Source organism: Maniola hyperantus, chromosome 3, assembly GCF_902806685.2.
Source record: "Maniola hyperantus chromosome 3, iAphHyp1.2, whole genome shotgun sequence".
In the NCBI taxonomy this organism is placed as follows: Eukaryota; Metazoa; Arthropoda; class Insecta; order Lepidoptera; family Nymphalidae; genus Maniola; species Maniola hyperantus.
The window spans coordinates 8,357,722-9,299,611 of NC_048538.1; the positions used below are offsets into that span (position 1 = coordinate 8,357,722).

The 941,890-nt window shown below is 36.8% G+C and overlaps 42 protein-coding genes and 1 long non-coding RNA gene across 89 annotated transcripts; 23 read left to right on the plus strand and 20 right to left on the minus strand.

The window, feature by feature from the left end:
* Nucleotides 1-87,318: 87,318 nt before the first annotated feature.
* Nucleotides 87,319-141,800, plus strand: tnc (tenectin). The gene is made up of 7 exons (XM_034984572.2): nt 87,319-87,623; nt 122,792-122,872; nt 130,209-130,250; nt 130,536-130,742; nt 131,022-131,294; nt 131,377-139,462; nt 140,319-141,800. The coding sequence occupies exons 2-7, from the start codon at nt 122,806-122,808 to the stop codon at nt 140,422-140,424; spliced, it is 8,781 nt and encodes a 2,926-aa protein (XP_034840463.1). The 5' UTR covers nt 87,319-87,623; nt 122,792-122,805; the 3' UTR covers nt 140,425-141,800.
* Nucleotides 141,801-187,252: 45,452 nt separating this feature from the next.
* LOC117996523 (TOX high mobility group box family member 3) lies at nt 187,253-227,387 on the plus strand. Its single transcript, XM_034984585.2, is given in 16 exon segments — nt 187,253-187,945; nt 207,061-207,135; nt 208,165-208,293; nt 213,272-213,381; nt 213,631-213,847; nt 215,077-215,118; nt 215,120-215,155; nt 215,297-215,309; nt 215,312-215,429; nt 216,019-216,154; nt 216,849-216,929; nt 220,562-220,834; nt 222,144-222,365; nt 222,937-223,176; nt 224,430-224,548; nt 225,472-227,387. Coding segments are annotated over 16 exon segments (1,947 nt in total). The 5' UTR covers nt 187,253-187,879; the 3' UTR covers nt 225,542-227,387.
* Nucleotides 227,388-235,612: 8,225 nt separating this feature from the next.
* Nucleotides 235,613-239,358, plus strand: LOC117996532 (protein RER1). The gene is made up of 5 exons (XM_034984595.2): nt 235,613-235,879; nt 236,248-236,352; nt 237,583-237,679; nt 238,192-238,415; nt 239,173-239,358. The coding sequence occupies exons 1-5, from the start codon at nt 235,799-235,801 to the stop codon at nt 239,254-239,256; spliced, it is 591 nt and encodes a 196-aa protein (XP_034840486.1). The 5' UTR covers nt 235,613-235,798; the 3' UTR covers nt 239,257-239,358.
* A 12,033-nt stretch (nt 239,359-251,391) lies between these two features.
* LOC117996524 (serine/threonine-protein phosphatase 2B catalytic subunit 2-like) lies at nt 251,392-254,403 on the plus strand. Its single transcript, XM_034984586.2, has one exon. It carries the CDS (start codon nt 251,631-251,633, stop codon nt 253,116-253,118), a length of 1,488 nt encoding a protein of 495 aa, XP_034840477.1. The 5' UTR covers nt 251,392-251,630; the 3' UTR covers nt 253,119-254,403.
* A 5,831-nt stretch (nt 254,404-260,234) lies between these two features.
* On the minus strand, nt 260,235-262,223 carry PIG-P (phosphatidylinositol glycan anchor biosynthesis class P). Its single transcript, XM_069508659.1, has 3 exons — nt 262,066-262,223; nt 261,863-261,991; nt 260,235-261,062 (listed from the first exon to the last, which is right to left on the minus strand). Exon 3 carries the CDS (start codon nt 260,944-260,946, stop codon nt 260,458-260,460), a length of 489 nt encoding a protein of 162 aa, XP_069364760.1. The 5' UTR covers nt 260,947-261,062; nt 261,863-261,991; nt 262,066-262,223; the 3' UTR covers nt 260,235-260,457.
* Nucleotides 262,224-263,736: 1,513 nt separating this feature from the next.
* Nucleotides 263,737-283,429, minus strand: Dp1 (satellite-binding protein 1 Dp1). Its single transcript, XM_034984575.2, has 17 exons — nt 283,349-283,429; nt 283,209-283,275; nt 280,880-281,144; nt 277,577-277,792; nt 277,106-277,312; nt 276,218-276,433; nt 275,410-275,593; nt 274,453-274,583; nt 273,973-274,156; nt 272,929-273,885; nt 271,801-272,087; nt 271,409-271,654; nt 270,623-270,760; nt 269,652-269,746; nt 268,409-268,622; nt 267,615-267,827; nt 263,737-266,588 (listed from the first exon to the last, which is right to left on the minus strand). Exons 3-17 carry the CDS (start codon nt 281,096-281,098, stop codon nt 266,283-266,285), a joined length of 3,813 nt encoding a protein of 1,270 aa, XP_034840466.1. The 5' UTR covers nt 281,099-281,144; nt 283,209-283,275; nt 283,349-283,429; the 3' UTR covers nt 263,737-266,282.
* A 2,492-nt stretch (nt 283,430-285,921) lies between these two features.
* On the plus strand, nt 285,922-300,771 carry Sf3b1 (splicing factor 3b subunit 1). Its single transcript, XM_034984574.2, has 21 exons — nt 285,922-286,099; nt 287,358-287,626; nt 288,526-288,652; nt 289,313-289,392; nt 289,547-289,744; nt 290,208-290,400; nt 290,592-290,842; nt 291,149-291,338; nt 292,461-292,744; nt 293,629-293,832; nt 294,176-294,374; nt 294,605-294,763; nt 295,107-295,399; nt 295,483-295,641; nt 296,012-296,200; nt 296,744-296,926; nt 297,448-297,626; nt 298,046-298,291; nt 299,055-299,267; nt 299,929-300,145; nt 300,543-300,771. The coding sequence occupies exons 1-21, from the start codon at nt 286,072-286,074 to the stop codon at nt 300,699-300,701; spliced, it is 4,020 nt and encodes a 1,339-aa protein (XP_034840465.1). The 5' UTR covers nt 285,922-286,071; the 3' UTR covers nt 300,702-300,771.
* Nucleotides 300,772-303,075: 2,304 nt separating this feature from the next.
* Nucleotides 303,076-309,291, minus strand: Pex23 (peroxin 23). Its single transcript, XM_034984576.2, has 6 exons — nt 306,265-309,291; nt 305,634-305,830; nt 305,252-305,461; nt 304,416-304,502; nt 303,756-304,077; nt 303,076-303,424 (listed from the first exon to the last, which is right to left on the minus strand). The coding sequence occupies exons 1-6, from the start codon at nt 309,068-309,070 to the stop codon at nt 303,252-303,254; spliced, it is 3,795 nt and encodes a 1,264-aa protein (XP_034840467.1). The 5' UTR covers nt 309,071-309,291; the 3' UTR covers nt 303,076-303,251.
* Nucleotides 309,292-311,704: 2,413 nt separating this feature from the next.
* On the minus strand, nt 311,705-515,979 carry LOC117996531 (mpv17-like protein 2). Its single transcript, XM_034984594.2, has 5 exons — nt 515,965-515,979; nt 317,251-317,419; nt 317,012-317,154; nt 315,787-315,918; nt 311,705-315,309 (listed from the first exon to the last, which is right to left on the minus strand). The coding sequence occupies exons 2-5, from the start codon at nt 317,381-317,383 to the stop codon at nt 315,124-315,126; spliced, it is 594 nt and encodes a 197-aa protein (XP_034840485.1). The 5' UTR covers nt 317,384-317,419; nt 515,965-515,979; the 3' UTR covers nt 311,705-315,123.
* Nucleotides 319,027-335,064, plus strand: LOC117996520 (VPS35 endosomal protein-sorting factor-like). Of its 3 annotated transcripts, none has more exons than XM_034984580.2 (18): nt 319,027-319,157; nt 319,698-319,788; nt 321,147-321,251; nt 321,528-321,669; nt 321,755-321,924; nt 322,290-322,462; nt 323,474-323,813; nt 324,022-324,197; nt 324,613-324,716; nt 325,598-325,779; nt 326,917-327,063; nt 328,157-328,326; nt 329,134-329,296; nt 329,576-329,747; nt 330,158-330,297; nt 332,555-332,723; nt 333,248-333,513; nt 334,705-335,064. In XM_034984580.2, the coding sequence occupies exons 1-18, from the start codon at nt 319,138-319,140 to the stop codon at nt 334,777-334,779; spliced, it is 2,805 nt and encodes a 934-aa protein (XP_034840471.1). In that variant the 5' UTR covers nt 319,027-319,137; the 3' UTR covers nt 334,780-335,064. The 3 variants fall into 3 exon arrangements, with proteins under 3 accessions (XP_034840471.1, XP_034840470.1, XP_034840472.1); XM_034984579.2 differs by having other exon boundaries at nt 334,702-335,063; XM_034984581.2 differs by having other exon boundaries at nt 321,770-321,924; nt 334,702-335,063.
* LOC117996526 (protein starmaker-like) lies at nt 338,254-340,964 on the plus strand (the record flags this gene model as incomplete). Its single annotated transcript, XM_034984587.2, has 2 exons — nt 338,254-338,365; nt 338,745-340,964. Coding segments are annotated over 2 exons (1,989 nt in total), but the record flags the coding sequence as incomplete, so codon positions are not given.
* LOC117996536 (uncharacterized) lies at nt 342,189-347,078 on the plus strand. Of its 4 annotated transcripts, none has more exons than XM_034984603.2 (3): nt 342,189-342,303; nt 345,604-345,796; nt 346,907-347,078. In XM_034984603.2, exons 2-3 carry the CDS (start codon nt 345,614-345,616, stop codon nt 347,072-347,074), a joined length of 351 nt encoding a protein of 116 aa, XP_034840494.1. In that variant the 5' UTR covers nt 342,189-342,303; nt 345,604-345,613; the 3' UTR covers nt 347,075-347,078. The 4 variants fall into 4 exon arrangements, with proteins under 4 accessions (XP_034840494.1, XP_034840492.1, XP_034840491.1 ...); XM_034984601.2 differs by lacking the exon at nt 342,189-342,303 and adding an exon at nt 342,312-342,469; XM_034984600.2 differs by lacking the exon at nt 342,189-342,303 and adding an exon at nt 342,313-342,480.
* Nucleotides 347,297-373,611, minus strand: Nipped-B (Nipped-B cohesin loading factor). 3 transcript variants are annotated; one of them, XM_069509557.1, is made up of 28 exons: nt 373,498-373,611; nt 373,026-373,141; nt 370,220-370,388; nt 369,449-370,056; nt 369,155-369,366; nt 368,628-368,859; nt 367,531-367,692; nt 366,380-366,567; nt 365,543-365,780; nt 364,313-364,557; nt 363,504-363,746; nt 361,933-362,151; nt 360,406-360,588; nt 358,755-359,507; nt 357,978-358,298; nt 357,764-357,902; nt 357,562-357,686; nt 356,944-357,178; nt 356,126-356,280; nt 355,756-356,020; nt 354,917-355,107; nt 352,328-352,521; nt 351,767-351,890; nt 351,539-351,685; nt 350,726-350,919; nt 349,302-349,476; nt 348,204-348,260; nt 347,297-348,101 (listed from the first exon to the last, which is right to left on the minus strand). In XM_069509557.1, the coding sequence occupies exons 2-28, from the start codon at nt 373,090-373,092 to the stop codon at nt 348,063-348,065; spliced, it is 5,880 nt and encodes a 1,959-aa protein (XP_069365658.1). In that variant the 5' UTR covers nt 373,093-373,141; nt 373,498-373,611; the 3' UTR covers nt 347,297-348,062. The 3 variants fall into 3 exon arrangements, with proteins under 3 accessions (XP_069365658.1, XP_069365657.1, XP_034840384.1); XM_069509556.1 differs by having other exon boundaries at nt 347,297-348,094; nt 348,197-348,260; XM_034984493.2 differs by having other exon boundaries at nt 347,297-348,260.
* Nucleotides 375,443-381,410, plus strand: LOC117996529 (dehydrogenase/reductase SDR family protein 7-like). Of its 3 annotated transcripts, XM_069509654.1 has the most exons (6): nt 375,531-375,546; nt 375,807-375,981; nt 376,502-376,666; nt 377,515-377,731; nt 379,245-379,490; nt 381,071-381,410. In XM_069509654.1, exons 2-6 carry the CDS (start codon nt 375,829-375,831, stop codon nt 381,259-381,261), a joined length of 972 nt encoding a protein of 323 aa, XP_069365755.1. In that variant the 5' UTR covers nt 375,531-375,546; nt 375,807-375,828; the 3' UTR covers nt 381,262-381,410. The 3 variants fall into 3 exon arrangements, with proteins under 3 accessions (XP_069365754.1, XP_034840483.1, XP_069365755.1); XM_069509653.1 differs by having other exon boundaries at nt 375,443-375,981; XM_034984592.2 differs by having other exon boundaries at nt 375,446-375,981; nt 376,502-376,645.
* Nucleotides 381,463-383,046, minus strand: Pmi (Transmembrane protein Pmi). Its single transcript, XM_034984597.2, has 3 exons — nt 383,009-383,046; nt 382,620-382,840; nt 381,463-382,096 (listed from the first exon to the last, which is right to left on the minus strand). The coding sequence occupies exons 1-3, from the start codon at nt 383,029-383,031 to the stop codon at nt 381,816-381,818; spliced, it is 525 nt and encodes a 174-aa protein (XP_034840488.1). The 5' UTR covers nt 383,032-383,046; the 3' UTR covers nt 381,463-381,815.
* Nucleotides 420,825-538,998, plus strand: dpy (dumpy). 9 transcript variants are annotated; one of them, XM_069509543.1, is made up of 136 exons: nt 420,825-421,109; nt 437,598-437,659; nt 440,898-441,099; nt 441,492-441,596; nt 441,979-442,095; nt 442,486-442,617; nt 443,076-443,191; nt 443,452-443,701; nt 444,211-444,476; nt 444,556-445,288; nt 445,547-445,837; nt 446,177-446,719; nt 447,396-447,605; nt 447,821-448,114; nt 448,422-451,412; nt 451,575-452,240; nt 452,381-453,091; nt 453,514-453,705; nt 453,791-453,973; nt 454,131-454,262; nt 454,354-455,074; nt 455,195-455,370; nt 455,453-456,364; nt 456,579-456,716; nt 457,335-458,108; nt 458,827-458,970; nt 459,216-459,290; nt 459,853-459,930; nt 467,909-468,124; nt 468,692-468,874; nt 468,958-469,158; nt 469,557-469,847; nt 470,163-471,314; nt 471,393-471,728; nt 472,032-473,291; nt 473,455-473,763; nt 474,537-474,851; nt 474,963-475,280; nt 475,364-475,675; nt 475,757-476,068; nt 476,158-476,469; nt 477,453-477,767; nt 477,850-478,164; nt 478,250-478,576; nt 478,664-478,972; nt 479,175-479,495; nt 479,853-480,167; nt 480,365-480,688; nt 481,233-481,547; nt 481,846-482,178; nt 482,264-482,563; nt 482,644-482,967; nt 483,098-484,036; nt 484,138-485,073; nt 485,268-485,579; nt 485,664-485,972; nt 486,056-486,370; nt 487,158-487,478; nt 487,558-487,872; nt 488,626-488,955; nt 489,072-489,380; nt 489,839-490,141; nt 490,219-490,851; nt 491,563-491,874; nt 491,966-492,301; nt 492,498-493,103; nt 493,587-494,213; nt 494,558-494,866; nt 494,962-495,288; nt 495,386-495,685; nt 495,771-496,076; nt 496,978-497,619; nt 497,704-498,018; nt 498,227-498,553; nt 498,639-498,932; nt 499,334-499,639; nt 499,736-500,368; nt 501,470-501,790; nt 502,290-502,613; nt 502,762-503,064; nt 503,141-503,449; nt 503,577-504,203; nt 504,408-504,719; nt 505,044-505,373; nt 505,465-505,761; nt 505,859-506,164; nt 506,266-506,904; nt 506,997-507,623; nt 507,707-508,015; nt 508,160-509,089; nt 509,352-509,666; nt 509,789-510,124; nt 510,534-510,833; nt 511,085-511,390; nt 511,601-512,230; nt 512,319-512,630; nt 512,725-513,057; nt 513,136-513,435; nt 513,525-513,827; nt 513,920-514,237; nt 514,591-514,911; nt 515,006-515,308; nt 515,394-515,726; nt 515,918-516,217; nt 516,318-516,623; nt 516,751-517,392; nt 517,640-518,269; nt 518,402-518,707; nt 519,050-519,346; nt 519,591-520,241; nt 520,325-520,633; nt 520,722-521,042; nt 521,142-521,447; nt 521,544-521,855; nt 521,948-522,262; nt 522,356-522,682; nt 522,774-523,400; nt 525,439-525,747; nt 525,857-526,159; nt 526,249-526,557; nt 526,835-527,149; nt 527,309-527,608; nt 527,699-528,178; nt 528,586-528,942; nt 529,038-529,241; nt 529,695-529,877; nt 530,679-530,867; nt 531,650-532,414; nt 532,547-532,744; nt 532,995-533,186; nt 533,608-535,710; nt 535,817-536,205; nt 536,443-536,625; nt 537,131-537,401; nt 537,884-538,128; nt 538,244-538,998. In XM_069509543.1, exons 2-136 carry the CDS (start codon nt 437,603-437,605, stop codon nt 538,634-538,636), a joined length of 54,267 nt encoding a protein of 18,088 aa, XP_069365644.1. In that variant the 5' UTR covers nt 420,825-421,109; nt 437,598-437,602; the 3' UTR covers nt 538,637-538,998. The 9 variants fall into 9 exon arrangements, with proteins under 9 accessions (XP_069365644.1, XP_069365640.1, XP_069365641.1 ...); XM_069509539.1 differs by having other exon boundaries at nt 445,547-446,719; XM_069509540.1 differs by having other exon boundaries at nt 445,547-446,719; nt 522,359-522,682.
* Nucleotides 538,999-542,154: 3,156 nt separating this feature from the next.
* On the plus strand, nt 542,155-565,371 carry LOC117996287 (sodium- and chloride-dependent GABA transporter ine-like). Its single transcript, XM_034984335.2, has 9 exons — nt 542,155-542,708; nt 551,573-551,766; nt 557,564-557,698; nt 560,053-560,272; nt 560,384-560,880; nt 561,064-561,176; nt 561,632-561,911; nt 562,662-562,894; nt 564,018-565,371. Exons 1-9 carry the CDS (start codon nt 542,305-542,307, stop codon nt 564,126-564,128), a joined length of 2,187 nt encoding a protein of 728 aa, XP_034840226.1. The 5' UTR covers nt 542,155-542,304; the 3' UTR covers nt 564,129-565,371.
* On the minus strand, nt 565,367-567,205 carry LOC117996327 (uncharacterized). The gene is made up of 2 exons (XR_004675624.2): nt 566,954-567,205; nt 565,367-565,925 (listed from the first exon to the last, which is right to left on the minus strand). It is a non-coding gene; the product is annotated as an uncharacterized lncRNA (long non-coding RNA).
* A 1,018-nt stretch (nt 567,206-568,223) lies between these two features.
* On the plus strand, nt 568,224-578,984 carry LOC117996292 (glycerol kinase 3-like). 2 transcript variants are annotated; one of them, XM_034984340.2, is made up of 12 exons: nt 568,224-568,379; nt 569,172-569,300; nt 569,706-569,835; nt 571,296-571,513; nt 572,763-572,975; nt 573,054-573,156; nt 573,233-573,340; nt 574,932-575,094; nt 575,887-576,088; nt 577,015-577,144; nt 577,747-577,839; nt 578,767-578,984. In XM_034984340.2, exons 1-12 carry the CDS (start codon nt 568,308-568,310, stop codon nt 578,859-578,861), a joined length of 1,656 nt encoding a protein of 551 aa, XP_034840231.1. In that variant the 5' UTR covers nt 568,224-568,307; the 3' UTR covers nt 578,862-578,984. The 2 variants fall into 2 exon arrangements, with proteins under 2 accessions (XP_034840231.1, XP_069364776.1); XM_069508675.1 differs by lacking the exon at nt 573,233-573,340.
* A 566-nt stretch (nt 578,985-579,550) lies between these two features.
* RtcB (RtcB RNA ligase) lies at nt 579,551-583,154 on the minus strand. Its single transcript, XM_034984341.2, has 5 exons — nt 582,713-583,154; nt 581,825-581,955; nt 581,024-581,728; nt 580,324-580,488; nt 579,551-579,852 (listed from the first exon to the last, which is right to left on the minus strand). Exons 1-5 carry the CDS (start codon nt 583,002-583,004, stop codon nt 579,625-579,627), a joined length of 1,521 nt encoding a protein of 506 aa, XP_034840232.1. The 5' UTR covers nt 583,005-583,154; the 3' UTR covers nt 579,551-579,624.
* Nucleotides 583,155-591,403: 8,249 nt separating this feature from the next.
* On the plus strand, nt 591,404-595,468 carry Sec20 (vesicle transport protein Sec20). 2 transcript variants are annotated; one of them, XM_034984367.2, is made up of 5 exons: nt 591,404-591,738; nt 591,871-592,043; nt 593,299-593,456; nt 594,264-594,367; nt 595,199-595,468. In XM_034984367.2, exons 1-5 carry the CDS (start codon nt 591,604-591,606, stop codon nt 595,361-595,363), a joined length of 735 nt encoding a protein of 244 aa, XP_034840258.1. In that variant the 5' UTR covers nt 591,404-591,603; the 3' UTR covers nt 595,364-595,468. The 2 variants fall into 2 exon arrangements, with proteins under 2 accessions (XP_034840258.1, XP_069364808.1); XM_069508707.1 differs by having other exon boundaries at nt 591,404-591,720.
* Nucleotides 595,469-595,951: 483 nt separating this feature from the next.
* On the minus strand, nt 595,952-598,776 carry LOC138404505 (uncharacterized). The gene is made up of 2 exons (XM_069508689.1): nt 598,272-598,776; nt 595,952-597,028 (listed from the first exon to the last, which is right to left on the minus strand). The coding sequence occupies exons 1-2, from the start codon at nt 598,589-598,591 to the stop codon at nt 596,134-596,136; spliced, it is 1,215 nt and encodes a 404-aa protein (XP_069364790.1). The 5' UTR covers nt 598,592-598,776; the 3' UTR covers nt 595,952-596,133.
* A 344-nt stretch (nt 598,777-599,120) lies between these two features.
* On the plus strand, nt 599,121-599,841 carry NP15.6 (NADH dehydrogenase [ubiquinone] 1 beta subcomplex subunit NP15.6). The gene has a single exon (XM_034984375.2). It carries the CDS (start codon nt 599,249-599,251, stop codon nt 599,684-599,686), a length of 438 nt encoding a protein of 145 aa, XP_034840266.1. The 5' UTR covers nt 599,121-599,248; the 3' UTR covers nt 599,687-599,841.
* Nucleotides 599,842-601,215: 1,374 nt separating this feature from the next.
* LOC117996312 (uncharacterized) lies at nt 601,216-605,132 on the minus strand. Its single transcript, XM_034984365.2, has 5 exons — nt 604,927-605,132; nt 604,203-604,430; nt 603,163-603,295; nt 602,542-602,702; nt 601,216-601,598 (listed from the first exon to the last, which is right to left on the minus strand). The coding sequence occupies exons 1-5, from the start codon at nt 605,026-605,028 to the stop codon at nt 601,377-601,379; spliced, it is 846 nt and encodes a 281-aa protein (XP_034840256.1). The 5' UTR covers nt 605,029-605,132; the 3' UTR covers nt 601,216-601,376.
* A 3,206-nt stretch (nt 605,133-608,338) lies between these two features.
* Nucleotides 608,339-632,045, minus strand: TwdlE (TweedleE). Of its 2 annotated transcripts, none has more exons than XM_069508752.1 (3): nt 631,915-632,045; nt 610,374-610,802; nt 608,339-609,738 (listed from the first exon to the last, which is right to left on the minus strand). In XM_069508752.1, exons 2-3 carry the CDS (start codon nt 610,773-610,775, stop codon nt 609,649-609,651), a joined length of 492 nt encoding a protein of 163 aa, XP_069364853.1. In that variant the 5' UTR covers nt 610,776-610,802; nt 631,915-632,045; the 3' UTR covers nt 608,339-609,648. The 2 variants fall into 2 exon arrangements, with proteins under 2 accessions (XP_069364853.1, XP_034840263.1); XM_034984372.2 differs by lacking the exon at nt 631,915-632,045 and adding an exon at nt 611,830-611,907.
* On the plus strand, nt 613,499-638,980 carry LOC117996289 (sodium-coupled monocarboxylate transporter 1). Of its 2 annotated transcripts, XM_034984336.2 has the most exons (14): nt 613,499-613,676; nt 614,054-614,367; nt 621,789-622,078; nt 622,239-622,404; nt 622,855-622,966; nt 628,147-628,214; nt 629,428-629,582; nt 630,535-630,778; nt 631,936-632,051; nt 633,616-633,715; nt 634,477-634,647; nt 635,870-636,021; nt 636,778-636,976; nt 637,461-638,980. In XM_034984336.2, exons 2-14 carry the CDS (start codon nt 614,290-614,292, stop codon nt 637,737-637,739), a joined length of 2,130 nt encoding a protein of 709 aa, XP_034840227.1. In that variant the 5' UTR covers nt 613,499-613,676; nt 614,054-614,289; the 3' UTR covers nt 637,740-638,980. The 2 variants fall into 2 exon arrangements, with proteins under 2 accessions (XP_034840227.1, XP_069364830.1); XM_069508729.1 differs by lacking the exons at nt 613,499-613,676; nt 614,054-614,367; nt 621,789-622,078; nt 622,239-622,404 and adding an exon at nt 622,537-622,540.
* Nucleotides 638,981-638,999: 19 nt separating this feature from the next.
* Grasp65 (Golgi reassembly-stacking protein 2) lies at nt 639,000-645,386 on the minus strand. The gene is made up of 5 exons (XM_034984346.2): nt 645,233-645,386; nt 644,873-645,157; nt 644,230-644,541; nt 643,375-643,663; nt 639,000-642,360 (listed from the first exon to the last, which is right to left on the minus strand). The coding sequence occupies exons 1-5, from the start codon at nt 645,293-645,295 to the stop codon at nt 641,975-641,977; spliced, it is 1,335 nt and encodes a 444-aa protein (XP_034840237.1). The 5' UTR covers nt 645,296-645,386; the 3' UTR covers nt 639,000-641,974.
* Nucleotides 645,387-651,296: 5,910 nt separating this feature from the next.
* Nucleotides 651,297-660,834, plus strand: Hyccin (PI4KA lipid kinase complex subunit hyccin). Of its 3 annotated transcripts, none has more exons than XM_069508735.1 (8): nt 651,297-651,422; nt 651,593-651,804; nt 652,417-652,582; nt 653,085-653,179; nt 654,494-654,711; nt 655,589-655,833; nt 656,821-656,937; nt 658,151-660,834. In XM_069508735.1, the coding sequence occupies exons 2-8, from the start codon at nt 651,607-651,609 to the stop codon at nt 658,603-658,605; spliced, it is 1,494 nt and encodes a 497-aa protein (XP_069364836.1). In that variant the 5' UTR covers nt 651,297-651,422; nt 651,593-651,606; the 3' UTR covers nt 658,606-660,834. The 3 variants fall into 3 exon arrangements, with proteins under 3 accessions (XP_069364836.1, XP_034840234.1, XP_069364839.1); XM_034984343.2 differs by having other exon boundaries at nt 651,306-651,459; XM_069508738.1 differs by having other exon boundaries at nt 651,313-651,332.
* A 1,863-nt stretch (nt 660,835-662,697) lies between these two features.
* LOC138404728 (uncharacterized) lies at nt 662,698-665,548 on the minus strand. Its single transcript, XM_069509521.1, has 5 exons — nt 665,474-665,548; nt 664,771-664,909; nt 664,114-664,199; nt 663,443-663,599; nt 662,698-662,936 (listed from the first exon to the last, which is right to left on the minus strand). Exons 1-5 carry the CDS (start codon nt 665,546-665,548, stop codon nt 662,698-662,700), a joined length of 696 nt encoding a protein of 231 aa, XP_069365622.1.
* A 2,344-nt stretch (nt 665,549-667,892) lies between these two features.
* mrj (DnaJ heat shock protein family (Hsp40) member B6 mrj) lies at nt 667,893-720,780 on the minus strand. Of its 7 annotated transcripts, none has more exons than XM_069508832.1 (8): nt 718,610-720,780; nt 683,457-683,720; nt 680,003-680,098; nt 678,530-678,639; nt 673,410-673,547; nt 672,140-672,322; nt 671,347-671,596; nt 667,893-670,646 (listed from the first exon to the last, which is right to left on the minus strand). In XM_069508832.1, exons 3-8 carry the CDS (start codon nt 680,065-680,067, stop codon nt 670,547-670,549), a joined length of 846 nt encoding a protein of 281 aa, XP_069364933.1. In that variant the 5' UTR covers nt 680,068-680,098; nt 683,457-683,720; nt 718,610-720,780; the 3' UTR covers nt 667,893-670,546. The 7 variants fall into 7 exon arrangements, with proteins under 7 accessions (XP_069364933.1, XP_069364942.1, XP_069364939.1 ...); XM_069508841.1 differs by lacking the exon at nt 718,610-720,780 and adding an exon at nt 683,917-684,047 and having other exon boundaries at nt 683,457-683,640; XM_069508838.1 differs by lacking the exon at nt 718,610-720,780 and adding an exon at nt 683,917-683,931 and having other exon boundaries at nt 683,457-683,714.
* Gabat (4-aminobutyrate aminotransferase) lies at nt 691,504-706,825 on the minus strand. 2 transcript variants are annotated; one of them, XM_034984344.2, is made up of 9 exons: nt 706,473-706,825; nt 702,316-702,428; nt 701,704-701,871; nt 700,987-701,265; nt 700,420-700,580; nt 697,802-697,952; nt 695,841-695,998; nt 694,212-694,480; nt 691,504-692,215 (listed from the first exon to the last, which is right to left on the minus strand). In XM_034984344.2, exons 1-9 carry the CDS (start codon nt 706,528-706,530, stop codon nt 692,097-692,099), a joined length of 1,476 nt encoding a protein of 491 aa, XP_034840235.1. In that variant the 5' UTR covers nt 706,531-706,825; the 3' UTR covers nt 691,504-692,096. The 2 variants fall into 2 exon arrangements, with proteins under 2 accessions (XP_034840235.1, XP_069364866.1); XM_069508765.1 differs by lacking the exon at nt 691,504-692,215 and adding an exon at nt 693,855-693,994.
* On the plus strand, nt 710,472-713,483 carry LOC117996313 (lys-63-specific deubiquitinase BRCC36-like). Its single transcript, XM_034984366.2, has 6 exons — nt 710,472-710,802; nt 711,348-711,558; nt 712,070-712,167; nt 712,344-712,454; nt 712,593-712,739; nt 713,272-713,483. The coding sequence occupies exons 1-6, from the start codon at nt 710,701-710,703 to the stop codon at nt 713,392-713,394; spliced, it is 792 nt and encodes a 263-aa protein (XP_034840257.1). The 5' UTR covers nt 710,472-710,700; the 3' UTR covers nt 713,395-713,483.
* Nucleotides 712,978-720,979, minus strand: LOC117996303 (uncharacterized). 3 transcript variants are annotated; one of them, XM_069508799.1, is made up of 6 exons: nt 720,838-720,979; nt 717,931-718,165; nt 717,689-717,848; nt 717,452-717,562; nt 715,604-715,762; nt 712,978-713,705 (listed from the first exon to the last, which is right to left on the minus strand). In XM_069508799.1, exons 2-6 carry the CDS (start codon nt 718,162-718,164, stop codon nt 713,503-713,505), a joined length of 867 nt encoding a protein of 288 aa, XP_069364900.1. In that variant the 5' UTR covers nt 718,165; nt 720,838-720,979; the 3' UTR covers nt 712,978-713,502. The 3 variants fall into 3 exon arrangements, with proteins under 3 accessions (XP_069364900.1, XP_069364895.1, XP_069364892.1); XM_069508794.1 differs by lacking the exon at nt 720,838-720,979 and adding an exon at nt 718,553-718,576; XM_069508791.1 differs by lacking the exon at nt 720,838-720,979 and adding an exon at nt 718,259-718,541.
* Nucleotides 720,795-737,516, plus strand: LOC117996300 (lanC-like protein 2). Of its 3 annotated transcripts, XM_069508783.1 has the most exons (9): nt 726,434-726,701; nt 727,388-727,596; nt 728,058-728,243; nt 728,581-728,738; nt 729,423-729,567; nt 729,935-730,075; nt 733,960-734,145; nt 736,273-736,419; nt 737,237-737,516. In XM_069508783.1, the coding sequence occupies exons 2-9, from the start codon at nt 727,510-727,512 to the stop codon at nt 737,417-737,419; spliced, it is 1,233 nt and encodes a 410-aa protein (XP_069364884.1). In that variant the 5' UTR covers nt 726,434-726,701; nt 727,388-727,509; the 3' UTR covers nt 737,420-737,516. The 3 variants fall into 3 exon arrangements, 2 of the variants coding, with proteins under 2 accessions (XP_069364884.1, XP_034840238.1); XM_034984347.2 differs by lacking the exon at nt 726,434-726,701 and having other exon boundaries at nt 726,810-727,596; XR_011238445.1 differs by lacking the exons at nt 727,388-727,596; nt 728,581-728,738; nt 729,423-729,567; ... (2 more) ...; nt 736,273-736,419; nt 737,237-737,516 and having other exon boundaries at nt 720,795-726,701; nt 728,058-728,129.
* Nucleotides 737,517-738,513: 997 nt separating this feature from the next.
* LOC117996291 (actin-binding protein IPP) lies at nt 738,514-752,549 on the minus strand. Its single transcript, XM_034984338.2, has 10 exons — nt 751,049-752,549; nt 748,139-748,283; nt 745,716-745,854; nt 744,693-744,858; nt 743,328-743,507; nt 742,686-742,849; nt 742,074-742,209; nt 741,569-741,779; nt 740,703-740,923; nt 738,514-740,556 (listed from the first exon to the last, which is right to left on the minus strand). The coding sequence occupies exons 1-10, from the start codon at nt 751,202-751,204 to the stop codon at nt 740,320-740,322; spliced, it is 1,755 nt and encodes a 584-aa protein (XP_034840229.1). The 5' UTR covers nt 751,205-752,549; the 3' UTR covers nt 738,514-740,319.
* An 8,443-nt stretch (nt 752,550-760,992) lies between these two features.
* CrebB (Cyclic-AMP response element binding protein B) lies at nt 760,993-771,550 on the plus strand. Of its 5 annotated transcripts, none has more exons than XM_034984356.2 (7): nt 760,993-761,186; nt 761,511-761,672; nt 761,869-762,018; nt 763,736-763,898; nt 766,010-766,075; nt 768,711-768,830; nt 768,928-771,550. In XM_034984356.2, the coding sequence occupies exons 2-7, from the start codon at nt 761,526-761,528 to the stop codon at nt 769,128-769,130; spliced, it is 849 nt and encodes a 282-aa protein (XP_034840247.1). In that variant the 5' UTR covers nt 760,993-761,186; nt 761,511-761,525; the 3' UTR covers nt 769,131-771,550. The 5 variants fall into 5 exon arrangements, with proteins under 5 accessions (XP_034840247.1, XP_034840248.1, XP_034840249.1 ...); XM_034984357.2 differs by having other exon boundaries at nt 768,940-771,550; XM_034984358.2 differs by lacking the exon at nt 766,010-766,075 and having other exon boundaries at nt 760,996-761,186.
* Nucleotides 771,551-776,729: 5,179 nt separating this feature from the next.
* On the minus strand, nt 776,730-778,133 carry Rad23 (UV excision repair protein Rad23). The gene has a single exon (XM_034984352.2). It carries the CDS (start codon nt 778,019-778,021, stop codon nt 777,050-777,052), a length of 972 nt encoding a protein of 323 aa, XP_034840243.1. The 5' UTR covers nt 778,022-778,133; the 3' UTR covers nt 776,730-777,049.
* A 2,324-nt stretch (nt 778,134-780,457) lies between these two features.
* On the minus strand, nt 780,458-786,624 carry AIMP2 (aaRS-interacting multifunctional protein 2). Of its 8 annotated transcripts, none has more exons than XM_069508878.1 (5): nt 786,403-786,609; nt 785,993-786,212; nt 784,727-784,873; nt 782,883-783,105; nt 780,458-781,210 (listed from the first exon to the last, which is right to left on the minus strand). In XM_069508878.1, exons 2-5 carry the CDS (start codon nt 786,134-786,136, stop codon nt 780,864-780,866), a joined length of 861 nt encoding a protein of 286 aa, XP_069364979.1. In that variant the 5' UTR covers nt 786,137-786,212; nt 786,403-786,609; the 3' UTR covers nt 780,458-780,863. The 8 variants fall into 8 exon arrangements, with proteins under 8 accessions (XP_069364979.1, XP_034840246.1, XP_069365006.1 ...); XM_034984355.2 differs by having other exon boundaries at nt 786,011-786,212; nt 786,403-786,608; XM_069508905.1 differs by having other exon boundaries at nt 786,151-786,212; nt 786,403-786,604.
* A 1,862-nt stretch (nt 786,625-788,486) lies between these two features.
* On the plus strand, nt 788,487-818,124 carry E(bx) (nucleosome-remodeling factor subunit NURF301 E(bx)). 2 transcript variants are annotated; one of them, XM_069508937.1, is made up of 18 exons: nt 788,487-790,092; nt 792,212-792,494; nt 792,590-793,056; nt 794,322-794,549; nt 794,628-794,800; nt 794,870-795,067; nt 795,170-795,410; nt 795,795-797,581; nt 798,068-798,299; nt 799,097-800,175; nt 801,217-801,331; nt 801,622-801,788; nt 810,147-810,354; nt 811,573-812,045; nt 813,618-813,832; nt 815,300-815,467; nt 817,020-817,300; nt 817,504-818,124. In XM_069508937.1, the coding sequence occupies exons 1-18, from the start codon at nt 789,072-789,074 to the stop codon at nt 817,707-817,709; spliced, it is 7,542 nt and encodes a 2,513-aa protein (XP_069365038.1). In that variant the 5' UTR covers nt 788,487-789,071; the 3' UTR covers nt 817,710-818,124. The 2 variants fall into 2 exon arrangements, with proteins under 2 accessions (XP_069365038.1, XP_069365042.1); XM_069508941.1 differs by having other exon boundaries at nt 794,328-794,549.
* Nucleotides 818,125-819,129: 1,005 nt separating this feature from the next.
* sdk (sidekick cell adhesion molecule) lies at nt 819,130-888,232 on the minus strand. The gene is given in 29 exon segments (XM_034984325.2): nt 819,130-825,335; nt 828,701-828,993; nt 829,495-829,815; nt 830,695-830,973; nt 831,282-831,489; nt 831,907-832,044; nt 832,365-832,604; nt 833,131-833,327; nt 833,473-833,669; nt 834,193-834,408; nt 834,757-834,937; nt 836,945-837,265; nt 838,196-838,424; nt 838,905-839,159; nt 839,650-839,859; nt 843,447-843,643; nt 844,215-844,437; nt 844,764-845,176; nt 847,558-847,743; nt 848,148-848,443; nt 848,945-849,071; nt 849,580-849,735; nt 850,847-850,966; nt 853,216-853,537; nt 853,539-853,917; nt 854,012-854,237; nt 854,543-854,719; nt 854,937-855,032; nt 887,640-888,232. Coding segments are annotated over 29 exon segments (6,525 nt in total). The 5' UTR covers nt 887,719-888,232; the 3' UTR covers nt 819,130-825,092.
* Nucleotides 888,233-890,710: 2,478 nt separating this feature from the next.
* Nucleotides 890,711-894,993, plus strand: LOC117996323 (small ribosomal subunit protein uS8A). The gene is made up of 3 exons (XM_034984378.2): nt 890,711-890,871; nt 891,073-891,370; nt 894,874-894,993. The coding sequence occupies exons 2-3, from the start codon at nt 891,075-891,077 to the stop codon at nt 894,965-894,967; spliced, it is 390 nt and encodes a 129-aa protein (XP_034840269.1). The 5' UTR covers nt 890,711-890,871; nt 891,073-891,074; the 3' UTR covers nt 894,968-894,993.
* Nucleotides 894,994-899,476: 4,483 nt separating this feature from the next.
* Nucleotides 899,477-927,089, plus strand: LOC117996318 (CKLF-like MARVEL transmembrane domain-containing protein 4). Its single transcript, XM_034984373.2, has 4 exons — nt 899,477-899,854; nt 922,169-922,327; nt 922,933-923,034; nt 924,283-927,089. Exons 1-4 carry the CDS (start codon nt 899,699-899,701, stop codon nt 924,376-924,378), a joined length of 513 nt encoding a protein of 170 aa, XP_034840264.1. The 5' UTR covers nt 899,477-899,698; the 3' UTR covers nt 924,379-927,089.
* Nucleotides 927,090-930,418: 3,329 nt separating this feature from the next.
* Nucleotides 930,419-941,420, plus strand: LOC117996322 (uncharacterized). The gene is given in 9 exon segments (XM_069508963.1): nt 930,419-931,365; nt 931,681-931,802; nt 936,201-936,230; nt 936,232-936,324; nt 936,326-936,393; nt 936,772-936,840; nt 936,842-936,890; nt 938,043-938,062; nt 940,551-941,420. Coding segments are annotated over 9 exon segments (615 nt in total). The 5' UTR covers nt 930,419-931,235; the 3' UTR covers nt 940,585-941,420.
* Nucleotides 941,421-941,890: the final 470 nt, after the last annotated feature.

The following is a 941,890-nucleotide window of genomic DNA, read 5'->3' on the forward strand; positions in this document are numbered from 1 at the left end:
AAAAATAAACGGTAGGTGGGTAACTGCGTATCCATGCATTTCGTACCTATCCATAAAACGAATTTATTTATTTATCTATAGTTTGCCCAAGATGTTCTAACTGCACATTTTATTACTATTTATATACTAAAAATAAAGTTTTTTTGTTAAAACCGCATCAAAATCGTTCAATAGTGTTCTAATATTTAATATTCAGACACAAGTTAGCCCTTGGCTGCAATCTCACCTGGTGGTAAGTGGTGATGCAATCTAAGATGGAAGCGGGCTAACCTGGAAAGGAGTATGGCAGTTATTATTAAACCCATACCCCTCATCGTACCGGAATGCTAAATCGTTTGGCGGCGCGGCCTTGCCGGTAGGGTGGTAACTAGCCACGGCCGAAGCCTCCCACCAGACTAGACCAGAAATTTAGAAATTATAAAATTCCAAACCCCTGCCAGGAATTGAACCCGGGAACTCCCACTAATAAGACCACAGCGCTTACCACTGCGCCAGGGAGGCCGTGAAAAGGTTCGCCTTTGCATGCTGCCACAATAGGTAGGCAGAATAATTTTAAATGTCTTTGGCTGCCATAATACAATCCTATAATTATGTAGGGGAGTATGATAATATAATATACCTACAACGTATCGAACCACAGAGTTGGAAATTAACTTTAGTATCAAAGAGAATATAATCACTACGGTTTGCCTATCTAATATCTAGACATAAAAGATAAACTCCGCAAAACTAAAACCAAAAAAATAATAATCTAGCAAAATACTGAGAAGTTAAAGGATATTCATGAGTAATCAAATAAGTAGCCTGCTAAAAACATTAAAAACAGGAAGCTAAATTTAAAATTATTTATATGTATCTATATACCTAGTGTGGGAAATAACAAAATGTGTCGGTAGGTTCGGTCGTGGTAACTTACAAGGGATCAGTTTTTTTAATTTCAAATTAGGAACAATTAATTAAGGCTTTTGGCATTGATTACGACTTTGACGACTAATTCCCTGGTGCAGTGGTAAGCCCTGATTCTTATAAGTGGGAAGTCCAGGGGTCGATTCCTGGCAGGGGCTATTTAGGAATTTATATTTTCTAAATTGTATGTGGGCTGGTCTGGTGGAAGGCTTCGTTCGGCAGTGGTTAGTTACCACCCTACCGGTACGAAGGATTTAATGAAACTGCCATACTCCTTCCAAGTTAGCCCGCTTCCATCTTAGACTGCATTATCACTTACCATCAGGTGAAATCGTAGTCAGCGGCTAACTTGTATCAGAATTAAAAAAAAAAATTCCAAGGGCGGTGAAATCTGGGGTTATACTTACTTATTTATTTTATAGCGAATACTTACGATAAAAAAGCTGTGATAGTCTAGTGGTTAGGACGTCCGCCTTCTAATCGGAGGTTCGATCCCGCACGCACGCACATCTAATTTTTCGGAATTATGTGCGTTTTAAGTACTTAATTAAAATATCACTTGCTTTAACGGTGAAGGAAAACATCGTGAGGAAACCTGCATCCCTGAGAGTTCTCCATGATGTTCTCAAAGGTGTGCGAAGTCTACCAATCCGCACATGGCCAGCGTGGTAGACTATGGCCAAAATCCTTCTCTCTGAGAGGAGACCCGTGCTCTGTAGTGAGCTGGCGCGGCGATGGGTTGATCATGATGATGATGACTTACGATAAATTTAGTAAAACAAGTAAGTAGGTAAGTTTTAGAAAGCTTTACCTGGGTCTATTTAAAAAAAATTAGGTAGGTATAAAACTACAAACAGTACAAACTTAGTAGAACTAAATAATATTATTAATGTAAGTATCTATTTATTGTAACTAAATGTTAACTAGGTACATGTGTTTTGTTTAAATTGATAGTGTTAGAATTTCTCTCAGAGCCATTTGAGTTATTGGGAATTCAGATACGATAGGTGAGATGCTTAAGGAATAATGACCAAATAACGGGCACAACCTTGACGAGGGATTTGGCTCATAAATGACTGTTCCACTTCCGAGCGAAGGGTTGTTAGCACCTACCAAGAAATGTAAACCGCATTGCTGGGTTTTTGAGAAGATAAAATGAGTCACTTTAATGGAAAGGGGACTTACATACATGCAAATAGGTAGGTATAGGTAGAACGGAACTCGGAAAGTTCTACCTCACTTGTCAAAAGTTTCCGGTAACGGGCTGGAGAGGTTTATGGTTCTTATAAGAAATCTATAAAGGACGTCTTTTAAAAAACTAGATTCCATTATTCCATTAGAAATAGAACAAAACAATTATGACGCAGAAAAAATTTCAGCTTTCCGTTCAGCCTTCATTTTTGCCTGCGTTGTAGACGTGGAAAAAGCTAGCATGCTAAGGAGTTCTCATAAATTTTCAAGTCGTTTCCGCAAGGCAGATTGAATAATGAATGTGCAGATTAAATAATTGTTCGTGAATCGTGCGTTGAACTACGGACATTCGCTTGCGCATCAATTAAACGCATGAAGGATACCGGGGCTAGTTGGACTAGCTGCCCTGAAGGTCAAATAAGTGCCCGTAAATTATTTTATAAACAAAGCCTGCTAATTGTCTCAACATGCACGGCTGTAAGTTGAAGTAAGTTTTATTCTGGATATTATCGCCCATCAAATATGTGGATCAATAATAGGTATCTGGAAAGTGAATGGCATCGATTGGATAGTCATTCTAGCACTATATTTACCTTAGAAAAAGGTAGTCCATGAGTAGAGGTAGAATCATAAGAGGTTTTGTGTCCAACTAGTGGATGCATGCTGGCTAACTATGATGATCATAGTCAGTCAGCATGCATGCACTGCAGTTCGATTTTTAAGATGGCACCGTTTTCCTATTATGTCTCGTTGGTTAGGTTTGGACAGGCATCTATACATTCGAATAAACAGGTAACCTAAACCTACATAGTTACAACAGTATAAAATAAAATTGGCAGTCAGTGGGGACTGCTGGCAGCATTGAAAACTTAAAACTATAAAATAAGCAGTAAGTTTTTTTTTGGATTTTCAAACGATTATTGTAGAATCAAAAATTTTATAATTTGTACATTTAAATCATCAACATTAGTTTACTTTTTACAAATTTTATATATATCGGCACTACGAGCACTATCAACACGCATGTCGGTGACGCTACCTTGAAGATTTACCCTTCTCAAAATCGCCCAGCGCACCTGGAAAAGATTTCACGTAATAATATTATAAGCCTTCTTTTTAATTAAAATTATCTCAATGGAACTATTTTTCACAATAATTAATAGATACCATAATACCTGCCTATCTATCCCATGTCGGTCGGCTCTCCCCTCCTATAGCTTAAATACGAATGCATGAGCTTCCAAGTAATTAATAGATGTTAGTATTCATTCCTTGGTGGTAATAATGGTCGAGTCAGAAGCACGTACTTAGTGGCCCTATAATTATGGAAGTCATAAAATCATGTTATAGAGCTTTCTTACAAGGCGTAGACGTAGGTACCTATCTACCTCATCCCTTTTAATTTAGGTATTTTGATATGATTTTTAATTATCTTTTGAGTAATTTTTTTAAGCGCCATACCAAAGACTTGCTATTTAAAAATGTCTCGTTGAAGAAGTCAGATCTAAGGCACTTTTCCCACCAACGACCGCACCGACAAGAAAGCGACTAGCTTTCAACTATATTTTTGTTGCTAAAGAAACGTTCAATCGATGTATTATGTACCTGTTATTTCGTAAATTACTATAGGTATCTAATGTTAGATAGATTTCTTTATACACATCCTAAAGTACCATGATGACAGTTGTCTAGAAGTCTATGTACCTACAATATACTTGTAAATGTACGAAAAGTTAATTAAAAAGTGTATTAAATCGTTTAAACTGAATTTGCATTTAACAGTACCTACTACCTATAGTATGTCCCAGCGAACTGTGTGACTAATCGCCGTCGAACGCGAGCCCAGCGATAAAACTATCCCAACAACATACTCGCTTCTCGTTGTTCGTCAACTCGTTATTAGTTTCGCTAATCGTTGGCATCGCGGTACAAGTGCCTAAAGGTGGAACTGACTTATCAATGTACTACAGCTCAAATCATAATTTAAGATTTTGCATACTTCATATCGTCGTATCTAAGTCAAAATTAGCAACTTTATAGGAGAGCGAAAAACATGCTGTTTCCAGAGGTTTGGGTTGTTACGTATACCGTGCAGTTTCTTTTTTAAGAGTTTCTGTTCCACGTTTTCTTCTCGGGGATATCTAATCATGTGCCGTAGCGTCGTTCTGGAAGCCTGGCGAATGGCTTTGTAATGCTAAGACCGCCAAAAAATCACTTACGTGGTGTTAGAGCTTAAGCGACGATATGTACTTACATATCGCCGTTTAAGCTCTAACTTTGGTTAGGTACTACCTGTGGGTACTACTTAGATTTTTTCTAACGAAAACCTCCAGTAAAAAGGGTTTTCGGAAATCTCAACTAAGTGAACCTATTGTGACTTGGCTTACTAGCTTAAATAGTAGGTACTTACTCCGAAATATCAAACCATAAATTAAAGTTGGTCATAAATAGATACATCTACGAGTATGCAGATGAAAGAAAATTAGAAAACACAATAGTTCAAATTATAGGTCCAACTCGTATAGTTCTCGTAGCCGTTGATTAAACTTGCATAGCACGAAAAGTGAATGTTAAATGCTCCCAATTATCATTTTAGAATCATTTTATCTTAATAGCTTAACGGAAACTTTTGAATATTAATCTATCACAACTTTAACGTAGCAAATTGGCCGGAATTAGTTTATGTTGTTGCTTCCAATATGGACCTATAATATTACCTAGCTTTATCTTTTCATTTTTTATGGGTTTTGATGGGTTGGGTCGGCAATTTGCAAGTAACGTAAGGTCTACAGGAATTAATAAATTTCTATAGAAAAACACCTGCAGATTCAAGTCTAAAAAAATCGCCGAATCCCGAATGTTGTGGCCAACTGGCAACTGACTAGATTTGCCGTTTGCCGAACTTTCGCCAAATTCGCCCAAACTCGAAACATTCGCGCAGTGGGGCCACTTAATTAGGGGGTAAAATAGGGGTTTAAAATTTGTGTAGTCCACGCGGATGAAGTCGCGAGGATAGGCTACTTAGTAATTAAAAAATAGGTGGGGCTTAAGTATTTCTGAGGCAGGGAGGAAGGATAAATAAAAGCTTAAATCGGAACTCTAAATTCGGTCACCTATCCAGTTACCAACTTCGGTCAGTGCTGCTTTGCGATTTCGCATAGCAATCGTGATGTGAGCAGTCGTAACTAGGCCATTCACCCTCACATCACGACTTTATTTATAATCATAACCATAATCAGTAACGAAACAAGTTAGGCGTTTATCTGTAGAGCTTCCTGAAGTAATAAAAAAGTTTTCGGAGTTTATTGCTCCTCAGTATCAAATCAATTTTACATATAAATATGATTTATTCCCCTCTCGCTCCTTTACATAATTTATGTGATCAGGGCCCGTCCGGGTCAGTTTTGCTAGCGGTGCGAGATTCTATTTTGGCACCCCCTAGGGCCTCAATTTTCATTTTTCACATATTTTTTACATCTTATGTACCTTTATAATTTTGACTTGAGAGTTTTTGATTTCCTGCTATCATAAAAATACATAATTACCAGCTTATATACCAATAGGCACGAGAGAAGCGAGCGCGATTTTTTTCTCGGAAAATAATGTAAGGGATAGTGTATACTAGAACACTTAGTTGTAATCAAACGGAAAACAACAAAGTAGAAAGTTTTTTGTTATTTATACAAAATAGATGCTAGATATATTATTTAAGTAGGTAAGAGAGACCGGGTAGTATAAGTGTAAGGGTGGTCAAAAGTAACAAATGCTTTGGCCGAAACACCACATATGCGTTTGTAGAAGGTTCATCATCATCATGGTCAACCCATTATCGGCTCACTACTGATCATGGATCTCATCTTAGAGTAAGAAGGCGTTAGGCCATAGTCTGCCACGCTGGCCCAATGCGGATTGGCACACTTCACACACCTTTGAGAACATGAAAAACTCTCAAGCATGCAGGTGTCCTCATAATTTTTTCCTTCACCGTTAAAATAAGTGATATTTAATTGTTCTAAAAACGTGCATAACTCCGAAAAGTTAGAGGTGCGAGCCCGGAATCGAACCTTCGAGGTCCCGAAGGTTAGGAAAGATTTATTTTTATTTTTACCTTTGTACATTTTATTTTTATGTGCAATAAAGAGTTTAAAAAATGTTCCTCTGTTTAATACTTCATTGTTTATGTTACCTTACGTTACGTTTATGATTAAATTAATATAAGTATCATTTATCGTTGTTTTTTTTTTATTCAGATACAAGTTTAGCCATTGACTACAATCTCACCTAGTGGTAAGTGATGATGCAGTCTAAGATGGAAGCGGGTTTACCTGGCGATATAATAAAATCAAACTTTAATGTTACCTAATTACTTTTAAATAGTTGTTCCATAGAATGGTAGGTACAATATAATAATATAGTCCATTAACAATTTTGGCTTAAAAATATCTAAAACGTTGTTGGTGCTAAGGTAAAATAAAGGCTCCACTATAGAGAGGTTCACCACTATTTATTCACGAATATTATACTATATAGGTATAGCGGTAATATTCAGTGTAAAGAGGTTCATTTGCACTTTACATATCTGTAATTTCAAGTTTCGGAGACACGTATTTATAGACATTTATACAATTTTAAAATGATTAACATTATAAATAGAAAACACGATTACTACATAGATTTCGTTAATATTCACTGGAAAGAGATTAATTTGCACTGATCTTTACGTAATTTCTTAATTTCAAGACACGTAATCGCATATTTTACACAGATTTATGTAAATAAAATGAAATTAATTAGGTCCCTAGCATTTTTAGAAACACAAAACCGCAAAGTATGAACTACGAACTCATATAAAGATTACCATAACATAAACCTATAATACTTTTTTTTTAACTGGTTTTACGGCTCTGGGTTCTAATCTATAATAATCTTGCTGGGAACCAAAGACCAATAAAGTAAACTTAGCAAGATACTTTTTTATTCTAAATGGTTTTAAAGCGAGTCTTCTAGCGTAGCCCGTTTTAAAAAACTTAATGATTGGTTAGGTTAGGTTAGAACAGTTAAGACAACGCACGAGCCGAGCGAGCGCAGCGAGCGTGCCGCGGCAGCGGCCGGCGAAGTGCCAGAACCGAATTGTAGGCGTTTCCCCCCTCTCCTTTCCTCGCCATTTACAAGTGAGGGAAGGAGTGGGGGAGGGGTTATAAATTAGAACCCAGAGCCGTAAAACCAGTAAAAAAAAAGTATTACAGGTGTTAACGGTGGTAACCTATGACAGTACCTATCTATCGTATTTTGCGATTTTGTATTGTGTTTGTCGAGTTTATTCTAAAAATGCTAATTGTGATTAAAGTGATTAATTTTATTTAAAAAAAATGATTTTCGAGCTCTGAAATTTTAACTTAGAGTTTCAGGAGCACCCCCTTTACTGCCCTCTATCCCAATGGATGGTATTGTACTCTATAGCAACCTCAAAATAAATAATACAACGGGGGCAAAAGTAACGGATCATACTGTCATACCACCCCTCGATCTAACGAAGGACCACTTACCTACTATCTGAAATTTTGTAGGTTCATAAAAATAAAATAATAAAATGCTATTTTTAAAACGAAATCAAGCTATTTTTAATCATAATATTATTATGCCGTGTTTATACTTTTTAAGGAACAAAATCATTATATTTTTTGACGGTATAAACTATAAATGTGAGAATCAACCTGTACCTACCTGTACCAATTCCATCTACTATTGCTTATTAAATAAATACATGTAAGTATATGGTTATAAATTATTATTACTATATTTAAATAATTATGGTTTACAGTTTTTTATCAATTAGTCTTCATCCATCTTCAGTTTTATTATTGGAAGAACGCCGCAAATCATCATCATCACCAATGATTAAACGAAATTAAAATATCAAAGAAACAAAACAATTTGTGCAAATTACAATAGATTATTTTAATAATGGAAACGATTTTCTCACCCAAAAAACCTGGGTAATTTAAAGTTACCGATGACCGGCATCAGGTGATATAAAATCTTGGAAACGTCACGGTGTTGACATCATCATCATCAGGTAAATATCTCAGACATCCGGTTTCTGATCCCGCGTCATCGAAGAATAGGCACAACCACAAATTGCTAGGGTTTATGAAATTATATTACTTCAAGTGCTGTCTGAGGCTCTAGTGTAACTTTTCACTAGACATACCAGTACAGTAATTGGGGTACCTAAATTCATGGTAATGTAGGACCGGCAAGTCTTAATTTGACATCTCGATACAAATGACGTTAAACGTAGGTAGTTCAGGTAAACCAAAACTAAAATTAAAATCTGTGAAGTTTTTCTCCCGTGATTTTACATCATATCCACAATTTCCATATAGGAAAAATCATGCGTGGTTTTGGCAGCGAGGGCTTACCCGTACTACACTCAGGAGCACTGAAATTAATTTCGAGAATTTTCAGAATTTACTTACCTGCTAGCAGTGGCGTGCACAGGGTTTGAGGCCAGGGTAGGCATTAGTTGGTAGGAACCTGTTTACTGGCAGGCTATAATGAAAAATAAGCATTAAGCTATTACAACTGGGGTAAGCAGTGCATTTATGCCTCTATGACCTGCACGCCACTGCCTGCTAGCTAGGTGCATACCTACTTTCTTAACGATTATCTCTATAATATAAAAATGAATCACTAAATGTGTTGCTCATCGCAAATCTTGAGAACAGCTGAACCGATTTGGCTAATTCTTTTTTTATAATATTCCTTGAAGTACGAGGATGGTTTTACGGAGAGAAAAATTTAATTCAACCTCCCCCTCAATTTTCTAAACTCCACCCGAGCGAAGCCGAGGCGTGTCAGCTAGTTTTAGATAATAATGAGTTTATCTACATTATGACTTACGAGTGTATAGTACACGACAGGTTGAAATGGCAATCGGGAAGGGAACGCCCCCACACCCGCACATTCCCCGCGCTAAGTCGGTGTTAGCGAGCACGGGTGACGTGCGGGTGTGCGAGGTGTCCCCCCGCCTTATACCCCGATTGCCATATCTTCCTGTCGCGGACTATACATATATATACATAATTTTAAATGCAGAGTTGATCAGGTATGTCATACCATATCATGTACTATGAAAATTTCTTAAAAATATAAGTTTTGTCCATCGATTAATTTTTACAAGGTTATCAGTGAATCGTGCGTTAGTTTCGGGGCGGGTTAGCTCATCCGCCAAACATTTGGGTGGTTTTTGTGATGAGTCGTGTGAGGAAGGCCACCGTGAACACGATTCTGTATACAGGGTAACGTTTTTGGCAATGGTCAGTGACGCGGAAACTGAAACTATTATAGAGAGAGAGAGAGAGCTAGCGCGTGCCAGACCTTCCTTATTTTATAAAAGCTGAAAGTCTCTCTGCGTATTGTCCCCAACACTGGGAGGACCGTCTTTGTTTGGATCACGGTAGCTTTGGGAGATAACAGGTAATAAAAAGGTGTCATTTTTTTAAAATATTTTCTTCTGAGTAGTATTAGAAATCACGTCATGCATTACCAGACACTTAGTGTTTTGGGAACCCCCGCCAGACACTCTTAAACGTTAATAATTTATTAACCTTTAAAGGTGCTGGCAGGGGGTTGCCACTATACTAACAGTCTGGCAATGCATTCAGACGTGATTTCTAATTAGGTACTATTAGGAAAATATAAAAAACTAGCTGTCCCGGCGAACTTCGTACCGCCTTCGTTTCGAGATTTGCGATGACCAACAAATTTAGTGATTCATTTTTATATTATAAGAAGATTAAGCCTTTATACTTGGACGTAAGATTTTTTACGCTTTTACCTGTTAACGTTATTTCCCAGAGCCACCATGATCCAAACAAACATCCACGATTAAAACTTTCCTATCAAACTTTTCCCAATATTTTACCACCCTTAATATAAATCAGAAGGTATGTCATTTTGGAAAATACCCCCTATTTTCCAAAATGACTTATACCCACTTATTTTTATTATTTAAAGGTTATAACCTAAATATCGATTTTCACGTCTGTAACTTCAAAAACATAGGACTTTCATACAACCTTCCACCTCCATTTCACCTTCTTAAGGGGGATTTTCTGAAAACCATTTCTTAACTGCCCCTAGCAAGAACCTAAGATAGGTTCTAAATTTCAAATTAACAATAACAATGAATAAAACTTTCCTGTACAAACTTTTTTAAAAACGCGTTTGAGGGGGGAATTTCTCAAGACCATTTCTTAACTGACCCCTACGTTCTAGAAAGAACCTACCCACCTTCGAAATTTCAAGTTTGTTAGCTTTATAGTTCCTGAGATTTCGTGATTAAACAATTAGTGAGTGAGTGGTATATCTTGTTCTTGGTGGTAGATATTCATCTAAAACTTAATTATTATAATTGTATTTGAAATAAAATCTATATAATATAATAAATATTTAGGTACGCGATGTGTCAATCAATTGTTTTAATATATTTTTTTTTATTTTTTGTTGATAAATAATTTAGGTAAGTAATATAAGAAATCTAGCAGGTAAAACAACATTAGGTAAGTAGGTACTGACCAAGGACTGACGCATTGTTTCTTATAAAAAAAAGTTGTTACTGGTTTATCAACATACTTACTAAAATAAAATGATTCAAAAATAGTATCTACCTATACGTACGTCGTACACCGTACAAAGAACAAATAAGATAAAGTTAAGAACTCAAATCCGAATCAGTACCTACTCCTATTAATAAACGCTGAAATAAGTAGGTACCTATAAAAAAATATTTTTCTGCTGACATCTCATGTGCAGATATACATCAAAATCGGCTCAGTGGTTTAGGCGCTTCGGTGGAACATAGTACGCAGCAAAAAATGTTGTACATGGATCTTTAGAAAGAGATAACAGTTTCGTAGAGTGTTGTCTCTGTCGTTGAGACCAACAAAACGTCGCATAGGAATGAATGACAGAGATAGCGCTCTACAAAGCCGAAATCTCATTTTAAAGGTCGATGTACAATATTTCTTGCCGGCTACTGCCATAAATACATACACTGCTAAAATCACAACCCTTCCTTTTTTTGGCTTTGCTGTAGTCGGGTAATAACGTGGAACGAAACCATGGGATATAATATGTATAATAAGATTATATTATAATACTTAGTATACCTACGTATTATGTTTGTAGTAGATTCGTCATCCATTGAGAAGCTTTTTGTCACAGTGAATATTCATTCAGAATGACGGTCACGCGCTCGCGCAACGCAACGCGCTTTACATTAGACATCAACGCTCCGCAGTCCGCACCAACGCTAATTACCAAGAAAACCAAACTGTCGATTTTCATTGCCAGGATGAATAGTTATCATTTCCTGAGAAATCTCATTTTATACTTTTAAATGTTTAGCTAGCACACGATACCGATATAAAGTTTACAGCATATAATTAGCATTGTAATAACCGGACAAAGTTTGCGATGTTAACAAAGTTCTTTCATATATATGCTTATGTATTACAGGCGCAATATTAAGTAATGAATAACAAAGTCTTCGAGACAACGCACTGCTAGGGTCCAAAGGGAAAAGATCCTACAACGTAAGCAGTTAGGTGTGTTTTTTCCGACATCGGTTACCGGGTTCATTAATGAACGTCGTTATAAAATAAGCTGAGGACCCTTAACTGCCACCCGGTGAGATTGCTTTTCGTGGTCGGTGTCTATTAATAGTTATTTATAGGTAAAACTTAAAGAAGTACAAAACACGGAACAGACACTATGACGGATGCTCGTTTGAAATAAGCTTGCTTACTTAGGTTATGTAGGTATATTTTGCATTAACCTATTCATAGGTTGATGAAAAATTTTCACTGGCTTATTTTAAAATAATAATTAAATTAAACTCAATTCCAAATATAAATTATTATTTTTTGCCCTGATCGGTATAGAATCTTGCTCATACCTTGACATAAGAATTGCAACTTTCAAGTTTTAAGAGAGAGCCTCAAAGCATCTCAAATTGTATCGGACCTATGTAGGCTAGTATTCTAAAAGTGTTTCTATGACAATTTCAAAGTTTAGTTTTAACTTTATCAAAGAAAAAGTATAAATAAAGATCGTATCCGGTTTGGTTTCTTTATTTTGTGTAAGCCAAGCCAAATTAAAACTTAGTGCACACAAAAAGTTGTTTAATTGGCTTTGAAATTAGGTATACAGTTAAAAAGACACAGTACACATTCACGTACCGATTAAAGCTTCAGTTGGCAAAAATGCAATATGAGTACCTCATATTATTATATTCAAAGTTCTATAATAGGACTATAAGTACTTACTCGTATACAATTTTCTAACTTCGGAACTCTAACCTAAATCCAGGCGGATGAAGTTGCGAGCAGAAGTTTGCAGTAGGTAAAATGATTTTCATTTAAACTTCTATCTTATATTTTTAAATCCTACAACGATAAAAGATAATTACTATAATAATATTTAAAAAGACCACTTCGCAAATGGCAAATAGGAGTATAACCTGGCTTTTAATGTCTCTGGATAAATGTAAAAAAAATAATCTTAGATTGGTATTTAAAATATTGTTTTTACGATAACGTTGGCTGTAATATAATGTGATGGGATACAATCGTAAGGCTGCTTGTCCACTGGTGTGGAGAAGAGAGGAGCGGAGCGGAGCTGTGCAAATAGCTATTAACCAATAGAATTGCATAAAACTCCCGCTCCGCTTCAGTGGACAAGGATTTGTGGACTGGTTTAAAAAAATCATACATTTTAACACGGAACGGGGAAGCGGAGCGGAGAAGCAGAGCGGGGAAGCGGAGCGGGGCTAGCTCCGCGTATGGAAAAACACAAAACAAAGTCCGCAACTCCGTTCCGCATTCTCGCTCCGCTCCGTTACCTAGCTCGGCTTCTATGGACAGATACAGTCCGCAACTCCGCTCTACATCAGTTTCTCGCTGTGCTTCGCTACCTAGCTCCGCACCAGTGGACAGGCAGCCTAAGTAATGACAAAATAGCTAAAGCACTAGACGTGAGAACGCGCTAATGACAAAGAACTGCGAAATCGCGGCTGGTTTACATGACGCGCGAATAAATATTATACTGATTATACATTAATTATATACAAACCATTGAAGAACATCATTGTAAAGTTAGAAGTGTTTATCTGTAATTTAAAAAAAACTGCATTTTCTTAAGTTCCTGTGGTTATAATTGTGTGAAGTAGGTAGTTTCTGCTCTGGTGCACGTTACTGATCAGTAATCCTGTGCAATCGAGAGTAGGTATAAGTAATATGACGAATGCCAAATGATGATTGAAGAATTCACGATCAGACAACAAAGGTTTGATCAATCAATCTTCCCCTGTCCCCAATTATGTATATTATTTTTAGCTGTCAATTTTAAAGTGTCATCAAGTGGTATACTGAGGAGGCGTAGGTTTATTGTTACGTACCTACATAATATTATGTAGGTATTTACAAGAACTTTAATATTATTTTTGAAAAAACCTATACCTACCCTATAACTAAATATTTTTTAATTAAGTAATTAATATACTTACATACTTCTTATAAAGGTTTTAAAGAGCTATAATACCTATATTGATACCTAATAATTCTGTAAGAACAAGACGTCCGTAGTCCTGTAATAATTGTTATTTTATTACAATTACTAACTATATATATATATAGCGTAAAATATACGATAGTAAAAAACGACGAGAGAGAACTAAAAGTATTTCGGTAGTATAGACGTTCTAAGGCTGAGATATAGATAGCGCACTTTGACTCTGCTCGGACTTAAGTCAGAGTTAAAACGAGATGGATTTATGTTAGACGCATAAGTTTGTCTCGTTTTAATTCTGAGTAAAGTCTAGTGAAGTCAAAGTGCGCTCTACAGATCGCAGCCTAAGCCTACGTCTCGTAAGTACAGGTAGCGGTCAAGCGCTTGCATGTAGTCCTAGCTGAGATACCCTTGAACCTAAGTGGCAGATTGCGGCGCGTTGCCAATGACCCCGCGCTCAGCCGCGGCTGCCGCGCTGCGCCCGCGCCCCTCGCTAATTGTTATGTAACAGTGAATATTGCAGCATCCAAATATTCGACACACGAACACGGCCGCCGGATTTATGCTCGTGTAAATAAATTACTAGACATCTCTTAACACGATGACACTTATCGACCTAACTGTGTTCCGTACCGTTTAGCCCGAAAGCTCGCTTTAAAATACAGTAGGTATTTTTGCTGTTTGAAATTTTTGCATGAGAATTTTCGCTCCGGCTACATTATCCATTACGAATATAAATGCGAAAGTGTGTCTGTCTGTCTGCTAGCTTTTCGCGGCTCATCCGCTTAACCGATTTTGACGGGTAGGTACAGATATATAGGTTGCATCTCAGAGAAGGACATAATATGAAATGAAGGACATAATATATCCCGGAAATCAAAGAGTATGGATTTTTAAAAAACCTAAATCTACGTGGATGACGTCGTCGCAGGCCGTATTTCCGTATACGAATATACTTAGGCTACTTTTTTCCCTGAAAATCGAAGTTTTTTTTTTGGGGATTTTTAAAATACCTAATCAACGCAGATGAAGTCGCGGGTATCATCAAGAACAAAATATATATATATAAGGTTATTAAGCCTTTATTTGAGTTCATTTGAGTACTTACGGTGATTCAGTCGTTGTTGTAACAAAAAAACTCTATGTACAGGTAATATTAGGGTGCACAAACAGGTTCTACAAAGCGAATATATAAACTTCCTGCCAAGTGCGAGACGAAGTCACTGAACTTACAAGTCGCGTGATTCCTCAAGTCTTATTATCTTGTGATTGCTAAACAATTATACCTACCTTTATTTAGAGAAATAAATCTCATTAGGTAGGTATTTGAGGTACTGAACAACTAAGAAGTGAAGTGAACTTTAAACATTAAATTATGCAAGTTTTAGGGAAACACGGAAGTTACACTAAACTCTAGATACATTTATTTATTTATTAATTCATGTATCAATAATAAAGAAAAAGGCAAGAAAACTTTTATTTGATCACTACACTACAATGAACACTACAATAAACCTTAAAACTAATTAAATCAATCTACATAATTATACTGATAAATAAAAAATATCCATACTTAATAAATGCGAAAGTGTGTCTGTCTGTCTGTTTTTCTGTCTGCTAGCCTTTCATGGTCCATCTGTTCAACCGATTTTGAAGAAATTTGGTACAGCGATAGCTTGCATCCCGGGGAAGAACATAGGCCTTCCCTAAAGAGCGCCACTACACACGGTCCTCAGCCTTCCTCATCCAGCCACTTCCCGCCAGTCTCTTTCTATCGTCGTCGGTCCATCGTGCTGGATGGCTTCCCACACTACGCTACGCTACCTATTTAGTTTTTGAGATTAACAATAATTAATACATCCATATTTTCTTATAGGGTCTTGGACTGTAGTAATAAAATAATGTGATTTTTTGTATAGCGGTAGAGTATGGAGCTAGAATTCATTATTAAAGAGAATAATATTTAAAAAAAATACTTTTAATTATTTTTAACATAATTAATTAGTAACTTCACGCTGTACGGAAAGCGAATAATGACGTCATAATGCGTAAACGACAAATATTTTTCAATTTTTTCAACATGAAATTAAAGTAATTATGTTTTACGGTTCTTCTAACAGTATGCATAAGGGATTCACAACAACAACTTATGTAACAAGGTTTTTGAACTACGTAGGTTGTAGGTTATTACATTTTTAATATTTAATATACCTACCAGCTACCTATTAGGTTATACCTACATTCGTTTGATAAAAACTTGTTGATAACTTTCGTCTCAATATCCCGTCTCATAGAACATCGTTCTAGCTTGCACGACTGTGTGCGAGCGCCGCGGGCGCATCATGTGCTAGAATTTTGATTGATATTTTTTGTTAGTTACTCAGCCACAATAAATTGATAGTGGCAACAAGAGGAGTGCGAAATAGATATCGTAACTGAAAGTACATATCAAGGTTAGCTGTTGGCAAGCCGCCGAAACTCGGCTAACAGTAACAGCACACACAAGAGCGACAAAAACCGGGCACCCGCCCGACACCAAATACGCTGTCACTTTTGTGCTCCACCATTCCAATTAATTACTTCAAACTTGTGAATGGACAACCAAACTGAAGACACGTTTTATACCCTCGTCGTGATAAGGATTTAATTAGATATGTATGTTACATCGTGCCAAAAAGCCGTTCACTCCTTCACGATGACACATAAACGTAGCGAGTTTCTATTCTTTATAATAGCAGAGAGAGTGTGCCGTTACTGAAACTGAGCGGGTTTGATAAGTATTCTAAGTAAATTCTGAAGCGATTTTATTTTAAAAATCTTTATTGAAAAATACTAAGTATACTGTATTATGTATTATTTAATTATGTCGGATAATGCGTCTCATTCCGAGACTACGTATTAAGTTTGTTGATGAGCTCCTACATAGCGAGCACTTTCTCGGCCTCGATCTTGGCCTGTGGTGAGGCCGTATTCTCATAGTCGAAAAACAAATGTATCTATGTCGAATGGTTGTAGGCGGCCTTGAGCCGTAGCCATTAATTTGTGTGCAAAGCTGTCAGCGAAGTCCCGTTACATGAGGGCCTGAATCTTGTACATACTCAGAGACTCGAGAGCACTAGAGCAGTGGGATCACATACCAAGCTGACTAAGTATAGGTTTATAAATAAAACAGATGTGTGTCTCTGTGATTTTGTATTTAGTAACTCCCTTTTATTAAGTTCATTTATGGTTATTTATATATCTATACTTAATTTACCGATAGGTATGAAACAGTGCCGAGACTGACCGACCGACAGGCAACGTAGGTAGGTACAACCTAAACAGGTCTGAAATTTAGAAATAGAAACAGAAGATTTTATTCAAATTAACTTAATTACAAGTTCTTTTGAATCATCTAAAACTGGTTTGGATACCACTGCCACTGGAGGAAATATTTCCTGAGTAGGTACCGTAGTTCCACTAAGGATTTTCAGAAATTACAAAGAATCTATAAAAACGTACTTATCTAAATACAGGCGGATACAAGCGGACACGGGAATATAACTAAAATTTTTGAACAAATTTAAAACGTGCTTACCTACGTGTCGTATTGTTATTGCAAATTGAATGTTTGTTTTAAATAAGTAATAACTTTAAATGCGTCAAGTCTGCTTGATGCTCTATTCTCGCTCTAGCTCTACTAGTGATCTGACAGTGGGTAACTTCTACTGAATAGAAGAGCAACAAAAATATTTATTTATATAGCTACACTATATAAATATATCTACCAGTTTTCAAGATTACAAGTAGGTACCTAATCTTCTATCTATATAAATAAAAATAAATCTCAATGTGCGTATGCGCATAACTTTCGATCAACTGCACCAAACTGGTTAATTCTTTTCTTGTTGTATTTTTATTGTGAGGGCAAGGTTTGTATGAAAGATTTTTTTTTGAAAATTCTCGGGAAAAGACAGTTTTCATCCTCGGGGCGCGGATGAAGTCGTGGGCAACAGCTAGTTGCATATAAATCATGTACTTACTACCTAAATTAAAACAATTGCATTTTCATAAGAATTAAGACCGTGGCATAAAATTTGTAGTTGTAAAGTCTTGCAATATTATGGGCTTTAAAACAAACTTCATTTGAGATAATGGGATAGGTACCTACCTAGGTAGTCTTATAACTTAACGGCATCGCCGTTATAGCAATCAGCAGTTTTCATAATAGGCGTAACTAGGTAGAGAGGAGAGGAATTTCGTGTCTTCAAGTACATTGCGTAATTACTTATTTTGCGAGGATACAGAGGATATTCTGTACGACTTTTTTATGCTACTTAAACCTGATAATGCCCGCGATTTCATCCGCATCTATTTAGGTTTTTATAAAATCCCATGGGAGCTGCTTGATTTTCCGGAACCAAAAGTAGCCTATGTCTTTTCCCGGGATGCAAGCTACGTCTGTAGTTACAAAATTTCGTCATAATTTCGAACGGATGAACCATAAAAAAAGCAGACATACCTAATATAGAAAAGCATTTTTATGTATATTTATCCCATCAATAGTCCTCGTTACAGCTACGGTTTATATCAAAATACGTAAGAGTTATGTACGGTCTCAGTTAAACAGCTTTTATGAAATGAAAATTGTGTACTTACCTACTTTGCAGACACTGGTTCTTTTAAATAAATTCCTGTAATTCTGGGAGTATTGACCGCTAGCTACTTCACTGTCCGTGTGGGCTAGTAACGTTTCAAGAGCCTATTCGATCGATCAGCAAATTCCACATTGGGAAGGTTGTGTCACTGGGAATGAATAAAATATCGAGTGTAAACAATACTTATTTACAGTGCGCTGCTTTATACAAATTCAATTTCACTCAGTAACATAAAATAAATAGTACATAGGTACAAGATATAAGCTGTGATAGCCTAGTGGTTAGGACGTCCGCCTTCTAATCGGAGGTCGGGGGTTGGATCCCGGGCACGCACCTCAAACTTTTCGGACTAATGTGCGTTTTAATTAATTAAATATCATTTGCTTTAACGGTGAAGGAAAACATCGAGAGGAAACCTGTATGCCTGAGAGTTCTCCATAATGTTCTCAAAGGTGTGTGAAGTCTACCAATCCGCACATGGCCAGCGTGGTAGACTATGGCCAAAGCCCTACTCACTCTGAGAGGAGACCCGTGCTCTGTAGTGAGCCGGTGATGGGTTGATCATGATGATGATGACAAGATATAAGGCGAAGAAGTGTCGAAAACCCCAAAATTGAAAAGTTAGTAGGTAATAGTACCACCTATATGAATTGTTCATCAATATTTTTTACTTTCTAATTAATCCATACTAATATTATAAATGCGAAAGTGTGTCTGTCTGTCTGTCTGTCTGCTAGCTTTTCACGGCGCAACCGTTCAACCGATTTTGACGAAATTTGGTACAGAGATAGCTTGCATCCCGGGGAAGGACATAGGCTACTTTTTATCCCGGAAAAATGAAGAGTTCCCACAGGATTTTTAAAAACCTAAATCCACGCGGATGAAGTCGCGGGCACTATCTAGTAAGTAAATAAAAGTGACAACTTTTTCGTCAACGTGAAACTAAAGCTAGCCACGAGTGTCCCTTCATTGTTTAGATTATTCAATAAGTTTGTTTGATTCAAACTTAGAACTTGTTGAGGGAAATCTCCAAAGTGACATTATTAGTGGGCTTATAATAAAAAAAAAACCGGCCAAGTGTGAGTCAGGCTCGCGCAATAAGGGCTCCGTACTACAGTCGTATTTTTTCGACATTTTGCAGGATAACTCAAAAACGATGATACATAAAAATAAATAAAAATCTGTTTTAGAATGCACAGGTGAAGACCTTTCATATGATACTCCACTTGATATAGTTATCTCACTTCGAAAGTTGAAAATACTAATTATTAGTTCATGACCACAATTTTTTTTTGTGTGATCTAACCCTAAATTCACCGTTTTCAGATTTTTCCCCAAATGTCAGCTATAAGATGTACCTATCTGCCAAACATTTCATTCTAGGTCAACGGGAAGTACCCTGTAGGTTTCTTGACAGACCGACAGACAGGCAGACAACAAAGTGACCCTATAAGGGTTCCGTTTTTCCTTTTGAGGTACGGAACCCTAAAAAACCGGCCAAGTGCGAGTCAGGCTCGCGCACCGAGGGTTCCGTAGTACAGTCGCATTTTTTTCGACATTTTGCATGATAAATCAAAAATTATGATCCATAAAAATAAAAATAAATCTGTTTTAGAATCCACAGGTGAAGCCCTTTCATATGACACCCCACTTGATATAGTTATCTTACTTTGATAATTTAAAATACAGTGGACCTCCGGTAATCCGACAAACGTTTTGCAGGGCAGTGTCGGACTATCGAATTTGTCGGATTATAGAGTACTGCTTAAGAAAGACCCCCTATCGTCCGAATTTTTTACAAAAGAGCTTATTACTTAAAATGAGTTCTTGCACCCACTTGGCACAAGATGAAATGGCGTCAGCTCAGCATTAAAGCTGCAGGTTTTTAAAAGTAAAACCTATAGTATATTGCAGTTGCACATACAAAGAACATTCAATGTTTTAAAGTGGAAGTACGTCGCCATTACCAGACGCCTCAACGTCCATGTGATCTGAATTCGTATACGATGCCTGGGAATAGCTCGTTCTGATAGTGTTCTCGTTCGGCCAGGTAAAACCTTTGCGTTTTTACGCAGAACGCCTCGCAAATACAAATAAAGCTGTTAATTTAGCTGAGTGCTAAATTTACATAGATAGGAATAAAATTACTTTGCAAATATTTATTTTTGGTACGCGTGTAGCAACAGTGCTTAGACTTTAGTGACGTTGACCGTTGTCTAATCCATCTGAATTTATAATTATAAATTATTTTTAAAAGACATGATTATCTTAATAATTTAGAACTACTAGCTGGTGCCCATGACTTCGTCCACTTGAATTTATTTTATTGTATCCATTATCAAAAATGCTTCATCAGTACCCATATTATAAATGTAAAAATGTGTTCGTTTGTTGGTTTATTGGTTTGTTTGTTTGTCCTTCAATCACGTCGCAACAGAGCAACGGTTCGACGTGATTTTTTGCATGGGTATAGCTAAAGACCTGGAGAGTGACATACTTTTTATCCCGGGAAATCAAAGAGTTCGCACGGGATTTTAAAAATCTAAATCCACGCGTACGAAGTCGCGGGCATCGGGTAGTTAATAATAATTCATGCTATAGTATTACTTTAATATAAATGAGAAAGTGTGTATGTCTGTTAACTTTTCACGGTCCATCTGTTAAACTGATTATGACGAAACTTGGTATAGGGACAATTGCAAGCCGAGAATGGATATAAAGGCTATTTTTTATCCCGAAACATCAAATAATTCCCACGGAATTTGAAAAAAAAAAACCAAGTCGTAGAACGTAGCATCATCATCATCATCAGGTACGTACATATTTGCGGTCATTGGTGTTAGAGCTTAAACACAAAACAAGCACACGATTTCTTATTCGTATGCTGCCAAGGAATGGTGAAGTTTGTTGCCGCTAATAGATAATTAGCTCGATGCCGTTATAATATATCCAACGATAGACTGAAACACTGAAGGCCTACATCCACAGATTGCCTTCACTGCACTATGACATTATTTAGTGTAGGCAAAATACAGGTGACCAGTTTTTAAAGCTAATGTGTGGCTGCAACGACTAAAGTTAAGTATAAAGAAGTGGGAATGTGGTTTTGTTGATTTATAGCACACGTTAATGATTATAAAATAGATTTGCGTACGATAAATTAGGCTACCATGACAGGGTTAGCTTTGGAGGTGGACCAAGGCAGGGCTTCTTACTCATAGGCTCATTTCTTTCTACAGTAGCCGGTAAGAAATATTGTACATCGACCTTTAGAATGAGATTTCGGCTCAACGACAGAGACAACGCTCTACGAAACCAATATCTCTTTCTAAAGGTCGATATACAGTATTTTTTGCCGCGTACTATACTTTTACTATAACTGATTGAACAAGTCAACAAATCCTTTTATAGATCACTAGATCATTTTGACTGAAGATAAATTAGTGGTATGGTTAATATTTTTCGGACAAACCTATTCCTAATTCAGTATTACTCATACTAATCTATACTAATATTATAAATCATGCGAAAGTGTACCTATCTGTCCGCCCATCCGTCCGCCTGTCTGGCTGTGACTTTTCATGGCCCATCCTTTAAATACATTTTGATAAAAGGTACAAAGATATCTAGCTTTCATTTCGGAGACGGACATTTATCCCGGAAAATGAACAAATCTAAATTGATGCGGACGAAGTCGCGGGCATCACTTAATAACATATATTTTTTACCTATTGTAACAAAATTACTTGTTTGTCTATTTTTTTAATGAACTAACTAATTACGCAATTAAATTTAATTACACAGAACCGTTTTTAGTATTGAAGGAAACATTTGACTATAGAGCGTTGTGCACGATCAACATGATTTTTTGTTTGTATTTTAAATTAGAGAATTACCAACTCAACAAGTTAACTGTAGTTTAATAATAAATAATTATAATCAATTTTAATGAAGTCTAATCGGCTTCGTTCAGGTGAAATTTTTGAAAATCCTCTCTTAGTGGGCAGTTAAATAAATAAATAAATAAAAAAAAATTATTCGAATAAACTTTTACAAGTACTTACGAATAGTCGGATGCATCTACCACTGGTTCGGAATGCCTTTCCTACCGAGAAGAACCAGCAAGAAACTCAGCGGTTGCTCTTTTCAAATATTTGATATAGGTACAAGATTATGCCATGTATAAAATAGTATTTGCAGTCTTGTGCGTTGCTGGAACGAGCTGCAGGTCAAATCCACGCTCTTTTGTCATTTAGATAATCTTCAATTGTGTAATATGCTTTTTTCAGGAGCATATTTTTAATAGATTTTTTAAACTTGTGCAAAGGTAAGTCCAAAACAGTTTGCGGGATTTTATTATAAAAAGTTGTTAAGGCAACTTTGATTCAAGTCGGGAAACATCGGGAAATGAACGAGTGACCGGAGGCTTAGAGGAGAATTCGGTGTCCGTCGATCTGTAGGATTCGATTCGTGTATCACTGACCTGACACTGATATATAGGTAGTACCTAATCGTTAAACCGAGTCGCAGTCGTATGCGGAAGAGTTTGGAGAAGAGAGATGGACATTATTGCTACTTTACAATCATTTTCATTTGGTGATTTATCAGTTTTCGCATTTAAAATTGTATGCTGCGTTAATTTAACTAGGAATTATGATCAACATCAATTTTGATATATTTTCACAAGTGGTTTTTCACGGTAAGTGAATTTTCTGAACTTACAAGTGTTTGCTACGTTTATTAATTTTATTTACCTATTTAATTCGAAGTTTTTCTCTTTTTAAGACGAAGCGATGCATATGTGTTTTTGCTCGCGTATATCCTTTTAGCTTCTTAACTTGAGTTGAGGACCATGCGCACCCAAAATTTAAAAAATAAGGCAGGATTGAATGTACCTAATCATTTTCAAAATATTTTGTGTGATTTTGCTTCGAGATTTTTTACAGGCAGTAACCTAGTTAAAGTGTGACATTTGAAAAGGCTTTTCACGCGATTTTTACATGCTGCCTTTGAAATGGTCCAGCTCTTATATGGAAGCCCACCACAGACAGCATCATTCTTCTAAGAAAATCCCTACCATTATGTGGTTAACGGGTGTAGCAGTTAAGACCCTCATAAGTCATAAGTAGTTAAGTCACACGTATCGTAATATACCATTATTATTATAGGTCTTCGTACTTTACATTATTATAGTTCTTCAAAGAAAGCTCTAAAGCCTAGTTCTCACGATTAGCCGCTAACTATTGGTATGTGAGTCGAGTGGGACGGCTCATTATTTATTGAACACGATATATACCAAAAGGCCAGAGAGTTGCCGCATACCTATAAAGGCAGTGATGTCCTGCAAAACTGTTTCAACCTGACTATAGTGAAATAGATTTTTTCTCTCCTTTTATTTAGTGAATTGGCGCTGGACCTGTTTTTACCTAATAGCTGTTGTCTATCAAAAATATCGTTATCTTTATCATAAATGTTGCAACTGGCATGGTATTTTAACGAAAGTACACTTTTCAAATATTCAATTTACAATATTAGTTATGCCACGTACCTATAAGTAGGTATTTGCAGTTCCGTGCATTGCGAAAGTAAGCTGCAAGTTAAATCCACACTATAATTTATAATAATACATATAATCTTCAATTGTGTAAGTCAAATGCTTTGCAGTAGCGTACCTACTTTTAATATTTAGATAAAGTACCTAGCGTATGAAACTGTACATATAACTAGTATTAAAACACTCGTGAGATAGATACCATATAAAACACACTCTCATTTTTAATGACCCCAATTATGCATTAGTTTAATAATAATCTACTTACTATTAAAAGTTCCATTACGTCTTTTTAGGAGCTTCTTAACGCCCGAGCGACGTGTAATATTTGCATCTCTATATTGTCTACCTACAACTCAATGTTTACGGCGATACCTGACAGCGACAGTGTGAAGCGAAGATAATGCTCATCGATTCGGTTTAAACATTACATCATCAGCTCCTGAGGTTTTATAATCGTTAACTGTTATGAGTTAGTTTGATGTGCATGCTGCTTTCGGCCACGGCGACTGCTTGAGCTAACAGATAAAGATTATGAATAAAACTTTGAAAAAAAGGAACGGAGGTCAAAAATACTAAAAAAGGATTAAATCTATTTTTTAAATCAATTCACAAAAAACCAGCCAAGTGCGAGTCAGGCTCGCGCACCGGGGGTTCCGTACAGTCTCATTTTGTAGACATTTTGCACGACAAATCAAAGACTATGATGCATTAAAAATAAATAAAAATCTGTTTTAGAATGCACATGTGCCCTTTCATATGATACCCCACTTGATATAGTTATCTTACTTTAAAAAAATTGAAAATACTAATTATTATTTCATGACCATAATTTTTTTTTGTGTAATGTAACCACAAATTTACGATTTTCAGATTTTTCCCTAATGACTGCTATAAGACCTACCTACAAGAAAACTATTTATTATACGGTAAGTGCTGTGGTCTTGTTAGTCGAAAGTCCTGGGTTCGATTCCCGGCTGGGGTTTGGAATTTTATAATTTCTAAATTTCCGGTCTGGTCTGGTGGGAGGCTACGGCCGTGGCTAGTTACCACCCTACCAGGAAAGCCGTGCCGCCACCAAGCGATTTCTCGTTCCGGTACCGATTCAGGTTAGCCCGCATCCATCTTAGATTGCCACCAGGTAAGATTGCAGTCAAGGGCTAACTTGAATCTGAATAAAAAATGAGTATTACACAAATAAACGTAGTACCGTGGCCGGTTTTTTTTAAATCAATACCTTATTGATAGTCATAATTTGAAATTTTCGTTCACACCAGTTTTCTTCGTGTATATGTTACAGGTAATGCTAGAAGATGTAGTACACCTAGGTTTACACGGGTTTACTATTACCCAAACGTTTTGGGTAAAGTTCGAATAATAAGTAAAATAAATTTTAATTCGGAATTTACCCATACTCACCTAGGTCTACCCAACTCTGGCTGGATAATGTTAGGTTGAACAAAGTTTATGCTCTTAGAGCTATTGTGTCCTTTTCGGGTTGGAAGAAATGCATGGCTCCATTGTATAGTGGGGTACTCTTTCCTCCCCCTGCTTCCACTATCAAGAGCGAGCGAAGTGAACTCAGGACTTAGGGCACTCCGACTCGGATGGATTAGGTAAGAAGGGGTCCCTCCCCTTCGTGGTTATTTCTTTTTAAACCACCCAGAAAAAAGGAGCCCCGCAAAGCGGGGTTCCGTCGACAGGGCCGACGGAAGAGAACGCTTACTATATTGGGGGGCCTCTAATTAATTAATCTAACATTACCCAGTAAGCATTGGATACACCTAGGTGAGTTAGTAAATGAGTGGGTAAACCCCGAATCAAAACTTATTTTCATTATTATTTCCAAATAATAATGAAAATAAGTTTATAGTATTACCCAAAAACCTTGGATAATACTAAGTAAACCCGGGTAAACCAAGTTTATTCCAACTTCCAACCTTACCCGTAACATATACATGTAACACATAATTTCTTGCTTGGTCTTCCCGTGTACTTGATATGACATAATATGTACTCTCTTCTAAGTGGACGAACATCTTTGTATCGGAGAAACTGACCGCCTGGTATCCGCTTGCCATCCTTGAGTTCAGAATAGAATATTCGCTTTGCCATTTTATCGCTTCAGGTTGTTGTAAAGTAGGTAGGTCAGGTAGGTGTATCAAATATTTCAGAGAAAAAATATGAGGCGTGATCATCCTTAAATCGAAGCGAGTAAAAAAATCTATAAAAATTACACGGAACATACGAAACGGCTAAGTGTAATCTTATAAGATGTTCAGCCGGATGCTCTTAAGATTATTTGCGTTTAACACAAAGTGGTTTAGCATGATGCACTAAGATCAATTTGTGCACGTTTATGTACTTTATTAATCTTGAAGTTTTATGGAAGATATCTAATAAAGTAAAGATAGAAATGGGTACGTACTCCAAAACTCCTTCTATAGATCATATTAACATTCTTATTTTATTTTATTAATATTTTCCGATTTAACGAGGATGGAGTAAAGAAGATGGTACTACTTACCTACAATTCTTAGGGAATTTTCAAGCATCATCGCTTGAGGTTATTGTTTAAATTGATCTTTTTTAGATTGATATGTTAAAAGGTTTTAAAGTTATATTCATAGCAAATCATGATGTTTTTTAGAGCAGCCTTCATCTTTGTAAGAAATGGTTTTTACCGATTTAATTAATGCTGTAATGTTTGAACGCAATTTCTAAGTAGTAATGACTACTAATAAATATGGCGTTACTCATCCCGAAGGTTAGCCGAGGCCACAAAACAAAATCCGCAGTTTGGGTCACGAACTCGGTAAAGATGAGTCATTTTACAAGGAAGGAGTACTTCATCTAGGAGCTATGGCGTCACCAGGTCGAAGCAGCGGACGGTCTTCCTCACGTTTCGCCGTTTAACATCCCATCTACGAGATAAAAGATAATAATAACTCACTTTTAAGTTTATGAATGATTCGCACAGCAAAGCGCATAATTACTTAGGCATAAATAGATATTGAGTATGGAGATAAAGTTAACATTTTATGTACTTAGTAGTGTAAATATTTTTATATTTACACTAGTGTTTGTACTTAGGTAGGTACTATATTATTATTTACTTATTAGCTACAAGTAAGTAGGCAGTTATTGATTTGGAAATTGTATCATACCTATTACCCATAACTGAAAAGTAATTGATACGAACAAACAATAGTTTTCGTTTATGCTATGGAATTACTCCCTTATGTTTCGTAGATTTTTTTCACGATTTTTTCATTTTGTTTAGTTTGTTCGTATCGATTACTTTTTATTTTCGGGTTCTCGTTCCGTAGATTTGGGATCTCCTTAGTTAAGTTCTTTAAGTATGTTTATTGCATTAGTACCTGATAATAATACATTAAAAATATTCTATTCGCTATGGTAGTGTGACAAGGGTTCAAAATTCACGTACCTAAATAACGAAGCTAATATAGAAACGCTTCGTTTAATCGAGTTCATTTGAATGTACTATAATTTATAAGGTGCTTACATTTAGGATACAACAATAGTATAATACCACTCTTTCACTTTCAATTTACCATCAATCACTTCTTGCTTTGTACTATATCCACTTTCACTTAGGTATCACTTTTACTTTTGATTTTATATTATAAGTTCCTACTTTAGATGTTATTTATCATTGACATGACTGTCAATGATAAATAACACTGATCACAGTCTGAAAATTCGACGTCGCATTGAACAAGCTCACATCTTTTTAAAAATGGGGTAAATTTTTCCGCAATCGCCTTTGCGCGCTGTTTATTTTCTCCATTCTTCTGTACGGAATAGAAGTTTGGATTACTTACCGCATGGCTTTTTAACGTGATAACTTTGCGATAACATTTTTTTCGTCTAAGACCTAAAGGCGATAAAAATCTACTTTATTATTTTAATAGCGGTTTTACCTACTTTACGAGCAAACGTATTGTAAGTTATATAGGTAGGTACATTATTATCGTGTCGTTTTAATTTTATTGTTTCTAAGTCTTCAGATTTTATCATCATAATGACATACCTACTTACTTATATTTTTTATTGTAAAGGATGTGCCTATTTGAGTCAAAGACATGAACGCAGAGCGGGGGAATAGCAAAAAACAGACACTCTTCTGCAATGTGGCATCATAATGAGGATAATTTATTATTGGTCGCTAGTAGAATTGGATTATTCTTGCTTTATTATAGTGAAACAAATTCTCAGAAACGAAGTGTTTGAAATACCTCACTTATGCAATTATTTATTTATTTATTTCTATTTTTCATGTACCAAAATTGTAGTTACAAAGTAATAATAAATTAAGTTACATTGGAAATGCTTATCTCTAAACAGAGATTTCTTCCAGCTTCCCATTCAATTAGGCCAGACTACAAAATATTTTTCCACGCTGTGCTGCAGACAACAAAATTGTAATCATTTATCATAACAAGATATTTATGGTAAAAACGACAGAGAAGAAACGATATAAGCATTGTGTATCATGCTCTTCTTGTAGTTTTTGCTATGGCAGCGCAGTAAATGAAGGATATTAGCACGATAAGTGTAAAGAAGTTATTACAACATCAAAATTCAAATCAGGTCATGGTGAAATTTGGCGAAAGGGATACTAGACATTCTATTTAGGAGATTAAAATATTGCCAGCCTGAACCTTGCAAAAGGGAGAGTCGTAAATGAAAAAACCGAACGAAAAATTGGTAGTCACTGCCCACAGAAGTTAAAACTTAAAACTATGAAATACTTATACTTAAAATATACTGAATTAGTGTTTTTTTTTGTATTTTCCAATTAATTGTGTTGTAATCAAAATATAAATTTCATAATTTTTAAATAAAACCCACTAGGTACATTATAATTTAGGTGACGCGAAGTTTTTACCCATCCCCAATTGTCCAACGCGCCTAACAAAGTTTTTTCTGGAATAATCGAGAACAGGAAAACTTGAAAACAAAAGAGCCGCAGCAATGTTTCACTTCTAACCTAATTTCAGCCATGGCAGCAGTCTCAACTGAGACTAGCCAACTAGGTTCTTCCGAGATATTAAAGTGCTACTTATAAGGGTGTGTGCAAACACATCTGGATTCTGGTGATTTCACTATATTCCCTTGCTCTCATTGTCCGGTGGGATGGTAATCCGTCACAACTGGCGAGATATCAGACGCTGGACCAATGCCTTTACGTATACTTTACCCTGATCCCTCGGACTTTTAGTATACGGTTCTGAACACACCTCTCCACAACTTCAGCGAATAACGTAAACGAACTTAATTTGGTAAGTATATTTTAGGAGTTCCTTCGTTTTCAGAACTATGGCGGCTTACGTAGAAGTTTCAGGTGATAATTATACCCATAGGAATCTGGTAAATATACCGGTTCGTTTGTAAGAAAAACAAGGATGTGTAAGCAAGAACGTTTCTCCGTTATAACGAAGTCCGCTTACTTTGGTCTCTATAATTTACACTTGCTTGCGGTGTGCACTCTTGCCCGAATTTAAATGTTCACATTGTTTTGAGGAATATCACAGCCACTTCACACACCATTTAACGAAGTCATTCAACCTGCGTTTTGCAATTACATATACTTTTAGTACCTACGTTTCCACGTAGTCCCTTTGACTGTCATATAATTTAAATTTATTTTAATAATACTAAGTCTAATCTTCTATATATAAAAGCAAAATATTACTCACTGACTGACTGACTAACCACGAAATCTCAGGAACTATAAATCTTACGAGCTTGAAATTTGGAAGGTAGGTTCCTTTTAGGACGTAGCTAGGTGTCAGCTAAGAAACAGTCTTGAGAAAATCCCCCGCTATAGGGGGTGAAATGGGGAAACATTGTATGAAAGTTCTATGTTTTTGAAGTTAGCAAATAACCACCTGCAAGCTTTTGAGATGTGGATCTACAGGAAACTGCTCAAAATAACCTGGAACAACTTTACACCGAACACTAAGGTACTAGAAATGGTCCACAAAGACAGAGAACTCATGTCCACTATCATGCGAAGGAAGCTCGCTTTCTTTGGACATTTAGAAAGAGGAGCGCAATTCTCATTTCCTAGATTAGTTTTGGAAGGAAGAATTGAAGGCAAAAGGGCTCCAGGTAAATGGTTGGACGATATAAGGGGGTGGACAGGGCTTAGTTACCCAAAATTAAAAGAGGCGGCTTTAAATAGAGAAGCTTTTCGCATGATGACCTCCAAACTTCGTTTCGAAGAAGGCACGCGATGATGATGAGTTATTTTTCGAAGTTAGAATATAAATAGCTGAACTTACTTTAGGTAACTTTTTGAAAATTTACCTAAGAAGTACATTTATCTTTTAGATAATCTATGTCCAAATCTCAGAGAATTATTTCGTACATACATATTGCTTATAATATGTATACTATAGGAATGTGTACCAATAATACCAAGTGTGAATTTAATGACATCTTCGACCTAGACATTGATTCTGTAAAATATATCATCATCCAGCATAATTTCCTTCATTATAAACTCATTAGCATGCGTCCAACGGCACTCTTGCCGGCCGCCAAATTACCAACATTATCAATTTATACTCACTTGTACACAAACAAAAAAGTAGATGACCACTTCCCGTTAACGAATTCGTATTGTGCAATGTAGGAGAAAAATTGTAACGCATTCTCCGAATATGTTTATTGTGGAATTTGATAGCTCAGGGACAAAGTAGTGATTAAGGTAAATCACTAAATAAATAACTAACTAAATAGCTATACTACGGGCCTCATAAGAAAGCTCAGATTCACTCTGCGGGCGATGGAGAGAGCTATGCTTGACGTTTCTCTACGTGATCAAACCAGAAATGAGGAGATCCGTAGGAGAACTAGAGCACACGGTGACTAGAGTAACCGACATAGTAGCTCTACAGTTCGCTGTCAAGATGACACTTTCGAACTAAAGTTTAAAATTAAAAAAATACCTACTTGATGTTGCCCGTGGGCCCTCAATTTATGCGCGTGGATATAGTTATTTAATCCCGCGGGAACTCTTTGATTTCCGGGATAAAAAGTACCTTATGTCTTAATTCAGGGTATAAGCTACCTATCTCCTTCACAAATATCAACCATATCAATTCAGTAATTGTAAAGTGAAGGAGTAACAAATATCCAAACTTTGATGATAATATTATTAGAATAGAATTAGGATTATTTTCAATCGTATTGAATAATTAATTAATAGAACTAAGTGACATCTAGGTTTATCTATATACCAGTATCTACCAGATGCCCGCGATCGCATCTGCGTGGATTTAGATTCTCTAAATTCCGTAGGAACTCTTGATTTGTCGGGATTAAAAGTACTCTATCACCGGCTCTAGGGTACCTACAAGAACGTTATGTCAGTTTGGTTCGTCAAATAAGGGTGATTTACGCTAGACCGTGCCAGGCCCGAGCCGTGCTGCATCCGAGGCACCAGATTGGGAATTTGTATGAGGTCACATCAGACCGTGCCGTGTCCGAGTCATCCGAGCCTCGTCGGTGTTACGTTTCTTCATACAAAATTGCAATCAGTGAATCGTACGCGCGTCGGACGTGCTTTGGACATGGCACGGCCCGGCACAGTCTAGCGTAATTAATCATCCCTAAACATGAAAAAGAAAAGCAGAAGTTGAATTATTTTATTTACTGACTAATACTACGTGGTCGTAGTGTGTGTGTGAGAATTTGCGCATTTTGGTATCTGTGTCGTTCACGAGGAGAAGACAGCGAAGTTGTGTGAAACATTTTTGAAAATATCTACTTGCGTCGCGTTTTGTCACTAGACAACTCATAAAATGTCAACCTACGGTAATTTTTTTTAAATTAGAAAGTATGCAGGTATTCTAATTAGACATTCTTAGAATATGTAATGCGCTTTTGTATGTAACCTATCCTTGTTAATATTTTAGATTAATCACTTAATTCAATAAAATCGTGCATGCCTGATACTCAAATACTAATATTTGTGTTTATTTACACAGTGTCAGGTCTTAAAAGGTTACTTCCTTAAACATCGTGTTAGTAGTTTGCGTAATAGCGTGTCTCGTCACGTCTCTCCGGTTTAGAATTTATACGGTGATCACCACTTATACTATAAATAATAGGCAAACGGTTGGCCTTCACAAGGACGCCGGTATATAAGGTTGTTAGTAATCATTTCATGTATAGTTGAAAGCGTTAAAAACGTGCAAAACCTGTCAGAGTTTGTTGATAAATTAGTCGATGATAACACACATTATAGGTAGATGATGGGTCTAAGACTGGGTAAAATAATTAAAGATTATAGTGGTAATGGACATTTACTCAGTACAGTCTGGAACATGGAAATCACACCTATACATATATACATGTAATAAGCAGGTACCTAGTTCACTAATTCATCATCATTTATCATCAACCGATAGACGTCCATTGCTCGACAATAACCACACGCCACGGTCTTGCACCGCCATTCATTTGATGTCGTCTGTAACTATTGGGGGATCTTCCAACTCTGCGTAATCCGGTGCCAGGACGCCATTCTAGTACCTTGGGACCTCAACGTCTATCGGTTTTCCGAACTTGTGCCATGCCCATTGCAACTTCAGCTGCGCAACACGTTTAGCTGTGTCGGTTACTTTGGTTCTCCTTCGGATCTCCTCATTTCTGATTTGAGCACGTAGATAAACTCTAAGCATAGCTCTCTCCATTGCTCGCTGAGTAACTATAAGCTTTCTTATGAGGCTCATAGTAAGCCACCATTCTCGGATGCTCTAATATGTTACGACTGGCAACACGCACTGTTCGAAGACTTTAGTCACCAAGCACTGGAATTTTGGATGAGAAGTCATCTCGAAGTTGATTAATAGTTTAGCTATAAACAAAGATTGGTTATAAAAGAATATTCAAAATAAAAACCAAAAAGCCAAGAACCGCAGGCAAATGAAATATGCAACTCAAAAACTAATTTTATGAAGTAAGTAGAGTAGATAGGTAGGTACATAATATTACCTATTGGATAAGTTTTATAAATTCTAAAACATTTGTACTACCAAACCTACTTTACTCGCATAAATGAGGTTAGGTCAATCAATTCGTCGTCGTTTCTTCTCTGCCAACTATGCCGTTGGAAGCAGATTAGATGGATCCATGCTAAATTCAATTAGATAACAAGATGAAGTTTAAAGCCGGATGGGCGAGTCTGAAACTAGTCGGACATACACCGACAAAAAACGTGATTTGAGCCGTTTTGTGTTATTTTTACAAAATACAAAGACTATTTTTTTAAAACTAAATATATAACGTTAGTTTTAGTTTAAGCAAAAACCAAAACATGTATCGAATATTTTTACATAAAGGATATATTATATTCAAAATTTCAAAAATATTAAATGAAAAATTTATGAAGTCCTTGTGTTGTCCTCGCGTAAACATGGTCACCCCAAGCGAGTGGCTGTGAGCGGACGGGAATGCTAGCGTCGTTATTAGTGCGCGCAGCCGTTTGCGTGGTTCGAATCAGCTGGTGCATACGGTCATTTACCTAGGTGTCCAAACTTGCAGGATTTCAGTTTTTTTTTCAAAATAAGGTACCTGGGTCTAATACGGCCAGGCGATATATATGGCCACATACTATTATTTCTAAAACACAACATTTTTAAAACTAAACGTGGTCGAGATTCGCAACCTGATCCGAACATCGCACCCACCACCCCTTCCGCACAGACACCAGCTCCTCAGGAGTCGTTCAAGTAGGAAACCATATCACCGTTATTAAAATCTCACGTAAGTTTTGTCCTGCATTTAGGTTAGTTTTCGATTTCATTAGTTACTATTTATTTTCATGCTGTTTGGCAATTGTATTTTGTAATTTCTGTGTGTTTTTCTCAAAATACTTTTGTGTTTATGATCCGTTTGAATAAAAAGAAAAAAATGGCGTGACTGAAAATATGGCCATTGGCCATAATATTTACTGTATAAAATTATAGATACCTGAACTTTTTACTTTTTATTTTAGGTCATACTGGCCCTGTAATAAGAAATATATTATCGAAACCGATATCTTCTTTTATTTAACTAAGCTTATGCAGTTACTTTATAAAAATTTTTTACAAAAAAAATAAAAACCGACTTCGTTACACAAACACTAAAAATTGAAAAATAATTTAATTTATTACCGAATATATTATTATGTATACAAGAGTTAATATAGTTCCATATTAATACTTTTTGATGCCGGTGCCAATTAGCTTTAGCTGCGCGAATCGTCTAGACTTCATATTTTTATGGGACTCCACAATGGCACCTCATTGGCACCGACCCCAAAAAATATTATTATGGAACTATATTAACTCTTGTATACATAATATATTCGGTAATAAATTAAATTATTTTTCAATTTTTAGTGTTTGTGTAACAAAGTCGGTTTTTATTTTTTTTGTAAAAATTTTTTTATTTCACAATTTATAGTGGCCCCATGGAATTATGCTATGACTAGTTAAAAATCTACTGTTTACTAAGCTATTACACTGATCGCGAGCAATTTACTCTTATCCGTTGAGGAGTTCCAGTATCTATCTTCGAAGATGTTCATCAGATCTTCACCAAATTGAAATGGGACCAACTTTGAAGTATACCCTTTCAAACAAAAAAAGAATTTTCAAAATCGGTCCAGGCGTTTTCGAGTAATCGGGGAACATACATAAAAAAAAAAAAAAAAAGATTCCCATGAATTGAGAACCTCCTCCTTTTTTTGAAGTCGGTTAAAAAACAGTAATTATTCATACAATAAATATCTATGGGCATATTAACCTACCCCGTCGGAAATACGACCATTTTCCCATTTTTTCAAAAAGTAAAGAAAATCTGTAATTATTAAATGTTTTTCATACTTTTTTCAGTATTAATATAGTTTAATAGGTACTCTTTGAGATAAATACTCTACCATGCCCTCTAGTCTTCAAAAACATGAAAAAATAGTCACGAAACCTTAAGGTGGTCATATTCGACCCAGGTACCTTATAACGTAGTGTAAAAATTATTGCAATCGATTCTGTTACTGATTCTACTTACGTTTTGCTTATACTTACTAAAAATAACATTGTGTATTTTTATTTAATATACAGACTGTAAACCAGAACGCTGGCAAAAACGGAACAGGTGAGTACTGATGATTATTGCTATGATACCACAAAAAACGCGATAAAAATTATGAAAATCCTATAATTTTGTAAAAGTTTACGATAAATTGAATATAAAACATCTGACTGACGGTAGATGTCAACGAACGTTGCGAAAGTAGGCCACTTGGAGTCAACGCCGCGACGTACGGGGGGCATTGACCCTAATTTTGCACGCTATACATTACGGGTCTGAAAAATTCTAAATCACTAAAAGTACAAAACGAGGCAAATGGTTATTGGTATTGGATTGTGTTTAGGTAGTATAACAATAACGCTAAGTTTTTGCTAGCGTTCTGGTTACATCCTGTATATTTATATTTTATTTCCATAACACATACAGTCATTTACATAGGTTCTTAACACCCTTAAGTCTCTTGTCTTGTTGACTTGCGCTTGACTATCACACCAAACAGTAGAAGATGATGCAGCCTAATGAGGAGTCATTGGACTGCAGCCAGCCAGCCATATTGGCACCATTCAGAGGAGAAAAACCAGTAAAATGGCGATTTTCTTTGTATATGTGCGTATTAAAATAGAAAAAGTCATAGCCTATGTGGAATATTTGAAAAATATTTTGAATTTTTTATTAAGTAGGCCTATTTTGAATTTTTTATTAAGTATTTGTTATAACAGTAATATAAATACGTATCTACACATTCTGTGAAAATTTCAGCGCCCTACCTATTACGGTACACGAGATAGACAGACGGATGGACGGATGGATATCGGAGGTCTAGTACCTAATAGGGTCCCGTTGGCACCCTTTGAGTACGGAACCCTGAAACTAACAATATAACACTGTTGATAGATAGAGTAATGTTTTAGTAATACATATTATTAAAAATCGCTCAGACTGTAGGTACCTACTGCTAATTAAGCCCCAATAAATTTTACTAACGAGAAAATTTAGCATGATTATTTGAGTAATTTTCATTTCAATAAATTTGGCATTTCTGTGTGTTAATTTATCATAAGCTGTCATAAGTCATAACGTAGCGGACTTCGGCGCTCGCGCTGCTGGTCACGAGACAAACAGAATTAAACACAAATATTTGTAAACAAGTTTTATACTTATTGAAACTGTAAATCTAATTGCGTGTAATCAACTGATACGAGTTTTAGTATGAATCAAAGGTTATAATCTAATCTCTATCTTAATGCACGTATACAGACAGAAATACAAACTTGATAAATGACCTCGTTATTGTAACGGTCGGGAATGCTGCAAGATTTTCATTTCGAGGTCATCGTGTTTATGTCTTTATAAAGCATGTTACATGCTTATTAGACTTTTCAAAATCCATACCAACTTTCATACTAATATTGTATGCGGTAAATGCGGAAGTGTGTCTGTCTGTTTACTAGCTTTTCACGGCCCAGCTGATTAGCCGATATTGATGAAGTGTGGTACAAAGATAGCTTGCATCCCGGCATGTCGACTTTTTATCCTCGAAAATCATAAAGTTCCCACGGGATTTATAGAAAACAGAAACTAGGTAGGTATCTACTATCTAGTATTTTTACAATTAAATGTATTTTCATCTGATTGCGTAATGAATAGAACTTCAAATACTTACTTTTACAAAATTTGGCATTTATTGAGATTTGAATAAAAAAATATTGCTAAATGCAATAAATAAATGCACAAAAAGCTCATCTTCAGCATTGTGATGCGAAATCAAGGAGACGGTTCGGACGGATTATTAAAAAATGTTAAACCTTCATCAAAAATCACAATATAGAAAACGTGTATCATTAAACCGACATAATATGTTTTTATGTCTGTGTCCGTTTAAATTATCCAGCACAAAGGGTTCGCGCGTTTTGCATGCGATGTGACTCAGTCCCTGACGTTCCCACAAAGGTATTCGCAGGAAAGACTTATTAAGCCATTGTGATAATGTCACCGTGAGATCGGAAAGCATTTAAAATATACATTTAAGTGTGTACGAGTGAAGATAAATTAGATATAATTACGTCAAATTTCGCGTGATACAAGTGTTCACGCGAGAGTAAAACGTACTAGATCGGCTAGTACAATTTAAATTTAACCAGATTTCTCATCGACACAGAAACGCGACCTACATCGGACACGAAAGCCCGTATAACTGTTGGTGCTTCGATATAAACACAGGGTGTTCAGTAGATAGACGCTGATGGTCCGCCCGTCCGCCGAAAGAAGGCCGCGCGGCGACCTTCCAAATGGTGGACGGCGTTCGTTGACCGCACTGAAATAGACATATTATACGTACATGTACGCTGGAAGAGGTGTGTCATACAAAATGATAGCTATTTTTGTGCCGATTCGAAGCGACCCACCTAGCGTACCGGGAATTAAAATTCAGACAGGAAAACGGGAATAAAAAGTCAAATAGTCCTCATGTTGACACTATGTTGACATAATAATCGCCTGTTTGCGACAAAAACGTGTTATTTTGGATTTTTTAAATTTAAATATTAAATAATAAAACGTACATTTAATTCATCTTGTTTCTTAATCTATGGTACCTACTGGACGGTTAATCTCACAGAACACACCATCTTTCTAAACTCGACAGAAACTAATTTATAGCCATTGCAAATCTTTTTTTCTCAAAAATAAGGTTTTTGAAATAACATGTAATCGCAAACAGGATTATGTCTCATTACTAACATTTAATTCCAAATACGCTCACATGACACTCACTGCTGCTATCAGCGCTAAAATGACGAAAACCAAGTTGCTTTAAAAACGGGTCGGTAATCGCAGGTCCAGCATACCTGTATTAGTAGAGGTCGGTGGTTGACCGCTAATAATTGTGGACCGAGAGCAGGCGCGCCGCCCGCGCCGCGCCGCCCGCCCGACATACCCAATTAAGCCCCCTGTACGCGTAGGTATTATATTCGTTTGCCTTACTTATTCTATAATCTAAGTATATTTAGTCAAAAGTTGAAAATTTCAGTCAGTATATTAATACTTATTACAGATTTATAGCTTGTACAAATCTTATTGGTGTCAATATAATTCTTGGTTGTAGTTTGATGTTTAGTCTTTATAAAAAAAGTCGGATTGATAATAATTCATTTTGTTTCACTCTACTTACTTTTTTCATTCTAACTACAAATAGGGGAAGTGTGAAATTGTGTGTCTAAAATATTAGCTAAAAGTAAAACTGAAAATTTTACAGAATTGGTAAGTTTAAAGAAAACCACCGTACAACTTAATAATGAGGAATTAGATTTAGTGCAAAATAACAGTTTTTCTGGTAACAACGCTCATTGCTAAGCTTGTAATATTGTAATATTCGTTGATTCAATAGTCGAAGGAATATAAATTCATAAAAGCTTAACTCAACACACCTCTTTTAATTACAAGCTTAAAATATAATAATAAAGACGCTAAATTTAATTTTTCGATATGCATAACCGTACGAAATGTTCTCATCGAGGCTTCTTTAAGCGAGCATGAAAAGGTATCACACTTTCAAAATATTAAATAAATTTTATGACAGAGGTGATTAACTAACAAATAAAATTGAGCATTTATACTATTTTATCATGATAAATCGAAAATTGTTTTGATGAGATCCGTTGATTCGCGCAATCCAAAAAAGCAGAGGTATCCATAGCATGATATCATCGCCAACAACTGGTTTGTATAGGATCTTCGTGAAGCAGGGCATGAATTTGCACCTTGTTATTTTTACAATTGAAGACGACTAATCTTATTAAAATGGACTTCTGACTCACTTTGTAAAATTGTATTGAACATTTCCATAATAATGTAATTAAAATGGAGGCACTGATTCTTCGATGTAGTTACTAATACTTTTTTCTGAAACCTATAGGTAGGTAAGTAGGTACCTAGTAGTACCTACTAATGTTAACATAATTATAGGTTTAACAAATTCCATTCGAATGGAACGCCTTTGGTCGGGTTGACACTACATATTTCTTTGCTTTATTTTTCTAACCGTTTTTTTAATATTCACAATTAGATTAGCTAGATACAAGCTAGCTCTTGACTGCAATCTCATCTGGTGGTAAGTTGGACCGTCTGATGTGCGACCTTAGATAGGGTATGACATGTTCATACGAAGGCGCAAGCAGACAAACAAGCTGTTTATCACAATTTTATAATATTTCAACCATATTAGACGTAAATATAAAATTTATGAACCGTATAGAAAATCCTGGGATCTACTTATTTGACACAAGACAGGATCCGTACATTAGCATATAAGCTAGAAGTGAAACCTTATCAGCTTGAATATAAAATCTAATTAAGGCGGACTTGTGTCAGTTCGCTAATGTTAATCAACGAAGGTGGTAACGATTATGGAAGATAATTACGGTGATAAATAAAATTAAACCGTATAACTAATACTTCTTAAGCTAAAAACCGGCCAAGTGCGAGTCGAACTCGCCCACGAAGGGTTCCGTACCATCGTACAAGATATGCCTAACACACTCTTATGTAGAACACTACTGCGTCACACCTATTCAGTAAATTAATTTTTTCGTGAACACATTTTTTTTTTGTGACATAACCATGAATTCACGGTTTTCAGATTTTTCTTTTACTTGTGCTGTAAGACCTACCTACCGCCAAACTGACTGTAGGTCTACGGGAAGTACCCTATAGGTTTTATTGACAGACACGACGGACAGACGGACAGACAGACAAACAACAAAATGTTACTATAAGGGTTGCTTTTCTCCTTTTGAAGTACGGAACCCTAAAAAAATAACAAGTTTCCCGGTATGGGTTCGTATCCCGTTATAGAACTATAGTAGGTAAGAAACTATAGCTATTTTTTAATCTGCGATTTGAACATAATTATTGAATCCCGATGCGACTTTATCAGATCTAGTATTGTATTCATACGCAAGAACAAGAAAAAAGATTTTCTGGTTTTTACATTATGTTTGTAAATTGTACCTAATCTAATCACATATTTATATACACACTAGATGATGCCCGCGACTTCGTCCGCGTGGATTTAGGTTTTTAAAATCCCTTGCGAAGTCTATATTTTTAAAGATAAAAAATAGCCTATGTTCCCCGGGATGGAAGCTAACTCTGTACCCATCTAAATCAGTTGAATTGTTGGGCCGTGAAAAGCTAGCAGACAGACAGATACACTTTCCCATATTTTATAATTAATGATGATGATGATGATGATTAGGTAAATATACTTAAAACAAAGAAAATAGTCGTCATAATGTTTCTGTCCACCACAAAAATTATGTTCATAACCGCAAGACGATCTTTACATATTAATAAAATATAAAGTGGTCATAACTTACAAAATATGCATCACTAGCTGATGCCCGCGACTTCGTCTGCGTGGATTTAGGTTTTTAAAAATCTCGTGGGAACTCTTTATTTTTCCGGGATAATAAGTAGCGTATGTTCTTCCCCGGGATGTAAGCTAACTCTGCACCAAATTTCATCAAAATCTGTTAAACTGTTGGGCCGTGAAAAGCTAGCAGACAGACAGAGAGACAGACACACATTCGCATTTATTATTAGTATGGATTAGGTAAAATTGTCTGTGGGTATATTATAAAAAACATAAAAAGATGATGCCCGCGACTTCGTCCGCGTGAATTTAGGTTTTTACAAATTGGTTTCCGAGTGATTTTCCGACATAAATAGCCTATGTGATGCCTCCGGGGAGCAAGCTATCTTTGTATTAAAAAAACCGGTCAAGTGCGTGGCGGGCCACGTACCGGAACGCTAAATCGCTTGGCGGCACGGCTTTGCCGGTAGGGTGGTAACTAGCCACGGCCGAAGCCTCCCACCAGACCAGACCAGAAATTTAGAAATTATAAAATTCCAAACCCCTGCCAGGAATCGAACCCGGGACCTCCCACTAATAAGACCACAGCGCTCACGACTGCGCCAGGGAGGTCGTCTTACTTTACATGTAGGGGAGCTACCCATAAAAAATATTTATCACAATTTTATTTCACCACTTTGTCGGCGTGATTAATATTTATACCCATGTCAAATTACAGATTTCTAGCACTTATAGTCTCTGAGATTAACCGAGGACGGACGGACGTACATGGCGAAACTATAAGGGTTCCTTGTTTACTACGGAACCCTAAACATGAATCGCTGTAATGTATGTACGCGCATAACTTCCAAACGACTGCACCGAATTTGGTTGATTCTTTTTTGTTGTGTTTATAATTGTCAGGACAAGGTTTGTATGAAAGTAAATTATTGGAAACTCCACGGGAAAAGGCAGTTCCCGCGGGACGCGGTTAAACAGATGGGCCTTTAATGATGCCATAGATAGCGTATACCTACGGTTTACGTACTCTTTGACCAAAATAAGCCTATGCCATTCTCCGTGATGTAAGCAATCGGTGCATTAAATCGATAAACTAATGGGCCGTGAAAAGTTAGCAGAGGGACAGACACACTTTCGCATTTATCGATAGGTATGGATTTTAATTGTATGACTTTAGTCAATAGAAGCATTAAAAAAACTTCAACTGCTTTCACGAGTAGCAGAGCAGTTCGCTCTGTAGCGTCTACTACTAGTAGCGTCACCAAAAAAATTGACAGTTATGAAAAACTAACAGGAAAAGAAACAAAAAAGGGGACTAAATGTCTACTTAGTGTAATTCATATATCCTAGTAGTTGTTTTATGGGTATCACTAAATCAAAATGTACCTACTTAGTAAGAACAAAATTCAAGTGGGAGTTGTGACTTGCTGTTAAATATTGACAAACTTAAAATTACTGTTAGATCTTGAGTCACTGCGTAAATAAATCAATTGGTGTCAGGTCATGTGTCATTTCATTGAACTACAGCTACCAAATGAGGATAGTATTTAAAATAATTCTGTATAATACACGTATAACTATTTCATGAACGAGAATATCCACAGTGTAGATTCTACTTACACTGATATTATAAAGACGTCAAGTTTTTAAGTTTGGATGTAGGAAATAATTTCCGGAACTAATGATCCGATTCTGAAAATTCTTTCGCTAATAGATAGCTACATTATCCCGAGCGATATGGGTTATAATTATAAATTACATATATAGGTATTGTACCGCGGACAAAATATAATATGTAGGTATGTAGTGTAAGAAATATACTAAGGTTTATAGATAGAGTTTGAATTTTCGTATTACGTTTTTGAATAATGGTATCACAAGAGCTTAAATAAATAATCAACAGTAGAAAACTTATAATCATCATCATCACATCAGCCCACTCCTAAGCATGATATCCTCTCAGAATGAGAAGGGGACAGTCCACCACGCTGGCCTAGTGCAGATTGGCAGAATTTCCACACCTTTGAGAACAGGCTGCAGGAGAACAGAACTATCACGCATGCAGGTTTTCTCATGTTTTACTTTACCGTTAAAGCAAGTGATAGCCGAAAAGGTGCCTGCCCAGAATCAAACACCGGCCCCTAATAGCGTGCTCATAGCCAACGACGCGTTTAAATCACTTGACTATATCACCGCTACTTCTAGCGAAAAACTACTTTTCATAAATTATTAACGGACTAGCTGACCCTGCGAACTTCGTTCCGCCTAACAGTCGATTCAAATTTTTTAATTTTTTTTAAAATCCCCACGATTTAGGACTTCAGTACTTTGCAGCATCAGGATTGAGGAGTTAGGATCCGAAGTTCAATGATGTGGCCTATGCTTGGTACCTAAAATAATTTTGCATCATCCGCAGTTCCTGAAACATTATAGTTTAGGAGTGCTGTACCCTACATCATCAGGGTTGAGGAGTTGAGACTTGAAGTCTGAGAATAAAGTCGTTGCTTGGTACCTACAATATGAATTCACTATGAACACTTCCTGAATCTTGATAACTCAGGCGGGCAGTAACCCTGCAGCATCAGGATTAAGGAGTTGAATCCAGAATTTTTTATGTGACCACCACGAAAACTTTTTTTGTTGATTTAAAAAAAAATTGCAAATCGGTCCAGAAACCTCGAAAAAATCGATGTAGAAAAAAGAACCACCTCCTTTTTGACAGTCGGTTAAAAACCGATTACCTTGAAATATTTACGGAACAATTTTTAAAATATCCCCTTTCTAACAAAAAAAGAATGAATGAAATCGGACTACGCGTTAATGAATTAAAACTCAGTATACATTTTAACTTTCATCCCCTCTCCTACGGGAACCATGCTGAATTTCGGGATAAAAAGTATCCTATATTCTTCCTCATGTATGACCTCAAATCGTACCAAGTTTCATTGGAATCCATTCAGTAGTTTCAGCGTGATGCGCGGCCGTGATACAGACAGACAGACAGACAGACAGACAGATAGACAGACAGACAGACAAAAATGAAAAAAATTACAGTTTTGTGTTCAGTATCGATTATAGAGTGCCCTCGAAAAAAAATTTTCAAAATATCTTCAATGTACAGAATTTGACCTGTTACAGTTTTATTATAAGTATATATATATATATATACAATTTTTAAAATATCCCCTTTCAAACAAAAAAAGAATGAATGAAATCGGACTACGCGTTAATGAATTAAAACTCAGTATACATTTTAACTTTCATCCCCTCTCCTACGGGAACCATGCTGAATTTCGGGATAAAAAGTATCCTATATTCTTCCTCATAGTATGACCTCAAATCGTACCAAGTTTCATTGGAATCCATTCAGTAGTTTCAGCGTGATGCGCGGCCGTGATACAGACAGACAGACAGACAGACAGACAGATAGACAGACAGACAGACAAAAATGAAAAAAATTACAGTTTTGTGTTCAGTATCGATTATAGAGTGCCCTCGAAAAAAAATTTTCAAAATATCTTCAATGTACAGAATTTGACCTGTTACAGTTTTATTATAAGTATATATATATATATATATATATATATATATATATATATATATATATTGATTGATGATGATTGAGGGAGCTTTAGAATAGTGCCGCTTCTATAAATAAGTAGTTAGGGTACGATCTAGGTTTTAGACAGTAAGTCATTTACATATTTCATAAAAAAAATATTAAAAAAACCGACTTCCAAAACCACTAAAAAGTAAAAAATAACTTTTGTTTCTAGTTTCTACACGTGTAGTTGAAGTCGGCCGAGCTACACGCTTTGATTTCTAGATTATTTTATGCTCGCCCGACTTCATACATACATACCTACACGTGTAGAAACTAGAAACAAAAGTTACTTTTTACTTTGTAGTGGTTTTGGAAGTCGGTTTTTTTATATATTTTTTTTATTTTAAGCTTTTTAGTGTAAGTAGTCATTGATTGATACCTAAATTATCAATTCACCATCAGAAATTCTCGAATCCCCACGGCTTAGGAGTTCAGTACCTTGCAGCATCAGCATTGATGAGTTGGGCTCCGAAGTTCAATAGTGTAGTCTATGCTTGGCACCAAAAACAATATTGCATCATCCGCAGTTCCTAAATTACTATAGTTTAGGAGTGCTGTACCAAATCATCATCAGGGTTGAGGAGTTGGGACTTGGAGTTCAAGCATAAAGCCGTTGCTTGGTACCTACAACATTAATTCACTATGAACTATGAACACTTCCTGAATCTTGAAAACTTAGGCGGGCAGTAACCCTGCAGCATCAGGATTGAGGAGTTTGATCCAGAAATTAAAATGGGACCACCACGTTGTTTAAAAAAAATTGCAAATCGGTCCAGAAACCTGGAAAAAATCGATGTACATAAATAAAAAAAAGTCGGAAAAAAACGGGCCGAATTGAGCCACCTCCTTTTTGGAAGTCGGTTAAAAACAGAAACTCTCCACAGTTAGAGCTAACGCACACCGCGGAAAATTTTCGTAGGTTTTTTTCTTGCAAAATCTGTGAACTATAAAACTACATAGAAGTGCGCGCACTGCGGAATTAATTCCGCACCGGACTTTGATAGACTAAAATTCAAATTTACGCATTTTAAAACGCACCGTAACTCACTACACCGTGGTGCGCGCTAGCTCTTAATCGTGTGATTTTATAAATACAATTATTTTAGTTTCGTTTTTAAGGTACATTATTCCAGATATATACAATGTATCGAAACCAGAGCGAAGCCGTGTGGATCAACTGGTTGTACAATAAATTAGGCATTTTGGTCAACTCGTTAGCTCTCTTTAGCTTGTTTTTTTACATCTGTGTGGTCATCTATTGTGATAATTTGATGATCGGCAAGAAGCGGACACGTGTCACCGGACTCACCGGAGCTGATACTATCACCCACGATGTTTACTCATAGAGAGTAACGCCCTTTGTGTCCCTTGTTTTGTTACAAAATATTGAACACCGTTTTATTTAACACTAACATACAAATTACTTGTATATTGACTTGTAACGACACCGAGAGCAGAAATGGCTTAAAAGGAATTGTTACGTAATGAAGAGAAAATGATGCAAACTGTTACAATTAGAGATGCGCATTATTCCTTTTAAATAATTTTCATTTGGTGAAATTGTTATTTTTCTTCAAAGTAGTTTCACAGGTGATTTTTCACGGAAAAGTTTCGCACTTATAATCGTTTGCTACGTTAATTTAACTAGGAATTATGGAATTATGATCAAGATCAATAGCGTTGATACGATGTGGTAATTCACGAGAATAATTTTTCCCACGCATGATTGTAAGTGCGAAAATTCTCTTTCCGTTAACTGACATTAATTTAACTGTAATTCGAAGATCGTGCGCACGCGAAATTTAAATAATAAAGCGGGGAAAAATGTAATAGTTTTCAAACTTTGTGTGATTTTAAAGTAAGATGGCAAGCGATACTCGTAAAAAACGCTTTTCACGTGATTTTTCAGGTGCTAACAGTGAAATCGTCCATTTCTAGTTGCGGTAAAAAGTAAGTATAGGTACCTAGATCGTTAACAACGATGACCGTGAATGTGTGTCGACACTTAGGTAATGCGTATTAGTAAACAAGTGTTTTTATTTTAAAGAATTCTTGTTCAATGACTAATCAAAAAATATCATTATTATCGTGTGTAGGTACCTACATCTTTATTAATACTGAGATCAGGCACGACGTTACTAGGTACTGTACATTAAAAATCCATCGCCTTTTTTATTTTAACATTAACTAGCTTTGCAACTTGCGAGTTGCGAGGTCAATAGGCAAAATCGTAATTATATTTTCACCTCACTAGCTTAAAAAGCGTGCCTTTGTTGCTTCAAATCAGTGAGCTTTTGAAGTAAAATTGAGTAAAATTTTGTTCACTTAGTCAAACTCCTTGCTTTTAAGTAGCAAAGGCGCGCTTTTTGAGCTAGTTAGATGAAAATAACTATTTATTCCTTATATAGCCAGAAGCTAGTTGTTTTACATTTTTTTGCCCTCACCATCATTGTATAAAGTGATCGGAGAATTAATGCAGTTATAATGTACCGTTTACATGAGGTTAATTTGTGAGCTACTGTTGGAGATGAAATTAAACTCTGCTGGTTGTAAGCCGCTGGTTAAGTATAATTATTTCGTGTTTAATGCGTCAACAAGCTAATGGCATACCAAAGATCATGTTACGAAGTTGAGTACCAGTTTGGTGGGTTCGTATTGAACGCACAGTGGTGTAGACGGACTGCATAATTTCTACGCAATGCATGCGCCAAAGTGGGAATGCCAATGAACTTAGGACGGCTATTGACAGGTATTGCGTTAAGACAAATAGTCGTTCCGGCGGCTAAGACAGACCTCCGTTCACTTGACCTGCCTACCTCATACATGTGTAGATGCCTCATGCCACATACACCACAAGCCTGCCGAGAACGTCTACGTAAATATACACTAAGGGTAAATACAAACTTCTATGTGAGCAAGAACCTAGTTTTCTTGTGTACAATCCTATCGATGGATAAATCAGTGAGAAACTGTTGGATTCAAATATATTAAGATCACTGATCTCCTTTGAATCTGACTCTATAATAATATTTACTAACTAGATAATGCCCGCGACTTCGTCGACGTGGATTTCGGTTTTTAAAAATCCCGTGGCAACCCTTTAATTTTCCAGGACAAAAAGTAGCCTATGTCCTTCTCCGGGATGCAAGTTATCTCTGTACGTCAAAATCTCACTGTATGTGAAAATACTTTCATAATACATAATTAACTGTACCATTAGTATGGACTTCTGTAAGGGCGTCTCAGTAAAACAGTTTAGTAAGTATTAATTGTTTCATATTAAATTGCTGTATATAATTTTTTTTTTTTAATTTTTGATTAGTAAACTATTTGTTAACCCGCGGCTTCGCTCGCGTGGTAATTTGAAAAATTTTGCCAGGAGGAATAAGACACTGACCATGGATACAGAACAGTGCACTATTTAAGGACGCTTTAAAAGATTGTAAAAATAGATCGCTATCGCGCAGGAACTGTTTCTTTTCCCGGGATAAAAAGTAGCCTATGTCACTCTCCAGGTTCTCAACTATAACCATGCAAAAAATCACGTCGATCCGTTGCTCTGTTGCGGCGTGATTGAAGGACAAACCAACAAACAAACACACTTACCATTTATAATAGTGGGGAAGTGGGGATAGTGGGGAATGGGAATGGGGATTACTAAAGTAACTTGTAGTTAATAAAACAAGCTAGATAGTGTAATATAATATTATGTAACAAGGTGCAGAGGACGGCGACGACACTCAAAACACAAGTTATCTTAGTACGAGTGTCTAAGCACTCCTTTGGCAGGATCACATATTGTTAACTATCATAATATTGGGAAATATTTTTAGGGAGTAAAATTGTAAAAGTTACATATATTTGTAAACAATTAAAGAAATTGAAAATTGAATTGAATGCGTGTTTTTTAAAGTTAATTTACATCGTATGCCTACATATACATATAATATTATATATTTGTAGATATCAGATATAATAATAGGTGTGGTGCATTTTTTGCTATTACAGTTACCCAATAATATATTTGTAGAAGAGCGACCATGATAAAGCGAATCTGATAAAGTTGATGTTATCAGGCGTCACGGATCAAAACCTGACTTAGCCACTTAAATGGGAAGATTGACACGACATCTTACATTTGTGCAACTAGTAAAAAAGGGTTTCATAAAACATTACTAGACAAATATAGTTATCGATCTATCGATCGATTAGATGGACGTTGATCGTGCAGAATGTTTTGTTCGATGTTTACAGTTTATCCCCTCCAAAGGTGATATTTTGGACTTCTGCATTAAAAATAAATAGCTTACTTATATTATTTCATTTAAATACCTACTAGGATTTGGTGACACTTCCTCCCTTTATTTTATAAATACCTAATATAGCTAGCAGAGTCTTGTTTTCCGAAATTCTTTAGGCAAAGCCGTTTAGGGGGTGAACTGAATTCCAAAAATTCGTACCGAAGTTAATAATTCGACCTAATCTAATCTAATCTGATATATTGAACCCTTTAATCCTGTCAAGTATAATATTAGCAATATTGAACATGACTTTATACTAATATTTCTCTCAGCCCTGATTGTAAGCTAGTGCAAGAGGTAGCTATACGACAAAAGTACCTACCTAATTTAAAGATATAGATTTATATATATGAGGTACTTAATTCACCATCTATACTCTATACCTACTAATAAATAAAATTGAAGTGTCTGTCTGTAATTTCGAAATAACTACCTCATATTAAGCTCATATGGTTATTTGAACTGTACCATAACTGAATCAAACGTTTTTAAATTTTTTGTCTGTGTCTGTCTGTCTGTCTGTTTGAACGGGCTAATCTTCGGAACGGCTGAACGTATTTTGACGGGACTTTCACAGGCAAGTAGAGGATTAACCAGGGAGTAACATAGGCTACTTTTTTAACCGACTTTCAAAAAAGGAGGAGTTGTGTTTTTCTACCTATAAACTTTGCGACATTGTCCCATATAAAAATTGGATTCCAACTCCTGAATCCTGATGCTGTACGGGACCTGACCACAAAAATTCATGGGATTTAGAAACTGTCGGTTATAAATTGATATTGGAGGTACCTACCAAATAAAGACTTTTTGAATTCGAGGACCCAACTTCTCAGCTCTGATGCTGTAAGGAATTGCATTCTTAAATCGTGGTGACCCCACGGATTTTTAAAGAACCATGCATTGTTTTTACGAAATTTGGTACGAGATATCTTGCATCTCGGGGACGGGCTATACGATTAGGCTACTTTTTGTCCTGGAAAATCGAAAGTTGCTACGGGTTTTTATAAACATAAATCCACGCGGGCGAAGCCGCTGGCATCAGCTAGTTCAATCAGATTTGAAAAAGCGCCCAATTGAGAACCTCTTTCTTTTTGGAAGCAGATTAAAATATACACAAACCTGCCAGACTCGGGTATAAATTATATTTCCTTAATTTAGTTTAATTATGGTTTCACACTAGGTGCCAGTTAATCGCGTAGAGGAATAAATGGGTTTCATGAGTGTGCGAGCGGCGGGTTATTGATTGTGACGCGGTAATAGCACAGCCCATACGTAGCGATAAATCACCTGCTTCAGAGGTTGAAAGATGAGCGGATTATCGACAGCCTGCACGTTTCATACGTTACCTATCGTACTTATGCGTTATTTAACCTAAGTGACATTTAACCTTGTTATTAGTTCTTTGATCCTTCTATATCTTCTGTTATTTACTTTTACCATAAGTTAATATCATAAGTGGTGCCACTTATGATATTAACTTATGGTAAAAGTGCCAAACAAAATCTGGAGGATAAGTATAACTAACCTACATTTCACGCCGGAGGAGTCTGCATAGTCTCAAAATTTCGTAACCAGATAGATCTATATAATTAGGCGTAAGATTTTGTTAAGTATGTAAATTGCAAACATAAAGTAACTGCTTCTTATCGGTCCTTTCAGTCGAAACTGCTTTCCGAACATTTATACAGACTGACTAGATAGACTACAGACAGACAGACTTGATTTTTTCGTAAGCACCTGTAAAGTATCTATCTACCTACATCAGTAGGTCTGCATAAAAAACAGGTCAAGTCGGAGTCGGACTCCACACGAAGGGTTCCGTATCAATGTTTAAAAAAATGACGCATTTTAATTTATGTTCTGATGTAACCACAAATTCACGGTTTTCGTATTTTTCCCTTTACCTACATGTGCTAAGACAATGCTACCTAGGAAATTTCATGATTTAGATTCTACGGGATTAGATCTACGGGAAGTAGGTAGGTACTCTATGGGTTTTGATTCCCTTGACAGGTCTCGACAAACAGATAGACAGACAACGTACATACAACACTTACCACTTGTGCTACGTTAAGACTCGACCACCTGTATATTTTGATTTGGTACAATGATATTAGACACAATGATAGCATCATTTTTCCTAAAGAGGCATCAGAAGTAGCGTCAGATGTATGCGAAATTACCCCTTTATGTCTCCGAGTTACAGAGGGAAAGTGAACGACCACCATTAATGACATCAGAGTGCGGTCACCCATGCAGATAAGGATGTGTGGTTCACCTTCACCTCCATGATATTGTCGTAAAAATTATAATCCTTGTCACAGCGCCTAAAATACTCAACTGGTCCAGCTCAAAGCTTTTAAATAGGAAATATACTTAGAAAAAAATAGAATAGAATATTTTTGATTAAAATATAACTTTTACATTTGGTATGAATTTTCTACCTAGAAGAATTACAAAAAACTCGGTGGTTGCTCTTTCCAAAATTCGATTTACAATAAGTAATATTATGCGCTGTAGATGCCATGTAAAAAAATAATTGTAATCTCATTTCTGGAGCGAGCTATGAGTCAAATCCACGCTCTTTTCATTTACATAATCTTTTTTCAGGAGCATACTTATAATAGCTTTTTAAACCTGTGCTTTAAGGTATGATTCCGAACCACGCTGCACGCAGAAGTGCTGCTGCAACAGTGCTGTCGCGGCACTACTGGTCCCCATACATTCTCTATAATAAGCTTATATGAAATTATTACATTCCGAGCTAGGCAGCAATGTCACGGCAGCAATGTAGCGGAACATTGCTGCCTAGCTCGGAATGTAATCTCATATAAGCTTATAGAGATTGCATGGGGACCAGTAGTGCCGCGACAGCACTGTTGCAGCAGCACTGCTGCGTGCAGCGTGGTTCGGAATCATACCTTAAGTCTAAAATTGATTGCCGGATTTTGTTATAAAAGGTTGCACTCTAAAGTACAGAAGTAATGTGCATTCCTTCTTCTATCACTCTCAGTACTTTTATACCAGGAAAATAAAGAGTCCACGCGGGATTTTTACTAATCACAAAATGACGCCGATGAAGTCGCAGGCAATAATCTTCCCATAGGTAGGTAGGTACTCCTTGTCAAAAACAGATTTCTCATTCGAATGGCCTCTTTACTTGAACAAAATAGATAATTGAAGAAGAGTTCTCGACTCTAGTATCATAAGGTCGGATGTGTACCTCCGACCAAACTCACTTTTTTACATAAAGGTAATGAGCATTTCGGGCTCTTTCTGCCAAGCTGACACCAGTATTTCTATCTCTTTTCGTTGCAAAGATAAATACATGCATAATGTCGTATCTGAACACATTCTAAAAATTTGGAGAACCATAATTATATTTTTTGACTTGCGTATGTATGCACCAAAGCAATGGAGAAAAATGATAGATGTATTTTGAGTTCGACCATTATGCTACGAAATAAGTTTATTTGTAATACTAGCTGGTACTGCAGTTACGCACTTCTGCTTCTAAAATATGTAATAATTTTGTTAGGTAAAATCACAACAGATGTTATGCTTCGAATTTTTTGTATTAATATTTGGACTGTGAATCATTTAAGACTTTTTGCCTTGTAATATAAATAATTTTGCAATAAAATTCATGGAAGTAAGTTGAAATAAAGCTTTTTGTTTGTGACTACATTAAAGTTGATGTGATTAATAGGTAAGAGATCCATCCTATTTCACCAAAATTTTGGACTAAACTGCGGGAAAAAAGTAAAGAGCCAGAATAAAGCTGAAGACATTTTGAAAATGTAGACTAGAAAATCTTTTAGGACCACGAAAATCACACCATGGAAATCTAAGCATATATTATAATAATACCCCACTAAGCAAAAAACCGTGCATTTATGGTGTTTTTTATGAATCATAGTTCAAATCATCAGTTCAAAAATTTATTGCCCTAGTTTTTAAGGTAGCCTTAAAAAATTAGAGTACCTAATCAATTTTTTTTCTTCTTTACCCGTCTTATAATCGACCGAATTTGATATTAATCCAGAGCAGAAATTATAAGGCACCTACAATATGTGATGATAGTGATTCTAACGAAACATACCAAATTATAGGAAGCTTTAGATTATGTTAATTTAAATGTAAATGTAGTATAAATTAATTTATTAATTAAACAACTAATAAAAGTGAAAGTAAAAAAATAAAAAAACTTAACTAAAATACGAAAGAAACAGTTTAAAAAAGTATCTCTTAAAAAAAACAGTCGAAACAGAAGCAATGGAATTTTCAAGAAAGCAGAAAGTATTTTTTTTATTACAAAAGTGGCAATGCCGGATTTGACTAACAGTAAATCCTTATACCTGCGTAGTTTCTGCACCTTAAAAACGATTCATGATGCTACCAGCAGTGTTGCTACTTTAATGTGGTCTGAAAACATCAGCTGCAGCGGAAGGAATAAAACAGTATCTTGTCTTATTTCATTAATCTACTAGAGAAGAAACAAAGTATTCTCGAAATTGTTGAAGAATTGACTTTGTGGTCTGATAATTGTGTCGGTCATATTAGGAGCATGATAATCGTTATGGCTTACTTATGATTATTATAAGGATTACCACACTAAAAGGTGATAAATCACAAGCTTTATGCTAAAATGCAACATGTACCTACGTGGAGTAAGATGTAATCCATGCACAAATAGAAAAAAAGGGAACAGCTGAAAACAATGCAGATTACTAAACTAAGAGATTGGTCACAGTTTACAAGAACATGCGAAGGAAACAAAACTTTTTGATAAGTTTGATTTGGCACTACAACATATTTTTAAAGACCACATCCCTTTACAAAGGTGATATATCAGGACCGTTTGTTATATATATAAAAAAAAGAACGGCGGGGATTTTCAGATTTCGGAATATATTACCTGGCTACAACTAACGCAATAATGCTGGGTGTTATTATTTTATAAAAACTACTTTAAAGAAGACTTTTTTGTATTTCATTAGTATGTTATAGGTACATATAAACTTAAAATTCTTCCCCGCTTTCGCCCAATATACGACATAATGAGAAACCATTATCCACTGTAAAATATAACCAACTTTTGCAGTAGGTACCTGATGACCTCCATTCTTACTTTACGTACCTAATCATTATAAGGAAAATCAGGCTATGTTGGCATGTTTTAGATTTCTATATTGATGTAACTGTCATGTATGCAATTCCACAAAAAATGTTTGGCCCACTGTAGGTTTCTAATTACTTTGTAATTTTTTTTTCCAATTTTTGGCCGTTGTTTTTAATTAATGGGCTTTATTTGTGAATTTGTAAATGTTATTTTCATTCATTCAGAAGTCACAAGGTTTACACGGATGCAATGGTCAGACTATCGGGCGAATGCAATTATTATGTTTCAGATCTAACTAATCAGTTTCAGAAAAATCAGATAGGTACATTGTTGCTATCTCACAAAACTCCTTAATGATTTTTGTGAGATAACTACTGTGATCTTTTGTCCGAATATTACTTATGTATAATCAGTATGAAATATTAAGTAATAGATCCGACTTTTATTTCAAATTTGTAATAGTAAAAATTGCAGCCATAAAGTCGGTTTACAACTTATGCACACAATTTTTTAGCACAGTTACGATTATTACCAGCATAAAGTCGCATATCGTCCATTTTGAAGAAATTGTGAGTTTATATTTTATTTATTAATGATAAAGTATTTCTAGTAATGGTTAATGATAGGTACAGTTAAGTGTTAAATATTACAAAAACAACTGAAATCGTATCTCTAGTAGTTTAGAAATTATGACCCGATTTCCCTAGCATTTTTGTTTTGGCTCTCCTGAAAAGTAGCAAAAATCCACATCCGACCTTATGATACTAGAGTCGAGAGTTCTTGTGTGTAGCATGTCTAGAGGAAAATTTATAGAAGGGAGGTCAAATCCGCTTTGTAGCGGTTGAAAAGTCGCTGTTCGGGAGGCGCTTGCGGTACTTGAGCATTGTTCGCGGTCAGTCGGCAGCCATTCGCTAACATGCTGTTATGCAATGCGAAATTAGTGCCGTAACCCCTAGCAAAGTTATAACGTACCTAAATACAATAACCAATCTAAGTATGAATATAATATATACAATTAATCGAATTCCATTTTGAGAAACCAGTCTAATGATTAACAAATTACCTACGGGTGAGTCGTTTTTAGAGTAGGCAGCTTCTGAAAATTGATTATTAACAGTTATTCAGATTATACGGTTGGATACTGATAAAACTATAGAGTTGTTTTCTAGCTGTGCGGATATTAAAGATGAAATAAATCTTACCGACGAATTTTATTAGACCAATTATTTTTGAGTAGAAGTATTTGTAAGAAGTGTTTGTCGGTATGACTATAGTAAGATTTTTTAGTTCAGTCAATAAGCACAGTATAGGTACCTACTAATACTAGAATGTATCTACTTAAAATTTTTAAATAAGATATCCATACAAATATATTATTAGGTATAAATGTGTAAGTGTGCCTGTCTGTCTATCTCATACCTTTTCACGGTCCATACTTTTAACTTATTTTGATGAAACTTATTACAAAAATAGCTTGTATTCCGGAAACGAACATAGGCTACATTTTATCTCGAAAAATCGAAGGGTTCGTACGAGTTTTTTTAAAACCTAAATGCATGCAGACAAAGTTGATAATCAATTTAAACTTTAAATTAATTTGGATTTAATTGTACTTTTTTGTAATTTATTTAATTGGTTACTTTATGATTTCTTGATATAACTAAAAGATAAAACTTAAAAAAAAACCAGCCAAGTGCCAGTCAGACTCGCGCACCGAGAGTTTCGTAATACAGTCGTTTTCCATTTTGTCGACGTTTTACCCGATAAATCAAAAACTGTTATGCATAAAAATAAATAAAAATCTGTTTTAGAATGTACAGATAAAGCCCTTTCGTATAATATCCCACTTGGTATTAATAATCTTACTTTGAAAGTTGAAAATTACTAATGTTCATGAACACATTTTAATTTTTTTGTGTGTTGTAACCACAAATTCTCGGTTTTCAGATTTTTCGCTGTAGGTACTTGTGCTATAAGACTACCTACTTGCCAAATTTTATAATTCAAGGTCAACGGAAAGTACCCCATAGGTTTCTTGACACACAGACAGACAACGATCTTAAAAGGATTCCTTTTTCCTTTTGAGGTGTCCGTTTGAGGAGGAACCCTTAAAAGTATACCTACATATAATATGAAAAGAAACTGGATGCACACTATGAATGAAAAGCTGCCGCGGCGTATTCTGTCTATAAAAACAATAATAAAAAATATCGACTTCCAAAATCACTAATAAAATGTCACCAGGAACAGTTCCTGAAACTCTATGGTTTGCTGTACCCTGCATCATCAGGTGTGAGGAGTTCGGACTTGGAGTGTAATAATGAAGCCGTTGCTTGAATATCAATTCACCATCTGAAATTCTTGAATCCCCACGGCTTAGGAGTTCAGTTCCTTGCAGCATCAGGATTGAGTAGTTGGGATCCGAAGTTCAACGATGTAGTCTATGCTTGGTATCTAAAATAATGTTGCATCACTATGGACACTTCCTAAATCTTGATAACTCAGGCGGGCAGTAACCCTGCAGCATCAGGATCAAGGAGTTGGATCCATATTTTTATGGTACCACCACGGCAATTTTAGCTGTTGATTAAAAAAATATTTTGCAAATCGGTCCAGAAACCTCGAAATAATCGGTGTACGTACATACGAGTACATTAAAAAAATGAATTGAGAACCACCTCCTTTTTGGAAGTCGGTTAAAAATACCGAGCTTTAAATACCGTGATAGCGCGGTGTTTGAATTCATGATGCCCGCGACTTCATCCGCTTGGATTTAGGTTTTTGACAATCTCTTGGGAACACTTTGATTTTCCGGGATAAACTTAGCCTATGTCACTTAAATAAAATTATACTTTGCTATAAATTATAGTTTGGTAGCTATAGTACCAAATACATATAAATACTCACGAGCCTAGTACAAGCAAATTTTCGAATAAACGATGCCGTGTTAAAAGATAGTGCATATTCTAAGGTATTAATGTTAAAAGTAATGGCCACACGCTTTATTGGTGTTTTTGAGTATAATATTTATAACTTTCAAAGATGTTCATGAGCCGATGACCCGAAGGCGATTACGGTACTTCCTATGCGAGTCTGCGCTATTTACATTCCCACCTCATTGTTTGTACTTCGTGTAGTGGAAGGATGAGAAATATCAGAAATGTAATCAAAGACGACACGACAAGTAGACGTATTTTGTGTATGAGAGTGATTGATATTCGCATGAAATTACCATAATCTCTACTTTATGTTTTCTATCTCTAAGTTCTTAATGTTATTAATAACTATGGTTATAATTTTTGTTAAATTACTAGCTGTTACTGTTGCTGTAGCAGTTGTTGCTGTTGTGACTACTTTGAGATAGTGGGATTTCCAAAAAATCTTGAACACGTACTTTTTAACCAAAAGCTCAAATACTAATTTTCATGGATACCTAATTATATATCTAGCCTGAAATATGACGGATTTTCATAAACTTTCACCCTTAGAGCGATCCACGCACTCATCCGATTCGAGTCCGTGAGAAGTCGGTTAAAAATACGATCCGAAGTAGTCATATAACTATTTGTATGGTAGCTTACACACTACATCCGACTTCTGTCATCCGTGAGAATATCTCGGATGTGCCTCGGATTTAAATCGGACGTATGACGTACATTTATGTCAAAGATGTTTACTGCATAGCTTAGATTTGGATCAGAGATCGGATTAGTGCGTAAGCAATATCCGAGTTCGGTCCGAGCTTTTATACCTATCCGTATTTTCACGGACTCAGATCGGATGAGTCTCGGATCGCTCTTAGGGGTGAAAATGAGGTACCTTACATCATGTACAAAAAGTCATTAAGTAATTTATTACCGACATTATTTTGTATCATTTTCTAATTTGTTCTTTCTTTAATTTATGTTTTAATGATAAGTAGGTAGGTAGGTATAATATTTATGACCACTGTTATCTTCAAGTAAAATAAATAAGTATTATGAATGAAAACATAGAATGTGTTAAATGTATATGTATGTGTATGTATGTTCATAGATGTATATATAGAAGATACCTACGGGAAAATAATTGGATTGCTACAAACTCATTAACGTGTTAACTCACGCGTTTTAAGCACTTTTCCCCCTTTTAGGGTTCCGTAGTAAACAAGGAACCCTTATAGTTTCGCCATGTCCGTCCGTCTGTCCGTCCTCGGTTAATCTTGGAGACTATTAGTGATGGAAATCTGTAATTTGATATGGGTATAAATATTAATCACGCCGACAAAGTGGTGAAATAAAATTGTCATAAATATTTTTTTAGGGTAGCTCCCCTACATATTAAGTAGGGATGGGAACATCATTTTTCGATGTCTAGATCCGTTTGTAAAATATAATGTTTTAAAGTGCAAATTTTTATTAGAGCCAAGTCGTCGCCCCCCCCCCCCGTCCCCCCCCCCGTCCCCCGTCCCCTTATCGGCCAAATAGTATATAGGAACGTGAAAAAATTCACAGCAGCAGTATATATAATTAATTTTAAAGGAAAACTATCATGGCTAAGTTGTGACTCCGGAACCCTGCACTGCGCGTGTCACGCCACGCACTTGGCCGGGTTTTCCTCTTTTGATACCTCAGAATATGCAGGGAAAACGAAAATATCGTAAATTGATATTAGTGTAGGTTTACTTTTATTTTATACAATAGCAGCGTACCTATTATTAATTTTTACAACCGTACGTAGTCGAAATTCCACGGACACGTACTTAAAGCGATTTGCCTCCTTATTGCTAATTCGGACCGCTAGGATTTGGAACGCTCTTCCAACATCAGTTTTCCCCTTCAATTATAATATAGGTACCTTCAAGTCAAGAGTGAATAGGTATCTTCTAGGCAAGCGCGCTCCATCTTAGGCTGCATAATCACTTGCCTCATTGCCTGGTCTGACTTCAGCCAAACTTAATTGGTTGTTGTTTGTCTTCATATTCTTTGCGTAGTGTTACGTGACTGTTTATTAATATCTAGGAAATAGGTCCACTCAAAATTGAAAAGTATTTCGGAAATATAGCATATTAAACTTGTTGAAGTACCACACATTTACAATTTAATTGACTGAGTCCGTAATAACTCTTTTCAGTACCTTTAGATTAATAATTAATTTTGCGATGTTTAAAAGTCTTGTTAAATGAGACGCGCTCGCTCTGGGTAACGTTTTTATTAAATTAATTCTTTGAACTGCAGTCAAGACTGACGGAATAAAAAGTTCAAACTGGAAGGAAGCCCAAACCATTACCAAATGTGACCCGCATAAATGAACACAACGGGGCTCTGTTTGTTAACATTTATATTATGGTCATAATTATTTTCCGCAACGTAATGTGTAACATTAAGCAGTTATCTTTGTAATTGCTTAAAATTCTTAAAGAACAGAATTTATATGAGATTTTTAATACGATGTAGGTATGTATTTAAATATGATTTGGAAAAACTAGATCGTAGGTAAATATATATTTTTTAAGACATCTATGTTATAAATGCAAACGTATGTCATAATTATAAATGCAAAAGTGTGTCTATTTTATTTATTTTATTTTATTCAGATACAAGTTAATTATGTATATGTTAAGTATGTTTAACCGATTTTGGTTAAATTTGGTATAGAGATAACTTGTATCCCTGGAGACGAAGATTTGTAGATTTGAAGACTTTGTGTCCCAGAAAATCAAAGAGTTGCTAGGAGATTTTAAAAACCTAAATCCACGCGTTCTATCCATCATCTAGTTATTTATATCTACTATTATCTATCATTAAACTGATTTAAAAGTACATTTCATAAAATTGCAATGAGTAGAAAATATAAAGTAAGGTAAATGCAGGTATTACAGACGCATTTGAGGAAATTTTTTAAGCGATTTAAATAATTAAGACTACTGATTGTTTTCACATTTACTTTTTTATTTTTATATGTAAATATTGTAGTAAGTGTAGGTATCATTATTATCTATAAAATGTCAAAGTGACGTTCTTACCTGAAGGCTAGGAAGGGCTAGCATGGAGTGGCTTGCACGCGCGTTTTCGTCACAGAAAGTAACATTTTTAACCAATTTACCGGACTGATATGTCCACTAAGTACGTAAGTTCATACGATACTTAATGAATAAACACGTTTAATGATTTCAATCGTTTTAGAAATGGAAACAATGCAAACTAAAATAATAGATCGGTAATACCTGCAGATTTTTGGTGGGTCACTGATAGCTACATTTACCTTAAACGAGTAAACTCTTTGATGTGAATGGTTTTCATAGAATGGTTAAAGATTATACGAACGGAAGCAATTGCGATTTTATTACGAGAGCTTATAATATTATAAGTTCTCTCTACCCATCCGCACGTAGCTTTTAAGGAATATTATTCTTTGAGAGATATCAGTGCTGTAGACCATGAAATTGGGCATGGCGGTACTTAAACCGCCCTTGAACAGCCTCGGGCTATAAGGTATGCGATTTTTAAACTTCGATGAACAGTGCAATTCATTAAATACCTAAATAGAGTTTTAACCTACCTATCAAGGTACTTTACCTAAGGTTTAATACACATGTCGTTAGGGGTTTACTTATGACAATTATGCGGTGGGTTTTCATTAGGTACCCTCTGGCATACGACTCAACAAGTACAATTTCGGCTAAGGCTAGTTCAGACTACATTAGAATTTTAATCGAGTAGCGAGTAATTAATTTTGTAACTAAACGAGCCTAAACATCAAAGTCGAGTAGATTAATAAGTTAATTAGTCGATTCAATCCATTTTCGCTACTAAAATACCAATTCTCCACTCAGATTTTCAGAAATTCTACCCGACTAAAGCCAGGATGGGTCCAGCTAGTCGAGGATGAAAGAACTCTAAGTATACGAACTTTCTAAAGTTAAGATTTAAAACTTTTTCGGATGTGACTTTAGCCCCTGTTTGTGGTCAATACTTTAACAATCTACTCGTTAATCCACTTCAGTATCTACGTACCTACGCTGGGTCTCTTTCTTGTTGCATTTTCTTGTACAATACCACCTTTTACTATCATGGCGATCAGTTAAGGATATACAAAGGTTTTATAAGTACTTAGGTACTAGATGATGCCCGCGACTTCATCCGTATGGATATAGAATTTGAAAAAACCCACGGGAATTCTTTGATTTTCCGGGATACAAAGTGACATATTAATTCACGGTATATCTAAGCTATCTCCATTGTAAATTTTGGCATATCTAATCGATTTGGTCTTTCTGGCATGAACGAGTAACAAACATCTCCTATTGTAAAAATATATTCAATAGTTTTACTAAGTCTTATAGCATTGAATGTTTAATGATGATCGAAACTTAAAATAGTTGGCTCCCCATTATATTACTATCCTATAGAATGCTACGATGCAACAGTAAGAATTCCTGTATCCTTGAACTTCTCTCTAAGCGAAACTTGTACGTAGTAGGTTATAAATAGAACGTAGTTACAGCGCTTTTTGCAGCATAAAAATAGAATGAGTAGTACCTATCACTGGATATCTAGTAGGTAGCCACCAGCCACTGTATGAAAGGTACCAGCAGGCCGATTCAGAACACTTCGATAACATAATTATCGATCGATTCGGTAAGTTGTCGTACGATAAGATGTATTTTCAATTCAGAATAACCGTATCGACAGTAAAGTTGTCGAAACCGAAACCGAATCGAACTTACGTAGATATCGTTCGATTACGACTATCAAACGCTATTCACAACAACTTAATCGAATAAGATTATCCGAACGTCCGATAATTTTGGATGATTACTTATCGAAAGCTACAGGGCATCGGATATCCTACGTACCGCGTTAGATACTGTTATTTCGTAAAAAAAAAAGTTCGGGCCACAATTTTAAGGAGTCTTAAGAAGATGAAATCAAGACTATACAAGTCTTCTGAGACTTTAATAATTATGCAAAAATAAAAAAATCAGTCAAGTGCGAATCAGACTCACACACGAAGGGTTCCGTGAAATGGTACGGAACTTCCGTCCCATCGTACAAGAGTTTTTATTTATTTATAATTTTCATGGCGACCATTTTGAAAATTTTATTATTTGTTGTAATAGTGGCAATAGAAATACATCATCATCATCATGATCAACCCATCGCCGGCTCACTACAGAGCACGGGTCTCCTCTCAGAGTGAGAAGGGTTTTGGCCATAGTCTATTACGCTGGCCAAGTGCGGATTGACAGATAGAAATACACATTCAAGGAAAATTCAACACTCTACCTATTATAATTCACGAGATACAGACCGCTGAAAGACGGGCGGACTGTGGAGTAATAAAATCCCGCTGGCACCCTTCGGGTACGGAACTCTAAAAACCGCCCGAAAAAATTTACAATTCAAACTTAAAATTGATTGACAGATGTTTGACATCTGTGTGGTATTTACGAGGATAGCTTTAATAAAAACTTAAAACTGTAGTAGTAACTATATTTCGATGTTTTCTTTTGAAATCAACAATTTATTAGGTTATCATTTTAAATAATGACTTTAGTTGCCTGCAAGATGATTAAAAGTAATTTATTAATGCTTAACATGAATTTAAAAACAAGTAAAATTTTGGTAAAATAGCATACTTTGTAAATGCTCATGTAATCGCACTGTATTTTATCGATAACGATACCGTAATCAACATCGAATCGTATCCTTCTATCGAACGTTCTGAATTGCACGACAAAAAATTTTCGATACGAGATCGATACCAAATCGTATCGACACGGTATGTTATCGAAGGGTTCTGAATCGGCCTGCTGAGCAGGTACATGTATTTAGTATTATGTTGTGGTTAGAAAATAATATAAAAAACCGGCCAAGTGCGAGTCAGGCTCGCGCAATGAAGGTTCCGTACCACAGTCGTATTTTTTCGACATTTTGCACGATAATTCAAAAACTATGATGCATAAAAATAAATAAAAATCTGTTTTAGAATGTACAGGTGAAAAACTTTCTTATGATACCCCACTTGATATAGTTATCTCACTTCGAAAGTTGAAAATACTAATTATTAGTTCATGACCACAATTTTATTTTATTTGTGTGATCTAACCCTAAATTCACCGTTTTCGGATTTTTCCCCAAATGTTTGCTATAAGATCTACGCACCTGTCAAATTTCATGATTCTAGGTCAACGGGAAGTACCCTGTAGGTTTCTTGACAGACAGACGGCCAGACGTACAGACAGACAGACAGACAGACAACAAAGTGATCCTATAAGGGTTCCGTTTTTCCTTTTGAGATACGGAACCCTAAAAACGTACCTACTTCTCATAACTGAGCATGAGATACCATTTTTCATTATGGTATGCTATATATTTTTTTTCAGGACACTAATTAATGTGCAGGACTATGTCAGATAGGCTCCCTTCCATAATATGGTTACTTAAGTACCCAATTGCTACTGTTTTCAGCTGAGGAAGATACATAAATATAAATTCAGTATTTCAAAGTGTTACCGACCGACGAAGCCGAAATATTTAGCTGTAATTATAATAATTAATGAAGACTGAACAGAAAGGCGCCTTTGACACGATGTAACATAATCCTCCGCTGCCGCCACCCACAAACATTGGACACTTTTATTTTCAATTCGCGGAATAGCAAATGTTGTGTGTTCATCTTCATTCAACTAAAAAGTTGGTAAAGAATGTGCCCAAGAACTTTTTAACCACTTCCTTCTTCACCTTTCTACAATCGTACCGCAAGGCATCGATCGGTCTGCAGTCTGCACCCGTATGTAGTCGAAATTTCACGGACACGTCGGAAGCGATTTCCTCGTTTCCATCCATCGATATAATATATGTACATAAGTCTATGTTTCCATCATTTAAATCGCTAGGAAATGGAATGCCATTCCCATCAAAACCAATGATAATTTTTCCCTCCACTTTTAATATTATAGGTACCATATTATAGGTACCTTCAAGTCAAAAGTAAATAGGTCTCTTCTGGACGAGCGCGCTCCATCTTAGGCTGCATCATCACTTGCCAGCAGGTCTGTTTGCAGCCAAGCCAAAAGACTATAAATTAAAAAAGGGCTTGTATAAAATTCGTAATTTCTGATTATAAACACACAAAAAAATTCCACGATGCTTCAACAGTGTTAAAACTACTTTTAATTTTTTTTTACGATTTTTACACAAATGTGATAGAAATAATCATTTGAAACTTTGTTTTAAGTGTTAAAATCGGCAACATTTTGTTTACTTTCTAGATTTTCTTATTTGAATCGAGTATAATGTAATCGAGCGCACTGCCAACGAGCTACGTGACGGTCTTAGTAACGCTATAAAAACTGACCAATCAAAAATAAATAAATATGGTAAAATATGAGTACCTAGTTACGTCCGTCGTGGTTAACTAATGCATTTGTAGAGATCTAAACTATGGCATACGTAGTCATAGAGTACCTGTGCGGTGCACATGAAACGTAAAACTCAGAACTCTAGTCTTCTGGCTACTATTATTATTATGATCTTAGATATTCTTCTTAGAGTTATTCATATTCGCCAAAAATAAGTTAAGTACCTATCTAAACAAGTTTTGAAATTTCCTAGACCTTACATAATAATAATACATACATACATACATAATAAATGATGTGACGGACAAACAACTTTTAATTAATAAGTTCGATTCATAATCTGTCGATACCGTCTAGACAGAGATTATGTTAAAAATTCAAGCTCCTTCCTTTTGCGATTCCTTTAGAATTGTTCCTGTAATACAGATTCATTTTACTCCTATTCAAATAGCAAATTTGCGTTGCGCGCTTTGATATGGAATATCTTTTCTTCTAGACTAAGAGCCTGATAGAGTGAATTGTTATGAATGTTATTTTTCATGAAAAATATTTCTTGCCAGGTGATATAAGTACTGTATCGAAACCATCGAGCTGGTGGATGGGAACAGGGCCGCCCCGGATCAGTTTTGAAGCAATGATAGATATATACTAGAATATACCTAATAGAAACTAAAACCAAGAAACTAGAAAAATATCGATGTGGCGTGGTGTGGTGTGGTGCGGTGCGGTGCGGTGTGGTGCAGTGCGGTGTGGTGCGCTGCGGTGTGGTGCGCTTCGGTGCGGTGCGCCACGGTGCGGTGCGGTATTGTGCGGTGCGGTGCGCTGCGTTGCGGTGCGGTGCGCTACAGTGCGGTGCGCTGCAGTTACATCATTAACTCAGTACATCTATAATTATTGTACCTTAGTGAGTTTATGATTCATGAGTATGACTTATGAGTGATTATAATTTTTTCATATTAACTATCTGAGATAAAAAAAATATAAAATACAAAAAATACACTTGTTCCATTTGAGTATCTTAATCAAATAAGGAAAGCTGTGAGCTTTGCATAGTGTATATTACTATCTTTATGTCACTTAGCCGGATACTCGGCTTTTGAACCGAGTTATTCGGCCGAGTACGAGTAATTAATAAATTGCCGAGTATACCGACAGTACCGAGTAATAAATGAGTACTTGGCCTATCTCTAATTTAGACTAATGTCACAAGTTGCTCTGGGACTATTATTCCGTTACGTGATTTCCAAACAGTTATGCTCGTTATGTTGTCGATGGGCTCCCTTTGTTTGTTTTCTGATGTTGGGCTTTTAAGTAGGAGGCAAACAGGATCGCTGCACTCTTTTTGTATTAATCTGTCGCCGCTCTGATACCTATCCACTCTTTCAACTTAAGAGTTATAAAATTTAATCACGTAATTAAGACTTTAATTACCTAATACCTTAGCAAAACGTATTCGTTGGTAGGTACATTTATTCCGCAAAACATAAAATAAAAAGTCTTAGTTTTTGCACTCAGTACTAGTAGGTATATTGACATCGCCGATAAAAGAAATTAATGTACCTACCTAGTACCTACCTATTTTTGTAGGTAGTTTAAAGTTTAGAAAACGTAACTAAGAATATACTTAACAGTTACGTAATATACCTACTTATAAACTTTACCGGTGCTTATCAAATACTTTCTTTCTTTGAAGCTCTACTTTTTGAAGACTGCGACGAAGTCCAAATGAGGGTTATGTGTTTAGGTATGTATTTTAAACTTAAAGATTGAACTTAGACTGCTATCTACCTACTGTACGATATTCTTTTCGTTTTACTAAGTATAATTATATTGTGGCTTCGCTCGGATGGAATTTCTGTTGTCCTTTCTTAGTAGAAGTTGTTGTATTGTAACTTTGACCCAAGTCGGTAAATGAATGGGTGACCAACTTTGGATGCTTGAAGGAGAATCAGGTACTATGGAAACCCATCGCGCAATAGTTCCAAGAAAACATCTACTATTGTATTGATTAATGGCCAGCGGTCAAGACCCTCATAACGCATATGTGGTATGTATGCATGTATTAAGTATAGTCTTATATGAGTGATCCGTTGAGGAGTTCCATCTTCATCATCATCATCATCCGATAGACGTCCCCTGCTGGACACAGGTCTCTTGTAGGGACTTCCACACGCCACGGTTTTGCGCTGCCTGAATCCAGCGGCTCCCTGCGACTCGTCTGATGTCATCCATCCACCTAGTGGGAGGTCTTCCAACGCTGCGCCTTCCGGTAAGAGGTCGCCATTCCAGAACCATGGGACCCCAACCGCGTCCATCGGTTTTCCGAACTATGTGACCTGCCCATTGCCACTTCAGCTTCGCAACCCATTGAGCTATGTCGGTTACTCTGGTTCTCCTACGGATGTCCTCAGTTCTGATTTGATCACGTAGAGAAACTCGAAGCATAGCTCTCTCCATCGCCCGCTGAGTGACTCTGAGCTTTCTTATGAGGCCCATAGTTAGCAACCATATCTCGGATATATAATAAGTATGTCATCACTGGCGACACGCACTGTTCGAAGACACTGGTCTTCAAGCAAGAAGTTTGTGATTTCGTCTTCAAGTGTTTGACAAGAAGACATCTCGAAGCTTCCTGAACGCTGCCCAGCCGAGTTAGAGTTCAATTGGAGTTCCATCTTATAGGTATAGGTATATCCGATAATACTCATTAAACTTGATCTGATGGTACATAAAACCTTTCCAATGATAAAAAATTGTTAAAATTCAAGTTAATTGGCCAGATTTGACGGAGTAAGGAGTAACATCGACTATAATAATTTCATCCTCTATCCCGCAGGACCCCTATTGTTAATTACATACAAATTCGTTGAATAAGTAGTTCCAGCGTAGCGCGAACAACAGCAAAAATTTAAATAAGTAAGTAAATACTGTTTTGGGCATAAGAATTTTAAAATATTTCATGTACCCTACTTAGGTACTTACAGCAATTGTTCAGTAAAAGTTTTATTATAAGTAGGTATAGATAACCACCGTATAGATAGAAACCATCGAGCTGGTGGATGGGAACAGGGCCGCCCCGGATCAGTTTTGAAGCAATGATAGATATATACTAGAATATACCTAATAGAAACTAAAACCAAGAAACTAGAAAAATATCGATGTGGCGTGGTGTGGTGTGGTGCGGTGCGGTGCGGTGTGGTGCAGTGCGGTGTGGTGCGCTGCGGTGTGGTGCGCTTCGGTGCGGTGCGCCACGGTGCGGTGCGGTATTGTGCGGTGCGGTGCGCTGCGTTGCGGTGCGGTGCGCTACAGTGCGGTGCGCTGCAGTTACATCATTAACTCAGTACATCTATAATTATTGTACCTTAGTGAGTTTATGATTCATGAGTATGACTTATGAGTGATTATAATTTTTTCATATTAACTATCTGAGATAAAAAAAATATAAAATACAAAAAATACACTTGTTCCATTTGAGTATCTTAATCAAATAAGGAAAGCTGTGAGCTTTGCATAGTGTATATTACTATCTTTATGTCACTTAGCCGGATACTCGGCTTTTGAACCGAGTTATTCGGCCGAGTACGAGTAATTAATAAATTGCCGAGTATACCGACAGTACCGAGTAATAAATGAGTACTTGGCCTATCTCTAATTTAGACTAATGTCACAAGTTGCTCTGGGACTATTATTCCGTTACGTGATTTCCAAACAGTTATGCTCGTTATGTTGTCGATGGGCTCCCTTTGTTTGTTTTCTGATGTTGGGCTTTTAAGTAGGAGGCAAACAGGATCGCTGCACTCTTTTGTATTAATCTGTCGCCGCTCTGATACCTATCCACTCTTTCAACTTAAGAGTTATAAAATTTAATCACGTAATTAAGACTTTAATTACCTAATACCTTAGCAAAACGTATTCGTTGGTAGGTACATTTATTCCGCAAAACATAAAATAAAAAGTCTTAGTTTTTGCACTCAGTACTAGTAGGTATATTGACATCGCCGATAAAAGAAATTAATGTACCTACCTAGTACCTACCTATTTTTGTAGGTAGTTTAAAGTTTAGAAAACGTAACTAAGAATATACTTAACAGTTACGTAATATACCTACTTATAAACTTTACCGGTGCTTATCAAATACTTTCTTTCTTTGAAGCTCTACTTTTTGAAGACTGCGACGAAGTCCAAATGAGGGTTATGTGTTTAGGTATGTATTTTAAACTTAAAGATTGAACTTAGACTGCTATCTACCTACTGTACGATATTCTTTTCGTTTTACTAAGTATAATTATATTGTGGCTTCGCTCGGATGGAATTTCTGTTGTCCTTTCTTAGTAGAAGTTGTTGTATTGTAACTTTGACCCAAGTCGGTAAATGAATGGGTGACCAACTTTGGATGCTTGAAGGAGAATCAGGTACTATGGAAACCCATCGCGCAATAGTTCCAAGAAAACATCTACTATTGTATTGATTAATGGCCAGCGGTCAAGACCCTCATAACGCATATGTGGTATGTATGCATGTATTAAGTATAGTCTTATATGAGTGATCCGTTGAGGAGTTCCATCTTCATCATCATCATCATCCGATAGACGTCCCCTGCTGGACACAGGTCTCTTGTAGGGACTTCCACACGCCACGGTTTTGCGCTGCCTGAATCCAGCGGCTCCCTGCGACTCGTCTGATGTCATCCATCCACCTAGTGGGAGGTCTTCCAACGCTGCGCCTTCCGGTAAGAGGTCGCCATTCCAGAACCATGGGACCCCAACCGCGTCCATCGGTTTTCCGAACTATGTGACCTGCCCATTGCCACTTCAGCTTCGCAACCCATTGAGCTATGTCGGTTACTCTGGTTCTCCTACGGATGTCCTCAGTTCTGATTTGATCACGTAGAGAAACTCGAAGCATAGCTCTCTCCATCGCCCGCTGAGTGACTCTGAGCTTTCTTATGAGGCCCATAGTTAGCAACCATATCTCGGATATATAATAAGTATGTCATCACTGGCGACACGCACTGTTCGAAGACACTGGTCTTCAAGCAAGAAGTTTGTGATTTCGTCTTCAAGTGTTTGACAAGAAGACATCTCGAAGCTTCCTGAACGCTGCCCAGCCGAGTTAGAGTTCAATTGGAGTTCCATCTTATAGGTATAGGTATATCCGATAATACTCATTAAACTTGATCTGATGGTACATAAAACCTTTCCAATGATAAAAAATTGTTAAAATTCAAGTTAATTGGCCAGATTTGACGGAGTAAGGAGTAACATCGACTATAATAATTTCATCCTCTATCCCGCAGGACCCCTATTGTTAATTACATACAAATTCGTTGAATAAGTAGTTCCAGCGTAGCGCGAACAACAGCAAAAATTTAAATAAGTAAGTAAATACTGTTTTGGGCATAAGAATTTTAAAATATTTCATGTACCCTACTTAGGTACTTACAGCAATTGTTCAGTAAAAGTTTTATTATAAGTAGGTATAGATAACAATCCCGCAAACATCCAATACAACAGATGGGACATCCAGTCGATTAGAATTAAAAGCTAATATCGCTCATTGTTATTATTAATGACAGTCCCCCCGGTGACGAGCCCTTCGGAAATATTTACAAAGGAACTGCGTAATCTGGCGCGCAAATGTTCACGGGACTGTGCTGTGTGAATCAATATAAATGAAAATTGCGGAAACTTAATATAAATCGCATAATCTAGTGTGGTGTAGGGGACGTTTCGGGATAAATCTCAATCGGGGGTGAGGCGGGGCGGCGAGTAGCGCGGGAGGGGCGAGACGGAGGTCGCGCCGGCCGGCCATCTGCTGCGGGGATAAAATCGATATTATTTAGGAAGTTTTATTACTTAATCAACATTTTTGTTTTATAATTTCTTGGGAAGTACCATAACGCTCTGTTTTTGTTATTTCAGCACAACGGCAAAATTAGTAGGTGAAACACGACCGATCTGATAAAACGTTATAGTTAGAACAAAAGTCCTAAGTTACTGAACTCAAATAAATCTGCGTATAATAAAGTTGTACTGCCGGCCAATGTGAATTGCCTTCCGCTTGTTACAAGTCTCGCTTTAAGTTCAGATTGGTAAAGTTATAAGGAATCGCTATACCTCCTAAATAATCCCAATCACTTAGCTCCGGCCTACCTGATCCTCGTAAACTTCTTTGATTAACTTCTGGGAGCGAGTTGCATCGTGACTTGTTTGAGAATTGGCCAAGTTGGACCTACTTATAAAAGGTCTACTGTATTGATATTTACTATATTATTTATTTGAGAATGAAAAATGAAAAAATGAAAAATTCAGGCATGATTTATTTGCCGCTGAACTTGTGTATTGATTGTATTATACAAAACTAGCTGATGCCCGCGACTTCGTCCACGTGGAGTTAGGTTTTTGAAAACCCCGTGGGAACTTTTTGATTTTCTGGGATAAAAAGTATCACTCATCAGCTCATATCACTCTGCGTCATTTCATCTTATCTGTATGCTAAAAGCTGGCCAAGTGCGAGTCAGGCTCGCGCAACGAGGTTTCCGTACTACAATCGTATTTTTTCGTCATTTTGCTCGATAATTCAAAACCTGTGAATGCACAGGTGAAGACCTTTCATATGATACCCCGCTTGAAATATAGTTATCTTACTTCGAAATTTGAAAATACTAATTATTAGTTCATGACCACAATTTATTTATTTTTGTGTGATGTAACCATAAATTCACGGTTTTCAGATTTTTCCCCGAATGTCTGCTATAAAACCTATAAGGGTTCCGTTTATCCTTTTGAGGTACGGAACCCTAATCATATCGATTGGTTGCTTAGTTAGGGCGTGAAGCAAGAACAAACAAAAATCAAACTCACTTTCGCATTTATAACATTGTATGCAAAAATGCGTACTAGACCGTATAAGGCGTAAAATAAATCTGGCCCGAAGTTTTATAGAGGCGAAGAGCACACTATCGGTTATTTTACCAAAATACGATGCTGCATCAAAGCAGTCTCGAATGTTTATGACTTACCTATCTATAAGTAAATAGATAGATCAATCTGTCTCTATTTTGCTCAAAATCAATAAGCTCGCTTCCCTCGTGAGCCTAAGCATCTCGAGTGCAGTAAATAGGTGGCTTACAACCTCGCCAATTTCAATTTACATACCTAATATTATTTTATAGAATTTAATTTTTAAATAAATCTTTTTTATAAATAAGTTAGATGATTATTAGAACGACTTTATCGCTCGCTACGCTCGGGTGACAATTCAAGCCATGCAATAAATAATAAGATACTTTTGCTCGGTGTAAAAATGGACTGCTTAACTCACGGATAAGCGTTCACGCGCAATTTTTAACTCGCTCTAGAATGAGTAAGGAATACATTTCGGTTGAGATAGGAATATTACTTTGGGATAAGTAAAGATCATTATACCTAATAGGATGAGACGTCATAGGATGAATACGGAACAACCCTCTTAACGGGTCTTATCTTAATTTGTTTACAACAAAAAGATATATCAAAAAATATATTTTTTAACTGATTGACTACATTTATAAATATTCAAATATTTAAAAATATAATTTTTAATCAATATAATTGATTAAAAATTTAATTTTAAGAAACATTTACATTTCTTCTTCACTGTTCTTTTCTGTCTGTACAGCATGAAAGCCTCATTAGAATTATTAACGTACATTGCAGTTGTTAAAAATAAAATTTTGCCTTGGCGCATTGGTAGGTACTCCACCAGCGGCATTTTTCTCATTTTGTGGTTCATTAACATCCTCGCTAGCCCGAAATCTAACTCTAGCCGTACAAATGGACTTACTTAAGTCACTCATATTGTACGTGCATTTTATTAAATAATTAAATCATTCATTCATTCATGCATTCATTCATTTACTAGATTTGTAAACTACTTTGTGATGTTGGTACTTAACATAGTTGTTCAAATAAATTATTTATTTTTGCCATTAGCAATTATTTATAAAAAAAGATTTCTCAGCACCATTAACATATTTTTGCCAATGATAAGAAGAAATGAGGTTAGCAGACCTAAAATAAGACAAATACGATCGTGTGTCCCTTTAAAACACCTTAAAACCATTTATAATCATCTAACTCAACAACATCCATTAAGATAACTGTTTCATCTATCTGTCCATTAATGTCCATTATGTCCTGTCTGTAATTCCGAAATAAATACCTCATATTAAGCTCAAATAGTTATTTTTAAAGTACCATACATACATACTTTGTTTAATGGAAACAAAATATAAATAAAATAAACCAAAAACTCCAAGATTCCTGGACCGATTTGCGTATTTTTTTAAATCGATAGGGAAAATTTGTGACATTGGCCCATAAAAATTGGATTCCAACTCTGCATTCCTGATGCTGCAGAGGATCTGATCACCAAAACTGATGATATATAAAAACTGTCGGTTAAAAGTTGATATTGGAGATAGGTACCTACCAAGTAAAGCCTTTGTCATTGAACTCGAGGACCCGACTCCTCAACCCTGATGCTGTAACGAATTGTGCCTATTCCTAAATCGTGGCGATACCACGAGAATCATCCGTTTAAATGTTTTTACGTTTGGTAGGTACAGAGATACCTTGCATCCCGGGGACGGGCTACTATGAATAGGCTACTTTTCGTACTGGAAAATCAAAAGTTCCCACGGGAATTTTAAAAACCACATCCAACCAATCCACGCGGGTGACGCCGCGTGGATTGTTTTCTCCCCTTATTCTGATTCAACGAATTTTCTTGCCGGCTTTAGACATAGATGTCTGCTAGACAAGCAATGTTGTATGTTACGTTACGTGAATGTTAGTAGAACTCTAGAAGTATCCTCAAACTGTACAAAGATAAGGAAAGAAAATTGGCAAAACGCACAAAGTATTTTTCACGTACAAGCATAACTCAATGATTTATTGCGACACATGCTTTGTGATTCCATCGTTTAAGTATAAATGACTAACTGATGCCCGCGACTTCATCCGCGTGGATTAAGATTTTTAAAAATCCTGTGGGAACTCTTTATTTTCCGGACAAAGTAGTAGATAGTAGTAGTCGTAGTGTTGCGTAGCACATTTTCCAGGTCTTTAACTATACCAACCCATGCAAACAATTACGTCGATCCGCTGCTCCTTTGCGTCGTTATTGAAGGACAAACCAACAAACACCCTTTCTCATTTATTATATGGGTAGTGATTATGGTAACAGTAGTTACCTACGTAGGTAAGAAGATTTTTTTTAATTTTTAGTGGTTTACCCGGCAGAAATCTACCAATTCCATCAACGTTTTCTGTCTTGATTCTGTGAAATGTCAATGCAAACCAGATAATATTTTTATTTAATTCGGTTTAGCGGTTTAACTGTAATACTTAAAGTTGTCTACGTATCTATCCACTATATTTCAAATTTTTGCTGAAATAATACGACTAATACTCGTACACTAGCAAAATAGCTCGTGTATTTGTTTTATAGTAATACAACCTTAGTAGTTTCTGGTTTGGGTTATCAAGAAATAATATAACTACATACATGTAAACTTTATTGATACCTGATTGATACACTGTTTTATAATACTTAATATAAAATCGATAGTAAAAAAATACCTACGAATAAAGCGTGATAAATCAAGAAAAAACTTGTTGAAAAGGAAACGTTCAATAAACATCTACGTAAACAAAACTTGACTAATCATGCTAACTGATATTATGTGACACGAGACGACAATTTTGCCATTTGAGTCATTTCATGGTAAATACAGTTATGAAGGTAATGTACCTGTTGTACTTTGTGTCAAATGGTCTTCGTTTTTATACTTTGTTGACAGATGTCACATATCACTAACATTTAGCTCCGATTACGCTCACATTAATCCTCACTGCTGCTATCAGCGCGCCAAAATGGCAATAACCAAGTTGCTTCTAAATATTCTAAAACAGGTCGGTAATCGCAGGTCCAGCGACTTATTAGCGAGGTCAGTGATTTTCATGCTTCCAAAGCCTTCGAGGGATAGGTAATTACCGAAGGCTTAGTTGTTTCTGATTTGAAAAATAGAAGTATGCTTTCTGACGTCAATGCCTGGGTCAGATTGTTTTCGAGAAGCAATCAGGCTCGCAATTAGATACCACGTATTTTCCCAATCCAAGCGGTGAATCACAGGAGAGCGCGGGCGCGGGCGGCCGAGCGGACTGCGCAGGCTGCGCGGGCGCAGAGAGCGCGACGCGATCGCAGCTTGCAGAGCGCCCCAACATTCCACGCGATCGTTGCCTCCACACGTTCGCAACCACTCTGATGCAATATTCAACTTTACTTCGTCCTTGCAATGCCGTAATTCGTTGCAACAAGTTTAATCGCCGCGTATCGTCTTTATCTTTTTCTTTGCTACAGGTTTCTACATCGCTGGACTCAAACTCAAGGCCTTTTTGGCGCCCTTAATTGTCTTAAGTCTAGATATGACGGATTGGGGATGCGATAACAATGACAGTGGTTATTGGGAATCAACTTTTTGTAACGCATAGGTATTCACGTCGTGCACATTTTTTATACTTAGGAAGGTACTACTGCAAGTCAACCCTTGATTGCGTTCTCACCTGTCGGCACTGGTACCTACGTGATGTTAGTAGCGGGCTAACTTGGATGTGGTATGGCAATTTTTTTATTAAACCTGTACCCTTTATCGTTTTGGCACGGGTCTGCCGTTAGGGTGGTAACGAATCACGACCGTAGCCTTCCGCCGGACAAACATTTATGTATTGGGGACACCAAGGAGATTTTTTAATGTTTAGTGGAGCATGATAACGTTATACAAACAAAGTGGCGAGTGTCTGTCACGTTGAGTGGCAAATTGGCGTCGTCTCCGCATTTGTTCCACGACGCTGCGCCGGTCATCGGTCGCCGCTCGCCATTGCGCCACACTCAACCTTGTCGCTGCTTACTTACCAGTTCCCACTGTCTATGTCAATGCCGTTCGTTCCCCGACATGCGATGAGGAAAACAAACTAAGCTTACAGGAAAACGCTTAAACTATTTACATTGATTAGTTAAATACCTAGACTTGTTAGTTAAAATTATACTTAATATTACCTGGTCATAAAAACCAGTCAAGTGCGAGTCACACTTGCACACGAAGGGTTCCGTACCATCGTAGGTACAAGATATAACACTTTTAATTTTTTGTGATGTAACCACAAATTCACGGTTTTCGGATTTTTTCCTTTGTGCTATAAGACCTACCTAAGACCTGCCAAACATGATTCTAGGTCAACGAGAAGTAACCTACCCTTTAGGCTTTCTTGACGACGGACAGACAGACGACAACAAAGTGATGCTACAAGGGTTATTTTTTTACCTTTTCAAGTACGGAACCCTAAAAATATAACATGAAGAAGAACTAACTGCCCAATTTCATGATTCTAGGTCAACGGGAAGTACTCAATAGGTTTTGATTCCCTTGACGGGTCTTGACAGACACCACAGACAGACTGACAGACAACGAAGTAATCCTATAAGGGTTTCATGTCTCTGGAGATATGGAACCCTAAAAACACCAGTCAAGAGCGAGTCGGACACGCGTATCGAGCGTTCCGTACCACGGGAGTAATCGCAATTAAAATGATATAATCGTTTGTAATCGCAATAAATGTCAATTACAAATTAACGATTTATGGATTTTTCTCTTTACTTGTGCTGTGAGACCTTGCTTCTTGACTTTCTAGATCAAAATTATTTTTTTACAGCTCCAAGGAACCGCAGATTTAAGTGTTCGATATTAATTTTAACTTGATACCTCCACGTGTTTCTGAGAAAAGGACTCTTGGCAGACACACAGACGGACAACGAAATGATTCTATGAGGTTTCCTTTCTCCCTTTGAGATATTAATGAACCCTAAAAACGCACATCAAAGGGGATTAGGTGCATACACCGTATACCTACACGCCACATGCGCTGACGATTAGCGTCAAACTACCTTGAATTCATGTTTCCATACGTATTTGCAAATTACTACCTATGTAAGGCACTTCTTCGTTAAGCTCATGATCATGGTCTAGATCACGTCATTTGTAAAAAACCTATGTATGTTGCATAGTAAGTGGCCGTACACGGCTCGATAACCGATAACCCCTAACGTGACCGTATGTATTCGCACGATAGCTTAGTTTAGAACTGCCGTTACTTGCAAAATTGCGCACATAATCCTCACTTCGTTGTGCTGTAGCTTACCGCTTTATATCTAAGTCTACTATTGCTAATTTTAGACGCCAATGATATTCCGAATGTTTTAACTGTAAGTAGGAAGATAGTACCTGCAGAAGAAAAGTGAAAAATGCTTCTTCTAGGCAGACACACCCCGTCTTAGGATACATCATCACTTACTATTAAGTGTGGTTTCAGCTAAGCGTAAAAATGCAAAATTGCACACAATTCTCAATCTTGTAGGGACCCTTTTTTTCAAGTGTAAGAAAAAATATCTTTGGCAGATCCAGATAACACCTTGCTTTAGGCTCTTCCAGCTTACAACAGTCCAGGTAGCATCAGGCGAAATCAGGTTAGCCATCTCAAAAACGCCATCGCCATCGATTGCGGATTGGCAGACTTCACACACCTTTGAGAACATTATAAAGAACTCTCAGGCATGCAAGTCTCTTCACGATATTTTCTTTTACCGTAAAAGCAAGTGATATTTAATTTCTTAAAACGCACATAGCTCCGACAAGTTACAGGCGCCCAGGATCGAACCCTCAACCTTCCGAATAGAAGGCCGACGTTCTAACCACTAGGCTATCACCGCTTTTGTACCTATATACATAAAATTTTGCTAACAAAGATTTCTTTAAGGCAATTTCACAAAAAATGGCAGGATGTAGAGTGCGAGGCGTGTCGACTAGCAGGGCGGCGCGCGGCGGGGCGCGAGGGATGCGGAGGAAGCGGCGGCGGGCTCCGGGCGCCTGGCGATGCTGCTAGTGGCTAGTGTCCGCCGCTGTCCGGACTAACCCGTCGCTCCAGGTCAGCGCTCCAGCGGGCTATTTATAGAGGTGCCCCTTAAACAGAGTAATTATTCATTGATTAGCACTGCGAGGAATAGGGGATTGCGTTTCTGATAGCCATCGCGCAAACAAGAATCGTAGCTGGCGCCACGAGTCCTCGTGCCTGCCCGCTTTACTGTGCTCGCTCGCATACCTACACGAATAGGTTTAGTTCTGTCTGTTACATTCGCACAGCCATCTGTTTTGTTTAACCGATTCTAATGAAATTCGGCACGGAGATAGCTCGCATCCTGGACAAATATAGGACATTCGCCACAAGATTCTTAAACAACCTATGTCCATTGTCCACGCGGATGAAGTCGCGAGCAGCATCTAGTATGTACTAGTAGCAGCATGTAGTATAAAAGATAGGTTCTATGACTTATATATACGGAATGCGCCATCTATATGTAATTTAGTAAATAAATTTTTTTGTGATGGGTTTAACCACAAATTCACGGTTTTCGGATTTTTCCTTTACTTGTACTATAAGACTTACCTAAGACCTGCCAAACATGGTTCTTGGTCAACGAGAAGTAGGTACCTACCCTTAAGGCTTTCTTGACGACGGACAGACAGACGACAACAAAGTGATGCTACAAGGGCTCTTTTTTTACCTTTTCAAATACGGAACCCTAAAAATATAACATGAAGTAAGTATTAGCTTAGGCCTAGGTACCTAATATTTATTCAGTAGTTGGGACTCCATAAGTAAAAATATCATCTTTCATGGAAATTATACGGCTAGATAAATAGGTAAGTATGTACACATAGACTCAAGATTGGATTTTGTTTATTAATCTCCAGAAAATGAATCATCATCATGATCAACCCATAGCCGGCTCACTACAGAGCACGGATCTCCTCTCAGTATGAGAAGGGTTTGGACAAAGTTCACAACGCTGCAGCTGGCAAAATGCGGATTGGCAGACTTCACACACCTTTGAGAACATTATGGAGAACTCTCAAGCATTCAGGTTTCCTCTCGATATTTTCCTTCACCCTTAAAGCGAGTGACATTTAATTTCTTAAAATGCACATACCTAAAAGTTAGAGATTCGTGCCCGGGATCGAACCCCCGAGGCCTTACCTCCCGAATAGGAGGCGGATGTCGTAACCACTAGACTATCACGAACTACTACACGACTATCAGAAACAACCTTTTATTCTCTGAACTGAAACGACTGATACCCGTAAAAACACCATAGATGCGTTCGAACGTGTCGGGGCTCACGTCCTCCGCATGTCGGTTGCACAGCTCACTAGAAAACTCTTCGTTTTAATTTGTTAGAATATTTTTAAAATGAAAACTTCTTTAGACGCGTTGGGCGATTTTGCAATGGATAAATACATCAAGGTCGCTTCACCAATATGCTAATGTTAATTAATACTGCTCGGAGTGCTGATAGATGTTAAAACCTAAAATAACGTTATTGATTTCAATTAACAAATCACGGAAATTTAATTATTAATACAATTAATTTGAAAATCCAAACAAAAATCACTGTTATTTCACTTTTGTAGGCAGTACCCACTGACTGCCAATTTTATTTTAAATATCTATGGCCAATCCAATCATGACCCCAACCGAATGCAATATTCTGTGCCGAAAGGTAGGGTGGTAATTATATTATACCTATAGCCGAAGCTTCAAAACAAAGGAAAAACCCAGACCTCAATCAATTTAGAAAATAATATCGTTTCCCAAATTAACCTAGTCATTTTAACCGACTTGCTTGCAAGTGGTCGTTGACACCGCTGCGGCAAACAGGTCAAGTATACTTAGCTTATTGTATCTCACTTCAAAGTGAACATCTTTTTATTCAGTTTTCTGTGCCACTCTACTATCGAAAGTCAATGGAAACTTCCTACTTAGTTCAGATTAAACGCGAAGCCATGACATTTTAATTTTCAAAATTTCAAAACCTAGTATTTTAGGCAGTTGTATATTCGTTACAAATTATTAAAAAGAAATGTTTGGGGATACAAATGGAAATTCGGATAGTTAGGGAACCTAGGTTTTCTATCCAGGTATAACCTAAGTATTTTTTTTTCCAAATGAGTCCCACGATTATTGCCAGTTTTATTCTAAAACACTTGTACATTTTATGATGTGTATCATAATAAGCTTGAGAATTCCTAAATACAGTGTGAATGAATTGAACAGTTTAATGTCCGGAAATGTGAAAACCCGTTGTAAGTACCTCTAAAAAATCTATGCCTATAAAGTTCTACATAAAAAGTTTTTAAGTGTATTTTTTTATTTAAGACTAGGCGAACGTTTCGCTAACGAGTTCGAGAGAGTTCATTAAAGCAATTTATAAAGATAATAGTAAATAATTACCCATAATGCAAACATACGCAATAAAAATAAACTGCAGCAGTAAAATACAACATAACTATCACTTATATTACCTAGGTTCATGTTAGACAGCGTTTTACAAGACTTGACTGGTTTTTAGTTGGGAAATTCGTGGAAGATCTAAAAGGGATTATCTGGTGGTCCCTAAACATGAAATACCCTAAAGAACCTTCAAAAAAGTTGACTAATAAATATAAAATGCGTCTACCTCTCGGACCGCACTCTTTTTATTCTGACGCCCGTTGACTGTTGAGCTGTTGAGTCACATAATACGTAATGAAATAAAATTATAAAAGCCGATCACACTAAAAAACTATTCTACGAACATATTTAATGACGTTGGCATAGATGAATGTACAAGTAATAAACCGGAGCGAGACCAATAATTAATTTATGTAATAAACCTTGTTTTAATTTAAAAACCTTCTATTTTTAAAAATATTATTTTATGATTTGAACATGATTTGAATCAGGAATACTACAGCCACCACAGCGGACCAGATAGATATAGTTATACCTCCGCATGAAATAAGAAGATTTTTTTACGTTCATGGTTTTCATTGCTATAACTTATCTTCAAAATGTATTTTCATCAATCATTCATATTTAATAAAATTTATAATACAATTAAATATATACATATAACTCATTTCAATTTGGATGTACTATACTTAGTAGGTATTACTGACTTAAGCTTTTGACTAAAATCGTTTTCTCCTTCTGAATGTAAATAATTATTTTAAGGAAATGCACTAAGCCAGCGTGGCCGACTTTGGCCTAAAACCTTCTCATTCTGAGAGGACACCCGTGCTTAGTGGTGGGCCTGTGATGGATTGATCACGATGAAGATGTTTATAAAATACGCACAGTTTAAAACCCTTTAAAAATTAATAATTTAATAGCGTAGGTTTCCTTTGAAGCAATATTGAGATGAAATTTTCAAGCACTCAATAAATTTATATTAATAGATGGGCGATCGAGTTCGGCGGGTTATAGGTATTCGTGGGCTGGGATACGCGTTCTGGGGTGGACAAAATCAATAGTCCGTACCTACGAATAGCTACCACTACATTCACGATTTGCACACATTGCAATTCTTTATTTGGCTTATATCCGATCTCGTTTGCCCGAAGTTATTGTCTTTTGAGCAGGTGGCGCTTTCAGCGAATTTTAGGTATTTTCTCGTAAGAATATTGAGGGGTGAATATCGCATTTTTTGTGCTTTATTTTCGCTGCTTTAAGGGACGATATTGACGCGGGGTGGTATTCATTAATCATGATTTATTGAGTGGTTTTCTGGGAGACTATGTTAATACACGTATTGGGATCTGTTGTTTGAGATTAAAATGAGATCTTTTAGTAACAAAAATTCTTCGTTTTCTCAAAGCCAGTTATTTAAAAAATGATGTTGAAAGAAACTCGGATTCTAACAGCTATTCTTCATCGAAGTGGCAGTCCTATCTTTCTACTTCTTTACCTAATTATATCTAATATAATTTGAGTCCTATTTTAAATACTAATATTATAAATGAGAAATTGCGTCTGCCTGTCTGCTAGCTTTTCACGACCCATCCGTTTAACCAATTTTGATGAAGTACAGTGATAGATTGCATCCCGGGTTCTGCGGGAAATTCAATGAGATCGCATGGGATTTTTAAAACTTTTTACGCGGTCGTAAGTCGCGGCTATCATCTAATTTTAAATGCTATTTTATGTGTTTTCTTATCAGAATGAGTTATTTTATCTACATTAAGATGCTTTATTTATGCAAAAATTGATAAATGTTTTGATTTATTATGTTATTACTTATTAGCATAGGATACGCGGCCACTGTATCACAGTATAAGCACTAAACTTAATGCAAATATGTAGGTATGAACTACCGTGAGTGATTTCCATTATAAATACTATCTGTCCCGGCTTACTCACGTGTGTAGTCGACGTTAGCCCGACTAGTTTCGAACCCATACGGGGTCCTTTTTCAAGGGAGTCCGTCCGCGCCCGCGCCGCGGTTTTGACGCGTATGGGTTCGAAACTAGTCGGGCTAACGTCGACTACACACGTGAGTAAGCCGGGACAGATAGTATTTATAATGTAGGTATGACTTGCTAGAGGTTGGACACACGCAAATCTCTAGCATAATATATTAATGTTTAACTATCAATCATTTTTCTGCTACAGTTAGATCTTGAAAAAATTGTGTCACATTGCGGATGGCCAGAAAATACCCTAATAATAAATTAGCATAGTAATGTTTTAGCCGTTATGTTAGGATTGAGACCACTTTAATTAATGTAAACAACTATTGTACGAGTGGTTTATATTCTTTGGGTTCTGTAGGTATATTATAATATAGTTTTGGACCATAACCATGTCGTTTCTTTAATAAGCCTAAGGAAAAAGCGATACAAAGAATGACTTTTCGCGGTCATTATTTGCGGTTTGTTTTGTATTTTTTAGTAGTAGTACCTACTCAGTATCATTTATATTAATTTACTCATAACAACTATGCACCGTAGGTTTTATTAGCTGATCTGTCACGGCTTTAAGTACTCGGATGGGACTTCTGAATATACTTTCTTAGTGAGTGTCTAAGTTTAACGTTATAGAAAAAATATACCTACATGCGAAATTGTATTTTTCTATACGCATCGATTTGATCTATAGATACGTTGAAATATCAATCAGTAAATGCATCTTTTTGAAATTTTATACGGTAAATGTTTATGTACATTGATAATTACTCGTATACCTATCGCTGTTTATGTAGAACAGTCAATCTGTAATCTATCTGTAATTAATTACAATAGCAACGTTGTTATTTTTGTCAAAAGAGACCGTCTACCATTTTCGGTCGATAAACAGCAAAAATTTTCAGGTAGCTTATCAAAGTCGTTGTGAGCTAGAGATCTACTTTAGAGCGTACTATGACTTTGCTCTCTAATCTATATTCTATAATCCCTCTGTCTAGAGATTCTAGCCTGCATCGGCCTGTATTTTTTAGACAAGAAGTTAATGATTATGAGAAATCAGATCTTAATCTAAATAAAAAACTAACGCTAAGGTTCATAATATGCTAAAGATACGCGAGCAAGCAAATAAATGAGCAGTGATAGCGGAAGCGTCCAGACTCGTTTGCGCGGCACTCTAAAAATGCGGCGCCTGCCAGTGTCACTGTCCTTAGTTGACCACGTCAAGTCATAAACATTGAAAAAATAATTAAAACATTCGCGTTATAAAATATTAGCGACACATTTCATCAGTTACTTTGGTAATTGATGATTATATATTTATTACTATCTCAACTTGACGTAATTGACTTATGTTTACAGTTACTCGGTCGAGTAAAAGGTGTTTAGCGACGAGAAACAGTCTATGGTTAGGCCTATCAGATATAAAATATGTAAGTAGGTAATAAAAAATTGCATTTTTTGAAATAGATGAGTCATAAGAAATTAGTTACCTTGCAATCAAAGGATAGAAATTTGTAAAAGGTATAGGATATCTAAATCTAAACATATAAAAGAAAAAAGTGACTGACTGACTAACTGACTGATCTATCAACGCACAGCTCTAACTACTGGACGGATCGGGCTGAAATTTGGCATGCAGATAGCTATTACAACGTAGGCATCCGCTAAGAAAGGATTTTTGAAAGCGCCTGAAAATATAATATATCTACAAAATTGAAATACAAGTAAAATAAGTACCTAACTAAATCAGAATAATAATTACGCTTTGGACACTATCATTACCGTCAAATGGCATAACGTAATGTCAGCCGCACGCTGTTGCTGTTGTGTTTTGACTAATTAAATTTAGCTTAACTAGTATTCACGCATGATGGGCGATGGACAGACATATGTTCTAATTAAATAATAAATAAATAATAATAATAATAATGTGGCTTGCATTAAAATTAATTCGATGTTAATATTTAGTATTGATGTGACAAATGTGTAATTTATATTCTACTAGATGATGCCCGCGACTTCGTCCGCGTGGATTTAAGGTTTTTTGAAATCCCGTGGGAACTCCTCAATGTTCCGGGATAAAAAGTAGCCTATGTCCTTCCCCGGGATACAAGCTAACTCTGTACCAAATTTCATCAAAAAGACAGACAGACAGACTTTCGCATTTATAATATTAGTGTGGATTTAGTATTAGATACAAATGTATCACTCCTTTTATACATATATACCCACTAGATTATAACATGAGGTTGTTCAAAGGGCGGACCAACAAATTCCTGAAAGGCCGGCAACGCATCGGTGGTTCCTCTGGTGCTGCAAATGTTCATGGGCGGCGGTAATCACTACATCAGGTGACCCGCCTGCTCGTTTGCTCGCTATATCTATAAAAAAAATAAAAAAAATCTATTATCTACAGGAAAAAGCTAAAAGTTGATAAGATACTAGACTTGTCAACTTGCTCATGGTAGATTCCCGACTTTTTCTTGGTGAAACTTCTAACTGACCTTAACCAAGCCAAGTTGGGCTTTAACCAATCACCTCGTCAGAATTTCTAAAGGCTGCAGCACGAGGACCACGACCGCTACCTACTCACTTGCAAAGTACTGACCAGGTTGTAACGTAGTACTCAAGGTACTAAGGCCACCGAACTCATTCTTCCCGCTGTGATAATATATCGAATCCTGGGTATCATCATTTCCGGTTTTCATTAATTCCTTTTTCGGTCGCGAGAGGTTATCGAGAACGTTGCACTGAGGGCTACTGAGAATTAGCTAATTGCTTAGTAAACGTCAAACGGTAGTATGGAGTATCCTCGAAATATCAGAGCCTTGAAGCTAAAATTATATTTTAAAAAACTATAAGGGTTCCTTGTTTACTACGGAACCCTAAAAATGAAGTATTTTCGTAATTATATATTCATCTGTAAATTAAATATTTAGAAGGAGCAACCGTCGAGTTTCTTACTAGTAGATTCCAGCGGTAGCTTTTTTTGTTGATTCAAAGCATTTGTAAAAGTTTATTTGAATTAAAAATAATTAATCTATTCTTTATGATGACTGATTTAGGCACTGTTAATGTGAACTTAAAAAGTTACACTAAAGCCTCAGTTCGAACTTGGCACTTCAGTTGCAAACACTCACTGCAAAGGGTCGTATGTTTGATACGTATGTTACCCCAATCATTCATGGATTCAAGGTTTTTTAGTAGCTTCGTCACAAGCTAGTTGTTTAAAGGTAGGTAGTTAGGATGGAATAATAAATTAATCATTCTAGGAGGTAAGTCATAAGAAATTCTTAGTATTACGGAAAATGCGTCTCTACAATCAATTCTACTTTTATTGACACATTTTCCTCTTTTAAAACGGCTGATGTAAATATATTGGGTGAAGTAAAATTCAAAGTTCCGTAGGTAAACTGCCAAACTTCTTTGTCGTAGGTAGATCCATCCACCAAGTGAAAAAATCGATGCTTTAGTTAGCCAAGCGATAAACCTGTCATCGAAAAAGTTGAATAAAAAGTATGTATCAATAACCTTAGGATAGGTATACTTATTAACGGATGCAATGATTCCAAGTAATAAGTACTTTACACAAACAAAAAACCCAACAACAACGCTGCGGTAACTAAAATGAAGCTTTTTTGTAGCTAGGTACCTACCTAAAGAATAATTTTTTTTGAGTTATCGATGTCAGACATTTTTCGGTATTCCTGTGTCTCTTGTACAAACAAGGAACACAGGTGCAAAGAAGGAAAGATTGTATAGTGTAACGTGCAGCATGCGATATGCACCGCCCTCCCAGTGCTAAGTACTTTTATGGCATAGAAAAGCAAGCCACCAAGCAAGCAATAGGCACACCACCACCATGCAACACCACACAAACCCTCCAAAACACACCCAACGCATGTTTCACTCCGACTTGTCCTGAGAGACTGGCTGATCTATCAACACTCAGCCTGGGGTTAGAAACTTGAAATTTTGTCGTAGCCTTTTGATCTTACGACGTAGGCACTCCCTAAGAAACGATTTTGGAAATTTCCCCTCTAATTTGGTTATAATTATTGGGAATGAAAACTTGTACGAAAGTCCGCCATTTTTTAAAAATTACGGACTTTCATATAAACTTTGGTAAAAAAATACGCGTTTCAGGATGTTCGGAAATGTCATCTTCACCGATTTTCAAAAACTCCACTCGAGCTAAACAGCCGAAGTTGTTTATAAAAATCAATGTACCCATTAAGATGTCGCAACCCAAAAGCATACAGTCCAACCTTGAATAGAACCTAAAAAAAGCTTGACTCGAGTTTCAAGCATATGACGACGCCGGAAGTCTGAAGAATGCAAATGCTAGTAGAGAAGTTATATGACACGACTCACAAGATTATAATATAATATTATACAAGCTCATAAACTCATTTTAGTTATATTATCAGTGGCTGGATTTAGGTTTTCAAAATCCAAGCGGAACTCTTCGATTTTTCGGGATAAGACGTAGCCCCCCACGATACACACTGTCTCCAAACATCTAAATCTGTTCAACGGTTGGGCCGTGAAAAGCTAGCAGACAGATAGACAGACAGACATTTTCGCGTATAATATATGTAGTATGGAAGTATGGATAATAAAAGTGAGCCGCAGTTCAAAAGTAAAAGTTTGTAAAAAGTGAGAGGTATTTGAGTATCATATGGGTTTTAAACCGAGTATAAAAAATAAACCACTAGATAGTGTTTAAATGATAAGCATTAAATAGTAAGTAACTGCAATAATATGACTGATCAGTGGATATTATTAGTCGACATACTTTTATTGTTGTTTTTTTGGAATATTTGTAAGCACTGTTTTTTGTAGAATCCAAAAAGTATATAATTACTAGCTGATGCCCGCGACTTCGTCCGCGTGGAATTAAGTTGTTAAAAATTCCTTGGGAACTCTTTAATTTTCCGGGATAAAAAGTAGCCTATGTCCTTCCCCGGGATGCAAGCTATCTCTGTACCAAATTTCGTCAAAATCGGTTGAACGGTTGAGCCGTGAAAAGCTATTATAATATACGTAGACGGACGTAACCGCGAAATGCATAACAAGTAACGAATGGATGTCCCTTGAATACCAACCATTCATGTGTATGCTAAGTCTTTTGCCATTCTTAAAAGTCTTGTTTATTCAAATAAAATTAAAAAAAAAAAAAAAAAAAAATTAACACAACTTGAATAGAGGGAACGTAGGTACTACGTTTCTTACAAATTTACTTACCTACCAATTGCGTAAGTGGTGGATTTTGATGATGAGGTTTTAGTAGAACAATAAAGTTTTATTTTCTAAAGGTTGAAAGAAACCAACTCGAGTGCATTCAAAAATCTGACGCAGCCTAGAGCGTTATGTTGCGTATATATGTATTATGACATACCTATATTCAGAATCTTTGCAAAGTAACTTGAAAAACATTGTATCGAACTTCGAGTAGAGACAATAAACTGCTCCTGCAGTGCAACGTTGCAATGTATATATCTATCTACGGAATATTTATTGCTATTACGATAACAAGCCGCCTATTTGCAAACAAAACATTCTTACTTGAGTACCTACTTGTCTCTTGTGGTACAATAGTAAGATCGTATTTATCAATATTGCTTTGTCTCTCCCCCGTCTAATATATATGAAGAAAGAGTGTTATCGCCGGTCCATTGCGTAGGCTGTCTATGCAAGTCTATGCAATTCAATGTGCGTACTGGTCAGACCAGTCACCGGAGCTTTAGACGAGAGCTTTTAGACAGTATCTATATTGGGACACCGCAATGTTACATCCTTACTGTTCCTTGTTAGGGCTCCTATCAACTACTCCTACAATTTACCACGACTTAAACAACAAGCAATGCTAAGAAGATAATATTCTACGTCGTTATATAAGTCGTATGTGACATTAGGCTTTAAGGGCGTGTGCATGCTATTGAAGGACGCAGTTGCTTCATCGGTCTCTATCGAGCTTTTATACAATCGCGCCATAATATTCGCGCCGAGTATACGGAAGTCGTGACAGGGTTCGGGAAGCGAGCTTTTGCTAATTGGCTGTAACTGATAGATAAGCAGTAAAATCAATTGGGAGGACACCGGCTGCATCTCCAATTTATGTCGATGTGGATTCGCGATGCGTCGTGGTCCGGCGCCGACCCCCGCCACCGAGCCTCATATTTATACGCTAAAGCGGACACTGCGCAGAGTTCAAACGCGCGACGGGCGCTCGGAACAGTAGACGATAAAGAAGAATCGCAACGCGTGGGTAGACGAGGGCGAGTGCAGTGTGCAGTGCGTGCGGTTCGTGTTCGCTGAAAGCTCGGGCTGCAAAGCCTCCGAGAGCGGCGGCGACGGGCGAGCGCCCGCCTTGCGTCAGTGCCGGCCCGGCCGTGCCATAGGCATCACGCTCCGCAATATCATAACACTAACTGTTTACTGCTGGACAGTGACACACACTTAACGAATACTCTATTACTGCCTGCGAGCTGCCTACAGAAGTGTACGCGGAATTCTTGCTAATAGAAGTGAGGTGAGTTCAATGACATTTTTATCAATTTTATTATTATTATTAAAATATTTACTAATAAAATAAGTATATTTTTACAATACAAGTAATATAATATAGCATAATATCTTGTATAACATCGACACGTCTGAAAAGCCGGTTCAGGAGCTTTTGTAGCGCTACCGCGACAAATCTTGTTTTACGTTACGAGATCAGTGCTACGAAAACTAATAGATCATATTATATGAGTTTGGTTTTTATGTCTACAATATATTTAGTAAATTAGAACATTCGCCACAACTATTTTAATTAAATAACACTTATTTAATAAATTTACACAACAACAAACCAATTAATAATTTAAGTACTTCATATTCACTTTTTGATCCGGAACAAAAACTAAATTATTTATACCTACTTACAAATTAGTATAAATTAGTAATTAAGGCTAAGTGCTTACTTTAGGTACATGCTGATTTTACGTTCTTTAATAAAGTTTAATATTTTACAAAAAAGAGTAAATACCTGGTAGTATATAGGTACCTAATTATGTATTTTAAATTATATAGGTAGTTTAAGTAGTAGGTAAATTATAGTTAAATTAAACCTCTGTACTGTATCAACTTGTAAAACAAGTCCTATTTATAATTTAGTATTTATTGTTTGAAAAATTGAAACACCTCTTAAATTACATAAGGTAGGGACAATTAAAATGTTAAAATATTAAATTAACTCAGAAACACAGTAAATATTTTAAATTCTAGTTTTCAATCAAGTTATTTCTTAAAAATTAAAACGAACTGTGTTTTATAATCAAATAGCATTGAACATTTCTATGGAACGTGTATCGAGTACCAGTGGCGTGACGGATCCGATATTTTACAGTCAACACCTCATTTAATATTGTAGCTGCAAACTTACGTCAAACATTCATACGTCCAAACTACATTATGCATTCAAACTATCATTTACACTAGTCACTACTAAGAACTTAATTTGTAATATTTAGTACGCACATTAATGTCAATAAAATTGCAACTTGTACCTGTGTCCTATTATTCGACAAAGGCTTTTTATTAAAGAATACATTACTTATTAACCACGCAGTGGATTTCGATTTGTGGGTTTTTATTTATTTCGTATATAATTTATTTTTTATATATCAATGAAGTACCTAATCAATAAATCCCGCTTATTTCATTACGTTGAGTAGCTGGAAATTAAATATGTAATTAAATATGAGTTATGCATAAAATCCGTTCGGCACTTATTAAGAACAGCGCCAAAGAGGCAGACGCAGAGCCCTCACTTTATTTATGAACTTATGAATTTAAAAAGATGTCAATAATGTAACAATAAGAATATACTTAATAACAAAACAGAAACAAGGAAAAATTGAACTTCGTCTGCGTGGACCACAAATTTCGAACCCCTGTTTTACCCCTTTAGGGGTTGAATTTTCAAAAATCGTTTCTTAGCGTAGGTCTATGTCATGATGCATGCAAAATTTCAGTCCGATCCGTCCAGTAATTTGAATGATCGTTGTGTGTGTGCGTTGATAGATCATTCAGCCAGTTAGTCAGTCAGTCAGCTTTTCCTTTTATATATTATGTTTGTTGACTATAAATACGATGTTCTGTTCAGAGTTCAGACATCAAAATATTCTCTCAGGTGTAAAGGAAACGTAAATTACAGGCAAACGTAACAGACATATTGTAAAATAGAACAGAGCTATATGAGAATAATCAATCACCTGTGTCTGGTTATTGTAACCAAAATATATTATGATAATCTCCAGAGTCCAGGCCTAATTCCGATTCCTTTGTCAAATAGCACTTCATAGCAAAAGTTAGATGTAGATTCTGCGCATTGTCTTCTTTACCATTCAGAAAATTTTAAGTTGTGCCGTTAGCGCCAAAGTTAAATCCGATAATTACTTGTGTGAATTACAATAGGTTGGTACACTGAACAGTATCCAATCCGAAACGAATATTTTTAATTTCAATTTTTTTATTGTCATAGATTGCATAGATAGTCAGGTTATTATGTAGCCGGTTTCAATTTGTATATAATTCTTGTATATTTTCAAATTAATAGAATTCACAATTTGAAAAATCAACAATTTTGAAAAATCCTTGATTATTAAAGTAAACAAGTTATCAATTAAAGTTGTCGAATTTATGAGAAAATGGAATTTTTATGGGGAGACATGAACGTCTTTTTGATGTTTTTTAAAAGATGTAATAATGTAATAATTTAATGATTGCTGCATTTCACGATCAAGTTGGAACTTGATTAAAAGTTTGATTCTTATTTCAAAAACCGCGAGGCTTTGTTAATCTTGATGGATCAAGATTAGCAAAGCCTCGCGGTGTTTGAAATTCTATCGTGGGCGCATTATTTTTACCAATGATAGGATTTAAGTCTATCAAAATTAATATTCACCAAACAAAACAATGAATATGTCCTTGATCGAGACATACAAACATAGGGTACCTACCTTCCAAATTTTGGTTGATTCTAGGCAATCCTGAAGGCAGACAGAATAAAGGACACGGAAACTTTTTTCTCGATAGACCCATCACTTTTTGTCTGAAGGCCAAAGGTGACTCATGTTAATTGGCGCAACAGATCTTTGTAAAAAATTAACTGAGAAGCTCAAAAAAAAAAATTAAATGTTATTTAAGTTACGAAACTTAGATCTAAAGATACAAGCATGAAATCCAGAACCTGCCAAGGTTTTTGGTTTATAAAGATGAATTCAACGAATGTTGACCGCTTTAGAGGCACATTAAAAATACCATGAATTGCTATGGTATTTGTTACAACAGTAAATGTAGATTAGCTTATCATAGTCAATTTATTTCCCTAAAGTATTTTCTGAAGTCTAACCGACCGACGCGACGTAGGATAGTCTATCACGACAAAGCAAGCCTACATACACCTCCTGAATAAAAAAACGGTCAAGTGCGAGTCAGGCTCGCGCAAAGGTTCAGTGCTACAGTCGTATTTTATCGTCATTTTGCACGATAATTCAAAAACTATGATGCATAAAAGTAAATAAAAATCTGTTTTAGAATGTACAGGTGAAGACCTTTCATATAATACCCCACTTGATATAGTTATCTTACTTCGAAAATCGAAAATACTAATTATTAGTAATTCATGACCACAATTTTTTTTTAATGTAATGTAACTACAAATTCACGGTTTTCAGATTTTTCCCTACCTGCCAAATTTCATGATTCTAGGTCAACGGGAAGTACCCTGTAGGTTTCTTGACAGACCGACAGACAGACAGACAACAAAATGATCCTATAAGGGTTCCGTTTTTCCTTTTGAGGTACGGAACCCTAAAAAAGTATGGGATTTAAGAAAAATCATTTTATCTGGCTATTCGAGCTCTAATCCTGAATTAGGGCCAGATGATTACTTTTGCATTCCCTAAAATATGATTTCTACGCAAAAATAAGCATTTTTCCGTCCCAACTAAAATGGCAAATATAATGTGGCAAATTCCGTTGTACACAATCTCTAAACTAAACTAAAATGGCACCTCTAAATCTATTGCTATCCCTTTCATAATGTTGCTTGCGGAAAAGAATAGCACTAGGTTTGGAACTGTTAATTTAGTTTAGTTTAGAGATTGTGTACAAGAGAATCGGCCCCAATAAGTGTTTTAAAAAGATCTAAATTATAAAACGTAAAGATACTTTGTTTCCATTCTGAAAACTTTCAACATTACCTAGTTTATGGGGATATTAGTGCAGCTTAATTGTATATTATTTTCGATAAAATGCTCAAAAAAAATTAATCAATATAATAGTGTTTTACACAAGATCGCGTATCGAATGCTCATCCTGCCATTGATTTTTTCCCCTTTTTAGTTTTTGCCTATTGCCATAAACATTTTGCCACGCAACAATACAGCTTACTACAAGATAAAGTTGAAAACTAAAACCAAACTATGGTCGTCTTAATAAGCGCTGAAATATTATATAAAATTGTTTATGCCGCTTGGAATATTTTAATAGTACACTATATTGATATTTATGAACTCAGTATTCTTTCATCTTTCATTTGATATCCCACTCAAAAATAAACTTTAAAACAGCAAAAAACTATTTTATCCCACTTTTTACCCCACTTTTTTGGATGTAACATCCGTCAGACCGATTTTGTCCGTATAAAATGCAGCCTATGTCACCCAGACCATAACAACACATCAATTGACACATCATTTATCAAAATCGGCCCAATAATTTAGCTGCTACAGTATAATATAACACAGAGATACAAACATACATACATAAATAGACAGCCAAAACCACAACCCTTCCTTTTGGCTTTGCCGTAGTCGGATAAAAATAGACAAGCAACGCTATTAAATTATAATTATTGTTGAATAGTTAGGCAATTATACAATTAGCTTAAACTACAAAGTTATTAAAGAAACATAACATAATCAAATACGAATAATTTAAACTAATAAAAAGAATGCTAAGTAATAATAATTTTATCGTAAAATATTGCTTGAAATCTAAATGGAGCTAAAAAAAATAATCATTAGCACTTCAACTATTCACCGCTTTTTTATCAAGCTCTCGCGTTATCGTATGTATCAATCATAATAATAGGTACGTAGGTATTTTAGGCACTAATAAGTAATATAATATCTGAGTCTAATGTTTTGAGCTTAGAGTTCTGCACTCAACAATGATGCGTATTTAGAGTTCGAAGCTATCATATCTATTATCAGTGCACAGCTCAAAGTTCTGGACGGACCGGGCTGAAACTTGGCATGCAGAATGCAGATAGCTATTATGACGTACCTAGACATCAGCTTAGAATGGATTTTGAAAATTCAATCCCTAAAAGGGTAAAACAGGTGTTTGTTTGTGTAGTCCACGTGGACGAAGTCACGGGAATAAGCTAGATATTATCAAAAGTTTAGACCTACCAAACGCGGATCGTAGAGCACTGAATTATTGTGTATTGCATTACATACGTACTAACAAGAGCTGTAGTCTATTTTAGCGTTTGAAACGTATGAAAAATATTGAAATGATTATCTGATGTTCATAATAATATTTTATTTAGTAAATGTATGGATTTGGCTATTTAATTTTAAACAATATTGGCATTGATTTATTTTATTGGATTACATATTTATTTTAGTCTACTAACTACCGATGGGCGAAATCTTTTTTTATTTTATGTTATACAAACAAACCTTCAAATACCATGCAATAGTTATTTGGTACATATCTAAATATTTGTCGGGGGACTAGCTTCTTCTTCCCGTGACTTTATCCGCGTGGACTACACAAATTTCAAATCCCTATTTTACCCCCTTAGGGCGGTTACGCACTCATCCGATCCGAGACCTGGAAAATACGTTCCGAAGTAATCATAGAACTATTTGCATGCTAGCTTATGCCATTATGACGTAGACATTTTTATATTTCGTATTTTCACGGATTCGGATCGGATGAGTGCGTGATCGCTCTTAGGGCTTGAATTTTTTTAAATCTTTTCTTAGCGGATGTTTACGTCATAATAGCTACGAGTATGTGCATGCCAAATTTCAGCCCGATCAGTCAAGTAGTTTGAGCTGCGCGTTGATAGATCAGTCAGTCAGTCAGTCAGCTTTTCCTTTTATATATTTAGATTTTGTAGAATATTTGGTAATCAAAGTGTCACTATTATGGTCTACAAAACCATGCAGCTCGGACACCGCGAGTGCAAAACGACGTGGACGCTTTCGAGTCGCTTGATTGCGCAAAGCTCGCGGCCGCGACGATGCGAGTTCAAGTGCGGGGTGAAGGTTCCATTGATGCCCTTCGACGCTACCAGCCCTTACCCAAAGATGCTTTTAAACAGCGAGATATTGTATATAGAACAGTAAACCTTAAGCGTTGTTGATCCAAAGGCCACGATTAGACCTGAAAGTTTTACTCACGTAAGTAGCTTACGTAATTAATTGACAACAAATTTACTAATGTAAATGTACCTACTTACAAGAGTGTTTACATTAGTAAATTCGTTGTAAGTTAATCATGTAAGCTACTTACGTGAATAAAACTTACAGGTGTATCCGCGGCCTTACTCATGGTTACAAAGAGGTAAGCTTAAAAACATTGGTGCTAAGGCTGTTCACAATCACAAAACGAAACTAAATTGACAAGTTTAATGAAACTTTTTTTAAAGTGAACTGACTTCAAAGTTCTGAAAAGTATTGAATAATTTTTAAATTATGTACTTTAAACCAATTTAACTATACCAATTTGTAATGGAATTTTAAAAAAGGATAGTGGAATCAGCTCCAGCGCCAATAATAATATAATTAAATGATATAAACTGGTATTTCTTGACACCAGTCTTGTTAAAGTTGTTACAGGACATTGCACGCTCTAATGCACCAACATCTCACTGCTTTTAGGGTGCCACGGCACACGACTTTGTGATGCCGCTACTTTAGAAACAAAAGCTCAGCTTTTCGCTTGGTTCTACGAGTTTTTTTATCATAATATCTACTCGTATATTATTAAGGTGATTTTTAAGTTGCCAGTTGTATCTCTTATTAATAATTGTTATTAATTATTTAATTATTAATTAATTATCTATGCGCTGTTTTGATAAAACAATCTCTTTAATATATTTCGGCGCTAAATCATAAACATTATTTATTTGTACATTTTTGTTTGATTTAATTATTATTCTCTACATTTCTTCGTTTAATTTATTTTAATTTCGTATAAGTATTCAATATATATATGTACAAAAGGAACTAAATATTTCAAAATATAATTAGTTGGTGCAACAAAATCGTAACGAAATAATGATATTTTAAACTCATTAAATTATATCTGTATTTTTTACGGTTAATGCAAAATTACACCGTACAATGCAATTACTTAATATTATACTTAATATTATGTTAAAAACAAAAAATAGTAAGTATTTGTTATTCTAAGTTGGTCTAAGTTCTAAGAAATCTTTATCATAATGACCTCCAGAACTTTAATATGGTACCTATTCAGTAATATCATGACATATGATGTAACTAGCTGGCTTCACCACGGGCTTCACTCAATTGGCACTTTTGAAAAACAAAGAACGGGTGGAATTTCTAAAAATCCCGAAACACTGATATTTTTTTATTGTTAACCGAAAGCCAATACCAATTTACATTTCTTTCTTTCAAGACTTTCATTCCCTTATTTAGTCCTCTTAGGAATTTCCAAAAACATCTTCTTAGTGAGTGCATAGGTACGTTATAAAAAACGTACTAACAAAATTTCAATTTTCTAACCCCAGCTATATGTGTGGCTGTGGGTTGATAAATCAATCAGTCAGTCAGAATAAGTCTTTTATAATATTATGTATAGCAAATTAGCGACTATTCGTAGCGCCTTCAAAAAATTCAGCCTTATTCCTTGTCTACATTACGTATAAAGCGTACCTCTGTGCGCAATCTGTGCACAATTTCAGCATTCTTCATCCATGATTTCGGTAAGGCATTGATGAGTAAGTTTGAAATTTCTTTTTATTTTAGATAACAAACATGTTATAAATCTACGTAATGTTGACGATGTTAATCTAGCAAGGCCGATGAGCTTATGATTCTTTTGTTTTAAAATTTTAGGTAAATGCTTTGCACTTAGGCTACGGAATTACGCTTAGTTGACGGGAGCTAAATGGCTGGATGACGCTATTTTCTTGACGGCCCTGATGAGTACAAACATTTTTTAGTCTGGTGCAAAAACACAAGGTCAATAGCAGCAGCTCTTATTGTTTACAATGAAATACGATATATTGTCTTGTCGATCGTATACGAACGCTGATCAGCGATGTTTAACTTCATCACGTTGTTATAAAATTAAGAACAAAAAATATTTAACTATGTAACCGTTACGTTTGTTTATATATTGCGCACGCTGCGTTTGGTTTTCCATGACTACCAGCTTCCATAATAGAGGAAAATGTATAACTTAGAGGTTAGAATTTAGAAACAACTATTAAGTGACTGTGCATTAATGAAACGCGTCAATATGCGCGCGCAGAGTCCCGGCGTGACAGAATGCGCTCGCGGCGAGCGGGCGACGCCTGGGGCCACGGCTGTGGGCCACGCGCCCTCGCTTCCTGAGAAATTGCAACTTGTGGGCAATTCAATGTGGGACTCACAGGTACCATTGACCTTTGCAGCCTGACACATTCAATTCTTATACGCTACTTTTGAACAAAACTATATTTACCAACTTATTTTACTTATTATAATAACGTATTAATGATTAACTTTTTAGCCAAATTATATTCATAAGTAGCTACACATTAAATTGTTTTACTTTTCTTTTTTGAGGGTGCCAACTAGGTAAAAGTAAAGTAAAAAGTAAAATATGCTTTATTGTACACCAAAACCAAAACACAGACATATAACAAAGATAGCATGTACAATAGGCGGCCTTATCGCTAAAATAGCGATCTCTTCCAGGCAACCTTAGGGTAGAGGATATTATAAAAATTAAAGAAAGCGGAACCTAAATTACCTATAGGTACCTAAATTAAGTCAGACCAACTACTAGTGATGGTGGTAAACTGCAAAAATGCGTAACAATATGAATAAGTATTATAAAGCTTCAAACTCTAGAGCTCTATATTAGGTTTGTGATAAAATCTTTTTTGCAAAAATATCTAGACATCACAAGGAACCGAAACGGTTATTTTGCCACAAAAACACATAAACCGTTTCTATTTCACTTGCTAGGTATAATCGTAATTTGAAAACGTGACTTTGATTTCATGGTTTCAATGAGATTTATCAACGGTTTATACTCGCGTCGAATTATAAACCTAACGATCAAACAATTTGTGATAACCTTACAACTTTAAATATTACTTATGTCTAGATATTTAAGTGATTGTTCATTATTTTAATTTTTGTTAGATAAGAATTTTATATCTACAAACATTAGTATTTAAATTATATTAAGTACAGGTGCGTGTGCTTCTTCCTAATTCCTAATTTATGCTGCCCCGGCTAACTTCGTACCGCCTAACAGTCGATTAATTTTCAGGAGTTTTTTAAATTTTTCTCTCCGTAAGAACCATCCCCGTACTTTAAGGAAAATTATAAAAAAAAAATTAGCGAAATCGGTTCAGCTGTTCTCAAGATTTGCGATCAGCAACACATTTAGCGATTCATTTTTATATATAGAGATATGTATATAGGAGGAATTTTAAGTAGCAATAATGAGCTCTTATTAAAATACCTACTCGCTGATGTCAGCGACTTAGTCCGCATGGATTTAAGTTTTTCAAAGTCCTTAGGAACTCTTTGATTTCCCGAAATAAAAAGTAGCCTATGTCACTTTCCAGGACTTGTATTGCGGATGTCTACGTCATAATAGCTATCTGCATGCCAAATTTCAGCCCGATCCGTCCAGTAGTTTGAGCTATGCGTTGATAGATCAGTCAGTTAGTCCCCTTTTCGTTTTATATACCTATTTAGATTATAAATGCATAGTGTGTCTATCTATCTTTTCGTGCATATCCATTAATAATCGATTTTGACAGGTACAGAGCTAGTTTGCATCCCAGAGTCGGACATAGGCTACTTTGTCGTGAAAAATCAAAGACGGCATTTCCACGGCATTAAAAAAAACTAAATCTCCACGAATTAAATCGCGGGCACCATCTATTATTATCAAATTACAAATACTACAAATGTTTCATTTACATTTCTATAATAAAGGTAAAGGAATGTTTGTTGGCAAAATATGTAGGTACCTACTGTTTTACGGTTGCATGGTTATCGGTGCCCGATGAAGGGAATTCTTACAGCGTGTGCGACTGTGCGTAAGAAACCTCGGAACGGGCCGCCACATGAATATCAATATCAGTATATAGTCGAGTCGCGATGCCTGTCACAATGACCGATAAAAGAGAACCACACAAATATGGCCCTACTTCAACATCGTTTAACATTCACATTCAATAGCACCAACGAGCCCGGCACACGGTGCCACCAAATGGATTATTGGAATGTAGGTTATGATGTTATTTAGTGTGTCTTTTTTGCCGGTCTGTTTTTTATAATACTTCTTTCGATTCAATCAGATTTGTATAGGCGTGAAAGTACTGACGTCATTGTGCCAAATCTCGCCTTATTAATTTGATATTACCTCTGCAGTTCTCAAGATTGAAGAATGATTTAACTGTATCCAAATTTTATATGCGCCGGAATAATCTTACTCACTGTGATAAAACAGAATAGTATTCCTATTAAGAGAAAATTAGTTTCAGAGCTTCATCCTTCTTCCACCTATACTACTAACATTATAAATGCAAAAGATTGTCTATTTGTTTATCTGCTACCTTGTTACGGCCTATCCGTTCAACCAATTTTTAAAGAAATTTGATGACAGATATAGTGTCCAACCCGGGGAAGGGCTACTTTTTGTCCCGGAAAATCAAAGAAAAACCTAAATCCACACCGAAGAAGTCACGAGCATTATCTTTTCGGTACAGAGACATAGATTACATCCCGGGAACGCATATAGGCTACATTTAATTTATATCTTAGAAAATCAAAGAGTTCGCACGGGATTTATTTTTAACCCGAAATTTACGCGGACGAAGTCGCGGACATCATTTAGTGAACTATATAATAGTGAGGTTAAAATATGTTGATCATGTGTTATTATAATAGTGCAAAACCATGATTTACTATGACACGAATCTCGTAACATTTGTGTTTGCTTTATATGGAGTATCAAGCTTAACAACACCCACGTAAAGTGAGCGTACTTACCACTAATACCACAGACGGGCTTATATTAGTTTGACAGTGTAAATATTGTCGCCACTCTGTCTTTCACTATCTGATATTAAATGTAGTGTAATTTACAGCGACGAGCATTTATCACTCTAACGCCACGAACGAAGCCCGAACCCTGTATTTCCTGCTTCGCACTAAAGAGCCCTCGACTGGCCAGACGCATGGCACCCACACTCTAAATAACAAGACAAATAGACATGTCCACTTTACCATTTACAAAGTAAAAATTCTCATGTTCTGTTTGCATAGGTCTTTTACCAATTAGTATTTGTACCGATATATATGACTTTGTGTTAGTGGTTGTCTGTTGCACTCACTTCAAACTTTGTCTAGGACCTCGCACGCCGAGTCGAGAGGAAGGCGTGAGAGAATAAGGAGACTACTTAGCAGTGAGCATCCATTGTTTGTGTTCAAATAGAAGCGGTTTTGAGCCTTTATTCCGGCTTTTTAGAGTATCGCTTCGGCGTCATGAAACGCGATTGATTTCGTAAACAGCAGTGACCCAACAATGGCAAATGACAAAGTCCTCGAAGAGATATTCGCTTGAAAATATTGGCTTGAGCTTACGACGCATTGTGAATGAAAAGTCTTTACCTCCCTTCGTGACAAAAAAACAAACTACTTAGATGCTACTATTACCGCATCGCATAGGTACTTTGTACCTATTAAAAACATTGGCAATTTATTTTATACCCCCATCCATACTTACTAATATTATAAATGCGAAAGTGAGTCACTTTGTCTTTTTGCTAGCTTTTCACGTCACGGCCCATCCGTTTAACCAATTTAAATGAAATTTGGTACATAGATTACCTTGCAGCCGGTATAAAAGTTTGTTGTTCTGGAAAATCAAAAAGTTTCCACGGGGATTTTGGAAAACCACCCAAACCAAAAACAAAGAAGTCGCGGGCATCACCTATTTGGTACAGAGATAGCTTGCATCCTGGAGACGAATATAGGCTACTTTTATACTGAAAAATCAAAGAGTTACGCGGATGAAGTCACGGGCTTATAAGTCTAGTTTATAATAAACTAGCTGATGCCCGCGACTTCGTCTGCGTGGGATTAGGTTTTTTAAAAATCCCGTGGGAACTCTTTTATTTTCCGGTATAAAAAGTAGCCTATGTCACTCTGCAGGTCTTTATCTATAACCATGCAAAACATCACGTCAATCCGTTGCAACGTTGCGACGTGATTGAAGGACAAACCAACAAACCAATAAACCAACAAACCAACAAACAAACAGACTTTCACATTTATAATAAGGGTACTGATAATAAGGGTACTGATCATCATACAATTTTATAAAACAACTAAAAAATGAAGTAGTGATGGATTTTTCTATCGAAGTTAAAATATGTAGGTAGGTAACTACAGTACGTGGTAAATGTTTCGAATTTACAGTGGTAGGCGATTCTACCTAAGGCAAGGATATAAATCAAAATCTTTATGAGTTCACAGGATGTGGTCTAATATTGTTACAACTACACATACCAGATTTTAAATATAAAAAAAAAATCAAAAGTCTGCCCATGGGCAGTATCGCTAAGTTCTAAAGTAGGTACCTTCGTAGGTGTTCTTAAGGAATAGCTAGAAATTAATGAAATTGTTCAACGACGCTAATTGTTGCATATAATATTATTATGTTAATAAAAGTCTCGGAACGTAATGTCCAGGTTGTTTCATCGTGCGGAACGCGCGATGTCATTGTCCTTAGAGTGGATGAGCTTGCACCTCGCCATTGCGCCTTCGCGCCACCAGCGTCGTCTCACAATTCACGCGGCTGACGACTAACGACCACTTTACTGAAGAGTATATTATACTCAAACTTATCATACGTCTATTCGCTCTGAGACCATAGTGTTACTTTTCAAGTTAACTACGTGATATTGTGTACGTGCTATGATAGGTGAACCTGTCAAAATATACGTACAGTATGGCCGAATTTCGTGATTTGATATTTTAACTGGTAGAACGTAAACGAGAACGTTTTTTAAACAATCAAAACCTTATATAGTAATGAGTAAAGCTGGGCACAAGAGCTGTGTACCGAAACAACACGAAGAAACTAGATTATATTTTAGAAGAAAAGCTTACGGTTTAGGTAACTTAAAAACTTAAGTAATTTGTGTTTTTACTGTAATATTATGTATAACGCGAACTCGCCATTCTCACATTAACTTCTACTGCAGTTTCTAGAGGATGGCGGTTTGTGAATTTTAATGTAATTGAATTTTTGTGAACAATAAGAAAAACTTAAAAAGAATTACTGAAAATATTGCAAGTTTCAAAAATTCTCTTAAGTTTTTTTTTGAACAAAACTAGTGCGAGAGTCACTTAAGTACATGGCAAAAGTATAAGTACCTTTATAAGGCCAAATGTACTGAGATTTGAGAATATTAACTATTTAACAGGGTTAACTACAACTCAACATACTTGCGACAGTTAAAAGCTAATAAATCTACTAGTGTACAATAACCCAATGTAAAATGAGTGAAGGATATAATATTTTCCTTTTCATTGGCAGACTACTAATGGCAAGCTACCTAGCTTAAATTGCAGGTAGCTTTAGTACCTACACATTAATCCAAGTGAGTCGGTTGTTATTGGATGAGGCACTTCCTGATTCAAGGCATTTCCCTGAATATTGCTTTTAAATCTGTGTTTTACATCTTCACCTTGAAAGCGTACGCAAGCATTTTTTACGACTCTTTTTCAACGGTAATAACGATATTTACTAGCATATTGTTCATTTAGTGTTTTGATGCTCGAGCTAATCACGATTGTTCAAAAAACTTAGAAAAAAGCCACCGATTGTGGTATTTTGATATGTTTAGAAATGACGTAACTTGTAACGTTTCCTTAACTTAATTTGTTTTCAGTGTGACTCATAACATGATTTCATCATCATCAACCAATAGACGTCCACTGCTGGACATAGGTCTCTTGTAGGGACTTCCACACGCCACGGTCTTGCATAACATGACTTACCTGTAGCAAAAAAGCATATCTTCCTATTAAATAATCACGTAACTTAAATAGCGCGTAGGTAGGGTACTTAGTTATTTTAACGCTATTTAAGTAACTATCTACTTAATTACACCTTATCGGAAATGTTTCTAGGAAACCTTTAATTTGTTTAAGAAAATTAATGACCATTGCGTTTGTTTAATCAAAGCACAAATCTGTTTAACGGTACTCGGTCCATAGTCACAAGAAGTCTGCACTCTGTGAACGCACGCTAGCATTCTTAAACAAATCGTTTGAGTCTGTAGGAAATTTGAAGGTAATTGATAAAAGCTGATAGTTTTTAAGGTACATATATAGATTAAGAGATTTTGAAATATCAATTTACTTATTTAAAAAACAATTAAGTATTGGGGAAGCAAATTGTCTGCAATTGCAAAGGAACTGCCATTCTCCATAGAGATTGTATTTATTTTGTAATTTTTTGATAATATAAATCAAATAATGGGTCGTTGTTTAGCCTTTGGACAGAGTGAATTAGAGTTAGGGAACTCTCGGTTTGATCTTGAATCGACGATATCATGTCAAATATTAGACTATGGTGACGTGAAATCAAAGAAAAATAGGGCTACTTAGGGCTACTTGCGTCAAAATATGTACTAACATTACATATACTTAATGTACTCTGTGCTAACATTTGACGCCTACCAGTGACGACGAAGCCTCGATGTTTTGTTAGAAATTGTCTATCTGTCGTGAACGGTGCTTTGGATGTAAGGAAATAGGTTTCTAAATTCTTAAGTAAATAAATATTCAGCTAAAGAGAAAGGGGGAAAGCATTGAGAATAGAAACTTATATACATTTAGGTTTCCGTACCTCAAAAGGAAAAACGGAACCCGTATAGGATCACTTTGTTGTCTGTTTGTCTGTCTGTCTGTCAAGAAACCTACAGGGTACTTCCCGTTGACCTAGAATCATGAAATTTGGCAGGTAGGTAGATCTTATAGCTGACATTTGTGGAAAAATCTGAAAACCGTGAATATAGGGTTAGATCACACAAAAAAAATTAAATTGTGGTCAGAAACTAATAATTAGCATTTTCGACCTTTCCAAACTTCGATTCATACGAACTCGATGTAGTCACTCACTTCAACTTTTGAAGTTACATCAAGTGGGGTATCATATGAAAAGTCTTTACTTGTACATTCTAAAACATATTTTTATTTATTTTTATGCATCATAGTTTTTGAATTATCGTGCAAAATGTCGAAAAAATACGACTGTAGTACGGAACCCTCATTGCGCGAGCGTGACTCGCACTTGGCCGGTTTTTTATTTTTTATTTAGAAAGCTTTAATGCACACACAGTATATATAGGAAAACATTAGAAGATACAGAAGAAACTATAGATACAAACGTGTGAAAAGGCAGCCTTATTACAAACGTAATCTCTTACAGACAACCTTTAATGAAAGGATTTGATTGACCAAAGAAATAATATTATACTAGGTGATGCCAGCGACTTCGTCTCTGTGGTTTTAATTTTTTTAATCCCGTGGGAACTCTTTGAATTTTCGGGATAAAAAGTAGCCAGTGTCCTTTCCCGGGATGCAAGCTATCTTTGTACCAAATTTTGTCAAAATCGGTTAAGCAGATGGGCCGAGAAAATCTAGCAACCAGACAGATACACTTTTGCATTTATAACCACTTAACATGCAGAGGAGCTTCCCTAAAAAAATATTTATCGCAAATTTTATTTCACCACTGTCGGCGTGATTAATATTTATACCCATGCCAAATTACAGATTTCTACGACAGACGGACGGACATGGCGAAACTAATAAGGGTTCCTTGTTTACTACGGGACTCTAAAAAGTAGGTACCTTTCGACTAGGTCGGCTTTCTGTACTTGTTGCTATAGTCCTCTCTTTTCCAGCTCCTCCTTCAACTGGAGCATGCGCCAGACCGAGTACGTTGTAAATTAGAACAAACTGATTAAAAAAACTTCAAGAAATCTTAAGAAATTCATCCACACAATGCACAGTTTTTAACAAAGCCTTTAGACTTGTAACAAACACCCAGCACCCTCTGCCTAAAAGTTTTCACTAATCTTCCTCATTATATACCTACCCTAGGTACCTTATTCCCATGCTCTGGCAACGCAAAATATCCACAATACCAACGTTCAGCTTACCTATACCAAACACCTCTTAAAATTGTATACCTACGAGCTCTCGGGGCATAACGGACATAAAGACATTAACGCAATTTTATACTGATTTGTAATCTTTCGAACATGATCACGAAGAGGTTATATTCCGATAGCAACTTGACTTACAATGTCTTCCAAATAAAATTAAATTTCATATTCAGCTGGACAGCTTATTACGATAAGAGAGCCGCCTATCTAATTCATGGATCCGAATTGATTTAAAGCGTCTTGCTTCAGGTTACAAATGCAATACAGGAATTATGATGCTTCGATTTGTAAATAAGTACTTATATTTATTTTATCTTTATTTAATCTAGTAATTGAACAGTAATTAAATTATAACAGGGTCTAATCAAAGTATTAATACGTAGATGATGCCCGCGACTTCGTCCACGTGAATTTAGCATTTTTAAAAATCCTGAAAATTCGAAGAGATCCAACTATTTTATTTTTCAGGATAAAATTGTGTGTGTGTGTGATGTTATTGTCCAGGTCTTTAAACATGCAAAAAAACACGTCAATCCAATCGCGATTGTAGGACGAATCAATAAACAAACATACTTTCGCATTTATAATATGGGTAATGATTACCCACTAAAGCTACAACTAGAAGCTTATTAACTAGCTTCTGCCTTCGACTTCATTCGCGTAGATTTATGTTTTGGCGTTTATTTCTTTATACCTTCTCTTTACAGTTAAACAAAATAATGGAATATCTTGCAATATTTAAAGAAATCTTATCACTCATTTGAGCCTTAAATCTGCATATTATACACACACATTTTGATGTGGTAAATGGCTCAAACTGGCATATTCATAACGGTACAAAACCGCATTTAATTCGTCTTGTTGCATAAACCGAGTATGAGTGAAACAAGCTAATTTCCGGTCCCAGGCCCTCTTTTTATGATTATTGGATATTATACTCCGACTCGACATGACTGGAAATCATGCTACGAAGAACGAAACATTTCGGTACTTTGTTACGGGGTCAATTTTTTTTCGACGTTTTACTCATTATTATTTTATTATTGCTTTCCTGTTTATTATCTACATTTAATATAGGTACGTTTTATAGCTGAAAACTGTAACAACCTGTTTGTTTATTATTTACTGCTAGGCTAAAAAAGATTTGAATATTAAGATACATGTCAACTGCCAACTTGTTGGTACTCTACTTGGTTGGTAATAGTTTACTCTATTTGGTAGAGCCGACTAATTTCAACATGGCCAGCGTGGTAGACTATGGCCAAACCCCTTCTCACTCTGAGAGGAGACCCGTGCTCTGTAGTGATCCGGCGATGGGTTGATCATGATGATGATGATGATAGATAAGATACCTAGCTATTCCATGAAATACCGGGTTTGTTTTGGCAAAGTATAAATGTAATCTATCGTATCTGCATGCCAAATTTCAGCCCGATCCGTCCAGTAGTTTGAGCTATGCGTTGATAGATCAGTCAGTCAGTCAGTCAGTCACCTGTTCCTTTTACATATTTAAGATATGCTGAAAATGTGTAGACTTCGACTCTTAACTAACTTTTACCAGTTGATTCGGGCTTCGGCTATAGGTGTTAGAAAGAAAGTCGACGTTTACGCGCCGTCGATGGTCCTCACGAAGTCACGATCACAATGCTGGATTGCGCGGGCGCGAACGACCGTCTCTATTGTTGCTCCGACTTACTAAATCAATATTTGCGCAGATGTCGGCGTAAGAGCATATACTATACTTGTAGCGACCTAAAATTCATACAGCTTATATGGCAATGTTAGCGGTAAATTTTCTCGGCAGCTACTTGTAATCCTTCAAATGTGGGTCGGTGTTGCACGCACAACTTGACCCCAGCAGTGGTGGGCTCAAGATAATACGTCAAGATCGCCCCTAGATAACGGTATGGATGAAATTATGAGTATGCACTCACATACTTGTAAGTAGTATTTATAAAACACATAGCTTATCGCAAAATTAAAAATTATAACGGTAAGCACCCAGTTTATTTTTTATTTTTAGAAAAAAACTACACGATCATAAGGATAAAACACAATTATGTATGTCATTAATTAAATACCTACATCTGCTTAGATAAAAAAAACACTTTGTACAGGCATAAGTCAGTTGTAATGATTGAGTTTTCTTGAAAGCTTTCATAATTTCTCGAAATGTTTTTCCAAAGATAAAACTGTTTGCTTTTAGTACAAGCTAAATATAATAAAATAGGTACTTATCCACACTTTTATCTAAATAACTATACTATAAAAAGAAAAGGTAACTGACTGACTGACTGATCTATCAACGCACTGCTGAAACTACTGGACGGATCGAGCCGGAAGCTATTATTTCATAGACATGCGCTAAGAAAGGATTTTTGAAAATTCAACCCCTAAGGAGGTAAAATAGGGGTTTGAAATGTGTGTAGTCCATGCGGACGAAGTCTCGCGACTTCATATTACGTACATAAGCCACTTATATTAAAAATTCGAAAGTCTGTCTGTCAGTCTGCTAGCTTTTTACGGCCCATCTGTTTAAACATTTTTGACAAAATTTGGTACAAAGATAGCTTGCATCCTAGGAAAGAGCAAAGACTGGGTTTTGTCCAGGAAAGGTCAAAGTCGCGAGCATCATAATCGATTTGCTACAGAGATAGCTTGTATCCTGGAGATGAGCATACGATACTTTTTATTCCGGTTAATCAAAGGGTTCCCAGGAGATTTAAAAATTTAAAAAAATGCACGCGGAGTGCGTAGGAAGTCACAGGCATTATCTAGTTTATAATACTTAATATAGCAAAATTTTATTTCTATCTTGACTTTTCCAAATAGCTAATTAAAAGCAATTTTTATGGTTCAGAGCCTGGCTATAAAGCTCGTAAGCGCATTCCTTGATAGTCAACGGCTGGTGGATCGAAGTAATATTACTCAACTATAATTACCTCATGTTAGCTGCGAATCCCCATACGAGTTATAGGTTTTGCAGTAAGAGTTAAGGTTACACTTCATACGCGCTTCTCCATAGAAACGTATTACGCCGATTATTCTATTATTATTTGTTGTTTAAATCTAAAACTGAGCCAGCTATCGATTCATCTCTACGTTATTTATGCCCGACAACTAAATAAAATAAAACTAGCTATGACTATGACTTCATTTAGATCTTTAAAATCCGTCCGTCAGTCAGTCATTCAGTCAGTCAGTCAGTCAGTCCGTCAGTCAGCTTTTTATTTTATATTTATATAGATAGATGATTAAGTTAAATATTGATTAAGTAGTTTCAAAATAATAACGGAATACCAAACGTTGATTGGCGTTGGTAAAACATCGTCTTACTCTTGAGCAGGTATGTCCCGCCCATAATGTTGATAGGAATAGCACACAGAGCTCACACTCGAAGTGGAGCGACAATGGAGAGCACTAAAAACTTAAAATCTTCTACAACAAGCTGTGGAAGTTTTGTTAAACTTTTTTTAAGAGTGCGGTTTCTTAGTGAAAACAAAGTGCATAATTTTCAAAGTTATGACCACGATTCCCATGTAATATGATAATGCATCGTATAAATATTTCATGTCTAGTCGATTTATCGTTTTTGCGCTAGAACCAGTTTCTTGAACTTAAAGCAGTTTATGCAAAAAACGAAGCTTTTACAGCCCATTGTTTTTTTTCAGTTACGGTCAGGTAACCGAGAAATTTTCGTTATTTTTAATGCTAAATCAATTTTTAAACTATTCTGATAGCTTCGAGTAGTCTTTGTGATGTTTTTTATTGATCATCATCATCATGATCAACCTACCGCCGGTCCACTACTGAGAACGGGTCTGCTCTCAGAATGAGAAGGGTTTAAGGCCATAGCCTGCCACACTGGCCCAGTGTGGACTAGCAGACTTCACACACCTTTGTGAACATTATGGAGAATAATTATAGGTCTTAACCACGGCTACGGGCTATCACACCTTTTTTATTGATGCAATACAAAATAGTTATGATTTACGTTTAAACATTGTGTGCTCGTTGCGTCGGCCGAGGTTCAATCCTGAACAAATATGACCATGGGTTCCAGAATCAATAGAAAGTTGAATGTGTTTAAACTTCAGTTATGTAGTTCTACGTGTAAGTCATGTTTGAGGTAATAAAACGGTTAACGGAAAATGCTTGTGGAGTTGAGTCTCCTACGTGCCCGCGCTTGGCCATTTAAAGCTTACTTCTGACATTCGTTTGTAAGTGCCTGCCATTCATTCCTTACATAGAGATATGGCCGGTAATGACTGGCCGGCCGGTTAGTTGTCGGCTAGGTGCTCGTAAACACTGTTCGCCACGAAGCATTAGTACATGGCTGCGAATGCCAGTCAATGGGCATCACGCCCAGCGCATTCACTTCCTGATGGAGCTAGGCTATTCACACAAATATAAATCTCTTACTCTCAGTCACCGCAACGCTGGAAAATGTATACAGTTATTAGATAGCAACAAAAGGGTATCAGATTTAAAGGACACCACTTTACTGTACAAGGACTCACTCGTTGCGTACAGAGGGGTGCACCAGAGCTGGTTCAGAGAGGGTCAGCGAGCGACGTAATAACAACTATCAAAGAGCTTTCGTATTACAACGGATGGGAAAGTGTGAGGGTGGCACTGTTACTATTTAATTACTATAGAGGGGTGGTAGAAACCCAACATTTCCCGGACATCAAAACTTTTGACAACCTCTCTGGCGCAGAGGTGAGCGATGTGATCTCATACCTGGGAGGGCCGAAGTACGACAGCACTAGTCCGTGAATTTTTTTAATTTTTGCTCTTTACCTATTGACAGACAGACGGACAGACGCACGCACAGGATCAGTAATAGGGCCCCACTGGCACCCTTCGGTTACGGAACCCTGAAAAGAACGGTCAATTTGATAGACAGAAAAAAGTCGTTAGCTAGGTGGCTTTGTAATGCAGGGAACTGGGAAGATTTTTTGCGATAAGCGCCGTTACATACATTACGCTTAATTGTATATTATTATTGAGGATCCATGAGATCGTTTAAGTATGTATTTCTTATTATGCAACATAATAGGTCGTGAGAGGTGTGCTCTCCAGGGCGGCGCGGCGGCGCGCGGGGCGCAGGCCGCGGGCGTACCTGTATGCTTAGTATAAGATTTTACATATAAGTAACCAACGTTGGTAGAATTCGAGCGTCAAGACACGATAATGTCAGAATAAAATGGACCTAAAAATCTTAGTTTAAATTCAGTTGTCTTCAGTAATCCGTTTCTGCTTGGAGTGCTGGCTGAAGATGTATGGACGTACTTTAACACTGAATTGTTATGATTTTCGAATTCTAACGTCGTCGGTACGATCGATGCCGCGTACAAATTGATAAGGTTTGGATGTTTTAATATTAACTGCCATAGCCCTTCCAACTTAGCCCGCTTCAACCTGATTGCATCATCACTTACCACCATGTGAGATCTTTTAATTTTTAATTTATAGTCTAGCTCAATCAGACCTGGGCGATGATGCAGCCTAAGACGGAGCGCGCTCGCCTAGAAAATGCCTATACACTCTTGACTTAAAAGTACCCATATTAAAATTGGGTCGCAGTCAAGGGCTAACTTGTAAGGAAATAAAATAAAAAGATGCGAAATCTCGTACTAAGCACACTGGGTGGCGGCGGGGCACGCAGGGCAACGCTCAGCGTGTGAGCCGAGCGCGCAACAATCGCGAATTCAGTAAACCTAGCAACAGCACTCACACCGACGACGCCGCTCTCTGTCGGCGCCACACACGCGTAGCGCATGCCAGCTTAAAGCTGCGACACAACTGTAATGGTTATTTTTTTACATTTACACATTGATTTTTTTTGTAATGAAAATCCTAATCCTAATATCCTAATCCTAATCCTAATATCCATACTCCATACTAATATTATAAATGCGAAAGTGTGGATGTTTGGATGTTTAGATGTTTGGATGTTTGGTACTCAATCACGCAAAAACGGCAGAACGGATTTGGATGAAATTTGGAATGGAGATAGATTGTATCCTGGATTACCACATAGGCTACTTTTTATCCCGGAAAATCAAAGAGTTCGCGCGGGATTTTGAAAAATGTAAATCCACGCGGACGAAGTCGCGGACATCAGCTAGTATTACAATAAAACTTTAAGCTAGCCGTATCTTATTACTATACAAATCACGCCCGCGTGGAATGGTGTCAAGAATACTGGCTGCATTTGAGCCAGCCCTTCTGTCATCAGATGAGGCTATTAATCGCGGTAGTAATCGAATAATTAAGTAGGTTGCACTTTTATAAATTAACTGAGCATTAATTTTTATAATATACCTAATCATCACCGTCGTCGTCAACCGATCACATCCACTGCTCGATATCCTTAGGTCTCTTGTGGCGACTTCCACACGCCACTTTCACAAACCTTTACCTACTTATTCATAAAGATTAATCATATTGAGAGATGTCGTGATAAAAATATCACGTCATCTAACAATAATCTAATTATTGGTCTATTAAACATGTCTCCGTAATTGCAAACTTTGCAGCCCTCATTTTGTTTGCACAAAATCATAAAATAGACGCTCAAGCATGTATGTACAAAAACACCAATCCTGGTTCCAATTTCAATGCAAATTTCTGATCGGTAGGAATTTTGACACGATGCGTGTAAAATTTTAATGCTCAAAATGAATTCTGCTAAATTATATCATTGTTGTACAGATAAATCGGTATCACGGAATACTGTGGAAATAAGATAATTCGTACGAATCTCTGAGCGGAATGCTAAGGCAAAGTAACGGTGATGAGACGTCTAGTGCGGATTTATCTAAATTATTCGGACTACGTTGGCGAGACGTGCCGCCTGGCAGCCAGTGCTGAGCTCCACAGCCACGGCAACTCCTTGTCCATGTCCACTCATCCGCCGCTCCAGTTGCCTTCACATACCTCTCGAGTTTATGTAGAGCGTGAGATATTTTACTTAAATTCTAACGAGGTCTTTGTTTTATTTAAAAAATCTAATTTTTCTTATATACCTACATTTAAGGTAGGTAGGTACATATAAAAAACTTGTCCTGACTAACTGATTTATCAATGCATAGCCTAAACCGCTGGGGTTAGGAATTTGAAATTTTGATATAGGTATTTTGTATAACGTATGCAGATGTAACTCTAACTACGGGGAGGGTCCACTATAATAGTAGTTATTTACGTAACAATTAGTTACTAAAAATCTCAGGTAGTGTCATGTTGTTCAGTTATTCTACTTATGTGTTTGTACAGCAACAGATGCTCTAACAGAAACTATACAGAAAACTAAAAACCCAACAACGGTTATTTAGTGTGTTACTCTAGATAGTTTTATATGTATCTTTTGACACAAAATTCGCACGGGTCAACGAACTGCGAATGCGTCGCGAGGGAAACTAATATTTACTTTTCTTCCTTCCCATTTCCCTAAGAGACACAGACCCTGTCACGAGAATTTACTTCCACACGACTGCCCTACATCCTTATTTTACTACCCAACTAGCCGAGGTTAAAGGAGAGTTTGACAAATATTTGTGTGTTTGGGTGGGTGTCAGTGTGTGTGTGTGTGTGTGTGTGTGTGTGTGTGTGTGTGTGTGTCTGTTTGGGTATGTATGTCTGTATGTATGTATGTGTGACTGAATCGGTACACGGGTTCCCTCATCATTTCCAAACTTTTAATTACATTTTGATAACGTGTCGTTAGCTTCGTCTTAGCGTTACAAGTTTCATTTTTACTAATCTATTACTGTATTAATAATAATCTAAATATATATAGGTAAGGAAAAGCTGACTGACTGATCTATCAACGCACAGCTCAAACTACTGGACGGATTGAGCTGAAATTGGCATGAAGATAGATATTATGACGACGACGTCCGCTAAGAAAGCATTTTAGAAAATTAAACCTCTACAGGGGTAAAATAGGAGTTTGAAATTTGTGTAGTCCACGTGGACGAAGTCGCGAGCATAAGCTAGTAATATTATAAAGAGGAAAGATTTGTATGTTTGTTTGTAATAGATAAACTCTCAAACTACCGAACCTATTTTAATAATTCTTTCACCATTACAAAGCTACTTTACCCATAAGTAATATAGACTATTAATTACATAAATGTACCGCGCACAAAAGCTAGTAGGTAGGTTACGAGTGTATGCAGGCTATGATATTATGATATCATGACAAATCCAGTATAGCGGATGGGTATGACAAGAATATGAGGAAAAAAACTAGAGATAAATAGACCGAATGTACGTAATTTAAAAATTGCGTGCAGTCCGAAACGAAAATATAATAATATAGGTAATTCGTAGCGTGTGGTGGTGTTTTTAAGAAAAACTACTTCACTACATTATTATTGGTTGATAAAATAGATACAACTATGTAAAATTCTAACAATTAACATACTTTACACGATGACGAATGACGCGATTTTATAACAAAAAATACTTTGTAATAAATGATTAGGTACGATTATTTATTTTAATAGCCAATTACAACTATTAAATTAATAGTCAGTGATTATACAACAATTATAGTAATTGGATGGGTCGATAATTACAGGTACTTATTACTTACATACTCAAGAGCTTGACGCCATTTGATGTTCGTGCCCTAAGTTAAGCTCATTCTTTTATGTTTATAATAATTATTATTCTATGCTTGACCTTTTTAAGTGGTTTAATTGCAAAAACTAAATTAATTAATTACTTAACACTTCTCTCTCTTTATACTCGTATCCCCTCACGGCCCTCACCGTGACTCCTTTCCATTAATCACATAATGGAGTTCTCTTGGGATAATATACGGTGGGTTCCCAAATCCTTCCGCATACAACTCACAGATAACTTAATAAGTACTTACTTAGAAAAGGCCAATTTAATTCCATTTAACTTTGGGCATGCATAAAAGTCAAAGAAGAGAACATAAACAAAAAGAATTTAATAATTAGCATTTAATAAAACAAAATTATGATAGTTTATTTTACTTACTTTTACTTACGTACTTTTTTCACTCGAATTAGAACATAACGTTGAACACTGCCATGCTCTATGTAGCTTACTCTTCGAACCTTCGACAAGCGAACGAGCGAGCGAGATGAGCCCGTGAAATCCGACAAACCGTAGACACACAGTATAATTTGTATAACGTGTAGCATACGTGTAGCATTAGTTAATTAAAGGAAAAGCTGACTGACTGATTGACTGACTGACTGATCTATCAACGCACAGCTCAAACTACTGGGCGGATCGGGCTGAAATTTGGCATGCAGATAGCTAGTATAACGAAGACATCCGCTAAGAAAGCATTTTTGAAAATTCAATCCCTAAAAAGGTAAAATAGGGGTTCGAAATTTGTGTAGTCTACGCGGACGAAGTCGCGAGCAGAAGCTAGTTAGTCAAATAGAAATCAAACTCCGTTTGTACCTACATATGCAAAACGCTGCAAATACACTTGATGTTATTTGAATTCAAGTAAATTCCAATGTGTGGACGCAACACCGAGTATTGTTATTCTTTAAAGCTCGCTTATCGAGCTTTTTTGCGTCGGGAACAACGTTATTTTAAAAGTTCAATCAAAACAAATTTGAATGCAACGTCGAGCTCTTCGTGCAGCTCGTTCGTCGAGCGTGTATGTGCGTGGAGACCCAGCATTAGCAACACAGTTTGTATCACGTAAGTGGTACATAAAACACTTAGTATGCACATGTCTCCGCGTTGCCGTTAATCGACCGCTACACTTTAGCGACAATTACCGTCTAATAACGATGTAGTTCGTGTATCCGAATCTAATAACAAGACGTCGCCAAGTCCACAGCATAGCAGTCTATGCTAATCGGTGTAATTTACGGCGGTTGATAATCGCGAGGCGAGTACGTGAGTGCATTGTGCAAACGGCAGCCCGCGCGCTTGGATGTTTGAACGTACTCGGGGGCGAACACGCTCGACGCCCGGAGCTTTACAATGTGACACCTCGCTGATCGATCTCGAATAGGTATTTAAGCGACTTCATTATCTGCTACAAAGTCGGTTCATGTTACTCATTTTGAGTTTCATCTGTAAAGTTAGGACCAGATTTTGGTTTTTGCATACAAGTATAGATAGTCAGAAAAATGCTTTTTCGTTTATTATGAAAACATTAGGTTTTTCGGTTCCTAGGACCGACATTCAAAAATACGTAACCCTTTAAAGATTTTTTTTACTAATAATGTTATTAAAAGTACCTACCTAGTAATACACCTAATAAACTTAACTACTTAGTAATTAGCTATTAAATAAACGTTTGATTATGTTACTTAAATAAATAGCTAGCAGAAATGTGTACCGATTCATCGGTTCTCTTATTAGTGTAGAAACTGTCCATATGTGATGGAATTTTTAAAAGGAGTAAGTACCTAAGTTACCGACTGGTCGGATTCTAGTTTGTGAACTTTATCTTGTTATTGTATCATTCAAGCATTTATAATCCTCTAAATTTTTTTTACCAAATCATTTTTACCAAAATACAAAGATACAAAAGGCGAACAGCTAATTTGGAACAAGGTAATAATAAATAAATAAATATGGACGCTCACCTAGTAGGTAGGTATTATATTAGAGCAGTTGTTCATGTCCGAAATTGGTGTCAATGCTCGCTGCGGTTGCAGTGTTCCCAAATTATGTGTTAAGCAACATCGGGGCCGCCGACCCAAGCGCCCGACCCGATCGCCCAATGCCCTTCCGATCACAGCCAATCGACTTTTACTGCTAATGTGCCCATTTAAATAACGCCATTACGGTGTTATAAGCTGATGCAGTCGTGTATTTCTCATGTCGGGAAAAACTGATGTGATTATGTGTAGGTGCTTATTAAAATGTTAATCAATGTCAGCGCAAGCTGAGAGATACAGTTATGAGTTTATGGTATTACCAGGCAATTACCATCATACAAATATGTAAAAACAGTAACTTGCTTCAGGGCTATAATTTCTAAGCCTTAGGTCGGTCGCGCTTATTTTTGTAACATCATCGGTCGAGTGGGGTCAATTTTAAAATATTTTATATTTTACTAGATAATGTCCGCGATTTCGTCCGCGTGGATTTAGGTTTTTAAAAATCTCTTGTGAACTATTTAATTTTCCGGTATAAAAAGTAGCCTATGTCCTTCCCCGGGATGTAAGCTAACTTTGTACCAAATTTCATCAAGATCGGTTAATCGGTTGAACCGTGGAAAGCTAGCAGACAGACAGACACACTTTTAGATTTATAATATTAGTATGGATAAACTTGCTAATAGAAATAGCTATGTTTTCTTTTACTTTTAGCGTTTAAAGAAAACTCTTTTTAACGCACTTAAATACCCGTTCCCTTCAATATCGCTATATAGAGTGTAGACTTTATATAGGATTAACTGTATAATTTGAGGCATTGTTACACCAAACGGTATGCCAAATTAAGCATGGGAAGTGGACCCCCATTGTACACATTAAAAGAAGCGGTGTTTCCAAGTTTTAAGGCAGTTATCATGAAATCCCATTAAGCGCCTTTCACTCCAAGTGTCATAACTTTTAAAATAAATCTTTTGAACTTTGCGACCTAACCTCATTTGTAAATTAGATGGGAGTAAAAATAAATAACAACAAGTTTACAGTAAAAAAACTTTTTTAAAAGTAAAAGCTTGTTTTAACGTAGGTATTAAAAAAACTTATTCATGAAAACAATAAATATATTATTTAAATAAATATATAAGTACAGAGCGTGACCAGAACGCTAGCAAATAAGTTATTGTTATACTACCTAAACACAAACCAATATAAGTCCCGCAAATTGCTATTGCGCTAGAACCATGTCTCATTAACATCGAAATGACGTCATATAGACGTCAGCCGAAATAAAAATAATAAATATACCATCAGCTTGAAATTTCAGTCTAGTGCGACGTCACTAAAATGGTGGTCACGCGCATTAGCTATTTGCGGGACTTATACCAATAACCATGCCTCATTTTGTAGTTTAAGTGATTTAATATCTTTAAAACCCGTAATGTATAGCGTGCAAAACTCGGGTCAATGCCCCGCCTACGACTTGGCATTGACTTCGAGTGGCCTATTTACGCATCGTTCGTTGACCTCTAGCGTCAGTCAGATGTTTTATTTTTCGTGGTTTTTTTTGTGGTATCATACTAGTTACTAGTAATCATCACCTGTCTTCGTTTTGCTAGCGTTCTGGTTACACCCTGTATTAGCTATGTTAAGCTTTCCCCTCCAACTAAGCGTAAAGCTTGTACTAGGAGTCGTTACTACAATAGTCCAACTGCTGGGGTTTGAACCGCCGATCTTTCGCCTGCGGGATTTCAGTCCGCTCCTTTAAGGTTCTATTGAGGCTTAATATTATGTATAATTACGAAGCCAATCACGACTATCCTATCATATGCTTTCCATCTCCATCAACTGGCTGTATTTTTGAAAATTACTCCTAAAACAAAGCAAATATCGAGTCCAAATTCGACTGTCCTGCCATAAGTCATTAGAGAGTTACAATGTCCACCTCCTATCGCGCCGCAATCGCTATAATCGGAGATGCTTAATGGTACCATGATCATCTATATTGTCATCCAAACTACATACATGTTTTTGCCAAATTTCAACTCAATCGAAGCATCCAACTGAAAAATCAGTTAAGTACCAATTTCGATGGATTTTTTTAATGTTGCTTCTTTCGTATAATATGTTGTCAATACGAAAAAACAAACTTAATAAAAAGCTTTTAAAATGTGTTTTACGAATGTTTTTGACACGTCAATATGTGAACTTGTTAAACGCCCGGAACACTCGCACTTTAGCTAAACCAAATAAATAGATAGTATCAGGCCCGCCCTCACCCTCCCATGAAGGTGACTTGCGAAGAGTGTCTAGACGGAGGGACCCCCTATCTGAGAATAGAACGAGCTTCTATTTATCTAAGATGAACTTAAATTGAGTTAACTCTGAATGGTTTCTTGAGGAAATTCACTTTTGCTGAATTTGTAAGATTTCTATAAACGGTTCTTTTTTCTACATCAAGATAAATATAATATGTACCTACAGCTTCCCGTTTATTTCCCATTCCCCGTAGATATGAAAGAAAATGTGCGTAGGGAAAATATACGGTGAAGTATAAAGAGAAAGAAGCGCTTAGAAACCAGAACAGTTGGTACCTACTCTTGCATCTAAGAATTTTTAAGCCAATTATTTAAAACTGTTAAAGCGATAGGTATGGAAAAATTCCGTGCTCGGAGCTTACATATTACTTTGCAACTTCTGTAACAAAGAAGCATAGAAGCCTTGTTTTCTAAATTTAAGTATAGTTCTTACTGACAACTGTTAGTTTTAGTATCAATTAAAACGTTTTAAGGTGATTTTGGTAAAACTAGTAACCCTCCAGTAATTTTGCTAAAATGATGTGGATTTTTGATTACTATTAAATTCCTTTCAAGACAGTGTGTTTCCATCAGTATCATAATTCATAACATATTATAATATTATTATCGTCAACCGATAGACGTACACTGCTGGACATGGGACACACCTAGTGGCATAGGTCTCTATAAAGGCTTGTAGGGAACACGCGTCACGGATCTTGGTTGACGATAAAAAAACCCTAATAAACTCCCTTTTTATTAGGTTATTGTTTATTAGGGCGTCAGTGATCAGTATTATATTCAGAGCAACTTGTTTGCCCGTTTACAGGAAAGGCTGAGAAAGTTACAAGCATTTGTCAATATATAGGTAGGTCCTCATACCTGCATACTCATATGTGCATTACCACGAGCAAAGAGATGCTTTCCCACGGTAACTCTCGGGTTATACCTACGGGGCTGGAGTAACAATAATTTGCCCTGTAGTTATTGACTCTTGAAGTACGAGCCATAAATACAAGTTAGCTGTTTGGAGAGTAACTGCGCAACCGGCTTTATCATGCATTTGTAATACTTATCATACCTTATGATTCTATAAGCTTGCATGCTTACTGCCTATTCGTAGAGGAACTTTCTAAGAAATATTGTTCGACGAAAATGTTAGTACCTAAACATACTTGGTTATTTTTATATGATACCTATATTCAGCAGTGATATCGTAAACCTATCTCATTAACATTGACTTAGAATCATGAAATTTGACAAGAAGGTAAGTCTTATAGCACAAGTAAAGAAAAAATCCGAAAACCGTGAATTTGTGGTTACATCACATTAAAAAAAATGTATTCATGAACAATATTTAGTATTTTTAAATTTCAAAGTGAGATTACTATACCAAGTGGGGTATCTATTGTATAATAGGTTTTGATTTAGCGTGCAAATGTCGAAAAAATACGACTGTAGTACGGAACCCTCGGTGCGCGAGTCTGTCTCGCACTTGGCCCGTTTTTTAAATGAATATAGCTCAGAATATGAATATAGGTACTGAACACTTTGTAAAATTAAAATAAAATCATGGTGGTGGAGTTTCTTAATGGATATTCCACTTAAGATCTCTACATGTCCGTTATTCTCTTTGTGGCTCAAATGAAACACTTTTACTTTTGCTCTACATTCAGCGTACAAGTGATTAATGAAAAAAATAAGAGTAATGTGGACGCGTTAACAATAAAGATCAATGTTCGTATCCGGTGTTTATATAAACATCTCATTGACAGGAATGTGTGCGAATCGGGGTGCACACACACAGCGACCCTCACCCTCACCTACACATTAGGTACACTCCAATACCTTAGTACCAGTTTGCACTTGTCAGCAACATTGCAAGATTTCGAAAATCAAAACACTATAAAGAATTAGAATAAAATGGACACAAAGGTATTTGTTTTAAATTCGTTTATTCAATATTGGCGAACGCCCGCGGCTTCGCCCCCTGAGAATTTCTGAAAATTCAGCCCAATCCCTTGCCTATATTATAACGAGAACCACTGTACAAAATTTCAATTTTCTAGGTTCAAGGAGTGTAGTTTTGGCATGAATGAGAATGTCAGTAAGTTAGAGGGACTTTTCTTTTTATATTACTTTTATAAAAATTATTATTAACTTACAAAAAATTAAATACTAGGTAGCACGCATTGCAAAAAAACCACAGAGGTTTGACTCTCAATGCGTACGTCTGCGCATTAAATCATGCCTGCTTTTCATAAAACAAATACAAATACAAATTTCTTTATTGCGAATCTGGGTAAACAGTGGAGATGTTACAAAACAAAAAGGTACAGCCAAATTCTGCCTATTAGCATGCAATATGATATTCCTAACAAACGTGTACATACAATACTACTATATAATAAACAATATTACTAACTTAACTAGCAGATTATACAAGGTTAACAAATGAAAATCAAAATGCAACAAAAAAAAACAATATTAAAATACTTAAAACTAAAGAATAGTAAAAGGTTTAATTTATATTCACTATTAATCATACTCATTCATCTCTAATTATCATTTATTAATTCATTGTATACCTACCAACTGCTTACTTAGCTCACCGATTTTTGCTTTACAATAATGTTATTGTCTCCGCTTGGGATGCTGTATAGATGAACTAGAACTTCAAAAAGTTCACCCTGGCTTTATAGTGGACTAATCTTTACTCACGATTTCGTCCGTGTGATATAACTTATAACCTATAGCACTCGGGGACAATGTGCTTAGTGTAGTAAATCTTATCCTGAAAATTCTTTCACTGAAAGATATATCAGTGAAAGAATTTTAATAATTTTAGCGTTTAAACTACCGTGAGTGATTTCCATTCTAAATAATATCAGTCAAAACCCCCGGCGCGTGCGCGAACGGACTCCCTTAAAAAGGACCCCGTATGGGTTCGAAACTAGTCGGGCTAACGCCGACTACACACGTGAGTAAAGCCGGGACAGATATTCTTTAGAATTTTAAGAATAAGATTTTAGTTTCGGAGATTACCCTCTACATACAAATTTTCAAATTGTACCTCTTTATAATATTTTAAATATCGGGAACGCTTGCTAAGGCACTCAAATCAACTGGCACATAGTCCGTTATCAAAGGAACGACTAAAGCGTCTGAAGCGAGCTTTGATCGATAACGATGATGTGCAGATCTAAGGACACTCATCCTGAGACTCTGGAAAAGTGATACCATTCTTAGAACATCTACCTAAAGTCTCGACTGATCGCAGATAACACACGATTAAAATAATATTAGTATAGATTAGAAAAGACTCGAAATCTATCAACGTTGTCGAAATGTGCAAGCTTGTACTAAGTCTAAAATGCTTGCTCCGCGACACATTTTCCCACTCTCGAAATGTCGCCCCTACCTCCCGCTCCACATCTATTTATTACGTCTCACCATAAACACCGTCAACGAAGAACACTCAAGTATTCTTACGGACCCCCGTGTAATGTACTAGCTCTTATTAAAACAACAAAAACTTCGCCTACTTAAACTTCGCTCGAAACACATTTTGTTTTCCGTCGCCAAGTGAGCTTAATAAGTTCACTTTGTAGAGCGGCTCGTGCTATTTACGAATAATATTATGTTCTTTGCAACTTTATTTATAGGTATTCTTTGCCTACCTTACAATAACTGAGTGGATTTTGTTACCTCTTACTAAGCATAGTTTCAAATTATTGTTTAAAACATATTTTTAGCACAAGTAATTTATTTAGGTAAGTACTTCTTAAAATAATAATTAATTAATCAGTGCTACGACATCGTAGCATGCTAATAAGAAACCAGGATGGTTGTTTCATTTGGATTATAATAGAAATCTGTTTAACTGCATAATGTTAACATGCTTTAGCTTTAGCTCTCCACTTCGAGTGCATAAAATTCGGGTCAATCTTTATCTCGGGTTTAGTGGACCGAATTTGAACAAGTATTTAATAAATGTGAAATGTGAAAGTATCGATTCATTGCGGGTTCCTGCGTAATACGCGATTAAATAAACATCACAATTTTTAAATTATAAATAATAATTATAGGCCTCATAAGAAATTTCAGTCACTCAGCGGGCGATAGAGAGAGCTATGCTTGGAGTTTCTCTACGTGATGAAATCAGAAATGAGGAGATCCATATGAGAACTAGAGTAACTGATATAGCTCAACGAGTTGCGAAATTGAAGTGGCAATGGGCAGGGCACATAGTTCGGAAAACCGAAAAACGTTGGGGTCCCAAGGTGCTGGAATGGCGACCTCACACCGGAAGGCGTAGCGTTATACGACCCCCACTGGGTGGACAGACGACATCAGACGAGCCGTTGGATTCGGCGGCGCTAGACCGTGGCGTGTGGAAGTCCCAACAAGAGACCTATGTCCAGCAGTGGATGTCTATCATATTATTTTTTCATTTATACATAAGCTTTGATTGTTGAAAGTTAATATTGAACTTTTTCAGGAGCATACTTTTAATAGATTTTTAAACTTGTGTAAAGACACGTCAGAAATTGAAAATTGCTGAATTTTGAAAAACATTTCACTCAGGAGGACTCTAAGGACGCAGGAGTCGCAGGCCTTTTACGGTATCTAGCCTATTTGGAGAATATGTAATAATATTATGTAGAAATAACTAAATACAACAATATTTTATTCAATCACATTCTTGAACCTGTTCTCAGGATATTTTCCTAACATATAAAATTTATTGCTCGTTACGACGGTGCATCGAATTTGAAAACTTAAATTATGATTTGTAATAACCATAAAACTCAATTTAGAGCCTCGTAACTAACAAGTAAATCCTATTTAAATACGAGGCTATAAATGTAACGGGATAACATTACATGACATGGATACTATCCCGTATACATCAAGGATACAAAAGGTGATCGTAAATAAATAATAATAACTAATGTTTCCGAACGTACTCAAAATAAAATTGACGTGTTATGTCTATTTATTACTATGCCGTATTATAGGTAGGTATTACTTACCAACCCTTTTATCTAATTTTATACTAAACGTTCAGGTTGAATAACCTGACCTGACCTATGTGTATTTTAAAATAATTTCCAGATTTTATTTATTTATGTCATAAAGGATAACTAGTGTCTTTTAAGCTACATCTGTAACCCTACCAGCCATTTTAGTTAGAAATAGGGGATAGATGATCAAAACCTCAACTTATTAGACACAATAGTCACAGCACCGCCCGCCCTTCCAGTCCTACACATTAAGCAAGTCAAACATTCAATTAAATGCATTAAAAACAATAGGGGGCTGTCCAAACAAGACACCTGAGACCTAAAAGTTATTTAAAGATACTCAATAAAATAATAATATTTGATTTTTATTTCTACGCTTATCTATGAATTGAAAATAATGGTACCTACCATGGAAACATGTTACTACTGTTCGGGGTATTTATGTTTAACTTAAGGCGAGTCACCAAGGCTAAGCGGAAAAAACTGGTTTGCTAGATCAAGTGTTTTAGGTATTTACTATTAAATTATTATGGCCTTGCTAAAAAAAACAATATACCTAAAGACATTGTCTAAAGAATGTGCTACTTTGATACACAATAGGAAGTACTTCACTCGATCAAATAAAATCTTGAAATAAGCCGAAATAAAAGTCTAAAACGAATTATTTAATACTAAAATTTCTGACTTGGCAAATAATTTTTATATGGAAATATTTGTCTTTAAGTACTACAGAGAACCTGCTAAATTTTGGTTTTCAACAGGACTTCTATAATTTATTAAATTCAAATTTAACGTTTGAAACAGAATTTGAACGTTGCCAAGCGGTTTACTTTAAAGCCGCGCCGCCCGCCTCGGTGACTCGCCTTAATCTGATAGTAGGTAATATTAGATATGTGAAAGTTGTGGACAATTGCTACTCCTTTACGCCAAGACTGTACCGATTTGGCTGAAATTTGGAAAGGAGAGAGCCTATATTATTTATACATATACCCTGAATAATAATACAAAAGCTACTTTGTTCCCGCGCCGCGCGGTTGGTGTTGCGGGTATCAACTAGTATTTTATAGTTTTCAAAATGAATGATTATTGTGTGATTATGTCACTACACCTGACCTGTTTTGTAAAAGAAAATGCAACAAAATAAAATATGAATATATTATTTAAAATTCGAATGTGAAATGTCGCTACACCAGGCAAACCCCGCCCTATTATGTCTTGGCTTGTTCTGAAAGAGCTTGTATGTATTGTTTCAGACGGCAGGCGGCAGATGGATCGTGGGCGCGCGGCAGCGGCGCTGCTTGCGCTAGCCGCTTGCATCACGTGCTCTGCAGCAGGTATTCAATGACTTCCTATACTCTTAATTTAGTTTTTCTTAGTTAGCTTAACAGATAAACAAATCGCAGAAACCTTCTCGAAGAAACGTGTAAGCGACGCGATTTTCCCGGCGCTTTAGACCTACTAGAAGTACTAGAGCTAGGTTTTTCACTCGTATCAGGATTTCATTGTCAGTTCTCGGTAACAAGGTCGTATGGGCCGCGTATAGATAGTGCGGCTCTTACGTATTTCAGCGAGAAGCTACTTGTTTACCTTTTAGGTAAACTTCTTTAGTTTAAACTGAGGTACAGGTAATCATCATCATCAACCCATCTACTGAGAATGGTTTGTCAATGCCATAGTCTACCACGCTGGCCATGTGTGGATTGGCAAACTTTGATAACATCATAGAGAACTCTCAGGCACCTTTACACACCTTAGAGAACTCAGAGGCATGCAAATTGCACGTTTCTTCACAATGTTTTCTGTCACCGTCAAAGCAAGTGATACTCAATTGCTTAAAACGTACATATGACTCTGAAAAATAAAAGGTGCATGCCCTATTAAAATACCTATAGTGTTTATCAAATCTTTATTAAAGTAATCTGCGATCACAATTTCCTAAAATTATCCTTGCGGAAAGATATAAATCTCCAATCATTCATTCAGATGTATAATCTTTCTATTTTTTGTGTTGCTCGTAAACGTTAACGTGTTATGTTATTTGGTAGATTCGTCTACCAAATGTACCGCTCATCGTCTTTATGTTCCTAACGGAGTATATTTATATATCGAATTCCAATTTATTACATAAATTATAATAATCCGTATTAAAACTGTATTCGTTCGTTACGAGAGAATGCATAACTGTTAAATGAATAAAATTCTTGTTTTACCGGTTTTAATGGAGACCGAAAGCCCATTTATGTATGTGGACCTTGTGGACGAGTTCCGCGGTTTCGTATGTCAAAATTTAATGTTTGCAAACTAAATGTAAACGTAAGTAATACGATCATGATGATCTATCATTATATTTTAAAACTACATTATTTCATAAAATGCAATCATTAAATCGGGATGTGCGGGAACATATCTACTTATTAGGTACTATTTTTGCTGTTGAAAGAGGTACGATAAAATAACTTTTGGCAAATTAAAGTAGACAGTATAGATTAGGGGGTCACAACAAATTTGGTAACCATCACCGATATGGATTTTGTTGGGTTCAGAGGATAAAAGGCAACTCTCTGAAGACAATTATTCTACTCTGCCGGCCCAGAGTCGTTGACATAAGTATTTATGGCGCCTGAAATATGCGTGATCGTTACCAAAAATTACATGATATGGATATGGCTGGTGATGGTATAGATAATAAGTACTATATTTACACATATAAACTGTGCAAAAAATAATCAGAAATTCGGTTGCGTTTTGGAGCAATACCGGTTCAAAAAATATGTTTAATAAAAAGTTTGATGAATGTAGCTATCAATAGTGTAAAAAGTAATTATTAGTTGTATTTACATCAATTATGTGAGAGGGTATTTCGGCTGCTTGCACTGCATGGCGGAGATGCGAAGACCCTCTGTTCTCACCTTTTATAAATGTAGTTTGCGATAAAATTTGCAATAAAATCAGTTAAAATTCTAGCTCCAAAACGAACAAAGCTTTATTATGTAAACAATAATATCTGCACCTACTAACACAGTAAGCATTCAAGGCATATTTTTTTTCGTAGCTTCAAGTCCTAAATCGAATAGATTTGGTAAATAAGCATGAATAAGCGGGCCCTAGAGTTCCTATCGTAAATGTTGTAAATCATTTATTTGATTTAATATTCACAATCCATTTAATTCTGAAGGAGAACAGGTAGAACCGTTGTGTTGTCTCGTGACCTAGAATAGGTCTACCTATTCCCGTGATGTTCGTGCGCGATACCGCGGTCGCCCGCGCCGCGCCGCCGCGCCGCCGCGCCGCGCCGTCGCTGTCGCCAGACTCGCTGAGCATAGGCACCCTAGGCATTCAAAATTAGTAAATTAGCGGCGCCATTTAATGGTACAACTGATTAAGTATATCAAGAAAAGTCAAGATTTTACCAAATACTTCATCTTCTAAGTACCTACTTCATTGTTTATCTGTAGTAGTTCACTCTGGTTGTACTAACAAACAAGACATTTCTTTAACTTAAATACTGAACGACATTTGATCATCGATTGATTTGACTAATTGGCTAATAGCGACTTCCTAAGCTTCCTTTACTAAAAACTTTCAGTCATAGCTGTAATTTTTGATTGGCTTGACGTACCTAATCATACTGTATGATGAGTAGGTATTACTAAAATCTAAATTTTTTAATTAAATCTGTACAATAAATGATCCAATTACTTTTTGTACAAAGTACTTGCATAAGCTACTACTATCTATCTACTACTATAATACTAACGTCTTCGTAGCAGTTCCAACAGCATTCTGGGTGCAATTAAAGAGAGGATAGGCTGCCCAATAATTAAGCATTGGGTGGCTGTGGCCACCGGGCGCCTAGAGCTGCCACGTTAGGCCACTTTATTTAATCAGTAAGCACTAACATTACTAACATAACTATAAGGAAATATTGTTACTAACATACTAACTTTAGTAAATATATAGTTGTAAATTTTAATTATGGACTAGAAATGGTCTGAAATAAAAGATTATTTATTTATTTATTTATTTATAAAGTCATCTATGCTAATGTGCTTTGGAAAGTAATAAAATTATCATAACAATTTCCTAGGTAATAAATGAAGCCTTGTTATTTAAAAAAATATGACAGTTTTGCTTTAAAAACGCTCTCCTGGAAAATCACGTTTTTGTAGATTTTTGTTTGTTCTTTGGGACGTCGCTCGTTACCTGATTCTCTTATTTTACTAATTCAATATTCATAAACTCGACTCAAAAAAACCTATTTATTAGTCTAAATACGATAAATATTAAAATACGAACTGACCTGCGTCTTTTAGGTATTTGCTGTTTAATCTTATGTAATGTAGTACCCATATAAAAAATGGACATACGTAAAGTTCACACTGGTGAGTTAATGACCTATTACCAAATCAATAAATAAAACACTCGACCAGGCCAAGGTCCAGACGCGGTTGAGATGGAGAGGTTGTTGCTCTTTTACCGATTAATTATTCATACAAAACGTTTTATATCTATTAAGTAAATTGCTTCGAAGATTTGATGAACGGTATTTTTCGAAAACGAAAATTTATAAACGAGACGACACTACTTTGCTAAACAAAAGTAAGGTCAATCAGTATGCGCGTAATATAAAAGTCACATCACGTGTCTGATAAACAGTACCAGCTAATTGGCCGGGGTGGTTTGCACGAACGGAATAACTGTTCCCTCAGGCATGCCATTAGATAATGCTATTTTAGTCCGCGGAGATTTAGTATCCGCAGCACGGTTCCTTCAAAGAATTCGTACTGAATTTATGTTATACATAGGAAGTATATTCAAATGCGGCCTACAATGTTTAGGTCTACCCGTGTGAACTTCATCACGCATGGCGACCACGCCGACATTCATTCATTGAAACAACAATCCATATTAATGTAGTGCAAATTTTAAATTCATGCTGCCTCCTCATTTCGATTGCTTCGAGCCATGTTTCTAAGCGCACGACTTTGCATAAATTGTTTTTTGTTCGTGCAAAGCCATTTTTAACCACGCACTTACATGCAATAAAATCGTTGCTTTATAAATGACATGAAAGGTTACTCTGAGATCTGTGCACTCTTCGAAATAATTCGGAGCATGTACGTCTGAATTCTGACTCATAGTGTGATACAAATTAATGTAGTTTACTTAGAATTTCAAGTTAATATTATAAAAAGGTATTTTTTTACTTTGTATACAGGTGAATACTTACCTAAACTGCGGAACTAATTGGACCGATTCTGAAAATACTCTCATTAATATCCCTAGCTACATTATCCCTGTGTGCTATGGACTTTAAATGACATCACGCAGACAAAGTCGCGGGCAAAAGCTTGTACTTCATATCACAAAAACCTACTTGTAAAATCATTGTAATCACAAGAGTGTTTTAAAAGTAAATGAGAAGGAGATCGATCATCAATATTAAAATAGAAAATTAAACTCCGTTACCCGGAAGTGACTTAAATTTTATTGTTGATACTGATCAAGAGAATGGAAAAAATATTATAATCAAAATCGCAACGAGCAAAAACCGGCACTGACAACATTCCTGGCGACCGTTAGGTGGACCAGCTAGAGAGCAGTGCGCGGCCTCGGCGGCGCCCTCAGTTCATAGAGAGGAACGCCGCCGCCGCCGCCCTAACCGACCTCCTGCACACCCAAGCAATTCATTACGAATACCACATTGGTTTATTTCAGGCTAAGTATATGATGTACTTAGCCGTCATAAGCCGTGATAGTCTAATGGTTAAAACGTCCGCCTTCTAATCGCTCTAATCGAAGGTTATGGGGGTTCGATACCAGACATGCCTCTAACTTTAGGGAGTTATGTGCGATTTAAGCAATTAAATATCACTTGCTTTAACGGTGAAGGAAAACATCGTGAGGAAACCTGCATGCCTGAGAATTCTCCAAATAATGTAATTAATGTTCTCAAAGGTGTGTGAAGTCTGCCAATCCGCACTTGGCCTGCGTGATAGACTATGGCCAAACCCTTCTCATTCTGAGAAGAGACCCGTTCTCAGTAGTGAGCCGGTGACGGGTTGATAATATGATGATAATATGTATATACCTACTACTTACTAACATTTATTCAAGTTTTTAGAAATGGAGAAGGCAACCCACTGTAATACAGTGTTTACTAGTGCAGGGGTTGCCCATTCATACGTCTACTAAACCTAGGTCTACTTAATTATTACTTGTATTTATCTGTATTTTATATGTAATTTAATATGTAATAATATTCAATATCCAATAAATATTAACTATCCAATAACTTACTAGCGACCACTCTCTGCTTCGCTCGTGAAAATAGAATTTTTTATTAGGTATCCCGTCTTAATTTTGAAAAATGGGGCCTTATTTCTCGTCTACATTAAACTAATGAGAATCTCTTAGCATAATTTCAGCTTTTTAGGTTAGTCTGGGTTGGGCGTTGTTGAGTCAGTCAGTGAGCCAGGATTTTTCTTTATATGTATAAGCAATGATATTAGAAGAAATTCTTCTAATATCATTGTGTATAAGTTACTAGAGGAATCCTACGACTTCGTCCGCGTGGATTTAGGTTTTTAAAAATCCAGTAAGAACTCTTTGATTTTCCAGGATAAAAAGTTGCCATTGATTTCCGGAAGCTACTTCTGTACCAAATTTCATATAAATCTGTTAAACGGATGGACCTTTAAAAATATCGTGGGAACTCTTTGACAGACAGATACACTTTTGCATTTACAGTATTGGTATGGATTTATGTTTATGCATACCTTACTAGGACCTCATATCTCATTGCATTATTATGTCTGTCCAATAAATTTGCAAAAGACTAAATGGACGCCATTGCAGAGTTAACTTCAGTGTACAATCTACACCGTTACAACTTGCCGCTTCATTTATCCTAAAATCGATTATATGCGAGAATTACCTCCGGCCTATTTGCAGTATTATGACTTAGGAACGCCCTCGGATAGAATCAACGGCGAAACTGCGGCCCCAACATTAACGACGTTCTCCGTTACTTTAATTACAGCTTTGTCGCCCCACCACCAGCCTTTAGTAATTTTACGCAGTAAAAGGAATATGTTTATCGACTTGAGACGATGACCGTACGCGACTCGCGGCGGGTGATTTGCAGCTAATTTCCTGTCCAGCTGTAACTCGCTTAATAATTTCAACTATAAAAGCAGTAGTAAAATTTTCTCAGAACAACATTTTACAACCCACTGGGTTTATATAGGCAGTATAGTGCAGAAAAGTTTTAGTAGACTTGCACGATTAGAAATAGTCGACACTTCAAAATATAAAATCAATCAATCCGCCATAACATAGGCAATTATTCTCAATTATTCGTATACCTCGCCAGTCGTATAGTACCCATAAAAATCGTAATATACAAAATAAAAAGGTAACTGACTGATCTATCAGCACACAGCTCAAACTGGATAAAGGATTTTTAACAATTAAACCCCTAGGGAGATAAAATCGACACCTCCCACGCAAGTTGTTGTAAGCCACAAAATTAGTATTTTGCGTTTTTTACATAACATATCTATTTTACACATTCCAAAAAATGCTAAAAATGCTATTTTTTAAAGTACTTATGAGACGAGTATAATGTTGTATTTTTCAAACAAGGACGACGTAATAGTAGATTATTCAACATGGTGGTAATGTAATGTCTTCACGGGATGTAATGTCTTCATGTCAACGAGGGATTTTAGAGTAACTCCCGAGCATAGCGAGGGTGTTGCATCTAGAATCTTGAGTGAAGCGCGGGGTTTAGGGGCGCCCAACACTAAGACAATATTAACCCCAAGTTCAATACTCAACTTTTCGACCGACCCATCTTCTTATCAAAAATTTCGAATTATTCAGAGATAGCTTGCATCCTGGCAACGGACATAGACTTTTTATCATAGAAAATCAAAGTGTTCATCATCATACGAGATTTTTAAAAACCTAAATCTATGCGGATGAAGTTGCGAGCATTAACCAATATAAAATAAAAGCCATCCTCCCGTACTCCGTCGCATAGTGGTCTCTTCCCTCCCTCCCACTTCAAATTCGCGATTTCGTTAGTGAACCAGTTATTTCATAAGAAAATTTTCAAAAAATGTGAGCTCATAGTACTTACTCTGCTCACTATAGTATTTTTCAAAGTGGTTTTTATATTTAAACACTTTTTTTAAGATAAAATGCCGCTCAGTATAAATAAATAATTTGCCAAATATCAACACTGACACTCAAACAAATATTAGGTCGCTCAAATATTATGAAGCTTCTCATTTTGTATTTTAAGTAACTCAAATTAGTGTTTGTAAGTTGCTGTTCAGTTGATTTCTCGTCACTCGCAGTCAGTCGCTCACTTAGTAATAGTTACTATAACGTAATTTAATTCTTTTTATCAGTTAAAACTTTAATTTATAGTCACTCGTTTAAATACTACCCTTTTATTACTATCTTATGGTTTAGTATTATGTTCTGAATATTATATTGTGGTTATATTATGCTTCTTCTCGGTAGGAAAGGCATTCCGAACCAGTGGTAGATGCATTTGACGATTCAAAAGTACCTACTTGTAAGAGTGTAATTGAATACAAAATATTTTATTCTAGGTACTCTGTTCTATTATTTATGAAACGTATATTTTTTTTCCAGCACCGACGGCGGGCAACCACACTGCGTTAGAGTTACATGATGGTAAGTAATCACCGAGGGTATAAATAGTCTCTGTAAGTAATCCACCAGCAGAATAAGAAGACTGGATAAATAACATATACCTATTCCTATTATATCGAGTATCGATATTGTCGAGATAAGTCTTAAATCGAGAAAAAACTTACTAATTTAGTTCTTTAAAAACAATGGTAATACAGAATTGAGCCATTCTTTCATGAACAAGGAATATTCTTTTTAAAAATTTAAAGTTGAACAAGTAAGTAGTTCTAGTAAATATTAGTAACAGTTGTAACTTTTTAATTTCAGGTCCCGTAGAGGGATGCTACTACAATTTCCAGCACTATGGCGAAGGCGACCGAATCATGACGAACGAACCCTGTCTGAACTGCACCTGTCATAATCGGATGCTTATGTGTTATTTGAGGGTCTGCCCATTCACAAAGGCTATTGGCCAAGATTGCACCGTGGAGAAGCGAGCTGACCAATGTTGCCCTATAGTGACTTGCCCGGACGGTTCGTACCTCTTACTATTTTTTTTTTTAATTTTAATATTGGGTGATTCACGAATCCCAAGTTGGTTTTATTCTAATAATAATTCATGATAAAAGTCGTGTGATGACATTAAGTAATTTCAAGCAACGCTCAACCAAGAAACATTTTCTTTATTCACCAAAACTACGTGAACACAAGATGTTCTGAGAGAACTACGAATTCCATAGATAGCCATAATTTTTTTTATTGAAATAAATATTTAAATTAATTCGATTATAATAAACATGTTTCTATGTTCAGTTCCAGTTGACCTGCTCACGTCGACTTCAACATCTTCACCTGCTGAATATGGCGCAACTGGACTTGGCAAACTAGATAAATATGGATGCAGTATTCATGGAAAATATTTCCCAGAAGGAGCCAAAGTTCCACCTACACCAAACAAACCATGTGAACACTGTTACTGCATTCGCAACATGACAACATGTGTAATGCAAGAATGTACACTGCACGTTGATGGATGTACGCCCATTTACCACAAAGATGTCTGTTGCCCTGTTCGCTATTCTTGTGGTAATGACAGTTTCATTATGAAAATCATAAAAATATTTCTTTAATAATGAACAAAAATCAAATCAAAATTTTGTAATTTCAGATCACCCTGAAGACGAAATTCCTCTTTTGGATGATATGACAACGACCGTGCGCCCAACTCAAGGATTCTTATTAACTACCACAACCATGGCACCAGTAACCCAGATGTCACAAGACTGTATACATGATGACCAAATATTCTCAGATGGTGCTCTTATAAAAACTGAAAAAGCTTGTGAACATTGTTACTGCATGAAAGGAGATATTGTGTGTGTTGTTCAAGAATGTGGAACACCAATGGAAAATGAGGGCAAAAATTGTACATCATTACCTCCACGCCACGGCCAGTGCTGTCCTGATACATATATTTGTGAAGGAGATGAACTAGTTACTGATTCGACTACTGAATTTGTTGAGTTAACTTCTTCACCACCGAGAAGAGTCAGTATTGAAGGAAGTGGATATAGAAATGAACCTGATGAACCTTATACAGAAATGAGTCCAGCAATAACTGATATAGAAGGCAGTGGTGAAGACTTTGCAACAGGTTCTCAGATAGATACAGGCGAAAACACAACTCCAGAAAAAGAAGTCATTGATGAAACGTTATTAAAATTGACAACTGAGAGTAACCTACATTTAAGTCAAAGTACAGAACCAGACAAAGGACAAAATACAATTCCTGACTCAGTAATAGACAAGGAAACGGCTCAAGAACCAACACAGGATAAGGCAACACTTTCTGGTTTAGGATCTATGACAACAGCATCTGAGGAATACACAACTACAGGCATATCCGATGCATATCTGACTTCTCGGAAAGACGAAATTAGTACTACTGAATCAGTACCAAAGGAAGATGAAAAGAGAACGACAGATTCCACAGACTTACTAATTAAAACTACTTCCACAGATGAACTTATACTTCATACAAATCCTGTAATTATTGAACCAGTTCAGAAAGCTACTACTTCTCCGTCGACTGAATATACAACTAAAGTTCAGGAATCATCAGAACAAGAAGAAATAAGTACAGAAATTTTAGATCAGTCTAGTGTGACTGAGAAAAATAAATTCACAGATGTATTACAGACATCACCCGAAGCAGAAATTTTTATTGAGCTAACAACCAACACTATCACGAACCTATTCACCGCAGAAAGTACTTCTATAAACCCAAATATTAACGAAATAGATGATATCGTTTCACCTGCATCATCACCTAGTAGAATACCTGGCGAAGGCGATTGTCTCTTGAATGGTATCACCTATACTAACAATACAAATGTACCCAGTACGAATAATTGTCACACAGGTTGTAAATGTATCAGTAGTATTATTAAATGTGACCCAATTATCTGCAGTCCACCTCCAGAATATATGGAAAATATGAATGATTGTCAACCTGTTTACGATACCCCAAACTCGTGCTGTCCAACTTATGTGTGCAGCGTTAAAGAAACAATACCACCAGAATCACATAGTCATATGTCTGGAACTGAAAGCCCTAAACCTATTGCACCAAATGAATGTAGCGGCAATGACTGCTTGGATAATGAAGATAAAAAAATGCCCATGGAACCAACCATTTGTACATCCGGTAACTGTTTGAGTGAAAGTCCCACAGTACAAAAAGAATGTGAATCAAATGATTGTAAAGACCAAGCTGAAACCAGTCAACCAGTGCCTTCTCAAGATTGTTCTAATGGTAAATGTCAAATATTGCCTGTAGAACCATGTGAGGGTGAAAACTGTAAAATAGAGCCACTGAAAGATACGGTCTTTGAAAAAGACTTGGAATCAACAAAAACTCCCGCAATCCAAGACAATTGTGAATCAGGTGACTGTAACGATCAAGTTACCACTCCATCGCAACCTTCGCAGGATTGTTCTAATGGTAAATGTGAACTAGAAACACCATGTGAAAGCGAAAACTGCAAAATTCAACCAACAAAAGAGACGATATATGAAAAAGATTCTGAACCCAGTTCACATGTTGTACCAGACATTGATGTACCAACGAAAGTTTGCAATAAAGAAAATGGATGTGACGAAAATAATGTAATAGAGCCAGAAGAGTGTGTTAGTGAAAGTTGTCGACGAAAAGATTTTGCAGAAACAGGTGAAAAAGTACCATTAAAATGTATAGGCACTGATTGCAAACAACATGATGAACCAACTGTACAGTCTACAGAACAACCAATTGATATAGTAACTGAAGGAAGCACAGTAAGTGACATAAACTTACAAAAGACAGAGAGCATAGAATCTCACATAACAACAACCAAAGAAAAACTTACGAAGCCAGATATAGATGTTACAAAACAACCTATATACATAGAATCTACCGAAAAATTGTCTACCATATTTGAACAAATTGACACTGAATCTCCTACGAAATATTATACAGAAAAAGAGGCCATCCAAACAGATATTCCATTAATTCAGACAGGTATTGAAAAAGCCGAAGAAGCTGCAACAGAAATACTTCAAACTGAAACTCCAAAATTATCCGTCGCAGAAACTACAGAATCACTAGGAAGTGTCAGTCATATTGGTGAACGATTAACTACAGAAATCGATATATCCTACACAAAATCGCCGGAATATCTTGAAACAGAAACCATCCCTGGACAAAATGAACAATTATCTACTAAAACGCCACATATTTATACTGAAGATGGAACTGTATTAGACGAAGACCATACAAAATTACCTCAAATTCCATTGAGTGAAATCGAAAAATCTCCAACTGAAGCACCAGAATTAATAATACCTGAAACAAGTGGAATAAATACGGAATTTTCTGAAACGATTACCGAAAAAATCAACCAAAAAGAAGAATTTGTAACGAAATTGCCAGAAATATTCAGAACCGAAAAGGAAACAGTTCATCCCGGAGCCACTGAAACATCATTTTCTGCCACAGAAGCTACCCAAACTACAGTTTCCAAAGAAACGATTTCAGAAACACAAACGATACCTGAAAATTCAGAAGGAGTTACTGAAAAAGAAGTTAAGGAAACTAAAATCCCAGAATCATTAGTCACTGAAAAAGAACAACTACAAACTGAAGTAACTGAAACAATAACTGATCGGGAAGACACTCAAACAAAAACTCCAGAATTATTTGCTACAGAAAAAGAAGTTATTGTAACTGAAGCCTCAAGAGTTACAGCTGCAGACAAAGATATAATTCAAACAGAGAGCCCAGAAATCATAGTTGCGCCAGAACCAAGTCCAACTGAATCTTCAGAAAAAATTAATACTGAACCACAAACAATTCAAACTGAATCTCCAGATGTTGCAGTTATAACAAAAGAGCACACTGAAATGGAAATACCAAAGTTCACTGAAGCAACGCAAACTATAGCTCCAGATGAAACAATTACTAAAAAAGATGAAGTTCCAACAGATATTATAGAAATAGCAACAGAAAAAGATATCATTAAAGTCAGCTCTCCAGACCAGCATGACATGACAATAGAATCAACTACTGGGCATGAATCTCCAGTAGAAGGACATACCATAGTAAATTTGAATCCAGTAACTAATGAAGCTGAATCGTATGCAACTAAAGAATCCATTTTCGAACCACAGGCAACAATAACTGCAATACCTGAAAAAATTGGTGAAGAAAACAAGTACGACGAATCTTATAAGCCAAGACCAACAAAATCTGAAGATATACCTACAGAGGATAAAACTGAAATTGCTACTGAGCCTATAGAGTCTGATGTTTCAAAAACTGTGACAATGGCCGAAGAAACATATGCAGGTGTAACAGAATTGATAACTCAGCCTACATTATTGGAAGTGACAAGTGAAATTACCACAAAAGAAACTTATAAAGTTACTTCAGAAGAACAAGAAATGTACACAAAATCACCTCAAATAATTGGAACAAATGCTGAAGAAAAAGAAGTCACTACTGATAAAAACTTGCTTTACACATCCAGACCTGATGAAACAAAATCGGATGATGTGTCCCAAGCCATAGATAAGTCTTTTACTGAAAGTCAAGTAATTGTCACAAAGGCACCAGAGATATTAACTTCACAATATGTCCACATATCTACAGTACACGATGTAATCGTTACAGAAAGTGACAAAGAAAGCCCTGATACAGCCACAGAACCGACATCACTGCTTACAAATGAAATAACTAATAAGCAAGAAAAGCACACAGAAGCTCCTGAAATACATTCAACAATATTGCAAGCAGAAGATAAAACTACAAAGCTTCCAGAACTATATACAACATTAGTAGAGGAACTTATGACACCTGAAAAAAGCCCTGAAAAGCCGTACGAAACTCCAATTTCAGAATTAGAAAAAGACGAAAAATATACAACTGACCAAATTTATCTAACTACACTGAAAAGTGTTGAAGAATTAACAACTACAGAAAGCAGTAAGCTTATGACACTAACGCCCATATTATCTACAGAGCCTCAACAACAACAATCTTCAACTGATCAGAAACTAGATTCAGAATATCCACATTTGACTACTAAGACAGAAGGCAGTAATAAAGAACCAGAAACTTCCACAGATATTTTAGAGCGTGTGACAGAAATTACTAAAGCTCATCCTGATCATCCGAAAATCACAGAAGAAATAGAAGAAGATTTAACCACAAAGATAACGGAACCAGATATAGTTACTGAAACATATAAAGAAACAACAAGTGATAATTTACCTTCACAATTTACATATAAAGATGAACTGCCTACAGAAATACAACAAACTATCTCTCAAGAAACTAGTTATACCAAAGCAGATAGTGAACCTATTGTTGAAGCAAGTACAAAAACTATTTTAGAAAAAGAAAAGGAACAAAGCCAAGAAACAACAACAATTACATCTCAGATTACTCAAAGCAGTGATAAAGACGAATTTGAATCAGCATTGCCATTTACAAAGACCCCCGAGCCTGAATTTGTAACCGAAAAAGACACGGTTACATATACAATCAAGGGTGAAGGCAAAGATGATACTGAAAAGGATGGTTCAGAACCATTTATTTCCGATGAAAAACCATCTGATACAACAGAAGAATCTGGTTTGCTGGGAGTTCATAAGCCCGATCATACTGATAATGACTCATTAACTACACAAACATCAATGCCAAATGTTGCAGATACTAGTAAAAATGTACAAAATTCTGAGATGAGCACTGAAAACCCTGAATCTATTACAATGTTAGAGCAAAACACATTAGATATGAAAGACAGCGTAACAACTGAATCGCACTTATCCTATACCAGTTCAGATGATAAGCTTTCTACTACAGCCTCGGATGATAAAGAAATACAAGAAAAGCAAGAATCTGATTACAGTGACTTAAAAACGACGTCTTCAATTACTGAACTGCCTATGTCACAGGTTACTCACATTGATCATGCTTCATCACTACAAACTACTTTAACCGATAAAGGAGAAATAGCAGAACAACCATATAAAACTACCGTGGAACTAAAATTGGAAGAAGAGAAAGCGCAAACTCCTCTGTTTGAATTACCAAAACAATCAACGGAAACTCCTGACTATCATATCACGCAACAGGAAATGGAGGTAGAAAGTTCTTCCAAATTAACTGTAGAAGATTTAAATAATTTAGAAGTAGATAATGCCGAAAAAACAACAATGTCTAGCATGGAACCAAAAACAACAGCAATTCCTCACCAGCAAACTGACTTTTCTAAAGACGTCTCTACTGATAGAACTATATCTGACCTATATAACCAAAACACGGAAGAAACACCTACTTCAGACATAAAAGAAGGAATCATAGATACTCAATCACAAAAAACTACAACAGTATCATTACCAAGTGAAAAAGAGACTAATCTTTCCCATGAGCAAGAAACTCCTTCGACAGAATCTGTAGCAGAAATTGTAACTAAATCACCTCATGAAACGCAAACTGTCCTCGAAGAAAATGCTATGACTTCCTCAATATTACTGGATGAAGGACACATTAAAGAAACGATGAGTACTGAAGCCCTTCCAACTGAGCAACATGGATTAGTAACGGAATATCCAGAGAAAAATGTCGATGACATGCCTTCAACTTTGCCTGAAAAAGAAACTTCTGAAAGCGAAGGACTTACTGGCACTGAGCCTACTAAGATATCGATAGAGAAAGAATCTGAATCAGATACGTCATTGTATGTTCCAGTTGTGACTGAACTTACAGAAAGACCGATACCTGTAGTAACAGAAGTCAGTCAACCTGATATTACAGAGAAAGACCACAGACGAACTGAAATCGAAATAAAGTCTGAAGAGAAGACTACGACACATGTCAATTTAGATGAAGTAACAGAAAAAGACATTTTATATACAGAAAGTAAACCACTTTATACCACAGAAGCACAAAATATAGCAACTCAACAAAAAGAAATCAATACTGAAGCATTGGATAGAGCTACAACAGTACCTGACCAAGTTATTACACAGAGTTTATCCACTGGTGTACCTGAACGCGATGAATCCTATGGAACAACTGATAGTGTAGACAAAGATAAAACATATGAACATATATCACCACAAAGCACAACACAAATGCCAGAAATAAGTTCGTTGATAACAGAAACTCAAACAAAAGCTACTGGTATGGAAAAAACAACATTAACTGTGCAAACACTTTCTGAACAGGAAGAACAAAGTCTTTCAGTAACAGTAAAAGAAGAAGCTGAAAGTCAACCTGAAAAATATAATACTCAATCTACAATAGAAAATGAATCGGGTATTACAGAAGCAACAGCAGACTCCAGTAAAGAAACAGACAAGGAAGTACCTGATTTACATAGACCTACAGAGTTAACACCAACAACATTAGAAAGCTTTTACCCTCAAGCACAAACTACACAAACACATAAAGAGTTTGATAAATCAGACGAACCAAAACAGACAACTGAACCAGGTCATGAGTTTAGTGAAACAACCCCATTCTTAGTTGAACTAAAAGAACATACACATCAAGTTATCGATGATAGCTCACGAACGCCTATTGAAGAAATACTTACGACTCCATTATATGAACCACAGCAAACAGAACGAGGTGATCAAAATCTAGATGTGACTGATAAATATGAAGATGAAACATTGGTACCTATTACAGCAACAGAATATGAGCAAGAAGACAAAGAAAAGCCACATGGTCCAGAACAAGTGGAAGAGAAAATTTCAACTACGACTTCAACTGTCAAAGATTATACAGAACACATAAGTGACACTGATATAAGTCCTACAACTTCATCTACGTATCTTGAAACGGGCTTACAAGAAAAAGAAAAACAATACATTACTGCGCAAGACGAAGTTTTAACAACTTCTGCAGCTCCACAAACAACTAGTGAAAAGGAATTACATACGACTATTACAACTGATGAAAAAATAACATATCCAGTTACTGAAACATCAAGTATTTCTACCGAAAAAGAACATTTAGTCACTGACAAACCATTGAAATCAGAAACATCAATGGGAACTACGTTATTAGACGAAGATTTATTACAAGAAACGTCGAAATCGACAAGCAAAATCAAAGAAGAAAGTACAACACACTCTTCATTGACTGACAAATTCACTCAACTTGAAGAAAAACCAATTAAACCGACACCTTCTCCTCCTACGCAGGAGTTAACGAAACCAGCATTTGACGACGAAATCAATGAGGGTATACCATCCCCCGACTTCCCTCCGAGTGGAACCGGGGGCTACGGACAAGAGCCAGACTACATTGAAGAAGATCAAGCCTTTGGACCTGGAACCTGTCGATACGGAGGCAAAGTATACGTGTCTGCGCAACAAATCCCAAGAGATGATCCCTGTGATTTCTGTTTCTGCTTTAGAAGTGATATTATCTGTCTACAACAGAGTTGTCCACCACCTATTCACGGATGCCACGAAGAACCCATACAAGGCTTCTGTTGTCCACGGTACGAATGTCCTGTGTCCATGGCTACTACACTAAATGTTACAACGACGACGACAAGTACTACTACAACATTACCCCCACATTTCCTCCCTCATGCGTACAAGGGTGCAGCTCAGAGGAGAGGATGTCAAATAAAAGGTCACACTTACAAGGTTGGGGAGGTTGTAAGAGCATCGTCGGGACCATGTTTAGTTTGCACGTAAGTATTCTCATTAATAAATTATTTTTTTGTTCTTCATTGTCGCTAACATCTTCAATACTAACAACAAAAAATCAGTATCTAATATCTATACTTAAAATAAAACTGTTACTGGCCAATTTCTGTACACTAAATATACTTATTTTGAAAATTTTAATCGGGGGAAACATTATTAACGATATAGACCCCAAGCCAACTTTTTGGAATTTTTGTCTGTGTGTCTGTCTGTACCCGCATCATACAAAACTACTGAACGGATTTTGATGACATTTGGTACAGAGGTAGCTAACGGGAGTAGGGTAGTTTCATCCCGAAAAAAATTAGGGATCAAATTTTTATCGATTTTACTTCATAGCTCCGTCAAATTTGAACCGATTTTCACAATTCTTTTTTTTATACAAAGGTTGTACTATCATGTAGGTGTCACATAAGTTTGGTGCAGATTTGATGAATAGTTTCGAAAATAGAGTGCTTAAACTTAAACTTAGTGCAATTCACCATGGTTTTGATTAGTATTCAGAAAATTTTAAGAAGAATCACCAGGAAATTCCCACGGGATCTTTAAAAACCTAAAACCACGCGTACGAAGTCGCGAGCATCAGCCAGTTTATAATATTTCTATACTTATGCTGTAAATGCAAAAGTTTGTCTGTCTGTCTGTTACCCTTTCACGGCCCATTCATTTAACCGATTTTCATGGTATAGTTACCGGGATAGTTTGCATACAGGAAACGGACATGCATAGGTTGCCTTTTATCCCGGAAATTCAGCAAATTTGACTTTTGCTCACTGGTTTTAAATAACACAGGCGCGCTTTTTGGAAAATAATTTATGAATTTACTTTTTCCCCTTTCAGATGTGGCGGTGATGGCCAAATGAAATGCGACCCTAAAGCGTGCACGCCAGAACCGATGTTAAGACAAATGATAGCAGCCGCTGTTTCGGCAAAGAGACGAAGGTGAAATACCTCAGCGGTATTAACATGAAGTACGTCATCACAAGAAAAACATCTAAATATGTGATATGTGATTTTCATGTATTATTTCATGCACAAGAATAATGCTCAAATTTCACGATGAATTAGTTTAGGATTTCGTGTCATATGTAGTAATCGCTATAATAATGTGTTATACTTTCGTTTTGTCGTGGCACGCACCGTCTTTTCAATGAAAAAACCATGACTGTGATTAAAATATACTTTCATAATAATTATGTAATTTACGAAATTTCAAATGTAATTTCGAGTCATAGTAATTTTATTATTGATGGTTTATTTATTAGAAAATATTTTAACGAAAGTCAGTGCCAAACGATAGTGCTAAGTTGTAACGACTGCGCCCCTTATGTTAAAAATTTCCAACGATGTCTTTTATATGACCCGACCTACCCGAAGCCTTGCCAATCAAAGTATAATTTGTTCACTTAAAAACGTAAAGCTTCGAAGGTCAGCTTAGATCGCCGAAATCTTGACCATTTTTTACATAATATAAACAAAAAAATTACCGATATAAGTTTAGTCAATTCTTTATTTTTACACGATGCTGTTGCGGTCTAGTATCGTGTAAATATAAAGTAATTTAAGGATCCCAGATGTTGTAAATGCCTTACTTAATTTGTAATAATTTATATATTTTAGGTGTATAGTACTTAAGCCATGTTTCGAGACCAGTGACTACTTATTATAATTTAGAAGTAAAACGAGGCCCTTTGCGCTGATTTCGAAAAGTGTCAGTCGACGCAATAAGCCTTGGCTGACACTTCTCTCCACTTTCATGTCTTGCAGAAAGCGACACGGCAACGATCTTGTTTTCTTCAATTCGTGAAAACTCTGATACTAGCACTTGCATCGTAAAACTGGCTGAGAATAATGATCGTTTTGTAAAGAACTTTACAATGTAGCTCATTGATAAGGCATATTGTAGGATCTTTTGTAACTTTTGATATAAAAGTGCTGGTAGTTTATTGAATATTTGAATCACAGATCCAGGCGGGTACGAAAGTTTCTCGACTATTGTAACCGTTATTTACATGGTATTGAATAAGCGGTTACATTAATTCGTACCACCCTTCTTCTGTATAATGAGGTTGTAGTTATATCTCCTTATTTATTTAAAGTTATAATAATAGTGATACTTATTTGTTTAACTGGTGATATAATATGTACTGTTCAATAGTTGACTATGGTTTATTGCAGTTCATTGTGAATTATGTCAATTACACAATTAATATTATTTCATTGGATTAATGTTTTACCGAAATTGAACATCCCTAGCTAGGATCTAGCTACCTGTACAACTTCTGCAAACGAATTTTAAATAAAATATTACAAATCAACTGATATTTTTCTAATTAACTTCATATATATTTGGTATAGAAAATCCTTTGCCGATTTAGCATGAACATCAACCTACCTTAGATATGTTCGCGCTCCAGTGTCCTCCGCACATCTGCATTCTGCAACTGTTGCCTAATGAAGGCGATACGTGCATGTATTCAGGAACGACACGTGCTCCACAGTTTTCAACATACTTTCATAATAGTATACCTACTAGCTTATGCTCGCGACTTTGTTCGCGTGGACTACACAAATTTCAAACCCCTATTTCGCCCCCCTAGGGGTTGACTTTTCAAAAATCCTTTCTTAGCGGATGCCTCGACATAATAACTATCTGCATGACAAATTTTAGTCCGATCTGTCCAGTAGTTTGAGCAGTCAGTCACCTTTTCCTTTTATATATTAAGATTTATCAACGGTAAGTATGCATTTAATAAAAAACCGGGCAAGTGCGAGTCAGGCTTGCGCAACGAGGGTTCCGTACTACATTCGTATTTTCGACATTTTGCACGATAATTCAAAAACTATGATGCATAAAAATAAACAAAATCTGTTTCAGAATGCACAGACGAAGCCCTTCATATGATATCCCACTTGATATAGTTATCTTACTTCGAAAACTGAAAATACGAATTCCTGACCACAATTTAATTTTTTTTTGTGTGATGTAACCACAAATTCACAGTTTTCATATATTTCCCCTAATGTCTGCTATAAGACCTGCCTACCTGCTTTGGCATGATTCTAGTAGATCGGGAAGTACCCAGTGGGTGTAGGTTTCTTGACAGACCGACAGACGGACAGACAGACAACAAAGTGATCCTATAAGGGTTCCGTTTTTCCTTTTGAGGTACGGAACCCAAAAAAAACGATTTTACGTTATTTTTAACATAATTAATTATTTACGTCACGCCGCGCTGTAGGGAAGCCGATTAATGTGACGTCACAAGGCGTAAAAGACAAATATTTTTGAATTATTTAACATAACAATAGTTTCCCGCAGAAAAAACCTCTATTTTTATGTAAAAAAATTGAAAAATATAATTTATCGTCTATGGATTGCGACTTCATTAATCACCTTCCGTGTAGCGTGACAATTACCGTGGTGACGTTCATGGTGAAAATCAGTACCCTTATTATAATTGCGAAAGTGTGTTTGTTTGTTGGTTTGTCCTTCAATCACGTCGCAACGGTGCAACGGATTGACGTGATTTTTTGCATTGGTATAGATGAAGACCTGGAGAGTGAGTACTTTATATCCCGGAAAATCAAAGAGTTCCCACGGGATTTTTAAAAACCCTATTTCCACGCGGACGAAGTCGCGGGCATCAGCTAGTAAATAATAATCATGATTTTTTTTTAATTATTCTCTTTTAATGAATTCTAGTCTAGCCCCATAAACAACCGCTATACAAAACATCACAATCATTTTATAACTACAGTCACAGGGTTAACATTTTATGATTTTACTATCACTTCATCCCTCTACCTCGAACGTGACGAAGCTTTTAGGCAAGTCAATTGCGAGCTTACTCACATACATGTTAACTTTCGTAGTAGTTCAGACTTGTATGCACTAGATGGCGCTTTAAAAAAAGATCTACCCGCAAATAAATTTGGAAAAGACTCAGGAAAAGTTTTTTGGTTTAGTTTGATTTTCTTTAATATACACCATTATAAAAATAAAGAAATAACACAAAATAGAAGTACAATTAACGGCTTTATCGCTTTGAAGCGATCTCTACCAGGCAACAATGTTGAGGAGGATGAATGTTCAATGACTTTACTATGAAAAGTTGCTACTTTTTGGTCGTACATACTGTCAACAATTGTAAATATAACTTTATGAATAACCACATTTAGAACTGAAAATAATATAAGCCTGCCTAATCAAAATATTTACATAATAATATTATGATCAATTTACCTAATTGGTAGTTATCACGTATCTATTTTTTAGATTTAAATGATGAAGTAATTATTTCATAATATATTTCATTACAATAATAATAATAATCCATAAGATGTTGTCTAAAACTGCTTGCATACAACCTACATATTCAAACATTGTAAATACCTGTTCTTGAAGTTGCTCCTGCAACTCTCTTCAACTTTTCTACTTTTTGTTCAATAATCATAACATGGGAATACCATTTCTCAAAATGTTTCTCGAAGCAAATAAAAGTTTATACCTAGTTACAATATTATTTATACAATAAATGTACCTATAACAACTAGTTCAGGAACCTCATAGACTGAGACAATAAACTTCCAGAAGACATATTGGAGAAGTCTTTCAACAAGTGCAAAGCTGTCATAAAACGAAAACTTACTTATCGAAAAATCCTTTTACAATATAAATGATTATTTAAATGAAAAGAAAGCTTTGGAATGAGTTGCCACAGTTTTGATAGTTTCAGTAAGTTTAAGTGACATTGTGAAGTGGTGATAGTAATAAGAATAACCGGATGAGTTTATTGTGGGCTTCCTCTTAGACCAGGGCGCGTTTGTAGCTTTAGTTTTAAGTTTAACCGCATTATTATCTTTCCAAATTCAACAATAGGCTACTTGACTCATATCTAATTTCGTCCAATAAATGATTATTTATTATAGTATTTTGCTTAAGACAACGAAATATATCAATAACAATTATTAAAAAACGCAGGATGGATATATAAATCCAATTTTAAAAAATACAATTTTTATTTTTATTTGAAACGCAGAAAACGCTGTCAGCCATGATGTGACGTCATTAAATATGTAAACAAAGAAATGTCATCCCTATGTCACGCGTGGACTAACGTAGTATCCATATATATAAAATTTAAAGTCCGTAAAAGTTTGTCAGGACTTTAAATTATCTACTTTTTTTACATTCTCGGATGATACAATAACGATAATTACTATATTTTTCATGTAAACTAGTATAGAAGTCATATTTATTAAACTTTGGGAGGTTGTGCTGTTGTTTACAAATGCATGACGTCAGAGCACAGATAATCTATCGGCCAAACATGGCCGACAGTGTTTTCACCTGTCTAAGAAAAATATATTTTTAAATTAAAGTTTTACGGTTTTTAGGGCGCAAAAAAATATAGTGTTAATTTTTTTGATCTAATAGGACAAATATTAACCATTTAAGACCTACTTAAAAAAAAGGGTCAACTAGCCTATTGACTATCAAAAAGTGTACAATGATACCCATTTTGAATAAATGTTGAGTTTAGGTTTTTGAGTTTGAGAAATGTAAGATAAAAGGTTTTTGATAAGAAACTCTAAAAATAAATGGAAAGAAAAAATTCTAGGCGTTCAATTCAAAGAAGTAGTCCAAGTAGGTAGTTCCGCACCAAAATGCGACTGTCCATCTGTCCATCCGTCATAAATGCTTATTTTAGTAACTACTAAACTGGAATTAGGTTTAAATTACAGGTACCTTGCCCAACCTTCTTATTGCAAATGAAAGAATTTAAAAAAAATCGTTGTAAAAGGGCCCGAAAATATAATTAGGTGAAATAGTTTTTACTTGATGAAAAAATTACGAAAAATACCATCCCCCCTCATCTCCAAAGTATGCAAAGCGAAAAATATGAAATATTAGATTTGCTGATTACAAATTGCTAAAAAATTACAGAAATAAAAATAAAAACTCTCTTTCGTAGCACAGCTTTTTGACAATTTGAAAAACTTATAATAGTACTTAAAAAAGATAAATAATTATAAAAGAGATAAAAGAGATTTTGATTTTTTAACTTGTCCAACTTAACCTACGAAACTCCAGCGGCCGGTCTGATTTGCTCATGGTAGGCTTTTATTTTCATTCATAACTGAATTCGGATTTTATTTTTATTTTTTTATTGAACCACCAACAGAATTATTAAAAAAAACCATTATATTAATCCTGTGTGATAAGTTATTATATAATTCAAATTTTAGACGGCTACAGCATGCAAATTTAGACAGATAAGTCGGGCTTAATAACTTAGAACTAACAGCTTATGAAGGAAACACAAAGGTAAGAAAATGGATTACTTATTTAGGTACGAGCAGTTAGGTTATTAGGTAGTTACGTGTGGTCATTTAATACCGAAACGGCATACGAATCAAGCTTACCTATTTTATATTGTTCAATTTTTAATCCTGGCGACAATAAAATTATTTCAAAAAAAAATCAGGACTTATCCACATTTTGTTAACTAGCTATTTGTTACCTATGTAGAAATATGTACCCTCAATTTGAATAACCTCATCTCTTTCACACTAATGTAAGCACCCGTCTGCCATTTCACTCTATCCCATTACTTTTATATTGTTCGCTAACTTTCTTGTTTGTATAAGCAAATACGTACCTATTTGAAAGTTTGTATAAGTATTTGTAGGTTGTGTTTTTGATAAGTAGATAGGTATACTTATAGGTATTACCTTCTTAAAAGACTATATAAGTACCCTAGTAAATTGTTAATTATTATAATCACTAGGTACCTAGGTATAGTTATAGGCGACTGGTTGAGATGGTAATCGGGGTAAGAGGCGGGGGACGCCCGCACACCCGCACGTCACCCACGCTCGCCCGCACCGGGTATAGCGCGGGGGCTGTGCGAGTGTGGGGGGCGTTCAGTTCTAGGTCAGGTAATACAACTTGGGAGAAACAACTTCGACAAGGAATCTGACAGAATACCTACCTACAGGGGCTGGGCAGCATTCGGAAAATTGCATCCTGTCTTCAGTTCGTCCATACCCCAAAGCCTAAAGACGAAAGTCTTTAATGAGTGTATCCTATCTGTGATGACGTATGGCGCTGAAACGTGGACACTGACAGTTGACCTTGTCCACAAGTTCAAAGTAGCTCAGCGTGCTATGGAGCGGGCTATGTTGGGTGACTCTCTGAGGGACAAAATTAATAACGAAAACATCAGTATGAGAACCAAAGTGACCGACATAGCTCCATGAAATTCTCAATAGCGGACTGAATTCTGAAAGGTTGCCGGTTCAAATCCCATCCGTTGCCCTATTGTCGTACCTTATTTTATTTATTTATTCAGATACAATTAGTTAACTTGACTGCCATATCACCTGGTGGTAAGTTATGATGCAGTCTAAGATGGAAGTGGGCTAACCTGGAAGGGGTATAGCAGTTTTTAGGGTTCCGTACCTCAAAAGAAAAAACGGAACCCTTATAGGATCACCCTTATCACTTTGTTGTCTGTCTCTCTGTCTGTCTGTCTATCTGTCTGTCCGTCTGTCTGTCAAGGAACCTACAGGGTACTTCCCGTTGACGTTGGGTACAAACGGAGTTTGATTTCTATTTGACTAACTAGCTTATGCTCGCGACTTCGTCCGCGTAGACGACACAAATTTCAAACCCCTATTTTACCCACTTAGGGGTTGAATTTTCAAAAATCCTTTCTTAGCTGATGTTTACGTCATAATAGCTATCTGCATGCTAAATTTCAGCCTGATCCGTCAAGTAGTTTGAGCTGTGCGTTGATAGATCAGTCAGTCAGTCGGTCAGTCACCTTTACCTTTTATATACTTAGAAGATTATCGTCTTCAATTATTTCTTTGTCCTTCTATGATCCCTTTTCATTTATAGAAACTGGGCTATAAAATTTAGTACAGATCGCGCGGCGAGAGTTTGGCTTTGACCTTCGGGTGGAGGGGATTACTGCGCATGGGTACTGTCACGCACACAATACTTTTCCTTTTTTATGTACCAGGTTGGATATTTGAGTGGGTCAAAATTCATGTACAGTGGTAATAATGCTAGAAAATAATACGAAATAGATAAACTTCTTCATTTATTAAAACTATTGATAGTTATTTTACTTATATAAAATGTTTATTTCCTTTTAAAGTTTACAGAGACAGCGATGAAAATTCTAAATAATTGTTTTTTAATAAAATTATTTATTCCAAGATACATGTAAAATTGGTACATACAAACAAAAGAAAACTTAAAATAATTATTAAATACAAAAGTTAACATTAAAAAAAAGTCTTAGCAGCAGTGCTATTCAGATTCTTATATAATAAACAATTAACGAAAATAGCAATTCACTTGTGAACGTGATTGTACAAACAGAGGCAGGGAACGACTGGAGCAGTGGAGCGCCAATCAGAGCACCGCGTGCGCCTACACACCCGCCCCGCACCCCACTAATTGCCCGTTGATACCCAATTTCTGATTTCTGCGCAATAACGGTCAAAGCCAAACTCTCGCCGCGCGTACTGTACATACTTAGATAGTCTGTATACACTCGAACTTCAATACTGTTTTAGACTGATACATGATTAAAAACAACACACCAGATGTTTCTCTTCCCGAGCAGTCGTAAATGTCGACGAAGAAAAATATAGGTTATAATATTATTGTACTCAAATTCTTATTGTATTATGTCCGTAGGCAATGGCAATTCGACTTTAATAAGCCTTTAAAATATCTTAAACCTCTACCTTTAGTATTATCAATAGGAATCTTATATGTTTAACACGCGGTGATAGCCTAGTGGTTAAGACTTCCGCCTTCCTTTCGGGAGTTCGGGGGTTCGATCTCGGGCATGCACTACTAACTTTGTTGTTATTGAGTTGTTTAATAGCTTTGTGATAGTTCTAATAGGTTTGTCATTTCGTAAAGTGGTGATAATAAAAAGAATACCCGGCTATATTTGTTGTGGGCTCTCTCAGACTTGGGCGCGTTTGAAACCCTCGTAGCTTTAGTTTTAAGTACGTAATTAATTATCACCACTATCAGCCGCACTCAGAATCATGCAAGGTCAAAAGTCAAAGTCAAATTATTTAATTATTATGACTACATCTTAAAAATTAACAAATTTGATCATCAGTAAGTGTAACATGTTACCTATTCTCAATAAACAATTTGACTTTGAAAAATATATGTATTTATGCCTACCTATTGATTTTCTAAACCCCCCTTAGGGGTGGATTTTCTCAATACCTTTTCTTAGCTGATGCTTACACCCTAGAAGAAAAGGCTTTGTAGGTTAATAACAGTGCAGTAATATGTTTGCCGCAAGTGTGGTAAAAGTCAAATTTTTATAGTTTTGATAGCGGTGTATTAATAACCACTTTATGAGCAAATGCCTTTACAGACGCTCTTGTTATACCTAAATTATTAATTCCTTGAAAAACTATCGGTAAGTACGTGTATTTTGACTTTTGATCGCTGTACCGTCAATGGACTAAGCTACCACAGCTTAGTCCGCACCACAGCTTAGACGTGTGAAACTAAAGAAACTTTCAGCCTCCAAACTTCATAATCGCTGATCACTCCTCCCTGTATTGGGGTCAATACGCAGAGAAATTGCAGGTCTGATTTCAGACAAGCGCTAATCTATAAATTTAGAAAAAAAATCAGCTTTTATAAAATAACGACGGTCTGGCACGCGCTGGCTCTTGAAACTGAAAATTATTAAATTACGTTCCTATTTCATATCAAAATAAAATTATAATGTAACAATAAATACGATTTATGGTCCATAAAAAGAAAGTAGATCGCTGGAAATTCAATTCCCTTAAAATAGTAAGTTTCTCTGTTATTTCTGTGAGTACCGGCGCGGCGGGAGGAAAGATTTGAGCTAAGTTACGATTTCGAATGTATGGGAAGGAACAAATCATAAAACATTGCCTCATTTTCATTTTCATTAACTCTATAAGAACATGGCAGCGCATACCGCTGCGCCAGAGAGTTCATTTACCCACAGGTCTTACAATATTAATACATAATAAGTAGGTAATTGGCTCTTAAAAAAATATCAAAATTGTTCTTTACGATGATCGCGGACATACATATACCTACGTTCGGTTCTAATACATAGCCTCCCTCTTTTGAAGTCGGTTAAAAACAATTCTGTATTCACTGAAATGATCAGCATACTAACACGTAACATTCTTCATCAATTTACCTACCCCCTACATTAGCCGCTTAAGTTGAGCAACAATTCGAAAGCGATAAATGTCATGTTTAAGTAAAGGGTATAGCCCCATAGAGCCCAAATAGCTATATGGCTTTTTTTTACGAGATAAGTGCGTGAGGTCCCGCAGAGTCGGAGGCCCATGCACCATCCCGGCATCAGAAGGTTCAGAACCGCGGCGCCGCCCCGCTCCATTCGCGGTCTCCATGGCGACCAGCTCAAATGACGTATCGATCCCGCGTGGGGGCGGGGGCCCAACTCGCGGGGTGGCGCCGCTCCACCCGCTCCCCCCTTGCACCCCTGCCCCGACACTCGACCGTTGGCCCATGCAAAATGACGGATGTAAAGTTTGGATATACCTCCTTGGAAGGAAATGATATGATTTTCATTAAAATGAAAATGAAAATGAGGCAATGTTTTATGATTTATTCCTTCCCATACATTCGAAATCGTAACTTAGCTCAAATCATTCCTCCCGCCGCGCCGGTACTCACAGAAATAACAGAGAAACTTACTATTTTAAGGGAATTGAATTTCCAGCGATCTACTTTCTTTTTATGGACCATAAATCGTATTTATTGTTACATTATAATTTTATTTTGATATGAAATAGGAACGTAATTTAATAATTTTCAGTTTCAATATAAAATGTCGAAATCGTTATATGAAGATTTTCAGACATATTTTATGCTCACAATTTTCTTTTTTTAGGTACTGCCTACTTACTCATTCACTTACATTAGTTAGTTTTTCTGGTGATTACTAACTTATTCCGTAAAATCGACTCAGTATCAATCTATACTAATAAGAGAGGGAAATATTTGTTTGTTTATTTGTAATAGATAATCTCTGAAACTACTGAACTGATTTAAATAATTCGTTTACTTACCATTAAAAAGCTGCTTTACTCAGAAGTAACATGGAAGTAACACAGGCTTAGACCGAGCGAAGCCGGGCGGATAGCTGAGTCAGGGTGATTGATATATACTTATATTATATACCTACAAGTACGTAAGTAGGTACTAAATAAATAGACAAGAAATATCAATATCAATATTAAGAAACTGATATGTAGATATATTTTTACCTACATAGGTAAATAGTGAAATATCTTTTAATTAGGTACTTTAAAACATATTCTGTAAAAAATAAAACATTTTTTCAAGGCTTGACGCATTTTCGTTACAGCTTCATCATAAATATGTTTTTATGAAACAAGCGTACATTTTTATATGAAGAGCCTTCAGACAATGTTTACTCGTGATAAGGGACGTGACACTTTTGTAAAGCTGAATCGAACTATTTCCAGTAGGTCTAGCACAATTTTCCACATCTCGATAACGTTGATAGATCTCGAGTTACGAAAATACGACGACGTTATAACGTCAGATTAAAATAGGTATAAAGCATAAATCCTCTATTTGTAAAGTTGTACATTCAATAAGTAGTATAACTACGTTAGTACCTACTATTATATATTCTGTGGTATAACGGTTTTAATTTCGCAGTTTCCGCTTGGACACTAGCTGTATATGGCAGTACCAACTAGAGCTGTAAAAAACTGAGCAAGTGCGAGTTGAACTCGCGTGAAAAGGGTCCCGTACGATGAATATGTAAGATATATTAAGACGATAGACATATAAGTTTCCTGTAACCTACAAGTAAAGAACTATTTTCTGTATTTTCCAAAATATAAAGCTCAGTAGTTTCAGAGATACCTAAGGGAAAAAATGGTCAATTCTCATCTATTTTCTTAAATAGGTTTAAGAATCTAGATGAGATGAGACTTTTTCTAAATTATAAGAAAATACTAGCTGATGCCTGCGACTTCGTCCGCGTGGATTTAGCTTTTTAAAAATCCCGTGGGAACTCTTTAATTTTCCGAGATAAAAAGTAGCCTATGTCACTCTTCAGGTCTTGAACTATACCCATGCAAAAAGATCACGCCAATCGGTTGCTCCGTTGCGACGTGATTGAAGGACAAACCAACAAACAAACATACTTTCGCATTTATTATATGGGTACTGACATTTGAAATCCCCACAACAAAGCATTTCATAAATGATATGTCACAAAGTACTGTTTGCAAAACTTTATGTTTTAATTTTCCTTTTTGCCTCCAAAAGTGACCCCATTTTCAAAATTCATTAGTTTACGTTACTTTTCCGTGTTTGGGTCACAGAAATTCATATGTCAACTTAATCAGCCCAGTACATTCGGAGTAAATTGGCTGTGACAGATGGAGAGACAGACAGACAGACGCACGAAAATGATGCATAAAGGTTCCTTTTTTTCATTCAGACGTACGAAACCCTAATAAGGCAATCCAGGTCGATTTTACTTACACGATCAAATGTTTGATACTCAAAATCTATCAACGATGTCGATTTTACTTACACGATCAAATGTTTGATACTCAAAATCTATCAACGATGTCGAGATGTTTGAACTTGTACTAACCCTATAGTAATACCTAACGTACAGAAACACGCTATTAAAACTAATAGTATGCGGCTTCAGAAACATCGGCGAAACTTTAATTAGTTTGCAGTATTAATTTACCGAATCTAATTTACTGATGCAATTAGATCTCTGTAATACGTTTCGAGTTTCGAATTCATTTCTTACTTTGAACTTAGCATCTATTATACCTACTGGTTAAGCAACGTTAACACTAATCATCTCTATAACTTCTCTTCTTCTTCTTCTTCAAGTGCTATCTCCTACCGGAGGTTGGCAATCATTAAGGCTAACTGGATCTTGTTTACTGCTGCCCTAAACAGTGACCTTGTACCATGTTAAACCACACAATCACACTCAGTCTTATCATTTTACTTTCTGAATATAACAATAATGGGCAATGTAAAATGGAAATACTATTTTCGTACCACTTGCTCAAAAAAGTGACATTTAATGCCACAAAAAGCGTACATAACAATAGTCATTTTTAATCTGTTAAAAACGGAAAGAAAATTGTACTGAATTTCATTCATCCCCTAGGGAGAGAATGTGATTTAAATTTGGAATACTTAGGTACCGAAATGTATACTGAACTTTTTATTTCTTTTTTTTTATTTATTCAGATACAAGATAGCCCTTGACTGCAATCTCACCTAATGGTAAGTGACGATGCAGTCTAAGGTGGGAGCGGGCTAACCTGGAAGGAGTATGGCAATTTTTATTAAACCCATACACCTTTGGTTTCTACACGGCATCATACCGGAACGCTAAATTGCTTGGCGGCACGGCTTTGCCGGTAGGGTAGTAACTAGCCACGGCCGAGGCCTCCCACCAGACAGATAGACTATATCTGTGTTTTTTTTTAATTACCAACATAAAGAATGTTTAACAAATCCAATTTAGACACAGCAAAAACCACGAAGGTTTACACCATTGAGTTTGTATATAAAGCATTATACATCTTTTTGAAAAAGGAATACGCATTTATTATGCAGTTATGATTATTATATAAAATTACGAAAACCGACAAGGCCGTATGAGATTGATGCCTTTGCTTTTCCGACAAAAAAATATTAGTCTAGGAATTTGCCGCGTTTTTGTTTTCTTCAAATACATAAGCGTTAAGTTTATTTTAATTTATTTTTATAAATAAGTTAATGTTCTAAAAATACGTTTAATAAATGCTTATCTCATATTATTATTGTGTTAATTTTTTCGCAAATGGTACGAAAAGTAGAGTATTTACCTCGGTGATAAAGCTGTCTTAGTCTTGGGTGAACTTCCCTACACTTACTTCCTACTTCCCTTCCCTCGCTACACTCAGGACTCGTCTTAAATCCCTCGCTTCGCTCGTGATTTAAGTTTTTAACACCCTCGCTACGCTCGGGAGTAAACCTCGAGTCCTTCGTTACGCTCGCGATTTAAATCGTCACCCGCGACAGAAGACACTGCTTTATCCCCTTGGTTAATAATCTACTATTAACATTTCTCTACCTACTCATTATGTTAGTAGGTACTGATGTAGTAAGTGCATACACGGTTAGGACAAATTCATATTTAAATATTTTTAAATTATGTCATTGCCGTGTTTAAACGTCTCTTCTAAAATTTTGTTTCAAACATTAACATAATTAAGTGGTTCTCAAAGTTTTCCCATTATAAACTTAGCGAGAAATTTTATTTTTCCCTCAAGTCACGCGTAGCTGTGTGCGCGCGTGTACACGACACGGCGAATTGGATTTTAGCTTGTGTGAGTAAACCTACTTTTGTCGAACGAACAGGAAACCTTTAGAGATTCATGAAAAATAATACTTACCTACTTAATAAAAAAGTATCAAAAACGAATACAGACAAGTGACAAATACTTGTCGACTAGGTATCGTTCTGAAATGGCACCGAATTCATACTAATATTATAAATGCGAAAGTTTGTATGTCAGTCTGTCTGTTCCTTTTCACGGATCATTCGTTAAACGAATTTTAACGAAATTTAATACACACATTAGGTAAGCACTATTTTTCCGGAAAAGTCTCGAGAATTCCCTCGAGATTTTTAAAAACCTAAGTTCCGAGCATCATCTAATTAGTATGAAATACCTATTCAGTTAAGTAAGGCGCTTCGGGCGTGGTAGCCAGGGAAGACGCAGGTTCGAATTCTACCGTTTCCACAATTTTTGATATGATGTATGTATTTAAAATTATTTAGAATCTCAGCTTTGGATGGCTACGTTTATTGGACAAAATCAAAACAAGAATGTGAATCATAATGTGACACTATATTATAAGACTGGACTAAGTATATTTTTGAAAACACGATGACTAGCATGAGTCGTGGCCTTGTGATGCAACTGAATCGAAATATCGATAATTCAATATCATTTCATTAATTTCATTATAGTAACATTATACCTAATATTTAAAATAAAAAGAATTGGCAGTAAATAATAATAAATAATGATTACATAAAAAAAAAGCTATTCCATGGATTTGAGTTTCAGTCATAACGTCTTCTCTCGATGCGAACCAAGAAATATAGATCCGCACGGGTAAAACCTGTAGTAAATCACTAGTCTACATTATTACCTACACATCAATACATTAATATTATGGAATGGTTTATAAAGTCAATCAAATTGTAGGTAGATAGGTCCTTTTAAACTACTCGTATTGTTAACATTATTATCTTTATGATAATAATAATGCTAAATTGCATTCAAAATTCAAATCCCTTCAGTAGTTTCAGCGTGATGTGCGCAGGACAGATTTACAGACAAATATTTAAAAATATTTATTTAAAACATTTATTTCGGCCAAGTGCGAGTCTGAGACAGATTGACTGATCTATCAACACACAACTCAAACTACTGATACTGGACGGATCGGGCAGAAAATTCGCATGCAGATAGCTATTATGAAGTAGATATCCGTTAAGAAAGGACTTTTGAAAATTCGACCCCTGAAGGGGTATAATAGGGGTGTGAAATTTGTGTAGTCCACACGGACGAAAAGCTAGTAATAAATAATTTGCTTCCTTTCGAAAAAAAAATCACAATAGGTAGGTACGTGAGTATACCTAATATTTATTTTAATGTACAGAAATGACCCAGTTACAGTAGTATAGTGTGGTACAGTACGCGTGAGGTCGAGATGGCAATAGTAGGCGAGGGAACGCCCGGCACACCCGCACAGCCCCCGTGCCAACCCGGTGCGGGCGAGCGCGGGTAACGTGCGAGTGTGTGGGGTCCCCCCGCCTCATACTCCGATTTCCATCTCAACCTGTCGCGGACTGTAGGTACCTATAAATAAAGAGCCTTTTAGCGCACTTAGAACGACGTTATACTCTCCGATATCGTCAAACCTTAGGGCTCAAACCCAAACCCATCGGTGACGCTGTGACGGCCAGTAGGGCCAGCAGTATAACACGCAGTCCGAAAGAAAGAAAAACTCGTTTATAAAAATAAAAATAATTTTGATAAAATTGCATTAGTACTCGCGAACCCAAAGCGGTGCAACTGGCAGTTCTAGATTGTTACTCAGGTAACGTAAAAAAACTATCTTGTAAACTTTTATCAAGGACTTCCTCAGAGTAAACTACAGCTATGTGCTATGACGGCCGGCCGAGCATGCTATGTCGGGGCGAATCAGTTTGTTTGATATCTAGTAAGTACAAATGAAGTTAAGAAAGTTATTAGTTAGTGCGGTGCCTAGTGCTCAACGTCAGCTTCCTATTCGGGAGGTCGGAGGTTCTATCCCGGGCACTTAAACGGTGAAGTAAAAAATCGAGAGGAAACCTGCATGCCTGAGAGTTCTCAAAGGGTTCTCAAAGTATGCTAATCCGGACTGGGCCAGTATGGCAGACTGTGGCCTAACTCATCTTATTTTGAGAGAAAACTCGTGCTCAGTAGTGAGCTGGCGATAGATTGATCATGTTGATGATCCTTACATTAAATATTACAAGTAAATTGCAGGTACCTAGGTATAGTCCGTCACAGGTTGAGATGGCAATCGGGTTATGAGGCGGGTGGACGCCCCGCACACCCACACGTCACCCGCGCTCACCCGCACCGAATTAGCGCGGGGGCTGTGCGGGTGTTCCTTCCCCGATTGCGATCTCAACTTGTCGCTGACTATAGTTGCTTTCATAATACAAAAAAAACTACGCGTGCCTCTCAATAGAGATGCGAGTAATTGCATAGTTGGATATCGACGTAAGCTCTGTTTTATATTCTGTAATATTTGAGTTTAGTTACGACGTCGTCGTTAGGTACAGTTAACAATTTCTACCCAACCGGTTCCTGGGTTTAAACTTTAAACAAACCTACAATGTAAGTTTTATGATTCGGAACAGGTTATTTCATAAAATAGTTCCGACATAAAAATAATCTCATAATGGTACCAATAAGTACTAAATAAATATTTCAATGATTTCAGTAGGTAGGTACATTGATTTTATTGCGAACGTCCGCGTCACCTGCAACATTCAAATAGACATGTCATCCAGAGTCCAGACCGCCTACTCATGAGTCCAGACCACGGGGAGTAGGTAAGCCAGGAGAGATTTTACAAATTAAAAACGTTTATTAACCAACAGTTAATAAATTATTAAATCACCACAGACATAATAGTAGGTATGTAATGTATCCCAGCACCTTCTTCGGAGTTTCTTGCTGGCTCTTTTCTGTAGAATCTGTTTTCTTTTCCGTTGGTAGAGTATTGACTCTTGACATATCATAAGTGACACAAGACACAAGCTGTCCCATGAAATAATAGTACATTATTGCAAAGGCCGGGAAATAGGCAATTGCCATTTCCTGCCGAGGCATAATATATAGTGCTTTTCTCAAAAGAATGCAGGGAAATAAAACACACATTTTAATTAATATTAAAAGTTAATTTAATGTCGTTTTTAACATGAACTACATAACTGAATAAATTGCCCATAATGTAGATGGCTTTTTAGTTTTAGCAATCTCATTAAAATACGCCAAAAATACTGTTTCGGACTAAATGTTCACTTATTTCTCGTTTTTCCAACTCATAAAATTTTCATATACTTTCATGTATTTTTCTTTTGACTTCGCTGGAAGCAGATTTTTCATTGCCAAGTATGGAGAACCCCCAAAATTAATTGTTTTTTTTCTATTTTTGTGTGAAAATCTTAATGCGGTTCACACAATACATTTACTTACCAAGTTTATTCCGTTATCTGTGGTAAATACTAAGTACATACTTACTTACCTATCTACCCAGTTATACATTATTATTTTAAATGTCACTTGTCTGTTCAAGGTCCCACCAGTCGACAAACAACATGGTATTACACTATCTGTAAATTAGAAAGGGATCTATGTTTCAATAACGATACATTTGTTTAGCAATGATTCTTCTGTTCCTACTTTTAAACTAAAACTCTCCCTCAACTTACGGGATTCAAAATACTTGAACACTTCTAAATCAAGTATTGAATAGTTAAAGTAGGTAAATGACAAACAAAGACCTCCTCAAGGCACTTGTCCCAGCGCCATCGAGAAATCTACTAACTAAGGACTATTTTTTGTCCAAGAAACGTAGGTACAATTGATATAAATATATGATTCCGTATCAATAATAAAGATAAATATTTTTATATGATCGCTGACTGTGAATACTGTCGGTGTGAAGTGTGAGTCTGTCATCATTAGTTTATCATAGCGACAACGACTATCAAAGAAAAGCTCGACTCAGCGACGCGACGCTTGGTAGTCAAAACACTCGCGCAATTTGTACAGAAATGAAATGGTGAAAGACTGGTGCGAGTGCTGAGACTCGTCAAACTCGCACATTCGCTTATAGCCCAGCGACAAAAATTTCCAACAACATACTCGCTTCTCGCTTTAAGTTTTTAGCTCGAAACTCGTTTCTGGCTAATCGTCGGCAGTGGGACAAATGCCTTAAGGTTTTATTGAGTTTAGAACCCTTTAAAACCATAAAGCTGTTCGAGTGCCGAGTTTCTTGCTGGTTCTTCTCGGCAGGAAAGGCATTCCGAACCAGTGGTAGATGCATCCGACTATTCGTAAGCACTTGTAAAAGTTTATACGAATAAAAAAGATTTTCATTTTTTCATTTTCATTTCATTTTCATTTTCAGTGCTGGTTGAAATACTAATAATTTGTTCATGAACACATTTTAATTTTTTTTAGTGATATAACCACAAATTCACGGTTATTGGATTTCTATCAGACCTACCTACCTGCCAAATTTCATGATTCTAGGTCAACGGAAAATACTCTATAGGTTTCTTGACAGATAGGTTTCCTTTTGAGGTACGGAACCCTAAAAATCGACAATCAACGTTTTTCTGTGTATTTCTAAGCTTTTTCAATTTCTAAGTTTTCACCATCACGTAGAACAATTCAAGAGGAGGGTTTAATAATGTTAAATTTCTCTTTAAGCATAGTTAAGCCTACCCGTGCAATGTTGGGGCGAGTTAACTAGTCTAAATATTTAAAAGGAAAAGGTGACTGACTGACTGACTGACTGACTGATCTATTAACGCACAGCTCAAACTACTGGACGGATCGGGCTGAAATTTGGCATGCAGATAGCTATTGTGACGTAGGCATCCGCTAAGAAAGGATTTTTGAAAATTCATCCCCTAAAGGGGTGAAATAGGGGTTTGAAATTTGTGTAGTCCACGCGAACGAAGTCGCGAGCATAAGCTAGTCTAGGTATAAAATCCCTCTGAAAAGTCTAGTAACATTTAATGTAGAGACGTGATTGTTGTTCTTTTTATTACAATATGTATAGAATATCTCATTACCTCGGAGCTGATACAGATCGCTTTGTGCTTTGTTGTGGTTAGTAACAAGTATTTCTTTTAATATCTGATGAGAGAACGCAATTTCATCGCTTTGAATATCTTTTTTTATCGGAAATTGGAATAGTTTTAAAGTTAAAAATAAAAATAAATAAAATAAAAATAGCCTTTATTCCAGAGTCTACAAAGTTTTACTTATGTTTAAGTTATTTGCATCAAAAAATCTCTTAACTCTGAGTCATCATGTCATGATCAACCCATCACCGGCTCACTACAGAGCATGGGTCTCGCCCGTCTCCTCTCAGAGTGAGAAGGGTTTTGGCCATAGTCTACCACGCTGGCCATGTGCGGATTGGTAGACTTCACAAACCTTTGAGAACATTATGGAGAACTCTCAGGCATGCAGGTTTCACGATGTTTTCCTTCACCGTTAAAGCAAGTGATATTTTAATTACTTAAAAACTCCGAAAAGTTAGAGGTGCGTGCCCGGGATCGAACCCCCGACCTCCGATTGGAAGGCGGACGTCCTAACCACTAGGCTACCACAGCTACAATAAAATTACTTTTTCAAAAACCTTCTAATATGTACTCATCAAAAAGAACATAACATTTGTACAACGCACAAAGGCGTACCTATATATTTTTCGTAATGCACGTTTTACGATACATTGCTTTTATACAAACGTAACTTAAACATTTCTTTTCAACTTTATTGCGTTCACAAAGATAAGGCTATAAATGTAGGTCGACTCTATAATTTATCACGTCGACGACGCCGTGCAACAGGAAGAGTTAGATAGCAAAAGCATAAAAGCTCTGTAAGTAGTGCATAACGTGTATTGACCTATAGACGAGTACAGCACATTATAAAGACAAATGTGCGCCCACAAATCATGTTTTGACGGTCTGTCTGCGTTTATACAGGACTCTCTTATTTTGTAATGAAAGACAAGGCATAGTGCAGCTTATTCTTCATAATGTTATAGTAGAGTTATTAGTGGTTGGATCGAGGCGCTGCCCGGAGTGAACGCAGCTGTCAAGGCCAACTGAGGTCACTCCACCGACGATCTCTGAGCCACGATGCCCGGGACCGGTTCTACAATTTTTAGTCTCTTTTTATTTTCATTTTTGTATACACGACGCTGAGACTAAACATTGTTTATAATGCCAACCTCCGTCAGATAAACTTTATTTAAATAGATAAGTAGTAGTACCTACCTACCTAGATTATCATTTTATTTTTAACCTTTTAAAAACATAATAGGTAAATACCTACCTACTACCGAAAATAGAATAGGTAGATATTTTTATTGCGCATCAGGAAACCGATCTCAAATGTTAAGAGAATTAATCATATAACTACGAGAAATAGAGTAAAATAATTACCCATTTTAGCGGTAAAAGTACCAGCTAAGCTTTCAATAGCAAGTAACTTGCACAAATTCTTGTAGAGGTCCAGCTTTTTGTACCTACTGTGTTAACTGTAACTCCTTGAAAATAAATATCATCATCAAATTCAGCATCCCTGAAAACCCTGAAAACGACTCCCATGTCTATTATCTGTAAAAAGTGGATGTCCGTCCGTTATTGCAGAGACTCTGGAAGACCTCAATACAATGCTCAATGACCTTAGCAGAGCTTCTCAGCAGGTGGCCTTAAAAATGAATACGTATGAGTAAGACGAAAATCATGTCAAATGCTTATGTCCCGCCCCACCCAGTAATCGTTCAGCCGTCCAATCCAACTCGGTTGGGCAGCGTTCAGGAAGCTTCGAGATGTGTTCTTGTCCAAAATTCCTCAGTGCTTGAAGACGAAAGTCTTCGAACAGTGCGTGTTGCCAGTGATAAAATATGGATCCGAGACCCATGTCTCGGATCCATATTTTATCACTAACCGCTAACTATGGACCTCATAAAAAAACTCAGAGTTACTCAACGGGCGATGGAGAGAGCTAATATGCTTGGAATTTCTCTGCGTGATCAAATCGGAAATGAGGAGATCCGTAGGAGAACTAGAGTAACCGACATAGCTCAACGGGTTGCGAAGCTGAAGTGGTAATGGGCAGGGCACATAGTTCGTAAAACCGATAGACGTTGGGATCCCAAGATGTTGGAATGACGACCTCGCACCGGAAGACGCAGTGTTAAAAGACCCCCCGGTCGGTGGACGGACGACATCAGGCAAGTCGCAGGGAGCCGCTGGATTCAAGCGGTGCAAGACCGTGGCGCGTGGAAGTCCATACAAGAGACCGATGTCCAGCAGTGGACGTCTGTCGGTTGATGATAATGATGATGATGACCTAGATGTCTGGTATGGCATGGCCTAACGTGCTCTCCCGTTATGGCAGATACTGCCACTTGTACCACCGGCTGGGAACAAAGTTTCCACCTGCTGTGTTTCAAAGCTTCAAAGACTTAAGATCTTTCAGTGTGACCCATGTAGTAGAAAGGTTGTCAAATTTCATTTAAATTAAACAGAAGTCTATCTATTTTTAACGCGCGCGTTTGTTTATTTTCACAAATAGTTTATTTTCCTTGATTCGTGATGGCCACCAGATGGCGCGTGTATAGTGTTCGAATTGCCGTGTACGGTAAACACGGAGCCCTCGCTAGGCATCTGAATTTTTACACGCTCTACACTCCAAATAGCTGCACAAATATCGTGATTGAGATAGTTATGGGGTTTCCCTACTCAGTCCACCGTTTTTGGGGTAAAAAAGTAATCACATTGTTGCTTATTTTTTTTATATAAAAATGTTCATGGATTGAATTGAATCACTTTCCCAAATTAGGTACGTACATTAACATTGTACCTATACAAATTATACAATGTTGTAGGTGCCTACACCAACACATAATTTAGATAAGTATATTACTCACAAAACTAAATCAAAGTAAGTAGGTATAAGTTATGATTTCTAAAATATGGTCCGTGGCATGTTAAAAAAATCGATCACTTACTTTAAGGAAATCAGTCTATATTAATTCAATGCTCTTATGAGCGGATAATGGAAAGAGCTATTTTTGGAGTATCTCATACACGAACATGATCTGACTGACATGGTAAGACTGAAATGAGGTGATTCATAAAGATCCAGAGTACCTAGTCGACGTAGCTCAACTAATAACAAAGCTGAAAAAGCAGTAGGCACATCTCTCATCACTGTTGAACGTTGGGACCCAGAGGATATCTACTCGTGTGCCAGAAGTGCTGGAATGACAACCCAACATTGATATAATTCACAGCGCTAATAGAACCCCGACTTAAGAGTACCTAATCCCGCAATGCGTTTCGTAGCGCGATTTTTTTCTCAATGCTGCAACATGTTTTTTTTTAATTTATTTATTTTCAACAAAAAATAATAACAATATTGGTCTCTTCGTGCTCCTAAGCACTTGTCGGTTTGTCTGAGCACTGCACGTGCACATTCTTCTATCATGTATGAAGCCGTTCACGAATATTTTTTATTGCGATTGAGTGCGGTGAAATTTCGCAGTGCGGGCTTACTCTAGAGTCTTGTGAACTCCACATGCTGAGATGCCATGTCATGCCATATGCTGGAAAAAAGCATATGTAAATAGTGAAGTAGAAAGATTGCTTTCGAGGAGGCCATGTCTACAGTCTAGCATCACATCCAGTTTTAGATCACGATGGCGATAAGGTCTAATTTATATCATCACCTTCGTGTCTTGTATTTTTAAAGTGAACCCTATAAAATAGGGTTCCGTACCTTAAAAGGAAAAACGGAACCCTTAGAGGATCACTTCGTTGTCTGTCTGTCTGTCAGTCTGTCGTGTCATCAAATGGGGTGTCATATGATAAGTTTTACCTGTACATTCTAAAATAGATTTTTATTTATTTTTATGCATAATATATTTTAATTTCTCGTGCAAAATGTCTGTGCTTGTCGGAACCCTCGGTGCGCGAGTCTGACTCGCACTTGGCCGGGTTTTTTTCAATAGAAACGTTAAAAAGGAGGAATCTGTAAAATCACAAGTCAGACATTTAATTACTTACAACACATACAACTTGTAGGTAACATTCAAGTTGCTTTTTCATGCTTTGATAGCTATGTGTATCACTAAATAGCGTACAAGATTTGAAAATGTTGGAGAAACATCAACCAACGGAAGAACAATGGAGTATTATGTGGTAATAGTGGAAATGTATTCGTTTGCTTATGCGTGGAAAAAAGTATCATCTAAACAAATCGCGGTATTGTTATACGCGATACACGAATAAAAGGACCGGTAGCTTTTCATATTATTATGGCCGTGCAGCCAACAATTTATTACGGACCAAGACAACGACATTAATATATTGCGATTGACTCAAAGTATTCGTTTTTATTTATTTTATAAGGACTATTCTGTATTTTTGATTTGTTTAAACGTTAACTCATATTATGTACATAATTATGCAGATATTTTGGGGTAGGTAGATAATATAGTCTTGAGAAGTCTTAAGCACAATCCACGTCCTAATGTATGAACCTATAGGTATACGACCTAGAATTCTTAAACAGCAATAACGGCCGACATCTCAACGTATCCATAACTAAGATCTGTAATCTGACGATAAGTAACTTAACTTAGTTGTTATTTATGAAGAAATACTATTATTATTTTTGACAAATAACGACGTTGCTAAGCTGCTAAGCAATCTATCGACAGATTATGGATAATAGTGATTGTTAATTTTGGCCGTTAGCCCGTTCCTATTTTATTATCTAGTAATGACTTTCATAGTTTTTATCAAAAACACCTGCATTTGAATGTCACATATTTTCAATCTCATCCTAGTTCGAAACAGAAAGAGTCAACGGCGGCAGCCAGTTTAAGAAGACCTACCTGGCTTCCCCTGCCCTTTAATAACATGAGGGAATAGGGGACAGACGTCAAGGGCTGAAAGGTCTTGCATTGTAGTTGAATTCAACGCTTCGGGCAAGTCACTTGTCGGGGTCATAACCTGTTTGCGACCCCTCCCTGTGGGACTGTAGGGCTCACGTTTTGTAACAATTTAAACCTTAGCCATTTTTTATTTGCTTTGGAAACATTTTGTTAGGATAAAAGTTATTAATAGTGAAACTTGGAAAATAATAATACCTACCTATTGATTTTCATTAAATATTCGGATATCTACCTATAATGAATACTAGCTGATGCCCGCAACTTCGCCTGCGTGGATTTAGGTTTTTAAAAATCCCGTGCGAACTCTTTGATTTTCCAGGATAAAAAGTAGCCCATGTTACTCTCCGACCTTTGAACCTTCTCTATGCCAAAAATCAAGTTGATTAGGGCGTGAAGAAAGGACAAACAAACAAACACCCTTTTGCATATAATAATAATTATTGTATAGATTATAAATCCGAAAGTCTCCGTCTGCAAGCTTTACACGGCTCACCCGCTAAACCAATTTTGACGAGATTTGATAGAAATATCTTGCATCCCGCGGAAGGACATAGGCTACTTTTGGTCCCGGAAAATCAAAGAGTCCCCATAACATTTTTAAAAACCGATTTTCGTTTAACCGATTTTGAGGAAATTTGGTATAGAGATACCTTTGAATCTGAGAGATGGACATAGGATGATTTTTATCTCGAAAAATCAAAGCGTTCAAAATTAAGAAAATGGTTTCTTGTGCCTGAAAATGTTCTTTGACTTTTTCAGCTAATTTTCATCTCAATTTTTAAAATTTCGATGAACATTCATCTTTAGAAGTTATGAAAAAACTAGACCTTAGTAGTAGTTTTTTTTCTGTTAAGCCTTCATAATAAAGAGGAAACATTTTTAACAAAAGTTTACTTATAAAAATATATTCCATTCCATTCCATTCCATTCTATTATTTTCTATTCTATTCTATTCTATTCTATTCTATTCTATTCTATTCTATTCTATTCTATTCTATTCTATTCTATTCTATTCTATTCTATTCTATTCTATTCTATTCTATTCTATTCTATTCTATTCTATTCTATTCTATTCTATTCTATTCTATTCTATTCTATTCTATTCTATTCTATTCTATTCTATTCTATTCTATTCTATTCTATTCTATTCTATTCTATTCTATTCTATTCTATTCTAATATCTGACCACTTCAGTAGTGGTCAGCACGGGTGATAATGAGACAGTTTTAGCCATAGTCCACCACGCTGGCCAATTGCGGATTAGCAGACTTCACACACCTTTGACAACATTATGGAGAACTTTCTAGCATGCGGGTTTTCTCTCGAGGTTTTCTTCGTCGTTAAAGGAAGTGCTATTTAATTGCTAAAAATCGGGCAAGTGCGAGTCGGACTAGCATACGAAGGGTTCCGTACTTTAAATATAGAAATGATAGGTATAGAAATAGAGAAGAAACTTTTTTTAAGTTATTTCTTTTTTTAATTTTTTATCATTTGTTGTTACAGCGGCAATAGAAATAAACATTTTGTGAAAATTTCAACTAGGTGCTACCTAATACGGTTCACGAAATATAGCCTGCTGACAGACGGACGGACGGACAGCGGCGGCTTAGTAATAGGCTTCGGGTACGGAACCCTTAAAACCCTACGAAGTCAGATGTAGATATAAAGTAGAAAGTCTTTTTTTATATTGAGCTCAGTTTCTGATGAATAACAGAGTCCGTTCAGAGACTATAATTAACTGATATTGAATGCAATATTCGCGAATATAATTAGATTAGGCTACATAAAGGAAGGTTGTAGGTTATTGTGTGCCGTCCTGGCAGTATATTGTTAGGCACACAATGCGTGCAGCGGGCCGTTGTGCCTTGTGAAATGTTGCGCGACTACTTTTTTCGTCTGGATTCTACACTCACGTTACTCGTTTTTTAAGCCGTGAGCTCGAGATGTACAGGTTTATCTGTTTAAAATTTATTAACATCGAGAAACAATTTAAACCCTTTTCTTTAGATGGCCCTTGTGAGATTCATGGTGAAAGGAAACGTTGTTATTATTATTTGTATTCGGTTTTGGAAATGAGACCTATTCTGATTGGGTTTTGTTATTCTGTATGCCAAAATATGTTACCGTATTAAATATTGTTAAGTCGTTGAAAATCAGCACACCTGCATTTCTTCAGTTTACTTGAGAAACATTTTTAGTGAAATATGCTATGAATGAATGCCAGAATGGAAAGGTTTTTAAGTTTCCGTTCGTCCGAATGAAATAAAAAACCGGCTAAGTGCGAGTCAGGCTCACGCAACGAGGGTTCCGTACTACAGTCGTATTAGGTCGACATTTTGCACGATAAATCAAAAACTATGATGCATAAAAATAAATAAAAATCGGTTTTATAATGCACAGGTGAAGCCCTTTCATATGATACCCCATTTGATATAGTTATATTACTTTGAAAATTGAAAATACTTATTAGTTCATGATCACAATTTAATTTAATTTTTGTGTAATGTAACCACAAATTCACGGTTTTCAGATTTTTCCCCAAATGTCTGCTATAAAACCTACCCACCTGCCAAATTTCCTGATTCTAGGTCAACGGGAAGTACCCTGTAGGTTTCTTCACAGACCGACAGACAGACAGACAGACAGACAGACAGAAAACAAAGTGATCCTATAAGGGTTCCGTTTTTCCTTTTGAGGTACGGAACCCTAAAAACGGAACCATTAATAGTGTCACTCGTGTGCCTGTCAGTCTGTTTGTCCATCTGTCACAGCCAATATACTCAGAATCTACAGCAAAACTATAAAAAGATAAATCACAAAGAACATAAATAGCTTTTTAACGGTGGGCACCTAACATAAAAAGAAATACCTACCTATGTTCCAAGCTTTTAAAAAGTGTCTATAATATCTTAAGCTGTGCCTGTAACATGGGTATAAAAAAGGTTTGGATACCTGTTTTGATATCAGAATATGTGATCAAATAAAGCTTCGATAAAAATCGAATCCCTCAACAAGTTATGAATAGTTATTCCCTTTGTAAAGCCATATTTGATACTAGCTGACCCACCCCGGCTTCGCTCGGGTGGAGTATTTCGGACTGGGAGTGTCATCGTGAAGCCGTTGCTTGATACCTAAAATATGAATTCACTATCAGAAATTCTAAAATCCCCACGATTTAGGACTTTAGTACTTTGCAGCATCAGGATTGAGGAGTTAGGATCCGAAGTTCAATGATGTAGCCTATGCTTGGTACCTAAATTAATTTTGCATCATTCGCAGTTCCTGAAACATTATAGTTTAGGAGTGCTGTACCCTACATCCTCAGGGTTGAGGAGTTGGGACTTGAAGTCTGAGAATAAAGTCGTTGCTTGGTACCTACAATATGAATTCACTATGAACACTTCCTGAATCTTGATATCAGGCGGGCAGTTACCCTGCAGCATCAGGATTAAGGAGTTGAATCCAGAACTTTTTATGTGACCACCACAAAAACTTTTTTGTTGATTTTAAAAAAAAAATTGCAAATCGGTCCATAAAACCTCGAAAAAATCGATGTAGAAAAAAGAACCACCTCCTTTTTGACAGTCGGTTAAAAACCGATGACCTTGAAATATTTACGGAACAATCTTTAAAATATCCCCTTTCTAACAAAAAAAGAATGAATGAAATCGGACTACGCGTTAATGAATTACAACTCAGTATACATTTTAACTTTCATCCCCTCTCCTACGGGAACCGTGCTGAATTTGGGGATAAAAAGTATCCTATATTCTTCCTCATAGTATGACCTCAAATCGTACCAAGTTTCATTGGAATCCATTCAGTAGTTTCAGCGTGATGCGCGGCCGTGATACAGACAGACAGACAGACAGACGGACAGACAGACAGATAGACAGACAGACAGACAAAAATGAAAAAAATTACAGTTTTGGGTTCAGTATCGATTATAGAGTGCCCTCGAAAAAAAAATTTCAAAATATCTTCAATGTACAGAATTGACCTGTTACAGTTTTATTATAAGTGTATGTACAGAATTTGACCTGTTACAGTTTTATTATAAGTATTGATTTAAACGAATAAAAGGAAATCTTCTGAATAAGTAGGCACAATTTGATATATTTTCTCAAGCAGGGTGATATTTTAAATATATTTGTTCATAGTATTATTTATACGTCCTATCATAATTTAGTTTATCAAATTAAAGCTAATCCTACTAATATTATAAATGTGAAAGTGTGGATGTTTGGATGTTTGTTACTCACGCAATCGCACAAAAACGGCTAAACGGATTTGGATGAAATTTAGAATGGAAATAAATTATACACTGGATTAACACATAGGTTACTTTTCATCCCGGATAACCAAGAGTTCCCGCGGGATTTTGAAAAACGTAAATCCACGCGGACTAAGTCCCGGGCATCAGTTAGTATATTGCTATTTACTAGAACAGCAAATGTCTTGAAAAATGGACAAATCTAATGAGTGTCACCAGTCGTGCTTTCTATCATACTTAAGAAGGTACATTGGCGCTGGACCTATTTTTAAAACTGACTAACTGGCCAACTGAGCTCTGCTCCGTCTGCCAATGTATTTATTGTAAGTATGCCGCAACATTTAACGATACGTAACGAACGAACGATTTTTAAGATAACATTTTAAAAAACAGACATATTAAACGTTGACTTAAAAATGTTTTAGTCCCAAGTTTAAGTCTTTGTCATCATAACAGATACCGCTTTTTTATTCAATCCTGAATGGTCTCTCTCCAACACAATCAATTTAGCAAAAGCAGGAAGTAGCTATATAAATATAATTTTTATGTTACTATGTCTGTATATATATAAAAGGAAAAGCTTACTGACTGACTCACTGACTGACTGATCTATCAAGCACAGCATGATGTAGACATTCGCTAAGAAAGGATTTGAAAGTTAACCCCTAAGGGGCTAAAATATAAGTTTGAAGTTTGTGTAGTCCATGAGGACGATGTCGCGGGCATGAGCTAGTTGGATCATAAATCCAAAGGTGTATCTGTTTGTTTGTTACTGCGTGACATCTAAAACGACTTTAAAGAAAGATTCATGCATACCTAGGTAGGTACTTTTTTCCCCGGAAAATAAAGGATTGTATGCAGGAAGTTTAAAAAAGTAGTAGGTAGGTACTTAATAGTAATATCGGAAAATAACAATATTTTAAATATAATTTACAGAAACCAGATAATAAAAATTAATCTCAAACATTAACCCAAAAAAAACATTAATTACAAAACAAAAAGCTCTTAAAAGCTTTCCTTTTCAATCGCAGTAAAATTGGGGTGGCTCCCTCCCGCTATTTTATTAGGTACCTAAATTTAATAGTAGATGTATTCTGTTTTTCCTCCGAAAACGTATAAAATATTACGAATCATATCATAATAAAATAGGTTCTACATAACTTTCAAAAGCTACCAAGAATCCACATTTTCAAGAACAATGGATCAGTAATTATTATCATTGATGTAGGAGGGTAATTTTATTATTATCAAAGTCTGCTGGATAAATCAGTCGATCGATCAGTTAAAATACTGACCATGATTTGACTGGAGGATAAGCTACAGAAAAAAGGGGGCCTCTTTTATTTGTCTTGTAATAGAGCGCAACACCCACCATTATGCGACAATCGAACAATGACAGTCAGTTTGAAGATCTAAATTATCGACATCAATGTCTTTCGTAAAAATACCTAAGTCGTCTCAAGGTTTCGTAGGAGTACCAACACTGTACTAATAAAATGATTTTACGCATCCAGCTATAGGTTCATCCTTAACGGATATGTCAGGGAGAAAAACATATCCTTAAACAAACAGAAGGTTGGCTTGTACAAGTTAGCACAATGTTGGTCGCTCGAAGGGTCGATGGACGTAGAGGTTCTAAGGGGCAAGAGTAGTGACGCCACATCAAAAAGCGCAGTTTGGCAGTCTCTCCACTATATGCATAGATGGCATCAAACGAGTCACAGGATATATTGAAAACTGGTGGTTTCAGACAGCTCAAAGTCGCGGAGTGTAAAAATCCTTACAAGAGATCTAATATCCAGCCGGGTATTCTACCTTTGGAACGACGAAAAACGACGAAAAACCTTTGGTAATGGAACATTTTCAAAATTAATTTCAATCTTGAATAGAGATTTAATTTAGGAAATGTTTGTTTGAATTTTTTCAGTTGTAAATTGGAGTAAAATGAAGGAGCGTCCCGGCGCGGGACGGAGGAGAATAACACATGGGGTGCAGCGAAGGGTGCGGGCGGCCCACTGAAAAGTGCGCGGGTGGGGCTGAACAAACTCGCGGGGACATACAACTACAGCTAACCGGTTTTTCCATATTTTCCATAGCACTTTTTTTTATGCACATTTTATTCGAGCTCTTACAAATGGTGATTTTTGTAAAGCTATCTATAAATATGAAAAAACTATAAATGAAATTAGAAACCAGGGAAAGTTTTTAGATTTGAGAACAACTGAAATTGATTTAAAAAAAAGAACATTTAAAATTAAAACTTCAAATAAGTATCTTTTTTTGTCGATTTTGAAAGAATTTGGTACAATCCCAAAAAAAATCAAAATGATGTCTCAAAAAAATTTATCATCACAAGTATCGATTTTGATTTTAGATATTGATTTAGGTCGAATAATATATAAAAGAATTTCAAAATGGTGTCGACTTTTCAAAATTTTCTAACAGTTCCTTTTTTATGATGACGAGAAAGTGAAAAGAAACCCTGTCTAATTATATTGATTTTAATAAAATTCAGTTCAAGAACAAGAAAAAAATTGATCATACAAAGGAAATAGATGGCAAGCATTGATCTAATAACAAAGAATATCAAAATGGCGTCGACTTTTTAAATTGTAACCACAAAATTTCCTTTTTTATGATCATAAGGAATCTCGTTTATCCATTTTGTGGTAAAACGACACCTAGAGCATATCTACTTCAAAATTAAAGCATAACGGCCCGTTACTAGCTAGATACGTGATTTTTTTTTATAGTGACAGTTTATAGGGCTAAAATTAGAGAATAATTTAAAAAATCATGAATTTTGTTTATTTTTAAAATATTTATTCATTAACGTCACGCAGTTCGAAAAACGATTAATGACGTCACAAGGTGTAAACAACAAATATTTTTCCATTTTTTTACATAAAAAATATTTTCCCTCAGAAATTACTCTATTTTTAACCGACTTCCAAAAAGGAGGTGGTTCTCAACTCGGCCCGTTTTTTTTCGACTTTTTTTAATGTATGTACTTACATCGATTTTTTCCAGGTTACTGGACCGATTTGCAGAATTTTTTTAATGTTAAAAAATTGTCAAAATTTGTCATTTACGGATTGTGACGTCATTATTCACCTTACGTACAGCGTAAGCTTCCGTACGAAGTCACGGACATCATCTTATCTCTATATATAAAAATGAATCGCTGAATGTGTTGCTAAGCGCAAATCTCGAGAACAGCTGAACCGATTTCACTATTTTTTTTTAATAATATTCCTTGAAGTCTCGTACTTCAATGGTTCTTACGGAAAGAAAAATTTAAAAAATTGTAAGTATTAAAAAAAAAGAGTCTACTGTTAGGCGGTACGAAGTTCGCTGTGTCAGCTAGTTTATAATATTAGTATAATAGAATCCAGTAGTAATATTTCAGGAAAACATCGGAGGGCGCAGTTGAACGTCCCACCAGTATGTACTCTCAAATAGGGGAACAAGCATTTTAGCATTACCCCCGTGCACAACTCTTCCCGCGGGGCGGGGGTGGCCCACGGCGACGTAAAAATCAATATGCTGGAGTTGTTAAATCACGCTTATAAACGAGCACTCGTCTTCGTTTCGTTCTTAAAACATCACATGTACACGTCTAAGTGTTCATTATATTGCCTAAGTATGAGGATGTCTGGCCGGGCGTAGACTAGTTGAACCTCGTACAAGATCTCGGGAGCACAGAAAGTGCCCCGCTGTTACACAGTACACTGAGTTGGGTGGAAATACTTTTTGGCAAACACCAATGAACTTTTTTTAAGGTTCCGTACCGTAACGGAATCCTATTAGCCTCCCTGTCCATCCGTTGTCTGTCTGTTTGTGTTAGCGGGCTATATCTCTAGAACTAAGTAGCCTGAAATTTTCTCAGAATGTGTATTTCTATTGCCGCTGTACAACAATTAATAATAAAACTTTCAAAATGGCTGCCATGAAAAAAATGTGTTATTTCTTGCCTAACTTGCTTTTTAAAAATCCGTGGGAACTCTTTAATTTTCCGGGACCAAAAGTAGCCTGGCCTGCCTGTGTCCTTTCCTGGGATCCAGCTATCTCTGTATCAAATTTTGTCAAAATCGGTTAAGCGGATGGGTTACGAAACTTGGCACTTTCGCATTTATTATCTTAACAATAATAATATATGCAAGTTGTATGGATGTTCGAAATTTGTTCAACATAATGAGAGGAGACTCCTCCACAGGCCCTAATAAGTAGGTACTGCAAGACCCGCAGCGGAAATCCGAAAACCACTAATGTTTCTTCCGAAAGTCCAAAAATCTGCGGCGAAAGTCGAAACCTTGGCAAACGTTGAAGTTAAAAAATCGTAACTATCGCATATTTTTAATTTGTTTATAAACTATTATATTCCTGTATTCTGTTGCAGAACCTATTGTCAAGATTTCAAGTTTATATCCCCAGTGGCTGTGCCAGTGGTTTAGGCTGCACGTAGATAGATCAGTCAGTCATTTCAATCAGTTAGGACAAGTAATAATATACGTACAAAGATAATAATATAATATGATTATACATACATATATGATTATAATATATGATTGTACAAAGATAATAATATATGATAATTAACTCAATAACTGCATATAATTGTGTTTTTGCATTTATGTCTAAACTAATGAACTAAGAGCCCGCGAGGGTCAGACTTTCGCTATTTTATAAAAGCTGAATGTTTCTCTGCGTAATGTCCCCAACACAGGGATGAACGGTCAACGACTATGATGTTTGGATCATGGTGGTTTTGGGAAATAACAGGTAAGTAATAAAGGTGTAAAAAAAAATACGTCAAAGTATAAAGTGTAATTTTTTTATATTTTCTTAGAAATAAAATTATACTTTGACGTAAGATTTTTTACACCTTTGTTACCTGTTATCTCACAAAGCTACCATGATTCAAACTTTATAGTCGCTGATCGTTCTACTCTGGTGCTGGGACAATACGCAGATAAACTTTCAGATTTTATAAAATAACGAAGATCTGGCCCTCGCGGGCTCTCTCTCTCTCTCTCTCTCTCTCTGTCTATAAACTATCGTTAAAAATTTACTTACATGTTATCTACCTATTTTTTTCTTTTGATACCATTGAAAGTATTCTTAGAATAAAAGATACGACCCTGCCATTATACATTTAAATTAATACCTACTCGCTACCCGTTATCTACCCTTACTCTTCCTCCTATCTTTCAAGATGTGTTTCCATTATTCATAATCGTACCTACGATTGATTTACCCTATACCATACATACTTTTCTATTTAACTAAACCTATATTATAAGCTGTGACAGCCTAGTGGTAAAACGTCCGCCTCGGAGGTCGGGGTTCCGATCCCGGGCACGCACCTCCAACTTTTCGGAGTTATATGCGTTTTAAGCAATTAAATAAAGGAAAACATCGTGAGCAAACCTGCATACCTGAGAGTTCTCCATAATGTTCTCAAAGGTGTGTGAAGTCTACCAATCCGCACATGGCCAGCATGGGGCATAGACTATGGTGCGTGCGTACTATATACGTACTAAACCCTTCTCTCTGAGAGGAAAGCCGTGCTCTGTAGTGAGTCGGCGATGGGTTGATCATGATGACGATGTAACCTATATTTTATAAGATGAACGGTTAGTAAGAAAATAATAGGTAATTGATCAAGGGTTGGATTTAATAGACCTAGAAGACGCCTATTCATTCTTATTAATACCTGGGTAATTGGTAGGAAATACAGACCGTGGAAGAGTATTCCAAACGCTAGCCATGCTTATGAGGAAAAATGACGCGAAACGTTTCGTGCGTGTAGATGACCTAAGGCTGATCCAGCTATCGCGTCGGTCTACGACATGCCAATATAAAATGTAGAGTAAGCCCTCTCCATCTGCCTGTGCGAAGGTCTAATCTAAAAAAGTGTTAAGTTGAGATAACGATTTTCTCAATTAGATAGAGTGACTCTCCGAAACGTTCCCTATCTATTAATAAATAGGGGCAATTTAGTTACAATAATTTAAAAACTTAAGGAAAATATTTTACCAAATTGAATTTGGCTGTTAAAATCTCTTGAGATATAGGTGCTTTATCCCTATTATACGTAAAAATACTATATTATATGTGAAAGTGTGTTTGTTTTTGGTTTGTACTGCATCACGCCGCAAAAGAGCAACGGATCGAGGCGTTTTTCGCTTTTTTGCATCTGCTATTTTTTATCTCGGAAAATCAAAAGTTCCAACGGGATTTTTAAAATACCTAAATCCACGCGACGAAGTCGTGGGCATCCTCTAATGGTTTTGTAATTTACATAATTTAAATAATGTATTAAATTTAATAATAAATATAAATTATTATAACGTAACAAAAACGCGATGGAAAACTTAATTAATTCAAACAAATAACACGCCTCCCTGTACAAAATATGGAAATGGGGGCGCGCATACATATAAACATTCTATACAAGACAGCCGCGTCTATAACCACACTCGTTTGTTTAGATTAGACTTAAAAGCTGAACAACATTGCCTACTGAAATAATCAGCGTATGTTTAGTCACTCTGTCACGATGTGTATTATTAAATAATTACAAAATTAACATTATAAAAATGCCTATCATATTTTTGCTTTTAAAAGCATTAACCATTACTTTAGTAAGTATTATAAAATTGAGCATATAGAAACATGTGGATAGGTAGGTACAGCCACTTAACTGCTTTTGCACTCTGCTGCATATTACCTAATGGTCAATATTATGTACGAACAAATTCGTTAACTCTATTAGAAAAAAGTAGAGGTAATAAACTGCAATATCAGACATACCTACTTACATTGATGGGCTTGGATTGCATTTTAATAAAATTGGAAATATTTATGAATGTACAAAACATGTTATTATCACAATAAAAACATGAAATAGTTACCTAAAAGTAAAAAGTAATATTACTTGTCCCGTTAAAGTGGGTCACCCCCGCGCTTCCCTCTCGCCCCCGCTCACCCCCTCCCCGGCACCGTCTCTCGTTCGCCTCACGACTGTCCCCACTCTCCACCCCCAACATTCATTGCGCCGCAATATATTTCTTTTTATGTGCAAACAGAAAAGTCATTTATTTAAATTTTCTCACGAATTCGCATAGCAATTTTATTTTATTATATTATCTATTTCGCGTTTGGATTTCTTAGAATGGCATTATCGAAGCATGCAAAGAAAATTGTATTGAATTGAGTTAGTAAGTACCTTTCAACAATTTCAATGTGTATGTTAAAATCACTTGCACAGCAAATCCGTGGTACCTTTATCAAAAGAAAATCTATAACGATTTGATAAAATAAAAAGTTTTGGCTTTAGGTAATAATATGATAGCTAGTATATGTATACTGATGTCGGCATCGCTATTATACCCCCAAATAATTAAATTGAAAGCGCTCGACGTCGTCGAGAATAACATTAAACTCAATCGCTTTGCAAAGATCACAATTTCCCAGTGCCAGTCCTGAGAAAAATTAAATATGAAAACTTTTACTTACTATTTACGGGATTTATAATATGTATTTGTGTTGCAAGTGCGGTATGAAAATTACAGTCAAGGCGTATCCTAAACCCAAGCCACAGGCGAGGGTTTAAAATAACACCGAGAGTTTAATTTTCACTACGTACCTACCTACGTGACACGTATAACGTTTTTCAATATAGTTACAGGAACTATAAATATTCTGTGCTATAAGTACCTACTTATAATAAAACTGTAATTGGCTGATTTTTGGCTGAAATTTAATGTACATAAGTACATTAAATTTATTTTGAGAATTTTAATTGGAGGAAGCATAGCATAACTATCGATATAAAAGGAAAAACAGTTTTTATTTTATTTTTTATCTGTTCGTCTGTGCATCATTACGCCGAAAGTACTGAACAGATTCGAAAGCAACTTAAGGTAAGGTTAAGGAGATTTTACTACCCTGAAAAATAATAGTTTTCTTCTGGACTTGGGAATAAATTTTTGCTCGATGCTACTCAGTAACTCCGATATGCACCAATTTTGACAATTAGTTTTTTTACAAAGTTTGTATTGTCAATTACGTCCCATGTTTTAGTGAAGATCTGATGAATAGTTTCGGTGATGGAGGACGGAACTCTTCAATGACAAATATAAAGACAGACACCCTTAAACTTTAATATGTCTTGGGTGTCTGGCAGGGGGTTGCCACGATACCAAGTGTCTAGCAAGTAGCAATGCATGACGTGATTTCTAATACTTACTATTCTTTATACTTTGACATAAGATTTTTTACACCTTTATTGCCTGTTTTCTCCCAAATCCACCATGATCCAAACAAACATTTAAACAAACGTTCCTCCCAGTGTTGGGGACAATACGTAGAGAAAATTTCAGCTTTTATAAAATAACGAAGGTCTTGCACGCGCCGGCTCTCTCTCTCTCTCTCTAATTTAACTTTAATTTTTATATAATAATTGTAATTGATAACTAGGCAGGTACATATTTATGTTTGATTGAGATTTCACCGTTAATGTTTATTCTTTATCACAAAACAACATAAAAGTGAATTCACTAGTCTCGCTTCGGGAATAGACCGGTTTTAGAAGCGTCTACAAAACAAGGAAAATTCGCCAGACAGTTTATTTCTGTTCAAAACATAATATCGAGATGCATCAATGAAATGGATAAAATCAGGATAGTTCACATTCTGTCCATTTTATTTCCTTCAGCCCAATTAATTTTAAGTGCTTAATGCTTATACCTTTTACTTTTACATTGCATTTGAAGGATTTACTAAAATCTTCATCGTCATCATTACCTATCAACCGATAAACGTGCACTGCTGCCCCCCTAGCATGGGCAGGAGACAAAAAATTTATCCCCCAATTATATCCACTGACGAGGGATAAAATTTACTTGTCCACCTCTCAAAGCACGGCAACAGGGGAGAGGAGAAGTTTATCCCTAATTCGGGGACAATTTTATCCTCGACATTAGACGTGGGTTTAAGTTTATTCTCATAGAACTTGTCTCGCGGTACCTGTTGGGTTTAGGTTATGTTTGGGTTGTGTTTGGGTTATGTTTGGGTTGTGTTTGTGTTATGTTTGGGTTGTGTTTGGGTTATGTTTGGAATATGGTTGGGAACCCCAACATAAACCCAACATAGGTCCCAAATACCAATTACCATTAACCCAATAAAGGTAAAGGAAAAGATCCAAAAACCGAAAAGTCCCCCGTTTTATTCACTGTGGATAATTATATCCACCCGTGAGCCCATGCTCGGAGAGTGGATAAAGCTGTCGGAGGGGATAAAGATTTTATCCTTTCCCTGGGGAGAAAATTATATCCCCGCCCATGCTAACCCTGCTGGACATAGGTCTATAAGAATAGGGACTTCCACAGTCCACTTGCAGAATGTAGCGGCTCCCTGCAACTCGTTGGATATCATGTACTTATGTATAACTTGGCGGAAATATCTACGCACCTCGCTGGAATGCGCTTCCCCTCGCGCTTCGCCGCAACTCGCCCGTTTTCGTTTATCCAGTACTGCCCCCCTAGCATGGGCAGGAGACAAAAAATTTATCCCCCAATTATATCCACTGACGAGGGATAAAATTTACTTGTCCACCTCTCAAAGCACGGCAACAGGGGAGAGGAGAAGTTTATCCCTAATTCGGGGACAATTTTATCCTCGACATTAGACGTGGGTTTAAGTTTATTCTCATAGAACTTGTCTCGCGGTACCTGTTGGGTTTAGGTTATGTTTGGGTTGTGTTTGGGTTATGTTTGGGTTGTGTTTGTGTTATGTTTGGGTTGTGTTTGGGTTATGTTTGGAATATGGTTGGGAACCCCAACATAAACCCAACATAGGTCCCAAATACCAATTACCATTAACCCAATAAAGGTAAAGGAAAAGATCCAAAAACCGAAAAGTCCCCCGTTTTATTCACTGTGGATAATTATATCCACCCGTGAGCCCATGCTCGGAGAGTGGATAAAGCTGTCGGAGGGGATAAAGATTTTATCCTTTCCCTGGGGAGAAAATTATATCCCCGCCCATGCTAACCCTGCTGGACATAGGTCTATAAGAATAGGGACTTCCACAGTCCACTTGCAGAATGTAGCGGCTCCCTGCAACTCGTTGGATATCATGTACTTATGTATAACTTGGCGGAAATATCTACGCACCTCGCTGGAATGCGCTTCCCCTCGCGCTTCGCCGCAACTCGCCCGTTTTCGTTTATCCAGTACTGGGTGGCAACGCGCGCTGCATGACGTCACTAAGCCAGGTTCGCAGATATTTCGGCCGGCTTATATGTATGTATATTCTTTATTGCACCACAAAACACAAATCTTTCAAGGTTTCGCTTCTCGGTACAAGGTCGCCATTTTAGCTCCTTGGGACCCCAACGTCTATCGGTTTTTTCTAAAATACTTTACTAAAATATCTAGTTGAAAAACGAGTTAAAAAATGTCTGTGATTCCTTATGATATTGCGATAAGAATTATTAAACTAATTTTACTTAAAAATTTGTTACGCAACCATGTTCTGGAAAGCAGCCAAAACCAGCAAAGTTTGAATAAGTATACAAAAGTTGTTAAAGTTTCTCGGCCAAGTGCGAATGAAATTAGATTGAGTTACGAAGAACACTTATATTGTTGCAATTGTAATAAAATAGAAAATAAGCGTACCTATTATACCGACCTATCTTTTTACATTATTATTAATAATTGTACTGCTACTGGTTTACAAAAAATGACAATCTAACTATAATTATAATAAAAGTTCTGTAAATTAAAAAAAAATGATAGTTTAATCGGGGAAGCTTTATTATCGTGGTTATGGAGCAAAATAAAGATTTTTTAAATTTAATTTTTGTCTGTCTGTCATTCTGTCTGGTCACGCTTCATACATAATAAGTCTATGCTTCATACTGAAACTGCTAAATCGATTTGAACGCAACTTGGCATAACATTTTGGGTCAATTATAGCATAGTTTTTATCCCGAAAAATAAGAGGTATCGTTCGGCGGGATAGCGAAATAGGATAGTTTATGTCGATGTGGTAATTGTGGCATTACCATTATTGTTTTGTGGTACAATGATTTTTCGTATTGGTATCCGATTAGTGTAAGGTCTATTTATTTAGATTACCTAAAGATCCCGCTTTAGAACCTTCACTCGTATATGATCATTAGATGAAAGGTGTTTTTGATGAATATTTCATAATTTATGGGTTTCATAATATAATTTCATATCAAGGCTACCTTTAATTATATTTAAGTTAGAATAATCCTTTGTCACCCATCTGATATGCAAACGAATTCCATACCAATTGAGAGAAGGAATCATAAGGAATAAGAAAATGTATTCAACAAATAAGAAAATCGTACAAGGGTCACGGTTGCTGAGCTTTAAATAATATATTAATACCTACAGTCATCTGATTTCCATAAGCAACCTTACATTATTGGTTTCCTATGCTTCCTTCTCTCGATTGGTATTGAATTTGTTTGGTTAGCAGATGAGTTTAAATTCGAATTTTCGAACATCAAAGCGCGACAACCCAGTCGCTTGACCGAATTTCCTTAAGGTATGATTCCGAACCACGCTGTTCGGAATCGTACCTATGTAACCTAAGCTCTTGCTAGTTTTCTTGAGGTTTGGATTCGTACATGCGAACCTTGGTAAGGTCCAGGCACTTTTAATCACTAACTTTTCACGCCTATTATCGAGTTTGATTCATTAGGTACTTGTGTTTCATAATAGGAATAGCCGATTATGTAAGAAATCGAATGCAGCTTGTCTACGGAGTAACGACGCTTGGTAAGAATATCGTTAAAATCATCCACGGTCTTGCACCGCCTGATTCCAGTGGCTTCCTACGACTCGTTCGATGTCGATTGTCCAAATAAGTATATAATTTTAAAAGTTAGAAGACAGACAAACTTTCGTATCTATAAAGTCAGTATTGATGTATAGATATAGATATCATATCCAGCTAGTTTTCGAAGAGCGACTCTTGGTAAGGAGAGACACAAACTGCTAAACCATCACAGCTCCTATTGAGTCTGATTCATTACTTGTGTTTCACGGACGATTATGGGCGATTATGAGAGAAATCGAATCCGGCTTGTCTTGCGGAGCGAGTCTATCGAAGCGTGGTGTAGTTGTCGCGGGGCACAGGTTGTTGCGAGTGGGTCGGTCTATTTGTGGTGACAGCAGAAGCGTGGGTGCCGCGTGTAGCTGGAGTGGCAATGACCTTGACACTAAGCGAGTGGCCTTGGGTAGCACGTGGCGGCTGACACCCGCTGTCTGTTGTCGGAGCGCCGCCGCCTTTCCCAGGGGAGCTGTTGTGGACACGCCACCGTATTTGCGAAAGAATTTTCTTGAACTTTTGAGATGGTTTGTGATTACTTTTCTAGATCCCCCCATAAACATATGTCGTTTGTAGCTTTGTTTATAAAATTTTATAAAAAAAAATGTTTATCTTCATTAGAGCCCAATTTGGGTAGGTTGGATTTAAGCTGAGTTATGAAGAATTTATTGAACTTTAGTAGCTAATTCCGAAAAATTTCAAAATCTACACAAATATAACTGAAGTAAAACAGCGGTGTTTATCTAATTGTGCTTCTAAACCATTGCATTTAATAGTTGTCTCGCATGCTCAGATGTCTACCTACACTAATATTTTGCTAAAAATATATCTCATAAATCGTTTACAAAATATCAGTAAGAATTAATCTTAACTAACTATATTCTAGAAGCCAATAAGATTTGAGCTTTAGAATAATAAGTAGACCGTAGTTAGCCCGTAGACCCCTTCTTCCTTCGCAAATACCTCGATTAATATCGAAGAAAATTAAAATGCGTATAACTGAATGGGTATGTATGTACGTACATTCAATTGAAATTCCACCAACCAAGTTATATTATTAGTTTACATTATTGAAGAGAGGAGTGAAGGCGGATTGACATGCAAGCTCAGATAACGACGGTAACGTAAACGACGTTAAAGTAGTCTAATGTAATATTAGTTATTATAGAGTAGTTATGTCTTACATCAATTCTTTTTTGTTCCTTTGTGGCGCCACGCTCTACAGATTGAATACGTGGATTGATTTTGTAGATTCTTGCATCAATATTTGTGTTAATCTTCCGAGTGCTGCTAATGTTAAAGTTTTGAGATAACCATATGGTGCACAGTAGTATTTTAGAACTATATAGGCTTGCGTTTGACTGCGATTACACCATATAGCAAGTGATGATGCGGCCTAAGATGGAGCGTGCCTGTCTAGAAGGTGCCTATTTACCTACTCTTCTTTTGAATTACGAAAGTTTTAGTTAGCGAAGAAAACGGAAGCCGGAATGGCATTCCATGTTCTAGCAGTGCGTGTAGAAACAAAGAAGCGAATCGCTTCGTACGCCATTCGTCGCGTCATCGCGGCACTGTCGGTAACGGGCGCGCATCAAAGGGTTTCGTCGCGACAACATAGTCTTGCGTAGCAACATGCGTAGATGTAGACAAGAACATCGCGTTTACCCGTAGACGATGTTTTTGGCACGACAACGCGACACGAATATTCGCCCGCTAATGAAGCCCCACCATAAGAAGAGTAAAATAATAAATATTGTAGCGGGTATGTCCACGCTACGCCATAGTGTGAATGGGTGCGATTCAGCGTCGGCGACGTGCGGCGTGTCGAGTGCGGTCGCCGCGGGGCGCGCGGTAGCCCCCGCCCGATACGTTTACGAGCCGACACTAACTTTAAGTGACCCCGCCATCAGCCGACAGCCCGAGAGCCCGCCTGCACTCGTGCGCCACTACCGTGTTTGTGTTCAGTCTCAATGAAAACAAATACCACGTCTTTTCATTAACATTTACAAAACTGAAACGTTTTTTCAGTCCTTACAAGCCAATTCTTCCAGTATTTATCCAATTTGAACTGCCTCTCCACTGAGGCTGTTATCTCGTTGTCATCATGAACTCTCGCTGGCTCATTATTGAGCACGCGTTTCCTCTCAGAGTGAGAAGGGTTTGGTCATAGTCTATAACGCTGTTCAAGTGGGGATGGGCAGATTTTGAGAAAATTATGGAGTTAGTCTCTCAGCCATGCAGCTTTCCTCACGATGTTTTCCTGCACCGTTAAAACAAGCGATAGGTACTTAATTGCTTTAAACGCACATAACTCTGAAAAGTTAGAGGCATGTGCCCGGGGTAAAACCATATCACCACTTATTGTAGCGTTATCTATAGGTTCATATTATACTGGCCTGTCCAGTGTCCGTCGTCAAACGGTAAAGCTTATATTACTACTTTAGCTAGCACTTTAGCAGTCTATTTCTAGCCATGAATTTTCTATCGTCATGGTCTGAAGGTGATTTGACCTTTAAACTACTTTACAAAATATTATTTCTTTGTAAGACCCTACCGGATATCGAATCCTTGTCCATAGTTTGGCCTTACATTAAGTAAAAATCGTTAAAAACTGCAACCATAAATACCACGTCTAACGTAACGATCATGAATATACATAATTATTATACGTTTAATTTATGCGACGCTTTCAAGTGGCAAAAGGCTTCGAGCTATAACCGCACACAATAATGGTAGGCATTTCCTCAATATGGTATGCAATTGGTGTATTCATTCAGCAATTTGAAGGCAAACGAGCTTATCAACTGTCAAAGAATGCGTGTGGAACTCGGCAGCCGAAAGCAACACGCTGTGAGCTCGGCGGAGTCAGGCGTGTACAATGAATGAACGCGTCAACTCGCTTTTTATCGCCACTTTGTTGAATGCGAGGATTTGCTTCAACACCTGTAATTTGCTTTTATACTTGTCAATTGTGTAATCAAACATTTTTTAGGGTGCCGTAGCCGAATGGCAAAAAACGGAACCCTTATAGATTCGTCATGTCTGTCTGTCTGTATGTCTGTCCGTCCGTATGTCACAACCACTTTTTTCCGAAACTATAAGAGCTATACTGTTGAAACTTGGTAAGTAGATGTATTCTGTGAACCGCATTAATTTTTACACAAAAATAGAAAAAAAAAATTGGGCTTCTTCATACTTAAAATTGAAACTCAATTTTTTTTTTCATCAAACCCATACGTGTGGTGTATTTATGGATAGGTCTTCAAAAATGATATTGAGCTAAAGTGAATAGTTTGCGTGAGAGACACTTCCAAAGCGGTAAAATGTGTGTGTCCCTCCCTGTAACTTCTAAAATAAGAGATTGATAAAACTAAAATAATTATATTATGATATTACCATGCAAACTTCCACCGAAAATTGGTTTGAATGAGATCTAGTAAGTAGTTTTTGATTTATCGTGCAAAATGTTGATAAAATACGATTGTAGTACGGGACCCTCAGTGCGCGAGTCTGATTCGCACTTGGCCGGATTTTTTTGTTTTTATTCATAACCATCGTTAAGTATTTTTTTTCTGGAGTTTGGGGCGTTCTCGTTTAACCAAAAATACAAAAACTTTGATACCTACCCGTAAATTCCATAATATAACGCACGTGTTTAACATCTGTTTAAACAACATCTCGATACTGAACTACTACTACTACTGTGAACCCCATTCTGACACTTTATCTAGGCAGGTTTCTATGTCAGACACAAGTTTGGCTCTACACTCCTCCAGCGCTGCGAGAGAAAGCTGTGCATGTCCTTTGTAGAGAACATCATCCGTACTATCGTCCGCATAGCACTTTCCACTCAAAACGTTTCTTACACTAGAGCGCCACAAACAAACCTATGTCTAGACTGGTGAGCACGTAACCACTCTTTTACGATGTGCAGTCGGGTAAAAATATAGTGAACGCCGCGATTCCGCTAGCACTCCGCTACTTAGAGCCTACCGAAAATGAAGGTCACGAGATACGATAGAGCGAACGATGACAAGTTTTCAAATGAGAATACGAGGTTGATTTAACAAGAGAAATATTAGGACGACATCATAGTAAAGACATCTTATTACAACGGTAGTCTACCAACCCGCACATGGCCAGCGTGGTAGACTATGGCCAAAACCCTTCTCACTCTGAGAGGAGACCCGTGCTCTGTAGTGAGCTGGCGATGGGTAGATCATGATGATGATGATTACAACGGTTGACGTGGTAGAGTAACATGAGAAAATTGTAAAAATTTATATGCAGTTTGCGGAGCCTCAATACGCACGTGTTGAGGCTCCGCAAACTGCATAATATAATACCGACCCTATATTCTGCGCCTGTATGCGGTACATAAGTTAGTACTATTAATTTTCATATTCAATTATTTTCCATATATTATGAAAATAAAAATTTCATTGGCCCATTAGCAGCAAATACCGCGTAGCGTTGCGTTGTAGCAACCTCGTAGCGTAGAGTTGGGTTCTACAAAAAAAAAAGTTTAAGGGCTGATTTTTCAACCGCCAAATAAACTTTATCTGAGGAATAAAGTGGTTTGACAGTTTTTGAATGAGAAGTGTGATAAAATGTCTAATAGTTAGGGAGGCGAATAGGGGAATTTTCGGCAATACTCGAGCGTGGCAGTTTAAGATATGAGAGATACCTTAGACCTAATAGAACAACCTTGTAAAGTATTTAGCTCTATATGTAGTGACGCGCGCCTAGGATAGACGATCAGATTAGTAAAAAAAAATCGATAGTCTGAAATACTCGAGCGCGTCAGATTAAGATATTGGGGGTTGATTTTAGTGTTTTAAGACTAAATTTAACAAATCTGACGATAAGTCCTTGACGCCGCCGAGTTATAGGGTCGCGAACTTGTAAAAAAAAACGTTAATCCGGAATTCTCGAGCGCGATTTTTTATTTTTTTATTTTGAAGAATATAATCTAAAATTTACTAAAAATACAAAATCTACCGGTTTCCGCATGACCGGAAGTGTGGAGGAGCCATTTCGTCTTCCGAAAAACGCGTTGCGGCATATAAGTCGCGAACGATACATTTTACCAAAAAAAAGTTTAAATAAACAAAAAAGGTAATTTTATTTTACACAAAAAAGGTCTCTTTACATTTTTGTCCAAAGTTAAAACTTTTTGACATGAAGCATCATAAAAACTCAAACTCCCGGTTTTTTGAGTATATCTCGAAAACTGAGGGTGTTAAATAATTGATATGAAATAACGATAATTAAATTATGTGACTTTTATTATATCTCAAAATTATTTTTTTCTTAAGCTTCTCGACAATTTTCGTGGACTCGGAAAAAGTTACGCGTATCTGTATACAAAAGTATCAATAACATGTACATTGTTTCATGTATGTATATTATTCAATAGCCTGTTGATCCTCAAATTGTTTTTTGGACGTACCGTAAGCAAAACGAAGTGAAGAATTGAAGCAAAAAAGAGGAATTTGCCATAAACATGTAATACAGACTGAGCGCTTCGCGGAAATATGCCGTCCTACCAGTATTTTTCCTTAATTTCAATTATCAAGGAGAAAGAAAGGAAAAAAAGAAACCAAAAAACCTTTTTCGGTCAGATTAAGAGAACCCACCAACATTTTTGTCAGATTAAGAAAATATGCTTTCAGGCTACCGAGATAAACCTCCCCTATGAAAATCTGACGCGCTCATCGTAACTTATCGTCGCGCCGAAATCGTCAGTTTTTTTAAAGGGAGCTTCCTTGGGGCCTACTCAACACCCCTTCCGAAAATCTGACGCGATCGAGTAATTTTTTTTTTTTTGCATTTTTGACTACTTTATATGCCTACCCCCACCACCCAAACCGGCAGATTAGTATACCGTTGTTATCAGAGGCACTTGGGGCATACGTAGTATGAATATCTGACGCGCTCGAGAATGCCCAAGTAACTGTTTTTTTAAACATTTTTGAAAAACCGTAGGTACACGCCAAACCCACCGCTAAAATGGTTTTTACCATACGAGCTTTTCTTTTCGAAATTATTTTATCTTTCGATTTTGATAGGTCTCGACGGCGCCGTTGAATTACGCCATTTAGCTACCTCGCCTCCCTAACCATAATATATTCATCAGTTAAAGTTTAGTAGGCGATTGAAAAATCATCCCTAACCAGTGATGTCCCTAACTAATATTTTTATTCTTTCATTTTTCGTAGACCTAACTTCTAAGCTACGAGATTGCTACAACGCTACGCAATATTTGCTACAAATAAGCCAATGATTAAAATATTATAAATTCCCGTTTTTTCAACCCATGTGTGATGTCTTATCGAATAACGTAGGTCTATTGTTTATTTAGATAGAACTAGCTGACTTACCCCGTCTTCGCACGAGTTAGCTTACCCATTCTATCGACTAATTAATGTAAATGTATTACACAAACTTTTTAAGTGAAATGTTTTACTGATGATATGCTTATTGCTTAATCCGTATCTAAAAAAACCAAAGTGCATGGAAAACATTAGGTATATAAATGTATTACATATTTAATTACAAGCACTAAATAATAAATGTCATTAAACTAAGAGGAGATAAGAATTAAATTAAAAATCATTATCTTATATACATGTATATATATATATTTACAAAAGGAAAAGCTGACTGACTGACTGACTGATTGATCAACGCACAGCTCAAACTACTGTACGGATCAGACTGAAATTTGGCATGCAGATAGCTATTATGACGTAGACATCCGCTAAGAAAGGGTTTCTGAAAAGTCAAAAACAGTAAAATAGGGGTTTGAAATTTTTGTAGTCCACGCGGACGAAATCACGAGCATAAGCTCGTTACAAAATATTTTTCAAAATGCGCTCGATTTGTAATCCTCATACTAAAGAGCGTAGGTCCAAATTCATGTTTCCTATTTATTCATACTAACTTATATCTTCATTTGTTTTAGTGATGTATTTTGTCATGTATTTGATTACAGGCACTAAAGTAATGAATGTCATCAAATTAAGTTCTAAACTCAACAGAAAACATTTCTGGAACCTTAATTCGCGATTAAGGCGAGCATAGAATGCGGGGTGAGCGGCGGTGGAGGCTTCAGAGTGCATGCGGGTGTGGGGGCTGCAGGGTGCGGGGTGCGCGGGGCGGGCGCGCCGCGGGCCGCCACTTCTCTGTACTCGAGGAGCGCCGGTACACCTCGGTTTCCGGCGGGTGCTCCCTCGCGGATTCCGTAGCCGAAGTGTGCCCCACCGCGACAGGCCCGCGTGCCCCGCCGGACACGTGCTCGCTGCACGCTCGCCCGCTGCCGGCGACGACACCTCGCTTTACGCGTACCAGCTCCATTGATAAATACCTACCGTAATTACTATACTTACGCCGATTTATACAATCGGCGTATTCCCATCAATACAAGTTTTTCAATCAATTGTCATTTATAAACAAACAACTATTTTACGTAAGAATTGTATTAATTGTAATTTTAAGGAAGGAATTGTGTTGATAATACATTGTTTTATAGTCAAACGTTTTAAATTATCTAGCCACTAATCTAATAGCATCTTAAAGTTTTTGAAATCAACATTCAATTTTGCCAATTAAACTCATAGAAATATTTAATACCTGTTCTTACTTGTGTACTGTACTTATAATCTTATAGCTCTTGTTATTCCAACCAATTCTTAGTATTAAATTAGTTTTATGACATTAATTTTAAAAAAACATTTAAATAAGCCTAAGGTTATAATTAGATACAATTACTGTTAAAATAAAGACATAGTAAATGGACAGTTTAGGTTGGATGCTAGTGCTCTATATAATTGATGAGTCACCATGGAATCCACTCAAGTCGCTACGGACGATCGTGACAGAACCTATAAAATCTACAATATGTACAAGGTAAGCTTAGGTAAAACGTTTATTGGATTAACTATTCTGAAGCTCAAGTGTTTGATTTCATAATCAAACCCCGATAATTTTAATGTACTTAATCCGAACACTACTTTTTAGTAAGTAAAATATTATTTAAAAGATCATAAACCTAAGTACAATAATGCACTTAAGAGTGTTTTAACTCCTAAACTCAACTCTTGTTATTTTATATTAAAAAACAGGTAAAGTCCATCGTAAGAAATTCGACTTTTTTTTAATTTCATGTTCGTTCGTCGTTCGTTTTGAAATTTTTATGGTTTGTTGTTAAAGCGGCAATAGAAATACATATTCTGTGAAAATTTCAATTCTCTACCTATCGGTTCACGAGATACAGACCGCTGACAGAAATACGGACGGACATAATAGGGCCCTTCGGGTACGGAACCCTAAAAACGGTCAAATCAAGTTTCTTCTTGTCACAATCTATTCTATTGTTAATATTATTCTATTGTTAAATGAAAAAAGTTCTAACCATGTCCATTTTCTCACCATGAACCAAAATTACAAACAAAGTTGTTAACAGTGTTCCGTAGGTAATGAAAAGTAAAAAAAATCAGACATGTGCGTGTTGACTTGTGTAGTGACGGTTCCTGCGGTTCCATACGATGAACATGTAAGTTTGTACTTTGTACGCACAATATTAAGAAATTTAAAATGTTACTTTAAGACCATAGACTTCTTATAGGCTTTCCTGTAATCTAAAAGTAAAGAACTATTTTCCGTATTTTTTCAAAATCTTAGCTTAGTAGTTTCGGAGATATGGTGGAGAGAACGATCAAGTTTATCCATTGTCTTAAATAACTTTAAAATTGTTCACTTTAAAATAATAGTAAAACATATTTGAGACCCTCACAACTTTAATTTGATATGCAAGACTACCAATTTGCAAAACTTATTTTTTCAGCCATTAAAAGACAGCCAGGCCAGACACATCTTTCACATTTTATAATACAGTGGACCCCGGTAATCCAGCCCCTATCTAATCCGGCACCCCCTGTAATCCGACAAGGTCTATTATTTATTATTGAATATTTTTTTGATAATCTTCGCTAATGTATGATTGAATAAGTTATAACTTGGACGCACCACCACTCTTGTGCTCGACGCGTAGGTTATTGTTTCGGTTCTGATTGCTTAGTTTGAATTTGAAGTTTGAATACATAATGAAGTATGATTTGTACTTCAGAGTACATAATAACATATAGAATCTTGTCATTAGATCTGTAAATTGTCGGATTACAAGGTACTCTGTTGTAAAAAATTCCGGAGTATAGGGGGTCTTAGGCAGTACTTTATAATCCGCTATTCGATAAGTTCGACAAATTCGATAGTCCGACACTGCCCTGCAAAATGTTTGTCGGATTACCGGGGGTCCACTGTAATTATTAGTATAGATGTTTGGACTTAATTTGGAAAATCGTAGATCTTCCTATTCCTTTCTATTTTCATTACTAATCTTACAAGGGCTAGGCGTTTTACAAATACATAAACATAATATACTTCTTTCAAAATTAACCAAATTAAGTAACTATTTAAAGCAATAAATATTTTTATTTTGGCACATTTAAATAGAAAATTTTCTTATAAGTCTATAGCTTTAGCTCTGTCGAATATTGGAAACACTTATACGTCCTGAAAATTGCTATTGCGCTGGAACCATGTCTCATTAACATCGAAATGACGTCATTTCGACATCAGCCGAAATAAAAATATACCATCAGCTCTTCAGTCTAGTGCTGACGTCACTAAAACGGCAGCCGAGCGCATTAACAATTTGCAGGACTTATACATTAAATTAACAGTTCTCGGCTTTTCTCATTGCGGTTATGACCAAGACCAATGGTGCAACATAAAACCTGGTCAGGAATGGCTAGGTAATCGCCCGCATAGTACTTTTTAGTTATATCGATAATTTAAATTTAGCAAACTAACAGCGGACGTGAATTTTACGAATTTTGAAAGACTATTTATATTTATATTCTTAAGAAATAATTTATTTTTGACATGGGCATCATCCCAATTTTAAGTTTATCCAAGTTACTGTGAAGGTGTTGAGAAATGTGACCAAAGTAACTGAAAATTTTCCTGTAGCTGCTGATGTATGTATGTAACTATGAAGTTGGTATAAAATTGCTTTGTTGGTTTTCTTTGCGGTCCATGGTATCCGAAGCATCTTTCTTCAACACCACATTTCGAATACCTACATTGATCCTTTCTTAGCTGCTGCTCAAATTATTGTCGAATAAGTTCTATGTTAATAGGTCAATTTACAAGTATTTAAATTAAATTTTAAATGAATTCTACTGATACATTTTTTTTTCTCCGCATACTTACCAACTCAAATAATTTCACGCTGTACTTATATAGCATTTTATAACGGTGTGTAAAAAGTGTAAATAATGAATTTAACTAGAAAATTGTTATTTACAAACACTCTTTTATGACTCAGATAAGGTAAGATTTGAATCTGTTCATGATCAGTCGCAGTAAGAATCAGATGATAAATGAGTACATTTCATGTATGAAGTACCTGAGTAGAAGAGATGTGGAGGAGGTAGAGCCACATATTAAAGATTGTGATTTGACCTATTAGGTTTGACCTATTAATATAGGTGGCGATAGATACCTATGTCATGTTAAAACAATAAGCAATAAATACAAAAATTTATATAGACCGCAGAATCACATAATTGCCTCAAAGTCGTTAGGGACTTTCGTTTAAATTTTAAATTAACCTGAGTCGGAGATTGTATTAGCTAGGCTTCAAGCCCTATAAGGCATCGGGAACACCCGTTCAAAAGATCGGTCCACAGATTTGAGTGGTGCCGGTTTCGAAGGCTCTGGTAAGAGGGAACAGCAGCGCTGTCGGCGTGGCTCGGCCGCCGCGGGTACTACCGGCGCCCCACCGAAACGCTCGCCACGACTACCGACCGCCACGCAGTCTTCCCGCGCGGTCCGCACGTGTGTCTAGCGTATCATCACACACAATTCCAAGTAATCGCTCTCGATTTAACTCGATTCAAATCTTAACAGTGCAGTTTAACTCACAAAAACATTAAAAACTGTGCCTATCTGTGAGCTAAGGACCTAGACGTCAATTAAACAACATTGTGACCTAACTTCAGTGTAATTAAAACTGTAATTGTCATAATTGTACTTCTTCGATAGATTAATTAAATCTTACATGGAACCGGAACGTATTTAATTAAAGCCTGGAATTTATTATTCTACAGCGAAAGAAATATGTAACATCTTTAACAAACTTTATGGTGTGTATTTAACTTACTATTAACTCTTTGTTTAGCTTGTTGTACCTATCTCTGCTGTAACAACAAGTAATATTACTTGTTGTGCGTTATATTATTAAACTTGAAATTTAAGTACACCTGCGTTTTACTTAATTAACTATGTTAGGTATTTTAAGTGTTCCGTACATATTCGAAAAATAACATTTACGGAACTACCACGATGTGTCTGTCCGTCTGTATATTCAGAAACTTATATTTATATATAAGTTATGTATATTAAATAGTAGGTAGGTACCTTATATTCAGTACTGAAAATTAGCATAAATATACCTACAATCTTATAACCAGTCTGTGTATAGTTATAATTTTATATTATCGGTAATAATATATTTAAGTATACCGAACTATTTGAAAAATGTAAATAACTTGATAAATATTACTACATATGTACAGACACAACGCAGTAGATAAAATACTATCAGCTGACAAAGTGGGACGTAAGTTATCTGATATTGAGATAAGACGTCTTTTAGTAATTTCCCATTATGTGACTTACGAATACGATACGTTTTTGTGACTTACAAATAGCTTTACTCCGCGGCTTCTTCCGCGGGGATTTAGCATCGATATTTAGGCTTTGCAAATTCTATAGGAACCCTTAGAAAGTCCCGTAGGTACCAACAGCCGTTCAAAGATTATTCCAGACAAACAGACAGGTTGTTTGTTGATGTTGACGATCAATTCAACGATCAATCAATTGTATGTTTTAGTTTTCTAAAAATTAAAAACCGGCCAAGTGCGAGCCAGACTCGCGCACCGAGCGTTCCGTGCTATAGTCGTATTTTTAGATATTTCGCACGATAAATCAAAAACTATCATGCATAAAAATAAATAAAAATCTGTTTTAGAATGTACAAGTAAAGCCCTTTCATTTGATACCTCATTTGGTATAGTGATGTAACCTTGAAAGTTGAAAATACTAATTATTTGTTCATGAACACGTTTTAATTTTTTTTGTGATGTATCTATAAATTTACGGTTTTCGGATTTTTCCCTTTACGTGTGCTATAAGACCTACCTACTTGCCAAATTTCATGATTCTAGGTCAACGTGAAGTATACCTTATACCTACTTATCGTACGGGGGGAACCTTATAGGTTTCTTGACAGACAGAGCGACAGACATACAGACCACGAAGTGATCCTATAAGGGTTCCTTTTTCCTTACGAGGTACGGCACCCTATAAAAAGGCAAGTGCGAGTTAAACTCGCGTGGACCAGGTTCCGTACGATGAATATGTAAGTTTGTATGTACCTACGTACATTATCGAAATATTTTCCTACCAAGTTATTTTAAAGCACTACTAAACTTGTAAAGGTTTTTAAATATAATAGGTAGGTATATTAGTTACCTTAATCTATATTAGTTTTGATAAGCTAAGCTGATTCATAGATCCATAGTTTTGAATCCTATTTATTCCTATTTTATACCTATACCTAGTCACTAGTGTCTACTTTGTTGGAAAAGTTGGGTAAAATATGCATTGAATTCTATATTGAATTAGGGTTCTCTACTTCAATCTAGATGTATAAAAGGAAAAGCTGACTGACTGATCTATCAACGCAGTTTAAACTCCTGGACGGATCAGGCTGAAATTTAGCATGGCCATTATGATGTAGCTACATCCGCTAAGAAAGGATTTTTGAACATTCAACGCCTGAGGGGGTAAAATAGGGGTTTGAAATTTGTGTAGTACACGCGGACAAAGTCACGGTGATAAGCTAGTCTAAAATAATTTGGTTGATTTATTGTGTAGGAAGTGTGCCTACCTGATTTATTTATTTATTTTATTATTAGCAGATTTTACGAATTACCCTACTTATCTTGTTTCGTCATCTATCATGATTTAAATCCATATACTTATTTCGTACCTACTTTTATATTCCATTAACAGATTAGTAAAGTCTAGATCAATATTAATATTTCTAGTCAATAACATAAGTCATATTATCAAACAAATCAAAGGAAACAACCAACATTCCAATTTTGTTATGACTCTACTTTTTTGTCGATCGTTCTAGTAAAATCTAAATTCACCTGCTCACTTATTTTATTGTTTATCTACTATTGGACGGTTAAGACTCCCCTACAAAATGTAAGCAGGTTACGATGAGAGATGCGTTCCAATTGTAATAACATCAATTGATTTAACGCTATTTTAGTGGGAGGAACTAAACGGGGTCACCGACCGGCAATTATGTCCTCCTAAAGAATTCTCTCCATAACCGGCATTAATAATGGTGCTGCGCTCTCTTACAATATTCAAACGCTGTTGGTAAATACTAAATACGTGCCTACATTGTATTATTATTATGACTTATTATAGCAATTTATAATATGAATAATTAACCATAAATCAGACGGTGTAAAAATACTGTCTAAATACAATTGCCGTGATAGCCTTAATGGTTACGACGTCTGCCTCCTATTCGGAAGGTCGGGAGTTCGATTCCGGGCACGCACCTTCTAACTTTTCGGAGTTATGTGCGTTTTAAGAAATAAAATATCACTCGCTTTAACGGTGAAGGAAAACATCGCGAGGAAACCTGCATGCCTGAGAGTTTTCCATAATGTTCTCAAAGGTGTGTGAAGTCTGCCAATCAAACCGGAGACGGGATTTTCAACAATCGCCAATTCACGTAGGATTGGTGATTGTTGAAAATCCCGAGGATAACCTTTATATATATTTTCAACGGATATTTTTTTCAGCCAACTCTGGAATGCAATCAATCTATCTATACTATCTATACTAATGAATAAAATTGCAGTGTCTGTCTGTAAGTTTAAATAACTACCTCAAATTAAGCTCATATGGTTATTTGAACTGTACCTCACGCGTAATCACGCGTTTTAAAAATTTTAGTCTGTCTGTCTGTTTGAACGGGCTTATATTTGGAACGGCTGAACATATTTTGACGGGACTTTCACAGGCAAGTAGAGTAATAATCAGGGAGTAACACAGGCTACTTTTTAACCGACTTTCAAAAAAGGAGGAGTTGTGTTTTTCTACTTACACCGAAATCTCCGAGATTTCTGAACCGATTTAATCGATAGAGAAACTGTGTGACATTGTCACCTAAAAAAATTGGATTCCAACTTCTCAATCCTGATGCTGTACGGGACTTGAACACAAAAATTGATGGGATTTAGAAACTGTCGGTTATAAATTGATATTGGAGGTACCTACCAAGTAAAGACTTTTTGAACTCGAGGACCCAACTCCTGCAACAAGAATTACATTCTTAAATCGTGGTGATACCCATCCCTAATTGTTTAAATGTTTTTACGTGTTACTGAGTTACCTTGCATCCCGAAAACGGGCTACTACGGATAGGCTAATCTTCTCTTCGTCCTGGAAAATCAAAGTTCCCACGGGACTTTTAAAAACATAAGTGAACGCGGGCGAAGCCGCGGGCATCAGCTAGTAAAGAATATAATTAAAACCACTACGTTTTATCACTCTCACCTTTCTTTCACTTCATCATTATTGATGCAGTAGGTATGTAATCATTTTATTTAAATTTTTAGCTTACAGTTATACAATATTTTGTAACAAAAATTGATACCAATAAGTTACTTCTCAAGTGTAAGAAAAGCACGTGCTATTTGTGCGACCACACGTCACAAATAAACTAAAACGATTCCATAGTCTCACGTGGTCTCACACGCCCACAGAAGACTCGTTATAATCGAAGCAGAAAAGAAGTTTTGACAATGCGGTGTTGTATGCCTTTCTGCCAAAATGTTTCAGACCATAGTATTTTTGCAGAAAGACACACAGCACCGTATGTGTCCACATCACACGGGGAGGGGAAGGTGATTTGTTTTCATGGGTGAGTACTTATATTTGAGTTGATTCGCAAGTCATAGTCAAGTTTTCACTTGTCAGCTTAACCTCTGTGCTGACTGCTGGTTTGAGCAGTAACCAGTTAGCCACGCAGGTGGACATTGAAACATTGCCCCGCAGCCCGCTTGCAGCAAAGCAATAGCATTCGAGAAGTTATTAAAATGTGTGTGTGAACCATTGATGTTGGAATCCCCCTCTACTTGATGAAGCATGTGGGCGGGGCAGGCGAGCCGCGGATATGAGCAAACGCTCATATCAAAGTCTTTTGAGCACATTACTATGGGCCATTTTTGCCCAATTGTCACCGTGATTAGAGCTGCCGTACAAAACTCGAAAAGATGCCGAGTTTTACTGTAATTATAAGTCGTATGCGAAATAAAAATGTGAGTCCGGGTAAATAAAGGAATTTCTTTCGTCCATAAGATAAAAATCTACTAAAATATTTGTAGATCGAGGCATAATCTCGAAAAATTATATCGGTTGACAATGTTAAGAGCGTTCAACACAATTACCGATTTTTTTTTGGAATTATTCATGTGCGAAGTTGAAATATTTAAGAACAAGCCTTTTTTAAAGATCTATTGCTAATGAATTATTAATTTTATTGAAAAATAATAATCCTATCAAATCCTTATTCTTGCGGAAGACGTTTACTAAATTATACGATTTTGAGTGCGTCTTTAGTTAACATATAACCACGAAAAACACATATAATAAACACATTCTCTGGTTATTTCTAACAAAGACATTTATTTCTAACATACAAAAACTACAGTGATATCAAAACTCAGTCTTTCACACGGTAAATACTCAAAGCCCCGTTTGTTTTAGTGGTTTACTAAAACATCGGAAACACACGAGTATCTCGTAATGCCTACAATAAGAGAAGATAGACATAGCAATGCTAAGAAACATAAGGCCAAGCTATCCATACGAATACGTCCATACGAATAGTCTTACAGTGTCACTTAGAAGAATATAAGAACTGTCTTGTGGGCACTAAAGCCACCGAAAGCACATGTGCACAGAGCTTGAAGGTTTTCTTTCAGAAAAAAATTCCTTAAAGTCACAATTGTACAAAATTTATTGGACTACCTTAATTACAAATTATAGACCTATCTCAGTGCTAACAATGCTTTCAAATGTCATCTAGAAAATTCTGAACAACCAGCCAGCCAGCTTCTTGAATAGACATAACATATTATTATCTGAGAATCAGTTTGGTTTACGGAAGGGAAAGTCTACAGAAGATGCCATCAACCTTCTGACTGATCAAATTGTTAATCGTATAGAAGCTAAGAACAAAGTAGTAGGCGTGATTATTGATCTCACCAAGGCTTTTAATACCGTCTCTGTTCCTATTCTTGTAGGCAGATTAGAAGCTATTGCTATAAGGGGATATACACTAAGTATCTTCAAGGATTATCGCTGCGGTCGGGGAAAAAAGATGGCCAGCAAACAAAACAAATTCATACAAAAATTTCCTTCATTTTCAAACAAACAAAGAACTTGCGAAGTGGTTCCACGCGTCAACGCTCTTAATTTTGGGCTTGCGTGTGTCGATAATTTTATCGATAGTGTATTTTTGTTAATAAAGGCTAAACATCTTGTGGTACCTATTGTTATAAAAAAGTTTAAGTACTATAGCATAATTTATAGTAGGTAGTAATACAACAATAGTAGATCTATTTATATAATAAGACTTCCTCCGGCCTGACTCACAGACTGATCTATTTACTATCTAGTCTATCAATATACTTATATAAATTCTATCAATCCGCACATGGCCAGCGTGGTAGACTACGACCAAACCCTTCTCACTCTGAGAAGAGACCCGTGCTCTGCAGTGAGCCGGCGATGGATTGATCATGATGATGATGGACAACAATAGATTGCATATTTTATACTTTGCCAAAACAAGACGGGTATATCATGGATTGACTAGGTATTCTAAAGAATGACTGAATTAACTATAGACATTTCCGGTACCATTATTGATTTTGAAATCGTAAGAACAGGATCTCGGCTGAAGTGAGAAGATTGGTAACTTAGGTAGGTACATACTGATATTTAACATACATATAAGTCGAGTTGAGAACCTTTTTTTCGAAAGTCTGTTAGAAATCGTCATGTATGTAAATAAATTTAAACAATGCCATACCATCTTTAACTGCCCTTTAAGATAGCCAATAATTATGACGTATTGATAATTATTATCGATATCGACTTCCAATTGTTACACATCACTATTTGTCAGTGGCTTGTGTATTGCCAGTGACGTACAAAAATTTTCACAATAATTTAATTAATTATTTTTAAAGTGATTACTTCGAGCGACATGTACTTTATATAGCGAAACATGTTTTTCAGATGTTTGCACAATAAGCACAATAATTATCAACGCTTGGAACATGATATTAGGAACTGAAAATATTTATTGTGCAAATTTTTATCATAGCTGGCAATACAATACTGGAATGGTACTTGAAAATCAACCCTACCGTTAAGAAGATACAGACGATTTTTGCTTGTAATTTTTTGACCAATAGTAGAGTCGCGATGGCTGTGTTGCTGAATACGCTATTCTTTAAGATAGTGTGCGAGGTGGCTCGCGCGGTTTTCATACAAAAGTAACTTCATAAGCGTTCTATAGTATTTATTATTCTAGGGTGTGAACAGTGCGTATTACCGCTTGCCAGTTACAGATGGTTGCTCGAAACATGGTCGCTAATCAAGGGCCTGATAAGAAAACTCAATCTATCACTGGGCGATGGAGGCGAGCTAGCATGGGATCAGATCAAAAATGAGGAAATCCGTACAAGAACCTGAGTAACCAACATAGCTCAACGGATTGTGAATCTGACGTGGTAATGGACGAACATAAGAATCTAAGAACGCATAGATGTTTGGGTCTCAAAGTACTTGAATGGCGCAGCCCTGCACTGGAAAGTATAGTGTGGGCTCTAGCTGGAAATCTCAAGAGACGCTGGGAGCCGCAGTGGATAGAAGCGGCACAAGAATCAAGATCGTGTTCTGTGGCGTTCTTTGCAAGAGATCATGTCCAGGAGTAGATTTCTATCAGTTGAGTCGAAGATGATATCGAACTGCGAAAATCATAATATGCCTATACAAATCAAGATAAACTAACGATTAACATCTTGCTTCACAAAAAAGTTGAATGAATATGGATTTGAATCGTACTGTGCAGTGCCTTTTCTTCTTCTTAAGCTCAAGTTTTGACAGATCGGTTGTGGTCGCATTCTGAATTGTCTAATCATCTCCACTCCTCTCTTGTTGCCTTTATGACAGTTCTTTTGTCGAACACTCATGTAACAGTATTTCTGTAAAGCCTTAATTTGAAACATCCATGTCGTCCTTCCTTGAACCACTAGTCGTTCTATGGATACAGCTTCAAGATTAGTCCATATACTAAGCATGTGACCGTAGAAATCCGATTAGATAGGATAGCATAGGATATTGAAAAAATTACTGAATTTATTGAATAAATTCTAGTCTATCCTTTATAATCCTGTACCCGTAGTACAAGATTTTACGTCTCACCAAACCAAACCAAATTCGAGAGTCGAAATACTTCCGCGTTAAAGTAAAATGGACCTAAACAGCCTTGAATTGAAGTCAAATATTCAAAGCCACTGTTTTTAATTTCGCAATGTTTCCGCTTGGAGCGCTTGCTGTAGAAGTGTAGACAAACTTGAGCTTTAAAACAAGGCATTTAAGATCCAGTTTACTGTAACGCGGAAGTATTTCGACTCTCGAATTTGGTTTGGTTTGGTGAGACGTAAAATCTTGTACTACGGGTTCTGTCCTCCAATTACTGTTTTACCCATGCAGTCTCGACCTCAAAACCTTTTTTTTTTTCAATTAAAAAAAAATGTCTTCTTCTGTCCTGTCTTTTAATGTTGTCTGTCCTACCTTGTTACTTATAGTCTATTTTTTAATCCAAGAGGCGACAGCTACAAATGGCAAACTTAAAAATAATGATACCAGCTCAACAAAAATAGTGTGGCCCTCATAGTTCCGGTTCAGATTAAAATCGTTAATAAAATAATATTTCGTGCATAACGAGTAAAATAAAATATACGAAATGTGTAATTAGGAGATTAAAAAGTAGCACTTATCACATATTATTTAAAAGACTTAAAGATACAAGATGAATAAAAAAAAATACAAAAATAATTCACCTAAGAAATTTTTCAATAGTTTGTAAAATTCATAAAGTGAGAATCAACCCATACTTATTAGATTTGAATTGGAATTATTTTCAACACATTTTGTTCTTTCATTAGGTTTGGTACACATCTCACAAGTAAACCTATAAATATTTTATGAGAAAATATCGATTGCACCACATCACTAAAAACAGGCAACACACGAAACGTCATTTTGGTCTCCGGGATAAAAAAAATAGACTATACCTACTTATATTCTACATCCCGTAGGTGCCCATAATATTCTTCTACGAACTTTTCCGTGAATGTTAGGCATAAAATATTATAATAATTTAGGCAAATAGATACCTTCTGAGGTATGTTTATTAAAGTCGCCTACTTTTTAAAACTTTCTACTTTCCACGCTCTAAAAACATATTAGAAACATACTATGGTTATGGACGGCACATTATAATTGACTGTAAAGATTTATTGGAATTCTTTTCTTATTTCACTTATAAGTTACCTATTAGATGGTGCCCAATTACTTTCAGTTCAGCCCGCGTTAAAAGTATATACAGGAAAACAATATAAAAGGCGACCTTATTGTTAAGGCAATCTTTGGTGAAAGGATTTTTTTTATTGAGCGCGGGATGGTGCAAGAAGTAAAATTAATAAGCACGTAAATATGTCACCTAGTAGATAGAATAGAATATACTTTAGGTATTTTGTATAGAATAAATACATAAATATAATCAGTACCCTTATTATAAATGCGAAAGTGTGTTTGTTTGTTGGTTTTTTGGTTTATTGGTATGTTGGTATGTTCGTTTATCCTTCAATCACGTCGCAACGTTGCAACGGATTGACGTGATTTTTTGCATGAGTATAGATAAAGTCCTGGAGAATGACATAGGCTACTTTTTATCCCGGAAAATCAAAGAGTTCCCACTGGATTTTTAAAAACCTAATTCCATGCGGACGAAGTCGCGGGCATCAGCTATCATCAATATACTTATAATAAAACTGTAACATATATATATATTATATATTATATACTTATAATAAAACTGTAACAGGTCAAATTCTGTACATTGAAGATATTTTGAATTTTTTTTTTCGAGGGCACTCTATAATCGATACTGAACCTAAAACTGTAATTTTTTTCATTTTTGTCTGTCTGTCTGTCTGTCTGTCTGTCTGTCTGTCTGTCTGTCTGTCTGTATCACGGCCGCGCATCACGCTGAAACTACTGAATGGATTCCAATGAAACTTGGTACGATTTGAGGTCATACTATGAGGAAGAATATAGGATACTTTTTATCCCGAAATTCAGCATGGTTCCCGTAGGAGAGGGGGTGAAAGTTAAAATGTATACTGAGTTGTAATTCATTAACGCGTGGTCCGATTTCATTCATTCTTTTTTTGTTAGAAAGGGGATATTTTAAAGATTGTTCTGTAAATATTTCAAGGTCATCGGTTTTTAACCGACTGTCAAAAAGGAGGTGGTTCTTTTTTCTACATCGATTGTTTCGAGGTTTCTGGACCGATTTGCAAATTATTTTTTTAAATCAACAAAAAAAGTTTTCATGGTGGTCACATAAAAAATTCTGGATTCAACTCCTTAATCCTGATGCTGCAGGGCTACTGCCCGCCTGAGTTATCAAGATTCAGGAAGTGTTCATAGTGAATTCATATTGTAGGTACCAAGCAACGACTTTATTTTCAGACTTCAAGTCCCAACTCCTCAACCCTGATGATGTAGGGTACAGCACTCCTAAACTATAATGTTTCAGTAACTGCGGATGATGCAAAATTAATTTAGGTACCAAGCATAGGCTACATCATTGAACTTCGGATCCTAACTCCTCAATCCTAATGCTGCAAAGTACTAAAGTCCTAAATCGTGGGGATTTTAGAATTTCTGATAGTGAATTGATATTTTAGGTATCAAGCAACGGCTTCACGATGACACTCCGAAATACTCCACCCGAGCGAAGCCGGGGCGGGTCAGCTAGTTAATAAATATGTATCACATTTTGTAATGTGGCAAAATTTGCTCTTAATCAACTAGTACTACTTAATCGTTTTTTAAACAGGTCGGTAACCATTTGCTTTCTTTTGAGGCCCATAATAATTAGCGACTATGTCTCGGATCCATAATAATATTATGTCATCACTGGCAACACGCAATGTTCGAAAACTTTGGTTTTCAAAACCTAAATAATTTGTTCGATGACGGCTGTGTTAAAAGTTAAAGGGAAAAATATTATCAGTATTTTTCGCTTTTTAATAAATGTAAGTAAGTGTATTTTCGGTATATGTAATTAAAGGGAAATTCGTAATTTAAAAACTGGCTTTTCTCTGCCCAGTTTCGCACAAGAGACCTTCTCGGAGAGACTGTTGTTATGAAACATTACCTAGGTGAAATGGTGGAATGAAATCCGATCAGCACTTTCTGAGATTTCAAAAGATTGCAGACTTTGGTAATAAAATCTTTCAAATGATTTAGAGTTATAATCAGTACCAATATAAGTATTATACTTACGATAAATTATGAAATGATTTATTCGAGTGCAACATAATATTACAAAATCGAATAACACAGGGCAATTATCGTCGTGTCCTTTCACTTACGGTCGATAGTGTGCAACGTATAAAGACCTATTGGGACCGCAGCAGCCGGTGTGCCGAGTGGGACACAAACCGGTCGGGGAATGAGACCAACTTCAAGTCAAGGCACTATACAATATTGATCAATCGATTTTTGGAGCATCGATGCTAATTTATTTTCATAAAACCTTTTTAAGCTTTATAATAAAGGTCTCATTAAAGTTCAATTTATGTAATATACTTGGATGATGATTTTATCAAGATTGTAATGCTATCATCATCATGATCAACCCATGACTGGCTCACTACAGAGCACAGGTCTCCTCTCAGAATGAAAAGGATTATGGCCATAGTCTACCATTGAAAGCTGTGATAGCCTAGTGCTTGAGACGTCCACCTCCTAACCGGAGGACGCGAGTTCGATCCCGGGCACGCACCTCTAACTTTTCAGAGCTATGTGCGTTGTAAGTAAATAAAGATGACATGCTTTAACTTTTGGTGCTGCGGTAATGTAAGACATCATAATTTTATTTGAGATTTTTTTTCTATTTTGGGATATTATTATTTTGAAAATAGCAGAAAAATTAGTTCACTAAAATGTGTTCACGAAAAGAAATTTTACTAAATCACATATAGATGGCACAGACCGTCATTAATTTGCAGTGTTCTAGATAATAATGTCAGGTATACGTTGTACGATGGTAATGATGGTACGGAACCCTTCGTGTGCGAGTCCGACTCGCACTTGACCAGTTTTACCGGTTATTATTAGTAATTGCATCTTACTTTTCGTAAATGTAAATCCTATATTTGCCAAAATCTAGTTAGGTTAGATGGGGTCCGGGCACAGAATATATAATAATACGTCCGGGTTAGATTAGAAACAAACATTCATTTAGATACTATTGAGTAAAATTCCTAACTTAGTTTGAATATTCATAAATTAATATTTAAAAATTGTAATAAGTTACCCGTACGATGCCGGGGCGGGTCGCTAGTAATTTGTATATTAAAACCATTAACATTACTTTAGTTTTTACATCTATAATCTATATCATCACCAACCACTATTAACATTAGCATGTGGGTGACGCGATCTTGAAGTTTTTACCCATCCCAAAAATCACCCAACGCGCCTTCACTTCTTTAAAAGATATGGCCTAAGAGCCAGCGCGTGCGAGACCTTCCCTATTTTATAAAGGTTGACAATTTCTCTGCGTTTTGTCCCACTAGGAGACTAGGAGGTAAGTTTGTTCAGACTTCAGATGTTTGTTTGAATCGTGGTGGCTTTGGGAGATAACAGGTAACAAAAGTGTAAAAATCTTACGTCAAAATATAAAGTCTAATTTTTTTATTTTCTCCGGAGTAGTACTAGAAATCACGTCATGCATTGCCAGACACTTAGTATGGTTGCAACCCCCTGCCAGACACCTTTAAAGTTTAATAAATTATTAACGTTTAAGGGGACACCCTAATTACTTGGTCCAAAAGGCAAAAGGAAAATAGGTAGACCAAAATCGCGATGGTCTGACGATATAGCACAGGTAGCAGGAAATGATTGGGTTAAAAAAGCCAAGGATAGAGAGAAATGGCACCAACTGGAGGAGGCCTATACCCAATGAGGGATCCTTATCCAAAAAACATATCAATATACTTATAAAGAAGCAAATGTGCAAAAAATTAAATTAATATGTAAATAACTACTAATTTACTAACACAAATAAATACAACTACAATCATAAATACACACGCACACATTTATACAATACGCTTATACTCGCACACACATGCTCACACACACGCTCACACACCCACACACACACACACATAAACATAACACTGATTAACATACTAACAAATAGAATTAGATTAGGTATTAGAATAGATTCAGAAACTCTGTAAATAATATTAATTGATAAGGAAAATAAAGGCTTAATAATAATAATAAAAAGGGGACACCCTTAAACCCAGACATGGCGGGGGTTCCCACGACTCTAAGTGTATGGCGTGATTTCTAATACTACTTCGAATAGAATATAAACAAATTAGACTTTATACTTTGACGTTTAATTTTTTATTCCTTCATTACCTGTTATCTCCCAAAGCCACCATGATTCAAACAAACATCTGAAGTCTGAACAAACGTTCCTCCTAGTCTCCTAGTGGGACAAAACGCAGAGAAATTGTCAACCTTTATAAAATAGGGAAGGTCTCGCACGCACAAACGTTCCTTCCTGTGTTGGGGACAATACGAGAAACTTTTAGCTTTTATAAAATAAGGAAGGTCTGGCACGCGCTGGCTCTCTCTCTAATACTCCACACATAATATTATTATACTCGTAACTCGTAAGTTATGTCCGCTACCAGAGTTCAAGAATGCTGCTAATTAATATTTTAATTATTGTGTTCTTGAACTTCGGTCACTTTGTAACTATTGTTGTGTTGTTTGTACACTTATCTTACTTAAAATACAGTGTACTTTATTATTAATAAGTTTTCAACAAATTATTTTGGGAAAATTCCACGGTCGTGAAAAATAGGGAAACTAACTTCGTGCACAAGTTACGTCATTATACTTATATTATTTACCAAATAAGAAAGTAGGTAGGTAAAAAATTTTTTTTAACTCGTACATTAAAACCCCCCGGAAAAAAAATCGAAAACCGTGAATTTGTGGATAGATCACAAAAAATTAAAATGTGCTCACGAAAAAATAATTAGTTTGCTAAATAACATTGCAGAGTTGCACATAAAAGTGTTATATTATTCTATACGATGGTACGGCACCCTTCGTGTGCGAGTCCAACTCGCACTTGGCCGGTTTTTCAAAAATAAACTACCTAGGTTGAAATTATTCCAATATATAAAGAACTTAGTTTTGCAGCAAACTATCCATGTATTAGTCTCAACAAAGTTACGGACTAAAATATTTTAAAACACAATTTAATAAAATTGAACTTAACTATCATGTCGGGAAGTTAACGAGCTTGTTGTGTGGCGATCACGGTTGCTTCGTACAATCAAGTACCCGGCCAAGAAATAAGTATTCCTCGTCCTACAACGTAATAAATTCACATCGAGATGAATTAACCGTTTACCTAGACGTTGATCTCCCATCGTGATTATGTTCAATTACAGGACAACTTCGTTAACTTGACTGTGGAATAGTACTTACTACTTAGGTATAAGTAATTTTTACAAACCATTACTTGTTAGGGAGACAATTATTAAGTTGTTAGTTAGATAGATACTTACTTGAAATTCTAATAATTTTCTGGAAAAGTGGTGATCAAGAATCATTGAACAACAAAATAATGTCTGCTTGGCTTTGGATTCTTGGTTTTGGGATTTACATTTTCTACTTTCCTTTACTTACGTTCAATTACCTACGTTGGAAGTGTGGTCTAGTTGTGACAACGCATATCAATCGATCGCGACTGCTAAGCAACGTTGACCCAAGTTAATAGCTGGATATGTGATTGACTTTGGATTTTTTGGCCTTTTCGTTTCCTTCGTGCTTCGAAAAGCACGGTAAGCCGTCGCTCGCTCGGTCTCGGTATATTATCACTAACATGAAACATCTGATAATAGCTGAAACCTAAGAGTCGAAATCTCTTAATCGAATTGTATGCGGAAGGATTTGAAAACTTGAGAACCCACCGCATCATTATCCCATAAAACTCCTACCTCTACATGATTAATGGAAAGGGGTCACGAATCACGATCCTCAGCAACGAGCAATACCATGCAAAGATAGAGAGAGAAGTGAAATCAAAGAAATGCTATTTCCCTTAAATCTGGCCATCTGTAAAAAAATCACAGAACTCGTTGAGATAGCAATGAACCCTCAATTATTAATTTATTATGTACGCTACTCATCTGCTCTTCTCTAGTTATAAAATGAGGAATGGCATTCCAATACACGCTTGTACCCGCGACTGCATCCGTGTCATATAATTTGTAGCCTATAACACTCGGGGATGATATAGCTATACTTTGATTTTTCATTCGGTTCCACCGAATGTGTTCTGTTCTGTGTTGCCAGAGATAAAATATTTCCCACAAAAAACATAACTTTAAATCTTGTACATAGGTAAATATACCTATAAATCAATTGCCACATGTATGGAAGATCATTACTCGAGAACAACTCGACCGATTTGACCGATTTTTAGGGTTCCATACCTCAAAAGGAAAAAGGAACTCTATAGTATCACTTCGTTGTCTGTCGTGTCTATCGAGAAACCTACAGGGTACTTACGTTGACGTAGAATCATGAAATTTGACAGATAGGTACGTCTTATAGCGCACATATAAAAGGGAAAATCCGAGAAACATGAATTTGTGGTTACATTACAAAAAAAATTACAATGTGTTCATGAACAAATAATTATTAGTATTTTCAACTTTTAAAGTAAGATTACTATACCAAGTGAGGTTTCATATGAAAGGGCTTTACCAGTACATTCTATAACAGTTTTATTTATTTTTATGCATAATAGTTTTTGATTTATCGAAAAAAAACGACTGTAATACGGAACTCCTGGTGCGCGAGTCTGACTCGCGCTTGGCCGGTTTTTTTTGTTGTGTTCGTAACGGATAAGGTTTTTGTGAAAGAATTTTTTGAAAAATCTCAATCGAAATTAAGTAGGCATGTACTTTTAGATTAAAATTGAAATGAAAACTAAAAATAAACTTAGAAATGTTTAAAATATAAGTCAAGATTCCATCCTCAAATCATCCGCACCTTCGTGGGCGCAAAAGGCACTCGAAAATGAACTAAGACATAATTTAATTCCATGGAATTCTGACAGCTAATTAATTTAAGGTGAAATTGAACTTCAGGTGGTGGTCACCCTGTTTTTCATAAAAATAACTCGCCTGATGAAGGCCTGATGAAGGCCTGATGAATGAAAATGGCAACGTCAGAAACCCACCGAATTAAAAATCAGAGTATAGGTAGGTAGTTATATCTAATATCAGTAGAAGATTTTTTCAGAAACGAAACAATAAAGTTGGAAAGATTACCGCCTAGCCCCTACATGCAAACTATTTGTCTGTCTACTTATACATCGGTATAGAATAAGTAGATATAGAGACAGAGAGATGGTTTAGCATAACATAATATTTTGTATGTCTTTTCAGCGGCCAGAAAGCCTTGAATCGCCCCTATCTGCGACTCGCGATACTAAGGCAAGTGTGTACGCTATGAATGATCAGGTTAGTATGATAACTATAAAATTGTATTATTTCACGCACCTAATCATTCCTTACAACTTACAAAATACTTTCCGATTTTACATAATTAGAAGAGAATCTGTTAGATATTTATACTTAGATATAAAAAGCTGTGAGTTAACTCGCGTGCCGGGTTGCGTACAAAATTAATGAAAACCATTAAATTCAAATTTCCTTATTAAAAAATATAATTGAGACCGAATAACAATTACTTTTTGAGACCCAGAGTCAATCCCCTTCATCTGATATATCATGCGGTACGGTGTGAGTGGTGTGACAGACGGATCTCATGACAAAATATGTCCCATATAGACGGGCCAATAAACCAACAAACAAATCGCAGTCTCCGTGTACAATCTTTTGGCAGTTCTGGTGCACATTTTATTCCGGTTTATTTATTCCATTAGGTACAAGTTCGCCCTTGACTGCAATCTCACCTGATGGTAAGTGATGATGCAGTCTAAGATGATAGCGGGCTGACCTGGAAGGGGTATGGGGTATTTAATATGAAATAGCTTATTTTACCCTCTTAGGGGTTGGATTTTCAAAAATCCTTTCTTAGCGGATGTCTACGTCTTAATAGCTACCTGGTACCTGCATGCCAAATTTCAGCCCGATCCGCCAATCCGTCAGTCAGTCATATTTTCCTTTTAGTATATATTAACTGCCGTACACAAAGTCGCTAATCGTTACTTAAGATTGAGTTAAAACGAGACAGATTTATGTGAGAGATATAGCTCTGTCTCGTTTTAACTTAACTCAAGTAACGATTAAACGACTCTGAGTACGGCAGTTAGACTACTATAAACTTATTGTACAAACACCTACCTTCACCACACCACCTTCTCTCATATATTCTCTATCACAATTAAATAACAGATGAGGTACATCTACTATTCCTAACACCGGGTCTCTACCTATAACACCTATTATATGTATATTTCAAGCTTATAGAAACAAAACAAAATCCAACGACTGAAACAAAATGATAAATTAACCATTTTGTTTTAGACTTTTCATACGCCATCTTTTGGAGACGAAGAATTTGACATTCCACTAATGCACGGGCAGCATGCTACGACTGGCGGAAGCCAGAACCCTCACATACAGTATACTCAACTACATCATACAGCGCCACAGGTTTGTATAATACATTATTCCTCAACTTAATACTAATTATAAAAGGTAAGGGTTTGCGGGTAACTTCAGTGCTTCAACGCACGAAGAAACGCGTGACAAGTTATGTTATAGCGCTTAGGACGTTCTAATCTTTAATTTTTAGGGTTCCGTACCTCAAAAGGAATAACGGAACCCTTATAGGATCACTTTGTTGTCTGTCTGTCTGTCTGTCGATCTGTCAAGAAACCTACAGGGTACTTCCCGTTGACCTAGAATCATGAAATTTGGCAGGTAGATAGGTCTATAGCAGACATTCGGGGAAAAATCTGAAAACCGTGAATTTGTGGTTAAATCACACAAAAAAAATTAAATTGTGGTCATGAACTAATAATTAGTATTTTCAAATTTCGAAGTAAGATAACTATATCAAGTGGGGTATCATATGGAAGGTCTTCGCCTGTGCATTCTAAAACAGATTTTTATTTATTTTTATGCATCGTAGTTTAGTTACAATTCTCGTGCTAAATGTCGAAAAAATGCGACTGTAGTACGGAGCCCTCGTTGCGCGAGCCTGACTCGCACTTGGCCGGTTTTGAACTGAGTACCTAGGTACGCGTTCAATCTAAGTTCATAAGTAGTAGTGTATTATCCTCTCAAGCGCCCGCGCCGTTCAGAGCGCTAGGCTAGCTAGCTACTTTTAAATAAGCTAAGAAAAAAATGGTCAAGTGCGAGTCAGACTAGTCCCCCGAGGGTTCCGTAGTTTTAAAGAAACATAATACCCACTAAATAAATTGGTTAAATTGAGAAAATAAAACCAAGTTTATTTGCAAAGATTTACTGCTAATTTAAAACTGAGTTAGATTTATTCTTCGTGTAATCTATTCTTCCTGTAATGTAAATATATAAAAGGAAAAGGTGACTGACTGACTGACTGATCTATCAACGCACAGCTCAAACTACTGGACGGATCGGGGTGAAATTTGGCATGCAGATAGCTAATATGACGTAGACATCCCTAAAATCCGAAGGATTTTTGAAAATTCAGTTCTTAAAGGGTAAAACAGGGGTTGAAATTTGTGTGGTCCACGCGGACGAAGTCGCGAGAATAAGCTAGTGTTTACATAAAGTTCTATCAGTTTTTAGGTTTTCACTTTGCAATCATCAATATTTAAATAGCATATTGTAAATAGCAGAAAATTCTTTATTCCGTTGTTTAGGTAAGTAGCTATAGTTTGCTAGCTATAAGTGATGATTTTAGGAAGTTAGTAATTTTTAGAACAAATTCAAATTCCTTCCAAATCTTATAGATAAGATTATATACAAAAATATAGATCTATATTTTTGTAGGGAGTTCTATTACGAAACGAGTCTTCTATCATCTGCCCCACTTTTTAGATTGCTTTATTGAAATGGAATTGCCTTTGAATGAATTCCGTTAAGAGACTCAGGTCTCGTAGCTATTTTGGATCACTCTTAGAGCTATTTTAAAAATAAAATTTAATGTTGCGATCCCATAACGTTTCTGGTAGGTAGGTATAATCATTAAATTTTATTAATACATCCCGTGACTATATTCTGGGAATTATATTATATGTATATTTACACCCAACAAAACCCTTCTCACTCTGAGAGGAGACCCGGCTCAGTAGTGGGCCGGTAATCGATTGATCATAATGCCGCCCAACACAAACAAACACGCGCGCGCACACACATGCACGCACACACACACACACACACACACATGCACGCACACACACACACACACACACACACACACACACACACACACACACACACACACACACACACACACACACACCCAATAATGGGGTGTAAAGGGAGGTGTAGAAATGACTCTTTTTTGGCCATATAATGTAAACCAATTAGGCAGCATAACATCGTGATTGCTCGATCGGATGACTTTCTTCTAGAGGTTTTATAATGTCACTAACTTACGCCCGCGACTTCGTCCGCGTGGACTACACAAATTTCAAACTATTTTACCCACGAATGACGTCAAAATAGCTATCCGCATGCCTTTCAACTGGATCAGTTCAGTAGTTTAAGCTGTGCGTTGATAGTGTCAGTAAGTCAGTCAGTCGTCAGCTTTTCTTTTTATATAATATACTTATATAAGATTTTGCTCTATTAATAATAATTTATTATCCATCCATATCCATCTGTACTAATATTATAAATGCGAAAGTGTGTCTGTCTGTCTACTAGCTTTTCATGGCCCAACAGTTTAACCGATTTTGATGAAATTTAGTACAGATTTAGCTTACATCCCAGGGAAAGATCCCGGAAGGTCTATTTTTTATCCCGGAAAATTAGAGTTCCCAAGGGTTTTTTAAAAACCTAAATCCACGCGGATGAAGTCGCGTGCATCATCTAGTTCTATATAAAGATGATAATTATGTCCTCACTTTTGAAGTGCATATTTTATTGCATTTGCTAGGTCGTTGTTTCTTTGATCTTTCTAAAGGAACCGCAGTTCGTTCGAGTGTTCCGAGACGGTTGACGTCAAGCGACTAGATTTTTGCTTGAGCCAAGCATTTTGACCGTTTACAATGTTTGCTTGATGCTTGAGGCAAGGCATTTACGTGCTTGAATGTGATTGATGCGACTTTATATTATTTTTGCTTGACGCGAGATTCGGACAGTGTAATTGAGATATTATACCTATATGAGAAAAGTGCCGTTTACTTGATCAAGCTGCTTGATGCGACCGTCAAGCAGCTGGATCAAGTCAAACAAAACTACGTGCTTGACGTCAAGCCGGACCGTCTTGAAAGCCCTTTGACTATTTTATTTCGCTGCACTACAATGCGACAGTAAACTACGTTATATAATACTTCTTACTTACTCTATAATGGGGACTGTTCTGAAGAGTTGTTTGATCTCATTTCACCCTCCTTTTTCTACAACCGCACCGCACGCCACCGCTAACAATTTCACCTTCACCACCTGGGTGTCTGGTGGGTGCACTTCGACCGCCCATTGTGCTAATCCCTTTTCCACGCACATGAAAACTGTGGAATCAATTCCCTTCGGCGGTGTTCCTATTAGCACAGTTTAACGTGCTATTAGATTACAACATGGGGTTATACAAGGGGCGCACCAACAAATTAGTGAAAAGCCGGCAACGCATTGGTGGTTCCTCTGGTAGTTAGGTAGTGCAAATGTTCATGGGCGGCGGTAATCCCTTAACATCAGGTGACCCGCCTGCTCGTTTGCTCGCCATTTTTATTTAAAAAAAACTTTATCATCATCGTCAACTGATAGACGCCCACTGCTGGACATAGGTCTCTTGTAGGGACTTCCACACGCCACGGTCTTGCGCCGCCCGAACCCAGCGGCTCCCTGCGACCCGTCTGATGTCGTCCGTCCACCTAGTAGAGGGTCTTCCAATGCTGCGTTTTCCGCAAAAGTAAAAACCTCATTAAGTAGGTATTTGTAATGTTTAAAATTGCTTAAAATAACCTTTCATGTAACATTCATAGTTACTGCATAACACTTTCCAGAGTTCCAGAGTTATCAAAACTATAATTATTACAGAAGTCGGTTGAAAATGACTCCTCACGCGCCATATTAACTCTATGTGTCAACACTCAACTGTCATGTCAAAAGGGTTCACCGTTCACCTAAAATAAGGACTAAAATCACTAAAATCGTACTTTTGACATGAAATTTGACAATTTGAAGTTAAGTTTACGCTTTAAGTATATAGGTTTTCAAAATATTAATTCCAGTATTCTTCATATCCGTACGGCTTCAACAATCCACACCATTTAACAACAATGTAGTGTTGTTAAATGAACTCAATGATAAACATAAACACAGTCGGAACTCGAAACTTCCCGCGATCGCGATATCAACAGCAAATTAGAATGACACCACAATGACACGGTGGTGTGAACTGTCAACTGTCAACGTAAAGCTTTTTTTAAACTGGTTTTACGGCTCTGGGTTCTAGCTCTTTTGAGCCTATAAACGTAAAGCGTTGCGTTGTGCGATGTTCGTTTGCTACTCTTTGTGCGCATGTGCGCGATTCGTGCATGTTAAACAAAGAGAATGTGCATGTCACATTGTTAGTGTAACAAGGCTCTCTTGGCACTTGAATGACATTGACAGGGGAGCGCTGTTGGAGAACAAAGGCTTAGAATATGGAATACCAGCTGATGCCCGCGACTTAACCGCGTGGATTTACGTTTTTCAAAATCCCGTGGGAACTCTTTGATTTTCCGGGATAAAAAGTAACCTATGTCACTCTTCAGGTCTTTAAATAATTATATTCATTCCAAACTTCAGCCAAATCCGTCCATAGTTTTTGCGTGATTGAGTAACAAACATCCAAACAACCCCACTTTTACATTTATAATAATATATTACCCTCTAACAAATAAACCTGGAATAGCGGTGGAATAGTTATACTCTGTTTTGTCTTTTTCCTTCAAAATAATATGTCAAATTACTGGTGACAGAGAAAGGCAAAACAGAGTATAACTATTCCACCGCTATTCCAGGTTTATTTGTTAGAGGGTAAGGATTCAAACAAGTAGGTACATACCTACAAAGGGGATACTTGACGGCAACGATAGTTCCGATTTTCGCCACGCGCCAAGATAGCCTTGTCGCACTGTAAATTATTTGGCTATTAAAGTCAAAATATCCTTCCTTTGCTTCCTTCTCTCGATGCGAAGCAAAATGCAAATTCCGGGTTCCGGATTAATGGTCTGTGGCATTGATTGCAAATTAGGTTGCTAGAACCTAGAGCCGTAAAACCGTTTTTAAAAAATGGTAAAAATTCAAATGAGAAAAAGGAAAGAATTCAAGAAAATCAAAGACCAAAGAATTGCAAAGAATTTGAATTCGAAATGTAGGATCGTCATGTTAATCGTATATAATATGTTAATTGTTGAGTAATTAATGTATCATATAATTTGTTTAAACCTATTTTAACGATAACATTTTGACCGGTTTTGCTCTTTCATCGTAGGTTGGTATGATGAATCCTGCACAAGACGGATTAGCTCCGCCAGGTGGAGCGCCGTCTTATCAACAACCTTTATATTTACAAGAACCGCACACGCCAGTCACATTGCACAGGTATATTTCGTTACCTATTTATTTAAGGTACATTAAAGATATTTTCCGTTATTTATGTTTTCATCTTAGAATAAATAAAGCCACAACAACCTTTGCACCTAATCACATTTAAAAATAGGTAATTCAAAGCAACAAAAAACCAAATATAACAGGTTCATTTAATACAAGCTACTTGATTATCATTAAATAACTACAAAACTACACAAAGGGGGTTGGTATTGTGATGTTTAAAAATGAATTTCCTTGCAGTAACGCAGCAGCCCCGGCAGGCAATTATATGATCCAACAACAGCCGGGTGGACAACAGCAACTGCTTATGCTACAGCCTACACAAGTGATGAGTGGACCTCCTACACCAAGCACTCCCACCCAACCTGGCCCAGTGTATGGCTCTCCTCAAAGAGCATCACCGCCAGGCACTACAAGTGATGATTCAGATGATAGTGTACCATCCCATCATTCTCAGGTAAATATGGACATTACTTTATTAAACAGCTTTGTTTAATTGCCGGTATACTGTTAAATATAGAAGGTAGGGTGCAGGTGTTAACGGGTGACAGTGGGCATAAAATGAAGGAATTCAATGTTGCTATCTATCATCCTTCCACAATCCACACCCTACCTCACAAGCCCTCTCAGTTAAGTGCTTCACCTATAGCTTCTAGTTTCAATATTATATTTTTAATATTACTATACAACCTTGTGAATAAAATGTGTTTAATTTAATACCATTCCTATAATTTATGAATAACTATTTGAAAAAGAGAATGAAATAATGGATGTGAATTTACCTTCTACCTATTTTGCTTATATTAGTTACTAGATGGTGCCCGCAACTTCGTCCGTGTGGATTTAGATTTATAGAAATAATGTGGAAACTCTTCAATTTTCCAGGATAAAAAGTAGCCATGTCCCTTCCCCCAGGATGCAAGCTATCTCGGTACCAAATTTCATTCAAAATCGGTTGAAACGGATGGGCCGTGAAAAGCTAGCAGACAGAACACACACCTTCGCATTTATAATATTAGTATGGATTAGTTTGGATTACTGCATCACTGCTTTTGTTCTCTGTGGTGTAGAATAAAAGTGTATTCATTCATATATTTGTAATTCCTAATTTAATAGATACTCAATTAGGTAATTGGACTAATTCTTAGGGCCGCAGTCAGAGTCGCTTAATCGTTACTTAAGGCATAAATTAGTATGGATAAGGAATGCCTTAACTAACGATTAAGCGATTCTGAGTATGGTTGTATGTGTTAAGTTTTATTCAAATAATCAAAAATCTAGATAAAATTATAGCATGAAAAAATAAAAATCTCCATAAAAAGTATTTTTTTACATGTACTTGATTGTGAATCAATATTAAGTATAACTGAGAACAAAATTATAATTTATTAGTAAATTATGTGTACAATATACATACTTATCCCAATTAAAATATAAAATTATAAACCAAGTACCTACCTATGCTATTTTCTAGGCAGGTACCTAAGAATTGTAGAACTTTTACTACACTCCATTATTTTATTTTTATACTTAAGTAGTAGGTATAGTTATCACTTTAATTTTTTCGCTCCTTTTTTGCTATAAAAAGTTCATTGGCATATACATTTCTTCATGTTTTTTTGTAGTTTCATTGATCTTTTAAAATTATTTATGAAATATTGTTTTCAACTCGTTGTTTGTTGGTAGTTGCCTGGTGATGCGGAAAGCCTTCTGCCGATCCATTATTGCCTCAGCGAGCCGGCAGCAACAAACTACGATTCATCAGGTATAGGCAAAATTTATTAGTTAATGTACTTACTTCTATGAATATTCACTAAATCGTGGTCTATAGATATGTATTGCCAATGAACTATTGTCATGAAGAATTATTACTTTGAAAGCAAATAAAATTAATATTGTTACATAGATGGGTGTGAGCAACTGGGAGTGAAAAGGTCATCTCCAGAACCGATGGACAACGGAATGAACCGTGGACAGATGCAGAAGAAACTAAAGTTCAGAAAAAAAAGAAAAAAACGGGATCCAAATGAACCACAAAAGTAAGAATTTCAAACAAAGATAAGCCTTGGGTAAAAGTATTAGTCATAATCAGTAGCGTGCAGGTCATAGAGGCATAAATGCTTACCCCAGTTGTAATAGCTCAATGCATATTTTTCATTATGACCTACCAGTGAACAGGTTCCTACTTAACTAGTGCCTACCCTGGCTTCAAACCCTGTGCACGCCACTGGTCATAATGATGTACATAATAACATAATAAATAATTCAAAGCATCAGGCTGTTTAAAATGCTAATGAAAAAATACTTTTGACCAAAGTTGCTACATTTTATGTTGTAGTTAACACTCATTCAGTTCAGTAGTATGTCATTAATATGAGAATGTATGGTTTAGGATAGGACTCCAGCAAATAAACCTGGTTTCAGCTGGAGTCTACAGTTATAATGTGGATAAATTTTTATTTTTATAATTTTGAATAATAAAAAAGTTCCTACTACTCATTTCACCCAGTGAAAACGCGTTCAGTCAGAACTAGTTTTTACTAGGTAAAATTTAAACTGAACATGAGTTTAATTATAACATATTTCGACTTTGTATGATAATGAAATTGTCTTGATGCCCTTTTCCAGACCTGTGTCAGCATATGCCCTATTTTTCCGTGACACACAAGCAGCAATAAAAGGGCAAAATCCAAATGCAAGTTTTGGAGAAGTCTCTAAAATCGTAGCATCAATGTGGGATGGCTTAGATTCAGAACATAAAAGTGTAAGTGTACCTATCTGGTTTGTTGTACCCACTAAAATGGGAGATTAATTTGTTTCCATAGGTTTCCAAGGTTCAACAGGGTTGAAACATACCGTATTTCGCAGGGTTAAATGTTTACTATTTAGAGTAAGTTAGTTAAACTATAGTCCGCGACACGGTGAGATGGTAATCGGTAATCGGGGTATGAGGAACCAGCACGTCACCCGTGCTCGCCCACACCGGCTCAGTGCGGGTGCTGTGCGGGTGTGCGGGGCGTTCCCTCCCCGATTGCCATCTCGACCTGTTGCGTACTATAATGGAGGTTCAAAGTTCATCTAATTGCTAATATTGTTTGAATGATAACTGTTTGGATGTGTTATTTTTTTAATTCTGATTTTGGTTAAATAGGCATTAAAAGAACATGTTTTGTATTGATTTTCTTATATCATTACTAGCTGATGCCCGCGACTTCGTCCGCGTGGATTTACATTTTTGAAAATCCCGCGGGAACTCTTCGATTATCCGGGATATAAAGTAGCCTATGTGTTAATCCAGGGTATAATCTATCTCCATTCCAAATTTCATCCAAATCCGTTCAGCCGTTTTTGCGTGATTGAGTAACAAACATCCACACTTTCACATTTATAATATTATAGTAGGATTATACCTATTTAACCAAATGTTTCATACATGTTACAAATATTTTTCCCCTCAGGTTTACAAACAGAAAACAGAGGTTGCCAAAAAAGAATACTTAAAAGCACTAGCAGCGTATCGAGCAAGTTTAGTATCAAAGGTAAGTTTCCACAGTTCAATAATGCAAATGTATAGTATTAATTATTTATATTAGGTCCTTCTTAAAAAAACCAGCCAAGTGCGAGTCAGGCTTGCGCAACAAGGATTCCGTACTACAGTCGTATTTTTTCGACATTTTGCACGATAATTCAAAAACTATAATGCATAAAAATCTGTTTTAGAATGAACAGGGGTAGACCGTGTCATAATATGATACCCCACTTGATATAGTTATCTGACTTCGAAAGTTGAAAATACTAATTATTAGTTTATGACCACAATTTAATGTTTTTTGTGTAATGTAACCACAAATTCACGGTTTTCAGATTTGACCCCAAATGTCAGTCAACGGGAAGTACCGTGTAGGTTTCTTGACAGACCGACAGACAGACAGACAACAAAGTGATCCTATAAGGGTTCCGTTTTTCCTTTTGAGGTACGGAACCTTACATAAAATATGTATCTGATAGTGGTACAGCACACACTGACTAGTATACTATATTACCAAGACAGGGTCGAATTTGATTATCAAAATAATAACCCACCTAGGCTATATATTTATATATATACTAGCTTATGCTCGCGACTTCATGCGCATGGACTACACAAATTTCAAACCCCTATTTCAACCCCTTAGTGGTTGAATTTTCAAAAATCATTTCTTAGCGGATGCCTACGTCATAATAGCTATCTGCATGCCAAATTTCAGCCCGATCCGTCTAGTAGTTTGAGCTGTGCGTTGATAGATCAGTCAGTCACCTTTTCCTTTTATATATTTAGACTAGCTGATCCCCGCGGCTTCGCCCGCGTAGATTTAGGTTTTTAAAGATCCCGTATAGCCTATGTCACTCAGGAATAATGTAGCTTTCTACTGGTGAAAGAATTTTTAAAATCGGTTCAGTAGTTCTAAAGATTACCCCCTACAAACAAACTTAACGACATTACCTCTTTATATAATATGCAGCAGAAATCGTAATATTTTAATTTCGCCATAACTTCAAAACCAAACGTCCAATTTTAATCATTCAAAGACCAAATATTATCTCCATAACTGTTCTTAGTGATGAAATCATTTATTTTGATAAGGATTAATAGCATGAGTAAAATAAACGCGTTTAAATGTAGTCCAAAAAAAATTCAAGATTTTTAAATAAAAAATGGTTGCTGTGCCTCACTCGACATAGATGGGTATAGTGTGTCGCGGACTTTTTTGTAGATATTTATAAGATCTACAATTAATTAGAACATTTTATGGTTCTATCTTTTATAGTTTAGGCAGCGTACGCAAAATAAGTAACTTTTCTGGTTGATTTTTTACACCTTGTGTCCGAAAAACCCAAATATCTTACGGAACCCTATTTTTTTCCAAAATAAAATATAGCCTATGTTACTCGTGGATAATGTAGCTTTCGAATGGTGAAAGAATTTTTAAAATCGGTCCAGTAGTTTTTGAGCCTATTCAGTACAAACAAACAAACAAAGTTTTCCTCTTTATAATATTAGTGTAGATATAAGTAGAATATTATTATAATGTGAATATTATTATAATGAGAAAGAACATTATGAAAATGTCCCGCCATATTTTGATAATTTTCTCGGATATTGTAGACATGTATAAACTTTGTTTAAAAGCTTTAAGCCTATATTACATTTGCGAAAGTAGGAAAGGGACAAATTTTAAAAGCTAATAAAAAACTTGTGGCCGTTTAGACACGTCCTAAAAAATATAAAGCATTTTCGAATACCTAGTTTTCCAGCATAACTTAGCTAGAGCAAGTCTGTCTACGTTCTCCCACCATAACTTAAATTCTTTTCCGGGTGGTACCTACGAAGAACTATTGCCCATTGTGAAATTAATAAATCTGATAAATTATTTTAATAAACATTACGACAGACTATCCCTGGGAAAGCGCGAAAATAACCTTGCTTTGCAGATGCTTAGCAGACGAAAACCTTTCCAATTTAATGTCACAAGTACGATTTTAGTCTTTAATTTAAAGGCGAACCGTACTTTTGACATGACAGTTCACCCATAGAGTTAAAATTGCGCGTGAGAAGTCATTTTGTACGGACTTAGCCGTCGCGAATGTAATTATTACTTCGGAAATGTATTATTGGCTTATTCTAAACTTATCTACAGAAAGGCCAACAAAACGGCTACGACACGCGTTACAATCGAACCAACCTACCTCCAAGACTGCCAACCTGAATCGAGATTACAAATTGGTCTGTAGAGAAGTGGCGCACTTGCGCAGCTAGTTGCGCAGGGACGCCTCAATTTTAAAGATGGCAACTGGAGGGAGGTAAAGTCATTGACTTATGTGTCTAGCGTCGATACCGGATACTTGTTGGTTCACAGAGTGCCAACTGCCAGTACATTGATTCGGGCTTTGTGTTGTTCCGTATTCGTATTTATAATAATAATTTATTCTCGGTGTTATTATTAAATGCATTAGCAATTTAAATAGTTAATCGTCTAATAAATCATTTAATCAAATAAAGTCTTACGAAAATAGTGATCTTAGTTACAAATATAAACCGGTAAGCTTTCAATTATTTTAAAAGCATGGACATAAGCTTCTCCGTGTTTAAAAGATTATTCTATATAGTGTAAACTGTAAACGATTGTCATTCGTTTTAAAATAGGGCAGAATAGAATCATACTAATAAACTGAGCTGATTCCTAGTTCCATGGAATCATATTATTAAATTCATAATATGTACTTAAATAAATGAAAAATAAATAAACAAGTAGGTTATCAATCTATCTGTAATCTGTCGATAAGTTACTTAGCAACGTAATTGTCAAAAAATACTACAATTTTTGACAAAATTACAAAGTAACTAGTCGAACAGAGGCGAGTAATTTCTTGCATTATATCCATACTAATATTTTAAATTCTAAAGTGTCTGTTTGTCTGCTACCTTTTCTTGGCCTATTTGTTAACCGATTTTGATGAAATTTGATACAGAGTATCTTGAAAAATAAAAGAGTTCCCACAGGATTTTAAAAACCTAAATCCTCGTAGACTAAGTCACCAGCATGATATATTATACATATTATATCTAAATATATAAAAGGAAAAGGTGACTGACTGACTAATTGACTGACCTGACTGACTGACTGACTGACTGACTGATCTATCAACGCACAGCTCAAACTACTAGACGGATCGGATTGAAATTTGGCATGCAGATAGCTATTATGACATAGGCATCCGCTAAGAAACGATTTTAAAAAATTCAAGCCCCCAAGGGGGTGAAATAGGGGTTTTAAATTTGTGTAGTCCACGCAGATGGAGTCGCGAGCATAAGCTAGTGTAATACAAAATGTTACTAAGTTTTCGAAAATGGCTCAAACAATTTAGATGTGTATTTAGATACATGTTGTATAGAAGCAGGCGTTACTTTGCGGAAGTCCATGATATACAACGAACCAAAAGCTTCATTTGCTTTTGGTTCGTTGTATATTTAGATACATGTTTTACTCTCTGAGTTTATCTAGATAGTTATCTCTGAGGAAATTCATACACACAAAAAAAAACTGAATACACAGTAGCATATTGAATTTACTACTACTACTATACTATACTAGGATAAAATATTTAACAAAATGTTTTTATTTCTCTTTAGGGGGGAGAACAAGAAAATCAAGTAATGTATAATCACGGAAATTCTAACGCAAATTATGGAAATTATTATCAAGGCCAAGCTTATGGAAACGGGCACTCGCCCCAAAGTTATGTCCCGAACTCAACACCGCAGGGATATTCACCTCAGACATTCCCAGGAGGTCAATCTCAGCCTTCCTACGCAGGAGCCCCACCTCAAAGCTATCCTCCCAACAATCAGCAGACGCCTCAAAACTATCAGGGAAATATGGGGCACAATTCTCAGACATATCAAGTATGTTCTTTGTATTTTTCTAAATTATTATAATAATAGATTGAATGTTTTTTTTTTTTGTGTATTTAAAAACCACTGTACCAATTTAGATTTACCAACTCTAAGGCTGCCTGTCCACATATGGGGAGAAGAGAGGAGCATAGCAGAGCTGTGCAAATATTAACCAATAGAATTGCATAAAACCGCTCTTCAGTGGACAAGGATTTGTGAACTAGTTTTATAAAAACCTTACATTTTAACGCAGAGCAGGGAAGACAATCTGGTGACAGACGGACAGTGGAGTCTTAGTAATAGTGTGCCGTTTTACCCTTTGGGTACGGAACCCTAAAAATGTAAAGGAAACTGTATTTTATGACCTAGTAATATTATATTATACCTAGTAACATTTTTTTTTTCATTTTTTTTTTGTTATGTTTTCTATGGATAAGGTTGGGTAAGTTTTACCCTATTTCATATTATGTACAATTTAAGAAGACTCTGTACTGTATTTGTAAACGCTGAAAATGCTCGACTTTTTTTCTAAAAATATGAAAATCAAAACTTCGGTCACGATAAGTCAGGTTTCACAAACGAATCTGTAATCAATCGAAGCTCCAGATTTACACCAAAACCAGAATTCCGGAGTTCAAGCCCTCGTCTCAACTCTCAAGTATGCTGGTTTCCTCACGATGTTTACCTTCACTGTTACTGTTTAAAACACACATAACTCTGAAAAGTTAGTGGTGCATGCCCGGGATTGAAGCCCATAGCCTCCAACTAGGAGGTTGACATCTTAGCTACTAGAATATTTTTATTTTGACTGTAGGGTATAGATTCAATATTTTATTTGTCTGGTGGAAGGCTTCGGCCGTGGCCAGTTGCCAGCAAGTGATTTAGCATTCCGTAACAGTGCTGTTTAGAAAACAGTAAGGGGAATGGGTTTTTATTTTATTTTTATTTTTTACTTAAGGGGAATGGGTTAATAAAACTGCCATAATCCATCCAAGTTAGCTCCCTTCCATCTTAGACTGCATTCACTTAAGGTACCACTGTAATAATATGAAATTGCGGTCAAGGGTTAACTTGTAATCAAAAAAAATACCATAACCCTTCCAGGTTAGTATGAGTTTAGGTGCAAACTATGATAGAACATAAAACTATCATCATCACAACCTATCGCCGGCCCACTAAAGAGCAATGGTATCGTTTCAGAATGAGAAGGGCTTAGGCCACTGTCCACCATGCTGCGAGTACCGCACTTGGCCCGCGTGGTGGACTATGGCGTACGATGATAAAACTATACCAAAGACTAATTTCCATGCTTTCGTAGGGTGTGCCAGGCCAGTCCCCTCAAGGGTATCAAGTAAACACCACAGCAAGTCCACAGGCATGTCAGCCCAACATGGCACAGTCTCCGAGAAACTATCAACCACCACAATCCCCAAACTATGCTGCAAACTCTGGGCTCTCACCACCAGGATATAGACAAGTGCAATCCCAATCGCCTCCTGTGCAATCTGTGCATGCCATGCAGTATCATCACTCACAACAGGTACAAATAAGGGCAGAAACACTTTTGCTACTTGCAATGCACATGTGTTAAGTTGAGTCAAACAAAATTGTACTAATGAAAAACATGGGAAAATGTATCTGTCTGTCTGCTTACTAGCTTTTCACGACCCATCCGGTCAACCGATTTTGACGAAATTTCGTACAGTACAGCAAAGCCACTGGATTTATGAAAAACCTAAACGGCACGCGGGTGAAGTCGCGGGCATCATCTAGTCACACTATCACACTAATATTGTAAAGGCGAACGTTTGTATGTTTGTTACTCTTTCACGCAAAAACTACTACGTTACATATCAAGAATCTATAATATACTAAAATAAAATAAAATAAAATAAATACTGCCGAATCCATCCGGCTGAAATTTGGAATGGAGATAGATTATACCCTGAATTAACATTTAACACATATACCGGAAAACTAAAAGAGTTCCTACGGGATTTTTTATGAGCCTATATCCACGCGAATGAAGTCGCGGGTATCAGCTAGTATAATATAAATTTTGCAATGATTGCAATAAGAGATAAAAATTTCAAATACTAAATATTTGTTAGATGCAACAAGCTCATCAAGTGCATCAGTATCAGCAGCAGCAGCAACATCAACACCAACACCAGCAGCAGCCGCAGCAGCAGCAGTTGCAGCACCAGCAGCAACCGCAACAACCCCTGCTGCACCCACAGCAGCAGCAGAGCCAACCACCCCAACAGCAGCCCCAGAACCCGACTTTAAACAGTGAACATCCAACTTCCAATAGCACTGGTAATTCAGGAATGCCACATAAATCGCCAGAGGTACCTATGAACTCTTTTTTCATATTGTTGATGAGCAATAAAAAACAGCCATGTGCGAGTCAGACTCGCGCACTGAGGGTTCCGTACTACAGTCATATTTTTTCGACATTGCACGATAAATCAAAAACTATTATGCATAAAAATAAATAAAAATCTGTTTTAGAATGCACAAGTGAAGCTCTTTCATATGATACCCCACTTGATATAGTTTCCTTACTTCGAAAATTGAAAATACTAATTATTACCACAAATTTACAGTTTTCAGATTTTTCCCCGAATGACTGCTATAAGACCTACCTACCTGCCAAATTTCATGATTCTAGGTCAACGGGAAGTACCCTGTAGGTTTCTTGACAGACCAACAGACAGACAGACAACAAAGTGATCCTATAACGGTTCCGTTTTTCCTTTTGCTGGTACGGAACCCTAAAAAGTAGCTGAAAATTTGAGGAGATGGTAAACAAAATGGTGTAATGGCACAAAATAAAATTTTGCAGGTGAAGCAAAAAACTAAATAAAATCTGGTAACCGTAAGACTACTGAAATTATACAGTTTTGATCGAAATCACAAACTATGGACACAGTTTTAGGCCATTTTGCCTGGAAATGAATTCAGATTTGCATTCAGTTGGCCAAAATCGCCCGGAGTAAAGAAAAACCTATCACGCCACTTTGATCGCCAACTCTTCTATTATAAACTTCAACTCAACAGTCATGGAATTGACTAAAATCCAATATTAGTTCAAACCCTATGCGGCCTCACCATCTGTTCAAACCTTTATGTTTTATCATCATGATCAACCCATCGCCGGCTCACTACAGAGCACGGGTCGGGTCTCCTCTCAGAGTGAGAAGGGTTTTGGCCATAGTCTACCACGCTGGCCAAGTGCGGATTGGCAGACTTCACACACCTTTGAAAACATTATGCAGAACTCTCAGGCATGCAGGTTTCCTCACGATGTTTTCCTTTACCGTTCAAGCAAGTGATATTTTAATTACTTAAAAACGCATATAACTCCGAAAAGTTAGAGGTGCTTGCCCGGGATCGAACCCCCCACCCCCGATTGGAAGGCGGACGTCCTAACAACTAGACTACTACAGCTTTATGTTTTATACTAAGTCGGAAAAGCGGATTCGGTATTAGACATGCAAAATTTATTACACCCATTTGTATGTTAAAACATACATACTTTTTAGAAGAGTCATCACATTATCAAAAATTTGTAATAGTGAAAAATGTTAAAAAATTTCAGCAAAACGAAAATCGAAGTACACCATCGTGTATCCGTCAGGGCTGCACCAATCCTGCTATAGCCAATAGTGAATGGGAGGATGAATATTGTTCCAATGAGTGTGTGGTCAGTCATTGCAGGTATACAAATTATAGAGCTATTTTTATTGATATGCTTTTCATCTCTTTTTTCGTAACGGACTTAAACAAATTACATATAAATTCTCGAGGAACATGTAAGTGAAGTACTTGAAAGGGCGCTTACCACTTAAAGTTAGATTTTTATTTGTTAAATGCGTTAAGTACGCTCTTAAGTGCCTTGACTGACTGCTTGTTAGTCCTCTGCAATCGCCGGGTTTGTACGGCGGATTGTTTACCCTTGCTCAATGGCAAAGAACATGCCGCTCAGTGTATGCTGACCCTAAGGCTGAGATCTGTAGAGCGCACTTTGACTTTGCTCAGTCTTAAGACACTGTTTAAACGAGACAGCGTTATATTGCTGGCATAAATCTGTCTTGTTTGAACTGAAACTTAACCCTGAGTAAAGTTACTTAGGGTAACTGAATCTATAGATTTCAGCCTGAGTCTTACAATGAAAAATCTTAGCTGGCTGACGTTTAGTAATCGCAGTACTTCTAATCTGCTCACTCTTCCATTACTGACTAAAATATACAGTTATATAATCATCTTCTTTCTTAAACGGCTGTTTAACGATCCCGACAACCGCAATGGTGCCGTGGTCCTTAAGCGGGAGAATCTGGATTCGATCCCCAGCAGGGACTATTTGAAATTTATATTTTCTAAATTGGCTTAATTTCAAATAGTCCCTGCTGGGGCTATTTGAAATTTATATTTTCTAAATTGGCTTAGGTCTAGGAAAAAGTAGTGCCATCAAGCAATATAGCGTTTTGGTATGCCGCGTGAAACCGTTCCTACAGCCCGCTTTTATCTTAGAATTAAGACTGTTTTATCTCTTAACACCAGGTGAGATTGCAGTTAAGAGCTAAATAAGTTTTACTTTCAATAATAATTTTTGGAATTGACATTTTCTTAAATTGTTTCAGAGATGTATTCAGCTCATGGGTAGCTTCGAATACAAATAATCAAATGCAAAACTTCTCTGCAGTTAAATAAAATGGTAACATATCAAACTGATTGATTGAATTGTGAAAATCTTTGGATTGTGTAAAAAAATCTTAGCATAATAATTTGCCTTGTTATCGTTATTTATTAACTCAATTTATAATACAAGTTATATAATTATGATCACATTCTGTAATAAGATCATGATCGGGGAGATGAATTACTTTGTTCCAATGACTAAATATCTTTATTTTCGTACTAATATTTTTTTAATATATAAATAAAATATTGGAGTGCCTTGCCAAATAAAAAAAACACATGGACAGTTATGAATGGTATTAAGAAACACTTGGAAAAAAGATAAAAAGAATGGATAAGTGTTACAGTATTCAGTAACCAAGTAATCTTCTCCCAATTTCTACTAGTTTGGTTTATCTGTACTTTAAATTGTTATGTTTGAAATAAAGAATATTTTTAAAATTCAGTGTTTTGACTTAAGATTGAAAAGTTACTACTTTGCATTTTAATGTTCATACAGATAATATTTAAGTGATTTTTAACTGGATTTTATTTAGTACAGGAAAAAAATATTAAATAAAATATGATATTAATTTCAGTTTAGTTTAACAGTCAAGATCTTTTGATTTGTTAATATTACACTATGTTTCGCCTTAAAAACTATTAATGATATTAATTTTAATGATATGTAATTAATAAATAAACTCGTTAACGTTATACTTACTATTACGATGTTTGTCGAAAAAACTATCCGATGTATTTTTTTTACTAGTGCGTCATTAACCGTTAGGTTGCTTGGTGCGTATAAACGTCACGCATGCATACAGCGTACCCTAAACGGCGTTCTAAATTGGGTATTTGCCCATATCAGAAATAAATTATTTCTCAGTAATTATTAAATAGTTGGTCTTCCAAAATACGTAAAATCCACGTCCTTTGATAGTTTTAAGTGTAATAACCATTTTAAAATTATCAATTAAACTAAAAAAGTACGCCATTATGATGTGACGTTACATACCATTATTTCGTAGAATCTCGTATACTAAACGCGCGTTGAGATGTTTGATAAAAGTTACAGATTTGACTAGTTGTCAAATAGCGTATTCTAATATGATATTACGTAGTGCGCACCAAGCAACCCGGCTTACTATTTCTATCACAGATCTGTCATTTCTATAGTAATCGACTGTGAAACTATCAGATGTAATTTTTTTATAACGCGTCATTAAGCGTGTTAAAGGTAGGTTCCTTAGTGCGTATAAACGTAACACATAAACAAAGGTACGCTAAACGCAGCTCTAAATTCTAATATGAAACTAAAAAGTGTATAGTTCTAGTATGGCATTAAGTAGTGCGAACCAAACAACCTGGCTCACTGTATTTTATTCGACTTGCGTTTGTATGTTGCGTGTACGTGCTCCGAACATGCATACCAAGGGACTTCTGCCTTAAAGGAAAAAATATAATATGTAGTGATTATGAGTCTAAACTCTACTAGTAGATGTAGGTAACAATATAAATATTTCCTATACTGTTTATTCCTATGTTAACTCAAATGTATTCTTAACGGCAATATCAACTTATTCCTTTAGAAGTTGTGCTTAGCATAGGATATAGCTGGACCAAAATTTCCTTTAAATTCAAAACAATGATACTAGTGTATGAATAATTTACAAGTGTAAATAAACCCTTGCAATAATAGTATTAGTGGTAGTTAAGGTAAAATAATTATGTTATAATTACTTCACGTAATCCTTAGATAAGTATTCTCAGTAGACTACTTAGATACTTCTGAAATGAAATATCTTTATGTATTGTAAAATAAATGTGTAAAAAATGTAACTAGAACAATTATTTCATTAAATTTCCTAAGCAGTAATGGCTTATTTCTTTGGATTTATTTATCCTTAGTTCAGGTTACAGTAGAAACGAGCATAGAAATATGAAGTACAGTATGTGGCAGAAAACAATGTATGTCGACCTTTAGAAGGAGATAGCGGTTTGGTAAAGATTGTCTCTGTTGTTGAGACCGACAAAACAAAATACAACGCTCTACAAAGCCGAAATGTCTTTCTAAAGGTCTGTGTACATTGTACATACACCAAAAAGTTTTTCGCAAACGTTACATGGAATTAGGTGCTCCCAGGTTAATGAATAATCTACTATATAGTTATACAGGGTGTAACCAGAACGCTGGCAAAAATGAAGACAGGTGATAGTACTGATGATGATACCACAAAAAAATTCTATAATTTTGTAAAAGTTTACGATATATTGCAAATAAAACATCTTCTGACTGACGCTAGAAGTCAACGAACGTTGCGTAAATAGGCCACTCGGAGTCAATGACGCGTTGTAGGCGGGGCATTGACCCGAGTTTTGCACGCTATAGATTGCGGGTTTGAAAAATACTAAAACTACAAAATGGGGCAAATGGTTATTGGTATTGGATTGTGTTTAGGTAGTATAACAATAACGCTAAGTTTTTGCTAGTGTTCTGGTTACACCTGTATAAAGGGAAAAATTGACTGACTGATCTATCAAAGCACAGTTAAAACTACTGGACGAATTGGGCTGAAATTTTGCATGCAGATAGCTACTATGATGCAGACATCCGCTAAGAAAGGATTTTTGCAAATTCAACCCCTAAGGCTTTGAAATTCGTGTAGTCCACCCAAACGAAGTCATGAGTATAAGCTAGTTTGCAATACAAATCTAAAGATTTTTTATAGATATCATTTGTGCCAATTATTTTCGACACAATATTTGACGTTTCTAAAGTTACCCGTGACCACTGGACACTAGGCGGCCGCTAGCCGTAGACCGAGTAAAAAATCTAGACAAAGGACTGTTTGCTTTCTCATTCACACTAAAAAGAGAGCACAGATAAAGTTACTAATGTGATAAACAGAGACGCAGCTAACCTATTTTTTGACCCTTATCGTGTAACCGATTTTTTTCAAGGACCACAACTTTAGTTGCAAAATAAACTTTGAGAATTCGTGGCGTCATTGTATTTCTAATTAACTAGTTATTTACTTGTTTTCACATAAAAAACGTTTAATACAAATATTGTTGATCGGTTAATACAAATATGGACTACTAAACAATGGTAATTGTCGTGTTATTCATCGTAACGTCGTGCTATCGCTATCTCAGACGCGGTTACACAGTACTTTAATCTAGCTTTTTCACTCAGTCTACGCCGCTAGCGGTACTTTGAAAAAAAATTCAAAAAACAACGATATGATTAGTAAAATAGGTAGGTACAGTGTACAGTGCATGGACGTACTATAATGGTACAGTGCGACAAGATCTGTGGCGACAAGGCTCTCTTGGCACTTGAATGACATTAACAGGGGGGCGCTGTTGGAAAACAAAAGCTAAGAATCTCAGAACAAGGACTATTAGAATAAGCCATGTAGGCAACATCGTCTTGTACATCAGTGCAACACCTCGAACAGGTAATTATTCTTCCAAGATACAGAGGATATTAGGTATAACAGTGACACGTAGGTATTTTGTAAGCTTTTTAAAGTTTTTTTTAACTGGCAATATTATTACAGTACGCGGCTGAAAGAATATTATATCTGTGTATATTATGCAGAATCTTGGATGTGCAGAATATTATGCTTAGTATATGACATATTATGTGTATATAGTAGTACTTCCAACTTCTTTGGTATATCAGCCTAGAATGACATAATTCGGGTTTGTAGAGCGTTGTCTCTTTCACTCATACCTATATGACGTTTTGTCGGTCTCAACGACAGAGACAGAGCTCTACAAATTTGCTATCTCCTTCTTTCGGCCGCGTACTGTTGGAAAATGGAATGCTCAGAAAAATGACGATATGGAATGGAATTATAGCGCTTGATACACATGCTAGTAGCTCGCACAAAAGCATGCCAGCTACTAGCAAGAACGAGCTACTAGCATGTGTATCAAGGTTCTGCCAGTAGATCGCACGGCGCGCCGTGCGAAAAAAATCAAACGCCGCGGCATTTGACTTTTCCCCTATAGGGGAAGTTCGACGGGGGACTCGCATGCCAGCTACAAGCACGCGAAACACGTCGTAACGTGTTTGCTAGTAACTCATCGTACGCACACTACTACCTACACACACGTACACGTACTACTTAGTTTTGTGTTTGTTCTTTTTTTACCTTGGTTTTTTTTGATAAAACATAATGGCTCGTTGGGGCGACGAGAAGACGTTATTATTTAACTATTTCACTTTACCGTGAACAACCATGTTTGTGGAATGCTTCTTCTCCGCTTTATAAAATAAAATTGCGCGTGAGAATGCATATCAATTTTTATTCGAGCAAATGAACGATCACACTTTAAGTATAAAATAAAATTAATAAAAACAAAAATCAAAAATTTAAGTAGCACGTAGAACTATCACGCACCGACATTCTGCTAGTAGCTGGCATGCCAGCCTGCCAGCTACTAGCATGCCATTAACTAGCATAACGCATGTGTATCACGGGCATATGGGCATATGGATGGGTGGGATGGAATCAAAGATTTTTTAATTCAATTCAATTCAATTCCCAATTATTGGCTTTTAGGTGTGCCAGCTGGGCACAGAGTGTTTCGCCAGTGTCACGTTTATGGAGAAGGCACGAAGGAGATTGTTCGGTGAGAGCTGTTGTACAGTTAAATTTTGAATATCTACAAAATAGTTAAAATTTTTTTTTTTTTGGTAGTTTGTTAGTTTGTTAGTCCTTAACCTAGAAAAAAAAACACAAATGATTAGTTGTCTATTAGATTTAAAACATTAGTTGGAGACAAACACAATAATATTTACAATTTAATTTTATTATATTCTATATATTTACATAAAAATCTACAATATGGACTAAACACAAACATTAATAAACATTCAACATTTATAGGACGAGGGACTTTGTGAGGGAGGACATCATAGAGAGGATGGAGAAGTTTGGGACAGTTGAAGAGGATGTGAGAAACAGTGCCTTCATGTAAGCCACACTCGCAGAGTGAGTTATCCCTTATCCGAAGTTTAGCCAGGTGGACAGGTGTACAAGAGTGTCCGAGGCGTAAGCGGGAGATAGTAGAGGAGATCCAACGATTCGCATATCTATGGCGAAAAAACCACGGTCGTCTTGGGATGTTTGGCTGGATGGATGCATAAAATTTACCCTTGATTAATTTTGATTTATTCCAACACATATTCCAGGATTTATCCATGTAGGATTTTGCTAGGGCACTTAAATCTTGTGGCGAATTTTTGAAGTGTTCCAGAGAACCAGATTCTATAGCTGTTTTTGCACAAGAGTCAGCAGTCTCATTTCCAGGGATACCTGAATGACCCGGGATCCAGACCAGCAAGATAGATAATCCTTTTTGATTACATGAAAACAGAGCTTCCCTGATCTGTAAAACGATGGAAGATCTTGATTTACTACGGAAAGGATTTTCCTTAATAGACATTAGGCAACTTAAAGAGTCAGTCAAAATAACTGTTTGTTGTATGTTATGGGATAGTGCATACAGGATTGCTTCCAATAAAGCAGTGGCCTCTCCTGTGAACACCGAAGTTTCGGGGGGACATTTGAATTTCAAAATTATTTTGTATCTAGGGATCCAGCAAGCCGCACCGACACATCCGCTAGGAGACAGCTTTGATGCATCAGTATAGATGAGAAGGTGATTTGGCCAATTTTGATGAATAATGGTTTGAAGTTTGGCATTAGTATCTGGAGACCCTTTAGTCAAACCAATATCTGTAATGATGGGAGGGTTGAATACCAGAGCTTTGTAGGGGGTAGAAAATAATGGATTTATAGGAAAAGTTGATATGGGATGGGGAAGGCTGGTATATTTTAAAAAGCTGTCCAACAAATATGAAGAAGTGTTGCGGGATTGAGGAAATTTGGATAGTTTGGTTAGTCGAGGCCAAAGGGGGTGAGATGACAGCTGTAACATCTTGCTGACAAAGCGGTCACAGAGGTATTGGCGACGAATGGTTAGAGGAGGATCAACACATTCCACTTGCAGGGCATTGGTAGGGGAAGTTTTCATAGCACCTAGAATAATTCTAAGGCACTTATATTGGACTTTATTAAGTTTATCCACAGCTGATTTATTGAAGGGATCTAAAACAAACATACAATAGTCCATGTGGCTTCGTACTAGAGCGTTATACAATAATTTTAAAGAATAAGGGTGGGCACCCCACCATACTCCCGCTACTGCGCGTATAACGTTAATACCCTTTTCGCATTTTTTCAACACGTGTTCAGAGTGGGCAAGTCCAGTCAGTCTGTTGTCTAGATAAATACCCAAAAATTTAGATTTGTCTGCAAGATAGATTGGTTGATCCTCAAATGAAAAGTGGAAGGTGGGAAGGGACCTTTTCCTTGAAAACACTACTGCCTGGCATTTGCCCACAGACAGAGACAAGCCATGGCCAGACAGCCATTGGCCTAGGTAAAACAAAGCAGAGTTGATACGACAGGATATTTCCTCTACACTGCCTGAGCTGTGATAGAGGACAATATCATCAGCATATTGTAAGATGTTACAAAAACTGTTGACCGACAATTCGAGATCATGGGTATATATGCTGTATAGCAGAGGGCTGAGGACTGAGCCTTGTGGGAGGCCTTTCCAGACAAGTCTGGGGGGAAGGTAGGTAGACTGATGCTTGACCAGAATGGATCTGCAGAACAGCAGATTACATATGAGATGGATTAACCTCGGAGGGATACTCAGATTTTGCAATTTTTGCCTGAGTACCGGAAGTAAAACATTGTCATATGCAGAAGCAATATCTAGAAATATACCCACGAGGTACTCTCCCTTTGTAAAGGCTAACCGAATGTCTGTTGTCAGTATGCTGAGACTGTCTGTAGTACTCAAGCCCTTCCGAAACCCAAATTGGGAGGAGGGAAGAATATTTCTGCTTTCTATTAGCCATTCCAATCGGTTTTTAAGGAGATGTTCTACTATTTTTGCCAAAGTAGATGACAAAGCTATGGGTCTGTAAGAATTTGGATCTAAAGGATTTTTTCCGGGTTTTAGGATGGGGATAACTATTTGGGATTTCCAAGAGTCCGGGATAATACCGATTTCAAAACATTTATTTATTATGTTAAGGAAATAATATTTAGCTTTGTCATCTAGGTTGGTCAAAAAGGAATATGGAACCCCATCTTCCCCTGGAGTTGAATCTCTGAGGCCGTTAAGAGCTGTTTGAAGCTCAGAAAAAGAAAAGGGGGCATCCATTTCATCTGTAATTGGAGCTGGCGCTGAATTTGGAAATGAATCCACATAGGGAACATAAGGTGGAGCCAGTTTGTCAGCAAAGTTGTTGAGCCAATCAGAAGGATTGTTAGAAGTTGGATCAGAATGGTTTAGGGAGCGACGGAATCTTCTAACATTTGTCCAGACAATTGTGGAAGGGGAACGAGGGCTAAGATTTTCACAAAAACGGATCCAGCTTGATTTTTTCTTTTTAATAACTAATCTTTTAACTTTGGCATCAAGTCTTTGGTACTTACAAAAGTTGTCTTGGGTCATGCAGTTTGAGTATAATTCCTCAGCAGCAGTTCTTTGTCCAAATAAATCTCTGCATTCCTCATCCCACCAGGGAGAGGAAAGCAGATGATTTTTGGGTGGATGTTTTTTAGGAATATGGGAATCGGCCGAAGATTTGAGAGATGTTACAAATAGGTTGTAGCAAGTCAAAGCACTTTCATCACCTTCCAACCCTGGGAGAGAGTCTATCATGCAATCCACGGATTGAGCATAAGCTGCCCAGTTTAGCTTTTTTTTAAGGTTATATTTTAGAAGAGGGTCATGGTTAGGTTGGGGGAGGGATCTATTGTTTAGTGAAAGGACAATGGGAAAGTGGTCGCTGCCGTGTGTCGACGGGAGGATTTTCCAAGAAATTTGAGAGGCAAGGTTAGGCGAACAGAGAGAAAGATCCACGGCAGTTTTTGGATTCTGATTAGGGAATACCCTGCGGGTTGGAGAGCCATCATTGAGGATGCAGAGACCTACATCATCAAGAATGTCAATCAATAGCGAGGCAAACCCATCACAGCCGTAGCACCCCCACATGGTGTGGTGAGTGTTAAGGTCACCCATGGCAATGATAGGACTAGGAACAGAAGAAAGAATAGACTGTAACTCAGGGAGAATGGAGGGGGAAGGATGAGGAATATACAGAGATACAAAAGAGATGTTTAGTGCACGGACAGCGACAGCATTAATCTGATCGCTGTGGGCGGGAAGAGGGATTTGGGAATAGGAGATGGAGTGCCGGACAAAGACGGCACTGCCTGCATACCCATCATTCCTGTCATCCCTTAAACAGGTGAAGCCGGGCACCCGGAACCGAGAACCAGGCAACAACCATGTCTCCGAGATGGCAACGATGGCAGGATTATGCAGGTTGATAAGAGATAATAATTCATGTTTTTTGGGACGTAAGCTCTTACTGTTCCATTGCAATAGGATTATTGGGGCCGTTTTGGAGGATCTTAAACAGTTGGGATAAGTTGTTGGCAACGTTGGGCGGTAGGGGTATTTCACTACATGGCGAAAGAAGGGTCAAGAGAAGGGAGGTGATTTGCTCCAACATTGGGAGATTTCCAGAAGGAGAGTTGGTATTGTTTATAACGCTGCCATTAGGAAGGGATGAAGAAGGGTCAGCAACAATATTTTGGTGAGCTCGTTTGTCATATCCCCTTGCTAGAGGAGCTCGGGGACGAGGGGGGCGGATAATGGTTTGCCTGTATGACTTGTTTGAAGTCTGATGCGAGGGACGGGAGGGGGTCTTGAGGGGTGAGAAAGCGGGAGGGGAAAGCATCTCCTTTGTCATCTCTGCATAAGAGCGTCTGACAGGAGGGAACTGGGATGCCGCTTCCATGTATGAGATGTTGTCTTGGGACATGACGGTTTTTATTGACTGCTGTCTGGAAAATTCCGGGCAGGCTTTATCAGTGGAAAAATGTTTACCAGAGCAGTAGAGGCAAGTGGCTGACTCTTTGTCAGCTTCACAGGAGTCACCAGTGTGGGGTTGAGTGCATTTGTAGCACCTGGGCTTTGACCTGCAGATAGTTTTGGTGTGCCCAAACCGACAGCAGTTCAGGCACTGTATCGTCGGCAGTTTATAAGTATCAACGGGCAGGGACGTGTGGTAAGAGTAAACTTTAGAGGGCAGCATTTGCCCCCTAAAGGTTAACACCACGGATTGAGTAGGCACCCATGTCGTAGTGTTATTGGTTAGTACTTTTCGATTTAATCGTCTGGCTTTTACTACTTCCCCACAGCCTGGGGGTAGCTCCATTGAGTCAACGAGCTCGCCCATCGACCAGTCCACAGGGACTCCCTTGACCAAACCCATTCTGGTTACATTGTATGATGGTATGTGGGCTTTGAATTTGCACATGGATAGAATGGGATTGGTCAAGAAGTTATTGGCTGCAGCAGCGGTCGAAAACTCCACTGTAACCTTATTGCGGCCGATATTTTTACCGCCATCATGGATTATTGAGCCAATTTTGTGTTTGTGTAGGAATTGGCCAAAAGTAATGGCCCTCAATGAGGCACCTGAGGATGGGTCTTCAACTTCACGCGCGACTTGGACGATAAACGGTCCCTTGTCATCAATGGAGTACGACTTGGGGCCTTCGGAGAAGGAGGGGTGAACGTAGAAATTTTGGACAGAAGGGTTCGTCTGTGTAGGGTCCGTTATGGTTTTTTTAGAGGCGGAAGGAACAGGTCCATCCTCTCCTTGACGTTTGCGGGATGTAGGATTTGAAACTCCCGGATCGGGAGGTTCACTGGGTGGATGTATGTTCATTTCGCAGGCTAGTTAGCACATATCTTCCTACTTACCAGCACCAATACGGTTAGTATTCACATAAATACCAAATAACAACTATTTATAGTGTGAAATTCACAGTAAAAACGCCAAAAAACACCGAAATCACTCTAATACGTGCGTCAACCAAAGCGGAAAATTTACCAAAGATTTTTTAAGTACTACTTCTAACGACTTCGTTCTTATGTCGATGGATAGAGGATGGAATAAATGGATGACATCAATGACATGTGAGTGTCATTAATTGTTTGACAATGACAAGATGAAAGATCGCTGATTTTATTAAGTTCTAATAGGTGTTTTTTGAATTAAATGAAATAGAGTAAAAATTTACTTTAAACTGAATATTTGCTCTAATACGTATCTATATTGTTATGTTATTTATGTCATATAGTTAGGAAAATCCAAAATAAAAGGCACTGATAATGATGGACGGAAACGATAATCTATCCTCTGAATCTAGCAGAAGAGGCTTTATTTCTCAAGGATGGATACGTATTTCACAAGTAAGTTTATGTTTATTAGATTTATGTACTGTACAATTTGAAAGTATCATGGTTGTGTGAAGGTACATACTGTAGGAAATTACTTATACATAATTGAAAAACTAACCTCTATTTATGCATTTAAATGGGTTGGGTTTTGAATAGTGCCACCTCGATAGGAAAATGTCGGGGTCACTAGGAGATTTGGACGCAACTAGTGACATGAATTATTTTTACTTGAAAAAACACCGGTAATATTTGTTTGGTTGGAACAGTGGTTCACAGCTATGCTAGGATATGATAGGTGGTGCACTAGTCAGCAACGCTGTTGAAGTTGCAGCAAACACTGAGTCAGTTATGTAATTTAGATATTATTTTTCACTCTACAGATATATCAGGGACTTTTAGATAAATGGACACCACATATAAAGAGCCGATGGGCAGGCAGTATAGTACTTTTAGCTATATTCATCCTCCGGATATTTTTAAAACAAGTAAGTTCATAATATAAAGAAAGAAATTTTAGCGTTAAAACTATTGTGATTTCCATTATAAGTAAAGATTAGGGCCGATTCTCTTGTACACAATCTCTAAACTAAACTAAATTAACAGGTCTAAATTTAGTGCCATCCTTTTCCGCAAGCAACATTATGAAAGGGATAGCAATAGATTTAGACGTGCTATTTTAGTTTAGTTTAAAGATTGTGTACAGTGGAATTAGCCACAATGTTATGCCTATACTCACGTGAGTATAGCAGTTACAATCCATACTTATAAAAGAAAGGAAAGTTGCAGTTTATATAATTATGTGAATAGATTAATCTATATCTATACTAATATAGAGAGCCAGAGCCTCAATAGCTCAACCGGTAAAGGGGTGGACTGAAAACTGAAAGGTCGACGGTTCAAACCCGCCCGTTGCACTATTGTCGTACCTACTCCTAGCTCAAGCCTGACGCTTAGTTGGAGAGGAAAGGGGAATATTAGTCATTTAACATGGCTAATATTCTTTTTTTTTTTTTAAGTAAAGAGGAAATATTTGTTTATTTGTAATTAAGAAACTTCTGAACTGACTTTATAAATCTTTCATAATTTGGAAGTCACTTTATCCAGATGTAACATAGGCTATAAATTACAGCTAGTCACAAAAGAAATGCACTGTTGAAGCGCCAGATGAGGGCCAGTACAAACAGAGTTGGAACATGATAGCCCGCAGGCTTGACTGCTGTTATGTGAACCGCTGCTGTAGCCTGTAGGGTTTCATCTGGTGTAGAAACCATGCAGTAGTGACTCACATAAGTTTAGTTGTATTTACATATATCTCATTTCTATCATATTTTTAACAAATGTTTACAAAAATAAAATAACAGAAACAACAAAATATAAAATAAAAGAAACAACAAAATATAAAGTAACAGAAACAACAGGAAAACAAAGTAACAGCCACAAAAAAACCATTGGTTAAAAATATCATAAAATGGGTCCCATTAGTACCCAAGGGGTGGGTAAGCTGCCAGTGGTCAGGACTCCAGAATGAGGAACCTCCTCACAATGTGTGCCGTTTCAAGAACCACTGCCTTCTGTATCTTACCCCTGATTCAAAATTTACATACTTATTATTACAGATTATCTGTTCTGTTACTTTAAATAAACTTCTATTTATTTATTAGTGATATTACTAACTCCAAACAAGTATTTTTAATGAAACATTTTTAAAATTTCAGGGCTGGTATATAGTTACATATGCACTAGGAATTTACCATTTAAACTTGTTTATTGCATTCCTTACACCAAAAATAGACCCTGCTATGGACATTGATGGTAAGTCAACATAATATGATAAATAACAGCAGAATACAGAAACATCTCTTAAGGCTAAAGCTCTAAACACATTAGCGGTGCACTGCGCGACGCGACGCGGCGCGTAGCTGCCTGAATGCCACGTCGCTAAAGAGCGCCTTGCTCCATACAAACTCATATATAAACTATATTTGCTGCGCCGCGTCACGTAGTTGCCCGCCGCGTCGCTCAAGTGCGCCTTGCTCCATAGAAACTCATATAAACTATATTTGCAGAGCAGCGCAGCGCAAATGCGTTTCGCCTAGAATTACTTTATTAATAAGTGTGTGATCTAAGACATTTATGAATAATTGTCCATACAACATTAATTTTATTTAGGTCCATAAATAAGCCTACATATAAAATGTACTTACATTTTAACAATGTATAGAAAAAAGAAAAATATACAACAATAGTCAATTTGGGCAATGAAGTTACTAAGATAATTTGTTTCAGTATCAGACTGTCAGACAATCTTTTATTTATTTTCATAGGGGATGATGATAATGGTCCTGCACTACCTACAAGAGCCACGGAAGAATTTCGACCATTCATTCGAAGATTGCCAGAATTTAAGTTTTGGCTCTCAGTCACAAAAAGCACCATAATTGGCTTCTTCTGCACATTCATTGATGCATTCAATATTCCAGTGTTCTGGCCTATATTAGTGATGTATTTCATTACATTGTTTTGTATAACAATGAAGAGACAAATTAAGGTCAGTAATATAACTAACTCAATTACGGCTGTGGGTTGCGACCCCTTCTATTAATCATCATGTATGGATTTATTTGATACTTATAATGGGGCATTTTATATAAAACTATATAAAACTGCGATTTCGTCGGTACAAGTTTCGGTTTTTTGAAATCCCTTGGGAAGTTTGATTTCCCAGGAGCTTTTCTGTACCAAATTTCATTAAAATCGGTTAACAAATGGGACGTGATTACGTGAAAAACTAATAGACAAACATACACTTTTGTATTTGTAATATTAGTATGAATTTTCTTGGGAAGTCAACCAGGAATGGTGGCTTAACATGCAGCTCTACAAGGCCCTAAGGAAAAGTAAAAGCTTGATTCAAACCTAAGTTGAACACCCATCTAGTTACAGTTAATACACAGTTGTTTCACTAGCAAAATCAATTGATATGCACTTGTAAGTACAGTAGCCGGCATCGGCAGAAAGTATTGTACATCGAGTACAATATGTAAAGGTCGATGTCATCGACCTTTAGAGCGCTGTCTCTGTCACTCATACCTATGTGACGTTTGTCAGTCTCAACAACAGAGACAACGCTCCACAAAACCGCTATCTCTTTGTAAAGGTTGATGTACAATATTTCCTGCCGGTACTGTAGGCCATACCACCCCCAATAATTTAACCATTGTTAAAGAAAATTACACAAAGTTTTTATTATTTTTTTCCATCATAGCCAATCTCTTTTTTGATAACATGTATATTTTATTTTTCAGCATATGATTAAATACAGATATTTACCATTCACTCACAACAAACCCAAGTATAGGACTGTGGACCCCAGTGTGACTGTAAACTGACGGTGTACGTCAACCTACTCAAACACTACCTTGAACTATCAAAGAAGTATGAAAACTGTTGTATGGAAATATTTTTAGAAATACAGTTTTTATTATAATGTTTTTTATTTTTAATTTAATGTATTAAGTAATGGAATTTGTAATGTTAAAAGTTAATTTTATGTTGGTTCTTTGCCAAGTATGTATAGTACCTACTTTGTAATTTTATGAACAGATTTTATTAATTAATGTGTAATTGCCTAAATTTATCAAATAGAATGTGAATAAGCTGAAGGAAATGTAGAATATAATATAGAATAAATTAGTCTTAATTATTATTAAATATACAGTGTTTTTTTTAACTGGGACAGTATGGGGAAATCCAAAACTTTAGGTCTTTTTTGTGAAAACAATTTTGGCATAGTAAATTTTTCGGTCAAGTGTGAGTTGTCCATAAAAATCAATGAAATTGACTATTTTTTTTTTAATGCTGATGGACACAGTTTCGAGTTCGAAACATTGTATCAAGAGAAAAAAATCGCGACAGCAGAAGGTGGTCAAAAGTAAATGTTTTTGGTTTTTTCATACAATTTGTAAGTGCCTAACAGGTAAGTAGGTAGGTAGGTAACCTAATAACATTAATAGTTCATTATGACATCTCACCTTGCCATCACATTATTATGAACATTTTCAGAACACCTGTAGTGGCATAAGGAAGTGTGTGCATTATGTTTCAATGGTAGATTATTAACCAAGGGGATCAAGCAGTGTCTTCTGTCGCGGGTGACGATTTAAGTTCCAACCAAGACAAAGACGGCTTTATCACCGAGGAAAATACTCTACTTTTCGTACCATTTGCGAAAAAATTAACACAATAATAATATGAGATAAGCATTTATTAAACGTATTTTTAGAACATAACTTATTTATAAAAAGAAATTAAAATAAACTTAACGTTTATGTATTTGAAGAAAACAAAAACGCGGCAAATTCCTAGACTAATATTTTTTTGTCGCAAAAGCAAAGGCATCAAGCTCATACGGTCTCGTCGGTGTTCGTAATTTTATTTAATAATCATAACTGCATAATAAATGCGTATTCCTTTTTCAAAAAGATGTATAATGCTTTATACAGGGTTACAGGAAAAGAGGACACGATCCCGTTAAGGGGTTATAGTACAGGCCATTAGCTATCAAACGACCCCTAAAGTGCTTATGCGAAAGTGTATCGTTTTCGAGTTATTCATTTTTTTATTTTTTTCTTGGTAAAGGGGTGTTTGCCACTTTAAAAATTAACAAAAAAAAGGAACAATGTATTTCATCAGATTTTTTTTTCTTGCTTGCTAGTACATATCCTTGTTAATAATAAACAGTTATAAAACAAGAAAAATCTTCAAGCCTTTTAAAATTACAGCCCAAAAACTGTACAAGTTTTCGATTTTTAAATTTAATTCTTTGAATAACTTGCAAATTTTCTGTAAAAATTACTATGGCACTTATCCTGCGGATTATTTTAAAAACATCTACGATTCGTTAGCTATCCATTGGTACAAAAAAATTACAAAAAAAATCATAAAATCAAGAAAAAATTACACAAAAAAGAGAGAACGTAGAAAATTCTAGCAAATGATATTGCCAAAGAATTAAATCAGAATCAATGTAAAAACGAGTTTAATGCAAAATCGTTGAAGATTATTTTTCAATGAGGTCAAAAGGTAAAATAAAATCAGTCAAGTGCGAGTCGGGCTCGCACACGAAGGGTTCCGTACCATCGTACAAGAAATAACACTTTTTAATTTTTATGGCAGCCATTTTGAAATTTTTGATATCTGTTGTTATAGCGGCAATAAAAATACACATTCTGTAAAAATTTCAAGTCTCTACTTATTAGGGTTCACGAGATACAGTCCACTGACAGACAAACGGACGGCCGGACAGACGGACGGACGGACGAACGAACATGAAATTTTCACAAAATGTGTATTTGTATGGCTACTATAACAACAAATACTAAAAATTACAAAATGGCTGACATAAAAATTAAAAAAAAATTAAAAGGTGTTATGTGTGTGCCCGATCTCGATGATCGCTCGAGATGATTGATTGACGTATCTACTACATAAAATTTAAAAGTGGAACATTTTTATGGCACTCAAAAGTTAAAAAAAGATCATTTTCGTACCACTTGCTCAAAAAAGTTACATTCTATGCCACAAAAAGCGAACATAACAATAGTCATTTTTAATCTGTTAAAAACAGGGAAAGAAAATTGTACTGAATTTCATTCATCCTCTAATCTGTGTTTACACCATTGAGTTATAAAGCATTATACAGGGTTACAGGAAAAGAGGACACGATCACGTTAAGGGGTTATAGTACAGGCTATTAGCTATCAAACGACCCCTAAAGTGCTTATGCGAAAGTGTATCGTGTATCGATATGGGCAGATCTTCTATCAAAATAAAAACGGGGTGGGTTAGGCCATAGTCCACAACGCAGGTCAAACGCACATTGGCAAGTTTTCTCACGATGTTTTGAAACGTGAAACGCACATAATAAAACGAGCCTAAGTCGCACTTGGCCGGTTTTTTATGTACTTTTTCACTAAGAAAATTCCTTTGTCTAGCAATCAAAGTGACAGGCTTATGAACCTAAAAAAATGGCGGGCAGCGTTTTCGCGATGAAATTAGAAATTAATAATTGAAATGCATTTTTATTGCACTTATCGATCGAATCAAATTTTTGGTGGTTTATTATCACTTTAGGATCAAATTAAAACACTTTTCAAAAAAGGGTAAAATACCCTATTGTTTTCACAAAAATACCTAAAGGTTCGTAAGAAGTTTATGTGTATCTCCTATAGTTTTGGATTTCCCCATACTGTCCCAGTTAAAAAAAACACACCCTACATTATATTTAAATTTAAGATGCATTTATGCATAGAAAACAATCAGCATTTCTCCCAACTTTCTGCCCCTGCCCCATTCAAATATTTGTAACTACGATCCTAAACTGTTTTTCGTTCTTATATGAACCAGTACCTAACTATCCTATCTAACCTCATTTTTAGGGTTCCGTAGTAAACAATATATCCCTTATAGTTTCGCCATGTCCGTCCGTCCGTCCGTCCTCGCTTAATCTCAGACTTAGTGCTAGAAATCTGTAATTTGGCATGGATATAAATATTAATTACGCCGACAAAGTGGTGAAATAAAATTTTGATAAATATTTTTTTAGGGTAGCTCCTCAACATGTAAAGTGGGGATAAATTTTTTTTCTCGTCTACCCCATAGTGTGGGGTACCGTTGAGTAGGTCTTTTAAAAATACTTTGGGTGTGGGAATATCATTTTTCGATTTCTAGATCCGTTTGTAAAATATGATGTTTTAAAGTGTTAATTTTTATTAGAGTCAAGTGTCCCCCCCTCTATCAGCCAAATGGTAGTATATAGGAACGTGAAAAAATTCACAGCAATAGTATATATAATCAATTTTAAAGGAAAACTATCAGGGCTAAGTAGGGTTCACAGGTTAAGGAGTTATATCAGTTTTTCGAGGATTGTGACTACGGAACCCTACACTGCGCGTGGCCCGCGACGCACTTGGCCGGTTTTTTATAATATTAAATTGATAACAGCTATGAGCTCAACAGATAAGTATGCTTGTAGCTTTAGGGATTGAATAAGCATTTAATAATTTGAAAATTTTTGTACTGGCTGGTATTAGAACTTGATTTATTCAATTCTAATGTTTCCCAATTAAACTGGTCCTGTCCACGTCTACAAATAAACAATTATTGTGCAATTTTCCAGTTTAATTTTATATCAGTTTTTAGTGTTCCATAGGTACTGAAAAGTAAATAAAACCTACGAATCAGACTCGCGCACCGAGAGTTCCGTAGAATCACAGAACAAATGATAGAATGAAGGTGAATTAAGTAAATCAAATCGGGCAAGATGAATAGGGTCACGTTCGTCTTGCCCGAAAATCATTATATAAGTATATGTAAAGTAAGTACAAGTGCTTATAATAAACATACCTACTTTATAAGGTCACTTGAAATAGGTTAATCGTAGTACGTAACTCAATATTGACCTACTTAAGTATGCGGTAAAATTGTGTTCATTTCAGCTTGAAAATTGTCGTGTAATACCTACTTATACGTGCTTATACTTACGTTTTATAACACGAAACGATTCCTTTGAATGATTACCTACAGGCAATACCGCACAATTTTCGACTACCTAATGAGGTAGGTTGGTGAATCAAATAGATATACCTATACTATATACGTAGACATGAATAAAGTAAACTCGCCATGCTCACCTTAAAGTTTCTGGAGAATGACAGGTGAATTTTGTACTTAAGTAATTAATTAATTAGGTGCCTAATTATTATTTAAGAATATCCTATGCCTTCGTTTAAGAACGATATAATATGAAAAGGTACCTACATACCTACAGCAGAAAATAATGGTTTTTAAATAGTCAAAATTGAAAATAATCTACCACTGGTTCGGAATGCCCTTAACCGAGAAGAACCAGCAAGAAACTCGGCGGTTGCTCTTTTCAAATAATATGTACATATTATTTGAAAAGAGCCTACCTAATTTACAATAGTGGGTAATATTATGATTTATGATTAATCATGCTTGTATAAGTAATTGCAGTGCTGTGCCTTGCCGGAGTGAGCGAGAAAAAACCACGACCGCAGCGTCCCCTGGTGACCACCAAGAACGTTAAAATAGGGATGATGACTATTCAAATCAGCTACTTTTTATCAAACGTCAAAACACTCGCTTTGTAAGGGAGCTTGTATGAAAAGGTAAAAAAAATTGTATGAAATGTGACGTCATACACATCTGGCGTAGGTACTTTTTTAGTTAGGTAAATAGATAAATCAAAATGATTAGCAAACTAGCAGAGAAGTGCATTTTACGAATTTTGGAAGACCCTCTGTCTATTTAATAATTAGGTAGGTACCTATACCTACTAAGAAATAATTTACTTTTGACATGGGCATAATCCCCATTACAGTTCGTACAAAATGACTTCTCTCGTGCCATTTTTGACCGAGCGTCGTGAGGTCTCTGAGTCCATCCGTCTGTCACAGCCTTATAACTTCTGCATTTCTGCAAAGAGAAGATTGATTTCGACGCTATAATATGTCAAAAAATTATTTAAAAAACCGACATCCAAAACCACTACAAAGTAAAAAAAACTTGTTTCTATGCACGTGTATGTATGTATGAAGTCGGGCGAGTATAATAAAAGAAACTACATATAAATCATAGTGTGAAGCTCACCCGACTTCAACATACATACACGTGTAGAAACAAAAGTTATTTTTTACTTATATTTTTTTTATTTTAAGCTTTTTAGTGTAAGTAATCATGCTTGGTCCCCAAAATATCAATTCACCAGCAAAACTTTCGAAATCCACACGGCTTAGAAGTTCCTTGCACTTTGCAGCATCAGGATTGAAGGGTTGGAACTCGGAATTCAATAACATAGTCTATGCTCGGTATTTACAATATTATTTCACCAGGTAAAGCTCTTGAATCTCTATAGTTTAGGAGTTCTGTTCTGTACCATGCATCATCAGGCTTGAGGAGTTCGGACTCGGAGTATAATCATGAAGCTGTTTCTTGATACATAAAATATCAATTCACCATCAGAAATTCCCGAATCCCCACTCAGCTTACGCGACATAGGAGTTCAGTCAGTACCTTGCAGCATCAGATTGAGGAGTTGGGATCCGAAGTGCAATGGTGTAGTCCATGCTTGGCACCAAAAATAATATTGCATCATCCGCAGTTCCTGAATCACTATAGTTAAGGAGTGCTGTACCCTACATCATCAGGGTTGAGGAGTTGGGACTTGGAACTTGAAACCGAAGTAAAAAATAACTTTTGTTTCTAGTTTCTACACGTGTAGGTATGTATGTTGAAGTCGGGCGAGCTACACGCTTTGATTTCTAGTTTCTTTTATGCTTGCCCGACTTCATACATTTTTTTCAAAAATTATATTTTACTTTGTAGTGGTTTTGGAAATCGGTTTTTTAAATATATTTTTTTATCTATTAAAACACACTCATTCACCGGCCTACTGAGCTTTTTCTAGGGTCGCCTCTCTCTCACCTGAAAATTAAATTAGTAATCCATATACCTACCTACTTTCATATTTATTATAAACTAGCTGACCCTGCGAACTTCGTTCCGCCTAACAGTCGATTCAAATTTTTTAATTTTTTTTAAAATATCAATTCACTATCAGAAATTCTAAAATCCCCACGATTTAGGACTTCAGTACTTTGCAGCATCAGGATCGAGGAGTTAGGATCCGAAGTTCAATGATGTAGCCTATGCTTGGTACCTAAAATAATTTTGCATCATCCGCAGTTCCTGAAACATTATAGTTTAGGATTGCTGTACCCTACATCATCAGGGTTGAGGAGTTGAGACTTGAAGTCTGAGAATAAAGTCGTTGCTTGGTACCTACAATATGAATTCACTATGAACACTTCCTGAAACTTGATAACTCAGGCGGGCAGTAACCCTGCAGCATCAGGATTAAGGAGTTGAATCCAGAATTTTTTATGTGACCACCACGAAAACTGTTTTTGTTGATTTAAAAAATATATTTGCTAATCGGTCCAGAAACCTCGAAAAAATCGATGTAGAAAAAAGAACCACCTCATTTTTGACAGTCGGTTAAAAACCGATTACCTTGAAATATTTACGGAACAATTTATAAAATATCCCCTTTCTAACAAAAAAAGAATGAATGAAATCGGACTACGCGTTAATGAATTACAACTCAGTATACATTTTAACTTTCATCCCCTCTCCTACGGGAACCATGCTGAATTTCGGGATAAAAAGTATCCTATATTCTTCCTCATAGTATGACCTCAAATCGCACCAAGTTTCATTGGAATCCATTCAGTAGTTTCAGCGTGATGCGCGGCCGTGATACAGACAGACAGACAGACAGACAGACAGATAGACAGACAGACAGACAAAAATGAAAAAAATTACAGTTTTGTGTTCAGTATCGATTATAGAGTGCCCTCGAAAAAAAATTTTCAAAATATCTTCAATGTACAGAATGTACAGAATTTGACCTGTTACAGTTTTATTAGGTATAAGTATTGATGATTGATATGATATGATATATATCCCCTTTCTAACAAAAAAAGAATGAATGAAATCGGACTACGCGTTAATGAATTACAACTCAGTATACATTTTAACTTTCATCCCCTCTCCTACGGGAACCATGCTGAATTTCGGGATAAAAAGTATCCTATATTCTTCCTCATAGTATGACCTCAAATCGTACCAAGTTTCATTGGAATCCATTCAGTAGTTTCAGCGTGATGCGCGGCCGTGATACAGACAGACAGACAGACAGACAGATAGACAGACAGACAGACAAAAATGAAAAAAATTACAGTTTTGTGTTTAGTATCGATTATAGAGTGCCCTCGAAAAAAAAATTTCAAAATATCTTCAATGTACAGAATTTGACCTGTTACAGTTTTATTATAAGTATTGATTGATGATTGATATCTTCAATGTACAGAATTTGACCTGTTACAGTTTTATTATAAGTATTGATTGATTGACTAGCTGACCCTGCGAACTTCGTTCCGCCTAACAGTCGATCAAATTTTTTAATATTTTCTCTCCGCAATAACCATCCTCGTACTTCAAGGAATATTATAAAAAAGAATTAGCGAAATCGGTTCAGCTGTTCTCGAGATTCACGATCAGCAACACATTCAGCGATTCATTTTTATATATAGAGATATAGTGTATCTGTCTGTCTGCTAGCGTTTCATGGCCCATCCGCTTAACTGATTTTGATGAAAGGTACAGAGATAGCTAGCTTTCATCTCGGGGAAGGACACACCTAGGCTATTTTTGTCCCGGAAAATTAAAGAGTTCCCACCAGATTTAAGAAAAAAAACTAAATTCACGCCGATGCAATCGCGGACATCGTCTATTTGGTACAGATGTTACTTAGCTTTAATTATATAGACTACTTTTATCACGGAAAATCAAAAGAGTTTCCACAGAATTAAAAAAAAATCTAAACTTACGAGGACTAAGTCGCGGGCATCATCTAGTAGGTAATTTATAAAATAATTACTTACCCAGGTGACTATTTCAAATAAAGATTAATAAGAATGTATATGACATAGAGGTATTAAGTTTAAATGAGTTATAAGTGTAACGAGTGAACTTCATAACATTTTGATAACGGTATCAAATTACAATCAAATAACTAACTAGAGAAAATGAACGTGTAGGTAGGTATATTTAACCGCGACAGTACAAACTACAAAGCAATTATTACCCTAGAGTTAAAAATAGTCGCTAACGATAAAAATAATACCTACCTATCGTTTGGGTGACGGGGTGACGTGTGATAAAACGAGGTGCGCCTATTGCTAATAAGTAGGTATTTAGTGTAACGTACTAAGCAACTTGATATTATCCGTAGCTGAAAATTTATGTAAGTATGCTCTTGCTTAGTGGGAAGTTTTTGATTTTCCGGGATATAAAGTAGTCTTTATATATTATTTCTCCAGGAACCAAGCTAACTTTGTACTAAGTAGGTACCTACCTACCTAAATGCCATCAAACTTGGTCCATGTGGATTTAGGTTTTTTTAAATCCTATGGGATCTCTTTGATTTTTCAGGACCATGCAATATCCAACGGACGTGCGCTATGATTGGGTGAAATATTTTCGTTTCATTCAAAAATAAGATTTTTTCTTATACACATCAGTATAACTTAGATATAAAAGTGATACTTAATACTTAGTAGTTACTTGTAGTTCCCTGGCAACCGCGACCGGCATCGACAACTGGCTAAGGATAAAGAAGAAACGTAGGTAGGTTTTAGCGGACTCTGACGAGTCTCCAAGGTTCGGTCACCTTCCCATTAGGTACCGATAACTCTATGCTCAACATTGCAACCAGCTCGATCGTGTTTCGCGGGTAGCACGTGTTTACCTACCTATGAGTGACACGTGAGTAGGTAGGTATTCCGTTGTGTATCAGGATTCAGGGACTACCACCACTATTATAATAAATGGTAGGTAGCACAGAATACTGTGCTACCTACCACTACTACTACGTTAGTACTTACTATTATATTATTCTGTGCTACTACTAGGTAGGTATACTTACTTAATCCAAATACATACTGTATGGATATAGTATCCATACTTCCTCCATCACTACCCATATCATATTATAAAATTGTGAAAGTGTGTTTGTTTGTTGGTTTGTCCTTCAATCACGTCGCAACGGAGCAACGGATTGACGTGATTTTTTGCATGGGTATAAGAAGTTAGAGACCAGCAGCGGGGTGATTTGCTAACTCAGTGTCTAACACTGAATGATAGCCACCGAGCTCATTTTTTTATACGTTGAACATTTTCTACGAAAAAATATTTACATATCACCCAGTGAAGCAGCAATATAGAACCAACCAATCTCTGTGGCTATCATTCAGTGTTAGACACTGAGTTAGCGAATCACCTAGCTGGAGAGCGTCATAGGCTACTTTTTATACCGGAAAATCAAGAAGTTCCCACGGGATTTTTAAAAACCTAAATCCACGCAGAGGAAGTCGCGGGTATCAGCTAGTACTATATACCTATACCTACTATCCTAATAATATTATAAATCTGAAAATGTGGATGTTTGGATGTTTGTTACTCAATCACGCAAAAACTACTGGACGGATTTGGCTGAAATTTGGAATGGAGATAGATTATACCCTGGATTACCACAGGCTACTTTTTATCCCGGAAAATCAAAGCTTCCCGCGGAATTTTGAAAAACGTAAATCCACGCGGACGAAGTCGCGGGCTTCAGCTAGTAATATTATAAAGGCGAAAGTGTGTCTGTCTGTCGGCTAGCTTTTCACGGCTCATCCGTTTAACCGATTTTTATGAAATTTAAATGAGATGATATATCTAGTAAGTATTATATACTTACCTACCTAGTGTGTTTTTGTAATCGATAAGCTCTAAAAATACTGAGCCAATTGTATTAATCCTTTCACCATTAGAAAGCTATTTTATCCAGAAATAACATTGACTATTTTGGGTACATTACTGTGTATCTTAGTAATACTAAGTACCAAATTAATAATATCAAACCGCCAAGCGAAGCCGGTTGGATTAGCTAGTTTAATATAATTCAAAATTAGAACTACTAGTAGGTACTAGGTAGGTACCTACCTATATGTAATGCGTGAATAATTACTTCTCACGCGCCATTTTAACTTTTTGTGTCCAATTCCATGTCAAAAGTACGATTTTAGTCCTTATTTTAAAAGGTGAACTTTTTGACGTAACAGTTGACCCATAGAGTAAAAATGGTGCGTGAAAAGTAATTTTGTACGGGTGGACTAACTACATCAAGTTTTAGAAATTACTAGCTTATGCTCGCGACTTCGTCCGCGTGGACTACACAAATTTCAAACCCCTATTTCACCCCCTTAGGGGTTGACTTTTCAAAAATCCTTTCTTAGCGGATTCCTACGTCATAATAGCTATTTGCATGCGCAATTTCAGCTCGATCCGCAGTAGTTTGAGCTGTGCGTTGATAGATCAGTCAGTCAGTCACCTTTTCCTTTTATATATTTAGAAGATAATGTGGAGGTGGATAAAACTACAAAACGCAACAAGTCCAGACGTGATTGAAGGACAAAACAACAGTCAAACACACTTTCACATTTTTTATAGTAGGGGTAGTGATTAGTAACGCTGGCCTAGGCTTAATTCGCCCACCCTAGGCACATTTTATTGGAATGGTTCTGCTTGAAAGACATCGACTAGAATGTGAAAAATGTAAATCCAATCTGAGCTCTCCCAAACAGGTAAAGTGTGAGCGAAGCGAGCGCGATTTTTTTTGGATATTTAAGATATGCAAAATAAAAAAAAAAAGTGTTTTACCTAAACTGAGTTAACTATAATAATTAGGAAGGTATAATTGAAAAGCGCAAGCGAGTGAAGGCGCATTTTGAATCCGTTTCAGCATCAACCTTATAATGTACCCATACTAGGTTGGGCTCACTCGGTCAAGTGATCGAGAAATACCATAGAGACATACTTACCTACCCAGCTATAGCGCGCACCCACTCGAGGCCATTCGCGTTTAACTCATGCAGCTAATGGGAGACTAACATTTCGCGTATAACTAATGGGAGAGAGAGATAAAAGTTCGCGATAGAAAGGTAGGCGTTTATTATATTTTAGGCTGCAGCGCTGTACTAGCAGAAGTACAAGATACCGCTATTTCTTTAAACGTCTTTGCAAAGTGATCTTTCTGTACTGGAAGGTATAACTATATAGTTAATTAAGTACCTACTATTAACTATTAAGTATTTTGTGCCCATTGTGTCCATTGTCTCTTGCCATGTCACCTCCCAAATTCGAGCGCCCTAGGTCGTTGCCTAATTCGCCTATAGGACGGGCCGGTCCTGTACTAGGTACACAATTACATCTACCTACATTAATAGATTTCTAATTTAGTCGGTGCAATTGCATGGCCGTGAGCTTGCCGTGAGACAATTTTGATCAATCGTTTTCAAACTTTTTTTATCAAGTGCTCAATTTGAATATTTTGTACAAGATTTTATAGATATTAAATTTTACCCTAAACCTAAACTCTTTCAAATTAATCTTCTTTATATATATAAAAGCAAAAACTGACTGACTGACTGATCTATCAACGCACAGCTCAAACTACTGGACGGATCAAATTTGGCATGCAGAGCTATTATGACAAAGACATCCGCTCAGAAAGGATTTTCGGAAATTCAATCCCTAAAAACAGGAATTTGAAATTTGTGTAGTCCACGCGGACGAAGTCGCGGGCATAAGCTAGTTTGAAATATGTTACGGCGACGTTACGTTTACGCCATTATATTAAAACTCATTGTGGGAAATTGTGAGACACCAGACAAATTACGAATAATTATTTTCTATTTTAGTACCTACTTAATAAATACAGTTAAATAAGTAGGAATTATAATTTAAACACTTTGCCAATTGTCAGCCTTGGCAAATATTTCCCCACTTTAGTTGGAAAAGAGGAAAAGTGACGGAAATGCTGGCAACTGTTGATGTTATCTCCAGTCACCAGTGTTACCTATTAAAATGATATGTTCAAAAGTAATAAAACGCGCTCGATATCCCTGTTTATTTTATTGACCACTCGCCAGATGTTTGCGCATTGTTTTCCAGTGCGCAGTAGTTTCTCTGTCGTGAAATCGGGATTCTTCATTCTATATAATATTTCTATTTCTATTCTGCCATTTTGAAAATAGTGGCGTGTATGGATTTTGGCCGCGTTCGTCAATGAACAAATATGTCCGGGAGCAATGATAAGGTGTCGACTACGCAGCGTATGATTCAAAGTGTCGCTTTCCCTCCCAGCCATAAGCTAACAGTGTCGGAAGTGTTTGATGAAAAAACTGGAAAACCTTTGCCAGAGGTACTCAAGCAACATTTTATATTAGAAGGCCGAATTGAAGAAAATGCTGCCTTACGAATCATCCAAGATGGTGCCACCCTATTACGTTCCGAAAAAACGATGATCGAAATTGATTCACCGGTGACCGTGTGCGGAGATGTCCACGGTCAGTTTTATGACCTGATGAAATTGTTCGAAGTGGGAGGCTCTCCCTCGTGCACCAAGTATTTATTCTTAGGAGACTACGTCGACAGAGGTTACTTCAGTATAGAGTGTGTTCTTTACCTTTGGGCTTTGAAATTGTGTTATCCGAAAACATTATTTTTATTACGCGGTAATCATGAATGCCGACATTTAACTGAATATTTTACTTTCAAACAAGAATGCAAAATCAAATATTCAGAAAAAGTGTACGACTCGTGTATGGACGCCTTCGATTGCTTACCTCTAGCTGCTCTCATGAACCAGCAGTTCCTATGTGTACACGGAGGACTATCTCCTGAGATAAGCAGCTTAGATGACATTCGTAAACTAGATAGATTCAAAGAACCGCCTGCATTTGGAGCCATGTGTGATCTGCTGTGGTCTGATCCGCTGGAAGATTTTGGGAATGAAAAGAATACTGAACACTTCTCGCACAATTCTGTCAGAGGATGTTCTTATTTTTACAGCTATGCCGCTTGCTGTGACTTCCTTCAGAGAAACAATCTGTTATCAATCATACGTGCCCATGAAGCTCAAGATGCAGGGTATCGAATGTATCGCAAAAGCCAAACTACTGGCTTCCCAAGTCTCATCACCATTTTCTCTGCACCTAATTATTTGGATGTCTACAATAATAAGGCTGCAGTACTAAAGTATGAGAACAATGTCATGAACATCAGGCAGTTCAACTGTTCTCCACACCCATACTGGCTGCCTAACTTCATGGATGTGTTCACCTGGTCTCTGCCGTTTGTAGGCGAGAAAGTTACAGAAATGTTGGTCAACGTGTTAAATATTTGCTCGGATGATGAGCTGATGTCGGAAGGAGATGATGCGTTGGAGGAAGCCAATCTCAGGAAAGAAGTTATAAGAAACAAAATTCGAGCGATTGGAAAAATGGCACATGTGTTTTCAGTGCTTCGTGAAGAGAGTGAATCTGTGTTGCAGCTGAAAGGGCTCACTCCCACGGGCGCTTTACCTCTTGGAGCACTGTCCGGCGGCAAGACCTCTCTGAAGAACGCCCTGCAAGGATTCTCGCCGAACCACAAGATCACGTCGTTTGCCGAGGCGAAGGGCCTGGACGCCATCAACGAGCGCATGCCGCCGCGCCGTGACGGGCAGCGCACGCCGGACGCACAGGAGAAGAAGCCCCACGTCAACAGCAATGCCCACTCGTGAAGTGCTCGCTGATGTTTCTCTTCCATCCTTTTTGGCCCACAATTAGTGATAGTGAAATATGTGTGATGGGGACTCAGCTTTTGGAATGATATTTCACGTTCGTAATAACTAGGTGGATTTGAAGGGAATTGTCATTATAGATACTAAATATTATAAAAATTTGGATCTAACTTTTTTCAATAGTTAAAATTAAAATTTCTCTTAAGATATTACCTCTCGATATTTAAATAATTATCAGATCTGCAGGCAACAAATTTATTTAGTCAATTAAATATTAAGGAATGCACATTTATTTATAATGCGCTGCACTGTTTAATTTTTGGTAACGTAATTTTAAATTTTTCATATGAAAAGACATGATATTGTAATGTAAATTTATTCAGATTGTCTACTTATACTCTACATTGTTATCTACATTAGTGAAAATTAGACATGTCTATAATTTTCAAAGCATAATTAGCTGTGATATTAAGCGTTGATCAATGTATTATTTAATAGCGATCTGCTAGTGAGTACCTGCATGTTCATTGGCTAATCATGCATTGAAATGTGTAAAATAAGTGGTGAAGTTCTCAGCTTGGGCGTGTCTTTATATTCTATTAAGTAATAAATTAATTATGTACTATAGTGTGCAGCACTTGGTGGGCAGTTGCCATGCGTGTGTGCTGTGTAAATATGCCCCGTGCGTACACACACGTTATTGCAGCTTTAACACTTGAGATAATATTATTCTCTTTAATATCTTTGCTACAAGTTGTACTTAATTGTATTTTATTGTACAAAATATATTAAATTACTATCTATGAACTATACTTAAAATAATTTATATTTGGGTGTATGCTGGCCCTTGTTGCCTGCATGCAACTAAACTTGTATGCTGGAACATCACATAAACTTCTTCGTTATACATAATGTTTCGGTATATAAGGTGTAGCGGCTAGTCTAATTGCAGATTTTCTTACAGCTTCTATTCCAAATTTCACATAATAAACATATATTATTAAGGTTTAATGACCTACGCACTGTTGGAAAATCTCTTTTGGTCTGCCAAATAATTATTATTAAACAATGCAATAAGTTCATTGTGAATACTAAAAGTGGCTTACATCATTTTCAAAGTCAGCTCTAAGTATTTTATCTCAATCAGTGTGTAGTCCTTCATATGTTCTGTACTTTTAAATAAATTTTACCTATATAAAAAACTAACAATATATTTAATTTTATTTTATACTAACCATGGGATGTGTTGTTTTATCCTTATAAAATATATTAACATTGAGCTCTATTTATCATAGTTTTAATAAGTCACTCCTAGATTATATCCTAATATGAGACATCAAAAAATATACCCAAGTTGTAACATAGGTTATGATATTTATTTTAATGTCAATAAGTTATATTTATATACCTTTACAAGTTTAAAATTTCTAAAAGAATTACAATACTTATATACCTAATTTTTAAGCTACCTACTAATATCAGTTGTGCCATTTTATATAAAATAATATGAGGTTAATTGCACTTTGCACTAAACAACAATATTAAATACTGTATCTTCAACTCGAAAAGATTTTCTTTTTTTCATACCAATAACTTAGTGTAAAATACTTATATGTATAATAGTAAATTATTATTAATTATACTTTTCAGGATTCAACTGAGTTCAACCTGCTAATAAATATTAAGAAGTTTCACTTCTTTCAAAATTTTATCCTGTAAAATCCTAGTAGGTATTGAGATATTACGATTGAATGTTTTATTTGCATTTAATGATAATTAGGAGGTAGTATGTAGGTGTATACCTTAATATTAAATAGGTACCTACGACTTCAGCAGTGATACACCGAGCAGTTGAGCATTTTTGCCAACTTCATTGGTAAGTATGAGAGGTCGACACACACGCACAGCCGTAGACTATATTGTCTTTCGCACCGGAAGGCGCAGCGTTGGAAGACCCTACAAGAGACCTATGTCCAGTTGTGGACGTCTATCGATTGATGATGCCGTATTGTCCCTGTCCACAAGTGTAATTACAAAATTTAAATCATCCTGGACAGTTCTTGTGGGTCTACGTTTGATACACTTGCGGTCCCATCAACTTCTAAGAAGCCTCAATTGCTCAATGGCTATAGGAGTGGACTAAATTTCGAGAGGACGGCGGTTCAACTAGTTGCACTATTGACGTGGGTACCTACTCCAAGCACAAGCTCGCTTAGTTGGAGGAGAAAGGGATATATTTGTAATGATAAACATAGATAATAATCTTCTTAAAAAAACTTCCTTCAACATAAGTTCAATAGGTATATTAGCTAGGTAGGTATCTACCTACTTCGTCGAGACAAACTCAATAATGCTGCGAACTGTAGAGTGTAGACCTTCCCTTAACTGTGGTGTAGAGTGTAGACCCACATTTAAATATGGCTGAGTTCCTGCATCCAACTCATTCGACCCTAACAACTATCTAAAATTCGCCAAATTATCGACTCATCGAGACAAAATCAATGAACCGCAACGTCCTCTATATATACCAACTACGTACTAAATCATTCTGAAGATTTTTTTTGCCTACAACCCGATTTTGCAAGTTAAGGTAGGTAACCTCCCCGTGTGCCTGAGTGTTGCGAGTCCCTTCCGAAGGAAGAGCAGCGCTTGGGCCGGTGTACCCTGGTAACATGGTTAACAGTTTCTCTTCATGGGATATTGTTAGCCGTGGCTAATTGACCTGGCAGGGAGGGGGCGTAGTCCGCGCGTCCCTCTGAGTGAGCAGAGGGCGCAGTAGACTCACCCATGGGGCATAGCCCCAGGAGTGAAGGGTGTAGCTGTGGTGGGTGGTTGGTGATGAGTGTTTCATCACCCATCCAAACACTGGCTGCCCCACCGGTCTCTCGCCTGTCTAGTTTGGTGACGGGCGAGGGAGATGTCGAGGCTATGAGAAGTTTTGTCAGTCTCAACGACAAATACAATGCTCCACAAAACCGCTATCTCTTTCTAAAAGTCGATGTATATTATTTTTATAATATATAATATAAATAATATACTTAATATTATTTTCTGCCGCGTACCTACCTACTGTAATAAACTGTATGGTCCTTTGTTTGAGAGGACCTTTTTAACCTTTGATTAAATGTATTTTTGGCATGTTTTTGGTAAGTAATAAATATCGGTTAACGTTTGGCAGGGACTAAGGGGCCACTATCGATTGTGGGCCCTGGGCCCGTGCCCAGTGGGAAGGGGCCTGCGCGTGCATTGCAAATAATCTTATATTCTACCTAGGTATCTCGCAATACTGAAGTGGCTGAAGGCAGCCTGTATAGGTACCAGCTCAAGCTAAACCCGAACTTTATTAGGGCGATCTATCTACATCTAGAGGTACAGTACGCGGCACAAAATAATGTACATTGACCTTTAGAAGGAGATAGCAGATTTGTAGAGCGTTCTCTCCTGTTGAGACCGACAAAACGTCATATAGGTATGAGTGACAGAGACAACGCTCTACAAAGCAGAAATGTCATTCTAAAGGCCGATGTATATTATTTTCTGCCGCGTACTGTACCTACCTACCTACTTATTATTTTATCGTAGAAGTAGGTAGGTACCTACCTATCAAGAAAATACATTAGCTATGCCTGTTACAGTTAGGTGTCTATTTTATTTATCATGGTTACAAAAGCAAGACCTTGACGATGTAAGTTGTAACTGTAGTACAGTTACAACTTACATCTAGATAGGTACAGTAACTGTACCTACCTATCTAGTGAACGCATTCAAAGAAATAGATGAGATTGTTTTGTTTAAGTTTACATAACACCGAAGGCGCCAGTGACTGTTTAGTATTCAATTACTTGTTCAATATATTAGGGGTTCCGTACCTCAAAAGGAAAAAGGAACCCTTATAGGATCACTGTCTCAGTCTGTATGTCTGTCGTGTCTGCCAAGAAAAAGAAACCTATAGGGTAGGTAGGTACTTCCCGTTGACGTAGAATCATGAAGTTTGGCAGGTAGGTAGGTTTTATAGCACACGTAAAGAGAAAAATCTGAAAACCGAGAAATTGGGATTATATAACAAAAAAGAAAATAAGTAATATGTGTTAATGAACAAATATGCAATTAAGTAGTAGTTACCTACCTACTTAAGTATTTTTAATTTACAAAGTAAGATTACTATACCAAGTGGGATATCATATGAAAGGGCCTTACCTGTTCATTCTAAAACAGATTTTTTTTTATTTTATCGTGCACAATGTCGAAAAAATACGACTGTAGTACGGAACCCTCGATGCGCGGGTCTGACTCGCACTTTGCCGGTGTTTCATGAGGACCGCATTCTATCAATAATTAGGTAAGAAAGTAAGTAGGTAATTGATATAGGCTCAGAAGGTAGTGCTCAAGCCTTTGTTTTTAGACTAAATAGGTAAGAATTATTACCGCTGTTATGAACAGTCGCGTCGACTTTTCCGATTTCAAAAAGCTCTCCGTCGATCTATTATCTAGCTCGCTCTTCACTCGCGTGCTTAATAGCGGCCTAAAAGCCGTGCCTTTACTTAGCCCATGAACATCGCGAACCCTGGAATGGTTGTTTCACGCCGTTCACGGGCTAACGCGACACAATGAAGACTTCAACATTACATAAGTAGTTAAATAACTAGAACACAATTTAAATATCTGTCCGCTAGAAACGATAGATCATCTTTGCATGATAATGGATAGAATTCTACTAAATTACTTTGCAATGTACCTAGTTGGTAGGTATATGTACCTACTTAATCATTGCACTCACAGAACCACATACTTAAATGCGAAAGGTGTTTGTTTGTCTTTCAATCACGCCGTAACCACGTAATGAGCAACGGATCGACGTAATTTTTTGCATAGATAATAGATATATTTAAAGACCTGGACAATGACATAGGCATATTGATTTTCCAGGATAAAAAGTATTTTATCACGGAAAATCAAAATTCCCATTCCAATTTCTAAGAGAGGAAAGGTAAAGAGCTTCGGGGAGATTAGTCTCCCCGAAGCTCTTTACCGCTGCTTTAGAAGACGTCTTTATAAGCTTCTGGATTGGAACGGATTTGATTTGCCGATGACATAATATACGTTAGTATAGTACTATTATATATTCTGTGATAGTAGTAGGTATTTTTTATGGCAATGAACATGAATAGCCGCGTACGGCGTACCCACCTAGCGAACAGTCGCGCGGCAGCCTCGGTGTCCAGATCGCGAGCGATGGCTCCCGAGGCAGCCTCAGTAGTTTTGTTCAATTTACACGAGGCCGCCTCGCGAGGCAGGCTGAGCCATCATAAGTCCGCGAGTATTCGAAATGGACAGTCGTGTATTTTCAGCTGCAGCTATTTTTTTTTTTCAGTTCGTTGACAGACATATTAATTTGAGCAGATATATTTGCCGCCAACTGTCTTCCCGCTGATTTTTGTTTAAATATTTTGGATCTTAAAGTCCCAAAGCGCTTTGTACTTGCTGTACAGTTGTATTAAACGAATGGACTCCTCCTGACTGCCCATGATATCAATATTATAGATAGAGACAAACACGGATAGACAAAACTTGAAGTAGCTTTGCGCGCGAGCCAAAACATAACCGTTCCCACCTGTCACACAGCGCCCACTGAGGCACCTTTGAGCGCGTCAAATTTACCGAAAACAGATGGCTCGGGGCCAAGCCGTGCTCAGCCGAGCAAACGCGCGCCCGAGGCACGTCCACACTCCACACCAGCTGAGGCATTTGGCTCGCGAGACTGCCGCGCGAGCCTGTGCGCTAGGTGGGTACGCGGCTATTGGCTAATGATCATGTCCCGTCCCATCCTGTAAATTACTGGATTACTGGCTGTAATCGGTGAGAGCTCTGCTGAGATCACTGAGATAGTATAAATACACCTGGAACACTCTTATTAGGTAAGTCCAATTACGAGAAAGATCCACTGAATCCAACTCGGCTGGGCAGCGTTCGGGAAGTCTTCTCTTCCGAAATTCCTGTGCTTGAAGACCAAAGTATTTGAATACTATGTGTTTCCAGTGATGGCATAATATGGATCCGAAACATGCGCTTCATTTTTTACCAACTTAATATAAGTTTTAAAATATCCTACATTTGGTTCAATGTTGTTAGTTTATAAGTAATTGTTATTTAGCTTTTAATTAGATAAATGTGTTACGTGTAGATACCTAATGTTGACGGCTTCGGTATACGGAAAAACTCAAGCTTCGAGTTTATGATTATACCTGAATTTGTTGTAACCTGTAAATATTTTTTCTTAAATAAATATATTTTTTATTTTTTATTATTATTAGGAAAGCTCAGTCACTCAGCGGGCGGTGGAGCTAGAACTATGCTTGGAGTTTTCTACGTGACTTTTGTTACCTACATTTTTAGGGTTCCGTACCTCAAAAGGAAAAACGGAACCCTTAGTGATCCTATGATCACTTCGTTGTCTGTCTGTCGGTCTGTCAAAAACCGACATTCGGGGAAAAATCTGAAAACTGTGAATTTGGGGATACATCACACGAAAAAAAAATTAAATTGTGGCCATGAATTACTAATAATTGGTATTTTCAATTTTCGCAATAAGATAACTACATATATCAAGTGGGGTATCATATGAAAGGTATTCACCTGTACATTCTAAAACAGATTTTTAGTTATTTTTATGCATCATAGTTTTTGAATTATCGTGCAAAATGTCGAAAAAATATGACTGTAGTACGGAACCCTCGTTGCGCGTTGCCTCGCACACACTCGCACTTGGCCGGTATTTTTTTTATATATCGGAACAATACAAGCTTCTTTCCACTAAGACGGAAAGGATTCCTCTACTATCTACTATTGACCTATTGAAAATAATACTTAAGAGGTGTAATGAGAGCCTTACATGAGTGTGTTTAGTAAAGTAATGTGATATGTTGTCGGGCTATGCTGTCAGGCTGAAATTTGTCATGCAGATCGCTATTATGATTAGGCATACGCTAAGAGAGGATTTTTGAAAATTCAACCCCTAAGGGGTTGAAATAGGGGTTTGAACTTTGTGTAGTCCACGCGGACGAAGTCGCGAGCTTAAGCTAGTAAGCTTATATAAGGCTATTGAAATGATAAAATAAATTAAGTAAATAATTTGTTTATTATTTAATTTTACAGCAAATTTTAAAATAAATGACTACTAAAGGTGAAATCTATAGAGTGCACTCTGACTTTGCTTAGACTTAAGGTACCTAAGACAGAGCTGTTGAAACAAGACAGATGTATATCTCTCATATAAATCTGTCTCGTTTTAACTCAATCTTAAGTCTGAGCAAAGTCAAAGTGCGCTCTATAGATCTTAGCCTTAAAGTCTTCTATTTGTAGGCAGATATAATTTTCTAGATATAAAACTTATATTATATTCTTTTAACTGTGGTACAGTATTTTCTTTCAACTCTTTTCGAGTGGCTATGTAGTTATGCTTCATACATTTATCATGATCTTTACATATACAGTCATTATTTATTGTCTTATAATGGGTTTCAAACATTTCATTGTTGAACTGACTAAAAGAATCTTGAATAGTTTTAATACTGCCAATATTTGTTGTTAACATTAAATTTGAACTAGGATAAACAAAAAATGCAAAAATTGTTAATGCTACTAAACATTGGATGGGCACTGCAGTTGACCAATATTTCTGAGGATAGTAATATATGTTTAGGTTATGTAAATAGTTATCAGGAGTTATAGCCCAAATGCAATATACGGCTAAAATTATTTTACTAAATACAAACATGAAGAAACCATACAAAGACCTTGAAGGTGTTGGGGCTGGAGTGTGCTCAGGCATGATTCAAGTCTTAAACAGTTGAAAAATTCTGTATAGTTTTTACTATCAATAGTACATTTTTTAATAATGTATTTATATTCACTCTAAATTTCTTATAATCTGCTCCAACAAAAGTTCTGAAAAAAAAATACAATTTAGTAATACACTTCTACAATGTACATAATTATTATTATTTTAGGTCACTACCTGTTTTATAAATATAAAAATTATTATAAGTTCTAATTATAATATTATCATACTAATATTATTAACACAAAAGTGTGTTTGTTTGATGGTTTGTCCTTCAATCAGCCACAACAGCACAATGCATCAGTGTGATTTTTGCATCAATATAGTTAAGTATCTGGAGAGTTATATAGGCTTACTTTTTGGCCTGGAAAATTGTCATAAGTAGGATAAGCTAAAGCAGAATGTTGTAACTACTAATATAGGTTGAGTGATTTTTTTCTTTATTAATGCTAATTATTGGCTGTATCTATAATAATGCCTGAAATCAGAATCTGTTTATTTATTATTAATTGATAAAAATCTTATTTTAGTGTATTCTTAATATTTTAAGTGAACTCTGTACCCCATAGATCTCAAGCTTAGTAAGTAACATGACGTTAATGTTACCAAATCTTTTTTTTAAACACAGCACAATGAGTTGCTGCTGGCTGCAGTTGAGTTACTTAGTGCATGAACAAGACGCACAACTTGTTTGGAGAACCAAATTATTACACAGTACCTAGTTTAGAGTATGGCCGAAGAAGAGAATAGATTAGTGCTACTTTGCAAAACAGGAGGCTTTCAGGAGGGCAATTTGTGAAAAAAGAGTAGTCCTCCATGTAGATACCATATATGGCAAAGCTAGGCCCGGCCCGAGCGCGATGTAACGTGAAGCCACCTTTTAGATAATAACTGAAACCAAACTTACACAAGGAGATTATTTTCTTGAGCGCTAATTATTCTTTGAATTCCACTTCCTTTTAATTCCTTATCCACATTTAATACCTCCGATACTATTAAAGCTTGTTGATTGTTATTAAAAGGGATTGTTAGTATTCTGAAATTATTTATTGCGTTAACAACAGGATTAAATCAAATTAATTATGAGTGCAAATAGCATTAACTGCTAACATTTTTTTCTGCGGCTCCTCTTCCATTCTAAACTAAATCACTGACCAGAAATAAAAGAATTAAACGAATAAATTATTGTAAAAGTAAAATGTAGGTAATCAATCACTTCAAACTCAGTTAGCTGGCCACAGATTAGGTATAGACGGGTATATAATCAAGCAGGAGAAGTTTTGTATATAGAATGATTTTTGTATAAAATGGATGACTGAAATGGACACAGCAGCAACCACAGAGTAATAATTCACAAATCACATCAAATTAGGTTATACTCTTTGACTCTGTCATAAAAATTTACTCTTTGGTCATAAATAAACAGTCGAATCCTAGTATATAGTAGATAATCTATGGTCGAATCCATCAGTACCGTAGATAGAATAATAGGTAGATTTAAGTAGGTACCTACTGTGTAACCGCGTATGAGATAGCGATTGCAATAACACGACAATAATTATTACCATTGTTTAGTAGTCAATAAATATTTGTATTAAACGTTTTTTATGTGAAAACAAGTAAATAACTCATGAGAAATACAATTACGCCACGAATTCTCAGTTTGTTTTGCAACTTCTTGTTTGTATGTATTCTTGAAAAAACCAATTACACGATAAGGGACAAAAATATAGGTTAGCTCTCTGTCTCTGTTTATCACATTAGTAACTTTATCTGTGCTCTCTTTTTAGTGCGAATGAGAAAGCAAACGTTCCTGCATCTACCTTTATTACTCTATCTACGATCAGTACCCATATTATAAATGCGAAAGTGTGTTTGTTTGTTGGTTTGTCCTTCAATCACGCCGCAATGGAGCAACCAATTGACGTGAATTTTGGCATGGGTATAGTCAAAGACCTGGAGAGTGACATAGGCTACTTTGATCCCAGAAAACCAAAAAGTTCCCACGGGATTTTTAAAAACCTAAATCCACGCGGATGAAGTCGCGAGCATCAGCTAGTAGAGATATAAATACTCTGTTTTTCTCCTCTGTGCTCCAAGGTCTCAGACTAATAATCAAGGAGACTTGTCAGACGCGTAGGTATACCCCGTAGACTGATTAAAAAGCTAGACTAAAGTACAGTGTAACCGCGTGTGAGATAGCGATAGCACGACGTAATGATGAATAATCAATAACACGACAATTACCATTGTTTAGTTATTTGTATAAACCGCTTAAGAATATTTGTATTAGGTAAACGTAAATAACTAATGAGAAATACAACGCCAAAATTGTATTTATTAGGAAATAGTTATTTAAGCCGTTATTTTTTAGGAAATAGTTAGTTACTAACTACCACGAAAAAACGTTCTACAAAAAAGAAAAAATTAAAAACCATTGCTGGATGAAAATTATGTAAAAATCATTAAAAAATTCATATCTCCTAAACTAATGAAAAGCGCTGAACATACATAGGAGTGATTTGGATACCCCTTAATATAAGGTATTCATTTTTTTCTTTTAGACGTCACATCCCCGCCATCCTGTATATCCACTACGTTTTTTCCGTTCCAGTGTGAATCGACCCTAGGCACTACTGAAGTAATGTTGATCAATCGGCACCGTCCGCGGCATGCAGTACGTGCGACTAAGCCGAGCGGCGCCGCTAATTTTGTCGCCCGCCTCTTAATTTCCCTCTTCCCTTTTTGATGTTTGTGACAACTGCACAAGAATAAGAAAAGTCTTGTAAAAGATTTTATTAATATTTCAAACACAATTCACTATGTACAAATTACTTTGTAAAAATATTCATTCTCGTCTTAATAATTATGATTTATTTACTGCGTTATAGGCAACACTAAAAAAAATAAAAAAAAAAATATGAAAAATTATTTCATTTAAATTTTAACCAACATAACATAAGTACAATGTAACATTTTAAAGAAAATATTATGATTAAATTTTAAAAGAAAACCGGATTACATTGATAATATTATATAAAAAACAACATTATTCAAAGAAAGTTGCAGAATGAAAATAAATTAGAATTAACAAGAAACATTATAAGTCCATAACAAAATTATAATATTGTAATGGTAAATCAAAGGTAATAGCTTGGCTACACCATTATAATTTGATTTATTTATTATGGTACACCTATTTAAGTAAATCCATTCAATGGAGTAATATGACATTTAATTTAAAATGCCAGAAAATTAAAAGCATAGTACAAGTTTGGTTTTTTTTTAAGTTTTGATATATCAGAGTACTACAAAAACTATTTGAATCAATAATAAAAAGTCTTTTGCTAAAAATAGGTATTTCAGAAGCAAAATAATTTATGTTAATAGTTTTACTTTGCACCTTTAAAGTTTAACCATAACATATTTACTTTAAAATATTTTGATAAACAATATATTATAATATTACCATAATCATTAATTCATTATATTAATTATGCATAAATGTATCAAAAGTATTACATATTACTACGCACTTTAGACACTTGCAGCTGTAAATATAAATGATAGTTTGTTACACTACAATAATAATATATTAAATCGTATGGCGTAATTCGGCACTAAAGTTTCTATTAAAAGTTATCTAATTTTTAACCATTACTTTATGTAACTTTTGAATGGACAAAAAAATAAATCCATAAAATGTCTACTTCTGTAGATAACATTACAGTAAATAATGCGCAACTACACAAAAATTTAATACGGCTGTCCTTTCTATCAGAACAACCACAACTCATTTTAACGAACAGACTTAAAAAAATTACGTCAGGGTTCTCGCGCACTACGCGGCCACAACTACGATTCGCATCAGTTGGTTGCAACCAACTTGCCGGTCGTCACAGCCAAGCGCGCGATGCGTAGTGGGTATGATGGTTTACCTGGACGCTGCGGCCACTGGCCGTGGTCGTAGGCGCATAGGGCGCGAGGTTTCTTAATGGTATATTATGTAAAATGTATAATGCATTATAATCACAAGCCCTCCGAATGTCATAAAAACTAAAAACAATAAAAAAATAACAAAATAGTACTCATGAATATTACTAATAAAATAATAAATATATAGATGTTTCATTCCCGTCGTAGATATAATTTATATACTTTGAATATGTATGGTCGTAGGTATGTAGGCTGTTCCGACGAACAAAATGTTTGTGTGTCAAACACATTCATTTTCTAGTAACATTATTGTTCGCGCCTCATTATTCGCTGCACTAATTTATTATAACAATCTAATAAAATATATCGCAAAGTGAAGCAATATTTCCTCAATAAACATAGACATACAAGAGTTAGGAGCAAAAAAATTGAGCTGTATAAAAAATAATAATTTTCACAAAGCAATTCTTGTATAAGGAATGAAAATACTCAGAGAATGATTCACATTTGCCACGATCAACTTTAATTGGACTATTACTTAAATACCTGGATTTAGTGAGACTAGTATAAAGAGAATAGTATGTATTAAAAATTCGTACGAATTTATCGATATTATCGAAAACAGACATTTTCCAAGTCAAGCACATTCCTGCTGTTTCAAAAATAAAATCAGACGAGGAAAATGTTAGGTTAGATGTAAGAAAACCTTTTAGGATTTAAGAATTAGCACCTTACCAATTTAACACAAGAAAATTCCAGCGAGTGCATATCTAACACACAAAATTGTACTTAAGTCAAGCATAGAATTCAATTTAATGTAATTAGGATTACTTAAATCTTAAAATCATCATCTAATCGAGACCTATAATGTGAATCATCCCTTAGTGCCTTCGCATATAACGGCTTTTCAGTCAGTCGTCGCGCCTTTCAACAGCCCTGCAAACTAAACGTGTGAGCGCATGCAAAATGGAACATGCTACACATGACAAAATTGTCGTGTGAAGGCTTGAATGGGCAGCCATCACGGCACGGACTTACGACGTAAGCTAAATTCAACAGCAATTGATCACGCAAGAGTCGTGAGAAGTCATTCCATACAAAATTGTTATGTTGACAGCGCCGATCGCTAGCCACCATGACAGTTTTGTATACGATCAATCGCTAAAGACATTTAGCTAAAGAAACGGGCCTATAAAATATATAGGGGCTAACACGCACGGCTTGACACATCCCGCTAACTACACTCACAAAACATAACGAAGTTGCGAGTGAAGTTAGCAGGAGAGGCACAACTGTGCCTGTTATCATTTGAATAGGGGTAATACAACGCGTTCGAGCCTTCATATAGTAAATTATTATGGTTGTGATGTGGAGTGTATAGACGGCGAGGCCTAGCGGCGCGGGCCCCAGGCGACAGAGGGCGTGGGCACGGGCGCGGGCGCGGGGGCAGCCGCAGCGACGGGGGCGCGCGGCGCGCCCGGCATGGTGGGGAACTCGTGCGTTGACGCAGTATCAGGCGCGCGCTGCTCCCACGGCCCGCCCTTCACCACGAATCCGGTGGAGGGCGCGCCGCCGCCACCGCCGTTGGCGCCCCCGCTACCGCTCCCACTGCTCGCGCTCTCGCCGCTCAGCACGTCGCCGAAGTCGCCGAGCGACGGAGCCGCCGGGCGCTGGTACCGGTCTACGACATCTTGCATCTATAACAAAATAAATTTATTAAGAGTCATCAAGGTAATACCTAGGTTTAGGTAGTTTGACGACCTCCCTGGTGCAGCGGTAAGCACTGTGGTCTTATTAGTGGGAGGTCCCGGGTTCGGTTCCTGGCAGGGGTTCGGAATTTTATAATTTCTTAATTTCTGGTCTGGTCTGGTGGAAGGTTTCGGCCGTGGCTAGTTACCACCCTACCGGCAAAGCCGTGCCGCCAAGCGATTTAGCGTTCCGGTACGATGCCGTGTAGAAACCAAAGGGGTACGGGTTTAATAAAAACTACCATACCCCTTCCATGTTAGCCCGCTACCATCTTAGACTGCATCATCACTTACTGCCAGGTGAGATTGCAGTCATGGGCTAACTTATATCTGAATAAAAAAAAAGGTCTCTGCGATAACCAAAATGCCTTTTTACACCCGTAAAGTTAAAGCCGATTGCGCTACATTGAAATTTTATGAATTTGTTTACTTATTTCATGTACATGTAGCACAGCATGTGCCACTTTTGATATTATGTCAAGACTCTACCACTGGTTTGGAAAGCAAATTCTCCAGAAAAGACTTTTGCACTCCCTATTAATATTTCCTTGTGTCTATTAGACCTTTCGGGTCATGCTATGACTTGTAAGATAACTTAAAACGTAATGACAATCAACATGGATTCAATGGTCTCTACTAGTACTGATAAACTGGTTTATTTAGTACAACAACTCAACAAAAATGTTCTTTTCACATTTACATTGTGGGCAGCAATTGCAAAAATTCACACACTATTACGCATGACATGTTCAAAATGCTCTGTATTGCAAAAAAAATCAGCCTCTTTTCTTCCATTTCCAGTTCCTCTGGGTCATTTCATTGGTGTAGGGATGTATGGCAACCCTACTTACAAGCCTCCTGTGATCACGGGAAACTACACCCCGCATGTTACCCGCGCTCGCCCGCACCGGGTTAGCGCGGGGACTGTGCGTGTGGTCTCGAGTGACTCGACCCGTCACCGACTATAGTACTCACATATTCCTCCGCTAAGTTCAAGAGATGATCCTTAGCATCGAGCACGTTGTCCTCGTCGCCGGCGATGATGACGACGCTGTCGTCTCCCTGCTTGGGGAAGCGGATGTCCACTTTGTAATCGTCCATGATACGCTTGATGTTCTTGCCGCCGAGGCCTATGAGCCGCCGGTGGACGCGCGGGTCGATGTCCACTTCCTCTCGATATTGATTATCCTGTTTATATTTACATACATAAGTCTTAGGAATGACCAACCATACTTCCATACTAACAATAAGGTAAAACAGGAGGTTGGTACAGGGATAGCTTGCATCCTGGGGATGGCCTGTAGGTTTCCTCATGATGGTTCCCTTCACCGCTAAACCTTCTTGGATCTTTAAAAAAAATTAACATTAACATTTGTTTTGGTAACATCCTATAGTTTTGATGACTAAAACTTTTGATTTTAACAATATTCAATATTTTAACAATCAGTTACCAGTTACCAGTACCCACACCAGTACCCATATTATAAATGCGAAAGTGTGCTTGTTTGTTGGTTTATTGGTTTGTCCTTCAATCACGTCACAACGGATCAACGGATCGACGTGATTTTTTGCATGGGTTTAAGACCTGGAGAGTGACATAGGCTACTTTTTATCCTGGAAAATCAAAGAGTTCCCACGGGATCTTCGAAAATCGAAATCCACGCGTACGAAGTCGCGGGCATCGGCTAGTATTAAATAAAATCTCATCTTATAGTTTCTTGTAAGATTCTTAGCTTTATATAAATGAAAAAATTAGGTAATTTACTTACAAGTTGGTGAACAATAGCCATGATGGCTTCTTTGGCTTGCATTGCCTTGTCTTCGTAGCCTTGTATGGTGATAATGTCATCATTGGGGCTGCCGCGTTTCGGCAGGTTGATTTGTACTCCATAGTCAGTGCGAATCTTCTTAATCACTAAGCCTCCTTTGCCAATAACAAGAGGATGGTACTCCGGGTCCACTTGGAATTTCAACTCAAATGATCTGAAACAAAATGACCAATTTTTTTGTTGTATTGTGAGTGTTGATAGTTTGATATGAATAGAAATTGGACAACCTTTGATCGAATTACTTTTATCGATTAACTCTCAGGGCTTATTAGTTATTGATTAAAAATGTAGAATTATTCAAAGATGCAGAAGCATAATAAATTGTCATTCTTACGAATAAAGCAGTTTTTACTTCGATTATTGAGTCACATCTCTAGCCCACAATTGCTATTTGTATGATCATACAAGATGGCGATTGGGGAGGGACCACCTCGCACACCCCCCGCGCTAAGCCGGTGTGGGCGAGTGCGGATGACGTGCGGATGTGCGAGGCGTCCTCCCCGCCTAATACCCCGATTGCCATCTCGATCTGTCGTGTACTATAACTGGTCATGCAAGTGAAATAAATGAAATTTTTGTGTTTTTTCACTGTAAAATAACTGCATCAAGTAATTAGGCGTAGTCTATAATGAACCCCCACACAACTCCCCTTTGACACCTAAAAATATTTATTAGCTGATTTTACGTAACCGCTAATAGCTCAACGGTTAAGGAGCAAACTGAATTCTGAAAGGACCGCGGCGGTTTAAGCTCTCTACCCATTCCTTGTCGTATCCTAGCACAAGCTTTACGCTTAGTTGGACTGGAGAGGGGATTATTAATCATTATAAATATGAAAGTGCGTTTGTTTGTTGGTTTGTCCTTCAATCACGTCGCAACAGAGCAACGGATCGACGTGATTTTTTGCATGGGTATAGTTTACGATCTGGAGAGTCACATAGCTACTTTTTATTCCGGGAAATCAAAGAGTTCCCACGGGATTTTAAATATCTAAATTCACGCGTACGAAGTCGCGATAATCAGCTAGTAACTAATAATCTTAAAAATATATTATGAGCACAATAAACTAAATTGACACACCTAAAAATAGTACTATCTTTTTAAAAATGATTATGAAAAGTACTATTTCAAATATAAATTAAAGTATTAAAACATTATGATAAGAGATTGTTTTTATTTTTACCTGAGTAATCTGTCTTCTTTCTCTTTCTCCATTTCATCAATTTTCTCAGTAAGCGCTTCTTTTGCTTTCTCCACATTAGTTGGGGTACCAGTTACCTAAAAGATACATACAAAATTAATTAGAACGTTGTCATTCAAGTATCAAGCGATGTTTTTTCATTCACCCATACTTACATTGGCTTTTTAACAATGAGCTATATAAAAAGAAAAAAAGCTAACTGACTGATCTATCAACGCACAGCTAAACAGATCGCGCTGCAAATTGGCATGCAGATAGCTATTATGACGTAGAGATCCGCTAAGAAAAGATTTTAGAAAATTCTGAAATTTGTGTAGTCCACGCGGACGAAGTCGCGGGGACAAGCTAGTAAAAAGATATTATGAATCCCACGCGACATCCGTGGCGAAAGAAAGAAAAGAACAAACAGAGAATGTGAAGCGGAATGAAGGGACAACGGAGTGATAATTCTGGCGCAGCTCATTAAAAAACCTGACATCCTTGAGTCCCACGGTAGCAATGCTACTAGCGGCAGAATAGCGTTTACCCATTAGTTTGCCGACAGTAGTTCGTTAGCGCGAATTACCCAAGTATCATTCGCGGTAGAATGGCGATTACTTTGCCGTTTGCGGATCGTTAGCGCGAATCACTAAAGTGCCGCAAGCTGTATACTATAGTCCGCGACAGGTCCAGATGGCAATCGGGATATGAGGCGGGAGGAGTCCCGCACATCCGCACGTCACACGCGCTCGTCCGCACCAGCTGCGCGATTGCGGGAGAATGACAGCTACACTGTCACGATCGCAGTCACCTCTGATTGGTTGACGCTCGCTCACTATTGGCTACAATGCATTGTTGCAACAAGAATCGCACAAATTCAGCCATTAACATTTGAGATTGTAATAATGATTGATTTCCCTCCCTGATTGCCATATCGATCTGTCGCGAACTATAAACGTTGCCTGAAAATATACCTTCACGATATCACTGTTATCCTCATTGGGCGGCATCAAGATGTGGACATCATAGGTCTGCATCAACTCCCTTCTCTTTTGGCCGGCAAGCAATCGGTGCAGGTCGTTCGGAACTTCTACATCTATCGTTATGGGAACCTAGGAAAATATAAAACATGTTAAGCTATTACATAATTATTATTTACCAATTTAGGATAAGTCTTGTGTTATTGCTGTAGCTTGTAATTTGTCAAATGTTTATGTATCCAATTATTATATGTACATAATATTGTTAACATTCAATGTACGACTGCTAGTGAAATATAAATTAATTAAGCTTTAGTTTTAAGTTTGTGTAAAAATTATCATCATCAAAAATTATTATCATTATCTTACAAATCGAACAACGACAATCAAAAAGTGTAACTTATTAGCTATTTTGAATAAATTATTTGATTTGATTGATTTGATTTAAGTGAAAGTTGTGCTAATAAACAAACGAATCGAAACGAAGCGGTGCGGCTCTAATCACTGTCTCACTCACTCACAATACACGGGTGCAGTGCGGAAATGGGAACGATTAATGCCTCGTTTTTCGTTTTTTTTTTCTCAAATGGGACCTGTTACATTATAAATATTTTGCGATTCCGATGTCCTGATTCTGTATCGAGAATATTATATTGATGGTATTGACAGTATCGCAATGTATCTGAATTTATTGAAATCCAGAATCGCGGTTAGTATTGACTATTGATAGAGTAACACCTCTAGAATAACGAGGTTATTGCCAAATTAAATGCCACTTACTTGGTCAAGTAAAGCTTTTTTAGCGGCTTCACAGTTTTCGGGGCGGCCAGTTATTCTTATGATGTCGTTGACGCCTGGCTCAGCGTTCTCCTCATTTTTCACAGGAATGTCTGCTCCCTCGGTCGCATCTCGTTCTGGGAACTTAATTTGTACATCAAACTCGGCCGTGATGTCCTTGACTTTGGCGCCGCGAGCGCCCATCACCGTGCGATGGTGCCTTTGTGGAATGACGCACTCGATCGTCACCTAGATAAAAAACAAAAGTGTAAATCAAAAATTTAAATCACTCCTGACAGGTTAAGGTTACGACAATATTGCATTGTTAAAGGTATCGAGCCAATATGAAAATGCAATCATTGAGAAAAGGACTCCACGTGGTAGGATGGTGGTACCTTGGCCTCGAGGTCCTCGATGATCTCGTTGATGCGCGCCTTGGCTGCTTCAATGCAGTCCTTGGGCCCCTTGAGCACGACGCGGTCGCTGCTGACGCCCTGGCGCGGGAAGGAGATCTGCACGCCACCGCAGTCGTCGGCGATGCGGCGAAGCACCTCGCCGCGGCGCGCCACGAAGTGCCGGTGGTGGCGCGGCTCCACGGCCATCTCGCCCTCCGCCACGTTGCTGATCTCCGCCACCGCCGCCTCCAGCGCCGCGCGCGCCGCTTCCACTTGCTCCGACCGACCTGTAAACGTTGCTCGTCAGAGCCGTTGTTCTCTTCGCACCCGAGGTGCATTTTCGATATCGCATCCCTAGATCAAAACTGTTTCAACTCAAAAACTCGCTTTTGAGAAGACCTCATTGAGTGGTCCCTGAAGCGATTATTGTACGGGAATGATAGTAATAACTAATAACCAAGCTCTTAGATATGATTTAAAAACACAATTATTGAAATATACATAATTTTTTAAAATATCAATAGCTTCTGGAAATTATAAAAAAACCGGCCAAGTGCGAGTCAGACTCGCACACCGAGGATTTCGTACTAAAGCGTTTTTTTTTCGACATTTTGCACGATAAATCAAAAACTATTATATGCATAAAAATAAATAAAATCTGTTTTAGAATGTTCAAGTAAAGCCCTTTCATATGATACCCCACTTGGTATAGTAATCTTACTTTGAAAGATGAAAATACCAATATTTGTTCCTGAACACATAATAATTTTTTCTAGTGATGTAACCACAAATTCACGGTTATCGATTTTTTTCCTTTACTTGTGCTATACCTACCTAATTAAATGCAAGTGGGGCATCATATAAAAGGGCTTTACATTCTAAAACAGATTTTTATGGTCATTGATTTATCATGCATGCATGTCGAAAAAAATACTCGAGTACGGAACACTCGGTGCGTGAGTCTGACTTGCACTTGGCCGGTTTTGAAACAGTTTTAATCTAGGTGATCTGATAAGAATAGGGAAAAAGGATGCAAAGTGTACACTTTCAATCAATGACAAGTTAAGTTATACGAAATCACGATTAACCGCAGATTTCAGTAAATACTTAATTTCAGAATGAACTTACCCATTATGAAAATGGCTTCCTTGTCCTCGTCCTTCTCGGTGGGGAAGACGATGCGCGCGCCGGTCTGCTCGCGGATCTTCTTGATGTTGGCGCCGCTCTTGCCGATGAGGAATTTGTGGTGCTCGGCGGGCGCGCGCACGGTGGCCGAGTGCGACGTGAGCGCGCGCTCGCTGGCGTGCGCCAGCAGCTGCAGGCGCGCCTTCTCCACGTCGTCGCCGGGCCCCTTGATCACCACCTTGTCGCTTGCGCTGTCGGCGGCCGGGAACTTGATGAGCACGCCGCCGCACTCCTCCATGATGGAGTGGATGAGCTTGCCGCCCGCGCCGATCAGCGAGTTGTAGTACTTGGGCGCGATGGTCACCTCCTCCGTCACCACGTTGGCCTTCTCGTTGTGGATCTGCTGGATGCGCTTCACGGCCTCCTCCACGTTCTCGCGCTTGCCGCGCACCGTGATCACGTCGCTGTCGTCACCCTCCGCGGGCAGGTCGATCACTGTCTGCGTCTCGTCCCGAATCTTTCTCAGATTAGCACCACCCTTGCCGATAATGAATTTATGGAATTGCTTGAAAATCGGCACCTCCTGCACGTATGACGATTCGGCGATCTCTTTCATGAGCTTGTGAAGATATTTTTCACATTTTTCGATATCCTCCTGGGGTCCTCGGAGCTTGATTGGACTTCTTTTCTGACCCTGATCCGGTAAAGTGATGAGTACCCGCTCAAACTTTTCACGAATCTCCTTTATCTTATCACCTCTAACACCTATTAACGACTTAATATATCTGTGGTCGACAAACACTTCTTTCGTTCTCTCGTTTTCGAGTTTCATTACCATTTCTCTTAATTCTCTTTCAGCATCAGCTACACCTTGATGGCTGCCTTCAATTCTTATAACATTATTGCCTTCATTTTCAATTATATTTATAACTACACCAGTCTCATCCTTCAGTCTGTTAACTGGAAGTCAAAGTTATTATTTATATTTACAAGGTATGATATTAAACAAAAACAATAAAAATAATACTAATATAGGTAATTGCTTACTGTTTGATCCACTTTTGCCAATAATGTGCTTAAAGAATTTAGGGTCCACGGTAAGTTCAACATAAGTCAGGGTAGCAAGTAAATTTTTAACGAAGTCATCCAATTGAATTTGAGCTTTTTCCACTTCTTCTGGGGGTCCATCAATTTTAACTTTGTCCTCAGAATGAGTAATGTCAACATGTACCTAAAAATAACTTCAATTATTTTTTATTTTTCAACAATCCATACTTATTATAAATGCGAGACTGTGTCTGTCGGTCTGCTAGCTTTTCACAGCCCATCTGTTCAACTGATTTTGATGTTTGGTACAAAGATAGCATGCATCCCAGAGAAGGACACACGCTTCTTTCTGTACAGGAAAATCAAAGTGTCAAAATCAAAGGGAATTTAAAAAAGCTACATCCACACTGAAGAAGTCGCGGTCATCTTCTAGTAGTAATAGTCTGATTTAGTTAAACAATGTGTAAGTGTACAAGTTACCTTAGGGAGGTCCTGGGTAATCTTCTTAATATTAGATCCATTTTTGCCAATAATATACTTATGTATCCACGTCGGAGCGTCAACAGTTGCAGTTTTCACAGAGTTTGCTTTCTCACACACCTTAGATAGTGCTGTAAAGTCCAAATGAAACAAGATACAACTTAGAATTTCAGGAAAAAGATCAGATGCGAAACCATCTTCAGGTACATTGCGATTTGCGTAGAAATATAATGAAATTACGAGAAAAGTTGAGACATGCTAAATACATAATAAAAAATAACAGGGTAGCATTTTTAAGATTGAAAGATAGCTTTTTTAGAAGATGTAGATTTGATATAGAACGAATGTAGACATTTTGATTTTTTTTTGTAAAAACAATACATAAATATTATTATTATTTAGTTTTATTTAGCTCACCCCTTTCCCGGTTCTCAGGTCGTGCCTACGTTATCTTTGGTTAGTTACGTTTTGAGTCAATTTTTAATTAGTATGATGCTGTAGAGATAGCTCATTGAAATTTATAGGGTTACTAGATAATAAAATAAGCAAGTTTTTAAAAAAGTCTGGGCAAAATTTTTTCACTGACTTTTTTAAATTACCTTCGAAAAACTTATGTAGGTTTTAAATTTTTACTAACTATGGGATTCAACTTTTTTATGACTCAACGGTATCGGATCTGACCACAATTGTTTGTTTGAATGCAAGGCATGCTATTCACCATAGCTAATAAAAAATCAAGCACATATCTCAAAAATGGAGGACTCTGTGACGAATAATCACTTGCAAGTCGGGATTAGTCAAAAAATACGAAAAAAATCATAACTCAAAAACTACGCAAAATCGCGGAACATACATGGGGGTAATTCAGGTAGCCCTAGTGTTGTTCTACCTCTGGACAACCGCTTGACACTATTTCTTGGGACACCTGTATAATGATAGTGTATAATAATTACTTACCCAAACCAATTTTATTGTGTGGGCCGTGAAGAGTAATAGTGCCAGTCGGGGAGTCTGGCGGCGGCATCTCCACAGACACGCCGGTCTCCTTTAGTATCTCTTGGATCGTAGTCCCGCGGGCGCCGATCACGTACTTATGTTGAGATTTCGGGACTTCGACTCGCACCGTCGAGCATTTCTTAGCCTGGTATAAAAAATATAATATTACTAGTTGATGCCCGCGTGGATTTAGGTTTTTCATATGAAAGGACTTCACCTGTGCATTCTAAAACTGATTTTTATTTATTTTTATGTATCATACTTATTCATAGCTTTTGAATTATCCTGCAAAATGTCGAAAAAATACGACTGTAGTACGGAACCCTCATTGCGCGAGCCTGACTCGCACTTGGCCGGCTTTTTTTTGTGAGGTCACCAATTCACGGTTTTCGAAGTTATTCCAAGGCACTGTTATAAGACCTGCCTACCAGCCAAATTTCATGTCTCTAGGTCAAGGAGAAGTATCCTATAGGTTTTCTTGACAGATGGACAGACAAACAACGTTAACTTATCGGTATTTTGGTATAGTTGTTCTATCCCATCCAGACCCGCTCGCCTTGGTTGTGGTAGTGAGTGTACCGAGAAGCGTAAACACATTTGTTTGCGTAACGTAAACCGCGTCGCTGTCGAGACTGAGTACTATGCACACTATAACAATGTGTATGTGTGCACTCACACAAACATAGCCATTAGCCAGGTCTTCGTGAAATAGAACAATTAAATAATCCGGTAATTCGGTCGTTTCTTGTACTAACTCTACTCCACTCACCATTTCCTCGTAGATCTGCTCGATCTGCGCCTTGGCGGCCAGCACGCCGGTCTTCTCGCCCGCCACGACGATCTCGTCGCTCATGGTGGACGCGGGCGGGATGTGGATGCGCGCGCCCGTCTCCGCGCTCAGCGCCGCCGCGCGCTCGCCGAACGGCCCTTGGATGAACGGGTGATAGATCTTGGGCACGGTGATGCGTTCCAGTGCTTTGCGCGACTAAAATAATTGCTCTGTTTTTATTAATTCGATAGTAAATAATAGGGATATTGCTGACTAATCAAATCTCAAAGTTAAATAAATCAAAACGCACGCGCTTTTATGAAATAGTGAAAAGTGACATCATATATAAACATTTAGCGTGCTTTTTTTTTGTTTTATTGATAATTTAAAATAATTATTTAACTTAAAACTGAGTATTTGGGAAGACCCTCTAAAGTATAATCTAATGAAATCACTGAGAATAATTTATTTTCAACACAAGCAACTTATACAAAATAATTTATTAAGATTTTAGTAATTATATTTTTATAATTATTTTAATAATTAATTTATTAGATTACATTACCTACTTACAGGGACATAATATACTAGATCATTCAGAAAGGGGGTCATTACAGTCATCATTATAACTTTCTAAAATAAAGCAAAATTAAGCTCATTCTCTAAAAGATACCAATTTGGTATGGTAATCTTACTTTGAAAGTTGAAAATACAAATTTTTTGTTCATGACCACATTTTAATTTATTTTTCCGTGATGTAACAGACAGACAACGAAGTGATCCTATAAAGGTCCCTTTTTCCTTTTGAGGTACGAAACCCTAAAATTGATCATTTAAATCCACACACACACAAAACAGGCCTTTAGTGTTAAATAAATGACGTCATACCTGTTCCTCAGAGCAAACTCTAATTTCATGTTCAGCTTTCTCAATTCCTTCTTTAGTGCCAGTTATCGTCACAGTTTCACTGTTATCAGCGATGCTGGGTACGCTTATCTTTGTTGCAGTAACTTTCTCTAGATCTTTCAACTTTTGTCCTTGCTTGCCCAAAATCCAACGATGGTGCTCTTTAGGAATCGAGATTTGTTTGCTGGCCTAAAAATACAAATACTTAGTAAGAAAATTTACCTATACCTTGGATTGGATAGACAGAACTATTAATATATAGTTTTTTTTAGAAAGAGATCTTGATGACAGCTATGAAAACCAGTAATTATTGTGGATTAATACCTACATTTTATTCATAAGAAAAAATGCATCTAAATAAATGGCACATTTAAGAAAGAAATAAATTGATAATTCTTTGAAGAATTGTTACAATTTGTTATAGAGCTGATGCCTCGCTATAAACTCTAATACCTGTTGCTGGAAATGCGTCAGAATAAGTCTCCGAGCATCAAGGACAGCGCTATGCTTTCCCGTAATAAGGAAAGTCAAGCTTCCATCCTTACTGGTAGAAATCTCGATATGGGCCCCAGTATCCTTCGTAATGGATTGGCAAGTTCTCAAAGATTCGCCCTCGCCGAAAGTGTTGGAGTTGTCCAGTTTTCTCTCTTCATATGGCACATGGAAAACCTAAAATACACATATTACAGTAGCGATAAGGCATTCATCCTTAAACATGACATATAAATGTTCAAGGCCATTTGCATTAATTGCTTATCTTTCGTTTCAAATCTGGCAAAGGCGATAACCCTAGTAGCTCATAATAATAATGTTGTAATGCATAATATGAGTTTTTTCAAGGTAATTGATAAATAACGTTACTAAGTATACATAAATCGATTTTATTTTAATGTTTGAATGAATATTTATTTTATTTCACTTTTAATTTATATAATTCTACCTTTTGCTCGCGACTGTGTGATATAATTAATTTAGCGTATAGCGCTCGGGGATAATGAAGCTATCAGTGAAAGAAGTTTCAGAATCACATGATTATTACCAGAGATTACGATTACCCCCTACATAAACTTTACCTCTCTATAATATAACTGCAGATTGAAAATATTTTTTGAACCTATTTTACAACAGCCCAATAAAAGCATTCATCTAAATATATAAAAGGAAAAGGAGACTGACTGTCTGAGTGACTGACTGATCTATCAACGCACAGCTCAAACTACTGGAGGGATCGGGTTGAAATTAGGCATGCAGATAGCTATTATGACGTAGACATCTGCTAAGAAAGGATTTTTGAAAATTCAACCCCAAAGGGGGTAAAATGGGGGGTTGAAATTTGCGTAGTCTATGCGGACGAAGTCGCGAGTATAAGATAGTTGAGCAATAAAGGCATTTTGCTTGTATTGTAGATATTATTTACTTAGTTTCTTACGAACTTAGTTAGTTTTTCCTACGATTTCAAAATCATCCCATACTTTAGTACTAAGCTGCTTTTTTTTTGTAATTTCGATATCAAATCTTATCTCCAAATGATATCTGAACACATCATCTATCTGTACAAATTAAGCTAGGCTGCGGATGATTAGTAATTTAATTAATAATGAGTCGAGCTCTTAAGCAAAATAAGGTTTAAATTCCAAAACATACGATTTATGACATAAAATAACAATTTGAATTTACAAATCATTAATCAGCAACACATATAAACGTGTCAGCGAAAGCACGTGGCAATTTTATTATCGGTATTGATTGCGTAATCCATACTAATATTATAAATGCGAAAGTTTGTCTGTCTGTCTGTCTGCTAGCTTTTCACGGCCCAACCGTTCAACCGATTTTGATGAAATTTGGTACAGAGTTAGCTTATATCCCCGGGAAGGACATAGGCTACTTTTCATCCCGGAAAATTGATGAGTTCCCACGGGATTTTTAAAAACCTAAATCCACGCGTACGAAGTCGCGGGCATCAGCTAGTTGTTAATACTTCCCTGTCCATACTTCCATACTACGTAATATTATAAATTATCCTGAAGGTGATAGCAGACAGACAGGACAGAGCTCTCATAGCGCACTGGATGTCTGCATTAGTTAATAAGTATATTAATTATATTAACTAACATAGAATAAGTCTCTTACTAACATACATTATATTATAATATAGTTACTAACATAGGTTAAGATGGTTACTAACATAATATTGTGGGCCTTTGATGTCTGATGAAATAAAGATTATTTATTGATATATACGAAAGTGTGTCTGTCTGCTAGTTTTTCAGAGCATACCTGTTTAACCGATTTTGACGAAATTTGGTACAGAGATAGCTTGCATTCAGGGAATGACATTACATACTACTTTTTATTCCGGAAAATCAGAGTTCCCACGTGGTTTTTAAAATAACTATGTATACGCGGACAAAGTCGCGAGAATTATCTGCTTAGTACAGAAAAAGCTTGCATCCTGGAGATGGATATAGGCTACTTTTTATCTCAAAAAATCAATGAGTTCCTTCTTGATTTTTAACAAACCAGAAATTACTTGGTCAAAGTCATCATCTAGTAATTAATATATTAAGTAAGGTAGATTGATACTGACAGAATGGACCCAGGTACCTATTTATGCGATATGTATATAGTGATAATAACTAGACTCTTGCTCTTATATAATCAATTGATTACATATGGATTGGATTAGACACAAATCTTCTAAATATATAAAAGGAAAAGGTGACTGACTGCCTGATCTATCAACGCATAGCTCAAACTACTGGACGGATCGGGCTGAAATTTGGCATGTAAATAGCTATTATGACGTAGGCGCCCGCTAAGGAAGGATTTTTGAAAATTCAACCCCTAAGGGGGTGAAATAGGGGTTTGAAATTCATGTGGTCCACGCGGACGAAGCCGCGGGCTTAAGCTAGTAATAATATACTTATGTGCAACACAATCCCACGCGGCCCACGCAAGTCGCAACATCGGCCTGCTATGTCCAGATCGACATGTGAAGGTGGTGAATGTGTCAACAACAAAGGAACTTTGTGTTACGTGTGGGTCCAATTTGTCTTTATAATAGCCGACACATTGCAAGGTCAGCTGGAAATATAAATGTTGACTCAAAATATTCTTGTTAAAAATGTAGAAAAAAATTCCGACTAATATTATAAAGGCGAAAGTTTGTATGTATGTATGTGTGTGTGTGTGTGTGTGTGTGTGTGTGTGTGTGTATGTATGTTTGTTACTCCTTCACGCAAAAAGTACTGGACGGATTTGTCTGAAATTTGGAATGGAGATAGACTATACCCTGGATTAGCACATAGACTACTTTTGTCCCGGAAAATTAACGGATTCCCACGGGATTTTGGAAAACATAAATCCACGCGGACGAAGTCGCGGGCATCAGCTAGTCTATAAGTAAAGTAATGCAAATATTTCCTTTGCAAACTGTAATTTTCAAGTGACAGTTTAAAGAGAGGTCATTGATGATCCTATTTTTACTTTGAATGCATTATATTTTATTTAATTACTAGATGATGCCCGCGACTTCGTCCGCGTGGATTTAGGTTTTTTGAAATCCCGTGGGAACTCTTTATTTTTCCGGGATGAAAAGTAGCCTATGTCCTTCCCCGGGATATAAACTAACTCTGTACAAAATTTCATCAAAATCGGTTGAACGGTTGGGCCGTGAAAAGCTAGCAGACAGACAGACAGACAAACTTTCGCATTTATAATATTAAGTATGGAAGTATGGATTGTGGTGCTAACCTGGGTATGGAGCGAAGAGCCGACGCGTAGTTTGTTGGTGACCTGCTGGATGTTGCGCTGCACTGGCGCCTGCGCGTGTGGCAGCGCCGGAAACAGGTCATCATAGGCGTACGAGTTACTGTTGTCGTACCCAACATTGTTCATCTCCTCGGAATGCACGGGTATTTCAGAGTGTACAGGAATCATATCTCCAACCATCATGGATTGCTGATGCATCATGTTCGTCCCCTCCAGCAGTCCTTGTCCGCGCCAAGTCGTTACAGTACTAAGTAAGAGTCATTGAATTGAATAATAATGACTAACTATTTATAATAAGAATTCATAATGTCCAATTTACATTTTGCCGTAAATCCGACATTACCAATTATTATCATTATGATTTATAAAATTTAACAACCAATTAGTGTAATTAGGATTATCAGAAATAGTGGACACAAGATGGCATCACTAAGATGTCAGGTCCAAGCAAGAAAACCATGTGATTATGTTTTGATAGACTGTCAAATTGCAAGAGCTCTTATTGGCCAGTGAACCTCTCGCCTAAGTGGCGCTACATGGTGGTCTAAAACCTTCATTGAACAATGTGGTGTATGTCTGTCTTTGGACAAGTTGAAAACTGGCTAAAATTCAGGTAAAAGATAGTGGCACAACCATCATGGCTGCCATTTTAAATAAGGAACCAAAATTTAAGTAGTCTTTTGGGTACCAAGATAATATTATCTAACAATCAACATCAACATAGTAATATAAAAAAGCTAACATATTTATGTAATTCAGCTATAACACAGGTTTGTGTGTCATGTTTTAACAACTGTCACTATTTAATTTGTACAGGTGGTACTATAAAATACTTATGTAAAAGTTGAAATATTGTGTGTTACACAATCAATATGAAATAATAACTGAATTATGATAGTGACCGAGTTACTATGATAATTTGTAAATCATTATCAAGCATACAATAGGGTCAGGTCAACTGCTCATTAAAATGAAACTGGTACTTTAATAATGAGTGATGATTATTACATTAAAAGTGTAGTTGGTCATAACAGAAATATTTAAATAAATTAAAAGATGAGTGAAGTAAACTGCGCTGCATCTGATTTTTTTGTTTATTAACAATAGGTACCTACTTAAAATAAAAATCTCAAAATTATTGTTTATTCAAAGTTTTAGACTTTCATATTCCAATACATAATCGAAGATTGGGCAGGCCAAAGCTGATACTCCATTTCACCAATTTGGGTTTGGACTAGGAATTTAAGTTCTTACTTCTCAATTGACCTGAAAAACTCATCAGGCAGGAGCCCAAATTTTTACTTTATACTATTGTTGTGATTGGCAGAATTTATGTTTTTTTGTTGTATCAATGTATTTTAGCCAGAAAGTGTCAGCCAATCAGAAGTGATTGCTATCATTACACTGTAGCTGTCATTTTACCATAATTGAGCAATTGGGCATTCAGAGAACTATCTAGGTTAGTCGTGATGTGCCGACATTTGAATCTGGCTTTTATTGGACTAGGAGCCAGACCTTCGTAATTAAAAAAAAGCTGAAACTTTATCTGCGTATTGTCCTCAACACAGGGAGGAACAATCAGCCACTACAAAGTTTGGATCATAGTGGCTTTGGGAGATACCAGGTGATAAAGGTGTAAAAAATCTTACATCAAATTGCAGATGTGATCTCCTAAAAATCCACATCCGCAGATGTCAAAATTTCCGCATCTGCAATAACCCTGAATTAACCATAGACATGTTACGTTCATACTACTAGCATATATTAATTTGTGCTCAGTGAAGAGTATGAGAGAAGATAAACATGGATGAGAGTAGATAGTAATCTACAAATGTGAACCAAGTGTCCTAGTTTCATCTTAATTTAAGATGCATATGTATCTAATTCGTTTTCACAATATATACTATCATATCATTGGCCAAATATTTAACATTTTAACACCTATTTTCTAGTAAGTAATGCAAAACTGCAAATGGTTAACATGTTATCATTAATATATTTTACAAGCACTCTCGTTTTCAGCTATATTGTGCGATCTGGAACTCCCAAATTATAATAGATTCAGTAAATAGATAGGTATATACCTATGTATTTATGTATGTACCTAGACATTTACAATTTATTGAAGAGGAACTTATGTAAATTTAATCATTTTTATTTTCTCTAACTGCAGTTCTAAAGTTTCCTCTTCCGTGGGTACACAAATAAAGTTATTAAGAATGATCGGCATTTCGGCCTGTGTTAATACGTGTCACCTTCTTCCAACACATTTGACGTGGAACTTGTCTTCATAAAATGTATCATTACATACCTTAAGTACTGTAGCTAATCAATCTGGTATAATATCCTTAAGACGCCAGGATCGATTTTTCTTTCTCCTATTAAAAGAAAACGAAATATTTTTACTAATATACTAAAAATAACAATATAAATTTTCAATCACCAACGTACCCTATGCTGCCGAAAGCAAGGAGAACACAGACGTATATTAAAAATTAAAATAAGGACTTGTGTCCAGTTTTACCAACTGCTTCCCAAATTGCCAAAACCATAGTCGTAGATGCGTAGATTACTATCTACTGGCGGCACCACATGCTTACAACGAATAACATTTAACAAAACTTTCGGCAACAATTGAAATGAAATGAAATGAAAATCTTTTTTATTCGTATAAACTTTTACAAGTGCTTACGAATAGTCGGATGCATCTACCATCTATCTATTTGATTTCAATTTTCAGTAACAAGTTTCATCAACCAGTTGTGTCAATAAGTTTCGTCTGCAGGACCTCTACAGAGCGAAGCATGGCTAGGGCAAGTACAAGTGTTTTTACTGTGACTTTCAAAGCGCTTGCAGCATGTCGAAAAGGGTAGACAGAAAATATTATCATTTATTTTAAAAATACTAGCTTATGCTCGCGGCTTGGCACGTAGTTCAAAAAACCGTAAGATGTTTGAGATCCCAAGGTAGGTATACTGAAAAGTGAAATGGTGACCTCGCACCAGAAAGCGCAGCGTTGGCAATCCCCCCACTAGGTAGACTGTCGAAATTAAAAGAATGCGGGAGCAGCTGGACACAAGACCGTGGCTTGTGGCTTGTAGAAGTCCCTACAAGAGACACATGTCCAGCAATGGAGGTCTATCGGTTGATGCTGGTAAGTACCGATAAGTACTGATTTTGCAGCACTGGTACTGTGGCAAAAATTGGTGGTTCAAAACCTTTAAAACTATTTTTGAATTATTAGGATAGATTAGGATTAGAACTTGATATTAAGATTGAAACATAATATTATGATAAATAAATACAAAATACTTATTAATATTTTTATAAACCTAACTTTACTTAGGGTATTAAGATGTATTTAGGTATGTAAGGTCACATAAGGTTTTAAAACCAGTTTGCAGATATTTGTGGTTAGGATAGTAGTTAGGTAGTTACTAACTAGTTACCATTATATCATTTTCTAAATAAGTAGTTATATGCTTGGGCTAGGATTCTATGTTAGGAATGTGCGTGCTGAATTTTCTAATTTTTTTTCAATTTCGTTCTGTTCGTTCTAGAAGTACTAAGATTAATCTGCAAAAAAATGTTTAGGGTTGCTCTATATAAAACATTTCAGTTCCGAAATAATAAATTTTGACTATAAGCTGTCACTCTGTACATCCTTATTTGCTATGTAATGCGGTTAGCTTTCCTAGGCGTTGGCAAGTACATATACGCTAACACCCGTTCATCTCCACACGCTTGCCACTGCTTGTTGTTGCAAGCATGTGATGCCGCCATACTATACATAGAGCTGTATAGAGCTAGTAAGTTGGCAGCATTGCTTGTTTTGCCTTTGGTTGCCTTCGCCACAGACTGACCATAAAATATAGAATATCAATCATAATCATCTGGCAACGTTGGTTAGGGATGCACCTGATCCGATACAATAGTTATCATCGATACGATGTGAAACGATAGTTTGATATATTGGATCGGAATAAATGGATTGTAATTAGTATTCACTTATCGTCATAGATGAATGATCAGTCATTTTGGATATTATACTTCACCCACCCACCCACCGTCTTGGAATTCTTCTTCTTCTTCCTTACCTTATCCCAGGCTACGTGGGGTCGGCACAACATGTCTTCTTCTTCCACTCATTCCTGTCATTCGTCAACGTATTATCCACCTCTTTTTCACGCATATCCTCTTTCACGCAATCCATCTTTTCTTTGGTCGTCCTCTCCTCTTTTTTCCTTCCACATGCATACTTAACATTCTTCGAGTGGCATGGCTTTCTTCCCTCCGCATTATTATGCCCATACCATGCCAGCCTATTACCCCTCATCTTTTCTACCACTGGCGCTACTTTCAAACTTCCCCTTATATATTCATTCCTTAACTTATCCATCCTTGTCACACCACACATCCATCTCAACATTCACATTTCAGTCGCATGTACTCGCCTTACACCCGTCCCTTTAACCGCCCAACATTCTGAACCATACAATGTGACAGGACACTAACGACTGTTTTATAGTATTTCCCCTTAAGTTTAAGGGGCATTTGTGGGTCGCATATAGCACCTGAGACCTGTCGCCATTTCATCCATCCCGCATTCATTCTATTGTTCACGTCTCGGTCAATATTACCGTCGTTTTGGAAGAGCGAACCGAGGTACCGGAAATTAGAACAAACGGGTATCGTTATGCCATCTAGAGCAATTTCAGAGAAACTAGTCTCAGTTTTAGGCCTCTTATTGCCCTCACCGCCATGACACGCTGCGGTCTCCGCAGCAGAGGTCTTGTTCGGATGGTCAGGGCATTTACCCAGATAGGAGCCCCGTATAGGGCCATCAACCGTATCACACCTGTGTACAGACGACGGCAGCCTACATCTTACATCTGGTCCACCCAGGTTTAACAAACACAAACCTAGTCGAGCCTATCCTCGTATAATTCTATCGTACAACTGCGATCCGAATCGATTCAAAGTATCGATACAAATATAAGAAACGTGCATGCATCCCTATTCCCTAGTCCCTACCCTACGCTGGATTTATAATGATTTTGATTTGCGTGGTATGTAATTTTCTTGTGTGTTTTGTGCAGATGTGCTAAAATCTTAATGTGATTTGTGGTTAACTGAGACATTTATATTACCTACTGTTCCATGTTAGATTAATAATGGATAAAATACCCAGGACTCATGAAGGTAACCCATTTTGATTCCTAAAAGATTTACACTCTCGGCCATGTTAACTCTGTGGCGTTTCATTATCAATAATTTATTGGTCTAAAAAATTAGATATATTGAAATCTTATCCGTGTGTTCTAGTGTTTCATTATGTAGGCTAATGTAATATTTTGTAAATCGTAGTATTATAAATAATTGACAGTACCAACCTACATCAGGAATCATGATCAACCCATCAGCTACCTACCGAGCACAAGTTTCCGTCCTCAAAATGAGAATGGTTTTAAGGCCATAGTGTGCTACGCTGGCCCAGAACAGCTTACCACTCTTTGGAGAACTCTCAGGGTGGCAGGTTTTCTCACGATGTTTTCGTTCACCATTAGAGCAAATGATATTGTTAAAGCACATATGTAACTCCGAAAAGAACTCTCAGGCATGCAGATTTTCTCACGATGGGATGTTTTCGTTCACCATTAAAGCAAGTGATATTTATTTACTTAAAATACATATAACTCCAAAAAGTTAGAAGGGCGTGCCTGGGATCGAACCTCCGTTCTCCCAAATAGAAGGTGAATGTCTTAACCACTAGGCTATCTCTGCTTTTTCACCGCTATCTACATACCATACAAAATAATTTAGAAACAGAGTAATTACCCACATGCAATCTTCTGAAGTAACGCAAAAACCACACTGTAAATATCTTTTATTATTTAGGTCATCATGATCATCAATGTAAATGTTGGCTCCTGCACTTTCTATGGTTTGTGTGGTGAATGGATATCACACCAGAAAAACAAAAGTGAAAGGAAACGATGTCACACACTGTTTAAGTGCTTGAATTTAATTTACTTTCTAGATTAAGTTTTTAATTTTTATTCAAACAGGTTGCTGTATAGACCCCGGTTTCACCTGAGTGGAATTTTTGAAAATAATTGTCAATGTTAGGGTCAAATAGCCAAAAATCCTGAAACATATTTTTTCATTTTTAACCAATACCCTTTAGTACTTCACCAATTGACATTATACTTATAATTTGAAAAATACATTCATAAAAGACTCATACAACCTTTTATCCCCCTTAAGGCTCAAAATTCCAAAAATCCTTCCTTAGTGTCTACATCGTAAAGGAACCTAATGTCTAAATTTCAAGTTTCAAACCCCAGTGGTTAGGCTATGCGTTGATAGATCAGTCAGTCCGAGCAAGTCTTTTTATAGGTATTGATTATGTATACAATTAAATTTAATAAATAGTTACATGTGTTGCTTATTGTTGTAGCCATAGAGGCACAGATACGAGAAATACAATCAAAGAAAAATGAGTTGCCAGAAAATGGTTCAGGAAAAGGTGTTTCGCTTGGTGATGCGTACTATGATAGTGACATATATGATAATGCAACACAAAAAGGAAAATCCAGATATGATGGCTATGTAACATCTATTGCTGCCAATGATGAAATCGAGGATGAGGATGTGGAGAATGTCCCGATATCACAAAAAAGACCTGGTTACACTGCACCAGCATCATTACTTAATGATATAGCACAGGTATGCATAAAATAATGTACTAGGCACACTTCTGTCATCTTTTGACTAAAGAGCTGTTGAGCCAAATCAATAAGTAATAGTTTTTTTTGGCCAGAAATAACAAATATCTGAATTAGTTTTTTGAGTTTTCTTGGGTTTGCATTGTGTTACTGGACATAGAAAATACTACTATACTAATAAGTCTTTGATTTGATTAAACATGCAGTGTCGAATTGGGTGGTGTGCTTTTTTACAAATTTATTTCTGCTAAATAAAAAAAAAAAAAAAAAATATTCCAATAATTAGTCTATGCATATTATTAATAATTTTGCTCATACAATAGGGTGTTTTACCCTTTTTCTTGTGTCTTCTCTTGTGTTAAAAGTGTCTTAAATTGATCCTAAAATTATAATAAACTACTTACCAAAAAAATTATTTGATCGATAAGTGCAATAAAAATGCATTTAAATTTTGCATGTCATATTTCGCAGCGAAAATGCTACTCCGCATCTTTTTAGGTTCATGAGCTGTAGTGACGTTATGTTACATGGATTAGTAAGCAAATTGTGTTTTCTCAGTAAAATACAACAATTTTAATCCATGTGACGTCACAGTCTGAACTAATAACTTTGGATATTTTATAATTTTTATAGTGTTTCTTTTTACCTACACTTGAAGGAAATTTCTAAATAATTTTAAATACACATCAAAAATTGCGAACCTGCAGGAATCGAACCCGCGTCTCCTGGGATATTTATCGAACAGATAAAAAAGTGAAATCTTTAAAATGAATTATAAAATTCAATATATAAACTGAAATTAACATATTTGATTACTTATTGCTAATACTGTCTTGTTTATACATGTTTATATTTTTTTCTCGTTTGGTGTAAAATACCGTATTCTTTTTTATTTTTCAGAGTGACAAAGATTATGACCCATTTGCAGACAAAAGAAGGCCTACAATTGCAGATAGAGAAGATGAATATCGCCAGAAGAGGCGTCGGATGATTATATCCCCTGAACGCTCAGACCCATTTGCAGAAGGTGAGATTAACTTATTGGAATAGACACATTTTTAACATGCAACTATGCGACAGAACAAAGACACTACTAAATTACTAATATAATATGTGGGGTGGGAGGGTCAGTGGAAAGTGTGTTTGACCCATAAAGGCGATTGTCCATGGACATGCTACTTTTGTTGTAAATCATCAAATGGGCCTGATGCAACTGATGTTTGCTGTGTGTGTGTGTGTTTGTGAACAGCATCCACAGCAATAGAACGCCACCTTTTTCCACCAAGTTTAAATTGCTTTTACATATCATACTACCTACATATTATATGTAGACATTTTCAAATTTTTTGAATATTACGCACCTAATTAATTTTCTTGCAAATTCACATAACTTTATGTTTATCAGGGCTCCATACCCGAAGGGTGCCAATGGGACCCTATTACTAAGCCCCCGCTGTCTGTCCGTCTGACCATCTGTCTGTCAACGGTCTGTATCTCATGAACTGTAATAGGTAGAGAGTTGAAATTTTCTCAGAATGTGTACTTCTATTGCCACTATAACAAAAATAATGAGAATTCAATAATAGTCACCATGAGAAGTGTCATTTCTTGTATGATGGTACTCCTTCTCTTGGGTGGTGTTGGGTTGCACTTGACTGGATATGATACATATTTCACTTGGTTGCAGGTGGGAAAACTCCAGATGTTGGCTCTAGGACCTATACAGAAATTATGAAAGAGCAATACCTCAGAGCTGAAGAAACTGAAGTAAGTATTGTCACCAGATTTATGTATTTTTATAGGATTTCAATGTTACATTCTTACACAGGTTTTTTATTGCTAGAGTCATAGTATAATGAATGTTCAAGTTTTACCTGAATTTATTTATTTATAACTATATTTAATTATTACACTTTTTTAGTTGAGAAAAAAACTATTAGAGAGAGCTCGAGAGGGAACTTTAAAACCAGTGGCTCAGTCAAATGGAGAGAGTGTAAAACCGGCTGCTGCTAAACGCAAAGGTCGCTGGGATCAAAGTTCAGAAGATACACCTTCGGTGAAGAAAACAGTTCTTTCAGTGACACCGAGCTCTCAGACTACACCATCATGGGAAAATGAGGTAAAACCCCAAAAATACTTAGATTTAAATGTAGTTTATAGTTTTAAACAATAGGTTTTTAACCAGGCATGTCATATTTCAGTACTATGAGGCCACTAAAGATTGTGAAATAAATAATTTCAAAAAAAAAAAACTACTTCAATAACGCCAATTATTGTACAACTGAGATAAGCGAAGCCAATCGAGCGGGATGAAGACAATGCTATAATATAATGTACATCGACCTTTAGAAAGAGACAGTGGTTTTGTAAAGCATTATTTCTGTCGTTGAGACCGACAAAACGTAACATGGGTATGAGTGACAGGGACAACGCTCTACAAAGCTGAAATCTCATTGTAAAGGTCGATGTACATTATTTTATGCCGCGTCCTGTACTTTGTGGGCGACGATAAATTGGCGGGGAAGTGAGTGTGCTTCTTTACGAGTTAGTAATTTGTGCTAAAACAGTGTCTATGTACACAGCGCGGCGCATGGGAAGAGACGCCGGGCGCGGGTGGGCGCGGCGCGGACACGCCGGGCGCTACGCCATCGGCGCGCGTGTGGGACGCCACGCCCGCGCACCTCACACCCGGCCATGCCACGCCGGGCCGCGACACGCCCGCGCAGCACGCCTCGCGCCGCAACCGCTGGGACGAGACGCCCAAAACCGACAGAGGTGAGATCTAATAGGGCCAGTGATATGCATATCTACAGGATAAGTAATAAGTGATTCAATAGCGGCCCGAAAAATTAAGCAAAAATAATATTTTGACCTTATTTACTAACAGGCGAGTATTATATGTATAGTTTGTACCTTATAGGTGAACTATGGAAAACTGAAGTATAGTATGGATTATGTTTGAACAGAAACGCCTGGGCACGCGAGTGGATGGGCCGAGACGCCGCGCACTGACCGAGGCGCCGGCGTCGACACTATTCAAGAAACGCCCACGCCCGGCACCAAGCGCCGCTCACGCTGGGACGAGACGCCCGGCGCCACGCCTGTGCCCGCAACGCCCACACCGTCGCACGCCACGCCCTCGCATGCCACGCCATCGCATGCCACGCCGTCGCACGGCACGCCCACGCCACACACGCCCGTCTTTACTCCTGGTGGTGTGAGTATTACAAACATTACTTATGAATGTCTCGCATACATAAATATATTCAATGATGCCCGCGTAGATTTAGGTTTTTAAAAAATCCCGTGGGAACATTAAGGATCCTGGGGGAAGTTTTTGATTTTCCAGGACTAAAGTAGCATAGGATGCAAGCTAACTCTGAATTTGATCAAAATAGGTTCCTCGTTTGATGTTGTCCTGTCCACGCAATGGACAACAGCGTAGAGTTCTTTATCTATAATGGGGAAAGAATCCTAAAAGTTTATATACATAGAATTTTGAATGGAATCATATTTGTTGCAGTCGACACCGGTGGGCGTCAAAGCTATGGCCATGGCCACGCCCACCCCGGGGCACATTGCGGCCATGACGCCGGAACAGCTGCAAGCTTACCGCTGGGAAAAGGAGATCGACGAACGCAACAGACCTTACACTGATGAAGAGCTAGATGCCATGTTCCCAGCCGGGTACAAGGTTTTACCTCCCCCTGCCGGTGAGTGCATATTCATTTGAGCTATAGCAATTCCATTTTTATTTTTATTTTCAAATTGATATAAGCAAGAAAAAGGTAAAGGTGATCCACATCAGTAATCAATCACAACTTTAGTTTCAGGACACATGTATTAAACGCCAACGCCTTACTCTCGGAAACTCCGTCGACCTAACAAATGTCAAATGCGATACATGTGCTTATAAAATTATAAATAAGATCAGAATCAATTTTAATAATAAAATTTTTCTTTCAGATGAATGATGACAATAAGGTTTTATTGCCCATGCCGTCGGATAGAAAGCCACATTGTACTTAATTACCTCAGTTGCTGTTTCGCGTACCTAAAAGATCGCTTGCATGCTTATGGGTGTATCCACACTATATAACATATCATGTTATAGAACATTGTATTTTATGTTTTAATAGTCTGAACGATATATGTTATATAATTATCGCTGTTGTGTTTACATTTTTAAATTAATGAAAGGACGGTTGAAGAATTTGTTGGTAATTTCACAGAAACTAAAATATTCTATCTTATTATTTCAACCTTCGATATATTCGGTAATAGTGAAACAATCAGATCTTTTAATTCAGACTTTGATGTCAGGAATAATTTTTACATTTTTAATGCCCACTTTTAATACACTTTAATACACATAACACACACTTAATTTTAATTCAAAATAAATCAGTGGTAGTTTCTGAAAAGTTGCATAACATTTTTATATCGCATTTATATTGAAATGCGGCACTATGTCACAAAACCACTCATATAGAGCAACAACAATAGTGTTGGACATGTTATGCAACAAAAGTTTTATAACATGTTATGTAATGTGGACACACCCTAATATCGCTTGCTTCAAGCCATAGAGGTGTATCTACAGTACCCTTTTAGGAACTACAAAAAACTAAATACTTTGGATAATATTATTTCAATCATATTATGTATTTCAAAAACGATTTCATTATTTTCTTATAATATTGTAGCTAATACTGGAGTTAAAGTAAATTTGTTAATACACCCCCTATGGTTTGAAGTCCGCGATGTGTTACATGAATTGTTAGCGTTTGTACCCTACGCGGCTGAATGTACTAACGGTATATATTGTCGCCCAGGTTATGTTCCGATTCGGACGCCGGCGCGTAAGCTGACCGCCACGCCCACGCCTTTGGCGGGTACCCCAATCGGCTTTTTCATGCAGACGGAGGAAGTGGGCGGCAGCGCGGCGGCGGCGGCGCGCCTGCTGGAGCCGCAGCCCAAGGGCGCGCAGCAGCTGCCCTTTATGAAGCCCGAGGACGCGCAGTACTTCGACAAACTGCTCGTCGACGTGGACGAGGACGCGCTCTCGCCGGATGAGCTCAAGGAGCGCAAGATCATGAAACTCTTGCTGAAGATCAAAGTGAGTGTTGACACATTTAGGTTGATGCCTATGTCAAAAATAAATTATTTCTTGGGAATAATTAAATAGAGGGTCTTCCAATTCCATTTTAAATTATCGATTTAACTAAATATTATGTCAAATTACGTCAAACGTTTATGACGTCACTTCTATGTATTTCATACAGGCTCACTTACTAAGCGAGCGTTTTGACATTTGGCAAGAAGTTGCTGATTTCACTAGTAGTCATCATCCCTATGGTCAACACATGGTTAAGAGCCTCAATAGCTCACTCAACTGGTAAAGGAGTGGACTGAAAACCGAAAGGTCGACGGTTCAAACCCCGCCCGTTGTACTATTGTCGTACCTACTCCTAGCACAAGCTTGACGTTTAGTTGGAGAGGAAAGGGGAATATTAGTCATTTAACATGGCTAATATTCTTTAAAAAAAAATTGTACTAAATTAGTATAGTGAATATATTTTGAGCACACACTTGCCATTTTTGCACTATGTTTCAAATGTCATGTCAAAGATACTATTTTAGTCCTTAATCTAAGGGTAAACCATACTTTTGACATCACAGTTGACACATACCTACAGCAAAAATGGCGAGTGAGAGAGTTAGAGGCCTATATTCAAAGTGGTAGGTGGTGGTAGTGGAAAAAATAACTAATTTTGCTCCCACATGCTGCTGCATGTTTCCGATTAAAATGTAGGTATGTGGAGCAGTTTGCAGATTTTTTTATAGTGATTAAATTGTATCTAATGTATTTCTATTTCAATTTATAAATACTCAAAAAGCATATTATAATGAAACATTAATGCTAATGTGTTTATAGTTCAAATAAAAAGCATCCAAAAGTAGCCATATTTTGCGCCGTTAAACTTGACACCGCGATTTCAGAATGGAACTCCACCAATGTGCAAAGCGGCACTCAGACAAATCACGGACAAGGCTCGCGACTTCGGCGCGGGGCCGCTTTTCAACCAAATCCTGCCCTTATTGATGAGCCCTACGCTTGAGGACCAGGAGCGACATTTGCTCGTTAAAGTCATTGACAGAATCCTGTACAAATTAGACGATTTGGTTCGTCCTTACGTGCACAAGGTAAGAAACATGAAAACTTATTACTTAAGAAGGCTGGTTTATAAAATACTAGATGATACCCGTGACTTCATGCACTTAGATATTTTTTAAGATCCCTGTTGGAACTATGATTTTTACAAAAAATACACAAGCCTAATGCCCATTCCAGGATGCAAACTTAGCACATTTATAATATTAGTATGGATGAGTGAATGTTTTCTATCTAAATAATTTTAAAAAAAGATTCCGACGAATTGAAAACCTCCTCCTTTTTTTGAAGTTGGTTAAAAAGATTTTTTTTTATACAATGTGGCATGCCAGGCCTTAAGCTAGTAATTTCCACTAATGTATGTTTTGTTCACAGATTTTGGTTGTGATAGAACCTTTACTTATTGATGAAGACTACTACGCTCGCGTGGAAGGTCGTGAGATTATATCGAATCTGGCCAAAGCTGCCGGCCTCGCTACCATGATCTCCACCATGAGGCCGGATATTGATAATATTGATGAATACGTTCGTAACACCACTGCCAGGGCTTTCGCTGTTGTTGCATCCGCCTTAGGTAATATGATCATCATTATCATCATCATCTCAACTCATCGCTGGCCTGCTACTGAATGAAAAAGGCTTAAGCATTTCTGACTGCCTGTCAGTCTGCCAATCCTACCACTTGGCTATTTTGAAATAGAGATTGAGAAATTATTTTTTTCATAATAAATGTATACCAATTTTGACTTGTGCAATGCAACATTATTCAACAAGTATGTCGAATTTACTATGTAAATGTTTTAGGTATCCCGTCACTGCTGCCCTTCTTGAAGGCTGTGTGCAGATCCAAGAAGTCATGGCAAGCTCGGCACACTGGAATTAAAATTGTGCAACAGATCGCTATTCTGATGGGGTGTGCTATATTACCACATCTAAAGTCACTCGTGGAGATTATTGAACATGGTATGGGTTTTTTTTATCTATCTATATATTCATATAAAAGAAAAAGCCGACTGACTGACTGACTGACCTATCAACGCACAGCTCAAACTACTGGACGGATTGGAATGAAATTTGCCGCCGCAAGGATCGACGTGATTTTTTGCATGGACATCATTAAGATATGGGCTAATTTTTATTCTGGGAAATCGAAACAGTTCCCACGGAATCGTTAAAAACCTAAATAGACGCGGGTGAAATCGCATGCATCATCAATTATTAGTGATGTTAATAAAAGAGTAGAATATTTTGAAAATAAATAAATATAAATTTAATTTTTCACATAAATAAACGTTTTAATTTACAGGTTTAGTGGACGAGCAGCAGAAAGTGCGTACAATTACCGCCTTAGCAAGCGCAGCCCTCGCCGAAGCGGCCACGCCCTACGGTATCGAGTCCTTCGACTCTGTGCTCAAACCCCTGTGGAAGGGTATCAGGACCCATCGCGGCAAAGGTCTAGCCGCCTTCCTCAAAGCCATCGGTTACCTCATTCCTCTGATGGACGCCGAGTATGCCAACTATTACACGCGAGAAGTGATGCTCATCCTGATTCGTGAGTTTCAGTCGCCCGATGAGGAAATGAAAAAGATTGTGTTGAAAGTATGTACTTGCTGTAAAAAATCTTTGTATGATTAGTAATTCTACTATGGCAGGGCGTCAAAATAATATATCTTGTTTTGCAGGTTGTCAAGCAATGTTGTGGTACCGACGGTGTGGAGCCTCAGTACATAATGGATGAGATTCTTCCGCACTTTTTCAAACACTTTTGGAACCACCGAATGGCCCTTGACCGTCGCAATTATCGACAACTTGTCGACACTACAGTGGAAATAGCCAACAAGGTTTGTATTTGTTTGTTTGTTTTGTCTTACTTTACTGTCAAGTTATGGCAGTTGTTTTTGCTAGCCTAACTTTTCGTTAATAGACCAACACCTCCAATAATCTGGCACTTACAAGGACTTACCTGAGGACTACAAGTTGCGAAAAATCATAAAATATGTTAGTCATTAAAAAAACATGTAGAACATGGTCACAAACACATTTTATTCCCTTTATGAAATGCTTTATTTTATTTATTATAAATTTTTCTATACCACGTTAGTTTTAGTATACGCAAAACCAGAGAGTAGTTTGTTCAGAATCAGTAACAGAATTAGTTAGATTCTACTGTGTAGTTTTTTATTCGTTTTTAACACAATTTATTTCGTCTAGGTTGGTGCGTCAGAAATAATAAACAGAATTGTAGACGACCTTAAAGACGACAATGAACAGTACAGAAAAATGGTAATGGAATCCATTGAGAAGATTCTTGCGAACCTGGGCGCAGCGGACATCGACTCCAAGCTTGAAGAAGCTTTGATTGACGGCATCCTGTATGCATTCCAAGAACAGACTACTGAGGTGAGTGTTGGAACTGTGTATGCTTGAATATATATATAAAAATTAATATTTGTCTATCTCTCTGTCTGTCTGTTCGTTACCGTATTGTTCGTAGGACTGAGTTGAAACTTTACACAGTTGGACAGGTTTCCGGTTAGAGTGCTGGCTGTTTGGACGAACTTAAACTTTAAAACAAGGCCATTAGAGTAAATTTTACAAACGCGAGAAATGCGGCCACGCTACGTCTCTGCGTCCTTTCCTCGCTACTTCCAATGACGCACGGGCAGTGAGTGGCCGGGCGGTAACAGTCCGATTTCGGCGCTGGCTAGAAACCTTTCTTAAGCTTGGTATACACCTGTGTTTTAAGCGACAGTGCTCTCCTTAAATTGATGGCTCATTTTATTTATACAAACGAAAGGGAATCTGCATATAAATCTGGATAAAATTGATGGGCCGAAAGTGATTTTTAATTTTTTTTTACATTTGCAAATAAACAAAATTATCACAATAAAGTGCGGATTGTGGTATTTGATAATAACATTATTTTTTTCGTTCTTCCCCTAGGATGTTGTAATGCTAAACGGGTTCGGTACAATAGTGAATCAGTTGGGTAAGCGAGTGAAGCCATACCTGCCTCAGATCTGCGGTATCATTCTGTGGCGCATGAACAACAAATCTGCCAAGGTCCGTCAACAGGCTGCCGATCTCATCTCTCGCATTGCTGTTGTCATGAAAACTTGTCAGGAGGTAAGATGCACTATCCACAATCATACTAATTTTATATGGAACAGTTCTGCACCTGTTCTATACTAATATTATAAAGAGGAAAGATTTGGTTGTTTGTTTGTAATCAAACACTACTGAACTGATTTTAATAATTGTTTCACCATTCGAAAGATAATATCTAAATCCAGAAGTAAGGATATAATTGCATATGTAATGCGGACAAAGTCACGTTAAATAAATTGATCAACGAAAAAAAGAGTTGCGTGAACAATGAACATGAACATTTGACAGACTAGCGCAGTCTTTATAATTATACATTCTATAGCTAATTCTGTTGTACATAATCTCTAAACTAAAATGATCTATGATGATGAATCTAAATATATTATTGGATAGCTGTCGGGTGGTAATACGGTCGCACCCTTCCACCAGACCAGACCATTATTATGCAGTTAGAATACGATATTTTACACTAGAGTTTTCACAAAGACAATTTATTATAATAATGCGGCCAGCTTTAAACACTAATTTGTTATCAACAGGAAAAGCTCATGGGCCATCTCGGAGTGGTGCTGTATGAATACCTGGGTGAAGAATACCCGGAGGTGCTGGGCTCTATCCTGGGTGCTCTGAAAGCTATCGTCAACGTCATCGGCATGACGAAGATGACGCCGCCCATCAAAGATCTCCTGCCCAGATTAACGCCTATTTTGAAAAACAGGTATTTTATACAAATAATGTGGCTAATTCCGTTGTACACAATCTCTAAACTAAACTAAAATGGCACGTCTAAACCGATTGCTATCCCTATCATAATGTTGCTTTCGGAAAAGGATAGCACTAGATTTAGACCTTCTAATTTAGTTTAGTTTAGAGATTGTGTACTAAAGAATCGGCCCCAGTGCCGCCGATTCTGTTGTCTCTCTCTAAACTAAATTTAGAGTATCTGCATCTTTTTCTTTTAATATTGCTAAAAAAGGACAGAACACGAATTTTACATTTAAAGATACCTTTCGGGGAGACGCAGGTGACTTGTAGGTGTGCGGGGCGTCTCCCCGCCTCATACGGGGATTGCTATCTCAACTTGTTGCAGACTATACATATATTTTATTATTAATTTATTCTTATGACCTTTTGCAGACATGAAAAAGTGCAAGAGAACTGCATTGATCTAGTCGGACGTATTGCAGACAGAGGGCCCGAGTTTGTCTCGGCGAGGGAATGGATGAGGATATGCTTTGAGCTGCTGGAGTTGCTGAAAGCGCACAAGAAAGCCATCAGAAGAGCAACGGTCAACACGTTTGGCTATATCGCCAAGGCAATCGGCCCGCACGATGTGCTAGCTACCTTGCTCAACAATCTCAAAGTACAAGAGCGACAGAACAGGTACGAAGTCAAATTTTTAATTAAATAAATTAATGTTTTTTTTTCTCTGTAAAGTAAATAGTGTTGGGACAAAAAGAGACTGATATGAATCACTGACTCAGTATTGTTACTGTCAGTACAGTGCGACAAGGCTCTCTTGGCACTTGAATGACATTGACAGGGGGGCGCTGTAGGAGAACAAAGGCTTAGAATATTCAAACAAGACCAAAGGGGACACTTGACGGCAACGTTAGTTCCGATTTTCGCCACGCACCATGATAGCCTTGTCGCACTGTACAGCACTCGTTAGTCTACTTTAGTGGTTAATAACTGAGTTCAAAAAGTATAATATATAATATATTATATTGGCGATCACAATAGATCGGATACGGTCGAAGTAATGCAGGGTATCCAAAAATCTGCATAGCCCCAAAGAAGAATAAGAATATATGTATGTATTAAATAGAATGTATACTTAGATACATATTTGTATTATGAAAACTGGGCGAACTTAGCTTAGAATAGAGAAGTGGGAACTGGTTCATTGACTCATTCAATCTGCACTGTATCACATCACTATTACTATAAATATGGCATCATTACCTCACTCCTAACGCCAGTTACGCACTAATCCGATCCGAGTCCGTGTAAATACGTTCCTTTTTGTTTTCTATGCTTATGACATATGTCATAGATATTTTTGATATCCGTATTTCCACGGATTTGGATCGGATGAGTTCGTGATCGCTGTAAGGCGTCGTATGACTGTTATCGTTTCTTGCAGGGTGTGCACCACCGTCGCCATTGCTATAGTAGCAGAAACCTGTTCCCCGTTCACAGTGTTGCCAGCTCTCATGAACGAGTACAGAGTGCCAGAGTTGAATGTGCAAAACGGAGTTCTCAAGTCCTTGTCATTCTTGTTTGAGTATATTGGAGAAATGGGCAAAGACTACATTTATGCGGTCTGCCCCTTGCTTGAAGATGCTCTTATGGACAGGTAAAATTATCTTTGTTATTTTTTAGGGTTTCATACTCGGGCATTCCATATCACATGAACCTTAGGTAGAGAGCTGAAATATTCACAGAATGTATAATTTCTATTGCCTATAACAAAAACAATAAAAAAAATAAAATGGCCGCCATGTGAATTACAAAAAATTAAGTTTTTTTTATTATGGTGATAGTATGGTATGGAATCCTTCCTGTGCGAGTCGGACTCGCAATTTTTTAGAGATTGATATATAAATCTACTAGCTGATGCCTGCAACTTCGTCCGCCTGGATTCCTGTTTTTTTTTTTAAATCGTATGGGAACTATGATTTTCTGTGATAAGTTGCCTATGTTCAGCTCCGGGATGCAAGCCATCTTTGAACCAAACGTCAAAATCGGTTACATGTATGGGCCATGAAAAGAGAATAGACAGACACGCTATAATATAAATGCGAAATTGCGTGTGTCTGTCTGTTTGTTAGCTTTTAACCGATTTTAACGAAATGTGGCACAGAGATGCCTTCTACTCCTGGGGATGAACAAAGGCTACTTTTTATTCCAGAAAATCAAGTTTTCACAGGATTTTTAAAAACCTTAATCCACACGAACGAAATCGTGGGCACCAACTGATGTACAATAAAAAACTACAATATAATAAAATTGAACAGGGATCTCGTCCACCGTCAAACCGCGTGCGCCGCCATCAAGCACATGGCGCTGGGCGTGTACGGGTTCGGCTGCGAGGACGCGCTCGTGCACCTGCTCAACCACGTGTGGCCCAACATCTTCGAGACGTCGCCGCATCTCGTGCAGGCCTTCATGGACGCCGTCGAGGGCATGCGCGTCGCGCTCGGGCCCGTCAAGATACTGCAGTACGCCTTGCAGGTACGAACCACGGAATACCTTCCAGATTCAGAATGATCACTTCCTGAAGACATTTCATAAATAGTGACGCTTGGTACGACGCACTCGATGACTCCTCCCCCTCTCTCTACGTATCTCTGTCTCCCTCCCTCTACGTATCTCTATCTCGCTCTCCCTATCGCTATATATCTATCTCTTTCCCTCCCTCCCTCCCTATCTCTGTTTCTCTCATATTGATACCAATCAGTCAAGTCCGAATCGAGTTAGAATTGATGAGATTGCAGTCAAAGGCTAACATGTCATTGAATAAATGAAATTAAAAAATTGAATACATTTTTATAGTAAATTCTCAATTTAATTTTAAAAGAGCAGTAGCCAGCCTTTAGTTTTGTAACTTTACTGTTATTTTATTTTCCAGGGCTTGTTCCACCCAGCGAGAAAGGTGCGCGACGTTTATTGGAAAATATATAACACGTTGTACATCGGAGGACAAGATGCGTTGGTCGCCGGCTACCCAAGGATACACAATGACCCAAACAATCACTTTGTTAGATATGAATTAGATTATTTGTTGTAATGCGTAATTTAATACAAACAGTATGTGTGAAACTAGAAAATTGTTTGATTCAATATAAATTAATATAGAACAGCATACAGTTTATTGCTTTTCTCCCTAATTTACTAGGTAACTGATGCCGATGATTATAAATGCGAAAGTGTTTGTTTGTTGGTTTGTCCTTCAATCACGTTGCAACGGATTGACGTGATTTTTTTCATGTGTATAGATAAAGACCTGGAGAGTGACATAGGTTACTTTTGATCCCGGAAAATCAGAGTGCCCGCGGGATTTTTAAAAACCTAAATCCACGCGGACGAAGTCGCGGGCATCGTCTAGTATTACATAAAGCATAGTTACTAGTTTTCCTATCAGATAATAATTTTTTTATACATTTTCTTCGGAAACGTATTAGAAATCACGTCATGACGTGCCAGACATAGAATGATGGCCACCGCCTGCCAGACACCATTAAAAGTTTAATAAATTGTTAAAGTTTAAGAGTTTATATGTTCCTTTTGTGCTAAAATTGGATATAGGTAAATAAATGCGAAGAATAAATCGAGAATACAATCATTTATTTTCGAATAATACCAAGCTCATAATACTAATATACCAACTTAAAATGACAAAAAGAATCGTACGTGATACCTACTAATAAATAATTAACCTACTTGATATAAACTTTTAAAGGAACTTTAAACAAATTATATGACTAGATTTTAAAGTGAGAGTTCAGCAATAGGCGCCACCAGCTTCTTTTTACTTAAAAATATAGTCAGTTTTAACTTAGTTCTATAATGATAATAAGTAATTAAATTAATAATAAATCTTAAAAACTTTGGATACTTTTGGAAAATTGCTTGTTATACAAGTTTTTTTAAGTTTCACTTTTGGATTAGAAAACTAATTTTCTAAAAGTAAAAAACTGTTAATACATCATACTTAAAGTTATAAGGAATGTTGGATTTAAAAATGAGTATCAAAAAATTCGTAAATAATGTGGCCAATTCTGTTGTACACAATCTTTAAACTAAATTGAACAGTCTAAATCTATTGCTATCCTAAATCCTTTTCTTCAGGAAGCACTAAATTACATTATTAGACCCGTCATTTTAGTTTACATATTGTGTACCTATGTCCGCTACAGGTCGAGATGGCAATCGGGGTATGAGGCGGGGGGGACGCCCCGCACCGGGATAGCGCGGGGCTGTGCGGGGCGTTCCTTCCCCGATCGCCATCTCGACCTGTTGCGTACTATACAATGAATTAGCTACAACCCTAATAAAATACAAATCATGTCATAGAATATGTCTAATACTTGTAACATGATTGTAAGCAATAAAATGAGCTTCAATATCAGTAATATAGTAATTAAGTATTAAGGCTGGGACAAATAAAACGCGATGTGCGCCGGAAAAGAGTCCAAAGCGGCTCCTAGAAGTTCTAATAAAAGGAACCATGAAATACGAATGAGATCCTCGTTATTGTAATCGATATGCAGTGAAACGTACTTTATAGTTCCTTATGACAAACCGCGCGTACGCGCGCATTCCCTGTTAGAGTCTGTCTAGTGAAAGCTGAGTGGGAATTTTGAGTCATGTATCCCCGTGTATAACTACAAATAAACTTATACTGATACTTTATATTTATTAATATTTATCTATGCTGACTGGCTTAACTTAAATCTATGCATTAATCCTGATTTTGACTTGTTGATATTGCAACCCAGTTAATTACTCATGGTATAGTCATTTTAACGCTATGGGTCAACTATTATGTCAAAAGTATGGTTCAGTACTTTTGACATGAAATGTGACACATAAAGTTAAAATGGCGCGTGAGAACTCTGTTTTAGGGTTCCGTGCCTCAAAAGGAACCCTTATAGGATCACTTCGTTGTCTGTCTGTCAAGAAAACCTATAGGGTCCATTAACCTAGAATCATGAAATTTGTCAGGTAGGTCTTATAGCAAAAGTAAAGGAAAATCCAAAAACCGTGAATTTGTGGTTACATAACAAGAAAAAAATTAAAATGTCTGCATGAACAAATAATGGTATTTTCAACTTTCCAAGTAAGATTACTACACCAAGTGCGGTACCATATGAAAGGGCTTTTACTTGCACATTCTAAAACAGATTTTTATTTATTTTTATGCATAATATGTTTTTGATTTCTCGTGCAAAATCCAATAAAATATGACTGTAGTACGGAATCCTCGGTGTGAGTCAGACTCGCACTTGGCCGGTTTTTTTACGCATTGTATGTACCTACCCGTCAGCTCCATTATAATTTTACAGATATTACGCGGTTTCTATTCGCTGTATTACAATAGATTTCACATTCAGTCCTCTCGTATTTGTTAGATTAGTTCTAATAAATATAAATCCTTCAAAGTTAAGTAAAAAATATATTAATAACTAAATTCAGATCAAAATCAAGTGAGGTTATAAAAACAACAAGGGTCATTTTCTAGTGTTGCAGGTTTCTTAAAATTCACTATCAGCTTTAGTTAGACAGACTCTACGTTTATCCCTGCAGCTGCCGTATCGCCATGTGTCGGCACAGGCCTTTAGCATCCTCTAGCTGTAACATGAACTATGGGTCCACAGTGAACTTGCTGCCAGGCGATTCCAGTCGCGTTGTGCGACGTCACTCCAACCCTTCGGTGGAGCGTGCCGTCGTTCCGAACACCCCACACTTCCTGATCCATGCACGTCACGTGCTTGAATGGTAACTCACAATCTAAGAAAATAAAAAAATAACCTTAAAGTTGATCGCAAATCACATGATGGTTGTTTGCGGGTGTTTTGTTTTTTTGTTGTAGCATTTTACTTTTATTTTGATGTCTCATACACATCTGAGAATAATACGTCTACAAATATTTATCGGTAGGTAAGTATCGATTGCACTACATCACTATTAAAAAGCTATAAAAAACAGGCAACACACGAAACGTTATTCTTGTCGTCGGGATTAAAAAATAGACTAAGTCGGAAATCTAGGTACTACTTTTGCAGTGGCCCAAGGAAACGGCCATGAATTCGTAAAATAAAATAACACAAATATTGTGCACCTGTTAAATATTTCCACTGTTTGCCCTCCTGCTGGTGTAGTGAAACTTCCATTCTCACAGCAACAACCCCATTCATAAGTACAACCCAAGCGGCATTGTATGTCAGCGATACTAATTTAATCCCAGTTCCGGCCTTAGAATTAAATGTGAATGTGCTCTTTGGGGATTCTATTAACTTCCAGTTCGATCCTCCTGGGTTCTCGTTGGAAACACCTTCTCGGTAATAAATTTCTCCTTTACGACCAACGGCCCAAATTACATTGTTGCATGTGCTGATGGACACGAGAGTGTGGGGGCTATTTATGTGTTCCCAATGAAGACCCTAAAAATAAGAGCCAAATTATTTTTTAAACTTCGATGGTAATTCTTACCATTATGGGCAGCGCCAGTTCATTAGTATACCGATAGTTTGCAGCCTAAGCTGTAAGTGTTTTAACCGGAATGGGATATAATTATGGCAATTTATTAAACCCGCACTGTCCGATTCCCCGGTATATGTGATGTCACCTCACTAGAAAATTGCCATCTCGACCTGTCACGTTCAATAGAATATTTAGTTTTGACAAAACTGAGGTTTATTGGTATAGTGCTTAAAAAAATTTACTTAACAATTATTACTTTATATTTTAGTTAGTAATTAGTAATAGTCTTATTACCTACCGTTGGGGTGGCAGTCGTGACTCCAGTCCTATATATTGCTTCACCAGCTAAGGTTATAGCCCATACAGAAACAGTTTTTTCATTTCCCTGTAATAAGAATGATTTTAATTTTATATCCTTTTTCCCAGCTCACCATTTTTGTTTTCAGCTTGATTTCTTCAGTTTTCCAGAAAAAAAATTAGCATGTCTTGTGTCGTTTTTTAACCGACTTCAAAAAAAGGAGGAGGTTCTCAATTCGCCGGAATCTTTTTTTTTTTTATGTATGTTCCCCGATTACTCAAAAACGCCTAGACCGATTTTGAAAATTCTTTTTTTGTTTGAAAGGGTATACTTCAAAGTTGGTCCCATTTCAATTTGGTGAAGATCTGATGAACATCTTCGAAGATAGATACTGGAACTCCTCAATGGATAAGAGTAAATTGCTCGCGATCAGTGTAATAGCTTAGTAAACAGTAGACTTTTAACCAGTAAAAGTAAAGTATGTAACAAACTAAAGTATGTCCTACAGAACAAAAAAAGAATTATCAAAATCGGTTCATAATTGACGGAGTAATCGCGTAACAAACATAACATAAAAAAAACATAGTCGAAATGAGAACCTCCTCCTTTTTTTGAAGTCGGTTAAAAAACAGCTTGTGCAAATTATTATCCTATATCACTTTTGCTAGATTTGCGAATGCACGACCAGGCTTGAGAAAGTGACAATTCTAGCTTGTAAAGTGACTATCCTATATTACATAAGCTAGATTTCAGAATGCATGATCTGGTTTGCGAAAGTGACTATCCTATCACTACCTACCAGTCTTACAACACTATTTCAAACTATACCTACTAACCCATAATGATATATCTAGTAGAGCTGTGCTTCCAGCACGAATCCATGGACCCTCTGTGACTATCTGAGCTTTACGGTACCATCTTCTACGGCGAACACAGTCCGTAAAAACTTTCTTTCCATGATACGGTGCTGGGAAATCAGTAGCATACTGCCACCCCTCATTATCAACACCACCTGGTGTATTGTAGTCAACCATCCATTCTGAAATCTGAAATAAGTTACAATATAGATATTGGATGCTGTTATTAAAAGATGACCTTTTAAAAAAATATTTAAATTAGTCTGCCTATATAAAAGTATGTATCACAGTAAAATATACCTAATAGTTTAGTTATTCTAGCTTTCAATGCTACATAATATGGCAAGCTTATGTTTCTTACCCAATGCCAATGACGACCAAGTAGTTTTGTATGTTCCCTTGTTCTTTTGTGTTTGCCTGTAACATCACTCCACATATAGCGATCAGTTGGAAGTCCAGTGGACGTATAGCCGGACAAAGGATTCCATCGCTGGTTTTCATATATACAGTAAGTTTGTGTGTCTGTCATTGAGTGAATACCATCGCTTCCACCAATTCCTGCAACATTTATTGACACTAACTACATAAAGTAATTTGATTCCCCAATAAATTTGAGACTTACCTTTACACAAGTTTAAAAACTAATAGTATGCTTGCGAAAAAATCATATTACACAATCGAAGATAATGTAAATGATAAAAGAGTGTGGACTTAAGTCGCAGCTTGCTCCATTAATCATCAATTACAGGGCATAATATTATTTTAAATTGAATCTTTGAAAAGAGTAACCGCCGAGTTTCTTGCTGGTTTTTCTCGCAAAGCATTCTGAACATGATGGATGAATTTGACGATTCCAAAGAACTTACTTGTAAAAAGTTTAATTGAATAAAAATCTTTCTACTTCAGGTTAGACAAGTCTGTCCTTGTGCAGGTCTTAATTAATTATGTAAAACCCATTAAGTACCTACTTATTAATATAACTTCGAAATTACCTTTAAGAATTCCACCACCCCATCCACCAGTGTAGACCCATACTCTGTGGTCATGAGATATTCCCCAAACTACTCCATTTTGGCAACTCTCTAGTTTCCTTAAATAGCCTCCCATTGTCCGCCAAATCATTTCATCTGGGCCAATAATAGCACTTGTAGAATAATACTCCATAGTATATAGTTTTAGAGGACCCAATATTAATACAGATGTTATACTTTCTGGGCTTAATCTGTGTTTAAATGAGCAAAAATGTGAGTCATTGATATTAATGATGAATTCCTGACTATCACATATAATTTTAACTGAAAATTCTTGGCCAGGTTTTAATGGTAATGGATGTCGCTCTTCATAGTCCCACTGCCCAGATTTCTTTGTATTGCATACCACTGTAGATTCATCAAATCTAACATTGAAGTGTAATGGTATTTCAGTCACCTCTGTTTCAATTTTATGTCTTTGTTTAAGAACTTCTGGGCCTTGCAAATTGATATGAAATCTTTTAATCTCATCGAACAGACAACCTGTCAGTTTCAAAACACTTCCTGGCAGAAAATTGTTGTGCAGTGTTGTAGTGAAACCTTTCACTATGTCTTTACCAAATACTTGGAATTCTTTTACATATCTGCCATTTTTGTCTACACTGCTTTGTGCTGTTGTTGGATCCCAGTTGAGCACATCTCCAGAACTTGTTATAGCCCATATTGAGTTATTGGATGGTTTCCCAGACAAACCGTTTATTTGTGATGATATGTCTATCAAAACACTAAACCATTCTTCTTGTTCCATTTCTGAAATAAATTGAATTTTTATAATTCTTTGGCTTTGACTAGGGATGGTTAATGTTATCCTTGGACATCCCGGTTCGGATGATGATGTTATACTCGTGAGTTCTCCCAAATTTAATATAAACTTTATGGTCCCATCTGGTTGAAATACTGACAAAGTTCCAGCATTTTCGATAGCATGCCAATACAGTGACAATATACAGTCTTCACCGGTGTTGTTTTCACCAACTAGTCTTGCTTCACAACTACGTGTCCACCCCTTTTCTTCGATCGCCAATCCGAAGTTGCTGAGATCAATATTAAAGTTGTTTCGGTTTTTCAAACAATCCAATATTTGGAATCGCCATTTAGCTGTTATATCAGAGTTATGTGCATTTTTACTATCTGAAAACCAGTGGGGTACTTGAACTGCATCTATAGAACAAGCACCAGCTTCTACAAATGTCCAGGTGGTGTCGCATGTGCCCCAGGCTGTTTGACTGACTTCTTCATCAAAGTACATCCCAGAGTCCACATCAAACACGCTACTATCACTGTCTGGCTGTGCTTCCATGCCTACTACTGAGCCTACACTTCTCACTGGGCTCCATGCTCGTGGATTTTTCAGTGTGGTTTCATAGCTCTTGCCAGTTAAATCAATATTTTCTACATTTACATTTTTTTTAGGTCTTAATTCCTTAGATGGTTTTAATGGTAAAGTGTTTTCAATAGGTGCAGAGTGTGACTCTTCCCAGGAGTTGCCTAAATTAATGTTAGTTTTAAGTTCTATCGTATTTTCATTCAATAAACTAAGACTATGATGTTTAGGATTCGATGCAGATGAAATGATACTGGCCGAGCTTGATGTTCGACTCAGTTGCATATTTGCCTGCACCATCCTCCATCTCTTGCCTGTGAGTTCTGCAGGTGTTATTCCGCTGCGCCAGTACACACCTTTATTAGATTCTCCTATTGCAAAAACTTGATCATTGATACCAATTGAAATATGTAACATATTACCATTGATTTCTAACCACCCACTTCCCATAGCAGCAGTTTCTGAATGTCCCACGGCATTCCCTTCGATGCCTTTTCTAAACCACACTCTAGAATCAGAGCTTACAGCCCAAACTGCATTAAAACCAACAGATACAATTGTTAATTTGGTTTCAACCGGTGACTTAACTTCGAGCCAAGCTTCTCCTGTAGGACAGTCTTTGTTTATGCCTTTTCTGACTATAGCCCTGCCTGACCACAGTAATGCCCACACTAGACCAGTGGGTCCCACGGAAATTTGTTTAATGTCACAGTTTGGGGGAATGCTAACATTAATCCATTTTAAACCCTCTGGAGATGTTGTGCTAACACCAACTCTGTACATGACGCGGCCCTGTGCTGTGATGGCCCACACTGATAAAGTGCCGGGAGCAGCATAAGGTATTGAATTACCACCAATACTAACATCTATGAATGGTTCCTGGGTAGGGTCCTTGTGAAGAGGGGCTATAGCACACCATGAATTCATTGCACTAAACTTTCTATACCTTATCCATTTCCTTCTTCTTACACATGACTTCCACTGCTTCACTGCCCCAAATTGAGCAGGAAAATCCACTGCATAAGTCCAACCATCATGATCTAATGGCTGACCATCCAGCGCAAGCTCGAGTTGCCAATCGCCTTCCCACTGCCAAGCCATAGAAGGCAGCCTAATACATTCTATGGATCTGTCTTTTGTCCCATCTTGTGAAGAAAAATGATAACGATCTGTAGGCAAAAGTCTTCCACTGAAGCCTTCCAATGGTAGCCATCTCTCATTTTCGTAAGACTCTTCTTTAACTCGAATAGGTATTTCTAACCCATGAACGTGCAGGTAAATTTGGCGGTCTCCACCCACTGCCCATAAGAAATGTGGAACAGCCGATAATGTTTTAAATTCTAAACCGAGATACATGAACTCTCTCCAACATGATCCACTAGTAGAAAGAGCATAAACTTTACCTTCGTTATTAATCGAAAATAAAAGTGAATTGCTACTCATTTCGAAATTTGTGATCAGTGATGTGATGATCAACAAACAAACAGTATTTTTGATCGGGTTTTACTATTTTAAGTATATCCCATTCTGTGTATATTCCGTGCTAACAACATTATATTACTAATGCACTGCATAGATGAATAGTTAGGTAGTTCTTTTAAAATAATACAATTTTAATTTTTTTACTAAAATAAGTTTAAACAATTCTATTCCGTATTTTTTAATTTACAACACAGACTACATACACATAATTATACACAGTGCACATAAAATTTTCATAGATGGCGCTGTGTACTGCACCCACTAAAATAGAAAAATAATACCTATATCTATATGATTTAGCCAGAATGTCAGCATTTTCGTTGCCAACTATTCCAGCATGCTCTGGTACCTAGCGTAGAACCACCCGGTATTGGGCCAGGGTGTCTCTGCAGTTTTCAACCAGTCTTGAGTTAACAACCTCAGAGGACAGAGCTGAAAGAGCTGCCTGGCTGTCCGTATGTTTTATTGACGTTGTTGTTTTGCAGTAGGGCGATTGTCGAAAACCTGCATCAATCATTATTACAATCTCAATTGTTCTGATTGGCTGAATTTGTGCGATTCTTGTTGCAACAATGCATTGTGGCCAATAGTGAGCGAGCATTAACCAATCAGAGATGATTGCGATCGTGACATTGTAGCTGTCAAACAACCGCGGTAAGGCCGCAGGATGTTTTACGTACAAATTATTATAGCGTATACCTTCGCTCGAAAATTATTTTTCGTTTTTAGTGGGTGCAGTTAACAGCGCCATCTATGAAAATTTTACGGAACGTTCGCCCTGAAACTTCCTCAAGTGGTTATTACCAACCGTAGATAGAGTAATAAAGGTAGATACAGGAACGTTTGCTTTCTCATTCACACTAAAAAGAGAGCACAGATAAAGTTACTAATGTGATAAACAGAGACGCAGCTAACCTATTTTTTGTACCTTATCGTGTAACTGGTTTTTTTCATGAATACATACAACTTACATACAAGGCATGCAATGCAACTTTAGTTGCGAAACAAACTTTGATAATTCGTGGCGTAATTGTATTTCTCATGAGTTATTGTTTTCACATAAAAACGTTTAATACAAATATTGACTACTAAACAATGGTAATAATTATTGTCGTGTTATTCATCGTTACGTCGTGCTAACGCTATCTCATACGCGGTTACACAGTACTTAAATCTACCTATTATTCTATCTACGTTACCAACCATGAATCCGATATATCACGCAAATTGCTGATGAGCGTGGCCGCCATTTTAGTGACGTCAGCACTAGACTGACTGAACTGAAGGTTCTAGCTGATGGTATATTTCTAATTTCTACTTAATATAGCTACCTACGTCAAATTGACGTCATTGATGTTAATGACACATGGTTCCAGCGAAATAGCAATTTGTGGGACTTATACTCTACAAAACCGCTACCTACCTCTTTTTAACCGACTTCAAAAAAAGGAGGAGGTTCTCAATTCGTCGGAATCTTTTTTTTATTTTTTATGTATGTTCCCCGATTACTCGAAAACGCCTAGACCGATTTTGAAAATTCTTTTTTTGTTTGAAAGGGTATACTTCAAAGTTGGACCCATTTCAATTTGGTGAAGATCTGATGAACATCTTCGAAGATAGATACTGGAACTCCTCAACGGATAAGAGTAAATTGCTCGCGATCAGTGTAATAGCTTAGTAAACAGTAGACTTTAAACCAGTCATAGCATAATTCCATGGGGCCACTAAAAATTGTGAAATAAAATTTTTTTACAAAAAAAATATAAACCGACTTCGTTACACAAACACTAAAAATTGAAAAATAATTTAATTTATTACCGAATATATTATGTATACAAGAGTTAATATAGTTCCATAATAATATTTTTTGGGGTCGGTGCCAATGAGGTGCCATGGTGGAGTCCCATAAAAATATGAAGTCTAGACGATTCGCGCAGCTAAAGCTAATTGGCACCAGCACCAAAAAGTATTATTATGGAACTATATTAACTCTTGTATACATAATATATTCGGTAATAAATTAAATTATTTTTCAATTTTTAGTGTTTGTGTAACGAAGTCGGTTTTTTTTATTATTAAATTTCGATGTACGTTATTTTCTACCACATACTGTAAGTTTGTTTCTAGGTATGGAATAATCTCAGGAACTACTGAACCGATTTTGAAAATTCTTTCACCAGTAGAAAGCTACATTATTTCTGAGTGATATAGGCTATATTTTATTTTCAAAAAAGTCAGACTCGCACACCGAGGGTTCCGTACTACAGTCATACCTTTTCGAAATTTTGTAGGTAGGTACGATAAATCAAAAACTATAATGCATAAAAATCTGTTTTAGAATGTACCTACACGTACCCCCCTTCATATAATACATTGGATTACTTTGCCCGCCATCAAAATCAAATAAATTTTGGTTAAAATATTAATTTATCGAAAAAAATACAAAGCATTTGCTTATAAATTGCTTTTTGTGCAAAGTATCATTGAATGGCAAAGTTGGCTAGTTTGGCGGTAACTATACCATTTAGGACATAGGATTTAGGAAGGTGGAATAAGCCATTATCCATTAGCTTCCGATGAAATGAAAGAAAAAACTTCATTCACAAGTATAATTTTTTTAACAATAAAACAATATAACAGTTATTATAGGTATGCTAAATAATTATGCTAAATCACAATAATAATTTATTAACTACTAGGTATAATAGGTAGGTACCTTACTAATTTACGCCTACGATTTACGTGGAATGGCCCCACCATTGACTTATATATATTACTTCGTATGGACAGGGTTATTGAACAAACAAAATGGCACCGACTCATTGGTGCGTAAATGTTAATTATGCACCAATGCAACCTCAGTGACGTCTGGATTTCAAACGGGTAGTTCATTAGTATCTAAGAGGTGTCGCTGATTTATTTGGTTTCTAAACCGTGAAATATTTTGTTTTCTTGACCATATCTTGTCATTTATATCGATGGGCCCCACAGATCAATAACTGGTTATGTGCGTGTTAGAAATCAGCGTGTTAGGAATGATGAACTTTCCAGTAAATATAGATAGGGATTTCATCTCTCTACTTTTCTTATTTAAAAGGAGCAATTGCTATAAAAAAATTGCGCTCGCTACACTCGCGCTGTTGTTTATTGTTGTATTTCTTATTGTCAAATTGTAAGGTAAAATTCGGTACCATTTCAAGTCAAGCATGTTTTTTTTCTCATGAAAGGATCAGGGACCTAAACCCTGATAAAACCTCTCCTGAAATCAATTCCTGGCTGTGGTCATGGGCCATGTCAGCGCATTGTTAACTAGGTATTCATAAAATGCCACTATTTCATGAAATAGTCAAGCACTTCATGAAATGGACAGTTCTACTCGCCATAACATATACAATGAAAGGACGTGCACAAAGGACAACTATGTCTACTTGCCATCTACTTGCTAAATTGTACTTACTACACAATTTTATTATCTTATTGACAAGGGATACCAATACATTTAGATCTGTCATTTTAGTTTAGGGATTATGTACAATTAGGCACAACCCTTCAATTCTTGGGTTCGCTTCTTGCCTTTTAAGCAACTAGATTATGTTACAAATAAAGTATACTTAAACCATTATTTAAGAAGTTTTTAACTTAATACCTGTATTTATCACAATTTACAAGTAATAAAATAAATTACATCTTAAAATATATATTTTTTCACTGGCTGTTATCATATAATATAACACATACCAAATGTCTCTACATAAATTATCTAATACTGGGTTCACTAATGGTTAGCAAAAAATGTACAGTATGCGGCCGAAAGTAATGTACATCGACCTTTAGAAGGAGATAGCAGATTTGAAGAGCGTTGTCTCTGTCGTTGAGACCGACAAAACGTCATACAGGTATGAGTGAAAGAGACAATGCTCTACAAAGCTGAAATGTCATTCTAAAGGCCCATGCACATTACTTTCTGCCGCGTACTGTATAACAAATGATCATTTCACCAAAAACATTTCAAAACTAATCAAATCACAAACGTCGTATTCCGCAAAAATTCCGCGCGTCTGTCTGTAATTGTCTGGTAATTTGTTCTGTCAAGTGTATTATATTTTGTAGAACCAGGAAGTTTTGTAACAATGATTAAATTAATCCTAATTTTGCCAAACATTGTTTGTGGAATGAAACTTTGTTATTTGTTTTTTGTGAATTGATTGGTCACCGTAATACTGTTGTTATTAATACCAAATATATTATTTACTAGCTGATCCCCGCGGCTTCGCCCGCGTAGATTTAGGTTTTTAAAGATCCCGTATAGCCTATGTCACTCAGGAATAATGTAGCTTTCTACTGGTGAAAGAATTTTTAAAATCGGTTCAGTAGTTCTAAAGATTACCCCCTACAAACAAACTTAACGACATTACCTCTTTATATAATACAACGGGCCGTGCAGCAGAAATCGTAATATTTTAATTTCGCCATAACTTCAAAACCAAACGTCCAATTTTAATCATTCAAAGACCAAATATTATCTCCATAAACTGTTCTTAGTGATGAAATCATTTATTTTGATAAGGATTAATAGCATGAGTAAAATAAACGCGTTTAAATGTAGTCCAAAAAAATTCAAGATTTTTAAATAAAAAAATGGTTGCTGTGCCTCACTCGACATAGATGGGTATAGTGTGTCGCGGACTTTTTTGTAGATATTTATAAGATCTACAATTAATTAGAACATTTTATGGTTCTATCTTTTATAGTTTAGGCAGCGTACGCAAAATAAGTAACTTTTCTGGTTGATTTTTTACACCTTGTGTCCGAAAAACCCAAATATCTTACGGAACCCTATTTTTTTCCAAAATAAATATAGCCTATGTTACTCGTGGATAATGTAGCTTTCGAATGGTGAAAGAATTTTTAAAATCGGTCCAGTAGTTTTTGAGCCTATTCAGTACAAACTTACAAACAAACAAACAAACAAACAAACAAACAAACAAACAAACAAAGTTTTCCTCTTTATAATATTAGTGTAGACAACGGGCCGTGCAGCAGAAATCGTAATATTTTAATTTCGCCATAACTTCAAAACCAAACGTCCAATTTTAATCATTCAAAGACCAAATATTATCTCCATAAACTGTTCTTAGTGATGAAATCATTTATTTTGATAAGGATTAATAGCATGAGTAAAATAAACGCGTTTAAATGTAGTCCAAAAAAAATTCAAGATTTTTAAATAAAAAAATGGTTGCTGTGCCTCACTCGACATAGATGGGTATAGTGTGTCGCGGACTTTTTTGTAGATATTTATAAGATCTACAATTAATTAGAACATTTTATGGTTCTATCTTTTATAGTTTAGGCAGCGTACGCAAAATAAGTAACTTTTCTGGTTGATTTTTTACACCTTGTGTCCGAAAAACCCAAATATCTTACGGAACCCTATTTTTTTCCAAAATAAAATATAGCCTATGTTACTCGTGGATAATGTAGCTTTCGAATGGTGAAAGAATTTTTAAAATCGGTCCAGTAGTTTTTGAGCCTATTCAGTACAAACAAACAAACAAACAAACAAACAAACAAACAAACAAACAAACAAACAAAGTTTTCCTCTTTATAATATTAGTGTAGATCTACACAGATCATTATAGTTTCATATGCATAGTCAGATAAAAAGCGTAAAAGATATTGTAAGCGTGTATTGTTGATAAGTAAGTTATTATTGTAGAGAAAATGATTATTAACTTGCTTTCCTGAATGGAATGTTAGCACAAGAAACAGTATTTTTGTTACAAATAATAAACAATTTTAGTTTTTTGGATTGGCCATCCCAGCCCTTTAGATGCACGCAGCACAACACCGAAAATCGTCCATCAGTGTACGTCTATCGTTTGATGATGATGATAATACTGGATATGCTCATGCTCTTTATATTTTAATACCCTAGTATCAAATCACACTACACTTATGTGATAAATTATAAAGTCGTTAATCTAATAAAATTATTCATTTTGCCTTTTAATTTAAGCATTTAACCTGACAGATTTGTCTTTTAATTTTAAAGGTATATTTTCTGCATCTATGTGTTTCATATAAGCTAAAAAACAAGTCCATATGAGACTACAAATACTGATAAAGGGTACCCTGTTCTTTGGAGCTATAAAATAAAAATTGAACATAGCAACAGCAGGCCAAACAGAAGCTCCAACCTGAAATTACATTGAGCTATTTGAGGAAAGATGATAATTTTGAATATTATGTAGAAAGGGTGATAATTGTTATACTAAGCAATGTTATCAAAGTTTTGTTAATGCAAATTGCAAACTAAGTAATTAATCCTAAACCTACAAATATTATAAATGCGAAAGTGTTCTGTATGCTAGTTTTTAAGGCCCATCTGTTTGAGCAATTTTGACGAAATTTAATAAGGGCTAGTTCGCATCTTAGAAATGGCGGTAGGCTCTTTTTTTATTTAACAAGTTCCCAGGATGCTTAAAAAACCTAAATTCACGTGGATAAAGTCGCGGGCATCATCATCTATTTGGTACAGAGCAGCTTGCATCCTGTAGATGGACCTGGGATACTTTTAAAAAACCTAAATCTACTAAAATATGTTACATATTACCGAGGCAGGTACGACATAGGATACCTGTGATAATACAAATATAAATATTACACCAACTTACTTTATATGTAGGCCAAAATTTTGTTTTTACTTCTGTAATAGCTTCATCTAAAGATTTTCTTTCTAATAAACTCATGCCAAAATAGAAGCTGCACATTGCAAATGGGGTGTAAGTTATAGTTTCAACAAATGTCTGAAAATAAATAATAGTCCAGTCAGATTAGACATTCAAGGTTACATTAATTTGCCAAGAGATGAAAAGTACCTACCAATGTTTGAAATATCATTATAAATGAAATGATGAAATGTGAAAAGTCCCCATCAATCCGATAATTTGCAAAAAAAGATATTCAAGGTCAAAGTTCACAACAAGTTTTTATTTAATCTTTTTTATCCCTGTCCTCCTATGGCTTAAGTTGTTAAGTTAGATAATAAATTAGTGTTTGCATAGTAAATCAAATTTAATGTAACAGGGAAGGCTCTCGCTCCCATGACACAATTTTTACTTATTTGGGAGATACAAAATTTTTTTGTGACAATTTTTGCAAATAAAAGTTATTTATTTATTTTGTGAACTGTTGTCGGTCCATTGTGTCTGTCAAGAAAACCTATAGGGTACTTCCCGTGGACCTATAACCATGAAATTTGATAGATAGGTAGGTCTTATAACACAACACAATAGCAAAACCGTGAATTTATAATTTCATCAGAAAAAAAAATGTGTTCATGAACAAATAATAAGTATTTTCTAAGCATTTCTAAGTAAGATAGCTATACTAAGTGGGCTGTGGGGCATCAAATGAAAGGGTTTTTATCTGTACATTCTAAAACAGATTTTCATTTATTTTTGTGAATAATAGTTTTCGATTTATTATACAAAATGTCGAACAAATACGACTGTAGTAGTACGGAACCCTCGGTGCGCGTGTCTGACTCGCAGTTGGCCGGCTTTTTTTTTTAAGTTTAATCGATAATTTAAAATGGTTATTACACTTAAAACTAACAAAGGGCGTGGATTTTACATATTTTGAAAGACCCTCTATTCAATAATCACTAAGAAATAATTTTTTTGACACAGGCAAATACCCAATTAGTTTTGCAGTTCATAAACAAAAGTGACTGTTACTGTTTTACTTCTTCTGTAGTACGGAACCCTCAGTACATGAGTCTGACTCGCACTTGGCCAGTTTTTCATTAAACATTTAAATTAGATTTTTTTATTAATATAACAGTAGGTAAGTATATAATATTATGTACTTAATAAATATACCAATTTAAAAGTTTACCTTTATAAGTGCCACTTTGAATGTGGTACCAGGCCACACCACGCTTGCAATAGTAAACCAGGTGTAAATTGTTGGAGCCACATAGCATGACCCATACAGACCATAACGAGCACATCTCCACCAATCATATCTGTTTTCTGATTCTGTAAACAAGGATATTGAATTAATTTAGGACTCTCATCTTTTAGTCATCAAATAGTTATTTTATTTTATTTTAGTCCTCTTAGTTTGAACCTTACCAAAACTTTTGCCCTCAAACGTTTGCTGTATGAAGCTAGAAATGGGCCAAATGATACTATAAGAGCCCATACCCCGAAGTAGAGGATACTTCTTGAAAATCGTAACTGCCGCATTTTTACTCCAGACAGACATTTTCCACTTTGCGACTCTGTTTATTACTTCTTAACACTTCACTTATGTAACAAACATATTCAACTATTCTGGGATAAAGGCAGCGTTCCGCGTTATTTTATTTGAAAGAGTGCCAGCAGCCAGCAAGTTACACGTGTAATATATTTTAAGGAATAATTATAGATAATTTGAACACTCAGATCAGGCATAACTTCTACTCTTATTGACCTTTTGCTAGTACAATTATTTCTGACTAGCTGACTAGGCAGAGTTTTGCATTTAAAATCTTCATTCTTCTCCAGGGTCATCAATCTTAGAACAAATAGCTATTAGATATATAATGTACTCTGTGGCTATTAGCTATATTATATTCAATGTACTCTGTGACAAATAGCATGGTAGGCATAGATAGGCCTTAAAGGACTGTTATCCAGGGCCGTAAAAAAAATTAAAAAAAAAAAAAAAATTTAGGCATAGATTATCTACTATATACTAGATGGTAGGTATTTCAATTCATTTAGTACCGAAAGGCAATAACAGATCGCGCTACTGTGACTGGACAAATTCGATATACTATTCTGTGGTCAAGGCACCCATGTTTAATTTTTCTACCAAATTGGTAGTTAAGTTTACATTAACATAACATGTATTTTAAAGCAAAAAAATATTCTCTAACCATTAATTTCTATTTACCAATATTTTATTTGGCTCTACCTTTGGTATGTATCATTGATTTAATAAATATTCTTCAAAATAAAATTGTCAGACAATTTTTTGCTTTGATATGGTAGAAATTGGGCAAACAACTTTGTCAACTTGTGGTTGCGCCCAGTTGCGCCACAGATATGTCCAGATTTGCAACTAGCCCACAGCCCCTTCGCTCAAGCAGATTTTCTTACCTGTGAAATCACAGAAAAGTAATCCCATAGATTAATATGTACCTATACCTGAAAAGCACAGATATGTCCAGATTTGCAACTAGCGTGGCTCCCTCAGTCCCTCTCGCTCAAGCAGATTTTCTTACTTGTGAAATGTCATTCCTTCTCTTATTCCTTCTACACTTCACGTTGTTTGTCAAATACTCACGTACAAATACATTTTGAGCATTTTAGACAAACAAAAAAAAGTGGCCACGGTGATAAGGACAAAGCATAATCATTTTGTCACGTTCTAACAAGAGCTTAAATGCATTTAGCTATCTCGCTCTAACAGTAAGTGTCATAATAGGGCTACTTCTAACAGTCCTTATTCTGAGCTGAAAAGTAATCCGTATATGATGCACTGTGCAGTGATGCAGTGTGCTTTTGTTACCAGAGTACTTGTATTGTTACCGCGGCCGCCTACCTTGTTTGTTTAAAAAATTCTGTTTTATAATGATTTGCCGTTTGCAGATTTAGAATATTTTTAATGCGTGCCTACCTGTTACAGATCACAATTACTACATGAGATAACTGATAAGTCAGACTATGGTCAGACCACACGAGTGGTCAGACCATAGTAGATAATCTATGGGTCAGACTATAGTAGGTAGGTACCTATATAGAGATCTGTGAGGTAAGTTGAGTTGTGCCAAGGAAGTAGGAACCATATCCATATGTTATTGGTCTGTGGTAGGAACATATATTTATCTACCTATTTATTTACTCTTGCGCCGTGCGCGACAAAGAGTATTGATAAAAGATTATAATATACCATAGAGTAAAGTAATACACACATATGGTGCGCGAGCTGTAAACCAACTTACTAATTTTGAACCTAATTTTGTGCTAATTACTATGCCTGTTTATTATAAATGGTAAACCTACTGGAGTAAAAGTCCGTGAAGTCCAGACGTCATAGTAAATATTTAAAAAGCTGAAAGTTTTTCTGTGCATAATTATTACACTCCAGGACCTTTGATTCGCGGTGGATTTGACCGATAGCAGGTGGTAAAGGTGCTTAAAATGGCTGTACAAATTTTTATATGTTCCTGCCTGTCACCTATAGTATGCTACAGATCGAGATGGCAATCAGGGTAGGGCGCCCCGAACAACCGCACAGCCCCCGCGCGAACCCGTTGCGGAATAGCGCAGGTGACTTGCGGGTGTGCGGGGCGTCCTCCCGCCTCATACCTTGATTGCCACCTCGTCCTGTCGCATACTATACCTGCTAAGTTCTACCTGTCAAAGCTACTGCATGATGTATCTCAGTTTGTAGTAGCCAAATGCTCTTGACTCCTGTAGTGTGAAAATTATGATATAGGTCTGGCATGCACTGGCTCTTGGACTTTAAAAAGTTAATAGTTATAAAATATTTTATGACTTGCATACCAAAAATGTTGAAATTATGTTTTTAGGACATCTGCAATAAAACAGACACATCTAAGGCATGATTATCCTAGTTTAGAGATCAACAACCATCCATTGAAAGTTGAAGTGCTCAATGTGGTATGTAAATTCATGACTTATTCTAGGTATAGGCTTAGGAGTTTGTTAAAAATAGGAGAATAATGTAGGAAGGTACAGGCTACAGCAGGTAGAGAAGAAAATTTGCACAAACCTGTATTGAGCACAGCTAGGTGTTGATCGTTCATTTAACCTACATGTGTTTGCATTGATTTAGTAATGTGGCTGTGAGTGATTTTTTATCGTCTGTTATTTTTCCAACTGACTTGCAGTCGAGATTCCCTCCAAGGTGGACTCTCTTCAGTGGACTTGTTATAAGGCATAATAAAGCAAACAGATTAAGGGTTTAGTTAGAACAATTTTTCCTTTCATTGGTAAACAGTTTAAAAAAAAAAAGAATATTAGCCAAGTTTAACATTCCGACTAATATGCTTTAACATAAAGCTTGTGCTAGGAGTAGATACAACAATAATGCAATGGGTGGGTTTTGAACCGGCAACCTTTCAAATTTCAGTCCACTACTTGAACCGTTGAGCTATCGAGGCTCTAAACAGTGCCACTAATATGCTTTAACGTAAAGCTTGTGCTAGGAGTAGATACAACAATAATGCAATGGGTGGGTTTTGAACCGGCAATCTTTCAAATTTCAGTCCACTACTTGAACCGTTGAGCTATCAAGGCTCTAAACAGTGCCACATTTGAGGATTGGCCACCATCTTTCGATTAGTCACAAAGTCAATTTTCCACTTAAATTTCACTTAAATTCTCAGCCTGCACAACATGTCATACCTAGCAATAAAATAGGTTTGCTAGCTGCTAAACAGAACATAAATAGCCTTAAGGCCTAACAAAGAAGATGCTGACCTATTGATAAAAGAACAAAATTGAAGCTGTGCTTATTACAGTAACTTATTCTAGAGTACTAGGTACCACTTGTATAAGTTACACCAATGTACCTGTGCAGAAATCTTATTTTTGAATGGTGCCAAAATATCTCTCTCTTCTTTTCCATCTCTCTTTATTTTCAATTATAGCATGCGTCCGTCCACTATTGTTTGTTGCCAGGTTTTATATGTGTGAATTATGAGCGAGATAGCGCGAGTCTCTGTTGTTCTTGTGTTTAAAATTTTAATGTCAAGCAATAAGGTCTGTATTTCATTGGTGTATATTTGGTTTTAGACAGTGTTAGATTGCTTTTGCAGACAAATTTTGATGATGAGAGTTACCTTTTGTAACTAGTAATACTGTACCAGTAATAGTGGTATGAAAGACGGGTGTGGAACCACTTGACCAGCTACCTGATGGAAAGGAGGTGGAACATTCTCTTGAAAGCTATTGCAATAATATTGAATGTTTAATTGTTAATCTAAGAACTTGAATCTGATAATACTTGTTTCCAGAAACTCAGTGCAAATAAAAGTTTTATTGAGAGCCTTCAGAAATGGAGTTCTCCATTTGAGGAGTTGGATCCATTGCTGCGATTTGAACAACTGAATGTGGATAATGTGAGTAGAAATACATACAGACCTATTGATAGATATTCTATTATTTAAAAAATTGGCCAAGTGCGAGTCAGGGTCCCACACTGAGAGTTCTGTAGTATGTTATGGGTGTCTTGTAAACCCAAATCACTTTATTAGGTGGTTCCAAGCAACTTCATAAGATTCTGAATCTGGTGAATGTGGAAATGTGGTTGTCTAATGCAAAGATTAACACAAAATTGAATTTTTTTATACTATAAAATCATAATTTCTTATCATAATATATTTTCATCATTGCAGGATACAGGACCAGATGAAAAGTGTGAGAACACAATCAATTACCCTAAAGTATGGAATGGAAAACGCACAGCAATTTTAAACAAATATACCACAGGAGAGAAATTGACCATAGTCAGTAGTTTTCTACCAGGCGGTGAAAAAAGTATGTTCATAAGTAAATAATAACTCTTTATGTTTGAATAATGTTACTAATAATGCTATTTTTGTTTTTATTTGGTTCTTTTAAGTTAGTTCCTTTTCAGCGCTTTTAAGACAGGTATCAAATCTAAATGAGAAAGTTAAACATAGGCTGGAGCAGCTTGATGATTTTGATGAATCGTCTGTAAGAAAGACAATGGGCTTAAGTCAGCAGGAATTTGTAACTAAAATTCATATGCTTGATGATGAAATTAAGAAGGTAGGTCTAATTTTACTTTACTTTTTGTTTTAGTACTAGTTGATGCTCACAACTGCGTGGATTTAGGTTTTTAAAAATCACATGGGAACTCTTTGATTTTCCGGAATTTTCCGGAAAAAGTAGCCTCTATGCCATTCCATAGGACCTAGCTCTTTGACCTAAGCCCCATACAAAAATCGACGTTACGACGTGATTGAAGGAAAAACCAATAAACGAACACTTTCGCATTTATAATAGGGGTGGTGATGGAAATATAAAATGGGTGTAGTAGTGGTTTTCTTATCTGCAACAAATACTCAGAAAATCCCAAAACTTTGGAATGATCAATATTGTGAATAGGTACTTATTTTGTTTTTCTAATACAGGCCTGGGATTCAGAACAAAGAGTAAAAGCATTCAAAATTGCAATACAGTGCTCGAAGCTGCTGTCTGACATAAATGTTATGCAGTTTTATCCCAGCAAATTTGTCCTGATTAGTGATGTACTAGGAAATTTTGGCGCTCTAGTGTTTGATCGTCTCAAAAGGAAGAGTTTTGGGTGAGCTACAGAAATTAATATGTATTTCGATTATTCTGCACCGAAAATTCAATATTTCACCAGTAAAAGGCTCAAACTGAACATTCCTTTTAGTTTTGCTCTACATATTATTATGTATTATGTATTTCTGTATGCAAATATTGGACTAACCGTTACCGTTAAGCCGTATCAACACAAATATTTCTGTTGTTTGTTGTCAATCTGGAAGTCTTTACATAGAAAAGGATTCAGATTTCCAATTAAAAAAAAATAAGCTCCATGTGTCGAAAATTAGATGCAGTTTTTAGGGGTGTAGACTTGATTATAGTACACGGCAGGAAATATTGTACATCAACCTTTAGAAAGAGATAGCGGTTTCGTAGAGCGTTGTCTCTGTTGTTGTGACCGATAAAACGTCACATATAGGTATGAGCGACAGAGACAACGCTCTACAAAACTGAAATCTCTAAAGGTCGATGCACAATATTTCCTGCTGGCCACTGTTATAGTACGCGACAAGTCGTGATGGATATGAGGCGGGAGGACGCCCTGCACACCCAGTACCGGGTTAGCGCGGGAGATGTGCGGGTGTGCGCGGCGTCCCCACCTCGATTGCACCTCGACCGATCGCGTAATATACATACTTAAAATCCCTGAAAAGTTAAAGAATCCCAGACCTCCCAAATAGGAGGCCGGCGACTTCGGCTCGGCAGTCTTAACCACTAGCCTTTTTTTAAAATGTATAGACTACCGCTTGGCTGCAATCAGACCTGGCTAAGGTGGAGTGGAGTGTGCTTGCCTAGAAGATGCCTATTGTACTCTTTACATGAAGGTATATTAAAAGTAACTCTAACCGCTTTTAGAAGTTGAAGTGTGTAAAACGTTTAAGTGTCAGTGAAGGAAAACACAGAGGAAATCTGCATGCCTGACAGTTGGCACTTGGCCAGCATGGTAGACTATGGCCAGAGCCTTCTCAGTAGTGAGCCAGCTATGGGTTGATGATGAGACTTGATTAGTATAATTTTATTTCAGGAATGTGGATTTAAAAATTCATGATATAGATTCTAATAGTGTCCCAGAGTCAGCCAGAGAAACATGTCAAAACTGGATGTTCAAAATGGCTTCCATCAGAGAGCTCCTGCCACGGTTATACATGGAAATGTCTCTACTCAAGTGTTACGCATTTATTTCCAAAAGTGAAATAAAACCAGCGATTGAGAGGCTGACAAGAATGATAAGAGGGATTGGGAACCCGCTGGTCGCGATTTATGTTAGGGTATATTTGTGCAACATGGCCTCTAATCTATATGGAGAAGAGAGTGAATGCTATTTCAATGACAATTTAAAGGAATTCCTTGAAGAGTATCAACAAGTAGGTCTTGCCTGTGAATTGTATATTAAATATTAGAACAACATTATATTTTGAATTTTTTTATGAAATACTGTTTCCCTCTTGAAGTATTAATCACACAAAAAATGGGCTATAAAACCAATTTATTTCAATTTCGAACAGTTCACCCGGTTTCCCTTCAGGATAAAGATATTTATCTGGCGTAAAAGTAGCGTACCTATATCCGCAGATTTTTTGTCCGAATATGGCGAAAAAATTTGGAACACAGTTGTTAACAGCTGATCAATACCTGAGTCTCTATATACCTGCTGTAGAGTGGCTTCTCTACGGAACATTGAATCATACAAAATGTAAACTCTCACTTCTGGAAGAAATGCTACAAAAATGTGAAACCACGGAAAATAGGTAAGTATTCTACTTCTCTAAACGAGCAACTCTTGTAAAATTATGTACTATGTACCTTCATTATATTATTACGATTGCGAGTGAGCAGAGGTTGTTACAGTACGCGCCATAAAGTAATGTGCATTCGACCTTTAGGAGGAGATAGCAGATTTGTAGAGCTTTGTCTCTGTCGTTGAGACCGACAAAACGTCATATAGGTATGAGTGACAGAGACAACGCTCTACAAAGCCGAAATGTCACTCTAAAGGTCCATGTAGGTACATTACTTTCTGCTGCGTAGGTACTATCGCGGTCTAGTTTGTCAGCCTAAGGCGATGACTTTATACTATTTGATAAGTACATATTTTCTTTCATAAGTTTTTCACTAGCGGTTTGCTGAGATATCGTCCGCGTTAAATTTCTATTTTTTTTTCAGTGAATTGTTACTTTGCTGCTGTGTGTCTGCTTTTGATTCACCAACTGTTATCAAAAAATCCTCAGCTATTTTGGAAATTATACGCAATCAATGTGATCATATGGGTGAGTTATATTTACTTATCTTTAGTTTATAGCTTGAGTGATTAAAGAAAAAATGGCAAGTAACTAAAAGATATAATCTTCTATTATATTAAATTCAAAATCCTGACTGACTGACTGACTGACTGACTTGTATATCAACGCACAGCCTAAACTGCTGGTCCTAGAGACATGAAATTTAGTGGGTGTGTTCTTTGTAAAGAGCAGGTATCCACTAAGAAAGGATTTTTCGAAATTCCACCCCTAAATAGGGGATGGAAGTTTGTATGAAAGTATATAATTTTAAAGGTCACATTGATGAAAATTGGTATTGAAAGGTTAAGAATAAAAATGCGTATTTCACGATTTTTGAAATTACACTGCCAAGGTGGTTAAATAGGGGATGAAGGTTTGTATGAAAGTCCGCCATTTTTCAAGTTATTTCCTTGAAAATTGATATTTGGGTTTTCGGTTACAAAAGAAAAAATACGTAGGTGGGTAGGTTCTTCTGTCCTGCGATTATATTGTATCATAAGTACTATTGCACCACAATAACTGTGAACTTAGATCTTGATGACGTGAAGATACGAGTAAGCGAGAAATGATTGCAGAAAACGATTGAGCGAGAAGGAGGAACGCATTCCACTAGAGTGCCCAGTTTTATGTAAAGCGTTACGGAAAATGTGTACTACATATTTGTTTCTCCGTCACTATCAAATCTATGCTCGATGAAAATGTGTGCTTGAACATTTTCATTGAATTTGAATTTGAAATTGAATTTGAATTTCATTCAAATTCCATTTTTGACGGATCATTTTGTGTTCGATAAAATAAGAAAAATTATGTTAAGTAGGTATAAAAAGTAAAGTGTTGCCAAAAATCGTTGAAACATTTTATAATTCTAGTGTTAGTCAGCCAAATATTGGCATCTGTCGGCGAGCATCTTTGCCATGCAGAGAATTATTGCCAGCTGTCTTCAGAAGGGTTGAGCCAAACTTGGTGGAAAATTGCAACTAATATGAAATCAACAGCGGATTTTCTTCAAGTTTTAGAGCCCTGGTTACAATTTGCATGCACGCAGTTATCGGTAAGCTTATCTTGTCAATTGAGAAAGCTTCGTACTAAATTTATATGCAACTAGCTTATGCTCGCGACTTCGTCCGCGTGGACTACACAAATTTCAAACCATTATTTCACCACTTTAGGGGTTGAATTTTCAAAAATCCTTTTTAGCGGATGCCTACGTCATAATAGCTATCTTAATTAATAGCTAGCTAGCATAATTTCAGCATGATCCGTCCTGAGTTTGAGCTGTGCGTTAATAGATCAGTCAGTCAGTCAGTCAGCCACTCACTCACCTTTTCCTTTTATACTTATATTTAGTTTTTAGATGTACTAAAATGGCTTTTACTTTACCGCTGTTAAAATTATAAGTAGACTTTTAAATACTTCCCCACATTAATTATATAGCACACAAAGCCGTGCAGGAATATTCCCACTAGTGCGGGAATATAATGGCCGCCTCACGAAACAGCTGTTTTGGAGCCGCCATATTTAACGAGGTGTTTTAAAGTAGTTATTTATAATTATATTAAACCTCTTAAAAATTTAAACTAAAACCTTAAAAAATATAATATTATAACTAAAATATATTATTAAAAGGAGTCCTTTTAGGCAAGGTTCCCAAGATACTGGCAGCGTTCCCCCTTTGTATAGCTAGGCTAATTATTTGTCCGAGGTAGCTGCCAGCTCTTCGGTCTCCTGTGATGTCGACTAACCTTTTTGCTATTTCCTTAAAAAGGCTTATAGCGCTAGGACCCCACGGACCAAGGGTCTCGACACCGAATGGGACAAATTCATATTCGGAGCCTAGACCCCTGTATTTGCATGTTTTGGCTTTTTCAGCCGCTTCACATGCCGCACCAGCTCTGTTGTTGGTTCCATGTAGATGGGAAGAGGCCATAATAAAGTAGTTATTATTGTATAGTCTTTGTAGTACGATAGGATTCCAAACTGTTTCTTACTAACTACATGTCATATTATGAGAACTCGATTTCAAGAATGCCATTCCGCGCGCATTTGTTGTTAGTTATTTTAAATCTAAATTGCTAAGGTCATCGGATGAAACATAGATGTAGGTATGGATTTAATTAATCCAGTTTTTCGAACCGTATTTTCTGGGATTCGAATTGGAAAAAGCGTCCTAAATTAGTTCGCTTTGCAGACACAGCATATCAACATGATACTACGTGGTACAATACGCTACATGATCAAATGTGGCAAGCCGGCCGATGAGTACTGCTCGCAGATACAAACACTCACAAAGAGAATGTTGAAGTCCATACCTGATGTTGAAGAACTCTTCCTCATGGTGAGAAATAAATAAAATTAACTAGATCGAATTAAGACAAGCCAGTAATATTCGAAATTTATTTTTACAAATTTAAGTTTTGCATTTTAAAAATATCATAGTCAGTTATATACTATGTTAAGTTTATCAAAATTCCTCGTTTCTAATTCTAACACACTTCCGGCAACAGTTTTTTCCTCCAAATCAAGATTCTTCAAGTCAAGAGTTAATAGTCATCTTCTAGAAAATCACGCTTTATCTTGGCTGCATCATTACTGGCTAGCAGGTCTAACTGCAACCAAGCGCTACTCTATAAATAAAATTAAAAAAATCGTTGAGAAGACCATGCATCATCGCAAAAATCTTGTCGAAGCTACAGACAAAAGCTAGTTTGATATTATCAATGTTCCACTCCATTCCTGTGTTGCCTTTATAAGTATGAACCGTAAAATAAAATGCACTAGTGCGGTAATAGTATCTAAAGTACGAGTGAAATGAACTAGTGCGTTTGTATGCATAAGCTACATTGAAGTTCCGATGATGGTGGTATATGGAAAATGGCAACAACAATAATGTACGGTCGGCCTCAAAATTCGTGTAGCATCTGCATAACTTTTGTATCAAAAACAAGTCGCACTTGTAACCTTTTTCAATAAGCACGCCAGACAAACAATTGCGTTTCTACTAAGTATATTTCGTTTTAAAATATCCTACATTTGGTTCAATGTTGTTAATAATATATAAGTAATAAATTTTTCAGTAATAAAAGGCTTATTTATTAATTAATATTTAGCTTTTAATAAGATTAATATGTTGGCATTGGTATACGAAAAAACTCAAGCTTCGAGTTTATGATTATACCTGAATTTGTTGTAACCTGTAAATATTTTTCTTAAATAAATAAATTATCGTGCCGTGCAGTGCAAGTGAATTGATCATTTAGCTGCTAAACGAGTTTTAGCCTTTGACTGTACAAAGATTTAACTCAATGGAACGAACGATGGGCAAACGTACACTGTACAGGTCTTTACCTATCTTTAACAGACAGACGGACACATATTTTTATTTATTAATTATTTATATGTATAAGGTTTTACTCCTTTCACACCCACAGGATGCTTTTATGCCACTCGTGGAATTAGTGCAGACGTCTAATGCTCGTAGTGTGATGGCTAAGACGGTGCTTACTATATTTTTCGAAAGATACAACTCAGTTCAAATAGAGGATCACATTATAATTTCAAGTCTGATGAGGCTGTGTTGTATACTACACGATTCCATTAAGTGAGTAGTAACTACTTTACATATTTCTTTAAAGAAATACCGAGATGGCACTAAACTTTAAGGATAAATAAAGCGATAAAGAATGAGGATACAAAAATAAACGAACAACGACCGCTAACACAAACGGTTTCAAATCCGTTCGGTAGTTTCAGCGTGATGCGCGTACTGACATGCAAAAATTAAAAACCTGTCAAGTGCGAGGCAGACTCGCGCAAGAATGGTTCCGTAATCCGTAGTATATCCGTAATAGGTAATTACGGAGAGCGCGGTCTATGATGTGATTTGGTAAACTAATTAGAACATATTTTAATAATTATTGTCGTTGTTATGTGAAGAGAAATTCACGGTTTGTTTTACACTGTGTTTTCCTACGCTTGTTTATTTATTTTAGATATATCTCTTTGAGAAAATCTAATGTTAGCTTTAAGATCTTTAAGTTATCTAATTTTAAGTCTATTTAGTTACAATAACCTGTTGGTTCTCCCAATAAAATAAAATTTAAAAATATTGTACAGAGATCGTCCAGTTACAGTTTTATTCTAGTACTAGCTGATGCCCGCGACTTCGTACGCGTGAATTTAGGTTTTTAAAAATCCTGTGGGAACTCTTCAATTTTCCGGGATAAAAAGCCTATGTCCTTCCCCGGGATGCAAGCTATCTCTGTACCAAATTTCGTCAAAATCGGTTAAACGGTTGAGCCCTAAAAAGCTAGCAGACAGACAGACACACTTTCACATTTATAATATTAGTATGGATTATATTATTGTTTACTAACTTTACTGGTTTACGAGCAACTTTGTATTTTAGCGCGGTGACCGTGGAGGACGAGAGTAAAGTGTGTGCAGAACTGATCAATAAATTCATACACGCTGTGTCCTACCATGATGATTTGGAGCAACAGCTGAACTTTTATGTTGAATGTCGATCTGCCTTCATCAAACTAGATTCCGTACTTATAGCGCTGGTTCATGTAAGTACGAGATCTTTTTAAATTAACATTAAAAAAAATTGTATATACTTAATATCTCACTTATTTGATAGCTGCTTGATAGCAGGGACTGGACCCATCTCGTCATGATGGGCACACGCCTCATTGTCTGCATCTAGAATTAGACTCCCACCTTAATAAATGTGTAACTTAACGTTGAAAACTTAACTGGCTCATATAATAATCTTATGTATTAATTTTAATTTTATGTAATGCTGTATGTTTTCTTTTTGCAAAAAAAAATAATTGTCGTGTACGCAGGCCGTGAACGCACTGGCGGCGCGCGCCGACATGTCGCGCGGGCGCTGGCTGCAGCGTGCGTGCGCCGCGTACTGCTTCGTGACGGTGCCGTCGCTGCAGTGCCCGCTCACCAAGGCGCAGCTGTACCTGCTGGGCGGGCAGGTGGCGCTGCTCAACTGCTGCATTGGGCAGGGTGAGTGCTGCATCACTCTGAGGAGCAGTGCATGTACCGCTAGCTTTTACATTTAGTATACATATATTATGTAGTAGAATTGGTATGGATAAAAATTAATATTTCCTTATCATTTCATTCATCATCATTTCATCATCATCATCATTTTAGGAGTATGTATTCATTAATTACTAGCTGATGCCCGCGACTTCGATTTACAAAATCCCGCGGGAACTCTTTGATTTTCCGGAATAAAAAGTAGCCTATGTCCTTCCCCGGGATGCAAGCTATCTCTGTACCAAATTTCGTCAAAATCGGTTGAACAGTTGAGCCGTGAAAAGCTAGCAGACAGACAGACACACTTTCGCATTTATAATATTAGTATGGATTAGGATTAGGATTAAAAGAATTCCTTTTTATTTATTTTACAGCTGAAGCGAATTTAAAAACTTTAGTAGGTCTAATACCTGAGGTTCCACAGTTTGTTCAAGAGGATGGTCAAAATAAATCTACTCACGACAAACTAGTCGGACTACTTAGTAATTTTCTGTCAACTCTTTTAATATTACCGGTAAGTGTCTACATATTTCCCTCCTTTTGAGTTCCTGCTTTATGACTGGTGTTTAGTTTTCAAGAAGTACGAAACTTTTGATGTGCAAATACTACCCTGCTAAATTTATTATTCACAGTAAGATTTTTTTTGGTAACATTAGGTTACTTTACGTTAGTTCTAAGGCAGACAAAAAGACAAAAAATAATACTGTTTCGGCTCTATATCAATAATAATGCTTTCGTGATGAATTTTTTTAATTATTAAAATTCCCAGTCCAGTTATTATTATTTATTTATTTATTGTATTGTATAGAACGACCATAAGGCCCAATGACACTAATTAAACTACGAGTACTAACTAACATAAATATACTTACAAAAAATTGTTAAAATTACAATTAATTTTCACAAAAGTTATGGTTTTATCATAAGTGGGTAAGTATAGATATAAACATGTGAGTTTCTATAATCATTCTTCTTCTTATTTTTACTTTTACCATGTGTACGACTGTTTAAAATAGTGTGTATGACCTCAGTTAAGTTTTCCAGTGAGCTTTTTTTCTCGTGTAACTAGCTGTAAGTTTTTCCACAGTTTTTCATAAGTACCTACCGAAAGTAAATAAAAAATTGAGTCAACTTTGCCCACTTGCTTTCTCTATTTATGGGTTCCGTACCTTAAAAGCAAAAACGGAACCCTTTAGAGATCAAAATGTCGTCACTGTCTATCTGTCTGTTTTGATACGACTGCACTATCGGGATTCGGCGAATGATATGGCGAATTAGTTGGACGGCGTGCGGCACCCGTATCGTTCCGCACTTTCGCCGCTAACCATTCTAAAGTTTTTTTTAAAATCCCGTGGGAATTCTTTATTTTTTCGGGATATCTAAAACACTACAGGGAGAACTATTCGCTGTCGCAGAATGTCGAGTCTGCCGGCCGGTTGATTTGCCAAACTTATTTAAACACTCGCGTCTCGCCAAACACAAAACATTCGCTGTATCCCGAATAGTGTGGAAAGTTTATTTGCCGAATGCCGAACTATCGAAAAGCCCAGACTGGAATCATTTGTCTAATCCCGATAGTAACATCACCGAGTTTTTTCCACAAAACCTTTATTCGATGCATAATTTACCTACTTGATTTTTTGTCTCATAAAGTTTCAACTTATAACGACTTTTTCTATACGCGAGTCGTGGTGAATAATACAATGAATATTGAATATTGTAAACCAACAATTCGTGCCATAGTAAACGTAATCGATAACAAATAACCATCTATTTATTCCATTGTGTCTCTAAATTAGGCTATACAATTAGTGTGTTGCTGTAATAATCAATTAAATTCAACCGTTGTCTGGCAGGCGTTTGAATTGGCAACATTTCGTTATATTATTATTAACTAGTTTTTGCCCTAGGCGTCGTCCCACCTGAAGTTCTGGTCAAACTATATTTCCGACCTATTTTGATCATAGTTTACTTTATTAAACTAGGTGGTTCATCTATTAATCAGTATTGAAGTCTGATTACAATATTATTGCTGGTCCTAATTCAAAAACTATATAGTATTTAAATTCAATGTACAGACGGGTATATCGCAGTCTAATCGTAAAAGAAACCGTTTTGTATTTCGGTGGATGAACGTTTAGCCGGATTGTCATTGTGATGTTCGACAACATTGAGTGCTACTACAACAGCCATAACAACAAATGCCTAAATAATAAACTTTAGTATCAGGACCTGAACCAAATCTGACTACCCTGACTCCATGCAGTCTTGTCTATCCTACCCCTATCTAGTGTTTTTGTAAAGCGAGCCTTCTGGTGTAGGCCATTTAAAAAACTTGGCCTTTAATCATTATTATGATATGATGCCCATGTAAAAACTTGACATCTTTTAGTCCCACGAATTTATGCTACGTCTAAACCAGTACTCAGTATTAGCGAACATAATATCGCAATGACAATCTGGCTGAACGTTGTTCAATTGTTTTACATAACGGAGCTGTTTTGTAAAACAACTCACGGTTTTGTATAACAGCTAATTAGGCAATCCATCTGCGACAGATACAGCTCAAAGATTATGGAAACATTATGGATGTTGCTGAACAATTTTTTTACTCACCATATTCAAAAGCATAGTGGATTGAATTTATGACATTAGTATTATGTTTGTTGCTCCCTTAAGGTTGAAAGTTATTAGCGCACATGTAAATGCCCCTGATTTATATTTGTGATTGTGTCACATATAATTAACTCTCTGATAATGACTTTGTTTAGGACAATATGGACAGCAACAGCAAGGCTTACATACTGAGTGGTTTTATAAAGACCATGGAAAGAATACATTGGAGGAAGACTGATCCTTTATATTATACTTTACTACTTAGAACTTTGGACCTTCTTTGTCAAATGACACAGGAAACATATGCTTATCACATAGATGGAGGTAAGTACTTACCATTTTTAGGGTTCCGTACCAAAATGGTACAAATAGAACCCTTACGGTGCGACTTTCTCCGTCCGTCACAGTCGACTATTTCGGTAACTTTTACAGCTATCGACATAAAATTTGGAATAGTTGTATATAATAGTGGCTTAACATCATTGAAATTAAAAAAAATCAAATAAAAATCATTTATTTTTACGCATAATAGTTTTTGATTTACCGTGCAAAATGACAAAAAATAATATATACCGATAATAATAAAAATGACATGACCAGTGGAACTATGGGCGCTTGCCTAGGTGTCAAAAATCAATGTGCAGCAAATATTGCTTAATTTTTTTTAATGAAAGTGTTTTACCTACACTTCAAACTTTTCTAAGTAATTTTAAATACTTACATAATATAAAAATACGGAATCAGGCAGGATTCGAACCTGCATCTCCCCAGGATACCGCGCCCGGTATTTTCTTCATTTGTACCTACTTATTAAAAATATTTATTCTTCTCGTTTTATTTCAATGTAGTTCTATCTAACGACGAATTGTATGGTACTGAAGAGGAGTTCGTAGAAGCTATAGAAAACCACGCCACAAACATATGCCAAGAGTTGTTGGTAGTTCTAAAAAGCCTCGGCGACGCCAAAGAAACAAAAAAGCAGTACAATTTGGCATTGGAACTGTTTTGGCGTATTGTGAGACGAGGTAAACTACAAGAGGGCCCTATGACAAATCTCGCGGCGAATCTGTGGGTACTGGCACATAAAATACAGGACTCCAATAATAGGTTTGCGGTGAGTATAGCAATACGAATATATCTAAATATATAAAAGGAAAAGGACTGACTGACTGACTGATCTATCAACGTACAGCTCAAACTACTGGGTGGATCGGGCTGAAATTTGGCATGCAGATAAGCTATTATGACGTAGGCATCCGCTAAGAAAGGATTTTTGAAAATTCAACCCCTAAGGGGTTAGAAATAGGGGTTTCAATTTTGTGAAATCCACGCGGATGAAGTCGCGGGAATAAACTAGTATAATATATAGGTTGGAAAGGATAATGTGTCAGGGTAATGTGTAAAGGTGTGAAGGGATAATTAGGTATTTTCTCAATTTAAGAGTAATTTCGATAACTTGGTACATTGGCATTGCGACCAACGTCATGTCTTTTGTTGAGAGTTACGACAAACGTAGTTCCAGTTAGTTTTAATCTAGTAACCTCAGACTTTTCCATAACGACTCTGAACTGGCAGCCGGTACTATACAGCAGGGGTTCCCAATTTTATTTGACCATGGAACCCTAATTGATCATACTTTTTTTGGCGGAACCCTAGCTGGCTATTTTGATAATGATAAATAATAATTATTATAAGTATTGCAAAACATTTATTTTGACAAAGAAATACTATGACGTTAATTACCTCCGTGGCGCAGTGCGTGCACTGTTGTATTAAAAGTTGGAGGTCCCGGTTCGATTTGAGGCTTCGGCCGCGGCTAGTTACCACTCTACCGGTAAAGACGTAACGCCAAGCGATTGAGCGTTCCCGGTAAGATGCCGTGTAGAAACCGATTAGGAGTATACCTACCGGGTAGCTTCCATCTCAGACTGCCGTGTAGGCGTGACGGTGCGGCGCGGTTATGAGTCTTTTCCACTAACGTCTTATTTAGGTAACTCTCGGACAGACCGTGGAACCCCTGTGACCCTTCCACGGAACAATCGCTGCTATACAGGACGAAGGCAACTTTACAGGATGAAGGACAAAAAGCTTGATTGCTTCAACTAAATAGTGATTGTATAGTGTGCTGTGTGTACGCCTGCCAGTATTAGTGAAGCCTCGCTCTAAGTACTTTTTCAAATTTCGGTTCCAAACTCGATAAATATCTTGAACTGTAACTGCTGAGTACGAAAGTGTAACTGCTGAGAGTAAAGGGATCTCATGAAAAATTTGAGATTTGTCAAAATTGTTTCGTTTGTTGCAGAAGGCACTATTATCAGTCTTGGAAAAGGATCAAAATGTGGAGTGTCGGCGATTATTCGATAAAATAAATATAAATTAAGCAATTACTAAGTAATGTATTTAATTAAGTTATGATGTAGGTATTTATTTATTCATTCCATTTACCTAAGACAAAAAATTATTATCATATAAGATAGGTTATAGGTATATTATAAAATAACAATACATATAAGAATTTTTGTATTAAAAATACAGTTTATTGCTTGAAAACAAATAAACTCATTTGTATAATCATTTTAAGTTTTTTTGTTTCTTTATTTCACTGATTTTAGAACCTTTCTGCCTTTGTATACTATTTGCTAGTGGCGCTTCACAATGCATAAAGAATTAAATTATTATTTCTACGGGTGTAAATTAAACTCTGTTCATTATTAGGGAGGGTTACTAATGTAAAGCGTGCTATTTTTTTTCTATTAGTACTTGCTTAAATAACAGTTTTCAATTATAGCTGCAGAGAAGATATATCTTTATATCTCTTCTAATATATCTTTTATAGAGTAACAAAATTCAAGAACAGAAAATACTTAATAATATAAAATACATAATATAGAATTGACAATATTACTGAAATGGTTACGTATAAGGCACTTCTACGGTAAAAGTATGTTTAGTAGTAGATAGGCATTACAATTTTGGTAGGTATTTTAAATTAAAATGTACTTCATTGTAGGTACCTAATCTATACAATAAAAAGAGTTGCCTACCTACGTTATACAATAATGTAATGGATATGAGTACAACAGGCGGCCTTATTATATAGGATAGGGGTAGGATTTTATAGGGTGCTTACTTTTAGAATCACACAAACGAGAGAATTTTACTTTAGTTTAAGCAATGACATTCTATGCTTATTAAAATGTCAATGTAAATGAGTTTAAGTAAAACTTGTTCAGAATAGGCCCACGTCAATTTCAGAGTTATTATAGATTTCGAAACGAGCACGTAGATAATCTATCTATATATATAAAAGGAAAAGGTGACTGACTGACTGACTGACTGACTGAATGTCTGACTGACTGACTGACTGATCTATCAACGCACAGCTCAAACTACTTGACGGATCGGGCTGAAATTTGGCATGCAGATAGCTATTATGACGTAGGCATCCGCTAAGAAAGGATTTTTGAAAATTCAACTCCTAAGGGGGTGAAATAGGGTTTTGAAATTTTGTAGTCCAGGCGGACGAAGTCGCGAGCATAAGCTAGTCTTCTATAAATCTTGAGCCAAGCATTTTGAACGTTTACTGCAACGTTTGCTTGATGTTTGAGTCAGACATTTACGTGCTTGGCGGTGATTGATGCGATTTCATATTTTTGCTTGACGCGACCGACGACGTTCGGACACATTCGAGATATATGAGAAAAGTACCGTTTGCTTGATCAAGCCGCTTGGAGCGACCGTCAAGCAGCTTGATTAAGCAAAACTATAGTTCGCGACAGATCAAGATAGCAATCAGCGTACCTATGAGGCGGGGGGACGCCCCGCACACTCGCACGTTACCCGCGCTATCCCGCACCGGGTTGGCGCGAGGCTGTGTGGGTGTGCGTGGTGTCCCCCCGCCTCATACACCGACTGCCATCTCAAGCTGTCGCGTACTATAAGTGCTTGACGTCAAGCCGCATGACCGTCTCAGAAGCCCTTTATACTTTGCTAGAAAAGAGCAACCGCAGAGTTTCTTGCTAGTTCTTGTCGGCAGGAAAGACATTCAGAACCAGTGTAAAAGTTGAAAAAAGTTTATTTGAATGAAATAATCTTTCTATTTGTATTAGTTCGATGTCGGTCTTTATAGTATTTTCGCAAAAAGTTATTGCATTGCACACAAAAAATGTAAATAATCCGTGACTGCGGTTTGTTAAGTTTAATGTAACACTTAATAAAATTAATTAGTGAAATCATCCTATAATAGATACTAGATAAGTAGGTAGGTAGGTACTCAATTTTGTTTTTAATAAGTATAAATTTAAAATTTTCTAACCCAGATAATTACCTAATTGGTTACCTATTTTTTTTAAAGTAGGTACTTTATGTTGTAAAATCAGGTACCTACTTACCTACCTCTTGATCATAATATGTAAGCTATGTTTATTAGAAGTTTAAGGCTACATCTACCATGATTACCTACACAATTAACATGTCATGGTAAGTAATTAAAGATTTATATTTTCTTATCTAGGCTCTGCTAATTCCTTAGCACTGAGTAGTAATAACACAGAATAGTTAACTACATATATTTTGTGCTATTTATTTATTCAGGAGTGGCAGGCTTGCAGTTCCTGTATCGCTTAGGAACCTAGAACGATCGATCTATTGTAATCGCGTAATGTAAATAAATATTTTCAGTTCCCATTCAATACGGATTGCTGCTATCTTTCACTATGCTATTGTTAGGTAGATACCTACGCAGCTGTTAACAATTTTGTTAATCCAATTTAATAATTTCATGGCAGGTCAGCAAATCTTTTGTGCTGTATAGCGATATAGGCGTGCTACTATTAGAGACAGAGAGCCAGCGCGTACCAGACCTTCGTTATTTTATAAAAGCTGAAAGTTTCTCTGCATATTGTCCGGGATCCGGGATCCCCATCTGTCTGTCTGGCAATGCATGACGTGATTTCTAATACTATTCTGAAGAAAATATAAAAAAAATTAGACTTTATACTTCGACGTAAGATATATTACCGGTTATCTCCCAAAGCCACCATGATCCAAACAAACATCAAAACAAACATTCCTTCTAGTGTTGGGGACAATACGCCGAGAAACTTTCAGCTCTTATAAAATGACGAACTTCTGGCACGCGCTGGCTCTTTGTTTATATACAGTGTGTTCTGTATGGAAAGGACAGTGTGGCCTAGTTGTGACAACCCATATCAATCGATCGCGATTGTTAAGCAACGTTGATCCAAGTCGGTAACTGGATGGGTGCCCGACTTTGGAGGTCCCAATTTAGAGTCTTCGTTTTCTCCGTATTTGGAGAGCATGTTAACCAGCCCCGGTTATTATCACTAATATCTGACACTATCTGTAAAGCTTCGAAATCTCGTTCTCTTATAGTCGAGTTGTATGCGGAAGGATCTGGGAACCCGCCGCATTATTATCCGAAGAGAACTCCTACCATCATGTGATTAATTATATCCTTACAAAAACGATACATAATATAGATGGACCTTATGTTGACGGTTTGACGGGATGGGGTAAGCGCTCAGCTGCCATCGTACGGCAAGACACGCTTGAGTGGCGCCGCGTACTCTGTTGCACGGCTCTTTCACCTTCGCAATATTGACGCCTATAAAACCTTGTCATTGTCACAACGTGACTTTACTTTCATTTTAACGCAAAGCAGAAGTACTACTCCACAAAGCGCAAGAGCAATAAACCCTTAACGAGAACTTTCTGGGTTCACACCCCATTCAAAATGATTAGATTAGGTTTCCTGGTACGATCACTAAAAGAATACGAAGCTTTGGTAAATAAAGTTCGCTTCTATAATTTAATACTAAAGTAATTGTTAACTTTTCAGTTCATAGTATGGATTGTGTGCGGGAGTGCATTTTCCAGTGACGAAGAACATGATGCATACTTTAAGTCTTTGGGATTTAATTCCTATTTTGACGACCAAGATTCGGGTAAGCGATTTTTAATAGTATTACTTAATAGTATTTAATGCGCACGCTTTTACCGTGAGTTTGCACTAAAAACATTAATATTGTGAATATTTGACGAAACGTTTTATGTGATTATCGCATCTGTTAACTAGTTTTATTGAATTTACGTCCGCACTGCAGAAAATCAGGTAAATTCTTTGGCAATTATTTTAAATCATTTCAAAGGCTATGAAATGTCAAACAACTTGTTTAACACAAATTCCATTACAATACAAACGCAGTTCTATACATAAAACAAAGTTTCAACATGTTTTTATGTAGGTACCTAAATGTTTGTCAGTGCAAACTCACGGTTATGTTTACACGGTATGTTGTTAATAACTGCTTCATGTGCTTACAGGCGTAGCATCGTTGGCTTCAAATCAATATCCACAGTTATTCGATACAGTTGTTAGTAGTTCAAATAACTTTGGTTCTAATCCCATTGCGAGTGAAAGCTTTTTTCCGTATGGCAGGCCGGCTAAGCTAGTAGCACACCAGCAACCGCAGCAATCGAACCTTAATATTGCACCCAATACGCAGCAACTTAGTCCTTTGAGATATGATATAAGAACCATACATGACCCCAATTACAAAGTTTATAAGGCAGAAGAAAATGAAGAGAAAAATAATTTAGCACCGTTGAAAAAAAACCCTACAGATGCCGTTTACTTTCAACCTTATATTAATGTTGAAGTAAAGCATCCTTTAGAGTATCGCAAAGAAGATTTGAATGAAAACTTCGAAGGTGAACAAAAATACAAGCAAAATCCTTATATTGCAGGGTCAGCTCGTTTTCGGCGTTATACTGGAGGACGAAGCAGGGAAAACTTGAAAAAAGCTGAAGATGACGAAGAGGATGATCCTTACAATTATAAAGCAGAATACATATCTAGACCAAAAGCTTTCGATGAAGGTCCCTATAGCAGCCCATATAAAAAGAAAAAAGGTTCTAAAGACGAATATGAATATCCTTACAGCTATGATTCAGGATACGACCATAAAGAATATGAAAGGATAAAGGAATTATCTGAGAAACAAGCTGCTGAAATTAAGCAAAATCCAGGAAATTGCCATGAAGTGAAAAAGGATGGTATGTCGTGTATGACATGTAAAGACCCCAAAACTGGAGGAAACTATGAATCCTGTTCCTATGTTGCAGAACCAAAGAATAATAAATACGCATATTCGAAAGAAAGAAAATATGATAGTAACGACGACGCTGATGAGCCCGAACAAAAATCTGATTCTCCGAAAAAATCTGAAAAACACCATTCAAAGAAAGACGACACTACTTCCCAAAAATTCACTAGTGCTGAAAATGAAAAACCTTACAGCAGCTATAAACAGGGAGACGACTCAGACAGCGCCAATGGTAAATATAAATATGGCGCTCCTCAGAAATACACTGCTGAAAATCAAAAACCTTACAGCAACTACAAACAGGCTGACAACTCTGACAGCCCCAATGACAAATACAAGTCCTATTATACCCACTCCACCCAACCTAAGAAAAGTGAAGCTCTTCGTGCAGCGAGTAGTGAAGAGAGTTCCGAAGAGGTCACACCGAAGCCGTATAATTATAAAACGGCATTACCTGGCTTTTATACCGACAATGAGCCAAAAAAAGATGTTGAGAATGTATTGGCTGAATTTAAAAAGAAAGACAGATCAGCGTGTAATAAGGTTACGAAGAATGGGATGACTTGTTATCAATGTCTTGATAAAAATGGTTTGAAGAATGAAGAGTGCATGTTTGTATCCGAGTCAGCACCAAAACAAAGCCACTTAGCATATCAGGAACACAAAGAATTTACCTCCAAACCGGCAACACTAAACGGCGGAAATGAAGGAGCTGAAAGTCAAACTGTAACCACAAACTCCCCGCCAGCGCAGAAATCGGCGGCATATGCAGCGTCTACAAATTATAGCAAAAAGTTGAAGCGCAAAAAGGCACCACAGACTACCATAACTGAGGCTGCTACTAACCCAGCGGCAAAAACTACCCAAAAAGTTAAGAGAAGCGAAGGGTCTAAATCTCAGGAGTATGAGGGCACTCCTGTCGACGTCTCAAATATAGCACCTCCTGAAGAATTCGCAGGCGTGGACTCAAAAGGCGCCTTTTGGGCAGAAACACTGCCGCGATACAGCGCAGCTTTGGGTGTTTCGCTCCCTGAATTTATGCTATCGAGATCAGAGCACGAAGCTTCGTTCGACGAAGCTGTTGCGGGAGCGTAGGTTGGGCAACATTGTTAGTCAACATCAAGCATAAATAGAGCGTGGCAGTTGATAGATTTCCAATGAAGCCTGAACAAAATGAGACGTTTATTGCATAATCAAATTGATTTCACAGATCAAAGAGGCTATCTAGATAAGTTAACGTAAGGTAGGTACCTAACTAATAAGTGTTGTAACTTGTAACGATAGCTGTTTTGTGAAACTATTCTCAATAATTTTAATAGTTAGGTACTCCAATGTATTATCTAGCGTAAGGAATCGTTGTTGTTTTTGGCATAACTGCTCAACTAAAGCAATTTATTGTTAACTAGTTTTAAATATTTCAATTAAATAAAAACTTTTATAAAATAATCAGTATTTTTTCTTGAGTTCATCCTTGAGTTCGTATCCTTCCAGACTCCAGTTAAAGTCTACGGTGATAGCCTAGTTGCCTATTTGTTGAGTCAAGACTTTGTCGGCGGGATCCGGTCGGAAAAGCACCTCTAACTTTTCGAATGATGTGTTTAACCGACTTTCAAAAAGAAGATGGTTCTCAATTCGGCCCGTTTTTTTATGTATTTGTATGTACACCGATTTTTTTGAGGTTTCTGGACCGATTTGCAATTTTTTTTAAGTAATTAAATATCATACATGTACCTAGGTATGACAAATGCTAAAATTAAATATCACTTGCTTTGACGCTGAAGGGAAAACATCGTGAGGAAACCTGCATGCCTGAGAGTTGTCCATAACTTACATTCTCAAAGGTGTGTGATGTCTGCCAATCCGCCCGGAATCGAACCCCCGACCCCTCTTATAAGAGGCCTACGTAAGACGTAATATAAGCTAATTACTAAGCTATCACCGCTTTTTTCCTCGTAAGGATCATTATCATCATCAACCCATCGCGCGTTCCCTACTGAGCACAGGTCTATCAGAATGAGAAGTATTGGGCCATAGTCCTCCACGCGCGCTGGTCAAGTGCGGATTTGCAGACGTCACACACATTTGAGAACGTTAAAACGAAAAAGTGATGATAGCCTAAGTAGTAGTTAAGACGTTTCCTTTTATACAAGAGGTCGGAGGTTCGATCCCGGATGGATTGGTAGATTTCAAACACCTTTGAGAACGTTATGGAGATTGCAGGTTTCCTCACGATATTTTCCGTCGCCATTAAAGCAAGTGATACTTAATTGCTTAAAACGCTCTTACTTCGAAAAGTTCGAGGTGCGTGCCCGGGATCAAACACGGAAGGACATTATTAAACCTCCGGTATATCACTTGGCCACTGTGTCAATATATTATTATCTACATATTATACAGTGAGACGACGCCATTTATATTTTGCGACGAGCCCGCTTTAATTCAGCTCTGAAATACCAGACGAGTACATACCAACGATCGATTCTCTATTCCTCCCACGTCTCGCCCGTTACTCCGCAGAATAGCTTTGTCTGGACGTCTCTCGTTGACCAACTGTATTCAAATGTATCTCTTAGTCTAGGCTAGGTATACCTACTATAGATCAGTATTGAGCAAAACAGGTCAACGTCACTGATTTAAATTGTTGGCATGAAATTCGGTCAGCGTGCTAGATGTCAATACAGTTGTGATGTTCTTATTTTTACTGGTAATTGTCCAAGATAGGTACGTCACAAAGGAGTGGCCGTTGGCAAATCGGAGTCGCCGATAAACGAGAGAAAGTAATTAATTTCAGTTTCACTCTTCCCAGCTTCAGTTCACTGTTCTGCGATTTATAAATAAAACTGTTTGATTGGTTATACGTCCTAATAATAAAACGTTTTCATAATAAACCCGCTACAGCAGTGCAGTTTCGAGGCGTACAGCGAAAAGTACTTGTGTTCCTTTGTATTTTATTTGTAAGTAAATGACTTAATTTATCAATTTATCTTAATCAGTAGGTATATTTTAAAAAAGACGTCTTTTATTCTTGTCCGTAAGTATCAATTTTGCCTTTTGTATTTTTTAACAAATTTCCATAATCCATTCCGATACAAATACTTTTCGGGTCTGAAAATATATATAAGTAAGTACAACTTATTTATTGAAAATCTTTTATTTGAGTACCTACTTATTTATTAAATCTAATTTTTATTACTAACATTTAAACTGATTAAATGCGAAACTGTTTATTAGTTTGTCCTTCAATAGAGCCGCAACGGATCGACGTGATTTTATGCATGAATATAGGTAGACGTCCTGTAGAGTAACTTAGCATAGGCTACTTTTTATCCCGGAAAATCAAAGAGTTCCCACGGGATTTTTAAAAACCTTAGTCGCGGACTTCAGATACTTAAATAAGAACTTACAAATAAAACATTTATTGAAATAGAAAAAACAATAAGTAGGTACTATTTATTATCATCATCATCACCATCGCCGGCTCACTACAGAGTACGGGTCTCTTCTCAGAGTGAGAAGGGTTTTAGCCATAGTCTACCACGCTGGGCTAAGTGCGGACTAGCAGACATTATTATTTCATATAAATTAATAAAAATACCTACTGTATTCTATTCTACCTAGTATAGTAGGTACCTAGGTGTAATGTGACTTTATTAAGAACTAGCTAATGCCCGCGACTTCGTTCACGTGGATTTTGATTTTTAGGGTTCCGTAGCCGAATGGCAAAAAACGGAACCCTTATAGATTCGTCATGTCTGTCTGTGTGTGTGTCACAGCATCTTTTTTTCCGAAACTATAAGAGCTATACTGTTGAAAATGTTAAAATAAGAGAGTGATAAAAATAAAAAAAATATATGATGTACATTACCATGCAAACTTCCACCGAAAATTAGTTTGAACGAGATCTAGTAAGTAGTTTTTGATTTATCGTTGCAAAATGTCGATAAAATACGATTGTACTACGGAACCTTCAGTGCGCGAGTCTAATTCGCACTTTGCCGGTTTTTGGAAATCCGGTGGGTGGGTTTGATTTTCGGCTATAAAGTATCTTAAGTCACTCTCCAAACTTTACTTTAACTACACCCATGCAAAAATTCACGTCGATCCGTTGTTCCGTTACGACGTGATTGAAGGACAAACTGACAGACAAACAAACTTTCGCATTTATAATATGGGTAGTGATGACAATTTCTAAAATGTAGGTTACTACATTTTACGAAATTGTGAAAGGCACATAATATGGTATAAAACCATAGACATTATGTATATTAATCGATGGATAAAACAAAATGTTTCGAAATTTGATTTTAGAAGTAAATAGTAGCTACGTACCTAGGTACGTCTACTAGGTAGTAGGTACGTACGGGTGAGCTGAATGGGATGAATATGCTAATATAACACGTCGATTGCGGCCAAGCGCTAGTCTATAAATTCAAAAAATAAGTACCTACGGAACACTAAATAGAACTCTAGACCTATCTCGATGTTCTTTAACCGTTAGTTCACCAGATTTCTCGACCTCTATATTTTATATCTTGTCACAGTGCCAAGCAAGATTCCAATAAAAAAATTGTATTGCGTAGTTGTTTCATATGGAGCAGAATGTGTTTATTTTTGTAGCTAACGCAAGACGCCGGCTTTGATAAAGCTTCAACTGTTGCTTGAAAACTTACGGCCTCCCTATTTCTTATCTAAATATATAAAAGGAAAAGGTGACTGACTGACAGATCTATCAACGCACAGCTCAAACTACTGGACGGATCATGCTGAAATTTGGCATGCAGATCTATTATGACGTAGACGTCCGCTATGGAAGGATTTTTGAAAAATCAACCCCTAACGGGGTAAAACGGGATTGAAATGGGCGTAGTCCACGCGGACGAAGTCGCAAGCATAAGTTAGTTTTTTAAATGAAATAAAAAATCGGTCAAGTGTGACGACTCGGACTCGCACACGAATGGTCCCCTAGCTACCATCAAATAAGAAATAACACTTTAATTTTTTTATTTTTTTTTCATGGCGACCACTTTCAAATTTTATTATTTGTTGTTGTAGTAACAACAGAAATACACATTCTGTGAAAATTTGAACTCTCTACCTATTACGGTTCATGAGATACATCCTTGATCCTGCTAACAGACGGACGGACAGCAGAGGCTTAGTATAATAGGGTCCCGTTGGTACCCTTTGGGTACGGAATCCTAGAAAATAAAATACATGTACTTACCACTTAGTACCCCACACACACAGTAGTAGTAAACAGTGATACCCCACATGCTAGGGTAAAAAACCAGCCAAGTGCGAGTCAGACTTGCGCCGCGAGGGTTCCGTACTGTAGTCGTATTTTTTGGACATTTTGCACGGTAAAACAAAAACTATTATGCATAAAAATAAATAGTAATCTGTTTTAGAATGTACAGGTAAAGCCCTTTCATATAATACGTTTGGTATATTAATCTTGCTTTGAAAATTAATATTTACTAATGAACATATTTTAATTTTTTTTTGTGATGTAAACAACAAATTCACGGTTTTCCCTCGACGTCCATCTTCTAGTCGGAGGTCGGGGGTTCGATCCCGGGCACGCACCTCTAACTTTTCGGAGTTATGTGTTATTATTATAAAATATCACTTGCTCTAACGGTAAAGGAAAACATCATGAGGAAACCTGCATGCCTGAGAGTTCTCCATAACGTTCTCAAAGGTGTGTGAAGTCTACCAATCCGCACAAGGCCAGCGTGGTAAAGGCCAAAACCCTTCTCAGCTTTGAGAGGAGACCCATGTTCTGTAGTGAGCTGGCGATGGGTTGATCATGATGATGATGATGTGCTATAAGACCTACCTTCCGATTCTAGGTCAACAGGAAGTACCTTCTAGGTTTCTTGACAGACAGACAACAAAGTGATCCTATAAGGGTTCCTATTTTCCTTTTGAGGCACGGAACCCTAAAACCATCTTCTAGGCAAGCTCACTTCCATCTTTAGGCTGCATCTTCACGTGCCAGCAGGTCTGATTGCCAAGCGCAAGTCAATAAATTAAAAAAGTCGATGTTATAAAAAATAGAGGTATATTTTCTTTAGTCGAACAATAATGAGCAAAGAGTCAGAACAGATGTTCGAAGAAGAGGAATACGTAGATGTACGCTCTCTGCCGCTGAAGCCCCCACAGCCGGCGCCGCTCCACGACAAACCTGTTCGTCGTGTGTGGCATCCCGTCATGTGGGACAACTCCGGCGCCGAAACGCCCATAGCCGATAATTCAGACGAAGAACAGGTACAGTGCTCAAGTACATACAAATACAAGTAGTGCAATCTGAAGTTGCAACATGCCGGTAATCGTTACTTAAGATTGAGTTAAAACGAGACAGATTTATATGAGATATAACTCTGTCTCGTTTTAACTAAACTTAAGTAACAATTAAGCGACGCTGAGTACGGCTGTAAGCCTCTTACTAAGGAATAATTAATATACAAACCCTCTGAGATCTGTTTTTGTACAATGCGCAGTCATATGCCTCGAGCTCAGACTGGACTATTTGTTTTGCGCGCACTAGGTATGGGTAGGTACTCTTCATTGACATAATGCCATGGTTTTTTGTTTCAAATATAATATTCCATACTAGCTGATGCCCGCACTATGTCCGCGTAGATTTAGGTTGTTAAAAATCCCGTGAGCACTCTTTGATTTTCCGGAATAAAAGCTTATCTCACTCCTCAGGTCTTTAACTATATCCATGCAAAAATCACGTCGATCTGTTGAACCCCTCGCGCCTCCTCTACTTCTGTCCCGGTGGCAAGTTAGGCACATCATCAACCAATAGACATCCACTGCTGGACATAGGTCTCTTGTACGGACTTCCACACGCCACGGTCTCGCGCCGCCTGGATCCAGCGGCTCCCTGCGACTCGGCACATACCGATCTCAAATCCCAATGCAAATAGGAATGTTAGCAGGATTTGGAAGCAAGCGGCATCGCGTCAGTTTAGTCGTTCCTCTTTCTAACAGACTTAGTAGGCCAGTGTCTAAATCACCACGATTTAAGAATGAAATTCCTTACAGCATCAGGGTTGAAGAGTTGGGTCCTCGAGTTTAACGATAAAGTCTTTACTTGGTAAGTGCCCCCAATATTAATTTATAATCGACAGTTTCTAAGTCCAATCAGGTTTGGTGGTCAGGTTCCCTGCAGCATCAGGATTGAGGAGTTGGAATCCAAATTTTTTATGTGAGAATATCACAAAGTTTCGCAAATCGTTAGCTCGGGGGCTGTGCACGTGTGCGGGGCGTTGCCTCCCCGATTGCCATCTCGACCTGTCGTGAACTATAATATGTTATTTCAATGTACCTATATGACATCAATGTTATTAAATATCATTTTATTTTCAGAAAAATGCAGCAAGATCGAGATCCAGGGAGTACCCACACAAGCAGCGCATACGCAACTTGAAAAGATTAATTGCAGAGGGAAAAGTCAAGCCCAGCTCTGAAACTCTGATATTCTTCCTATGCAACAAATTCGCGATATCAGAGGATAGGCAATCTAAATTTTCCTAACAAACTATGTAAATTTTGTACAGTTAACTAATCAAAATTAACCCTCATGGTTAGATGAAGTAATCGCGATTGGGTGTTTAGAATGTCCACTTGATGGATGCCTTCAAATTGAAGCGCGCTGCAAGCGGGTACGTCGCGCTTCAGTTTGAAGGCAGCCTAAAATATTATATTTTGTAAATTGTATGATGACATAACAATTTTTTGAAATAAATCAACATGTACTAGATTTTAATAACAAAATTGTTTAATCACTTAACTATTTTCCAAGTCTTATGGTGGATTTGTATTATTTGTAAACAATTTTGAAATAAATTAATTATACCTAGTGTTTATTTAAAAAAATATTTAGAACATTGGAATAAACAAACATTAATTAAAGAAAGTATTTTTAAAATACAGGGGGTTTCTCCGCGTCGAGGTTCTCTTCTGCTCCGAAATTTGTAATGAACGAATACAAGTGGGGGTAGAAATATAAAAGAAAATATAAATCTATCTTCTTATTATTATTATTATTTGAAATGCAGTTTTATTGCAGTACCCTCCATATCAACATATATCTTTTATTCTATATTACAAAGACGCCAATACGTATAAAAATTATGCACTTTATATCTCGCAATCGTGACAGACTCGCACAAAACAATTGACCTAGTACGACTCGTCACTTCGGCGCTCCCGTACGCGTACGCGGATAACTCCGGAGCCCTATACGGAAAGTACGCTTTTGAAAGGTTCAAGTCGATTGATACATATATTTTATATTCGTCATAAAAATTATCTACACAAGAGTTTTTATATAAACAAAATCGAGTTCCTCAAATAAGAATAAAAGATCGACGGTAGTCTCCGGGGCGCCCATCGCGGGCCGGAGCCGAGAATAATAAATTAAATCAACGTATAAAATAAAATGATCTTCCTTGAACGGAACGGTACGCGTCGGGCGGAGGTCGGCGCGGGCGAGCGGTCGCTGCACGTCACACTGACACGTTTATAGTCCATCGCGCGCGCGGGCGGCGGGCGCGGCGCGCGGCGGCGGCTAGGTGGCACCCGCGGCCGCGCCCGGTGCTGCGCTCGCGCTTGCCGCCGCACCCGCACCAGCCGCCGCCGCGCCCGCGCTCGGCCCGGCGCCCGGGGTCTCCTCGTCCTCCTCCTCTTCGGGGTCGAATTTTAACATCAATTGTTTAAACTGTAATAAAATGAGAATGTTTGTTGTTTGTAGGTACACTAGATTAACAAAATAATACGCCAATAACGACAGTTCTTCATCATCCCACCCATCGCTACTAAGCCGTCTCCTCTCAGGCGCAATTTATACAGATAAGGCGTGCCAAAGGCGCGGCGCAGACGTGGAACGAATAACGCAGGCAGCGAAGCGGCAAGCCTGCGCCGCGCCGTTTGAGTACCTATACATAATTCATGATGCATCGCTTTCCTACATTTTGTATGGATAAGTTTTGAAGCGGCACCATAGCTCGCACCGCGGGTTTACCTTACGCCTCTTTGTCTAAATGGTGCCTCAGAAAGAGAAGGGTTTGGCCATTGTCTACTACGCCGGCCCAATACGGATTGGCAGACTTCACACACCTTTGAGAACATTATGGAGGACTCTCAGGCCTGCATCACCTTACCTCACGATGTTTTCCTTCGCCGTTAAAAAGCAATATTTAATTGATTAAAAACGCAAATAACCCCGAGAAGTTAGAGGTGCTTGCCTAGGATCAAACCTTGGACCCCGAGTACAGGCCGACGTCTTAACCACATGCTATCACCGCGACTTACGGCAACTGGCATGATGCTTATTTCAAAAATAAATTATTTCTTAGGAATTATTAAATATATCAGTCTTCCGAAATTCAAAAAATCTACGTTCACTGTTAGTTTTAAGTTTGCTTAACTGACCATTTTAAATTATCGACCTAACTATGAAAGTAAGTCAAATTACGTCAAATGTTTATGTCACATCTGTGTATTTCATACAGGCTCCCATACTAAGCGAGCGTTTTGATGTTTGTAAAAAGTGGCTGATTTGACTAGTAGTCATCATCCCTATTGTAGACCCTCGCTATGTAATCGACTATCGATAAATCATTTTTTAACTGTTACCTACACACAGCATCAGAGGATCAGCGAGCGAGAGGTCCGATAGAAATGATTTATAACTCGGTTCGCACCGAGTAATGTTGTAATGGCTCAAACTATAGGCTATCAGGCGGTTTACGACAATTACCTCAAGGTAATCTTCGACGAGTCGCCGACGGCCGCGCTCGTCGAGCTCGTCGTCGTCGTCGGTGTCCTGCAGCTGCGCGATAGTCGCTTTGGGCTCGAAGATGGGCGCGTGCCGCCGCGACACGGCTTTCTCGTACACCTTCACGCTCTCCGACGGTGAATACTGATTTATTTTTCTGCAATTTTAAAACAAACTATTTTAGTTATATTGTAGTAATGTGTGTAATTCTTCTATACCCACATTTCGAAAGCTTCTCAACGTTCTCAAGTTTTTTTTAATTTGCTATCATTTCTCAGCTTTCACTAGACAGCTGCCTGAAATTTGAACCCGGGAATCGCTTTTCCAATCCGCTACAGCATCTGGGACACTTGCCAAGCAAGATTTCAACAGGAAGTATCGTTTAGGTGATGACGCGTTTTTTTGTATGAAAATACGTTTTGAAAAGCTCTTTTTATTGATTTAAACTTGTACAACAATGAAATAGGTCTCATTGTACCAACTTGGCATCTGACTTGGTATCGGGACTTCGTCGATCTGGCCTCCATCGCAATGGAGGGATCTAGAGATGGTAATGGACAAGGACTTGTACAGTTAAGCCTTAGAGGAATAGAGATAAGGTCGTCTTTGGTTTATCAATCTTCGTGAAATGTTCTTAGTTGTCGATAGCCAAAATTCGCTCTTTCTCAGCTTGGAGTGTGGGAAAGAAAGAGAAGGCATAATTATTTTGCGTTTTAAGTTACCAAAAAACCAAATAACGCATTGTCAGTTGCCAGTTGGTAGCGTTGCATCATCGTCAGGTGGTTCGTCATAGATGATTGAAAGAAAATACCTTGTAGTATTAACTGATAACCGTTGCTAGCTACGACAATACCGATACGGTACGCTATAGTCACGGCAACTGTTTTCAGTTACGTTATGCTATAACGGACACATGTCTACAGGGGTCTCTTCCCTCCTCACTCACTGCCCCCGTAAATGTAGTTTATGATAAAGGAAAATACAGTCACAGAGAACTTATGATGCAAGAGCGAGCGAAGCGAGCTCGGGGAACCCTGACTCAGATGGGTTAGGTTAGAAGGCGATGGCGGGGTATTATAGACCCCACCGTCCCCTACCGCCATTTTGTAAAACATTGAAATAGGTCGCAATGTACCAACTTGGTATCTGAGAAAAAGGGTCCTTGACATACAGATGATAAGAATTCCGTTTTTCCATTATGAGGATTGAGGTATCTAAGAGCCATAAATATGAAATATAATGGCAGACTGATTCAGGAGCAGCTATTCCACAGCGCTTGAGCGCTTCTCGGAATCGGCTATTACTCAGTGAGTAAGTGCGAATGTCGTATTATATGCATGCATTGCAACGCCTGGCGTCGCGCGTTCGGCGGCAGGGGCAACTCCACCTCGCCGAGCGAGACTCACGCGTCAGTGAAGCCGTAGAGCTGCTTGAGGTGCTGCTTGAGCACGAGTAGCAGCAGACAGCCGCGCGCCTGGCGCATGGCGTCGCGCAGCGGACGCGTGTTCGGCGGCAGGCGCGCCTCTAGCGCGTCCGCCTCCTCCTCGTCCTCTTCCTCGTCCAGAGGCTCCTTCTCTTCATTTCCCGTCTTTGTTAGACCCTGTTCATACAATCGTATTTCTTTTTGAGTACTTGTCATATCATAAAGTACTTGTCATACCATAAAGTACTTGTCACACGAAAAGGGCTAACCTGGGCGTAAGGTCAACAAAATGTAACTATTAATATTATTATTTATTATCAATAATTGTTAGGAATCAATGTTAGAAATATATAACATGAGCAATATTTAAAATAGGTCGAGATGGCAATCGGGGTATGAGGCGGTGGGGACGCCTCGCACACGCGCACTTCTCTCTTTGGGCTGGTTTCCGCACTTAAACGTTTCCGTCTGTTGTGCGTGCATTGCCACGCCCGCACGTCACCCGCGCTCGCCCGCACCGGGTTAGCGCAGGGGCTGTGCGGGTGTGCGGGGCGTTCCCTCCGCGATTACCATTTCGACCTGTCGGATACTATGGGTACTTATTTACTTCTTGGATTTTAAAGGTGTAATTGTCAAAGTCTAACAGGCGGTATACTGGTATGTTAAAAGTAATTAATTTAGTCATATTATTATCACTCATAGAAAAAACGGTGTTACTAACATCTGTCTCCACTCATCTCATTCTGTAATTTTAAATTCAATAGCATGATGTATGTATTAAAAATTCTTCACTCACCTCACGAAAAAGCTGCAGTAAATTTGATCCCGACGTTGAAATAATAATATCAATATGGTGTATTATAAAAAGGGGTTCATCCTGAACTTGATATGGAAAATAACTTAAATTATCAGCCAGGTACAACATTTGATCCAGCGGCGCGGTCTGTGTACAAAACGAATAGTAAGCAATGGTATGCAACACTGTGGATTGTTATATTGTAGAAAAAAAGACGTAAAAACTTACAGAGACATCATCAAATTGTTTCAGTAATGATAAGACTAAGGCCCGCCGCTGCGGCCGCGTATTACGCAGCAGTGAATATAAAAAACCATTAAGGGCAGTTGGCAAATCGTCCTGGTCCTTTTTCCTAGAAAAGTTTTTAAAATAAATGATATGATTGAGTTTATTTATCTTGTGGCCAAATCGTAGAATCCATACTTCCATACTAATATTATAAATGCGAAAGTGTGTCTGTTTGTCTATCTGTCTGTCTGTCTGCTAGCTTTTCACGGCCCAACAGTTTAATCGATTTTGATGACATTGCCAAAAACACATTTAATCAAAGGTTAAAAAGGTCCTCTCAAACAAAGGTCCATAGAGAGGACCAGTACGCGGCAGAAAATAATATACTTAATTTTCGATTAACGAAAACTCTTTGTAATGCACTAAAATACCCGGTCCATTCGATTTCACTATATAGAGTTGTACAGTGTACTGTATTTAAACAGAACTTTTTGTGAACACAACAACGGTTGTATAATATTTCAAATGAAGGCATGAGAATGAGTCAATGTGGCGACTTACCTAAACCCTCTAATAAGTCCCTTTTTACTACTTTGTAAAATCTTCTGCAACTGGTAGGACAGCTTAATTCCGAGTTGCGCTTTCATATGAATGAAGCCTGGATATTTCTTATCTATTTCTTGGAGGTGTTTGTCAGCCGTATGCGACACCGACACTTCCGTGTCAGTGCTCATACTTATTAAATATGGAACAATCTGTAAAAATTACACATTAAAATTGTACGCCTATATATTATAGTCCAAAGCCGAAATGCTGGCAATACTCAGAAATGCCCAGAGAGCTTAGTCCAAAACTTCTGCTTCTGCAATAAAGAGATTTCAGACCAATATAGAAGTGCCTAAATTCCTAGTATAAAACCAAAAATCCAATTTTGCCAATTTAGCTTTGGACTAGGCAATCTTGAATTATGTATAGTTAGACTGTATAGACTTTAGACTATAACATGTTTGTGGACTTTGATTTTTGAGATTTTTGTTTGTTGTAAATAAAATATCTCAATTTTTGAGGATTGCCTAGGCCACGCGATGTGCCGGCATTTCGGCTTTGGACTATAACACATTATAATGTAAAATAGTACCGTGACCACGGAACAGAAAGAACAGTGGAAGTGCAATTCACCAAAATTACTATAGGAACCGCTGTCGCCAAACTCAAACAAATATACCGATAGTCATATATTGCACTACAAAGAAACAAATCATTTGATTTGTCGTTTAAGTTTAGTCAAAACTAGCCTACGTCACAGATTTGGAAATAAACCCTGACATTCTAGAAATAAGATTTATTTTGCTTTAGCGGAAGAACGTATTTACGAGCTATAGTCACACTCACGTCACACTAGATTCAATTGTCCAATTAATTCCGCTACTTGACCATAGATGGCGGTATTCTAAGTGGTAGCAATTATAAACTTAATTACGTTAAACATATGGTTGACATTTGCGTGATCGGTCGATTTTTTTTCCTCCTCAGCTAAGGCCGCACCACGTAGCTCAATGAATTACCTATCGACATCGATACTCGTTATTTTGTTCATTCGCAAAAATAAAATTAAAAAGGTAATTATAAAATTGAATAAAAGTGCTGGTATGTATGCATGCCTTTTACAAGTATGCACAATAAATACTGCAACGTATGAAAATAGTTAAATTTTATTTATTGCCCTTGAAATAAAACATATTTGTTAAGAAACTGGCGTTTCGAAAGTCTTATTTTTAATTTTAATAAACGGTGTATGCGAACATTTATGTATATATTTTTCGACTATTGCCTTCATCAAATCGGTAACGTGATTAGACGCAGGAATCTCCGAATCACTTTGTCTTTTTGAAGAACCTGGAGTGACCACATTTATCATTTTGTGGCTGAAACCAAAATTAAATTTTGAGAATAAATCCGTACTAATATTATAAATGCGAAAGTGTGTCTGTCTGTCTGTCTGTCTGCTAGCTTTTCACGGCTCAACCGTTCAACCGTTTTTGATGAAATTTGGTACAGCGATAGCTTGCATCCCGGGAAAGGACATAGGCTACTTTTTATCCCGGAAGTTCCCACAGGATTTTTAAAAACCTAAATCCACGCGGACGAAGTCGCGGGCATCATCTAGTACCTATATAAAAATGAATAGGAGAAAAATTAATTAGTGTGTTTATGAATTAAATTTGATATTTAGTCAGTCAATCTTCATACAAAAATATAACTAAGAGGTGGTGTTGTTTTGTATTATAATATCAAGTATTTTCAATACTTACTGAAAGTAATAAAATAAAACAAGGTTACTTACTTGATTAAAAAACTTAACGATTTTCATTGATGGAAGCGCAGTAGGTTTCGTATATCTATATACTTTATTTGATATTATAAAATCGACTTCTAAAAAAATGTTCAGAGCATAATATCATGCTTGATTTGGTTGGCATCCAATTAACTCTACCCGTTGCATCTATCCATTTGTCTTTGATGCTTGCATCTTTGGGAAACCTAAAAATATTTTAAATGAAGGTTAGAGGAACTACTGATGTCTATTTAGTGATCAATGCAACGTCTCACTCATTAATAAATTATAATTATTGCGTTACTATTTATTTATATCCTTGTATCGATATCAATCGATACATTCAATATTCGACTTGGCCACATCACTACTTGAGTAGCGAACACGGAGCGAAGTACTTTCGGAATAGAATCAATCCAAAATAAACTTTATCTTAATTGGTTAAGGTTGATTTTGACTAACCGTTCTATTAAATATTAGTAAATTGAAATAAATTAAGATTTTATAGAAAACAATGAAAATCGTACTTACCGATGATACGAAACACCTCCATTTTTAAGATTTTTTCTCCTACTATCATTTTTACACTCCAAAACGGAACAGTAACATTGCTAGGGCAATATGAATTTGTCGCGAGACTACAGCGTACGTCATTTTTTATCCTAGTTTATAATAAAGTAATAATATTTATCAAATTCAAAAGTAGGAAAATACCTAATTGGCCACTAATGAAGATAGATTTATTTTCTGGTTGGGTTCGCCTTGGGTTCTACCGAGAAGTGATGACGACTCACACGGGAAGATGTGGAACTAACCTGTACAGGATGGACGAGCCCTTGGGCCAACACCAGCTGCACCACTTTCATCGCGCTCGAGCGCACGATCGTGCTGGGGTGAAGGAAGGAGCCCAGGATCTCTTTCAGGTACAACTGAATCACCGTAGATGCCATTCCCGAAGAAACGTCACCCATCTCCTTTAAGTTTTCGTGCTTTGATCGCTTTGACCCTTAAAATATCATATGTATTTATATTATCCATACTTAATATTATAAATGCGAAAGTGTGTCTGTCTGTCAGTCTGTCTGCAAGCTTTTCACGGCCCATCCGTTTAATCGATTTTAATGAAAATTGGTATAGAGATAGCTTGCATCCCGGAAAAGGACATAGGCTACTTTTGATCCCGGAAAATTAAAGAGTTCCCACGGGATTTTTAAAAACCTAAATCCACGCGGAGTTGCAAAGGAGCACGAAGTTGCGGGCATCATCTAGTATTTAATATTATTTATTATTTAATTTAATCCTGGCGATAATAATTTCTGGGGATCAGGGTTCGATTTCGGGCAAACACGTCCAATTTTTCGGAGTTACGGGTATGTGCATTTAAAGAGACTAAATATCACTTGCTTTAATGGTGAAGAAAAACATCGTAAGAAACCTATTCACTCTTGACTTGAAGATCCTATATTTAAAAGTGGAATAGAAAACTGATGCCAGAAGGGCCACCATAATAGCAAGAGAGCCTGTGAGAGTCAGACGTTCGTTATTTTATAAAAGCTGATTGTTTCTCTGAGCATTGTTTTCAGCTTTTATAAAATAACGATGGTCTGGCCCTTACGGGCTCTTAGTCCACAAAATTGATACATTTTTCACTCACATTCACTATCTTGTCTAATCATTCTTTGTTCCTCTTCTTGTAAGTACATTTCTATATTTCTAAGGACATCAGCCTTCATTTCAATGGGCGCTAATTCCGACGTGAGCAGTTGGTGGTAAAACTCCTTGAGCTCTGGCCGTAACATGAACTCGTAATGCCTGACGCACACCGAGCCCAGAGCTTTGAGTGTGTGCGACACAAAGTCCTCGTCTTCCAATCCCACAAAAAACATTAACGTCATGTACACTTGCTCTTTTATATCACTCTGTAAATAAACGTAACACTTGTATTATTTCTTGTCTATTGATACCTATCTGTTACAAAGTACAGAATTATTGATTATACAGCAAATGTTGTTTTTAATACTAACCGCTAATCCTTCTATTACTCGGGTTTCGGTGAAATCAAAATATCTTAATAAAAGGCCTACAATGAAAAGCGATCTCCGAAAATGAGGCCTAGTGTGCAATGCTCGCGTTTTATCAGGATTGCGCTGCCAACTTTGTTTCCATTGCAGTAGTATTCCTAAAAAGATTATACCAATGTACATAAAATTATTTATACTCCATAAAATTATTCTGTATAAATAATAATAACCAAAGCAAGGGTTGCAACCTTCCGACAAGATCAAGTTGCGTACGAACTCTGAAATTGCCACGACCAAATATTGGTACGACTTGCCTCCGGCATTTTGTTATTTAAGCAGATTGTAAATATCTTTGAGTAGATAATTTTTTAAATTCCGTGGGAACTCTTTGATTTTCCGAGTTAAAAAGTAGTATATCCGTCTACGGAATGTTTGTTGCCATCTCCGTATGTTGTTTTTGATAAAAATTTAACTCAAGATTGTAGAAGTACTTGTTGAAGACGTCCCTAATGAGTTTGTAGTTGTGCGTGAGCTTGTTGACGATGGCGGCGAGGCAGGCGATAGCGAGCTGGCCGCGCTGCAGGATGAGCTTCACGGGGTCCTCATGCAGCTGCGCCAGGAGCACCTCGCTGGGGTGAATTGAAACACTCACCGTGGTACTTGTTGAAGACGTCCCTAATGAGTTTGTAGTTGTGCGTGAGCTTGTTGACGATGGCGGCGAGGCAGGCGATGGCGAGCTGGCCGCGCTGCAGGATGAGCTTCACGGGGTCATCCTGCAGCTGCGCCAGGAGCACCTCGCTGGGGTGAATTGAAACACTCACCGTGGTACTTGTTGAAGACGTCCCTAATGAGTTTGTAGTTGTGCGTGAGTTTGTTGACGATGGCGGCGAGGCAGGCGATGCAGGCGGCGATGACGAGCTGGCCGCGCTGCAGGATGAGCTTCACGGCGTCCTCCTCCAGCTGCGCCAGGAACACCTCGCTGGGGTGCTCCATCAGCGGCACCACCAGCTCCAGCGTCGACGCCACCGTCGACATTATTTGTTGCTCATATTGATTCTAACAGGTACAAATACGTAAATAGGTCATTACAGGTCCTTTTGAAACATCAATACATCTAATCGCACATTGTTTACACTTAAGCAATAAGCAAGTCTAAAGTTGCCTTTGGAGTCATGTTATCTCAGTTTCTGGGCGCAAATGAGCTTCGCTCGCCGTTTTTCGAGGTATTTCCGCGGGAGCTCATAGCTTACACCTGAAACCACATCTATATAAACTTGCAAAGTGAAACATTATCTAAATACCAAATCGTTATGAGGCGTTGCCGAGAAAGCAATTTATATACCTCTACAAAAATTGCTCTGTTAAAGTATAAGATACACCTGGAAAAAAATATCAAGAACCATAATTAAATATAAATATTCAATATAATTCTTACTTACCTGACATTTTAAACTGAGGTATGGTTGCAGTGTCAACGCATGATTGACTAGCAACTGAGGCCTAATTTTTGCAAACAAATGTAAGGTGGCGAGGCATGCCAAAATACGTTGTGATGATCCTGTACCTAAAAATAAAAATATATTACTGGCAATATCTTATTAACAGAAAAATATTCAACATGTTAATGTAAAAAAAGTTTACCATCTGTATTGGTTTCTTCCAACTGAAGTAAATGTTCAATAAGGCAGTCAACTATTTGTTGGCAAGCAACCAATAGAGATTTAGGGGGTTGGTAAATAATTTTTGTGGAATCTTCCTTATCTTCTTTAGGTTTAAACAACTGGAAAAAGACACGTTTATTCGTTAATTAGCCAACAGAAGAGTATTGATTTGTGAAATAGATCAAGTCACTCACACTCATCAGCAGTTGCTGAAACCATTCCAGACCCATGTCCCTCGAGGACACGACGACGTCCGTGATGTTCAGGACCTTCCTCGTGAGCGGGTCGGCCGTCGCCGCTGTGATGTCAAGGGCCCCGTGTCTCGAAGAATTCGAACAAGGGCTAAACCACATATTTTGAAAAACCTCCATGACTAACTTCCTAATACCTTCTTCGTCATTCACCCTTCTTATCATTTTCACACAGATTTCTGGTATTTTTGGGAACTCTGGGCACTCTATACAAATGTCTTTCAAAATTTTAATCACTCTTTTCCTCACTGATACACCAGTGTCCTAAAAAGTGAAGAAGATCTTGAAATATACGAATATTATAAAAAATATTACAACAAAACTTTCTGCTGAAGCTGATTCTGAGAAAATAAGTAAGACAAGAGTACAGTTATGTACAGAAAGTTTTATTAATTTAAATGCAATTTTATTATTAATTTTCATTCCCATCCATGTGTATAAAAGGTATATATTTATTTCCTACTAATTACAATCCTGGTATCTTTAAAATAAAAGTTAATAGGCATCTTTTAAACAAATGCGTCGCATCTTAGGCCACATCATCACTTTCCATCAGGTGAGATTGTGGTCAAGCATGTGCCATGCCAATAGTGAATAAAAAATATAATATTATTTTCTGTTTATTGTACACCATTGTATTTATGAAATACACTGTGACTCGAGACTTTAATACTACCTACTTGTATTTCGTATCAAATTCGGCAGTAAAGCAATACTCACCAGTATCCGGTTGGAGAGCATGCCGTAGTACTTGTCGATGAGGTCGGGGCGGCTGAGCACGAACTTGCCCACCAGGTCCACGGCCGCCTCGCGCACGGCCGTGGACTGGTCGAGGAAGGAGCGGTTGACGCCGATCTGCATGTCGGGCCGCGCCAGCACCGCGGGGTCCGCCTCCACGATCATCGTCAAGCATTTCATGGCCTTCGTTCGTATAGCTATCGTACTTTCACACAGAATAACTAAGATTTTTCTTAGATACCTATCGAAACTCTGCGAGAACGACCTCTTTGACGCTAAATATTGCGAGATCAACTCCGCTCCGCCGTAGTCAATGTACGATTGCATCACCTGTACTTGCGTTCCACCTTTATATCTGAACGGTCTTATTTTTTCGAGGAAAAAATGTTTCCGTCGCTCTATTGTCTTAAATCTTTCGGCCGACATGATTGCACTAGAAGCTTGCTTTCTCTCAGACTTGGACTCTTTGATCCCACTGTCACTATCGTCGTCGACTTCAGATTCTTCTTCGCTACTCTCATCCTTTTGTTTCCTCTTACCCTTATTCTTCGGCCTCTTGGTGGGCGAAGAGCTTTTCGGCTGTACTGCCATATCCCTATACCACTGCGTGATGTAGAAATGCCTCGCGCAGTTCCATGCCTGGTCCTTCTGTCCATTGATAGCCAGGTAGTCGAGTAAAACTCTTTGAAGAAATTCCGTTCTCTCTTCGTCCTCGTCCAGGCCGCACGTGATAGACTGTAAGAAACGACGCGGATGCAATAATAGTGTATAATCCAAACACAACATTGTACAGACAAAATAAATAAGAATAAAAAAATGGCAGTGGCGACTGCCATTTTTTTACCACTGCATTGACATAACTTAAAACTTAAAACTATGAAGTAACAGTGGTTTTCAAAGATTTCTGTAGCATCAAAAATTATTATAGGTAAGTATATAATATACCACTAGCTTATGCCTGCAGCTTCGGCCGCGTGGACTACACAAATTTCAACCCCCTTAGGAGTTGAATTTTAGAAATCCTTTCTAAGCGGATGTCTACGTCATAATAGCTATCTGCACGCCTAATTTCAGCCCGATCCGTCTAGTAGTTTAAGCTGTGCGTTGATAGATCAGTCAGTCAGCTTTTCCTTTTATATATTTAGATTCGACCGCTCATGTCATACGCGAAACACGTCATACTTGCTACAGATACTATTAAAAATATTCCACAACAAGGTTACTTTTTCAATACTGATAACTGATAAGAAAGTATATTGAAATGTGTGCTATAGCAAATAGGAATTTATTAAGTAAAACTTTCAAGACGCATGGTAGCTTAATACTATTTTAAAATTGAACCTCATTGGTTTGCATTGAGGAGCAAAATTTAAAAGCTAAAAACCAACAAAAAATAAATGTAGACTATGGTGCTGTATGGTGGTGGTGGTGCTGGAATGGCGACCTCGCACCGGAAGACGCAGCGTTGGAAGACCCCCCACTAGGTGGACGGATGACATCAGACGAGTCGCAGGGAGCCGCTGGATCCAGGCGGCGCAAGACCGTGGCGTGTAGAAGTCCCTACAAGAGACCTATGTCCAGCAGTGGACATCTATTGGTTGATGATGATGATGATGGTGCGGTGTATTGTTACCTGCGGCTGGCAGCCGTCCTTCTCCTCCTCAGCGCGAATGTCGCGCACCACGGCGTCCATAGTGGCGAGCTTGGCGCGCGAGGTGACGCTGTCCCTGCGCAGGCGCGACGCCACCAGCCCCAAGTACTCCAGGGATGCCACTCGCACGGACATCTCCATTGACTTATCAGACATGTATTTTACCTGTACCAACCAAACATTTACTTGTCAGACATATACATATTTTAGCTGTATCAACCAAACATTTACTTGTCAGACATATATTTTACCTGTATCAACCAAACATTTACTTGTCAGACATATATTTTACCTGTATCAACCAAACATTTACTTGTCAGACATAATATATTTTACCTGTATTAACCAAACATTTACTTGTCAGACATATATTTTATCCGTACCAACCAAACATTTATTAAACACTTCTCTATTTATATATTCAGATGATGATGGTATTTAGATGATGGATTCAGGTTCTTTAATAATCTCGTAGGATTTCTCATTGTCCAGGATAAAAAGTAACCAAACATGTCCATCTTCGAAATGCAACGGTTATTAAATGTGGCGGCTTCCGAAGGCGGGTAGCTATCGCGAATTACCGTCGCTGCTGCCAAAGAGGCAGGGCCCGTGCGACAGCCACCGCTGGTGGTGATCGATGGTTCGTTTGCGACCAGCCTAAGTTAAATGTTTTTTAGGTATTTAGTAGAATTTTTGACTGATATAATAAGGTTAGATTTCTTAAATTGTTAATCAAGCTAATCTATTTTATAAAGTCCGGTAGGACTGTCATATACTTCCATATCCATACTAGTATTATAAATGCGAAAGTGTGTCTGTCTGTCTGCTGGCTTTTCACGGCCCAACAGTTTGACCGATTTTGATGAAATTTGGTAGTTTTTATCCCGGAAAATCAAAGAGTTCCTACGGGATCCTTAAAGACCCATCCGTCAAATTTGGTACAAAGGCAGTGTCCCGGAAATTGACAAAAGCAACTTTTTATCCCAGAAAAGCAGAGTTCGCACGGAATTTTTGAAAACCTAAATCCACACGGAAGAAGTCGCGGGCATCCTCTAGTATTGTATAAAAGCCCGTTAAACATAAATAAAGAAGACGTAACAGGTATAAAACAAAAGTGTGATACTATTAAAACTCTCGCCTGCGCCTGCGACTCGATTGTTAAACTCACACTCGTGTTTTATTTCATACTAGCGACCGGCCCCGGCTTCGCATGGGTGCAATGTAGATACTAATGTGGTGTCATTGCTTCGGAAACTCTCAAATGGATTTTTTTCCGACCTAATTCACATTATTTCAATTTCTCTAGGGATCTCTAATTTTTTGAGAATTAAACTATAGCTATAAACCTTCCTCTTGAATTACTCCATCTATTGGTGAAAACCGCATTAAAATCCGTTACGTAGTTCAAAAGATCTACGCGTTCATACATACATACAGACGCGGGAAGCGACTTTATTTTATACTACATTTGTAGAGAAGTATCATTATGTATCACTTATTATAACTTACCAGCATTGTCCCAAGTAAACTTAGCAGCAATTCAGTGGCCGGCCACTCCGGTTTGTTTACTGTAGTCAACAGATCATGTACAAAATTCTCGAAAAGAGGTCTGAAGTCCACCTCCTCCGACCGACTTCGGCACTTGTTGAGGAATGACGTCAGAAATGTTCCACCTACACTGACTGCTGCTTCGTATTTGGATATAATTAACAGATCTTTATCTACATGCTGAAAAAATAATAATAAGTCAGTTATTTGTTACTAGCTGATCCGACTGGCTTCACTTGGGTGGTTATATTTAAATGAACCTAATGCATTGACCACTGGTTCACAGAAGAACCAACAAGAAACTCTTATTTGCTCTTCTGTGCATAGATAACATAATATTATATCTAAGTCTATGTTATTACTCAATAAAGTAGTTCTCTAATGGTGAAACAATTCTTATTTATTTTTTATTTTATTCGTTTATTATTAATCAACAGCGATTCTGTATCGCTTATAATTTTACATAAATAATTAGTTAATACCTAATCGTTGCAGCTAGGCACTGAGGACAAACCTCTGTGGTTTTTTTGGTGTTTTTAGCCTAAGCTTTTTATATTGTATTTTGATTTGATAATAAATAAAACAAAACATAATATCAGACTGAAATTATTTTCCTATTTGGCTATAAAGACAAATAGGAAAATAATTTTACTAATGATTACAATTTTGTTTAACAGATTACTTAAATAATTAAAATAGTTAGTTAGTTATTAAAATCAGTTCAGTAGTTCCAAGAGTTTATCGATTACAAACAAATCTTATCGCTTTAGGTATATTCCTCTTTTCATTTTAAGTAATCTCTTAGGATTAAAATAATAATTTTGTGAACGCTATTGATTACGATTAAATAAATAAAATAAAATATATTAGTGTGGATGTAGATTTACTTAGTCAAATGCTAATAGGTGCAGTTTTGCATCTCCTTTGTTACATACAACAACTTTGTTACATTATTAATACTAGCTTATGCTCGCGATTTCGTCCACGTGGACTACATAAACTTCAAACCCCTATTTCATCTCCTTAGGTCATAATAGCTATCTGCATGCCAAATTTCAGCCCTATCCATCCAGTAGTTTGAGCTGTGCGTTGATAGATCAGTCAGTCAGTCAGTCACCTTTTCTTTATATATATATAGATTTGTAACTGAAGTTAGTGAGAGATGTCATGCTTATTTTGTCCATTAAAATGTGAATGTGATAATATACATTTAAGAGCCTAGTAGTGAGGACGTGTGCTCTGTAGTGAGCCAGCGATGGTGATAATGATGACATTCAACATTTTAGAACATTATGAAGAACTCTTAGGCATGCAGGTTTCCTCACAATGTTTTCCTTCACCGTTAAAACAAGTGATATTTAATTACGTAAAACGCATATAACTCCGAAAAGTTAAAGGTAGTAGTTAAAAGCCCGGGATAGAATCCCCGACCTCCGAATAGGAGGCAGACGTCTTAACCACTAGGCTTCTTATGATGAATATACATTTACTTAATTTCTACATTTGTTGAATATTGGAACAATAGGACTTACTTTTTTGCTCTCTGGCTCCGCATGGTCCTTGTTTTTATCCTTGTCATGCGACTTGCAGAGAGTCTCCGGTAACGTCACCACGCACTGCACGAGTTGGAGGACGAGCGCCGTTAACATTTGAATGTGCTGGTTCGAACTCAGTTGAAATGACCTCAAGTTGTGTTTCGAACTAGGTATTCGTGCTATCGACGCTAAGATATCCTCTAATAACAGTCGCCTATGTTGCTCGTATTTTGTAAAAATCTATAAAATATAAATAATAATATTTTATTAAAACTAGTTAACATTTATTAGTCACTAGCTTATACCAGCGACTTCGTCCGCGTGGACTTCACAAATTGCAAACCCCTGTTTTACCCCTTTAGGGATAGAATTTTCAAAAACCCTTGGCGGATGTCCTCGTCATAATAGCTATTTGCATGCAAATTTCAGCCCGACCCGTCCAGTAGTTCGAGTTGTGCGTTGAGTCAGTCAGTCAGTCAGTGAGTCAGCTATTCCTTTTATATGTACAGACTAGTTGATGCCCGTGACTTCGTCTGTGTAGATTTAGATTGTGTACAAAATCGCGGGCATCATCTAAATAATTGTAACAGTTACTCAATAACTTTTCAACGCCAAGCCTAAGCCTTTGAATCTATAAAGCTGAAATTTTGCACAGAGGTGTTCTTCATAGCATAGACAAGGAATAAGGTTGCTATTTTATTATGTTGCAAAATTCCCACCCGAAAGAGAATAAAGAGGACCCATATTTTCGCCAAACAAAGTTGCTGGTGGTCTCTAGATTAAAAATTAAAGAAATGGATGTTTACCGTGGTGACGAGCTTGAGGGCTGACAGCTGCAACTCGCTGATGTTCTCCACGAAGAAAGGCGATACGCCCACGGTGGAGGCGTGCAGCACGGTGGTGTCGGTGAGGTGGTGCGCGGCGAACAGCTCGGCGAGCAGCGTGACGCACTCGTGCGCGTGCGTGTACAGCTCGCGCACGGCGCGCGTCGAGCCGCTGTAGCGCTTGCTGGCGTGGCCCACGCCGCCGCCGCGCCGCTTGCGCCCGTCCACTGGAAGTAGCCCACTCATTGAACGAGAAAGTGTGAAGGGTCACGCTCGCGCATAACTAATTACTGTACTCTGCCGTGTAAAGCCAATACACTATAACTTGAGTTACAGTGTGGCTAATTCCGTACACAATATCTAAACTAAAATGACACGTCTAAATCTATTGCTATCCCTTTCATAATGTTGCTTGCGGAAAAGGAAGGCACTACATTTAGACCTGTTAATTTAGTTTAGTTTAGAGATTGTGTACAAGAGAATCGGCCCCAGTGTCAACCCAAAATCAACCCAAATAAAAAACCTTAAGAGTTTTCTCAAAACGGTTTTTCCAAGATACAGTGTTTTGGATTTACACGGCAGTACTGTTAGATGGAACACTTTTCCACTTTAAAGGATCAATTCATACTAGCACAGAGTAGAAGCGAATCGAAGCGTCTTCTTCACAATCAAAGCCAAGTTGCACGAATAAGCATGTATTCGCGTGAATTCGCACGCTTTTACATTTAAGTAGTAACTTTCCCGTTCCGGCTGACGAGTGACTTCCCATTGGTTCCTGTAGTAGGCGGTTGGGTGGTCAGCGTTGTCGCAATCAGCATCGCCCTTGCTCAGGCGCACGAATTCTGTCGAATTCGCGCGTCTGCTTTTTATCTCATCCATACTAATATTATAAATGCGAAAGTGTGTCTGTCTGTCTGCTAGCTTTTCACGGCTCAACCGTTTAACCGATTTTGACGAAATTTGATACAGAGTAGTTTGCAACCCGGGGAAGGACATAGGCTACTTTTTATCCCGGAAAATTTAAAAGTTTCCACAGGATTTTTAAAAACCTTAATCCACGCGTACGAAGTCGCGGGCACCAGCTAGTAAGGAATATGTGCATTACGCGTTGTGGAGATAAGAATGAATTTGTTATGTTACATTTCAGATAGGTAGACGCTTTGATGCGCTTCGACTCTGTGCATACTAACGTAAAACAAAAATACAACTTACCTTTCTTTTTGGAAGTGCTCTGAATACTGTACACTGGGTCATATACACAGTATATGGAATTGTTGAGTTGGAACTTTATAAACATAATGATTCTATCTATTACATCTTCTAAAAATATGCGTTTAGGCATACTAGGGGAGGTCATTATATACAAAGCAGTCAGGCACGCATCTGATGCACACATAACTCGCTCTAATGACGACTCTATCCAAATTTGTCGCATCTCTTCACTGTCCTCCTACAAGAAACAATGGTTAACATTTTACTGACAATAATATATAACCTGCAAACACAATATGATATACCAATAGTGATGGCAATGTACCCATTAGCATCACTATTAGTATGTGGGGTCTTGTTGTAAAATGCATGGCATCTTATCTTCTATTTAAATAAAAGGAAAAGCTGACTGACTGACTGATCTATCAACGCACAGCTCACACTACTGGACGGATCGAATATGATAGCTAATATGACGTAGTCATCCACTAAGAAAGTATTTTTGAAAATTCGACCCCTAAAGAGATAAAATAGGAGGTTGAAATTTATGTAGTCCACGCGGACGAAGTCGCGGTAATAAGCTAGTATCAATATATTGTTGGTGGACCAGATGGTTCACCAGAATTTGGAGGTCCTAAAAAGACTTTGTAATTTGGAAAGTGAGTTAAACTCTTAATCACTAGGCTATCACTGCTCTATAGCTATAATTTACTGTTAACAGATTTAAAATAAAAGAACCCTACACTAGATAAATATCTAGTGTAGAGTTAACTAACATTAAGCAAAAAAAGTATTACAAAGTGTATAAATTTGATAAATACATATTGAAATACTTACTGGATCTCCAACAAAAGACATTTTTTCAGCTGCCCTTATATTTTTCTCCAATATATTGAGCAATCGAACTAATTTATCAGCTGGAATGGCTTCCATAGCACCAAGGTTTTTCAACTTTGCTGCTTCTGAACATAGCTCCTGAAGTTGGTAGCGTGGCAACAACATTTCTTCGGGAATATCTGTCCCTTCTAGAATAGAACAGGTTTTTATTTTCTACAGAATCAGTTCATAGAGCACTTGACAAGTTTTTGTACATTATATGTATGAGTTAACATGTTGTGAATTAAGTTTTAGTACAAAAATGTGAAATAGAGTAATGTCATCTACATTTGTACTAACCAATTGAAAGTCATTTAAGTCGTTCTAAAATATTATTTATAACGCAGTTCAATATTTAAACAACCAAAACAACACAATGAATATATTGTGTTCTTTTTCATAAAGAAAATATTTTGAATGTTTTCTCAAGTGTACCTAATTGGTTGTCGAGATATAAAGTATTTGGAAGAACAAATATTACTAAATACTAGATAGATAGAAAACTTTATTGCACACAAACATGAAATTATCAAGAAAAAAACATAGAAACTAAAAACAATTATTGTATACAAAGACGGTATGCTAAGAATATTAGTGCCATATCATCATAAAAACGTTTAACAAGTCTGCTTTGTACATGACAAAGCTACCATATTATCAAAGACCCTTGTGTATACAAGTTACAGCTCAGAAAAATATCGTACTCATCTATCACTAGTGTTCCTGATTATTCCACAAACAATTTTAGACTTGCCTTTACACAAGTTTAAAAGATGTGTTAAAAGTATGCTCCTAAAAAATCATATTATACAGTCGAAGACTATGTAAATGATAAAAAAGCTTGGATTTGACTCGCTCCAGCAATGCACGGGGCTACAATGGCTTGTATAGTATGGTATAATAACATTGTATATTGTAAAATTAAAATTAAAAAGAGCAATCGCCGAGTTTCTTGCTGGTTCTTCTCGGTAGGAACGGCATTCCGAACCAGTGGTAAATTAAAACTACCCGACTGTTCGAAAGCGCTTGTAAAAAGTCTACTTGAATAAAAACATATTCTATTCTATTCTAACCAAAACTGCAATTCTAAAATTCATCTGTAAGTTACTTACCCATTTCATCTGTTATTAATATTTCGTCATCGATTGTTTCAAATACAGACTCGATTAATTTGTTAAACCGCTGATACGTATTTGTCTCCATCAGTTCATCAACTGTTAACATTTCCAATACTGGTACCATTCTTCTTTCGACTTTTCTTAACTTGGGACGAACTGAAATTAAATTATCTATTAAATTATGCTCTTGAAAAAAGCATATTAAACAATAGAAGATTATTGTAAATGATAAAATAATGTGAATTTGACTCGCTTAGCAATATACAGGAGTGCAATTGCACTACTGAACATTGCTAAACGAGTTATATAAGTAATCTAAATATATAAAAGAGAAATACCACTCACTCACTGACTGACTGACTGACTAATCACGAAATCTCAGAAACTATAAAGCCTACAAACTTGAAATTTGGAAGGTAGGTTCTTTCTAGGACGTAGGTGTCAGCTAAGACGGTTTTGAAAAATTCGAAGGTTGTATGAAAGTCCTATGTTTTTGGAGTTAGAGATGTGAAAATCGACATTTAGGTTATTAGCTTTAAATAATAAAAATCTGTATAATTTGATTTGGGAAATTCCCCCCTTAAGGGTGGTAAAATAGGGGGGCAATGTTTTTATAGAAAAGTTTTAACAATTGTTATTTTTACTTGAAATTTGAAATTTAGGCTATTTCTAGGGGGTAGGTATCAGATAAGAAAGGATCTAACTAAATTCCCTCCCTAAGGGAGTAAAATGGGGGTGGAAGGGTTATATGAAAATCCTACGTTTTTGAAGTTAGAAATATGAAAATTGCCATTTAGGTATTCTGGGTTCCGTGTCTTAAGGTGAGACTGAGTGAGTAGGTAAGTGCGGCCTTTTGCAGCGGGAAAATTTCAGATCTCATGTAAAACCAGTACGTGGACGAAGTTGCGGGCATCTGCTAGTTACTTATATAAATCATAATATTGTAAATTCAATTCGTAAGGAGCAACTGCTATACTCATGGTTTTCATCAGCATTATAAATAGTAAAAAAAATAGAAAAGTATTTATTATTTTCTAAAACTAAATCTACGCGGACGAAATCGCGGCCATCAGCTAGTAAACCATATTTACCAATAGTAGCTTCAGATTCTTCTTTTTTACTAGCTTCCTCATGTTTTCTTTTCACTGCTTCCCAATTCTTTTCTCTTGCTTTATCTATTGCTTCTTTCTCCTTGTCTATAGGTGGCTTGGAGTTATTTGATTTTGACTTTAGTGGCAGATTGTCGTCTGAGTCAGATTCAGCTGTGCTGTTCTTCCTGGCCCTATCATCGTTTGATGTCTCATGTTTTTTCAAAATACCCTCCTATTCAGAGATGTTAAAAACAATTAATACAATATATTAAATGACTGAAATGGTTTAAAAATAATATCAATGTCAGTTAGTATGTCACAAATTGAGCCTCATTGCTCAACCGGTATAGGAGTGGACTGAAAACCGAAAGGGCGACGGTTCAAACCCCGCCCGTTGCACTATTGTCGTACGTACTCCTAGCACAAGCCTGAAGCTTAATTGGACAGGAAAGGGCAACATTAGTCATTTAATATGGCTTATATTCTTTAATTAAAAAAAAATATATAAAAACTGTTTTTACACTTACAGAAAGGCGTCCCAATTTAACAACTGGATATCTGTTATTCACAGCTGTTGTACCCTTACTAGCATCTTGTTTCTCCTGAGTAATGTTTTGGAGGAAAGGCGGGGGAGCGTACGGAGCGCCCATGCTGGACTGCGGCACCTGCGGCTCTTGGCGCAGGGGAGAAGGAGCTACACTCGCTTGAGCTGGTGATTGACCTGTTACCACATTGCCATCTAAAACAATGATTTCACATAACTTTAATTTCTTTTCAAGAAGTATACATAGAATATAGAGTATTTTTATAATAATACATACCTTGTTCATAAACTTTTTCTTGTGACTGCATATGCTGTTTTTGTTGATCATTCATACTTGTTGGTGACATAGAAAGTGGGTCTTTCTCCTCGGGTATACTCGTTCCAAAGTTCCTATTATCTTGAACTAAACTATAAAATCCACCATTCTGAGAATTGGTACAAGATGTAGTCGACAGGGCACTTGTGTATACGTTGGACTGGTTAGTGTTATTCCAGGGAGGAGAAACATTGTTCTGGGCGGTAATGTTTATTTGGTTTCCTGGCCTGGCTTGTGAGGGGGGTGATCCCATATTGACGTGAGGTGAGGACTGGCATGGGGTAGCTAATAGTTCCTGATTGGGGATGGAAGCGGGCTGATGATGGTGTGCCGTGATGTGGCCGTGTGGTGAAGGACTTGAATGAACTGTATTGTGTGTTGTGTAATTATATGTGGAAGATGGTGACATCCCATTGAACTTGGGTGTGTGTAAATGGTTACCCCAATGGTTTCTTTGCTGTTGATCAAATACATTGGGATTTACATGTAAGATTGCCTTCAATAGTTCGGGTGTAGATTGCTGAGGGGCAGGGCTCACTGCGTTTGGTATACTTTCATCCTTTAAATCTCTGGAATAGAAAATATATTGTTCAAGCATTGCAAAAAAATCTACACATTAATGAGGGACACATTTCAATAGAGGAGAGCTGCTTCGCCTGGACATTTGTAAGTAAGTAGTTGTTATTCTTAAATTATGGTATAGCTTTATACTTAAAAATTTAAAAACCTTACATATGTTGTACAGATGTCTGCATGAGCGACTGTAATAACAAGGAAACCAAGTTATCATCGCGAGTTGCTAGCAGTATGGCTGCTTCTTCCGCAACACGAGGATGAAATAGTTGTGACTTATTATTCAGTGTTGATGGTAGAGGCGTAGGTAATGGAAGCACTGGTAATACTGTAAAAGGAATTTTCATATAGTATTAGCAACTCGTCCAAGTCTGCAATCTATAAAAATCCGTAATATTAACAATACCTATGTTATAATGGATCTACATGATTTTTTGCATCAATATAGTTAAAGACTAAGTGACATACTTTTTACTACGGAATATCAAGGAGTTGTCATGGGATTTTTAAAAACCTAAATTCACTTGTGGACATCAGCTAGTAATTTTATAATGTTCTAATTTTACATAATATGATGAATATATTGGTTTGTATTTGTGCTGTGTGATAAGTGCCAGAAAGTAAATTTTAGATACAAGAAAAGAATGGAAATGTATATACATCTACAGAAAAAGACCATGGACACATTTATATGAAACTTGGGCCGACTTCCAACAGATCTGAAACTAGTAGTGGAAAGGACCCGATTATCGGATAGGTCAATATCTCCTAAATGGAGTAGTGTCATCTATCTAGCAGCCCGGATACTATTAATACACAACTAGATGAAAGCACTGCAGTGCGTTCATCGAACTATCTTTACAAATGGCGTCGATATGGCAACATGTTTAATTTTTGTGACAAGAAATATTTAGTACACTGTGGTTTTTAAAGACATTCCTAAAAAAGTAAGTGCTTAATGATATCATATATTCATTTACTTTATTCGTTGCTAGATTACTTACTTAAAAAAGCAAATTTTGAAGGAAAACTAAGACAAAATTTTTAGATATTTGTATTTCTTTATTACTTGTGTAAATTCCCAATATCGGATACACTGTGTTGCTCAATACCGGCTATCCGATATTAAGGGTCACATCTTGTAAAGTAGGTAAGTTGCTTGCAATAGAATGTTAAAACTGTGAATTGTTTAATACCTCAGTTCATTAATATATACATTTAAATACATGTTTTGTGTTCATTATATTCAAAACCACTAGGTTTTTTTATATTTACTGTGTAAAGTAGGGTACCTACCTAATATCGGATATCCGATACTGAGATTATCAGATATCTGATATTAGGAGCCTACTTGGTCGAGACCTGCATTCCTTCTTATACTGAAATTTTTAAGTTTGTGAATAAATTAATAAAATAATGTTCTTCCCTGGGATGTAAACCAAATTTGGGCCAAATTTCGTCAAAAACGGTTATAGAGTTTTCACATTGAGTAGGTGTTATAAATTTAAATAATATCGTAGTTTCATATTTGTAATATTAGTATAGATAATATAATTTCAATACACAATCCACTAACTGAAATGCAATTAAGATTTTATTTAGTTGATACATTCATATTATGTCTGAAGGGCTTCCGAGATGGTCAAGCATGTAGTTTTGTTTTGCTTGATCAAGCCAACAGCATTTTATCATATCTCAAACACTGTCTGACTGAATGTTGCATCAAGCAAAAATATATAATCGCATCAATCACCATCAAGCATGTAAATTGTTTTTTTTTTAAATTACCAACATAAAGAATGTTTAACAAATCCAATTTAGACACAGCAAAAACCACGAAGGTTTAAAAAGTGTGTCATTCCGTCTACTTCTTAATACATAATAATAATAGAAGTGTTTCTATAAATAATTTACATTGTTTATAGAAACACTCATTAAATTACATTTTATATAAAAATGCTTGACTCAAGCTTCAAGCAAAATTTGTAAACTGTCAAAAAGCTTAGCTCAAGCAAAAATCAACGTGCTGGACTGTATCAGAAGCCCAATATGCATTCATGTTTTGTTGCCTGGCAAAAAACAATAACTATTTCATGCCTTCACTATAACATACAAATGCCCAGAAAAGTATAACACTTGTTTATTAAAGTTGTTCACTCACAAATAGAATACAAGGTAAGTCAAGATTTTGTCATTCATGAAAATGGCAGAAGAAATAGTTTTTTTACTCATTAGCAAAATTGCTTATTTAGAAATATCTAAATACAAAAATTATTTAATGATGTACCAAAGGAAACAAGTCCTATTCATTCTATAATATTTAATAATAGTAGATGATGCATGCTACTTCGTCAGTGTGGATTTAGGTTTTTAAAAATCCTGTGGGAACTCTGATTTTCCAGGATAAAAAGTTATCTGTGTCAATCACAGAGGTAGCTTGGATCTTGGAAGATCCAAGCTACCTTTGTGCTAAATTTCATGTAAATCTTTAAGAACCCCATGGAAACTCTTTAATATAGCCTAGCCTATGTCCTTCCCCAGGATGTAAGATAATTCTGTACCAAATTTCATCAAAATCGGTTATATTGTTGGGCTGTGAAAAGCTAACAGGGAGACAGACAGACAAACACACTTTCGCATTTATAATATTAGTATTGATGTATGTACCTACAGTTAAGATTTTATTAACTTTTCATTTAAGTACCTATATCCTGATTCACTTTATTTAAATAAACAATAAATATTTTTGTAAATAATATAATTAAAATCCTGACATTTTGTAAAAATAAGTGCATTCAGTTTGAAAATATATTCGAACAATGTATGTATCTATTTGTTGTAATTTCATTACCTTATAATGATGAATGAGTTTAGTGTAGGAATAGCTTAAAACTTAAAACTACAAGAACGGCGGTAAAGCAATACACTCCCACCACAATGTCACTGGTATGGTACAAATACTCACAGTCAGTCAAACTGGCTACTCCTGCTAATGTTGTAATAGGGACACTTGGAATATCCCTCTCATTCATCTTGACTACAATTTCGATTATTTATTTTTCCAGGTTTAATAATGCTGTCCTAAAAGTCAAAAAGAAAGTCTTTGGTGTGGTACTGTAACATACACCAATAGAAGTTGTTTGCGTAGCCGCCGTTTCCATTATGATTTTATTTCCCACATATGCGGCACTTAGCACAATACAGTTTCACATTTATTAGATTACAGTTTATCACAAAAATTGCATTTCACGAAATAGTTAATTAATAAATCCAAGATTGTTGTGAAAATAGGGCAGCCGTCAATTTGATGCTTTGTTGTGCGTTGTGCATCAAGACGAAGGTCAGCGCATCTGTACGACACTCCCAATACAATGAAGATAAAGTTGTTTAGACGATTATTAGCAATATTCGCTTTTAATATATTTTCAAATACTCACTGAAACATTATGATAACTATTTATATCCAGGACAAATCAAACATAATCCTAACATTCAGACAATCAAGGAATTGTAATAAAGTGTTGCCGTTGTTCGATGACTTTTACAACATGGCATAGATTAAAATTATGTGTCATCTGTGCAGTAGAAACGGGTAACATTGGTATAGCACAGTAGAAGTGGGTAACATTGATAAAGAAGTGTGGGTTTTTAGTATGCCAAAAAAGTTTTGCGACTATATTATGGTTGATTTTTAACCAACTTCCAAAAAAGAAAAAGGTTTTCGATTTGGTGCATATATTTATTTATATGTAAGCAGCAGCGAATTCATGATTGAACTTCAAATTCCAACCCACAACCTCGATGATGCAAAGTAACTATACTGCACATCACATGTACTGCACTCCTAAGTCGTGAGGATTTAGGAACTGGAACTGAGAACCGCCAGTGAATTGATATTGTAGATAACAAGCAAAAAGGTCATGATTGAACTCGTGCACTGCATTTCTAAGGCGTGGGGATCCAGGAACTGCTGATGATAAATTGATATTTGTAGGTATCAGACAACAACAGGGAAACTATATCGATGCTTTCCCTACAACAGTAGGGAAAGCATCGACATAGGAGGTAATAATCCTTATAAAAACTCTTTGGTGTGGTGGTGGTTCAACTTCTTGTTTATCCAGGGCCGTAAAATAAATTAAAAAAAAAAAAAAACAACTTCTTGATTGATTTCAAAGTCCCAACCGTAGATAGAGTAATAAAGCTTGATAAAGGAACGTTTGCTTTCTCATTTACACTAAAAATTTTTACAAAAAAAATAAAAACCGACTTCGTTACATAAACACTAAAAATTGAAAAATAATTTAATTTATTACCGAATATATTATGTATACAAGAGTTATTATAGTTCCATAATAATACTTTTTGGTGCCGGTGCCAATTAGCTTTAGCTGCGCGAATCGTCTAGACTTCATATTTTTATGGGACTCCACAATGGCACCTCATTGGCACCGACCCCAAAAAATATTATTATGGAACTATATTAACTCTTGTATACATAATATATTCGGTAATAAATTAAATTATTTTTCAATTTTTAGTGTTTATGTAACGAAGTCGGTTTTTATTTTTTTTGTAAAAATTTTTTATTTCACAATTTTTAGTGGCCCCATGGAATTATGCTATGACTGGTTAAAAATCTACTGTTTACTAAGCTATTACACTGATCGCGAGCAATTTACTCTTATCCGTTGAGGAGTTCCAGTATCTATCTTCGAAGATGTTCATCAGATCTTCACCAAATTGAAATGGGACCAACTTTGAAGTATACCCTTTCAAACAAAAAAAGAATTTTCAAAATCGGTCCAGGCGTTTTTGCGTAATCGGGGAACATACATAAAAAAAAAAAAAAAAAAAAGATTCCGACGAATTGAGAACCTCCTCCTTTTTTTGAAGTCGGTTAAAAAGAGAGCCACAGATACAGATAGAGTTACTAATGTGATAAACAGAGACGCAGCTAACCTATTTTTTGTCCCTTATCGTTGTAGGCGACGCGTATAAAACCATTTTTGTTGTATTTTAGAACAAAAAAAGGTTTTATACGCGTCGCCTTCAATCGTGTAATCAATTTTTACAAGGAAGGAATACAACTTTAGTTGCAAAACCAACTTTGAGAATTCGTGGCGTCATTGTATTTCTCATTAGTTATTTAATACTGTTGATTGAATAATAGTTAATACAAATATTGACTACTAAACAATGGTAATTGTCGTGTTATTCATCGTTACGTGATACGTCGTGCTATCGTTATCAGCTCATACGCGGTTACACTGACCACAGTACTGTAATCTAGCTGTTTTACTCAATCTACGATTATGTCGATACCATACTCTTTGCTCTATGGCATGATGTTGAAATCGTAGTCTTTGGTTGGAATCATGGCATGGCATACCCATGGCATGGAATTCCGAATTAAATAAATGTAAATAATACAATACATCACAGAGTACATTGAATTGAATACATTACACATTATATGGATACATAGGAACATATTTAATAAATCTGTTACTTTTCAAAGTCATTTTATAGGATTACTAATGACTGATTTTTCTATAGTAACTTAATCCTATAACCTAAACCGGTTTTACATATTGTATTTTATAATCATCTGTTTTGTGGAATGTTTATTTTTGTTTGTCTAATCAACATATTATTGAGACTTCTTCCAGAACTGTTGTTAAATAACTACTATAAGTAGGTAAATCTGTGTGCTTGTTTAATCCTTTGACTTTCATAAATACACAGACCTTGGGTATTTCTCAACAATGTCTGTGATTAAACTCATTAATGCAAGTGATGCAAGCTCACTAAACTGGTATCTCAAGTATATTGGCTTGCCACTGTCTGTTGGATTTACCATGTACCGTTTGTGTTCACAAGTAACAAATCGAAAACGTAGAAATGCTTTACAAGGAAAGGTAAGGGAAGATATTAATTCTTGTTAAATAATATTCATAATAATCTTTTGTTAAATCAAAATAGAAAGCTACTGACCTACTTATTTATTAATATTACAAATTGTTAGTAATAAAAACTGATTTATCTATTAATGGATAAATAACTTTTTGTTATAATAAGTTAATCATCATATTTTGTTCTTAAATTCATCATATTGTATTGCCAGAGATAAATACAATTTCCTGTACAGCAACTTCAAAACCAGTAGTTCAATCTGAAGTTGCAAAGCAGCCTGTGCAGGTTATAGACTATAAGGATTAAAAAACAAGCTTGGCTGAGTTCTGGTTTTGTACAATGTGCAGACATACACCTCAGGCTCAGATTTGAGCATAGGTATTTGTTTTGAGTGCAATATACTTATAATATAATATCTAATACAATTTGCCTCAGGATAGACTTAGTGGAAACTAGCAGAACTGCACAGTTTCTAGTGGATGCTGTAAACTTAACAAAGTTTTAATAATTTCAAATATTTTACAGGTGGTTGTCATTACTGGTGCTAGTTCAGGAATTGGAGAGGCTTTGGCTCATGTATTCTATGAGTATGGCTGCAAAGTAGTTCTAGCTGCAAGGAGGAGAACAGAGCTAGATAGGGTCAAACAAGATCTCATATCTAAAAAAATTGCAAGTGCTTTTAACTGTGTTGTTAGTTGTTTACATAATGTATTTGCAATTAAGAAGGAGATAAATACCTAATATTTTGACAGGATCTTTTAAAGGACTATACAAAAAAAATACCTATTTAAAGACTAGATATGGAAAAAAAATCAAGTTCTCACACACCATTTTAACTTTGTGTCAACTGTCATATTAAAAGTATGAATTTAGTCCTTATTTTAAAGGTGAACTTTACTTTCGACATGACAGTTGACCCACAGTTAAAATGGCGAGTGAGTTCTCATTTTTAAGGTTTTGTACCTCAAAAGGAAAAAAGGGACCCTTATAGGATCACTTTGTTGTCTGTCTGTCGTGTCTGTCAACCTGATACTGCTTGTAGACTTTGTTGACTGCTTGTTGTTGTTGGCTGGTAGGTAGGTCTTAACTTAAAAGCTCAAGTAAAGTAAAAAATCCAAAAACCGTGAATTTGTGGTTTCATCTTTTTTGTCTTTGGTCACCCTGGCTTTGCAGGGGTAACTTATTGCAATTTTCGCTAGGATCTCTATTTAAAAAAAAATAAGAAATATATATTATATTATAAGATATAAGATATCACTCAGGAATAATGTAGCTTTTTTTAACTGGTTAAAGGATTTTCAAAATTGGTTCCGTAGTTCCAGAGATTACTTCCCACAAACAAACTTAGAAACTCTACCTCTTTATATATTATAGTATAGGTTATACAACCGCAAGTAATCAGCTTTTAAAATTTGTTTTTTATCAAGATCCGATAAGGTAACTTGTAATACAAGCATGGTAGTATAAAAATTATTTATTAATTATTATAGTCTAAAAATTAAATACACATTTTTGAATTCTTCTTTTCTACTTTTCAGTCTTCAACTGAGGAACCAGTAGTGTGTGAACTGGACTTATCGAATTTAGAGCAGTTGGAACCATTTGTCAAGAAAATATATGATACCTGTGGCCAAATTGACATACTAATTAACAATGGTGGAGTATCCCATCGTGGTTCAATCCTTCACACAACATTGGAAGTGGATAGGAAAATTATGGATACCAACTATTTTGGTTCAGTAGGATTAACTAAAGGTAATATTTCATTTAGGTAGTAATTCAATATTTTTTGTGCCAGTTGCATATCAAATATACTTTTTATTGCACCGGTTGGGTCGGTTCTGATTCCTTTCTCTAAACCAAATTTAGAGTATCTGCATCTTTTTCTTTTTAATATTGCTTTAAAAGACAAACAATTTTAATTTACAGTCTAAAATTGCTACTTTACAAAGGACATGACCAGTTTCCTGCCTTCCGATTTGGAAAAATATGCAGAATTTGAGCTTTTACAGGAAGTTTCAAAAATTAAGGCCTAATTAATTATGGATTTATTATTCCGAAAAGGCCATGGCTAAAAAAAAAACCGGCCAAGTGCGAGTCGGACTCGCGCACTAAGGGTTCCGTAGCATTATCTATAAAAACGAGCAAAAAAGTCACGTTTGTTGTATGGGAGCCCCCTAAAATATTTATTTTATTGCATTCTTACTATTTGTTGTTATAGCGGCAACAGAAATACATCATCTGTGAGAATTTCAACTGTCTAACTATCACGGTTCATGAGATACAGCCTGGTGACAGACGGACGGACAGCGGACTTTTAGTAATAGGGTCCTGTTTTACCCTTTGGGTACGGAACCCTCCACGTCCGAGTGACGTTAGAAATCGGGGACCTCGTCTTAGCCGACGAAGACGCAGTAATAAGGTTGAGTTGTGTAGATAGGGAACATTGTCGGCATATTGTTGCATAGCATTGATTTGATTGCCGGGATCGTTAAGGACGTGCTTAGGCGTCTTTTATCGGGGGTTTGTTTCGGTTGGTTGGGAGTGCATGTTGCTGCCTCAACTACTAGGGGATTGGGGTGTCTAATGGCATTCTCAAAATAGTTTTTGAAAGCTGTTTGAAGTAATAAGATCTTTAATCCTGCGCAGCCCGCCTTGTATCTCAGATTGGACTACCTACTAATTATTTTGCTTGCACTATATAAAAGTTCAGTGTCAAAATGTGTTCTGGGCAAGTCTAGTCACGAAGATGGCCACAGAATGGGTCCTTAGACAAGGCTATCTTGGCGCGTGGCGAAAATCGGAACTAACGGTGCCGCCAAGTGTCCACTTTGTTCTTGTTTGAATATTCTAAGTCTTTGTTTTCCAACAGCGCCCCCCTGTCAATGTCATTCAAGTGCCAAGAGAGCCTTGTCGCACTGTAGGTAGGTAGAGAGTTGAAATACAGTGTATATTTCTCTCATATTTCTATTGCCGTTACAACAACAAATATTAAAAACCAAGATGGCAAGTTTCAAAATGGCCACCATGCAAAAAGTACATAGTGTTACTTCTTTTCTAGTATGATAGTACGGAACACAGAATACATTTACTCCAGTACGGAACCTTTCGTGTGCTGACTGACTGTGCCATTGACCTAGTTCCATTGTCATACAGTAATTCTGTATACCTACTTAGAGTTTTTAACTCTCTTCTTAGAAGGAAGGAGTTTAGCGACATTTGGGCGATTTATTATTATAAACTTTATTTAAACAACAGTTTCTTTCAGCGGTGTTGCCCAGAATGGTTGAAAAGAAAAGTGGACATGTGGTATTTGTTAGTTCTGTACAAGGACTGATTGCAATACCAGATCGATCCGCCTATGCTGCTTCTAAACATGCTCTTCAAGCCTTTGCAGATTCCTTGCGTGCTGAAATGTTTCAACATAAAATTGAAGTGTCTGTTGTCAGCCCAGGATATGTGAAAACAGCAGTTTCATTGAATGCTCTCACTGGCAGTGGAGAGAATCATGGAGGCAAGCATACAAAATAAATAATTTATTTAATATAACCTTTCAGTTGTTGCATCATGCATGATAAACTATTATAAAAAGAATTTGATACTTATAGTACCTATGCGACAGGTTGAGAAAGCAATCGGGGAGGGAACACCCTGTAGCCCCCCCGCTAACCTGGTGCGGGCGAGCATGGGTGTGGGGGACGTCCGTCCACCTCATACCCCTATTGCCATTTCAACCTGTCGCGGACTTTCTGCTATACAGTATACCGGCTATTTATTTTCAGTTGCTTTTGTTTAATGAATTATTACTTACTATTATTTGCATGAAGCTGTGGTAGCCTAGTGGTTAGGACGTCCGCCTTCCAATCGGAGGTCGGGTGTTCGATTCCGGGCACGCACCTCTAACTTTTCGGAGTTATGTGCGTTTTTAAGTAATTAAAATATCACTTGCTTTAACGGTGAAGGAAAACATCGTGAGGAAACCTGCATGGCTGAGAGTTCTCCATAATGTTCTCATAGGTGTGTGAAGTCTGCCAATCCACACTTGGCCAGCGTGGTAGACTATGGCCAAAACCCTTCTCACTCTGAGAGGAGACCCGTGCTCTGTAGTGAGCGGCGATGGGTTGATCATGATGATGATTATTTGCATAATGCAATTTATGAAATTTACGTGCGCGCTTATGACCTGCGCAGACGAGGAATTATTCTCCGTGGTGTACTGGCCTGCTATTTCTATGTATGTATGCCTACCGACTGATTTCTGGACCGATGCAAACTCTTTTTTTCACTCTATAGTATGCGAGATGGTCCCAATAAAATTTCTGGATCAAATTCCTTATTCTGATGCTTCATGATTGAACTCCAAGGCCCAAACTCTTCATCTTTGACGATGTAGTGTATAGCACTCCTATACCATAGGGATTCAGGAACTGTTTATCTATACCAATGACATTCTTTGATCTATACTAATAGTATAAAGAGGTAAAGTTTGTGAGTTTGTTTGTAGGGAGTTATCTGTGGAACTACTGAACCGATTTTGAAAATTCTTTCACTAGTAGAAAGCTACATTATTCTCGAGTGACATCCGTACCCTTATATAAATGCGAAAGTGTGTTTGTTTGTTGGTTTGTCCTTCAATCACGTTGCAACGGGTTGACGTGATTTTTTGCATGGGTATAGATAAAGACCTGGAGAGTGACATAGGCTACTTTTTATTCCGGAAAAATCAAAGAGTTCCTACGGGATTTTAAAAAAATCTAATTCCACGCGTACGAAGTCGCGGGCATCAGCTAGTAGGCTATATTTTCAAAATATTAGAGATCCCTATGAAAATTGTAATAAGCTAAGTACCTGTGCGATGCTGGTACGGGTCGCTAGTGGTGAATCAATAATGTAGATGCCAAGCACAGACTTTATAATGAACTTCAAGTCCCAATTCTTCAATCCTGATGCTGTACAGTCTGCACTCCTAAGCCATGGGGATTTAGGAGCTGTTAATTTAGAATAGATATTTTTTATACCACACATTTTGCTCTGTTTTAATATTTAAATTCTATATTTATAAAAATGATTTGTAATGATAATTTTATTTTTCAGTGATGGACAAAAGTACAGCAGCAGGTTTCACTCCACAGTTTGTCGCAATGAAGATATTGGATATGGTAGTGAATAAAGATAAGCAATTGGTAATTAGCCAATTTTTGCCAAACCTGGCTGTGTTTTTGAGACATTCAGTGCCTTCTTTATATTTTTGGGTAATGGCACGAAGGGCCAACATCACAAACTAATTATAATTATTTAAACGGGTATAAGTTATTTATTCAATTATTCAAAAGTGGCCATATTTTTATTTTGCTTATTTGTATAAAGATAATGGGAAATAAAAGATACTGTATAATTTCTTTCATTACTGTTTTGTATAACATATTTATTATATGTTATAGAATAATTATACAAACTATTTAACTATGAAATAAAACAAGTTTTATAAATGTAACTTTTATTACATAGTAACTGTGGTACACCGTTATTATGCTTATGCTATAAGATAAGTTTTAACAGAATCCAACAACCTCCTGTCCTATCTAAAAAGCATCCTTATATTTAAAAGAAAATATTTGTACACAATTATTCTAATCTAATTTTAATAACATTTTTTAAATAATAATAACAAATTTACATTGTTCCCTACAAAAAATTAGTTATTATACAGAGAAAGAGCACTAATAAGTAATAAGCATACATTTGTAATTGTACTCATTTCATAAAAATATATTATTTCCATTGTTGCCTAATGCAAGCATATCAGATAAAATATGCTGCATAAAATATTACTGTATTTTTATTTAAAAATATTATAAATTCTCCATAAGCATATGGCAGTTGCAGCTAATGATATAGTATTATGTAAAATGACTTGTCTTCTATTATCAGTGTGCACTAGTACAACCGGAGATGCTGAGGTCAAATCACTTAAAATTGGCAGTTTAGATAAGTGCCGTAGATCTTTTTCTTCTTGATATTTGCAACAGGGATCCCATTGCCATGAAAGTGTGTAGCAACCTGCACATAACACAGACACTACTCCAAAAGGTGTGCATGCTAATGAACTCCAAGCCAAGCCTGTAACATTCATAAAGTTAGATTAACTTTTTAAAATTTTGAACACAAAGATTTTGTTGAGATATATTGCAAGAACATATAGATAAACACTTATTTAGTTATTTATGTAAATTTTCAGCTTGTAGGGCTTCAGTATACATTGTGTGTGCAAAACAAGTAAGCAAATCTAACATGAGGTGTTTGAATGTGCATCGCACAAGAATAGATCTCTTTTGGGTTTGTGTATCTAATCCTTAGCCTGCACAACCACTGAGTTGCAACTTCAGATTGGACTACTTATTTTGCGATCACTACTACCTGCTAAACATTGATAATTGGAAACCACCAAATACTAGAAAATTGAGTATTTGTTTTTGAATAAAAATTAACATTCTATAATTTCACTGCATAATTAGAGAAATATACTTGACTAGCACAAGCTAAAATGTATGATGTAGGTCTTTATTAATGTGTGCATTTCATAACCAAGTCATTCGATTTCCAGCTAGCCGTACTTATGAACATGAAACATTTTCCAACTCACCCGAAGCAATACTACACAATCCACTATACACAGAGACTTTATGTAAGAGGTTCCCTACATATATCCACCTAGCTGTTTCTTCTCCAAGCGGTTCAGGTTCTATGACAATAACACTCACACCAGCCTCAAGTGCTCTTTCCAGTTCCATTTCAAACTTAATATGAGCATTTTCGCTGTCGTATACTTCTCTAACTATTACTACTTGGGAGGGTTTAAGATCACTGGAAAATTAATTGAACGTTATGTTAAATATCCTGCATTAGGATATTATAATACTATAAAATTATTTACAAAGCAATGTCATAAGCTTATACTAGGATACTTTACTGTAAATTAGCTCTATTTAATATAATTTGCAATAAAACTAGAACTTTCGTTTATTTACAAACCTGTCACTTTCATCACCCGCCATCTTAGCTATAGACAAATGTCATGATTATAGAGTAACTGATAAGTGGTGTACTTTTGATTTGAATCGGTAAAAAATATCGATTTTATTCTTTAAGTTACATTAACATTAGGTAACATTGGTATGTAGAAAAGCAACGCTCTAGATTCTAGAATGTTATAAGCGTGCACTCCGCGTGTAGAACCAGCTCGTCTAGGGGCTAGCTAGGCTATGACTATGGAATGTATGGAGGTAAAGAGCACGATCTCATAAAGGTGAAAAGTTGAAAGTTGAGAAGGTGTCCAGCTATAAGCAGTAAATAATAGCTCAAAAACCCTCCAAAATGGCACTATCGTCGGCAGATGGTGGCGCCCTTTGCCACCCTTTAGATCAGCGGTCGTCACACTTTTGGTCAGAAATCCAATCCAATCAAATCCAACAAAGATTTACAAAGTTACAGGCATTTTAATTATGGAGTGGGAGGGTCTTCTATCCCTTTCTCGCAAAACGAAACTTTGTATGAAACCGCACAAAGCTACTATGGCATTAGTAAGGTGTGACGTCAAAATCTCTGTCTAATCAGAAATATTTAAATGCTTATAACTTTTTGTTATTTGATCGATTTTATTAGTTTTTTCAGTTTACGTCATTATTTTTATCCTAGTTTATAATAAAGTAATAAAAAATTGGAGTCAAATACCCAATTAACGATTCATATAGTGGTTTGTAAGCTGTGCCAAACCATAATTAGGTACGGAACCCTAAAAGAGCGAATCCCGACTCGCACTTGGCTGGTTTTTCAGTCATGCGTAAAAGATGCGCTTCCCTAATTCAGATGTCGGTACCTACCCACAGTGTGTACAATATTGTGTAGGTACCTACTAATTAAGTAATTTGAAAACTAATCATCCAAAAATTTACAAAATAATATTAATTTTGTCGATGTAGACATTTTCTTCCACATACAGTTCGCCCACTACTCCCATTCTAAAATCCGTTTGCCAGATTAGGTAAAGGTGAATGTTGCAAACAATTTCAAACTATAAAACGACGTAAATTGAACTATCAAGCCTATGCTATTTGTCATCTTAAACTCATAATTTTAGGGTTCAATTTCCTTTAATGTGGTATGTCATTTGCGCTTTTATTACTTTAATAGTTCTGTTTAGTGAGAATCTTATAAGGAGCGTGTGGGCGCAAGGCTGACCTTATAGGCGCCCACCAACTCTGCAAACATTAATATGATTTCCCGACTACCCACTCTCAACTGACATTATAGCCATAAGTGTTTTAAGAATGATTAAAAAGTGTGTAGGAAAATATCTAACCAAAGCTCTTTCTTATAAGGCTAACTCCACATATGGCCGAAAATGATTTCATTAAGTATTATGAGTGATATCATTGACTTGATTATTTTATGGTACACTTTTGCAATGCAAGCTCTATATGAATTGATACACCTACTAGTAGGTAAGTATTTAAAATAGTGCATCCAAGTTTCGACAGAAGTTTAAAAATATTTATTGACATTCCTTTAATTCCTTTAACATTATTGCAAAGGCCGGGAAGTAGGCAATTGCAGGTTGAGTATGATGTTGTAATGTTCCAAATTAAAAAAACGCTCCTACAATGGATTTGATTTTCTTTGTCCGAAAATTCGATACTTCGCGTGTTCTTTTTTCGAAAATAATGATAATGTTTCCATGCATGTTTGAGAAAAATATATTTGATATATCAAGCACTGTGGAATTAACTCCCGGTGTTCCCATTAGATTTCAACATGGGGTTATTCAAGGGGCGGATCAACAAATCCCTGAAGGGCCGGCAACGCATTGGCGGTTCCTCTGGTGCTGCAAATGTTCATAGGCGGCGGTTATCACGTCTTAAAGCTTATTTCACACTATAATTTATATACCGTAGTGTGAAATAAACTTTATCATCAGGTGACCGCCTGCTCGATTGCTCGCTATTTTTTATTAATAAAAACCTTCCCGAAATTTCCCACGATCTCTTAGCTCATTAAACAAAAAGCAGGCTACTTATTTAAGATAACTCTAATTTCAACACCTGCCAAATATGTTTAAACAGTTGTAATAATAAAAAAAATTGGATTATTTAGTAGGGTAGTGGACCGTTGTATTTGCCCTCTTTGGTTCTTATCATTGCTAATCTAATTAATAATTATTATGTACTTAATAGTAAAGTCGGTTAGGTGTTTAGCCTAATAATTTGGTTTGGCAGTAACAGTATCCATAATTTATAGTAGATCTGAGGGGGAGGAGGCCGAGGTCTTAGCGGGGATCATGAGTGGTGAGCCATTTAGCCAAATATTATACCTGTTAAATGGTACATATTCCTTTGCTTTGTTAGTGGCGAAACACATAATAATAATCAACAAATCCTCGATAAGTCCATCCACGTACCCGTCGTACCCCTTGGGACATATTACTTTTGGCATGAAAACAAGAATATGCTTGTTGCTTTTTGGAATGTACGAAGGCACAACAAACAACACACAAATGGGTAGTAAAGTAGGTACAGTACGCGACAGGTTGAGATGGCAATCGGGGTATGAGGCGGTGGGACGCCCCGCACAACCGCACGTCACCCGCGCTATCTCACAGCGGGTCAGCGAGGGCGCTGTGCGGGTGTGTGGGGCGTCCCATTTGCCCTTTGCCACCCCAATTGCCATCTCGACCTGTCGCGTACTATTCACCTATCTTGTTGTTTTCCATAATATTTTATTTAGTTCGGAAACCTAAAGGTAAGTAGTAGATAAAGACCGTTTTATTTCTATCCATGTTTAATGTTAACTGCATTTCAATATTTTCAAGCGAGGCTGGTGTACGAGTTGAATAGTATGATTCCAATTGTGGCTTATACGATGGAGCGGGTGCGGCTATTGAACTCGAGCACTTGCCGGGATACACGCCGCTGCCGCCGCCGCCGCCCGCCCGCCCGCGCCGCGCTCTGCCGTACTGCCAATTTTCCGGGATTTCCGGGAGAGTCCCGATATTCCAAATAGTATTTTTAAATACATATCAAAAATTACGGAACCGGAATGTGGATCCTACCAGTTCCGCAATTTTTGATATTATGTGTTCAAAAATTATCTCAAAATTTCCTAGTGTAGACAACAACACTAGGTAAATCATAAAAATTAATTAGGTGCAGATATGGTGCCGATATTGCTAGTTAGATTTTGAACTTTATTTGCCAAAAGAATACTTACCTCTCAGATAAGCCGGCGAAAGAGATAAGTACGATTCTGGTTTTTTTGAGAAAATACATATTATTTGCTCTATGTCAAAAGTACGGTTTACCCTTAGATTAAGGAAGATTAAGGACTATCGAACTTAAGACATGAGAATTGACACAAAAAGCAAAGATGGCTAGACCATAGATTAATTATTGGTCTCGCTCCGATGGTAAAGAAATAACGTTGTAATCCACCGATCACGGTTAGATTGATTAGTATTGATTGCGGCCGTAGAAGAAAAAGAACAAGATCATAATGTCCCACAAAAACGGTTTGTTCTTTGGTGACCCTAATCCCCACCTCCCCGTCGCGCATCGCACTCACGACCACGAAGTTCTAGCAAGTACCTACCAACGCGGCCCAGGGCGCTTCAAATCTTATATCAACAAAATAACCATGTTTGTTTATGACCTAAAGTAAAATAGCACAATAGCCCATGAATGCTTCTATTCTTGCCTCGTATCGACTATCGCTCGAGATAATGGAACGCTGTACCTATTGTTTCATTAAATTCACGGCCGAAGCCTCATTTAAGCCTCATTCTATTAACTTACATGTAATGTAGGTAATGGATATGAAATGTAGTTCCTTTACTGTGCTCTTGCTTTTTAGATTTAAAAGATTAAAAGTTAAAAATGCGTATCCGGTGGATGCATGAAGCATATTTAACTAGTACCCGTGTCTTAATTCGATTTTTTTATTACTTGTAAACTCTAGCAACATGGAAGGCTTTTTTCAGGTACCTAGTGGTAGACATAGTTACTTTCAAGATAAGTTTACCAACCAATTCTTTTATTTGTACTTTAAAAAAAGATCCCAGTGTGCCAAGCCAACTGCCGCATCGTGATGTTTGGTCTACTAAAAATTAGTTTGTATTCGTTTCAAACACTGAAATAGACATATGCAATACCTACGCTGCATAAGACGTGTGCCCATGGATGTAATAAATACTTAATACATAGGTACCTACTTAATTAATTCTTATTATGTTCTTCGTGTTGACAGAGACCGATTAGAGGGGTGCGTTTAATAAAACTGCAATACCTCTTCCAAGTTATAACCCGCTTCCACCTTCTGTTCTGCATCATCATTCATCACCGTATTATCAAGTGAGATCACTGTCAAGGGTCAACTTTGTAATGGAAAAAAAAAAAGGAAAAATCATTGGTTCTGTGATTTGATTCTTAACTTTATCAACTTTTAATATAATAGATAGGTACAATCTACGGTAAGTTACTTAGATAAACTAAGCGTATTCTCGGCAATGGGTTTTTTATTTTGCCTATAATTTACTCATCTTTCTTGTTGTAGTGGTTAGTAACGCAGAACCATCAAGGTCTCAGTCTAATGAGTAAGAAATTATTATTCCAAAGGGTTCTAACCTGTATCGAGTTGCATGTAATTACTATAATAGGCAAGATTTTCTAATGTTGGACAAAGGAATTATTTATTTATACCTACTTACCTAGTACGTACATTGCCTGTGATCTGCGACTGTCGACCTGTTTTTGAAGCAACTTGATATTCGGCATTTTGGCGCTGATTGAAGCAGTGAGTGTGATGTGAGCGTACTTCGAACTAGGTAAATGTTAGTAGGTACTTAGTACACGACAGGTCGAGATGGCAATCGGGGTATGAGGTGGGGGGGACACCCCGCACACCCGCACATCACCTGCGTTATCACGCAGTGAGTCAGCGCGGGGGCTGTGCGGGAGTGCAGGGCGTCCCCACCCGATTACCATGTCGACCTGTCGTGAACTATTAGGTAGGTACCTACTAGATACCTACATAGAAATTCATTTCAGCAACCTCCTTCGTGTTTTCTTCAATCTACGCGATATTGGCGAAGTAAATTGTGTCGTGGTGGCACTACCAAAAGCCACTAAGCAAGAAACAACAAAAGGGAATCAAACCAGATCATAATAGTTAGGTCTTATAATTACTCATAGGTAGGTACCTACGTTATAATATGGACGCAACCGTTAGGTTAGTCGCGGGTACCTGAAACGGAAGCAGCCATATCCTGACCGATGCCATGGATGGCGGGCCCGTTTGCATATAATCAATGCTTTAATAGGTCCCTTGTGGCGATGTGTTGCTACACTCTTCAAATCATTTTGCCACTGGTTTTTCCAATCTATCCTAGATATAGACTTTGACTTTAACATAACATCCATATATCTAGATCAAAGTCAAATGATTTATTACTTACATATTAGTAATTGTAGGTAAGTAGGTGTACCTACCAGGGTTGTTGCGGATGCATGTCTCAATTAACGCGAATTTTCCGCGTTTGCGGATGCGGATGCGAATATCTGTAAAACCCCTGGTGGGTACCATTGTAACAGTTTTTGATTGATAAGTGAACGGAGATACCAATAAAGCAAACACGCGCGAGGTATGCGCCAGTCTGGCCCAGCCCCCACTTTCTTCGCAGGTCGCTACTTGTTGCAAATATGAATACGCATCCGCATTAATTAATGCGGATGCGGGTGGGAACATCCGTAGCACCCCCGGTATCTACCTAACGGGAGATCCATTTTTTTACAAAATGTAGAGGGTACCTGATCAGGTATCTACCTATTGCCTACTTACATACCTATTTAGTCAGATAGATATTATTTAGATTTAATATCTACCCATTTACTTACAATAATGAAATTTGGGATTTTTGTACTGCTTATATTATACTAGCTTATTCCCGCGTCCGCATGGACTAGACAAATTTCAAACCCTTATTTCCACCATCTGGGTTGAAGATGCTTTCAAAGATCCTTTCTTAGCGGATGCCTACGTCATAATAGCTATCTGCATGCCAAATTTGAGCCTGTTCCGTCCAGTAGTTTGCGCTGTGCATTGATAGATCAGTCAGTCAGTCACCTTTTCTTTTTATATATTTAGATTACGTTATTATAGGTAGGTATAGTTCGCGACAGGTCGAGATGGTAGGTAATTGGGGTATGATGCGAGGAGCGCCCCGCATCCCCGCGTACTTCACCTGCGCTATCTCGCACCAGGTTAGCGCGGGGGCTGTGAGGTGTGGGGGGCGTCTCCACCCCGATTGCCATCTTGAGCTGTGGCGTACTATTATTAGGTTTTCTTTAAATAAAGGCAGTAAACATAAACAGCAAAAAAAATTCTCATTACAGTTTGATGAGTAGACCTAGGAATAAGAGTTACGGAGTATCTTTTCGTCTGAGCCAATTATTTATAGAGGAAGTGTTTTACCATAAAACATTGGATAAATGGTGACTTAGAGGCTTTTGAACTCCATCATAAAAGTACCTAGTGTGAACGATAAAACGTATTATAACGGTAGTGCAAACGGCACGAAACAGGACAATCACGTCGATTAATATTTTCCTATCATAGCAATTAAAATTTCATTACACATTACTGATTTTTATGTATTTCAAGCTCATATGAAATAAATAAACTTTTGGCGAAGGTTTTAAAGTATCTTGGATTTCCTAGATTTTCTTAGAAAGACACATGGATGGACCTGGACGAAAAGTTGCAACTTATAGAATAAGTACCTACTTAGTCATTTTAATTTCATGGCCAACATGAGGCCGAGATTTGACATGCTAACAGACTGTTATTTAAATACATGCGAATGTCATCTGACCTTCGATAAAACGGTAGGTAGTAGGTAAACTGAGTATCTTTATAGCACGGAATATTTCAACGTACATAAAACATTTTCATATTATTTCAATGTTCCTTCTAGTGATATTAACCGTGACCGACAGCTTAGCGTGCTAATTTTTAATAAGTAGGTGTATATTTTTAAAATAGGTGGATTTATACTATTGTTTTTGCAATAAGTATGTATTTTCATTACAATTTAGGCCACAATACGTCTATATTATATACACACAATACGTCTATATATAAGCTGTGATAGCCTAGTGGTTAGGACGTCCGCCTTCTAATCGGAGGTCGGGGGTTCGATCCTGGGCACGCACCTCTAACTTTTCGGAGTTATGTGGGTTTTAAGTAATTAAATATCACTCTGGCTTTAACGGTGAAGAAAAACATCGTGAGGAAACCGGCATGATAATGGGTTAATCATGATGATGATGACGTCTATATTTTCAAAATTATATAAAAAATTGTATGGCTCGATCACGATTTGTGATATCCTTGCTTGTTTAAACTCATGTCAGGTGCTATTGTCGTTGAGTCATTTAGCACTCAGCCCCCCCTCTTGTTCCCTCCGGTCTCCACGGTCACTGAACACTATGACCTCTCGTGGAATACCTGATGTAGGAATATCTTACGCAATTCAAACAACGTTGATCAGAAAAAACTAAGACAAAGGATACAAGTTTAACGCAAAATAACACTTAAAATGTTGTGCCTTAAAATGGCCTTTTAACATCTTAATCACTTCCTTAAAGGAATTAAAATTAGATGGACTGTTGCAAGAATGTACACAAAGTTTTTGTCTAACCGAGCAACATACGAGTATCATTATGATAGGTAGGTACCACAGTACGCAACAGGTCGAGATGGCAATCGGGGTGGAGACGCCCCGCCCCACACACCCGCACAGCCCCGCGCTGATCCGTTCTGAGATAGCGGGGGTGACGTGCGGGTGGGCAGGGCGTTCCTCCGCCTCATACTCCGATTGTCATCTCAACCAGTCGCGTACTATAGGTACATCATAATGCGAGACTAATTTTAATTTACTATTTCTTTTGGTGTGTTTTTATATAAAACCGTTCTTATATACTTACCTACCTTTACTTTATTAGTATCGCTAACTTTTAATTTCAGACCGTATCGTTAAAATTTATATAATACAATATTAAACTAAGTCCTAACATTAATAATTTATACATCAGCATACCGAATAACTATTACTTAATCTATATATACCTATAAAAGGAAAAGGTGACTGACTGACTGACTGACTGACTGATCTATCAACGCACAGCTCAAACTACTGGACGGATCAGGCTGAAATTTGGCATGCAGATAGCTATTATGACGTAGGCATCCGCTAAGAAAGGATTTTTAAAAATTCAACTCCTAAGGGGGTGAAATAGGGTTTTGAAATTTTGTAGTCCACGCGGACGAAGTCGCGAGCATAAGCTAGTTTATACTAAATTACATTCACACTTAAATACTTACTTAGGTAGGTACTCATATTAATTTCTACGATATAAAAGACATCAACGGGATCTGTGGAAGGCAATAATATTAAATCGGGATTGAGCGACCGAATGGTCTGTATTTACAGTCATTTATATTTTCTCATCGTAGCGTCCCATAGAGATTAATCTGTTTTTTTTTGTATTTATATAATATGCTGCCTTGAGGGCTCGAGTTCTTAATAGGTAGGTAGGTGGCGTATTGTCCATTCGATAAAATATGATTCTATTCAATCGTTTTACTTGTTGAGGTGCATTTAATTTAATAAAAGGCACCTTTAAACTTCTGACCAATAAATAAAAAACCAAATATTAATAAGCAAGTAAAGTATATTTTTCCATAGTTATTTATGAAAAACTATTAATATATCTACCTAATGTACCTACTAGATGAGGTCCGCGAATTCGTCAGTGTAATTAAAATCCCGTGGAAACTCTTTCATTTTGCGGGACAGAACGTAGCCTATCTCATTCCTATTAATCTGTGCCTATGTCCTTCCCCGGGCTGCAAGCTATCTCTGTGGCTTCGTCAAAATCGGTTAAAGGGATGGACCGTGAAAAGCTAGCAGACTGATTGACCGATACACTTTAAAAAAATGAATATTAGCCAATGATGACTAATACTCCCCTTTCCCCCCCAACTAAGCGTCAAGCTTGTGCTAGGAGTAGGTATGACAATAGTGCAACGGGTGGGGTTTGAACAGGCGACCTTTCGGATTTCAGTCCGCTCTTTAACCATTGAGCTATTGAGGATAGGGGATATACCTAGAGAGTGAGATAATTTTAGATAGTTTGCTAATTCCTATAAAGATAAAAATCAAGTGCGAGTCAGACTTGCATATGAACGGTTCCGTACCATCGTACAAGAAATAACACTTATTTTTTAAAATTTTCCCAGTGGCCTTTTTGAAATGTTTATTATTTGTTGCTTTAGCGGCAATGGAAATACACATTCTGTGAAAATTTCAACTCTCTACCCATTACAGTTCACGAGATACAGCCCGCTGACAGACAGACAGACGGACGGACGGACAGCGGAGTCTTAGTAATAGGGTCCCGTTGGCAACCTTCTGGTACTGAACTATAAATGATCACTGACTTTGCCCAGACAATCAGCAAGTTGAAGAAGTGAGGGGGACGATTGCGTACGTTTAAACGTACTTAGTCATAGAATATAATACAATGTACTATAACTACGTAACGTATTATGGGGCGCACTTCAGCAAGATGGACCTCTACATAAGCACAGAATAATATAATAGTACTAAGTACTGTCCTAAAAAAATATTGCATAATTAATGTAAAGCAGACATTTTCGTTGAACGCGGTCGAGTCACTTTTCAGTCAAACGCGGCATCTGCTCAAACAAACCGAGCGTTGAACTCCTTATCCATATTTGATATTTATAAACAGGTCTCAAAATGGTTTGCTAAACAAAAAAAAATGTTTTCTGCAGTTTATGATTTAAAACTAGATTTCAGTTATTTTTTTAATTATCTTAGCATTTTTCAAAACCTATTCATTTTTAACAATCGATCTTGAATGATAAATATACCTAAGTATTTTAATATTTGCAAAAAAGTTGCACTTGCATAACTAAAGTCGGTTTTTACAAAAAAAACCGGCCAAGTGCGAGTCAGACTCGCGCACTGAGGGTTCGGTAGGGTTCCGTACTATATTACGATATATTGTCATAATAGCTATCTGCATGCCTAATTTTAGCTCGATCCGTCCAGTGATTTGAGCTGTGCGTTGATAGATCAGTCAGTTAGCCAATTAGTCAGTCAGCTTTTCCTTTTATATACATATATAGATTGTAAGATTGTATTTACTACTACAGCTAGGATGGGTATTTTTATCGTTACTTTTTAACGTTATATCGCGGTACTTTGGTACGCTACAAAAATACCAGTAATTCGGTCGCCTGTGTCGTATACATCGTAACTTGATACACCTTGCAAACATGGGTACTAACCTAACCTACTCTACCTAAGTCTATTTTGTATGCAATAAATATTTTGTGATATCCCTTTGAAGAGCATCTCAATTTGGTTTGTTGTTTATAGGTATACGTGGGTTCCCTATCTAAATAGGGAAGAGCAGGCGGTTGAACCCGCCTCACCCATACACATATTAATACCAAAGAATCAACTATTACTATTTCTGCTATTACTAATTACGTAAAGTAGCGTTATTGCACTCCTCTTGCGCCCGTAACATTAGGGTATACTCCCATAGTTTTTTTACAGCATTGTCATTATCATTGTAGATATCGTAGATTGACTACAATAATAATTAAACGAAACGAAATTAAGTAAACGAAAATAATAATAAGTAACAAAGCTGCGATAGCCTAGTGGTTAGGACGTCCGCCTTCTAATCGGAGGTCGGGGGTTCGATCCCGGGAACGCAGCTCTAACTTTTCGGAGTTATGTGCGTTTTAATTAATTAAATATCACTTGCTTTAACGGTGAAGGAAAACATCGTGAGGAAACCTGCATGCCTGAGAGTTCTCCATAATGTTCTCAAAGGTGTGTGAAGTCTACCAATCCGCACATGGCCAGCGTGGTAGACTAAGTATGGCTAAAACCTTCTCACTCTGAGAGGAGACCCGCGCTCTGAAGTGAGCCGGTGATGGGTTGATCATGATGATGATGAAACGAAAATAAACTAAACGTGTGAATAATAATCTGGAATTGATTGCGAAGATGTGTGGGTTTTTATCAATGTTTGTTCTAGTAAAAATCATAAGTATTCGAAGCTAACAGCTATATGCAAGCGTTTGGTAGATTTAACACACATTTCTATACTTAGGTTCTCTGTAGTTAGCTAGTGGCTATATTTTAGTAATACTTAGTTATTATTGTTTGTTATATTATTATTGTAATGAGTTCTATTAAGCACTAATTATTATTACTTATAAATGTAATTTCACTACGTGTCTTTTTTTTGTCTCTTGATTTATTGTTGTAATAGTATTTTTTTCGCAACAAAATTTTTAAGCAAATGTGTTTAAGTATTTGTAAATGGCCACTATATATTTAGTAAGTAACATTTTTGAATGTATTAGTGTAAGTAGCCGTAAGCAAACCTAAAAAATAAAAATAAAATAAAATAACTATGTTTATGTGCAATAGGACTGCCAAGAATAAAATATTTTGTTTTCCCAAGTAGGTAATGGACAAACGACAGGCTCACGAAATAGCGGTCGAGGTCCTTCACCCACTCGTGTAGGTGAACATAACGTCACAAAACTGTATTACTAACCGACAATTGACTACCTACAACATAAATTGCAATGAGGCAATTCATTTTTTATGCTTTAGGTATGCCTTTTATAATTCGATTTTCCTGTAATTTCTATCAGAATATAAAATTAGTAGAACCTTCTAAGGTATTTTTTTATTATTCTCATGCTAACAATTTGAGTCGTGCAAAGTTCTCAGTTTTGCATTACAGCATATTTGACTATAATATCCTGTTGATATCATCAATGAATAGCAGAACTGTACCTATAGTTATGCACCTACTAAGTATATACTTAGATAGGTACCTACATACTTGCAAGTGTCTAATCTTCTTTAGCAAGCGTACCGGTGTAACATTATTTGATTTTATCGAATTCAATGCTGTAATTAATCTAGTTGCAAGTTAATTAAGTTCCGAGTCCATAATGATATTTATTTTTATTCCATTCCACAGCCCGTTAGTTTAATAAATAGGTACCTACCTATACTATGTATATAGGTATTCGTTTATTTATTCGCTAGCAATACTGTCATCAATGTGTACTCATATAATGATATTTAATACTCGGTCAATAAGATTTGAATTTAAATTTGAAATTAATGCAATAATTGTTATGATTATGACTTATATGACTCACCTAGGTAAGTATTTCTCAATAGCAATACACATAGGTAACAAGTCATAATGTCATAAACAGATAATATAGGAAACGTTTTTCATTTTATTGATCTTTAATCAAAAGCTTTATAGTAGGTATATTGTTGATTTTCTGACTGGTTTGGGTAATATACGGTCTAATTACAGAACAGTAGTTTTGCGTAGATATATTATCAACTAGGTACGCAAAGTTTTAAAAACTAAATTGCAACAGAAACACTCCTTATCAGTTTTAAGTGAGTACCTTGCTACTAGCTATTTTTGCCGTGTAAAGTATTACGAGATACTTTATTGTTTGACCGCACTTTGCTGTGAACTATTTTAAAAGTAAGAATGAATGCTGCTCAATACGTAACTTAGAACCAGCTACTTATCCACTAAGAAATATAATGGGCATTTTAATACTTTGTAGAGTATTGATGTTAAATTTTGTATTATGGGCTTAAAACGTGTGTAATTTTGCTAGAAACGGATTAAGCTTGGCGACCGTGATGCGCTGTGAGTCTGTGACAAAGTGATGTCATCGCATCTTAAGCACACGCCATTACCCGCAAATGCCTAGATCGTGGTCCTAAGCTATTTGACCACTAGTTCCTAAGAAAATATCTACGTGTTATTACCAACATGGCGTCATGCGCATAAATATTTGTATTACTAATAGGTACTGAATTTAAAAAAACCCGTCTAGGCGCAACGCCCACAGATAGAGTGACGCCTAGGCACGTTTTAATTTTTTTAAGTTCAGCATAGGTAATATACCCATAACCCAATAACTTTGATATAATATTATATCAAAGTTATTGGGTACCTACCGGAAATGAGCGCGCGTTTTGGATGCTCGCGCGCCGCGCAAGGACTCAGCCGCTTTTCGCCCATTCCTAATATCTAATCATGTGCCACGCTGAGCCGTGCGGCGTGCACCAGCCGCCGCCAGCTACACGGTGCACCGTTCCGCCACTTGCTGTGCTTCTACTTTACTCGATGCCACTTATCGTTCCTCGAGTCCACTTACTCAGCGCGCTCTCGGTCTGCGTTGACCCTTACAGAAGTTGAAATAAGGACACGTGTTCACAATTCATCCTTTAGGTTCTCAAAACGCCTGGAAACAGCAGACAAGTAGGTACTCTCACCAGCTCAACATTAAAAAATATTGCGTAATATACAAATTAAAAACAAACCGTTATATAGAATGGATAGTTATAAATATTTACCAAGTGATTCGTTTTTTACTTAACTGCAAAATGAGTAGATGCGGTTTTGGATAAGAGCGTCGAATATCGCAAAGAACTAGATAGGTAGGTACGTACTAGACGGATGTTCATCTTGATTATTATTCTTGTTTAGCCACTGGAACAATGTCGAGGCTGTCCGGTCACCGCTTGCGTGCTGCATGATAATATTATCACTACCAGCGTTGCCGGATCATGTGGCGAATCCTACGAATGAGAACCTGAAAAGGTACGAATTATAAGCTTTAAAGCGGTGATAGCCTAGTGGTTAAGATGTCGGCCTCCTAGTCGGGGGTTTGGGGTTCGATCCCGGGTATACATCTCTAACTTTTCAGAGTTAGGTACCTATATGCGTTTTAAGCAATGAAGTAGATATCAGTTAACTATCACTTGCTTTAACGGCGAAAAAAACATTGTGAGGAAACCTGCATGTCTGAGAGTTTTCCATGATGTTCTCAAAGGTGTGTAAAGTCTGTCAATCTGTACTTGGCCAGAGTGGTGGACTATGGCCAAAACCCAATGTGCATTGCCTGACACTTGTATCGTGGCAATCCCCTGCCACCCTTAAACTTTAATATGTCTTGGGCGTCTGGCAGGGGGTTGCCACGATACCAAGTGTCTGGCAAATAAGGCAATGCATGACTTGATTTCTATTTTCTAATACAATTCCAAAGAAAATTTTTTTACGATATATACCTACTTACTTACTTTGACGAAAGATTTCATACGTCTTCGTTGCCTGTTATTTGCCAAAGCCATTATTTAAACTTCATAGTCGCTGATCGTTCCTCCCTGTGCGCAGATAAACTTTCACCTTTTATACTACACCAAAATATCGAAGGTCTCGCGCTCATGGGCTCTTAGGCAAAGTCACAAATGACAGGTCAAAGTCGTTGAAAAAGGATGGAAAAAGGTAAGTAAGAAAATAAGACCAAAGATACGAACATGCGTACAGTTTGTATTCTTCTGGCAACCCTGATCACTAACTCAATCGTCGGAGAAGTATACCTACCTAGATAGTCTAAGGGATGATTTATGCCAGCACGTGGCGGGCACGGACTCAAAATATCACGAGCATTTTATATGAAGCAGTGTTACCGCCAAGTGTTGGCATAAATCATCCCTAAAGCGGTAGAAGTCTAGGTCTTATACAGAGTGTCATGCCTTGAGTCATATAATCCTGCTATTTTTCTAGCACAATAACACAATAATTATTATGAATGCTAATAAGGATGACTTAGGTATCGGAGGATGACCGGTGGCTTCGTGGGTTTTTTCACGACTTTTATGAAGGTCGCTGATGTCATAAATCAAGTCGGCACCACACCAACTAGTTTAAAGTATATTAAGTAAGTATAAGGAATCTTTACCTACTTATACTTTATAATATAATTGACTCCATAATATAATAAGTAAGTTATATATACGAAAAATAATAAAACTGTATTTGAACTAATGCTTTACATTAAAATGTATTTTGAAAATGGTAATCAGAGAGAGCATTAGTTATCAATAGGTATATAGGGGGATTCCAACATCACTGTATATACCTATAGCCCAAAACAGTATTTTTTCTTCTTGTTTGCCTGAGCATGCCTCCCGCTGAAATTACTGAACAGATTACAATATAACATGGCATATTTAGCAAGTGACACTTAATTGCTTAAAACGCATATACCTACTTAGCTCCGAAAAGTTAAAGGCGAGTACCCGGGATCGAACCCTGGACTTTCCGATTAGGAGGCCAACGTCTTCACTTTTGGTAACTGGTTAAAACGTCAGCCTCCATTGCGGTAATAATGATAATGACTTTTTTAATGGTGAAGGAAAACATCGTGAGGAAATCTGCCTAGAGTTCTCCATACCTAATGTTCTCAAAAGACAAGTCCGTCGATCCACACTTGACTAGTGTGGAAGACAGAAACACAAATATCTAAATAGGTACTATAAGTTTGGACGTATAGTCCGCGACAGGTTGAGATAGCAATCGGGGTATGAGGCGGGGACGCCCCACACACTCGCCCGCACCAGGTTAGCGAAGGGGCTGTGCAGCGAGTTCCCTCCTGGATCTCCACCTCGACCTGTCGCGTACTATACCTAATTTCTGAAAGAAAAAAACTTTTGAACCCACATCCATACTAAATTTATAAATGCGAAAAGTGTGTCTGTCTGTCTGTCTGCTAGCTTTTCACGGCCCAACAGTTTAACCGATTTTGATGAAATTTGGTACAGAGTTAGCTTACATCCCGGGGAAGGACATAGGCTTTTTATCCCGGAAAATCAAAGAGCTACCCCTGGATTAAAAAAAACTAAATTGACGCTGGTTCCCTGGGAACGGGGACGGGCGCTAATGTGGGACGCAACTTGCGTTGACACATTGGCCCCGTGTCATATCAGGAAGACAGCATCAAGACCGGGAGCCGCAGCAGAAACAGCTGAAAACGGCAAGCGGCGCAAGTATGCCTCTCTTATAGAGAGTTACATTTTTGTGCCGTTTGCCGTGGAGACCCTGGGGCCATGGAGTCTTAGTGCTAAAAAATTTTTACGAGACATTTCACCGCGATTAATAGCCTCAACTGGTGACAGAAGGGCTGGCTCATTTTTTGCGCAGCGGATCAGCCTGGCTGTCCAGCGCGGAAATGCAGCCAGTATTCTTGGCACCATTCCACGCGGTCATGATTTATATAGTAATTAGATAAGGCTAGCTTTAAGTTTTATTGTATTAAAAAAAAAAAAAAAAAAAAAAAAAAAAAAATCCACGCGGATGAAGTCGCGGCCATCCTCTAGTTATTAATATTTAATACAATCAAGTCAAAATTGAAATATGAACAAACTGAGAGAAAAAATCCAATTAGGTATAGCGACTTGTTATTTTACCGTAATCGCCCAGCTTGTAATCACTGTTCCCTGGTTTGTTCGTAATAAGTACTTATATTTACCTTCTTATGTTTGATTGTGGTATTGGAACGTTTTTCAGAAAATAATCCAATTAGGCGTTAATAATTTGCAGCTTTAATTTTTTTTTTTAAATATCCTTAAAATGTTAAGTAATTTCGTAGTTACCATTAAGTTAGTGTATTATGGTACTAGCAGTAAGTAATCATTAAGTTAGTGTATTATGGTACTAGCAGAGCGAACTATTATATACAGGTACAATGGTACCTATTGAAGTGCAGATAGTGTCAGACTCAGAGCCATCATTGCACAATGTAACCATAACAACAGACGTTATTCCTTCCGCATGGTAATGAGTGTGTAGGTATGTATTTACCTACACATAATATCCCCACAGAATTACCTACCACGATAATCTTAGACATGCTAATAATAAAATAATAATAATAGATAACAGACAATATTGTTGTGCAAGGTGCAAGCTGTCGCTGGATTGAGAATTTCATGTATTTTTAATACTTACTTATTTCAAGATAAACAGTTTCTGGGAAACCTATATATTTCCGTTCACTGTTTCACTGCTGGACATAAGGTCCAGCAGTCCAGACCATACATCTGAATGTTCGCCCGATCAAAGGTGGCTGGCTAACAGACAGGATAGCCCAATCATAGCGCAGAAATTTAGTTAGTAGTTCTATAGTAGGTACGCGACAGGTTGAAATGGCAATTGGGGAGAGAACGCCCCGCACAGCCGCATTGCCCCCACGCTAACCCGGTGCGGGCGAGTGCGGGTGACGCCCCGATTGCCATCTCAACCTGTGGCAGACTATAGATCTGTCTAGTTCTTGAATTTACAATTTTGGTTTGGAAATACACTTATCACAAATTTCAGGCATGTCCCCTGTGTACAAAGCAAATTATTATTGGTCTATGCAAGAGACAATCCTCCGCGCCACATCTTCATCTCTGCAACTTCTGCATGAACCACTCCTTAGGTATTCTTAATGGTAGTTAAAGCCATATTTTACATATTTTAATAAGGTTAATTAAAATATTATTTTCAATTAAGACACTAGGTACATGACACTGATGACGTAATTACCTAGTACCTACTGCCTACACATTTAACAAAACACGGAACAATGTGATCCCGTAAATACCTAGGTACGTCTATATTATTACTTAACAGTAGGTAATATTCTTGTTTCCGTAAAATAATGCGGGCTCTTAATTTCAATTTTCAAGTGACCTTTATTCTGTCGCGGTAATGTTATTCGTTTTCGTCTATGTCGCAACCTTGAAGTCGTCTTCAATTATTTAATACCTATTTAAACGTCCTGTAGATACCTATTTGTTATGTTATGTGAGTAAAATTAATAAAGCAACCTTTGAAATAAAATAATTATCCCACACTTTTTTATAGGTAAAATAAAAAGATTCGCAGTCAGTATGGCTGAAGACAGAAATGAAAACTTAACTGTATCTAGTATCAAAAAACCAGCCAAGTGCGAGTCAGACTCACGCACCGAAGGTTCTGTGCTACAGTACATTTCGACATTTTGCACGATAAATCAAAAACTATTAGGCATAAAAATAAATAATTAATGACATGAAACTTGATATAGTTATCATATTTGGAAAATTGAAAATACTAATTATTAGTTCATGACCACAATTTTTTTTTGTGTGATATAACCCTAAATTCACAGTTTACAGATTTTTCCCCTTATGTCTGCTGTCCAACCTACCTGCCAAATTTCATTATTCTAAGTCAACGGGAAGTACCCTGTAGGTTTCTTGACAGCCAGACAACAAAGTGATCCTGTAAGGGTTCCGTTTTACCTTTTGAGTACGGAACCCTAAAAATTAAAAGTTCATACACATTTGTACATCAAAACCTCAAAACCATTAAAATTAGTTTAGTTTTTAGGGTTCTATATCTCCAGAGAAAAAAGAAACCCATAGGATCACTTCCTTGTTTGTCTTTCTGTCTGTCAAGACCCGACAAGGAAAACAAAACCTATATGGCTTGTTGACCTAGAATCATTCAAAAATGATATTGTATAGTAGGTATACGGAAGCTCAGGCTTCAAAGAGCACACTTTTCCGCAGTTAGACCTACGTAAAGTATAGTAAGTAGTACTCTTTGCTTAAATAGCTGTTAATGGTACCAGTTCGTCCAAAGATAATATGTTGCGCAAACGACGTGCCGCGGTTTCAACAGATCGACCAACGGATATAGCACGGGGTCGCTCGTTCCAAGCCCACACCTCTGTCTAAACAACACTCTGTAGACATCACACGACACGCTAAATGTTTAAACAAACGAACCGCAAAAACGAAGTAATAGTCCCCCACACGTTATCAAATTACCACTTAACAAATGTGGCTGATTTTGTTGTACTTATCTCTAAAATTTAAACTAAAACGACAGGTCTAAATATATTGCCATTCCATTTATAATGTTCCCTGCAGAAAAGGAAAGCACTAGATTTAGAGTTTAGACCTGTCAATTTAGTGAGATTGTGCTCAAGAGAATTAGCCGCAAATCGCAATATAAGGTGAAAATAGTCTATTGGTGTATTGTGTTGTTGGCCAGGGTTCATCGACCAAGGTCTTTTATTTATATGAGTTGAGATGATGAGCTTTATTAAATTAGAATAAAAAATTTACAATAGATTTGATGATATCATATTGTTAGGTAACTAACTACCTACTCGTAGATTAAGGCCCCATATCGAAAATTTTGCGACTTTTCGAAGTCCATAACTCTAATACAATAAGCGGTAATACCGTAGTGGTTAAGAAGTCGGTTTACTATTCGGGGAGTCCGAGGTCCGATCCCGGGGCACGCATTTGTATCTTTTCAGATTTATGTGCGTTGTAAGCATTTAAATATCATTGCCTAAGAGTTCTCTACAATATTCTCAAAGGAGGATGAAGTCTGCCAATTCGCACTTAGCCAGCGCGGCGTGGTGGCTCCTTTCTCATTCTGAGAGGAGATCAATGTTCGGTAGTGAGCCACTGCCAGTGATAGGTTGATCATGATGGTGATGAGTACAACAACATCGATACTCATTTAATATCTATTACTATTAATGGTGTTAGTCTTTAAACTAAATTCGTCGTAAAACAGAAAAACTTTCGGAAACAATTTCTTCGATACGAGAAAATTCTGAAAACTTCTCCAAATACCTCGATTTTTAATTTAAATCAGAAAATATAGTAATTAATCTTTGTGTATTTTTTAAAGTAGATAATACGTAGGGGGTTGGTGCGGTAACTTTCGGTTGCCGCACCATTGTTGTCTGTCTGTCTGTCTGTCTGTCTGTCTGTCTGTCTGTCGGTCTGTCAAGAAACCTACAGAATACTTCCCGTTGACCTAGAATCATGAAATTTGGCAGGTAGGTAGGTCTTATAGCAGACATAAGGGGAAGATTCTGAAAACTGTTAATTTAGGGTTACATCACACAAACAAAAATTAAATTGTGGTCATGAACTAATAATTAGTATTTTCAATTATCAAAGTAAGATAACTATTTATCAAGTGCGGTATGATATGAAAGGGCTTTACCTGTGGATTCTAAAACAGATTTTTATTTATTTTTATGTATCATAGTTCTTGAATTATCGTGCAAAATGTTGAAAAAATATATCTGTACTACGGAACCCTCGGTGCGCGAGCCTGACTCGCACTTGGCCGGTATTTTTGGTTATCAACATAGTTTATTTATAAAATAAAATTATGTACCTACTGGATTTTTTGCTCCCGTTACGGCTAGGTATAATTTAATTAATTGTCATCTCTTTCTCTGGGCAGTATATTGAACGGTGAATAAGTAATCCTCACATATTCCCTAAACTCTATTTCCTTATGGCCTCTTAAGATGATGATCGTAACATTGTGTGTTCCGCAAATTAGAAGAATAAAAAATTCTAACGTATCATTATGATATTCTACAGTACTAACCAATCATATAATTCTGTAAAGTGTACCTAAACGAATGTTAGTGTTATTGAATTGGCATGCGAAATCCACAGTCTAGGCTGTAGGTTGATATATGAATAAAACATTTTATCCTCGAGACGAAACAGAGAAAATCTTCAAATCAGGTTTTATTTTCTACTTCTCTGTTGTCTTTGTAGCTTAAAAAAACGTTTTTAGACTTAAGAATTTATTATATAAAGGCTGCTTTATATTGAAACTGGTGAGATATGTTGTGGCCGTATGGTAATAATTAAATGCGGCAACGGTGAAAGATGTTTATTGAGAGCGGACTTATGATCTACTCTCGCTTATGGACTAACAATACTTATAAAGAAATCTTACATACTATTGTTTTAATCTTATTGCTTAACTACCTAACCTACATAATTTTGCATCACCTCTCTTTCAATCCGATGTGCAGGCAACCTAATTCGATATATTGAGGAGTTGCATTTTTATGTTACTTAAACTGACAATTCGTACATATTACACTGGATATGGACATTTTGAAAATTGTAATCGGCGGAAGCATTATTATTCACTACTTATACCCGCGCCTTCATCCGCGTGGAATACAAAAATTTTAAACCCCTTTTTTACCCCCTAGGGGTTAAATTTTCAAAAATGCTTTCTTTGCGGATGTCTACGTCATAATATCTTTCTGCATGCCAAGTGTCAGCCCAATAGGTCCAGTAGTTTGACTTTTGAGCTGTGCGTTGATAGATCAGTCAGTCAGTCACCTTTTCAGTTTTTTTTATTGTCTGTCTGTCTATCTGTGCATGCTTCAAGCTGAAACTAAGATCGGATTTAAACGCAACTTGACATAATGACATGAACTCTATGAACAAAATATGAACTAAATTCGATAGTAGTACACATAATTATATTAATTAATGTTATTATTATATACTTACTCACATTATGTGCCAGCGTAAGTAGTCATCCGCATGGATTTCCGGTTTTAACATAGAAACTCTTTAATTTTACGACTCCTAAAGAAAATATTATAGAACTATATTTACTCTGAGATACATAATATATTCGACAAATGAATTAAAAAATATTTTTACTTTTTAGTAGTTGTGGTAATAATGAAGTCGGTTTTTATTTTATTTTAATTTATAATGGTGTTCCAAACATTCGTACAAATTTTCAGCTCTATGCGAATTAATGTAACCTTAATCCTATTTTTTATTTGGTTAAATGGTGGCTTAATTGACCGGGCTAAACTGAATCGGATGGAAAATGATGAGTTGAAACTTTATACGTAAAATGTGGTTGGGAATTTTGGAAATTATGTTTTGTCATATACATTGTATCATCGAGTAAATGCACACGAGTAGGCAGTACCTATTCGTGAGCATCGCATGTCGAGCATTAACTAGTTTTTGATAAATTTAATAATAATTATTATTAGGTGTTAACCTTTGTATTAATAGATTTGATTTGCAAGGTAATATACCAGTTCCAATATTGAATCACGCCTTGTGTCATCAGTCGAGGTCTTTTGGATGATGTCATTCTTTCGCAGACCTCATATAATATTTGATTATTAATTTTTTTCTTCTGCATTCGCTTCGAATTTTACTGAACGGTCTTATACATTCTGAGCCTGATTGTATCATATTATCAGAAACATCATAAAGGTCGATACTCACTGAAAGGACAGCACCATTGATGACAGCATGGTATAGCATGATACACAGGTTTCTATGAAATTATATTAAATCCCGCAGAAAGTATTCGTTGGTTTACCGAAAGATTTATGTTGCTGGCACTTCACACGTTATGAGTTTCAACGAAAAGAGCTGCTGCTAAAATGCTAATGGACTGTCCTGTGAATACTGAAATTTCTGGAGGACACTTGAATTGAATGCTAATTTTGTATTTTGGAATCCAGCATGCTACACCAAAAATTGGTACCTACGTAAATGTCTCAGTGCAATTCAATACATGTTACCTAGACATTATCATTCAGACCTTTTCACGAATAATTTAAATAATACTTAACACATTCATATTTGTATATTTGATAGATGTAGACCCCCCGTGAGAAGCCGGGCGGGTCAACTAGTTAGCCAATATAATAAAAGCCTTTAAAAGATAAAACTGAAAGACAAGATCCACAAAGATTAGCTTTAGGCTAATTAATGAACTGAATATACATTGGAATTGATCTCTGGAATGTAACTTTGTTTTAATACAATGCTGGATCTTCAAGCCTGTCGGCGCAGGGGAATTAAACACAATAAGAAATCAACTTTCACGATGAGTAGGTATACTGCATACCTGCCTATCCACACATTATTTAGATAATATATCATATGGAACTAGCTTATGCGCGCGATTTCGTGCGTGGAATACTCAAATTTCAAAACCCTATTTTTTCCCCATGGGGTTGAATTTTCAAAAATCCTTTCTTAGGATGTCCACGTCATAATAGCTATCTGCATGCCAAACGGCTCGATCCATCCAGTAGTTTGAGCTATGCGTTGATAGATCAGTCAGTCAGTCACCTTTTCCTTTCATATTAGGTATATTTGGACATCAATGTCAGATTCTAGAAATGTTATTATTCTTAGACTAGCTTATGCCCACGACTTCGTCCGCGTGGACTACACAAATTTCAAACCCCTGATTATCCCTTCAGGGATTGAGTTTTCAAAAATATTTAGTTAGCGGATATCTACAATATATAATAGCTATCTGCATGCCAAATTTCAGCCCGATTCGTCCAGTAGTTTGAGCCTTGCGTTGATAGGTCAGTCAGTCAGTTTTTCCCTTTATATGTTATATATAGATTTAATTGAAAATATTGCAATATCCTGGGACTAATTAAGCTTATGTACCTATATCGAACCCATAATAGCTTAGGGTAACGTTTGGGTAACCAAACGTAATATACTTACTTAATATAATATTATACTTAATAATATGTACATAGGTGCAATTTAATTTCTTCCATTTTAGTAACAGGTTCGTGTCGTAGGATAATATTTTGGGTTCTGTATCGATATGCTTCCTACGATTTTTTTTTAAAATATTTAATATATTGAAATCGACCATAAAATACAGTTATTTATAAGCTATTTTACCTATCTATAGATGTTAATCCTTAGTAACAATCCCCTTTCCCCTTTAAGCGTAAAGTTTCTGCTAGGAGTACAACGACAATAGTGCAACGCTCCTTAAACCGTTGAGCTACTGAGGCTTTAATATAGGTAAGTATTTTTAAATTCTCATATAAGTTATTTAGCCCCTTGTCTGCGATCTCATCTAATAATGGTAGTTACCTAAGTGATGAGTCTAAGATGGAATTGGGTTAACTTGGTAGGAATATGACAGTTTCATTAAAAACCCATACTTCTGATCGATGATTTCATGACATTGTGCCGGCAGGTGCCGTGCCGTGCGGTGTATTGGCTGCACAGCTTTTGCCGGTTTGTTGGTAACTAGTCAGGGCCGAAGCCCCTCCGTTATATTAAAAAAATATCAAAAATATCATCTAAACCGAGACAAGGTCGTTGAATAGCCGGACTAATATGCTGACCGAGGTAACTGCCAGTCCTCTGGTGGACTCCGTGAAACGGGAGATTGAATTTCGGTTACTCTATAGGTATTCGGTTATAAATCGCGGTTGGTTAGTTTGAGACCCCACTTTTACCGCGTAAAACATGGCGACTGTTGTAAATTATGTGAAAACTTAATAATAAGTATATTAAAGTGTTTACCCTGGTTTTATCTGCATTTATACTTCATAATACATATTTGAGTGCTTGGTATATAGAGACATTGCACAAATATTGAAAGAACAGCCTAATATGTTCTCGGTTCTCAGTTAAACACCGCTCGAATAATAAGCAAAACCAGTCGAATCAGTGACATCATCTTCCTGTGCCGTTTGAGGCCGTGTCCTTTGTGATTGGTAGTACAGTCGCTATATTTCTTTATTTCTTTAGTATTTGACATTTCAGACCCTTAATATTTTTAATGAGACATTAATATTTTTAATGTGGCATTAAAAATATTAAGGGCCCACTTTCACAACCACTTTCTTTGCTTAATGTAACAAAGGTATGTCTGATGAATTATGACATTCTGGAAGTTTTTGTATCGGATTGGAATCTATCAAATGTCAAATTATTCATTAGATAGTACTTAACGTTTTTTTGTGGAAAATACAAACTACTTATAACCACCTTAAATTAAAAATATTTTGTTCTAAATCTCAGTTTTAGTGATAAAATTCAAACGTTGCTGATAATACTGCAGTCTGCGGTTGCCGTTCTAGGTATCCTAGATACGTACTATGTAGGTAAGTTCTAGTAATGAGAAGGTAGTTCTAGTCTTATGCTAAATATAAATATCACGAAATCTTACTTTAAGAGTCCAAGCCAATAATAAAAACCTAAACAGTTTTCGTTTAAACTTCAGACGTTATATTTCGGGAATGTTAATAAATCAAGCCCCAACAACACCTAAATATAATAATCCAGTTTTACTGCAGCGAACTTCCAAGAAGAAAAGTAATTTTATTATTTAAAAGAAATAAAGAATTTAAATTGAAGATTATAATAATTATAGGCCTTTTGTGGTGTGGCTATAAAAGTACTTACCAACTCAAGAACATAATTATATCCAAACTAGCTTATGCCCGCGACTTCGTCCGCGTGGACTAAACAAATTTTAAACCCCTATTTTAAACCAGGGTTGATCTTTAACTATGAGATTTTAACATAAATGAGCTTAATAAAATATGTCATACTGCTAATTGCAAAAATATTAACTACAAAACTTCTTTATAGACACTTCAAAACTGACAGACTTTCATACAAACTTCAAAACCCTACCCCTTTTATGGGTAAGAAAAATACGTCGGGTCTTTTCGAATTTTCATTATAAAATTCTACATTTTTGTAATTATGTATTCGCCTGAAGTGAAAACATATCGTTTTTCTAAATATGTCAATAGTTCTATCGGTTAAATAAATAATTAAACAGTTAAAATAATCGTTTACCTAACCACATTATGTAGTCTAAAATTGCACGCGTTTTAAAATTCGAGTACTGAAACACCTTTTTGTACATGGTAAGTTATCTAAATGAAACTGAACAGCTCAAAATAAAAATCTTACATTATTAGTCTTTACTTTCCATAATAAGCTGTGCCTACATTTACAATCTGGATCCAAGGGCATTTGCAAGAAATGTAAAAGTTTAACATGCTCATACTCGATATAAACCGGTCCATCTTTTTTAATATCTACATAATATTATGCAATCACTACAGGGTATGGCGAACAAGTCGCGAAATTAATGAAGGATATGTGATTACCTAATTTTAAGACCCCATGTAAATAATATACATACATGTACCTACCTACCATATCTGAGCAAAATAAATAAATTATTATGAATGTTTACTGGTGATAGCTATTATGCGTAGGTACCTATTTTATCTACATTTTAAAACATAGTCGACTCAAGTACAATAAACTCTTACAAACATTTAGCCTTCAAAGGAATTTCCAAGTAGACCATGATGTCCTTGCCACCTAGACTGATGTTGTTGTCCACTACGGTCTGTGGAATAACAAGATGGCGCTTCGGGAAGATCGGGGACACGCGCGAGGGACGGGGGTGGCCAGGACAGGTCTGGCTGCGGCGCCCGGCCGCATCGCTCCGCCTGGCCCTGAGCCTCAGCTCTATTTTTAGCGCTGTGTCACCGTTCGCTTTACGTCCAAACCATGCTCTTGCAGCGAATAAACGCATACAAAGTTAGCGGCAAAAGAAACAAAGTTGTAAGTAGGTATACGTGGAATGCAATGTGTCTGCTTCAACTCAGTTGTAGAGTTATATTATAGGTATATCGCCTCCTTAAAATATTCAGGAGGATATGCCAAGAAGCCCTGTGTGATTTCTTTGTTTCGGCTAAATAATTATGCAGGAGAAACAAAAACTTTTGCAGCTTAATTTCCATTTGCCTTTTAAGGCCATGTTCGTAATGTTTGTGAAATACAAAGGAGGTTATTTATAACAATGTGCGTGTTAGTTGGTAGAGCTACCTCCTCGTAAGCATATAACAGATATTATTTTCCACTTTCTATTGAGCTAGTGACATTATATAGGTTTAATACAATATGTAACGAGACAAATTTTGTCAGTCCATGCCACATATTTTATATTCAGATCACGTTTCCCAGCCTAGGTAACAGTAAGTAGTCGTCATGATGTCATTGGCATGCGATAAGTACTGTCCTACAATATGACGTATGTTATGTAAGTAGCGGTAAACCTAAAATACTTTGCCGTTAAGTAGATTTAGAAATTTACCTAGTTATACGCCTATGTTATTTCTCGATTTTGATAAATAATTATACCTATATAAATAAGTAGATATTTTATGTGATTTGGATACGTAAGTACATCTACGAATTGTATTTAAATGATGTTTTTATCAGATTAGTCAGAACCACAAGTCGTAATCTGTGTTAAGTAACAGTATTAACCGTATTGGCTACATTAACTTTCAATTATTCGCCAAGAAACTTTCTGGTCATGACTCGCATTCGCCTACGCGGCAATATTTTTTGTACATAATATGTCAGCAGGTACCTACCTACCTATTTGCAGCAGGCGGGGCGGCCTACGCAGGCGTCAGCGTCACTGTCGTCGAGGACTCTGCCCACGATGTTCATAACTTACCTATTACTCAATCGATAACATTTTTTGCAATACTTACTGGCTTTATTGTAACCTGTCTACTTAATAAAAAATTGAAGACATTGTAGTATGTAAGTAGGTACCTACTCCTAGGTACTTGCATCATTATCATCATCAACCGATAGACGTTCACTGCTGGACATAGGTCTCTTGTAGGGACTTCCACACACCACAGTATTGCGCCGTCTGAATCTAGCGGCTCTCTGCGACTCGCTTGAAGTCGTCCGTCCACCAAGTGGGATCTTCCAACGCTGCTATTTTCAGTGTGAGGCCGCCATTCCAGCACTTTGGGACCCGAATATCCATCGGATTTTCGAATGATGTGCTCCTGCCCATTGCCACTTCAGTTTCGCAACCAGCTTGGCTATATTGGTTACTCTGATTCTCCTACGGATCTCCTCATTTTAGATTTGATCACGTAGAGGAACTCCAAGCATAGCTCTCTCAAATTTGCATACTGGTACTCGCATACTTAGTAGTATAATTTATTGTTAACTTTTTTACTTTATTAGCCGTAAACGGTTTGATGTGTGTTTTTTGTTACCATTTCCCTGACAAACTACTGAACCGATTTTAAATTTTTGAAGTGAAAGCATCCTTATTTTTGCATTTTGGGATTTGGATGTAAAAACTAAACTATATGTATTTAATAATTTCATTTATTCTTTAAATATACATAGGAACTTATAGGCTAGCTTATGCCCGCGACTTTGTCCGCTTGGACTACAAAAATTTCAAAGCCCTTTAGGGATTGATTTTTCAAAAATCCTTTCTTTAGCGAATATTTACATCAAATTATGAGTTATGAGCTAAACATACCGCAAAGCGATTTAGCGTTCCGGTACGATACCGTATAGAAACCGAAGGAGCAATGGGTTTAATATAAACTGCCATACCCTGTCCAGGTTAGCCCGCTTGACTCTTAGACTGCATCATCACTTATCACCAGGTGAGATTGCGGTCAAGGGCTAACTTGTATCTGAATGAAAAATTAGTTAGTCAGTCAGTCAGCTTTTAGATTAGCTAGTGAAACGGTAACATTTACAAATTATGTATGCCTATTGCCTACTGAGTAAAAATTAATTATTTGAAAAATCCAAAAATAAACTACTGTTATTTCATAGTTTTAAGTTTTCAGTTCTGACTGCCAAATCTAGCTGAGTGGTGAATCTAACTTATTACCATTTTTCGGAATAACTACTACACCGATGTTAATGCGATTTTTTGCATTACACAGCTATCACCTAAAAGTGTACTACTTTCTTAGATATTGTTATAAGGTCACCAGCAGGGCGATTGTCTAAAACCGGCATCAATCATTATTACAATCTCAATTGTTCTGATTGGCTGAATTTGTGCGATTCTTGTTGCAACAATGCAGTGTGGCCAATAGTGAGCGAGCATTAACCAATCAGAGATGATTGTGATCGTGTCATTGTAGCTGTCAAACAACCGCGGTAGGGCCACAGGGAACGCAGCAACTTAGAGTTATTGTTTTAATTTTAATTTTTTACATGTTTAATTATTTCTACTGAACTGATTCTCATGGAACTTTGCATTGAACATCATGAAAATACAATAAAATATAAGCTCCGGGTTTCAACTCCTCAACCTGATGCTGCAGCGGTGCAGTGCACATAAACGTTGAGAACGGAGAATCTGCCTATTATGAATATATATTATTGTGGCTACCTGCCATAAACTTTGTCTATAATCCAGGTCCCAACTCCTGAACCTGATGCTGCAGAAAGTACTGTCCTCATAAGCTGTATGGACTAAGGATCTGCTGATTGCGAATATATATTGTAGCTACCATGACGTATAACCTATTTCATTATACTCCAGGTTTCAAATCCTGAACCTGATGCTGTAGTGGTACTACAGCATTATAAAATTTGATGATTTCATTCAAAAGAAGTTATGATTTCAACTGCAATGTGCTATACATCATTAGAGTTAAGTTCCTCTTCAGAAAAGCATCTGAATTCTAATTTGAGTCCCCTTTTTACTGGAGAAACTGAATTATAAAGCTATTGTCACATCGGTTATTATTGCCACAGTTAGTTAGTTTCTGCCAAATATATTATAGACCCTAACCTGGACCCTAGGTCTTTAGGTATAAAACGGTACCTAATCTTGCTAGTTATTTTAAACGGGTCTTATCCGCTAGACTAGGTTTTTATTATACCTATAGCAAAATCTTCCTCAGATTTTTTCTGCTTGTTTTGCTATTGAGTGTTGACCTTATATTTTTTACTTGGTTATTTATCATTTAAGCATATATGAATAATAAGCTGTATGCTTATTATTCATATATGCTTATCATTAAAAACTTAGTAAAGATAAACCTAATACTTTATAACTACTCTGGCATAATTATATGTTATATTATTATCATTTCACATTTTTTTATGAAGTTAACTAGGAAGGGCAAATTGAAGTTACGTTCATTAAAAGTTAAAGTTATGATGTTTATGAATAATAATCTTATTCCAAATAGGCACTTTTAATAAAATATTCTATTAATTTACTAAAATAATAAACGACTTCAGTATTTAATTAAGAAGTGATTAATGTAAACATGTAGGTGTGAATCATATAAGGTTATTTCTACTTTTGTATCATAGTTAAATTTTATTCGTTATGAAGCTAAAGACAATATACCAGTTTCCTATTTAATTTTACACCTCCACAGGTTATGATTCACATACCTAGTCTACCAATTTTAAAGCAAAGGTGTATAACATGACAAAAGTTTATTCCGGGTACGTTTTCTAAAGGCGTTCTTAGTAGAGAAGACTGCCTTGAAATTTTAATTATTGAAAAACTAAAGCGGCATTTAGCATCATAGCACGTAGGTATCAGTTGACACGTTGCATATTATGTCGTAACTCATAACGCAGAGAAAGTCCCAACTCGTGTGGTGAAATCACACCCACTACCACTGTGCCAAATCTTCGAGAAATATCCTCGCTTCTTACTTATATGGAAGCTTAATTTGCAAAAGTTGTTTTGTAGCTGACATTTGTTCTACCTTAAAGCTCATTTCACTCTAAAAATTGGTACGAATGTTGAGGACATCAATATAAATCGATGGGGACTTCTCACAATTCAACTATATATTGGTGTTCCCAACGTTTGTACCAAGTTTTAGCCCTATGCGAATTATTGTAACCTTGAATGTCTATTTTGACCGGACTATAATATAATTAATTTATATCCCGTAGTCTGAAATAAGCTTGAGAGCGAAGTTAATGACACTTTTTTACACTTTTCAATGTTAATGTTTTTTATTGCGTCTGTATTTGCTACTTACTAGGATATAAACGAAAACGTGATATTATCATTTGATGGTTGTCACAGTAAATAAAGCGCAATTTATACAGAAGTGGCGAGGGCGCGGGGGACGTGGCGCGGACATTTTCTCTTATATAAACCGAGTAGGTTAACTTTTCGTTAGATTCTTTGCGACCGAATTTCTCTACGGAGACTGGCTATCGTTGGTTTATTATAGTGCACAATAATTATGTGCGCAAACACAGATGCACTCTCTATTCCCTTACTGTCATCACTCGTGCTCTCATAGTTCGATAGGACGGAAATCTGAATTACGTCTCCGAAACACGGGATACAATCCCATTAGATACGTATTGCGCCGTCCGTCCGCCCTCGCCTTATTTATAATTACATCACTAATTTATAATTACCATAAAAAAATTAAGGACGAACACAGAAAAAGTTTACTGATTTAATTAATGTGTAATCAGATATGTTTTTACATACTTTAAATTAATAAGGTTATTAAAGTTTGTTTGGATTTTAATATCAATAAACGTGTGGACACCTCGTGGACACACTATCTATAGCTACGAATAATAAAACGCCATGCCATGCAACGCCGCGACCAATTATTTCGGTTTTTATGGGTATTTTAGAACACTCAATTTAAATTCTTTAAACGACTTCAAAGTGTTAAGTATCGAATTCTGATTCGGCAGATTTTTTAAGGTTATTAAAAATTACTGGTGTATATCGCACCTTAGTGCATTTTCACACGTATTGCTTGCTGAGTACCCGGTGGGGAAGTGTATGGCCACGGTAATGTTATCTATGAACATTACCGTGGTATGGCCTTCCTCAGTAGCAGCGGTGCAATTTACCTAGCATGTCTCTCTTGCCAACGCAAACTAGGCACACACTATCTGGCAACCAGAACGTATTAAAAGTTACTCAGGGTAAACTCTTACCTTGAGTAATTTAACTGGAATGTCAAACTGTCATAAAAGTTACACGACGATCTCTTATTAAATTGATGCGAGGTGATGCGTTAGCTCACACTTTTAGGGCTTGTTCGGGGCAATTAATTCGATTGTAAAGGGACTCATAAGAGGTACTCAAAAACGCTGCTATTCAATTTATTTTATTTTCGTATCTTAGACAAAAGATTGGTCTCTTATGTGCTCGAAGCGCAAAAGTGACCAATCCTTGGTCACTTTGCGCACATTAAGTACTTATTGAACCTAAAAACAATACGAATATTGTTTGTAGGTTAAATAAGTACCTACTTAATTTTAGTTATGTAGGAAATATTGCATGGTTAAGTTAAATTAGTTGTTTATAGGTTAAATAAGTACTTAATTTTAGTTATGTAGGAATTATTGCATGGTTAGGTTAAATTAGATGTCACTTATGCATCGAATTAAAAAATGTTTAAGATTTTATAACAAAGCAAAGAGTGTCTGTAACCGCAATGCTAAAATTCCTCACTATATTTTATATGTATTAGCTTGAAACACAGTACGTCCCAACATTTTTGAAACCTACTTATAGGGCAATGGCTTTCGGACGTAGATACCTACCTGATAAGCAAAAATAAAACACGATGGTATGTAAGTTCCGTGTTTATGAACGCGACCATGATTTGTGTTATATTACGAGTTTAAAGTTACTGTTACGTGAAAACTTATATTATGAGCTACAACCTTGTGCGATGGCGGGACGTGATTACGATGGCAAGCCGACCGTGACACTGGCGCAGGTCATGATAATGACGACTTCATCCGTTCCTGCACGAAGCCTCACAGGCAGAGCAAACCGTCTCACACTTTGAATCCTAAAAATACTGTTGAACCTTTGAACGAGATTAAGTTCAATATCAAAAAGTCGACCACTTAATCCAAAAATCCTCGTTCGGTCCTTAAATTAACACCATGCGTGATTTTTCATATTTAAATCTTAGAAGCTGACTGACTGACTGATCTATCAGCGCACAGCTCAAACTGCTGGACGGATCGGGCTGAAATTTGGCATGCAGATAGCTATTTTGACGAAGACATCCATATCTGCATGTAAAATTTCAGCCGGATCCATCCAGTAGTCCGAGTTGTGCGTTTATAAATCAGTCGGCCAGTTAGTCAGATAGTCAGTCAGCTTTTCCTTTCATATATATAGATTATAGCAATAATAAATTGAAATACACAGTTCCGTTACATGAAAAATATACCTAAGTTTTGTATTACGCGACAGGTCGAGATGGCAATCGGGGAGGGAATGCCCCGCACACCCGCATAACCCCTACGCTGACCCGGTGCGGGTGAGCGCGGGCGACGTACGGGTGTGCGGGGCGTCCTCCCGCCTCATACCCTGATTGCCATCTCGCCTGTCGCGGACTCTAGGTACCTACTCGCAGTAGCAGTAGGCCCTCAGAGTGTCGGTACCTCAGGACCGTTATCTGGTCACCGCTACGCTAGCGTAGCGCCGCATGCCGCGCTTCTTGCCGCCACGGGAAATGACTTGGACGTTCTAACAATTGAGATATCGAAATAGGAACACCGCTTGTATGTGGACATGATAATACACCTATATTACCTTTATAATATATACTAATCCAGGTTACCGATCTAGATTCTAATCTATGCGTTCATGAAACCTAATGTAACATTCAAATAATATTAAACACTACTACTACTTCGTCCTGTCGTCGCCTGTACTTCGTCCGCATAGATTTAGGTTTTTGGAAATCCCAGGGAACTCTGATTTTCCGGAATGTCACTTTCCAGGTCCTCAACTATTAGGATGTAAAAAATCAGGTCGATCCGTCACGTAGCTCTGTTGCGACGTAATTGAAGGACAAACTAACACACAAACACACTTTCGTATTTATTCTTAAGTACTACTTAATATTAAATATAACAAGTAAGTATGAATATTATGATTATTCAATCGATATCCCGAACGAACCCAATTATTTTCTAAAAAATTATCCTATATAATAAACCAGTCGTATTAACTATAAAGTATGCCAAGTTGTGATCAAATTGGTTCAATTGTTTTAGCGTGAAGCGTATACACAGACAGTCAAAAATTTAAAAATAAAATTGTGCTGGGCTCTATATTTATAATGCTACTTCCGATTAAAATTTCCAAAAAATACTTAATGTACAGGGATCGTCCAGTTACAGTTTTATTGTGTAATCTGAAAAACTAGGCATCCGTAAATATAATGCACTAAGTAGTTTTTATTTAAAATCATTGTGAAGCATAAAATACAACATTGATTAAAATTATTATTATTTATGATTGCTACCACCTTAGAGTATTTTTATTTGTCCTTATCCTGAAGTTTATCCTTTTTTGTTATGTATAAACTGTAATAGCCCTTTCCTACTCGTCGGCTGTCGGACCCGGATTTTAGTCGCATGTGCCAGTGGCAGAACATTTTGACACAAAATCGGTTTCAGACAAGTGTGAAAAGCTTCATATAAAATTTCGAAGCCGAAAAATTTTAGGAACGGGCTTTCAAAGTCCACGCTACGGTAAATCCAAGAATTATTCCAGTAAAACCTAGAATTTACCGCACGGAGTTCGGATTTTAGTAACATAACACACATACATACAATTAAAGTTTTGGTTATTGATCGATCGATAAATTACATAATTATTAACAAATCGCATAAAGGCATAAAGGCAAAATAAGAAAAAGAAGAACAATTAATTGTCAACCTAAAAATCGCCTTCACGACTTTTCCATTTCCACAGACCACGGTTCACGACATAACGCGACGCGCGACGTGGCGATTTCGGCGGCACACCTGAAAAAAGAAGAAGAAATATAAGTAAAGTAGTTCAAGCAAAACTCATCAATAAACAGATAAAAAATTGTCTAAGTAATTCGTACTTTATTCACAAATTAGGTACGAGTAATTTTACAAGTGTGAAATTATCTCTAAACTAAACATGTTAAGGTTCTTATGTACTTGTCGACCAAGTACTGAGCAGAGCACGGGTTTCCTCCACGCATGAGGTAGGTTTAGGCTATAGTTGACCACGTTAGGCAAGTGCGGATTGGTAAACTTCAAACACCTTTGAGAAAATTATGTAGGCGTACAGGTTTCCTCGCGATGTTTCCTTCACCGTTAACGTAAGTAATATCAATGAATGCACATAGCTCTGAAAAGTTAGATTTCCTCGCGATGTTTCCTTCGCCGTTAAAGTAAGTAATATCAATGAATGCACATAGCTCTGAAAAGTTAGAAGTGTATGCCTGGCATCGAACCACAGATCAACAAATAGGAGGTAGAAATCTTTAACCACTATATCTATCTTTTAGTATATTTAAGAGATTTATTTCATGACCGAATAGAACCATTGCCTCTGTAGCAGGATATTGTTACTGCTACTGCTGGCGCCATAATTTATAATATCAGGTTTTAAACTTTAATAGATGAATGGCAAACCCAATAATAATAATAAGATAAAATATATTTTCTCATGACTATAACGGGATACCAATAGAAAATATATTTCTACCATCTTGACGCTCTGCCAGCAAGACATGAAACATCCTGGAAAGACCGGTCTCCGGGCATTTATCGGGTTCAGTGCCATTATTTAGCGATCAAAATATACCGGTTTAAAATCGTATGTGACGGTCGAAGTCATAACATTATAATATAAGTTATGTAGGTGTACCTATTTATGTTGTATTATACAATAATGTTAATACTTTATGTCATTAAAGTGTTCTTGTGATTTTTTTCATCTTGCCTATCGGTTTCAATTTGCTTACGGAGAGTTCCAACTATTTATCTCTTGTCACATACTCACAATTTATTACATCTAGAAATAACAATAATATGACAATTCAAGCATTTTAATTTATTTGTCGTTCATGTATTTTAATTATATAATGTAACTTTGGGTTGCCGCTACTTGGTCCGCGTGAATTTAGTTTTTAAAAATCCCATGGAAATTATTTGCTTTTTCGGGATTAAAAGTAGCCTATGTACTTCCTCGGTATGTAAGCTAAGTCTATACCAAATTTCATCAAAATTGATTGAACTGTTGGGCCGTGAAAAGCCTAGCAGATAGACAGACACACTTTCCATTTATAATATTAGTATGCATTATTATAAACTATGTATTTTAGACACATCCATCAGCAAAATTTTAATATATTACAGTGAAAGTAATTTTTCTTCCATCTGCTAAGATAGGTACGATACGCGAAAATTGACAGCGCGTTGATGTCTAATGTATAGAACACCGGGAACGCATGCAATATGGCACGGAGCAACAGGTTAAGGCCACACAATGCAATGTGGCCCCGATTACCTAAAAATAATAACATGATGGCTCCTGCACTTTTATTACGACGAGTTATTTATAGAGTACATTTATCTTAATTACTTACACTTACAATTGAAATAATTAAGTACAATTTCTCGTGCCCAGTATCATAGTTACTCGAATAAATTTTGTGGTTAAATGGTGGTTAGCTTCTAAATCAATATTTTTTTAAATTTGTTTTTAATGCAGTTCCCAATTTGAATAGAACATTATTGTTTATCAGCAACAGCTATTTGTCACAAACAAACCTGTAGTACGCGACAGGTTGAAATGGCAATCGGGGAGGGAACGCCCCGCATATTCGCTTGCGGGTGAGATGCGGGTGTGCGGGGCGTCTCACCACCTCATACCGCGATTGCCATCTCGACCTGTCGCGGACTATAACTGCTTAGTATCTGTTTTTGTAACTTATTTAAGGTATGTTATTTGAGCTAGGTTGTACCTAGTTATACAATTATTCAAATCTATGGTACCTGCCTATATAAAAATGTTAACATCAGATTTTAAAGTCGGTAAAGTTGAGTTTTTAGGTTCCGTACCCGAAGGGTGCCAACGGGACCCTGTTACTAAGCCTCTGCTGTCCGTCCGTCTGCCTGTCTGTCAGCGGAGTGTATCTCATGAACTGTAATAGGTAGAGAGTTGAAATTCTCACTAAGGGTGCATTTCTATTGCGGCTATAACAATAAATTATTATTCATACTATAAATGCAAGTGTGTTCGTTTGTTTGTTGGTTTATTGGTTTGCTAGATTCAGTTTCACTTACTTCCAACTTTGTTTCGCTACAGATATTGACGACTCGCTTCGCTCGTCACCTCTCCTCTTTCTCTCCACTTCGTCTCTATGCTTGCTTAATTCAGGACCTATGCGAGCTTCTGGCTTGGCATTTTATACAAACGCTACGGTAGGATAGGCAAGATTGCGTGGAGTCGAGGTGATAAGATTTCGTTCGAGGTCAAATTCAACCAAGTTGGCCCAGTAGGCCGAGTCTCCGATACGGGCGGCGACAACGGGATGTCATTCAATTTCCACCGTTGTCACTGTCAATAGCAACGGGCTTAAAACCGGCGAGAGTGATTAATAGGGTCAAAGAGCAAAAATTACGTATTATTATAAATAATTAGATTTTATTTACGGTTTTATTCGGCAGACTCCAATTTTGTCTTCTCTACTTTTACTCCTAAGAATTTAATTTGTACACCACGTCAAATGACGGTGTAGATTTGGCTTTACTTGGTTCAATCGCATCACTGCGCAGCGAGGACGTTAATAGACGCATATAGTAAGATACCTAGCAACAAAACCTTTTTATTTTCAGTTTAATTTGAAAGATCTTAATTGTTTCATCATCATCATCATGATCAACCCATCACCGGCTCACTACAGAGCGCGGGTCTCCTCTCAGAGTGAGAAGGGTTTTGGCCATAGTCTACCACGCTGGCCATGTGCGGATTGGTAGACTTCACACACCTTTGAGAACATTATGGAGAACTCTCAGGCATGCAGGTTTCCTCACGATGTTTTCCTTCACCGTTAGCAAGTGATATTTAATTAATTAAAACGCACATAATTCCGAAAAGTTAGAGGTGCGTGCCCGGGATCGGACCCCCGACCTCCGATTAGAAGGCGGACGTCCTAACCACTAGGCTATCACTGCTTGCTGCTAATTGTTTATAGACATAATATTAATACTTCCATTTCAAGTTATTTGAAATAAATTATATGAATTAATGCAGTTTCCGAGTTCGAAGGCTCTTAAATGGAATTTTTCTTTACCTCAAGTGGGAGATAGTAGTATCAAAAGTCCTTTGAAATTAAAAAAAACACACACAAAAATGTGTCTCGTTCGCGGCTTTGGTAACCAGCCGGTTTGACTTTGGCTTTTATCACCCTTGCAGTTTTATTAACTGGTAGAGTCCAGGCACGCAAAAGCTGGCCAGTGAGAGCCTCGGCAGCCGGGGGCCGAGGGGGCCGGGGTTAGTGCGCGCGCGCAACAGCCTTCCGCGCCGCCATGCCACCAGTCTCACTCCGACCATTTCGTTGGTCGTGCGTGCCAATCGAACTGCGTCGCTACGTTTCGTTCTCCGAGTGTCAGTTTGCTCCAACTCTGGAGTGTTATAGGTGCAGTGCTGTGATAGTGTGTCTTTAGTCATACAAACGGATAGTGTATCACTACAAAGTATCACTGTCAGCGGGACGCGGGTTCTTTCACGGTGTTACCTAACGGCTGTTCGCTTTGCGAGGGAAGGCGGATCGCTTGCACCGGGAGGAATGAGCCCCGTACATTACTGCTCCCACACTCACCGATGATCTCAAGGTTGGCATCCATACTCGCCCGGCCGTGTCGCAACCCCTCGACCGCTCGCAATCTCTTATACTCTCTATTCAGCTTCCGTTACAATAAAATTTGTTCCAAACCAACACTATGGAACATTCACTTCATAAATATTAACGACTGCGCTCAACTAACATTTTTACGTTTACTTACTTAAATCTGAATTCTTATTGGAATATACTTGGATTTCGCCTCTCATTATGTACCTACTTCTTGCTTGTGATATATTACTTTTCTAATTGATTAGTAACTAATTTAATCAAGACTAGCATTTTGCATGTCGGTGTGGCTCTATCATATTACAACAGACTATTTTGCCTTTAAAATATCTTTAAGCACTTTTGTAGAGTCTTATCAACTAAAGTTCTTAAAGTTATTTTTATTTATTGATTTATCTAAATCCAAGTAAGTTGGTAGTAGTAATAGTAGTAGACAATTCAATTGTCACAGCTTTCATTATGAAAGCTGTTAGTAAAACGATTAAAACACGAATTACATAAGAAAGCGCTTTGAAAGTTATTGCAGTAAGTAGGTAATTGCCCCATGTTTATATAAACGTAATGGTGTTACAAAACGATGATCAGTTTCACTAGATGGCGTTCGAGGTCCACTTATGTAAACTGGACTTGCTCCTTCATCTCCATATAAAGGCAGACCGATTTCCTTAGCGGCATCCGCAGACACATACTAAAGAAGCATGATGTAATCAAATTATTTTAATGATTCCATACTGAGTCCATACCTGTTGGTAGGATTATTTACCTAAGGATTAGGAATTCATTTATTGATGGTTAACAGTTTTACAAACTCTTTTGTATATTTAGTAGATAAATTGCAAAGATGTCACGACACTGGTAAATTTCTCACATCCGGAAATAAAAACTCAGCTAAAATATTCAAAATCAATTCACAACAGTTAAGTATTTCAACATAATATACATCAATAAATATTAAATAGGTATAACTCGTTTATATATCATGGCAATCAAGCAGCATTTAAAACAAATGTGTTGTATTTTTAAACTGATCGCATATTAGGACGACCCAGGCGCGGGCGGCGCATGTTTCGAAACTACTAAACATGTGAATGGCATCATTAGGTATGCGTCGAACGCATAGGATGTGCCAAAGAAAGGCATAGCATAGTTATATTCAGTTCGTGCAGCCTGCAGCACAGTTCACAACTGCAAAATCTATAGTATATCTACATCACAAAAAAACTAAAAACAGATCTACGATGGCACAGAACTATTCGTGTGCGAGTCCAAATCGCACTTGACTGGTTTTTTTAAATTTGTGATACAAAAAAAGCTATTCGCTGCAAGGTGTTACCTAATTAGTAATGGCTTTAAAATTCACTCAGTTCAATAACATAGCTGCTCTGCCTGCATACCTATAATACCTACCTATTAGGAAATAAGGTAATAGCACAGGTAACTAATAGTCCTAATTTCTCTACTCTTCTCGTTCTCGTTGCCCTTCGCAAACAAAATTAGAAGTTACTTAGTATTTTCGATTAGCCACATCACCTTGGCAAGTATGACTTCATAATTAGTCAAATTGGTAGGTAAATACCCTATCGCCAAACATAATATTTTAATTAGTAGGTAGGACGCACAATTAAAATTGTGCGTCACAATGCGAAAGTGTGTCTGTCTGTCTGTCTCTCTATCTGCTAGCATTTCACGGGCCATTCGTAAAACCGTGTTTCACGAAATTTGGTACAGAGAGGTATAGCTTGCATCGCGGAGAAGGACATAGGGTACTTTTTATTCCGGAAAATCAGAGTTCCCACGGGATTTTTAACACGTTAATCCACGCGAACGAAGTCGTGGGAATCATCTAGTATTAGATAAAAAAGGGTGTATACCTCTTTAGTTGTCTTATACTTAAGTTATATATCTTAATTATCGTATTATATTTTTACCGGTTGAGCTGTACTTTTTGCTCTCTCCTAACGCTACGCGCGTTAAAAGTTTCACTTCAGTAACTAAATAGGTAGGTTTTTAGGTTGTAAAAGCGTATAAACAAAAAACGGAACTTTATAGCCAAAAGGTCTATCTGACCGGATTACTATTGACGTGGGGTAAAGTTTAAATAAACCTTAGAAAAGGTTAGAAGGTATAAAAGATTGGATAGTCGCTGCGGGCGTGGGAAAATGTGTAAGCATCTCGTAGAGTGTAAAATTAATAATAACCCATTGCAGTAACGAGTTATTTATTTGCTTTTGTTTCAAATTTATACTAATGCCTCCACCTCTGTTATAATGTAGGCAATCTTCGGCAAATTGTACCTATACTGGGAGTCTACGAAGTCTGGCTATCTCAACTCCACGCAGTCTTGTCTGTCTTACTCCTAAAGTATTTCGTTAAGCATGAAACTAGAAGCGAGCCTTCTGGCATAGTCCATTAAACATTTTGACAACCTCGGCCTCCTATTATGAACTCCGGATATCTTTTTTCCCAGCATTTGACAAACATGCACCCGCTATCGGTTCTTTAAGTCTTAATTGCGTCAGCATTTTTAGTACAGGAAAAATAGCATACTTTGCAAGCAAAATATGTGCATCGATGAAACTTTGTTTATACCTTTACTTTGGCACTAGAAATGAGGATCTGCCGAGTTCTACCAAAATTTAGGGGGCCTACCCCATCCTAGAGGATATTAGCCCAGGCGATTTAGGCAAAATTTGAATTGAGGTAAATTTTTGTTCATGACAATTTTTTTTCTAGCTCTAATATGATTGTGGAAATCACAGAAAATATACACGATTTTTGAAATACATATATTTTTGTATGCAAAACAGGTAGGTAAATTTCCGAACCAATTAGTCTTATCAAGATGGACTCGGAAACTACTTTGTAAATAATTTAATAAGGTCTGTTGTTCTTTTCACATCATTAAGTTTCATGACATATTATAACAAAAAAATGAGGCATTTCTGCCTTCAGCATTTTGCAATCTAGTGACGTGTTTGCTTGCAACATTTTTATAGGCACTAGCTAACACACACGATTTAATCCGCGTGGATACTTAACGTTCTTTGAGAAATAAATGCCTACTAACGGGAATACCGTTAGTAGGCATCTATTTCTAGAATAGAATAGAATAGAATAGAATAGAATATGTTTTTTATTCATGTAAACTTTTTACAAGTGCTTATGAATAGTCGGTATGAGATGAGTATGAATTCTCAAAATCCTTTCTTAACTTAGTGGTCTACGTTTAGAGGATTCGTTTCCGAATAACAGAATTCCGACCTATTTTAGTCCCGGAAATTTCCGGATTAAATTTATAAGACCCAGGATTTTCAGGAGTGACAAAAAAAATTAAACTGAAATTCCAGTATTCAATTCTCTGTCTACGTTATCGAGAGAACCTACTTATGTACAAAATTTCTGTTTCTAGAGTTACTGTTACCTACAATTTAAACAGCTGGCTCTAGAAAGATTGATATTTCAGTCAGCCAGTTTTTCTTTTAATATAGAAATAGCTTTTTCCCTTCATATACAGTTGACCAAAATTATTTTTACAAAAAAAAGACCTTAAGTTTCCTAAGGCAGTTTTCCTGTATCTCCTATGGTTTTGGATTTCCCTATACTGTCCCAGTAAAAAAAAACATACTGTATAATAAATATTAAAGAAAAGATTTGAACGCTACTTCATCGGTGTAGCCTACGTTATTTCTGGATAAAGTAGTTTGTAATTATGAAAAAATTCTTGAAATCGGTTCAGTAGTTTCAGAGTTTATTTTATTGATTACAAACAAACAAAACATCTTTCCTCTTTATAATATTAGTATAGATGTATAGATATATTGAATACATATCTACTCGTAGCTTTAGTTTAGTTTAGTTTAGAGTGGTCAAGGCATCGGGCGTGAACCCAGAAGATGCAGGTTCGATTCCTGCCGGTTACGCAATTTTTGATATGTATTTAAAATTCTTTAGTTTAAAGTTTACGTAAATAATTACCTTTGTTCGCATAAGGACAGATTCTTATTATCACCATTCACTACACTCATAAAAATTGGAATTAAAAATATTTGTTTAGTAATAATATGACATTTGGACAACAGATTCAATAATAAAGAAAAAAAAGTAAAGGTAAAGTATCGTAAATAATGTAATTATAAATAGATATTACAACGTTTACTGCCGCAGTAGCATAGAAAGCGTGTTTGCCTTCAATTTATGAATCACTGATCATGCCGCAGTCCGGAGGTTGTTGTCACATTAAGTATTTTTTGTATAGGTAGTTGAAATTCAGTAAAAAAATTTGGAACCGCCAACTTTTTTTCTTGCCATCCGCATGTAGCGGCTTATAGCTTACTAAACATATTTCAGAATTTTTTTTAGAGCTGATTAAAATTCTAAACTTCTCATACTGAGAGTAGACCCGTGCTCTGTAGTGAGCCGGCTATGGGTTGATCATGATGAAAATTCTAACCATTGTAAATGATAGGTAGAATACGTACAAATGGAGTCCTATGCCTGGCCTGAACATTTAATACCTATTAGAAATAATGAATAGAGAAGCAGGCAGTTATGGCCTAAGAGCCAGCGCGTGCCAGGCCTTCCTGCCTATATAAAAACTGAAAGTTTCTCTGCGTATTATCGCCAACACTGGGAGGAACGTTTGTTTGGATGTTTGTTTGGATCACGGTGGTTTTGGGAGATAACAGGTAATAAAGGTGTAAAAAACTTTACGTCAAAGAATGAAGTCTATTTTTTTAAATTATTAATGTTTAAGATAGTAAAATCTTATTGAGGTAATCTTTGGCTGATCTATGCAAAAAGTTCATTTCAGTTTATAAAATTATCTAATGAATTTTAAAATTCATTTTAAAGGTTTCACTTTTTTATCTGTTCTACAAAATATTTTAAACACGTGATATCGTGCACCATGTTAATTCCGCCTGTGACGTCACATGGATTGAAATTGTTATTTATTTCACTAAGAAAACACCGTTGCTTACCAATCCGTGTGACGTCATCACAGCGCATGAACCTAAAAACATGGCGGTAGCGCTTTCGCGGCGTTTGAAATGCAAAATTTAAATGCATTGTTATTGCACTTATCAATCGAATTAATTTTTTGTAAATTTTATGGTAGTTTATTACTTTTGGATCAAATTAAGACACTTTTCAGAATATGTCGTATTGTACACAATCTACCACAAAGTCGCGATCAGAGTTTTTTTTAATATTATTAGGAATGATGATAGTGATATTTTTTAACGCCTAAAGTATGTAGGTACATACATACCTAATAGTAGTTTCGCTGAAGCGTGGTACCTACCGCTAAACAAATGCTTGCTTCAAGGCCTCTTTGTTCTTATTGCATGCCATTCCCACAAACAAGTTAATTGTAATCAACTGAAGATCAAAAAAGTTTTCTTAAGCATTTCGACATGCTCACAATTATTCTTTAGTTCGTTAGAGAAGTTATTCCTCTGGTAGGTAGGTACAGTGATTATATCTTTGTTATTGTTTTTCAACAACATTCATTTTTGTACGATTTCTCTTCTTCTAGTATACCTACTTAACTACCTATTTCTCACATTTGTCTTTCTTTAATAACTGTACCTACACTAAATTTTCTAATAAGTATTACGATACCAACTGTTTCCTATTTTATTTTATTTACTTGGTTCACTTACGGCAGAGATAATTTATTAAATTATCTCTGCTTACGGTCACTTACACTGATAAATTAAAATTATTACTTATTCTAAAATAATATTGCTTACTACATGACGGATCGACCATTACAAGTAAACACGACATTTCTAAAAATTCGTTACAATTTTTTTTAACAAAGAATAAGTACAAACATTTTTTTTTTTTATAGAATATTAGCCATGTTAAATGACTAATATTCCCCTTCCCTCTCCAACTAAGCGTAAAGCTTGTGCTAGGAGTAGGTACGACAATAGTGCAACGGGCGGGGTTTGAACCGTTGACCTTTCGGTTTTCAGTCCACTCCTGTACCCGTTGAGCTATTGAGGCTCTCAATTAATATCTAAAAATAAATAATTAATGAAATGTAAGTACTTACTAAACATTCAATGCTGATCAGAATTAGAAAACCAAAGAAAAACGAGTACTAACGATGGAGTTAGGAATCAGCTTAGGTTGAGAAAAATTATGAATAAAAATATATTATAATTACTAACTCACTACAGGTAAGGTATTTAAAATCTTACCAACTGCATCGGTATTTAGTCAGCAAGATTCAAAACCTCCAATTTTAAGAATATCTTTTAACGAAATCTATAGTAAGTTACCTACCAAAAGTCAAATAATGAACATCAATGAAAGAGCTATTCTAGTTGTGGTACATAGTCTTACACAATCATGGCGCCAAGGACAGTTCTGCGCCTGCGCAACGGGGGACAAAATGGTGTAATGGGTTTACGTCTCTGGATAATGTATAGAAACTTTAAATAAAAAGCGCAACAGTTGAGGACAGTCGCTTAAACAAGATCTAAGAGCTCCCTACGTTTTTCTAAAGACTGCCTTGAATAAAGCCTTTCCTGATATTAAAAATTTCTGCTGGTTTACCAATACTAGCAGCCAAATATCGAATCTGAATATTTTTTGAATACGTTCAATTCTCAAGATCTGTGTTGCATGATGATGTGATGATGTGTTGTGAGGCATTCAACCCACTGAACAATATTCCACGATGCTCCTGACTAAATTGTTTTACTTGGAGAAGCTTTTTCGTGCGAATATTTTTAAAATCTTTAGCATTTCTCATAATAAAACCAAGCATCAGATGTCCATTTAGTAACATTTTCAATGTGAATAATTTTATGTCAACTATTCTTATAAGTACCTACTGGTAGCAAGATTATCATAATAGGTTTACTATTGTGTTCTCTGAACTACTGCTTTGAACCCCTTATTTGGAGTAAGAATGGTAACTTGAACTATTCATGATCATCGTTCATTAAATTAAATATGGAGGTTGTTATTATTTATATATATAACTAGCTGCCCCGGCGAACTTCGTACTGCCTAAGGCTGCCTGTCCACTGGTGCGGAGCGGAGCGGAGATGTGTTGAGCAGACCAATCAGATTGTCGGTAAATAACGTGACATTTTTATTCCGTCATCTGATGAAACTCTGATTGGTCAACTATACACATCTCCGCTCCGCTCCGCTTCAGTGGACAGGCACCCTAACAGTCGATTCTTTATCAGGTTTTTTTTTTAATTCTTCTCAATTTTTTAAAATTTTTCTCTCCGTAAGAACCATCCTCGTGCTTCAAGGAATATTATAAAAAAGAATTAGCGAAATTGGTTCAGCTGTTCTGGAGATTTGCGATCAGCAACACATGTAGCGATTCATTTTTATATATAGAAGATATAGACTACTAGTCTACTACGAGGTAAGCGCCTTGGTTCAATAAAATATGCAGTAAGTTGGCGAATAACGATTACTTTCACATGTCACGGCTTTTTGTGGTTGAAATTATACCAGGTATAAAACTTGATACATGCAGGTAAGTAACTATCATTATCCAAGGGAGCGGCGAATTAGCACAGATGGCCACGGCTCTACTATTGAGTGAACGAGCACCTGTTGCGCTGGTGGGCAGTCGACCGACGACAACGCCCCGTTATGTCATTCCATTCCAATTTACAAAGCCCGTCCCATACTCTCACGCGTACGCCATCAATCTGCCATGTCTGTGAGAAATTTCATATAAATGATTCTTTTTTATTGATGAACCGCTGTTCATGGCATCGCAGGATTACCCTTGATTGTTCTCTAATATGCCTCTATAATTTTATAGCCTCTTTTACAATAACTTTAGCATTGAATTCGTGATTTGTTTTTTTTTTTTGACATATCACCATCCATAATAAACAGTAAAAATATTCTATAATGTATCAAATAAATCAATTTTCCCACAATTTGAATCGACGTAAAGTACCTATTGTCATTATCATCAGTTTTCTTGCCACATTTGTTTTTGGAAGACTATCCATTTACACCAAAATATTAAATCTCTTGGAGATTAACGTCGCAAATAATATGAATGGTTGATAGTGAACAAATCGTTGCTGATTTTTATCTTGTAGCTATTACCTACTGAAACATTCTTATACCTATTCGGACGCGTAGATTTAGGTTTTTAAAAATTCTATAGAAACCATTCGGGTTTCCGGAAAAAGTAGCATATATCTGTGTCCGGGATGCAAGCTATTTCTGTATGAAATAGACAAGGCCCGCGACTTCATAAACGTGGGTTTGGATTCTTTGAAAATCCTATGGAAAGTGTTTGCTTTTCCGGGATATAAAGTCAAGCCCATCTCTGTATCAAATTTTGTAAAATCGGTTAAACTGATGGAACGGGAAAACTAGTCGACAGACAGACAAACACATATATACTTTTGCATTTATAATAGCAGTAGGTATAGATGAATATGCGATATTTTCTCAGTTGAAGAATTTTCATTATCGCATACAACTCGTCAAGTTAAATCAGTTGGAAGTTATTAACTTTGAAACGAATTTGCTATTTATTCATGAGGATATTTATGCATTAATAGATAAAGACTTTTTAATTATTCCTGTCGCGATTCAGGCGCGACGTCGCCGTCCCCGTCACCGGAACTCAGTTACACGCGAGCGGCTCTTTCTTCTTTATTTAACAGATACTATCGGCATAGTCTCGACTGTCTACCTTCCTTCAATACATCAATGAGATTTATTTGACAGATCGTTGTGGTCATTTTCGGAACCTACAAAAACGGACCTATTGTCTGATAGAATACATACATAATAAGTCGGAAATTTATTTGCAAAACAATGAAGTTGACATTGAAAATCAAAATTCATATGTTCAGTGAAAAAGTATCTTACTGAGAGTGAAAACTGTATTTGAAACAAAAGTGATTGGAAAAATATATTTATTGTATTGAGAGAATTTATTTATACGTACTTATATTAAAACTGTTAAGACACTGTTAACTTCATTTTGTTCCTTATTTGTAACAAATTCGTTATCCACAAAATTTGTTGATGCAGCTAACAATTTCTAAACTTTGTGCAATTCAATGCGGGTTTCTTTATCTTTCAGAATGTTTCAAAAGGAAAATTTTTACTTCGTTACTTTACCACATAGTACCTATCAAGGGTTAATGCATCGAAATAAATTAGTACATATCTAATAATAAATAGAAATAATAATAGATCGTTGGGCTAATTCATCATAGAATAAAAAACTCTTCACACAGTAAAACATAGTTCCGCTATGATTTAGAAATTCGTACAGTTGTAGGTACTTATTTCCCCGCTAGCATTACTATCTATACCGTTGTTAAATGTATCTATCTAATAGTCAGTAGTCACCATTCAACGTAATCGATTTAGATTGAAAACATTAAATCAATTTTGTTCTTGACTAGAGAGCTTTAAATATAGTACCTATTCATTAATCAGTTACCTTTACCTACTTCACTTGTTACGAAAAGAAGGTAGGTATGGTACGCGTCAGGTCGAGATGGCAATCGGGATATGAGGCGGAAGGACGCCCCGTACACACGCACGCCACCTGCGGTATACCGTACCACGTTAGCGCGGAGCTGTGCGGATGTGCGGGGCGTCCCCACCCCGATTGCGATCTCGACCTGTCGCTATAAATACCTACTTATGTTACTTATCCTATGGCCGTTTTATGTTTAAACTAGATATAGTAAATTATTGATGTGAGATAGAGTCCTAAGGATATCTCCTTGTGCCTACTCATATTAGTAAAATTACGCTTTCAAATAGAAACAGGCGTTACTTTGCGGAGGTTCATGATACACAAGTAAAAACAAGCTTAATTCGTTATACTTAGTCCCCAAAACCATCGATGCCCAAAACATACAAATCTATAAGATAGGTACTTGTATAACGTGCAGCATGCGATTAATTTTATCTTACCTATCGCTACTAAAGAAGCAGGAGAATCAAAGTAAACACACAGCTACGTGTCGGGTACTCTGTTTCTTCTCATTTCTGATTTGATCACGTAGAGAAACTCCAAGCATAGCTCTTCATAGTCAGCTGAGTGAAAATGGTTATAACGAAGTACAGATGAAATTTTAATTTCTTTAATTTTCAGATACATTCAGATTTATTAATTTGAGCGGTCTTTGCTCAAGCCAGCTTACCGCTGGAAGTTGATAAAGGTTGCAATGCATAGGATGCTACACAATCGGTAATGAACAGTCATTTCTCAAGAGAGAAACTGGCGTATAGGCATTGTTTGCAGCCTACTTTCCGTACAAGCGGCGTGCCTGCGAACGACACAAGACGTGAAAGTGAATGGCGCAAGCAAGTTCATACGAACGCACGGACTTTACGCCCGATTTGATACGTTCACGCCAACTTATACCTATGTTTGCTTAAAATCCGTTCATGAGTAATAAATTTTATTTCGATGAGAGACTAGGGAAGTGTAATTTAATCGTATTTTTATTCATCGATATCCATATTAATATTATAAATGTGAAGGCGTGTCTGTCTGTCATCATAATTTGCGTTCGCTACAACTTTTACACAGCAATGCAACATAAATGGCTTCTACACACCTTCAATACTATAAATTTAAAGCAGGAAACTAAATAAAAACTCGTAATATTCGCAATAAATTATTATCACAGAGGTTTATTGGGCACAAACTACAACGTGCCCAACAAAAAAAAGCTAAACTATGACAAAGACAAAAAACCGTGTTTACGTCTCTATCACTCTTCAGAGCTTTTCTATACACCTAGCTTGCTCTAACAAGGTATTATTATTTTAATGCCAAATCTACCTTGATTCTTAATCTGAGGTAAGTACGCCAATCATAGACCACAGTTCGTCACGTTCGAATTTCAACTCGTAGGTATAATATTTTACTCACGCTAGGGAGCAAAATTACCACTTTCTACGCAGATTTCAAAGAGCAAAGGAATCCATAATTTCCGAGCGAGTGAGGCGTAAAATTAGTGATTAAGCTCATTTTAAACATTGTAAAGTTTATTCATCATCATCATGATCAACCAATCGCCGGCTCACTACAAAGCACGGGTCTCCTCTCAAAGTGAGAAGGGTTTTGGCCATTGTCAACCACGCTGGCCATGTGCGGATTGGAATCATTAAATTTGGCAGGTAGCAATGTTTTATAGCACAACTGAAGGGGAAAGTCTGAAAATCATGAATTTGTGGTTACATCACAAAAATAAAATGAAAAGTGTTATTTCTTTTATGATCCTACGGAACCTTTCGTGTGCGAGTGCGACTCGCACTTAACTGGTTTTTATTTATTTATAGTGGGTTTATCGATTACATTTTACCATAGTTATCTAATATACATAATATGTACTACATCTATGATTCCAACCAATTAATAAAACTTAGCCAAACATCACAAAATATTAATAATTGTATGTGGTATTACTACCTAGGTAGAATTATTTCATTATACGATTTTTTTACTCTAAGATCTTAATCTACAGTTACCTGACAAAAAAATGTTCCGTGTGATCTTAAAAATAAATGCTAAGGATATAATTACATTTATTAAAATAAAACTGTTCATCATGAATTAATTCTTGAGATGTCAAGGATGTTTGTCTAGAGACAATATTTATTAAGTGGTTTCTGAGCATCAATCTTATGTGACCTTAGCAGCATTGCGTAATTAGTTCAATATTTTACTCACAATTTGCGACATATAATGGATGGAACCTTGTATTTAGAATACCATATTACCCGACTGCGACGAAGCGCAAAAGGAGAGTTATGTGTTTGACTTGTATATAGGCCCGTTCCTGTCTGCTCGCTACTCAACGGCTCTACCGATTTTGATAATTAATGATACGTCATTAGATTCGTCTGGATGGCGCGCATGTCACTACATAAAATTCTTAAAATATCAAAATGGTGGATTTTATGCGCTCTAATGTGCAGGTTGAAAAAGATGCAGTGCAAACCGCAGTTAGTTTTTTTGAAAACTTTTAAATTACTTCATTTTAATGTAGGTAACTATAATTCATCTTGAGCACTGGGTATATAATCCACATAATTATCTACGCATAGTTAGCCCGCTGCATCTGTCAGTTAAAAACGTTAATAACCTAATCTCGTCATAAAAAGAACCTACTGTTAAAATTTAAAGTTTCTGACAAGGTTTCTGACCATACACTCAAGCTACCTACATTAGGAGGTGCGTTGATAGATTAGCCAGGATAGGCCTTTTTGTATTTTTTGTAGATGTGCTTCACAGTTTACCTTGCCTTGACGTATACCTAACTACTCAGTGCATAGATGCGCAAAGGGGTAAAACTTTTAAGCCTAGCTCAAAACTTACAAAAAAAATCACTTCGAATATTGACGTTTTGTAATATTTACAAAACACTAAGGCACAGTTCACGAAAGTTGTGAAACTTGTAACAAAACCTCGAGGCTTCACCTACGTCGTGAAGGCGTCGTGGCAGTGGGGCAGAGTTTTGAATCCATACTAATATTATAAATGCCAAAGTGTGTCTGTCTGTCTGCTAGCTTTTCACGGCCCAACAGTTTAACCGAGTTTGATGAAATTTGGTTCAGAGCTAGCTTACATCCGGGGGAAGGACATATGCTACTTTTTATTCCCCAAAATCAAAGAGTTCCCACGGGATTTAAAAAACCACGCCGACGAAGTCGCGGGCATTATGTAGTAATCTAAACATAAAAAATGAATTGACGTTTCTTAATCTCACAAACTCGAGAAAGGCTGATCCGATTTGCCTAATTTTGGTTTTGAAATATTTGTATGAGTCCGTGGACGGTTTAAAAGGTAAGAAAATGTAAAGAAATTGGAATGAAGTAGTAAAAAAGTAACTAATCTTTTATTTTCTCATCACATATCTATTTTCCATACAAACTGTTTGTACCTGGCTAACAGGATGCGTTTATTTTACTTGTTATCAAAACAGACATTTTTTAACTATACTGGGTGGAATTTTGTAATGCCACCTGAAGGGAAAGTACTCTTAATACTGTAGATAGAATTTTTTTCTTAAAGAAAACATTCCTTTATTTTTGAATAGAAAAAAACTGCATTCTAAGATTTTCGAAAATTTGCTTGGCACACCCGGGAATCGAACCGACTGAAATCTATAATTAAAACCTGTACTTTTATTGCATAAATCGTTATGATCATAAGGATGAAATCTCTCAAAGAAACTTGATAAATTAAATAAAAGGAAAACCATGAAATCTGAAATTATTTTAATTATGGGCTTCATTTTCTTGAATACACAAATGTATTTTTCTAACAAATTCATTAGTAGTAACCTTTAGTAACGTGTTGTGGTGAATATTATAGATCGTATTCTGAACTTCATCTCTCAACTCGTTTATTGGCATAAGATTTAATGTAAATTTGATTTTTCACATATTCCCACAAAAAAAATCTAAAGAGGGTGAGATCTGATGATCTCGCAGGCCATCTGATTGTGCCGTTTGTACCAATCGAGGTATTAAAATGGTTACTAATGTAGACAGTAGTGATTAAGCTGTTATGGGCTGGAGCACCATCTTGCTGTAGAATTATTTGGTTTCGCTCTTGCTCGGGGAAACTATTTGACTCATTTCTTAAGAGATCCAGTATTACAAGATACTTGACAGTGTTTAAATGTCGCGATGGATCTTTGAGTTAAAGAGCTTTAACTTTACTCATTGAATTTATAAGTCCAGATTTCATGGTTTTTCTTTCATTTAATTTATCAAGTATCTTACAGAGATTTCATCCGTATAATTGATCCTTACGATCGATGCTATAAAAGTAGGTACCTACAGGTTGTAATTTTTACACATTTTAGTCAGTGATCTCACCGACTAAAATGTGTCCCGGGTGTGGCAACCAAATTTTAAAAATTTTGTGAATACAGTTTTCTTTCTTTCAAAAATAAAGGAATGTTTTCTTTAAGTAAAATTTTCTATCTACAGTATTAAGAGTACTTCCCTTTCAGGTGCCATTACAAAATTCCACCCTGTATATTACTAAACGAAGTTTATCATTTTTTTATGTAGCATGTACCTTTCGTTAATCTATATGCTTTCGTACCATTTTTATGCATGTACCATTTTTATGTACCTTTCGAAGATTAGACAAAAAATAATTTCTGAACGCACTATAAATATTTGACCACAAACAAAATATTTGACATGTTGTTAAATATTGGCTTTGATCTGTGTAAAGAGAATACTGGTGAATCTTTGGATACCTTCATTAAAATTTGAGTTTGTGAATTCGTGAATGTAAATTGAATTGACACAAAATTAATTGAATTCCTTTGTGAATTTCTGAAGTGCGCGGAAACATTTTATTTACTCTGACTTTGTGAAGTACTTACATGGAAAGTTTTTTCTATGCCAATAGTAAGCAAATGGAAATTTTAGGTCGGGAAGGGTCTCATAAACTTAACTTGGCGACTAATATATTGACTTGGCGACTAAGACATGGCAATGCATGACGGTGATTTCTAAAACTATTCTGAAGAAAAAAAATTAGACTATACTTTGACGTAAGATTTTTTACACCTTTATTACCTGTTATCTCCCAAAGCCACCATAATCCAAACAAACGTCTTACCTAGTATTGGGGCCAAGACGCAAAAAAATCCGCTTTTATAAAATAAGGAAGGTCTGGCACGCGCTGGCTCTTGGGCCACTACGGCAGCGGCAATTTTTACGTTACGTACTTTGACATACAGTTTATGTTCTACAATAAATCACAACATTACGTTTCATTAGCTGGAACTCTTCGACTCGTATTAATTATTTATTAATACTTACTCTACGTTTGTGACTCGTGACGTATCACGTAACCGCAATAGGCTAGTTGACACTTTTTTTAAGTTGGTCTTAAATGGTTAATATTTGTCCTATTAGATCAAAAAAATTAACACTATATTTTTTTGCGCCCTAAAAACCGTAAAACTTTAATTTAAAAATATATTTTTCATAGACAGCTGAAAACACTGTCGGCCATGTTTGGCCTATTGATTATCTGTGCTCTGACGTCATGCATTTGTAAACAACAGCATAAACTTCCGTGACATAGGGATGACATTTCTTTGTTTACATATTTAATGACGTCACATCATGGCTGACAGCGTTTTCTGCGTTTCAAATAAAAATAAAAACTGTCTTTTTTAAAATTGGATTTATATATCCATCCTGCGTTTTTAATAATTGTTATTGATATATTTCGTTGTCTTAAGCAAAATACTATAATAAATAATCATTTATTGGACGAAATTAGATATGAGTCAAGTAGCCTATTACGGTGCGTTGACTTTAAATACAGCTACCTATCTGAAGGAATACAATGTATTTAACGTGTTATTATTATATTTCGACCGCACATTAGCCCGTATGCCGTTAAAAATGGACCATACAGTTAAATGTTTGTAAGTAAAAGGTACATTATGTGACAAACACACAGACCAATCCAATAAGCGACCAACTCGCGCTCACAGTTACCTGACCTCGCACTCAACCTTCGCCTTTGTCGTTCAGTAAAATTTAACGGAAATAATAGTGCTCGTTTGCGTGAGAGACATTAACTTCGATAAAAAAAATGCATTCATCATCCTCAACCTATCGCCGGCTCTCTACTGAGAACGGGTGTCCACTCGGAATGAGAAAGGTTTGACCATAGTCCACTACGCTCGACTCTGGGCAAGTGCGGATGGACAGACTTCACACACCTTCGAGAATATTATGGAGAACTGGCAGGCATGCAGGTTGCGTCACGATGTCCTTCACCGTTACAGCAAGTGATTAAAACGCATATTAGGTACACTTAAAAGTTAGACGTACGTGCCCGGAATCGAACCCCGAACCACCCGAATACGAGGCCCACGTTTTAACTACTAGGTGACTAGGCTATAACTGTGAAAAGGCACATTAATTAATTTTAGGTAGGGTTCCGTTGTAAAATAGGAATACTGGTTAAAATGAAACTGGGTTTCTGAGATGTATGAAGCAGAAAAAAACGGAGTGTGTACCAGTCTGTTTTTTAGAATTTCGTACCCGAAGGTCCGTCCGCCCGTCCTGTCTGTCTCTCTATCAGCGGACGGTATGTCGTGAACCGTAATAGGTAGAGAGCTGAAATTTTCACAGAATGTGTATTTCTATTGCCAATATAACAACAAATAATTAAAAAAAATAAGAAAATAAATTATACTTGCAAATAACAATTAGTGTGAAATATCATGAACTTTACCGCATCATGTTATGGAGTTGACCATCTGTTTAAAGTCAGCTAAAAAGAATTTCTTTGATTTTGGTTCATATTTTAAAGAACTGAGGACTAGGAGTAACCAAAATAAAGAATTTAGGTACTTAAACATAATTTAGAAATTAGGAATCTTTGTAGAAGTCAGTTTAAAAGAGGTTATATGTAAAGGAATAATTTTATTTGTTTCAGAGACCATGTACATAGAAACCCTACCGCTCGTGGTTTGGACGCTCCTAGTAACATCAACGCATGTAAGTACCTACATTATATTCAAATTCAGTTCAATACATTTTGCTTATGATAAAATAACTAAAAAGGTCTCACTTACCTACTCACTCAGTCTCACCTTAAGACACGGAACCCAGAATACCTAAATGCCAATTTTCATATCTCTAATTTTCATATAACCCTTCCACCCCCATTTTACTCCCTTAGGGGGGAATTTAGTTAGATCCTTTCTTATCTGATACCTACCCCCTAGAAATAGCTTACATTTCAAATTTCAAGTAAAAATAACAATTGTTAAAACTTTTCTATAAATACATTGCCCCCTATTTTACCACCCTTAAGGGGGGAATTTCCCAAATTGAATTATTCAGATTTTTATTATTTAAAGCTAATCACCTAAATGTCGATTTTCACGTGTCTAACTTCAAAACATAGGACTTTCATACAACCTTCGACGCCCCCTTTCACACCCTTGGGGGGGAATTTTCAAAACCGTTTCTTAGCTGACATCTACGTCCTAGAAAGAACCTACCTTCCAAATTTCAAGTTTGTAGGCTTTATAGTTTCTGAAATTTCGTGATTAGTCAGTCAGTGAGTGGTATTTCTCTTTTATATATTTAGATTATCAGAGTGTCGATGCCTTTTTCTTAGAAACAGCTTGAGATAAGTTGCATTTTTAACAGAATACTAAAAGATCGTTTAAGAAGTTCTCGTAGTCGTCAACGTCATCATCGTCCTCAATCGATATTGACTTCTATGTTGTGTCCTGTAGAGACTTCCGCTCGCCGAAATTTTTTCGCCGCTTGTATCCAGCCGCTCGTTGCGACTCGTTTAATGTCATCTGCCCACCTAATGGGGGGGGGACCTACCAACGCTGTGTTTTCCAGAGCGAGGTCGCTATTCCAACACCATGGGACCACAATATCTATCAGTTCTTCGAAATATGTGCCCCGCTCATTACCATTTCCACTTCATAGGTCCCAACCTGTTGAGCAATGCGGGTTATTCTAGTTCTTCTTCGGATCTCCTTATTTTTGATATTATCAATTAGAGAAACTCGTGAGCAAAGCTCTTTTTTATCGTCCGCTGAGTGACTGACATTGAGCATTGCATTAAAGTCTCCCAGAGTCTGACAAACTGAAGGTGAGATGATGTTGATGTTGATGCCAAGTCCGTCCCAATCCCGAAACTTATAAACGTCTTCCAGTGCAGCGACAAAGTGCTTCGAGAAGATTAGGTATCCCTGTCACACTCCCCGCTGCAATTGGATTGCCTCGTATTCTGGTCCTGTATACGGACTGACATGGTAGAGTTTTCTTACTGTACTTGGATATACCAATAGTCAAATTAGGCAAAATAACTTCAGTGACTTTATTACAGCCCAAGTAGGTAAGTAGTTATTCGGTCCGTAGATAGACAGATCTCTCGTGAACACTTTTGAGCCCCTGTTCCGCTCGATGGTATCTTTAATATGCTCGTTATTAAAGTTCCGCTAGTCGCGTATTTGTGCTTTAGAGATCTGCCGAGTAATTTTGCTTTTGGAAAATCAGTTACGAAAAACATCAACACACTGGATTTATCGTCGATTTCTGATAAGTGTCACAGACCAGTTACAATATGTTTATGGATAGAGGCATTGGTCTTTTGGAATCGCTGGTACGCTCACCGAATAGAAAATCGGCTTAATTTTAGTTGCTAAACAACATCACGCTGCTGCATTCCTTAGTTCAGTATCTGCAACCACTGAGGATTTGTCAGCAGTGGGGTTATTTTTACTTCGAGCTGTTTACGTATGGCCTCCTCAATGTACTTATGGTGAAACGACTTGTGTTGACCCTTTTACAGCCTTTATATTGTACACTTTTGTTGTGTAGCTTTTTTTGTTAGGTATGTCATTCAAAGTAAAAAAATATATTTTAAATTTTTTATTTTTTACAAGGTGGTGCACAAAAACGCATAAAAATGCATAAATTTTGCGCAACGATACGGATGTATATTTTTATTGTGTTGATTAAGAGCTTATTACCTACCTGCCAACCTATTTACAATAAGAATCATTTTTGTTGCAATTAGTTCCACCTCAAGGATTTTCACTTATTTCCTCGCTAGCTTAAATACGTCCCACTCAATTTCATACAGTAAAAAATAGTTTTAACACCAAAATAGCAATAAAATACATAAATAAATATTAAATGATTACGTATATTATATGATATTTATGGTGCTAGTTTTTAATACGTGTCTTTTCGCAATCTAGATTATTAAGTTTTAAAGGCATAATTATTTAACCAAAAAACTAATTATACGTATCCGTCCAGGGTACGGTACCTACCCTTGGATCACGAATCTAATTCGCACTTTTTTCGGTAAAGTAGTTTCCTGAATGATTGCCCAAGAATTGTAAAAGACTCCTACCGCAATTAAAACTTCAAATTCAGTTTAAAAATTAATAATTAGGTAAAATAGTGCACGAAATCTTGGTATGTTTGTAATTACTAATTATTGTATTTATACTGAATGTTATTACTAGTACTTAGCTACTAACAAACTTCCTTTGTGAGCAAGAGCAATGAGTATTTACATATTTTTCCTTGGTACCGATATAATAATAATTTAATCCATTCTGATCTGGGCTTCTGAGATGGTCAAGCTGCTTGATGCGACCGTCAAGCCGCTCGTCTCGGAAGCCCAGATTTCGTTACGACGCGACGTGATAGGGATGGTTAGGGATGACGAGGAACGAGGTCAAGGTTGTAAGCTCTAAACCACTCTAAATGTGTAATACTGTGAGAACCATCTATTAGATGCACCTTTCACAAGTAGTTAAATTAATGTAGCAAAAAATCATTTGCTTTATTTCGCGGAAAGTAAATTTTCGCACAATACAATCGTAAGCGCAAAAATTCACTTTCCAAACTACCGCTGAACTATCAGAGCTATATTGATATTGATCTTGATCATGATCATCTAGGTAAATTTTATTAATGTAGTAAACGATTGTAAGTACGAAAATTGAACAATAACTTTTCGTGAAAAATAGCTTGTGAAATCACAAAAAAAAAAAAACACCAAATGAAAATGATTTAAAAGTAGCAATAACACCTACCACGACGACACTGTCTTTCTCCAAGCTTTCATCTGGTATTTGAGAGATGCGTCATAAAATATAATATATAATAATATATAAATTAATCGTAAAATAGACACTAAATCGCATATCTTCATTTCAGAAGACAAACTAATCAAGATTTTTGTTTCCAGGTAGCGACGCAAAGCCAATATGGAATAGGTTTAGGAATAAAACGAGAAATATTCTTCTTAAATTTAGAAAATGGTTACTTCGGTTGCCAGGCAAACGAATCAACACATATTTTACAATTATATGAATTATCTAAATTATGCGACGGTGTGCCGGACTGTTATAAGGCATCCGATGAACTTCGAACAGAATTAAAATGTTCAGGTATTATTTATATATATTTAAAAGTAACTTTTGCTCTTATCTTGCCGTTAATTCCAAGATAAATAATATGAGATAATATTCTTTATAAGTTCTACATTTGGATGGTCAATTTTGACTTTGTTTTGTAAATGCAATTCTTATTTTATTTGCGACCGAAATCTTGTCTTTAATTTATCAATAGGTACGTGACAGAAATGTACCCGTCGTTATTTGTCAAAAATTGTATGGATGTTTTTTAACATTAACAATTTTAACATGGACAATTAAAGTGATAAGTTGTCGTCAGATTACGCATAGAACGATTATTAATTTCGGCCGTTAGATAAATAAACAAATCAAATTACTTAATCAAAATAAAAAATAAAAATGTTAATAATAACTTTATTTTTAAGATGATTGTACCAAAGATGACGGAGCACGCTGTATAAACGGCGCCTGCCTCAACGGAGTATGTTATTGTAACGATGGTTTCGGTGGATGCAATTGCCAAGAACCCGGTAAGCTTTCGTTAATCACACATGCCATAATTTTCAGAATAAGTTAAGCTAAATAATAATATTATTTGAATATTTACAGTAAAACAGAATAGTATATTGTGACTTATGCTGTTGTACAATCTCTAAACTAAAATTACAGGTCTCTAGTGATATCATTTTCTACAGGCAGCATTATGACAGGAATAGCAATACAAGAGCAATACATTTAGACTTGTCATTTAGCTACGTTATAATATGAGATCAGAGGCAATTTCTAATAATCGTTTAGGTTTTTAATGGTGTTAGGTTCATTCTCCCCTGTTTATATTTGTAGTAATGTATTCATATTTGATTCAGCGTCGTGGTATGGGATAATGGAGATGGCAACTCGTTTTTTTTTCAGACATAAATGAGTGCAAAAACAGACCATGTGATGTATTTGCTCACTGTACAAATACTGTAGGCAGTTTTCAATGTTCCTGCTTCCCTGGATATGTAGGGGACGGCTTTTCATGTAAAGGTGTGTGCTTAATTTTAATTGTTTATTTACTAGTAGTTACATAGTAATAAATGAAAAGACAACATTGGTTATCTTCTGAATTATCGGAAAATATTACTTAGTATTTATTTGACATCAATCATAATCAAAATATATTAAATACGAATATGTAATGATTCCGTTTTATAATGGATAGATAATATGTGTTTAGTTTCATTGCCACTGTACCTGTAACACAATTAAAAAAAATTAATAAAAAATTTAACATACCTAGTTTTATATGGACCTTTACTTAGTTTAATGTGGATTTTAGTAAATTTTAGTGGAGAAAAGTGCTGCTTTGTTTACATACACTTATCTAGCCTGCTTCGAATATTTTTAAACATACATTATGTATTTCTTTATGTTTAGATATAAATGAGTGCGAGGATCCAGCAATAGCTGCGCGGTGCGTAGAAAATGCTGAATGCTGCAATTTGCCCGCGCACTTCATTTGCAAATGTAATCGAGGGTTCGAAGGAGACGGAGAAGAGGAATGTCGAGGTTATTTTTATTTTATTGCGTTTTTTTCATACTATGCTATCATATTTCACGGCCCATCTGTTTAAAACCGATTTCGACGAAATTTGGTACAGAAATAAACTTGCACGGCAACAAACAGAGGATACTTTTTGTTCCGAAAAATCCCACAGGATTTTTGAAAAAACCTAAATATACATGGAAGAATACGCAAGCATGATAATATTATATATTTGAGTTTCATCCTGGAAATGGCTATAGGTCCCGAAAAATCCGGGGTTTTTTAAAAACCTACACCAACGCGGACGAAGTCCCGGGCATCATCCATACTAATATTATGAATGCAAAAGTGTGTCTGTCTGTCTGTCTGCTAGACTTTCACGGCCTATCCGTTCAACCGATTTTGACGAAATTTATAATTGAATTAAAATAATATTAAATATTATATAGTAAAGTAACCAAAACGAAATTGAACATTTTAGATATCGATGAGTGCCAACGGCCAGGTGCTTGTGGTGCCAACGCAATATGCCAAAACTATCCAGGAAACTACACTTGTGCTTGTAAAGCTGGATACACAGGAAATCCTTTTGATGGTGTAAGTTAATGTTTGGATTCCAAATTCCATTAGTTAGTTTGAGTAGGTATCTATTGTGTCTGTTCCATTAAACCTGCAATATTTTACTATTCACGTAGTAATAGTAAGATTTAATGATTTACAGTATACCTATTTAAAGTCAAATTTAGCAGACTTGTAAATATTGTAGTAGTTAAGTACAGTACTTTGCCATATTTTTTGTAATATACACTTAGGCAGGTACTAAGATTATAACGATACATAATGCCATACTTTTTCAGTGCGTTGATTTGGATGAATGCATTAATGGAGATGCATGTGGTCCTGGTGCTATTTGCCGAAACATCGAGGGCGGTTATGAGTGCAGCTGTCCGCCAGGCTACGAAGGCGACCCGCGTGTCACCTGTCAAGACCTAGACGGCTGTAAAAGAGCTACTTGCGGCCGAGATGCGCTTTGTGAAAACCTACCTGGCGCGTACCGTTGCTTTTGTCCACCAGGATTTGAAGGCGATCCTGACAAAGCGTGTACTGGTAAGGTCCTTAATCAATGCGCGAGTAGGTGTGACCACTCCTTTCAATTTCTAATGCTTCTGTGTACTATTTAATACTTTGCTCGTGAGGACGAGCTGGGTACTACCGCAAAGGACGCGTGGTAGCCTCACGCTTTTACTAATCTAACAAGTCATAACACTTACCTAATCTATATCTATGTAAAATAACTTTTCAGTTTTTGAAACCGACGTCTCTGATGCTTTCTGCTGAATTAGATTATCTTTTGTGGAGCGAACATAGATTTGTGAAACTTAGGTTGGAAAAGGTTCAATCGTTTTAGGATTTGCACAGTTTATTATGAAACTTTTTTTTGCTAGTTTGGATCTGGATCTTCTATTTTAGCAAGCCTTCTATCACCACTATCATCATTTCCTGTGTGCCTGTAACTTCTTCGTAGTGGCTGTCGGCGTACCTACCGCGTGCGTATGCTATATTATCTTTTATAGATATTGTATGTGTAATAAGACGTGAGTTATTTTTTATACCAGACGTGGATGAGTGTAACAGTAGCCGTCCTGTATGCGGCGAGCACGCCGTCTGCACAAACACTATTGGCAGCTACGTGTGTAATTGCAAACCCGAGTATACAGGCGATGCACAGTCTCCCAATGGCTGTAGCGACGTGAATGAATGTGAAATACTAGAACATCCTTGCGGAATGCACGCCGTTTGTGAGAACACTGACCCCGGATATAATTGCAAGTGTCCGCAAGGATTTAGAGCTAAACCTAATCCTCAAATCGCTTGCGAACAGGTAATTCATTTTTATAGTGTTTTATATGTTACAAATTTGAAAATGTACTCATGTTCTAATTTCTCTTATTATTTTGCAGGTGGATGTTAATACATTGTGTAAATCTAATTTTGACTGCACGAATAATGCTGAGTGTATAGAAGAACAATGTTTTTGTAAAAATGGTTTTGTTGCCAAAGGTTCTACTTGCATTGATGTTGATGAATGTAGTAACAACAAATGTGGAGAAAATGCACTATGCCTTAATGTACCAGGCAGTTTTAAATGTGAATGTAGCGTTGGTTACATTGGATCCCCGCCACAAACAATATGCCGAGGACCATGCGAATATTATGTGCAATGTCCTGAACATTCCTATTGTAAACTAGACGGTTCCAACATAAACTGTATTTGCGAAGAAGGCTGGAAATTTGACCCAAATGACATCTCCGCTGGTTGTGTTGACGTTGACGAGTGTAATGATTCACTTGGATTTTCTGGACGTTGTGGAACCAATGCACGATGCTTAAATACTTTAGGAAGTTTCGTTTGCAATTGTCCCGAAGGTTATAGTGGCGACTCTTACAAAGAATGCGTTGATATCAATGAGTGTTTAGATGAGAATTCATGTGGAACAGGAGCGAATTGTATAAACCGTCAAGGTTCTTTCACTTGTGAATGCCCCGAGGGAACCTTACCAGATCCTGAACCTTTTATTAAATGTTCCGAAATTCTTACTTGTAAATATGATAAAGATTGTCCTGGTAATGCTCTTTGTGAACAAAATAAAAAATGTCTCTGTCCAGAACCAAATATTGGAAACGAATGCCGACGTAAGTTTTTAATAAAAATTAGATTTACTATCGAATATCATAAACGCAAAAGTGTGGCCATCTGTTTGTGCATTACGACTTATCCATAATAACTTAACCATAATTTTGCACGGAGATAACTAGGCTACTTATCCCAAAAAATCATTGTTCCTACGGATTTTTGGAAAAACTTAAATCCAAGCGGAGAGCTAAAGATATGCATATTGGATACATTAAAATACATTTTCATGTTTTAACTCTTTTCTTCCCTTTTTCCAGATCCATGTGAAAATCTAAACTGTGGAAGTAACTCAGAGTGCCTACTAAGCGATCAAGTAGCCCAATGCACATGTCGTAGTGGTTTTACCGGAGATCCCTTATCTTCTATAGGATGTCAAGATATTAATGAATGTGAAATAAGTCCTTGTTCAATGGGTGCTGTGTGTAAAAATCTACCAGGACATTTTCAATGCGAATGCCCCGGAAACTTCAGTGGCGATCCTTATTTAAATGGATGTATTATTAGTAAAACACCAAGTGAGTGTAGTGATGTAAGCCCTTGCCCCTACGGTGAGCAGTGTATTTTAAATGAAGGCGAAAACGTTTGCATTTGTTCACAAGGATTTTCTCGCAATAAAGAAACTGGTATTTGTGAAGACATAAATGAATGCACCCAACTCGGACGGACTCCTTGTGGGTTAAATGCTATATGTAAAAATTTACCTGGTAGCTACGAATGTAAATGCCCTCCAGAATATAGTGGTAATCCATACAATTCATGTGAAATTTGTGATGACATTGGTTGTCAATGTCAACCTCCATATAAGCTCGTAGATGGGAACTGCGTTTTATCTGGCTGTTCAAGTGACAGAAAATGTGGGAAAGGAGCAGAATGTATCATTATTTCAGACGGAGTTAGTTATTGTGCTTGTCCTGCCGGTTATATACAAAGCGTTGAAGGATCTTGTGAAGATATCAATGAATGCACTTTTGGTCAACCAGTTTGTGGCTTCGGAGCAGAATGTATAAATAACATTGGATCTTATACATGTAAATGCCCACCCGGCTATGGAAAGGATTTGATATCAGGACATTGCAGTCTTAACCAAAAGAGGTGCATTAGTGATTCAGACTGTTTTGCTAATGAAAAATGCGTACAGCCAGGTAATTGTGTATGCCCTCCACCGTTTTATTTAGATGTAACAGATGGACAAAAATGTAAAAGCCCTTGTGAAAGATTTGTTTGTGGTATTAATGCTAAATGTACACCTAGTGATCCTCCAAAGTGTATGTGCATGCCTGGATTTGAAGGAGATCCATATACGGGTTGCACAAATAGAAATGAATGCCATAGTGCTCCTTGTGGATATGGTGCGATATGTCATGATAAGGTGGGAGGCTACAAATGTACATGTCCACCAAATATGATCGGCGATCCATACAAGACAGGGTGTAAGTATAACTTTTGTCTTCTTCTTCTTCTTCTTCTTCCTTACCTTATCCCACGCTACGTGGGGTCGGCACAACATGTCTTCTTCTTCCACTCATTCCTGTCATTCGTCAACGTATTATCCACTTCTTTTTCACGCATATCCTCTTTCACGCAATCCATCCACCTTTTCTTTGGTCGTCCTCTCCTCTTTTTTCCTTCCACATGCATACTTAACATTCTTCTAGTGACATGGCTTTCTTCCCTCCGCATTATATGCCCATACTAGTATAACTTTTGTATTTTTACATATTAGGTAAATAAATAAATATGTATCCTAATACACTTAAGAATATTACTTCGCCATGCATCGCGTTCCTCATTACACGTTACTGAGAACCGTGATCCCTTTCCATTATTTATATAATGGTGGCAATTTCTTAGGATAATAATGCGGTGGGTACCCAGAATATACTTCCACAAGGAAAAATAATTGGGACCAACGACTCAAGTCGCTCTCCGAGTTAAGGAGGATACTTTCGTATATTATAAATACTTACGTATTTCAAATTGATATAATCCCGTAGAATTATATTCTAGGTCAAAACCTTGCCAGAGCAGCAGGGCCTAAAATAACATAATTTACACCGCATCATCAATCAGAAATAGTATTTGCTTAATATAAAAATAAAATTTTAGGCACTATGGAAGAAGGAGTATCACAAAAACAATTATGTAGTAAAAACAATCAATGTCCCGACAATCTCGCATGCTTAAATCGTACCTGTGTATCTCCTTGTGTAACTATTTCCTGTGGAGCAAATGCATTTTGTGAGGCCGAAAATCACGCTGCTTGGTGTCGATGCAATCCTGGATATATAAAACCTGAAGGAGGAAAATGCATCTCAGGCAAGTATTTAAAGGGTTTATAAAGAATAAAATAACTAACTGCAATTTGGTAATTGTATAAAATGACAATTCTAATATAGATAATATTGTTTCCATATTTCGAAAATCCGTGGACTCTTGTCCTCAGCCTATTCTGAATGTCCTTGGTACTCCAAGCAAAGCCTGCAATTAATTTTAGAACATCAACCAATTAATTGCTTTGACTTCAATTTAAGGATGTGACAACTACTCCTGTGCCCCGGCTGCTCAATGTATAATATCAAAAACGGGACCAACATGTGTCTGCCCAGAAGGAATGGTGGGAAACCCTTTCCCTGGTGGAGCTTGCAGAAGAGATGTTTGTGGGCCAGGATTGCCATGCGATGAACCACTGACATGTATAGCTGGACGATGTCGACAGCGTTGTGAAGGAGTCGTTTGTGGAATAGGTGCATCTTGTGATGAGGACAGTGGTCATTGTGTTTGTAATACTTATTTTGTAGGAAATCCAGACTTGCTCTGTATGCCACGTAAGTCATTGAATAGTCTCAAATACCTAATATACTTTATTATTTTTATGAAAATAATAGCTGCCCCGGCGAACTTCGTACCGCCTAACAGTCGATTTTTTCAGGATTTTTTTAAATTCTTTCTCTCCGTAAGAACATTCCTCATACTTCAAAGAATATTAGAAAAAAAAAATTAGCGAAATCGGTTCAGCTGTTCTCGAGATTTGCGATCAGCAACACATTCAGCGATTCACTTTTATATATAGAGATGAAAAATAAAAATAACACTGCTTTTTTCGTTATCTTGATCATTTATTTTCTTCCACAGCTGTTGCACCTCCAAATTGTGAACCAAACTGTAGTGAAAATGCACATTGTTTTTATGGCCAGATTAATGTATGCAAGTGTGACAAAGGGTATACCGGAAATCCTTACGTAAAATGTCTGCCACGAAAACGAATAACTTGTGCGACTGCTTCTTGTGGAACCAATGCAGTTTGCCAACAAACCAAGTCTCACGTGGAATGTTTGTGTCCACCAGGCTACGTGGGTAATCCGAATTTACAATGCATAGATATAGATGAATGCAGTTCTAGACCATGTGCTCAAAATGCTATTTGCATTAATACCCCAGGAAGTTATAGTTGTATTTGCAAAAGCAAGTACATCGGAAACCCATATGAATTATGTACACAGGTTTCAATTGCTAAATGTATAGACGGATCAGTTTGCTCATGCTCTAACAATGCAACATGTCCTGAAGGACTTATGTGTAAAAATTCTAAATGCATAGATGTTTGTCAACATACTAAATGTGGTCCCAATTCTATCTGCGAGGAAGGACGGTGCATATGTCTGCCTAGTTATATTGGAAATCCAAATAATTTGATGCAAGGTTGCAGCCTCGACAGTAAATGCATTACAGATAATGATTGTAAGAATTCGGAAATTTGTTTCCAATTAGGAAAAACTATGCGTAAATGTGTAGATGCATGCACAAAAATTCAGTGTGGACCAAATTCTCTTTGTGTCAGTACAAATCATCAAGCTCATTGCGTTTGTGCTGAAGGATACATTGGCAAACCTAGTGACGTTAAATCAGGATGCCATTTGGAGCAAAGAGAGCCAAATCAAGAATGTATCTTAGACAGTGACTGTTCAGCACCACAAATTTGCTTTTCGGTAGACGGAACCAATAATAAATGCCTCGATTTATGCTCTACAATTACCTGCAGCCACAATGAAATCTGCAACATTGAAGATAATGTTCCCCATTGTGAGTGTAAAGATGGGTTTATGTGGAATCCAATCAGATCTATTTGTGAGCAACCAACAACACCAAACTGCGAGAAAGACAATGATTGTGATGGAAGTAAGTCGTGTCAAAAGGATGTTCTCGGGGTGAAGAAATGTGTTGATAGTTGTGTCGTATTTACGTGTCCACAAAACTCAAGATGTGTGACAAAAGATCACAAAAGCCAATGCCAGTGTTTAGCAGGTTTTATAGGAAATCCTAAGGACCGCGATGGTTGTTCAATAGTTGATAAAAATGAATGTTCTAACGATGTTGAATGTAAAGAAAACGATTTGTGTAAAGATATAGGAGGTTTTAAAAAGTGTGTCCCAGCATGTCAACAAGTTGTTTGTGGACCAAATGCTATTTGTGTTACAAATAATCACGTAGCCAAGTGTCAATGTCCATTAGGCCCTTTTACAGGCAGTCCAGATGATCTAGATAAAGGGTGTAAATCAGTTCCGTGTGTATATAATATTGACTGTCAATCTCATGAACTGTGCAATCGTATGACACACAATTGTATAAATGTGTGTACAGAAAATAGTTGTGGAGAGAATTCCGTATGTATAGCAGAAAATCACAAATTCAAATGTCAATGCTTATCTGGATACTTACCTGATCCATTACCGGAAATCGGTTGCAGAAAACCTGAATTATGCAATCCTAACCCTTGTCATAAAACCGCAATATGCGAACCACGTTTATCAACTTATATATGTAAATGTCCTCCTGGTCTCATTGGAGATCCTTTACAAGTTGGCTGTAGAAAGCAAGACGACTGTCCAAAAGGTGACATTGATTGTCTCACCGAATCTGTTTGTGTTAATGGAAGTTGCATAAATCCATGCGAAGGAGCTTGCAGTGTGAATACTATATGTAATGTTGTTGATAGAAAAGCAGTTTGTTCATGTCCCGATAATTATGAAAGCACGTTAGATGGCAAATCGTGTAAGAAAAAAGTAATATCATGTGCCAACAAATTTGATTGTGATGGAGATATTTGCCATGATGGTCAGTGCTTTTCCGCTTGCAAGAACTTCAGTCATTGTGATCCTGGGGAAGAATGTGTCAAAAACTATTGTGTAACTAAATGTCATAAACATTCTGAATGCAGCATTGGGCAAGCTTGTATACAAGGTCAATGTCTAATAGGTTGCAGAACCAATGAAAACTGTCCAATTGAAGAAGCATGTGTAAACAATAGATGTGTGAATCCGTGTTTAGCAACAAGAGTTTGTGGTCCAAATGCTATATGTTCAAGGATTAATCATAGCACAAAATGTGAATGTCCTGACGGATTTGAGGGGTCTCCGACACCACAACAAGGATGTATACGAAAGCCAGCAAGTTGTACTAGAACTTCCCAGTGCCCACCAGATCACATGTGTATTGGTCTCCTTTGTCAAGTGCCCTGTCAAGATAATTCAAACTGTGCAATGGGTGAAACTTGTAATGATAATAAATGTCATAAAATATGCCACACCAGTAGTAACTGTTTACATGGCGAACACTGTAGTGCTGGAGTATGTATACCGGGTTGCAAAAGCATTTCTGACTGCCCAAACAATCAGCTTTGTGTTTCAAAAGAGTGTAAATGTGCTGCTGGGTTTCAAATGATAAATAACGAATGCTTGAATTTTGATGAATGTCTTAATAATCCGTGCCATCCATCAGCCCAATGTATAGATACCGAAGGATCTTTTAAGTGTATTTGTCCTACTGGTGCAATTGGCGATCCTTATAAAAGCGGTTGCTTGCTGCCAAATCAGTGTAGACAGGATAACCAGTGCGATGATTCTTTAGCTTGCATAAGAGGAAAATGTTTAAATCCCTGCCGTACTAACGCCTGTGGGAATAATACCGTATGCCAAGTTAGTAATCATAGAACAACATGTATTTGTGAAAAAGGCCATTTGGGAAATCCATTAGATAAAAAAATTGGTTGCTTTAAGGTTGAATGCATAAGTAACTTAGACTGTTCTAATGATAAATATTGTAATCGCCGAAGTAATAAATGTTCTGGTAAGTATAACGTTATATTTTTTTACAAATTCTCAAATAAAACTAATTAGAATAGAATAGAATAGAATGTTTTTTTATTCATGTAAACTTTTTACAAGTGTTTATGAATAGTCAGGTAGTTTTAATTTACAATAAAGTAATTTTTAATAATATATTTTACAGAAAAATGTGAGGATTCCGTATGCCAAGGTGGCAAGTGCAGAATAGAAAATCACAGAAAAGTCTGCGTTTGTCCATCGGGATTTGAATTAATCGGAAACATATGCGAAGATATAAATGAATGCCTCAATAATCCATGTCCTTTAAATGCGCAATGTGACAATACGATGGGTTCTTTTAAGTGCGATTGTGTCAATGGAACTATAAGGGACGTTAATAGTGGTACTTGTAAAATGCCTGGAGAATGTCTATCAGATAATGACTGTTCAGAACAAACAAAATGTGATAATAATCGTTGTATTAACCCATGTGTTAAATTAGTCTGCGGCATAAATGCTGCTTGCGCGGTCTCCAAACATGAGCCGGTATGTGAATGTGAGCCAGACAGCCAAGGTGATCCGTATATGAAATGCACGAAGTTGGAATGTGTTAAAGATTCTGATTGCTCGTCCGTTGAAGCATGTTCTAATAACATATGTATTAACTCGTGCAATGTACCACGCGCTTGTGGTAAGAATACCAACTGTTTATCAAAAGCCCACGTCGGCTATTGCTCTTGTATGTCAGGATATACGGGTGATCCTGTTCTTGGATGTGTACCTATACAATACTGTAATGATGACAGTAGATGTTCTTCGGGTACTAAATGCGTTGAAAACTTATGCCTAGGTAAGTTTAAGAACAATCAATTACTAATAGTAGATTATTCAATCATTATCATTTCAAAATTTAATCGTTTTAATATATAAAGTAGTTAGATGCTTAACCTATATTCATTGTGAATTTATACATTCTTTTTTGTATTTTAGCCGTGTGTCTAAATTCAAGAGATTGCTTTGATGATCAAATCTGTATTCAGAAAACATGTAGACTTACCTGTAGCTCAAATGACACTTGCCCAGAATCACATTTTTGTGCTAACAGAATTTGTATGAAAGATATTAAATGTATTTCACACAATGATTGTGGTGATGATGAACAGTGCAACATAGGACAAAACGGTATATCTCATTGTGTAAAATTATGTGAAAATCAACCTTGTGGAAGAAATGCATATTGTTCAGGTATTTCCCATAAATCCATTTGCTTGTGCAAAGAGGGTTTTTTTGGAGATCCGGTAAAAGGATGTCAAAAAAAGGAATGCGACAGTGATATAGAATGCAACGATGATAAATTCTGCGAAGGTAATACGTGTAAAATTGCTTGTTTAAGTAATAACAATTGCGGAGAAAACTCTATTTGTTCATCCGAAAAACATAAGCATGTATGCTATTGTCAGCCTGGTTTTACTGGCGATCCAGTCAAAGGATGTATACAAATTAATTGGTGTGATTCGCAACCGTGCGGTAAGGGCGCTGAATGCATTAACACGCGGAGTAATGCGAAGTGCATATGTCCTGTTGGGACTATTGGAAACCCATATGAAGAAGGTTGTCATAAGGCTGAGGAATGTCGATTTAATAGAGACTGTCCAGTTGTTGCTCGTTGTACAGTTATTGGCACTGTTAGGAAATGTACAGGTAAGCAAAATATTAAACTTACATAAGAATTAAGATATACTTAGTGACCATTTTGTCAATTTTCATCTAACAGGAAAACAAATTATTCCACGCAAACTACAATTAGGTACTATTCTCAGACAACAGCTGCTATCTAAAATTTAGAAGCCTGTATCTTGCTGTCTCCTTAAGATTAAATCCTTAGTTAGCTGTCCTTCACTAATTCTTGAAGTTGTTTTTGTGAGTTATACACGGTTTGCTTCATAATCATGTAATAGTATATTACTGCACGAGACCGGGAAGTAAACGATTTCATTTAATTCCATACTTACTTTTCTGGACAGTAGTAATACTGTCCGAGAAGTATAACTTTCGAACCAATCTATAGAGTACGAAACGTGCACATTTCATTTCATTTTTTAGAAAAAATAATTAACTTTCAGATGCTTGCGAGAGTATTAAATGTGGAGCAAACGCTGAGTGCATCGCAGCAAGACATTCTGGGCAATGTAAGTGTAAAGCAGGATACATTGGAAATGCGGCTAGTGAAAAAGGCTGTCGGCTTCAAGAAATAACATGCACTGAAAGGAGCGATTGCCCAGATAATTTATATTGTCATAAGGGAGTCTGTAAAGGTATTACATTTTAAATTTTAGTATATAAATATGCATAAATTGCAGCCGTTTGACTTACGCTTAAGATAATATTGTATTCTTTTAGGATTATGCATAAATGACGAAGAGTGCGAATCAAAAGAAAAATGTTACAATGGTCAATGTATCAATCCTTGTCAAATGGAGAAGACCTGTGGCCTTAATGCTATCTGCCAATCTGAAAACCACGTTGTACAATGCAGTTGCCCTTACAGTTTCACTGGAAACCAAGACGTTGAATGTGTTAGAAGTAAGATAAATAATAATCAAATAGTAACTATTCTCAGTAATTAAGATATTTTTCTTATCTAATCTTCTTCGTCTTTTTTATCTGATCTTATTGAGTCTTCGGGAGGTCGATTAACGTTGATGGATTCGGTTTTAATTTTGAATATTTTTTATTTCAGCTCCGAGGTTGTGTGGTTCTGCTGGAGAATGTGAAGATGGTTACGTTTGCAAAGATTCGGCATGTTTACCTCACTGCAACGTAGACGATGAATGCGCTCTGAATGAGAGATGTTCTCAAGGAACTTGCATGCGTAAGTCTTCAGAAAATGCAAAATACAACAACACAATGTAAACTTACTTTCAATAACAATTTGTTATTTTAATTTATACTTTAATTTCCAGTTACATGTCGCGTCGATAACGACTGCTTCCTTGGGCATATATGTTTATCTAACAGTTGTCGGTACGGATGTAGACGGGATGATGATTGTGGACAAGAAGAAATTTGTAACAACAACTTCTGTAAAAACCCTTGTACCCAAGACGTAAATCCTTGTGGCCCAAACGCATTATGTTCCGTCGTAGATCGGAAAGCTGTTTGCTCTTGTTCAGATGGCCTTATAGCAAATCCAACACCTAATGTAGGATGTGTTCGAGCCCCATCTTTGTTTTGTCAAATGCACTCTGATTGTACTTCTGGCTGGAGATGTGAAGATGATCGATGCCGTCCAGTATGTAGTGTGGACGGGTCAGAATGCTTAGAAGGAGAACGATGTAATTCGGGAGTGTGTCGATATGCATGTACTTCAGATGAACATTGCTCAGATGATGAAGTTTGTGACGGTCATTTTTGTATCACTGGCTGCAGATCTAATTCACACTGTCCGAGTGATCTTGCTTGCATATCAGGACAGTGTGTAGATCCCTGTATCGAGCCAGGAACGTGTGGTGCAAATTCTTTATGCATCACAGAAGACCACCGTGCAGTATGTAGATGTCCTCAATACTTAGATGGCGATCCAAAAGTTGTATGTAAAAGAAAACCATCGCCCTGCGATAGTAACAAAGACTGCGATGACGGTTTCAGTTGCTACGGAGATACGTGCTATCCATCATGTAGAAGGTAGTATTTTTTTTAAATAAAAAAAAAGTTTTGTAACGAAATTATAATATATATAATGTTAAATATGTCTAGTTAAAAAAGTATATGTTATAAATAATACTTTTCTCGTACTATTTTTAGGGACAACATATGTTTATCTAATGAAAAATGCATACGTGGTATATGTAGGCTAATCTGCAATAGCGACGACGCATGCAGTGAGGGGCATATTTGCGAAAATAGAATATGCAAGCAAGGATGTCGAGATGACAATGCTTGTGAATCTAATCAAGCTTGTTTAAACGGTCAATGTAAAGGTAAGAAAATGAATCTTTCAATTACTTATGGGCAATATTTTAATAAGTAAAGTTTTTGTTTCTAATAACCATTTTTTTGTAGATCCCTGTAATGACATATTGACTTGTGGAACTTGTGCAGAGTGTAAAGTATTGAATCATCGTACATTATGCAGTTGCGAGAGTAATTATACAGGAAATCCACTTGTTGAATGCAAGAAGAAACCACAACTCTGTGATGGATTTTGCCCATGTGACGAAAGTGGTTATTGTGTTTCAGTTTGTATTGATGGTTCAGATTGCAGTTGTGGTGAGAAATGTGTTGATGGTGGATGCAGAACAATTTGTTCCGCAAGGAATAGATGCCCGGAGAGACAAATATGTGCACAAGGAGCGTGTACAGCTGGTTGTAACAATAACAGAGATTGTGGTGATGATATGATATGCTCATCAAAGAAATGTGTGGAGATCTGTAGTGATAGTTCCTGTGGAAAAAATGCTATTTGTTTGGCAAACAGACATCGGCCCATTTGCAGTTGTCCTAGTGGCTTTTCAGGGGATCCTAGGAACGAATGTAAACCATACGAGTGCACAAAGGATAACGAATGTGAGTCAGATGAAGCGTGTACTAATGAAGGAAAGTGTAAAAATGTATGTTTCAATGCTTGCGGTGTCAATGCAATATGCCGTCCTGAGAATAGAGTACCTCAATGTTCTTGCCCGCCAAACTACATTGGAAATCCAAAAATAGAATGCTCAAAACCTGCGGCAGGTAGTTGCTTACGTAATCCATGTGGAATTAATGCTCGTTGTCGCGATTTAGACGATGGAAGCTATGAATGCACATGTCCGCCAGGATGTGCTGGAAATCCACAAAAACAATGTTTTTGTGGCGCAATGGCACCATGTGCCCACAAACCATGTGGTAGTAATGCCCAGTGTCGAATTGGTCACAAGAGTGAAGCGCTATGTTACTGCCCTCGAAATTTTCCGAATGGAGATCCTAACATAGAATGTAAGTTTTTGATGACCCTAACGTTTACTATTACTAATTATAAAAATAATTAGAAATAGTAATTACTATTTCTAATTACTATTTCTAATTAATTTACTATTCTAATTATAAAAATAATTAGAAATAGTAAATTAATAATAAATACTTATCTATCTGTAAAAGTAGATACCTACTCATATTGTGATAAAATAAACGAAATATTAAAAAATTATAGGTACTCAGGAAAAAAGCGTCGTTGACTGTCGGACAACCGGATGTGGAACCAACGGGGAATGCTTAAGAGAAGGGGCTGAATTTGTATGTCGTTGTATTCCTGGCACAGAGGGACAAGCCGAAATCGAGTGTCACACCAGTGAGTATAGTTAACGTATACCTCATAGTTAACACATGTACAAATGCACGAGACAGGTTTACATCAACAAGTAATTTTCAAAAATTAAGAAAATGTTTTCAGTCTCTTAATTCTACAATCAATAAACGAAAAACAAAAGTGTTGGTGTGCTGTAAATACGAGACCAAGTTTTTTTAATTATTTGTCTGAAAAGGATATTTGTTTTTATCCAATTAAACTTAGTTTTACATCCTAAATTTTTATCAAAAATTACAACAAAAACAAATATCCTAAATGATTCCATCTCAAAAGACTGTTTATATAACTTTTATAAATACTGTATCTCAAAAGTTGTACAGATATGTAATATTTTAACTACATATGTGTACAAAAGGCTTTAGGTCATATTAAATAATTTTGACATTAGTGGAAGCATTCTCACCGTTCGTGCTTGAATACAGTCAGTAACATTTTGTTCGGCTTCATGTACATATTGCTTGTATTATAATATTACGTTATATACTTCTGATCATAAACCCTCAATTTCAAAAAGCATGCACTGTCTCGTGAGAAAGTTTCCTCTTCGTGGCTGAAGGTACAGCTCTTTCGACTCTGCTTTCTTCTTTCACATCTTCCTAGGTATCGAATGTACGAGCGATAAAGACTGTCCAGTGGACAAAGCGTGTTTGAGCTTACGTTGCGTCGACCCTTGCACTATACGTGGTGTGTGTGGAGAGGATGCCCTGTGCGTGTCTGTGATGCATCGAGCGCAGTGTTCATGCCCACAGTGCTACGTGGGCCAGCCGCGTTCATCCTGTCGACTTGACCCAACTTGTAAGCCCACTGCAGAAGTCAATATTACATTCAACTGTTCGGAATCGAAGCCATGTCCATTGAAATTGGCCTGTGATTTAAATATAAATCAATGTCAAAATCCATGTTTGGGCTATCAGAATTGTAGTAGGAACCAAAAATGTGAAGTTCGGAATCATATGCCTGTTTGTGTGTGCCGTAATGGGTTTGCACTAAATGAAAAAGGAGAATTAACTTGCGCACCAGAACACGCAGAATGTACGAGAGATGAGCAATGCCCCTCAAATGCAGCTTGTCGAGACTTGAAATGTGTGAATCCTTGCTTAGCGTCTAAGCAACCTATTTGCGACAAAGGACAACAGTGTGATGTCTTTGAACATCGGGCTTACTGCATTTGTGTTGAAGATTGTCATCCAACTGTATCTATATGTTTGAGAGATAATGGATGCCCACAAAACTTAGCTTGCATAAACTTCCAATGTAAAGATCCATGTAAAGAGGCTTGTGGTGACGCTCCTTGTTCAGTTGAAGATCATCATCCTGTATGCAAGTTTTGTCCAAATGGATTTACACACGACGAAAAACATGGCTGCATTAAAGGTAATTCTGCGTTAATGAAAATTAAAGTATTACAGTACTATTAGTTTATTGCCGTCAATCTTATTAATTTTTTTCTTCATATTCCAGGAAATACGATACTATACTCTATGACTTCATCCGGCTCTTTCTATATTCTTTATTTCTTTTGTTTCTAGCATGATCATTTTTTCTTGAACAGTTGAATTCTTCTAGATCTTCTAAATCAGGTAGACATTTGAGCATGTTATTGTTTTATCTGTGTAAATACATACATTTTTACTAGATATATAACTCTCACTTGAACATTTTGGTGGTGGTTGCGCTTGGGTCAACTTTAACGCTTTCGATGCTACAATATAACTCAAACAATGCAAAATACTGCCACGAGACAGTTTGCAAAGTCACTAATGATATGCCTTTGTTCTGTATACTTTTACCACCAATATAATATTATTGTATTGTTTTTACTATCATTATTCTTATTGAATTCGTGGATAAAAATATTTACTTTGTATAAAGTAGCGATGATAAGGTTTTAGCTACCTGAATGCAACATAAAACTGAGATAGCATTTCGATATCAGAAATAAAAGTATTAAATTAAATAATCTCAATGTGCTATTGAAAAATTAAAATTAAAATATTAGTTTGTTTATTAAGCGTTATATTTAAGTAAAAGTTAATGTTTTATTAAGTTTAAGTTGAAAAGTAGCTCTTGGTGATATAGTTGGATTTCGCAGCGTTAGAGTGTGGAGCACATGAGCAGTGCGCGGTGGGGCTGGCGTGCGTGAGTGGGCGTTGCTCAGATCCGTGCGCGCGCGGCGGCCCGTGTGCATCCGGACAACATTGCGCTGTAGTAAATCACCAGCCTGTTTGTTCAAAAGGTAAATATAACCTGGAAAATATAAATATTACATTCTCAAGATAGAACTGGTTATGTCATAAAATATTTTCTTTGTGAAAGAAAATGTGAATTGGGGGCCTAGAGGGCGCTACAATGGAATCTTCCACTACCAGCAAAACTAACCCGGGCTAGCTCTACCTGTTTGTGTACAGACAACAAATATTAAAAATTACAACTTAAAATTGGCGACGCAGCTAACCTTTAATTTTTTCTTGTTTTAAACAGTTTGCCAATGCCAAACTTCTTCGGACTGTGCAAGATATCCCAACTCAAAATGCGACGGGTGCATCTGTGTACAAGGTATTATAAAGAAAAAAATCACTGCCCATATTATAAGTAGTAAAAGTATGTTTTTGTTGATTTATTGGTTTGTTGGTTTGTTCTTCAATCACGCAACAACGGAGCAACGGATCGGTGTGATCTTTTGCATGGATATAGACCTGTAAAGTAGCATAGGCTACTATTTAACCCGAAAAATCAAAGAGTTCACACGGGATTTTAAAAACGTGAACCTAGTATCAGCTAGTATAATATGAATAATAATTCTTATGTAAAAAGCAATGATAGATAGTGGCTAAGACATCCGTCTCCTATTCGGGAGGCCCAGGTTTCATTCCCGGGCAGATGGCAGAAACAGTCGTTTCAGTACTGAGTGAGCATACACATCACAAATTTAGTCACTAACGGCACTAGCGGGCTGTAGCTTAGTGGTCAGAGCGCCGGGCGCGATCCCAGGAGACGCGGGTTCGATTCCTGCCGGTTCGCAATTTTTAATGTGTATTTAAAATTATATTAAACCTATATTATCTCCCTCTATTATTATTATTTTTTATTATTATATATTATTATATTTTTATTACAGGTGAACACCCATCTCCAAATTGTGCCCATTGCCGACCAGGAGTTCCCTGCGATCCATTTTCGGGAGCATGCATGGAAAGTAAGTACTTATTCGACAAAAAATATTTTAGTCGCTACTATTACTCAAAATTCTTTCTTACATTATGAAGCCTAATGTGACATAACTTTTATAATATTATTAATGATACATTAAATACAGGATCTCATCTAAGCTGTTTCTACTTACACATTTCTATATGATGTGTGCAACAGACTTCTACTTTAAAGCTAGCAAGTCTGTACCTACTTAAAATGTGAATAGCAAATCTAACTCCAAATTAACTGGTTATTGCTATGAACAGCGTACCATTTTGTCCGATAAAACGCCACAAAATACTGGTTTGGTTCCCTCGGCAGACCCGATATACAAGGTATTATATAACTACTTATTACTCTACCTATTTTAAATGCTCTTGCGTAGATTAATTAAGCAATCGGCATATTATTAATTATTTATTATTATCTATTGTAGAACTAGGCCTTTACATACACCATACTATTTTATGCTTAAGACGTCATAGCTACGTACCTCAATCCTATTCATCTTATCATAGGCGAAAGAAGACGAATAACGGATTTATTTCTCAACTTCTGCTTTTGATTCGTATCTCAACTGCTAACTGCTAAAAATAGTGATTGTAAAGTTCCAAGTATACTTAGTTGCAAAGCGAATCAGCTGCATTCCAGTACGATACCACAAAATAGAAAGGTACAGAAGGACGGCTCGGGCTGAATTTGATTTTATTTATCTAAACTTGAACGTAGCGCTAGTGCTGGCACAATGTGAAACTTTATGTTCAAGAATTACAAATGAAAACATTTCAATTATTTTCAATACAAAAGTGATTTAGTATTATAAAACCAAGTCTCTCCACCGAGTTCAGTCTGTCTATGCGCGCTAATCTTCAAAACTATTGTAAAGTTCTGCACACAATTTCACGTATAAAAATCTCTTGCGGATAGACTTATCGTACGTTCTTACGACTGTAATATGTCATCATTACCACCACCATCACCACCGCAACCACCACTATCACCACTATTACCATTATCACGACCACCACTGCCACCATTACCACCGTAACCAACACCATCATCATCACCGCCACTATCACCCATTGCCATTACTTATTCAATATTTAATTTACGTAAACATTCAGTCGTAGTCGCACAACAACAAAAATACGTATGTCACCAAAGCGGTGCCACTCGCTACGGGTGGCCATATTATTATGAATTGCTGTATAAGATTGCGCTCGCTTTTTGTATAGAGCTGTATTTCTGGGTCTATCTATTTTGTGACGATGCTGCGTATAAACCACTAGCTTATTCCCTTTTATCTCGTGGATTTAAGTTTGTTAAAGATCCGTAAGAATTCCTCAAAGTCTTTCCTTAGTGCACCCCCTAGAGTACTCGAGGAATATTTCTACCTAGTCCACAGGTTTCGGCTGCGTGTTAGCTACCAGTCATAGTACTGTTCTCTATTTTTTATTAAGATTAGGTTTTATTAACTGCCAAACCCCTTCCCAATATATATAAAACATTTGTCACTTACCAGCAGTTGAGATTGCAGTCAAGCGCTAATTATTCATGTTATATGTCATGAATACCTAATAATAATAATAAAAATCACAATGTTTCTTAAGCCTAAATTAATTTCTTTCTTTCTTTATCTCCTGTATTTCTTATCTCTTACATTAAAATTGGGTTTACTACTTGTATGCTTTCAATGACTTTAAATAGTGAAACTAAAGGTTTTATTAAGTGCTTTTTATCGATGATTTTTGAATTAATTGTTGTACACAAAATTAACAAAATGTTCCTTTCCCATTAACAGATGATCGACCTCTAAATGCATTCCCACTAACCGAAACATACTCCAAACCACTTGAAACAACCACTTCTACGATAAAAAATAAGACTTTTATTTCTCAATATGACAATAAAGTAAATAAAGACAACAATACTGACACAACAACTGTAATAGAATTAAGGGAAACGGATATAATGTCTTCTGAAGAAACTACAGAAGTAAGTTATTCTACAGATCGTTTCAATGATATAGACTCACAAACTACGAATTCCAATGAATTCGTTACTATAGGTAAAACAGAATCATCTGATGTTATTTATAACACTGATAGAACCAATAAAGAATCAGTTACAACTGGTGCTACTATAGATTTATCTAATGAATTCAGTACAACCAAATCAACCACAATTAGTTTCGGTACTGATTTTCACATATTATTAAATGATTCAAATGAAAAAGAATTAATTACAGTATCCAACAAAGATAATAAGCTAGACTTACAGACAACACTAGACTATGATGAACTATTACAGAGTAGTAGTACAATTCACGGTGAAAGTACTTTTAAACCACAATTACCATTTAAAAGAACAGAAACTAGTGGAAAACAAGTAAATGAAAATAAAAATACTAAAACTCCTGAAAATCAAAGAAATTTACACAACTATACGAATGGTATAATTAAAACGACAGTCCCAACAAAACTTGTAGAAACTACAGAACCGATAGAAACCAAAGGTACTACGAACGTACCGTATAATGTGCGAACAAAAAATACGCCCAGGACTCCAGTTACTACTTCAGTTAGTAAAAAAGAGGATAATTTGGATATTCAATCTCTAATATCAGACTTAACAACAAATAATATTATGTTTGAAGAACGTCCAGTTACAGATAGTTGGCCTTCAGTATCTAGATTAGAAGAGGATACATCTTTAAGTGTAACAGACACATCAGGTGCATACACTAATCATAATATTCATGCAGCTCACCCCACGGAAGCTATCAAAGAAAACACAAATATTATTAAAACATCAGCGACAACTTCAACAACATCGTTAAAAAGTGCAATAAGTGAAACAACATATTTAACAACAAAAATTGAACCCGACCGTTTTGATACTGTAAACGAAATGTATACTACTACGTCAAATTATTTCTCAGAGAGTGACAAGCCAGAAGAAGCATTATATGGAACTACAAATCAAGATTCTACTACACGTGAAACGCAAAGTACTATTTCATCTAGTGATATTACTGGTTACACTTTATTGGATTCTGTACGAACAACATTACAAGAAACCAAACAAGTTTATTTGAATATTCCTATAAAAGAACAAGGACAGGTATTAAACACACACGAAGGTGACAAAAGTTCTAATATACTCAAATCATCGACGGATAGTAATGAATTATTATTAACAACATTTAAAACTACAACAGGTCTGACTAAGGACACAGATTCCCCACCAACAAATACTGCAACACAATTAAATGAAGACATAGATAATAAACAATATATAACATCCAATACGGACGCAACACAGAATTTCAGTACTGATACTGAATCTTTACCAACAAATGCTGTACAATATAATACAGACGAAGGTCCAACTAAACCTAGTATGACAAACACTGATAATAGTTATGTAAGCTCAATATCAGAAACAACAACTGACAAAAATTATATGAGTACATTTGCTCCTGGAAAAATAACTACGACCGATGCAAATCCATCCGATTCAAAATCAAACAAAGAAATTTATACAGTCACAGAAAGTTTCAAAGACGTAACCCCTAACATATTTACTGCCACAACAATCCTAAGCCATAATCCTGAACTTTCCACAGCTTCATTAGGCTATAATAAACAATATGTAACATCCAATACAGACACAACACAGTTTTTCAGAACGAATACTGAATCCTTACTAACAAATGCTGTACAATATAATACAGACGAAGGTCCAACTGAACCTAGTATGACAAACACTGATAATAGTTATGTAAGCTCAACATCAGAAACAATAACTGTCAAAAATTATATGAGTACATTTTCTCCTGGAAAAATAACTACGACCGATGTAAATCCATCCGATTCAAACTCAAACAAAGAAATTTATACAGTCACAGAAAGTTTCGAAGACGTAACCCCTAACATATTTACTGCCACAACAATCCTAAGTCATAATCCTGAACTTTCCACAGCTTCATTAGGCTATAATAAACAATATGTAACATCCAATACAGACGCAACACAGTTTTTCAGAACTAATACTGAATCCTTACTAACAAATGCTGTGCAATATAATACAGACGAAGGGCAAACTAAACCTAGTATATTAAACACTGATAATAATTATGTAAGCTCAATATCAGAAACAACAACTGTCAAAAATTATATGAGTACATTTTCTCCTGGAAAAATAACTATGACCAATGTAAATCCATCCGATTCAAACTTAAACAAAGAAATTTATACAGTCACAGAAACGTTCAATGACGTAACCCCAAATATATTTACTGCTGCAACAATACTAAGCTATAATTCTGTACTTCCCACGGCTTCATTAGGCTATAATACTAATAAAAATATCGAAACTACATCCTCCTTTCAAAAGAATAATCAAGAAATATATACAACAAATTTGCATATAGAACAAACGGCTGTAGATAGTTCTGAACTAAATCTATATACTAAAACATCTACGCACAAGGGGTTAAATTTAGCAAATAAAGATATTAAGGAAATTGTTTCATTAGAAAAAGTGTCTACAAAACCATACGACAATGTAATTGTTACTACTGAAACAGTATTGGGTGATAAAAGAGAATCATTCAAATCTGGCAGTACTTCTATTCCTATTGCAACAGAAACTACACTGACTGTAAATACTGTTAACCTACAAATTTCTACAACAGAAAATACTTCAACAGACACAGAAAAATACATCGAATATATTAAAAATGGAACTATTGTTTATCCTGAATCTACAATACGAAAAAATGTTACTCCACCTTACCAAAATTTACCCACTAAGTTTGCTTATAGCAAAACTACTACTAGAGATAATATAGATGTAATATCAATCATAAACGATAATTTGCTAGATAAAAATGATACATCATTACAAAAAATTAGTACCACGCCTGAAAACGTTGAAATTGCGATTAAGCATACAACATTGGAGAGTCAAAATGATTTATTTAAAATGCAAACTACTTTCACTCCTATTGCCACACAAATTATTCCAAAAGCTTCCACTGATTCTGATGTATTTAAATATACTGAAAAAACAACAACAGTACTTTCCGAATTCACGACAAGTGAAAATGCCATGTATAAAGATACAATGACTACTATTTTACTCCCTGCAACAAAAAGCGAAATTAAGATAGATGAACACAATATATCATCAACTGAAAAACAAAATTTGTTATTTTCTACCACCAACATTAAAGATTCAGAAGTAACTTTTACTACTAACTCTATAATAGAACAAAGTAGTTTATTTCAAAACGAAGGTATTGAAACACCAACAATCACGTCTTTTGCCTCGCAAGTGGATGATATTGCTAGTGTCTTCAATCAAAAATCATCTGATGTCACTGACGGTGGAACGACAGATGATCAATATAGCACACCAAACATTAAAAATGAAGAACTTTACACATCAATCGATGAAATATCAAAAACAGATTTGGAGCCATTCACAAGTTTCAATGATCAAAATATTTATACTACAGTCGCAGAGTACATTTCTGAAGGATATACGAATACACTAAAAGAAACAACAAGTTACACCTCACCTAATTTATTTTCCATATCTTCAGTTAATGATGATGAAATCCCATCTTCTTCTGTAATGTCGACTATGCATTCAGTCTTAACCACTGATAGCGGAACAAAAATCAAGAATGAAGAACTTACAACAGCCGTTGAAACGAACAGTCCAAAACAAACTATCGAATTTTTCGAAAATGTAACTGAGCCTACTCAATTCGATGACAAAAAAGAAACATCACCAAACTATAACATTACATCTGTAAACACAGATGATTCAAATATCGAAACTAATACTACTTTTTCCAATACTTATAAGGATACTGGAAAGACTACTGCAAATACAGAAAAGCAGCCTATAGTCTATTTGTTAACATCCACAATCTCTCCAGAAATCACTTCTACCAAAATGAAAACCGACCAAATTTCATTAGGCACAGAAAAAACAACAACAAATACGATATTTTATTCTACGCATGTTAATTTGTCTCAGGACGAAAAAGTTTATACAGTTAACTCACTGAATATTAAAAACGATTTATTCATAACTCCCATGACATTCACACCTAATACTGCAGTATCTGATAATTTAGAAACGCTTAGTTTGAACAATAAATACACACTAAATACATTGCCTAGTTCTAAAAGTACTGCTACTGATATTGATGTGGAAATCTCATTTACTTCTGAATCTACGTTAAGTAATAATGTTACTCCACATTACGAAAAAAAACATCCTGACTTGTCATCAATTGATGGCGAGAATAAAGCAGACGATAAAAAAAGAGCATCAACTGATATTACTGTGACTACAAATGCATACGACGATATAGACATAGGAAACACTAAATTTGGTATAGAAAATTCATTAATAACTACTGCACGGACCAATGCCGTTATAATTAATACGGAGTTTAAAGGAACCACATCTACGAAAAAAGACACAATTTTAATAAAAGAAAATATACCATCTAATACTGAATACATCGGAACAAAATCTCCAATGTCTTCCGAATCCACTAATACTAATAATATTATTCCACCTCCTGAAAAGCCAATTTCTACCACACAGTCAATAATTGTCACACAAAACGAAATATCGATGGAAATATCCAGTACAAAATTTATAACGACTACACCAATTACTGACACATCATTACCTAAGAGCACAACAAAACTGGATAAAACTATAAACACTGTCACAGATAACGTTTTGGACAAAACGTCTAATAATGAATACAATTTAGGTTCCACGCTAGAAACCATTATGCCTACAACGAAAAATAGTATTCAAGATGTTGAAATAAAACCGACACTTCCATCGCTAACTACTACTAATAAAAATACAAAAGATGACGATGTTAGTCAAACAACCTTTACTTATGAAAGTTCTTTGTCTCAAACCGAAACTTTAACAACTGGAACTAATCCAGAAAATATTGATGCCAATGAATTTGTGACTTTTTCTACAACAAATATCCCAACAGACAAAAATTTGTTGAAAACTGAATATACTGACAATTTTGAAATTTATAAAACAATAAACACTGATACTACTAAAAATTATGATTTTAACCAATCTTCTGAAACAACAACTATTACTGATATATCCAAGCATAAATCCATTTTAAGCACACAGGAAACCAGCGCATTAGGTTTAACTACAGAGTCTGATATCAGTATTAATAACGCAAAGACAACTGCGCAACCAAGTGGTTTAAATACTTTTGACGATAACAATAAATGGGATAAAGTAACTGAACAAAGTTCAACTTCAAAAATACTAACTAACGAAGATTTTACAAAATCTACTGATTTCATTTCTACGATAGCATCGGAATCACCTTTCAATTTTAATCAAGAGTACGGAAATAAAGACTATCCATCATCAATTTCTGCACACTCAAGTACTTCGTTAGAAAATCTTTCGTCTCGAAGAAAAGACATAGACATTCCTGCATGGACAGATTCTACAGCCAACTATGACATGACTTCAACTGAAACTATTACCACAGTTACTGACACTCAAACTAATAACCAATGTAAATTAGACGTTCACTGTTCGACGGACACATTTTGTTATATTGGAGTATGTCAAAACCCATGTGAAATTCGGAACCCTTGTACAAAGAATGCTTCCTGTAAAGTTTTCAACCATGAAGCTGTTTGTGCGTGCGATGGCCCTGCTGGAGAGAACTGTGAAAAAGGTATGCTAGTAATAGTATTAAAGTACCAATTAAACATTAATTGCTTACCCGTTAAGTTTCAGAAGCGTTCCTTTTTGTAAAATACTTCCAGTATAAAGGTTGTTTTATCGGACAAATGAGTACTGTTCGGACTCAGTATTAAACTTTGTAAATATACTAATTTTATAACTTTTCAATGTAACGTACTAATATTGAATAACATGTAATATACTAGAATCACCTGGAACACCTAAGGCACCAGAACCTTGTCATTCTGATCGGGATTGTATAGAAACAGAGGCCTGTTTTATGGGATTGTGTCAAAACCCTTGTGAATTTGACAATGTATGTGGTGTTGGAGCTAAATGTCATCCTGTTAAGCAAAGACCTATGTGTTCGTGTCCAGCTGGTTATGATGGAGATCCCGCTGTAAAATGTTCACCTAAAACATGTAAGACTCTACTAAACATTAATTTGTATATGAATAATTATTTATAACTTAGAGCCTTTTCACAATACTTGCGGTGCGACTCCGCATCGTAAAATTCTACGACAACGCACAAGGAATCGTGGGAATCACACTGAGATGCGACAACGTTCTAGCGGTGCGCCGTCGCACCGCAAGTATTGTGACAAGGCCCTTAGTAAGAGTTATCACTTTATTCTAAATCTTGGGAATGCAGTGATCAGCTAACAAGCAAGGCAATAAATGTTCACCATGTGTGATTTGCGTATAATTATTTTACACAAATTATGTCAAAAGCTAATCTCTCCACAAGAACAAATACTTACTTTACACAGATGTAAAAAAAAATTAATAAATATTATTATAAACTTAGGTTTAGGATACTGTATTACACTAAAGGAATCGTTTAAATATAAGAGTTATTAATATGTAATTAATAACTTTGTATTGTACATAAATGTTGTGGGAGTAATCTACCCTTACTCCAACTCACGCGTATCTTTGACTTTTCTGCACTTTGTAAAATACATGAAAATTTTCACTTTTATTCAGCTGGTTGCACTCGAAATGAAGATTGTCAGTTAACTGAGGCTTGTATAAATAATGCATGTCAACATCCATGTGCTATACACAATCCATGCGTACCTAACGCTGTCTGTATAAATACGAACCACGGTTCAGATTGTAGTTGCGTCGAAGGATATCAAGGCAACGGATACGTTGGATGCGTCCCAGGTAAGCAAGACTTTTATATTATGGAACTTTTACGAGAATTGCATTTCCAAAATTTCAGTGAATTGATAAAGACTTTTTTTTAGTTGTCGATAGTCGTTCAGTTTGTCAATACAATGAAGATTGTCCACCAGAACTATTATGTGATAGATTAAATAGAGTATGCATAAATCCATGTGCTATTAATGAATGTGGAGATAACGCTGAGTGTTTTCCTTCAAACCACGGCATACAATGCAAATGTTTTGCAGGATTTACTGGAAACCCATTTTTAGAATGTTACCAAGGTACGTATTAGATGCTTCATATTAAAATTAATTGTTATTAGTTTATTACTTATACAAATCTTCTTCTATATGTATAAAAGGAAAAGCTGACTGACTGACTGATCTATCTACGCACAGCTCAACTACTGAACGGATCAATCTGAAATTTGGCATGCAGCTGCTTTAATGATGTAGACATCCACTAAGAAAGGATTAAACCACTAAGAGGGTAAAATAGTGGTTTGAGATTTGTGTGGTCCACGCAGGCGAAGTCGCGGGAAAAATCTAGATTATTGATAAAGCATTCGTAGGAGTCTCTATAAAAAGTTAATGCATAATCCTCCTGCCAGAAAAAGCATCGTCATAATATTGCCCTTCTTTAATCGTCTAATCTTTATATACATGTTTTTCTTTCATAGTGCAAGGTTGTAGATCAGACAATGAGTGTAGCAATTCTGAAGCATGCATAAACGGTAAATGTGAATCGCCGTGTAGATGTGGATCAAATGCAATATGTGACGTCCAAAATCACCGCGCTTCTTGCAAGTGTTTGGGAGGTTACACTGGTAACCCAATGTTAAACTGTGAACCACCAAGGAATCCTTGTCTTCCCAATCCATGCGGAATAAATGCTCTATGCGAAATTGACAATGGCAATCCAATATGTTTCTGTCCTAAAGGATTGACTGGCAATCCATTCAAGACTTGCAGTAAGTTTAAATGTCACGGTGAATATTTGAAGTGATATTCGAGTTTTAGATCAAATGACACTGGTGGTGGTTTAAGATCCGTTACACTTCAGACATTCGCTGTAAAATATACATAGGATCTTGAAAAGAGCACCTGTTCTGAGTGGTGTTACATATTACAGAGATAAAATGTTTAAGAGTAAAATAAATGTTTTTGTAACACCATAGAAGTTTTTTGTAATGTTATTTTAAACTATTTTGCTCTTATTCAATCTTAGTGAGAACGTAATAAAAAAATAACCGATTTTTGATTTAATATTTAATTTCCTTTTTTAGTTCCGGAAGGTAATGAATGTGAACCCAATCCATGTGGACCATTTACTGGATGTCGAATTATAGACAATAAGCCGGCTTGTTTCTGTTTACCTAATTATGAAGGAAATCCTCCTCGCCAACCTTGTCGTTTGCCAAATAATCCATGTAATCCTTCACCATGCGGACCTAATACACAATGTACTGTCTTATCAAATGGCTTCTCCAAGTGTACTTGCTTGCAAGGTTACGTCGAAAGCCCAAATACTGTTCGCGGTTGTGTCGAACCGCGAAATCCTTGCGAGCCAAATACTTGTGGAATAGGGGCACGATGTGATCCAAATAGAACACCGGCATGTTACTGCCCAGAAAACACACGTGGAAATCCTTATAAGTCTTGTGATCATCCATCTTACTTACCGCCGTCTATACTCTGTCAACCAGGAAACTGTGGAGAAAATGCTGATTGCTATGTAAGTAGTAACAGAGAAATGTGTTTCTGTAAAACTGGATTTGTCGGAGATCCGTATATTCGTTGTCAACCACAAAAAAGCCCTTGTAGTCCAAATCCTTGCGGATCGCAAGCAGTATGTAACATTAATTATGATGGACAAGCATTATGCACTTGCAGTGAAGGAAGCACTGGCGATCCTTACAGTTTAGAAGGCTGTCATTCTCGGGAATGTGAAATAGATGATGAATGTGCATTAGAAAAGTCTTGTATTGGTTACACGTGCCGTGACCCATGTCCTGGTATATGTGGCTTAAACGCAAGATGTCACGTCGAGTCACATCATCCTGTTTGTACTTGTGAAGATGGACTAATAGGCAATCCTTTAATATGTTGTTTACCTCCCGAAGAACTTAAAACTAACAGGCCTTGTAATCGTGCACCATGTGGTATCAATGCAATTTGTCAAGATGTTGAAGATGAGGCTTTATGCTCTTGTCCTCCCGACTTTTACGGGGATCCAACTAAAGAATGTAAGCCAGAATGCTTGATGAACTCGGATTGTTTACCAAACGAGGCCTGTATTAACCGAAAATGTATCGATCCTTGTGCACAAAGTAATGTATGCGGAATAAATGCTGTTTGCCTATGTTCAGACCACACTGTGTCATGTTTATGTCCGGACGGATATATAGGAGATCCTTTGATTCAATGCATATATCGACGTAAGTATTGTTTTAAAAAGTGTTATGTTTTAGTTATCATTATATATAATAATATTTTCAATATTTTGTAATTTTCAGCCATAATAATCGTCCCCGACAATTCAACGTTACAACCATGTACACCCAACCCATGTGATCCAAATTCATCATGCGATACTTATGGAGACAAGTTTGCTGTGTGTAATCTATGTACTGGCTCTAATGCAATAAACAATCCAGCTTGCAGACCCGAATGCGTTTTGAATTCAGACTGTGCATTCAATAAATTTTGTTTAAAGAATAAATGTGTGGATCCTTGCCCTGGATCATGTGGTTTTAATGCTGAATGTAAAGTATATCACCACGATCCAATTTGTCAATGTAAACATGGTTTTGAAGGCAACCCGTACGAACATTGCAAGTTCACAAAACAACGTAAGTATTATTTTTATTAATAACATTTTTGTTTATAACGTGTTTATGTTATGAATTATGATAGACCTTCTATTTGTTATTTCACCAGAAAACATGGTAAAAAAATTGATAAATAGGTGTGGCTGAAGCTGCAAGATAAATTAAGCAGAACACAACCATCGCGATGAGATCACACAGTGATCTCGGCATGGCATACGCTATCTTTCGTCATTCTGCACTCAATGATTGACAACGGGCAGACCCAATAGTATATTGGTTGTGCTTTTGTCTTGTAATAAGTTGTAAAATAATATTCTTTTTCAGCTACTCCGCCAGAAACATGTGACAATGTCCGATGTGGAGCCAATGCTATTTGTCAAGATTTGAATCATGCCTTAACGTGTAAATGTTTACCAGGGTTTTACGGTAATCCATTCATGGCCTGCAGACCCGAATGCGTCATAAATAGTGATTGTTCTTCTAATTTGGCGTGCATAAATAATAGGTGTGAAAATCCTTGTCAAAATGTTTGTGGAATTGGAGCCTTATGTGACACTGTTAACCACCACGCTATTTGTTATTGTTCACCGGGACAAACAGGTGATCCATACATAAGATGTCAAGAAAATCCACCCACAACACCAACATTGTTTACATGTGATCCTTCACCATGTGGAGCTTATAGCCGCTGTCTAGTTTCGCCATCTGGGTTTGCCATGTGCTCTTGTCTGCCTGGTTTCAGAGGTGTTCCACCAATGTGTCAACCAGAATGTGTTAGTAATTCAGATTGTCCACAACAAGAAACTTGTGTCAACCAACGGTGCATAGATTCATGCCATGGTAGTTGTGGAGTTGGGGCGAATTGCATTGTAGTAAATCATAACCCAATATGTAGCTGTGGACCAGAAGAAACTGGAGATCCTTTTGTAGTGTGTACAGCATACATAGATAATGAACCGAATGAAAAAAATCCGTGTTTGCCATCACCGTGTGGGCCTAATTCTGTTTGTGAAATAAAATCTAATCATCCAGTATGTTCTTGTCAACCAAACTACTCTGGATCACCACCATATTGCAGACCGGAATGTATTATTAGCCAAGAATGCCCATCAAATAGGGCTTGCATTAATGAAAAATGTGAAGATCCATGCAATGACGCCTGTGGAAATAATGCTGAATGTAATGTTGTAAATCACACTCCTTTATGTAGCTGTGTGGATGGATACAAAGGTGACGCTTTTATAGGATGCATTGCAGTGTCCAGAGATGATTCTATTACACCGTGCAATCCGTCACCTTGTGGCGCGAACACAATTTGTTCAGTTGTTAATAACGCAGCGCGATGTTCGTGCATACCTCCCAATATTGGAAATCCATATGCAGGTGGATGCAGGCCTGAATGTTCTCGTAACTCTGATTGTTCAAATAATTTCGCCTGTTTGTCGAATCACTGTCGAGACCCATGTAAAGACTTATGTGGCGTAAACGCAGAGTGTATTGTAACCAATCATGTTCCTGTTTGCACTTGTTTTAAAGGATACGAAGGGGATCCATTTTCCTCTTGTCGCAGAAAATATGCTCCACGTAAGTGATCTTACTTAAGTGAGAATTCTCCAAATATTTTTGTAATTACATTAAGTGTTGTAAAATCATTTGAGTTATTTGTTGTGACAATGAAAAATGTACAATATTTCGCCTGCTAAGTAGACTAAACAAGTCGAAACTAAATTTGAATTATTTTTTACAGCATCGACGCCTATTAATCCTTGTCAGCCTTCACCTTGCGGTCCCAACAGCGAGTGCCATGTGGTCAGCCAGCGTGCAGCCTGTTCTTGCCGCGCCGGTTACCTCGGCACTCCTCCGGCTTGCCGTCCTGAATGCGCGGTGAACTCGGACTGCCCGACTAATAGAGCTTGCATCAACCAAAAATGCAAAGACCCGTGCATTCAAAGCTGTGGCCTTGACGCACTTTGCCACGTTGTCAGTCATAATCCCATCTGTATGTGCCCTGAAAGTTTTCCTGAAGGGGATCCATTTATCCGGTGTTTCAAAAAAAGTGGGTACTTTATAATTAAAATCTCTAATATACTTGTAATAAGAATATATAGTAATATAGTGTGTTTCAAAATACTATTTCGTTATTTCCTTGTCCTGTTTTTGAAGCATCTTCTCTATGTATAATGAAAATGAATCGCCGAAAGGTATGTACGCGCATAACTTCCGAACAACTGCACCAAATTGGATAATTCTTTTTTTTGTATTTGTTATTGTCAGGACAAGGTTTCTATGAAATATTTTTTTCGCAAAATCTACGGTACGGAAAAAGACAGGTCCTGCGTGACGCGGACGAAGTTGTAGGCAGCAACTAATTTGTAATATAAATATTAAACAGTAGGTAACTTCAGAGAAAACCATTTTTTTAACATGGACAACAAGACAAATAGCAAGCAGGTCAACTAATGTGACCCATGAACATAAGAAGCACCAGAAGAACCACAAATGCGTACCCGGCTACACAACAAACAACCCGGCGTAAAAATTCCTAAAGAATTTGTTTACCAGAAATAATGAGCTGGCATAACTGGTCGTCGAAATATGCCAGACGCTCAGGCGGTGACGGTGAACTTAGTTTAACATAACGTGCGGTGCCATTATAGAAAAGGGAAAGTGTGATTAGGGTAAACAACTCCTCAGAATACTGAAAAAAAAATTATACAACATCACTCACTATATCTGAACTAATATCTCAAAATTAATTATTGGAAACATTAGAAATTGTAAAGTGATAAAATTTACAATGTGTGATAATATCAAGTTTGTTATTCACAGGTGTTTCACTGCCAGCGCCTGATCCCTGTTTGCCTTCGCCATGTGGTCCGCATTCTATCTGTCGAGACGAAGCTGGCCGAGCAGTTTGCGCCTGTGAGCCAGGCACTTTGGGAGCCCCTCCTGCATGTCGGCCACAGTGTCTTATTAACCAAGACTGCCCACTTGCCCTTGCATGCCTAAGTGGTCGCTGTATTAACCCGTGCGTAGGTTCGTGCGGATTCAATGCCCGCTGCGTGGTTCAAAATCATCAACCAATATGCTCATGTGACGACGGCTATTCCGGAGACCCATTCTCTGGTTGCAATCCTTTCGAAAGTAAGTTTATTTTTTCGTTAACGTCTGTTGTCAACCTTATGCATGATAGTTTACATTCCTGCATGAAGTTGTAGTGTATGTCGTAAAATTATTATTGAAACAACATTTCAGCTCCTAAAGAAGTTTTCCGCCAACCTTGCAATCCATCACCTTGTGGACCTAATGCCCTCTGTAAAGAAAGAAAAGGTGCCGGTGCATGTACATGTATAGATGACTTTTATGGAGATCCTTATTTGGGTTGTAGGCCTGAATGCGTTATGAATACAGATTGTGCTATTAGCAGAACCTGTTTTAATAACAAATGCGTAGACCCATGTCCAGGATCCTGCGGGAAAAACGCAGAATGTAGAGTTTTCAATCATGCACCTTCATGTTACTGCTTGCCGGGATATACTGGAAACGCTCTTCATGCATGTACTCCTACCATATGTAAGACTTTCTCTTTTTCTTATTCTTTCTTATACCTTATTATTTTTCTGTGTTCAATCTGTATATCTTTTCTTCCTGTACAGCTATTACGGGACCAATCGATCCATGCCACCCTTCACCTTGTGGCCCTTACAGTAAATGTCGTGTGTTTAATGATCACGCGGTTTGTACATGTCTTGATATGTGTGTTGGTTCTCCTCCGAATTGTCGACCTGAATGTATTGTTAGTACTGATTGTCGACCAAATAAAGCGTGCATTCATAATAAATGTCAAGATCCATGCCCTGGCACATGTGGGATAAACGCTCAATGTCAAGTCGTGAACCATAATCCAATCTGCAGCTGTTTATATGACTTTACTGGTGATCCATTTGTAAAATGCTTCTTGGAAGACAGTAAGTAATTTAAAACAACCTATTTTATTATTTTATACAGACTAAAAATATTACGAGTATCTAAAAATAATTAATTTCCAGAACAAATGACACCCATTAATAATTGCCTGCCGAATCCGTGCGGCCCACATTCTCAATGCAACGATTTAAATGGACATCCAGTATGTTCCTGTTTAAGAAATTACATCGGTCGTCCACCAAATTGTCGGCCAGAATGTGTTATGGATATTGAATGTCCAGGAAACTTAGCATGTATCTCTGAGAAGTGTAGTGATCCATGCCCTGGTTCTTGTGGTATTCATGCAATTTGTAACGTAGTAAAACATATTCCGATTTGTGTCTGCGATCAAGGTTATACTGGTGATCCTTTTTCTGGATGTTCAATTGCTCCTTGTAAGTCAAACAATTTATATATAAATTTTAAAATTAACCATATGGGTTCGTTAACTTTTTGCAAACTTACTAACGTTGTTTTCTTATAGCCATCGAACCACAATTGGAAAATCCATGTACCAGATCACCTTGTGGTGTCAATGCAGTATGTAAAGAAAGGCACGGAATTGGGTCATGTTCATGTCTACCTGAATATTACGGTGATCCCTACATTGAATGCAGACCAGAATGTGTATTAAACTCAGACTGTCCTAAAGATAGAGCCTGTATAAATAACAAATGTAAAAACCCCTGTCCGGGTGTTTGTGGAATGAATGCAGAGTGTCGCGTAAATAATCATGCACCATCTTGTGCGTGCCATTTGGGATATGAAGGAAATCCTTTTACTTCTTGTCACATAAGTAAGATTTTTGATTTCATTTATTTTGAAATACTTTACTTTACGCCCGGTTACTACTTGTAACTTGCATAAAACGTTGGAGCGTTTTAAGTAAGTTACAAGTAGTAACCGGGCGCGAACGAGCTTTGCCCGATTTCTTTCAGTGTGATTCGTGTTGTACCTGAATTCGTGAACTTAGGGAATACTCCTATCTCAATTAAATTTAACAGTAAAATATTATCAAAATACAAAATTTCATCCAAATCATTCGATCCGTTTTCGAGAACCCAAGTAGATAATATAAATACATAACCAGTAGTGTATACATAATTAAGGACGACTACCTACTTCAGCGGCGCGATGATAAGACTGTCTGTCTGACTGTCTGTGTGACTGTCAGCCTCCTTCCTATTCAAGAGGTCGGGGGTTCGATACCTAGCACGCACTTCTAACTTTTCGGTGTGACGTGAATTTGCAATTAAATATCACTTGCCTTGACCACCACGGTGAAGGAAACTACTTGAGGAAACCTGCATGCCTGAGTTTTTCATAATGTTCTCAAAGATATGTGAAGTCTGCCAATCCACACTTGGCCAGCGTGATGGACGTTGGTCTAAATCCCTATCATTCTGAGAGATGACCCGTGCTTAGTAATGGTCTGGCGATGGTTGATGATGATGTCATCTTATGATGGTATTTTTTATTGGGACCATCGATTTACACATTATTTTTAGAAGAAATCATGTTCACTAACTCCGAAGTCATAAAGTTCTGACATGACGGACGGATGGACGATGTGCAAATTCGCCTAAGTAGACTCGGAGACTTCGCTTCGCTTGGTCAAACATGAACAAAAGTTGTTAGGTATCAATGGTTTTTTAACGACAAAGTTATAACAAGTTGTTTTCTACATTTGCCATTAAGAAGTTCGTTCTTAAAATTATGTGCAATTATGTGACTCTACTTACATTAATTAATAGATTAATACCTAGTCAAATTTTTTAGGTCCGATTGAAAAACAGTCAGATCCATGCATTCCTTCTCCGTGTGGACCATACAGTGTATGCCGCGCTCATAACGGGCACGCTATTTGTTCTTGCCAGGACCAGTATTCTGGCTCACCCCCTAACTGTCGCCCTGAATGTATGGTCAGCAGTGACTGTATGCCAAACAGGGCTTGCATCAATCAGAAATGTATAGATCCATGTATTGGTGCTTGCGGTGCTAACGCCAAATGTACAGTTGTCAATCACAATGCTCTATGTAGCTGTCCACGCAACTATGTTGGCGATCCGTTCATTAATTGTGCCATTGAGAGAAGTGAGTTACATAGTTATTGCATTTCATATTATATTAAACAAAAGTCAAAAGGATAGTTCGTAAATTGTTTATATAATTTTAGGACCGGAGCCGAGACCATCTGGTAATCCCTGTATTCCTTCACCATGCGGACCAAATTCACAATGTCGAGTTATAGGAGAGACCCCAGCTTGTTCTTGCAAAGCTGGATACATCGGGCGTGCGCCACATTGTCGTCCTGAATGTATATACGATGAGGAATGCCCAAGTAATCTTGCATGCATTCGTGAAAAATGTATGAGTCCTTGTGATGGCTCTTGCGGCTCTAATGCTAACTGTAATGTCATTGCACATAAAGCTGTATGTCACTGCCGTGAAAGTTACACGGGGGATCCTTTTAGTGGTTGCTATTTTATTGGTAAGGCATAACTACTACTACTTTATAATTCATAGTAGGTAAAATAAATTATAATTCTACATAAAATCTTTTGGTTTATACACAGTGACAGTACCAAGTGAAGATGAAACAAATCCCTGTAATCCATCGCCATGCGGGCCAAATTCACAATGCACTGAAAGGAATAATGCTGGGGCATGCACTTGTTTGCCAGGCTACTTTGGAGACCCATATCTGGGCTGTCGGCCTGAATGCGTCACAAATAACGATTGTTCTACAGACAAAGCTTGCTCAAATAATAAATGTATAAATCCTTGTCAAGGCGCATGTGGAGTAAATGCCCTATGTAGTGTTGCACATCACACACCAGTGTGTCTATGTATCGATGGTTATGAAGGAAATCCCGTAATATCATGTCATCCACAAAGAAAGCGTTAGTATAATGTACACTAAATATATTATTACTACTGTTTCTGTATGATCATTATGTATGCCAATTTATTTTTATATCTAATTGTAGCTCCTGAAGATTTCAATCCTTGTGTACCATCACCATGCGGACCATATAGTATTTGTAAAGAGATAAACGGACATGGAGTATGTTCATGCGACGAAGGTTACGTAGGATCTCCGCCAACTTGCAGACCAGAATGTGTAATTAGTACAGAATGCCCACAATATCAAGCATGTATAAAACAAAAATGCAGGGATCCATGCGTTGGAACGTGCGGAGTTAACGCCCGGTGTCAAACAATAAACCACAATCCTATATGTACATGCAAAGCGGGATTTACTGGCGACCCATTCGTAGTTTGTCAATTAGAGCCAAGTAAGATGAAAATAATAACTTTTTGGAAAAACGAATGTAATTGGAATAATAAAAAAGAAAAAAAAATTAGGAATAATAAATTGAATTTTAAGTTTTTTTTTACGATCCTCAACTTAGCATGTTTTGAATTTTTCATCCATTTCTTTTTCTTTACTGTTTCTATTTTCTTTTTATTCTTAATGTATTGAACTTTCTTTCTTAGAACCTATCTTTATGGGACCTAAAGGAAATCCATGCATACCATCACCATGTGGTCCAAATTCTCAATGTAAAGTAGTTGGAGAAGCGCCTGCATGTTCATGCTTACCAAATTACATTGGTATCGCACCAAATTGTAGACCAGAATGTTCTATCAATGCTGAATGCCCCGGTAATCTTGCATGCCAGAATGAAAAATGTGTAGATCCTTGCCCAGGTTCATGTGGCTTTAATGCGGAATGCACCGTAGCAAATCATGTAGCATTGTGTAACTGTCTACCGGGTCACACTGGTGATCCATTCAGTGGATGCTCTGCCATTGAATGTAAGTCATGCGAAGGTCTTTTATTTATATATTTAGTGTATCAATTTAGTATATCATGGTTAGTTATTTAGTTTAGATGTTCGCAACTTCATCCACATAGATTTAGGTTTCTCAAAAATTCCGTGGGAACTATTTGATTTTCCGGGATAAAAAGTAGCCTATGTCGGAGATGCAAGCCATCTCTGTACCTTTAATTAAAATCGGTTACGATCTATCGACAGGATTGGATGCACCGTTAAAAATTAACAGACAGACTGCCAGACAGACAGGCACACTTTCGCAATTACATACTACTTAGTATGCATTTAACTATTACCATTATGTTATAATTTACGTGTTTGTAATTTTTTTAAATAGATGCTTCGGAACCGCCGCCGAACCCATGCAATCCATCACCATGTGGTGCGAATGCATTGTGTAAAGAACGAAATGGAGTTGGTTCTTGCGCCTGCTTACCAGAATATTTTGGAGATCCGTATACGGGATGTCGTCCGGAGTGCGTATCAAACTCGGATTGTGATCGTAATAAGGCTTGCTCTAACAACAGATGCAAAGACCCATGCCCGGGATCATGTGGTATTCATGCAGAATGTAGAACAGTGAATCATTCTCCTACGTGTACCTGTCTCTCTGGATATACAGGAAATCCACTTGTAAAATGTGACCTACAAAGTGAGTTTATAATTTTTTTTCAATCCGATTCAAGTAATTTAGGTATTCAATTTTTTCTTTTAGACGTCACATCTCCGGCCACCCTGTATACTTATCTATATAGTTGTAGAATTAGAATTTAGAATTTATTTATTTACAGTAATTAAGCTAATAAAAATGATGTATACAATATTTTTTCCTTGGTTCTCCTGTTTTAGTTATTCGGGATATTGAGGAAAAACAACTAGATCCTTGCCAGCCGTCACCATGCGGACCGAACAGCCTTTGCCGTGCAGTAAATGGCCATAGCGTGTGTACTTGTGAGATAGGTTACCTTGGAACTCCACCGTCATGTCGACCAGAATGCATAGTTAGCTCAGAATGCCCACAAGACAAAGCTTGTATTAACAAAAAATGCGTTGATCCGTGTCCAAATACATGTGGATTTAATGCACGCTGTCAAGTTGTAACACACAACCCCATTTGCAGTTGTACGTTTGGATTTACAGGAGATCCTTTCACAAAATGTATTCCTGAAGAAAGTAAGTAATGTAATAATATAATGGAGTGTTATTTTAATTAAAAAATAATTTGCTATTTCATTGACTAAATTTAACTAAATTAAAAAGTTGAGTTTGAATTAGGTCAATCTAAATCTATATATATAAAAGGAAAAGGTGACTGACTGACTGACTGACTGACTGACTGAACTATCAATGCACAGCTCAAACTACTGGACGGACCGGGCTGAAATTTGGCATGCAGATAGCTATTATGACGTAGGCATCCGCTAAGAAAGGATTTTTGAAAATTCAACCTCTAAGGGGGTGAAATAGGGGTTCGAAATTTTGTGTAGTCCACGCGGACGAAGTCGCGAGCATAAGCTAGTCGATAATAATTTAAAAAATGTATTAAGTAAGAAAGTAATACGAATTGATTAATTTTATTCAAATAAACTTCTACAATGCTTTTGAATCGTTAAAATTCAGTTCGGATTTCAGAATGCCTCGGAATGGTTCGTAATTATGTCTATTTTATTTCATTTTTATACATTTGATAGAGCTTATCACATATTTATAATTACAGAAACTGCGCCAACCAACCCATGTGTTCCCTCGCCTTGCGGGCCTAATTCCGAATGCCGTGTTATTGGTGATCAGGCGGCATGCTCATGCCTAACTAATTATATTGGAAGAGTACCAAACTGCAGACCAGAATGTACAATAGATCCTGAGTGCCCCAGTAATGCAGCTTGTATAAATGAACGCTGCAAAGATCCTTGCCAGGGCTCTTGTGGATTGAATGCATTATGTTTAACCGTGAATCATAAGCCAATGTGCTCATGTCAACAAGGCTTCACTGGAGATGCTTCCAGAAGCTGTACTCAAATTGTCATATCAAGTTCGTATACTTACCTATTTTGAATGTTTAAATTTTTTTAAAGGGTTACTACTTACTATATTATAATCGAGTACGTCAACGTTACGTCAACGTAGATAAGGGTTTTATAAAAAGACCACAGTAAAAGTGTAAACTTAGCGAATAAGACAGATTCAGCAGCGGCAAAGAAACCCTGTATTTTACGAATATTACCATCTATTTTGAAATAAATAAATCTTAAATAACCAATTGCAGTTAATATATATTTTTTGTAACAGGAACAAATATAATTGCAGTATGTATTTTTTTTTTGTAACAGATACAGAAATGACCCCAACCACAAGTCCTTGTACTCCATCTCCGTGTGGACCTAATGCAGAATGCCGCGAATATAATGGCGCAGGTGCTTGTTTCTGCTCCGAGGGGTACGAAGGTGATCCATACAATGTTAATGGTTGCCGAAGAGAATGTGAAAGTAATGACGACTGCGCCTTCAATTTAGCTTGCACGCGATTCAAATGTATAGATCCATGCCCTAGAACTTGTGGTCAGTTAGCTCAATGCACTGTCGAAAAACATGTTCCTGTGTGTTCATGTCCCGTGGGCTATTCTGGAGATCCATTTTTCCAATGTAAAGAGATACTTCTAGAATGTAAGTAACTAGAAAGCAATTAAATCTGTGACTGTGTATTTAGTGTGATTCTATCAATATTAATCGTACTTTAATACCTTCACAGCCACTCCAATAAGGAACCCATGTGAGCCTACGCCATGCGGGCCGAACAGTCAATGTCGACAGGTGAATATGCAAGCTGTATGCTCATGTCTTCCAAACTATATTGGTTCTCCTCCATCATGCAGACCTCAATGTGTTGTAAACAGCGAATGTGACACATCTAAAGCGTGTATCAATCAAAAGTGTGATGATCCTTGTCCGAATACATGTGGTCTTCGAGCACATTGCCTTGTTAAAAATCATAACCCAATATGTACATGTCCAGGAGGAATGACAGGAGATCCTTTCACACAATGTTATAGTAAGTATTGTTAAATAATATAAATGAACTTACTTAGATATTCAGATATTATTTATACGTTAAATCATACTTGTTTACAGCAATACCATCAATTACTGAACGACCTCCATCATGTACTCCGTCTCCATGCGGTCCGCATTCACGTTGTCAACTCCTAGCGAGTGGACCTGCATGCTCCTGTTTGCCAAGTTATACTGGATCACCACCATCTTGTCGCCCCGAATGTACAATTAATTCTGAGTGTCCCGCTTCTTCAGCTTGTGTTAGACAAAAATGTGAAGATCCCTGCCCAGGTTCATGCGGTGTTGAAGCAAACTGCCATGTTTTAAATCACGTAGCCGTGTGTGTGTGTAATGAAGGATTTACAGGAGATCCTTTCTCCAGATGTTCGCCAATCAGCGAAGGTATATTACATTTATTTAACTTGCCAAATGCACATGTTTAAAATTAATTACATTTACTTAGGGCATTCAGTTTTTTCTTATTTAAAAATATTTGACGAGATTTTTTTAATATAGCTCCTATTATTTACAGCACCTACGACACCAACTCCATCAGATCCATGTAATCCATCTCCATGTGGACCTAATGCAAAATGTGATAATGGCTTCTGCACTTGTTTACCTAATTACAGTGGTAATCCATATGAATCGTGTAGACCGGAATGCACTGGAAGTCAAGAATGCCCCAGAGACAAAGCTTGTTTTAGAAATAAATGCCGCGATCCTTGCCCTGGTGTTTGTGGACAAAATGCAAAGTGTGATGTAATTAACCATATACCAAGTTGTTCGTGTATTGTTGATTACACTGGTAACCCGTTCTCATATTGCCAGCCGATGGAAAAAGAAAGAGCCCCACCTAAAGACCCATGTCACCCATCGCCATGTGGACCAAATAGTATTTGTAGAACTACAGATAACACAGCTGTTTGCGCTTGCGTTGAAGGATTCCAGGGTTCTCCACCAGCATGCAGACCTGAATGTATTGTTAGTTCTGAATGTCCATCAATTAAGGCTTGTGTCAATCAAAAGTGTATCAACCCATGTATCAATGCATGTGGTCTGTCAGCTCGATGTGAAGTAATTAATCACAGTCCCATATGTAGCTGCAATCCAGGACAGACCGGAGATCCATTCAAGAGTTGTTATGATGTCTTAGAAACAGTTCCTGAGCCAGTGGACGCTTGCAATCCTTCACCCTGTGGTCCTAACGCTTTATGCATAGAACGAAACGGCAAAGCAAACTGCAGATGCATAGACGATTATGTCGGACAACCTCCGAATTGTAGACCAGAATGTGTAATTAATCCCGATTGTCCTTCTAATCAAGCTTGCGTTAGAAACAAATGTATTGATCCATGTCCAGGATCTTGTGGTATAAATGCCGATTGCATTATTGTAAGCCATACAGTTTCCTGTATCTGCAAAGAAAAACATACCGGAAATTCTTTCTTACAGTGTGTGCCTTTAGAAGGTAAATTTTTAAAGATTTTTATACTTAGCATTAAATAAAAGTATATGAATAAAATAATATGGATCTCTAACGAACGATTTTATACTTTTTATTTATTGCAGAAAATGTCGTTCAGCCTTGTGATCCTTCTCCGTGTGGAGCAAATGCAGTATGTAGCCAAAGAGATGGGGCTGGAGCATGCTCATGCCTTGAGGGATATCAAGGAAATCCATATGAAAGCTGCCGTCCTGAATGTGTTCTTAGTTCGGATTGTTCTGCTGATAAAGCTTGCATAAGAAATAAGTGCATAGATCCTTGCCCTGGAATCTGCGGAACTTTTGCAGAATGTACAGTCGTGAATCACGTCCCAACATGTGCCTGCGTTAAAGGCTACTCGGGAAATCCATTTATGCGCTGTGAGAAAACCGAACCTTTACAAGAAATAAGACCGTGTCAGCCGTCACCTTGTGGTCCTAACAGTATCTGCCGAGAAAATGGCGAATTAGCGTCTTGTGAATGTCTACCAGATTATATAGGAGCTCCACCTGATTGTCGCCCCGAATGCACTGTGAGTAGTGAATGCCCATCAGATCGGGCATGTCACAAGTTTAAATGTGCCGACCCTTGCAGAGGCACTTGTGGATTGGGTGCACATTGTCAAGTTATAAATCATAGTCCTTTATGTAGCTGTCCAGCAGGCAGTACTGGTGATCCGTTCACAATATGCCGAGAAATTCAATACTCCGAAACCGAAAAGCCCATTGAACCATGTCAGCCTAATCCTTGTGGTTCTTATAGCGAATGCCGTGCAATAAACGAAAACCCGTCGTGTTCTTGTATGATTGGCTACATTGGAGCTCCACCAAATTGTCGTCCAGAATGTCGTGTTAATACAGATTGCCCATCACATCAGGCATGTATAGCAGAAAAATGTACAAATCCTTGTGAAGGTTCATGTGGTTTCAAAGCAGAATGCAGAGTCCAAGATCATATACCGATATGCAGTTGTCCAACAGGTTATTCGGGCGATCCATTTATTCAGTGTGCCCCAGTAATAGGTAAGATTACAATAGTTCAAACTGTTAGTGGCAACTTTAAAGTTTTGATTTAACATTATTTTATTGTCTGTACCTTCACCACACCACATTTTTGAAGCTTATTTATCAGGGGGCACGGGAGTGCCCCCGCTAAGACGAGCCAAACTAAAGGACGGGTAATAATACTACTCCTAATGTTAGAAATTATTTTTCAGTTACGCCGACTCCAGCCTCAGATCCTTGTAATCCATCGCCATGCGGCAGTAACGCCGTATGCGAATCAGGATCGTGTTCATGTGCACCCGGTTTCTTTGGTGACCCATACTCAGGATGTCGTTTAGAATGTAGTACCAATGGTGAATGTTCACCAACTCGTGCGTGCCAAGGCGGAAGATGTATCGATCCATGTCCGGGAGTATGTGGTACTGGAGCAACTTGTTCTGTGAATAATCACATCCCATCATGCACCTGTTCGCCTAACACGTCGGGAGATCCTTTTGCATTCTGTACGGAAATTATTTTAGAAGGTGAAGCAATATTCCATTAGTGAAAATATTTAACTCCAAATATTGATATTTTTTACAAATTATCTTTTTTTATTGTGTTTTTAGCCAAGCCAAGGTCACCTTGTAGCCCATCGCCTTGTGGTCCATATAGTGAATGTACAGTGAGTTCTAATGGTGCAGCTGCATGCGCATGCAGAAATGGTCATATAGGTTCCCCTCCATCTTGTCGACCGGAATGTCTCGTGAGCTCCGAATGTAAGCTACAAATGGCCTGTATCGATAGACGCTGTAGAGATCCTTGCGAAGGCGCATGTGGCCGCGGAGCTCGTTGCCAAGTTATAACTCACTCTCCGATATGTACATGTACTGATGGATTAACTGGCGATCCTTTCAGTTATTGCTACCCGTTACCAGGTGGGAAACAAACAACTTTAAGACACATTTGAAAATAAGTACTTGGATTTGAATTAAGATTTAAATATATTTATTTCTTTTAGCGCCTCCATCGGAACCAGAAGATCCTTGTCAGCCTTCACCTTGCGGACCTAATTCGATATGTGTAAAAACCGGAGATACACCAGCCTGCACTTGCCAATCTGATTATATCGGGTCTCCGCCCAATTGTCGACCGGAATGCACTATAAGCGCTGAGTGTCCTGCGGCACTGGCGTGTGTAGCTCAACGATGCAAAAATCCTTGCACGCAGGCTTGCGGACCTGGCGCAGTATGTTCTGCTGTAGATCATCGTGCAACTTGTGCATGTGAACCTGGTTTGCAAGGTGATCCTTTCCAGGGTTGCTCACGTTCCCAAGGTATGATTTATTTATTTTATGATATAATGTCAATAAATAAAGCTGTATACATAAGTGAAATGTACGACTTTTGTAAATCTGTAAAAATAATTTATACTTAAAGTGTATTAAAAGGTTCAAGTACAAATATTAACATTGCGAACATCATAGCAAACGGACAAAATGCCTATAACCATCAGCTTTGCAAAGCGTGATAATTCATGCTTTTAAAATGTGTGCTTAGATGGTCACGCCTTACACAGATTACTAATTTGTAATAGAGTTGCATCGATGTTTTAGCTTTAAAGCTCTTTGGCGACCATGCCCGCCGATTAGTTTGTAGGCAAAATTATCAATGCAATATCTATTAATGCGCTTAAAAATAAAACAAACATTCGGAATTGGAAATCAATTTATTTTTAATCATTTAGATTTTTTAAGTGCTTTCAGAAGGGAAGTAACAATATTTATAACTTGTTTTTGTGAAATTAATGCCTTGTTTAGATTTTTTAAGTGCTTTCAGAAGGGAAGTAACAATATTTATAACTTGTTTTTGTGAAATTAATGCCTTGCTTATGATTGGAGCACGCGGAGATAACAAAGCACTTACAGTAAGCTTAGGCCGTTAGCTGAGACGGCCGCTTTTGGATGGGCGGCAGAATAGAACCGCCGTCGTGATCTTAGAGAGGTCACTAAATGTCGCCGAGCCCAGTAAGCTTCGACTAACGCTTCGGACCGAGGAAGTGCTTCTACTACGGTGACTGAGTATTAATGGTAAGTTCATTCATAAGTTGTAATACTATTTCAGCTCCACAAACATTTGAATACTTAAATCCCTGTGAACCATCGCCTTGCGGTGCAAATGCTGTATGCAAAGTACAAGGGAATGCTGGATCATGTACATGTATTTCGGACTATTTCGGTGACCCGTACCAAGGTTGCAGGCCGGAATGTTTAGTTGACGCAGATTGCCCCCTGGTTTTAGCTTGCAGCAGAAATAAATGTACTGATCCATGTCCAGGAGTATGTGGATACAATGCAGACTGTCATGTCACAAATCATAAACCAACATGCTCTTGTAAAACTGGCTACATCGGTAACCCGTTGTCTATGTGTTCTATTATGCGAGGTAAGTAGTTAAAGCGCTTTTTCTAAATTATTTATACGAGCTGTGTTTATTTTATCAAACGAGTATAAATTTTTTTAAGGTGATGATTTATCATCGATAAATATTTGTAACCCATCACCATGTGGGGCGAACGCTGTATGTAAGGAAATTAACGGACAACCAGTATGCTCATGTTTAAACAATTATGTTGGTTCGCCTCCAAACTGCAAACCAGAATGTGTTGTAAATGCAGAATGCAAATCAAACAAGGCTTGTATTAATAACAGATGTAATAATCCCTGTCCTAAGCCCTGTGGCAGAAATACTGAGTGTAAAGTAATAAATCACAGCCCCGTTTGTTCCTGCCTTCAAGGATATTCTGGAAACCCGTTTACCACGTGCACACAAATAATGCGTGAGTTCCTTTGCTAACTCTTTATATATATATATATATATATAACCTTCGGAGGATTATAAACGAGAGATTAATTGTATTATTTTACGCTCACATTTCCGCAAATTTATAAATTTGCGACGTCTCGTGGTAAATTTATAAACTAACGGATATCCATTCGTAACATTCTAAACGGATCGACCAATTACAGGAGAGCTTTTAATTTTACGCTTCTTTAAAATACGGAAAGTAACACACTGTTCTCTTATTGGTCGATGTTGACAGTGGCTTAAGTACAATCAGACTTGCCAAATTTTAAATTTATCAGGACCTCTACTACTAACTACTACTACTAACTACTACTACTAAAAGAAGAGAAGAAGCCACTATGTGCGACGGAGGCCAGGTCGACGGAGCCACGCTTCGCGCTCCTTTTTCTGGGTGGTTTAAAAAGAAATAACTACGAAGGGGTGGCGCATGCATCATGTCGATCGTCGCTATCTTATTTTTGAAGTTACCCTGTTTGGATTTTGAGTAGCTCTTTAGTTTATTATTTTACGCGTGACTTCGGTAAGTTTATAAATTTACGAAAATGTGAGCGTAAAATAATGCAATTTATCTCTCGTTTATAATCCTTCGAAGGTTTATAAATTTCCTAAAAATTTTTAGGAAATTTATAAACTTACGGTTCTTATTATCTTCCGGTGACATATATAAGTATAATGATTAAATTAATATTGTTTATTTATTTTCATTACACGTTTACATTTTTAGATATATCTGCAATCACGACAACGTCAACAAACCCTTGTATCCCGTCACCTTGTGGTCTTTATGCAGAATGTCGGAATAACAATGGTTTGCCATCATGTTCATGTTTGCCATCGTATATGGGTTCGCCACCTTTCTGTAAGCCCGAGTGCATTATACATTCCGATTGTCCTAGCAACCAAGCCTGTGTCAATGAAAAATGCCGAAATCCTTGTGAAGGTGCATGTGGAATATATGCAGAATGCTTTGTGCATAATCATGTACCAGTTTGCTTGTGTGCAGAAGGATTTACTGGTGATCCATTCCGTGAATGTAGACCTAAACCAATTAAAGGTAAAATCACAGTTACGCTGGTTTTTTATAGCAGTTCTTTTGAAAAATACAAGTAGGTACGCTTAATATATTTGTAAAAGGAAAAGAAATATTTGAAACAGAAATATAATTTTCAGATACTACCCCGGTAACGCAACTTGATCCATGCTCGCCAAGCCCATGCGGGCCGAACACAAATTGTCAAAATGGAGCTTGCTCTTGTTTATCGGGCTATCACGGTGACCCCTATCTTGGTTGTCGACCTGAATGCGTATATAACACGGATTGTCCTCAAAATAAAGGATGCCAGCGCAATAAATGTGTAAACCCTTGTATCGGTACCTGTGGAATAAATGCGATATGCGATGTGAATAATCATATTCCTATGTGTACATGTCCTAAGGGTATGAGTGGTAATGCATTTATTGAATGTCGACACGTTACAGGTAATACAAAATACAAATTTCCTTTTTGTTTTGCTATCTTCTTCTTTTTAAATGCATAAAATCGAAAGGTGACTGACTGACGCACAGATCAAACTACTACTAGATGGATCGGCGTGCCCAATTTCAGCTTGCAATTTGGCATGCAGATAGCTATCATAAAATAGGGGTAAGTAAAATAGGGGTTTGAAAGTGTGTGTAGTCCACGCGGACCAAGTCGCGGACATAAGTTTGTTGAAAATAAAATATTAATTATATCATACAAAAATAACTAACATTTCAACAGGTACACAGCTCAAACTGGGTTTAGAAACTTAAAATTCTGCTTTAAGTTTCTTTATAACCACCATTAAAAATAGAAATTTCAACAAAACGGTGCTTGGGCGTGTTAGTTAGTATATTATATTTTTTTATAATTATTAATTACATATTATATATTAAATATTTATCTTTCTTTTTAGTTACCAATATCAATCCGTGTAACCCATCCCCATGTGGACCAAATAGTCAGTGCCAGCAATCTAACGGACAAGCAGTTTGCTCGTGTTTACCTGGATATCGCAGTAGTCCACCTACATGCAGGCCAGAGTGTATAGTTAGCCTCGAATGCTCCTTAAAAGAGGCCTGTCAAAATCAAAAATGTATAAACCCTTGTATCGGCGCCTGTGGATTGGCCGCAGTGTGCGATGTAATCAATCATAATCCAATTTGTTCATGTCCATCATTATTTACGGGAGATCCATTTATAAAATGCACAATATTAAGTAAGTAAAAACTAAATTAGTCAGAATTTAGTGTGATTCATAGTTATTTTTGCTGTTAACATAAGTTTTTTTTCTAGTTGAACAACAACAAATTGACCCGTGTGATCCTTCGCCGTGCGGACCGCACTCAACATGTAGAATCAGTGGAGAGGGTCCAGTCTGCGCATGTTTAATAGGCTACAAAGGATCTCCACCAAATTGTAGACCAGAGTGTATAAGCAACAACGAGTGTGACTATAATTTAGCCTGTCTTAATCAAAAATGTTCTGATCCTTGTGTGGGAAGTTGTGGTTCAAACTCTGAATGTAGAGTTGTGAATCACTCACCTATGTGCGTATGTTTAGATGGATACATTGGAGATCCATTTTCACAATGCAACCCCGTGGCCTCAGCACCTCAAGAAATTTTAAAGCCTTGTAGCCCAAGTCCATGCGGATCAAATGCTATATGTAGGGAACAAAACGGCGTGGGAGCCTGTCAATGCTTGGATAGCTACTTTGGCAATCCGTATGAAGGATGTCGACCTGAATGTGTAGTAAATTCGGACTGTGCTCTAAACAAAGCTTGTTCAAGAATGAAATGCATAGATCCATGCCCGGGTACTTGCGGTACCAACGCTATATGCCAAGTCAATAATCACATGCCAAACTGTATATGTCAGATAGGATACACCGGAAATCCATTCAGTCACTGTAATATTGTTCAAGAACGTAAGTATTTTAAAATAGTCCAAGAACTACAATTTTATTATTTCGAATACAAATTAGCCCTTTTAGCGTTCGATACTGTCGTGTCGTGAATTATGAAAATACATTAAAACGGCTCGACTCATGGTTTTGTGGTCGGTCCCGTCAGGCCTAAAATACTTCTCTTGGGCCTATTTTCGCGACGCGAAGTGGTGTAAAATAGACTGCGTGCCGTGCGAGAATCAACACGCAAGGCATGTTATGAAAGAGGCTGAGATTGGGGGAAGGACTCTACTTGATCTTCCGACAGTTCCTGCTAGTCTACATCGCTAGCACTGTCGACGTAAACCAGGCGTGCAGAATAATTATGTCGCATTCTAAGTTAGATGATGGCGTACTGAAAACGCTAAATCGCTTAGCGGTACGGCTTGATCGGTAGGGTATATTTTGAGGGTGATAGTCCCAGTTTAAGTCTCCCACCAGACAAGCCTAAAGAGTATTTTGAAATTATAAATTTCTAAATTGCCCATGCCGTGAATATAGAACATTTTCTAGCACTTTATAAGACCAGAGCTCTCACCACTTGTTGTCGAAAATTATAAATTGAAAATATCATCATTACAGAAGAGAACGTTTGTTTAAGTTAATCGAGATCTTGAGTCACACACATTACTTAAATATCAAGGCCCATACGTACATTTTTTTTGCATATTTTAATTAAGTTTAACTTTTTAGCTCAAGTTGCTGATGAGAATCCGTGTAGCCCATCTCCGTGTGGTGCAAATAGTCAATGCAAAGAAATAAAAAGCCAAGCAGTATGTTCTTGTTTGCCCACATTTATTGGGTCGCCACCAAACTGTCGGCCAGAATGTATTGTAAGCGCAGAATGCCCACCAAATTTGGCGTGTATTGACCAAAAATGTTCTGACCCTTGCATAAACAGTTGTGGAGATAATGCAAATTGTAACGTTATTAATCATAGTCCAATTTGTGTCTGTAAGCCTGGCCTGACTGGAAATCCATTCACAAAATGTTTCCCGATGAAAGGTAACGTCTTAAAAATATATAATGAATGATTTGGGACTATTTAGGATTATTTCTAAGATACCTAATGATTAACTAATGTTTTAACTTACAGTTTCTCAACCACCAATAATTATAACATCGGAGGATCCATGTTTGTCTTCACCCTGTGGCCTTTATGCCGAATGTCGGAATATTGGAGGTTCACCTTCATGCGCGTGTCAATTGGGTTATGTTGGTAACCCTCCCAATTGTCGACCTGAATGTACAATTAATTCCGAATGCCCCAGCAATCAAGCATGTATCAATGAAAAATGTAACGATCCATGTTCTGGAGCGTGTGGTCTCAATGCACAGTGTACAGTATATAATCACATCGCACAATGCAGTTGTGTGGAGCAATTTAGTGGTGATCCTTTCACACAATGTGTTCGGATACAAGTGACTGAAGGTGAATATTGTTGCCATTTAGCCATTTTTATGTTTTCTAGTTTATTACGAAGTCCTATAGATGTACCGATGTAGATGTAACTAACGTCATACATACAAATACAAACTTAAATATTTTATTAATCATACCTCGTTGCCTTTTCATTGATATTGAGTGAGTAATATGATCTATTTATTTAACTTTGATATTTTTACAGTGTTTTCCAAACCAGAACCTTGCAATCCTTCACCATGTGGACCAAATACTCAGTGCAATAATGGAGAATGTATCTGTCTATCTGGTTATATGGGTGACCCATATTTTGGTTGCAGACCAGAGTGCCTTATAAATACTGACTGCCCACATAACAAAGCGTGTGCCAAAAATAAATGCATAGACCCATGCGTTAATACTTGTGGAAAACAAGCAGAATGTAACATTTACAATCATGTACCAATGTGCACTTGTCCCCGAGGTTATACTGGAAATGCTTTTCTTGAATGCAGACAAAGCGTAGCTATTGAAGTAATAAATCCTTGCAACCCATCGCCCTGTGGACCTAACAGTCAGTGCAGAGAGATTAATGGTCAGGCTATTTGTACATGTATTCCTGGCTATAAAGGAGCCCCTCCCACGTGTAGACCTGAATGTGTCACTAGCGCCGAATGTTCTCTAGACCGGGCATGTTCGGGACAACGTTGCATCGATCCTTGTAAAGGAAACTGTGGAATTAGAGCTTATTGTCAAGTAATAAACCACAATCCGATTTGTTCATGTCCATCCGGTTTAACTGGTGATCCCTTCCATAGGTGTATTATGCTAGGTCAGTATTTTATTTGTTTATTCCGTATAAATCATATTAATTTTTACTGTACTATCTTTTCATAATAACTCAATATTTAAAAAGTATTTTACTATTATAAATAATATCTATCCCGGCTGTACTCACGTGTATAGTCGACGTTAGCCCGACTAGTTTCGAACCCATCCGGGGTCCCTTTTCAAGGGAGTCAGTTCGCGGACGCGTCGCGGTTGAGACTGAGTCTCACGTAAGTGTAGTTGGGTGTAAGATATGTATAATATATATTATTTTAGATATAATACATCATGATCATCATAACCCATCGCCTGCTCACTACTTAGTATAGGTCTCCTCTCAGAATGAGAAAAAGGACCCCGGATGGGTTCGAAATGGAAATCACTCACGGTAGTTTAAACGCTAAAAAGTATTTTACTACCTAATACAGTATTATTTAAAGAAAGAATAGCCACTGTATTGAATAATGAATGTGTATGACTTTTTTAGATATAGAACCACAAGTACAAGTAAATCCTTGTGAACCGTCACCATGTGGCCCAAACTCTATCTGCAGAGAAGTAGGAGGATCACCATCATGTGCATGTCTTGAAGAATTTCTTGGAAGTCCACCTAGTTGTCGACCTGAATGTATATCTAACAGCGAATGTCCAAATGAATTGGCTTGTATTAATCAAAAATGTAAAGATCCTTGCCCTGGTTCCTGTGGATTCGGTGCTGAATGCAGAGTCCTAAGCCATGCACCTCAGTGTCTATGTCCCGTGGGGTATACTGGAGATGCGTTCATTGGATGTAGCGTAATTAACGTGCCTCTTACGCCATGTTCTCCTTCGCCTTGTGGTCCCAACGCGGTGTGCAAAGAGTACAATGGAGCCGGTGCATGCATATGTATTTCTGAATATATTGGAAATCCCTACGAAGGTTGTCGCCCTGAATGTGTAGTCAATTCAGATTGTCCCGTTAATCAGGCATGTATGCAGAGTAAATGTAAAAATCCATGTGGTAACATATGTGGCCTTAATGCAGTTTGCAATGTAATTAATCATAAACCAACTTGCGAATGTCTGCCAGGGCTTATTGGAAGTCCTTATCAAGAATGCACTGAAAAAAAACAAGGTCAGTACTAAATAGATACTTATATTTTATTTTTTTACTTTTACTAGATACCTACTTAATATGTTAGAGCTAGCGTGGTGTGCGTGCGCTTCCATATAGTTTACAGATTTTTAACAAATCGTAATCTTAAAATAGCATACTCAATTCATATTTAGAAAAAAATATTATAGGTAACATTCCTTTGTATATTCATGTTAAGTAAGTACTATTAGTAGTTGGTGGAGTGTGTGACTATTTCTAACCCCGGCCGTGCCGAATTATTTTGTAAATTATATTTGTTATCAGTGATTGCCTTTTTTCGATATTTATCAGTTTTTTCTATAATAGACATATAACTTTTTTAGACACACCGGTAGAGTCTAGAAACCCGTGTACACCTTCGCCATGTGGGCACAATAGTATTTGCAAGATATCAAATGGTCAAGCTGTGTGTACATGTCAACCTGAGTATATCGGGTCACCTCCTAGTTGCAAGCCAGAATGCCTCGTTAGTTCTGAGTGTACTCAACAGCAAGCCTGTATAAATCAGAAATGTAAAAACCCATGTGAAGGCGTCTGCGGAATCAATACAGAGTGTAAAGTCATCAATCACAGTCCGATCTGTACCTGTGTACCACATCATACGGGAGATCCATTTAATCGGTGCTTCGAAGGTATGAAATTATAAGAAATATTTTTATTTTATTTTATATTCGAGTTATAATTCAATGATATAATATGTGTGTACCATTTTGCCGTTTTCTTGCAGTAGTTGAAGTTCCAATTATTCCAACCAACCCATGTCAGCCATCACCCTGTGGGCCCTTCTCACAGTGCTTGGAAATAAATAATTTACCATCCTGCACATGTTCGCCAAATTATAGCGGTAGTCCACCAAATTGTCGACCAGAATGTACTGTCAATACCGACTGTTCAACTGATAAAGCATGTATAAACGAAAAGTGTGTAGATCCATGCCCGGGCTTGTGTGGTATTAGTGCAGAATGCAGAGTTCAGAGTCACGTGTCAATCTGTACTTGTTTTGAAGGCTATGTTGGGGATCCATTCACAAGATGTTCTTTAAAACGTGAAAGTGGTAAGAATATTAAATCAATAACGTGTAATATTTTATTTGACATACATTTTTAAAGATTTTTAAATTCTCTAAGTTTTACGTCTCTAATGTTTTTCAGAACCAGTTGCTATCAATCCGTGCAATCCTTCTCCATGCGGACCGAATGCTATCTGCGATAATGGGATATGTACATGTTTATCTGAATATCATGGAGATCCATATTTTGGTTGCCGCCCTGAATGTACAATAAGCTCTGAGTGCCCAATGGATAAGGCTTGCGTGAAACAACGTTGTGTAAATCCTTGCAACAATACTTGTGGTATTAATGCACTATGTGAAGTCATGAAACACATGGCAATTTGTATTTGTCCTCCAAATTATTCAGGAAATGCATTTGTACAATGCAGTCCAGTTAGAGGTATGTATTTATTTAATAAGCAGCATTGCAAAAAAATAAGATATTTAAATTTTATATTTAACATATAATATTATGTTCATTACAGACATCGTTCCACAAAATCCATGCCAGCCAAGTCCTTGTGGCCCATATAGCCAGTGTAAAGAACACAACGGGCAAGCTCTGTGCTCATGTACTCCTGGTTATCTTGGTGCTCCTCCATCATGTCGACCGGAATGTGTTGCCAGCTCCGATTGCCCGATGAACAAAGCGTGTAGCAACCAAAAATGTATTAATCCATGTGATGGTGCCTGCGGTGTTTCTGCAGTATGTCAAGTGATCAATCATAATCCAATATGTTCATGTCCTACACAAATGACCGGAGACCCATTCACAAGATGTATCTTTATTCGTAAGTATTAAATCTCTAAAACTGTTTTCCACATGAAATGAAAAATGAATATACACTTTATTGTACACCAACTAAACACAACAATAAAAAAATATAATGTAGTATGTATTGCTTTAACTGTGAAGGATAACATCATGAAGAAACGTGCATGCCCGAGAGCTTTCCATAATGTCAACGGTGCATGAATTTTACCAATCCTCACTTGGCCAGCGTGGCGGACTATAGCCAATACCCTTCTCATTCTGAGAGGAGACCTATACTCAGTAGTGAGCAAGCGATGGGTTATGATGATCATGATGTATTATATCTACAATATTATATAATATTATACATATCTTACACCCAACTACACTCACGTGAGACTCAGTCTCAACCGCGACGCGTGCCCGAACTGACTCCTTGAAAAAGGACACCGGATGGTAACGTCGACTTAACACGTGAGTATAGTCGGGTGTAAGATATGTACAATATGGAAATCACTAACGATAGTTTAAACGCTAAAATACATACTTCCATACTAATATTATAAATGCGAAAGTGTGTCTGTCTGTCTGTCTGTCTGTATGCTAGCTTTTCACGGCCCAACCGTTCAACCGATTTGGATGAAATTTGGTACAGAGTTAGCTTATATCCCGGGGAAGGACATAGGCTATGCTATCCCGGAAAATTGAAGAGTTCCCACGGGATTTTAAAAAATCAAAATCCACGCGGACGCATTTGCGGGCATCATCTAGTATTATATATTTTAGATATAATAACTAATGTATATACTTTATATATATATATATACTTTGACTGAGTGTCTTAAATTAGTATATTATTGAATATAAAATAGAATCATAACACATTTTATTTAAGGATTTATAATTAATGTTAGTTTAAATATTATTTTATTTTGCAGCTATATCTATCGAACCAGTTGAAATAGCAAATCCTTGTCAACCGTCACCGTGCGGACCCAACTCGATTTGTCAACCATCCGCGGCAGAAACTCCTTCATGTCAGTGTATGCCTGACTTTATTGGGTCACCTCCAAATTGTCGCCCGGAATGCATATCAAATAATGAATGTGCACAACAATTAGCTTGTATAAATAAGAAATGTCAAAATCCTTGTATTCAAGCTTGTGGAACAAATGCGGAGTGTCGAGTCGTAAGCCATACATCATCGTGCGTTTGCCCTGACGGATATACCGGAGATCCCGCTTTCCAGTGTACTATAAAAGCTTTGGTGCCCACTGAATCTTTATCACCATGCACACCTTCACCATGTGGACCCAATGCTGAATGTAGGGAGAATTTAGAAGCAGGTGCATGTGTTTGCATACCTGACTATTTCGGTAATCCATATGAAGGTTGCCGACCGGAATGCATAGTTAACTCGGATTGCCCAAGTAACAAAGCCTGCTCAAGAAACAAATGCACTGACCCTTGTCCAGGTACATGTGCAGTCAATGCTGAATGTCAAGTTGTTAATCACTCACCTTTATGCACCTGTCGCCCTATGTATACAGGAGATCCATTCAGATACTGTACATTCCAAGGTATGTCCTAAAGGTAGTGTAGGAGTTATATAAAATATTATTTATTTACAATTTATTAATATTTACATATTGTACATATTTTAGAACGTGAAGATATTCCAACAAATCTGTGTCAACCATCGCCATGTGGACCCAATAGTCAATGCAGAATTGCAAATGGTCAGAGTGTATGTTCATGTCTTCCTGATTATCGAGGTTCACCACCTTACTGTAGGCCAGAATGCGTTGTAAGCACAGAATGTCCTGCCGATAAATCATGTTTAAATAATAAATGTGTATCACCGTGTCCTGGGCCATGCGGTCTTAATACGGATTGCAGAATTATAAATCACAGCCCAATTTGTACGTGCAAAGATAAATATACCGGAGATCCATTCTCAAGCTGCTATAAAATAACAGGTAACTAATCTCTATCACTACCTACTAATTATTAGTCGCAGAATTTGCTTTTTTTGAATTATCACAGATAATTTCTGATGATTTCATTCATACACACTTACCTAAGGTTTCTATTAAATAATTCAGTAACCTAAACTATCTTAGGATATAATTTGTTCCATGTTTACTTTTAATTTTTAATTATTAATCATGATTTTTTTTTACTCAGTTCCAGTTTTTACTCCAGTGATAAGAGATCCTTGTGTTCCATCGCCATGTGGACCAAATTCACAATGTATAAACAGAAACGGTGTGCCATCTTGTTCTTGTCAACCTAACTTTGAAGGTAGTCCTCCAAACTGCCGTCCAGAATGTACTATTAACGAAGACTGTGCAAGCAATTTAGCGTGTATTAATCAAAAATGCAACGATCCTTGTCCCGGATCGTGCGGGCTTAATGCTGAATGCCATACAATGAATCATGTCGCAGTATGTAATTGTATTGAAAACTATATCGGAAATGCATTTATTCAATGTCACCCCAGACCTATAAAAGGTATTATTTGGAAACATTTTTATTATTATTAATGTTATTTAGCCTAAAATTTAAATCTCGTTTTTGAATTATATTAATGTTTTAGTTGAATACGATTTGTGTAACCCTTCACCGTGCGGATCGAATGCCGCGTGCAATGAAGGCAAATGCCGCTGTTTACCAGAATTTCACGGAGATCCATACAGCGGTTGTCGACCTGAATGTGTACAAAGTTCTGACTGTGAACGTAATAAAGCCTGCATTAATAACAAATGCACGGATCCTTGTCCAGGAACATGTGCATCTACTGCTATATGCAATGTAGTTAATCATATTCCTATGTGTAGCTGTCCTGATCGAACTACGGGTAACGCATTCTTAGAATGTCGGACAATTGCAGGTGTGTTACATTATTATACGTTTTGTTGCATACATCACACTCAAACACAAATAATTTTATTCCATGTAGAACAACTTGTGCCACTTATGCTACATCATATTATGACTCTACCACCCGGTTCAGAAAGCAAGATTCTACTGAGAAGAATCGGCAAGGCTCAGCAGTGTTTTTTTTTTCAAAACGTACTTAAATGTTACAATATAATATAGCTTTATGAATGTAACTACTTATGTTGTGGGCTGCTGCAAGCAAATCTAATTTCCTCCATGTAACTTAACTATGTTCTAGACACATTGTTCAAATTAAAGCAACGGCAATTTTTAACAATATTTCGGTAACATGTTATAAAGTCGTACACTAAACCTCACAAACTAAGTGGTGAAGATCTATTCAAATTTCAGAGCCCGTTTATGTCAATCCCTGCCACCCCTCACAATGCGGTCCGAACAGTCAGTGCAGAGAAATTAATGGGCAAGCTGTGTGCTCCTGCGCCCCTAACACTATTGGAACACCTCCCGCTTGCCGTCCGGAGTGTATAATAAGTGCAGAGTGCAGATTAGATCAAGCGTGCAGCAATCAGCATTGTATAAATCCATGTGTTGGAGCATGTGGCGTAAATGCAGAGTGCAAAGTAGTAAATCACAATCCTATCTGTAGTTGCCCATCTTCTCATACCGGAGATCCATTCTCTAGATGTTTCGGTTTACGTATGTATTCGCACTTAAGAATTATTTAATTTAATTACTGTACTACTTCTTATAGGTATAGTTATAACATTATATTTTTATACATTAAATTTACAGCTGAAAAACAACGGGAACCTTTGAACGTATGTACACCTTCTCCTTGTGGCCCCAATTCAATATGTAAGGAAATCAACGAAATACCTTCATGTACATGTTTAGAAGGCTATCATGGTCAACCTCCGTATTGCAAACCCGAATGTACGAGTAACGAAGAATGCTCATCACACTTATCGTGTATTAACATGAAATGTGTGAATCCTTGTGAAGGAGTATGTGGCACTAACGCAGAATGTAAAGTTGTCAGCCATTCTCCTATTTGTTTGTGTGCTCATGGATACGTAGGTGATCCCTTCTTTGGCTGTAATCGGGATGTTGTTTATACTGAAGTAATAACAACTCCATGTTCACCATCACCATGTGGATCAAATGCAATTTGCAAAGAAAGAAATAACGCGGGATCTTGTTCTTGCATAGAAGGTTACATAGGCAATCCATACGAAGGCTGCCGACCAGAATGTCTCATCAACACAGACTGTCAGTCTAATAAGGCTTGCATTAGCAATAAATGTAAAGATCCGTGCCCTGGTAGCTGTGGTACTAATGCCATTTGCCAAGTAGTTAATCACTTGCCGTTATGTACATGTTTATTTGGCTACACTGGAGATCCATTTAAATACTGTGTTTATGAAGGTTGGTGCCAATAAGTGAACTATATTTCTTGCAGAATAATATTAATTTTATAAATAAAAAACTGAAGTCGAAGTGCGAGTCAGACTCGGCCACCACAAACTATTAACTCTAATTATTTTAGATTTTTCTTTTTAAAACCCAACACTGGCACTGATTCTAAGCACAACCTAATTTTAGAGTATTCGCACCCTCTTCTTACTATTGTAATATGAAAAGGACAGAAGCAGTTTGACATTTCTAAATTTAATTTTTAGATGGTAAAACCCGTGATTTTAGCACGCACTCGCGAACCTACTGTTTAAATTTGTATTGTGCACTAAAATTTAGAGTCTTTAAATGTGAAAGTCATGTTCCGTTCCTTTTTTAGCATTAGTAAAAAGAAAAGGATGCAGATACTCTAAATTTAGTTTAGAGAGAGACTAGAGAATTGGGGCCAATGCTTAAGCTTAATTTTGTTCAATTCTGCTTTTAGCCTGCCTGATCAGGATTCGATCCTTAACACATTAAATAAGCAATTTAAAATCGAGTTTCTTAAAACTTCCATAAAAACCTCATAATCTTACTAATATTATAAATGTGAAAGTGGGGATGTTTGGATGTTTATTACTCAATCATGCAAAAACGGCTGAACAGATTTAGATGAAATTTGGAATGGAGATAGATTATACCCTGGATTATCACATAGGCTACTTTTATTCTGGAAATTCAAACAGTTCCCGCGGGATTTTTAAAATCCACGTGGATGAAGTCGCGGGCATCAGCTAGTTATAAATAATATTGGTCAAAATGTTGTAAGCGCAGGTACATGTGACTCGCGGCGTTGCCAGGAGCTTTCATTATTCATAGCGTGACTACACATTTTGTTAAATTAAAATAAAAAAAAATATTTTTATTCATCATAGTTTTTGAGTTATACTGCCAAATGTCGAAAAAATACGACTGAAGTACGGAACCCTCGTTATGCGAGCCTGACTCGCACTTGGCCGGTTTTTATGGTAAAAAGAAGCAGTCGTGTATATTTTTGAAGTTCCAAAGCAATTGTAGCTTATTTGTTTTAATTAATTTCACCACTTTTAAAACATGTTTTTAATATATTTTTAGAATCAGTCCAATTGATGTTATCAACTGATGTATGTTACCCCTCACCTTGCGGACCAAACAGTCAGTGTAAAGTGAGCAATGGCCAAGCAATCTGCTCATGCTTATTGGGCTATGAAGGAACTCCACCGAACTGTCGACCAGAATGTGTAGTAAGTTCGGAGTGCCCACACGATAAGGCTTGTGTTAACAACAAATGTATGAATCCTTGCCCAAAGCCCTGTGGACTCAATACAAATTGTAAAATTATAAACCACAGTCCCATTTGTTCCTGTAAGACGTCGTTTACAGGAGATCCGTTTACTATATGCACCCGTGTAGTCTGTAAGTGCCTATTATTCATATTTCAGTATAAGTAAATTTAAGTATTACGACTATTAAACGCTGCGCTTTCCGGTCGCTATTCTAGCACCAAATGTCTATCGGTTTTTCGACCTATGTGCCACTTCAGTTTTGTAACCCGTTGAGCTATGTCGGTCACCTTGGTTCTCCTAGGGATCTCCTCATATCTGATCTGATCACGTAGAGAAACTCCAAGCATAGCTCTCTCCATCGCCCGCTGAGTGATTCTGAGCTTTCTTATGAGGCCCATAGTAAGTGACCATGTCGCGCTGTACCACCCCCACTCGGTAGACAGACGACATCAAACGAGTCACAGGAAGCCGCTGGATTCAGGCGGTGCAAGACCGTGGCGTGTGAAAATCTTTACAAGAGACCGTCCAGCAGATGACGCCTATCCAATAATAATAATAATTATGATTATGATGATAATGTATTAAAATTTTAGATTTTTTATTAATACTGAATATGTATATTTTTTTAGTCGAGCCAACTCCAGATGTAAGAAACCCATGCGCACCATCTCCATGCGGTCCAAACGCAGAATGTCGAAATATCGGAAATACACCGTCGTGTTCTTGCCTTATCAATTTTATCGGAAGTCCTCCAAACTGCCGACCAGAATGTAGTATTCACTCGGATTGCGCTACTGACCGCGCCTGTATTAACTCCAAGTGCAAAGACCCTTGTCCTGGGTCGTGTGGTATTTTAGCTTCCTGTACTGTTCTTAATCACATACCAATTTGCACTTGCATTGAAGGCCATAATGGGGATCCATTTACGAGCTGTAGGCTGCAACCATTAGAAGGTATGGCACGAAATTTTACTTTTTACAATGATAAATATTTTTACTCTTTGCTATCTTACTTACATTTTTTATCTTTTTATTTTTTTGGTGCATTCATGATCTGAACACATACCTTTAAATTATTGATCTAGTTACATTTTCTTTTTAGTGGAACCAATCTTTGTTGATGCTTGTACAAACGTAAGATGCGGATCGAACGCTGAATGCATCAGTGGTCAGTGCCAATGTCTACCAGAATATCATGGTGATCCATATTATAATTGTCGCCCTGAATGTGTATTTAGTACTGATTGCAATGAAAATAAAGCTTGTGTTCAACAAAAATGCGTTGATCCCTGTATTGACACCTGCGGCATTAACGCTGTTTGTCAAGTAATAAACCACATTCCTATGTGCACTTGTAATAATGGATTCAGCGGAAATGCATTTGTAGTTTGCAATCCAATCAGAGGTATGTGTACTTTTTACTAACTTCAAAATATAAGGTGAAAGTAAAGTAGAAAGCCAAAAACTTATTTTTTTTTTAGTTGCAGTATCTGAACATCCTTGTAGTTCAGCGATATGTGGGCCAAATAGCCAATGTCGAGAAATCAACAATCAAGCTGTATGCTCTTGTTTACCTTCTTACTTGGGAGTACCACCAGCTTGTCGACCAGAGTGTGTTGTTAGCGCGGAATGTTCGCAAAACCAAGCGTGTATGAACCAAAAATGTGTAAACCCTTGTATTGGATCATGTGGGCTGAGGGCGACGTGCGAAGTTATTAACCACAACCCAATCTGCGCGTGTCCCGACGGTTTATCGGGAGACGCCTTTGTAGAATGTTCAGTTATCCTAAGTAAGTTATTTGGAAATATCTAAAACTTTTCAACATTGATTTATTAACTACTAAATCAATACTTTTCAATATTGAAGTATAAAGTAGTTTAAAAAAAAAAAAAAATCTAATAAAAATTAAATTTTAGGTTTGCCGCCAGAAACGATAAACCCTTGCCAACCGTCACCATGTGGACCTAATTCTATATGCCAAGAGATCACCGGAAACCCATCTTGTATTTGTATGCCAGATTTCAAGGGACAACCGCCGTATTGTAGACCAGAGTGTACAAGCAATAGTGAATGTTCACCTCACTTAGCTTGTATGAACCAAAAGTGTAAAGATCCTTGTATAAGTGCCTGCGGTACCAATGCTGAATGTAGGGTTGTTAGCCACTCTGCCATGTGCATCTGTCCTCAAGGGTATGAAGGCGATCCATTTAATCAATGTATTATTAGAACAGCTGTTGAAATTTTGAGTCCATGCACTCCTTCACCATGCGGATCGAACGCATTTTGCAAGGAACAGAATAAGGTGGGATCTTGCACTTGTAACGAAGGTTACTTCGGAAATCCTTATGAAGGTTGCCGCCCCGAATGTGTATCTGATTCCGATTGCCCAGGAAATAGGGCCTGTATCAACAATAAATGTCAGGATCCTTGTCCTGGAACGTGCGGAATAAATGCAGAGTGTATAACTGTAAACCATTCACCTACATGTATTTGCATATCAGGACACACTGGAGATGCATTCCGGAAATGTAGTCCAATAACCTGTAAGTACATTTTGTATTGTAATAATTACAGCAAATATGTACATCACAAACTGCGACAGCCAGCAAAATTTTCTTAAGCAAAAAAATCATTATTATTTTATTTTACCAAAGCAAAGTGATTTTCTTATAAGTAGGTACTTGTTTGTTTTAGATAAAGATTTTAGATAAATTAATTTATATATTTATAATGTTGTATATTTTTAGTGCAAGGCAAACCTGTGAATGTTTGTTATCCCAGTCAATGTGGCCCCAATAGTCAATGCAGAGTCGTGAATGGCCAAGCAGCGTGCAGCTGTTTGCATAATTTCCTTGGAGAGCCTCCAGCCTGCAAGCCGGAATGCACTCTTAGCTCAGATTGTGCTTCAGATAGAGCATGCATAAATCAAAAATGCGTAAACCCTTGTCCTGGGCCATGTGGACACAAAGCAGATTGTCGAGTACTTCATCATAATCCAATTTGTAGCTGTTTACCGGGGCATACGGGAGATCCGTTTACAAGATGTTTTGTTAGACCAGGTAAAACCATTAATATAACTTGTGAGTAAAATACGAATAATTCACGACTCTACAATATTGAACCAGTTTTCTTTGAAGTTCACAAATAAAATTGATATCCAGTTATAATTGATACTAGGTATATGTATACTCAACAATATCTTAATACTGCTGTTGGCTTTACTATCCAAATTTCTAATACTTGATCAATTCTACATGACACCTCTTCTGTTTATTTCCGATTTCCATTCCAAAGATTATTTTGTTTATTTTTATTCAGTGTACAGAAAAATGCCAAAATTTATTGTATTTATTGAAAGTCATTAATCATATTTTTTTTAATAGTGCCATCGCCACAACTGGAAGACACTAGAGATCCTTGCGTACCAAGCCCCTGCGGTCTAAATGCTCTATGTCGTAACACTGGAGGACAAGCAGCTTGTTCGTGCTCCCCGGGGTACTTTGGTAGTCCACCAAGCTGTAAGCCAGAATGCACATCAAATCAAGACTGTATCAGTTCTCTAGCATGCACTAACGAAAAGTGTATTGATCCTTGTCCCGGTTCATGCGGGAAAAATGCAAGGTGCTTTGTAATAAAACACATCGCAGTTTGCACTTGTATTGATGGCTACAAAGGAGACCCATTTTCAGCTTGTGAGTTAGAACCTATAAAAGGTACGATATATTTATTTTATACAGAATGCGTTTGTAAACGAATAATATAACAATACTCCTTATATACCTAAACGAAACATACTTATTGCAGATGTAAAAATTGATCCATGTAATCCGTCCCCATGTGGGTCTAATACAGAATGTAATAATGGAGAATGTTCGTGTTTGCCTGAATATCATGGTGATCCTTACATAGGGTGCCGGCCCGAATGTACAGTTAGTTCGGATTGTGCAAGAAATCAAATTTGTACTGGCAAAAAATGTGTTAACCCGTGTCCAGACATGTGTGGCCATAATGCTGTGTGTGAAGTTTTCAATCACGTACCAATGTGCAGTTGCCCTCCTGGCTTTTCAGGCAATTCTTTTGTATCTTGTAATGCCGTTCAAGGTTAGTATAGTAATTATTACGTAACTGAAAAGTATATCAATAAATATGTGCGTTATACATTAACCCGCTTTACAAACATCTATAATTTTTATTTTAGTAACGTTGCCAGCAAACCCGTGCAATCCATCTCCATGTGGGCCCAACAGTCAATGCCGTGAACTAAATGCCGTTGCAGTTTGTTCTTGTATACCAGGCTACATAGGAAATCCACCCACATGTAGGCCAGAATGTACCACAAGCTCTGAATGTCCATTAAATAAGGCTTGTAATAATTACAAATGCATAAACCCATGCAACGGAGCGTGTGGCGTAAACGCTTTGTGTGAAGTTGTAAGTCACAATCCTATTTGTTCGTGTGCAGTAGACCACACGGGAGATCCATTTAGTAGATGTATACCCAGGCGTAAGTATTCTATTATACAAAATATTAGGTATTACATTTTTGAGAATATTTAATATTTTGTATACTATATTAATCACTGGCAATCTATTGGTCTATTTCAGCCCTAGAAGTACCACCACAAATAAACCCATGTGTACCTTCCCCTTGTGGACCTAACTCTGTTTGTCAGTCCGCGAAGGATACACCGTCTTGCTCATGCAAGCCAGAATTTATTGGATCTCCACCAAACTGTCGTCCTGAATGCACCAGTAATAGTGAATGCTCAAACAATTTAGCTTGCATAAATAGCAAATGTCAAGACCCATGCATTGGTGCTTGCGGTTTGCTGGCTCAATGTAGAGTCGTTAGTCACACTCCAAATTGTTTATGTCCTCAAGGATATGTGGGTGACCCATTTGTATCTTGTCAAGTTCAAAATATTGCGGTCTATGAAAGACCAACACCATGCACGCCTTCGCCCTGTGGTAGCAACGCTATTTGCAAGGAACGTAATAATGTAGGATCTTGTACGTGTAATACCGGATACTTCGGTAATCCGTACGAAGGATGTCGACCTGAATGCACTGTTAATACAGATTGTCCATCCAATAAAGTTTGTCAACGAAACAAATGCCAAGATCCTTGCCCTGGTACTTGTGGTGCAAACGCACTGTGTCAAACAGTCAATCATGCACCGATATGTTCTTGCATTCCCGGTTACACTGGAAATCCTTTCCAAAATTGTGCCTTAATAAAACAAGGTAAATTCATCATTTTTATTACAATTTTGTAGATCTTTAATCAGCAATTTTATTGGTAGGTACCTATTAATCTATTTATTGTTATTTCACAGAAGTTGATATACAAACTTCCCCGTGTATACCTTCACCATGTGGACCAAATAGTGTCTGCAAAATACACAATGAACAAGCAATATGTACTTGTATGCAAGAATATAGAGGTTCTCCACCAAACTGTAGACCAGAATGTGTTATCAGCGCTGAATGTCCTTCAAATAAGGCATGTGTTTCCCAAAAGTGTATCAACCCCTGTGTTGGACAGTGCGGACAAAATTCCAAATGTTTGGTTATAAATCACAGTCCGATTTGCACATGCATGGAGCATTTTACAGGCGATCCATTTAGCCGCTGCTATCCAATAACAGTATATGTTCCAGAAGAGCAACCTGATCCTTGTTTGCCTTCACCTTGTGGTCCATTTAGTGAGTGCAGAGAATACAATGGCGTTCCCTCTTGCACTTGCCAACCAAACTACATCGGTGCACCACCAAATTGTCGACCAGAATGTGTCATAAATTCTGAATGTCCTAGTAATTTGGCTTGTATCAACCAAAAATGTAAGGATCCTTGTCCAGGATCTTGTGGCATAAATGCCCAATGTATCGTCAAAAATCATACACCTGTATGTACATGCTACGAAAATTATATAGGGGATGCATTTACCGAATGTAAACTTCAAGGTATGTCGTTTCGATTTTTATTTTGAAACATTTATTTCAAATCAAAGTTAGTAAATTTAATATATTATTTTCTATTCTTGCAGAAATAGAACATGATATTATTGATCCTTGTAATCCATCTCCCTGTGGTATAAACGCAGGATGTAATGAGGGGATCTGTTCCTGTCTGCCAGAATATAACGGTGATCCTTACTTCGAATGTCGCCCTGAATGTACTTTAAGTTCAGACTGTACGCAAAACAAAGCGTGTTATAAAAATAAGTGTGTTAATCCTTGCAACAGTGGTGTTTGTGCCCCTAACGCCATTTGTGAAGTAATTAATCATGTACCAATGTGCAGATGTCCGATAGAAATGACAGGAAATGCCTTTGTTTACTGTTCACCGCTAGAAGGTAATATTTAAAAGTACTTATCCATACAACTAATTTCCTGGTATTTGTGTATTTTATTAACGTTAGTGCACGTTGACTTAAAATATTAATTATATACGCTCTTGTATAGGCAGGTAGTCTTATTAGATTATTTTACTATTTCAGTTGAAAAACCACAACCATGTCAACCAAACCCGTGCGGACCAAACAGTCAATGTCGAGATATAAATGGACAAGCCATATGTTCATGTTTAGTGGGTTATATCGGAAGTCCACCGTCGTGTAGACCAGAATGTATCGTTAGTACTGATTGTTTACCAGATGAGGCATGTTCTAATTTGAAATGTATCAAGCCATGTCAGGGAGCTTGTGGCATTGGTGCCAAATGTCAAGTGATCAATCACAACCCAATTTGTTCTTGCCCAACATCATACACAGGCAATCCTTTCACACGATGTATTTTCCAAGAAACAAAACCAGAGCAAATCAATGCCTGTGTGCCATCACCTTGTGGACCTAACTCTATATGTCAAGAAAATTCAGGCACACCTACATGTTCATGCCAACCCGGATATGTTAGTGCACCACCACATTGTAAGCCAGAATGTATAAGTAATTCTGAATGTCCTACCCACCGTGCTTGCATTAATGAAAGATGTATTGATCCATGTGAAAGTTCATGCGGTCCCAATTCGGAATGCCACGTAATAAGTCATTCCCCTTCGTGTTCATGTGCACCAGATCATACGGGTAATCCATTTATTGAATGTCGCAAAATAGAAATAATACAGGAAGTGCTATCACCTTGTCAGCCATCTCCCTGTGGAGCTAATGCTATATGCAAAGAATTTAATGGCGCTGGATCATGTACTTGCTTACCTGACTTTTTGGGAAATCCTTATGAAGGTTGCAGACCTGAGTGTCAAATTAATTCCGACTGCCCATCAAACAAAGCATGTTTGCGAAATAAATGTGAAGATCCTTGTCCCGGCGCTTGCGCGCCTAATGCTGTTTGTCAAGTAGTAAATCATGCGCCTTCATGTTCGTGTACAGAAGGCTTTACAGGGGATCCATTCCAATACTGTATACCTAAACGTAAGTATTTCTTAACATGTTAAATACATAATACAATGTTTGTCTACAATGCACGTCTACCTATAGGTACGTTCTTGAAATCTATTATGTCAACCGTGTCCGTATCCAGAACGAAAGACCTCTGTGAATTAACAAGACCTGTAACCTATTTAGTTTTATTACCGTTAAACATATCGAACAGATACAGAGATACTTTTGCATTTATATTAACATATTAATCGTTGAATAAACAATACAAATTTCCATTTAAAATTGCCGACAGGAACACTGGATACACCGGTGAATGTTTGTGAGCCATCTCCATGTGGTCCTAACAGCCGTTGTCAAGAAGTTAACAAACAGGCTGTTTGCTCTTGCCAACCAAATTATATGGGTTCGCCTCCAAGTTGTCACCCAGAGTGTGTAATAAGTACAGAATGTAGGAGTGACAAAGCTTGTCTAAACCAAAGGTGTGTCGATCCATGTATCGATGTGTGCGGACTAAATGCCGAATGCAGAGTTATAAATCATAATCCCATCTGCAATTGTAAAAATCTTTACAGCGGTGATCCGTTCACAAGATGTAATCCTTTGCCACGTAAGTTTTAAAACTTAATTTTTTTTACTAAGTAGGTTAGTTTTCATGACCTGACTGTTCTCTGTTCATGCCAAATTAAATTCTGTGTGGGATGTAATGTTCGTGTTTTGTTAATATTTTAGCACCAATAGCAAATGCAGTTTTGGAACCATACAACAATCCTTGTGTTCCGTCGCCTTGTGGACCTAATTCTATTTGTCAAGAAATTGGACAGATACCTTCATGCACATGCATGCCTACTTTTGTGGGTAGCCCGCCTAACTGTAGGCCAGAATGTATAGTCAATGCAGAATGTCTGCCATCGCGAGCCTGTATTCAGCAAAAATGTCAAGACCCTTGTGAAGGTTCTTGCGGAATAGCAGCAATATGTTTAGTATCCAGGCACACACCTATTTGTACTTGTCCTGAGGGCTACACCGGAGATGCTTTTACAGTCTGTAACCCAAAACCTCTACCAGGTATGCAAAAATTGGAAATATTCATCCGTAAATGTTAAATTATTTCATTTTTACTTTGGTAAATCTGGGTTAACTATTAAAGTTTTTATCGCATGGTTTAGATTGAAGAGCTAGTAAAATTATATTTAAAATTAAACTCCGAAATATAATAATCGAAGAGTCTGTGATTTGGAGTCTCTTGCCACTAATATTGAACTCGTTGTGCTCACTTCTAGCAGAAACTGTTCACGTAGTTGGAGCGCATAAGGAGAATATTGCACATGTTTTAAAAACTACCTAGGTTTTAACATTTTTAATGAGCAACTAAATAAATTGAATATACTGTTATTTTCAGTGTAGTTTTTTTTTAATTTTTAAATAGTAGATATGAATTACGGTGATGTTTTAAGTAAGTATAATTTTGTTACAGAATTAGACACAGTCGACAATTGTAACCCATCACCCTGCGGCACTAATGCTATTTGTAACGACGGGTTATGCTTATGCATAAAAGAACACCAAGGAGATCCATACATTGGATGCCGACCAGAGTGTGTTCTTAGTACTGATTGCCCTAAAAACAAGGCCTGTCTAAAAAATAAATGTATGGATCCATGCCCTGGTGCATGTTCTGCATCTGCTGCCTGCAGTGTTATAAACCACATCCCTATGTGCAGTTGTCCTCAAGGAATGACTGGTAATGCATTCTATGGCTGTGAAACTATAAGAGGTTAGTTTTAAATCTAATATCGTCGTCTTAATGCTTTGTGAACACCAGTTACCACAACGTTGCTCATATTATATCTAGTATAATTATTTCATTCTCATCTAATGTTTTTTTTAACATCCAAGATATTGAATAAGACATTTAACAATATGTATCAGTCAGTTACCATTTCCTTTTATATATTTAGATTCACCATTCTGTTCAACGTATAATAGATAATATAACATTATTCTTAAACACGAAATTTGTTTTAGTTCCATTAATAAGCAACCCTTGCGCACCGTCTCCCTGTGGACCGAATAGCCAGTGCCGAGAAATTAATGGACAAGCTGTGTGCACATGTACTCCCGGGTATATTGGAAGTCCACCTCTATGTCGACCTGAATGTGTAGTCAGCTCAGACTGCCTGCAAAATAAAGCGTGTAGCAACCAGAAATGTATAAACCCATGCAAAGGATCATGTGGTGTAGACGCAAAATGCGTAGTTGTCAAGCATAATCCTATATGCACTTGTCCACCTAAATATACCGGAGATCCATTTATTAGATGTTTACAATTCAGTAAGTACAGTACTTATTGTTTTTATACGTTCACATACATCTTGCCGTCTTCTAAGATCGATAAACGATTTTCACTTCAATAAATAATTTACTCATTTTATATTCCTAAGATTACAGACCTTTGTTATTTTGTAAAAAACGATGATAAGTATTATACTTGCAACGCTATTAAGAATTGTTAAATTAATGAAGATTTTCCTCCTCCAACAGGTCCGGTAGAAATAGATACTACGCCTTGTACACCATCGCCATGTGGTGCTAATGCTCTATGTCGAGAAGTAGGTGGAGCTCCTTCGTGTGCTTGTATGCCGAATTATTTCGGTTCCCCACCATATTGTAGGCCGGAATGTTCTAGCAATAGCGAATGTCCAATCAGTCAAGCTTGCATCAATCAAAAATGTAGAGACCCATGTGTTAGTGCCTGTGGTCATAATGCGAATTGTAAAGTAATCAGTCATTCTCCAATATGTTTCTGTGATACTGGATATGAAGGTGATCCATTTTCAAGTTGTCAAACTCCGGTTGCAATAGCTGAACATACATCGCCATGCGTTCCATCACCCTGTGGCGCAAATGCAATATGTAAAGAACATAACTCAGCAGGATCTTGTAGTTGCTTACCAGATTACATCGGAAATCCATATGAAGGATGCCGTCCTGAATGTACAGTAAACACAGATTGTACGCCAGACAAAAGTTGTATACGAAACAAGTGTCAAGATCCTTGTCCTGGTACATGTGGATCGATGGCTACATGTGCCACTGTTAATCATTTGCCGGTCTGCACTTGTTCTCCTGGTTATACTGGAGACCCGTACCGCAAATGTGACCTGCTCAGAGGTAGTTGAAATAATTATTAAACTATACATATTTATTCTATTTTACGCACAAGTATATTTGGTAACCTTACAATTATGTTTATTTCTAGAAATAAGTCAAGAACATATTACTCCATGCGTACCAAATCCTTGTGGACCAAACAGTATATGTCATCCGGCTAATGGACAAAGTGCATGTTCATGTATGCCTTATTATATAGGATCTCCTCCCGGCTGTCGGCCCGAATGCACAGTTAGCTCAGAATGTCCAATCAACAAAGCCTGCATTGATCTTAAGTGTGAAGATCCATGCCCCGGCCATTGTGGAACTAATACTGATTGTAAAGTATTTACTCACAGTCCTATTTGTTCATGTAAGTCAGGTTACACTGGCGATCCTTTTACCAGATGCTACAAACAACGTAAGTTAAAATAATTCCTTTTAACTATGTTATAAGTATATTATTTCTATTTTTTATTTTTGTTACTTGCTCATTTTATTTACGTTTGTTTTAGCTACAATTCAGTTTATTCCTGAAGTACAGAGGAATCCCTGTATCCCTAATCCTTGCGGTGAAAACGCAATTTGTAGAGATGTTAATGGATCACCATCGTGCTCTTGTATGCCGGAGTTCCAAGGACTCCCACCAAATTGTAGACCGGAATGTGCCATCAACCAAGATTGTATATCGAATTTGGCATGTATAAATATGAAATGTCGCGATCCGTGTCCGGGCAGCTGCGGACGAAATGCAATTTGCACAGTATTTAATCATTATCCAGCCTGCAGTTGTACACCGGGTTATACTGGTGATCCTTTCACAAATTGTTATGTAATTCCCATTCGAGGTAAATATTAATATAAAAAAAAATTACATTCTTTTCATTATTATCTTGTCATTACTAATTTTTTTTACTTTTTACTAGATGAGACATTACAAGATCCGTGTAATCCATCACCGTGCGGATTTAATGCTGAATGTAATAATGGCATATGCACATGTATTAATGAATATAACGGCGATCCATACATAGGATGTAAACCAGAATGCATAATAAATATGGATTGCCCGACGGACAAAGTATGCTCAAGAAATAAATGTGTCAATCCTTGTCCTAGAGCATGTGCTGCAACAGCTGAATGTAATGTTTACAATCATATTCCTATTTGCACATGCCCTCAAGGAATGACCGGAAATGCTTTTAGAGAGTGTTACAAATTCGAAAGTAAGGAAATCAGAATTTTTATATTTTATTTGTTTTACACATGTCACTACTTCTTATATATATATGACTTACTCTTTAAATTGTTACAGTTACGCAAGTTCTACCATGTAACCCTAGTCCATGCGGACCTAATAGCCAGTGTCGAGCTATCAATAACCAAGCAGTATGCTCTTGTTTGCCAACATTTATTGGTAATCCACCCTCCTGCCGACCAGAATGCACTATTAGTGCTGAATGTCCATCAGATCAAGCTTGCAATAACCAGAAATGTATAAATCCATGTAAAGGTAGCTGTGGGTATAATGCAAGATGTGAAGTAGTCAACCACAACCCTATTTGTTCGTGTCCTGCACAGTTTACTGGAGATCCATTTACAAGCTGCAACCCAATCGGTTAGTGTACATTACGCACATTATATATTTATGTATCAATTATAATCATACCCACATAATTAAATGACATGATTTATGTTTGATCTTTACAGTTGCGCTACCTCCAGTACCTGTCGATCCATGCACACCATCACCTTGCGGTCCATATTCTGTATGCAGGGTGATCGGCGAATCACCATCGTGCTCTTGCCAGACTGATTATATGGGATCCCCACCTAATTGTCATCCTGAATGTATTAGTAATTCTGAGTGTCCCAGCAACCAGGCCTGTATCAACCAGAAATGTAAAGATCCTTGCCCCGGAAGTTGCGGATACAATGCGGATTGTAAAATTGTCAGTCATGCATTAATATGTGCGTGTCCTTATGCTCAGACCGGCGATCCACTCGTTTCTTGTAGCCCCATCAAAGGTAAGAAATACCAATTGTTTTATGTTTTCATTAGATCCGAACTCAGATAATACGCCAAAAGGGTACCTATTATGCGGCTTAATCCTACTCTTCTACATTTTTTAAAAACATTATAGGTAGCGCTTATATGAAAAACTTACTCGAATCGGCAACTATATGGAGTAAAACATTCCAGGTCGCTACTTTTAAATATTCATGTACCACGGTTAGACGTGGTTCCCTTTACTATTTGTTAACTATTCGTACATTTGAGAATTGATGATGGATCATTAAAATTACTAAAAATATTATAATAAATAGCTAAGTATATAAGTAAGTAACAGTGACAAATAATTAATTTTATTTCTTTTCAGATTCTGTTATAGAATATAATTCACCATGTGAACCTTCACCCTGTGGTATTAATGCAGAATGCACAGCAAGAAATGTTGCTGGGTCTTGTAAGTGTATTGAAAATTTCATAGGCGATCCTTATGAAGGATGTCGCCCGGAGTGTGTCATTAACACTGACTGCAGCCCAACACAAGCCTGCATACAAAACAGATGTAAAGATCCTTGTCCAGGAATTTGTGCACCGAATGCAATATGCCAAGTCGTAAATCATCTGCCATCATGCCATTGTCCAACAGGGCTTACTGGAGACGCCTATTCATACTGTGTAGATAAAGTCGAAGGTAAGGAAAAATATTTAATTAAAGGTTAAACTTTAGTATGTTTTATTTATTTATTTATTCTAAAATAGTTATTTGACATTTATTTAATTTGCAGATATTGTCAAAGTGGCACCATGCACACCTTCACCTTGCGGGCCTAATAGCCAATGTCGCGAAGTTAATTCTCAAGCAGTATGCAGTTGTAGCGACACTTATATGGGTACACCCCCTCACTGTCGCCCTGAATGTACAATTAACAGTGAATGTGCGACCGACAGGGCATGTATCAACCGGAAGTGTGTCGATCCTTGTATAGGCCAATGTGGTAGAAACGCAAATTGTAGAGTCATTGGACATAATCCAATGTGTTCATGTCAAGAACATTACACGGGAGATCCGTTTTCCTATTGTATGCCTCGTAAGTACTCAGTTCTCTTTCACATTTTTAATGAGTTTATTCGGTTAAAGACTATAATTTATATACTTACATGTCTGTTTTCAAGAACCCGTTGCGATAACACCACCAGCGCAAGTACTAAATCCTTGCGTGCCATCACCCTGTGGAGCGAATTCGTTGTGTGAAGAACGGGGTGGCCTTCCTCGATGCAGTTGTCTTCCAAATTATATGGGTACACCTCCTCGCTGCAGACCCGAATGCACTATCAATTCAGAATGTAGCGCCATTACAGCCTGCATAAACAATCGGTGCACAGACCCTTGTCCAGGGGCATGTGGAAGCAATGCTCAATGTATAGTCAACAACCATCTTCCTATCTGTTCCTGTCTTCCGACTTATAGCGGTGATCCATTTACGAATTGCAATCTAATCATTAAAGGTTGGTATTCTTGTAAGGTATTTATTTATGAACTATCCAAAAATGACATCGTACATAAATTACGTTGTTTTTGCAATAAGATTACTTTTATTTTAATTTAAGATAATATGTAGGTACTATCAAATATTTATTTTAGTGTTCTAATAGGAAAATAAATCTCACTAAAATTATATTTATCTGCCTTATTGTAGACGTGGAACGAATTGACCCATGCTCACCATCTCCTTGTGGCACTAACGCCATATGTAATAACGGCGTTTGCTCTTGTTTGCCGGAGTATAATGGAGACCCTTACTTTGGATGTAAACCGGAATGTGTGTTAAATTCTGATTGTCAACGTAACAAAGCTTGCATACGAAACAAATGTAGTGATCCTTGTATTGGAACCTGTGGAAGTGACGCACTCTGTGATGTAATCAACCACATACCCGTGTGCTCTTGTGCACCCGGAACTACAGGAGATCCTTTCCACTACTGTACTAAATTTATGGGTATGACGTTCTTTTTATAAGTACATTAATTAAGTACATTAATTAATTCCAAAAAAAATATCAAACGAACATAACGCCTAATGCCTTTTTCTCTTTCTAGAACCTGTAAATAAAAATTTGTGTGATCCGTCGCCATGTGGACCTTACAGTCAGTGTAGAGAAGTAAATGGACATGCTGTATGCGTTTGTATTCAAGGCTATATTGGTAGTCCTCCAAACTGTCGCCCGGAATGTACTGTAAGCTCCGATTGTGCCCTGAATCAAGCTTGTTCGAGTCAGAAATGTTTAGATCCCTGTCCAGGCGCTTGTGGTAGAAATACGCATTGCATAGTTGTTAATCACAACCCAATATGCACTTGCTTGTCTGGCTTTTCTGGAGATCCATTTTCAGTCTGTCAACTTATTGGTTAGTATTTAATAATATTTTATGATAAATTAATTGTGATTTTGTAGTCAATAAAATCATCTATTTATTCAATTAAAGTTTAATCCGGTACGACAATTTTACATTTATTTTAAATATTTTTTTTTAGTTGCGCAACCACCACTAAAAATAAATCCTTGTTTACCTTCACCATGTGGACCTAACTCAGTTTGTACGGAAAATGGAGAGAGCGCAGATTGCAAATGTTTACCAGAATTCATAAGTGTACCACCTAATTGTCGTCCTGAATGTACTAGTAACAGCGAATGTCAAACAACTATGGCATGTATAAATAAAAAATGTAAGGACCCTTGTCCTGGTTCTTGTGGTGTAAATGCTGAATGCAGAGTCGTCAGCCACACCCCAATATGCTTATGCCAAAGCGGCTACACTGGTGATCCCTTCGTATACTGCAATATTATCATTGCCCAAATAACACAAGAAAGACCGACGCCATGTATACCGTCTCCTTGCGGTGCTAATGCTGAATGTAGAGAACAAAATGACATAGGATCTTGTACATGTCAACCAGGCTACTACGGTGATCCATATGTATCTTGTAAGCCAGAATGCTTATTAAATTCAGATTGTCCATCTAACAAAGCGTGTCAACAAAATAAATGTCGGGATCCTTGTCCGGGGACATGTGGTATAAATGCTTTCTGCAATGTTGTTAATCATATACCCAGTTGTAGCTGTCCAGAACAGCACTATGGTGACCCGTACAAAATTTGTACTTTTAAACCTCAAGGTAATTTTAAATATTTTATTCTTCATGTAGATTGTAAGTTACATGAAATCATTATTTGATAAAATTATTTATATTTGGTTATGTATCTCAATAGTTATATTTGCTTTAAAAAAGAACCAAGACTTATATATAACAAACCGAAGTTCGACTGCAATTTATACTCATACACCAAAAATCCACCACATAGTCGCATAGTGTAATATTATAAGACTTCGCCATTAATATGTTTTAATATCACTATTTACAGTGGAAAAAGTTAACCCCTGCGATCCTTCTCCGTGTGGACCAAATAGTCAATGTAAAGTTCAGAATGACTTAGCTATCTGTACATGTTTGAGTGGATACCAAGGATCACCGCCAGACTGCCGACCGGAATGTATTACAGCTGCTGAATGTTCTTTAGATAAACTATGTGAAAATTTCAAGTGCATTAATCCGTGTCCTAGAGGATGCGGCGTGAACACAAATTGTCGAGTGATCAAACATAATCCAATTTGCTCGTGTAAAGAAGGATACACAGGAGATCCATTTTCAGTTTGTTACATCTTCGAAACTGAGCCATCTATAGTTGAACCATTAAATCCATGTTTACCGTCTCCTTGTGGTCTAAACGCTGAATGTCGCAACGTAGGTGGAATTCCTTCTTGCACATGCTTCCGCGGATTCTTTGGAAGCCCTCCTAATTGTAAACCCGAATGCGTACTCAACACCGAGTGCAGCAATGACAAAGCATGTATCAATATGAAGTGTCAAAATCCATGCCTAGGATCTTGCGGATCGTCAGCCGTGTGCGATGTTGTTAACCATGTACCTATGTGTTCATGTCCCACTGGATACGAGGGAGACCCATTTTTTTCATGTTCCGTTAAAAAAACAGGTACAGTCTCTTTTGTAAATTATTATTTAAATAATAAATGATTACTTACATAAAAATTGTACCTATAATTAAGATTAAAGCTTAAAAGTTTACTATATTGTACTCAGAAATAACTAACCAAATTGCTTGCAGAAATCATTCAAGATATCAATCCATGCAACCCCTCGCCATGTGGACCTAACGCCATTTGTAGCAACAACGGAGAATGCAACTGCCTTCCAGAGTATCACGGAGATCCTTACTTTAGTTGCCGTCCTGAGTGTGTGCTCAGCACAGATTGCCCGACATCCAAGACATGTGTGCGCAACAAATGTATCGATCCGTGTATTGACATGTGCGGAAGAAATGCGGAATGTAATGTATATAACCATGTGGCCGTATGCAGCTGTCCTAGTGGGATGACTGGAAATGCTTTTACTGAATGTCTCCAAATTAAAAGTAAGTAAACTAATCTATCGTAATTGCAACATTTTGTTTACAAAAAAAATGAAACTTAACTTTATGGCTAGGTACTCGACGGATTAGGCTGAAATTTGGCATGCAGATAGCTATTATGACGTAGGCATGCGCTAAGAAAGGATTTTTGAAAATTCAACCCCTAAGGAGGTGAAATAGGGGTTTGAAATTTGTGTAGTCCACGCATATGAAGTCGCGAGCATAAGCTAGTAGTATATAAAATAAATAAAAATTGAAAATAAAATGTTTAATCTCTGAATTACAGTTTTAATAGTATAAGAATATAGGTAATTTCGTATTATAGAATTTTTGTTTTGATTTTAGATCCCATTATTCGACCTTGTGAACCTTCTCCTTGTGGACCAAACAGCGTGTGCAGAGAATTAAATGGCCAAGCAACTTGTTCCTGCGTACAAGGATTTGTTGGTAATCCACCAAGTTGCAGACCCGAATGCATTCAAAGTGCCGATTGTCCACCATCCTTAGCATGCATTAATCGGAAATGTCAGGATCCTTGCCCAGGATCATGTGCTTCTAATGCTATTTGTCACGTAAACAACCACAATCCAATTTGTTCCTGCCCACCGAGGTACACTGGATCTCCGTTCACACATTGTTATGGTAAATAATGTTTTTATTTATTTTTACATTTCTTTTCTTTACTGAAAACATGATGCTCCTAATGCGCTCAATGTGAAATATTAACAACAGGCGACTGGCTATTATTTTGCGCTCAAGCTGTCGACCTGTCTTTGTTGTTGTAGCTGCCGAACGGCCGATCCCAGTCTGTGTGGAAAAAAGCTCTCCTCTCCAAAATGAAAAATTTGAGGACGATAGATATTTTTAATCTTCATTATTGTTACAGTTCAACTGGAAGAAATATCTAGCAACCCTTGCGCCTCGTCACCATGTGGACCCAACAGCATTTGTAAATCAGCTCCCAATAGTGATTCATACATTTGCTCTTGCCAACCTACGTTTGATGGAAATCCACCTAATTGTAAACGAGAATGTTCGGTCAATGAGGAATGCCGATCTAGTGAAACATGTATAAATTATAAATGCAAAGATCCATGCCCTAATTCCTGTGGATTTAATACAATATGTACCGTGCAACATCACATTGTAATGTGTTCATGCAAAGAAGGCTACTCAGGAGATCCATTTGCAACATGCCAACAAGTACTTCAAGTGATCAAACCGCAAGATCCCTGTGATACCGCACCTTGTGGCATTAACGCTCGATGTAAGGTTTTAGTTAATGGCGCCGCCACTTGCATCTGCGAGTTTGGTTATTTTGGTAACCCTTACGAATCTTGCAGACCTGAATGTGTTACAAATACTGACTGTCTATTTAACAAAGCCTGTATAAGAAATAAATGTGAAGATCCATGCCCAGGAGTATGTGGTACAACTGCTATTTGTGATGTCATTAATCATTTACCAATATGTAAATGTTCTCCAGGATACACAGGCAACCCATATGCTTACTGTCATAATATTATTAATGAGCCTAGTAAGTATAGTTAACAGTATCATATATTACGCTTTAAAATAAACTATTTATTTAGGTATTTCTAAAAAAAATGTTTGTTCTAGCTCCCGAACCACAAAGGCCTTGTGTTCCTAATCCATGTGGAAGCAATAGCGTTTGCAAAGATAATAATGGTATTGCATCTTGTTCTTGTTTGCCTGAGTACATCGGAATCCCACCAAATTGTCGTCCGGAATGTACTGTAAACTCAGAATGCGAAAAATCAAAGAGTTGTGTAAAACAAAAATGTGTTGACCCATGTATCGACGTATGTGGACAAAACGCGAACTGTAAAGTAATTAATCATGCACCTATTTGCTCTTGTCGAGCAGGCTACGAAGGAGATCCGTTTACGCGATGTATTTTAATAGAAGGTAAGATCACATTTTAATCACTGAATTTCATATTCGAATATGTAAATTGTTTAGATGGTTATAGATCTAAAACCAAGCCTTATTACAGAATTACCATCTGCCGATGTTAATCCATGTACACCATCTCCTTGCGGGCCGAACTCAGTTTGTCAGAGCATAAACCAAATACCGATGTGTACGTGTTTGGAGAACTTTATTGGACGTCCACCAAACTGTAAGCCAGAATGCACTGTCAACTCGGACTGTCCTTACAGTACAGCCTGTATAAATCGTAAATGTCGGGACCCTTGTCTCGGTTCATGTGGTCTACAAACTATGTGCCAAGTTCATCAACATTCTGCAGTTTGTAGCTGTATTGAAGGGTATACTGGAAATCCATTTGAAAGTTGTTTCGCTATAGAAGAAATAGGTAAGATCAAAGTACTTAAGTGGTAATCGAAGAATACAGGTCTATATTTCCATGTGCAGATATTTCATTACCTAAGCTAACCAATTTATTAAATTCCAGAACATGTACCGGTTGCTTACGACAAATGTAATCCGAGTCCATGTGGAGCAAATACTGATTGCAATGATGGAATTTGTACTTGCAAAACAAACTTTTTCGGTAACCCTTACTTAAGTTGTAGACCTGAGTGCACCCATAATTCTGATTGTTCATCGAATCTAGCATGCATCAATAATAAATGCCTTAATCCATGCATAAATCTATGTGGTCAAAATGCGATATGCGACGTTTACAATCACATACCTATGTGTAGCTGTCCACAAAATACCATAGGAAATGCTTTCTTCGCGTGCACACCTTTTGAAGGTAAGGAATTAAGTTGATATTAAAAGATTTGTACCTTGGTAGGTAATTGTATAACGTAAAAATACTATTTTTGAACATCTTTATTTTCGTTTCCAGTTGAGCAAGAGAAGAAAAATCCATGCGTTCCATCTCCGTGTGGCCCTAATAGCCAGTGTCGCACAAAGCAAAATCAATCTGTCTGTTCCTGTCTTTTGGGTTATATTGGAATGCCGCCGTCTTGTCGGCCCGAGTGTTTAGTTGATTCAGACTGTACAAGTCTCTTGTCGTGTTCTAATCAGAAATGCGTCAATCCTTGCCAAGGATCGTGCGGAGTTAACGCAGAGTGTAAAGTTCATAATCATAAACCTATATGCTATTGCCGAAGTGAACTTACAGGGGACCCATTTACACGATGCTTAAGTATTCCATGTAAGTGTATTGTTAACCTAAAATACGATTTCGTGCAAAAGTAGTATGTATATTCATATCATTTTCATAATGTATAATTTATTTTTTTACAGATGAATATCCCTCGACAAAATCACCTTGCACACCTTCGCCATGTGGACCGAACTCCCTATGTCGCGAAGTTGGAGAAACGCCGTCTTGTACATGCTTGACAGGCTTTATTGGAAACGCACCATATTGTCGACCTGAATGTATCACAAATAGTGAATGTTCTTTCGAAAAATCTTGTATAAACAATAAGTGCGCCGATCCTTGTATTGGTGCTTGTGGACTTAATGCTGAATGTCGTGTAGTTAGTCATTCACCAATGTGTTCCTGTAGTTCTGGTTACGAAGGCGATGCTTTTGATGAATGTCAACTTATTAAAGGTAATAATTTTTGTTACAATATATACTTTGAATTAATAAAAAAAAAATTAAAAACGGTCTATATTCTCTATTTAAAAAAATTACTATTTTTAGTAGCTGTACAAAAACCGACGGCGCAAGTCAAGCCATGTTCGCCAAATCCATGCGGATCTAACGCCATTTGTCAAGAACGAAATGATGCAGCAAGTTGTATGTGCATAAGCGGATATTTCGGAAACCCTTACGAAGGGTGCAGGCCAGAATGTTTACTGAACTCTGACTGTCCACAATATTTAACTTGTATAAACGATAAATGCAAAGATCCTTGTATAGGTTACTGTGGTACAAATGCTGAATGCCAAACAGTTAATCACGTAGCTAAATGTTCATGCGTTATTGGCTACATGGGTAATCCTTATGATCACTGCGCCTTAAGAGAAGGTAAATTTTCATTGTCACATTGATGTTATAAATTATTTTTCTATGATTAACTTTTTAACAATTTACTTAATAAATAAACTTTATTTAACAGAAATAATACCAAGAGATCCTTGTAATCCATCACCATGTGGACCATATAGTACATGTAGAACGGTTAATGCACAAGCTGTATGCACCTGCCTGCCAGAATTTATCGGTAACCCACCAAACTGTAGACCGGAATGCGTAACAAGTTCAGAATGTCCACTTATTGAAGCCTGCATTAAGCAAAAATGTGTAGATCCTTGCATTGGAACGTGCGGAGAGAATGCTCAATGCCGTGTTCACCGTCACAGTCCATACTGCACTTGTCTTCAAGGTTTTGAAGGTGATCCATTTACAAAATGTACAAAAGTACATATATTGCCAACACCGGTCCCATCGCCTTGTGAACCAAATCCTTGTGGTCCGTTTGCTACCTGTAGAGACGTAGGTGGATCGTCTTCGTGCAGTTGCAAACCAGGTTACCAAGGTGTTCCTCCACGATGCTCTCCTGAGTGTACAATTAATGAAGACTGTCCAAAAGATAAGGCGTGTGTACGCGAACAATGCGTCGATCCTTGTGTAGGATCTTGTGGTGGTAACACGGAATGCCGCGCAATGAACCACCTTGCTATTTGTACATGTGCGATTGGCTACAGAGGAGATCCATTCGTCGGGTGCTATGAAATACTTAAAGGTACGCTAGATATATAATTCAAATAAAAATAGTCCTTATTTCCGAAACCAGTCATTTAGGTATATGTGTATATTATATTAACCAGTCCACATAACAAAAGGTGTACCTACCAGTGGCGAAGGGTGAAAATCTGAAAAAAGGAAGCCGGAAAGGTACCTACCTACCTACTTACCTAAAAGAATATCAGCTGTTCCCCATCGATTAAAGACGCTTTTTGTTTTCAAAACTCGATTTAGAAAAATTACTATCGTTACGTAACAAACAGGAAATCTGTTAAACAACAATCTATGTGAATTAAGGTAATTTCTGATGTTGACTTACCAAACTGAATCTAAATTACCGCGAACTTACACTTATTAGTTACTAGCTGATGCCCGCGACTTCGTCCGCGTGGATGTAGGTTTTCAAAAGCCCATGGGAACACTTTTATTTTCCGGGATAAAAGAAGGCAGGTCATGCCTGTCGTAGAGGTGATGGCCGTTGGAGCCGGAAAGTCCTTGAGTGGAGACCGCGTAGGTAGGCAAGCATAGTGTGGGACGCCCTCCAGCACGATGGACCGACGATATAAAGAGGCTGGCGGGAAGTGGCTGGATGAGGAAGGCTGAGGACCGGGTGTGGTGGCGCTCTTTAGGGAAGGCCTATGTCCAACAGTGGACGTCCGCAGGCTGATGATGATGGAAAAAATCACGTTGATCCGTTGCACCCCCCACACGTCCCTATCCGCCTTTTCCACTCCTGTCTCGCTGGCGAATAAGTTTGGAATAGAATAGGATTTCGATGGAGTGCGTGGATTTTTGTGAACGGAGTTCAATCATGTAGTCGACCCCAAAAAATATTATTATGGAACTATATTAACTCTTGTATACATAATATATTCGGTAATAAATTAAATTATTTTTCAATTTTTAGTGTTTGTGTAACGAAGTCGGTTTTTATTTTTTTTGTAAAAAAAATTTATTTCACAATTTTTAGTGGCCCCATGGAATTATGCTAAGACTGTTTAGCTATTACACTGATCGCGAGCAATTTACTCTTATCCGTTGAGGAGTTCCAGTATCTATCTTCGAAGATGTTCATCAGATCTTCACCAAATTGAAATGGGACCAACTTTGAAGTATACCCTTTCAAACAAAAAAATAATTTTCAAAATCGGTCTAGGCGTTTTCGAGTAGTCGGGGAACATACATAAAAAAAAAAAAAAAAAAGATTCCGACGAATTGAGAACCTCCTTTTTTTGAAGTCGGTTAAAAAATAGCATTTGTGACGATCGAACCTTTGTATTTACGAACGTATTACCGAATTTATGTGATTAGTACCTACTTACGCTATATTATGCCAATTATTAAAGGGAAGCCGATAGTAATCGTGTTATATTGACTCTTCGCCGCTGGTACCAACATAGATTCCTCCTACATCATTGGTTCTAAACTTTACAAATTAATTTTTTTTAATTCTTATACATAATATTTGTACAATAGAATAGTAATTAAATACATCTACATTCCTATTATGATTACATTTACAAAATCAAAAGCATTGCAACCAGGCATTTTTAATCCATATCATATCTGTTATCGGGAGTTACTGAAGTACGCTGAGAGCATTACATGAATATGTCATTCAATGTTCTCAGCGTACATATTCAAAATCCTTTGATCTTTTATCGTTTTTTATTTTGTCTTTTTTCTTGTACCTTTATTTGTATTTAAATTTATTATTATCGCCCATCTATTTACAACTAGCGACCCACCCCGGCTTTGCACGGGTAGCTTATTACAATTTTCATAGGAATGGATCTCTAATTTTTTTTAAATAAAATATAAAAAAATCAAAATCATTTCAGTAGTCCCAGAGATTACCCCCTACAAACAAACTTTACCTCATTATAATATTAGTATATATTACAAGCCGCTACATTACCACAGTTCACCTATATTTATTAGCACGGGATATACGCATAATTACCTTTACCTAATTAGCACCTCATAGTAAGTTTAAAGTACATTAGTTTCTTATTTTATTACTCTTTTTTTAACAGATACAGCAAAGTTACCACCGCTGGATTCCTGTGCGACTCAATTCTGTGGTATAAATGCAATATGTGATAACGGAACGTGTTCGTGTATCTTCGGATATCACGGCAATGCTTACACCGAATGCCGGCCCGAATGTACAACCGACAATGAGTGCCAGAAACAATTAGCCTGCGTTAGTTATAAATGCGTTGATCCTTGTAAAAATGCCTGCGGTTTAAATGCAATATGTAATGTATATAACCACTTGGCAATTTGCGAATGTCCAGTACCACTACAAGGGGATCCATTTATTACTTGCCGACGTGTCATAGGTTTGTGTTTCTTTCAAAAGTAGGTTATTTCATGCTGTGTAAAATTATCTTTATTATTTCAAATGGGATGTTGAGAAAGGAAAACAAGTGTAATATTTCTATATTTCAGAACCAACTGTAACTGATCCGTGTTCACCAAATCCATGTGGACCGAATAGCATTTGCCGAGCTGCTGGTACTGTAGCCCATTGTGCTTGCCGATCTGCTATGTACGAAGAACCACCGAGCTGTCGCCCCGAATGTCGTGTTGATTCAGACTGTTCACAAACTCTGGCATGCCGCACTAATAAGTGTAGAGATCCTTGCCCGGGTTCGTGCGGAACGCATGCTATATGTCGAACTAAGTCACATTCCCCAATTTGTACCTGTCCGAATCATTACACTGGTGATCCATTCATACGTTGTTTACCAGGTAATGTAATTTTCTACTAAGATAATGTGCTTTACGTAGATCCTTAAAATTATAATCAATTTTAATTCATTATTTTTGTGTCGCTACAGTTTATGGAATTGAAGCGGAGACGAAATCACCATGTCCAGATTGCGGTCCGAATGCTGATTGCATTGATAGCATTTGCCGGTGCCGTGCAGACTTCATAGGCACTCCTCCATTCTGTCACCCTGAATGTCTGAAGTCTAGTGACTGCGACTGGAAACTCATGTGCTTAAACAGACGTTGTGCTGATCCTTGTCCTGGAGCTTGTGGGCAAGAAGCTGTGTGTACAGCATTCGCACATGAACCACGCTGCGATTGTCCCCCATCTACTACTGGCAACCCTCTTATAGAATGTCGACACATCGAAAATACTTGTAAGACAGATTCACCTGAAAGTTTGGCTTTTATAAACTGATGGTTATAAATTCTTGCTAGTTTAAAATAAGCTAGGAAATATAAACACGAATTAGAGTGCGAAGAACTTATATTTTCGCTTTTAAAACTTAGGCATGGGTTTTACTAGCGAAACTAAGAAATTCGCGTTTTTCAAAGTGACCTCTTCACGTTTGTTTTTAGCGAATAAGCTTGCTGCTACATTTGCTTATTTTGTAAAGTGACTGTAATTATAACATACTTTTTACAAATTTACAGTAAGACCGCCAAATGACCCATGTAATCCATCACCATGTGGACCTGGTGCAATATGTCGTACAAGAGGTACTACTGCCTCTTGTGAATGCGAGCCAGGCTTGCGCGGTGATCCATACACTGGATGCCGTCCAGAATGTGTCGCCGATTCAGACTGTTCTCCAAATCGCGCATGTATGAGATCACACTGTCGCGATCCATGTCAAGGAACCTGTGGTGTTGGAGCAGAATGTGAAACTGTGAACCACGTTCCACTATGTTCATGTCCTTCTGGAACGAGAGGAAATGCATTCGAACGATGTGATATAATTCCATCAGGTAAATATAGCGAAGAAGAAATAAAAATTAAAAGCTTTAGACAAAAATGTGAAAGAAAAAATAATTTCTACAAAAAAGACGCGTAACGCATAACGCCGTATTTGCTTTGTTACAGAGAGTTCATCAAATAATGAATTTAATAAATACATTTAATTTCAGCGCCACCTTGTACACCATCACCTTGCGGACCCGGCGCGTTGTGTACAGTAGCAGCCAATAACGCAGTATGTTCTTGCCCCACCGGCACTAGTGGTAATGCAGCTTCTACTGGATGTCGACCCGAATGTGTTGTAAGCTCGGAGTGTCCACGTGATCGAGCTTGTGTGCGGAACAAATGCATCGATCCGTGTGTTGGCGCATGTGGAAATGGTGCAATGTGTCGAGTATTTGATCATGCTCCGATATGCTCGTGCCCGCCTTCTATGACTGGCGATCCATTCCAAAATTGTAGGGTTAGAGGTTAGATTATACAATTTTATGACAGTTTAAGTACATGAAATATATTTAGTTATTTATCATATGTAAATTAAATTATTATCTAATTTTTAGATACACCACCTACGACTCCGACAGTTTATGACCCTTGCGACCCTAACCCTTGTGGACCACATGGTACTTGCCGCGACGGATTCTGTACCTACCCAGAGTGCGTTGTAAATGACGACTGCCCCGGAGACCGATCATGTATCAACAGAAAATGCTCAGATCCATGCATCAATGCCTGCGGCATTAATGCCATATGCACAGGTGTCAGACATTCTGCCGTTTGTTCTTGTCCAGCGGGTTACACTGGATATTCATTTGTACGTTGTGAACGTATTACCGACATCACCCCAGCACCACCTCTACCAGAATGTTTGCGAGACGAACAGTGTGCCGATAACGCGGCTTGTATTGATACAAAATGTACAGCAGCCTGTGGACCTACAATTTGTGGCCTAAATGCGCGATGCATAGCGAAACAACATAGAGCACGTTGCACTTGTTTGCCTGGTTACGAAGGTGACGCTTACACAGGATGTCATTCAGGTAGATTTAATACATCTTTTCCAATTATTGCACGAAAGTTCAGTTTATCATATTAGAATATATATCATCGAATTTAACCGAAAACTGTTATTATTGATAAAATTATTTTCATTACTTAGAATGCTCGCGACTTCATTGGACATCTTAGATTTTTTTTTAATCCCGTTGTTTTTATCAATAAAATCAAAGATTTTGATTTTTTTTTATAAAAATTAACCTAGGCATGGCTGTCCCCGGCACGCAAGTTATCTCTGTACCTCGTCAAAGTGCAAAAGCGGATGGGCCATGAAAAGGTAACAAACAGACCGACAGACAGATGGATAGGCACAATAATATTACTTAGTAAGGAAGTGTAAGAATTAAATATAATACAAGTGATAATGATAACTAATAATTCTATTTCACAGTTCAATGTCATAGCAACAATGACTGCCCTGATGACGAGAGTTGTGAAGGCGGCTCTTGTGTGAAAGTGTGTCTACGCGTACGATGTGGGTCTGAGGCTCATTGCTATGCACGCGGTCATATAGCGTCTTGCGAGTGTGATTCTGGAACTCGAGGAGACCCGTGGACTGGCTGCCAAAGAGACGAATGTACGATAGACGACGATTGCCCTACGTGGTTAGCTTGTAGAGCGAAAAAGTGTCAAAATCCGTGTCCTGGTGCTTGTGCGCCGGAAGCACTTTGTAATGTCGTCCGACACGCTCCAATATGTGAATGCCCACGTGGAACTCAGGGCGACCCCAAGATTGAATGTAAACTAGGTAATTTGAAATACTCGTATTACATACTTTTCACGTGCTTGCATTTACGATACATTTTATAAACACGTATATATAACTGTAAAATATTATTTTAGTGCAAGAAAAGAGCGAGTGCTCTTACGATGCAGAGTGCGGCCCGGGATTAGCTTGCTTACAAGGAAACTGCAGAAATCCTTGTGATTCATCATCGTGTGGAACTCGAGCTGTTTGTCGGGTTGCAGATTCGTTGCCCTTCCGAACGCTAGTATGCGAGTGTCCCCCACCGTTGACCGGAGATGCCTCTGTACAGTGCAACCCAAGTGAGTTATTAATTTTATTCCAAGTTTATTTTAAAATGAACGATCTTAAATAAATTATGATTTAAATTATAGCGCAATTCTTAAAATGAAACTATCAACAACAATCATTTATTATTATTAAATTATTAATATGTCTTACTTAATGTTGTTTTTTTTTCGGTACAACAGGATACAAATATTATGTACTTCTAGCACAGCGTGAGTTGAGCTACACTTCAGCATTTAAGAAATCGGTCTACAGCCAAAAAAAAACAATTGTTTATATTTTGTATTATACACTTGCACATTATTTTATTACTTTATATAAATATTCTCCTTTTGGGTTTGGCAGAGGTTATACATTTTATGAATTAATTGATGTCCCCAATGTCAGTTCTTGTTAAATGTATAATCAGGTACCTGCTCAGGATTTTCAATTGGTTAATTAAAATAATATGTATGGTTTTTGATTAGGAGGACAATGTAAAGAGAACTCAGATTGTGGTGACGAGGAGCAATGCTTCGAGGGTCAATGCAAGAATGTTTGTGCGTCCGGCGCTTGTGGAGTAGCCGCAGAATGTCATGCCAGCGCACACCGCGCATCCTGTACATGCGTACCACCGTTACAAGGAGATGCCAAAGTTGCTTGCACGCCAAGTAAGTACCTGAGTATAAATCCTACATCATACATCGAGCCTGACAGAGCTGAAAAACCACTCAGTGGCTTCACGAAGATCTAGTAGTTTGAATGCGTACCTTGGTGTACCTCAACCGGGACTACCACTAGTCTTACTAGTTAGCTAAGAGTAGCTTGAATGAACGGACTTATATCCTTAGTTAGACGTTCGACACGACAAATTTAACTATCGCTTCGGTACTGTAGGTATAAGGGTATCTACCGAGGCAGAGATAATCTGTAATACATATTTTCTATTCCACCTAAGGGTAAAAATTATTATGATGGAAAACTAGTCGGGCATACTCTGACAAAAAGTGAGTATATAGTAAAAGTCTGTATACAGATCTGGGAACCCACCGCATTATTATCCCAAGAGAACTCCTACCATTATAGGTTTGATGGAAAGAGGTCACGACCCTCAGCATTGAGGAATTTACGATTATAAAGAAAGAAAGTATGCAGATACTGAAAACGCTGAAATACAAGTACATAGTATTGTTTTCTACGTGGAAGCTCAATTTTTTAATAAGTAAAAAAAGTTTTTTAAAAAGTTTTTTTTAAATTATAGCAGCATTTTAAAGAAATATCTAAGCACATAATCTTTTTCCAAGTTTTTGGCTCATAATAATATCTCAAAATTTTACACTATGCTAATGTTTGGTTGGCGAGCGTCAGATATATTTTTAACACGTTTTTAATATTCTCTAAATTGGCCTGGCCCATAGAAGGCACAATATGTCTAGATTTGTACGTTACGCTAATACGAAAATTGTATATAGGTTCATCTGGACCAATATGCTTATCCGACGAAGAATGCGGCACAGCGGAGGCTTGCATAGGTCGACGCTGCGTTTCCGCGTGCGCTGGCGCTTGCGGCACGGGTGCGCTCTGCGAGGCGAACGCGCACCGTGCGCGCTGCCGCTGTCCGCCCGGCACCGCTGGCGACCCTTCCCGTGCTTGTTATACACGTAAGTTTTTAACTTAAATATAATTTGGACGCCACTTGTTATTATTTATTATACCTTCTTATTCCTTATTCTAGTTTTCAATCAATCAATCAATTGATCAGCCTGTTTGCGTTGTTGTTTGATTCTAGTTTTGTTAAACAACAATAATAATATTAAATAATTTTAAATACATATCAAAAATTGCGTAACCGGCAGGAATCGAACCTGCATCTTCTCAGTACTGAGAGAACATACGTATCACAATTTCGTCACTGGTGGTAAGCGAAACCGTGGCCGAGTTGGTCAAGGCATCGGGCGCGAACCCAGAAGATGCAGGTTCGATTCCTGCCGGTTACGCAATTTTTGATATGTATTTAAAATTATTTAGTAATTTCCTTGAAGTGTAGGTACACCACTAAAAAATTATAAAAAATATAATAATTATATTGCTGTTTCATATTGAACGTTTATATTAATATGTATTAATTATATGAAACCGACAATGATCAGATACGTTACCGTATCCGAGAAGTAAAAATAATATCCATCTTTTAGTAGGTATTGGGGCCAATTCTCTTGTACACAATCTCTAAACTAAACTAAATTAACAGGTCTAAATCTAGTGCTATCCTTTTCCGCAAGCAACATTATGAAAGGGATAGCAATAGATTTAGACTTGTCATTTTAGTTTAGTTTAGAGATAGTGTACAAAGGAATTAGCCACATTGAACCCCGATAATTTTTTAATTAAATGTTGGTAGGTATTATGTAACTCTTGATTACAAAAATGTTTATTTTTACAGCCGAATGCACCTCAGATGATAACTGTCCATTCGATAAGGCCTGCATTAGTGGATATTGCCGAGACCCGTGCGCTCAGGGAGGACCGTGCGGTCGAGACGCTCTGTGCGAAACTGTCGCCCACGTGGCTACTTGTCGCTGCCCGGCGGGCACACAGGGAGACGCGCGTCGCGCTTGCATTTCTGCGGTGTGTCACTACAACGAGGACTGCGATGACACTCAAATATGCAACCGTTTGAATAGATTCTGTCAACCTGTATGTTCAGAAAACAGTTGTGCACCAGGTGCAATCTGTACCGCCAGCCTCCATCGGCCGATATGCATGTGCCCGCCCGGCTATAACGGAGACCCATATCTTCGCGGCTGTTCCACCATACAATTCACAGATGAATGTTCCAGCGACGCTGACTGCGCTCGTCCACATGGCTGTGTTAACGCCCGATGTATCGATTTATGCCAGGGCAATCCGTGCGATACTGGTCTTATTTGTAAAACGGTCGATATATTGCCGCTTCGCGCAGTCGCTTGCGTGTGTCCCGAAGAGGGACGCGCAGCACCGGACACGGGATGTCGATCGCCACCAGAAGCTGAATGCTCTGCAGATTCGGATTGCACGACTAGCCAGACTTGCCGCCGTGGAAAGTGTATTGACGCTTGCAAAGCTGCACCGTGTGGACACAATGCACTCTGTGAAGCCGCCGATCATGTATCGCGTTGCACTTGTCCTCCAGGATACCTTGGAAATCCAAGAATTGAATGCAATACAGGTTAGTCGCTTTAAATATTTAGACATGAAAAATTAGGCAATATACCTGTAGCCTAATTTTACACGTTTCATATCCACGAGCAACTGAAATGGAACGTTAACTAACTTTTATGATATTGTTTTCTTGTAACAGAATCGAGACAACCTACTATATTGGAATGTTACAAAGATGAAGATTGCGGACTGGAACAAGCTTGCAACGATCGTACCTGCATCAATCCATGTACCGATTCTTGCGGTCCTGGTGCTTTATGTCGCGTTATAAATCATACACCACATTGTTCGTGTCCAATAGGATACACTGGCAATGCAAACATACGGTGCACGCCACGTAAGTATTGTAAAAAAGTACCGAATCAGTAAAGCTGCGGTTTCCTAGGAGAGCGGTGCCGCCACATAAGTAGCGGCCTAATGATGATGGAAATTTTTACGTGTCATTCATCACCGTTTTGACGACGGTCTTTGCCCTTTCACCGTCATATGACGACCACTATGCGGCGACACCGCTTGCAACGAAACTGTAACTTTAGTAGATTCCTAAAAGCAAGAATGATGATAGTTAACAATTATTGTTTTTACAGCATCACAAGACATTAAACCAGTCGGTTGCAAAGCTAACTCTGACTGCCCATTATCACAAGCATGTATAAATGGTGCATGTGCCAATCCATGTGCATGTGGCACTAATGCTGAATGTACTGTGGTGAGACACCATCCAGTTTGCTACTGTGAACGTAGTCACTCAGGAAATCCATACATTGGATGTATTAAAGGTAAGCTTATTAAAAAAATAAGCCACAGCACACACGAGCACAGTAGAGTGCAGCCGAGGCATAGCTTCTTTCTTGATAACAATTCAAACTTCTTTGTTTGCCACGTTTTATCACGCCCAATAGCGCTGCACGTCCGCCTTTTGAGAATACCAATTTTAGCCTACCTATGCCAAAGTATGGAGAATGAACTTTGGCTTTTTGTACACATACTAAGTTTAAGTTGTGATCAAAAAACTCAGCTCCATTTCGCCTCTATGCGTTGGCCGTCTGTAATTTTTGTTTACTTATTTTTTTTTCATTTTGCTATTCAATGGCTGCATTTTATATTGGAATCCTATTTCATATTAGCTTGTACTTTTAAACTATTGCCTAGGCTCAAATTTTATATCTCTATATTTACGTTTAACGATTCTTGTTTCAGTTGATTGTACATCAGATTCAGAATGCCCTAATAGCGACATGTGCTACAATGGAGCATGTGTCAACCCTTGTGTAGTAGAAGCTCCTTGCGCCGTGAGTGCCGAGTGCTTTGGCGAAAACCATAGGCCTCAATGTCGCTGTCCCTCAGGCACTAATGGAAATCCTTACAATAAATGTCAATCATTTGAATGCGAAATCGACAATGACTGCAATGATGACAGCGTCTGTATTAAAGGAGTATGCCAAAATGCCTGTTCGCTTGAAGGACATAACCCTTGTGCCTATAACGCGAATTGTTTTGCTCGTAACCATGCCGCATCTTGTAAATGTCCAGCTACCCTTCCAATGGGAGATCCTTTGACTCACTGTGAAAAAGAGATAGTATTTGGAGAACCTGAATGTACGATGGATGGCGACTGTCCTAGCGGTCAAGCTTGCCTTAGAGATGAATGCCGTGAAGCTTGTGAAGAACTTAAGCCATGCGGTACAAACGCCCGATGCTCGGTTTCTGACAGTATTCCATTCCGCACTTTGCTATGCCGTTGCCCTGAAGGTTATATACCAGATGAAAAAGGCACATGTAAATTAGCCCAATTACCGCCACTTAGTTGTTCAACCGATCAAGACTGTAGTGACCACGAATCATGTATCAATAGGATCTGCCGTAACCCATGTAACTGTGGTGACAACGCAGAATGTTTCATTCGAAACCATAGACCTGTTTGTGCTTGCCGGGATGGTTTCGATGGTAATCCATATCGTGTTTGTCGTATCGTCGGATGCCGTTCAAATTCTGAATGTGAATCACATGAAGCATGTGTTAATGGCAACTGTGTTAGCCCTTGTCTATTAAACAGTACATGTGGACCCAATGCAGAATGCTTTGTAGAAAGGTCACAACTACTTTGCCGTTGTCGCTCTGGATTCGAAGGTGATGCTTACTTTGGATGTAACGCTGTTGAATGTAGATCAAACGGCGATTGCCCACTCGACAAACAATGCCATGCTCATAGGTGTATCAATCCCTGCCTTTCTGCAAATATTTGTGGTAAAAACGCTGAATGCCTAGTACGAAATCACATTGGTGTATGCAAATGTAGCCCAGGACATACAGGCAGCCCATATATAGAATGTAAACGTCAAATTACGGCTGAATGCTATGCAGACGCAGACTGTCCATCCAAACTAGCTTGCTTGTCGGCTAAATGTGTTAATCCGTGTACGGCATTACAGCCTTGTACTTTACCCGCGCAGTGCGAAGTATCGCCAACACTGCCTGTTAGAACAATGCTTTGTTCCTGTCCACCTGGATATGTGAGCAGCGGAAGAGGCATATGTCGTCCATCTACTCCAATACAAGAAGTAGCTTGCGAGATTGATAATGATTGTACCTCTAACAACGCATGTATAACGTCTGTTTGCAAGAATCCTTGCGATTGCGGACCAAATACTGATTGTCAAATAAAAGAACATAAACCAGTCTGTGCCTGCAGACCAGGCTTTATAGGTGACCCTCGCACAGGATGTTACGACATAAAATGTCAGGCTAATAGCCACTGCGCAGACGACGAAACCTGCATTAACAACCGCTGTATACCTGCATGTAGTATTGAACCAGACGTTTGTGGACATTCTGCAGAATGTTACGGTGTTGAACATCGTGCTTCGTGTCGTTGTCAAATCGGAACTGTAGGCAACCCATCTGTAGCTTGTTCACCAATTGGCTGTCGAGCAAGTACCGAATGCACGCCAGACAAATCCTGCATTAACTCAAAATGTGTTGAACCTTGCACCTCCACGACCTGCAGTGAGCCTGCTGAGTGCCGAGTCCACCTTCATGAAGTGTATTGTGTTTGTCCACCTGGTTTTGAAAGTACTTCAAGTGGCTGCAATAAAACCGAGCCGAGATGCTCTTCCGATATAGAATGTCCGTCGGAAACTGCGTGCATAGGTGCAAAATGCGTTAATCCTTGCTTAGAGACGAATCCCTGCGGAATCAATGCTGACTGTAAAGTCGCCGATACGTTACCTGTTCGAACGATGATATGCGAATGTTTACCAGGCTACAGAGGAAATGCTCTTGTAGAATGCACACCATATAAACGTGAGTTTTTTCTAAATTACTGAAAGTGTACATATCTTATATACTATTAAAATAATGTTTACACGCGCGCATATAATTATAATATAAATTATTGACATTATTTCAGCACCGGGTACAAAATGTATACAAGGTCAAGGTGTAGACGAGACTGGCGAATGCGTACCCTGTTTGGAATATGAAGGACGCGTGATTGATGCGAGAGGCCGATGCGTGTGTGACACCGAGCGCGGATACATGCTGCGTGGCAACACGTGCGCGCCCGGCGGCTGTCGCGCTGACGACAACTGCGACAGTTCTTCACGATGTATCAATGAAAAATGTGTGCCCGCCTGCGAGGCGGAGCCCTGCGGTCTCTTCGCGACATGTGAATCTGTCAACCATCGCTCTCGCTGCACTTGTATCACTGGCTACATCGGCAATCCAAGAGTTTACTGCAATGCTACAACCACACCAAATATTACTTACCGCACCGACTTCCCGCTACCAGATATGCAGGTAAACTCCAATGCAATAATTTTTAGTAAATCCCGTGTATATTATGTCAAATAAATTCACCATCAGAAAATTACACATTTATCACACTTGAACATTGAATACAACTCGAATGTTGATGTAACATCAAACCATTCTTTAAACGATATCTATCATCTGTAATACTGTTTGAACATATTTTCTAAAGACTCAAATCGGTTAATTTTATTTAGATTGTAATGTGTTATTTTTGTATTTTAGGTTCATTGTCTGGCAAACGGTGTAAGTGTAAGTCTTAAAATCAAGGATTTCAATGGAGTACTTTACGTCAAAGGTTATAGCAAAGACGAAAGATGCCGTCTCGTTGTACATACAACAGAGAATCAAGAGAGACCAGTCGATTTTACTGTATTCTTCGGTGATTGTGGATTAGTCCACGTAAACGTAAGTTAACACACCTCACAGTTTCGACTAGGTATAGGTACATATAATACTAAGTAGTAAACTGTTATGTTGTATTTTTGTTCAAACTATGCAATAGTCAATTTCATTAATGGTAATTATTGTTTTGGTGACGGTAATTTTAATAAGTATGGTGCTCAGAACTCTACCAGCTCTTCCTCGGCGATGGACTACCCCGCCTCGGCGGCACCCCAATCCTGCGCCGACATTTTTAAAACTCGTGTTGCGTGTTGTACTACAAAATATTAAATGTGAAAGTATGTATGTCTATCTGTCTGCTAGCTATATACGGCCCATCCGTTTCATTGATTTTGGTGCAGAGATAGCTTGCATCTCAAAGACGGACATAGGCTACTTTTCATCCCGGAAAACTAAAGAATTCCCACGGGATTTTTAAAAATCGAAATCCACGGCATTATACTTACTTAGTTTTTTCTATAAATGTTATTGATGCACAACGGAAATAAAATAAAAATTCTACCTGCAGGGTTTAGCGAGCTTCGTACTGGTAATGCAAAAACATCCAAAATTAGTAACATCGAATGCTAAAGCCTTCCACATAAAATGTATATATCAGACCGGAGAACAAAATGTGACTTTAGCGTTCAATGTGTCCATGCTGACAACTGCTGGTACGATCGCAAATACTGGACCGCCACCAACTTGCTCGATGAGAATAGTCTCCCAAAATGGCGGTGAGGTTAATTCCGCAGAAATTGGAGAAAATTTAGTACTGCAAGTTGATGTTCAACCATCAAGTAAGTATGAAAATAAAATTGCGCATCATGATACCTACCTAAGTGACTGGTTTTTTCAAATTTTTGTATGAACAAAATACCAAAAATCAGACGGATGGAGTTGATCTTGCGCGAAGGCATGCTAGGTATTTCACTCAGCACTGATGGGCATTACCTAGTCAAAAGTGAGATACTTATATTATGCAAATTTAACAACGCAAATCAACGTTTTGTATTACCTTAATATTTTGCAATATTTTTAAACAAACTAAACACATATTTCCCAGGCAGAGGACATTACAAGGTGTGATATTTCCTTATTTGAATAGGTTTTATATAGAAATCCCAGTTTCATGGGAATCGGTTATTACGCACGGACCAAGTTGCAGATCACAGCAGCTTACGTAACGAATAAAATAACACCTCAAAAGTTACAGGACTTTTTTCATTATTTGCTATCTCTTTTTTAAAAAAAACTACAACATCATCAATTTATTTTCTAGGCATCTACGGTGGCTTTGCCCGCAGTTGTATTGCAAAAACAAGTGAAGTTTCAACAAATATAGAAAACGAATATACCGTTACGGATGAAGATGGTTGTGCCACCGACAAGGCCATCTTTGGTGAATGGGAACGAAGTGAAGACGGTAGCGCACTGCGAGCGTCTTTCAATGCCTTTAAATTCCCCAGCAGTGATAATATAAAATTCCAATGTAATATACGTGTCTGCTTTGGAAAATGTCAACCGGTAAGAACTCTTACAAATTATTGATTAAATCTAACTATTATGAATATAAACCAGTAGGATTATCTATAGTATATCTTAGTAATTACTGAATAATTAAATGTTTATTTATTTGTAGGTAAACTGTCGCGGATACGACGCGTTTGGAAAACGCCGTAAACGAGAAATAGTCGAAAAAGACGGTCCCCTAGCGGGACAGCTTCGTGAGGAGGTGACAGTCGAGTCAAATCAGATCCTAACGCTTGATAGGCGAGATCTGTCTCAAGCAGCCCCGCAGCGAGACGGGTCTGGAGTATACGCTGCAGGCGCAGGCGGCGCCAATGGCACAGGCAGCGAGGTGTGCGTGTCCGCAGCGGGGCTGGCCGTAGCGCTAGCGCTGACTGCGCTGCTGGCGCTGGTGGCGGTGGCAGCGGCGGTGGCGTGCTGGCTCGTGGCGTGGCGACGCGCGCGCCCTGCGCCCGCACCTTTGCCGCATCCGCCCGACTTCCCCAACCCGCTGTTCCAGCGCTGAGCCGTTATCCCAGCTAGTCTTACGTCCCGCTCCTCCGTCGGCGCCGGGCGGTGTCGGCTCTTTCTTTCTCACTCACTCGGTTTTAATGTGCGCGCCGCCGGAGGACCGCCGGGCGAGGGCACTGCGAGCGCTGCGGCATTCTAGCCGCCCCCCTCGTTCGCGCTCGTAGCGTCCTAAATTAGATTATTTAATTTTATTTTTATCTCGATTAACTTAGAATTGTCGCCTCCTCTGAACTTTGTGATAATTATTAAATATTCAACATCACCATAATTTGTAAAATAAATATTGACTTTAGTTTTTAAGCAATTATTAATAATATAAAATATTGAAATATAAAAAATTGCTTTATTTTTTACCTTAGGCAAAAGAGTTACAACTCAAAAGACGAAACATTGTAGCGCTTAGGAATTTCGAAGCCCAAGGGGCTGGAGCATTGACAAACAAGGACAAACATTTTTTTCTTACAGAACGCGGTCCACTAGCTGGAAGCATAAGTCACAGAATCTTCACCCAAGCGATATTTTTTTTGTCAATCTTGAGTAATTTGTATACTTAGTTCACTCTGGTATTAAAATATCACTGTTCGTTTAATTATATGATTTGTTTTTGATTTAGGCTGCTTTTCTACTAGAGATGTTGTGTGATATTGCTATCCACCAATCATATTTATTGCTCCATATAGTTTAGCATTGGTAGAAACGGTTTCAACGAAGCTATGTATTTTATATGGAGGGGTGTGTGCTATGCTATGGATGGAAGCTACGTGGTGTCGGCCCCGTGTTCTCCCTACTGTCGAATGTCGATACATAGCTCGAGTCGCGCATCTGCCGCGCACAGCTTCATCACATCACATCACACATTTAACCCACTCCGCTACACCGCAGCATTCGTGCAAACAGTCACATAGTTTCGTGACTTAGCTTTTGACCTCCTTAGAGCATAGCTGCATAGCACATAAATTATCTGGTGGAAAAGCAGCCATACGAGAATATGTGTTTTGCTTTAGAAAATATACTTTTAAATGGTATCTTACTTTGATAATAATTGGTAATTCAAATTACTACACAATTATGAGACGTCGGGAATCGGTTTAAATATTCCTCAATCCGAATAGACTGGTCGGAATTCCTCAATAGACTGTCAGATATATGCATCTTCTATACGAGGGGTTAGGGTAAAAGTTAAAGATTTTTTAATTTTCCCGTAGTTTAGGTATATTATGCGATTCCTAGTCTACATACCCAGTCTCTAGGACTTCAGGAAACACATTTTTTATGTACAGACTGTCAGATAGGCATCCCCTGTACTAGGATCAGAGGGGGAAAGTTTATGATTTCTTAATTTTCCCGTAGTTTATGTGCGAAATGAGACTATATTTTGACGTAAGATTTTTTACACCTTTATTACCTGTTATCTCCCAAAGCCACCATGATCCAAACAAGCATCTAAACAAACGTTCCTCCCAGTGTTGGGGATAAAACGCAGAGAAACTTTCAGCATTTATAAAATAACGAGTCTGGCACGCGCTGGCTCTCTCTCTACTACCTATTGTATTAGCACAGTATAATAATAGGTACTACGTAGGTCTTATGTAAAAGGAACGATCTGATGAATAGTTTCTGAGCTATAGGAAGGAACTCGTCAACGAGTAACAAGTAACAACAAAATTAATGCCGATCAGTGATTGCAATATTAGAAATAAATAGGTAGTTAGATTAAAAAGCAATTTTATTATATTTTTTGAGTAAATAAATTAAAATAACTACCACGTTCTTAAAACGGACTAAAAAGTATAAAATAAATATCTAGTTAAATGAAAATACTTGTAAGTATGATTTAAATCGAAAAACGTGGGATGCAATGCAATGCGCACTCCACGAAAGTTTTCAGATGAGACGATTTTTTCCTACTTAATTCACATTAATTTTTTTGAAGATGAAATACAGCCTATGTCACTCAGGAATAATGTAGTTTTCTACTGGTGAAAGAATTTTTAAAATCGGTTCAGTAGTTCCGGACATTACTTCCTACAAACAAACTTACAAACTTTACCTCTTTATAATATTAGTGTAGATGTAGATTCATACAATATCTACATGTATTGTCTATGAAATAGGTAAGTCCACCCGTGCGAAGCCGGATTGGTTCACATGGTTTGCAATGAATATCGATCACTACCCATTTTATGCGAAAGTGTGTTTGTGTATTGGTTCATCCTTCAATCACGTCGCTACTGAGCAAACGTGACTGTTCGAAGTGATTTTTTGCAAAGGTTTAAGTACTTAGTTAAAGACCTGGAGACATAGACTACTACTTGGTACAGAGATGACTTGCACTATGGAGACATTTTTAGACTGATTTGTATCCCGGAAAATCAAACAGTTCCCACGGAATTTTTAAATACCTGACCACGCGGACGAAATCGCAGGAACTGCTAGTAATTTATAAATCGTCTCTAGTCACGGTCGGGTCAGATGCTTTGGCCAAGTACTTACTATGTATAAGTATTTTATTATATTCTGTGATTTGGCCGAGAGCCGAGGAGTTGTCAAGCTAAATTGCTTGGAGGCAAATTTTTACCGGTAGGGTAAAGATTTGTCACCAAGCAATTTTAGCGTTCTGGTAGTTACTATGCCGCGTAGAAACCCATACTTAAGGAGTTAATAATAAACCCATAGGGGTTAACTATGGGTTAATTATTAAACTGCAAGACCCATACCATAATAACCTGCTTCCATCTAAGATTACATCATCACTTTCCACCAGACCACTAGACCAGGTCAGATGAGAACGCTGTCAGGGGCTAATCCATACTTCCATACTAATATAAATGCGAAAGTGTCTGTCTGCTAGCTTTTCACGACCCAACAGTTTAACCAATTTTGATGAAATTTGGTGCAGAGTTAGTTTCCATCCCGGGGGAGGACAACGGTTGCTTTTTATCCCAGAAAATCAAAGAGTTTCTACGGGATGTCTAAAAATTCAAATCCAAACGGCGGGCATCAGGCTAGTTTGTAATAAAATTTAAAAGAATTCTGAGGATTACCATGAGAAAAAATCATCATCAACGTCACCGCCGCCGCCGAGGAGATAACTATATTCTCTTAGCTCCCTTCAGCTCTGATAGTCAGTGTGCGTACTGCGTACCTACTCTATGCTACAGCCGGCACTTTGACAGATTTCGTGATGCAACCACTGCGACAGACGGACACACTTTCGCATTTATTATTATAGACTTGGATTGAGCTATTACTTTGATCACTTGGTTTGAGGATACGATATATTAATAATAATATAATGCGACATTTACTTCTTAATACGTTAGTACTATCATATTATTCCGTGATACAGACGATATCACTATAGGTGTAGTGTATTTAGGTATATATCTATCTATAGTAGACTCAAGCGCAGCATTACATATCGCGGTCAACACAGCGCATGCGCGGCCTCCTACCTCCCCTCTACTCTTCCCTTCTTGTGCCCTCCCCACTCTGCACTAGCAGAATCACACTTTGTTTACCAATTGCCGCGATTGACAAGTCAAGCCAGTCGGTCGGCCTGTTCTGCCGATCTCGCTCGCTTATATTTGGTGATTTATACAAGCGCGTTTCAGTGATAATCGCGACATCAATCACAACGTTATGACTTTGTGACGTAATACCATGAGTAAAGCCGATTCTTCGGCGGAAACCGCCTTGCCTAGTGTGGCCATCCACGTGGGTAACTTTGGAGATGAAGACCAGGAACACTTCAAACTTCTCGAGCCAAGTTCACAAGCACCTGTTTTAACGCCCTCTGGACAAATTCGCAAAGTCAAAAGTTTCACTGATACACACAGACTCAGAGATGTGAATGCCGCTTCGGGTGCTGCGTCCGCACGAAGTCTACGTCCATACGATCAGGTGACAGCTTACCCGGATGGTTCTGATAGCGGAACAAATCATTATGCTCCTTCTGTCCGTTCTCTTGCATCAATCGGAATGGGATGTACTGATGGCCGAAAAATGGTCATCCGACGAGTTCCTACCTCGCCCACGGAACTGTTTCATCTAGTACGTCCTCCTACGTAAGTATCTTTCCGGATGTCACATCCTCTAAATAACCATTATTCAATTGTTGCAACTGAGAACATTTCTGCATGGTAACTATTTTGTTACTCGATGCTTCCTACAAAAATGCAACTTCTTAGTATTTACTCAATTATATGTTTGAGAATGTATGTCATCTAACATAGTGTGTCGGCATAACCTACAAAAATAATTTTACTTGCAAAACGCATAGGTACAATAACATAAGTGCCTAAGTAATATGATTGTAACATGATTACTAATTAAGTTTTTACTTATCGGTTACTGTCGGTCGGTAAGGTTAAATTGTTATTTAATGCACATAAGACAATAAGCATACGGGAGTGAGGAAATATTAATCACTGGGAGACTTCCGAGACCGGCGACAAACGGTAGCGTCTGGTGACAGCAATATGAGACCACTGACCGTGTCTAGGGACACTACTGGTTCCTACACATTTTCTTTGACTTCGTATGAATATATACATTCCGAGTAGGAACGGTTATATCTACTGCTGTCGCATTCTTTATTCCATATCCAGTCGAAATTTCGAAAAATCCAGCCTTATATTCCTTGTCTAAGTACAATAATAAAAAGGAAATCCTTGTGCAAACTTAATCTAACCAACTTCTTAAGACTGCGAAGGAAACTTCACTTATGAGGTTATGGACGTAGCCGTAGGGCGTTGTAGAGATCATACCTATTATTAAACTTTTTGTAGAATATTAAAAAGGTGTTTTATGCCAAACATGTTTGAACAAAATACATAGACTGCAAAAATCATAACCCTTCCTTTTGGCTTTGCCGTAGTCGGGTAAAAAAACAGGTTGCTTAAATTATTTTTGGTTCAGAGCTAGCTATAGGCATTCCTGTAAGTATAGAAAAAAGCTGACAAAATTTCCTTTAAAAAGCCGTGTTGAATTTTTTTTGTATGTATAAATAAAAAAAATTACCACCAACACGTGATGCCATCAAACAGCACGGCTTAAAATCGGATTTAAAAATCCAGCAGTGGCATGGAAATCACTAAACTGTGGTTGGAATGGTAAAATGGTACATAAGTAGGGATTAACTGCGATTTGCATATCAGCACCTTCTGCGCTAGAGATTTTGCTAAAAAATGCCTGCGCGTGCACTATAGATTGCCACGGAACCTATAGTTGCAGAAAATTATATAAATTAATACAATATTTTTGCTTCGTTTTCGAGATATGTTAATTAGTCATGAACTAATAATTAGTATTTTCAATTTTCTAAGTAAGATAACTATATCAAGTGGGGTATCATATGAAAGGTCTTCACCTGTGCATTCGAAAACAGATTTTTATTTATTTGTATGTATCATAGTTTTTGAATTATCCTGCAAAATGTCGAAAAAAATACTACTGTAGTACGGAACCCTCATTGCGCGAGCCTGACTCGCACTTGGCCGGTATTTTTGATATACGCCGCTATTTCTAATTTTCAACCCACTAATTTAATATCATTCCGCGGTTTATCTTCTTAAATGACCGATGCCTGCAATAGAAACCGTCTTACTTCCTTTCTATATGATATAATATAACCAATATACGAAGTAGTAATCTTATTTCGTGAGGGAGATTTCATGAGAATTCAACAGTTAAATAAATAAATGTAAATACTATTAAGTATGTGCTATTATTATAGGTACGACTTACGAGTACATTTCATTAATAATGTGATTTCCGAACCAGTTCAGTCACAGACGTACTAGTAGGTACCTACCTAGTATATGAAATAAATAAATTTTGATTTGATTTGAATACTTAATTGTTTAAATGTTTTTCATATTATTTCGACTTTGAAAATGCATAAATACCTACCTGCATAATAAACGTATAATAGTATTTACATAACACTAATTACATAATCATTCAATACTTTAGGTAGGTAAGTAGGTATGTACAAACTTCAAAGTATCTCTTACACTGTAAGTTAAAAATGTATAACTAAAATAAATTTGATAAGGCTGAAGGCATAACACCTTTAGGTACAGATAAGCATACAAAGTAATCTTCAATATCTCGATGACCTACGTAGATTTGTAATGAACCGATAAACTCACATAACTGCTAAACTCAAAACCCCTCTTTTAGTCAGGAAAAAATAGCTATTCGCTATCCTATATATCTATTAGCTATAACCTATCTCTTTAATAATTATATTATACTAGCTGCCCTGGCGAACTTCGTACCGCCTAACAGTCGATTCTTATTCAGGAATTTTTTAAATATTTTCTCTCCGTAAGAACCATCCCCGTACTAGGAATATTATGAAAAAAGAATTAGCGAAATCGGTTCAGCTGTTCTCGAGATTTGCGATGCCAAATTAGAGATTTCAAGCACTAATAGTCTCTGAGATTAACCGAGGACGGACGGACGGACATGGCGAAACTATAACCCCTCTTTCACACGGCAGTCCAGTTTTTTGCAGGATCACGTTTTCTGCAGGATCCCGTTTGATGGCGAATGTGTTTGTATGCTAGCGAAACCAAGTGCGAATCAGACTGGCTCACCGAAGGTTCCGTACTAGTTATATTTTTTTGACATTTTGCACGATAAATCAAATACTTACCGTTTTTATAATTATCCATAAATATAAATAAAAATCTGTTTTAGAATGTACAGGTACTTTCTTTCATATGATACCCCTCTTGGTACATTAATCCTTATTTTGAAAAAGTTGAAATTGTTCATGAACATTTTTTTTATGTAACTACAAATTCACGGTTTTAGGGATTTTTCCCCTTACGGTGCGTGTACTATAAGACCTACCTACCTGCCAAATTTCATGATTCTAGGTCAACGGGAATTACCTTATAGGTTTCTTGACAGACACGATAGACAGACAGACAACGAAGTGATCCTATAAGGGTTCCTTTTTTCCTTTTGAGGTACGGAACCCTAAATATTAGTTTTTAGGGTTCGGTACCCGTAGTTAATCGGTCTGTCCGTTTGTCAGCGAGCTGCATATCATGAAGCGAAATAAAGTTTAAAAACGTAAAAGTTTAAGAGTGTCTGGCAGGGGGTTGCAACGATACTAGGTATCTGGCAATGCATTACGTGATTTCTAATACTATTATGAACAAATATTAGAAATAAATCAGACTTTATAGAGCGGAACGAGACCAATAATTAATCTATGCTTTATACTTTGACGTAAGATTTTTTTACACCTTGATTACCCGTTATCTCCCAAAGCCACCATTATCCAAACAAACATCCATTCAAACGTTCCTGCCAGTGTTGGGGACAATACGCAGAGAAACTTTCAGCTTTTATAATAATATAACGAAGGTCTGGCACGCGCTGGCTCTGTCTCTAATAGTTAAACCTACTTGAAAATTTCGACCCCCTATTAGAACAAAATAGGGAGTAAAAATTTTAAAGTATGTGATTGTGTAATAAGCACCTGTCATTGACTAGTAGGAATTTACGTGAGTATGCGATGTCATGGGGTATCGTATGACAAGGCTTTAAATGCTTACTTGAGTTACTTTAAATTCATCTAATTTATAAATATTCAAGCAGAATAGTTTTTCACTTACAATTAAATATCTATGAAAATACCGTTTGCTCCTTATCTCCGAAGTTTGAAAAGCGAATAATTTGAAATGCATCATGCATTAATTCAAATAAATATCGTTCATAGAAATTTAAGTAAATAATAATGTATACAGGAAATATCGATATAAAATATTAAGTATTAGTACAGGAAAAATAAAATGATGTCGAATGAACTAGCAGTTTAAAAAATCAGAAACAACTCTGTAAAACAATCTTGGGTAATTATGCGGTCCCAAACAAAGGGGATTTTGAAACAGTCCAAATCTCCAGATAACATCTAAATATATAAAAGGAAAAGGTGACTGACTGACTGATCTTTCAACGCACAGCACAAACTACTGAACGGATCGGGCTGCAGGTAGCTATTATGACTTAAACATCCGCCAATAAAGGATTTTTGAAGTCTGTAGTCCACGCGAACGAATTCGCGGGTTATAAGCTAGTTTATATATAAGTTTCCTTTCTAGATAAGGAACCCTGGGCACACGAGTGACTTGCACTTGATAGTTTTTTTAGTGGATTTCGCTGTAAGGAATCCAACCGATATCGCGTCATCTTGACCTTCAGTTTTGTCTGATAAGACTGCATTAATTTATCTTCTCTTTCGTATCTCGCACACAACATGGATCCGATTGATCATGCTCTCATTCTTATCGCAGACTTTTTGATAATTTAAATTAGTAAGTATTCATATTAGCGAATTGACATGGTAAATAAACCACTTTGCAAAAAAAACGGACAGTTTTGATTTTATGTTTAACTAGCTGACCCGGCGAACTTCGTTCCGCCTAACAATCGATTCAAATTCTTTTTTTTTTTTAAATATCAATTCACTATCAGAAATTCTCAAATCCCCACGATTTAGGAGTTCAGTACCTTGCAGCATCAGGATTGAGGAGTTGGGATCCGAAGTTCAATGATGTAGCCTATGCTTCGTACCTAAAATAATTTTGCATCATCCGCAGTTCCTGAATCATTATAGTTTAGGAGTGCTGTACCCTACATCATCAGGGTTGAGGAGTTGGGACTTGAAATCTGAGAATGCAGTCGTTGCTTGGTACCTATAATATGAATTCACTATGAACGCTTCCTGAATCTTGATAACTTAGGCGGGCAGTAACCCTGCAGCATCAGGATTAAGGAGTTGGATCCAGAATTTTTTATGGGACTACCACGAAAACTTCTTCTGTTGATTTAAAAAAAAAATTGCAAATCGGTCCAGAAACCTCGAAAAAATCGTTGTAAAAAAAAGAACCACCTCCTTTTTGACAGTTGGTTAAAAACCGATGACCTTGAAATATTTACGGAACAATTTTTAAAATATCCCCTTTCTAACAAAAAAAGAATGAATGAAATCGGACTACGCGTCAATGAATTACAGCTCAGTATACATTTTAACTTTCAACCCCTCTCCTAAGGGAACCATGCTGAATTTCGGGATAAAAAGTATCCTATGTTCTTCCTCATAGTATGACCTCAAATCGTATTAAGTTTCATTGGAATCCATTCAGTAGTTTCAGCGTGATGCGCGGCCGTGATACAGACAGACAGACAGACAGACAGACAGACAGACAGACAGACAGACAGACAGACAGACAGACAGACAGACAGACAGACAGACAGACAGACAGACCGACAGACAGACAGACAGACAAAAATGAAAAAAATTACAGTTTTGGGTTCAGTATCGATTATAGCGTGCCCTCGAAAAAAAAATTTCAAAATATCTTCAATGTACAGGATTGGACCTGTTACAGTTTTATTATAAGTATATTGATTGGCAATCACTTCCTACATATACCTAAACACTAAACACAACATGTAAAATATGTTACTGGCATGAAATAACTTCGGAAGACCGTCAGGCTTTAAGGAAGCGGAAGAGTACCTATTATACTTACATGGACCTCAAAAAGAACCTAGAAGAAGTAGGTACAGGGAGCTCAAGTTAGCCTATGGACAATAAAGAGGCTCATAGCTGCCAAATAAGCAGTCGGTGGCCATTTGGGAATAAATTGTGCATCCTGGACACAAGCGAACTGATGTAGCGTAGGTACTTTCTCTGATGAAGTTCGAATTTCACTATGTGGCGAAAACCTACACGATGCGACGTCGGCAGGTACCTAATATGAAGACGAGGGAAAGGCTATGTAGATACATATGCGTTTTGAAGAAAACTCCAAACACATGTCTCCGTTTTACTGTTCCGTTTTATCGTGTACTTTTTTTTCGTCGATGGCGTATGTAGTTGTATGAGCGACTTCACACATGGCACAGTATTCTGTATACAGTAAAAAATATCGTTCCGTAAAAAAATTACATTCCGTTTTGTCATCGAATACTGGACGGACGGAACGGAAAAATACGTAGAATTTTAACGGATAGATACTGTGTGCGTGGCGGGCGGTGTGTGCGGGGTGTAGGAGGGGGAGTGAAAAATTTCGATTCATCACCTCTTAACTGACTCATAAGTAAACTGTAAGCACCCTCTCTAGATATTTGGGCCATAAGTGGATGCTGCCAATAACGTCGAATCTTCCTTCTGCGACGATAGTACCAATACAACACGACAGCGTCCATCCTTGTAGAATAGCGACGGTATATTGCGAGTTTTCTGTTCACACATCGCATCCAGTAATGACGGATCCGTTGAACGTTATACGGTGCCTATGTGTGAACAGAGCATAAATTTATGACGTATCCGTTAAAAACGTACCAGTAAAACGGACTCCCATGTATGAACGGGCCGTTACGTTGAGGGCTCGTATAATTTTTGTACAGGTGTCCGTATTTTTCCAAAGGAGTGTAGGTATCTCTAATAAATAGACTCCGTTAATTTGTCGCATAAATAGCAGATGTCAGAACAAGATGACACACTTAAAAACTTTAGGAAAATTACGACAATATGAAAAATTATGAACTCCGACATATAATAAGTAAGAAAGCTTAGGCTACGTTTTACTAAGTTACACCGATCGCCTCTTTGCTGTGTACCTATTACGATGCGTTAAAGTTCCGTCCTCCATTTTCGAAACTATTCATCAGATCTTTATTAAATTCACATGAAATCTGGGCAGTACCACTTACGTAAAAAAAAAGAATTGTCTAAATTGGGTAAGATTTGGCGAAGAAACATCGACAAAAAATTATTGTCTAAGTATCCCGAACGAATTCTATTTATAGTTTTTCGAGATAAAAACTATCCTATAAGTTAACCCGGAGTAAATAAATTTTCCTTTTTTTCTCAGGGAGAAAAATGTGCTAGTAATCACGATGGACATTAATTATTATCTCTTCGAGCCGTGAAAGTAAAAAAAAAACTGTCGTGACTCGTGAGTTGATCGCGTTAGCAAATCTTTTAAGCTCTTTGCGACCTCACTTTTATCACTATTAGGACCAGCTCTAGCCTCTAATCCGAACAGCTTCATTGTTTAAGAACGATGTGGGTAAATACCTACAACTATTTACATTTCTAGATGGAAAAAGTATTATATATGGTATTGAATTTACAGAAATCGTTTCTTAGCGGATGCCTACGTCATAGCTATCTGCATGCCAAATTTCAGTCCGATCCGTCCAGTAGTTTGAGCTGTACGTTGATAGATCAGTCAGTGAGTCAGTCACCTTTTAATGTCTAAAATAAAACTTTTAAAAGTGAACCGACTTCAAAGCGTTAAATAATATTTTTTAAATTATATAGGTATAATAGGTACTTTCTTCAAATCAATAGGAAAAGCTGACTAGACTAACTGACTGACTGACTGATTGACTGATATATCAACGCACGGCTCAAACCACTGGACGGATCGAGCTGAAATTTGGCACGCAGATAGCTATTATGACGTAGGCATTCGCTAAGGATATTTGAAAATTCAACCCCAAAGGAGGTAAAATAGGAGTTTGAAATTTATGTGGTCTACGCGAACGAAGTCGCGAGCATAAGCGGTTTTACTACAAACCGATGAACAAAAATCAAAACTTATATTTTTGATAGTTTTTGATGTCGCTTTCTTGTCGGTCTGTGCGGCACAAGGATTTTTATTTTTTAGTTTCATATTCTTTATTGTACACCAAAAAGAATGGCACAAAAGAAACACAAAAAAGAAATTCATACAATCTACAATCTGAAGTTTTGCAAATGCAACCGATTTTACACTAACTCCCCAAAGGATGACAGTGCAACATTAACTTGCTTTCTTGTCTGTCTGTATGTTAATTAATTTTTCGTGTCAGTCAGTTAAAAAAGTTTGCATTCGATTTAAACTAACTTTCCGACGCGGGTGAAGTTGCGGGAATCATTTAGGTCATCATACAAAAATACTTGTCTAATATGAAATATTCAGTTAGTTACATCAATTGCGTTCACGCGTTTAGGTAGGTAGTAATTAAATATCTACCTATTCTCTTCGTAATAATACGATTTAAATATTCATCGAAACTATTTCGCATACGCAACTAATCTCACAGCACTAAAGTAAACACACTTGACACAAATAAGTAACAGCGTGAACATCTAAAATCTCCCATAATTCATATACAAATATTTCCACAGTATTTTAAGAGGGTATGAAGGTTATGTAAAACATGCAAGTGAAATGTACAAAATAAACTACAAAAAATCTTAATGAGATGGGTACCTACTTACCTAGTTTTTGTGAAAGGCCTTATTTATCTTATTGTTAGTGGGTAAGTTTACAAAGTTCTAAAGTCTAGTAAAATCTTAAGAAATCTTATTTTCAAAATAAAAATGTATTTTGTTTGATCTGTAGGTAGTTATAATATAAAAAAAATTCAAAAAATAAATAAAAACCGACTTCAATAACCACCAACACTAAAAAGTTAAAAATAATTTAATTTATTACCCGTATATTATGTATACGAGAGTTATTGTAGTTCTATACTAATATTTTTTGGAGCCGGTTAAAAATATGCTATGCCTGGTTAAAACCCTACTGTTAACAAAGCTATTACACTGATCGCGAGCAATTTACTCTAATCCATTGAGGAGTTCCGTTCTTCATCTCTGAAGATATTCATCGGATCTTTACCAAATTAAAATGGGACCACCTCTGAAGTATGTCCTACAAAACAAGAAAAGAACCATCAAAATTGGTTTATAATAATTATTGACGGAGTAATCGCGTAACAAACATTTAAAAAAAAAACATAGTCGAATTGAGAACCTCCTCCTTTTTTTGAAGTCGGTTAAAAAGATTACGACCCTTTGAACAGCTCATCAATGTTGTACTTATTATTCATGTAAATCGTTTGACAGGCCACCAGATGAAGACACAGCGTCTCATGAGAGTGACTGCGGCGAAGAGGAAGAAGATGCGGAGACCGTGCACTTGAAACCGAGAAGACCATTCTGGGCTAACAAGATACAGTTTGTGCTGGCTTGCGTAGGTTACTCCGTTGGCCTTGGCAATGTTTGGCGCTTCCCTTATCTTTGCTACAAGAGCGGAGGAGGTGAGAAAACTCATTTTCATTATTTAAAGATAATTCCTGTCGTATTTGATATTATTATTGATAACTATAGCTGATCCGCCCTGGTTTCACACGGGTGGGCTTATCTATTTCATAGAAAAATATGTGAAAATTTCAACTCTCGACCTATTACGGTTCACGAGATACAGCCCACTTACAGACAGAGGGACGGACGGACGAACGGAAGGACGGACGGAGGCTTAGTAATAGGGTCCCGTTGGCACCCTTCGGGTACGGAACCCTAACATACTGTTTTGAGCTAATCGGATCGATAATAATACTTTCTCCAAGTAAAACTTTAAAAATAATATACATTTGAGGCACAAAAATTGTTCGGTTGCAGTTTTATTATAATTAGTGTACAACCTTATATCCGCGACTTCGTCCACGTGTATTACACTAATTTCAAACCCCTTTTTCACCCCCTTAGGGATTCAGTTTCAACAATCCTTTCTTAGCGGATATCTATGTCGTATTAATAGCAATTATACCAGCCCGTTCCGTCCAGCAGTTTGAGCTGTGCGTTGGTAGATCAGTCAGTCAGTCAGTCAACTAAATATATATATATCAGAGTGAGTTATTATATAAATAAATAATAATCATTTATTTGCAATAACGTTGATACAAAAAGATATATGGTAGGTTGGTACATTATGTATAGTTGTTAGATTACGCAATAACATCTTATCTCAATAATTCCATGGTACCTACGTAGGCATCTAAAAATATATATACCTATACGTAGCGTTTCTATATAATTTGTATGAAATTTGTTATATACGCAATAAATGGTTTACACAAAATGTTATTATTAAGTACCTACGTTATATTAGTCTCCAATAACAATCATTTTTAGCACTGCCTAACTAACAAGACACACCCTGCACCCACCTATTTTTCCAATAGCTTCGTGACCAATTTATTTGGTTAGTTCTTATTTACTTTTGCTTAAGTACATAGTTATGAATATTCTCTATATAAATCTATAGCTATATCATACTTATACGTACTACTCTACACGTAATGAACTCTGTTCGTGAAAAATAATTTAACACGAACTGTCCGCAAACGGTAAGTAAATTAGATAATTTACTTACTTCACGAGACCATTGATGTCACAAAGAAGTCGTGCACAGCATGGCATTGGTTTATTTTGCACTCTTAGGCCTAATTCTTGATAATGTATTATACAAATCTTATGGATTTTTTTTTAATGTCAATTATTGTCAACCTCACCATCTGGGCGTAAATTGTGAGTTCCACTTCCAAGCCACTGAGAGCTTGTCAAATTCATTTAGCTGATTGATTGCTAAACCACTGCATTGATCATTAAATCTCGCCATACTTAATGTTTTTCATTACTTATTTACTTTGGTAGCATTCGTAAGATTTAAAACTATTAGTGCAATAAAATTCACGCATTTATCTCTCGTGCACTATGAAGGAATAAAATTAATGCAAAACTACCTATGCTCATTATTTACGAAATAATGAGGGCCAAAGTGGCCGTTTTATTGCTACGCTACACTAGCACTACTATGGTGAATATACCGAAAAATCTGAATTTTCTTAGCATGAATTTATAGGTAAACAAAAATTACCACAATTAAATTATTGTGAGACACACCCTCTACCATCTAACTAGCTAAAGTTGGCCAAGATAATGTACAGTTGGACTTCGAACAAACTGTATAGTGAAAAAAGAATGGACAAGAGTGAGTCGGACTCGCGAACCGAGGGTTCCAGATCTTGGAAGGATATTATGTGTTATTTTGTTATTTATATTATCTCCAACTGCAAATGTAAGTTTTAATTATATAACTCCCAAACTAACGACTTTAGGTTTTTATGCTGTTAGACCTTGCTTCTTGCCTTTCATAATTCTAGGTCAACGGGAAATATCCTATAGGTTTTGATTTATTTGCGACATTACCTTGTCTATTATACTGGTGTGGTTCTTTAGTAAGTATTATGTTCCTTCCTCTTGCTAGAGCTTCCATCAACTGACTACCTCGGTCTTACTTTTCTATCCATGTTTTTTCTCTGGAGGCAAATTGCTATTTGTATGCCACACTAAAACCTTCAAAGGTTTTGATAATTGGCAGAATGGACGATTCTAAACACACTAACCAAAATCCCGTTTAAGACAATAATTCCTTTAAGTACCAAAATCATGACAAATATAAATAAATCACGACACGAGTGTCAAAATATGCGGCATAAATGGCCGCTTTTTTAGATTGTGCTAAGAAGTTTGATTTATTACAGCTCCAAGGGATCGCAAATCCACATACCTAATTATGATATAATGATATTAATTAAAACTTGATATCCGCACAGTCCTGACAAAAAAGTGTTTTGCCAGACAGAAGATAGACGGACAACGAAGTGACCCTATAAAGGTTCCTTTTATCTTTTTAGCTACGGAACTCTAAAAATAACTTAGTTTCTGTTCATTCTTCTTTTAATTTTTTGGTAAGGAAGTTAGGGGCGTTATGGATATGAAATTTCGGATCTGAATACGGATACGGATGGAGGAATAATAATATTATACCGGTTTCAGATACGGTTACGGATATGAGATTATTTCGGTTTATCCATTAATTTCGGATAGTTACGGACGGGCAAAAACGAACACCTTATATATAACATGTCTCATTTACTATCCATTAGTTTTGGATAGTTTTGGTTATAGACGACTATAACATGTCTACTTTAGACTTCGCCCCTATCCGAAATTATTCGAAACTTTTATATGGGATTCGTTTACGGTTACGGAAAGATTTATATTTCGGATATCCGATAGTTTCGGTTACGGTTCTACTGGATGGTTCTATGGATTTGAACGGGTCAATATCTATGATAGTTTGTATGCCGAAAAACAATAGGGATATGGAATGATAGTTTTTGTCGATGTTACTCCATAACTCCGTCAAATCTTAACCGATTATCACAATTCCTTTTTCTTTCCAAAGGTTGTACGTATACAGGTAAGTCTCATGTAAAAATGAAGATCTGATTTAAGTTTCGGAGCAGGAGGACGGAACTCCTTAACGGGAAGCAGAAGATCGATAGCGATTAGTAAAAATTAGACTTTTAACCATAATACATAAATATATAATAATACATAGATAAGTACATTTTATTTCCTTCTCTATTAGTAACAGATTTTGGTTAAAAACCGGCCAAGTGCGAGTCAGACTCGCGCACCGAGGTTTCCGTACTCGGGTTCGACATTTTGCATGATAAATCAAAAACTATTAGGTATGCATAAAAATAAATAAAAATCTGTTTTAGAATGTACAAGTAAAACCCTTTCATATGATACCCCACGTGGCATAGTTATCTTACTTTGAAAATACTAATTATTTATTCATGAACACATTTTTTTTAATGATGCAACCTTTTCACGCTCACGCTTCACGTTTCTTCACGCTCACGCTTTTCGGATTCATGCTTTTCGGATTTATTCCTTTACTTGTGCTTTAAGATCTTTCTACCTGCCAAATTCCATGATTGGGTCAACGGAAAGTACCCTATAGGTTTTCTTGACAGACACGGACGGACGGACGGACGGACGGACAGATAGACAGACAGACAATGAAGTGATCCTATCATTCAGTAGTTCAGGGTTTCATATCATTAAGTAGGTACATTTCATGAAGGTTTAATAATGTGTTGTAAGTAATTTAACTTATTCATAATATTATGAACTAGATGATACCCGCGACTTCAACTGCGTGAAATTAAATTTTTAAAATCCCGTGGGAACTCTTTGATTTTCCGGGATAAAGCCTAAACCCTATAAAGCCTATACCCTTCCCCGGTATGCAAGTTATCTCTGTACCAAATTTCGTCAAAATCGGTTGAACGGATGGGCCGTAGAAGGCTGGCACACAGACAGATATACTTTCGCATTTATAGATACCTACTATTAATACGGATAAGCTAAATTATTTATTTATGGAATAGGTGACTAGTAGATTATAATACATTGATATTATTACTTCTAATAAAGCCATAAACAATTAGATTAATAAATAGAAAACAATAATTATTATCTAGTTATCAAATAACCTAAAATATATGATGACAAATCAATTTGGCACTCCGAAATTAAGAAACAATGACTTCTTTTCGTGTTACTCATGCTTTTTCTTACAAGTACAAACTGATAACATTGAATTAAACGTGATATATGGCATTATTATAGTATAACTATCAAAATTATATAAATTACTGATAGACGAAAATTAGATGGTATAGATTTGTACTTATTCGCCCTTTGTATGACTATCGAGCATGGATTAAAATTGGACAATAAATTGATGGTAGAAAATAAAAATAAAATAAAATAGACATGAACCATTTCACAAGTAGAAAGTGAAAAATCATGTGAAAAGCCTTTTTATATTATTATGCCCCACTACTACCCTACTTAAAGTAGCCTGTGAAAAACTACGTGTGAAATATCACCGCCACAGACTACAGTGTATATAATCACCGCTATTGATTTTGATCATATTAATTTCTAATTAAATTAATGTAGGAAACGCAATTAGATACTAAGTGCGAAAATTGAAAGATCTCTTCTCGTGAAATCACTGTGAAGAAAAATAATCACACCAAACGAAAATGATGTAAAAGCTATTATGTATCTAAAAATATAAAAGAAAAGGTGACGGTCGGATTTTTAAAAATTCGACGCCTTATGGGGCGAAATAGGGGTTTGAAATTATGTAGTCCACGCGGACGAAGTCGCGAGCATAAGCTAGTTCTGAGATAAAAGTAGCAATAATAATGAATTGATAGTGTGAAGACATAAATACCTAAAAGGTAAAACAGTACCTGCCTACTATCAACGCAGCGCCTAAATTATTATCGTCTCGAGCTAACGATTGGGTTAATTACGACAATTCCTTAAGGTCAACTTATTGATATCAAGGACAAGAATAGACCAAAGCCAGGAAATATTAGAATCGCTCACCAACGTGGCTAGAAAACAATGTAGGTTACTATAGATAGATGAGAGAGAGTAGATCAGCGGTAGCTATGCCAGTGTACTGATCTGTTTAAAACACTTAAACGAAGATGGTTTTACGTCTTAACACAAAATAAATTAAAAAGAAATAAACGTAAGACACGTAATCTAAACACTCACGAAATATTATTGTCAGCTCGCTACGTTCAAGTTAGATAAATAAATCAAATTCAGCCGGAGCAGGCCCTCTGTAGTGAGACTGTACCACCTGTACCATTGATTTTGTGGCCATTTTTTTCTACTATAAACTATATAATTTCTAATACTGAGAATGCAGCACCACGGCACCCGGCGGCTGGCTGACTTTATCTACATAACTGCATAACGGCCTATAAATAAAGGTACTATAGAATGAATGATAATATTGTGATGTGATTATTTGCTTCCGTATTAGGTCATCTATCTATCTCACTATCTACATTCTATCTACATACTACTACATCTACATACTATCACTATCTACATTCTAGAATCAAAATTTTAGATTAGGTATAATTATTAGTTGCAGTTAAAAAAGGATTATTAAGTAGATAGGTGTGCAAACCCCTAGCGGGGCCCTTGATCTTGGGGCATTGTAAACCTATAAACCATTAAGTGCTCACGCAATTTAATGTTTATTTTTATTTAGTGTTTCAAAGATTATGGAATCACCACTAGGCTATCGCTGCCCGAATTGAGAAAGACTTGTATTGTGTTGGTTGGTACTTCGTAATAATAACTTCTAACATTTTGTTTCAGGAGCATTTCTGATACCCTACTTCATAATACTCCTAGTATGCGGCGTGCCTATGCTGTTTATGGAACTGGCTATAGGTCAATACACCGCTCATGGGCCTATCGGCGCGCTCTCACAAATTTGCCCGCTATTCAAAGGTAAACCTCTCATTACGCAATGATAAGTCCAAGGACGACACATTGGTATGGTGCGCGAAAAACAAGTAGTTCAATCTGAAGTTGCAACATAACAATTGCGCTCAGCCCTCAGGTCATACACTAAAAATTAAATACACAAGTTTGGCTTAGGTCTATTTCAGTATAATGCACAGTCGTACGCATCGTGTTCAGCTTGATCTAGGTACTTACCTACCTGTTTTGCGCGTACTGTAACACACACATTGAGTCAATCTTTCATGCATCTAAAAATAAATAAATAGATTTTTATAGTTACATACTAGGGATAAGCTGTGATAAAAGATTAGGACGCCCGTCTCCTAATCGGAGGTCGGGGAGTTATGTGCGTTTCAAGTAATTCAATATCACTTGCTTACCGGTAAGGAAAACATCGTGAGGAACCCTGCATGCCTGAGAGATCTCCATGTTCTCAAAGGTGTGTGAAGTCTGACAATCCGCACTTGGCCAGCTTGGTAGACTATGGCCAAAACCCTTCTCACTCTAAGAGGAGACCCGTGCTCTGTAGTGAGCTGGCGATGGGTTGATCATGAATTCATGATGATGATGATGATGATGAGGGGTAAGCCGTAAGAGGTAAGAGACGTGTGACCCAGTCGCACGTATATCAATCAGTTGCTACTGTTAAGCAACGTTGGGTCAACGTTGGTAACTGGATAGATGACTGACTTTGGGACCTGAGGTCGAAATTTGCCCTAACAGTGGTTATTGTTTCTATCACTCTTGGAAAAGAAGACGGATGAACACTAGCAAGTCAGATAGGTAGGTACTAACCTGACTTCTGTTAATCTGACAGAAGTTGCATCTCCACACAAGGTCGATTAACACGCGGACAACGTTATCGATGCTAACACGTGACGTGCTAATAATATATAGGCGCCATAGTCGTGTATATGTCGTGATTTTGTATAGGTCACACGTGATAAGTAAATTACAGTAGGTATTCATCAGACGGATGACCATAGGTGATAGAAGATCATAGAAAGTATTAACTAATAAATAAGGGTAATCCCGCACTGCGAAATTGCACCGAGCGATTTCCCCCCAGGAATTCTGTTCAGTTCCACTCACGAAAAAAAAAGCGCGACAGATTTCATACATATTTACGTGTGAAATCTGTCGCGCTTAATTTTTTCGCGAGTGAAGTCAGTGACAGAGTGAGTCACAGAATTTTGCGGATAAACCCGCGCGGTGAAAATTTACAGTGCCCTATTCACACTTACCCTAAGGCTCTTTACAGACTGGGTCCGATCTAAATCCCAGAATTCTCCATCCGAAGTAGGTAGGTACGGCTTCGGAAAAACGGAATTCTGATTATAGTGCGCAACCCCTCATACAAATATTAATTAGCTACTAGTTACGGCTATTTCAGACAGACTACAGTGCGTAAAGTCTCTAAAGATTGAAAGAATTAACGCACGACATTGACGTCGTGACGATGACAACTTACCCATCGCAATCCATACAAGCTACAAGTACAAGTTATAACTTGTACTTGTAGGGATCGCGACTTATAATTTAAAACCAGCCAATTGCGAGTCACTCATCCACCGAGAGTTCCAAGGATCCGCCGATCGACGGACGGATTTAGTCGCACCATAAGGGTTCTTTTTACAGTTTTGGTAAGGAATCCTTACAAAGAACTGTAATCTGTAAGAAGAAATTCACACGGCTAAGCCTCGTTCCTGACGTGCAGTCGTGCGCTGCCAGTGTGACGTGCTGAACTGCATACAGTTCCTTGCAAGGACGTGATACTCCCAAGTCCATGTATCAAATCATACACGCGTGTGCACGCGTTTATTACATCGTCCCGCCGCTGCTGTGGTGTGCGTACCCCTAGCTGGGCTAGCGGGACCCTTGATCTTAGGGTGTAAACCAATTAACCATTTAGTGCTCACTCAATTATCTTCATTTTTATTTGATGATTATGGAATAAAATAAATTCGCCCAGCGGGGCTCTTTTCTTTTCATTTCATTGTCAAATATAAATATTATGGTTTATTATTTTCACAACTCACACGTCAGTAAAAAAAACGCAACTATCCTATCTGTTTTAGTTTAAAATTTATTGCCTTTTATAAAACACAAACTTCCTGCATGAGCGTACCCCTATAGCGATTAGCGAACCCTTGATCATAATGCACAGTGCAACTGCAAATGCAGAGTTCTCGACACTGCTCACTCTTTACGTATTACAAGTTACAACTCATGACTGAATAATTTCTAACTGGACTAATAACTGCCAAAGTGCCAACTTCTTTCTAGGTTCTGACGTAAGGTTTAAATTTTTCAAGTTAAGGGATCTGTTTAATTTGCAGGAGCTGGCGTAGCGAGCGTGGTGATCTCTTTTGTAATGTCCACGTACTACGCAGTCATTATCGCATGGGCCATTTATTATTTCTTCACATCATTTAAATCGGAGGTGCCATGGGCAAGCTGTTCAAACAGGTGGAATACGCCACAGTGTTGGGTTCCCAACCATAACACTAACATTAGTAAACCAAATGGTTCTCAAACACCTACTGAACAATTTTTTGAGTAAGTAATTTTAAGTTTGTTTTGTTGTAAAGTTATAACTTAAAGGTTACTGTTTATAACAAAGTATTAGATACGGTGCATTATATTTATTTTGAATTCGTATACTTTCAGGAAAAAGGTCTTAAGCATGAGTGATGGTATAGAATATCCTGGTGGCATGCGGTGGGAGTTGGCAGCTTGTTTAGTTTGTGCTTGGGTTCTGGTTTACTTCGCACTATGGAAAAGTATTAAATCCTCAGCCAAAGTTAGATACATCACTACAACCTTACCATTCTTACTGATTATAGTATTCCTTGGTCGATCACTAACACTCGATGGTGCTGATAAAGGCTTAAGATTTTTTTTCAAACCTGACTGGGAACTTCTAAAACAATCAAGGCCATGGGTGAACGCCGCCTCGCAAATCTTCAATTCCATCGGAATCGCCTTTGGGTCAATGATAATGTTCGCCTCTTACAACCGTTTCGACAACAACTTCCTACACGACACATTGGCTGTATCATTAATCAACGCGGTTACTAGTCTCATCGTGGGCATATTTACTTTTGCTACTATTGGAAACATAGCCTTTGAGCAAAACACATCTGTGAAAGACGTCATCGCTGATAGTAAGTATACCTACCTACAAGAAATTGGATTTTGGTATCATTGATATCTAAGTACTGTCCTTTGATCTTTTATCATCTTTTTGTGTTTAACGTTAAACTTGAGTGAGACCTAAAGATTGTTCTTTACCTTACACTCGTAGGTACCTATATGACGGTAGTATTGTATTTATCTATTTCTTTCAGGTCCTGGATTACTCTTCGTTGTATATCCCCAAGCTATCGCAAAAATGCCAGCATCCCAGCTTTGGGCCGTATTATTCTTTTTTATGTTCCTCTGTCTCGGTTTGAATAGTCAGGTACCAAATTCTTTAATTATTTATTTTATACGTTATTTATTACATAATGTACCTAAGATGCATAATGTTATATGATACGCAAGCAAACAATCTCCAGTCGCAGCGATCTAGTCGATTTCCAGAGGCTCAATGCTGCCTACAAACGTTAAAATGAGCGATTTAATACAGCGATCGAACGCAGCAAGTCGTCAAAACGCGATGCAGCATCGAAACAATCGCTGAAACGCGCGATGTCCATACGGCTATGGAACGCAGAAAGTCGTCATAACGCCAGGCAGCATCGATGCAGTTGGACTAAGAGCCAGCGCGTACCAGACCTTCGTTATTTAATAAAAGCTGAAAATTTCTATACTCTCTATATCTCTCTCTATACGCAAAATACGTTATACATTGTCAAACAAATATTACATTTCTGTTAAACAATTGCATAATATGTAAAATTAACCTTGTTGCAGTTCGCAATCGTTGAAGTAGTGGTAACATCCATACAAGATGGTTTTCCTGACATGATACGCAAGCGCCTTGTGTACCACGAACTGTTGGTGCTGTGTGTTTGTGCTGTTTCTCTTGTATTCGGCTTACCACATATAATACACAGCGGCATTTACATTTTTCAACTAATGGACTATTATGCTGCTTCACTCAGCATTACATATCTGGCTTTCTTTGAAATGGTCGGTATAGCGTGGTTTTATGGCGTTGACAGATTGTCTAAGAATATCAAGCAAATGACTGGTACGTACCAATTTTATTTTTTAGACTATATCGAAAAAGTTAGATCCTTTTAAACGAGTAGATGTTTACAAAACTTACTGATGTTTCAAGTTTACCCATCATCATCATCATCATCAACCCATCGCCGCCGGCTCACTACAGAGCACCGGTATCCTCTCAGAGCGACAAGGGTTTCCTCTCAGAGTGACCATAGTCTACCACGATGGCCAAGTGCGGATTGATTTGAGAACATTATGGAGAACTCTCAGGCATGCAGATTTCCTTACGATGTGTTCCTTCACCGTTAAAGCAAATGATATTTAATTACTTAAAACGCACATAACTCTGGAAAGTTAGAGGTGCATGCCCGGGATCGAACCCCCGACCTCCGTTTAGGAGGCGGACGTCCTGACCACTAGGCTATCACAGCTTTGTTTACTAAGTACTTAAACATAATAAATAACACAATTTAAATAAATATGTAACGCCTACATAATACATATCTACCTATTATATCTTCTTTAATAGATGGAACACATACATTTTGGATGGCCACTATGAATACTATAGGTATCTAATAAAAATAAAACAATTGCATTGTTTTAAGCATCCGCTGGCATTCATTGAACTAATTACTAAACTGAAGCAGCGGAAGCGGATACAATTATTACTTACCTAGAGCTACCTACGTAAAACGAACTACAAGCAAACGTTAAAATAGGTGGTACATACTTACTACATATTTGAATTAAAACTATTCTTTTTTTTCAGGACAATGTCCATCGCTATATTTTCGTTTCTGCTGGCTAATAGCGGCGCCGGCGCTGTTACTGGCGCTTTGGGTTGCGAGCTTAGTGGACTACATGCCTCCAAGTTATCGTCAATATCAGTACCCGGCATGGGCACAAGTGTTGGGCTGGACCATAGCAAGCGTGTCCCTATTGTGCATACCGGTGTATGCCGTCATAGTTATAATCAGATCCCCTGGATCTAGTTTCAGAGAGGTATGTGATAAATCCATACTAATTTTATAAATGGGAAAGTGTCTGTTTGCTAGCTTTTCACGGTCCATCTGTTTAGCCGTGTTTGTATACCGTTACCGAGCCCATCTCTGTACCGAGTTTGAAATTAGATAAGTATAGAAATAGCTTTTATCCCGGGGACGGACATAAGACTGTTATTGTCCTGAAAAATCAAAGAGTTCCCACGGGATTTTTGAAAAAACCTAAATCTTCGCCTAAATCTAAGAATTCGCAAGCATGATACATTTGGTACAGACATAGATTTCGTATATAGTTTAGGCTACTTTTATCCCGGAAAATCAGAGTTCCCACGGGATTTTTTAAAAAAACCTAAACCCAAGCGGAAGTCGCGGGCATAATCTAATTTAGGTACAATATATATTCAATTTACTAACTATATAACTTGTTCGCATACACCACATCACAACGCGGAACTAGCCATAACTGGCCTGAACACGATGATCCTCTATACCTACCTACAGCATACCTACCGCGGGTCCTGATAGGTATTCGAATTCCAGCAACTAATATAGGATATCGGAGTTCTCTATTTAAAATACTTACCTACTTGAGTTTATCGGATGTTTTAGAGTAGGTAGGTAATGGGGCCGATTCTCTAGTACACAATCTCTAAACTAAACTAAATTAACAGGTTTAAATCTAGTGCTTTCCTTTTCCGCAAGCAACACTATGAAAGGGATAGCAATAGATTTAGACGTGATATTTTAGTTTAGTTTAGAGATAGTGTACAAAGGAATTAGCCACAATAATTAATTTATTATCCATTGCACAAAATACACACTTGAAGACTTTTCCAGTTTTGGACCTATGCAAATATCAAAATTAGTTAGACCTTACTTACCTCAATGGAATCCAACTTTCCAGCACCTTAAAATAAAAAACTTATCATTATTTATTACTACTACCTATACTAGGATTTTGGTCAACAGATATTTACTTATAACTTTTACTTTGTTAAGTTAAAGTTATAAGTAGACATCTGTTATATTTAGATACCTCTGATATTTAGATACCAATTTGCAAACAATAATTAGGGCAATAGGTATGTTTAACCAATCTTGATTTGCTGATGATTTTGTTTCAGAAACTACGTAATTCAATACGCCCAACGTCTTTGTGTGATTGCGGTGTTGCTGATTGTGATCTATGCTGTTCAGAATCTGAACCGCCCGACGACAAAGTGACGATTAACTAGTCTTCAATCTACTATATACAATTTAATTTAAATAAGAATCGATAAAATCGGTCTCTTGTACCTATTGAAATATAATGAGTGTTATCAACTTATAAAGTGATAACAATAAACAAACAAGACAAAAACTTGATAATATGCTCATCATAATATAGGTGCGAGTAAATTATCTTGAATTAGCTATGACTCACGAGCCTTGTGCTCAACTTGAAACTACATAGGTACATAGTATAAAATGTGTGCTCTTGTGACAGTGACATAGTTTGTAACACTCAAAGGTGGTAAATAGGTAGGTAGGTACTTCAGTGGGCTCCAAACAGATCTGTTGACTGCAGTAAGATACGAGTAAATGAGTGACTAGTATGTGGATTACCAAACCTTCAATTTTAGATAAGCTTTTAAATAGGCACCTATATCTTGTTCTAATAAAAACTTTCAATGTCATAGATAAAACATAACATTATATTATGTTAATATTTAATATTTTATTGATCGTGAAACTGATAGATTGAAAAAATGGATTAAGTTCTTTAAATTATATACTGACATAATATATTATATATACTAAAAATAATATCATCACATATGATTATTGAAATGGTAACAGAACATTCAGTTTTAATTAATAGAAGACATTCCATTAGTATTACTTTATTCCACTACTCATACGAGTGACTCACAAGAATTTTGTGCCAGGCTTTGCTGGACCTGTGCCTTTGATATTGTATGAATGAAATGTAGCCACCGCCATGTTATTATAATGGCACGAAAAACTAGTCTTTGATAAGACCTATGTCTTACTGACCAATATAATACCTATTACTGTGATCAAACACATTCCAAACGAATACTTTTTGTTAATAGATATAATATTATATTCTAAGATTGACAGATATTTTAAATAGTAAATTCTCAGTTAAAATCACAGAGCTCAGAATCAGCTTAGCTTGTTAAAATACAACACTGAGTTGTGTAAAAAATTTAAGTTAAATATGTTATAGTAAGTAGGTAAGTACTGAACTTTAATGTTGTTATTGTTTCTAACAAGCAATACCAGCACTGAAATTTAACTCCTAAGACACCCCGGAAAAACGTGAATTAAATAATGTTAGCTTGAGTACAACTCTTTTGGTACAAGATATAAATGTGAAATGTATGAAATGACTAAAATGTAAATAATATGTTTAGTTGAAGAATAAAAATAAATGTGATACATATTTAAGAGAAAATACAAAAGTAAATGTAATTGAGTGTTTTATTTCATATATTATTATGCTAGTACTTAGTTTACATTCCAACAATCATAAGAATTGCATAGATGGGCATCGCGCGATCTATTAGGACACCTCTGTTGGATCATTTTGATCGCACGATGAGAACGCATCGCGCCATCGTACGATCGTTGCCAATAAGAACGACGCAACACTTGACAAATTCACCTTCTATTCTACTTGTCTACAAGATTTTCTTTAATATATGTATACTTTTAACTGATGCTGTCTGAACAACTTTAAATATTATGGTTGCCAATTACTGTAGTGCCATTAAAAAAAGCTACATAATGTGGACAAATAAGGATGTTTGACAAATACTGCTGCTTGTTATTGAAAACTAAGCAATGTGAGAGTTGATTGGAATATATTTTAATATCGACGCTACAGGAGTTAACCATAAAACAAGGAATTATATATTTACTATGTTAAGGAAACCATCATGTCTTTCTCTTCTTTGGACTGCCACAATTTTCTGAAGTTTCTTCATTGTCACTGCTATTTATTTCTTCTTCAATATTATAGTCATCTGCAATTAATACACCCAGATTATCAAATTATAATCATTAATTTTTTGCTAACCATTCCTAAGATAAATATTTTTGTACCTATTCTAGTAATTTGATTACCTTCAAAATATCACATAGGTACTACTTATTCTTATATTCATAATGCTTATGGAATACAGGATACAATCTCATAATAATATTATGATTCTTGTGTACTGTAATATTTCTGGCCAAAGAAATCATCAAGCAAATGGTAATGGTAATATTATAATGCAACCCATTTTTGTATACCCTGATAATAATGTACTGAAGCATTGTAAGGGGCACCTTCATAAATTAATGTATACTTAAGACTAAACTAATTCTCTTGCTAAAAAAGTGAGAATCAATAAGTTTTATTTTTAAGTAAATGATGCCCGCAACTTTGTCCACATGGATTAACCTAGGTTTTAAAAAATCCATCGGGAACTTTTTATTTTCCAGGATAAAAAGTCATCTGTAATCTGTATGTCTCTAGGATAATAGCTACTGTACCAAGTAGATGAGGCCTGTAACTTCGTCCATGTGCATTTAATTTTTATTTGAATTCTGTAGGATTTCTTTAATTTTCCAGGATCAGAAATAGCTCATGTCCTTCCCCAGGACAGGATGCAAACTATCTCTGTAGCCGTCAAAATCGGCCACAAATGGATAGTCTGTGATTTGTGGAAACCTAGCAGACAAACACTCGCATTTAGTACTACATGATCCGCGACCTCATCTGCGTGGATTTAGATTGTTTAAATCTCCTGGGCACTCCTTGATTTTGCGGGATAAAAAGTTACCTATGTCAATTCCGGGACGCAAACTACCTCTGTACCAAATTTCATCAAATAAAGTTCAATCGGTTAAACTGTTGGGCCGTGAAAAGCTAGCAAACAGACAGACAGGCACACTTTCGCATTTATAAAATTAGTATAGATATGGATGACGGAGGCATGAGGAGCTATAAAAAGCTAAATAAAGCTAATGATTAAGAACTGCACACAAGTTTAATAGTTTTACTAACCGATATTATCGTCGTCTGTAATTCTTTGCGTTAGTTTTTCGTTGACTATTTGACGAAACGCCTCTAAAGACTTGATTAAATGTACAGGATCTGTATTAGTGACATATTCAACTGTGTTTATAATTTTATTGTTCTCATATTCATTTAATTGTATTTTCTTTAGCATATTTTTATGATTTTTAATTTTTAAAAATCTACACCACCAACCAGAAATAAAAGTTCTACACAAACATTTCCAAGTTCCAACCACAGATCACTAACACAGACCAATAACATGATCACTAACAAATTAACAAAGAGTATTTATAATCACACTAATAGTATCACTAAATACTAGTCCTCTGGGGCAGCGACCAGAAAAAAAATCTGGAGATTAGTCGTAGACCGTCGTAGATAGAGTAATAAAGGTAGATACAGGAATGTTTGCTTTCTCATTCACACTAAAAAGAGAGCACTGTGATAAATAGAGACGCAGCTAGCCTATTTTTTGTCCCTTATCGTGTAACTGGTTTTTTTTCAAGAATACATACAACTTACATACAAGGCATGCAACTTTAGTTGCGAAACAAACTTTGAGAATTCGTGGCGTATTTCTCATGAGTTATAATTACTTGTTTTCACATAAACACCGTTTAATACAAATATTGTTGATCGGTTAGTACAAATATTGACTACTAAACAATGGTAATAATTGTCGTGTTATTCATCGTTACGTCGTGCTATCGCTATCTCAGACGCGGTTACACAGTCCTTTAGTCTAGCTTTTTTACTCAGTCTACGGTCTACGTAGATAGAATAATAGGTGTTGCATTCCTTGTATATATTCTTGAAAAAACCCAGTTACACGATAAGGGACAAAAAATAGGTTAGCTGCGTCTCTGTTTATCACATTAGTAACTCTATCTGTGCTATTTTTTTAGTGTGAATGAGAAAGCAAACGTTCCTGTATCTACCTTTATTACTTTATCTACGTTCCAAAGAATCGAGTCGCCGGATTAGTGGCCGTAGGAGCCCTACCGCGGTAGTTTGACAGCTACAGTGTGACGATCGCAATCGCCTCTGATTGGTTGACGCTCGCTCACTAATGGCTACAATCTTGGACGATCTAATCTAACGGTTAGATCGTCCAAGGCTACAATGCATTGTTGCAACAAGAATAGCAAAAATTCAGCCAATCAGAACAATTGAGATTGTAATAATGATTGATACAGGTTTTAGACAATCGCCCTACAGTAGTCCACAGAGTACTTTTTACATATGGAAACAGTAGTCTGTACTCTGTGATTTGAAGTTGGGCAACAAACTAAAATTTTAAAACTAAATTTTTCGATATGTAGGTTTATTCCTATGAAGAATGCGTGAATTTGGGAAATTTGGCCCTTTAATTGGTGCCATCGACGAGGGTACATCAAATGTTAAATTTCTGGTATGGATGCTTTAACTATTAGTTTTAGTCATCGATGTATAATGATAAGGTAGGTAGATAATAAAAGTAAACAACTCTGAGGGTTTTGAGAGAGAATTTGATAAAATTAAAAGAGTTCTAAGAAAGCTCTCATTATTCGTAAGTATTAGGTAGGGACTTCTTGACCTTAAATTCATCATCATCATGATCAATTCATTGCCGGCTCACTACAGAGCATGGGTCTCCTCTCAGAGTGAGAAGAGATTTGGCCATAGTCTACCTGCTACCACGCTGGCCATGTGCCGATTTTAGACTTCACGCACCTTTGAGAACATTATGGAGAACTCTTAGGCATGCTGGTTCCCTAACTATGATTTCCTTCGCCGTTAAAGCAAATGATATTTTATTACTTAAAACGCACGTAACTCCAAAATGTTAGAGGTGCGTGCCCGGGATCGAACCCTCAACCTCCAATTAGAAGTCGGACGTCCTAACCACTAGGCTATCACAGCTTTCCTAACCAGTAGACCTTAAATTACTTGCGCGTTTTTGCAGTCGATGGCTCTCCGCGAAACTTTGTGATTTAAAAGTCTTTAAATTTTCAATACTTTTGCAAATAGCTACTGACACACATGCCTATTACATGCTTATAACTAGCATGCTTTTCAGCTGTACAATTTGCTCACTGACTGGAGGTCGACTTTTAAACCCTTTATTTCATTATTTTCCACAGAAATTTATTTTTATCTTTTGCAAGTTAAATATCAGCCTGTCATTAAAGTTGATGAAAAAATGAGTGTTAATGTGTTCTAGGTATTTGCTGCCAATACATCGGAGGTACTGACATATCACCAAGTATCCTTAAAACGGTTTAGTCCACAAGAAGGATGGGTGGAACAAGATGCTTTAGAAATTTTAAGTGCTGTCTTAGAATGTATTGAAGTAAGTAATGACAGTAATAAAATGGTTTCTGAACTGCTGATATGGTGGTTGCCATGCTTGTTAATTAAAAGTTAGTTGTGGGTACAGTACCTACATTTACGATGTATTAAGACAAAAAATATTTGAACTTTGAAAATCTAACACTTACTATTAACATATCAAAAGTGGTACAGGCTGTCCTACATGAAATAAATAATTAATAAGTACCCTTTCACACCACAGTGACGGAACCAATTTGGCTCAAATTTAGAATGTAGGTAGCTTATACCCTGACTTAACACATAAGCTACTTTTATCCCAGAAAAGAGTTCCCACATGATTGATCACACATCCACGCAGATGAAGTTATAGGCATGATCTAGTAAATTATAAGATTCAAAATACTTAAATAATATTTTCATACAGGTTACAGTTGACAATTTAAAAAAACTTGATATTAATCCTGAAGATGTTCTGGGTATTGGAATCACTAACCAAAGAGAAACTACAGTAGTGTGGAATTCTTCAAATGGAGAACCTCTTTATAGTGCTATTGGTAAGTGCTTACCATTCAAATTGGGTGTTTTAGAATTCATAAATATTTAGGTATGCTTAGGCTTTTTTAGGGTTCGGTACCTCAAAAGGAAAAACGGAACCCTTATAGGATTACTTTGTTGTCTGTCTGTCTGTCAACTTCCAGTTGACCTAGAAGCATGAAATTTGGCAGGTAGGTAGGTCTTGTAGCAGACATTAGGGGAAAAATCTGAAAACCGCGAATTTGTGGTTACATCACACAAAAAAAATTAATTATGGTCATGAACTAAAAATTAGTATTTTTAATTTTTGAAGTAAGATATATGAAGTGGGGTATCATATGAAAGGGCTTCACCTGTGCATTCTAAAATATATTTTTATTTATTTTTATGCATCATAGTTTTTGAATAATCGTCCAAAATGTCGAAAAAATACGACTGTAGTACGGAACTCTCGTTGCGCGAGCCTGACTCGCACTTGGCCGGTTTTTTTAAATATTTAGCTGCCATATTCACGTAGTTTTGTGGTGAGCTACGAAAGTAAAGAGAGTGCCTGGGAAGTATGTGAGGCTTGTGAAAGCGATGTATAGATGAGCATGCACAAGGGTCCGGTCAGAAGCTGGAGTTACGGAGAGGTTCAATGTGGAAGTAGGCTTCCATCAGGCATAGTCCTTATTTGTTTCTCCTGGAAATGGATGCTCTGACGTCAAACATACAGAAGCAGGCACCCTGGTGCATGCTGTTTGCCGATGACATTGTAATGCGAATGTTGAGATGGATGTGTGGTGTGACAAGGATGGATAAGATAAGGAATGAATATATAAGGGGAAGATTGAAAGTAGCGCCAGTGGTAGAAAAGATGAGGGGTAATAGGCTGGCATGGTATGGGCATATAATGCGGAGGGGAGAAAGCCATGTCACTAGAAGAATGTCCAATATGCGTGTGGAATGAAAAAGAGGAGAGGACGACCAAAGAAAAGGTAGATAAGCGTGTAAAAGGGGTGGATAATTCGTTGACGGATGACAGAAGTGAGTGGAAGAAGACATGTAGTGCCGACCCCACGTAGCGTGGCATAAGGTCAGGAAGAAGAAGAAGAGGTGCCTAGAAGGTAGGTACTAATTTCTTAAATTTATTCTTGGTGTTTTATATTTTAATACAAATTTCAACATTTTGAGTAAATGATGGATGTGATATCACAAAATCTCTCTATCTCATCTCTGCAAGATATCTGTAAGGGTAAGGTATCTCTACAATCTATCACTTAAAGAGTAACATGTAATGTTGTAAATGCACTAACTGCTGTACTCAGAGTCGCTCAATCGTTACTTAAGTTTAGTTCAAACGAGACAGAGCTCTATCTGTCACATAAATTTGTCTTGTTTTAACTCAATCTTAAGTAACGAATAGCGACTCTGAGTGCGGCTGTCAGTGTACATTTATTTTATTACTGTCAGTGTACATTTATTTAGTTTATTGTTTTAGTATGGTTAGATGTAAGAACATCCAGTGTTGTCGACGATCTACTAAAAACCAAAGGAGCACAGTGTATTAATGCTGTAACTCAAACCAGTGGGCTTCCACTGTCTACATACTTCTCATCAGTAAAGCTGAAATGGCTCCTACAAAATGTCACTGCTATTAAAGATGCTGTTTCTAATGGGGAGTGCATGGCCGGCACAGTGGATTCCTGGTTGATTTGGGTAAGCTTTTGTTAGCATTTTGTCATAGACTCTGGTCCAACGCCAGCTTTAATGATAAAAAAAATATTTGCTTAAGTCAAGCCACAGATAAAATTGATGCTCATATTTCTTCGTTTTGCCTTTTGATGGTTTTGTAGTTAAACAAGGAACCCTTGGTTTATTCCAGTCCTTCCATCCGGCTGTTTATTTGGCTGTTTTTTAAAATATAGCTGTAGAGCTGAACTTTTGTACAGTTATAATAATCTGCAATAATAATTATACAGAGGTATTTGTTTGAATTTTGAAAAAATCAGGGTACCTTCTGAACATTAAAGCATGAGTCAAAAAAAATTGGTATAGCCCCTCGAATGATAGCTTATCAAATAGGGATTTTAAAATCAGCATTAGGTTTCTTAGACAATTTTTTGAAAAAAAAACTACCATTTCAGAAATAAGACCACCAAAGTTTTTAACAACTAGCATGGCTATGAAACGCTACCTAATGCATATTCTGACATGTACTGGCCCAGTGGCTGCGCCAGAGGACTCGCTCCGTCGCCCCTTCATTGAGCTTCATCTACTCTACCTTCATTCAGGACTTCCTTCGAGAGCTTCTGGCTTCACGCTTTATCTAGACACTTGTGGTAGGATAGACAAGACTGCTTGGGGCTGGGGTGGGGTGCTCAGGTTTTGTTCTGGTGCACCACATTCGATCTAATTTTATGCACTGAACTTGATGATTATTTCAGCGATGAGAACCTTACCTTAACGGCACTGCAACGGCACCACTAACGTTACCGTGGCACTATACGATATGATAGGGTAATCCTCGGCCATCAGGACTCACGGCACAGCATACACTTGCAATAATTTTTGTAATGGCAATAATAATATATCATCATCATCATCATGATCAACCCATTACCGGCTCACTACAGAGCACGGGTCTCCTCTCAGAGTGAGAGGGGTTTTGGCCATAGTCTACCACGCTGGCCATGTGCGGATTGGTGGACTTCACACACCTTTAAGAACATTATGTAGAACTCTAAGGCATGCAGGTTTCCTCACGATGTTTTCCTTCACCGTTAAAGCAAGTGATATTTAATTAATTAAAACGCACATAACTCCGAAAAGTCAGGTGCGTGCCTGGGAACGAACCCCCGACCTCCGATTAGAAGGTGGACGTCCTAACCACTAGGCTATCACAGCTTCATAATAATAATATATACCTACTTATAATAGGTATGTATAAATATTATCTTGATTTTAGAATCTAACTGGTGGAAGCAGAGGTGGAATACATGCTACAGATGTCACAAATGCGTCTCGAACGCAACTCATGTCACTAAAAACTTTGCAATGGGACAGAGGACTTCTACGTTTCTTTGATATTCCCTTGCAAATATTGCCAAAGATAAAAAGTTCTGCTGAAATATATGGTTATATTTCTACTGGTTCTCTGTTAGGCACTCCAATTGCAGGGGTAAGAAAATAATATATCGAAATATCAAGTAGGTACTCATATTTACTTAAAACTTTAAATAGGATTTCTTTCTTCTAGTGTTTAGGAGATCAACAAGCAGCTCTAGTAGGTCAAAATTGCATGAATTTCGGCCAAGTTAAATGCACTTACGGGACAGGTTGTTTTATGCTTTACAACACAGGTAAAGTATTTACATAATTAGTTAAGTGCCTACCAATGTGATGATTTGGATAACACAAAAAACTGAAATCTTTTAGGTGAATCTATAGTGCACTCGCAGAATGGTTTACTTACAACAATAGCTTACAAAATGGGGCCTAACTCTCCACCAATATATGCATTAGAAGGATCAGTTGCTATAGCAGGTATCTAATACTTTGTTTTGCAACTATACTCCGTCCACAGAATGAAGTTAATATAGCGCTGTCTCTACCTAATGCCATACAAAATCAGAGATAGCGCTATACAAACTTCATTCCGCGCAGAAGTTATAGTATGCGGTCTCTCTGTTACATACCCATACAAATGATAGAGCTAAACAGAGATAGCGCTATATTAACTTGATTTCGTGGATGGAGTAGCTATAGTACACAATAATTTGAAACACAAAAAAACAACTGTTCAGGTACTAAACTTTTGCACTGATTGCTAGTGTGCCTCCATTTTATAGGTGAAAATGGGGCCGATTCTCTAGTACACAATCTCTAAACTAAACTAAAATATCACGTCTAAATCTATTGCTATCCCTTTCATAATGTTGCTTGCGGAAAAGGAAAGCACTAAATTTAGACCTGTTAATTTAGTTTAGTTTAGAAATTGTGTACAAGAGAATTGGCCCCATTGTTCATTGGATCTTATGACATCTATACCTACAGGGTGGAAAAAAATCACGGTCCCTGGAAGGAACCTTAAATCCTAAAGTTAGAGTATTTTACTTACAAGAAACATTTTCTTATTTTTAAAAAGAAATAAAACTGCATTCAAAGATTTTCTGAAATTCGCTTATGTCACCCGGGTAACGAACAGCGGCCCTACCGCGGTTGTTTGACAGCTACAATGCCACGATCGCAATCATCTCTGATTGGTTAATGCTCGCTCACTATTGGCCACAATGCATTGTTGCAACAAGAATCGCACAAATTCAGCCAATCAGAACAATTGAATGCAGGTTTTAGACAATCGCCCTACAGTGGGCCCTACCGCGGTTGTTTGACAGCTACAATGTCACGATCGCAATCATCTCTGATTGGTTAATGCTCGCTCACTATTGGCTACAATGCATTGTTGCAACAAGAATCGCACAAATTCAGCCAATCAGAACAATTGAGATTGTAATAATGATTGATGCAGGTTTTAGACAATCGCCCTACCGGTTAAAAATTCAAAAAATAAACATTCTCTATCGAGATTTACTCAATCAATAACTGCTATCCATATCCATACTTTAATATTATAAATGCGAAAGTATGTCTGTGTCTGCTAGCTTTTCACGGCTTTTTTAAATAATTTGTTAAATCAATACTGTGGCTAATTCTGTTGGACACAATCTCTAAATTGAACTAAATTGACAGGTCTAAATCTAGTGCTATCCTTTCCGTGGGGAGCGTTATGAAACTGATAGCAATACATAATACATTGTGTACCTACATCAGAATTAGAGCTACCGCGCACCACGGTAAATTTACGTACGTACGTTATTCTCCCGCAAAATCTGTAAACTATAGAACCAAGTACATAGAAGCGCGCGCACTTCGAAATTAAATCCGCACCGGATTTTAATAGATTTAAATTCAAATTTACGGATTTTAAAACGCACCGCAACACGCCGCACCGTTGTGCGCGCGCTCTCTAAGCCACAACTTCATTAATTTAATTTATTTATTGTCCTATTATTTGGCAATGTTGTCCTGTATAATCAATAACTTGATTGTTGATAAGTAAAATATCTGTACCTAGGCGACACGTTACAGTGGCTGCAAGATAGCCTGGGGATTATAAGTGATGTCACAGAAACTGAAACCCAAGCGTCCCAAGTAACGGATACTGATGAAGGAAGCATTTGTTTCGTGCCAGCATTTAATGGATTGTATTCACCTCACTGGAGGAAAGATGCCAGAGGGTAAGGTTTGTAATTTTACAAATAAAACCTACTATACTCAATTAGCAGCGTCTGCCAAGTGCCACCTAATCTGCCACTTGATATAATGATGAAGGAAAACATCGTGGGGAAACCTGCATGCCTGAGAGTTCCCCATAATGTCCTCAAAGGTATCTGCAGTCTGCCAATCCTCACTTGGCCAGCGTGGTGGACTGTGGCCAGAATCCCTTCTCTCTTTGAGAGAAGACCCGTGTTCTGTAGTGAGCCGGCGATGGGTTGATCATGATGATGATGATATTCAATAAACAGCGGTGATAGCCTAATGGTTAAGAAAGCGATGAAAGCCTAGTGTTTAAGACTTTTTGTCCGCTATTTGAGGGGTCCGAGTTTCAATACCGGGCCAAATCTGTCTATCCGTTTCCTCTGTCAGGCCTGGTTTATAACTATTTGTTTCGTTTCGAGCTACAAATCCCTCGGTGGGAGATTCTCAGGCGCCATCATCAGGTCTATAAGTGTTTTATCGAATTTGGTGGCACGGCGAGACTATCGCCGCGATTCTCTCGTCCGTGCCGATGGCGCCTTACTCGCACTTCGCCGTTTTTTTTCAAAATTAGGTCTGCTGTGCGTGGTCCTTTGCACTAGCAAGTGTACCAGGCTGTCGGCCAGCAGGGAGAAGTGGCGACTGCTCGTGAGGCGTATAACATCTGCCCTCAAAGGCGTTGCTTCGTGATGACCACGCCGCTTTGCCAAGAGTACTATACGACGAAGAAGAAGAATGATCGAAGTTTGAGTAAATGTTTGTGAATGCTGCAGTGTGATGTGCGGGCTCAGCAGCAGGACGCGGCGCCAGCACGTGGTGCGCGCGGCGCTGGAGGCGGTGTGCCAGCAGACGCGCGCCGTGGCCGACGCGATGGCCGCCGACTGCGCGCCGCTGCGCCGCCTGCTGGCCGACGGTGGCATGGCGCAGAACGCCGCGCTCATGCAGATGCAGGCCGACCTGCTTGCCATTCCTGTGGTGAGTCGCCACGCTAATCCCAAACTAGGTTTACGAGGTCACGCTTTCATGTCAAAACTAATACACTGACGTGAATGAATACAGACAGAGGTACACACAAATTCCGTACATAATACTCGTTATTTATAAATATTAAGCTACATCAAGCTACTATATATTGTGCACAAAATAAATCCAATCCACCATGTTGAAACTTCAGGGTGGATGATCACTATGAAATTCGGCATCTAGGGGCGAGGCTCACTATACGCTGTTCTTTTTACTTGCGCGGAAACGAAAGGTTGACTGACAAACCAATGGCGCGGTAGCACAGACACCGTGTCTCGCTTCGTACCACCAAATAGATCACCCTTTCACCCACTATGCGAGTCATAGTTCTTTTTAGGGTTCCGTACCTAAATAGGAAAAACGGAACCCTTATAGGATCACTTTGTTGTCTATCTGTCCATCTGTCTGTCAAGAAACCTACAGGGTACTTCCCGTTGACCTAGAATCATGAAATTTGGCAGGTAGGTAGATCTTATAGCTGACATTTGGGAAAAAATCTGAAAACCGTGAATTTAGGGTTAGATCACACAAAAAAAATTGTGGTCATGAACTAATAATTAGTATTTTCACTTTTCGAAGTAAGATAACTATATCAAGTGGGGTATCATATGAAAGGTCTTCACTTGTATATTCTAAAACAGATTTTTATTTATTTTTATGTATCAAAGTTTTTGAATTATCGTGCAAAATGTCGAAAAAATACGACTGTAGTACGGAACCCTCGTTGCGCGAGCCTTACTTGCACTTGGCCGGGTTTTTTCGTAGTGCCAAGTAAGAATTGAATTAGCTTTCGATATTTAGATGCACAGACCAAATTATAAGTTGTTTAGCTGTAAATTAAATACATAGTACATGTAATAAGTTGTACATAATTTCAGATTCGCCCTCTAATGATGGAAAGTACAGCTCTTGGAGCAGCTATAGTGGCGGGCCGCGCACTCCGGGTATGGCCAGTTAGTACGCCGAGCCCACCAGCTGATAAGTTTTTGCCTGGCATTTCTAGTGAAGGTATTCTATAAGCTTAGTTTTCTTACAAAAGAAACAAAATATTTACTAGACTAGCTGATGCCCGCGACTTAGTTTTTGAAAGTCCCGTGGGAACTCTTATTTTCCGGGATAAAAAGTTGCCTATGTCACTCTCAAAGTCTTTGACTATACCCATGCAAAAATAACGTAGATCCGTTGCGACGTGATTGAAGGTCAAAACCAATGAACCAACAAACAAACACACTTTCGCATTTATAATAGGGATAGTGATTATGTTCGCGATGTCGCGTGGATTTAGTTTATAAAAATCCTGTGAGAAATCTTTGATTTCCTGGAGAATAAGTAGCCTATGTCTCGTCTCTGGGATACGAGCTATCTCAGCACTTTTCGTCAAAACCGATAAACGGATAAGCTTTTACTTTTCGGGACAATAAGTAGCCTATCCTCCGGGATGCAAGCTATTTCTGTACCAAAATTGATTAAACAGATGAGCCATGAAAAGATAACAGATAAACAGACACATGTCGCATTTATAATTGTAGTAAAGATTTATGCTGTCACAATATTTTAGGAAATCCAACTCTATATTATAATGATTTTTTTAAACATAATAATTATTACAGAACGAGAAATACGTAAAGTTCGCTGGGAAGCAGCACTGGACAGATGTTTGGGGTGGGCATCTAAAGACCAAGAGACAGCTCACTACAAACCTGGTAAAATGATTATCGTGTAAATAACTAGCTTACCCACCCCAGCTTCACTGGTGGTTAGGTTACCCACCCAAGCTTCGCTGGTGGGTGGAATTTTCAAAAATTGGTGAAGGGATGGAAGGAATTTCCAAAAATCCTGAAATATGTCTTCCATTTTAACCAAAAGCCGAAATACCAATTATCATACATATAACTTGAAAAATGACTCCCATACAAACTTCAATCCCCTATTTGACCCCCTTCATCATTATCAACCGATAGACGTCCACTGCTGGACATAGGTCTCTATTTGACCCCCTTAGAAGTGTAATTTCCAAAAATAATGAAACGTGTATTTCCTTATTTTTAGCCCAAATACTAATGATATTTACTAATAATGATATTTCATAGACATAGGCTTGAAAAAATTATGGACTTTCATACAAACTGATAGATCAGGGGTGAAATTTCCAAAAACCTTTCTTAGCGAGTGTATTTCATAAAAATAATCTACTGTCAAAACTTCAAGTTCCTATAACGCCTGCAGTTTAAGCACTGTTTTAGGATACTTGTATGTAGACCAGTCAGGACAAGTCTTTTTAATTTTTTTTAAACCTATACAGGTGTAACCAGAACGCTACCAAAAACTTAGCGTTATTGTTATACAACCTAAACACAATATAATAGCAATAACCATTTGTCTCATTTTGTAGTTTTAGTGATTTAGTATTTTTCAAACCCGCAATATAGCGTGCAAAACCTACTTCCGACACGTTCGTTGACCTCTAGCGTCAGTTTTTTCGCGGTTTTTTTTGTGGTATCATATCACTGATCATCAATACTATCAACTGTCTTCGTTTTTGCCAGCGTTCTGGTTACATCCTGTAGATAGCTGATAACTTCGAGTTCCACCCTATGAAATTAGGATTACATCTATAATTTTTGTTACAGATGAGGTCGACTATACAACAGCAGTGTTACCATCAGGTCTATTCTTCCTCGGCACTGCGCTACTGGTCATATTAGCAGATAAATTGAGGATGTAGAAAATTAATGTTCCGCTTAGTCATTAGATTACCTGCAGTGATAGTCAGCCATAATAATACAGTATTATTATTTTTGTGTTCATATGTTTATGTTACCATGAAATATAAAATGTTTTATTTGCACTCGTGTTTATAATTTTACATTTACACCTCATACACTCTTGTCCATGCAAACCTATTACGCCGATTATTTTATTATTTTCTGTTCTAGCTCTAAAACTAAGATTACCTCATTATTTATTTATGATGCTTTAAATATCTTTTGGGTCATGAAGCAACTTCGTGCGTAAATAAACCATGTAAAAACAAACAAAATTGCAAAACTAATAACTTCAAAACAATTTTTCATCATCATCATGATCAACCCATTACCGACCCACTACACTGCGCGGGTCTCCTCTGAGCGAGAAGAGTTTAGGCCATAGTCTGCCACGCTGGCCCAATGCGGATTGGCAGCCTTTATACACCCTTGAGAAGAACTGCCCTGTGTCTCAGGCATGCAGGTTTCGTCATGATGTTTTCCTTCACCGTCAAAGCAAGTGATATTTATTTAAAAAACGCACATAACTCCGGAAAGTTGTAATATTAAATAATTAATAACGTAAAACCAAATGTTGTCTTCGTAAATAATATTGACTAGAACAGAACGCGCTCACGCTCGACTTGGAGTGACCAGTAAAATTAAATCATTGTTACAGTAAAAAACTGATATATTATATTGTTAAATGCATTACATTTAAATACAGGATACCAATTATTAAAATTAGCCTTTGATTACAGCAATTGGTCGTAGCTTAACAGTCTTTTTACTGATTCCAGCAGCATGACAAGTATTTACTACATCAGTCACATTCTTATAAGACTCAGGTGCTTCTTCCATAACCAACTTTGGTGAAGCAACTCTAATAGAAATGCCCATTTCTTCGAGTTTAACCAATACTTCTTTGTAGTCGATGTTACGCCTGGATTTAGCACGTGACAGAGCGCGACCCTGTAAATATATTTGAATCATAGTAATTATCATAATTAATGTACTAGCTTTTGCTCGCGACTTGGTCCGCTGTACAATGTGATTTATTGACAAATGAAATTGGTTCAGTAGTTTCAGAGTTTGATTACAATCAAACACATCTTTCCTCTTATAATATTAGTATAGATATTATATAATTCTGATTGTTTAGTTAATATTTATTTAATTATCTAAATATAAAGCATATAGGAATATTAAATCTACTAAGTAAAATATTTTATTCAAAACTAGCGATTTCCTGTCGATTTTCCAAAAAAATTTTTTTATGCAAACTGTCCTGAGAATTACAAACAAAACAAAAAATTATTAACCAATTTGGAGCAGTCGTTCAGAAGTTATGCATGTATATCCATTTCAGTGATTCATTGTTATTTACATAGATACAAGGCATTTGAGCAGCTAATTCAGGAAATAGTATTATGGAGTACTTACAGCTCCATGACAGGTAGATCCAAATGTTTCGGTCATGCCCTGATGAGTGCCAGTGAGCACATAGCTGCAAGTTCCCATCGACCCTCCAATTAACACTGGCTGTCCAGTTAGCTGGTAATCAACTGGAATTAATGGATGATGTGGAGGGAATGCCCTTGTAGAACCCTGTTACCAAGAATAAGTACTTAACTTTACAGCCAGAAACATTTATTCAAACATGAAACTGAATTGCCTCAATATACACTTACTAGCTGCTCTGCCTGGCTTCGCTGGGTGAAATTTGATTTGATATACATATCATCATCAACCTGTCGCCAGCTCACTACTGAGAATGGATCTCCTCTCAGAAGAAGAGTTTGGTAAGTCTACAACACTGGTCAAGTACAAATTGATAGACTTCACAAACCTTTAAGAACATTACGGAGAACTCCCAGGCATTCAGGTTTCCTCACAATTTTTTTCCTTCACCGATAAAGCAACTGATATTTTAATTGCTTAATTTATGACCTATGTTATTTCTGGATAAACTAGTTTTCTAATGGTGAAAGAATTATTAAAATCGGTTCAGTAGTTTCAGAGTTTATCAAATCTTTCCTCTTTTTAGTATTAGTAAAGAAGTATAAATGTGGCATTATGATTAAATGGCATGTTATAAGTTTTGACTTAAAATATTTCAAGGTATGTATCTCATATTTTTTACCTTCCTATGGACCAGTAAGGTCTTAGATTTTCCATCAATAACATGTTCTTCTATTTTAGCAATATTGTGAGAAACATCATAGATCACATGCATATCTAAGTCATCAGGAGCCATTTTGAATTGCTTAGCAAATGCCTGGCGAGTCAGGAATGTCATGGAACTACGATTCACCCACGCAAAGTTGGCTGCTGCTGCCATAGATTTTAAATAATCTTGACCTTCAGTAGAATTTATCCTTGCACAGGCCAACTGTCTGTCATTGACAAGAATTTGATCCCTTTTCATAGCTTTTTCCATTTGAACTAGAGCATCTGTAGCAACTTGGTGTCCAAATCCTCGGCTACCAGAGTGGATCATTACCACAACTTGACCAGTTCTTTCTAGGCCCATTTTACCAGCAGCAAATTTGTCATAAATTTCATCAACAACTTGTATTTCAGCATAATGATTACCAGCACCTAGGGTGCCCAGTTGAGGCAATCCTCTTTTCTTTGCCCTCAGGCTGACTTTGGAGGGGTCAGCATTCAGCATACGCCCATATTCTTCACAATGTTCCTTGTCTTCTGCCCACACATACCCTTCCCTCAAAGACCAATCCATGCCCATTTCCAAAGCCTCTTCTAAATCCCTAGCATTCATAGGAATAATTCCTTTTGAACCTACACCAACAGGTATATGATCAAAAAGACTTTGTGCCAGTTGTTCCTACAATGAATAATACAAAATTAGGACTTACATAGATAAAAATACTTATTATTTTACAATAATAATTTCAAAGCAATGCACCTAATTACAATTTACCTTAATTGGTTGTACATCTTTTTCACTTAAGTTGGTCCTCAGAAGTCTTACACCACAGTTGATATCAAAACCCACTCCTCCCGGCGACACAATTGATGTTGGGTCTGACGTATCAAATGCTGCCATGTTGCCTTACAAATACAAAAGAATCTTATTAAAACAAAACTTATAAGTCTGTATATATAAAAAGAAAAGGTGACTGACTGACTGACTGATCTATCAACGCACAGCTGAAACTACTGGACGGATTGGGCTGAAATTTGGCATGCAGATAGCTATTATGATGTAGGCATCCGCTAAGAAAGGATTTTTGGAAATTCAACCCCTAAGGGGGTGAAATAGGGGTTTGAAATTTGTGTAGTCCACGCGGACGAAGTCGCGGGCATAAGCTAGTAACATATAAGTGTAAAGTTATAAGATTACATATTTTCTTTATATATGAAAATAGCTAGAAGTTTCAAAAATAATATCAAGATGTAATCATTGCAAACATTGATGCAATAGGAGAAATAAAATCTAATGAAATCCAAATATATTGCACTTAATTGGTGATGATAAAACTGAATTAATTCATTCTAAGCTGTAATTACTATTTTTAAGCAACTCAAACTATATAGCTTAAACTAGTTTTAGTTAATCCAAAGATTTACACATTTTTATAACTACAGTGAGTGGATGTTTCATCCTATTATGCATGAATAAAGGTGTCAATTTAGTGCCTTTTACCTGAATAAAATTTGGTATAGAGATAGCTTGCCTTTGGAGATGATGACATAGCTTTCCTTTTACAAGAAAATCTGAAATTCTACAACATGGATGAAGTTGCAGGCGTCTGCTAGAGGGCTTAATGTTATAAAATTCAATGGATTTTTAAAATTGAACATTTACCTATAGCAAAACCATATCCTGAATGTACATCCGGTAACCCAACAGATTTGCCCACAATACCTGGCAATGCTGCTACGTTTGCTATTTGCTTAACACCTGGCAGAAATCCCCCCGTCATGCCTGGTCGGCAAGAATTTCTTAATTCATCTAACATGAGTTTCTCCAGCGTACTATTCACATAGAATACACCTTCTACATTCATATTGGGTTGGAAACCCTTTTTAATCCTCCAACAATGTGGATTTATCTTCTCCAAGTACTTCAACTCTTCGTTGTATTGCCTGACAACCATTTTTCGCACAACAGTAACAACCTTCTGGTTGTGTTCTCTTATTTAATTAATGTACAATCCTAGTACAATCAAAATGCTTTAAATTAAAATCACAGTTTAAAACACGTTTAAAATATGATGCTATTATAGGAACCACCACAGATTAATAATATAATTTGAATAGGGATACTACGGGAACCACAGACCATAGGTACCACCATAGATTATCTACTATGGTACCACGATGCTACGCTAGATGATGTAATAAAATATTTGATTATTGGCAGCCGGCAAGCCAAAGAGTATGTAATCACTATATATTTTTTATATGAAATAACAAAGAAATGAATGACTACCTATGTTTGTCAAATTTTACGTTTTTTGAAGTTTTGTTTGACGTCATCAAAGAGATACGATATAGATAATATGCTTGTGTATAAGGGTTGTATGCGGTGCAACTCCAGAACATTAAAAAATCGCAAATTGAAATTCGCTTGTGGTGCCATCTAAGCGCGAGCACGGCTAAACAAATAGATAACAGTTAATAAAAGACGTAAATAGATGGCGGGCACATTGTTGTAATTTTAAATTACAAACATTTGACAGCCACAGTCACCGTCAGTGGTGCCAGATTGGGCGAATTACCGCCATTTAGGCTAAAAAGCATGTTAAAAAATGATCCTGGGAAAAGTGACAAAAGTCAAATGATAAAATTATTAGTTGATCAGAGTACAAGTTTTGATTTTGTGCAATAATGTAAATAAAATTTTAAAAGGTAAAAATTCAGATACTGAAAATGATAGCATAAAAATTCAGGCGTTGAGATATTATCAAACACATAAAGGCAAATAATCTATTTTATGCAATCTAATGAAATCAGTAGTTGAATTACAGACTTCGTTTGATAAAACTAGCTTATGCTCGCGACTTCGTCCGCGTGGACTTCACAAATTTCAACCCCCTATTTCACCCCCTTAGGGGTTGAATTTTAAAAAACCCTTTCTTAGCGGATGCCTACTTCATAATAACTATCTGCATGCCAAATTTCAGCCCGATCCGTCCAGTAATTTGAGCTGTGCGATGATAGGTCAGTCAGTCAGTCAACCGAAAATGTTATTTGAATATTAATTATTTCACAATCTTGTGGGTCTTGAATTTGGTTATGTATTTTATAGTGTTTACATACACTTCGTATTGTTTTTTATTCTATTGTATTTTATGTATCTACCTAGTTACGAATTTATGATAATAAATATTTACAAAACCTTAAAACCTTTTTCTTTCTATAATATAGTTACAATTAAGTAGCTCAAAGAGTCATAGTCTTGTAATATATATTTTTAAACATGTTTAAACAAACGTTAATGGAATTATTAATGTTTGTTTAAAACGTGTTCCAAAAATATAAAATATTCTAGTAAAGTACATTTAAATAGCATTTAAATTTTCGCGCTCTCGCACGCCTAGCGCGCTTTTAGTGCCCTCTAGATGTGAGCACACGCGTAACTTTGAAAAAGAAATCTAGAGTCGCACATCTATTTCTAGTAATATAGTAGATAATCTATGGTTGTATGGTTTATTAAGCCCTAAGCGTAGATTGAGTAAAAAAGCTAGATTAAAGTACTGTGTAATCGCGTATGACGTAACGAATAACACGACAATTATTGCCATTGTTTAGTAGTCAATATTTGTATTAACCGATCAACAATATTTGTATTAAACGTTTTTAATGTGAAAACAAGTAAATAACTCATGACAAATACAATGACGCCACGAATTCTCAAAGTTTGTTTTGCAACTAAAGATGTATTCCTATTTCCTTGTATGTATTCTTGAAAAAAATCGGTTACACGATAAGGGATAAAAAATAGGTTAGCTGCGTCTCTGTTTATCACATTAGTAACTTTATCTGTGCTCTCTTTTTAGTGTGAATGAGAAAGCAAATGTTCCTTTATCTAGCTTTACTACTATATCTACGGCCATAAGCCTATGGTATTGTGACATTCTTGACGTGACCACAGAGTACTTTAGTACTTTGTAAACAGAGAGTAAAGTTTGTAAATGACGTGACGTTGATGCCTGATGGTCCAATCTGAAAACCGTGAATTTGTGGTCACATCACACAAGAAAATTAAAAGGTCATAAACATAGATTATCTACTATATACTAGAGATAGATGTGCGACTCTAGATTTCTTTTTCAAAGTTACGCGTGTGCTCACATCTAGAGGGCACTAAAAGCGCGCTAGGCGTGCGAGAGCGCGAAAATTTAAATGCTATTTAAATGTACTTTACTAGAATATTTTATATTTTTGAACATGTTTTAAAAAAATATCAATAATTCCATTAACGTTTGTTTAAAACATGTTTAAAAATATATATTACAAGACTGACTCTTTAAGATACTAAATTAAAAAAAAACTATAGAAATAAAAAGGTTTTAAGGTTTTGTAAAATATTTTATTTTCATAAATTCGTAACTAGGTACATAAAATACATACCCAAATTCAAGACCCACGAGATTGTGAAATAGGTAACGCTCAAATCCAAAATTTTTGGTTATTTACTTTTCATAACTTTCATTTTACTACCACAACTGGTGTATTTCAACGATCTTCAAACTGGTGATTGCAAATTTGATAATTCGTAACTATATATTATTTCATTATCAGTCTTGCTTTCTAAATGTTGTCCTACTATATCTTTTCATTGTTTAAATGGTTTCAAAGAGAGGAGTAGCCAGGTTTTGGAAAGCCATGCAAACCTCTGAAAAAGCAATAACATAAAATATGCATTAGTCTATACTTACTTATTGTACTTAATTAGTTGATAGCTGATACCTATAATATAAAAATAACTTGGTCAATAAAGTTCAAAACAAATGTTGTAAGTACACTTTTACAAAACAAAAAATTTACAGAATTAGTAGTTAATAATCCATAGCAATATGATAAATGCAAAAGTGTGTCAACCTGTCTGTATGCTAGCTTTTTACAATAAATTTGTGTAACCGTTTATGATGAAAGTTAGTACAGAGATAACTTGCATCCAGGTAAGGACATAGGCTTCTTTTGTCACGGAAAACTCAAACAGTTCCCATGGGATTCCCAAAAACCCTAAATCCACGTAGACAAAGTGGTGGTCATCATCTGTTTGGTACAGAGATAGCTTGCATCAGACGGTTGTAACTTGTAGGCCACATTTATCCCGGAAAATTGGACTTCTCACGGGATTTCTAAAATAGTTTTTTCGAGCGGACGAAATCGCAGGAACTATATACCTAGTATCATGATAAAATACCTAATGTGCTAATGGTGCATAGAGTTTGACTCATTGAAGTAATTTTGAGTTAGATTACGAATAAGCTGATTTTATACTTACCGAATTAGTCACATCCACACACACATCGAGATCTCATGTGGCATTTTTCTGCACAAATATATTCACAGAAAAATCATTTCACAAAGCAAAAACAAGTCCGTAATCCGTAGCCGTGGTCAATCGTTCAGGCATGAATCGAATCACTAAATCAATCCTTAGAATATAGTTATCGAGGTGGTGAAAGGAAATACAGACTACAGAGTCCTGTTATTAAAGCAGGGTCAGATAAATTTAACAGAAATATAAATATTTACTACAGCACACGAAAACATGAAAACTTGGTTATAATTTATTAATGTCATTAAAATTACACCAATGTGCCCGCCAGGCGCCATCTATTCTCGACGTCTTTTGTAAACTGTTCTCTATTTGTTTAGCCGTGCTCGCGCTTAGATGGCACCACAAGCGATTTTCAATTTGCGATTTTTTAATGTTCTAGAGTTGCACCCCTATGGTCATAAACTAATAATTAGTATTTTCAATTTTCGAAGTAAGATAACTATATCAAGTGGGGTATCATATGAAAGGGCTTCACTTGTACATGCTAAAACAGATTTTTCTTTATTAGGTATAATAGTTTTTGATTTATCATGCAAAATGTCGATAAAATACGATTGTATTTCGGAACCCTCAGTGCGCGAGTCTGACTCGCACTTGGCCGGTTTTTTATAATAATATGTCCAGATAGTATGATAGGGTATAAATAGCATTCAAAATTCATAAAATATGAATTTGCATAAAATAATCACCAAGCTATAGCTAACTCAAGCCCAAAGAGTCAAGAGGGCAAGCATTAAATTACTAGTTTTAACTTTTGAAAAAGACTACTGTATAGAATTTAATTGACACTAAGGTTTTTTCTAGGAAATTTTGGCATTTTGTTTTATTAATAATTTATGCATAGTTTGCAATTGAAATTGTAAAATACAAATTCCAGATCAAGCGTTCAAATAACAAATTTTTATTATAATTATAATCTGTTTCCTTTTCAGGTCTTGGTGTGCTTCCACCAGAATGCGAGGACACTGCTTATCTGCTAAGATTTATGGATGACGTCTTCGATTCCGTGAATGGAAGCTTTAAAAAAAAATTTCATGCAAAACCATTATTAGGCCCAGTAACGCCAAATTCAGAGCACAACCAACAATGGGAAAAGGCAATCAAAATGTTCAAGTCAATGAAGTTTGTAAATCCTGCTGGGAGAGCAGACACATCAGTCCCCACTTTAACTAATTGGATATGGTCATTAGAAGCAATACAAGTTTTATTAAAAAAACTTAAAGATGAACACAATGTTACATCTATTTGGATGCGACACCTAAACCAAGACCCATTGGAAAACTTCTTTGGTGCTGTCCGTAGCCATGGGTGCCGGAACACTAATCCAACATGTGACCAGTTCGAAAATTCATTTGCAACTCTTCTGGTAAATAATTTAAACAGTGACCAAATTCGTGGAAAAAATTGTGAAGGGGACTTTTGTGATGCACTACATTCGTTATTACTAACAGAAAATAGTGAAGCCACGTCGACTGAAACACTTGACATCTCGGAATTTATAAATTTGGAATTGCTGTCAATTGAACAAATAAAAACAGATCCTACAATGATCGCACCCCTAGAATATGTAAATGGTTATTTTTTTTAAAAATTAAAAAGTAAAGTCTTCAAGGGGTGCCATATATGCACAAATATACTTTCAGCAGCAGAAGGAGATGAGAGCGAATTTATAAAATTCCGGGAGTATGCAGGTCGACGTTGGCTTTGCTATCCCAGCAGTGATTTGAACCAGCTATTAACAGATTTAAAGCATATAATTAATGAAATTATAAAAAAAATATTGATAAGAGATTCCTCGGTGACCGATCAATTGACAAAAAACAAATGACAAAGTTTCATTTCCCAAACAAATTTTGGCAAAATTATGAATCGTTTTATGATCGTTATAAAACTTATGTTTCTACAAATAATTCATTTGATAAAACAAATTACCAGACAAATTGTTATTTCATAAAATATCATTTGAGAAACAATTGATTTCTTTAATCATGTTAATTAGTAAAACAACATACTTAAAACAACGCACTTTTTTTTTGATAAAATGAATTGTTTGATAAAATGAACTGTTTGATAAATACTTTAAGAATTCACTCAAATCTTTTATATGTCGACCGGGCCGACGGAAGAGACCGCTTACTATAATGGGGGTCTCTTTCAACCCAGAAAAACGGAGCCCCTCCTCCGCTCCGTCGATGGGCCCCGGTCGACGAGAAGAGACCACCACTATGGTGGGGGGTCTCTCTCATCCACCCCCGCTCCCACCATCAAGAGCGAGCGAAGCGAGCTCGGGACTTGGGGCACTCCGACTCGGAACGGTTAGGTTAGAAGGGGATGGCGGGGTCTTACAGACCCCGCCATCCCCTTCGTGGGTTATTTCTTTTTTTACCACCCAGAAAAAAGGAGCCCCGCGCAGCGGGGCTCCGTCAACGGGCCCCGGTCGCCGAGAAGAGACCACCACTATGGTGGGGGGTCTCTTTCCTCCCCCCCGCTCCCACCATCAAGAGCGAGCGAAGCGAGCTCGGGTCTTGGGGCACTCCGACTCGGAACGGTTAGGTTAGAAGGGGATGGCGGGGTCTGTAAGACCCCGCCATCCCCTTCGTGGGTTATTTCTTTTTTTACCACCCAGAAAAAAGGAGCCCCATGATATTATTGATGCGTTGCATAGGGGTTTGCATATGTATGCAAAACAGACTTTTTGTATGTTTTTTGTTAATTAGTTATTTTATCAAATAATAAATTTATCATCTATTATTTTGTAAAATCGCGAATTTGAAAAACAAATTATTTGGTGAAATAATAAATTTTTAAAAATTTGGAAAGTTAAACATTTGTGAATAGAATATTTGTCAAATGATCTTTTGTAAAATGATATGTTTGCGGTATACGACGTTTGTGATTTGATTAGTTTTTCAAAAGTTTTTGGTGAACTGATAATTTGTCATACGTTTTTTGTCATTCATTAGTGAACCAGATTCCTCCACGAATTTTTAAAAACTGCGATATTTGCGATAGTAGATTTTGGATTGTTTGCCCCGTGCATAGAGCATAAAGAACAAAATGTTGATTATACTATAAATTTATTAACAAGATTTATGATTTATAATTACTGTAAAAATATTAACAAAATAATGGCAGGTAAATTAAATTTTTTTGATTTAAATGATCAATTTCAATTGAAAGCGAAAAGGATTTATGAGTGTCATAGAAAAAATAAATGATAATTTTAAAAATTAGGTACCTACCTACGTTGTTTTATTCAGGGCTAATTTTTCGATCGTCAAATAAATACTTTATTGGTGAATAAATTGACGTTTTTTATACATTTCCAGTACAAAAACTTAAAATTATTCATCGCTAAACATTATTTCATGATTGAAAAATCGGCCCTTAAAGAAATCAATAAATTAAATCTATATTATATGTATAGGAAAAAGTAGTATAGTAGTACGTAGTACATATATATACCACATCTATATGTATACTACGTACGTTTTTTTTTTTTTTAATTTATTATTAACATACAAGAGAAAATTACACATAATAGGTAGCACGCATTGTAAAAACCACAGAGGTTTGACCCTCAATGCGTACGTCGCGTACGTGCGTACTCAATCGTAGGTACCGTAAAACGGGGTGAATAGGAACCGGGGTGTGAATAGGGACAAAACTGGGAATGAGATTTGAACGTAAAAATAATAGGTACCCAAAACAGCTTAGAATTTTGGTAGCATTGTTTTTCCCTATAGTAGAATATTTGATCTTTTATTTGGCATCACTGAACCAGAGACAAATTGACATTAAAATAACGAAAGCGTCATTGCAAAAACGTTGTTCAAAACACGCTAAGCCGTAGGTCTCAAAACTTTGTTTACTTTGACGCAGTACGAGAATAAAACAGTAGAAAAACTATTAGAAATCATTAAACATTTATCTAAGAGGCGTCACAAAAGCAGATTTGTCTAAATGTTACATATTTTTCTGTAAAAAAGAAAAAATTGGAAACCAAGTGGTTTTGGCTTTGCCATGGGGATTATAGGTACGGGAAAGGGGTGGATAGGAACGCTATACTTACTGAATTGGAACGAATCAAGGTTAAATAGGAACATTAAGGTTTATATAGGGACAGGGCTGTCACTTTAAATATTTAATTAAATTGTTCAAAAAAATTCTTCCTTCTTGTGTAGTCGACTAGTAAAATTTAGTTAAATGGCATTTTACTGTTTAATATTGATAAATAAATAAATAAATAAAAATATTTTTTATTCAATTAAACTTTTACAAGTATAGGTAACTACACTACCTACTTGTAACAGTTTAATTAAATAAAAAATATTTTTATTTATTTATTTTTGAATCGTCAAACCACTGATTCGGAATGCCAGCAACCAGCAAGAAACTCGGCGGTTGCTTTTTTTTAAAGATTTGATACCTACTATGCCATGTATAATAACATTTGGTATGAAGATAACTATTAAGACATAGGCATCCGCTAAGAAAGGATTTTTGAAAACTCAACCCCTAAGGGGTTGAAATAGGGGTTTGAAATTTGTGTCGGACGAAGTCGCGAGCATAAGCTAGTTTTGTAATATTAGAGGATAGAGCTAACTTGTGTTTCACAACCCTAACCTTTTTTCCCTATTCACCCCTTTGCCATTCCGTTACACCCCGGATCAAGTATAAATAGGGACAGCATATATTTTGATTAAAATATACCAGTAATTTATCATTATTTTATATTTTTTGGATGTTTCCTTAGAATTCTTACAACCGGAGATGCTTACAAACAGTTAAAGCATCATAATTTGTACCAAAACATCCGTAAATTTCAATGCGAAGTTAGATTTCGTACCTATTCACCCCGTTTTACGGTATAGATTCAACTACGTTAGTTCCAAATTTCAAATCCAGGGGCGCCACTGATGCATTTCCAATTTTAGGCGAACTTCTGAAGTTTGGTCTCTATCACAGAGTACATCTCTATTTCATATATTACAAAGTACTCTGTGTGGTCCAATAACAAAAATTCCAAAGAAAAATTCGCAGGAGTTCAAGTTTTTACATACATTTCACAGGTGTTATTGTTTACTTGATTGGGTGTTTCAACTTTCACAAACATGTTTCGATTTGATTGTTTATAAATTCACTACTTAAATATATCATTATAATTAAAATTGCAAACAATGAATTTAAAAATAGGCATTAATTCTGATTTGTGTCACAATTTATCAAAAAAATTAGATAATCCCGACTTATTGTATCAAAATTTCGTTAAGAATGTTGCTAAACATCAATTTCAGGTAAAAGCTATAATTCAGGTAAGAATATATAACAGTAAAATCATTCTAACTTAAATATTATATCTATTTAGTAGGTACTTACTTATATGTATGCCAAACAATAATTGTATTAATTAATGGGTACTTGTTTCATTTTTCAATTACTATTAGGACATATTAGAATGTAGAGATTCAATGGAAACTTTAAACAAATTAAATGAAAAAGGCAGGTCAATTATAACATTACTAAGAGAAGAAATAGAAAACTTACATGCATATGCTAATACCTCAGGAGATGAGAAATATATTGATGAATTGTCCTCACAACGTCATCTCTTGGCTAAGTAAGTATAGTGCGCGCGAAACAAGGAGTCCAACTGCAGGAGGCAGGGCTTCACATTGCTGTTTTGCATACATTTTTGATTTAATATTTATTTAAAATCTGAACACAAGACATGTGATGATGATGACCGACATATTGCAAGTTCAGATTGGACTACTTGTTTTGCGATCACTTAATATTATTGAGTGAATTCTTAATCTAAATATATAAAAGAAAAAAGGTGACTGACTGGTCTATCAACGCACAGCTCAAACTACTGGACAGATCTGGCTGAAATTTGGCATGCAGATTGCTAATATGACATAGACATCTGCTAAGAAAGGATTTTTGAAAATGCAATTGAGTTGAAAATTTGTGCAGTTGTTATTGGCAGTTGTGTGAAGGTTTCTGGCATAGCACCCACCAATTTGGTACCCACTATCTACATACAATAGGTGGCGCGTGGTACCTACTATCTACATACAATAGGTGGCGCGTGAATTGCATTACAGAGCATGCTGGCACTAAGCTAGTACTTGATGTAGACAAAATAATGTTTATTTAATTTTCTGATGTAAAATGTGGTATCACATTTTGACATAATACTGTCTTCCACTCCTCATCCTAATATGGCCTATAGGATCACTTTGTTGTCTGTCTGTCTATCTGTTGTGTCTGTCAAGAAACCTACAGGGTACTTCCTCTTGACCTAGAATCATGAAATATGGCAGGTAGGTAGGTGTTTTAGCAGACAAGGGAAAAATCTGAAAACCGTGAATTTGTTGTTAAAAAATAAATAAATAATAAAATAAAAATAGCCTTTATTTCAGAGTGTACAATTTTGTAAGTTATAATTATTACAGTTGTTTGCATCACAAAATATCTCTTAACTCTGAGTGCCTCGCAGCAAAGGCCACCTCCAACTCTCGCCAGTGCTTCCAGTCCTGTGCCACCCTTCTCCAAAATGGACCAGCAGGATTTGTGGTTATAACTGATAATTACTATTTTCAAAGTAAGATAACCATATTAAATGGGGTATCATATGAAAGGGCTTCACCTGTGCATTCTAAAACAGATTTTTATTTATTTTTATGCACCACACCTAGTTTTTGATTTATCATGCAAAATGTCGAAAAAAGATACCCGAATATGGGACCCTCAGAATCTGACTCGCACTTGGCTGGTTATTTACACATGATACTCAAACAGCAAAATTGTTTATTCTTATTTAGTAATAATATGTATGTAATAAATAAGTGGCACCTATTTTTTTTCAGTTTATTGAAAGAGTTCAAAGAAGCTAATATAAGCAGCATGTTTGCTATTGAGAAAGCTCAAAGAGAAGAGCTGCTCCAGTCTGACAATGGAGAAGAAAGTGTAATTAGGAATAGGAAGAAAAAAGTTGATAGTGATGGCCTTTTACATATGTCTACAGGTTTGTTGTTTGATTGTTGCAGGAATATATTCTAATTGTTGATAAACCCTTGCTAATAAAATAATATTACTGTGCAATTTCACTCATATGCAAGCACTACTCTCTTACTATTTTAAAAATTGTAATTTTATCTGTGCATCACTTTCCTCAATGCTAAGAGTTGTGAGTTGTTTGTGACTTGTGACCCTTTTCCATTAATGACATAATGCTAGGGGTTTTCCTGGAATAATAATGTAGTGAGTCCCCAGAACCTTCCATATACAACTTGACTAAGAGAACGAGATTTTGACTCTAGTTTCTCATAGTTATTTTTAGATGTTAATGATAATAACCAAGACTGCCGGTATAACGTACTCTCCGAGGCGTAGACCAAACAATACCTATATTTCCAGAAATTCAATTGTCAATCACCACCTTTACTACAATTTTTATTCGATAATAATTTTATTCTGGTTTGAATATATCAAATAATGAAATACGTGATTCATAGATTATATTCATAGAACGACAAATAGCATCCACAATGACGCATCGTTCGTCATCGGCGTTGCCGAAGCCAGTTCTCCTACTCCTACAAATATACAGACTTCTTCCACGTTGATTTAGGTTTTTTTAATCCTGTGGAAATTCTTTGATTTTCTGGGGTAAAAAAATGCCTATGTCCATTCCTGAAGCTAACTCTGTACCAGATTTCATCAAAATCAGTTAGTTAGTTGGGCTGTGAAAAGCTAGCAAACAGACAGACAGCCACACTTTCGCATTTACAATATTAGTATGGATTAGCTCAATAAAGAAAATTACTTTCAGGTGTCACGGAACAATTACTCTCTATTAGCCGACAGCTGGCAGCAACTACACAGCGGAGTCAAGATACACTGGATAGTTTAGTTTCATCTAGTTCTACAGTTCAGGTGAGTACATACAGAGGTTCGAAAAAGCCATCTGCACAGCACTCGTGCGGTAAGTGCGGGACAAAGGAGCGACCCGAACTGGCCTACGTAGTCAGGGTCCTATGTTGACAGATCGTTGTGGTCATTTACCACGAGATCAAAGGCATCGACTTCTTTGTCTATGATTCATAGCATAAAGTATCAATTTTTCTTTTTTGTCTACTTACTGAACTAAAATTGATTTCTTCATAATATTATGTATGTACCTACTTGTAAATACTTAAGAGGTCTGAGCACTGCTCCTTCCTCTATAAATCAAGTAACTATATATTAATGGGGGCCGTGATGAGATGAAGGTCTTGGGCGCCTCTAAGGCCTAAACCCCGCGCTCCACTCAGGATGCGACACCATCGCTACGCTCGGGAGTTACTATAGATTTCCTCGTTACGCTTGAAATTTATCCCGGTGCTCGTGACGTAAGACGTACCCTGATGTTGAATAATCTACTATTATTTCTCTAGAATAAAATATATTAGCAGGTATAGAACTTACAGTACGGGACAGAAAGTAATGTACATCGGCCTTTAGAAAGACATTTCGGCTTTGTAGAGCGTTGCCTCTGTCACTCATATCTATATGACGTTGTCTCGGACTCAACGACAGAGACAACGCTCTACAAATCTGCTATCTCCTTCTAAAGGTCAATGTACCTTACTTTATGCCGCGTACTGTAGAAGTATAGACTATACATATAGAAAAGTCAACAAAAAGGAAGTAAACCGTGGTAGAAAGAACATAGTTATTTTTGCAGTTGGTTTCTGTAAAACTTCAATTAATTTTAAATTATTGCAGGGTACACAAGCAGAGCTTCAAAACACTGGCAGCACCATCACCCAATCAAGCAAATTACTAAAGAAATATGGGCGAAGAGAGTTTACCGATAAAGTGATAACGTTTTTTGCTTTCCTGCTCTTCTTAGCTGTTTGTTTATACATTGTTCAAAAGAGATTATTTTAATTTTGTTCATGTTATTAAATGTCTTTGATTTTGTTATTTTTTACTAGGGTTTTGTACCTGATTATGATTTATAATAAACATGCCCATCTTTCCTTGTGTAGTCGACATTCATATCTATACTTATAATAAAACTGTAAGGCTCAACTCACACCGAAAGAGCGTCGAGGCGCAGCGAAGCGGAGTGCAGTTTGAATTTTAACTTTATTTTCATTACTATAATACTTATTATCGCATGAGTAAACTCAAACGAGTCGCGCGGATGCCTGCGGCGCCGCGGGAATTCCGGCGAATTCCGAACGGAGCCGTGCGACTGCGCGAGAAGTCGCGGGAAGTCCCGAGAATGCTCGAGCAGTCGCGAGCGACCGCTGGCAATATCCCGCCCCTCACGCCCGCTTCCCGCGCGAGCATTCGCATTCATTCCTTGCAGTTCAACGAATACAGAAGTGATGGAAATTGATGAAGAAAAGCTTATTTATTTAGTGCAAATGTACGACTGCCTATACAATATCAAATCAAGGCATTACAGCGATAAACAAATGAAAAATAACGCTTGGCAAAAAGTGGGCGCTGAAATGAATATGTCTGGTAAGTATGTATTTGTTTAATTATTTTTATTTGAAAATTAAAATAAACCATTTTTTTAAAATTTTAATTAAAATGAAAAAAAAACTTTTAATTGTTGCGATGTCGTCCGCAAATTCTAGAACTCGTTAGTTTACATACGGCGCAGTCTTTTGTAAAACTTCACACCATTTTGTTGTTAAATCTATTTAACTACGGGAAATCATTTCGTTTTGCCAAGAAACGGCACCACAAGAATTAAAATAAGTCTTAAATTTATCTCTTATAGAGATAGCATTTTCTCGGGAAACAGAATCCGCTTGAAGATTTTGTAATATACTATTTATTGGCACTGTTTCAATTATGTTTTCAAATATTTCATCATTTCTTAGGTAATTATGTAAACAAGTGCACGCTAGTATCATAATGTCCAGGTATTTGGGTTGCATTCTAATTCTCTTTTGGAAAACCTCAAATTTTTGTGTTAGTATTCCGAAACTGCTCTCTACAATACGTCTTGCACGGCTTAGGCGATAGTTAAATATTTTCTTCTCGACGTCTGTCGACATTTGGCTTCCAGGAAAAGGTCTCATTATGTGTTCATGTAGCGGGAAAGCCTCATCTCCAACAAATACATGTGGCAATGCTTCTGTCGTACCTGGCAAACATTTACTAGGTGGTATATCCAGTGTATTATTATTCAATAATTGTCCTAATCTGGAGCTGCTTAAAATGCCACTATCACTATTGCGACCGTATGCTCCAATATCGACTACAACGAATCGGTAATTTGCATCAGCTATGGCTAATAAAACTACACTGAAATATTTTTTGTAGTTATAAAATTGACTGCCGCTGTTCCAAGGTGCTCTTATATTAACATGTTTGCCATCTATGGCTCCTATACAGTTAGGAAAATTCCATTGAGTTTCAAATTCTTTTGCTAGTTTGGTCCATAGCTGAGCTGTCGGTTTTGGCATAACACGCGGCCGTAAACACTTCCATATCGCAGAGCAAGTTTCGTGAACAATTAGAAGTACAGTACTATATCCCATTCGATACTCGTGAGCTAGCGCTTTGAAACTGATAGCAGTAGTTAAAAATCTGAAACAAAATATAATTATTATCATCAGATATAGTTACACATATCGATAAATCAAGAGTAACAGCCCCGGTAGTTTGTCTACTTTTATCCGTGTGTATATATTATTATCTAGATTATTGTTACCATCATGAAAAATTAAAATCCATAAAAACATAACAAGATTGTTATATTAATAATTATATTATTACCATTTTCAGTGGAGAATTGCCAAAAGTCTTGGAAGAAATTACGAGATAGTTATAGAAAGGGCATTTCATTAAGAGAGAGTAGAAGTGGGTCAGCTAGAACAGTGGAACGCCCATTAAAATTTGAAAAAGAATTAGAATTCATAAAACCCTTCATGAAAAGCAGGAAACAAATTTCAAATTTAACGAGTTCGCCAGAAGATTCAGATATTACCACAGATGGCGAATATCAGTCTATGTCACCAAGACCGCAGTCGCAGCTATTACCGTCACCACGGCCACAGTCGCAGCTGTCAAACCAGACCTCTTCATCCAACGAACAGCCTCTCAAAATGTCAAATTTATTGTTCAAACAATATATTGAAGGAAAGCAAATAGAACATGACCCAACCATTAGTTTTTTCTTAACCATGGGCCGAACTGTGAAAACAATGCCTAAAAATATTCAAGCCAAATTAAAGGGCGAAATTTTCCGCCTTATAAATGAAACGGAAATAAGACTTGCCGATGACACCGGTGATAAAATGACACGAGATACAGCTGAATTCAACTTATCTGCCACAGGAAATAATACAACCATGCCATCTTCTTCAAATTATCCATTGGAAACAACCAGTATCAGTCCTAGATCTGTGACAGAAAATTACAATGAAACAAACATTCCAACCACATCCTTTTCATACACACCATCCAAAATACCGTCTACTTCAACAAGTTATCAAGAAACGAACACAGAAAATATCTACGAGACAAACTCCCCACTTCCGATTTATTCAACCTTAACTTCCAGATCTAGTTCATTCGACCCACCTCCATCGCCTTATATACCACAGGCTATGTCGAAATCACAACAAAGATCCTCTGATTCTGTATTGCGTGAAGAGGATTCCGAAACCAATATCGATACGACATTTGACTATTAAAGAACTGTTGCCTTAAAACTATTTTAAAACTATTTTTTATTCTTTAAAACTATTTTATTTTTTTGTTAGAATAGTGTATTTGAACAATAAATAACAATACAATTGAACCATATACTTTTTATTTACTAACTTACCTGAGGCAGACTGACAGTCTTTCTTCAGCGGAAATAGCCAATCTATAATTGGTATTTTGTTTTTGAATATGTGGCCTGAGAATTTCCAACAAACTTTCAAATTTGTCATAGTTCATTTTATAATAGTCATAATAAATGCTAGGATACAGATGTAAATTTGTGCAAAATGTTTGAAATTGGCCAAACAAACGTCTTTTCTTCCACAGGTCGTGTACCCAAATATTTCTTTTTCTTTTAAATCTTTCCCTCCTTATCTCTTCGGCCTCTTCCTCTTCTGCTTCAATTATATGTGCAATAATAATTAAATCCAAAATACCCATTTTCACTGCTTAAACACAAGTTTACTCCAGTTTTGTTGGAAGTGAACTGCGCATAGGGGAGCGACCCGTGAATTCATCCCGCGACCTCTCGAGCATTCCAGCGACTTCTCGAGCATTCCAGCGACTTCTCGAGCAGTCGCGGGAATCCGCGCGCCTTCTTTATCGAGCGCTTCGCTGCCCTTCGCCGCTCTTTCGGTGTGAGTTGAGCCTAACTGGACTGATGATTGGAGACAACATTATTATCGATATGACCCGAGAACAAATTTTTGAATTTTCTTTTCGCGCCCCCTTTCCCCCCCAACCTATTGCTATCTCGACCTTCGCTGACTACTCTGTGGTAAAAGTCCTGCAAATTCCTCAGAACGGACTATTTGAAGCATGGAGTAGTTTATATAATATTCTTGTTAGGTAGGTACTTACTCGGAACTTTACAATTTACATACTGTTACAGGCCTTAAAAGACTGATATCCAGGGCCGTAAAATAAATCACAGAGTACATTGGTATATAATTAAAAAAAAAATACTGTTACATACTCTTTGGTTTGGATTGTTTCGTAATCGCCAAAATAGTGAGAAAAGAAAATACAAAATAAGTTATAAAATTTCAAGCTTCTGTAAGTTTAACGTAGTATTTTAGAATAGCTATTATCTAAATAATGGCTGCCCTAATGAAACTTCGCAACATGTCTATTATTCAAAGAACTGTTTGGAACCACTTATCCAAGACGAGACGCAGCATTTCGACTTCGGAGAAGAACAGCGACACAGCAACACAAACGACGATTAGCGAATGTCCATCAGAAGATAAAAATTGGGTCAGCTATGGATTTGATTACACGAGCAAGGAAGAAGACACAAGCGCTCATCACTCGTCGTTTTTTTTTACAGTCAGTTTGTGCCTAGTATTTGGTAGTTTTGCTTGGGCCTACGCTCCGGATGTCCATATGAGAGACTGGGCTCAAAGAGAGGCTTATTTAGAACTGCATCGTCGAGAAAAAGCTGGTCTTAAACCGATTGATCCTAACTATATTGATCCTAAGTCTGTGAAGCTGCCATCTGAGGACGAACTGTGTGATGTTGAAATTATCATTTAATTTCAAAATATTATATAATTATGCTGTTGAGTAGATAAACCTTTACAATGTTTTATTTAGTTAAACATGTACAATGACATGTACCATATTTGTTGAATTTTCATGATGGACCTTTCTTTGATAGGTAAATTTAAATGAAACTAATTTGAATACTATTTGAATTTCTTTATTTATTTTAGTTATTAATTTAATAATGTAGCAGATGGATAGTTTTCTGTAATAATATTTTTATTTGGACTCTAAAAATATAATATATACAAAGATAAAACTCCTAACTCACAGATGGACTCATCAACACCCAGCCCTTGGGAAACTAGAAAGTTGAAATTTTGCTCAAATGTTCCTTTTTAATGTAGACAAGGAATCCTTCTTTTTATTTTTCATGGGATGGGCGAGAATATATTTTTTTACCATGCGAAATCAGTGGTGAAGTGACAATTTTCAAACTATGACATTAAGACAGCAAAGTAGTCACTGTGTAGATAGATATTTTGTAGGCTGAATGAACAATGCTAGTCCTGTCTCCAGTTTTACATGGAGTGAGAATGATTAGCTTGCTAGACTACTATCACTATCTTGCTATCCTATCCTAAAAGACTAACCCTATGTTACTTGCAATAAGGGCCCTCTTGTTTAGAGCTAAGCCAGCATACTTTATTTGATTTATTTATTCATTTGCTTTCATGGTTACATGAAGCCCCGTTTGGGCATTGCAAAGTTAGGTACATTAACAATACATACATGCTAAATATATAACTATTATACAATTACATGCAAACTACGTGTTATATTATTTTATAATAGATTTTATCAGGTAATTATATAGGGCATTCATTTTGAATCAAAATTATTTTTATTTATTGATCGCACTAATTAATTAAGTTTATTATAATGTCAATTAGTTTCTTCTTTGTTAATAATTTAGTAATATTAGGTAGGTACAAGTAAAAATAGTTTCGATTATCAGTAAGAATGTCATATTAAACTTAAATTAACAGGTATAGTAAGTACAACATAGTCTGAAGCATGGATTTAGAAGTAATAATTCTTATAACTTACATAAGTATTAGTAGGTATTTAAAAATTCTTTGGTCTAAAGTCTAAACATACAAATAGGATATGCAAATATAGTGTCGGTCGTGCAATTGAGGTCATGTATTAAATAGGTAGGTATGGTTAGTTTTGCAGTAATTCGTCTATCTCTATCTATCTATCTAGGGTAATCTCTGGAACTACTGCACCGATTTTGAAAATTCTTTTACCAATAGAAAGCTACATTATTCCTGAGTGACATAGGCTATAATAACCCCCAATAAGTTCCCACGGGATTTTTAAAGACCTAAATCCACGCGGGCGAAGCTGCGGCGGGGATCAGCTAGTAAGTAAGATAGAGAATTAAAAAAAAATCAACATGTTAAATAAATTGTTATCTATCGAAGTGAACAAGTTTCAGAAGTGGCTGCAGCCAGCAATTGGGATCACTTTGCCCATTGGTTCTTTATTAAGGTAACATTAAAAAAAAACATCAGTTCATGAGTAAGAAATATTTGCTTCATTTAATACTGTGGTTACAATTAATTTATTAAGAGGTTCCTGTTCTCTGGAACCATCCAATTTAAATATAAGCAATTCAGTTAATTAATTCCTATTAGGTAGGTACATACCCAAATAAAATTTTAAAGTTAGAGGCCTAAGCTGTATTTATGTAAATAATTTTACCACCCGTCAAAAGGGCATAAGCATTATCTCCATTGACAGCCACGAGAGCATTAATGCAGGCCCCTAGGTTTATTTCTCCAGCTGGTTGTAGTTTATCTCCGTGGATTTTCCATCTCTTTGCGCAGCCATCCCAACCTCCAGTCCACACGACACTGTCCCTCAGTGACATGCTTGTTATTATCATGTCACTAACCTGAAATATATATAAACTAAAACAAAGTAACCTGAAATTTAATGAATCTTTCAATTTTAGGAGTCACCATCAGCACAACATTAGGTATATTACGTATGCGTACGTTAATGGCGGGTACTCGGGCAGAAGCTTTTACGCAAGTGCCAACTACAACTAGGTATAGAAAGTTTCAACTCAATCTGATCTGATCAATGATACGCGAACAATACGAACACAAACATTACTCAATATCACCATCTATACTAAAATGCGAAAGTAGGTATTTGTTTGTTCGTTTGTCCTTCAATAATGTGATTGACGGAGCAACGAATCGACGAAAGTCAAAGATCTGGCGAGTGACATAGGCTAGGTACTTTTATCTCGCAAAATTAAAGTGTTCACAGTCCCACGGGATTTAAGAAAATACATTCCTTATTTTATAAAAGCTGAAAAATTTCTCTGCGTATTGTTCCCAACACTGGGAGACACATTTGTTTAGATAATGGTGGCTTTGGGAGATAACAGGGTAATAAAGCTGTGATAGCCTAGTGGTTAGCACGTCCGCCTTCTAATCGGAGGTCGGGGGTTCGATCCCGGGCACGCACTTCTAACTTTTCGGAGTTATGTGCGTTTTAATTAATTAAATATCACTTGCTTTAACGGTGAAGGAAAACTTCGTGAGGAAACCTGCATGCCTGAGAGTTCTCCATAATGTTCTCAAAGGTGTGTGAAGTCTACCAATCCGCACATGGCCAGCGTGGTAGACTATGGCCAAATTCCTTCTCACTCTGAGAGGAGACCCCGTGCTCTGTAGTGAGCCGGTGATGGGTTGATCATGATGATGATGATGAAAGGTGTAAAAATCTTACGTCAAGATCTAATTTTTTATATTTTTTATTGCTATATGTAGCCATAGTTCTGTATCTACAGGTATATTTTATGATTTAGGTACATTATAGATTACCTTCACTTCATCCAATTTTTTAAAATTAGTTGCCACATCCATGTCGTGTAACTGAATGTTATTGCCACCCCTAGCTGTGACAACTAGACGCGATCCAGATATTCTCAAAGGCGCTCTTCCTTCCATAACATGTCGGGTTGCAAAACGACTTTTTGATTCTTCTGTAACCAATAAATCCTCTCTATTATCTTAAATGATACTACTTACCTACTTCTTAATTTTCCCAAGAGACTACGGAAAATTTTAAGATGCTTATTAAAATTTAAAAATCTGAAAATAGTACAGTAGGTAGGTACCTACTTACGGGCAGAAAATGATGTAAGTACTTCGACCTTGAGGATGAGATTTCGGCTTTGTAGAGCGTTGACTCTGTCACTCATATATGTGACGTTTTGTCAGTCTCTACGACAGAGACAATGCTCTACAAAACCGCTATCTCATTCGAAAGGTTGATGTACCTACCTACATTATTTTCTGTCGCGTACTGTACGGTTCCTTGGTTGGTAAAGTGATCCAATGCAGCCTAAGAGGTGGCAGGTGGCAGGCAGGTGTAAGTCAGCCCACACAAAAGTAAAACCTTCATATTTTCATATTCATCTTCAACAGCTACAACATACCTACCAGGCTTAATTTCTGTTACAGTCACGTTAAGATCACGCGCAGTAAACATAAACGGTGGACTTATTGCAATATCTTTCACTTCTTCTAGAACGTTGTATTTAGCTATTAAATTGTTGTTTTCAAATACATAGATCTGAAACAAGATATGTACCTATATATGTACAAAAATTTTTTTTTATATTATGTACCTAACTAGCTTATGCCCGCGACTTCGTCTGCATGGACTACACAAATTTGAAACTCCCATTTTACCCCCCTTAGGTGTTGCATTCTCAAAAATCCTGATGTCTACGTCATAATAGCTATCTACATGCCTTTCAGACCGATCCATCCTCGCCAATCCAGTATATTGAGGTGAGGTGAGGGGGAGGTATTTACCTACTAGCCGTCAGTGCCATACCTACCTACCCTACCTACCCAGCTCCTGGCTGTAGTCCGGAATGGAGCAACAGATCGAGCAAATATACGAGTACGGGATTTTATTCCGGGAAATCAAAGAGTTTCCAGAGAGAATCAGAGATTTCAAAAATTTAAATCCACGCAGACGATGCGGTACTTCAATTATTTTACCTCTACCTAGTTAGGTACTTAGTTCCTTTAGATACTAGTTTTTTCCTCGGCATCGTCGGCGTAGTGAGTCAACTTGTATTTTGGATGTAAGTAGGTTAGTGTAAAGTCTGTTCACTAACTTAGTGTCGCTAACCAACTATTGTTTATTATTTATTTTTATTTATTACAATAAACATAAGAATAATATAGTATATAGGTACCTATTCTATTTTATTCTTAGAATAGAAAACATATTTTATTTAACAAACACAGTGAAAAATAATATAATAAAAGCAAAATAATAAATGCACCTGTTGGTGTAGCGACACTAAGTTAGTGAACAGACTTTACCTACCGATTTGTTGGACCTAAGTTGAGAACAGTAGGATTTAAGTCTAATCCATGCTCAAATAAGCAAACTAAGTATTAAAATTTTATACTTAAAAAATCTCTTGTATGAATTTGCTAATGGTTTTATCTAATAAACTTACGTTTCCTCCTTCATCACCAGCGTACACATATTTTCCATGTACGTGTATCGATTCTATATCAGCGTCAGGAGCCGGCAACTCTGATATTTTGTCTCCTTCAGAGGTCCATATTCTTATTCCGCCGTCATTTGAAGCTGAATAAACTTTTCCATCGTTTGCCGACAAAGCAAACAATTGCACATCATGCGCCTTCCACGAAGCCCCCGGCGAAAGATTTGATTCGAAAGACTGTTATTCAATTTTAAAAGGAGTAAGTACCTATGTCACAAAAACTGGCCAAGTGCGAGTCCTACAAGTCTGACTTGGTAGCATAAATAGTTACCTACTAAAATAAGAGGTGTTATAGACAGACGAAGGACGGAAAGACTTTTGTACCTTTTTTTTAATTTTTCACATAACGCAATAACAAAGGGTCTAAGTATGGACACCATGCACGGACTATGTGTGATGGTTAATACTTATAGACACAAATTTTGACACCATCCACGGATAATTACAGGCACCGATGCAGAATTGTTAGGGTTATTTTAAATAATGCACCTAGTCGAATATGGCCCAGAACGAAAACCCCGACTCCACCCAGTTATGTCTATCTTGCAGCCAGGGTGTTTCATAAAGCGCGAAGCCAGAGGCTCGCGAAGGAGATCTAGAATGAAACGAGCCTACAAAGCCAGTGGAAACTACCGTGGTTTCCACAGTAGCTTAAGTAGGTACAGGAACTCACAAATATCGAGCCGGTGTCTGTACCGATGAATAGTTTGTTATTCCAAGCCACAACACATGGTTCTGCGTCGATTTTTGTCTCCACTCCAATGGATAAAGACATTGTACTTATTTCGTTATCACGTTGTTTATATAAAAATGTCTTTCTTGCTCGAATATAAGGTACTACGCACTGCTTGCTAATGCTAGAAAGACTCGCACCGAGTGTGACTAAAATAGATGAGCGTGCTGATTTGAGATTTGTACCTATTTGTGGAACGCATACACCTAGCTGTTCCAAGATTACTCTGGAAAAATAAAAGTTGGAAATTCATATTTCGTCATTCATGATGCGTTTTCGGTTTTCTAGAATCTAATTCAAATTATTTAGGTACTTATTCTTTTTTAAAATTCAGACGCCGTGGTGTGATACCTACGTACCTATAGGCATACTTATATCTATAGGTGGGGGCGTACCTGCCAAAAAACTTATAAGGTGCCGACTGGCTTCGTCTTCGTGAAATTTATGAACATCTTTTCTAGACCCAAGTCGTAAAATGGATGGATGACTTCGGAGGTTTGGCGGATTTGGCGTCCGTCGGTCCCAGTTACCTACTATCACTAACATAAAACTGTAACTGATCGATTGCAATCCATTATATATATATTTTTTTAATTAATTGGAGGAAGCATTATCGATCAGCTCAAATATTTTTGTCTAAGTTATAATACGTAGTGTACCTACAGTTACCTACACTGATTTCTATTGATTTGCTACTACTGGTTGAGGAGTTAGATAAAACTAAGCTGACTTCGCGCACCGGTTATAGTTTCGGATCTAGAACAACAAAATATAACAATCTGAATAGGTAGGTAAAATATGTTTGTATGGAGAAGCGAGTGTATAACCATAAGGGAAATTTTTGTAATTGCACAAACTTAAATATGTTACGCGTTATTTAACTGATTTTGATATGTGAATCAGCAAACAGGTCAAATTGCTTTGTGTACTTAAGTTACCTATTGTGTGCTTGGATTGTGTGTGTATTCAGAATTTATAATGGCGTACCGCGTAATGTATTGTGGTACCTAGCGGTTATTCCGGAAACAGTCGTGTCATAGAGCTCACTCTACGTGAAAGTGAAAATATTTACGGCTGCGAGTACCTGTCTTCTGAATTACTAAGACATAATGGTGGCGTGAGACCTCCGTGAGACACTTCTCATTATGTCTATGTTGGAGTATGAGCGTGGTCGGCTTACATCATAATTCATAACGGAAACCCAAGACAACTCTAGAATATTATCTACCTACAATGCAACCATTGCGTGACAATTTTTACAACTTAGATATTTAACTTACCAATCTAAAGTACAAGTGAGAAAATCTACAAAGAACAATAAAAGTTAGGCCGTTATTAGGAAAGGCATTTAAATAAGCATAGCCTAGTGGTTACGACTTAGGGCTCCTGTTCGGCGGGTCCGGTATTCGATCCCGGATACGTAACTTTTCAGAGCTATGTGCGCAGTTAAATCGGTGAAGGAAAACATCGTAAGAAAACGTGCATGTGACGAGTTCTTCATAATTTTCTCAAATGTTTATGAAGTCTGCCAATCCGCACTTGGTCGGCGTAGTGGACTGTGGCCTAAAGTTCCCTAAAGGCCCTTCTTTTTCATTTTGAGAGCAGACACGTTCTCAAAAGTGAGCCGACAATGTATTGCGAATTGAGATATTGTGATATTTAAATAAACGTTGATAATTTAACCAGCATTCTTAAAACAGGAAGGTATCTAGGTGTACAAATGTAGTATGGTTTCGTAGTTCATTAGATCTAGATTTGCCTGAAAATACCTACGCACTTTATTATTCTTCCAGTTATTAGTTACTAAATAATTAGTACCGCCTAATTATTTCAATTTTTAGGGTTCCGAACCTCAAAAGAAAAAATGAACCCTTGTAGGATCACTTTGTTGTATGTCTGTCTATCTGTCCATCTATGTGTCGTGTCTGTCCAGAAAACCAGAAGGTACTTCACGTTGACCTAAAATCATGAAATTTGGAAGGGAGATAAGTCTTATAGCCCAAGTACCATAGTTTCAAAGTAAGATTAACATATCAAGTTGAGTATCACATGAAAGAGCTTTACCTGTACATTCTAAAGCACATTTTTATTTATTTTCATCCATATTAGTTTTTGATTATTCGTGCAAAATGTCGAAAAAATACGACTGTAGTACGGAATCCACGCTGCGCGAGTCTGCCTCCCATTTGGCCGGTTTTTTTATTACCTACATACATTCAATTACCTAGTAGTACGCGGTAGAAAATAATGTACATCGACTTTTAGAAAGAGATAGCGGTTTTGTAGAGCATTGTCTGTCTGTCTAGACAAAACGTCACATACGTATGTGTGACAGAGACAATGCTCTACAAAGCCGAAATCTCATTCTACAGGTCGATGTACATTATTTTCTTTAATTACGTTTTGGACTCCCAATAAGTATAGGTACCTAATAGGTACTTTTTACCTATAGGTAGAGTCACTTGAACATATAAATTATTATTTATTATTTAAAATAAATAAGTACCTACTGCACTCTAATCTTATTTACAAGCACCGAGGTTTGCAGGTTTTCACTTTTAGCGCTTCACTAACAACCCTCTCCACTGACCACTTGTCGACATAGGCTGAGTGCAGGAATGACTATGGGTATGTCAACTGATTATTGCATAGGTATCTACTGTTTAACACCTTATGTAACACTCTTACAACTGAAAACTTAGCTTACTTAACGTGACTTGACCATTTCATGTAGGTACTATATTTATGTGCCTAAAAGGAAAAGCTGACTGACTGATCTATCAACGCACGGCTCAAACTACTAGACGGATCAGGCTGAAATTTGGCATGCAGATAGCTTTTACTATGTAGACATTCGCTGAGAAAGGATTTCAGAACATTTAACTCCTAAAGGGGTAAAATATGTGAAGTGATCGAAATTTGTGAAGTCCACGCGAACGAAGTCACGAGCATAAGCTTGTTAGATTTGTAAGTAAATACCTATACATCGCCCCACGGCGACTTTTTGTAGCTCTACAGTCGCGTGTGTCTTACCTAAACGCGATTCTGAATCACGACATCGACAGTAGCGATACAGAATACGTGGGCAAATGTCGGTGACAAATGTACACGGGCCAGCAATACATCGCTAGGGTATCGGGAGTTGCACCCTTTTTGCAGCAGTATCGCTGCGAAAAATTCCGCTGCGCTGTCACCCTAAGTAGAGTGAGAAGCAGCTTCTGAAACTGAAGCTGAAAGCTTTCCAGTAAAAATGAAAAATCTGTTAACACTAAAAAAATATTTAATACAAAGTATAAAATAATATTTACAAACACACATCAATTTGATGCAAAATAAAAAAATATAAGGTTGCACTACATTTTCTCTCATACGCTTTTCTTATCGCCAAAAAACGTGGAAATTTTTAGAAACGAATGTTTCAAAAAATAATGCTACTTAGGGCCAAACTAAAAACCTTAGTCCTACGTAGCAATTTTTTTTAGAAACATTGATTTTTTTAGAAATCCCACGTTTTTGGGCGATAATTAAAAAAATACTTTTGCACTGACTTATTATTAACGGCCCGCGCACACTCATCGAATAGGACTTAGGATAGAATCTCAGTTAAAAAGTTGTGGTATTATTATATCTTCTGTGGTCGTGGTATGTAGGAAGAAAAATATTTGGCGTAGGTACGTAATTACGTCCAAGTACGTCTAATAAGTTTGCACGGGTCCTAAATATTGTTTCAGCGGTCAAAACTGATCACAACATGCATTAAGTACCTAGACACACAAACCTAGCTCCCATACCTATTGCTTGATTCAACGAATAGATAGCGCCTATACAAGAAGAATTGTAAACGAGTAGGCTTAATGTGTACTAAACATGAATAGCAATTTTCTCATCTAATGGTCATTAAATTCAAGGACCATTTTAATGACTCCTTTTAGATAAAATTACTACACATTTGTCTCTGAGAGACTCCTTTCAGATATAAATATGAGCCGGGACTCAAAAAGACAGAAAGAAAGGGAAAAATAATATAATACCTATTGACGAATCCATTCTGAAAAGATCGTGCAGGATATTTATATCTTTTACAATAGTATATATACAAAATAAGTATACCTACCTACATTTAATGAGAAAATAAGGTTTTCATTCTACCTTTGTGACGATTTCACATTTTGAAATAGATATACAAAGATAATAATAATCTTTCCTACACATTTTTTTTCCTTTCCTACACACCTATATACCAGGTTTTACCCTTTTAGAGTCGTCGCACACTATAGAGACATAAAAAACCAGGAAAATACAGCTCCCAAAGTTTTTAGCGGTCGATCCCATACACTACGGTCTAAGATCTTTCTTTAGAGTTCCTAATTCTGCATTCAGTTTAATCACGTAAGATAGGAATACAAGGTGCTTTTGACGTTTGCGATCTAAATATAAGTATTCTGTAATCCTGATCAGTTGTTGAGTAACTAACTAGATTGTTTGATGAGTCACAGAAATCTAAACTCAGAACTTTAGAACATTGGTTGTGGGACCGACGGCTTATTGTACTCGAATTATATATACAAAGGCCTCAAGAATAATCTACTATTTTAAAGTTCTACTGCTCAACAATTCTGGTAGGGAACGAAATCAGGCTAACGTTTACAATCATCATACATTTTAGGGTGCACCATACTCCGAAGAGGGAGCAGAAGCTGGTGGTCCATACTGTTGCGCGGGCGGAGATGCATCAGGGTATCCCTCTTGTTTCTAGAAAAACACAAAATATGTTTTACACTTTAGGTAGGCACATCCAGAAAAATAGAAGATAGGTTACGCTTAGCTACCTATCTTTTTTTTCCTTTTATTCTTTAATCTTTCAAGGGAACAACCTTTTAGTACCTAGTATCAATTATTTTGGTAGGTAAATATTCTTGTAGCTAGTGTATGGCTTTATAACCCATATCACATACTTATACATAGAATGTAAATAGTTGATCGAGTAAGTATGTATAAGTATGCAGACACCTGCCTATGCAATAGATTCAAGTATATACATATACTTATATTATTGCACGATAATCTTAAATAGGTGTATAAAAGGAAAAACTGACACTGGCTGATCTAGCAACGCACAGCTCAAACTACTGACGGATCGGACTGTTTGGTATGCAAATAGCTATTATGACGTAGACATCCGCTAAGAAAGGATTTTTGAAAATGTTATACCTAAAGGGGTAAAACAGGGGTTTGAAATTTGTGTTATCAATTGTGTACCTAAACATAATCTAGACTGGTGGGAGGCTTCGGTCGTGGCTAGTTACCACCCTACTAGCAAAGCCGTGCCGCCAAGCGATTTAGTGTTTTTTGGATAGTCGTGTAATAATAGGGTACACGAATATTACCTGCGTCTTGTATCTGATGAAGTAGACCTCTGGTTTAGACGGCTGCGTCGGTGCGGGGGTCGGGATAACAATATCGGGTTGGTCTTCAGGCTTCTTAACTAACACATACACCAGTGTCTTTTCTTCGTTCTGAGGTTGCACTGGAATCACCGGAGCGATCGGGGTAGGTGGATTGGGTGCCTTAATAAATACAATCTTATAGTGCTTTTGGGGCGGTGGGACGTAGATAGGCTTGCGAAGGGCGGGCGGCTCGTTGTCCGGCGGCGGCACATGAACGTATACATGTTTATGAACGATTGGCTGCTGAGGTGGTCCATACTGAGGTGCAGGAACTCCGTATGAAGTCGAAGGTGGCCCGTATGAAGAAGGCGGCTCTGGCCGTGCGAGAACGCACGCTGCCATCGCCGCCAAAATTAATGATTTCAATACCTGCACAAAAATGGAACAAAATATATTTTAAAGGAATCGAATTCGAAATCAATTATAATCTTAAACATATAAAATAAAAAGGTGACTGACTGACTGATCTATCAACGCACAACTCAAACTACTGGACGGATCGGCTGACATTTGGCATGCATCTAGCTATTATGACGTAGACATTCGCTAAGAAAGGATTTTTGAAAATTCAACCCCTAAAATTGAGGTTCGGAGTAGACCACGCGGACGAAGTCGCGGGCATAAGCTAGCGTAAATATAAATGCTTAAATTTGAATATAGAAAATTTAAATCTTATTATATCTAGGTAATCTAATGGTCGAAATTAACTGATACGCTAACTGCACAAAAGCCTTTATCAATGCCTATAAAAAGCACTTAAACTGTAGATAACTACCAAACTAATGTTAAAAGTTAAAACTTCTTTTTATTTTTACCACGGACTTTGTAGAAATAGTAAAAGTAGGTAATGTTTATGTTTTTGAGAAATATCGAGAACCTATACTTTCTCCATGTCTTCAAACTAAAGACAAATTCGTAAAAACTCCGGACAGATTGGAAGAGAATCGGAATTGTAGTGTTTTATCAGATTTTTAACTAGGGTTTTAAAAGTAATTATAATAATATTATTTTAAAACGTTATAAAATTGCAGTCTATCATTAACAGCTTAGAATAAATATTTATAGCGGTTTAGATTTGAAAAATCGAGAATAAGCTAGTATCAAGAAAATATTTTTATCGTAGTCCAAATTCGATGTGTCTGCCTAACCCTTATAAGCAATAATTATTAATTACCTACCGCATGATTATCAAAAAATGTCACATTTTATGCCCGCTCTACACGCGCGCGCGAATCACGGTGCAAAAAACAGTATGGAATGTGGATGTGTTTCCCGCTTCGTGGGTTAGGCGTCGCGATTCGCGTGCGAATTGAGAGTGAGCATAAGCTGATATCACCAGAATATCACTTTGTCAAAAAGGTTCTAAGTATATCACAATCACATCACAAGCACCTACCGTTTTGTCACACATCCTAGCGATATGATTAGACAGTCTTAGACAGTGTAATGTCCAGTGAGTTGATGCACCTGTGTTTATAACAGATGTACGCTCTACATAATATCCGGGGAGGGGGCACTTTCAATGGCTCTTATGGCTTGCGCAAGTTGATGATGGTGCTCAAGCATCGCCCTATCACCATCGACACGGCGGACAGAGGAGCACATACGCATGATATTCAGCGATACCTTATTAGAGGGGTACTAGCCTTCACAGCACCACAATTTAGGGACGTGATTTAATTGCACAATTAGGTACCTACTCCACATGTCAAGTGATTTTTTGACAAGAGCCTCAATAGCTCAACGGTTAAGGAGCGGACTGAATTCCGAAAGTACCGGAGTCCGAAACGTTAAATCGCTTTAACTAGCCACGGCTGAAGCTTCCCACCAGACAAATGTGCTCTATATATACATGATAACCAGTGGCGTGCAGCTTATAGAAGCATAAACGCACTGCTTACCCTCATTGTAAGAAATCAATGCTTATTTTTCATTATAACCTGCCGTAAAATAAGTTCATACCTAAATGCATACCCTGGCTTGAACTCCTGTGCACGCCACTGATGATAACGTAGACCCGACCCGCACTAAGAAAGGATTTTGAGAAATTCCAACGGGTTCCTTAATAAAACCTAAATTCACATGATCGCCTCGCGGGAATCAGCTATACTTAGTTTATAATTTATGGTAGGTACAACTACCTTATTGATATTAGCTGATAATAATCAAATCAAAACAGGCCAAATGATTTCTATTTGTATTACATCGATTTCCTGTATAAAGTCAGCCTGCCGCGTACACGTTGAAAAAAAAAACAGATTTTACCTTCAAAAAAAATTTCTAGATCTACAAATTAGACAGACCAAGACTCTACTTTGTGCGAAGCTAGAGCCGGTCAACTAGTTAAATTATGCCTATTATAGATGCCATTGATATTCAAAATAAGTAGTAACCTACGTACTTAATTATAGATGGAGATATGGTGGGAAACTTTGCTGAAGTGCTTGATAAAAGCTGAAAGTTTGTATTTGATGGATATCACTGCATTAACTAAGAGAAAGAGAGAGCGAGATCCGCCATCTACTTACGCGTAGGTACTTTATTTTGTTTTGAGAATTTTGGCATTGATATTGTTACCGACACTTAGGTACCTCGTGGCTCCTACGGATTTTAATATTTTGTTCACAGCTTTTGTTAAACGAGACTTTACCAATCAATTAATATTATCCATATTCCATACCTATTAGGATTATAAATCCGACAGTAACTCTGTCTGTTCATTACTTACATGCCTAAACTGAACCGATTTTGACATCTGGCAAGGAGATAGCTTGCATTTTGAACAAGATTGACGAAAGGTACAGAGGTCAGAGATAGCTCGCGTTCTGAGACGAGCATACTTAGTACCTACGTTGCTTTTTATTCCGAAACATGAAAGAGTTCCCATAGGGTTTTTTAAAATATCATATCTTTATAATATGAGCAAGTTGGTACCTGTCACATACCTACCAACTCTTTACTTTAAAAAAGTCTAAGTATATCTAATGAGAAGTTAAAAGCGTGCAGTGATAGCCTATTATAGTTGCATTGCGTCTAAGCTTGACCAATCATAAATTATGAGCTACGTAAGATGTAGGTGCAAATATACTTCGTAGAACAGTTTATAAGTATAACGTAGAATAGTAAAGCGGATTTAAGCGCATAAATAAAAGTAGCCTCTCTATCAGGTATTAAAAAAAACGTTGGTTTGTGATCCTCTGAATTGACTTATTATTATTTTACTCTGGGATTATCATAAAATAGGTAAGTGTAAAGTTTTTTAATAGTTAAGATATACATATCGCATGATAAGCTGTAATTAAATAATGAATGTCCTACAGATGAGTTGAACCTAAATATTTTTTATTTCTTTTATAATAAATGACAAGCATTATTTATTATTTTCTTATCGGTATTTTAAAAGCTACTTATATGTTAAAACAAAACATTACTATCTTGAGTGCTCGTGAGGAGAAAGCAATCTTTAGAAATAAAATAATTCGATCGACTTAAGTAATGACTCTATGTGTGTAGAAATTAGAGTTAATAAACTTATTAGAATAAAAACTATTTATATATTTAAACTAACGATATAAAATAGAATAAAAGACCTTTGCACTTATCAAATATTATATACATAGCTCCTCGGGTCGCCCTACCGCTGTTCGACTATGCCGGATGATTGAAGACTTAATTACCATTTATTGGTGTGGACGTTAGGCACATTAAGACAGTGCTACAGACACAGTACGATCCATGCGAGAGTCCGGAATCAATCACACTGAAACATCCTCTCTTCCATTGAGGTCATGTAAACAAATCGGAAGTCCAGTGGGTTTGACACAAACCTGCTTACATATTTTGTAAATACTGGTGTATGCGTGGTAGTGTAATTGGTGCAGTTGGAACCATGAGTATTGGGCCAAAGTATTCCCGGACTTACAGTCTTTGCAAGGTAAGTCGGTTATCTAATTTTTTCAGCAAATTTCATCAAATAACTTTTTGTACATGCCGGTAAAATTAGCTGAACATCGGTCAAACAAAACAACAGGTTACATAGGTCGTATCCAAATATGAGCTAAGTTTACCAAAAGGAGCATTGGTTATTCTTATAAATCTTGTTTTCATATTTTTATGCCTAAAATGCCTCATAGGAGAGGCCGTAGGAATTTTTGAAGAGTTGCTTTAAAAAGTGAAAACTCTGTGATATCGTTTGTTCGCGAGAGCATAGAGCTTTAGAGTTCGACAATCGAAATCGACAGTTTGTAATAACCTTAACGCCCGTTATCAATTCATCATCAAATTTCTAAATCCCCACGGCTGAGAAGTGCAGTTCCCTTCAGCATCAGGGTTGAAGAGTTAGGACTTGAAACTTAGTAATGAAGTCTAAGCTTGGCACCTACACTATTATTTCACCACACCTGAAACCCTATTCATCAGGTTTGAGGAGTTGAAACTTGGAATTCAATCATAAAGTCCTTACTTCGTACCTACAATATCAATACACCATCAACAGGAAATCCATCAAGATAGTATATCATTTTCTGAGTATCTTCCAGGGGCTTGCTTTCAAACCCCCATACTTATTACACAGATACGTGTTCGTTTTATGAACTGGGTTATTTATCAAGATTATATCTAGATTCTAGAGTCTTTGAAGATGTGCTATTCAAACAAGGCAGAAAATAATCATGCTCGGCGGATGCTTTACATACTACCATACTAAAGAATTAGTGTATGACACCAGTTAAATACTAATTTTCTTTATAAATGGATTGGCAGATGAGGACCCTCCATCTTATCCATCTTCATGACCAGCCTTGACCAGAATATATTTTGACAGTAAACTGTTACTTTCCTAGAAGTTTTGAATGAACCTCTAAGCAATGAAAAACTAATTAAATTAAAAATTTCAGTGTTTTTTATTGCGTGATAGGCTTGCGCTTGACGACAATCATGCTTAAAAAAACAATGATGAGGTCTAGGTTGGAGCGCACTTACGAAGATAAATAAATAAATAAATAAATAAAACGTTTATTTTTCAATCATATAGTTACACACATACATGGGTTTGATCTTGAACAATTAGTGCTTAATATTATGAATGTTACAAGATCAAGAACTGGCTATCCTAGCTAGATTTTTAGATCTGTGTTAAGGATAGCCAGCCCTCTCCCTCGGTTATCTAAAAAGTAATAAATAAATAAATTTTTTGTAGAAAGTTGTTAATCTATAACGTTTTACATTTAAATAAACGTATGAACCTAGATTGTTGCAAAGGAAATCTATGGGTGTGTGTGTGTGTGTTTGTGTGTGTGTGTGTGTGTGTGTGTGTGTGTGTGTGTGTGTGTGTGTGTGTGTGTGTGTGTGTGTGTGTGTGTGTGTGTGTGTGTGTGTGTGTGTGTGTGTGTGTGTAAGTGTAAATGTGTAGGGGTGGGTTATGTGTATATTAAGTAATGTTGTGTAAGTAAATTAAAATAATAAATAAATAAAAAATAAATAAATTATATTTATTTCTATTCACTTTAGTTATTATTATTTATTGAGAATATGGTAGATGTACTGATAGATTGTAAGAAATCTTCTGTTTCGTCATAAGATTTATTCAACAAAAAGGATATAACTTTCTTTTTACACTGAGTAAGCGGCAACTTAAAGATGGGTAATTCTGCATTAATCTTATTATATAGAAATGGGCCAAGATAGTAGTAGAATCGCTTTGTAAAGGCTAATTTAGGCGCACGTAAGGTGCAGATCTTATCTTGACGCCGCTTTTCAATATATCTGTATGGAGTATTTTTGTGCTGGTGTATAATTATATTTAAAATAAAAAGCTTTCTGACACTAAGGACGCCACAATCCTTATACAATAACGTAGTAGGAAAGAGGATAGGCCGAAAAGTTGCCACCTTTAGTATAGCCCGCTGAGCAATTTCAAGGGGCTTTAAAATAGTTTTAGCAGTGCCACCCCAACATGTGATGCAGTATAGAATTATTGATTGGCAAAGAGCATAATACACATTACGGATCACAGTAGAATTTGCAATGCTTCGTAGATTTTTGAAAATAAAAATTAATTTTCGCACCCTGCTAGTGAGTAAGTCGACGTGGTCTTTAAAGTTTAATTTTTGATCCAGAACAATACCGAGATATTTAATTTTATCAGTAGAAGCTATGGAGTCACAATGACAGTTGGCATTTAGCCTATTGGAGCAAGAGTGAACTTTGATGGTTAAAGGAGTTGTAGGCTGTGTAATAGAACGTATTGAGTAGGTCATAAATTTGGTTTTGGTAACGTTGAGAGTTAAAAAATGAGAAAGTAGCCAGTCGTGGACAGTGTTGAAACCAAGTTGAGCGGCTTTTTCAAGTCCAGTCCAAGATTTAGCATGAAAGGTAACTGCTGTGTCATCGGCGAAGGAGACTATTTGGGCATTTGGAATTTGAAGGTTGCAGAGGTCGTTGATAAAGACAAGAAAGAGAGTCGGGCCAAGTATGCTACCTTGCGGGACGCCATAAGAAACTGGTAGCTCATTACTCAAATTATTATCGATTTTTGTCGTTTGTGTTCGCCCAGTAAGGTAGCTACGGAAGAATTTCAATTGATTACCACGAATACCCATTCCTTCTAACTTGACTAAGAGAGTAGGAATGGGAACTGTGTCAAAGGCCTTCGCAAGGTCCAAGAATATGGTTAGAACTTTGTCACGATTATTTAGATGGCTAATAACGTTATTTGTGAGTTCGAGAACAGCATCGTTTGTACTTTTATTTTTTCTGAACCCGAATTGTTGGGTGGAAATCAAGTTGTAGTGCTCAAGGTAATGGACTAGTCTTGTGCAAACCAAACGTTCTAGGATTTTTGACAGTGCCGTAAGTATCGCAATCGGCCGGTAATTATTTATAGATTTTTCATCACCACTTTTGAAAATTGGAATTATAATTGCCTTTTTAAAGGCTGTTGGAAACAGACCTAAAGCAAAACTTTGATTAAATATGTAACATAGAATAGGGGCCAAAATTTGTGAGTATCTTTTTAATATTATTGGAGGAATCCCATCCCAACCAGTGGCAGCGTTAGATTTCAACGATTTAATAACAGAAATAACTTCCTCAGTGTCTGTTTGATCTAATACAAATGAAGACAAACAATTAACAGAGGTCGAGACTGTTCTAAAAGTTGTAGTTGCTGAACTTTGACTAATTTTGTCAGCAAGTTCTTTGGCTATATTTACGAAGAAAGAATTAGCATCATTACAAGATTGAAGAGTAGTACAGTCAGAACTTAACAATTGTGGGCTGTGTTGTTTAGGTTTTGAAGTGAAGCATATTTTTTTAAGCGTATCCCACAACTGTTTTATATTATTTCCTGCTCTATCTATTTCTTGTGAGTCATATAAGCGTTTCGCTTTTTTTAAAACCTTAGAACAAAAATTCCTGTACCGTTTGTAGGTAAGTTTAAGGACTTCATTATCTGGAAACTTTTTGACTTGTTTATGCATCGAATCTCTATTTCGCATACATCTTAATAACCCTTGGGTAATCCAGGGTTTTAAGGTTCTCTTTTTATTGGGGAGTCTTAAGATAGTTGTATTTTCGGAGATAGCTTGGGTCAGTGACTTAATAAGACAGTCAGTAGCTTTGTCAGGATTTAGTATAGTATAAATATATGATAAATCTAGTTTACCAATAGCTTTATCTAAACTTTCGTAGTTAACTTTTGTAAGTGTATTGTATGCTGAAGATGTGCGTATATGTTTGACAAGGGCTATTAAAGTTGAAAAATGATCAGTAACAGAAGTATCTAGAATAAGCGTTATAGCTGGCGTTTTAGTACGCAGAATGACATGATCTAGACAGTTGTTGCCTCGCGTTGCTGAAGTGTGGGCTGGTAAATAGCCATAAAAAGCGAGCGTATTAAGGTAATCTTGAGAACGAGAATCTATAAAACCGGACTTGATGTCCAAATTTAAATCACCTGTAATTACTACTGTTTTAAATTTGGCAAGGGAGCTAAGTATGTTGCTAAGAGCAACAATAAATGTATCAATATTATCATTCGAGGGGGATCGATAGATACAAAGAATTGCAATGTCGTAGTTTAGTTTTATAATCAATCCTGAGGCTGAAAGTTGAAAATCTGGCTCTTCAATGGTATGTTGTATATCAGCATCAATAAAAACGACAACACCGTCACTCTGATTAAGGTGCTTAGTAGTGTGGCGCGTAGAGTAGTTTTGAATGGCTGGTATAATTTGATTATTATTACACGGTAGCCAGCATTCAGTTAAAACTATGATGTCATTATCAAACATTAAACGCTTTAAGAGTGTTAAAAAACTATTAAAATTGCAATTTATAGATCTAATATTTTGAGCTAAAATTTTAAGATATTTTTCCGGGTTTTGTAGGTAGGTATGTGCTAGTTCAGGAGTAGATGTGTAAAAATCCGATACAGAAAATTCGTCAACATGTTCATTTAAATTATTGATTTGACTATGCACTGCAACAAAATTTATAATCAAGGGTAGAAGGTAGATCAGAAATAAAAATAATTTCTTGGTTATAATGAGCTAAGTAAAAACAGGTGAGATTTATGTAAAATACATAATACAAAGCAGGTGTTTTAAAAATTATGTATTTGGGATACTCTTTGTATAAGTTAAAAAATAATAATAATTGGTTTAGTACTGCAGTTTGTGTGTGCAATTTATGAATGAGTGCAAAAGTGTTATGAAAGTTATTAGTGTAATATGTATAGTGTACGAGTAAGTTAAGGAATCTTAATGAGTAATTACATCTCAAACTAATTAAAACATGCAATAAAATAATATGCAAAAAAGAGAATAACTTATAACAATATACTAGTCATATTTTTTGAGGCGACTGAGCAAGTTGCTGGAGTTGCGGCTCGTTTTTAATAATAATATAAGCGCTCTCACTGTCCTTCCTTATCATTATTCGGCCATTTGCTGTCCAACAGTATTTGAAATTATGCGATTTGGCGAAATTACGAAGATGCCTATTCACTCTTGCTTTGAAGGTATTTAGGGTTAAGATAATTCTCCCTTAAGCTCATATTTTCTACAGTTTATTTTCAATTTATTGTAGATTGTAGTGTTAGATAGATTGTGGAGATATTTTTAAGATAATTTGCAGGTCAAAAAACTCAGCAATTTTTGAAAAAAATATAGCACTTTTGTCAATGTTACAATATGGAACTTATGAAACTGGTAGAATTTCGGAGCCCTGATCACAAAACCTTTAGTACTAATAAGTATGTAGGTACATTGAAATGTCTCCTACCTAGAAATACACCCGTGTTTTTTTGAAAACACAAAACATCAATCTTCGTCCATAGGTATTCAGGGGTCATTTGATAGCATCCTCTCAACGGGATCGTAACGTTTTACGGAACATCTTGTGTATATAAATAGATTTCTAGAATTGATTCCTAACAACTGACACTAGTTCTGTTGGTCTTAAATTTCTTTTTAGCTCTAACCATTTAGTATTTAATAACATTGTAAGTGCATTGTTCGAGCAAGCGTTTTGAAAAAAAAATTAAGGCCCTCAATTTGACGTAATAATATTTTATTTATCCATACTAATATTATAAATGCGAAAGTGTGTCTGTCTGTCTGTCTGCTAGCTTTTCACGGCCCAACCGTTCAACCGATTTTGATGAAATTTTGTACAGAGTTAGATTACATCCCGGGGAAGGACATAGGCTACTTTTCATCCCGGAAAAATAAAGAGTTCCCACGGGATTTCAAAAAACCCTATATCCACGCGGACGAAGTTGCGGGCATCATCTAGTTTATAATATTTACACTGATTCCTTAGAGCTTCCAACAAAGCGTGCGACAGATTGACATTTATTGTACACGACGTATTATCAGGCTGAAAATGATTATATTTTTCTTTGTTATGTCTGCTATGATAGATTTGCCGCAAATTCACGTGGAAACGCAGAAGAACAACCATACAAACTTTCAAATGTTATCAAGCACCTCCGCAAAGTTTGTCAAAAACTCTCGGGTCTATAATCTCGACTGGGTACTAAAGTGGGTACAGTTTATTGAAAAAAGCTCTCTTGTATTTTAATGGATAAACCCATTGATCTTTAGATTTAAATAATTTTAAAAATTACTGTTCTCGCAGCTACCAGCTCTGATTCCTCTTTTTAAATATAATAAGAACCAAATAGGCTGATAAACCTTACAGTAAAATCAATAAGAAATAATGTCTGTAGATCCTACAGCAAAATCGTAACGGCTTTTGTAGGAGCTCAAGAAAATTTCCCGCATATGACAACCCCACGATAACCCATATAGGTACCTACTTACGTAATTATTTACTTATCCTTTAACGTTTTATGGTGAACTTGCAATATGAGTAGCCCAAGATTTCAGCCGCGCCAGAGATAAGTTTTAGTAACCTAACTCTGGCCGTGCGAAGCAAGTAATAATTGTTTTAAATAACAAAAAACTAGTTTTGCTTTGATTCAATTAAAAAGTTTTATAAAAATTAGTACTGCTATTGCAATAACTAAAATTTAAAAAAAACTGTCTCCTAATTAGGTACCTACTGGTAGGTACGGGCTATTGCCTCTACCTATTTAAATGGAACGTCACATTATAGTACACTATATATACTTCAACGGATAGTCTTCTTAATTGGTTGGAATGTTAGTTGACTAGGCGTATATTTCTCCCATGCAGAGTCCCATGTTGACTTGACTTTTAACAGGAATTAAAATGTGGTAAATACTGGACTCAACCGCCATAGGGAGGTTATAGAGAGAATAAAACCGGTTTTTTCTGCTCGGTATCTAGTTTCGTTATCGCCATGACTGAAATAATAAGCAAGCTCAATGACTAATTCCGAGCACAGACGCAATATACATTAGACATGCTTTCATGATATTTATCGAATACAAAAAGAACATCCAGCGAATTAAACGTATCTACGAGTAGGTAATGAGTAGGTAAGAGAGCTAAAACACATCATCTGACTTATTTGTAACTATTATCAGTTGCTTTCATCTTAAACATAATATATGTACCTACCCTATCGAGATAGCAAGGTTGTTAACTGTTCTTGTAAAGATAGGTAGACCATTAAGTAAAACGTTTTCAACCACTTAAATGCAAGTTGGTTCATCAATTTGTTTCATTTAATCGTCGTAATTGAAATGGTAGTACATGAGTCAGTGTTAACTATTTTGCTGTACTCAATGAGCTACTCCCACTCACCAATTACACTATTAGTTCCAACTATTTCCTAATACTACCTATTATTCTAAGTTCTAGATTAAAATCGACGTGTAACTACAATAAAATATGTTAGATAACTAACAAAAACTGATATTTGCAGATTTTGTTCTTATATTGGAGTTTCAATTTGATATCTCCAATACGGACTTTGCCGACTATATCAACATTAAATACAACGGAAACAGATGGGCTAATAGAAGCACAGAATGACACTAATATTGAGCTATTTCATTGGGAGGATTATAGTGTACTCGCAGCGATGCTTATTATTTCATGTGCCATTGGGGTATTTTATGGTTATTTTGGAGAGAAACAGATGACTGGAGATGACTTCCTACTTGGTGGTTCCTCTATGGGAACTTTTCCAATGGCTTTAAGCTTAGCAGCTAGGTACGTTTTGTACCTACTTATGTAATTTACTTTTTTTTGCTGTCTAGTAATTATTTGTTTTAAGATGATGACCTATTCTACCTATGATGTTTTAAATTTTAAGTAATACAAATTGTTGAATATATTTATTGCCAATGTTGATGAATTAAATTTTTTCCAGTTTTATAACTGCAATAGAGTTACTGGGAAACCCAGCAGAGATGTATATGGCCGGAGGCCAATTTTGGATGATTTGTTTGGCCTTTGTGCTCGTGGTCCCTGTAACGAGTCACCTATACCTGCCTGTATTTATGAGACTTCGATTGACTTCATGTTATGAGTATCTCGTAATGTATAACATTTATTACACAACAAATTATTCATAGTTTTAATTAAACAGTCATTATTGAAATTGAATGCTGCGCCTAATATTTTTTCATATATAATATGACGATCGATTGACTTCATGTTATTGAGTATCTCGTAACTTATAAGTTAACATTTATTAACAAAAAAATTATGTTAAATTAACTAATTAAACATTAATTATTGAAATTGCATGACGCGCCTGATGTTTTTCATACATTTAACGATCTATTTAATATATAAAATAGATCTTAATTTTATTATAATATGTATTTCCTAAAAACTATTAAAGTATCTGATTTTTGAAAAAACTCTTCACTTTTATTGTCTTAATCATATCCTTATTTATATTATTATACTTTTCAAATAATATTTATATATTTATATTTATATTTATTATTTATATTTTATATCTTCGCGTTTATTTTCAGGAAGTTCGTTTTTGCAAATCAATGCGTGTGTATGCGAGCTCTCTCTACATGATGCAAATGATACTGTATACGGCAGTGGCAGTGTACGCACCGGCGCTCGCCTTATCCGATGGTAAAGATTGTTATGATTTATTACGATTTTTTTGCGAGCGCATGTCTGGAATTCTAGCAAAATAAAACGTTTACTTGTCTGATACCATGTTTACATTTTTCATAAGTTGTGACTTGTGGAAATCTAAAGGACCTAAGTATATAATATTTTTATGAATTAAATAACTAACAGTCATTTTCTATCTTTTATGATAGTTAAACTAAGTATACAAGGTTTTTTTCTTAATGTACAAAATGTACATGGTTATAATAATTATTACTCAGTAGACTATACCATTGCATCGTTTTCAAATAAATATGTAAAAGTGGGTTGCTTTCATAAAATAATGCTTTTAGAAATACATATAGTAATGTGTCAATTTATATGCAAGACTGTTGTTTTATGATATAAATGGTCTAAGATTATCTACGGAGAAACACGTAAAATGTATGATGTCGTAACGACAACAACGTAGGCAACTATCACGTAATTAGCGAACACTTAAACGTAACAATTAATTATTAAGATTGGGTACAGATACCTCTGTATTTTTTTAAGAAAATACATCAAACATTGCATTTAATGTTTAATAAATTGCATTTTTTAAGTAAATATTATAATGACTTATAAAGGAATACGACAAACAATAATAATAAAATTATTGTTGTTAAACTGGAACCAAAACAAATCTACCATGGTGTTTGTTTTGATTAAAAGGAGGATACATACCTACGTAACACTGGCCAAAAAATACATCTACTTATATTTAATTCTAAACACGACTTGTGTACACATAGGTACACATAGTATTTGGTTACCAAATAATCTTTAGTATCGATTCAGGGTCGTACATATTCTTGTTAATTTTATAAGAAACCTATATACCTACCTACCTCGTGTATACCTAGTGTATATTGACACGTTTACTGTTTTATTAGATTTCAGAAAATTCAACATCATATCGGAAAAATGAATTACCATTTCCGGTAAAAACTAAAAAAATCTAGATATTTGGACGAGTTTAAAAAAATTTTGTTTATCGAAGAAATTGTATACAATTATTGTGTTTCTATTTCAAGATGAATTTAGATTAAATACCTAAAGAGCACGTAATATTGAAATTAAAAGTTATTGTACCCACCTTTAGGTATAGGTATAGTTTTTAAATAATAAAAGCACAATTTTTTTCATTTAGGCCCTTAACAACAAATAGCTTTCTTCATATCTATAGTAAGCGACAGGTCGAGATGGCAATCAGGGAGGAAACGCCCCGCACACCCGCCGCGCTAACTCAGTGTGGGCAAGCGCGGGTGACATGCGGCTGTACGGGGCATCCCTCCGCCTCATACCTCGATTGCCATCTCAATCTGTCGCCGACTACGCCTATATTTAAACGTCATAAAAGGATTTTGATACGGTCTACTAAAACGATCAATAATTCTTTAATGTCTGGGGCTTATTATGGCTATGGTATAGTTATGTAATCTAACTTTCAGCCTTAATCAAGCCCCTCCTCAAAGTTTCGCACCAGCTCTCTAGCTATAAAGTCGTATAGCTAGGTACCTATTTTTTATTATCAGATAATAATGCCCGCGACTTCGTTCGCGTGGATTTATTATTTTTAAGAAATCCCGCAGGAACCGTGGACTTTTACGGGATAAAAAGTAGCCTATGTGTTATTCCAAGGTAGGTATGATCAGCCAAATCCGTCCAGTAGATTTAGCGTGAGAGAGTAACAAATTACAAACCCACACACACACACACAAACTTTCGCTTTTACACAATATTATGATACATTTATACGTACCTACTACATAATATAAAATCAAAAATTAAGTTAACAGCGGTAGATATCACGTTAACTTACGCAGTTCAAAAAATTTAAATTGAGTATCCTAAATATTCATGAAATAAAAACTAGATATGTACCACATATTAACTGAATCTAAATATACAAAAGAAAACCCTGACTGACTGACTGATCTACCAACAGCTCAAACTACTGGACGGATCGGGCTGAAATTTGGCATGCGGATAGCTTTTTATGACTTAGGCATCCGCTAAGAAAGGGTTTTTGAAAATTCAACCCCTAAGGCGGTAAAATAGGGGGTTGAAATTTGTGTAGTCCACGCGGACGAAGTCGCGAGCATAAGCTAGTAGGTACCATAAAAGTAAAAAGTTTTTCTAGAAAAAATGAAAAAAATACCTCCTAGTCATTAGAAACTTAAAAAAATCTTTAACGCGTAGTTATACCTTGCCTAATTAGTCTCACGGAAAGATACATATAAAAATACAAAACTCAATTTGCTCGGTGAAAATTTTTGTGGAATGGTTGACTCGAAAACGGCATTTTAATTAGTCCAATTTTAGAGAGGAGTGCGTAATTTGAATTTGGAGCTTAAGAATAATAATGCATGCATAGTTCTGTTCTCTTCATGTAGGTAATTCATTAGTAGGTATATCTACTAGGGAAAAATATGGTATATAGTCCGCAACAGGTTGAGATGAGAATTGGGGTATGGGGACGCCTCGACCACCCGCACGTCGTCCGCGCTCGCCCGCACCGGATTAGCGCGGGGCTGTGCGGGTATGCGGGGCGTTACCTAGCCGGTAGCCATCTCGACCTGTCGCGTAAGTGCTATACATAGATATGTATAATAAACGCTAATGCCGTTAAAAATCAATTCTCACATGCACCAACCATTCGATACCTACCCGCTCTATAAATAAATACATGCAAGATGCATGCAAGACATTAAAGTTTTCGAAACAGGCGATATAGAGCATACGAATTTTATTAGGTTTCGTTGCATAAGAATTTATGTATTCTAAAGAGCCCATTGTTCTAAAATTGGGCAGTGGTTACGGGGCTATGAAGTCACTGCAAATAATAAAGCTATCCTTTATTTTATAACTACCACCGCGACTTCGTTCGCGTGGATATAGGTTTTTTAAAAATCTCGTGGGAACTCTTTGATTTTCCGGGATAAAAAGTAGCCCAAGTGTTAATCCAGGGTATAATCTACCTATTTATTTTATTTTATTTTAATTTTTCATTTACCGAAATTGTAGTTACCTACATAAAATAAAATAAAATAATTTCATTTTTAATAATTTATTTTTTATTTTTTATAGAAATTGTGTTACATAGTAGTGATAAATTAAGTTACATTGGAAATGCTTATCTCTGAATAGAGATTCTATCTCCATTCCAAAAAGCTAAATCCGTCCAGTAGGTAGGCAGTTTTTGCGGATAGAGTAACAACACACGCACACTGCACACACACGTACATTTATAGTACCTTGCCTAGACATATATATGGTTAAAAATTTCGAGATGACACAAATCTAAGCAGGCTTTTCTATCTATCGTAGATACATAGTACTCCGGTCAATTTAGACAAAAATAGTGGTTAAATAATAAAAACTACAAAAGTCATCTGTTGTAGAAAGAATAGCTCTGCTTCTGTTATCTTTAAGAGTCCCCAGACGCAACCTATTATCTCCCAAAGTCACCATGATCCAAACAAACATCCAAACAAACGTGTTATTTTATTTTTTTATTTTCTTTATTTTCTTTATTGGGTTTACCAACAGCTTAGTCATTCACAAATACAGTCACAAAAACAATTTTAACTATGTAAAATACATTCACAAAATGACAAGCTTATTATAGGCAACCACAGCATGCATAAACTTAACATACATTTCCTAAAGCTAATTAACAAAATTAAATTACATTACATAAATAATACAGATTAATATAAATAATACATAAATAATACAGATTAATGATTATTATTTACATACAAATATTTGTTGTATGTGTATACTTATTTATTTAATTATTTTTAATCATCACTTCGCACCTATTGCTTAATACTATATCTAGAAATTTTCGCCTAAACTGAGCATAACTATTAGAGAATATGTCTATTTCACTCTGTTGACGCACGCTGTTGTTATAGAGATCAGAGATTCGAGGAATGGCGGAATGTTTACCTAAGTTAGTTCTGCAATACCTGACATATAACAAATTACAAGGGTGCCGCGGATAATTCATGCGTGGTGCTTTAATCGCAAATCTATAAAGCAGTTCAGAACAATCAACTTTGTTATTAAACAGCTTGAACAAGAATGTCATGGCTATTAGATTTCTTCTATCCCCAAGGCTAAGTTTTTTGAAAAAAGCAAGTCTTTGTTCATAGTTGTGAAGGTTTAATCTAAAACGAAAAGAAAGCTGTCGCAAGAACCGTTCCTGGACACGCTCAATTCTTTTGATCTGGACTTTAGTGAACGGTGACCAGATCATACAACAATATTCTAGTCTGCTTCGTACATAGCAGTCAAAAAGTCTTATTATAGTAGTACTTTTCTTAAAGTTTTTGGTACATCTAAGAACAAATCCAAGTGATCTATTTGCCAGGTTCAGGGTTTTGTCAATGTGAGGGATAAAACTCAGTTTACTATCTATAACAACACCTAAGTCACGAATTGAGTCAACTTCGACCAACCGCCTGTCATCAATATAATATGCAGATAATATCTTATTCTTTTTCCGCGTGAATTTAATGTGAAGACATTTGTCAACATTTAGGAACATTTTATTTAACTTACACCATTTACATAGTCTATAAAGATCCTCCTGCAATAATTGTACATCAGCATCCCCTTTTATAATCCGAGTTAATTTTAAGTCATCAGCAAAAAGGCTTACATTGCTGTTATTAAAAATTTCAGTAATATCATTAATGTAAATATTAAAAAAGAGAGGACCCAAGTTGGAAAGTGGAGAGTGGTTGGTGTTGGAGACTATACGCCGAGAAACTTTCAGTTTTTATAAAATAACGAAGGTCTGGCACGCGCCGGCTCTCTCTAATGTGCATGCAATAGTCATAGGTCAACAAGCACGCAACTTTGCCATTTTGTTAGTATTTTGATGCAATTTGAAAATTGTGTTTTATTAACGATATTTTTTCTAGCATCTTATAAAATTATGATTGATTCATAGCTGTTATAGCAAATAAATAAGCAAACATTTAAAATATCAAACTTTCAAAAGAGAAATAAATGTTCCTGTCACGAATCTTGCACTTACAATTATTACTTTACGTCGAAAGTGTTAGCTAGAGAGGTAACCAACCTACTGTACCGAAAGCATCATATTTCACTAAATAGTAACATTTTTTAATGATTTCCAGTAACGGGCTTGAACACATATTTAGCAGTGTCAGTAGTCTACATAGTGTGCATTTTCTACGCTTCCCAGGCAAGTAATATCGTATCTCTACTTAGATTATATACAGGGTGTAACCAGAACGCTAGTAAAAACTTAGCGTTATTGTTATACTACCTAAACACAATCCAATATCAAAAACCATTTGTTTCATTTTGTAGTTTTAGTGATTTAGTAATTTTCAAAACTTGGGTCAGTGCTCCTCCAACGACGCGGCATTGACTCCGAGTGGCCTACTTACGCAACGTTCGTTGACCTCTAGCGTCAGTCAGATGATTTATTTGCAATATATCGTAAACTTTTACAAAATTATAATTTTTATATTTTATTCGCGTTTTTTTGTGGTATCATATCAGTAATCATCAGTACTATCAACTGACTTCGTTTTTGCCTGCGTTCTGGTTACACCCTGTATAGGTACCTATACTTTAGCTGTTTCACACAGGCATCTAATTTTTTATCCAAAAACCTAACTAAGATTAATAAAATCAAGGGGCTAGTGTCAAAACATGGTCAAAACGAAAAAATGCTGACTGTGAGATGACTCTATACCACGAAACGACTCGCAAAAGGCGTACGCAACGCATATAATATGGAATATCACAAGGCATGCAGTAGGCACCGAAAGGCGAAATCACGGTCGCGTCAGCAGAGATCACAATATCTGCATCGATCTCTTTTGACATCATACGGATTTCATAGCAGCGCCGTATGCACTATGCAGCTGACTCTTTCTGTTGTCAATATCTTTCGCATTTTCAGTAGGACCTAACCAACCTATAAAAATGGCCTCGTGGTTCTAGTGTTTAGCATGTTCGACTGCAGGTACAGGTCCTGGGTCCGATTCCTGGGTCGGACTAAAAAGTGTCTGTCTAGTAGTTCTCAGTATAGACAGTACCAACTAGCCCGAGTTAGGGAGGTGGCGGTATGCTAGCCTCGTGCCTCGGAGAGTATGTATCTACTTAAAGCCGTCGGTTCTGTATCCTAATCTTTCTCCTGTCAAGCCGGATCGGAGAGTTCATATGTGTGTAATCTCTATAAAGATACGCCGCTATGAGTGAAGTTCAGTCGGGAGGACTTACTGAATAATGAGATTTTAGTCGTATGTTATCATCTTTACTTTTTCAAAAGCTTTTTATCTCGTTCCGCGCCTTGCCACGCACTGTTTTTCCTATATGTATTAGGTACCGCATTCGGCAGCCGAATTTTCAATGTACCTATTGAGTAAGAATTTATTATTTTTCAGGGCGGCATGAAGGCGGTGATCATGACGGACTCATTTCAATCAGTGGTGCTCCTTGGATCTCTCGCTGTGGTTCTAGCGCTGGGTGCTGAGCGAGTTGGCGGCTTGGACTCAGTGTGGGACTACGCAAGACGCACCGATAGGCTACATTTTTTTGAGTAATTTTGCTTTTATGCTGTCGGCTCACTCCAGCGTTCACTTTTATATTAAGAAAATATCAAAAAAAGTTGCTTTTGTTTTATCAATTTGCAAGTGCCTACTTACTCGAGATGGCAATCGGGGTGTGAAGCGGGGGACGCCCAGCACACCCGCACTCGCCCGCACCCGCTGTGTGGGTGTGCGGGGCGTTCCCTCCCCGATTGCCATTTCAACCTGTCGCGTGCTATGGGTACCCTTAGTTTTCCTAGTAGGTAAAGTCACGAGAAAAACTAGTACCTAACGAATAATGTGTGATTGTGAGAAATATTATATCTACTATTTTAGTAGGTAGTAGGTACCTAGGTACGACATAGATGTACTAACGTCTTGCGTTATGAAAAGCGCATTTCATGTACCTAATTACACCACCAGCGGCGATGCGTTGTAGTGAAACAATGCTTGGGAAAATCTTCCGTGATGGACGGCTTGCTCTATGACCTTAAGGCTTGCTACATAGCGCGCGACGATAGCAGTACGACACGACAGTACGACACTGTGTACTTTTATCTTTTTACTAGCTGATGCCCGCGACTTCGTCCGCGTGGATTTAGGTTTTCAAAATCCCGTGGGAACACTTTGATTTTCCGGGATAAAAGTAGCCTATGTGTTAATCCAGAGTATAATCTATGCTCATTCCAAATTTCAGCTAATCGATAACGACCTACCGCCCAGCGTTATGCTGACGGCAGGATGCCCCGTAGAAACCGATTAAGGTATGGGTTTAATAAAAACTTCCACCCTACTTCTTTCAAGTTAGGTCGCTGCTGCTTTTATCATTAGAAGAACAGGAATAATAGAAGATACAATTTTATTTACTATCGTACCTATTGTGTATACACAAGCTGTCGATACCTACAACTAGCCTCCGAAGTATATTATAAAATACCTAAGTAACAATGTTTTCTATTATAGCATGAATCCGGACCCAACAGTGCGGCACTCGTTTTGGTCAGTGGTGGTGGGTGGAACAGTCTATTGGATCAGCATGTTCTGCGCCAACCAGGCGTCTGTGCAAAAGTATCTCTCCGTAGAGCGCGTGTCCCAGGCCCGTATTGCGCTTTGGGTGTCCGCTATCGGGCTGGTGGCGGTGTACTCTGTGAACTTTACCACCGGAGCTCTTCTCGCCGCGCATTACGCAGGATGCGACCCAATACAGGTAAGATACTTTGATTGGGGTTGGACATCGCGAGACAAATTAGAAATCATAACCCGATGTCTTACCCAAGATGTCGGATGTCTTAGTTTCCTACCAACCGTTTACAAAAAAAGGTTCTTGCAAATAGGTAAGTAGGTAGGTGGACAGACGACAGTAAACCTTAGCAGGGAGAACCTGGAGATCTCTTCAAGATATTTAGGTCTTTTGAATGTCCAGGAGTTGACGTGTATCGGGTAAGACGATGAAGATTATAGAATTCTAATTGTTTTAATGCTTTTTTTAAAATTCAGATACAAGTAAGCCCTTGATATCTCACCTGGTGGTAAGTGATGATACTGTCTAAGATGGAAGCGGCTAACCTTGATGCCAGTTTTTTTTATTTAACCCACACACCCCTTTGGTCTCTACACGGCATCGTACCGGAACGCTAAATCGCTTGGCAGCACGGCTTTACCGGTAGGGTAGTAACTAGCTGCGGCCGAAGCCTCCCATCAGACAAAACCAGAAATTTAGAAATTATAAAATTCCAAACCCCTGCCGGGAATCGAACCCGAGACCTCCCACTAATAAGACCACGGCGTTTACCACTGCGCCAGGGAGGTCAACTTCACGCTATTAGGTATTTCAAATAACCCAAAACCCACTTTGGGCACACCTCCCCTACATACCTAATTTAGTCTTAGTCTATATAAAGTTAAAACAAACACAGTACGTAATAATGATTGATGTAAATTAACCTACTTAGCACACGGCCGAATGTAGAAACACAGGTAGAAACGTCAATAAAGTACCTACATAATATTTATTTGCTAATCACCGTCCCGCACTAGGTTAGCGTGGGGGCTGTGCGGGTGTCCGAGGCGTTCCATCCCCGATTGCCATCTCGACCTGTCGCATACTATGTAATTTTACCTATGTAATTTTTATAGTGTTTTCTACCTTCAAGGAAATAATTCTTCTAAATTCTAAATAATTTTAAATAAGTACATATCAAAAATTGCGGACCGGTAGGATTCGAACCCGCGTCTCCTGGATCGGGTCCGACGCCCTGACCGCTAAGCTACGGTTCGCTGGTACCTATGTATTAAAAATTATGTTAGACTATTTTAAAATAATGTTATAAACGTATAACTTACCTCAATGATCACCTACCGCAGGCCGGCATCATAAACGCCTCCGATCGTCTTCTTCCATTGTACGTGGTTGGACAACTGGGTGACTATCGTGGCGTTCCCGGGTTTTTCGTCGCCGGCATCTTCGCGGCTAGCCTAGGGTGAGAACAATAGATTTTATTTAAAAAGTCTTCTTATCCACACTTCATGCTATAAGCGAAAAAAGCTGTGATAGCCTAGTGGTTACGAAATCCGCCTCCTCATCGGAGGTCGGAGGTTCGATCCCGGGCACACACCTCTAACTTTTCGGAATTATGAGCGCTTTAAGTAAATAAAATATATCACTTGCTTTAACGGTGAAGGAAAACATCGTGAGGAAACCTGCATGCCTGAGCATTTTCCATAAAGTTTTCATAGGTGTGTGAAGTCTGCCAATCCGCACTTGGCCAGCGTAGTAGACTATAGCCGAAAACTATTCTCACTCTGAGAGAAGACTGTGCTCTGTAGTGAGCCGACGATAGGTTGATCATGATGATGATCCACACTTCACTTTAATGTTCACACTTCACTTTATTAAACAGCACTACTGACTCCGCTAATATATTTTATTGCCCGACTAAATAAACGGTAGTATGTATTACTTACCCTATAAGTAGGTACAGCTATTTTTTTATAGTAAAATACACAGAAAGATAAATATTTTTTAACTCTATTCCAATTAGTTTATGTATTTAATCGATCTTTAAAGCACAATACATTAAGTGCTTATCTATTTTTGAAAATTAGGTAACGAAATATACCGAATCGCATGAGCTCAACTCGGAAACTAATTCAAAAGCTTACTTGATTCCATATTTAGGACCTAACTAGAAATGACCAGCCTCCATACCGGATTCAATTATTGGGATCTCAATTCTCAATTTATAGAAGACAGTAGGTACATAGAAGCAATTAGAGTTATATTTTGACATTTTGCATTGTCAATATAACAATATAATGGAGAGCCAGCGCGTGCCAGACCTACTTTATTTTATAAAAGCTGAAAGTTTCTCTGCGTATTATCCCCAATACTGGGAGCAACGTTTGTTTTTTGGACGTTTGTTTGGATCCTGGTGGCTTTGGGAGATAACAGGTAATAATAAAGGTGTAAAATAAATAATAAACACCTTTGGACTTTTAAACTTTGAGGGCGTCAGGGTAGGAGGTTTTCACAACACGGCAATGCATGATGTGATTTCTAATGCTGTTCCGAAGAAAATATAAAAAAATTAGGCTATACTTTGACGTAGCTAAGATTTTTTTACACCTTTAAAATGTTATCTCCCAAAGCCATCATGATCCAAACAAACGCCCAAACAAACGTTGCTCCCAGTGTTGGGGACAATACGCAGAGAAACTTTTAGCTTTTATGAAATAACGAAGGTCTGGCACGCGCTGGCTCTCTCACTCTATAACATAAGTGATCCTTTTGTCTATCAACAAAGTACAGGTAGATTTGAAACTATTTGTTGATCGCGGCTTCGTCCGCGCGGAAACATTGCATCCCGTGGGGCTGAAATTCTATACAACTTAATTCCAAGATCACTTTATAAAATATCTTCAACCCGTATGTGCAAGTCCCATCAAAATCGTTTTAGCCGTTTCAAAATTAGTCTGAACGAACCGGTAGGTACTATTTGAGTTTTATTCAGAGGTAGGTAATTAACTTACTTTATTAATTTTCAGAACCGTAGCGTCTGCGCTCAATTCTTTAGCAGCTGTTGCTTGTCAAGACTTAGCAACGGGACTTTTAGGCATAACTTTACCAGAAGAGAAAGGGGCAGCTGTAAGTAATGTTTTTAATTAATATACAGGCTTGCCGCATAATATCAACTGAAAAACTTTCTGGCGCACTCACTCTGCGAACATCGGAAGTCTAGTACCTACTTAGGTCTAGGAAGTATAAAATGGAATGCCTTCCGGATCGCTTTAGATTTTTTTAACAAAACGCGGCAGCAACGTCTTAAACTTTATTTTATTCACTACTAAATAGATGATGCCCGGGACTTCAGTTTATTTTAATCTCTTTGTGAACTCATTGTTTCTCCAGGATAAAAATTTGCCTGATGTCCCTCTCCGGAATGCAACCTATATACAGACCAAATAGATAATGCCCGCGAATTCGTCTAGGAAATCCTGTGGGGACTCTTTGATTTTCTGGGACAAGAAGAGGGTCCTTCCCTGAGATGCAAGCTATCTCTGTACCAGATTTCGTCAAAATCGGTTAAACGGATGACACATTTTCGCATTTATAATATTACCTACTATAGCTTATTCCTGCGATTTTATCCGCATGGACTACACAAACAATTTCAAAAATCCTTTCCGGATGTCTACGTCATATAATATCTATTTGCATACGAAATTTCAGCCAGATCCGCCCAGTAATTTGAGCAGTGCGTTGATAGATCAGTCAGGTCACTCAGATTGTCCTTTTATTTAAATAGAAGAAGAATGGATTCGCATCTTAAACAAGACCCCTTTCTTGAGTTTAAATTTAAAAGGCTTAAATTATTAAATGCTTCAAGAAATGTTGAAATATTTCAGATAGCGAAATGGGTGTGTCTCGGCTGCGGTGCACTTTCCTTCGCACTTGTATTTGCAGTCGAGAGACTTGGGCCAGTCCTTCAACTCGCGCTGTCTTTCAATGGCATGGCTGGTGGCGTATCTCTAGGACTTTTTAGTCTTGGTATGCTTTTCCCCTGGGCTAACGCTAAGGTAAGTTATAAGTACCTTTTCTATTTAATCTTAGGGAAAGAACACGAAAAACGTTTCTGTTTTAAATACTATGAAAATGATAAGTACGATACCTAAAGTACGCGACAGGTCGAGATAGCAATCGGAGGGAACGCCCCGCACAACCGCAGAACCCAGTGCGGGTGACGTGAGGGTGTGCGGGGCGTCCCCCCGCCTCATACCCCGATTGCCATCTCAACTATAGGTATGTAAATATTGTTTACAAAAGTAGTAGGTATAAGTAACAGAAAATTTTGAAAACATTAAAAACCTGCGCAAAGTTTTAGTTTCAGTTTAGGTTGGGCGTTGATGAGTAGGTCAGTGAATCAAGACTTTTCTTTTTTATATTATACTAGCTGATGCCCGCGACTTCGTCCGCGTGGATTTACGTTTTTCAAAATCCCGCGGGAACTCTTTGATTTTCCGGGATAAAAAGTAGCCTATGTGTTAATCCAGAGTATAATCTATTTCCATTCCAAATTTCAGCCAAATCCGTCCAGTAGTTTTTGCGTAATTGAGTAACAAACATCAAAACTTTCACATTTACTATAATATTATTAGGATTAGGATTAGGATGATTTGACGATGCTCGCGGCTTTCCCCTTTTTTGGAATAAAAAGTAGTCTACGTCCGTCTCCAGGATAAGAGCTATATTTGTACCAAATACCTAGGTTAAAATAATTCCTGCAACTTGGTACATTTGAATTTCGATTTTTCTTAATCCCGCGAGAACTCTGATTTGCCGAGATCAGTAGCTTCCTTCCCCGGGATGCAAGCTTCCAAATTTCGTCACAATCGGTTAAAGGGATGAGACATGAAAAGCTAGCAGACAGACAGACACACTTTCGCTATACTATACTTAGTATTAAGTTTAGTATGGATATAGATTTAAACCGTAAGGACTTTCACCCTCACCGCCTGGGTGCCTGCAGCCTGGTGCACTTCGACCGCCCGTTGTGCCAGATCCTTTTTCCACGCACAGGCAAACTGTGGAACCAACTCCCATCGGCGGTGTTCCCACTAGATTACAACATGGGGTTATTGAAGGAGCGGACCAACGAATTCCTGGAAGGATCCTGATCTGAAAGGAAAGGATGGCGGTTCCTCTGATGCTGCTAATGTTCATGGGCGGCGGTAATCACTTAACATCAGGTGACCCGCCTGCTCGTTTGCTCACTATATATTTATAAAAAAAACGTTTTAGGGAGCTATCGCAGGCGGTGTGCTGGGCTTGGCGCTGGTGGTGGTGGCAGGCGGCGGAGCGCAGTTCGCGCAGGTGGCTCCTGTGCGCTTACCAGCGTCTGTGGACTCCTGCCCGGCATCATTTAATATGACATCCCTAAGCATAGATCCAACGTAAGTACACTTCAGTGGTTATAGGCACTTTGAGTAAACCGAGCCCTTCGGCGGAATTCCCACTAGACTACAATTACGAGGCCGGCAACACATTGGCGGTTCCTCTCGTACTCAACATCAGGGGACCCCACCCGCTCGTTAACCTCGCTCGTAAAAATACCTTACTGAATATCTGCAAATAGATAAGTACCTACTTGTTATAACAGATATCTACTCAGTATGGATTCAGAAAATAAAATGGAATTTACTCCACCAGATATTTTGAATGAGGCGGAAATCGTAAAAAATGGCCTTTTGGTTTTTTTAGAACTCTCAGTTAATTATTATTCTCAAATACTAAAGGGTATTCAAATCTACTAATCAGTAAATACTTAGTTCACCTAGCTGCATTAGGTGAATTAGTCAGTATACGACACCGAACCGATTGATTAACATTGGTCGATGAATGCTTATTTGCACCATTGCTAGTCATAAAAATTTGTAAGTAAGTATTACTGTAGCACGCAACAGGTAGAGATAGCAAATGGGGTATGAGGCGGGGAGACGCCCCGCACACCTGCACGTCACCCGCGCTATCCCGCACCGGTTAGCTCGTGGGCTGTGCGGGTGTGCGGGGCGTCCCGTCACGATTGTCATCTCGACCTGTCGTGGACTATAGTAGGTATCGCACCTAAATACAATAGATCCTACTAGTTACCTATTGTATTTAGATATACCTATATACACATCAGCCACTTGAAGGCTCTTTTTTAACAGGCAAAACCACGACGAAGCTGTCTTCTGGTTGTTCCGAGTGTCGTATCTGTGGTACTCGAGCTTAGGCTGCATCGTCACACTGCTCATCGGACTAGTGGTCTCGCTCATCACCGGCGTCACCGACCCCGCCGATGTCCCCATTGACCTCATTTCACCGCCTGTCGTCAGTTTCCTCAACTCATTGCCAATTAAATTAAAGGTAAGATACCAAGACGCGAAAATGATTATCTTTTGTGTCAGCGTTGTCTCACATAGGTGGGGTCCGCTTTCCTACGCTGCGCACTTTGCCCGGTCTTTAGCATTCGGTTTATTGAGGCTCTCAGGTCTGCGCTCACGCACGACGACCAGATAGCGCGGAAAAACTGTCTGTTTCTGCGAAATACAAGATCAGCCCTGTTTTACCACCACACGGTCTATACAGGTGACGGCAAAATTCTTGATCGCTCTCAGATGGTGACGAGAAGCGGGAACAGAAATTACACCGGATCGAGTTCATTGTACAGTACTTATTGTATCGACGCAAACACGCGGCCGCTGTAACTTCAGAACGATCAAGATGTTGGCGGTAGCTGTAAGTTTCCAAATGTGAGGGCGCGTCTCGCTTGCACGTTCAACGTAGTGCACGCCCTGAGCAGCGAAATACTTTAACCTGAATATTTCAAGTATTACCTCTTATATCGTAGAAAGCGTTGCGGGTTCCAACGAGGATGGGTCCCGAGCGGCGCAGGAGTTCGAGCGTGCGTCCGCCGAGTATGGCCGACGACAAGGACACGCGGCGCAGGCGGCGCCTGTCCGAGCTGGCGGGCGGCGTGTTCTACAGCGACGGGACCACGCTCACCCGCGGGCACGACAACCACGCCCTCGGCCTCGACTCCGAGAAACCTCCTCCCCAGGAGTACAAGCGCACAAGCTTCAAACTCGACCCTCCGTTAAGCCCTAACACTTCGACTTCGACGTGTTGAGTGTAGATAACTTATCGCACATCCTGAAGTTTAGAACAACCAATCGTACTTACTTATTTAACGTTCCGTTTTGTGCGTATTATGGTCCACTAAAACGGAGTGGAGCAGAGCGGAGATATGTTTAGCTAACCAATCAGATTATTATTATCTGATTGGTCGAATAAACACTTGCATCTATAGTTATCCTTAATGAAGTTAGTTAATTCGCCACAAAACGTTCTGATAGATGTGCAGCTTATAACAAAGTAGTTAATCAATAGCGATACCTAATATAGGTATCAAAAGGTAGGTATAGATAAATTATTTAAGAAATTGGAATTAGGTAGGACTACTTAACTCACTTAGTAGGTAGTTATTAATTATAGCATACCTTGTTATATTTTTTTATAGACATTATTGTAAATTTTGACAAACGTAATTTAAAATGTTTAAGTAAATGTTCGAATACGTGAGTTAGGTATTTGTACAGACATTTGCATTATTTTCTTATTTTTAAGCAATTTAACCAAGTCAAATTGAAATTAGTTCTGTTTGTGTGAATGCCGATAAGAAATATGGAATGAAATATCGTCTCTGGAAATGCTAACTATTTTTACCTGTAGGTAGGTACATAATATACATATTATAAATTATAATACTACTTGCTTATTTAAGCTGTTTATAGGGTTCATTATAATAATAATTGTTCACTATCTAAGAGGATTTATAGACCACACGATGTGTTCATACAGGGTGTAACCAGAACGCTAGCAAAAACGAAGACAGGTGATAGTACTGATGATCAGTAGTGATATGATATCACAAAAAAACGCGGGGAAAAAATCATATACTTTGTAAAATTTTACGATATATTGCAAAAATATAAAACATCTGAATGACGCTAGACGTCAACGAACGTTCCGTAAGTAGGTCACTCGGAGTCAATGCAGCGTCGTACGCGGGGCATTGACCCGAGTTTTGCACGCAAAACATTGCGGGTTTGAAAAATACTAAATCACTAAAACTAGTATAACAGTAACGCTAAGTTTTTGCTAGCGTTCTGGTTACACCCTGTATATTGAATTATAGTTATATCTACCTACCTACGTTTAATACCTTCTTTATAATATTATGTACCTAGGTAAGCTTGTAATAAGCCTGGGTGATTTACCATTTCTATTGACGATAGTGCTTGTTTTTAAAATGTACGAAAAGCTATAAGTAAAACGCTATTTAAAGTTCAAACTCATCGTTATTTATAGTTGAATAAAAAATATAAAATCATTGATTGTAAGTATATTTTATTATGTGCTAAATATACACATTAACACAAGAAAGTCAAATCATTGCAATTGGATATCTTTAAGTAAATCACAATAATAATACCTGACCTAACTATGGTAGAATTTTTAATTAAACAAAATGTACTAAGAGTCAGCGCGTGCCAGACCTTAATCTAAATATATAAAAGAGAAATACCACTCACTCACTCACTGACTAATCACGAAATCTCAGGAACTGTAAAGCCTACAAACTTGAAATTTGGAAGGTAGGTTCTTTCTAAGACGTAGGTGTCAGCTAAGAAATGGTTTTGAGAACATCCCCCCTAAGGGTGGGTCGAAGGTTGTATGAAAGTCGTATGTTTTTGAAGTTAGAGACATGAAAATCGACATTTAGGTTATTAGCTTAAAATAATAAAAAACTGTATGAGTAAATTTGGGAAATCCCACCCCTCCCTTAAGGGTGATAAAATAGGGGGGAAAAGTTTGTATAGAAAAGTATTAACTATTGTTATTTTTACTTGAGAAACGTAGGTTCGTTTTTGGTGGCAGGTATCAGATAAGAAATGATCTAACTAAATTCTCCCCCTAAGGAGGTGAAATGGGGGTTGAAAAGTTATATGAAAATCCTATGGTTTTGAAGTAAGAGATATGAAAATTGGCATTTAGGTATTCTGGGTTCCGTGCCTTGAGGTGAGACTGAGTGAGTAGGTAAGTGAGGCCTTTTGCAGCGGGAAAATTTCAGATCTCATAAGAAACCAGAAATTTTACGCGGACGAAGTCGCGGGCAACTGCTAGTTATTTTATAAACGCTGAAAGGTTATCTGCGTACTAGCTTATGCTCGCGACTTCGTCCGCGTGGACTACACAAATTTCAAACCCCTATTTCACCCCCTTAGGGGTTGAATTTTCAAAAATCCTTTCTTAGCGGATGCCGACGTCATAATAGCTATCTGCATGTCAAATTTCAGCTCAATCCGTACAGTAGTTTGAGCTGTGCGTTGGTAGATCAGTCAGTCAGTCAGTCACTTTTCCTTTTATTTCCTTTTAAGATTGTCCCCAACACAGGGAGGAACGATCAGCCACTAAGAAGTTTTGATCATGGTGGCTTTGGGAAATAATAGGTAATAAAGGTGTAAAAAATCTTACGTCAAAGTATAAAGGAATAGTATTAGAAAAAATGTCATGCATTGCCAAACACTTCGCAACCTCATGCCAGACATCCTCAAACTTTTAAACTTTAAGGGCGTCTGGCAGGGCATGGATTCAAATCGGACAGCCCAGGAAAATCAATTTGCTCTGTTTAAATTAAAAATTCAACTATAGTCGTTGATTACATCTTGCTTCATTTTATTCAAGATATTATGATAATTGATAATTTATAACAAACTCAATTTTAACTTTATACATATATACTAAATGCCATACAAAATTAACAATCGATTAAAACAGAACAGATTAGCAGGTAGATTGTATGCACAAACTAGCTAATGAAAACTAATAATAGCAGAGACGCAACTGACACCCAGCCAGATACATCCAGAACTTGGACTTTACTAAATTAAAAGTAATAGCAGTTAAATATATTATTGGATCACTTTGAGGAGGAAATAGATCACTGTTAGGGTTGCGTACATTCGAATGAAAAAAAATGGAACTCTTATAGGATTACTCCCCTCATCCCAATCTCCAAAACTACTGAGCCTAAGATGTTGGAAAACTCCAGGCAATAGATTTTTTACTTATAAATTACAGGAAAACCTATAATATGATCTTAAAACAACAAGGTAAATATCTCAATATTGAGCGAACAAACTTATACATTCATCATAGAGAAGCCTCGCACTTGTCCGATTTTTTATAATATTATTTATCTAATTGGATATCTGTTGCATCTCTAACTAGTTACTGTCTGCACCAACAAAGAAGTCCCGCGGTGATTTCTGAATTAGTGTTAGTGTATTTTAATATAAAGTCATCATAGTAGGTAAGTCATTCGTATCTACAGGGTTCTTAATGAATGATTATTTATTATCAAAAGAAAACATGGATTTCTTAAGTCTATGGAATTTTTTTTCGGTACAATCAAACTCAGAGTCCTTTTTGTTTGACGGCATGTGTGTTGTATCTATATGAAATAATTTTTCTACTATCTATACTAATATTATAAGTTTGTTTGTAGGAAGAAATCGCTGGAACTATTTTACCGACTTTGAAAAAAAATCTTTCCTCAGTAGAAAGCTACATTATTCCTGAGTGACATGGACCACATATATTTTTTTTAAGTAGAGATCCGTATGGTTATTGTAATAAGTTACCCGTGCGAAGCCGGGGCGGGTCGCTAGTAGCAAATAAAGCTTGAATTGAATACATGTTACAGATAATAGACAAGATTTATTAATTCTCCTGAGAATGCAAGGATATTTTAGGAAAACTACTGCAAGGAGGGTCGAATGAATCATACTCAATGTATTTCATTTAAAATTTTCAGTTTTTGCGAAAAATTCTACAAATTATAATACATCAACAAAAAAAAATTCTTCTAAAAAATCACTCAGTTTGAAGGACTAAACGATAAATTATATGCTTTAATAATATAATATTAAAATATTTCTGTGTCAATGGTATATACATTATATAAAAGGCCATTTCATATTTATGAATTTGTTTTATGTACATTATTAAATAAACATAATATTATATTATTCATTAATCGAAATTAAAATGCAGTTTTATTTTATACCAGTTATCAGATTACAGCGACACCTAATATTTCCACTACCCTAATTCATTTAGAACCTTGTACATCAGCTAATTCATTTAGAACCTTGTACATCAGCTAATTCATTTAGAACCTTGTACATCAGCTGATTCATGGAATAAAATGAACTTTTTGTTGTACAATTTACATCACTATCTTCTACAGGACTTACTTGATGGAGCACATTCTATTAATTACAGTATGTCAAAACACTTCTATGATAGCAGATCCTGCTGTTGTAGAACTTGCTGTTGATGTATTTCTTGCATGGTAGAAACAGGCAGTGTGGCGCTTACGGTTATTGATGGCATTCCGGGTAACGACACTGGTGTCACCACCGGCAAACCACTGTTCAATGGTGGAGGCTGAATAGGTGCTTGGGTAAAACTACTCATGTCAAAAGTGGGAACTAAATTTGGTGATGTTTGTTGTATAGGAGCAGGTGCTGGAACTAGGGGTTGGTTATAATTTGACATCATTGGTATATAGGGCTGTGGCTGGTTCATGGGAATACCTGGTAAATTTGGTAAGGGGGCTGGTGGCTGCATATTAGAAACTGAGGGTATACTACCTAAATTGGTCAATGTAGCATCAGCAAGGTCTGGAAAGCAAAAAATTATAATAAAATATATACAATAAGTGTTCATCTTTGCCCTAGCATGTTCACTTTAATTAACCAGGGTCTGGAAATTATTCTCAGCAGATCAACTAGCTACAATTTCTTATGCAGGGATGATATGGGCTAAATTCGCCCTCAATGAATATCAACGAATGTGCACTGTCACAACTAGGCTACATTCCTTTGATACTACAATAAGTATAGTCTGAAATAAATTCTGTTTTTCTAATTTTTTCCCAGAGAATATATACAAACTTGTATATATTCTTTTTCTGAGTGTTGTAAATTGTAACATATAAATTTTTACACATATATGTACCTACTATGTATACACAAATAACACAATGGAATAAAAATAATGTACATCTGACTAATCCATATTTGATATTATAAACGCATGTGTGTCTGTCTGTGTCTGCTAGCTTTTCACATCCCATTGTTTAATCAATTTTGATGTTTGGTACAGAAATAGCTTACATCCCAGGGATGGACATAGGCTACTTTTTGTCCCCGATAATTAAAGAGATTCCATGGGATTTATAAAAACCTAGTCACTTGAAAGAGGTTGTACCCGTGCAAAACATCTATTTGCTGCAGAGATGGTTTTCATCCCAGAAACAGATATGGACTATTTTTATTAGACAAAATCAAAGTGTTCCCTCTGGATTTTCAGAAAACTACAATCACATGGATAAAGTTACGGGCACCACCTTAGTTAATTACATAGTAGTGGGTGTTGCGAAAATAAACCCTTTTTATATCTATATATATAAAAGGAAAAGGTGACTGACTGACTGACTGATCTATCAATGCACAGCTCAAACCACTGGACGGATCGGGCTGAAATTTGGCATGCAGATAGCTATTATGATGTAGACATCCACTAAGAAATGATTTTTGAAGATTCAATCCCTAAAAGCATAAAATGGGGTTTTAAATTTGTGTAGTCCATGTGGACGATGTCGCGGGCATAAGCTAGTTTAATATACTACTTACTGCTAGAGTAAGCAGCCATATTTGATACCACAGATTGTGTTTGTGACATTGGTGGTTGAGATAACCCAGATGGTATGCTCACTTGTCCTGGCATACTTGGTGGAATATTACTAGCAGGGACAGTATGACCTCCAGGGTTAACCATAGGCACTCCAGATAAAAATTGTGGTTGTGAAGTCTGAACCGTTGGTAAAGAGCTCTGATTTGTGCTAATAAGTGGGGTTTTGTTTGTTATATTTAAGTTTTCCACTCCTGACACCAAACTCTGCTGCATTATATTTTGTGGTACCTTGAAAAATAAAATTGATATTAGGTAATTTGGTCTACAGTGCAGTAATATTTATTGACACAGGAGATAGATTCCTTGTGACATAGTGGTAGTAGTGGTAGTGGTGGTACATAATTTTTTTTTTTAAATATTTAAATCAAAAATTATCTGATTTGATGGCACAAATTGATGTTAAAGTAAATTATGATTAAAATGTCATAGACAATTGTGACCCAGGTCTGATTTAGTGGTGAGCAAATATTTATCAGAATTCCAGATAAGCAGTACAACTAAGTGATTTGTTGTTTCATTATCACTACCCATAGTATGTAGAAATGAGAACTGTGTTTGCCCTTAAATCACATCACAACATTTTTTGCATAAAAGGAAAAGCGAACTAACTGATTGACTGATCTATCAACGCACAGCTCACACCACTGGACAGATCATGCTGAAATTTTGCATGCAGATAGCTGTTATGATGTAGGGCATCCGCTAAGAAAGGATTTTTAAAAATTCTACCTCTAAGGGGGTATAATAGGGGTTCGAAATTTAGGAAGCTAGTATAATATAAATTAACAACGTACCATAGATGGTGGAATGTAATTCTGGTTTGGTGCAACTTGGTTGTTTCTTATAGGAATCCTATGCAAGTAGCCATAGCCAATGCCACATCCGAGACTTCCTTCGCCACCCCAGTTGTGATTTGGTGTGATAACAACTTCACGGCAAGCATCATCATTAATATTATAAACATAGAGCTTCAAAGCTCTGCCCTCGTGGGCTTCGATTATAGTAAACAGATCTTCACTTTCATGCATTATAGAGTCTGCTCCTATTATGTAATCAGAAAATGGCCTCAAACCACCCAGTTCTGCTGGTGATGATGGATGAACTTCCTGTAATATCAGTTCACATATAAATTTTAGGATTGAGATATTATGCATCTTTTTCTACTACTAAAATATGTTTAGGTATATGAGACTAATCTAAGGGTAAAGTAAAAGACATGCTATCATTGAGATATCAGCCTGCTTGTATACTACACAATTGAATAAAATGTATAGAGCACTATTCTGAACAAAACTACTGCTGTCAAACCAAACTCAGACACTCTACCAAGTAATAGCTTATATGTAGTAATGCATGCTTAGTGCAATAGAGATTGATATACTAAGTATTTCTGCTTTGAAATTTTTATTTAATAAGGTAACTTGCAAAACCACTTACCAATATATGCCAAACATTTTCATTTGCACCTTCATAAGAACAAAATCGAATACTGACGCCAAGAAGGCCTTGTCCTCCCCAATTTTCACTGGGTGTAATCATCACCTCCCTAACGGATTGAGTCTTTGTGCTATAAATAAGCATTTTTATTTGTTTATCAATATTCTGTTTTAAAAGAGTTTTTAGGGTATCATTGTCTTGGTCTAGTCTAGTGTTTTCAATTGCTACTATGAAGTCAAAAAATGGTTCGAGATTAGCTTTCTGACCTGGAGAACCTTCTTGGACCTGCAAAACATTGACGTGTTACTTCAGAACAACTTTAGGTATGCAATATTTCTGATGATTAGATGCAAAACTAACCCGCAATACGTGGTAACCCTCCGAACCGCCTCCTGGTACTTCAGAACTTTGTGATGAACCCATTGGATTGATAAATTAAAGGAAAACCTGTAACAATTATTCTCGGGTATTTTGAAATTTTACTAAATTTTGAGTGAGTCTTATGACAACTCAATGTTTTGACTTTGACATTTACATGGAACTTCTATAGGTACGTGGCAGTTGGCACTTGGGGCACTTCAACTTTATAAAATCTCTATGATTCCATCATTCCCTACAGTAGACACGGGTAACATTGATATAATAGCAAGGAATTTTAAGATTTTGTCTCTACTACGGTAAGTACTAAGACCTAAGACCGAAGACTCCGTCTACGAAGAGACCGGACTTAGATACAAAACTGAAAATGTATGCCTGGATTGCATGCTTCAATACCAACATTATACCTCTAATAATGTGACACCGTAGACCATAGAGCGTAGACGTTGTAAAAATCTAGACAAAGGAACGTTTGCTTTCTCATTCACACTAAAAAGAGAGCACAGATAAAGTTACTAATGTGATAAACAGTACGTAGGTAGGTAGTTACGTACGTAACTACCTACCTACGTACGTAGTACGTACGTAGGTAGTTTTAAAACTGTTGACACGTATTTTTTAAACTCTGATAATTTTTACTCAATTTTAAAATAAATACATGATATTTTAATAATAGAATGTGTTAAAAGTGTTCATAAGCCTACCAGCTAGTGATTCCTTTAAAAATCCCGATCTGTGCACATGTGTAACTATTTTATGCACTAACTTTAATCACTAAACACTACTTAGTATCTGTCACTGAAAATATAAAACACATCTTCAAAATGGATTCTATTAAGAAAACCATAACAGAGCTTAGTGCACACTTTAATGCTAGGATGGAAGAATTCCAGCGCACTATCCAGGGATCAACTCCTGCCACCAGCCCAACTTCCAACATTGCAGCGGAGTTTAGTTCCTTCAGGAGCTTTGTTCTGGCTGCACTTGAAGGTCTGCAAATACAGGTCCAGCTCCTACACAAAGCCCAGGACGATATGGAGATGAGAAGCAGGCGTAAGTTTCTTCTGGTACATGGCATTCCCGAACATAAGGATCAGAAGGAGAACATAGACTGCGTTGCCACTAAAGTGCTCACTGAGCATCTCAAAATCCCAATCAGTACAGAATGCATTAGTCGCTGCCATCGCTTGGGTCGCACTAAAACCGACAAACCAAGAGCTGTACTTATAAAGTTCCAGGATCATGCGCTCAGGAATAAGGTGTGGTATGCCAAGACTGGCCTAAGGAACTCGGGTATAACCCTGTCCGAGTTCCTGACTACGGGACGTCATGACACCTTCATGGCTGCTCGCCGGAGATTTGGAGTCAATAAGTGTTGGACTAAAGACGGACAAATCTACGTGGTTGGGCATGACGGCTCCCGGCATCGTATCAGCACGGCTTCAGAGCTTGATTCTATTCCCGTTCCAACCCCCGCACCGTCGTCATCAGCTGTTAACACTCCCACATCTGCCCCAGGGACGTGCCCCGTCGTGACGGCTCCTTTGAACATAAGATCTAAGAGGGCAGGCAAGAAATGAGAATTCCCGCTCTAAACGAGTGCTCAAGCAATTGATGGTCTTATCTTTGTAGCTTATCATAGTTAGTACTCGTTTTTTTTTCTTTAATTATCATTATCAATATTATTTTAATGTACTAATGTAATATATAGGTAGTTTTCGGGAGTGAGTTAATTAATAATATTTCGTGGATTTTGTGTCGACCGTCAAAATAATAATGTCTAATGTCATTGAGACGGTTACCATAGACTTAATTTAATTCTGTGTGACTGTAGATTCCAGTATTTTTGATTTATTAAGTTATGATGGGTAACATTGGTATTTAAGTAGTGCTACAAACTAATAATGTTTATTGTTTGCTAAATTTAAATTGTATCCTTACCATATGTAAAATTAAATAATAGTTTAATAATATCAGTAATCCAGTAATAATATGATATTGGTTTTACATTTTTACATATTAGTGAAATACCTACCTAATAATAGTATGAATTAATATTTTTCTTTTCGAGGAATCTCATTTCACTCTGTCTCATGTATTTTGTTTTTTGCTTTTTAAAATTATTAGGTAGATTACGTGTTATTTGAAATTATTAAGTAGATTTTATGTGTTACAACTTTGTTGCTGGTGGGTTTAAGTGGCTTATTTCTATTTGTAGCACTCTATTATTTTTAATTTTTATTTATAATTCATTTTTATTTTTTATTTCATATAGGTATAGTTATCATATTTTATATATTTATCATTAATTACTAATTATTTATTATACATTACATAGATGGATACCTCTATAAATTCTGACATTTTTCATTCTTGTAGTTCCAACTCATCATTCGAGTCTATTGATGAACCACTAAGCGATCAGCTTCATAACGCATTTAGCTCGGTTCATAAGAATCTGAATATTTGTCATATTAATGCCCAAAGCATTCCGGCTCACCACTCCGAACTACTGAATACCTTCAACTGTAATTACATTCATGCCTGTTTGATATCTGAATCATTCCTAAAACCTACATTGCCTTCTTCCTATTATTCACTACCTGGCTACGTGTTAATAAGAAATGATCGCACTGGGAAAGGAGGTGGTGGCGTGGCAATATATCTGCGGTCCAACATTAAATATAAAATCATTGACCTGTCACCAACGATCTACTCTAATAACATGGAGTACATTTTCATCGAGTTAAATATAAGTGGAGTTGCCTTGATGCTTGGAGTGGTCTATGCACCTCCTGCTGTTAAATACTTTGAAACGTTTGAACATATCCTAGAGTCATTTCTACCAAGTTATGAGCACTGCCTAATAATGGGTGACTTTAATACCTGTCTACTAAGGGATGACAACAGAGCAAGACATCTAAAACATATTTCTAACGCCACTAATCTCACTATACTCAACTTAAATCCTACCTTTCACACTAACGACTCCCGTTCTCTACTTGACCTCATCCTTACTACTAAACCTGACCACATCCTTACACATGGCCAATTAACTGCCCCCGGGTTTTCACATCACGACCTCATATTTGCCTCTTATAAACTTAAACCGGCTAAGGTCAAGCCTAAGGTTGTTTTTCAACGCGGTCTTATGAATATAAATAAAGATGCTCTTTTAATTGATGCTATTAATACTGACTGGACCCAAATTCAGAAGCTACAGCACATTGATGACAAAGTCGAGTGTTTTAATAAACTCATCAACAATTTGTACGACAAACATGCGCCAGTGAGAGCTGTTCGGATTAAACGTCTACCCGCTCCTTGGATGACGGATAAAATTCGGGGGTTGAGGGCTAGGCGAGATAAACTGAAACGGAAGTTTAAATTAACTAGGTCCGATGACGACTGGGTAGCATTTAAGATTGCTAGAAATCGCTGCAACCAGGCGATTAGGACTGCCAAACGATGCCACTCATTCTCCTCTATTGAAGAGTGTCCTCCCCAAAAATTATGGGATTTGCTGCGAACTATGGGGTTTGGTAAGCGACGTAACCAGCTTGCTAGCGATTTTGACGTTAACACACTAAATACACATTTCAGCACCCCACCATTTCAGTTGGATTCCGTTACAAAAGCATCTACTATAAGCAAAATTTCTGCCCTACCACTGCCTGGCCATTCTTCATTTCAATTTGAAGCCACCTCTGACTATGAGGTTAAGAAACTCATTGCATCCGCCACAAGCAAAGCTGTTGGCAGTGACCAAATCGGTCGGGAAATGATCTTACTGGTTCTTGACATTGTTTTACCTTTCATCACACACATTTTAAACTTTTCCCTGAGTTCGGGGGTATTTCCAACGTTGTGGAAAAAGGGACACATTATCCCCATACCGAAAAAATCCGATCCAACTGACGTAACACACTTTAGACCGATTTCAATACTGCCTTTCCTTTCAAAGATCTTAGAACGTATCGTACACCATCAATTCTCTAATTTTCTTAACAATAATTCATTATTAAGTTCTCTTCAATCAGGCTTTCGACCCTCTCACAGTACATGTACGGCACTCATAAAAATCACCGATGACATCCGATACGCTATGGATCAATCACAAGTTACGTTAATAACTCTCTTAGATTTCAGCAATGCCTTCAACTGTGTGGATCATGACATATTACTAGCAATACTACGCTCTTTCAATATCTCTCAGGTTGTAGGCGAATGGTTTCTCACATATCTTCGGGGTCGTAAGCAGTGTATTCGTACTGAGGAGGCTACATCTGAATGGGCTGACACTAGTATGGGTGTTCCCCAAGGCGGAGTGCTCTCTCCTTTACTTTTTTCAGTATTCATCAACACATTAGTCTCCATCTTAAATTTCAGCTCCTATCACCTGTATGCAGATGACTTACAGCTGTACATTTCATTCAATGCTGAAAATGCGCTAGACTCCATTCTGAAACTCAATAGAGATCTAGAGGCGATCCGTATCTGGACCGAAAACCATGGTCTCCTCGTGAATCCCTCTAAAACACAGGTTATGTTAATTGGTAGACCTAGGCAAGTTTCAAAACTGGACTTAAACTCACTTCCTCCTGTCATCTTTAACAACTTAAATCTACCATACACCACTCAGGTCAAAAACTTAGGGCTTTATATCTCGCAAGGTCTCTCCTGGTCTTTTCACGTTGGGGAAATTAGTCGGAAGGTTTTTGCTTCTATGCACGCACTTAAACGGATGCAGAATATGTTGCCCCCAAAGGCAAAACTTGTGCTTGTTAACTCTCTGTTGCTCCCCCTTATAGATTATGCGGACATTTGCTACACTGACCTTACAGAAGAGCTACTGAACAAACTCGATCGTCTACTCAATCTATGCATTCGGTATATATTTGGTTTGCGTAAGTTCGATCACATCTCAAAATTCCGTTCCGAACTAGGGTGGCTCAATATTCGGTATCGCCGGAATGCGCACGTTCTTGCCTGTCTCTATGGCATTCTCAATGACCCATGCTCTCCTATATACCTGAAAGAACGTTTTAAACCCTTTGGCTCCTTAGGTCGCGTTCAGCGATCCTCAAATATAGATATTCTTGCTTACCCGAAACACAACTCGGCGCTATATTCAGATTCCTTTACTGTGACAGCAATCAGGCTATGGAACGCCCTTCCTCAGCAGGTACGACAAGCTCCGTCTCTTAACGTTTTCAAGACTCGTGTATATAAACACTATCTAAACTGTCAGAACCCTTCTATGTAATTACACATTATTAAATATATTATCCTACAATTAAAACATCAATATTACTCATAATATTATTGTTGTATATTTATTATTCATCTATCACTATATTATATATTAATATATGTATATATATTATGTATTATATATGTACCTGTGTATATCTTTATCTATATATTATTTTTAAGGCATTTCTGTGCCTATTAATATACATATTACTTTATTATAATTATTATCTTTATGTTCCCTAACAACTTACGTACACCTTAAACCCAGTTTTCACTAGCCCTTAAATCCTCTTCAACCTAGTTGCCTGGTAGAGATCGCTTCACAGCGATAAGGCCGCTGATTGTATGTTCTTCTTTTACATGTTTCTTTTTGTGTCTTTTTTATTTTATTTTTTGGTGTACAATAAAGTATGAAAAAAAAAAAAAAAAAAAAAAAAAACAGAGACGCAGCTAACCTATTTTTTGTCCCTTATCGTGTAACTGGTTTTTTTCAAGAATACATACAAGGAATTGTAATTGTATTTCTCATTAGTTATTTACTTGTTTTCACATAAAAAACGTTTAATACAAATATTGTTGATCGATTAATACAAATATTGACTACTAAACAATGGTAATAATTGTCGTGTTATTCATCGTTACGACGTGCTATCGCTATCTCATACGCGGTTACACAGTACTTCAATCTACCTTTATTACTCTATCTACGGCTTATAAATAAATAGTGATCTGTGTGTTCAAGTGAAGTCTAGTGATTATATACCTACTCTTTGGTAAAGTTAAAAATTCAAAAAAGCAGTGAGCACAGAGTACTTTTAACATGGCAGTGAGTTTTTTTAACACTTAAATTTTATGAGTTTGTGAATTTAATAAAATGGATTAAATAATCCAACGCGTTTAAATACAATTTTTGAAGGTATTACGACCACAGTTTACAATTTTGCTTCTTTAGGGTTTGTATTATTGCATTAGTTATAATTTTTGATTATATTAAAAAAAAATAAGTATCACTTGCTTAACAACAATGTATTACACCTTGTAGTTCGCTTTTTTACTCTAACATTACACAAATCACTATTATTTTAGTTCATGAAGATACAATGGCAGAATGGAAACATTTGATAACTGAATGGCTTAACGAATATGCTGCCTTGAGAGAAAATGAGCTAAAAAGTTTTGCAGCAGAGCATGAACACAATCATGAGATAGCGACAGCACTATTTAATCTTTTATACAGAGAAGATGATAAGGAAGGATTTGCTAACATAAAAAACCAAGATGATGATTTTGATCAACAGGTACAGAAAGCTTATAAGTTACATATTTTACTGTTGTAAAATGATCCTAATTTATTTTTTAACTGCAGTTCAGAACTCAAGTCAAGAAATTCAAAAGTTTGACAGTTTAAATCAAACCCCAGCCATTATGGTATTGTCATTTCATTACATTTTCTTTTCATACTACTCCTTTACTCTATCCATGGAGAAAAGTTGATATAGGGCTCTCTCTGTTACGTAATCTAAATATATAAAAGGAAAAGGTTACTGACTGACTAACTGACTGATCTGTCAACACACAGCTCAAGCTACTGGACGGATCGAGCTGAAATTTGGCATGTAGATAGCTATTATGATGTAGGCATCTGCTAAGAAAGGATTTTTGAAAATGCTACCCCTAAGGGGGTGAAATAGAGGTTTGAAATTTGTGTAGTCCACAGTGACGAAGTCGCGAGCATAAGCTAGTCCCACATAAATGACAAAGACAAAAAGTCAGTGGGCATTAACCGTTTTGAGTGACCAACCAATCACAAACAAGTGCCTGCTCATATGTCCCATATTCAGATTGAACTGGTTGTTTTATGCACACTTTACAACCAAATATAGCTTTAATTTTTTTTTGTGATATTGCAGATGTTAGAAAATGTTTGTATACAACTATTTAGTTTCTATCGTTCAAAAGAAGTGGAACTCCAGAGATTTACACTGCAATTTGTTCCAACTATAATCTATCGATACTTAAGTTCAGTTGCTCAAAGCATTACAAAATCATGCAGGTGCATTGAAACCTTACTCATAGGTATGTCTAATATCAATTACATATTTGGTCTAACTACACTGGGGCAGTTTCATCTGGTGCTGGTCATGTAAGCTGCTAAAAAATGTATGCATTGTTTCGTTACATGTTTTGCATGTGCTTCACAAACGAGAGAGGATGCAAGAGAGTGTGTGGATTTATTGCATGCACTGCAGGGTTTGGTACATGTGCTATTGGCATACATCTGGGTAGTTAACGCTAGATGAAAATGCACGTTAAGGTTCCGCCTTACGAGGCCAGCATAATATACTATATTAATCATACTTTATCTTGAAGGGATGTCACATCACTGGATGTGCAAAGCTTAAACTGTAAACATTTAGGAACCTCCAATTTGTTTATAGTCCAGGGACTGATTACAGATAGAAGAGAAAGAGAGAGAGAAAAAAAGTTGAAAGTGCAGCTGTGTGGTCAGGCCTAACAAGCATTTTTACTTAGTATTAATATATTTATCTGCACATTTCAATATAATGCCATTTTTCAGGTCTGTATAACTTTGAAGTTGTTGATGAAAATGGCAAACCAAAAGTTGTTTCCTTCAGATTACCTTCTTTAGCTCAAGCGTCTATATATCATGAGGTAATTTCTTTTTTATATGGCAACCACAACACACGCACCTTTAACTTTTCGGAATTATGTGCATTTTAATTAATTAAATATAACTTGTTTTAACGGTGAAAGAAACATCTTGAGGAAACCTGCATGCCTGAGAGTTCTCCGTAATGTTCTAAAAGGTGTGTGTTTGTGTTTGGGATACAATAAAAGGTGATACAGGAAAACTAAAGTTTTCTTCGTAAGTAATAATGTAATTGAAAAACAAACTGACTGTACAGTATATGTAAATTTATCCCCATGGAAACTCTTTGATTTACATCATCTGGACTAAAAGTCAAACCTTGTCAAGATCAGTTTAACAATTTTGGCCACAAAAAGATAACAGACAAACTTTTAAACTGCCATACCCCTTCCAGGTTAGCCCGCTTCCATCTTAGACTGCATCATCACTTACCACCAGGTGAGATTGCAGTCAAGAGCTAACTTGTATCTGAATATAATGAAAAATAAAATACACTTTCACATTTATATTTCCACTTATAATAAAATTATAACTGTACATAAAATATGTTCTGAATATTTGAGGAAGGTTTTTAAGTATACCAATATAACACATTCATATGTAAATAATTTTAAATAATTTTAAATACACATCAAAAATTGCGAACCGGCAGGAATCGAACCCGCGTCTCCTGGGATCGCGCCCGACGCTCTAACCACTAAGCTACAGCCCACTTACTGCCAGTGACGAAATTTGTGATGTGTATGCTCACTCAGTACTGAAGCGACTGTTTCTGCCATCTAGTAGCGACATCTTTTTGCAGTTATCGAAACTACTTTCAAAGGCCCATATTACTTAGAAATTTCCTTCAAGTGTAGGTGAAACACTATAAAAATTATAAAAACATACATATGTATTTGTCTATGGAATAAGTAGACTCCCTGTGCGAAGCCGGGGCAGGTCCACTAGTTTGTTAATATGGATACCATGGTTTTTTTAAAGATCCAGCGAGTATCTCTTAAGTGTAGTTGTAGGTACCTATAATAATGTCATCCCGACCAATTTCGGCAACTGCGCGGTAGAAATCATAGTGCATAAGTGTGCAAATATATGTGCACCTATTTCTTACACATACAGGCTTTACATGATCTCCGACTTCTCCGAGACACAAGAGTGCAACACCGCCAGCTTCCTAACTCTGGGCTAGTAGGTAAAAATCCAACACAACAATTTTTGGGCTCGACCCGGGAGTCGAACCCAGGACGTCGTCATCTGCAGTCAAACATGCAAACCACTACACCAATGAGGCAGCTATATCATTTTACTTTATCCTTCAGCCATTATCCTTAGGATCGCAGTTTCTTACGGAAAGTGCTCTGAGGCGATGGGAAGAGTGTAACACGAAGCTGGTGAGCTGGGGCCCGCACGCTCAGGTGGAGATGATCAACGCACAAAACCGCCTCAAAGTCATGGCAGCTCTCTTCTTTGTTTACAATCGCCAACTGAGTCTTCTACCTAAGCTTGCACTGAGGCATTTTTGTATTGCTTCATCCAGGTAAATAGTTAACGTTCTTTTGACTTTATTCTCAACTGTCTTATGTCTGGTTGGAGGCTTCTGCTATGGCTAGTTATCAGACTATCGGCAAAGTGATAGCATCCTGGGGGTAATAGACATACACTTTGTGAAAATTTTAACTCTGTACCTATTATGGTTCGCTGTTACTGTCCTCTGACAGACAGATAGACGGACGGACAGAATAGGGTCCTATTGCTACCCTTCGTGTACGAAACGCTAAAAATGTTCCTAATACAGTATGCAGCAGAAAATAATGTACATCTACCTTTAGAATGAGATTTCGGCATTGTATAGAGCGTTGTCTCTGTCACTCATACCTTCTTTGTCGTTTTGTAACGTTTTGTTGATCTCAACAACAGAGACAAAGCTCTACAAATTCGCCACCTCTTTCTAAAGGTTGATGTACATTATTTTCTGACGCGTACTGGGATTATTATCTAAATTAGTTATTATTGTATAAAGATTTCCAGTTTACTTACACACACCCACACTCTACAGTTTTAATATTGCATAGATAGACTGTAGTAATTGTGTGACACTGTTATATCCTCAGAATAAAGACTGTTAGAAGTATCCCTATTGTGACACTTACTGTTAGAGCGAGATAGCTAAATGCATTTAAGCTCTTGTTAGAATGTGACAAAATGATTATGTTTTGTCCTTATCACCGTGGCCACTTTTTTTTGTTTGCCAAAATGTATTTGTACGTGAGTATTTGGCAAACAACGTGAAGTGTAGAAGGAATGACATTTCACAAGTAAGAAAATCTGCTTGAGCGAGAGGAACTGAGGGGGCCACGCTAGTTGCAAATCTGGACATATCTGTGGTTATATCAATATTTTATTTCAAATTACAGAATAGTTACACAAGGATTCCATAAAAAAGGTGCTTCAAGTTCAAGATCAATTCCAAGAATACCAGTGTCTTCAAACTTTCTCCTAGAAATGATAGAGGGGGCATATTTTGCAATGTTTAATGAATTCTACACGTTAGCTCTCCAGGCTATAAAGGATATAGACCAGCGAGCGCAATACGAGCTCCTTCCTGATGTCATGCTGGTCACCAGTGCTGTCATTAACTCTATGAAGAATAATCCATCTGGTTCGTATCTCTATAATACTTATATGTCGGCAGAGCTCTAGGATCGTCTTATTTCCTTCTATTGGGCGTTTATCTACAGGGTTATTATGTTGGCTTAATAGGAACGCGGGATACGATTCTTCACAAGTACACAAGTCTTTTCTCTTACCATCTTCAAACCATATTGTTTTTCTTACGTCTCCTTGGTAACCCGGATTGTGTGCTAATGCGCAGACTCGATCAACGTCACTAGACACAGATCTGTTCACTAGACAACGTTTGCGTCCCGATTACTGCCGACATATTTCCACTCGACATATTTTTTCGGAATATCACCTGTCCAATATATTCTGTTCCGTATCGTTCGCGTGGATTTAGGTTTTAAAAAACCCGTGGGAACTCTTTAATTTTCCGGGATCAAAAGTAGCCTATGTCCTTCCCCGGGATGCAAGCTATCTCTATCCCAAATTTCATCAAAATCGGTTAAACGGATGGGCCGTGAAAGCTAGCAGACAGACAGACAGACAGACACACTTTTGCATTTATAATATTAGTATGGATATGGAGTATTAGACAATCAAAAATTATAAAAATAATAAAAAAGCATAGATTTTACTCGTAGCTCGCTCTCCAGCAATGCGCGGGACTGCAATTAGGTATTATGCGTACAAAATGACTTCTCACGCACCATATTAACTTTGAGTGTCAATTGTCATGTCAAAAGTATAAGTACGATTTTAGTACTTATTTTAAAAGTGAACCGTACTTTTGACATGACAGTTGACCCATAGAGTTAAAATGGCGTTAGTAGAGTTAAATTTTGTACGGGCTATAAGTACTTTTTTGTAGGGCATAAAATAGTGTCAAGTGCAAGTCTAAAAAGCTGACTTCCACAAGAAATTGCGGTCGTTACTTGCCAGTGGTACATTTCACACTAGGCCTTAGAACGACCTATAGATTATTATTTATGTATTTATATTGTTATTGCTAGTATTATTCTTGTTTCAGGTCAACCATGTGATGGCCCCATGGGTATCAGCGTGGCACTGTCCCCAGCAACCACAACAGTCACTATGTCTAAATCAATGATAACCAATGCATCATTCCGCACTAAAAAGTTACCAGGTGAGCATCGTATATAATGACTAAAATGACAAAAACATGATGGACATGACAATCAAAATACGCCAAAAAATTAGACTGGTGTTAATTCTGTTGGACACCATCTCTAGACTTAACATTGACATGTCTAAATCTATATTTGAAAAAATCAATCAAATCTATTAAATCTTTAAAAGAGCAACCGCCGAGTTTCTTGCTGGTTCTTCTCGGTAGGAAAGGCATTCCGAACCAGTGGTAGATGCATTTGACGATTCAAAAGTACTGGTAAAATTTTAATTTAATAAAAATTATTTTAATTATTTATTCTTTTCTGCACGAAACATTTCGAAAGAGATAATAATACATTTAGCATTCATGTTCATATCAAATTTTATCTGATATACCTATCATGAACTTTTTCACCTGGTTCCTCCTTCACTTTTCTAGTATTGTACCGCAAGGCATCTCAAGATCTACTCCCGCACATATAACATAGTCGAATTCCATGAACATGTACGAAGCGATTAGCTTTCTCGTCAATAAGTTGAACCGCTGGGATATGGAAGGCCTTATCGGCATCAGTTTTCTCCTCCACTTTTAATATAGGTATCTTTAAGTCAAAGTGAAGAATAGGCATCTTCTAGGCAATCACGCTCTATCTTAGGCTGCATCATCATCATTGCAGTCAAGCACTAGTCTATAAATTAAAAAAAAATCATAAATCAGATTGTTTATTTGCAGATACAACAAACAACTAATTTTTATGATGACTTAAAAGAAAGTTATTTTTAATGTGAATTTGTACCACCTTCCATTTTTGTTTGTTTTAGTTAAAGGTACGCTACATAGAATTCAACATAAAATTCTAGGATTATTGATTTATCCCATTCCCCCCTCCGTATTTTCGCTATTATTCTTTATTGTGTAAGTTGCCTATTGGTAAAAATTGTGAACGTAATTAGAACGCTGAAACACATAGTATTAAGTGGTTGTGAATAATTTCTAATGTATCTTGATAAGTAGGTAAATAAATTTGAAAGTACCTACTCATCCATGCTTTAACCGATGTTAAACTCAAAAATATCAATTCGAGTTGTGTAGCTGTCTTTGTAGAAAAGGTATTCTGAGCCAGTGCATTGACAGATGCATTTGACGATTCAAAAGTAGTTGTAAAAGTTTAATTGAATAAAAATCTTTCTATTTCTACAATACAAAAATACAAGTTATATTTTTATAGATGACATTCCTATCCAAGCCGGTCAAGCAGTGCCAACTGACTCTGCAGACTTGCTCACTTCGATCATAGAAGAGGCAGAATCGGACGCTGTCCCCATACAACGAGGCGCTGGCGCGCGCAGCTCTAAACCGAAGCTCAGCGCATTTCCTGTACTCGGCAAAAAGAAAGAATCTAAAGACAAAACGGGGGCCTCGTCCGACAAGAAAGTTACCGTCAAAGACTCATCCAAGGGAACACGGAACTCTCTCAGCGGTGGCGGAGACATGGTCGATGCACAGCAAAAAACTAACGTAATAGAAACTTTCGACGGCAATGGCAGTCTTAAAGACGAAATTTCTATGACTTCAGGCCACAACAGCGTTGAGAACTCTGACTCACGGTCGCAGTTGACGACTGACTCCTTGGATATAGAAACCACGCCGCGATTCGCGGCCATGCAAGTTAGTTCAGTGTAAAATAGTCCCGCGCGTTACAGTATTATAACGTTAAAACATGAATGCTTGGAATAATCAAGCATACCCGTTTTAAATATTAATACAATGCGTCACCGTAACTCCCCGAGTATTGAACACAATGATTTACAGCATGATGATGTAACATTCCAACAAACTTGCAACTATGGACTATGATGTCTTGTCTGTGTAGTGTGTTACAGGTAGAACTGTTGTCCTGTCAAAAGTTACTGCAGTAAACAGTCAACAGTACTGATTATAGAAGTTGAGCATAAGTAGATTTACTAATTCAAAAAAATGCCTAATAGTTATCTACTTTTGAGTGAAAAATATTGGTTAAAAATGGTTTTGAATCTGAATCTACTGATCAGCCCCCCGATTGTGTAAGAACGCATTCATCGTAATCGACAGCAAATTCTGCTCCTTGATTGGTTGGATACGGTTGTTCATTTTTTCACAGCCAATCAAGGAGCAGAATTTGCTACCGATTACGATGACGATGAATACGATTATCTTATACAATAGGGGGGTTGATTTGAGTGATTTTAAATAGGCAACTCCAGTAAACTGGCTTTGGGCTTCACGCTTTACAAAATTACTGACAAAACTGTAGGGCCACATTCGACCTGATCTTATTTATGAACTTGTTGATGATGCTTTATTCTAACGGAAAAGACAGGAATTTCAGTGGAAGTTACTTTTGACCAACCTCCATAATAGTCAAAATTATTTTTGGCTGTTTTATCCAGTTAAACGAAGTTATCCGTAAAATAGTTTTGGCTGTAACATAGGCATTACACGCGTCATTACTATTAGATGTGGGTATTCCACGTTTGGGGAAGAACCTTAGACCTGTAAAACAAGCAGTGACAACCTTAAATATTGTTTTGTACTTTAATGTTGGATTCTTTGCTTTTTTAGTAAGAGGCATCATAAATTGGTGGTATTATTTTACATGTTACTATATGGTAATTGGTAGGTGGTCTAAGCACATTTATCTAATTATGAAAGAATGAAAAATGTATAAACATCAGCAAAAATAAAATATAATATATAAATACATATGTACCTAAACTGGAAAGCTTATTGATTACAACATCTTAAGCTTATTTCACACTACGGGATATAAATTATATTATAGTCCGGTGCATCCCAACATTCATGCCAATTTTACTCTAAAATTTAATATAATTTATATCCCGTAGTTTGAAATAAGCTTTATGCCGTAAGTTAATTATTTTGTTGAAGACGCGCCTTCAGTCTTAAGACTAAACAAATATATTAAAACACTAACTGTCCACGAGGATGAAGTCGCGGACATGATCTAATAATTTATAAAACAGGCAAGAAATGCGGAAAATGCATCTTGTTTCACACATTCTAGGAAATTTTAATTAAAAGGAAATGGAGAATGTGTGAAATCTGTATCTACATACTAGGTACTTTACATTCTATTTCACAATATCATCCGAGTAATCGATCTGCACGGTTTTGTGATAATACCTAGCGACGGTATCAACAATATAATGACGGAGAGCTGACGATCAAAACGGCGTACTTAGGTACACTTCTGATCGAAATACTTTTTTTGTCCCACCCAATCCATATAATAAAATCATCTAAATATAGATACTGAAATAATCGAGTTCAAAGTTCATAATTTGGATCACTAAATACAAACTCGAACACATTTCCAAGCAAAACGGTCCAAGCTAAAACTGAATCCAAACATCGTTATTTCGATCAAAACGGTATAGGTAGTTTCAAAAGGTTTCATTCAGTTTTATACATCTGTAAAATTTTATTTCGTGTAATTACACCGGTTTGTTCGCCAGCTGTATATATAAAATTCAAAGTCCTAACTGACTTATACATTAACGCACATCCTAAACTGCTGGTCCTAGAGACATGAGACTTGAATGGTGGTTCTTTGTAAAAGGTAGGATTCCACTAAGAAAGGATTTTTCATAATTCTTTCGCTACGTGTGTTAAATGGGGGTATGAAATTTATGTAGTCCACGTGGACGAAGTCACGAGCTTAGTGCTAGTGATTAATATCAAGCGTTCCTTTATCAGTACTCCTCGTAACCTCATAATGAGGTAAGATATTTATTTACACTTTGTTTGATTATGACGAAGCCGCAAACAAAGCTTGCTTACATTTAAATGTCCAGTTTTCCACGTCTCTCAAAACAGTTCGTGTTCAATATTAGCAGCGATTGCACGTTGTTTTATAATTATAAAAAAAAAATGAGATTTTTTTTGCTTTTGAGTTTTGTAGTTCTCGTATCGTTATCGTCATGTTGGGGTCACGACCTGATTGTTGGCACGAGTTTCAACACGCGGCTGATTTGGCAACAAAAAGCTAATTACATGGCTATTCCATTTAAGAAGAGAGTAAAGGAAATTTTCTACTCCGATCCAGGACAACAAATAATCAGGGTAAGGCCGGAACTACTTTAAGGGCGCCTTCAAATTTGCCGCAAAGTGGCCGCGCGGAGGCAGCGTGGTTGCATACATATTTACAGTTGGAAAGGAAAAGACTAGCTGATTTCAATTTTCGCCATTTTGTTTACGAAATTGGGAAGACATCTAAATTTATACAAAAACATACTTAGGTATTAGGTTTTGTCAAAAAATTAATGCACTTATACTAGTTGGGTAATTTTAAAAAATTATTATTAATTGAGTACATTCTACATAAGGATAATAATTAATCTAACATTAGTAAATAGTTATATTAATCTTCTATCTATACATAACACTACCGTGGACTGTGGCTGATTAAATAGCAACACAGCCTAAACCGGTGGACCTAGATATTTGATTTTTTACAGCTCCAAGAGACCCTAGACCTAAATATATAGGTATAATACCTCTACAGGTTCCTGAGAAAAGGGGCTTTGGCAGTCAGATGATGGACAACCAAGTACAGTAGCCGGTAGGATATATTGTATATGGACCTTTAGAATGATATTTGGGCTTTGTAGAGCGTTGTCTCTTGTCACTCATACCTATGTGACGTTTTGTCGGTCTCAACGACAGAAACAACACTATGAAACCGTTATCTCTTTCTAAAGGTTGATGTACAATATTGCGTAATGTATCAGGTATCTATGAACATTGAGCATAGCGATGCGAGTTAATTCGCAGAAATAAGCTATATATTACTTAATTTGTAACCTGTTTGTTCAGGGTATAATCGCCAGAGATTTGGACCACTCGGAGGGAAGCGCTACCATAACGGCGGGTGGCCCGGGTTCCACCTTCGTCAATATTCGCCTGAAGGGCGCCAGAGGATGTAGTCTTAATTACCAGATTGAGATTTACGTGTGATTTGTGAATTCTGCTATTAGCTATTAACAATTTTTCGCCAGTACCTACTCTAAAATAAATACTTAGCCAGATATTTTTCTTTTTGTGTAAGGTCCCTATTTTTAACCGACTTCAGAAAAAGGAGGAGGTTCTTATACTTACCTACTCCAAGGTCAAAATGCCGGTACAATCGAAGAGAATGTGGTCTAAATTTTTAGTCCAAAGCCGAAACTCAATTATATAGGTAACAATAGTCCTGCTTTGCTAGGTTAGGTAGGTAATCAAAACTATAACTAGGTAGATAGGTACCTACCTACAGTGCCACCACTACCTACCACAGCTACTTAGTAACTATAACTACCTAGTAGGTAAGTATTTAATCACTGAAATACAGGTGTGGGGGTTAGATTGACAGAGTCCCGTCATAATGTCACCTGCATTCTTATGAAAAAATTATTATTATTTATTATTATTCTTATAGATAAGACCAATCGGACGGAACGTACGGACACCTCTACAAACGTTAAATAAGCTCAGTTCATTCAACTTCTGAGGATTCTATGCCATTCGCGATGTGCCGGCATTTCGGTTTCGAACTAACGCCTAGATAGTATACCTAATGCCCTTCCATAATTATGCGGCGACCATAAACTAGGTACCTATGTATAAAGAAATAATGGTGCACGTCGTAGGGTATCGATCATGTTACCTACCTATCTACTATCGAGTTTCGATCTTATACGAGGAGAGCAGATTACTTCTTTTAATACAAGCTATGATTCATTGTACTTTCATATCTATTGATTTTGGGAAATTGTTTCTTGGTATAACAAATAGTTGTTTGTTATATAAATCTTCATCGTCGTCATCAAATGTCGATAATAACGGGTTGAAACGCTGCTTCTTGTATTCGAGGAGTTGTTGAAGTTTATCAATCTTAGCTTTCTGTTCTTCGCGCTCCATCTCGTTAATGAGCATTGGTAGAGTGGCTGCACATACCCACAAATAAAACATGCCCACTGAAAAGATAAGAAAGGGGGGAAAGATTATGTTGGAGCACAGATAATGCAACCTCAAGAGTACGCATATACCTACAAGGTTTTGCATGAAAACAAAATCGTAAATTGTTGGCGGGGGACAGGGGAGAATACTTTGTTGCGATTGGTGGACTCAAAAGTCAAGTAATCAAGACAATGTGCGGAATGAGGATACCGAACGAGCGGGCGTGGGCTGACTTTTATGCTAAGCAACTGCCTAAGCTTGGTGATCGCGGGTGTCCACTTATTAGGAGTCTAGGTGGTGGTCTGTGTGCTGTGTGTGGAGGTTTAAAGTGCAAATCCTTCTACCCATCTTTAGGGCTTTTAGTAGGTAAAGCAACACCTTGACATGTTATTACGTACTTATATGATTTCAGTAAAAATGTTGCACCTTATTCATATTACTTAGGTAATTCTATTGTTTATAATTTTAAAATACATTGTGTGCACCAGTTGATTAAGCAGATGTGAAATGTTCCGTTACTCACAAAGTATAAAGCCACTCGCCACGCTAGCACCAATAACTAGGCCTATATCCATGGTGTTCTGTTTAAGAACCAGCAGCCACGTTATTACCAGTATTGTCAGAGATATAAGACGCATCATCTCTATCAAAATAAAACCAATCATCGCGGCATTGTTGCACTGCAATAAACAATAATATATTGATTACCTACTAGGTACCTATATTATACTTAATCATCATTGATTCTTCAACACCTAGGTATCCGGGTAGATTGGCTCAGGTCTGGTCTAGTAGGAGGCTTTGTCCGTGGCTAGGTAGGTCTAGGTATCTAAACGGCAAAGCCGTGACGCCAAGTGATAATATAGCGTCTTGTTACTATAGTCTAGTTATTATCACGCTGCAGGCTTGGTCATAAATCATAATCGGACTAGGGATGTGCGCTAGTTGCGCGCGCTCAAGGCCGTTATCGATAACGGAATCATCAAGGTTACGACGTAAACATACTGCATTCATTACGTATGCAGGGTAACTAATGGGTACTAGACAGACAGGCGGACGGACAGCGGAGTCTTAGTAATGGGGTTCCCCTTGGCACCCTTTGGGTACGAACCCTGAAATAATTTGGTTAAATTAATCTACCGTCTCAATAACAAATCCCTTTTATTTGGAAACGCAGGAGAGGTTGATACTTACCACATAGGCTCCATAAATGTACAGGATACAAAAAATTATATAGATGCTCAAAATGACAATGGAGTAAGTGATATATTTTTCAGGATCTGAAATAATAACGTAATTTCTGAAACTACCAATTCAGAAGCTCAAGTTGGATTGGTATTTATTTTAGTAAGTTATATTATACAAGGGCCATGGCAAATTGAACAGCGACCCCGACGTGATTCGCGTATTTGGTATACGTGACTCATGAGGAATTACGTACAGTCATAACTAGTCAGTAAGTATGCCTACCTAGGTATATACATAGGTATGTCACAGTTGAAACCCGTTTCACCTAGTAAAAAACTAGTTCTTTGGTTACAATTTATTTTAATCACAAAAAACTAGAATAAATAGAACAAATCTGGTGTTTTTGTAAACCACGAAACCAGGAAACGCCAAAGGAGGTATGTAATTATGTATGAGTAGGTGAAGCTGAGTGAAGGGACGATGCGTGTCCAGCTTCAGTCCAGCGAGTTGAGCATACTTCCAAATTTATTAAATATGCATATGACATCTCAGAATCAGAATGATTACGTACCTATCTAATAAGTATAGTTGACCACTTATACCTACTAGGTGCAGACAGGTTCTACAGAGTACAGACCCTACAGTTATATCTATTCTATCTACCTGCTTGAAAATTTTCCAAATATCCATTCACATAAAATATGAGGTTCAAGTTTTTCATCCACAGTGATAATTGCTCTTTAACATTTTGTTGATGCTTAAAAGCTATGCCAAAAATTATTATTCCCAATACAGCTTGAATCTGCAATATAACGTAAATCTATTAGCCTGCGGAAGAAGAGACTGAAAAACGCGGCAAGTTAAAAATATATCAGTACGGCAGCCCCAAAATTAGTAAGACAGACCTAGTAACCTAGCTAATTTGATACTTTAGAATTAATGTACCGTGTACCTACTTATTTTTATTTATGTTCTATCAAATTAGGTTATTCCAGGTCTGTCATACTAATTTCAGAGCTGCTATACTGATATTTTTTAAATTTGCCGCGCTTTTCCAGTCTCTTCTTTCGTTAGCCAGACTCGTATCTACTCTACTGTCAACTGCGATTATTTTGCGGATGTGCTTTTAAGGTTTAAGTAAGAATCATCGTTAAATCTTCTTTAATAGTTACTGAAGTAATCTACTGTGACAGACAGACAGACGGACGGAAAAAGTAGCACCATAAGGATTCCATTGTTACCATTTTGGTACGGAACCATAAAACCGGTCTAATCAGTCAGTTAGTCGTTTATTTTAGTTATTCTGATATGTAAGGGCAAAGCAGACCGTTTTTGAAAGATAGATTTAAATACTATTGTATCTTACAACTGAGAAAATCCCTATTAATATGCCACCAAGTCGAAGTGAAAACCAAAAGCAGCAACTGTACACAAACACCATTTTACTATGAATAAAACTTTAAGTTAGGTATATGCATAGGCAGATAGGTCTGTCTAATTCAACTGCCATTATTGTTGTATCGATCGTGAGGATCAGAATATCGCTGCCATATAACACAATAACATGCCCGTGACTTTGGTTTTCAGTCACTTTAGTGCTTATGATATTTACTCATAGATATCTACATACCACAGGCACCTAATAGGAATAGGTAGTACATTTAGCACCTAGTGGCCGTAGGCACGGCGTAGCCAATATGTACACTACGCGGCAGAACATATTGTACATCGACCTTTACATTAAGATTTCGGCTTTGTAGAGCGTTATCACTGTCACTCATACCTATGTGACGTTTTGTCGGTCTCAACGACAGATACAACGCTCTACGAAACCGCTATCTCTTTCTAAAGGTCGATGTACAATATTTTCTGCCGCGTACTGTATCAGGTATCTATGAAGTATGAACATTGAGCATAGCGATGCGAGCTCAGTTATGCGAGTTGAATGGCAAAACCAAAACATTATTTTTCATTCTTAATAAAAATTGAACGCTTATAAAATCAATTACAATCCTTGGTAGTACGCGACAGGTCGAGATAGCAATCGAGGAGGGAACGCCCCGCACACCCTCCGTGTTAAACCGGCGCGGGACACGTGCGGGTGTGCGGGGCGTCCCCACGCCTCATACCTCGATTGCCATCTTTAAACCTATAACGGACTATACAGTGTTCTAGTCAAGAAACTACACCTTAAATTTTAAGGGATTATCGAAAGCTCAGTACGCAAAGTAATAATAGATACAGATAGTAAATCATTAATATTTATCATATACTAGACGATGCCCGTAACTTCGTCCGCGTGGATTTAGTTTTTTAAAAATCCCGTGGGAACTCTTTAACTTTCCGGGATGAAAAGTATCCTGTCCTTCCCCGGGATGTAAGCTATCTCTGTATCAAATTTCGTCAAAATCGGTTGAATGGATGGGCCGTGAAAGGTTATAGCAGGCAGACAGACACACTTTCGCATTTATAATATTATTAGTATGGATTGCAATAACAATTTTAATATTCTTAATAATTACCGACAAACATTATTATTGATAATTGTTTATATAAGTATAGACAATCCATTTACCCTATATCATAATCAACGATCTCGCGTGTCGAATGTCGATGCCATCGATCGCGTCCTAAGGTCATAAGTATCCAAATTATGTAATTACTAGCTGATGCCCGCGACTTCGTACGCGTGGACTTAGGTTTTAAACAATCCCGTGGGAACTTTTTGGTTTTCCGAGATAAAAAGTAGCCTATGTCAATCTCCAGGTCTTTGACTATACCCATGCATAAAATCACGTCAATCCGTTGCTCCGTGATTGAAGGACAAACCAACAAACAAACACTTTCGCATTTATAATAAGGGTACTGATAAGTTATAACATATCGCTTGCAGACACTAATGTTTGTTACAGCAGCCTTTGAATATAATAGGTGCATGGTCTATAGTCCTATGTTTAGTCTGAATCTTAGATAAGGTTGGCTATTTTGACAGGTCTTGACCAAAAGCATATTCATCTGCCAGCTGCTCCGTGGTGGCCGGTGGGTTCACGCATTGGCATGCACTGGATTTGACGCCAATGTATAGTAGGCATTAGTCACGTGGCCTACCCACTTGACTGACCCACTGGTAGATTATTTATTATGAATTATGATTATTATGAATAGAAATTAGAATATTGATCTATTTTAAATAGATTGGATAGATTATCTACTTATTTTAATGAACTAAAAGCCAGTGCTTCCCAGACCTTCGTTATTTTATAAAATCTGAAAGTTTCTCTGCGTATTGTCCGACACTGGGAGGAACGTTTGTTTGGATCACGGAGGCTTTGGGAGATAACAGGTACATCAATATATATATTTTTTAATATTTTCTTCAGACTAGTATTAAATGAGTATTTTACAATTCACGTCATGCATTGCCAGATACTTGGCGACCCCATGCAGACATCCTTAAAGTTTAAGAGTGTCTGGCAGGAGGTTCCCACGACACTAAATGTCTGGCAATACATAACGTGATTTCTAATACTATTCCGAAGAAAATATAAAAAATTAGTCTTTATACTGCTATATATTGCCACCATGATCCAAACAAACGTTCCTCCGAGTGTCGAGGACAATACGCAGAGAAACATTCAGCTTTTATAAAATAACTAAGGTCTGGCACGCGCTAGCTCCCTCTGTATAAGACGCATGCCTGTACCTGCACGCCACTGGATTCACGAGGCTTTCACAAAATCATGTTTGGGGTACCTACCTACCTTCTAAAAAATAAAACAACAGCGTTACAAATTAAGTTTATTTATTTAACTCGCAGTGCTCATTACTTGCTGACAATAATTTTGCAAAACACAAAATATTGAAAAAAAATTAATTTCAATCATTAAATCTATTTACAATTTTTGAAAACACAATGATGGTAAAATAGAAGAATCTATAGGATAGTAATGGCACTCATATTAACAGCAAGACCTCCTGTTAAGTGCGGATCTCAAACCTTAAAGAGGATGAGCAGAAATGTATGAACTCCAGCCTAGGAACCAATAACAATAAGCAATATGTCATCGGAAAGGTTTATAAATACTACAACTCTATGGCCGCAAATGTTAAATATCTCAAATCACTGATTGAAAAAAGTTATGGCTAAATAAAATGAGATGTGACCATTATTATTAATGAGAGTTCATTAATAACATTGATATTATTTTTATTGTTTTAGTAGCTATGAGATAATAGCAAGCGCAGTGTGGGACGACCTCCAACCCGCTGGACTGACGACCTTAAGAAGATAGCGGGAAGTGGGTGGATGAGGAAGGCGGAGGATCGTGTGTGGTGGCGTGCTCTTGGGAAGGCCTATGTCCAGCAGTGGACGCAAACAGGCTGGATGATTGATTGAGATAATAAATAATGGTTTTTAATCGTAACAAGTAGAAAGTAGAGCAGTGATAGCCTTGTGGTTACACTCACATGTTGTGTTTGTGAAGTCTACCAATACTTGGCCTGCGTGCCGGACTATAGTCTAAAGTCTGAGCGGAGACTTCTGCTCAGTATTGGGCCGGCGCGGGCGATGAGTTGATCATGATAATGATTACACAAGTAGTAAATCTCGACGTAATATTTGTGAATAAATCTATATATACCAACGCATTTTTAAACCGTCTCCTTCAAAAATGAGATCCCTTAAGTGTAATCCCCGGAGGATTAAATAGGTCGATATGTTGTACAGCTCCCTGTCCGCCGTCCAGACAGATAAGTGCAATAATTTTGTGATGTTACACACATGTCAATTACAACCCTATTACTGAACAATTAAAGTCTATAATTAAAGCTTCAACCGTGCAACCTGTAAATAGCGATAACTTATTCCCACAGATATTGCGGACTTCCCATCGTTGTCAAAGTTGTAGAACGTAAAAAAATATTCTGATGACATATCGTTGGTCGTTATTGGTCACTAGGCTCAGTTGCCCCTCTGCCTCTGACAGTTAATTTTAAATAATATTAAAAGAAGTAAATTCTTGCAACATAAATAAGTAATATTAAGTACCTCCTAAATTAGCATAGCAATATAATAATTAATCACTAATATTTGACAATCATCATCATACTTTGCTACTAAATAAAGGAATATCAACCAGTAAAGTTATATTATGGTCAACCTTGAACAAACATAGTACAGGTGACTTATAATACCTATTATGAAAATTATTGTAGAATTGTAAAAAAGTAAAAAGTTTTGTTCATGCGAGAAATCAATTTATTATTTTATATAATATATGTATCCATATATTATATAAAAAAAAATTGTGTTAGGATTGTTACTATTAAGCCGCCGTCCACCGAAATAAAAATATGCATTTAACATCCTGTTCAGCTAAACTATTGAGACAAATCGTCAGTCGGTACATTTTGTGGAAGTTTTGAAAATGTACACTACACGTAGAGGTTCACTATACGTAATACGACGCAAGTTTTGTAGCGTTGACGCGGTTTTATGAAATTAACTCCAAAAGACTGACAATTAAATTATTAGCATATTAATGTTAATGGTGTTTAAATTAATCGCTATACAATAAATGCCGTAAAACAAAAACACATGTGTATAAAGTTTTCAACACGAATTTTTAAGTGGTGCAATTTTTCATACTAATATATTTTAACTAAGGAGTAAAGAATATTGTGATATAATAGACTAAAAGCTATGACTGGCCCGTTATGTGGGCAGCGTGGAACACGAGTTCCCTGAGCAGTTGACTTCTTATAAATTGTAGCCTGTTTTACGTCGTCCGCGACAAAATTGTAACTAAATTATATAACCACACACCTTTTTTGGCATCATTGTAATATTTTATCTATCATTCATATAAAATATGAAGCAAGCTTCATAAAATTAATTTATAATTATGCCACGCACGCGCGCTACACTAACGTGGCAGTAAAAATTGAATAAAAATAATAGAACAGAAATCAAACAACTAATCTACATTTTATTAAATATTATAGTCAATTTAGAACCACAAAAACGACGAGTAGGTATTTAATTATACAACTCATAAATGGCGCCCCCTACGTTTATATTTGACACTAACTATAGTTGACTGAATAGGAGCATCAAATCAACAGTCAGTACTAACACACAATGCTCGGTCGAGAGATTGAGATCGAGAATCGGGCAAACAGTTCTGACGAGCGGAATCTTTGAAAAATGTTACTTTGCAATAATTATTGGCTCACTTTATCTCAAAAATTAAAAAGCGAGACTTACAACTAAATTAAGAATTGTTTAGAATTTTTACCACTAAAATTTACAGTGCCAGTTTAACTACATTAATTAAAATAAGCAATATTAAATTAGGTATAAGTTGGAACATGTTACTCACATAATTATTATATTGAGTAAAGTTGTCATTTGGATTGAGTTTGGTAAGAGGTTATTTACTTAACTGTATGTTAGAGATTGAGGTACGCCGTTAACAGTCTTTGATTTCAGGACCCCATTTTCATAAGACATCACAGTCTCACGACCATTCTCCATGACCCTGGAAAAAAGAAAATGTATTTATAAGCGACTTCAAATAGGTAGTTTATGTATGTAAAAAAACAAAAAGGGGCGAAGGGGCGCCAAAAATAGGGGATAAAAGTACAAAATCGGGTATAGGGGTAAAAGGTATGAGAGGGGCACTAAAACCTTTTATTCGTTTTAAAACGCGTGCTTTTTGCACACTGCAAGTGACCATCATGATTAGTTTGTCATCAAACTTTCAATGACGGCAGAGAGTGCTCAATAAAAATAAATAACAAATCGTTTTGCTATAATCTATGTTAACGTATTTGCTATCACTGATAAGGGGCGAAATAGAGTTTATACATATCTGCCCCCCGATTGTGCAAGAGAAATGTATTCATCGTTATCGTAATCGACAGAAAATTCTGCCCTTTGATTGGTTGATTTGCTGTTAACATTTTTTCACAGTCAATCAAGGGGCAGATTTTGTTACCAATTACGATAACAATTGGGGGGCTGGATTCTAGGTATACCCGGTTTTGGACGAAACTTATGAAACCTGAAACTTGTTTCGTTAAATATTTGCCTTAGCGTTGCGATTTTACCCCACTTTTCCCTATATAACGAATATGGCGCGAATATCAAAAACTACCTACAATACAAGTTTTGATTTTTTGTTATAATATGATCAGATATTATTAGGAAAAGTATAATTTGTACAGGATGCAACTAACTTTTTCGTAGTAATCTTCTTGCCGTTGACAATCCTCGTGGTGGTGGTGGTGCTGCGCATGTTGGCGCCGCCCGCGCCGGCCGCGGAGCTGTTGAAGGTAGAGAAGGACGTGAAGGTGTTGCCGTTGCCCGCGTGCGCGAAGATGTCGTCCAGCCCCTGCACGCCGAAGCCGAACGGGCTGAACAGCGACGACGTCAGCGACGTGCCGGGGTGGCTGCGCCGCCCGCCGCGCCCGCCGTGCCCGTTCATGTCTGTCACGCCCGACACCATCCGTTAATATGTAAACCGATCTACTTAGAGGTGATTAACTCAAACCATAGGTTATCGCGTACGCTTTTACGTGTTACGTCTAGTAATAATTTTCATAATAAATTATTGTGATTTGTTTCGTGTGACAAAAAAGATGGGCATTTCTATACACGAGTGATATTCTCTTTTCTCTTCAACGAAACAAGGCTTTGGCAAGAAGTACCTCAGTATTTAACTTACAATCGTATTGTTTGAGCCCTTATATTTTGACTAATGACTATTGATATCCGCAATAATACAAGTGTCCCAATGTGGAAACGCAACGCGTCCAAGCATTCCAATTTCCAGTACGGACCGCTTGCAGGTCAGTACACTTCAGTCTTGTCCGTATCGTCATGCCATTAGAAAAATAATACCACGTATCATGTCACAAAAGAATCTGCCTTTTAGTTTATGTAATTATTTGTGAAGGTTTTGTAAAAAAATACGCATCCAGTTTACGATTGGATAGGATTATGATCGGTTCGACAATCCAAGATTTTTACCAGCAAATAAGTCGCCAAATGGGGAACCACCAAAGAACTCTCTGAACACCTCCTCTGGGTCTCGGAACTTGAAGGGGAAACTGTGGTAGCCAAAGTCGTAGTCTTCATCGGCCGCGGAATGTCGCCCCCTGCTGTTGTTCAGCCCTTCTTTACCATACTGATCGTATACGCGACGTTTTCTTTCTGTAATAAAAACAAAGTTCTTTAAACTTCTTCGCAGCTTCGACAAAATACTGCGAGAAAAAAGCATGGAATAAATAAAATAATTTCCTACGCCTGAAATGAATGCAGTATGTACCTACCGTAAACATAATGTTGCGTTTAAAGCATATTATTAGCTACAAGATGGCATGACATCTAAACAATTATCAACGTTTTATTTTTATATGACTATGGCGTTAAAGCAGGTATAGTCCGCGACAGGTCGAGATGGCAATCGGGATATGAGGCAGGGAACGTCCCGCACACCCGCACGTTACCAGGCTGTGTGGGTGTGCGGGACGTTCCCTCCACGGTTGCGGTTGTTAAATTGCAAGACATCTAAAAAAATCACTAACGTTTTATTTTTAAATAACTATGGCGTTAAAGCAAGTAGGTAGTAGAAGATACTCTCCTAAAGTTAAAATATTTTACAAAACATGAATATTAATACCCGCTCTTGTATTAAGGGCCGTCATCGGTTGAAATTCATTTGGCGATTAAAAAAGCAACCCTTGAATAAATACCTAGTTTAAAACGATATTAAAAAAACAAGTCAAATAGTTTTTTAATGGCAAAATATTTTAACTAAATAAAATATTATACACCACACGCAGAATATGACTTCAAATCGATTTAGTACCTACTGATTCATGATATTTGCGAATAACAAAAAAGGGCATTACATCTTATAGAGCAGCACAGATGATTAGTATAAAATTCACACAATTTTGGTTTGTTAATAGCAATTTAATTGGGTAGCTGCCAAAAACTCCATTGTTAAAAAAACTATTAAGAATTTGTGTTAATGAAATTAATAATAATATAACACGATACTATTATATTATTACTATTGAATATTGTCATTATATTTCATGCTATTATAATTATTCCAAATCAATCAACCGACACTAGGTACAAACTCGTTCCAAACTTAATATTTTTATAAAATATAGCAAATGTTTTAACTATACTATAAATGGTCAAGTAATTAAATTCTTAAAGATACCTAGTTTAGGGTTAAAATGACAATATTCAAATAAATAAAACCCTAGTTGAAGTGGAAATCTACCAAAAAAACGGTGGAATGGTGTCTCTCCAAAAAAACCTTTGAAGCTAAAGTGTCGATGGCCATTAACTCCGTTCTTGCTTGAGTATCTGTGACTGTGGTGACTGGATCCCCGTGCATCATATAATTTCCGCTTGTTTTCTACCCAACAATAAAATCAATTTGTACAAAACCTACCAAATTCTACTCAAACGTGCGAAGTTGCGACTATTTAATAAATTCGTATTGTCAGTCAAAGAAACTCTTTCTAGAGAAAAAATAAACTAAACCAAGATTTGATAGGTTTTAATTTAAAACAGATCTTTACCGTATACGTAATAATAATTATTGTGATTTATTAAGTACCGAGGCCATGGACGAAATTCGCAAGGTAAAGTCGATTGCCCTGGCAGTCGAATTTGCCCATAGCCTCTACACAGAGTACTAGGCGTGCCTTTTAAGTTCTGTCGTTTCCATATTTCCCGGCAATTTTGAATTAGGAACTGTTTTATATTCGAATGTGTTTAAATTTTGAATCTCAAAACAGTTGAAAGTATTAGGATTAATGCTATTGTTTAGTCACAGCGTCGATTCGAATCTGTCAGGTTACGTACGAAAATGAATCTTTCTAAGGAAAATGTTCGTGCAATAATTTTCTACAACTTTAGAAGAGACCTGACACGGCTTCAGTGTTTCGAAGAGCTAACATCTGTGTTTAGTGACGAAGCCCCATGTCTGCGGACTGTCGAACGCTGGTATTAAGAATTCCAGCGTGGACATACTAGTGTTAGTGACAAATCTCGCGAAGGACGCCCAAAATCCGCCTTCACTGAAGATAACATCATTTCTGTGAGACAACTAATTGTCGAAGATCGTCATGTGACGTATCGAGAGATAGAGGCTCTATTAGGCATCTCAGGGACAACCATTCAGAAGATCTTGCATGAAGCGCTTGGTGTGAGAAAGCTAGTTTGCCGTTGGATACCGCATCTGCTTTCCGACGATCACAAGGCAGCCCGCGTCAGATGGTGTAAGAAAACTCTGCAAAGGTTCAACCGAGGAGAGTCAAATCACGTCTACGACATCATCAGTGGTGACGAATCTTGGATCTATGCTTACGATCCTGATTCCAAACAACAATCTAAAATCTGGGTCTTTCAAGACGAGCCAAAGCCAACTAAAGTTGTTCGTTCTCGAAGCACTTCAAAGAAGATGGTGGCCACGTTCGTTGGAAAAACCGGCCATGTTGCCTATTGCACTTGAAGATCGTAGAACGGTTAACGCAGAGTGGTATACCACAGTTTGTTTACCACAAGTCATCGCTGAACTTCGAAAATCTAACTCAAAGCGACGCATCATCCTGCACCACGACAACGCAAGCTCACACCGGGCTCGTCAAACGATTGAGTATTTGAAGCAGGAAAAAGTAGAAATTCTTGACCATCCTCCATACAGTCCTGACCTAAGCCCTAACGATTTCTTTACATTTCCTAAAATTAAGAAAAGTCTTCGTGGTCAAAGGTTCCAGTCCGGTGAAGAAGCAGTCGACGCTTTCAAGTCAGCCATTTTGAACACCCCCACTTTAGAGTGGAATAAATGTTATTATAACTGGTTTGAGCGAATGGAAAAGTGTATTAAGCTACGTGGTGAATACTTTGAAAAACAATAAAAAGTACTATAAGGTTCTAGTTGTGTTTTTTTCTTCAAACGACAAAACTTAAAAGGCATGCCTCGTAGCACCAATAGCTGAATGGTTCAACCCAGTATTATAGGTCTAAGGGTTCAACCATGCTGTCGCTTGTACAAACAACAATAATAAAACTTTAAGAAACTATCCTTTAGTTAATATTTTAATAATAACCCAGCTTCCAGTTTTAACAGTGCTGTCAGAGACCAGGCAAAGCCTGCTTATAAATATCAATATTTCGAGAACTGCATAGAGGAGATATGCAAAGTTGGCTGCCTGAGCAATGGTAATTTTGCACATTTATGGACTATTATAAAATATATATTGTATACTAGCGACCCACCCCGGCTTCGGACGGGTACCTTATTAAAATTTTCGTCTGGTTCTCTAATTTAAAAAATGGCACTCGGGAATAATGTAGCTTTCTAACGGTGAAAGAATTTTTAAAATAGGTCCAGTAATTTTTGAGTTTATTCGTTACAAACAACAAAAATACACATTTTTCCTCTTTATAATATTAGTGTAGATCAAGCAAGTTATTTACAATAAATATTGCATATTTTACTTGTTAAAATAGATATTGGATAAATATAAACTATGTATGTGGATATTTGAAGCACTTTTATAACTTAACATCCTAACAACAACAGTGTGTTTTTTGGGGAAATCCAAAACCATAGGGGGTACAGGGAAACTGTCTTAGAAAACTTCAGCTCTTTTTTTGTGAAAACAATTTTGACATAGTTAATTTTTTATGCGCAATTTTTTATTACATACATAGGTAGGGTAGGGGTGGCAACAAGGAACCACAAAAAGTTTGAACAGTTATTACTCCACTTCTATAGTGATCTATAATGCACAAATTGCACCAAACGATAGGAAATTTAATGAAGATTAAACTTACATACTAGGTTTTTGCATATTTTATATCACTTTTTTTCTAGGATTTTTTTTCTAAATAATGGAAAATGGTTCACTGTGTACACCCCATGGTACACAATGAACCGGGGTAGTGGTACTCAGTGAACCGAAGTAGTTTACAAAGTGTTTACAAAGGACTAGCTACTAATCTAGCATTAGAATAATTTTTATTTTTTAGAATAGGTATATCTTCGAAGCTTAGTCAAGTCAATACTTTTTTGTAATTTTTTTAAATATATAAAAGGAAAAGGTGACTGACTGACTGACTGACTGACTGATTGACTGACTGACTGACTGACTGATCTATCAACGCACAGCTCAAACTACTGGACGGATCGGGCTGAAATTTGGCATGCAGATAGCTATTATGACGTAGGCGTCCGCTAAGAAAGGATTTTTGAAAATTCAACTCCTAAGGGGGTAAAATAGGGGTTTGAAATTTGTGTAGTCCACGCGGACGAAGTCGCGGGCATAAGCTAGTTAATTATAAAGTCAATAACTTTTTAATTCATTTGGATGAAAAATGAGAACCTGAAATTGTACGAAAAAACATTTCCTTAAATTTGACCAACTTCCGCTGTCCCGTTTTTCTTAAATACAAATTAAATGATCCTTACATGAAACTGAGTCAATCGGCATTTTAAAAAAAAGTCTATTTCATTGATTTTTATGGACAACTCACGATTGACCAAAAAATTGATTGTGCCAAAATTGTTTATGCAAAAAAAAAGTGCTGAAGTTTCCTAAGACAGTACACTTCGTATGGTTTTAGGTTTACCCATACTGTCCCAGTTAATAAAAACACACTGTGTAATGAAAAAGTACGTAAAATCAGACCCATTAAAAATAAAGTTCAGCTTTTTGTTGCACATTGGGGCCGATTCTCTAGTACACAATCTCTAAACTAAACTAAATTAACAGGTCTAAATCTAGTGCTTTCCTTTTCCGCAAGCAACATTATGAAAGGGATAGCAATAGATTTAGACGTGATATTTTAGTTTAGTTTAGAGATTGTGTACAAAGGAATTAGCCACATTGTAAAAAAATATTTAGAGAAAACAACACCAATATTGCTTACTATAAATGAAAACTACATAGAGAGAGAAACAGCGCGTACCAGACCTTCGTTATTTTATAAAAGCTGAAAGTTTCACTGCGTATTGTCCCCAACATTGGGAGGACCGTTTGTTTGGATGTTTGTTCGGACTTTGGATCACGGTGGCTTTATCGTGGCAGCCCCCTGCCAGACACCCTTAAACTTTTAAACTTTAAGGGTGTCTGGCGGGGTTGCCATGAAACTAAGTGTCTGGCAATGCATGACGTGATTTCTAATGTGTACTATTATGAGGAAAATATAAAAATTAAACTTTACACTTTGACGTAAGATTTTTTACACCCTTACCTCTTATCTCCCAAAGCCACCGTGATCCAAACAAACGTTCCTCCCAGTGTTGGAGACAATACGCGGAAAAACTTTCATCCATACTAATATTATAAATTTGAAAGTTTGTCTGTCTGTCTGCTAGCTTTTCACGGCCCAGCCGTTCAACCGATTTTGATGAAATTTGGTACAGAGTTAGCTTATATCCCGGGGAAGGACATAGGCTACTTTTTATCCCAGAAAATTATAGAGTTCCCACAGGAATTTAAAAAACCTAGATCCACGCGGACGAACTCGCAGGCATCATCTAGTTTTTTATAAAATAACGAAGGTCTAGCACGCGCTGGCTCGCCCAACACTACACACTCACGATCCTCTGATCACAATAACATTGAACATGTAGCATACGTCGAAACCAAAATGGTAGCATTCAGATTTGACGATTGCAATCGAAGACAGAGATCTGCTGTTTCAAAACCGCTGACCCAAGAATGCTACTTTTAGTTTCTTTTGGTCCATGATCTTATACTCACTACAAGAGAACTATATCTAGCAGTGGACGTCTTTCGATTGACGATGATAATGATCCTACAAATTGTTATTACAGGAACCAAAAACAAACGCCGAGCTAGCCGTTCGTTGCAACGGTCGGAGGAATAATCCTACTAATATTATAAATGTGAAAGTGTGGATGCTTGGATGTTTGTTACTCAATCACGCAAAAACGGCTGAACGGATTTGGATAAAATTTGGAATGTAGATAGATTATACCCTGGATTAATACATAGGCTACTTTTTATCCCGGAAAATCAAAGAGTTCCCGCGGGATTTTGAAAAATATAAATCCACGCGGACGAAGTATTATTATTAGACTGGATGTGAGTTTTGAGATGGTTTCAAGGTGTTCTTAAATTTGTACATTAATATAATTTAAGATCTAGGAGCCCACCCATATTATTCTGTGAAACTTCCCCTTTAGTGGAAGGGAGTTACCATCCCCATTAATGGGGATATGGTGCAGAGAAAATGATCCATCAATATTTTCGGACGACTAGCAATAGCCAAAATAAGTTTGACTGGATGATATAAATAATTATTATAAGAACACTCGATTTGTATGACTATTTATAAATTGCAAGTAGATACAAATCTTACCATCTGAAAGGACTTCATAGGCTTCAGATATCTCTTTAAATCGCCTGTTAGATTCATCTGCATTATCTGGATTCTTGTCAGGATGCCATTTCAGCGCCAATTTTCTGTATCTGTATTCAAAATATTTAGTTTAAAAAATAGTAAATTAAAACCACAAACAAATTATTAGTTTTCCATTAAGTATGAAAAGTAAGAAAGACAACACAAAATGTTAATGTCGAAAATTAATAAATAAAACAATTTATGCTTTTAATAATAGTTGGACGTTGTTACGTAAAAACTAAAAAACATCCAACCCATACAGATTTAGTTTTTAAAAATAATGAACTGTCAAAAGTCTGAACTTTAAAATGAATGGGTTCGGCCACACAGAGTTAGTTTTTAGGGTTCCGTACCCAAAGGATAAAAACAGACCCGTATTAATGTCACTCTGCTGTCTGTGTGTCTGTTTGTCCGCGTGTGTAAATAAAATGAGAAACAAACCTAAAATTTGGTATTTGGTGTAGAATGATGACCCAAAATCTAATATTGAATTAAAAAATTAAATTAAATTATTTTCCTATACATGAAAAAGGAGCCGAAAAGAAAAAAAAATCCTTACCCTATGGCTATCTGAAAACTAAACTAGTACGATATTTTATGCACCATATACTGTATTTAAACAACAAATTCTGAAAACAACGATTTAAAAAATAGTTCGTAAGCTGCGGAAACAAATAAACATTTTTTGGGATTTTCTTTCACGGTTTATTGCGATGTTCTAGCTCGGAAAAGAAATATTTCATACACCCAAATGTATGATGTTCATAATTATGTACGGAACCCTAAAAGAGCGAGGCCCGACTCGCCATTGACCGATTTTTAGATATTCATCTAAAAACTAACTCTGTGTGGCCAGATCCTTTTCACGTAATATTAAATTTTTTAGAATCAGTGACAGGAACTGATAGGCTACTTGATTATGTCCTAATGAAAGGAACTAAGACGTTCATGGGTTTTTATGGCAGGAATCGTTCAATGGGTTATAAAAGAAAAAAACCGAAGAGCGCTATTAATTCAGAGGGTGGAAATTGAGGATAGGGATGAAAAAGCATCCCTTGTGGTGTTTTCAATATATCTCGTAAACAACGCAAAATCTAAATATATAAAAGGAAAAGGTGACTGACTGACTGACTGACTGACTGACTGACTGACTGACTGACTGACTGACTGACTGATCTATCAACGCACAGCTCAAACTACTGGACGGATCGGGCTGAAATTTGGCATGCAGGTAGCTATTATAACGTAGGCATCCGCTAAGAAAGGATTTTTGAAAATTCAACCCCTAAGGGGGTGAAAAAGGGGTTTGAAATTTTGTAGTCCACGCGGATGAAGTCGCGAGCATAAGCTAGTTTCGATATATAATAAAAATCAATAGCCCATAAACTTCCTTGTCATACCTACTTACCCAAACTGATGCTAAACACTTACGCTTTTTTAATTTCACCATCAGTTGCAGTCCGAGATACACCCAGTATTCTGTAGTAGTCCACCATCTCTCTAATCCCTCTTGGGGTATAGTATAATCTGGAATCAAATCAAAGACAAGCTTTACTTTAAGGTTACTTTTCGAACAATCTTACAAAGTACAATATAATGGACTAAGAGCCAGCGCGTGCCAGACCTTCGTTATTTTATAAAAGCTGCAAGTTTCTCTGCATATTATCCCCAACACTGAGTGAAACGTTTGTTTGGATCATGGTGACTTTGGCAGATAACAGGTAATAAAGGTGTAATAAATCTTACGTCAAAGTATAAAGTCTATATTTTATATTTTAGTATTTGAAATGACGTCATGCATTGCCAGACACTTGGCAACCACCTGCCAGACACGCTTAAACTTTTGAACTTTAAGGGTGTATGGCAGAGGGTTGCCATGTACTTCTTTCGGGTTTGCGTACTATATACTGTTGAAAAAACACGTAGTACGCAAAAAATACTACATTTTCAACACCGAAATCTAACAAACAAATCTTTTATTTTAAAAATTCATGAACGTGCCTTTTCATTTACTTTTGACTGATGCAATAGCATGTAGCGTTGAACGTATCTATCTTATTGCGTTCCGAACATGTTAATGTCAAATAGACAAAGTCAAAAGAATGTTATTAGTCTGCTTTATTTTGGTTTGGTTTTGGTAATTATTTCCAACTAGCTGATGCCCTACGATGGACTTCACCTGCGTGAACTTAGGTTTTTAAAAATCCCATGGGAACTTTTGATTTTCCATTACGAAAAGTAGCCTATCCGTAATAGGCCGTCCCCAGGATGCAAAATATCTCTACCAAATTTCGTAATAACATGTAAACGGCTCCGGTATTATTTAAAATCCCATGGGATCACCACGATTTAGGAATGCAATTCCTTACAGCATCAGGGTCGAGTTGGGGCCTCGATTTCAACGATAAAGCCTTTACTTGGTAGGTACCTCCAATATCAATTTTATAACCGACATTTATATTTCAAATTTATAACCGAAATATAGTTTCTAAATCCCATCAGTTTTCGTGGTCAGGTCAGGTCCCCTATTTTCTTTATGGGACAAAGTCGCAAAGTTTCTCTATCGATTAAAAAAAATTAAAGTTGGTTAAAAAAGTAATCTGTCTTACTTTCTATTAAATCTTCTACTTGTCTGTGAAAGTTCCGTCAAAATAGTTTCAGCCGTTCCGAAAATTAACCCGTTCAAACTGACTGACAGACAGACTGACAAAATTTAATAAAAATATGTCAGTCAGGTACAGTTCAAATAAGTGCCTGTCTGTAATTTCGAAATAATAAGTTATTTCGAAATTACAGACAGACACTTCAATTTATTTATTAGTATGGAAAATTAGATATTTTATAGCAAGAACATTGCTTTTGAGAAGTCAAAGTCCTAAATAAAGTATTGATATGTCCATTTCAGTCAGTGATTTCAGTGGTCAAAGTCAAGACAGAAAACAAAAAAGGATATAAGTCCCGCGCATCGCAAATGCGCGTGGCCGCCATTTTAGTGATGTCAGCACTAGATTGAAGTTTCGAGCTGATGGTATATTTTTACTTAAATATACCTACGTCAAGTGATGTTGATATATCAGTCAGTCAGCTTTTCCTTCTATATAGAATATTCTAAAATTACTTACTTTATTATAACATGCTTGCTAACAATAATAGCATCTTTTTTAAATTAACAATCATTTGTTAAGTTATAAAAGAATAAGCTGAAAAAAAAAGTTCTATTTCAGCTTATTCAGTCCGTTTATTACATTTATATAAGTTAGTATAAACACAATAATTTGTGAAAACCTCATGTCACTGTTAAAAACACCACTTAAGATGTCAATGAAAAAATAATTTGACATAAGTTTGTAATATGTCAAGGTCCATAAACAACATCAAAACTCTTCCATATTCACAATTTTCATACTATTCTTTTTATAGATAGTAATGAGGAGTATTTAGACATGTTATGGAGGTTTGATTCCAATGAGGAGGTTTCCAGGCAACGTTCGAGAAAATTTTCATAGATGGAGCTGAAAACTTCAACCACTAAAGATGAAAATTAATACCTATATCTATAACATCTATGCTTTAAATTTTTTAAAAAAGCAAATGCAAAATTAATGAATTACTTCTATTATAGTTCACAGATTTTGTGGGGAAAAAATGTAAGGAAAATTGCAGTGCACGCTAGCTCTTAGACCAGCCATACACGGACAGCTTGAAGCAGTCAGGATGGACTGTTTCAAGCTGCGACTGCATATTGAACTATAGACTTCTACGTATGTACATACACAAACTGCTCAAGCAGTTGCAACTGCTTTGGGCGGTTGGGTGGTCAAGCAGTTGCCTGGCATACACTGACTGCTCAAGCCGTCAACCGCTCTCGCGCAGTTACCTCCACCCGCGCGGAGGTAACTGCGCGAGACTCTGACTGCAAGAGCGGTCCGTGTATGTTGATCACTGGCTAACCGCTTGAGCAGTCTGTGTATAGCCGGCCTAACTCTTCATCTATGTCATTGATTGACACAACCTAAACATTCAAGCATAGATCATATACATAGATATAATTTTTCATCTTTAGTGGTTGTAGAATTCAGCGCCATCTATGAAAATTTTTTCGAACATTGCCTGGAAACCTCCTCATTCCGAAAGTTCAAAACTTCAGATTAATTATAAACCTTCAACTCAGATTTCAGTTCTGATAAATTCTAATCGGAAATTATATCCGAGGTTAAATATGCTGATGCTGCTTAACTTCACTACTAGTAGGTAGGTACTATATATGCCTAGCTGTATTATTTCTTTAACTAATAAGAATATAACTGATGACTAGTGTGTAATTTTATTTTTTTAGAATCTAATTCAAGCTCTCAATTCCCTACCTCCAATTCAAGTTCCGATATGAGCAAATTAAAAACGCCACTTCCAAATTCGTTTCTGATATTATCCCCTTCCATACCATCCCTAGTGTAGATGATGTCAAAATATTATTTGTCCAGTAAAGGACCTTTCCTGGTAGTCTCAATGAACCATGCAGCAGCACAGTGATTTGTAACTGATGCAGTGATTTAGTGATTGATGCTGCTAATTAGTACTTTCCTTATAATTTATATTCTATATACTACCTACCTCATTGGTATTCAATAAAATTATTGTTAAAACATTTTCGACACCTACCACCTACTACTTCCTTATAATGAAATATTTAAAAATAGACTGAATCATCACGAAATTATTACGTAGATCGGTAGAAATTATAAAATAATATTTGCCACCCACACAACTCAAGATGATGCTCTGCAGACTGAAATGTGTTATTGAGAAAATAGTAATCGACAGCTTAGGGCACCTGTGATTTCGTAATACTTAATTGGCAAATTTTAAAGACAACAACATTACAAACCTTTAGAACATTGGAATAATTAGGAAATCCGTTGAGTGCAGAAACAGGTGATCGCGTATGGTAAAGATGTTAGCCGACCTCCCAGTAACACAATGGAAAACTTGGGAAAACTTAACACTTCTTGTCTTGTACTACCACTTTTTATGATTACAAAAGTACATTGATTTCATAGATTTCTAGTGCACTTTGATGTGAGAAATGGACGATTGTTTTTGTTCAATGACATTAATGAATACTGACCGTTCGAGTAATAGGTACCTAGTACTAAAAACACAAATCTAATCAGTCCTTTCCTTTGTAAGCAGAAATTGACAATATTTTAAATGGAAAATTCTAGCAAACAAAACTAACGAACTAACTTTACAGTTATGAATTATAAATATAGCAAGAGAGAGATCAGAGAGATTTAATAATTCTAATTAACTTCGCCTTTCTGTGTATTATTTAATCGTTTCAATACATAATCTATTTCACCAATCACCACCCAATCACACTGAATCACACTAAGATAACACCACAGAGTACTTTTTGATCACACTAGTCATTGAATCGCACTTTTTAATTTTATAATTTATACGAAACATAGATTAAGGATTATGATTATACCAAAGTGAACCAAAGTAGGTATTGATAGTCCCCACCATAGTCCCACAGTAGTCTTTGTATAATTCGTAAAAATCACAGAATGACTTATTGGTCTGTGATGACTCCTCACGCGCCATTTTAACTCTATGGTTCAACTGCACAGATATACCAGATATGCAACTAGCGTAGCCCCCTCAGTCCCTCTCGCTCAAGCAGAGGTACACTTGTGAAATGTTATTCCGTCTATTTTACGTCCGCTTCGGCTATTGTAGCCTAATATACTGTAACCCACCATTGCACAATAACTTCGCAAACAACAGAATAAATCGATTATTTCTTTAAAATAATTGAGTCAACCACGAGTCAACCAAACCTCACTTCACCTGTGCTTGAGCGAGAGGGACTGAGGGGGCCACGCTCAGACTATTAGAAGTAGCCCAATTGTGACACTTACTGTTAGAGCGAGATAGCTAAATGCAATTAAGCAATTATTAGAACGTGACAAAATGATTATGTTCTGTCCTTATCACCGTCGCCACTTTTTTTTGTTTGCCAAAATGTATTTGTACGTGAGTATTTGGCAAACAACGTGAAGCGTAGAAGGAATGACATTTTACAAGTAAGGAAATCTGCTTGAGTGAGAGGGATTGAGGGAGCCACGCTAGTTGCAAATCTGGACATATCTGTGGCCACGCTAGTTGTATATCTGTGCCCTGCTTATCAAACATTACAAGTCTACAAGCTCACAAGTTACATGTTACAAGAACTTTTTTACAAACTCTTGTAAATTATGTTTATCAAATAATTTCACAAGACTTGTAGGATTTAACAAGACTTGTAAGATTTTACAAGACTTGTAGAACTTGTATTTTTAATTTAAATACACTTTATTTTTGCTAAATTGCAAAATAATTTTTCAACCGTAATAAATGTCGATAAAATAGCAATTACGGTACCATAACTAGTCAAGTTATTGTTAAAAATAAAACTTTTTTTCAAATAATTTTATTTTGTGTTAAATAACCTATTTGTAAAACCTATTGCTTCTTATTGTATTTACCTACCTACTTTTATTTATTCTATTTCGGTACACCAACAGGAAGTACCTACACAAAAAGTTTAAATTAAAAATTATACATTCTTTTTCATGAATTAAGGTTAGACTTAAGGAAAAATAGATAGACTTTAAAAAAATTCGCTTTTCGAATTACACCGCAAAAAATGGCGAAATCTGATTCGAAAGTTACAATTATTCTTCAAAAAGATATTTTATTTGGCGCATTTACTGATAAATTATCTAAAGACCAAAAATAGCAGAGTGGAAAGAGATACTATTGCTATGTCAGTCGCTTGGACTTGTATCTACCGAAAAAGATTATGCCAACATACTCGTTTGTATATGAGACACGTTTTGATCGAATTTAAAAAGAGAAGCATTGATAAGTTTAATAAAATTACACCTTTGAATTATTTTATAGTTATTTTACCTATTTACTACTAGGTACTAGATAATTTAATTATTCTATCATACTTGCATACAACTTGTAAAATAAATTAAGAGTCAACGGAGGCTCTCCAACTTTTTCGTTACAAGTTACAAGCTACAAGTTACAAAGGCATTTTTGATGAACAAAACCACAAATACAAGTTTGAAAAACACTTGTATTACAAGTGATATTACTTGTAGTTGTAGTTTACAAGTGTAGTTTTGATAAACGCATTCTTGTAAAAATGCACAAATTTACAAGAGAAACGCTTGTAATACAAGACTTGTAACGTTTGATAAACAGGGCACAGGTAGAAAATTCTAACAAATGCTATTGCCAAAGAATTAAATCAGAATCAATGTAAAAATTTCAAGTCTCTACGTATTAGGGTTCACGAGATACAGTCCACTGACAGACAAACGGACGGCCGGACAGACGGACGGACGGACGAACGAACATGAAATTTTCACTTTGATAAACAGGGCACTGTGCCCTGTTTATCAAACGTTACAAGTCTTGTATTACAAGCGTTTCTCTTGTAAATTTGTGCATTTTTACAAGAATGCGTTTATCAAAACTACACTTGTAAACTACAAGCTACAAGTAATATCACTTGTAATACAAGTATTTTTCACACTTGTATTTGTGGTTTTGTTCATCAAAAATGCCTATGTAGCTTGTAACTTGTATCGAAAAAGTTGGAGAGCCTCCGTTGACTCTTAATTTATTTTACAAGTTGTATGCAAGTATGATAGAATAATTAAATTATCTAGTACCTAGTAGAAATAGGTAAAATAACTATAAAATAATTCAAAGGTGTAATTTTATTAAATTTATCAATGTTGCTCTTTTTAAATTTGACCAAAACGTGTCTCATATACATACGAGTATGCTGGCATAATATTTTTCGGCAGATACAAGTCCAAGCGATTGACTTATCAATAGTATCTCTTTCCACTCTGCTATTTTTTGGTCTTTAGATAATTTATCAGTAAATGCGCCAAATAAAATATATTTTTTTGTCACGAATTATTTAATTGAAGAATAATTGTAACTTTCGCATCAGATTTCGCCATTTTTTGCGGTGTAATTCGAATAGCGAAATTTTTTAAAGTCTATCTATTTTTCCAAATTTTAAGTCTAACCTTAATTCATGAAAAATAATGTATTATTTTTAATTTAAACTTTATGTGTAGCTACTTCCTGTTGGTGTACCGAAATAGAATAAATAAAAGTAGGTAGGTAAATAAAATAAGAAGCAATAGGTTTTACAAATAGGTTATTTAACACAAAATAAAATTATTTGAAAAAAAGTTTTATTTTTAACAATAACTTGACTAGTTATGGTACCGTAATTGCTATTTTATCGACATTTATTACGGTTAAAAAATTATTTTGCAATTTAGCAAAAATAAAGTGTATAAATTAAAAATACAAGTTCTACAAGTCTTGTAAAATCCTACAAGTCTTGTGAAATTATTTGATAAACATAATTTCCAAGAGTTTGTAAAAAAGTTCTTGTAACTTGTAACTTGTGAGCTTGTAGACTTGTAATATTTGATAAACAGGGCACTGTGCCCTGTTTATCAAACGTTACAAGTCTTGTATTACAAGCGTTTCTCTTGTAAATTTGTGCAATTTTTTTTACAAGCTATTGCTTCTTATTTTATTTTTACAAGAATGCGTTTATCAAAACCACACTTGTAAACTACAAGCTACAAGTAGTAATATCACTTGTAATACAAGTGTTTTTCACACTTGTATTTGTGGTTTTGTTCATCAAAAATGCCTTTGTAGCTTGTAGCTTGTAACTTGTAACGAAAAAGTTGGACAGCCTCCGTTGACTCTTAATTTATTTTACAAGTTGTGTGCAAGTATGATATTGTATAAAAAAAATTAAATTATCTAGTACCTAGTAGTAAATAGGTAAAATAACTATAGAATAATTCAAAGGTGTAATTTTATTAAACTTATCATGTTGCTCTTTTTAAATTTGACCAAAACGTATCTCATATACATACGAGTATGCTGGCATAATCTTTTTCGGCAGATACAAGTCCAAGAGACTGACATAGCAATAGTATCTCTTTCCACTCTGCAATTTTTTGGTCTTTAGATAATTTATCAGTAAATGCGCCAAATAAAATATATTTTTTGTCACGAATTACTTAATTGAAGAATAATTGTAACTTTCGAATCAGATTTCGCCACTTTTTGCGGTGTAATTCGAATAGTGAATTTTTTTAAAGTCTGTTTTTTTCCAAATTTTAAGTCTAACCTTAATTCATGAAAAAAAATGTATTATTTTTAATTATACTTTTTGTGTAGGTACTTCCTGTTGGTGTACCGAAATAGATTAAATAAAAGTAGGTAGGTAGTTAAATAAAATAAGAAGCAATAGGTTTTACAAATAGGTTATTAAACGCAAAATTAAATTATTTGAAAAAAAGTTTTATTTTTAGCAATAACTGACTAGTTATGGTACCGTAATTTCTATTTTATCGACATTTATTACGGTTGAAAAATTATTTTGCAATTTAGCAAAAATAAAGTGTTATAAATTAAAAAATACAAGTTCTACAAGTCTTGTAAAATCCTACAAGTCTTGTGAAATTATTTGATAAACATAATTTACAAGAGTTTGTAAAAAAGTTCTTGTAACTTGTAACTTGTGAGCTTGTAGACTTGTAATGTTTGATAAACAGGGCAATGGTCTCTTTGTTGTGTAATATATATTTTTTTGATTTTATGATTTTTTTTGTAATTTTTTTGTACCAATGGATAGCTAAAAAAACGTAGATGTTTTTAAAATAATCCGCAGGATAAGTGCCATAGTAATTTTTACAGTTTTTGGGCTTCAATTTTAAAATGCTTGAAGATTGTTTTAGTTTTATAACTGTTTATTATTAACAAGGATATGTACTAGCAAGAAATAAAAAAAAATCTGCTGAAATACATTGTTCCTTTTTTTATTAATTTTTAAAGTGGCAAACACCCTTTTACCAAGAAGAAAATAAAAAAATGAATAACTCGAAAACGCACTTTCGCATAAGCACTTTAGGGGTCGTTTGATAGCTAATGTCCCGTACTATAACCCCTTAATGGGATCGTGTCCTCTTTTCCTGTAACCCTGTATATGTGGCCATGTCAAAGTCCCGCAAATTGCTAATGCGCGTGGCCGCCAAGTTTCTCTATCAAATTGAAAAAAATTACGCAATCGGTTCAGCAATCTCAGAGATTTCGGTGTGGTATAGGTAGAAAACACCACTCCTTTGAAAATTGGTTAAAAAAGTAGCCAATGTTACTCCTTGGTTAATCCTCTACTTCTCTGTGAAAGTCCCGTCAAAATAGGTACAGCCTGCTGTTTCCAAGATTAGCCCGTTCAAACAAACAGAGAGACAGACAAACATTTTAAAAATGTGTGTGAGATTCAGTTACGGTACAGTTCAAATAACCATATTATGAGCTTAATATGAGGTAGTTATTTCGAAATTACAGACAGACACTTCAATTTTATTTATTAGTATAGATATAAATACTAGTATATATATACTATGAAATAACGCGCAGCCCGCACCGGATTTTGATAGATTTATGTTCTACGGATTTTAGAACGCACCGCAACTCGCAGCTCAAGTCGGGAAAAACGTCGTAGGTAGGTACTGCGACAAAATCGCGCTGCATGATGTACCTAAAACATTTAATAAAGAACTATTATTATTGTTAATATTTATAATTCTGTACGTTTATGTATTTAGAATACATAGGTACTGCAAGTTAATGACGGACTGCGTCATCTAGGTAATTTAGAAAAATTAATTTTTTCGGGAACACATTTAAATTTTTTTGTTGATGTAACCACAGATTCACGGTTTTCGGATTTTTTCCTTTAGGTACTTGTGCTGTAAGACTTAGGTATCTATAGTCCGCGACAGGTTGAGATGGCAACCGGGGTATTAGGCGGGGGGACTGTGCGGGATGTGCGCGGCGTTCGCAAACGTGCGATCGTCTATCCACTCTCCGAAGTTCGGACTGGGTGGATTAACGGAATTTGTATAGGTACTTATTTTTTTTTTAATCCGAAGTGGCTAGAGTCTAGACAGACAAGATTCCGGGTAGGTATAGTATACTGTACCTATACTATACACCCTTGGCTAGGGAGTAGGGTGGCTGTTTCAATGGTGGATAAGCGGTATAAGTGCACAATCGAAAGTGATAAATATCACTAGAATATTCTTCGTCACGGCCCACGATAGGAATACCGTTAGCGGTAGCTATCGGCATTCTATTATGCTATGTAGACCGGTAGGTAGTCGGTGGGTAGTTTCAAGTTTGGTATATGATAGATAGTATGATGACTCCTCATCCGAATTCAAATTGTTCATACGCCCACTATTAAGAAACAACTTGTGAGAAAGCGTGTTTACGCAAAAAGTTATAATTGGATACGCTATAAATAGGAAAATAGACAAGTGTCCGTAATTATCTGCCCCAGCAATGTTCTTAATATAGACCACGGATATGAACGTCACATTATACACACCTATAGTACGCGACAGGTCGAAATGGCAATCGGAGTGAGGACGCCCGCACACCCGCACCGGGTTAGCGCACTGGGTAAGCGTGGGGGCTGTACCCCGCCGCATACCATAGAATACAATTACTGCTAAAAGGAGACTCATAGATACCCCGATTGCCATCTTGACATGTCGCGTACTATACCTATATTCAGGGCCGTCTTATATATTTGGGGCTCTGTTGGAAAGTTAAAAAGTGAATGACAAAAAATTTTTTACAAAAAAATTTCATCTTTAGAAAATAAGGAAATTACAAAATATAACATACAATTCGCTAATTTACTCTTAAAACTTTTTAGGGTTCCGTACCTCAATAGGAAAAACGGAACCCTTATAGGATCACTTTGGTGTCTGTCTGTCTGTCTGTCAAGAAACCTACAGGGTACTTCCCGTTGACCTAGAATTATGAAATTTGGCAGGTAGGTAGGTCTTATAGCTGGCTTGAGGGGAAAAATCTGAAAACCGTGAATTTAGGGTCAGATCACACAAAAAAAATTAAATTGTGGTCATGAACTAATAATCAGTATTTTCAATATTCGAAGTAAGATAACTATATCAAGTGGGGTATCATATGAAAGGGCTTTACCTGGGCATTCTAAAACAGATTTTTATTTATTTTTATGCATCATAGTTTTTGAATTATCGTGCAAAATGTCGAAAAAATACGACTATAGTACGGAACCCTCAGTGTGCAAGCCTGACTCGCACTTGGCCGGTTTTTTTCGGATTAGATGTGCCTAAAATAGAAAAAAAATTAAAATGTAAAATTGACGATGGCCCTGTGTGCCCTAATGGTAAAGACGCACTGCCTATATTTTGTTGGTCTCTTGTATTTAGACTTAGGTAAGTAAATTAAAGTTTCTGTAATTTAATTCAGTCAGATTCATTAGTTGAGATCAAGTCAAAAGCTTGACCTAAATGAACACTTACCTACCTGCCACATTTCGTAAAAATAATATAAAATTGTTTTAGCTAGAACCCCACTACCACTAGTTGGCGGTGGACATCCCAGTGGAGTCGTTGATAAGACATGTAAAATACTAATTGCCCGCGACTTCGGCCGCGTGGATTTAGCGTTTAGGCCGCCCCGCACGTCACCCGCACCGGGTTAGCGCAGGGGTGCCGGGTGTCTCCACCCCGAATGCCATCACGACCTGTCACATACAAGCTTGTCCGTCTCAGAAAAGCTATTTCTGTACCAAACATCAAAATCTTTGTATCGTTATTTCAAAACAGATAGACTGTGAAAATGTAACAGACAGAAAGACACGTCACGACACGTCTGTGGATAATCGTGGTGCAAGGAGTCCCATTAGCTCTAATTTTAGTACAAACTTGAACATATTTTAGGAGCGATTTTGCGAAGTTAGGTCTATCTTCTTAAAAAAACCAACTATATATTGTACTAAAAGCATATCTTTATTGAATAGCATATAAGTAGTGTAAAATGTTTTTCTAATTATTTTAATATTAATTAGGTATTATTTGTTGGAAGACTGATTTGAGGCATGCGAATATTATATTATCACATTCGAAAATACCTATTAATTATTAGACAATAATATAAAAAATAACTGAAATAACTGTAGTAAATGCTGTAATAATAAATAAACAAGTCACAAGTTACAACTTAAATGGTACTGGGTATGGCACTTGAAAAAAATTAAAAAACAGTAATAAAATTAAATCTTAAGTGCTATAATACTGTATATCACAACAAAATGTTAATAGCGACAGGGGCATAGCCCCACTGTAATATCAGAGCACCTCGTGCAGTTAAATAATACAAAAATGATTTATTTCTCAGACTAGGCAAATTAAATTTTTAAAAAATGTCTAAATCCTTTTAGTTATCAATTAATCATAATATCACAAACAATTATTATAATATCTAGGTAAAGAATTATCGTAAATTGTCCTAGATTTTATACGACTATAGTCTTTGTTGTGTACTACAAGTGAAAGTACGTTATAATACGTATATAAAAGGTTTATATGTCTTTTAAAGTTTTCCTTAGAATGTCTAGATATATTGCAGCATGCTTCGGCGCAAATACTAAGGCCGGCCTGAGGCGGACACTGGCTTCTCCACAAGCTCCACCCAATACACCTGAAAATATCAAACAAGAATATAACTGCATGTTATTTTTAGCACTTTAAATAATGGACTAAGAGCCAGCGCGTGCCAGATCTTCGTTATTTTAAAAAACTCAGTTTCTCTGTGTATTGTCCCCAACACTGGGAGGAACGTTTGTTTGGATCATTGTGTCTTTGGGAGAAAGGTAACAGGTAACAAAGGTGTAAAAAATCGTGCGTCAAAGTATAGAGTAATCCATACTATAATATTATAAATGCGAAAGTGTGTCTGTCTGTCTGCTGGCTTTTCACGGCCCAACAGTTTAATCAACTTTGATGAAATTTGGTACAGAGATAGCTTACATCCCGGGGAAGGACATAGGCATTAGGATTTTTTATCCCGAAAATTAAAGAGTTTCTACGGGATTTTAAAAAACCTAAATCCGCGCGGACGAAGTCACGAGCATCATCTAGTTTTTATATTTTTTTCAGAAAAGTACAGAAAACCCTTAACTTTAAGGGGGTCGCCATGATACTAAGTGTCTGGCAATGCATGACGTGATTTCTAATACTTACATACAATAGGCTAGTTGACACTTTTTTTAAGTAGGTCTTAAATGGTTAATATTTGTCCTATTAGATCAAAAAAATTAACACTATATTTTTTTGCGCCCTAAAAACCGTAAAACTTTAATTTAAAAATATATTTTTCTTAGACAGGTGAAAACACTGTCGGCCATGTTTGGCCGATAGATTATCTGTGCTCTGACGTCATGCATTTGTAAACAACAGCATAACCTCCCAAAGTTTAATAAACATGACTTCTATACTAGTTTACATGAAAAATATAGTAATTATCGTTATTGTATCCGAGAATGTAAAAACGCATCGATAAAGACCACAGGAAAGTTGTGGTTTAGAGTGCCCAGTGAAATAAATATACGTAACACGCGAAGACTTGCTTAAAGGGATCCTATATCACTAACGACTGCAAACCAAATTTATTTTTGCAAAGATCACTTTGTTGTAAGTCTTATTTAATAACTTATTCAATTTATAAAGAGAAAACGATAATTTTTTACGTTTACTATGAGTTTTTAGAAATATATAAAAACTAGCTTATGCTCGTGACTTCGCCCGCGTGGACTTCATAAATGTCAAACCCCCATTTAACCCACTCAGGGGTGGAATTTCAAAAAATCCTTTCCTAGTGGATACCTTCTCTTTACTTACAAAGAACACACCCACCAAATTTCATGTATCTAGGACCAGCTGTTAGATGTTTAGGCTGTGCGTTGATATATAAGTTTGTCAGGACTTTAAATTTTATATATATGGATACTACGTTAGTCCACGCGTGACATAGGGATGACATTTCTTTGTTTACATATTTAATGACGTCACATCATGGCTGACAGCGTTTTCTGCGTTTTAAATAAAAATAAAAACTGTATTTTTTAAAATTGGATTTATATATCCATCCTACGTTTTTAATAATTGTTATTGATATATTTCGTTGTCTTAAGCAAAATACTATAATAAATAATCATTTATTGGACGAAATTAGATATTAGTCAAGTAGCCTATTCTGAAGAAAATAAAAAAATAGACTTTATTATACTTTGACATAAGATTTTTTTATACCTTTAGTAGCTTTTATCTTCCAAAGCCACTATGATCCAAACAAACATTCCTCACCGTGTTGGGGACAATACGCAGAGAAACTTTCAGCTTTTATAAAATAACGAATGTCTGGCACGCGCTGGCTCTCTCTATAACGGTTGCTCTTTTAAGATCCAATGGTGACGTTATCCTGCAATAAGGCATGGTCACCAGAATATAATAGAATAGAATAGAATTTATTTGATTCAAGTAGACTTATTACAAGTGCTTATAATATACCAGGGTTTATAATACTACAGGCGGTACAGTACATTATTTAAAAAGCAGTCCAGTGAAGCAAAAATCTAAACTCCAGGCGAGCCACTGGCCTGCGTTTTTGTCATTTTGTCAGTTTAGGGTCCACTCACCGTTTTTCTTTAAATCCGCCACAATTTTGTCCCTGCATTCCGTAGTGGTAGAGTTAAAGGCTAAGAATGTGCCACGTCCACGCACGCTGTTCATCACATGAGGAAATTCGTTTTCCAACTTGTGCAAGCCGTCCTTAAGGATTTTCCCGGTTTCATTAACCAAGGAAAGTAGATTTTCATTCTTAATTACTTCCAATACTTTTTCCAACAAAATTAATTTTCCTGGGTCTCCCATCCACGTGTTGAACACCCTGTATGGGTGCGCGGGCCTGGAAAGATCATCGTTTTACCTACTTTACAAACACATATAATAATTATAAGGAATGTGATAATAATTATTGTTATTTGTAATGACTTGATTTGACCAGCTCGATTGCGGAAAACCTGTATCAATCATTATTACAATCGCAATTGTTGTGATTGACTGAATTTATGGTAAGTATTCATGTTGCAACAATAAGAACCAGCAAAAAACTTGGCGATTGCTCTTTTCAAATATAATTAGATACCTATTCGTTTTTAGGATTCCGTGCCTCAAAAGAAAAAAAGGAATCCTTATAGGGTCACATTGTTGTCTGTATGTTTGTTTGTCCGTCTGTCTGTCGCGTCTGTCAAGAAAATCTATAGGGTAGGTATCAGCGGCGAAGAGTCAATATAACACGATTCCTATCGGCTTCCCTTTAAGAATTGGCATAATATAGCGTAAGTAGGTACTATTCACATAAATTCCGTAATACATTCGTAAATACAAAGGTTCGATCGTCACAAATGCTATTTTTTTTTTGTTGTTATTAAGTACTAATTTAAGTTAAAAACATAACAGCTAATGTAAGTAACATACACCTACAGTCCTACACCATACAAGCCGTAAAATATCGGATTCCCTAGTTAGATTTTTGCTTAGTATTTATCTCTTTCATTTCCCTAGCGAAAGCGAAAGGAACGAACTAGGTCTGTCTCGCTCTACGGTCGACTAATAAAGAGCACACCAATTTAGTCTGGCCCAGTAGCGAATACGAATTTGGAACTCTGACAGGTCAGACAAATTTGACGTAAATAACTCGGTTGGATCCGAGTTACCCTATAATACCTCCAAATTAAAAATTATATTAATACTATTGTTTTAACAGGTACATGCTACTATTTTGAGTATTTTGTATTTTGAAGGGTGATTTGATATTGATACATTTGTTTTTGTGAAGCGGCCATGCTTGTTTGTTTAAGTTGTTAGTGGTGTTTTATTTTGATATAATAAATTGGGGATGTGATTAATAACTTATAAGTTGTAAGTTCACGGTAATTTTGATTCAGTTTGGTAAGCCAAAATCAGAAATGGCCTTAATTCACATAGATTGTTGTTTAACAGATTTCTTGTTACGTAACGATAGTAATTTTTCTAAATTAAGTTTTGAAAACAAAAATCGAACAGCTGATATTCTTTTAGGTAAGTACGTTTCCGGCTTCCCTTTATCAGATTTTCACCCTTCGCCACTGGTAGGTATAATCATGAAATTTGGCAGGTGGAAAAAATCCGAAAACATTTCGTTACTGTATCACAAAAAGAATGTGTTCACGAAAAAATTTATTTACTAAATCACATATACTCGTATCACATATACTTTTACTTACTTTTTCTCGATTTTGAAATAAAAGCCGCCAGTCAACATCTTCTTGCTGAAGGTGACGAGGTCGGGCGGTGCGCGCAGGTCAAAGTGCTCGTGGCACCACATGCGGCCCGTGGGCCCGCCGCCCGTCTGCACCTCGTCCACGATCAGCGCCGCCCCGCTCTGGGGACACGGTTATTCAAAGTCAAATTCTTTATTCAAAATAGGTACTATTGTACACTTATTGATTGCCAATGGGGATCCGCACTGCCTATTTACCCCGACGGTGGCGCATAAGCGAACCGGCCAGAGAGGTATATCATCTGTGGAACCGGCTCTGAGCTGTCAAACGCCATAATTATAATTTTACGAGCTTCCAGGTATCATACATTTTTAAATAATTCACGAAACAATCGTATAATGTATCGATATCAACAATTCGTAGCAAACAAACAAAACAAACAATTTTGTTCATTTTGACATTTACATTGGCCGGTCCTCTTGTGGCGCCCTCTGAGATTAGTATTGCCTGTGGCTCCCCATTGTTTGGTTTGTAAGATGATAGTGATAATTTTGTTTTTTCAAAGAATATTAGCCAATGAAGACTAATATTCCCCTTTCTCCTCTAACTAAGCGTTAATCTTGTGCTAGGAGTAGGCACGACAATAGTGCAACGGGTAGGGTTTGAACAGGCGATCATTCAGATTTCAGTCCGCTCCTTTAACCGTTGAGCTATTGAGGCTCAATTACATAAACTTAAAGCTACGAGGGTTCCAAACGCACCCAGCTGAGAAGACCCCACATCAAACTCAGACTGTGCTTTATTGTTTCATCTGAACAATCCATACTTCCATACTAATTTCATAAATGCGACAGTGTATGTCTGTCGATCTGTATGGCAGCTTTTCACGACCCATCTTTATAACCGATTTTGACGAGTACAGAGATAACTTGCATCTCAGGGACTCTTTCCAGCCAAATAGCCACTATTTGTCCTGGAAATCAAAGAGTTTCCACGGGATTTTTAAGACCTAAATCGACGTTGATGAAATCGCGGACATCATTTATTTGGTACTGAGATAGCTCGCATCCTGGAGACAGGCATAGGCTACTTTTTATTCCAGAAAATCAAATAATTCCCACGGGATGTTTCTAGCGATTTTGACGTTTGGAACAGAAATAGATAGCTTTAACTCCGGGGATGGGACATACTTCAGACTACTTTTATTCCCACGAAATTTAAAAAAAAACTAAATCCGACAAAGTCATGATGCCCATGACTTTGTCGGATTAGTTTTTTAACCTTAGGAAGCCAATAAATATGGTAGGTACTAGGTAGGTACCTGTTGTCTTTAATACGAGAACCGCGTGTCGCCAATTTTGAGCAATTCACTCGTACAGAAAACAAGCTAAATCCGAGAACCGAAAGTTGACCTCGCAAAATTTTTCGAGCGCCTCAATAACAATTATATCTAGATGACGTATTACACTAAAAGTATGTATACTCGATAGATCGGGGCGCTCGAAAAATTATTGATGATCAATCACTATCACATACGCAGGCGAAACTACTCAGCTTGCAGCAACGACGCAATGTCGCCTGCTTATCGGTCTTTTATCGGATATGCTTTGGAGAGTGTTCTAGAACATTACAACCTTGTTCCTTTACCCATCTATCACAGAACAGAAAGAAACTGTGATCGTTAGTATCTTTATCTATCTACCTACCATATACAAAACGTTTATGCTCAACGTACGTTTTAAATTATATGTCGGACCATCTCTCTTTTTGACCGGCGTTGTACCTAACACATATTATTATTAATATTAAACTTTATTCAGTCTTGCGCCACCTGAATCCAGCGGTGGCGTGTGGACCTACAACAGACCATAGGTCTCTTGTAGGCCTATGGCAGTGGACGTCTATCGGTTGATTATGATGATGATAATGACTCAGTAGGTAGTCGATAGTGACTCGATACCTACATTTTGGCAAAGCTTTTGCAGTTTTTGGAAAAATTCGGGTGACGCTTCATGGTCGCCGCCTTCTGACTGAATAGGTTCCACGACAACTCCCGCGACTGGACATCCCTTCTTTTTATACTTCTCTATTACGTCAGCTACTTGCTCCAGACATCTGCAACAATATATGGAGACATTAGGTACGTGTGAACAAATAATTTCTCAATTGAAATCTCCTACAAAAATGCGCTGATGACAGCAACCTAAAGTTTGTGACATGCCTATAATCTATATTGCCTGAGTAGATTATATACGAGGCCACGACTGGGGGACCGAGTCGCTTTATTGATTAACAAGAGTGATTTAATTCACCCCATCAGTGACCCATTTGACTGGTGTAACAAAATACGATGATTTCTTTTTTTATATTAGGCACTGTTGTAGGTAGTCCAATAATAAAATAATTCATACAGTCAGGCAGCGGTGGGATTAGAACCTACACCCTCAAAGGGGGTGCTTCTACTTCATTACTAATCATTCCTTTCCTTCTCCAATGAAGCGTAGTGCACAGCTAATGCTAGAAGTAGGTACAAAAAGAGCCAAATCCTTTATTTATACGGTAGAAACGATACCTAGTGTCCGATTGAAGATCGATTTCTTGCCCAAGCCGTAGTCGATTAATCGGCCTATCTATCACGTGGATGAAATCGCGGACAATATCTAGTACCTACCTAGTGAAGAAAAGTTAAAGTAATTGATAGGCGATAGGCAATCAAATAATAATTATTAAAATTCGAATACTTATCATTTGATATTGAAGTACATAATTAATGTACTACCTATCTAAATCCTAATACCGGGTAAGGGCGTTTGTGCACTCATCCGTATTCTGGTGTCCGTGAACATTCGATTCGTATTTTTTGAAGTGTTAAGTGATAAATAATATCGAATCGCTTTATTCATCTCACCTCTAAATAAAACAAATATATTCACAAAATAACCTTCTAAACGTTTGTGCAATGTAGGACGTAGGTGATATATTATTATGATTTATGACATGCAGAAAGGACAGCCATATTATCTACTGATATGCCTATACTATTTATTATTATTATTTAGTACCTACATATTTATCTCACTGAGCATAGCGGAAGCGTAACAAAGTATAAAGATATAAGTATATGGTTTCTTTATATTTTTACAATATATGGTATATTTACCTAAATTATAAAGCAAAAAACACTATGCCAATTTCAACAAAATATTTCAAAATTACAATTGCTTTACTTAGGTATTTGAACCATTAGGTATTTTGATTTTATATATTTTGAGCTTTCTAAACATTTTTCACATTTTAAATTAAATTATTCTCTTTGAAGGCAAAGCTAGAAAAAAATATTCTAAGAAGCAGGTTTAGGGAATCTCCTCTATTGACCAAAGGCTTATAAGCGGGAGAGCTTGTGCGGGCACTGCCATGGTAAAGTTTATAATGAACTAGCCTATCCCTGCGACATCGTCCGCCTGGACTACACAAATTTTAAACCCCTATTTTACCCCCTTAGGAGTTGGATTTCTAAAAACCCTTTCTTAGCGGATGTCTACGTCATAATAGCTATCTGCATGCCAAACTTCAGCCCGATCCGTCCACTAGTTTGAGCTGTGCGTTGATAGATCAGTCAGTCAGTTAGCTTTTCCTTTTATATATGTTTCTGAGTCACGTCTCCGCCACTCGCCACTCCTGTATAAACCGTACCTCACAATATTAGACCTTATGAGTGTTCGCCACGGTTGCTCCAATCAACACTTTCGGGCGGGACTTAGTACTTACTCAACAGTAAAGCTGTAGTTAAACGGCGCGCAAACACGTGAGCCGAGCCTAGCTCCGCTCGTGATTCAGTGCGTCACGCGCTGTTTAAACAACTACGCTCGGCGCGGCTCGGCAAAGTTCGCACGATCCATCACTTGTCGGTTTTTTCGACACGGATCAAAGGCGCGCGCGCCATCTTCGGCTCGCGCGCCGTCTAAACAGATGGTACAGAGCGCGCGACGAAGGAAGATGAAGGCAGCCGCATCTCCAGGACAGCTCGGCTCGCGTAGGATCGTGCTACCTCGCGTCGTTTAAACGAGCAGGCTTGCGTCCGAATTAAGCCGAGCCGCGCCTACACGGATGGTGCGGCGCGGTGCGGCTCGTGTTACAGCGGGCCGTTTAACCGCAGCTTTAGATCGACGATGTTTTGTTGACAACGCAAATCAACGTTTGGTATTACGTTACTATTTTGAAAACTCAATCAATATTTTTGAACCAACCTAACACATTTGAAATTATTGTTCAGTAAAGTTTGTTTTAAAGCCGTTAATTTTCGATTTTGTTGTTTTTACGTGGTTTAATAACGTACGAAGTTGCTTCAATATTTGGTCTAAAATAGAAATATTTCAAGGCCCATAACTTTCAAAATAAATATAATATTATCATATTTAGATGGTTATTAGCCATAATACATACCTAATAAAGAAATAAATTTATAATTGGCTTAGTTTTAGATGTAGAACAGCAAATAATAATACATAATAATAGGCGTACCTACTTAATACGTTTGAATGGAGTAGTGCGTATGAAGCGTAGCCTTAAGTTCATAGCTTACTTGTTATCTTCCTCCTGATTTTCTGATTTAAATTGATTGAGCGGATATTTGTATCTCGGGAACGGGGCGACTGGCCAATCAAAAGCGGGACAGTCCAGCTTGTGTATTGGTTTTGATCTCGTAGTGGACAAAGCACCAAATGTACGACCGTGAAAACTACCCTGTAATTCCGAAGTTTCATTTTTTATAACTGTGTATACATATAGGCCCCCTTTTCACTGCAATCATACCAAATGGTAATAGAGAGAGAGCCAGCGCGTGTCAGACCTTCATTATTTTATAAAAGCTGAAAGTTTCTCTGCGTATTGTCCCCAAACTATAGCAAGAACATTTGTTTGGATCATGGTGGCTTTGGGAGATAACAGATAATAGGATACAAGGTGTAAAAAATCTTCCGTCAAAGTATAAAATCTATTTTTTTATATTTTCTTCAGAATAGTATTAGAAACCACGTTGTGCATTGCCAGACAGTCTGGCACGCGCTGGCTCTTAGTCCATAACTAATGATGCAGGATCACTAAGGTGAAAAATTAAACTAATGTTAAAAATACAAATGCGGCAAATTACCTCAAAAGATAAAATGGATAAGTTGGGAGCGCCAGGTGGCTGATTAGCCATACATGACGCCATCTCCTCGGGCGTAAAGTCAGCCTTTTCTCCCCGTTCCTTAAAGCGGTACCACATGAATACATTTTTGTATGCGTTTTCGTTGGAACAGGAGCCACACATCATTGTCGTAACAGCGTCAAGGCCCCGAGGTGCGACTCCCATTAAGACATCTCTTAGCTTTTGAGGCCAATCCACTGCCGGAAACACGCCGAGAGCAGGACGATTGACGAGCGATCTCTGGTCAACAAAATAAGTAGGTATATTATTTTATCCGGCTGCCATCAGTTTAAGAACGGCTAAAATTAAAAAAGTTACTATACCCACTACAGCAGTAATAGCCTAGTGGTTAGGACGTCGGCCCTTTTTAGGGAGGTCGGGGTTCGATCCCAGCGCGCCTGGGATCTAACTTTTTTATTTTACTCATTATAGGCAAACGCTTGAGGAGTTGTGCGTTTTAAGCAATAAAATATGATTTGCTTTAACAGTGGAGGAAAACATCATGAGGAAACCTACATGCCTAATGTTCTCAAAGTCTGACAATCCGCAATTGGAAAGCTTGGCGGACTATGACCTAAACCCTTCTCATTTTGAGAAGCGACCTGGTCTCCGTAGTGGGCCGGTGTTGGATTGATCGAAATAGGTACCTAATTACTTTTTGAAATGAATTTCACTTACAAGATTATGTTTATCTTCAAAAGCCGACAACAACGCTGGGTGATTGTATCCAATTGGTATCGATGATATTTGGGTGAATGAGTCCAAAAATGTGTTTCCGTCCGCATCAACAAAATAATTACCGATGCATTTATCATAATCAGCAAATAACTGAACGGAACCTGCTTGCTGCAATCATTCAAGAGTTTGTCAAATCTTCTTCTTCTAAATATATAAAAGGAAAAGCTGATTGACTGACTGACTGACTGATCTATCAACGCACAGCTTACCGCCTCATACCCCGATTTCCAACCTGTCGGAGACTATATGTTATAGGAAAATTGCGAAGCAAAATTAGTTAATAAGTACCTACTTAGAAAGATTTAGTTTGATAAAATTTATCATATGAGTTGAAACTTAAAACGGATAGTACTCTTTAGGGTTCCGTATCCAATGGGTAAAAACGGTCAGTCTGTCTGTTTGTCTCTAGCTCGTAGATGAAATGAGTTAAAATCTGAAGTTTTTGTAAAATATTGCCCCAACTCTGTACCTACCTAAATCGATAAAGTGGATGGGCCGTGAAAAGCTAACAGATAGACACACTTTCGCATTTATAATATTAGTTAGTTATACCTGTAAACATGACAGTTCTTGAAGTAATGCTTTTGTTTTTGGGCCAGGGACAGAGGTTTTTATTTCTGGTTTACATGGCTCTGCTTTTACTACTGTTGAAAAGCCTTTTAGATCTGAAAATAATACTTATTTTTACACTTTATATATTTTTAATTTTATTCCATAATTCCATAATAGAATATGTTACGATCAAAGATCGAAAACGCTTATTGCGTGTAAAAACCGGTCAAGTGTAAGTCCGACTCATACACGAAGGGTTCCGTACCAGCGTACAAGATATATCTACCACTTTTATGTAGACTACTGCAAGTTAATAACGGACTGCGCCATCTATTATATTGTGATTTAGTAAATTATTTTTTTGGGATGTAACCACAACTTTCGAATTTTTTCCTTTACTTGTGCTATAAGACCTACCTACCTGTCAAAAAGTAAGTTCCCCTGAGAAGAGAGCCTGTGCTCACGCTCAGTAGCGAGCCGGTTGATGATGATAAGAAAACCGCGTCAAAACCGCGGCACGTGCGCGAACGGACTCCCTTGAAAAAGGACCCCGGATGGGTTCGAAACTAGTCGGGCTAACGTCGACTAAACACGTGAGTACAGCCGGGACAGATATTATTTAGGATGATAAGAACCCCTATAAAATTTGGTAACTAAAGGCTTAAATAACTTAACTTATACAATTAACTTAATCAAAATTATTAAAAATCGATTAAGTAACACAGTTTTTAAAACCGGCCAAGTGCAAGTCAGGTTCGCGCACCAAGGGTATGAAACCTTTGGTGTGCGAGCCTGACTTGCACTAAATCGTATTTTTTCGACATTTGGCATGACAAATCAAAAACTATTATGGATAAAAATAAATAAAAACCTATTTTGATTGTACAGGTAAAGTCCTTTCATATGATACCCTACTTAGTATAACCTTACCAAGGGCGGATCCAGGGGGGGGGTCATGGGGGTCATGACCCCCCCCCCCTGGGCTGCGTCCAGGACCTAGGTGGACCACTAATTAAAATTGTTAAACATAAGGTTTTTTATATTTTTATATACCTAGATTTTATGTAAGTTCCTTCAATACTTAATCAATTTAATATAATATTTTGTATGATGGCAAAAACATTATGTTCTTGCGAACAAACGCATCCAAAATTTGAATTTTACCGCGCCACCGCTACCTTTCATCGAGATGCCACATTTCGTGTGACGTTCTTCAATGATTGAATAACATCACACGGCACTTGCCCAGGGCCCACGATCGATTGGGGCCCAGTAGTCCCTGCCTGATCACCAAACTATAACAGATTAACCGATATATTAATACCCAAAAACATATTTATTTCGATAAAATCAACGGTCAAAAAAGCCATCTCAAACAAAGGACCGTAGAGATTGTTAAATAGTCAAGACTGACTTATATCCGATCGTTATTGTCTTTACTGATAACGCAAATGATAGAATATTTCATTCTTTTTCACACTTTAAAAAAAATTCCCGACAGTAATAACCTCTAAAATTAAAAAATAATATGTATTATATACCTATAATGTATTGGTCGGATTGGTCCTTTACGTTTATTATTTATAGTAAAGTTTTTATTATCCAAGCGCTCGTTGCATCTGGGGACCCCTAAAGATAATAGAACTATTCTTTATACAACAGATGACTTTATAGTTTTTAGTACAAAATTTCTGGCATTTATCTATATCGTAATACAATATTTCTCACATTTATCTTTTCTTTTTTTGTAAATAATGTCATAAATTTTGCGCTCGCTTCGCTCGCACGTTCTGTTCACTACAATTGAAAATCCCTTCCGAGATGCAAGCTATCACTGAGTAGTACCTATCTACCTACATTTGGCCGTGAAAAAGTACCTAACAAGATGATAGACAGACAGGAAATTTAGGTTTTCAAAAAACCTAAATCAATTCTTTGATTTTCCGCATAAAAAGTGTATGCAGGTTTCCGGGATGAAAGTTTTCTCTGTGTAGTACCTGGTCAAAAAGATAGACCGTCAAATGGTAACAGATAAGTAGATAGACACGCTTTCGCATTTATAATATTAGTAGCTACCTTATGATTTTTTCGTAAATATATGAAAAATTTCGCGCTCGCTTCGCTCGCGCTTTTACTTTATATTAGTTGACGCCCGCAACTTCGTCTACATAGATTTAGTTTTTTAAAATTTCCGTGAGAACCCTTTAATTTTCCGGGATAAAAAGCCGTTTCCGAGGGTAAACTATCTCTGAATAGTACCAAATTTTGATTTAGAATATGGACTTTGAAAAGATAACAGATAGATAGAAACATTCGCATTTATAATACGTCTAGAACGTGACTTATCTGCTTTCTTTGCCTATTCCAAGAAAATAGTACCTACTCTGTCAAAATCATAGGGGCCCCGTTATTCTAATGTGCCCAGGGCCTCCAATATAGGTTAAAGACGGCCCTGCGTGCGGGTGTGCGGGGCGTCCCCCCCCCCCAGCCCCCGCTCGTCATACCCCGATTACCAAATCGACCTGTCGCAAGAGGTCGAGATGTTGTGACTTGACCACGACTATGTGACCCCCCCTGGCACCAAAGCTGGATCCGCCCTTGAACCTTACTTTAACAGTTGTAAATACTTCGTTGTTTTAGCGTTTAAACTACCGTGAGTGATTTCCATTATAAATAATATCTATCCCGGCTGTACTCACGTGTCTAGTCGACGTTAGCCCGACTAGTTTCGAACCCATCCGGGGTCAGTCAAATCCGCGCGGACCGACTCCCTTGAAAAAGGACCCCGGATGGGTTCGAAACTAGTCGGGCTAACGTCGACTAGACACGTGAGTACAGCCGGGATAGATATTATTTTATAATACTTCGTTGTCTTGACAAACACGACAGACAGACATTGAAGTGATCCTACAAGGGTTCCTTCTTGCCTTTCGAAGTATGGAACCCTAAAAATAAGCTTTTGGTTTAGTGCTCCAAAAAAAATGTATTATGAGTAATAAAATGTCATGATAATTATTCAGACCAGAAGGGATTGCAGGGATGGTTTTCTAACTGCATCATTCTTTCAACTGTGATGATAGTGGCTGCTCATTCTTAACACTTTTGTAATGAGGTTTCCTTCACCTTTCTCTGTTTGGAGATACATAAATGGCATCAAAGTGGTATAGGATTTATTTGATAGCTTGTGATCTCTGAACTCCCCTACAATCCCCAATAACATAATGGTATTGTGGAATTTTACTATTAATCTTGTACACAGGATGTTATTTTGATAAATACTCAAAACTGATTCCTCATGGTTTGTTTATTGTTTTTGTTTTAGTGACCTCTGCCAAAGTTACACCCTGTGAGAAATATATTTATTTAGCACTAGCTGTTCCGGTGAACTTCATGCCGCCTAGCAGTTGATTCTTTTTCAGGCAATTTTAAATATTTTCTCCTTAAGAACCATCCTCGTACTTCAAGGATTATTATAAAAAAAGAATTACCGAAATCGGTTCAGCTGTTCTCGAGATTTGCGATCAGCAACACATTTAGTGATTGATTTTTATATATAGAGATGAAATAATTGTACACGAAAGAATTAATTGAATATAGTAGGAAATCATTGAAAATCACTGCATAAAGGTATGTAATGTAAATTTTAATTTATAATTCACTACAAATAGGTAATTACTTATAATTTATAGGCATGATAATAATATTTAAAAATTGTAATAAAATATCTAATATATTCATAATCCACTCATAATCTAATTTTCTACACTGTACCTACCTGCCTACAATTAGAAACTAGCTGATCCCCGCGGCTTCGCCCGCGTAGATTTAGGTTTTTAAAGATCCCGTATAGCGTATGTCAGTCAGGAATAATGTAGCTTTCTACTGGTGAAAGAATTTTTAAAATCAGTTCAGTAGTTCCAAAGATTACCCCCTACAAACAAATTTAACGACATTACCTCTTTATATAATAGTATAGAGTATAGATAGGAGAAAATAAAGGAGTGATAAAGGTCACTCACTAGGTAAATCACTACTACTACAGTACATACTAATTATTTAATACCTTTTGAAGCATAGAATTTAGAAAAAGCATTTCATCTATGCTTTGCATTCGTCCCTTCTAGTATATGATTAACAATAAAATAAAACGAACTTACGTTTCTCAGCTTGATATTTCAAGCTATTCGTAACAGGCGGTCTAAAAACACGCAACATTTCTAGCAATACCTAAAACGGCCCACTTAATAAATTCAACTTCCAGTGTTCGCTTGATACCTTGGTTTTATATTGCTTTTTTTAATAGGCACTCTTTGCGCACTCTCAGCAAACAAATCACGTTCACTAGTCACGAACACACGACCTCAACTCACGTTAAATTATATTCTCTTTGCTCAACTCACAAGAAGAGTACCTACGTCCTAGGCTACTGAGAAATAATTATTGTAATTCGCACGACAGGGCAAATTGTGATATTTTCGTACTTGAAAATATCATGATGGCCTTGCCAATACCATACCATGCCTATCATGCAGCTGTATCAGGATTCGGTTCGGAGTATAGTGTGGAGTAAATGTATTCTGTGGATATAGTGTTCCAAAAATGAAAAAAACTTTTAATTTGCCGTTCGTTTGGCGTAAATTACAACAACCTATATAATTTTGATAAAATATTAAATGCGTAGTAGAATGTAGATAGTAAATACTAAATGGTAATGTTTGACAGCACTTTGAATTCGAGCGGTAAATACTTGGACAAAGAGTATATATTCACCACAGACCAGTAACAACCACTATGTTCCAAAGAGTATGTAACCACTAAGTTTTACTTCTACGTTGTACAATACCGTACTTGGATACTTGGGTAATGCAACGTAGTGATAGGTACATATGGTTATTATCTCAGAATAAGGACTGTTAGAAGCCTAGAATAATAAATACTATAGAACGCTGATGAAGTTACTTTTGTATGAAAACCGCGCGAGCCACCTCGCACACTATCTTAAAGAATAGCGTATTCAGCAACACAGCCATCGCGACTCTACTATTGGTCAAAAAATTACAAGCAAAAATCGTCTGTATCTTCTTAACGGTAGGGTTGATTTTGAAGTACCATTCAAGTATTGTATTGCCAGCTATGATAAAAATTTGCACGATAAATATTTTCAGTTCTTAATATCATGTTCCAAGCGTTGATAATTATTGTGCTTATTGTGCAAACATCTGAAAAACATGTTTCACTATATAAAGTACATGTCGCTCGAAGTAATCACTTTAAAAATAATTAATTAAATTATTGTGAAAATTTTTGTACGTCACTGGCAATACACAAGCCACTGACAAATAGTGATGTGTAACAATTGGAAGTCGATATCGATAATAATTATCAATACGTCATAATTATTGGCTATCTTAAAAAATTATTTACATACATGACGATTTCTAACAGACTTTCGAAAAAAAGGTTCTCAACTCGACTTATATGTATGTTAAATATCAGTATGTACCTACCTAAGTTACCAATCTTCTCACTTCAGCCGAGATCCTGTTCTTACGATTTCAAAATCAATAATGGTACCGGAAATGTTTATAATTCAGTCATTCTGTAGAATACCTAGTCAATCCATGATATACCTGTCTTGTTTTGGCAAAGTATAAAATATGCAATCTATTGTTGTCCATCATCATCATGATCAATCCATCGCCGGCTCACTGCAGAGCACGGGTCTCTTCTCAGAGTGAGAAGGGTTTGGTCGTAGTCTACCACGCTGGCCATGTGCGGATTGATAGAATTTATATAAGTATATTGATAGACTAGATAGTAAATAGATCAGTCTGTCAGTCAGGCCGGAGGAAGTCTTATTATATAAATAGATCTACTATTGTTGTATTACTACCTACTATAAATTATGCTATAGTACTTAAACTTTTTTATAACAATAGGTACCACAAGATGTTTAGCCTTTATTAACAAAAATACACTATCGATAAAATTATCGACACACGCAAGCCCAAAATTAAGAGCGTTGACGCGTGGGACCACTTCGCAAGTTCTTTGTTTGTTTGAAAATGAAGGAAATTTTTGTATGAATTTGTTTTGTTTGCTGGCCATCTGTTTTCCCCGACCGCAGCGATAATCCTTGAAGATACTTAGTGTATATCCCCTTATAGCAATAGCTTCTAATCTGCCTACAAGAGTAGGAACAGAGACGGTATTAAAAGCCTTGGTGAGATCAATAATCACGCCTACTACTTTGTTCTTAGCTTCTATACGATTAACAATTTGATCAGTCAGAAGGTTGATGGCATCTTCTGTAGACTTTCCCTTCCGGAAACCAAACTGATTCTCAGATAATAATATATTATGTCTATTCAAGAAGCTGGCTGGCTGGTTGTTCAGAATTTTCTAGATGACATTTGAAAGCATTGTTAGCACTGAGATAGGTCTATAATTTGTAATTAAGGTACTCCAATAAATTTTGTACAATTGTGACTTTAAGGATTTTTTTTCTGAAAGAAAACCTTCAAGCTCTGTGCACATGCCAAGTGTCAAAAAAGAGTTCCATACAAAAATGTTCTAGGGAGCCTTATGAAAATTAAAAATAAATTTTGTATGGATGTGAAGTTTTGTTTCACTGGTTCACAAATCACCAGTGACCCAAGTTGTCGAACATTTTTTGTTTCGTAACCGTCTGTCTGATAGTTCTCAAGAGCCTTAAGGGTATCCTAGTCAGTTTTTCACGTCTGGTTATCTTTATAATCTTGTTGCCCTAGAGTTTTCACTTTTACGCACACGGAAAGTTTGCTCTGCTTGACCACGATACGTGATCATCATTAGCTATGATTGGAAGACTTGAAATTGGCACAATACAATTTCGTAGCTGGGCCAATTTCAAAAGTAGCCTGTGATTTAGTAGGATTTACTAAAAGACCATGCATAACAGTTATTTTTTGTTTTGATATTTCTAGGTCATCTGTAATCAGTCATTGGTATTTTTATGAGTGTGTCAAGAGTTGGGAAAAGGTCATTCCATCGAAAAACTCTTCTCATAAGGCTTTCGGTGGCTTTAGTGCCCACAAGACAGTTCTTATATTCTTCTAAGTGACACTGTAAGACTATTCGTATGGACGTATTCGTATGGATAGTTTGGCCTTATGTTTCTTAGCATTGCTATGTCTATCTTCTCTTATTGTAGGCATTACGAGATACTCGTGTGTTTCCGATGTTTTAGTAAACCACTAAAACAAATGGGGCTTTGAGTATTTACCGTGTGAAAGACTGAGTTTTGATATCACTGTAGTTTTTGTATGTTAGAAATAAATGTCTTTGTTAGAAATAACCAGTGAATGTGTTTATTATATGTGTTTTTCGTGGTTATATGTTAACTAAAGACGCACTCAAAATCGTATAATTTAGTAAACGTCTTCCGCAAGAATAAGGATTTGATAGGATTATTATTTTTCAATAAAATTAATAATTCATTAGCAATAGATCTTTAAAAAAGGCTTGTTCTTAAATATTTCAACCTTTTTATTCGTTATTACTCCTAATATCTGTAGCACTTCGCACATGAATAATTCCTAAAAAATCGGTAATTGTGTTGAACGCTCTTAACATTGTCAACCGATATAATTTTTCGAGATTATGCCTCGATCTACAAATATTTTAGTAGATTTTTATCTTATGGACGAAAGAAATTCCTTTATTTACCCGGACTCACATTTTTATTTCGCATACGACTTATAATTACAGTAAAACTCGGCATCTTTTCGAGTTTTGTACGGCAGCTCTAATCACGGTGACAATTGGGCAAAAATGGCCCATAGTAATGTGCTCAAAAGACTTTGATATGAGCGTTTGCTCATATCCGCGGCTCGCCTGCCCCGCCCACATGCTTCATCAAGTAGAGGGGGATTCCAACATCAATGGTTAGAAGTAGCGTAGCCCCCTCAGTCCCTCTCGCTCAAGCAGAGGTACTTGTGAAATGCTATTCTGTCTATTTTACGTTCGCTTCGGCTATTGTAGATGGAGTAATAAAGGTAGATGCAGGAACGTTTGCTTTCTCATTCGCACTAAAAAGAGAGCACAGATAAAGTTACTAATGTGATAAACAGAGACGCAGCTAACCTATTTTTTGTCCCTTATCGTGTAACTGGTTTTTTTAAGAATACATACAACTTACATACAAGAAGTTGCAAAACAAGCTTTGAGAATTAATGGCGTAATTGTATTTCTCATGAGTTATTTACTTGTTTTCACATAAAAAACGTTTAATACAAATATTGTTGATTGGTTAATACAAATATTGACTACTAATCAATCAAGAACGAAAGAAAGTGTAGCTAAACGGCAGATATACTTTATTGTTAAATTATTGTAATCAGCAAAATGTTACAAAAAGTATTACTGTCTACAGATGTGACCCTTGTTTGTGTTCAACATGCCCTTTCGACTGAAAAAGAAGAAATAATGGGATTGTTGATTGGAGAGGTATGGTATTTTCTGTTTAGAAAAACGTAAACTTATCATTCTTAAAGGCAGGACCTTTGTCAATAAGTTTATTATAATAATATTCTGAATCCATGGTTGGCCTACAACTGAAGGATTTAGGCCATATTCCACCACGCTGGCTAAGTGCAGATTGGCTGACTTTACACACTTTTGAGAACATGGAGAACTCCCAGGCATGCGGTGCAGGCTCATCACAATGTTTTCCTTCATTTTTACAGAAAGTGATATTAATTAATTATTTCCAGAACCCCAGAATAGAAGACCAAGAGTCTTACCCACTATGCTATCATTAAACTAATCCTAAATAAAAGGGAAACCTGTAGCTAACTCTGTTGCACATCTCTAACTATTGACAGGTTTAAATCTAGTAAGCTACCTATCTTTTTATGCAAAGAGCATTATGAAAAAGATAGCAATACATTTAAACTCATTTTAGTTTAGCTTAGAGATTGTGTACAACAGAATTAGCTACTTTTGTATGATAAAAATTAGATAGCTAGTTTTATAAATGTTTAAACTTTCAGGTGCATAATAACAATACTTTAGTATCAATAGTATCCTCTGTTATATTGCGGCGACTGGACAAAAAACCGGACAGGGTTGAAATATCTGAAGAACAGCTAGTGCAGGCTACACTAAGAGCTGAAGAGTTAGTGGCAGAAGTAGGACGGCCACTTAGAGTTGTGGGTTGGTACCATTCCCATCCACACATTACAGTATGGCCCTCACATGTTGGTAAGTGAAATAATTGAAACTGTCCATGCTTGGTGAACGGAGCATGCAAAAAATTAAGTTATGAGCTTAGGAGACTTGAATGAGCACACCTCAACTATTTAGCTCATGCTGGAGGTGCTGCCCAATTGTCACCCTCATGATGCACTTGTGGACATATTGTTAAGTGACTCATATGCACCCAACGTCAGCATCATTGAAGAAACTTCTATTGTGTGATTGAAGTTACGTTATTAAGTATAATCAATAGTTAGTTTAGGTCATCTATTTTGATCAAAGAAAAAAGTTATAAGTTTCTGTATTATTGTATCACAGTTGATGTAAATATCAAGAATTGAATGTTGCTGTCATGTCATCCTCCCACAACCCGCTTCCCCACAAGCCATCAGTCAAGCTGTAAACCTGTAGAATATAATTTGTATGAACTTCTAAGTAGGTACATTGTGTTTGGTATTTGTAATAATTCTAATAAGCTGGGCAGTTGGGAAACTTAAATAAAGCATTTTTGTTACAGATCTTGCTACACAGTCTATGTACCAAAGAATGGACTCAAGCTTTGTTGGAATAATATTTGCTGTATTCCTTACTGATCAACCAGCAAAGGCACCTTCTGTAAGACTTTTTATGATACATTCAAACATCATACTACATAACAAACAAAAGGAAAAGATCAAATATCACTAAATGGTTTAAAAAATAACAAAGATCCACTTAAAAAAACTACAACATACTGAATTAGGATTTGACACAAGAATTTTTAATTTTAATAAAAAAATTATTATTTTTAGATACAAATAACTTGTTTTCAATCTATCAATGAAGGTCCAACTCAGAGTAGAAGAGAAATAGAGTTAGAGATAACAAATAACAATGACTCCCTTACCACTACTAATTTTCAGGTAAGTTTGTAATTTTCACAAGCATGACATTATAGCAACTAATGTTGTTAAAGTTATATGTTTGAATGCGACAGCAAAGTCCTATACCTACATAATAATCGAGATTGAAAGTTTAATAATATGTTTATTGTCAAACAGATTTTGACACAGCTACCGGCTATATTAAAGGAAGAGGAAGATGAAGCATTTAAAAATGAAGCTGGGGAAATTGAAACTGATGATATTATTAACAAACAACACAATTCCGCTGTCAGGACTATTGCAATTGGACATATAGTTGAAAAGGTAAATAATAATATAAATAGTAACATTAATGTACTGTTATTTAATAAGACAACTGACTTTTTGCTTTTTCTTTAAAATAATACCTATTGCTATACTTACTGTAAATATTATGTTAACAAAGATTTTTAATTCCCTCCATTTCAATAAATTCCAAATAGATTTTCATTGTTCCTCAACTGTTAAGCCAACTACCTACCAGGTATTTAGTTTACAGTACAGATGTATCAAAAAATCGAAATAAAGTGGTGATAAATATTTTTATTTTCAAAGAATATCAGACAATTGAAATTGAAATTTCAGGTGATAATACGATAATATATTTAACATAAAGTAACTTAAAAAATTAAAAACCATTTTGAAGATCACTATAAGTATCCAGACCACAATAACTTCATCTTATATTTTCTGAATTTTTACAATTATTTTGTCAGTTTCCTGAAACTGATAATTAAATGATGAAATTTTATTTCGTTATTATCAGTTTTTCCCTGTAATTACAATACTTTTTAAAAGCTTTCTTTAATTTGCCTAGGTTTCTCGTCCCATGTTAGAAGCACTGGTTGCAAGAAATTCATTAAACAGCATCCGTCTAAGGGCACTAAAAAAGCAACATCAGGAGTTGATGTCTAGGTTAGAGAATAATTATGTCTTGTAATGTATAGATTAAGTACAATGATATGTCAGCTAACATTGTAATTACTGGTTTGTTGCAATAAAATCAAATTGTTTAATATGTTTAAAGTATTGGTTTTTTTTTAAACAACTACAACTCATTTTTGTCAATCATTTCAAAACCATCTGATGAATCTACACTTGACATTCTCCTCCTCTTCTTTTCGTCTAGGGGAGTGTATACCATATTTACAACTGCTCCTCTGATGTTTGACAGCACACTGAAGGCAGCATTGCTCCATGTGCCCAATGGTTGCACCACTAAAGAAGACTGATACTGTTCAGGTTGCTGTTCTAAAATCAATTAAAAGATTAAAATACAGGATGTAACCAGATCGCTGGCAAAAACAAAGACAGGTAGGTGATAGTACTGATGATTACTGATATGATACCACAAAAAAAGAAGCTATTAAAAATCCTATAGGTTTCTAAAAGTTTACGATAGATTGCAAATAAAACATCGGACTGACACTAGAAGTCAACGGACGTTGGGAAAGTAGGTCACTCGGAGTCAATGCCGCGTTGTAGGCGGGGCATTGGCCCAAGTTTTGCACGCTATACATTGCGGGTTTGAAAAATACTAAATCACTAAAAGTACAAAACGTGGCAAATGGTTATTGGTATTGGATTGTGTTTAGGTAGTTATAACAATAACGCTAAGTTTTTGCTAGCGTTCTGGTTACACCCTGTATTACAATATAATATACTAGACGATGCCCGCAACTTTGCGTGAATTTGTAATTTCAAAAGTACCGTGGGTGTTCTTTGATTTTCCAGAATAAAAAGTAGCCTATGTCACTCTCCAAGTCTTTAACTATATCCATGCAAAAATTCACGTCAATTCCACTCGAGGTTGCGGTGTGTTAACTACAGGCAAAATGCACAACTGAGTAGGTTCCTGCAGTAGTGAAGCGGTGCGAGAGGGGTGTGATAACGTGATGCGAGAGCTCAGTCATTCATTAACTTGTGACAACTGTCACCCGACCCACACTGCAAGCCTACTCAGTTATATGCATTGACTTATATATTACTTCGTAAGGACAGAGTCATTGGACAAGCAAAATAGCACAGACTCATTGGTTCTAAAATGTTTATTTAGCACCAATGCAACTTCAGTGACGTCTGGATGTCAAACGGGTCGTTCATTAGTATCTAAGAGGTGGCGCTGATTTATTTGGTTCCAAAACCATGAAAAATTTTGTTCGCTTGGGCATATCTTGCCATTTATATCGATGGTTATACGCTATATCTATAGCATAGTCTAGAAAATAAAGAAAGTGCAAACAAGTAATAAAATAAAACCGGCCAAGTGCGAGTCAGGCTCGCGCAATGAGGGTTCCGTAATTCAGTCGTATTTTTTCGACATTTTGCATGATTACTCAAAAACTATGATGCATAAAAACAAATTAAAATCAGTTTTAGAATGCACAGGTGAAGACCTTTCATATGATACCCCACTTGATATAGTTATCTTACTTCGAAAATTGAAAGTACTAATTATTAGTTTATGACCACAAATTAATTTTTTTTTGATGTAACCACAAATTCACGGTTTTCAGATTTTTCCCCTAATGCCAGCTATAAGAACCACCTTCCTGCCAAATTTCATGATTCTAGGTCAACAGGAAGTACCCTGTAGGTTTCTTGACAGACAGACAGACAACAAAGTGATCCTATAAGGGTTCCGTTTTTCCTTTTGAGGTACGGAACCCTAAAAATCATCATCATCATGACAATGGATTTAGGCCATAGTCCACCACACTGACCAAATGCAGATTGGCAGCACCTTAGAGAACATTATGGAGAACTCTCAGGCATGCATGTTTCCTCGCAAATTTTATATGGGTAGTGCTAGGCCGCAATGTTCCGCTACATTGCTGCCGCGACATTGCTGCCTAGCTCGGAATGTAATGTCATATAAGCTTATAGAGATTGTATGGGGACCAGTAGTGCCGCGACAGGACTGTGACAGCACTGTTGCGGCAGCGCAGCTGCGTGCAGCGTGGTTCCGAATCATACCTTTATTGTAATCCTTCTTGTGGTGGTACAAATAAAGAGTATATTAAAAAAGGATTAAAGTCCCCACGGGAGTTTTAAAAAAACCTAAAATCCATGCAGACGTGGGCATCATCTAATAATATTATATACATAATATGGAAGGCTTTTGCATTATGCACACTATTTTTGCTTACCTGCTTGTGGAATATATTCATCTTCACTAGAATCTGTAACTTCTACATCTTTTGTAAGTGTTTCCATTTTCTCTATAGATAAACTTCTAGCTAGAGAACTACTATTATCTGAACTATCACTGACATCTTCTAATGCCATTTCTTCTGGTTTCCAATAATCTAAAATGATATAAAATAACTAAGAAATGGGCAAAAAGCCCTTGTCACAACAGCAAAATATTACAGGAGCTGTTTTGCAGATCCTGTAATATTTTGCTACATAACATCAATTCTATGGGACAAGTTAATTTATTCTGTTTTATATTGCCAATGGTCCCATGTATTAATTATCCACCATTATTCATAGCTGTGATAGCCCCCTTGTGGTTAAAAATTGCGCCTCCGTCCTTACATATGTGCATTTTAATTAAATATCACTTGCTTTAACAGTGAGGGAAATATTTGTGAGAAAACCTGCATGTCTGAGAGTTCTCCATAATGTTCTCAAAGGTGTGTGAAGTCTGCTAATCTGCACTTGGCCAGCGTGCCAGACTATGGCCAAAATTGTCATTCTGAGAAGAGACCAGTAGAGATTCAGTAGTGGACCGGCAATGGGTTGTCCATGATGATGGTTTTTATTTGTCACTTTATTTTCTATAATACTAGCTAATCAAACTGCAGCTTTGCTCGGGTGGAATTTTAAAAAAAAGTGAGGAGGTGAAATTCCTAAAACCCTTGAAACACTTATTTCTTCATTTTTAACCAAAAGTCCAAATTCTTGACTTTCATATAAAATTTAACTCTCTGTTAAACCAGCTCACGGATGAAAAATACATATGATAATTTTCAAAACATCCTATCAAAATGTACTAATATCACAAATTTGAATGTGTCTATTACCTTATCACAGGTCAACTGCTGTAGATCTTAATGAAATTTGGCAATGACAGACATAGGATACTTTTTACCCGGAAAAACCGGCCAAGTGCACTACACCTGTGTACTACTTTTTTTGACATTTTGCATGATAAATCAAAAACTATTACGCATAAAAATAAATAAAAATCTGTTTTAGAATGCACAGGTAAAGCTCTTTCATATGATACCCCATTTGATATGGTTATCTTACTTTGAAAATACTAATTATTTGTTCATGAACACATTTGAACATTTAAATTTTTTTTGTGATATAACCACAAATTTACGGTTTTCGGATTTATTCTTTTACTTGTGCTATAAGACCTACCTACCTGCCAAATTTCATGAGTCTAGATCAATGGGAAATACTCACCGTATAAGTTTTCTTGACAGACACAACAGACAGACAACAAAGTGATCCTAAAAGGGTCCTTTTTCCCTTTGAGGTAAGGCAAACTCTAAAAATCCATTTGATTTTCAGAGCCTAAATCCACATGGACTAAGTTTCAAGTTTCAGCTAATTAATCCATAGTATTATTTGTGTCCATGCTAATATTATAAACTAGCTGATGCCCGCGACTTTGTCCAAGTGGCATTATGTTTTTTAAAAATCCTGTGGGAACTCTGATTTTTCGGGATAAAAAGCCTATATCACTCTCCAGGTCTTTATCTATACCCATGCAAAAAATCACGTCAATCCATAGCAACGTTGCGACGTGATTGAAGGACAAACCAATAAACAAACAAACACACTTTCGCATTTATAATAAGGGTACTGATGCGAAATCAGTGTGAAGATATATTAGATTTGGACAAAATTTGACATACAGGTAACTTACACCCTGGAGATGGACATATTTTTATCCTGGAAAATCCAAGAGCTCAAGAAAGACCAAGACCAAGCCACAGGGGTCGTCTAGTAATAAATAAACGAGTATGCAAAACATTTACCCAAACTTTGTCTGTCATCTGACAATGGCTGCTGATCCGGCTCAATAGTCAATAGATCTAAATTTACATCAGATGCATCTGGTATGAGGCCCTCCAATTCAAATTCAGATTCTACAAATGAATTATTCATTTTATTGCTATGGTCATAGATTCAAATTTTTTTTACTTAGATAAGTCTGTAATGCAAAAAATTAAATAATAATACAAAAAAATCTGTTAATTTCATTTTTAACTTACCTGCATTTTGTTGAACTCTTTTATAGACCTTTATTAGTGGAGGAATTAATTTATATGAGAAAAATAATATTGTAAATGACAAATATAATAATGTATATCCACTAGTATACCTTCCAATGAAGAAAATCAAACTCATTATTATTTGGAGAAGCAAAAATGCCTGAAACAATGGTTGAACTTGATGAAGTGTAAAATGATAACTCTAAATAACTTTCAATAATAAGCTTCATATACAGACTTACTTTGGTATGATTATTATTACGTAAATAAGCAAAACCTATCCATTGTCTTCTAATCCATTTGTTTATTTTGGACACAGCTGCCTTAATTTTTTCATTGTCATGTGAAGCTAAGCGTTTCAGACATGTAGTACGATGCTTAGACTTCAACCAAGTTTCAAATGCATCAATACACACAATTATAATTGAAAATCCGATAACAACTTGTAACACATTCAATTGTCGATACCAGCACATCCTATAAAAAGAAACATACTGGATGAAAGAAAACTAGTACTTACCTATTAATTTAATTTACAGACTCCTGTAACAGTTCCTAATAACTACTTACATAAAAATAATATTAAAACATACAAAGAATAACAAAGACAACCACATTTTTTTCCAAAGTAAAACATCCTCGAGAATACTTAAAGAAATCATAAGTAACAATGACGATGTATTTTGTTTGATTTCAATACTTTTCGGCGATTTCCATATAAAAAACGATTTTATAGAAGAAAACATTTTGTTCATATTTATATTATTTTGTCCAGTTGATTTATTTTACTATCAACATACAAAGAACATACAATTTTTATGTTGTTAATGTTTTTTTAATAATTATTGTTATTTTAAAAAGTACCTATATTAATAAATTTTTATGAATATTTTTACGAATAATTAAGCTCTTTATCTAAACTAGCGGCACGCTATGATGGCCGGTTTGACGTTTGTCCGCTCATGAAGTTCCGTATTAATTGATAACGACTTTGAAGGAAATAATTGTATTACTTTATTGACGATAGTGATGTGCAGAGATTCATAAATTTTATCGAATGTAGTTTTAGGTTTAGGACTCAAAATTTATTTATTAAATTGATTTCTTAAATGTATACAAGTGTAGAAAAATCAGTTTGCACCATTTAAGGGGTGAATGTACTTGTGAATATGAACAATTTTCACTATGTGGACAAACCTCTGAAATCGCAAAAAAATATCAATAAATTTTTAAAAATGGAATCTAATACGATCGTCACATAGGATCGCTGGCTAGCACAACTACTACCTCCGGCAAACTCGCGTCAATGCTCAATGCAAAACAAAGCAGTTTCGAATTGACGTTGCTTCGAAAAGTATAAACTGTCAGTGCAATGCGATTGTGATATAGTTTTGACCTGGCTTTGGATTTCAAATATTGATACTGCATTACTGTTGACCCTTGCTCGTTAATTTGGACTCTGTTCAAGCCCTTTGTTGTGGATTTCGTCGATATGACCGAACGTACGCAGAGAACTGTTCTAAATAGTCAGACACGTGAGTTCCTAATACGCCTTCGTAACTATTTCGATCGTGAAGCTCAAAATGGAGGGCCAATTTTACCTATAACGTCAGTGGTTGAACGCGTAGCTGATGCGCTTAATATTGGACAACGAACTGTTAGACGGATAACTAAAAAAAAATATGGCGAGACTGGCACAGAAGAAAATAAACTTCACACACCAAAAAAGAGAAAACGAGCAAAACCAGTCGTAGGCATCGATAGCTTTGATGCCGATGCTATCCGAAGACATGTTTACGGCTACTATTTACAGAAGGAGTATCCAACAAGAAAAAAGTTGGTGCATTCACTGAAGGAAGCTGGATTATTCTTCGGTGGGGAAAGTTCTTTAACGAAGATTTTGAAGACCATTGGATTTCGATACAAAAAATGTAACAAACGCAAAATATTGATGGAAAGATTTGATATAGCGATGGCAAGGTATACTTTTTTACGGCAAGTGAAAGAAATCAAAAATTGGCAAAATGTTGTGTTCTTGGATGAAACATGGCTTAATGCTAACCATACTGTAGGCCGTTCTTGGAACGATGACACAGCAGCATCTACTTCCAAAGTTCCTGTAGGAAAAGGATCGCGACTTATAATTTGTCACGCCGGAACCATCAACGGGTTTGTCGAAGGTTCTCTCATGGCTTTTGCGTCAAAAACCACTGGAGACTATCATGAAGACATGAATGGAGAAAAGTTTACTGAATGGTTTACCTCAATGTTGTGTAGCCTCCCTGAACCATCTATTATAATTATGGACAACGCCCCATACCACTCGATGCAAATTGACAAGCCACCTGCCCAATCCCAAAAGAAAGCTGATATCGTCGCATGGCTTCGTAAAAATGGCGTAGATGCAAACATGAATATGTTAAAAGCGGAATTAGTACGTCTTTTAAAAGAAAACAAACCAACCAAGATCCGATACGTCATTGACGAAATAGCATTAGAACATGGGCACAGAGTTATACGGTTACCGCCTTACCATTGTGAGTATAATGCGATTGAGTTGGTGTGGGCTCAAATTAAGGGATATGCTGCAAGACACAATACAGAACCCCCATTTACCACAAAAAAAATGCTAAAATTATTAGAAGAAGCTTGTGAACATGTGACTAAAGGAGACTGGGAAAAGGTTGTGAATAGAACTGTTAAATTAATAAGGGAAGATTATGAAAGAGATGTGAAAATAGATAATATTATAGAAAACGAACATATAATTATTAATGTATGTGATGATAGCAGTGACGACAGTGAAAATAGTAGTATGGACGAATCTGATTAATTATGGCCTTTTGTGGCACCTTTTTCGGTATCTTTTGTATTCATATGTTTCTTGTGTGCATATAAAGTATGTATATTCATTTTCGTTCAAATATTCAGTTCGTTCAAATAAATTAAATAAACATATACATTTTTGTTTTATTAAACCTATTTAATCAGGTACAAAAACAAAACTTAATTGTTTTTTGTTCGAGAATAAATTGACATTCCACATCACTATTGTAATGTGTCAAACCGGCCATCATAGCGTGCCGCTAGTGTAATCAACGTCAAACGCAAGTCAAAAACTGTCATAAACGAAACGATGAAACTTTTACCTCTTTGGAGTAAAACCATTCAGACAGATTCAGACAATCTGAGGAGTAAAAAAAGTATTCGTGGTTTTTACAGTGCTGCCAATAGTTGTTAAATATATTATGGTGAAATGTAAACTTTCCCACAGATATGTCTAGATTTGCAACTAGCGTGGCCCCCTCAGTCCCTCTCGCTAAAGCAGATTTTCTTACTTGTGAAATGTCATTCCATGGTCAATTCTTCTACAATTCACGTTGTTTGTCAAATACTCACGTACAACATTTTGACAAACAAATAAGAAGTGGCCACGGACTTTGCCCGTAGCGTTGACGGACGCACGTGTTAGTGAGAGTTTTGGTGTAGTTTTTGTGCTTTTTTAGTGTAATAGTTGGTGTTGGTAAGCATATTTGTTTTGTGATCGTCCCAAGAAGCTTCCAGGCTGTGGAAACATGCACGACGACCCTCTCCACGTTCCCCCTGCCCCAGGGGAATATGTAGAAGTACAAACTACCCCGCTGCCCCCAACATCGGTCCCCCAAGCGGGCCGTAAACGACCATCCGATGAAAGTCCCACACCTGCAGCAAAGAAACCTATTCCCGATCCCGCAACCGCAAACCCCTCGGTTCAATCTATTTATACCCACCCGTCACTTTCCGAAGCGCCCTCGCAGTACCTAGAAACAGACTCAGGCCCCTTTATTGTCTACGTTTCCCGAGCTGTAGCTGATCCCTCGGCTGGCACCGCGCTCAGGGCAATTAAATTTGGTCAATTTTTATTTAAAAACAAGATCCGATCCATCGTTAACGATGGAGTGAAAAGCGTCGGCCGCAATAAAGTCTCTGTAGAGTTCTCATGTGCAGAAGCTGCGAATAGTTTTCTCACCAACCCAGTAATTGAAGCAGCAGAATTTAAAGCTTATATCCCGACATTCAACGTCACTCGAATGGGAATGGTTCGAGGTGTACCAGTGGACTGGCACCTCGACGAATTCGTTGAATCCCTCGAGCTCCCCTCTGGTTGTGGGGAAGTTCTTAAGGCAAGACGACTGAACCGAAAACAAGTTGTAGATGGCGTAGTGGCCTGGATCCCGACCCAGTCGGTTGTTGTGACTTTCAGGGGGCAGACGCTTCCTGCGAAAGTGTATTCCTATCACACATCACTCCCAGTAGAAACCTACATATTCCCTACAATACAGTGCCTGAACTGCTGTCGGTTTGGACCTATAAAGACCCAGTGCCGCTCCAAGCCTAGGTGCTTTAAATGCACACAACCACATACTGGTGATTCTTGTGAAACCACTCTGACTGACTATGCATTGTGTGTACTCTGCACGGGTAAGCATCTAGCCACAGATAAAAGCTGCCCAGAACATAATAGACAACAAGCTATCAAAAAGGCCATGTCCCAAGACAACATTTCCTACAGTGAAGCCTCAGCCCGTTTTCCCCCTAGTAGACCATCCTATGCTGAAATGACGAAGCAAATGTTTGCCCCTCCTACATATACTCCCAGGCCTAGTCCTAAAACCCCCTCCCAGCACTATACTACCCCTCCTAGATCCTACCGGGAAACCATTACCCGCAGTCCTCGTCCCAGAGCACCCGTAGCAAAGGGATACGACAGGCGAGCTCACCAAAATATCATTGGTACCCCCTCCTCCTCCGTCAATAATGGTTCTGCCATAAATAATAATGATCAGGGTTTTACCCATAACACCAGTGACAATGATAACCTAATCTCCATCCTAACTAAATCTTTAGTAAATATCATAGAAAATTTCAATAATCAAACATCACCGACCAACGCAGCCCAAATTTTATTCAAAATCGTTTCTCTCCTACAAAACGGACTTAGTGAAAATAATGCAATGGAACTGTAAAAGCCTGCGCAGTAGAAAACACGAATTAGTTCTTTTAATAAATGAATACAAACCTGTTATTCTTGCCATCTCTGAGTCATGGCTAAGGCCAGGTTCCCACTTTAGGGTTTCAGGTTTTGCTTGTCTTAGGGATGACAGGGATGATGGGTATGCAGGAAGTGCCATACTTATCCGGCGCTCCCTCGTCTACTCTTCCATAACCCTTCCCCCTCACAGTCAGCAGATTAATGCTGTAGCTGCGAGAGTCCTTGACATTTCCTTTCTTTCCTTATATATCCCACATCCCCACTCTTCACTTATTTCAGAACTTAAATCTATCATTGCAGCTCTTCCCTCTCCTGTTGTAGTGATGGGAGACTTTAATTCTCATCACACAGCTTGGGGATCTCATTCATGTGATGGGTTTGCTATTCTCTTGTTGGAAATCTTTGATGAGCTTAATGTCTGTATTCTCAACACCGGTTCTCCGACAAGAAGAGTATACCCAGATCAAAACCCAAAATCTGCCATAGATGTATCTCTTTGCTCTCCCTCCCTAGCTTCACTTATCTCCTGGGAAACCCTCCCAAGTACTCATGGCAGTGATCACTTCCCTGTCCTTCTTTCTTTGACCCGCAGGTCCATACCAGTCATAAATCCTAACCATCTCCTTAAACATAAGCTCTCTAAAGCTCAATGGCCTGTATTTGCTGATACTGTTGACAGGCTTATTGACGCCCTCCCATGTCTGGAGGACGATGGAGACTGTCAACTTTACTATGAGAACTTTCTCAAAATTTTAAAATCATCAGCTGACCTCCATTTTCCTATCAAAAAAACTGAACGAGATTTCTACTCATCACCCCCATGGTGGGACGATGAATGTACAAATATGATCAAACAACGCAAAGAAGCAGAAATTTCCTACACGATGAATATGTCCCGGAGTAATTTTTTGGAATACCAGCGCACTAATGCTGAAACTAGGAGACTTACATCTAAGAAGAAAAAAACTGGCTGGGTATCTTTTTGTGAAACCTTAGACCCTCGCTTCCCTTCTTCTTCTGTTTGGAATAAGATTAAAAGATTTAGAAACTCCCAGTCGCCTAACGACCCATCATCCAATGATTCAAGCTCTTGGTTGGAAGCTTTTGCAGATAAGCTCGCCCCTCCCTACGTTCCCTGTGGGAGTAGCTTCCCTACTCTTACTCCATTACCCTCACCCGATGAAATGGATGCCCCGTTTACCTTTGCTGAGCTTCAGGGAGTTCTCTCCGGACTGAAGGATTCTGCCCCAGGAAATGATGGTATTCCGTACTCCTTCCTTGTAAATCTTAATGATAAGGCTAAATACTGCTACCTTGATATGATTAACAGGTTTCTATTAACAGGATTCATCCCGGAACCGTGGAGGACTCAAGTCATAATCCCAATACGGAAACCTGGCAAAGATCCCCTAAACCCTAACTCGTACCGTCCCATAGCTCTTTCCTCCACGTTGGCTAAAGTTATGGAACATTTGGTAAAAAATCGTTTGGAATGGATAGTGGAAAGTAGAGACTTATTGGCCAGGTCCCAATTTGGCTTCAGAAAGGGGCTTGGCACAATGGATAGTCTTGGAATCATTACGACAGATATTCGAACAGCCCTGGCTAAAGGAGAGTACCTAGTGGGTGTTTTCCTGGATGTAGCGTCGGCATATGATAATGTCCTTCTCCCAATGCTCAGGCACAAGTTGCAACAGCTGAGTGTCCCGCCGAGACTTACGCGTATCATTTGCAATCTTCTCTCACACAGAAACATTCTGGTGAGAACTTCTTCTTCTTCTCTTCCCCCCAGAACCATCTGGAAAGGTCTCCCTCAGGGCTCGGTCCTCAGTCCACTGCTTTATAGCATTTACACTCATGATCTCGAACTATCTGTCGTAAATTTCTGTAACATTCTACAATATGCTGACGACATTGCTCTCTACGTTAGCTCAACTTCCATGGAGAATATTTCAACAAGTCTCAACTCTGCTTTGTACTATCTAGGCCAATGGTTATCCGATCATGGTCTGTCTCTGTCTACCGATAAGTGTAAGGCCGTCATTTTCACCCGGAAAAGAATCATTCCAGACCCCAATATTGTTTACAATGATCAACACATTGCGCTTGAAAATAAAGCTAAATTCTTAGGTCTGATTCTTGACTCAAGACTCAATGGTGCAGCTCATGCCCAATATGTAAGCCGAAAATGTGAAAGTGGAATCAACATACTCCGTGCACTATCAGGGGTGTGGTGGGGATCCCATCAGTATTCCCAAAAACTTTTGTACATCGCCATAGTTCGTAGGCACATAGACTATGGCCTGTTTACTTTAGATCCTATTAACAAAGCGGCTACAGAAAATCTAAACAAAATTCAATACAAATGCTTAAGAATAATACTAGGCGCCATGAAGTCTTCCCCAACCAATACATTACAAGTTGAATGTGTTGATCCCCCAGTGCAAATAAGAAGCCAGTATTTATGTGACCGCTTTATCAGCAAAGTTTTGCAGCTTTCCTCACACCCTTTATTGGACAGCCTTCGACAGCTGTCTTGTGTTATCAGAGCCAACCAGGATAAACCCTTTCTTTTAAAAAGTTTCCTCAAATTTACTTCCCTACCTCATCCAATTGACTCATCTCCCAGACTCCCTCTGTTTTCTTCCCCCTATAAAAGTTTGACTGGCAAGCTCCCAATTGTAAATGTAGGTATTCACAAAGATACAAATGAGGCCAATCATAAATTTAATGAAATTTTACAAAACAACTGGCCTGATTCTCTCACAATATATACTGATGCCACAAAATTATCCCAGAATGGATGCGTTGGTGTAGCATGCTGGATCCCAAAATACAAAATTAGCATTCAATTCAAGTGTCCCCCAGAAACTTCAGTATTCACAGGAGAGTCCATTGGCATTTTAGAAGCAGTCCTTTTCGTTGAAGCCCATAACATAAGACAAGCTTTAATACTGACTGACTCCTTAAGCTGCTTACAAGCTCTTAAGGATAACCCTTTCCGTAGTAAGGTGAGAGTAGCTATTGTGTTTAGGATCAGAGAGGCTTTATATGCATGCCAACAGAAAGGCCTAAATGTTACTCTGGCCTGGATCCCGGGCCACTCCGGTATCTCCGGCAATGAGACTGCCGACGCTAGCGCTAAACTTGCGATCGAACTGGGTACTATGAAGCATTTCATAAACCACCCCCAAGATTTCCGTTCCCTAGCAAAAACTGATTTGGAAAGCTCTTGGAAATCAAAATATGCTGAATCGATTTCTATCAAGGGTAAGCATTATGCTTCTATCCAACCTAACATTCCACGACGGCCTTGGTTCTTCTTTCATAAAAAATCGGCTCGCTGGGTTACCTCTACTATAAGCCGTCTACGAATCGGTCATGCCTCCACCCCTGTCCACTTGTCAAAATTAAGAGTGCGTGACAACTCCCTGTGTGAATGTGGTCTAGACGAAGGATCAGCCCCCCACATACTCTTTTCCAGTCCCAAACTCCCCTTTAAACTTTACGATATCCTCCCTCCTAAAATTCCCCGTCCTCTAAATGTTGAATGTGTCTTAATGTTAGTGTATAGTCCTTATATTAAGTATCTATGTAAATTTTTTAAAATTAACAAACTAAAGCTATAATTTGTGTATTTATGTTTCTCTGTTGTCCTTTCCGTGTGTGTGTCTGTCTCTGTGATTCCAGTTCTAATATTTTATGTAATTGTTATATTATGTCACTAACAATAAATTAACCCTTCTATTACAGTAAACAGTTTAAGATTTTAACTGCACATTTTTACCGGCCAATCTCCTCTGTGTCTCCTTCAAGCTACTTGAGACTGGCAAAGTGCATTGTGCTGACATGGCACTGGAAAAAGCCATATATTAAGAGAAGAAGAAGAAGAAGAAGTGGCCACGGTGATAAGGACAAAACATAACAATTTTGTCACGTTCTAACAAGAGGTTAAATGCATTTAGCTATCTCGCTCTAACAGTAAGTGTCACAATAGGGCTACTTCTAACAGTCCTTATTCTGAGGAACTTTCCAGTCTAATCACGAATCTATTGAGCGTAGCTTCTTCGTCACAGATATGTCCAGATATGCAACTAGCGTGATCCCCTCAGTCCCTCTCGCTCAAGCAGAGGTACTTACTTGTGAAATGTTATTCCGTCTATTGTATGCTGCTGTATAAAATAAAATAAAATAAACCCACCATTGCACAATAACTTCAAAAACAAAAAACAACAAAACGAATCAATTATTTATTTACAATACTTGAGTCAACATAACCTCACTTCACGTTGTTTGCCAAAATCTCACGTACAAATACATTTTGGCAAACAAATAAAAGTGGCCACGGTGATAAGGACAAAACATAATCATTTTGTCACGTTCTAATAAGAGCTTAAATGCATTTAGCTGTCTCGCTCTAACAGTAAGTGACACAATAGGGCTACTTCTAATAGTCCTTATTCCGAGTTCTGGTGTAGTACGTAGTAGTACTTCCAACTTCTTTGGTTCTTCGTAATTCGTTTTGAAGGCTTTGAAGTTTTGAACTCGCATTGAAGGTTGAACCAATATCTATGCTCTTGAGTCTAGATATAGGTTCGACTCTAGACTAGTATATAGTCAAAGAGTATAATACTCAGAATAAGGACTGTAGTGATCTGTGGTTGAAGGTTTGAAGCTCGTTTGAACAAAGAGGATTGAAGATGGTTTGAAACGTGGTTTGAAACGAAATCTGTAGGTATTTGAAATAATATGGAAAGTAGGTAACTATGAAGTACCAAAAGTATCAAAGATGACTGGTAATGGGTCATTTGACAATCAATTTGATGATTTTTCGCCCATTTCGGCTTACAATATCCTCAACGAAAAAAGAGATGCGGTAAGTTTAGTAATTAACCATCGACATTAGAATATACAACCTCCCTGGCGCAGTGGTGAGCGCTGTGGTCTTAATAGTGGGAGCTCCCGGGTTCGATTCCTGGCAGGGGTTTGGAATTTTATAATTTCTAAATTTCTGGTCTGGTCTGGTGGGAGGCTTCGGCCGTGGCTAGTTACCACCCTACCGGCAAAGCCGTGCCGCCAAGCGATTTAGTGTTCCGGTACGATGCCGTGTAGAAACCAAAGGGGTATGGGTTTAATAAAAACTGCCATACCCCTTCCAGGTTAGCCCGCTATCATCTTAGACGGCATCATCACTTACCACCAGGTGAGATTGCAGTCAAGGGCTAACTTGTATCTGAATAAAATAAAATAAAAAAAATACAATACCTAATATGTCCATGTACCTTATATAACGGTGATTTTGTAGTTAAAATAATAATGTGCTCCATTAATTTATAGATTTCGGAAAATCTATATACAAAATTACAAAACTATAAAAGTGAAAAGTTGTCGTACTTAATAGCAAAGCCAGTGAAAAATATATTTCACCATGACGGGACAGTTTATACAGGTTCTGCTGGCTTGGCATTATTTTATTTGATGTCTTCATTAGGTAAGAGTGAAGGATATGATGATATTTTAAAGGTATGGTATTTTAAGTTTTATATTTTGATTTTATTTGCATGTAGGTATCTCTCTTTGGTCTATGTAAATATAAGTTTACAACAAAACACCTAGTGATCTCTTATATTGTAGACTAACTTATGCCTGCAACTTCGTTCTGCGTGGAGTACACAAATTTCAAACAGCTATTTTAGCTTCCTTAGGGGTTGAATTTTCAAATCTTATTTCTTAGCAGATGTCTATGTCATAATGGCTATTCCTTATATATATATTTAAAAATGTATATTAAAATATTATATAGCTGATATACATTAAAAAGAGTTTAATATAATATAATGCAAACTATTGCAATTTTTAGAAGGCATTAGAATTCCTTGAACTTAAAAATGTCAAAGGAAAACGCATTAGCTTCTTGTGTGGTGATGCTGGTATGTTGGCAATAGCTACTGTAATTTCTTACAAGCTTGGGAATAGACGCCCAGATAATTTGCCTCAGTATGGAAACTTAGCACAAAGGTGAAATAGATTTTTTTTAATAGAATAAATTATTATAATAGTTATTCAGTCAAAATTTGGCAGTAGCTCATGGAACTAGGAATCAGCTTAGCTCATTATAGTAGTTGCTTGGTCACATTGATTTAAAACTGTTTTCAACTAACTTTCAAATAAAATGGAAGTTCTTAATTCGACCCGTTCTTTATGCACTCACTACTTACACTGAGATTGCCAATTTTTTTAAACTAACATCAACATAAGTTTGAAAGCACTTCAGTAGAGAACTTCTGTAACAATTCTATCAATCATTACAGATTTCTGTGAAAACTGCTATTCACTATTATAGTGAGTATTCATCAAAGAGAAAAGAAAAGTTATTTATTCATATAATAGACTTAGTGGTGCTTTTGAATCATCTAGTCAATCAATATCAATGTGTGGGATTATAAAAAGGTCAACCAACCAAACTCATATTTGATTTTCCGGGATCAAAAGTAGCCTAGGTCCTTCCCGGTATGCAAGAAGCTGTCTGTATCAAATTCCGTCAAAATCGGTTAAACGGATGGGCCGTGAAAAGCTGGCAGACAGACACACAACTTTCGCATTTATAGTATTAGTATGGATTTGTTAAAGTAAAATTATATAATATGAAGTTTTGAATTAGAAAGAAAATTGTGATAACATTTATTTTTATTCCTATTTTAGACTAACAAAACTCATTTCACTGTTAAATGATTCACCAGATGAACTACTGTATGGTAAGGCTGGATACCTTTATGCGGTACTCTTTGTTAACAAACATGTTGCTGGAAATGGAAATGACCTAATTCCTGCTAACCATATTGTACAGGTAACTCTAACCTTCTATTTTGATGCAGCACACACATGTTGGGTCAAATGAAATATTACTATTTTTCATGCATACAAATAGAAACGCACTACCAACACTCAACACAACTTGCAGGGTGTTGGTTATTTGTCCTAACATGGACATGCCATAGGATGTTGTAGATCTATTTCTGCGATGATTACAGATCAATAGATAGATATAAATACTTTATTGCCCACGTGAATTAAACAAGACAAGAAACAAAGAAATTAAAAACTAAAACAATTGTATGCAAAGGCGGTCTTTTTGCTCAGAGCAATCTCCACCAGGCAGCCTTTCTTCTATCTTCATACTGTAGCGTTTAATAACCGTTAGCTTCAATTTACAGATTATTGCTTCTATCCTGAGGGCTGGGAAAGAGTTTGCACAACAAAAGAAATCTGAGAGTCCACTTTTGTGGCAATGGCATGAAAAAATATATCTAGGAGCAGCACATGGTGTAGCTGGGATTTTGTATATGCTGCTGCAGGTTAGTCTTGATTCTTTAACAGTCATGCAGTCAACTAGAAAATTGTGAAGTGACCTACAGTGGCAAGTCGTAGTCAGCATTGTAGGCCGGACGGAGGAAAGGAGTGTAATGAACAACATTTGGACATATTATATTTGACAAGTTAGTCCCACACTTTTGACTAATAATTAGTACCTAACTATACATTTTTGGATTTTTTCTCGCTTTGTGTAAAATACCCTATTTGGAGTTATTTACAATTTTTTTACCTAAATCGAACCCGAACCCGTTACTGTTATCATGGACAATATGAAAATGTATGTTTTATAATAATTATGTATATGTAAAAGTCTACTTTTTAATAAGCTATTACATGAATCGCGATTTACTGTTAGCCATTGAAGAGTTCTGTCCTCAATCTCCGAAACTATTCATCAGATGGACGACATTACCTTTATAAGAAAAAGAGAATTATCAAAATCGGTTGAGATTTGACGAAGTTATTGAGTTAAAGGGGAAAAAATTAATTGCCTATCCCAGAAGAGTTCTGTTTTTCTACTTGATAAATTATATTAAATCAAGTAAGTAGGTAAGGTAACGACACCAATTATGGACGGTTTAAGGACAAAAAAAAATATATTTCAATATATCTCCTTAGATAAGAAACATATACAGTTAGAACTAAATGTAGCATGAAGGTTGGGTTTTCCTTTATGTAATTTAATTATAATAACTAGGCTAAGATAACTAGGTCAAATAAAATAATTAAAATATTCAAACTGTATTTAAAATATTCATTCAACCAATGATGTACAAGTAAAAATCTAGTAATGGACACCCAATAATGAACAAGATCTAGTAATGGACGCCCATTAATTAACAAAATCCAGTTATGGACATCCAATTAATGGACAATGGATGGACAGATAGGTACCAACTTGTTTTTATATTTATGAAGCCAGCATGGTGGAGGATGCAATGGTAAAAATGAAGAACTGAGTTATGAGTATGATTCTTTCATATTTATTAACTAAAAACTAATTAGTCAGAAAAGTATTCATTTTCATTAGTTCGATCCCATTTTCAGCACAAAAATCAGAAAGATGCAGCGTTAAATGAGACCTGTGTCCATCTAGGAAAAATAAAATGGGTTTTTTTATGTTTTGTTCTATAAGCCATGGGTGAAATATGTTGGTAATGAACTCATAAAATGTGGCCCCGCACATCCATCCGGTTTGAGACCTGCCAATCCCAAAATTATCTGGACATTTACTCGATACAGCTGCTGGGATTCTCTCGTAATTATAAACAACCATGGGAGGAGCCAAAGTCCCTGCAGCATTCGCAGTAATTAAAACTGTGAGATTATCTTTTTCGTCCCCTGAAGAGCTGTATACATGTTTATCACCTCGTCTAGCAAGTACTTTTCCTGGTTTAGGCGACAAGTAAAATGCACTCTCATCTGTATTAAATATTCTATCAGGCTCTTCAAGCACCGACTTTAAATCTTTTTCCTGTAAATAATCATCGATTTCTTTAAACCATATTTCTATGTCTTGTTCTGTTACATTGTCTCTCGCTGTAGTTAAGTTTTGAGAAGTTCTTTCAGAAATTATAGGATGTCGCTTTAAAAACAGACTATACCACTTCTTTCCTGGGCGATTGTTGACAAAAGGTGTTACTTGGCGTTTTTCCGAAATTATTCTTTGAACGCTGTCAAGCAGCTCATCTTTGGTTATCGGAATATGCTTTTCACTCATTAGTTCAACCCACAATTCTTAATACACGTTCTTCATCTTTAGATAAATACGTGGCTGGACCCATGGAACACTCAAGCGGACTTCTTCCTGTTATTTTATTGTGTAATGTTACTCTTGGCACCCCAAATCTTTCAGCAGCTTTAGCAATTTTTCCCCCTTCCTAACCGCTTCTATGGCGTTCCCCATTTGCTCGGGGGTGTAATTTTTCTTTGGTGCCATTCTATAAAGATAAAATACAAAATTAAAAGGTTTAAATATAACCCAGACGCCATACCCCCAACCCATCCTAATTTCTCTTTCCTGCTCCATCATCAAGCCCTGATCATCATATATCTATAATAATCTAATCATCGGGACTATTCTAATACCAACGACAACACAAGAGTAAGTTGTTGAGGAGTTGGGTGTTTCGAAACTTTAAATGATGCTGCAGATGAAAATAGCTGAGATTACTTTACTGGTGGTAGGACTCTTCTTGCGGAGTTCGTCCGGGTAGGTACCACCGCGGTGTCCGTTATTCTACCGTGAAGCAGTATTACTGTGTTTCGGTTTGAAGGGCGCTGTACGCCGACGTGATTACTGTTCAAAATGAGACCTAAGAACTGTTGTCTCAGGGTGATGAGTGCAGTGCAGTGTGTCGTATGATACTGCAATGCAAAATTATGGGACGCACTGCATCTGACATGGGCAGGCGTATCACTTAACATCAGGTGAACGTCTTGCTCGTCTCATCATTCAATGATATTAAAAAAAAAACTTAATCAACTAGGAAAAGAGCTAATAATCCTCAAAGGGCTGAACAGATTTTTATTAAACATAACATCCAACCGTCCACCATCATACATCATCATTCACCTTTCATCATCATTTACCATCTCGATAATTTCAGCTGTCAAACAGAAAACACCGCATCAGAATCGGTTCATTCGTTTATAAGCTACGATGCTCTAGACAGCTACACAGATACATATGTTAAACTTATAACAACCCTCGTTTCTTTCGTCGGAGGTTAAAAAATAACTGAAATAAAATTGATCTGTCCATCACTGGGAACTGTAGAATTCCAGTAATGAACATAATATGTCTATAACTGGGTATTCTTTAGTTTCCAATTATGAACATTTTATGTCCATTACTGGATTCTGTAGAGCAAAATAAAAATAAAGTAGTTACTTTGAAAGAGAAAATTGAGCATCGCACAATAAAGCTCAAATTCTAGAACAGACAAAAAAAAGTAGTTGTGACACAATGTTCATGATTGGTAAATGCTTGAAAAAAAAATCCAGTAATGTACATCATCAAATTCGCATTACAAATCAAAACTGTCCTGGCTTATTGCTGTGGATTATTTGGTCAATTTATCATACTACACATAAAATAATGTCTCATTTCTATACCACACCTCTATTAGAGTCTATAAACAAAAGTATTCACTTACTTCCTTAATGATTTCCTTAATAGAACTGGATTATTTGTGAACAACTCACTGCACACGAAACTAACCATTCGCCATTTTGAAACAAAATGGCCGAGGGAAATGATACGTCACCTTTTGACAGATGGGCTGTCAAAGTCTATGTTTAAGTGTTGCCAGAATTTAAAATCAAATTTGTACCCTTAATTTATAAACTTTTTTCTTTTTTTGTCCATTATTGGGGTGATGTACAACACTGGTGTCATTACCTTATGCCAAGTTGAATTCAAATCCGTTCATGTAATTTTATTGTTATGCGCCGTGCGCGCAAAGATAGACACGAAAAACTAAATAAACAAGGTTTTGTCAATATTATTGCTTCCTTGGATTAAAATTTTCAAGATATATATGTACATTATCCCGACTGTGTGTGTGTGTGTGTATGTATGTTAACTCCTTCACGCAAAAACTACTGGACGGATTTGGCTAAAATTTGGAATGGAGATAGATACCCTGGATTAACACATAGGCTACTTTTTATCCCGGAAAAAAAGAGTTCCCGCGGGATTTTGAAAAACGTAAATCCACGCGAAGTCGCGGGCATCAGCTAGTGTATAATATGCAGAACTCGTTGAGTAATAGTTTTATTATAAATACCTACCTATAACTAAGGCAAGTGAGGTTTTTGGTAGCTTTTTGATAGCTAGATTTAATTTTGGCTGTGTTTTCAGGCTCGTGAATACATAGATGCGAATGAAGTACGAGATTATATCAAACCTTCATTGGATTGGTTGCTAAATCAAAAATTTTCTGGTGGCAACTACCCATCCTCCTTAGGAAGTGCTTCTGGTGATAGATTAGTGCAATGGTGCCACGGCGCGCCCGGATTTGTGCCTCTGTGTTTATTAGCTTATCAGGTAATTCAGGCTTTAATTTGGTTTGTGGATTGGAATAATGGGATTTAATAAAAACTAAACTGACGTCAATGTTCTTAACTAGACTTGGATTTGGTGTAGTTCATTATTTTGAGCTGGTTCCGAGGCTGTATCTAGCAGAGCCGAGAATTGATAGATGACGTAAAATTATCACGTCATCTAACAATAATCTGATTGGTCTAAGGCTGTGGCCTCAATGCGACAGCGGTGGGCGGGGCGGGAGCGGGCCTATACATTATCCCCAAGCCTTATATTTGCATTAGTATTTACTGAAATAAACAGATGTAACAGATACAGTCTCACTGTAAGGGTTATAAACACAGAAATCAATAATAAGGCACTAGAAATGCTGTGTAGTCCGCGACCGGTCGAGATGGCAATCGGGGTATGAAGCGGGGGGACGCCTCGCACACACGCGCTTGCCCGCACCGGGTTAGCGCCGGGGGTTCCCTCCCCGATTGCCATTTCAACCTGTCGCGTATTGTACGTGTGACCTTGTCGCCGTGTTGACTGTTGAGTACGCGTACGTCGCATGCGCAACGATGTGGGAGGTAAGTGAACGATGCGACGCATTTGCTACCATAACAGCCAAGGTACTTGACGGACTCCTGGATAGAAAACTGGATCAATACCTAGACCTACATGATGCACAGTTTGGGTTCAGGGCAGGGCTTTCCACGGAGAGTGCCGTGTTGACCCTAAAGGAGACCGTCAAGTATTATACGAGCAGGAAAACACCAGTGTACGCCTGCTTCTTGGATCTCTCAAAAGCGTTTGATCTGGTTTCTTACCCGATACTCTGGGACAAGCTCAGACGCACTGGCATGCCTCAGGAACTCATCAGCATCTTTAGGCACTGGTATGCAAGGCAGGATAACCAGGTAAGGTGGGCGGGGGTATACTCGGACACGTATAGGCTGGAATGCGGAGTCAGGCAAGGTGGGAGGAGCTCACCGAAGCTTTTCAGCCTGTACGTGAATGAGCTGATCGAGGGGCTCAGCAGCATGCATGCGGGATGTTCGATTGATAATCAGATGATTAATAACATCAGTTACGCGGATGATATGGTGCTGCTGAGCCCATCGGTCTGCGCGCTGAGAGATTTGCTGCGGGTGTGCGAAGACTATGCTGAAAAGCATGGACTTAAATATAATGTAAAAAAAAGCATGCTCATGGTCTTTGCGGCGGGTAGCATTTCTCCCAGCTATGTACCTCCAGTGAGACTGTACGGTGCAGAGCTGGTTAGGGTGCCCAAGTTCACATACCTGGGTCATGTGGTTACAGCAGACATGAAAGATAATTGTGACATTGATAGGGAACGGAGGGCGTTGGCGGTTAGAGGGAATATGATAGCTCGCAGATTTGCTCGTTGCACAAAAGAAGTTAAGGTCACTTTGTTCAAGTCCTTTTGTCAGAGCTTCTACACGTGCAGTCTGTGGGTTGACTATACCCAAAAATCTATAAACGCCCTCCGAGTCCAGTATAATAACATCTTCAGAATAATGTTGGGACTGCCTCGGTACTGTAGCGCGTCCGGTATGTTTGCGGATAACTGTGTAGACGGCTTCTTCGCAATCATACGGAAAAGGATCGCCTCAATTAAAAGTAGGTTGGAGAGAAGTCCTAACATTATCCTGAAGGTGATAGCAGACAGACAGGACAGCGCTCTCAAGGCGCACTGGATGTCTGCATTAGTTAATAAGTTTATTAATTATATTAACTAACATAGAATAAGTTTCTTACTAACATACATTATATTATAATATAGTTACTAACATAGATTAAGATGGTTACTAACATAATATGGGCCTTGATGTCTGTGAAATAAAGATTATTTATTATTTATTTATTATTTATTTGCAACCTTAACGCGCTAACCCTATGGCTCAATTCTGTCTGCACAGCATTGAGCGTAAATGTGTTGGCGTGATTGTGTAGAACTATGTTTGTGTATGTAGCAAGGCGGCGACATGTATTCTGTGTAGTTTGAAGCGGTACACAGCAGTTCTTATGCCTTATTATTAGGATTTCTGTTACAAATGTACCATAAGTTCCTGTTTTACCATTTTGGTATGGGACGCTAATAACCATAAAAACTACATTTTTCAGGTATTTTTGGAAGAAAAATATCTTGAAACCGCCATTCAGTGTGGAGATGTGATCTGGCAAAGAGGAATATGTACAAAAGGTTATAGTATATGTCATGGAGTGAGTGGTAATGCATATTCATTTCTGCAACTTTATCAAGCCACTAAGGTAAATCTAATCTATAAAATATATAAAAGGAAAAGCTGACTGACTGACTGATCTATTAACGCACACCTCTAACTAGTAACTACTGGACGGATCGGGCTCAAATTTGTTATAAGAGATTATGACGTAGACATCCGTTAAGAAAGGATTTTTCAACCCCTAAAGGGGTAAAATAGCGGTTTGAAATTTGTGTAGTCCACGCGGACGAAGTCGCCGAAATAAGCTAGTAAATTATAAAGGGCTGGGCACACCTGTGATTTGCCACCTCCACCTTAGCTAGTCACTAATACAAAATTCTTTATCGTTTCGCTTTTGACAGCGCTATCTTGCGTGGTCGTCACTGCAGTGCTGTGGCACGCTTAACAATGGGTCTCCATTCCTCTCCAATGGCGCCTTCCTAGTGCACTTATGTAAGGGGACGTCCATCGCAGCCCTCACTAATTAGTCTGTCTCATGGGCGATCTACCACGCGCTCTGGTGCCCTTCTACTCTTCATAAGGACATAAGCTACTTTTTATACCGGTAACCCAAAGAGTTCCCACGGGATTCTTAAAAGTCCATATGTTTAACCAATTTGTGGTACAGAGTGTGTGCATCGCAAAAATTGACATAGGTAGCTTTTTCCCCACAGGATTTTAAAAAACCTAAATCCATGCGGACGAAGTCGCGGGCATCATCTAGTGTTAAATGTTAATGTATGACGGTTAAACTCTGGTGCTTATCAGAGTATGCTTGACAAGCCTCAAACCCGTCTGCGGTCCGTTTTCAATAGGCCTCTCTGCTCGCGGCGCGTCGCCCAGGCATCATGTAAAATTTTCAGAATCCACAGCACCTATACAGAGCCTGTTGCTTCATGGAGTGGTGTGTGGCGGAGCGTCCAGGAACAGAGTTGCATCGCCCAGATAGACCAGCGTCATTGTTCGAGGGTTTACTAGGACGTATATACTTGGCCGAAGATATTATGCATCCTTTGCAGGCAAAATTTCCAGCATTTTGTTTGTAAAAAGGCATCTAACTTTTGTATTTTAAATAACTTCGTGAAAATTATCAAATTAGCTAAGCTTTCAATTTAGGTACAGGCATTAAATCTTTATCGTTCACATAGCATTATTTTTAGACCTGCCCTCTTAGTTTAAGAAGGTTGGTGAATCCGGAAATTAAGTCTGTTCTGTTTGACTGCTAGGTCTAACAGATCGGAAGCATAATATTTATTTCGTTTCTGTAAAAAATTCCGATTCGTAGACTGCTCGGACTATCAGAATACTTGGCACATAATAATTAGTTGCGGACTGTAGGTATTTTTCCCCGAATTTTTCGACAATCGCACTAACGACGTATAGGCTGCACACAGAACAGAATAAAATATTAATCTCCGATCTGTTATACCGAGTACTCGAACAGAACGGACTTTTTCACGGATTGTTCGATCAATCGAACTAACAGTCCAACAGAACGGAATAAATCTTTTCGTCGCGGACCACGCGATGAAAAGGCGATGTGTAATTTGAGCTTCTGGCGGCAGGCAATTTGTAGGCAAATATCCCCTTATTCGCTCCGCGTTAAAATATATGATTTTTAGGGTTCCGTACCTCAAAAGGAAAAACGGAACCCTTATAGGATCACTTTGTTGTCAAGAAACCTACAGGGTACTTCCCGTTGACCTAGAATCATGAAATTTGGCAGGTAGGTAAATCTTTAGCTGACATTTGGGAAAAAATCTGAAACCGCGAATTTAGGGTTAGATCACACAAAAAAAAAATTGTGGTCATGAACTAATAATTAGTATTTTCAACTTTCGAAGTGAGTGACTATATCAAGTGGGGTATCATATTATGAAAGGTCTTTACCTGTACATTCTAAAACAGATTTTTATTTATTTTTATGCATCATAGTTTTTGAATTATCGTGCAAAATGTCGAAAAAATACGACTGTAGTACGGAACCCTCATTGCGCGAGCTTGACTCGCACTTTGCCGGTTTTTTTTAAACTAGTCCGCAAATCCTTGTCCACTGAAGCGGAGCGGGAATTTTATGCAATTCTAGTGGTTAATATTTTCACAGCTCCGCTCCGCTTGCTTCGTAAATAATACTCAAATATACAATTAACCTTCTCTATTACTAGAGTTGTACAAACACAATACAAAAATTTGGTCAGTTATCAGATAGCAGAAGCTAACTATGGGTCCCAACTATCCACAAAAACATTGTTGTCTTATAGTAAATCCATGGGACACATATAGGACAGATTATATTTAAGGTCATTCACAATGTGTCAGAACATATTTTAAAGATTTCAAATCAATGATGTCACATATTGGCACCCTTGGTTGGTATACAAATCTTTAGACCGGCCTAAAAGTAGTGATATGTTTTACACAATGTTCCCTGCAGAAAATGATAGCACTAGGTACCTACTTTTAGGTTGGTCAATTGACTTTACACAACAAAATAAGTACATTTTGTACAAAATAACAAGGGCCCAGATATTTTATGGTTTTCTATTTTTGAACATCCTGTACCTACATATTTTTCAATTAGGTATTGATTTTACTTTCTATTTTTTATTGAACTAAACTTAATTAAATTAATGTACAATTAATATATTATTATAACTTGGTCTGATATAAAATGTTTAAATAATTAAATTTAATAATAATCCATATTTATTTTCTGTAACCTATGTATGATATTTTTTGTACATTGCGTCTTAAGTTTATTATGATCTAACGTCCATGTACAATATTCAATCTATCTGTAATCAGTAGATAAGTACTTAGCAACGTTGTTATTTATATGTCAAAAATAAGTAACTTATCTACAGATTACAGGTAGATTGAATATTGAAAATGGATGTAAACTGGCAAAGGTGGTTTGATACATCCAGCCGCGATAATTCAAAATTTAGTTAGTTTTTCGGAAATAGTAGACTAATCATACGTCGAAGGTTTATGGTAATGAGTTTTGCGGGCATAACATTTATGCATCTACAATCTACATGTTTTTCCATAAAAACTTTGGTCAAAAATACTCATTTACTTCATATTAGTGCAAATCTGGAACAATTCAGAAAATTATCCTTCAGGAACAATTAATATGAAGTAAATGACTATTTTTGATACTAAATAAAACGAGTAAAATATTTGGCATACTATAGTTTATAGTTTTTCATCATTACCGATGGCGACAATCGCCGCACCACTGCATATTGTATTTGCCAATAAATAAATCACATTTGTTATATATTTAATGTATCACATACGTTTCAGATTGTCTTGAACGTGACAGTTGCAAATAGAGGTCATTAGCCGACCTAATCTAAAATATTATGTTTCGTAACTTAACTTAAGATGAGTCAAGCTACGCTTTTGATATATTTTATCTAACCGAAAGGCAGGCTTAAACAGAAATAAATAAACACAAATTAAATGCTCGTATGAAGATGGAATGTGGCCCGTAGTATTAATGTGACATCGTAAACGACGAAGCGATCCGCAAGAGGCGAACGCAACGCTTCTAACAAACCAATGCATTTAATTTCATTCGGGGTAGTGCGTTAGTACTGAAGATGCGAATGTACGACTGGCGGCACGGTGCGGTAAGAAGGGATTTTCGAGCGACGAGTTGAAAATATAACTCGAATGCTTCGGTAGTGTAGTCTTCATAGTTGCCGTCAGTATGCGCTTGCCTGTAGTGATGCCAAAGGATCCTCTGCCGTGCCGTACTGCCAGTGGGTACAGATCTTTAGTCCCTCCATAAGGTTGAACTGACGTGACCTCTGTGTATGTGGCCGACAGATTATGTAATGTTATTTACACGTCTTACATGTATCTCGACGGAGGCGAGCATGGCGCGCTCGCTGTCGCCGAGCTATTATAGATACCGTGCAATTCGTCCGTCGGTTTGTCAGAGCAGTGCAGCGCCCGCCTCGGCGCGCGATTGCGGCAGCGGTGGCGCCAGCAGCCACACGTCGCGCGCCGCGTCGTACATCTCGACGGAGGCGAGCGTGGTGCGCGCACGGTAGAAGGCGCGCTCGCCCGCGCACTCGCTGTCGCCGCCGGCCGCCAGCAGCATGTCGTCGGCCGCGCCCGCCGCACAGCCCGCACGCGCCTCCTTCAGGCTCGCCACCTCCTCCCACGAGTCCTGTCATACGGAGATAACATCCTCTAACCTCTTCCACTGACTTCAGGATAACGTTCAAAGACCAGTTTATTTGTTAATATTGTATTGCGATATTAATCGACCGTATGCACCCATCTACGGAGCGCCCCGCAAACTAAAAGCCTTACGTCATCGAAGCTGTATCTCTCGACGGAGGCGAGCACGGTGCGGCGCGGCGCATTGCCGCCGATGACGTAGAGATGCGCGCCGAGCACCACGGCGGCAGCCTGGCTGCGCGCGTGGCGCATGGGCGCCAGTGCGCGCCACGAGCGCGTCGCGGGCGTGTAGCACAGCAGGTCGCGCGTGTGCCGCCACGTGTGCGTACAGCCGCCCACCACATATATTAAACCTGCGAATGTAAAGTATAAAATTGAAAACGTACTGTTGACCTAACAACTAAAAATAATATAGGTAATAATAGGTATAAAGTATTTACCTATTCTGGGCTCAGTGCTAAACCTACCGCCCGCCACCGAAGAATGGTTGTAAGATTTATAATAAGGGTACTGATTATTTTATTAGGTAAATTAATTTTCAAGGTTTTTTTGGGGTGCTGATTACGAAAATAAGTTCCATTTAAATTTAAGATATAATTATTTTTATCGATATTTCTCCACTAAAAGTTGTAGTCTAAAATCATTTAAACACGTTAAACTATAATAATTTTTCAAGTTGTACATACTACATATGTACAACTACTATCTGATCTGCTCTAGTTTGGCTCAAATGAAATTTGAGAAATTCCAAAGGAATCTCAAAAGCCTAAATCGAAATTAACAACACCCATTCCGAAGCGCGGCTCTGGCATCTCCCCGGTGATCGTCCACTCGTTGGACGTGGGGTCGTACACCTTGACCGACGAGCCCGAGCCTACCCAGGCGCCGCGCTGAACGCAAACAGGTTGCCGTTCCACGCCGTCAGCCCTAACTCACATCGCACTTCTATCATCTGTACTACGTTCTAACTTCGACCATTTGACGTGCTCTGCACCCACCTTCAAAATTAACAACACCCATCCCAAAGCGTGGCTCTGGCATCTCCCCGGTGAGCGTCCACTCGTCGGACGCGGGGTCGTACACCTCTACCGACGAGCCCATGTCCGAGCCTACCCAGCCGCCGAACGCGAACAGGTTGCCGTTCCATGCCGTCAGCCCGAACTCGCACCGCGCTTCTTTCATCGGCGCTATGTTTGACCATTTGTCAGTCTGAAAAATTAGCTTCTTAGAATCGAAATATCGTCTAACAAAAGCTGACGCGTTTTAGGAATCTGCAACACTACGAAACGTCATTTTTTGTTTTATGACCTCGCTTGGTTTTCAAGATCCAGGCGAGGTTTAAGTTCAAGATCAAATAAAAGAAAAAGTTAATTAAAATTATAACCCAACTGCTGAAAAATAGAAAAAAATTAAAAATGTAACTTGACTAGGATAAATAAAATTTATACCTGCCGCGTACTCTAATCGAATGTTGAAATTATAATAATCACATTAGGTATTTACCTGTGGATTATACACTTCCCCATTAGCCAATATTTGACTGCCTTGCTCTCCGCCGACGGCGTACACGCGCCCGCTCAACATTGCTACTCCAGGTTGAATTCTTGCTATACCCATTGGCGCCAGCTCTTCCCATTCTCTTAAAAACATTTCAAATTGTTACTTACTACATATTATCATGCACTAGTAATATTATGTTATTACGATAAGTAATTAATCAGTTTGCTAGTATTAAAAAATTGGCCACGGACTTGCACATGAAGGGTTCATTCATGGTTCATTACCATAATATTATGTACAAGAAATACAGTGCGACAAGGTTATCTTGGCGCGTGGCGAAAATCTGAACTTTGGCCGTCAGTATTTCTTAAACGTTAGTTTTTTTCACTATCACTAATTGTCAGGTCTGATTGCAACCAAGCGCTTTTTTATTCACCATAGGCACAAGCTTGACCACGATTATACATGATTTTAGATTTTAGAGAGATTAGAGAGATTTTAATAGGAACACTTATTTTAGCGTTTAAACTATCGTGAAAAACACTGATCTTGGAAGAGTATTTCAATTCCCATGCATACTAGAATTGACCGTTTTAAACTTAAAAACGAACTGACCGTTTGTACAAGTCAAATTTGAGTACGGAGGAGAGAATGTTGTCGGCGGCGTGCGGCGGATGCGGCGCGGCGTTGTGGCATGAGCCGCCCACCACCACCAGCACGCGGCGCGCGCGTGCACGGGGCTCCGCCGCCAGCGCCACCAGCGCGCCGCGACCCGACTTCTGACAACCAAACCACGAGCCGTGACCATTGCGTACCATATTTTACCTATAGTACACAACAGGTTGAGATGGCAATCGGGGTATGAGACGGGGGGCACTTGTTCCGCACTTAAACGTTTCAGTCTGTCCCGCAAATTGCTAAATGAGCGTGGCCGCCATTTTAGTGGCGTCAGCACTTGACTGAAGTTTCGAGCTAATGGTATATTTTTACTTAAATATACGTAAAATGACGTCATTTCGATGTTTATGAGACATGGTTCCAGCGCAATAGCAATTTACGGGACTTATATATCGCCTTTTAGAAAGAGATTTTGTAGCATTGTCTCTGTCGTTGAGACCGACAAAACGTCACATAGGTATGAGTGACAGATACAACGCTCTACAAAGGCCAAATCTCATTCTAAAGTTCGATGTACATTATTTTCTGCCACGTACTGTATCATCAGCTGTTTTTGAGATGAAATATTGAAATAATTACCATATCCACTCTGACCGTTCTCAAAGCCACTGCTATAGAAGGATCCTGCACAGTTTTGATGGTGTCATCCAACACTTGAGGGGAGATGAGTGGCAACCGCACATGGCTTAGAACTTCAAAACAATGGCGTCTTCGTGATGATGGATCATGTTCAAGCCATTTTAAAGCTGGATAGAGTACCTAAGTAAATTAGTAAAATCTTAGGTGCATATTTTAGCAAAATCACATTAAGTAATTCATACTATTTATATTTTTTAAGTTATTAAAATATCACTCGCTTTAACGGTGAAGGAAAACATCGTGAGGAAACCTGCATGCCTGAGAGTTCTCCATAGTGTTCTCAAAGGTGTGTGAAGTCTACCAATCCGCACATGGCCAGCGGGGTAGTCTATGGCCAAAACCCTTCTCACTCTGAGAGGAGACCCGTGCTCTGTAGTGAGCCGGCAATGGGTTGATCATGATGATGATCCATACTATATGCAACTAGCTTATGCTCGAGACTTCGTCCGCAAGGACTGCACAAACTCCTATTTTAACTAAGAAGTTGAATTTTTAAAAATCTTTTATTAGCGGATGCCTACGTCATAATATCTATCTGCATGTCAAATTTCAGCCCGATCCGTCCAGTGGTTAGATAGATCAGTCAGTCAGTCAGCCAGTCAGCTTTTCCTTGTATATACAACGTAAGTTTAAGTATACGCAAAACCTGAAAGTAGTTTATTCAGAATCAGTGACAGAATCGATTGCAATCATTTTTACTACAGGTTATACTTTGACCAAAAATCAGTACCCTTATTATAAATGCGAAAGTGTGTTTGTTTGTTGGTTTGTCCTTCAATCACGTCGCAACGGTGCAACGGATTGACGTGATTTTTGCATGTGTATAGATAAAGACCTGGAGAGTGACATAGGCTATTTTTTATCCCGGAAAATCAAAGCGTTCCCACGGGATTTTTAAAAACCTAATTCCACGCGAACGAAGTCGCGGGCATCAGCTAGTACTTTACAAATCATGCAAGTTTGAATACCTAGTTGAATGACCGCATGCACCAGGGGATTCGTGCCGCGCCAGCCGTCCTGTTCGCTCACAGCTGCTTGCTTGCTTGTAACTTCGTAAGCTTTCGTTAAATATTTTTGAGTATATTTATTAGGAGAATTAAAGAGAACCCACGGGATTTTTAAAAAACTTAATTCCACGTGGAAGTCGAGGGCATTATTTTATGTTGTATAGAGATAGCCTTTTATCACGGAAAATCGACGAGTTGGGATTTTTAAAAAACGTAACTCCACACGGACGAAGTCGCGGGCAACATCTAGTATGTTTATATTTCAATTCAAGAAAAATAAAAGGCAGTATTTTAATACCTGAGCTTCATTGTCCACCTTAAGTTGCTCTGAAGATAACAGCGTGAGCAGTTGCTGCAGGGGTAGTTCTAACAGTTCTTCACCATTAGCTACCACATTCCAGTGAGCCTGAGCATGTGCCAATGCTTCCTCTGCAAGCTCAGTACAATTGTGATTTTCTGCAAACCTTTAATAAAGAACCGAACATGAAAGTGCTACAAATGAATTCAAATAAGGAGTAGGTACAATATTTGTATATAAGCTATAAGCTGTGATAGCCTAGTGCTTAGGACGTCCGCCTTCTAATCGGAGGTCGGGAGATCGATCCCGGGCACGCACCTCTAACTTTTCGGAGTTATGTGCGTTTTAAGTAATTAAATACATTATACTACCCGCTATTTTTACTATCGTGTTGTTGCTTGCCACCGCGCTGTGCCGAGAGATAAAATTAGTTTAAGTTTGTTACTATAAATTTCTCATTAAGTGAAATTTGTATATCTGATTTCTTTTGAGAATAAAATTCTTTAACCACAAATATCACTTGCTTTAACGGTGAAGGGAAACATCGTGAGGAAACCTGCATGCCTAAGAATTCTCCATAATGTTCTCAAAGGTGTGCGAAGTCTACCAATCCGCACATGACCAGTGTGGTAGACTATGGCCAAAACCCTTCTCACTCTGAGAGGAGACCCGTGCTCTGTAGTGAGCCGGCGATGGGTTGATCATGATGATGACAATATTTGTAAAATGTTGTATACATATTTTTAACTGATGTATTACTAATACATATTTAATACAAAGTCTTACTAATAAAATAGCACTCAGTGATTTTTTTCTGAAAAGTTCCATTCAACAAACTAGAGCCTCAATAGCTGAACGGTTAAGGAGCGGACTGGATTCCGAAAAGTCGGCGGTTCAATAAACACTGAAAGTGGACATTTTAAGAGTTCTAGATACAATCAAAAATTATTCAGTTAAAAATGTCTCAAAGACTATCATTGAAATATTGACTATGTGTAAAGATAAAGAAAAATAATATATCACCTAAATATGCCGAGTGCATTAGAAGCGTGCAGTTCTCTCTTTAAGAATTCTCCACAGCCAATTACCAGTTCCCGAAGTTGGAACATATCAGCTGCTATCATCAAATGTTGTACTGTGGCTTTATCAATCACTATTTCACCTGCACATAAAATGAGCATTAAATCTTTATAGTATACATCAGGGATTTCAGGGATGTTACGAATTGGTTATATCGGATCCGCATTCGGAACCGGAGTTTAAAATTTGGTTATATCGGATTTGGAATCAAGGAGGACGCAGAAGAGAGAGAGAGATTTGTTATAAGTATAGATATTATATCTATACTTATAACAAAACTGTAACTGGTTTAATTCTATACATTGAAGATATTTTGAATTTTTTTTTCGACGGCACTCTATAATCGATACTGTGTAATTTTTTTTTCATTTTAGTCTGTCTGTACGTCTGTATCACGGCTGCGCATCACACCGAACTACTGAATGAATTCCAAGGAAACTTGGTATGATTTGAATTCATATTACGAGGAACGACACATAGAGGATAGGATACTTTTTATCCCGAAATTCCGCATGGTTCTCTTAGGAGAGAGGATGAAAGTTAAAATGTATAGTCAGTTGTAATTCGTTAACGCGTAGTCTGATTTCATTTTTTGCTAGAAATTAAATTAAATTAAATTTATTGGATATTATTACATATTATTACATATTAAATTACATATATAATACAGATAAAAACAAGTAGTAATTAACTAGACCTAGGTCTAGTAGACGTATGAATGGGCAATCCCTGCACTAGTAAACAATAGAAAGGGGATACTTTAAAGATTGTTCTGTAAATATTTCAAGGTCATCGGTTTTGTAGTTCAGAAATTACAGCCATCACAATTCTCAGTATTTCCAAATAACTTGAAACCAGGAATGTACCTTTGAACCTATTGCTCAGCCTAAGCTGGAATGCGCAATTTATCGAATTTATCAAAGATTTTAGCAAATATGAATAGACCTACGATTTATGATCACGGCATCTTACCGGAACGCTAAATCGCTTAGCGGTACGGCTTTGCCGGTAGGGTGGTAACAAGCCACGGCCGAAGCCTGACTAGACTAGACCCGAGGAAATTTAGAAATTATAAAATTCGAACCTGGGACCTCCCACTGATAAGACTACAGCGCTCACCACTGTTTCAGAGAGGTCATCAAAATAGAATCAATAGGTAGGTACATCAATTAACGACTAGGTACCTATAGTACGCGACAGGTCGAGGTGGCAATTTGTGTATGAGGTGGGGTACCTGGGTTAACGCGGGGGGTATGCGGGGCGTCCTCACCCCGATTGCCATCTCGACCTATCGCGTAATATACATGATCAAGTCCCAACTTCTAAACCATGATGATGACGGGTAGCTACAGCACTTTTGGATCTGAATCTAAGTCAGAGGTATTCAGGCAATCTTGATTGTGAAATAATATTGTAGATATGCTAAACATAGATACCATTATTGAACTCCACGTTCCAACTCTTCAATACTGATGCTGCAGGGTACTGCACTCCTAAGCTATGGGTTTATAATGCACCGTTTACCATTGTACCAAACCATGACTATATGATTGAAGTTTGAACCCCGTTCACGAAAATCCCACGCACTCCTTCGAAAATTCTATTCTATTTGAAACTTATTTGCCTGCGGTACAGAAGTGGAGAAGGCGGATATAGGATAGCGCGAGGTGTGCAACGGATCGAGGTGATTTTTTGCATAGAAATAGTAATTAAAGAGTGGAGAGTGACACAGGCTACTTTTATCCCGGAAAATAAGAGTTCCCACGGGATTTTTAACTCCTACATCCACGTGTGTGAAGTCACGGGCATCAGCTGGTACTTCGAATATTATCATAAATGCAAAAGTGTGTTTGTCTGTCTGCTAGCTTTTCATGAGCCAACAGTTTAACCGACTTTGATGAAAGGTACAGAGTTAGCTTACATCCCGGGGAAGGACATAGACTACTTTTATTCCGGAAATTCAAAGAGTTCCTATAGGATTTTTAAAAATCTAAATCAACACAAAGTCCCCAGCACCATAGTATATGTTTAATATCTCTATTTGTAAACAAAAAAAATTACAATAATAATGCAGCAATAGCCGAATGGTTAAGATGTCAACCTCCATTTTGGGGGTCCACGGTTCAAATCCAGGTATACACCTCTAACTTTTCAGAATTATGTGCGTTTCAAGCAACTAAATATCACTTGCTGAGAAGGATTGTGAGGAAACCTGCATACCTAAGACAATAATTACACTTAACCAGCAAGGTGAACTATGGCCTAAACCCTTCTCATTCTGGGAGGACAACCATGGTTAGTAGAGGGCCAGTGATCAGTAATAATGACCAGTACTGTAGTATGAGTCTACTTTAATAATGACTTACCAGTATAAATAAAGTCAATTATCAAAGGAAGAATGCCAGGAGGAACACTGGGTAATACTACCCGACCTTTCTGGCTCTCTTCTAAGCCCACATTGAACATTGCATCAAAATATTCACAGCTGGCCGCCAGTACTACTCTGTGTGCCTGTATCATTCCAATATGTTAACATAAAAGGAGATCATTCACAACCCATAAAAAAAATACCAAGTGCCGGCCAAAAAAAGTAAAGTGATTCCTTTGACAGATCGTACTATTCTAAACATATTTCATTACATATTACAGCCAAGCTGAGACCGCAACTCGAAAGATATTGTAGTTTGAAAATCTTGTTTTTCATAATACAGTCTTTTACACCAAGCGAGAGAAATCTAAAAATGTATAAACAAGATAGTACTTGCACTAAGCAATCGAAAAACGTTAATTTCAATTAATAAAATTATATAATGAACTTTATAATTATAAAGTTCATTATATAATATTCAGTATTTAAGTGAATATTACTATGAATTCATAGTAATATTCACTTTTTTAGGGTTCCGTAGTAAACAAGGAACCCTTATAGTTTCTCCGTCTAATCTCAGAGACTATTATAGTGCTAGAAATCTGTAATTTGGCATGAATGATGGGTATAAATATTAATCACGCTGACAAAGTGGTGAAATAAAATTGTGATAAATATTTTTTTAGGGTAGCTCCCCTACATGTAAATTGGGGATGAATTCTTTTCCGCCTACCTCATAGTGTGGGTTATCGTTAAATTGGTCTTTTAAAAATACTGTGGGTGTGGGAACATCATTTTTCGATTTCTAGATCCGTTTGTAAAATATGATGTTTTAAAGTGCTATTTTTTATTAGTAGTAGTTTTCATATTTTTTGTGCCATTTTATTCAAAAAAATTCAAACTTCAATACCAACGCAAGTAAAGGTCTTAAGCTTTGCTGTCAAAGTAAAAAATGTTTGCAATAATACCCTCAATCAAAATAATTACCTACTTGACTTTTTTTGATTGATCTCCTTTAATGCACTTAAACAGTAAACAGCAGGGCGATTGTCTAAAACCTGCATCAATCATTATTACAATCTCCATTGATCTGATTGGCTGAATTTGTGCGATTCTTCTTGCAACAATGCATTGTGGCCAATAGTGAGCGAGCATTAACCAATCAGAGATGATTGCGATTGTGACATTGTAGCTGTCAAACAACCGCGGTAGGGCCACTGAAGTTAGTACATTGACAGTCCCTACATACAATACCTTAATGAGTCAGTCTGTTAGTTGCATTTTTCGTTTTGTGACTTTCAGGCCACACTATACTTTTGTTTAGTTTAACAAAAAATAAATGTACAAATAATTGAATTTTATACCTACACATGAAATATCTCATAGCTACAAAGTTGACTAAAATTTCAGATAGCAGTAGTGGTATCCAGTAACTTAACAATTGCTACCCAAAATCCATAAAATACTTAAATTTTTTATACAATGTACCCCACGCAGAATTTCATTAAATGGATTTGTACAAGTAAGTACCACTTAACATAATATTTACAATAGGGGTGATTTGATGTATTAAATCGCAAATAACAACTACCGAGTTACTTTTATGGTCTATCTTTTTATTTTTAGGGTTCCGTACCTCAAAAGGAAAAACGGAACCCTTATAGGATCACTTTGTTGTCTGTCTGTCTGTCTGTCTGTCCGTCAAGAAACCTACAGGGTGCTTCCCGTTGACCTAGAATCATGAAATTTGGCAGGTAGGTAGATCTTATAGCTGACATTTGGGGAAAAATCTGAAAACCGTGAATTTAGGGTTAGATCACACAAAAAAAAAATTAAATTGTGGTCATGAACTAATAATTAGTATTTTCAACTTTCGAAGTGAGATAACTATATCAAGTGGGGTATCATATGAAAGGTCTTTACCTGTACATTCTAAAAAAGATTTTTATTAATTTTATGCATCATTGTTTTTGAATTATCGTGCAAAATGTCGAAAAAATACGACTGTAGTACGGAACCCTCATTGCGCGAGCCTGACTCGCACTTGGCCGGTTTTTATACAAAATTAGCTTTTGCTCGCGACTTCGTCCACATGGACTACATAAATTGCATACATTTAACCCACTTAGAGGTGGAATTTCGAAAAATCCTTCTTCCTGTCCTATCCTTTCTTAGTGGATACCTACTCATTACGAAGAACACACCCTCCAAATTTCATGTCTCTAGAACCAGTGGTTTAGGCTGTGCGTTGATATATAAGTCAGTCAGGACTTTGAATTTTATATATGATATCAGATTTTGTGACTTCAGTAGAATATGATATAAGCAAGTTTGAAAATCTGGAGCGCTCTCATGTAAAATTTGCGATATGCAGCTAGGGGATTAATCATAAAGACCATACCTACATAATAATATTTTTACTTTCCAATTTTTGATTATGTATAGCTGCCCATAAAATTGCTTTTCCATTTTTGACTACTTCCAGTAAAATGAAAATTTCTCTAAGGCTCTGATTTTTATAAATGTATATACAGTATGCTGCAGAAAGTAACGTACATCAGTCTTTAGAATAACATTTCGGCTTTATAGTATTGTCTTTGTCACTCATACCTATATGACGTGTTGTCAGTTTCAATGACCGGAACAACGCTCTACAAACCTGCCATCTCCTTCTAAATGTCGATGTACATTACCTTCTCCGCGTACTTAGGCCTTGTAAGGGGAAAAAATACTTACATAGGTTATATCATAATAATATCATGTTCAAACAACATTCAGCTAAAGGGTGGTGCCACAGCCTTCTTTATTGTCTTAATAAAGAAGTGGTGGTGGTAAAGCAGTTCTATGGTTGATGTTACAAAATGTTTTTATTATGTACCTATTTTTAATATAAAAAGGTCATTCTTACCTGCACTTTAGTTTTTCCAGATATCAGGTCAATGTCACAAAATCGACCATCTCTTCTAAAGTGATTAAGATTTATGGACACTTTATTAGCGTATTCGTAGCATTTATAAGGCCTGGAGCCTTCTTTGTGAATTTTTTCATAAATGCTTGAAGACATTGTTGTTGTTATATTGTATCCAAAGGTTTCATATTTTATATAGAAAGTAATTAAAGGTTCGGAAAATAAAGTTTCTTTCTTCTTAATACCTGATTATTTATGTTGACACAGTTTGAAAGATATTATTCATTTATTTTCTATATTGTAATTAGAGAATACCTAATTATTTATTAATAACTTTACACTTTAGTTTACAGTGCGGTTGGTTTACAAGTTTACCCACAGTTTACCTGTGAAGTTTACATACAATAATTGACACGATCACAGAGTACATTGAATATACGGGTATAGAGTCATCAGTCCCTATTTTTTGGTAACGCCATCTATTGAGCTGAGTTGCAACTACAGGATCTGCTATATATACTAATCCCTATAGGTACAGTATATACGCTACCTAGATAGGTACCTATATATAGGTTTTAAATTTTCTTTTATTTCTATTTTTCTATGGTTAATTTCAATAAAACACATAAATAAGGTAATAATCTTTTATTTATTTTTATAACTGGGCACACACTTTTTTTCTGTTATTACAGCAAATCGTAGTCCGAGAAACGTAGTCGGGGTTATATTAGTTAGGTACTTATAGAGCTCTTCTTTTTTCTTGTTTTATGGCTTTTTCCATCACATCCAGATCAGCACAATGCACTGTAAATCCATACTTTGCAGTTTCGAATAGCTAAAGAGGTACAAAGAAATAAAGAAAGTTGCTCGGTAGAGTTGTCAGAGTTCAAAATAAAGCACAAGTCACTTCACTATAACAGAATCACCAAAATCCAACTAACAAAGTCAAGTCGTTGGAAAATATCACATAAACACCTTGATATAATGGAAAACCTCGGAAAAAAGTGGTTGAAAATAAATAATTTTTAATAGACACAGACCACAGACTTGACAATTTGTGACTGTGCCAGTGTTTCCATATGTAAATCAAGAATTACCGTGTTGTAAGGTTAAAAATACGGTGTTTCTTGATTAAATTACGGTGGATGAGCTAAAAGAATACCGTGTAATTTTTAAAAAGAAAAAAAACGCTACGAATTTGCTTTTTAATTAATTATTAATATTATTCTGAGTCTGACCCTCCTAGCATAGCAATGTCTTTTCATATATTTTTTTTATTGCATTCATCCATCACATTTAAGAATTTTTACATTTCACTTCTTGCTAATTGCTTGAATAAGGACGAAAATAGATTGCCAAGATTAATAATTGATACTTTAACTGTGTGTGTGTGTGAGTGTGGCGATAGATTAGAAAAATAATAAGGATTTCCTTGAAATCTGCCACAATCTACCACTTTGTTAAATCGTCAGCTTTTTCTGCCAGAGTTAAAATTTAGGAGCCAAATCTGCCCAAATGGCAGAAATCTGCCACAAACGGTCACACTGCTGACCAGCCACAAAATTTACAAGTAGTGCCACCTGTTGCGCGTGGTTGGCAACAAAACTTACTACTAGTGCCATCTGTCGAGCTAAGTCTGAGTCAATGTACCCTGTGCGATTTTGTACTGTGGCTAAAATGTAGGTAGAAAAAAGGGCGGGAAACTTCGTACTTGGCGGACGTGAAATTTTCGTGCTTTGATTTTATTAATTTGTAAATTCAATTTGGAAAAGGATTGGTGTTGTTTTATACTGTTAATATTGTAGTTTTAGTGACATTTTCATAGTAGTTAGCTGTATATATAGGTAAGTTTTTAAATTTAGTATACTTTACATTTCAAACTTATGGAAAGTCGGCCTCCCGATCCCGGGGGGTCAGATCCCCCAGGATCGCTGAATATTACATCAAAAATGGACGTATTAATTGCAGCGGTCGAGTCGTCAATGGACACTGACGTGTCCGTTGTGTCCAATGCCGACCAACCGTTGAAAAGAAAAATATTTTCACGCATTTGTATGACCTGTAACAAAAGAAAAAGGAAAACAAAAAGTCGAGATGGAAGAGAAAGGTACAGTTGTGAATGCAAGAGTGAACCTGACAATAATAAAGTTCAGAATGCCCCTTACCCAAATCCACAAACTGAATCCACAAATCCCACCGATAATAGTAGTCAATCTTCACTGCCAAAGCGTGTGCCAATTGGTCGTGCTTATTATCAACAATCCGACAATGCCCCATACGTAATACATGTACAAAAAGAAATTGAAAAAAGTGATAGCTCAACAACTCTACACCCAATAACTTTTGGTAGATTTTTGAAAAATAACAAATTTAGTGGTGTTGTGAACGGAAGCGTAAAACGTGTAGGTAGAAATCGCATCAGTATGGCGTTTTCTACCTACTTGGATGCCAACAATTTTTTAACAAACCCAATACTTGAACCCGCAAAATACAGGGCGTTTATACCCACATTTAATGTTACTCGCATGGGTGTGGTAAAAGGTGTCCCTAATGATTGGTCCGAAGAGGAAGTCTTACTCAACATGAGTGTTCCACTTGGTTGCGGACCAATCATTAAAATCAGGAGGATGAAAAGAAAAATTGTAGTGAATGATGTAAACCAATTCATTAACACGGGGACGGTAATAGTTACTTTTGATGGGCAAATACTGCCTACCCGGGTATATATGTGCTACACTGCTTTACCTGTAGAGTTATACATTTACCCCACTGTGCAATGCTACCAGTGTTGCCGTTTTGGACATGTCAAAAATCAGTGCCGGTCAGTGCCAAAGTGTTATAAATGTAGCCAAGGGCATTCTGGCGACACTTGTCAGGTAGAAGAAGAGTATTACCGATGTTGCCTATGCAAAGGTTCCCATCAAGCCATAAATAAAAAATGCTTAGAGCATAACAGACAGAGAGCGATAAAAGAAACCATGAGCAAAAGTTGTATTTCGTATATGGAAGCAATTAAAATACATCCACCAGTTGCAAACATGTCATATGCCGAAGCTTTGGTTTCAACGCCTGTGCCATCCTCTTCATCACAAGATATACATGGTCCCCAAAAATCTAAACTTCCATCTACTTCACATTCAGTGCCGAATTCGTATAAAAAAACAGTTTTTATAAAGCCAAGATCACCCTCAAAGCATAGCAAAGGCTATGACCGCTTTGCCCACTCAGAAATAATAAGAGATCCTGTTTTACCTAAACAAAAGTTTAATTTTAATAATAATAGTTCTGAAAATAACATGAACATGGCAGACATTATTAAAATATTAATTCAATTATTATCACAATCAAATATAGTTACACCGTCCCACGTTGCCACAGTAATTGAAGCCTTATATCAAATATCTAATAATAATGGATCACAGAGCCAGAGTGATTCAGTGGAATTGCCTGAGCCTCAACAATAGAAAACAAGACTTAATATATTTTATTAATAAACATGACCCCTTTCTTATCTGTCTCCAAGAGACATGGTTGAGAAAGGAATTTTTGTTCAAAATGCCGGGGTATGTTTGTCTCAGAGAAGACAGACCTGATGGGTATGGCGGGGTGGCCATACTCATCAAAAATACTCTGACATTTACACCTATCACTCTTCCTGTACATAGCGATAACTTATCTGTTATTGCAGTTATTGTAAATAGTATATGTTATGTATCTATATATTTCTCTCGTCCTAATAATGAAATATTTAATGAAATTAATGAAATTTTTAATTTTTTACCGAAACCATTTTTATGTTTAGGGGATTTTAACTCTCATCACGAATTATGGGGATGTTCCTCAACAACCTTCTATGGAGAAAAGTTGTTAGATTTAATAAGCTCCCATAACTTGTGCATTCTAAATACTGGGTCTCCAACACGGTTGGCACGGACACCTAGTGCTCCAGATTTGTCCATTTGCACTCCTGATCTAGCTTCATCTCTCACCTGGTCAACAGCTGAATCTACTGGTGGTAGTGATCACTACCCTCTAATTATTACTTTCCCTTTTGATAAACCTCCAAAACATGTAAGACAGCCACGTTTAAAACATAAACTGACAGATGCAAAATGGAGTTTGTATAGTGCAGCCGTTGAAAAGAAAATCAATAATTTAACTGAAATTAGTCATTTGAATATATTAGAATCCTCACAAGCTTTATCTGCAGCTTTAATTGAAGCTGCAGATGAAACTTTTCCAGTAAAAAGTGGTGAGTGCATGGAATTTATTCCATCTCCACCATGGTGGGATGTAGAGTGCACTAATGCTGTTAAAGAAAGGAAAGAAGCAGAAAAACAATTTTGTCAAAATATGACGGATGAAAATTTTGATAATTACTTAAAAATTGCCAATACCACTAAGGAGCTACTTAGGATAAAGAAATATGAAGGATGGCACAGGTTTTGTAAATCCTTGAATCCTAATGTTTCACCTTCAATTGTTTGGCAAAATATAAGAAGGTTTAGATCTGCATTTAAAGATTCACAACAGAATAAAATATCTCCAGCTCTAGCAGAGCAAATCATGGATCGTTTGGGTCCTCCTTATGTACCTGAATGTCCCATGGCCTCAACGCCCCTAATAGTATCTAATGATAATTATAATAATGTAGATTTGAATTCGCCATTTACACTTAACGAATTGAAAGGCGTACTGTCATCGACTAAGGATTCTGCACCAGGGGAAGACGGGATTCCTTATTCCTTCTTATCGAACCTTGACGACAATATCCTCAGGTACTACCTTTCTTTGATCAACAACGTTATGATGGCGGGTATCGTCCCCGAATCCTGGAGGTCCCAAACTTTGATCTTATTACAGAAGCCGAATAAACCGAGTTCAGATCCAACATCGTATAGGCCAATAGCATTATCGTCGGTATTAGCTAAAACTGCTGAACACCTCATTAAAATCAGGCTGGAATGGTTTTTAGAACATAATACATTATTATCAAGAAATCAGTTTGGTTTTAGGAAAGGTAAATGTACCCTTGACAGCTTGAGCGTTCTTACCACAGACATAAGACTAAGTTTCTCTAAAAATGAGTCTTTGGTTGCTGCCTTCCTAGACATAAATGCCGCCTATGATAATGTAAATATCTCGATTTTAAAAAATAAATTGCTAGCCCTGAATATTCCTAATTTATTAATTAATTTTATTGTAAATATGTTGTACGAAAGATATATAAAGTATTCGTTAGATTCGTCTGAAAGTGAAATTATATATAGAACTGTGTGGAAGGGTTTGCCACAAGGCTCTGTTTTGAGCCCTATATTATATAACATTTATACTTACGATTTGGACATTTCTGTTAACAGATATGCAAATGTGCTTCAATATGCAGATGATTTGCTTTTATATGTTGCTGGACCATCTTTGGATAATATTAGTGAATTGTTAACTTTAGCGTTAAATGCTTTAAAGTGTTGGTTATATAATAATGGGCTAGATTTGTCACCATCTAAAAGCTCTGTTGTAGTATTTTCTCGAAAGCGAAATCTCCCATCTCTTCATATTAATTACAATGGTATTCCGCTAGCAGTTAAAGATAAGACAAAATTTTTAGGCGTAATATTAGATTCTAAACTTACTGGAGTTCCTCATTTTGAATATGTTTCATTAAGGTGTGAGCGAAATTTGAATATTCTAAGGTGCCTTACAGGAGTATGGTGGGGTGCACACCCTTTTACAATGAGATTGTTATATAATGCTTTAATAAGAAGTGTTTTAGACTATGGAACATTCTTGTTACACCCTGGTAATACAACTGCAGCTAAAAAGCTGGATATGATCCAGTCAAAGGCTTTGAGGTTAGTTACAGGTGCGATGAAATCGGCTCCGACAAATTGTCTTCAGGTAGAATGTTGTGATCCGCCCTTATATATGAGAAGACAATTCCTCTGTGATAAATACTTTTTTCGTACATTAGAGCTAAGTTCCCATCCGTTATTTCCAAAAGTACGACAACTTGCATATCAGGTTGATAACTGCAATTACTGGACCCATAAAGACTCTCCATGTCTTGTAAAAAGTCTTAGAAAATATGAAAGTTTGGGAGCTCCCACCCATCGAAGTATTACTCTTCCTCTATACCAGCATAACTACAAAAGCCTTATTGCTGTCCCGCAAATTAAATTCGATATAGGATTAAAATTAAAAGATAACCTTAATCCAAAACAGGAATTTACTAACATCGTCAATAATAAATGGCCCGACAGGCACTATGTGTTCACAGATGCTTCTAAGCATGAGGATAAGAGTTGTGTTGGGGTTGGGGTATATCATTCACAATATAAAGGTATACAACAAATTAAACTTCCACCTGAAACTTCCGTTTACACCGGTGAATGTTATGGTTTACTTAAAGCTTTGGAATATATTTTAATTTTAAAGATACCGAAAACCATAATATTTTCTGATTCCCGCAGTGTTTTAGAAGCTATTAATAGATTTCCATTCAAATCCCATAAACAGTCTCCAATTGTTTTTGGGATTAGAGATCTTTTATATAAATGTTCACAGAGAAATTGCGATGTTGTCCTAGCTTGGGTACCAAGCCATGTGGGCATTCTCGGAAATGAAAGGGCTGATCAATTGGCAAATGAGGCTATACGCATTGGAGATACTGTCCCATACACCAATTATTGTTCTGACCTGATAAATTTATCCAAAGTATATTTGTATGAAACCTGGGATGGGGTATGGAATAACGATAGTTCAGTAGGTAAACATTATAGAAAAATTCAGACGTCCATTCCGAGAAAACCATGGTTCAGTCGATTAGTTTTCTCCAAAACTGTCACCTCTGTTCTGTGTAGAATACGCTTGGGTCATGTTTGTACACCAGCCCATTTGTACAAGATGAAAATTGTTCCCGATCCTTACTGTTCCTGTGGGGAGTATGGGGACTTGAATCATATTTTCTTTGCATGCACTTTGTATGATCGGTCTGCCTTTCTTGCTCATCTCGAATCATTGCATATACCATTTCCTACATCTATAGTTTGTTTATTATATACTAATTCTTCAAATATTTATAAAGTTCTAGCTTTGTTCCTAGAAAAAAATGATATCAAGTTATAGTATATATGTGGGTATATTATTATTAGATTAGTGAAAACCTTATCCTTTTCCTTTCAAATTCCAAATCCCGATTTTTCAATTTTATCCATAGTTTCCCTAACTTTAAACTTTAATAAATAACAAACCTGACATTGGCTAATCTGTGTAAAGCCAGAAGAAGAAAAAAAAAAAAAAAAAAAAAAAAATGTAGGTACTGAGTGAAAAGACCCTGGACACGATAGACACCACAGACACCGACCAGAAATAAAATAATAGATAATAAATATACTAATAAGGATTACGGATACTACTCTGTCTCTATGACATACAACACCGAAAAAAAAAAGTTTACAATGTAGGTAGGTACCTACCTAAATTGTACACATTGTACATCAAAACGTTAAAAAAAATTAGTGAATAAAGTGAAATTAATCGTAGTCACGTCTTTGATACACATAGAGTAAGTAAAGAGTTTAAACCAGTGTTACCAATTTTCAAAAATATTTACCCCTAAGCCTAAAGCCAAAACCCCTAAAACACGGAACCATCGACATAGGAATGTAGTAGTACTTCCAACTTCTTTGCACGGAACAAAAATCACAACAGTTACTACTTGAAAATCCCCCTAAAATCATATTATTAAAAAAAAAAAACGACACAGCAGTACAAGCGCGAAATTAAATAAAACAAACAAGTAAATATCAATCAACTCAACTTCAGTCTCACCTCACCCAGCAAGTATAAACAATAATCGTTACCACCCGTCACCACAGAGTAGTTGTGATACGTAGATAGAGTAATAAAGGTAGATTGAAGTACTGTGTAACCGAGTATGAGATAGCGATAGCACGACGTAACCAAAAAAAATAGGTTAGCTGCGTCTCTGTCTAACACATAAGTAACTTTATCTGTGCTCTCTTTTTAGTGCGAATGAGAAAGCAAACGTTCCTGCATCTAACTTTAGTACTCTATCTACGAGTTTGTTAGAGTCAAGTGTCACAATTGGGCTACTTCTAATAGTCCCAGTGACAAGGCTACCCTCTCTTGGCACTTCATGACATTGACAGGGGGGATTAGATATGATTAGATAGGAGAGGCTTATTTTTTGTCCCTTAAGGTTCGTACGCACCTGAGCGGCGCGGCGCGGCGCTTCAGTCCGACTGCAGAACGCGTCACGTCAGGCCGCTCGACGGTGCCTACCGCACTACAACTTCAGTACGCGGCACCTCGCGTCACTTGCGCGTCACTTTTATACCCGTTCGCGTACGAGCAACAACGTCGTAAGATGAGCGACAGTGAAGAGGATTTGATTATTATTTCTTTGTTGTGCAGAAGAAGAACGAATTATCGAAGAGAAAAAACCGGCCAAGTGCGAGTCAGGCTCGCGCAATGAGGGTTCCGTACTACAGTCGTATTTTTTCGACATTTTGCACGATAATTCAAAAAATATGATGCATAAAAATAAATAAAAATCTATTTTAGAATGTACAGGTGAAGACCTTTCATATGATACCCCACTTGGTATTGTCACTCACTTCGAAAGTTGAAAATACTAATTATTAGTTCATGACCAAAATTTAATTTTTTTTGTGTGATCTAACCCTAAATTCACGGTTTTCAGATTTTTCCCCAAATGTCAGCTATAAGATCTACCTACCTGCCAATTTTCATGATTCTAGGTCAACGGGAAGTACCCTGTAGGTTTCTTGACAGACAGACGGACAGACGGACAGACAGACAGACAGACAGACAGACAGACAACAAAGTGATCCTATAAGAGTTCCGTTTTTCCTTTTGAGGTACGGAACCCTAAAATAGGGGTTCGAGATTTGTGTAGTCCACGCGGACGACGTCGCGGGCATAAGCTAGTATAATATAAACACAAGTACAACAATAGGTAGGCATATTTCCGAAACTATTAATTCTACCTAGGTGAAGTAGGTAGGTATAATATGTACATAATATATTATAGTTATTTAATCAGGATTATTTTTACCATTGATGTTTTCTCATAACGCTCGGAGAGACATTTATACATTTAGACACTGGGAAGGGGGGAAGCCGACGTCCTAGGGGTTGGGTCCTTTGAGGATATACTTCTAAGAGCATGAGGAACACGTCATGTGCCAAAAATTAAACCTACGTTATTTATTTTGAGGTCTATCTTGCCGATTCTTGCCTGTACTTTAAATACCTAACAAGATGCGCGTGTATCTTATTCGAGCGACGTACGCATACTGAAGCGCCGCGCCGCGCCGCTGGGTATGTCGCACTAGCGTCACTGCACTGCGCGTCGCTTCGCTGCGCTTCAAAATATTCTCTCCAGCCGTGCCGCGCGGCAACGCGCGGTGAAGCGCTGTGCAGCGCCGCTCTAGTGCGATATGCGCCATACAAAATGATAGAAATGATATTTTGAAGCTCTGTGCCGCGACGTGCAGCTCGCTGAAGCGTCGCGCCGCGCCGCTCAGGTGCGTACAAACCTTAATCGTGTAACTGGTTTTTTTCAAGAATACATACAAGGAATGCAACTTTAGTTGCAAAACAAACTGAGAATTCGTGGCGTAATTATTGTATTTCTCATCAGTTATTTACTTGTTTTCACATAAAAAACGTTTAATACAAATATTGTTGATCGGTTGATACAAATATTGACTACCAAACAATGGTAATAATTGTCGTGTTATTCATCGTTACGTCGTGCTATCGCTATCTCATACGCGGTTACATAGTACTTACATCTACCTATTATTCTAAGTCCAAGGGCTACCATCAGTTTTGACGTTTCTACTTCCTGTTGTCAAATATTTTCATAGAGAGTAGAATAATCCTTGGTGCTTGAGAAAGTAGGTACAGAGCGCATGAGCGCATGCGTCTCCAATTTTTATTTTCGCCTTTCGGCCATATTGTTATGACGCATACAAGATCATAGGTCTCCGCCAGTGACGAGTCTTCTCGCAGTTGACGTGGCTACTACGTACCGTCCCGTTCGCCCACTCCGGACGCAGCATATACGGTGACGAGGAATACGTAACTGGTGAGTGCTCGTACTGAAGACATCTTGCTTTGCGGTCTGTCACGGTCGCTTACATTGGGTTCTCAGATGTGGATATTATATACGCTACTGTTTTATCAAATGAAATCTTTAAGAGTCCAAACTTGGAAAAATATGTTGCGTGTGAGCTAATAGACGCAATTGGAAAATTTCCTAGCTATGACGCGATGATTCCCTTTTAGAATGTCTCGATATCAAGGTGTATCTGTATCCAAAGCTGATAATAGTATCGGTGCATAATTTTACAAGTTTTAAGTGTGCCAGAAGTTCAAGGAATACACAGAATGGTGACCTTGAATCTTTTAGGTAAGCGAAGTGGGCATGGACGGAATGGTCGAGGAGAACGGCACGTCTGGCGCAGCAGGCGTCGCGGACCCTCTGTCGGGCGCGGGCTCCAGCAGCGCGCCGCACGCCGTCGTCACCAGCATCGTGCAACTCACGCTGCCCACACAAGCGCCACAGGCACAGGTGTTTATTTTGATTTGACATTATAAACATGTAACCTTTAGGTAAACTGATAAGAAAATTAGTTACAATCATAGCCTTGTTATAAACAGTAGGTAATACTTACATTTCAAAATGAAATTTACATGGATGGATTTTTTATGAATGTTTTTACTATGATAACAAGTTCAAAGTTTTTTATCACATGTTTTGTTTACAGGTGCAATCAGTTATACAACCTAATCAACAGTCTGTTATCCAAACAGCATCTAATATTCAGCCAGTGCAATTGCCCAAAGGAAATGTTATATTGGTTAGTAAACCAAGCTCTGTTATACACACTACCCAGGGAACTTTGCAGACATTACAGGTTTGATATTTTTTGTTTTAATTTTATTTAAATGTACTTACCTATTGAATTAGAATTGTTTCTCTTCTTATGAATATGTTATTATTTCTTTTAATTCTTAGAATTTAGTAGAATGTATTCTGATGATGATGAGTAGTAGTTTAAATTAATTAACTTTAGTTTTATCATTTAGTAACATTATTAGTGAACCATACTAATAACTAACATTTTAAATGTGAAAGTGTCTGTCTGTTACTTTTTACTGTCCATCCATTTAAAAATTAGGTAGGTACTGAAATCGCTTGCATATCAAAAATGGGCAAAGGCTCCTTTTAACCTGGAAAATCAAAGAGTTTCTGTAGGATTATCAAAGGCCCATCCATTTAACTGATATTAATAAAATTTGGATTGCACTCGGATGAAGTTGTGGGCATCATCTAGTAACTAATAAATCAATAAGAACTCTACACTAACTAATGTGCAACAAGTTATTAGTGCCCTAAATCGGGGTTTGCTGCTATACAAAACTATACACTATTACTCTTGCGAAAATATATTAAGTACAAAAACATGTATATACATTATGTCTAATTCTGTTGTTTACAATCTTTAAACTAAAATGACAGGTGTAAATATTTTGCTGTCCTTATTTTGCTTACTGCGAAAAAGGATAGCATTAGAATTTAGATCTGTCAATTTAGTTCTTAATTTGATTGACTTGTACTATGTCAATGCAACTAAATTAGTTTGATTAATACATTTTAGATTAGTATTGGTTAAAGGTCTCAATAGGCTACTTGACAATTTTTTTAAGTTGGTCTTAAATGGTTAATATTTGTCCTATTATATCAAAAAAATTAACACTATATTTTTTTGCGCCCTAAAAACCGTAAAACTTTAATTTAAAAAAATATTTTTCTTAGACAGGTGAAAACACTGTCGGCCATGTTTGGCCGATAGATTATCTGTGCTCTGACGTCATGCATTTGTAAACAACAGTATAACCACAGGGTTATACTGTACCGATAAAACTTTAATTTAAAAAAATATTTTTCTTAGACAGGTGAAAACACTGTCGGCCATGTTTGGCCGATAGATTATCTGTGCTCTGACGTCATGCATTTGTAAACAACAGTATAACCCTGTGGTTATACTGTAAAGTTTTACGGTTTTTAGGGCGCAAAAAAATATAGTGTTAATTTTTTTGATATAATAGGACAAATATTAACCATTTAAGACCAACTTAAAAAAATTGTCAAGTAGCCTATTAAAATTCACTCAATTAAATTGACAGATCTAGTAAAAATAGAGCTAACCCTACCTTAGAAAACATTGTATAAAGGATCATGTAGTGAAGTCCTACTAATTTTGTATAGTTTAGAGATTTGTGTACAATGAAATCAGCACCATAACATTTATGTTTCATGTTGACAGTGGTACTGATTCTGATTATGACAAAATTTTAGACTATTTGCATTTTTTCTTACCAATGTTAAACAAACTAAATTGAATTAAAACTATCAAACCTCGTGACTTTAGGTGCCAGTCTCGAGCATAGTGTTTAAATTTGTAGAGTAGCAATCTTTAATTTTAAACTCATTTTCCACCCTTTTGTTACCCAAATTTAGCATAAAGAAAAACATCAGAATCGACGCCAGTAAAAAAGTTTGCTGAAGCACTTTAATACATATTATCATAGATTGAAAGCAGTGGAGTAATGGACTGCTATTTTTTTTAGATTAAACCTGAACCAAACACCATATTGAGCGCACAAGGACAGTCTTGCAGTGATGATAGTTGTAGTGATGACGAAAGCCCCAAGAGAAAATATAGAGAGATGTTAACTCGTCGCCCTTCATACAGAAAAATTCTAAATGATCTTGGTGGTGCCGAAATTGCAGGTATGCTAAGTAGCTAATTAATTAATATACTTTTAATCTATATATATAAAAGGAAAAGGTGACTGACTGAATGATCTATCAGCGCACAGCTCAAACTACTGGACGGATCGGGCTGAAATTTAGCATGCAGATAGCTATTATGATGTAGGCATCCGCTAAGAAAGGATTTTTGAGAATTCAACCCCTTAGGGGGTGAAATAGGGGTTAAAAGTGTAACGCGGACAAAGTTGCGAGCTTAAGCTAGTTGGACATATTTACACAAAAAGGATCCAGCCCACACAGCGTTAGTTTTTGACTTTTGATTCAACTTTAAAGTTTAAACTTTAAGTTGAATATCTAAAACAACCTATTCCGGTTAGATCCTTTTTGAGTAAATTTTTACATTTACATTTTAAAAACATTTTTTTTAAATTTATAGATTCTTGGCTGCAATATGAAGGAAATAGCGGATTTGTAGAGCATTGTCTCTGTTGTTGAGACCGACAAAATGTCATATAGGTATGTATGACAGACACAACGCTCTACAAAGCCGAAATGACATTACTGATGCACATTACTTTCTGCCGCGTACTGTACTGCATTTTAAAGCCAAGAGATTAAATAAGTGAAAAAAATTCAAAAGTATTAACATGTTACATTTCTAAGTCAACCTTACGATCAAAAGTGATATAAAGAATGTGCCCTTGTAAACCAAAGATCAATCAGTGAGGTAGTGCAAAATATATGAAGCATCTAATATTAAATAGATAGTTATTAAATCCATCTCTTTGTTTGAAGTATTGTTAGACGTTTCATTTTTGTTTTGTTAAATTGAATAATTTTCTTTTATTTCTGTCTACTTATACTTCACACATTAATTTTTATATATTAAATCTGGTAAAAAAATGATAACTGAAACTTTAAAAAAAAACCGGCCAAGTGCGAGTCAGGCTCACGCAATGAAGGTTCCGTATTGCAGTCGTATTTTTTCGACATTTTGCACGATGATTCAAAAACTATGATGCATAAAAATAAATAAAAATCTGTTTTAGAATGTACAGGTGAAGACCTTTCATATGATACCCCACTTGATATAGTCACTCACTTCGAAAGTTGAAAATACTAATAGGCTACTTGACAATTTTTTTAAGTTGGTCTTAAATGGTTAATATTTGTCCTATTATATCAAAAAAATTAACACTATATTTTTTTGCGCCCTAAAAACCGTAAAACTTTAATTTAAAAAAATATTTTTCTTAGACAGGTGAAAACACTGTCGGCCATGTTTGGCCGATAGATTATCTGTGCTCTGACGTCATGCATTTGTAAACAATAGTATAACCACAGGGTTATACTGTTGTTTACAAATGCATGACGTCAGAGCACAGATAATCTATCGGCCAAACATGGCCGACAGTGTTTTCACCTGTCTAAGAAAAATATTTTTTTAAATTAAAGTTTTACGGTTTTTAGGGCGCAAAAAAATATAGTGTTAATTTTTTTGATATAATAGGACAAATATTAACCATTTAAGACCAACTTAAAAAAATTGTCAAGTAGCCTATTATTTGTTGAGATCTAACCCTAAATTCACGGTTTTCAGATTTTTCCCCAAATGTCAGCTATAAGATCTACCTACCGGCCAAATTTCATGATTCTAGATCAATAGGAAGTACCCTGTAGGTTTCTTGACAGACAGACAGACAGACAACAAAGTGATCCTATAAGGGTTCCGTTTTTCCTTTTGAGGTACGGAACCCTAATAACTGAACAAACTGTTATGATTAATGAATTAATGACTGTTGTAATAGGTGTTACTTAAGTACCTTTAAGAATATTATATATGTAATAATATATTATATTAAAGAATTAAGTGCTCAGTATAAATATTTATTTATTTTGAAACTGTAAGCGTAGTGTGCAGTTTGGCACAATACAAACATTATTATTAGATTTTAATTTAAATAAATCTTGTTCTCTTAAGCAATTATCGTTTCCTATTCAATCTGGAAGACTTCATGCATTTTCAAAATCATGGAGAATAAATGCCAAGAAATTATTACATAGCCCAGTTATTTTTCGACAAAGTAGGTATAGTTTCACAAAGTACATGGTGCTGCTAATAATTACAGAAAATCGCATGGGAACTAAAGGATTGGAAAGTGAAGTATCGCTGTCGCCTTTATCGTTTGCGCCAGGTTAGTTGAAGCTGACACTTCGTTTTTGTGTGCAACATATTGTGTCACTAACCTGTTTCAATCGTTAGTCACGTTGGTGTCTAGGAATATAACGCGTAAAATTTAACTTTTCACGCGCCATTTTAACGTAATGTGTCAAATTTCATGTCAAATAAGTACGATTTTAGTCCTTATTTTAAAGGTGAACTGTACCTTTGACATGACAGTTGACCAATAGATTCAAAATGGCGCGTGAGGAGTCATTTTGTCCGGACTAGACGTAAGCCTCTAAACTAAATTGACAGGTCTAAGTTTAGTTTTCAAATTGTTTCACATGCAAAGGAAATACCCTTATTTTAAAACTTAACTTAGTTTACCTAGTTTAGAGATTTGTGTTAAATAAAATAGGCCATTATTTATTTAGGAGGATATAATATTTCATCGTTAATAACAAATTGGCTTATAAATTACCTACTTCACTACTTTTGTTTCACAAACATCTCTCTACTATAACATGGATCTGGGCTTTACTGGTAGTTTTGATATGTCTGGCAAAAGTGTCTACACAACATCCTTATTTCAGTCATATTATATTAATTATAAGTATATTAAAGTATGTGTGTCTGATACCAATTACCTATTTATATTATTCAGCAGATTGCAGTTAAATGTAGACTAAATATTTCAAAGGAAAAGCTGACTGACTGACTGATCTATCAGCACACAGCTCAAACCACTGGACGGATCAGGCTGCAATTTGGCATGCAGATAGCTATTATGATGTAAACATCTGCTAAGAAAGAATTTTTGAAAATTCAACTTCTAAAGGAGTAAAATAGGGGGTTGAAATTGTGTAGTCCACGCGGACGAAGTCGCGGGTTTGAGCTAGTTTAGGTATATTATATTGTTTATAATTTATGTGAAATAGTATTGAACTTAGTAATTTTTGCAAAGTAAAATTTAAAATTATATTGCTTTATAGCTCTATAAAGCATTAGGGTTTATATTTTTTGTGCAGCGACTAGATGACGTAACCAAATGCCTAAGTAAGCGCGCGGTGACGTCATGTTTGTGACTGTACCTACCTCCTGTGAATAATACGCGCCGAAGATAAAATGTATTTATGTTAAGTATTTTTATAGCATACAAACGAGTTTCCACAAACGATTTGAGTATTTTGATCAAAATTTATTACTCCTCTCTTTCTCCATAAACTCAATTTATACATAAGTACATAAACATAAAATTCTAATATGTATATTATATTTATTCTTAGAAAAACTTACCTACGGAAAATTCTTATGGCACTAGATTTTTTCTTTTAAGTGATCCATACTCAAATATGATCTAAATGAGTTTTTGTATGAAAAGAAAAGCCCTGACTCACTGAATGACTCATCAAACCCCAGCCCAAAGCATTGGACTTAAAGAGCTGAAATACAAAGAGGTTCTCTTTATAAGATAAACAAGAAAAAAAGACTGGATTATTTCAAATTCCCACGGGACCGAAGCCGCAGGCAGTTAATAGTGTTATCTTCTATGTATATGTATAAAAGCGAATTACCACTCACTCACTTACTACTGACTGGCTGACTAATCACGAAATCTCAGCAACTGTGAAGCCTACAAACTTGGAACTTGGAAGGTAGTTTCCTTTTAGAAATTATGTGACAGCTAAGAAACGGTTTTGAGAACATACCCCCTTGGCCCTTATGGATGGTAAAATATGGGATAAAAGTTTGTAAGGAAAAGTTTAATTTTTGCTAAGGTAGGCTCTTTTTTAGGGGTAAGTAAGTATCAACTAAAAAAAGATTTCAACACCAAAAATATAAGGGTCACCTCCAATGGGGGTTGAAAGGTTATGTAAAAGACCTATATTTTTTGAAGTTAGAGATATGAAAATCGGCGTTCAGGTATTCTGGGTTCCGTGCCTTAAGGCGACACTGAGTGAGTAGATAAGTGAGGCCTTTTGCAGCGGGAAAATTTCTGATCTCATGAGAAACCAGAAATTTTACGCGGACGAAGTCGAGGGCAACTGCTAGTGTTAATATTATATTAGTACAAGCACAATCTTTATGTCAAACGACTTTAGATAACTTGTTATTGCGAAAAGTGTATTCTTATTAAGGTTACCTTAGTATCATTTTGACGCTATTGCAATGATAATGAATATGATACACAGACATTAGTGTGTACTTTCTTGGGATTTTAAGTGAAACGGGATGGAATACCTGCGGGCATTACGACTGAAATCTTGTCCTTTGAATTTGCTTTTACGTAAGAAATTATGGATAATTCTATTGTACACAATCTCAACTACATTATCAACATTATAATCACAGCTCTAAATCTAGCTCCTTAAATCCTTTTCCGCAGAGAGCTTCATAAAAGGGATGGCGATATATTTACACTTCTCATTTTAGTTTAGAGATTACGTGCAACAGAAATCCAAAATTCTTCAGTGCCTGAAGACAAAAGTTTTGCAGTCTTCGAACAATGCACATTGCCAATAATGATATACAGATCTGAGACTGGTTGCCTTTTGGCCTTACGAGAAAGCGCAAAGTCACAAGCAAGTGGACGAAAGAGAGAGCCACGCTTGTTTTTCTTTAGAAGACAAACGATTCCAGAGATACAATAACGTGGTTGTTGACAGTGATCCCGGCCGGCGCGCTGCAGACGGAGGGCGGGTTGCACACGCTGGCGGTGTCGGGTGCGGGCAGCGGCGGCGCCATCGTGCAGTATGCCAACCAGGACGGACAGTTCTACGTGCCGGGTAACTATATCCTTTACAAATGCTTTACATTCTACCGGCTCATTGAAATATAACCCGTACTCTTAGACGAAACGAGCAAATCCTACTATAATTCCAGGGCCAATTTTAGAAGATCAGACGAGGAAACGCGAGTTACGACTACTTAAAAATCGAGAAGCTGCCAGAGAATGTCGACGTAAGAAGAAAGAATATATCAAATGCCTGGAAAATAGAGTTGCAGTGTTAGAAAATCAAAACAAAGCTCTCATAGATGAACTAAAATCTCTCAAAGAACTGTATTGTCAGCAAAAAACAGAATGAGGCCCAGCCGGCTAACCAGGTGTGCCGCTGCCCTGCCGGTAAGAGCTGAGAGGCACACAAAAGAAAATACTTTACTGTATACAGAGTACTTGGTTTCGTCCAGGTTGAAGTGCAGAGGTAGGTACTGAAATGTTATGAAGCCAATGGGAGCTGACATTGACCGAATCCTTGGGAGAAAATTTTACCATATTATATTTACTTTACTTTTAGTAAAGATTCTCTACCACTATCAGCACTTATAGTATCGAATAAACAATTTATCAAAATGTGAAATGTCTTAAAATATGTCACCATGCGAAATATTTTATTTGCAAGAGAAAAGCAATTAAACAAGGAAGTGTTTAGACTACCTTAAGCGATTGTTTGATCATAAAAATTATCCGCCCAAAAGTTATTTATTAGCTTTTACAATTTTTCCTTAACGCGTACTAATAAGGTTCAGTTTTTAATACGAATTAATGCCCATGTCCCATGGGGACAGTGATCCTTATAAGTAGGTAGAAGTTTACCTTAATCCAGTAGGTGATTTTGGACTTAAACGATCTGCCTCGCTTTTGCATGTTCAAGAAATGCTGTAATATTTAAATCTGAGTTGTACCTAAGTAATTTTAATGGACTCGGTTTTCATCTTCTCTTTATTCTTTGAGTTTCATAGTTTCACTGTAGGTCTTGATCAAGACTTTTTTGATCAGTAAACAATTTATTTAAGTTCTGAAGATCTGGACACTCATTTTACCGATAATAACCAGTAACGGAAAAGGTTTTTTTTTTCTGAAAAACTCGTACGAGCAGAGCTAATATCAAAATAACACAACCCACAATAAAGGCTATTTTTTCTTACCGGCGAGTCGGACTCGCATACGTAAGTTTCCATACCATCGTACAAAAATAACATTTTTTAATTATTATTTTCAATTTTTATGACGGCCATTTTGAAATTATTATTATTTGTTGTTATAGCGGCAATAGAAATACACATTCTGTGAAAATTTCAACTTTCTACCTATTATGGTTTACGAGATACAGCCCGCTGACAGACAGATGGACAGCGAAGGCTTAGTACCTAATAAGGTACGAAACCCTAAAAATGGAACCTTATTAGTTTGCATTAAGGATCATATTGTGAAAGTTACCAAAAATGAGGCCGTATGGTTTTTAATATCAAACGACCGCTTGTGGCCATCTAGACACAAAAATCATAAACTGAAAGAATGTTGCATCTATTCAGTTGTAATAAGAATAATACACTGATTACTGACATTAAATGTGAATTCATAATAATTTAATACATAAAAAATTTAGAGTGAAGGAAGGATATCAGAAATTGTTATTTATTTATTGAAAGAATTTTAAGTTAATTGATTATTTTAATAGCTACTTTTATTTCACTATTCCCAATAATAATGAATTTTGGCATGGTTGAACCAGTTTTCGTGATCAGCGACAACTATAGTTTACTTCTACCTACTACTTACCCAACTTTATTTATATCCAGCCTTATAAACTGGACTTGTGTGCCATTTATATAAAAAATAATCCCCAATATTAAAATTATTATTTTTACAGAACTGAGGATTTTTTGTGAATTATTTCACTTTACGGTACACATGGAATAATAAATTAACATATTAATAAAATCTCATTCTGTGATGAGAGAAGAGTGATAGATTTTACCGAATCTGATTGTATAAAAGAAGTGTTGTAGGTTTCTTAGTAGTGTATTCACCATGCTTCATGGTGTGTTAATGGATAAGCCAAAGTTAATGATTAGATATTTGTGCAATAACACTATTGCAATGTACAGATTTAGTAAAGTACCATATTCAGCCCTTTATGAAAGTTTAATAAGACGGATGTGTATATTATGTATAGATAGAATAGAATGTATGTATAGTTGTATTTTAAAAGTTTCAATTATTTTCTACATGTACATAATATTATGTATTTGTGAACGGAAGCTGATGTTGCATATCACCTTAATTAATTCTCAATTATGCTGATTACTATTTATGAAAGAATCCTTATACACATTACTGTTTTAGACGTCATTTCGGTTCACGAAAAAATGTAAAGATAATAAGTAAATGTATTATTTTGTAAAAGGGTAAAATTAATTAATTCTTAGAAATAAAATTAAGATTTTTATATATGAATCATTTGCCATGATTGATGTGTAGAATAGATAATGTTATAGTTATAATTATTGTTTTGTTTTAATTTACATCAGCGTTGTTGTTAACTGACATAATAGTTGTTTATTATGTTAAAACATGTCTACCATGGCAAGTGATGTAAGATTAATGTAAGACATTGTGGAAAGTGCCTTTCAATTTAAAATGAATAAAGTTTATACCAACATAGCTTCTTATGTTAACATATGCTATTTATAAATATTAATAATATTAACTGTTTTGATGTATAATCACGGTGTTTATTTTTATTTTCTGACTTTTTACCGCGTGATAAGAATTTTTAATTTTATCTAAATCTGTGTGATTAGTATGGGATTTTCCTCCCATTTGCTCAGAAATTACTTCATTCTTTAAAACGGTATGAATCACTTTTGTTAACTGTTTGTAGAGGTTTATCTCTATATCTTCTCTATATATAAAAAGCGGCCAAATGCGTGGCGGGCCATGCGCAGTGTAGGGTTCCGTAGTCACAATTATTATAGCTGACCTAGGATAGTGATTTTTTTTTTAATGAATAGTGAGGATATTTTGAATTTCATTGTTTTTCACGGTTCACTTCTACAAACAGGCTCACAAAGGACGATAATTAAATATGCAACTCATAATATCTACGTACAATAATTAACCTCGAAAAGCAGATATAACTCCTTAACCCTACTTAGCCATGATAGTTTTCCTTTAAAATTGATTATATATACTACTGCTGTGAATTTTTTCACGTTCCTATATACTTCCATTTGGCTGATAAGTGGGGGCACTTGACTAGTAAAAATTAGCACTTTTAAACATCATATTTTACAAACGGATCTAGAAATCGAAAAATGATGTTCCCACACCCACAGTATTTCCTATTCAACGATACCCCACACTATGGGGTAGACAAGAAAAAATAATCATCCCCACTTTTACATGAAGGGGAAGAACAGTACCTATTTTTTGACATTTTGCACGATAAATCTAAAATTATTAGATATGCATACAAATATGTTTTAGAATTTACAGGTAAATACACTTTCATATTATGATACCCCACTTGATATCTAGTTATCTTATTTTGAAAATATAATATATTAGTTAGTTCATGAACCCATTTTTTTTGTGATGTAAACGGTTTTTGGATTTTCTCCTTTACTTGTACCTACCTGCCAAATTTCATGATTCTAGGTCAACGGGAAGTGCCCTATAGGTTTTCTTGACAGACAAGACGGACAGGCAGACAACAAAGTGATCCTATAAGGGTTCCTTTTTCCTTTCGAGGTACGGAACCCTAAAAACAAGCGACATTCGTGTACATAAAACCTAACTTAGTCGTCACTTAATTAAAGAACCTCGTCTGCAGTGTGAAACTGATGCTGATTCTGACCACAACTAAGAGTCGTTCGTTTAGAGTATTCGCATCCTTTTATTACTAATGTAATACGAAAAGGACAGACACAGTCTGACACACAGGTCTGACAGGTTTTAATTTAATTTAAATCTGACAAACGTCGTGACTCATAAGGCTATTTGTAGAGTGCAATAAGAGTCGTTAAATTTAAAATTCATTTCCCGTCCTTTTTTAGCAATGTTAAAAAGCAAAAGATGCTGGTTCTCTAAATAGTGTAAGAGAAAGAACAATCGACACCACTATTCAGCAATTTCTATTACAGTCCTTTTTTTAATTGCTGGCGTGCGGACAGTAAAGTGCCGATTACAGTCCTCTTTCTTTAATGAAGCAATTTACGAGCAAGTGGGAGCTAAGTACTATACCAGCCTCTGCCGAAATAGCATTAACGACCTCGTTTAGTTTAAAATCCTCGGCTGGTGCCTCGTCCTTTTAAACTCACTTGGGAAGTCCTCAGCTTTGCCTCGTCCTTCCGATATTACTCGGCCGGCAATTACTTTATTCCTGGCCTGGACAGTATCCTATTTACTATTTACATAAGGGTTATTATTTTGCCGGCGACTAATAAAATAAACTGGCATCGTTTTAATTTGTTTTAAATTAAATAGGCAGCTTAACTTTGGCAGCATAACGCTAATATTATAAACGCGAAAGTTTGTGTGTATGTATGTGTATATGTTTGTTACCCTTTCACGCAAAAACTACTGGACAGATTTGGCTGAAATTTAGATTGGACATAGATTATACCCTGGTTAAACACAAGCCTACTTTTTATCCCCGAAAATCAAAAATGGTTGTCGGAATGGAGAATAAACACTAGCAGTACAAAATCTACAAAAGGAAAAGCTGACTGACTGACTGACTGATCTATCAACGCACAGCTCAAACTACGGGACGGATCGGGCTGAAATTTGGCGTACAGATAGCTCTAATGAAGTAGGCATACGCTAAGAAAGAATTTTTGAAAATTCAAAAATTGGCAGGTAAAATAGGGGTTTCAAATTTGTGTAGTCCACGCGGATGAAGTCGCGAGCATAAGCTAGTCAGTCCATATAACATTTACCTACTCTTCGTCGAGGAAACTGTCCTCTGGTCTCACTGAACAATGAACTTCCGCAAAGTGACAACGTCAGGTACAAAGGGCTCACCTGGAAGAAACACGTTCAAACCAAGAGGGATGCGCTCTATCACCGACTGAGAGGGCTGTATTGGTTGCTCTCAAGGAACTCTAGACTTTCCTTAGACAACAAGCACCTGATATACAAGACAGTAATAAAGCCCATATGGTCATACCGCATAGAACTCTGGGGATCAGCATACGACTCCAATATTTAAATTGTATAAAGAGCTCGAAATTACATTTCTAAACAACTACCCAACGCGCCATAGTTCTTGCAGTTATCGGAACTCCATGAGCACTTAAATATCAACACAGTAGGAAGAAATTAAAAGCTGCTGATACCTATATTGGTCCACTGCACAAGTTAGATAGAAGATAATGCGTACGTTAATAGTACACAATAAGGGCGTTTGTGCACTCATCCGTATTCGGTTCGTATCCGTTTTTCTTCGAAGTGGCCGTCATAGAAATACGTACTCATTCGAATCTTATTTTTACGGAATCCGTGATTTCATCATGGATGAGTGCGCAAACGTCCTAAGGGCGCCCATAGTGCTGGGCACAAAGGCCCTAACACTACTCTATCCCACATTTTGTTGCTCAGAAAATAAGGAAGGTCTGGTAGCAATGGGATCTTGCTCTTACCCTATCCACGGAATCAAGTTAATATAGCGCTCTCTGTACCTCTCTACTCCTCTCTACTCTTTATGCAAAAACAAAGTGCGCTATACTAACTTCATTCCGCGGAGAAGTAAGAATAGCGCTCTCTCTGTTGCGTATCCATTCAAATGATAGATCCAAACAGAGAGAGCACTATATTAACTTGATTCCGCGGAAGGGTTAGTAGAAGTTATGAGTTCGAGAAGTTTTAAGATTTTTCTGTATTTCTGAATTCAATTAAAGCACATTATGAAATGTACCATAACTGAATCGCACGTATTTAATTTTTTTGTCTCGTAAGCTTCGGAATGGCTGAACCTATTTTGACGGGACTTTCACAGACAAGTATAGGAGTAACCAAGGAAAGAAGCCTCAAACAGCCCAGAGCCTCAATAGCTCAACCGGTAAAGGAGTGCATGAAACCGAAAGGTCGACGGTTCAAACCCCGCCCGTTGCACTATTGTCGTACCTACTCCTAGCACAAGCTTGACGCTTAGTTGGAGAGGAAAGGGGAATATTAGTTATTTAACATGGCTAATATTCTTTTAAAAAAGAAAGAAAGAAAGATAAGACGTTTATTTACATAACATAACATCACATCTTAAAACTAAGAGCTAGTTCCGGCGTAACAGAGGCAACTTTTTTTTTTATTTTATTGATCACACGTAAATTTGAAAAAATACATTTTAAAATAAACAGTTCGCCATCCTCTAGAAACTGTTGAAGTTTATGTGAGGATGGCGACTTATAACCGACTTTCAAATAAAGAGGAGTTGTGTTACTCCGAAGAGACAGATTTCTGAATTGCGTGATTTTTTTAACCGATAGACCGATAGAGAAACTGCGAAATTGTCCCATAAAAAATTTGGATTCGAACTCTTCAATCCTGATGCTGTACAGAAGCTGACCACCAAAACTGATGGGATTTAAAACTGTCGGTTATAAATTTGATATTGGAGGTGCCTACCAAGTCAAGACTTTTTGAACTCGAGAGCCCAACTCCTCAGCCCTGCTGCTATGAGGAATTGTATTCCTAAATCGTGGTAAACCCACGGGATTTTTAAAGAATCATGCGTCGAAATTTGGTACTCGGATACCTTTCATCTCGGGGACGGGCTACGGATAGGCTACTTTAAATCTACGCGGGCATCAGCTAGTACTTATATAAGCCCCTGCGAATTTGTTCTATTTACATCTCGTGTGCTCCACTGTTTGCAGTAGAAAATATAAGAGCTATGTTATGTAGGTACCTACCTATTACCTGTTGTCTTGGACGAACAAGCCTGATGCTCACAGATTTAGCACCAAGGGGCCGAGCATGGAGATGGAGAAGCAATAGCGGCAACTCATTATTGTATAACGTAGGTACCTACCTAATACTAATGTAAGTATTTTCCTATGGCAGATTTAGAAAGTCAAGTGGCGGAGGATGGGGCAAAGTGAATGACCTACCTAATTGTTCAGGTAATAAGAGTAAGCTTGGTGTTAGAAGCTCCATATAAAATTAAATAGTGAATGTTAATTTGATTTGATATGGTCCATCCTGCGTTTCCAAAATATTTTTATTCTCGCTAGCGCCTTAAAAAACTGAATTTGATACAAATAGGATTTCTATATGTAATTACATCACTACCCATATTATTATAAAATGCGAAATGTTTGTTTGTCCTTCAATCACGTTACAACGGAACAACGTGATTTTTTGCCTGGGTATAATAGGCTACTTGACAATTTTTTTAAGTTGGTCTTAAATGGTTAATATTTGTCCTATTATATCAAAAAAATTAACACTATATTTTTTTGCGCCCTAAAAACCGTAAAACTTTAATTTAAAAAAATATTTTTCTTAGACAGGTGAAAACACTGTCGGCCCTGTTTGGCCGATAGATTATCTGTGCTCTGACGTCATGCATTTGTAAACAACAGTATAACCACTGTGGTTATATTACAAATATTTTTTTAAATTAAAGTTTTACGGTTTTTAGGGCGCAAAAAAATATAGTGTTAATTTTTTTGATATAATAGGACAAATATTAACCATTTAAGACCAACTTAAAAAAATTGTCAAGTAGCCTATTAAAGAACTGGAGTTTGACAGGCTGCTTTTTATTCCAAAAAATTAAAGTTCCTATGGGATTTCTAAAAACCTAAATCCACTTGGACGAAGTTGCGGGCATCAGCTATATTTTTTACCCTGGAAAATAAGAGCGGGTACTGCAGGATATTTCAAAAAAGCACACAAGTGATTCGCAAAAAATTAATATTATCATTAAAAGATAACAATAACTGTTTTATTAAAAGAAAGAATTGAACAATAAGGAATTTATTACATATTATTATTATTGATAAATCATGTGAATTTTAGTGCAACTTACATATGAAAGACATGTACTAAGAAGATTATTAGGCTTTTTATTTTCCAACATAAATTTCTGCAGTTTGTTTACATTTTTCAAAGATTGAAAATTAAACCTAACAGTATATTTACTTCAATTATTTAATAATTAGAACCAGTAGCAAATATGCTGACAGGATTTTATTTTATTGTTACACTGTGACTATTTTAATCATCAAAGTTTTGAGACAGTAAAAAATTTGCTGCAAGATTTTCATTCTTTTCACAAGCAAAATAAGCTTGTATTACCATATGCTCAGGAAAGCCAAGTGCTTTTAATCGTTCTATAGCTTCTTTATCTTGAGGTGAAACTTGGATGACATTTTGTGGAGCTTGTGCGATTGGACTGTCCGCAGCAACTTCTTCTGTAGCAGCTCCTGCGGCTGGTGCACTGACAGGTTCATTGAGCATTCTGACAAAAGCTTGTTGGTGCTGACTTATGGCTTGCAATAGGGCTGGGTTTGATTGTCCAATTTGTTGCAATACAGTGTTTAATAAATTTGGATTTTGCTGAATCACAGCACGCATTTGTTGAAATTGTGGTTGATCACGTAGGAAACCTAATGGATCTTCATCAGAACTTTCTTCCACTTCCTGTTCTTGAAGTAATTCTTCAGGGATTCCTGTGATGAGATATTCAACTGCTCTTTCACGGTTACTAAAGGATGCGCGCAGAGCCTGTTCTACTTGTTGCCTGTTGTACCCCATATCCATAATGCTTTGCACCGTTGATTCAAAGTCAAGATCGGTAGAAGTAACAGACGGTTCAACGGCACGCTCGGGTTCTACGGTAGGAGCAGGCTTCGGCGTTTCCTCGGCGGCTTTGTTTTTAGCGTCACCACTTTCAGTTGACGTACTTTCTCCAGCTTCTGGCGCAGAGGTCGATGACGCTTGTTGATTATCAGATGATTTAGGTTTAGTTACCATAATAACGATGAATTTCTTTTCATCTATATTGTAGGTGCACAGCTTATTGTCATCAATAAGAATTTTACCCGCATAAATAAGTTTCTGATGGTCTGCCGCATAGTCTTTACCTTTTTCCACTTCAATTTTCAGCTTCAATGCTTTCACCGTCTCCTCTGGGTCTATGTCTATTTGAAATGTTTGTTGTTGTAAAGTTTTTAATGTAACTAACATCTTGCTTTTTATCGGTAAGTATTTAAATCCACAAATATCTGATCTGACTCGACAAAATTATCAACTATTCAGTAAACATAACCTCTTTTTGTCAAAATCATAGACTAAAATAGAGCACACAGTATACGGTGCATACTATAGTACAGTAGAAACGGGTAACTTTGGTATAGGTAGCGTAGTCATGGGAATGGTGGTCATGGTAGTAGCTGCTCAACAGAAACAATGGATAAAATTAGAAAATCAGTCACCTGCAAGCCACAGAAAGCCGGTGTTTTAAGGTGGCAGGGGTAGCAGTTCGCGATTCGACAATCGACATAGCTGCCTGACGATAACAGGATTAGGTATGCCCCTTTTTAAGAGGATTTAGATAGCAGATTGTCACAGGTTCGAAAAAATTGCAGTTTTTAGCAGATCGAATAAAACATTACCGGTAAGGCAAGATTCAGCATAATTAGGGTTCCGTATATCCTGAGATTTTGGAACCCTTATGACTTCGTTGTTCTTGTTTGTTCTAAAACCTATAGGTAGGATGTATATACCTATAACGTATTTATTTTATTCAGATACAAGTTAGCCCTTGACTGCAATCTGACCTGGAGGTAAGTGACGATGCTGTCTAAGATGAAAGCGGGCTAACCTGGAAGGGGTATGACAGTTTTTAATAAACCCATGCCACTTTGGTTTCTACACGGCATCGTACCGGAACGCTAAATCGCTTGGCGGCATGGCTTTTGCCGGTAGGGTGGTAACTAGCCACGGCCGAAGCCTCCCACCAGACCAGACCAGAAATTCAGAAATTATAAAATTCCAAATCCCCGCCAGGAATCGAACCCAGGACCCCCAGGAGGCTAATAAGACCACAGCGCTTACCACTGCGCCAGGAAGGTCGTCAAACCTACTTCCTACGAACCGAAACGAAACCCTAAAAAAATCAAAAAGTATTTATTGCTTGTATCAGCGGGGTTGTCAGCAACCTCCCTGGCGCAGTGGTGTCTTTTTTTTTTTTTTTTTTTTTTTTTTAATGCAGCAGGGGAAAATCCTCATGGACACCCGTAGGTAGAGCCGGACTCTTACCGGCTAAAAACCCCTGCTGTCTTCTTGTTGACCGTGTACCCGCCTTTCAGCCTACAACACAGCAACATTCTTGTCTTTTACTATTTTCCTCTTCTTTTTTCTTCGTCTTCCTTTTCCTTCATTATTATTTCAGCAAAGTCTGTTATAGCTGTCCAGTTTTTCTCATTTTCCAGCATTTTTTCTATTAGATTTTCTACTGTTATGTCTCCCATTCTACTGACGATCTCTCTTCTCTCTCTTTCCCACTTTGCACATGCAAATATTGTGTGCATCGCATCATCAACTTCGCTGCAGTAAAAACATCTAGCATCTTGTCTTTTACCAATGCGTACGAGGAAGTCCATGAATACCCCGTCCCCTGTTAGAAGCTGCGTCAGTCGGTAAGACAGTCGGCCATGTTGTCTATTTGTCCATTTTTCCAGGTTTGGAATGAGACAATGTGTCCATCTACCTTTGGTCGAGCTATCCCACTCTCTTTGCCATCTTGCGAGGGTTTCCTTTTTCGAGGTTCTGATTTGTTCGGAGTTTTTGATGTTTCTTGTCTCCGTTCTCTCGAGAGCCAGTAAGTGGATAGGTATTAGGTTCGCCAGTACCAGCGCTGCGTCCGTTGATACAGTTTTATAAGCCGAGCAGTGGTGTCTGGTGAGCGCTGTGATCTTATAAGTCGGAGGTCCCGGGTTCGATTCCCGACAATTTATAATTTCTGAATTGTCTCCGGTCTGGTTTGGTGGGCAAAACCGAGCCGCAAACCGATCCAGCGTTCCGGTACGATGCCGCGTAGAAACCAATGGGGTATCTATGGGTTTAATAAACTATTTGGTCGGAAATAAATCTTTATTTTTTTTGTGATGTAACCACAAATACACGGTTTTCGGGTTTTGTCCTTTACTTTTCCTGCTATCTGCCCAATTTCATTAGGTTTATATTGGGGCCGATTCTCTAGTAGGTACACAATCTCTAAACTAAACTAAATTAACAGGTCTAAGTCTAGTGCTTTCCTTTTCCGCAAGCAACATTATGAAAGGGATAGCAATAGATTTAGACGTGATATTTTAGTTTAGTTTAGAGATTGTGTACAAAGGAATTAGCCACATTATATAGGTTTTGTATCCCCGAATTGACAGACAGACAACGAACTGGTCCTTTAGGGTTCCTTTTGAGGTATGGGACCCTAAAAAATCGCATGGGATCAATAAAATGTATTAAAATAAAATGCAGTTATCACTAGCTCAGTTTAAAAGTCTGTTTTCTGCTTATGAATATGAACCTCCATAATAGCTGAAAACAAGATAATGCATAGAATTAGGGTAAGCAATCAGCATTCGGTAGGTGACTACATAATTACAATCAAAATATACATAATTAGTTTCAAATACGTTTATTAAAACGAGTCACGAGCACTTCAGCTATTCAGTTCTTGTTAGACTGTTAGAACTTCCGTGGTAAGTTCGATTGATTGACCAATCGGGAAAAAAAGATAGTCTGCTCGACTACTCCGTGTAACAGATCGGAAGTCTATCTAATGTAAAGTATGAAATATATGTATAGTACGCGACGGGTCGAGATGGCAGTCGGGGTATGAGGCGGGGAGACCGGGTTAGCGCGGGAGCTGTGCGGGTGTGCAGGGCGTCCCCACCCCGCTTGCCATCTCTCGACCTGTCGGGTACTATACATATATTACATACAAAGTTTACATTAGATATACTTCCGATCTGTTACACAAAGTAGTCGAGCAGACTACAATAAGATTCAATTAGGTATTATTAATTCACAATATCATTTTCTCACAATTGTTAAACCATTTTTTGGGAACATACTTAATACCATTCTGCAGTTGGATGACAACATTGAAAACTGCTAAATCAATAATTGAAAACCTATCTCGGTAAATCCATTCTTTTGACTGTGGAAATATTTTAGAAATAAGAAGTGCTCTACTTTTTTCTGATGCTGTTTCAAGTTGATATGCAGAGTCTAACATGGCATCTACTTCATAATTACAATAGTCGTAAGGTGCTATATTATCATATGTAAGACACAAATATCTTATTATATTTACTGCACCAAGTATTGGAAAGCTCAGAGATGAGAATTTTAACTCTGGAGTAGTTGATTCTGAAAAAGAAATGGTTTTGATGAATGAGGTGTCAATTGATTAGTCGTTATAGCACACGAGTAGATATCCCTACAGAGGGGAAGCTTCCTATACAGTTCAAAATTTTATACCTATTCTTATAGGGTTGTCACCTGTTACAAGTGAAAAATTAAAAGAAAAAAATACTAAATATAAGTCCCGCAAATTGCTAATGACATGACAGACTGACAGACTGACAGACAGTCTGATAGACAGACAGACAGACTGATAGACTAACCGACTGACAGACAGACTGACAGTGGCTAGGTACAAACTTACTTTAGTAAAATGAATGAATTTAATACCTAGTTACTACAAATATCACTAAGTCTTATTTTTTATAAAATTTACGCTATTTAAAATGCAAACTCTCGAAAACACGCGCACGACCCACAGCCCTGACGAACCGAACACCACCCGACCACGACTGAGCCAAATCGTCCCATCGGCGTAACGTCCGTGACACGCCGCGCCGGTGCGAGCGTGTGTGGCGGCTATGAGTGAGTATACCTACAGAAAACCGCTTGTATGAAGCTTCCTCTCTGGTCTACTCTGCGGTTATGGTCCGGGTGACATAGGCTACATTTTATATGAACAAAATCAATCTGATGGATGTCACATCTAAAAAACTGGCCAAGTGCGAGTCAGGCTCGCGCAACGAGGGTTCCGTACGACAGTCGTATTTTGTCGACATTTTGCACGATAATTCAAAAACTATGATAAGTAAAAATAAATAAAAATCTGTTTTAGAATGCACAGGTGAAGCTTTTTCGTATGATACCCCACTTAATATAGTTATCTTACTTTGAAAATTGAAAATACTAATTATTAGTTCATGACCACAATTTTTTTGTGTGATGTAACCACAAATTCACGGTTTTCAGATTTTCCCCCGAATGACTGCTTATAGCAGACCTACCTACCTGCCAAATTTCACGATTCTGGGGCAACGGAAAGTACCCTGTAGTTTTCTTGACAGAGAGACAGACAACAAAGTGATCCTATGATAAGGGTTATGTTTTTCCTTTTGAGGTACGGAACCCTAAAAAGAGTCAAATGAAAGAGGAAAAACTACTGAGTTCATAAATATAAATCTAGTATACTATTAAAATATACCCAGCGACAGCAACCCAATTTTACACATTCGTAGTCGGGTTGTAGTTTTCAACTTTATCTTGTATTCCAAGTATTATGATGGACTCATTTACTATACTATAGGTTCCTATTTAAAATAGATACCTATCCCTTGTCTTACATAAGTCTTTAATATTATTACTCATTAAAATATATACATAAAAAAATTAATTTAATCTCAATATATAAAATGCAAAAGGGACTAGCTGAGTGATCTATCAACGCACAGCTCAAACTACTGAACGGATCGGGCGGGGCATGTAGATAACTATTGTGACGTAGACATTCGCTAATAAAGGATTTTTGAAAATACAACCCCTAAGGGGGTAAAATAGGGGTTCGAAATTTGTGTAGTCCACGCGGATGAAGTCGTGGGCATAAGATAGTCAAGCATAAAAGTTTACCAACAATAATAATATACCTACTTATTTCACTTAAAACTATACACAATTAAAATACTAAATCATTGTATGTATTTAACTCAATTTCAAGCATTAAAAAATTTGATGTACCACATACCACATTTGAAAATCAATCTCAGATTAATCTTGCAACCCTGTTTCACTCTATATAAATCTTGATACTTTCCAAAAAAAGCATCTATTATGGGTATTTTCTCAGTTGGTACAGAGGAATGAACATGCCATGTGACATTCAGCAATGGGATTTCCTTCAAAAATTTGTTCAGAAACCAAGGAAGTACATTAGGATTCAGAACTACAACAATCTCTTCTGAACTGATCTGAAACAGAAAACACATCTGAAACACATGAATTATTATAATCTTATACCTTAAAAAGTTTTAAGTGAATATACAGACAATCACAGATTGTGACTATAGCATGGTCATGACTCATGATATTGAATTATTAACCGACTTCAAAAAAGGAGGAGGTTCTCAATTCGCCTGGACCGATTTTGAAAATTCTTTTATTGTTTGAAAGAGTATACTTCAAAGGTGGTCCCATTTAAATTTGGTTGAAGATCTGATGAACATCTTCGAGGATAGATAATGGAACTCCTCAATGGATAAGAGTAAATTGCTCGCGATCAGTGTAATAGCTTAGTAAACAGTAGATTTTTAACCAGGCATAGTATATTAATACCATGTCCATGGGGCAACTAAAAATTGAAAAAAAAATTTGCAAAAAAAAATAAAAACCGACTTCAAATACAGAAACACTAAAAATTAAAAAATAATTTAATTTATTACCGAATATATTATGTATTAAAGAGTTAATATAGTTCCATAACAATATTTTTTGGGGTCGGTGCCAATGAGGAGTCTCTTAAAAATATGAAGTCTAGACGATTCGCTAAAGCTAATTGGCACCGGCACCAAAAAGTATTATTATGGAACTATATTAACTCTTGTATACATAATAATATATTCGGTAATAAATTAAATTATTTTTTAATTTTTAGTGTTTGTTGTATTAAAGTCGGTTTTTATTTTTTTTTGCAAATTTTTTTTTACAATTAGCTGATGCCCGCAGTTTTGCCCGCGTGGTTTCAGGTTTTTAAAAATCCTGTGGGAACATTTGATTTTCCAGGATAAAAGTAGCCTGCCCCGAGATGCAAGATATCTCAGTACCAAATTTCGTAAAAATATTTAAACGCATGATTCTTTAGAAATTCTGTGGCATCACCACGATTTAAGACTGCAATTCCTTTTGATAGGTAGGTACTCATCTTCAATATCAATTTATAACCGACGGTTTCTAAATCCCATCAATTTTTGTGATCAGGTCCTGTACAGCATCAGGACTGAGGAGTTGGAATACAAATTTTTTATGGGGCAATGTCGCAAAGTTTCTCTATCGATTAAAAAAATAATACTCAAATCAGTTCAGAAATCTCGGAGATTTCAGTGTATATAGGTAGAAAAATACAACACCTCCTTTTTTGACTCCTTGGTTAATAATCTTGTCTGTGAAAGTCCCGTCAAAATAGGTTCAGCCGTTCCGAAGATTAGCCCGTTCTGTTTGAACAGGCAAAAATTTAAAAATTGTGTGATTCAGTTATGGTACAGTTCAAATAACCATATAGGCTTAAGTAAGTAAAAATAAAGTAAGTATAGGCTTAATTTGAGGTAGTTACTTCGAAACTACAGACAGACACTTCAATTTTATTTATTAGTATGGATTTATTAGTTTCTAACCGACTTCTGAAAAGTAGGTGGTTCTCAATATTGTAAGCTTTTAGAGAGTTTCCTACCAATTATATCTGGGTATCTTTAAAACAAGAGTGAATAGGCATCTTCTAGGTAAACGCATCCCACCTTAGGCCACATCATCACTTTACATCTGATGTGGTTGTGGTCAAGCATGTGTCTGTAATGAATTAAATTAAATTAAACTTACAATATTGATGACTTTCTCCGTTTTCTCCTCAATATTAATATTACAAAGTGAACTTATGCTTTTTATTCTTTCGTAGAGATTATCTAATTTTTCAAGCAATTTATCTTGCCGTCCTTCCAGTTCAATAAGTTGAGTATTGGGCATCTTCTACAAAGTTATAACAAAGTTACTAAGACACATGTCTGCACAGTAGAATCTGTTGATGCCCTATCCTACTCATTAGATATTCTGTATTACCCCATTAATATGGTAACAGTAAGCCATATCCTTTACTCTATTGAATTTGTGGAGTGATGCTCATGTAACTTTATGCACATAATTATAAAAAATAATATAATATTCCTACTTATAGGTATGTAAAAATACCTGTAGTACAGTACTAACCATTTAAAAGTAGCATTGAAAAAATGCAGAAAGTTCAACCTAAAAAACTCCTTTGGGCAGAAAAGTAGGTACAACCTAATGCAAACTAAACTGAATGTACACTAAAGAAATACAGACCTTATTTGCTTGATGTTAAGATTTAAAACACAAGAACAGAGACTTGTACCATCTCGCTCATAATTTGCAAGTTCAAGTAAGAAACATGGCACATAGACAACAACCAATAGCGGACAGACGCTGCTATGATTGGCTGAGATATTTTCATGCCATTAAAAAATAACAATTCTGCATATGTAACTTATAGAAGTGGTAGTAGGTACGGTACACAATGAATCATTATTATCATTAGATAAGAGCATACTTAGTATTTTTTTTATGATGGCAAGAAATTGTGGCATTCCATACCGGACAGGAAAACCCATGTTACATAATACTATGCTATGATCTTCAAATGGCATAATATGGAGAAAATTTTAGTGGTGTATATTATAATTTACTAGCGACTCGCCCCGGCTTCGCATGGGTGCAATGTAGATACTAATGTGATGAGGTGTCATTGCCTCGGAAACTCTCAAATGAGAGGATTTTTTTCCGACCGAATTCACATTATTTCAATTTCTCTAGGGATCTCTAATTTTTTGAGAATTAAACTATAGCTAGAAACCTTTCTCTTGAATCACTCTATCTATTGGTGAAAACCGCATTAAAATCCGTTGTGTAGTTTAAAAGATCTACGCGTTCATACTTACATACAGACGCGGGAAGCGACTTTATTTTATACTATGTAGAGATATTTGTGTGCTACAAGTGGCGAGTTTTCACTATACTTACAAGAATTACAAAAGTATATGTATTCTGTAAACAATTTAAATAAAAATAAACCTTAAGAAACTTGATAACCTGGTCACAAACATTTATTTCCATTTCTTCTTTTAAGCACCCCTCAATGGGATTTTTTATATAGTACATGCATTTTGGCAGCACTAATGATTGCTCCTGTGATACTAAATTTTTCATATGATACATTTTTTTTGGTTTACCAGGATTAGCCGGAAACGCGACACTCTATTTTCTTTTTCCTCGTTTGATTAAAGTTTCACCTCTGTAAAAATATATTACACTAATATTGAGAATCAATAAAAAAAAATTGAGACAGGACTCTCCATCCATCCATCCATGGGCTCTCTCACAGAGTACTCTGCTCATGCCATTTTTTTATGGTCAGTGGCGTCTCACGTATATCACTGGTCACTAGCGCTATAATAATATTATCCGTTGCTCACGCTCCTTACCTTCTTCTTTTATTGATTTTTATAGTGCCAGACCACCGACCAGAAATAAAAGGTGCCAGACCAGCACAATGCACTTCGTTTGGTCCGTGCACTTCGTCGAGACTTCGCCAGTGTTAAGTATGGCACAGATTAATAGTGGTACAAGGGGTGGCAACTTTGTATGGGGCCACTGCAGAGTAAATGTATTCTGTGGTTAAGTAGCTTGATGGAGGCGGAGGGGCACCGACCAGAAATAAAAGCGGAGGGGAGGGGTGCTATAGCCACCTATGATAGCCACCGACCAGAAATAAAAGCTATAGCTATAGCATAGGTACTCCAAAGTCATAACCTCAGCAATCCTCACCACATGCCACAGAGTACTTTGTAAATATAAGCAAAGAGAATATAATCACTAGGTAATATAAGAATACTTTGAAGTTGTAAAAGTTGTAAACACACTCGAGTGTCACACCGTATGTAAAAAGCACTCTGTGGTGTCACAATATAGAGATATGCTACCTAAACATGATTGTGCACTTCAGATTTAACTGCCTGCAAAAATAAATTCTGTTGCATTAGCATAAAGTCCAATTTCTAATACATTTATGCTAAGCGGAAAAGCGAGCCGAGCGAGAAGTCGCAAATTGGAGTGTGTCCCTGTCTAATGGATTGCAAGCATAAAAAAAATATCTATGGTACGAATGATGATGTAGCTCACAAAGTTCTTAATCATTGTTTATTAAATTACAAACAACAAGATTACTTTTTTTTGTTTTCGAAGTAATTTTCATACTGTTATCTTTATTTTATAATGTCGTTAAAATATCATTTAGTTTAAAAAGTATTATAAATATTTTTTTAAATAATAGGATGACAACACTGGGCTGTCAAGCAAAACAATATGGCGGACATTATGTTTACTATACAATGTTGTTTGTATGTTTTGTTACTCGTGAACGTGTTGTTGAAATACTATTTTTTGTTTCTATAAGTATAAAAATAGTGCTAACTTGCTGTGTGAAAATATATAAAAGCAAAGCCTATCTCGGAAGAAGTGTATTTAAGTTTGTATGTTTTATTTCAATATTTTTAAGTAGGTACTTTTAATTTAGATTTAAGTTTATTTAATAGAATTGTGTTATTATTATTTTAAGGTATTCAAAATAATAATTTACACTATTTATCTCACTTTCTTAAAATTCCAATAAAATTTCAGATTCACTCTTTAAGTATTGAATTAACATGGTTTTTGTGTAAAATATATTTGATGATTTTTTTTTAATTAAAAAAAAATTATTAGCAGCCGTCAGGTTTTTAGTTTTTAGGGTTCGGTACTTATACTTATAGGATCTTATAGGATCACTTTATTGTCTGTACGTCTGTCTGTCAAGAAACCTACAGGGTACTTCCCGTTGACCTAGAATCATGAAATTTGGTAGAAATGTAGGTCTTATAGCACACATGGAGGTAAAAATCTTAAAATCGTGAATTTATGGTTACATCACAAGAAAAAAATTAATATGTGTTCATGACCAAATATTGCTATTTTCAACTTTCAAAATAAGATTACTATACCAAGTGGGCCATATGAAAGGCAAAGGAAAACAAGTAAATAAATAATGAGAAACACAATGACGCCACGAATTCTCAAAGTTTGTTTTGCAACTAAAGTTCTATTCCTTGAAAAAAATCGGTTACACGATAAGGGACAAAAATATGTTAGCTGCGTCTCTGTTTATCACATTAGTAACTATATCTGTGCTCTCTTTTTAGTGTGAATGAGAAAGCAAAGGTTCCTTTGTCTAGATTTTTTACTCAGTCTACGATGGCGACATTAGTTCATTGATAACACACTATTTAGTTCCGATTTTCGCCACGCGCCAAAAGAGTCTTGTCGCACTGTATTCTGTGGTATTCTGTTTCCGTAGTTCCGTAGACTGAACATACAACTTTTATTTCAATTAAATGTAGAGCTAAATTTTATTTTAGACAAACTTTATGGAAATATTTTATATAAATAAATTAATATATATATGGTAGTTATGTGTAATTATGTGTATGTTTATCTTTATTTTAAACAGGCATTTGACTTAATTAAGCTTCGTAAATTAAAAAGATGGCCGCCATCTGTCAATACTTGATGATTGCTTTTGTGATAGTGTCGTTTGCAACGTTTGTTGTATTTTAACTAATTGAATTATGTATGCTGTAATTAAGGTCGAAAGAAACATATTTTTTAATCTCTGAAAAAAAATGACTGTGTGATGTTTGGTTTTTCAATTTTATGTTCGATTGAGAGAAAATTCAATAACCCTCAAGTCCGAAAAACGACATGGCGGACGGATAATCGACCAATAGGACGCAAGCATTAAGCGTTTCCAGAATTGCATGTATCTATTCACGTTTCGCGTCATTAGGATTTGGTGCCTTGTTTCTTAGATAATAATCCAAAACTGCTAACTGGAATAATGAACGAACTTATTTTTTATAATAAAACAGTGAAAATTACCGTGAATGTGCGCTATACCGCTTATCAGTCGTGAAGCATCTTTGATAGGAGGCTTGTATCATGAATGCTTTAAGATTTGGCGTAAACCTAAATACAATTAGTAACATCGTTTTGTTTTTGTAAACAAATAATGTGCTTGCAATACACGTGCGAAATTGTGCAAAATTGACAGTTGTTTATAATGATGACGGGAAGGGGGGCAAAAAAACGCGGGAGGCCCCCGAAATCGGGTAGTTTTGAAAAGAATAGGAAATTTCAATATCATTTATTGAAAAAACCAAAATATTTACAATCACAAAATGTGTCTGGTTCCCTTGCGAGTACACCATCTGCATCTCGGGCATCGTCGCCACAAGGCAGCGATACAAGTAAACGAAGTACGAGAAAACAAAGAGGTGGAAAATCCCATAAAAGTAAAAGAGGTGGCCTATCAAACGCATACTCCAGAAGAGGATATAATCCTCAAGCAGCCGATTATCATGAATCGGAATATCACTACGGCTCGGATTTCGGTGATGAATACAGCGACAGATCTGAAGGTGAAGAAGATCGCGGCAGCGAAAGCACAGAAGGTTCCGTTGTAGATGGTGCTGCAAGTGACAGTGAATTTTCTGTCAGCAGTTATAGCTCCACAGGGGGGACTCCTCGGAAAACAAGCAATAACCTCTTAAGACCTCTCAGTCCTGACCCTCTTTGGCTGCAAGAAGAACGCCAGATTCCTCCATTGGAGCTGCCTTCATCATCAGATGATTTAATTATTCCCCATAATTTAGTTTTACAAATAGTAGGCATATATGAAGTGTTACGCCATTTCAGGCATTTGGTAAGATTATCACCATTTAGACTGGAAGACCTCTGTGCAGCTGTCAGCTGTGAGGATCAGAGCAACTTGCTCATAGAAGTACACATTATGTTGCTCAAAGCTTTACTTAGGGAAGAAGATGCTCAGCAAACTCATTTTGGCCCTTTGGATCATAAAGACAGTGTCAATATTACTCTTTTTTTATTAGATACTATGACATGGCCTGAAGTTTTGCGAGTGTATGTAGAAAGTGATAAATCATTTGATTCAAATATATCAAGAATCTTGAATTCCTGTGAATACCCTTTTACTAACGTTGAGGATCGAGTGGCAGTTCTCCAGTTCATGTGTAATCAATTTTTAATCACAAATCCAGTAAGAGATGATCTTATAAGTGAAGGTAAGTACTAAGATATACATAATTTAGCTATTTATTTTATTATGTACTTATTTATCAATACTGAGTAGGTGGTGTTTCTGTTATCACTGTCATGTAAGATGGTGCCTGCAATTTCTGTGGATTTAGATCTTAAAATCCTGTGGGAACTTCCAGTCTAATAAATGTAGCCATAATATACTTGTCACTCTTTAGGTCTTGAACTATAATTCTTGTAATTCTTTGTCAATTGCAATTCAGCAAGTCGATTCCCAAAAAACCTGCATCAATCATTACTACAATTGCAATTGTTGTGATTGGCTGAAATTATGCTATTCTTATTGCAAAAATACATTGTAGTCAATAATGAGCGACAATCAATCAATCAGAGGTGATTGCGATTGTGACACAGTAGCTGTCATTCTACCACAATCAAGCTACAGACTCACATCCACACCATCATACAAGTTATAAAATTTTTTTTGGTGATATAACCACAAATTCACATTTTTTATATTTTTCCCTTTACTTGTGCTATAAGACATTGCTACCTGCCTGCCAACATACTTTTAAAGGCCTGCAACGCATCGGCGGTTCCTATGGTGCTGCAAATGTTCATAGGCGGCGGTAATCCCTTAACATCAGGTGACCCGCCTGCTCGTTTGCTCGCTATCTCTATTTAAAAGAAAACCGCCAAGTGCGAGTCAGGCTCGCGCAATGAGGGTTCCATACTACAGTCGTATTTTTTCGACATTTTGCAGGATGATTCAAAAACTATGATAAGTAAAAATAAATAAAAATCTGTTTTAGAATGCACAGGTGAAGACCTTTCATATGATACCCCACTTGATATTGTTATCTTACTTAGAAAATTGAAAATACTAATTATTAGTTCATGACCACAATTTAATTTTGTTTGTGTGCTGTAACTACAAATTCACGGTTTTCAGATTTTTCCCTGAATGTCAGCTATAAGATCTACCTACCTGCCAAATTTCATCGTTCTAGGTCAACGGGAAGTACCCTGTAGGTTTCTTAACAGACAGACAGACCGACAGACAGATAACAAAGTGATCCTATAAGGGTTCCGTTTTTCCTTTTGAGGCACGGAAACAAACACACTTTTCTATTTATAACATAAGTTGGGATACAAAAACCTGAAGCACCAGGTTTGGTGCAGAACAAAATGAGTACAATCTATTTTTGTACCAGTTTTTCACTCCCTAACTACTACACCCACCACTAATGCAATGGCTAACAATTAAGTACTGCATTATTATGTACACCCAAAGGCTATGTAGCCAAGGCATGTTTTGTTAATATTACATGATATATGAAATTCCTTGAAGTACGAGGATGGGTTATAATACCCATCCTTGTACTTCAAGGAATTTCATCGGAGAGAAGAATTTAAAAAAATTGTAAGTATAAAAAAAATAAAAAAATAAAGAATCGACTGTTAGGCGGTATGAAGTTTGCCGGGTCAGCTAGTCAGATTAAAATAAAATAATACAATATGTAGTGATATTGGTGTGTATCTAGTTTTCTTTGATATAATTTGTGTGTTTCCTAAATACACAGGATGACTGTTTTTTTAAATATTTAATAATGGGAACTGTCGGCCGTGTCAGGCTTTCCTTCATTGAAGGTGAATTTTAATATGTATTTAAGAATTTTAATAAAAAGATGAAACCTTCGAGGCAGATCTGTTATAAAATAAGTAACTAATAAATAGAATCAAATTTCAAATAAACAGTTTATTATTATTATTATTTTTGTAATTTTACCAGTTGGGATATAGGCCAACTTTGATAATTTTTATAAAAAAAAACTAATGACCATACCAATGCAAGAGTTTTTATTCTGGAGCTAAGAATGATAAATACTAACGAGACTTGCAAAAAAAGAAATAAGACAAAATCGGGTCTCATAACACACTGAGACAGGCGGACATTAGGATACCTTTATCCCAGAAAACAAGAATTCCCATGGACTTAAATTTACGCGGAGAAAATTGCGGGCATTATCTAGTGACTACAATATTATGATTAAATCTTGTCAACTTTGCCAAAAGACAGGAGACTCAATACAATCCATACACCAGACTGCTCTTTCCTTAACAATTATGTTTTTTTTATTACAGTTCCTATACATTATGATGACCACTGTAGAGTATGTCATCGCTTGGGAGATCTGCTGTGCTGTGAAACATGTCCTGCAGTTTTCCATCTTGAATGTGTTGATCCACCCTTAGTGGATGTTCCCTCAGAGGACTGGCAGTGTGCTTTATGTAAGCAACACAAAACAGTTGGTGTAACTGATTGTTTACCTGATGCAGAGAGGCAAGGTTTACTATGTCGTCATGAACATCTCGGATTCGACAGACATGGCAGAAAGTACTGGTTTATTGCTAGACGTATATTTGTGTAAGTGTTTGAATAAAAAAATGTTTATTTCACTGTCATGTAGATATTTACTAACAAAATATTAAAAAAATGTTTAATCTCTGTTTTGTTCTTAGAGAGGCTGAAAATGGAGATGTATGGTACTACACTACTAGCCAGCAGTTCCAAGAACTTCTTGAAGTACTAGATGCTAGTGAGATGGAAGCACCCTTAGTGAGGGAACTTTTGGAAATGAAACAAGAAATAGCTAGACAAATGGACATAACAGAGAGGTTGACTGACCAGGTTAAAGGAAATCGTAAGTCTTATTTAGAAGTGGAGAATGCAAATATTGTAAAGCAAAAAAAAGCAAAAGATCAGCACACGCATCATGTCCAAAATATTGAAATGAAATTAAGTGAAAAACACAATCCTGATCTTTCATTAGTTTCTGATGAAGATGTTGTAAATGAAGTCACCGTAACAAGTGATGAAGCAGTGAAAGAAGACAATGAAGACAAAACTGATGATAATGAAACAAAAAAAGTGAAAAATAGTTGCACTCCTAAGACAAAAGCTCTGATACAGAAGAAGAGTGAAGATGGTGAGGTGTTTTTCTCTATATCAGTATTGGTGTATTTATTTATATTGTATTTCAGTTTAAACAATCATATGTTCACTAATTGATTAAGTCAAAATGTGTATTTGTGTGTTCTTACTTCTTAAAAATCTAATTAGGTATATTACACAATCATAAAATTCACAAATTTATTGATATACAAACTAACAGCTTTGGTAAAAGTTACTTTTTTAAATAAAATAAAAATAAAAATCTTTTTTATTCATATAAACTTTTACAAGTACTTACGAATGGTCGGATGCATCTACCACTGGTTCGGAATGCCTTTCCTACCGAGAAGAACCAACAAGAAATTCGGCGGTTGCTCTTTTCAAATATTTGATATAGGTACAAGATTATGCCATGTATAAAATAGTATTTGCAGTCTTGTGCGTTGCTGGAACGAGCTGCAGGTCAAATCCACGCTCTTTTATCATTTAGATAATCTTCAATTGTGTAATATGCTTTTTTCAGGAGCATATTTTTAATAGATTTTTTAAACTTGTCTTTTAAAATACTAAACTAACTTTAAACTTTTAAAATAAAATATGTCGCCATTTGGGTTTTGGTCTAGTAATTTGTTGAGCTCTGTGTTCAGGCTGGAGCTGGTGCACTAGTGACTGCTCTGCCAATCACAGCAGCTGTGGACTAAATACGTTATTATACAGTGTTTTTTTTAACTGAGTCAGTATGGTGAAATCCCAAACCATAGGAGATACATGGAAACTTATGGCACTCCCTACCATGATAATTCACACACATCCTTATGCCACTACAGGTGTTCTGAATACGTGCATAATAATTATGGCAAGGTGAGATGTCACATTGAACATTTATTGACCATTAGTTTTATAGGTTACCTACCTACCTACCAGTTACTTACAAATTGTACGAAAAAACATTTATGTACTTAAATTGACCAACTTCTGCTGTGCCGTTTTTTTTCTTTCCATATAATGAAATGATCCTTACATAAAATTAAGTTGACTGGAGTTATAAAAAATTTTAGTCAATTTCATTGATTTTTATGGACAACTCGCGCTTGACAAAATTGACTATGCCAAAATTGTTTTCACAAAAAAAACCTGAAGGTTCCGAAAACAGTTTCCCTGTATCTACTATGGTTTTGGATTTCCATATACTGTCCCAGTTAAAAAAAACACTATATAAATGCCATTAATTAAGTAAATGTGTTCAAATGTATATTCTTTGTTGGCGCTTTTGTTAGGATTTTAATTTTTTAATATTAGTTACAGATCGGCTCACTCGGTTGAAATCAAATCAACTATCTAACGGAACATATCTGTTTAAATTAGGGAATGAAAACACATTTAAAACTTATGTTAATCAATATACAAGTAATCCTTTGGCATTGAATAAGCCCCAAAGAAATGAAGAAAGAGACAAGAAGCGGTACATTTCACATAAATTTTCATTGTCATGTGGGCAAGATTTTAAATGGATTGGCCTGCTAAACGGTACTGTTTATATTACTGCTAGTGTTTAATTTTGGATATTAACAATAAATAACAAATGCACATGTATTTATTTTACAGCAACAAAGCCTTTACTCGTGGCTACCTTAAGACAAACATTGCTGCAGCTAGAATCCAATATAGTACAGCAGTTTATGCATCCCAATTGGACATTGCTACGAAAACCATGGGTACAGGCTGTTCAACTCTGCCAAGCGCCTCGGGACTTTGCCCGGGCCCTTTGTGTGCTACAAGTAAGTACTGTTTCATTCAGTGAATATTTTGTTTCTTTGAATGTTTACTCATAACTACTATTTGTCTAGGCATGTGTGAAAAATGTTGTCTGGGTGCCTGCTTGGCATGAGCAACTGGGCCATGTGCGACTCATCCGTACCACTGCTGCAGAAAGAGAAGAAAGAAAAAAATTGGATAAAAGAGAGAAAAAGGAGAGAGATGAAGAGGAAGAGCGATATAGAATGTCTTATAATTTTGTCAAGTATTCTTTAGGACTTCGACATCAAGTAAATATTACTTTATATTAAACAAATACTGTTACTCACTAACTCATAATAAAATATGTCGAAGAACAAAATGTCATTATGTTAAGTGGCTTCTTATTATAGGTTTGGAAACAAAAAGGAGAAGAATATCGAATTCATGGCCAGTGGGGTTGGCTATGGAATTCTGCAACAAGGAAGTTTAAGAAACACAATGCTAATTTAAAATTGGGCCTTTGTCATGGTCCAGCAAAAATTACAGTCAGGGTTAGAGAAGGGAACATAATGAAAGTACTAGCTGTGGAACCTAAAACTTATGAGTATTTAACTTCAACTGATTATGCAGATAAGGATGTGATGTCAAAGTGTAAGTTACTTTTTCGTGTTTGATGATAATAATAATATATAAGATTATTCTATTAATGTTAAAATAAAATAAAACATGACATCTTTTTATATTTTTATTTATTGGACACACTAAACTGATTATGACAATAATAACTGAGTAATACAAGCCATGACTTTTAAAACTAGTCACTCTCCAAAAAAAGTGTGTACAAAAGCAGTTATAATATAATTAACGGACGTGTAACTACTCACTATTAAACAATACCTATACTATAATGAAAGAAAATAGGACTAAAAATTTGTTAAGAATCAAACACTAAATAAAGTACTTACATGTTATTGTGATAGTTATTATACAAAACAAAAACGTATTTATATAAATCTTATTTAAACTTCATTTCAGTACCAGCATCTATGAGGAATATGGAATTGGAAAAGGAAACTGAAGATTTTGAAGAAATAGATGTTGAAAAAGCATTGAGTTCCTCAACTAGAAGATATTATCCTAAGATAGGAAAAAAATCTAAGTTAGATGATTTTCTAGCTCGTCGGACATATTTGAAATTCATGGAGGAAAAAAAGCTTGGCAATATGTTGAATAATATAAAAAAAGAAGATATAGATATAAAAAGTGAGGAAGACAGAAATGTAGATGTAGAAAATGAGGACCCAGACACAGAAGTAACTTCCGTAACTGGTGTAGGCACCGAAAATAAAACTTGTGCTCCGAAACATGTTGATACTGTCAGAGAAAAGTATCAGAATCTCAGTAATTTAACAAAACATTACAGATGTTACTCAGCTGGGTGCAACAAATCAGAGTCATCTGATACACTCTCTGATTTTAAAGTTGAGTGCTACTCACCTATGTGCCTCGAAAAAGGGCAACTTTTTAATCAGTTGCTGTCATTAATAAAAGATGGGCCAAACAATTATAACTCACTTTTATTAACTAATACAAAGGAAAAAAACAAAATATCGATATTAGAACAATATTTATTAGATAAATCAACCACATCTAGCGAAAACATAGTATCAGATTTACTGTCTGCAGTAGCATGTGCACAAGAATGTGACAACAAAAATTCTGACTGCTTCGTTAAAAGAAAATCGAGTGGAGATAGTGATTTATGTAACTTCAAAATGGAAAAGGATGAAATTGATAGTCTTATCAAAACTGAAAGCACACTCGACGAATGCGCCGTGCCTGCGGTTGGTAATGAAATGGACATCGATATTACGAGCAACGGCAATGATGAAAATGAAGTCGAAATTGGGCCACTCAAAGAACTTACCAACCATGAGCATGATGAAAAAGACCCAGGTGATGCCAGTGAAGGACGACCACCTATACCCAAACTGAAGATAACTCGCGGCAGGTCTTCGAAAAATGCATCTAATTCTAGTGGAACTTCAATAAACAACAGAGGAAAAGATTCTTCTTATGAATGTTCATTGAAACCGGAAAAAGAATCTGATAAACCGAAGTATCGCGCTATTATTAACAGGCGATTTGGATTAACTAGAAATATAAAGAAAGAAGACAAAATAAAGGAAGAAAAGTCTCATATTTCAATCGTTAGAATTTATTCAGCAGACAATCCAAGTGGAAAGATTTACCTGAAACGAGTTCAAACAGTGGCTGTGGAAAAGAAAAAGAAAAGAACACCTGTAAAATATCCTCTTTGTTCCTCATTTCATACTAAAAGCAAAGCGAAAACCATAATGGTTTTGCCACACCATGAATTGAAAAAACTATGCAGACAAGCGGGTCACAGCACTATAATTGGGTTTAGCCAAAGTGCTAAACCCAATCAACTTGTATGGCCATACCCTTGCGCCAGGCCTCTTTTTAAAACATGTTGGCTGTATCGTACCGTCAACTTACAGTGGCTGGCTAGTGCAGCTCTGCAGTTACGTATAATGTGGGCCTGTCTGCGGTGGGACGACATGTCCGCCAAGGCCGCCACGGCCGACGGGAAACATCAACTGACTACAGACACCGAGATCGTTTCACTGGAATTATTAAAGCATCGTCACGTGGGCCAGTTTTCAGAACGAACGCAATATCTTCGTAGGAAAGTAGTCATACCACTAGAGTTGCCGAAGACCGTGCGCGAAGTCACCTCCATCCGAAGCGGATTAAGAAAGAGAAAACGGGCTGAGTCCCCACAGAACACCGAACCTCAGGTATATTGCTTGTAGAATTATTAAATACTAGACGATGCCCGCGACTTCGTCCGCGTGGATTTAAGTTTTCGAAAATCCCGTGGGAACTCTTTAATTTTCCGGGATAAAAAGTAGCCTATGTCCTTCCCCGGGATGCAAGCTATCTCTGTACCAAATTTCGTCAAAATCGGTTGAACGGTTGAGCCGTGAAAAGCTAGCAGACAGACAGACAGACACTTTCCCATATATTAGTTTCCGGGATAAAAATTAGCCTATGTCCTTCCCCGGGGTGCAAGCTATCTCTGTACCGAATTTCGTCAAAATCGGTTGAACGCTTGAGCCGTGAAAAGCTAGCGGACAGACAGACACATTCTCATTTATAATATTAGTATGGATTAAATCGAATTTAAACAGAATTTTAACTTTTTCAGTTTTCATTTGCTAGATAAAAGTGCACTTATGTATTCTAAGAAAATCAATTATAGTGATATAATTTTTCTAATCGAGGTATCTGAGGAGTGGGTAGATGAAGACAAGCTGGAGCTGTGGGAGGTGCGCCAATATGGCGAGCGGGCGGAGCGGGCGACGCCCGTGACACGCACGTCCACCGGCAAGCTGCCGCCGCGCAGTGCCACACCCGCGCCGCCGCTCGCGGCCGAGCTCAAGGACAAGATGGAGCAGCAGCTGCGCGAGCAGCGGGCGGCGCACCAGCAGAAGAGAGCCCTCGAGCTGTCGCAAGGTTTGTCTTATTGCACTCTCGCCTAATAATGAGAGGTGCGCCAGTGCGTGACGCGCACATCTACCGTCAATAGACATGAGCGCAAAATAGCATGGAAACTATTTATCACTTGTTTACAGCCAAAAATACATACTATTTGCCATAATATGTCGCGCAAATTTTGCTCTTTCCAACGAAGAATAAATGATTTACTTTTCACATCTGTAACATGTTGAGCAATGTAACATAACATGCACATAGTCATCCCAAGTTCAACCGGCAAGCTACTGCCGCGCAGCGTCGCCAAACTCGAGGAGCAAAAGCTGCTTCTCCCACTTGCTCGGAAATTGTTTAGTTATTAAAAAACAACGTTAATTTAAGCTAAATATTTTTTTTAAATAAAAGAGGTTTCATTAGCATTTAGAATTTAAAATAATGAAGTGTGAATATGAATGTGTGTGAAAAATAATAAGTCAGGCAGTGAAGGAGGTTCTCACAGGAGGTTCTAATTAAAGAAGATTCTATAAATGATGAATAAAGTTTTTTTCAGGTGCGTTCAGAATTCAAATTTAAAATTCTTACCACAAAAAAAACATTTTTATAATTCAATGAACTTCATTATATTGTTTCATTTATCGGCCATCTTATCGGAACTCCCTACCAGTGATGTAGTAGCTAGTGCCGATCGAAGTAGCTCTTAGATCTGACATCTGTTCTAATTTTAGAATGTCCCAAACTAACCCAACCGAACGCTAGATTTACTGCCCGCCCCACTGTTATGCCACAAATTTTTTTTCCAAAAAGGGTTTTTGTTGCAGAAAAGTCTAAAACGCCGGGTCAAGTTTCCGGTAAAAGTACTCTGACATCATTGTTAACCTCGAATGCTTCTACCCCTACTGGACAGAAAACTGTTATCGGAACTAGAAGAATCATTATGACTAAAGGTGCTGATGGCACCACTAGAGTGATAAGTCAACCAATCGGGAGCACGAGTAAACCTGTTCAGTCGGCTGATGCCGCTAAAATGAGTGTAACTCCTCGGAAAGAGGGGCCTCAGAAGGTTCAAATTATCAAAGCGCCTAACGGTGATATAACAGTAAGAGGATTGTTAGCCGGGCAACAGCTGATACAGATGCCCGACGGGAACCTGCACGTCCTCATGCCAGGCCAGCAGGGCATCGCGGGGCAACTAGTGGCGGCGTCGCCCGCCCCCGCTAAGGTCGACCCCGACATTCCGCCGCCCAATACTGTCGAGAAAAATAATACACCAAACAAAAATAATACAGATTTGGCCGCGTCGGGTCAGACGATCCGCCACTCGACCCCGACGGTGCCGCAAACAATAGTGTCGAGCGGGCGGCATATTGTGGTGCAGCCGGCTCAACAAATGGTCGTGCAGACGTCGCAGGTGGTGGTGCAGCCGCCGCAGCAGGTGGTGGTGCAAGCGGGCGCGCGCGCGCCGCCTGTGCAGACCGTGCTGGTGCAGGGCCAGCTGCTGCAGCGCACGCCCGTGCCACGCGCCGCCGCGCCGCGCGCACCACCGCCGCGGCTTCGCCCCGCCACGCAACAGATAGTGGTCAACAACCCGGCGCTCGTGCAGCAAATCGCGGCCGGCAAGATCCAACTCGCGACCGTCAACGGGCAGCAGGTGCTGATCCGGCCGACGGGCAATAACCAAGCGCAGATCGTGGCGCACATCGGCCAGAGCCCGATGGCGACGCCCGTGCCCGCGCTCGCCCCCGCGCCCTCCCCGGCGCCCGCGCCCGCCGTGCGCCCCGCGCCGCCGCCCGCGCCCGCCGCGCCCGTCCAGCACCAACTTACAGAAGACCAAATTATGGAGAAGCGGCTTTTAGCGGGTCAACCTCCGGGTACCGTCATCAAGACCGTAACCGCGCAGGTTAATACAATTTATTTATTGGTTTTCCTATATTGGTGTAAATTTATTTTTTAGGGTTCCAGACCTCAAAAGGGAAAACGGAACCCTTATAGGATCACTTTATTGTCTGTCAAGGAACCTATAGGGTACTTCCGCTGACCTAGAATTATAAAATGGGAATGCCAGGTGGCCCTAGTAAATTAGGCCCTTAGGTGCCCACACATGAGACTATATCGAATTAATAGTAAATAATACAACAATTCATTGGTAAAAATATGGATTTAAAAAAAGACAGGGTTTCAATGTTGCAAATTATTTTTATTTTTATTTTCCATAAGATCGATGTTCAAATTGTACAAGCGCATCGTACAGGCTTTGTCACTTGATAAATGGTTTTATCTACACCCATGCTTTAAATCCTCTATAAAAGATTCTGAAACAGTTAGCTTATTGCCAACATTAAAACACCCAATATCTTAATAACCATTTAAGCATCCAAACGAGTGTTATAATGTTGTACTGAATTTCATTATAACACTCCTGTGAAAAAGAGACAGCGCTATACTGCTGGCATAACGAGACAGATTTAAATACCAGCTGTATAGCGCTGTCTCTTTTTCACAGGAGTGTTATAATGAAATTCAGTATAATTCAGTATAATAAGTTTTTGATTTATCGAGCAAACTGTTACTACTGTTACAGTACAGTTGGTACGGAAACCTCAGTGCGCGAGTCTGACTCGCACTTGACTGTTTTTTATTGTAACTATGTTCATATTTATTTAGATACTAGATGATTCCCGCGACTTCGTCTGTGTGGATTTAGGTTCTTGAAAATCCCGTGGGAACTCTTTAATTTTCCGGGATAAAAAGTAGCCTATGTCCTTTCCCGGGATCCAAGCTATCTCTGTACCTACCAAATTTCATCAAAATCGGTTGAACGGTTGAGCCGTGAAAAGCTAGCAGACAGACAGACATACACACTTTCGCATTTATAATAATATAAGTATGGATAGTATTGATAAGTATTTTGTGATTGAAATAAGTGCTCTATTGATTTTAGGTAATGCAAACCAGCAGTGGGCCGAGTATAGTGCTGCAAGGCCTCCATGGATATTCTCTCACGCCACAACAGCTTGCGCTCGTCCAGCACCAAGTAAAACAACAACTATTGAAAGGTATCTTCATTTTATATTTGCTACAATAATTATTGTCGTTGCGTCAATACTTCGATATCTGTATATGTTCGTCAAGCCTCAGAGCAATAATTAATTGATATATTGACTTTTCTGTATAAACAACAATAATAAATAATAACAATTACAAGTTACAAGTTACCTAATATTAGCTGAAAAGAAACGAAAATACAAAAAAAAACTTTCGAGTGAAGTTTTGGTCAAATACGTTCGATTTTGTCAAATAAATAAGAGAATAAGGCAACACAAGTTACAATGTATTTGTACTTCAGCACAAGAATCGACGGGCAAGCAAGGCATGCTGGGCCCTCGGAAGATGTATTTGGCCGTGCAGCCGTCGCCGAGCGCGCCGCCGCCCGCCGCGCCCGTCGCGCCGCCCGCGGCCCTCGCGCCCCTCGCACCCCTAGCGCCCCTAGCGCCGCCCGTGCTCCAGCAACAGGTAATATATTTCTATTAGGTCGCCTCTCGTCCTATCTATGCATTAGTCTACAAATATATTCTTTGATGATGTAAAACATTCTGTATTATGTATAGTCAGTGTCTAATCTAGTGTGATTTTGGAGGTGAGTCAGTGCAGTGAACACTGAACCAAACTTTTAGCCACGCCTGTGCATCACTCGTTTTAGTAAACTTTTTCTACGCTCATATTTTAAAATCCTGATTATGAATACAAAAATAGGAATTTGAGACACATTTTATTCACGTGTATCTTTAATATGAAAAAAATTACAATATTAAAACATTGATTTTACTAGTAAAATGATCAAAGAGAATGCTTTAATTTTTTTTCATCAAAGTACAGCTGCTTAGCCTGGCTTCACAGTTCTGGGTTCTAGCTATTTGAGCCTTGGCCGTACTGAGCTGTAAGTTATTATAAATGTTACATTTTTCCTAGCTGATGATGCCCGCGACTTCGTTCTAGTGAATTCAGTTTTTCAAAATCCCATAGGAGCTTTGTGATTTGCCTCGCCTTTTACTATATCCATGCAAAAAATCACGCCGATCCGTTGCTCCATTGCAGCGTGTTTGAAGGACAAACCAATAAACCTACAAACAAACTCACTTCCGTAATTCGTATTTATAGTAGGGTAGAGATGTGCGGGCGCGAATATTCGAAATCTGTGCGACTGAGCGTGACAAATTTAGATAAAAAGAGAAGTTAAGACAGTGGGCTTTAATAGTGATGATAAATTAAATCCAATGATTACTAATGAAAGTTATCATTTATCAATTATTTGTCAGGTAAGGCCAAATACTAAGTAATTAAAAATCAAGCAAAGCATCTGCTGTATTATTTCAAAGTAAGAATCTTAATCATCTAAACAGGCTTCTATAATAATTAGAAGCTAACAACCTAGTGTTTACTTTTATCTCAATGTATAAAATAAATAGCAGAAGAGGGTAGGTGATAAATACAGAAGTAAAACCAACCAAGTCGAATATTAACTGAATTGTATTTGTTCAGCATTGATCTATTTATATTAAAATGAATCTACCACCCATTTCGCTAAGGTGTTTAGTCATGGAGAAGAAAGGGCAAAGAAACTCCATAACACACATCTTTTAAAACATTAGAACGTTGAGTAAAGTAGTAGGTACATATTTGGTACACAGTTACAACAGGTAATCTATAAAAGGCAAATTATTACATTACATTATAATACAATATAAGAATACTTAACTTCAGTAAGGTCCGCTGTGTTTGCTCTGGGCTGTCGATACAAGACTGTCCCCTCTCTGTCGAGGTAGGGTACTTTTATAACACTGCACTGCCATCGCAAACAAGGCGGATATCGACTATCACATGATCTTAATATTAATCATTATTTATTTTAGGTTTGTTGACAAAAGCTATGTTGACACACCCAATTTACAATAATAAAATCAGTGACATTGATGGTCTACGTATTAATAATTTACAATAATAATAAGCGAGTTAAATTGTCAGTTTACACAACATTATTATTTCACATAATAGCTATTGCCAACTGTATGTTGACAATAGCTTAGTATAATGTCACTCTTAGTACAGTGACAATATTTAATTTACAATGAATAATTAGTGACATGTATTGATAATTTATATAATATTATTTTTCATATTTTCATATTCCTAGATACCAAATTAAACAAGAATAAACAATAATAGTTTTACACTATTGTATTGTATGATGACAGTAAGAAACTAGGAACATTGACATTGTATCCGGAAACGGAATAACGATTCTGTTTTAAACATCACAACAAACATTTACTTCAGACTCCCAAGTTTATGATTAGATGAATTTTAGCATATTAATTATGTATCCAATTTTATCGTAATATAACACGGCCATACTGACAAGTACTTCGCTCCCGAAGTACATAGGTAAAAACAGAAAGAAAAGAAAAAAAAATTGTCCCATTGGGAGTCTTAACATTTTGTCACATAGTGAGTCTTAACATTTTGTCCCATTGGGAGTCTTAACATTTGTCACATAGTGAGTCTTAACATTTTGTCCCATTGGGAGTCTTAACATTTTGTCACATAGTGAGTCTTAACATTTTGTCCCATTGGGAGTCTTAACATTTTGTCACATAGTGAGTCTTAACATTTTGTCCCATTGGGAGTCTTAACATTTGTCACATAGTGAGTCTTAACATTTTGTCCCATTGGGAGTCTTAACATTTTGTCACATAGTGAGCCTTAACATTTTGTCCCATTGGGAGTCTTAACATTTTGTCACATAGTGAGTCTTAACATTTTGTCCCATTGGGAGTCTTAACATTTGTCACATAGTGAGTCTTAACATTTTGTCCCATTGGGAGTCTTAACATTTTGTATCATATGCCAAAAAAAATTTTTTTTTTTTCTTTTTTTTTTCTTTTTTTTTTTCTCTGTTCTGCTTCTGTCATTTAGCATAAATTATTAGTATGTTTTATTACAATTCGGCCATCGTGATAAGTACTTCGTTCCCGAAGTACATAGGAAAATAGAAAAATGCAGCCAGTGAACTTAAATGAACAGCGGCAACAAAAGTACCGACATAAAAAAATATAAGATTGCTTCATTCACAAAACGATATTCAATGATTCAATGTCAATGTTACTGTCATAAAAACTAGAATAGCTAGACGTCAGACCAAAATTAGAGTAGAAGAGAATATGTTTTCTTTGTTGATTATGTCTTATAAACAAGTGTACTGTATGTACATTAAACCAACTCAAAACAAGAATAAATTAATAACACGTTGTAACGTAGTTATTTATAAAATTAAATGTTCTGATAGCATCACTAAACAGAAAAAAAAGTACTTGAGTAGGCACTCTGCTTTACGTTGTTTTAAGAAAAAGAAAATAATTGAATTATTTAAAAAAAAGAAAATTAACAAATATAGTTTATGTTTAAGTTACATAAATCAGAATAAAGTAATTTCTTCAAGTTTCGAGTTGTAAGTACGATGCAATTTCTCAAAAGCAAACCTACTGATTTGATTAGTATTATTGTTTCGGTATATCATAACTTTCTAAATGATTTCACATTTACATATACTTTATCAAAAACCGTTCGGCTAATCTGACCTCCAACTAGACTTATTCTTATCCAAATAAATTATACCACAACACGTGGTTTATCTAACTAATTAAAATCTTTTATGATTACCCTCACAAAAACTATTTCAAAGAAACAATACCACAAAATCGTGGTTTTAAATTTACACTTTTCTTCACACACAACGCACAAAATTGTACTTAGCTTGATCAACCGGCGGTGCCACACCAGCACCAAGTGCCGCTGACAACCGAGTTGCCTCTCGCTTTGGGATCATCGGACACCAATACCAAGTGCCGCCGACGACAGGCGGCAGCCTATCGCTTCGAGGAGAATCCGCATCCACGATTGCTGAAAGCATTTGAAAAGTATTAGTATTATGATCAGGCAAAGCCATATCGTATCCCACTTCTGATGACAAATTTAGATAAAAAGAGAAGTTAAGACAGTGGGCTTTAATAGTGATGATAAATTAAATCCAATGATTACTAATGAAAGTTATCATTTATCAATTATTTGTCAGGTAAGGCCAAATACTAAGTAATTAAAAATCAAGCAAAGCATCTGCTGTATTATTTCAAAGTAAGAATCTTAATCATCTAAACAGGCTTCTATAATAATTAGAAGCTAACAACCTAGTGTTTACTTTTATCTCAATGTATAAAATAAATAGCAGAAGAGGGTAGGTGATAAATACAGAAGTAAAACCAACCAAGTCGAATATTAACTGAATTGTATTTGTTCAGCATTGATCTATTTATATTAAAATGAATCTACCACCCATTTCGCTAAGGTGTTTAGTCATGGAGAAGAAAGGGCAAAGAAACTCCATAACACACATCTTTTAAAACATTAGAACGTTGAGTAAAGTAGTAGGTACATATTTGGTACACAGTTACAACAGGTAATCTATAAAAGGCAAATTATTACATTACATTATAATACAATATAAGAATACTTAACTTCAGTAAGGTCCGCTGTGTTTGCTCTGGGCTGTCGATACAAGACTGTCCCCTCTCTGTCGAGGTAGGGTACTTTTATAACACTGCACTGCCATCGCAAACAAGGCGGATATCGACTATCACATGATCTTAATATTAATCATTATTTATTTTAGGTTTGTTGACAAAAGCTATGTTGACACACCCAATTTACAATAATAAAATCAGTGACATTGATGGTCTACGTATTAATAATTTACAATAATAATAAGCGAGTTAAATTGTCAGTTTACACAACATTATTATTTCACATAATAGCTATTGCCAACTGTATGTTGACAATAGCTTAGTATAATGTCACTCTTAGTACAGTGACAATATTTAATTTACAATGAATAATTAGTGACATGTATTGATAATTTATATAATATTATTTTTCATATTTTCATATTCCTAGATACCAAATTAAACAAGAATAAACAATAATAGTTTTACACTATTGTATTGTATGATGACAGTAAGAAACTAGGAACATTGACATTGTATCCGGAAACGGAATAACGATTCTGTTTTAAACATCACAACAAACATTTACTTCAGACTCCCAAGTTTATGATTAGATGAATTTTAGCATATTAATTATGTATCCAATTTTATCGTAATATAACAAGCGCGTGCACAATTTTATGTAGCAAAAATTTTGTTCTGGGTTATTCTGGGAGAAAATTCTATACTAAATACCGTGAACAGTTTGACTCCACCTTATATTCTAGAATATAAAATGTTATCTTTTCTGTAAAGAAAACCTAATTCCGCGTCTCCTGCGCGTGTTTTTCCCAAATACTACACAAAAACCTCTACACAAAACACCATACTTCTACACATTTATGACATTTTTAGTGTGCACCAACAATGTTTTTGCTTTCTACACATTTACACATTTGATTTCACCCCCGTGCGGGTACAGTACGCAGTCGCGGCAATTATCAAAAAATATTTTATTTTCTTTGTGTTTATTTATTTTCATTTGACATTGCCATTTTATTTTGCCGCAAGATATTATTCTTTTGATGTGAAACATGGAGTGGAGTAAAGAAATAATATTATATGTATTTCATAAGTTTAATAAGAGAAAGGCGCGCAATCTGGGACGTTCATAAAATCAAGCAGAAACGACGAAGCTTCCTTTTTCAAATCAATCCTTTATTATTAATTATGAACACATATTTAAATTTCGAGAGAAACAGACAGACAGACAGACAACAAAGTGATCCTATAAGGGTTCCGTTTTTCCTTCTGAGGTACAGAACCCTACAAAGTAGGATTTTTCTCGAAATTTATACTATTTTCTCTTTAAAACCAAATTTACTATTGCCAAAACTGAAATCTCGTCTTCTTCGGCCGAACTCATTTTGACGGTAAATGTTTTTGAAAACACGAAACCATTCCTTAGCAGGAGACGACAAACGAAATGTTTTGTTTAGTGTATAGAGAAAAATACGCGGTGGAGACTCGGCATTACGATAAACTATGTCGCCAAGATTTAATGGTTTGGATTTTAAGATATGAGTTTAGATAAATTAGTGTATTTAACAGCATATAATTTCATGACAAATGAGGTATCTAGTATCAAATAGTGCCATAGATTTTTAATTTTCTCTGCTACTTGATAAACGTTCAAACGGTCCTTCGAGTTCATAGAAGTTTTCTGTAAGTTAATTACCGCAATCAGCTGTTTTCAGGGTTGTTACAGTACGCGGCAGAAAGTAATGTACATCGACATGCAATCGAAAAATATTTTTTTGACGTTTTAGTTTTCTTATTTGGGGATCACCCTTGAACCATTGCAACACTAACTTGACGACACGAATACTGAGATCTATATAGCGTACTCTTACTTTGCTCAGACTTTACTTAGAGTTAACGAGACAGACTTATGTCAGATGCATAAATCCATCTTGTTTTAACTGTGTCTTAAAGTAAAAGTACGCTGGATAGATCTCAGCCTAAGTCTCAGCTTTTGTCTCATTTCCCAAAATTTCGACTAATGTTTCGATTTCACCTGTGTCATGAATTTGTATGTTATATTACTATATAAGTCCCATGTATATTTCGGAGCCATCTAAATTTACTATATTAGAATAGACTGTTCTAAATTTATTTTAAGTACACAATGGAGCAAATGCGGTTGTATATGACATCCAAACTGTACTAAATTCATAAATAATAGACCTGTTTAAACACTGCTATCCTATTTTACAATGTTCCCAAGGGAAAGGATAGAATTACTTTTAGATCTATCAATTTAGTTCAGGGATTTGTGTACAAGCAAATCGGCATCAATGGTGCTAATTCGGTTGTATAATATTATAATCTCTGCACTAAAAATTTGGTCTAATAATAGTGCTATTAGAATTTCTGTAGAAAAGATTAGCACTATTTTTTGATCATTTGACAAGGATATCAATACTTTCAACACTCAAGTTACTACAGTTTAGAGATTTGTTTAAAGCGAATAGGCGCCATTGTTTTAATTTCTCTAATCTGTTATAAAATATGTTGCTTGTAAAAATGTCGTGTCAAGTATTAATACAATTGATAAATAGTTAAGATACTGCATAAAAAATATTATTATATAAAATGTATAAGCATTTAAAATAATTTGGTTAAATAGATTGAAATGTCCATTCATTTAATCAATTAAACTGCAGCATTTTAGAGCCTTATTATTTTGTTACTCTTGAGTGTTTAGGTTTACTGAGTGCAATATTGTTTCTGATTGTGTAAAATTGATTGTAGTTGTCTGGGGATTATTCTTGAATTCATTCAAGTTCTTCCAAAATATTTTAAATATTAGGTAACAAGTATAGGAATGAAAATTTCTAAACTTAATAATTAATAACTTTTTAACTTTGCAATTCTTAACCAAAGACTTGAATGTACATACACTTTTCAAATTAATAGTGATAATTATTTAATCTTTTTATATATAGTAGTTGTATGTATGTATATTAACTAGGTTTAAGAAGCTTCTCTTAGTATGAATCAATTATAAAATTAATAAAATTAATTATTTCACTGTGGTCTATGGATGACTTCCTCAAACAAAATACAAGTATAGTGTCGAACTTTTATAAATTATTAAAAAAAATTAAGATCGTCCCCTGATTCGTTGGTGCAGCAGTGCGACAGTGGCGCTGTTTTAGTATGCATTACTACTTCCTTCATTGAACCGCGCGAAAGCTGGTGAATCTTTTTATTCCGAGACTTTCGGTATAGAGTCAATACCGCTGCGTTGCCGTACCGGCATGGTAACGGCCTAAGTAAAAGTTTGCTTAGGCCGTTTATAATATGGATTATAATTATGGGTTTTTGCATGTACCCTAAATATATACCAGCTAGCATTTTATAGAGCCGTAACATTGACTTTACTTAGAGAAAGAACGAAACATATTTTTTATGTTTCTGATAAAGTCTCGTTTTAACTCCACCTTAAGTCTGAGCAAATTATAAGTCCGCTCTATAGTTGTAAGCCATCTGCCGATTATATTATGCTTGAAATGTGTCTGAATATGTCTGATTTTGGTATTTTATTTATGTGTATTTTGTCAAAAACAATAGTAATTAAGCGTTTGGGGCGTAATTGGGACTTGTATTATATATATTATACGTTTTACTATTCAGCCGTTAGTTATAAAATAAATAAACTTTACAGCATTTTAAATGTGCAGAAACCATTTTTCTAGCAATTACTATTTCTCTATACATGTATTTTGGGTTTGGAACAATAAATGAATTGAATCTGTAATTTGGAATATGACATTGTAAACTTTTCAAAAGTGTATCAGTAGACGTGAAGTCTTGTATAATGGAATTGCTCATACACCTCCTGTTTATGTGTATTATGTGTAGACGAAATAATCAATACCATTTATAATAAATGGATAGTGCAAAATTGTTAATCAATAAATTTTTCAAATAGCTTTTGACTTTCATTTAATCAAGACCTTTTATTGTTTCTGTAAATTTTTAAATCTTTAGTTACATATTAATTATATTTGCCATTGCTTTGTGGGGGTGTGTATGGGCAATCGATAATAATTTAAGTAATACCTGTGTTAAAATATGTTAAAATCTGTTACATATTATGTAAGATAATGTAATGTTGCTATTGTTAAGAGTTCTTATTGTACTTATATATTCCCACAAACCAGTAGTTTCTTTATAGTTTTTTTTGTCTTCTTTTAGGATCTTTTCTTCTTTTTTTTTTGTTGAAAAATTATTTAGTGACTATTGATTATTTAGTTATTACTTTTCCTTTTAGGATGGTAAAGCTGATGATAAAAAAATACAAAGACCGCCTTTATTGAATGGCGAAGATCATGTAGCGGAAGCTGTGAGCCAAAAAGAGGCCATTCCTTCTAAGCCTGAGGATATTCCTGAAAATAATACAAAAACTGATATAGTTAATGCTGTTCACGAAGGAAATCTTAATAAAAAATTTGTCCTCACTCCTGACTACATACAACAAAGTAAGTATTAACAATTTTTTTTTCGATTTGAAAATCAGGTAAGTATCATAACTAAAAGTTAAACTATACTTTAAAATAATATATTCTCTGTGAAAAATCGTAAATCAAAATCTGGTGATGGTGTATAATGCGCCTGTACTACTACTACTTTTTACGTGTGTTTTACTAATTACTGTTAGTAATAGGGATGATGACTATGTCAAAAATTAAGAGTCCACGTCCGCTGTTAGTTTTAAGTTTGCTATAAGTCCCGCAAATTGCTATTTCGCTGGAACCATGTCTCATTAACATTAGCGTGACGTCAGCCGAAATGAAAATATACCGTCGGCAATTTTTTTTAGAATAATTAAATAATTTATAAACCTAGCAGTAATAGTAAAATTTATTAAGTACAATTTTTTATTCATTTTTTAATACATATATTAGTTTTATAAATATTTTCCTTTTAAAATACATACTTTATATTAAGTAGTAAATATTTGTGTACCTTTGTATTTAATAAGTACACGCTCTGTGACCTTGATTTTATTTTGAAGTACTTGTAACATTACCATTCAAATTTGCTTCGAAATAACCACGTCTTGACTGGTGTCACAGGCATTTTCAAGCGATTAAGTGATATTCTGAAGTAATGTTTTTTGAATCCTCCTCTTTTGCAAAATAATTGTCTACTTTAGTGATGTGGTCTACTTTAATAATAATCTCACGGGCACGACTATTAATTATTTTCCTACTCATGTTTAACCCAAAAAGGAAACAACAACTAAAACAAATCAAAAAACTTAACAACAATAACAAACTAAAACAAAACAAAATGTGTGAATTTACAATTATTCAAAACACGATACGCGTACTCTACCGACAGTTTTGTCAACGGTACTGGTTGCTCGACACTTCAGTCTAGTGCTGACGTCACTAAAATGGCGGCCACGCGCATTAGTAATTTGCGGGACTTATAGCAGTCGATTCTATAATTTTTTTAATACTTTAAATTTTTCTCTCCGTCAGAACCATCCTCGTACTTTAAGAAATATTATAAAAAAAGAATTAGCGAAATCGGTTCAGCTGTTCTCGAGATTTGCGATGACCGACACATTTAGTGATTCATTTTTATATTATAAAAGATTTAACATAATTCAAATTAAAACAGATTTTACAATAGGAATCTATTCGAGACGTCCTAAGGTACAAGGTTCGAAATGATAATTTGCTTTTCAGCTATCAAGAGTGCTCTAAAACAGGAAAACTTAAATCCTGAAATCGAGGAGAAATTGCTGCAGTTGCAAAGGTACCAGGAAAAACAAATGAAGCCCGAGGTGCCAGTGGAGAGGGAGGTGAGAGCGGTGGCGGTGCGCTCGCCCTCACCGCCGCCGCCGCCGCGCCGGCGCGGGCCCTCGCGCCACGACGACGACGCCGAGTGGGTTGAGACCAGCCCGCGCAAACGCGCCCGCGGCGCGCGCGGGCCTTCGCCGCCGCCTGTACTGCCGCCCGCGCCCGCGCCGCTGCCTGCGCCCGCGCCGCCCGCGCGACCGCCGCCGCGTGCCGCGCCCGCGCCACCCGCGCCCGCCGCGCCGCGCGTTGTCTCCGCACACTCCCGTCTGCTGCTCCTCTTCAAAAATAAGGAGATGCTCAAGAAGGATATTATAAAGAAACGTGGCCTCCTCGAAAAGGAACTCGGTGTCGAAATACAGGTACTTTCCATACTCTTAAACTATTTAATGTGGTGGCTGTACAATATTAATATTTTTATAAGTGACTAGCTGACCCGCTCCGGCTTCGCTCGGGTGGAGTATTTCGGACTGGGAGTGTCATCGTGAAGCCGTTGCTTGATACCTAAAATATCAATTCACTATCAGAAATTCTAAAATCCCCACGATTTAGGACTTTAGTACTTTGCAGCATCAGGATTGTAGAAAAAAGAACCACCTCCTTTTTAACAGTCGGTTAAAAACCGATGACCTTGAAATATTTACGGAACAATCTTTAAAATATCCCCTTTCCAACAAAAAAAAAAATGAATGAAATCGGACTACGCGTTAATGAATTACAACTCAGTATACATTTTAACTTTCATCCCCTCTCCTACGGGAACCATGCTGAATTTCGGGATAAAAAGTATCCTATATTCTTCCTCATAGTATGACCTCAAATCGTACCAAGTTTCATTGGAATCCATTCAGTAGTTTCAGCGTGATGCGCGGCCGTGATACAGACAGACAGACAGACAGACAAAAATGAAAAAAATTACAGTTTTGGGTTCAGTATCGATTATAGAGTGCCCTCGAAAAAAAAATTTCAAAATATCTTCAATGTACAGAATTTGACCTGTTACAGTTTTATTATAAGTATATTGATTGATTGAAATTCCGTAATTTAAGCGTCTCAGAGCTGTCTATAAGTTAGTTTGTTACTTTAAGCACCAAGCCTAAATGCGAAAAACGCGGTAACACTTATGGTTTGGTAACTTCTAATACGTCATTAATTAATTCTTAGAATTTATTCTACTTTGGCGTCTCATTTTATGAAGTCATTTGTAAAATTGTTTTTCACACCACTCGCTCGACAGTGCCTTATTTACTAAATTGTTAACTAAAGGTAAAGTCATCATAACATTCCTATGACTTAGCCGGGTTGTAATGTTGTACTGAAATCCATTACACATTAGGGGATGTAATGTCTGAATTTAGAACATCCCGCACTTTTCTAAGAAGTTTTTAGTTCATCAACTATTGCGATGGCCTCCCTTTCACTCGGTAGACACACGAACCATAGAGTAAAGACTAGAGATTTTTTTGAAAGTTCCCTCTAAAACTTATCTGCGATTTGCGAAACGTTATATTGTGGTGTTATTTAAATTAATTATTTATTTAACTTGAAATTAAATGCTGAGAGGTCACAATGATAGCACCAGTAATTAAACTCCGGAAACTATAAATGCTCATAGTGTAATAAACGATTTTCTTCCAGAAACTTCTAAAGGTATCTATTTAAGCATACGAAGATTTTGATTTTATTGGCTCGCTAGGTGTGAAAAGTAGAGTATTGAACTTGGGGGTAATGCTGTCTTAGTCTTGGGCGCCCCTAAACCTCACGCTTCACTCAGGATTCTAGATGCAACACCTTCGCTATGCTCGGGAGTTACTCTAAAATCCCTCGTTACGCTTGGGATTTATCCCGGCGCCGGTGACGTAAGACGTTATATTACTCCCATATTGAACAATCTACTATTGATGAGCGAGTTACATTGCAAGTTCACATGTCAGAAGGAGCTGTCCGCGGAGCTGGCGCTGCGCACGCGCGCCGAGCGCAGCAAGCAGGAGGAGGTGCGTGGCGGCGGAGCGGGCGCGGGCGGCGGCGCGGCCGGCAAGCGCCGCAGCGCCTCCATGTCTGCGCGCGAAAACAAATCCACTAATAACAAGAAGGGTGCCAAGAAGGAGAAGTTGCTTTGTATATGTCGCACTCCCTACGATAACACCAAGTACGTTTTACTCTTTCTTCATAATAATATATATACAAAGAATCGTTTCATATTTTATTATTCTTTATACTTAATAAAAATATGTTTTCGTATGTGTTACGCTAAAGAAGTGCAACTTCTTTTAGGTATATTGGATTGTAGGCTTCTAACCAGTTGATCTAGTCCGATCGAATCTGGCCCAATTTGATCTCATCAGAACTTTAGTCAGCTCAATCCGATCTAATCTAATACTATTTGGCTCTACGCGTCCAAATCTGTGCCAATCTATCCAATTCGACAATTGGGTAGATCAAATTCAGTCCAGTTGGAAACACATTACGGAGATGACGTCTACTTAAAACAATGAAAGTCTTTTTGCAACTCTTATGGGGTTTTCCCCCGCGGCGTGGGTCTCTTAAATTCACTTCAAGCGAATAAAGGTAGAATCATGATTAGGCACACTGTTTAAGTTCCATAGATGCACATGGGTCTGCACCATACACGGGGCAGCGTGAATACGGTATTTTACACCAAGCGAGAAAAAATCTAAAAATGTATAAACAAGATAGTATTAGCAATAAGCAATCGAAAAATGTTCATTTTAGTCTAACTCATTTTAAAGATTTAATTTTTTAATCTGTTCTACAAAATATTCTAAATGCACGAAGCTGATAACGCCATGATGAACTCCGACTGTCACGCCACATGGATTGAAGACTGTTTTCATATGTAAATCGAGAATTACCGTGTTGAAGGGTTAAAATTACGATGTTTCTAGATTAAATAACGGTGGATTAGCTAAAAGAATACCGTGTCATTTTTAAAAGAATAAAGTCATGAATTTGCTTTTTAATCAATTATTAATATTATTCTGAATCTGACTCTCCTAGCATAGCAATATCTTTTTCATAAACGGATTTATTCATATTAATATTTTGTTAAATCTCATTAATTTTACATTTCACTCCTTCCTAATTGCTTGAATAAGGACGAAAATAAATTTCTGAGATTTGATGCTTAAACCGAGAGCAAGAGAAATGTTGCCATTACGAAATATGCTAACGTGACTGAGATTCGTACTCGTATTACGCAGTATATTATGAATTTTCAACGTGATTTTTGTATTACGGTGACACGGTCAAGGTAATGGCATATTACCTTGACGGTAGATTAGGACTGAATTACGGTGCATCTACGGTAATTAACACTGATTGAAGTTGTAATGTATTTCACTAAGAAATACTGTTGTTTACCAATTCGTGTGACGTCATGAACCTAAAAAGATGGCGGGCGTTTTCGCGGCGAAATTTGAATTGCAAAATTTAAATTCATTTTTGTTGCACTTATCGATCGAATATAATTTTTATATAATTTTTGGTAGTTTATTATCATTTTAGGATCAAGTTAAGACACTTCAAAAAAGGGTAAAATACCTTATTGAGCTAGTTCATGGCAGTTACTGACACGTGTGTGTGTGTGCGCGCGCAGGTTCTACGTGGGCTGCGAACACTGTAGCAACTGGTTCCACGGCGACTGCGTGGGCGTGACGGAGGAGATGAGCAAGAGCATGGAGGAGTACGTGTGCGCCGAGTGCCGCCGCGCCGCCGAGACGCAGGAGCTGTACTGCCTGTGCCGCCAGCCCTACGACAACTCACAGTACGTGACCCGCCGCACGGTCGATCAAACTAGACCTACCTTGCTTGCTATTCACTGCAGGATTGTAGTCAAGCGCTAGCCTATCTTACAATAAAATAGTTATTTGTATCACAAGGAGCCAAAGTTATATTTTGTTTCTCGGGAGCGTTATTTTGAATTCAGAGCGAAGCGTAGAAACCTTAGCAAAGGGAGGAATTCAATATACGCCGCCCGAGAATGAAATATTTTGGCGCCGAGTGTCACACACTATTTTTCATAACACATAGTGAAGCAAGAACGCGTGAACCAATCGGAAGCGAGAAAGTTCAAACTCCCATAAGAACAAAATAGAATTTTGTTCCCGCTGCCCTGTAATGCTCATTTTCGTTTTTCGAATAGGTATGATGAAATATCTATTAGCCATCTCAATTTATAGAACGATATTTCTGCATGTGCGCGCCATATATATTCTATACATTGCCGTACGATGAATTTAGGTGGCTATATCATCACCGCGCCCGTGCATTCCTGTTCAAACTTACTTCCAACGCCTTCGATTGCTTGATTTGGTGACATGTTATATTTTTCAATACAGTTGCTCGCAAAATGCGCTTTCAATGCTAGTAAACATGGCTTGTAAGTTAAATTTAGAACACGAGGCGATATTTTTTTTGTAATTTGTTTCTAAATCGGTAAATCTATACCTACTTATATACTTACTCTTTCAAAAAAAGTTTTCTGGTATAAACATACCCGAAGTGAATTTTAAATATTAATCTCGACGCGAATAGGCTCATCCGAGAGTTTTACCTTTTATGATAACCTTACTGCAATATTAACTTGATTAGGGCACAATTGCTATTGCAACCACGCAACCAAAATGGCGACCTAAACACAAAATGCATTTAATGCGATAACAATAGCAAGGAGTTTTTTATTTGCATAATTTCAAAATGGAGCGTTTTAGTAAACACTGCCATTTTGAAATTTTAATTAAGTTTTTCGTTCGTAGTTTCTCTTTCATGTTATGTATGAGTTGTTTAAATATGGATTAAAATAATGAGGTAGGAAATAAAAACCGGCCAAGTGCGAGTCGGACACACTTCACTTCACACACACGAAGGGCTCCGTACCATTGTACAAGGTATACCAAACACTTTTATGTAGAACACTGCAAGTTAATTACAAACTGTGCCATCTATCACTTTTCACGTTTTTTTGTGATGTAACCACAAATTCACTGTTTCTGATTTTTTTCTTTACTTGTGCTATAAGGTCTGATACCTGTTTTCTGTTAACTGTATTGAAAAACGTTGTACAGGCGTTTAGGTACTTACCGCCCTCGTATCGCGATGTACTATAACCAAACTAATTTCATTAAATTTCATCAAATTTCATCCAAGCGAAGACGGGTGGATCAGGTAGTTTATTAAAAATTGCGCATTTTGCCTTGATCTCTTCGCGTACACGAGTTTACTTACCACGTTTGCAAACATAACCAATGTTTCCGTGATGTGCGCAGTGCATTATAGGAGCCGCATCAGTTGTTAACTCTGAATTACTGTTCGTTTAGGTTCTACATCTGCTGCGACCGATGTCAAGATTGGTTCCACGGCAGATGCGTCGGTATCCTGCAGTCCGAGGCCGATAACATCGACGAATATATCTGTCCCAGCTGCCAGAAAAATAATTCTGTGAACTTTGCGAATATGAAAGAGCTCACCGCCAAAGACTTCGAAAATCTAAAAAGGCTCGTGAAACAGATACAGCTACATAAAAACGCTTGGCCCTTCATGGAGCCAGTCGACCCCAGAGAGGCTCCCACCTACTACAAAGTGATTAAAGAACCCATGGGTGTGTATGCTTTATTAATACTACTTTTTCTTTTCAAGTATGCACAATTGAGACTTAAGGGCGCCTTCATATTTGCCGCAAACCGGTATACCGGCCCTATGTGGCCTCCCGCCGTCGTATAAACTTGTTGAAGATGTTCACTTCCCATGGCGACGGCCGACGACAGTACTTTTCATAATACTAACTTATGTTTTCTTTTGCAGATTTGCAGACTGTGGAAAGAAAGGTGAATGAACAGACTTACAGTACATTAAGTGAATTTATTGGTGATATGACTAAAATATTTGACAATTGTCGTTACTTTAATCCAAAGGACTCAGAATTTTTTAGATGTGCTGATGGCTTAGAGGCGTTCTTTGCACAAAAAATTAAATACTTTCGGGAAAAGTTATTTGAATCCACTCAATGATAACAGTGCCAGTGCGTCTGTGAACAGTGATAGCGCGTCTGTTGATTGCGGTCGGATATAGACATTCGAATACGGCTGTATTGTTACATCTCGTAAACACTTGTAAATTGTAAAGATTGTGATGAAATTTTCAAAGAATTTGTATAAAATGATTGCAGAAGTTATGAGTTCAGTCAGCTAAACTTTCATGTTAAGTATTTATTGTATTTAGTGATTAATGCTTTACATTTGTAATGTATTTTGAAGCCGACTACTTTTGGAAATAAAACTCTTCGCGGAAGGATATAATTATGTATAGTTTGTGAAAAAGATATCGTATTAGCAGATATTATGACATAGTGACTTTAGTTTTAACTTAGTGTTTAGTTTAAGTAAACATTATTGTATGTAAGAAATAAATTTTTAATAATATAAATATATTAAATGTTTTTGCACAAATTACAACCCTATACAGAACTTTAAAAAAACCAAACAGCCTTTTTCTAATAGAATAAGCGTCCAAAAGATACTTACAACAAAAGTTCATGTAGATTGTAAAGATACCAATCTGCATGAACTTTGGTTGTATTAATAGTGATGGAAAATTTTGGCCAAGTGCGAGTTTTTAATTCGCACACAAAACTTAAACTTTAAGAGCGTCTAGCACGGGGTTGCCACGACACTAAGTGTCTGGCAATGCATGAAGTGATTTTTAATACTATTCCGAAGAACTAAACTAAAAAAACTAGCAGTTGCCCGCGTCTTCGTCCGCGTGGATTTAGGTTTTTAAAATTCCCTTGGGAACTCCTTGATTTTCCGGGATAAAACGTATCCTTCCACGGTATGCAAGCTATCTCTGTATCAAATTTCTTCAAAATCGGTTGAACGGGTGGGCCGTGAAAAGCTAGCAGACAAACAGACACACTTTCGCATTTATAATATTAGTATGGAAGTACCTATGGCGACATGTCTAAATCTATTGCTATCCCTGTCATAATGTTGTTTGCGGAAAAGGATAGCACTAGATATAGACCTGTTAATTTAGTTTAGAGATTGTGTACTAATGAATCAGCCCCAGTGTAGGTCTAAGCCCAGGCGCGTCCGCCGTCCAACCCCACAGATGATTCTTGCGATGTTTTAAAGAAAAAGCTATTTGCTGGAATTGCTCCGGCTGAGGTCATTTTGCATCTGATAAGGAATGTCCGTTGTTTTCTTGCCAGGTTTATTAAACTGGTTGTGTCTCACATTTCGTATGTAGAAGCAGCCATCGGCGCCTTTTTCCCCATTGCGCAGGTTGTATACTACGCGACAGGTGGAGATGGCAATCGGGGTATGAGGCGGGGCGTTTTACCCGCCACCACCACTATTGCCATCTCGTCTGTCTCGTGCCAAACCTACGATAAGAGTTTTATGTCAATAGTAGGTAAATAAAACAAAGAAATCAATGTTATAATTTATTCGTCAATTACTAATCTTTGTGTTTAAAAATATTACACAAGGTTATAAAAATTAAGTAGCTAATAATGTTTAATGGCACCAGTGTAAAAAAACTACATCAGTTTTTTATCGTAGAATTGGAATTGATGAACAGAATCGGTGCACACAATTTTTGTTTAAAAATTAATAAGTTAATAACTCATAAAACTCATTTCATTGAAAATTAAAAACTACTGAAAAAAAAAATACAAATCACAGATTTTTAAAAATTGTGCCAGTTAAGCATTCTTTAAAATGCATTCGCTTTATGTTTTTAAGAGTTAAGTAATATCGATATTTTAATTATTTATTTACACCAATTAAGAGGAGATTATTCTAAAACTATCAGTCAGTTGTAAGTTCCTTACTTACGAAAATGTTATAAAATCAAACACATTTTTATGTACTTAACAATAATATTCGTGTCTAATTACAGGAGTTTCATCAAGATAATATGGCTAATTCTGTTGTACACACTCTCTGAACTAAATTGATCTAAATATAGTGCTATACATTTCCGCAGGGAGCGTTGTGAAAGGGATAACAATTTATTTAGTCCTGCGATTTTAGTTTAGACTGTAATACAATTGAATCAACCACGTTACAATACTATACCACAAAATAATCTATTTTGTGACTATACATACTGTAGCCTGTATGCCTACTACCAATCTTTCAGACCTCGGATTGTACCACAAGTTTTAAAATGTATGGTATTTTATTTATATCATGATACATTTTGTAACTAAGGAAAAGCGAAAGGATTCGCAATAGGCTACTTGACTCATATCTAATTTCGTCCAATAAATGATTATTTATTATAGTATTTTGCTTAAGACAACGAAATATATCAATAACAATTATTAAAAACGCAGGATGGATATATAAATCCAATTTAAAAAAATACAATTTTTATTTTTATTTGAAACGCAGAAAACGCTGTCAGCCATGATGTGACAAAGTGTAAATATGTAAACAAAGAAATGTCATCCCTGTGTCACGCGGGGACTAACGTAGTATCCATATATATAAAATTTAGAGTCCTGACTAACTTATATATCAACGCACAGCCTAAACATCTAAACAGCTGGTCCTAGATACATGAAATTTGGTGGGTGTGTTCTTTGTAGGTAAAGAGAAGGTATCCACTAGGAAAGGATTTTTTGAAATTCCACCCCTGAGTGGGTTAAATGGAGGTTTGAAATTTATGAAGTCCACGCGGGCGAAGTCACGAGCATAAGCTAGTTTTTATATATTTCTAAAAACTCGTAGTAAACGTAAAAAAATATCGTTTTCTCTTTATAAATTGAATAAGTTATTACAACAAAGTGATCTTTGCAAAAATAAATTTGGGTTGAAGTCGTTAGTCATATAGGATCCCTTTAAGCAAGTCTTCGCGTGTCACGTATATTTATTTCACTGGGCACTCTAATCCACAACTTTCCTGTGGTCTTTATCGATGCGTTTTTTACATTCTTGGATGATACAATAACGATAATTACTATATTTTTCATGTAAACTAGTATAGAAGTCATGTTTATTAAACTTTGGGAGGTTATGCTGTTGTTTACAAATGCATGACGTCAGAGCACAGATAATCTATCGGCCAAACATGGCCGACAGTGTTTTTACCTGTCTAAGAAAAAAATATTTTAAAATTAAAGTTTTACGGTTTTTAGGGCGCAAAAAAATAGTGTTAATTTTTTTGATATAATAGGACAAATATTAACCATTTAAGACCAACTTAAAAAAAGTGTCAAGTAGCCTATTCGCATACTCTCGAGTTTGTGATTGGTATTAAAATATGACACTAGGGCACACGCTTTACCATAGTCACACTTGATGGAAAACGTTTGTTTAGAAGATGTCTTCACTCTATGCCTATGACAATCATAATTAATTAATCATTATGAATGGTGTTTTTAATATCGTTATCGTTGAAATATAATAATTTTAGTGCTCATATCCGAAAAAGTGAAGTACAGTAGCCGGCAGGAAATATTGTACATCGACCTTTAGAGAGTTCGGCTTCGTAGAGCATTGTCTCTGTCACTCATGTCTATGTGACGTTTTGTCGGTTTTAACGACAGAGACAACGCTCTACGAAACTGCCATCTCTTTCTAAAGATCGATGTATATTTCCTGCCGGGTACCTACTGTAGATCAGTTTAGTCTTGATTTGCAAAAATAGTTGATGGTAGGCTCACTTAGTCATGGGTATGCGGCATGTGGAACACATTTTGGTATAGACAAACTTCCAGTCTTGAAGAGTAAGTAAATAAACTACTGGCAGTAAACTTTCTCAAGTTTATACTCAGTCCGGAGCAGTCAGGAGTTTTATACTCAGTCTGCGCTGAACTTTAGAGTGCCTTTCAAATAATACGTACTAGTAATAATTATTTTATTAATAAATATGCACAGAACTCGTAAACGAAGAATGCATTGGGCTTGTAACATACTAAAGCACAATGGTGCTCAAACTGACAGGTCGAAACGTTCTCTACAGGGAACATTGTGAATAGGAAACTAAATGATACACCTTCAGCTACTTTAGATCTGTCAATTCAGATATTATCAATAACTGCGTGGAGATATTCAGATCAGATGATTTTCAGTTTTAAATATTCTTTATTTTTAAATGACATTTTATACTCTTTTTAAAAAAAAAGATTTGTTGTTTTATATTCTATAGATGCGATAGATGCGATGAGTGATTTCTTAATCCGTAATTAAAAATAATGAAATTTTAGTTTACTCAATAAATACGTCCACGAGGGACAACGAAATAAATATAAAAAATTTGCAAAAGCGTACATGTATAAAAAGTAAGTGTACAAAGTAGATAATAAGTCAATGGTATAAAGTGTGTAATTGTGTATTGTGTAAATTGTGGATGGACTATCCGTCCGCAAAGAGCCATTCAAAATGCATTTAATAAAAATAGATTCCGCATTGGTATCTCTGGCAATACTTAAATATTTTATTTTGCTGAAAACTTTTTTATGGTACACTACAGCAAAGAGTATGTAACCACTACGTTCTACACTACAGCTTGATTTTATCAGTAGCTGATTGACCCACTAGGGCGGATCTGGAGTTGTACATGTCATACATATTATAATATGTACTTACTTAATTTCATATAATTTGTGAAAAGGAAGGTTAATAATAATAAGTACATTTTTCTTACAATAACTAGTGATAATATTAAAGTGGAATGATAAAATATATTTATGATAATACTGTTAAATTTCAGAATTGTATTCATTATATTTTTATTTTATTAGAATGTAAATGCTTAAACTGATATACTATTTAAAAAGTTAACATTAGCAGCACAGTTATGAGATACTTAATATTGTTCTCTACATACATTACCTATATCTAAAACTGCCTTGTAGGGATAAGATTGATTCAAAATGCTTAAAGTTACATTGATCTAAAGAGATCCATAAAACATATTATTTACATTTGATTTAAACATTAAATATTTACATTAATTCACGATTCCTAATAAAAATTGACCTAATTAATAATATTTATTACACAGGTGTAAACCAGTAGTTTCATATTAAAAACAATAATTAGCGAATCACCACGTTAGTTTTATACTCAGTCTGCGCTGAACTTTAGAGTTCATTTCAAATAATACGTTCTAGTTTAGTTTTTTTCATTATAATATTTTAGCGAAACAACTAGTTAAGTATTTTTTAATAAAAAAAATATCAAAACTTACGTTGTTTCGTCACGAGGACTATCTTAATCTAACGTAACTGAAGATTTAATATTAAGACATTTTCTTTACACAATGTTTCGTACCTTTAATGAATATTTTTCAATTACTGAAGTTACTTTCCAAAGAAAACAGTTGCTGTGACTGTGTGCACATAGTGCAAGTGACCTACCAGAGCTGGCTGGTGTGCACTTGGCGTCATACACATAAAAAATAATGTTTATGCATTCATATTTTATCGTTCAGGCATTGATCATCCGATTGAGTTGAAACTTTGTACAGTTGTTGATGGTACTTGTGTGAAGGTTCTGACATAGTACTATCAATGTATTGTATAAACGAGCGAGTCATTCAAATAAAAGAACATTGGCATTGCAACTTGAGTTGCAACGCAAGCTGGACTACTACTACTACTAATAAACTTTTTTGAAGTGTCAAAAAACATTTTATCGAAGTTATTGCTTGTTATTTTGTTACAAAAACTTCATAATAATAATAATCAATCATGTATGTAAAATTCATTTGTGTAAATGATGACTGACGTGATTTCATCTATGGATGTGATACAAATACGCCATGTTGATGAACACTGATTGATACTGTATTTCTTTTTTATGGGTTTCCTATCTCATTGTAGATTTCATGATTACAACTGTTGTCGTGCAGGATTCAAATAATTATAAAGAAATTAGTGTAGTAAGTGGTAAGTATAGGCACTACTGAATTTTAGTTACCTAAATAGAACCCATCTGCCAGCCACCTCTTTAAATAGTTAATTCTATAACAATAACATTAGTCGCCTTAAATAAACTTCAACAATTAATTTGATATGTACAGATGAAATGTGCTATAAACGAATGCATTGGGAATGAGTTGGCAGTGCGTACTCCAACATTCAAATGGTCGCGTATTTCACAAATCCCTACACGATGCATAGATTCGAAATAGTCATTTTACTAAGTATAATGCGTACAAAATGACTTTTTACGCGCCATTTTAACCTTATGTGTCCAAAAGTACGATTGTAGTCCTTATTTTTAAGGTGGACCGTACTTTTAATAGGACAGTTGACTCATAAAGTTAAAATGGCGCATAAGAAGTCATTTTGTATGGACTATAACGACAATGTTCACAACGTGTTTATTTACAGTAATTATATGAACAATCACTATAAACTAGCTTTGCCCGAGAGATTGGAGGCGCGTGGAATTTCCTAGGAATAAAGTATTCCATCCATTCCATCTCCAGGTTGCCTAACTTTGTCAAGATCGGTTCACCAGTTCAGTGAAAACGTAAAACTTTCGTATTTATAAAATTAGTGAATGAATTAATAATATAAGTATTTATTAGTTTTTGTAAGATTAGGTACATACTGTGGGGCGATTGCCTAACCTGCGTCAATCATTATTACAATCTCAATTGTTGTGATTGGCTGAATTTGTGCTATTCTTGTTGCAACAATGCATTGTAGCCAATAGTGAGCGAGCGTCAACCAATCAGAGGTGATTGCGATCGTGACATTGTAGCTGTCATTCTACCGCAATGGCGCAGCCGATATCAATGCAAACAAAAGTCTCAGCTGCAAAAACTACTATTAGAAGACATTATCATGATTATTTCATCTCAGAAGAGTCATGGCATTCTTGGCAATTAGAGCAAATTAATATTTCTATTTAATTATTTTACAATAAATAAGTTGCAAGGCGCGCACGTTTCCGGAGGAATGAAAAATAGAAAACGAAGTGATCGTTATAAAACTTTGATGTTACTTATTGATGACTATTTCGAGCTATATGCTCGTTTGCGTGCACCTGAGGCTAAGCTTAGTGCAAGGCTTCAGTAAAAAATAAGTCTGGTCTCAGCAGCCTTAGGATAAGATTTTACATCTCACAATTCCGAGCGTTAGAACATTTTAGCCTCAAAGTAAAATTGGCCTTGACTGCCTTGTTTCATCAACTTGCCTTGCTCCAAGCGGGAACGTTGTGAAATTAAAATCGGTGGTACTGAGCTTTCCATTTTGAATCATGGAGGTCAATTTTACTCTGACGCTATTGTGTTTTGAGTTTGACGCTCGAATTGAATCAACTTTGGTGAAATATAAAATGTCACAGTAACCCTGCTCTAGGGTTTCACTCGGGATGGCTGTTAGGCTACATGTGCACGACGTGCGCAGGCGCCGCGACGGGCGGCTCGTGTCATACGAAGGACGAGAAGCCGGGCAGCGGCGCCCGCGAGCGCGCCATGTTGCTCATGACGATCTGGCCGCCGTTGAGGCTCACCACGGCGCTGCCCTCGGGCTCCGAGTCCGTGTAGCTGGAGTAGTTGCGCACGGGCCGCTGCCGCTTCCACGACTGCCGCAGCGTGTCGTTAACGTTCGCGTAGTGGTTCACGAACGAGTGCGGCTCCGATCTTACGCTCTCGTTCTCACTCTCGGAGTTCTATACACACAAAATTACAAATATTTTTATACAATCTACCGATAAATTTGTGCTGAATGGGGCCGAATAAAGAACGTTTTTGAACATGATTTTTATTCATAAATTTCAAATAATACGATTTCCAAATAGAGAAGTAGCTACCTTTCAGAACGTGAATTTCTCAACTTGATAAAAAATTAAACTGAGTTATAATCGTGTAATGACTTAAACAACCGTATTCATAATTTTATAATTAAAGAACGTCCACATTCCAGTACGAACAGAACAAAACTATTGTATCGGTCTCTCATTCTTGACAATATCGGGCTTCCATCCACTTCCATCAGTATAATTTTTTATTGCGCTGACATGTTGCGGTGTGTGAATAACATTACGCAAAAATTAAGAAATGACCGAAAGTTTAAGTCGTTTTCATTCCATTGATACGGTAATTTCATTTAGCTTGTTTTAGTGCTTGTATTGTAGCAATGATTTTGTAGCTTTTCCCTTTCTACATTACCAATAAGTTGCCAGACTTATTTCAGCATACATTATCTTACGAATATGAAAAAGACTGCTAATAAAGTGCTTAATTAGTACATCTGACGAATTTCAGGGCGCCGCTGCGCGCCGGAACCAGGAAGCGCAAGACCGCGGCGTGTGGAAGTCTCTGCAAGAAGCATGTGTACCGGTTTAAGACGACGTACCTAAGACAAGAGTGAATAGGCATCTTCTAGGCAAGCGCGCTCCATCTTAGGCTGCATCATCACTTGCCATCCAGGTCTGATTGCAGCCAAGCGCTAGACTATAAATTAAAAAAAAAACGTAATACTAAATGACGCGTCATACTTCACGGTGATGCAAGACCGAAATTCTCTAAAGTTGAGGATCTATAGAGCGCACTTTGACTTTGGTCAGTCTTGAGAGAGAATGTTAAAACGAGACAGCGTTATATCGCTGGCATAAATCTGTTTCTTTCTAATAGAAACCTAAGTCTGTAAGTAGTAAGTTTAGTTAAAACGAGACAGAGCTATAGCTCTCACATAAATCTGTCTTGTTTTAACTCAATTTTAAGTAACGATTAGCGACTCTGAGTACGGCTGTAAGAGTGAAAGTGACCAACATGATGATTTTGTGGAATGTGGCAGTTCTTAAAATGATGAACATGTCTGTTTAAGTTACTTCACGGCCATACATACCTCATTTTTCGATATTTTTTTAATGAGACGTTTTCCTTTTGAAGAAACGATATGACCTGAACGACGAATTACAATAACTCACTCACATTACGAGTGTGTTTGTCTGTTTTTGAAGTGACTGTCGTAACTCTCAGGCATTTAATTGATTTGATAAAAGTTAAAATGTTTGCGGAAAGGATGAAACACGTATTCGTAAAATTCACTTAAGTAGGTACACATACTCGATGCTTATGGACGCACGATTAGAACTCTTCAAAACTATTTTTTATTCTGCCCCACTCTTACCATACCTACTACAAGGGCAAAATTACTTGGATGAGTCTTAACTAACTTTTTATTAAATCTTTATTTAGGCAACTACTAAACTGATAATGGAAGCGTCAGGAAACTATACTACAAATAAACCAAATCATTTAGACGATGTTTAGACGTAGGAATTATAATATGACGTGTTGGCCAATCCATCAGATATTTGTTTGAATAAAATGTATAGGTATTCAGTTTGAGTCTAAAAGCTTTGGTTTGTTGGTACTTAATGTCTTTATCTTTACAATTAAATTCTGCTTATTTATGATATAACTGAAAATAGCATCGTATGGATTTAACTATAATAAAATAATTAAACAAAAATGTTATTTACACTATGAAAGATTGTAAGTCTAAATAAAGTTTTAATACTCCGTTTATTCGTTATAAAAAGTTTACATTGATTACAAAAAAATAATGATTTTGACTTTTGAGAGATGGTGGATATGTTATATGGTTTATTTTTTATAATTTTAGACTGTAAATATTAACGTGCCTTAACACTTGCTGGGGCACCCAGTATGCTTAATATGAGATTTTACATCTTACCAACGTTGATAGAACTGGAGCGTTGAAAGACAATAATATCAGAGTAAAGTGGACCTAAACATCTTTGAGTTAAAGTCGAAGTTCAGTACCATAGGTTTTAACTTCATAAGCTTTCCGCTGGAAGCGCTGTCTGTATAGTCCGCGACAGGTTGAGATGGCAATCGGGGTATGAGGCGGGGGATGCCGAGCACACCCACAACTCGCCCGCACCGGCTTAGCGCAGGGGCTGTGCGGGGCGTTCCCTCCCCGGTTGCCATTTCAACCTGTCGCATACTACAGATGTACATAATTATGTACGAACTTGATCGTTAAAACAACGCTGTTAAGGTCCATTTTACTTTAACGCTGCAGTGTTTCGACATTTCTAACAACGTGATGAGATGTAAGTGTTTATACTAAGCAGACTTGTACTGTCGTCTTGTTAAACACAAGCGTTACTCGTCTAGTATTAAAGCCTAAATTAGTATGATGAAAGTAAAAGTACTTTCAACGGAATAACGAAAATATTTAGCGTAATGTAAAGGGTGATAAGTAGGGATAATTATGTGCTAATGGATTTTGTTTCTGTTACACCTATGTCAACGAAAGGCCATTGGTTGTGTAGTGGATTCGATAGTTTAACGACAAGTGAACCAATCTTAAGAAGTCTACTGAGGTCCTGGTGTAACTTTTCAAGTTGACTATAACGTGGCAGATGCGTCGGAGTAAATATATCATTGAGTATGAACATGGAGAAAATGTCGTGGTTTGACATCTACATACAATTTTAGCATGTACGTGTAGCCAAGTTGTAGCAACGCATCAATTGTTAAGCAACGTTGACCCAAGTCGGTAACTGGACGGGTAACCGATTTTGGTCTTTTCGTTTCCTCCATGCCGCGCCGAGAGCACGTCCAGTCGTCGGTTCCGGTTAATTATCACTAATATCTGATAACAATAACTGTAAAAACCTAAGCCTTGAAATGTCGTTTTCTAATTAGAATTGTATGAAGAAAAGATCTGGGTTTCCACCGCATTATTATCCCAAAATAACATTATATGATTAATAGAAAGGGGTCAGACCCTCAGCAATGCGGAATACGACGCAAGGACGATTTCGGTAGAGTGACGTAACTCTGGCGTCACGTTATTTAACTTGAAAACTTACACTATGGGCTCTGTTCAACTGTGCTAGCCGGCATGAAGCGTGAATAATAAATAAATTGCGATAGATAAATCTGAATCAGCATAGTTACCGTGGACGAATCCGATCGACCGTATGGAGGGAAAGAAACAATACGAATTTAGTGAGTGTGGAAGCAGTCAGACGACGGTAATTCTGATGGTGATCACCTGCGAGTCGGAGGAGCTCATCTCGGAAGGCTTCTCAGTGAGCGAGGAGTCGTCGGGGTTCTCGTCGTAGCCGCGCAGACTCTCCTCGTCGCTGTGGTAGGCGACGGAGGCGGGCGAGGGGCGCGGCGGCGACTTGGCGAGCGCGGGCGCGCCCTTGCGGCGCAGCGTGCCCGCGCCCAGCGCTCCCGCGCTCGCCACGGAGTTCTGTCGCGAGCGGTACAGGTCCAGCGCCAGCGAGCCGCGCTCGTCCGTCTCGCCCGCCAGCGACTCCTCAAGCGTCTTTTGCGCTTCTTCTGAATCATGACAACCACTTCGTTAATAAACATAATCAAGTGTTACGATTAAAATTTATTAAAACTAGTGGTAGATGCATTCAAAAGTTCTTGTAAAAGTTTCATCATGATCAACTCATCGCTGGCTCACTGCAGAGCACGGGTCTCCTCTCAGAGTGAGAAGGGTTTGGCCAATAGTCTACCACGCTGGCCATGTGCGGATTGGTAGACTTCACACACCTTTGAGAACATTATGGAGAACTCTCAGGCATGCAGGTTTTTGAGTCACCAACCAACCAGAAAAGAAACTATGTTTTCTAATCGAATTTAGAATGTGTTTTGAAAACATTTACTAATTGAATACCGATTTTTTTTAAATAGAATAAAATATATTTTTATTCAAGTAAACATGTTTGTGGTTGGTTGGTGTCTGTAACGCCCACTGCGATTTTTGCCTCTATCATTTGTATGGGATTACACGACAGAGAGAGCGATATAACTACTACTGAAGGGAGAACTCACTTTTGTACTTGTAGCTCTTGCTTTTCACACACAGTATCGCTATCACCATAATGATGATGATGATGGAGGCCGCGGCCAGCGCTACCATGAACCAGGTCCGGCGGTAGAAAGGCCTGTACTGTAGGTATCCATACTCCAAGTAAAGCTTCGACGGGGTCACAATCGTTTTGTCGCTGTACGCCGGGTTGCTGATCCCGTACATGTTGTATGCGATAACCCGAAACGAATAAGCGGTCGACGGCAGTAGACTCTGGTATGATATCGTGAACTCCTCGAGAATTCCGTTACTTGTTCGAGTAACAGTTTCCCACCTTGTGTCATCTGAAATATTTATGTAATATCAAAACATGGTTTAAAAGAATCACAATCTCTGTGTACTTACTACACACTAAAGTCATTTCAAACAAAAAAAAATTGTGTCCGGAATGACGCTTCTAGTGCATAGTACATAGAAATCGTTGAAAAAATAGCCTAAAAAATAGTGAGAAATTATAGATAACAATGCTGGCCGCAATTAGTTGAAAAATGATATAATTATAGAACAGCAGTTCAACAGATAGCAGGTTGCAAAGCGTGCCCATGAATCAATAACAATATCTGAACACTTACAGGCTTGCCACGTTTCCTTAGCTGCACGGACAAAAAAATCTCTAGTCACACATCATAAATTTAAAAAAAATTACATGACCTATAGCTTGGTATTGATAAAGGGTGATTTAGTCATTGGTATAGGTATCCTACTTCATGAAACCTATTCTCTTTGATAGATTTAAAAGAATTCGTTTTTATCTAGTTGCCAATTGAAATCTGACAGTGAATGAGACATTTTAGTTAGGTACTATTATAGTACTCGACAGGTCGAGATGGCAGTCGGGGAGGAAACGCCCCGCACACCCGCACTTCATGCGCGCTCGTCCACACTGGGTCCCCTCCACCTCATACCCTCCCCTTGAGAGTTGGAGAATTGCCAAAACTCGTGAAAAACGTATTTCTTTATTTTTAACCGAAAACTTAAATACCAATTCATTGATATAACTTAAAACAACGGACTTTTACAGACTTTCCTCCCCTATACTTTCAGTACTTTAGGGCTAGAATTTCCAAAAATCTTTTCTCACCAAGTACTTTTCAAGTTTCTAGCCCCTAGAGCCCAGCGGTTTAGGTTGTGCGTTGATAGAAACGTCATGAGCAGGTACACACCTTTCTTCCTAGCCTCGAAGTAGTAACCGAGCAGCGGGCCTTTGCCGGAGGCGGCATTGGTCCAGCGCAGGTGCAGTGCGGCGGGGTCGGCGCGCAGGCGCAGCGCAGCGGGCGGCGCGGGCGAGCCGGGCTGCGGGCCGGTGCGCGCGCGCGCCTCGCCCGCCAGCCCCGCGCCCACCGTCAGCGCGCGCACCACGAAGCGGTACTCCACCTCCTCCTCCAGCGCGCCCACGGCCAACCGCCGCTCCGACACCTTCTGTTTTACCTGCTTGCTGAACCCTGGACCGCCCCACAACGGTTCACAACGTTAGTTGTAATGTAAAAAATGAAATAATATATGTATTTTTATGAATAAAGGGTAGATAGTATTTTAAAGTTGTACTCGATACGGCCAGAGCAGCGCTTTACTCGGGGACGCCCTTAATATATTATATCCATAAATGTAATATAGATTCATCAGATTTATCCACTGGCCCCTAAGATACGGGATCTCCTAGTTTAGGGGTCAGGATTCTTTGTATGTCATATGTAACTAATTATTGTGATCAATAAATATTCATTTCATTTCATCATCGTTTTTAACTCACGTTCATCTTGCTCTATGGTCTCGTAGGTGACGAGGTAGGAGTGTATGAGGCCGTTGCGGCGATGCGGCGGCTCCCACGACACCACAAGGCTGTTCATGGTGATGTCGCTGAAGGTGATGTTGCGCGGCGCAGACGGCAGGCCCTGGTGCGTGCGCACGAGCACCGCCGTGGAGCGCGGACCGTCGCCCGCTGGATTGAAGGCCAACACCTGCAATACGAGATATTTCACTGGTTATATTTTCTAATCCATACTTTTGATTGTCCCTGGTGGTTTTTAAAGCAAAATCCATCAGAGACTCTTTGACAAACCCATCGACGGTCCATAATAATTCAATATAATAAATAATATTTTGCATAAATATAATTAAAGACCTAGAGAGTGACATATGCTACTTTTTATCCCGAAAAATCAGAGAGTTCCCACGAAACGAACCTTCCAGAAGCGAGACAGATCGATCAATGGTGTGCTTCCGCCCGGTAGAAACCCGCTTTCGCCTCCTTCGGTGCGCTAAATAGACCTAAAATCAATATTAAGTACGCAAGTCGATTTCTGCTAGATGTATTAGGGCTCCTTCAAATTTGCCGCAAAGAGTCGCGGCCGTACTTCATAGGATGGTAGATATACCTGGATCCGATACTGTGTGAACTTGTCGAGGAAGACGAGCGAATGAGATGTGGAGGTGGCGGGCACCACTTCGATCTCCTCTTCCGCGCGCCGCCCGGGCTCGGGCTCCTCGGGAGACTCCGTCATCAAGTAGAATATCTACGAAAAATTGTCCTCATTTCAAAATATTGATGCGTGTACGTACAATATGCGCAAGAAGTGATACTTCTGTGGTTCATATTTCAAACGTCGGAATTGACATCGCAATGTTAGGCGTTAAACATTTATGTTAAAGATACAAGTTATCCCTTGACTGCAATCTCACCTGATGGTAAGTGATGATGCAGTCTAAAATGGAAGCGGTAACCTGGAAGGGGTATGCCAGTTTTTACATATGTTGCAGGCGCCGACGTGCGTATGTTTTTACGTAGTAATACTTAATATTCTGTGCCTGTAGATTCCTGCCGAGGTGTGTATACCTTGTAGCCGAGAAGGTCGCCGTTCTGCTGCGCGAGGTGCGGCGGGTGCCAGGCGAGCGCCACCTCGGTGGGCGACAGCGCGCGCGCCGTCACGCCCTGCGGCGGCGCCGTGGGCACGGCCTCGCCCACCCACACCACGGCGGGCGCGCCGGCCGGGCCCGCGCCCTGCGAGTTCACCGCACACACGCTGATCTCGTAGTTGCGGTCCAGCGCCAGCTCCGTCAGGACTACTTCCGAGCTCTGGAATCGACACAATATATGAAAAAAATAGTCATAAGCTCGCTTACTGACTCGCCAAACTTTGCACTAGAAAACAAGAAGTCTCCAATCGCTATGTATGTCCGATAGAAAAAAGGGGGAAAACATAAAAACGCCTTGAATCTAGAAAGTTGAAATTTTGCACGAAGTTTCCTTTATAGCGTAAACAAGGAATGAGGCCAGATTTTCGAAATTCGCAGGGAATAGGAGATAATGGAGATTTATAATTTTGTCGAGCGAAACCGCGGGCGGTCGACAGATGATTGTAAAACTTATGCTGAGATCTACAAAACATACTCTAACATTGCTCAAACTTTAGTTAAAATTAAAACGACACAGATATTTATGACCTGAGTCGGCGAGTCAAAATTTCGTACTTTTAGTGATTAAGGAAAGGGGTCACAATCCACAGCAAAAAAGAATATTTATCGCAGCAAAACCTTACAGGTTTCTCTCGCTTAAAGTTATTTGTAGATTGGACGTCAGAATATGTGAAGTGAATTCTGACCTTGATACCCGGCACCTCCAACTTCATAGTGTTGTGTAGCGAGGCTGGGAAGTCGGTGAGCGGCTGGTAGTAGACGGAGTAGCCGCCGGTACGCGCGTCGCCGCTCCAGTGCTGCTCGCCCAGCGGCGTCCACTGCACGCGCACGCTACTCGGCGTTATGGGCACCACTCGCAAGTTCTCCACAGCTTTGCTCGGCGCTGCAAGGATAACCAACGTTAACTTAATCAAAACTTCTTTAGTGTAGTATAATAACTTAACGGAAAAGAAAATCGGTGAGACGAAAACATAGAATTATTGATGTTAAGAAAGAAGTCGCGATCATTTAGTGTTATATAATTTTACCTGCAGGCAAGGTGCGAACAGTCTCTGTGGCATTGCTGTAGCGACTAGGCCCGATGTCGTTTGTCGCTCGTATTCTGAACTGGTATGCGGTGTACGGCTTCAGCCCTTCCACTGTATAAGACGTCGAAAATGGATCAACTCGTTCGGACAAAGTTTGCCATGTCCCGCCGTCTTCTTTTTGTTGTATGGTGTAATATCTGGAAACAATGTTGAACTTCAACATGAAAAATTCCAGAAGTGCCCGCCCTTGTAGTATAAATAAGATTCATCACCATCATAATCAAACCATCGCAGGCTCATTACAGAGCACGGGTCTCTTCTCACATTTTACCACTTTGGAAGTGTCTCTCGCACAAACTATTTTTTATATTACAGTTTAGAAAAAAATGATATTAGAAACCTCAATATCATTTTTGAAGACCTATCCATAGATACCCCATACTTAGAACTGAAACTCAAAAAAAATTTTTTTTGAGTTTCAGTTCTAAGTATGGGGAACCCCAAAATTTATTGATTTTTTTTCTATTTTTGTGTAAAAATCTTAATGCAGTTCACAGAATACATCTACTTACCAAGTTTCAACAGTTTAGCTCTTATAGTTTCGGAAAAAAAGGCTGTGACATACATACAGACAGGCACACAGAGATGACAAATCTATAAGGGGTTCCGTTTATTGCCATTCGGCTACGGAACCCTAAAAATTACAAGTGGAGAACAAACCTAAGAGGCGCATATCCGTCGTCGCCGGGCGTCCACGAGAAGGTGATCTGATGCGGCTGCAGCAACGAGCGGGCCACGTTGGGGCGGGCGGGCGGCGCCGGCGCCGCGCGGTTCACGGTCGTCAGCACGAGCGCGCGCAACGTCGCGCCCCAGCCGACGCGCGTTTGAGCCGTCACCGAGAACAAGTAGTATTGTTCTGATGACAGCTCCGTTGCTCTGTAAAGGTCAAACAGATTCAAGTTCATATATGTATACGATGGCAAGCTCACTTGTTTATCAGAGTGTGCTCGATTAGTTTCGAACTGTACTATTTATTTCTATCTAGTTCACTTCTACCTTAAGGCGCTACTACGAAACTGCCTTTTAGCAAAATTACGAGGATAGATTTATTTCCTGAAAGTACCGAGAAAGGGATGGCAATAAAGCAAATTACTACAGTCTTAAGAGAGCCGATTGTCATTATGTTTTTTTAAATAATGAAACAAGTTTCCAGCAAGTGGGAAATAAATCTTTTCAACTCTGATAACTAATTTCGTAATTATTATAAAAGTAATAATGTCTCACCTAAAGGTTCTATCAGATGGCAGGAATTCCTTGGAAAACATGTGCTGCGTTGTACTATTTAGATGATAGGTAACTTTGTAGGCTAGGATCTCGCCGTTCGGATCTTCAGGCACATCCCATATGATCCGCGCCGTCGTAAATGTCACGTCCGGGAATGACACGTTTGACGGTGGGCCGGGGGCTGGATAAATAAATCATTTATGGTTCAAAAGCATTTCAAAAGCATTGATAAAATTGTAAGTATATTTTTTCGAGATATATTTTTTCGGCAAAGCCGTGCCGCCAAGCGATTTAGCGTTCCGGTACGATGCCGTGTAGAAACCAAAGGGGTACGGGTTTAATAAAAACTGCCATACCCCTTCCAGGTTAGCCCGCTATCATCTTAGACTGCATCATCACTTACCATCAGGTGAGATTGCAGTCAAGGGCTAACTTGTATCAGAATTAAAAAAAAAAAGATATCACGACAAAAGACTTCCTTATGTGCTAAGTATTAAGTATACTTATTTAGAATGTATTTCTTAGTAGGTAAGTAGGTAGGTGTATTTTTAATAGGACTAGGTATTTAAACTTATACATGTTACAGAATCCTTATCATTGTACGGGAGCGGTGTGCAGGCTCGACAGTACCAAAGGGGAGATCTCCCACCGAGCAGTTGGTTGTGCTCGGTAGCGCCAGCTGGGCCGACGGTTATGTCTTGAAACTTCTATATATAGTCCAGATTGCAGAAAACTCCGTTAGTGCGATTGCTATCGGCGGTACATTTGTTCGGGACTACGTCATCGATTGAACAGCGCCATCTAGTTTCTATTGTGGCAACCGCCACATCTTGTGGCAACCGCCACATCATAATACATAACTAAGATAAAGTGAATATTTAGGGTTAATTCAGTAGGCTCAGTATAAGATTTTATATCTCACCGACAGCCGACGACGCGCGACGTTGGTTAGAATTCGAGCGTCGAAATATTATTTCGTTTAAAATATATAATTTATTACTAGCTTATTCCCGCGACTACAGTACGCCACAGAAAGTAATATACCAGTGGTTTCATACTCTTTGTAATGTACATCAGCCATTAGAATGACATTTCGGCTTTGTAAAGCGTTGTCTCCGTCACTCATACCTATATGACGTTTTGTCGGTCTCAACGACAGAGACAATGCTCTACAAATCTGCTATCTCCTTCTACAGTTCGATGTACATCACTTTCTGCCGCGTACTGTACGTCCGCGTGGACCACCCAAGTTTTAAACCCCTATTTTACTGGTTGAATGTTCAAAAATCTTTCCTTAACGGATGTCTATGTCATAATAGTATATACAATGAACCAAAAGCTTAATTTGCTGTAATCCGCTGAAACAAGTCGAATCTGTATGGTGCAACATGCAGCATGCGAAATGCACCGCCCGCCCTCCCACTGCTAAACATGCAGGAAGAAGCAGCCACCAGGCAAGCAATACGCACCACCACCACGCAGCACCACACAAATCCCAAACACAATCGACGCACGTTTCGCCCCGACACCGGAGCATCCTCAGGAGATGTAGACCTTACAATGCACAATTGCGAAACGTGCGTCGATTGTGTGGTGCTGCGTGGTGGTGGTGCGTATTGCTTGCCTGGTGGCTGCTTCTTCCTGCATGTTTAGCAGTGGGAGGGCGGGCGGTGCATTTCGCATGCTGCATGTTGCACCATACAGATTCGACTTGTTTCAGCGGATTACAGCAAATTAAGCTTTTGGTTCATAATTCATTGTATATCATGGACTTTCGCAAAGTAACGCCTGCTTCTATACAACATAATAGTATATGCCAAATTTTACCACGATCCGTCTAGTAGTTTGAGCTGTGCATTGATAGATCCGTCGAGTAGTTTAAGCTCTGCGTTGATAGATCAGTCACTTAGTAAGTCAGCTTTTCCTTTTATATATATTCTATAACATATTTTTTTTTTCGACTTAAATAAATACATACATGTTTCAGATTTTTTTTTAATTTTTCTACTCCCTCGCCAATTTTCAAAAATTCCACTCGAGCCCAACCGGGGCGGGTCAACTAGAGTTATATAAAATACTGAGATGTGATTTGACTCAACATGCGTGTCGTGGCGTGGGGTGGGGGTGTTGCAAATTTGTTACTACCCATAAGATGAAAACTAACATAGATACAGATATAACCACTTACTGTCTTCAAATGTTCTGACTGTCACAGGAGGATCACTGAGCGCTCCGTCTCCCAGCCTCGTATAACCCAACACTTGTATCTGGTACACCACATACTTCCTCAGCTCTGTCAGTGTCACTGTGTGAGTTTGATTGGAGGGTATGGGATGACATTCAACTTTCTTGTGTTCCGGCCTAGGAGGGGGCACCACTGCAGCATAGCATACTTTGTAACCTTCGATGAGACCGTTCTGATCTTGTACAGGAATGTCGCCCCATAGCACTACTACGGTAGTTGAAGATGTGGCATTTGCAGATACGTTTATCGGGCCACTCGACGGAACTAAAAAGGAATAACCAATTGAGTTACACTATAGATTACTAGTTAGGCGTTCAAAGAGCTTCCGAGACGATCAAGCGGCTTGACTCAATTTTTGTTTGAGTCAAGCATTTCGACCGTTTACAAAGTTTGCTTGGTGTTTGACGCGTGATTGATGCGACTTTATATTATTGCTTGACGCGATGTTCGGACAGTGTTCGATGTATAAGAAAAGTGCCGTTTGCTTGATTGCTCGATCAAGCAAAACAAATCTACGTGCTTGACGTCTAGCCGCTTGACCGTGTCGGGAGCTCTATAGTTTGCAATCGATATGGGAATATTTTGTTAAAACAGTTCATATAACTTTGATGAGAGAGTATCGTGCTGTGAGAACATCATATTTGATTATGTTTAAAATGACAACTGCCCTAAGTATCGACTAAATAACGGCCATTCCTTGGAACAGACTGCAATATAGCAGCTAGTCCGATTGATTGCAGCCAAGCACTAGTCAACAAATTAAAAATAAAACCCGATTGGCGAAGGCATGAGTGGCAACTTCATCTGTTGGAGGGTTAGATTCTCCGAGTCACTAAGCCCGCGAAGCAAGTAGCAGGAAGTCTTCATTGAAGCCAAGTATGCTACCTACTGTAATAGTTGTGTCTAATAGTTATTACGTCCGCCTACTATTCGTGAGGTTGGGGGTTCGATCTCGAACACGCACCTCTAACTTTTGGAGTTATGTGCGTTTTAAGAAATTAAATATCATTTGCTTTAACAGTGAAAAAAAACATGAGGAAACCCAAGTGTTATTCTCAAAAGATGTGTGAAGTCTGCCAATTCGTACTTGGCCAGCGTGGAGGACTATGGCCCAACCCTTCTCATACTGAGAGGAGACTTGTGCTCTTTAGTGAGCCGGCTATGAGTTGATCATGATGATGATGATGATCCTACCTGCTTCCCGTGTCCTTTCTGTCGCCGTTGGACTTACAGCAGAAGTGCCGACCTCGTTGATAGCAGTCATCGTAATCTCGTACACGGACCATTCCTCCAAGTTGGACAACACGTGCGAGTTGGCCGTGTGGTCTTCAATGATGCTGTATAGAGTATCATTTGTTCCGCTTCGCTTATAAGTTATATTGTATCCTTTTGGGTTACCGTACCATTCACTCTGCTGTAAAGGCTGTAACAAAACGGCGTATAAAAATAAAGGTTCACACGCATAGGTTGTGCGTGTACACAAATTTTAACACATAGCTTTAGTTTACGACTAGTTAAAACGCACGAAACGTGCACCCAGTGCCCTGCGTTTGCGGGCGCCTATTAAAATTGTATGATATTCAGGAACATTTTACCCTAAGCGAAAGGTGTTTTTCGCTAGTTCAGTTAGATTTATTGTATTACAAGCTGTGGCAACCTATAAAATGGTTCTAGAATTATGCAGAATACCAATGTTTTAAATTTTAGTACTTTACCTTTGGAACCTGTTGGATGGATGTCCCATTAAAAAATAGCAGATTACAATAATTCTGCTTTGTTTATATATAGTACTGTAACAGAACCGACAACCATACATAACTGCAAAACTCTCCTACCCTTCCAGTCGGGTAAAAAACGGTCTGAATCATTTTGGTATGGCCCTTAGTATTTCAATGCTACTTACAATCCATCTGACCCGGAGATTGTTCGCGCTGACTGCACGGACCGTCACGTTTCTCGGCGGATGCCGCGGCGGGGCCTGGATCGTCTGGAACTCCTTGCAGGGTTCCGACGGTGGGGACGAGCCCACCACATTGCTCGCGATCAACCTCAGACGGTAAGTTGTGAAGGGCACCAAGCCGGTGACGAGGATGGACTGAGCGTCGGGGGCGTTGACTTCATAGATGGTCACCCAAGATGAGTTGCGTGCTGTTTGAGCCTGATCATGAAAACAGTATTTTATAATAGTATTTTATCTAGCCTCATATCTTAAAATCCTGTAATGACAAATTTCATTTACGGGTTTCCTTAAATATCATTAAAATAATCAAAATTATTGCTTCAGAACAATTTTTTTCATTGAAATATTGTAAGACATGGCTTCACAGCTCTGGGTTTTCGCTGTTTAAGCCTTGACAATTTAACTCTGAAAATAATTTTAAAGTTCAGTAAAACTGTAAAACAACGCTTATCCGTGAGTTAAAATTTAAATATTCCATTTTTTACATGGTGCAAAAATCATGGATAAGGGCTACGCAGGTTCAGGCTAGCCACACGAACTATAAAATAACATCAAATATGTATATGGATATCTAGACTCGAGCAAGTCAGATAGCACGTCCTTGGGCACTCACCAGCGCCACGTTGCGCGGCGCGTGCGGCAGCATCGGCTCCACGTCCGACTGGCTGTCAGCCGTGATCTTACGCACCTGCACGGTCCACAGCGAGATGGAGGAGTTGCCGTCGAAGGCGGGCGTGAACTGCAGCAGCACGGAGTGCGCGGCGATGTTGGACAGCGCCAGGTTGCGCGGCGCGTGCGGCAGCACCGGCTCCACACCCGACTGGATGACTGCAGAGCGCGCTCCACCCTCGCCTACGCCCGTCAGCGCGCTCACCCAGAACTGGTACTGTGTGCTCGCCTATGCGTACAACAAAAAAAGTAAAACTTTTTAACCTTCCGTACCTCCAACGGAACTCTTATAGGATCAATCGTGTGCCCATGTGTCGATCTCTCACAGCCAATTTGCTCCGATTCTATTGGACCGAGGAATTTCTGTGACCCAAATACGGACGTGTTACTGGCCACAATGCAAAAGGAAAAAGCCAAAGGTAGAGCGTAGAGGCGCGCTTATGTCGCTAATAAGGGCGATTACGCACCGATCAGAATCCGTAAAAATACGGAACGAAGTTGTTATAGAACTATTTGTATGGTAGCTTACGCATTAACTCCGAGTTCTCTCCGTCATCCGCGAGAATATCTCGGATTTGCCTCGGATTCAAATCGGAATCTGAATCAATCATAATATGACGTACATATGTCAAAGATGTCCACCGAATAGCTCGTATTTGGATTTTGGATCAGAGATCGGATCTAGTGCGTAAGCAATATCCGGGTTCGGTCCGAGTTTTTTATATCCGTATTTTCACGGACTCGGATCGGATAAGTACGTAACCGCTGTAAGTATTCAAGAGGAAGCAAAACAGGCAGTCTCATGATAGGAAGGTAATTGCGTGGTAAGAACGCTTATGTTATTCAACGGTAGTTTTGCTGTGAGAATCGTTGGGTGTTGACAGTATTATGGATAGAACAGCAAAAAAGCTTACGATACACACTGCACGCAATAAACGAAAGGTGTATAATGAATTGATGTCATTTACCTAGACGGTTCTTAGGTCATCAAGGTCAGCAGAAAAAACCTTTTGTTTTCAACATTGATGTTCATTTTCCACAATCTCAAAAGTCATCTGTTTAGTGTAAACAATGGCTACATAATGTAAAAAAATCTTTACTAATATTATAAAGAGGAAAGATTTGTTCGTTTGCATAGGTATTAGTAATTTCAATCCACCCACTAATACCTTGGACGATCTAACCTATGGACTTGTAACGCGCCTAATATTACGAATAAAAATTTCTGTCACTTTTGGTGCGGGACGAGGAAACACTACATAGACAACTTGACACACTCACTTAACAAAGTTTTGTGTCATTATTAACACACACATATCTAAATCTTCAACACTACTACATTTTACGCACACTAATAAGTTATATACATCAACATACAAAGACATTACGAGTGTAAGACAGTCAAATTGATTTGCGATGCTACCGTATCGATATTTTAAAATATATCGATAGTTTTTCAGAAACAAAAGTAGAAGCAAGAATTTATTACTCGTATTTAATTACTTAAAACCAGTGTTTGGTCAGCGTAGCGTATTCTTGCATACATTCACCTCACTTAATAGGTAATTATCCCAAAAACTAATAATGCAACGTAAAAATAAGAAAAATATATATTTAAAAAATATGCACATACTTTTTTACTTATTTTATATCATTTTTAATCTTTTGTATTTTTTTATATAACGAAATTTTCATTTAAAATTTCGATAGTGAAAATGTGCTTATTAATGACCTTGGACGTTCTAATCTAGGTTAGATCGTCCAAGTTAATGACTTATATTATTATATAATACAAAATAAACCTGACCGCGCAAAAGCCTACCAAACATAATTAGTAGGTATATCAATCAATAAAATGTTTTTTTCTTTCCAATCAATCATTTATTTATTGCGCATTGGGTTTACATGGTAATTCCAATATGGTGTACTCTTTGTCCAAAAAAATTAAATGTAAGTTATTAAATATTACACGTATTGCCCTTACAAATTAGCAATGCAAAAATTTTCTCAATAAGCGGCAGGCGCTTTTACCCCACAGCAAAATTCCATAAGACAGATATGATACTATGAAAATAAATTAGTAAACACACACGGTGGCCTCTTCTATTTTTAACACGTCATTATTTACCATTAGGTTAATGTTATGTATATTCTTGGCGATTCTCTCTGTAAAAATATCGAAATCTGTAAAAATAAAACGATTATGATAAATTATTACCTAATCCTCATCATTGAGAAAGGTACACCTTTTAGCTACATATTACCCAGTTCAGAGACACCCTACCCCGTTTCGCGCCTATCACTAAAATTGCGTTGCTTTAATATTTTTTTTAATGTATTAAGTACGTGAAATCACAGAAATCGACTAGTTTTATTACAAGTATAGGTAGCGAAAAAATTGTGGTAATTAATAATAACTATTCTTTACTTGACTTGAAGACGGTAATTTAGTCGTTAATAATAAAGAAAATGTTTTCATCGATATCGATAATCGAACCGCAATCACTATCACATGATTCTTAAAAATCGAACCTTATGTCCTATGCAATTAAATCTAATACTGAAAAATTTTGTAAAAATAACACTATAGTCTCGTGGGGAGTGCGGTATACTATAGACGGAGAGCCAGGACCCAAAATACTGTTTGAATTTACTAAGGCTAATTTTTATATAGTTCATTAGAATGGTTGCGTACACAAACATACTGCGGTCAGTCAAGTGAACCTGAGAACAGTGACTCAGGTGCGCTATCAAAGGTGTCGTACCTGCGAGGTAATAAAATTAATTTACTAAGGCTGAAAATTGTTATTTAACTTGTATATTGCATATAAATAAAAGTTGTAATGGTTAGTCAGCAGAATATGGGGACAGAGCTGGTCAGTATGCGCAAAAAATTAGCCTTAGTAAATTCAAACAGTTTTTTGAGCGCTGGCTCTCCGTCTATAGTATACCGCACTTCCCACGAGACTAGTGTTATTTTTACTACTACGTAATTTCATGCTGTTCACGCGTATTCAAATTTTAACCTAATTTGTATATATCGAGGGTTGCAATTGTTTAGAAAAAACAAAATATAGTCTCGTGAGGAGTGTGACTCGTTTCTACCGAATTATTACGTACTCAATTACTGAATCGGTAAAGTTCTCGATTGTTATTTTATTATAATAATTTATGTAATTTAATTTATAGAAAGCGTTTATTACACCAAAAATACTTACTTATGAAATGAAATTCCATCTTTTTGTAAATTTGATGTGTTTGATTTGTTCTTGCACTCACTAACGGCACAAACAGGCATTTTTCACCTAGCGTGTAAGACGTCGTCACACATCGAAAACGATTCTGACAATGACAAAATCGATTCCGCAAACAGTGTTTATAAACGCAGTGGATTAAAAATCCATTACTATTGACAGAGGGGAATAATCATGCGAGGCGCGTCCTTAGGTTAGATCGTCCAAGACTAATACCCATGATCCTTCCAAATTTTAACTTGTTATGTTCATGGTAAGTGTCTTATAGAGTCAGTGGGTAGGTCCTGTTTTATGAAAATTTTGAACCTGCGTATCTCAGAAACGGTTTAACTTTCAAGATTTGAAACTTTCAGATTATCATCACATGTATAGTGCTTATGTATGTTTCAAATTCCGTAAGATTAGTTATGATAAGAACTTGGATCAACTTACGAGGGTGGTAAAAACAGCGCGGAATGTTTCGTGTAAATAGACACTGCGTGCGTAATATGTCGAGAATTGGCAAAACGATTTAAGTTAATTAAAAGAAATAATATCACTGCATCAGTATTAGAAAACTCACCTGCAAATGTTCGACTCGTATACTGGTATTACTGGGCGGCAGAACTTCTTCCTTGAACGTGTCAGGGTTGTCCTTTATCTGGTATTTTAACTTGTATCCTATTAGCACGCCGTTAGATTTTTTCGGCGGCGACCAAGACACTCGCACTGCCCTATCCGATATGTCGTCGAATTGCAAATTTACGATCTCGTCGGGTACTGAAATAAGTGTGATAAAAAATTGTTAGCTGTTTACATGCTTAAGGCCTATCCATGTGCACAATGTACAAAGGACAGTTAAATTGAATTATAACGCGTATAATTTGAGTCCTCATGCGCCACTTTAACTTTTTGTGTCAAATTTCATGTCTAAGATTTTAGTCCTCATTTTAAAGCTGAACCGTACTTTAAACATGACAGTTAAGGTGGCGCGTGAGGAGTCATTTTGTACGGACTATAGTTACATTTTGTAATGCTGTAATTTTTAGGCTAGGGCATAATGCATTGCAAAAATTAACTAATAAGTTTGCGTCCTTGTGCAAGTGGGTCTTAATTGCTGATTATTTCCAAATTAGTGATACCAAGTATCAACTTGAGATGGGGGATTAGAAGAATAGAGCATATTAAGGAATAGGGTAAAATCTATAAGGTATAGTTTATATTGCGGAGATATGGCGCGGACATACCCTTTTGTATAAAAACATGTTCATGGTTCATGTCATGTCTCTCTTCTAACTACTTCTATAGTATAAATAGCGCCCAAGAGATGTAATTAATAACTTCAACTTACTATCTTCTTTAGTTCTCACAAGCACGAAGTCGCTGCGAGGTCCATCGCCGGGTTCGGTGAAGCACAGCACAGAAATGTTGTAATCCGTAAACTTTTCAAGGCCGCTTATGATAGCCGTTTGTTCGGTCAGAGGGTCCAAGAGATTTGGTGGAACACTGACGAGTCTCTGTTCGACACTATCGTTAGTTGCCTCATCCCATTTCCACGCTTGAATTTTGTAGCCCTAAATAAAAAATACTTTTGAACACTACAACCATGTAACATTATTGAACTTGTGTAACTGCAAAAAACGCGCTTTTTATGCAGTGAATAAAATTATGTTCTACAAAACCCATATTATAAACGCGAGTGTTTATTTGTTGATTTGTCCTTCAAACACGCCACAACGCAGCAACGGAACGGTGTAATTTTGCATGCATATAGTTAAAGACCTGGAGGATAGCATAAGATACATTTTATATTGAAGTTTTGAAAACCTAAATCCACACGGATGAAGTCGGGGGCATCACCTTGTAAGTGATAAATCATAACATCAAAATTTGCACGTACCTGGTTAATTCCGTTAATTTTTTGCGGGTTGGGCGGCGTCCACCAAACTTGAATGGCAGTGGAGTTGGACGCTTCGCAGCGGACGCTGTCAGGCGCCGCTTCGGGCACACCCTCTTTCGTTTTTATCGTGTAACTATCAGAGAACACGCCCACACCTTTGTCGTTGTACGCAGCGATTTGCACATTGTAATCCTTCCAAGTAATCAAATCTTGTATGAGGTAATTCCTTTGGGCCTCGTTAGTTATATTCTGATAGGTCCATGGACTATTCTCGTAGCCTTTCAAACGATATCGTATAACATAGCCCAGGATATGTCCGTTCCGATGTTCCTCTAAAGGCGGCTGCCACTGAGTGATAATTTCAGAAGACGAGCGCGCCGAACCCATGAAGCCCATAGGCGGGCCAGAAGGTGCTAAAACATTATTCAACTTGTGATTATTGCTGCAATAATGTTGCTCCGATGGCGCATAAGTTGAAACTTGAGACGACAAGCAGAAGTAATGTCCCGTACATTTTGTGTCCAGGTTGCAAATAAGATCACGTAGCGCGTCAGGCATCACTATACGTGCGGGTTATTATTTTAAAGTCCGTTCATCGTAACTTGACGCGTGGAGTAATAATATGTTGACACCACTGCTTGGTTTTGGTTTCCTTAGGACGGTTTATTATTGTGTGATTTGCAATCGTGCCAACATAATATAACTCACGCCGCACGCGTCAAGTTAAGCTGAACAGACAATATAACTAAACTAAAAAATATGAATATAAGGAATGTAACGGACTCATGCAATTTCGATATTTTTGCATTACCAACTAGAACAGGCGTAGTATCAATAAAATTATTATCAAAAGAACATAACATTATCAGCATAGTAATATAAAGAATCATTCGCGACATACATTGAGGCAGCCATAGTTCATGCAAATAAAATTGGGCACATGACATTTTTTTTAAAGTAATATTTGTGCACTTTTCATTATCAATTTTATACTTTTATAATTAATAAAATCTGTAATTTATATGGAAGTTGCCGTACCTATGCGCACGGAGTTACGGCAATTCCGTGCGCATGGTACGGCAACTTTCTAACGGTCGCCGTCTACTGAGTTGCCGGGCAACTATCGATGCGTATGAGCTCTAAGATTCTTTAAGTAGATTATATGTATATCACTGACCTCTACTAATACAAGTACGCTGGATCTGTGATTGATGACCTGTTTTTGAAGCAAATTGTTCGCCATTTTGGCAGCAACAGCGTCATGAGAGCATACTTGGAACTAATATGCCATATTTTGTACAACTATTTTATTATTGTATTGTTCTATGCCGATCTGACTTTCGTAAGTGCTTGTATAAGTCTAAATCGAAATAAATACAAAAAAATATAAAAATATAAATATAAAAATTATATTAGGAGACATTTGTCAATATAGTGTCAACATGAAAAGCATTTGACAGAAAATGACAATTTATAATAATATTCCCGGTAAGTAACCGGCACAAAAATAACTGTCATTTTGTCCACACACCTCTTCCAGCGTACTTGTATTTATGTCCATTTCAGTGAGGTATACTGTATAAGTCATGTACCCTGTAATAAGTTCGACAAGGTTTTTACATACCGATGGCAAAATAAACAATGACGAGACATGAGGATCGACAAAGAATGAACGTACAATCGAAAAGCGGAAATAAAATTTAGTCGTACAGTAAATAATAATTAATGAATACGATTTAAATATACCATTTGGTTTTTACATTTCTGCATACCTTGGCAGCATATTATGTCGCTGGCTGCTTGGTCACAAAAAGAAAAATAATTTTATTGTGAGCGATGAGCGGCTGAAGTACGAGTTTGTTACAGAATGGGACATAGTGATTTATATACTCTTCAGTATAAGTAATACAAGTATTTTGTGCAAATAGAGTTTTTCATAAGTGTTAAAATACATTTAAAGCAAACAAGGGTCTATTCAGATAGACCACAGTTGCAAAAATGTCGCCAGGCAGTTATGTAAATGATCTGTTGACAAATAACGTGGTTGCGATGTAGTTGCGTTTAGCGACAGAATCACGCACAATGCGCTCGAGTGCGTTTGAGGCCACGATGTCATACATATTGACAACACGCTCACGAAAACTGTCGAATGCGACTGTGAACTGTCTTAAGATTGATCCACACCTGCGCACGCGCACGAATCGTGCACACAACGCCCATCGAACACCTATGGACGCATCACTATCTATGTGCGCAAGTGCATGTGGCGAACGGTAACCGGCAGGATATATTGTACATCGATCTATAGAAAGAGATAGCGGTTTCGTAGAGCATTGTCTCTGTCGTTGAGACCGACAAAACGTCACATAGGTATCAGTGACAGAGGCAACGCTCTACGAAGCCGAAATCTCTTTCTAAAGGTCGATGTACAATATTTCCTGCCGGCTACTGTATAATATGTTTGTACTCATTCCCAAAAACTCATGAACTCACGCCATGTATTGTATACAGCAGGCACGCGAACCGCTCGCAAACCACTTCTGGATACGCCTGAATTATGTTCTTATGATGCGCGTTGTGTGCACAGTTCATGCGCGTGCGCAAGTGTGGATTGGTCGTTACTTGTGAATGGAACTTCGCGTTTTCATATAATTTTGTACCTGTAGTCATTTTTGCTCGCGTGGCTGGGTTTGACAAGAATATTAAGGAAATGACTAAGATAGTTTATCGTTTTAAGCCTTATGGACTACGTTTATTAATACTGACTAATCTTGTAAGTGTTGTGACGTCATACCTTCTTGAGGCAAGGTCAAAACCTCTGTTGGATCGGAAGGGGGTCCCTCCCCCACAGTATTGACTGCAGATACTCGAAATTGGTAGGATGTTGCTGCTTTCAAGCTAGTTAGCAACACCCAACGCTGACTAGCTGATACGTTCATCGATTCTGTCACCCAGTTCAATAACGGATCAGGTGTTGGACCTAAAAATTGCAGAACGTTATAACATAACAGTAATATTACAGTTACCTCAGCCTTGAACTCCGTTGTTTTATTAGTTAACTAGATGATCCCCACAACTTCGTCCGGGTGGATTTAGGCGTTTTAAAATTCCAAGAGAACCGTACGATTTTTCGGGATACTAAGTAGCCTTTATCCGTATACGGGATGCAAGCTATCTCTATACCAAATAGATGATATTCACGACTTCGTCTACGTGGAATTTGGTTTTTTAAAATTCCGTTAATTTTCCAGGATAAAAAGTAGCCTATGTCCATCCTCGGGAGCTTCTGTAACGAAAAATCCAACAGTTCTCACGGGATTAAGAAAACTAAATCTATGCGGGCGAATTCGCGGGCATCATGTAGTTATAAATGAAATTACAAACCAAACTCGGGCACGATGCGCCGCTGCACTATGTACTTCTGCACGGGCGAGTTGCCGTCGAAGCCGGGGGTCCAGGAGACGTTGACGGCGCGCTGCGGCGCGGCGTCGAGCCGCTCGGCGCGCACGTTGGTGGGCGCGAAGGGCAGCTCGATGACGGCGAGAAGCGCGCGCCGCGTGTGGTTGCCGCCCGGCGACGTCACCACGCACGTGTACTCGCCCGCGTCGGTGGCGCGCACGGCCTGCACCTGCAGCGCGCCGTCGCCCGACACCCACACGCGGGATCCGGCTGTCATTGGCCTAAAATCACCACTTTTAGTTAAGGTTCCATATCTCATAATTAAGTTCACGGTTATCAAATAACGGGACGCAAGCATGCAAGACGTAAAATAATCTAGGTATAGCTACCTACAAATATTTGAAAAGAGCAACCGCCGAGTTTCTTGCTGGTTCTTCTCGGTAGGAAAGGCATTCCGAACCAGTGGTAGATGCATCCGACTATTCGTAAGTACTTGTAAAAGTTTATACGAATAAAAAAGATTTTTATTTTTTTTACCTACGCAAAATTGCATTGAAGCCTTTTGGATTTTTCTATAAATAACCGTTCAAATGCTCTGATAGATATTCCGTCTAAAATTATTTGAGAGAATTTATTTTATTGTAGAAATACACTTTCGATTTTCACCATAATATTGTGCTTGCCTGAACTTAAAAGCAAAAGTTAGAGAATCGATGCGTGAAAATCATGAGCGTAAAGATTTATCTTGATCTTGTCTTATGGCTACTAAATATAGGTCTTACTGTTTGTTGTGGAACCAGTCGATGTTATACTTGACGTTCGGATCACTGGATACTTTGCACTGCAATGTTGCGGTGTGTCCTAATAATACTCTCGTATCAACGGGCGGTGCAATTATCTGTGTCCTCACTAAAAAATAAAATTATTATAGTCACATATTAGGCCACACACTGCATTCAGAGAAAATTCAAATCTTGAAAACATTTGCGTCCGTTTTGACGGATGTAGCCGCCACCACCGCTCGCATGACGGCTCTGATTCGGATCGGATGCAGTGCGCGATATTGTGATTAATTCGATCCATGAATAATGAAATTCGGATCTGAAAAGCCTAACGGCCGAAGTCATAATATCTTTCTCCAGTTTCAGGCACAGAAGTCTCACTCCGCAAAGACATATAAACGACTACTCTTGTTAGGACGCAATAAAGTGCATACTTCACACAGCCTAAAATTTTATAAACATCTCTCGCCTAAACTCATATATATATATCTCTCTCTCTCTCTCTTATAAGAGAAGGGTTACGCGAGAACCATCTAAAGGGCGCTCCACCGCACAGTGTCACATGATCAAGTAAGCCCAGCCTGGTATTATACATGATGTGCATATTAATTTTCGCTGTATAATATTATGCTCACCAAGAACTGTAAGGTACGCTTCGCCAGACACTTTCCCAGCGTCATTTGCACGGACACAAGTATATTTTCCACTATCCACTGTAGTTGTGCTGGTAATTAGCAAGTCTCCCTCCTCCAAGGCTTGTAATCTTCCGGATAAATTTATTATGAGAGAATCTGGAATTTTCGGAGCGATAAATTAATTTTACATCCGCTGAAAACTTGTAAATGACTAGTGTGGTGCTTTTAACTTTACGAGGACTATGAATTTTTAGCACAATACAGTTATTTCAGACTTGTGAGTTGATGTAAATTTTATGAACCATGTTTTATGCAAGCAAATGTCATCTTATATTATCATCCTGTATTTAAAATTGAAAGAAAGTCTTGTTTAAAATGTAAATAGATACGTTTAGGACTATCTCAGTAGGGCACCAGTGGCGGCGCAACCAGTCGCGCTACCATTAGAATGTATACAGCTTTATGGAGGATACCTCACCTGAGTTGCGCTTAGTTGCGCAACTAATTTGGTGGCGGTAGCCAGGACCACCCGCTGATGGCGCAACCACTAAATCATGTCCAGTGCTATTTGGCGTCTCACTCACTCAACCACCGACCTGGTATCTGCTCTGGTGTTTGTCGGTTAGTAGCTCAAGACACCACGGTGGCAAGACCGGTGGCGTCGCCATGGTGTCCTAGTGAGATATTAGCCTTAGGGTTGTAACGTACTTCCCAACTTTACAAAATATCCACTTTAAAGTTGGATGTGAAGAATTGGAAGGAAAATAATATTCGTCTTGTCTCGAAAATATAAAACTTGGTATGGCTAGACTAGGTACATAAAGTACTCATAATATAGCATAGGTAATAATAATGATGGTAGCTATCTAGCACTGAAATTCATAGTTAAGATAGGGGCTTCTTTATAGGATCATTCCGACGAATATGTGTCATATTCAACCTTATTGCATTGCATAAAGGTTGAGTTTGACACATGCCATCTGAATGAATTCCAGGGTAGCCCCCCATCCCCACTTATCGTTTTTGTCGTTAGTCGCTTGATGTTCCAGTGGCATTACATTTTGACACAAAATCGGTTTTCGACAAGTGTGAATAGCTTCATATAAAATGTTCTGCCACTGGAACATCCGATTTAAATCGGAGTCCGACAAACGATCAGTGGGAACGGGGGGTAAGTGTTAACAATGGGAATATGATAGATGTTGAAAATCAAAATGGTAGAAATGCAATTTATGGTGATAGTGATGCAAAGGGGAGTGTATCGTACCGTTGAAGTACCAGGTAACGTTGGGCGTGGGGGCGCCGACGGCTCGGCACACGATGGTGGCGTCCTTCCCGTCCAGCACAGTGAGGTTGGCCGGCGCGCTCTGCATTATGGGCGGGGTCGCTACAAGCCACACGCGCACTTAGTACGAGCGCTACATTGTACAGTGTGCACTACGCACTATTATAGTGGAAAACCAATAATTCCTAATACTATTTATATTATTTATTATTAGTAACTACACGATTCAATTAGCGATTTCAACTTTTAATTTTTAAAAAAATGGTCAAGTACGAGTTGAAGTCGCGCATCGAGGGTTCCGTACCTTGGGGTGACAGCCAGGTAACCTCAGAGTGTGCCTGGGTGTTGCTAGTCCCTTTTGGATGCGTCCAAAGGGAAGAGTAGTATTCGGACCGGTGCACCTCGGTAACGTGGTTAATAATCTCTCTTCGGGCATATTGTTGACTGTGGCTATTGACTATTGCTTCGGTGTTCCCGTGACCCAGTCGCCAAGCGACGCGCAGGAGCACCGCAGGGTTTTCATTTATTTGCGAGTGCCAAAATATGGAAAAATTGCCGTAATTTTTAATTGCATTGACTGAGAAGTTTGATTTTTTTAGTTCCAAGTATAGACCTTAAAATTTGATATTAATTTCAATTTGAGACCTCCACTCGTTCCTGAGAAAAGGGATTTTGAAAGACACACAAATAGACAGATGGACAGTGAAGTGATCAAAATAAGTAAGGGTTCCTTTTTTCCTATTGAGGTACGGAACCCTGAAAATGATAATTGATTTACACACGCTAGTTAAAAGCTTTATTTATAGATATCATAGGTACATACTGTAGATTATAAACCTTTTCAAACAGGTTTAACAATGCAAGCTAATGAATCGTGTAGCTCTATGAATAAGTTAGACGGTTAGTATTCATAAAATGTATACCTACAACTACATATTTAAATTATTACATCAATACTCGTATATAATAAACACAAACTTATATAACAAAATATATTCTAAAACGCCATGCTAATTAGTAATTAATTATGCACTACCTAACTTACCCACTATAGTGTAAATTTTACTAAAAAATATTACTTGATTTTAGATCTAACCAATACCAAATAATTACGATCGCTGATTATAGTTTAGGTTTTTTTTCAAATTCTCAAAAAGAGGTTCTCAATTCGGCGCGTATATTAATAGTTATATTTTTTAACTACAAAATAATCTATTATACTTTATTGACTACATAAGTTGTTGTCTAATAAAGTAACAAAAATACACAGAATTTATTATGTGTTTTTTCATCCATGAGTTGGATATAACAATCCACAACCAATTATTATTGTGAAGATAAAAAAAATTGACGCACTGATAACTTTCATCATGCACAAAATATGGATTTTAGATAGTGTAATAATTCGATAAGATTGATATCTAGGTACACCAAAAAGGACTGTACTACAAAATACAAGAAAAATGATAATATAATGTACATTATGTTATAAACCAATTCAAATTACATCTATTAAGCAACGACAATGCATAACTTCTTTTTCACATGCTCCTAAGCTACTTGATATGATCTTGCAATAGAATACGAGTATCACAGCTAACTTGACACCGCAATGTGCTAAATAATTATTGTATTATATTTATGGCCTATGCATTGAAAAATATATTTTAATTAAATAATAAAATTAACATTTAGCATAAAATGGGCCTCGAATTGAATGCCAACTGTGATAAAATTTTAGTAGTTTAAGCACACATTTTGACTTTGTTCTACAATTTAGAAATGCCTACATAGAATACTTAATATACAACTTAGAATATCTTATTCTAATTTAAAATAACAAACAATGGGCCCGATTCTCTTGTACACAATCTCTTAACTAAACTAAATTAACAGGTCTAAATCTAGTGCTATCCTTTTCCTCAAGCAACATTATGAAAGGGATAGCAATAGATTTAGACGTGCCATTTTAGTTTAGTTTAGAGATTGTGTACAACGGAATCAGCCACAATTTTAAAGTAAGATAGATAAGAAAGATAAAATAAAAGTTCAAGAATTGGTGTAAATGATGACGTGACTGGTTTATAGAAAAAAATTAAGCAAACACACGGGTGGTGTGAGATCAAATACGCTCAACAGTGCATGAATAACACCAATATATAAGTTTCTTACTGCCGGTATCAAATTTGAAAGCTTTTGCCTTTTTATCGGTAGTCCTCATTCTTATTAACTTCATGTGACTGCGCGGAAGGCGAATATTTTCCTTTGCTGTTTAATAATGTAAATAATTATTATGTATTTTATTATATCAATTGATTACCTAGTTGCTAACCGTGTCAGACGGTACTTACTTTTAATTTTCAACCAGGTGTATATAGAAGACTCTCCAGCTTCATTGCTCGAGATACATTGGTATATGCCCATATCTTCCATCTTCAAGTTACTGATAACGAGTGACCTATCCACTTCCACTCTGTATCGGCCGCCGCCGTCATCAACATCAGCGTTATCGGAGTTCTCAGCATCGGCCCCGACGCTTGCAATCTTTCTTGCATCTTTATACCATGTTATACTCGGTATCGGCATGCCTTGTACATTGCATTCTAGAACGATCGTACTACCGAACTCACCAAACGTTTCTGATTTTAAAGACATCATCACTGGTTTTTTCAAAAACAGTAACCACCGCTGACGCAGTTACAGTGGCGAAACCACCAGATTTTAATCTCGCTTGACATGTATACTGTCCAGTGTGATTTAAAGTGGCCGATATGAGACTCAGTGTTCGATTCCACTGATCGTTCAAGTCGTAAGTAATTCCTGCTAAGTCGATCAATATGCCGTCTTTGAACCACAGCGTTTCAAGCTCATGTAGTGGCCTTGCGTTTGCGATACAATAAATAGTTGTATATTCCTGACCTTTGATTATCTTAGTGTCTTGGGGCTTAATAATAATCTCTGGGGCTATTTCTTTGTTGTCGTCACCGATGACGTCTAACCTGATGTATGGACTATTTTCCATTTTGCCTAACTGAGTATTTATTGCCCGCGCTCTACAAATATTGAAAATTAATATTATGGGTAAGTAGTTCACACAAAACAAAACCCTGTTTAAATATAAGGAGTTAAGGACAACAAATCTCTCACCTGTAAGCTTTTTGGTCATCTTCAGAAGCGCATAGTATTACTAGTTGATGTTTATCAGTGTTTGCGTATTTCTGATCGTATCGTAAAACTCCGTTTACACTATTTTCTTCTAGCCAAATTACCGTTGGTGGTGGTTCCGACTCTATGTGTGGGAAATCTAGAATAGCTGCTCTACCAGATTCAACCTTCACTGATTTCTCGATAGTGTTCTCAAAAACTCCCATGTCTGCAAATATAAATATTCAAAAAATATAAAGCCCAAATTATAATTTATCAGGACATGCATTTCATTACAAATGATATCTCTGACATTATGAAAAATAATTAATCGTTATCAGCATCCAATTGTGCAATGTTAGAAATCAAATGAAATCAAAATTTTGCTAATTTTAATGTAAATAATGGATACTACATATTATAAGGTTAGATCCGATCACAATCTACTGCTGCAGACAGTGTGCATAAATACAATGTTTAGTATACATACCTATCTAATCATTAAAGTAGAACTAGAAAATATCAGAAACTTACAAGCGACGACGATGTTATTCTTCTCGCTGAAAATCGCACCAACATCATTTTTTGCGATACATTGATAGGCACCTGCGTCCTGGCGTTGAGTATTGTGGATTTTAAAAAATAATTCAGAAGAGTATTCGCCTAAAGGTATACCGTTTTTTAGCCATCTATACATCGGTTGCGGGATTCCTAAAAATAATGATAGTTTTAATAAAACACTTGTATTGTTTAGCAATGAGTTTAAGTTTAATAAGATTTTTTTAAATTGTAAATACATATTACAATAAAACTTAAAGCTTGCCTCATCTATAAGAATACCGCTGCTATAAGAATATTGGCTGCATTTCTGCGCTGAAGGCTGATCCTTTGCGCGAAATATGAAGAATAAATAGTATATTATAGCTACCTATTGCTGAGCACTGTAATATTTTTGTTGTGCCTTCTCTGACTATGCTATTGGAAGATGAAGGTTGCATTGTAAACCGTGGCGGCTGCATTTGAGCTGAAAAGAAAGACATTATTATTAACAGAATGTACAGTCCAGTTTTTGCAGTTATGAATTTCGCGGTTTTTAGGGTTCCGTACCTCAAAAGGAAAAACGGAACCCTTATAGGATCACTTTGTGTCTGTCTGTCTGTCGGTCTGTCAAGAAACCTACAGGGTACTTCCCGTTGACCTAGAATCATGAATTTTGGCAGGTAGGTAGATCTTATAGCTGACATTTGGGGAAAAATCTGAAAACCGTGATTTTATGGTTACATCACACAAAAAAATTAAATTGTGGTCATAAACTAATAATTAGTATTTTCATTTTTCTAAGTAAGATAACTATATCAAGTGGGGTATCATATGAAAGGTCTTCACCTGTGCATTCTAAAACAGATTTTTATGTATTTTTATGTATCATAGTTTTTGAATTATTGAGCAAAATGTCGAAAAAATACGACCGTAGTACGAAACCCTCATTGCGCGAGCCTGACTCGCACTTGGCCGGTTTTTTTTAATAAAAATGGTGAGCAAAGGCCCATGAACATTTGCAGTAGGTACCAGAGTACCCACCAATGCGTTGCCGGCCTTTCAGGAATTTGTTGTTAATTTTCGTGTGGATATAATTATATTACTATGAAAACGATTTGATCTATTCTATATTTGCATCCATATTCGCGATTACCGGCAAGGCCGTTGATCTCCTCTTCCTTTTCCGATAAACTCATACTAATATCACACCCCTAAATTCCGATAGCGGTTTCTATTTAGACATACCATCAGTACGATCGTAGTAAAGCTTAACATAACTACAAATATAATATCTAGCTATACAGGTAATATATATATTTTTAACTGCATCATTATAGTTGTATAGCCAACATTCTTAGGGTATGATGATGTTATGTTTTTATTGCATTCAACGTTAACACATCGCGTGATTCACCGAGGACCGTAAGAAAAGAGTAAAAAATGCGATCAATTAGGAGTCTTCGCATTCAATTCAGTCGATCTGACTAACCAGCACCATTAATAAAACGTTCTACAGTACGCGGCAGAAAATTATGTACTTATATATGTATGTATGTGTATGTATGTGTTTAGAAAGAGATAGCGGTTTCGTAAAGCATTGTCTCTGTCGTTGAGACCGACAAAACGTTACATAGGTATGAGTGACAGAGACAACGCTCTACAAAGCCGAAATGTCATTCTAAAGGTCGACGTAGAATATTTCTTGCCGGCTACTGTACTACTTGTTGACCGCATTTATCCTCGTGAGTAACTAACTGTAAGAATGTAGTTTGACATTGTTTTGGACTCACCAGAGACAACATTTATTTGGGGCACAATATATGGTGATTAAATAGGTTTACGGTGGATATAATTTAAAAGCTTGGATAACTACAAGGTTTTAGTAAAGTTAAGAGCGGTTTTGATTTGGTTGGAGAGTCCCTGTCGACTCTACCATAAGTTCGCACGTTGTTTTTATATAAGGATAAATGGAAAAGCTAGTACAAAAAAAGTAAAGATTTTCATATTAATTTCAAAGAATAAGTAATTGAAATATTAATTATCTAACAATGAATGGCAACAAATACTTGACATAGTTTTTGATTACAACAAAAATCACACAACTATCATGTAGCATGCCATATGGTTACTTAGGTTAAGATTCACGTACCTAATAGAAATAGAAAATAATTTGCTATAATAATGAATAGCTATGTAGGTATGTTTAATGTATATCTTCATTGGGGACAGCTTCTAATAAACTTGATAGCCACTTAATGTAATGAAAGAAACTAATCTAAGCTCCTAAGCTGTTCGCTTCTATCCCTTATTGCATCGAGTCTCGGTCTACTCGACATTCTTCTACTTTAGCTCTATTACTGCCTAAGTGAATTATCCAGATTGGTAGAATTGAAATGAGTTCTTTTTGGCCTCATTCTATTAAATAAAGGTAGGTTAGGTACTACGTAGTAACTGTATTCCAATATTAAACCGACATACATACTCGTATAAATACGTATATCTTATCAAGTACAATAGTGATACTATCACCAGTCGGGACTTAAAATTGTTGGGATTTGGTCATTCCCTTGGGCTGACAAGGGTTCGCTGGTGCTTTGCCTGACAATTTGTCAGGCTCTAGCCTGTAATCTGGTAATAAAACACCGTAATTGTATCTAATGGATACTATCAATGGCTATCTTAGGCCACCAACACAGCTTTTTTATCTTAGTCAAATCCGCATAATATTATGTATATATACCAAATATTATTACTACAGGAATGTGCAGCAGCCAGACATGTATCTTATTGTGGTTAATATTACTTATTTTAATTTTGGCACTTTTTAACTGGTAAAATTATACTAAATGACTGGCATGGGTTTGAAATATCATCTAGCTCTAAGGCTCAACCAGTTTTCAACGACCAGCACCATCGATATGCCGATTAGCTGATGCCCACTTCTTCGTCCGGTTAGGTTTCTAAAAATCCCTGGGAAACTCTTCGATTTATCAGAATAAAAAGCCTATGTCACTCTCCAGGTCCTATACATACAAAAACACATGTCGTTCATTGCTCCGCTTTGACGCGATTGAAGGACAAAACAACAAACAAACACACTTTCGCATTTATAATGTCTAGTGATATAGTTCGTACAAACTACGTCGTGCAAGTGACCTAATATTTAAGTTCGATAAGACGTAGTGAATAAAAATACGACTATCACCGTTTATTGTAACACCGTGTGTAGATTTAGAAGATAAAGGAAACGGTTTGTATGAAGAGCGTTATTTGTTTAGTTTTTACGTGCTATTGATTGACTGCCGGGCGGCCCAGTTAACAAGTAACTAGCAACACGTGTAACTGTGGTTGCATTATGGGTTACATTATTGATTATTTATAGGAAACATCTTTGTTACAGTTTTTCCTAACTGTTGTCTAATAACCACATTAGGTAGTGAGATTGTTTCAGTTGCAACGGAGAGCTTTAGATAAAACTAGCGTATTCCCGCGACTTCGTCTACGTGGAACAAATTCCAAAGCCCTTTTTCAACCCTTAGGGGTTGAATTTTCAAAAACCCTTTCTTAGCGGATGCCTACGTCATAATAGCAATATGCATGCCAAATTTCAGCCCGATCCGTCTAGTAGTTTGAGCTGTGCGTTGATACTTGATATATCAGTCAGTCAGTCAGTCACCTTTTCCTTTTATATATTTAGATAAAGATAATTAGGTATGTATTACGAAACATTAGCAAGAACTATGTTACTAAAACCTTGCTTTAATGTCAATATCTACATTTAAGAATTTGCCTCGTGCGTAGACTGAGGCAAAGGCGCATCCAAACGGCCGAGGCAGCGCGATGGCACACGTCTACAGTGTACAACACCAACCGGTTCACTTCACGAGGCTTTGCTAGATAAAGCAAAGCCTCATAATGGTAGGGGAGCCCAAGCGGGGATTTTGACATTTACTCGAGCGCGTCAGATTAAGTTTATTAGATGCAGGAAAGGGTGCATTTTAATAATCTGATAATTTGAGCGCGACATAAGGAAATGGGATAACCACAAAGTTTCACACATCAGCCATGACTTTCTTTTGAATAGGAGCTACTTAACCCTCACTTAACATCCCTTCTCAATATCTGACGCGCTCGAAAAATATTTTTGGTTCTATTTTTTTTTATAGACTCGCGCTTGGCTGCAATTAGACCTGGTGGCAAGTGATGATGTGGCCTAAGATGGAGCGCCCCTTTCTACCCCTTTGTACGGCCACCCGCACCATGCAAACCGGCAGGTTAATATTTTTCCGATAACAGAAATTGTACGTCGGGCGCGCCTACACTATTAATATCTGAAGCGCTCGAGTATTTCTCGAGCACGCTCTCCCCACCAGTGAAAGGGCATACATCATTATAACCTTTTTTTCTTATTAGCACCTAATCTTCACAACTCTAGGTCCCCACGACGCTCAGGTAAATCCAAATTGAGCCTCTTGGGCTCCCTTACTATAAGCTGTCGCGCTTAGTGGGACCTGCTAATTAATCAATCCTAAAAGAAAGAGGTTCTTTTTTTCTCTATTTTTCATAACAGAAATGTTGTTAAATTATAATTATATTTAGTTTTGTATAGGTACGGCGAGGCCTTTACTAGGTTTGTGGTAACTTTTGACTGTGGAAAACAAAACACCCATTGTGTGTACACTAGTGATGCCACAGCATGGTTTAACGCTTGGCGGCTAATGATAATCAACATTGATAAAAGTGATAAGATACTGTGTACTACTTCGACATAAATAAATGTGATTAAACTAACCTACTTAAAATGAAGCCAAAGTAACTACTATTGGCGGCAATTTTTACTGCAGATATAGATAGATAACTTCCAACATTTTTAACGAAGCCCAGTAGGTAATTAAATTACATTTATATTCAGGATATAAATGTTCCTTTTGAGTACCTTCCTACCCCTAATGAGAAGAGCAACCGCCGAGTTTCTTGCTGGTTCTTCTCGAGTTGTTTTAAAATAGAAAGCTCTATGAATCTGAATAATATTAAATTGTTAATTTATAATTTGGGCATAAAGGTGACTGACTGACTGACTGATCTATCAATGCACAGCTCAAACTACTGGACGGATCGGGCTGAAACTATGCAGACAGCTATTATGACGTAGGCATCCGCTAAGAAAAGATTTTTGACAATTCAACCCCTAAAGGGGTGAAATAGGGGTTTGAAATTAGTGTAGTCCACGCGGATGAAGTCACGAGCATAAGCTAGTCATCAATAAATTAAAAAAAATTGATTTGTAGATAAGTAGTTAGGTAAATATCGGCGAACCATCGTTGTCCAATTCAAATACTAGACAATAACGTCGAAGTAAAAACGGAGTAGATTAACATTAATCTATTCTGTTTTCTTACATAACATTATTTCGGTACGTGCCTACTTCTGTAGGGTAGGTACTCGTACTAATTATTGTGATCGTGGCCATTTTTCAATCGCGTGCTTAGGTAAGGTAGGTACATGCTTCCGTACAATCAACCGCAGCTACAGCAAATGCATGGTGTTTTTTGTCGTTGTTTCTTATCACATCCCATTATACTCGTAGTACACACTCAACGTTAAAACGCCTTGTCCAGAACCAGGTGAATTTACAGTAAGCATTCGATTTTTTTAAATTATTTATAATCTGCTATTTATTCTTGATAATGCTCGAGACTTCGTCCGTGTGGGCTGTTTTTAAATCCCGTGGAAACTCTTTGATTTTCCGGGATAAAAAGTAGCTTAAATGTTATGTCCGTCTTCGGAATACAAGCTATCTTTGTACCTTCCAAATCAAAGTGGAAGGGCTACGAAAAGGTAACAGTCGACACACATTATATGGATTCTTCCTGCCGATTTTAATGGTAAAAAAACCGGCCAAGTGCGAGTCAGGCTCGCGCAATGAGGGTTCCGTACTACAGTCGTATTTTTTCGACATTTTATCGTCCCTCCGCCTCATACCCCGATTGTCATCTCGACCTGTCGCGTAACAAGCCTGCAACACTTATAAATAATGAAGGTTAATTTAAAGTCCAAAATTAAACCACTTAAATTCTACGCGTAAGTGAAGGCACAAGCAAAAGTTATAAATCCATACTTCCATAGTTATTATAAATGCGAAAGTGTGTCTGTCTGTCTGTCTGCTAGCTTTTCATGGCCTAACCGTTCAACCGATTTTGATGAAATTTGGTACAGAGTTAGCTTATGTCCCGGGGAAGGACATAGGCTACTTTTTATCCCGGAAAATTAAAAAGTTCCCACGGGATTTTCAAAAACCTAAATCCACGCGGACGAAGTCGCGGGCATCATCTAGTCGATAATAAAACTTCCTCCGATTAAAATTTTTAAACAGAAGTTAGAAAACGTCCAGTAACAGTATTATTGTGAGTATCCGTAGGTAGGTACTTTTTGATCTACTAGGTATATTTTAGGTACAAGCTAAATCGCTTTCGTATCAACAGTAGCTAGATAGCGATTGAGTTTGCTAGCTAGCTATCCACTGAACGCGTTCCATCTTCTCGGAGGGTTTGGCAGCGTGCCAATGTCCAAGTCGACTCTCTCGACAAACTGTTAAAGTATTTAAGTCCCAGTTCCATTGTCTAAGTTTCAATCAAAGGCGTCTTCGCTTTGTCGCTACGTAAAATACAGTCGATGTACTTTGCTAAGGTGAATGGATATGTATTACGTGGCATTACCGCAGGCATTACTAAGATACAATGAAACTTGGGGCGTAAGGTTGCTATTCTTATGCGCTTCCCCATACAAACTTAATAAAAAATTAATTAAATTTATTTTAAAAGTTATGACTCTTGAAACATCTCTATTAGAAACCAAATTATGAGGCAACTTCGTGCGTTAATAAATCATATTGTAAGAAACTACAAAATTGCAAAACTGTTGGCTTTAAGACCAACTTTACTTTATAATAATTTAATTTACTTTAAATAAATGTCTGTAGTATCAATTTATTAATTTGGAAAAGATTAACGTAAGACAAACGTAGTAGTAAAACTTAGTACCTAGTAGGAAGTAGTGTAACCATTTTTAAAATTTTACTGTCGTGGTCATTTCTATTTGGTTTTTTTTTTAAATTTATTTTTATTGTAAGTACCACATATTTAGCACGCCATACATAAATGGCAAAATGTGAAAGGGACCATCGATGTATGTACGATCATTTACTACTCACATTTGGCAGAAATAAATGATTTCATTTCATTTCAACGTTTAATTTGCGTTGTTCGCACATCACGTATCTCGCTCTTGAGTATGTCAAAATAAATGTTTATTGCAATAGAATGCTCTCACACTCAATTTGAAGCGACCATGTAGAGTACTCTTACGGTTAAAGAACTTTATTCTCATTAAGAATTAAATTCACTTACATGAGAAATTTAACAAATAAACAGTAGTTAGTATTATCCACACATCAACTGCGACTTATACAAAACAAAGTGGGTAGAAATGAAATTATTACAAAGTAAGCGAGTCGATCGAGTGCGGCGAATGGCACGGACATAACATGGATTATTAGAGACTAGATACGGCTGGCACTTCAAGGTAAGTACAGTAAGTAGTAGTAGTATATTTTCTATGTGTATGGTATTATTTATAGTAAAGGGCTTATAATATGTAAATGTACACAAATATGTATACTTAAGTATATTTATATATATCATATGCATTTTATTTTATTTTTATAGTCGTGTATGTAAGTTTAGTATGAAAGTAGATATTAATTATATTTATATATAAATATAAATGTAGCAGTAATATGGATTTTTTTATGTTAAAGTTTTTGTTAATGTAATTATCATTTGGGTCTAGAGTTATTGTTCAGTATATGAAATTTTAGGAGTTTTTTATAAGTTTGTAAAGACTGTGTGTTTTATGTCACTGGGGAGCTTATTGTATAATTTGTACGCCTTCGCACAAAACATTTTTCATCCCGTAGAAGTGCTAGAATCCCACTTTTCGCGCTCGTAGTCTTTAGTACTAATTATTGGTTGTAGTTTTGGCGCGCAGAAATTATTTTAGGCACACCTCTCACTATTATTATTATGAGATTTGTTTCGCATTTCTTGTTCGACTCTCAGCTCTTCTTTAAGATGTTTCATATATGATTGCTGCTGAGATGTTTGATCGGGGGTAAATTTTTGTTCACGTCATTCTTCACGCTTGATTTGTTTCGAAGTATACAGGGCTGTGTGTTGGGAGGCTAAACATACTTTGATTAAGCGGTTTTTATCTGGATTGTATTTTCCTATCCGATAAACTTTTTCAGGCTGAGGGCAATCTGTGTAAATAGTTTTTAAAATACTCCAGGAAGCGTTTCTATCATGAATTTGTCTCTCTTTCGGGTCAGTACAGGTTGATTCAGCTATGCCTGACACTAATATATTTCTTGATCTCAAGTTTCGCTCGTTTAGTTTCTGTAATATTTCTTCTTGTGCTTTCACCTTTCGGGCTTGCGTCCACACTAATCATTTTCAAGTCTATGTTTTGCATTCTAGATTCTAATAACTCAACCTTCTTCTGTGGTAGTATTATTCGAACTTTGATATTCATAATTTCTAATTTCAGTTTGCTTGTTCCTCAATCAAGAATTCAGTCGTAGATTTATATCATTGACTTGATTTTTATGACAGACACATCTTCACTTATTTTAGAGAAATTGTCTATTTGCATGGTGTTGTTAGATGTGAGGTACGTCATCATTTCTGACATTTGAAGGTGTAGTGCTGTCATTTGATTACTCAGTTCAATGAACTCATGTTTTACATCCGAAAATTCAGCCTTTAATTCTTCATTTTCTGCAATAATTTGCGCTTATTTCGAACTGTAACTTGAGACAATTCTGATAGCTGGGAGGCATTAATTTTGCTTGGTAAATTTGGGTAAGATCCGCTTCGCGCAGATGCCAAGTCACTTCTAGTCGGAGATCGGTCTGCGCTCATATTGATCTTTGTTTTTACTCACGTCAGTACATGCAGCGGCGTCGCATGCGCTTGCCAGGTGTGGGAGCGAGACGGTGCAGAGACGGGTCGTACAGAGCCCGTCTTGTTTACTCCAAGTGCCCCCCGCTACAGCTTCGCAGAGCGATTAAGTTGTATGATACTTAAAATATGCACACCAAATACTGCCTTGTTACTGAAGATTTATAGATGAAAATTGTTTGTCACCACTTTGTTTTTATTTTCGATTAATTTGTAACACGTCCGCACTGTAAGCTGTGTTCGCAGCGAGTGTATTACGAGCTTAAGAGCCAGCGCGCACTATATAGGCTTATGTATAAGTCAGCTGAGAGTTCGATCATCAGAATGATTCGCCGCTTGCGATCAACTTATCAACCAGCAGGTTAGTCCGGTGGTGGAGCGATTATTTACTGAGTACACTACACTGCGATAGCATATTCGTGCGATTCGTGAGTTCACCATCACTGGACTAGGTATGCCAGCCAGAAGGTATAACGCGAGGGTAACGAGTAACTACGAAAGTTTTTCTCTGTTTCAACGCTATAACTTCCTCGTAATTCATTGACCATTATGAAATTAAACAAAAATCAAGAAGCTAGACTAGAAAGTCTAATTTTTTTCTTACTAATTTTAAAACTCATGAAAGACTTTCGGGTTCGTTGTGTGAGTCCACTCCAATAGAAGTCGGTAGATACCTCAATCCCCGGATGTGAAACGTACGGTGCGGTAAATTATGTAGACTCTCGCCGGTAAAGTATAGATGCGGAAGTAATAGTGGTAACCGAAATCCAGGGGTTAACGCTACGTGAGAACTAAGTAATAATATCTAAATACATAATATTTAAAAAAAAAGATTCCGATGAATTGAGAACCTCCTCCTTTTTTTGAAGTCGGTTAAAAAGGAAAAGGTGACTGACTGACTGACTGAAGGGGGTGAAATAGGGGTTTAAAATTTGTGTTGTCCACGCGGACGAAGTCGCGAGTATAAGCTAGTAAAATGATAAAACTATAACTGGACTGTAAAATAATAAAACTATAAGTGGAATGGACTATAGTATGACAAAACTATAACTCGATACGATTTCTGTACATAATATTTTGAATTTTTTAATCGAAGGGATCAATATTAACGATATAGAGCCCAAAACAGTGTTTTTTAAGTTTTTGTACTGTCTGTACGCGCTCACGCTGAAACTACTGAAAGGATTTGAAGGCATCATGGCATGCTTATAGCTAATACTCCCGGTTAACATTAAGGATAGTTTGAGGCCCGAAAAAATAGAAATTGCTTGTGGATAAGAAAATAAAGTTTTTGTAGATGTTGATCCATAACTTAACTGATTTTGAACACTCTTTTTGCATCACTAAGGTGATGAAAAAAGGTCCCATGTAAAAGTGAAGATTTGATGAATATTTTCGGACATAGAGGATGAAATTTCTCAACAGGTAACAGATTCGATTTCAGTAAAAAAAATATTGGTAGGTATATTTCGTTAGATTGCATTATGTACAATACAATCTAACGTTAGATTGTATTGTACATAATTGTACACATTCCTATTTGGAATAAAGCTATGGAATGGATAAGCTATGGAATAGGCAAGCCTACCCGTGCAAAGCAAGGGTCAACTTGTACTAAGACTTGAATCTCGATATCATGCATATCACTGATATCATGCTATAATAGGCAGGCACGACGTTAAAAGTTAATACCTACTATGTATTAATAAATTACGTAGTACTTAAGCAGAATGTATTTAAATGAACAAGGTTATGGGGCCTTTTTCGTTTGTTTACAACGGTGTTACTATCACGCATGGACGTATAATAATTCAGAATAGAAATTAATTTTAAACGATCATCAGATTACAAAGCAAGTTTTGAAGGTTCTACCCGAAAGGTACCAACGGGACCCAATTACCATACTGAGCTTCCGCTGTCCGTCCGTCCGTCCCTACACCCTGTGTCTGTCAGCGGGCTGTATCTCGTGAACCGTAATAGGTCGCGTTGTTTATCTAAGTTCATCCCCTTGTTATAAGAATAATGCAAAAAAGGCCTCAATAATAATTATAACTTAGATTAAGAAAAAGAAATTTCCATTTTCTTATTTTAGAGATGTTACTTTATTCCAGTTTTTGTAAGGAGAAACAGTCGTTCAACCAAGTTTAATTTAAACAACGACCCAGTGCGCAGATGCTTGCTGATAAATGGTTTAATTCATAAGAATCATTAAATTTATACGCTACGCTTATTTAAGCAACTTTACAGCTTGCGCCTTAATAATAATGAGTAAAGTAAAATGTCAATTACGAAGGTCGTGTGGCGCAATTTTGATAGCGTATAATTTTGGACGAGTACGTACCTACTAGGGGTTAGGCAACACTGACTCAAATCTTCGACTGGATGGTCAGCTTGATTCATTGATTTTCCTTTTGTGTATCAGACTGATAACAATACTAAGTATCTAGTATCTACTTACTTTTAGTCCAGTATAGTTAAAAATTGTGATAGCCATAATTATAAGGTAAGTAGGTGTAAGTTATTGATTCTTGGCTGCTGTAGCCGCACATGCACGTTCCATATTAAAACTGGCAGCAAATCAGATCTAGGTTAGATTAACCATACTATAGTCCTTGCTCTACGAATGATATTCGAATATTTTTCTTTTTCACGAATAATTAGAGGTACTCGTAAGTAGGGTTGCATCTAAATTAGAAGTTGAACTGGAGGTTCACCAAAATCTAGCGTCCTATATATACAGGTTTATAACTATTAGCAAAGAGGAATGCAAGACGCCAAAGACAGGACTACGACAAGATACGACAAGGATGCGACAGGACTACGAGAAGACACAGACAAGATTATACGACAAGACAAAGACAGGACTTCGTCAAGATAAAGACAGGCACAGAAGACAGGGCTACGACAGGACTATGACAAGGTTATGACAAGACTTCGATGAGACAACGACAAGACTGGATGAATGGATTATACAGGATGAAAAAAATGATATTTACAGTTTTATTGTAAGTGTAGATTTCAAGTAATTGTGTTCATTAATTCAGAAGTTATAAGGCTCTGACAGATGGACGGATGGACTTAGGGACAGATAGACGGACCGGTGCAAATTCATCCAAGTAGACTCGAAGACCTTACATTGCTCGGTCAACTAGAAATGCATGGTGGTCGTTTAATCAGATCTACTTGTCCCCCATACTTCCATTACTTTGAACGCCATAAATTGGCCAGATATCGGGAAGACTCCGGCAATGAGAATAATATGACCATGCATACTCCACACTAGGGCAACGAAGTGACTACATATTACTCGAGAAAGGCCTCATCCGAGAAGTTTATTTAATGTTTCGTAATATGTTATGTAAAATGTATCCAATAGAGTCATGAATTTCGAAGTTGAGAGCGTTTCCGTTACGTGACTCACAACTATGGCACGTTCGACCGATGCTAGACCACTAACATACTAATCGAGAGGCTTAAACGGCCATTTTTATTTCCGAGAATTTTCGACTCCACCTGCCTTTGAATCGTGATGAGGTATCGATGTGAGGTATGTATTAATAGCTAGTTGACCTGCACCGGCTTCGCACGAGTAGCCTCACCTACCATTCCGTAAACAAATATGAATGTGTTATGTTATATTCCAAATTACAATACATTTAAACTTCTTCGTGACATGTTTTGAATAATATTGAAACCCTTTAGGGTTCCGTACCTCAAAAGGAAAAACGGGACCCTTATAGGATCACTTTGTTGTCTGTCTGTCTGTCAAGAAACCTACTACGGTACTTCCCGTTGACCTAGAATCATGAAATTTGGCAGGTAGGTAGATCTTATAGCTGACATTTGGGGAAAAATCTGAAAACCGTGAATTTAGGGTAAGATCACACAAAAAAAATTAAATTGTGGTCATGAACTAATAATTAGTGTTTTCAACTTTCGAAGTGAGTGACTATATCAAGTGGGGTATCCTATGAAAGGTCTTCACCTGTACATTCTAAAACAGATTTTTATTTATTTTTATGCATCATAGTTTTTGAATTATCGTGCAAAATGTCGAAAGACTACGACTGTAGTACGGAACCCTCATTGCGCGAGCCTGACTCGCACTTGGCCGGTTTTTTTACTTTACTTAATTTAACAAAATTATTACAGTTTGTTCAGTTTTAAAAATATGAACAAATGTGGGGACACACTTTATACTTAGGTACGCTACGAATGTTGGCTGTGCCTCGAGTCACATGTACACTGAGCAATATTTAAACAAATTATTGTTTTTAAACTATATTTTAATTTTTCAAACTGCGTAAAAACGTTTTTGAATTTTAACTAAGCAGTTTTTATGGTAATTAAACATTTGTGGTGCAGATACGCGAATACAGGGACAAACGCGGATTGTGACTTGGTTTCATACATCATGGAGATAAGTAGATAAGTGTGGTTACTTAGAATAAGTATCAGTAACTATACAACAGGTCCAGTATTGCTTTTGTTTTGAAACGGTTTCTACTGCGAGTCTGCCGCGGTTCACCAGCAGCTGGTCATGTAATCCGAGCCGACCACACCAGCCGTGTACTCTTACTACAAATACTGGTCAGGGAAACCTTTCGGTCTCTTATAACGGTTTCAGATTACCGTTTTTTTGCGCGTAACTATAAGCTCTTTATTGTTCGCTATTCTCTTACGGGCGCAGAGTTGGTATACGTATACGTGCTTACAAGCTCGTATACTGGTATGCTCTAGGTATTAAATATGGCCCTTTCTATGCAGAGCATGCATAGGGAGGGACGAGAAACTAGAACACGTACTGCGTATGCAGCGGTGTATCTGTCCAATGCCTACACGGACTCGCCAGCAACACTCCCTGAAGTCCTGGCTCCTCTGCTGGAGTGATCCAAATCAGCAGTCTCACATATAACGGACAACTACGTCTAAGTGTCGAAAAGAAACTCAGGATAAAAAGAAGGTTGAAAACGCGCGAGCGCGAAAAAGTTATTAATAATAATTCATATTCATACTGACTGACCCATTGGCTCGCGAGAACACGATGGCAGGAGCGCGTCCACTCGCGTTCGGTTTAAACAGAAAAAACGATAGTCTGGAACCACCCTTATACCTTATTTTAATTTCACAAAGAAGCCTTGCAAGTTGTGGAACGTCGCCCTAGAGCATAATATAAGTACAACAAAGATAAATACCGTCAAATGGCGTTTTTATTTTTGGAAACCTTTACTTCCAATCATTTACATTATTATATACTAGCTGATCCCCGCGGCTTCGCCCGCGTGTACAAAATATAGCCTTAGTCACTCAGGAATAATGTAGCTTTCTATTGGTGAAAGAATTTTCAAAATCGGTTCAGTAGTTACAGAGATTACCCCCTACAAACAAACTTAACGACATTACCTTTTTATATAATAGTATAGATAATAATAATATATAATAATCTAGATTTTATTAGTCTCGAATACGGTGGCTCCGTTATCGATGGTCTCGAATTAGTTCTCGTGAATTGAAGTATTTTAAAAATCCTGTTGCAATTTCTGAACTTCGGAAAATATAAACTTTTCTGACTTTAAGCTGCGTCACATGTTTTGTTATAGTCAGAGATAAATTCAGCATCACATGCATCACAGCACACAATTTAAAATTATTAAGCTTATAAAAATTAAGCAGAGAGAGACTACTTCTAGTGCAGTGAGTGACATCAATTTTACATTCATAGAAAATAGTAATTTATTGGCTACAATATGCAAACTTTTGCTGGGCCATTGAAATATAAATAAAAAATCAGAAAATCATAACAATGGCTCATGGTCTCTTTGCAAAAAGTGTAAACTCAGCTCGTTTTGGTCAGTAATTAATGGAAATACCTCGCGGTTGTTCGCCAAAATACATTTATCGTATACTGCATTGGCAGCAATAAAACTATTGTAGCTATACTACAATGACTAATTTTACTTTTGAGTATATTAAATATAATAAACTGACTGACTGACTGATCTATCAACGCACAGCTCAAACTACTGGACGGATCGGCCTGAAAGAACAAAGGCGAGCTTCAAACAAAATTTTACCTTGAATGCGTCTATGTAGGAAAAAATATTAATACCACAGGGGGTCCATTACTTAAACATAATCACAAAGAATTTTCATTTCAGGATTCATCCAAAAAAAGATATTAATATTTTTATATTTTGAGATTATGAAAGTAACGTAGTGGTTACATACTCTTTGGTTGGTAGTATATGCAAGATTGATGCATTAATATTATCAAGTAAAAACACTTATGAGTTGTGTGCCCAATTCGTGAGTCAGAGACTCTGACAAGTGACATTTGCAACTGCAAATGCACGAATCACGCGCGTGCGCACAAAGAGTAGCAAACGAGCACAGCTAAGATACTTACCTACTAAACAATGGTCCTTTACATGCCATTGGCATTAGCATTGTCTATAAAAGATCTTTTTCAGTATTTAGCATGATGTACTAGTCTGTGATTATAGTTTAGTTGTTATGCACGTAAACAGTTCCGATTTGACAATGGAACCAAGATCCCTATTAATTACGGATAGTTGGTAACTACCTCTTTCTTCTAGAAAGGCAATATGCAACCAATCCGGAGCAAGGCTCTCATATTTTGATAGAGCCAAAACACACGAGATAATCAGAGAGGAAGCTTGTGATTAACTAACGATAAACTAGAAACTGGAAAAAACTGCGAATACAACTGAAATACAAGTCTTGAAGTTGTTATTTAATTTGTAGGTATTTAAATTCCTTTTAACCCAATTTTTACCATGTTTTATCCTTTAAGGTTTTATCTTATTCAGATGCATATGCTATCTCTATGTTCAGATGACATTCCAATAATCTATTAAAAATCAAAAGTTTTTATTCTTCTATTAAAAATCAGATATAAAACCTTTTTCATTTATTCTGCTTTTAATATAAACCCTCATTTAAAACAACAGCGATTATAAATACTTGGCAAGACTTTGTCAAGATAGCAATGGCAATAAGTGTTGCCATTAATTTTATTTTAATTACGACTTACAATATATAAGTTGTTTAATAGCTCTTGGATAATGCTCTATAAGTATAAAGAAAAGAAAATATTCAACTTTTTAGACGTCCAGTAAACTCAACACTAATATACAGTACCTACGCGGCAGAAAATAATGTACATCGACCTTTAGAAAGAGGTAGCGGTTTTGTAGAGCATCGCCTCTGTCGTTAAGACTGACAAAACGTCACATAGGTATGAGTGACAGAAACAACGCTCTACAAAACCGAAATCTCATTCTAAAGGTTGATGTACATTATTTTCTGCAGCGTACCTACTGTAAATAAGCGCGGATGTAAGTGCGATGGTTTGGTATCTAACAAGTCTAGGTATGCACTATAGTTTTGTATCGGACATTGTGTAGAGATGTTCTGGTAAAATTAAGTTGATGCATTTACGGAATATACCTAACCATAATATTATAAATGCGAAACGGAACCACAGATTGATGTAATTTTTTGCATGATTATAGTTACACTAGAGCCTAGAGCCGTAAAGCAAGTTTAAGCGCAGACAAATAAACTGTTCCCATTAACCAACCATTACAAACCAACTATTACATCAAAAATTGTTGTAACAAACCCTCAATAATTATTCTTTCCTTGAGCCACGTGGGGGCGAAGCTGCGGGTAATAGTTAGCACAATAATAAATATAGTTTGTAAGCATTGATTTATAAACAGTTTTATTTATTACTTAATAATAACGAAATACCTATTTTAAAGGTAACTTTTTCTAGAGTGGCAACTCTGGTAATGTTTTGTCATTTTAACCAACACCGGATATGAATTTAATCAAATAATAATTTAATAATTTAATCTACGATAAAGTCTTACAAAACTAATTTTGTATGAAAACTAACCAATTAAATTACTAAGTTTTGCATAGGTCACATTTCTAGACGCTTCCTAAAACATTCAGGTAATCCCACGCCGATGTTCTTTGGCATGCAGATAGCTATTATGACGTAGGCATCCACTAAGAAAGGATTTTTGGAAATTCAACCCCTTCGGGGGTGAAAGAGGGGTTTGAAATTTGTGTAGTCCACGCGGACGAAGTCGCGAGCATATGCTAGTAGTAGCTATATGAAAAAATAACATGTAAAATTTTAATAGATTAGTAAATTTTAAAAAATGTACCCAATAACTCCGTAAATTGTGTCACGGGTCAATATAGTATATATTCGATTGTGACAGGTAAAATATGAAATAGTTACGATGCTCGTAACCAGGGTCTAACTACCGTATAAAATAATAAAGTCATTTCGTTTCGTCCTGCGTTCATTTTAAAATAAAATAATTATATAGAAGAAACTAGCTTGTGTTCACGACTTCGTCCGCGTGGACTAAATAAATTTTAAACGCCCATTTAGGGGTGAAATTAGAAAAATCCTTTCTTAAGTTAGTGGATACATACCTACTCTTTACAAAGAACACAGTATACACCCTCCAAATTTCATGTCTCTACGACCAGCGCGGTTTAGGATGTGCGTTGATATAAGTCAGTCAGCCAGGACTTTGAATTTTATTAGGTAGGTAATTAGGTATACAGATTACAGATTAACAATTAATGTGCACTTTTATTTAACTTTGCTTTTTATGTTTGTTTAATTCAATTAACCTAGTTGCTTAGCTAACTCTTAGTTATAAAGTACCTATATTATTTAAATATTTTGATTTTCAATTTATAAACTAAGTACTTAATACTTAGTTTATAATTTTGAAAATATGTTAAGTACCTACTATATATTTTACTACATCTGAATCTAAAATAGCCCCTGGTACTGATTCTGATCGTAACTAAATTTTAGAGTATTCGCATCTTTTCTTATTGCAACGTAATAAGAAAAGGAAGAAGCAGAATCAAACTTAATTTATTTTGAACTGTCAAACCTCGTGACTTTAGATGCCACTTGCCAGTCTAGTCGTGAGCCTATTGTTTTTTGTGGAGTAGCACTAAGATTTAGACTTTCATTTAAATTCATTTTCTGTCCTTTTGAGCAAAAAGAAAAAGGTGCAATACTCTAAATTTAGTTAAGAGAAAAACATCAGAATCGACGCCACTGCTAAACTTAAACAATACATAATACAGTCGGTTCCCAACCGGCCATCATTGTACTGCATGACTGCACACTCTAACCGGTCCTTGGTAGTAGGTAATATCGACGAATAAAACGGCGTATATTTACAACTACAACAATGGAACTTCGCACTAAGCGATGGAGCTTATATTTATAGTTTTAACTTACAATTGAATGAACTCGATTGGTATAGTAGGTACCTTGACCCTATAAGTCACGACTAGCAGCTAGCAAGCCTTTGCACAATTTATGGCAGTTGAAACAAAAACGGAGACGTAAAAGGGCGTAAAAACTTTTAGACCAAGGGGTTCTTGAACTAGAAATTGGTTTCCATTGAATTCGATATCAATTCATTTTTGTTGAATTTTCAAGCCACGCCAACATCTGAATTCAAAACAATCCTTGGCTTTGTTCACGACGACGGACGCAAAGTTCATGTGACGATCCAAGAATTCCAAGGTACCTACATCTTCTCATTGAATTTTCTTTAACTGAGTATGCTTTTCCGGCTTCAGTTTTCCCCTCTACTTTTCTTATTGAACTCGTGATTCGATCTTTAGCCGAAAAAATCTCACAACAGATTTTATTGCTTGTTTTTGTACAATATTGTAAGTAATGTATTTATTTCAATTCTTGTACGTAGTTTATTTTGTCACAAACATTACACTTGCATAAAAGTGCTTTAAGTTCTACTTAGGTAGGCACTTAATTAAATATTTCATTTCTCTTCTAGCGAAACATTTATTTTTTACGCAGACAACTAACTTAATTAATGTCTTCTTCGCCTTAGCATTTTTTCTTTGTTTATTCAGGGTCTGTTTATTATTATTCTAAACGTAACTGTTGATAAGTTTAATTAACTCATTGAAAATTTTAATCAAAACAGAAATTAAATAAATACATATATATATATATATATATATATATATATGTATATATAAAATACATATAATTGAGAGGTGTGGACTTCTGAAGTAACTAAGTAATGTGTTCAAAAATTTGATTCCCTATTCCGAAAAAAACCTTTTTGTTTTTTGGGACCTGAATGTTTTATGTATCGTCTATATCTTAAATGTTAATGCAGAGTATTAGCAGTAGCCTGTAAGTCTCTCAAGTTCCATAAGAATTCAATTAGTAGTTTCGGCGTGATGCGTACACAAATGAACAGACAAAAAATTCAAAAATGATCAAAATTAATTATAAATGTAGACCCGCGAAGTCTACAGATTTATTATAATGTACGTATAGGAGGAACTTGGAAGGCACCTACTTAACGTATGCTCTAGGGAAGTGGAAAATGCACTGACAATTATAATGGCAGTGAATGCAAGGATATACCGTTATCGGTGGTCAAGCTAGTTCCTTCAGATGCCCCCGCCCGTTACACTAAGTTGACAGTCCCTTGACAAACATCCCAGAAAGGATTATGATGGCGAACCAGTCTCGACGAGCTCTCATAACTTGAAAGCCTTAACCGTAGAAATAATAACATCTAAATGTGAAACTTCATTGGTTAATTAGACTATATTTATTATAGATTTTAACATCCCAATAATGCAAAGCAGTAATCTAAAAAAGGTGACACTGATCTATCAACGCACAGTTGAATCTACTGGATGGATTGGGCCGAAATTCGACATGCAGATAGCTATTATGACGTAGACATCCGCTAAGGGATTTTTGAAAATTCAACCCCTAAGGGAGTAAATTAGGAGGTTGAAATGTATGTAGTCCACGTGGACGAAGTCGCGAGCATGAGCTAGTCAAATATATAAAAGGAAAAGCTGACTGACATGACTGATCTATCAACGCACAGCTCAAACTACAGGACGGGTCGGGCTGAAATTTGGCATACGGATAGCTATTATAAACGTAGCTATCCGCTAAGGATTAAAAATTTCAATTCCTAAAGAGGTAAAACGGCAGTTTGATATTCGTGTAGTCCACGCGGACGTAGTCGCGGGAATAAGCTAGTTTGATTAAAATAATGCAAAATGGAGAATCTCTTTTGTCAAGGAAGTAATTTTAAAATATGTAGATCTAATCGACTTCTCTTCAGTTCTGTATTTGAAATTGTGTGAAATCACATGTGGGTCCGGGCAGCAATAGATTTTGTGTATATTTTCCCGTAACGATCGACAAAATTAGATTTTTAACATAAAAAGGCTCTCAGGGTCCAGTGTTTATCATATCCTTTGTTTATCAGTTCCAGCCCAGCGACCAGCGGGCTGCGCGCCACGAACAAGAGTTAAAAATAGAAATTAATCGATTCTTTTATTCGTGTCACTTGTTCAGAACCTCTACAAGACTTGGTCGCCAGGAACTTGACTCATTAACAAGTTCAACCTAAGGTTTTACTTGCATATTCCTCCTACATCAATGGTTTTACTATTTACCTCCAAAACAATTTGAACATGTAGAGTTACAAAAACCGGCCAAGTGCGAATCAGACTCGCGCACTGAGGGTTCCGTAGTAAAATCATATTTTATCGACATTTTGCACGATATATCAAAAACTACTTACTAGATCTCGTTCAAAACAATTTTCGGTGGAAGTTTGCATGGTAATGTACATCATGAGTGGCATAGGCTATATTATATACACGCGGGCGAAGCCGCGGGGATCAGCTAGTACTAAATAAAGACACTACAATAATAAAGATCGTAAAAATGTAATTGTAGTTTCAGTTTTTCGCCGACCTATAAAATTTAGTTTCGTGCACTAGTCCGGTTATGTATGTAAAATTTTATGAAAACATTAAAAGTTGAGTCAGTTTAAAATATAACAGCGAAGTTTCTCCCTTAGCTAAAGCGTGAGCAACATTAATATTGGATTTCATTAATTTCGGTCCTTCGTAAGCCATTATTGAAGTTAGTTCGCAACTTGGTTGGTATTGAGACGTTTAAAATATACCTACTCAAGTAAATAGAAATATCTGATTACTCGTACGCATTAGGAATATTGGCACGAGCGCCGTAAAATGATTATCCCAAAAGGCACGACCGTCAATAACTTATTTTGGAGAAATAAAAGAAAGTTTTAGTTACTTACTTATTATATAATCAAAAATTAAAATCAAGATTTATTATTCCTAAAATAAAATATTCCTAAAATATTTAATGCAATCGGTTGGGCCGGGGAGGATATCGATAGGCTCAGTGAGGGAGTCCTTAAGAAGAGGTTAAAGAAACACTTACTTAGGGACTCTCTAACTGACTATCATGCTTCTTAATTATTAACTTGTGTTTTTGTGTTTTCTTTGGTTATTTATTAGTAAGTTGTTAGTATACTCAATTGTGTTAGTTTATCTTTTAGTGAAGTAGGTAGGTTTAAATTAGTATGTAGTACAGTTTTATTATAAGAATAGATATGAATAGCGTTAAGTAAATATATAATGTATGAATAGCGTTAAGGAAATATAGTAGTAAGTTATGTACATAGTATTAAGAGCGCCACCTCGCCAACAAACTGGCCCACCAGTTTGGCGAGATAGATATGTAGGAAACTCTGTAAAATTAATATGAATAAATAAATTTAAAAAAAACCATGTAAGACAACTAGTGTTTCTTATGTTACGTCTGTCTCTCGTCTGCCACCGCTGGAACCGGTTCGAAATGCAGATCTTAGTGAAAAGAGCCGCCAAGAAAATCAGCTGTTGCCTCCTTTTTCAAATCATAAAAAGTTACAATATCGATGAAACAATTCACTATACCATCTCGTGAGGTGGAAACTTTATATAGGTATATCTTTCAACTCTCCCATTTATCTTCTTCCTTACCTTATCCCACGCTACGTGGTGTTGGCACAACATGTCTTCTTCTTTTCTGTCAGCATCCGTCAACGTATTATCCACCCCATTTACAGGCATATCCTCTTTCACGCAAACTATACTTTATCTATCTACTTTAACTTTCTCTAACTATACTTTATCTGTACTATCTTTTAGCTATACTTTCTCTATACTTTGATGTAACATTTTTTCAACTCTCCTTTTTATCACAGAATACTAACTATTACTACGTGCTATTAACGTCAAAGGGGAGAGTCGAAAAAAATTGGCTTACCCCCTCGAGTGGGACCTAGTTGAACTGGTTATAAAATCCTTATTAGGTTTCTTGAATCGTACCTAAGCCGCAAAGTAGCAGCCTAAATTACTATATTAAAAGATTGTAGGATATTATAGCACTTTATACTTAACATGAAGCTATATCTAAAATCATCACTATTGTGAGACCAATAAACTACTTAATTAAACCAAGATAATTAGGTCCGTTTGGTGTAACTTTTGAAGAAACATTGTAATATAGCGACAGTAAAAGTTCACAACAAAAATAACTTTATTTCTGATTTAAATTCTTTTTTTTTTGTTTCCTAATTATTGGTTGTTAAGCATGAGTGCGGAACCGTACCTTATGTGGGATCGCCGTGACACGACCAGTTTTTTTTTAAAATTCAATCACGTCTAAAATAAGACAACGGTTTCTAGGGCAACATGAATTATAAAGTAGGGATGCTTGGGTTACTTTTACCCGGAACCACAAATTTTTCCTCATTTCATCAGACTAGGCATACAATAAGAAAACATGGGAAAAACGAATTCAATTCTTTTCGTAAATCTTTAATTTGTACAAACCTACGCTGCTCAAAATGGAGCTCGGGGGTTTAGAAATGTTAGAAAAGTAGATAGGTACCTACCGACATAAATTTTATCACAGAAAATAAACTATATCCTACTTACTTAGTTACGAATTACGATGTTCACCACATTCCTGTTTGGGTATTTGACACCAATTTTTTGATTACTTTATTATAAACTAGGATAATGATAAGAGAATGACGTAAACTGAAAAAACTAATTAAATCGATCAAATAACAAAAAAGTTATAAGCGTTTAAATATTTCTGATTAGACGATAGATAGCGATATAGCATTTTGACTTCACACCTTACTAATGCCATAGTAGCTTCTTGCGGTTTCATACAAAATTTTCGTTATGCGAGAAAGCGATAGAAGACCCTCCCACTCCAAAATTAGAATGCCTGTAACTTCTTAAATCTTTGTTGGATTTTAATATTTTTTTGATTATTTTTATTGAATTTTTAACCGACTTCAAAAAAAGGAGGAGGTTATCAATTCGTCGGAATCTTTTTTATTTTTTTATTTTTTATGTATGTTCCCCGATTACTCGATGACGTCTGGACTGATTTTGAAAATTCTTTTTTTGTTTGAAAGGGTATACTTCAAAGTTGGTCCCATTTAAATTTGGTGAAGATCTGATGAACATCTTCGAACATAGATACTGGAACTCCTCAACGGATAAGAGTAAAATGCTCGCGATCAGTGTAATAGCTTAGTAAACAGTAGATTTTAACCAGTCATAGCATAATTCCATGGGGCCACTAAAAATTGTGAAATAAATTTTTTTTACAAAAAAAAATAAAAACCGACTTCGATACACAAACACTAAAAATTGAAAAATAATTTAATTTATTACCGAATATATTATGTATACAAGAGTTAATATAGTTCCATAATAATATTTTTTGGGGTCGGTGCCAATGAGGTGCCATTGTGGAGTCTCAAAAATATGAAGTCTAGACGATTCGCGCAGCTGAAGCTAATTGGCACCGGCACCAAAAAGTATTACTATGGAACTATATTAACTCTTGTATACATAATATATTCGGTAATAAATTAAATTATAAATTAAATAAAAAATTTTTTTTTTTTTAATTTAATTTTTTTTAATATTTATCAAATTCAAAAGTAAGAAAAAAAAAGTAGGAAAATACCCAATTGGACTTATGAAAAGTGACGACACATTCTGTAAGAAATACGTTAACTTATAAGAGCTATACGAGTATAACTTGCCTGCATTTTCGGAAAAACTGACCCCATCCTTTAGTTTGGCTCGTCTTGGCGGGGGCACTACCGTGCCCTCTGATTATGAGCTTAGCGATGACGGTAAAACGGCATGTCATATGGTCCTGGATTTGTATTGCAATGCGGTATGTTATTTTACCGTAATCGCCCAGATTTATTATATTATTTTATTTATTTTCTTTAATTTTCTTTAATGGGTTTACCAACAGCTTAGTCATTTACAAAAACAGTCACAAAAACAATTTTAACTATTTAAAATACATTCACAAAATGACAAGCTTATTGTAGGTAACCACAGCATGCATTAGCATGCATGCAGGGATTAGTTACAGCACTTTTTTCAGAAAATACGTCCAATTTATGGTATATGCCATGATAATATGCCATATCCCTGACCATTACTATGCAGTATAGTACGACTACGTAAATGATACTGATAATATTATAGATTCCCAGAACTTACTTTTTTAATTAATTAAATAAGTAAACAGCTACTGAACGTTTGAGCCTCAATAGCTCAACCGGTATAGGAGTGGACTGAAAACCGAAAGGTCGACGGTTCAAACCCCGCCCGTTGCACTATTGTCGTACCTGCTCCTAGCACAAGCCTGACGCTTAATTGGAGAGGAAAGGGGAATATTTGTCATTTAACATGGCTAATATTCTTTATAAAAAAAAAAGAAAAAAAAAAAAGAAAAAGAAAGAAACGTTAGATCAGAAAATTATCTGATCGTAATACATAAAAAATACTTCCGAGAAGAAAAGTGAAACTTTATCTCAAAAGGTGAAACATTTTATCTAATAACAATAAATAAAAAGCGTATGGTTGCCCAACAAGATGTGATAAAGTGAGTACTTATGTTACAAAATCGTTCGCAGTCAATGCTACTTGCTAGTCGATTAAAGAGCATTGCGCCTAAAGGTATATCTACTATTGTGCCTATACTAGCATAGCAAGGTGAACCTCATTGCCAGTATTTACTCGGCCCGCAACACGTTTTAATATTAATAACCCCATACAAGAGAACTCCTGCAGCTGCTTCTTAGAGCTTCAGTGTGTTTAAAGCTTTCGAGACTCGAGCCTTTATTACCATGTTTACCGCTGGCTCCCGTTGCCGCTGGCTTTCGCACTAAAAATGCACTTTTGTACTTCCGAAATTATGCTAATATCTATATAGCATCTGGCCTAGATTTGACTATAACGTACCCAACAGGCCTCTATGTTATTATAATATAGGTTCAAGGTGGGTAATTTTATAAAACTATTTTTTAAGAGATTTTGTCAAAATAAGACAAACTAGTTGTGCAGCAGATAGACAGACAGAAGGACACACTTTAGCATTACATAGTAAGTAATGGATAAGAGAATAACTTACTAGTATCTTCCAGAAAAAGTATTAAGCTAAGTATAATAGGTATTTGGAGAAGGATTATTATCCATTTTAAAAAAATTTAAGGAGGTTTTAAGTATTCGGAAGGAAGACAATTAATAGGTACGTTTAAATAATTTTAATTACGTACCTACGAAATAATTGCAAGAAAGGGTAATCATGTTATTAAGGGTTTCCTATTTCTGAAATTATGGTAATTTTCCACCAAGATTTCTTTCAAAATTACTTAATCCACTAGCATTTCTCTGAGAAAAGGGGAAAAGTATCAATGTGCTCCGAGTGAGACGAGGTCTCGGAGTTTACTTGGCCGAATTTTTATTTGTCCGTCGTCCGTTCGTGTACATGTTTCTGATATAGTATGAAGTAAAAATGTACAATAATATTAACTTAAAAAGTAATATTTTACAACTTGCCTGTAAAATAAAGCTTTAAGTTATCATGCGGTAGTTAACGCGAAAAAGCATTCATCCACATTTTAGTTGGTAAATAATCTGAACTGAAGTCACGTAAGATGTATATAATATGCCACCGTTGAATGTATTTTTCTTCAGAAACGTGTTAGTCGCGCGGAATACACATAATATTATGTGTATTCGTCAATAAACTGTTCAATATTCCCCTAATCGTGAAGTCTAGACCGAAAAGAGTTTGGGCTTCGACAACTCCACTGCCAAGGCCCACCATATAATCAAAATATTTACTTAAATTTAACCAAGTTCTGCTGTTCCGATTTTTTTCTTTAGATACAATGAAATGATTCTTACATGAAACTGAGTCGATATCGGCATTAATTTTTTTAGTTAATTTCCTTGATTTCTAAGGACAACTCACGCATGACCATAAAATTAACTATGCCAAAATTGTTCTCACAAAAAAAGACCTTAAGTTTCCTACGACAGTTTCCCTGTATCTCCTATGGTTTTGGATTTCCCGCTACTGTCCCAGTTAAAAAAAACATACTGTATACCGGCCTGGATCTCTATATTCTCATTCTTCTCTCTCTATCCACAAAATAAATGAGCTGCTTTCGTGCACAGATTTATAAAGATTCTTCCTACATCAACGCTTTCGCGCGTTACGTCAACTAGGTACCTACGTGTAGAAAGAAGTGAGAAAGAACTGTAGAGATCAAAGCCATCGCATCGCATAGATTTCTGTGAATGCTCTGAGGGCCTATTGCCTAGTGTAGTAAGTTTTCAATTTTTCCAGTAAAATATCGTCTTATGCCTTTATGTAAGATTATATTATTATGGTTGTAGTATGGACGGGTAAATCCGTTATCAGTACCCTTATTATAAATGCGAAAGTGTGTTTGTTTGTTGGTTTGTTTGGTTTGAAAAATAGTCTATAAACAAAGTGGTTTGTAGTTTTACCGCATCTAAGACTGACGCAATTATATTGGCAAAAACTCATAATAAAAGCGAAGAATACAATATGCAGACAATGTTTATCGGCGTATAGCTAAATATGTAAGTGTAACCAATATGGGCTCGCTGCACTTTTGCGTGCGTGCTTGCGAATGCATTTCTGTGAGGCCGCTCGTATACACGTCCTCGAAACCCCTGAATGAGTTATTCACTCACAAAGGAGTCTACCGACGAAAAGGGATAGTGTCTTCAGTGATCTAAGCTACAAAATATATTTTGATTTACTCCTTTCAAGCTAGTTAAGTAGTGGGTCTTTTGAAGAGCTTATGCTTAGATTATAGCTACCAAGCTTATGCTCGCGACTTTGGACTACACAAATTTCAAACCCTTTTTTATTGAATTTTCAAAAATCCTTTCATAGCGGATGCCTATGTCATATTAGCTATCTGCATGCCAAATTTCAGCCCGTTGCGTTGATAGATTATTCAGTCAGTCACCTTTTTCTTTTATATATTTAAGAAGATAGAGCAGGTTAGATAATAATTTTTATAAACGGGTATGTACGAAGTCCGTATTCACTCACACATTTTGTATTTTTTTTTGTGTTTTGCGCTTTGCGAACTAACACCTCTCATTATGATTGCAAAAGTAATAAGCAATTTTTATTAATAGCGTAGAAGTAAATCTACAAGACAAGTTTTTCATAGCTGTTAGTAGGTACGAAGGAAACGGAATTATTAATAACCGAAAGTACTTCCTACACCTCTTTCAGCATTTGACTTACATTTAGTCATGAGAGTAAAATCTAAAAGCTAATCCAAACTAATATTATATTAATAAGTAAGAATGTCTGTCTATCTGTTAGATTTTCACGGCCCATCCGTTAAAGCGATTTGACCAAATTCGGTACAGAGGTAGCTTGCATCCCGGGTACGGACATAAGATAATTTTTATCCCGGAAAATCAAAAAGATCACACGGGATTTTTGAAAACTTAAATCCACGCGGACGAAGACGTGGGCATCATCTAGTTAATAATGTGTAGTCTGTTAATAATCTATCGTATCTAAAGATCTCTGTCATATACCACTACCCAATTATTATGAATGCGAAAGTGTACTTTGTTAGTTTAATAATTTGTTGGTTAGTCCTTCAATCGCGTCGCAACGGATCTACGTGATTTTTTGCATGGGTAAGTATAGTTAAAGACCTAGATAGTGACATAGGCTACCTTTATTCTCGGGAAATAAAAGAGTTCCCAAGAGATATTTAAATAATTTTTAAAAACCTAAATCCACGTGTACGAAGTCGGGGGCATTAGCTAGTAATGCATATTGCATAATAGTCGATATCATAACTAATTCTACGCGAGTGTAAAACAGCAGACTGAAATACTTACCATCTAAATAATAATTAGGTATAATTTATAAGCACTCATATAGGTACCATACCTAGTAAGTAAGTAGTCTTATAACGGTGCGTAATGGGTAGAGCATGGACTGTCAAAGTGGCTTTGTTCCCAGAGGTGGGAATTACACTGTAGCGGAACCCTTGCCTGTTATTGTACCTACTTAGATTGTATTATTTTGATGCCTCAAACATTCACATCATAAACTTTATCAGTTCTGATGTTTAGATACCTAATTGCTTAAAAAAATTAAAACGCCGGTAAAGTTTGTATGTAGGAGGTAATCTCCAAAACTATTCATCCGGTTTAATTTTTTTTTTACTAATAGATAGTTAGGTATATTATCCCAAGTGCTCCTACAATAATAATTAATCAAAATATCGTAGTATGATGCGCGAAGTCGCGGACAAAAGCTAGTAAGTTATACAATAGTAAGCTAGTAAGTTATATTTAAAATGTTTTAGTCTGAGGATGCAGTATAATTCCGATAGTTCAATGACACATAAAGAAGCAAATTTTCTAATGTAAGACAAATGAAATGAGCACTACTCTCGACCTCTTGAGTTAGTAGGAGTAATTTAGACAATTAATGGGTAACAGAGTATTTCTACATATCTCGACCTCATTCGGCATCTAGTGCCGGTTTAGGACGAAGAAATGTAAAGCGCAGCCGTGGACACATCTTAGTTATAGCTACCTAGCTTACCTGGTAGACTGTGGAGAATACATTGAAGATTTAAGCCGTAAAGTGCTACGCGCACTCTATAAGGGTTCCGTACCATTATACAAGAAACAACACGTTAATTATTTGGGATGTAAGTTGTAAACACAAATTCACGGTTTTTCCCTTCTTTTGCTTTACTTTTGATGTCTTATGACATTGCTACCTGCCTTTCATGATCTCGGCCAAAGGGAAGTACCCTATAGGTTTTGATTCCCTTGACGAGTCTTGGGCTTGACAGACAGATAGACAGAGTACAACGAAGTGTTCCGTCTATATAATAAGGGTTTCTTTTTTTTCTTTGGAGAAGCATTTAGCTTTTTGAATAGTTACATAGATCTGGGTTTGGTACTTGATCACATAGCGCCTGAACTGCCTCATTTTAGGTATACTGTATATATATATTTATTATCCTAGTCATTCTCCATGTTTTAACTTACTCTAAAAAACCACCCGAAAAATATATAAAATAAGCGAGGCAGCTGGATTAACTTGATATTTAATAAACGCACAAATTATATCTTATTTTAATATTAAGTTAGCCGGTAATCACGAATCCTAATGAGTAAAACGCCAAATCCTTATTTACCAAGTTAGGTGGAGTATATTTCTTAAATTTAATAAGTAAAACTAATTATATTAAATAAACTAATTAAAAAAAAAACTTACCTACTAAATTTTCAAATCTGATGAGTATTATTACTATTCTACCGGCAAAAACGTGCCGCCAAGCGATTTAGCGTTCCAGTAATGTGTCGCATAGAAAGTAGAAACTAATCAGGGCTATGGTTTTCATGAAATTGTCATACTATTTCCAAGTTAACTAGTTTCCATCTTAGACTGCATCATCAGTCATCATTTAGCACCAGGCGAGATCGCAATCAAGAGGTAACTTGTATCGGAATAGAAAATTAAAAAAATTGGTCAAGGGTTCGCAAACAAAGGGTTCTTGTACAATCATACAATATTATAATTTTTTAATTATTATTTTTTGTGATGACGTAACCACAAATTCAGGTTTTGTATTTTTAAATTTACTAATGCTATTAGACATTGCTACCTGCCTAATTTCATGATTGTAGGTCAACGGGAAGTACCCTATAGGTTTTGATTCCCTTGACAGACACGACTGACAGTCAGACAAGAAAGTGATAAGGGTTCCTTTTTTCTGCAGATAAGGAACCCTAAAAACCGGTCAAATGTGAGTATGTATGTATGAGAGTACTTAATATATTAATATTACATTTAACGTGAGATAATTTTCGTTAACTATGATATGCAACTTTAGTGGTTATTGCAATAATCTCAGTTACATCCAGTAGAGTGGAGAACATTAAGTTCCTAGGAAGCTCCCTCGCTATTCATAAGCAAATTGTGGAGGACAGGCGTTAATTTATATTGAATATTTTAACACCACTCTAAGTTAGCGAACTTTGTTAGCTTTCTTGATTGAGTTGTGTGAGAGAACTTTACACTTAGAGTTACGTATACGAGTATAAGTATGTGTAAGGCATTGTATGTCATGTACAATGTACATATTGTATCGTCCGCGACAGATCGAGATATCGATGTTATTCCATAATTTCGTTAAATAACAGATTCAGCAATTCATTTTTACGGAACGGAAACGGAACCCTTATAGGATCACTTTGTTGTCTGTCTGTCCATCTGTCTGTCAAGTAATCTACAGGGTACTTCCCGTTGACCTAGAAACATGAAATTTGGCAGGTAGGTAGGTCTTATAGCAGACATTAGGGGAAAAATCTGAAAACCATGAATTTGTGGTTACATAACACAAAAAAAATTAAAATGTGTAACCCGGTCGATGAGAAGAGACCACCACTATGGTGGGGGGTCTCTCTCATCCCCCCCGCTCCCACCATCAAGAGCGAGCGAAGCGAGCTCGGGACTTGGGGCACTCCGACTCGGAACGGTTAGGTTAGAAGGGCCTTCGTGGGTTATTTCTTACCACCCAGAAAAAAGGAGCCCCATGATATTATTGCTGGGTAATGCGGTGCATAGGGGTTTGCATATGTATGCAAAACAGACTTTTTGTGTGTTTTTTGTTAATTAGTTATTTTATCAAATAATAAATTTATCATCTATTATTTTGTAAAATCGCGAATTTGATAAACAAATTATTTGGTGAAATAATAAATTTTTAAATGATATTTTAACATTCAGCAAATTTGCAAAGAAAAACATTTGTGAATAGAATATTTGTCAAATGATGTTTTGTAAAATGATGTTTGCGGTATACGACGTTTGTGATTTGATTAGTTTTTCAAAAGTTTTTGGTGAACTGATAATTTGTCATACGTTTTTTGTCAATCATTAGTGAACCGTGATTGCGCCTTGCTTTTTTTAAAAAAGAGGTTGAAATGCAGTGATTGTGAACAGCATCTATTACAGGGACATGATAACAGTGTTCATATTGTGGCCTCAACTGGACAGCATGGATCTAGACAACATGTGGTTTCACCATGACGGCACAACCTGCTACTGCATGAAACAATTGATTTATTGCAGCAACAATTTCTAACCCAAATCCAAATCCAAAAATTTCCAGGCCATTTGCGGAATATTTTATTCCATACTTAATCGGAACATGTCTTCTTTATAATGCAATAAAAATATCATCACAACTTATAAAATTACTTTATTCATCTGTCTGTTGTGTCTGTCAAGACCGGTCGAGGCAATCAAAATCTATAGGGTACTTCCCGTTGACCTAGATTCATGAAAATAGTAGCAATGGGGCCGATTCTCTAGTACACAATCTCTAAACTAAACTAAATTAACAGGTCTAAATCTAATGCTATCCTTTTCCGCAAGCAACATTATGAAAGGGATAGCAATAGATTTAGACGTGCCATTTTAGTTTAGTTTAGAGATTGTGTACAATGGAAATAGCCACAATGGGGCCGATTCTCTAGTACACAATCTCTAAACTAAACTAAATTAACAGGTCTAAATCTAGTGCTTTCCTTTTCCGCAAGCAACATTATGAAAGGGATAGTAGAAAAAATTTAAAAGTATTAATTTCTGGTAGGATGGTATGGAACCGACCCTTCATGTGAGAGTCAGACACACACTTCAATGGATTTTTATTTTTAAATTAAATAGTGCACTCTTACTGACACAACCTATAGGCAAATGGAGATGAGTACTAGGAATTAATCATTAATTCATCATCCATACTAATATTATAAATGCGAAAGTATGTCTGTCTGTCCGTCTGCTAGCTTTTCACGGTCCAACGTTCAACCAATTTTGATGAAATTTGGTACAGAGTTAGCTTATATCCCGGGGAAGGACATAGGCTACTTTTTATCCCGGAAAATTAAAGAGTTCCTATGGAATTTCGAAAAACCTAAATCCACGCGTACGAAGTCGCGGGCATCAGCTAGTTATACATAAAATAGGAAAAGCTGACTGACTGACTGACTGACTGATCTATCAATGCACCGCTCAAACTACTGGACGGATTGGGCTGAAATTTGGCATGCAGATAGCTATTAAGACCCAGACATCCGCTATGAAAATTATTCAACTCCTAAGGGGGTAAAATAGGGGTTTGACGTTTGTGTAGTCCACGAGGACGAAGTTGTAGGAATAAGCTAGTTCATTATGAAATCAATTTTAAAAGTGTAATGCTCCCTTCCATTGTAAAATTTTTATTGCTTTTTATTAAGAGAATAAATTGTGCCACATAAATCTTAGGTACTATACAGTAGCGGGCAGGAAATATTGTACATTGACATAAGAAAGAGGTTTCGGCTTCTTAGTGTTGTCTCAGTCACTCATACCTATGTGACGTTTTGTCGTTCTCAACAACAAAAACTACTGCTCTCCAAAACTCTATCTCGTTCTAAAGGTTGTTTTATTTTCTGCAGGGTACTGTCCCTATCTTAATATTATGGTTGTGTTGTCTTCTGGTACCTAAGTTCTACTTAACATAAAATGGAATACAGAAACCACATAATATATTGTGTGATGTAAGAGATTGTTATAGGAACAGTGTGGTACTTTTTTTAAAAATGAAATTTCACCAAAATCGACACAGTCAGCAATTTGTCTTTGATTAGTCCTCTGTTATATTATCTTTAATGGGAAAATATATCTTGCACACAAATGCATACCCTCTATTAATAAAACTTACTTCCCGAGTCTGCTGTCAATGAATTTTGAATAAAGAACAGAAGTATGACCAAAACGGCACACTTTTTATCCAAAACCATCTTGATCAGCCGTGTTAATTCTTTAATTCCTCCATTACACGTTTTAAATGTTCCCCCAACAACATTTCAGAATTTCACAGCCGCACGATTGTTTCTGTGGTCTTTCCTTTCGACACATCCTGTTTGGAACTTTAGAAGTTCCAGCTTCGTAAGTTTAAAGTCATTATTATTTGGTTGCTAGGATAAAGTTTTGTCACAACATTGTAATAACACCTGTGGGATTAGCTTGATTCCAACGAACAAGGTACGAACTACGAGTTCACTCAACTTTGTGTCCTATAAAGCAGCACCACATACTTCTATGTCTAACGGATTATTGACTTAAAATCGTGTATAAACCTATAATTTGAAACACCAAACCATCAACACTTCGCTCACAATTAGTTTCCTGTTTTTACAAAAACTTCAAAAGTTTCCAAAACTTTATTTGACAATCACTTTGAACTATTTGAAGGACGAGAGCTAAACGCGTGCTTGCAGAACTGCCGCGTGTGGCTGCGTACAAATACAAACAAAAGAAGTTTTCGTTAACAGCTCTCATTCCACAAATCCACAGGCTCCATTCATTTGCTTCCAAATACTTCAGCCTTCATATCATTCGTTCTTAATACCATAGAGAATTCTATACCAACCTGACAAGAGTAACTAGAGAAGAAAATGCTACGGTAGAGAAGGGTAACATTGGTCTGATAGAAAATGTTTTTAAGATGCCACTTAAAAGTTTATAATACTAGCTGATCCCCGCGGCTTCGCCCGCGTAGATTTAGGTTTTTAAAGATCCCGTCTAGCCTATGTCACTCAGGAATAATGTAGCTTTCTACTGGTGAAAGAATTTTTAAAATCGGTTCCAAAGATTACCCCCTACAAACAAACTTAACGACATTACCTCTGTATATAATAGTATAGTGTATAGATATAGATAGTAAGATAGTATAGATAATAGTATAGATGTAGTTATATAGGTTTTATTTTATTCTTTACTGTGCGACAAGGCTATCTTGGCGCGTGGCTGAAATTGGAACTAACGTTGCCTTTAAATACCTATTCTAAGCTTGGACGATTTAACCTATGGACTTGTAACGCGCCTAAAATTACGAATAAAAATTTCTGTCACTTTTGGTGCGGGACGAGGAAACACTACATAGACAACTTGACACACTCACTCAACAAAGTTTTGTGTCATTATTAACACACACATATCTAAATCTTCAACACTACTACATTTTACGCACACTAATAAGTTATATACATCAACATACAAAGACATTACGAGTGTAAGACAGTCAAATTGATTTGCGATGCTACCGTATGGATATTTTAAAATATATCGATAGTTTTTCAGAAACAAAAGTAGAAGTAAGAATTTATTACTCGTATTTAATTACTTAAAACCAGTGTTTGGTCAGCGTAGCGTATTCTTGCATACATTCACCTCACTTAATAGGTAATTATCCCAAAAACTAATAATGCAACGTAAAATAAGAAAATATTTATTTAAAAAATATGCACATACTTTTTTACTTATTTTATATCATTTTTAATCTTTTGTATTTTTTTATATAACGAAATTTTCATTTAAAATTTCGATAGTGAAAATGTGCTTGTTAATGACTTATATTATTATATAATACAAAATAAACCTGACCGCGCAAAAGCCTACCAAACATAATTAGTATCATTAATATCATTATCAATCAATAAAATGTTTTTTTCTTTCCAATCAATCATTTATTTATTGCACATTGGGTTTACATGGTAATTCCAATATGGTGTACTCTTTGTCCAAAAAAATTAAATGTAAGTTATTAAATATAACACGTATTGCCCTTACAAATTAGCAATGCAAAAATTTTCTCAATACCTGCCGCTTTTACCCCACAGCAAAATTCCATAAGACAGATATGATACTATGAAAATAAATTAGTAAACACACACGGTGGCCTCTTCTATTTTTAACACGTCATTATTTACCATTAGGTTAATGTTATGTACATTCTTGGCGATTTAATACATAAATTTTATACATTTCGCGCCTATCACTAAAATTGCGTTGCTTTAATTTTTTTTTAAATGTATTAAGTACGTGAAATCACAGATATCGACCAGTTTTATTACAAGTATAGGTAGCGAAAAAATTGTCGTAATTAATAATAACTATTCTTTACTTGACTTGAAGACGGTAATTTAGTCGTTAATAATAAAGAAAATGTTTTCATCGATATCGATAATCGAACCGCAATCACTATCGTACTACTACGTAATTTCATGCTGTTCACGCGTATTCAAATTTTAACCTAATTTGTATATAACGAGAGTTGCAATTGTTTAGAAAAAACAAAATATAGTCTCGTGAGGAGTGTGACTCGTTTCTACCGAATTATTACGTACTCAATTACTGAATCGGTAAAGTTCTCGATTGTTATTTTATTATAATAATTTATGTAATTTAATTTATAGAAAGCGTTTATTACACCAAAAATACTTAATTATGAAATGAAATTCCATCTTTTTGTAAATTTGATGTGTTTGATTTGTTCTTGCACTCACTAACGGCACAAACAGGCATTTTTCACCCAGCGTGTAAGACGTCGTCACACATCGAAAACGATTCTGACAATGACAAAATCGATTCCGCAAACAGTGTTTATAAACGCAGTGGATTAAAAATCCATTACTATTGACAGAGGGGAATAATCATGCGAGGCGCGTCCTTAGGTTAAATCGTCCAAGATTCTAAGCCTTTGTTCTTCAACAGCATCCCTTGTCAATGTCATTGAAGTGCCAAGAGAGCGTTGTCGCACTGTAGTTTTAACCAAAGCCAGTGGGCGTAGACACTCCCATATTAAACTGAATAACACCACTAACAGCCGATTCACAATAATCTATTTAGCTTATTGAAGTGAAAGTGTTCGCTTAGACGCTAATTTTTACTTATCATTTTACAGTACACTCGCACTTGCTAGATTGCACTTGCTACTTAATAAATTGCAAATCAGTCATTAGTTCCAATACTGCCAACTTAACTAAATGAAAAATGATTGTCAAAATCATGTCAAAATCTTTTTCTCAATAGTGTAATCTGTGTTCTGTATGTTTTTTCTTTTTGGTATAACCTGTCACTGCGGATTGTCGAGGCGGGTTTTTAAATCCTAGGTAATCATGAAATTTGCTAAATTTCTTATGAAATACACACGTTTTTGTGTGATAACATCGTCTTTGTTTTATTGAGGGAATAATATTTTACTGAAAGTTAAGAACAATAACTATTTACAACCTATGTTTACAGTTTTGACAGCTACCTACTCGTGTAGTTTTCCAACTTACTAATTTCATGTTTAACTTGTGATATTTCAGCCATGGTGCGTATGAACGTATTGAGTGATGCTCTAAAATCCATACACAATGCCGAGAAAAGAGGCAAAAGACAAGTGCTCATCCGGCCCTGTTCCAAAGTGATAGTCAAGTTTCTGACTGTGATGATGAAGCATGGATACATCGGTGAATTCGAAATAGTAGATGACCACAGAGCGGGCAAAATAGTAGTAAACCTCACAGGCAGGCTAAATAAATGTGGCGTTATTTCTCCACGATTTGACGTGCCCATTAATGATATTGAAAGGTGGACTAACCTTCTTCCATCCCGGCAATTCGGGTAAGCATTGGTATAATAAAATAATTTAAACATTTTGTAGCATGTATGGTCATCTATCTTGAATCAGCTAGGCTCTGATGGTAAATAGTTTGATTACACTTTTTTATTCATTATAATAACTCCATGTTTAGACTTGTTTAAGATAGTTTTTATAGCACATCATTAACAAACTTATTAAGAACTAGCTGACCCAGCGAACTTCGTACCGCCTAACAGTCGATTCTTTACTTAATTTTTTATACTCCAAGGAATATTATAAAAATAGAATTATCGAAATCGGTTCAGCTGTGCTCGAGATTTGCGCTTAGCAACATATTCAGCGATTCATTTTTATATATTTTATTACATTATTAGATAGAAGTATATATAAATTGTTTGAAGTAAACAATGTTGCTAAGTAACTTATTCACAGCTTACGGGTAGATTGATTGATTATTATTATTAATTTCACTTGTAACTGATTTACTATCTAACGAGGTTATGCTCGCGACTTCGCCAGAGTGGACTACACAAATTTCAAACTCCTATTTCACCCCCTTAGGGGTTGAATTTTCAAAAATCCTTTCTTAGCGGATGCCTACGTCATAATAGCTATCTGCATATCAAATTTCAGCCAGAGCCATCCAGTAGTTTGAGCTGTGTGTTGATAGATCAGTCAGTCAGTCAGTCCTTTTCATTTTATATATTTAGATTTGCTCTTCTGCCTGTTCCTTGTTTTGGCTCATGACTCTATGTGACTTGTAATGCATGTTCTTAACTGATTTCTCTATTCTATGAATTATTTGTGCATTAGTAATAACAGGCTATATAATTCATTGTTTTGTATGAAGCATTAATTGTTGTAGATTAAGTATGAAAACAAATTTAAAGATGAAACCTAATAAAATCCTATTGCTATGGACTGTTAGTTAACTCCACGCTTGTAAAGTTCATAGATATTTAAAGTAAAGAGAAACATTTTACGCAAATTATTACTTATCTTGAATGAAATATTTTATCAGAAAGATTTTTTATGTAACACCATCTATGGGAAATATAAACGCAACTTTTACTACATTAACTTACTGGGTCAGTAGGTTGTGATTTTTAGGGTTCCACCATTTAGTGGTCTGTACTCTGGCGGAATGATGGTATTGCTCTTTGCAATTTACTAATTTGGTTGAGGCGCAGTTTTCATTGTAATATTATAGCTATCGACAGCTTGCACTGAAAAAATAAAATATTGGTTTTTCTTCTCGATGCCAGCTCTTCTTTATAATTATAATATACCAGTGTTTAATGTTATATTATTGGCACAACTACCGCGGATCGCCAATAGTTCTTGTTGGTCGTCATTTGATATGTTGTGCAATAACAAACTGTCAAGAGCACATTTTGATGTTGCTCCTTAGCAAACATTGTTAATGCTTTTGCCTACATTTATTATAATTTTTTATGTCAGCTGCACTTAGGACTTAACAGGTGTCCCTTTAGATATTTATAAAATACATCATAATAATTAATACATCACATCCCATCTGTTTAACCGAAACGAGATAGCTGGCATCCTGAGCAAGGACTTGGCTTCTTTTTGTCCAGGAAAATGGAATTAATAAAATCTTAATTCATACCAAAGAATTCGTTTGAAGTGGGCATCAAATATTTGGTACAGAGATAGCCTGCATCCCAGAGACAGGTATATTGCTACTTTTTGGTAAATCAAAAAGTTCCCATAGGATGAAGCAAGTTAATAAAAACGTTTTAATAAATAGGCTACTTGACTCATATCTAATTTCGTCCAATAAATGATTATTTATTATAGTATTTTGCTTAAGACAACGAAATATATCAATAACAATTATTAAAAACGCAGGATGGATATATAAATCCAATTTAAAAAAATACAGTTTTTATTTTTATTTGAAACTCAGAAAACGCTGTCAGCCATGATGTGACGTCATTAAATATGTAAACAAAGAAATGTCATCCCTATTGACTAACGTAGTATCCATATATATAAAATTTCAAGTCCTGACTAACTTATATATCAACGCACCGCCTAAACATCTAAACAGCTGGTCCTAGATACATGAAATTTGGTGGGTGTGTTCGTTGTAGGTAAAGAGGAGGTATCCACTAGGAAAGGATTTTTTGAAATTCCACCCTTGAGTGGGTTAAATGGGGGTTTGAAATTTATGAAGTCCACGCGGGCGAAGTCACGAGCATAAGCTAGTTTTTATATATTTCTAAAAACTCATAGTAAACGTAAAAAATTATCGTTTTCTCTTTATAAATTGAATAAGTTATTAAGTAAGACTTACAACAAAGTGATCTTTGCAAAAATAAATTTGGGTTGCAGTCGTTAGTGATATAGGATCCTTTTAAGCAAGTCTTCGCGTGTTACGTATATTTATTTCACTGGGCACTCTAATCCACAACTTTCCTGTGGTCTTTATCGATGCGTTTTTACATTCTCGGATGATACAATAACGATAATTACTATATTTTTCATGTAAACTAGTATAGAAGTCATGTTTATTAAACTTTGGGAGGTTATGCTGCTGTTTACAAATGCATGACGTCAGAGCACAGACAATCTATCGGCCAAACATGGCCGACAGTGTTTTCACCTGTCTAAGAAAAATATATTTTTAAATTAAAGTTTTACGGTTTTTAGGGCGCAAAAAAATATAGTGTTAATTTTTTTGATCTAATAGGACAAATATTAACCATTTAAGACCTACTTAAAAAAAGTGTCAACTAGCCTATTGAACTGATTTTTGTTTTGCAAAATTGTTTAATTTTTCTATGGAAATAATTATTACTTTTATAGTTTGGAAGCATAAATAATAATTATTCCAAAAGATACATAAAGTTTAAATCATCAGTTAAAAACCACTAAAATTAGGACTTAACAGGTGTCCCTTTAGATATTTATAAAATACATCATAATAATTAATACATCACATCCCATCTGTTTAACCGAAACGAGATAGCTGGCATCCTGAGCAAGGACTTGGCTTCTTTTTGTCCAGGAAAATGGGATTAAAAAAATCTTAATTCATACCAAAGAATTCGTTTGAAGTGGGCATCAAATATTTGGTACAGAGATAGCTTGCATCCCAGAGACAGGTATATTGCTACTTTTAGGTAAATCAAAAAGTTCCCATAGGATGAAGCAAGTAAATAAAAACGTTTTAGTAAATTGAACTGATTTTTGTTTTGCAAAATTGTTTAATTTTTCTATGGAAATAATTATTACTTTTATAGTTTGTAAGCATAAATAATAATTATTCCAAAAGATACATAAAGTTTAAATCATCAGTTAAAAACCACTAAACTTTAGAAAACAAACTGTTGCAGCTCAGTTATTTAATAGCATATAATTTTATTATAAATAATAATCTTAATTAATAACATCAGTACTGACATTACTTACCTAACTCTCACTCAGGCCAAGCCAAGAGCAGAATAGCTATACATTGTATGTACAATTTTTAATAGTTTTTTTTCATTATTTTCAGATACCTTGTCTTAACTACGAGTGGAGGCATCATGGATCATGAAGAAGCCAGAAGGAAACACCTTGGAGGAAAGATATTAGGTTTCTTTTTCTAAATATAATCAATAAATTTGAAAATGTATGTCTGGTTTTTCTTTCATTCATCTAAATATATAAAAGGAAAAGGTGACTGACTGACTGACTGACTGACTGATCTATCAACGCACAGCTCAAACTACTGGACGGATTGGGCTGAAATTTGGCATGCAGATAGCTATTATGACGGAGGCATCGCTAAGAAAGGATTTTTGAAAATTCAACCCCTAAGGGGTGAAATAGTGGTTTGTAATTTGTGTAGTCCACGCGAACGAAGTCGCGAGCATAAGCTAGTTAATAATAAAATTAATTGATTAAATAACAATAAGATAAATAGACAGCAAAATATTTTATAAAGGATGACCAGACAAAATAGTCTTGGAGATCAATAGACATTTTATCTTATGTTAGTAAAACGTTTTTACATCTATGCATATAATAATACTAAGTACTATTAGTCCCGCAAATTGCTAATGAGCGTGGCCGCCATTTTAGTGACGTCAGCACTAGACTGAAGTTTCGAGCTGATGGTATATTTTCATTTCGGCTGACGTCAAAACTACACATTGACTACATTTTGATGTTAATGAGACATGGTGCCAGCGCAAAAGCAATTTGCGGGACTTACACAATAAAATTACAAAACTGCTATTAGCTAATATTTGACTACCACAGTACAGTTTGGTAGATTCAACACTTCCTTTACATTACTTAGTGCTTAGTGGAGATACAGATTTGTATCGTTTACCTATTTATTGAGTGTAGACTACAGAGTACGTGACGCGCGGTGGTGACATGCGGCACTAATGTCGAGCTCAAAAAGTCTCTAAATGATCTACATTTCTAAACAAAGCGGTGCACCTAGCGTTGCGTGTCGCCGTCGCACGTCGCTGTCGCGTAGTTTGGTTTACTTTTAGAATTGATGCTTTTTCCTTTCAAATAGTTCCACAGAATAGGTACTTATACCTGCTTCTGCTTCATGCCTTGAACTTTATACAAATATCCCACATTATTATGTATGTCTGTGGTTCCGTACTCGTCCCTATTACCAGCTAGGACAAGTTCCATGCATTATCTTCATCTCTTTTATACAACAGTGTTATGATATTAGTGAAAATATTCTCAGCGCCTTTATTTATTTAATAGCAATGGAGTAGTTATATTTGCTATTCAATAAATGAAGGCGTGATAATTAATAGATGTGAACTTTTGTAAGGGCCTGACGCTTGGTTAAAATCGCTGTCGTACAACTAACCGATAGACGTCCACGACCCCGGCTGGACAATGGTTCCTTCCAAGGATTTCTCCAGGACACGGTCTTGTGCCATTTGTATTCAGCCAAAGACGTTTAAGTATGTAGTATCAAGTATGTACCTATACTGTACAGTTAAGTTGAAGCAGCTCCCTTGAGATTGCCCGTCCACCTAGTCATTTTTTTAAAAAGAATATTAGCCTTGTTAATTATGACTAATATTCCCCTTTCCGCTCCAATTAAGCGTAAAGCTTGTGCTAGGAGTGGGTACGACAATAGTGCAACGGGTGGGGTTTGAACCGCCGACCTTTCGGAATTCAGTCCGCTCCTTAAACGTTGAGCTATTGAGGCTCTTGATCTAAGCAATTATTATTTACTAGCTGACGCCCGCGACTTCGTCCGCGTGGATTTTTAACAATCTCGTGGGAACTCTTTGGTTTTCCGGGATAAAAAGCCTATGTCACTCTCCGGGCCTTTGACTTAACCCATACAAAAAATCAGGTCAATCCGTTGCGACGTGATTGAAGGACAAACAAATAAAGACACTCGCATTTATAATAAGGGTACCTACTGAAGATGGGTAATAGAAGAAAAAGGCTTCATCAATTTATGCTCTGCAAAAAGCCATAAATAATTGGTGAGAGTTAAGATAAACAATAACGATAATAAATAATTTTTATAATGGCAGAAGCGTCGCTGGTTTGTAGAAAGAGCGAATATATTATACAGATTTTAATACAAGAAAATGGCATAGTACGTATACAATACATTTATGATAACTAGGGACCTAAATTATGTCCGTAACATTAATTTCATCTGTGTCCCAAATCTTTCAGTTTAATTAGTCAATATTTGTAGTAAGTGTGATGTAAATGGACAAACTATTTCGACAATTTGTTGCACAATCGTTTACGAGAGGCAAGTAACGTAGGGCACACCTCTGGCCTTGGTATACCAATATCTAGAGTTATATCTATTTAGATTATTATAGATTAGATGATGTCCGCGTGAATTTAGGTTTATGAAAATCCCGTAGGAACTCTTTTATTTTCCAGGTTAAAAAGAAGCCTATGTCGTTCTCCGGGATGCAAGTTATCTCTGTACCAAATTTCGTCATAATCGGTTGAATGGATGGGCCGTGAAAGGCTAGCAGACAGACAGACAGGCATAATTTCGCATTTATAATATTAGTATAGATGGATGAAATATTTCCTAACATTCTTAACCAATCTCCACTTCTGTGGATACCAATGCGTGGAACAAATTTATTTATTTTTATCTACTTATAATATACACAACTTGGCATACTTAGGTACCTATTTATAGCTTAGTAGCTGATGCCCGCGACTTCGTCCGCGTGGATTTACATTTTTCAAAATCCCGCGGGAACTCTTTCATTTTCCGGTATAAAAAGTAGCCTGTGTTAATCCAGGGTATAATCTATCTCCATTCTAAATTTCATCCAAATCCGTTCAGCCGTTTTTGCTTGATTGAGTAACAAACATTCAAACATCCACACTTTCACATTTATAATATTAGGATATTCTCGGTTAACATATAGGATAGTTTTCATATAGAAAAACAATTGGGTTACGGTATAAAAAAATTGTCAATGTAATAAGTCCCGAAAATTGCTATTGCGCTGGAACCATGTCTTATTAACATCGAAATGACGTCAGCCGAAATAAAAATATACCATCAGCTCAAAACTTTAGTCTAGTGCTGACGTCACTAAAATGGCGGCCACGCGCATTAGCAATTTGCAATTTTTTTCTATACAAAGGTAGGTACCTACCTACTGTTAGGTTCGTTTCATGTATTGCTGAAGATTTTCTACATTCCCGTAGTAAAACAAGAACTCCTCAACGGGTAACTTGATCGATCGCGATCAGTGTAACGGCTTAGTCAAAAGTACTTACCATAATGCATAAATTATAATAGGTAGGGACATTTTCGTTTCTTCCCTATTAGTACAGTTTAATGATACTATTAGTAACAGGTTCGATTTCGGCATAAACATTTTGGTACCTAACTAAACTAATGAGTTGTCTCAGTATACATTGATGTCTCAGTGCAATTCAATATAGGTTTTATTACTTATGCATTTTTACTTCAAATCAATAGGTATAATACGCAACAGGTCGAGATGGCAATCAGAGAGGTAACGCCCCGCACACCCGCACAGCCCCCGCGCTTACCCGGTGCGGGCGAGCGCGGGTGACATGCGGAGCGTCCCCCCGCCTCATACCCCGATACCATCTCAAGCTGTCGCGGACTATAGGTACGTACATACCTACCTGTACCTACCGATTAATATTTGACACGCTAATTTTTTTGAAAAATAAAAGAAAATTATTTGAAAATGTATCAGCGCAGTCACGAGTCACGACACCACAAGGCGATAAAGATGATAAAATTACCTGTTTTATGTTTGTAATATTTGCAAGTATGTTTGTGCAGAGCATTCCGTCATCGAGCGATTGGTGTGGTACCTACTGCCTAACTGCACGAAGTATTTGGTAACTGTAGGGCTGCTACTTTTCTAGGACAAGATATGTGTTCATCTCGCCAAAATTATTTTTGTAGCACTAAACTATCATACATTTAAGTAAATTAGGTATTTGTAATTTTCCTGGGATGAAGGGATTTTTTCAATTCTTTGAGGAAGTGGGAGAAGTAGGTATGTGGCCATTATGTGGCACAATTTGAAACATCTTTGTATTTTCAAATCACCGTTTTCAATATTTGTATCATACAAGCGAAACCAATAATAATTAATCAATCTATGATTTGTATGTATTTCTTCAAAATCAGTTTTCTTTAAAACTACAATCTTTTGAATTTATTTATATTTTTACACATAGTTTTTTACTCGTTTAAATACTTGCCTTTTTGAAAAGAAAGAAAAATTTGTACGCCATGCCCATCCATCCATAGACCATAGTTCGTCACGTTTGAATTTCAAATAACTTACGCCAGAGATTAATATTGTCATTTCCGAGCTACACAGTGATTATATCTTGATTATATACTCTTTGCCGAGCTAGTGAGATAAAAATTATTTTATCGATCAGATCAGTTCACAGTTTAGGAGGCAGCTCAGACCCCAGAGTAGTTTTCAATCCGTGACCTTGTAAGCGTGTAGATAATATAGGTACCAAGCTAAAACTGTACATGAACTCCATCTTTTGAAACTAAAATAAGTTTAAGAAAATCTTTCGTAGCCCTACGTACTACTAGGACAGCAGCTGCTATCGAAGCCGCTCGGCGCACACTGTAGCGGGTAGCGGCAGCGCGACGAGCGACCCGAGGACGGTCGCCACCCAATACCCATTCACGTTTCCCGTCATTCTTCAGTTGCGCACCGCACGAACTATACTACGCTCGCCGCCAGACGAAAATGTTTCTCGCGTTGTAGTGAGCTGAGGTTTCAAGTGACAGTGCTAGTGATTCAACAGACAACTCTTTCTATTCCAATCGAACGTTTTATTCGAAAAGGATGATGGCTCCCGAGACAGTGGTGACCGTAGATCACAACAAGCCCGCTCCACAACAGGCGCCGCCGCAGCAGCAGCAAAGCGGAGCGCTGGATTGGATCAAAATCAACGTAGAGTATTTTAAAACCCCGCCTGGCATACTAAAAATTATTCAGTTGGTGAGTACCTACCTACTGGCCTATTGTTTAATTTTATTATTAGTAGAGCTGCTAACTTTTTGAACTCACGCGAGTCGCGATTGCTAATTACTGTAGAGTTATCAAGTAAACGTGTAATTACGTTGTTTCCTTGTATCTGCCTGCATAATATATTTTTATTTTGTAGTTAGATGTCTACCTATTTGGATTGTTAATGATTAACTACCTACTGAATGCTAATAAGCTTTGGCAATTCCCATGCCTAAGAATTGTTTTGCTTAATTATTATTCAGCTTTATATAACTACCAACTTGGTCCTCGAACTTTCAGTAAGTAGGTTGCAAGATGTAGGTATTCAAACAAGGTTGTAGCTATAGCGTTGGTATGAGTATAAATGAGTAAGAGGCATTGTTAATAAATTCAGCAAAGATCTTAATCTATTTTATTTTAATTTTCGCTTACGGATTCTAGGCTAAGGAGCCTCATACAACTTAAACAGATCTCATGCAATGCAACGCTACCGATAGCTTTTCCCAGACGTTGATTGTTATTAATTATTATTAACAAGGAAAATATCTGACAAGAAAAAAATAAGCGCCGATAAAATACTACCTACCTACTTTACCTGTCGTTTATATGTAAGCTACTATATTATGCAAGTTGCAACTAAGCAGGCAGCTCTTGATAGGTATAGGTAGGTACCAGTGGCGTGCACAGGGTTTGAAGCCAGGGTAGGGATTAGTTAGGTAGGAACCTGTTTACTGGCAGGTCTTAATGAAAAATATGCATTGAGCTTACAACTGGGGTAAGCAGTGAATTTATGCCTCTATGACCTGCACGCTACTGCTAGTAGGTATTAGTTACTACCGTGGCTACTCACCATACAGGGTAAAATGAGTATTGTAGGTACATGATGTATATGTACCATCATGACACCATTGTAGGTATCTAATAAAGGCACAAATGCAAGGACGTGGGTACTTATACGTCTTATAATAATTATTACATCATAGTTAGATTCCTTACGTTGCATATAATACCTATCCCAAGAAAGTTATAACATTACAAATTTCAATGATACGTAATAGGCAGTGGCATGCAGCTCATAGAGGCATAAACGCACTGCTTACCCTCATTGTAATAAGTCAATGCTTATTTTTCATTTTAACCTGCCGTAAAATACGTTCATACCTAAATGCATACCCTGGCTTGAACTCTTGTGCACGCCACTGGTAATAGGTACGTAGGTAGAATGTTGTATATTACAAACTATAAATAGGTAGGTATCTAGCAATTGTGCGAATTTGTAATATGCTTGCCCAAACGCGTTGAAATCATCATTAAATAATGTTTAACGACTTTGTTATAAATAGGTACCTATACTAGTTAAAGATGCGACAGGGAAGAGAATCAGTCCCCTTATTATAAGTGCGAAAGTGTGTTTGTTTGTTGGTTTGTCCATCAATCAAGTCGCCACGGTGGAATTGACGCTATTTTTTGCATGGGTTAGATAAAGACCCGGAGAGTGACATAGGCTACTTTTTATCCCGGAAAGTCAAAGAGTTTCCACGGGATTTTTAAAAAACCTAAATCCACGCGGACGAAGTCGCGGGCATCAGCTAGTAATAAATAAAATCAATCTACTTTAAATCTTCAAAGCAACAGTGAATAGACCTAGGCAAGCGCGCTTCCCCTTCACTTCACAGGCTACATCATCCAAGGGCTACATCATCACTTGACACACATCATCACAGCATGCTTGATTGCAGCAAAACGCCAGTCTATATTTTTAAAAAATCATCTCGGATAGGTACCTACCTACCTATGCCTTCGTCAGTCAACAATGGTGCATTATGCACTTGCAAGTTGTTTTAAGACTTGTCAATGTCACGTTCGCATTATTGTCGGTTTGTTTACGCTAGTTTAAAACATAGGTACCTACCTATAAGTATACCTAACAACGTGCCATTTTAACTTTTTGTGTCCATGTTAAAAGTACGATTTTAACCTTATTTTAAAGGCGAACCCACGGTGAACCGTACTTTTGACATGACAGTTGACCCATAGAGTTAAAATGGCGTGTGAGGAGTCATTTTTTACGGACTATACACACGATTATCACGTCTTCGTTAAACGAAGACAACTGTGATGTTAGCCTTTCGTAGCTTACCTAAATTCTAGTTTCCTTCTGAAAATTTTGCGGAATATCAGTAAGAGTCACAGGGTTAGAGAGTGCATCAAACCTCTCCGCTTTTCCGCAGGGAGAAAATGTCTCCAATAAACCATCGACTAGCAAAACTTTTGTATTTTTGAAACTACAACTTGAATTGTTTTTATTTATGTAATTATGTTGGTACCTACCTTCTTATTTGATAATAATTTGAATGCCATGCATGCCCCGCCCGAAGGGCTACAAAATATTTTTAGATTTTTCTTTGTATATTCGATCACCATCTGCCCACAACTGTGAGTATTAACCTTACAATTAACTGGTCAAGTGCGTGTCAGAATACGCATAAGGTAGGGTTCCGTGCTATTTGCTAAAATGGTAGCTTTTTCTATGTAAAACTATGTAAACTATACCTATATTAAACAACGTATCGCAACGCTGGTTCTTCTCGGTAGGAACGGCATTCCGAACCAGTGGTAAATTAAACGGTAATGTAATAGGTAGGTGGCTATAACTGTACAACCTTACAGCTCCTAGTGCCTTTTTAAAATGGCTGCGACAGACAGACGTAGACGGTCTCTAAAGGAAACTATAGTAAGGGTTGCTTGGTTTACTATGGATCCCTAAAAAGACATCGAGAGCAACATGTGGTCGCTACTCGTAAGATCGAATTAGGCATCTTGGCCGCCCACGCAACAGAATCTGAATTGTCATTCTGTTAGTTTCTAACCGTATCCTTGCAATATTATTGGTCCGAATTACGTAGGCATTGGTACATTACGGAGTTGAGGAAGGCTCTGGAAAATTTAATCGACAGGAAGTGATTCCAAAATATGTAGTAGGCACTATTTACTTATTTTTGCCCGGCGACTTCATGCACGGTACATTATATGTATATTTCATGACCTATGTTACTTCTGGATAAAGTAGCCTAATGGTGAGAGAATTATTAAAATCGGTTTATTCGTTTCAGAGTTTATCGATTACAACCTAACACAAATATTTCCTTTCTTATGTGCAACTCAATAACGTACTTAATTATTAAGGTAAATTAAGTAATAGATTATTACCTAATTAAATATGCCTGAAAAGCTTTACTATTTGAGTCTTACGTAGTGTTTATATCCGCTTTAATCTATACTGATCCTGAGGATTGAAAAGTAAAACTTTTTCTCTCATGGAATTATTACCAACAGGCACGCTTACAGAAAATTGGCACAAACTAACTTATCCACTTGCAATTTTTTATTTTCATTAGAACAGGGAGGTAGATGAATACGAAAATACATTTTTGCTAAGACTAAAGACCGACCGCCATTACGATAGACAACGATAATAAATAATCAGATGATAGAGACTAGCTTCATGGCCATTTTTTTCGCTGTCGCGTCAGTTATTATTCTTATGCTCAACCCAATTTTGAATTTACCTATTGTATCTACCTACGATTTTCTGTACTAAGCATAGAATGACCACTATTTTATAACAAGGTACCTATTTACCTAGCACCTAGTATTTTTTTACCAAAGGTCTCTTACATTCGCTTAATTTTATGAAGCTATCTTAGGTAGGACTGGTATGTAGGTAGATATAGCTTCATAAAATAATCACAATGAATCACAATGTCGAGATTAACAAAAACCGGTGAATTTGACCTTGAACTGATATGTTAGGTATTTTTGCGGTAACTTATACATGAGATTAAGCAGTGTTCTTTGCGAGATTTTTTGTATTTTTATTCAAGCTGTCGATTTTACCTATAATATTTTTACGGTATGTGGATGAATTGGAGTTTTTTTGGGTAGGTTTAAAACTTTTGAATAATTAATCGATATTAGGTAGGTACTAGACTTAGTTACTAATTTGATGATGGAAAGTGACGATGCAATCTAAGAAGGAACGTGTTTGCCTTGAAATATATCTATTCACTGTTGCCTTGAACGATGATATAAGACGTAGGTATCAGGAAATACAAATGTTTGGAGGGTATTCCTTTCTACGATTACATATAATAATAATAATAAAGTAAGTTTAAAAATAAGTTAAATTATGGAAAAGATTTAAATGAAAATATCTCGATTTACTATTAAGTAAGTACTAAGTAATTATAAAATAGTGAAATGTAAATACGTTTTACCTTGGAATTTGTCGACTTCCTAAGGGAACATGAAATTGCTCTTGTCTGTGAAAACAATGAAACATGAAATTAATAGGAATCCATAATTATGGAATTGCAATTGCAACAGATTCATTAATTATTAATACATTAGATACCTATCATCATTACCCGTTTAAACTATTTTTATAGGTACCTACGCACTGTAATTAATGAGGTTAATTTTTACATCAATTATGTCCTCACTCCTAATGTATCGTGTCTACTCACCAAACCATTTACATAAAATCTCTATTATTGACCTGACTGATAACAAGCACTACTTGACACCTTCTAAATTCATTCCAAATGTATTAAATAATAATAATAATGTCCTCCCGACAGAATTGCGGCCACGAGCCGGGGGCCAATCTCTATAGAGATTAGCCAACTGCGCGGGAGATATTATATAGACTATATAATATCTCCCGCGCAGTTATATATTATTATTATTATTATTTATTATTATACCATAATGTGCACTGTCCTTACAGGGTAGTCCTAATGCGACAGTGCACTCTAATCTATCTTATACCTATTAACAATTATACTTAAAATTAAAAAATAAATTATTTACAACGATACTAAAATTATTAATCTACTACTTAACGGCTATCTTATGAGTAACTAATAATCCACATTGCTATCCTTGTGAGCTCAGTCAGAGAGCAACAAAAAATATCTATTCTTTCGGGTGCGGAGTGCGCGCGTCAGCGGCGCCTGCCTGAGCAAGTTGGTAGTTACGCCCGTACGCCATATTATATAGTGCACAAGTGTGTGCGCAAACACTAGTGCATTCTCTATTCCCTCACTCTCATAGCCCGATGAGACGGAAATCCGACACGACCGGGGAGAGATCAGGCGCAGGACCGAGGGCTTTACGTGCTCCCCGAAGCACGGGGGTGACACACCGCAAACTGCCTAACTCCGGGCTAGTACTGAGAATTTCTTAATAGAAAACCCCAATATTTACCTATTTTTGGCCCGACCTGGGAATCGAACTCAGGACCTCATCATGCTAACCATTAGACCAACGAGGCAGTTAAATAATAATATAAGTAACATAACGAAATTGTGAGCAAAATCGCTTCTATTTTTGCCGCTGTCTTAAAGATAACAATATAAGTAGTAAGTACCTACCTGAATGCTACCGAAAAGAATTTGCCAAGGACGCGCGGCCCGGAGCAAGATGAAAGTGTTCTACTTCTAACCAAGTGGCATACAACTAACTAAGACCATAGGACCATTTGAAAGAATAATTTACGTTGAACTCTATTAATGCAGAAGTTACCTTTCACCTTATAAACTGACTGGTCAATTAGTCTCGTCATGCCGTTATAATTGTCGGAAACCATTGACCCTTGACATTACCTCATTCTCATACGGACACCCACACAGAAAGCCTGAGTCGAAAACAGCTCCTTACTTACTTCTGCTTGGCACCAGAAATAATATTGCGTCATCTGCAGTTCCTGAATCACTGTAGTTTAAGAGTGCTGTACCCTACATCATCAGGGTTGAGGAGTTGGGACTTGGAGTTCAAACATAAACTCGTTGTATCTACAACATTAATTCACTATGAACACCTACAACATTAATCCTGCAGCATCAGGATTGAGGAGTTGGATCCAGAAAAGTTTATGGGGCCACCTCCGAAACTTTCTCTGTTGATTAAAAAGAAATTTGTAAATCGGTCCAGAAACCTGGCAACAATCGATGTACATACATAAAAAAAAGTCGAAAAAAAACGGGGCGAATTGAGAACCATCTCCTTTTTGGAAATCGGTTAAAAATAGAAATTGATAATGCCATAAACATATATTAAAAATGTTTGGCAGGCGGGGGGCATCACTTAGCTATGATTTCCAAACTCGATACCTACATAGCTATGAAAATGTACCCACTGAAACTTGAAATAATAGTACATACCTAATAATAATATAATAATTATTTCGTTTAAATTTAAAATTCAAAACTTTGTGATTGCGGATGATTATTTAAGCGAGAGCTTGAATTATTAATGAATAGATTCCTACGTTTCTACCAAAGCCCTATAAACTTCTATGTACTAATAATATGAGGGTACCTACTTACGTGTTGTTATAGAAACCTAAAATAACTTTTTACACTAGCCTATAACTTTTTCATAAAGATTACATGTTATGAAAAAGGTAGAGATAAGCTAGTATTTACTCAGTTCTGTAAAAAAACGATTATCAATTTATTTATTTTTTGTGATTAACAACACTAATCTGATGTAATGCGTGTTTAAAGGGCACCTCGACAGAATGATGAGTAATATCGCAGTTAAGGAATTCAGATTACATCAGTAAGTAGGTATATATATGTCCTTGGCGTGGCGCACGTTCGAACTCTACCATTATCGGTCAACGATAGGGTCGAGAAAGGTGGAAGAGGCCGAAAGCTTCGACCGAACAAGAAAATGCTGACGTGTTAGATTCTTTATCTGATTAAACAGTACGAAATATTTTTCAGAGAGAAACAATTCTAACCTATTTTTAGGTATGGCACCTAATACCTATGTTGTTCTATGTTTAAGTTGGAGGTAGGTAGAATTTACGATGTACATAATTTTCGTAGTACTGAAATTCATAATAATTTCCATTTATAAGATATATCGCCAGCTCACTACTGACCACGGGTCTATTTCTCAGAATGAGAAGGGGTTTTTGGCCATAGTCTACCACGCTGGCCAAGTGCGGATTGGCAGACTTCACATAATTTTGAGAACTCTATGGAGAACTCTCAGGTATGCTGGTTTCCTTACAATGTTAAAACAAGTGATATTTAATTTCTTAAAACGCACATATCTACTTAAGTCTGAAAGGATAGAGGTGCGTGCCCGGGATCGAACCCCTCCCGAAAATGAGGCCGATATCTTAACCAATGAGCTAGGATGTCACGACTGAATCACTGATATAATTATATGTTATAAATCTTTACATGAATAAACTACTTGCAGGTATAATTAACCTGACAAAATCTCAGCAGCCGAAGCACAATAAGTGCGACAATGCTTTATCGTGGCTTTTGCAACGCTTTGTCGATGTAAAAAGTATTTTCAGTATTTTCACACTGATTGCGCTTGGACTTACCGGGTATACAATTATCAGTGTATCTTTGACATAAACAAAAGACATGTTTTTAAAAGATAAAAGTTATTAACATGATAGATAAAAGTGACTCACGTGAGAATTTCCTGCAAAATGTTTTATCTCTTTGTTATCTAGGTAGCATTGGTTCATTCTACATACTGATATAATGAACCTACCCGTACAGTTTCGAAACTCTAGTTTTAGATTTTTACTTTAAAACCTATCCAAATATCTATTACGAATAAAATTGTTATTGTACTTATTAATAAGTTTGTTGACTTATTCACTATAATGGTCACTTTGTTATTATTCTAATCGTTGCATTTTTTATAAAACACGGTTTACATTGTCTTTGACGTAGGTACAGAAATAAAAATCATAACTTTAATTTTTCTACTATCACGGTTATAAAAATTAACGGCATGGTCTGCTGACCTGGCTGTGTAGCTACGATTGTGTTCAATCAAGCACATTGGTAGCACAGTAAAATTTTGATAAAATTTCATTCCATCTTTTTTTTCTAATCGTAGGTGAGTTTTCTTTCTAGAAAAATTCCATCTTTTGTAAGCGAAGTTTTTAAATTTTTGAAGTTTCAGATTTTTTTGCCTTTAAGCTTTGTAAACTTTATAAAGATTACAGATTTGAAGAAAAAACTACCTAACATTTTTTTTTATCGTTGACCAAAGTTGTTCAGAATTCACATTACATGTGTAAGAACTTGGATCTATGCATATGAGCATGGAATCAAGAGCCAATCAAGTGTTTTGGATAATAAAATCGAGAAATTAGAGAAAGTTGATCACTTTCAAAGCACATTTAAAAAAATGTCTGCTTGATTCGTACCGAAAGCTGGCAATTTTGCAACATCGTAGGGTATTTATTAAATGCAGATTAGCGTAGCACCTAGACTTGTGACCTAATCTTTATCTTTGTATTCCCGAAAAATCTTTGATTGGATTACTTTCATTATCAAAGTTTATGAAACGAGAAATCAACTTAGCTTATCAATTATTATGTTCTGTCAAGATATTATTAATTATCAATGACTGGAGAATGCAGTCCGTAAAAAAGCCCTTTTTCAGCCTGAACTCTACAAGACGTAAAATACTTTTATATAAATTTTTTGTTGTTACCTGGTATTGCGTGTACTTTCCGAATTTCAAGTAATCTTAGTTTTGAACATTGTTTTGAACAATTAATTTTTTATGAATGGCTTGCAAGGATTTAAATTTTGCAGTCGTACTCGTAGCTTTTATAATATGAGAGCGGCGTTGGGTGAAAGCTGTCGTCGAAATGAAAGTAGTTCTGGCGTTAACACATAGGTCCGGCAGTGCAGGCGATGTAGGGTTGCCATCGGTAATAGGTATATTTCAGTCATTTGTCAGTCATATTATGATAAATACTTGGCCCTGACTATCTATGACCTTGAAATTGTAATTGAGCGACAAATCCATTTTGTAATCTTCATCTCGTCCACTCCTCTCCATATGTACAATAACAATTGAGTTTAAAGTGACTGATTAGGTAGGTACATAATATGGTTTCGACTTACGAGGAAGAAGCTAACCGAGTGCGTTAAATAAGTAGGTACAGATATAAATTAAAAACCCCGGACACAAGAAACATCTAAAAAGTAAAACAATAATAATATGAATAGGCCCTTATAATCCAAGCTGTCGTCGATTCGGGGGACTCCTAAAGTTATTCATTAACATTAATTAGCTACTATGTATAATGTAGAGCTATTCTTCTGAATGACGGTCCTCCCACACGACGACGCACGGCTTAGATTAAAATATTACTACAAAAGGCCTATGCATATTATTATTGTTTTACTTTTTAGAGGGTTTTTGTGTCGGAAGTTTTTTAAATTTTTTAAATTTAATTTTTATTTTGTGTTTTTTAAACTTTATATTAGTAGGTAGTTGTAGACACTTGTGTTGAGCAGCCGTTTGCCTATGAACTTTTAGATTCCAAGTGTTCAAAAACGTTTTATTAGATATGCAAAATTATACGTGTTTAGGTTCAATAGTTTCTGCTCTGCATTATCAGGTAGTCGAAAATTGCTTGAAATGGTTCGTGTAATATACACACATTACGCACTACTTCGCCTTATTAGATTAATTCTATACAGGTAATCACCGATTTTATTATTCTAATAGGAAAACTAGAAAAGAGCTGATAATAGAGCTAAAATCAGTTCATTCGTTTAGGAGCTACGATGCCACAGATAAACACAAACACAGATATACCTACATGTCAAACTTATAACATCCCTCTTTTTGGGTCGGAGGTCAATAACAAGTTCAAAATGTAAATTTGCCGAGTGTGAATTCAAGAAAATAATTAAACGTTTACGTATTTTAATTTTTCTATGATCCACAACTGAATAAAGGTAGGTACCTACTTACTGAAAGTACATTTTTTCCTAAAGAAAACGGCGTCAACCCTATGTTGTTATTGCTCAGGCCATGTCGCCAACGACGGCTTGGGCGACAACCTGTTGTTTTCTCATCATTTCACGTTACTTTTCATGTCCATCTTCGATGAACGTTTTTGTAGATACCTACCTAGTAGGTACGTATCTACAAATCTAATAGACAGCTAGCTACGTGTAGTAAGTAGGTGGTACCTACTATACGTAGCTAGCTGTCTATAAGAATGTCGTTTAAGAATGTATTATCACAAAGGTTTTACTTAGCGACGGCTAGTAAGTTGTAAAATTCATCATCATCATCATCATCATCCACCGATAGACGTCCACTACTGGACATAGGTCTCTTGTAGGGACTTCCACAGTCCTGTAAGATCCCAGTTGTAAGATTACTTAATATTACTTGGTCGTACGTACCATTACCAGTACCTACTTAAATATTATGTACCTACCTACTATTTCTACCATAAGTTTTTAAGTTGATATTTTATTATGTAAACCTGTAGTGCGTAGTTAATTTATGTGTCAAAGTCAATAATTATTTATTGGCAACCAAAAAAGTCTACAATGGTTTATGGTGCCCAATTCGAGGGCTTTGACTTTATACACAGGTAGGTACATCAGAAACTATCATCGTAAAAAAAAAGTAGCTAACATCTAAATATGCATGCAATCACACACTCCCACTTACACACACACACATACACACACGCACACACACACACAAAAGCACACACGCATACACACACACAAGCATACACACACACACTGTTGTAATTTTATTATTGTATATACCTACATTTATTCTAAATCTATTCTGTTAAAAATAGTTTTAATTATAATTTTAAGTAATCTCTTTTGGCCTTCTGTTATAACTTGATTTAAATTTAAATAATAATTATGTATTTACGCTGTTGATTACTTTCAAATAAACAAAATAACTAATGAATATCTACCCTTTAATAAAGTTGGGCTATTCCTACCTACTATGTATTTATTATGAACCTGTGTATTATATGGGATAGACATAAGTATAATAACGTACTTATCTATTCTATGTACTTACACTAATATTTCATGCAAATTGCAAAGTACAATATTGTTATAATTCGTAGTCTTATGAAATACCTAGTCTACTAGTTTATGATGATCAATTAGTTCTACGGGCCTCGAGTGACGACACAATATAGGTATCTATAGTTCGCGACAGGTTGAGCTGGCAATGGGGGCATGAGACGGGGGGACGCCCCGCACACCCACGTTCGCCCGCACCGGGTTAGCGCGGGTTCTGTGCGGATGTGCGGGGCGTCCCCTCTCCGATTACCATTTCGACCTGTCGCGTACTTGTTATATAAAGTACAGTGCAAGTTACAACCAAGGTCAAAAGTACCTAGCTAGAGAGTTAAAGAGTATGTAGGTATAAAGTCCCCATACCTACTCTCGTTTACACTTTACACATATCATATTGACGATACATAGGTAATATATTTCTCTACCTTGATAAATTTACGATTCCATTGTAATTAAGTACCTAGGTAAGTAAATAGCGACATTAGGTTTCTCGCTTCACTGATTTACGTATATCTTTAAATCAATGCCTTTATGATTTCATTCAGAATGAAGTTGTTAGATAGTATTGTTTTCACAAGTTACGAAAACTGTGTTGTGTTGTAACATAAGTAACCGCAGTACACCTATTGTGTTGCGTATTTGCGAAACAGTTTGTTGAAGAGAACTCATATATGAATTGTTAATAAATATTTTCATGTAGGTAAGTTACCTATTTAGGTTTAATTACAAAAATGTTTGTAGGTTGGTAGTGTAAGGTGGTACCTACCTAATTATCTACAGGTGCACTGCATACACAAGACATTTATTTCAGTTGAAATTTGAAAACACGACATTTTATTTTAGAAATATTTCTATGTTGTTCTGGTAGAGTCTGTTCCTTCTGCAATAAAAATTGTTCTAGTTAGCTAGACCAATAACAAAATGAGTGAACGACTCATTATCTAAAATAATAAAATAATATTATTTAAATATTATGCCCGCGATTTCGTCCGCGTGGATTTAGTTTATTAAAAATCCCGTGGGAAGCCTATGTCCTTTCCCGGGATGTAAGCTAACTCCGTACCAAATTTCATCAAAATCGGTTAAACTGTTGGGCCGTGAAAAGCTAGCAGACAGATAGACACACTTTCGCATTTATCATATTAGTATGGATTACCTGCAGCAATTCGTAACGAAATGTGTGAACCTACATAGACGTCAAACTGTGCCTACATAATAAATTTAGAGATCACGAAATTAACACATAGAATGTACCTACGTAAGAAAGGTGCGGCACAAGAATGATCGTTACGCCGACATTGTGTCACGGCTTTTTATTCGCCGTAACTGCCGTGTCAATAATGTGTATTTTTGTTCGTTGCTTCAGCAACAGATGGGTTATTTTTGAAAGACGCCCTCTTCCTCTTGTTTTTGTTTTACTAGTTCAACGACACATGAGGAAACAGGTCATGGAAACGGCAACAATATAATTGCAATTGCACGTTATGTTAATTTCACTAAAATTTGTGATATCAGCCTCTAGCTGATTCGTCTAAAATAGATTTCTAAAAATACATTAAACAAGTGAAACATCAAGAGATATATATGTAAATTATAATAATAAAATTATTTCATCTTGGCGATTAAGAATTGATAATTGCAACATCAATTCGAAAGTTTGTGATTGCGGATGATTAATTATTTTAGTGAGAGCTTGTAACTGAATAAATAGAAATTATTTTTGTGTAAGTATTTAGAATACTTAGAGAGATTTAACAATTTGTGGGTGTCTGGTAGGGGGTTGCTACCATACTGTTTGACAATGCATGATGTGATTTCTAATCTGTTCCGAAGAAAATATAAAAAAAAAATTTGACGTAAGATTTTTACACCTTTATTACCTGTTATCTCCCAAAGCCACCATGATCCAAGCTTCATACTCGCTGATCGTTCCTCCCTATGTTGGGGACAAGACGCAGAGAAACTTTCAGCTTTTATAAAATAACGAAGGTCTGGCACGCGCTGTCTCTTAGTCCAGTGTGTTTTTGGCGAATAAAGCCCTATCTACTATTAATATGAGGGTACCTACAACCCACTTAATTAATGTTATGCAGACAGTATTTAAGCTACAATAATGTTTAAATGATGAATGGCGCTTCCAAATTCCGGCTTGACAGAAATATCTCCTGACTTTGAGAGATAAAGTTAATTAAAGAAATAGAGCGAGAGGAACGGATAAATTAATGATACGTTCAAGAGTCACCACTGGCCTTTTAACTCCCAACACTGGTGCTGCTTATTAAAACCTATTTATCCTATTAAACCAGACAAGGAATTATCTTGAGTAGGTAGCTTTATTAAAAGCCAACTAGCTACAGTCCGTACAAAATGACTCCTCACGCGCCATTTTAACTAGGTGGGTCAACTGTCATGTCAAAAGTACGGGTCACCTTTAAAATACGTACTTTTGACATGAAATTTGACACAAAAATTTAAAATGGCGTATGAGGATCTATCGTAGGTAACTAATTATTAACATTCTTTAAATTTTCATACCAAGGAGCAATGATAGGTACTTAGTATACCTACAGTATTATTGACGCACGAGTCAAATGACATCATATAGGTACTTACCTATTTGAGCCAAGACAACATAGTAAACAAACATTCAGTACATAAAAGGTGTACCAGTTGACAGAGATGGTTCGTGAAGTAGGGTGCAAATTGCAAACTGCCAGGGTTCGATTATGGTAAAATGACAGCTACAGTGTAAAAATCGGAACTAACACTCTTTCGCTATTGGCCAAAATCCATTGTCGCACCAAGAATACCTACCATATTTTCAGCCACAATTGAATAGTACTTGATTGATGTAGCGTTTCCTTAGTCGACCAGTATAGGTTGTGGGAGAATGTCAACTTCGTTGAATTCCTTGATTTTTACGTCAACTGTCACCTGCATCCCGCATCCTACCCCACGAGTCACGAGCCGTCTCGTTGAAACGGTATAAGTAGGTAATATAAATATACCTAGTGATTCAGACAACACTAGCGATGTTAGTGTGATTTATCGACGATCTTATCGCCTTATCTATCCAAAACAATGTCACTATCTCTATGAATGTCACAGTCAACTAAGTATAGCGCACACCTAAGATGCCTGTCATCTCACACGGTATCTAGATTCTAGATCACTATAGTATGACGAGTAGGTATCAGTTATGTTTTACTAATGTATTTCTCATGATGCTCCCACACAGTAGTTACCTTGCAGTTACAAACTGTTGAATAACATTTGTTAAATCTTTACCAAGGTAAGGACTATTACGATACGACACGGGGCCATCAACGCACGCTGCGTTCCACATTAGGGCCCCTCCCGTTCCCAGGGATTCAGCGTAGGTAAATCCATTATAAATAAGCCGTGATAACTGATAGCCTAGTGGTGAAAACGCCCGTCTCCTATTTGGGAGGTCGGCTTATTTTTCGTAGCCTGGAATCGAACCCCTGACTTACCGAATGAGGCATATTATTTATAATTTTTATGATAGTGTTTTTACCTACATTTCTAATTTTTAAATTTCGAAATAAATTGTTCGAAGTTCGAACCTGCGACTCCCTGGGTATTGCATCCGGAGCGCCTTAGACCGCCAGGCCACGGTTCACTTGCTGCCAGTGCCGAATTTTGAGAAAAAATGAGTAAAAATTGTTTAGAGGCATATTAGACAGGTATGTTATTAAATGATTATAACGTGGAAGGTATATTACATTTTTTATAATGTGAAAATTACTACAAATCGATATCCAGTAAGATAGTACCTACCTACCTAATGGAGATTTATGAACAAACGATTTAAATCCATTCCAAACAGAGTACCGTTATACACTTGCGTCGCACTTGACACCAAGACATCTTTCTCATCATTAATGATGAGTTTTTCACACAATGTATGGCATTGTTAATTAAAAATACCTTGAACCAACTTATATTTAACCTACTTGTATTGGAAGCGGTCTGTGATGTAGTTAAGGAGAGGTAGGTACCTAGCCCACGCCACACCTGGCTAACCGGCCAAGTGCGAGTCAGAGTCGCGCACCGAGGATTCCGTACTACAGTCGTATTTTTTCGACATTTCGCAAGACAAATCAAAAACTATTATGCATAAAAATAAATAAAAATCTGTTTTAGAATGTACAAGTAAAGCCTTTTCATATGATTCCCCACTTATTATAGTAATCTTACTTTAAAAGTGGAAAATACTAATATTTATTCATGAACACATTTTAATTTTTTTCTTGTGATGTAACCCCAAATTCACAGTTGTAGGATTTTTTCTTTTACTTGTGCTATAAGATCTACCTACCTGCCAAACATGGTTCTATAGGTCATCGAGAAGTGCCGTATTTATGTTTTCTTGACAGCCACGACAGACAGACAGACGGTCAGACAGACAACTAAGTGATCGTGTAAGGGTTCCTTTTTTCTTTTTGAGGTACGGAACCCAAAAAAACCTACGTTTCGTACTATATCTACATATCAAATGAAAAGAAAAGTCACGATCTAAAAATAGGTCTATAGGTATAGAGAAAGATTGGGGCCGATTCTCTAGTACACAATCTCTAAACTAAACTAAATTAACAGGTCTAAATCTAGTGCTTTCCTTTTCCGCAAGCATCATTATGAAAGGGATAGCAATAGATTTAGACGTGATATTTTAGTTTAGTTTAGAAATTGTGTACAAAGGAATTAGCCACAATAGCTCAAGTTTTATAACGATTGTAATCTTTTCTGCGAATCAGTTTGACCTGCCTACGTTATTCGAGACATTTTATGGTACCTACTACCTACCTAATAAATGTGTTAAATTAATACTGAATAATAATTTTCATATGGGAAGTCATGTAGGCGAGTAAAATACAAGTAGGAGGCAATGTGGAGGTCGTTTTTGGAATAACGAAATAAGAATGAGTGATCATATTATTATAAAATATTTCGGTTTCCAGGTTAAATTGCGTCATTTCTGCATGCGTGCGCTCTAAACGACCATAAATTGGCACTTTAAATCCAATACCTACTCTATTAATATAGCTTGGTACCACTTCACACTTCGTCTAACGAGATAAGATCTTCGGCGCACCAATACAAATATATCGTACCTATATTAAGGGTTCCATTGTTTTGCTATGTTGCGTAGAAAATGAGATTATCTAAAACCTCTGTTTGAATCTTGATGTGCTGCCTCTGCCGCAGAGGCGGCCGAGGCCTGTCGGGCAAAGGCGTTTTTCACGTTCCGGTAGGATGCCGTGTAGGTATGGGCCTAAAAAACAACAACATCCATCTTCTAGATCTTGGTTATCATATCTTTTTTTCGTTTTTTTTCTCGACATTTTACATAAAAAAACCGGCCAAGTGCGAGTCAGGCTCGCGTAATGAGGGTTCCGTACTAGTCGTATTTTTTCGACATTTTGCACGATAATTCAAAAACTATGATGCATAAAAATACTTTAAAAAATCTGTTTTTGAATGCACAAATGAAGCCCTTTCATATGATACCCCACTTGATATATTTATCTTACTTCGAAAATAGAAAATCCTAATTATTAGTTTATGACCACAATTTAATTTTATTGTGTAATGTAACCACAAATTCACAGATTTCATATGTTTCCCCGAATGCCAGCTATAAGACCTACCTAACTGCCAAATTTCATGATTCTAGCTCAACGGGAAGTACCCTGTAGGTTTCTTGACAGACAGACAGACAGACAGACAACAAAGTGATTCTATAAGGGTTCCATTTTTCCTTTTGAGGTACGGAACCCTAAAAAGGAAATTTATTATTTTATTATAATATAAAAAAAGGAAAAGCAGACTGACTGACTGACTGACTGACTGATCTATCAAAACACAGCTCAAACTACTGGACGGACCAGGCTGAAATTTGGCATGCAGATAGAGGCTATTATGATGTAGACATCCGCTAAGAAAGGATTTTTAAAACAGTGGTTTAAAATTGGTGTATTGCACACGGACGAAGTCGCGGGAATAGACTAGTTTATTATTATTCGAATGTATAAATGCTTACGAACTAGGTGAGACCTAGTCACGCGTAAACATGACATAAAAACCGTAAAAAAGTGATTTCTTCACACGATTTAAGTTTATTTAATTTAACTAGATTAGAATTTGTAATCCAGGCGTGTATATGGTGAGCTTGCGGAAGAAGTAAGGTGTGTGGTAACGGGATGCGCGTAGTGATGGCGCGAGACGGTCGTTGACATGAAAATCCCTATTTGCTGTAGTAACAGTTTCTCTATCCATTAGCATGTTTTCACCGTATTTTTTCTAAGCAAATTTGCTTTTGTTGTTTTTAAGTTTACAGTATTATTAACCATTGATGGTGGAAGAGCCAATAGTTTTAAATTATTCTAGGTTATTAACTAGTAATAGTTGAACTAAAAACTACTTGACAAAATGATAACAAAAATATTTAGGTACCTACCTATACCTTGTCTCTGTATTGTACTACCTATCTCTACAAACAAGTGCCTAATCTAACATACATAACTAGGTATGGATTAAATTAATCTAATTAGCATACCTACATTTACTTCAAAAGGTACTTTTTTTACGAATACCTACTAAAAACAATAGCTAGGTGCTTGAACAAAATTAATGTGGCAAATTATTCCGAAGTTTCGTTTATTGTAAGCATAGTAACATTCGTAACTCATGTGTTCGTATAGTGTCAAAATAAGTATGTACTAGATAGATATAATAATATGTAGTAGGGTAGTAGGTAATTTCTATAGTTCCGTATACTTAATTTCAATAGTTATGTTACACGGATATCAATACAAGTACCATTTTCACAAATATCAATGATATAATCTGTGTTTGACACGCACGCCCCGATAGCAAATGCAACGTACGGAAGTATGGTTGCTGAGCAATCGACGTGTTTTCGGGTGCGTCGGTCGTCGACCAACCAACGTACCCACTGACCCAAATGTTACCTCACAATATTTTCACTTTACGCCTTGAGTTTACGATTAGTGAGCGTTTTTAACGATATAATATGTGTATGTAAAAAAATGCTTCATTGCTTTGCTTTAAGTAAAAGTTTTGAAGACTACTATTTTCTTTATAAACCACCTAGGTATGAAGAAGAGATAATGTAAGCAGTTAAAGTAAGCAAGTTAAAGAGATAATGTAAGCAGTTCGTTATACCGAATATAATTAAGTATGAAATTGTAAACAATACTTCAGCAGTCATTTGGTTCAGCAGAAACAGAAAACAAAACAGTAAAATTGTTATGCTAGATTTCGCTTGGTTATAAATAATATACCTAATTATTTATTTAATAGATAAGCAGTACGGCTTGACAATCCATATCCACAATATACATACTTAATTATAAATAATATGACTAAATTTAGCAAAGTAGTTGCATCCTGGAGGCAGGAGCGTAATATAGAGAGAGAGCGTATAATTTTTATACTGGAAAACCAGAATCCCTATGTACTTATTAAAAAATCCACGTGGATGAATTCGCAGGCTAGTTTGGGGATAATGCTGAAAATAATATAGATAGATGACGGTGCCTATATTAAAAAAATTCTTGGCGCGAAGTAACAAGTTTTAGAATGCCTCAATATGACTGATCTCATGAGAGTTGAGAGAGCTCTGAGAATGATAGAACGGTATATAATTACTGTAAAGTTACTCTATATTCAAAGAAACATCAACCTGTGGTCGGTCGATATTTCTTTGAATATTCTAAGTTAAATTGAAGGTTGCGTGGTTATAGCGCCCCTCTAGTAGGTACTAATTACTTACCTTCTAGCCTTAGTGTAGTTCTAGGCTTTAGAACATAGCGCAGGTACCTTCTAACCACATACAAGTAAAACGTGGATTTTACCTAGCCGATCACACAACCTTGAAGACTTGAACCATAATATCAGTAGCGACAAAACTAGTGTTTGACAAAGTGATTTTTGCACGGATATAGTTAAAGCACATGAGTAGATATCCATATCTACTCGTGTGGTTAAAGACCTGGATGGTGATATTACTTTCTAGTCCGCAACGTAAAGAACTCCCACGGGATTTTTAAAAACCCGAACCAAGTCAATCGTTGTAGTTGAGTCTGTAAACTTATCAATATGCTACATGGAGTTGGAATCGGAAATCCGGCCACGTTCTGTTATTTAGAGCGATGCTTTAACGTGTAAAAACGTAGGTTTTCGATCCCATTGATAGAAATCGTATGGCAACTGCGTCCCATACGTATTCATGACGGCGTAGCTAAGGTAGGTACCTACGCCACTTTCACCAACAGACGGCACGTCACACGTGACATCGATTTTTGTCCCCATTTTGTATTACCGTCGCAAATATCACGTAGAATTATTTTGAACAACCGGTCTTGTTTTGTACCTACCCGTAGCATTTATTCCTTCTTAACCTAGGAATGGTAACCTTGTTACTTCATGTAACTTAAACATAATAATTGCTTTTTCAAAAATCATTAGGGAATGAGGATCTAGAGCTTGACCATTGCATTGCATTGATGTCGTGATTTTTGACTATCTACCATACAACCCCAACTTCTACTGCGATTAATATGTTGCGCACTCTCCTAAACACATCCATCAGATACTAGGTAGGATCTGAATTACTTACCTAGGCTTTCTCCTAAATACTTTATTTTTCATAGGAGATCTCTTTTCATTAAAAATTTATAACGATCGGATGTGTATCTTCAAGTATTTTTGTCGTGAAGAGTTGTAGGATTGTTTTTGAAAGAACACGTCCTGTTTGTGCCTATGTGTTTATTGCGACAACTATACGTAGGTATGTGGTATCGGCGCGGGCGCAAGCAATATGAAACCGGTTCCTGTGTGCAGAGGCGGGGGAGGAGGAGAGAAGGCTTCGATGGACACCGTTGCCCTAGTGGTACCAAGATATTACCGCTAGTTATTTCTGTTAAACACCTATTAAATAAGTTATAGAAAATGCACTGCAATAGGTAACTTATTAGTGACAAATTGTTACCAGCGTTCGCGTGAACAACGGTGGAAAACAATGCTTTGAACATAATAAGGTATCTTAATAGATGATAAACGAGTTTCCATGTTTCATGTCGATTTTTCAAACTTAAATATCAGTTCTTGGTTTTCAGAGTGTGCCCACTGCAAACTACATAATAATTGTAGTAGGTACCTACATTCCCATTCCTTTTACATGCGAAAATGAAAGTTTAATCAGAGAATACCTACTGTGAAAGTGTGAATATAAATAAATACAGATATTTAGGTAACCTACCGTCTATCGAAAGATATCATCATATCATATCATCATAGGGCAGGTTAAAACGTAGTTGGATAGACCCAGTCACCCAAAAAATTGTAAGTTTTTAAATTGGTGGCGAACTATTTGTACTTATAATAGGTAATATTAATAGATTTAATTAATCATCATCAATAGTAATAATAATAGCCGGCTCACTACAGAGCACGGGTCTCCTCTCAGTATGAGAAGGGCTTTGCCATGATAGTCCACCACGCTGGCCAAGTGGAGGTGGACATCGTAACCACTAGGCTATCACGGCAATTTACTTTCCTTACCTTCTTATTATTATTATTTAAGTTTATTTACATTGAAAAGTGCTTTTTCTGTCAGCAAAAATCCTATAATCAAACAGGGTTTCAAACGGCATTAAGTAGCGGTCTGCATAAATTGTATTGGTTTTGTTTAATGATTTTGATAAACGATGAAGTCAACCTTATTTATAAGAATATGCTCGTACCTCCTTGCTACCATGTGATAAGAAAGCTTGGATTTGACTCGCTCCAGCAATGCACGGGGCTGCAATTGCTTGTAGGTACAGTATGGTATAATAATATTGTAAATTGATGACTTAAAAAGAGCAACCGCCGAGTTTCTTGCTGGTTCTTCTCGGTAGGAATGGCATTCCGAACCAGTGGCCAATTAAACTAGTTAACTTGTAATAAGTCTACTTGAATAAAATAAATTCTATTCTATTCTATTCTATGCTACCTACTTACAATAAACGAGAAATTAATTTGCGTAGGTATGCATATTTTTAGGTGTATGCGAATTAAAGTTTTATTAAGTAGAAGGAGGTAATTTTTTTGTTTGGGTGCAAATGCAATCAAACCTGTTGACAATTTCGGTAGCATTTGCATTTGGAAAAATTGTAGCATCAGGATAGTAGTTTTATCATTTGGTGCACATCCGATGAATATTATATCACCAAAAACATTTCATGTAAATTTGGTTGCCAAGACTCATACGTTCATAATGCTTTCACTGTTAAAAAGTTATGAGATCTCTAGTAGAGCCAAGCCCCGAGCTGAGCTTCGATTTGTACTGCCCATGGGACTTGTCCCAAGTCCAAAGTAGTCTGTATCACATTTATAATATTAAATAACAAATAACTCTACTTATAAGCCCTGATTCTACAATTTCTACATCTTGGTAAAAAAAGTATGGCTTGGCCGTTTAATGTTGAAATCTCGCAAATGTATAGTGGGGTCATTTTCTTGATTGTCGCACAAACTATTCCTTATTCCAAACTGTTATACCAGATAAAAATACCACGAACATTAAACTAGTATTCCTAATTGGAGGTTTGAGATTCAATCCCGTAATATGTAAGTATGTTTTCTTGCTTTAAAGGTGAAGGAAAACGCCGTAAGGAAATCTGCATGCCCAGAAGATATCTATAATGTTCTCAAAGGTGTAGGAAGTCTGCCAATCTGCTCTTGGTCTGAGTGGTAGACTGAAGCCTTCTCATTCTGTGAGGAGACGTGTGCTTGCTATTGTTGGACTGTTGATTGTAACTTGGGATGTAATAAAACTAATAAAATATAGTAAATGGGTAGGTAAAGTTTAGTAAAAAGTACCCATAAGTTTAGTAAAAAGTACCTAACAAAAAGTACGCTTTGTTCATGAAGGTAGTACCTAGATACCTAGTAGGGTAAGTGCGTGTGACCGAATAATCAATATTGGTCTAGACTTGTGAGTTGTTGTCTGGACTTTAGACGAATAATGTTTAAATTACAATATCACATGAAGTCTGCATGAAGTTAAATAATAGAGAAATCACCCACCCATACGCTTCATCTTGTATCTACTTTTTACTAACCAACAAACGTATTACGTTATGTACCGTACATCGGCCTTTAGAATGACATTTCGGCTCTGTAGAGCGTTGTCTCTGTCACTCATACCTATATGATGTTTTGTCGGTTTCAACGACAGAGACAGTGCTCTACAAATTAGCTATCTCCTTCTAAAGGTCGATGTACAATACTTTCGGCCGCGTACTGTAAATGATTTATTATTTTACCTTTTTTCATAAAGCTTTCTCTTTCGTTTCAGGTTTTAGGCATTTTATGCATGGCGTTAGGAACACCATGGGCGTCCGCGTGGTTTGTCTTCGTTGCAGTGACGTCATTCATTACCACTCTAATGTGGAGTTTCGTCTACTTCCTTAGCATCAGAGAAGCGCTCAAGATACCTATTAACTGGGTCCTCTCCGTAAGTGATACTTTAATATAGTAGTTTATAAAATTAGAACTTTTTAGTATATTGTAGTAATGTATATTTACCCTCTCTCATTCTGAGAGGAGATTCTTACTCAGTAGTGGGCCGGTTGATGGGTTGACCATGATGATGATGGTACCTACCTACGTGTAATTTATACCAAAAATGTAAAAGAGCTTGGAAATAAGCCCTGAGCAACACCTAGATAGATAGTAACCACATCCGGGCGACTCCACATTACAACGAGTTCGTCAACTTAAACTTTGCAAATAGTTCAGCAAAATTTACCTTAATCAGGAGATTATTTATAATCAATTGCGGTTTTCCCTTTCTAATTCACTACTAGTACGCGACAGGTCGAGATGGCAATCGAACTGGGAACGCCCCGCTCACCCGCACAGCCCCCGCGTTAAACCAGTGCGGGAGAGCGCAGGCGCTGTGTGGGCGTGCGGGCGTCCCCCCGCGCTATACCCCGATTGCCATCTCGACCTGTCGCGTACTTATAGTATATTAGGTACGAGGGGCAGGGTACCCAATTGAATAGTTTGTGATAATGCGCAACAAATCAGTATTTTCAAATTTGTTTTAAATTTTTACAGGAACTCATCAGCACGAGTATAGAGACGCTTTTCTACTTCATCGCATTCATTGTGATGTTCACATCCGTTCATGGCAACTATGGCCGTAATGTTGCCGCTGCTGTAAGTATAAAGTTTACCTACCTATCAAAGACATTTTAAAACTCCACAAGGCAAAGCTCATACATTCGTATTATAAAAAGTCAAGACAATGCTGGAGTACGCTTGCGTGAAACACGCATCCGTGTAGTGGCACGAAATAGTAGGGGATTCGCCGCTTCTGCCTCAGGCCCTGGATCTCCTCCCATGCCTCCGGGGCTTGGTAGTTAATGTGATAGTGCATTTACCTGTGTTTCTTGGTTAATAATAATTGTCCTTCAATAACACCGCAACGGCCCTACGGATCGACGTGATTTTTTTGCATGGGTGGAGCCGGAGAGTGATATTACGCTACTTTTTATACCGGAAAATCAAGGAGTTCCTGCGTGATTTCTAAAAAGTAATTCTACGCGGACGAATTTGCGGGCATCAGCTAAGAATCAAATTAAGAAGCCTTCCGGGTGTTTATGATCTATAACAAAAACAGAATTATGAGCCTCTTTTGCAATAATAACACTTTTATTACGTGTTCTGTGCCAGTTTCATTGACCATGATGGTGATCCTATTAAAATTTGGTAGGTATCGATAAATAAACAAATGAAAAGGTAATAATAATAATAATTATAGCTCCCGATTATGAAACCTTTTAGTCTTTGTTTACAGAATGCTAACATCGGTCTTTTGATGAGCTTAAAATAAATTACGATTACTAGTTATGTATTAGTAGGCAATAGGCAATTTAATTAACAAATTCGTTTTAATTAGAGCAGAGTAAGAGTTAATCGCTTATACCTACGTATTTCATAAAAATAAATTTTCATCCGTTTAGCGGCGGTTTTGTCAAAAGTTACTCCAGTACAGATTATAGCTTCCATCCGAGATGCGGACAAAGACTTCTTTTTACGTCAAAAAATCACAGAGTTCACACGGGATTAACAAAATTGTCTCGTCTGCGTGCACACACTGCACACCACTAAATATATACAAATATTTTAAAGAATTGAGCAAGGCATTAAACTTTTAATTTATTGTTATAGATACAGCATTCTTATATGTTTGGCTATATTTTTAACTAGATGATGCCCGCGACTTCGTTCGCGTGGATTTAGGTTTTTTTAAATCCCGTGAGAACTCTTTAATTTTCCGGCATAAAAACTCGGTACCAAATTTGATCAAACTTGGTTTAACTGTTGGGCCGTGAAAAGCTAGCTAGACAGGCAGACAAACTTTCGCATGTATGGATTATTTAATGAACTTTTTTTTCACTTCAGGTTTTCGGTATCTTCAACACGCTGGCGTACGCGGCCAGCTCCTACTTTCTGCTCCAAGAGCACAGGACCAGCAGCAGTCCGGCGGGCACGGCGTGAAAGGAAAGGCCTGCGTTGGCTCATCGTCAGAACAATAAATAATTGTTGTTTTTAATTTTATTACACGAAAACTTTATCTTTTGTACAGTCGTTGAATACAAATTATAATAAATAAGTAATTTTATTTTCGACGAATATTGTTAAAATCTAATATATTACAAAGTTTTATATTATTTTATATTGTAGTAGGTAACTAATAAGAAAAAATTTAACGGCCATAAATTGAAAGGGCACTCTATCTTTTTTCTATCATTATTCGAGTCAAATTATTTCCTATGTATCGTTTCTACCTCCAATATAGGTATGTGCATTGATTTTTTTTCTTGTATTGTATTATCTGTGGGAAATTATACCTACTACTACTTAAAAAGACAATGCTCGTATTATTTTACCTATGATGGAATAAGATTGACTTTTAAGTAGGTAGTACTACACACAGATCACCTACAGCTCCAAATACAAGTATGAGCTGTTATGATGCATATATAGTTACATATTATTTTGTAGGAGGAATGATGTTCGGTGTTATGTTATATTTCAACGTGTCCACTGTCCATTTACTTAACAAATATTAGGTGACTGTTTGAGATTTATATTCATTAAGTCAAATGGGATATGTTTGTGGTCTGATGTATCATTTGCATGTATTATTATTACTTTAAGATATCTCAATTTTTATTTGTAGGTATTAATAAGTTAATTACGACATTCGGTGTTCACTGCTAATTTCTTTTCTATGTATCTGTGACAAGCACTGTGAGTGCACGATGGATCATACCTATAAGTAGTTATTGCATATTTTGTTAAAGCTAGTCTATAGCTTATTTCAAACTATGGGATATAAATTATATTACTTACCGTACCATACCAAATTTTCTCTAAAAATTGGTATGTATGTTGGGAACGGCAATATTGGCCATACTTTGATATAATTTATATCCTATAGTGTGAAATAAGCTTAATTTTTACAACTCTGTATTATTTCAAATTCTTCTAAAATATTTTTATTATTCGTCTAGTTTATATATATTTTCATTTTGTACCTAAAACTTAACATTGCTCTACGTGAAATAAATATTTTACACATCATAATAATTACCCATGTACCTAGAATCTAGATACCTATCTATAACTTAGACATACACCAGTAAGACATCACAAGTTTTGCAAGTAAAGCTATTTATGCGCATTTTTTAGTAGTTTATTGAAAGGTTCTCTAGCGTGCTTGCCAGCGTTCTCCATACAAACGTATTTTTGTTCTTATTTTGATATTAACCCGTCAACACCGCAGTTTTGTAGACATGTTCTAGAGATTCTAAACGACATGGGTTCAAAGATTTAAGTACATATAAAATATGTTTAAGCTCGTGTAACTTTGAAACTACTTACATATTTTCATGGAAATCTGGCAAACCACAGACAAATATATTTGTTTCTAGAACGTGTCTAAAATTTCATTAAGTGTTATTGGTTGAGAACCAAAATGCGTTTGTATGGAGTACGCTACGAACAAACTCCTCAATATAGTGGTTTTTTTTTGTTGTTGGATCTAGATTATCATTAACGTTAATTGATGATAAGTAGTACTGATCTCTGAAATTCCACAGCTATCTACGTTAAACCAGCTACAAAAATAATTAAGTTACATCTTTGTGCGCTGTAATTTGACAGTTATAAAAGCAAAAAATCATAAGTACCTAATATTATCAATGATATTATTTTTCTTGCAAAGGGTTGGGCAGCCGCAGGAATTGGACCCCAGTAGGTAGGTACTGCAAACATAGACGTGTAGTTTCGACATGACTTAGGGCGTTTGTGCACTCATTCGTATTCGGTTCGTATCCGTTATTATTCGAAGTGGCCGTCATACAAATACGTACTTTAGATTCGTATTTTTTTCACGGATCCGTAAAAACGGATGCGTGCACAGCTCCCTTAGGCTGAGATTTATAGAGCGTACTTTGAATTTGCTCAGACTTAAGTTCCAATTAAAACGAAACATACTTAGGTATACCTACTAACGATAAAGCGCTGTCTTGTTTTAACAGTGTCTTAAGCACAGGTCATAAGTTTGAGCAAAGTCAAAGTACGCTCTATAGATTTCAGCCTATGAGCGGCCCATACATGGACATCTTGAGCTGTTGATCTTTGAATACCATGGATCGCGAAAAACAACTATGTATGTAAGAACCTTGCAACAACGAACGTATGTATGTACAGTGTTTACGGACCGGTTTTGAGCGGTCGACTGCAGCAGTTGAATTGGCAACTGCAAGAAGTTGACAATTCAACAGCAATCGGCAAGTAAACCCCACGATGACAGTATGACCACTCAGACCAGACAAGTTTGTTGAAAACGGTAAACGGTTCTAAATTTTATTATAATATGTAAGGTTTGCTTAAAATATCGATGTTATTTTGAAAAGAAAATTAAAACTTTAATAAGTCAAGATTTTTCAATATTTAGAAAGGTGCATATGTACAGATTTTAGCGTAGGTACTTACCTACTTTGTGTCATTTTTGTATTCTTTACTACTTTTTTATAAAGTTAATTATAAAAGTTGTGCAGTTGTTGTTAAGTTATGAAATACGAGTATGTAAGTTGATTTTGTACCTAAGTACCTTATGACAGAGTGTAAGGGTCATAAATTATAATATACACTTAATTTAACTCATATGTAAAGGTTTAATAAACACGTGTTAACATTTATTTGTCTTTATTTCCTTCTAAAGTATAAAATCAGTATCGAAATGTGAAGTGAAATTAAAGAGTCTTAGGTGTCTGTACATCAAACAAGTAGAAAAGAAAAAAATAGGCGGCCTTATCGCTAATAAGCGATGTCTTTTTAGCTGAATTAGAAAAATTCATCATCATTATCATGATTAACCCCTGGCTCACTACAGAGCGCGGGTCTCCTCTCAGAGTGAGAAACGGCCATAGTCTACCACGCCTGGCTAAATGCGGATTGGCAGACTTCACATACCTTTGAGACCATTATGGAGAACTCTCAAGCATGCAGGTTTCCTCACGATGTTTTCCTTCACCGTTAAAGCAAGTGATATTTAAATGCTTAAAACGTACATACCTACATAACATGCTTCTATGATTGAATATGAAAGCGTTAGCCGTTAACTGGATTCATTCGAAATCAAAAACCTACAGTTACCACCTACAGCTACCCAACGACTATACCTAAAAATATAGTCAATACTTAATAGCAATCACTAACAATTTATAACGTAGGTACAACTACCAATAGATATTAAAATTAAAACAATGAATCATAAATAGGAATTATTATCATCGCTACTCGTAATTGCTCGGTATATATTTTTACAGAAAATCAAGACAACAATAATCAGAAGTAGTTAGTTATTTACTTATTTCAAAACACTGTGACTCAAAGGCGTGTTTCAAATATAACACAGGTTTCCTCACGATGTTTTCCTTCACCGTTAAAGCAAGTGATATTTAATTAATTAAAAACGCACATAACTCCGAAAAGTTAGAGGTGTGTGCCCGGGATCGAACCCCCGACCTCCGATTAGAAGGCGGACGTCCTAACCACTAGGCTATCACAGCTTTTATCGCATATATCGCATATACTTACTTACTATAAAAGTGCGGATTGGCAGACATCACACACCTTTGAGAACAGTATCGAAATTTCTCAGGCGTGCACAGATTATCTCACAATGTTTTCCTTCACCGTTAAAGCAAGTGACCGGGATCGACCCTCCGACTTCCCGAATAGGAGGCCAACAACTTCTTAACCACTAGGCTATCACCGCTATTCATTTTATTAATTATTATTTACAGCTTGGTAATATTGTTTTCAGTCCATAGGGATTAGGGGTAAACAAAACTGATGGATGTGCACCTAAATAACTAGATATATGAATTAATTCAGAGAGCTTGCACTTCGATGTTATTCCTATAAACGTCTGACGTTAATCGTTCGCATGCGCCAATGACTCAGATCCTTGGCCTGAGACGTGGGTGTAGCCGCTCCATAGAGTAAGTCGCTCGGCAGCGTCCAGTCGTGTTAACGCGCTGTGTCCCTTACGCTTTATTTATAACGTTTGTACCAGCTGTAGCAGATAACCAATCGTGAGTTGATACATCATTATTTTAGCACTTTATATGACACCAAATTGTCAGCGTAATATTGGTTATTACAATATTACATACCTACTAATTATTTATTACTCTGAGTTATATTTGAAACACGCCTTTGAGTCACAGTGTTTTGAAATAAGTAAATAACTAACTACTTCTGATTATTGTTGTCTTGATTTTCTGTAAAAAAATGTACTGAGCAATTAAGAGTAGCGATGATAATAATTCCTATTTATGATTCATTCATTGTTTTAATTTTAATATCTATTGGTAGTTGTACCTACGTTATAAATTGTTAGTGATTGCTATTAAGTATTGACTATATTTTTAGGTATAGTCGTTGGGTAGCTGTAGGTGGTAACTGTTGGTTTTTTTTTTTTTTTTTTCTTCTTCTGGCTTTACACAGATTAGCCAATGTCAGGTACTGTAGGTTTTTGATTTCGAATGAATCCAGTTAACTGCAAACGCTTTCATATTCAAATATAGAAGCATGTTAGATGTCACTTTATTTATATACGTCATGGAAGAAGAAAGTAATAATTTGATAATATAATAAGTAGTTACTTACCTATCGTTTTAAAAGAGCATTGATAGCCTAGTGGCTGGGGTTAGGGGTTGGTGGTTCGATCCAGTAAGCTTTCGGAGTTAAGTATGTACGTTTTAAGCATTTAAATATCACTTGCTTCAACTCTGAAGGGAAACATCGTGAGGAAACCTGAGAGTTCTCCATAATAAGCTCAATGGTTTAGAATAGAATAGAATAGAATAGAATGTTTTTTTATTCATGTAAACTTTTTAAAAGTGCTTATGAATAGTCAGGTAGTTTTAATTTACCACTGGTTCGGAATGCCGTTCCTACCGAGAAGAACCAGCAAGAAACTCGGCGGTTGCTCTTTTTAATTTTTCAATTTACAATGTTATTATACCGTACTATACAAGCCATTGCAGCCCCGTGCATTGCTGGAGCGAGTCAAATCCAAGCTTTTTTATCGTTTACATAGTCTGCGACTGTATAATATGCTTTTTTTAGGAGCATACTTTTAACACATTTTTTAAACTTGTGTAAAGGCAAGTCTAAAATTGGTTGTGGAATTTTATTATAAAATATTACACTCATTCTCACAAATGACTTTCGCACCTTCCAGAGGCGGAGCGCAGGAGTAGCCAGCTTATTTCTGTTTCTAGTTTGCCTATCATGGAGATCACTGATTTTTTTGTAACTGTGAATGTTTTGTCGTACAAAAATTATATTATTGTAAATATATTGGGAAGCTACTGTAAGAATACCTATTTCCTTAAATATCTCTCGTAGGGAATCGCGCGGTTTTAAATTATAAATTGCACGTTTGTGAAGTAGGCCAATCCGCACTTGGCCAGTGTGGTGGACAATAGCTAAACCCTGTGGCTATGCTCTTCTCATTCTGAGAGAAGACTCGTGCTCAGTAGTGAACCGGCGATGGGTTGATAATAATGATGACTGATTTTGTTAATCGAAGTTATAATGGTCTGCATCATGGTGTATCATAATATTATACGTAGGTTAAATTAAACGAGCTCAAAATAGCTATTTTCCCTGTTCCGATGTCGCAATTTTATGGAACGCTTTTATCCTCAAAACCGTGAATTAGGTCGGTATGTTGCCTATGTTGGTACTTGCCTCTGAATATATGTATACGTCCCTCTTATAAGTCAAATCAATACTTATAATAAAATACTAAATATAACTACTTATTGAATATCAAAGTTTGATAAGCAGAGTTAGATCCAAAACTAAAAACTGGCCAAGTGCGAGTCAAAATTGCCCGCCAACAATTTCGCACCTACCTTGTATTAAAAGATGTAAATTGTTATTTTCTTTAATTGATCTCCGGGCCTCCCACCTCAAATACAAATCGGTTTGTTTGGGGCTGCATAACCAAGTTTGTTTGTAAACTTATTTTTGATTTCTAAAAAACTGTGATGAGTTAGTTTTATTTTTTATTTTTAAGGTTCCATACCTCAAAAGGAAAAATGGAACCCTTATAGGATCACTTTTTTGTCTGTCTGTCTGTCTGTCAACTTATAGTTGTACTTCCCGTTGACACAGAACCATATGGATTCGATACAAGTAGGTACCTACTTTTCTTTCGATACAAATTAAGTATCGAAAAAAATATTACTGAATCCTTAATTATTAGTACTTTTAACTAATAATAACATTAACTATCCCACTGCTGGCCACCCTTCCACATATATATCTCTTCTTGGAGACAGTATTTAGGCATAGACATACGTAATTACTATATTTTTCGATTGTTATGAATCGTCGTGCTCTTCAGATGCTATATTTTGGTACATAAACTGAAGTAGGTACTTAGAGGTATGTGCTTCCATTTAATGTGCAGTTTATTTATTCGCGGCAGCAGCCGTGCAGGCGACCTCGGCACACAAACCTTGCGGTCGCCAACACGTCGACCTAGCACGCCGTTTTCGGTGATGACACACCATTTCCCTTTCAACTGGTTCCATTTTAGGGTTCCGTACCCTACGGGTAAACATGGAGCCCTGTTAATGTCACTCTGTTGTCTGATTTGTCTGTCCGCGGGTCACGGCTCTTTAGCTCGTAGACGAAATGAGTTACAATTACAAACCTGTTTTAGTATTTGGTTTAGAACGTCGACCCAAAACCAAATGATATTGAAATATTACTTACTTAAATAATTTTTCATAGGAGCTCCTTCCCACACATGAACAAGGATGCGGAAAATAAAACTTCTTGCCGTTTTGTTCACTCATGAACTTTGGACTCAAGCCAGAACTTTAGCCCAGTTTAAGGACGTTTTGCTTGGAAATAAGTTCAGATTTGTATTCATGTGGGTCCATAAATGTCCGTATGAAAAAAAAATTAATTTTTAAATTAATTAAAAAAAAAATTAATTTAATATTTAAATTTAATAATTTAATTTAAAAGTAGGAATAGTTCGCGACAAGTTGAGATGGCAATCGGGGTATGAGGTGGAGGTCACCCCGCACACCCGCACGTCATCTGCCCTCGCCGGCACCGGGTTAGCGCGGGGGCTGAACTCGAGTGTGCGGGGCGTCCCCTTCCCGATTGCTATTTCAACTTGTCACGTATTATACCTACACTTTTTTGTTCGCCAGCTCCTCAATTACCTAATACATAAGATACTTATCATTCCAGCTGCAGCCATGTCGCACTCGGTCACAATAACGAGGACGACGACTGTCGCATCTGGCAGCACAATGTTCGTTAACACCGGTTATCTGGGCACCTTCCCAGGACTATTGAAACTCGCACAACTGGTAATCATACTTTATTGTTATTAGATCTAAGCATTTTTAGGGTTCCGTACCGGTGAAAAAGAGGAACCCTTATAGGATCAATTCGTTATCTGTCTGTCGTGTCTATCACGACCCGTCAAGGGAATCGAAATCTATTGGGTACTTCCCGTTGACTACAATAATCATGAAATTTTGCAGCCAGCAATGTCTTTTAGCTTTAGCACAAGTAAAGGGAAAAATCCGAAAACCATGAACACTCACTGACTGACTGACTAATCACGAAATCTCAGAAACTATAAAGCCTACAAACTTGAAATTTGAAACGTAGGTTCTTTCTAGGACGTAGGTGTCAGCTAAGAAACGGTTTTGAAAAATTCCCCCCCTAAGGGTGTGAAAGGGGCGATTGAAGGTTGTATGAAAGTCCTATGTTTTTGGAGTTATAGACGTGAAAATCGACATTTAGGTTATTAGCTTTAAATAATAAAAATCTGTAAAAGTCATTTTTGAAAATCCCCCCTTAAAGGTGGTAAAATAGGGGGGAAAAGTTTTTAAAGAACAATTTGAATTATTGTTATTTTGACTTGAAAGAAACGTAGGTTCTTTCTAGGGTGCAAGGGGGATTTTCGTGAAATCCTTTCTTATCCTATTTCACGAAAATCCCCCCCTAAGGGTGTGAAATGGGGGTTGAAAGGTTGTATGAAAGTCCTATGTTTTTGAAGTTAAAGACATGAAAATCGACATTTAGGTTATTAGCTTTAAATAATAAAAATCTGTATAAGTCAATTTGGGAAATTGGGGGATGAAAAGTTATATGAAAATCCTATGTTTTTGAAGTTAGAGATATGAAAATTGGTATTTAGGTATTCTGGGTTCGTGCTTTAAGGTGAGACTGAGTGAGTAGGTATGTGAGGCCTTTTGAGCCTCATGAGAAACCAGAAATTTTACGCGGACGAAGTCGCGGGCAACTGCTAGTTTTATTGTAATTCCGGTCTAAAGTAGTATGAGTCCAATATACGCTTCACCTCCATACTGTTGGCCGAGTCCGAGCGACCTTCTCGCTTTCTGGCGAAGTGTGTGTGGTGGCGAAGATGGAACATGAAGTAGACGCTTAGATGCATTAAAAAGCATGTGATTCAGTATCAGTACGTCGTAGATCCGATAAACGGTCGTCAGAGTTAGTTTTTGTCTACCTGCTTTTGAGGGGTGGTTCAGAATCGATAACATGGCTAGGTATATTTGTCTATGGCTAGGTAAAGTTTTAAACGTCCGAAACCGGGATGGGTCAACTAGTCTTAGGTATACCGTATAACGTCTAGACAAAATACCTACACATCTCCAATTCTACGTTAGCTAGGTACATTATTAAAGTGCAGTGCAGACTTGTATTTACTTAGCAAAACAACGATAATGGTTGATGAGTGATGACTAAGACGTAGGTATGACGTTGGTTCACGGACTGTTTATATCATCTCTAGTGAGTCAGGATGAATAGCAGATAAATTGATACACTCGATATTAGTAGCAGGGTATACTACAGTTTATACCGTACCTGGCTTAAGTCTAAAGTTCCGAACTAATGAGTCTAACGACTATATATATACCTACATTGGTATTATCTACACTTACAAATTATAATCATCATATAACTTAATAGGTTCGGTACTTATGTTCTTTACTAAGCTGAGAAATATGGGTCCTAACTATTCCTACCAATATTTTTGAGATGTAGCCATGCTTGCGAGACGGGTTATCGTAGTATCCGTGAGGTCATCGAATTGAAATAATAATCTATGTATTTAAATGCGATTATAATACTATTTAAACCCTTCATGGTTTAGTTTAATTGTAATGGGAGGTATCTATATCTATATCCTCGTACGTTCTTTACCCCCAAAACCTTATTATAATGAATAGTACAAACCTTCGGACCAACCTCGGAAATATCTACGAAAACTGGCTTAATGACGTCATGCAACGTGCTTGTGGTGGCAATGGTACTGGTGCAATGGTACTGGTAGAACGAGTGTTTATATCTGGGTACTGGATTCGAGGAAGCGCGAGAGGAAGCGCATTCCAGCGAGGTGTGCAGATATTTCCGACGGGTTGTCCTTGCGATTATACTCGAAAGTACTTGAATGATGGCAGAATGATGTCACCGCTCGCGTCACCATCATAGTTTTTTGCGGCTAAGTGTGAAACTGTGAACCAAGACAAATACACGAATCACCATACAATCGCGAAAGAATACCGGCAAGGCGTTGATTTAATATTATTAGCGAGTAATGAGCAGGCAGGTTATGTGATTACCGCCGCCAATAGGCTAGTTGACACTTTTTTAAGTTGGTCTTAAATGGGTTAATATTTGTCCTATTAGATCAAAAAAAATTAACACTATATTTTTTTGCGCCCTAATTAATTAATTAATTTTTAATTTAAAAATATATTTTTTCTTAGACAGGTGAAAACACTGTCGGCCATGTTTGGCCCATAGATTATCTGTGCTCTGACGTCATGCATTTGTAAACAACAGCATAACCTCCCAAAGTTTAATAAACATGACTTCTATACTAGTTTACATGAAAAATATAGTAATTATCGTTATTGTATCATCCGAGAATGTAAAAAACGCATCGATAAAGACCACAGGAAAGTTGTGGATTAGAGTGCCCAGTGAAATAAATATACGTAACACGCGAAGACTTGCTTAAAGGGATCCTATATGACAAAGACTTCACCCAAATTTATTTTTGCAAAGATCAGTTGTTGTAAGTCTTACTTAATAACTTATTCAATTTATAAAGAGAAACGTAATGTTTTTTACGTTTACTATGAGTTTTTAGAAATATATAAAAACTAGCTTATGCTCGTGACTTCGCCCGCGTGGACTTCATAAATTTCAAAACCCCCATTAACCCACTCAGGGGTGGAATTTCAAAAAATCCTTTCCTATGGATACCTTCTCTTTACCTACAAAGAACACACCCACCAAATTTCATGTATCGAGGACCAGCTGTTTAGATGTTTAGGCTGTGCGTTGATATATACGTTTAGGTCAGGACTTTTAAATTTTATATATATCGATACTACGTTAGTCCCCGCGTGACATAGGGATGACATTTCTTTGTTTACATATTATTTAATGACGTCACATCATGGCTGACAGCGTTTTTCTGCGTGGTCAAAATTAAAAAATAAAAACTGTATTTTTTTAAATTGGTTTTATATATCCATCCTGCGTTTTAAAAAATTGTTATTGATATATTTCGTTGTCTTAAGCAAAATACTATAATAAATAATCATTTATTGGACGAAATTAGATATGAGTCAAGTAGCCTATTTGCAGCATATATCCATACCATACCTGTCTGACTGTGCACGAGTCGCGCTAACTATTAAACGGATTTGATGCATCTCTGTATACTTACGCTAATCAGATGATGCCACGACTTCGTCTGCGTGGATTAGGTTTTTAAAAATTCCATGGCATCATGGCAATCTTTTGATTTTCCCTATAAAAAGGAGCCTATGCACTTTCTCGGGATTCATAGCTATCTCTGTTGAGATGATTGATGCTGACTGTTTTGGAATTTGACTAACGGGAATTTTTCAAGATTTGAGGCCCCTTAGCATCGCAGGCAAGCACTACAGGGTGACGACTGATAGGTACAAATAATAAGTGTGGAACATGCCTACATTGCCTAAAATTGGCTATAATAATCCCAGACAACAATAACTAAAATTTTTCTGTTTTTTTGTGAGGAAATTACTATAATACCTACCTATTAATTATATCGATAAAACATACTCCATCATAATTATACTTGGGTACCTACCTATCTACTTTCAAAAGAATATTCTGCATAAATATCCAGATTCGATCTCGCAACGCTCTATTTTCGTCTTTAGTTCGTAAGTAGGTAATTATTCGCATCTGTAGCTGCGCTGCACTAAACAGTGAACAGGCACCTACCTATCATATATGTATTCAGCACAGAAACTACGTAGCAAAGCAAAATATCTAGATTAGCCATTGTGGTAAATCTCATATTACTTTACTGTTTAATTATTAAGTATTCGTTTTTTGTATGCAGAGATTTAAACAGTGTTAGATAGGTAGGTGAAAGGAAAACATCCCGAGGAAACCTGCATGCCTGAGTGTTCTCCATAATGTTCTCAAAGGTGTGTGAAGTCTACCAAAAAAGCACTTGGCTAGCTTGGTGGACTATGGCCAAACCCTTCTCATACTGAGACGAGACTCTTGCTCTGTAGTGAGCCGGCTATGGGTTGATCACTATGATAATGATGATAAAACAGTGCATGTTTTTCTATTGTATTCTGCAATTTTGTTGGCAGAATGAGACCTGCAAGTTATATTGCTATTAGCCACTTTGCTTACTATGCTGTGTACTTTCGTTTCAGTTGCTTGGTGCAGCATGTGTGGGGGTGGTTGGGCTACTACTTGGAGCCAGGCTACACGCGGTACAACGGCCAAAAACCGGAACTGTTCTACCTCCTAGTGGCTGTATCGTTCCTGATTGGCACCATTTGGTCTGTTGCTTTCGTGTTTGATATCGCTATCGACTGCTACTATGATATCAGAACGATTATGTGAGTATCGATTTCTTTGTCTTATTTATTTAGTGGTCCTACGCATTCAATCATATTTTTTTATAAATGTTTAACAATAATAAGGTAATAGGGACAAGGTCGTTTCAAGAAGTACCTACTGCCTTCTTCTTATCCTCCATTTGATCATCAGTATCGATTATTATTCGAGAATCTCATAAAGGAATATGATATGGCCCTACGTCCTCTATGCAGATCTAGTGGTCCAGGTGTGTCTACGTTAAGTAGGTAAGATAGCCGCTACCATCTTGTATCATCATCGCTGTACCACGAAGTGAGCCCAGTGAAACCTAGACAGATAATAATATTCTCATTGGCAATAGCTTGTTTCATTTATTTTACGATTTTTTTGTATTTTCAGGAGGGTCGTTTACCACGGGATAGCCTTTGTAATGTACCTAGCAGCTGGACTAACACTAATGATAGAAGTAAATATCAAAAGAGTATTATAGAAGTGACTTTGAACCTTATTTAGCAGCAGCGGTAAGAACATTTTGCTAAGATTTTAATCTTATTACCATTACATAACTATATATATAAAAGGAAAAGGTGACTGACTGACTGACTGACTGACTGACGACTGATCTATCAACGCACAGCTCAAACACTGGACGGATCGGGCTGAAATTCGGCATGCAGATAGCTTATTATGACGTAGGCATCCGCTAAGAAAGGATTTTTGAAAATTCAACTCCTAAGGGGGTGAAATAGGGGGTTTGAAATTTTGTAGTCCACGCGGACGAAGTCGCGAGCAATAGCTAGTAGATACCTTAATGTAATAAAAACCGGCCAAGTGCAAGTCGGAGGGCCTTGCTCTTTTAGGGCTCCGTACCTATTATGTTTTGGTCACAGCTTAGAAGCTACTTTTACAAATCGTTATTTTAGTATAAGTTCAATATAATATGGTTACCATATATAATTCTTAACTAAATTCTTAATTCTCAATTAAGTACCTACTTAGTTTAATTTTTGAGATAGACCCCGTCACAAAATTTCTAAAAAGGGGAACTTTGACGGCCCTCATTTAATTATTTTTAAGATAAAAATAGTGAAAAGAATATTCGTACTCAACGAGCTCTAGACAATGATACCTCACATGCTAGGGTAGACTTTTTTCCGGCTCCTTTTCATGTATGAGCCCTCCTGATAAATAATTTAATTGAATTTCTAATTCAATATTAGGTTCTGGGTCGACGTTCTACACCTAAGACCCATGACAGACAGACAGACGGCAGAGTGACATTAATAGGGCTCCGTTTTAACCCTAAACACTACCTACCAGTAGTGAACTGTATCAATCAGCTGTGTTGAGGTTTAGATTTAATTTAATTTATTTAAAAGTTTAATTAGATTTAAGTTTATTTTATAGAATTGTTAGCTATTATATCACCTATTTGATTCAATAAAAAGTAGAGTATCTAAGTAAAAACTTACAATGGTGAATAATTTCAGTAAACATTTCTTGTTGAGTAAAATCCGGAAAAAAACCTATTTAATTATTGTTGATAATTCCAGAAAAACCATGTAAAATACATTGAGAAAATGCCTAGTCGTATGATAATAATATTATTAACTAGTATGTAAAACTGAACAGTGTATTAATCCCTTTTGCTATTTTGAATTTTCACATTTCAGGTAATGGGTTTGGTGATGGCGTTCTCTACTTGCTAAGTACCTTCTTGGCGATCGTTCCTATCGAGGCATTTGAAACTACTACGCGTTAATAAACACAGGAGAAGCATTTAATTTTTTAATTGTACAAACTTGTTTTTAACAGAGTGCATTAAGAAGTTTTCTTCTTGATACTTAGTTTATAAGTATTGTTAGTATTGATTTACTTGCCGTCCTGCTGTTATTTTAACCAATCACGAAAAAAAAACCAGCCAAAAGCGAGTCAGACCCGCCTAACAAGAGTTCCGTAGTTTAGAAAGAAACATATACATACTTGCAAAAATAATTATTTGATTAAATAATAATTTTACCGTCTCAAAAACAAGTCCTCTTTGGGACCGCAACACTTGCTGAAAGTTGCCTGAAACTGAAAGTTGCCGAACTATGTGCCCTGCCCATTGCCGCTTCAGCTTCGCAATCCGTTGACATAATATGTTCGTTACTCTAGTTCACCGGACCCGGAGGATCTCCTCATTTCTGATTTGATCACGTAGAGAAACTCCGAGCGTAGCTCTCTCCATCGCCGGCTGGGTGACTCTGAGCCCATAAGGCCCATAGTTAGCGACCATTCCTCACATCCATATTATGTTATCACTGGCAACAACACGCGCTGTTCGAGACTTTGCTCTTCAAGCACTGAGGAATTTCGGGCAAGAAGACAAGCATTGTGACAGACGGACGGACTTATAAATTGGCCCGTACAGTAGATAAGAGATTCCTTCTTTCCTACTAAGGGTTCCTTGTCCAAAGGGTGCCACCGGGACCCTATTACTAAGCCGCCGCTTTCCATCCGTCCGTCCGTCCGTCTGTCTGTGTCAGTCAGCGGTAAATAGTCTCTGGTCAGCGGGCTGTATCTCGTGAACCGTTAAGAGATAGAGAGATGATATTTTCATAAAATGTGCATTTCTATTGCCGCTATAACAACAAATAATAAAAATTTCAAAATCGCCGCCATGAAAATTAAAAAGTATTATTTCGTTATAAATATTATGTAGGTATAGCTAATCCCTATAAGTGTTTGGTGTTATTTGTATGATGGTACGGAGCCCTGCGTGTGCGAGTCTGACTCGCATTTTATCTATTTTTATCTACTATTCTGGTATAGAACCCTTAATAAAAAAGTTTCAAATCGAAGCGTTTTTACATAGGTCTATGTAGATATACTTACATTTTTGGAACATTTTGGACGCATTCTATATTACTCATACGAATTCAATATTTAAATTATATTACAAATTTGATATTTTCTATATTAATGAGCTTTTATTGTACCTACTAGAATATAAATAAAGTGGACAACTTTCAATGTAGCTTATTTTTGTAAGCTTTTCTATTTTATGCTAACAATCTATCGAATTTAATTCAATAAACTAAGTAGATATATATTATCTACTGAGCTAATTAATTACGTGCCCAATACAAATTCTAAATATTTGCATTTTATCGATTTCATTATGACTATGACTTAATTATTCCGCTCCATTTACTTCATTGTTGTTGTAACTTACCAAAACTATTGAAGTCATACATCACGTTCAAAAAAAGTTCATTCAAGCATGATCAGTAAATAGTTTGGACGCAACGTTGAGCAGCGAGCGGCCAAACTTAGTGCTGGGTAGTTGTGCCGATTAGAGAAAAGAAAGCGGTAGAAAATTAAGGATAGTTACGGTTAAATTAAGCGTTTCCTTTCAGTCACACCGATATTTAACGGCAGTCTTATTTCGGTATCGAAGAAACAAGATATCAACAAAATATCTGATAGTTTCATCAATTATGTTATATTGCGTTTAAGTAATAATTATCAACCCTCATAGGTCCCAGTCGAGAATAGAGAAAACAACCGTAGATGTAGTCCGTACAATATGACTCCTCACGCGCCATTTTAACTCTATGGGTCAACTGTGTCTAATGTCAAAAGTACGGTTCACCTTTAAAATAAGGACTAAAATCGTACTATTGTCATGAAATTTGACACAAAGTTGAAATGGCGCGTGAGGAGTCATTTTTTACCCATTATATGTAGTTTTAAGGGGTAGGTACCTACCGTTATTCAACCGAAACCAAATATTACCCTCATCCATTGATACAGAAAATGCATGATATCGAAATAATATATATCGGTATGACTTCATTATATCACTAAATACTCGTACCTATCAATTTTTTCCTATAATTCAGTCCCTGGTACCGAAAGCTGCGTACCTATAGCATGTAAATGTTTAAGATAACTTTAACATATATTATGTATTATTTTGTATCAAAGAATATTTTTACTTTATTCTCTGAGTGTGCAGTAGTTTATAATTTATCCGTAATACATTTGCGGTAACGACGACCTACGTCGTATTACGTAGGTCCATATGATCAAGATCTGAATAACGTTACATACTACGTATTTAATTTTTATATTTTCATGAATTTCCTTTAAATATTACCCATGATTATTTATTATAATGATTACACATTTCTAAGAGTGGGTATATATCTATTAAGTACTTACCTATAGATTTCCAAGAATAGGAAGTATCTATCTACTTGTTGACTTGACTAATCCTAGCCAGATAGTGTGGCTAATTCCTTTGTACACAATCTCTAAACTAAACAAAAATATCACGTCTAAACCTATTGCTATCCCTTTCATAATGTTGCTTGCGGAAAAGGAAAGCACTAGATTTAGACCTGTTAATTTAGTTTAGTTTAGAGATTGTGTACTAGAGAATCGGCCCCAGTGTTAATATGAAATGCGTAATTAAGTATTATAAGACGAACATAATATGAATGCGATAATTGATCCTTTAATTATAATTTATACGTGATTGACATGTCTAGATAAAATAAAAACCGGCCAAGTGCGAGTCAGGTTCGCGCACCGAGGGTTGCGTACTACAGTCATATTTTTTCAACATTTTGCACGATAATTCAAAAACTATGATGCATAAAAAGAAATAAAAATTTGTTTTAAAATGCACTGGTAAAGCCCTTTCATAAGATACCCCATTTGGTATAGTTATCTTGCTGACTTCGAAAATTGAAAATACTATATTAATTCATTGACCATAATTTTTTTGTGTGATGTTACCCTAAGTTCACGGTTTTCAGATTTTCCCCTTATGTCTGATACTTAACAAGGTCTTAACCTGCCTACCTGCTTTTCATGATTCTAAGTCAACGGGAAGTACCCTGTAGGTTTCTTGACAGACCGATAGACAGCCAGGCAGACAACAAAGTGATAAGTACTATAAGGGTTCCTTTTTTCCTTTTAGGTACGGAACCCTAAAAAACGATAAGAATGTAGGATCACAATTTTTTGTTGTGATTGTGAGGAATTTTTATTTGCAAAAATGTTTTATGTTAAAAAATAGTTTTTTTACATTGAAAATTTGAACATGCGTTACTTTTGCTATAATAAGCTTTTATCTAGCTCACATGTACATAAGTGGTATGCCTAGATAAAATTGTTTACCTATTACAAATTATAATATTTAGGCATATAATATATCCGGTCTACCGTGTAAAGCGTAAAATACTTAAACATTGTATTACTGTAAAAACTACACATGTATATAAAATAGGATTTTTATATTTTTAATATAAAAACTGTCAATTGTCTTAATGCAGTTAATACTTACGAATTTCTGATAATTTATTTTTTATATTTATTATTTAGTAATATTTTGCTTAGTAAAATTTGAGAAAATTTGAGATTTGTTGTTTTATTTATTGTACCTATCTAAATTAAATTAATTAAAATGAGTAAGTTTAATTATTTTGTTTGCACATACCTACTCGCCAATTTATTTTGAAGGACACTA

Coding starts and splice junctions, on each gene's coding strand:
- tnc (XM_034984572.2), top strand. CDS start 122,806: ATGGATCGTGGGCGCGCGGCAGCGGCGCTGCTTGCGCTAGCCGCTTGC. Junction 122,873..130,208: donor CATCACGTGCTCTGCAGCAG/GTATTCAATGAC, acceptor TTTTTTTTCCAG/CACCGACGGCGGGCAACCAC. Junction 130,743..131,021: donor TATAGTGACTTGCCCGGACG/GTTCGTACCTCT, acceptor TTCTATGTTCAG/TTCCAGTTGACCTGCTCACG.
- LOC117996532 (XM_034984595.2), top strand. CDS start 235,799: ATGATGGACGGAAACGATAATCTATCCTCTGAATCTAGCAGAAGAGGC. Junction 235,880..236,247: donor GATGGATACGTATTTCACAA/GTAAGTTTATGT, acceptor TTCACTCTACAG/ATATATCAGGGACTTTTAGA. Junction 236,353..237,582: donor TCCGGATATTTTTAAAACAA/GTAAGTTCATAA, acceptor TTAAAATTTCAG/GGCTGGTATATAGTTACATA.
- LOC117996524 (XM_034984586.2), top strand. CDS start 251,631: ATGTCCGGGAGCAATGATAAGGTGTCGACTACGCAGCGTATGATTCAA.
- PIG-P (XM_069508659.1), bottom strand. CDS start 260,946: ATGCCTGAGCACACTCCAGCCCCAACACCTTCAAGGTCTTTGTATGGT.
- Dp1 (XM_034984575.2), bottom strand. CDS start 281,098: ATGATGCATCAGCAATCCATGATGGTTGGAGATATGATTCCTGTACAC. Junction 276,434..277,105: donor GAGTTTGCTCTGAGGAACAG/GTATGACGTCAT, acceptor CAATTATTTTAG/TCGCGCAAAGCACTGGAACG. Junction 273,886..273,972: donor TGGCAAAAGTGGATCAAACA/GTAAGCAATTAC, acceptor TTTGACTTCCAG/TTAACAGACTGAAGGATGAG.
- Sf3b1 (XM_034984574.2), top strand. CDS start 286,072: ATGGATAAAATACCCAGGACTCATGAAG. Junction 289,745..290,207: donor CACCATCATGGGAAAATGAG/GTAAAACCCCAA, acceptor CTATGTACACAG/CGCGGCGCATGGGAAGAGAC. Junction 291,339..292,460: donor GGTTTTACCTCCCCCTGCCG/GTGAGTGCATAT, acceptor ATTGTCGCCCAG/GTTATGTTCCGATTCGGACG.
- Pex23 (XM_034984576.2), bottom strand. CDS start 309,070: ATGAGTAGCAATTCACTTTTATTTTCGATTAATAACGAAGGTAAAGTT. Junction 305,831..306,264: donor GGGTGGTGGAATTCTTAAAG/GTAATTTCGAAG, acceptor TAAATGTTGCAG/GAATTGGTGGAAGCGATGGT. Junction 304,503..305,251: donor TACTAGATATATCATTATGG/GTTAGTAGGTAT, acceptor TTCTTATTACAG/GGAAATGAAAAAACTGTTTC.
- LOC117996531 (XM_034984594.2), bottom strand. CDS start 317,383: ATGTCTGTCTGGAGTAAAAATGCGGCAGTTACGATTTTCAAGAAGTAT. Junction 317,155..317,250: donor GTTTGAGGGCAAAAGTTTTG/GTAAGGTTCAAA, acceptor CCTTGTTTACAG/AATCAGAAAACAGATATGAT. Junction 315,919..317,011: donor TCAAAGTGGCACTTATAAAG/GTAAACTTTTAA, acceptor ATTTATTTTCAG/ACATTTGTTGAAACTATAAC.
- LOC117996520 (XM_034984579.2), top strand. CDS start 319,138: ATGCCTGTTTATTATAAATG. Junction 319,158..319,697: donor ATGCCTGTTTATTATAAATG/GTAAACCTACTG, acceptor TTATGTTTTTAG/GACATCTGCAATAAAACAGA. Junction 328,327..329,133: donor ATACTACACGATTCCATTAA/GTGAGTAGTAAC, acceptor TTTGTATTTTAG/CGCGGTGACCGTGGAGGACG.
- LOC117996536 (XM_034984603.2), top strand. CDS start 345,614: ATGAGCAAAGAGTCAGAACAGATGTTCGAAGAAGAGGAATACGTAGAT. Junction 345,797..346,906: donor ATAATTCAGACGAAGAACAG/GTACAGTGCTCA, acceptor TTTTATTTTCAG/AAAAATGCAGCAAGATCGAG.
- Nipped-B (XM_034984493.2), bottom strand. CDS start 373,092: ATGAATGAGAGGGATATTCCAAGTGTCCCTATTACAACATTAGCAGGA. Junction 358,299..358,754: donor TGCTCTCCAACCGGATACTG/GTGAGTATTGCT, acceptor TTCACTTTTTAG/GACACTGGTGTATCAGTGAG. Junction 351,891..352,327: donor GGACTTATTAGAGGGTTTAG/GTAAGTCGCCAC, acceptor AAACTTTTCTAG/GAAAAAGGACCAGGACGATT.
- LOC117996529 (XM_069509653.1), top strand. CDS start 375,829: ATGTCTGTGATTAAACTCATTAATGCAAGTGATGCAAGCTCACTAAAC. Junction 376,667..377,514: donor CAAGTGCTTTTAACTGTGTT/GTTAGTTGTTTA, acceptor TCTACTTTTCAG/TCTTCAACTGAGGAACCAGT. Junction 377,732..379,244: donor TTCAGTAGGATTAACTAAAG/GTAATATTTCAT, acceptor AGTTTCTTTCAG/CGGTGTTGCCCAGAATGGTT.
- Pmi (XM_034984597.2), bottom strand. CDS start 383,031: ATGGCGGGTGATGAAAGTGACAG. Junction 382,841..383,008: donor GCGGGTGATGAAAGTGACAG/GTTTGTAAATAA, acceptor TTAATTTTCCAG/TGATCTTAAACCCTCCCAAG. Junction 382,097..382,619: donor ATTGTGTAGTATTGCTTCGG/GTGAGTTGGAAA, acceptor TGAATGTTACAG/GCTTGGCTTGGAGTTCATTA.
- dpy (XM_069509539.1), top strand. CDS start 437,603: ATGTACATAGAAACCCTACCGCTCGTGGTTTGGACGCTCCTAGTAACA. Junction 520,242..520,324: donor TAATATTATTAATGAGCCTA/GTAAGTATAGTT, acceptor TGTTTGTTCTAG/CTCCCGAACCACAAAGGCCT. Junction 520,634..520,721: donor GCGATGTATTTTAATAGAAG/GTAAGATCACAT, acceptor GCCTTATTACAG/AATTACCATCTGCCGATGTT.
- LOC117996287 (XM_034984335.2), top strand. CDS start 542,305: ATGAGTAAAGCCGATTCTTCGGCGGAAACCGCCTTGCCTAGTGTGGCC. Junction 561,177..561,631: donor GTCTCGGTTTGAATAGTCAG/GTACCAAATTCT, acceptor ACCTTGTTGCAG/TTCGCAATCGTTGAAGTAGT. Junction 561,912..562,661: donor GAATATCAAGCAAATGACTG/GTACGTACCAAT, acceptor CTTTTTTTTCAG/GACAATGTCCATCGCTATAT.
- LOC117996292 (XM_034984340.2), top strand. CDS start 568,308: ATGCGTGAATTTGGGAAATTTGGCCCTTTAATTGGTGCCATCGACGAG. Junction 568,380..569,171: donor CATCAAATGTTAAATTTCTG/GTATGGATGCTT, acceptor AATGTGTTCTAG/GTATTTGCTGCCAATACATC. Junction 572,976..573,053: donor TAGGCACTCCAATTGCAGGG/GTAAGAAAATAA, acceptor TCTTTCTTCTAG/TGTTTAGGAGATCAACAAGC.
- RtcB (XM_034984341.2), bottom strand. CDS start 583,004: ATGGTTGTCAGGCAATACAACGAAGAGTTGAAGTACTTGGAGAAGATA. Junction 581,956..582,712: donor AGGATATGGTTTTGCTATAG/GTAAATGTTCAA, acceptor TGTATTTGTAAG/GCAACATGGCAGCATTTGAT. Junction 581,729..581,824: donor AAGATGTACAACCAATTAAG/GTAAATTGTAAT, acceptor TATTCATTGTAG/GAACAACTGGCACAAAGTCT.
- Sec20 (XM_034984367.2), top strand. CDS start 591,604: ATGAATTTAAAAATAGGCATTAATTCTGATTTGTGTCACAATTTATCA. Junction 591,739..591,870: donor AGGTAAAAGCTATAATTCAG/GTAAGAATATAT, acceptor AATTACTATTAG/GACATATTAGAATGTAGAGA. Junction 593,457..594,263: donor CCTTTTACATATGTCTACAG/GTTTGTTGTTTG, acceptor AATTACTTTCAG/GTGTCACGGAACAATTACTC.
- LOC138404505 (XM_069508689.1), bottom strand. CDS start 598,591: ATGGGTATTTTGGATTTAATTATTATTGCACATATAATTGAAGCAGAA. Junction 597,029..598,271: donor AGACTGTCAGTCTGCCTCAG/GTAAGTTAGTAA, acceptor ATTTTGTTTCAG/ATTTTTAACTACTGCTATCA.
- NP15.6 (XM_034984375.2), top strand. CDS start 599,249: ATGGCTGCCCTAATGAAACTTCGCAACATGTCTATTATTCAAAGAACT.
- LOC117996312 (XM_034984365.2), bottom strand. CDS start 605,028: ATGTCTTTATCCATTGGAGTGGAGACAAAAATCGACGCAGAACCATGT. Junction 603,296..604,202: donor CTGGTGATGAAGGAGGAAAC/GTAAGTTTATTA, acceptor ATCTTGTTTCAG/ATCTATGTATTTGAAAACAA. Junction 602,703..603,162: donor TGTAACAGAAATTAAGCCTG/GTAGGTATGTTG, acceptor TATTGGTTACAG/AAGAATCAAAAAGTCGTTTT.
- TwdlE (XM_034984372.2), bottom strand. Junction 609,739..610,373: donor TCATCAGATACAAGACGCAG/GTAATATTCGTG, acceptor GTGTTTTTCTAG/AAACAAGAGGGATACCCTGA.
- LOC117996289 (XM_034984336.2), top strand. CDS start 614,290: ATGCGTGGTAGTGTAATTGGTGCAGTTGGAACCATGAGTATTGGGCCA. Junction 622,405..622,854: donor CTTCATGTTATGAGTATCTC/GTAATGTATAAC, acceptor GTTTATTTTCAG/GAAGTTCGTTTTTGCAAATC. Junction 622,967..628,146: donor GGCGCTCGCCTTATCCGATG/GTAAAGATTGTT, acceptor AATGATTTCCAG/TAACGGGCTTGAACACATAT.
- Grasp65 (XM_034984346.2), bottom strand. CDS start 645,295: ATGGGTTCATCACAAAGTTCTGAAGTACCAGGAGGCGGTTCGGAGGGT. Junction 645,158..645,232: donor AGGGTTACCACGTATTGCGG/GTTAGTTTTGCA, acceptor AATGTTTTGCAG/GTCCAAGAAGGTTCTCCAGG. Junction 642,361..643,374: donor TATGGCTGCTTACTCTAGCA/GTAAGTAGTATA, acceptor TTTGCTTTCCAG/ACCTTGCTGATGCTACATTG.
- Hyccin (XM_069508735.1), top strand. CDS start 651,607: ATGGCAGAATGGAAACATTTGATAACTGAATGGCTTAACGAATATGCT. Junction 654,712..655,588: donor TTTTGTATTGCTTCATCCAG/GTAAATAGTTAA, acceptor TTCAAATTACAG/AATAGTTACACAAGGATTCC. Junction 655,834..656,820: donor TATGAAGAATAATCCATCTG/GTTCGTATCTCT, acceptor TTCTTGTTTCAG/GTCAACCATGTGATGGCCCC.
- LOC138404728 (XM_069509521.1), bottom strand. CDS start 665,548: ATGGTGTTTGTGTACAGTTGCTGCTTTTGGTTTTCACTTCGACTTGGT. Junction 664,200..664,770: donor TTTGGAAAATTTTCAAGCAG/GTAGATAGAATA, acceptor TTATTATTTCAG/ATCCTGAAAAATATATCACT. Junction 662,937..663,442: donor GGCGAGTGGCTTTATACTTT/GTGAGTAACGGA, acceptor TTATCTTTTCAG/TGGGCATGTTTTATTTGTGG.
- mrj (XM_069508832.1), bottom strand. CDS start 680,067: ATGGTGGACTACTACAGAATACTGGGTGTATCTCGGACTGCAACTGAT. Junction 672,323..673,409: donor ACCATTCCACCGTTTTTTTG/GTAGATTTCCAC, acceptor TTTTTATTACAG/AAAGAAAACGTCGCGTATAC. Junction 671,597..672,139: donor ATTTGGCGACTTATTTGCTG/GTAAAAATCTTG, acceptor CGGGCGTGACAG/ACATGAACGGGCACGGCGGG.
- Gabat (XM_034984344.2), bottom strand. CDS start 706,530: ATGTTGCGTGTTTTTAGACCGCCTGTTACGAATAGCTTGAAATATCAA. Junction 700,581..700,986: donor TATCCATTTTATCTTTTGAG/GTAATTTGCCGC, acceptor TCGGAATTACAG/GGTAGTTTTCACGGTCGTAC. Junction 694,481..695,840: donor TATTTCAAAATCGAGAAAAA/GTAAGTAAAAGT, acceptor TGATCTTTCCAG/GCCCGCGCACCCATACAGGG.
- LOC117996313 (XM_034984366.2), top strand. CDS start 710,701: ATGTTACAAAAAGTATTACTGTCTACAGATGTGACCCTTGTTTGTGTT. Junction 712,168..712,343: donor AACCAGCAAAGGCACCTTCT/GTAAGACTTTTT, acceptor TATTATTTTTAG/ATACAAATAACTTGTTTTCA. Junction 712,740..713,271: donor TTGGACATATAGTTGAAAAG/GTAAATAATAAT, acceptor TAATTTGCCTAG/GTTTCTCGTCCCATGTTAGA.
- LOC117996303 (XM_069508791.1), bottom strand. CDS start 718,443: ATGAACAAAATGTTTTCTTCTATAAAATCGTTTTTTATATGGAAATCG. Junction 717,849..717,930: donor GTAATAATAATCATACCAAA/GTAAGTCTGTAT, acceptor CCATTGTTTCAG/GCATTTTTGCTTCTCCAAAT. Junction 713,706..715,603: donor TGAATATATTCCACAAGCAG/GTAAGCAAAAAT, acceptor AATTGATTTTAG/AACAGCAACCTGAACAGTAT.
- LOC117996300 (XM_069508783.1), top strand. CDS start 727,510: ATGACTGGTAATGGGTCATTTGACAATCAATTTGATGATTTTTCGCCC. Junction 729,568..729,934: donor CTGCTAACCATATTGTACAG/GTAACTCTAACC, acceptor TTCAATTTACAG/ATTATTGCTTCTATCCTGAG. Junction 736,420..737,236: donor AACTTTATCAAGCCACTAAG/GTAAATCTAATC, acceptor TAAAATTTTCAG/AATCCACAGCACCTATACAG.
- LOC117996291 (XM_034984338.2), bottom strand. CDS start 751,204: ATGTCTTCAAGCATTTATGAAAAAATTCACAAAGAAGGCTCCAGGCCT. Junction 744,859..745,715: donor AATGCACTCGGCATATTTAG/GTGATATATTAT, acceptor TCTTTATTAAAG/GTTTGCAGAAAATCACAATT. Junction 741,780..742,073: donor GGGAAGTGTATAATCCACAG/GTAAATACCTAA, acceptor CTAATTTTTCAG/ACTGACAAATGGTCAAACAT.
- CrebB (XM_034984356.2), top strand. CDS start 761,526: ATGGACGGAATGGTCGAGGAGAACGGCACGTCTGGCGCAGCAGGCGTC. Junction 766,076..768,710: donor GCCTTTATCGTTTGCGCCAG/GTTAGTTGAAGC, acceptor GGTTGTTGACAG/TGATCCCGGCCGGCGCGCTG. Junction 768,831..768,927: donor CGGACAGTTCTACGTGCCGG/GTAACTATATCC, acceptor CTATAATTCCAG/GGCCAATTTTAGAAGATCAG.
- Rad23 (XM_034984352.2), bottom strand. CDS start 778,021: ATGTTAGTTACATTAAAAACTTTACAACAACAAACATTTCAAATAGAC.
- AIMP2 (XM_069508878.1), bottom strand. CDS start 786,136: ATGTATCATATGAAAAATTTAGTATCACAGGAGCAATCATTAGTGCTG. Junction 784,874..785,992: donor AGGTTATCAAGTTTCTTAAG/GTTTATTTTTAT, acceptor ATAACTTTGTAG/AAGATGCCCAATACTCAACT. Junction 783,106..784,726: donor CGGAGAAAGTCATCAATATT/GTAAGTTTAATT, acceptor TTTCTGTTTCAG/ATCAGTTCAGAAGAGATTGT.
- LOC117996323 (XM_034984378.2), top strand. CDS start 891,075: ATGGTGCGTATGAACGTATTGAGTGATGCTCTAAAATCCATACACAAT. Junction 891,371..894,873: donor CTTCCATCCCGGCAATTCGG/GTAAGCATTGGT, acceptor CATTATTTTCAG/ATACCTTGTCTTAACTACGA.
- LOC117996318 (XM_034984373.2), top strand. CDS start 899,699: ATGATGGCTCCCGAGACAGTGGTGACCGTAGATCACAACAAGCCCGCT. Junction 922,328..922,932: donor CTATTAACTGGGTCCTCTCC/GTAAGTGATACT, acceptor AAATTTTTACAG/GAACTCATCAGCACGAGTAT. Junction 923,035..924,282: donor GCCGTAATGTTGCCGCTGCT/GTAAGTATAAAG, acceptor TTTTCACTTCAG/GTTTTCGGTATCTTCAACAC.